The sequence below is a fragment of the Megascapheus bottae genome, chromosome 22 (genome assembly GCF_031878675.1).
Source record: "Megascapheus bottae isolate mThoBot1 chromosome 22, mThoBot2.hap1, whole genome shotgun sequence".
Taxonomy (NCBI): Eukaryota; Metazoa; Chordata; class Mammalia; order Rodentia; family Geomyidae; genus Megascapheus; species Megascapheus bottae.
In genome coordinates this window covers 19,893,445-20,980,619 of record NC_143530.1, presented here as the reverse complement: position 1 = coordinate 20,980,619, position 1,087,175 = coordinate 19,893,445, and the positions used below count along the sequence as shown (strand labels likewise).

Below are 1,087,175 nucleotides of genomic sequence, written 5' to 3'. Positions count from 1 at the left end.
AGTCCAAGACACTTGCTCATTTTCAATTAATCACCAGAAAACCTAAAGATGATTTACCCACAGCACTGGACAGCATTCCCCCTGCACTTACCCACAGCACCACTGCAAGAAGTTCATAGTGAGCAGAGTCCAGTGGTGGGAACCTGTTCAAATCCAAAGGAGTCCAGTGTCCTGAAAGATCAAGCAAGAATCCATAACCATCCCTACTCTCCCCCCCCACACACAGGTTTTCCCATTTTCTACCTGTACCTGTTAAGGACAAAGTGTGATTTTTAGGAACAGATATTTCAGCTCCTGCTATGTTTTGAGTTGGATTTGCTCCCAAGGTCGACAGGCTGGCTGCACACACTTGGATTTCAGTGAAACCATGTTTAGAAGTGATTGGGATTGGGGGCTGGGAGTTTGGCCTAGTGGTAGAGAGCTTGCCTAGCATGCACGAAGACCCGGGTTCGATTCCTCAGTACCACATACATAGAAAAAAGGCAGAAGTGGTGCTGTGGCTCAGGTGGTAGAGCTCTAGCCTTGAGAAAAACCAAGGACAGTGCTCAGGCCCTGAGCTCAAGCCCAGGACTGGCAAAAAAAAAAAAAAAAAAAAAGTGATTGGGATTGGGGTGTGGCTCAATGTTCAGGAGAATGCTTAGTATGTGGGAGGTCCTGTAGGCTCTCTCCCTAACCCAGAAAAGGAAAGGAAGGGGAGGGAAAGAGAGAAGAGAAAATGGGGAGGGAGAAGAAGAGGGAAGGAGAAGAAGGAAGGAAAGTGAGAGGTAGAGAAAGAAAGAAGGGAGGAAAGGAAAGAAGGCAGGAAAGGAGAGGACGGAGGGAGGGACGGAGGGAGGGAGCGAGGGAGGGAAAGAATTGGGAAAGGGTAGTATAAACTTTAACGGGTGTGTTCTAGTAGTAGGTCATTGGAGACCTCCCAATGGATTAGGTAATTCTCATGGCAACCCAGTTACATCTTGGGAGAGGATTATTACTATTCTCTTTTCTCCCATCCTGTCCCTCCTCCTCTTCCTCCTGTTCCCCTTCCCCTCCCTCTAGTCTTCCTCCTTCTTTGTCTTAGTATTACATAGCCAGTGGGCTTCTCACCAGAGCCACGGCCACACAGGTTGACTTTCCAGCTCCTAAACTAAGAATCAAATAAACCTCTGTCCTTCATAAAATACCCCCACTTCAAGTAGTTCATTATAGTAATGAACAATGCTATAATACAATCCTTGTCAAGATATCCTACCTTCAGATCTGTGATGATGATGGGGGTAGAAGATAAGTAAACATGACAACTTTGACCTTCCCTAATCTAGCAGATGTCCTGGAAGAAAGAGGTGGGGGAGAGGAGGGAGACAGGGAGAGGGAGAGGGAGAATGGGAGAAGCGGGTAGAAAGAGAGAAAGAAAGAGAGAAGGAGGAGCAGGAGGAGGAGGAGGAGGAGGAGGAGGAATTCTCAGCAGTAAAATGCAGACCTCTCTTCATATATACGCAAATGTACATATTTCCTTTCAGTCATCAGTGACTTTTCATGTCCTAGGACATATCCTCTGCTGGAGATAAAGATAATGTTGATCAGCAGAAGCAAAATAATTACATATTCCGATTCTTTCCAGTGGAACATGTATTTTTGGAGATTGACACATTTTCAACATAAACTTTTGTGGAACCCAAAGCAACTTGTATGAAATGTCTTTCCATTTGGGCACACATCATTGAATGTAGTAATTAAAAACTGTTTTACCAATCATGTCTTATGGTGATTGTTTTTGCTCATTTCATCCTACATGCTTTAATCTCCTATTGAGAAAAATTTAAATAAGCTCATTGTTTTGTGATTCTTTTCATTGCAATATGTATTTCAACTTGGACTGGGGCACTGTGCCTTAGGTTGGCATTCTATCACTTGAGCCACATCTCAAGTGGTTAATTGGAGTTAAGAGTCTCACAGGCTTCTCTGCCTGGGGTGGCTTCAAACGATGGTAGTTAGAGCTCAGCCTCCTATGTAGCTGTGTTTACAGGTCTGAGCCACTAGTACCCAGCCATTATTCTGTCTTCAGAATGCACATTCATCCATACTTCACCCTCTCCTTTCACATTCCCTGTTACTTCCACTAGATCATGCCTTCAAATATTGATGAAGTCACAGCTTAATGGGCTTGGGTGTAGCCTCCATTATAAAACCAACTTCTTTCTCTACTCTGGGTAGCCACTAGGTGAATAGCCCTCCTCTACCATTTGTTTCTGCCATGATACATTGTTTTTCCACAAGCCTACAAACAACAATGGGCTGAGCCCCTGGGACAGGTAGGCAAAATAACTTTTGCTTCCTTTACATTGTCTTTCTCAGTGTTTTGCCCGTGACAGGAAACTAGCTAACACATATATACTCTTCCTATCAGCAGCACTTAAGGCTTATAGAAGGATCTATATTTGTTTTACACTTTCGCTTTCCTCAATGAAGCTTCTATGCTTCAATAATAGTGTCATGTTAGGATCACATATTACATTAGCCTTCCTCCAACTGAGATCCATGTCTCCTTTAAAGCCATCACACAAAACTAGAAATGATTTCTGTAATGAGAAATAGCAAGTACAGAATAGGTAGCAATGATCACATACTATCTCCAGAAGTTAGAAATATCCCTTGCACAGAGAAGACTATTCACATGATTTCCTTTGATTTGTAACAAAACCAATTGTTCTATATTTCAAAAACTCATGTTCCAACTTAGTATGAGTAAGAATTTCTACACAGAACCTTTCCTACACAATTAGTTACTCAGCTATGCCTCCACTTAGCTATTGTGATTACATTATTTCTTTCATTGTAAATGACAGAAGTCCCAATTAAAAAGACAATTTTAACCGAAGGAGGCTTATTACATCATTAATCATAAATGATTACTCAGACGGTGAAAAGTGCAAGGGTGTTTAGCACTCCAGAAACATTTACAACCAGTATGTAGACAACTGGTCTCTCACTGTCTGGAAGCCTGTTTTTCTCCTCATAGCTCCATCCTCTACTCAGCCACCATGCTGATTCTGTCCTTCCAGCAGAAACCCCAGGATGCCGTCTCATTGGCTGTGGTAGATCAGGTGCTCATCTCTGAAGGGATGCTCTACTCTAGGGAGCCAATACCATGGGTTCTCATTGGAACTGAAGATATCATTAGTTAAACCCAATCTTTAGAAATGATAACTTTGTAGATACAAGTTCTTCCTCCTCCTCCTCCTCCTTCTCCTCCTCCTCCTCCTCCTCCTTCTTCTTCTTCCTCCTCCTCCTCCTCCTCCTCCTCCTCCTCCTCCTCCTCCTCCTCCTTCCTCTTCTTCCCAGTCCTGGGGCTTGAACTCAAGGCCTGGGCACTGTCCTTGGACACTTTTGCTCAAGGCTAGAACACTGCCACTTGAGGCACAGCACCACTTCTGGCTTTTTCTGTGCATGTGGTTCTGGGGAATCCAACCCAGGGCTTCATGCATGCTAGATGAGTATGCTACTACTAGGCCCCGTGCCTGGCCATAGATACAAGTTTTTGATGAGACAGAAAAATAGTGTTCTTTTACCAAAAAAAGGAGAAATGAATATCCTACCTTCAAAAAACTGTTGTAAATGTTAAATTTACTAATCCCAATCTAGTTCAATCCATTATTCTAAACTGATTGTCAATGGATTCATTAGCTCTCTGGCTTTGGTTATATTTCAAGAAAAAGATGAAATGGTCACTTGAGTTATTTCCACTCTTCGTTTCCAGTCATTCGGTGATATGTGTGTTAAGGGAGAAGAGAAAAACAAGACTTGAAAATGTATTACCAATTGAAAGCAAGAATAAAATTAAAATTCCTGCATCTTTCCAGTTTTTCAAGTGTACTAGCTTATTAGGAACCTCTGAATTGAATTCTAGCAACTGCATTTACTATCAAGGATCAATTAGTGAGCAAGGACTCTTCTAGATGGGAAAAGACTGCTGGGAAGTATTCAAAAGTGAAATTCTTGCTCCATAATTCCAAATGATCATCAAAATGAGGAAAGAACATGAGGCCTTTAAAGAAACAGGTTTGATTGAACTAAGAGTTTTAAAAAAAGATGCCATTCGCTCCCATCTGCAATTCTCGCTACTAGAGCAGCTGGGATCTGAAGATCATGTTTTGAAGCCTGACCAGTTAGGAATGTTCATGAGCCTCTATTTCAAACTAACCACTAAAAAGTTGAAAGTGGAGCTGTGACTCAAGTGGTAGAGTATAAACTAGCGTAAAATCCATGTAAAAGGGAGATGGAGAGGGGTTAAGAAAGAGTGATGTAGACAGAATGAATTTTATTCAAAGTACATTATATGCATATTGTAAATAGCACAACAAAGCCTCTTTCTACAATTAATTTATGGCAATAAAATAAGTTTAAAATTAAGCACTTATTATTAATGAATCAATAATTAGACCATAGTCTAATTTATGAATGGAAAAATGAATAGTTTGGACAAAGAAATATAAATTGCAAAATACAAACAAATGCTGGTGGGGATGTGTTTTGAAGAGGAGGAGATAACCCTTATACATAGTTGATGGGAATGTAAATTAGTGCAAATACTATGGAAAACAGTGTAGAGTTTCCCCAAGAAGCTGAATATAGAACTATCATGTGATCCTGTTAAACTACACATATGAGGCCGATGGCTACTGCAATTCTATTCACAACAGTAACATTACAGAGCTAACCTAAGTCTCCATCAACAGTTGAATGGATAAAATGCACAAAATGCATGTGCGCATGTGCACACACACACACACACACACACACACACACACATACAACACACACACACATTATTCAGCCATAGAAAAGAATGACACTATGTCATTTGTCATAAAATAGATGGAATTGAAGGTTACCATATTCAGCCAAATAAGCAATACTCCGAAAGATAAATTCCAGATGTTTTCTCTTTTTTGCTAGTCTTGAGTCTTGACCTCAGGGCCTGGGGCTGTCCTTGAACTTTCTCAAGTCTAGTACTCTACCACTTAAACCACAGCACCATTTCCAGCTTTTCCTGTGCATGTGGTACCAAGGAATTGGACCCAGGGCTTTGTGCATGCTAGGCAAACACTCTACCACTAGGCCATACTCCCAGCTCTAGATGTTTTATCTTGCAGGTAAAATCTAGATCTGAAGGACAAAATGTAGACATAAACCTAAAAGAGTGCTACGTGGGGTAGCAGGGAACATTGGGAACTGGGGAGGGGAAAGGAAAGATTTGAAGGAATACAGTTAGAGTACATTGTATGCATCAATAAAAAGGTCATAATAAAACTCATTTTTTAATCTCAGGGAAGATTAAAATGAGCAGAAATAATAAAGTAATATAGAGGGTGAATAGAGGTAAAGTATATTACGTGGATGTATGGCAATATCATAAGGGAATCCCTCACATTGTACCACGAATATGTGCTAATGAAAAAGAGAAATATGTCTAATGAAATAATGACTTCCCTGATCCTGAAGGGATTCAAGAAAATTAGAAATGTGAGAACCCATCCTTTCTACAAGAATTATTGAAGATAAGAATGCCCATTTGGAGCCAGGTGCAGTGGCTCACACCTGTAATCCTAACTACTCAAGAGGCTGAGATCTGAGGATCACTGTTCAAAGCCAACCCAGGCACTAAAGATCCTGAGACTCTTATCTCCAATTAACCTCTAGGTAATGGAAAGTGGGGCTGAGGCTCAAGGGATAGGGCTACGGTAGCCTTGAGCTGAAGAGCTCAGGGACAGTCCCTTGGGCCAGAGTTCAAGCCCCACCATCCACAAAAAAAAGAGAAAGATTTAAAGTTAATGTGTACTCACCATCGGTGGTGTGCCAGGATAGTGCCAGCTGCTCACACCCTTTGGTTTAACGGCACCCTGACAAGAGTCTTTCAAACTTCAGGTCTGTACTCCTGCTCTAAGGATGAAAAAAATCAGGTGACTCATTGCAGACTCTATTGTTTTTACAGCTGCTATAATGAATGACTACAAATCTGATGGTTTAAAAACAACAAAAACTTAATCATCTCACAATCAGAAGTCCAAAATGGATCTTGTTGTCAAGGTATAAGCTGGGCTATGCTCCCATCTGGCACCTCTAAAGAAAAAAATCCTTCCTTCCTTCCTTCCTTCCTTCCTTCCTTCCTTCCTTCCTTCCTTCCTCCCTTCCTTCTTTCCTCTCTTCTTCCCTCCCACCTTCCGTCTCCATCCACTCTCTTCTTTTTTCTTTTCTAAAGACAGGTCCCTCACTATGCAGCGCATACCAGCCTTGAACTTTCAATCCTCCTGCCTCAGCCTCCTGAGTGCAGGAATTACAAGGAGCCACCATGCTTGGCTATGAATCTATTTTCTCACCTTCCCATCTTCTACAAGCTGCTGGAACTTCCTTGGTGCCTAACCTTTGCTTCCTTCAAAGTCAAGCCCTCCTCACATCTTTACACTTGACAAGGTATCTTCTGCATCCCTCTTTCTTGTTTTAAGGATGCTGGTGATTGTATTTTTCTCACCCAGTTGCTCTAGCTATTTACAGGGTAGCTGGTTAACAGAGCTGGAAGAATCCTTTCTTGATACTTTCATTTACACTTTATTTGTCCTCCACTGCTGTTTTCAGACACAAACTTTTGTAACTCAAACTACTTGGTAAGCTACTGAAGATAGGGAAAGCAATTTATTTTGCTCCTTTAAACAGTATTAATTTAATCATTCTCTTATTTGCTCATGGGAAGAATATTAATTGATTGCAGAGAAAAAAAGAATTATCAACAGCATTTAAAAGGAAACAATAGTTTGTACCTGTATACCCACCAATCCACTGAGGCAAGCTCTAAGGAAAAAAAAGAAAAGCAGGGAGGCACACTGGCTACATCTTGAAAGGTTTACAGGTTTTATTTGTTTTTAATAGACATGTTACTGCATCTGTCATTATTAATTTTTTTCAGTGGTGGGCCTTGAACTGAGGGTCTGGGTGCTCTCCCTGAGCTCTTTTGCTCAAAGCTAGAACTCTATCACTTTGAGCCATAGTGCCGCTTCTGATTTTCTAGTGGTAAGATAAGAGATAAGAGTCTCACAGACTTTCTGCCCAGGCTGGATTTGAACCATGACCTCAGCCTCCAGAGTACCTAGAATTATAGTCGTGAGCCACCAGAGCCTGACTGCCATTATTGATTTTGTTGCAGATTTTTTTTTTCTGTATGTTCTCCTCCTGTCCTCTCCCCTACTTGCCATACTGGGAATGGAACGCAGGATCTCACACCTGCTATAGAAATGTCCTACCCCGAGCTTCTTCCTCAACCCAGAAGCCATTTTCTAAACACCTACAAACATTCAATACCACTTTATAACACATGTACTTAAGAGTGCTTTTCACTTAGACCTCACCCAGGGAATACATTTGCCTTGGTCCACACCTAGGTCTTTTGTGGGTTCAAGCCATGGAAGAATTTTGTGGCTTGGAACTAGTTATTTTCATTTTGGGGTAGGGGGGGCAGGGAAAGCTTCTCAAGATGAGTTGAGTCAATCATGTTTTTAGAAAGACTATTTTAATTACAGATTTTCTAAAGAACTAGGCGGCTTTGAGGATTTCCAATACAAAGAAAAGATAAGTTCTATTCTAGATCAATTTAATAAAAATCTTCTGGGACTATCTCCCCAGCATGGCATAGATAAGTTTATTCTACAAATGTGTATAGAAAATTTAATAATTGCAATCAATGGCATGCCAGGTAAGAACAGGGTAAGTAAGAAATTAGAAATAAACAGAATTATAGGGAGGTTACAAAAATTTAAAAAATTATAAGTATATTGAAAGGAAAGGAGTCAAGACAATTTTTAAAAATGTGACTAGACATGGTGGTTCATGCTTATTATCCTTGCTGCTCATGAGGCTGAGATCTAAGGACTGAGGTTCAAGCTAGTCCAGGGTAGGAAAGTCCTCCAGACTCTTACATCCAGTTAACCACAAAAAGCTAGAAAAGGACTGTGGATCCAATGGTAGATTACTAGCCTGGAGCAAAAACAAACAAACAAAAAGCCTCAGAGACAGTGCCCAGATCCTGAGTTCAAACCCCAGTATCAGCACAAAAGTAAAAGAAGGAAGGCAGGAAGGGAGGAAGGGAGAGAGGGAAGGTGAGAAGGAGGGAGTGAAAAAAGGAAAGGCAGGCAGAAAAGAGAGAGGGGAGAGGAAAAGGGAGGAAAGAAGGAGGGAAGGAAGGAGGGAAGGAAGGGAGAGAGGGAGGAAAGAAGGAAGGAGGGAGGAAGGGAGGGAAGGAGGGAGGAAGGGAGGGAGGGAGGGGGGACGAAGGGAGGGAAAGGGAAAGGGAGAAAGAAGTAGAAGGGAAGTATAGAAGTGGAGACAGATGGAGACAGAGACAGATGATAGGAGTCTACCTCTCTCTGGGGCATGAGGACAGGAATTAAGCTGTAGAGCACTTCCAATACAGTTAAAACACAGGAAATTATTAATGATAAGTTTAACATGTATTCTCTTTTAAAATATGCTAAAATATTGGAGCAACTTGACTCTCTTACTGACAGCTGTTAGACCCTTCCCTAGTGTCCTGTCAGCCTTGAATGATGAGCTGCCAGTCAAGCTGACAGCTGGACTGTTCTCCTGCCAGAGACTGGCTGGGCTGAACAATCCACATATACCTTGGGGAAACCACAGGACAACCACAGCTGGCAATCAAGGAACAACTCTGCCCATGAACTCTAGGTGACATCTGGTGGCCCAGTGGAAGGTGTGGTCATGACATTCCCATGAAAGCGTTAAAGTTCCATTAAAAATGACTGAAAGAAACTAGACCTAGGACAGAGTCTAAGTCCTAAAGCCTTCCTATAAACTCTGTTCACGGACCCTATCTCTCCCCCGAAACAGACACAGAAGATCTGTTTCCTTGTCTGTACTCAAGACACTGTCACATTCTGTAAGTACTCTGCATATATGGGGAACTTGGGAGATCTTTTTCTGCAGGATCACATCCATCTTCTGCTTGAGATGGTCATATTGATACAGGTTGCAGAGATCCTTTCTGACAATTCCCTGCTTCTTTTGCAACAAGTTGAGTCATATATTCAGGCAGCCATGGATTTAGAACAAATATTGGTGATTTCCAAAGCTTTTTTTTTTTACCTCCCCCCCTTTCCCTTTTTCTTTTACTTCTTCTTTCCCCATCCCCCATGAATATCTTTCCTGATTAAGGTCCTGTGGAACTTACTTTAGGAAATAGTGCTTAGTAGGTCTATGATAAGAATATATACAGACTATTGTTTGCATAATAGTTTTTCATTGAGTCCCTCCTACAGCAAATGCCAGTCATCATTGATAAGGAGTTTGGGATGAATCTCTTATCAATGTTTTTTCCTTCATTCTTCCAGCTACAATGCTAGCTTCTATACCTTCACTCAATTCTGCACTAGTTATGGCATTATCATTTTCCAAATTTGAAGACCTGCTCTTTAAGACTGTGGTGTTTTACAGAAGATATGATAGTGATATTTAGTATCAAATAGCCAAGCTTGACACAGCGGCTTCTCTCTATCTATAGTTCCAGCTATTCAAGAAACCAGGATGAGGGAAATTCCTTCAGCCCAGGAGTTAATGGAAAGCGGAGGAAACATAGCCAGACCCCATTTTAATCAAAGAAACAAGGAGTGTAGCTCACTCTACTTCAAAATATTATGATTATTATTTCTATGTATTAATTGGACTGGACCAAAAGACACCTCATGTTTTCTTACATATTTTTTTCTAGGTGGTTCTGTGAGGATGTTTTTCAGAAGTGGTTAGCATATAAATTCTGTTGAGGACATGAAAAGAACAAAATGGCAGGGAAAAGAATTTACTTCCTACCTGACTGTGTGGACTGGGACATTTTCTTCCCTTAGATGGGAACTTACACTACTAACCCACTTCCTAGTTCTTAGGACTTTAGTGTCACAAGGGGACTAAACAACCAGTTATCTTGGGTCTCTAGCCTGCTGACTGCAGATCATAGCATTTCTTACTCTTCATAACTGCAGAATCCAGTTGCTTTATAATAAACCTCTATATCTCCTGTTGGTTCTCTTTCTCTAGAGAAGTCTGATTAATGATTAGAAAACTAATTTAAGGTTAATCTAATTAACCACCAGTTAATTAGATTAGTTGCGGTAGCTCTGCAACTTACATTTCGTATAGAAAACATGAAAAATAAACACATTACGGTACATTGCTGCTTGTATAAATTCAATCTGATCCAACCCATAGACAGAGTTGACAGGCAATGTGTTTATGTGGCACATCACGTGATTCTCACGCTTGTGTACCGCAATACAGTATCTGGTCACTGATACAATAGTCAAGGGCATAATGCAGTCCTGCCAAAATAGCAAAATTATGTTTTGTAGAAAAAAAATTATTCTCCATGATATGGAAATAAGAAAAAAATGAAAGAAAAAAATGTATAGTGTTTTGGTGTGTTAAGTTCAATCAATTAAAAGTGCATAAAATTTAAAATCCATGGTGATAAATTATTTCAAATACTCACGAACCATATATGTGTGGCTAGGAGCTACCACACTAGGTGCTAATTAAAGGGAATTACAGCCTCATAGGGAAGCTTCTTGAAAGATCAGAGAGACCTCCCAAAGTGAGGCACATAACTGATGGAAAAGAGACTGGGTAGTGATGGGTATTATCCTTGAAGAAGGGTGAGGATCCGGAGGACAAACAACCCAGAGGGGTCAGACATGGAAAGGAGGAGAGATATCCATTGCAGCCCTAATGCTATCACTATCCCCTTCTGTGCCATCTCCATCTGCCTCACTCACAACCTTTGAAAAGACAATGCAAGGTAAAACCAGAGCCACCAAAAAAGATGGTTATGAAAGATAGTGTATTAGTGTAAAGTGCCTGAGACAATCAACTCATGTAGAGAAAGGGATTGTTCCATTTCACAAGGTTGGAGTTTCCAGTCTCACTGATCAAGTCACCCCCATTGTTTTAGACCTCTGGCAAGACAGCACATCACTGTGTGAGTATGTGACAGAAGCAATAAAGAGGAGGAAGAAGACAAAGACAAAGATGAAGAAGGAGGAAGAGGAGAAGGAAGAGGAGGAGGAGGAGGAAAAGGAGAAGAGATGTGATCCCATGATTTCTTTGAAGGCCACAGCCCCCCAATGGCCTAAAGACCTTGCACTAAGCCCCGACTCTTAAATGTTGTATTAGTTCCCATTAACACTACCTTGGGGACTGACCCTTTAACCTGTGGCTTTCTGGGAAACAATCAACATCCAGATGATAGTACTGATGATATAGAAGATATTCAAAAATAGTATGGTGTGTGCCGGGAGTTTGGCCGAGTGGTACAGTGCTTGCCTAGCATGCATAAAGACCCAAGTTCAATTCCTCCATACCACATACATAGAAAAAAAAACAACAGCCGGAAGTGGTGCTGAGGCTCAAGTGGTGGAGCTCTAGCCTTGAGAAAGTCTAACAGTGCTTCGGCCTGAGCTCAAGCCTAGGACTGGCAAAAAAATTAATTAGTATGGTGTGTGGCATCAGACATACCTGAGTTCAAATCCTGGCTCTACTATTTATTATGGATTTATTTGAACTGGATTTTTGGTGTTTGTTTTTGTCTTGAGCTGGAGATTAAATCCAGGGTCTTCCTAACACATGATCAGCACATCCTTTACCACTGAGCTATACCTATGGTCCAGTCTGAATTTCTGAGCTTCACTATCTTTATAAGTAAGGAAGAAGCTACCAATCTTTCAGTATGGTATGAGAATTAAAGAAGGCAATGCATACAAAAAAGACATTTAGCACAGGAGCTCTCATTAGACACACGCAATCTCTCCTATCAAATACTTAAAACTACTCTTCAATCACTGTATGAATTTACCTGATGCTCTCTATCTGGTAGCCATAAAGAAACTTCAAGCTTACCATATAATAAATTGTACTGGGAAGAACTCTCAAGTCACAGAATAATGAGTGGTGGGCTGAAAGTACCCTGAGAGACTTGGACAGCTTCTAACTGTCTTTCCTTTAACCACCATCCTTGGCCCAGGTAACATCCTGCCCTCATACCAAAGCTTGGACACTGAGATAGGAAAAATTATAATAGAAAAATAGATATCTGCCTTGGTGTCACACTCCTGGCTTTCTTTTCAGTTCTTCTGAAAGTCTAATCTTTATATAAGGTTTCACCAAATACTTAAGAGTTCCCTATTTATGCATCCTTCGATCTTGGAGTAGCCAGATCTTCCAAGAAGTAGTGCAGCCAATACCCAACAATAGGAGAATGTGTTCCACAAAATATCATCCATCCGAATTCTATGCTGCTGTCAGAAAGAATGACATCGCCCCATTTGTTAGGAAATGGAAAGACTTAGAAAAAATCATATTAAATGAAGTAAGCCAGACTCAAAGGAACTTAGGCTCAATGGTTTCCCTCATTCGTCATAATCAGTAGAAACCTTGGGCTCTACTAGCAGAGATCTGCAATAGAGCAAAGTCTTGATACATAAGCCCATATAATGTGAAACTAATTGAAAGGACCTGCAGGATATTGAAACAAAAGCCATATAATGAATGATTGTTGTCCTTAATGTACTATGTTGTCTCTCATCTCCTTTGCTGTCCCTTGGTTATCTCATATTGGTATAGTATCTCACTCTGTTATCTGATATATTGAATTTATTTGTATTTGGATATTTGAAATTTGATAGGGAAGGGGGGAAAACCAAGACAGGTGGGGGGGGGAGGGAAATGGGTACCAAGACATGTGAAAGGGTATCAATGTATGTGAATTAATGCACCTTCTATCTGGCAAATATCATGTAACCCTTTTACTAATTACAATAAAAAATAAATAAATAAATAAGAGGAAAAAAAATATCATCCATCCATATATATATTTCTGACCTGCCCCTACCACGCACCTACTGACGACACCATCAACAAGCTTGGGGAGAGGGGTGTGCTTCACAAAAGTTCTTGTCCCTCCAACTTTTTCATGCCTTCTGTCCTTTTATTAACCTCCAATAAGTGACTGGAAGTTTTAATCACTATATAATGCCATTTTACGGTATAATTTCCCTCAGTGGTAAATCAAAACCATGATATGAGCGTGGGTGTGCAAAATGATTTGATGAATTATAAAAACAACCCAGCCTTCAGAAAGCCTGTATGCATGCAGGTGTTTTAGTATGAGACATTTCAAATAGACAATGAAGTAGGGAGGAGAAAATAACAGGCTCTTTCTTAGTCATCATCATTGCGTTCTAACAATTATTTCAATTTCCTCATGCTCACTTCACTGTTTTGTAAGAAAGAAAACAGCAAAAATGTAGTTCTAGCCCTCTTTACTTATTCTGAAGTTGAAGTTATTTTATTTAGTTGCCAGTTATGGGGCTTGCACTCGGAGGCTGGTCACTGTCCCTTTTGCTCCAGGCTAGCACTCTATCAATTGAACTACAGTGCTACTTCCAGTTTTTTCTGTTTATGTGGTACTGAGGAATGGGATTTGGGCTTCATGCATGTTAGGCAAGCACTCTACCACTAAACCACCACCCTTAATTTTAATAAGTAAATTAAGTAATTATTGTTAGTACCAGGGTTTGTACTCAGAGCTTGCAGGACTTTACTGTTGAGTCATGTCTAGATTTTTGTCATGCTAGTTTAATTTTTGAGATGAGAATCTTACTTTTTGCCCACCTGGGGCACCTATTTTAGGCTCTCTGTACTACTGAGGATGAAAGGCACAGACCACCATACCCAGTTTCTTTTCTTTGAGATGGAATCTCAAGGACTTTTGTGCTAGGGCTAGCCTAGAACCACCAACTGCTCAATGTTCACCTCGCTTGTAGCTCAGGGTGACAAGTACATACCACTCTGCCCCCATCTTGAAAGGAGAGGTTTCATTAATTTTTCTGCTTGGGCTAGCCTCAAACCACAGTTCTACCATTCTCAGTCTCTCAAGTACATGAATAGGCATGATCCACCGGCAACCAGATTATTTTTTTAACCTTAAAACTTTTACATTAAATGCCTAGATTAGAGTAATACATTTGAAAATAGAATTCAGAAGCAAATGAAATTTTTTTCAAAGTCTATATGGACTAACTTTCTACTCCTAGGGCCATGTTTTCCTTCTCATTTACTGGTGACAATAGTTTTCCTTTTCTTTTGGAAAGTGTTGTTAGAATTAGTACATTATTGGGTATTGAAAAAAAAGACCTCATGTGCCCAGACATTCTGCCTGCATTCAGCTTAAAGAATTGAAATACTCAAAGACAACGTGAATGCCATGCAATTTTACAAGCTCAGATAATTGATTTTGTGCTTTATTTTTCCATAAAAGAACTACCTAGGTGGTTCGTGCCTGCAATCCTGTCTACTCAGGAGGCTGAGATCTGAGGATCACTGTTTAAAGCCAGCCCAGGCACTAAAGTCTATGAGACTCTTATCTCCAAATAACCACCAGAAAACTGGAAATGACGCTATGGCTCAAAAGATAAGACAGTAGCCTTGAGCTGAAGAGCACAGGGACAACACCCAGTCTCAGAGATCAAGTCCCACAACCAACAACAACAACAAAAATAACTAGAGTTGCAAAATGGCTAAGTGCTAAAAGCAAATAATAACAAAAGTGAAAACAAACCTTTCATGTTTCTCTTGCTCAGTCAAGTCTTTTCCTATTCAAATCTCTATTTCCATAAAAATCTGAAGGTGTACTTATCTACCAATCCATTCATGTTTATGTAACTCAGAGTAAGAACAATTTAAGTTCAATAACAATTTGTGATTAGCTAAATTTTAGTTAACAGATGAACTTTGCTGTCTGAAAAGACTAGTCTGTCTAGAAGTTTAGAAGATTTTATTATTTTTTCCAAGGACCAATTTGGAAAAATAGGGGGCTTGAATATGAAATATTCCTGAAGGGTTTAGCACATAATGCAATGTTCCTAGGTAGGGCTTTTATATAGTGCTTGGATCTTTAGGCAATTAATGGATTGATCTCTTCATGGATTCATGATTGAATGAAATATTTGGGACGTGGTAGAAACTGGAAGATGGAGTCTAAGATGGAGAAAGTGGGTTTCTGGGAGTATATTTCTCCTCTCCCCTCCTTTCCTTTCCCCTCCTCTCCTCTGCCCTTCTCTACCTTTCCTTCTCCTCCCTTCTCCTCTTCCTTTCTCTTCCCTCCTCCTTTTCCTCCTCCTCTTCCTCCTCCTCTTCCTTCTCCTCTTCCTCCTCTTCTTCCTCCTCGTCCTCCTCCTTCTCCTCCACTTCTTCTTCCTCCTCCTCTTTCTTCTCCTCTTCCTCCTCTTCTTCTTCCTCCTCCTCCTCCTCCTTCTCCTCCTCCTCCTCCTCTTTCTCCTTCTTCTTCCCCCTTCTCTGTTTCCTGGCCACCATGAACACAGTAGCTTCCTCTGCCATATATTCCTACAGTTACAATGTTCTCCCTCACCTGAGGCCCAAAGCAATGGAGCCAGCCAAAGACTGAAACGTCCAAAGCTGTGACCCAAAAATAACTAAATCTTTCTCTCCTGTCAGATATTTTATGATAGTAAAAGGAGGCTGTCTAACATATCCCCTTAAATTTTTGGCTTCAAATTATTCTGAGACATCCAGACTATCCAGATAGGAAAGGAGGGGCAGTGATGCAATGGCTTATTAGTGGCCTGATCTGATACACTCAGCCATCCATGTGCTCCCCATCCTCAGATCCAAATAACGGGGATCAAAAGAATTTATTAGCCCACACCATTGGCTCACACCTGTAATCCTAGCAACTCATGAGAATGAAATCTGAGGATCTTGATTCAAAACCAGCCCAGGACCAAAGTCCCTGGGATTCTTATTTCCAATTAACCAACAGAAGTGGTATTGTGGCTCAAGTGGTAGAGTGCTAGCCTTGAGCTGAAGAGCTCCAGGACAGAGCCCAGGCCCAGAGTTCAAGTTCCATGATCAACAACAACAACAACAACAACAACAAAGATGAATTTATTTAAATACATTCTTTAAAGATTGCCATTCAATCTGTGTTAAGTAAGCACATTTTTGTTGTCATTAATGCCTAAACATCACGATATAGTAACAATTTATGTAGAATTTACATTCCATTAGTTATCACAAATAGTCTGAAGATGTTTTAATATACCCATGAGGGTGTGCAAAATTATATGCAAAACCATGCCATTTTATGTAAAAGTCTTGAGCATTCATCAACTGTAGTACACATAGAGCTGCAAGAACCAGGGAGGATAACAACAACAAAAACAAAACTGAGTTACAGGCTACAAAATCAAAACATAGAATCAATAATGCATGTATGGAAACATCATAAAGAAAACCTATGTGTGATCAAAATATATAGTTAATGCATATTAAAGTCAAAGTTCTTTACTAATATTTTAAAAATCTTAAAAAGTCATTATGATTTGCCTTCCATGTGAAGGCACCCCTCTTTGTGTAGGGGTCCTGGACCCCTTGAGTTTGAACTCAAGGCTTCACACTCAGGAGAGTGCTTTACCCCACGAGCCACACGTCTAGCCATGGTTATTGTTGAGAGAGGCTCATGAGAACTTTTCTGGCTAGGCAGGATTCAAATCATGATCCTTCCATTCTCAGCCTCTTCAGTAGCCACAATAATGGGGGAGGGTGATGAGCCACCAGTTAACTTGACTTAAACCCATTTTAGATACTTGATATCTCAGGGGAGGTTTATTTTATCCTCATCTCCCCACCCCCCCTTAAGAAAATCTTCCAGGGCCAGGAATGTGGTCTAGTGGTAGAGTGCTTGCCTATCATGCATTAAGCTGTGTGTTCAATTCCTAGGTACTACATACACAGAAAAAGCCAGAAGCAGTGCTATGGCTCAAGTGGTAGGGCCCTAGCCTTGAGAAAGCCCAAGGACAGTGCTCAGGCCCTGAGTCTAAGCCCCAGGACTAGAAAAAAGTCTTCGATAGCACCTAATGGCTCACACACAGAGTGGATGAAAAATAGAATGAATGAGGATTGACTTGAAAATAGATTGTGATTAGTCTTAGAAAAGATGAGATCATGAGAAGATACTTGTGGTATGAGGCAAAGTGGAAAGAATGAAACTATGGGAATCAAATTTTTGACTTTTGCAATCCGATTTAAGCCACTAGGCAGTGGGGAAAAAATCTTTGCTAAGTGGCTTATTTTCTCATAGTTCTATTTTCCTTTTCTCTAAAGGACCAATAATAACTGTCTTGCAAAGGTTTGTGATTATTGAGTAATATAGCTAAAGAGAAAGTACCTTATTTTTAAATAGATATAATTAGTAACTCTTACACTGAGTGCCAGCATCTCATGCCTATAAAACCAAACTACTGAGCAGGCTGATCTGAAGGATCATAGTTCAAAGCCAACCCTGGCAGAAAAGTCCATAAGACTCTGTCCACGAAATCAGCAAAAGTTTAGGCTGGAGATATAGTTTAAATGGTAGAGTGCCAGCTATGAGGAGTCAATCTTAAGTAGCTGAGTGAGCACAAACTCCTGAGTTCAAGATCGAGTATCAGGAAGAGGCAAGGACGGGGAGGAGGAGAGGGAAGAAAAAGGAGGTGAAGGAAAAGGAAGAAAAGGAAGGAAAAAGAGCTGTCATAATTGTTCCTGAAGAGAGACCTGCTCATAGACAAATGGAAAACAACCTGGGCTCCAGGTGTGGCTGTGCCACTGAGCAAATCATTTACTTTTTCTGGGCCTTTCTTTCCTCGTTAATGATAGTTAAGAGTTGTGCATTTATAAAATAAAACTTTAACCTTTCAATTCAACATGGTAGTATGTTTGCGTTGAAGAGCTCCATGGTTTGTTTCAATAGCAACAGTTGACATGTTTATTATATCTACTATTTATGTTCTCCCACCCCATTTAAAAAAAATCAAAGAATGTAAGGAAAAAAATCTATGCATCGTTTAGAGAATTATTCAATGGCCTTGACATAACAATAGCCATTGACCATGTCTTGAACATATTTTTGCTGAATGAATGAAAGATGTTTAGTGGGTATTTGCCAAAAGTTTCAAGAACGACAATTCATATTTTCTTTTAGGTTTTGATTTTTTTATAGACAGCTAACTTAGCCTTTTATCCCCTACCAAAACTGGCTTTGAGTCACTGATATGATTCATAATTTAAAAAAAAGAACAGGTTGAACTTGAAACTACTCTGGCAGGAAATGAACGGAGGAACACGGATCAAGTGAAAGGGAGAGATCCTTCCTCCTGGAAAAGAAAAGAAAAGAAAAAAGCAAGCAAACAAACAAAAACAGTTGTAATTCTAGTTCATGCGAAAAAATGAGGGAATTTTATTCTTCTCCATCTGATGACATGGGTTGACATGGTAAAATCAGAAGCAAAATAGGGAGCAATTAAATCTCCAGGATCCAAGAAGCACATTTCTCAGGTGTGGCTGTGTCACTTTACCCCCAGGGAGTCATTCAATGAGAGATAAGCAGAGCAAAATGAATTGACATTCTGTGGGTGAGAAAAGGCACAGACCAGGTTTCAAGGGATCCAGGTCAAGACTTCTTACACACACACACACACACACACACACACACACACACACACACAGAATCATTAATGTCTGGCCAATAGAGAGGGATGAGAAGAACCAAGAGATGACTATCAGAGGGGAAGATCATGTATTATAACTGGCTATACTGGTATCCTATAAAAGGGAGGAAATAACAGAGGAACAAGATTCAAGGTGCTATGGGGCCAGGGGGAGCCTGGCTGATGTAAGGTAGTCTAATGTGTTTGAAGAAGGCTATCAGAAGGTAAGAGAGTGGTTTCTGTTTCCCTGCTTTCAATATCCTCTCTGAAACCTCAGCTTCTGACACCTTTATAGGACTTGGCTTTGCCCTTTCCTGGGCTATTTTCCAATGCACAATGGCATTGCTTTTATTTGTTCAAAAGCCCATAAAAGAAATCATTCTAGGAAAGTCAACAGGACACAGTTAAACACAAGTGGAATGCTTTTCAGCCATAAGTTGGTGCAAAGAAGTTTCTTAATACCTGCTTCCTCCTACTCTGGACCTCATACTGTACAGAGCTTCCTCTCACTGTCTTTTGGCCATTGCCCAAAGGGCACACAGACCTGGAGTTCATACCCTTGCCTCTCTGCCATGGGCCATGCACAATATAGGCAGGTTATTAGCAATGAAGAGCAATGGAGGCAGATGAGAAATGGTGTGTGCCTATACTCAGGTCAGAAGGTGGTGGGAGGTGGAAGAGATTTTTCTGGCAAAGGCTCTAGTGTCCCCACATGCACCATGTGACACAAGGCCTGCTGTGTAAGATAGAGCCTGTGAAAGAAGAGGAGAGTAGGGGAGCCATGATGGAAGGGGAGGGGAGGGGAAATGAAGAGGGAGAAGGGAAGAGGAGAGGAAGGGGGAGGAAGGAAGGGAAGAGGAGAGGAGGTTAGCTAGAAATGGAGGCAGGACTAGACTAGACCAGCTCTCCCCATATGACCCTGTGCGTATGTGCAACACTAAGTTGTCCAAGAGTTCTAAGTTGTACTTGGCCTTTCAAGTGGCATTCAAATAGTCTTGTCGGCCAGGAGGTTAGCCTACTGGTAGAGTGCTTGCCTAGCATCCACGAAGACCTGGGTTCAGTTCCTAAGTACACAAAGAGAAAAAGCTGGAAGTGGTGGTGTGGTTCAAGTGGCAGAACTCCAGCCTTGAGAAAGGCCAAGGACACTGCTCAGGTCCTGAGTTCAAGGCCCAGGACTGGCAAAAAAATTAAAATAAAAAATTCTTGTCAATGTCAGTGGATAGAACTTATTTTACTCAACAAGTTGTTAGCCAGACTTATAAATTTTAGACCTATGTCATGGAAACCTCCATTTTAGCCCTGATCCCCCCTGAAAATGTTGCAAGTGAGTGGACATACTATCTGCTTTTTAATTCAAGACGGATTACTTAGTATTTTGTGGTGACAACATGGTTGGAATTTGATCAGTAGCAAAGGACTGCTTCTTTGCTACCTGCCAATTTTTTGTCTGTCAAAAAAATTGCTGTGAAACTCATTCAACCACTATGGAAAGCAGTATGGCAGTTCCTCAAAAGACTAAACATAGAGCTCCCCTATGACCCAGCAATTCCACTACTTGGCATTTACCCAATCATCCACAAACAAGGGCATACTAAATCCACTAGCACAACGATGTTCATTGCAGCACTGTTTACCATAGCAAAGATATGGAACCAACCCAGATGCCCATCAGTTGATGAGTGGATCAACAAGATGTGGTATTTCTACACAATGGAATTCTATGCTGCTGTCAGAAAGAATGACATTGCCCCATTTGTAAGGGAATGGAAAGATTTAGAAAAAATCATATTAAGTGAAGTAAGCCAGACTCAAAGGAACACGGGCTCAATGGTTTCCCTCATTTGTCATAATCAGTAGAAACTTTAGACTCTCCTAGCAGAGAGTTACAATAGAACCAAACCTAGATACATAAGGCCATATAGGATGATGCTAAATGAAAGGACCTCCAGGATAGAGACAAAAGCTATATAATGAGTGATAGTTGTCCTTAATGTACTATGTTATCTCTCATCTCTTTTGCTGTCCTTTGGTTATCTCATATTGTTACAGTATTTCACCTTGTTATCTGATATGTTGGATATATTTGTATTTGGTTATTTGAAATTGGATACGGAAGAGGGGAAAACAAGATGAGGGACGGGGGTAGGGGAGGAAAATGGGGACCAAGACATGAGAAAGGGTATCAATGTATGTGAAGTAATGCACCTTCTATATGGTGAATTCTATTAATTACAATAAAAAATATATGGAAAAATTGCTATGCTCTACATCCCAGAGTGATATTTAATCTCATGACCATAACACATGGCACTATAAGAAGAGGGACTATAGTTTGGGGTGTAAAAGAAAAATGAAGGTGTCAGGCTGGTTTATGACTTTAAGAAGTAACTCTAGTGACAGGTTCTTCTATTTAGATTTCTAACCACTCTTTACACATATAACAAGGACTTTGTAAGGTTGAGTATTTAGCAAATTAGCTAATTTTCTATATTTCCATTTATTTTACAGTAAGAACACTATCAAAATATTTAAGCAACTTTAATTCCAAGAAAAATGTTTGAATAGATCTCTAAATCAGCACCAGTTGTCCCTATTGCAGCTACCCTGGACTGCTTCTTGTCTCACTGCTGCTCTAGAGAACAGCAAAACACCAAACTGACACAAAGTCCTGTTTCGTGCTCTGATGCTAACACTACGAAAGGCCCGGGTGTCTGGGAATGTCATCCTCATCAGTAGCTCTAGCCTGGGCTTGGGTCCTGACAGTAGTGGCAGGGAATGTAATACCAGTGACCATGGATGAAAATGTTTTGAAAGCCTTGGTTTGAAGGAGGGCAAAATATATTTTACTTTTCTTAGCTTCCCTGACCATGTTTATCTGGGCGTTGTGCAGTCGGGGAATTCTGAACTAGAGAATGCATACCACTGGCTCACTGGTATGACCATGCTAGAGAATGGTAAGAAAAAAAAATTTCCTGAGAAGAACAAAGGTTCACTCAAACTCCAGATGAGGCTCAACAAATCAGAGTCATTCTTTCTTTTCTTTTTCAGTGAATAAAAACACCCACAGCCCAATCCACAGCCTCCACAGGATGGGACTGATTATCCACTTTCTCCCCTTGCTTCTTCATTAGTACACATGGCCCAGGCACCTCCACACCTGAGTGTCCCCTGCTGGTGACATTCCTCACCCTGACCTCTGCCTGTCATCACTGATTTTACCACCAGCATTAGTCCATGGAGATGGAGAGCTTTCGTTACATGTGGAAAGGTCAGATCGTTCCATTCATCTTTCTCTACTTAGGAGCATGTGATATCATCCCTGCTAGATGATATTTTAGCATTTATATGACTGCTAACATCATAATAATATTTATCTGTGTCTCATTGTATTAATGTTACAATATCATTGTGAAGGCAACGGATCTTGTAAATACATTAATCTCTAGGACTAGATCCAGCCACAAGGTGTGCTTTCTCTATAAATGTTCCTAAGAGTAATTCAAACCTCAAAAGTTTAGGTCAGGGCTAGATCTGCCTAGCATGAGCAAGGCTCTGGGTTCAGTCTCATGCACGCACACACACACACACACGGAAGTTTAGGATATCTGTGCAAGAATCCTTTCCACTCAAATGTGGGTGTCCACTTGCCCTCTTTTCCAATATAGAAAGGGGGTGTTCATTGTTAATTCCTATTCTGATAGTTATAAGTAGCTAAATTGTACGTTCTCATCCCCTAACAGGAATAATTCAAATTTTCCTTATGGTGTTTGGATTTGGAGGTGATATATTTCCTGGAATTACTTTTTCCTTGAGTGGAATGTGACTCACCCACACAAAACAATTCCTCTTTCTGGTTACTCTGAGTAATGATGGTTCCTTGGTTTTGAATCACGGTTGCTATTTGCAAAATTGGTTATCATGGTTGTCAAAGTGGTTGATTTGACAAGAAACCTTGGCAAACCTTTGACTCCAAATGTGAAACGATATAGTCTCAGGGCTCAAATAGCTAATAGTTTACTGTTGGAGAAAGAGCCCAGCAGATTTGTAATTAGGTAGGTTTATGATGATCGAGCTGTACTTGTGATACACAGAATCATACATTAGTGAGTATTGAAGGCCAAGTATTAATACAGCAAAAGTGAATGCAGACTATAGATGGAGCCCTCTGAAAGCATGTGCTAAAATTTGTCTTCTTTCCCCAGGTGTTTCTGTCAAGCAAATTCTGTGACATCAATACCAATGAAGGAAAGTGGTACCAGAAGTGCAATCATTGCTATGACAACCCTGATAGCTGTCATTCTTAAGTCTTTACAACAGGCTTACAGGAAGAATTTTGGAAACACAAGCAAGAAAAAGTCTAGAATGTTGTAAGCAGAGCTTAATGGGCAACTGTAGTGGGAGCTCAAGAGACCAGAATGCTGATAGGAATGCAGTAAAGGTTGGACCAGGCTCATGAAGTTTCAGACTCTAACAAAATTTGGATTAAAGATGATGAATGTTACATTCTGGAAAAGAACTTGTCTGTATTTTGTTCATGCCCTGAGACTTTGTAGGAGGTAGAGATTGAAGGTGATAAATTGATCAACCTGGTAGAGGAAATGTGAAGAGAGTTCAGCATTCAGGCTGTGGCAGGCTTATTCCTGCCTGCCTGAAGTCAAGTCCGCAGTGAGAATTCAGAGCAGTAGGTAGAAAAGAAAGGTTCAGGAACCTTGCAGTTTTCCCCCAGAAGGCTGTAGAAAGTATAGCCAAATATGATTCCTGAAGAAACTGAGTCTATTAACAATACTTCATGTCCAGACACAGAAGTTGGCTTGTGTGCATTTCAAGATCACAAACTCAAGGGTCTGAAGATAGTGCCTACAAGTTATCCTGCATGCACACAGCCACAGGATCGTTCAGCCACACACAGACACTCTGGGGCCACTGCAACCATCAGTGGTACTGCTTCAGTTCATAGCAGACCTCCATCTCCGACACGCAATGTTGATATTATAAACCTGCAGCACATGGGAATTGGCAGGCTTCAGGCTCAAGTGTCTATCCCTAAAGGTATTTGGAAGGATTACTTCAAAATTCAGAGCTTTAAAAACTCACTAAAAAAAGTTAAGAAAAAGATAAACCCACACCACAAAAATGCACAGTATTCAATCTGCTAACTATAGATACATAGATAGAGATTGAGCACAGACAAACCCCTCCCAGATGAAAAATGTGCTCTCACACAAAATAGAAGTCCTACCTTTAAATACATGTTCAATAAGTAAGAGAATTCCATTCGAAGGATATGAAAAGCCATGACTTTTTTTCCTCTATCAAGAACATTTAGAGAAAGAGGCCAGGCACAGTGGCTCCCAGTAATCCCAGCTACTCAGGAGGCAGAGATTCAGAAGACAGCAATTTAAAGCCAACATAGACACACACACACACACACACACACACACACACACACACACACACACACACACACACACAAACACTGTGATTGTATCTCAAAAAGTAAGTCAAGTGTGCTGTCATGTGCCTGCCATCTCAGTTAGGTGGGAGGCATAGGTTAGAAGATTATTGTTCAAAGCCAGTCCTAGGCAAAAAGTGAAACCCCTATCTAAAAACTGATCTAAAGCAAAAAAGAAGTTCTGGAGGTGTGGCTCAAGTGGTAGAGAGTTTGGCTAGTAGGCACAAAGCCCTGTATTCAAACCCCAGTGCCACACACACACACACACACACACAAGAAAGAAGTGGGTCAGACAGGCAGACCTGACTAGTCAAGCACAATGTACAATTTTGTCCACTGTAAGAGTCTAGTATTGCTAAGAACCTGAATTTAATAAATAAATGGTGTTGCATTATAAAAGGAGGAAGACACTGGTCTAGAGGCTAAGAATAAAAGATTCCAGTTATGCTGAGCAACAGATGATACTTGAGGGGTTGAGAGTGTGGCCTAGTGGTAGAGTGCTTGCCTAGCATGCAGGAAGGCCTAGGTTCAATTCCTTGGTACCACATACACACAAAAAGCTAGAAGTGATATTGTGGCTCAAGGGTAGAGAGCTAGCCTTGAGAAAGCTCAAGAACAGTGCCCATGCCCTGAGTTCAAGGCCCAGGACTGGCAAATTAAAAAAAAAACAAAAAACAAAAAACAAAACAAAAACCAAGATGATACCTGGAGAGAAGCAGTGATTGTGAAGCATGGGAGACAGCACAAGGACTATCCTAATTCAGTGAGCTGCCCTTATGGCTTCATTTTAGCAGCATATGTGCTAGTGATGCTGCTAGATAATCATTTATACTGGAGGCTTACCCTAAGAGCTTTTGTGTAACAGCTCATCTAATCCTATTAACAAACCCATGAAGTTGTCATTTCCATTTTATAACTTAGTAAATGATACAGAAAGTTCTGGACTAAGACTCAAAGGAACGTAGACTCAATGGTTTCCCTCATTTGTCATAATCAGTAGAAACCTTGGGCTCTCCTAGCAGAGATTTACAATAGAACAAAACCTAGATATATAAGGCCATATAGAAAGACGCTAAATGAAAGGACCTCCTGGATATAGAAACAAAAGCCATATAAGTTGTCCTTAATGTACTATGTTATCTCTCATCTCTTTTGCTGTAACTTGGTTATCTCATATTGTTACAGTATTTCACCTTGTTATCTGATATATTGTACATATGCTTATTTGGTTATTTGAAATAGGATAGGGAAGGGGGGAAACAAGGTGAGGGCTGGGGTGAGGGCAGGGAAATTTGGGACCAAGACATGAGAAAGGGTAACAATCTATGTGAAGTAATGCACCTTCTATCTGGTGAATATAGTGTAACCCTTCTATTAATTATAATAAAAAATATATGAAAAAAAGAATATTTTAGAAGAGTCTCAGATGGGATTGTAGATAAGCATGGGTGGTCAATGTATCATATTCAGGTAAAGATTCTTTAACGCACAAACAATAAATGAGAAACAGATCTACAAAGACAAAAAAAGTTCTGAGCTAAAAATTAATAAAATAGTTCCTTGAATCCCTTCTGCCTACACACAACACACACACACACACACACACACACACACACACACACACACACTATGGCATTCTTATACTAAGAACCCATCTTTCCTTTACCTGAGTTAGGGACTATAACTTTTTTTTGTGGACCAGGGTTTGAACTCAGGGCCTCTTGCTTGCTAGGCAAGTACTCTGCCACTTGAGCTATACCCTCACCCTTTGATCTTCCGCTTTGTTTTTCAGGTAGGATTTTGCATTTCTTTACCCAGCCCAGCCTCAGCCAGGATCCTTCTAACTAAAGTCTCCTGTATTGCTGTAAGCATGGACACATGCCATCATACCTAACTTATTTGTAGAGATAAGAGTCTAATATTTCTTCAGGCTGGCCTCAATCTGCAATCCTCCTTCCCTCCAACTCCTGCCTCACTAGAATAACAGACACAAGCTACCACAGCCAGCCACTATTCTTTTTTTAAAGGAAACAAGATCTTGATAAGTAATCTACTCTTGGTCTTGACTTTGTGTTGTCCTGTATTGACCTTCTGTGTGCTACATTGTAGCTATATACTACCAAGCTTTACAAAGGTGGAATCATTTAGACAAAATTTGGCCAAGAGAATATGTTTAGTATAGGTCATTCTCCAGTCTGAATAACAGTCTAAGAGGTGACCATAAACCCTTCCCTGGGATCTTTCAACTGAGACAGAGAAAAGTAGCTTTTTGGCCTGCTCACGGGTCTTTTGTGATGTGACTTTAGCACTTGCTGCAGGCCACTCTGGCTGATGGGCAGAGAATGTCCACTTCCATTTTAGCGGAAAATAGAGTTTAAGTCAAGTAGGAGAGAAACAAAAAAAAGAGAGTAATAGAAGATAAGACAGAAGAAGAGGGGAGAAGAGGGGAGAAAAGAGAGGTGACAATGTTTCTGATTCCTAGTTCCAGTTCCTGAGACTTCAGAATGACTGTGAACCCTGTGGATGGTTTTCTGAGCTACATCTATGTTCTTCAGATAAATCATTCCTCATTGGCTGTACTATGGGTTGGCTTTGTGTCACTTTTTGCTTAGCACCCTGTCTGACCCTTCTTCCCTTATTATGCAGCTCTTCAATCATGCCTATTCTTGTCCAGCTACTAAGGTGTTTTTGTATCCCTTGTAGCCCACATGTCATGTCACCCCACATCCTGTGCCAGCCTGTATCTTCCCCTCACACAGTCTGCCTTCTGATCTGGTGTGGCAGAAGAGATTTCAGTCCCTAACACTTAACATTTCTCAATATTTGCCTACAAATACCTATCTCAAATATCTATCTCATCTCCTTAGATAGTTCTCCTTCTAATTGCAACTGCACATATCTAAGGAAATGGAGAACTAGAGAAAAATACTTCAAAATCTGGATACCATTTTCTTTCCTCTATTGAGAAGCTTGAGTCTTCATCTTCCAGAAGACAATGCATAATTTTGTAGGTATGATGAAAGCTAGAAGACTTTCCTCTAAAATCTAGTACTTCTCTGATTGATAGTCTACTTGTGACAACGAGGGCTCAAAACTGAGCTACTTCTTCTCTCTGTGGAGTTTTATTTTTTAAATATTTAATCTCTACCATATGTGAGCCACAGTATGACCAAATATTTTGCCTAAAGTACAGCTGACAAAGATAAGCAGCTCTTCTCCCCCTCAGTTTATAGTCTAGTAGACAACACGCCTCTAAATATATACACCAAATCCCAACAAACTGGAAATGATAAATCAGTTAAGTAGATGAGACAGTTAAAGATGGCAACCAAGGAATGTTGAGATTTGACTTCTTTATACCATTCCTTCTCATAATTTTTAATTGAAAGCTACACTTTGGATTTCTGCCAAGCTCCACATGCCTGGTTCTGCCTTTCTGTGGCAAGACTTTGAACCCAGTCAGCCTAAAATGGCCTTCTCTCCTCAAAGACCACACCTCCTGTGATCAGCATCCAATTCTCTAACATGACCACAGAAAGTTCCCTGGGAACTCTGGACGTGAGCCTGCCCCTCAAAGCAATCTGGAAGGTGGTTTTGTTTTCCAAGTCAAGCCGGAGAAATCCTCTTATAATGACTTAATTAAGCTGTCATTCAAGAAGTTATTTGTTGAGAGTCACTTTCAGGACCTTCAGGAAAGTAACCAATGCCAAAGACAACAGAGGAAGAGCACGCTAAGGGCATCAGCTGCCCACAAAGACTCTAAACTGAAAAGTGGAGAACTTTATCTGCTTTCTTCCTATCTTTATGGCCCCTTGTTTCTTTCTCTATCTATTCTTCTTCTAATATAGCCAATGTATTGCCATTCATTCATTCCTAAATGTGCAAATGCCTTCTTTCCAAAAGTAGATATTGGAAACCCACTATGTTTCTAAGCAATGATGATAGATCAATGAATGGACAAAGTTCATGGCCTTTAAGGAGCTTATATCCAAGGGATAAAAGAAAGAGAAAGAAGAAAGGAAGAAAAAAAGAGAAAGGGAGGAAGAATTCTAAGTGTTAATAAGTGGATAACTACTGTGAAGAAAAATAAACTAATCTTGGGAACGTTGACAGGAGAGGAATATGTGTTACTTTTTATAGGAGGATCAGCCTTCCACTACAATGACAACATGCCTGAAATAATCACTTACATAGAGGAAATGTTTATTTTAGCTTATTTACGATTTGGGAGGTTTCAGTCAACAATTACCTATGCAACTGCTTTGGGGAAGTACATCCTAACGGAGAGCATGCAGCAAAAACTGCTCATCTTCTGGTAGTTGGAAGGGAAAGAGCAAAGGCTCTATGCCTCACAGTCCTCTTCAAGAGAAGGCCCTCTGTGACCTGATACCTCCCACAAGGTGGCACCTCTTGTAAATTTTCACCAACTTTCAGTATTACCATGGCAGGGCTGGGGCGTCCATTCAGATTCACACAATCATATAGGTCTTACTGAATATGTGCCCTTTTGTCAGAGACTTAAAGAGAATGGGGGCGGGGGGAACCAACGCATATAGACACAAAAACCTGGGGTGAGAGAGTTCAGACCAAGAAAACCACAACTGTGAAAACCATAAGGCAGCAGAGGGCTGAGAATGTTCTAGAACATTCAACAATGGCCTGGAGGAAGAAGAGGAACCAAACCTTGAGGGTATACATAGAATGATTTCAACTTGTTTTCTTTGTGAATGGGCATCTCTAGAGAGTTGTTTGTTTGTTTTACATAAAATACTAGAGACTGCACCCTCAGTCTCGTGAAGTCTAGGTAAACACTCTATTACTGAGTTACTTCTTCAGACCCCTCAAGAGTTTTGAGCTGAAGCATAATAGGAGTGGATTGACATTTTAGTAGAATCCCACTGGCTTTTGAGGATAGACAGGCTAACGTAGACAGCACAGAGACAGGTACCTAGGTAGACCCGTGACCCAATCCAAAAAGAAGATATAAGTAGTTTCTAAAACAGTCTCTTCAACACATAGTGCTAGAAAGCTGGTCACCTGCGTGCAGGACACTAAAGCTAGATTCCTATCTCTGTAGGAAAAATAACACATAAAACTCTGAAACTACTACAGGAAAGCTTAATACTCTGAAGATATATACCTCTGTCAATAAAGATATATACATATGTATAAACTATTTTCTGAATCGGATTCTAGTTGCCCAAGAAATGGGAAACAGAATTGACAAATGGGATTGCATCAAATTACAAAGTTTCTGCACTGCAAAAGAATTACCAGAACCAAGAAGCAACTCACAGAATGGAAGAAAACATTTTACCAGCTATTCAATGAATAAAAGATTAATATACAAAATACATAAAGAGCTTGAACAATTCAACAGTAAAAAAGGACAAATAGCTCAATTAATAAATGTGTAAATGAAGTGAATAGATAGAACTACAAATACTAATAACAGACACATGAAGAAATGATCATATCCTTGTCCACAAACGAAATGCAAATGAAACTACACCAAGAATTCCATCTTCCTCCCATCAGAATGGCCGTCTTCAAAAAAAAAAAATACGACAAATGCTGGTGATAGTTGGCGTGGGAAAGGAACTCTTACATGCTGTTGGTGGGATTGTAAACTAGTACAACGCAGTATGGAAATTAGTATGAAGATTCCTCACAAAACCAAAAATACACCAACTTATAACATTGTTACATTTCTCTTGGGCATACATCTGAAGGAGTCTAAATAGAAGAAAGATGCCTGCATACCTGTGTTTATTGAAGCTGTGCTCACAATAACCAAATGGTAGAAGCAACCAAAGTGCCCAACTTGAGGTGGATGCACAAAGAAAATGTAATATATAGACCATGAAATATTATGAGCCATAAAGAAAAAGGAAATATATTATTTGTGAGAAATGATTGCAGCTGAGGATCATTATGCTGAGAGACATACATAAGTCAGGCTCAGAGGGCCAAATACCACCTGATCAGATATAGAATGTGTGTGTCTGTGTGTGTGCATGTAAATATACATATGTGTGTATACATAGAACTTGATTGCAACTATTTGAGAGGATGAAGCGGGAGAGGGAAAGAGTATAGTAGAAGGTGAATAATATTGAAAACATTGTATTTATGTAGGAAGACAATATAAGAAATCACACTGAAAGCTATGAAACAATGAAAGAAATGAGGAAACAGCACAATAGAGGGAATTATTCTAATGAGAGCATAGGATGGGCACTTGTGAAATACTACAGTGAAATCCCTTGGTACTAACAATATACACTTCAAAAGCAAATGATGGGAGAATAAAATAGGTTCAGGTGAGGATGGCAGAGATGAGGGTGAACGCATATAAATATGTTCAATGTATTTCACATGCGTATATGAAAACAGAACCAAAAAACCTGTTGAAAATACTTTAAGAAGAGGGAGAGCGGATAAGGGAGTGACAGAACAGGTGAGGTAGACTAGATAAATTGTGTGCATGTAAGGAAATATCACATGTATTCCTAAACAATTAGAGTAATAAAAAAAACCTCAAAAAAGATGTTGATTCCCAATGGAGTGGTATATACTTGTAACCCCAGCACTTAAGAGGTAGAGGTATGAGGACTGTCAATCTGAAGCCAGCTGACATAGGGAGACTTTGTTGCAACAAAATAAAATTAAACATAAATTATCATATTAAATTAAATGCTACTCCAGTTTCATGCTACTCAAACTACCTGCCTAAAACATAAAAACACAGGAAGAAGACTGTAGGAGAAAGAACTACAGGTCTTAACCCAAACCCTAGAGTCCAATGTGTTACAAAGCAGAATAATTTTAATGCAGAAGTTAATAGAGGGTACATGTTACCTGCAGTGTTTTGCAATAATCAAACCGTAATATTTCTGGAAGAAATATAAATATTCACATTAAGTAAAACAAGTAGAGACTAGAATAGAGAATAAAGCGACTGTAGTCTCACCGCAGCATAGATCAGGTTTTGTTGCCAAAAGAATTATTAAAAAAATACCTTCTTGTTTTCAGAACTCATTGGGTTTCTGAATTGCAGATAGGATATTACAGACCTGAACCAGGCAAATATTAACTGAAAGAAAGCCAATGCACCTGTGCCAACAGCAAACAAAATAGGTCCTCAGGCAAACAGCATTAGTGAGGGGGAGGGGCAAATAATGGTATTTTTTAAAGCTTTAATCTGCAAGATATAGCTATCCTGAACTCACACGTTCTCATTAAGATTGCCTCCAAACATAAAGACTAATCGATACTACAATAGAGAAAATTTAGCGCACACAGTAAAAGATTCCCAAATGTAGTATATCTTGTCTTCTTGATATTTCAGTGTGTCTTCCCAGCTCTATTATAATAAATTAGCATGAATGGGTAATAGGTATGTGGGGGGGGGTTCTACAGTGCTTTAAGTGAAAGCAATGGCAAAGCTTTCCATACTATGACCTCCTCTGACCCCTGTGATCTAGAAATAGGGATACTGGTGCCCTGGCTTCAATAAGGGAGATGACACACTGCTAAATATCAGAGTTTAGACTCAAGCTCTAATCTGACTCCCAAAACCCATTCAATGCATCATGAAATAAACAGGAGACATTGTTTCCCGATATGGTGAAGCTGAAATGGCAGCCTTTCTGTATAGGAGGAATTGAAATCAGAATGGAGAAGCTGGATTGGAACCATTTTTCCAAGAAGGATGTTTTCCCATGTCTACACATGGGAGATACCTTTGAGGTGCTTGTGCTGGTATCTTTTGTCACTCAAAACCTTCCAAACAGTACCATTCTCTCCCTAACCTTAAGACAGACAGCTTCCAAATGAGATGAGCTCATACTCCCTAGACTTTCCAGTTTTGCTCAGCTTTAAGCACATCTTTTGTTTTTTTAACAATAACAACCCCCTCCCAAAAAAAGCAAAGGACGGAGGAAGGAAGGAAGAAAGAAGGAAAGAAGGAAGGAAAGGAGGGAGGGAGGGAGGGAGGGAAGGAGGGAGGGAGAGAGGGAAGAAGGGAAGCATTTGTTTGAGGTAAGGAGTAAAATTAGAATTGTAAGTTAAGACTCTTTTAGACCTTTTTTAGGGGGAGGGTATCTTTTTTCATGCTCATTTACTAATTATTCCCTGTGAAATATATAGAGAAAAATACTGTAACTTAACAGCAGTTAGCATACCCATACACACATATGTGTGTACAGATATATAGATATATAGATATAGTCAAAAATGCAATGTAGGAATCACACATTCACCCTCCTGTTGAAAGCACACCAGAGGTTACTCAAGAAGGGAAATCAGGGCCGGGAGTTTGGCCTAGTGGTTAAAGTGCTTGCCTAGCATGCATGAAGACCCGGGTTCGATTCCTCGGTACCACATACGTAGAAAAAAGCCAGAAGTGGTGCTGAGGCTCAAGTGGTAGAGCTCTAGCCTTGAGAAAGTCCAAGGACAGTGCTCAGGCCCTGAGCTCAAGCCCAGGACTGGCAAAAAAAAAAAAAAAAAAAAAAAGAAGGGAAATCACACTGAGTGTGTTCCTCCTCCCTAGGGATATCCCAGAATGAGTAAAACAAAGCCCTCCCTGCACAAGTCTCACAAAGAAACTGGGCGCCAGATGGAGACATGTACACTTACTATCTGCCACAAGAGGGCAGCCATCAAAAGCAAGTGAAAGGTCACTCTATGCTATGCACACGTGTGTACACACACACACACACACACACACACACACACACACACACACACACACACAGCAAATCCTCCTGTAAGGGAGTTGGTAATATTCCTATAATCAGGAGCAGCTGATACAGCTAAAAAAAATCCAATTAGAACTGTTTCCAAACTATAACTGTTGTCGATCTCATTTCAAATAATGAATTCTAAGAGACTTAAAATAAAAACTAACAACTTGTTCTGCCTGTACCATGAGAGAGAAACCAAATTAATTACTCATAGAAAGCAATTTTAATAAACAGAAGGCTTAAGTAGATTTTATTTCAGGAAGGATATTTTTTAATGGAGAATGAAAAGGACTCAACCTGTATTTGCCTCTTATAAAGATGGGAATTTAAACTTTATATCCCTTATAAACTATTGAGAAATTAAGTGCATGGGTTCAAATTCCACTTTTACTACCTCTCCTAAGGGTACAAACAAGCTTAGAAGCCTTGCCCCAACTTCACTGTCTAACTCATTCCTTCAAATGGCTTCAGTGACATATAAATCTGATGTGTCAATTCAGAATCTACTGACTTCCAGGTGCCAACCAACTACTAATATGTGTGTGTGTGTCTTTACACACTCAAGTCCTTATTGGGTATTCAAAGGCATTTCTTTATTTCTTTATTTTTATTATTCTTTGCCAGTCCTGGGGCTTGTACTCAGGGCCTGAGCTCTATCCTTGAGTTTTCTCAAGACTAGCACTCTACCACTTGAGCCGCAGCACTGCTTCCAGCTTTTTCTGTGAATGTGGTATGGAGGAATTGAACCTGGGTCTTCATGTATACTAGACAAGTACTCTACCACTAGACCAAACTCCTGGCACTCAAAGGCATTTCTATATCTGAATATTGTTCCACTGTTGCTAGCCATCTGTTGCCACAGGACAGTCTCTTCATTGGTCTGTGCCTCTGTTTCTTTTAGAAATGACAATGGTCTTTATCCAATAAAGTGATTGTAAGGATCCCTTATCTGATGAAATAAATAATATGAAATGAAATGTATAGTGCAGGCATAATCTCAGAACATGTTGATGAGCATAACTCACATCTCCACAGATTCTTACTGATCACTTCTGATGTACCAGGTGTTATTTTCCATGAACATAAAGCCCAATGATCCATGCCATCATGTACTTCTGTTCTAACAAACAGAGGAAGGAAGCGAGCAGTCGAGATTATAAGTGAAGAAAGATACTAGGAAGCCAGATATATTACTGGAAAGAAAAACAGAGCAAGATACAGACATGTACAAGGACCAGTCATGTCAGAATAGGTCTCATCAAGAAGAAAAGGCTTCGGTAAGGCACAGAGAAGGAAGGGAAAGAACACAGCAAAACAAGCAACATCTAAGTCAGAGGCTCTCCAGGGGAAGTATGCCTGGCTTATTCTAGAAACAGCAAAGCAGCCCAGGGCAGTTGTAAAGAAAATGTCCTCTGACTGGATGGCCCATTGTCATTTCAACCACATGACACCCCACACAAAACCGAGTGTCTTCTTCTGCTTTACAACTTCTGTTAAATACCTCCTTTTATATTACATTCTTTTTTGGAGATCACAACTTTGAAAGCACTATTGTAATCTTTCTTTGCTTCATTCCTTATGGGGATATTTTGCTAGCTTGTTTTGTTGTATTATGCTGAGAATCAAACTCAGGTCCTTGCCTTTGGTAGGCAAGAGCTACCCTATCCCCACCATGTGCCCTTTAGTTCTCAAGTCTTAGGATTATCCTTCTAGCTTTGTTTGAGTTTCTTAGTCTCCCCATTCAATACTCCTAGGTATAATCTCAACAATAGACAACTTTGTGACTAACCATCCAATGACACCATATCATTCATGCAAGGATTGTGTTTATTAAATATCACATAAAATCTAAGTTGCAATGCCCATCCTCACGATTAGGAACAATCTGCAACTGTTTTAGACTTCTATTATAATTTGTACAGTGCTTAGCATGATAGATGGTGTATATAAACTATTCAATCCTTGTTGAATTGTTTTTCAAAGAACAGAAGAAAGAAGATAAAATAAAACTTACACGGTGTCAAGTTCTCCCATCTCTGAGGACGTTTTTAATCATTCACTATGCCGATGTCCATGGCTCACACCTATAATCCTAGTGACTCAGGAGACTGAGATCTAAAGTTCAAAGTTAGTCTAGGGAAGAAAGTTTGTGAGACTCTTTTTTTTATTCATTATTTATTTACTTATTTATTTTTATATATAACTACATATAACAATAGCTATACATATATGTTTATATGGCTACCATGTTCTTTATTGATTGATAAGTACATGGTAAAATTCTAAACTTTTTTATTGTAGTGTATAGAGGTGTTACAATTAGATTTACCAGATAGTAGGTGCATTACTTCTCACACAATAATACATCTTCTTATGTTTTTGTCCCCATTTTCTTCCAAAATTCGTTTATGAGACTCTTAACCCCAATTAACCACCCAAAGTCCAGAAGTGGTGCTATGGCTCAAGTGGTAGAGCACTTCACCCAGGCTCTGAGTTCAAGCCCTAGGACCAGCACACACATAACACAAAATAAAAAGTTTACAAGCAGTAAGATTGGCTCTTTCTAGTGGCTAAGCCTCTGAGTTTTGTCCATTGTGTATGGTCATGTAGCCTCCACCCTAATCAAACCACAGACAGATTCTATCTCTAAAACATCGCCTGTGTCCCTTTGTAGTTGACCCCTGTTACAGCCTCTAGCAATCATCAGTCTGCTTTCTCTTCTATAGATTTTCCTCCCTGGGATGTCATAATGGAATCAGCCATTCTATGACCTTTACAGTCTCTGGCTTCTTTCACTTAACATTATGCATCTGAAAAATTCAACTATGTTATGCATGTAGCCATTGCTTGCTCCCTCTGCTAACATGGCATTCCATTGTGCAAATGGGTCACCAGTTTGTTTATTCACTCAATAGCAGAAGAATGCTTGGGATGTTTCCAATTTGGAGCAATTATGAATTAAGCTACTATAATCATTCATGTCCAGGTTTCTCATGAACATATGTTTTCATTTTCCTTGGGTAAATACCTAGAAGTAAAATTGTTAGATCATATAGAATGCCTAGCTTTTTAAGAAAATGCCACACTGCCTTGCAGTTGAATGCAGAAGCAGAGAATGACTGATAACTTTATGAAGCTACAGTCACTTTAATCCACTCGCTTTGGAGTGGAGGAGTTTGAGACAAAGTCTCACTGTAAAACATCAGTAGAAAGGATTAACTTTGTAGCCCAGACTAGCCTCAACCTCACAATTCCTCCTGTCTCAAACTCCTAAGTGCTGAGATTACAGACCTGTACTACTGTGCCAGGCTTTGCTTTAGATATTTTGTTTACATTTTTGTAATTTCTCCTCCCTAATTCTCAGAAAGCATTATAATAATCAGTTTTATTTTTTAAGTTATTTGTACTAGGACAGCTGAAAAGAAAGGAAGTTCAGAAGCCATGCTGACAAAGAATCCAGGAAAACTCTCAACTCAGAGCCTGAAATATGTTTTTTCTTTCTTCTATTTTTTTTTGTCAGTCCTGGGGCTTGAACTCAGGTCCTGGGCACTGTCCTTAAGCCTTTCTTATTCAAGGTTAACACTCTACCACTTGAGCCACAGAGCTACTTCCGGCTTTTTCTGTTTAGGTGGTACTGAGAAATGGAACCCAGGGCTTCATGCATGCGAGGCAAGCACTCTACCATGAAGCCACATGCTTATTTTGCTCTGGATTTCCTATGGTCAGGGCAAACAAGTAAGTTTCATTCATTTGGTCAATTAAAAAATCTCATTTGTTTTTAGAAGAAAAACCTCTTCCTATCACTTAATCCCCCAGATAAATTTCTCACATAGAAGGCCCATAGGAAAGGTCACATCTCAAAACAACATGGGATGCAAAAATTTTCACATGCTCAGTGATGGTATCCACCTTCAACATAATCTGTTCTTGTGTGGCCTGCAAGAAAATGAGGCTCTCACATTCAGTCTCTCTCTTTATTTTCAGTACAGGGGTATTGCCTCCAGGTTTGCATTTGTCAATTTCTTAAGCATGCTCAGACTCTGAATCACCTGGAACCACTTGCCACACATAGGAATTCCTAAACACTATTCTACCACAATAAAATCAGAACCTGAGGGACATACCATAGGCAACTGGGATTTTGGAGTTTGTTCAACCTTATTGAAGAGTGGTAACACAAAAATGGAAGTGGAGACATTTGGGAAAACCAATAATTAGTGTGTCCTTGGAACTTCCTTTCTATATATTAATTGCTTTTATGCTTTTGGCAGCCTGTTAATTGCAGGGGTCTTCAGTAAGTACCTGGTATGCAAATCCTTGTGTGTTATTGATGAACTCTTAATCATTTAAATACTTTAAAGAGTGTCTATCTATTTAAAAAAAAGAAGCTATGCTAATCTCTAAACTATCTCAATAAGGCCAGGAAGTGATGGCTCCCTCCTGTAATCATAAACTACTCAGAAGACTTAGATCTAAGGATCACAGTTCAAAGCCAGCCCAGGCAAGAAAGCCTGTGAGAGTCTTCAATTAAGCACCAGAAAACCTGGAAGTGGCACTGTGGCTCAAGGGGTAGAACCCTATCCTTGAGCAAAACAGCGCAGGAACAGTGTTCAGGCACAGAATTCAAGCACAGGACTGGCAAAAAACAAATCTATCTCAATAAGCACACAGGAAGACAAAACAAGAGAATCTTTAACATTTTCATGGCCATTTGCATGACCTGCTTTAAGTGTGTTAGCACATTTTATGTTACTGTCTAAACTGTCTATCACAAATGAGACATAAACACAGACCAAGAGGGGGCCTTGACATGAAAATGCCTTGCTGGAAGCTTTAGTTTATGCAGGACTCAAAAAATCATAAACTACAGCTGTTTAAGACTATTCTCTGGTTTTGCTCCTACTCTGTTAGTTGGGGTTACTGAACTGTTGAGATTTTTCATGTATCTCCCTATTCTTCCTGTAAGAGACCACTAGGGGATTTGGCAATTTTTTCCTTAAAAGCAGGGTAAATAGATGAGGCTAATTGGACGAGAAATAACTAGAAACTTCTAGCCACTATATATATATAGTATTTATATGGCAAGGTCATTTGCGTTTACTTTCATTGCATGCACCAAGATGGTTATATACATGTACATTCTACGAGAAGATGTCAACCTGTATAACATATCCACAGTCATTATCCAGATCTGACAGTAAAAAGCATTTGTGGAGCCTCCGTAGGGATGTTTGAAACACTGGCTGTGTTGCAGAGCATCTAGAAGAGTTGAAGTTTTAGTGGAAGAAAATAACAACCACATTAACAACAAAAGGTGTATTGTAATAACTTCCATTTCTTAAAAAAAAGGAAAAGCAAATCACTAGGAAAATAGAAGGCTAGCATCAGAAATAACATAATACTAAGCATTAAATCTATAAAAATTAAAAACATCATTTTGCCTATCAGAATACGCGAAGAAAATTGATAACCACATTTACTGTTTGCTTTGGGAGAGTAAGGAAAGTAAAACATGTGAACATTGTATTTGACTTTCTGATTAGAGTGAACTTGCCCTTCTATTTAACCCTATCAATTTAGTCGCATGGGCTGAAGCATTCTGAGAATAAATTTCTAGTCCATTAGAGACACCCTTTCTTTTTAGAACTCCCACCTTTAATGTTGAAGGATTCTCCACATCTACTGCCTGGTTTGTGTCTCATTTCTGCACTACATGATATGTTACCTATATACAAAAATATGTAATTTATGATATGGTTTGTGTCCCTAAAGAACTTTACTCTGGATGGATATCTCAACCCTTGATTTCTTCTCAATCATGCATCTGATAATAACGATGTTTTCTTATACTTCCCCACTTTTTAAACATTAAATATTTTTGGCTCATTCCAATCCATTTCCTTTTCTAGTCCTTGACTCTCTTTTGAAATGACCCCTTTTAGTTCAGCCAAATGTAAACAAAAGTGTATTTTAGCTCTGCTCTTACCAGCTCTCTGTTTAGACTGTGATTTGCTCCAGGCCAATGCTTTTCAAAGGGGAGATTTGGATCTCTGAAGAAGGTGAAATATGTCAGAAATAGAAAACCAGAATTCAAATATACAGATCTGCTCATCATAACTTATATCGGAATTAAAAAATGTCAGGTAAAATACACCTAAAAGCACTGGGACCACTTACTTCAAAAGATGTAACATCAAAAAATGCAAATAACTTTTGTAACCCCACCTTATCTTAGTGTATGATTTCCATTTATAGGAAATGTTGAAAATAGGTGAATCTATAGAGATTGAAAGTAGACTAGCAATTGCCTGGAGACAGGGCAGGAGAATGGAAAGAAGTAGAGGGGTTCTTGGTGCATGACTTTTCCTTGGAGGGTAATGAAAATGGTCTAAAATTAGGGCGTGGTGATAATGGCACAGTGTTGTGAATATACCCAGACTCACTGAACTCTCCATTTTAAAGGGTTGAATTTTTTGACTTGTGAATCATATCCTATAAAGCTTGATACTTTCAAAAATTTACATAATTCCATCTGTCAACAGGAAATGATAAATAGTATCATTGAAAATAAGCAAAGCGCATATGTTAGAAATTCACAAGTGAAACACAAATCACATAACTGAGGCTGAAAACATAGTATCAGAAGTAGATAAGACTAAGTAAAACAAAATTAGATACTGTAAATCCCTGTATTGGAGAAAATTATAATAATCCCAAATGATGGTGGAATGTGGAAAAGGAATCTCATACATGGTGGAGGGGAATGTAAATGGATATAACCATGATCTGTGGATCATGGTTCAAAGCCAGCATGAGCAGATGAATCAGAGACTCTATCTCCAACTAACTAGCAAAAGGCTGGAAATGAAGATATGACTCAAGCAGTGAAGTACCCGCCTTGAGATAAAAAGAAAACCAAGATCTCCAAGCCCTAAGTTCAAGCCCCCAAACACACACACACACACACACACACACACACACACACACACACACACACACACACATTAGACCACAGAGAATGGTGATAAGCAATAACTTCAACTTTCATATCATGCGCTTCTTTATACTAACAGTTCTGCAAAGATACATTCAAGTTTTGTGATCTCCACGTTGTCTGTTTTTTATCTAAAAATTCCTTTTTGAACACAAGAGTTTGAAACTCCAGTACTCAGACTATTTCATCTATCCAGATCAGTGTTTTAAAATGTTAAGTTTGAGCTGGGTGCTAATGTGGCTCACACCTGTAATCCTAGCTATTCATGAACCTGAGTTTTAGTGGATTGCACTGAGTTTCAGTGGAGTGCTTTGAGCCAACCCTGGTAGAAAAACACATGAGACTCTACCTCTAACATAACCAGGAAAACGCAGGGCTAGAGGTGTGGCACAGAGCCAGAGTACCAGTCAAGCAAGCAAGCTGTAAGAGCACAAGGCGTTCAATTCAAATTCAAAAATACTACCAAAAAATAGATGATAAATTCAGTTAGGTGAGAACTTCACTCCTTATAGTACTGCTTTCAGACACAATTTTTCTGCCTTGCCTAGGGTAGAGGCCAGAGGCTAACAGTGGCTAGCCATATAACATAGTGGCCGTGAACAGAATTTCAATTGTATTTGATGTTAACAACATTTAACTTAAATGTGTGGCCAGGGTCAACTTTGTTGCTCAGGAGAACTCCAGCAAGCTGTGGGGTCCACATTTCTCCCTTTCATCAACCCCTGTTCCCTCCCTCTAGCCTTCACCAGTGCCTTTTTCAGTTACCTGTCTGGCCCCCAAAGCTAATGTTTTTTTCTTCCTGATACGTAAAGTACTATGTCTCGAGAAATGGGCACACTATCTGACCTCCGTTGTACATTTGTTCAATTGATACTTCTTACCTGAGAGGTATCAGATCTGTGTGGCATAAAGTGCTTAACATCTGCAGGGAAATATGGACTGGTCAGAAACAGCACTGCTAGATGGGAGGTGCTGAAGATCAGGGAAGAACAGGGTGCATGCTGGTAGCTTTAGAAATCTGAACTGAAACTCGGAGGGACTCAGAGGGACAAGAGTTGCCCTCTCCAGGAGAACTAAGAATTTGAGACTGAGAGCTTTTTCTTTAGCTGACATAATAACTGTACATATTTCTGAGATATAATGTGATGTTTTGATACATAAATAGATTTTTCGGGACTCAGATCAAGATGCTTAGATAAAGGCCATGTGCCACTGGCTCACTCCTGTAATCCCAGTTACCTGAGGGTCACAGGTCAAAGCCAGCCTGGGCAGAAAAGTCTGTGAAACTCTTATCTCCAATAAACTACTCAGAAAAAGCCGGATGTAGTACTGTGGCTCAAGTGGTAGAGTGCTAGCCTTGAACACAGAGAGACTCAGGGACAGTGCCCAGGCCCTAAGTTTAAGTCCCAGGACTGCCCTCCCCCCAAAACAAAACAAAACAAAACAAAAAAAAAGCTTAGATAATAGTTACCTGTTCTCACAAACATTCATTTGACTGGAGTAACACTCCTCTCTCATAGCTATTGTGAAATATAGGAGACATGAGATTTCTCACTATGATCACCTATGTTATAATAGTGCACCAGAAATTATCCTTGTTAAGTAGCTGTGACCCAGACCTATTTATATATCTCCTCCCACCTCCACACCTCTCTCCTAAACTTTGTTATGAACCACTCTACTGTTATGAGTTGGGCTTTGTAAGATTCCATATACAAGGGAAATCACATGTGATCTGTCTGTCTTGAGCCTGGTTTAATTTCACTTACAATATCTTTCAGGTCCATCCCTACTGCCACAAATGAGAGAATTTTACTTTAGTTTTCTTCCATTGTGTCTGCATACCACTGAAGGACATTAGGCAGGTGAATGATGCTATCATAAACATGGAAGTAAGGTATCTCATCCATTCACTGGTTTTTCTTTCCTTTGGGTATATACCCGGTAGTGGGATTGCTAAGTCATGTGGTAGGCTTGGGCTTTTGTTTTGTTTTTGAGAAACCACCATATTATTTTCCTAGAAACACTGGTGGCTGTTCCTATTACATAGTTATCCCACGAACACTGTATGATTCTCATTTCTTGGAAAGGCTAGGTGTGTGTGTTGGGGCGGGGTGGGAGGGAAGATAATAGTAGGGGTAACTAATACGGATACATTGTGCACATAGACATGTTAAACCAAAGCCCCCTGTGTACATATTTGAAGATAATTTTTGAAAGTCTAATATCTACAAGATACAGAGGTGAGTAGCTTTTAACTGGGGCAAAATTGCTCTACCACGATCCTTCCTTTAGTGATAGAGGAGGGCCAGGGAGCCTGCCTTTAAAGAAGAAAAACAAGAGCTCCCATTCACCCACATTTTCTTCCAGCATTTGTTCTTCATCCTTTTCTTAACTACTCTTCTAGCGAAAATGAGGTGATGTCACTGTGGTCTTCACTTGTGATGGTGAACAGTTTTTCAAATATACACATTTGTCATTCAGATGTGATCCCCTCCAAGGAATTTTTTTGTATTTACCTCTATGTTACTCAGACTAGCTTAAGCTCCTAGACTCAAGCAATTGTTCTGCCCGGGTCAGAAATTGGAAATATACTAATGTGTCTAGCATTTATGAACATACTCTTTGTATGTGCTAACACTGAGAATGGAACTCAGGTCCGTATACTCTTACTTTGCTTTTCTGCTCAAGGCTGATATTTTACCACTTGAAAACTTGCAGCTTTTTTGCTGGAAATTTGAAATAAGAGTCTCACAGACTTTTCTGCCCAAGCTGGGTTTGAACCACAATCCTCAGACTTCTTAAGTAATTAAGATCACAGGCTTGAGCCACTGGCATCTGGGAATGCCACATGGTTTTTATGTTTGTTTGTTTTTAGCTTCCCTCAGTCCTCTTTTTTTTTATTGTATTTTATTGTTGGGACAATGTATAGAGGGGTTGCAGTTACATTTGTCAAGTAGTGGGTACATTACTTCTCAAATATTGATACCCCTTCTCATGATTTTGGTTCCCCTTTCCCTCCCTCCACCCCTCCAAATCATCTTATTTTTACCCTTCCCTATTTCAAATAGCCAAATAAATACATATACAATATGCCAGGTATTAAAGTCAGGTATAGTAACCAAATGAGATTAATCATAAGGGGAATAAAAAGAGAAAAGAAATAACTTTACATAGTACATTAAAAACAACAATCACAAGGATAAACCTCTTGTTTCCATATCCAGACTTCTGCCCGTATTTTAATTAGATTATTTTGGAGTTTTCCTATTGAATTTCTGGAATTCCATATATATTCTGGATATTATCCCTCTCAACAAATCACCTGTGAATATTGTTTCCATACTGTAGTTTGTCTTCACTCTATTGTTTCTTTTATTGTGTAGAGTTGTGTCTACTTTTATTTTTGTTGTCTGCAACACAGAATGTGTAAATCGTAGTAAACAAGCTGCGACTTCTTCTGTGGTCAGCAGGAAGTCACTGAAAATTTTTAAGCCAGGGAAGAGCCTCTTATCATCTCTTCCTTCAAAATAAAGCTACCAGAATCACAATATGATCCAACAATCTGACTTCTGGGTATTTACTCAACAGACTGAAAACAACATCTCAAAGAAAGTACATCCATAATCATAAAAGCATTATTAGGAGCCAAAAACTGGAAAAAAGAAAACAAATAATCAGTGGGTAAAAGGAGGATCAAAATGTGGAATACAGTATGCATCTAATGGAATATGATTCAGCCTTGAAAAAGAAGAAAGTTATAATGCATGCTACAACATGCATGAACCTTGAGGACACAGACACAGTTATAGAGAGAAAGTAGAATTGTTTTAGTCAGGGTTAAAGTGTATGGAGTTGTGTCATGTGTGAAAACATGGATTCGTTCTCCAAATGGATGGTAGTGATGATGATACCACACTATGAATGTTAGTGCCACTGAACTACCTGGTAGGTTAAGATGGTTTCTTTTATGTTAACTGTATTGGACCATGGTAAGAAGATACAATAAAATGAACCCATCACTATGTCTCCCCATCATTGCCCCTGATTCCTTATAGTTCACAGCAGAGAAGTCTTTTTGAAATATGAATCAGGGCTCATTAGAGTCCTGCAGAAAGAAAGCTCTCAGTGGCTGCCAAGGTTCTACATGTTGGTCTGTCCTTTTTCCCCTCCACAGCCTCAATACCTCCATCCTCCCTTTGTCCCACTCAACTCCAACCTCACAGGTGTCTCACTGTTCTTCCAAAGCTTTCAAATTACGCCCTTTTCACCACAGAGCCATCTATCCTTTTCTCATTCCTTAGTTGGTTTTCCCCCCCTTTATTCTACTCAAATATCAGCTCTTCTAGCATCTTCACTGACTATCTAAAAAAACTCCCTTTATAACAGCTAGTCTCTACCTAGGAGCTTAATTTATTTGTATGTGTATGTGTGTACATATGTATATGTTTGTATGTTTATCAACTTGTTACTATAGATTCAAGCAAGCATAAAGGCATATACCTGCAATCCAAGCCATGGGAGAGGTAGAGATGGGAGAATCATAGTTTCAGACCAGCACAAAGTTTAGTGCACTCCGTCTTAAAAACAACAAATAAATAAGCAAGTGCTGGGAATGTGGTTTAATGGTTGAGTGCTTGCCTAGCATGCATGAAGCCCTGGATTCGATTCCTCAGTACCACATAAAGAGAAAAAAGCTGGAAGTGGTGCTATGGCTCAAGTGGTAGAGTGCTAGCCTTGAGCAGCAGCAACACAGGAATAATGTCTAGGACTTGAGTTCAAGCCCTCGCACTGGCAAAAAAAAAAAAGAAATACAAAATAAGTATGTCAGCAGTGGTTGTTCCCATTTATAATCCAGGCTACATGAGAAGCTAATATAGAGGAATTGCAGTCTGAAGTTGGCTTTGAGATTCTACCTGAAAACTCTACTAAAACAAAATGGGTGGGGAAACATGCTCTAAATTGTAAGAGCATTTACCTGGCACACAAAAACAGAGTTCCAAACCCCCAATACTGCCAAAAAGAAGAGGGAGGGAATTGATATTTGCTCTCCTGCAATGCACATTCCATGAAGGCAGACACTGTGGTTCATCCACTACAGAAATTCCTGGGGGCCAGGCATGGTGGCTCACACCTGTAATCCTAGCTACTCAGGAGGCTGAGATTTGAGGATCAAGGTTCAAAGCCAGCCTGGGCACAAAAGGACCTGAGACTCTTATCTCCAATTAACCTCTAGAAAATGGGAAATGGGGCTTGGCTCTAGGGTAGGGCAGTAGCCTTGAGCTGAAGAGCTCAGAAACAGCACCCAGGCCAAGTTCAAGCTCCATGACCCTCCAAAAAAAAAAATATCCCGGGGACCTAATAGTTACTGCTATTTAAGATGCACTCAATAAATATATTTTAAATGAAAGCATAATTAAGCTTGCATCTCAGAATGATTATGAGGATGGATTGGCAAGGGGCAGGGGAAGAATAGGAGAATGGCAGAGGAAAATATGATAATCATATAGGCAGCTGACATTGCTGGGCTAGTGGCAGGGGAGATACAGTGATATTGAGATATTTAGAAGGAATAAGCAAGAGGCTTGGTGGGGTGCTTACTCAGCGGAGCTAGAAAATTCAGGAGGAGGAGAAGGTTTACAGAAGATGAGCTCACTTTTCAACTCATTCAGTGCACAATCCCTGGGTGATATTCACTGGGCAGTTAGATATGTTTAGCTAGGAGATCTAGGCAAGAAACATGGATTTGGCATGTGATAAATATCTCTGTGGAAATTTTGATAAAGGTTGAGCAATAGTTACTTGGAGGTTATATATTTGAATATGCATCACAATGTACATATTCAGTGTTGCCAATTAATTTCATCCTGTAGGATTCCTGTATCCTTCCAAGTTGGTCATATTTCAAAAAACTAAGTATGGAATACAAGAAATGAGATCTGTTTAAAAAGACAAAATAAGACTACTCTTTTCATCTAACTTATTTATTTTTATTGTAATGATCAAATTAAATGTCTGACATCAAATCCTCAGGCCATATAGTCTTCATCTGATTAAATATGTAAATTAACATTCAGACTTCATGTATATAGCACTGTCTTTTTTGTCGTTGCTGTGTTTTTTTTTTTTTGCTGTTGTTGTTGGTTGCAGATCTTGAACTCAGGGCCTGGGCACTGTCTCTGAGCTCTTTTTTTTTTTTCAAGGCTAGCGCTCTACCATTTTGAACCACAGCCTCATCTCAGTTTTCTAGTGATTAATTGGACATAAGGGTCTCATGAACTTTCCTAAACAGGGTAGCACTGTGATAAATGCAAGTACAGCCAGGCACTGGTGGCTTATGCCTGTAATCCTAGCTACCCAAGACCAGTGCCTGACTGTACCTGCATTTATCACAGAAAATAAAAATAAATTAATAAATAAAAATATTGAACAGCAAAAGAGATTTCAAGCTAAGTGAGTAGCTCTAATTTGTAGCATGTAGTTAGTATGCTTGAGGCCCTGGATTCAATCCTTAACACCAAAGACAGACTGACAGAAAGATCCAATTCCATCATTTCACACAGAGAAAGAAAATCCCAGAGACATTAATGACCTTTCTACAGTCATTAGAAACAGAGTCATATTGACATGTAGAGCTTCTACTCTGCTTCAAAGTAAGTCATAATCATCTCTGGTTTTATGTTGTCTTGGTACATCCTGGAAACAACACCTTCTCAATTGCTTGGTTATTGCAACAAAGTTTACCAAGTCTCAGTGTGTAGAGTCCATTTACCTATGTGTTTCTCTCAGGCTGTGGGCTGACACTGAGCTTTCGCTCTTAATTATCTTTCAGCAAAATGTAACTCACTGTCCAATAGGCAGCAAACTGCTGGAGAATAAAGGTAAACCCCCCAAGGCATGTTCCAATTTTACACTACTCAATAGTTGGGTCATTTCTACCTTAGAGAGCTAAAGTTGAGGACTTATTTGCCCACAAAGGCTAACTTTGAACGTTCCTTTTCATAGAACTGGCCTTAGTGACTACTTTTGGCAATGAATTCCTTTTTTCCTTAGAGCAAAAGAAGTATGATCTTAATTGAGATGGTCAGTCAGCTGAACCAGATCATTTTCTGTCCATCCTAGTAACTTTATTAGAAAGTAAGTGACTGCAGGTAGACTCCTGTCACAAAGACCTGCAACCCCTCAGATATACTTAACACTGTTAGAAAACCAAGCCATGACAGCAGTAAAGCAAAGAAAGAGCAGAAAAACAATACAACAAACCAGATCAAACCCCAGTGGAGAGCTGAAAATGGGACACCATGGTGACCAGAGGACAGCCAGGAAACAAGAGACACAGGCCAGGCAAGGCAGATTATTTCAACAGCTGCCACCAAAGCCTTCTCAGCCTTGTCACCTTGTCCATCCTGATGGAGAATCTTCCTTGCAGCTGAAGGTGATCAAGTACCCAGTACTGAATCATGAGACATAAGCAGACAAACACTTGAACATGGCTCTGGCCCTCTTCCCCTCCTCCCCTTCCTCCTTCTAAACAAGCATAGATCAAGCTACAGCAGCCACCCTGGATACAGGACGGGGCCTGGCATTGCCCAGTTACTACATTAAAAGTCACTAAGTTCAAATTTCTTGTGGGGGACAAAATTCTTTCTCTTCATCTTTAGCCACTCTAGTAAAAGTGTGCCTACTGCAGCTAAATACTATTGCAATTGAAAGATTAATGAATTAACTATATGGGGGGAGGGAGCAGTTAGGGGCTGGGATGTGTCTATCAGAATATATGTGGAGCTAGGTGCCAGTGGCTCACATCTGTAAGCCTAGCTACTAAGAAGGCTGAGACCTGAGGTGACAGTTTGAAGCCAGCCCTGGGGGGAAAAAAGAAGTCCACGAGACTCTTATCTCCAATAAACTACTCAGAAAAAGCTCCATGCCTCAAGCAGTAGGACCCTAACCTTGAGCACAGAGACTCAGGAATAGCAGCGAGGCCTTGAGTTCAAGCCCCAGGACCAGCAGAAAAGAAAAAAAAAAGAAAAAGAATATTTCTGGGTGAAGCCCAAGTATATATTTATAGGTCCTGAAACTCTAATGTGAATTTATTTTTTAACTCTTTAAGAAATTATTGAAATTTAATTTTGCCAGATGAGATAATATATAAGCCTTTATCTTAACTGATTAAAATTATATACTCTAATCTGACTTTTAAGCACTGAACTGATGTGGAATATTCTATCCTCCCCTCAGTCTTGGTTAAAACTTCAGGGAAACTAAAAATATTGTACAAAATTACCACCAAGTTATAAGTTGTACAAAAAATAAGTAAATTTCATATGTAGATGCAGATCTCATTTCTAAGATGTCTCTTACATTTAAGAAAATGTTCCAAAGTCTAAAACCTCCAATACCTCCCCTCCTCATTGGAAACTGTGTAAGATATTCTTAATAGACTCAGTTTTATTTCAATTTTGTAGCTATACTCAGTGTTGAGAGAACCTAGAAAGAAAGTCAGCCTCAGAACACAACCTCCACACTAATGGAAATGTTTCTAATTTGGTAAGCTCTGACTATCACCCAAAGATTTGAAATAATAACCTAAGGGCATGAAATCATACCAACTAATAGAAACATTCTTGGAGAATTTGCAAAATTCTACAGGCCTATACCCAGAAGACCAGCATTTTGGATGATTAAAGGGAAATCTGCTTTGTCTAGCCAGGATTCGAGTGCCACCCTTGTCCTTATACAACCTCGGAACAGCCCACTCCCTGTCTGTACGGTGTATGGGGCTTCAGCTGACTTAGCAATTGCCAACACTGGGCTCTGCTATTAGCACCTTGGCCAGATCTCTGTAAACCATCTGCTAGCTTTCCCTACATCCATCATTCTGCAAAGACCACAGTTCACTCTGTTCTAACACATGGAGGTCAAAGCTCCCTGATTGACAATGTAGCTCAATGCAAAAGTTAAGCTTTTTCCACCAACAATGGAGAGTGTTTCTTAGATGCTTTGTGCCCCACCCTCAACCATACAAATAATACCAATAAGAAGCCTTTGAAATCCAAAGGAACTTCCTTAGTTCCCTACAGAAAACAGGTGGGCAGACCCCAGAACCATATTTTCTTATTCTTCTTGAATATATCACTAATCCAGTAGGGAGGATGGGTTTAATGATATCTGCTTTCCTGGCTATAGGAGAATACCTTTCCATACCTTTAGAGAATTTCTTCCTTCTCTCCTCCCAGTTGCCATCTTGCAACATTCTGGCTACCCAGAACAATCCCCTTGGGAAATTTTTATGTCTCTACAGTCACCTACCACACAGGAGACAGTGGCACCCCATGAGCAAGCTACCTAAACATAACTTCCCTCCTTCTCTTCTTCCCTCCTTCCTTTCCTCTCCTCCTCTCCTTCTTTCTTTCTGTTTTTCTTTCTTGTGCCAGTTCTGGTGCTTCAACTCAGGGCCTGAGTGCTGTCCTTTAATTTTTTTCACTCAAGACTTCCACTCCTTGAGCCACACCTCTACATCTAGCTTTGTGTTAGTTATCTGGAGATAAGTGTCTTATGGTTTTGTCTTCCCAGACTGGCTTTGAACCACAATCTGCAAGTCTCAGCCTCCTGCCTAGTAGTATTATAGGCATGAGCCACTGGCACCTAACAAAGGTTTCTTATTAACATGGATTCTTAATAACTACTCCCAAATTTGCGGAAGGAATCTGCTGGGACTCTTTCTGACCCCAGACAGGATGCTGGGAGAGTTTATGCCAAGACCAGCCCCCCAAGTCTGCCTAGACACAGCCAGCCTTCACTAGGGAGCCCTCGTGTCCCTGCAGGATGATTTGATTACTCTAGCACTTACAAATAACAAAATAAAAATAAATACAATCTGTACATGTTGCATTTGTCCTTATTTTATTATTGGCTCTTTGTTTGATAGCATCTTTTTCTGTTAATCATATGAATTAGACAGTGCTATTATGGTTTAAATGTCCATACTTAGTTCAGGGTCATGTTCAAACTTACTTGCCATTGGGAACTTTAATAGGCAATTGTAGCCGAGCACCAGCGGTTCACACCTGTAATTCTAGCTACTCAGGAGGCTGAGATCTGAGGATCATGGTTCAAAGCCAGCCTGGGCAGAAAAAAAAATCTCTGTGAGACTCTTATCTCCAATTAATCACTCAAAAATGGAAGTGGCTTAGGCTCCAGTGATAGAGGATTAGCACTGAGCACAAAGAGACTAAGAAACAGTACTCAGGTCCTGAATTCAAGCCCCACCTCTCTCTCTCTCTCTCTCTCTCTCTCTCTCTCTCTCTCTCTCTCTCTCTCTCTCTCTCTCTCTCTCTCACACACACACACACACACACACACACACACACACACACACACAGATTGCTGTATCATAGACATCTGCATTATGAATGGATTGGCATTGCTGCAGTAGGAGTGAATTTGCTATTCAGGGACTTTGATCTTTCTTTGATCTCTCTTTTTCCCATTTCCATTTTGGCACCTTCTGCCATATTACAGCACATCTAAAAAGCTTCACCACATAGAACCTGTTATATGATGCATTTCCTGGTTTTTAGAACTGTGAGCCCAGCTGGGAGCTGGTGTCTTATCCAGTGACCCTGCCTTCTCAGGAGGCTGAGATCTGAGAATTCCAATTGAAACCCATCCCAGGCGGGAGTCGACTCTTATCTCCAATAATCCACTGCAAAGCCAGGAATGAAGGTGTGGCTCAAGTAATAGAGCACTAGCCTTGAGCAAAAACAAGCTAAGAGATAGCACTGAGGCTCTGTGTGCAAGCCTGAGAACCTGAACAAAAAAAGAGAGAGAATGTAGGAAGGAAGGGGGGGAGAAAGGGAGGGAGGGAGGGAAAAAGAGCAGAAGGGAGGGAGGGAGGGAGAGAAGGAGGGAAGAAGAAAAGAAAGAAGGAAAAAAGAACTATGAACTGAGCCAAATAAATTTCTAGCTTTTCATTTCCCTGATCTGCAGTCTCCTGTTAGAGCAGGAGATTAGAAAATTGACTAGAAAATATTGATGCTCATGATGGTAACAGAGAAGTCTGCCAAACCTCTCAACCTGTATCACACCACTGGGATCATACATGGGCAAAACTTTTCACCAAAATGAGCTAGAAAGGGAATCTATTAGGCCACTCTCCTTCAGACCAGAGGTTCTTTCCATCAGCTACGGTGTGTCATTTTGTTTGGTCTCTGGTGGAACCCATATTTTCTATTCTGACCTACATCCGCATTTTTTGTTTCATGAATTCATTTGTTTATTCCTTCTCATACAAATGAAGCATCACCTGATTATTCTCCCATTAAATGCATCATTAGCCTCTCCCACTAATTTTGCAAATTACCCTTTTCATTGGTATGTGAAAAGTGGCAAAATAATAACACAGGCAATTAATAAATGATGTGCTGATGTATGTGCCCAGTCTCGGGGGCTTTTGAAGAAGAAATGATGACAATTACTATAATACTCTTTTGGCTACTTAAGGCTGATGTCATACCTAATTTCAAAAGTCCTTATAATGATGACAACTTCCTCTCTTATACCCTCTTCCAGGCTTTTTGGGGTCCTGTTTAAAAGTGCTTCTAAAATCATGAAAGGTATGACCTAAGTCATTTACGAGAACAAACTTTACACCTCTGCAAAAATAGCCCACTGGGAATTATTGGTGTCAGTTCCAGACCCTGACAGACTGCCTGGTGTGAATTTCATCTGCCACTTGTGTGTACCCAAGGGCGGGATTCAGGGCAACCTGAGAAGAAAATAAAGACTTGTGGAAATATAATTAGAAAGGGACCCCCTCACACCCGGTCCCAGGAGGTCTGTACAATTTCCTCCTTGCTCTCTGTAGAATGGACACCCCAGCGTACATTACAAATGCTACTAGTTCAAAGAAGCATTAGAAGCAAGGTGCAAAGGTGCCCCTATCTGTGCTGCAAAGCCTGAGCTGCTAATGCTTACCAGAAGGAAAACAAGTCCCCACCTAAGTCAACGCATTCCCAGCTTGTGAAGTCACGGGTGGAGAATCTCACCACACAGGCTGTTCTGTCACTTGACAGCAGGTGCTTCAAGGCATTGTCTGTCCTATTAGCCAGCCCTGCTGTGCCCTTCTCTCCCTGGCTAGCCATGCCAGGAGACCTCTATTCTTCCAGATGTGAAACAGGCAACCTTGATCATCTCACAAATCAGGTGTGGCCATCCAACCATGCTTCTGCTGTCGACGCTGGTGTTACATGACTCCCCTAGGGCCTGCAAGACCTCCATGGAAAGGTGTAAAAGAAAAATGTTGGTTTCTTGCTCTGTCTTTCTCACAGCCTCTTTCCTATTCCTGCTGGTACTGCTGTCTCTCTAGTTCCACTAACTTCCATCTGGCAGCCAATTCCTTCCCACAAAGCCAGATGGAATTACAGCCCAACCCTGGGCTGTTTGAATGTAGGTTACATCCTTGTCCGATACAGCCTATCAGCACTTTGATAAAATGAGAATCTTTGGACATCATAAACCGATGATTAATTACATTTTTAGTGTTACCTGTTCAGAGGTCAAGAAGAAATACAGGAAGGAGAGATGGATCCAGTTTTTCAACTATGATATATGCTTCCAGTCAGTCTAGAGGAGTTATACAGTGAACTTGTAAAAAGAAGTCATTTTGCATCTCTTGCTCACTAATCAGGAAAAGAAATAGATGGAACAGCACTTTTATAACGCAGAGAATTCACTCCAAATTAATAAATTTCTGTGATGATTGCTTTCTTAGGTATGATGTCTTCCAATGTTTTAAGAATTAGCAAAAAACTAGTCCTGGAGGGACACAAATGATTATCAAATGCCAACTCTGCCCACAGCGTTCCTACTGAATTGGATTCAGCATCAATTTTATAACCAATTTTAAAAAGCTGAGTCCAATCATTGCTTCTCAGAAAATCTTTGAGAAGAAAGACATTTGAGAGGGGCTGTCATTAATCAGGCATAGTATTGTACTATCATAGTCTGACATACAGAATTGTAACTTCTTTGTACAACCAAATAATAATAATAATAAATAATAATAATAAAGAAATATGTTTGAAAATACTCAGTTGCAGAAGAAAGATGGCATTGGCTTTAACTCAGCTTTAAACTTTAAACTCAGGTTTAAAGCCTGGCTGCACTTCTCATGCCCGGAATACCAAACCTCAATTTCCTGATACACAAATGCTTTAGGTTTAAAAGGCATTGCAAATATATAAGAGGCATTGCATAGTGACATTGAGTCACTGATATGGGGATTCCAAAAGATTGCAGTTTGAGGCCAGTGTGAGGGAAAGAAAAATTAATAGATCATATCCCAATTGAAAAAACTGGCAATGCTAGTGTACATTTGCTATCCTGGATACGTCAGAAAGTGTAAATAGGAGAATCGTGGTCCAGACCAGCCTGAGCAAAAATCAAGACTCAAAAACAACAACAACAAAAAACACCCAATAAATATGACTGGAGGAATTGACTTAAGTGTAGAACTATTTGTCTAGCAAGTGCAAAACCAAATCATATGCTGAGGTCCAAGCCCTAAGGTCCTCAGAATGTGATATATATATGTAACATTATATATTATATATTATATACAATATAAAATAATATTGTATATAATTACTATATATTGTATATTATATTATGATACAATATTGTATATTGTATTTTATATAATAATATATTGTATATATGTATGTATACACATATATTATATATATGGGAAATAGGCATCAAGCCTAGTCAAATTAAATGAAGTAATCTGATACAACTGATACCTTAAAAAAAAAGAAAAGGTTGGGGCCGGGAGTTTGGCCTAGTGGTAGAGTGCTTGCCTAGCATGCACGAAGACCTGGGTTCGATTCCTCGGCACCACATACATAGAAAAAAAAAGCCAGAAGTGGTGCTGAAGCTCAAGTGGTAGAGCTCTAACCTTGAGAAAGTCCAAGGACAATGCTCAGGACCTAAGCGCAGTCCCAGGACTGGCAAAAAAAAAAAGAAGAAAGGGTGGAATTTTGAACCCAGTATAAATACAAAAGGAAGACTGAAAAAATACAGGAAGATGGCAGCCTTCTACAAATCAAACAAACAAAAGCCCTGAACAGCACTCAGTGAGAACAAGCCACATATCCACCTAATAAAATTTTGAGACAATAAATTTTCTGCTTGTTAAGCCCCCAATCCCTGGCACCTTGTACACAAGTATCTCCAAAAATGAATGCCAAAGAGCAGGTGGGGAAAACATTAAAGGTAGGCTGTGCCACTGACTATTCAAAAGTCATGACTTGCTATCCTACTACCTGGCTCTAAAGTGAAAAAGTCATTAGATAATGGAGAAAAGGCTTAATAAATAAAGGCCTGAAAACACCTGAACTTCATGCAAATTAAAAACAGGCAGAAGCACAATTAGAATGTGAAATGTCAGTGTTCTACATGAGAAATCAAGAGGAGCCACATTTAATAAGAAAGTTGCAGTTGATTAGTACAATAAATTAGGTGAAATTAACAAACATGTACAATCACAGAAGTTCATACATTTTTTTCCCAGTGAATGGGTCATCAAGATTATCAACCAAATAACCTACAAAAACTTCTTCACATAAAGGGAAAAAGAGACAAATACTCTATATACAACAGTCCTAAAGTAAAAAAAAGACAATATAACATACAGAATAATATAATTCATTAATAATTTAAACTGGGGGATCAGAGTCATAGAGCACTTGCAGTATTTGCATTTGCTTGGCATGTGCAAAGTTCTGGATTCAATTTTTTAGTATTTATTTTCTAATTAATACTATAAAGACAATATATAGAGGGGCTAACAGTCATATAAGTTAGGTAATGACTACATTTCTTTTTGGACAATATCAGCCTTTCCTTCAATATCTCCCAGTTTTTCCCTCCTGGGCTCAATTTTAAGTACCATTTTTGAAAAGGAATTCTTAAGTACTAGCCTATATCAAAGGATAAATTCATAACACAATGACAATATATTCTATCATATATATAACTTATGTGATATAAAGGTGCACATATTATATTGCACATATTTACCCATAATTGTGTATATAATATATAAGTAGAGACACCATAATAACTGCAGTATTTTTTTGCCAGTCCTCGAGACTGAACTCAGGGCCTGAGCACTGTCCTTGGACTTTCTCCAGGGGAGAGCTCTACCACTTGAGCCATAGCACCACATCCAGCTTTTTTCTATGTGTTTGGTACCAAATCGAACCCAGAACATCATGCATGCTAGGCAAGGACTCTCCCACAAAGCCAAATTCCCAGCCCCAACTACAGTATCTCCAAGTTAGGAAATTGAACAATATTTTTTTTTCTGAATTATCTGGAGTTTCTGTTGGTTTATTTTTCAGGTGTACTATGTATCTCTATGTGTGTGTCTAGAGCTTGAATTCAGGGACTCAGCTCTGGTTGGGCTTTTTCACTCAAGACTGGGGGTCTACCACTTGAACCATAACATCAGTTCTGGCCTTGTTGCTGGTTAATTGAGACAAGAATCTTGCAGATTTGTTTGCTTAGGCTAGCTTCAAACTAAAATCTCAGCTTCAGAGTAGCTACGATTGTAGGCATCAGCCACCAGAACCCAGATAATAGTCAGTCATTGGTGTGTGTGTGTGTGTGTGTGTGTGTGTGTGTGTGTGTGAGAGAGAGAGAGAGAGAGAGAGAGAGAGAGAGAGAGAGAGAGAGAGAGAGAGAGAGAGAGAGAGAGAGAGAGAGAGTACTGGAACTTCAATTCAGGACCTGGGTACTGCTCCTTAGCGTTTCTGCTCAAGACTAGAGCTCTAACTAATATGTCACAGTTCTACTTCTAGCTTTTTGGTAGTTAACTAAAATGAAGAGTTTCACAGACTTTCCTGACTAGGCTGGTTTTGAACTATAATCTTTAGATACCAGCCTCCTGAATAGCTAGGATTAAAAGTAGGACCTACCAGTACCTTTTCATTTGTTGCATATAAAGAAAGTAGGAATTAAGCCTAGTAAGCTAAACATAAACAAAGTAGAGGAAACTGTCGAACCATCAACCATAGTTTCTTTTACAGCCTTTTAAAGAATAAACCAGTGCAGTAAAAGGAAAACCTAAATTTAATATTCAGAACAACGAAGAAGCTACTATAATTCAAACCAAGATTTTCCCTGTCTCACTAAAAGGGAGAAATATTATTTTCAATTATATGATGATAAGACACTTGATATCCAAAATGAAATGAATATTTTCAAAAATATAAAAATATAAGTGCAGAAATAGCTGACAGAAACACAGGCTTTGATTCTGCCAATGCATTCTCCCAAAGAATATCTCTTAAAACTTAATAACTTTTTTAAAAACTGATTTACACTCACCAGATACCCTGAGTGAAAGGCTGACAGAGGATGACTTGTTTCAATAGGGAACAAAGCTAATTAAACTGAAAAACTACAAGAAAGCATGAGGAGATAGGCATTTGACCTTACTAAACTTGTGAGTTTTTCAAATAACAAATAATTGTATTGTACCAAGTGCTGATTATTTTTCAAAAGACTGAAAAAGACAATATGTTTCTGTGGTAATTTTATAAGTGTAAATTTATTTCCTAAGCTTGAGACTAATAGCAAAAATCAAAACCATAATGATAAAACTAGATTCCAAAGAAGAAAAAGGAGAAAGGAGAGAGAATTGTAGGGGAGGGGAAGGATGGTGTTGAAAGGAGAAAGGGAGGGAGAAAGAGAAATGAAATCATTCCAAACACTTAGGATCACTGATGATCACTTAAGATTTATTTCAGGAATAAAAGATTTTGCCGTAACACATAAAACATTATCAGGACAATTCATCATATTAACAAGACAGGTTAAAAACCATCCAATTATATGAACAAGAACAAAGAAAGCATTTGACAAAATACAAATGTTTTCTTGATTAAAACTCTAGAAATTTCATGGACCCCAGTGGCTCAAGGCTGTAATCTTAGCTACTCAGGATGCTGAGATCTAAGGATTGAGGTTCAAAAAACAACCTGGGCAAAAAAGCACATGAGACTCTTATCTCCAATTAACTACCTAAACAAGGAGACCAGGGGTTGGGAGAGATCCTTATTACCAAGTGAGAAAGAGCATGAGAAACACAACAAAACATATGAAATTCACAGCCTTGTCATTAAGTACAGAAATGGCTGGAGAGGGTGGGTGTGATGTATGGCTCATGTGGTAGAAGATTTTTCTTGTAAGTATAAGTTTTTAAGTTCAAACACCAGTACTCTATCAAAAGAAAAAAAAGAGAGAGAATGAGAGATAAAAACAACTAATCCTGGAAATAAAAGTTTAAATAACCCTAAGGCTGACTTTTTGAATAAACTTGTTGTAGTACAGTTAAATAGAAATCAAGCCTGAAAAACCTGTGGCCAGACAAAACTAGGTAAAAGTCAAGATGACCTTCACCTTATTTGATTTGCTGACCATAACTTATTTCTTGTAAATACCTATGTTAATGAAAGACAGGATTTAAATTCAGTCAATCAGAAGCAGCCAAAACTATAGGTAAACTAGGTACTCTCCATGTGATGGACCAAGTAAGACAACTTCAAAAGAACAACCTATCAAACATTTTCTTTGTACTATTTCCAAGTTTATTAAAAATCTGTTCTCTATGCTTCTTCAATGGAGCCCAAACCTCTGAGTTTGGCATTTCTCTACTCATAAATCACCATTTAATTAAATAAACTTGGGCTGACAGTGTGTTTTGTCATAGAGTGCATGTTAGAAAGTATGAGGCCTTGCGTTCAAGCCCAACACCATCAAAAGAAAAAAATGAGTATATATATATATATATATATATATATATATACATATACATATATAGGGTATATATATATACCATTAAAGATATATACATACACTCTTTATAATCTTATTGCACTTGAGTTTACTTTTTTTTTTGTCTGTCATGGGGGCTTGAACTCTGGGCCTGGGCACTGTCCCTGAGCTCTTCAGCTCAAGGCCACTGCCCTACCCCTTGAGCCATAGCACCACTTCTGGTTTTCCAATAGTAAATGGGAGATAAGAGTCTTACGAGATAAGAGTCTTACTGACTTTAGTGCCTGGGCTGGCTTTGAACTGTGATCCTCAGATCTCAGGCTCCTTAGGAGCTCGGATTGCACATGTGAGCCACTACCCCCGGCTTTGAGTTTACCTTTCGAAGTGCTCAAAAACGATTTGTGCTACACAAAATGCAATACACTTGGGGCTGAGAACAGACAATAACAATAATTTGTAACAATAATTAGTAACAATAATTTGTGAGCCGTAAAGTGATATGTCTTTCCAGAAAGCAATCTGGCAATCAAACCATTACAAAATTCATTTGCATGATGACAAAAATAATAATTTGGATGTGTAATCTCATTGTCCCCCTCCAACTCCAAATTTTAACAATAATTTCTAATTTTCATATCACGGCAGCACTTTAACAGCCTACTACTAGAAACTGAAAGTTTTTCTTTCTCTCACTCTTGCCTCACCTCAGTGAATGACAGTGCCCACAAACTACCCAATGGAGACACCTCAGACTTCTTCTTTTACCTTACCTCAACCCTTAGCTCACATCATTTAACTTCCAAAATGTTCTCTAATTCCAATATCATCCTCCTCCATCTCATGTTCCACATTGGTGCCAAAGTGCTAAATCTGAAACTTGAGCCTACTTAAAATTCCCACACTGCCCACCCATTCTCCACCGTCGCCCATAGAAATGGACTCCAGTTTGGCACCTAAAATCCTCCAAGAATTTACACTACTTCCAGTCTGTTTTTTCATCTGGAAAAAAAAAAAATCTGGACTCTTCTAATTTATCATGCTCTTTACAAGCCTATGTCTTGCCTACCATGCTCCCCCTGCCCTCTTGTCCTGACAAATACTTTCATCTTTTAGTCCAAACTCAAGCTTCACCTCCCCATAAATCCTCCCTAATGCAGTGGAGTGGAAAGGCACGCACTTCTACTTAGGCCAAAAGACAGGATCTGAGTTATCTTCTGCCTATTATAGCATTCCTATAGAAGATAGGAGCTTTGGTGTGGGAGCGCCCCCAACTTGCCAATTAAAGATCAGTCACTTTAGGTTTAACATTGTTTGTTCCCACACACACACACCCAAGAAGATAAGAAATGTTAGGGCTCTTTCTGTGATCCTTGCTTCTCTCAGGATTGCTCATATCTCCAGAACTTTCCAGGCTAGATGGCATTTGGACATAGGAAAATGAGTATCTGCAACGCAGTGAGAAGTGCTTCAGTTTTCTCCCTGGCATTTGCCTAATCAAGTTTCTGAATATTCTAAATGAAACTACTGAGATATGGCTAGTCCGGACAGCAATTAGACACAATTAAGACATTGTGATACCAGCTGCAGGAACCCATGGCCTTTAGCATCTTTGATTGAACACCCCCATATTCTGAAGCCCTTCATTTTGGGCCCTAGGGCCCTTTTCCATTTCTCTGCTTTCAGCCCTTCAACATCGCTGCCCTGAGGCCTGTGCAGCTTCTGTATAGTCTCCGTGCCAGGTGCCAGCCACAGCCTACTGGGACACACAGTGAATTTGGGCCCATCTTCTACCAATGCTATGCTACTGCCTCTGGGTCACAGCAAGTGTGAAAATGTGATGAGTTACACACATCCTTGTAAGGGAACAGCTGCAGAAAAAAGCATGCAGTTGCCTCCATATTTTTAGTTGCTACCCCCAAACAACCTGCATGTTCCTTTACCTTTCCCCAACGCGGGAAAGTCCAGCATGCACAAGGCAATTGGCCATACTCCCTTCTCAGCACCTTCTCTTCACAATAGGAGGGGTCTGATTTATAGGGATCTTTCTATATTCATCCCCTGTCCATGTCAGTGTCTATACAAATCTCAGGGGGCTACCCTGTTGAAATACTGATTCCAATTCAATAGTTCTTGGAAGGATGGCCTGGGAATCTGAATTTCTAGCAAGCTCCCAGATCAGTGACGCATAGACACATCCATCCTTCTTTTCCACTACATTAGAACCATTAAAATGAGAAAGCACAGGAAAAGAAACAGGTGAGCAATGGAGAAATACATGTCAGGAGGAGTTTCACCGGTATAACCCTGGTTTCTTGGACCACCATGTTTTCCTTTCCACTGCAACTATTACCTCCTCCTTAGATGCTATGCAAATTTCAGCCATGGCTCCTGTATTTGATTACATGTGTTTCTCCCTAAATCATACTATAATTTTCTTCAAAGCCTACAGCCGAATTCCCAAACTGGTGGCGACAGGCCACATATGGCCCCACAGATGTTTTGTTTTACCATCACAGTGTTTTAAAAATATATGAATTGGTTGCCAAATGTAAAGCACTGATTTCTCAGCCACAACTACACATTAAAACCACCTGGAAAACTTGCCAAAAAATGTCAGCGTCTCAGTCCCGCCTCCCAGCGATGCTGCTTTCATTTGTCTCCGAAAGGTCCTAGATATCACTATTTGATCTTAATAAACTTGTTTTATTTACAACAGCCATTCCCAGAATTTTTGCAAAGACAGTCCAGTGTCCCCATCTACCCTGTGTTTCCTCTCTCCTCATCTCACATTGGTATGGCACATGTGTCACAATTAGTGAGCCCATGGTGTATGTTGTGGTTAACTAATGTCATGCTCCATTCAGGCATCTTCCTTTTTCTTCTCTCATAATGGTTTTTGCTGTCCCAAGACCCAATCCAGGAAAGCACTTTCCATTTTATCCTGGTGTCTCCTTAAAGTCTTGGTTATTACAGATATACTTTGTGTAGGTAAGTTCATTAGTTCTAAGGAGAGCTGCTGGAGTTGAGGATATATCTCAGTGGAAGAGCATTTATCTGATGAGTCCACAGGCCCTGAGTTCAGTCCTTAGCCCTAAAAACAAAACCAAAAGGCAACTGGAGAGAATTGCTCAGGTGTTTGTAGTGTGTTTCTCAATCGGGAGTTGTTTGATGTGGTGTGTGTGTGTGTGTGTGTGTGTGTGTGTGTGTGTTCATGAGTAGACTTTTGTTCACATTAGTTTCTTTTTTTTCTTTCTTTTTTCTCATATATTTTTTATTATAATTAGTAGAAGGGTTACATTATATTCACCAGATAGAAGGTGCATTACTTCACATACTTTGATATCCTTTCTCATGTCTTGGTCCCCATTTCCCTCCCCCCCCCACATTAGTTTCTTTTATTTACTTATGTATGGTTGGTTGTTTGCTTTGGCAATACTGGGGATTGAACTCAGAGCCTGACACTTGCTGGGCAAGCACCTTACCACTTCAGCCATATCCATAGCCCTTTATACCTTCGTTGTTTTACATTCTCACATTTTTGCTTGAGTTATCCTCTCATTTCCACTTGCCACATTGCTGGGGTCATAGATGCGAACCACTGTACCCAGCTCCAGGTGTTTGTTGTTTTGTTTTCAAAGACCCTTAGGAAATTCTAATGTTGATGTTAAAAAATATTGTCTTAAGGATGTAAAGTCTGTATGAACATCTAGAGTCTTTGGATGTGTGGAACAAGATGACAACATCAAGGCCTCAAGATTATATGGAAATAACTGACTGACCATGTCAACTATTCGCCAGTACCTTCTAGTTCTCCCCAAGCAACTTTGTGATTGCTTACCCAATACCCACTCTCCCCTTACCACTGTATCTAGGAGATATAAATACGCTATGTATTTTATGAGGCAGACTCTCACTCTACTGTTCAACCTGACTTTGAACTCCTGGACTCAAGCAATCTTCATGACTCATCCTCCTGAGTAGCTGAGACTACAAGCATATAACAGCTTATTAATAGGTCATGCCTTAAAAACATAGGTCCTATTTACAAATTTCCTTTTGGAATGAAATAGCCAAGAGAAGGAACTAGAAGGTTTGGGGCAGAACCCTTAGAAAAGCTCTTTTTAAGAGTCTATTCAAAGCTCTTCAGAAGGCTCTACTGCAAAGAAGGAGTCATCCATCTTCCTTCTCCAACTCAGATGCATGCCATGTCTTCAAGCTTCAGAGGATATCTGGTGAAGATGGACGCCACATGTTAAGGAGAGCAGAGGAAACCAAGGATGCCATTATTGACTATAATACTAGTGCTCGATTGCCTACCTTCAGACATCACTTGAGCGAAAAACAAAATCATCTTGTGGAAGCTATTATTGCTTGGTAGGAAAGGGAATCACAGTTCTTAAGAATATAAAGAAGCTTCTTAACATTCATATAAATGTAGCCGAAGATCCAGCTAGAAATCAAACTCTGAATGCTTTTTTGTAAGAGTGCAAAATGGGTACTACAAAGCCAATTTCACTTTTTTACCTTCCCAGTCTAATTTTCTTTGAGTCATCAGAAGCATCTCTTCACACCTTCAGAGCTGGTTGAGCCTCTGATGCTTAATCTGGATACCCAAAGATAATAGGGGGAAGGGGTTGCCCTGTTATCTGACAGGGAGATTTGTAAACCACTCATTCATGTTTTCAGAAATCCAGACAGAATCCCAAAGGAGCATTTAAGGGAGGGAAGATAGTCAGGGCTGTGGATTCATCTATTTATCTCATGTTTTCTGAGACTTTATTATTGTGTGTCTGCTGTATACCAACCATCACCCAGGCACTGTGTGCAGCAATGAATAAAAAGATCAGATTCCTGCCTTCACAGAGTTTGTGTGAGTATGGGGGAGGGGAGCTCTCCAAGGACACTGAACCATTATACTGAATCAGCAACATAGAGATGACTGTGCTGCGAACAGTGGAGATGAAACCTGTCACCTGACCTCAGACTGCAAAAGCTCTGCAGCTTGGAGAATACCTTGCCCTTTGGGGGCAGGATTTCTCTCTCCCTCTCCCTCCTCCCTGTCACTCAGTCTGCTATACTCATTGTGAACCCAGATGGACACAGGCCCCACAGAGTAAGTTTCCTGTTAATTTGGTAGTGCTTGAGCTTTGAGCTCAGACCCTTTCCTGTGCTCCACCACTTGAGCCATGCTGCCAGTCAGCCCTCTCCCTGTTATTTTTTTTTAAGTTTGGAACTCTTGTTCTGGCCCTCTGGGGACAGGTGAGAGTGAACTATGAAACACTGAACTCGGAGAAAATGGAAGCCTGATTAAATATCGAAAGCTCTTGATTTTTGGAGTGGAACAGGAGTTAGTATATGCCCATTGATAATAACAATTCATTGTTCATTCATTCATTCAATAATGGACCATGACTTGTCCTTTCTTATTTTTCACAGAAATCCTAGGAAGAAGGCACTACCATGACTAATTAGGTACCATGACCCACTGCAATCAGAAATGGAAATAGATGCATCTGATTGTAAGGCTACAGTCTCTTTCTTTCTCCAATTTAGACTAAAGAAACCATGTCCCAGAATATCTTGCCAGTTTGTATCCCACAATGTATAGCCACAGTAGTCATCCATACAATGAAGAACTGGAAGCTGCCATGGGACTTCCAGCTTGAATAAAGATATAAGATCCCTAGGAATCTTGGCCTTCGGGTCTTTCTAAAGAGTGTGTCTAGACCTAAGAAATGCTGAACAGAGCAGGGAGTCTCAGCAACTTCCACAATTTTCTTTTTCTTATCTAGTCTTGTAGTTAAAGGCCTTTAGTAAGCCCCTCTTCTCTACTCTGAAAAGCCTTTCTTCTTACCATAATCACCTGCTTAATCTTTGACTGAAACGGTACAGCCTTCAGCAATGTGCAACTGTCAGTAGAAAGGCAGAGAGGATGGAAATCGAATGAGAGGAATTGCCAACAATGACTTCCAAATATCCCAGAATTCTAAAGTAAATACCAACACTCCATCAGTCAGGCTAGGAATCTCTTTATTAGCCGCTCCCCAGTATCAAGACAGCAGAGAACAGCACCAAGCTTTAATGGGGATGAGTTCTTAAAGGCAAATTCCCCAAGTCCACTTGACCTTCCTAGACCAAATTAGCCTGAGGCATGTGGTCAGTTGGAGTGTGGACTAGTCATCAACTGTCACCCTTACCAGGATGAGGAGTTTTACTCCCCATTTGACAAGATCACACACAGAACTCAACTGTGTCTTCACACTCAACCACACTGTTGGATCGTGTTTAGTTTCTCTGTCTGCCACTTCAGTACCAAGAGTGCTTGCTTGTCTCTTCATCTATGTCTCTATATCGAGACACAGTGATGGTGGCAAAAGATGTAAAAATAGAATTAAATCTGTCTTCAGTCAAGAGGGGAGCAAGGGAAAGCTACTGCCTCACGTCACAGAAAAGTTCATAGTTGATGTTGGATGACTCTAGCCTGGACCTAGAAGTTTGAAGATCGTCTCCAACATACCATTTTCTCCATCTTTGTTCAGACTCCCAAGGCGTGGGGTTTATTTTAGGTGTGGTGTAGTGGCTCCTGACCATTCCAGGCTCACTGAATCTTTTCTGTTCCCAATCTCAGAAGAAAAAAAAAATGTCTTTCTAGTGTTTCTCACTGAGGTCCTGGGCTCATTCTGATTGGAGGCACTTGAATGACTCACTTACCTCAAAGGAATCACATTGCGGTGATTGGTTAACCCTGAGTCACATGTCTCACTCATCATGGAACTCAGGGGTGCAGTGAGTGGTAAGTAACTAAAATAAGACATTCCTGCAGCTCCTACGGAGCCCAGAGAGGAGTAAGGGAGTGCTTAATTGTTATTGTTGAATAGGGAAGTGCTGCCAAGATGGACACAGACATGGAGAAGGGCTCTGTCTCGGGCATCCTGGAACGTGGTGATAATGCTTACCTTGGCTTTGTGTCTCCACTGAGTTTCCAGCCCAGTCTGAAAATCTGTCCTTGGTTCTGAGTGAATTCCTGTGTTGCACAGGATGTTTTCTGTGATCCAATCAAGATTGGCCTGTCCATTTCAACATAGTTGGGACTCTTTGGAAAGCAATCCCAAGCTTCCTTTCCCTGTAATCTTACAGAGCTAACTGGATTTTAGCTCTCTTGGTGAGACATGAGTGAGGGCTAGTACAGACCTCTATCAGAGCAGGAAGTAGAGGAATGCCAGATGTGAAATCTGATCCTTCAGATCCCCTACTCTGTCCTCTTCCCAAGCATGCATGGCTTCTTTCCCACAGTTTATCTGGATGTTAGCCTGAGAATTCATCCAGGGACCTTTCTAGATGGTGGAACTTAGTATCCCAGCACTTACTGCTGCACTGGGAAATTTCCATCTCACAATGTTTTACTAGCTGACCCAGGGAATGTTACACCCTTGAAATAGTCAATAGCCAAAACCCTGCAGAGCATCTGTAAGCAGATGTACTTATTTCCAGGAAGTCATCTTCTACAACTGCCAAATGATCAGTTGACTGAATAGTCTATATTTTAAAAATCCTCAGGCCTCTTTGTTTTCCTACAATAATTAATCAATTGCTCTTAGGACTTTCTTCGTAATCAAAGTCATTGTTTTAAAATGTGATAGTAAAAGTCAAGTGCAATAGCATATGCTTGTAATTCCAGCAACTTGAAAGATAAAGATGGAAAGCGTTGAAGTTTGAGACCCATCTGGGTTAAAAAGATAATGAGACTCCTCCATCTCCACCAGTAAGCTCAGTTTGGCTGTACTCACTTGTCATGCCAGCTATGCCGAATGCATAAATAAGAGGATCATTTTCCAGGCTGGCTCAGGCAAAAATATGAAACCCTTCCTGAAAACAACTAAAGCACAAATGGGCTGGAGGTATGCCTCCAATATAAAGCACTATCCAGTAAGAGCAAGACTCTGAGAAAGCTCCAAGACTAACCTCCACCCCCCCAATTTTATGTTTTATATAATGATAACTAAATTTTGTCATGAAAATTGTGCCCTGTGCAATAAAGCATTCAATTTCCTGTTTTTACAATTTACACATGACTTTCAATAAACCTGAAATTTAATGTCTTACCTAGCTAGTTGGAGGTCCTGAGTTCAAACAACTGCAATAAACTAACAGACATAAAAACAAGTCAATCCTGACATTCAAATACTATTCCAGGGGCTGGAGTTTGGCCTAGTGGCAGAGTGCTTGCCTAGCATGCATGAAGACCCAGGTTCCATTCCTTGGTACCACATAGATAGAAAAAGCTAGAAGTGGTGCTGTGGCTCAAGTGGTAGAGCTCTAGCCTTGAGAAAAAGTCCAAGGACAGTGCTCAGGTCCTGAGCTCAAGCCCAGGACTAGCAAAAAAAAAATACTATTCCAATTCAAATTCTACATATAAAACTTGGGACAACTAAGAAACTTTTGGGGTTTTTTTCTTCTAGCTAAAAAATTGCATAAAAGAGAGGAGGTAATCTTCTAGAATTGTGAAATTTAATGAGTATCTGTAGATTTGCCTTAGAATATTGGTTTAGTGTTTTCTGGTTAGAGGTAATTGAAAGGGGAAAAACTGTGTGGCTGACTAGAGGAAGTGAATCCTGGCTGGAAGAGGGTAAAGTGTTCACCCAGCATGCACCCAGCATGCACTCAGCCCTGGGTTCAGTTCCTCAGGTACCAGGTACCACATACTTAGAAAAAAAGCCAGAAGTGGCACCATGGCTCAAGTGGCAGAGAGCTAGCCTTGAGCAAAAACTTCAAGGACGGTGCCCAGGCCCTGAGTTCAAGCCCCAGGAAGTGAACCTAGAAGCTTTTCAGCAGCATTTCTTCACAGAATTTTATGAGCCTTATCTTGGCTATCTATAATAAGGAGAGCTAAGCAGGTGGCTTACTGGGTCCATTTTCCAAATAAAGACATTGAGGCACAGAATAATTGTATTCCATCACATACATCAGGATTAAAGCTGGGAGTCAAATCCAATCCCTTAATTACCCACCCAGAACTTGACCGACTCATATTTTTAGAAGCTAAGACCTACTTGGTTTGCTTATTAATCTTTATTATGCATGATGTTATTCTTTCTGCCTTCCTTGCAATCCTGTTCTTGTTTACTTCCACATACCAATTCTCTTTCTAACACCTGAATTTTTTTCTAATCCTTAGTTGCCTCTCAGTGTAAATCAATTTCCTGTTTGTGTTCCTGAAGCTCACGAATGCATTTATTTTACCAGCTAAAAGACAGGAGCCCAAGTCCTATAAGGGAGATTGTAATGCAGTCATGCTGTTAAATGGAGCATGAAATCGTGAAAAAAAATCAAAATGCAAAAGTGTTTAGGGGCCCAGCATAAAGATTTTATACTGTCTGCCACTGACTTCCAGTAGGCTTGTGTTTGCCCATCCCTGATGTAAATCTACATTTAACAAACTTATCATATTTCTCCAGCCAAGATTAAGTAACACTTAATTTCCCAGGATGGTAACTTTCCTTAGATGTTACAGGAAAACATCCTCACAGTACCGCATCATGGCTGAAGAACAAGAAAGTTGAATCTTTTAGTTTTCAAATATGCTTTTGACAAGCAATAAGTAAAATGTTCAGAACATTTCTTGTGGCTTGTACCCAGATCCTAGCTCTGTCCTGATCTAATCACTTGTTCTCAGCATGATGCAGTTTCCCCTAAAAAGAAGTATTTGTTCAGAATTAATTGCTTTCTAAGATCCTGGGTCTTTTAGGCACTGACTCCCTCATCAAAACTGTATTGTGGAAAATTAAATATAGGCAATTAAGAATCAATATTTGATTAAGTCTTTGATAGGAAGGCAGAAAACATCAGTTGGCAGCCTGAGCCACTAAGAGATGTGGATTCAAAGCTTAGCTCTGCTATCCTGGACTGTTTGATATCCTGTGGTGATGGTCTCACCTATAAAACAGTGCTAATGATACCTTCCTGTGCTGAAATGAGATGATGCACCTATAGTGCTTATTATACCCAATGCATCCTAATTGTTTATGATGCAGCATTAAACTACACATTTATCAGAGCATCATGGTAGATGCCATAACCATATACAATTTTTGTTTACACATGCAAATAAATTTAAATAAATAACGAAGGTGACTCATTTGTCTTTTAAATTGGGAAGTATGCAAGGCAGTTGATCCCTGAGGATCTGTATTAGCTTGAACTCTGAAACCTGTGCTGTCCACTTTACATAATTGGTATAGTTTTTCTGTTTATAATCTCTGTGAGTACAGACTGTCCAGTTCCTTGGCTTGCATGTGACAGGGCTCTATGCTAACGTAAGAATGAGAGAATTGATTTTCCATCTTGCAGAGGAGGGAGAGAGATTTCTTTCCACTTCCTCCTAGGGTCATATAGAGTTAGGAGGAAGATATGTATCCTTGAGAAAGAAAGCTGAGCTGGTTGGTTATTGTTCTTAAAATAGAAAATCTTTCTAGATGTGATAGAATGGAATTTAGCTACTTTTGCATAGTCTAACTTGAAACCCCAGGCAAATTAAGGTGTCTACCCCCACCAAAAAAAAAGTTCTCACTAAAAATTAAACAGGAACTGGAGCATATTATACATCCTATGACACTTCTGTATCCATAAGATGGCTGAGTCACAAGTGCTGTGTTTGGATGTAAACCAAACAGTCTGGTGCCTGCTGTGCATAAGCAGGAAAACCCTGCTGCCTCTCGGTGCTGCTTTACAACCAATAGGGCAGCTAGAACCACCACTGTTAGGACTCTCTTTATGAGCCTCTGAGTTGTTCCTTCAGGATCACTGCTACAGGTATGGGCAGTCCTCAAGGGTGACAGCAAGGGAGATGCTGAAATCACATCATGGATACAGCTCATCAGCACCTACATTTCCCATGTAAAAGGAACCAATGCTATTTCATTCCATCAGCTGGGAAGTAGTAGTTAGACCAGCTATTAACCAGCTATTAGCAAATGATTCCCCCACCATTGAGGCTATCTGTGGACAAGCATACCATCACAGTGTCATCACTACATCTAGAAACTCAATCAGCAGTGTAACTCAGTGTTAGGGAGCTGAGAAGTCCTAGGGTAATAGATCAACATAATGTTATTATTAGGAGTTAACAATAGTAAGTATGCATTGGGAATAAGATAATAGAGGTAAGGTCACGGATGAGACCAGGGAATGGGAATCAGAGAAATAAACATGAGGTAGTTAATGCTGGTTACTGAGTACTGGAGTACTTAAATTTGGGGGGGGGGTGCGTGTGTGTGTGTGTGTGTGTGTGCGTGCGTGCGTGCCTGCCTGCCTGCCTACCTGCCAGGCCTGCAGCTTGAAATTCATAGCCTAAGCACTGTCCCGAACTTCTTTTGCTCAAGGCTAGCACTCTACCACTTGAGCCACAGCTCCACTTCCAAATTTTTGATAGTTAATTTGAGATAAGAGTCTCACAGACTTTCCTGCCAGGGCTGGCTTCAAACTGCGAGCCTCAGATCTCAGCCTCAGTGTAGCTAGAATTCTAGGCATGAGCCACCTGCTCCCAGTGAGAGTACTTCATTTGTTTAACTCACAAAATTTACTACTGTATACATTAGAACAAAAAAAGAAATGCCTTTTAGGTAGCAACATTAATTATATGATTACATTGGACCTGCTAGGAAGTACATTAGAAGTATTCAAAGTCCATTCATTGTTTAAGGTCTCAAAACAGTACCAGGGCTTCTGAAAGCCTACAACACAAGATGAAACTCTCCCTCCTACGACCTTGCTCTACAAACAGTCTATCACAAATATGTCATACTTTGTAAAGCCATAGACTGTCAAGAAAAAAAAAATTCTGCAGAAGCCAATATGGAAACCTGTTATAAGAAGAAAGGTTCAGGTGGATGCAAATTACAGCAGCTTGGATATCCTCCTGCTATTTTAAGAGAGTATGTCTTTGAGACTCCAAATGTCAACTTTTTCGTTGCTTTCACATGTCTCACTGGAACCACTGATGGTTGTCCTGTTCTTTGTACTTTTTTTGCCCGTCCTGGGCTTGAGCTCAGGGCCTCGGCACTGTCCTTGGACTTTCTCAAGGCTAGAGCTCTACCACTTGAGCCTCAGCACCACTTCTGGCTTTTTGCTATGTATGTGGTACCGAAGAATCGAACCTGGGTCTTCGTGCATGCTAGGCAAACACTCTACTACTAGGCAAAACTACCAGCCCCCTTCCCCTGTTATTTTAATAGCCAAAAAAGAAACCCCTGGGGAACCATAGAACACTATTTGAAAACTCATTGCCTATATCATTTACTTGAAAATTAATCGTACACTGTCTGCCTCTTCCTGTGATTCTTGTAGATTTGTTACTTTGATTACAAATTTTTAAAGGCCAGAGATTAAATAAATAAAAGACAACAGAACCACCAAAAGCTAGTAGTTAGGAAGAGGAAACCACCAATTGCCAGACCTGTGAATCTATGATTCTGCTTCATGCACTGGGCCTGTGAGAGCTAGATAGTTCTTAGAAATATAATCATACAAAGAAACACATGCCGAAACGCTCATCATCCCTGACCATAAAGGAAATTCAAATCAAAAACAACTTTGAAATTCCATCTCATCCCAGTCAGATTAGCCAACATAGTGAATTCCAACAACAAATTTCAGGAAAAAAGAAAGAAAGAAAGAAAGAAAGAAAGAAAGAAAGAAAGAAAGAAAGAAAGAAAGAAAGAAAGAAAGAAAGAAAGAAAAGAAGCAACTCTATTGCATTGTTGGTGGGAATGTAAACTAGTACAACCACTCTGGCCTGCAGTCTGGAGGTTCCTCAAAAAAACTAACCATAGATCTTTCCTAAAACCCAGCCATACCTCTCCTGGCATGTACCCAGAACATCAAGATACCATAAAGACACCTGCACATCCATGTTCATTGCTGCACTACTCACCATAGCCAAATTGCAGAAAGCAGCCCAAATGCCCTGCAATAGATGAATGGATCAAGAAATGTGGTACCTCTACATAATGGAATTTTACACAGCCATTAGAATAAGATTCTGTCATTTGCAGTGAAATGGATGGACCCAGAACAAATCATATTAAATGAGATAAGCCAAGCTCAGAGAGATAAATGGAACATGTTTTCTCTTATATGCAGAAACTACTTCTAAAGCCCACTGGGACATTATAAGTATGAGACTCTAGCCATTCACATACAAGAGACCAGAGGGCACACGTAGAAGAGGAATACAAAGATGCAATGACTGTGTGCATCTGATTATACAAAATAACTGTCGTCAAAATGAACTCCAAGAAATGGAAACAAGAGGTTTTTGTAGGGTTTTTTTTTTTGCTATTTTTGTTTTCTTTTCTTTTTCTCCTGTTTGTTCATTTATATATCTTTAGGCTGGTAAGAGGGGGCACAGAGATGGAGGGACAAAGGGTGAACAAGGGGTGTGGGGGGGGGGGAAATGGGTACCAAGACATGTGAAAGGATATCAATGTATGTAAATTAATGCATCTTCTATCTGGCAAATATCATGTAACCCTTTTACTAACTACAATAAAAAAAATAAAAAAAAACAAAGGGTGAACAAATGCAGCAGTGGCACTCACTGGACACAATGTCGAAAATAAACTATACAACTTGTAGATGGGGATGGGAGAAACAAACTTGGAGAAAGCTAGGGAAAGGGTGACATTTGACATTGTCCGCTTTACCTGATTTCTATGCACTCTTTACCTGACCTAATTGTAACCTAATCCTGTATACTACCTTTATAATAACAATGTTTTTTTAATTTAAGGGGAAAAGAAGAGAAACATGATCATACCTTTCAGATCATCATCATGTTACAAATATGCTCTCCAAGAACCATAAGAGTTGCAGACAGACATGCAAATAAGGAATTGTCTCAGGAAGGCAAAATGTACTTCTGCAGAAGAATGCACCATCAGCCAAAAATCTGGCAAGCAGGCACCCAGAGCAGGCAGTCTACTTCCCCATTTATCCCTAAAACAGCAGGCCCCACCTCTTTATTCAGTGTGGTTGAGCTCAGGTTCACAGTCTGCTCACAACTGGTTAGATGGAAGAGGGTAAAATGTATGCTTGGTCACTTTGAAATAAGACACAAATAACCTCAGAATCTCTGGGCACCCTCTTGTTATTTCTTGAACAATAGGAGGTGTGTGTTAATTCCATCTTGAAAAGAAGCCAGTTTAAGACAAAACCTTGCATTTCAAAAATCCTTTATCTCAAAGCAGTTCCTCCTTTCTGGAACAAGCCACCAGGCCAAAGCAGCAACTTGAAGCAACACACTTTGACAGAAAAGATAGTTTTTCTCACAAGCATAGTCCTCGTTTAAAATTGTTGGAAGACGGAATAAATTTATTATTTAAAAAAAAACCTTTCACACTCAATATGAATAATCAGTCATATGGCTTCCCTATATATACAGCCTCTTTTTCATCTATGATATTGCACATAGCTCTCCTTCCCCACCCTATGACCTAGCATAAGGGCAGAGACACATGGTTCAGTATGTATGAAGTTAGTTCAGGATAAGACAAAAGTTAATACCTTAAAGGAGCCCAAAATCCAATTGATGAGATGACTTTAGGGGGAAAAAACGAAGCTTCTAAAATCAATACAAGTTTACAGTGAAGTGAAGAGAACCAAGACCTGTGAGAAGGGGCATGAGTGGATGGATCTCTCATTTTCTGAACTATGAACGTTGATTCATTCCTATTCGATTTTGAACATCACTGTCTAAATCAGGGTAGATGAGGAAGAGCCAGACAACTGCAACCCACCCCTTAAAATATATGAGTAGGGTCACGACTGAGTTGCTCTGTGGAGAGTATCAAGGCAGGATGCCTGGGCCTGGTAGATGGCTGGGCTACTGGCTGCTCTCTGCAGAGGGCAACCACTGGCAGTGTTCCAGGCAGGCAGTTGGTGACAGTGAGGTCCATATGTGAATGGAACAACAGCAGTGTGGGCTACTCAGTAGGGAGAAGCAGGTATTAGGTGTTGGTAATCCCACACAGACTCCAGGTCCTGAAGAAAAGGCTTCCAGAGGCAATAAGAAGTCACCATCGTTTAGACCCAGACTTCCTAAAATTGGGTTGAATGTGAAAGGTATAAGTTAGACTTAAAGTTGAGCTGATCTGGATACAGGGCATCTGGGCTCTCAATGGCAGGTGAACACAGATAGAATGAGTTCAAATTTGGCAGTGACCAAGCAAGAGGGATTAATTTGGGTTTTGGACCAGTCCCAAGAACAGGAGCCAGCTGTCCAAACTACAAACTAGGGTCTGATGTGGCTTGATGCCAATGTTCAAATTTGCCAACAGAAACCCAATCATTGTCTCTCCGGTCAACCAAAAGCTAGGCAAAAAAAAACAACCTCTAGGGCAAATCCTAGAAGCTGTGATTGGTCACTAAGCAGCCCATCTTAATCAGAAGGTTCCTGTGAGTGAGACAGAAAGCAGAGACTGGGAGTGCTGTCAAATTGTTGATAGTCAATCCAAGAGTAGGTCATAAAACAAGAGTTTGAGTTCACAAGCCTGTTGGGGTTATCAGCCTAGGAAGAAAGACATACAAAGTAAATGATCAAGGTATAGAAGATAGTAGAGCAATCTCACAGCAAACAGAAAGCCTTTATACAAACATTGCTTATATGTTTCACCCTTGCATGTAGTAGCCATTTAAATGTGAGCCATTTAAATGTGAGCTGTCAGGTCACATGGCAATAACACATATCTGTAGGCAGATTCAGATATAAACAAGCTGGAGTGAAGATTTTGATTCTGCGAAAGTCTAGCCAACTGAATACAAAAACCACATAAGCAGCTGGAAGGATGGGTTTTGCTAAAAGGCTGGAAAGGAAATGAGGATCTCCATAATCAACCTGGGCCAGGGCAGAGCTTGAGTCCCAGGATAAAGATGAGAGAGCATCCATGTAGAACAAGTACACACATGTAAGGAAGAGATGAAAAGCTGGAGCTTCCTTCTGGTATTGTCCAGGGACAGCAAGACTTTGGAGTGACAGAATTTGATCTACACCCTGGATTCACACTAATTGGGCCTTTCACCTTGGTTCTACCATTTACTTACTCATTATGAGGCTATCTACTAGTTAAATAACATCTCTCAAGTTGTGGTTGCCTCATCTTTAAGATGCAGATAACAACATATACTGGGCAACATTGTTGTGATGAGTAAATGATGTAATGTGTATGAAGCATGAAGCTTGGTGTCTGGCACCCGTTCAGATGCTTCATAAACAAAGCCATTACTATGATTAAGACTAAATCCAAACCACACAGACAGGCAGGGATTCAGGGAGGAGGCTTTTACTACCATTCCAGGCTGGTCCCAATCACCCCCAGGAACTGGCTGTGCTGAGCCCAGAGGTTGAAAGTTCAGTGGGGAGAGGGACTGCTGAGCTCATCAAAGTCTAGGCATGGCCTTGGTCTAATGGAAAAAATAAAGGATCTATTGCTTTCTCTGTGTGTTTTTAATTGTTATCTTTCTTAAGTGGTTGCACCAAGGGATTATAATTCCATAAAATAGCTTAATTTCTAAGTCAGGTTAAGTGTACAGAAGGATAAGCTCTGAGGTGATGATTTCTGGTCTCCAATTCTAGCTTGAGAAAAGCTAAACCTACAAAAAGGATCCAATGTTGCAGGAAGAGGAAAGAGGTGTGGGATTAGGGAACCAACTAGCCCATTACTCTGATAGTCAATGGAGCCTGTCACTCAAAGCACACAAATCTCTTTAGTTCTAGAACTAGGCTATCCTAAATTCTACTATTATATGTTTATTTCTCTGATTTAAATAGTCCTTTATAGTCAATAGTTCTATACATCAGTAGGTTCAAAGATCTACAGATCAAAAATGTTCTTTGTGCATGTGTACATGTGTGCAGGTCCTAGGGCTTAAAGTCAATGCCTAGGCACTGTCCCAGAGCATCATTATGGTAAAAGTTAGTGCCTTACCACTTGAGGCACGTGCCATTTCTGGCAATTTTAGTGGTTTATTGGAGATAAGGATCTCAGGAACTTTTCTGCCCTGGCAGGCTTTAAACTGTGATCTTCAGCTCTCAGCCTCTAGAGTAGCTAGGATTACAAACATGAGCCATCAATGCCTGGCTCAGAAATATTCCTAAAGAATTTGCTTGTACTAAATATTTTTTTCTTTATAACTATCACCTAAATATGACTGTATAGTTGCAATTTATACAACATTTACATTATATTAGGAATTATATTCATCTAATTATCACTTAAAATGTAGAGAAGTATGTGCCTAGGTTATATGAAAATGTGATGATATTTAATGTGAGGCCTAAGTGTCTTTGGATTTTGATATTTGCAAGAGGTCCTAGAACCAATTCTCCATAGACAGTGAGAGGACAGATGTAGTGGTCTCTCCAGGCAAAATTGCTCAGAAGTTAACAGTATTGGATGTGAAACACATTGATGTTCATCATTCAAGAATCCCGGCCTTAATCTGCAGAGACACCTGCAATTTGCCTTGACAACTCATGCAAGCATTAACTTTTCCTAGACATGTGGCCATCAGTATAAGAAGCAAAAAGCAAAACAAAACAAAAAGGAAACATCTGTAGGACCATAAATCCCTGGGAAGGAAGTAGGAAAAAACGGACGCTCCTATTGTGTCTTCTTCTCCACCTGTTAACATCAGGGTTTCTATAGTCTAGTTCATCCATTTGGTTTTCTCTGTGGCATAGAGAATCCTGAGAAGCACAAGAACTGAGAAACTGGTTGTGAGAAAGCTGGAGGACACTGAGTAATTGCCTCTCCTTGGAGCTCAAGTCTCTACTGTGATCTTTCTTTGGTGTCCAGATTTCCCAATAAGTTTTGGATAGGAAACAGGCTGCTGAAGCTTCTCTAGACACCAGGGCCTTAGAAGAAATGTGTATGTATGATTAGACTTATGCTGTTCCTAACATATGATAACCTAGCCACGCATGGCTCTCAAGCCCTTGCAATAATTTGAGTTTGAAATGTACTGCAAATGTGGCATGGACTCCAAGCTTCAAAGACTCAATTCAAAGAAGAACAAAGACGTCAAAATGTCTCTGTAAGAACTGTGTGTATTTGTTCCATAATGAAATGATCACGTCTGAGATATGCCGGGCTAAATAAAATACTATAATAAAGTGGGTTACACTGTGGTTTTTATTTTTACTTCCTCAAAGTAACTACTAAAATATTTTCACCACTCACACTATGTTTCTATTCTTCAGCACTGTTCTAGGCAAATTGAGGAGTTATTGTCCCCAAAGAGACCCAGCTCCTGAAAGACTGGCCGCTCCCACTGTGATTTATCAACCTGGGAGGTAAATGAACTTTGGCCAGTCAGAAGTCATCCAGAGAGAGAGAGAGAGAGAGAGGATGGTGACTTCAGGCAAAGATAACTAGACAATCCCTTTATCCCTGCTTTTCTGGGGAAGTGCCATTCCTCTTCTTATCAGTCAAAAAGGACACGTAGGCAGTTGAGAATTTCTCCCTCTCCTCATCTCTTTCCCATTCTTACACCTATGGCCCCTGCCCGGTGTTAAGGAACAGAATGATGTTCCTCTCTATTTTTTTTAACCCCCTGACTTAATGTCAGAGTCATGACCTAAGCACCTGGTGTTTTTTCTGTCTTGGTTAGTTCAAGTTTGTATCATTAGAACTTGGTGTGATCAAGTCAATAAACCTACTGTAACTCTATCCCCCAAACCAAAATGCTATCCCTTTACTAGATTCATAAGGACATAGGCTTCAACCTATTTCTTTTCAGTCAACAAACATATGTTGCATTTATTACAATCCCAGCTTGGGAGAGAAAAGCCAATCAAATTGACAGCTGGCTTTCCTCCTCCTTCTCCTTCTCCTCCTCTTCTTCCTTTCTTTTCTTCCTCTTCTTTTGGGATTTATTGGGGTTGAATTCAGCTCTCTACCACTTGAGCCATGCATCCAGTCCTTTTGCTTTTGATTTGTTCTTTAAGATGGAATCTCATTCTTTTGCCCTAGGCAATGTCAGATCAAGGTGCTCCTTTGTACCTTATAAGCAGCTGGTATTACAGACTTGTATTACCAGACCTGGCCTCAGGCCTCACTCTTCCTTGTTGGAAAAACTTGCTCCATTTGGGGCTCTCTGCCCTCAGTTCTCCTCTCATTGTTTACTCATCCATTTTTCTGGACTGATTGTTTCCTAACTGAGCATTGTAATGCGCCTCGCATCTAGATGCCACTATTTTCTTTACTGTCATGAGTCCATGACAGTATCATTTTATCATTTTATTCTAAGAGCTATAAATACAATTTTCCCTATCACTGTTTCATCTCCCTAGATTCAATGTCCTTCTTGGGCCCTAGACTTACATACAACATCCTTTTTAACATTTCCACTTGGGTGTCATAAACAAAGCACACTCAAAACTAAACTGTTTTCTCCTTCAGTATGTGCTCCAATTTGGGATAATGAAATTCTACACTTCTAGTTGTATAGGTAACAACAAAAAAATTTTCTGCTCATCTTTTCTTTTTTTCTTTTTCTTTTCCTTTCTTTCCTTTTTCTTTTTGTTTTTTTTCTTTTTTTTAATTATTAAGCAATATATATTGTCCTTTAAAAAGTGCATACTAAAGCAATATAACATACAGATTACATGGGAAAGCCAATATACCTAGGTCCGTTCTTATTTTTTATACTATTTTATTTTTTATTGTGATTAATAGAAGGGTTACATTATATTCACCAGATAGAAGGTGTATAACTTCACAAACACTGATATCCTTTCTCATGACATGGACCCCATTTCCCTCCCACCCTCCCCAGCTCATTTGATTTCCCCCCTTCCCTATCCAATTTCAAATAACCAATGAAGCACATATAAAATATATCAGCTAACAAGGTAAAATATTGTGATAATATGAGATAACCAAGGGACAGCAAAAGAGATGAGAGATAACATAGTACATTAAGGACAACAATCACTCATTATATGGCTTTTGTTTCCTTATCATGGAGGTCTTCACATTTAGTGTCATACTATATGGTCTTATGTCTCTAGATTTTGTTCTATTGTAAATCTCTGCTAGGAGAGACCATTGGGCCTATGTTCCTTTGAGTCTCGCTTACTTCACTTAATATGATTTTTTCTAAGTCTTTCCATTTCCTAACAAATGGGGCAATTTCATTCTTTCTGACAGCAGCATAGAATTCCATTGTGTATAAATACCACATCTTGTTGATCCACTCATCAACTGAGGGACATCTGGGATGGTTCCATATCTTTGCTATGGTAAATAGTGCTGCAATGAACATTGTTGTGCTAGTGGATTTAGTACGTCCTTGTTTCTGGATCGTTGGGTAAATGCCAAGTAGTGGAATTGCTGGATCATAGGAGAGTTCTATGTTTAGTCTTTTGAGGCACTGCCATATTGCTTTCCATAGTGGTTCAATGAGTTTGCACTCCCACCAACAGTGTAGTAGTGATCCCTCCTGGCCACATCCCCTCCAGCATCTGTTGCTATTAGTTTTCCTGATCCTGGCCATTCTAATTGGAGTGAGGTGGAATCTTAGAGTTGTTTTGATTTGCATTTCTTTTATGTCAGGACCTGGGTGCTGTCCCTGACCTTCTTTTTGCTCAAGGCTCTGGGCCACAGCACCCCTTCTGGCTTGTTCTGTTTATGTGGTCCAGAGAAATCAAACCCAGGGTTTCTGACATGCTAGGAAAGCACTCTACTACTAAGCCACCTTCTCAGCCCTTCTGTTCATCTCTGACTTCTCTTTACTCGTATCTCACTTCTAGGATGCCAGCAAACACTTCAGCCATATTTCAAAATATATCCAGATGGTGACCACTTATCTCAGTACCTGCCTCAACTCTTCAAGCAACTGTTCTATGGTTGTGGTCTTCCTGATAGTATTATTCCTATTTTTTTGTAGGTCATGGGGTTTGAACTCTGGGCCTGGGCACTGAGCTTTTCAGCTCAAGGATACTGCTCTATGACTTGAGCCACAGTGGTACTTCCAGTTTTCTGGTGAGTATTTAGAAATAAGAGTCTCTTGGCCTTTTGTGCCCAGGCTGGCTTTAAACCGCAGTCCTCAGATTTCAGCCTCCTGAGTAGCTAGGATTATAGGCATGAGCTACTGGAACTTGGCTAAGTCATCTATTCTTAAGTAGAGAGCCAAAGGATCTCTGGAAACATGCAAATGGTCACTCCAAACTCCTGCTATCTCAGTCTAGCCACCCTGGTCTCCTTGGTATCCTCAGATATGTCAACCAAACCTCCTTTCTCTTTACAACCTTTGAATCTACCATAGCCTCTGCCTAGAAAACTGTCCCCACCCCTCCCCTCATACTTTCACAGCTTGCTGCCTGCATTTTCTCTGCTGTGATGTCACCTGTTTTAGAAATAATTGGAACTAGCCATAACTTCCTATTACCTTCTCCCTTCTGGTTATCTCTATAGAACACATTCTGTGTTCACCATCATCCTGACTGCTGGCCTCCTGTTCAAATTTGAGTTGCATCTTCATGTTCATTGCTGTTTGATAGCAAGTGCTTAATATGTACTTGTTGAATGCATAGATGATAGGGGAAAGAGATTAAATAGGCAATAAACATGTATTACAAATTCCAGCAAGTGCTATTAGAAAGCTAGCAGGTGCATTCAGCAATGGAGAATGTGTACTTTAAATAGACTTTCCAAGTCACCAAGGGAGACCTCTTTGGGACTGCCAGTACGAGACTGGACTAATGCTGTGAATTGCAGGAGAGAACCATCTTGGCAGGGCCTGGAGTAGGGTGGGGAATAGTTCATCCCCAAATCCTGAGACAGGAAGGAAAGATTAAGGAAAAGATGCAAATAGGAAAAAAGAAAAAAATGACCTAGTACAATACTGAAGAGACGTTAAGGGGCTAAATCATAAAGGACCCAGTGGTTGGTTATAGTCAAGGTTTGATTTTATTCACAGCTTGGTCTAAGTCTAGACATTTTAGTAGCAAGATGGAAAATCTGAGATGACATAAATGATTTGGTGTTTGGTGATCGGATCATCAGTTTAAGCTTCTGTACCATTCTTTAGATAGAAAGTGAGTGAAACCCCAAGATGAATGTGCTTAGACTCTCTTCTACAGAAAACAACAGCAGTTCTGACCTATTACTTTATCTCTTGACATACGTAGCCAGCTTGATCTCCCTCTACCACAGAATGCCTCCTACGCCATTTCCAATCAGGGGCTTAGTCTTCATTCTCCTTTACATATCCTTGCATCTGCTCCTGCTTATGCTTGTTTCTTGTAGAGATATGACCTCTGGTCATACAGAATAATTATTGAAATGAATCCAGGAAATGGAAACAATGTTTTTTTTTCTTTTTTGTTGTTTCATTTTCTTTTCTTTTTGCTCTTGTTTGTTTATATGTCTTTGGGAGTGTAAAGAGAGGCATAGGGACAAAGGGTGAACAAATTCAGCAGCAGTACTCACTGGTTACTATGTTGAAAATTAACTATACCATTTATGGGTGGGGATGGGAGTGAAAAACTGGAAGTAAGCAAGGGAAGAGGAGACATTGTCCAAAAGAGAAATGTACTTACTCTTCACCTGACTTTTGTAACTGTAACCCCTCTGTGCATCAGTCCCCTTTCCAATAACAATTAAAATGTTAAAAATAAATAAATAAAGCCCAATTTGAGTTCTAAGGCAACCACAAGGTCAAATTTATAGGCCTGAGTCATCTAAAATTTAATCATACTGGTGGTCAGAATCATGTCCCCTTACCCTGAAAAAGAATAAAGATTTCCACATCCCCATCCCAGGAAATGTGACTTTAGATATTATAACAGGGCTTTACAGACACGACAATATTAAGAAATGACAGTCTTGACATGGAAAGATTAATTTGGATTATAGATCCTAAATACAATCACATCCATCCTTTCAAGACAGAGGCATAAAGAGAAGAAGCAAGCAGAAAAGAGAAGGCAGTGTGATCACAGAGACAGAAATTAGGGTGATACAGCCACCACCCAAGGAACATTGACCACTACTGTAGCAGAAAAGGCAAGAGATGCCTTCTCCTCCTCCCTAGAACTCCATTGGTCCTGTCAATGCTGTGGTTTTGGCCCAGTAGTAATGATTTTGGACTTCTGGCCTCCCAAGCGGTGAGAAAATGGATTTTTGTTGCCTGAAGCCACTAAATTTGTGGTAATTTGTTGCAACAGCTACAGGACACTAATACAATTACCTGTTCTGTACCTTGGCATCCTGTCCTTTTGTGTTATCTTTATTGCTTTCCTGCTGGCTTTCCTGGTGAAGTGCTTGATATTTACTGTTCTCTTGCTCTTCTCCATATTGTGTTTATTGTATACTGTTTTCATGGTTTTATATAAGTACTTTAGCCCTGCTGCTTGCTTCATATTAAAAGCCACATGATCAAGCCAGACAGATTGCAGGCAAATAAATTCAGCACTATTCAAGATAGATGCTTGCAGACAGTGTAGGTGCCAGAAAGACATTGGCCAAGAAAGCTAGTTCAGAAATCCACCAGTGAAATGTGGGTAGATGGCTTTAGCTGGTTTTGTTGTTTTAATTTTGGAACTTTGACTATTCTAAGTGCCTAGATGACTATTAAGACAGAAAGCAAAGTCTTCAGGCATTGTTGTCAGCAGTGGAATCTGATACATAAGAAGAGAAATGAGCCTGACCAGGTGGCTCATGCCTGTAATCCTAGCTGCTCAGGAGGCTGAGATCTCTAATGAACCACAAAAAAACCGGAAGTGGTCCTGGGGCTCCAGGGGTAGGACCGTAGCCTTGAGCTGAAGAGCTCAGGGACAGGACCCAGGCCCAGAGTTCAAGCCATGACCCAGACAAAAACTTGAACAGTATTGAGGGATTAAAAATAGAAAAATTAAAATAAGTTTAAAAGAAAAAATAAGATAAAGAAAAAAATCAAAAAGTACTGAAGGTTTCAGAGGGAAAACTATAACTTCTTCATTTCATATGTTGAGTTTTTAGGTAAGTGGAAATGACTAAAAAGCCCTCTTCCACCCCCCTTGCCTGCCCCCCTCCTTATTCTCAGGTGTTGTAGGCCCAGACTACAGTGGGCATGCTTTTATCATGACCATAATTGGAAACTTTACAGGTACAGGTTTGAGAGTTCATGGGTCCATGAGCTCTTAAGGGAGGATACAGTTGTGCCATTTTATAGCTCCAGCATCAACTTAAATTACCTGGCACATAGCAGATGTTCTTTAAATAAATTGTAAGTAAATTAATGAATGGAGATGAGCACAGACAAGATGAAGATCTTGCCATTCACATTCACAGGTGAGTTGGAGCCAGGATAAACAGCACAGCTGAAAGGGATGACAGTTTGATTGCCCATTAGCAGAGTTTCACCACCATAGAAAGTAGTTGTAGCTAAGTAGATTTTAAAACTGACCTAATATGCAAGTGTCAGAGATCAGGATAATTGAATAAGGAAGAAAATGGGAGTCTGAAACTGACATCTAACCATGGCTGTCATAAAACTGAAAGCACTTTTTCATTTGCCGGCCAGTTCAAGGTTCATTCACCCCTATCAATATTGTCACGTAACATTATAATAAGCATCAGTCAGAGGGATAAAGACATTGTGTAAATGACATATCTGACTTTGGTGTACTTGCAATCCTATTTTGATTCATAGTTTTAAAAAGAACTAGTCTTCGTCATGGTTCATGCCTATAATCCTAGCTACTCAGGAGACTGAGATCTGAGGAACATGGTCCAAAGCCAGCCCTGTTAGAAAAGTCTATAAGACTTATCTCCAATTAACCAGCAAAAAAGCCAAAAGTGGAGCTGTGGCTCAAGCAGTAGAGTGCTACCCTTGAGAAAAAAAAAAAAAGGCTAGGAGACAGCACACAGGCCCTGAGCTTATGTCCCAAATTAATACAGAAAAAAAAAATCTTGTCAGGTGGGAAATTCTAAAGGACATATACTTTTTTTTCTCAGCTGCTTTTATTCTTTAAAAAAATGACTACTAAAAGAATGGAGGGTTCTTTAAACAAAATGTATATCAAGCTCTAGTACAGAATTTTCTCCCAAATTCTCAGCCAAATCCTTTTCATATAGTATCAGAGTACAGGGGTCAAATTCTTCTGAATGTCAATAGAGATAGATAATAAATTCTGGTGGTTTTAGATATTGTTCTTAGCTTTATGGCCTTGACCTATAACTGAATTTCCCCAGGAATTTTATGATATATTGTTGAACCTAATTAAGAAAACTTCCTATTATCTCTTTTTTTTTGCCTCTGTTTAGAGCTATTCAATCCAGGCAATATTTGCAGAGCTACTCATAAGTTCACACAAAGATAAATAAGACAGGGTGCCTATTCTCTGGTGGTTTATAGTCTTAGATCAGTTCAGTTTTATCTACATACACCCTACCACAAGGTATATGCCTATGTTGTATACTAAGATATTTTAGAACTATAATGTTATCACAACCTTAGCATAAAGTTTACTATTAATTATCAGGTTGAGATGGTTAATGTCTGAATTACTTCTTTGACATGATACAGACTTAATCTATGGAGTTTTAAGTATTTGATTTTAGACTGAGTATGGGGAATAGACTCATTTCCTATTATGTATTGAAGTTATTTCCCTCATAATTAACCTAGATGTTCTTCTAATAACCACTATTCTTGTGCCTCTACCCAGGAGCCTTTGTTTGAACATATACAAGAGGACTGGGAATAGTCTCCTAGGGAAATAAAGGAGTGTTTCCACAATGACCTTGGGTAACTTGAAGCTGAAAATGTAGGGTTTTTTTTTTCACATTCTCAATATTTGATTTCAATTTCCAATAACTTAGTCCCATGCTACCCTGAAACTTTTGGCCACTAAATTTCAGCGTTCCCACATGTGACTTTTTGGTCCACAGCGTTCCCTTTTATCCCTAGGACACTTAGGAAAAGACTATATAGTACTGAGTTGGATTTTAAGCAAATTATATTTGAGGCAAATTATAGCTCTTTCTAGAGAATGTCATTTTATATAATGTGATCATACAGCTCTAGGACACATGATACAAGACCGTGTGTGTGTGTGTGTGTGTGTGTGTGTGTGTGTGTGTGTGTGTGTGTGTGTGTATTCTCATATGCTTGTTTGTACAAATGTCCCATGGATTCCACAAGGGATAGACTGAAGGGTCTAACACAGATGACAAAGTCGGTGGATGGTTAAGTCCCCATAGAAAATACTTTGAGCTTTCTCAACGCTGGCACTCTATCACTTAAGCCAAAGCACCACATCTGGCTTTTTCTGTGTATGTGGTACCAAGGAATCAGTCCAAGGCTTCGTGCATGCTAGGTGAGCATTCTACCACTAGGCCACACTCCTTGCCCCTCTACATTATTTAATACTCATTATGAAGTATAAGTTACCATATTGCATTGTTTACAAGGATAAAGTTCTACATGCTCAGTACATATGCTTTAAAAATAGTTTTTATTCATGGTTAGTTGAATCCCTAGTCTCAGAACAATTGAAAGTTAAGCTCTGTGTGTGTGTGTGTGTGTGTGTGTGTGTGAGAGAGAGAGAGAGAGAGAGAGAGAGAGAGAGAGAGAGAGAGAGAGAGAGAAGAGAGAGAGAGAGAGAGAGAGAGAGAGAGAGAGAGAGAGAGAGAGAGAGAGAGAGAGAGAGAGGGAGATGAGCAAGCAGGTAGGTATTTCCTAATGCTTATATGTACTGTGTGTGTGTGTGTGTGTGTGTGTGTGTAAACTTATAATTTCAAACTTCATGGTTATTTTCAGAAATTGCACCCTCAATTAGTCTACAACCAGGCAGCAAGTGCTTTGATTGCATCACACAGATTTTCAGACTTAAACAGTAAATGTGGTTAATTAAAAAAGTGATCACCAGGCTTTTTCTTTGCATATTAGCTTGTGCAAGTTATCTAACCTAAGTCTGTTGCTTTTGCAAAATGGGAATGATACTATTTGTGAGTCTGGAATTTCAAGGTGGCTATGAGGACAAATAGAGTGATAACAGTAAGACCTTCTTGTATAAAACAAGGAAAATATGGTTGTTATTACTCCAATGTATATTCTAGACTTTAGCTTTGTCTATGGACCACAGGTCAATTGAACACTGAGGACAGTAGACTTCTTTGTGTCTTTCCCATAAAATTACCTGTAATTTCAGACCCTAAAAAAAGGAACTCAATAGCTATTCCATTCAGGAAATTCTAGACACTTATTGTAACTAGTTTACTCAATAGATGTTTTATTGTTATTTTGTGCCAGGTTTAGTAATAAATAAATCATTTCAGTCTTTACCTATAAAAGTCTTGGAAACTAGTAAAAATAAAAAAATAAAGGAAATTCTATGGTCTATATAGAGAGAGGAACATAGAACAGGCAACAGGAAGAGTGATTGCCAAAGAGTATGACATTAGACATTGTTGATTGTCAATCTAGCAAATACACCTTTCCCACTTCACATCCCACCTTCCAATAGACAGGGAAGTTCCTCTCTAGCCACTAAGCATACATGTGACATAGACATACATGTAAGTTTGCTGGATGATTTCTTTCTGGAAGGTTGTTCCACCTTATCTGCTTGTCCTACAATGTGATCTTAAGACTCCTCCCATTAAGAGACTAGAGTATATCCCCACTCTTCTCTCCTTGATCTTAGGATGAGCTTTATTATTGTCAGCCATTGAAGTAAGGTAGAAGTGACACAATGTGACATCTACAAGGTGAAGCTACATGATGCATTCATTTCTGCCTTGTCCTTTTGGAATTCTTGCATCTGGCAGCCATACTGTGAGGAAGCTCAAACGTAGCCCATGCTCTGTTTGGACTGATTTTACAACTATGATAACCTATTGCTTACCTCTCTGAGATAAGGCAAATGGGATAACAAACGTTCTATGAAGCTGTCAGTTTCATCCATCAGGTATGTGTGGCCATTACAGATCAGGATTCCAGAGGCATTTCATTCTCTATCTATAGGCAAGTGGCCAGATGACTAGTCAGTTGAGCTGTATTTTATTCCTACCAAGAAGGAAAACTAGAAATGAGGGGAGAGGTCTTATGTGGCTGTCATTCATACAGCAAGAGATTGGTGAGACAGAGGAACTGAAAATGATGTCTACGTGGCTTCCCTGCCCCCCCCAAACAAATTGGGTCATTACCAACTTTTTCCATCCTCCCCATAACTGAACAGGCAGCTCCTGGAAAACGCTGCCTGACTTGCTTCTAACTGGCTCTGGCTTGGGGTGAGGATGAAGGTTATTTCTAGTAGATGAGGATATGTGCTGCAGATCTGGGACAGTGAAACTGCTGTCATGTTAACTTCCTCCTATGCCCTACAAGAGCAGTATAAGGTGGGCTTGTGCCTCTCGTTTTGTTAGGAAGATCCAATGACTTGTGTTGTGATTACTGCCATTGCTTTGGTTGGCATCATTGTCATTATCCTTTCATTCACTAAAGTGTTTGGGACTTTTTCTAATACTTTACTTTTTTTTCAAGCAAGTTGAACTTAGCAGCAAAATAGGATGGAAAGCACTGAGTTCCCACTTAATCTCCATCCCACACAGGTACACAGCCTCCCATTTCAACCTCCCTTAGCACAGCAGTGCATTGGTTACAACTGGTCAACCTACCTGACACAGAATGATAAGCAAAGTGCAACATTAACGCTGGCATTACCACTTGCCGTTACACAGTCTCTTCATTTAGACAAACACGATGTGTATCCTCTATTATAGTGTTGGGAAAATTGGTTTCATTGACCTAAAAATCCTCTAAACTCTTATCTATGCACCCTCCCTCCCTCTAGCCTCTGGAAATCAGGAATCTTTTCCTTTCCTGCCTCTGTTACCCTACTGTGATATGTCGAGTGGAATCATATAATAAATACTATATTCAATATTCACAGTATTCAGGTTAGTATCTTTTATTTACTAATTTTCTTTCATATCTTTTTAGGCTTGAGAATTCATTTCTTTTTCAGAACTCAATAATATTCTATTGTCGAAGTGGACCAAAATTTTTCTATTCATCTATTAAAGGCATATGATTCCTTCCAAGTTTGGGCAATTATGAATAAATGTCAGAGGCCATTTAAATAACAATAATTCATTTTAGCCATTGGTTTTAATTACTGTACTGGCGATCTTAGGAATTACTGTACTCACAATCTTAGGAATGCTAAACAAGCACTTTACCCAGCTCTGATACATATCTTTAGGATTCCTTTCTATATCCATGATAAAGAGACTCCATAGTTCAATGTCCTGAAAGCATGACAGCCTGAAATCATTTCAGCATGAAAACCCTAAAAAGCTTTATCATCCACAGGAATGGTTTCTACTATCTTCCCCACTCAACATCTCAGCACCTTTAGAAAATATCCTCTCCAGTATATCCTAGGTACCTCTCAATTCACATCACAACCTATCTCTGTCTGTTTATCTGCCTATCTACATACATACCCAGCCATATACTGGTAATGTTGTTCTATGAGATGATCTCATGACAAACAATCATGAAATGTTGGAAGGTAACTATACTTCTTTCCTACCATTTATCAGTGAGTGCCTGAAGAGTTAGCTCACCATTTGGGAGCCTAGATAAAACAGGTTCTTGTTCAATCTAATAAAGGTCCAGAATAGGGTCAAGTACACCCTAGTTCTTAAAATTTTATCAAGAAGTGATACACATTTCTATTTCTAATTACTATTTATTGGCAAAAACTAAGTAAGTATAAAACAGAAAATCTGATGGACAATCTATTCTGCCCCTAAAGGAGCTAGAATATTTGCTAATGCCTTGAATATCACTTTATGCTACTTTGTTGGTGTTGACAAATTCATAGTACAAATGGGGTTGAAATCCTTTAAGAGGATCAAATGCTTTAACAATATTTGAGTTTGCATTATAAACCTTTTCCATTTCTATCTCAAACCCTGTTTTGTCCCACCCTAATCCCCAGCTCATAGAATATCAAACAAACTCAATGGTAAGGAACTAGACAGATAATACTAGTACCTTACACAGAGGATGAATTTGTTAAAAAAAAAATCCAGTGTTGTTTATTCTGAGTGTTCTAAAATGAAATGTGAACAGCTCTGAGTATTTACATAGTCCTAAAATTGTCCTGGAGAATTGAGTATTAACATTAGGGTACCATCAGAAATAATTTAGGCCAGAAATTGTTAGGAAAATATCATCAGTAATAATCTGTGGCTTTGACACTGCTTAATTTCAAACATTTCCTTATGGTTAATGTTGACTGATAAAATGTTTGAGACTTTTTTCTTTTAAAACAAAATAATATATTATATGAATTATGGAATAACTGTGTCTAATGTTGACACCAGTGGCTCATGTCTGAAATGCTAACTACTCAGCATGCTGAGATCTAAGGATCATGGTTTGAAGGCTGGGCAGGAAAATCTGTGAGACTTTTATCTCCAATTAACCACCCCAAAAGCCAGAAGCAAGTTCAAGCCCTAGGACACACACGTACTATGAGTTTGTTTTTTTATTATTTTTTTTTCTTGCCATCCTGGGCCTTGTACTTACAGGGCCTGGGCACTGTCCTTGAGCTTTCTCAAGGCTAGGGCTCTACCACTTGAGCCACAGTACCACTTTCAGCTTTTTCTGTATATATGGTACTGAGGAATCAAACCCAGGACTTCGGGCATACTAGGCAAGCACTCTACCACTAGGCCACACTCCCAGCCCCCAAACAATGAGATTTTATATTAATGGCAGAGATGAACTGTACTACCATGTGAAAATTTGCCAAGAAGGTGCCATCTAAGAACCAGAAAGTTAATGGTTGCCAAACACTAAATCTGTCAGCTCCTTGATCTTGGACTTCCAAGTCTCCAAAATTGTAAAGAATAAATTTCTGTTGGTTATAACAGCTTTATGACATTTTATTATAGCAACCTAACTGGATTAAGATACCTATATATACATATGTAAGTTTTTAATAAGCCAACAGTATTTTTTCAGTTCTCTATAAAAAACAAAATAGCTAAGAACTGCTATTGTCTTTAAATACATCTGAGTTTTAATATTTCTCATAATTATAAAAGTAATACATGAAATTTTGGAGAAGCAGACAACTATAAAGAAAAGTATTTAAATTACTCATAATTCCATTATCAAGATGGCCACTTAATATTTGATATATTTCCTTCTTAGTTGGCCTATATGATATTTAATAATTCATATTTTTGAAAGCAATTTTGATCATGCTATATAGACTGTGAATCCTACATTTATAATTTTGAATTAACAGATAACATTTTCCTATGCACTAAAAAAATTCATTTTAACACCATTTTATGTCTTCATAACTTCTTAGTGGTTTTCCAATATTTATTTTTCTATCATTACTAGCTGAGTATATTTCTAATATTTTGCTATTATAGATTTTACAGAAATGTATATTTGGGCATTAAACTTTGTCACTTTTTTTGGTGCTGACTGAATCTAAGGCCTCACACATCTCCTTCCACTGACCTATATCTCCTTTTGTCTACAGTTTAAATTATTTCATGAAGGTATATGAAGTGAAATGAAATCACTACTTTAAAAAGCATTGATATTGTGGTGGTCTTGAAACTAACATCCAAACTCTTGGACAGTCTTATGGAAAGCTGGGGTTTGTTTTCACTCCTCGTGAACCTGGGCAGGCTATGACAACTTCAACCAAAACTTAAACAGGCAGATGCTGAATCTTTGTTTTTTTCAGTTTGATGCTTTTATTTATTTATTTATTTATTTGCCCAGTCCTGGGCTTGAGCTCAGGGTCTGAGCATTGTCCTCGGACTTTCTCAAGGCTAGATAGAGCTCTATCACTTGAGCCTCAGCACCACCTCCAGCTTTTTTTCTATGCATGTGGTACCAAGGAATCAAACATGGGCCTTTGTGCATGCTAGGCAAGCCCTCTACCACTAGGGCAAACTCCCAGCCCCCATTTTTTAAATTAAAAAGTGATAAGCAGGGGAGGGAGGGTACAGTTACATAAATAAGATGAGTATATTTGTTTTTTGTTTTTTGTGGTTTTTTTGCTAGTTGTGGGGCTTGAGCTCTGGGCCTGAGCACTGTCCTTGGACTTTTCTCAAGGCTAGAGCTCTACCACTTGAGCCACAGTACACTTCCAGCTTTTTTCTATATATGTGGTGGAATCAAACCTGGGTCTTCGTGCATGCTAGGCAAGCACTCTACCACTAGGCCAAACTCCTGGCCCGAGTACATTTGTTTTTAAACACTTACCCAATCCCTCATTTTCTCCCGATTACCCCTCCCTATTCCCCTGCTCACCAAGCTGTTCATATCCAACACAGTATCAAGTGAGTAGCAATGCTGCAGTGCATACATTTTCTTGCTGTTTCTGTAGTTCCCTTTCCCTTCCACAGATGAATAATCTAACAACAGATGCTAGTGGGGATGTGGCCAAAGGGGAATGCTACTACATTGGATGATACTGCCATTCTGGAAAGCAGAATGGAGGTTCCTCAAGAGACTTAACATAGAGCTCCCCTATGACCTAGCAATCCCGCTACTGGGCATTTATCCAAATGACCTCAAACACGGCCACACTAAAGTTACCATCACAACCATGTTCATTGAGGCATGATTTACCCTAGCTGTGATGTGGAACCGGTCCAGATGCCCCTCAGGAGATGAATGGATAGTGAAGATGTATTATATATATTTGCAATGGAGTTCTAAGCTTCCATCAGAAAGAATGACATTGTCCCATTCATAAGGAAATAGAAAGAGTGAGCCAGAACCAAAGAAAAGCAGGTTGCATGGTTTCCCTCATTTGTAAGAACTAGAATACATCTATGACATTCTTAGCAAGGGATCTCAATAACCCAATTGCTTAGTGCACAGGACCACATATAAGGAAGCCTATCAACATGAACTCCAAGACATGGAAACAAGAGGCTCTTATTATGTCCTGTATGTAGTTTTATTTTGCTTCTTTGTTTTTTGGAGTTCTGAACCTTGATGCCTGGAGCACTCAGACCTGGAGCTCTGAGCTATTCAATGGGGAAGCCAAGCAACACAGACATCATAAGAGATATGATCCTACCCTTTTGTATCATGCCAATCCAGGCTCCAGACTTGTGAGTGAGCAAACTTTCCTTCAGAAGATTCCCAGGCCAGCCACTCCCTCTAATCCTTCCAGATTTACCAGCTAGAAAGCTATAAATTATGGAGCAGTTTGGAGCCATCCTCACTATACCCCATCCAAATTCCTAAACCACAGAATCTGTGAGCATAACAAAATGAATGTTTTAAGCTAACTTTCCAAGTACTTTTTCCCATGGCAATAGTAACTGGAACATGTTTAGGGTTCTTGATAAATCCTGTCAAGTTATTGTCTAACTTGTTTGTAGAAACTGGGCTTCCTGTCTATGGAATATGAAAGATCCCAATTGTACTACATTTCATCTACATGGACACATTTCACAGCTCCTCATTTTCATCTGTAAGTTTCTATTATAGAAGATGAGTATTCACAACAATAAAAGTACACAGATTCCCATGGTCAGCTTCAATAATTCTACCTCCTTTTCTCCATCGCATGTCTTATCTCTATCACTATTCCTATTGTGTATCTATTATCTTTCTAACATAATAGTATCTTATTAATATTATCTTTCTAATCAGAATTCTTAGATTAAGCACCAAAACACCTAAGAAAGAAGATGTAGCTACTACATGTTAAATAGGTACATTTAAGTGAGGAACTACTGTAATTATTTGCTACTAAATAACTCAGTTAAATTTCACAGGAGCTCTGAGAGATAAATAACACTAATTCTTATTTGCAGATGAAAAAACAGAGGTTAGGAAAGTGAGTAACTTGTAAACATTTACACAGTGAGGTGGTGAATGGTTAGAGACAAATTGAAATCAAGCAGTCAGGCTCTAAAACCCACACTTGCAATCACTCTACACCATCCTGGCTCTTGAAGGAGACTTGTGTCTCTGGCTAGTTATGGTAAATTAGTTTGCATGTCACATTGAAGCACTCCATGTAACTGGTTATTGAGAAGACATTTGAAAGTTGGAGACAAAATAAAGTACCATTTTTTTTTTTGCCAGTCCTGGCCTTGAGGTCAGGGTCTGAGCACTGTCATTGGACTTTCTCAAGGCTAGAGCTCTACCACTTGAGCCTCAGCACCACTTCCAGCTTTTTTCTATGTATGTGGTACCGAGGAATTGAACCTGGGTCTTCGTGCATGCTAGGCAAGCACTCTACCACTAGGCCAAACTCCCGGTCCAAAGTACCATTTTTTTTAATCAGGTGGCTCAAGGAAAACTATTGTTGGTTTATGGGCAAAGCCTTTTAAAGAAAAAGTAAGCTGTGAAAAAAAATTCTAGCCTATTAAGGCCAAGGTTTCTATTTCATAAAGAGTAGGGTCTCATTTTGTTAGTGAATGGGGGGGAGTATAAATTCTAGATTTTCTTTGGAGGAACAGAGATGCTTCATAGCTAATACCTACAGAAACAACGGGTAGGGGGAGTAAATTCTCCAAATATATATGAGCAGCAAACAAATAAGGAAAAGAATGCTATCTAATATAATTACCTCCAAACAGTGGTCCAGGTAATGGAAGACTGTATAACTGGGCAGGACAGAACTGTGACAGGACCTCTAACCCCAAATCTTCTCTTAAAACGAAAGGATTCACATCCATATTCTGTATCTCCCTAGTCAATCTGTGGGATTATCTTTCCTGTTTCTGATTGTAGTGAAGGATAATGGCCCAATGGGACAATCACCAGGAAGGTTATGGATTAAGAGGCTCTGGGAATGGAGTCAGACCTGGAGAAAAGAGACTGTGGAAATGGGGTGCACCTGGAAAAGGGGGGAATCAGCTAGAAATAAACAGAGAGGTCTGATTTTCTAATATAGGGAATACACATTCTCAGCTAATACTTCCCTACTATGTCCACAGGGTGAAAACAACAACAACCAGAAAACATGGAGCAGGCAAATGACAGCACTTTGGGGGGGGGGCGGGGACAAAAACTGCTCTTTGGATATGGTAGGAAGGCAGTCACGAAGTCACCCACACTCCATCAGAGCAAACAGGGGGTTTGACAAAGCTGCCCAAACTTGAGCAAGATGAAAAGAATCAGTCCTGGCAAGAAGGCAATAGTGCCTGCGGGGCTGGGGGTGGAGAGGAGGTGGAAGGAACATAGCCTAACAAAAGGCAAAACGCCCCACAGCTCCCTTAACAGTGAACTCCAGGGAAAGGAGGAATTGCCTTTTACCAGAGTCTAAGGACAAGTCACAAAGAGGGAAAGGGACTTTCTGGTGATCAGGGCTTTCAAGAGAGGCCCAGTTTAGACAGAAGATCTTGACATGGGTCTTGCTCTAATTCCCTTGTGTGGTTCAAAGGAGTGAATCAGCTGAATTCTCAAGACCCCTTCCATAAGCCCTTCCAGAGACAGCTGTTTTAAGTTGCACAAAGGTCTCTGGGCCCACCTTTCAGGTATTAATTCATTGAATCCTTAGAGCCACTCTAAGAGATAGAGACTATTATCATTCTGTTTTTCAGAAAAGGAAGCTTGCCCAAGAGCTCACAGCTCAATCCAAATGGATTCCTTTACCCATTACACACTCTGGCTCTCCTTTACTAAAGGAGAGGCTTAATCTCCCTCTAGAGGTACAAGACACTATTTGGCTTCCTTTGGTAGACAGAGAACCCAATCAGAGACTGCCCCACCAGGAAAAGCTAAGACTTATTTCATCTCCCCCACTCTTCCCCTTGCTTCTCCATCTTTCTCCAGTTAGCTGGAAAGAAGGATGGTGGCTGCCCCATCCACTTATACTTTCTGTGGTTAACAAGCTTGATTTTATATGTAAATAACTGATTGGAATTAATCTGATCTCTAGTAAATGTGAAGATCTTTCTTTTAGGTAAATGAAAAAAAAAACAAAACCCAACAACCTTCTCCAACAGGTTTAGCTTCCCAGACTGTAGACTACACCCATATATAAAACACCCACATAGGCACATGCAGCTTGCAGCCGTGTTTTAACACAGACATAATTATGACTCACAAATAAGCATGGCTAGAGCATAAAGCACTCAACCAGAAGTTACATAAGCATGGGTGACATCCATTTTCTACCCAGGTAGCACTAGCATGATGCACTGTGGACTAAAGATTAAATTAACAGAAGGAAGAAAAGGCCATTTACTATAATGAATTCCTGCAGGTAGGGATCTGCCTGGTAATCACTAGCTTACGGGGCGGGGGGCGGGGGAGTGTCATAAATCCAATGATGAGCCCAAATGTTGACTTGGCTCACAAATCTATTACTCCAGGAACTATTTCACTGGGCTTCCTATCTCATATTCTAGGGTTGATTATCCTTTAACAATTCTATCACCTGTGAATGATGGAACCTTTTGATAACTTTTTTAAAGTTTTCAAATTACATCAGATGCTTCAAATTGAATGCAAGAGACATCACCATCACAAGAACACCAGTTCAGAAGCAGGAGCACAGTCTTGAATTCAATTCCAATGCTGCCAAAAGCAAACCAACCAACCAACCAAGACATCCAGATTCAGTTGCACACACCTGTAATTCCAGCTTTAGAGGAGGCAGAGGTAGAAGAAACCTGTCTTAAGACCTTATCTGAAAAATAACTAAAGCTTGTAAAAAGGGCTAGAGGTGTGGCTCAAATGATAAAGCATCTGAGTTCAAACCCCAGTACTGCCAATTATTAAAAAAAAAAAAATTCACTCTGACCCTTTCCAATGATCTCTTCTTTTTTTTTGCCAGCCCTGGGCCTTCAGCTCAGGGCCTGAGCACCATCCTTGGGCTTTCTCAAGGGTAGCACTCTAGCACTTGAGCCACAGCACCACTTCCGGCTTTTTCTATGTATGTGGTACCAAGGAATCGAACCCGGTCTTCATGCATGCTAGGCAAGCACTCTACCACTAGACCAAACTCCTGGCCCCTCCAATGATCTCTTCTTATAACTATTATCTTATCATATTAACATTTTTGCAATTTCTCTATGGCACATTCACCAAATAGGGAGGAATTAGGGAGAGTAATGTAGAGAAATAGAAACAAGGAAAATCCCACCGAAGCCACAAGAGTGAAGAGTTTCAAGAAGGAGAGTTTAAAGTATCAAGCTAGCCCAGGCACCAGTGGCTCACACCTATAATCCTAGCTACTCAGGAGGTTGAGAAATTTGAGGATCGCAGTTCAAAGGCAGCTCAGGCAGAAAAGTCCCCGAGAGATTCTTATCTCCAATAAACCACTCAGAAGTGGTGTTGTGGCTCAAAGTGTTAGAGTGCTAGGTTAAAGTCCCACAACTGACAATAAATTAATAAATAAAGTATCAAAGCTCAGTGTTGATGGTTTGCTTCTGTAATCCTAGCTACTGGAAGGCTGACATCTGAAAGATCATGATTTAAAGTCATCACAAATAGAAGCATCCTCAAGATTCAATCTCCAAAATGATCATCAAAAAAGCAGAATTGAGCCATTGCTGGCTCATGTCTGTAACCCTACCTACTCAGCAGGCTGAGATCTGAGGATCATGGTTCAAAGCCAATCCAGGCAGGAAAGTCTATGATATTTTTACTTCCAATTAGCCACCAGAAAGCCAGAAGTGGTACTGTGGCTCAAAGTGGTAGAATATGATCCTTGAGCAAAAACAGCTCAGGGATAGTGCTCAGGCCTTGAGGTCAAGCCGCCCCATGAGTGACAGAAGGAGGAGGAGGAGGAGGAGAAGGAGGAGGAGGAGGAGAAGGAGGAAAGCAGATTTGGAGATGTGGCTCAAGTGGTAGAGTACCAGCTTAGCAAGCAAAAGACCTCAAATTCAAAACAGTACTTCCCTCCTAAAAATAAAAGTATCCAAATGTTAGGTTTCTTAGGTCTTTTGACTTCTTAAAAAAATTCTTTTGGTGATCTTACACACTCCCATCACATTCGTCCACCAATTTCTGCTAAAGCACATTTTCCAGGAGTCTCCTTCCTCATGTCTATGCCATCACTCTGGTGAAAGAAATATATATATATATTTTTTTTTGATTAGTGACAGACAGCAGATACCATAATGGTCCCATAAGACTGCATCACCTAAGTACATGTTGATGTTTAAAAAACAACAGAATTGTCTAAGCTTGTATTCCTTAGCTGTATCCCATAGGTCCTTCAGTTCCCACCAACACACGAATAATTCTCAAATCTATTCCTCCTGGCTAGCCCTCTTTCCCTATCGCTTAGGCTTTAAAAAAGAAATAGGAGGGCTGGGAATTTGGCCTAGTGGTAGAGTGCTTGCCTAGCATGCACAAAGACCCAGGTTCGATTCCTTGGTACCACATACTTAGAAAAAGCCAAAAGTGGTGCTGAGGCTCAAGTGGTAGAGCTCTAGCCTTGAGAAAAATCCAAGGACAGTGCTCAGGCCCTGAGCTTAAGCCCAGGACTGGCAAAAAAAAAAAAAAGTCCAAAACCAGTGCTCAGGTCCTAAGCTCAAGCCTTAGGACTGGCAAAAAAAAAAAAAACAAATACCAGATAAATAATTTCACCCAGATGTCTCACAATGCCAACTGGATTTTCATTCTCCTCTTCGATCTGCGACTCTGAGCTGGACCCACCATCATCTAACTATTATATGAGCTAGACACTTGTGAGTCATGCTGTATAATTCCTTCCTCCCTCTGCCCTCAGTCCCTGAGACTCCCTACCATTTGTTGATATCCCTGCCTCCCTTTACTCCATCCTTCCCACATCCTCACAGTGATCTCAATCAGAGCTCACCATCTCACTCCTTTGCCTATTTTCAGTTCTGCTCCACAGTGAACTTTTGGAGGCCTCGCTGTCCATGTGCTAATGCAGTTCACAAATCCCTTTCCTGCTCTGCTCTAGGAAGCTGACGTGAGAACTGCAGCAATGGTTTCCTCTCCTACAAATTCTGAACCATTTGGGAAGAGGAGGGAACAGTTAGGGAAGGAGACTAAGGTCAAGGTGTTTATCCCCCAGCTTCCTCCTAGCCTGAATGCCATTGGCTGTGTCATTTGACTTTAGGCCATATCCTATCAGGAAGCATTTCTCCCAAAGCTTACTTTACTACTCTCTCATCTCCAATATTCCAGTAGCTTTGTTCCTCTTCCCATTTCAATTCTAGGGATGCTTGGTGTAGGAGACTGGATGATATCAGGTCATTTATCTAAACTCTACCAATCTTCTCTGCAAGAGATGCAGTTTGAAATGTCGTCCTGATAGGAAAATGCCAGGATCCTGACTGAATCAAGGACAGAAATGAATGCTTTGCTATTTCTGTTGCCTCATAGCCACCACGGAGTTCAACATCTAGTAGGTGCTCGATAATAATTGAATTATTAAACTGTCTAGCCTACTGCAGTTTACCAAGTCAGGCCAAGTTTTGTCACAGATGGTAGAACTAATTGGACACAGGTTCAAGAGAAAATGGAAGGAGATACTTTCAAAAGCAGAGGTGAGAGGTTAGTCTCAATAGGGGGATGCATAATCTTTTAAGATCAGCAGAAAGACAGAATGGTGTGAATCTTCATGGTAAAATAAGGAATAAGAAAGCTGGCCTTTGGAACATGAAAAACACGTGAGAAATGAGACATGAAAGGTATGGGAAAAGTACTGTTCATTGGCAGAGTAAGCAGAGTTGATGTTAGTATTGTTTGAATTCTTGCACATTCTACACTGCCCACACAGCAATTCTCTGACTTGGAGCGGGGACAGATTTTATATAAGCATGGTTCAACAGTCCTGTGTGCCAAGCAACGTGCTCAGCTTTGAAGGTATAGTGGATATCATTTTTATCCTCAAAAAGTTCACAGCATAGAGGGGAAGATGCACACACCGACAAATTTCACCACCTGATTAGTACCATATGTGGTGACTGTGTATGCAGTATGTGAGGAGTTCCAATACACAAAGGAAGGATTGTCCAACCCAGTCCAAAGGCAGCATGAGAAAGTTCAGAAGGACTCCGGGAGGAGATGAGCTAGGTGAAAGGTAGCCTTGATCTAGGGGAGGTTTGATGAGCGGAGCGGATGGTCAAGGGATAAAAAGTACAGGACTTTAACATTTACTGTCAGCCTCAAGATTCCAGCTGCATGGACTGTTGGGAATCTGTTGTATTGACTAGTCATTCTGGACCCAAAAAGAAGCTTCCAGAATAAAAGTAGAAAGTCTGCTTTCACTTCTATTAACGCTGCCATTGCTCAAAGGTAATCTCCAGGGACTGTTGCATGACTCTAGCTTCCCACTAGATATGGGAGGGGGTAATATTTTAGTCTATCACTGTGATTTTTGTCTTAGATTTTTTTGTTTATTAGATACAAAATAAGTGCTTGTTTTCACCTGCACTCATATAGTCTTATTCTCTAACACACACACACACACACACACACACACACACACACACACACACACACACACACACACCCATTACAGGCAGGGTTGTGAGGCATGGGGTATCAAGTGCAAGACATTGAAAGATTCCAGGCAACTTATGGCCAAAGTTTAGGATTTCAAAGCCCTGTGCTTTGAAATTCTCAGTTACTGCCCAATATTTGTGTTGTGCATCAGAATCAAAGTTTTGAGATCTCTGGGGCTATTGGTTTATGGCAAGAACAGTCGTTTTGTAAAACGAATATAGGAGTAGCTGAACTTTCTGAGATGAGATAGGAAGTGGAGTGGTGGATCCGATGTGACAGAATGTCTCTGGATGAGGGGTAAGTTTAGAAATAACCACTATGAGAGGAGAAAATATTGCCACCTCACTGGGTGCATCAGAAGGCCACTAGGCACTCTGTCCACAGAGGGTCCCACAACAGAACCAAGGGACATGTTATCGGTTCCTGGTTGTTTTCTGGGTGAGGAATTCCTACAAACGGCAGCTAGCTGGCCAGCTGTCTAGCACACACAATGCCTACTTATGTCTCAGTCATTGATGGGTGTCCAAGATGAAAAGAAAAGTGGAGTCAGGATAAATGAGAAGGTGGAGAAAGAAGGCCTCAGAATCCACTCAGGGTAGACTACAGAAACACAGCTTGAAATATCTCCACTGTCTGGGCAAAGTTCAACCCAATCCACAGATTCTGACTTAGCACTCATTGGCTCACACTGCACAGACTCTTCAGGAATGCAGTAGTTGTAACTTTCAGCTCTGTTACACTGCAGATAAAGTTAGTCCTCAACAAATATTTGTTGAATAAAAGAATAATGCATTAAGTCTGGTGTTAGTGGCTCACGGCTATAATCCTAGCCACTGAGGAGGCTAAAATCTGAGGATTGAAGTTTCATGCCAGCCTGAGCAGGAAAGTCTATAAGACTCTTATCTCCAGTTAACAACCAGAAAACTGGAAGTGAAACTGTGGCTCAAGGTAACAGAACACTAGACTTGAGTAAAAAGAGCTTAGGGACAATGCCTCGGGGCCCTGAGTTCAAGCCTCACAAGTGACAAAAAAAATTTTTTAAGTAAAAAATAAATAAATAAAAGAAATATGCAAGGTGTTTTTTTCATAGTAAGACATATAGACTTTTATTACTCTTTTTATTTGCCCATGATAGTATTCTAACATATCACTTATGTAGCTCCTTCCTTACCAATGGAGATTTCAGTAAGTGCATTTATGTAGGCTTTGATACGAAGGGTAATTGCTGAGGCAAAGTACCTAAGCATTTGGACCTATGCTGCCAATTGCTCTCCAAAGAAGATATGTCCATTTATTCCCCTGCAAAGGAAAATGATCATAATAGCTAGTGTTTACTGAGAGTTTATTGTACCTAAGGTGCCTTCCTGAACATTTTGCATGAACCAATTTTTTTAATCCTTTAAATGACTCTTTAAAGTAGGTATTCTATTGTTTCTATTTTATGTATTTAGAAATGAAAGCAGAGAGAAGTCAAATAATTTGACCCACATCATGAATTACTAAGTAGGACTCTTGAGCAAGTCCTTCACCATATGTCTAAAGGAGGGAATGTGTCTGTTTGCCCACACCTACACTAATAATACAGTTACGAAGCAATATAGGTGAACATACTACAGAAGCTCCCAAGCTGGTGTCAAGAATTCAAGATTAGAAAATTGCTCCTCTGATTGTCCCAGATGTTCATGTTTTTGTGACTTAGTATAAAGTTCTAATGTGCTGCCTGACAGAGTAAAAGCATTCCAGATCTCTGTTATATACAACAGAATCCACTCTAGGTAGTTTTGACAGAAATGCATTTATCATTACTATCTAATCTTACCCTATTTTTCTAAGAGGGCTAGAACTAAATTTGGCAGTCACATCACCACAAAGACAAGATCCTATTGAATCCTATTGAAAACTGAGCCCATTCAGTGCTGCTGGGACTGGGGAACACCAGATGGTAATGTCATCAGCACAGTGTCCCAAGGAGCTGATGGATTCTAATCCAGCACCCTGCCTCTCCATGGGCTGCCAATTCTTATGGTCTACTGCACCTTCCTGGTTTCTGGTGGAAGCCACTTGCAAAGCAGGGAGCTGGGTCTCAAAAAGTGTACTTTTGCTTTCTTACCTCTGAAATACAACCCTGGGGGGGGGGGGGTTGGAGTGAAGTCTACATAGCCGGTAGATTCTGTTAAAAGTGGACCTATCTTTTACTTTTTCCTAAGTGTATAATAAGATCATGTTCTCGCTGTGTGCTTACCTGCCTAAAGAGAAGTGAAGCACTTCTGATTTTCCTTAATCGTAATTTCCTCCTTCTAATTGGCCCAAAAGTTTTGGCTGGATCAAAGTGTGAGGGAGAAGTGAGTGTAATTGAGTAACTCCAGGTTTGAAGAGAACAAGGAGGAGGACTAGAAACTGATAGAGATTTAACACTACCAAAGATAGTTGGTTAACTCTTAGTATAATTAGGCAATGATATTGCCCATTACCATTGGTCTTACTGCTTCAACGAAGTTCACCCCACTCCCATTCACATCTATGTGGCCACTACAGAATCTGTCTTATTCATTTATGTCCTTTATAATGGATATGTAACTATGTGTCCTAACCAAATATAATCACATTGATCCTGGAGTGGGCACCTGAGCCAATTTAAGACACTGATTTTTGTTGTGACTAGTGCCAGACACATTAAGATGTGAAAGAAAAGAGCTATTGGTTGTCTTATCACTTGATGAATAAAGGGAACTAGTCTGTAGTGGAAACAACACAAAACAAAATAATAATAAAGGAGGGAAACCAAGGTCATAAGCTGAGCGTTACCATGGTTATTTAGCGTATGAGCTTCTAATTCAACTGTCCCTGATACCTAGCTATATTGCATTCCTTTTGCAACTTGATCCACCAGTCAAGTTTAAGACACTACCAATTTCAAAGATTCATCTTATGAAGCCAGACACTGGTGACTCACTCTTGTAATTCTAGCTGAGGATCATGATTCAGAGCCAGCTTGGATAAGAAAGGCCATGATAATATTATCTTTAATTAACTACTACAAAGCCAGAAGTGGAGCTGTGGTTCAAGTGGTAGAGTACCAGCCTTGAGTGGATAAAGGTAAGGAACAGTATCCAGGTTTTGAGTTCAGGTCCTCGTACTTGCGTGTAGGTATGCATTTACACATGTGCACGTGCGCGCGCACGCACACACACACACACACACACACACACACACACACACACACTAGATGTGTCATTTTGTTACTCCTTGTTAGTAAACTGTGATGTTACCAGTAGTTAAACATATTCTATGTCAGAGATACTGAAAAGAAACTTTAGGCACATTTTAAAATCAATGAAATAGACTGGCCCTCAGCAAATTCAAGTTGGCTTGCTATAACTTACAATCATCACTAATAGATTATGGAGTCAGATAATGTGAATACAATGTAGAGAAAATTTCCAACCTGGGAATGGGATAATGTGAGAAACACAGGGCAGTAAGTACTTCTTCAGGGAAAAGCTGTTTTGCAGAAGAATTATGGCAAGCATAAATTACCCTCAAAGTAATTGTGATTGCCAGTGTCCCATTTGCTCTCGTGTTGTTTAGAAGCACTCTAGTGGCTGAGCCTGAGGTGAAGAACTAATGCTGAGAAGGATAATTTCAAGCAGGACACTTACAATATTCTCCTCTAATTATCAAACATAGAAATGTTAAATTTTAATTAATATGAATATTTTTCAAGAATATGAAAGTCTTCAGATTCCATCACCTTAATTTATTTAAATTGTGTTATAGCAATTATGGATGAAAGAATGCTTTCTTCAGTGTTGGGAATTGAACCCTGGATCCTGTGCATTACTAGGTAAATATTCTGTCACAGAGCAACATCCCCAATAGCTAGTCTTTTTTTTTTTTTTTTTTTTTTTTTGCCAGTCATGGTCTTGAGTTCAGGGCCTGAGCACTGTCCTTGGACTTTCTCAAGGTTAGAGAGCTCTACCACTTGAGCCTCAGCACCATTTCTGGCTTTTTTCTATGTATGTGGTACCGAGGAATCGAACCCGGGTCTTTGTGCATGCTAGGCAAGCACTCTACCACTAGGCCAAACTCCCGGCCCCAATAGCCAGTCTTTTGAAACAAGGTTTTCTGTGTAGCTCAGGCTAGCCTCAAACTCAAGGTCATTTTGCCTTGACCTTCCAAGAGCTAGTATTACAGTTATATATCCCATCACACTCAGCTTAAGAAAACTTCAAAGCACCACAAATAAATAAAATTTCCCTTGATAATGCAAGAATTTGGAAACTAAGACACCTTGTGCCTATAAAGGGTTCCATTTAAAAAGCATCAGATATTACTAATTGCTAAGGCTGCCACTCCCACCAGAAAGAAATGTATGCAGCTAAATTAACTCACTTTCAACAGGTACAGCTATCTTGCAGCCCACTTCACTTTAAATCGTGCTTATGGTCTTGCTGCTGCTGTAATGTGAGCTGCGAACTCACGCAGCGTGCCAGATGGCAGTGGGAAGCCATTAGCCATGCACCACACATCCTGATCAAAACTGAAAGAAATTATGCTCGGATTGAGAAGTGATGCTCTAGAGTAAGGCAATGATTAGAATTTTCTGTATTTCTGCAGGAAATTTCACATAATCATTGCCCATAAATAAACTCATTCTTATGATCTATGGGCCCAAGTCTGGGATAAGTTCCAAAGGAATTCCTCCCATGGTTTGTGGATAATACATATTGCCATGACATTCATTTAAGAACGTAAGAGAGCCGGTGCCCTTTCAAGGTTCTCTAGAAAAATTGGAGAACCAGAGTGTAAATGAATCTATTAAATGTTGTGCCTTTCAAAGAAAGCCCATTCTTTAGTAGGTACTGGAGAGAAAATAGAGGAGTTTAGTTACAGAGGAGCTTTTCTAGAGATTCAGCTTGAAGAAAATAAATGGGAAACGCACTATAGAAATACTGCTGGTGAAGAAGCATTTCCAGAGCACTCTTGAAAGGGCTGAAGGGCCCAAAGTGTATAAAATGATATTAACTTCAGATAATATTGTAATCTTTCAAGGAAGGAGGAAGGGACTAAGAGAAGGAGGGAGAAGGGTAGAAGGGAGGAGGAGAAGGAGGAGGAGAGAAAGAGAAGGAAGAGGTGGAAACTAGAAGGTGAAAGGGCAGGGAGAAGGGAGAGAATATCAAGGGAAATATGTTCACTATGTAGCAGTCATTATTTCACCTTTGGACAATAACAGAGTTAGTTAATTTGCCTGTCACCTTTGGGAATCCTTTCTTCCGGTCTTCTCAGATTACTGAAGGGAGTTTTACCCCCACCAGACTCAATACGCTTTTTAAGAATGAGGATACTGTTTCCTACTTTAAGAAATGTCTCCATAAATATTTGTCCATTGATTGATTATGTCTACATTGCCCATCAAATCATATCTACCCCCAGGTATGTAAACATCCTGCCCTAAGAGATATTTCTGACATGTCATTCTGAATATAAAACAGAAGGAAGTGAGGCGAAAGAGATGCACATGTTACCCAGACTTGCTTGGTTTTAATGCACTGCCTGCTTTAGGACCAAGGGCAGAAATATGCTTGGGCTAATATACTTCAGATGAACAAGTGTTATGATCTGTGTTTGGGAATAAATAGAAGTAGGCTTTCTGCAGGGAAGAAGGGGGAGGAGGCCAGGGGCAAGATGGAATGCATGGAATTATTGGAAGAACATCTGGTTCAATTAAAGAACAAAACCTAAAAGGAACAAAAACCTATGGGCCTGGATGTCCAAGTTAGGTGGGTGATTGCTTCAGAAGAGCTAAGGCTTTTTCCTTTACTAGTGTGTCATAGCCAGCATACAATAAATTTCTGTTGAATGAATGAATGAACATCAAATTATATTTAAGAAAACATCTGCCAATGAGAAAACCCATGAGAACTTATTTTCTCAGTCCAAAGGGATTTTTTGTTTTTGCTCAGATGTTGAAATCTCTAGTCAACAAAGTTTTGCTGAATACAGATTCTAAAAGAGAGCTACACTGATGTAAGCCCACATGGAAAGTCCCAGAATGCCATCATATCACCTATATTACACATAGCCTTACCTGCTATTTCCCAGTTCATTGGTCTCAGAGAGACACGGATGGGATGATGCCATTGGGAAGCTTTCTAGGTGATTCTGACTGAAGTCAGGCTTAGAAGGCCCAGCTGCAGGACACACTGAGCTCAGGACAGGGTGTTTTGTGTGGACAGGGACTGTTCATGTGGCATCTTCCTCAACTGCATGGGAACTTTCACCTTAGATTTAAGCCTGTATTTCACCTCTAACAATTGCCAGTGTAATAATCCCTATAAAAAAAAACCAAAAGCACTTTATAAACCATTGTTTAAAGATTTGGTGGGTTTTGGAGAATAAAATAAATTTCAATTAAATCCTCCAAACCATAATGACTGATCTGGACTTGGGCATCAAAGTTTGCTTGCTTGCTTGTTTGCTTGTTTTGTTGTTGTTGTTGTTTTTTTTTTTTGCCACTCCTGGGGCTTGAACTCAGGGCCTAAGCACTGTTCTTGGGCTTTCTCAAGGCTAGACCTCTACCACCTGAGCCACAGCACCAATTCCAGCTTTTTCTATGTATGTGGTACTAGGAATTGAGGGTCTTCATGCATGCTCCACAAGCACTCTACCACCAGGCCAAACTCCCAGCCCTGGCATTCCTTTTAGCTGATGAAATCCCAGGAGCTTTTATGAATTAAAGCCACATTTGCTGGATGGCAGTAAAGTTATTGACTAGTTCAAAAATAATGAGGTATAGAGTAGGCTAAGAAGACACTTAGATCATACTGCTGTTCCAATACAAGTATTGCTTCTACTGAATTTGTGGTTTGTACCTGACTGCATGTGAACCGGCTTTCTGAAGCCCATGTGACACAGAACACGGGAAACTCACAGGAAATTCTGAAGTTGGAGTTTCAAGTTATAGAAGAAATTTCAAGAAGAGCAGCTCTACATGGTACCATGTTCTGAAAGGTTAAAAAAACAAGCAGCCATTCACCTAAAAACTTGGTGCTTCATGAAAGCCAACCAGCTTTTATGGGCTAACCTTGTGGAATTGCACACAACCTACCTGTATAATATTAAGAGGGAGAGCTCACAAGAAACCCAAGGTGGAAAGCAAATAGTAATTTTCTATCCATAGGACCATCTATGAGATCCTGTCAGCAATGTTTACTACTTAAAATCCACATGAAGGCAATCAGCCTGCCAAATATGAAAAGGTAGCATGTGCCTCTGTGCTTCCTCTTATTCCACATCTTCTCTAGTCACTGTCCAAGTGAATGAGAACCTTAATCCCATTCTCATCTTCAATTCACATTTACAAATGTTCTCTAAGAAACAGCTCATCACTTTGCTTTCCTCTGATGCTTGTATACATGCCTGCCTGTGTGACATTGCTCAATGGCAGTCCAATGTGATGTGTTTAAAATGAATATGTTAAAAGAAAGAGAAGATAAATCAGGAGGTGTTGATGAGATGATATCATTCACCCATCTATCCTTGCTCTATATAAAAACAGAAAGGGGGGGAGGGAAATGGGGACCAAGACATGAGAAAAGGTATCAATGTATGTGAAGTAATGCACTTTCTATCTGGCAAATATAATGTAACCCTTCTATTAATTACAATAAAAATACGTGAAAAAAATCCAGAAAGCACATCTAGGTAGCAAAACAACAGCAACAAAACCCAAGCTAGGTTAAAACAAAACTCAGTGATGGAGTAACCCCATAAGTTCCATGAAATGTAGGTCCTATGACCTACAGCATCTGTGAGTGAGGTCAAAGAGAAAACCAGGGTGGTGCCAATGGAACCAAAGGACAAGTGATTCCCCAGTAGCAGTGGGCTGATGTGAAGACTAAGGCCAGGACTTCCCATAGCCAATGAGATCAAGGGGCTTTGGTCAGCGGATGTGAAGCTGCTGGAGCAGTCCAGTCTGTGTCCCTCTGGAAACTCATCCCAGGCCTTTCCTTTAAAGACAATTCCCATACCAAAGAGATTCTTCTAGGATTACAATGGATTGTGACAGACATAAGAGAGAAAGGTTTAGACAAGACTGAGTAGGGAGAAGTGGAGGCCCAACGAGGAAATCTTAGAAAATAAGCTGCCATATTCCTGAAAACAACAGAAGATGGCACTCAGTGCAAAGAAAGAAGCTGTTCTGAATGCTTCTTCCTCTCAAAGCCCAAGAAAATGAACTTTCTATAAATGAGCAACAGATAAGTATTGAAGGAACAGATGATACCAAATTATTACACAAGTGAGAAAAAATAAGAAGCATAACTGATAACTGTGGAGAGCACAGAAAGGAGCCTTAATTTGCTAAAGGCATTGTCCCTAAGTCATGCAAACCGAGATTCTGGCAGCAAACATGGAAGGAATGCAGAGGAACATGGCGGACAGAATTGTGAGTTCACAACCTACCGGACTCAGACTATGTAGTTAACTAGCTCAGATTCTCTGAATGAATTTTATGGGACTGTTGTCATGAATTACAACCATAAACTTGGTGGTTTAAAACAGTGAATACTTTCCTCTTACAATTCTGGAGGAGAAAAATCTGAAGTCAGCATGTCTATAAGGTTGGTTCTTTCTGGAAGCTCTGACAGAGTTCCATACTTATCTTCCAGTTCCTGGTGGCTGCCAGAAATCCTTGGTAATCTTTAGCTTGTAGAATTATACTACTATGCCTGCCTTCATTCTTCATGTGATTTCTGTGTTTCTCTTCTCTTTTACAATGGCTCTTGATGTTGTATATAGTGTCCATTTACTCTTGGGTGATCTCATCTTGAGAATCTTATTTGGTTCTACATAAGGACAAATACATTCATTGCAATGAACATACATTTTTAAGGGAGAGATCACCACTTAATCCCCTACATATTTCAACATAAATTTAACATGAGTGAAAGGATAGATGAAGAACTATATTTGGAGAGGCTTAAAAGGCATGGTGACACTTAAGAAAAAAAGCACGATTAAAATATAGTTCTTAGAGATTGGTATGAGGTGACAAACTTGAAAGAAACACACCCAAACATATATGGCTTGGATATGAAGTGTCCCCCACATAGGACCATACATTTAATTCTTAGTGACCCTACTGAGACGTGATTACATTTGTAGGATGCTAACTTGATCAATAGATTTGTCCATTGATGAACTTATTGCTGAACACACTACTGAAGATGAGACTTAGTTGGAGGAAATAGGTCATTAGGAGTGTGAAAAAACATTGAAGCAAGCATCTTGCTTATCCTAGTCTCCGTTTTCCTAGTTTCTCTTTCCCACTTCCTCCTCCCTTCTTTCTCTTTCCTTTCACTCTTTTCCTTCCCCTTCTCCCTTCTCCCCCTCATTGGCTTCAATAAGCCCAGCTTTGCTTTAGGATGCTCCTCTTCTATGTTTCTTCACAGTAATGTGACTGAAACATGAATTAAAACCTCAGAAATTGTGAGTCAAACTAAACCTTTTTTCCTTTAAGTATTGTTCCTCAAGTATTTTGTCATCTCATTGAAAAGTGACTAATACCATAAGGAAGTAAAGACGACAGAGACCAGGCTAACGTCAGTTACTTTTGGTAGAAGGAGGAGGAGATCATGATCAGGATGGAGCAAATAAAAAATACCTCAGGGTTGTAGGCAAAGTTCTATTTCTAGACTGGGCTGTAATAACAAGGATGTTCTTTGTAATAATCCATTAAGTCCTTAATTTGTTTTACTTGATATCCTTTCCTTTTTAAAAATATCTTATTAGGGGCTGGGAGTGTAGCCTAATTGTAGAGTGCTTACCTGGCATGTACGAAGCCCTGGATTCAATTCCTTGGTACCACATATACAGAAAAGGCTGGAAGTGGTGCTGTGGCTCAAATGGCAGAGTGCTAACCTTAAGCAAAAAATGTCCAAGGGTAGTGTGCAGGCTCTGAGTTCAAACCCCAGAGCTGGCAAAAAGAATATTTAATTAGTATATTGTAGTAGTTGTACACGGAAAGAGTTTCATTGTGACATTTCTCCCATCCATCCATCCATCCATCCATTCATTCTGTACCTTGGTCAAACTCATCCATCTCTTACCCACACCCTCTCTTCCACTTTCTTAAACAATTTAGATAGGTTTTATTTTTTTATTTTCATATATGCACAAACTACTTCCATCATATTCATCCTAATTCACCCTCTCTTTTCTCATTGGACACCTCCAAACAATTTTACTTTTCTATGATTCATTCTTTTTCAGTGCATATTAATTTTACAGTAGGGTTTACCATTGTTATTTGACTTTCTATATTTTGTTATGACAAAAATCAGTTAGTTGCAAGGGGCTGGGAGTTTGGCCTAGTGGTAGAGTGCTTGCCTAGCCTCACGAAGACGCAGGTTTGATTCCTCAGTACCACACACATAGAAAAAAAAGGCAGAAGTGGTACTGTGCCTCAAGTGCTCTAGCCTTGAGAAAGCCCTCAAGTGCAGAGGCCCTGAGTTCAAGTCCCATGACTGGCAAAAAAAATCAGTTTCAAAAAATGAAATATATACCTTTGAGAGAATACCTTTCTTTCCCATCCAGCATATCGGTCTGAAGTATACTACTTGTTAACTGAGCAAGAACTTCAGTAATAGAGGCAACCCTGAACCATAATGCAATATAAAGTTGTACTACAAGTACAACAGTTTCATAAAGGGCACAATTCATCCAAGAGAGTCTTTTATGCCATAATTGCCAATGAAGCCAATTTATGGCAAATACAGAGATGCTAAGTATTTAATGACTGAATGGTAATGTTTCTTCGAAGTATTGTCTATGGGTCATCCATACCAACATTACCCTGTTTTCAATGCAGATTTCTAGAAGCCATCTAGAAAAATGAATTCAGAAGATATGAACCGAGGTTGAGAATAGTGCCATATGCCAGAAGTTCATTTTAGATCTATTTAAAATCATATAGATCTTTCTGGATCCAGGAAATACTTTCCTTATCAAAGAACTAAAGACAAGAAATCCTACCTTGGTATCTGTGCCACTATCTATAATGAAGATAATGGCCAATTTTCCAGGCTATGCTCTTAGAAATAGTTATTAGTGTTTGATGTGGTTATGACTTAAAGACATGCTTGTTGATCTTCCAAGCCAGGAAGATGAAATAGAATATATTGGTTCATTGTGGGCAACTGACTTAGATGCCCTATAAAAGCTTTTAACTTCTAGCCTCCAGACCCTAACATTTAACACTATGTACTCCAAATGTGATGTGGCAATAAGGCATAGCTGAACTGAATACAAGGCAAAAATGTAAACTTTTCTGTACTTATCAATTTTTTCTTTTTTCTTTTGACCAATCCTAGAACTTGAACTCAGGGCCTGAGTACTGTCCCTGTGATCAAGGCTAACACTCTACCATGTGAGCCACAAAGCTACTTCTGGCTTTTTCTGTTCATGTAGTACTGGGAATCAAATCTAGGTCTTCATGCATGTAAGCAAGCATTCTACCACTAAGCCACATTCTCAGCCCTGAAGTTTCCTTTAATCACCTGAAGTTTTAATTTTTCCATCTGAAGATTTAACATTCAACTCTCATAGAACTCATTTTTTGTTTTTGTTTTTGCCTGTCCTGTGGCTTGAATTCAGGGCCTGGGCACTGTCCTTGAGCTTTTTCAAGACTAGCACTCTACCACTTGAGCCACAGCACCTCTGCTGGCTTTTTCTATGCATGTGGTACCAAGGATTAGAACACAGGATTTTGTACATGGTAGGCAAACACTCTATGAGTAGGCCTCACTCCCAGCCCTAGAAGTTATTCCATCAGTATACACTGATTGAAAAGCACAGCAGGAAAGTTATGTTATTTATTTATTTATTTTTGCCAGTTTTGGGGCTTTAACTCAGGGCCTACGCAGTGTCCTTGGGCTTTCTCATGGCTAGAACCATACCACTTGAGCCACAGAGCCACTTCTGTTTTTTTCTATGTATGTGGTACCAAGGAATCGAACCCAGGGCTTCATGCATGCTAGGCAAGCACTCTACCACTAGGCCATACTCCCAGCTCATAGAATTCTTCAAATCATATTGTTTTTTGAGTGTGATTTGTAGTTGAAAAATTGTATTTGTGTGTGTGTGTGTGGTGTGTTGGGGGTAATGGGGTTTGAAATCAGGGGCTGGAACTTGCTAGGCAAGTGATCTAGCACTTGAGACATATGTCAGCCCTTTTTTGCTTTAGTAATTTTTCAATCAGGGTCTTGTGCTGAACTTGCGAGGCAACTCCATTTGATCAATGCTCACAGACTTTTTTGCTTTCGCAAATTTTCAAACAGAGTCTTATTTTTGCTCAGGCTAGCCTGTATCATGATCCTCCTACTTTTGCCTCCCAAGTAGCTGCAATTACAGGCACTGTGCTTGGCTGCAAAACTATATTTGTACTTTTAAAATAGATACTTTCAGAGAAGGCTATAAGGTCAAAGTTTATATAGATATGGATAGTATGTGTATATATGAATATAGAGCTGTGTGCATGTGTGTGTGTGCTGTGTATGAGTCCAAGGCTAGTGTTATCTAGCAGGATGAAAAGAGAGACAGGATGAAGTTTAAAAATACTAAAGTATTTAGACATAGGAGTACGTAAATGAGGCCCTTCTAGCTGCAGTGGTAGGAAGTGATAGGAAGAAATCTCGAATATATATTTGCGAGTATGACCCTTGGTGTCTTGTGTCCAAAGAAATTACCTATTATCTTTCCAGAGGAACTGGAAAAATAGAGCCCCAGGCTTAGTTATATCAGAAAAGACCTCCTCTCCAGACAGTCAGAGGTTCAAGAGATGAAGATGTTGACCTTTACTTTGGGATAGGCCTTGTTCAGCCAATTACACAAGCCAAGTAGTAGCCAGAGCAAAGGAGCGGTAGTTGGGGATAATGACTCTAGCATTAGAGGAATCATGTTCAAGGCAAGGTGATAGGAACTACCCCAGTTCTGGCCACTAGTGATCAACAGCACAACTGAGTTTTGGTGTTGTCCTGAATTTCTCAATCAAGATTCTCTAATCCCTACTGACCAGGGCACAACTACATTTTTAGCTTGGGACAAAGCTAAGCTGCCCCAGCAAGTGAACATGGGAGCCCTAGGGATTAGATGTTAGGAGTCAAGCTGGCCTACAAAGAGCTGCCAGACCTAATCATACAAATAAGACTCATAAAGAGCTACCACTTATTGAACACCTTTTGTACATTTGGTACTTTACATTTATTGTTGCCTCTTTTCATCATAACTTACGAAATGAGTATTGCAATATGAGATCTCATTGAACATAAGAGAAAATAGGCTTTTAAAGATTAAAGCTATACAGCTAGTAAACAGTCAAGCCAGAACTGAGACCTTGGCTATTCTGACTTTGCCTCCAAAGTCCATTAGCTTTCTACTAAAGCATGCTGCCACACCACAAGAGAATAACCTATCTCAAACTTCAGTCTTCTACCTTCTCATACCTCCTCTTCCCTTTTGTGAACTCTTCATTCTATCTCTTTATCTTGGGGTTCACAAGGCATGAAATGTCAAGCATTTTTTTCTACTGTAGGCTAAAAACTATTTCAAAACTTTCTAAGCGAGAATCTCAGGTATGGGTCTGGATTGTGAACATTTCCTTTCTGATGGCTGTGTCATATTTATCTTACTGCAATCATAGAAGGAGAGCCCGTTTGCACGATCTGGGTCCCAGTCTTGTATCTAATGTAGGACACAGATCTTTAATGACTTTATCCATTTCACTATGCCTTTTCCACAATCCCTCTGCGACCACTAAATGCAGGCTCCCAGTTATGTGCAGCTGGTAATACCTAAATTCTTACAGTATTAGTGTTCTCCAAAGTGACTCACAGAGCAAAGCAACACTGACAAAACAAGATTAAGGAAGTTGCTATTATACCTGCAGCTGGAAGCAGGAATGTGCGAGCTTTGAATACCACCTCCTACAGCGAGCCAAATGATTGTGCACAAATGTTTGTGAACAGCCTGAGATTCTTCAACTGGCTTGAATGCAAAACTAAAGAATTTTTGAGCCTGGGGCAAGGTTTAATAGCACTTTAAACCCATACTGTTTCAGAAAAAAGAAAAAGCAGAACTCAAACATTAAAGAGTGTTTGCCTGATCTGACCTACCATGTCACACCTTCTATAAGATTTTTGAAAATGTTACTTGGAGAACCTGGTAATAATAACGACATTCTAGTGCAAGTTCTCAAGAACTGCAGCCCTCCTTGCCTAGTAAGTGTCCTCTCAGCAACAATTTTGAATAATTCTTAATAATTAGAAACTGAACAGTGGACTGTTTCTCACACAATCGCACACCAACATAAAAGTCAACGTGACAATCATTTCCTAACAGTTCCCTGGTGACAATTTCTAAATTGGTTTTTAAAGTATGCTTTTCTAATATATGTATGTATGCATATGTGTGTGTGTGTGTGTGTGTGTGTGTGTGTGTGTGTGTATGCTTGTGGAATCGTGTTTGCACTCAGTTGGAGAACTGTCCCAGGGCACAGGATGTAAAGCATCTAGGTTCAGGCAGGCTATGCTCTCTGGAGGACCAGGTCATCAGGAAAGCGTGTATTTCGTGGGATTACTGCTTGGCGGATTAGAAAACCTGCAGATCAGTTCTAGGTTAGCCCTGATTAGCTGCCAGGGTGTTTCTGGGCCAGAGAGGGAGTCGACTGCTGGACTCAAACTCATATTCGTGGTTAAGAGTTCACTTGACAAGAGGGTTAATTTTTAATTAAATTCAATCCGGGCTAATGATGAAGCTCCCAAGAACGATCTGGAAATGTTGACTAAATGGTGCCCGCAACCGCTTCAGCCGAACCTTCTGCCCCCACGATTTAATCTGCCCACTTGCTTCTGTCTGTCAGCCTTGGCCTCGCGATCAGCAACTTCCCTGGCATTGGCTGGTTTTTCAGGGAAGGGAGAAACCCCCGGTTTAAAGGTCTCAGTTTCCGTCTGCCAGCATCGTCCACGTGCTCTGGGCACATCAGTGAGAGAATCTCTTGCAGTGTCTCATCTATTCCACCTACGGGCTAAAGGAAAAGGGGGTCCCAGAAAGTGTCCCTTTCGTCACCTTGACGGTTTTCAAAAGCGAAACTTGCACTCTAAACTAGATCCACACTGAGTCTGCGGAACTCGAGTCCCTGCCCAGGTCAGCGGTGCCTGCCCAGCTGGCGGGAGGGGGAGGGGCGGAGCCTACGATGGGCGTGGTCTTCCGTGGGAGAGAAGGAAAACGTCCCCACCCCTTTAAAAAAAAAAACCAACCCTTGCCTGTGGTTCCAGCCAATCAAGATGGTTTATGCAAATAGAGCCCCCCTACCCCCACCCCGTCGTCCCGGTAACCGTAATGCAAGGCAGCCAATGGAAGCCAGGCAGTCGCGTCTCTGCTCCGCAATTGGGACTGAAGTAAGGGGATGGAGACCCAATGGGCTGTGGGAACGGACCTCGGCGGGTTGAGGGGCGGAGACATGCAAATATGGTTTGAAAAGCCGGCGGGAAATCTGAGTTTCGCGGGAGGACCTTGGCGCGTAAACCGTATCCCTTCATTCATTGTCAGCAGCAGCTTCCTGGAGCCATTTTTCAGCTGCCGGCCGCAGCACCCGGGCTGCCGCCACCGCCTCGCAATCCGTTGCATCGGCTGCCCCCGACGCCTCCATCCCCCATCGGGGTCTGATATCCGTGCGGCCGGGACCCTCCTCTCTCCAGAGCCCCGATTATTTTTGGCCCCGGGGGCCTGTTCGGTACGGAAAAATAAAAAAAAGAGAGAGAGGGGGCTCGGAAGCGCCGGGCAGGGAGGAGAGAAGGAGGAGAGACTTGGAAACTCCGACTGCAAATAATAAAAGAAATTGAAAGCAATAAATTAATATATCGTAACACTTTTTAAAAAAAGAGAGCAGGAACGAGAGATGAGAAAGGGGATCCAGCCCGCCCTGGAGCAGTACCTGGTGACCGCCGGGGGTGGGGAGGGGGCGGCTGTCGTCGCCGCCGCCGCCGCCGCTGCAGCCTCCATGGACAAAAGGGCACTGCTGGCCAGCCCGGGTTTCGCCGCCGCCGCTGCCGCCGCCACCCCGGGCGCATACATCCAGATTCTCACCACGAACACTTCCACCACCTCCTGTTCCTCCTCCCTCCAAAGCGGCGCCCTCGCCGCCGGCCCCCTTCTCCCCAGTGCCCCCGGCGCGGAGCCCACCGCCGGCAGCCTCCTCTACACCACGCCACACGGACCCTCCAGCAGAGCCGGGCTGCTGCAGCAGCCACCAGCGCTGGGACGCAGCAGTAGCAGCAGCAGCAGCAGCGGCGGCGGCGGCCCTCCGGTAATACCCTCCTCCCTCCCCACCGTCCCCGGCCCAGGTGGGAGGATGGGTTCGCCCGGCGTGGGGTGGCGGGCGCGCGCGCTGCAGGCCGCCGGGCCAAGAGCGCGTGGCCGAGCCTCGTGGGCCTCGGCGGGCGGCTGCCCTTCCAGCCAGAGGACTTATTGTTAAAGACTTGTGTGTGTTCCCTTCCCCACCCGAGTTGCTTCGGGAGGGTCGGGGGAGGGGAGTGGTGGTCCCAGCCGGGCGCGTGGGGCAGCGGGGATCGCCTTGGCATAAACCACGTCAAACACTGCAAAACTTTTCGCAGCCCCCACCCCCACCCCTTACTTCTTTTCCTGCACTTTTCCCTACCCCCCCCCCACACTACCCTCCCCTCCAACTCGAAGCTTCCTCTTTCTCGGGCGTAGGAAGGGGTCACGCCCCGGATGGAGAAGGGGGTGGGGGAGGGAGCAGTGATCTGAAGAGTGAGGGGGGGACCCTTGGGGTTGGAATCTGGGGTGGGGGTGGTAACCTATGGACGTGATCATCCCTATCAGGCTCCCGAGGCCCACGGGCGGCCGGGGGTCCCCGAGGCGTGCTTGGAGAGCGGGGGGCTCTGCTGGGCTGCGCTTGACACATGAAGTGTGTGGGGGGGGAGAAACCTAACTCCTGGCAACAAAGGGGCTGGGGTGGCCTAAGGGGAGAGCGGGGGACTGGAAGCGGGGTGAGGGGCCGGGGCGTGGGCCGTGTGGGGTGAGGGGCCAGCGGGCTGCTCGCAGCTCCGGCCTGGGTGCATCCTGGTGGTGGCAGCGGCGGCGCCCGCGTGGCCCGCGCGCCGGGGCCTTGCACACCGGGCCCGGGGCCTGCCCTTGACCCGCCTCTCCCCTTGCCCCTTCCTTTCCACACCTCCCCCCCTTCCCCTCCCGCTCCGTCCCCCCCCTCCCCGCCTCCCCAGCGACGGAGGGCGGGGGCAGCCGGGTTCCCGTCCCGCCGCCCGGGTCTGTCCCTCTCTCCGGGACCCGCCGGTGACGTTTCGCACACGTGCGCGGAGGACGCGCCTGTGACTGGGGAGGAGGCGGCGGCGGGAGGGGGCGCTGGAGGGGGAGAGGGGGGCACCCACTTCCTCCTGCTCGCCGGCTCCCTGGCCTGGGACGGTCCCAGCGCCCTCGCACCCGCCCCCGGTACCGCCACCCTCCCTCTCCTGTCCCCATCCCCCCTCCCTCCACCGGCGCCCGCCCTCGCCCGGCGCCGCGGGTCTGTGCGGCCCTCCGGTCCCCCTCTCCAGCCGGCCCCCCACCTCCCCCCCGGAGCCAGGGTGTTTCGGAAATGCCCTTACAGCAGCAGGTTAGTGACCGGGACGACTAGTGGGGGGGGCGAAGGGGGGAGCCGCCGCCGCCGCCGTGGGGGGGGCGGTCGGGGTTCGGTGGGAGGCTGAAGCCGGGAGGGTAGGCGGTTGAGCGGGGTTTTGGAGTGGGAACGGGGGGTTGGGTGCTCGAGGGAAATGAGTAAGCAAGAAAAATCTTAACTAAGTAAATGCCCCGGCCTCTGGTTTTAGGGACCCCCCACCCCAGGCGGGGAGTGATCGCCCCAGGGGGTGGGCTCGGTGTTTACCAGTCTTTTTTTTTTTTACCCCCCCCTCCTCCTCCTCCTTGGGGGCGGATGGATGGGCGATGGAAAACGGGAGGGGGGGCTCCTCGCCCTGGGCCGAGTTGGGCTCTGTTTTCTTCAGTCGCCGTCCCTTGTGCTGGAGGGGGAGGGGGCAGGTCAGAGGGTAGGGTTGTCTGTAGGGTTCCCAGGCCACCCGCCTCCCCCTCCCTTTGTCCCTGTCATTTATAAAGCGCCTTTGAGAGATGATTTAGGTCAGTATGCGGCTTCTCTTTTTGTTGCTACTAGAAAGAAGTGTGGCTGGGAAGGTCTCCCCCTTTCTCCTTTTTTTCTCCTTCATTCCTTCCTCCATACCTCTTGGTCTTCACCCTCGTGGTTAAGGCTTGGCCCCGACCAGGTTAGAACTGAACCGGACTCCGATGAATGGGGTTGTTTTGCTCGATTACACATCCACTCGTGGACCTCATCTCGTCTCAGCTCCAAATGGGCTTATTATATTGAATTTTTTTTTTTTTTTTTTTTGCAGAATCAAGATTTTTGCTGGGGGTCTTTAAGAAAGTATGCATAGAGGCACATGCACATGGAAGGAGGGAAAAGAAAACCGGGATGAGTTTGGGAATTATTAAAAGAAATTTTAATTTCCTTTCTGTTTTTAATTTTTTCCCAGGGTTGGATCATAACTGCTTTCCATTCTCAGAGATACTTGGTTGGGGATGTGTGGTACAATTTCAAGTCAGACGCTCACAGCTTCTTTAGTGACTAGGGTCTGCCAGCAGGGGGGAAACTGAGTACAGTACCTTCTCACACATACAGTATCCAGTGTGCTGGATTCTCTCAGTCACAAGAACATTCTACGCTTTTAGTAGCATTAAATGCTCTTACTGGCTTGACCTAACCATACTAGGATATATTTTTGGTATTTATTTACTTCACCCCACCCCCTACAGCTCTGATACTATATCATAAACCTAACCTGAAACAGCCAGCTATTGACATACTTCTTGGATTGGATTCAGACTTAGAGGAGGTAGTTTTGATAATGGGAAATTGTGAGACCACTGAATTATTTTTTAATCTTATAGGGCTTTTTGAACCAGGTCTCCAAGACTGTCTAGCCAAATTTATGTGTAGTTCACTGTATTTTGAGTATTTAAAGTCTAAAAATTTGCCCTTAGCGCCATCCAAGTTATTTCAAAACTTTATCCTTCTATCCATGAGGTTATTATTCTAGGAATATATATTCCTTTGGACTTAGACACTCCAACCTATTTTTCATTATGGGAATATAAATGCAACTTATACATATGCAGAAGCATTTTTACATAAGGCTGTAATGCAGGCTGAATCATTGGTTAATCTATGCTTTTAAGAGCTATTTGTTCTGGGGAGAGGGGGGTAGGAAATTATTTAGGCAATGCATGTAAAGTTTGATTTCTTTTTTCTTTACATCAAAACTGTATTAGGCTTCCAGTTAAGTCTTGGAATTTTATTTATATTCTTTCCCTGAGCAGGAACTACAAGATGGGATGGAGAAGTGATTGCCCAAAGATAAGGCCAAGAAGTGGTTGAGAGTTCTTCAGGTCACCAGAGTTGCATACCCATCTGATTCTATTTCCAAGTTCTGTCTCAGGGACATCCAAGAACCAGGAGCAAATTATCTCCCAAAACTTTACTTTCTTTTCTGTGACAGAGACGATAATAATACAACCTTTAAGGTACTTTTTGAAGAGTCAAATTACGGTGACACATAAAATGCTTAGCACTGGACCTAGCAAATAATAGAGACCTAGTAACATTAGTAATCAGATACATGTGTGTGTATACATCATATATATTTATAGCATCGAAATTCCCAATGCATATCTGAGCAGAATGGTTCAAAGTCTTCTGAAGTGATATGTAATTAAGCATACCTAGGTAATTTACATTTTAGACTTTGGAAAGCATGGCTGTCCTAGCAGTGGATAAAATGGGGACATTGCAGAAAGATGTGTCTGTAGAGTTGGTGGTAGGGAGCTTCTGAACCTGTGCCTTTGGTCAGCTCAAATTGAGGTCAGCTCATCCTTGTGTTTTCGCCTGAGTTCCATTCCACTCCTGGTTCCATGCAACCACTAACTTTTGCATGCAGTTTCTGCCTAGTGGCTTTTGTTAGAAGTGAACTTGCCAGCCTTGACTGTGTCAGAGATATGCACCGCATAAATTCAGTGTGGATTGGTCAAACTTGAAAATGGATATTCTCCAAAGAAACCGAGTCAAAGATGCTATTCCCTGGAACAGACCAGACAGGATTCATCATCATCTGCCTCTGCATTGTTCTAGAAAGAAGCTAAATTGGTTTCCTCCTTCCAGAAAATTTGAGATCTATTAGTACAACAGGCAATGTCCTGTCCTATCAGCTTGAATTTAATCCAGTCATAGCAACCTGCTGATTATACTTTGGGAAACAACCTTCAGTGTTTGAAATATTCATTTAAGAATGGAGAAGCCATAGGTGCTATTTCAGCAGGGTCTCTTTTCCTGCACAAGTATAAAAGAAGAAAAATGCTGGGTTCCTGTGGTTCTCTACTCAATAATCTTGCTTCTGCTGAGATGTATGGCTGATGCCAAGTGTGAGCTGGGAGAGAATTTTTAGTCATTTCATACCCCAAAATGGAAGTTTTAATATAATGCAGTGCCCAGACTTGGGCAGTACAAATAGCTCCTCTATAATCAGTACCAAGGGCGCCACCATAATCATCCTGAGACAAAGCGCCCTTAACCGAGGCACAGAGAGAGAGAGAGCGCGCACACCTCAGTTTGTGAACAGGAAGGGATTTCTCTCTCTAAATCACCACCTTGTGTAATACTTGGAAGAAGGGTGGGATCTGAGATTAATGTGCTATGTAAAGCAGAGTTGAAAACAGAAAATAATACTCTAAGCTTAGACACGAATAAGTACCAACACCTGGAGATTGAAAGGCAGAGGAAAGCTATATTGTGGTTTCTCAAAGATAAGAAACAGTAGTTTTCCTTTAAACTCTTGGGTCTTAGTTGACATCCCTATACATACACCACCCAGCATTTAACCCCTTTCCCCATGATGTGGACTTGTAAGTTCATTTTCTGGCTAGTTTTCTAACTTAACCTGATGTCTAAATATCCTGTTTGCCCACTTTCTTAAGCTAGTCAACTCCCAGATTCCCGCCCCCCCCACACACACACACTTTTTTTTTTTTGGTAGCATTGAGTTTGAGTTCCTTTGAACTCAGGAGTTTAGGCTTGGCTAAGCAAGGGGCTGTACCGCTGAACTGTGCCTCCAGCTCTTTTTGCACTTGTTATTTTTCAGATAATGGTCTCATTTCTGTCTATTTGTCCATTAGGACCATTTATATCCTATCATTTTTTATTTCCTACTGTAGCTGGGGTGTTGAGATAGTCTTTTGGACATTTCTGCCTAGGTTGGTTTGGTGCCGGGCTCTTCCGTAAGTAGAATAACACATTTAGTACTTCACCCAACGATTAAGAGGGACTCACTTCAACTTTTATGCTTAGGCTGGCCTTGAACAGTGATCCTCCCGTTCTCAGCCTCCTAAGCAGCTGGTGTAAACCACCAGTTTCTTTGGCCTGTATACTTTCTAATAATCCTAATGATTTAGTTAGAATGAGTGAAAATCAAATCAGGTCCCTTATAGATTCACATAAAATTACCCAATGCAAGTTTAAAAAAAAAAATACCTTTCAGCCCTTATCAGATTCTGTGTTTTCTCAATGAAAACAGCCCTGAACTCTTCAAAGATATTAAGTATGTGGTGGCCTCAGTGTGTGGTGGTTTCATGCTTTTTTTTCTATTTAAACATGGTGTCCAGGGCTGTATTTACAATTGCTAAAACCCTCTTTTCTGCTAATAATTTTTCATAGGCCTAAGAAGGGTGAATAACTGACAAAGAAGTAAAGTAGAGGAAACCACTTATGTATCTCCTTCCTCTTTGGTCCTGACTGGCTTCTAAGAATGACTGGGGGAAATGTATCTTGCGCAAAGGAAAGTTACACAAAAGAAGGCAAGGTGAGGTAGAGTAAATGGGGTATAAGGCAACATAAGTAGATTTTTTCTCTCAGAAAGGGGAAAATGGTTTGTTTCACATATATATACTTTTGCTTTGAACACTTTCCCCTACAGTACATAATTTATGGAATACATTTTCAACCTCCTGCGTTAATGCTGTTTAGTTCTATGGCCACCACTGTTGCCTGCAGGAAAACTGAACAGCCAGATGCTGCTACTCAAGAGGCTGAGATCTGAGAATCGTGGTTAGAAGCCCTCCTAGACAAAAAAGTCCCTTTGAGACTCTTATTTCTAATTAACTGCTCAAAAAAGCAGAAGTGGCACTGTGGCTCAGTGGTAGCACTAGTCTTGAGCACAAGAAACTTAGGGACAGTGCATAGGCCCTGAGTTCAAGCCCCACCACTGATAAAACAACTATGAACAAAGTAATAAAGCCTACTGGGTGGTATCCTGAAGTTCCCCCTGGGGAATACACCCTCAAGCTTTGCTTTGTAAACCAAGGCAGGATTTTAGATCAGCTAGAGCTTGGGAGCAGTTGAGAATTAACAGCTGATGGAATTGCAGCGGGAAGGAGCATAAAGGAGAAAAGCAAGCAGACTTGTATGGTTTTTGTTCCCCCTAGACCATTGACTAGGCCATTTGTAGTACCCTGGCACCATTCCTAATACTTGCTAATCCTTCAGACCATACTTCAGGTTAACCTAGGCAATACTTGATACTTATGACAGTCTGAGAGCATCAGGCTCAGCCCTCTGCTTTTGTGGGTGCTCAAGGCAGTTAACTACTTGACCTGTTCATGGAGGACAAAGCCAGAACTGGAAACACATAGTTAACCAGAAGCTTCTTTTGCCAAATTATGTCTTAGGTACCATCTGGGAAAAGTGCAATGTGTAGGATACATTTTATATTTCTAGCAGGAGTGGTTACATACTGGGGGGTGGGGGGTTGCAAGTAGAAAAGTGTCCTTTAAACAATTCACTGTTGAGTAACTTCTTCCTAAAGATAACTAAAGTCAACTACTTCAGAAGTTGAAAAGGAATTATAAAATGAAACAAGTGACTATCATGGAAACCTGATAATGGTATTTTTATTTATTTATTTTTTGCCAGTCCTGGGCTTGAGCTCAGGGCCTGAGCACTGTCCTTGGACTTTCTCAAGGCTAGAGCTCTACCACTTGAGCATCAGCACCATTTCAGGCTTTTTTCTATGTATGTGGTACCGAGGAATCGAACCTGTATCTTCATGCATGCTAGGCAAGCACTCTACCACTAGGCCAAACTCCTGGCCTGATAATGGTATTTTTTAAAGTTTTATTCGATACTTACAGATTTGGTTTTCTATGGATATATTTCTAGTCCCCCAAAAGTGAAGCATGTATTTTTTTCACAGATTACATCCTGGATTTGGAATTTGTTGAGAGATGGAAATGGGAGGGAGATGTTTTGTGTTTGTTTTCATCCTGGGCCTGAATCCTGAGTAGTTGACTGCCCAGGGCCATAGAACTGTGGCTTTGGCCAAGATATTCTTCAAATGGTTTGTTCCTGTGCTGTGGCCAAGTGGTTGATAAGTTAACTCTTCCAGAGGAAGTCATCCCCTCAAAGCCAGAACTAATTCCCTTAAAGTACTTTATTTTACTTGTGGAACTGAGAAAGCTTAAACAGAATTGCATCAAACTGTGAATCAGCCTTGTAATGAAACATAATCCAACATGGCTGAATAAAGTTCATTTGCTCTTAGGGGCAGGATTTTATAATTTATCTGTAATCCAGCAGCCAGAAAGTTACTTTGTATGGCAGGGGCTAAAAACCAGTAAATACTAAGTAGCAATTGATAAAGAGTGTAGCTATCTGTGAATCTGATTTCTGCCTGGGGATTTTTTTTTTTTTTTTGAGTGAAGAAATGGAATCTTCTTGCCCTACTGTCTAGTTCTTGCTTGGTCACTCTAGAGAATCTTTTTTTTGGGGGGGGGAGGCAGGTGTGTGTATGGGGAAGCGGGGTGTCCTCCAGTATGCTATGGAGAGTCTACTGAGAAATGCTTTGTCCTGATTTTGTTTGTATGATTCTCAAGGGCATGAATTTGGATTCATCACATGGGCATCATAAATTTCACTCCCCTTCTGCCCTATGCATTTCTTTGTTGTTGTTTTCTTTTTCTATTTTTTAAAATCAGGCTTTGAACTAACTCACCCTTGCTCAGCTGAATCTGCCACCTAAACCACATCTCCAGCCCAGCTTTTTGCTGGTTATTTTGGAGATGGAGTCTCCTTGTAGACTTTTCTGTCCAAACTGGCTTTGAACCACATTGTTCTTCATATCTCAGTCTACTGGGTCACTAGGATTACAGGAAAGCCACTGTTGCCCAACTCTTCATTTCTGATGCTTTGGGGTTCCAGAAGTATATAAGCAGAGCAGGATCTCTGAGGCCCATACTTCGCTTTAGCTCCAGCAGGCCCTTGAAGAGAAGAAATCTTGTGTACATAACATTCACACTCCCTTCCTAAAAGGTAAAATGACAGCTGAATATAAAGTTAAGTAATAGAGTTTGGAGCTGATGCCTAGTTTCTATTCCAACTGTACTGACCATTTATATGACTGGGCAAAAGCTTTTATCTGCCTTCAGTTCCCCATCTACACCTCCTGTATGGGTAAGAAGAAAGTTTGAATGAACGTGCTAGGCACGCTGTTGTCAAATAGCTGCACAATGGAGTTGTTCTCTTTCTTTCATAGTCACTTCTTGGGCTGTCATTTTGACATTTTCTTAGCTAGCCTCTAGTGATCATTTTCAACCTACATGCACCTCTAAAAAAATGGTGGTGGTGAGAAGAGGGAGGAATGACCGCAGGATGGCATTGCCTAATGCAATCATTAAGATCTGGGGTCTTTGTCTTTCTTTATAAGCTGTCCATTGACTTGGGAGAAAGAACAGAAGAATGAGCTTCTTCCAGTACTACCAGTAGTCACAGTGTCATGAATACAACCTTTATTTCTGTGATTAAATGTGTTAATAAAGTGGTAATATTAATATGAATTGCACTATTAACATAATTTCACTTCCATACTGTAAACCATGGCTTATGACTAAAGGGGACAAATTGGGGACTAAATTGGGGCTTCTAAGCTCCTGAACCCTGGCTGACATGGAGGTTCCCCCACATAGGTCTTGCTCCACAGAAGCAGTTGAACCTGCATGCATGCTTGTCTTTTCCCTTCTTCCTCGCGATTCATTTTTCTATGTTGTTTATTCTTTTCTCCCGCTGCCTTCCTGGCTCTTAGATGAGACCTGCAGCCTTTAGTGGCTGCTTCTGGGACTTAAAAAAAATTGTGCCCATGTTTTAAGGCATTCCAGGTACAATGAAATCATACCTTTTCCCAGACTACTTCCCACTGTTCTCACCTTAATGCTACCACAGCCCCTGATTTCAAATGGATGTAGATTGCCTTTTAGTCCGTTTTGCTTGTGGTTCTTTTCTCCCCGTGTTTTACTCCCCACACTGCCTTCCTTCCCATTGTTCCTTCAAAGCCCCCATGAGGTAACTGTCATGGACCCTTGACTCCCCAGTGTTGGATTCTTTCCCATCCTTAAGTGACTTGTGGCATATCATAGTCTGCCATGTTTTTCATCATAATCTTCCATGTTCTTGACTAACTCCCCTCACCTGTGCCCTTGGAGGGAATCAGTCTTCTGCCATGGTCATTGTCGTCTATTCCCAGCAGTGACTTCTGTGCTGTGATACTCAAGTATTTGAGAAAAGTTGTTTTCATGAGACATCTTCCATGGGCTTTGGCACCCCGCTCGTCTTATTGGGGGTGCAAGAGAATTATGAGGTGTGATCTGCCCACTCTTAAAGTTTACAGTCTTAGGAGAGGAGCTTTAAATACAAGTTGATCTCAAGCAAGATTAAACAGGAGTCAGGAAGAAAGCAAGACTCATCTAGTTCTCAGCTGTAAGGATCAACAGAGAGTAGGAGCAGATGAGAGTCACCAGCTTCTATGTGGGCCATGCGCATAGGGAGGCCATGGTTCCTAGGCGTGCCAATCTCAGCATATTGGAATGTACCTCAGATTCTCCCAGAATTTTTAAGTGCTGAGGGGTGAGGGGGAAGCGGGGAGAATGAGGTCTTTAAAACATTTCAGGTGATTTTAATGTACACTTGTCATTGAAACTTCTAGGTGGAGAGAAGAGTAGGGAGTCTGTTCCCACCTAGGAAAGCATAAGCCAGTGGTAAAGAGATAGAAAATAATTCAGCAGAAGGAGAGACCGGTTAGACTGGCATCAGTATAGGGAATAATAAAACCATTAGGAAATATTGATATTCTAGGTCTAGGATAGGGGTTGCTGTTATGTAAGGGCTTGGCAGGAAGTAAATGGGTATGAGGGGCTGTGATTGAGAGGGTGGAGTGTCTTGTCCTCGCACAAAGAAGAAAGATGCTATCTATCTGTAGGGGACTATAGGACCTTGCCCCAGGCCTAGGCTGCCAGAGGGCAAAGCAGGCCTTGTATGGTACCAGATCCACAACCTTGACATGCCAGAAATCTACCAGTTTTCAAATGTTGGCTCAATTAAAAAGGAAAATGTACAGGCCAAACAAAATAGGTCTCTAGGCCAGATTTGGCTGAAGGGCTGCCACTCAGCAGTTTCTGGTCTGTGAAGTAATAATAGCTAATGTTTATAGAGTGCCCATGTGTATCAAGGGCACTAAACTAAGTGCTTTGCTCGCATTAGCACATTATCCACAGAACCACCTATGAAGTGGGTATTATTACCAGCCTTGTTCTACCCAGGAGGAAATTAACGGCCAGGGGTGGAGGGCCTGGCTTAGGGCCCTACTAGTAAGTGGGACAACCAGAATTAAACCCAAGGAACCTGACTCCAAAGTCTCAGCTTATCCCTGTTGGTATCCTTTCTTTGGCCTTAAGTGTGTGAGTGGGAACCCAGATACTTATCAAAAAAAGTAATCCAACGTGTTTCCTGATATATATTCCTTAGTCATGAATGCTTGATCACGCCATGGGAGGCAGAGGCAGGAGGATCACAAGTTTGAGGCCAGACTGGGCTATGTAGATCCAGTCTCAAGGAAAGGAAAAGCTCAAAGCTTCAGATTTGTAATCTTGTTTTTTTGTTGTTGTTTTTTTAAATTTCAGATTTGGGGGATATTTGCATATATAAGGAAAGGACCCGGGTCTAAACACAAAATTGATTTGTGTTACCTGTGTACCTTACACAACGTAGCTTGAAGGTAATTTTTATACACAACTTGTAATACTATTGTATGTGAGACTGATATTTCATGATGTGTGATTTTCTATTTGTGGGGAATGTATGAATGACTAGGTAAAAAGTTTTACATTTTGGAACATTTCAGGTGTTCAGATTAGGGATACCCAACCTGTAATAAGAATTCCCTCAAGCAGTTGTTCCTGTGTAGATTTCTAAGCTCCTTCTCTATCCTTAATCAGAGTAATACACAAATCTAATTTCCTGCAACTGTGAAGTCTGGATGTAGGTAGTCAAACACTGAAAGTTCTTCAACAGGATTGCCCAGGTGAGGGCAGGAATCTTGTATGTAGAGAGAACATACTTGCAGAACCTAGGGACCAGACCTCGTGTCCACCCTAGTATCAACTTCCCGTTTCCAGGTCTTATCAAGGCAAACCTGAAGGGAGGTTCGTCACCGAATCTTTGCTTCCCATAGCATTTTTTCATTTATTTTTTTTATTGAAATTAATAGGTTACAGTTATATTCTCCAGATAGAAGCAGCATTACTTCACGCACTGATAACCCTTCTCAGGTTTTTGTCCCCTTTTCCCTCCCCCCATCCTCTTCCCATAGCATTTAAACTCTTGAGCTGGAGGAATGGCTGAGACTGAATGGGGAATTGCCTGAGTGTCCTTTGTGTGGAAAGAGAAGTTAGGTGGCAGAGAATGACATGTAGATCATCCGCTTTCTGAGGGGAATCGTAGGTGACAGTGGTGTCAAACTATAGCAGACCACGAACTGATCTTGGTTTTCAGAGAAGGGAGTTCAAGGAATATGGTGCCACCAAAAAGCGTAAAAACCTTTCATTAGTTCCACTTTTCCCTCCATAATATGAAAACAAGACAAATCCATCAGGTTGATTTTTTGGGGGGAGGATCAATACTGTCAGGGCTCCTGGAGACAGACCATCAGGTGTTATTTATCACATACCAGGTATCTGCCAGGCTCCTAGCTGCTTTGACAAAGCCCACAGTTTGCCACCTCCCCAAGCCAGCTAGAGAGTGCTGTGTACAAAGAAAGGTCACCTAATTATGCCCCTAAACCAAGATGGCCTTTATTTCCTGCACTCTTGGGTTTAAAAATGTAAAATCCTGAATTTGTTTTCTTAAGCTCTATTTATTAAAAGTCTAAAAGTGAGTGCTTGACTACTTTGCAGGAAGAATAAGCCATGTAAAATATCTTTGAAGTTCTCTTTTTTTTTTAATGATGATACTGGGATTTGAACTCAGGGCTTCATGTTCTCACTTGAGCCATACCTCTGCTTGCAGCTTTGTGGTAGATATTTAGGGATGGGTCTCTCAGACTTTATACCCAGACTGGTTTCAAACTATGATCCTCAGATCTTAGCTTCTTGAGTAGCTAATACTAGAGGTGTGAGCCACTGACACTGGCTTATAATTGTTTTTTAAGTGCATAACTATTTTAGCCTTCTTGCAGCACCCTCCCTGAACTCATTGGTTTTTGTTGCTATATTGGGAGGCAAAACTTAGGAGGATCACATGAATAATGTGGTAAGGTTTCCAGCTTTTCATGTTTCTATTTTCCTTATTAGCATTAGCATTCTCAGACATGCTGGTTCTGGGAGTAATCATTAAGAGGCAAGTTTTCAGCCCTAGGGATTGGTTGTGACACAGAAGTGGGGTATGGACAGAGTGTGGGACTTGAAGTTCTGGCTCCAGAAACATGCTTTGCCACTTACCAGTATGTGACCTTTCGCAAATTCCATCTATGAGCTGCAGTTACCTAAAATAGTGATCCTGTCTGCTTTGCTTGTTGAGGGAGAAGATTAAATGAGATAGCATTTATAGGGAATAAAGCAGAAAGTTCATTAAGGCACTTCCCAGATGTGAGGTGCCCAGTGTTGGTTGAATCTGAATTTATCATCGTTCCCCTCTTTGGAGAAAATAAACTTTTGAGCAAGTGTTAAACACCTACTTTTGTGCATTTGTGTAGATGTAGTTCTGAAAATCTGGGGGTTTCACAGATGATTGACTTGTCCTTTGGCCCTTAGTGGTCCAACGGTACACAGGGGAGATGAAGAAAGTGAAGACCCTATGAAAATCAGTGAAGGTTCTTAGATATCTGAACTTCAAGAAGTAGGTGGATCCGTATGAATGACGACCAAAGAAGCTTTGGGAAGCTTTCAGGGAAAGCACTTTCAGCCCACTTGCCATGTTGGCTAGCTAGTTCCTTGACAGAAGGCTGTCCCATGCATCTAGCATACTTAGCCCTGGCCTCTACACTCTAGATGGCAGTAGCATCGTGCAGACAAGACAGTCAACATTATCTCCAGACACTGCCACGTGGCCTTCTGGGTAACAGTCATCAGTGACTGAGAACCACTGAAGTAGACCTGGAAGAAAATGCAGAAATAGGGAATTATTCATGTATTTTATATACTGTGTGTGTGTGTGTGTGTGTGTGTGTGTGTGTGTGTGTGTGTGTGTGTGTGTATGGTAGACTTCAATCTTTGAAAACCTTATCAAATTTGCAAGCAGATGATTTCTCAGAACTGGGTTTTAACTTCATTATGTTTAACCGTCCCCTGGAACTCAGCTGTGAGTCACAACTCTCCCACTGTTGGTCGATGGTGCAGAGGGAACGTGCTCTGTGTGGGTAACTGAAGCCCTGCCTGTTTTATGATCAGGGATAATATTAATTGGCTACAAGGAGCCTCTCTGGAGCTTGGAGAAGAAAGGATCAAAGTCTGCGGTTTGGGGGAGGAAGTTTTATATTTATCATTGACTCAACCTGATAATTAAGAGAGACCTGCTCAAGATCAACTTCTCAGCTTGGTTTTAAGACCTAGCTTCATCGCTTCGTAGTTTTATCACTTTGCCTCTACACCCAGTTTTCTCTTCTGATAGATTAGGAGAAACCTTCCCCACCACAGGGGTCTTGTGAATATTGAAAGCGACTGCGTGTATACAGTGCTAGCTCCAGCCATAACCATGATCTGCAGGATCTGGAGATGCCTGATGTCTTCATCTCTGTTGTCTCCATTATGAAGCTAGGATTGCCTTTGAGAGCCTTTATAGCTCATGCTTCTGCATTCTCTCCACTCTGCCCACCATCTCAGCAGGGCACCGAGTCATTTCATATCTTCAGCTGTTACACCTAGTGTATACTAGCCACCATTCTTGGTGCTAGGGACACAGTATCAGAACAACTGGGTACCGGAATCTCATTCCCATAATCCTAGCTACTCGGGAAGCGGAAAGCTGAGGACCAAGGTTCAAAGCCAATGCAAGCAGGAAAGTCCATGAGATTCTTATCTCCCAATAGTTACAAAATCTGGAGTTGGAGCTGTGGCTCAAGTGGTAGAGTGCTAGTCTTGAGCATAAAAAGCTCAGGGACCATGCCCAGGCTTTGAATTCAAGCCCCAGGACTGGCGCACGCGCACACACACATACACACAGAGTATCTGAATTAAAGTGTTTGAATTTTCTGAAGTCTCTGCCTTTGTACAGCTGTGTCATGCAGTAAACACTCTTGTTTTTGTCTTTAGTGGATGCTGATTATGTGTTTTGTTTTGTTTTGCCAGTCCTGGGCTTGAGCTCAGGGCCTGAGCACTGTCCTTGGAGTTTCTTAAGGCTTGAGCCTCAGCACCACTTCCGGCTTTTTTTTTTCTATGTGGTTCCGAGGAATAGAATCCAGGTCTTCGTGCATGCTAGGCAAGCACTCTACCACTAGGCCAAACTCCTGACCTGCTGATTATGTTTTAACAGTGGTTTGGAAACTTGTATTGTACATGTGTCTAAGGCCTACTGAGTCAGGAGTCCTCATGGTGGTGTCGCTAGGATGTATCAAGTATCAGAGCCAATATCTGGGAAAGTGAGAAGGCTAGGTGTCCATGTTTTGTCAAGTTAGGCTTAGCTATCGTGCCCCAGTAGCTCACACTGGTAATCCTAGTTGCACTGAGGCTGACATATGAGGGTTGCCCATTCAAAGCCATCCAGGCAGGAAAGTCTGATAGGTTCTTATTTCCAAAATGCTAGAGATAGAGTTGTAGCTCAAGTGGTAGACCACCAGCCTTGAGCAGAAAAGCTAAGGGACAGCATCCAGCCCTGAGTTCAAGGCTCAATAGGAGCACTGGGTATCTAGTGAATACTTAAATGTTGTAAATACTCTTACAGAGTAACAGCAGGATAAACGTTGGTGGAAGTCTAGCCTGTTTCATTTATCCTAAAAAAACCCAACAAAGACATTAAATAAATAAGCACCATGGTTCTTTGTATAAAATGCGAGGATCATTCAGTTTGAATATGAGTAACCAATATATAAATTAGTATCAAAAATCATAGCATTTAATGTCTTGTTAAAGCATAAGTAAAAAGTTTCATCAAATTACTTATTTTTTATGACAGTTTTTTTAAAGCCTAAATCAGATTGGCAAAAATACTTTCCTTTAGCTCTAAACCTTGCACTACCTCTTGTCACTGACCTGTTATCCACTAGCCATCATTTAATTAGCCACTGGTATTTTCAGAATGTTTGGAACTGTTTGGTGGTTTCTTTTGAAGAAAGTCTATGTCACCTGCATAGTTAGGAATGATGGAAAGATTATATGGCTCTCTTATGCATAGTCCAGGTATATGTTGATTCTCTAAAATGTTTCTCTGGCTATGGGTGTCATTTCCTCCCTTTTTCTGTCCATCAATCTAAACAACTTCTAGTCATCGTGACGGTTTTGAATTTGCCACTTGTGGTTGGTTTTATTAAAGAGGTTGTGGAGAGAAGGCAAGTGGTACTCATTTCTTGTTTCCTGCTTTGCTTGAGTGTAAGGATTAGCCTCTCCCTCTGGTTTTCAGCTTGCTGCTCTGTGTTGTATAAGATTAGCTGAGCTTAGGTTGTCGTGTCCCTTACTTTATACCCACCATCCCTGACCATCCCTGAATGTAGTTGACCCATCCTTCCCAAAACCAGTTCAGAATCTCCACCTGGACTTTGGGAGCAAAGAAACTGGAATAGATAGCTTCACAATATTCTGTATTCTATTTCCATACAGATAGTTTCACAGATATTTTTGTCAGATGAGTCTGATGACATATTGTCCATTTGACCACAACAAGTGGCCAAGTTGAACTCTTCTGAGTCTCTGTTTTCAATTCTGAGTCTCTGTTTCCTCTTTCCAACTGGATTGCAGCACGAGCGTGGCCAGCCAGGTGAGCTGCCATTTGTGGAAGGTAGATTTCATGCTGGAATTCGTCTTCACTATTAGCAGAGTCAGAATAAGGGACTTTCATAATGCTATTAGTAACTGCTGGTCATGCTGGCTCTCTGTGGAGTGGCCCTGCAGAAACCTGAGAGGCCTGAGTGCAGGCCCTTCTAGAATGTATGGATGTGTCATTTACTCAGTGTTCAATTCCATGACCCACATGAAACAGCCATGTGCTTATTAATATTAGTATTATTTGCCAATCCTGGAGATTGAACTTGGGCCTGTGTGCTGTCCCTGAGCCTCATTGCACTCAAGGCTAGTGCTCCTTTTTAATTCAGATTTTTTTTTCTGATTAATTTAGAGATAAGAGTTTCACAGACTTCTCACCTTGGCTGGCTTTGAACTGCAATCTCATATCTCCGCCTTCTGAGTAGCTAGAACTGCTGGCATGAGCCACCAGCTCCTGGCTTATTATTTTTCATTAAAGAACATTAGCTGAAGTGGAGATTGGAGTATCCTCTTCATTTCTTCCTAGCCTAGCTTCCTTCCCAGAGGTAATTGTCCTTAAAGCTTGGCTTTCCCCTTTCATATCTCTTTGCAAATATGTATATCAGATAAAAGTACAAAATCCAACATACAGAAATATGCAGGCGTTCAAAGAGTAGGTCCAGTACGGAATGCATGTTTTGGTTAATGGATTGTGGATACAACACTGTTACCCTAAGATTGTAATGGACTTCATAAAACGTAATGTCATCAAGGGTCCAGTACTGTCCTGATATCCTAATGCCATGTGGTGATGCCAGTGTAACCAAAGCTATAGGGTTACTAATCACATAAAAGCATGTACATGTGACATGTTCATTTGTGGGCCATATACATAATACTTATTAATAAATGACTATTACTGTCATGTACTTACTCTACCAAGTATACATGATAGGCTGCTTCTTAAAAGTATTTTTTAAGTAAACAAATTATTGTAGAATACTATGCCAGGTTGTTGTGGCAGCTACCACATACATAGGACATCTGCAACACTGATCTATGTTGTCTAGGTTTCTGTAAGTACACTCCATCATGTTCAATCAATGACAGAGTCACCTAATGACACAGTTCTCAAAATGTGCTCTTCCCATTAGGTAGCACATGACTGTTCATGGGTATCTAGTTTACTACTGTTTATAATAAGTTAATAGCAGAGCTTACCATCATATCAGAAATAACTGTGTAGATTTGGTTTTACTCATTTGAGCGTCTGTTACAAAGAATAATGAATGCCAGTTGATATTCAAACATGGCCTGATACTTTGCTTGGTTGCAATCTGCAAGTTACAGTCTGTACTTCCTTTTTTATTTTAAAACTATTTGTACTTTCACATAAATATACGTTAACAAATGGATATGAACAGGAAAGGCCAAGTCTTAGTTGTGGTTACCCTGGGAAGGAAGCAAGGCTAGGAGAGAGTACAGTCTTTCAAGCACCAGTGGCTCACTGTAAGTCTAGCTACTTGGGGGAGGGGAGAGCTGAGATTGGGAAGATCATAGTTCTGAGCCAGCCTCAGCGTGCAAATATGTATATGCATATATGTTATATATATATATATAATATATGTACATATATATGAGATTTACTCAACAATGGCATAGGGGTGAATGTCATCCGAGCTAACTGGAAGGCTAAGATTACAACAGATCACATCCATGCCAGCCTAGGTAGAAGCTAAGTGAGGTGGCATGCACACCTAACTAAAATAGGTAGGATTTTTGGTTCAGGTATGGGCCTGGGGAAAAAAAGTGAGACTCTATCTCAAAATAACTACTGCAGATAAAAGGTGAGAAGGCATGTCTCAGTGATAGAGCACCTGCCTAGTAAATGCAAAGCCCTGAGTTCAAATGCCAGCATAGCCAGAAAAAGTTGTTTTAATGTCCTGTCCATTTAATGTTCTTTGATTAACCGTCATTTTAGCTTTGAGTTATATTCTATATTTCTTCGGCTCAGAAAGGCAATCTAGGTATTTGTAAGATATCCTTCTATATTTGTGAGATGTAAAAACATAGACTTTGCTACATTTTTCACTAAACAGTATAGTAGAATAGCTCCTTACTTGCCATTTATATGAAGTCAGACTGGAGATGATTGAAAGAACACAGGGAGGATTGTATAGCATACAAAACACAACACCTGTCTACACGAGACATTTGTGCAAGTGTCCTTGGAGTTTTGATGTTTATGGTAGATTAGGAGTGTCCTGGAATCAGGTCCCCAGGGATACCGAGGCATGATCTCTCAAAAAGTAGCAACGTAGTCCTGGACATTAAGGATAGAACTTGCTGGTATGAGAATAAAATGCAACATGTATTAGCTCTCTAGCAGAGGACACTGAAGCGTTTAGCTGAAGAGGGCCCGTTTAACTCTGGTATTATTTGTGTGCGTGTGGTGGGGGGGCGGGGCCTATAGGCAGCTGGCCACCCAAGCCTGCCCCTCTCTTCATGTGCCTGTTGATTCGGATTCTTGCAGGTGCTTTCTCTTGGCTCTCGGGGTGAGAGTCAGGAAAGTGATTTTCTTTGGAGAACATTGGAACTGCCCTCTAAACCAGGACCTCTGAGTTCCCACCAGGAGCTTTGCGAAAGTAATCCTAATTTTTAGTAGTAGTGTATTGATTCTCAGTGTAAAATGGACCCAGAGGCTTGCGGCGGGAAGTCCATTTGAAATTATAATTTAAAGTATCTAACTGAATAGCAGTGTGGAAATACTTCTCTAGAATAGAAATGATTAGATGCTTAGTGAATTTTTCATGTCCACATAATTAATTGGCAAATTTGGGGGGTGGGGAGGGCAGGGAATCATGTTTATTTCCATATCCTTTAATGTACCCTTTTTTCAACAATTACTGGGGTAAGTACAGGAAAACTAAACCTTAGAAGCCTTTATAAAACTAGAGTTTTGCTTTGTTGTTCACTTATTTATTAGATCACGTTTCCTGACCTTGTATTACACAACAGAAGGTACCTAATCAAAAATGGCTCGCTTATTTCTTCTCTCTCTCTCTCTCTCTCTCTCTCTCTCTGTCTCTCTCTCTCTGTCTCTCTCTCTCTCTCCCTCCCTATCTCTCCTTCCCTCCCTCTCCATCTCCATCTCCATCTCCTCTATCTCTCTTTTTTGTGTGGGGCCATCACTTGGGTGTGAACTCTACCATTTGAGACACAGCTCCACTTTTGGCTTTTTGCTGGTTAGAGAAAAGAGGCTCCCAGACTTTTCTGCCCATGCTTTCTTTGCACCTTCATCCTCAGATCACACAGCCTCCTTAGTACCTAAGCTTACAGAGGATCCATGGCTACACTGTGAATTTGGTTCAAAGCCACATGTGGTCTTTTGGGGGTTAGAATGTAACTGAATGGTGATGTGAGTACTTACTTAAGCATCTTTCTTGTATCTGCATGTAGTGGAAAACATCTCACCACTCACAGAGCCTTCCATTTACCACTTATTGTATTGCCCCTTTGGCCACATGTATGTCTGCACTCGTGTCTGGGATTATGACATCTTATCTTGGTTTCTACCAGCCTAGCATTCCCTCATGCCCAGACATTTACGTGAACTCTGCTCATTCTGTTAGCAAGGTCTTTTGCTTTTTGTTTCCTTTTGTTTTGTTTTTCTACATTTTTCTTTTCAAATATACTTTCCACTACTTCCTTCCCATCCCCCCTAATACAACCGCCCTGGTATCCTGGCTCTTTCCATTCTTGACAAATGATCTGACCAGTGTAACTGTAGCTGTGCCGGGCTGATATCTGTTGAAATTAGACCCAGAATCTAAATGTGGCTTCATGAAACTATGGGTGAGACTTTTTTCCCCCTCTACAAATAGTCTGGTTTACTGACACCCAACTATCACTTGGTAGGCTTTTGCACTGTGATTTTCTTTTGTGTGTGGGGGGGGTGGGGGGAAGGGATCTTATGTGTTAGAAAGTAATTCAGGATTAAAGTAGATATAAGGCACAGTGTTGATTTTTTTTTTCATCTGTGGTAGAGAAAACCCCCACAGTGCTGCTGTCTTCCCAAGCATATTGAACAAACGCCATCCTACTTGCATTTCTTGTCATGTAATGAAAATCATGAACTCTTCCTGTCTGCTCCTACTACTTCTTTCTCTAATAAGACTTTGTATCCCCAAGATTATCTCCTTTACTCCCTATTCTTTGTATTTGGCCCCTTTTCTCTTAGATGTTCAAGACAATAATTTGGTCCTGAAACTGTTTTCAGTAAAATACAGGTCCATGACAAGTGTGACTTAGTTTGTGCTACAGGCAGGGCAGTTAGAGCTGAAACTGGGTTGAGGATGGGTGTTGCCAGGGAGGTAATAGAATCCTGGCCTGCATGGATTTTTTTTTTCTTTCTCCTCTGGTCTCTGTATCTCACCTGCCTTTTGTTTGTTTGTTGTACCGAGGTTTAAGCTTAGACTTCCACATGTGGGGAAGGTGCTTTCTCTTTTATTTTTCATGTAGGCTTTCATGGATTCTGCTCAGGGGCAAAAATGGTAAACCATAATCTTGCTATCTACTCCCATGTAGCCCATTTTAAAAGAGCTTCCTGGTTGCCATGGATTCGTGCTAACTTTTTGCCTTGACTCTAATCATAATCATTCATGAATGAACCATGATTCAACCAGTCTATACCTCTCCAGTAGTTGGGATTACAGACAGCATTCTCTGGGTATGGTGAGAACGAGTTTCTCTCCCTCTTCCACTCCCACTCCATCATGCAATGATTTAAATACAGCTGACTTGAGAGCTGCTTCAACTCAACTTAACTGTATGATGTCTGCGGGAATTAAATTTATTTTTTGAAAAAAATTTACTTGAAAAATTTATCATTATTTTTAATGATATTATTTCCAAGTTGCAGGTAAGGAAATAGGATGAAGGTCCCAGACATTGTTACTTTTTTTCTCTCCTCTAAAGGAGGAAGGTAGGTAAGGGCTTAGCATTACTTGGGTTTACGATCTCATGATCTATGAGATCTCAGGCACGATTACTTCATTGTCTAGACCTAAGTTTCCTTCTCTGGGACAATTAATGAATTATCTGTCAGGAGTGCATGGACAGAGTTGAACATAGCAATCAGTCAAGAAAGTGAGCAAGCAAGAGAGTGGAGCCAAAAACAGGTGTGCTGACCAAGTCTTATTAGCATACCTGTTTCATGTATGACCCAAACTGCATTCTCTGGGAGGTGGACCTGTTTGCCTTAAATAATGGGGAAAAAATGGAAAAAAAAAAAAGAAAACAAAACATTTTTGGCCATCATGCAAGTCTCATCATTTCCTTTTCTCACCACCCGCCTCCTCCCCCCCCCCTTGCTTGCTAGCTATTTTTTTTCTTTTTTTGTTGTTGTGGGGCTTGACTAGGTGCTGTTCCTGAGTTCTTTAGCTCAAGGCTACCACCCTACTCCTTGAGCCACAGCTCTCTCTTTTTATCCTTCCTTCCTTCCTTCCTTCCTTCCTTCCTTCCTTCCTTATTTCCTCCCTCCCTCCCTCCCTCCTTCCCTCCCTCCCTCCCTCACTTCCTAATTTCTACCAGGCTGAAGGCTTGAACTCAGGGCCACGGTTCTATACCTGAGAGTCTTTTGCTCAAGGCTAGCACTCTACCAGTTGAGCCACAGCTTCACTTCCGGGCTTTTCTGTTTCTGTAGTACTGAGGAATCCCCCCAGGCTTCATGCCTGTAAGGCAAGCACTCTGCCACTAAGCCCTAGTACAAATTTTGATGTAATTTTTTATGGTTTTGTGGTTATTTAAGCTGTCTTGCAAAGATTGTATAGATAGAAGATTGATAGATAGATAGATAGATAGATAGATAGATAATACATACTATATATACATATAATAGATAGATATAGACTATATATATATATGTGTATGGAGAGAGGCAGAGAGAGAGTGATATTCTGGGCACTAAGGACTATGTAATTGCAAAGACAGAACCAAGGTACTAAAGGTCTAGACCAGTGGTTCTCAACTAGAGACAGTTCTGGCCCTATATGATTTGGCAATATTTAGAGATACTGATTATAACCGGCATCTGATGGTCGAGTCCCACCCAAACATTATTAAACAGCCTATAATTCACAGTCCCTCAACATAGTAGTCACTCTTCTCTATGATTTCTCTTTCCCCATTTTGTTGCCTTCAGTCCTCCCCAGTCAAAAAATATGAAGAGGAAAATTCCAGAAATAAAAAAGTCAGAAGCTTGTAATTGCACACCCTGCAAGTAGCATGATGGAATATCACACTGTACCAAGAATCATCTGAGTTATCTCTTCATTTGGCATGGACAAGCTGTATATACTACCTATCCGTTAGTTACTTTGTATCTGTCCCTGACTCTTCAGTGATTGTTTGTGTTCAAGTAATCCTTTTTGAACTTTCAATTCACTCAGAGCAAAAAAAGTAGTAATGCTGGTAATTCATATTTGCCAAAGAGAAGCTGAAAGGTGCTTCCTTCAAGTGAAAAGATGGAAATTCTCAACTTAAAAAAAAAAAAGATTGCATGCCTAGGTTACCCAAGCCTGATGATAAGATCAACTTTTCTTTCTGTGAAATTGTGAAGAAGGGGGGATGTCTGTGGGAGTTTTGCTGTCACACCTCAAACTGCAAAACTTACAGCCCCAGTGCTGGTGCACAGATAAGATGTACAGCCAGGCGTTCAATTTCTGAGTTGGAAGGCGGGAACAGAAAATGTGTTCTGATCTACAGCATCATTTTATGCCAGAAAGCATTGAACTTGAGCTAAGTTCACCCATAGATCCCTGAAAACAGGTGACAGACACTGGAAGTCAGCAATAGAGACATAGATACAGACAGGTCTGGATAGAAATATAGCTTTCACATACTTATTATTACTATTTATTTTTGTAATTGTTGCATTTTGTGTTTTCTTCTCACTTGACTAGTTTATAAAAATTAAGCTTTATTGTAAGTTTGTAGGTGTAGCAAAATCCATAAAAAGTACAAGGAGTCCTTTGGAGTTAAGCAGCCACAGAATGTGTCCCCGGCAGATAAAAGGGAGGGATGAAATTACCACAATGTTGAGGTTAAGAAGTTTTGTTGCATATAGGCCTGTTCCTACTGCAATGAAGCTTTCTCCTTAAGGGCACATGTCTTCTCAAAGTACACATTAAAATACATATTATTTTTAAGTGTGTTGTGTGTATGTACGTGTGTATATATACATATATATGCACACACATTCATATCCATTTTCTTTTAAGACAGCATCTTTCTGTTTAGAAATAGCCAACCTGTCCTTGAATTTCCAATCTTTCTGCCTCAGCTGCCAGATTGCTAAGATTACAGGTACGTTCTTAGCATGCCCAGCTAATATATTTGTTTTCTAAGATAATTTGGTTTTCCACATGAACAGTCTTCACAGTCCTAAAAATCTTAGGACCATTCATTTCTCTAACTGTAAGCTGTAAGGAAAGAAATGAAGAGGAAGTCATTTTCTTTTCTTCCCTGTGGCTTGTAGTCTATAAAACTAAGGTTCAATCAGAAGATTTTTTTCCCCCAGTTTTCGTTTCGCCTGGTATCCTAACCTAGTTATGAAGCAGTACTCTGGTAAAATGTGTGCTTACTACATTTTAATTGCTTTTTTTCTGTACAAGTAATGCATAGTTTTTGTTTTTATAAGTTAATGCTAAAGTACTTTTAATCTTTGCTTTCAAGCTACTGGAATATGCATACATACTGTATTTTTATAATAGATATGTTACTTGTCTAATATTACATTATATATTATATGTACATATATATACACATGTGTGTATAAATGAATCCACTATGGCCAAATGAGTTCTCAATTTTTACTCAAAATGAAAAGTTTGATTTTAAACATCAGTTCTTTCAAATCACATTTTGCTGACAAATATTAAGGTAAACAGGCTTGCTAGGTAAGGATTGGATGCCCAGTTCAATTTAGACTTCAGATAAGCACCACATTTTAGTATAAGTTGGTTCCATCCAATATGTAGGCTATCCTATGGTAATGTTGCCTGTCTCAAATTCTCATTTAACTGATGATGTCTTATGTTTTTGCTTACTAAGTCTGGCAACCCTAACAACAGGACTCAGGGTAATTAGAAAATACTAGGAAATACCAGTCATGCTTGATACCTTCTTGCATAATTCTGTCTTGGATATTGTCATTTACAAAAGGTTTAAATGAAAAAATGTTTAAAGAATTAGTTACTATTAACAAGGAGTTCAGTTTCTAAAGATAGCTTAAAAAAACAGTGTTGCAGTAATTTTTTTTTTAAGAAGGTACCAGGGGGCCGGGAGTTTGGCCTAGTGGTTAAAGTGCTTGCCTAGCATGCATGAAGACCCGGGTTCGATTCCTAGATACCACATACATAGAAAAAAGCCAGAAGTGGTGCTGAGGCTCTCTAGCCTTGAGTAAGTCCAAGGACAGTGCTCAGGCCCTGAGCTCAAGCCCAGGACTGGCAAAAAAAAAATACTAGAAAAAAAAAAAAAAAAAGAAGGTACCAGGGGCTCATTGTGAGTATTTCACACATGTGTAAATTTTGATCTTACTAAGTTCCTCTAACACTCCTCTTCCTCATCTCTCACTTTTCGACAACTTTTGATGGATTTATTTGATGCATCATCATCCAGAGACACCATGTATTTCAATGTTACAGTCACATTTGTCTTGCAGTATAACCTTAACTAAGTGTAGTTGTCTATATGAAATTCCTATACTCCCCCTCCCACCTCACCCTTTCAGAGGGAAAGCTGCTAGGGAAGAAAAAAACCCTTTTTATGGCTTTTCTAGGGGCTGCTAGAACTTGAATGAAGTCAGTAGATCAAGAATCTTTTTCTTGTGTTTATAAGTGACAGAATTTCCCCCTTTCTAATTTAGAGCCAGTTTATATAACGAGTAAACCGGGTTAGTTGTAATATAACTCAAGTAGTTTTGGAAAATAGCAGAACGGCCCAGAAAAGTTCTCAGGAACAGTGGTTGGAGTAGTGGCTCAAGGGGTAAAGCACTTACCTAGCAAGTACAAGCTTCCCAGTTTAAACATTAGTACTATGCCAGGGATCTCTCAAAAGCAAAATCCACAGGCATCTGCTGAACATGAGCATGCAGAGATAATATTCAAATCTTCTACCACCCAAGGTCACCTTTGTGAGGAAAATGGCTCTCCTAGGATGTCAGCATCCTTACCTGTTTGTATTCTTACAGTGAGACCACTGGAGAACCTTGTTACTACCTTCCGTGACCTTAAAAGTATTTCTGCCTCTGAAGTATGATCTGCTAGCATCAGGGAATTCCCCGGTCTGTCATGGCATCCCTCAGGTCCTCTTCCATTCTCAGCCAGTGTCATGCAAAGTGAGATTAGCCTGTATATACAGATTTAGCCTCAAGTACATGCATGCTTCCTGCCCACCACATTAGACCCATAAGTCAGGAATAGTCCTCACTCTGGGGAAATGTAAGCGATTGCATCAATGACCCTGCCTCTCCCAACCGTTCTGGGGAGTAGGGGGCATTCTGGAAACTTCTTGGGAAGGTTCGGTAGAATTGAGCCCCTGTTCCCTGTAGCCATGACCTAATTAATCCTAAGTAATCCATCCAACACCTCTGTGTAATGGACCTGCCTTATTCTTCCTGCTTCCCGGGATCCCTTCCAAATAAACTACCTGCATACAAATCTGTATCTCTGATCTAAATTTTGACACCCGTTTGCCACAACAAAGTACCACAGAGAAGATGGCTTTAAGCAGTAGAAATGTATTCTCTCACCGTCTGGAGGCTGGAAAGTCAAGGTGTTGGCAGGGTTGATTTCTCCCTTTCTTAGTTTTCAGATGACTGCTTTGCCTTAGCTTAGGGTTTACCTTGAGTGCTCACAGGCCCTGTTATCTTTTCTTCCTATAAAGGTACCAAACATACAGGATTAAAACCCATCCTACTCTTCTCATTTTATCTCCCCCTACTCTCTGCCCAACCCCTATATCCTAGGGCTTGAACATAGGACCTGGGCACTGTCCCAGGTCTTTGTGCTCAAGGCTAGTGGTCAACCACTTGAGCCACAACACTACTTACATCTTTCTCTGAGTAGTGTATTAGAAATACGATTCTTACAGACTGTCTTGCCTGGGCTCCTTGGAACCACAATCCTCAGATCTGAGCCTGCTGAGTAATTAGGATTACATGTGTGAATCATTCTGGGGTACTTGTGTTTGGACTTCAAGAAGACATGGTTTAGCATTCAAACCATGATCCATTAAAAAAAATCTTGATCTAAAATATAAACTACCCCAGCATTGTTATCTAGCCTCAAGAATTTGCTTGTTTTCACAAACAAGCTCCTCTTTACAGTTTACCTACTCTAGGACCTAAGGAAAATGAGCCTGTGAATCTGGAGGGAAATCATCCTGTAGCCATCTTGCTTTAATGATCTGCTGGCAGCCTCAAGGAGATAATGTCTGCATAAGGCAACAAAACCAGGAATGGAGGGGTAGAATGCCTTCCTAGCTAGACTGAAGCCCTGCGTCAATTCCCCTGAACTACTTAAAGGACCATTAAAGATCTATCACCAGAGCCTAGTTCTGGCTTATGAGGCCATCCATGTGGCATAGGCAGTCAAGTTAGACTTCTACTGCCTGCTCCAGTCCCTGGGTTAGATCCCTAGTACCAAACAAACAAATCCATGCGATTGAAAAGTATTCTGTATCCTTTCATAGAAAACTAAAGGGGAGTTCATGGTTGGGAATATAGGTTAAGATAAGAGCACTGGGATAACTTTTCTAAGCTGTTCAAGCCTGTTACTGCTGCTTAGGACCATCAAGCTTTAGCCCTGGAGGAAAGGTTTGTGAGATCACTTTTTACATCTACAGCTCGGGTACCCTTAGTCTGTGCCTATCATCCTATCCTGGGAGATTCCTCGTCTGGGCCAACCAGAGCGAGCAGGGGCTCTGTCTTCAATGAAAGCTGGACCATGGTGGTGTGGGCCTGTCATTCCAGCAACAGGAGGAATTCTAAAGTGGCTCTAGGTGGGAAATGAGACCCAGTTCTAAAAGTAACCAGCACCAAACAGGTACTGAGTGATGAATGATGGCTCATGATACCTCACCAATCTCCTCCCCCCCCAAAAAAAAGTGTGGGGGCTTTGGGGCCAGGAGTTTGGCCTAGTGGTAGAGTGCTTGCCTAGCGTGCATGAAGACCTGGGTTTGATTCCTCGGTACCACATACATAGCAAAAAGCCGGAAGTGGTGCTGAGGCTCAAGTGGTAGAGTGCTAGCCTTGAGAAAGTCCAAGGACAGTGCTCAGGCCCTGAGCCCAAGCCCAGGACTGGCAAAAAAGAAAAAAAAGTGTGGGGCCTTGAGTTAAAACCCAGTGAGTGCCAGAGATAAAGGTCCTGTCACCTCCTCTTCAGCAAGTGAAGATTTCTATCAAAAATGATCCTTTCCTCTTGCCCTGGGATTACTGCCTTCATGAGACTCCCTGTCCTCGTCATTGGTGAAGTTCAGGGTAAGCCTGTCCAGAAAGGTTCTTTTTCCAGGCGTAGGTTAGTGGAGGCACTGGCCTTGTCAAGACTGTAAGAGGATATTGTGAGCTTTGATGATTGAGCAGAAAAATCTTAGTACAGCTGGTCAAAACAAGCTTGTCTTGCCTTGTGGGAGGGACATACGTGGCTTTCCAAATAATCTGGTTAGGATCTTAATTAAAAACTGTCTGAATTCACTTATGGCAAGAGTTTATTAAAGGAAAATAACCATGAGCAGGGCTTTTTTTTTAGAAAAAAAAAAAAAACCAACACCCTCATGGAAATCAAGGGAAGTCAGTGGCTTGAATTCTGGTGAACTTACTGCAGGGGACATGAAATCATTATTCAGCAGTTTCAGATGCATGTAATTAAAGAGTGAATGGGTGCCTAAGATCCAAGGATCTGACCTTCTGAGACACTGATCTGTAGCAGCTTTATTAGATGCAGTATAAATTGTGATTGCAAGGTGACCGAAAGATACATGGTGCTTTCTTTTCTCCTATTGTCCTCCAATGTTGGACCCACCAACAGTGTCTAAATGTGTTCCTGGGTTTTTCATTAAAGTGTCCAGGCAATTGAATATCCCTTCCCTGCGCTGATACCCCAACAACTAACACGATGCATGCTTTATCACATCTGTAGGCAGTCTTGGTGCAAATGAGCTCTGGGGGCCACAATGTGTCTGCTCTCCGGTATTCACAGACACATGCATAGAAAGAACACTTGCCAGATGGATGCCTGTGAAGAACTTAAGAGAGTGCTTAGGTCCAGGCGCCAGCATTGGAACGAAGGGCACAGGAGCATGGTACCAGAGCCAAACACTTGGTGTGAGTCCTAGATGCAGTGCGCAGCACCTACTTGCAGAAAGGTGTGGCTCTGAACAAGTGAGATCCTGTTGGCTTATTTAAGACTATTTCACAGTGATTTTTATTTGTTCTTCCCAGCAACCACTCTTTGAAGTCTGTTAGTGCCTTATCCATCTTACAGTGAAAGAACCTGAGTTTATCATGGGTCCCAAGTCATCTAAAAACTTTTTAATAGTCTAGCCAGATTTCTTGTGTTGAGTATTGTTTGGCCTTTTGATAGTGAGATCAGGCTGCTTGGAAGTAATAAATGGCCAAGAAGTTTTATCAAGCTAATTTGCTGATTTGAAGAAAGGGAAAAGGGAGGTAAACGAGCATGAGGAGGAATGCCTGAATGAGGGAGTCTGATCAGAGATTTTATGCATATGTGGTCTCCCCACATAGCTTACTTGATGCTGACTTTAAAAAAATGGGAAGAGAAAATCTAAAATTCATTGAATTGTTGAGCATATTATAATTAAAGGGGGGCAAGAGGTAAGAATGAGCTCCATTTGTTATGGAACCATAATATTATTACTGTTAGTATGGCTTTTCCCTGACTTTCTTGTTCCTTCCAACATCTGCTAGGAACAGGGAACTTTTCCAGCCAAAGACATTGAAGAACCATCTTGGTGAAAGAGGAATGTTTGGGGTTAATTCTTAGTGCCATTATTGTAAAGACTCCAGGTTTTGTTTCTGTGCCTCTGTATATTAGATGATTTACTGTATTAATATTTATTTTTCCTTTTTCCTTTAAAATGGCCAGATATATGAAGAATGCAGAGATAAACACACTGCTTATAACTTAACCTACTAACTCTGGGAAGGTTCTAATATGGAGAGAAAGGCCTTAACAGTTGGGTCTGGTTAGAGCATGGGAAAATCTTTCTTACTTCAAACATCGTCAGTATGACTGGGTACCAGTGCTTAGGCCAGTAATCTAGCTACTCAGGAGGCTGATGTCTGAGGATCACAGTTAGAAGCCAGCCCAGGCAGAAAAGTTCCTGTGAGACTCTTTATTTCCCATTAACCTCTCAAAAACTGGAAGTGGTGCTGTGGCTGTAAGAGGTAGAGTGCTAGCCTTGTGCAAAAGAGCTCAGGGCCAGCACCTAGGCCCTGGGTTCAAGTCCAAGACCAACAGAAGACTAAATAGAAGTCCTTCAGTTGCACCTAGCCTGTTTGGAATGTTGGAACGTCTGTTCTTGGCAACTACCAATGATAGGTAATCTGAACAAAGTTGAATGGCTTTTAAGACGGCATGACTTGAAAAGGAATAGTTTTTGTTTTTTGACCCAAGACAAGGCTGTCCTTATTTCCGATGTCTAATATCCTTGATCTTTCTGAAAGGTATAATAATAACTGGCTGATGCTAGTCCAAGTTGGAAATGAGACTGAGTAACCTTATAAACTAAGAAGACATTAAATCATCCCAAGTATGTTTGTTGTGTAGTGTTTATAAGTTGTTTTTCTGCTCAAGTCAAACCTAAGCTGGTAAAAATGTGGTTTTGAAACCCATTTTTATTTAGTGAAGGAGAGTGAAAAGTCATTGATTCAAAGAAGCTTCTAATCTGGATGAGGAAGAAAATTAAACAGGAAGACCTAAAGCCACTTGGTTTTACAATGAGCTTGATACTACGGAGACAAGGGAGATTGTCAGCTCCATTCTCCCCTTTATTGCCTTAGAAACAGGAGTCCAGGAAAATCAGACAGCTATGAAAGCAGCTTTCACCAAGCCCACCTCCTGTGCCGTCTGCATCCTGGAGCTGTGCTTGGTCGTAAGATTTATTTGATGACATGTGTGACTGTGAGGCTATTTGATGGTGAATATCTTAGATTTGGCTGGGTAATGTGATATTTACTTTAATATCACTTTAGCCATTAGCATGGTATGACAGAAAGGGCACTATACTTGGGACCAGACTTGGGTTCAAGTTTCCACTTTGCTGTCCATTTTCACTTGAGCAGATCTGAGGGCTCTGTTATCTTATTCTGGGAAATAGGGATGATGATCCTTGCCCATCTTGTGCAGTAGTGAAAATGTCTTTTGTTGTTTTTAGAGAATGAAGTACAGAAGGGTGTTCCTTCCGTGTCCTTTTTTTTTTTTTTTTTTTTTTCCCAGTATTGGGCAAAACTCAAGACCTGGGCACTGGCCCTGAGCACTTTTGCTTAAGGCTAGCCTATGCCTCTTGAGCCATAGCACTACTTCTGACTTTTTCTGTGTATGTGGTGCCAAAGAATCCAACTTAGGGCTTTGTGCATGCTAAGTGAGCAATCTACCACTAGGCCACGGTCCCATCCCATTGCATGTCTTTAGTGGCGGTTTAAAAGGTGCACTTGTTTTCAAAGTTTCAGTGTCTAATTTGCTTCATACACATTTTCCTCTCTGTTTTTACTCATGTTTTTTTTTCCCTTGTAGAATGTCATCTGGGCTGTCTCAAGAGAATGAACTGAAAGCATCATTACCATCTAACCTTTGACCTACTTAATATGATACTCCTCAATATAGGAAAGATGCATCTAAGAAGATCACACAGTGGGGCTGGGAGCATGGCTAATGGTAGAGTGCTTGCCTAGCATGCATAAAGCCCTGGATTCAATTCCTCTGTACCGCATACACAGAAAATGCCAGAAGTGATGCTGCAGCTCAAGTGGAAGAGTGCTAGCCTTGAGAAAGCCCAAGAATAGTGCCCAGGCCCCTAGTCTAAGCCCCAGGACCTGAATCTAAGCCCTATGACCTGGGTGTTGGGGAGATCACATGGCATTTAAGCAAGTCTTATTTGCTGGGTGAAAATCCTAGTTCATTCTCTACTAGGGATGAAGGATGGAGGGCAGTTTGTCCTATAATCACTGTCTTTAAACAACGTCATCAGCCACCTCTTTGGCAGGAAAGATCAGAGGAGGAATTACACTCTAGTTCTTCCTTAACGATCACAAGTCTGGGCAATTTGGGGACCAGAGTGAGTTTTTAGGCATGAATTATCTGGTTAAGTTAGCCAGATAATTGCCAACTGCCTGCCTGCTCTGCACACCCCAGCCTGAATCCTGTCTTCTGTTTACTTATGCTGAGCAAGTTCTTTTCCATTTTCAAACAAAAACTTTTCAGCATATTAGAGTGGCATTTTAACTGAGTTCCTGACTCAAGAGCCCCTACCCCTTGCCAAGATCTGAACCTGTTTGCTAAGTTGACTTTGGAGTCACTCCTGTGTTGATGTTAGGGGATACTGTACAAAGGATTTGGGAGATGATACCATGTGGTTTTGTGAAGCATTGAAAACTTATCTAAAATTCTGACCAGCTTTTTTTTTTCTCTAGTTTTCCTAACGAAATGGAAAATCCAGCTGTATAAATAATGGTATTTTTTTTGTTTGAAAATATTTCTTCCCTTGTATTTTAGAGCCACCAAGAGAATTAAATTCTAAATAAGTAGCTAAGACCTACTTTATCAATGTGAAACAATGCAAAATAGTTCTAATTTTGGATTTAAGTAAAAGCTATCAAGACCACAGTTAGCACAGGTTGATAAAGCCCATTGCTGTTGGGTTGTTTATCTCATTGTTGCTTGTTGGGTCTTCTTTTATTTGCTTGTTTCTCTTAGATGAGAATGTGTGGAGCTTTTCCTCCATTTTTTCTTTTAAAAAAAGAGATTACATAAACATTTCATTTAAGCACGTATAATAGAAAAACTGAGATTTATGATCAGTGCTGACCCTTTCCTTTCCTTAGGTGTGCCTTTTGGCTCAGTCAGGCCAGGATACCCTAGCATGACTTCCTCATTGCCTTAGCAAAACATTGCATGCTCACTAACCTGGTTGTTTCCTTCACTGCTCTCATGTCATATAGCAAGAATTTGTCTGTTACTGAATCATTGGTTTTTAGTACATTTCGAAGTAATCTTTTCTTTAAGAGATTTCTTTTCTCCATTCCACAAATACTTCACCAGTGCCTATTTTGTGATAAGTATGCTGGTACCAAAGAAATCACAGTGGTTATTTAATAACTTAGGTTAGCAATGTCAACACCATCTGACTTTGAACATTTTTTTTTCTAGAATGTTTCAAAGGAAACTATCATCAGAGTGAACTTTTACTTGGGCCCTAACTGATGTTCATTTAGGACAGTTAGGGAATGTATCCAACTGTCAAAGGAGAAAGGAGAAAATATAGCCCCTGTGAAAATAAGAGGGAGTGAGTCACTGGTAGGCACAAGGCAGGCCTGCCTGGCCCCTTTCCTGGCTCTGGCTTCGGAGAAGGAAGTCAAGGATACTAGCCTAGAAAGGCCATTTTTCTCATTGAGGTTTGGTTTGCTCACTTCCCAGCATGATCCTAGCTGTTGAAGTCACTGTCTGAAAAGCTTGTTAAAGTGAGTTCTTTAAGTGTCAGAACCCAGGATCTGGCTTCCTTTTGGGCTCTAGATGTGTTCTAGCCAACTTGTTCTGGGAGTGAACTTGTTGGGCATCCCAAGAAGAGCTGCATACCGATGGCTACAGAAGGGAAAGTGGTCAGTGGGATGAGAAGGCTCTGCCACCCAGTGTGGACAGACAGACAGTGTTTGTGGGCTTAGTTTATTTGCTTACTTACTTTATTACGGTAACCACCTATGTAACTACAAATGTATTACTTGGACCAGGTTTAGTCTTACACTTGAGTAACAACATTCTACTGTACATTTTAGTGTTATTCAGCCATCGTAGCCCCATTGACCTTTTCCAGAGGTTGGTTAGTTTGTGTTTTTAACCACCTCTAACAGAACCTGGTAACTTCTTACTGTTATTATTTGACATTTCTGTGAACTTGACTTCTAGATAACTTGGAAAAGTGGGAGTCATGAGACAATTTTTTTCTGTGTGTAGTTTATTTCATGTAACACTGTGTTCAAACTTCCTCCATGTTGTAGCATATGTTAGAATACTGGGGTTTTTTGGGGGTTTTTTTTGACTAAATAATATTTTATTGCATTCTTACCTTTGGATTATCAGGAACCGACCAAGTTGCAGTGACTTTTGGTGTCTAAGTACCTGCGCCATTTTTAATTCCTCTGGGTAGATCACCAATGGAATTGCTTGGCACATGTTCCCAAGTTATCTCAGTTTTTGAAGAGCCAAACTTTCCCTCAGCAGTTACCGTATGGTATATGTGCACTAAGCACACGGGAGAGGGTCGGGGTGCACAGAGACTGGTTCTGAGCCCTCTGTTTGCCACCAGTCTATATTATTATTCAGACTAAATTATCCTTCCTCATTGGCCTCCCAGGACTGCTTTTGGCTGCTCCATTCTGTTGACTCTGGATGGAGAATGCAGCATGTTTGCTTAGTTGTTGACCTGGGTACATGTGTGGTTTTCTTGTCTGAGTGGCCGTCGGCTTTCTGTGACAATTTGAGTCAGGTGCAGCAAGACTCTGGCCTCCTTCCTGTGTGCAGAACAGCTAACGTGAGGTGTGTTCACCCCACCTTTCCAGAAACTCTTCCTTGCTTCCTGCCTTTTCATCCTCCTGGCCTCCATCTTTGTCAAAATGGAAGTGCATGTCTTGGCCTGCGAACTGGAGGATGGGCTGTTTGCAGATTATTGCCATCTTTGCTACTTTTCTTTTTTAAAGAAAACTTTAGAATGTGATGAGAACTCTGAGATTCAACCATGAAGACTTGTTGGTGTTATGAATAAGATGTGGAGCAGAGTACAGAATTGTTTGCCTGAATCATAGCTGTTCCAAAGACTGACACCTGAGGGTCGGAGTTCAAAGCCAGCCTAGACTTTCCTAAGTCTGTGACACTCAATTAACCAGCCTATGAGAGCTATCCTGTGGCTCAAGTGATAGAGCACCAGCCTTAAGTGAACAAGCCAAGGAATAGTTCCCAAGCCTGAGTTCAAGCCCCAGTACTGGGACACCGCCGCCCAAGAAAAAAGCACTCCCCAAAATGCTTTTTAGTACTTAACGTTCAATGTATAGGGGAGCACATGCTTACCTCCAAACAAGCTTTTGCCATTGAGCAGTTTAGAAAAGGCTTCTAGTGAACATTCACATCATCACCTCCTGTGCTTGGGGGGGGGGGTATTATTTTTGTGTGAGTGTCATTTTGTCTAGCTTTTACAAGCCTTCAAGTGTGGCGGTAGCTCATGAGCACTGTTCTCTTCTTTTGGTCAGTCAGAAAACCAAAACATATCCATTGACATGGATGGAAATCTGAATCCACCCAGATCTGAATTCTCCCTCATGTCTTTAGTAGTTGTTTAGCTCTGAAATGACAGAGTGTTCTCAGCTAGAGGTGCATTAAATGTCCTCATGGAGCTTTATTTTGTAGGTACACAACACGGTTTTGTATGACGTGGTGTTTTTAGGCAAGGGTAGAGATTTTTATCACTCAAGCCACTTGACAGTCCTAACTAGTTGGTTCTCTATGAAATAAAGTTCATTCAAATACATTCCATCACTCAGTGTGACTAGTGCTGGCACCTTGGGCATATAACCAATTCATCTACTTCTTGCTTGTTTTCAGAAAGGAGCATCTACTATAACCCTCAAAAATATTAGTTTCCACTTCCCAAAGAAAGCCAAGTCCGGGGGCTGTTTCTCCTTATTCTAGTATGTTCTTCTTGACAGCTGTGCCAAGAAGAGAAGGAACAGCGCTGTTCCTGTCTTAGGTCTTTTGTGCCTCCTGTTTGTTTGCATCATCACCTAGCAGAACATCCTTGGGCATGAAGTACTTCATATAAAACAAACATGACTGGGCACAGTGGCTCACACCTGTAATCCTAGCTACTCAGGAGGCTGAGATCTGAGGATTGCGGTTCAAAGCCAAACTACCAGAAAACCAAAAGTGGTGCTGTGACTCAAAGTTAAGTGCCCAGGCCGTGAGTTCAAACCCCATGACTCACCACACAAACACACAAAAGATAGAAAAATATTTTCTTAACTGTTTCATTCAAGATACTGCTACTAAGTTTTAGAAAAGCTAGTGCATTGGTGTTATAGGGAAGTGCCGCCTGCCTCATAGGTGGGTATGGTAAGGATGAGAGGGATGTTGGTCTTGGGGCTTCTGTTCTTAGGCTGAGTTCTCCCAAGAGTAGCAGTCATGCTGTAAAACAGCTCCTGCACAGCTGCGCATAGTAGGTGCTCAGGATGGTCCTTAGTGCTGACAGGCATTGGCATTAGAACTCCTTGGGCCTTGGACAATTCCGAGTTTCTTCTCCAATCCTCAAGTTTCTCCTCCTTGGGGAATTCTTACTTGAAAAGAACAACTTGCAGGGATCTGCTTCCCGAAAGCAGAGTATAGAAAAGTGTAGAAGAGTATGTGCCTCAGTTTCCTTTCCAGGACTACAAGCAAGACTTTGAGAAAAGTGAACTACTTTCTGTGGGGGATTGGTTCAGAATTCCCCTTTTATACCTGGATGCACAAGCCCCTATAAAAGATGGCAAGTAGTATTTACATGCCCCACATACTTTCAATGGGCAATATCTAAAGTTCTTTGTAGGTAGTGGTTAGTACTGTATTGTTTAGGCGAGCAGTAAGAGGTGGAAAAGTGTCTATGGAACTGCACACACCAATTTTAGTTTGCAAATGCTTTTGATCCTTGGTTGAATCATGGGTGTAGATTTCCCCCATTTGTGGAGATAGCCTCTCATCTTCTCTCTCTTTTTTTTTTTAAATTCCATTTGTACATAGAAATCCTAGCATTTGTCTTCCTCTATGGGTGCTAGTAAAATAGTGGTGCATGTTGGAATCTGTTGCTCCTTAAAAGCAGGGAATTTTTGTTCTTCCTTGCTTGTCATTACAAAGTGCATTAGAAGGTCCTGGATTCAAGTCTCCTCACTAGATAACTTTGTAGCTGACATTCTTTCTCAACTGTAATTTACAACTTCAGGGAATCTGAAAATCAGATTGCTTGCCCAGCAATCTGATTTGTAGCATGGGTCAGTATGTATTAACTGGGATTGTTTTCAGCAAATTATTTTACCAGAAGCTTCAGTGCTTCAGTCCATCGCTAAATTCAATATAAAATACGTTTTAGAAAAGTTGGGGATGGGAGTGGGGATTTAGCTCAGCAGAAGAGCCCTTGCCTGGCAAGCTCATGGCCCTGAGCTCAGTCCTCAGCTGGCTGGGGGGTGGGGGGGAATGGTGCTAGTTGTGGGACTTGAATTTAGGGCTGGGCACCGTCCCTGTGCTTTTTCACTCAAGACTACTGTGCTACCACTTGGGCCTCAGCTCCACCTCTGGCTATTTCTTGGCTTCCTCCCTGGGCTGGCTTTGAGCTATGATCCTCATAGCCCCCTGAATAGTTAGAATTACAGGCATGATTCTCTTTGTGCCCAGCTAAAAAACTTACTTTTGAACTATGAAATGGAAGGAACAGGGCCAGGAGTGCAGCCCAGTGGTAGAATGCTCGCCTAGCATGCACAAAGCACTGGGTTTGATTCCTTGGTACCACATACTCAGAAAAAGCCAGAAATGGTGCTGTGGCTCAAGTGGCAGAGGGCTAGCCTTGAGCAAAAAATGTCCAAGGACTGTGCCCAGGCCCTGAGTTCAAGCTCCAGGACTAGCAAAAAAAAAAAAAAAAAAAAGAAAAGAAAGAAAGAAATGGAAGGTAAGATTTGTAATGACCCTTTTTAACAATATAGAAAACTCAGCATTGAAAAGAAAAAGAAACAGTAAGTCTTCACAAAAGGCAGGTTTATGAAACTTTACAGTTTACTTCATCCTTATGAGAGAATAAAGCCATTTTATACCCATAATGTTCATTTTCTTTCTTGGTTAATATCAAGATGCAATGTAGAGAATGTAGGGCTATGACTCAAATGGTAGAGCACCAGCCTTGAGTGAAAATGCCAAGTAAGAACTTGTGGGGAGTGGAATTCAAACCTCACCACCAGTATGCCCATGTGCGCGCGTGCACGCGCACACACACACACACACACACACACACACACAGGCACGTACAAAACAATTGATTAGGTTAGTATTCTCACATCTCATCAGGGAAAGTGGGTCCTCAGCCAGATCCACGTTATTCTAGTCAGTTCCATCCTGGAGAGGAGAGTGCCCAGTGAGTGCCAGGTCTTCTACAGGTTTTGATAGATATGGGGGAGGGTTCTGCCTCTTCTGAGGTTTCTTGCCCAAGGGATAAATGAGGTAAACAATATGCATTATTTGTGGCACGAGTGTATATGTGAGAGGAAGAAAAACACTTGTCATTTTGCCTTTTTGTGTGGATGTGGTGGTGGTGGTCATGGGGCTAGAACTCAAGGCCTGGGCACTATCCCTGAGCTTTTTTGCCCAAGGCTAGTGCTCTACCCTTGAGCCATAGCTCTACTTCCAGTTTTTAGGTGATTAATTAGAGATAAGAGTCTCACAGCCTTTCTTGCTCAGGCTGGCTTTGAACCCCGATCCTAATATCTCAGCCTTGTGAGTATCGAGGATTTCAGATGTGAGCCACTGGTGCCTGGTCATGTGTGTTTTATATGACCCAGCTTTCAAGGACAGAGGCCAGAATGAAGTGGAATTTGTTTTATATATTGTGTCACTTTGTGCAAGATGGCTGTATAATCAGACATGTACAAGGTTAGGCTGTGAAGTCATTTTGTCTATGAGTTGAGTTACAGCATGTTCATTCATTGTGAACAATCACCAACAGTCATCCCCCTAATTTATTCTTGCCAGTACATTCAGTTGGCAAGCATCAATGTAAACCATCAGAATGGAGCTGAGTTCCAGCTCCTGAATGTGCAAGCCGACCTTGGTAAGTATGCAGGTGCCATCACCCCATGCAGCACTCAGAGAAGGGAAAGAACTCGTCTCAAGTCACACTGTTAATGAGAGCCATAGCAAGGACCAGAACACCAGTGATTCTATGGTGACTCTTAAGAATCTCTATCTTTTCTTGTTGGCCTGTGGATGAGATTGGACCCCTGCTTCATTGCTGAGGATTGCTATGAAAGATTTTATGCTTGTCCAACTGTATTTCTTCTCTGCATAGCTTGTAGGTGATCCCTTGAGGAATGGAACAAGGGATAGGGAAAGCTGGTTTCCAGTGGGCACTTCTTGTTCTGGTTGTCATGGGTGCTCTCGACATAAATCTCAGAAACATCTCCAGAGAAATGCTAATCGGCTCTCCAAGGACAGCCAGGCTGGTTACCTTGCTAGCTGAAGGAAGGCAGGGCATTGCCCTTGAGTCCTTGATATCTAGAGTCAGTACAGAAGAGATTGGGTGACCTGTTTTTGTTTTTCAATACTGGTAATAGAACTTAGATTTTTCATTCAAGGCGGACACTCTACCTCTTGAGCCACAGCTCCACTTCTGGCTTTTTGCTGGTTAATGTGAAATAAAAGTCTTATAGATTTTCCTTCCCTAGGCTGGCTTGGAACCACACTCCTCAGGTCTCTACTGCCTGAGTAACTATAGTGTGGCTGGTACAAGCCACTGGCATCCTACAAGCTGGCTGCTTCTCATGCTGTTGTATAGCACACAATGTTGGAAAAGTAGCTCCCAGGCCTTGTCCATATCAGAGAAAGTGAAGTGTGTGTTTTATGTGCAAATATACATCCAACCGCCTGCATGTGGGAGATCTATCAGAGTATGATAATTTAGGAAATGTGTGGAACCAGCATATCTTCAGGTGGTCATGGAGGTGTCGGAAAAGCACCTATAAGTTATTTACTACTACTTAACTTATTTATTCCCTGTAGTGTACTCTATATGATATCTACTAGATGAGTTTCCTTTTGCAAGTAGAGAAGACAGATTTGAGGTGTGTGGGGGGAGGCAGAGGAGAGAGGAGATATGGTTGCTGATCTGATCTGAGGAGTTTTATATTTCTGACCTGTTTTCATAGGTGTTTGTGATGGTAGCTTATTTATTAAAACAAAGCAGGGGGATAAAGTGCAGAATGAAAACAAATTCCATGGCACACATCTGAGCTTCACTTAAAAGCATGGGCTGCAAAGAAATGTGAATTCATTGACTTAATTGGAAAGAGTATTTATAGAAATTGAATGATCCAGTACAAATCAAAGCCTGGTTTCTTTCATCTTCTCAGATCTTCTTTAGTAAGTGCTACTCTGGAAAGCCTTTGACTATAAAGTGGACTTTGCCATCTAATTTCTGGCCTCCTCAGATCAGTGACTTTGACCTAACACTTGGTTCTTATTTATTAAGCTCCTTCCTTCCTTCCTTCCTTCCTTTCTTCCTTCCTTCCTTCCTTCCTTCCTTCCTTCCTTCCTTCCTTCCTTCCTTCCTTCCTTTCTCTTTCCCTCCCTCCCTCCCTCCCTCCTTTATTTTTTTTGAATATACTAAAGCATAAATGGAAAAACAAACAAGTTCATTCAAGTACACTAAAGTTTTCTTTTTATGCAATTTCATATTTGGTCTTCAATAACTATTACAAAGAAACTTCTTTAAAAGTTAATGCTCTGAGTTTCTTTTTCTTCATTTTGTCCTCCTGTGATTTTACAAGTCAACATTTTATTGGCTTCCCATAAATGTTTTCCCTATTAATGTGATTATTATTATTATTATTTTTTTTTTTTGCTAGTCCTGGGCTTGAGCTTAGGGCCTGAGCTTTGTCCTTGGGCTTTCTTAAGGCTAGAGCTCTACCACTTGAGCCTCAGCACCACTTCTGGCTTTTTCCTTTGTATGGGGTACTGAGGAATCAAATCCAGGTCTTCCTGCATGCTAGGCAAGCACTCTACCACTAGGCCAAACTCCCAGCCTATTTATGCAAAAATTTTAAAAATGTGCTTTTGTTTTTTTGTTTGGTTGGTTATACTTGTGCTTTGGTTTGAACTCTGGGCCAGGTTTCTGTCCCTAGCTTTTTCTCCCAACACTGATGATGTTCTATCACTTGAGCCATAACCTCCTCTTTGGGGCTTCTGGTACTTAGAGATAAGTCTCACATATTTTCCTGCCTGGGCTGGCTTTGAACCACTACTCAGATCTCAGCCTCCTGAATTGTTAGGATTACTGATGTGGACCATCAGTGCCTGGCTTGTACCTTTTTTTTTTTTAAGTGGAACAGTATTCTGAGCTTCCAGGGCATATGCAGTTTTCCTATCCTTTTAATGGGCTTTGTAGTATTCCCCTATATGACTGTCTTGAGTTTTTAAGCCAAACTTCTGCGAATACAGCCTTTGAATTTTTCATTTTGCTATTAAAATGTTTTACATTTTGTTACAACAAATGTTGTAATGGCAGCTCTCATGACCATCATATCAGACAAAGGCAAATTCATCTGTAGTGTAGTTCCTATAAAGAGAATTGGGATACGGACCAATAGATATGGTACAGGTGTTTGTGATGACATTGGTTTGTGATACAACATGATCTGGATAATCTCATTTTATACTCCTGCCAGCAACTTAGAAGGACTTCACCAACAGAGTGGGTTAGATACTTAGGATTTTTGCAAATCTCATATGCATATCATACTGTGGTGATATGGTTTAGATTTACATATTTTAAATGCTTGGGGGTGGGCATTATTTTATTTAAAGGCTATTTCTCTATCTCTCCCCTCCTCCTCTACTTCCTCTGCCCTTCCTCTTTCTAACTGTACATTCCTCTACTTCATTTCCTTTTCTGTCAGGCTTTTTTCTTAGGGATTTTCAAGGCTCTTTCTAGAGTAGCGAGATTAATTCTAAATCTAACACCATCTCCAATTTCTTTTCTTTCCCTTTCCAGTTTTTCATTTTCTATTGTCTTGGAGACCTTTGCTTACTTGAAGTAGAAGTTGGTATTTCTTCCTTCTGGATTTGCAGTCACAGAAAGCATGCACACAAACAGACTTGCCTGACTCATTTTTTTCCTCCTTGCAGAATTGATGTATTATTCTGTTTACATTCAGATATATATCGCATTATTCCAAAACTCTTTGAAGTATAGATTCAACATTACTTTTTCTCAGATGGCTTCTCACTTGCCCCAAACCACTTAGTTACATCTGAAGTGTCATCATTGTAAAGTCAACATTTTTACAATGAAAAATAACCACAGGAACCAGTGTGGAATAACCGATGTCAAACAAGGAATGGATCACTGTGTTTGGGAAAGAATTTTATGTTTAGGCTCCTCTCTTCTAAGACAGTTCTACTTTCTGCTTTCACTGTAAAATATTTATTCATAATCTGAGCCCTAGGGTAGTGCTAAAATTTTGCTTCTTGGTATTAATCCCAAGGTATTTATGCCAATATATGTGAAACTTCCTCATTTAAATCTTCACCACAAAAGCAAAGCTGGATAGAATCTTTCCTTGTTACTCAAGGATTATGCCTTTTGTCAACCCTTAAAATGAGATTGTCTAGGTAGGTGTGGTCCTGGAGTCTAGCAACATCAGCAGCATCCGAGAATGCCCATTCTTGCCCCCACAGAGCCAGAGACCATGTGATTGGGCCTGAATGTAATAAACCTTCCAGATGATTCTGCACATGCTCTAGTTGGAGACCCATGGTCTTGGAAGCTCTCTTGAACTGTAGTAGCAAGTTGCGAGCACAGCCTCGTAGGTAGATAGACTGGTCCTTATCATTTTGACATGTAAAGACTAGCAGGAATGACCATGTCGGGATTCTTACAGTGGAAAACTTCTCCAGGAGTTTTCCAGAAGTTACAAAGTCATTCATGCTTTGGTACATGTTACATCCAAAATGCTGCCTGCTGGGGCTGTCTGGCGTCCCCTTGGTCGTGTAATTAAAAACCAGCAAAACTGGTTTCCATAATATGCTACCAAGCTTGGTAGCCATGAAAACTTGTCTTATCCACTACAAAAGCATCATTGTTCCTTCTCATCCCTTGTCCCCTCTGCTTTTACAAAATGATTTGATACCATATTGGAAAACATGTACTCTGTTATCCATAACCAAGTGGGACTTGGTATATGGCAGTAAAACAGACTTCCATACAGTTCCCATACATAACCTCGGAACCAGGTTACTAGTACCAGGTCTCAGCATCGACAGCTCTTCCAAATGGAATCCCCTGGGTAGCCTTGAGAAATCCCGATTCCCAGATGGTATGTGTATCAGTAAATCCATCTTTCAGGGTTGAGTTCCAGGAATCAGGATATCTGTACTTATTATTATTATTATTACTCAATCCTAATGTGTTTCCAAGTTTGAGAATTAGGGCTTAGGTATTTGTTTTAAAGTAATTCTGGTTATTGTAACAGGGATTAAATAGCATATGTGAGAAAGTGGTTTTAACTGCCACTTCAAGAGGTTTGTAATTTACATAGCAACTCTCTTACAGCTTAGATCCACTCCTTTTTTAGGTGGCTGTCTTGTCTCTTGAAGAACCCATGCTCTATGTGCTTCTGTCTGTATCCTCCGTTTCACTGCAAGAACCTTGTTGATTGGTTTTGTTGGCCACAAGTAGAGTGATGATAATAAGCCAATGGCCGCCAATGCCAGGGATTTCCAGACTATCCTTTCCTATTTGGCTGTTTTGGTGCAATTAACAGATTGATTCAAACTCGTTCTTTGACCTACAAGAACTTCTGCTGTCTGAGCTCTTGGAGAAGCTGTGATCCTTTTTAGATCTTTCACTGCTGCGTTGGTGAGTTAGTTATCCACAGCAGCAGATGACAGTCCCTGAAAGAAATCTCTCTGGTGGATGGGCCCTCCTGTGTGACTTTCCCTGTATCATGTCACCCATGATGGTGGGAAGAAGGGAAGATAGGGATTAAAAGTATAAAATATCTACCCATCTGGTTTTCCCTGAAGGCAGGGCACAGCTCTTCAGAAAGTCAAAGTTCCTTTGCAGTGGCCCAGGGGTATGGGTGTCTCAAATCCTCAACTAGGCTGTCACTTGGGTTTGATCCCAAACAGTGTGGTAAAAGGGTGGGAACAGAAGAAAGTCTCCCATCCCTTTTACAAATCCAGGCCATTCTAGAACCAAACCCTTGGGAAACAAACGGAAAAGCTATGAGGGTTGGGTGCAAACTAAATCATAAGTCAAGGGCCTCTGAGTGATTCTTCTGCCAGTTGTTTTTTTTTATTATTATTATTATATGGTTTGAACTCAAGGCCTGGTGTTTGCTAGGCAGGCGCTCTACCACTTGAGCCACACACTCAGCCTTTCAATTTATGCTGAGACTGCTGTAATGGTTTCAGAACTTTATGTTCTTACTTGGAATCTGGTGAAAGTTTCTGGTAATTTATTGTTTGCCAGATTCTGGCCAATCTTGTTCCAATATGATAAATGTGAATGGACAAAGGATGTAAACCCTTAACTGCACTAATATACAAAACACAGGAAGGCATTTGAGAGACTTTTCTAGTTTAAAGAAACTAGGGAAAGCTGGGCATGGTGTCTCATGTCTGTAATCCTAGCTACTCAGGAGAATCTGAGAATCAAGGTTCAAAGCCAGCCCTGTCACAAAAGGACCTGAGAGTCTTATCTCCAATTAACTTCTAAAAAATGGGAAGTGCGGCTTAGCTCAAAGGTAGGGTGGTAGCCTTGAGCTAAAGAGCTCAGGGACAGTGCCCAGGCCAAGTTCAAGCCCCAAGACCCACAAAAAAAAAAAAGAGAGAGAGAGAGAAAGAAAGAAACTAGGGACATTTTTGGATGTGTGGTTTTATTGTTGTTGCTATTTTCCTTTTGTGCAAAGAAACAGGGGCCCAGAGGGGATCTATAACTTGGACAAATTTTCTTTTATGAAGAAGAGGTTGGATTTGAACAGGTGCTCTACCACTTGACAGGTTTCTGGCTATTCTTCTGCTCGCCTGGTATTTTTTAATTTAGAGTTCACAAACTGACAAAAAGAATTAATACAGTTGAAATGACACTGATTTTATTGTATCTATGCTCATAACCTCTTATCTTACTTGATTTTCTAAACCACTGGGAATATTGTCATAAAGAACTTTCTCCCAAGTTGAAATGTGATTGAAATAGGCCTGTCTCCTTTTCTCCTTTTTAAAGTAACTGCTTACATACACATTCCTGTATTTCAGAGACCAATGCAATGTGTGAATATAAAGAATTCGATTTCGCAGACAGTCCTCTAGTTGAATAAAAGATCATTAAACAGCCAGGCACTTGTGGTTCATGCTTGTGACACCCTAATCTATAGTCTATTGAAATGTTTACCCAGGTTTGTGTAAAGGCATCTTACAAAGTCTCACTCATAGGCAACAGAACCTGGGAAGGGTACAGGATCGGCGTGGAGGAATTTTCTAGGAGAATTGGCCCCTTTCTCTTTTAATGTCTAGAAAGAGAGAATACATACTATCACTTGTTTTCTTCAGAGGGAGGAGTCTTTCATGCCTAGATCTCTGGTGGAGGCTGCTGCAAAGGACAGTGGCAACCTTTCCCCCTCCCCCTCCCAGCTTGCCTTCTCCTCCCCCCTCCTCAAACCACCGCAAGGATTCCTCTGCCTGGAGGAACTGCTTGCTGTTGGGGCTATCTAGTGCTGCTTATCCCTAAGTCCTTGTTTCTTCCTTGCTTACTGTTGTTGAGAAGAAAGTTGAGTTCTCATTTTAGAGCCAGTCCCTACCTGTCTTCACTGTAATACAACTCACTTCATAAGATGCTTCCCTGTAAATTCTTGAGAAAAAAAAAAAAAATGGTTCGCCTAACCAAGGATCTTCTGTGGTCCACCTCTGGGGGAATTAGGATTCCCCTGCCTCAGAAGCTGTTTGAGCCCAGGCTTATCTTATTGGGGATCATGAGAAATGCAGTCTGTATGGTTGTTGTGGGGTTTTTTTTTTTTTCTCCAACCGCTGTTAGCTTGCGGGTGTATCCAGAAAAGCTTCAGTGGAATGAGGTTGCAGGGATTACTATCATAGAAGATTTATGACCCCAGAACTGTCAGGCCAGCTGTGGAAACCAGGAACTACTTCTACTATGAAAGTGAAGAAACTTGAAGTTCTCCTGTGTTGCAGAGCATGCACATCCCCCCCCCCCCCTTCTTTCAGTTTTAGACACACTCCGGGCTATTTGCTTACTGGGTGGGCACTCTACTTCTTGGACCACTTCCATCTCTTTCTGCTCACTTTTCTGCTTATGGGCTCATTTTTTTGAGGTGGGCTCTCACTTTTTTGCCCAAGCTGACTCTGGACCATTTATGTTTCCCTCCCTAGTTCGATTGTGGATGAGAACCAACATACCCAGTCTTTTCTGATGAGACGGGGAACTTGAAAACCTTTGTGCTCAGGGTGGCCTGGAACTGGGATTCTCCCAATGTCAGCCTCCCAAATTGCTAGAATTACAGTTGTAAGTTGACGCCTGGATATATGGTTGTTTGTTTATTTATTAAACACCAGGAAATGTTATTATGACAACTTGACTTGTTAGCAGCTCTACTTTTCCTTAGCCAAAAGAATCAATGTGAAGGCATCTAATGAGCATCTGGTGGGTTTTAATGTATATTCTGAAAAGTTGAGACCATTAGGAAGGTGGAGATCTGATATCATAAAAGTATCTAATAATCTTAAAACCTTTCCCTCCTTCCTTCCTCTCATCCACTTGTTATTTTTACTTTTATTTTTAGTCTTTATGGAGTCTTCTGGAGCCCAGGCATCTCAGATCCTGGCAGTTCCCTTCATCCTTCTCATTCACCATCATTAACAGTTTCTGCATTGTAACCTCTCTGCCTCTGAGACTTTTTAATTTTAACATGTGTTTCCTGTTTATATTCTATTTGGACAGTTTTTTTTCCCCTAATGACTTACAAAGATGATATATTCCCATTACATTCCATCAGAAGTAAATAGAATGTACTTGATTCTCCAACATTTCCTGACTGATCAACTTCCTTTGAAATGCTCACAATGACTGCTTTTTTTTGTTTGCAGGGAAGACATGCTGGGTGTTGTTCAATGCTGACTTACTTATTTTACTTGCAAGGTACAGCAAAATATGTATATGTTAGCCACAGCCTGCTGCCTTTACATCACATTCTCCAACACAGTATGTAAGATGGAATGGTTTTCCCATACCCATTCCTTGACTAATAAACAGCAGCCATTTAGATGGCTTTTAACTTCTGCCTGATAAATACCATGCTATGATCAACATATATAATCCCCACACAAGTCTCTCTGCATGTCTCTTGGTACCTGTCTCCATTTCTCTTCTATTGTAAACACACTGTTATTGATGTGGCATTATACTAAACATAGATTTATAAATTACAGTGTAGATTATAAATTACACATGTAAATTTATATACACGTGAGTGTGTATGCTGCTGACTTATCTCTTAAGGAGTTTTAAGTACAAGAGAGAGAAGGGCCATAAGTTCCCATCACTAATGTCTCTAGCCTTTTCATGAAGGTCCTGAGAGAAACCCATCATTACCTCTGCTTGAAGGACTTCCTTTAATATTTCTTTTTCCCCAGTAGAATACCTCCTCTAGTCTTATACATGCTAGACAGATGCTGTACCACTCAGGTAAATCCCTAGCCTTGTTCTGTCTAATAACTCTTGGTCCCTCTGAGAAAATCACTTGTTTTTCTGTACACTTTGTTTCTGTATAATATTTATTTCTGTGTAAGCTGGTGCTCTAACACTTGAAGCACAACTCCACCTTCAGCTTTTGGTAGTTTAGTTTCATGGACTTTCTTGTCCTGGGCTGCCTTCAAACATCGAGCCTCAGATATCAGCCTCCTGAGTAGTAGATTTACAGGCATCAGCTACCAGTTCCAGGCTTTGTTTTCCCCACTCCTTAAAAAAAAAAAGTCACTTGTTTTGAGAATTTTGATTGCACCCTGTCTCTTGATATAATTTTATTTGATTATATTTTAAATCTACTGCACTTCTAAGATTTTTAAAGTGTATATTCACATCTGTACTTCACCTTTTGAAATCCAAAATCATTCATTGTCTTTCCCATGTCCTTATCCACTTGATGACATTGTGTTGTTTCTGGGCTGGTTTCAGTCGATTAATACTCCCTTCTGAATATAGATTCTATTTTTATGCCTTCTTAGAAGCCTAGTAATCTTAGAGTAGATGGTCGTCATTGGGTGCTTGACACTCTTTTATATTTCTGTAAATGTTTTTGAGCTTTATCCCAGAGTATAGTTTTCATTTTGTTACAGTTGGAGCTTTCAGGTCTTATACTTTGTTAGAGGGGACCAGAGCAGTATTTATCATGGGGATAATTGTGCCTCGTGAATTGAGGTATTTTTAGTCTGGCTAGTAGGAATAGACAGGCACAATCACTAGTCCAGCAGGGGCTCTGAACACTACTATCTGTATCTATCAGGACTTTTCCTACACTCGGTGTACGAGTGCTGGGTTAAATCCCCAGCAAGGACTCCATGTTTTGTTTTGTTTTTCCTTGTTTTTCAGGTCCTCTATCTAGAGTCAACTTCTCTGGCTCACCTATACTGTTCCTTGCTGTGGAACTCCCATGGGAAATCTGAGTGATCAGAAACTTTAAGCCTTCAGGTCATTTTTATTAATGCTGGCGTTCTGTCACATGATATAATATGAACATGTTTCTGTTTTGTTTTGAGACAGGATCTCTTGCTTTAAAGCCTAGGCTGGCATTGAATCCAATAATCCTCCTGCCTCAACCTCTCATGTTCTGAGATTGCAGATATGGGCCACTACGCCCTGCTTCTTTCATATTTCTTAGGCTACATCTTCTTACTTAAATAGGAAGTCCTTCTATTGGTTCATAATCATCCATAAATTTCCTTACTTCTTGGATCCTATTTCTGGTGCTCCTGTGCCAGTGGATAGTTTGTGTCCACCAGGGTCAAGTACCCTGCCTTAGAGCCAGTTTGACAAAGATCCACACTTTTTCGGTTATTTCTTTGCTTTGCTTTTTTCTTTTTCTTTTTTGTGTCCGTCATAGGGCTTGAACTCTGGACCTGGGCATTGACCCTGAGCTATTCAGCTCAAGGCTAGCAACTCTACTACTTGAGCCACCACACCACTTCCGGTTTTCTGGTGGTTAACTGAAGATAAGAGTCACACAGACTGTCTTGCTATCCTCAGATCTCAGTCTTCTGAGTAGTTAGAATTACAGGCATCAGCCACCAGCACCCTCTTTTTCAGCTATTTCTTATGCCAACTCTGCACTCCAAGCTCTTCTAATAACTCCATATTCTGAAGTGTGCCGTACTCTGAACCACATTGGTTAGATTCAGAAGTTATCCTGATGTGTCAACAATAACTCAGTGAAAAAAAGTTGGATAAAAGTTGTATTGGTGCTAGTGATGAAGCAATTGAATAGCTGTTCTCTAAAATAGTTCTGTTTATAGCTCTTCATTGTACCTATAAACTAGCTTTCTAGCTATGAATGGTTGAGAGCATAAAAAGGAGGATCTTCATTTTTTTCTATGCATGGATGGGCTTAGGTCCAACTGTTCCCATGGGTAGCTCAAAATTGTCTTTATTTTTAGTACATATTTCTGGTCCCAAAGAAAAAGGCTAAGCATGGACTTATAATTCCATTACAAGCAAAGATGATTGGTTTTCTTGCCTCATAAAACTTCTGGAATTGATATGCATAGCATAGATATCCTTTAATAAAAATGTAAGTGACAGGAGGAGTTTTATCACATTAGTTCTTAAGCTGGCCTGTTGTCTGTCCTGTAAATGAAGTTTTAGGGAAGCACAAGCACAGTTCAGCCCCTTCTCCATGAGCTATTGGCACTTGTTTCTTTGCAACAGCAACAGAGTTAAAAGTCCTAAAACGTTTATCACCTTGTGCTTTGCAGAAAGTATTTGCCAACTTGGTTTCGTCCCAGTGCTGTGGATCCAAGATAAAATTCTTAAGACCAGCCAGTGGCTTGGGGCTCACATTTGTCATTCTACCTCCCAAGGAAGCTCAGATCTGAGGATCATGGTTTGAAGTCTGCCTAGCCAGGAAAGTCTGTTACACAACAACCTTGAGCAAAATAGCTAAAGAACAGTGCCTAAGCCCTGAGTTCAAGCTCCAGTACCAGCACCAAGACAAAAACAAAACTTAAAACTAAAACCTAGGACTCATAGGAAATTAGACATCAACCAACTAGTGTTCTATCACTCTGTTGCAGAAAGAACTTAAGCCTAAGCTTCCTAACTGCCTTTGAGATTCTTCAGGCTTTAATGCAGAAACTCTGATCTCGGAAAAAGAATTCTCTAATTTCATTTTATGGGGGAATATCTACATACTTGAGGTTGGGGAAATTTTGAAGAAAAAACACATTACAAATCTGGTAAGAAGAATATGTTTTAAAACTCTCTGAAGTTAGCAGTTACACTGCAGTTTTCCCTTTCACTCTGAAAAGGCATGTAAAATGAAGAGTTCACATACAAGAAGGAAGCTTCAGAGTTGTGAGGTGCTTTCACATAGATCCTGGGCTACTGATGAGAGACTGCTACCTACAAAGGGCCACTGCAGTGCTGCTCATTATTGAAAATGTTATTCATTTGTCCTTGTTTCATGCAAGTTACATTACGTATATTTATTGATCCTTTTCTTAAGGTTCTTATTCATTGACTCTTTTTAATGTTTTTACTTTTTATGTTTTAGTTGAAGTACTAGGTTTTGAACTCGGCTGTGTGCATGCTAGGCGAATAACCACTTGAGCCACTCAACCAGAACCTTTTATATTGTTTGCTGTTTTGCCAGTTCTGGGACTTGAACTCGGGGCCTGGGAACTGTTCCTGACCCTCTTTGTACTCAATGTTCAATGCTAGTGCTCTACCACTTGTACGAATTCCAGCTTTTTCTGGGTAGTTTCTTGGACATAAGAATTCCATGGATTTTCTTGCCCAGGCTGGCTGTGATCCTCAGCTCTCAGCCTAGTTACTTCTATTCAGGAGTAAGTGGTTGTTAGAGGCTTTTGCCTTATTTTTCTTGTTTTGTTTTAGACTTTACTTAGGATTATAGTTATATGCTGCTATACTCCATGGTTTGTTTGTTTGTTTGTTTGTTTTTTGCTAGTCCTGGCCCTTGAACTTGGGGCCCGAGTACTGTTCTTGGGCTTTCTCAAGGCTAGAGCTCTACTACTAGAGCCACAGCACTACTTTCGGCATTTTTTCTGTGTATGTGGTATTAAGGAATCGAACTCAGGTCTTCATGCATACTAGGCAAGTACTCTACCACTAGGCCAAACTTCCAGCCCTGTGTTTTTGCATTTTTAAGGTCAACATTCAGTTCCCAGGATAAAGACTTAGGGAAAATATTAGTGCATCAGCAGTTATTTTGTGCAAGAGGAACTCTCCTCTGTGTGAGTTCATTACTGATAAAAAGTAACTAGCACAGGCAGTTAAAATGACTTGCTAATACACATAGTTGTCAGTCAGTATAACTTTCTGATGAGTAAGAATTAAATATAGGGGAACACTTCTGCTTCAGAAAAGCAGATGGTCTTATATATTTGTCTGTATCTAATGAGATAATCTATATATCATACAATATATATCTCATATACACATTAATCTAGTTTTAATTTTTGAATATCCTGTTTATATTATAATATATATAAAATCTCCTTTCCTTGGAATAAGGAAGAGAGAAAGAAAATAAACTTGATACATGCACTTAGGAGGCAGAGGCAAGAAGGTTGTGAATTTTAAGATCTGCCCTAATTACATGCCAGAACACAAACAGTATATTTAATAGCTAAATAATATTTTTCCCCGAATTTTGAGTGAAACTTTGTAGGACAAGCTAATTGAACTGATTTCTGCAGTGCCAAGAATAGATGGAAAGATGGTCTGGTAGAACAGAGGAAGCTCTGGCCAGAGTATTAGTGTTGGAGGCCACAGAAGCAACAGTATATGAAATTAAGGGTAAAAATGGAGATTCAGGGGAAGGGCTAGAGTCTTAAGTTTGAGAAATCTCAGAATAGGTAGATTGGCTCCATTCTGACATTGAATGCACACTGAGTTAAATCTATTCCCATTAAGTTACCTTAAAAGAGTCACAGTTGTCTTGAGTTCACAAAGCCCCCAGTTGTCATTACATTGCTGCTCCTTAGAGCAGGCATGAAACATGACTGGATATTTGACAAGGAGCTGTGGTGTTGTAGAGAAGATCAAGGTTTAGTTTGGTTGTTTGGTGACTGGAGAAAAAAGAACTAACTCATTTAGATTTCTTAAAAAATGAATTAATACCTTGAAAATGAAGATACTTCCTTTGTTCAAGACAGACTACTGTAGAAATAGGTTGACCAAGACCAGAGATTAAGGATACACACACATACACACACACACACACACACACACACACACACACACACACACACACATACATATATATAAATTGACCAACGTTTTAAAAAAAAAGTTGATCGGGCCGGGAGTTTGGCCTAGTGGTATTGTGCATGCACAAGCATGCACGAAGATCGATCTAAGTTCAGTTCCTTGGTACTACATACATAGAAAAAGCCAGAAATAGTTCTGTGGCTCAAGTGGTAGGGTTCTTTCTAGCCTTAAGAAAACCTAAGGACAGTGCTCAGGCCCTGAGCTCAAGCCCAAGACTGAAAAACATTAAATAAATAAAAAAATTTTTAAGTTGAAGCTAAAGTTGATATGAAGTAAAAAAAAATCAAGAAGTGGATTGCAGATAGTAAGAGCTCTAGACATCAAACCAAGAAGACAGATGATATAGAGGCAGTAAGAGAATGATTTATAGTGTAAAATATTTCTCACAGCAATATGCCAGGAGGGTCCGTGTATTCCTAGAACACATGGGAAATGAGTGAGAAAGATGCATACTTTCAATATGCTATGAATGTTTATGGTAAATGTTAGCCTTGGGAGCTTCCAGAGATGTTAAAAATCAGGATTGGAACTGCAGATCAGTGGCAGAACATGTACTTGTGTACAATATATGAGGCGCCGAGTTCGATCCCTAACACAGAGGAATGAGTCGGCTTCAAAAAGATGCTGCTAAGCTGTAGGTTTTTTTCTTTTTGTCCTTCCATCATCACTGGATATTAAAATGAATGGAACAAAAGCCTTCAGAATTCTGAGGAAAAATGACAGCCTTGAATTCTGTCTGAGCTGAAGTATCAAGTGGGAGAGTAAAATACACATCTTCAGATATACATAAGGACTGCAATTTTTAGTACTGCTGTTTGGAAGTGATCTAGGAAGCCATCATGGTATCAGGGGGCTGACAGTTTTTGCAAGCAACAGGAACCAACTCTGGCTCATTGAAATAGAAAAAGCATTGAAAAGATATTAGATAACTCACAGGTCATCAGGAACATGAGAGAACCAGGCTTGGAGAACTGACAGGCATGGGGAATCAGCCAAAACCTTAGCATGATATTACAGCACACAAGTAGTCCAGCAGCACTCGAGCCTCAGTTACCACTGCCATGCGAGCCTCCCAAGTGCTATGGGTAGGTCTGTGCTTGGCCTTGTCTACATAGTATTCCTGTTCCAGGTTCCAGAGAATCAGGAAATGAGAGACCCAAATATTTTCCAGTTAATATTAGATAAATCGTCTGCCACAAAGACTGGAAGGGGATGATTTTCTAAATGTTAAGAGGCCAAGTTTGATCACGGAACAGTCATAAAATGATGGTGTCTCCTGCGGATTTTAACCACATTGGAATGAGGGAAATCTGCAGAGAGACTACTCTGCAACAGAAACTAAGAACAGGCAGGCCAGTAGGAAGCCAGGTATCTTCACGCAGGATAAAGAGTGGGAACTAAGTAAAATACCTGCTAAGATAAAAAGTTTGAAGTTAAAGAACTATGAGGGTACGGTACGTGCAAATGGTACCAACAGCAGTGAAGAACCCAAGGAAAACTTACTTATGTAGTCGTGATGAACAGCACTCACTGTCTTTTATTTATCCAAAAATAATGACAATGAATGGGACCCAGGAGGGAGAAGTGGAGTGGTGGGTGTGGTGCCATGGAAGGAAATCAATAATCACTAAAATGGCTAAAATTATCTAACTGTTCTTGAATCAAAATTAATGCGTGCAGAAGGGAAGGCTGTCATTAGTTCATCAGCAAATAGCTTCTAAACATCATCTGTCAAGTTGTGGTTGCTACTGGCTTAGGAACATTCGGATATAATAGGGTCAGATTCCCAAATTAGTCCACATATGCCAGTTATGGTGAAGGCCAAATGTCCTAGAGAGTTTAAAAGTCAAAAGAATTACCAGTGGCCAAGCTCTTTGGTCTGTTCTAGTAATCCAGGTGCACGCTCAGTAGTTCACAGAGGATTGAGTCTTTTGAGCCTGGCATTGTGGTCGTGAACATGGCATGAAAGGAACTCTTCCATCTTTCAGTCCTCAAAGCCCCTTCCTTGCTATCTGCAAGACTTCGTGCTTGGGCAAGCCATTGAATGCCTTCAACTTCAGACCCTTGTCTGCAGGACGTATTTTATTTACTTTACCTTTAGTAGGTCTCTCCAGATCTTCACCCACATCATCCAGCCCTCTTTTCATGTCCTTCAGGGCTCTGGCCTCAGCTGTAGTAGAGTTTTCCATTCATTTTCCTGCATCTTCTTGGATAGCTGAGACCAGACTGTCACCTCAAAATTCCTTTGCCTTGTTAGAGCAAGCTGGAACCAGCTGGACTTAAAAAAGTGGTGAGGTAGAATGAGTTAAAAACATAGTCACAGTTATAAACTAGATTTTCTTAAAATCCGCATGCCCCCACTCAGTGTCTAGGATCCAAGTAAGATTCCATTGTGGTCTGGTCTCATTTTCTACTTTAGGTTATTTCACTGGCCCCTTGTTCTTTTTAATCACATTTCCACTGTGTTTTCCCTCATTCTTTATTCAAAGAACCATCTCATCTTTGGCCTTTACACAAAATGTATTATTATCTGTAGAGTTTGTCACTGGCTTTGGTCTGTCTGTTATCTGGGGGAAACGGAGTTTTAGTATTCAGTTTGTTAATTCACAGCAGGCCATGCTTGTTCTTCATATAATTTTTCCTGGAGCTTGGTTACATGGTGGTTAAGAACCATTTCTTCTGTTCCCACTGTGAGGCTGTGATACTCTTTTCTGTTAGCGTATCCCATCTCTGTTCCGAACTTGTATGTGTTGAATGATGCATAAGACATTCAAGCAGGATAAAAAATAAGCCACCAGACTTTTTGTGTTTAACCCCAAATGGAAATGATTTTTTACTTTTTCTTGTTATGCAAGTAACCCACGCGCAAGTTAAAATGATTTTGAAATATGAAAAGCTACAAAGAAAGTAAAATCACCATCAGCATTCCACCCAAAGACTTAATGTTTTAAAATTATTTCATGTGCTATGTATCCATAGATACTGTTTTCTCAAGCATATAATAGCCTGACAAAAATGCAATTTTACTATTCAGCTTTGCATTTTTAAATAAATAAATAAAACATTTGCCTATGTAGATGCACATCGTTAGCAATTGCATAACATTGCATTATATAAATTATAATACTCAACTTTTCATGTGAAACTGGGCATTTATGTTGAACATAAGTGGAAAAATACAAATATTAGAGGGCCTGCTAGTTTTAATAGTTAAAACCTAGAAACATTATACACTTTCAAGATAAGCCCTGGAATTGCTAGCTTAAATCATGTAAGTATGATGTCAAGGTAGACATATTTTAATGCAATAAAATATTACAGAAATAAAGATGAAGTCGTTATCCCCATATTTAATTTTACTTTCCAAAGATAGCATAAACTTTGGATGTGGATATCTCTCAGACAACTTTCCATTATAGTCCCTGCCAACCATTTTATATCTATACCTTCCTACAACTTTAATTCAGCAGCTTAAATTTTTCGCCAGTATACTTCTACCAACCTTTCCAGGTTATACATATAGATGAGACTCTATACACACACACACACACACACACACACACACACACACACACACACACACTATCTACACACATCTACACAGACCTGTATATTTGTGCATTCATTCCCCTGGGGGCTTTGTGATTTATGCATCAAGGGACTTTAAGAATGTTTTCCTTGGTTCATTGAAAGTAAGTAAAGGTGACTATGTGGACACCATTTGCCTTAGTAAGTCTGAGTCATTTAAGATCTAAGCTTATGAAGAAACCTGGAACATGTATTTATTACAGTAAAACCATGCAGCAGCCCCTGGGTTGCTATGGAAGCAGACAAGGGATATCACAGAAAGACCATAGAAATCATGGTCACTGGCAAATAATTTGAAAAGACCAGGGTTCACTTATTAACCAAAACCTCACGTAATTCTCAGCCTCTCTTCTTCAATACAAGACCTGCCCACACAGCATTATTATGAATATTTATGTGGCAGTTTTTATAGTAGAGAAGTGGTTGGATACTCATTATCAGCTGTTTATGTAAGCAAAATGATGGTATATTAATTAATACAATATTATACAGTTCTGAGAAAATACAATCATCCTATATGCACTGACCTCAAATTCAAAGTTAAAGTTATCTGTAGATGTACTTGTATTGATATAAAACATTTGAAAGAATACTCAAGTGTTTATCTTTGAAAAAGGAAACTAGGGTAGGGTGTTGGGAATGGGAGTAAGGCTTGCTTTCCTTGTATACCCATTTGTGGGATAATTTCTTACTATCTTCGTTTTATTTTTTGCTAGTCCTAAGACTGGAACTCTCTCTGAGCTTTTGTGCTCAAGGCTAGCAGTCTACCACTTGAGCCACAGTTCCACTTTTGGCTTCTTAGTAGTTAATGGAGGTAAGGGCTTCATGGATGTTCCTGCCCTGGCTGGCTTTGTACCATTATCCTTACATCTCAGCCTTCTGAGTAGCTAGGATTACAGCTGGGAGCTGCCAACACCCTACTCTCACAATCATTTCACAATGCAATTATCAGCTTGGATTTGAGTAGGTATCATGAACCATTTGGGGATCTGGGCTAAGTTATTTAGTTGCTTTAAACTTTAGTTTTCTTTTTTTTTCATATATTTTTATTGTAATTAATAGAAGGGTTACATTATATTCGCCAGATAGAAGGTGCATTAATTCACATACATTGATACCCTTTCTCATGTCTTTAAACCTTAGTTTTCTTATGAAAGAAGTAATAGTAATAATAACAGTAGAATAACTATGTTACAGAACTGTGACAACAGGAGAATATAATTGAGTAAAAAGTAATTAACATTGTAAGCATTCAAGTGTTTCTTGAATAAATACTTTAACATTTAAGGTCTGGATCTATCAAGATTCTTGTTAATGGATAGTAATCTCAATTACCTGATATAGAACAAAAACAAGCTGTTGGCTTACCCAAGTGAAAGTCTATAGTATGTTCAATAGTGAACACCCTCAATAGTGAACACCTTTAAACCAGACATTTCGGCCATGGAAATGGAATACACTGATTTCCCCAAGATTACAGTATTTTTTGTAACCTTAATAGGAGAGGTTATTCTGAAAGTTGAGCAATCTCGTCTTTTATTTTCAGTCTTGGAAACAAACATTAACCACCTGAACTAAGAACTGTGGAAGCATTGCTTCCCCAAAAGAAAAGCTAAAAGCAGGCAAAAGCTCCATGTGCCCACAGCCTGTACTTAGCTGCCAAATGCTTACCATTCTTCTTTTCACATATACTTTCTTCAGAAATGCTTGACAACCCAACTGTTTTATACAGCTAAGTGCAGAGGCTTACATCTCCAATCCTAGCTGCTTGGTAGTTGTGATGTGGAGGATTGAGATTCAGCTCAACCAAGATGTTAATGAGACCTCATCTCAACCAAATGAGATGAGTATGGTGGCACTCAACTGTGATCTCGCAGCATGGAAGACTGTAGGGTAGGTTGATCACAAGGCCAGCTTCCAGGCAGAAACTCAAAAACTCAAGCAAAAAAACAAAAAAGAGAAAGGGATTGGGGGTGTCTGGAGACATGATCTAAGTGATAGAACCCCTGCCTATAAAGCATGAGAATATGAGTTCAGAGCTCCAGTGTCGCCTCCACATCCCCATCCCCAAATAAAAAGAATAGTTAGAAAACATTCAGTTTCTCCTGTAGACTCATAACGATCAGCTTGGAAGATTTCTGTGACCAAATTTAGGTATAAGGGCTTCCCATAAGTCCAGCAAACAGTAAGTTCTGTAGTAGGCAACAGCCAGACATCTACCAATTTCATTTGATTCTAATACTGTCTATGTGGAGATGCTGTCAAATTCCATGGGTTGAGCGGTCAGACCCACGCAGGTACGCCACTTCCCACTGCCACCACCATTTCCCATGAGTGTCACAAACCGCAGGTGGTTCCACCAGTGTTCCTGGCCTACCAGCTGTACATTGAGGTTCTGGTGTCCCCTTCCTCAGGCTGCAGTCCATTTGTTGGAGCCACTCACAAAACTCAGGCCAATGTGTTTATCTTTTTCCAAATGGATGCCCTCCAAACCCAGTCCTTTGCAGTTTTTAATGGAATCTCATTATGTTGATTATAATTATTGCCCGTGGTTGATCGATTCATACTTGAACTGCTTTCAATGCCCTGAAGGTTGGACATGAGTTCAAAATTCAACCATCTGCTGCGTGCCAGTGGCTCACACCTGTAATCTTAGCTACTCGGGAAGCTGAAATCTGAGGATCTTGCTTTGAAAGCTAGACCAGGTTAACCACCTGGTCACTGAAAGTGGAGCTGTGACTCAAAAGTAGTAGATCACTATCTGTGAACACAAAAGCTCATGGACAGCACCTGAAACCAGTCCCCAGCCCATCCCCCAAATTAAAAAATCCAATCATCTGATCATGGTTTAGTCTTTCCTGTGTTCAGCCACCAGTCAAATTACTCAGTGGAAATGACTCAGGAGGCTGAGATCTAAGGAACACGGACAATGCCCAGGTCCTGAGTTCTTCCCCCCCCCACACACAGTGTTTTGCCAAATCCAAAGATTTTAGGAATTGTGTGCCAGGAAACTGAATGAAAACCAAATAGATATTTCACAATATCACAGTTCTCTGTTCAGCAAAATGCTCACGCAAATGAGAAAAGGAAAAAACTTGAAATGAAGAGATTTCCAGGTACTCAAATGGTTGGCCCAGAGCAGAGCTATGAAGGTAGAGATTACCTGTCACTGTTTAAATCTTTCTATCTGGGTTTGTGTGTGTGTGTGTGTATTGTTGTTGTTGTTTACCAAGTATGTGTGTTGAGATTTGCATTAAGAATTTGCATTTGTCAGCAGGAGTGTGTGGCTTAGTGGTAGAGTACTTGCCTGGCATGCACGAAGCCCTGTGTTCAATTCCCTGGAACCACATACACAGAAAAAGCTGAAACTGGTGCTTGAGTGGCAGAGTGCTAGCCCTGAGCAAATGGTCCAAGGACAGTGCGCAGGCCCTGAGTTCAAGTCCCAGGACTGACTAAAAAAAAATTGTATTTGTATTAAAATAATGCTTCATTTATCAGAAATCTTGACCACTCACGTTCTGACTTGGGACCCAGAAATATGTTGTTCTTTCTTTATGGTATGGCTTCACAGCCCTCATTGATTTGAGTCCCTGAAGGCTTGAGACACCACTGGCCTTGACTTTCAAGTCTCAGTGATTCTCTGGTAAATAGAAGTGTGTTAAAGATTTAGTAGATTGTCCATCTGGCATTTAGATTTGGTCGGTTTAGTTGGGTGCTTAGTAACCACAGTCACAAATGGAGACTGGATGTGATCCTTGAAGTTAGAGCTCGGCCTCTTAGCAACAGAGCTAGGAATTTCCCTAGCCTCAGTTTTGTTTCTTTAGGCCTTTAAGACACAGAAATTTGAAGTAATAGCCTGGTGTGGCAAGGCATACCTAACTGTCACTCCCCAGATGACTGGTCAAGAGATAGTTTTTCATCTCAAGGATTTGAGGAAAATACAGATGTATGGGCCCAGGAGTTCTCATCCAGTTTTGGCTTGTATTGATTTTACTTTGGGCAGAGAATACAGTTTTATAGCTTTATTCTTTGGTTGCTTCGTACAGAGAAGAATTTGCCCGGCAAATCTGTTGACTGTTTAGGTGGCGTTGCCTCCAGTAAGACTTGTCCTCACTCATCTGTGTTGTCTCCTTGACAGCCACAAAATGTGACCCATGCACAGTGCGTTCTGTGAGACTCTGCCAGCTTCCCATTCCCAGCCCCAGAGCAAAAATGTTTGATTGGCTAAAACAACTTGAAAATTTCAATCTGGGGAAGACCAACTGGTGCACGAGCCAAACCAGAGTTGAATCATTGCTGTGCTTTAAACTGTCTCCTGCTTTCCCCACCTCTTTCTTCCCCTCCCTTCCCTCTTCTCATTTCTGACTCTCTCCCTCTCTTGGTGAGGTTCCCTTCACAGGTACCTTCAGGCTTCCAGCTTATCAGCCCTAATGGAAAGGACACAGTTCCTTTTTGCCAGTAGTTCCAGGAAATTTCTTAGGGCTGTCCCTTGCTCACCCTGCTTTGGTAATATGCCACCAGACCCATTCGTTGTGAGAGGATGCAACACTGATTACCCAAGCCCCAATCACCTGTGTGTCAGTGTATTTAGGCTTTTGAGAAGGAAGGTCTGCCTTTCCCAAACAAAAAGAGGAAACATTGGTCAGGCTGAGAAACAACAGGTCCACACAAGGATTGGACAGTACAGCTAAGAAGGGTTCATAAAGTCAAAAAAGAAAAATTGCCATATTGTCCTTTCTTTAGTAGAAGGATAATATATGCCATGAATGTAAACCATACACACAGGTATCTTGGTGTACTGGTAATTATTTAATATTTTGTAAGGCCAAAATAGGTCAATATGTAATCAGTATAAATTAATATTTTACTTTCCTATTTTATGTACTATGTCTTCGAAATTCAGTGTGTATTTTACACTTGAGACATGTACCAGTGATGGGTGCTCTGCTGATCAGTGGCTACTGTTGTAGACTGGACAAGTTTGTTTAGCCGGGAATTTTTCATAGAGAAGCTTAGGTATCCATCATCCCCTGACAGGCGATTGCTTGGACTTGCACACCATGGGCTATTAACTAGAAATTGCAAATATCATTAGAAAACTTACCCCCCAGACGAGCCCAAATACAGCATTGCTGTCTATACCCTGCTGTTGAAACCACTTCTGCCTAAATGCTTGTCATTCTCCTACTGTTCATTCCTCGCAGTTACTACTTTAGTCATCTGTCGTCTCTCTTGGTCCCTACATGAGCCCTAAGAAGGAAGAGGCTCTTAGCTACCTACCTTTCTTTCTGTTCCCTTAGCACGGTTCCAAGTCCATACCTCACAAAGGTATTTTTAATGGACTAGAATTTAAATAACTTACTTATAATTCCTCATTTTTTAGGTTTTATGGCAAACTAAGGAAAGGAATACTAGTTAAAGTCACCATGGCATTAAGCAGAAGGTTTGGGGAACATAAGAAAGATATCAGTGGCGTCAAGCTTCCCAGAGGCAGAAATCTGAGGATCATAATTTGAAGCCAGCCCTAGCACAAAAGTCCGTGAGACACCTATCTCCAGTGAACCACCAAAAAAGCCAGAAGTGGAGTTGTGACTTACAGGGTTCTGTGTCAGCTTTGAGTGAAATGTCTTAAGGGACAGTACTCAGGCTGTGAGTTCAATCCCCAGCAATCACATGCGGCGGGCATGTGTGAGTGTAGGTGTGCACGCACAAGCACACACACAACTAAGCTCAGACAGATCAGGAGGTGGACATGAGGTTTTCTTCTATGCCTGGCATATATGTTGCCTCAAAGAATAAATGAACAAAGTGGACCCTGGACCGAACAGTAAAGGATCTCTGTGTTTATCCAGTATTGATACATACATGATGGCAGCGGGTAAAGAGCCTGGGTGGTAGCCTACCTTCCTGAACTAGACACCTGGCTCCAGGGAGTGACAAGTGATCATACTTTCTTATTCCAGGCAAAGCGAAGGCTGGAGCTGGGTGAAAGCGGCCATCAGTACCTCTCAGATGGTTTAAAAACCCCCAAGGGCAAAGGAAGAGCTGCACTACGGAGTCCAGATAGTCCAAAAAGTAAGGAATCTTTGATCCATTCCCTGTTTTCCTTGATGTGGAATTCCTACCTTGCAAAGCTTGTGGCTGGAAGTATGCCTTGGTGTGAATCATTTGGGCATGTTTTGTTTGTTTTCATTTCTTTCTGTGCCTCTCCAGAGATTACAGTGTATGCAAACACCTACCTGAATCTTTGCTTCCATGAAGACTTATTTTAACTGGAAGCAGTTTTCTTTTTAACCCAGTGTTTTAAGCTTTTGGTCACATTGTATAATTGAATTTTAATTTTCACATCCTGAATGGACATTACCTCTGAATTGGAGACAAGCTGGGTAGCACAAGCTATGCCAGAGTCAGAAACGTCTCTGCCAACCTCAATCTGCAGCTCAGCAGATGGCGGTATAAGAATTGATTGCACTAATAAATGTAGCTACTTTCTACTTGCATTGAATGCTACAATGATCTTTTCTGAGAAGCACAGTTATAAACAGCCAGACAGTCCCATTATGTCTTTTTCATTAGTGTTAGAGATTTGAACTCAGGATCTCATGCTTGCTAGGCAGGTACTCTACTGTCGAGCCACATCTCCAACCCTGCTTTTCACTGGTTATATCTGAGATACTGTCTCATTTCTACCCGGGGCACACTCCTGGACCACTATCTACCTATTTTAGGCTTCCTATTATGTCATGCACTCCCATGTCCCACTTCCCTCTAATTGAGGGAAAGTCTTGAACCATGATCCTCCAATCCTTAGTCTCCCTAATAACTATGATTATAGGCTTGAGCCTGTATTTACATTCAATGTAAAGACTAGATTAGACTTCATTTCCTTCCTGCCTGTTGTTTATGCATTAGGCCATCCATGAAGGGTATAACAGGCCAAGCACTTATAGAAGAAGTAATGCAAAATGCTAAATTAAGACCCTATTCTGGGGAGAGCTTAAACCTGGCTTCATTAGGTTGGGCCCTATGGATTGCCTAAGGTTACAACACCTTTTTGTGCATCTACCAGATAGTTTTAAGCACTTACTACGTGTGATGTACTTCATTAGATCCAAAGGAGGATAAGAAGTAGAAACTCACTGAAGATTTCAAATGAAAATGCTCTAATCAAACAAGAATTTTTCTCATTTCTTTCATGCCAGTCCTGGGGCTTGAACTCAGAGCCTAGGCACTGTCCCTGAGCTTTTTTGCTCAACTAGCACTCTGCCACTAGAGCCACGGCTCCACTTCTGGCTTTTTTTTTTTTTTGTGGTTAAATGGAACTAAGAGTACCAGGGACTTTCCTACCTAGGCTGATTTTGAACCATAATCCTCATACTTCAACATCTTAAGTAGCTAAGACTACAGATATATGAGCCACCAGTGCCCAGCTATCCCTTCCTTTTCTAATCAAGTAGTCATAACTTTTGGAGCTAACCAAAAACAACAGCTTGGCTTCAAATACTAATCCTGGGGCTGCAGTGGGAAAGAGGGCTTGCTTAACTGCAAAGAAACCCTTCATTTCTTTACCTTCCCCCTGTCCCCCTACCCGTTCGGTTTTTTTGTTTTTCTTTAAGCTCCAAAATCTCCCTCAGAAAAAACGCGGTATGATACGTCACTCGGTCTGCTCACCAAGAAGTTCATTCAGCTACTGAGCCAGTCACCCGATGGGGTCTTGGATTTGAACAAGGCAGCAGAGGTGCTGAAAGTGCAGAAGAGAAGAATTTATGATATCACCAACGTGCTTGAAGGCATCCACCTCATTAAGAAGAAATCTAAGAACAATGTCCAGTGGATGTAAGTAGGAAAACACAGCTTCCCAATATGCTTGTCTTGAAAGGATTCCTTTCTTTCTACCCGTCTCAGTTTCCATCTTCTTGTCCCCTACTGCATTTCTTTTCTTCCCTCCCTTCTTTTTCTCTTCCCTCCTCAACTTGTTAGGTAGTTCAGTCTTTCATCACAGATGCCATTTAGATGAAATATGGCTGGTGAGACAGACCAGATGTGCATGTGGGTAGATATACTGACTACACACTCACAAAGTGTCTTTGCCTACTTCTAGTAGATTGACTTACTTACTCTCTTGTAAATTCAGGCAAGACCTCAGTGTCTTGTTTTCTTTTGCAGATCAGGGATGGTAACACACACCTGCATACCCATATATCCTGTTACACATGGTAATATATACCATTTATGTATCATGGACAGAACAGTGTGTTTTATAACTGCCAATGTTGTATAAGTACAGCACTGAGCTCTTTGAGCATCATGGAAAGAATAAATCTGTTTTAAGGTGGCTTTGGAAAAAAAATACACTTCAGAAATGAGATGAATAGGTAACGTTTTTGTGCTTTTTAGAATTTGGACAGTTCAGTAACCCATTTTGACCTGTGTGCTAGAGAAACCTATTGACTACTTGTCTCTGTTCTTGTATATTCCTATTGCATCTATTTCCTTAACTCCTTTTCTTTTTATTGATGGTGTGAGACCCTCAGAAACTACCTAAGTCTTTCATGCTATGGAAGACTTTTTCTTTTTAAATTTGAGCCATTTTATCTCTGCTGTTCTGTATATTTCTCCTCTTTTTCTCTTGTTACATTGTCCAGCATGTGGTGGGGAGGGAGGAGGTGGCTGTCTTCCTTTGACTTCTGAATATGAACCTTCTGAAGAACTGGAACTATAAGTCCTTTAGAAGAAAAGACTAAAAAGTAACGCCTAATTTCTATGGCATGAAAGTTCAGGACTGTATGAAGAATATATATAAAGTTCTAATTTTAACACTTGACTAAAACAAGCAGTGTGGCCTCCCATTACCAAGAGGGAGCATTCACCCAAAGGACCAATTCTCCGTCCCTCCCCTGGTGTTCATGGGCAGCCTTGACGAATCTGCTTGGCTTCCAGGGGCTGCAGTCTATCTGAGGATGGGGGTATGCTGGCCCAGTGTCAAGGCCTGTCAAAAGAAGTGACGGAGCTCAGTCAGGAAGAGAAGAAACTAGATGAGCTGATCCAAAGCTGCACCCTGGACCTCAAACTGTTAACCGAGGATTCAGAGAATCAAAGATATCCTTTCTTCCACTGGTTTATCGGGGGGGTAGTGCCTTCTAGGTTAACAGTGTGACTTGAGCATGAGTTAGATTTTTCTCTACTATTAGGCCTTTGTGTTTACTCTAGTATTAGGCCTTTGTGTGTATGTGTGCGTGCATGTGTGCACACGCGCAAGCAAATGTACCCATCTCTATCTCATATCCATTTTGTTAGCCAGGTGAAAACTGGCTTTTAAAGCATTTTATTCATGTGTGGTTGGAATGTATAGGTATGCTCCTACTGTAAGACCACACTACTGAAAGATGTGTAAGGTGTCAGTATTAATTAATATTAATGACAACATTCAGCAGATTTGACTTTAGCTTCCCAGATTTTTGGTGGGTGTTAGCTGTCACTATTGGGGTTCTCACATTCTATTTTCTTTTCATTAGACATTGTAGCAATTGGAATTTGTTGACTCTATCTATTGGTCTGAAAAGTTGGAAAGAGAATAGAAAAATTAATTACACTCTGTGGTGGTATCCATATGTAATCCCTACACTCAGGACACAAAGGCAAGAAGATTGCCAATTCAAGGTCAGCCTGGGCTATATAGTGAAGCCTTGTGGGGAAACAGACCCGGGGCGGGGGGGGGGGGTATTTTAATGCATTGTGCTATTTACCACATCAAGACTGACTTCAGAAATACCCTAAGACTTGAGACATCTCAATTTGTCTATTCCTTTTTAAACATTAGTCCTCAGAAAAAAGATGAAAAACCAATTTCTGTTATCAACTTGCTGGCACTCCTAACAGGCCCTCCTTTATTTTTCTAGCTTGAACTCAGGGTGGACATTGTCCTTGGGCTCTCTCAAGGCTGATGTTCTACCACTTGAGCCACAGAACCACTTCCAGCTTTTTCTATGTACATGGTACTGAGGAGTCGAACCCAGGGCTGCATGCATGCTAGGCAAACTACCACTAGACCACGCTCCCAGCCCTTAAACTGATTTTAAACCACAAGTGTTCCTGTTCAGTTGACCTTGTCATCTGATAATTAGTAAGATGGGGGAAGAGGTGAGATGACTTAAACCCCCAGTGGTGGCCAGAGAAGGTTCACAAGAATGGAGCCCTTTTATTCATTGTTGAGTGAGGAGTCCCTTTGTAAAGGTACTGTGTGGCTGTATGTGATTGGCAGTTTTCTGGAATATGTGGCTCATAGCATTGCCACACCTGTTCACTTTCTCTAGGGCCTTTTTTGAGGAAAAAGAAAGCTGCCTTGCAGGGGACAGCAAACACAGGAACAGATTTGGGAAGGAGCCCCAAAAGAAGCACTTTTTAAGTATGTAAGTGTGTGTGTGTGTGTGTGTGTGTGTGTGTCTGTGTGTGTGTGTGCATTTCACAGTTTATTTCAATTCACCATTCAGTTCCCAATTTGGTACAGTTTGTTCATGCATGTGTTGAAATTTTCCTTCCTGCAACATGTTGAGTAATTGTAGATGAGTTTTTCTTTTAATAAATTCTTGTCATGTCCCGTTTTGACAGTAGGCTGGTTGTCAGTTTTTCCTAGAGTTCTCAGTAAAAAACAGAAATGTTTTCTATAAAGGTATCATTTGGCTTCATTAGTGGGATAAGTGTTGACCTAAAACACAGTTTTCCAAGGGTATTAACCCAAGCTCAACACTGAACTTACTGTTGCCTCCGCTGTTGAACTTTAGAGAATGTACTCGGTGAAAGATACCCCTATATGGGTGTACAGAATTTGTGAGGATATGTTTTGTTTTATTTTGTTTTGTTTTTAAGGAGAAGATTTATAGCTTCTTTCAGTATCTAATAAGTCGCTGCTGGTTGGTGTATCATTTCCTCTGAGCTCTAAACTTTTTCTGAGTATTAAACATGTGAGGTAATAGACATTACTTCCTATATCCTGTTACTCTGCAGAACTGTTTTCATTGTTTCATTACTTTTTGTTTTATTCTAGACATTTTCATGGCTTCCTGACTATGAATATTGTACTTCAGTTCTTTTCCATGTTCCTTATACAAGAAGTAATGCAGCCTCATCTCTTTTAGTGTCAACTGAGAATTTTTTTTGTCTCTTGTGAGCTTACCTGAGTATGTTTGCCATATAATAAGTGCCATCTTCTTTCATGATACCCTTTTAGGCTTGGCTTCCAGGGCACCTGCAGGAATTGTTCACTGCCAGGGAGTACTGCCAGGAATAGTGAAACGCGACTTTGTTCTCTTTTCTTACATCAGTGTTTCTCAAATTCATTCAGCTTGTGGAGGACCTGGGAGCCACTTTCCTCCTTGTGAACACTGAAGTATTGATAAAGTTAATAATAACACAAAAATAACAATTTATTTAACAGAAGTGATACTCTCATCTGTAGGTAGTACATAATCTGTAGGCAGCCCTTCAGAAAAACCATCTTGTCAGCCTTCTTCCACTTAGTCATTCATGTGATAATTGCTAATACTTGCTAATAGCCAATAGACATGGCTAGAGTTTTAAAAAAAGATCATTTGTAGAACATAGCCCCCCACCCCAATTAATTGGGTTCTACCCTCATTCAGTTCAAGTAACAGCTATTTCATTGCAGTTCATGAAATACCTGTGTATCAGAGGGACCTGGTTTCAAAATCTCTAACCTGAGTGGGATTTGATTTCTGTGTTTCTCTATTTTAATACCCTAAATAATCATAAACTTAGAAGTAGGCAGGACAATGTCTTCTTTGTTTAGAAAATCAATCAGTAAAGAAGATCCATGGGGAGCAGGGTGGGGGAAGGGAGATACCTGAAGGGAGATATTTTTATAAGTCATAAATAATTTAATTTTTCTCCAGGTCTTTTTTTTTTTTAGTTCATTTTCCTGAAGAGTATGTCGTAAGGTAATTACATGGAAGGTTTCCTTAACACTCCTTACGTTAGCTTATGTTACATATCAAGATATTCGAAAAATTAGTGGCCTTAAAGACCAAACTGTTATAGTTGTGAAAGCCCCTCCAGAAACAAGACTTGAAGTGCCTGACTCATTAGAGGTAAGGAGGCAGCATCTTCATGTATGTACAGAGATCTAGAGTGGGTGACATTGAATGTTGACTCATGGTTAAAGTCTATTTCCTCCTACAAGCTTAATGGTTCATTCTCATTTGTTTTGCTTAGCCCTAAATTTAAAAACAGTTCAACAGTTCATTGTTTATGAAATGTCCAAAGTATCTAATTTTAGACAAGCAAGGCATTTAGCTCAAAGCAATCTATGATGTCCTGGCCTTCTTGTACTTTCTCTCTCTTTTGATTTTTTTCCCATAATTTATTAACTAGGGGTTCTAATCAGTTTGAACTACTACTTAGGGAGTTTTCTGTTGATTACCCTATATATAGATAGTAATGGCCTGTATAAGTAGTTATCATGAATAAAGATACAGATATTTTCAAGGATCTCCCTAACGTGGCACATTTTAAGAACCTCTTCAATGATTTATAACATGTTTACTTTCAAAAAATTAAATGGGACCTTGGGGTAATTGATAGACCAGAATATTTTCAGGAAGTAGGGCATACATTTTTTTGTAATTGCTTTCAGATGTTCTTTGATAATATAGGCTACTGTTATAAGAAGGACAATAATCTTGGGGGGGGCACATAAATGATAAAACAAGGATGAAATTCACAAGCCCTTCCCTCCCCCCTCTCCATTAAGGTATAATTCCCACATTAAAAGATAATGGCTCTAAGGCCAGGTGCTGGTGGCTCATGCCTATAATTCCAGCTACTTTCAGGAAGCTGAGATCTGAGAGTCACAGTTCAATGCCAGCCTAGGCAGGAATGTCTGTGAGACTCTTATCTCTAACCACTAGAAAACTGGAAGTGGCACTGTGGCTCACGCCTATAATCCTAGCTACTCAGCAAGCTGAGATCTGGGGATTGAGATTCAAAGCCAGCCCAGGCACTAAAAAGTCCATGAGACTCTTATCTCCAATTAATCACCAGGAAACCAGAAGTGGCGCTGTGGCTCAAGGGGTAGGGTCATGGCCTTGAGCAGAAGAGCTCAAGGATAGCACCCAGTTCAAGTTCCATGACCAACTAAAGGGGGGGGGGGGGAGCTAATAGCTCTATGTTCTGGATGAATAGAAATTTAGTTGTCATGCTATAAATTCTGTTAACAAATGCAGTTCCTCATTCTTAAGAGTAATACTTGTGCCAGGCAACAGTCACTCACACCTGTAATCTTAGCTACTCAGGAGGCTGAGATTGCAGTTCAAAGCTATAAGGGGCTCTTATCTCCAATTAACCACTAGAAAACGGGAAGTGGGGTTGTGCCTCAAGGGGTAGTGTGGTAGCCTTGAGGTGAAGAACTCAGGACCAGCACCCAGGCCCAGAGTTCAGGCCCCACAACTGACCAAAAAAAAAAGAGAGACTATATCCAATGAACCATTTTCACAGTTAGTCCATCATGAATCCCAAGATCCCATTTAACCTCTTGACATTCCTCTCCTGCCCACTTTGCTTTCTTTGGGGCAGAAATTAGCAAAGTTGTAACAGATCTTGACTCTATTCCAAAAAAACTTCATTCGCAAAGCAAGTTGGTAGGTTTCTGTGGCCCTCAGACTGTAGTTTGCTGAGCTCTGCTCTAAAGGATGACCTTCACTGTTAAAAATCACATTAGGGATGAGGAAGCAAAGTGAACAATGCCTGTTAACCATGGATTTCAAATCTTCAGGTGGGCTTACTATGGTTCACATTTCTAAAAGGACTTGTGAGTTGATCTTGTGTCATTTCTGTTATAGAGCCTACAAATACATTTGGCAAGTACCCAAGGACCTATTGAGGTTTACTTGTGTCCAGAAGAGACTGAAACACACAGTCCAATGAAAACAAACAATCAAGACCACAATGGGAATATCTCTAAACCCACCTCCAAAGGTAAGAAAAAAAAGAAAATCTACTGTTGACTTTTGGAAACTGAAAAAATGAAGATAACTGTGTAACTGTCTATAGTACTTGCCTGGCATGCACGAAGCCCTAGGTTCCATCCTTGGTGCTACATACACAGAAAAAGCTAGAACTGGTACTGTGGCTCAAGTGGTAGAGCAGTAGCCTTGAGAAAGCCCAAGAACAATGTTCAAGCTCCGGGACTGGCAGAAGGAGGAGGAGGAAAGAAGGAGAAAATAACTAGAAGGATTCTGAATATGAACCACAAATCTAGGCCCAAAAGGGGAAAAAAAAATAACTTCCATTGTTATAATAACATTTCTTTTCTAGTTCTCAGGCTTGAACTCAGATCCTGGGCACTGTCTTTGAGCTTTCTCAAGGCTAGTATTCTACCACTTAAGCCACAGCACCATTTCCGGGTTTTGCATATATGGTTGTAAGGAATCAAACCCAGGGCTTCCTGCATGTTAGCAAGCACTCTACCACTAGTCCACTCTCGGGGCCCAATGGTAACATTTCTTAAAAAGCATTCTAGCTGGGCGTGATGGCTCACACCTGTAATCCTAGCTGCTCAGGAGGCTGAGATCTCAGGATCATGGTTCAAAGCCAGCCCAAGCACTAAAGTCTGTGAGACTCTTATCTCCAATTAACCACTAGAAAACCAGAAGTGGCACTATGGCTCAAGGGGGTGGGGAAATAGCCCTGAGCCAAAGAGGAGCCAGACCCAGAGCTCGAGCTCCATGACCGACCAAAAAAAAAAGCATTCTAATTGTATTACAGTGGACAGTGGCTCCTTCCCCACCTACCATGTCCTTTGGGAGTTTTATTATCAGCAAAAAACATTTTCTCATAGAGTTTTGGAAAACAGTGGAAGTGAGGAGTATGAAAATGTTGTAATGGAGGGTCATTGGCTGCAGTTGGCTTTCCATCTTTGGAGTGGGGCCAGGGTTCTAGGACCTTGAACTCAAAGTCCTGGCTTTTTCCCTTACCTTTTTGCTTAAGGCTAGAACACTACAAGTTGAACCAGACCTCTGCTTCCAACGTTTTGGTGGTTAATTGGAAATGACAGTCTCACAGACTTTACTGCAGCTAGCTTTGTATCTCCATCCTCAGATCTCAGGTTCCTGAGTAGCTAGAATTACAGGCATAAGCCAGCGGTGCCCAGCTTTGTTGTTGCCAGCACCCTTATAGAGGGTAATGAAGGCTGTAGGGAAGAGAGCCTTTGTCAGAGAATCTCTTATTTCTTTCCCTCGAGAAGTGGGGAAAAGATAGGGCTGGGGAGTAGCTGCAACTTGTCATGTTACTGTCTTCAGAAATCAGAAAGCGGAGTATTCCCACCTTCCAAAAAATATTGGTTAATTTGGCTGTCTCCTAATTTAACTTTTGGTTTACTCTCCAACATATTCTTTTCAGATTTGGCTTCAAACAACTCAGGACATAGCGATTGCTCAATTTCTATGGCAAACCTTTCTCCTTTGGCCTCTCCCGCCAACCTTTTGCAGCAGACCGAGGACCAAATTCCTTCCAACCTAGAAGGGCCATTTGTGAACTTACTGCCACCCCTGCTCCAGGAGGACTATCTGCTGAGCCTGGGGGAGGAGGAAGGCATCAGTGACCTCTTTGATGCTTACGATTTGGAAAAGCTGCCACTGGTGGAAGACTTTATGTGTAGTTGATTGTGCTTTGTGTGAACTCCTCCTTATAAACCAATATTTTTTTATCATGGAACCAGAACATCTGTCATGCAGTGTTGTCCCTTCCTACTTTCTTCCTCCAAGAGAGTATCATGAAGTAAACTACAAACTTCAGAACAAAGCTGACATTTTAATGAATTTAGGAAATTTGTCTAAACGCACAGTCGCAGGCTCCCTTGGGAAAGTCCTGCCTTTAGTTCCAGGCTCCAAATTTCTCCTGGATGAGTCAGCAAGTGAGAAAATGTGCAATCAGGTGTCTCTCACCTGTCTTTTTCCTTCCCCGCCTCCCTCTACTCCTTCCCTCTCTCCCGGATTGGCTTGCTGTGCCTGATGGATGGGCTGTAGAATGGGTTCTGGCCACCTGGCCCACTGGAAAACAGCAATCTTCCTTAATAGCATTTCAAGCCGTGCCTTCTGTGCAGAATGCATGTCTTTGGGGTCTGCTAATATGGAATGGAACTGCAGCAAATGCAAACTTGAAGTCATGCAAAAGTATGAAATGGATTTCTTCAGCTCTTCTTAGGAATATTTAAATTACTGTCCTAATTCAGTTTAAGCTATGGACTTCGTGTCCCATTTGGGGGTCTTGAGAACCTTCACAGCCTTTCAGATGAAGAACCTGTTTTTTGGGTTTTTGGTTTTTTTCAAATACTTGTTGCAGATACAGAAGACTAGTAGAGTTCTGCCACTCGAAGCTGTTGTGGATTTTCCTGTCTCCATAAACCACTTCCCCAATGTATTTGTGAGTTTTCCATTGATTTGTAGCAAATGCCTACTTGGGAGTGGAGTAACTTGTGGATTGTTTTAGACTTTTTCTTTTTTTTAAGCTGCCATTTAAGCATTCCTGTGGCACCCATCACCATTTCAATTTAATTGTTTACTTTCAAGTGGTTTTTTTTTTTTTTTTGCAAATTCAGATTCTTTTAGCAGAGGGAGAGAACCTCTACTGATCAGAGCATCTTAAACCTGTGTGACCCAAGGTCTACCAGCCTCTGCAAGAAGCATCATCCTACCTTGCTTCCTTTCACAGGAAGGGAGCTTGGAGCGAGTCAGCTCTGGAGCTCACTTGTACGGGTGGCTCGTTGCAAAGGATTTACAGGTCAGATGACCAAAAAAGAAAAAAAAAGCAGTCCCAAGGAACAGCCAGGCATGGACCCCTCCATCCTTGGGCTTCCCGGGGCCCCTGTGACCGGGGAAAGGGCTCTTATGCCATACTCAGGGAGACCACTTCTCAGGATGGGTTCAGATGGAGAGGCCTCTAGGGAGAAAGACATCCCATTGTGTGAGTGGCATTCTATCATGGCACTTCCTTAAGCTAGAAAGAACAGGGAGCTCCCACTGTGTTGGGAGTGGAAGACTCCTGGCCCAAACCCATTCCCCCTCCACTATGAAGGAAGTCAGAAGATAGAAAAAAATGAAGTGGAATGCCAGGGCGTCTCCTTCTTCACTCCTCAGGAATGGTATCCCATGTTGAAGGCTTCACATAGCTTCAGATCTTACCAGTGACATCCAAGAATGGCCTTCCCCCACTGGCAGGTGGCAGCAGCCATCTTCTCCTGGGAGTATGGCATAGTACCTCAAATCCATTTCTTGGATGCAAAGGGCTGCGGAAGTGAGGGAGTTATGAAATCTCCAGATGAACAGTTGAATTGAAATGCTATGTGCCTGGCCCGTTGCCATGGGAGGTGGGTGGGGGGACATGTAGTAGGCACCCAACTCATACGTGTTAATTGAAAATATCCCCTTAGGGGAAAAAAACATTTAATAAACCACAAGAACCCCAGCCAGTTTCCTCTAGTTCGATTTCCACAATATGCAAAGTGGTGGTGGGGTCGAGACAGATGACACCAGCACTTTAAACTCTGTGTGTGGGTATGTGTGGTGTATGTTTGGGAAGAAAAACAAAAGGTGCAGACTATCTTCCTCTCTCTTCTTCAGCCTCCATCCCCGCCTCCTCCCCTCATACACACTGGACTTGGTACAAAATATCCGTGTGGTCCCGAGCTAAAACATTGGGGTGGAGGAGGGAGGGGGGGCTTTGTGTTAAGTGCCTACTGGAAATGCACTGTGGGGTTTTTTCCTGTATGGGAAACCATTTATGCCAAGCTTTTCCCCCATTTCCCATATTTATCTCATCTGGTTAGCTGCCTCTGCTTCCAGCTTTGTGTGATTCTCATTGCCAGCTGCACAGAGCTGATGTTTTTCCAAAGTCTAAAAACTGAGCTCACCTGGCTAGGTTGTTGTGTGTTTTGTTGATCTTCTCGAACCTTTTCGTAATATAAATGCCATATTTATTATTTTAAGAAATGAAAGGAATACTAATAAGTCTTAAAAGTTCCTTCAAGCATAAGGTGTTCTCTTGTTTTGTTTTTGTTATTGTTATTGTTATTGTTATTTTGCAGTTAATGGGCTTAACTGGTGTACATTAATTAGTCGTCCATACTGTATTCTGTTTGTGTTAGGCATTTCTTTTTCCCATAATATCTGGCACACAAGGTGGGTTAGTAATACTACAGTATTTGTGCCACTTTGAGTACTAAGTAATGCAGGTTTCCTGGTACCATTAAGTTGCTGCTATTAAAGCTCACACATGAAATGGCTATAAGTTTCAAGTATGCGAATTATGACTGCGTGAGCCTTAGAAACTAAAATGTATAAAGGGCAACACATGAGCTGTCAAACAGCGTTAGGTGTGTGTTTATATGTACACAGTTGTGCATAGCAATCATTTTATTTAAGTTGATAATGTAGTCTGTTCACATTTTCATTATTTAGCAATTTTGTACAAAAAAATAGCAATTAATTTGTAAACACTGCCAGAATATTTTCTAGCTGGTTTGTAATTTTTTTAAGAGTGTTAACCTTGGTTTTGTTTTTTGTTTTGTTATGTTTTGTTAGGTTTTTGGGTTTTTTGTTAGTGTTGTCGTTGTTGATGTTGTGGTTCTTGTTTTCATTTTGTCATATGTGTAGATCTGTAAATAGAAGTGCAGTATTTAAAGCTTTAGCTTTCAGGAAAAAGGAAGTAAGAACTCTGGGCATGACGGCTTGTGTGGGTGAGAAGGAAGGGTTTGAAGGAAGACGCCTTTTGGAGTAAGGCGAGTGGCAATTGTCAGGTGTGGGAATTTCTTAAATTTCCTGCGGGGTACATGATTTTGTAAAAAGGAAGTATTTCTCCCAAGAAATACTTGGGAATAGGCAAACTACTAATCAGTTTAGCTTTGTGTTGTATGCTAGTTTAAAAAAAATAGGAAAAAAAGGAAATATGTAATATAATGTAAAAAAAAAAAACTTTTATGATGGATTTTGTAAATAGATTTGTTACAGGGTGACCTGTTCTCTAGCTGTGATCTTACCACTTCAAATGGATGTAATTTGAATAAATTTTGTATGGTAAAGGATCAATAAAAAGATTTTTTTTAAGAGTTCAGACTTGTGGATGGATTTTCTTAGTGTTATTTTCTGCTTCTAGTCAATTTAATTTGTAAGGATATTCTTTCACAAGTTAAGAAAAGATCTTAACATCATTTACCTTCCATGTTATTTGGGACTCTGGGGATGATGAACAAATGTTTACTGGGCTTGCACTTTCTGCCAGATTCACCTTGACATCTGCAGAAACCACTAAGCATTAAAGGACAACTATTACCCTGAATAATGGCCAAGACTGTTTTATTCTTCAAGAGAGCAATGAAGATAATACATGTTAATTCTTGTGATCTGGGAGTTTTTTCCCATCTTCTAGATTCTGTATTTCTAATAATGCCACATATGAACAGATGAGGAATTGCAAATGCCATGCCATTTTGCTGGTTTATCATCCTCAAATTCTGAAGTGCTATGCATAGACTGCACACACAGAAAGTCAATATAGAAGTATATGAAGATAAAAGCAAAAAAAATTACTGCTTCCATCTCACCCCAGAAGTAATCGTTATTCTCACTTCTGCGCGTTTTCAGTCCAGTTTTCTACTTCTATACGGTGGTGTGTATTTTAATATAACTCAGACCACATGTACTGACGTCCAGCTCTTGCTCTTGGCTTCGCCATCACTCCAAGTTTGTGTCCTTCAGAGATTGTAGAACATACCTGTTATTAAAACTATTCATCACCCAAGTGGTTCTGTTTTGAGAAATGTTTTTGATGTGTTGCTATAAGAAATAATATGAGCCAGGCACTGGCTGAAATCTGAAGATCCCAGTTTGAATAATCCAACCCCAGCAGAAATCTCCACTAGATTCTTATCTCTTGATTAGCTAGCAAAAACTGGAAGTGGTGCTATGTATGGCTCACTTGGAAGAGTATTATCTTTGAAAACAAGTGAGTGAGTGGGAGACCCTGAGTGAAAGCCTTAGTATCAGCACCAAAATAATATAATTCGTAAGATTTATTAAAAAGGACTGCCAATAAGCCAAAAACTTCTAAGATGTACTATGATACATGTAACAAAACTACACATAAAATTTTCATTAGTGATGTTTAATATGTTCATAATGGATAATCACTCTAGTTCCAGAACATTTCAATTCCCTGAAAGGAAACCTGTACTCATTAAATAAGTAGTCATTCCATATTTCCCTCTACTAACAGCCCCTGACAACCACTAATTGGCATTACATTTATGAATTTGCTCTTCTGGATACTTTTGTAATATGTTCTTTATGTCTAGCTGCTTCATATAATCTCAACATTCATCTGTTTAATGCCATGTATATTACGTATAATGTATACCATATATTATACTGATATATGAAGTATTTGCCATATGGTATATGTTTATTATAAGCATTAAGTATATGAATATTATACGCCACTGTTGTAGTTGCTAGGATTCCAGATTTTGAAAGGCAAGAGGAAGTTTCCAGTTATACAGAAATCTCATAAGCTACTTTTCTTTCTGAACCCATTATGAACACAGAAGGGCAGATGGTTAGAGACAAACAGAGTGAGGATAGATCCTAGCCCTAGGTATTGTGACCTAGGGCAGGTTAGGAGCCACTCCCCATCTTAAACCTGTGTGTGTGAATGTAGGTGTGTTTGAAGAATGTTGCCTAGATAGGCTGGAATCAAATGAATAAATCAATGGATCCGTTTTCTAGAATGTATGTATGAGGAGCTTCAGTGTAGTTCTAGAACACTGAGTCGAAGGAAAATAAGATTTTGTTGCAGGTCATGCATCTGGAAGTTAACAAGAACTGCACTGACCAGAATAAATCAGCCTTGAATCCAAAGTGGCTGTGATACTCCTTCACTGAGAAGCACTCCAGGAATCCAAGAGAAGCTGAGAGTCAGCAAAAATCATTTGGTAACAGGGCAGATTCCTGGGCGGTCAGCCTGCAGGAATTGAGCTCCATAGACCTCATCAAAGCCAGCATTTCTCAGACAACCTTAACTTTTGAAGCAAGATGGCTATCCCAAAGTTTCCTCCCTCTGTATCCTGAATGAGGAAAATCAGGCTAATAAAGGGGCTGGGACTGTGGCTTAGTGGTAGAGTGTTTGCCTAGCATACATGAAGCCCTGGGTTTGATTCCTCAGTACCTACATAAACACAAAGAGTGGTGTTGTGGCTCAAGTGGTTGCATACAGAGAGGCACAGGGACAGAGCCCAGGCCCAAAGTTAAAGCCCCAGGATCAGCAAAAAAAAAAAAAAAAAAAATGAAATAAAAGACTATTCTGGGATAAAAGTCTGTGCACAGACTTGGGGGCTGGTCCTCTGGAGTGAATGGGGAACTGCCCATCCCATAAGCTGTATAACTCCGAAGGGCCAGCAGCAGTTCTGAGTACACAAAGAATGGATGCTTCTAAAAAGGAGTGCTACTCAGTGTTGATTGCATGCACTTGATCTTGGTCTTCAGCTGCATCCAGTACTGACTAGTATAGTAGTGAATAGAGGCTCCACCCTAGAACCCGGATATGGCCACTGTCCCTCTCAAGATCCGGCTAATACCAATTCTAGATGAGCCAGGCATTTGCTTCCCAACTCACCATTTGTTTTTCTTTTTCATGTTAGTGGTATTGCCTCTAGAACTCAGGGTCTTGCTTTTCTTAAACAAAAACTCTACCAGGCAAGCCATCTACCAACTCTTTTTATATTGTTTGAAAGTAAGGTCTCATGTTATGTATGGACTTCAAATCCTATTTGTGCAACCCCATGTACTAGGATCAAGAATAAGTGCTACAGAGCCCAGCCGTCTGTTGATAATGGAGTTCTGCATGCCTTTTACCCAAGCTGGCTTCATTTCCACCTCTCATATAGCTGAAATTCTTGGCCTGAACCATCTTAAGCCTTTCTTTTATTTCCCTTAACCTTTTAATTTTTACTATTCTTTTATTATAGTACATGTAATATATTAATGTATATGTATTTAAATATATTTTTGTCACATCCTTCCATAGAATAAAGAAAGCAAATCCTTTCATTGTGTCCTTAAATCTGGGACTGGATAATGATTATTACAATTTTTTTGAAATTTTTGTAACATCAGACATTAGTTTCTGTGCTGCTTTTTAGTTATGTGATGAGTGCTATAGAAATATTCTGGAGTCCCTGAGCTGAGTGACTAGAAGGACTATGGGAAATAGAAAGACTAAAGTTGATCCTTGTTCTCAGGAACTTGTCTTAGGAAAGTCAGCACTACTCTGTTAAGATCTTTGAGGACCTGGCTACATATAAGGTAAAGGAATAGTTAAGGTTGTTCCTCTTTAGGAGACAGTATGTATCTTTTCTTTTCCTCATCAATACAATAGCAGACTTTATAATCATGAATGGAGAGGTACAGGAATTAAACCCCAGAATATTGAGGTAAGCAAACAAACTAACATTCTTTTTTTTTTTTTTGCCAGTTGTGGGCTTGAACTCAGGGCCTGAACACTGTCCTTGGACTTTCTCAAGGTGAGAGCTCTACCACTTGAGCCTCAGCACCATTTCTGGCTTTTTTCTATATATGTAGTACCGAGGAATTGAACCTGGGTCTTCGTGCATGCTAGGCAAGCACTCTACCACGAGACCAAACTCCCGGCCCCCAAACTAACATTCTTAACCAATTTTTCAACACTGACACCACCAACTGATAATGAATAATCATAGAATCATGGTATCTGCAATGGAATTCTATGCTGCTGTCAGAAAGAGCGACATCGCCCCATTTGTAAGGAAATGGAAAGACCTGGAAAAAAAATCATGTGAAGTGAAGTAAGCCAGACTCAAAGGAACACAGGCTCAATGGTTTCCCTCATTTGTCATAATCAGTAGAAACCTTGGATTCTCCTAGCAGAGATTTACAATAGAGCAAAACCTAGATATATAAGGCCATATAGAATGATGCTAAATGAAAGGACCTCCAGGACATAGAAACAAAAGCCATATAATGAGTGATTGTTGTCCTTAATGTGCTATGCTATCTCTCATCTCTTGCTATCCCTTGGTTATCTCAAATATTGTTACAGTATTTCACCTTGTTATCTGATATATTGTATATATGCTTATTTGGTTATTTGAAATAGGATAGGGAAGGGGGGAAAACAAGATGAAGGGCGGGGGTGGGGATGGAAATGGGGACCAAGACATGAGAAAGGATATCAATGTTTGTGAAGTTATGCACCTTCTATTTGGTGAATATAACTCTTCTATTAATTACAATAAAAATATATGGAAAAAATAAAATTATTTGTAACAACAACAACAACAAAAAAAGAATCATGGTGTCTGAATTGGGAAGCAAGCCCATACCTAGCAATTACCTGGCTTTTACCATGTGGCAATTGAGTGGTCCATTTTCTTTACATTACAAAAATGTTCAACCAGGTTCAATGGCTTCTGCCTGCAATCCAAGCTACTCAAGAGAGCCTCTGTTCAAGGACACCCTAGGCAAACAATTAGCAAGGCCTTGCCTCAAAAAACAAGCAGAGTGCTATATCTTATATTTGTAATCCCAGCTACAGAAGAAGCGTAATAGAAGTACAGTCTAAGGCCAGCCTAGAGAAGCAGCATTAGACAAAAAGAAATGGGGGCATGGCTCAAGTGAGAGTTGAAGCACAATGCCCTGAGTTCAAACTCCCCTTCTTCCAAAAGAAAAGAAAGGTTTTTTTTTTTTCAAGACTCCTAGTTTAATATTCTTTCTTTTTGCTGTATCCATAATGTTTCTTAGTGCTATACTCAGAAATGCACATCAAAACCTACCTCTTTAATGGAAACCCAGCTGTCATGGTTAATCCAAAATCATTTTGAATGAACCTGAGCTTCTGGAAGATTGGTGTCCAATTCTTCCCAGCTTAGTAATTCTTTCTGCCTTTCTACACTGTGTGGTGCATCACTAGTACCTGGTTTCTAGACTTTCAACCTATTTACACAACAAATTGGAAGAGATATACACCATTAATAATTTGGGGAAACGTCTCAAGTGTTTCTTTGGTCTTCAGTATAGATTTTAAAAATGGATTTGTTCTGTTTCAGTAGAGGAAGAATCAAAAGCAGCAGCTTCTGTCGGATATTCCCTTTCCCTCCTCAAAAGACTTCTGTTCCTCTGCTTTTCTGTTTTTCCACATAACCAAAGCTATAGGAGCATTTTTGCCTCAGCAGAGGCAGTATTCTTTCATTAGACCTCAATAGTCTTCAATAGTCTTGCAATGTCAAGGGCTTTACAGTTTACAAGATATTTTCCCATGCTTGTCTCTTCATTTGAAGGTATTTATGATTGAACAAACAGCTTCTGAATAATCAATCTGAAAATGACAGAAAAGTATGTGGACAGTGCTATTAAAGAGGGGGAAGCATTTGGCTTTGAGCCCCACCCTGGAGACCTCAAGAAGAAAAAAAAAAGTGTACTGAAATTCCATGAGAGAACTGAAATGATAGCCAAAAATGAAAGATCCTCTTAATTTAGTCTCACTCTTCAGGTCTACTACCACTAAACAAAGGACCACTTTTAGAAGTCGAGATTTTTTTTTAATCTAAAGAAAAGAGCATATGTCTCAGAATAGTAAAAGAAGAGCAATTTAAGCTGGAAAGAAAAATGCCTGGAGGTGTTTTGACGACATATTGCAGCATTGAACTTTCATTATGCTCTGAATGGAAAGAGATTGATCATGTGTGCTGAGTTTCTTTTAGAACTGTAAACAGGAATCCTGGATTGGAAGGGATGTGGGAATCGGCTCTCATGATGACTTTTAAAATTCATACTCTCATCATAAATGGTTGCTAAATAAAATTAAAAACAAATTAGGGAGGCAATTAAGACATGAGAAATGAAAGTTGTTTAAAAGATATATTTATAGATAGGAATAAGATTAGTGTTCAAAATGTACTACTCATTTGCTAAAAAAGAAAGAGGAAATCAACTTCAGCTTTTGTAGAAGCAATATGAAGATATAAATATAATTCATTCATGATTCTGGGCTCATAGGACAAAACAAGTTAGGGATCTAAAGAAGGCCTAGCTATCATCTCTTCTGTGTTCCTCAAATTACAATCTTTTTCAGGATCTTTGTGGAGCCAGCCCTGTTTAAATAAACTAGGTAGTCTTAAAGTAGTATGCAAGTTTATCCAAAATACTGAAATACTCTAGATGGAAGGGAAATATCAAATAGTGTAATTCCTTAGAAAGCCAAAATTAAAGTTCAGCAAAATAAAACACCAGGAAGCTGATATTCCAAAAGTGTATGAGTAGGATCGAGAGTAAAGGGATAGACAAATAAAAAGGAAGGGTAGATGAAAATGCAGCCAAGAATCCAATGTATATCCTACAAAATTAAGAAGAGTGAGGAAAAGGGTGAGTAGGGGAGGGATGGATGAGAATTTTGAAAGGGATGACACTGATTAAGGTATACTGTATTCATAAACTCCTTTGTTAAATGGCAACTCCTTTGTACAACTATTTAAAGATAACAATTTTGAAAACGTATTAGGCAATCAAATAGCTTAATTCTACAAACATTTATTGAGCACCTGGTTATATTGGCTGTATCAATTTGGCTGGGCCATGGTGACCCAGTATGTATGCCGACATATCTCGTGTTTTTGTGAGGGTGTTTTGTGAGGAGATTGATGTCTACATTAGGAAAATTTTTTCCCCACTCAAGACTGGCATTCTGCTACTTGCACCACATATTCATTTCTAAACCAGTGGATTTTGATAAAGTAGATTCTCCCTTTCCTTGTATGTACTCTAGTCTTAAAATTGCTTCATTGCTTAATTGAGCTTGATATTTTTTTCTATTAGTTTAAGACCAAAAGATCCTAACTAATGTCCATAGTGTAATGGACAATTTGCTTCTCACTATGGAATTAGAGATTTAAAAAAAAAGGCTAAAAGAAATCCTGCCATCTTCCCAACTGTGAGTACGTGTGCATGAATGAACATTCTATACAGCATAGTATGGGGAGGCAAGTTTTATCATTGCCACATTTAGAAATTGTTAGTGTATGTTTGTTTCAACAAGTTACTAACCCTCAGAAGTCTGCTTTAAAAGGGTGTTAGAAAAGGTAGCTTTGTCCAAATGAAAGCAACTTCAAGAGCTTGATTTACCTAGTTACTTATGTGATTGAATTGACTACTTCTTTCTGGGAAAAAAAGCATACTGGATGGACTTCTAAGGGACAGCAAAGTGTTTTCCAGGCAAAGAAAAGTAGGAATAGTACTTGAGGAAGAAAGAAAAAGTGACAGAGGCATGAGATAGCTGGGGGAAGAGGAGAAGGGGAAGGGCAAGAAAGGTCCTCTGGCCTGATAACTTCAAGATTATGCAAGGGTATACTTTTGTAAAACGTCCAAGATTTCTGAGATAACATCCAAGTTATCTCTATGGCTATTAATTGATGGGTCAATCATGTGTAGATGTGCAGAAAATAAGCAAATACAGACGTATGTAATTCTAAACTGGGTACCGTGGCTTACGCCTGTAATCCTAGCTACTCAGGAGGCTGAGATCTAAGGATCATGATTTAAAGTCAGCCTGGGCACCAAAGTCCAGGAGACTCTTATCTCCAATTAACCACCAGAAAACTGGAAGTGGCCCTATGGCTCAAGGGGTAGGGCTGTAGCCCTGAGCAGAAGAGTTCAGGGACAACATCCAGGCCCAAAGTTCAAGTCCCCCAACTGACAAAAAAAAGACATATGTAATTCTAAATTATACTATATTTATTCTATGAAATTTATTTTTCTTGACTTTATTTCACCTAAAACACTAATTATATGTTATGATCAAGATTTTCAAATAAGTTGGATTCTGTCAGTAGTAATCTAAGAAGGACTAAAATATAATTATATTTCAAGTATACAGTATTAAATTGTCTTTATTAAAACATGCAATTGAAAATGCAAGTTGTTGTAAAATGTTATTTTCTTCTAAAATGCATAAAACTATGTGTTAAATAATTATCTGAACATATCTAAAATTAGAATACTCATATCTTTTCTTAGCTTCAAAAGAATCTTTAAATCCTTTCATTTGATTCTTTCCACTGTCACACACTGGTTTTCATCATTTTTTTCTATTACAATAAATATATTTTAAAAATTACTTTAAAAACTATCTGCTAAAGTGACAAATCCCAAATCAAAGTTAATAAATACTGAATTGTTAAATCCTGTGTGTGTGTGTGTGTGTGTGTGTGTGAGCATGTGTGTATACCTGTGGTGATGGGGTAAGAGCCTCATACCATAGACAAGTGTTTTATCACTGAGCTACAACCCCTGCCTAAATCAAATTGTTTTATTACTAAAATTTAAATTGAATTTTTAATTAAGTGTTAATAATTTTGAAATAAACTAGCTAGGAAAGGAATCTCTATGTCATGTATGTCTATTGAGTTAAGGCCTTTATTTACAAATCTAAGATTAAAGTGAGTTATTTGATACTACAAAATTTATGCATTTCTAAAAATTATTTCATTCATTAAACTATTTCTAAAGGAACTTCTAGATTTTTTTAAAAGCAAAAAAAGGATGTTTTGTCATCTTAGGAAATTAAAATTCATTATGAAAGAATGTATTGCACTCCACTTGTGAGAAAGGATTTGCTATAACAATTAATTTGAAAAATTTCCCCATTGTTTCTTATTTTTATACACCACCTGAGTCAGCTCTGGTCTTACTACCTGGGTCAATCATCAGAAATATTTTCTGGTCATGAAAACTCAAACCCAATGGCCTGTGATCTGTTGGTTTCATTTGGGTAGAGAAATGTACTGTGTAATCTAAACCCACAGAGGAAATATGAATGAGAAAAGAAAGAAACTGCCAGCATACACCTGAGGATCACCCTACAAATGAGAGGCAACAAATGCAACAAGTCACAGAATGAACATGAATATTCCATGTTTATATGAAAAGAGGCAGATAATCGGATTATTGGTCACGCTAAGACTAGACATTCTTTAGCTGTCAGAGGCTAGTAAAAATTTCACCAGGGAATTTTAAAAATCATATTTGTGTTGAGGTCACTGGCTGCTGTGTGAAAAACCGTTTTGAAGGGAGCATGATTTAAGTCAATTACTTAACAATACAGATAGTGTTGGGTGCTGGTGGCTCATGCCTGCTAATCAGGAGGCTAAGATCTAAGGACTGTGGATTGAAGCCAGCCTACGCAGGAAAGTCCATGAGACTTTTTTTTTTTTTTTTGCCAGTCCTAGGCTTGAGCTCAGGGCCTGAGCACTGTCCTTTGACTTTCTCAAGACTAGAGCTCTACCACTTGAGACTCAGCACCACTTCCGGCTTTTTTCTATGTATGTGGTACTGAGGAATTGAACCCGGGTCTTTGTGCATGCTAGGCAAGCACTTTAACCGCTAGGCCAACCTCCTGGCCATCCATGAGACTTTTATCTCCAGTTAACAACCAAAAAGCTGAAAGTAGAGCTGTGACTCAAGTGGTAGAGGGCCAGCCTTGAATGAAAAAGCTAAGAGACAGAGCCTAGGCCCTACTACTGGCACACACACACACACACACACACACACACACACACACACGCACACGCATGCACATATGTGCATGCGCACACACAAAGACTGGATTGAGTTGATGATGTTGACTGAGGGAGTGAGAGTAGAAATAAAGCAAATCTGAAATTAATAAACATAATCATTACAACAAGAATAATGATTGATTAGACCTGAAGAGTGGATAATAGAATCACTCTAGAATAAGGTCCAGGTTTCTGGTGTTTTGATATTTGGATCAAGTTGCTAATGGAATTTTTGAGAGGAGGAAAAAAACTGGAGAAGAAATCAATTAGGCTAAAATTAAAATACAGAAATAGGAATGGCAATAACAACAACAAACAATGGTGAAAACATATTGGGCTTCCACTATGTGCTGTGATTGCATTTTATGCTTTACAATGTTGACACATTATTTTCTTTTGTGATATGAACCTACTGAGAGATGGCTACAGTAAATTGTCCCTTTAGACAGATGAGAAAAGTGAGATGCACCAAGAATAAGAAAGTTGCCCAAATAAAAAGTGATATCATTATTATAGCAATTTACTACTAATGTTTCTTTTAGTGTATGATGTAATCTATTACTGCATCGAACGATTCCCTAAAAGTATTGTCTTATAACAACAGGGAACCTTCATTCTCTTCTACAGCTTCTGTGGGTCAAGGTTTCAGAAACAACTTTCTTGGGTACTTCTGAACACTCATAGTTGGCAAATCAGTGCTGTTAGCAGGAGGCCCCTGCTCCTCCCCATGGGAAGTTCTTTATTAGACTACTTACATGTCTTGATCACATGGCCAGTAACTTCTCCAGAGCAAATGAAGCAAGAGAGAAAGAGGTCAGTGCTGTTATGGCCCTTATGCCTTACTCTCAGAACTCACAGCGTCATTGTTTTCCTCAAAATCCTATGGAGGATGCAGATTAGCTATATTCAATGTAGAAGAGGGGGTGTTTATACAAAGGCCATCTGCATCACCTTGGGTATCAACTGTCACATGTCACCTAATCAGGCCATGTGGCATTAACTCACAGAACCTTTCAACAGTGCAGTCCAGCTTTCAGCTTGTTTGACTTAATTTTTAGAGACAAGCATGCACTCTATACCCTTAAGGAGTTCCCGGTTAATATTGTGTCTGTCAACCAAGCTATCATCAGTGTTGAGCATCAGGAAATTTGATGCTGTAATCCCTGACAAAGTTCCTTGAGGGTAATAAATATTTCTTCTTGGTTCAGAGTACTTCATAGGCTCAGCATACTGACCTCCGCCTGCTTCTGCTAAACTTCATGGCATGCTATTCTCTTCATTTATTCTCGATTCCACTTTCAGCGATCCCTTTCGGTACTATATAGGAAAAAAAAATCTGGAAATGGTGCTGGGGCTCAAGTGGTAGAGCTCTAGCCTTGAGAACGTCCAAGGACAGTGCTCACGCTCTGAGCTTAAGCCCAGGACTGGCAAAAAAAAAAAAAAATGTTCTCAAAGACTTTCCTGTTCAGGGTAGCTTCGAACTGTGAACCTCAGATCTCAGACTCCTGAGTAGCTAGTATTATAGGCATGAGCCACTGATACCCAGCTTTGGGTTTCTTCTTATTCTAGTGATCTCTGTTTAAATGTCACTACTGCAGGGAGAATTTTCCTTGCTCTCCTGGGTCCCTTATAAGTGAAGGACAAGAGCTATTTACTGCTGTAAATAAATCAAACAGGAATCCGTTTTCTCCCAGGAGAAAGCAGCTCCATCGGCACCCTTCTGGGGAAACCAGTTGTAATTTCTCTTAAGAATAATACTAATAAAGACAATTATTGCTATCATTTGTCAGTATGTATCCTTGTTTTCAACTTCTTCAAGAATTCACTTATGCAAAAAATATTAGTGAATGAAAAGGACTTTTTGTACAGAGGAGGAATAGGAAAGAAACCTGCAATGACAGATGAGCAAAGTGAGACATAGCAAGATTAAATAGCTTGTCCAAACTCACAGACAACACTCTGAATAAACACCACAGTCATTATGAAAGCAGTTTACTAGAGCTGTTTCTTGTAACATCTGATTTAATCTATTACTGCAAAATAATATGCCCCAAAATGCATTGTCTATGACAACAGTGAGCCTTTAAGCTCTCATTTTCTCTCTTTGACACAAGAATATTTGATTCAGTGCTATGTTGGTAAATGCTTATGAGTCAGCTCTTTAAATGAGAGTGAGTGGATCTGATTTGTAAAGTTGCCAGTTTTTGTGGTACAAATATTCCATCCCATCTTGTCTGGTTTTATACCAACATGGTGTTTTTGAATGTGATTGGGAAGAGATGGCCAGAAATAGTCCTGGAGAACTTCTAGGAGTCAGCTCTGCATACCTTCAGGATCCTTGGGAACTAACTGCATTGATTGCTTTCTTCTTCCTCGAAGATGTGCTCATCCACCAGCTCATACACATCACAATGTTCATATTCATATCCAAAATATATTCAATTATTCAAGGCAAACAAATAAATAAATAAAAGTAAAGGGCTTTGAATTAAAAAGATTCACTTTCTCCAGGAGATAATTGGACAGTAGAGTTTGTCCCCTAGTATCTTACCCCCAATAATGACATCAAAATCATCAAATTCATATGTCAGATTATGAGGGGAATTCAAGAAAGAGTTGTGTTTTCAATGTCCATATATAGAAATCATCTCATAATTCCTTCAACTGTCATTGAGATAGTATTATCACATTTTTTAAAATTAAGAACATGAAGTTTAAGGAGTTTAAGTAACTTGCCCAAATTCACCAAATTAGAAAGTTCTACAATGAGGATCTTGGAAGCCAGGACCAATTGATTCCACAACGAGGCTTTCCACCTTCATCCTACATGAGATGAGCCTATCAGCCTGTGTTATGACACTGAGACTTGATAGGAAAGCATTATACAGGTGTTTCTCAATCAACCATACACCTTCTCAAAACAGTCCTGGAAAATGACAGCATTTACCCAGGATAATTCAGAAAGCATGTCTTACAAAACACAGGGCACTGCCGAGAAATGGATATAAACCTAAGATCCAAGACTATTTTAACATTTATGGAAGAATAAAATAAAAATTGTTTTAAGTGGTAGAAAATTTGTTTTAAATTGAGTCTCCTAAAAGGTCTATCCTGGTGGTGATTGCTAAAATCTATAAAGTCAAACACTATGGATCCTTGGGTCATACTGTTTTTATTCTCCCTCTGTAACAACATTGTTTGCTCAGGGAAGTCAACCAGTGTCCCCTAATTTTTAGTCCAAGTGTTTTTTTCATATATTTTTATTGTAATTAATAGAAGGGTTACATTATATTCACCAGATAGAGAGTGCATTACTTCACATACATTGATACCCTTTCTCATGTCTTGGTCCCCATTTCCATCCCCACACCCCCACCATCTTGTTTTCCTCCCTTCCCTAGCTGATTTCAAATAACCAAATAAGCATATATACAACATATCAGATAACAAGGGGAAATACTATAACAATATGAGATAACCAAGGGACAGCAAAAGAGATGAGAGATAACAGAGTACATTAAGGACAACAATCACTCATTATATGGCGTTTGTTTCTATGTCCTGGAGGTCCTTTCATTTAGCATCATCCTATATGGCCTTATGTATCTAGGTTTTGTTCTATTGTAAATCTCTGCTCAGAGAGCCCAAGATTTCTACTGATTATGACAAATGAGGGAAACCATTGAGACTGTGTTCCTTTGAATCTGGCTTACTTCACTTAATATGATTTTTTTCCAAGTCTTTCCATTACCTTACAAATGGGGCGATGTCCTTCTTTCTGACAGCAGCATAGAATTCCATTGTGTATAAATACACCACATCTTGTTGATCCACTCATCAAATGAGGGGCATCTGGGTTGGTTCCATATCTTTGTTATGGTAAATAGTGCTGCAATGAACATCGTTGTGCTAGTGGCTTTAGTATGTCCTTGTTTCTAGATGATTGGATAAATGCCAAGTAGTGGAATTGCTGGGTCATAGGGGAGCTCTATGTTTAGTCTTTTGAGGAACTGCCATGCTGCTTTCCATAATGGTTGAACGAGTTTGCACTCCCACCAACAGTGTAGTAGTGATCCCTCTTGGCCACATCCCTTCCAGCATCTGTTGTTATTAGATTTCTTGATCCTAGTCCAAATGTTTTAAGGCATGTCATTCCATGTCTTACTTCCAATAATTCATATGGGGTAACTTATGTGGACTGCAAATTATATTTCAATAAAGGTGGTATCAAAGGAAATTCATGTGACTTAGACTTACTAGAATATTACGTTCACTGGAATTTACTTGTCAAAGGATGGCTAGGCAACTTAATCAAGTAATTAAAATAAAATTAGACTTTTTCTGGGATTATTTAAAGGCACACTTACAATTTATTTATTAATTTATTTATATTGAATGGAACCTAGAAAGATGACACCGCAGGCAGGAATTATTTTGTCCTGTCTTGCTGGAGAATAACATCAACCTTTTCAAGAGAAAGAATTGAGATGGCATTTCCTGATGACATTTTTGTTTAACCTCCCTCCCAAACCAGCTTTGATAGAAGTGAGATAAAAGAAGATTTTTTTTAGTTATGTAAGCCAATCACATAACTGAAAAAAATCAAAACCAATTTGGATTGTATTTTTCTATGACTTGCGAACAGAAAGAAGTTCTAGATGAATAAATTTATACCAGAACTGGGTATAAATTATGGGCTTGTCTAAATCAAGGTAATTTCAAGAAGAGCATAGACTTGGGCTGCAAATCAGTAGTCTTCATTGTTCAGAGGGAGCAGAGAGCTGACCAAACAGCTATCTTGAATTTTATCTTGGGGACCGGGGTCAAACTGACAAACAACTGGAATGTTAGAGAACTGCGAATACCAATGTCTGACCTTTAAAAGTGGGTTGGTTGTTTCTTGTGGGCTCTGTTGTGATGCTTCCTAAAAGGAGGGCTTAGGTTGCAAGTGGCCTATAACCAAAGAGCCAGCATTAATATCTTTAAAACACCCCAGATCCCACAGATCTCCTCCACCGTGTAACCCTCTTCTGCCTGAGGGGCAATTACCTTTTGCAAAAATGTGGCTGGAATGTAGATTCATCTCACTACCCTGCCCCAGAATGGTATTTTGAATTGCTCCAAACTAATGTGGAGAAGGCCTGCTAACTATGGGTTAGAAAAGAAAGCTGAAACATTAGAACTTACTCCAAGAAATAGAATCCCATACATCCAGTTCTAGAAAACTAACCTAGCTGTCTTACTTTGCATATTAGCTCAGAGAATTACAAGGAAGCAGAAGCTATCTAAAGCTCAGATCTTAAAGCAAGAAAACAAATACTCTGATGATCATTTTATCTGTGTGTTAGCTTTTCATTACTATAATAAATACTTGAGATAGAGAAGGGTTATTTAGAATCTCATTTTTGGATATTTTATTCCAGAATCAATGAGCCCTATTGCTTTAGGGTCTGTCGTGAAAAAGCACATCATGGCAGGATATAATGCAAAATGAAAGAGACTCTGGAGAGTCTGGGTTTGATTGTACAGACCTGTAATCTGACATTAGAGAGTCCAAACAGGGAAATTACAAGTTCAAGGTCAGCCTGGACTAATAAAACTTTTTCCAAGAAAAAAAAATTTTGAGCTGGATACCAGTGGCTCACACCTGAAATCCTAGCAGGAGTCTGACACTTGGAAGATCACAGTTTAAAACCAGCCCTGAAAAACCTAATTAATTTGAGGCTTGGCTCAAGTAGTGGAATGCCAACCATGAGCAAAAATGCCAACTAAGATTTTGAGGCCTTGAGTTGAAGCCCCAGGACCAGCACACTCACACAAAAATTCTGAAGGGTAATTCTTCAAGGGAAAGCCCTGAAGACTTCTTATATACCATCTCATAAAGAACTACACCTTTAAGGGATATGGAAGAGCTAAACTGTAACAACTTCTAATGTTCTTCCCACACAATTGATGCTAAATAGGTGCAAACTAGAAAGGACAACCCCCAGTGTTCACCTTAAGCACACCCATCAGAGGAAAGGTGGCCATTTAGCGGACAGAGGAATTCACTCTGTATTGGGGTACTTAACATTCTTGTCCAATGATATATGATAAATATTTTGGACTGGGGACCCAAAGAAGGGTTGGTGCATGCTAGGTAAAAATGACACATTTTTTTTTAAATTCTGTGTATGTTGTACTGAGAAATTGAGTGCAAGGCTTTGTGCATGCTAGCCAAACACTCTACCACTAGGCCACACTCCCAGCCTGACTGACATATTTTTTATGCCACTCTTTTTATTTGATGTTGAAATGAACAGTGGGGTCCTGTGTTCATTGGGCACAGTTTCAACCACTAAGTTATACCCCCAACTCAGTATAGCACTTCTGTGTGTGTGTGTGTGTGTGTGTGTGTGTGTGTGTGTGTGTGTGTGTGTGTGTGAAATGCTGAATTCAGAGCCTGCGTGCTATCCTTGAACTACTTTGTTCAAGGCTAGCATTCTACCACTTGAGCCTACAGTTTGACTTTTCAGTATTTTGGTGTAAATTGGAGATAAAGAATTTCACAGACTTTTCTGCCTAGGCTGTGTTTGAACTCTAACTCTCAAATCACAGCCTCCTGGCAGTACATCACTGTGATTACTAATTCTTTTTTTCCAGATACTTTCATACTGGGAATAGAATGGAATGTCTATTGAAGTTACTTAAAAAAAGAGAGATACGTATTAGGAGAAAGGCCTGTTAAAGATAAAAAGAAGGCTGGGAAAGTGGCTTAGTGATAGTTGGCTTAGTGGTAGAGTGATAGCCTTGAGTAAAAGAAGCTCAGGAACAGTGTCTAGGCTCTGAGTTCAAGCCCCAGGACTGGCAAAAAAAAGAAAAAAAAAGGAAAAGGAAAAAGAAACGGAAAAGATAGAAGGAGAGCAAACAGAACTAAGTAGAGAAGACCATTTTGTAATGCAGATGGTACAAAGTCAGTATAGAGAGAGCTCTACAGCAAAATTTGAGTTGTAGCTGATTCCATTGTACATAAATGGCTAGTTGTGAATAAAGCTCTGTTCTTAGTCATTACTAGCAGGTTTAATGCTGGGCAAAGCTTGGGTAGATGCTAACGGTGCTGCCATGGAGGCTGTTATCTAGTAGCAAGCCTTCAGGCTGAACAGCAGGCTCTCTCTCTCTCTCTCTCTCTCTCTCTCTCTCTCTCTCTCTCTCTCTCTCTCTCTCTCTCTCTCTCCCTCCCTCCCTCCCTCCCTCCCTCCCTCTCTCCCTCCCTCTCCCTCTCTCTCTCTCCCTCTCCCTCAATCTCCCCCCACTCTTTTGTGGGTCATGGAGCTTGAACTAGTCCTTGGCGCTGTGCCTGAGCAATTCTGCTCAAGGCTACCACCTTATGCTTGAGCCAAGCCCCACTTCCCATTTTCTAGAGTTTATTTGGAGATAAGAGTCTCAGCTCCTTTTGTGCCCGGACTGGCTTTGAACCTTAATCCTCAGATCTTAGCCTCCTGAGTAGCTAGGGTTATAGGTGTGAGCCTATAATTTTTTTACATAGATGGGCACCTGGCCTACTCCCTGCCTGTTTTTGGCATTCCATGAACTTTCATTAAGTTAGATTTCTTTTTTCTTTTTCTTTTTTTTTTTTTTTTTTTGCCAGTCCTGGGCTTGAGCTCAGGGCTTGAGCACTGTCCTTGGACTTTCTCGAGGCTAGCACTCTACCACTTGAGCCTCAGTACCACTTCTGGCTTTTTGCTATGTATGTGGGGTACTAAGGAATCGAAACCGGGTCTTTGTGCATGCTACACAAGCACTCTACCACTAGGCTAAACTCCTGGCCCCCTAAGTTAGATTTCTTAAAAGTTATATGTATGCAGTAAACCCCACCATTTTAGCATATAGTTCAAAGAATTTTAAAGAACACATACAATCATATGACAATTACCATAATCAAGGAAGTGGAGACAGTAGCAGAGAAGACAGAAGAATTATGTTATTTCCAAAGCTGTTATATTGTAGCCAGCACTTCTCTTACATCAAATTTTTGTTAATCACAGATCTATTTTCTATTTCTAGAGTTTTACCCATTTCAGGATGTCATATGAATGAAGCCATGTAGTTTGTAATCACTTGAGTCTGACTTCCTTCATGCATGAAATGCATTTGAATTTCACCTACTTAATAGAAGTGAACTCTTGTTGAGTTAATGTCACTATAAATATGAAGCGAAGTTATCTGTTTCCTAGTTGAAGGACATTGTTTTCACATATTTCCCGAAGTGTGTTTTATAAACATTTCCAAATTTCTGTAAAAGTTCTTTTATAATATTGTTTCCTTCTATTATTATATATTTCTATTATCATATATATTTCTCTCTATATATATATTTATTTCAATTTGTGTGCCATGCCAGCTATCCTGTTTATAAATACTTTTTTTGGTTTACTCTGTTGTCTTTGCTATTTCTTCATTTTACATCTCTTCTTTTAAAATCAGCTTTTGCTCTTGTTTTGTCAAGTGTGTTCTTGTTCTTTTGAAAATAAGGTTTTAGTTTTATTTCATGGAGAATTTTAAATTTTATTTTCTAAGTTTCTGATTGAGTACTTGACTTTCTGTTAATAGTAAAACAATACAAAGGAAGCTATTTTCTTCTTCAATGATTTTACCTGCATTTTTGGGGTTCTGAAAAGTGCTTTCCCAGTCATTTTCTGACATAATTATTTTTAGACTATCTTGTGTTCTTAGTCTTCTCTGTGATAAACAAGTACATTATTTTGAGAAATTTAGCAATTGTTATGGGATTTGTTGGATTTTTGTCTTATATTTTTGCTATTAATTCTGTTTTTTATAACAACTGAGTAGCTAGAGAACATTTTATATTCATTATAAATATAGTTTCTCTAGCTCAGTTAATTTCTTCCAAATATCAATTAGTTTTATATTTGACTATGTCAGGACCTTTTCTGCAAGAGTTCATTCACTTTCTCTTTATTGACACTGGAGAATTCAATTCTCCAATATAATTTTCATTATGTCAATGGTCCATTCTTCTAACAAACACTTATTTAACAAGACTTTGGCACTGCATTCACTTTCTTCCTTAAGCTAACTTGTGCCACTCTTCTAGGTAAGTTATATGTGCCATTTTTCAGTCTCAGAGCCACTTAATCTAACCATAACTACTACTCTTATACTATTCACTCTCTCACCCATATCCTTGATCTTGTTACAACCTAGGACTTTTCAATCTTTGAAATCTCACTTCCAAAATACATCTCTTTCTTTTATTTCCTGAGTCCCACAAGGTGGCAAGCTCATCATAGCTGATCTCCAACTTATCCTTGTCCCTTCTAGTTCAATATATCCCATTTGGATTTCCCACCCATGTGTTCATCATTTTAAACAATTCCTTCTACATTCTCATCGGTTATCTTCAATTTCCTTTACTCTCCCGCCCTTCTACAATCCCTTGTATAATTTCTCAAATATAGGTGAGTACATTCATTTGCTTTCTCTCCTGCTACCTCTAGGCTGCAGAATTAGTAAGAGGCTCTTGGCTGACAGTAAGAAATCATCTGCAGTTAATTTTTAAAAAGAAATTAATATAGAGACTCAAAATTGAAACCTTAGAGGATGAAGATTTGTGAACATAGGATGGCCTTTAAAGAACTATAATCAAGACTTCCCTCATCGTTTTTCATCTCTGCCTTTTTCTTTTCTCATTCTCTATGTCTAGAAGTATTTTCTTTCCTCCCACACTCACACAGAAGATCTCTAATATATAACTTGGCTAAAACAATATACTATCTCAGGATGTACAATGTGATAATTCTGGAACTTCCTAGCTTCAATGTTTTCTTTTTTTTATGCAAAACTGAGTATTTTATTTTGGCAGCTAATGTTTTCTTTTCCATATATTTTTTATTGTAATTAATAGAAGGGTTACATTATATTCACCAGATAGAGAGTGCATTACTTCACATACATTGATACCCTTTCTCATGTCTTGGTCCCCATTTCCATCCCCACACCCCCACCATCTTGTTTTCCTCCCTTCCCTATCTGATTTCAAATAACCAAATAAGCATATATACAACATATCAGATAACAAGGGGAAATACTGTAACAATATGAGATAACCAAGGGACAGCAAATGAGATGAGAGATAACATAGTACATTAAGGACAACAATCACTCGTTATATGGCTTTTGTTTCTATATCCTAGAGGTCCTTTCATTTATTGTCATTCTGTATGGCCTTATGTTTTATTCTATTGTAAATCTCTGCTAGGAGAGCCCAAGATTTCTACTGATTATGATAAACGGGGGAAAACATTGAGACTATATTCCTTTGGGTCTGGCTTACTTCACTTAATATGATTTTTTCCAAGTCTTTCCATTACCTTACAAATGGGGCGATGTCCTTTTTTCTGACAGCAGCATAGAATTCCATTGTGTATAAATACAGCACATCTTGTTGATCCACTCATCAAATGAGGGGCATCTGGGTTGGTTCCATATCTTTGTTATGGTAAATAGTGCTGCAATGAACATCATTGTGCTAGTGGCTTTAGTATGTCCTTGTTTCTAGATGATTGGATAAATGCCAAGTAGTGGAATTGCTGGGTCATAGGGAAGCTCTGTGTTTAGTCTTTTGAGGAACTGCCATACTGCTTTCCATAGTGGTTGAACGAGTTTGCACTCCCATCAACAGTGTAGTAGTGATCCCTCCACATCCCTTCCAGCATCTGTTGTTATTAGATTTCTTAATCCTGGCCATTCTAACTGGAGTGAGGTGGAATCTTAGAGTTGTTTTGATTTGCATTTCTTTTATGGCCAGAGATGTCGAGCATTTTTTCATGTGTCTATAGGCCATTTTTATTTCTTCTTCAGAGAAGACTCTCTTTAAGTCTTTGGCCCATCTTTTAATGGGATGGTTGTTTCTTTGGAGATTAGTTTTGGAGTGATTCAATTTTTTGAGCTGTTGATATATTTTAGATATGAGTGAGGCCTTTGTCTGTTGTATGGTTAGTGAAGATCTTCTCCTAGCTTCAATGTTTAAATCAAGGAGAAAGAGCTCTGTTTGGCTCAATTTGGTGAGGGGCCTACTTTAGTCTAAGGGATTATCACAAACCCTGGTTTGATGGTTTTGTTGTTGTTGTTTTTCAGTCATGAGGCTGAATTCTGGGCCACTGTCCTTGAGCTCTTTTTTGCTCAAGGCTAGCTAACACTATCCCATTTAGAGCAAATGCATCACTTACTGTTTCCTGGTGGTTAATTGGAGATAAGACTCTCTGGGACTTCCTACCTGAGTTGGCTTTGAACCTTGATCCTCAGATCTCAGCCTCTTTTGTAGCTTAAGATTACAGACATGAGCCACCAATGGCCGGCAATATGATTTTCTTCAATGGCCAATGGGGACTTACGGCTATCAGCAGGAGTTCCTTTCACCAGGATTATATGAAGTTGTTCACCACAGTGCCAGAGGAACTCAGCTTCCTGATTGACCAGGTCTTAGTCACCAATTGAGGTTAAGGTTGCCCATGCTTTTCATGAATCCTGTAAAATGCAGATAGATAAGAGAAAATCTTTTTTTTTTAACTTTTTATTGTCGGGTAATGTATTAGAGGGATTACAGTTGTATTCGCCAGGTAGTAGGTGTATTACTTCTCACACATTGACACCCTTTCTCATGTTTTTATCCCCATTTCCCTCCCCCCACCCCCTAGGATCTTTCTATATAAGGGAAAACAATGAAGATCAAGTTTGATTGCTGTGTGATAGATACTTGCAAGTGATTAGAAACCTTGTTGTGTCCAAAGTTCAGTAAATGTAGACAGAGGTTAGGCTATGAGTTGAATATATCTTTATTTGGGGTGCTTTAATTATTTGAAGTTTTTGAAAGATCTTAGAATATTAAAAAAATACCCATAATGTATTACTGTTGTACATGTTTTTCAAAAGCAATTATACTCACCTATGTTTTGGAGTAATTACCCCCAGAGTTTTTCTCTATTAGTCAAGAAAATAAAAAAATCAATTAAACATCAGCATCATTTTTATAATGATACATCACAATTCTGTACAAAAAAACTACTACAGGGGGTAGCTTTGTGCAGAGGTATTTCATTTAGTTTATGAATTTTACCCATATTTATATGTATCATAATTAAATATAGGCTTTGATAAACAAATGCTTTGACAGCTCACTGGTTAGTTTTCACTAAACATGCCTTTTCCTGACTTCTTACCAATTATGTGAGAAATCATAGCAGGGGAATATAAGAATGCAACAAAATTAAAACCAAACATCTTGCTTCCTTTGTCTTGTCCTGACTTGCTTTTTCTTTTGATCTCTTCTCTTTATTGTCCTGTTGAATGGACAACCTCAAAGACAGTCTTCAATAAATTCAGAATAAGCAAATAAACTGAAATGGAATACATTTCCTCTGCTCTCTCCTCTCACAGCTGTTGCTATTTAAATCTGCTTCTTCCATAGGTTAGAAAGTAAATTCTCATAAAAATCAGCTGCTGCAAGGGTTGTGTTCTGTTTTTGGACAAAGAGTTTCTCACTTAAAAAAAACTCTCTTTGCCCTTTGTTCTTTTCACTGCACACACTTAAAGAGATTTGCTCTTGGTAAAATTGCAAATCTCTGAATTTCTGTACAGATTTATCACTTCCAAGAAAATGTTTGGAAAGAAGCCAGCAAGAGATTGGCCAGTGGTGTGCATTTGGTGAATGTGTTGGTTTCTCCCCTTTCCATCTCCAAATGAAAATCATGAATATCCCAAGATTAAAATAAAATAAAATGAAATTCTCCTTCCACATCTTCCTGGCCGTAATCACTTTCTTATACTTCACAGCAAAATATAGTCCTGGTGTAATAATATAGTTGTCAGTTGACAGTCACAGCTAATATTTTACTAGAAAGCTGTGTGGGTTTTGTTGTTATTGTTGCTTTGTTTTTTTTTTTAAGACAATTATGTCTGGACATTATGGCTCATACCTGTAACCCTAGCTATTAAGGAGGCTGAAATCCAGAGGACTGAGGTTTGAAGCCAGGCTAGAAATTTCAAGAAATTCCATCTCCAAAAAAATCAGTAAAAAGTCAGACTAGAGATTGGCCTCAAGCAGCGTGTGCCAATTCAAAACAAGTTCAAAAGTCTGAGTTCAAATAATGTACCTGCAAATAAATAAACCCAAAACAAAAATGCTGGAGATATGGCTCATGTAGTAGAACACCTCTCTAGCAAGTGAGAGCTTTGACTTGAATTCTAGGACTAAAAAGAAAAAAATGGGCCAGGAGTGTGGCCTAGTGATTGAGTACTTGCCTGCCATGGACGAAGCGTTGGGTTCAATTCCTTGATATAACATACACAGAAAAAGCTGGAAGTGGTGTGGTGGCTCCAGTGGTAGAACTCTAGTAGTACTGGAGAAGAAGAAGAAGGAGGAGGAGGAGGAAGAGGAGGAGGAGGAAGAGGGGGAGGAGGGGGAAGGGGGAGGGGGAGGGGAGGGGGGAGCGGGGAGGGGGAGGAAGAGCCAAACCTTCCAATTCCTCATAAGTTGATTCAAAAAAGGAAGAATTAATAAAAAAAATTTAATACTTTCATGTCTTTAATTTTATGTTTTAAAAACAACACCATCCAGGGGCAGAGAAGATACAGGAAACTGACAAATGGGGTTACATCCAAATGCAAACTTTCTGCACAGCAAAGGATATAATTACTAAACAAGAAAGACAGTCGACAAACTGGGAGAAGATCTTTACCGGTAATACATCCAACTAAGGCCTAATATCCAAAATATTCTAGTATCTCAAGAAATTAACCTCTCCCAAAGCTAATAAATCAATCACTAAATGGGCAAACGCACTAAACAAAGACTTCCCAGAAGAAGAAGAAATAATGAGAAAAAAAACACAAGGAAATGCAAACCAAAACAACTCTGACCCCAGTCAGATTAGCCAACATTGTGAATTTGAACAGCAACAAATGTTGATGGGAATATGGGAAAAATGGAACTCGATTGCACTGATGGTGGGAATGTAAGCTCATGTAACAACTCTGGACAGTAGTCTGGAGATTCCTCAAAAACCTAAACATAGATCTTCCTTATGACCCAGCCTTACAACTTATTTTGGTCCTGCATCCACCCAGAACATCACAAGCCAGAATACCAAAAATACACTTACACTCATGTTCACTGCTGCACTACTCACAATAGACAAGCTATGGAAACAGCCCAAAATCTCTATATTAGATGAATGGATATAAAAAATGTGGTACTTACATACAATGGAATTTTAGGGAAATGAATGGGCTTAGAACAAATTATGTTAAGCGAGATAAGCCATGCTCATAGAGACAAATGTGTGTTTTCGCTCATATATGAAAGATAGATGTGAAATATACTAGCCCATGATCAATTATACAGTACTCCAGGCTGTACACACAGTGAGACCACTCTTAGAATAACACAAATGCTCAATGAGTAATGTGTATGTGCATCTGATCATATAAAGCAATATTTATCCAAATTAATTCCACAAAATGGAAGCAAGTATTTTCTTTGCTGCTATTTTCATTTTCATTTTTGTCTTATTTATTCATTTATCTGTCTTTAGGAGGGTAAGGGGAGGCACAGAATTGGAGGAACAAAGGGAAATAACTGCAGCAATGATACTCACTAGACACTCTATTGAAAATGAACTAGACAATTGGTGGGTGGGATAGGAGAGAAAAAAACTGGAAGAGACTGAGGGAAGGGGTGACGTTGTCCAAAGAGAAATGCATTCATTACCCAACTCATGAAATCAAAACTACTCTATACATCAACAAAAATTAAATAAGAATAACATTAACCAAATGTATTTAGTTTTTAAATTAGGCAAAAAAAACCTTGTTCTATGATACAATGCTTAAATTTCCAATGTGCCAGATGTGGGTAGTTTGTGCATGTAATCCTATCTACTCAGCAACTTGAGATTTGAGGATTTCAGTTCAAATTCAGCTAGGGCAGGAAAGTTTGTGAGATTCATATCTTTGATCTCCAATTCAATTCCAAACAATAAAAAGCTAGAAGTGTGGAAGTGGAGCTGTGATTCAAATTGTAGACCACTAGTCTTGAGCACAAAAACTCATCTATATTTCCATTTCTAGGGGATTCTTCCTGTTTAGCACATAAGTATGTTCTTGTTTCTGTTATTTTAAAAACCACACTTTCCTTTTGAACCTGTTTTTCTCCACTCCCACAGTCCCACAGTCTCTCAGTCCCACAGTCCAACAGTCCTTCTACTCTTTGCATCAAAATTGCCATCTTTGCCAGGAGCTGATGGCTCAAGCCTGTAGGATTATGACTGAAATCCTAGCATCTCAGGAGCTGAGATCTGAGGATTACAGTCAAAGTCAGCTTGGGGTAAAATCCATGAAATTCTTACCTCTTTTATTTTGCCAGTCCTGGGGCTTGAACTGAGGGCCTGAGCACTGTTCTTGGGCTTTTCTCAAGACTAGCACTCTACTACTTGAGCCACAGTACCCCGTCCAGGTTTTTCTATGTATGTGATACTGAGGAATTGAACCCGGATCTTTATGAATGCTAGGCACGTACTCTACCACTAGGCCAAACTCCCAGTCCCTCAAGACTCTTATATCATAAACCCAATTGCCAGATTACCTACCCATCTGTTTTTCTAATAAGCACCTCAACTTGAACATGTTTAAATCTGGAATTCTAAAGCACTGGCATCCAGAAGTGATGTGTATACTAGTGCCCATTGAAAACTAACAGGCACCGTTGCTTCCTAGACAACTGATTGATTGCAGGGTTGGTGCAGAGAAAATGCAACACAAACCTTTTGTGGTTACATAAAATATATTTATTATCTTATATACAATACATGTGTATTACATATACTATACTACACATGTATTTCTGTGAATATGTATATACATATTCTTCTATATATTTATAATATATTTATATGAGTATGCATACATATATGTAGCAGACATGCTGAAAGAGCACAGAATGCAATCTAAAATCCTTGCCAACTTTCGAATAATTTGAGCCACAAAATGATGCTAGCAAGAGAAATAAACTATAGGATGGAATAAACATCCCAACCTTGTACTAATATAAAAAAAGATGAATGGATAAATGAAAAGGGAAAGCTGATTCAATCATGTAAGTAGGAGTTACAGAAATGGAAAATTACCATTTGGCGAACACTACAGTAATAACAGTTGCCTGCGAGTATTACTGAGGGATGCTACAATTAGAGGGCAAAAACATGCTTTGAAACAAGATACTTTTATAATCTCAAAGAATCTTCCCACAAGACACTAATAACAAAGGGAAAGCATTTCACAGTGGAGAGCCTAAGCGTTCAAAGTGCACCACCATTAATGAGACATAGCTCGGGCCTCTGATATAATGGCCTGAGAAAGGCAGAGCTTTGCTTCTGTGATTTTCTTGCCAAAAGTTGGGTTTAAAGGAGACATCAGACAGAGCAAATTGGAGGGACATTTTACAGAACAACTGGTCATTATCCTCCAAAAGCGTCAAGGGTATGTGAGAGTGAAAAGAAATGAGGAACTTCCCCAAGTTGGGACAGTTCATGGCATTGTGTCAATTTTTAATTTCCTGGTTTTAATCATTTCATTTTGCTCATATAAGATTTTACCATCTGGGGAAGCTGGATGAAGGCAACAGATGAGTTGTGATATTTTTGCAAACTTTTAACAAGTATGAAATTATTTCAAGATGAAAAGTTAAAAAAAGGAAAGTTAATTAAAAAAAACCTCTTGAATTCTTGATCTCTCCCTTTCCCTCCTAAACTTTCTCCATCTGTAATTGTTTTTGTCTCTTCATAGCCATTGTTATTTTCTTTATCCAGGCTGGAAACTTGAAATCCATCCTGTATTTCTCTTTTTATCCCTCTTCTCATATGTTCTATTCAAAATACTACATGCATGATGAGTTATATCTGCAATTTTGTCCTAAATCCAGCTACTTCTTTTTACCTCTTCTGTTACTTCCTGGTACAGGATAGTCAATGCTGATATAGAGTATTGAACAGCCTTAGAATTGACCTCTGTCATCTATGTTTCTTTTCATAATCCTCTATTAGCTCTCATTTCTTTTGGAATGAAGGCCAGTGTCCCAATTATGACCTTAGAGATTCTACATGCTTTGGGTTCTTTTTCTATACTACCTGGTTTTACTTCTGCACTCCTCCTAGTCATACTCCATTAAAAACATTCAGACCTTCCCTTTGTTTCTCAAATATTTTTGGCCTTATTCATCTCTTAACATTGACTAATTCCTTTTTCTCTTACATATTCTTTGGCTAAAAAATATCCTTCCTATTTCATGAGACTTTCTCTTGAAAGTATTTTTTTTTTGATTGAGGAAAAAATCAAGTCCTGATTTATTATTCTTATCATTTTTGCCAGTCTTGGGGCTTGAACTCTGGGACTGGACACTGTCCCTGAGCCTCTTAGTGCACAAGGTTAACACTCTCCCACATTCATCAAGTAGTACATTCGTCAAGTTCATTACTGCTGGCACATTGATTCCTTCTCATGTTTTTGTCCCTGTCCTCCTCTACCCACCCACTCCCAATCATCTTGCTTTTCTCCCTTCCCTTCCCTATTTCAAATAAACAAATAAACATATATACAATATACCAGGTAACAAAGTCAGATACAGTAACAACATGAGGTTAACCATAAGGACAAAAAAGGAGAAGAGAAATAACATAGTACATAAAGAACAACAATTACACAAAATAAACCTCTCCTCATATAGGATGAAACTAAATGAAATGAACTCTAGAATATGGAAACAAGTCCTGATTTTTGATTCTCCTTAATCTGCTGTCACAATTTTCTGCCTCTTTATCACATTTAAGTATACTACATAAGATGTATCATATTTGCTATGAGGGCTGCTTATTATTCTATGCCTGTGTAAATTTGGAAGAGGGCAGAGATTTTTATACATTCCGTTTCTTTTGCACTTGGAACAGTCCTTGTTATACTTTACATATGCAATGAACACATTATTATATAACTCAATACATTTTTATTATTGGTATTGTTTATGGAGCGGTAAGTGTTGAACCCAGGGCCATATGCCTGCTAGGCAAGTGCTCTAAAACTACTGAACTATATTTCATTCCCAACAAATAACAATCATTTGTTGATTCCAGTACTGCTGAAAAATAATTCTTCCACTTGAAATGTAAATTGATGCATATAAGCAATCAAGGAGTTAGAAAAAAGTTACAAATTATTTTTTTCTAATTAATAAGTGCATGTATAGCAATGAGAACGGTATCCTGTACTATTTTGCTTGCAGGTGATAGGAATCCATCCCAAATACCTTAAGGGGAGAAATGGGGAAGATTTACTTAAAACAGCTCAGAAGTAAAGCCTGATCAAGGTACTATAATAGCCTTCCAGTTGTTTTGAGAGCTTACTGATTTCTTCCTTCATCACTAGACTCTGCTTTCTTCTGAAACAGATTTTGCCTGGGGCTGGTATTCTCTTACTTGTACCCCTGGAAACTTCAGCCTCAGATTCTTGCAGTTGACTGAGAGCCCAGAATTTGCTCTGGCCTGGTGTGGGTTACATGCTATGTGGTAGGGGAATGTGGTGTTCTCATTGCTCTGGACTGGGCCACAGGCCACTTGTACAGCCTTTAAACCCTTGTATTGAGTGTGGCAGAATGAGAATACAAATTAATTATAAAAGTGTACCAAACATATTTGTGTAAATTAATAGTATAGCTAGTTATCGGAAGTATAGCAGTCTGACCCCTAGTGGTAACATTGTGAGGAACCCATTCAATATTACTCCAAAGCCAAGAGGAGTTTCACATTTTTATTTTCCACTTATCATTTCTCAGTTCATTTAAGAACATTGGCATCCTTCTCTTTTATCTTCCACATTGAAGCATTCATTCACTCTAAACAGATTTAAAAAATAGATATAATAGTCCTTTTTTTCTCTCTTTCCCTATTATCATCAACCTTCTTAGATTTATTAAACACCTTAAATATCTTCCTAAGAATATATGGAGACATAACAATAAATCCATCAGTCTTCACTCTAATATTATAAGATAATAAAGATCATATGATACACGATGGGTACATTTTTCATTAGATGCAATCTAAATCCCCACATAGAGCATTGCTTTTCATATGTCATGCCCTGCTCATATTGCTTAAGAAATTAGAGCTGGATTTTGTCACAAGCAATACAAAACTAATATAAATCACAATATATTTGCCAAATGAATGGTGACTTATTGAACTTTAAAAGTTAAGAGCATTTATCATTTGCCTTTTTCATCTCATATGAGAAATAAATTAATCAGTTTTATATCTAATTCTCTTATATTCATTCACCTATTATTCTACATGAAGACTTCCCTGAACATTTGCTATCACTTTTTAGGAATGAATTACACTCATGAGTCATTTCTCATCAAAAGGATGTTGATTGGTATAAACTTGTAAGCACAATCAATGGCTTATTGCTCAGATTGTAAGTGAAATCTAAATATACTCGCGAATGTTTACATTTTCTTATTCACTGAGGATGTTATGAATTATCTAACTTGATTATTGTCTGTATTTTATTTTATTATAATAAAAGTTGAGTCACTCTAGAGATAGATTTGATTCCACATTTTCCTAGAGGATCATGTCTATATATTTATATAACATATTTATAATTGTAGGAGTGTCTGATGGGATGAGAGGGGACGAGGAGAAGAGGATGCCAGAAGGTGAACAACTGAAATGCAGTGCACCTGTGAGTGAAGTTATTAAAACTCACGGAAAGCTCTTGAATAAGAGGGAACAAGAAGGATGGTAAATGAGGGGCTCAGTCTGAGTAAAGGACTATATATGTGTGTGTGTGTGTGTGTGTGTGTGTGTGTGTGTGTGTGTGTGTGTGTGTGTGCGCGTGTGTGTGAAATACCATGGAAACCCTTTAAAGAACTAGCATATACTTAAAAAGTGAATGACAGGAATGTAGAATAGATGATATCCTTGGTATGAGCACTAGTGGGAGCAGGGAGTGGTTGAAGGCAAAGAAGGTTGAAGGTAGGAAAAATATGTTACAGTCATATGTAAAAATACAAAATGAACCTAGTTGAAATTGGTCTGGAGAAAAGGAAAGTGGATAGGGAATGGGTGATGGAAAAGGGGAGTCTAACCATGATACAGTGTATGTGTATATGAATATGTGTATGCCAAAATGTAATCATCTTGAATAATTAACTGATGATAATTAGGAAATGCCTCTTCACGAGAATAATCTATTCAAATAATATCATGATACCTAGTGTATTCAGGATCAAGTTTAATGTCCATATTTTATCATTCAGGGTTTACCTTTATCAGATTCTTGCACCTCCCTCTTCAGCATAACTCTCCAACCATTCAATTTTTACTTTGGTTTCTTTTTTTATTTATTTTGTTTGTTTGTTTGTTTGTTTAATTATTTTTGCCAGTCCTGGGCCTGAGCTCAGGACCTGAGCACTGTCCTTGGACTTTCTCAAGACTAGAGCTCTACCACTTGAGCCTCAGCACCACTTCCGGATGTGGTACCGAGGAATAGAACCTGGGTCTTCGTGCATGCTAGGCAAGCACTCTACCACTAGGCCAAACTCCCGGCCCCCTTTGGTTGCTTTTATAACACAGAATACTTAACAGTTTCTGGCCTCCATGCATTTGCTCTCACTCACCCCTGCCTGGAACCAATCCAGCTATTTCTTCTTACTTCACCCTGTATGTTCATCTCCCACAATAATTGCTATTTTCTGCTTAGGCCTCCAGTGTCATTTTCTTTCTCTCTAGTTCTGGTAGGTTCTAGCACAGCACTTGGTGTTATGGGGTGCATCAGTTCTGTGGCTTGAACCAGGGCCTGAGTACTCTCCACTTGACCACACATTCATGTCTGGCTTTTTCATTATTCTTTGGAGGGAAGAGTCTCATGGACTTTCCTACCTAAGCTGGCTTCAAACCACAGTCCTCAGATCTCAGCCTCCTCAGTAGCTAGGATTACAGGTAAGAATCACTAATGTCTGGCTATACATACATACATATATATATATATATACACATACATATACATACACATACATATACATATATATACATATGTTTTTTAAAAACTGAACTTAACTAGATTTCCGTAGTCATTCATTGAAGGAATGCTTAGGGATGGGGTAAATTCACAGTTAATTTACATGGCTGGACTGTGAGATTACAATCAAGGATATATAATGCAGTATTTAAGTGGAGAAAAAGATGGGACAAAGAGAAGACATAATTGTAGATCTGCCAAGCAACAGTGGATCCTGGGTTCTGAATTGTCTGATGGCATGGATGAGTAGAGAATAGGGTGCCATTCAAATGGAGAAGTATTAGAAGATATTTTCACAAGATAAGGCAATTATTCTCAACCAAGGCAAGGCATCGAATGCATGATTGAAGATCACTGTTCCTGGCTTGTGGCCTTCCACTTTTTAATCTGGAGATGTTCTTCTGATAAACAGAACTCAAATTCAGTGTCTTAGGAAAAGTTTGAGGAAGGCAGATAACAAATGCAACCAAGTCAGGATTAGTATACTTCACAGAAGTTCTTTTCTCCGTCGATGTCTCCCGAACTGCCTTCTAAACATTCAAAACGAAGCCGTCAATCATCAGTACAATAAAATCTCAAACAAAAATCTCCCCAATTCGTTTCGTGTTCAATGATTTGTATTGAATATCATATGCCAACGGATTTTGGAAATAAGTACAAAGTCGTGCAATGAGCTGTCTTTGTGACAATTAGATTAAGCCGAGGGAGTAATCAGTCTTGGTCAGAGTAGTTTCCTGCAGGTAAGCTCTCAAGCCATTCTTTTGCCAAGTAGGAATACAAATAGTTCCCCTCTCCCCGGAAGCGTTCTAAGAGGTCTGCACAAAGTTATCCACTGAGCGAGTCTAAGAACGTGCCCATTTAGGGATCCAGCCTGGCAACCAGAGGACCTGGAAAGGAAGTCCCATCCGCTTTCGCGCTTCCGGCAGTGACGTAGTTTGGCCCGTGGCGGCCGCCGTCGGCGCGCCTGCGTCCACGAACGCGGCGGGGACGTAAGTGTCATGGCGCCCTCCATCTGAGGTCTGTGCAGTTACCTGACAGGAGCGGGTGGATTTCGTTCCCTGTGGCCAGGTTTGTTGTTTCCTGACAGCTGGGTGAGAGTGGAGGGTGGACCAGGGTGGGACGAGCGTGTAGACGGAGCTCCGCGGCTGTGGAGTTCCCGAAGCTCTTTGGGACGCCGGCGCATTGGTTTTCGGGGCGGCGTGGGCCTCGGGTCGGTCCGGGGTGTTTGGGAGCCTCGTTTACCCGGAGGCAGGTTATCATTTGTTATCGACTCGTGTTGTCGAGGCCTTGTGCTCCGTCAGCCCTGTCGTCTTACCCTTTCACATCCTCCCCTCCCCCCCCAGTATTTATTAATCCTCTTTCTGAATCTCAGAGCAGTGTTTGTTTATTAGTATACATACATATTATATATTTTCTGGTAGAGGGTGCTTTGGTACTTAACTAGGTACCTTGCTCCTGTTTCGCGCTTGGTTACTCGCGTTGGGCTCTGTGGTGTAGTGTTGGATACGTGTGTGTGTGTGTGTTTAAACTATAGCCGTACACATGTGCAAGCAGTCAGCAAGAAGTTAGAAGGATGTAGTCCTGCGTGTGTGTGTGTGTGTATGTGTGTTGCATTTTGTGCCAATCCTGGAGCTTGAACTCAGGCTCTGGGTAATGTCCCTGTTCAAGGCTAGTGCTCCATCACTTTGCACTTTAGCCGCAGCACCACTTCCAACCTTTTTTTTTTTTTTTTTTTTTTTTTTTTTTTGTGGAGATAAGAGTCTCACAGACTTTCTTGCCCCGGCTGGCCTTGAACACAGCCTCCTGACTAGCTGGGATTACAGGTGTGAGTCACTGCCTCCTGGCTGTATGTGTGTTTGTGTGTGTGTGTGTGTGTGTGTGTGTGTGTGTGTGTGAACTTACTAGGAACTTGCATATTCAAATCACATTTTGTATTCCAGAGTCATCTTTGAAGAGGACCGGAGACTAATCGCAGATCTTCGAGGTACTGATTTAAGTGAATCTTTTTGTGTGCCAGAGTAGAATGTTAGACACTAGAATGTGCAGAGACTAATTTCTTAGTAATTCATCATTATCATTTCATGAAACTGCTATGATTTCCATATCAATTAATCCAAGAGACATATTCATATATATATTTATGCAGATAAATATTTTTTCTTTTGGTCAGTCTAGGGACAAACCCTGGGCCTGGGTGTTATTCCTGAGCTCTTCAGCTGAAGCCAAGGCCCTATCTCTTGAACCACAGTGTTACTTCCAGTTTTCTGGTGATTACTTGGAGATAAGAATCTGAAATACTTTTTAGCGCTCAGGCTGGCTTTGAGCCAAGATCCTCACATCTCAGCCTTCTGAGTAGCCAGGATTACAGGCATTAGGACATATTCTTAAAAAAATTTTTTTTTATTGTAATGTATGGATGGGTCACAGTTACATTCGCCAGACAGAGGGTGCATCACTTCTCACACATTGACACCCCCTCTCATGTTTTTATCCCCATTTTCCTCCTCCCACCCCTCTGATCATCTTGTTTTCCCCCCTTCCCTTTCCTATTTCAAATAAACAAATAAATGTATATACAATATACCAGGTAACAAAGTCAGATACTGTAACAATATGAGATTAGCAAAAGGCAACAAAGGAGTAGAGAAATAGTACATTAAGAACAACAGTCACATAGTATAAAGCTCTTGTTTCCATATCCTGAAGATCCTTTCATTTAGCTTCATCCTATATGACCTTATATATCTGGGTTTTGAGTTATTGTAATCCTTTGCTAACAGAGTCCTAGGTTTATACTGATTATTACAAATGAGAGAAACTATTGAGCCTATGTTCCTTTGGGTCTGGCTTACTTCACTTAATACGATTTGTTTCCAAGTCTTTCCATTACCTTACAAATGGGGCAATGTCATTCTTTCTGATGGCAGCATAGAATTCTATTGTGTATAAATACCACATCTTCGTGATCCAATCATCTAGTGAGGAGCATCTGGGTTGGTTCCATATCTTTGCTAGTGCTGCAGTGAACATTGTTGTGCTAGTGGCTTTAGTATGTCCTTGTTTCTGGACGATTGGATAAATGCCAAGTAGTAGAATTGCTGCGTCATAGGATAAGGATATATATATATATATATATATATATATATATATATATATATCCACTTCCAACATGGGGTGGTTAATTGGAAATAAGAATCTCATGGACTTTCATCCCTAGGCTGGCTTTGAACCATGATCCTTAGATGTCAGCCTCCTGAAAAGCTAGAATTATAAGATGTGAACCACCTGTGCTTGGCAACAGTAGGGTTTTTGTCAATCTTAATGCAAAACATTTTGTTTTAGTACTTCCTTATCGTATGTTTGCTTATTGTTTCTTTTTAAAAAATTGTATTTCTTAAATAAACTGCTTGTTTTTCTTGGTTCATTCAGTTCTGTTTGTTTGGCTGTACATGTTACATTAAGCTCTTGTTTGTACGTTGCCAGTCAGACAGAGTCATGATAGGTATAGGTAGGATCACTTTAGTTCTAACTCTGGCTCTATCAGTGAATAAATGCTTTTGCTTCTCTGAGTTTAGTTTTTTATGGTAAGGATGTATATCCTTACTATATTTATTGTAATGATTTGTATCTACTATAGATTTTTTCCTTTTTGTCAGTTGTGGGGCTTGAACTCTGGGCCTGGGCTCTGTCCCTGAGTTTTTCAGCTCAAGTCTAGTGCTCTACCAAGTTGTGCCACTTCTGGTTTTCTGGTGCCCAGCTTGCAGGGACTTCTTTTATCCCTTGTGTCCCATCCTGTATGTCTTCAGTGGCTCTATGAACAGTTGTGTATGGGATGTAATTTTAGAAGAAAAATATGAGTTTTTATTTGTCATTCAGTTATTTATAATCGTTAAGCAACTTTTAGGCTTGGTTTTTTCTCACTTAATTATTCCATAGACAAATAGTGATAGTAGAAACCCAAGAGATTTGTGTTTTACATTAGCTTCTCTTGCAGTGTAACTAGTGGGATAGTATTAGGAAGGAAGCCATGGGACTAAAAGGAGCCAGAGATTGGACTAGTAAAGAAATGGGGTCAGAAGTAACAGGAGGCTGACTTTGTATGCCCTTGATTATGTATGATGGTCATGGCTTTTTATTTTGAGATGAAGTACCATTGGAAGAGTTTCATCAGAAACCTGAGATGAATTTCAGTTTTAAAGGAATCCTTGTCTTCTGTTCTGAAAATGGTTGGAATTAAGGATAGACGTGGAAAGCTCAGGCATTAAAATAGTTCAGGTGGGAGTTGATATTGGGTTGGATCATGAATGTAATAGCCAATTGCTGGTGGCTTATACCCATAATCTGACATATCTAGCAGGTTGAGATCTGACCACTGGGGCTTGAAGCTATCCCTAGCAAGAAAGTCAGTGAGACTCTTACATTTAAACACCAAAAACCCAGAAGTGAAGTTGTGGCTCAGATGGTAGAGTGCAAGCCTTGAACAATAACAGCAAAAAACCCACTTCCTGAGTATAAGTACCAGAACGGGCAACAAAATAAAACAAATCCCCCCCTCCCCACAAATAAAACAAACCAAAGCCTAATGTGATAGCAGGTATGCTCATAAAAAGTCTGAATGGATCTTTAAGAAAAACAAAATTTTATTGGTGGGTTGGGTTTAGGGTACAAACAGGAGACAAAAAAAGAGTTAGGAATGATTCAAGGATTTTTGGTCTAAGCAGGTTGAATTGCCTTTAAAAGAAATTGGGACTAGTGGGTGTTATGATATACACCTACAATTCTAGTGTTCAAGAGACTAAGGCCAGAGTTTGAAGTCAGCCTGCACTACATAGCAAAATTGTTTTCCTAGCTACCCAGTCGGCTGAGATCTGATCACTGTTTGAAGCCAGCCTAGGCTGGAAAGTCTGTGAGTCTCATCTTCAATAAACTACCAAAAAAGCGGGAAGTGAAGCTGGGGTTCAGGTGGTAGAGTACTATCCTTGTGCAAGAAAGCTCAGGGACAGTGCCCAGGCACTGAATTCAACCCCAGGATTGGCACAAAAATAAAAAAATAAAAATTATGACTATCATTAAGTAGTTGTGCAAGTGGATTTCAGTTCAGTATTAGATGATGCAATACCTTCTCATCACTGTCACCCCTTTTGTCATTCTCCATCTTTCCCAATTGTATCCTGTTTTTTAAAATGTGTATGTTAAAATTGCACTGAAGAGTTTCACTGTGGATTTGACTTGCATTTATTGCATTTTTCTCAGAACAACTCTTGTTTGCTTTTTCTTTTCTCATTTTTGCAAACTCCAATTGATCAGTATTGTTCACTGAGACCTTGAATATCTTCATACATAGTTTCATTGTATTAGAAAATAAAATTCACCCCCCCTTTTTTTTTTGTTGGTCATGGGGCTTGAACTCTGGGCCTGGGCCCTATCCCTGAGATCAAGGCTATGGCTCTACCACTTGAGCCACAGTGCCACTTCAGTTTTCAGTTTTCTGTTGGTTAATTGGAGATAAGAGTCTCATGCCCTGGCTGGCTTTGAACTGCAATTTTCAGATCCCAGCCTCTTGAGTAGCTAGGATTACAGGTGTGAGCCACCACCGCCTGACTTTTTTCCCCCTGCTTTGAATTATATTTTTTTAATTTATGAAGAGTGAGATCTAGGTCATGATTTAGTCTCTTGCTGTTCTGTCATTCTGCTCTAGCACTATGAAAAGCTATCTTCCACTGAAATTGTTTTCATTTTTTTTTCCAGTTGGATGTGGCTGAGTGTGTGATAATTTCTATGTGTAATCCTAGCTACTTGGAAAGTTGAGATCAGGAGGACCATGATTCCAGGCTCAGCCTCAACAACATGTTAGCAAGATTCCATCTCAACTAATAGAAAAGCTGAGTGTGGTCATATATGTCTAGTATCCCAACTAGTTGAAGTGTAAATAGGAGGACCGTAAGTCAAGGATAAGAAGGTGATCCTATTTAAAAGCAAAAAGCTGGTAGGCTTGTGTCAGATTGTCTTGTTAGTTTAAACCCCAGTAGTGCCAGGACAAACAATTATTTGGACATGGTTATATCAGTCCATTTTGGGGTTTTCTGTACTGTTGGTTACTGTGTTTCTATACTAATACCACGGTCTTGATTATTTTAGTTATCCAGTGCATCTTAAAATTAGGCACACCCATTTCTTTTCAGAATTAATTTAGGTACACTAGTTCCCTTCTCTATATCCAGTTTTTCCATATACCTTTAAAAGAATGTTTACAGAACATTTGCTAGGATTTTGATAGGAATTTTTCCAAGTGTGTCTATCAGATTTTTTTTTTCTTCTCTCTCCTGACACTGTAGGACTTACTTAAAGGTGAATTGGTTGTATTGAAAATTCAGAGTATTTGCATTGTATGATTTTTTTTTTTTTTTGGTGGGTCATGGGGCTTGAACTCTGGGCCTGGGTGCTGTCCCTAAGCTCTTCAGCTCAAGGCTGAAGAGCTACCCCTACTCCTGGAGCCACAGCTCCACTTTCTATTTCATGATTAATTGGAGATAAGAGTCTCAAGTTCTTTAGTGCTTGGGCTGGCTTTGAACCATGATCCTCATATATCAGCCTCCTGAATAGCTAAGATTACAGGTGTGAGCCATTGCTCCTTGCTGCAGTCTGTGATTTTTAACATCTGGGGTTTGTTGAGTTGCCTTATTATAGGTTAGGATCATGTATTCCCTCTTAGCTTTGTGGTTTACCAGGGGTCAGACTGCAGTCAATGTGTGTTTGTGTGTATGGGAGGGATAGTTTACAGAAAAAGTTTTCTTTCGCTCTAGGCTTTCTTTCCAGTTGGACAAGAAAGGTGGATTTTGTTAGCTCCTTTTATCGTCTACATTCATTGGCATGTCTGTTGCTGGCACTTCACATTCAAATGTGGAGTTTAGGAGGCAAACAAACCCCATCATCATGTTCCTTGAATTCCGAGGTCCATAGCGAGTTTATCTTTCATTCATCTTCCAATCATCTTTCACTTGTTTTAGAGATAATGTCTGGAGTCACCGTTGGACTTTGTGAGAGTAGAGAAGAATATGTCTAGTCTCCTTTCCTTGTAGCTATGTTCATATTTTTCTTTTTTAATGATAAACATTTTTGAATATTTGGGAAAGTATCACAGGATAATGAATACCAAGTGTCTATTTCTTAGGTTTATGAGTTGTCAGTGTTTTTTCATTTTTTTTCCCTTGGGCTGTTTTAATATAACTTACGATATTTCCTCTCTAAATTTTGAATGTACCTTGCTAAGTAAAAATTTCAAACATAAGGATAATACTTCAGTGACTACAATATTCATCATATAATCCTGTTTACATTCTGATTTTTTTTCTGGTCACCAACAGGTAATAGCTGTTGTGACAGAGTAAGAGCCAGTCAGGAATGTGAATCACCAAATTGTTTGACTCTTAAAAAAACTAATTATCAAGAGTTTAAGAACATAGGTCCATGCTCCAGAAACAAAAGCCATATAATGAATGATTGTTGTCCTTAATGTCCTATGTTATCTCTCATCTCTTTTGCTGTCCCTTGGTTATCTCATATTATTACAATATTTCCCCTTGTTATCTGATATGTTGTATATATGTTTATTTGGTAATTTGAAAGGGAAGGGGGAAAATAAGATGAGGGGCAGGGGTGGAGGGAGGGAAATGGGGACCAAGACATGAGAAAGGGTATCAATGTATGTGAAGTAATGCACCTTCTATCTGGTGAATGTAATATAACCCTTCTATTAATTACAATTGAAAATATATGAAAAAAAACACAGGTCCATGCAGACTTCTAGGACAACTTCAATGCAATTCAATCTGAATAAATTCTTTCTATTCCAAAATTACTTTACATTCTGACTGACATTCAAAATCTTTCATAGAATTATTTGTATAGAAATCTGTTTTGTCTCCTTTCCTGGAGCAACAGCAACAGCAATCTCACAGAGAGCTTACCTCCCGGGGAGACAACAAGTGCTCCAATAATATAAAATTGCAGATGCCGGTTAGAAGGCCACATATATGAGGCTTAGTCAAAGCACTGGTAACTACTGTCATGGTAATTACTGTCCCCAACACTAACATCCTCCCTCACTGATGAAGAGTTCATTAGAGTTTTTAACCTTCCTTCCTTCCCTCCTTCCTTCCTTCCTTCCTTCCTTCCTTCCTTCCTTCCTTCCTTTTCTTTCTGTCAGTCATGGGTCTTGAACTATGGGCCTGGGTACTGTCCCTGAGCTCTTCAGCTCTAGGCTACCACCGTACCTCTTGAGCATCACTTCCAATTTTCTGGTGGTTAATTGGAGATAAGAGCCTCATGTACTTTCATGTCCCAGCTGACTTTGACCCTTGATCCTCAGATCTCTCTGTAGTAGCTAAGATTATAGGTGTGAGCCACTGGCATCCAGCTTTAAGTTTCTTTTAATTGCACAAAGATTCTATCCTACCTTCTTTCTTCACACTTTCAGTTGGCTGAATGGTTTTGATTTGCTGAGTCTTGGGATGTCTTGCAGAAGATCTGTTTGATTACTTCCTTATGTTTCTGTAAACTTGACAATAGTTCTTAAAGGCTTGGTGAGATCCAAGTTTATTGAGAATTTATAATAGTTTTTTTTTTTTTTGCTGGTCTTAGGGCTTTAACTCAGGGCCTGGATATTGTCCCTGAGCTTCTTTGTTCAAGGCTAACACTCCACTGCTTGAGCCACAGTACCAGTTCCAGGTTTTGTTTTTTGTTTTTTTTTTTTTGAGTAGTTTGTTACAGATAAGAGTCTCAGATCCTTTTGTGCCCCGGCTGGCTTTGAAGCTCGATCCTCAGATCTCAGCCTCCTGAGTAGCTAGGATTACAGGTGTGAGCCACCACTCCTGGCCTGTTGTCACTTTTAATATGGCTTTAATATAACTTTTTGTGTGATAGAAAAATGCCTTCTGCATCATGCGATACATTCCTTGATGACATTGAAGATATTGTGTCACAGGAAGACTCAAAACCACAAGATCGACATTTTTCAAGAAAACATGTTGTTCCTAAGGTGCGAAAGCGAAATACCCAAACATATTTACAAGAGGAGAACAGTCCATCAAGTGATAGGTAAGTTTTCTCTTTGAAATTATGTTCAATTTCAAAGCTGGTGCTGTTGGTCTATAATTTGTGTTCTGCCACTTGGAATTATTGAAGTTTCGTTAGGAAATAAACAGGTTTAAAAGTATTTATCAGTGCTTTTTTTTTTTTTTTTTTTTTTATTGGTTCTGGGGCTTGAATTCAGGGCATGGGCTCTGTCCCTGAACTTTTTTGCTCATGGCTAGCACTCTGCCACATTAAGCCACAACTCCATTTCCAGTTTTCTAGTGGAGCTAAGAGTTTCACTGACTTTCCTGCCTGGGCTGGCTTTGAACCATGGTCTTCAAATGTCAGTGTCCTGAGTAGCTAGGATTGCAGGTGTGAGCCTGAGTTTGCTAATATCTTAATGACTGAAGTTTATCAAATTTGTCTTGAACATATTCTTAAGATCTCCCTTCCTCCCTCCCTCCCTCCCTCCTTCCCTCCTTCCCTCCCTCCCGTCTTCCTGTTCTGTCCTTTCCCTCTCTCCCCCTCCCTCTTCCTTCCCAACTTTTTCTTAACATACGTTAATTGTATGAGTTATATAACTAGTTTACAAATGTTATAAATTATACATTAGTTGTATAAGTTACAACAAGAGTATTTCACTGTGTATTTCCATACATGTATATATCCTGGTCAAATTCTACTCCAAGGCAATTTCTATTTGCATGTGGATTGTTAGGGAAACCAGGTTCACAGTATATCTTTTTTTCCTTAAAGATACATTTTTTTAGAATTCTGTTTTTATAGATACATACTTTAATATTTTGGGATGACAGTTTTAATTTTGATTAATTGGTATTTGTAATTAAAAAATTACAACTGGCATAGTGGAGTCTGTGAATAGACAGATATAATTTTTCTTTTTCTGTAGTTTTTAGCTGCTAGAACCATTTTCTGCACTATTACTTTTGCACATCTTCCCAGGAGCTGAAGTAGTGGTAATATAGTTGGTAGTAGGAACTGAAATTCAATTCAGAGAACAAGACTTTTTCACTATTTTTTCTTTAAGTTCAATAGTTATAGTGAGGAGGTTTCAATTCCATAAGGCATAAATACAGTCAGTGTGAGCTTTTAGATTTTTCAATAGAGATTCTTAACTATTTCCCATTTTATTTGTATTTTTTGATATAATAGCAGGTTTTTAAATTAAATTGGTATAATTAATGAATATCTTGTGAGTTGATTGCAGGGTTTTGTGTGTGTGTGTGTGTGTGTGTGTGTGTGTGTGTGTGTGTGTGTATGTGTATAAAATGTGACCTGAAATACTCTAATGACTTACTTTAAAAGTCATTTAGTGAAACTTATGTTTTTTAATTGATTCATTAACAGCATTATTCCAGGCATACAGAAAATTTGGATACGAACATGGGGTTGTTCACATAATAATTCAGATGGAGAATATATGGCTGGACAACTAGCTGCTTATGGCTATAAAATTACAGGTAATGAGATCTATAATGTATTTTATTGATTTTTTTCGCAGTAAAACTTTACAGATAAGTATTCTAGGTTTAGTAATTGTACAGTGTTTCAGTATAAATGACTTTAAAGCAAAACATTTATAATTCTTACATATTACCTAGGTAACTTTATTGTTATTTTTCCACTTCAATAAAAATTGAGTTTCACACCAGAACATACTGTAACAAGCCAAATAATAATCCTCTAAAGACATCCATGTTCCAATTCCCAGAATTTACAAAATAATGTTACTTCACATGGCAAAAGGGATTTTTGTCAATGTGGATGAATTAAAGATCCTAAGATGGAATCAACCTAGATTAATTTTTGTTTTTTGTTTTTTGTTTTTTTGCCAGTCCTGGGCTTGAGCTCAGGGCTTGAGCACTGTTCTTGGACTTTCTCAAGGCTAGAGCTGTACCACTTGAGTCTCAGCACCACTTCCGGCTTTTTTCTATGTATGTGGTACCAAGGAATCGAACCCGGGTCTTCGTGCATGCTAGGCAAGCACTTTAACCACTAGGCCAAACTCCCGGCCCCCCTAGATTAATTTTTTAAAAATAATTTTTATTTTTATCTTTAGTTATACAATGATGTTGACATTCAACGAAGTAGCATATGAATATAGTCACCCGTTCTTCTTAATGGCCACCTCCTCCCTCAGCTTTCTTAACTTTGTAGAATATACATTTATAGATCATACATTGAATATTTGACTATATTTGCCTCTTTAGTGTTGAAGGGTCTCCCACTGGCTAGGCAGTCACTTTATTGTTTTAATCACATTTCTAGCCCATATACCTATTTCTAGAATCTGTGTGTAAAATAAATGGGACCATAATTTAATTGCTTTGTTAAGGAAACATTGACATCTTCAATAGGAGGAAATACTGGCATCCTTACTTTACAGATGAAAACAGAAAAATATGTCTCATTTTAAATCACACAGGTAAAAAAATAATGTCATTCCCAAATACCACTGATGGTTGTTCTGTGCCTCATAGTTCTTGTCTAGATGGCAAGTGCTGGCTACATGATAGCACTGAGTGGCTAGGAAGGACTGACAGTGCATTCATTCCCTTGTATTGTTTCCTTTAGTAACTAGAAGATCATATATGCTTACCCTTGCATTCTTGAATTGCTGCCGTTTCTGCTGCTCCCATTCCCACATCCTTTTCCGTTTCTTTTCCCTCATCCTTCTCTTCCCTCTCCTTCCTTTTCCTTTCTTCCTTTCTTCCTTTTTTTCTTTTCTCAGGATTAACCCAGGCCTATGTTGTTAGGTAAGCACTCCAAGCCACATCACCAGCTTTTTGATTTAACTCTTTAGACAGCAAAATGAGTAAATTAAAAATACTCAGAATATGCTTTCAGACTTACATATTCATTAGTACTTTTAGTATAATTAAACAAATGAAGTAAGTTTTCCTTGGTGATATTAAATAGTGAATGTATGTCTATTTAAATTGCAGCCCATTAGTGGCTCATGTTTAGTCTTGTAACATCTTGATATATATGTGAAGTTAAATTTTAATTACAAAGTAATGTCATAACTCTCCTAACCCAATAGTGAAATAAAGGCAGGATTTCCCAAGGTATTTGTGTATTTGACGACTTGAGAGATCGCTGTCATTGAGGGACAGATGTGTTACATTTCCTGTGAATAAATATAGCATGTGCATTGTGGTTAGTGGAAAAAGTCACTCCCTAAGCCATTGTCTGAGGTTTACTTATAAATACATGAGAATAATATATGTTATTTATATGAAAGATTTGTGGATAAAAATTTACTATTTTTCTTGTGTGCTCATAGTGTCATAAAAGTCATTTAAAAGTTCATGAGCTTTTAAACTTCTTGATAGTTCCCTTTCTGTATTTGTATATTTTTTTCCATTGAGCTAATGTTTTCTGAACATATTAGACTGGGTAGTATGCTAGGAGGGTGAAGATATGAAAAGGATCTGGCCATGGATTCTGAGAAAAGAATTTTATTCTTTTGGCGAAGGCAAAGCCTTTGTATTCTCTATTATTCTTCCAAGCTGTTTTCGTAAATGTTCAGTAGGATTCTTTCTTTAACTAAAAAAAAAAAAAATACAGAAGAAATAGGACTTGCTGTGTTTTAAGATCTTTTATAATTTACATTTTAGAACTACTTTGCTGTAGTGTCAAGTCAGGACATAGTATTTTATATTTGAATTAAGGAAATTAGTATCTCGGAAACAAATTGGTTTATTTGCATAGGAGATGTTACAGTTGAGTGATTAAAGTATGTGGTCTATTTCTTGCTTCTGGCCATTTACCTTGAAGTACTTCTAAATTATTGCAAGTGGATCAGTGGGATACATTTGATTGATTTGTAGAAATGCTTGCTAAGAGTAATCCAAGGACCATGTTAGTGATCAGCAGAATTGGAAGGATATTAAAGCTACTCTTTTGATTTTGGACTGTTGCTTATGGAAATAACATTTGTTGTGCATAAATTATGAGTATGTATAAAGTTCTTAAAAACAAAACTGATATTTGCTTGGTTTCTTATCTCAGTTTTCTTTAAGAACTGTTGACCATGATACATTACATTGATATTTTTGAGTATACCCATGTAATAAATTATAACAAGATAGAGTAGATGAGTTTTTCTAAAAAAGAACTAAATGAAAAATATTAGGGTTCTATTGGGTAGTTAATTCTAAGTGAAATCTCAGTTTTAGGGAGAGGAACTGAATTGTTTAACAATCCTAATGTGTGTTAGGCACCTTACATATGTTTTTATAAGGATTAAATGAAGTAACTCTGAGAATTTTTCATCAAGACTAGGAGAAAGGGAGTTGGAGGCATAGCTCAGGTGGTAGAGAGCCAAGCTGGCTGGGAGAAGACTAGGCACATGACCTACATCCCTTCACTTAGCTAATACATAGATATAGAACTGGCATAAAACTGAGTGTCAGTATAACATCACTTCTCATTAGTGTGCTACATGTTTATGTTTTCAGGGCAGGCCCATAAGATTTTAATGCTTTATGATAAGGTCTTGTAGGGAGGTTGTTTTTATTTGAAAATGATTCCAAGATGACTGAGAAACTAGAGGAAATGGCTCTTTATAATGTAAGGAATTCTATTATGCTTTATTACTAATTAGGATTCTCTATTTTAAAAAGGTCTATGTTTTGTAATTTTGGTTTAAAAGTTTGTAATGTATTTATGGAACATAACATTTCAAAAATGCATTTATTTTATTAAAAAAATCTCTAAGTAGTTGTACAAAGGGGATTTAATTCAACTTATCAGTTTGTAAGTATCCTTCTAGTCCATCATTCTTCCCCATCTTTTCCAATCCCATCCATCCCTTCAAATTACCAGGCTCAGTGTTCATGTTTGTTCATTGAATATAATGACCATATGCACTTTTCTTCCTCTCTCCTTTTGTTTGTTCTCCTTTTACTTGCCCCCACCACCAACAAACATGTTTCAACTTCCTGATATTCAGTTTGATAAACTGTATGTTAGTTGTTCACGTACTAACCTCCTGAGTATACCATACTTGAATCAGTTTATGTATAAAGTATTTGACCCTGTATGGTTTTTCAGATGTTTATAATTTAGATTTAACTTTCATATGAAACATCCACCATTTGTCTCTGTTTGCCTGACTTACTTCACTCAAAAGATTTTTTCAGATCCATCCTTTTCCTTGCAAATAACATAATAGTATTCTTGACAGATGAGAAAAATTCCATTGTATTTAAGTAGGTATGTATATATCTCACATTTTTTTTTTTTGATCTGTTCAATTGTTGTAAGGCATTAGGCCTGTTTCTAAAACTTGAATGTTGTGAATAGTGCAACAAGAAACATGGATATGTTCCTTTATTGTAATTTTGATTCTCGTTAATACTGGATCATATGGTAGTTCTATGTTCATGTTTTATGTTCCCATCAACAGTGTATAAGAGGGTTTTTGTTTTTTTTTTTTTTTTACTATACTAGCATTTGTTGTTCTTTTTAAAATTTATTTGCTTTTGTAGGTTGTGGGTCTTGAACTCTTGGCCTGGGCGCTGTCCCTGATCAATTCAGCTCAAGACTAGCATTCTACCACTTGAGTCATAGCACCACTTCTGGTTTTCTGGTGGTTAATTGGAGATAAGAGTCTCACAGACTTTCGTATTTGGGCTGCCTTTGCACTGTGATCCTCAGATCTCAGCCTCCTGTGTAGCCAGGGATTACAGGTGTGAGCCCCTGGCGCCCAGCTGTTGGTTATATTTTTAATGACCATTTTTTACCGGAGTGAAATGGAATATGAACTAAAACATTAAGTTGAATTTCCCCCAAAGACATTTTAATACATTAAAAAGGCTGCCTAAGATTTCATCACTCCTATGTAAAATAGGATGTATGGTGGTTTTTGTGATTTTTACATTCTAGTGTTTGTGTCTTTATATAAAGCTGTAAAATTTCATCTTTTGTTTTTTAATGTGGTACAAAACTACCTGTGTTTGAGTAAGTAGATTAAGTGGCACTAATTTTGAATTTGTGTTGTATTGTGCGTTATCTCTTCAAATTAAAGTGATCAGCTTTTTCCTTAAATCCTAAGCAATATCTTTCTTAATTTTCAAGTAAACATGGATAGTTCAACTTTTATTTTGTGTGTGTGTGTGTGAGTTCCAGTAAAACTTTATTTGTAAAATCCAGCAGGCTGGATTTGGCTATAGTATAGACCCCTGCCTTAAGCTGCAAGTTCTGCTGCACATCACATAGACCCAAAATAATGGTGGCTTAGATTGAGGTTTATCTCTTACATAGTAGCTTGCAAGTACTCTATGAAGCTGGTCAGAGGTCCAGTAATGTTCAACTTTTAAAGGGAAAAATTGAGTCCATTTCTGATTTCTCAAGTACTTTTATTCCAAGTCTTCATTTTTCTTAGCTTCATATTTTGTTCAAGGTGAGTGCTCAGTAATAGTTAATAACATCCATAATAATTAAATTACTTTGATAAAAATTTAAAACTTCAGCTTTCCACTAGTAATGTGAACAGTTCATCTTTTTAAATTGTCTTTGTCAACTTGAAGATGATTTTTCATCCTGTTCAACTTCTGGCCTGAACTTTTCTGTTCCCTTAAGCTCCTGGCTTACATGTCATGGAGGACTTCCACTCACACATAATTGCAAATTTGGTAAATGAAAGGCCGTGGAGCATTGCACTGGTCATGACACTTACTTGGTCTTTTCAAAATTCATGCTGTTCGGATACTGAACATCTTTAAATAGTTTCTCCTTGCTTTAGAATTTTAATGAGATAGATTAACATGGCTGTTGATTTTCTGAAACTTGATTTTTACCTAATTGCTTAATAACTCAAATTACCCAGTGTTTTTTTTTTTTTTTTGTGGGTCATAAGGAGTGAACTCGGACTGGGCACTGTCCCCTGAGCTCTTCAGCTCAAGGCTACCACCCTACCCCTGGGCTGGGCATTGTCCTTGAGCTCTTGAACTCAAGGCTACTGCCCTACCCTTGAGCCAAGCCCCATTTCCCATTTTCTGGTAGTTAACTGGAGATGAGTCTCAGGTTCTTTTGTGCCGGGGCTGGCTTTGAGCCCTGATCCTTAGATCTCAGCCTCCTGAGTAGGTAGGATTACAGGCGTGAGCCACCGCGCCTGGGTACCCAGGTTTCTATAAAGTATTTCTGTAGGTAATTTAGTAACACCTATATTTGAATTTTATCTTGCTTTTCTTAAGAAAAATGAAAAGATGATAGATTACCATGAAAGCTTCATTTAAAAATCTATTTAAAATTGTCTTCTTTAATTTTTTTGAGGGGGTGGGGGAAATGAACCTTCTGGGATGACAATTAAAGATGTGTAGTTTTAGATTTTGAACAATAGGTGGCAGTATTGTATTATGTGGTCACTGCAACTGTCCATATATGCTATTATATATGAAAAGTGAATTTCATGTTACAATTCTAATAAAGCTATGAGATAATTATGTAACACTTTGTTTTTATGATTTCTTTGATTTTTCTAAAAATATTATCTCTCTATACACATATATGAAATATATGTCTATATATGTTTTTTGAAAAGTTGACCTTTTCCGAAGCAGCATGATCCCATGCAGTTATCAGTTGCAAATTATGTGCTGCAAATCACATATGCAACTCTTCAGTTATTGGCTTACTGGTTGACTCTTTCATGGCTCAGTCATTGTTCATTGCCCTTTTTGCAATGTCCATATGAACATATGACATTCTTGAGTCTGATGATAAATATTTGTTATATTTACTACTACACTGACACTAAAAGCTAACCTTCTTCTAGGAGGGAATTTGCATAGCGCATTAGTGCACACATCTGTTAGGCCTTAATAGTGGAACTGAGTTGACCAAATGGCACTTTAAAATTCCCCACCAATTCACTTTTCTATTGTGTTTGGGAGTTAAGGGAAATAAGTTGAATATCCAGGCTTTGCTGTATCTTTCCTTTTGCCCCTTTCTTTAAATTTAAGAGTTCTATATGTATAATAATACATATCGATTAAGATGTGATTAATAATTTTTTTGTGATCATTATGACTGCGTAATTTTCACTTAATATCATTTTAGATCTTAAATTATGATATAGTAAGACCACTTTACTCATGATTTATTACACACAGTTTTAACTCAATGCAGTTAAGACATAATTACAATGGATTCCAGAAACAGAAAAAAAATTCCTGTGCTTACATTCCACAGCTCAGTTGATGTGAAATTCTTAGCCCTTAATTATCTAATTCAGCGGTATTAAATTGTTGTGTGATATGCTGAGTGTTTCCATATCCTTCATTTTGTGAAAATCTGCCTCCTATAAAACAAAATTGGTGGTCTCAAAGCAAGTTAAAGTTATGTAGATCCTCTCAAGCCAAAAAGGGCACATGATATTCTTCAGTGACAACTGAGATTTATTGAAAAGTAGCCTGTCTTTATTAGAAGTTGGGAAGGAGGAAGGAAACATCCAAAGTACAAAGCTTGAATTCTGAACAGTACTGAGAATGCACAGTCCATTTTCTGAGGGCAGTGCCTCCTCTTAAGAATCATATTCCTGCCTGTGGACAAAAGGTCTAATGGCATGTCTGCCATTCTTCTTATGATACCTGGTTTAGAGACAGACTCTACCAATAGCTCCTGTGTTAGTATATGTTGTCTGTTTTATGTTTTCTTTAGTGTGGGTTACTAATTCTGGGCACTGTCCTGAGCTTTTGTGCTCAAAACTGGCACTCTACGACTTTGAGCCACAGCTTGATTTCAGGCTTTTTGGTAGTTAATTGGAGGTAAGAATCTAACAGACTTTGCTGTCTGGGCTGTCTTTGAACCTGGATCCTCAGATCTCAGCCTTCTGAGAAGCAAGGATTACAAAATGTAACCATTGATAGTTCAAAGACATTGTTGCTTATTGATTAACAGCAGACATCAACTAGCCAGTGCCATGTTTTCCACATGTCACTTGTGGCCAGTGACAATGAATCTGCCTTAAATCAAGGGATCAGTGATCTTTATTGAAGATTGATGAGCTGGTATATGTAGTACTCAAAGAATGTTTGCTGCTATAGCATCATTAAACATGTAACTTGACACACAATAGCATTTGGAGTGTTTTTAATATGCATCAATGAATATTTTCTCAGTATAATGTATGGAAGAATTTCTTTTTTTTTTTTCTTGCCAGTCCTGGACTTGAGCTCAAGGCCTGAGCACTGTCCTTGGACTTTCTCAAGGCTAGAGCTCTACCACTTGAGCCTTAGCACCACTTCTGGCTTTTTTCTATGTATGTAGTACCAAGGAATTGAACCCAGGTCTTCGTGCATGCTAGACAAGCACTCTACCACTAGGCCAAACTCCCGGCCCAGAAGTATTGCTTTTTAAACAGTAAAAAAAAAGTCTACGATAAAGGTTAAAAAATGGAGTGAATTTGTGTGTGTGGATGAGTACATGAGTGAATTCCTCAAGTTATTCTGAGGAATCCTGTGCAGGTGGCCATCAGGCCCCATCTGCATAGCTAGTCTTGACAGGACTGGAAAGGATATTCCTGCCTTGCATTTCCTGATATGGACACTACAGATGGTTTTGAATTAGAAACCCACTGTAATTCATTCTAAATTGGAAGCAGCCATTGCTTTCAATTCAAGTTAGTAAAATATAGTTACATATGTTTTCATTTGTTGTGTTTGTGTCTTTTGTAGAGAGAAAAAGATCAATGAGTATTGTATTCAAAAGTCAGATGATTTGAAATGATTGGTAAAAGGGCATAAAAAGGTGGGAAGGAGAGTGACATTTTCACATTCTTTTTTCCCTCTTTATTTCTCAGGGAGTAAAAGAGAGAAATAAATCTAGCCTCCAAAATGGATTTTTCAGCCACTCAGAGTAAGGGAAGGAAATTAAGTCTCCTGTTTACTCTTGAGGGTGAGCGTCCAGCCTTCCTAAAGACGAAAAAAGAGCTTTGGGGTTTAAATCACATCCTTCAAGAATTTATTGTTAGGATAGTTTTGCTAACTATTCATTTAAAGATAACTAAATTTGCCAATTTCATTGTCTTGTACTATGCTTCAAAAAAAATACTGTGAAGAAGACAATGCTAATTGAATGAGCCAAATATATTTCTGAGTGAGTTATTTTAATAGTTACTACTTTGGGTCATGAAGTTCTTTCTGTTCACAGATGTCTTACTCCAGTGTTTTTTAGTAACAATTTAAAAACACCTTATATGTTATTGTTTTCTTTCTAATGTCCATTTGTACTTTAACTTTGATTTTAAAACCTCTATAAAGAATATGATGACTGTAATTTGAGTAAAAATCACAGTAGTAAGTGATCAAAGATAAAGATGTATCATTGGGAATTTTTTTTTCAGTGTGAGAGCTGAATTGCTAGTTTATAGAAATGATCTATGAAGATGTTTTACAAGAAATATGTTCTAGTGTAATAAAAGCATTCAGAATTTATTTTTCTGAAAAAAAATGTGAATTGTTGATGTAACTTGACACTGGTTCACAGACATTCAATGTAAGATTAAATTAAAAAAAAAGACTCTTTAGGGAGAATATTTGAACTTGCCATTTATATCTCATTTATAGTAGCTTTGATATACTGTGAATTAGGGAAGGTGTAAAGCATATTTGCCATAAACAAGCACTTCTCTGTTCTTCAAAGAAAAGGGTTTGCAATTTTCAGTGAATGTTTATTGACATACATATGCTAATATTTTGTTGGATAAAAGTTTTTAATTGTGAAATGTAAAGCACTATATGAATACAGTCCATGTTTTTACACTTCTGTAATAGTTTAAACATCTTTCCTTGCCAAATGTATACAAGAAACATTGTAAAATAATAAAAGTATTTTGCAAAATCTTATAAAATATGGAAATGTGTGCATTACTTGTATGTAATAGGATAATTATAATTTGGCTCATTATATAATTATAATGAATTAACATTGAAATTTAAAAACTAGCACTTCAAGCTTGTAATGGCTCAGCCATTTTTTTCTGAGGGATTTTTAGATCACTCAGAATTTTCTGAATCTCAGTTTCTTTAAGATAAATGGCTGCTCCCTCAACCTCATGAAATTGAAGTGGAGATGAACATGAGGTAATAGTTTTTGTAGATATTTTTAAACTTACAAATAAACAGCAAAGTTTAAATTTTACAAAATTAGAAGCTGATGGGGTTTTGAATTGCTTGCTGTTGGCAGTAGTCTTTTGTACATTCAACTAGCGCAATTCTTAAATCCACCAAAAGATGGCACTGTTGACTCATGGTTAGTATCTTCATTTGGTTTTGATGAAAAAGAAATGTGTTGGATGTCTTATCTGCAAATGTCTTAAATTGAGGTTATATATTTTTTACATTTAATTTTTTTGTTTTGTAAATGGATCTTTAATTCACGTACGGTTCCCTAGGACTGGATTTTATTTTTATTTTGAAATTGTTAGGAAATTCAGTTATTTAACAATCATTTTGTAGACATAAACTCCTGTATAATCCAGTATAATTAATGATAAAACCCCATCTTAATGTGACAGCTAATGTTTCATGGAAAACATAGTTGCTTTAGTATAGCAGAAACCATTAATTTTTTTAAGCCTCTAAAAACAATCCAGTGATTAAAACATAATAGCCATAAATAAATGATTTGTGTGGCTTTTAGGTCACACTACGTAGGCTGATTCATTTTGGAAGTCATTTTATATTAAGGGTACCTTTAGAAATTTAGCAAAACCTTTCACTGCATGTAAAGAGAATCTTGGGTCTATGAATAGCTTCTCTAAGTGGGAAATGCAAAAATTAGATAATAAGAATTAGACTTGAAGTGAGAATTATTTATGTAGCAAGCTATGTTGTAGCCACCTCCCACACAGTTACTGAATAACTCCTGGTTATTCTTTCTTACAGAAGCTTGCACCCAGTGGAACTTGTGACCCAAGCAAGATGATACAAAAAGAACACTTTTATGTCTAGTCAAAGCTAGCCATAGTTTCTCAGCACAAACAGCACTTGCCAATGATTTGTATAAGAAGTAGAAAAGCATACTATACTTCCACTATTTTTAGAAAATACTTGGCTCTTGTGTTGATGGTCAGGCTACAAATCCCAGATATTTTTAGGTGTTCTTGTACCATTTCCTTCATTTAAATGTAGAGAGTTTTAGATTAACATGACTTGTACATTTCAGTTAGCCCTTTTTTCCCCCCTACAAAATTCCACCACTTCTAAGGGTATTATGCCCTGCAAGTTAAAGAGTTTACATCTTACCTCCTTAAACATCCTCATAACTCTGAGGGATTGGACTCAGTTATTACATGTATGTAGCGTACACTCTGTGAGGATAACCCTGGCAAATAAGAGGTTTGTTTCATGTTCAAAGGAGCATATGTGTTTATATTTAGATATCCACCTTCCTTGCTGCCCTTGTGATTTGACTGAATTGTTTAAAAAATGCATGATTAAAGGAGGATTGGATTCTTCAGCATCAGATTCAGATAGATTATTTTCTAGAGATTTTCTTTTAGTATTTGACAGTGGGCCTGTTAGCTATGAATCAAATGAAAAACATAAGGAAAGGAACTCGTCTACTATTGCATTTCTTTTTGGAGATATAAATTATATAGGTTTGGTGAATTAAGATTTATTTTCATAGGTGCTAAGATTTTTAATAAGGACATTGGGAAAAGCAAATAAATAATGTACTCAGTGGTTTTTCATAAGAGACTCTGTAGATAAATGGACAGAGACATCCAGTTTCCCCAAAATAATTTCTCTTCTATGTACCCTCAGCCTCTGGAATTTCAGATTTGTATTTCAGTAGTTGTAGTAAGATGTGATATTAGACTAGCAATATTTTTTCTCTAAATAATACTTGTGAGTAAAGAAATCTGATCAAATAGCATTTATTGTATAAAAAAAATCTTGCAGATTTTTGCCTGGCTCCTTTAGATGCCTTGTAATAATGTGCTAATTTATGCTGATGATCTTACCTCATGACCCTTCTGTGTGGCCCAGATATGTTAATATGTTATAGCCTTTTAATTTCAGTCATCTGTGTTGGTGGGATATGCCTGTTCATCAATAGTACCACTCACTAGTCAAAGGCTGGAAAAGAGCAAGAAAAAATATTTCAGAACCAATTTCTTTAAGTATGTATTAGTAATGGAGGAACTTATGAAATTGACATAATTTTAATAAGACTGTTGTGACTGAACATCTATCGCAAATAGTAAGTACTAAGTACAGTCGGCTTTTAATTAGGAAAGGGAGCTGGGCCATTGGCTTTATTAAGCAAGAGCTTATTAACATCTTTTGATTTTTACTTTTTTGAGTTTGGTTAATGTCAATGAAAAAGGATAACCCCCCCCCCCACACACAAAAAACTAGACATTCTAGGCATTTTTTTAGTCTTTCCTTTTTTTTATTAACACTGATTTTTTTTTTTGCCAGTCTTGGGCTTGAGCTCAGGGAGTGAGCACTGTCTTTAGACTTTCTAGCACTTGAGCCTAGCACCACTTCCGGCTTTTTTTCTATGTATGTGGGACCAAGGAATCTAACTCAGGTCTTCATGGATGCCAAGCAAGCACTCTACCACTAGGCCAAACTCCCAGCCCAACACTGAGTTTTTTACATCATATTTCAAATGTCAAGTTTAACAAACAGGCATTCAAGAATGCAATCTCTATGCAATCACTGGCACATAAATTTAAGAACAAAATTAAAATTAAGCTGAGAGTTTGTATGTCATAGATACATATCGATCTATAGGACATTATGTCTATAGAGTATATAGCTCATCATAGATTTTTATGTTTATTTAGTTATGTTTACATCTCCAAAACTATGTCAGTAACCTTGGGTCATTGCTCTTGTATCATTTGGAACTCATATGTACATATCAAGGAGACCATGAACCTTTTGTTCCTTTGGTCTTGACCTACCTCACTCAACATTATTTGCTCTAGTTTCATCCACTTCCTGGCAAATGCCATTATTTTATCTTGTCTGGTGGCTGTGTAGAATTTCATTACATGTATGTACCACATTTTTTTTTTTTTGTATCCATTTATTTGTAATAGGGAATCTGGGTTCCATGGCTTGGCTATTGTGAATAGCGATGAACATGCTGTGCAGGTGACCTTATCTTATCATATCCTGGGTTATAATGCTCAGGGTAGATGCCTAGGAGTGTTATGGTATAGTGGTAGGGAAGGTCTATTTTTAGTCTTTTGAGGAACTTCCAAACTGCCATTTTTACCTCTTCCTCTGATGTCTCTCTTTAGTTCTCTTGCCCATTTAGTGATTGGTTTGTTGGATTTGGGGAGGATTAGTTTCTTGAATTCCCTGCAGATACTGGATATTATGTATTATTAATAAATATCTTTTCCTAGTTGCTTGGCATCTTTCTACTTTAGTAGCTATGTCTTTGTGCAGAAGCTTTTTATTTTTAGGTAGTCCCATTTGTCGAGTCTCTCTCCAATCTTTTGTGACCCTGGGACTCGTATCAAGAAGCTTTTGCCTATGCCTATGATTTCCAGTGTTTCTCCTGCTTTATCATGTAGCAGTTTCAGGTCTGATATTGAGATCTTTGATCCATTTTGAGTTAATGTTTGTGGATGACAACAGGCTGGGACTTAGGCAGTTTTTTTTTAAATTTTTTATTGTAATTAATAAAAGGGTTACATAATATTTGCCAGATAGAAGATGCATTAATTCACATACATTGATACCCTTTCACATGTCTTGGTACCCATTACCCTCCCCCCCACCCACCACACACCCCCGTCTTGGTTTTCCCCCCTTCCCTATCAAATTTCAAATAACCAAATACAAATAAATTCAATATATCAGATAACAAAGTGAGATACTGTAACAATATGAGATACCCAAGGGACAGCAAAGGAGATGAGAGATAACATAGTACTTAGGCAGTTTTTAAAGAAGGAAGCACACCCTGTTTTCTGTTTTCTACAATTTCAGGGTTATGCATCTAAATAACTAGCATACAGTGTGTGACTGGGGAATTGAAGATTTTATGTAGAAACAGGGTTAGGAAGACCAAGATGTCCATAGATGGGAGAAATCAATTTTTTTTAAAACTATGAACTTGAAATCCCATACAAGGAATTTATGTAGTATAAATAAGTGTCATACCTTGTTCACAGAAACCATTTCTTATGAATTTTAGAAAATCATTTTATAGATAATATTTATACCATTAGAAATATTTTTTCTCCCTGTATTTGGCCATTGCTGTCAAAGGGGTAATAGTATGTTAGCCGTCTCAAGATTATTATTTCCTTTATTTTTTAATCTAATTTTGTTCTGAATGACAGCGAAGAATTTAATATCCAAAACAATCATGGTGAAGTCTACATGGGCACACTAAGTATAACTGCACAAATACTATTCAGGCCTCTATGTTTGGGCTTTCTTGTGTGTATAATGGACTCTAGGACTACTCCTAGGGCTAGGGCTATTTGAAAGTATTAATGAAGAGAATTCACCATTGTATATAAATGTTTTAAGTTTCTTTGTCTATATTAAACTTGGTAGGCTAATGAAATTTGATTGAAATATGCATTTAAATTGTTTTAGGTGGACTTTAGTTCCTCTTGTATATAGCTTTTCTCTAATGGAGAGTATTAAGAGGAATAACACTGTGATACAATATATGCCTTCTTTTGGTATCCAGTATAGCAGAAATTAACAATTTCAAAAAAGAAATGTGAGATAAAGAATTGGAAGATTTGGAATCTTACTCAAAAGATGACTTTGATGGTTGGTGAACTTTCCTTAGCTTTTACATTCTTGTCTATAAAATAGTCTAATTGACTAGAGGTGAGAGGCCTGGTGATATTTTCACACATAAACTTTTTACTTTGAAAGAGGTAAATACTTTATTAAGAAACAGACTATGCGTATCATTTGAATGAAACTACAAAGGAATTTTTGCATTTATAGGGAGCAAGGTAAAGCTTTTTATTAAAGTATGAGATGCTTCTTGAACATTTCTGTCTTTCTCTCTACCCTGTCCCACCCTAACCTCAGGCTCTCCATAGCCCAGAGCTGTTAAGAGACACTGTGTTTTTCTACTTGAAGCACATATTGGACTCCACTGTGACCACTTATGTATCTGTCTCCTATTAAGCTGAACATTAATATAAAGATACTTTTTTTTCTTATATTCACAGTACCTACCAACATAGTTTGCTTTTCATAAGCCTTTAGCTAGGATTTTTGAAAGAGCTTATGTTAAAAGCCATATAATTAGTGATTGTTGTCCTTAATGTACTATGTTATGTCTCATCTCTTTTGCTGTCCTTTGGTTATCTTATATTATTACAGTATTTTACTTTGTTATCTGGTACATTGTATATATGTTTATTTGGTTATTTGAAATAGGATAGGGAAGGGGGAAAACAAGATGAGGGGGAGGGGTTGGGGGAGGGAAATGGGGACCAAGACATGAGAAAGGGTATCAATGTTTGTGAAGTAATGCACCTTCTATCTGGTGAATATAATGCAACCCTTCTATTAGTTACAATAAAAAATATATGAAAAAAAGAAGAAAAAAAGAAAGAACTTACGTTACTATTTATGTCCTCATAGCAAGTAAAAGAATCTTATGTAATGATGAATAGGAATGGTTTCTCATTTTGTTGCTCTTGTGGTTTTTTTCTTATTAAATACAAAATGTGAAATTATTTTTCTATTTCTTGAAAGAATTAAATTTCACATTGTTCTAGTTCAAGTCATTCTGTCTTTAAGTTTTTGAGATCTGAATATGAGCCTGACCAAAGTAAATGGCTTTATTGGTCCTTCATAACTGCTGTGATCCATAGACACTGTAAGTGTAGATTTCATGTGTAAAGTGACTGCATAGAATAGGTACATTGTTCTTTGTTAGCTTTCTCAGTTGGTTCCTTTCATTTTCCTGTTCTTACTGGTGATTCCTTGGGGCATCTGGCCAGTGTCTATCATTTCTTCCTGACTCATCATTCCTTCTTCTACCTGCCAAAAAATTACATTTGGAATGAGTTAGACTGCATTAATGGTGTAGATCATAGACCTACCTGATAAGTCTAAGCATGTCTTCCATTGACCACCAGGCACCGGAATGCTCAATCCTTGTGTTTTGCTGTGCTATTCCTAGCAACATTTATTGAATATGGCGAAGTCTTGTATCTGAATGTGGAACTAGGAAGCCACTGACTCGCATGACAGTGACAATGGTGAGCAGTCTGAGTGGGCCCAGCATCACTGGGCACATACTCCATGCTACCGACTCCAGCCTGGAAACACCACCCACACTTGATATTTTCCTCTGCATTTAGAATTCAATCATTGTGTTAACTTATTTTTATAGAGTCTTTTAGAATCAATGTTTTTTTTTCTTCCCATGAATCTAAAACTACCCTCTTTGAGATTTAGAAAAAAGGAAATTGAAGATTGCAAAATGATAATGGAGAAAAATGACAAGTCCTATATGAGGTTTAACCTTCCAGCCCTGGACCATTATACTTTTGAACCCTAGTGCTTGTCTTCTTGTATCTTAGAGTTGTTATGAAGCTCACTTGGCTGATCCTTAGCATGTGGTGGGATCCCAGGGCAGTATCATGACACAAAAAAAGGAAGTTACTACACTTGAAATGTTTAGATACATTGAAGGCTTTTTATAATACATTTAATCCACTGCAACAAAAGAGAAGAGGCAGAAGTTGCTGGATTTTGTAGAAAGCAAGGGGAGATTAGAGAAACAAAAGTTTAGTGCCATCTCTTCTCAGGTGCCTCACACCTTTAACTACTTAGGGATTTGAGACCAAGGTTCAAAACCAGCCTAGGCAGACAAATCTAAGAATATCTTATGTGTATCAAATAACCAGCAAAAAGCTGGAAGTGGAAATGTGGCTCAAATGGAAGAGTGCCAGCTGTGAGGGTAAAAGCTAAGGGAGAGTGCAACACCCCAAGTTCATGCCCCTGCATTGACTAAAATGAAGTCCCTTGCCCATGATTAAGCACTGAAATAACAGAAACATCATCTGATAGGCCTTTAATTTAGTGTGATATCTTTATTATGGTAAGTTTAAAATTACTGGTTGGGAATTCCTTTAATATTTTAAACTTTTGGTCTGCTTTTCTTGTCTTGCTGCGCTGGGTGTTAAAAATCTCTCCAAATAGTTCATACTGCTATGGGAATTTTCAGAAACCATTGGGCTTCTAATTGGGAAGAGACTATTTCTACCTATATATCTGAATGGGGCAGCCTATCTAAAGCTCTACAGAGCTGAGTTGTACTTGAGTACTATAGATGGTAGAAAAAATAAGAGAAACTCCATATTAAAAGAGCATGTAGGTAGGGCTGGGAGTTTGGCCTAGTGGTAGAATGCTTGCCTAGCATGCACAAAGACCCGGGTTCGATTCCTCAGTACCACATACATAGAAAAAAGCCAGAAATGGTGCTGAGGCTCAAGTGGTAGAGCTCTAACCTTGAGAAAGTCCAAGGACAGTGCTCAGGCCCTGAGCTAAAGTCCAGGATTGTCAAAAAAAAAAAAAAAAAAAAAAGAGCATGTAGGATGTGAGGGAGATCTGGCTGCGACATCTGTCACCCCATTAATTACCAGGGTTGATTTGGCTGATCTGTCTGGCTAGGTGGGTGCCCCTTCCTCCCTCACTACTCCATGTGTATCCCACCTGAAGCTGTGCACATGGTGGGAGGAGCTGTGCGCTGTCAATGGTGTAGCTACACTCCCTTGTTAGAACCTCCAAACAAGCTCTGAAGGAGCATCTGTCGAGTTAGACTATATCTCAATCTGACCGACTTACTAGTAATCTTAGCCAGGCCATTTGATCTTCCTGAATCTTAGCTTATTCATATGTGAAATGGAAACATTGAATTCGAATGTTCCCTGGTTCCTTATAAATTCATTTATTCACTAGATAGTCATCATAACTGTTAGGTTATATACTCAGCAGTGTATGAGATAGATACGGTCTCACCCTTGTAGGAAGACTCATTTTTCCTATCTGGACCCCTCCTCCCTCTTGGCTTATCTAGGATTTCTGTGGATAATGAGGAATTGAAGTAGTAGGAAATGATTAATTACAAATTTGGGGTTTCTGTCTACTTTTATGTACAAAGTGGATCAGCATTTATTTTTCCTGGAGGGAATTCCTATAAAGGTCATAGTTTCTGGGGCCAGGAATTTGGCCTAGTGGTAGAGTGCTTGCCTAGCATGAATGAAGATCTGGGTTTGATTCCTTGGTATCACATATATAGAAAAAGCCAGAAGTGGTGCAGTGGCTCAAGTGGTAGAGCTCTAGCCTTGAGAGAGCCCAAGGACAGTGCTCAGGCCCTCAGTTCAAATCCCAGGACTGGCAGAAAACAAAAACCAAAAAACCAAAAAACAAAACTACAAAAAGAACATTGTTTCTATATGTTAAAATATTGTTATTTTGAGGCAGTGGTAAATTTATTGGATGACTTGAGAATGAGAAGGAAAGACTTAGAGAATAATCTTGTTGAAATTTCAGTGTAGCAGATATACAATGGAAATTATTATTTTTAAAAGTATGTGAGCTTTGATGTTATGCTGAAGGTCAGATTTACTTTTAATCTTATTTTTGAGAAAGCACTAATACCTTGAGCTTTATGCCCTTATTCTGAAGCACTGAAATTTATTCTCTTAGAAAAAGAAAAAAAATAATTTGAATGGAGATAATAAGCCAGAAACAATAAAATTTCACTTGAGAAATACAATAAGGCATTCAGAATGAGGACAAATCCAGCATTTGGTCACTAGACTTAAAAGGAAGCGTCAGCTTGTCTAAGTTACTTCAAGAGTATTTTGCTGTTGGAGGCAGACAGGTTAGTGCATACAATGTAATTCTCTGACTTCTCCCAAGATACTGGTGAAAGCAACTACTTTTATTGGTTATTTGGTTGCAACAGTAAGTTCAATTTTCTCCAGTCTTGTGGCAATTAAGAGTTTGGTTCTAGCATATCTAATGCTTACATTTCAAGGCTACCTCTATTTGAGAGCTGTTTTGGGGAGATAACCTTGTAACACATACATTTTAATGAGTACATTGCTTTTACCACCTGCGGAAGTTGATGTGGAGTAACTACTGACCTGAAGTAAAAGCCTGTGTTCAATATTAATATGGCATGTCTGGATCCAGACAGCAATCTTTCATTTTGACATGCACATAGTCAAAGTAAATTAATGTTTAAAACCCGAACACTTTAAGTTCAGCTGGTGTGTGCATTCCATAATAACCCTTCAGAAGCAGTTTACATAGATTGCTGAGTGCTTTCTAATACTTTATTTATTACTTGTATGGTTCTATATTGCTGTGTTTGTAACAAGATTTATCTAGGTCTGTTTTTGTGATTCACAGTGTTGTGGTTTTTGTTTTGGCATTGGCTACAGAAATTGATATTCGTAATATAGGATTTAATTTCTACAGAATTTAGGTGTAATTTATGTTTTCCTAAAATGTACTCTTATGGTTTGTAAGGCCTAATTTCAGTTGTTATTTTTTAAATCAAGCTAGGTCCTTTATTTCTACCCACATGATACCAAACTTTTGGAAATATAATGATGATTAAATAACTTGGGAGGAATTAGTGCATGTTTCTGACCATCTGTGAAACAAAGATGGTACTGAGAGGGTTTTTCTTCCTTATATACCATTTTGTTTTTGGGTTTATTGATTCAAAAACATTCATAGCAGATGCAGTAATGTGGAAATCACATTAACATTTAAGTATTAAATTAGCTTCTAGCCAGAGTCTCCTACTAACATGATGACATTTACTGAGTTTGTGATTTTAAGGACCATATTGCATAACTCATTGTTACACATTTCCTGTTTGCCTTTTTTATTTTTAAAGTATGTCTGCCTTTTCAGGTTAGAAATTTCCATTATGGATTTCAGTGTCATTATTGATGTACTCTACTAGCCTATAATTGATATTTATGTGTTAAGAATGTATTTATGAATTAAGAATTTGTATTATTGACTATAATGAGACTAGTATGTAGTTGGTCTCCCGTGCAAACAACAGTTATCATAACTCTTTGGCAATTTAAGTTCAAGGAAAAATCTCAAGTTACATGTATTAGCAAGTGCATTTTAGCTAGGGAATTTTCATGCTACAAAAATCATGACAGATGGAAACAAACCTAATATATGTTTAAAGAAGATATGTTGCATATATTTTAATGTACATCTCATAAGCACCCTAGTTGAGCTCAAAAATCAAAATAAGATTTCTTCTATTTGATGGAACTTTGTTATATTCAGAACTATACTTTTTGGTTCAGGACACAGAACATCAAGTAATACTTGTTAAATTATTGTTAATTCTGAATATTGGACATACCTAATGTCAGAAAAAATGTGCTTTACTTATGGTGCAGTGGCTTTAGATTAGATTTGGAAACACTGTACAGAAAACACCTATTGTGTCCACTGAATGATGTATGTCCTACAGAGGTGAACTTTTTGACCCACCAATCTTCCAGCAGTAATGGATTTGCACTTATTTGAGCACAGTCTCTCACTTGGTCCTATTCTCAGTTCTGTTGTGTAATAGCTGGCTAACACAATCAAACATCTACTTTTTGACTGTGGAGAGCAATATAACTAGCTAGTTCAAGCTGATTCAATTTTGTAACTCTTACCTGGTTAGCATTAGGCTTTTACTACATGAATTAATGAGCTGTGTGGGGATAAATTGTTTTACAATTATAATTGTAAAATTGTAGATAAATTATTTTACAAATTCTGTTGCCTAGAGAATTTTTATTGATATATATCTATATATATAGATATATATCTTTATATATCTATGTATATATGTCATTTTTATTCTGTTTCCTGGAGAATTATATATATATACACATATATATGTATACATAGATACATATCTTTCTATCTATACAGCTTTACATATATGTTGAATTATTTATAAGTATAAACTCTTTAACCATACCTTTCTCCTAGATTGTGTGCTTAATTTTTGTCACAGTCAATATATAAAAGGTCACATTTATTATGATCAGGTCTGTTATTTCTGATTTGATTTTAATTTATTTATAAAGGTGATGTATAGTGTGCTAATAGTTTCATAAGTCAGATAGTGAATACATTTCTTTTTGAACAATATCACCTTTTTTTGCTCCCTCTCAGTTTTCCTCTTATGTCCCCACCCACAAGCTGTATGTTTTCAACATAGTATCTAATGAATACCACGACTGTATTTGTTCAACCTTAGTCCTTCCATTTCTGTCTTCCCTTTTTCTCCCAAAGAAAGACAAATGCACAAACAAGACAAGAAAAAACAAACACAATAGCAAAGTAAAACCTCTTGTTCTTATTTCCAGAAGTTCATTTTAGTACACTTCATTTTATATGCTCAGAGGCACATAGGCATTGCTCCTTTGTGTTCCTCCCCAGAGAAGGAGGGGACAGGGGAGAAGGAGTTGTTTTTGTTTTTTTCAAAAAGCCAAATTCTGCCACTCAGAAAGTAAGAAGATGTATTCCTAGCTGGGGTAGGACTTAAAAACTGGGCGATTTGTATGGCAACTACCTCTGTTTCCACTGATAGACGTAAGATAGCATAGGTGTTTCCTTATGTGAAAAGTGGTTCATAGCTGACTCTGATAGTTAATTCTTGCAGTTTTATCGACTCTCTTTAGGGGACTGGTTACTCAGAGCAAACTATGTGCATGATTCCATGTAATCAAGGTTAATTTTTATCAAGGGTCACCATGTTTTTGCTATGTTCTGACAATCATGACCTACATTAAGAGAGCCCAACTGGTCTGTCTGTTTGTTATGTTTTTGCTTGATGTCTCAGTAGTTTATTTCAGATGCTTGTCAGTTTTATAATATATTACCAGTTGGTATCCTTGCTAGATGTCCAGGTATAAGAATAGTATTTTTTACAATTAGATTAGATTGCTATAAGAGAGCTTCTATTTTATGGTTTGTAAGCAGTCTTTCATCTTGGGTAATTTTGAGGGACATTTTCTATTTGGCATTGTATTATGTTCAATCAGTCTATTATTTTAAAATAGTATATACTCTGGTTTTATAACCACATTTCAGACTTAGTTCAGTTATTGCATTCTTTAATGAGTTCTTGGGATACTTTCTTATCATTTTCAATTCAAGTTTGTTTTCCTTGCTTAAGAAAAACCCAGATGAGTTGTTAATTTTATTGTATAATAAAGAGAACCTGTAAGACAGAGATTTGTTAATACTTCCCCTTTGCAAAGAATGGAATATATATATATATATATATATATATATATATATATTTGCTTTAGGATACTTTGGTACCTTAAAGTCAAAACTGGCTCTTAACAGTGGTTACTTGATTTTTGTAGTTTTGAAATGATATTTAATTTTGGCTCTACCTATTTTATTTAGTAGTTTAAAGGATAAGCAGCTCAAACAGCAAGTAAAAAAGCAGTTTGTGTTATGTCAGTTTTCAACTTTAGATATCAGTAAATCATTGCTGTAGCCTTCTTTATCTTTTGTTTGCACAAAAAACCTGTTAGAATTATGTCTGGGGGGGGGAACCATCTGCTGTGGTTCCCAGTCTTGTCAGTGTGATAAGGGATAAGCTGTATAAATAGGGGCACCACAAAAAGGAGAAAAGAGAAAAAGAAGAGAATTCAGGCTTCTTTTAAGGGAGAAAAGTATGATGTGGGCTTCATTTTATAACATTGCCACAAGAGCTGGGATTTTGTTCATAATCTGTCAGAACTGAGGTGGAAATGTGTTTGTTCGGAAACCACTGGTCTAAGTCATTTGTGTGGTTTATCTTCACATTTGTATTTTATCTTCCTTTCTGATTACAGGATTCCTGCTTTGGAGGTCAAAGCTTTTTAGAAATTCTTTGAAAATATTTCATTATAGTGTTTGACACTATAGTATTTTCCAGATTGTCTGTTTAGTTTTTGGATTTTTTTTTCCTCTAGCCATTAATTTTTATCTCTGTTGAGTCCTGAGAAACCATGTTTTCCCTTTTTCATTTGCAGTGAGGTCGTGGTGCTTCATAAGGAACCAGCCAGTTATCTCCATGGCAACATGCACTATCACAACATTACAAATCTGTCTTGTTCCTTACCTTTAAACTCAAGTGGAGGGAAGAAGAGGGATATAAGGAACAGTGTTCTTATAGGAAGAATCATAGGATCTAGAAAGGAAGGGAAAATCAGTTTAAAAAATCAGTCTTAGAGCTATCTTGAATTCACTTAGCTATAAACATGAATGTATAAGGGGTTTATTTTATATTGAACTAAATAGTTTTTGTTTTTTGCAGGATGAAAAAAGGAGAATTCAAAAAAATTTGGTTGTGAGATGATCATTTTGTATATATTAGAACAAAGAAAGAGCAAGCAATAGTAGGTTTTTTTTTTGTTGTTGTTGTTGTTTTTTTTGCTACTCCTGGGGCTTGAACTCAGGGTCTGAGCACTAGCCACAGCACCACTTTCTGTTTTTTCTATGTATGTGGTACTGAGGAATTGAACCTGGGTCTTTGTGCAGGCTAAGCAAGCACTCTACCACTAGGTCACACTCCCAGCCCTGTAATAGTAGGGTTCCATCATACATGGAAACATGGCCATCAGAAATCTGCTTTTGCCTCTCAGGTTTGCCAATCAATCATTTTGTCTTAAGATAATATAATTTCAGTATGATAGGGCCACCATCAACTTCTAAGTGACTTCCAGAGTTTTGTAAGACACTTTCCTCCTCCTTTAGATGGTGCTGGTAGGTGCTGACTATCAGGTCCTGGGAAATGCAATAAAATTCTTTGCAGTATTGGAGATTAATTTTTGGGCCTCACACATGCTAGACGAATGTTCCATTACTGAGCTTTATTCCAATAAAATCTTGATGTTTCATGAGGTTATGAGATTTTATAGAATTTTTTTTGGTTGGGGGGGTGTTCAGGGTCTCATTTTATACCCAGCTTACCTAGAATTCTCTATGTAGCCCAAGTTTACTTCTAACTTTCAATCTTTCCATCTTAGTCCATTGAGTGCTGGAATTACAGATGTGCCCCACCATTCCCAACTCCACTTTTTTTTAAAAAATGTCTTTCACTTCTTTCTTTAAATTTTATTTTTTATTGTTGGGGTAATATATAGAAGGGTTACAGTTGCCAGATGATAGGTGCATTACTTCTCACACAATGATACCCCGTCTCATGTTTTTGTCCCTGTTTCCCTTCCCCAACCCCTCCCAGTCATCTTGTTTTCCCTCCTTCCCTTTCCTATTTCAAATAAACAAATAAATGTATATACAGTATACCAGGTAACAAAGTCAAATACAGTAACAAAACTCCATTGTTCTTTACATAACTTCATATGTTTAGGATTTAGTGTTCCATCGGTGCACAATGGGAGACTCAGCCCTTGTGGTTTGCTCTTGCTCTGTACCTGCTCCTCTGGAATCCACCCACCTTCCTTAGGTATCTGTAGACCTCTTTCTACTGCCTCCTCCCTCTTGATGACTGCCATGTTGGAGGCTGGAGCTTGATGTTTTCTGTGTGTGGCCTGGAACTAGTGTTCAGTAAATGTCTGTGGAATGTAAATGTCAATAGCAATGGAGTGAGTTGTTTCCAAGAGCTGTTCCCCCCCCCTCCTGTAAAGGTAAGCTTATTGTTCTGTATTTGTATAAAATGAGGTTGGGATAGGTCCTATGTTACCTGTTTCACCCACTTTACCACTTTATAGTATATTTTGATATCTTTTTGAGCCATTGCCTTGTGACTGTTTAGAATCCATAGCTGTCTATTATAAGAGGATGTCTAATGGCCAGGAGTTTGGTCTAGTGGTAAGAGTGCTTGCCTAGTATGCACAAAGACCCAGGTTCCATTCCTTGGTATCACATATATAGAAGAAAGCCAGAGGTGGTGCTGTGGCTCAAGTGGTAGAGCTCTCGCCTTGAGAAAGCCCAAGGACAGTAATCAGACCCCAAGTACAAGCCCCAGGACTGGCAAAAAAAAAAAAAAAAAAAAAAAAAAAAAAAGAAAGAGGATGCCTAAGTCCATCTCTGGTCCCTGTTTCCCTTCAGTTCTGGCAAGGTCACCCTGGCCACTCCTAAGCTATCTGTGGGGGATGGGCGCTGCTGGTAGTAAGGCTTTTAAAGTCTGCAGACACCACTGTGTTAAAATTTTTTATTATGCAATGTTTGGCAGAGAAAAACATTAAAAAAAAAACCACAACATGATAAAGAGCATTTGTATACTGCCTACCCACTTAGAAATAAGACATTCCCTATATAGCAAGCCCAGGATTGGGTGATAGTACATTTTGTTTCTAACTGCAGCAAAGCTTCAACATTCAATGGAAATCTTTCCCTGCTCTCTGATTTCATAGTACTTCCCCAGGCCTATGTGTATTGAACCTGCCAGTGTATTACCACCATCTGCTCAGATGTCTGTCACCTCTACTAGGCTGCACTTGGGCTTTGTGTTCTCAACACTGTATATAATAGCTGGAAAGGAATAGGTGCTCAGTAAGTGCTTGTTGTGTGAAGGAGTGAGTAAGTGAGTGAAAAGGTGCAATTCTCAAACACCATTCTCATGTTGGGTTCTGTTTAGCAAAACTGTTTCCTTGTCTAACCCATAGTTAGAGGGCTTTGCTGCTTTGATTTGAACAAATTGAATTAAACATAAAAACTCGTGGAACAGATGCATTTACAAGTCTCTCCTCACACAGCTGCTCATCTATTTAATAAAAACATTGCTGTTTTGATTGGATATTCATAGTTTTTCTTTTCGTTAACTATTAGTATCATGGTCTAAGCAGAGCATAAAGGCTAGAGCTAAGTGGAAATGTGAGGCAATAATCACAGCTAAAGGAGACAATGGAGATGGTTCTAAGAGGATAAAAGAGAAAGGAGGTTTTATTTTAGGTGCACATTAATAATGGATACATATATTATCTTGCTTATCCAAGAACTCATAATCCTTTGATTTCATGTTTCTCAAGAAATTATTCCAGTCTTCTCTCATCTAAATTGATAGGTGTGTATACTATTTCTACTCTGAATTACAAGCTCACATACTGACACCAGCTTTTCAAATTGTTTTCAAAGTTCAAGTTCAACAAAACGTGTAGATCTTAAATGTTTTGTTCAATAAAATTTCCCCATTGAATATATTCATGTTAATACCACCCCAAACAGCAAAGGAAATATGTCATGTAGGTTCCTCTTTCCAGTCAATTTTCCTTTACCTCTCCTACTGTAGTAGACACTTTTTGATCTGTCCCAACTTTATTCTTGGGAGAAATATAAATGAAATTGTAGCATGTGCCTTTTTTGTTTTTTGCTTTTTCTCAACAAAAGTCAATTTTTTGTGGCATATATAAATTTAGTTGCTTCTAGCAAAAAATGTATATTCTAGTAGTCAAATGTAACTTTATTTTTACCTTAAAGCTATAAGATTGAGTGAGCTTTTTGACATGGCAGTTTACATTTTTAGTGTCATTCAGTCCTGAAATTAAGTGCTTTCCACACTTTATCTTATTTGTGCCCTGCAATTTTGGTTTACTTAGTTCTCTGTGCTTGATAAGGTTGGTGAAAGACTTGATATCCAGTGGAAACTTTGCCAAATGAAACTTGTCAAATTCTGATTCTTTTCTTCTGGACAAGACAGTGCTCATGAGCTTCAGTCATAAACCAGGAGGAACAATATATATGAAAGGACAATGAGAAAGATAGAAAGTTGTGTCCTTACTTTATGTAAATTCTGCTTCTACTGGTTGCAAAACAATCTCCTTTGTGTGAGGTTATAATATAAGTTCTTTCTTTCTTTTTTCTTTTGAATTATAGTAGCTCAGTTTTGTTTGGATGAGTAGCTTTTATTTTGCCAGTATTTTTCTAATACCTACTAAATGTATCATTCACTGTGCTAACTGGTTACATGTATTCTCGCAACTCTGAGAACTGGGATTTCCCTCCCCCCCTCATTTTCTTTTATTTTCTCAGGTGGCCCCTGAGGCACTAAGAGATTAAAGCTCTGGATCCAAGTTATGTAGGTGACTTTGGATGGAGCTGGGATTCCAATCTGGACATGTCTGCTTTTTATCACTGTGTACTAACTGCTCCTTGCTCTTGGATTCTGGTAATGATGCTGGTTGATTATTTCGAAGTTAGTAGAGATTGATAATATCAAACAGATTCAGTGACTGGAATCTTTATAATTTGTATAATTTGCAAAACAGGTTTTAGAATGGTATAGTTATTTTTTTCTGGGGGTTGAGAGAATGTTTAGAAAGGGACAATTGATTCTGAGACAACTTTCCTAGTAGTAGTCAGCATAAGTACTTTATGTCTTAACAAAGCTGATAATGTCTAAACAGTATTGTGGTTATTCCAGCCTGCACTGGTGTACCTTGATTAACTAGCTAGGCCTTGGGACTGAGAGATGGCAAGAAGGGCCTCTGAATACATATATGCCTGAATTAGTTAACAGCAGTTGAAAGTATTATATTTCCACATAGGGTTCTTATACTGAGATTGACCAGATACACATGCAGTAGGTCATTGACGTTTGTGAATTTAACATGTGGGGATTTCAGTTATTTTTGAGCACCCACAAAGCCCATAGCATTTAGTTATGAGAATATCAGTTTCGTAGAGTAATGCGATTATGATGATTAAATAAGAATCATATATGTAGGAATTAGCTATTAGGAAGCTATTGGCCAGCTGAGCCCAGCCCAGATTTCCCCTTGTCTCCTTCACTGGTAGCACTGATGAACTTGAGAAGGTGACTGGACATCATTAGTTGTGTTCAGGGCACCCTTGGTTGTCACTTGTTAACCTCACAGGTGTGTGGGGTCTTCAGCATTACTTTAGCCTTCCTCCCTTCTCTCATGGGGAACCATTTAGTACTTCTGTTTATAGATGAGGTTCCTGTACTTTTTACTTTTATACATTATTATATTACACTTATGAACAGTCTGATTTTGGCTGCCATCTTTATCAGCTGCAGTTAAAACTGTTCTGCATAGTATTTTCTCCTTTTGGCCACTGTGCCATTGGGCTTTGTCACCTTTTTACTTTCACATCTTAACATACATTGTTAAGTTTTGCAAGAAAAGTCCAGATGGCATTTGTGGCTTGATGTTTGGCTAGTGTAGGTCACCATCTTGTCTCCTACTTACCTGGAACACTGGATGGTTTGAAAATCCTGAATGGGACCCATATAATATGTATGTATGTGTGTGTGTATATATATGTGTGTATGTGTGTGTGTATGTGTATGCATGTATGTATGTCAATTGTAGGTCTTGAACTCTGAGCCTGGGCGCTGTCCCTGCACTCTTCAGCTTAAGGCTAGCATTCTGCCACTTGAGCTACATCTCTACTTCTGGTTTTCTGGTAATCAATTGGAGATAAGAGTTTCACAGATTTTCGTGCCTGGGCTGATTTTGAACCATGATCCTCAGATTTCGGTCTCCTGAGTAGTTGACTTACAGGCATTTTCTTTTCTTTTATTTATTTTTTTTGTCAGGCCTGGAGCTTGAACTCAGGGCCTGGCCACTGTCTTTGGGCTTCTTCAAGGCTAGTGCTCTGCCACTTGAACCACAGCACCACTTTGGCTTTTTCTGTGTATATGGTACTGAAGAATCAAACCCAGGGCTTTGGGCATGCTAGGCAAGCACTTTATCACTAGGCCATACTCCCAGTCCTACAGATATTTTTATAAGGTCAGACTTCTATTCTGTAATTTGTGAACAGGCTATCTAGCATTTATATTTTAAAATGATATATTTAATTATATATTTAAAATTATATTTGAACAAAAATACCATATATTCTCTGGTGAAGGTTGCTTTCAATTACCAATTCTTATGTGAGGAAGTAATTTTCTGTTTACTAACTTACAAGTTATACTGTGTCTAGGTTGTTTGGTAAGGAACATTATAGTTCTATGAATTTTGTGAGAGTCCCTTTCATTGTGCTCATTTGACCATGTGCTTATTTTGTTAGGTACTGTGTGAAAGACACCATGGGACCAAAGCTCTGATTTTTATTCTTGGAAAGGATTCATCCTTTTAGAGTTGGGTAATCTAGTATTTTTAACAAATCAAATGTCATTTCTTTTGTTAGATTTCAGGTAAGGATTTAAAAAAAAATCTCCATCCTCTCTTAGATTCATAATTTATCACAAGTTTCATTAACCTTCACTGTTGATGCTACTCCTTGGTACATGTCAGTGTTAAATGACTCCAGCAGTGTGACAGGCAGCAGGGGTGGTGCAGACAGCTTCCAGAATGGAGCCAGGGGGCTTTGCAGTCAGGGCCAACTCCCAGTGGTAATTGTTAGAGAACAATGTCCAATTTTAGTATTACTTTATTTCTGTATAATTTATAAGTGCCTTGGTTTTGCCAGTTTTATTAAAATACAAGTCAGTACATAATGCCTCAACCTTTAGGCTGTGTGTGTGTGTGTGTGTGTGTGTGTGTGCGCGCGCGCGCGCGTGTGTTTGTGTGTCTATGTTGTCTAAATCTGTGGAACTAAAACTAGAATTTGCTCCATGTCTGCCAGCCATTATTCTGAATGCTCTCCATATATTAACTGTTAAGAGCTAAGCATGGTTGGAGAACTATAACAAGGTTATCTTGGAAACTCTGGGTTTGGAGAGTCCTCTGTTTTATAACTGTGTGCCTACAAGATACAAGATGTATGGATGAATGTGTTAGGAAGAAATACAGCCTCTCTCTTGCTCTCTTTCCCTCTCTCTTCCCACCGCTCCTCCTCCCCCGTAGTTTTTGTGGTAGGGTTCTTCTGCTTGCCTACATTTGTGCCTGGATTATGATTCTATTTTTCTATTCATGCTGTGGCTGGGATTACAGGCATATTTAACCACGCACAAAGCTTCATTGAGATGGAGTCCCACAGACTTTTCTGCCTGGGCTGGCCTAGAGATGAGATCCTCTGGACTTCAGCCTCCAAAGTCGTTAGAATTATAGGTGTGGTTCACTGGGCGTGGTTGACTTTTTATGAGCAGTTTTCTTTAAATTTTTGATGTCTGTCTTTTTTTTTACTAAATTTAAATTTTATTACTTGAGAAATTGTTATTTGTATAAATTATCAAGATTTGTAGGCTTTCCATTTATAGAAATAATTATTTTATGTGCCAGAAAATTTCAATTTTGTTTTCAACAATAAAGCATTGATAACAAATATATTGTGTAACTTAAAAGAAGGGATTTTGTACTTTTTCTATGATTGCTTTTTGAGTTGTTTGATATGGCTTTAGACTTTCAGAGCCAATTTAACTGTTCAAAATTCAGTATAGTTTGGAATCTATTTATACTGTAATTAGTGGAAGTTCATTCTTCCCCACCCCGCCCCAATGCTCATTGATAAGGAACAGTGATTTCTGTCTTTTTCTTTATATGAGCATATATATTGATCTTACCAGGGTCCCCCCCACCTTTCATAGGCTTATTTACAATGGAATCTATTAATTGCCAACATGACTCTGAATCTGTAAGAGCTATATAAAAGAGTTATGTCTCAGTATAACCTTTAGGGAATCAGATCTCTGAGTAAGGAGACTTCTCCAAATATTAGCAGCCTTATATTTAATAATATTTTTATTATAATTAATAGAAGGGTTACATTATATTCACCAGCTAGAAGGTGCATTACTTCACAGACATTGCTACCCTTTCTCATGTTTTTGTCCTCATTTCCCTCCCCCTATCTCTTTCCCTCATCTTGTTTTCCCTCCTTCCCTATCCTATTTCAAATAAACAAATAAACATATATACAATATATCAGATAACAAGGTAAGACACTATAACAATATGAGATAACCAAGGGACAACAAAAGAGATGAGAAATAACAGTACATTAAGAACAACAATCACAGATTATATGGCTCTTGTTTCTATATCCTGGAGGTCCTTTCATTCATTTAGCCTCATCCTATATGGCCTTATGATATTTTAAAGTGTTTTCAAGTTATGCTTTCATTTGGAATAGCATTTGTAGGAGAAAATTGGCAATAAGGAAAATACATTAGGAATGTAATTCCTTTTTTCTGAGGGATGCTTCCCTCCCTCCCCAAAAGCAAACTTTGCTTTACACTTGGGTAGGTATTTTGTAGCCAGCTTATACCTGACCTGGTAGGTGTATCCTCATTTTTTGTGGTTGTTGTTTTTTGTTTTTTGCTTTTCTGTTCACCCTGAACACTGCTTTTCATTACTATGATATAGCTATTTTATCTCATATTTTTTTCTTCCTAAGTTAGATGAAAAACATTTATCAGTATTGATGTCTTCAGTATTATAAATATCTGTAAGTCCTGTTTTTGGTGTGAGAGAAATATTCTTCTGAATCTGAAAGATCATATCTAGCTGACTTACAGTACATACTGGCACGGATGTATTTCTGGAATGAATGTTCCTGTGATCCTTGCTTGTGGATTCAAACCTTAGTGTTTGAACAGACCATTACAATGCGGAGGGACACAATACTCTGGTTGAAACATTTGCATGAAAATCTAGGGAACAAAGCCATGTAGGGGAGTGGAGGTAGAATGTTTCCAGGATCAACACTTGAAGGCTTTAGGAGGACCTTTATTTATTTATTTTTTAATAGCAGGTGGCAAACTTTAAAAAGTTTTTTTTTTTTTTTTGTGGAAAAGCTGAGTCTTAGTTTTAGTGTTGTTGCAATTGATGTAACAGGAGTATTGCATTATTTTGTTTGATCAGACAAGTTTGTCAGCCCTCTTCTCAGTTCATATCTGCATGCAGGTAGCTTTTGCTACCTTCAAAAATTTTGCACTTAAATTATGTTTTATCTTTGTTAAATTTGAGTAGATTTGGCAAGCCTAAATCTTAATTCACCAAAGATAGGAAAGTAAGTTTAGAAAAGTACATCACAGTTAGAATACAGGGTGTAGGGTTTGTCCCTTCACTGAATGTCAAAAGTCTGACAAAGTGGTGATATGAGCATCACTTACGTTGTCAATGTTCTGTTCTTTTTTCTTTTTAAAAACATGCCTACTCATATTTCACCTTTGATTTGTTCTCAGTATCCTTACTCTTTGAAAGGATATTCAATTACGTTTAGTCCTTTAAAAAACCTGTGCAGATTCTCGAGGCTTTTTATAAGCAGAGGTTTGTGGTATCTGTGAGCCTGGGAGTCCTACAAGGAGCCCCACAGCCATCCGGTCTTGATCACAGTAGATACAGTACTCTGCAATATGCAGAGGCAAAGGGGATCAGAGCCTGGCTAGTCTGTTCTGAGTAAGCAGGGTAATGCCTGAGAAATCTTAAAGTGGTAATAATAATTTGCGGATTTTTAACAAAATGGGGAATATTTTCTGCACGTGCAGGCTGGAAATGAACATTTCCATCCTATGCTATCCTTGAGCAGTATGTGAGAAAAAGGATGGGAGGATGTATAATGCTGAGTGTTCATAGTTTATACTCCCAGCAGTAATTAAAGCTTAAGTTCAGGTCTCTAGGTCATTCTGAGAAGTTATTTGTTCAGTAGAGCTTGAGTATTTTTATTACAAGCATACATTAATTGTACAAGTGGGATTTCATTCCACACATGGGAACTATGTATTCCTATCAAATTCATTCCTTTATTTCTTTCCCTTATTTTTCCTTAAAACAATTTCAACTTTATAGACTGTATTCATCTACTTTGTTAGCCTCCCCATCCCTGCTGGTAACTGCCATCAGTACCCATATATTTTCTTGTTCATTTTTGTTTAAAAGTCTTAAATAGTTTAAATATGCCAGCTCATTAATGCTAGGAATACAAAGATGACTAAAACAGCCCATTCCTTTGAAAATTCTCAATGCAGTGAGGTGTCTGTGTGAGTTTAGTTCACCTAGACCCTGAGATCCCTCTACTATACTCCATAGTTATCTGCTGTGCTCCCATATCAGGCCAGTTCCTTCCATTGTGTGCTCATCCCCTCTTACTTGCTCAGGGTCATTATTTTGGCAGTTTCTCCTTTTTCTGTCAGTCATCTTCTTTCTTGATCATTGTGATACCATATTTCTCCCACCTATTCCATTTTCCTTTGTGGAGTGTATTTGTGCTGCTTTTCCAAATATCTATATCTAAATAAGGATATAAATAGATATAGATATATCTATATATGTATATGTGTATATATTCTCTCTATTTTTTTCAGGAGTCCTTTACTCATCTTTCCCTTACTTGTCAAGGTCACCAGTGGCCAAATGCAGCTATCATTTCTCCTCATCTGTAATCTGGTAGCATTTGCCATCCTTCTAGTGTTGTTGGTGGGGGGCACTATTCCCTCTTGGAAACCAGTAGTTATTGGTTCTTTTCTTCTGCTTTCACTGGCCATTCATGCAATTATTAAGGACTTATTGACTAGAAATATCACTGGCTTTTGAGATGTTAAATGCTGGAGTACCTCCAAGGTACTTCTTTATTTTATTTCTCTATATATGTTTAGTTCACTTGGAATTTTATCGAACAACCCAGCTTTTAAGTACTTTATTTGCAGAAACTTCCTATCTATAATATATACACATACTTCTGTATAGGTGGACACTTATACAAATTATTATACATTTCCTTTGAACCCTTAACTCTTCCTATGTAATGTGTGAGTTTGGATAGTTAAACTATGTTAATCTACTAACACATTTTATAAAACTCTTAATTTCAAAAAGATGGTCTTTCCATCTTATTAAAAAATTTTTGTGTTCTTTTTAGTTTCTTGGGCAAAAAAAACTTGAATTAGGATAGCTATTCTCACTTTCATATCGCATTTGCATATATCAGTTAATTCTTCTGTAACTATGTTTAAGATATATCCAGAATCTTACCTTAAGTCACTTCCACTGAGACTACCTAATTGGTTTGAGCCAGCAGCATCTTTTTGCCTTGTGTTGTAACCTGATTTGTCTTCCTGCTGTTCTCTCTACAATCTGCTTTTCACACAATGGTCAACAGTGCTTTGAAAAACAGACAAGCTACAGTTAACATATATTTAGTTCCTGAATAGTAATTAGAACCAAAGTGATATGCTTTTGTTGGTCAATAAGCAAAGATCTCCTATGGAGTTACACAGGGATTAGTAATGACTTACGCATTAGGATTTAAGGAGTTTTATGGAGATAATGATGCTCGAATTAGCTATTAAAGAATGAGAATATTAGAGAGAGATTAGATTAGATTAGAATTATCTGGTTTTATTTATATTTTAGCTCTTTGTCATAAATATTGCTGAGATTTAGGCAGTGAGGTTGACTGTATGAGATGTGTTACATGGTGAGCATCTATTCTGGGCCTTAGTGATACAATGTTGAATATGTGGTATGGCTGTGGCTCAATGGTAGAGCAGTTGTCTACAATACATAAATCCCTGGCTTCACCTTCCTTCACAACAAAAACAAAACTAAAGATCAATAAGATTAGTATGAATAATATTGTTGTTATGTTTGTTGATGGGATAAGAAATAAAGTAGTGAAAATGTTAAGTTCAGATGTAGTTTCACGGGCATATTAGGTAACACATTTAATTATTTAAGCATTAACCGATAAATGTCTCAAAATATAGTAAGAAAACTATGTTGGTCATCCCTCTTTTTTTTTTTTTTTTTTTGCCGGTCCTGGGCTTGGGCTCAGGGCTTGAGCACTGTCCTGGGCTTTCTCAAGGCTAGAGCTCTACCACTTGAGCCTCAGCACCACTTGCGGCTTTTTGCTATGTATGTGGGGTCCCGAGGAATTGAACCCGGGTCTTCGTGAATGCTAGGCAAGCACTCTACCACTAGGCCAAACTCCCGGCCCCTGGTCATCCCTCTTAAAGCTGGTTTTCTTTTTTTTTTTTCATATATTTTTTACTGTAATTAATAGAAGGGTTACATTATATTCACCAGATAGAGAGTGCATTACTTTACATACATTGATACCTTTTTTCATGTCTTGGTCCCCATTTCCCTTCCCCCACCCCTCAGCTTTTTTTCCTCCTTCCCTATCCCATTTCAAATAACCAAATAAGCATATATCCAATATATCAGATAATAAGGTGAAATACTGTAACAATATGAGACAACCAAGGGACAGCAAAAGAGATGAGAGATAGCATAGTACATTAAGGACAACAATCACTCTTATATGGCTTTTGTTTCTATATCCTGGAGGTCCTTTCATTTACTGTCATACTATATGGCCTTATGTATCTAGGTTTTGTTCTATTGTAAATCTCTGCTAGGAGAGCCCAAGGTTTCTACTGATTATGACAAATGAGGGAACCCATTGAGCCTATGTTCCTTTGAGTCTGGCTCACCCCGCTTAATATGATTAAAGCTAGTTTTCTTGAAAGGAAAAGTTTTCTTGTTAAGAATCAAGTGTTCTGTCATTTTTTACCTCCCTTTCTTCTGGAAATGAGTAATTCTGTAGAATTCTCCAAAATTATTGGCTAGCAGTTCTGTAGAACCAAGTTAATAGCACCCATTAGTTGTCTACAAACTTTGGAAATTAAAAATCTGAACTGTTGAGATTTTCCTTGTAAAAGACAAGACCTAGTTAGATTTGTATGGTGATCTTGAGTTGCTATGTGATAGAGGGTATTTGAATGTTTGATGAATTTAGTGCTTGTTCAAATCCAGTAGAAATCAGTTAAGGCTAATGCCTGGCTACTATGATTCATTTAGATGTTCTGGGTGCTGAATGGCTTTTGAAAAATATTCTTTCTTCTCATTATTTAACTCTTCAAAGCTGCCTTCTTTCTAGCCCCCTCACCCAAGAATTCAACTTTCTTCCTGGCTGACTGATTTTACTTACTTCTTTGAGCTCATCTTTTGAATTTAGGACTTGTAAAATGGTAAACATTTATAAATGTTTGATCTCTATGTCCATGGAACAGCTTTAAAAATCTTCTTTAATCTCTGAGATGATGCAGTCAGAAATAAGGCATCTTCGATTAGAGAATCTCTTTGAAGTTTTCTATTTCAGTTCTTCCCTCTAGCACTCCTACCTTGTATAGCTATGAGGCGGATTTTTTATTAAGAATTTTCCCCTTTTGCTTAGGTCTCTTTGGCAGTCTTTCAAAGGTTCAGAGGGAAAATTAGTGAAATTTGACTTTGAACTTTGCTTATTGTTTTCTGACTGCTTCTGTACTAAGTTCTGTGAGACAGAGAAAGTCTTAAAAATCATTTTCTTCTATTTTATGTTTTATTACTGTTGTAGTTATAGAGCTAAGAATGAACATTTTTTTTCCTCTGTGGTTACTTAATCAAGCTGTCCCCAGTCTATTTAGTTATTATCCAATTTTGTTTTATGTGCTTGAGTTTATTTTTTGAAATGAAAAAATTTGAGATATTATAAATATAAGACTTTCTTTTAAGGTTTTACAGTAATCAAAAGGTCATGATTTAAGAGATACACAAATTTCACTACAAAAAGAAGTCTTCCTTTGTTATTTAAGTAGCTCTGTGTGAGATCATGGGTGGTCTTTTCTTTTTTGCGAATCCTAGAGATTGAACTCAGAGCTTGAGCCCTGTCCACTTCTGTCTTTTTCTATGTACGTGGTACTGAGGAATTTAACCCAGGTCTTCATACATGCTAGGCAAGTACTCTACCACTAGGCCAAACTCCTGGCCCCTCTTGGGTGATCTTTGGACTCTTGTGAATTTCTTCAGCCACAGTGAGAAATCTTAGCCTCTGTTATCAGTTCACATATTAAGAATGTCCAGGCTAGATAGTACTAATCAGATTCTTTAAAATAAGTTTATCAAAATACCTTGCATATTAGTGTTTCTTTTTACTTCAGTGGTAGGTTCACTTATATTTTCTTTACACTTGATGTCTCTCTTACAATACTTCTTGTAATCTTAGTCAATCATTACTTCCTTCCAACTCTTCAGGAAAGTGGAGGGTCTCCTAATTCATCTCAGTGGAGTTGAGTTTCAGGAGAAGAATGTATTATTGAAAATAGCTTTATAATCATCCCATTAGGTAGTTTTTCTCTTATGACTAAAATGTGAGGATGTCTGAGTTTATATTTAAAGTTCTGCAGTTACTGACTGGCTGTAGGATTTCATTCCCTTATTTTAGAGATTAGAGAAGTGAGTGATGACATGATGCCTTGTGTATTCTAGAGCCACTTCACCACTTGCCCTGAGACCATGAGCAAGTTGTCTATGCTCTCTATCCCCTAGTGCTTTCCTCCATCAGATGAGCATTGTAGTGTCTATTCCATGTTGATAGTTATGAGCAGGAGTAGACTAGGCCGTAGCTACTTTGGTTCCATTAGAGTTGTCTGTCTCAGCTTGTCATACTTTATGATTTTTCCATCTTAAACATAAATATTTTGGGCTGGAGTGTGGTCTAATGATAGACTGCTTGCCTAGCATGCATGAAGCTCTGAGTTTGATTCCTTAGTACCATATACACAGAAAAAGCCAGAAGTGGGGCTATGGCTCAAGTAGTAGAGTGTAGTAGAGTACTAGTCTTGAGGAAGCTTAAGGACGGTGCTCAGGCCCTGAGTTCAATCCCCAGGACTGTCCCCCCCCAAATATATATTTATGTGATCACCATGATGATTATATATGGACAGTGTAAATATACATGGACAGTGCAAGAGCATTATAATTTTATTAATATTAGTTGTAATACATTGATTATATAGCATAGTGGTAGACTGCTTATTTAGAATATATGACCCCCTATGCATTAATCACCAGCATTGTGGAACAAAAAGTTATCTTTTTTATTTTATTTTTTCCTAAAGCTCTTCCTGATAATCATTTTTGTTTTTCTTTTTTTTTTTTGCCAGTCCTGGGCTTGAGCTCAGGGCCTGAGCACTGTCCTTGGACTTTCTCAAGGCTAGAGATCTACCACTTGAGCCTCAGCACCACTTCCGGCTTTTTTTTTTTTTTTTTGTATGTATGTGGTACCGAGGAATCGAACCCAGGTCTTTGTGCATGCTAGGCAAGCACTTTAACCACTAGCCCAAACTCCCGGCCCTCATTTTTGTTTTTCTTAATCTGTAGATGTTTAGTTTTATCTTGCTAAATATATACCTAGAGTCTTTCTAAAAACAGGAACTCTTGGGAATCAGTGCTTTGGAAATGACTGAACTGAATGAAAGTGTCTTAATAGCCCTCTGTGAGAGAGCTGAGGTGGCTACTGTCATTAAAGTATCACCACTGAGTTTAAAAAATTGATGTGAGTGTTGAGCCAATTTTTTTTCTCCCATGTATTTCCTATTATTCTCTCCTCTGTGTCCATTAGTGTCTGTTGTGAGATTGTTAATATTGATGAAGTTACAGTGTAGAGCTATAGGACTCATATGAAATGGAGCCCTTAAATTTTTAGTGATTGCTCAAGACCACTGTATAGCTTCTAAAGCTAGAGAGACATTCTCATGCTCTTTTTAGCCTTCTAGTGCTAGAAGAGTGACAGAAACATTTTTAGATGAAGCTGTGTTTCTTTTAATCCTTGTATTCATGATGTTTGTAGTTCTAAAAGCATGTAAAGGTAACTTGGAATCTAAGAAAAGCCATTGTGTGGGTTGGTTTTATATAAAATTTTGTTTTTGTAGCCAGGCCCCAGTGGCTCATGCCTATAATCCTAACTACTCAGGAGGCTGAGATCTGAGGGTCATGATTCAAAGCCATCCTGGGCAGGAAAGTTACTGACACTTATATTTCCAATTAACCACTGAAAGTTGGAAATAGAGCTGTAGCTCAAGTCATAGAAAACTATCCTTGAGCAAAAAAGCTCAGTGAGAATGAGAGTGCCCAGGCTCTGTATTCAAACCCTTGACGCAGCACACACACACACACACACACACACACACACACACACACACACACACAAAATAAATAAAATAAAAAATTACCTTTGTTAATATCATATACCAATTTTACTTTTCCCCAGAAGGCAAAGTTGTTTCCAACCTGAAACATTAGCTTTTTGAGCTTAAATATTGATTTTTAGGGCTGTACAGTGATGTCCAAAAAATGTTACAGCCATTTTTGAAGAGCTTACATTAATTGTGGTATGTGCTGCCTGTTTGACACATTTCACTAAAGGCAGTCATTACTGACATGACCTCCTGTCATGAGCTTCGACATGTTTTAAATTCCTAAAGGAGACCAACTGAGAAATGTGTTTTGTGCTCATTACAATATATGTATGAGGCAGAATCAAATGGAACATTTCAAATAGCTAATTTTATCATTTCTTAATAATTAATTGGTTTTTAGTACTGAGAATAATTAGAATAGATTTGCCACATGCTGTAATATTCCTGCTTCAAGAAGGTAAAGGGACATTTATTTTTTCATATAGTTAAGGACTGACATTTCTACTTTTATTCTCTGGGTATTTTATGCATAACAAAAAACTTGTAATTGTAAAACAATTACAAGATTATACTTACAAAATACCTTTAATGCTGACTTACCTAATTTAATTATGCTCTGTTAGAATATTAAAATTTGACTTGTAATTTCTATAGTTAATAAAGGAGTCTTTTTTGCTGTTGAACTATATGGTCTTAACACAGTTTTTTGTGTGTATGTGTCAGTTTGTCTTAGGGCCTTGAGCTCTTGCTTATTAGCCTTTTCTGCTCAAGGCTGGCACTCTATCGCTTGAGCCATATCTCCATGGCTAGCATTTTGGTGGCTTATTAGGAATATGAATGTCAAATTTGTCTTCATAGGCTGGCTTTGAACTGTGATCCTCAGAACTCAAAATCTTAAGTAGCTAGGATTCCAGGCATGAGCCACTGGCACCCAGCTACCTCCCACGGTTCATACAAATGCTGGAAAACATAAATATATATTTTAATTTGTTTCCATTTTTTATACTATAAATCTAGAGATGTTAGGTAATAGGTAATAAATGTTAGGTAGATAATAACATGTAAACAACAATCTCAAAGTGTTTCTACACTCAGAAATAAATTCCTTTAGTTAAATTTTTCCTACTATCCCCACCCCAGTCATAGACTTATGTTTAGAATGGAAAGTTTCTTCAGAAGACCTGCCTTTTTCTGGAACTGTTTCTGTTTGACCCATCCTATGCAAACTTGCTCATTCATGCAAACACTGGTGCTTTATACAAATACTACCACCTGTATTTTTTATTTGTATTTCTCAAAGGGGTTTTGGTAAAATTTGCATAATGACTTGGCTCATTTAAGTTGGTATATTGTTAAGAGTTCAAATGCTGTGGATAAGAAAGATTATAGTGTGTATCAAATAAAAAGGTGCTGTGACAGGCAGTGTTCTCAAGATAACTGTGTGGTAGGTATTTAAATTAATTTGCATATGGAATCTAGACCTATGATTATTAACCCAACTGTGCTTCCAGTTGATGAAAATTTGCATAAAATTGGTCTTAATAGCTTAGGGTGTAGTGAGCAAAATGTTAACTCCTTATGTAGTGTGTGTGACTGTGATTGACTGTCACATGAAGGGCTAATCTAAGCACATTTACTTCACTGATCATATTTTCTAGAAATTAGCTATAGCATCCTGTCAAGATGTCAGAAACATGTCTGGCAGTTTATCTTTCCATGCTAGAAATGGTGTATGACATGTTTCAAGTTTTAACAGCTATGCCATATCAAATTCTCTGTATATAAATCTCATCATTGGTAGTTACATCATTTTAAAGGGGTTCAGTGGCTTGGGATTTATTTTATAATTTTGGAAGAAATTACATTAATTTTATGTACTTAATGTTAGCTTTTACTTCATTGACTGCTTTGCTTCTAGCATTAGTAATTTCATAAGCATTCAGTCATTTTTGTGATGGTGCTGGTAGTGGTGGTGGCAGTGATTTAGATGATGTGACTTGGTATCTTGTGAGTATATGGATGTGTAATGGTACATGGTAAGATCTTTTCAGATGTAGTTTCTAATGATTACAAACACTGATTATATTATTACAAACACTGATTACTTCTTAGAACAATGATGGCCTCAGATTTGCAAAGGGAGAGGAAACGCGCACCTTGTGTTTTACTTTTTCCTGTCTGTGCTTAAGCTTTTTGTAAATGTATTAGAAGAGTGTTAGATCACTGATGTATGCCTCCGTATTTGAACAGTTCAATTCTGTCAGTTTCATTGAAGTCATCATTCTGCAGGGCTTCAGGGGAAGCTGCTTTTGAGGTAGTGACTGAACAAAACTCCATTCTTAAGTAGTTCATAAACTTTATCTCTGTTGTATGAGTGGTCTGTGTTGTGAAATAATTTTAAAAATAAAATGATAGTTAATACTCAAGACAGGATATTTTCTTTCCTTGATAAGGTTTTAGCTGCTTTGGGCAAATCTAATGGTAGTTTAAAAAAACGTTGAATGGAGACATAGCATCTCTTTCTATATATTTCATATATGTGTATATATGTTAGATTGTTTGGTAACTGTGTTTATGCAGTTTTTTATACTATTTACAACGGTATCTATACTGTACACTATTTAGAGCTAGCAAACACTCTTAGTGAGTTTAAAATATTGAACTTAATAAAATTCACTTTATGTCCAGTATTTGATTAGATTAGATTAGACTTTCAGTATGAAAGTCTGGTGTGTTTTCTGTGCACTGAATGATAAGCAATCATTTTTTTTCCCCTGGGGGACTGGCAATTTCCCTTAGGTGGTATTGGTAAGTCTTCAGTTTTTTTCCCTATCCTGGTCTCACTGTAATCCACACTTAAGTCAGATTAATGAGAAAATCAGTGTTATTGATGAATCCCTTATACATGATTATAAATGTCTCAGCACCTTGGAGAAAGAGCAGAAACAAATAATTAAATGCAGATCATTAATTTGTCTAATTTTGAGTTACTGCAGGTTAATCCAATATTATTGATGACTTAAGAGTAACAGTATTTAAGGCTCATCTATTAAATATCATAATTCTTTTTCTTTCAGATGCTTAATTTGTAACAAAAGTCTTTTGAGGGGGGAATGGAAGTGGTAATTTTAAGTTATGCGTTCAAGGAATAAAAGCAATTAAAATAATCTGAGAATTGATTTTTATTTAATTTGAAGAAGAGGGGATTCATTACTCTCATCTTCTCTGGGAGTGGGCTATGATATAGTCAATGGTCTATAATGGTCATCTGCATACAAATACCTTGAAACTTGAAAATGATATGGAACTTAAAAACCTAAAATTGTATTGTATATTTGGAGAGGAACAAAGTTTTGACAGCATGTAACTCAAACTTTTTTTATACCTAAGCCAATGGAGGCCTACATATAATGGAGAGACTTGTGCCAAATGATTGAATGAGTTCCTGCCAGTCTGGCTTCCAGGTCTTATTTATTTAACCCAGTGCCTTTTTTTACACTATTCTTCTTCCATTTTATTAGTTAAACATAATTGTATTGGGTTTCCAGATGGTTAACTATAATTGAGAAAGGAGGTAGGAATACTTAATGAAAAATTTTCTTTCACAATTCTGTTGAAAAATAGAGTGGCTGACAGTCAGTGAATAATAGTAGCTAATGTAACACTGAAGACTTGTTAGTAAGAAACACTGTTTGGAAGACTATTTACGTGTACTTACATGCAGTCCTCAAAGGAGATCTGTGAGGAAGATAGCATTATTAATCTGGTTTATAGGTACAAGGTGAATCTTGGAAGGGCTAAGTATTTTGCTAACGATACATACCTATTGACTATGAAATCATAGATTTGATCTCCTGCATATCCTGTTCTCCCTGTTATGAATCAATCACCATAGAAGGGTCAGCTTTTGAACAAATCCTAATTCCATTATAATCTAAAAGTCAACTAATTGGATCTCACTCTAGCCTCTAAGGAATAATCTCCTTTATGTGGTAGAATTGATTCACTGTCAGCCCTATGAAGGGAGACATGAAATTAGCTTGTGGTAATCTGGGTCTCATGATATTAGGTCGTTCTCTGTTGGTTAGTGGTTTAACCATCTTTACAGTGGTGTGGCTGCAACACTTGAGAGGTTGAAGCAAGAGAATCTTGAGTTCAAGGTTAGCCTGGGCTATCTAGTAAGACCATGTTTCAAAAAGACCAAAAAAGTCATGATCGTAGTGTGTTGGGAATTGATGGAAAGGGAACAAGTTGCTATACATACTTATGTTTGGAAAATTGGAACACTTGCTCACCTCTTATCTTTTCATATTTCCTTCTTTTCCATGATTATTTTAAGAATTTTCTATTTGAACTAGTGAACATGATCATATGAAGGTGATATGTTGTGATAATGGCAAAGATGTATAGAGTGTGCTTTTAACAAATTCACCCTTTCTGTTACATTGATGATTCTTTAGATAGTTCCAGTGGTCTCATCTACTTATTATCCCTTATCACCTCTGTATACAGTTACATGGGTTGTGTTAGGTACTTTATCCTTCTCTTCCATCTTGGCCTATATAGTACTTCTTTTACCCATTAGGAGATAACCATAGAGATTTAAGATTTACATTGATTAATGGGAAGTTGGTAGTGATATCTAGACTTGAAACGAACATGATCTAAAGACTGGTAACAGGAATTCTAAGAAGTGGTGAGTAGATGAACTTCTCTGAGGGTCTACTGACTTTCGAGTTTGTATTTCATATATGAATGCCCACCAAAGGGCATCCACTACAAAAGAGACTCTTAATGAGGCACACAAAACAATGTTCTCCATAGTGTCAATCGGCCTCTTTCTTTTTAGTTACCTTAGGGCTTGCTCAATGGGCCATTGAAAAAATGGCCATGTTGGCAGTGGTGAAGGCTATTCATGGGTTCAACAATAAGAACTATTGTTAGTGTTGTTGTAAGGCTGATCTGGCTAATGTAACTGCCTCATCTGCCAACCATAGAGTCCCAACATGGAGTCTCAGATGTGACGCCATTTTTGAAGGGCACTAGCCAGCCATCTGCTGGTAGATAATTATATTGGACCTCTTCCATTCTGGAGAGGGCAAGGATACATCTTTACTGTAATAGCCACATACTCTGTGTATGGATTTTCTCCCTACAATGGTTCTGTCAACACTGCCATCTGGGAACTCAGAAACCATTAGGCATTTGCATGGCATTCTGCAGTGTATTGCTTCTGATGGAGGAACTATTGTCTATAGCAAAAAAGCAATAGCTATCTCCTCACACCCTTAGAGTTTTCAGGTTTTGTCATATATCCTATTACCTGAAAATAAGGTGGGATGACTTACTAAATACTGAATTATAGAAGTACTGTCATGAATGTTTAGATTCTGTTTCACAGGATGTATCATGTATTTGAAGCAGAAGTCATTACATGTGCTGTCTCTCTGATAGCAATAGTTCATGGCTTTGGAAGTCAAGGGGATAGAAATGAGAGTTGCATTGCTCACTATTGCACCTAATAACTTATGGTTATGAAGGTTTGGTCACCTGTTGGTGGTACAATTTTGGGAAGCTTTGGATACTTTAGGAAGTAGAGCCTAGGTGGAGGAAGTAGGGCATAGAGGGCTTGGGGACCAGTATCTACTCTTAGACTCTCCCGTTGTCTCTCTTTTCTGGCTACCCTGAGATGAGGTTCTTTAGCCTCAGGGCCAGAAACTGAGGCAAGTAACCATGGACTGAAACCTGGAAACCATGTGCCAAAGTAAATCTTTGTTATGCAAGTCTGACTAACGTAATCTCCTTGCAGAATTTTTCTGTGTCTCAGACACACTAATGTCTGCTGGATTAGAGATCTTAGTCTTCAAAGAGAGAATATCTCTATGGAGAAACACACAGTGGTTCCTTCCATTGTATCATATGAACGCAGCCGCTATTTTGAAATCCTCATCTCACTGATGTAACAGTTCAAAACAGAACAATTTACTTGTGGGAGTGGTTGATCCTGATGAATTATCAAGCAGAAATTGAATTTTTGAAGTAACACTGCGGTTTAGAAGGTGATGTCTGGATCCAGGGTACTCTCTGGACAGCTCTTTGTACTTCCATCCCCAGTAGTAAATAAAGGTTAGCAAGAAACTGCATCAGTTGCTCAGAAGCAAGAGACTTAACAAATGAGATCTGTCAAGAATGATAGTTTGTGTCTTTGTCAGGTTAAGAACTAAAGCAACTGAGGTAGTTTCTAGAGATTCAGTTTGGACTTTCATTTCTTTACATATTATGTATCTTCTAAGTTGAACTTATTTCAAATACATATAATACTCATTATAGTACCTTGTTATATTTTTGTTAATTCTAACATCTATATTAATTCTGGGTTACTTTTGACTTGTCAATTTCTTTTCCTCATTGTGAGATCACATTTTCCTGTATGCCTGGTAGTTTTAAATTATATTCTTAAACATTATTAATTTTTGCTTCTTGATTGCTTGGTATTTTTCATGCTAATAAATGTTTTTGAGCATTCTTGTGGGTTGTGGTTAAGGTACTTGGAAACAGTTTGAGCCCTCAGAGCATGAATAGAGCACAGTTAAGGGCTGATTATGCCCTGGTTCTGAGGTTTCACTTGGTTCTTCCAAAATCATATTTTCTACCTGAGAAAGAACAAGTGTTATTCTCAGCCCTGAGGAAGCTTCCATTTATTGAGATTTGTTTCCCCAGCATTGAGTGGGTTCTTCACCTTTGTGCATTGATTGGTGCTCAAATTAATACTCAGAGTAGTTTTCTCCAAGTGTTCTGTTTTACCGGCTATAACACAAACATTGGTTCCCACCAAAAATGAACCAAACCTTCTAGCTCATCTTTTTTCTCAGAGGACATTGTCCTCATTGTGTTCTGTCTTGTGTAATGGTAATTTTAGGGTTTGGTCTGTGTTTTGGTTCTTTCAGGTGAAAGCATTTGGAGTTTTTTTTTTTTTTTGGTTTTGGTGTTGCTTTGGATAGAACCCAGGGGTGGGTTTTTTTTTTTTTTTTATGTCAGGGTAATGTATGGAAGGGTTACTGTTACATTTGTTAGGTAGTGGGTGCATTACTTATGGAATATTGATACCTCTTCTCATGTTTTTGACCTTCTTTCTCTCTCCCCACCCCCTCCCAATCATCTTATTTCCCCCCTTTCCCTTCCCTATTTCAAATAAACAAATGAACATATGTATATATAGTACACCAGGTAACAAAATCAGATACAGTAATCACATGAGATTAACCATAAGGGGGAATAAAGAGCAAAGAAATAACTTGCACTTAGTACATTGAGAGCAATAATTAATAATCACAAAGATAAATCTCTTTGTTTTAGTCTTACCCTATATATGATCATATGTACATAGCCGAGAGTCCTAGATGTGTGCTAATTATTACTAACAAGGGAAACTATGGAGCCTGTGTTTCTTTATGTCTGGCTTACTTCACTCAATATGATTTTTTCCAAGTCTTTCCATTTCTTTACAGATGGGGCGATGTCATTCTATGGCAGTGTAGAATTCCATTGTGTATAAGTACCACATCTTCTTGATCCATTCATCTACTGAGGGGCATCTGGGTTGGTTCCATATCTTAGCTATGGTACATAATGCTGCAATGAATATCTCTGTGCTAATAAGTTTAGTATGCCTTGTTTCTGGACATTTGGAACCCAGGATTTTGTGCAGGTAAGGCAAGCAGTTTTTTACTAAGTGGAAGTATTTGTGATCATAAAGTCATATAATTTTCAGTAGGCTAAGATCAAAGAGAAAAAAAATAAACTGAGTACTTAGAAAATGAAAATCCTTTTGCATAATGGGAACCTGTGTTTATTCAGTGGAACTACTGCTTAATTATGGCAAGATTCTTTTATTGAAGATTGTGTCTCTAGATTTTCTTATAAATAGTAGAACACTGAGAAGAGAGAAAACAGACAAAATTTATCTGTTTATCTTTGTAGGTAGGTGTACATTGAGAAGCTAAGAAGCCGAATTGAGTTGAATTTCAAGAAGGTCATAGAGAAATCTGGGAGTAGTTTATTTGAACACAAAAGAATCATTTTTAAAGAAATTCAGGATGGGAAGAATCAAAAGAGAACCACTTGAAGCACAATATTGCTAAGGTCTTGTCTTAAGGATATATTTTTTATGTTTGTTATTTATTGATTTGAAATCTTTTTAGTATACATTGGGAAATTTATCAGGGTGAATGAGTTGATTAAGAACTGCTGCAGAAAAGTTGGCCAAGAAATGGGGAGAAAACAAATTTTCACGAAATGCTTCATAAAATCTATTTCAGTTCAGGGCGAAAATTGCAAAACTGGGCTCCCTGATGAGGTTTTGATGGTTGTTCTGGCTGTTTGTGTGAGTTTTAGTTGCCTTTTGCCTAAATTGATGCCAGGTGATATACTTCATCTTGTCCTTTTGATGAATCAAGGGATGAAGGTGTTGAGGTTTATAGGGTTTAGGGTTGATTGGGGTTGGTGATTAGACAGTTTGCCTGGGACTTTGACTCCAAGGAAAGAATCCTTTTTAGCCTTTATTTTCCTTCCCTTTCCCTCTCCCTTTTCTTTTCCCTTCTCCCTCTCTTCCCCTCCCTTCCCCTTTTTTCTTTTTTTGTGTTGGTGTAGGTCTTGAATTCAAGGCTTTGGCGCTGTTTCTGAGCTTTTTTGCTCAAGACTGGCAGTCTACCAATTGAGCCACACCTCTACTTCTAACTTTTTGCTTGTTAGCTGGAGATAAAAGTTTCACAGATTTTCCCACTGGGGCTAGCTTTGAATCTGAATTCTCAGATCTCAGTTTCCTGAATAGCTAAAGATTACAGGTATGAGGCACCAGCATCTGGCAGCAGGTATTCTTTATGTCTTATCGTGGGGTACATTTTGAAGATGGTAGATGCAACAGGAGAAAATGAAGATATCAGAATAGTTCTCCAGGTATCAGGTTCTAGTCTGAGCCCAAAGGGGGAATTTTACATTGCAAGCCTGTCTGACATAGGTGGTGTTTTCCCAAGAAGTCTGACTAAAGTAATTGCCATTGAAATGGCCACTTTTGTTGAAATGGTCATATAATTTTCTAAACAGAATTATTATATAAAATGCACATTCTATCAGTTCCTTATGCTGTTCATTAATTCATAGGCTGTCAAAGATTTTTTTATTCACAGATGTTATAGTGTTAACAGAAAAATTCAGAATAACTTTTTCCAGATAAAAATTGTCTGAGAAGCACAATTTGGCCCTATAAAGGAAGGATCATCATGGTAGAATGGTGGCTACAGGTAGTTTGCTTACTTTGCTTGGCAAGAGATATGTAGGAATATAGAGAAGTTGAAACACATTCAGTGTCTATTAGAATTTTATATTTGTATAAGCTTTTTTTTGTTTTAAATAAGTGTTAAGCAGTAGAATAATAAACAGGTTCTGGGCAGGTTCTCACTATGTAGTATCCAGAGTGTTGGGATTACAGGTATGTATTATGTCCATTTCTGAGAGAGTTTGGAAACATAGATTCAGGGATAGCTCAGGGTTCTTTTTTTTTAATTGTATTTTATTGTTGGGGTAGTGTATAGAGGAGTTACAGTTACATTTGTCAGGTAGTGGGTATATTACTTCTTGAATATTGATATCCTTTCCCATGTTTTTCTCCCATTTCCCTCCCCCATCTCTCCCATCACCTTGTTTTTTCCCCTTCCCTTCCCTGTTTCAAATAAGTTAACAAAGTCAGGTACAGTAACAATATGAGATACATCATAAGGGGAAACAAAAAGAAAATAAGTAACTTCACATAGTACATTAAGAACAACAATCACAAAAATAAACCCCTTATTTCCATATCCTCGAGTTCATTTCACCTAGCCTCATCCTGTATGGCCATAGGTATATAGCTTTTGTAGCACAGGATTCTTTAAAGCTGAATATTTTTTGTTCTTCTAGAACTTAAGCAACATACATTTCTTAGTTTCTAAAATACTATTATTTAGACAGAAATTTGTTAAAGAAAGAAGGCTATTGTGTCTTGTAAGATGTATTATTGCATCAAGTAATGTGTGAAACCTATAGCCCAGTTGAGACATTTCTTGGACTAATAAGAAAGCATTACTATGGATTGGGAGAAAAAAATTGGTATTATGTGTGGGTATAGTTTATATAGTTTAGGGCATCAAAAATCTAAGGAAGTAGAATCTTTTCCTATTTTTTAGGTTTATTTCTGGTTCCAAATTAGTATTGGTTTATACAACTGCATTGTATTCTGTTTGCTTCTATCTCAATATAAACAAGTAAATAAGACCCAGTATGTTACATCTTTGACAAGAACACTATTTTGTTGCTGACATATGGTTAGTCATTAGTTGTATTCAGTACCATACCTTCCTCATTTAACGACACCATCTGTTGAAATTATGGCTGATACCAGTCAAGAGGAAGCCAATTATTTTTTAGTTTGTGAGCATGGCATATGAGAATATGTCTGAAGTTGCCTACAGTCAAGTACTTTACAACTGGTTTAGGCAAACAATTGCTGCTAGTGCTACCTTGGGAAACTAGATCAGGAAAGAACATGATAATGCTTGTCTAGTGTCCTTATCTGGTGTGAGCAAGCGTAATGTGGTATAAAAAATAAATAAGACATAATTAAGTGATTTTAAAAGATTTGTATGATGTGCTTGTATTTAATGTTATTAAACTGTTGTTATTTGTAGATGGCAGCTGGCATACTGAGAGTTGGTAAAGGTCCTTATAATGGGGCAAAAGTTTGGTGAGAATGACTTTTTGTATGCCTTTTTGGATTTGGTACAATATTATAATAAGATTAACCTAAAGGTATCAGATATTTATAACTGACACTTGTTTATATCTATGACCCCCATCCCCATTGTGTTGGGGAATAAAGTAGTACCCCATGTGTATGTGTATGACAGGATTTTTGGCGTTGGGGGGCATCTTTGGTGTGTTCATCCCAGACCCGTATCTGTGTGTGGTGGTGGCAGATGGATGTGTCGTTATGCTTTGGCTGTCTCCACCTGGGCTAAGAACTCTTAGTTGTTTTTGCTTTTAATAATGACAACTTTGAATATTATGTGTGGCTGTGCATTTGTGACGTTTCTTATACCCCCCTCTTCCAGCTCAAACTCATTATAGAACCAATAACTCCTGTGTGGTCAATCTATCCTTTCTTTAGATCCTTTTTGCTCTTCTCCTTTTCCTCCTTCTTTTCTTCCTTTTTCCTCTCTGAGTAAGTCTTACTCACACGATAGAACAAAAATTAACTTACCTAACAATAGGAAAATATGGCAGCAGAACCTATCCTTGTTTAGTCTAGAATCTAGTTCTTGAATAATTGTTTCAGAAAAGGTCTTGATAGTAAATTCTTTGTGCCTTGCATGGCAGTAGAAGTTTCATACTTGAGAGATAGGTCTGAGTTTTAGAATGCAAAAGTGATTTTTCTGTCACAACTTTGAGGCACTTGTTTTCTTTTTTGAATTCATTCTTATATTTAAGAAGCCTGGTTTTATTTTTTTGTCTCTGTGTGTGGTTTTTTTTTAATTTTCAGAAAAACTTTTAAGACTCTGTTTAGTCTTAGTTATCTGAATTATGAAGAGGTAGTTTTTGGTTACCAAGTAGGCTCTGGATTCTGGGTGTTTATGTCTTACTTAGTTCTAGAATCTTTCCTTATTTTTATTAGTAATTTTTATGCTTGTATATTCTTTGTTATTTCTGATACCCTATTATATGTGGTAGCTTTGTAGATTGTTCTTATATACCACTTACTTTTAATGTTTTGTTGCCTTTTTGTTGTGTTTTATGGAATTTTTTTTAGGTATTAAACAAATAAATGGCAGTAATTAATTTTATTGCATACTTAATAGCTCCTAGGTATATTTTTCTATGATTAAAATCTGTTTACATGTTTTTCTGCAAACTATCCATATATTCTTGATTTTATATAATAGTATTTATCTTATATTTGCAGAAGACTATCACTAATAACTTGTGAGGTCATCTTTCATACATCAGAAACTTTTCTCTATTGTTGATTTCTTTCTTTTAACTAATCTGTCATTTGATCTGTCTCCTTTCTGGCCAAAGAAAGTGCTTTGGTTCATATCTGTCCATTTCAGAACAGTTGTCTTCCAGTCTTGACTATCTAGTCATCTTAACATGTTTTAGTGTAGAGAAATATAAGCTAGCCTGCATTGTTTCTTGATGTTCTGTAACTGTTAATATATTGAACAATTGATTGTGCTTGCTACAACATCAGAAGTCTAGGAAGAGCAAATTAAAGATTAAAGATTATTTTTAAATGACGAATATCCTTTTCTGGAGGCAAACTATTATTGTTACCTATTTGCTGGGGAAGGCTTTTCCTGTGATTCAGGACCAATGCATTTATAATGTATTTTGGTTTAAAATGAATAATGTATGTAGCTAAGACTCTGGGTTTTATATATTTATTTTTACAGCCAAGATATTATATCAAACCAACAATATTGAAACATTTTTTTGAGTGGATAATTCATGCACATGATACAAATTTCAGAATAATCAAAGGAGGAAGTTTTGTGTGTGTGTGTGTGTGTGTGTGTGTGTGTGTGTGTGTGTTACTGATGCTCAGCTTGCCATGCTTAAGGATCTGGATTTAGATCCCAGTAGTAGGAAATAATAAAAGAATCAAAAAGGTGTTCGGTAATGACTTTATCTATCTCCTAGCTTTCTGAAAAGCTAAGTGTTAAAATTTGTAAAAGAACAAAACCAGACAAACATATAAATAAGTATGCTTTTGCCTCCTTTTAGGTAAAATTTGGTGTACTACAATAACATGGTCTTGTGTCTCACGTTTTCATGTAGTTTTAAGAGTTATTACCTTTTATTAGTTCATTACTAATGTCTTCGCTTCTTTTTTTTTTTTTTTTGCCAGTCCTGGGCTTGAGCTCCGGGCCTGAGCACTGTCCTTGGACTTTCTCAAGGCTAGAGCTCTACCACTTCAGCCTCAGCTCCACTTCCGGCTTTTTTCTATGTATGCGGTACCCAGGAATTGAACCCGGTTCTTCGTGCATGCTAGGCAAGCACTCTACCACTAGGCCTAACTCCCAGCCCATATTCTCTATTTTTTAAATGTTGTTTTGTATTCCATCATGTGGAAGTCGGGTGATTAATTTCTACAGTCCTATCATTCTAGTTCTTTACGCTGCCTTGTCTTTTCTATCAGCAGTGCCACAGTGGTTCCCATGCTTGTCTATGAATGTATTATTGTGCATATATATAAATATATTTTATAATCAGTATCTGAAAGAGTAATTACTGGGTTAAAAGGTATATACATTTGTAATTTTAATGTATATTGTTAAATTGCCTTCTTAGAGATGACGTAAATTTATATTTCCATCAGCAATATATAAGCTTGTTAACTTCCCCTCCAATATACTATATTATGAGCCTTTAATCTTAGCTAATCTGATGAATGAAAAATGGCATGATGGTTTCTTTTAATTTGCATTTCTCTTAAGAGTCATTCCCCGGCGCTCCCCCCCCTCCCCCCTCTTTTTGCCAGTCCTGGGCTTGAGCTCAGGGCCTGAGCCCTGTCCTTCGACTTTCTCAAGGCTAGATAGAGCTCTACCACTTGAGCCTCAGCACCACTTCTGGCTTTTTTCTATGTATGTGGTACCGAGGAATCAAACCCGTTTCTTTGTGCATGCTAGGCAAGCACTCTACCACTAGGCCAAGCTCACAGCCCTTTCTCTCTCTTTTTTAAAAAATTTATTGTCGGGATAATATATAGAGGGGTTATAGTTATATTCATCAGGTAGTGGGTGCATTACTTCTTGAACATTGATACTCCTCATGTTTTTGTTCCCCTTTTCCTCCCCTCACCCCAAGTTTATTTTTTTTTGTATTACCTATTCCCAGCCCTTCATTATGTTTCTATTAGATATCACCTATTCATAGCCCTTCATTATGTTTCTCTCGGATGCTGCTTACTAATTTGTAAGTACTCTCTGTCCCCCTTAGTTGTTTGTGTGTTGTTGATGGTTTCTTTTGCTGTGCAGAAACTAATTGTTTTTATATAGTTGATTTTTTAATCAAATTTTTAACTTCAAAATAATGATCCTCCTTTTGTTTCTTTTGTTCTTTAATGTTTTCATTTTCTTACATTTAAATCTTTGTTACATGGAATTTATGCATGATGGATGGTCCCTGGTCTTATTCTCCCAGATGACTAATCATTTCTCCTGATACCATTTATTGAGTAATTTATCTTTTCTCCTTTAATTTGAAATGCCATTGTTATCATATACTAAATTCCTAAATGTACTTTTATTCTTTTTGTCATATTTAAAAAGTACTTGTTTATTATGAAAATGTTTTAAAATACATACAATGAGGTTCAATAAATAGTAATAAAATCTTATACTTACCAAGCAATTCAATAATTAAGACAATTCCTTTTTTCATTTTTTTTGTGAAGAATTTTGTTGCAATTCTAGATATCATGTCATCAGTCCCTATGTGCTTATACCTGTATATATTTATTTTCTTATTTGAAATAGGGAAGGGAAGGGGGAAAGCAAAACGAATAGAAAGAGATGGTGGGAGAGAAAGTGGGACAAAAGCATGGGAAAAACCATGTTCAAGAAGTCATGTGAGCCAGGCATGGTGGCTCATGCCTGTAATCCTAGCTACTCAGGAGGCGGAGATCTGAGGATCAAGGTTCAAAGCCAGCCCAGGCACACAAGGACCTGAGACTTGAATCTCCAATTAACCTCTAGAAAACGGGAAGTGGGGCTTGGCTCAAGGGTAGGGCGGTAGCCTTGAGGTGAAGAGCTCAGGGACAATGCCTTGGCCCAGGGGTAGGCTGGTAGCCTTGAACTGAAGAGCTCAGGGACAGTGCCCAGGCCGAGTTCAAGCCTCATGACCCCACACAAAAATAAAAAGAAGTAATGTACCCACCACCTGATGAGTGAAACTGTAACCCCTCTATACATCACCCTGACAATAAAAAAAAAAAAAAGAAATGTAAAAAAGAAATATGGAAATTCAGGTGGATGCCAGTGGCACATGCCTGGCTACTTGGGAGGCTGAGACCAAGATGATCATGATTCAAGGCCAATTTAGGCATACATTTCACTAGACCTCTCAGTGGCTGGGTCTGGTGATGTGTGCCTTCTATCTGGCTACAATGAAAAGTGTCAAAGAGGCAGATTGTAGAGGGGTGGCTTAGAAATTGACTACCTGTCTAGCAAAGCATGAAGTTCCAAGTTCAAACTATAGTGTTACAAATAAAACAAAAAACCAAAAAGCCCTAAACAAAAAAGCAAAACTCCTTATAATTAAATAGAAAAAAAAATAAACCAATAGGGGCTAGCGTTTGGTATCTCTCAGTGTTGATGACAATAAGTTGTTTCAGAAGACAGGGCCATATCAGTCCTTCAATTGGGAAATGTAGACTGCAGGAGATTTCACTGTTTGGCACACTGTAAACAGTTTTTATGTGAGCTGTCTGAATAATAACAATTGTGAGCCATGGGAATTATAGAATTACGGGCAGTTTTAAAATACAGCCAAATCTATATTTGGGAAATATAGCTGAGAAATAGTTCAAAAGCAGTTCACATAACTTAATTTACTCTTGAGAGGAGAGGAGGCATAATGTTGGAGATGGATAATATTTTGATTAGTTTCTTCACTGCTTTCTTAAGAATAAGATTGTCAGGGTTTATGTCTTGATTGAGTCTGGAATTATACCACCTAGTACTTTTTCAGTTTTATTTATTTCATATGAGAAAATATGCGTGATTTTTTGATACAAATATTTTATATTGGTGTATTTGAGTTTAGAGTACATTGGTAAATTAGAGTTCATGGATACTATTATTATGAGGTAACTTTATAGATAGATAAGATACATTATCTGATTTGATCTAAAGGCAGTTTCAGAAAGTTAAAGCCTGGCTTCTGCTAGTTAGATTGATTTATTCCACAATGAATTATTCTGTATATTAAAACATGTTGAAGAGCTAAGTACATATACTTTTGTTTATTAAAAAATAAGAAAATTAGAAACTACCAATGTCACATAGCTCTGTATTCATGAAATAGTCACCCAATAATTTGCAGCAGTATAGAATGAATCCAGATTTGGATTATCAATTGCATAATTTGAAGATCAAATTTGGATTCCTTATGAATAAGTCTATAGTTCTTTTATTTTTCTTCAGTTTCAAGCTGTTTATATATTTTGCTACATATATTCTGTTTTTGACTGGTTAGGTTTCTTAAAACTCTGTAGTCTCAGAAGGCACTTGTATGTGGTACTCAGGAATTGAACCTGAGTCTTTGTGCATGCTAGGCAAGCACTTACAACCAGGCCAAACTCCCGGCTCTCCTTGCAATTTTTTTTTCCTTTTGTTTATAGGAGAAGATGGGTTCTGAATTGTTTCAGTTTTTTATTTTGATGTTGTTTTTCTTCCATATCCTTTCCATGGTATTATTCTGCTTCCCATACATTTAAGTACATCATAATACCTGATTGTTAGCAGTAAAGTAGAATAACTGCCACTTATAGATGAAGTAAGTTAGTAGACTATTAGTTCCATTAAAAATGATTTTTAAAAGCTCGGTCATCGCAAACAACAGGGAAAATATTTGTCTTTGCCTGGATTTTTTTCATTAAGATATATATGTGTATATATGTATATTTTCCTAGTCATTTATGGTGACTAATTACATTGTTTTGATATGAATTGCTGTATGAAAGCAAAATGCACATTAGGCACATTTTGTTGCTTGGTAAGGTAATGAAAGAAAAAAAATAAATGTGTATTTCCAGGACAAAGAAAGCATAACTTCTCTTTAAATAGATTATTCTAGTCAAATTTGGTGGTTACAGAAAGTCCGTTCATTTTCTTAATAACAACAGAAAAAACAGCTTCAAGTTTTGGTGAAATTTATATCCTTATTTGAGAAGAAGAATAATTTTTTAACTTGGAAGCAAAGATAGCAAATTAATAAGTTTATGCAGTGATCCATTTGGGATATGGGGAATAGGCTATGACACCATAATATAGTATGCTAGCCTAGATTTATTTTGTAGCACATAATTCAGTGAAATAAGGGCTTAAAATGTGATCTTTTCCAATATACATTCCAAAGTCAGTGAGAGTGGGAAGTTTTTATGTTGTGTTCACATCGTGTTAAAATAAAATTTTGTTGTGATTTTCAAATAGGGTATAGCAATTAAAAAGTTATGCAGAGCAAGGTGATTGGTGTATGTTTTATAAAATAAATTACAGTGGGAGGTAGTTGTTTAATAAGGGAAAATTTCTTAGTTCTAAGCTCTGGTGCTTGACCTAGAGAAAAATAGCAGGATGTAGAAGTTGGAAATGTAGAGCATTGACACAGGTGAGATGCCCTGGATTGAAGTTACTAACTCTTTGAGAGAAAGGGTTATGAACCATCAGCAAGATGGGGGAGAATGATGGAAGGGGTGACATGATGATTGTACTCATAAACTGACATGTTGAATTGAAATCCCTTGTGCAACTATTTAAAGATAATTAAATAATAAAATTAATTCACAAAAAAGAAAGAAAAATAGCACTATGTGATAGCTTTTTATTTCTCTATGGATCTATTTTGATGTGCTTTTTAGTACATTTAATAGCAGTGGTAGATATGCTTGGAGTCTGGAGCTGACTGTTAAATTTATTCTCTGTGTCACCTTGGCCAAATTGTTTAAGTTGCTCTTTTGTAAAATGAGGGTAAGTATGTATCTGCTTTCTAGAATTATTGTAAAAGTGGAATGAATTTATGCAAATGAAACTCTTAGATGAGGACACAAAAATTTCGGCAGTAGATTATAATCATGGTTATTATTGTTTTGCTTTTCAGAATATTGACTTACTATTTATGTACATTCTTTGAAGGGATATTATTATTACATATTTAAGGAGTTTGTTTGCAAAGTATATAAGTAGCATTTAGATAGTTCATGGTGGCCATGAGGATGAAGAGCTGGAAAAAAAAATGGCTGGTGGACTTCATCTCTTCCCCTTTTATCTCTTTATGGAGTAGCAGTCCTCAAAACTGAGCCCCCTGGAAGCCACCAGCACAGCCTCAGATGTCATTAGTCATACCAATCATCAAAACAAGTGACAAGGGAACTCGTTACATTTCATAGTATAACCATTGCTAGGTCTTTACTTCCCTTTTGAAAGAGCTTCTAATTCTTGCTTCTGACTCAGACAGATAACAGGTTATTACAAGCGTGAGCCACTGTGCCCGGCTGTTTTGTTTCTTTAATTGAGTCTATTATGTTCACAGTAACAGCTGCTGTAGGGATTGGTTGTGGAAGGAAGAGCCTCTTTGTAAGAATGATTTTGTCAGAAAAAAATTCTATCTCTCACCTTAAAAAAAAACAAACCTTTTGCATCGATTTTATGATTATGCTTTATTGAATATTCTTACTTCCTTCATTTGTCTTTTAAGTAGTAACATGATTTCTCAGGATACCTAGTACATCTGATTTAAAACCACAATATTTGTCTTTACCCTGGCTATTCAAAGACAAAACTCAGAAGCATCCTGGTTAAAGATAAAGTCACAAGTGAATTCCTATGTGGAAATAATTTTATTTTTGTTGGGAGAAGTATAATTTTTTTTGTAAGCACATGGTTTGTTTTTGCAGCTATAATCTTACATAATATCTTCAACTTAAACATCTTTTGCATATTTTATAAAACTCACATTTATGTTAAGTCTCTTATCTGTTAAATATAAGCAAGGATTCCTGTAGAGTGTGTAGTGTAGTGTAGTTCCAATAGTTCACACCAGGGGAATACTTGGCATGCACTAAATTAATTGAAAAGGCTTTAATGTCTTTTTTTAACTTATGACAATTCCTTGAAGATTAGGGCTTTCTGAAGAGTCAAGTTATATAGGTAGTTTATAAAACATCGATATATTGCTCTAAGGTACAGTTTAATAAGCATTTAGACTATTTGGCTCAAATGTGTTCTGTGTATTTTAACTCTCCTAAGTGATTTGTAATGTTTAGATCTAGTTTCCCTATGGGCTTAGGTAAAAGTAAGGCATTTACAATCAATGAATTGCTTCTGGGTAGAGCCTAACATAAACAGATTTTGCTTTAGCAAAGATTATAAAATATTATCTTAAAAGAAAATGTAGACTTGTTTTGTTAAAAAAATGTAGTCAGACACTATAAAATTGTAATTGGGCGACTTATATACTCTTTGATTGATTTTTAGCTTATTGGCCTTTTTTACTGGCTTAGGTTTAAAACAACAGTACTATATCTAAGACCTCAGATGTATTCCACCATCTCCAACTATTAAACTCTGACTCATGATCTGTTTCTTTGTTGCAGTTAAAATTTAAGTGGGGGTATAGGCTCCAGGATGTAAATGGATTTATTCTCTCCTACTTTTATGTGTAATTATTTTATCTTCAACTTTAGTACTATTTTTTGTAATCACTGAGTTAGGAAATAAACAAAGGAAGCCCCCTTTGTTTTTATTTATTTATTTTTATTTTATTTTATTTTATTTTATTTTGCCAGTCGTGGGGACTGAACTCAGGGCTTTCTCAAGGCTAGAGCTCTACCACTTGAGCCTCAACACCACTTCCAGCTTTTTTTTCTATGTATGTGGTACTGAGGAATCAAACCCAGGTCTTTGTTCATGCTAGGCAAGCACTCTACCACTAGGCCAAACTTCCTGCCCTTATTTATTTTTTATTACTTATGCATTTTTTGTATTTTACTTGTTTACTTATTTATATTTTGTTTATGATTGTTCTTTTTTGTTGTTTTCTAATGGCTGTGTTGTAGATGGTAGCTAGCTTCCTTGACAGACTTAGGAGAAATTACCTTCCATCTTTTTTCTACCTTTTAAAAAATTGCCAGTACAGAAGTTGAACCCAGTGCTTCCCACTGCTTGTCTGGGGCTCTACTACTTGAACTACGTCTCTAGTTTGATGGTTACTTTGGAGATGGAGTGTTACAGACTTTTCTTTCTGGTCTGACTTTGATAGAGTTCTCTGGATCTCAGCCTCCTAAGTAGCTTGGATTACACACATGAGCCACCAGTACCCAGCCTTCATCTGGCTAATTTTTGCAAAGAAGTTTTGTGATAGAAAGTAAACTGGCTGGAAGCAAGGACCTTTGTTTTCCCAGCAGTCTGTCTTCTCTCAGAAATACATTTTGGGGTTGGGAATGTGACTTTGTGGGAGAGTGCCTGCCTAGCATGCATGCAGCCCTGGGTTTGATTTCTCAGTACCACATACACAGAAAAAGCTGGAAGTGGTGCTGTGACTCAAGTGGTGGAGCACCAGCCGTGGTCACAAGCAGCTCAAGTACAGTGCCTAGGTCCTGAGTGTAGCCCCAGGACTAGCAAAAAGAAATTTGGATAGGAGAAAGGGAGTGAGGTCCACGGAGGCTAAGTGAAATCAGAAAATATATAACATACAGTCTCCTTATAAACATACTGTAACATATGAGGCATATTAGTTATAAATATTAGTGCAGTATTAAAACCAGTAATGATATTTCAAATGATTTTAAGTGATAGAGTTAGAGATTTTTAAAATTATATGACTCAGAATACCTAATTTAAAAGTAGTTGGATTTAAGGAGTATTTTTCTTGCATAAGAAAAACCTTTGGAGATATCTACTTGCTGTGGGGTGTGGGAGATTTGAAGGTGTTTCTGTGGATAAAGAAAAGAAATTATCTGAATGTAAAAGTGAACACTGTTGTATTCCTGAGACTTAGTACTGTATGGGTTGCTTTTTCAACCGTGTCTATGTATACAGGTTTACAGTTTCAATTGCATGAGGGACTCTTCTGGCCTTAGCATTGAAGTCATCAAACTTATACCTTTGGTTTTTTTTTTTTTTTTTCCAGTCCTGGGGCTTGAACTCAGGGCCTGAGCACTGTCCTACGGCTTTTCTCAAGGTTAGCACTCTACTATTTGAGCCACAGCACCATTTCCTTAATTTTTAGTAGGTTGTGGGCCTTTAACTCTGGGCCTGGGCACTGTCCCTGAGCTCTTCAGCTCACAGCTATCCTCCTACCCCTTGAGCCACAGCACCACTTTCCAGTTTTCTGGTGGTTAGTTGGAAATTAGAGTCTCATGGACTTTAGTAGTACCTGGGCTGGCTTTGAGCCGCGATCCTCATATTTCAGCCTCCCGAGTAGCTACAAATACAGACGAGAGCCACTGCCCCCGCTCACAGCACCATTTCTGACTTTTTTCTGTATTGGGTCGAGGAGTCGAAACTGGGTCTTCATACATGCTAGGACAGCACTTTACCAATAGGCTAAACTTCTGGCTCCAGCTTACTTGCAAGCAAACTAGCAATAGAAGTCTCTGAAACACACAGAGGATGTATGAGAGCATTACAAATGAAGTTGGTGGGCAGGTGGAGGAAGAGTTGAATCAAAATTGTCTTAGAGGGCTGGAAACATGCCCCAAGTGATAGAGCCCTGAGTGTGAGCAAGTGCAAGGCAATAAATTCAAGCCCCTGTACCAGCAAAAAGCCTCATAAAATTGTCCTGCACCATTTTCACTTCTATCCCCCTTCCTGTCCCAGGCCATATTTCTTTTCTTTCCTTTCCTTTTCTTTTCATTTTTTTTCACAACAGAAATGTGCAATTATTTATTTTGTAAAATTTTACATGACTAGTTTAAGCTAATCCTCTCAATATATATTTCTTAATTGAGAAGAATTGTAGCATTATTAGCTGCTGTATCTTATGGGAGAGAGGTGATTATTTCTTATGTTTGAATTTCAAAGCCATAATAGGATACTTGCTGGAATATAGGAATTTTAATTGTTTTCTTTCTTTGATGTCAAAGTCATTATTTTTGTTGGTTTTGAGAAAGAGTTTCACTTTGTAACTTCAGCAACCTTGAAACTTGCTAGTTAGCCCAGGGCAGCCTTGAACTTATCTCTCTTGCCTCCCTAGGGCTCGGGCTATTTGGCCTTTTTTATTTTGCTGGCTAGAATTTCTTGTACTGAACTGCATATGAGTGATGAGATTGGGCATTTTTATATTTTCTTCATCATAGGGTGAAATAATTCATTTTTCTAGCTCTAAGATTTTTTGGTAGATTTTTAAAAAATTTATTTGATGTATCTCTTTTGCCAGTTTTCTGACTTTCTTTTACTCATGAATGAGTGTTGGGCACTTTAGAGAAACTTACACTGTGAAGGGAAATTGGTTTGTTGGCTTTTAATTGGAAATAGAATTGTGAATGGATAGTGGAACAATAAAGCATCAATGCTGTCTAAGGCATAGAGTACTTAATTACACCGAAGATATTACCTGGCTTTGAGTCTACTAAATGCTAAATGTTATCTCTCAATATATGGTAATATTTGTGAATATGGTTACATATAAAAATTATTTTTTCTCTTGAATTTTAAATCAAATGTTCTTTTAGTGTGAACTTAACAAAAAAAGCTTTGTCAATATCTTTCTTAGTCTTTTCCATAAAATGTATTCTTTTTTTCCCCCTAGCTAGTCTTGAACTCAGGGCCTGAGCACTGTCCTTGGGCATTCTTAAGGATAGTGCTGTACCACTTGAGCCACAGTACCACTTCTGGGTTTTTCCTTGTATGTGGCACCGAGGAAACATACCCAGGGCTTCATGCATGCTAGGCAAACACTTTTACCAATAGGCCATGCTCCCAGCCCATAAAACGGATCCTTGTTTTACTGCTAGGGATAGGATAGTAGGGGAGAAAAATACTTCCTTGTGGTTAGAAAGCCATGTTCATATTGTACAGAACCTTCTGCTCTTCTGTGTTTATTTTTGTGGCAACTGATATATCCTGATATTGAAGAGCAGTATTTGTTTCTAGTCTCTGTTTCACAAATAAAGAAAAAACAAAATAGAAAAGGGAAATGGCATTTACAGAAGAATGACAACCATTTAGAAAGAAAAAGGAGGAATATTTCTGTTCACTCAATGCCCCATCATCCTTAAATACCCTAGTGTATGTGTCCTCTAGAGGTATCCTCCTGCAAGACATTATTATCTTAAAACACCACCCCCACCCTCACAACTAGAGTATTAATATTTAGAGAGTGTTATCATTGAATTTTGGACTTCACTGATATTGTTCCTGTAATGTCCTTTCTAGGAAGAGAATCCAGTTTGAAATCACATTTTTACATTGAGTTGTCATGTGTCTAAGATTGTTTAACCTGGCCTAGTTTCTCTCTTTTTCTTTGTATGTGTTTGGCATTATTGAAGGGTTTAGGACTGTTATTTGAATGATTGTCCCTTAATTTGGGTTGTATTTTGCTTCCCTTATGATTCATTTTATACATTGGTGTCAGGAATACCTTGAAAAAATCATGCTTTCATGGAAACAGCAGGAAAAAGAATGAAATAATTCAACAATAATACTCAACATTATGTTAGAAATGAACATTACAACCTTGGAGGGGAGTAAGTAAGAATAAGTGGGAGGAAATGAGGTAGGGGGTAACAGTGTTCAAAAAGAAGTGTACTGGGTCTGGGAACATGGCCTGTGGTAGAGTGCTTGCCTATCATTCTTGAAGCCCTGCGTTTGATTCCTCAGTGCCACATACATAGAAAAAGCCAGAAGTGATGCTGTGGCTCAAGGGGTAGAGTGCTAGCCTTGAGCAAAAAGTGTCCAAGGACAGTGCTCAGGTCCTGAGTTCAAGTCCCAGGGCTGACAAAAAATTAAAAAAAGAGTTTACTCACTATTTTGCTTATGTAACTGCAACCCCCCTGTTCATCACCTTTAGTGTGCGCGTGTATAATAAAAATGATGCTTTCATTTTCTCTGTGTCTGATCAAGAGGCCTTTGACTTGTCCCATTATTGGTCATGTTAGCTTCGATGTATTGGTTAAGGTGGGGTTCACTGGTTTTTCCATTGTGAAATTATGTTTTTCTCTTAGTAGTCAGTTTGGAATTTGTATGATGAACACTTGCTATATTGTGTGTAGGTCAGATTTCCTTTTCCTTAAAATTTTACCCTCATCTAACTCCTGTGTCTATACCTTATTGCTCTTCATCAGAAAAATCCTCTTCCCCTTTCCTGGCTTTACTAGGGAGCTTCTTTTGAAACACCCATTCTCCTTTACCCCATTATGCTCTGGCTGTAGACACTGGGCTTGTACCTTCCTTCTTCATGTCTTTCCTCTGTCCTTAATTACTTTTAGTTAGAAATATGACAGAGAGTGGATAGTGGAATGGAAAAGCCTCAATGGTAGAGTATAATGAGATAGGTACCTGATAATCTCCATTTTGCAGGGCCTCTCACCCAGACCTTTCTGTGCTCCTAAACCCTGTTCCGGGCTGTCAGCATTAGTGGATGTCTTACCCTGCTCTTACACTTTTTGCAAGATTTCTTACTTTTATGGCCACCTACCTCTACTTATTTCTCTTGCATTAATATCCTATGTTGAGTCACTATCCCATCCAGTTGCCTTTCCCATCTGGCTTGTCCTATGACATCCTCTTCCCCTTGGATGGCCTTTGGTAGGCTTCCTGAGGCTGTCTTTCCTCAACTCAGTTGCTTGTCACTTTCAGCCTCTCCTGACTGGGCCAGGAGTTTAGCCTAGTGGTAGAGTGCTTGCCTAGTATGCGCGAAGACCGGGGTTTGATTCCTTGGTTCCACATACATAGAAAAAAACCAGAAATGGTGCTGAGGCTCAGTGGTAGAGCTCTAGTCTTTAGAAAGTCCAAGGACAGTGCTCAGGCCCTGAATTCAAGCCCAGGACTGGCAAAAAAAACAAAACAAACAAACAAAAAAACTTCTGGCTTTATACTGCATTGGTATAGAAGGAAGTGAAGGCAGCCTCCTCTGGAGGCTGCACTGGAGAATATAGTTGTATTCTTAAACAGTCACCCTCCCCCCCATTTTTTTGCTATCTCACCTGCTTTTTGAAAGACCTTTTCATGAAGATAATTTATAATATTTTGAATATAAAGTTTATTATCCTGATCATCTTTGAACCTCTGACTTTTGGAAAACGATTATTGGGAGGGGTGGGGGAGAGGGAAATGGGGACAAAAACACGAGAAGGGGTATCAATGTGTGAGAAGTAATGCACCTACTATCTGGAGAATATAACTGTAACCTCTTTATACATTACAATAAAAAAGAAAAAAGTAATAAAAAGTTTATTATCCTTAGATAAAAAGACGACCATGGTTCATAATGTAATGTTGAACATGAGCTAAGAGATATTTTCTGTACTTGGTGATAAAGGCAACTAACATCCCTATACTTACCTAACTTCAGGTGAGAAATAGAGTAGATTCTACAGTCCTTAGTTCAGCCTGTAGGGCCAAAGATCAATTTTGGCTCTTCCTCTTGGCTCTTTGCTTGGTACATACACCCTTGTTCCAGCATACATCTCTTTCTATGCCTGTCTCTGCATCCATAGATGGGAATCACCACTAATTACCTCATGGGCAATGGGCTGCTGGGAGCTCAGGTGTGGCTCATACATCTGAGAATGCTATAGCAAGTGGTAGAATAATATGCACATATGGCTGATGGAATGTATCACGTAGTCAAAATTAAATATAAAGGAAATCAGTCAGGCATTTTCATCGCACTTTTACTTCTGGGCAAATTCCTTCTGACTTAAAAGACATAGAAGATATCAGCAGAGGTTTTGCTTTCGATTCCACTTTGACTCTATTATTCAGTCACCATTATTCAACCAAGCAAACCCTCCTCTATGAAGATCTGCCCATCCAATGTGCCTCTGCAACTTATTTCCACCTTCTTGATGATTTTTGAATCCTGGGTACGATAGTTCTCCCACTCCAATGCCTTCTATTTGTCATAGATGGTGACATGAGCCTCATTCACCTTCTGTGAGCTCTTTCATATATCTGCAGATGTTTGTTGTATAGTTGTGCTTGCATCTGTCACTAGTTGGTGATCTCAAAGTGGACCTGGGTGATGATGTTATCCTTTGCTCTGCTCTGCTCCTTCCTCCTTATTGCTTCTATTGATGTTACTGGTGTCACTATTTACATTAGCCTTCTAGATCAGAAACCTTCTTAGAAAGTCTTCTTTAGAGTGTCACTTATCTAGTTCTTGCTTTTTAAATTTTTTGTTGTGGGTCATGGGGCTTGAACTTGGCCTGGTCACTGTCCCTGAGCTCTTCAGCTCAGGGCTACCACCTTACCCCTGGGCCTGGGCACTGTCCCTGAACTCTTCAGCTCAAGGGTACCGCCCTACCCTTGAGCCAAGTCCCACTTCCCATTTTCTGGTAGGAGTCTTAGGTCCTTTTGTGCCTGGGCTGGCGTTGAACCTTGATCCTCAGATCTCAGCCTCCTGAGTAGCTAGGATTACAGGCGTGAGCCACCACGCCCAGCAGTTCTTGCACTTTTGAAAAGAAATATCTCTTTCCCATTGGACCCTCTGTTGTCTGATCTGTAACATCATACCTTTGGCCTCTATCATCTAGTCTCTGAAGTATAGAAATGGCCTTTATTTTATTATATTTTTAAAGGCAAGTGCTGGAGCCTCAGCCTGGATGTCTGTTGAAAAGACCCATAGGGCCTAAACCAGTGCTCCAAGAATCATCTTTTCTAGGTGAACCACGCAGATGATGCAGAACCTGCCTCTAGAAATCTGTAAAACCGCTAGATGACTGGTTTGAGGCTTGAGGGAATATTAGGCCCTACTTATCTAGAATCTAGGAAGACTTGATTTGTAGAACATGCATTCTATGTCTAAATATAGTTACTGCTAACATTTTGGTACATTTCTTACTATTTTTTAAAACCAATTTCATTTATTTTACTTTTTGATTCTGCAGTTAGAGTATATGTGCAAATTTTCATAGCATTGCTTAAATCAGAGTAGTTTTTCCCCTATGTATGGTATTTTATTTAGTGAAATTTGCTTTGTGTGTAATTGGAATAAAATATCCCAGACAAAGAAAGGCCGATGCCTTCCTTCCTTTTAGAATACCAAGATCCCCTGGAAGAAAGTCCACATTCTGCGTCAGAGCTGAACCCCCAACTTCTCCTGGAAATAATGCTCTGATTTTGACTTGTGATTACAGACCACTAATCTGTTTTTCTCCTAGTTTGGTCTTGATGCTTATTTATTAATATGCCCTCTGCCTCCTTGGTCTTGGCTCATTCATGTGTTCATGCATTCAATCATTCATTCTTCCAACAAGAGATTGGTTCTGAGGATTTAGAAAGCATTAATCTATTGAAGGACCATTTATATATGAGTTTTTGCTGGGATTTGCTACATACTCATCAGTGCCTTCCTCCTTCTGAAGAAGATAGATGCGTAAAATATCATGGGAAAGGTGAGTATAAGAATTTGCTATGGGCCGGGAGTTTGGCCTAGTGGTTAAAGTGCTTGCCTAGCATGCACAAAGACCCGGGTTCGATTCCTTGGTACCACATACATACAAAAAAGCCAGAAGTGGTGCTGAGGCTCAGGTGGTACAGCTCTAGCCTTGAGAAAGTCCAAGGACAGTGCTCAGGCCCTGAGCTCAAGCCCACGACTGGCAAAAAAAAAAAAAAAAAAGAATTTGCTATGGCTGGCTGGTAATGTGGCCTAGTGGTAGAATGCTTGTCAAGCATGTACAAAGCCTGTGTTCGATTCCTTGATACCACATACACAGAAAAGCCAGAAGTGGCGTGGTGGCTCAAATGGCAGAGTGCTAGCCTTGAGCAAAAAGTTCATGGAAAGTGCCCAGGTCCTGAATTCAAGCCCTGGGACTGGGAAAAAAAAAAAAAAAACAACCAAAATATTTGTTATGACAGGTGAGTAACACTTAGGCAGTGTGTACAGAGACCAGACCAGTGGAGATCATATGGTTCAAGCTCTTCTCTTGGTGATAATGTTTTTTTTTTAAACAGCCTTATTGCCATTCACAGTAGTTCATTCATGGAAACTGTAATGCAGTGGCATTTAGTGTAGTGATATAGTTGTGCCATAGTCAGTTTTAAACTATTTTTTTCCATACAGTGAAACTCTAGTCTTTTTCTCCTATTATCCCCTCATCCTCCCTATCACTAGTTTATTTTGTGTTCTTTGTATTTGTCTTTTCTAGACATTTTATTGCAAGAGAGACATAAAATGTGTGTTTTTCTTTCTGGCCTCTACTAGTCATGATGTTTTAAAGATCCATCCATATTTTAGTATTTCATTTATTTTTTTATGTCAAATAATATTGCATTCTGTGAATATGCTAAATTGTATGCATCTATCAGTTTGTGGACATCTGGGTTATTTTCAGCTTTTGGCTCTTAGGAATAATATTGGCACAGGCACTGATATACCTAGTAAGCACAAGGCCTGTATTCTCATGTTGATCACCACAACACTTAGCTACATAATAATTTGTTGGTAGTTACTGTTGGAGCTTTGTCAGTTATCTTTTGCTTTAATGAAAAAAAAAATTTCCTTCAAGTAGTTCAAGCTGATTCATGGTCGTTCCTCACCTTATTTCCATGGCATAATAAGTGCATCTGTTTTAAAAGGCCAGCTTCTGATAGAGTAATCTCCAAGAAACATCTTGGAGCTCTCTATTCAGTCAGAGGCTCACTACATATTCTTCTACACTGGAACTGTGTGACTTAGCTGACTGCCTGAAGGCCAGGTCTTTACCTGAGAATTTCAGACTCATATTTTTACATTCTCTTCTTGAATCTTCATTCCCATCTTCTTCTCTCTTCTCCTTCTTCCTCATCTTCCTGCCATTTGAACCCAATGGAATGATCAATGAAATCTCAATATTAATTCATTGGTCAAAACTTTTTATTTTTTCTTTTATTAGTTTCAAAAATTACTTTTCAGCCTGCATCTTAAGGGGCTTTTAAATTCTCTTATTAAAGTTTGCTCCATTCTCCCAAGTTTTTAAGGGGCTCTTTCAGTGATTTGTATTGGGTAAATAAACTTCTTGGGTATGATTAAGTGTAATGGACACTGTAACTGTTTGGACTTGCCTTCCAGTGTTCTGTGGTAAAAAGAAAAAACTCTCAAAAAATGCTGTTGGGTCCAAAGCAATCAAACTCCCCCTTTAGTTTTGTTCTTTGTGAGCTTTTATTTCTGTCAGCCTGCCTACCTTCCTATTTGAAAGCTATGAATAGACCCTTTTATTGTTATGTGTTGCTTCTCTGGTTGATTTTCGAATGGAACAGTTGTGTAAGATCAGAGTCTTGTTTAGCCAGCAAGTGTTGAAGTGAACCATGCAGAAGTCTGCCGGGAGTGGGAAGATTTGGGGGCGGGGATCTCTCTATGTTTTGGGATACTAATGCCATATTAATTATTTTTTCTTTCATGTCTTCATTGATTACAGAAGACCAAAAACTGACACGTTCATAATCTTGGGAATTTTACATAATAGCTAAAGAGTTACTTTTTGAAGCCTGATTATTAGTGTTTTTTGAAATATCATGAGACACCCTCAAGGCCATGTACAACTTCTTGGTTTTGTCTGTGGTTATTATCTGCATTATTCTTGATCAAGAGGCCGGGAGCCACTAATGAGGCGTGCTAATTTCCTTAAATTCAGACTGTGGAGTCAGTTTGTCTGGATGTCTAATCTTCACCCACCCTTTTACTGGGTAATTTTAGGCAAGTCCGTTTTCCTTTTAAGCTTTAGATTTCTTCTCTGTAAAATTGTAATCAAAATGAGCCCACCTCAAATTGGGAGGATTACATGAGAAGTTAATGGGATATGCTCTGCTGACTGCTGGACACAGACTCTGCTTAGTAATGTTAGTGATTATCATGAGTGCTAATCAGATTTTTATTACCTGAGCCTGACTGTCAATTTCTGGTCTATGTAAGGAAGTAATTTAGAAAGTAAGCAAGTTTCAATGTAAACAAATCCTTTGTGTCTCTTTCCTCACACTCAAAGTGGGTGGCTTGTTGCTGAGCATCATTCTCTTGGTTCAGTGAGCACAGCTTTTCTCTGAGAGAGAAGTCCTTAGAAGGTGCATGGTCACTGTTCATGATGGAGTATACTAGGATGCGGGTTACATTCTCTTATAAGAAAGGAAGCCCATGACTCTAAGCACTCTGGGAAAGGAAATTAATAAAAAACTTTAAAAAGCTTATTAGTTTAAAGAACAAAAAGTAATAAATACATGCTTTTAAAATTTGAAAAGCAGAGGTGGAGATAAATGAAGAATTTTTGGGTCTTCTTTTCAGGATTAAAAGTAGGAGAAAGAATATAAAAGGAATCCATGAGTACTACATTGGAGGACAACTGAAGTTTCATCTTTTGAGGATGTAGGCACCTCAGTCTCATGGATGCCTGTAGACGTTGTCTTTACCTAGAGTAGGGTGTCTCTTTGCCTAGAGATACTCTAGTGGCCAAGTCATTTACTACTGGTAATGAGCTGCATGTTGTTTTATTAGAGGCATAAGGACTTGGCAGGCAGATCTCCAGTTTGAGTATATCAAACTGACTTAGGTATGCTTTTTAAAATACATCCTCTCACCCCTCCTCCATGTAGTGTTCTACAATTGTTGTGAACATGATTGTAATGTCCTGCCCTCACAAGCACTGATGCAGATTTGACAGTGTTGATGTCATCTTAGAGCCTTAAATGTGCTGGTAAGGTCTGAATCACATAGAATCAGTGTTACTTGTTAAGGAAAGCAGATTAGTTTTAGCATTTTATATATTTGTAAATTCATTTTAATAACATGAATTGAGATTATTTCTTGCATTGCCAGTGAGTTTTACTGTACAGTAATATTTAATCAAATTGTTGATTGGAGTAAGAGGGTCACTTTGAGGTAAGTTAAGGCAGACAGGCTGCATTTTTAGTGAGACTAATCAGCATATTTAGAAGACTATTCAGCATATACTGTTATTAATGTTTGAAAATATTATGAAAATCCAAAAAAGGGTAATGAATTTTATATTCAAAGGTAAGATTGGGCCAATTTAAATTTAGTTTTGGGAAATTATTAGATAATACTCATACACTTTAAAAATATCATAGCACACACATTATTGTATTTATTATTCATGAAGATTTCCATGGTGATGCAGTTGCCTACTATAATAGAATTGATATTTGCGTATCTCTGACAGTGCTTTCCCCTCACACTCAGCAACCCATGCATCTAGGTAAGCACTTGGGTAGTTTTGATTTAGTTAAATGTGGTGTTTTAACTTTTCATCTATTTTTTTCAATTAGAAAATGCATCAGAGGCAGATTTATGGCTCCTGAATAGTTGCACTGTGAAAAACCCAGCTGAAGACCACTTTAGGAACTCAATCAAGTAAGTGAAAGGTTTTTATTCTTTCATTTTTCTTTAATCAAAGTATGAATTCATATAAACTGTAGCCTTTAAATATTCATAATATCAATATAAACAGTTGACATTAAAAATGTAACTTTGATTTCTGAGATGCTATTTTGGCCTTGTCTGTTGAAAAATGAAGCTTTAATGAGGATGTTTGTATTGTGTTTGAGGGTTTGTGAACTTAGCCAGTAACTGATTTGAATTGTCAGGTATTAACTCTGTGCTGTTCTAAGTGATTACAGGGCATAGTGTTAGGTTACTTGGTGCAACTTTCTCCTCTTTTCTCCCTCTACCCATACCATCTGCTTCCTCTGGGTCTGGGATGCCTGAGCTAGAAGGTATTTAACAGTAAATAACTGGCATTTATGTTCTTGTCTCTTGCTTTGTTCCCTTAGGGGAAGTAGAATTAGTCATCTGCTCTTCTCATCCACTTTGTTACATAACTCAGTCTATGAACTATTTCCTCATTCTGTATAGCTTCTATAACACATTGGTATCTTTTCATTGGTACTTATACCCAGATCCAGTCTGTTTTCTTTTTTCTCTTACCTTCCCAATCAGACCTCTTAAGATGCTCCTACCTTTTTTTAACTTCTTTCTTCCCCTTCTTAAGTTTGTTGTGAAGTGTACACTAATATGGGTGGTTTAAATAATCATAACAGACTTAACACTTGCCTATAGACTTCACAACATAAGAAATACAATATCATATACAATATAAATACACTATAATATAAATAAGAAATATACGTCTTTATCCTTTATGAGTTATTCCTTCTCTGTATTAATAAATTCACTCTCTAATAAGTGTTTTTACAACCCATATGTTGTTTAGCCTTATCTTGGACGTCCTTTATTGGACTTGGACTGATGTGTTTTTCTTTTCCTCAGCATTATAATTTCAGATTTGTCCATTTTGTTGAATATAAAACAGATGGCTATTTATAGTAATTCAAGGAATGAATTTGCTGCAGTTTTATTGGTAGTGTTTTAGTTTTTCCCCCGTGCTTCACTTTTATGCATGCTGTGTCATGAGCACTGTTGCTGTGAATATTTTAAGCATTTGAGGATGTGTAGTGGTTATAAGTATGTGCAGATTCTGCCAAGACAGTCTCCTCACCTGCAGTAAGTGTGTGGTTTGCTGTGCTCTGTTATTTTCAATGTGAGATACCAGGATTATAAGTTTTTAAAGGTCTGTTGGTGAAGAGGGTTTTCTTGAAGTTTAAACTGGTGTTTTTCTGATCTATATTGAGGTTGAACATCATTGGCCATTTGGCTTAAAAAAACTTGTTTTGTGAAATGGCTTTCTAGGTCTTTTTTCTTTTCTAACGTTTGATCTTTCGTTTTATTTCTGGGTAGCTTCTATACTAATGCTTAAAAAATTTTTTTATTGTAGGGGTAATGTATAGAGGGGTTGCAGTTACATACTCCAAGTAGTGGGTGCATTCCTTCTCACACATTGATACCCCGTCTCATGGTTTTTGCCCCCATTTCCTTCTCCCCACTTGTTTTCTAGGTCTTTGCCCATTTTACTATTGAGTTAAAATATTTATCACGCAAATTTATGTGAATTCTCTATACTACACCTCAGCTGTTATACTTGTTGACTATCATTTCCCATTATGGCTCATTTTACTTTCTTTTATGGAACCTTGTGTTTTGAAAAATTTTAAGTCTTTTCCATTATCATGTATTAATTATAATGACATTTTTTGATGAAAGGAAATTCTGTTAGGAAATTGAGCAATCTTTTTTTTTATGTATGTACAAAAAGTTTCCCCTCATGCATTTAGGTTTCTAATCCATATGAAATTGAGATTTTCTGTTTAGATAGACCATTTCTACAGTGTCATAACTTCACCCACTCTAACACTGTCCTCCATCCTATGACTTTGTAGCTATCTTTGTAGTTTTCATTATTCTCTTTTTTATACATGAACGTAAAATACTTTGTTCAACTACTTCCTTATTCACCCTTTTTGTTTGTCTTCTCCCCTTCCCTCCAATAACTTTCCTCCATTCAAGCCTGTTTTACTTTGCTGTGATTCATTTGTCACTTTTTGTTAGTATGTTAGTATGTCTTTCAGATGTGTATGTAATATACACATATGCTATATCCACATTTAAAACACTTCAGATGTGCATACATTGTATTTTGGTCAAAATAACCCTCTGTATTTCTTTTTCTTCTCCCATAGCAGATCCCCTATTGATCAACAACTCTCCATAAGATTTTTTTTTAATTTTTATTTATTTTTTAAAATATTTTTTATTGTAATTAATAAAAGGGTTACATGATATTTGTCAGATAGAAGGTGCATTAATTCACATACATTGATACCCTTTCACATGTCTTGGTCTCCGTTACCCTCCCTCCCACCCCCCCCCCTCTTGGTTTTCCCCCCTTCCCTGTCCAATTTCAACTAACCAAATACAAATGTATCCAATATATCAGATAACAAAGTGAGATATTAGAAAAAATCATATTAAGCGAAGTAAGCCAGACTCAAAGAAACTTAGGCTCAATGGTTTCCCTCATTCATCATAACTAGTAGAAACCTTGGGCTCTACTAGCAGAGATTTGCAATAGAGCAAAACCTTGATACATAAGGCCATATAGTATGAAGCTAATTGAATGGACCTCGAGGATATTGAAACAAAAGCCATATAATGAATGATTTTGCTGTCCTTAATGTGCTATGTTATCTCTCATCTCTTTTGCTGTTTCTTGGTTATCTCATATTGTCCATAAGATTTCTTATACTGTCTTCATTTATAGTTGAAATATGTTTAAATTATTTATCCTTCTGTTTTTTCTCTCTTCTTCCTCCCATCTTTCTATATAGTCCCATAGTTAGAATCTTGCTCTATGTAAATAAAAATAACTTATGAGGCCAGGAATTTAGCCTAGTATTGTACCTGGCATACAGGAAGATGTGGATTCGATTCCTCAGTACCACATACATAGAAAAAAGCTGGAAGTGGTGCTATGGCTAAGTGGTAGACCACTAGCCTTGAGAAAGCCCAAGGGCAGTGTTCAAGCCGTAAGTTCAAGCCTCAGGACTGGCAAAAACAAACGAACGTGTACATATATATATACACGTAGATGTCTTTAAGTCTAGCTTCCACATATGTGCACAAAGATGATATTTGGCTTACCTTACTTAATATAGTTTTCTCTAATTCCAATCATTTTCCTGAAAATAGCATGTTTTTTTTTTTTTTTTTTTTTTTTTTTTTCCAGTCGAGGGGCTTGAACTCAGGGCCTGAGTGCTGTCCTTGGACTTTTCTCAAGGCTAGAGCTCTACCACTTGAGCCACAGTACCACTTTTTCTCTATGTATGTGGTACCAAGGAATAGACCCTGGACCTTTGTGCATGCTGGGCAAGCACTCTACCACTAGGCTAAACTCCTGGTCCCACATGGTTTCATTTCTCCTTATAGCTGTGTAATATTCTGTGGCATATATATGTGCCATATCGTTTTTAGCTATTCATCAGTTGTTGGGTACTTGTGCTGTTTCTACTGCTTGGCTGTTGTCTTATTTATTTAGGTGTCTTCTCACTTGTTGTGCCTGACAAAGGAAAACCAAGTGGAATAGTTCCCAAGCTGAGTATTATTTTACATTAAATCTTTCTACATATTCACCTGCTCTACCTCTCCCTTCAGTTTCCTCTTTTATGCATTGTGTATTTTTTATTTTGTTAATTTTCTCATGAGAATGAGGTAAACTTTAAATTCAAGGAGAGTACTATTGTGTATTGCTTCCTCTTGCCCCAAATCAAAGATTAAAAATAGCAAGGTGGGCGTGTCTTTTCCTAAGGTGGGAGCAAATGCCTTCACTTTGCCATTCTTTTTCTTTTGATGCTGAGGATTGAAACCAGGCCCTTGAGTGTGTAGATCAGGTGCTATACCACTGAAGTGTACCCCAGTCCTGTCCTCAGTCTCCATTTTTATCATTTTTGAACATCTGCTTTTCCTTTTTCTAGTATATTCTTAGTATTGAATAGTTGTCTCAGTTCATTTAGTCTCTCAAGCCACCAAAGAAGAATTCGGAGGAATTTCTGTCTTTCCATGAGTATTAGACTCCCATTGACTTAGATAAAGAAATAATTCCTGTGCATTTGTGACAAGACAGCCATGGAATTAATTTTTTTGCTACTAAAACTTTTTTCCTAGAATTTTTCTCAGTATGCTGTTTAGATTGATAAAAGAGTAAAACTTTTAAGTTGCAAAAATAGAAGTAACGAGGATGTTGGATTGACTGTTGAACTTTGATATCTTAAATGTTATTGCCTGTACTAATTTAGAAAACTGCACTAACGAGTCCATGTGTCCTGATGGCAGCTATTGTATGCACACTATTTCCTTTTAGGCATCTGTCAGTGGCCCTGACCTTATTTTATCCATTATACTAATTTGAGCTAGACAATATGGCCTTTAACTTGCGGGGTTTTTAAGTAAATGAAAAAGATCAAAAGTGTAAAAAAAATAAAAATTTTCTCCTAATGAGAGTATCAAATGAAAAAAAAAATCCTTTGACTGGTGCTTTATAGAAATGTGGGATCTTTTCCATGCCACCTAAAGGAGGTCAGTCAGAGGCTGGTAAAAATAAACACATCTTGTGTGTTCTATATAAATGACAGGAAGAATAGCCAGCTTGCTTTGATCATAGACTGGCAACCTCTGTGTGACCTTGTATGTTATTAACCCAAATGGGGCACTGTGGTTTAACCATCCTGATAGTGGGTAGCCAAGAGTCTTTCTGTCTTTGAGCTGCTTAGGCCTGCAGAAATAAAGCAATACTAAAGGAATGGGTTAGATATCCAAGGAAAATTACTTGTAAGACAAATTAAAAATAAAGGGGAGAAATGGGTACAAAAGAAGGTGTTTGGAACAGAGGCTACCTGCTTTATAAAGTAAAGCTCTTTAGGAGATACTCTGTTGAGCAAAAATGAATTGGTAGGTTTTCATTCCTGTAGTGAAAATATTGTTTTCTGTGGATTTATCTTTGCTTCATAAATTGAGGTTGGAGAGAGATATAAAAGTATTATTTCAATCAGAATGTCTAAAATAAATTGCCTTAAAATCTGACTTAACAGTAGAGAAGTATTTGCCTTTTCAGTTAGTAATTAATTATATAGTTTAAAATAAAATAAAAAATCCCATTGATTTTGTTAACTAGATGCACTAATAATTGGTTTATTGTGCACACACACACACACACACACACACACACACACACTTACCCTTCCTGGGTTGTAGGGCTTGAACTCTGGGCTTTGTCCCTGAGCTCTTCAGCTCAAGGCTACCACCCTACCCCTTGAGTCACAGGGCCAATTTCGGTTTTCTAGTGGTTAATTGGAGACAAGAGTCTCACTGACTTTAGAGTCTTTGAACTGTGATCCTCAGATCTCATCCTCCAGAGTAGCTAGGATTACAGTTGTGAGCCAGTGCACCTGGCAATTTATTATATTTTTAACCAAGCATTTTCATTTAATTTAAAAATTTTTAAAAACTTTGGTATTAGAATATTAAAAACACACTGATTTTTATTTGACTTTTCGCCATCAATCAATTGACTGACACAAGTTATTTTGAACTACTCTTGTTTTGTAATAATTGCTTGAGGTGTAGGTTATTTCACCTTTTCTACCTGTGTACAGTGGGTTGGACTGAGACCTAGCTTCATGTTATTGTGGGGAGTAGCAGGAGCTGGTCCAGTGAGTCACAGCGTGCTACCAGGCATATGTGGTTACTCCAGTCACTGCCCATCTCAAGTGGCCTTCTGCGTGGGAAGTCCCTTAGAACATTGCATCATTTGACTTCAATGTCTTAGTTATCAGCTGTTGGTTAACAGGATTTTACTTTTTCTAAAATCATGCGGTGTTTACATTGATTTAAAATTGCCCTAACAGTTCTCACTTACCTAGGTTTAGAAACCATCCATAGGCTGAAATCTCTATTTTGACCCTTATGTATCCCAGTGCTTTCTGGGCTCCTCTGTGTATATGACTATGGGCACCTGAAACCACCATGTCAGAACCTTTTCCTGTCTACTTCATTTTTGGGGGAGAATGGCAGGGTGGTTGAAATAGTCTTGTTATATACTCCAAGTTGGTCTCAAACTCCTGATCCTCCTTCTTGAGCCTCTCAAGTACTTGGATAACAGTTTCTGCCTACCTAGTAGGGCTTTTGTTTTTGCTTTTGTTTTTTCCTGCTCTGTCCTGGGCTTGAAGTCAGGGCCTGGGCACTGACCCAGAGCTATTTTGCTCAAGGCTAGTACTCTATTACATTGAGCCACAGTGCCATTTCTGGTTTTCTGTTGATTAAGTGGAGATAACTGTCTCAAGGACTTTGCTTCCCAGGCTGGCATTGAACTATGATCCTGAGTAGGATTACAGGAGTGAGCTGCCTGGCCTCCGAATATTGTTGTTGTTGTTGTTGTTTTCTTTTTCCTTTTTTTTTTTTTTTTCCAGTCCTGGGCTTGAGCTCAGGGCCTGAGCACTGTCCTTGGACTTTCTCAAGGCTAGAGCTCTACCACTTGAGTCTGAGTACCACTTCCGGCTTTTTTCTCTGTATGTGGTACCAAGGAATTGAACCTGGGTCTTTATGCATGCTAGGTAAGCACTCTACCACTAGGCCAAACTCCCGGCCCGTGTTGTTGTTGTTGTTGTTTTAAACTAGAACTGCCTATCTTCTTTGGTTGTTGTTTCCCTTTCTTCTTTCCCTTCAACCCATCTATGGTGGTCCCTCTTCCCCCTTTCTCATGCCCAGGGTTATTTGTGTCATGTTGCTTATGTTGGGATAAATGTTCTTCCTGGGAGCTTCAGCGAGTGTAATCCTGTGTTTTACTAACTATAATTAACTCAGTGTGCCCTTTGAACTAAACCTGATCGCCCCATTCCTGTGCTACTGTTTAGTTATCACCCTTTTTATGATATACTCTTAATATTATAGTGAGGTTTTAGTTTGTTCTTAGCTTTCCTTCCCTATTTCATACTTTCCCCTCTAGCCCCATCCCCTTTTCTTCATATATTTTTTATTGTAATTAATAGAAGGGTTACATTATATTCACCAGGTAGAAGGTGCATTACTTCACAAACATTGATACCCTTTCTCATGTCTTGGTCCCCATTTCCCTCTCCCCACCCCGCCCCTCCTTTTGTTTTCCTCCTTCCTTATCCTATTTCAAATAACCAAATAAACATATATACAATGTATTAGATAACAAGGTAAAATGCTATAACAATATGAGATAACCAAGGGACAGCAAAAGAGATGAGAGATTACATGGTACATTAAGGACAATAATCACTCATTGTATGGCTTTTGTTTCTTATTTTGTTCCTAGTTACAAGATAAATATATTGTTTCTTATTATAGGAAGGTTTAAAAAATGTTTCTTTCATATCTTTTTTTTGTTTTTATTTTTTCAATTTAATTTTCAGGGTGATGTAGAGATGGGTTACAGTTATATACCTAAGGTTGTGAATATATTTCTTCTCAAACATTGTTACTTCCTGCATATCTCTTTCTTTGGTACTCTTCCTCAAAGTTTTATTCTCACTCCCCAACTATAAAATTTTTCAAGCATGTGTTCATTTGCCTATGATGTCATTGCCCAGTGTCCTCTTTCCTTTTCACAAATGTATGTACTGCTTCTGTACTTGTAACTATCCTCCCTTACTCCATGTTAATCCTGCCTAGCTCATTCCTAATGTGAGAGGTAGTATCATCCATGAGGTCATTTCCTTTTGAACCCCTTCTCTTGCCTCCAGAGACTGAGCTTCCTTTTGATCTCATACAAACTTTTACTGTCACATATCACATTTTATTCATATTCCTATTTGTCTACTTACTTGCTAGACTGTAGGTTTAAGATCAGGGTGGGGATCTCAGGAAAAATCCCCAAAGTAGCTTATGGATCCCTTGTCAGGGACAGATTGTCTATTTGCAAAATAGGAAAGTACATCCTAATCTTAAATGTTTTAAGGCATTTGTGATGCCTTGCATGTTTTGTTTTGTTTAGACTAGTAACAAGGCATCTTCAGGTGAGGTTAAAAACAACAACAACAACAACAACTAGTATTTGTCTCTAAAGGTATGATTTCTTACCCGAGGAAAAGTGTGAATATCTGAGAATAACTCGGCTCTCTTGAAATAGTCATCTGGTCACACTGCCAAGAACTTTCTCTCCCCTCTAAACCAAAGAAGCCAGCTCTAGGATTGTGACCCGCTGGGATAATGAAGCATCTTTTCTTGAGTCTGAGGGTTGAAAAAGTGCATTAAAAACTTGATAGTATTTGATCTTGGCATATAGAACTTATTTGTGACTCTTCCTTTGCTTTTGGAGAACAGAGTTTAACATCCATCATTCTGTCATTACATCAGCAAAAGATTATTAAATTTATCATCTATGTTAAATTACAACTCATGTAATTGATGCAAGTATATCAGTAGCATGACACTGCCTTACATGTGAGTGTCAAAATGTCTAGTTTTGAAGAATGAACAAAAAACCTTCACATATACCACAGAACTGGAGAGACAAATTAGCCAGCTATTGTGGGGAGAGAAATGGAAGTGTTGAGAGGGATCTTGTAAGAGTGAAACAGATCTTAGGGATAACTCTTTTTTACTGAGGTATCACTGACCTCTGCACAGTGTCTGGGTAAATAATTAACATTGACTCACTGAATAGGACCAAAAGCCAATCTGACAAAAGCCAACTATCTTTCCACAAGTTGTTTAGGTATCAGTTCTTGTTACCATCAACCATATGTGAATTGCTATATCCACATTTATTTATGTATGTCAATATTCTGTTTTTCTGGGACTTTGGATTTCCCTCATGAGCTACTTTAGAGTTCATAATGGTATTATCAATAAGGTTTTTGGAAACATGAAAATGGTTTTGTTCATTCTTAAAGTGAGAGTTATGAAAGTGCACAGAGGATTTTCATGGGCTCATCTCCTGACTATGGAAAGGCATGAAAATACCTGGGAAAGGAGGCAGAAACTAATCATGTGACCTACTGTTCTAGTGAGACATTTGATTGGAAATAAATTAGAAAGTGTATTTTCAAATTGAATTCATGGTTAGCTTTTTAAAGGTAAGGAATAAGCTTGCCAGTTAAACGATTAATAACTTAATTTACAACTCAGGAACATAAAAGCACTTCAAAGGTAGTAAATCATTTTGAAATGCAAAACTGAGTTTGGTAGTTATCTTAGATCTTTTTGGAGAACAGTATTTTGCATATTTCATGATTACTGGTACATCAACAGTTGCTTTGTTTTTGCCATTTTATGCAAGAGAGTGAGTGAAAGAGGTCAGTGTATTATGTACCAGCAGCAGCTGGCCAATAGCACTGAATACTTATGTAATTAAATATATGTGTTGGCTGTCCTCCTAACAACTCTGTAGGTGGAGAGTCCTGAAAGCATGCAGAAACTTGCCTGAGCAGGATTAAAGGAGAAATCAACAGGGTCTAAACTCCTTTCAGCCTAGAGAGATTTCCTATTGTTTTGATTTGAAAGATTTTCTACTTATTCTTGGTGTGTGTGTGTGTGTGTGTGTGTGTGTGTGTGTGTGTGTGTGTAACAGCAGAGGAAAAAAATGACTTTTTCCTCTCCTTTTCTTATCTTTATTGCATGCTCTTAAGTGCAACAAGCAAAATTAAAAAAAATTAGTGTCTTCATAGTGTTAATAACTGAAAATAAATGAAACTAAAGGCCACATTTCCTTCAAACATATATATTACTGTAGTATAAAAAACTAATTGTTCCTTACCTATTTATGGTTGGCCATGTTAATGAGACTGTGATTACTGCAGATGCCATTTTAGCATGATCCTTCAAAATTGGATAGGGGTGGCAGTTGAAGGAGAATTAAAATCTATAGGTACTTCTTTTCACCCACTGCTTTTGTCCTAAGTTAGGAGGCCTCCTGACCCTATCATACCATTAAGACTGAGGAGGGAGGAGGCAGCAATGTTGGATAAGAAATGTACTTATTACCTCACGTATGTAACTGTAACCCCTCTGTACATCACCTTGATAATAAAATAAAAGACAATGGCACCTTCTCTCCTGAATGTTGAGAAGAATGTGTAACCACATTCCAGGGCAGCCCTCCTCTAACTTAACTACATTAATGATTTCCATGTGTCTCTTTTCACAGTTCCTTAGAGGCCGCTGTCTGACATCTCTGTCTGAGTACCCAGCTTAGGTTGATGGCAGTGATAGTTGGACCAAAGAATAAGTAAGGGTTTGCTTTCCCTTGCTGTTTACCCTCTTGATCCCCTATTCTCTCCACCTCCTTCCTCTGTCAGAGCTAACGTCTTCCTCTGGATTTTCAGAGAACCTTCTTTGTATCTCTTTCTTATTAGATTGCATTACTTTGAACTTTAGACCAGGAAATGTCACAGAAAACCTAATAAGTAGAGGCTTAAATAAGATTGAAGTTTTATTTTTTCTGATATAATGCATGGTCCATGGGTAGGAAGTTATTGGCTTTGTTTACCAACTAGGGGCGTGAGGATAGAAGTCCCCTATGTTTAGTGGCCTTATCATGTCCTTTCCCTTACCATGTGTGATGGTTGCAAACCTCTCCCCCACACCCCACCATCACACATACTTTCTCCAAAGGAGAGAGTGACAAAAGAGCAGACCAGCTGAGGCAGTCCCTCTTTTTTAAAAAGCTTTCTAGAAAGTCCATATCAAAACTCTGTGCTTGCATCTCATTATCGGAAACCCTATCAGAGTGCAAACTTCCATTTGTAGAAGAGACTGGGAACAGAATTGGGGTCCAGTAAGAAAGAAGAAATTGAGAATGTTTATGGGGACTAACTTAATGACTCTGCTACAAAGTGTAATCTTGGTGGCAAGATACGTGTTTTATTTATTTTTCATCATTACCAGGATCAGTGGATTGAAGGAGGTTCCTCTGCGTATTTGTGGACAAATGACTTCCTTTCCTGTTACCTTTATTCAGAACATTTAGGGAATGACATCTTTGACATTTAAGAGCTGCTGCTGCTGCTGCTGCTGCTGCTGCTGCTGCTGCTGCTGCTTCTGCTGCTGCTGCTGCTGCTTCTTCCTCTTCCTCTTCTTCTTCTTCTTCTTCTTCTTCTTCTTCTTCTTCTTCTTCTTCTTCTTCTTCTTCTTCTTCTTCTTCTTCTTTTTTTTAATCCAGAGTGGTCTCTGATGAAATTATAAGTAAATGTACAAGAGAAGTTCAAGGCTTGGATGTTGCATGTACAAATTTAAAAATAAAACTGAGACTTGAACCTATTGTGAGCATGTTTGGCATGGGATCCATAAGAAATGCATGTATTTTATTGTTTCTGAAATTTATCTCTGTGATACAATAATGGTAGTCTTAGATTAGAAACTAGAGATTCTAAGAGAATTAAGGTACAGGAGCTTACTATGATTATCATAGAGGGTCTCAGCAACCTAGAAAACAGATTGAATAATAGTTAACTTCATTTTGTAATTTTCATAAGCATAATTCTAAGAAGTTTGAAGTTTAAGCTGAGAGCTTTGCTCCCTTTTGCTAGAATAGAAATGAAATCAAATTGAGTCTGGACAGCAACCTGTATATTTTGACCTTTGTGTTCCTGTAGAGATGCATTATTGAATCATTGTCATGAACCAGAGGGTATAACTGTGTTTGAATGACTGTGCTTTGGTGTTTTACTTCTTAGGTTAAGTATTTGTGTGTGTTCTTGTCTTCTCTTTTCACTGTAAATGAATTAAGAAAGAAACTGATAGAATCACATGGTAGAAACTGTTTTGGGGAAAATACAAATTAAAGTGGATGTCAAGAATCTCATTAACAATATGTTTTAGGTATCAACAGCTTACTTTATGTGCCAACCAATGATGGGCTTTTAAGCTCATAAATTTCCTTCCTATTACAATAGAGATCAGATAAACAAGTTTATGGCAAAACTAAAAAGTTTAATTTGGTGTTTCCCTTCAATGACTGTCAATATTTTATGATGGATTTGAAGGAAAATACATGTTTTGCTTTAAATGAGAAAATGGTTTGAGCCAACATATTTTATAGTATTTTAGTTGTCTATAGTGGAAATATGAACTAATTCCTTGTTTTGGTGTTTTTACCATTTCAGTAAATAACAAAAGATTTAATACCATTGGTCAAGTATTCTTAAAATCAGTGAGGCAAAAAAATCATGAGAGTAGAACTTGTGGGTTGTACATTGAGCAGAATCTTAGACTTTAGAATTTTCCTTTTCTTTGTAGGATGCAAGCTCTTTCTTATCAATAGTTTAGATAGTTGCATGCAGAAAAATTTGAAATGTACAAACTGGTTAATTAGTGAGTATGAGTGGCATATAGTATAACTAGGTCCTTTTTCTTTTTGAGAGAGGTAATGGAGTTTGAACTCAGGGTTAGGCAGGTACTCTACTACTTGAGCCATACCTACAGACTTAATTTGGAGTAAAAAATCATGGATTACTGTATTCTCAGTATATTTTTAATCCCCTCATTGTTCCATTGCCTACATGACATTGGGCTTATTCGAGGCTTAGAGTTCTATATGTTAGAGAACACAATGAAAGTGAGTTGCTGCGTCTTACAGAGAAAGTGTCAGGTGTAGTTAAGGTCAGAAAGGGTCCTAGAGGTGATGGAGAGGGACTGTGTTGTTCTTCCTGTAGGCGATAGTAGTGTTTCTAAACCTCATCAGACATAATGATCCTTTTGTGTAACAAGTGGAATGCTATGATTTACTTGCATACATGGTTCTAATGGATTATCATAGAGCTCTAAATGTAATTAATATAAGGGAAATAAGCAAAATGATAGTATAGAATGCATTTCAGGGAAGTGTTTCTACATAAATGAAAGGTAAATTAAGACCCAGGCCCCTTGACAGCATTTTGGCTAGCAAACCAAAACCAGATGCAAAAGAGACATTGTTTCAAAACATCTTATCTTCTTCCTCTGTCCCTTTCTAGTTTAGAAAACCTTCCTATGATCCTAAGGGAAAGATTTGCAGGAGGGACTTTTAATTTAGTAATTAACAACCAATCAGAGTGGTATAAGACCCCACCAACAAAAATGTTAGCCTTCTAAAACACTGTAGGGTCTAAACCCCCCTACACATATCCATAAAGGGAGTTACTCGGTTGAACTTTATCTGATAGATTTTTTGGACAAGAACTGAAGAAGGGCTGGGTGTTGGTGGCTCACTCATGCCTGTAATCCTAGCTACTCAGGAGGCTGAGATCTTTCAAAGCCAACCCCAGGCACTTAAGTCTGTGATACTCCTATTTTCAATTGACGGTCAGAAAACCAGAAGTGGTGCTATGGGCTCAAAGTGGTAGAACACTATAGCCTTTAGCTGTGGAGCTCAGGAACAGTACCTAGGCCCAGAGTTCAATCCCCATGACTGACACACAAAACAAAACAAAACAACCAATAAGAGTTCAGTGGAGCAGCAACAATGGCAGGTTTTGCCTGCTACTGAGCTGCAACACCACGTAGGTATGTATATGTATGTATGCATGTATTGCCTGCTATAAGACTGTATAGGACTGCTATAGGACTGTCCTAGCAGGGTCTCTCAGGTGTGGAGCCAGAAGGGTTGTGTTGGCTTTGCCTACCACAAGCAGCATAAGAAATATGTATCAAACTAGCTAATGATTAGCATTTCTGTAAGGTTTGAAATATAGCTCCACTTCTGGCTTTTTTATTACTTAATTGGAGACAATAGTCTTACCGACTTTCCTGCCTAGTCTGACTTCAAACTTTGATCCCCAGATCTGAGATTCCTAAAAAGATAGGATTATAAGTGTGAGCCACTGGCATCTGGGGAGATGCTTCTTTTTTTTTTTCCTTCCTTCCCTTCCCTTCCCTTCCCCTTCCTTCCTTCCTTCCTTCCTTCCTTCCTTCCTTCCTTCCTTCCTTCCTTCCTTCCTTCCTTCCTTCTATACACTAGATTAAGAAAACAGGTTCAGTGCCTCTTGAGAGTAGGGAAATGTTTGCTGTGATATATCACTGGGAGAGTTTGGATTCTTCTAATCTGGAGAAATAATCTTTTTGTAAGTGGTGTATGAATTCAAACTGTACATCCTCTTTGACTTAACAACCCTGTGTCTGCAAATATGAAAAAAAAACTCTGCAAGGATAGGCTCATACTGTTATCATTGTAGTAGAAAGTATTGTGGCAGATCTCACCTGCAGTTTGAGGTGTTCCCTTCTTTGGCACATGCACATACTTTGTACAGTAGCTAATCATGGAGTCTGCTCTCACAGATGAGAGACAGTGGTGGCGCAGCCCGTTGCTCTACTTCAAAGCATCTTCTCTCACTTATTAGTGATCAGGATAATGTTGCCTTTTGTCAACCCCTTTTGAATACACAGAAATTTGCCCTGATGATGTTTTTAAAGGATCTGGATTCTACTTGTTGCTGTTTGCCAACCAAAACTGAACTATTTTGGCTTTATCTTACCACTCGTATAACATAGACCAGTTAACTCACCTTTACATTTTAAAGTTAATCAGAAGAGACAAATTTCAGATATTAACCTTAATATAATAGATTTGGGCTTTTATCTGAAATAACTATATTTTATAGCCATTGTGGAATGTCTCTTTCATTGGGTTGCAAATATCTTTTACATTCTGAATGGGTTTTCCAAAGTAAAGAATGACTGCTTCACATCGAGCCAGCCATTTTTAGATGATTCACTCAACTGAAGTGGTGTTCATTAATTTGTCAAATTTTAGCCAAGGTTAGCACTCTACCACTTGAGTTTCAGTTCCACTTTCAGCTTTGTGGTAGTTAATTGCAAATAAGCTTTTCAGAGACTACTATCTGGGCAGCCTTCAACCTCAGTCTTCAGATTTCGGCCTCCTGAGTAGCGAGGAGTATAGCTGTGAGCCGTCAGCACCTGGGGGGCATAGGCAGTTTTATTATTGATTATGTAATAGTGATTAATGTCATTGATTTATTATTTATTACTTCTTTACATTTGTTTGTATCATTTTCCTTTTATATTGTCCTTATCCTAGATGTCAGACTTTTTAGGTATATTCTTTGTATACTGAGAATAATTTAGAAAAGAAGTTTTGATATTGTTACTTTTTATTATGTGCATAAGAACATGAATGAAGAATGAAATTAACACTCGGGCCTTGAGAGAGGTTTGGCAGATGTAATGTGAGTTCACTGTAGTATTTTCCTGTGTTTCTCCCCATGTCTGCTTGAGCAATTGCCTTCTGAAAAAGCAAGGCAAAGAGTCTGATGATAAGCTAATTTTTGTTGGTTATGTGTAATGATGGATATACTCTATAATGAAAAGCATGTTTTATATAGTAACACTAAGTAGATTTTTAGAAAAGCAGCTGTTACCAGAAATAGTAGACTTTGATGTCTTGGAAGTAGTCACAGGCTGTGATTAGAAAATGCTGAGTAGTCCTCCTGCCAGGGTGCTGTGCAGGGCTCATGCTGCCCGTGTGTTGTCATGTTTCATGTCTTTGACTTTTCCCAGCTTTTCCTCTCAAATCCTTGGACTAGTTCCTGCCTGAAATATGAATTCACAGTGGTGCCCCCTGGACCAGGGCATCTCTGGGCAGCAGACCCTAGCAGCCACTGCTGCTGGGAGCAGGTGTGGGTACAGATGGCATGGTGGGGCCAGCCTGTCTAGTGCTGGGTGATGCTGGAGGGTGATTGATGGTACAGCTTGCTCTGAGTAATGGTCTGAAGTGAGGAAAGCACAAGTGCCTGGCTATGTTAAAGTCACTGTGGGCACAATGAGTATACTTAATTTAGTCTGCAATAGAACTTTCTTATTAGTATCTTCTCTAGCTGTGTTTTCTAGAGGAGACCATGTCACCATTTCAGCCTAAGGCTGAAAACAGCCCTCCTGAGGTGGAGGAAGTTTTCAGTCACCAATCCCTGCCAAATCAGAGTGGATTCTCAGGCATTTTAGTAATGTCTGAGAAAAGATACACAATGAACTTCTTTAGTAGAAGTTTGTTTGTTTGTTTGTTTTTTTCCTCTCTAAGTCTCTGAATTGGATGTGCATGTCCCCAACGTGGATAAAACAGCCAATGGGGGGGATACAAATATTGAATACTGGGCCAGGAGTGTGACCTAGTGGTAGCGTGCTTGCCTGGGTGTGCACACAGCCCTGGGTTTAAGATTCCAGAACCACATACAGAGAAAAAGTGGGAAGTGCCACTGTGGCTCATGTGGCAGAGTGCTAGCCTAGAACAAAAAGTGTCCAAGGACAGTGTGCCCCAGCCCAGAGTTCAAGCCCCAGGACTGGCAAAAAAATATTGAAAACTTAATTTTTATCTCCTGTACCATTTTCTGTATGTGTGTAATAAATAGACATCCATTGGGAACATGCTCAGAAGATTTTCATTTGTAACTTTACAATGTTGTAAACATACAATGTTGTCTTGTAGGATTTGTTAGTCAGTTTGGCTTTTGCTTATCTTGAATCCTAGAATGTGTGGACACTCACATGAACTTGTCACTCCCTGTCCCAGAGCTTTCCTCTCCTACCCCAACCAAGTGAAACAGATGCTTCAGAGTACATGTGAGGGTCATGAAGTTGAAGGCAGTTCTCCCAATTTCTTTTGGTAGGATTTTTAACTGAAGTGTTAAAATGAGTAAAGAGTTTAAAAAATTGTTCTTAAAGCCTTATTTTTAACTCTTTAGGCAGCTTGCTGTTTGGAGTTTCAGTCATCATAAGATCTTAGGAATTTTATTTGCTGGTTTCCTCCTATTCACTCGTTTCCATTTCCAAGGATTTGCATGAATGTGGGCCTTTGATATGATATTCCAGAGGTCTTTTCTAGTTCTCACATGCTATTATTTTGTGGCTCAAAAGAAATCATGACACCTAAAGTGAAACTCCTAGCAACCCTCCTGGCAGGAAGCAGCCTCAATGAAGATTCATTTTCACATTTTTCCCCTTGGGTAATTTATTTTTTGAGGGTTCATATAAACTTTTCCTCAACAGTCTAGATCAGAAGAAAGGAGAGTCCATCCTTTGAGATTTATGTGAAAAACCTTTGTCTTGAGTGGTGACAGTTCACAGCATCTAAGACAACCTGTACTTTCTCCCTTCACTCTGATTTTTATTTCAAGTATATAAGTAATTCTAACCATTTTCAGTTAGTTGTACATGATAACCATTAGTCATAATTCTGACCATTTCTGATCATTTATCCAGTTAAAATAGGAGAATTGTTTTCATTCTAGATCACTGAAATCCCACTGTGAATACACTTTTTTATGTATTGGCTATAAAATTAAGTATGTGTTATAGCAAGAGGAAAAAAAGTCACTTTACCATCCCTCCCCTCCCCATGGAATAAAAAACAGAAGAAATGACAGAATTGTTCCTAGATAATTCATTTCTCATAGACATTAAGGTTCAACATAGTCTTTTTAGTTACATTACTTAACATGTATGTGGTACTACAGTGTCTTTTGTGTTTTGTTTCCATTTTTGTGGTTCTTGGGCTGAACTCGGGGCTTTGTACTTGCTAGACATGCGCTCTTCCACTTTAACCATGCCTCAGCCATGGCTGTGTGTGTGTGTGTGTGTTTGTGTGTTTGTGTCCTAAGGCTTTTTCAAGGAAAACTTTGTATTTTATTTGCATATCTAACCAATTTTATGAAATTAATTGAAATCTAGAACTAAATGCTTTTCCTAAGATTTACTTATCTTGACCTTAGCATTGTTTCACTCTGGGCAGTTCTTACTGTGGTTAACAGGTAACCTGTTTATTAGCAGGTGTCATGCATGGCATGGGTCTTAGTGAAAACCTGCCAGCTACATTTCTTGGAGTCACAGACTTTACTCTGCACCCTGAGTAACCCTTCTCCACTTTAATTCTCTAAAAGTAGAATGGATATATCTACTGTGCCTTGGGATGCCATTCTCAGAATTCTATAGAAAAGTCCTTCCTATTAAAGCTCTTGTATATTCTCTAAGTCTATATTAGTGTTATGAAGCATGAACTAAGCAGATGTGACCAAACAGCCCATGCAAGTGATGAGGTATGTCCTGACCTAAGTACCAAAATGCATAAATACTAGAATGAAAGCTTTCCTGCCTGCCCCCTCATGCACATCCTGCACAAGCAAGTGACAGTACTAGTGTCTGCTCTGTGTCCATCCTGGGTGCTTCCTGAGCAGTTTCAGGAGGCTAGATTATGGAAGGCTGGGCCACATGGAGAATATTAGTCTTCTGGGGAGCATTGTTCAAACTTTGGGAGGGCTTGAGTGAAGTCTCTGTGTGTCTCCTTGCAGAGAAACATGGCAGGAAACGAGGACAAGACAGACAGACTGTCGGTGGCAGGAGCAAGAGAAGTTAGAGAGGACTTCAGGCTCCCATGGCAGCCTCAGGCAGGCAGCAGCAATCAGCTGGTATTTCCTGGTATGAAGATGACAGAGTGAGTTTGAGGCACCTGTGGTGGGATCCAGTGGCTTGAGGAAAAAAAAGAATGATGTTGTGGAAGGGTCCTGGCTTCAGGAGCCATCATGAGCCCTGAGTGGGGGGATGAGCTATCAGGATTATGAGGAGGAAGGGGTAGAGAGGCAGAGAAATATCACTCAGATCCTGCCCTGAGCATGGGCACCTGGAGAGATGGGTGTACAGAAGGGTCTGTGAAAGTGACAGATGAGATCAACCATACCTTAGAGAGATGGTCCCTACTGACTATTTAAACATGGTTTTCAGTGCATGTACACATGCATGCTCACGCTTCCATGTGTACACCCTCTGCATGTGCACAAACATGCATCTATAACTGTTGAACACTCATGTGTGGGCATGCCCTGAATGTGCATATGCACACACACACTTATGAATCATCCCCTGTTCATATACAAAAAAGGTGAGTGAGATACCAAAACCAGGCAGGCTGTGAGTGTGGCCTAGAACTTGCCTAAAATGCACAAATACCCAAACCTAAATCCAAACTCTAACCCCTATCCTAACCCTAACCTTGACCTGAACACTACCCCCAGAACTTGAACCCTACCCTCTATATCCTAGCCCTGGCCCTAACCCTAATCACTAACCCCTAACCCTATCCCAAACCTACCCCTATCCTAATACTATCCCCCAACCCCAATTCTGACCTTTGACCCCTGACCCCAAACTTTGACCCTAACCTTTGACATTTGACCTCTCACCTCTGACTTGTGTCCTTTGACCTCTGATGGTTGATCCTTGCTCTCTGGCTTTTGACCTCTGACCCCTGATCCCACCCTCAGACTGCAAACTTCCTCTCCTTTCCCACTCCTCTCAGGCTCTGCCCCTCACAAGCTCCAACATTGTACCACTCCCTTCATTGCTTTAGGCCCTCCCCTGTTATGCTCTATCCCCTACAACTACCCACACCTGACCACCGACCTCTGATCCTTGATCCTGGACTTCAAACCTTTGACCTTTGACCCCTACCTTCAACCCCTGTCCCCAGCCTCTGACCTTGATCTTCAACCTCTGAACTTTGACCCCTGACCCCAGGACTGGCTGGAAAAATGTTTTTTTTTTTTTTTGTTTGTTTGTTTTTTAAGGTCATATAGGATGAGTCTAAATGAAGGTATCTCTAGGATATGGAAATAAGAGCTTTGTCTTGTGTGATTGTTGTTCGTAATGTACTATGTTATTTATCTTCTCTTTTGTTGCCCTTTGGTTAATCTCATGTGGTAACTATATCTGACCTTGTTACCTGGTATATTTGTTTATTTGAAATCTGAAAGGGAAGGGGTGGGGAGAGGGAATGGGGACAAAAACATGAGAAAGTATCAATGTGTGGGAGTAATGCACCTACTATCTGGCAAATGTAACTATAACCCTTCTGTAGATTACCTCAACAATAAAAAAAATTGTTTTTGTTTGATGGCAATACTTAGTTTTCTGTTTGCTTGGGTGGATTAAAAATTCCCACATATTGTTTTATCAGATACTTGATGATGGAGAAAGTAATTTAGCAGCATGGTTGGTAACTATGTAGAATGCATTTACCAGTTCATTTAGGATATAAAATATAGTCATTAAATAAATATAAAAGAAAACTGGCCATTCTTCTGTAGGGTTGGATGAACTGAGAACTATAAGATATAGTACAAAAGCTATTATGAAGGTCTGCAAAGTGTGATGAAAATACACTGATTGTCTTTCTAAATAAGCTCCAGTAAGATATTTACATCCTTTGTGTCTTTAGTAAAATAATTTGACAAGAATTGCTTCTTAAAGTTTTGATTCTGTTTTGTGTGATAATTGTAGATTTCAAGTAAATTATAATAATTTATATCTATTTTTGAAAGAAGTGATATTTAGTTTAAGAGTGGAGCCTCTCTCTCTCCGTGTGTGTGTGTGTGTGTGTGTGTGTGTGTGTGTGTGTGTGTGTGTGTGTGTGTGTGTGAAGATCTAATGGAAAGCCGATGTTAGTAAGAAAAAGTCATTGCTAGTGACTCCTGATGGTTCAGGACTATCGTTCCTTATGTGTATATGAGATAGAGTCTTGCTTTGTGGCCCAGCCTGGCCTCAGATTTGCAATCTGGTTTAGTACTGTGGTTTTTAATGATTTTTTTGAGTTGCAAATTATTTAAATAATTTGATAAATGATATGGGTATTCAGTCATGTGTCCCCCCTCCCCCAAAAGAATGTTCACAAATATGCGAAAGGTTTTCTAGCAATTTCACTTGGTTTTCTATAAGGCCAAGTTAGACATTCTTTCAATGTAAGTTATCATGAATTGGCATATATTAACTTGGTTATTTGTGCTTAGATTTGACTGAACAAGTTTTAGAACTCCTTTAGTTAAAGCCATAGATAGCATTAATGTGTGTGTGTGTGTGTGTGTGTGTGTGTGTGTGTGTGTGCATACATGTAAACTTATCTGGGGAAATTTAGCTCTTATTATTCTTGTCATGGTTCATTTCTAATGTTTAAGAGTTGGTAGTGTAATTTAAATAATGTAAATCAGACCAATGAAAATGCCATTGGGATATAGTTGCAGAATTGCAATGATAATTAAAAAAAATCTCTCCAGTGCCAGTGTTTTTGAAGTAAAAAGAAATCATAATTGTTCCCCCCTTTCCTTATGCTTTGTTTTTTTTCCTTTCCCTGTTCTTTTGCATTTGGGTTTCTGTTTTTTATGTTACATTAATGATATTAAAAAATATTTCAAAGCATTTGTCACCAGGGTGGTTTATCCGTTAATTAATGGTGAGGTGGTTTAGCAGACAGGTGACACACTTTAATTTATTACAGAGACTAGTCTTGTTAGTTATTGATTAGTGACGAATAAATTACTGCCATTTTTAATCATAATAAATTTTCTTTTGGGGATAATTAATCAGCTTCTGTACTCCATAAGCAGAGTAGCATTATCTTCTTTTGTTACAAGTATGAGCCTGTCTGTCTGCCCTGGGTAGATTCAGGGCTGACAGGTTTCCAAGTTGGTATTTTGATCTTCACTTTTATTAAGCAGATGAGAAGTGCACTTGCTTAAAAATTACTTCAAACTGCCTTTCCTGTTGAGTAGGTTTTGAACTACCTGCTTGACAGATGGTGTTGGAAGTAATTACTGAAATCATGTGTTTACCTGCTCCTGGACATGTGTTCACCAGATGCACCCTGTTTACCCAGGGCTGCTGATTTCTTAAAGAAACATGCACCTTCTGGCAGAGTTGCATAACTTAGGAGAAGAAAAGCTCTGAGCACACCAGAGCTTTCAATTTCTCTGTGCCAGAATTAGCTAGAGTAAGAAGACCTATTTACATTTCTTAACGAGCCTGCAGATTAGCCACAGGACTTTGAACATTGCTTTCTTTCCATCAATTGGGGGGTTGGGGGGGTAGGGAGTACTTTACCTATGTACTAAATTATTTAACTAGTAACCTGTCCCCAAGATATTGATTCAGTGGTAGTAATAGCAGTAGTAATTAATAGTAATCAATCAGTCTTTCAAGATGATGATTTTGGTTTATTGTTTTACTTTGAAACACATTTTCCAGACCATAGGTTGAACACATACAGAGCTTTCATTTCTAAATTGTGATTTGTGGGGTCTGTCTTTTGGATTTAACTTTTGTATTTTTTTAACTAATGTATTTTTTACTAACTTCTTGAAGATTGTGATCACTACTTTAACATTTTGTTTACTAAACCTCACCACCTGGTTGATTGTTTTTTATTGCTGCTTTTATTTCTGTTGAAGTTTAGTAAAACTAAATAATAGTGACCACTTTCCCATGAGTTCCCTGAGTGTTCAGTTTGGAAATGGAATACATTTAACTGTCTATAAACCCTGAGAAACAAGGGAAGTGATTGTTTCAGGATTTTGACAGGTGTACAACTGTAAATAATTACAGGTCTGGGCAGAAACTGGAACAGAAGTTGCACAGCAGCTGGCAGGCCTTACCTGTGACAGGTCTGACCTGAGTTAAGTAGCCTCAATTTCATGGCAAGCTCAGATTTGTTTTATAGTATAAAATTTACTAACTATGGCAGGAAAATTTCTGATTGGAGGAAGTTAGCAGCTGAAAGGGGAAAAGGGGAATAAGATAAAGAGATTCTTGAGGAAGAAAACTGCCAACTGGAGCCTTTTTTTTTTGGTATGACTCTAGGACCAGATGAGACTTGCATGGATGCATTTCAAAATTGACTTACATTTGTACGGAATAAATGTCTCAACACAACATTATATGCAGAGGTTATATCTGAAGAAGAAGGTCTGGAGGACTTAAATAACTATTTATTTATTTATTTATTTATTATGGTGCTAGTCCTGGAGCTTGATCACAGGTCCTGAGTGCTGTCCCAGAGCATAAATGCTCTCTACCACTCTAGCACTCTACCACTTCAGTTGTAGTTTCACTTCCAGCTTTTTGGTGGTTAATTGGAGATAAAAGTTTCACAGATTTTCCTGCCCAGGATGGCTTTGAACTGTAACTCTCAGTCTCCTGAGTAGCTAGTATAATAGGCAAGAGCCAGAGGCAATTGGCTTTTGTTTTCATTTTAACTTTTTATAATATTTTTTAAAAAATCTTCAATTATAGACTTGTCAGCATAACTGACTTTTGTGATGAGGATGCAGGTTTTAATATATATATATATATATATTTAAATCTCTTAGGGAATGCTTCAGTTGGCTTTCTAGATCTGCATAGAGATTAATGCTAGTTTATATAGAGATTTTATTCCTTTTCCATCTTCATTAGGCAGTTCCCATCCCAGAACACCAACCTGTTCTGGATGCATATAGAAACCTGGGTACTGCCAGTAGCTTCTGCCCATATAGTGTTGCTGCCCCTTCCCCCAGGAGCTGCAGTTTGGAAGGAAGAAGGCCTTCTAAGGCAGGGATAAAAATCCTAACAATTTTATACTCAAAACATTTCTATTTTGGGCTTTCCTGAAGAAACTGATGTGGTGCAAGCTGCCTTGCTGCAATTGTCTAGGACTGAGTAGGTTTGAATAGGAGCTGTGTATTTAGATGCTCTAGTTTGCCTGTCCTAGTTCTCCATTATATCATCACTTTTGTCACCTTCCTCTCTCTGTACTTGGACCACAGGTGGTGTCGACACAAAAGTGGGCAAAGATGCAGAGGAAGGACAATTTTTATGAGATTAGTAGGACAATGTGTCAAAGATGCAGAGGAAGGACAATTTTTGTGAGAATAGTAGAACCATTGTCCAGTTAGAATTCATTTACCTGGGTGCTGTGTTCTCTGCCTCCTTCTTCAAACTGTGTTTTTTTTTTCCCTTGTTTTATAGCAGTTGAATTTCCCTCCCGTCAAGAAATTTATACTCCCCAGATCTTTGAAATGCAATGCTGCCTCTAACATCCTTTTTTTAATAAAGCAAACATACCAAGTACCTGGGATAGGACATGGCGACTAGTTATTATTCCTTTAATTCACATATTAGTATACACAACTTAGTTTCCTACTTGTTTTCTGTAGACATCAGCTTTATTAAAGGATAAAAGATTGATTAGAAAAGGAATATAGACATTTTGAGTGTTCTGGGCCCTTAGAAAATTAGGTGGTGATGGATTCTCATGATTCAGGAGACATTGACAGCAACAGGATCCTGCACAGAGTGATCAGAGCAGTTGGAATATTCTGGAGATTAAATTTTTCCCAGAAAAAAAAAGAAAGAAATAGTTCTCTTCTTTTTTCCCCCTCTTGCTTGTGATTTGCATTTGAATTCCAGGTTGTGCTTGCTGGATAGGGACTATACTGTTGAGCCACACTCCAGGTATTTTGCCACTGGTTATTTTTGAAATAGCATATTGCTTCAGGTTTTGGATTAAGATCTGCCTATTTTATGATTCCCACCATAGCTGGGCTGACAGGTGTATTCCACTATGCCTAATATCTCTCTATTGAGCTAGTATCTCATTGACTTTTTTGTCTGGGCTGGTCTTGAATCACAGTGCTTCTTCTATTCCCTCTCTTCTCTTTCCCTCCTCATCTTCTCATTTTTTAACACCTGTTCTGTTTAGCAGAATCTGGAGTCTAATTGAAGGGACAGAAGAGAAATAAAAAAAGAATTGTTACCTTTGACTAACAATCTCATATCTGATTGTAATATAATTTCTGTTGGATTATATGTCAGAAATAAATTAAAAGTTTGGAAAGAAAACTCTTGTAAGTTGACTTTTGGCTCATAGCCCTTTTGTTAGTTGAGTCACTTTGGGCTTGGTGATATAGACTAGAATTTGGCAAATCTAGCTTGCTGTCTATGCCTATAAATATTTATTGGAACAGACTTGAATCTATTAGTTAACACAGTGGTCCAGTTCATATTTTTAGGCCTGAATTAAGAGTTTAGGGAGACTATATGCATTACAAAATCTAAAATATTTGCCAATTTTCAAAAAATATTTGAGCAACTTTAGTCAAGATGGGAATGAAGGAAATGGAAGAAGCAAGCAAGAAGCACCTATATAATTTATTTTCAACATGCATATAGCTGCTTGATTTTGAAAATGTTTTTTTATTTATATATTATTTTATTCATTAAAGCAAGCTATTTTTTCTTCATAAATTTTTTATTGTAATTAATAGAAGGTTTACAATATATTCACCAGATAGAGGTGCATTACTTCACGAACATTGATACCTTTTTTCATGGCTTGGTCCCCATTTCCCTCCTCCCACCTCTACCCCTCATCTTCTTTTCTCCTCTTCCCTATCCTATTTCAAGTAACCAAATAAACATATATACAATATATCAGATAAGAAGGTAAAATACTGTAATCATATGATATAGGGCTTAAATAATATACTCTACTAGAAGTAGGTATCTAAAAATAACTTATATTTTCCTCCCATTTTGGAAGTCTCAATATTTATGGCATCTTAATTTTGTTTACTGTCACCAAGCACTTATTTTTATGGTGTGTCTTTTGATTTTTAAAATATATACAGGTTGAATAGCCCTAATCCAAAATAATCATAAATCTGAAATGTTCTGAATTTGTTAACTTTTCCAGGTGAGACAAAGAAGTCAAAAAGTTTTGTCAGGTTCTGTGGGGGAGTGGGTGCCAGTGGGAAGGGAGAGATAGTGGAGAGGGTGAATGAGGATGAATATGATAAAAGTAGTTTATTTACTTGCCTGAAAATAGAACTATGAGACGTATTGAAATTATTTTAAGAAAGGAAGAGATTTGTGATAGTAATGCAGAATGTGAGGTTGATTGGGATGCATAATGGATATTTGGAAATGTCACACATATTTTCCTTGTAGAGTCAATGTGTGTTAATATATTTTTTAGAGGTTTTGGCTTTTTTTCTTTTTTTAAGCATTTGGATTTTGGATTCTTTGATTAGGAATTCTCAACAGGTAATATCTATGCAGGTATCCCAAAACACAGGAAAATGAAACCTGAAATATTTCTAGTTCTAAGTATTTAGGATAAGGAATACGTATCTCTAACAAATTTTGTTTCATATGATTACTATTATGTAGGTTTTCACAAAATATGTCATAAAGAAGCTGGGCACAGTGGCTCATGCCTGTAATCTTCAGCTACTTAGTAGGCTGAGATCTGATGATTGTGGTTCAATCCAACCCAGGCGCTAAAGACTGTGAGACTCTTACCTCCAATTAAACACTAGAAAAGTGGCAGTGGTGCTGAGGCTCAAGAGGAAGGGCAGTAGCCTTGAGCTGAAGAGCTCAGCGACAACACCCAGGCCCATAGTCCAACCCCACTACCGATAAAAAAAAAGTGTCATAAAAAACAGCATAAGTCATAACTATTACATAGATACTATGTATGAAATTGTAAAAGTATATTGTTAAGTTATTTAAACCCCATAAATTGCAGGACTGGAGGCATGGCTCAAGTGTTAGAGTGCCAACCTAGCAAGTAAGTTCAGCAAGTGCACGGCTCTGAGTTCAAGCCCTGATATCAATCTGTCAAAATACCACATTAAAAGCAAAAACAAAAACAAAAACTCAACCTTATGAGTGACATTGCAGTGATGAAGTGCCCATCGCTTAACACAGTTATCTTCAGTTACTCCTGAAGATAGCTGTAATTCAAACTGCAATGACACGAGACACACCTTCCTCTTCACTATCTTCATTTTAGATTTGTAACATTTTACCTTCATTTACTCAAACCAAAGTGCTTATTTAGTTTGGCCCCTTAAATTTACAACTAGAGAAACAAAATACCATCAAATGTATAACTATACTTAAATGTATCTGTGTACATGTGTATCATTTTTATGTCTGTCATACAAAGCCATAAATAATACAGGAGTGCAGCATCTGTGTCACCTACTGCTCTTTATGATGTGAAGTGGTGAGTCACACGAGGAATTGTGTTACTTCTATGAAGTACTTGGAAGCCAGCTTCATTTGGAGAAGTCCTGCGCTGCCTGTCATAAAGATGAAAAGTTTGAGCCATCTGTTACTTAAAAAAAATTTACCCTGGTATACCACCTGGTGTTTAATGAGGCCTTGGGATTTGTCCCAGTTACAGCACTGCTTCATTGAACAAATATTAGGGTGAGAGTGCATAAGGCTTGGTTACCTCCAGGACATGGGAGAGGCCCTTTTCTCTGAGTTCCAAGCAATGTTATTTGTATCATTGTTATTTCCTACTGTGGTTTGTCTGTCATTAAAAACAGTTTTGTCTTAATTTTGAAAATTGGCTATGAGGAGTTACATTACACAAAAACAACATTATACAACGATGGAGATAATGCTCTGTGCAGTTAGATTTAATTTGGAGCAGTGGATGGATGGCCACCTGCTAGGCCTTTGTTTCTGGGGCAATCTGGCAAGTGGCCCCAGTGTTTTGGTTCCTTCCATGGTCATGTAGTTGTTGAGAACTGCCTGGGTTAGTTGTAAACCATTAATCTGGTAGCACAGAATGATGAAATATTTGACTATTGGGTGTTTGAATTAAGACAACAAATCCCTTTTAAACTTATTATTCAGCAATCACAGAATGCTTTTATCATGTTGATATAACATTGGAGTCTTTGCATTTTATCTAAGAGCAACTCACCCTTATCTAAAACATAAAAAAGAAATCCAGTTAGGATTTGGCATTATGATATCTAGCTACTATACAGCACCTGTTTGCTAACCCACTGTAATGGGGTAACCATAGAATTCAGGGACTATACTGTGACACTTATGAGGCTGCTGGGATAAAAGGTATGGACAAGGATATCGGATCCTCTGCTTATAAGACACTGCCACATTCATCATACTCTTTAATCAAGAACAGCAAGTGTTCGTCAGTATGTAGGGTTAGTTGGTGTTGTAGTCCGTGGGGACTGCATATGATGTTACCCAACCTAGAATCAAGAAAAAAGGGAAAAAAATGTACCTGTACTGACATGGTCAGACATTTTTCTCTTGTAATTTTTTTTTTCCTTCCAGTCCTGGGGCTTGAACTCAGGGTCTGGGCACTGTCCTTAGACATTTTTTGCTCAAGGCTAGTGCTTTGCCACTTGAGCCACAGCACCACTTCAAGTTTTTTCTTTTCTTTTCTTTTTTTTCCAGTCCTGGGGCTTGAACTCAGGGCTTGAGCACTGTCCTTGGATTTTCTCAAGGCTAGTAATCTGCCACTTGAGCCATAGCACCACTTCCGGCTCTTTCTATGTATGTGGTGCCGAGGAATCAAACCTGGGTCTTTGTGCATGCTAGCCAAACACTCCACCACTAGGCCAAACTCCTGGCCACCCCCACTTTCAGTTTTTTCTGAGTGTGTAGTACTGAGGAATCAAACCTAGGGCTTCATGTATTCTTGGAGAGGCACTCTACTGCTCTGCCACTTCCAGCCCTCATGTAATGTTTTTTTTTTTTAATTTAAATTTATTTTATTTTTTTCATATATTTTTATTGTAATTAATAGAAGGGTAACATGATATTTGCCAGATAGATGGTGCATTCATTCCCATACATTGATACCTTTTCACATGTCATGTAATGTTTTGAATCACACCATACACCTGTCTAACATAGGATCTATAATGCGTTGTATAAGTATTTACATACTATTTATATTACATAGTACAAAGAATCTAGAATTGATTTGAAGTGTAGAGTGCTGGAAGCATGACTCAAGTTATGCAGTATATGTACAATATCCTGAGTTGAAATATAGTACTGTTAAATATGGAAGTGTGCATAGAGTGTATGCAAAGAATATATTATATTACAAAAAGGATTTGATTGGTCCTGGAATTAATCCCCTGCCAAAACTGTGTGTGTGTGAGAATGTGTGAGTATATGTGTTTACTAGGAATGTGTACATACTTCCATTCATTACTTCTGGGGGGCTAGATTAAACCCAGGGCCTGACACATGCCAAGCATGGCACACTTATCTCCAACCCCTGCCTCAGCCCCAGCGAGGCTTTACTTTCCTGTGGTCTTGATCTGATTTCTATCTTTTTCTCTTTTAATTTCTTCCTATTCGCATGTCTTTTCTTTCTTACTTCCCCCCACTGAAGTGCATTGGAATGAAACAGTTTTATATTTACTTCAATAGGTCCTTATGTTCACATGTTGATTGTGCTAGAACTTGCTAGAGTACTTCATGAGTTTTATATAGTGGAACAAAGTCCATGAGGAAGATAACTATTTGCTTGTTAATATCTCCCCTTTGCTATGTAAGCTTCAAGGGCAATACACTGTTTTGTTTACTTCTTTATCCCCAGAACCTGGAAGTATGCTCTGGGTTTAGATGATTAATTATTAAACAAAATGAGTAGAAATGCCTTTTAGTTCCCTCATGGCTTACCAAATCACATATTATTTAGGGAAGGTCTTGGATTTTCTTCACAATATAGAAAAAAGTCTTCACAGTACAGAAAGTCTTGGCTGGTATTTGAAGGAGAAGGCACTTTTAAAGGATTATTTTTGTAATATTATTGGTCTATAATCTCTTGTGGTCCCTAGGCTTGGTTTTCCTACTTTATCAGTGAAAATGCTTTTTGCTTCAAATAATAGCATCTTAACTGAAATTCACTTAAGCAATAAGGAAGTGGATTATGTTGCATAATGGGAAGTCCCAGAGGCTTCAAAGTGGGTTGATGAAATTTAGTGTTTTGTAGGTACGCACTGTAGTTCTTGCTTTTTTCTTCTCCTTTTACCTTCTTGGCTTCATCCTTAAAGCTGTGTCTTTCCTTTCTTAGACCCCTGTGCCCACTCTTTATGGTTAAGAACAACAACTGGATCCAAGTTTTTCTTATTTACATACATTGGGCAAGAGATTGGCCTTTCCTTGAAGACTTGGAGAAGACTTTCTTCATTATCATTGGTCGCAGTTGGCTTTAGGCTATTCTTCCCTGAATCTTTTTTGGCAGAGAAGATGAAATTATAGTGATGAGCTTGAATTAATCATCTTAACTGAAATGGATGTAGGAATCAACTGTAATACTCACTAAAATCCTATATGAATTAACCTTTATAAATAACTTTCTAAAAAGTCTGTTGATTTCCTGAGCTCTAAGTTATGATTTCCCAGAGTAATTAGGTTGATAACCAAGAGGCTGCTGGGTGAAATCAATATTACATGATAATGACCTCATTAAGGAAATTGTAGCTTTTAAATTAAAAATGCAACAAGTTCTATCTTTAAATTTAATAAATATGACATGCAATATTGTTTTTAGGAAGTAGATATGTAAAAATCAGTTGGCAATGTGGTTCCCCGTTAAGTTTCTTTGAACTGATAACAATTAGTATGTTTAAATTATTCAAATAAAATTTTGTTGACTAGCAGAGTGGAAGCGATAAGTAGGACATAGTGAAGCATGCTTGAAAAAATAAAGTCAATATATATGACAGTGTGCATCTGTCACCTTAACTTAGTGAAAGGTTTTTGACTTCCTGAAAAAATTCAATAGTGGAGGTTTTTTTTTGTTGGCAGGCATTCTCACTAAAATTTTAGCAGGCATTTGGAAACATTATGATATTTGGAGAATGTTCTGAATTAGGAATTGAAATCTTAAGTTTCTAGTTCTGGTACTGGTCCTAAGTGTGATTTCTAGTATAACACCCAAGCTTTGTAAGCCCTTAATTTTTTTTAATCTGTTAAAGAGCCTCCTTTAATTTTCTGAGAATGTCTCTCTCTCTCTGTTTGTTGGTTGTAGGTCTTTCCTGGGAATCCAGTACCATATGTCTAAGTTGTAAAACATATATATCATTTGTGTGTACAGTGATGATAAGAAAGTGTTTTTTCTTTAATTGGAATATGCCAATTCATTAGATGTGATGCTTCTGTAAAATAAGCTTATTACATTTCCTCAATACTTCTAGTATATCACAAGCCAAATTTGAGTTTCTAATGATATCTGGCATCTGGAATGTAATAGACTGATAAGTTGGTAAATAAACTGCATGCACAGAGATTCCTTACATCATCTGTAATATAACAAAAATAGATCTGGCCTAGAGCTGGAAGTCTGGGCTGGAATTTTGTGGCTTAGTAATATGAGAAAAAAACATATCACATAGTGGAATAATAATAATAATATGGCCCCTGTAGTTCAAGGGAAATAGCATGAGTTCGAAGTCATCCTTAAATTAATATATTTTGATAAAAAGGAAGCTATTTCAACTTGAAAGCTTTTGACCATGTGTAACAGAATATTCAACCAAAAGGAGCTAGCACATAATCATATGATAGGACATTTCATTTAAAAGGCTTTGATAGACTTCCAGGCATTTTTATTTGGCATTTGTTTTGGTAATGTTATGATTAGGAGAGTTATATGTATGTGTATATGAAGCACAAGGGAAAAATAAGTAAACATTCAAAAATATACTTAAACAATCGTAGCCCAGATTTTGGTAAGCTTCATGGTGAGAGAATAAGTCAGGCATCACAAAATTTAGTAGGCCTGAAGGAAGGATACGGATAGAGTACTAGGGAGTGATGGAGTCAGGGGTCTGTTTCATGTAGGCTGCTCAGAGTAAGCCTTCTGAAAGAGACAGAGTATGGATATAGACCAAGGCAGTGACAGTGTAAAACTGTGAAGATCTGGAGAATGAAATCGTGACATAATACTATGGAACAGAAAGTACAAGCAGGATAGCAATGGAATGAGAAGGGCTTGTATTTGAGCTGGAACAGGGGCTTGACCTTAGGGCCTTGCATTCTCACCTGACTTTTTCCAAAGGTTCAAAACTGGCGCTTTACCTCTTGAGCCATATCTCCACTTCTGAGGGTTTGGATTTGAATTCTGGTTTAAAGCCCTCAGTATCCTTTACAGGTAGGTTGATGTAAACTGTGGGGAAAAAGTGATTAAGAATGATTCCTACTTTTCTTTTATATTTTGGGGGTCCCTTTACTAGGTATTGATGCTCTATTTCTGAGAGAAGAAAGATATAGTTTTCCTGTATTTGTTTGTGTGGAAAGGATTGGGCATAGGAACAAGATTCAAGAGCTCTATTTAACATACTAATTTGAGAGGCTTGCTAGATAACTGAATTGTGTGTATATAATTTGCAGCTTGAGATAATCAGTTTGGGAACTGTCATCCTGGAGATAATATCTGGAGAAGGTTACCTGGGGAATGTGGAATGAGAGAAACCTAGCAATTAAGAACCACTAGAACTGGCTAGGAAGCACCCACCATGAGGCTGAAGCAGCCTGGTGAAGGTTTAGTATAGGACACACTTCCAGAAGCAAGTTGCCAGCTGTGTCAGTGCTACCAGGAGATGCACTTGATTAGAATGAGATTGTTTTGGGATTTGTCACAAGGAAGATGCTCCTGGTTCTTGGTGAGAAATTTCAGTGGAGACTTGGGATATTGGACTGATTTGAGCAGAGAAGCAGGAATGGAGCTAGAACTAGATAGAAGAAAATGGATAATCCAAAGAGAGTTTTTGTTTTGTATTTATTTCTGGGACAATGTTTCACTATATTGCCTAGATTGTCCTTTAACTCTCAGTCTTCCTGCCTCAGTCATCTGACTGCTGAGATTATAAGATTGTACTAGTATATGCAGATGGGAGTTTTTTTTTCATTTCCTTTTATTTCATTTTAAGAAAATATTCAGACTAGTGCAGTTGTACTTGATCTCATGATCCTCTTGAGTACTGAGATTTTATTTTATATTTTAAAAATGAGATGTTACTTCATATTTATATGCTGTTTGGTTTGAGCCATCAAAGAGAAAAATGTTCAATAGGATTAAAAAGGTAATTACAGAACAGAGCGTGCAGAAGGTATGGGAATCTGGTGCAAAACTGGAAACATTAGACTTATCTGAGATTAAGGACAATTGATCTATTTTTAACACACAGCAGAACAAGTATTTTATTTCAGAGCAAGTCTGTCAGATATGATGATGTGAAGGGAGAACAGTTTATTTTCTTATTAAAATAGGCAAAGTCATTTGCTGAGGCTTTGGGAGATCATGTTTTATTTTATGTGTAAATGTGTTTCACCTACTTTTTGTTTTTTGTTGTTATGATGATAAACAATATATGCTCAAATTTTATAAATATGAAGGGAGTTGGGTTTCACTAATCCACACATGACATACAACAGAAATTTCCACCTTTTTGCTTTTAGTATAGAGAACTTCAAGTCTACAAACTGGTGTTTCTTGCCTTATGTTTGCAGCTGGCACAGTAGAACAGAAGGGGACACTTTTATTAAGTGGCATTTGTTCCCTGGATATCTATTGCTTTCAGGACTAGTCTCATACAAAGAAATATCTCATTCCTAGGGAAGCTCAAATGGTTTCCTGCTGTGACATTGGAGCACCTGGAGAGTGTTCCAGCCTTCATTCCTCCACTTTCTAGACCATCCTCTGGATGGCATTTTTTTCCTTTGGCAAATTCCTCCTTTCACTTACGAGGATTCATGAGGCAGCATATGCTACAAGTGAGAGTTGTTCTTAGAAAACCTAAAGTGGTATAGTAAGTGAAGTCCTAGTATGATTACAATAATTTTCCATATTTTACAAAACAGTTGCAGTTGCAGTTCATCTTCAGTGACATTCACTTTATTCCTCCTCCCCTTTCTCTCCCTCCCTCCCTCCCTTCCTCCTCTTCCTCCTCCTCCCTCTTCCTCCTCTCCCTTCTTCCTCCTCCTCCTTCCTCCTCCTCCTTCTCCTCCTCCTTCCTCCTCCTCTTTATCCTCTTCCTCCTCTTTCTCCTCCAGTATCTTCAAGAAGTTCTACAGAGGTTTTTCAAGAGATTTTTTTTTTCTAGTATTACTTTTGTCTCTTAGAGTTTTAGTGTAGCAATTTGGAAATTGTGTTTAATATGTAGGGCTTTAATAGATGATGTTGAAACTTGCATGCTAAAAGCTGGGAATGAAAGAAAAGGGAAATTTATTGGTTGCTTTTTAATAGTTTGGTATCACAATTTTAAAAAAAAACACAAATGTCTTCCGTATTATAGCTTACAAGTGGATAAATAGAATATGGAATTTATGGATATATAGGCCATATGGAAGTTGGTAGGAAAAGGCAAAATTTAAAATATTAAAAGAAACTGTTCTTTTTTATTTGTTAATTTTCAAGTGGACTGAATATAATTTTCTCTTGCATCAAGTAAATCCCAAAAAGTTGAACAGAAACTACATGTTTTGGAGGGTGGATTGAGGAAAATTTATATTTTTCTAGTTTAAAAAAAATCTTACAATTTGGATAATAACAAATTCAATGACATTCCAAAAAAATGTTTTTGGCCTTTAGTTCCTCTGAGGTCAAATGTTTCCTATCACAATCATATATGTTTAGTGCTAGAAAAAGCTTCAGAATTAATTTATTTTTTCAACCTAATTTAAATTTTTATTCTGTAAGAAAATCAAGGCTAAGATTCAGTTTTTGTTATTGTTTTTGTTTTAGTCTTATGTGGGGCTTGAACTCAGGGCCTGGGTGCTGTCCCTGAGCCTCTTGGTGCTCAAGGCTAGCCTTTTATCAATTGAGCCACAGCTCCACTTACAGTTTTTGAATGGTTAATTGGAGATAAGTCTCTCGTGTACTAAATGGATGCCTCTCAATAATCACTGTAGAATTTTCCTTTTGGAGGCATACTATCTTAGTCTGCTTCCTACCAGTAGAACAAAATACATGAGAAAAATACCTTATCAAGAGGAAGTTTCTGTGTGGCTTACAGTTTTGGAGATTCCATTCCAAGATTGATTATCCCTCTTGCTTTGGGCCATTGAGAGTGTTATACATTGTGGCTGGAGCATGTGGCTGGGCACAACCATTTGCCACACAAGGCAGGAGCCAAGAGGTAGAGGAGATGGTAAGGTCCACCTGTCTTCATCAGGCAACAACACCAAACCTCTAGAGATCTTTTATGAAGTTACACCTTAAAAAGGTCCACACTTCTCCTATCACACCACACTGGGAACTAGGCTGTTAACATAAGAGAGCTTGGAGAACATTGCACATCTAAATATGGCACACCCTTCCTAAGCCTAGAGTCTAGTTCTGAGAAGAGGAAGTAACAAAGTCCCTGGAGAACAGACAGAGTGTTCTGGGTCTCTGTGCTGTTAATTTTCCTGTCACCCTTCTCAGTAGAATAGGTTTTATTTAATTACCACAAAAATGTAGCAAATAAACAACTATTAAATGTGCTCTTTGAAATCCTTTTAATAACAATTCTAGCTGTTCTTACCAGTGTCATCATAGTTGTATCTGCCCTGGTGAGAGGACCATATGCAGTATTTTTCTCCCTTAAGAGCATGTATTGGGGTTCTTCCAGCTAACTGTGACATCCTGTTTATGTGCCATGGGTTTAAACCACTTTTATGTGGCTTCTGAGATACATAGAAAGGTTCAAAAGACTTCAGAGGCCAGTTGCCACAGTTTTCTCTTCTCCTTTTGTTTGCTGGGAAATCTCTGGTTAGTTTTAGAGGTTAGTTTTTTTTTTTTTAAACATCAGTTTTTTTTTTTTTTTTTTTTTTTTGGTTGTTGTTGTTTTTGTCCATCATGGGGCTTGAACCCTAGGCCAGGGTGTCATGAGCCACAGCCTCACTCCCTGTTTTCTAGTGATTGATTGAAGATAAAAGTCTCATGTTCTTTAGTTCTTTAATGCCCGGGCTGGCTTTGAGCCATGATCCTCAGATCTCAGCCTCCTGAGTAGCTAGGATTACAGGTATGAGCCACTGTGCCTGACTCAGTTTTATTTTTGATCTTATTGTGAAATGAAACAATGAAATTGCTACATAGAAATGCATAGGTTGACAAATTTTTAATTCAAACATCTTTATTGTAACCATCACCCAGTTCAAGCAATAAAAGTTTCACAGCCAGTGTGGAAAAGCTATTGGGTTGTGAATGAACATTAGAGCTCTTTCCCAGCCTCCACATGTGACCTATTCTTAAAATTTTTTCTTTTCTTTACCTTTTGTCGATTATGGGGCTTGAACTCAAGGCCTGGGAGCTGTTACTGAGCCTTTCTGTACACATGACTAGTGCTTTACCATTTGAGCCACAGCACTACTAGCTTTTTCTGAGTAGTTTATTGGAGATAAGAGTCTTAAGGACTTGCCAGCTGAGCTGGCTTCAAACCTTGATCCTCGGATCTAATCCTCTAGGATGAGATTAGCTCGGACTACAGGCATAAGCAACCAGCACTTGGCTGGTTGTGTGTGTGTGTGTGTGTGTGTGTGTGTGTGTGAGAGAGTATTTGTATTTGTGTATTTCCCAGTTACTTTTCTATACATGTTTGCAATGTCTTCTAATCAGTCTTATCCCTTCCATCACTCTTCACTCCCTCGTTTGCTTTCCTATTGTGATTTTTATAGTATCCACTTCTTTCTACTTCCTAGTGAGTGGTTTGGCTCTAGACAATAAACTTAAGTTCTGCTTATTTAAAAAAAAAACCTGCTGTATATTTTACATCTAAGTTTCCCTTTATGTTTTTGTTTTCCTTACGGTTTCCTTTTAAAGAACATAGACCTTTGACCTGTGGACTTTTCATGGTCTGAGTTCAATGCATAGCATATTCAAACACAGTCAGATTGTGGATAGCTAAGGATTCACCTTACTTTCTGGACAGAGAACTTAGCTGGTAGTATTTTAGGTATGGTTTTGAGTTCTGAGATGGGTTTAAGCCTTTGTTGATAATTGTTCTGCTTAATTGGTATGATGCTAATTCTTAGACCCCTCTATAAGAACCACCTTTACACTGAGAGTAGTTGGTGTGTCATTTTATGGATAATTCTGGAAGCCGGGTGGTATGAGGATGGGGTACTCAAGTTATCATTTGTTTTTAATTATGGAGGCCATATTTCCTACCGCTTTCACCTTTGTTTCATAGCAAATGTCAGCTTTTAAATGTTTTCACAGAAGTTGCCCATGAATTGGGTGTCACTTTCCAGTTTCCCATCAATGTCATGTATTTACTTTTTCTTATGTGTATGTATTCATTAATTATTTTGCAAATGAAGTTGATTTTTGTCATTATTCTAGAAATCTTCTTAGGGGTAGAAATGGTGACAAATAGATTGAGTAGAGAAATTAGAAACTGACATTGAGAAGTTATAGTCAAAACCTAGTAAGAAAAGAAAGAAATGAATCTGTATATGTGGCCTTTGTGAGATTATTTATGATGAGGCTTACATAGCCTTATGGATCTTGTAACCCTTGGCTTAGGGCATTATTGTATTGAAGCAAAAGGCAATGATAGATGGCTTGAAGTAATGGCTCTGTCTTTATTGTGACCTCCAGAAAGCTATTTAATCTTTCTAATCCTCAGTTTCCTTTTTATAAAATGAAATGACATGGCTAGAAAGTCTTGTATGCCTTGTACACAGCTGAAATTTTATGTACAGGGATTATCTAGGATAATCAATTACCAGTCCAGTTAGATTCACTATGTTGTCTGTAATAAGGAAATGTAAGTATGTCAAGATTTTACAAACATTTCTTGTTGGATACTTACATCATTTTGACCAAAAATTTGGTCGTAAATTGGAATATAGCTCAGTGTAGAGAGTAAACCTTTTTAATTAGTAAGTGGAAGCTATTTGGAGGTTGAATGCAATAAAAAGAATGAATGGTATTCGTTGATTATACAGGAAATTTTGAGGTGAGCTCTCTACCTTTGAATAAATAAAGCAGAAATGATAGGACTGCCTACAAGAGATATTGTATGAAATATTCACTGCCAGGATTAAGTATATTCAATTGGCCAAGTTTACTTTCCAAGCTGGAGCACTAGTAATGTTGGGTGAGCTTTTTGAAGGTTACTACTGTGTTAGGAAGGGAGACAGCGAGTCATATGATATACACATTTTACTACCTTAATTTTGGTCTGGGATTGTTCCCCTTTGAAGTGGGTTTTCAGGATTGTCTTCCCAGTGTTGTGTGGAGGTGCTCATGTTTTTTGTTCTGTTTTCAGGTCAAGCTTTAAGAACAATGTTGGCATATCTGTTTTCTTAATTCTTTAATAGAAACCATTATTTACATTTGGGGCATTTCCTTTCAGTTTATTTATGCATCTACATTCTTTATATATTCCTTACAAAAGTAGCCTATTATTTGTTGCATTTGTATAGGATACATTTTAGACATCTTTCTATGTAGCACTGCAGATCTCCAAAATTCTCTTATGTAATATTGTTACTATATTTATAAGTAGCAAGTATTTAGTAAGTTGCTAGCCTTTGTAAAGGGCTTTTGTAGATGAACTCTCACCGCCTCAAGAGATAGGAACTCTTACAGATGAAAAAGCTAAAGCATAGAGAGGTTACACAGTTAGCAAACCTCAAGGGCAATATTAAAACTTAGGCATGGTAGCTCCAGCGTGTATTCCTAATCAGTTTATTGCCCTGCTTTACCAATGAGTGTGATGGTCTCTTATGCATCTATGCAGCTTTTTGTTACTAAAGTGTGGCAGGCTACATGAGCCTTAGTCTGGCAATACCCCTGGGGTATCTTTATGAAATTCACACTTGGGAGATGGGATAGAGACAGACTAATATTAGTAAGTAACCATGTTGCATATTAGAGGAATAGCCAAGAGGCATGAAGAAATAAGGCAGAGAAGCAAACATTGGTGCTGTTGTAGAGAGTAATAGTGGAGGGAAGGAGGGTATGTGAGTGGAGTCCTAGCAAGAAGAGGAGCCTTGTGGGCATTGGGTAGATGACATGTCACTGGGAAAAAACAGCTGGTTCATAAGCTTAGTGAGGACATTGCAGTGGGTCTTTTTAGAACAGGTTGAAGGCCATATGGAAAGAACAGTAGGAGTTAGAAGGAGATAGGGAAAGACAAGGGTAGAAGTACCTGGATAATTGGAATGCTTTTATAGGCCTTTCTGGTCTTGACTTTTAATCTTTGTAAGATGGTCATGGTCTGTGTGAAGACCTGGGTAACTGGATGCCATGCTCTGACTTCAGTTTTAACATGTCTTCTGTGATTGCTATGTTGAGACTGAACTTCAGGGGAAGCAAGATGGAAGGTATCTGGGCATTGTTAGTGACTTAGATCAGGGTTTGGCAACAGAGGTGGTGAAAATGGTTAGGATCTGGATGTATTCCCAAGGTCTAATCAGCAAGATTTGCTGATGGATTGAATATGAAAATAAAATTTGTTAGAATAGTCACAAGATTTTTAGAGAAAAATAAAAGGAAGGATGCTGTTGATGGCTTTGCTATTTCATCACACAAGTGTCTCAGTGCTGAATTTGTAAAGCAAATATAGCCTTCGACATTTAGAAGACGCTGAACTTTTAAGCCACTGGCTTTTGAAAGCAGATGGCATATACATTGAGTTATCTTTTAGTTAGCATTGAAACTTCAGTTTTTGAAAAATGGAAGCATATTTTTTACATAGGCAAAATGGTTTCCCAAGTGACATAACTGGATGTCACCAGTGTTTTTCAGTGTAGAATCCTTAGTTGTTTTTTTTTTTTTTTGCCATTTTAGTAACGATTTTGTAGGTTGATTTAGAGTTAAGTGGGCCTAGGGAACCAAACTCAATAGTAACCATTCTCAACCATTCAGCTTATTATGAAGGCCCTACTGACTATAAAACAGCAGCCAGCCTGTCAGGATTATAAGGCTGTCCTCCTCTTGTCCCACTGCCAAGGAACCTGGGGAAGGTCACTTTCCCCACTTCTTGGAGGGCGACTTTCAGCAGCTTGCCTAGCAGGATTCAAATAGGATTGGTCCCCTTGTCAGCACTTGGTTCCCTTTAGAGCCATGGAAGCTTCTGAAGCCCTCTGACACTTTCCTGCCCCACCTACCATGTGTGTAATCACTTTTTTCTGTTTTCTGTAGCTACAGTTTTACACTCTTACCCCAACCCCATTGTGTTGTTCTATCATTTCTCCTTCTCTTTCATTTTCCTCCTATAGCTGCTTTTTCTTTAAAAAAAAAATCTTCAAGCATCTCATTGAAACTTTGTATAATGAACCAAGTTTTCTTAACCTCTTCATGAAGTTTCTATCCTTAATGTTACTTTTTACTCCAAAATAAAGCCACAGAAATCTTTCCCCAAAGTATTTCAGAGATTCTTGCTGCACAAGGCAGATGACAACGCGGCCATGGTTTGTAGTGGAGGATGGAGCAAAGAGTGTGGTCTCAGCTGCTCAGCCTGCCTGAGGAGCTTCAGGGGCCTCAGTGGGAATGAAGATCATGGAAGCAGGACATGTGGAGGCTCATCTAGTTGCACCACTAACTCTATCTTAATCATCACGTTTGTTTTTGAATCTCACTTTTCTTATTGCGATAAAGAAATTGTGTGTCATCATTAGATTTTCTTTGTAATGCTGTGGACTTTAAGGTTCTGTACATATTGTTTCTTGCATTTGACACTCAGAAGAGGAGATGGGTTTTTCATGTCTTTATGTGACTCAAGTTAGTGCTGTAGACAAAAGTGTCACTTTTTAATTTAGAAAAATGTTTCAAGAAAATATGAACCATTGAATCAAATTAACTTTATGTTCAGTTTTTATTTTAATTAACATTTCAGGACTACCTGAAAGTAAAATGTGGGAATTCAAACTATTTTAAACCTTCTTAAGGTATTATTCTTTTTTTATTTCTGTTGTTTTCTTTTTTTAATTATAATTAATAGAAGGGTTACTTTATATTCACCAGATAGAAGGTGCATTACTTCACAAACATTGATACCCTTTCTCGTGACATTGTCCCCATTTCCCTCCATCCCTCCCCCCGCTATCTTGATTTCCCCCCTTCCCTATCCAATTTCAGATAACCAATTAAGTACATATAAAATATATCAGATAACAAGGTGAAATATTATAACAATATGAGATAACCAAGGGATAGCAAAAGAGATGAGAGATAACATAGTACATTTAGGACAACAATCACTCATTATATGGCTTTTGTTTCCTTATCCTGGAGGTCCTTACATTTAGTGTCATACTATTTGGCCTAATGTCTATTGTAAATCTCTGCTAGGAGAGCCCAAGGTTTCTACTGATTATGCCAAATGAGGGAAACCATTGAGCCTATGTTCCTTTGAGTCTGGCTTACTTCACTTAATATGATTTTTTTCTAAGTCTTTCCATTTCCTAACAAATGGGGCAATGTCATTCTTTCTGACAGCAGCATAGAATTCTATTGCGTATAAATACCACATGAGTGTTGATCCACTCATCAACTGAGGGACATCTGGGTTGGTTCCATATCTTAGCTATGGTAATTATTGCTGCAATGAACATCGCTGTGCTAGTGGATTTAGTCTGTCCTTGTTTCTGGACGATTGGATAAATGTTAAGGTATTATTCTTATAAGTATTTATTTTTTGGAGGACAAAAGGCTTTTTAAACTGTTGGATAGCTGTATTTCTGAAGAAAAAATATTTATCTTTATTAACTTGAATAAAGCTTAGTAATGTAAAAGAACAGAATGTAGAAGGAGAATGTTCAGAACAAGAATATTCTAAGAGTTTGTATTAAAACTTCTACTGCTCTTTTTGTTTATACAGAACACTGTCATTAATATTCTTGACCATGCTGTGATTTTTGGTTTAGATTTGTAGATAAGGTCTGCCATACCATTTTAAAACCAAATTCAGTAGCAGCTCAAAATAATGCCCAGTAAATTATTAAGCCCAGCATCTAGTTTGGACATCTTAATGTTCTGTGTTTTTTTTACCTCCTAAAAATTATCCCTGAATGGCAAGCCCTTCTAGTGTTTAGTGTTTTCCTCTGCTTTCTCCTTTCCATTCTTGTCCTCTGTTTCTGTTCCCTCTTGTTTCTTTCTGCTGGTAAAAAATCCTCCCAGATTTCTTCTTGAAGCTTTCTCTAACCCTTTTCTGTTAGTGCTTGTCATTTTCCCTTCCTGGTATGTTACCTGTGTATCTCTCTCTGTCATTGAAAGCACTTTACTTGATGTTGTTTATAGTCTTTTATGAATCATCCATTATAAGACATGTAAGTTTGCTGAGTGCAAGGTACTGGTCTTCCTCATTTCTGTGTGTGATTAAGCACTCACCATAATGTCTGAGACATGCTTCCTAATTAAGTAATTGAATGACTTCACTTTATAGAAAGCAGGCTTTTTATTTGGATTTAGTTATTAGTGATCTCAGAGTCTGTCTTGGATGTTTGCCAGTGACTCTAGCTAGGTGTTCTGTAGTTGTAGTTTAAGTCCAACAATGGATGTTAACTTCCTTGTGGAGGTTGTTAAGGAAAATGGAAAGATGCTTTCATTTGATAAAAGTATTCCTTTTTGCTTTAAGAAATGTACTGATAAAAAGGTAAAACTAGGTGGCTGAGCTATGCAATAATTCTCTTCCGTGCATCATGCAATTGACCAAACTAAGATTTTTTTTTTCCAAAGGAAATTTCATTTACAAGTGTTTTCAGGATTCTAATTAGGAGAATTCTATAAAAGTACTCTAGGAAGTCAGTGAAATGGAAGATTTACAGGTGCTCTTAAAGAAGTGATTTATATTCTGCCTATTCATTAATTTCATCATTCGCTTTGCACTTTCCAGAAGAATTTGAGATGACTTCTGATCATAGAAAACTAGTTCAACTAATGTCACATTTTTGTTGGCTTCTAGTTCTGAATGTATTTTGAAAAGGTTAGCAAAGACAAGATAGTGTCTCAGGAATAGAGATTTCTCATTTGGTTGAACTACTGTAGTCCAAAATTAAAGTCAGAAACTGGGCTGCAGATACCCCCAGCTTTCTCAGTGGTAGGAAAGCAAGGATCCCAGGTGCATAGGATGCAGCCTGTTGAAGACTTCAAAATGTAATTTTAAGGTAGGAAAATGATGTGAATAGTTTATAGGAAAAGATAAAAGTTCTGCTTTATTAGCTGTTGTCTTCCAGCACGGTGTCTTCAAGTACATATGTGCCTGAACAAATGAATATTGTTGCAGCAAAGCTGTTGGTGGAATAAAGCTGCTCACTTTTTGTGGCCAGGAAGATGAATGAGGAGACAGACAGAAGAAAGAAAAGGGGGAGGTGCTAGGGACAAGATGTAGATATTGAGGACATACTACATTTAACTAGAATCTTGTCTCTTAAATTTCCATCATCTTGTAAAGGTCCCAGAAATTAATGAATCCATCAATGGATAAATCCACCTGTGAGGTCAGAACCCTCATGATCCAATCATTTCCCAGAGTCCTACCTGTAAACATGTTTACATTTAGGACCAAGCCTTCCTTCGACTCAGGAGCCTTCCAATATATCAGAGATCGAAGTCATAACATTATGCTATGGAAGTTATTCTACAACTAACTATTCATTTTCATATTTGAAGAATACTTTAACAAAATTTCAAGTATATGAACCTGAGTAAAATATACATATATATGTGTGTGCACACAAAATACCTATATTATAAATGACTCTGTTTATACATTTATTCTTGCATAGGGGAGGGATCATTTGGTGTCTTCAGTTACACAAACAACTAATAACTATAAGTTGCCTAGGGAGCAAGAACAGTGGAGGTGATGGGGAAAAGAATCAGGAATTTCCAGGATATGGAATATTCCCTGAAGTTTTAAATTGGCCAAAGAGTAAGAAAGTTCTATGCACATTTTCATTAAACTTTAAAACAAGTAATTTGTTTGAAGGATAAATCTGTCTCTGGAAAATGCAGTTTTCAAGAATGATTCATTGCCAAGTGCTGGTGGCTTATCCCTGTAATCTTAGCTACTCAGAAGTCTGAAATCTGAGGATCATGCTTCAAAGCCAGTCGGGGCAAGAAAGTCTGTGAAACTCTTATCTCCAATTAACCACCAGAAAATCAGAAGTGATGCTGTAGCTGAAGTGATAGAGTACTAGCCTTGAGCTGAAGAGCTCAGGGACAGTGCCCAGGCCCAGAGTTCAAGCTCCATGATGGACTCCTCCCCCCCCCCAAAAAAAAGAATGATTCCAATCTTGCCAGTTCTGAATGGTTGTATGGTTGTTTTGTAGTGAAATAATAATGGAAGATACTCTTGGGTGTATTACCAACATGGTCTTTGTTGAAATAATTCAATATATAGGGTGGAAGCATTATGTGTTCTTAAGGAGTTGTAAGGGGAGTTGTCCTCATCTGTTGGCTGGGTTTATTACTGTTTTGAGGGCTTATGTGTACCAGTAGTTTGCAAGGATATACGTGTGAGTGAAAGCATTGACTGTTTTTTTTTCTTCACTATTTCAGAAAAGCTCAAGAGGAGAACAAGAAAGTAGTGCTTGCTGGCTGTGTTCCTCAAGCCCAGCCTCGTCAGGACTATCTCAGAGGACTGAGTGTCATCGGGGTAAGCTGGAGGACTAAAAGAAAAATCTTCTCTGATAGCTGCACATTCTTTTCCTATTTATAGGTTATTTATAGCTGTCCTCAATATTTATTGCTCTTGAGACTATTGAGTCTTCATAACCTTTTCATTTTACTACAAAAATACAATGTAGGTTTCTCACTAAGAAAGATGTTAGTGGCTGGATGAGATGACTCCCATCTGTAATTCCAGCTCCTTGGGAGGCAGAGATTAGCAGTTCAGGGCTAGGCTGGGTAAAATACAAGTAAGACCTCATTAATGGTCATGGTGTTCCACTGATAATTTCAACTCTGTGGGAACTGTAGGAGAAGATCATTGTCTAAGGCCTGCTTTAGCAAAAAGCCCCAGACATTATCTGGAAAAAAAAATTACTGATGCAGAAAAGGTCTGAGGTGTGGCTCAAGTGGTGAGACATGTACCTAGCAGGCTCAAGGTCCTGAATCAGAACCCCAGGACTGCCCAACCCTATCCCTTACTCTAGAGAAAAGGTCAGGGGAATTTATGTCCCATAATAATCTGGCCTTTGTTGCCCTGTCTCTCTTCATCAACTGAATTCTTCCCACCGAACTGCATACTTATCACTCCCTCTGGTATAGGTATCTTGTTGGAATGTCTCACCTCTTACTATACACATTCCCTCGCCCCCCCCCCCCCACCAGATTCCAGTGTAAAACAGCACATTCTGCTGTGTCCAGTTTGTATACAGGGTCCTTGGCAATCCTGCCTTCTGTTTCCCCAAGCACCTGTTGTCTGTGGTATTAGCACAGTTACCATTTCATATTTAGAGTTGTGAATTTTGATTTACTTATACTATTGCTTCAATAAAGCCCACATTATTATTTAAATGTTTACCCTCAAGAGGATAGCATTTCAGTCCTTGTTAAAGTGTCCATGTCAATAAATACCTATTAGGTATTAGGCCTGAGGCCTCTTCCCCTTGTATTTTTGTTCTTGGCATGGGATTTTCCCTGTTGGAAGGCTGGTTCTGAGAAGTCTTGAGACCAGTTCCTGTTCTCTGTCGTTCTGTTTGTAGCCCAACTGTAAAATGCCAAGGAGTACTTGGCATTCAGTCAGTGTTTGTTTACTAAATGAGCTACTGCTTCTCTGTGCCTTGTGCCTGAAAGCTCACTGATAATCTTTAGAGCAAGCCATGATTAACTTTTATATTAAACATTATATGTAATATTAAAACATTGTATATAATATTAGGATATTTTATATTAAAATTTATGCTCATTTAAAAGATTCGATGAATAATTGGCAATTGAATTATTAGGCTTTATTTCTTTTTTCTTGCTTGGTATACCATCAGCAAGTTCTTGTATTATGTTCTCAGTGTAATGAACTTGTTTCCTGTGAAGTCCTCACCCCACTAGCAAATTTAATAATCTCTGAACAAACATTCTCACTTTAAACAAACAGACTCAGAATGTTTGGTAACATTAGCTGTTTTCACTATTTGTCTGTTTACATTTTGATTTTTCTTGGTTTAGGGAATGAAATGAATAGAAGCTCCTGAGTTATCTTTTCATGTCAGACTAACTCTCTCTCTAAACATAACCCTGCTGTGCTAGGGAAATGAGAAACTAGCTAGAACTGTTTGAGTGCTAGAATGTGGTCTCTATTTGGAGTGAATCTTAGATTTCATCCCAAGGAATTAACGTTACTGGAATAGCAGGTTTTCTGTGGTCTCACCAGCCTCTTTTCTATGTACACATTATGGTAACAATTCTGAGATCCAGTGTGTACAGAAAAGAGCTCAGAATATGTTAAGAGAAAATGGAGATTCTTAGACACTGTTTTGAGGCCCTAGGGTTATATCTCAGTGGTGGAGTGCTTGCTAAACATGTTTGAAGCCCTGGGTTTGATCCCCAGTGCTGCCAAAAAGAAAAAAAAAAAGATGTAAATGTGGAGGACGGTTTTCAGAGCCGAGACAAAGTTGTGGCACCAATGAAAATTTTCTTTTTCTGTTGAACACACTTTTTTCTCTATTACACAGTTCTGTCTTAATATCATTAGCATGCCTTAGACTTACTTTATCTGATTCATTTATTATTAGAGAAGTAACTAAAGAACACTTGTCTTGAAAAGTGAATGTACCCCAGAAACACAATTATTATAACTAAAAAATTCACTCAGACTTTTCATTGTTGCATCTTTTAATATTATAAGTTTAAGATTATTTTGTACGTTTATTTCCCATTATTGTGAGGTTTTTTGCCCCTCTGAGCTTTTAAAGTATTTTAAATACTTTATTAATGTTCTCTTGAAGATAGCTTATAATTTACTTCTTATGTATTGTTGTAAATATTTTCTACCCTTTAGGAAATATATAGAATACCTTCCTTTTTAAAGTGGGCTTTTAATTTTAACTTAAAATTAGTAAAAAGAAAGTAGCATAATGTAAAAACTTTCCAAAATTACATTTTCATTAACATTTCAGTGTAGTGATTCAATTATATGCTCACAGCATGCAATACTCTAAAATTATTATTCTTTGTCAATATTGTTTCATAGAACAGTTTCATAGGAACATATGGCTCAAACCTGTAAACCTAACTACCCATGTGCTTAAGATCTGAGGATCAAAGTTCAAAGGCAGCTGAGCTTGAAAAGTTTTAGAAATTTCATTTTCCAATTAACTAGCAAAATGCCAGGCTGGAGACATTTGTCAAATGGTAGAACACCAGCCATGAGGAAGCACGCTGATCTGTCTGTCTGTCTGTCTATCTGTCCGTCCATCTATCCAAGGTTGTGAGGCTTGACCTGATGGCCTGGATGTTGTCCCTGAGCTCTTTTGCTCAAGGGTAATGCTCTGCCACTTTGATCCATAGCTCCTCTGGTTTTTGAGAGGTTAATTGGAGATAAGAATCTCATGAGGACTTTTTGGCCCAGGCTAACTTCAAACCCAGATTCTAAGATCTCACAGTCTCCTGAATAGCTAGGATTACAGCTGTGAGCACTGGTGGTGCCCAACAAATAAGCCTTTTTTTTTTTTTTTGCCAGTCCTGAAGTTTGAACTCAGGGCCTGTGCACTGTCCTTGGGCTATCTCCAGACTAGTGCTCTACTACTTGAGCCAAAGTACCACTTCCAGCTTTTTCAATGTATTTGGTACCAAGGAATTGAACCTGGGTCTAGGCAAGCACTTTACCACTAGGCCAAACTCCTGGCCCACCCAAGCTGATTTTTAAAGTGTGAAGTTCTCAGAGTCTGGTGCCTGCACAAAAGAAACAAAGATGATCTATCCATAACTAAATAGTTTCAAAAGATGATTTTTGTAAGGAAACCAGAGTCATCTAGAGTTGGTATTTATACAGGCCTATTTTTGATTAGAATTGTTACAATTGGAACAAAGTCAGAAACCTTCTGAAATGAAGCAAGTTAAAATGAAACAAAGAAACAAATTGAATTATTTTATGCTAAGAAAAATTTGTTCTTGAAGGTAAAAGAAATATGTGTTTATTTCCAGCAACATGGGAAAATACTTTAACTAGGATGCTTGAGATCGTAAATTTATTTGCAGACTGAGTAAAGAATGTTATTTCTTAACATTTCTGCAATGAAGATTGATAATAGAGACATAAAGAAAAGCAGCTATGATTATACTGTGGTTTTCTAGACTTGCCAGTCACAACATAGATTCTGTTAACCAAATGATTTCAATAAAGAACTGATGTTTAGCTGGGGATCAATTGGTGAGCAGACTGTTTATTGTACCCTTGAATTAAAAGGTACCATACCTATGTGTGAAAATGCCCATAAAATAAGAATTTAAGATATTAACAATCTGGGTGTGGTGGTGCATGTCTATAATCCTAGCATACAGGAGCCTGAGGCAGAGGATGGAAAGTCCAAAGCCAGCCATGGATACATAGGAACCAAACAGACCAAAGGCTGATTAGTTAGTTCACTTTCTATGTGCTGCCAATATAGTGTTGGAGTTACAGAGGTGGAGGTTCAGCCGTCCCAGGCATGGCCCTAGCTAGCATCTGCTTGGCATAGGTGGTGGCCTCTTGAGGTACATCATAGCCTGGTGAGGGCAACTTGTGTTGCAACACAGCACATGTGTCATCTCACATCTCTCTTCCTCCTCTAAAAATCAATGGATCCTGTCATGGGTGCTTTATTCCCATGACATCATCTAATCTGATTATCTTCAAAGACCACCATCACCATGACCATCACCACCACCACTACCACCACCACCATACTATTAACAGGCATTTGGGGAATGGAGTTTTCAGCACATGAGCTTTGGGGGCACATTAAGTCCATAGTATGGGCCATTCCGTTTGCTTTTGTAATCAGACTAGCAGCACAAGGGTTAGTGGTGGTTTGTCTTCTAGGCCTCTTGTTACCATCTGTCCCTGTCTCTTGACATGATTTAGTTGTGATTGATACTACCTGTGTGATAAGTCCTGGGTGTCAGCCTGCCTCTTCAGTCCTCCTGTTTTGGAGCACAGACATGGGTTCAAACCTAAAACATTTATTTCCTCATTTCTTTTGAGAGGAGAATGAATAAAATTACAAATATAGATACTTGTTTTTCTTCTCATGAAATAAAACTTATATTTTATATTTAGAATATAAAATATTTATTTAGAATACATGTAACTGTACTTAACTGATACAGAATCCTGAATTTTTTTTTTTTTTTGATTGGTTGTGGACATGAATTCTGGGCCTGGGCATTGTTCCTGGGCTCTTCAGCTCAAGGCTACCACCCTACCCCTTGAGCCACAGAGCCACTTCTGGTTTTCTGGTAGTTAATTGGAAATAAAAGTCTCACAGACTTTAGTGCCCGGTTTGGCTTTGAACCTTGATCCTCAGTTGTTAGCCTCTTGAGTAACTAGGATTACAGGGGTGAGCCACTGCACCCAGCTTCTAGAATCGTGATTTTTTTTTTTTTGGCCAGTTGTGGGGCTTGAACTCAGGGTCTGAACACTGTCCTTGGGATTTTCTCAAGGCTAGAACTCTACCACTTGAGCCACAGTATCACTCCCAGCTTTTTCTATATATGTGGTACTGAGGAATCGAACCTGGGTCTTCCACTAGGCCAAACTCCTGGCCTTTGATTTATTTTATTTAATAGAAATGTTTTCAAGATCTTGAAACAGTTTTCAGTTTATGTCTTTTGGCTAATAATTATGATTTTACATCTTTTGGCTAATAATTATGATTAGCCATCCACCTTGGTCTATACGCGTTATGCCATTTTTATTGCTATTGTTTGTGTTACATCAGTTGTTCTATGTGTAGCTGTGGGTAGTTCTCTGATTTTGTAACTATAGCTCTTTTATAGCCCCTTTCTTACCTTAGGCTTATTTTTGATAGAAAGTTTCTTTCATGTTAGTCAATCTGAATGTAGGGTATTTCCCAGTAAAGGTTGGACAAAAAGAATATAAAAGATTAATAGATTTCAGGAGTCAGAAAACTTGGCCTCAAGTCCTGGAACTCCACATCTTGCCATATCTCCAGTTTTTCAGTTTAACCAGTTTACTGTGAGCCTATTTTTCAACATGCTGTGAATAAAGTCATCATACACTTTACATTCTGTCAGGGAAGAAGCCCCTATGGTTTGAGTCCAGAATGTCACTTCCTGGAGATTGATGGGACAGGTCCTTGTACCATAGTGAAACTGACTCCTTGGCCATTTGTGTGTAAAATTTAGATCCAAATCACTTTCTGTTTATTTGGCACGATTTATGTTAGTTCTCCTAAGGTGTTTTTGTTTTTTCCCCTCAATTACTGCAGTATCCAATATTAGTAGAAATAGTATTTATTGTAGTGAGACATGTTTATATAGATTTCCTGTTTTAGTAGCAAGTACTGTCTTTGAACTTGGGGTTGATTCTTTTGATTTATCTTTGTTACTATACTATATTTCTAGGAATCCCATTAAACCACAAATTAATATTCAGGTTGTAGCACTTTGAAACATGCAATTTGAAGCAGAATATTTAGTTTGATTTGGAATTTTGTCAACATTAGAGCTTCTTGCGGAGCCACCTGTGAGCCCTGCAGGCAAGTGGACATGTTCTTGGGAGGGCAGGACAGGAATGTGATGTTCATGGGTGTCCACTCATGGCAGGGACAATTATCAGAATGATTTTTAGTGGTGCTAGCCATCTTTTAGACTGAATGCTCTAATCTGGAAAAGTCAGAAAGTACAAAGACAATTTCAAATGTGAACTCTTTAATTTTTAAAATGACCTTAGTAAGTAAAGCAGCATCAGAAGACGGCTAGCTTTGTAGATGTTTCTCTCATGAAGCTTTTTGCAAGTGGTAGGGTACCAACCTCGGCAGAAAGCCAAGTGAGAACCCATCCCCCAGTATGGGAACCAAGCAACCAAAACCAAAGGATGAATGCAGTGCTACAGTAACAGTGCATAGGTTATCAAGCCATAGTCATGACTGTTTTCTTTTTTTCGTTTCTTTTTTTTTTAAAAAAAATCCATCATGGAGCTTGAACTCAGGGTCTGAGGGTTGTCCCCAAGCTTTGTTGCTCAAATTTAGTGCTCTATCACTTTGAACCATAGCACCACTTCTGATTTTCTGGTAGTTTATTGGAGATAAGAGTCTCCTAGACCGTGCTGCCCATGCTGCCTTGAAGCAGTGATCCTCAGATTTCAACCTTTTGAGTAGCTAGGATTACAGGTATAAGTTACCAGTGCCCTGCTAGTAACAGCATTTTAAAGCCTTAGTAATCTAAGTAGTATGGCACTGGACATAAAAATAGACACACAGATTAATGAAACATACTGGAGAGCCTAGAAGTAGACTTAAGCATATACAGCCAACTTATTTTCAACAAGACTATACAGAAAACAAAAAGATAATAATCTTACTCATAAATGGTATTGGGAAAGCAAAACATTCACACACAAAAGAATGAAATTAGGTCCTTAGATAATTTTTTTAAAATTTTTTTCAGTTTGGTTACCAGTTCTCAAATGATTATTTAAATTCACATTTAAGTTATTTCAAACTTCATTCCTTTAATTATTGTAGCCAACTTTAAAGTAACCCAACAGCAACGAATGTAATAACCAGTGACCATATGATAATTTTAGGTGGCTTTAAAATTTTCATGTGCTGCTTCTTAATTAGAATGGATATAACTGATTGCTTTTATAGATTCCTAAAATTAAGAAAGATAATGAGAAAGTTTCTGTGTGTCTGTGTACTTATATATATTTGTAATGTATTTACCTCTTTTACTTCTGAAAGAATTTGAAATGTCTTAGAATGAATTCAAGAGACTTTAAGACCCCAGCATGGTTCATAAGAGTCACACCAATTAATTGAGGGATGTGAGTAAATACTAGTGTCTGCGAATTTTCATTCACATTAGCTTGAATAATAACACTGTTCGATTACTCTCCCAAGGCTTTTTTCTTTTAAATAGAATTAACTCTAAAATGCATGGTATGAATCACAACGTCTAACATAATCTTTCTTTTCTGTTTATTTTGCATCATCTGACACTGTTCCTCAAGGGCTGGCCTTCTCTTGGTCTTGTAATCCATCTACATCATTTCTGTTTGTCAGCTCTGGTCCTTTCTTTCCTTTCTGTGGTTCATGTTGTGCCTCTGCTTTTGGTTCAGATATTTGGATTACTGTTACCTGTCCAGATGTTTACCTTCACCACTATAACAAAATTGTCTTCTCTACCTTCCCCCACTCCAAGACTTGATTTCTGTATGATAGGAAATGGAATCACTTGTGTCTGACTCCTCCAACTAGATTGTAAGGTCCGAAAATCAAGAATTCTGCATTTTTCACTACTATAATTTTAGTTTATAGAACAGTGTGTGGTGCAGGGTGTTGGTAAATATCTGTGAAATGAATGCATTCGTGCTTGTGTTGGTTTGTGCAGGAGAGCTTGTGGAGGCTAATTATTAGCTGGGTCTCCTGAAGGTGTAGATTTAGTTCCATAAGCATTCTATGGTCATTAGAAATGTCTTTATGTAAGTCATTACAGGACCTGTAATGACTTAGGACTTTCCTTAGACTATTTGGCAGAAGTCTCTCTTGCATCTTGGTTCTCTCTGCCTTGGAAATAATTATGGTTTATCTTATGTAGGATCATTGTAGTATTAAATGTGATAATACACACAAGTTATTAGCAAGGAGCCAGAAACGAAGTCATTGTCTCAGAAGTGTTAGCTATCATTTTATTATCCTAGTTAGTTCCTATCATATTATTATCTAGTTCTTGGTTCCTTTTGAGCTCCTCCAAGGGACTGCTAATGGTGGAAGGACCTCTGGCAGAAGAATGGTATCAGCAGAGAATGATGTCTGGCAAGAAAATGTTATCAGTGGACAGAGATTTGCTTGAAAGTTTCTGCAAGAAGGTGGCTATATTAGGCAATCTCTAAACCTGTACTTCTCAATATGATTCCCTAGCCATAGGAAACTATTTAAATTCTGATTTGAAACCAGTTGAAATTTCACAATGTCAATCACTATTGCCATATATCAAGTACAGGATAACCACATGTGGCTAGTTTGTGCCATATTGGCCTGTACAGATGTCCATCACGGCTGGCTATTGCAGATAGCTCTGCTCCCTATAAAGAGGAAATGTTATTACATTAGCACTGTATTTGCTTTAGGTACTATTGTATGTGCTTATTTCTTCAAAGCCCATTTAGTTATAAATTCAAAGTAGTTTTGAACAGTGGAACAAATTTTTATGGACTTCTTTGAATAGTCCTTCAGTAGAATGACTCATTAATTTTATTTATGAATTGTTTATTCACCAACTCCTTCCCTCATTGTGGAGAACATATGGAGACAGTAATAGAACAAACTGCCTGCCTTTTTTTTCCTCCTGTGTATTTATAACTAAGTGCCTGAAGGACACAAGATACTGTTTTATTTGTATTATTTTATTTGAATTATGTGCCAGAGAATAGGCTCTTGTGTATTCAGTTTCGATTTACAGTATTAAGGATAGCTTTCCTTTTTTTCTTAGCATGGAATCAGTATATTCTTCATTACTGTAGGAAGATTTGGAGTTTGTCCTGTTGTTGACGACTAAATGGTTTTTTTTTTTTTTTTTTTTTTTTTTTTTGGTTCAGTCTTGAGGCTTGAACTGAGGGTCTGAGTACTGTCCTTGGGCTTTTTCAAGGCCAGTGCTCTTGAGCCACAGTACCACTTCCAGCTTTTTTACTGAGGAATTGAACCCGACTTTATGCATGCTAGGCAAGCACTCTACCACTAGGCCAAACTCCTGCCTCAGAACTAAGTTTTTATGCCTCCTTTTCTGCTGTGCTTGCTTTCTACCCTCCCTTGCTACTGCCTTTCTTTCATTTCTCTTTTCTGTCTTTTGTCCTTACTGTTTCCTCCATTGTCCTTCCTGCTGTGTATAATCTCTTCTTTAAGTGAGTTAATAAATAAGTAGAACTTTCAAGAAATGCCATAGATGTGTCAGTCCAAAGAAGATCTTTTCTCAAATGTCTGTATTTTTGCTTTCCATTGCATCTTTTATACTTACTTTTGCTTGCTGAGTAGCAAAGAACTTTTATTTTTCATTTCCTATATACTTGTAAAGTATGAATACTAAATTTCAGTGTACTACTTCATATACTTTTTTGGTGAAAACTTTTTCTGCAAACATAATGCCTTGTTCAGTTTTGTTATGAACTCACTTCATTCACTGTCAGTATGTTTTAAAATGTGTGTTTGCTGAGAGTGATAAGTAAGCCACAAGGAACTTGATTTCTTCTTGTTTGTAATTCCCTCCCTCCCTCCTTCCCTCCCTCCCTCTCTCCCATCCTTCCTCTCTCCTGTCTTCCCTCCCTCCCTTCTTCCTTCCTTCCTTCCCTCACTCTCTCTCCCTCTCCCCATCCCCCTTCCCTCCTTTCTTCTTCCCCCCTTCTTTTCCTCTTATCTTTTTAAAGAGAATCACATTAACTCAATTCCAGATTATCTCTCTTATTTACTCATGGTTTCTTGCCAGGGTGAGGTAGCTCACACCTGTAATCATAGCTACTCAGGAAGCTGAGATCTGAGGATTGTAGTTCAAAGCCAGCCCAGGCAAAAAAGACCATGAAACTCTTATCTCCAATTAACCACTAGAAAACCAGAAGTGGCACTGTAGCTCAAGGGGTAGGGCTATAGCCTTGAGCTAAAGAGCTCAGGGACATTGCCACAGTGAACTTGATTTCTTCTTGTTTGTAATCCCTCCCTCCCTCCCTCCCTCCCTCCCTCCCTCCCTCCCTCCCTCCCTCCCTCCCCTCTCTGCTGGGAATTGAACCAAGAGATAGTGTTTTGCTTCCCATCTGGGTGGATGTGATCTGCCTACATAGATGTGATGGCGGATGTGAGCCACTGGGCCCAGCTTTTTAGGTTGACACCGGGGGCTTATCAACATTTTTTTTTTTTTTTTTTTTTTTGCCTCTGCTGGCCTCAAATTGTGATTCTCCTGTTTTCAGGTTTCCAAGTACCTAGGATTATAGGTATAAGCCATCAGCCACTAGCTTAACTGGCATATGTTAACTGTACAAAATTTGTTTCATTTTGACACTTTCATATATACATTATATCTGATCATAAGATCTTAACTTTTCTTGTTCCTGCATTTCTTATGCCTCTTTTCTCTTCCCTAAAAGTCTCTGGTCTTGATTCTTTATCTGTGTTCTTTCTGAGGAACCTTTCCATTGATTATTTCTCATACCCAGGTCTTCTTTCTTTGTCACTTTTCTCCTTTCAGTATATAAAATATTTTTAAAGTGTATGAAAAATTTGAAACAGTTAAACTAAAAACTCATATTTCCTACTTTCAGTTGCAAGAATCCTCTTTTTCCTTTTGCCCAGCTTTGTGTGCATGTATGAGTGAATATGCCCACGGGTGTGTTTGTGTGTGTTTGTGTGTGTGTGTGTGTGTGTGTGTGCGTGCACGTGTGTGCGCGCGCGCGCGCGCTTTTGTGACCACATGCCAATCTTGGGACTTAAAGTTGCTGTTGCATTTTAAGTAAATTTCTTCTTTTTCTTCTTTCTCTTCCTCCTCCCTCCCCCCGCCTCCATTTGCATTCTATCTTCAGTAGGTATATGGATGAGTGAATTGTGTCTAAGTTCAACCAGAGAGGTACTAGATAGCTGGTAAAATGCAGGCAGTAGACCTATGTGTGTATATGGCATATGTACATAGACTAGCCCTTTTCAGTCTTTTCTTCTTACTTGCAAAAGATTTATATAAATATTTAATGCCAGGAAATATCTTGGTAGGTACTTACCATAATGAGCAATTTGATCTGCAAAGTTTCAGTATAGGATGGAGGAAGATGCAATTGCTTTATTTATTTTTTGTATTTGTTTTGTTTCATTTCTCTAGAGTTTCATTTTTCTTTTGTGATAAAACAGTGAGGCTATGAGGTTTATATAGGATTCAGTTTGTTCTGTTTTCTTGATTACCTATCTTCAGCTTCTTGGATCTTGAATTTACTTTGCTTCTCTTGCATTTCTTTACATTCTTAGCCATGCTTTCTCGTTCTGCTTAGTGACCTCTCTTCACTCAAAATCACTGTCGGTTCCTCAAGCTTGACTTACTACTTTCCATCTTGGTTCCCATGGCACCCTGGGAAGTCTTTATCAATGAATATGTGTGTGTGTGTGTGTGTGTGTGTGTGTGTGTGTGTGTGTGTATAACTTTAGCTTTTGACCTTATAGTCCAAAGATTCAGCACAGCACTTAACCATATAGTAAAAATTCATGAAAAAAGTTTAAAAAAATTAACAAAACATGTCTTATGGAACAGATCTCCTTAATACTAGCATGTTCTTTTGTGTAGGTTGTTATTTTTATACCTTTTTGCTTGACTCTTTGTAGGAAGAAATATGTTTTAATTAAACTTATATCTCAAGCAGTATTGAGTTGAAGTGGTTAGTCTATCCTTACCCACTTCTTGTCAGTTTTTTAAAATATAATATAATTTCTTTATTTGCTAGTAGAGTCAAGGAGGGTGGTGATTACATACTTAATTTTTTACATATAACATTGGTATCATGTTTTTTTGTTTGGTGTCATGCTTTTTATAGTTCCAAATACAGTAAAGAAAATCTGCATTGGTATACTTAGAAATATATATCATTGACTGAAGTAAAACAATTTCTTGCTCTCTGTGTAAATTGTCTGTTTGTCTTCTTTTCTAGGTTCAACAGATAGATCGGGTGGTAGAGGTTGTGGAAGAAACAATTAAAGGTAATGATTGGAAATGCAGTGAGCAACTACATTTTCAGTGTACCACTTTGTTGACACTTATTGGGCTTCTTTTTTTTTAAAAAGAATTTATTAACGTTGATTTTTACATCATATTTTAAATGACAAGTTTAACATACAAGTGTTCAAGGAGGGAATCTCTATTTACAATCACTTGGACTTAGTATTTAGAACTTAACCACAATTAGGCTAAGGGTTTGTATGTCATGGAAACATATTAATTTATGAAATAAAACATTACGTCTATAGAGTCATAGGTTTTTATGTATATATAGTTATGTTTGTATTTCCATTACCATGTCCATAGCTTTGGGTATGCAGTTATTGAGTCCTCGCTCTTGTACTTTTTGGATTTAATAGCCACATATTAAGGATACCATGTGCCTTTTGATCCTTATGTCTTGACTTGTCTCACTCAACATGATTCGCTCTAGATTCATCTACTTCCCTGCAAATGCCATAGTTATTGGCCTTCTTTATAAAACTTATTTGAGGAATAACATCATAAAGTTTTGTCCTTGACTTCCCTTAATGTCCAGGAAGTATATTTGTTTGGCTTAAAAATGAAAAAAAGGATTTAGGGCACAGGGTTTAAAAAAATCTTATTTTTATTTTTTCTATTAAATTGATCTAGTTTGGAGCTCAGATCAGAAAGCAGAAGACCGTTAGGCAATTTCTTAACAAAAGTAAACAGAATCTTATGTAGGCCAGTGGTTATGCCTCTTAAAATTTATTTAAATTAAATGAAAACATGTCTACAAAAAACTTGCATTTCCTTATACTATCTTTTTGTAATTATTCAACTTTAGAAACAATAGCAATGTTCTTCTTTTGAACTGTGGTTGAACTAATGATGGGGTATTATTCAGCACTAAATGAAATGAGCTATCAAGCCAGAAAAAGATGCAGAGGAACCCTAAATGCATGGTAAAAGTAAAAGAAACTAATGTGAAAAGGCTGTGTGTTGTAGCCTTTCAACTCACGATATTCTGGAAAGAGTGACTTGTGGAGACAATGCTAGGATCACTGCTTGCCAATAGCTTGGGAGCAGGGAAGAAATGACTGAGCAGAGCACAGATGATAGGTACTTGGGACAGTAATATTATTCTATGTGGTACTCCAATGATGGGGACATCAGCTTTGGCCCCTAGGAAAACTCTAAATGGACCCTGCACAATATTGATGTAGCAGTGTAAGCTTATCGTTATAACTATCCTACCCCTGGTGCAGGATGTTGGCAGTGGTAAGGCAGTGGTATATAGAAAGCATTTCATTTTACTGTGAACTTAAACGTATTCTAAGAAGTCCAATCCATTTAAAAGATTATTAGTAGTCAACTTGTGCTTCAGAATTTGACAGATTGCAGAGATGTGATTTTTGTAGGAAATGGAGTCCTTCTCTTTAGGGTGGACTAACTGGTTGGGTTCTCAAGGATGACTTTGGACTTGAGTGGATCCATGGAGAGGCTGTGTTTGGATTTAACTGAAGTCTGCAGGAGAAGATGAGTTAGGATGAAGTTGAGTGGAATGCTCATTCACTGGTTTTGTTTGAGGATGTGAAAACTGATGAATTAATTGCTAGCGGTGTAAGCAGTGTGTTTTGGAGACAGCAAGATTAATTTTGGTAGTTGTACATGCAGATGAGGAAACCAAAGTATAAAGGGGTTAAGTGGTTTGTCCTATCTCTTTATGGTGTGTACAGTGGTGAGAAGAGCCTATCAATGGACTTTTCCTTTTTCTATTTCTACTGTCAGCACTTCATTTACACAGTTCCGATAACTGAAATAACTTGACATTTGTAGCTGGTGGTTGGTTTCCTTTCAACAAGTGATTCCTTTGAAGATCATTTCCCAAGACTAAAATGCAAAAGGTTTAAGGGATCCATACTTCGAGGTACTTGGAACATATTAGGAGATCAGCCAGCCCCCTGCACTACTTGAAATTTCTTATATATTATTTTCAGTTTTATTTATGTTTATCTTAAGGTCCTGAACAGAAGTGGATAACTTCTGCCTGGTCCTCCAGATCTACTTGTCACCTTGATATGTGCCCACCTGGGCTGACTAGTATGGAACCCATCAGTTGGATTCTTGCCATCTGGCATGCAGGTGTATTTAACCAGTGGTAGGTGGCAGCTGTGCCAATAGAATGAAATAGTAGTATTTATTCTTCTCCATCCTCTCTCTTGCTTGTTGTGGTTTGGCTGTTTCTCTCCCCCCCCCCCCCAGGCTACAGCCTTTGTCTGGTGACCTTGCCTATTCATCTGTTATCTTCTGGTTCCATTAACTGTTCCTTTCCTTTGCCTCTTCCAGCTTAGAGTGGAAATAGCTCCCTGTTGATATTAGCTCTAGAGAATCACATTGGCTCCTGTTGGTTTTCCTCACCTGCCCAAACGTTAGTAAACAGTCTCTTTATGAAAACCTCTTCAGTTATGCATGGAAAGCATCTGCTGTGCTGGTGCCCTACGTGGCAAGAAGTTAGATATAGAGAAGTAATGCCCTGCTCAAAAGGGCAGTGGAGTACATTTAGACAAGAGGATATTACTGCAACTGATTCCTGTTCTTTCTCTCTCCTTCTCCCTCTCCTTCTCTCCCTCTCTCTCCCTCCCTCCCCCCTCCCTCTCCTTTTCCCTTTCCCTCTCCTTCTCCCTCTCCCTCTCTCTCTCTGTCTCTTTTGCCAGTCAGTCTTGGGGCTTGAACTCAGGGCCTGAGTGCTGTCCTTGGGCTTTCTCAAGGCTAGCGCTCTACCACTTGAGCCACTGCACCACTCCAGGCTTTTTCTATATATGAGGTACAGAGGAATCTAATCAGGATCTTTATGGATGCTAGGCAAACACTCTACCACTAGGCCAAACTCTTGACCTAGACTCCTTTCTTAACTCTGCCTTAAAGGCCACAGGCCACACAGCCTGTATGTATGTTTACTGATGCTTATAAACATAAGCAGCTCTTACACTTGGTAAAACACCAAGTGTAAGAGCTGTCTTAACAGCTCTGCCTGCATAAGACGTACTGGTAATGAACACCTTAAATTTATTGTAGTTAACATGAAGCCAAGCAAAGCAGCTTTCCTTTTCCTTTTCCCTTCCCCTCCCCCACCCCTCCCCTCCTCTCCCCTTTCCTTCCCTCCCCTCCCCTTCCCTTCCCTTTTTCCTTCCCTTCCCTTTTTCCTTCCCTTCCCTTTTTCCTTCCCTTCCCTTTTTCCTTCCCTTCCCTTTTTCCTTCCCTTCCCTTTTTCCTTCCCTTTTCCCTTCCCTTCCCTTCCCTTTCCCTTTCGCTTTTCCTTTTCCTTTTTCCTTTTTCCTTTCCTTTTTTCTTTCCTCTCCCTATCCCTATTCCTTTCCCTTTCCCTTTCCCTTCCTTCTTCTTTTCTTTTTTTTGTGTGATTTATCAAAATTGAAAATTTTCCTACTCTTGAAGTTTTTGTTTTTTTAAGGGACACCAGATTATGAGTTTAAGATTTCCTTCCATGTATTTTTGATAGCAAGTCATGGGGTTTAATCCAGGGGATTAGATATGATATTTAAAGAATTCACATTCTTTTCAATGTATTTGGGTATATATGTATAGTTACATGTATGTATAGATTTTTATCTAAGTGTATATATTCATACCTTAATCTTGGCATGTATGGGCATTAATTTTTTTCATATGATCTGTACCAAGTAATATATATTTCTTCCAACATAAATATATACAGTTTTTTCCACAAGAAAAATATCACTAAAATAGTCTTGTCTTTATAAAAAAATACCCCAATTGTATAACTTAGTAACAGATGATTGCAAGTAAATATTACTTATGGAAATTTAAAACATCATCCCACCCACTCTCTTCTTGTTTCTCCCTTTCCTTTCCTCTCTCTCTCTGTCTCTCTGTCTCTCTGTCTCTGTCTCTGTCTCTCTCTCTCTCTCTCTCTCTCTCTCTCTCTCTCTCTCTCTCTCTCTCTATCTCTATCTATATATCTATATATCTATATTTTTTTTTCCCCAGGCTTGTCTTGAACTTTCTGTACTAGGATTGTGGGCATATATCATCCTACCCCACTTAAAGGACTCTGTTAGAAAAATCAGTACTTCCTGTCTTGTTTATTTTTCTTTGATTTTATAACTTGGTCACATCACTCAGTTTTCTTGCTCATAGTTGGCTCTCTACTAGTTGAACCATACCTCCAACCTAGATTTTTTTTACCATTGGAGATCCTGAAGTCTTGACATTACTGCCTGGACTGGCATTAAATTGTGTTTCTCCAGATCTCAGCTTTCTATCTAGGATTACATGTATGAACTCAGATATTTTATAATCTTTAAGGAGTGTACAAAGAAATTGTCATTGAACATTTGCTTATTTTTGAGGTAGGATCTCATTTTTTCCCCCAAGTAAACATGGACATAATCTTCCTATTTATGTTTCCTACCATAGCTGTGATGACAGGTGTATGTCACCATGCTCACTGGAGTTTTTCAAACCTTAAACTGTGATTTTACCAATCGCAGCCTCCCAAATAGCTAGGAATTCGGGTATCATGAGTGGCCATGTGTGGCTGTTTACATTTTTCTTTTCTTTTAAAGATTTTATTAACATTGATTTTCACATCATATTTCAAATGTCATGTTTAACAAACAAGTATTCAAGAAGGGATTCTCTATATATAATCACTGGCACATAGATTTTAGAACATGATTAAAATGAAGCTGAGGTTTTGCATGTCATAGATACATATCAATCTATATAATAAAACATTATGTCTATAGAGTATATAGTCTATCGTAGAGTTTTATGTGTATGTAGTTATGTTTATATCTCCAAGACCATGTCCATAACCTTTGGTGCTCAAATATTAAGTCATCACTCTTGTATTGTTTGGATCTAATATCCACATATTAAGGATACCATGTGCCTTTTGTTCCTTTGGTCATAACTTATCTCACTCAACATTATTTGCTTTAGATTCATCCACTTCCCAGTGAATGCCATTTATCTTATCTGTTGGCTATGTAGAATTCCATTGTATATATATACCACATTTTTTGTACCTATTCATCTGCAGTAGGGCATCTGGGTTGTTGCCATTTTTCTTAATAGGGGCTAGTTAATTAGCCAATATGTTTCAGCCATTTTAACTTTGAGAACATGAATTAATGTACAAACTTGTCCTCTAGGTAGATTTTTCTGTTTTATTGTACTTACAGAATTATTTGATATGTTTTTGAGTTGTGTTAAATTTAATTATACTTCTGTAATGAGTTCCTTACTTACATTTCCTTTTATGCTCAGACACATTTTCTTATAATTTAAAATCACCTTTTATCATTAATGAATTTAATTTATATGAAGACAGGTATTTCATTAACTTTTGATTTCTTCAGTCAGGAGGTGGATGTGATGGTGCATAGGGCTTAGGAGGTTATGTGGATAATATATTGTAGTTCTCAGTTGAGCACTGCTATGATGCTTTCTTGGGTTTAATGGAGGGAAGGAAACTGTTATTAAGTGTGAGTATCATAGACTTCACATAGCTCAGCCCTTGTTTTAGTAGAAGTTCCACTACACCATGAATCAAGCAGCCCCATCTTTCCTTGCTTGAATACTAACCACCTGTTAAAGGGAGCTTCCACTCTTAGGAACCTTGATAGTACCTTGGCAGGTTGCACAAGGATAAGACTTCAAGTATTGTTAATTTTCTTACAAACATAATGTCATTTCTAGATTAACGTAGAAGTTTAATGAAAACTAGTGGGTGTCAAACTTCTTTTTTTTTAATAACTTTTATGTTGATCGTTTTTAGGCACTTGGTATGTTCAGCTATGACAGTTTCTTTTTCCGTTTTTCTTTTTCTTGCCAGTCCTTGGGCTCAAATTCAGGGCCTGTGCACTGGCCTCAGGTACTTTTTGCTCAAGGCTAGTACTCTGCCACTTGAACCCCAGTGCCCCTTCTGGAAGGTTTTTCCATGTATGCGGCACCAAGGAATTGAAAGCAGGGTTTTGAGCATGTTAGGCAAGCACTCTACCAGTAGGCCACATTCCAGGCCCATTTAGACCACTTTTTAATGGGATGGTTGTTTCTTTGAAGATTTGTTTTCCTCATTTGTAATAATTAGAATATGTGTAGGATTGTCCTATCAGGATCACAATTGCAATAGCTATGTACATATAACCACATAAGATGATTATAGGTGAAATGAAATCCAAGACATGGAAACAAGAGTTTTTCATTGTGATTGTTGTTTTTAATGAATTATGTAAGGTTATTTCATTTTTCTTTCATTCATCCTCCTCTACCCCCCCTTTCTGGGGTTTATCCCCCATTTTCACTGTATTTAATTTTGGTACTCAATGTATTATATATACATTTCTCTGAATTAGGGGAGGGAAGGAAACAACAAATGGTGAGACAAAGGACAAAGGGTGAACCAGTACAACAGCCACACCCACAAGACACACTTACAAGACAATTGTAAATGAACTTTACTGTTTTTTTTGTGTGTGTGGGACTACGGGGTTGAGAAAAAGAGGGAGGAAAATGTGGGAGGGGATAACAATGTTTAACAAAAAATGTACTCACTACCTTATGTATGTAAACTGTAACCCCTCTGTACAGCACCTTGACAATAAAATTAAATATTAAGAGGAGAAGATGGGGGAAACAGTGGAAGGAGCTACATTGATAAAGATGCATTGCATTTAGAAACTGACTTATGGAATTGTAACCCCTTTCATATTGATAATACTGAGTTAATTGATAATTCTCAAATAATAATATCTGAATGTCTTTCTGGAGATGCTACATCTAAAAGTTTAATAGGACGCTAAATGCACACAAAATAGCTTATTTCACTACCAAGTTGAAGGAGAAGGAAAGTTGGAGGGGACATCTGGCAGTATAGAATAGTTTGAAAGCTTTCTGGTAGATTAGAAATGTAGGTCCAATTTTTTCTTGAAAATATGTATTTGATAACTAGAGTAATTGCTTACTTAATTGTTATGTACTCTTTCTTTCGTGAGATCGTTGGCCTTAATAGAAAACTGAATATTGATGTTAACTGGGACATAACAAGAGAGTTGAGTTGGCTTTAACAGTTTTTGTATCTAATGTTTGGTAATTTGCACATTTTCTTTTAAAATTTTAACCTGCCATGTATTACAAAGCAGCTAGCAGATAGGTTGTGATCACTTCTGAGACTGAAAGAATAAATACCAGTTGCATTTATTTATTAGTTTAAATGAGAGGAAGCCTGTTTGCAAAATCTGTAGCTAGGATACCAACTATGAATGGGTTTCAGATAGAAGTTTCAGCACTTCCACTCTATAACAAAGTGTACATTTTATTGAGTAATAAAGGAATAGTAATTGAAATGTTCTTATAAAATGTAAAATATTCGGCAAACATGGTACATCTTGATGGTAACTCTACAAATGAATGCTTTCCTTAAACTTCACTGGAAAGTCATTTGTGGTGGGCCAGATCCTGGTATTGTGTTGGAATACAAACCATATAGCCTCATTGGTTCACAGGTCCTTCAGTTGTAAATTGTAAGACAACAGAAGGTCCTTCTCACTCTAAAATTCTTAGAGGACTATTACATAAAATTGGATATTAGAGTTTGTCATTACAATGAGATATTGACACTAGATCACTAGCAAAGGATATTAGTATATGACTAACCTTTTTCTCACATCTGAGTCTCTGCATGAGAGATTTTTGTGATGAACATGCAGTGTATGTTCTTACCTATGTTTCTATCTTCTTTGGTGAATTGTGTCTTTCATCTTTATTCTGTTTAGTTAGACTATGATTCTGGGCTTCTTTGTGCATCTTTCCCCACCTCCCACCCCCAATCCTGGGGCTTGAGGAATTGCCATACTGCTTTCCATAGTGGTTGAACGAGTTTGCACTCCCACCAACAGTGTAGTAGTGATCCCTCCTGGCCACATCCCCTCCAGCATCTGTTGTTACTAGTTTTCTTGATCCTGGCCATTCTAACTGGAGTGCGGTGGAATCTTAGAGTTGTTTTGATTTGCATTTCTTTTATGACCAGAGATGTGGAGCATTTCTTCATGTGTCTATAGGCCATTTTTATTTCTTCTTCAGAGAAGACTCTCTTTAAGTCTTTGGCCCATCTTTTAATGGGATGGTTGTTTCTTTGGAGATGGGTTTTGGATTGATTCAATTTTTTGAGCTGTTGATATACTTTAGATATGAGGCCTTTGTCTGTTGTATGGTTAGTGAAGATCTCCCATTCTGTAGGCTTCCTAATTAATTTACTGGCTATGTCCTTTGCCATCCAAAAGCTCTGCAGTTTAATGCAGTCCCACCTATCCAGCCTTTCTCTGATTTGTTGTGATTCTTGGTCCTTATTAAGAAAGTTTCGACCTGTGCCAAGGAGGCCTAGTGTGTCTCCTATTCCTTCTTGTCAAGTTTTCAGCTTTTACCTCAAGGTCTTTGATCCATTTGGAATTAATTCTAGTGCAGGGTGACAAAGAAGGATCCAACTTTAGTTGGATGGGTATTGTGTTGAATTTGTAGATAGCCCTTGGCAAGATTGTCATTTTCACGATATTGATTCTTCCAGTCCAGGAGCATGGGAGGTTTTTCCATTTCCTCAGTTCTACTTTAATTTCCTTTTTCAGGGTTTTAAAGTTTTCATCAAATAGGTCCTTTACATTCTTAGTTAAGATAATTCCTAGGTACTTTATTTTCTTTGAGGCTATTGCAAAAGGAGTTGCTTTCCTGATTGTTGCCTCATTCTTCTTACTGTTGGCATAGAGGAAGTCAGTTGATTTTTGAGGGTTAATTTTATACCCTGGAACCTTTCCTAAGTTTTGAATCAGCTCAAGGAGCTTGGGAGTGGAGTCTATAGGATTCTTTAAATACAGAGTCATGTCATCTGCAAAGAGGAAAAGTTTTATTTCCTCTTTCCCTATTTCGATCACCTTTATGGTTGCTTCTTGTCTTATTGCTCTGGCTTGGAATTCTAATACTATGTTAAAGAGGAGTGGAGAAAGTGGATATCCTTGTCTCATTCCTGATTTTAGAGGGAATGGCCTTAGCTTTTCGCCATTAAGTATAATACTAGCTGTGGGTTTGTGATACACATCCTTTATTATACTGAGGAATGTTCCATGGATTCCTAGTTTTCCCAGAGCTTTTTTTTTTTTATTAAAGAATTTATTAACGTTGATTTTTACATCATATTTTAAATGACAAGTTTAACCAACAAGTGTTCAAGGAGGGAATATCTATTTACAATCACTGGGACTTAGTATTTAGAACTTAATCAAAATTAGGCTAAGGGTTTGTATGTCATAGAAACATATTAATTTATGACATAAAACCTTATAGAGTCATAGGTTTTTATGTCTATATAGTTATGTTTATATTTCCATTACCATGTCCATAGCTTTGGGCATGCAGTTATCATTAATATATGGCTATTAACCCCGAAGAGTACATGAGTGAGGACTTAATAATTGCATCTCCAGAGCTTTTAACATAATGGGGTGTTGGATGTTGTCAAATGCCTTTTCTGCATCTATTGAGACAATCATGTGATTTTTGTCCTTTATCCTGTTGATGTGTTGAATTATATTAATTGATTTTTGTATGTTGAACCAGCTTTGCCTCCCTGTGATGAATCCTGTTTGATCATAGTGTATGATTTTTCTGATGAGTTGTTGTAGACAGTTGGCCAGTATTTTGTTGAGGAGTTTTTCATCGATGTTCATCAAAGAAATGGGTCTATAGTTCTCTTTCTTTGATGAATCTCTGTCTGGTTTGGGGATGAGGGTTTTACTGGCTTCATGGAATGATTTTGGTAGAGAGCCTTCATTTTCAATTTCATTGAAGAGCTTGAGGAGTATTGGTGTGAGCTCTGCTTTGAAGACCTTATAGGATTCAGCTGTGAATCCATCTGGCCCTGGGCTTTTCTTAGGTGGAAGGTCTCTTATTACCATTTCTGTTTCAGTGCTTGAAATAGGCCTGTTTAGTTGGGTTAGGTCTTCTTGGTTCAGTGTGGGTGTGTTAATATTGGCTAGAAATTCATCCATTTCTTCTAGATTCTCAAATTTGTTGGAGTAAAGGTTTGACAGGTATTCCCCCATGATGCTCTGGATCTCGGTAATTTTGGTCGTGATACTACCATTTTCTTTTCTTTTCTTTTTTTTTTTTTTTTGCCAGTCTTGGGCTTGAGCTCAGGGCATGAGCATTGTCCTTGGACTTTCTCAAGGCTAGAGCTCTACCACTTGAGCCTCAGCACCACTTCTGGCTTTTTTCTATGTATGTGGTACCAAGGAATCGAACCTGGGTCTTCGTGCATGCTAGGCAAGCACTTTAACCACTAGGCCAAACCCCCGGCCCGATACTGCCATTTTCTTCTGTGATTTTGTTTATTTCGGTATGCTCCCTTGTTTTGTTGGTACGATTTGCTAAGGGTCTGTCATTTTGTTAATTTTTTCAAAGAACCAACTCCTTGTTTTGTTGATTCTTTCTACAGTTTTTTTTTTAGACTCCAATTCATTTAATTCTGCCTTGATTTTAAAAATTTGCTTCCTTCTACTGGGATTAGGGTTGGTTTGTTGCTCTTTTTCCAGGAGATAAGGTGACACATTAAATTGTTGGTTTGTGATTTTTCCAATTTGTTATTGTAGGCACTCAGAGCTATAAATTTTCCTCTGAGTCTTGCCTTTGCTGTGTCCCAAATGATCTGGTATTTTGTGTGCTCCTTTTTGTTAAATTTCATAAACTGTTGAATTTCTGTTCTGATCTCTTTGATGACCCATTGGTGAATCTGCAATGTGTTATTCAATCTCCATGAGTTACAGGGTTTTCGTTGTTGGAGATGGGTGTTCAGTTCCAATTTGATGCCCTTGTGGTCTGAGAGAGTGTAGGTAATAATTTCAGTGTTTCTGAATCTGCCGAGGTTTGTTTTATGCCCTAAAATGTGGTCCGTTTTGGAAAATGTTCCATGTGCTGCTGAAGAAAATGTATATTTTGTTGTTGCTGGGTGGAATAATCTGCAGATGTTTGTTAGATCTAGTTGGTGTATACATTTGTCCAATTCTAAGGTTTCTCTGTTGAGTTTTTGCCTGGTTGATCTGTCCATAGGTGAAAGTGGTATGTTAAAGTCACCCACAATCACTGTGTTTCGGTCTATGTATGGTTTCAGTGAAAGTAAAGTTTGCTTGATGACGTTTGGAGCTCCAGGATTAGGTGTGTAGATGTTTAGGATGGTTATGTCCTCCTGGAGGAAACATCCCTTTAGTAGTAAGTTGTAACCTTCTTTGTCTTTTCTCACTAATTTTTTTTTGAAATCTATTTTATCTGATATGGGGATGGCAACTCCAGCCTGTTTATGGGGGCCGTTAGCTTGATAAAGTTTATTCTAACCTGTCACTTTCAAAAAATGTTTTTTTGAGTAAGACATGTCTCTTGAAGACAGCAGAACGATGGATCTTGCTTTTTGATCTAACTAGATAGTCTATGTCGTTTAATTGGAGAGTTAAGTCCATTGATATTGAGAGTCAGGATTGAGAAATATTCATTGGTTTCTGCCATTTTTAAAAGCTTTCATTAGGGCCTGTGTCTTGATAGTTCTTGTGCTACTTAGATGTTATGAGTTTTAGGTGCTGTTTCTTTCTCTGTATTACATTTGTGTTGGTTTTCTATGTGTAGAACATCTTTGAGAATTTTCTGTAATGTTAGTTTGGTTGCTACATAATGTTGAAGCTTTTCCCTGTAATGGAATGTTTTTATTGTTCCCTCAGTTATGAATGAGAGCTTAGCTGGGTACAGTATTCTTGGTTGTTAGTTATTTGACTTCAGGGCATGACATATATCGTTCCAATCTCTTCTTGCTTACGTGGTCTCTGCTGAGAAATCTGGGGTTATTCTGATTGGTTTGCCTTTATAGGTGATTGTTCTCTTCTACATGGTTGCTTTTAGGATCTTTTCTTTGGTCTCTATTGATCCAGTTTGGATTATGATGTGGCGGTGGAATGGCCTTTTCTGGTCAGGTCTGTTTGGGGTTCTAAAATCTTCTTGTATCTGGATGGGCCTGCCCTTCTGGATATTTGGGAAGTTCTATGAGATGATTCCCTGCGATATATTTCCAATACCATTGACCTCTTTCTCCAGACCCTCCTCAAATCCAATTAGCCTTAAATTAGGTTTCCTAATTGTATCTTGGACCTCCTGTAGCGTTTTCTCATAATCCTAGATTTGGATTGACTCATTTTCTGTTCTTTCTCTATAATAACTAAATTATCTTCAGCCCCGGAAATTCTCTCTTCTGCATTGTGTAACCTGCTATCAAAGCTTTCTATTTTATTCTTCATCTCCCTTGCTTCTAATTCCTCATTTTTGATGCCTTGCATCTCTGTTTTAGATCATGTATGGATTTCTTTAACTCCTTGATTTCCATTTGAGTGGTTAGCTCAGCAGTTTTATTCTCTTAGACATTTGTTGGAATTTGGTCACCTTTTTGTGTGTGGATTCTATGAATTCATCCATTTTTCTTTGAAAAACTTTTATTATGGCCTCCTTTATGGCTTCCCCTTTTTCACATATCACCTTGTTTATGGTTTCCTCTTGTTTAGCTCTGGCTTCCTCCCTTATCTCTTTCTTTATGTTTTCACACTTTTCATTAATGATGTTTATCAATTGCATTTGAATAGCACTTGGAAGACTCTCCTCTAGATTTGCCACTGACTGCTCCTTTGCCTGTTCATATTGGGTGGGTGATGCCATTCCTTGATTTGACATTTTTCTTGAGTTTCTTGTTTTGCCCATTTGAAAATGGGAGCAAGATTAATACTAAACAAGATTATAATTTTTCAGATATTACCAACCTAGATTTTTTTAGCTGGCTAACAATTGATGTTCACACTTTTAGATTGATAATATGACTCTCTCTTTTTGTGCAGTTACGTACTAATCTAATATAACCACAGATTACCGATTTATGACCAAAACAATAAGTCTCTCAATCCAATCTCTATTGTATTTAGTTCCTGTGGACCTAGAGTATAACTGACCACCAAGATACACAGCATTGCTCAATAACCATCAAATGTAGATCCATGCATTATAAGAGTTGAAGGATGAACAGAAGGCCAGTGATAGAAAAAAAATATGAAAGACAACAAGAGAGATAGGAAAAGAACAATGCAGGAATGTAAGATTATAATAGTAATGAAGAAAAAGTATAGTGTAAAGATAACTGACCTAAGATGATAGACAAGTAGAATATTTGAGTAGAAAGTTTAGAAGAATTTTAATAAAACTTATGAAGATAACAAGAGTAATAAGAAGTATATATAGAGAAAAGAGGGAGGTAGATATAGGAGATTTCAATGATAAAAATTTTAAAAAGAAAGAAGAATCCAAACAACAACAAAATAAAACAAAACACACCAAAAAAAAAAAAACGTTGGGGGGAGATTCCTCACTATTGTGAGTTCTTACCCAAGAGATAATAGGGTTCAGAACCAGGGATTACAAAGCAGGTGACTGAATCAATATAGATATCATTTTTATTCAGACTGTACCTAGAACTGTCACTGTGTTTCTAGGAACGACCACAGTGATAGAAGGAATGCGGGAAAAGAGAGGAGAAAAAGAAGGAATGAATCATAATATTAGAAAAAAGGTGTAGGTAAAATGGCAAAGAAAATAAGAACACCTAAAAATGCAAATGAAAAGGGGCAGAAGAACAAAAAAGGGTATTCTTCAGTTTTTTTTGGCGGGGGGCAGGATAGGAAACTTGTGTCTCCACTAAATTCAGGATCCAAACACTTCACAAAGTCTTTGTCTCTTGTGATTTGGCTTTGTGGTTTTTTTGGATCAGATTGCTTGGTTGGTAAAACAAAGCTGAAAGATCTGAGGGCGGCTTTGTTTACCAGATCTGTGGCTGGTGCAGGGCCTCAACTTCAGCAGTGCTGGGGCGGGATTTCTGGCTAAGGGATCAGTGGGAAATCCTTTGCCAATTAGAAAGATGGCGTTTCCAGCGTCACCTCTCAGGCTCCAATTGCTTTGGCCAGGTCCTTGCCAGCAGAGAAGATGGCACTGCTCTCTGCTTGTGGGGGAGGGGTACCCTCCCAATGCCATTCCGCAAGCAGAAGTGGAAACTTCTCCTGGGAGGTACTCACAAATTGGGGGATTCTCTGGTTCTGTGGAGCAGGCAGGTCCGTGCATGGGCAGGTGTGGGCTCTGGGCTCGCACAGGCTCTCTGTGGCTCTGTCTGCAGTTGGCGTGTCTGCGTCACCATGAAGTGCTGTCTGCTCCGTGCCTGGCGGGGCTCCACTGGCGGGGCTCCACGCTGTCTTCTCATGCTGGTATACTGCCTTTTTTCTCCATCACTGTCAGTTTTTAATATTAAAAAGTTTAAAAGTATGTTTGTTAGTCTTTAGACATCAGTTATCTCATGGTTATGACCAGATATTGGTGGCTCATACTTGTAATCCTAGCTATTCAGGAGGCTGAGCTCTGAGGATCATGGTTCAAAGCCTATCAGAGCATGAAAGTACATGAGGCTCTTATCTTCAGTTAATCAACAGAAGACTGGAAGTGGGGCTGTGACTGAAAGTGGTAGAGCACTGGTCTTGAGCTGAAGAGCTCAGGGACAGTGCCCCAGGCCCAGAGTTTTTTTTTTTTTGTTTTTTTTTTTTTTTTAAAGGTATGGCTTTTTCCTGTGTGGCTCCTTCTGCCAAGTCTTAGTACATCTTTTCTTTGAAATTTCCTTTTTGCAATAGGCTTTTGAATTGATTGGCTTTAAGAAGTGGAAAATTGGAATGCAGCAGGAGTTCTGGTAGAATATACTGTGATTTTGTATAGAAATAGTACTCTTTCAGACTACAGTGTTTCCTGTCCTTGAGGCCTCCCTGGTTTTTCTTAGGAGAGAGGCCACTTCCTCCTCATTTCCGTCTGTAGCTAGAAACAGTGATCAGACCATATCTTTTAGTGTGCATTGCAGTTGTCTGCTACAGTCTACTTTCCTTGAAATCTTAATTCTTTTTGTGGCAGATGTTAAAGTGGTGGTTCAGAAGCGAATGATTTTTGGAAAGGGATAGCAAACTATATTTTGTAGCCTTTACTTGTTATTTAAGTATGGATAACCATACATATTTTTAAAGTCCCACAATGTCATATATACATACATATGTGTATATGTATATATACACATACACATTCCATGTATGATGTTGCAATATAAAAGTATATCCTTTAATATATATTTTGTTTACATTTTATACTTATGTCACTGTTAACAGTTTCTTTTATTTTTTTATATTTGATACTGGGGATTAAACCCAGGACATTCACTTGCTAGGCAAGCCTTTTGCCACTGAGCTACATCTCAGTCCTTGTTAGCCATTTCTATAGAAGAGTAATGATAAGTCTTAACTCCAGAGATGGAGGAGTAAGTATGAATTTAAGGCCCAGTAAGCTCCAGCTGTCACATCCCTAAACTTCTCTGGTTTAGATCACTTTATACTGCACACAGGACACATATGCTCATCTATCCATTAAAGATGAAATAAAGGTAACAAGGATACCTAGACAATTTTCTAGGTATGTGAATGAAACTGCTCTCTAGCTTTCATTGCTTCTTATCTATCCAGTCGCACCTTGTGATACTGATTAGAAGTTTTCATTTGGGGTTGTAAAGTTAAATGTGGCTCATAAGCTCCTGATGCCATCTATTGTCTGTTTTGTCAGCCATTATCACTGAATGCAGTAACAGGTTTGAGCATGAGAAGCGGCGATACTGTCTGTACTGCTGTCCTGGATGCTTCACCTACTGACTGAGGCTTCCATACCTTTTGTGTTGCAAGTACCAACTTGATCTGAAGTATTCTTATTAAGGGTCAATGCTAATATTCTGTTAGTATTATGAGACTGCTTTGATTTGAGTATTTTGATTTGCACTTGAGTTAAATTGTGAAAAATGAATTTGCACCATGCAAATCTCCTCCTACTGTTGAAAAAGACAGTTTTGCCTATGAAAGATCATACTTAAAAGCAAATATTAATTGTAATTCCAGAAAAAAATCCTTTTTAGAGTAAGAACACATTTTAGTTATGTAGACCATTTGTTGTATCCACTCTTTATGTAATGTAACTCAAAATAATAGTTATTAGGTATACCAACAATAAGGTACAGGAAAAAATACTTAAAATTTGAATATGTAGGTGAATATGGTTGTTGAAGTACTTTATATGCATGTGTGAAAGTAGAACATTGACACCTGTTGAAATTGTTTTAAGAAGGGGAGAGTGGAATAGGGGAGAGAGGTTGAAAAGTTTGATGGAGTATGTTGTACATTATGTGTGAAAACACAACAGTGAACACCCACTTTAGGTAATACATGCTAATAAAAAATCTTTATAAAAACACTTTCAAGTAAGAATTTGCATTTTTCCACGTTCTCTTCTGTAGTTCTTATCTATGCATAAATTTCACATTTTTGTAGTATAGATACTTTTGTACCTTACAACAGTAGTTTTGATATTAAACAGTCCTTAAATTGGTAGGGATTTAAACAGTGTACTATGATCTTACCACCAGTGAAGGTTTTGAATTCTGTTTTGCTGAGTTCTGGAAACAGTAAGGTGCCACTAGTGCCTGAGTAAACTCTCTTCACTTATATTCACTTCTACTTTGAGTTCTGGAATTTTGGAGAAAGAATGATTTCTTTCTTCATTTTGGTGTCTTTTTCTAGGTGCCATTATTGCAAATTTACAATATATGCAAAGTTTTCCAACTTAAGCTGTGACAAAGATGCTGTTTCTGTGGAGCCCAATTTTATTTGTGTCTTAAAATGAAAATATTTTAAGAAAGAGGCTTCTGTGAGAATATAAAAAAATGTCTCCTGTCTCTGAAATGTGTTACATATGCGGAATTACATTGATGGAATAGATAGAAACTTGAGACTATAATTTTTTTTGTAATTTATTTGTTAAAAAGATTAACTAAGAATATATCCAGTGATGAGCATGAATGTTTTATAGAAAGAATGGTGGGGGGACTTTTAATATTCAGTGATACTACATAAATTGTTCTGATCAAGGGAAGATGGATATTGGCACTATATTTACTCTTTTATTGCTTCTGACTTGAATTTTCTATCAAAGTACTCCTTCCTCCTTCCTCCAGCATTGTTTTTGTTTGCTTTCCTAGTAAGTTTTCCAGAAGGCTGATGCAGAGCTTAGGGTTTGGGTAAGTCTTTTAGTATGGTCCTAACAAGGCTGAAATTGTGGAAAGTCAGAGCAATCAGCAAGAGATCAAGACAATTTTGCATGATCACTCTGGTGCTGGGGTGGTGGGTAGTTACATATTCAGGAAACAATGAATGGCCTTTAAAATTAGCTGGGTTGGCAAAAGTATTGAAGGAGACTCCAGGCTTTCTATGGAGATGTAGAAGGAAAAGAAATTAAAAGGGGAAATTGTAAACAATGAGAGTCCATGTTGCCAGAAGGTTGGTGTTTCAGTATTATGTGTGATACAATGAAGCTGATAAATAAATACGCACTTGAGCTTCTGAGAAGCAGAGGAGCTACAAACATAAATTAATCAATATATGTATAAGTTTTGTAGATTGTCATGTTTCTGTCATTCAGTTAATATATATGCCTGTTCTAGGCCTGGTTCTTTCTTGGCTATTTGTGACTGACCAACGATAATACCAATATAACTGGCTTTGTGAAATGAGGGCAAGCTGGTTTGCCTTCTATGTATGAGGGAGAAATTTCCCCCTTCTCCTTCATAATGTTAGCACAGTTAACACCGTAGGGTTTAAGAAAGATTTTGGCTCTTGAAGATCCAACCACAAACACTGAATTTCACGAGTATAGAAATTATTGTACAAACAATGTATAATGCTTTGAGTTTTTCTTATATGGACTGTTTAGTATGATGTCTTTAGGAATGAATATACAATAATGAATTATAGAAATAGTTTTACTTTAAAATTTTATTATGTTTAAATAATTGTACAAATGACTTGCCATTTAACAAAGCCGTTTATGAATACAATGCATCATCTTGATCAGTTGTCATCCCTTTCAACATTTTCATTCGTCCCTTGCCTACTTATCCATTCTTCTGTTTTTAATGTTACAGGATATATATTGAATTTTTGATTGCATTGTGTCTTCTCTTTTTTCCTTTATGTCTTCTCTTTTTTCCTTTATCAACTCAGTTTCCCTTGTCCCCACCCTTTTCAAATACACACTTCCTGGTAGTAAACGTTTAGCTTAATTTGTGTGTGTGTGTGTGTGTGTGTGTGTGTGTGTGTGTGTGTGTGTGTGTGTGTGTATGTAGGGCAGACTTGAGGGTTGAACTGCTTAGGTGCTGCCTATGAGCTTTTTGTGCTCAAGGGTGATGCTCTACCACTTGATTCACAGCTTTTCTTCCAGCTTTTTAGGTAAGAATTTCACAGACTTTCCTGCCCAGGCTGGCTTTGACCCATGGTCCTCAGATCTCAAGTCTTTCTTGAAACTTGCATTGCAAGTGTGAGTCACCAGTGCCCGGATTTAGTTTAAAAAATTTTTAGTATAGAATTTTAGATTATAATATTGTTTAGTAACATACTGTAGTGTGTTTGATCATATATAAATACCATCACATAATCAAGGTTTGTAGCTATATAAATAACTAACAAAGCTATTAAGGCTTAAAATTGAATTTCATTTTAACACATTGACTTTTATGTGACAGTAATATGTAGCCAAACAATGTTTTTAAAAGATGATTATTAAGCTGGGTACAGTGGCGCACACCTGTAATCCTAGTTACTCAGGAGGATGAGATCTGAGAATCTCAGATCAAAGCCATCCTGGACACTAAAGACCATGAGACTATTATCTCCAGTTAACCACCAGAAAACTGGAAGTGGTGTTAATACTCTTAAACTTTATTTTTCCTGTATTTCTTTCTTTTCTTTTTTCTTTCCTTCCACTTCAATCAGGAGGGTGTTAGAAGTCATTCTTTTCCTATACTGTGCTAATACGGCATATTCATATGTTTGTAATTTTGCTCTTTGCTTTGTGGTAGGTACAGTATATTTAGTTTCAGGATAGATTTGCTCTTCTCATTCCTTTTGTTTTTTCTCATTTCAGTGCCCTCTGTATGTCTTTCTGGTCCTGAGCCCTTGTTTCTTCTTCTTCCATAATTTTGTTTATATCAATTAATATTAACTGTATATAAATGAGTGATTGTTCATAATGAATGATTCTTGCCCTGTAGACTTTAGATTGAAAGAATTGGTTTGAAATAAAAGCTCCATTCAAAACAATTTTTCTCTTTCTTTCTTTCTTTCTTTCTTTCTTTCTTTCTTTCTTTCTTTCTTTCTTTCTTTCTTTCTTTCTTCTTTCTTTTCCTTGCCAATCCTAGGGCTTGAACTCAGGGCCTGAACACTGTCTTTGGACTTTCTCAAGGCTAGTGCTCTACCACTAGAGCCATACCACATCCTGCTTTTTTCTATGTATATGGTACTGAGGAATTGAATCTGGGTCTTCGTGCATGCTAGGCAAGCACTCTACTACTCGGCCAAACTCCTGGTTCAGCTCATGCCTGTAATCCTAGCTACTCAGGAGGCTGAGATCTGAGGATCACAGTTCAAAGCTAGCCTCGGCACAAAAGTCTGTGAGACTTTTATCTTCAATTAACCATTAGAAAACTGGAAGTGGTGCTGTGGCTCAAGGGATAGGGTGGTAGCCTTGAGCTGAAGAGCTCAGGGACAATGTCTAGGCCCAGAGTTCAAAAAGTCCCATGACCGACCACCCCCCCCCCCAAAAAAAAAGAAACATAGAAAGAAAAAGAAAATGTCATAGCATGTACTATTCATTTTATTCATTAGTCCATTAAAAAGAAATAATTTGTGTTGGCCAGGTCCTGGTGACTCACACTTGTAATCTTGGCTACTCAGGAGATTGAGATCTAGGGATCATGGTGTGAAGCCAGTCTGGGCAGGAATTGCCATGAGACATTTCCCGTTAATGAGCAAAAAACCCAAGGAGAAGCTGTGGCTGAAGTGATAGAGCACTAACCTTGAGCAAAATATCTCATGGGCAGCATCATGGCTCTGAATTCAAGCTCTTAGACTAACATAAAAAAGGAAAATTGTTGTACAGATGATTTTCCTTCCTTTTATCTTTGACTAGATATAACAAGTAATGTTCACACTATTCCCTACTTTATTATTAATGTATTATATTTTTAAATTGAAAAAAAACCCCTAGACTATTGTTAAGTCTACTGCTTTTTAATGAATCATTGGATTGGAAAATAAGTCATTATATCATCAGGCCCAGATATGTTCTTTTATTTGCATGTAGATAGTAGAGATGAATAATTTATCAAATGTTATTAGTGCAGGCTGCATATTACTGGAGTCTCAGCAGGAGGTAGTGAAATTTGTCTCATGCTAGTATGTAAATATCATGCCTTTGCATAGTCATTATTGAACTTTTGGTATCTCTCAGAGAACTAATGTTATCATGTCAGTCTTTCCCACCTCTTTATCAAATGGACTTTTGATTGAAGAGGTCAACTTATTTTGAAAATCTGTGGCATTTACTTTGCCATATACTTGTTTGACTTTTGCTTTGCTTTTCTATCATACTAGAAAATTTCAGGATAAATAGATGAAAAGTCCCTGTTAAAGCAGTTAATGCTAAAAAGGTTATGGGTGATAGTTTTATTACTTCCGGTTTTGAATAATTATCTAGGAGATATATAAGTGATATAGTTTTATGGAAGAAGAGGTGTTGAAACATGGCTAAAATTGCTTAGAATCTGTACTAATTATTTATTTGTGGTTATTTTAAGGGAGTCCTTTAAAAATGCTGTTTTGTTTTTTTTTTGCTTTTTTTATGACTTCATGTGGAAGTGAGTGGACTATCCCCCATGAAAGCAGTGATAAAACTGGATAGATAGTCAAAAGGAAATTATGCATTATTGTGGAAATACACTAAAAGCATTTAGCAAATTGAGAACTTTGCTTAAGAACAATGTGGTGTTTGTGCTGTGGTTGCTTTCATTTTGCTTCCTGATAGAATGCAGCAGACTGAAGCCAATGGCGTCACTCCTACTGCCGGGATGGTTCACATTGATTTGGATAATGGAGTGGAGATTTTGATGGCAAGTGACAGGAATCTGTGACATTTCTGGAAGTTGGTTAACCTGTTTGGTGCAAACACAAGACAAGTGAGCTAGCAAGGGATTTAACAGTGAAATCTTAAGAATTCCTCAATGCACAGCAGAAACTGAAATGTGACCAAACCATTCATACTTACCCTGGTTGATGGAGTCTACATGCATTTACCTGAAGAGTCCAGTGAAGATGTAGGGGAGCTCAGGAGAAAGGATAGGCCGACTTGGAAATTGTCCTAACATTTCCCTCCCTAGCCCATCTATCTATCAATTCATAGCAGAAATCTTACCACCTCAAAATAATTAAAAAAAATATGTTCGGTCAGTTTTTAAACTGACAAAAAATACTCCTACACAGAATTGATCCCCTAGAAAGTCATGTTCGAAAGCAAGCAAAAAGGAAGTCTAGCAATTGTCATTCACTGTGGAGAGGACATGCTTTGTAGATATGTTCCAGTTAAGTTACTACACAAAACACCATTTGTGGGGAAATGGAAGTTGAGATTTGCTATAATATCTAAAATGTCCAATATTCACTGTTCAGTGCCAAGCAACTAAATCTACTTATACTCTTGGGGGAAAAAATATTCATCAGGTTTACTTGTGATTGAAAGTGTTGGATTTAGAAGGCAGGGAGTAGAAAGAACTAAATGAAACTTTGTTGTTGTTAAGACTATATAGTGATTCGAAACATGGTCACAAAAACAAAAAAATCTAAAAAAATGGAGGGAAAACTGTAATAGTGAAATCTTCATAAGTGGAGCTTTAGTCCAGCTTTTGATATGGCAGAAGAAAAAAATGCCAGTAACATTAAGAAAAGTGACCACACCTTCCCTAAATGTGCATTTTGAAAAGTAAATGGTTTTCAATTGAATAAGTTCAGTTAATCAACCTTTTCTTCTACAGTTTGTACTTCTGGAATATTTTTCTTTCCTCTCATAAAAGAAGTTAAATGTAAACATTGACACATTTGCTGCAGTCAGTAGGTTAAAGTGGAGTGATGTGAGTCATGTTAATATTATTTATGTGCTTGGTTTGAAGGTCACTCTGTGAGATTGTTGAACCAGAAGAAGGATAATGGAAAGCGGTTGGGGGGAGCACGATTGGATTTGCCCAAGATCAGGAAGAATCCACTGATAGAAATCATTTCCATCAACACTGGGTAAGCTACTCTTGAATTTGCACATAAAAATGGGATCCTCCATGCATACAGGTATACAGGTTCTCCCCCTCCCCCACCCCCTCTTGAGTGTGTGATTAAAAAAAAAAACATAGTTGAACTTTTTCTAAGGAGAGAAAAATCATGAAAAGCTCAGCAGTTATGGAATAGTTTCTTCTAAAACATCTCTTGTCTGCAAATTATATTTCGTTGTATAATCTAATTTGTAGTGGAATTTTTCTTAATCTTTCATTGTTATTTTTTTAATTTTTGTTAAAAGTATGGCTTTCCAGCTAATACCCTTTGTTTAAAATAGACTATGAGGTGACTGTTGGCACATCATATTTGACACTTTGGTAAGTGTTGCTCAGAATACTGACCATATTTTCGGAGTGCATATTTACAAACGGTTTTCCTATGTGCTCTAAATTTGTGTGAAAAAGGCCTATGACTCGATAATATTTTTATTTTCACACCATAGTCTATAGTTCTTCCCAATTAGAACTCTTTTGCTACTCATTTATATTTTTGTATTTGTTGACTTTTGTTCCTTTATGTCCCTAGATGACTATATTAGAGAGCTTTCTATTCCTTAAAATATGAGAAACACCTAGAGAAATGCCTCCCATGCCTACTGATTAAGCTAGTCTGCTGTTTTTGACATTGCCCTTCTTTTGTCCTCTTTTTCTGCATATTATTTCCTGTTGATATGTGGTAGACTAGTCCATTCTTTCTACTGCTTCACTTTCTCTTTCTGAACTGTCTGCCCTTCCAACTCCCCAATGGCCATCAAGTTTGTCTCTGATTATTTTTTCTCAACATCTTCTGGTTCATTCTTCACATTGCTGCCAGATTGAAGAAGTTATCTGTTTATTTGTTTGCTTTTTTTTCTTCTTCCTCCTAAAAGCCCTGTGAGATGACAATGAACTGGTGTAGTAATGTGTTGTGGACCAATTTCTGGCTTTTGGTATTAAAGATTTAGAAACCCTAGTGTCATCAAGTTCAGAGATTAGAATTTAAGACAGAGAGGCAATGAGATGTGTAACTGTGACTTGACTTGAAGAGCTCATCGAAATTGAATAAGATATTTATTGGATGAATCAATGATTGAGATATATAATTTGTAAATTGAATATGACTGTTAAATTCCCAGGGAACAGTCAGATTGGACAATAATTTTTGAAATTTGCTGGCCAAGCTTAAGTACACTTTCTCCTGAACAAGTGTTTAGAGAGAGGTAAAGTCATAATTCTTCTAGAGTATCTTTTTTTTGTATGTTTTTTTGTATGTTCACTGTGGATCAGTTCCTTTTGGATAGATGCATTCTTTTAAATATGTTACTATTTCAGAGACTGTCAAACCCTATTAGTTCAAGAGCCATTTAGTCTCTTCAAGGTAAATTTTTGCCTACTTCAGAGCCATAGTGAAAATTACTTTTCTGTCTGTGTTATACTCTAGTAACCACTTATCCTGAATTACTGAGATAATCAAAGTCTAAATTGTTTTCCATTTTGACAGTTGGCCTCAGTATGTGGCAAGGTTTACTGGATATACCCATTTTTTCCCTGCTTACCTTACTGGCATTTTTCCTGTACTCACTTACACTGTCCTTTATATAAAGGGGCTGTTTGTTTCCCCCCCGCCCCATTACTGGCCTAAGTCCTTTACACCCTCTACTATACATCCACAACATTTCATTACACTGATTACAGTACTTGTCACACTGTACAGTTTACATCTTCCATTAAACTGCTCTCCCAATTGAGCTTTTTCAGCCACACCCATACATCTTCCATTAAACTGTGATCTCCTTAGGTGGCTAGTATTTTAGTTGTTAATACATTCTTACCTTCAATTTCAGTATCTGATACAAAGAGTATCACGAATGTTGATTGAGAATTTTATTTTTTTATTGAAAATTTATTAACATTGATTTTTACATCATATTTCAAATGACAGTTTTAACAAACGGGTATTCAGGAAGGGAATCTCTAGAGAATTTTGTTTTTAATTTGGCTTATATCAGTTATACATCCCCACACATATTTATATTGCTAAGTATTTTAAAGTCATTACAGTTGCTGCACATTAAGATTATTTTCTTTTTTTTCTGATTTTTTAAATTTATTTTTTATTGTAATTAATAGAAGGGTTACATTATATTCACCAGATAGAAGGTGTATTACTTCACAAACATTGATACCCTTTCTCATGACATGGTCCCCATTTCCCTTCCTCCTACCCCCCCCACCCCCCCCACTCTTTTTGATTCCCCCCTTCCCATCCAATTTCAAATAACCAATTAAGCACACATAAAATATATCAGATAACAAGGTGAAATATTGTAACAATATGATAGCAAAAGAGATAAGAGATAAAATAGTACATTAAGGACAACAATCACTCATTATATGGCTTTTGTTTCCTTATCCTGGAGGTCCTTACATTTAGTGTCATACTATTTGGCCTTATGTCTCTAGATTTTGTTTTATTGTAAATCTCTGCTAGGAGAGCCCAAGGTTTCTACTGAATTTGACAAATGAGCGAAATCATTGAGCCTATGTTCCTTTGAGTCTGGCTTACTTCACTTAATATGATTTTTTCTAAGTCTTTCCATTTCCTAACAAATGGGGCAATGTCATTCTTTCTGACAGCAGCATAGAATTTCATTTTTGTACAAATACCACATCTTGTTGATCCACTCATCAACTGAGGGACATCTGGGTAAATAGTGCTGCAATGAACATTGTTGTGCTAGTGGATTTAGTATGTCCTTATTTCTGGACAATTGGGTAAATGCCAAGTAGTGGAATTTCTGGGTCATAGGGGAGTTCTACGTTTAGTCTTTTGAGGAACTGCCGTACTGCTTTCCATAGTGGTTGAAAGAGTTTGCACTCCCACCAACAGTGTAGTAGTGATCCCTCCTGGCTACTTCCCCTCCAGCATCTGTTGTTATTAGTTTTCTTGATCCTGGCCATTCTAACTGGAGTGAGGTGGGATAAGATTATTTTCTAAATAGTTAAAACTTTAGATTTTGAAATATTTCTTTTATGTAACTATCACTTGAAAATTTTCACATGCACTCTCTTACATTTCTCTTCCCATCGAGTCACTATTCCTTCAAAGGAGACTATATTACAAAATATTGAAGTTCAGTGGGTAGTTAATGTCGCTTTGATATTTTCTTGTGCCCCTTATGTTAAAGAATAGAATTGAACTTTCATAAGTAAATAAGATATACTTTTGGTATTATGAGAATTCAGTCCACTTGATCTCAAACTGAGATTCAGATTTTTAATTTTCCTGTCAGTCATAGCCAGATCATTTTCTCTTGGACGATAAAAGTACCCACAGATTTTGTCCGAAGTATTATTTTATAACATCTTTGGTTTTCTTTTTAAATTTTAATTCTAATTTTTTATAACTGATAAACTTTCAGAATTTTTTTCATTTAAAATATTTAAAAATAGGCTCATAACTTTTAAAAAATAAATGTCCTTCTTGCCAGAAGGCATTACAGTTTTGTTTTGTTACATTCCAATTAAATATGGAGTTATAAACTTTTTACTTTCTAATTCTTTAGGAAGGGGGTCTGTTTGTAAGGAAGTTTTATTGTATGTATTATTAACTTGTTAAAGTTACTTCTGTACCCCACATATGCTTCATTATTCAGAAATAGAAAAGGTATATATCAGTTGCTTTAGCCAAGGTGGAGGTTAAAAACTTCAGATCATGGTAAATGCTAATTTTGGATGATCTGGGAGGACTTTTTATTTGATCATAGTTTTTAAAAATAATAGTTCTGCTTGTAGTGTTTTAATATTCTTATTATTTTAAAGAGTAAAATGGTTGTAAAGCTACCTTCTACTTCTAAACATTTATCTTTTCTTTTTCTACATTCTCTTAATTTTTTATCCATAGATTCTTCTTTTTATATATGTTTTCTAAACTGGATATAGGAATTTTAATTTATATTACTTTTTGGTCCAGTTTTCAGTACTCTGCTTGTTTTCTCAGGTGAGCTTTTTGAGGTTAGCAGCCACGTGCCTGCTACTGCTATGTATTATTTCTAGGCTGTTTCCCATGTGGCCAAGGTTGTCTGTAAATGAAATTAGCATGAATAAGTATATATTTGAATAGTATGGTGATAAGATAGATATATTGACCTGACTGAGAATTAGTTGAGCATTAAAAGTGATGTTTTATATTGCATGCTTAATGTGTAGTAGACATAGTTCTATGGAGGCATATTATTTCCTGTATTTGATCCTTAATTTTCTTTAAATAGATGAGAAACCTAAGGTACACAGACTGACACAGTGACTTACTTCTTAACCCCTTCTTCCTCCCTCTACCCCCAGATAGTGTTGTGGGTTTCTGAGGTAAATTGTATCTATGCATAGAGGGTTTTGGGAGATGAATACTTTTTGCATTATGGAACCTGAAAGGATCCTTAAAGATAGGCAATATTTGAATAATTTACATGTGCAGTGGTGTTTTATTTCACTTGCTGCCAGTAAGAAATTTACACGAACTTGGTGGCTTAAAATAATGCCAGTTTATTGTGGTTCTGGACATCATAAGTCTGTGTTAAAATTTGTGATTTCAGGACTGTTCTGGAGGCTCTGGGGAGGCTCAGTTTCCTTGTTTTTCATTATCTGAAGGCCGTTGGTGGTCCTTGAGCTCATGGCTCCCCAGGCTGCAATGTTGTACGTCCTTTTTTGGCTTTAGTCACACTTCCTCAAGTGATTACTTTCAGCCCATTAGGATAATTCAGGATAGTCTCTTGATTTTAATGTCAGCCAATTAGCAACCCTATTTTTTTTCCTGTTACTTTAATTCCCCTTTGCCATGCAAAGTTCTAGTGGTTAGGATATGAACATTTTTAAAGGACTATTATCCTCCTACTACAGGAAGCATGAAGAAAAAAATTACAGGAAACAATACCTATATCTAAATTTATCTGTGTATTAGAAAAAGGCATGAATGGAGTTAGGCAAGTTATCTATGAGCAACAACATTTTAGTCCATTTGTCTGGAGTTGTCAGCATACATAGAAAAATGAGAAATGTTGTCTTTAGTGTAAGGTATCAGATTACCCCAATATGAAGGACCATAGTTAATTCAGTTGGGTTCTCAATGAGAAGATTATCCTGAACTAGGTGGTAATATGGCGTGGTATGGGAAGCTAGATCGCAGGAAAGCATAGAAGAGGCCATCATGGTAACTCAGCGAGCAGTGGAGGAGCATCTGAGGATAATTTGGGGCATGGAAGTGATAAGAGCAGAACTACATTGGTTAAGAACATGGGGTCTGGCCTACATTAGGGGAGTTATTTCTAACCATAGGCTTGGAAGTTCTGAGGAAAGTAGAGATAAGAATATAGGTAAAAAGGTAGCTTCAGCCTGAAGGATGGGAACTGGGGAGGGTGTTGAAGGCAAGTGGTTGATACTTGTAAGTAGGGAGCAAGAAGTGGCATGGAAGTCATCTGAGACATAAGAATTGGGGAGAGAGTAGAAACATAGAGTGATAGGCATAATTTTGGGCTTATGAATGTGTGGAAAATAATACTGGAATAGGTTAGTCATTTCCATAGATTAGAAAAATGAGAAGCCAGGCTAGAAATCAGTTACGTTTGGCTATGAGGGATTGCATTTTTATGAAATTTAATAAACAAGATGAGGGGTGGGGCGGGGGGAGAGAAATGAGGACCAAGACATGAGAAAGGGTATCAATGTTTATGAAGTAATATACCTCCCATCTTGTGAATATAATGTAATCCTTCTATTAATTACAATAAAAATATATGGAAAAAAAGAAATTTAATCATGAAAGAGGATGGATAGTCCTAAGAGAATAGTAAGGGTTTTTCTTTTTCTTTTTTGTCATGTGGCTTGAACTCTAGGCTTGTGCACTGTCTCTAAGCTCAAGGCTAGAGCTCTACTACTTGAGCCACAGGGCTACTTCCAGTTTTCTGGTGGTTAAATGGAGATAAGTCTCAGGGACTTTCATGCCTGGGCTGGCTTTGGAATACAGCCCTCAGAACTCAACCTCCTGAGTAGCTGGGATTACAGGTGTGAGCCTCAGGAGCTTTAGCTTGTTTGCTTGTTTTAATGTAAGCTGTGAAAAGCAAAAATGGTAAGGATTAGGCATTGACTGACAGAAGAAACTGTTGAAACAGGACAAGAACACAGATGGAAATATAAACCTTGAAATGGAAGGAGGGCATCTGTGTTCCAAAGAGACAGGAGTTCAGAGTGAGAGTGAGAATCTTTCCAGTCCTATTTCCGTCAGGGTCTTGACTGACATCCATTGGGGAATGCTAGTTGGTTCCATTGTGCTATCAGGCAAAGTGGAATGTGGGCATTTCGTGCTTTATTTAATGCAGGCATACCTCTTTTTAATGACATTGATGGAAGACAGGGCTGCTTTTCCATCACGGTGCTGTCCACTTGGACTTTTCTGTTTCTATTTCTTTGTCTTCTATTTTCCTTTTCTTTCTCCTTTTTACCCTCTTCTACTCCATCCATTCTGGTTTTCTTTTTCTTTTCTTTCTTTTTTTTTTTGATGGTAATATTCACCTACTAGTCTATCCAATTCTGTACATCACAAGCTGCATCAAACATGTGACATTCTAATTCAATATTTGAACAGCAATTGAGTTTTTGTGTTGGAGATAGGAAATTTGAAGGTTTTATTCTTCTCATTAGATTAGCAGGGTGAGGTCATAGTTTTGAAGTGCTACTGAATGGGATATTTGTGGGCATGTATGTACACTTGGAAAAACAAAAAGAACCAACCTGGTGCCATGATCACCATAATAAGGAGCTACCAGCAGCAAGAGCTGAGGGAGAAAAGCTCAGTTCTTGTCAGGGGATCCGTGGATGTGATGCTTTTGTTTGTTTGTTTTTAGTGGTAGGAATAGAGTGTAGGGCAGGATAGATGATGATACTAAGGAGAAAAGTTAGAAGCTGGACATTGGAAACTAAGGCAAATCTGAGTTTATTTTTTTTCTGTCACAGTTAAAGCCAATAGTTTTGACAGTCTCTTGGCAGTTTTCATTTTCCAAAGCCAATAGTTGAATGCTGCTTAGTAGTTTTGATGGAAGTTATATCACTTTTTAGATGCTGCTATCTGATTTTACCTCATTTGAAGACTTGAAATCCTTTCTCGGTTTAGCACATCTTTGTAAATACTGTGTGGTTCTGTAATACTTTACTGATATTTTCTCTTTTAACATTTATCTTGTCTTGTTATTTGCCATCAGTCATATTAAATTATGGCATACCAGGGACCTTTTAGGGGAATTTAATTTTCTTTGAGATTACATACTTGTATTTGTTATCTTTTAAAAAATGTGTCTGGGACTTTGTCCCCCCTATAATATCTTAGCTCCAGAAAACATTCTCAGGTGTTTTCCCTTTCTGAACTGTCTACAACATACCACTTTCATTTTCCATTTTAGATATGTAACTGCTGTATAAATATTTGAATGAGTGAATGTGCATATACATTAGTAAACTTAGGTGGAATTGTTTTTAGAGAAATAGATTTTCTAAAAAATGGCATTTGCTTGTTTTTTTTCTGATTCTAATGATCCAAACTTAATAGTTATTAGCCATAGTTTCAATAGTTATTAGCCATAGTTTATTATGTATTTATCCAATTACCAGATAATGGTTAGATGTCATAATAGTGCCAAGAAGAAAATACATTTCTCAAGTCAACTGTTAACTAACTACCTTGGACATGAAGTAATTGAAACACACAATTATCAGAACACAAATAAGTCTGTTATATGAAGTTATGTGAGCTTTAGGATCTCATCCTCTATTTGGAAAAATGCTTTTGGCTCCTGCCCATCTGTCTTCTTAGAGATAATGTTACCATTCTTGGAATGTAGGCCTTTAGCCCTCTGACTTAAAGAGTTCTTAGATACTCAGATGTCCTCTTATTGTGCAGCCACAACAGTACAGGACAATAGCTGCTTCTCCTTGACCTCTCTCCTCATACAAATGTATTTATGATCAGTATAGGTGGAAATTATGGCTTTCAGAAAGTTATGCTTTATAGAAAAGCTGCTTTTGAGGCATAATTAGAAACAGTATTTTAAAACTTAAGGTTCTGAAGAGATATGATTGCAGTTTGAACAAATGTGATGTTACAATAGGGTGACTTTTTAAAAATATTTTTGAAAGGATATCTATGCATTTTAGTATATTCAATGTTATCTCATTGCATCCTTTATATCTTAGCATTGTGTCTAGAACTAAGTTTATTCTTATTTTTATATAGTTCATGTTAATCTGTTGCTAAGACATATTGATTACGTGAATTAAGAGCTCTGTTCTGAATTTCCTCAGTTGATGGTAGCTCCTTCAGCCTTAGCAGTGAGACAGTTCTTTGAAGATCTTGACATCTTCATTTAAGAGGCAGTAGCTGAAGATGAACCACTTTCCAAACTAACTCACACAATCATTCACAATGTGGCTCAGAATGGGGGTGGTAGTGGTTGTATATTTAACCTGAACCTATTATGTCATGTCTAATTCTTAGTTGTGTAGGTTTTTTTAAGTATACAATAGTAATTATCAATGAGAAATTGTTACTTTCTTCTAACTCATTTCCCAGGTTATAATGAAAGCAAGTTGCTGATCAAAATCTGTAGTAAGAATTTATTAAGTAAGTAGGCATAGTCCTGCTGTTTTTGTAAGTACAGTGAAATCCTCATTTTCTTTGTAAGTAATTAAATCCTACTTTTCACAAAAGAGTTCACTTGATCCAGATGAAAGGGAGAATACAGATACTATAAATAGCATGGACCCAGGTGACCAGAATCCTCTGCCCTGTGGAATAAGGCTAGATCAGGATCCCATCACCTATTCTCAAGGTCTAGGCTGGTGTATCAATGCTGTGTCTGTCACTCCTGATCACTGGCCTGTGGCAAATACTGAAATTGCTAGCAAGATCTTGGAAAAATTTTATGTGGTTTAACATTGCTGCAGTCCCACATAACTTATTCTTATGTATTCAATACAAATATTAGTTTATAAATGTTGGAAGTAAGAATTTTGGTTTGTCCCTCTTTGGATGAAGGAAACCTATATTGAACAATTTTAATATATTAAGCTGAAACATTTATGGAAGTTTTGTTGATCAACATTTTTTTTCTTCTGGGTATTAAGTTTGAGATAGAAATCTCTCTATGTAGCTCATATTGGCTTAGAATATACTTTCACCTAGGATGGCCTTAAAGTTGCAATCTTGCTGCCTCTGGTGCTGGGATTATTAGTATGCACTACTACTTTAACCAAAAGTTTTTTAACCAAATACGATTGGTTCTAAAATTTGTAGTTGTTTTTGATGACTTTTTAGTAGAGTCCTAAAATATCTTAAAATCACTTTAGTATTATATAAGTGAAATGTTATTTTTTAGTACATTATAAAGCTATAATTGGGAAAGCTGGCTCATAGGAACAGTGGATGGCACTATTGGCTCATACCTGTGAAGTAGTAACTCATGAGTTTTAGAATGCAAAATGCTGGCTGCACGAATACCTTTAAAGTGAATGACTCAGTTAGTGAAGCATACACAGGATATGATGGAGATTTAATGTTACATTTGATAAATTATTCTATAACCATTACTCAATAGAAAATCAAAGTTTGAAATGGACATATAGCTTTCTTTAGTTACTAGCATAGAGTGGCTGATTTTTAAAAATAATTTTGATTCTTGAATATTACAGACTTTGTAACTAATTATAAGAAGCAAGTGAAACTACTTTGAGAAATAAGAACAACTTTGAATTTGAACAAAAGAGAAAAAATAAACATGTTCAAATCTAAATAAACTTATAAGAAACTCAATTTAATGTGAATGAAAAAGAATAGTTAATACTTTAAGTTCACAGAATGTTTACTGTGGACATATATTACTATAACAACAGATGTTTTTTATAGTTTGGAATGTTTTTCTGTGTAATTTGAAAATCAGCTTGCTTTCTTATGTAAAAAGCCTTTAATATTTACTCTTGAAGAAAATTGAAGAGCTCTGCATCTGGACATTTATTCATCATTGTTCATTGCATTCCTTCCAAAGTAGTGGATATTTACATTGTGCCAAAGTAGAGGGTAAGTTTGGCTTTTCTCTGCTCTGGAGATTCCTACAGAAGCAAAGAATGATGCAGGACAAAGCCATTAAATTCTAAAAGAACTTTGTAATTACAGCAGTGTAGGAATGAACAAAGCTATCTTAGACTCATGGTCCATTGTCCTGATGAGTTATAGAGGGCCTCCATGGAAAACTATATTTAAGGTGTGTCTTACAATTTATCTCATAGATGGGTTAAAATATGAAGGCCATGTTTTGCATCGAGAAAGAGTTGGTCAATGTAGTGATGTTTTGCATAAGAGAACAGTGGGAGAAAGGGTGGAAAGAATCTTGAGACTGTGTGTGTAGTACATTCCTCTGTTCCTAGCAGTCAGAATGCTGAGGCAGAAGGATTCAGAGTTCAAGGTCAGCCTGGACTACATAGCAAAAGCCTGTCTCAAAACCTACTTTTATTCCCCAAAGAAGCTCTTGCTAGTTTGGTTTCAGACTCCAGCATCATTGCTTCATCATTTGCTCTGTGACATTGTCTGAGGTAATTCAACCCTTTTTCAGTTTGAATTTCCTCATCTGTGCTATACTGTGAGGATGGGGCTGTGTCAACACATGAAGACAAACCTGAACCTTAAGTAGATAATAATTCACTTAAGATCCGAGATTTAGTAAGTGCTGGAGTTGTGACTTGAACCACATTATCTGACCAATTATTTTTGGGTAAGACACTATAGTTTTTAGTCTTACTTTCTCTTCTTGGATTGGTACTGTAGTTCAGTTTATTGAAAATCCAGTTAGAGATAAAGTCTGAGATTAATTTCGAGAATAACATTTTTTTTTTTTTTTTTTGGTTGGTGGGGCTTGAACTCTGAGTCTGGGCACTGTCTTCAGCCTCAGGCTCGAGCCACAGCACTACTTCTGATTTTCTGATAGTTAATTGGAGATAAGAGTCTCATGGAATTTCTTGTCCAGACTGGCTTTGAACTGTGATCCTCTGATCCTAGCCTTCTGAATAGCTAGGATTATAGGCATGAACCACTGGCACCCTGCTGAAAATAACTTTTTTTTTTTTTTTTTTTTTTTTTTTGCGTTGCCAGTCAGTCTTGAGGCTTGAACTCAAGGCCTGAGCACTGTCGTTGGGTTTACTGAAGGCCAAAGCTTTATTTACCACTTGAGCCATAGAACCATTTCTGGCTTTTTCAATGTACCTGTTACCCAGGTCTCAAACCGGGGTTTTCATGCATGCTAAGCAAGCACTCTACCACTAGGTCAAACTCCCAACCCAAGAATAACTTCGTAAGTTTGAGCAAGATGCTGTAGGCATCTCAAAGAGAATGAGAAGCCTGGGCTAGGAGAAATCCTGCTGCATTTTTTCACTATATTGTGATAGGAACCTGTTAAAATGCATTTACTTTATCCAGTGGAGTGGAATTTGAAGTTCTCATGATGCATTTTGAAGGATAGGATTCCTAAGTCACTCAGTTCAGAGGTAGATGACTTTCTCTTATTAACCTTTACTTGAGTTCCATGAATATGAGCTGCACTTGGAAGGGCATAGTAGGTATGATGGATGTACCCAGAAGCCACTATTTGTTAATTTGTCTGTTGCTTCAGGAACATTAATGTTAACCCTCTATCAGGAGAGAAAACCTCCCCAAAGTTACAGAGCCTAACTTTAATTATGTTGGATTGAACACATATGCGATAGTTGGACGGTGGTCTGTCAGTTTTTTTCCATGAAAAGAATAACACATATCCCATATTTATTTTTCAAGCCATGTTTCTTTTATTTCATAAATCTCAGCATGGTAGCACCAGTTGTTTTATTTATTTTTTCTAACCCTGACAAAGCAGAATGTTTTGTTTGGCATTTTAAAAAGGCAATATTGCATGTAGTTAAGACCTCATTTACTTTATCTGATGAAATAGTCTCTGAGGAATGTCTTTTTCTATAAATCTACTGGAGAAACTGGGTTTAAGACATTGTCTTTTTTTTTTTTGATTCTGGTTTGGTTTTTTTTTAAATGATATGTGTACTTTGTAATTTTGTGATTTGTTTTTTCTTTTTAGGTGAAATTGTAGTAAATACTGATTGTGAGCTAATAAGGCAGTGGAAAGAGCTCTCTATTTTGTAAAATACCTTTTATTTATAGTCCTGTTAGTGCACTTCATTTTCCTCATCTCTGTTATTTGTGTCCGTAACTTTGTGAGAACAGTTATCCAAGGATGGATTCTTTTCTTCAGATAGGAAGAACTTCCTGTTGTAATTGTAATGTACTTCTGATTCAAATTGGTTAATTTGTCTGTCCTCACATTAATTTGATGATTCTTTAGTCATTCATTTATCCAGCACACATTTTAAGAATAATCTATGTTAGGTGCTGAACTATGTGCACTGACGTCAACAAGACATGTGTACTAGATTATTGTCCTAGAGAGTTTGGTATCTTGGTTAAGTGATCAATAGTTTTGTTTATGCTGTGGAATGTAATAGTGCTTTTTACATGTGTGAGACTTAGAGTTGTGTAGCTGTTAAATAGACTTTTTAGAGACCTATTTTGGGTATATGTATTTTATAGGATTTTCATGAGAAGATTGTTTAAATGGGCTTGTATAGTATACAGCATGTGTATCATGCTAGCTAGTGTAGTACAGTTGAGAAGTCAACACTTTATCAAGTATATATTGTTTTTACTCTAGAACTCAAGAAACTTAATGTTTTAATGTTGATTCTGTACTTACTCTGTCTAAATAAATACCACTAATCTCATTTCTAAAGGGAGAAATAGGTGAAGCATTTTCCTAGCACAGTTTCCTTCTTATTTTCATTTCTGATATTGCATTGATTTTTTCTTTCATTTTTCTACTTTCTCATATATGCACAAGAAAAAGAACAAAAACAAATGCAACAGTATTGATACATTGAACACATCTTGTTACAGATGTTTGTCTGTAACAAATGCCCAGGCTAAGAGTAGGGCCGGTTATGTCCAGGAAGGGCTACTTGATCCATGGCAAGGTAGGAATCTTCTGTGTGAGTGAGTTAAGCTGTTGTTGCATATTTTGCTTTTCAGCTATTTGTAAATGATAATTCTAAAAAATAATTTTACTGATTTTATTGTTTAAATACTATATCTGGAATGTCACTAACCTCTAAATGAATTATACAACTTGTGGGTAGGGACAGGTGGGAAAAACAGGGAGAGAGCAAGGGAAGGGATAAAACTGTTCAAAAGGAAATGTACTCATTACCTGACTTATGTAACTCCTCTGTACATCATCACCTTTACAATAACAATAATATATTTAAATAAATAAATATATATTTAAAATACCTTCATTATCTTTAAATTTTTTTGCTTTTAAATGTTTTATTCATATCTTTAATTTTTTTTTTTTCGCCAGTCCTGGGCTTCAGTTCACGGCCTGAGCACTGTCCTTGGACTTTCTGAAGGCTAGAGCTCTACCACTTGAGCCTCAGCACCACTTCCGGCTTTTTTCTATATGTGGTACCGAGGAATCGAACCCTGGTTTTCATGCATGCTAGGCAAGCACTTTAACCACTAGGCCAAACTCCCGGCCCCATACCTTTAAATTTTTAAGAACTGATTTTTAGATAAATGTTATTGGATTTTTTTAAATCCAGAAAATTATCTCTTTTTGTATATTGTAGTTGATAATATAGCTGTATTGGGACTTATACTTTATTTTCCTGATTTAGTTTAGTCACACAGGCTTATTCAAAGCATGACTTGCTTCATATCTTGATTTCTTTATCTCAATGATACTTGTGTATATCTTAAAGTTTACTAAATGTGGAATCCTTTAGATCCTAAATATTAATGGGTTGATAATTTCATATATGTATGACTGTCCTCATACCTTATAGTTTATCATTTTTAAATTATTCCTTTGTTCCTCTTTCATTTTCCATCTTCTACATTTGTTGCCTTTTTTCTTTTTCAACTTTTGACTTTTTATATAATTAATGTATTTTATTGAAAGCCTTCTTGTTTTGGAAAAATGGGTGAGAAAGTACTAGTTGAATTTAGTTCTATCTGCTGTAAACACATTGAATCTTGAGTCTTCCTTTTTAAGTCTCCTTGGCAAATGTTTGGATAGGTAGTAGTCATTTGATAGCTTACACAGTGAGCTATTAATAGGTTATACTAATGAGCCTGGTCTGAGGCCTTTTTTTTTTTCCTTTTTACTAAGGGATGGAAAAACCCTTTTAATTAGAGATAGAATTTAGAAAACATTTAATAAGTCCCTTTATTATTTTTAGCCAATGGCTGAATACCAGCTGCCCCCACACTGTCTTAATACATGGTTGGGTAGTTATAAATCTTTTTTGACAGATTCATATAGTCATCAACTGTTAAGAGATGCAAAGGATTTAAGAGATTAAAAATATTTTCTTGGTGATTTAGTTTGGTGGCACCCATGGTTTATGACAAAGAAGTCACTGACAGGAGGTATACCTTTATCTTTAGAAATTTAAAGGTTAGCAGATATATTTGAAGCTTTTGTAGTCTGTGAGCCATCATAAAAATGTTATTGTAGGACTGGAGATGTGGCTTAAGTGGTAGAGTGAAAGCCACGAGCAAGAAACCTGAGTGAGTATTAGGCCCTGAGTTTCAGCCCTGGTACCCAGCACCCAAAATAAAGATAATTTACCTTCTGCTACTTTTTTGTTTACTCTGTTTGCCATTTCCATCTTTATTCCTGGTCCCTTGTAGGATTATGTATTTGTTTGTTTGTAGCATCTGATAGCCAATAGCATATAAATGCTCTTGATTAAAAATGTTTGTGTTACCTAGTTTTCAAATGCTCATGGCATGTTATTTATATGTTTTGATTTAAAAGTCTCTTGATCTTTCTGGAGTGCTGACCATCTATTTATGTGTTATACTGAATACGTAAAATCTAATCTATTCTGTGAAAAGCATCTAATAGGTTTCTCATGTTGCAGTGTTTTTATTAAGTAAATTGCTTAATGCTTGAGCCAGCCATTGCATGCATGAAAGCTATTCATGTTGTTCCTGATAATATCAGTGCTATGGACAAAGAAAGGAGATGGAAAGTAGCAGATTGAATGTAGTTGACACTGACTTAGTCACTTCAAGTGACCCTTAAATGTCTGGGAACCTAAGGCTTGTAACGCCCCGAGATCTTATTGCTAAAGGAGTCAATATTGGGTGTATTACAGGTCTTTGTTATATGAAAATACCCAAATAAAACTGCATCTATTATTGACAACATGCTGTATGCAGAGACAATCCCATGAACTCTACAGTGAAACTCTAAACTCAGAGATTATATATGCCAGCAATATAAACCAGAATTAATACTTAAAAAAACACAGAACTTCCAATAAAATTAAATACTTAAGTAAAAGTCTAATGAATTATTCAAGTATCTATATTTTAAAACATATACAATAGAAGAAAGCAAAGAAGACCTAAATAAATTGCCTATACAGTGTTCATAGATAGGAAGACACAATGTAGTTAAGGTATTGATTCTCAAATTCATGTATAAATTTCAGTAGAAGTAATTATGATGGGAATTCTGTTTACTTGGGGAAACAAGCTGAGTCTACGTTTTATGCAGATATACAGAGGAAGTAAGTTATCTAAATTAGTTTTGCAAAACCATGAAGTTGGAGATATCAAGTCCTCTATTTTATGACTTTATTATAAAGTAGATGACTCCAGGTACTGTGGTAGTGGTAAAGAGACAGACATAAAGTTATTGGAAATAGAATAAGGTGTGTAGGAGTAGACCTCCACAGACATTGCCAGCTGATTTTTTTTACAGAGCTGTAGCAGCCCACCTAAGGGAGAAGGCAGTCATGCTTGAATATCCATATACTAAAAAAGAAAAGCCTGTTACAACCTTCCTATGAATATAAAAACAGAAGAATCAGAAAAGTGTAAATTATATATAAGGTATAAAAATATAGAATATATTATAGGAGGATATTTTTGGAATCCTTAGTTAGGCCAAGAGTTCTTGACCCCTAATTCATGAGCTAGACAAAAGAATTAAGATGAATGTCATCAAAATTAGCATGTTTTGTTTTGTAAATAGTAATGTTAGAATTTGGATTGGAAGAACATAAGTTTTGGAATCCATACACAAGTATATGATCTTATCCAGAATATAAAAGGAACTCTCAAAACAGGAAAGCAATAGTCTATTTTTTTTTAAGTGTAAGAGAGCTGAACACTCTCTCCAAATTAGCAAATAAGCACTTACAATCGCTCCACCCCCCCCATACACCATCAGGGATACGAAAAAACTCATCTGTTAATTAGTGAAAAATGCTGACAGAAGCCAGGAGTTTGACCTAATGGTTAAAGTGCTTGCCTTGCATGCCTGGAAATCCGGGCTCTATTCCTCCATACCATATGCATAAAAAAGCCAGAAGTGGTGGTGTGGGTTAAGTGGGAGAGCACTGGCTTTGAGGGAAAAAATGCACAGGGACAATGCTCAGGCCCTGAGTTCAGTCCTCAGGACTGCCCCCCCTCCAAAAAAAATGCTGACAGAATCTGATGTTGAAGAAGTTGTGGAGCAACTAGCAATATCATACATTGTGGATAGAGATGCCCAATGTTTCACCTTTGGGGAATATAGTTTAGCAGTATCTTTTAAGATGTTGAGATGTTACTTATCACATGATCAACATTTCAGTTTCTGGCATAGGAAATGAAAACTTAAGTTCACACAAAAGAGTTATTATAGCTACAACCTTCCTAATTGCCTCAAACTGGAAACAACCTCCTACATATCTGTGTGTAGATAGATAAATTACTATATCTATTTGATTGAATACTATTAAGAACAAATTAATGTTGTTGCTGTCCATATGTGGAATAAATGTGGAATGGCTCATGTAAAGGGTTGTAGCCATAAAAGTGGTATCTTCTGTGATTTAATGATATACCATGGTCTAGAAGGTAGAAGTATAGTGATAGAGAAGACTCTTCCGATATCCTTATTTTACTGTATTTTGATAGCAGATGTATATACCTTATACATATGTACTAAAGTCCAGGAATTGTATCCCCACCAAAATATCAGTTTTGCTTTGACAACTTTTATAATAATTTATTCTGCTAAGGAATAAAATACACAGAGATGTTTAGGTGGAAAACTAGGCTAGAATGAAATTTGTGTTAACATTTTTTTGGTAATTCATTTACATAGCAAGCAAGTCCAGTGGCTAAAATAGAGCTGAGTGATCTCTGTATTTGAGATGGACATTGGAATATTGCTGAGAGCAAATGAAGCATGACTGGATTTATACTCACCAGTGAATGGAATATTTGTCACCTCTAGACAATATGAGAACAATTAGACCAGTTAAGTGACAGCATCATATATTAAGTAAAATTTTTTAAATACTTGATATCATTTCCCATTAAAGAAAACTCATTTAGATATTGCTTGCCTTTTTAATTTGTTGGTTATTACCAACTCAGAAGGATTCTGTTGTGGCAGAAGTGGAGGGCAGCAAAAATGGAATTTGGGCAGCATAAGCAGTGCCATAGGCCCAGGAGGAAACTGGCCTGTGCATACCACTTCACCTTTATGCATGTGTGCCACCAGCCTGGCAGATTTTCTCACCAGTTTTTGCGTAAAAATTATTACTTTTATATTTGTGGCTCTTAAAATCAACAGTCTGAGAGTCTACCGAAGCTTTGGTTCTCAGAATGACTTGAATTTAGCGTTGTCTTTCTGAATAGTTAAATAAAATTCTGTTATTTGGCATTTAGCCATCTTCATTACATATGTGGAAAAATTATGTCTGTTACAGTGATTTTTTTGGTGTGTGCATGTTTATATGTGTATATGTGCACTCTCATTTTTGAATCGATGCCTGTTAGTAATTTGCAGATGTTAAATGTTCTGTGCTAACAAACCTTTGACTATTTGGAATTGCCTAGTTTTATACATAATATCTGACTGTACTCACAGATACTATTCATAATTTATTTCGGATTCTTAAATGCTTGTTATGAAGTACAGAGAAAAGAATTTAAGACCCAGTGTGGAAAATTGTCTCTATAAGTAATTCAGCCCAATTAGTTTATCAACAGGGGATTTTTAATGCCACGGTCCTAAACATGGCATTTTATGATATAGCTGTGTTTATGGATGCATTTTCAGTTAGTGATTTTTCCTCAGTTTTAATTGATAATTTGATGACTGCTATAAATCTTCTCATCACAAAAATACATATTACATTTTAAATGCCTGTATTTTGACAGAAGTCACATAATCTTTGAAACCCATATGTATACCCTTAGGGACTCTGAGATTCATATTAAGGCATTGGTCCAGGAGGTGACACATAGTTTCCTTCCTCTTCTACCCCTTCCCTAATCCCTTTGGCAAGTGTCTTAAACCCAGGGATTATATGCTTTTCCTCCAGCAGTTGTTTGCTGGGTGGGCCTGGTAGTAAAGGGTTCTTGAAGTTTCCTGTTAATTTTTACCACTAGGCATAATAACACAGAAAAGTGTAAATGAGAGTCCTCAATCTCCTTGTTCTCCTTAACAAAACCCTCCCTTTCATGGGCAGGCTCATGACCCCTTTCCACTTTCCTGCATTCATTATCTCTGCCTTCTCCAAAGCAGAAATATTCAGATTTCTAGTGAAGTGACCTTCCAAAATATTAACTCTTCCAAATTAATTCAGTATCAAAGAGAATTTAATAAAACAAAGTGGGTCATCATTAAGTGTAATTGTAATATATCTAGCATCCATATCTTTGCTTCAGGCAGTGGAAAGAGAGGATTTCTACAAAACCTATGAGAGGGGTCTTCAGGCTTTCACATGACATCACATTAGGACAGTTTACATACCTCCAAAATTTAATCTTGGAAAATTTCAGGTAGTGACTGTAAAAGAACTTCATGGTATTTACTATGACTAAAATACTTGCATATGTTCTTTGATGATTCTGTCATCTAATTGATTGATTGATTGCCTGAAGCTTGAACTCAGGGTCTGGGCACTGCCCTTGGGCTTTCTTGAGGCTAGCACTCTACTACTTGAGCCACAGCATCACTTTTTCTGGTACACAGGAATAGAACCCCGGGCTTTGTATATGCTCCTATGCCTGGTCCCCCCACCACCTTTTTCTAAAAAAAAATATATATATATATATATCTGTTAATTTATCCTTTTCTATTAGTTCTTTTTTTATTTTAAATTCCAACTTTAACTTGCAGACACTAGAGCACTTTGCTCTTAATACTTGTTCAGACATGACACTATGAACTAGAGTTCAATATTTATCTTTAAGGTTGTACATAAAATTTAACTCCAGCTTTTTGCTCTCATGTTTGAATAGGATTTTTTTTTGCCATATCTGATTCAGAGTACAGTCTTGTTATTTATGATTTTGTGTAGCTAGGGTGACAAGTATGTTTCAGTGGGCTCAGATATTTACTTGTTGAGAAGAGGGTTTTATTAACTTTTATTTCCTAGCTAGCCTTGAATTATAACCCCTCTGATCTCTGACTCACAAGTAGCCAGATTTTAAGTGTTCGCATTGCATGCTACTGCGTATGTTATTTTGACAAATGCATACAGCTGTATAATACATATCTCTGTTGAGACATGTAAACCATAACCTAGATGATACTCAAGTAAGATTCACAGTAAAAATATAGTAACACTATCCCTTTCCCAGTATATAAGTAACACTATATCTTTGTCTCTGTCTTTTCTGATCAACCTCTCCCCATTGGAATGCTAGAAATAATAGATAACTTGACCAGTTTTGAAATTTTTTCTTGCATTAAAATTTGTGTCATTAAAATATGTATAGAAGAAGTATTAGGTGCATGAAACAAAAAAGGATATTTAAAATAGTTACTTATTGATTGTATTGTTGTGGTTATTGTAGTCAGGTATTCATTGTATGCTATTTTTTAGCAAATGCTAATGAAAAACTTGGAATCTGTCATGTGCTGTGAACCAGTGGTGTCTTCAGGGAGCTTTGATTATGAACACTTAGCCACTGTCAGTTCATGGCATTTTGTCAGGAAGTAAAGCTGTATCTTGAACATCTTGTCCAATTGCATAGCAGATTTGGGGCTGAGCAATGAGAAAATTTTGTTCTGCTTCTCCTCCTCCTCCTCCTCCTCCTCCTCCTCCTCCTCCTCCTCCTCCTCCTCCTCCTCCTCCTCCTCTTTTCTTCTTCCTCCTTCCTTCATCTTCCTTCTTCCATCTCCTCCTCCTCTCTTCCCTCCCTCCTCCTCCTCCTCCTTCTCTCTTCTGCTTCTTCACCAAAAGTGAATCATCTAAAGAAGAACCAGTCAGTCTTAGCTGCTGATTCTCAATTCTAAGGAACTTTGGAAATTCAACTTTTCTGAATACTTAATGAAATTACTCTAAAATGAAATGGCAAAATGTTACTTATATAGAACACTTACATAGTCATATATCAAATATTCCTTGTATTATCTAAAGTTAAACCAACATATCAAGATCTCTGTTCCTTTCCAAATGGACAGTAAAACTTAAAACTAATAAACTCCAATTCTAGTAGCACTTCTTTAGCCCTGAGGGCACGATTAAAGGAAATTTTCACATTTCAAATTCAAAAATTCAATTTAATTTACTGGGAGGAATTTCCATCTAACCTTCTTCAGAAGTTAATCTGCATTGTAAGTGACATATTAAAAGATATGTCACAAAAAGCATATGAATGCTTTCAATGGATGAATTTGCTCAGTTAGAATGATGTAGATTGCCATCAGTCTTTCAAATTAGTTATCTGTGTGAAAATATCAACTTTTTCTTTTATTATGTGAGTAGCTACATAATAACCTGATACTGCCTTTTGACATGGGAAGTCTAGCCTAGAAATTACTTAGTAATTTGTTTTTCACAGAAAAAGAAAAAAGGTCAGTCCTTTGTTAGTTGATTGGATGTGGAAAGAGATGGTTCTAGAAATAGGAAGAGGTGATGCCTATGGTTTTTCTGGCTGGGACATTATGGCCTTGTTCTTTCAAGGAGTTGAGAAAGAAAAGATTTCGTGGTAGGACATAGATGAGTCAGTTTAGTTTGGGTTCCCATGTTGGAGATATTTGTGGCCATTCTGGACTTGAGAGAAATTGGGGCTAGATGTGCTGTTCTTAGTGTAAGATGTTAATGGAAATCATGGGAGTGATTTCAATTTACTTTGAAAGTAAATACATTTTCCACTATAGCTTCTATCATGAAGCAAAACTAGTTTTTCAGTGAGCTCCTAAAATACAGACTGTAATCCCTAAGTAATGATTGTTCTTTGGTTTTTTTTTTTTTTTTTTGCGGGAAATGTTTCAGTCTCCTCTTGACTGTGAAATTCTCTTTTACATAGAAAAAGTTCTGGCAGAATCCAGAACTTCCTTGAAGGAAAAATGCATACATGCATTTTGGCTCCCTTACTTTTGCTTGCAGAAACCACACTTTTTTTTTTTTTTTATCAGAAGGGAAGCAAAAACTTGTTTACAGTGGAAAGCATAACAAAATCTGTGATCTTTTTGCCTGAGGTCTCTTTCCAAAACAACTTACTGTAACAGACATCTAAGGTCAATATTTCCTAATTAAGAAGATTCAGCTGGAGCACCCCATTCCAACCCTCCCTCTGGAGCCAGTTCTCCCCCCATGTGGTGTGCACTCCAAGTTACTAGTCAGCATTCAAGGGCTGTACCTTCCTTAGTTTTAGATAGTATGACAAAGGCTTTTTTTTCCCCTTTACTTCCTATCTCAAGTGATTTTTTAACTTCTTGTGATGCCTTTTTTCCCCCCTGAAACCAGATTTAGAAATGCATTATGCCAAGTAGGTACCACTTATTTTTTGCTAGATGTAAGCAGAAACCTTAGTGTTGATATTTTAGTACATGAGAAAGACTTTTTTGGCCCTGCAGTAATAAGAAGGAATTACCTCCTCTCTTGTCTATAGGAAATGATGCATTTTGCTACTTTTTGTCCTGTTCTCACTTGTTTTCCTCAAGAAACTTCATTCTAATGAATTCTCACTGAATATGTTTTTCAGTTGAATAAAATCAGCTAAATGGAGAGCTCTTAAAGAATAAGCTTAATATGGAAGAGAAGTGCAGTGAATTTCTATAGATTATCAAGGGACATAATCACATTGATACAACTTAACAGTTTAATTGAATTCTTAGCTGATTTTAGTCTTTTTCTTCATGTAGAAGGCTGGGAGTTTGGCCTAGTGGCAGATTGCTTGCTTAGCAAGCACAAAGACCCAGTTCTATTTCTCTGTACCACATACATAGAAAAAGCTGGAAATGGTGCTGTGGCTCAAGTGGTAGGCCTTAAGAAAGCCTAAGGACAGGACTCAGGTCTTGAGTTCAAGCCCCAGGACTGGAAAAAAAAAGATATATAACTCCATCAGAAAGATAGTTTTATTTTTGAGATCCTAGGAATAGCAATTAAGCAGCAAGTTGATTGAAGCAAGTACAAATATCTCTAAATTAGACCCACGCTTTCACGTATAGCCCAATAGGGAGATTGATAGTAATCCTATCTTTGTCTATTTTTTCTTCCTTCTGGTCTTTCACATTGTTTTGACCTTATATTTTTTAACTGGGGAAAAGTTTTAAACACATGGAAAAGAGGAAGTAGCATAATGAGCCCTCAAGGACTTTCCAAGTTATATTGATCAAGTCTGGAACAACCCATATCTTTTCTTCTGTCTTCTACCATGTTCTGCCTTTTCTCCTGCTCTGGACACCTGGATTGATTAAAATAGATTCCAAATAGCATTTCACTTAATTAGTTAATATAACAGTTAAGATATTTCTGAAGATAGCTACCCCCACTCCCTTCTTTCTGGAAACAGAAGACCAACCAATTCTATTGACATATGTAAAAAGGAAGTAGACTTCCTTATATCACTAAATACCTAAACTTTAACAGTTGGTAGTCCAGTTCCACCATCTTTTTTTTCATATATTTTTTATTGTAATTAATAGAAGGGTTACATTATATTCACTAGATAGGAGGTGTATTACTTCACAAACATTGATATCCTTTCTCATGTCTTGGTCCCCATTTCCCTCCCCCACCCCCACCTCTCATCTTTTTTTCCTCCTTTCCCTATCTGACTTCAAATAACCAAATATGCATATATACAATATATCAGATAACCAGGTGAAATACTGTAACAATATGCGATAACCAAGGGACAGCAAAAGAGATGACAAATAACAGTACATTAAGGACAACAATCACTCATTATATGGCTTTTGTTTCCTTATCCTGGAGGTCCTTTCATTCTATAGTGGTTCAGTTCCACCATCTTTGCAGTTGATTTGACACAAGATCCATGCAGCACTTTCATTGATACTCTATACCATTCTAGTACTGGTTAGTTGTCAAAGTTGGCCACCTGACTAAAAGGCTATGAACAGGTGACAGTGTTAATAAAGCACTTGTATCTTTTTTCTAACTTTTTTTTTTTTTGCCAGTCCTGGGCTTGAGCTCAGGGCCTGAGCACTGTCCTTCGACTTTCTCAAGGCTAGAGCTCTACCACTTGAGCCTCAGCACCAGTTCTGGCTTTTTTCTATGTATGTGGTACCGAGGAACCGAACCCGGGTCTTCATGCATGCTAGGCAAGCACTTTAACCACTAGGCCAAACTCCCGGCCCCAAGCACTTGCATCTTATTATGAAGCCTAGCAGTTGCCCTAATCCGAGGCTTCTTTTAGTTTTCACCTGAAATGAATGTTTTCACTTTCATGATAAAGAACCATTGTGTATGGATGCCACTTTGATGCAGAGAAGACCCTGTTCCAAGTTTTACTCATTGAAGCAATTTATTTTCTTACCTTTAAGTAGCTGTATAAAGGAACTGGCATGTAACAACATAGTGTACAAATACAATGCATTTTCATCAGTGTTACCTCCTTCACCATTCTCACTCCCCTTCACCTATCCTTTCCCTTTCTTTTTGTAATTTTGTATTATATACTATGAGTTCTTCAAGAAGCACACAAGGGGCTGGGAGTTTGGCCTAGTGGTAAGTGCTTGCCTAGCATGCAGGAAGACCTGGGTTCAATTCCTCAGTACTACATTCATAGAAAAAAGCCGGAAGTGATACTGAGGTTCAAGTGGTAGAGCTCTAATGTTAAGAAAGTCCGAGGACAGTGCTTAGGCCCTGAGCTCAAGCTCAGGACTGGCAAAAAATTAAAAAAAATAAAAAAATGCACACAGAACAGGCTATCTTTATTTTAACTTCTTTGTTGCCTGGAAAACAAGTATAGGGACACTGAGGTCATTCCCAGAAAAGTTCTGCATCAGCCCAGGTCCATGTTGACCCTTTTCTCACATGGTCTTTAAAGTATCTTTCCACCTGCCATTTCCTTCCTTCTTTCTTTATTCCCTTCCCTGTTTCCGTCTCTTCAAATTTATTTAAGGAAACCATTGTTTTTCTGGTGTAGGATTTCCCATATTCTGAATTTTTCTGATTATATTCTCATGATGTTAATTTAATGTTTTCTTTTTTTTTATTCCTACTTTTTGGTGTTAATTGGAGTATATGTGAAGCCAAAATTCAGAATTTTAGCAAGAGTGTTTACTAGCTGGTGTTGTACATTTACCTGCTGTCCCAAACCAGGCTCAAATCTAATTGCCTTATTTCTCCACCATAGATAAATGTACCCATATGTACCCAGGACCCTCCTCAAACTCCTGACTCCCTGCCTCAGCCTTCTGAATGAATGCATTTTGCATTTTAGTTAATTCTTCAATATCTATGATGTTGCATATGGCTATGTAATTATTCTAGCACCATGTGTAGATGAAGCAATTTTTCTTGATTTAGCACTTCATTAATAATCAGTTTGTGGGTTTATTTCTGGGTGGACTGTTCCATTGGTCCTCAGTACTTAAGCCATCTAATATTGGATAAGGGAGCCAAAAACATAGACCGTAAGAAAGACAGCTTGTGCTGCTGGACAAACTGGATATCCATATGCAGGAAAATAGAAACTGGATCCCTGGCTATAACCTTGTACCACTATCAATTCAAAATGAATAAAAAACCTCAGTGTAAGACTTGAAACCCTGAGACTCTTATAGGAAAGGCTGTTGGCTCAGGCAGGAGCTTTCTGAGTAAAGATCTAGAAACCCAGCAAATTAAAGAAAGAATTGATAAATGTAATTGTACATCTAGTACACTGTTCATGGTAATGTAAACTTGTTCAACCTTTTCTGGCAAGTAGCATAGAGGTTCCTCAAAAACTTATACATACAATTTTCTCTGTAGTCCAGCACTTCTACTTTTGGACATTTATCTAAAAGATTATAAATTAGAATGCATTGAAGACACCAGCACAACCATGTTCAATGCAGCAGTATTCATCATAGCCAAAGTATAGAATCAACCCTGATGCCCCTCAGTGGATCAAGAAAATGTAATATATATATATATATATATATTACTGTGTGTGTGTATATATATATATAATAAAATTTCACTCATCTATGAGAAAGAATGCAAAACAAAAAGGGGGGAAGACCTTATATACTTTTAGTAAATTCTAAACCACATAACTAATAAGATTTTTATTCTCAAAAGATAGGTATTCATTAAACAGAATTTTTTCAAGTGAAGCTAAAATGGTTTGGTATTAACTCACACTGTTTTATCAGTACTGCTACATTTCAGTTCTGTCTGTAGGTTCACATTTCCATGTGGTATCATTTTTCTCTGCCAGCCATTAACTTGTCTTGAAGTGCTGGTCTGCTGGTGGTGAATTCCCTCAGCTTTGATAGGCCTGAAAAAGTCTGTGTCACTTTCATTTCTGAATGCTTCCAATGAGCTTAAAATGTGAATTTAACAGTGTTTTTCTCTTAATACTGTAAAGGATGTTGCAATACTTTTATTTAAACTGACTCACATTGTTTTGAACCTGAAATCAGCTGTTGTTTTAATTTTTGTTCCTACAAATACACTATGTTTCTAATTTTCTTCTGTGTGTTTTAAATTTTCATCAGTGGTTCTTAGAATTTTAATTAGGATATGTCTTGTTGGTTTTCATGATGCTTCTTCATTGTGTTCCTTGAATTTTGTTTCTAAGAGGTAGAATTTTCATCAGATTTTAAAAAGTTTGGGCAATATTTCTGTAAATATTTTTTCTCTTCCCATTTTGGACTAAGCTGTGTGTTCTTAATGTATTTGTTTCTTGCTGTCCTAGTTTTCTCTAGTACCCTAGTCACCTATTTTTATTCTTCTTTTTGTATTTCATTTGGGATAGTTTCTATTTTTGACTTCTGGTTTGTTCTTTGTTTTCATGTACTGTTTTTAATTGCTGATAATCTTGTCTATTTGTTTTTCTTTTATTTTTAATCTCTAGAAGTTTGATTTGGGTCTTTGTCGTATCTGTGTGTGTGTGTGTGTGTGCGCGTGTGTGCGTGCGCGTGTGTGTGTGTGTGGCATCTTCATTACACTCATAGTTTCATCTACCTTGTGAAACACATGGAATATAGTTGGCTCTTTAAGCTATGCTTTTGTCTCCTAATTTTATCATCTGTGTCATTTCTCCTTTTCTTTCTATTGACTTAATTTTCTCTATGTTACAGGTCATATTTTCCAACTTCTTTTCATTCCCCATAATTGTTTATTAGTAACCAGACTGTAAAATTTATGTTATTGAGTGCTGGCTTATTTTTAATCCATTGAATATTTTTAGCCTGTATTCTTGGACATAGTTACTTTACTTGGAAACAGTTGGTCTTTTGTGGGTTTGCTTTTAATGGATATTAGGGAGGTAAAGAATAGCTTTTAGTGGAAGGCTAATTTTCCTCTGGTACCTCACGGCAAATACTCTTTAATGACTCTACTCTATGCCCGGTATGTCAAGTGGTCTTTTTCTTTTTTGACTGCTGCTTGCCAGTGCTTGCTATTTTTTTTTAAACTAGCCTCTAGCCTCTATCATTTCCTAACATGTACTGGGTGGTCAGTACCATTTTGGATTTCTACCATTGCTAAGGATTTTTTTCCTGTGATTAGAGACTGCAAAATATGGAAGAAAATTAAAAAGTCCACATCTCATATACTTTTTTTTTGTTTATCCTGTCTTGCATTGCCTTTTGTCCAGTGTATACTGATGGCAATTTTCTCTTAGTTTCATTTTCAACATTTTAACATTGCCCTTGTTTTTCTGTTTTTTTTTTTTTTTAATAGTTCATGTAGTACATACATCATCCAATCAGTAAAGGTTGAACAGGAATTTTTTTTAGATGTTTTCCATGCTATGGCAATTACAAATGTTAGACTTTTGTTTTTGTTTTTCTTTTTTGGATCAGAATTGATACATTGTATTTTTCTAAAGAATTACCCATTTATCTAAATTTTCAAGATAATTTAGCTGAGTTAGCATAAAGTCATCTCTTATTTCTCAGAAGTCTTCCATCCAATGACTATTTAATTTCTTGCCATTTCTAGTTTTGCTTTTGTTTCTTTATGCCTTACTTTCTGATTGGTTTAGCTCTGAACCATTTTTTTTGTTGCTGTAGAGTCATCTTTATTGGCTTTTTTTTGGTATCTGATTATACCACTGAACATGTTTATTGAAAAAAGGTTTAGAAAATCTGAGAGTGAGCACAATAGTAGAAAAAAATCAGCTAGTGTGCCACCCAGAAATAATCACTGTTAATAGTTCGGTTCATTCTCATATGCTGGTTTGTACATAATTGTATCTTAATTTCACACAAGTGAGATCAGTTTTTTAGCATATACTTGTATTAGTTTCCTAGGGCTGTCTTTAACAAACACCCCAAACTCGATGGCTGAAAATAAAAGATGTATCCTTTTTATAGTTTGAATCAAGAAGCCCAAAATGAAGATGTAAGCAGTGCTAGATTTTCTCCTAAGGCTTTGGGGATGCACTCTTCCTTAGCTTTTGGCAGTGTAACCCCAATTTATCTGTTTAAGCTCATTTTGCTATTTTTAACTATGTCAGCCACTGCAGTAGGGCCTACCCTATTCTAGTTTAACTTCATCTGAACCTGATGATATCAGTAAAGTCCCTCTTCTAAATAACCCATTCACAAGTTCCTGGTAGATGTGAATTTGGAGGGAACACTACTCAACCGTGGACAATATTATATTGTTATTTTATCTTTCATAGATTTAAAAATATTTTTGTACTTTGTTTCTATGAATGAATTTTAGGGCAAAATCAATATTTCTTCTAGACAATATCGCCATTAGAGTGTATCACTATTATAATGTGCTAGCAGTCAACTATACTTATTGCTTACGCCTAAACACAAATTTTTCTCATTACCTAACAATCACTAAGAAGATCAGAAGATGAGACTGTTCTTTTTTATATAATTCTTGAAAATAATTCAATTGCTTCAATAATGGATGAATATGTCATTTTTATTAAACTAAGAATCATAAAAAAGCAAGTGGAGCCAGGTGCTTGTGGCTCGTGCCCAGAATCCTAGCTACTCAATTGGCTGAGATCTGAGGATTATGGTTCAAAGTCAACCAGAGAGGAAAGTCCATGACATTTTTATTTTTGATTATCCATAAAACTCAGAAGTAGAGCCATGGTTCAAGTGGTAAAGCACTAGCCTTGAGCAAAAAAAAAAAGAAAAAAAAAGTTCAGGGACAGTGACTCTCCAGACCCCAATTTCCAATCCCAGAACGAGTGCATGCATGGCTCCCCCACCCTACCCCGCGGGTCCCCCTAAATACCCATTTTTTTTTTTAATGTTTATTCTGGTCCTTAGATAACCTTCAGCATTCGTCTCTTATTTTCCTAATTTCTCGAACTAATGTTTATCTACCATGTCCATAGCTACTTTTGTTATTTTAAGAGTCAGTGGCTATTCTGTATTGTGAAGATTTAATTATTATGTAGCTGCTTTTAACACTTTTCATTTTAATTAGTCCGGGTAGAAGTCTGTGGAGAGCTTTGTATGTTGAGCGCCAACATTCTTTAAGGGCTGTTTGTGTTTTGTGCTATGCTATGTTGCATGTTATTTTTGTTTAATCTCCAAGTCTGTACAAAAGGTGGGAATTCCACTTATTTTAAGTTTTAGAAAAATGAGGAGAAAATCAAATTAGTAGTATTAGTATAGTTGGACGTAGAGCTCAGGCCTTAGTATTTAGGATTTCGATTGTAACATTCACTGTTTGGTTAGTGTGTGTGTTTGTGTGTGTGTGTGTGTGTGTGTGTGTGTGTGTGTGTGTGTGTGTGTGTGTGTAGTCCTTAATATAAAGATTGAAGTTAAGTATAAGCATCTTTTATAAATATAGAACATTGCTAGATTGGGAGTGGGATTTTGCTCCATTTTTCTTTTAATTATTTAAACTTTTATTCATGCACATCTGTACACCATCTTTTCGTAGAACATTACAGACTTAAAATTATTTTTAAGGAACTCAGAGAAAGTATATGTTTTTTTATTATGCTACTGATCTTTTTTTTAAATATTATATTGGATGCCATGGGGATTTTTAGTTATTTCTTTGAAAAGACTAAAAAACTAGTTGCTATTGTGATGTTCAGTTGCATTACCCTCCAGTGAGTACTCAAGCACATCATTTGTACCTTATTGAAACAACCCCCTATGATCAAAGCAAACACAGATTTAGTAAGAGTCTTTGTGGCTTACATCAAATTGTTATAAGATTTTTTTCTTATTTCATTGTGAAAAGACTGCTTGATGTTGAAGTGCTCCTGATCATAATGACAGGTTGCATGAATTGGGTGTGACTGAAAGGCCTGGTTCTGAAGGAAACTTCCTGTTCTTGAGGGGTCTCTCCATTTCATTTGGTCTTGAGAGACTAGATGATAAGCCATCACAATCAAGGGTCCTTTGCTAACATTCACCAAGAGGAGTTGGTTTCTCCATTGGAGGTATGTTTCTACATTGATTTCTAGAAACTGTACAACCACAGTAATACCCTGTTTCCAAAGTGTACATTTTTATTTCAGTCATTGTATAATGTAGAGCAAGAACCACAAATTATACTAACATTATATACAGAAATGTGAGTATCAACTGGTTGTCTTTTCTGCTTGAAGAAAAGTGATGATTCTTATGTTAAAATTAACTTACAATTATTGTTCCATTGCCTACAAATGAAATTGATTACTTTAAAAGGTTATAGATCTATATTATGACCCCAAAAAACCAGCCTGAATGCGTTTTTCGGTATTCCTCCTCATTCTTGGCTTCCAACTTGATAAGGCAGTTTTAGGACTTTGCCAGAACACACTTATTATAAACTTATGTACAAGCATTTCAGAATTCATGTAAATTCCTTTTTTAAAATGTATTTTTATTGTAATTAATAGAAAGGTTATATTATATTTGCCAGATAGAAGGAGTATTACTTCACAAACATTGCTACCCTTCCTCGTGTTTTTGTCCCCATTTCCCTCCCCTCATCTTGACTTCCCCTCTTCCCTGTCCTATTTCAAATAACCAAATAAACATATATACAATATATCAGATAACAAGGTAATATACTGTAACAATATGAGATAACCAAGGGACAACAAAAGAGATAAGAAATAACAGTACATTAAGAACAACAATTACACATTATATGGTTCTCAAAATCAGTGCAGTATTTTTAAAATGGTCTCTGTGGCTGTGTGTCTCTTATGAGAGGATGTGGCACCCTAGAAACCAGTGAGAGGCTCTTGTTCGTTCTTTTGTGATACAGCTTGATGACTGTGTGTGTTTAGAATTTAGATCATATAGAAGTTGCCTTTAGCATTTGTTAACTTTCTTATATGCTCTTAACTGGTACAAGAGTATGTGTTTCTTTAGTTTATGGATGGTAGAAAGTGCATGGTTGATTTATGGTTCAAATTAAAACCATCAGTTGGTTGTGAACTAGAATTCAATGTGTTTCCCAAGATACTCACTTGTTCTGGTTGTTTGGAACAGTTTCTGAAAGTAGCATTTTCACATGGTCTTTTCTGTTTTGTCCCATTCCACGCAGCTGACATACATTATTGCAAATCTTTGATTTAATGTCTGCAGCTTTATTTTCCCATGTTTTGTCAGCTGATGTGCTGTGTGTATTTTCTGACCTGTATTAATGGATACTTTTGGCAAGAAGACTGTCTTCTTGGCTGTACTAAGAAATTCCAGAAGACTCTAAAGAAAACATCTCTCTTTGATAGGCAAAATAATTTCAATGTACTTTTTTAGCATTATCTAAAAGATACTCTCATAAGTTTCTTCTGATTCCTAGCCTAACAAATGTAATTGTTTTCAATTTTCAAAAGAAACTGGCAATACATTAACTGCTGGCAAAAAAAAAAGTCCATCTAAGAACCCCTCTTCTGTATTTCTTCTTTTACTTGTTTGTTTTCCTGTCTTGGGCCTTGAACCTAGGGCCTGAGTGCTGTCCCTGAGCTTCTTTTGATCAAGGCTTGGGCTCCACCACTTAGGCAACTGTGCCACTTGCTTTTTCTATGTGGTTTATTGACTCATGTTTTTGTTTGTTTTTGTTTTATTTTCGGTCCTGGAGCTTGAACTCAAGGTTTGGTCACTGTCCTTGGACTTTCTCAAGTCCAAGGCTCTTCCACTTGAGCCACAGTTTATGTGGCACTAGGGAATCAACCCAGGTCTTCATTCATGCTTGGCAAGCTCTCTATCACTAGGCTGTGCTCCTGAACCCCTACTCTTTTTTTGGGGGGGTGGTCTTTTTTGGGGGGGATACTAGGGATGGAACCCAGGATGTTGCACTTGCAAAGCAAGTGTTTTGCCACTCAGCTACATGCTAGCCCTGGGCTGGTTTTGAGCCGTGATCCTCAGATCTCATCCCTCTAAGTAACTATGATTATGGGTATGCCCCATAGTTTGGCCATTCTGTATTTTTGATGGTCAATATGATGCCTGAGTTTTGTGTTGCAAACATTAGTAACAGAAAAATTAACCAGGAAACAGTAGTAACAGAAAAATTAGCAGTTGCATGGTATCTTGAGATGGCCAAACTATTCAGGCAAAGTAATCTAAAATTCATGAGACTCATCTGTCTTGTGCAGTATAAAAATGAAACTTGATCAGTAAGCAAAGCTCTTTTTATACTTGAAAGTAGATGCAAGATTTTCTTGATTTTCTTAGTGTGTATATGATTTTAAAGCTTTCCAAATGGTAAATTTTTTTACAATAGAAACAGGAAGATGGCAGTATACATTATATAAAAACTTGTCAGTTATATTTTGTTGATTATTTCTAAGGGTTTCTTGGCCCTAAGACCTAAGGCCATCCCCTAGCTAGAGGCCCCATCAAGGAATCCACACATAGGGAGGATAATTAGCATCTCTGGTTGTCCCAAAGTTCTTCATGGGGATCTGCTATAGGGTTAGTATATCCCCTATGTGGCTAAATTCCCTAAATTAAAAGTCATGGATATGAAAATGTATGTGCAACTTTGTCACATCCTACAGGAGGATACAGAGAGAATGTGGGCTTCTGACTTTTATCATACCTCCTGTGGTTACCCACATACCTGTACATTCTACTTGGAGTCTGTTCCTCTTCTCTTTCACCATCATCTTCATCATTCAGTGAATATCAACACAATTCTAGTCCTTCCATAGAAAATGTACAGATCTTAATTTGTTTATCCTTTCCATCAACACTGTGAGTTTAAGGGCTTTCATTATTCTGGATTTATAGATGAGGCAAATTGCAATTAAATAATTCATTTGCCTGAGATCCCAGAGTCATAAAGCATCAGGGTGGTATTTTTAGCCACCAGGCTAACTTGCTGTTAAAATGATTCAGCGTCATGTGTAGAATATCTTAATGATCTCTACTATTCCCAGCTCCATAGAGCTATGCTTTACAGGTACCTGGTGAGGACTGTTTTCCTTGGTACCTATCAAACTGAAGCCCAAGTTCTGGCTCCACCCTTTTTCTACTGTATAATATTAGAGAGGCTTTAATTTATCCTTTATAAAGTGGTGTCTCATTTATTCATTTTTTTCATTTAATAATGTTTTTTTTTGAAGGCCTATGTTAGGCTTGGTATTCTTTAAGCTATCAGGGACGTTGCACCCAGAAGATGGGCCCTGTCTTCATGGAGTTAGATTCCAGAAGGGTTTATGAGTAAATGGCTTGTATCTAAAAATATCATATGGGGGAAAGTGAAGCAGCTGGAGGAGATGAGAGCAGACAGTTCTGTGGAGGGCCTTTGAGGTAATGGTTTCTGGCCTGAGGTGTGAAGGCAGTGAGGGTATAGCCAGGGGACACATGAGAAGGATGTCTCACCCATATTGTAGCAGCAATTGCTTAACTTGGATGACAGGAAAATATCATGCCCTGTGTGAAGAGTGGTGAGAGGCAAAGCTAGAGGAAACAGACTAAAAGGGTATGAGGAACCAGAGAAACTGGCTTTTATTACCACCTGAGGGGGATTCTTGTGAGCAGAGGCATTGGCCTCACCTCGTGGCCAGTGCTAGGATGCCATGTGGAGAATGTAGTAAGATCAGAATGGAAGAGAGAATAGGATACTGCTGTGGCAGGCCACTTGAGGTACAGGAAGTGCTCTAGTCTGCATCTCATTCTTTATGAATGGCCTAGCCTAACTACACTATTGAAATTACTCAATCTTGGCCTTCTACTTTTCAAGTCCCCTTCCTTCCCCCCCCCCAACCATTTACTTACTCATGAGGATGATTATTTATGGACATTTTTTTTTTTCCTGACCAGAACGTAAGATTCCCCAAGGCAGGGCTCTGTGGAGTTTCTCTGCGGTTGTGTCAGGCACCTTGGAAGGAGCTTGGTGTGGAATGAACTTGGACAATACCTACTGCACCAGTGGCTCCTTACTGATAAGGAAGAAAGAAGAGGTTAGATTGCAGTGTATTTTAAAGATAAAGCAGGCATGGTTTTCTTCTATATGTTTTCATCTGCTGTTGGAAGTTATTCTGATAAATTGAAGTTAATAAACTTTAATTCAGTACCTATATATAGTATACTCCATAAAACATGGATATATTTATATCTTTGTAAGGGCAGTGTGCAGAAGAGGCTTAGATTTGACTCTTTCAGGTCAAAGTGACTTAGTGGAAGACAATATAGATCAAAGGTTAGTTTGGCCTGCAGCCGAACTGTATATAATTAAAGTTTAATTAGAACATAAGTTTGGTTGTTTATGTATTCTCTGTTTCCATTTTTGTTGCAAAGTAACAGGATGAAGTTTTAACAGCCCTTAAAACCTGTTAGGTTACTCTGTAGTACTTGCTAAGAAAAGTGTGCCAGCCCGACATTACTGTGTGATGTATTTTACACTAACCATCATAAAACCATCTGATCATTTGTTTTAATGAAGTGATATATGAGTAAGAATAATAATAGTTATGAATTAATTCAAAGGGAAGTTCTACACATGACTGATCTCATTCAGTCTACCACTCCAAGATCTTCCCAGGCCAGGACATCAGTCTTAGCTCTGGAGACATTTCTCAGATCCCAGTTCCAGGACCTGGCAGCAGTGGGCCACATTTTCTCCAATCCAGTGGGTTCAAACAAAAATTTCTTTTATTGAGCCAAGGTCTTAAATGCTGAGGCCCAAGTTAGTCTCTACCTCTTGAGTGCTGGGATTTTAGGCATGTAATCCACACACCCATTTTATATTTAAAACATTTATGGATGTCTAAAAAAATCCATATTTCTCAGGTTAACATTAACTTTACTTTGTGCTCTGGCTCTTATCAACTTAAATTTATTTTTAAGTAGTTGTACAAAGAGATTATAATAAGCAGGTTACTATATCATAGTCAGTGACACTCCTTCCATTATTTTCCCCTTTCCCACCCCTGGCCCTCAGGTTATATAGTTCTACTTTTAAATAATGTATATTGAATATCATGAGTACCTTTATTTGCTATTCTTCCATTTATATCCTGCCTCATTGTCCTGTTTCCTGCCTCCCCTCCAAAAAAAACCAAGCTTTCACTTCTTATGCATAGTCACATTCTCATTTTTACCTCCTAGTCTCTCATAGACAACATACATGACAATTTCATGTTGTATCCACCTGGACAGCATCATTCCATTCCATACCACTGATGTCTACTTGTGATATACTGCCTTCTTACTCATGGTTTCTCTAAAGATGTGGTCTTTCAGGAAGGCATCTCTATCCCCATCCTTGATTTGGCTTTTCCTGGGGTCCTTTTTACATTTGTTATGGTAGTTACCCACACATTTGGAGTCGGCCCATTAAATCTTTGTAACTGGCATGGTGTTTGGTGGAGCCTCAGTTGAACTAAACGTTTTCATAATATGCATTCTAGTATTTTTCTAGTCACTTTTAACGTTAAATATTAAAAGCCAGTCATAAATCACAATTTAGAAAATGTTGCTTTCAGATATTTTTTTTTCTTTAGCTCTTTCCTCTAGCTTGTAGAGAGCTTCTCTTCCCTTTTCCTTCTTCCTTTCCATTCTCTTCTCATGAATGATTTTCTTTTTGTATTGTAATAAGTTGAATCACTTTTATAGTCCTAGTACTCACTTTATGTGTTCCATAGTCTGTGTCAAATTCTACTTTGAATGATAAAGTAGATTTGAAAGTTGATTAATCCCACGATGTGAAAATGAGTTCTGTAGAAACCTTAGGTTCTTTGAGAGGGCTGCCATAAGAAACTGAGAGATAGAGGTGTAGATTAGCTCTGCTGAGTGCAGACTGGTGCCCATATGGCAGGAATTATGACTAAGAAGAGATCTGCATATGGAAGTAGAAGATAGTGTAAAGAAATGTTTACAGGGTTTCATGTTGATCTGTTGTTTCCTCAGAAGGACTAATACTGTGTTACACTTGTGCCTTTGGAAGTATGGCTTGATTCTTCCTGGCAATGTTTATGACATAGAAGCATAGCCCATAATGGTAAGCACTGATTACTGTAAGTACTTGATAAAAATTGTTGCTGAGGGCACAGAGGTAATTATTGAATCTTAAATCATTCCCATTTATTGATATTAACCCTGGTTTATTACTAGTTATAACTCAATAAAATATTGCCAAATTCCAACTTTTGGAAAGGTATATATATACATAGACACCCCCCTCAGCTCCCTGCATTCCTATTTTTTATGATATTTCTTTGTTGGATTTACTTCTCCATTTTATTCCATATATGTGTATCCATATATATATATGTATATATATATATATGGATACACATATATTTCTTGAAAATTACCTTTAAGATGATTTACAAAGGGGTTTCAATTCAAGATGGAAGTTTGTGAGTACAATGTGTCTTGATCAGTGTTATTCATTGTATCCCCTCCTATCTCTCACAACACTCTCCAGTCTCTCATCTACTTATTGCTTTATCATACAGTTTTGGAGAGATTTCTTTAAAAATACCTTTAAGATGACTTACAAAGGGTTTCAATTCAAAATGGAAGTTTGTGAGTACATTGTGGCTTGATCAGTGTTATCCCTTGTATCCTCTCCTGTCTCTCACCACCCTCTCCAATCTTTCATCTACCTATTGCTTTATTTTATTTGGAGAGATTTCTAGTTTACATTTGGGAGACATTACAGATAATATGTGGATTCAGCCTATAAAAGGGGTCTTGAGGTATATATATATATATATAATATTCTCAATATATTTCATATTCTTAAGCACAATCCATGTATAAACAGATGTATCACCTCAGCCTATCAAGTGTTTTTCTCCTTTGTGATAGTACCTGTGTTTCCTTGGGTGCCCTGGAGGCCAAATAAGAGAATGAGTGACCTCCTTGAGTTCAAGTTAAAGAACTCCTGTTTTTTAGGAAAACTTTCAGTTACTGAAGTCACTGTGACAAAAATCTTACGTTGGTGTTCTAATTTGTCTTCTGAGTTATAAAGTGTCTTTTTAGTTTTCTTTTTGAGCTCCTATTGTGAAACTTGCTATTTTCAGGTGTTTTGCAGTTTATTCGAAGTTATATGTGGAATTGTGTATTTCAAAGGTCAGATTTCTAAGTCATCATTTGTCATGTGCCTTTCTCCCATTTTTATTTTTAAACAGCACACCAGGGCCTGACTTGCACATGCTATTTCTTGCTTTTAGGCTGCTGCCAGACTCAGTGTCTTGTTTTTAAGAGATAAACGTCTGGTGGTTTTGTTTTGCTGAGAGACACATGTGAGTCATACTTATCATGAACTCTGTCCTTCGTCCAAACCTCTGATTATTCTGCACAATTTACCTATACTTCAACTGCTTGGAGCTAATGAGTTGAGATTTTTGGTGATATATTTGTTTATGAAAGTCCTGATCAGCCATCTGTACTTTTCACTCCCTTAAAAGGCTGATTTTTTTTTATCTTTGTTGTATCAGTTTTGTTGGCTTTATTTTTGTGTTTGTGTATTGGTTGCAAAATTAGCAAAAATATTAGAAGTTAGTTTTTTGTTTTGTTTTGTTTTCTTATTTTATTTTAGTTTTTGTGGGTCATTGGGCTTAAACTAGGCCTGGGTGCTGTCCCTGAGCTCTTCAGTTCGAGGCTACCACCCTACCCTTGAGCCAAGCCCCACTTCCCACTTTCTAGAGGTTAATTGGAGATAAGAGTCTCATGTCCTTTTGTGCCCAGGCTGGCTTTGAACCTTGATCCTTAGATCTCAGCCTTCTGAGTAGCTAGAGGAGTTGGTTATATGTTTGTTGTTAGTTTAAACGTAGGGTCTCATTTTGTTGCCCAGATTGGCTTTAAATTTGGAAATCCTCCAGGCTTCAGCAGGGATTATAGGTGTGGGCTAAGTACCTGGGTTTTGTTGTTGTTGTTTGTTTAGCAAGAGATATTTCGAAAGTATTCCTTAATCTCTATGACTTCTTCTTGGTGATGAATAGTACCAAAAATCTAGTTTGCATTAGTATGTTTAGTCCTGTGAATTATACTCTTCTAATACTGTGGCTTATAGTTAATAAACATGAATACCAGTGATCAAATACTGTGATCAAAATCACAATTGAATTATTTTATATTCTTGTTAAAGACCTGGCTAAGGATTATCAAGATCATCTTTGTTTTGTCAGTGTGTTTTGATAGGGTGATGATACACGTGAAGGTCTAGAACATGGATGAAGGAGCCAAACTGTCTGGATTCAGTGACTTAAGCAGCTGCATGATGTTTGTGGTGTTTGCCAAAATTATTGTATGTCTCCATGCCTACGTTCCATTTCTGTAAAACAGAAGAAATGAACAATGCTTCCATCCTCCTGTGGTGGTTTCAGGATTAATTTGTTATATGTGAAGTGCTCCAAATCCCCCTTACTCTCTGCTCCCTATGAGTGCCCTCTAAGTCTATCTAGCATGGCTTATCTGTATGATTGCCCAGTCTTACAGATTTTGTTCAAGCACCAAATCTTCATTTGTGAGATACTACAGGAATGTACGTGGATTTAACGTTTTCTAGGTTAGACATTTCTAGTAGAAGCCAGTTTCCTGTAACTTAAAAATGAACAGCTACAAGTGTGGTTCATACTTGTAACCCTAGCTACATCAAGATGTAGTTCAGTCAATCTGGACACAAAAGTCCATGAAATTCCATCTCCAACATAACCTCTATAAAAAGCTGGTCTAGTAGCATGGCTCAAGTTATAGAGTACCAGCTAAGTAAGCTGAGTTCAAACCCCATTACTGACAAGGGAAAAAAAAACAAAAACAAAACCCTCAGAGGTAAACAGTTGAAGATGAACATGAACTCTTGAAATGTTTATTTTAAACATTAAAAAAAATGTTGTCTCCTCCTCTTTTCTCCTCCTTTTTTTTCTCCTCCTCCTCTTTCTCCTCCTCCTTCTCCTCCTTCTCTTCTTTCTCTTACTCTTCCTCCTCCTCCTCTCCATCCTCTCCTCTTCCTCCTCTTCCTCTCCATCCTCCTCTTCACATCTTACATGCTATACTGAAGCTTCCTACTCCTGTTGATGTTCTTACTGTTTCAAATAGTCATTTTATTGGGAGTGTTGTCCTGAACGATCACTTATGGTATCAAAAGATGTTTTGTTTGTGGTTGGAAAAAATGTCTTTAACTTGCCAACAAAACTTAAAATTGCATAAGAAAATGAGTGTTGATGCTGAGAAATGGTGTGTAGGCAGCAGATCTCTTGTCCCGTTTGAAAACAGTGATGAAATACAAACAACAAATGTGGAATTGCTATTGCTTTGGCTCATTGTGGGAAAGACAACCTTGAACTAGTAAAAACAATTTCTGCTGTTTTCATAAACTTTTATTATATTTAGGCACTGGCTATCATGAGAGGGCACATACAAATCTAAGTCTGTAACAAATAGTTTGGTTCCTATTTAACCATATTTGGGTTGAAATTGAACAGGTATCTATAATCTGAGGTTCATTAATAACCTTTAGGTGATCAGTGACCTCCTGAAATTTACTTTGGAAACTTTTGTGTTACATATAGTCTTTTGCTGCAAGGTTTTTTTCTTCTTGTTGTTTATCTTGAGGGGACAATGCTGGAGGTTTGAACTCAGGGTCTTGTGCTTGCTCCCCAAGTAGACTACCACTTGAGCCATTTTGCTTTAGTTATTTTGTGAAGAGGATCTTACCTGATCTTTTTCTGAGTCATTCTCCTATACCTCCCACACAGCTGGGATCACTTCCAGCCATACCCAGTTTATTTGTTGAGAAGAGATCTTGGTAGCATTTTGCCTAGGTTGTCTTCCGACTGCTATCCTCTTATTTTTACTTCACTTATAGCTAGAATTTCAAGTATGACCTGCAGCCCCTTCTGTTGCTCTTGTGGCAAGATACGTGTTACACAGAATTGACCTTTTTACGTTTTCAGTTCTGAGGATGGAGCCATGGCCTTGCATTTTGGGCAAGCTCTCTTCCATATGACCCATTCTCGATCCTTTCTTGTTTTGGAGAGAGGATCTTGCTATGTTTTGCCTAAACTGGCCTTGAATTTATAATCCTCCTGTCTTTGTCTCCTAATTAGCTGTGATTGTAGGCATGTACCCTCTCACTCAACAAAATGGTTTTAACTGTTTCAAAATATGTAGTCCAGTAGTGTTTACTGCATTCTTATTGCTGGGCACCTATCACCAACATCCAGTTCCAGAGCCCTTCAAGCTCTCCAGCCTGTAACTCTGGACTCAATATACATTAATTCTCATTCCTTCTTCCCTTCAGCCACTGGCTACTACCATTCTGCTTTCTGCCTCTGAACTCTGCTAAAATAACCATAGTTACCTTGTGGCAGAATCTTAACAATTATCCTTTTTGAGCTGGGCTTTTTTCACTTAGCATTATGTCCTCAGATTCATCCAGCTTGTAACACATGTCAGATTTCATTAAAAAATAATTTTGGTGATACTGGGAGCTGAATTGGGAATCTTGAACTTGCTAGACAGGTGCAGTACCACTGGAGCCCTGCCTCCAGTCCCTTTCTGCCCTGGTTATTGTTGAGTTAGGGCATCACTTTATGATCAGGCCAGCCTGAGCTGTGATCTTCCCTGGCTTGCTGTAGTGACAGGTACTCATCACTGCACCCAGACACTGTGCTTCCTAAGTAACTGGGATAACAGGTGCATACCACCTCACTCTGCCATAGTGAGATGGGATCTTGTGAACTTTAATGTCTAGGCTAGTTTTGCACCATGATCTCCTATTCTCTGCCTCCCATGTAGCAAGGATTATAGGTTAAGCACTGTGCCCAGCTCAGTTTCATTTTTAAAAGGTTAATTGCTATCCTGTTATGTGTATATTATATATATGTGTGTGTGTCAGATCTTATTGCATACTTATTAGATCAACATTTTCACTTACTATGTATTAAGTTTCTTTGTTGCATAGTGTGTGTGTGTGTGTGTGTGTGTGTGTGTGTGTGTATCCAGAATAAGAATTGCTAGATTGTGTGCTGTCTGTTTTATTTTCAGTTTTCGGAGGTACTACCTTAATATATTCTATAGCAGCCAAACCATTTTACATTCCAATTATCATTAGAATTTTATAGATATTTTTGGAGATGTTTTGCTTATGTTTCATCAAGTCTTAAAGCAACTTATTATTGTCTAGTATATAGACATTAGTGGGATCATCTTGATCACTGCATGCTTAACACAATGAATATTATAGATAATAGTCACATTACTCCTATGCACTTATGACCTTCCTTCCCCAACTTTCTTGGACATATACAATGTAAGACATTGTCTACTTTTGTCTTGTGCTTGATATCAGAATGATAACCCTTGAATTAAGTAGAATCGTCTGTGAAGGAATTGTAATGAACCATATTTTTTTGTGTGTTCTTCAGAGGCTGAAATGGGAAAACAAAAGGTAGAATCAGATATTTTGCCTGAGGTGCTGTTCTGAGATTATTAAAGTAGACTGGCACTGATAATTTTCAGTTCTCAGACCTGTGCAAGATATATTTCTGTGTATCTTTAAAGGTACCTTGACAAACCATTTTCAGTGTGAATATGCTAATGAGGTAATGCATTTCACAGTAGTTTTATTGTTTCCTTTGCAATGGATTATTACTTCCCAGTGACATTATCATAGCTGAACTTGTTTTGAACCTAAACTTTGAAATAATGATAGCCAACAATAAATAAATTGAGAATATATGTATGAATTCCTTTTACTTCCTCAAATAAACAAGTGTAACCTAATTATAAAGAAAAGTACAACAGTATCTTTTGTCCTCTAACACTTACAATGATTAGACAAAGCTGGAATAATCTGAGATATTATTCGTAGTTCTAGCACAAAAATCTGAGATAGCACTCAACTTTCTTTGTATATGCTCTTGTTTTCAAAGACACAGAATTTGTATTTTACAGTTTTTAATTTTAGTGAGTTTAACAATCATATTTGGGGCCATATTTGTAGTAGACTTTAAAAATCCCTCCTTCCCTTTCCTCCTTTTCCCCTTCTCTTCTACTCTTGTCCCTTCCTTCCCCTTCTTCTGTTCTCCTGTTGAGTCACCATTGTTGGTGCATCTGGGGCACTTGAGTGTCCTGTTTGGCCAGAAATAAAGGGTAGTGTGAAAGTGTGAAACTGCATTTTTGTCAGTCTGTAGTTTTCTCATGAGTTAACTGAATCACACCACAGTCTAATTTACTTATAAAACTTATAAAATGAGATTACAAATGTAAAGAAAATCATTGATGTTTATTGGGTCTTTGAAACTCCCAATGGATTTGTGTAATTATATTGTTATTTAGGTTTTTCTTTCTGAGCATCAGAGGGTCCTGAGTACAAGTTTGCCATAATCCCTAGAAGGGCTCTGTTTTAAGAATAAAGCTAAAGTCTCCCTGTATCCTCTGCATCCTATCAAAACTCATTGAGACGAGTTTTGTCCCATGCACATGTCTGAACTCATTCCAGTTTTCCTGAGAATGAGATGTGCCATTTGGCCTTTCAGAGCTCCTAAATAGAGCATTTTGGACAAGGGAAAGGGGCTTTCCTTTGATTAGTCTCTCTGTACCCTAGAGCTGTAGCTAGTAGTCCTCCTTCTGTCCTATCTCCCTCTCTCTCTGCCTCCCTCTGAGCTCCCCTCCCCCCTCCCCTCTCGTTGGTCATGGGGCTTGAACTCTGGGCCTAGGTGCTATCCCTGAGCTTTTCAGCTCAAGGCTAATGCTCTATGCCTCTTTCTTGCTCCTTCCTTGCCTCCCCTATACTGGGGTTTGAATTCAGTCCTCTACTACTAGGCAGGTATTCTGCTGTTGAGTTACTCCTTTCAAACAATGACTTTTCTTTTTGCCACCCTGGGGCTTGAACTCAGGGCCCAAGCACTGTCCTTGGGCTCTCTCAAGGCTAGAGCTCTACCACTTGAGCCACAGCACCAATTCCAGCTTTTTCTAGGTATGTGGTACCGAGGAATTGAATCTGTTTTCGCGAAGGTACTCTACCACTAGGCCAAACTCCTAGCCCCCGCAATGATTATTTCTGAGACAGGAGTTTACTCTCTGTACCATCATATGCCTGGACTTTGATCCATTTATTTTAGGTTTCTTGTCTTAGCTAGGACAGCAGGCATGGGTTGCCACTCCCAGTTATGGGTCTTGTGAACTTTTCTGTTCAGGCTGATCTAAAACCTCAACCCTTTCATTCTCAGCTTCCTGAGTAGGTAGGCTTACAATTGTGAAAAACTGACACAGGCTCTTTTTGCTGAGCTTTTCAAAGACTACAGTAAAGAAGAAGTAGCTTCTTGAACAAAAGCCCTGGTTTTTGTTTTGTTTTGTTTTGTTTTTTGTTTTTTTGCCAGTCCTGTGGCTTGAACTCAGGGCCTGGGCATGTCCCTGAGCTACTTTTGTTTAAGATTAGCCCTTCTACCACTTGAGCCACAACACTACTTTCAGCTTTTGCTATGTGTGTGGTACTGATGAATGGAACTCAGAGCTTTGTGCATGCTAGGAGAGCACTCTACCACTAGGCCACACTTCAGATCCCAGAATCCTATTTTTTAAGAAAGGGAGTGGGGCTAAGTCCTGGGTAAAAATTTAATAAGGTGAACTAGTTGTATTTACTCCTTTGCTCCTAAATGTAGTAATACTGTTCCTCCTGGGTCCATTCTGATTTAAACGATGTCACCATTCTCAGGACTAGCACATGACATGCAGAGGAGTCTCATGTCCTTCTAGCACCTGGATCTTGGGTGATACATAGAGCTGCCTCTCAGATCTGATGTTGTGCTTCACAACTTTGTAACTGCAGTTAAAGAATAGCTCAAGTTTGTCTGTACATGAGGCTGAAGCAAGAGCAGGAAGATTGCAATAAAACTTTCCCACTTTAAAAAGGAGGATGATAGAAAACAACAAACCAAGCACATTGGTGAAGGTTTCATAATTGAGGCCTGGTGAGTGCTCCCTGTTTAGGCAGGAAGTTGATTTTTATTCTGAAGGTATTTGGTAGCAACTCTTCTCTGAGACTGTCTCCATTTTCATTGTCCTTTTAACTTTCCCATTATAGAGTTCTTTTCTATGTGTATAGAGATCAGAGGAGTATCAGGGCTAGAGCCCAATGATTGTGTAAGTCTACTGAACAGTGTCCCAGCTCACCTCCACAGGAGTTCTTAAATGAACATAGATCCTCTATCTGGGATGCATTTTCTTCTTTTCTAAAACAGCGTGATTCTTCATAAAGGAGTGAATTCTGCATTTAATAGTAGTTTTAAAAAATATATATCCCCTTCTTTCCCTAGTCAGTAAGAAAGACAGTAGGTTTAGTAAGGATCCTTACAGCCACTGATGGCACTAAGACTCTATCAGAGAGAAGCCACTAAACCACCAAGTACCTGAGTTTGTGAGGAAGAAGCCTTCTGATTGTCACAGACATGAGGGTTATTCACAGTCAGGGAACTGCACAGCAGTGTAACCTTGATTTGTTACCTTACTTTATCTCTCTGGAAAATGGGATTTTAAATTGCCCTCATTTGTTTTAATGTGATCTCAAAAGGTAGAGGTACATATTTAAATTCTGCTTCAGTTATTATAATGTTGACTAGTATTAATCCCCTAAAATATGGAGAAATTGTTAACAATGGTGTGTAATTATATGACTACCAGGCATATTTTCTATTTTAGTTGGAATCTCAGTCCTCTTATGCAACACTTACACCATTTCTCCACTTACACTATTTAAGTCATTTTCCCACACAGGTTAGAAAATTATCTGAATTTAGCTTCTAATTTCAACACCCTTGAGATAGAAGATTTTCCCTGTTTTCTCAGGATGTTTTGATCAAGATTAGAACAATCCCTTTTAGCCCAGGCGCCAAAATAGGCTACCTGTTACATGCTATAGAATTAATTCCAACCAGTGTTTCCTGTGAGATTTCACCTTGGCACAAGTCACCCTCTAGATTTGCAGAGGAAGCCAAAACAATAACTCTCCTCTCTGCTCCTTTATTTTCAACTGTATTTTGACATCCATTATTCAGGTTTTTGGGTTGGAATATTTAAACATACGACTTAGTTGGATGTTCAAGTTAACCCTTAGGTGCATTTTGCTAGAGAACACTTACTTGGAAGTGAATCTTCAGTTTTGCTTAGTTTAATAGTAGTTGAGTATTAACTATTAATTCATAGGATGTAAATGTTATTTCTAATATTGTCAAATCTGTTTCTCTTCTCTCCTCTCTCTCTCTCTCTCTCACGCTCTCTCTCTCACACACACACACACTCAGGCCTTTTAACTTTATGATACTTTGGAATTACAGTTATTTCATTTGATGGCCACCATACTTTGAGTTGTAATCCTTTCCCAGCTAGCTGTTGTTGTTTGATCCTAACAGAGCTACAGCTCACACCAGTCCCACAAACATAGGGAAGACAGCCCTTGCTCTATTCTGCACTGTGCTGCCAATCTTGGATGTATCTGCAGGTCCATTGGGTGGCTTCAGCAGGCAGGATAGGTCTCTGCTAGTCACATGCTCTGCCATCTGAGCTATAGCCCCACCCTTCCTCATTGCTTTACTCCCTGAGCCAGGCTCCCTTTGATTTTTGCTTTGGTTATTTTTTTCATATATTTTTATTGTAATTAATAGAAGGGTTACATGATATTTGCCAGATAGATGGTGCATTAACTCCCATACATTGATACACTTTCACATGTCTTGGTCCTCATTTCCCTCCCTCCCACGCCCACCCCTCAATTCCCTATCCAATTTCAAATAACCAAATACAAATATATCCGATATATCAGGTAACAAAGTGAGATACTATAACAATATGAGATAACCAAGGGACAACAAAAGAGATGTGAGATAACGTAGTACATTAAGGACAACAATCACTCATTATATGGCTTTTGTTTCTATATCCTAGAGATCCTTTCATTCAGCGTCCTACTATATGGCCTTTTGTATCAAGGTTTTGCTCTATTGCAAATCTCTGCTAGGAGAGCCCAAGGTTTCTACTGATTATGACAAATGAGGGAAACCAGTGAGCCTAAGTTCCTTTGAGTCTGGCTTACATCACTTAATATGATCTTTTCTAAGTCTTTCCATTTCCTAACAAATGGGGCAATGTCATTCTTTCTGACAGCAGCATAGAATTCAAATAGAATGGAAGAAAGATAGCCTCTTCAACAAGTGGTGCTGGCAGAACTGGTTAAGCACATGCAGAAAACTAAAATTGGATCCTTCTTTGTCACCCTGTACTAGAATTAACTCCAAATGGATCAAAGACCTGGAGGTAGAAGCTGACACTCTGAAAACTTTACAAGAAGGAATAGGAGGGGGCCGGGAGTTTGGCATAGTGGTTAAAGTGCTTGCCTAGCATGCACGAAGACCCGGGTTCAATTCCTTGGTACCACATACATAGAAAAAAGCCAGAAGTGGTGCTGAGGCTCAAGTGGTAGAGCTCTAGCCTTGAGAAAGTCCAAGGACAGTGCTCAGGCCCTGAGCTCAAGCCCAGGACTGGCAAAAAAAAAAAAAAAAAAAAAAAAGAAGAAGGAATAGGAGATACACTAGACTTCCTTGGCACAGGTCGAAACTTTCTTAATAAGGACCAAGAATCACAACAAATCAGAGAAAGGCTGGAGAAGTGGGACTGCATTAAACTGCAGAGCTTTTGTATGGCAAAGGACATAGCTAGTAAACTAATTAGGAAGCCTACAGAGTAGGAGAAGATCTTCACCAACCATACAACAGACAAAGGCCTCATATCTAAAATATATCAACAGCTCAAAAAATTGAATCACTTCAAAACTAATCTCCAAAGTAACAACCATCCCATTAAAAAATGGGCCAAAGACTTAAAGAGAGTCTTCTCTGAAGAAGAAATAAAAATGGTCTATAGACACATGAAGAAATGCTCAACATCTTTGGTCATAAAAGAAATGCAAATCAAAACAACTCTAAGATTCCACCGCACTCCAGTTAGAATGGCCAGGATCAAGAAAACTAATAACAACAGATGCTGGAGGGGATGTGGCCAGGAGGGATCACTACTACACTGTTGGTGGGAGGGCAAACTCATTCAACCACTATGGAAAGCAGTATGGCAGTTCCTCAAAAGACTAAACATAGACTTCCCCTATGACCCAGCAATTCCACTACTTGGCATTTACCTAATTGTCCAGAAACAAGGACATACTAAATCCACCAGCACAACAATGTTCATGGCAGCACTATTTACCATAGCGAAGATATGGAACCAACCTAGATGTCCCTCAGTTGATGAGTGGATCAACAAGATGTCGTATTTGGTTATTTTTGAAATTGAATCTCACCTTTGTTGGCCAACTTTCACAACAATTTTCCTATTTATGCTTACTTACTTAGCTGGGATGACAAGCATGAACTACCATGCTCTGCTATATATGTAAATATATATCTATATCTATTTTTCTTTGCCAGTTCTTGAGCTTGAACTCAAAGCCTGAACACTGTCCTTGGGCTTTCCTCAATGCCAGCACTCCACCTCTTGAGCCACAGCACCACTTCTGGCTTTTTTTCAGTGTATGCGGTACTGAGGAATTGAACCCAGGGTCTTGTGCATGCTAGGCACTCCTAGCTCCAATTTACAGGTTTTTTAACCTACAATGGATTTATTGGGCTTTACCCCAGCCCATATTGAATGAGAATATGCCTTACAAGACAGCAGTATAAATCTGAAAGATAAATTGTGTTCATTTGCATGATTTATGCACTACCTGTATAAACAAAATCTCCTGCCATGTGGAGATACATAACTGCTCCCAGAGTCCTTATTTCTTTTTCAGCATTAACATCCTTAATACCTGCCTGTAGCAGAGATATTTTGCATGAGATTGCCAAGAAAATGTCTGGCTTCATTAGCAGTTACTCCTTGCTAATAACAATCTCCGATGCTGGTTTTGAAAGGGCTGAACAGTATCTTAGGTTTTGACTGTTATCATTATATAAAATGAAAAACTACAAGCTGGGCATGGTGGTTCACACCTGTAACCCTAACTACTCAGGAGGCTGAGATCTGAGGATCAAGTTTCAAAGTCATCCCAGGCACAAAAGAACCTGAGGCTCTTTACCTCCAGTTAACCTCTAGAAAAGGGGAAGTGGGACTTGGTTCAAGAGTAGGGCAGAGTAGCCTCGAGCTGAAGAACTCAGGGACAACACCCAGGTGGAGTTCAAACCTCATGACCCACAGAAAAAGGAAGAAAAAAAAAACAAACAAGAAAAACAACAGTAATGGAACAGAAGAAAATTTGTAGGAAAGAATATACGGTTGTCAGAATTCTGTAGTTTCTCACACACTGTTTTAGTAAATACATTCAGAAAATAGTTGTTCATGTTATGACCTCGGATTTTATTTCATAGGGAGTAAACCAGGTAGGTATACCTAGGACCCATTAAAACCTCAACTAGAATTACCCCTGCTTCTTAAGAGTAATGTGTCTTCTACATTTCATCAATTGGCATAGTAGGTAGTTGAGGATAATATGTAAACAAAACTATTTTCCTATATTTCTTTTCCTTTATATTTTTAATCCTGAAAATATTCCTTAGAAAAACTCAGTAGAATGTTAGAGAACCCTAGATCATAGTGCATTTTGGCTGGTCTCTGTGAAAGGAGATATATAAGTAAAAATACTTTTTGTGACATTGCTTCAATGTTGTTAGAAGACTATTTTTCTATAAAATAATAATGATTGTACAAGGTAGTTTAGCTTAAAAAATACCTCATTCAGGGCCGGGAGTTTGGCCTAGTGGTAGAGTGTATGCACGAAGACCCGGGTTCGATTCCTTGGTACCACATACTTAGAAAAAGCCAGACATGGTTCAGAGGCTGAAGTGGTAGAGCTCTAGCCTTGAGAAAAAATCCAAGGACAGTGCTCAGGCCCTGAGCTTAAGCCCAGGACTGGGAAAAAAAAAATACCTCATTCAGTTGATTGTAAAGTTTGATATCTAATTTTATGCTTGCAATTTAAGCATGTTACTTTGTGATGTCTCAACTTTTGGAAATTACTACTGGAAATTGTAAAGACAACTAATATTTAAAAATGTCTGATATTGGATGGACACTCAGGTCCTTTAATTCCTGTTGTTAGGCAACCTTTTTGGCATGCTGTATACATTCCAGTGTTCTTTTTTTTTCTTATTTATTTATTTATTTTTTATTAATTTTTTTATTGTAATTAGTAAAAGGGTTACATGATATTTGCCAGATAGAAGGTGCATTAATTCACATACATTGATACCCTTTCACATGTCTTGGTACCCATTTCCCTCCCCCACCACTCCAGTGTTCTTATATCCTGACCAGAGTTCTTGGTCTTATATTTCTAGTGTCTAAGCTTTAGTTTCCTATTTTTATTCTTCTGGTCTGTAAGGCAAGAGTGTTGATATATATAATTACTTCTTCTGTGTTAATCCTGACTTCCCTTTCCCTGTCTCCTGTCTTATTACTACTGTTCTGCTTAGCATAACCCCTAGCTGTGTAGCTATTTAATGGCTTTGAAAACTGGTCTGGCCCATTATGAACTCTCCATGAAATAGCTTTAAATGTTTGTTAGTATTCTCATAGCTACAATATACTGTATTAAATGCTATGTCAAATAATAAAATGAGTAACATGTGCATATATTACTCATGCAAATTATAATTTACAAGAAGTATTGAATGAACACATAATCAAGTATTCTTTTTTTTTTATTGTCAGATAATGTATAGAGAGGTTACAGTTACATTTGTCAAATAGTAGTAGGTGTATTACTTCCCCCTTCTCATGTTTTTGTCCCCAATACAGAGTACATTTGGTACTGAGGAGATTTCAGTTACTCAAAGCTCCCTAATAATTGGGGATTGAATTTATGGTTTGGATCTTAGGCTAGGGTTGTGGCTTAGTGTAGCTTGTTTGTTTATTATGTGTGAGACCCTGACATTTGGTCTCTGACATCACCAAGTAAATAAATACAATAGAATAAAAAGATGAGTTGCATCTCTTTGTTTGTTTGCTTGCTTGCTTGCTTGTTTTGTTGAGGAGTGGGAAAGGGTAACACTTTGTAGCCCAGGCTGGCCTGGAACTTGAGATTATTTTGCCTCAGCTTCCCTAAAACTGGAATTAAACACATGCCACCACACCCAACTTGACTCAACTTTGACTCTGCATAATTCTCAATCTTTATGAGCCTTTTTTTTTTCCTCTGTGAAAATTATGGAAAACATTTTTTTCCCTTTTGGCAGTACTGTGTGGTTGAGCCCAGGATCTCATGTGTCTAGGTGGGCTTTCTGTTACATGAACTTCTCTGTCAGCCATATTTGTATCAAAACCTGTGAATTATATGTAGATAATTGATGTAAAATGCATATCTTAGTGTCTAGCAAGTATTTCATAATCATTTTCTTCTCTCTCTCTCCCTCTTTTTTTTTTTTTTTTAACCACTGTTAGCTACCTCCTCTCCTGTAGTTATTTTAAGGATTACAAGGGATTTTATAGGGATGGAGAGAGTTATGATAAGGACATTTAAGGTAAATGGAATGAGAAATACATATCAGGACTTTAAGGCTATTGATAACTTTTTGAAACAAAGTTTGCAGCTAATGAACACTGAGTAAGAGAGAGTATAGCTCCAAATATTTTATAAATTTAGTATAAACGTTTTAGCGTAGAAAGAAAGAAGCTTCAGAAAGGGCACAGTTGAAGATAGAATCCACTACTGGGGTAAGAGAGAGAAAGAAGGGTGAGACAGTATCCCTGGGGTCCTGGACACAGAGATGAAAGAGTTGAGGTGTTTGGAACTGAGTTCTACTAGTTTTTCTAGTATGCCACTTTGTTTGTTCTAGGTTTTAATCTTGGCACACAGGTATTATCATTTGAGATCTAATCAGATTCTGCTGATGTGAGTTTTTCTACTGTATTTGTTTGAAAGATTAAAAAGTTAATGCTTTTCCTGGAAAGGGGGGTGGGCCAACCCTTTCAGCTCAAGATGAGAAATCACAATAGGCTGTATTTTAACAATCAAGTCTGGCACACCCTAGTTGTGTGAACTTTTTGTTTCTTGAGTTTCCTTTGCTTGAAGATCCTTTAATACAGAAGAGCCAGATCACTGTGGTTTTTCTAAGGCTTTGCTGTCCATAAAGTGCTGTTATTTTATGACATTGGAAACATTGAGGTTTTAGACTCTGTCACTTGATTAAAAATAAATAAGAATTAAATTATATGAGAGGAATTGAATATGTTGTCTTGAAGTACTAATACTTGAATCAAAATAAGGCTCCTTTTTGCATATTTAAATTTATCCTTGACCTGAAACAGAGAGAAAAAGAAGCCTAATATACAGTTGCCTTTTTCTCTTCATGAAAGAGAAATTAAAAAAAGATTCCAGTGTGGGTGACTTTTTAAGATTGTAACTCTACTTCTTAAATTATTCTAGAACTTCTAATGGGTAAAGTTTTTTTTTCTTTTTATTGTAATTAGTAAAAGGGTTACATGATATTTGCCAGATAGAAGGTGCATTAATTCACATACATTGATACCCTTTCACATGTCTTGGTACCCATTTCCCTCCCCCCCCCATGAGTAAAGTTTTTAAAAGACTTAATATATTAAAAAAAACTATATTAAAGCTTTCAGTTTTTGTTTGTTTTATGTGGCCAAGTGTTATGTCAATGTTATGTGTTCCAACCCTTTGGAATAGTATAATTTGTGAAAATTCATTGTTATTTCATTTGCTTAATTTATATAATATAAAAATACTTAATCACAGATACTTTATGAGGTGGCTGGGGAGTTAAACTGCTCAAAAAGTGCTGAATCTCTTGCCTTCAGAAGCTATTAGCTATATCTTGACTGGTCTAAGTCACAAAGCTCAGTAGGTATAGTGAGCTAACACTGCCCTTCCTTAATCACATCTCTGCAGGATTGGCATCCTCCTTGAAGTTCAACAGCCATCTCATTGGGGTTTTGGCTTTCAACAATCAACTTTCAAAGATCTTTTGTTTTCTGAGGATTAGAGGAACTGGCTCAGTGTTCTTACTCTTGGACAATTATTTAATTATATACAGATAATTGAAACTCTCCCCCTAAGGTTTCTATTATGAATTCCTTTATTTTAAAGGAGGCCCAACATTTTGAAATGATGGGTCAGTTCAGCTCTTGGTGATACACAAAAATTGTTTCTAAAGCACCAAAAGCTCATTTTTTCCCCTCCTGATTTGTCCCTTGATGTTTTCTTGGTATATCATATACCAAACTGTTCCTCTTTAAAAGTAAAATCTAGGGTCCCAAGGGTGGCCTAGTGGTAGAGTGCTTGCCTAGCATGCACAAAGCCCTGAGCTCAATTCCTTGGTACCACATACACAGAAAAAGCCAGAAGTGGTACTGTAGCTCAAGTGGTACAGCACTAGCCTTGAGAAGGTTCAAGGACAGTGCCCAGGTTCTGAGTTCAAGGCTCATAGTTCAAGAACTATGAATTTCAGTCACTTCATTATAAGATATTGTACATACCGATAACATACAACATTATTTTCATCTGCATTAAGAATTAGGCCATCTATACAATAGTTATACTCTACATATTATATCAACAACGGTAATTCATTTGAGGAATAATTTGGTGACTAATACTTTTAATTTTTAACACAATAGTTATATTCTTGGCCATTTTAATATCAATGTTTTAGAAAGTCACCTTAAGGTTTCTTTTCTTTTTCTTTTTTCTTCTTCTTCTTTTTTTTTTTTTTTGTCAGTTGTGGGGCTTAAACTCAGGTCCTGGGCACTATCTCTGAGCTGTGGGTTCCCCCCCCCCCACACACATCAAAGTTAATTCTCTACCATTTTCAGCTACAACTCCACTTCCAGTTTTTTAGTGGTTAATTGAAATAAGAGTTTTATGGACTTTCCTGGTCCAGCTGGCTTCCAACTGTGTTCTTCAGATTGCAACATCCTAGTAGCTAGGATGACAGGTGTGAGCCACTAGTACCTGGCCTAAGTCAACTTATTTATTTCAAGTTTTTAGTATATTTTCTCAAGTGATTTTTCCCCAGTGGGGATTACATTTCTACCTTTATTAAATGAGACAGTAGGAAAATGTAATTTAATGTAATTTGGTTTTTACAGTTGGCATTTCGGTCAAGCTGTTAGCATCACATCTGTTCTACCACGTGGAATACACCTGGAAAATAACATGTACAATTATTTCCTTAAAGAATTGCTTAAAAACAGTCCCATTAAGCAGATAGTGTCCACTTACTAGATATAGACACTGTTTTGATTTATTTGTGCGTAATCAGTCATTTAGATTACAAATGTTTAAAACATATTTCCCTTCTTCCCTTCTCTGACTGGTATCTATTTATGACACTGTCAATTGTTGATGGGACAAACAAGAGAAAGAGATCAAGAGGCACTAAGAAAGGAGGAATAGTCTGAAAGGATAGCAGATTGCCCGGAATCATGCTCATTTTACTGAATGAATGCCAGGCATAGGGGGAATCTCAGGTTCATGGAGACACTGGAACTAAAAGACAGAGAAGGCTGGTCTTCCAGTGTCTTTGCACATTGCTCTGAGAATGTGAGCTGTAGAATTTAGAAAAACATGACAGGTTAGACCAGGTGACAAATTTTGCCAAAGACCAAGCAAAGAGATGAAAAACAGAAACTGGATGATAATAACAAGGATGAAAGTGACAAGTGTAGGCCAGTGAATAGATAAGAAGCCTGACTTTACAGTTCCTAAGAGGAGAGAAGAGAAACACATCTTTTAAAGAAATAATATCATATACAGGAGGCTAAGTACTGGCCATAGTGCTGAGCATATACTATATTAAACTATATATTATGTTTGGATGCAGATTATATCTCGGTGTTATTGAATGTCTTTTTCTTTTACATAGGATTGTTTTTAATATTATTTCCTTTATTTTGTTACAAGAAATTTGCTTAAATTACATGTTAAAACATGTACACTATATACAACAGAAACAATTTTAGTACAGAAAGTCAGTATTTTTTACATCATGTCTAAAATTTACTGGCAATTAAGTCAAGTTTTTATAGGTGATATTGTTGTTTTACTTCTATTGTTTGACTAATATAATCCCAGAGAATATTCAGTGGTCAAATGCTACTATTTTTTTTAAAGCATGAAAGATAGCTGAACAATTCTGGGGGAACTCTGTTTCAATGAGAATGTGTGTTGCCTATTCAAATATAAGTTAAAATGAGTATTTTTTTTATCATTTCTAATGAAATGGTATGTGTTAGCAATACTAAAATCCTCTACATTCGATGGCTGAGGAAATACAGGTGGCTTACAGAAAACATGTTTTTGAATTTCTTTTGATTACTCATTGCTATTATTTATAAAATTTGTTCCTCATGGATAAGTGTATTTTAAGCATGTAATTTTTATAACCATACTTGAATACTTGAAACTGAAAAAAATGGCAAATTTCTGTGTCTCATGGAAACTAAGTATGTGACATGCAGGTAATTGTTTTTGCGTCTCATATAAACTAAGTAAATGTTACTAAATTAGAACTAGTGTTTATTTGCCCACCCCTATGTTTAGGGATACATTATCATTAAATTTCTTAGTCTTATTACTGCTTTAATTTGAACAGGTGTCTCAATGCTTGTACCTACTGCAAAACTAAACACGCCAGAGGAAATTTGGCCAGTTATCCAATTGATGAACTAGTAGATAGAGCCAAACAATCTTTTCAAGGTAAGAGTCCTTGTTTCTGGAATTATGTGTGAAATTGGTCTTCTAAATAAATCATTTTAGTCTTCTAAGTAACACTATACTTTGCCTGCTTCTTTAACTTCCTGAAGTTTGTAACTCTTGTGAATGAATTAATAGACATCAGATTTAAAAGCTAAAGTTGCATTTGCATCAAGTACATAGTTTCAGGGTTTATTTCCTCATTCATTCATTCATTCATTCATTTTGTTGGTCTCAGGGCTTGAACTCATCTTGGGCACTGTCCCTGAGCTAGAAGCTCAAGGCTACCACCTTACCCCTGGATCTGGGGGGTGACCCTGAACTCTTCAACCCAAGGCTACTGCCCTACCCTTGAGCCAAGCCCCACTTTCCCGTTTTCTAGAAGTTACTTGGAGATGAATCTCTAGTCCTTTTGTGCCTAGGTTGGCTTTGAACCTTGATCCTCAGATCTCAGCCTTCTTAGGAGCTAGGATTACAGGAGTGAGCTACCACACCTGGTTTCAAGCTTTATTTCCTATCTGAAAAAGCAAGATGATAGTGATGATGATGATAAAAAGAAGTGAAATTCACAAGACCTTTTAATCTATTCGGATTTTTTGTAAGAAAAAAAATTTAGTTTTCTCTTTCTTGGCTACTTTTTTGACCAATCAGGAAACAGATTAATAGGGGACTCCAGGCATCATTGGAAGAGGACAGCCAGTAAAGGAGGCCACTCTCCCTTCTCCACAGGACTGTAGGACTCAGAAATCTGGTGGCCGAGAGAGTCCTCATTAGAATGCTTGGTATGGGGTGGCCAGACACTTGTGAATCATCACTTGCTGGGAAATGTGATTGTCTAGATATTTCTCAGCTTGTAATAAGACTTATCTTTAAAATGAGTCATACTTGTGTTGACACATAACTGCTTAAACCATGAACTCCCTCTTTTGTATAATACAGGTATATAATAGTGGTATGTTTTTACACCCAACATGAGATAATCTATTGTCTCCTAATCTTGTGGCTTAAGTTATTGGTTATGTTCTTTGCATTTTAGTTTTGAGTGCTGCTCACACCCTGTATCTTATTTAGAAAGTACAAATTCCAAACACATTGCTTTAATCTGTAAAACTTTACCAATATGAAGTTGGAATGCTTCTTTTAACAGAGAGACAGGCTCACATTCCTGGTTGATTTGACATCTCTCAACATTTTTGTTTTCCTATATTCTTAGTCTTGTGCCCTGCTGCCTTTACATTCAACTCTGTTGGAAGAGAAACAGAGGAAACATTGATTCTTGCTTAGCATTATGTTTTTAGAGGTAGTGAGGTTATTGTCCAGTCTGAGGAAAAAGCTGTTCATTATATTTTCTGCAACATGATTACCTTAAGGATTTTTCAGAAGGGCAAAAGTTCAATAGAAACCTAATCTATATACCTGATAACTCTGTTGGTTTTTAATTGGTGTTTATTTTTCCATGTATCTTTCAGATAACAAGGATCTAAAACATATGTAATCTATCTTCTAAACAGTACAAATTAGAAGGCATACAAATTAGTATCTTTTCAACATTATCCATTTCTAAATGCAACAGTATTCATTTCTTTAAACTTCAGTTTTATTTTACTTGAAAATTTATTTGAAAAATGTACAGCTATAAAGTCACCGTGTAGGAAGGTATACGTATTTACCTCCTTCATTCATATCTTTCTTCCCTATAACTTATGCTGACATTTGATGATTTCATGATTTTATAGACACAATTATTATGTATTTTAGGTATGATTTGAAAAAAAAGCCAAACATCATTTCTAAGTTGATTAGAGAATTTTCCTAATTATATCCAGTATAATAGTCTAAATTGTTTTTGGAAATATCCTCTGAAATCTGGAGGATTTTAGTAGTAGTTATTTAAAGTGAGTGATTCAAAGAACATACCAGAACTTAGCAGGAGTTAGTGACTATTTACAGATGAGCAGCCAGGTCACTGGCATTGTTAGTAGTTGTTTTCATTCTTCACCATAGAATGTTTGTAATGTAAGAATTTTTGTTGTTGTCTGGAAACTGAATGCTAATGTTTGGACAGGAATGCATGTAATTGGTAGGTGATTCTATTACCAAAGGAATGAGGTCAGTACTTACCAGGTAAGATGTTATGTACAGGAAAATATTAAGCTGTCAAGTATTTGTTGCTTTTTGCTGTAGGCAGAGTTAGGATTTGACACACTGCTCTGTAATTTATTGGCCACAGGATCTAGACAATGTATCTGACTAGTCCAAGTCTTGGAGAGGTCAGCTGAGGAACATTTGGTGTTATTTATTATAAGAACTTGAAGTACCATATGTGCATGAATTGGTTGTGTAAATAGTATGAAGAAAACACATTATTTAAATTAAGAAATTTAAAATGAATCCAGGAGGAAAAGTCTGATTCAGGTGAGAATCGTGGAGCAAGTATAGTAGAGATATTAAATGATTATAATCAAATGGTAGAGTATTATTTTATTTCTCAAATGTTATAGGGAAACGTTTTTTTTGTAGATACGGCATGACATTAAACTAAAAATAATATTTTAAAGAAATTTTAGTTGTTTTGAGTACATAGTACAAATATAGCTGTATTTCTAGCTTAAAATCCTCTGTCAAATGATATCTCTCTGTCTCTGTCTCTGTCTCTGTCTCTCTCCCTCTCCCTCCCTCTCCCTCCCCCCACCCTCTCTGCTTTTGGTTGTTTGTTTTATTTCATTTCATTCTTTCCTTTTTCTTTTCTTCTCCCTCCTCTACCTTACCCCTCCCTAGCTTGAACTAAGTAGCTGGGTGTTATCTCCTGAGCCTTTGTCCTCCAGGCTGGCTGTCTACTCTTTGAATCATAGCTTCAGTTCTGGCTTTTTGGTGCTTAGTTGGAGATAAGAAACTCACCAACTTTAATGCTTGGGCATGCTTCCAACTCGGATCTTCGGATCTCAGCCTCCTGAAGAGCTGTGGTGACAGGTGTAAGTTACCAGCACCCAGCCCAACTTAGGCTTTCTGTGACTGGTTTTACCCTCTCAGTATGTTTTTCAGTTTCAGATGCAGATTTGCATCTGAGTGTAATATTTACCAGTTATCTTCTACATATTATCTTGTCTTCTACATATTATCTTGTCTTTATAGACTGTTAGGAAATGTACCTCCTCCCTTCCTTTCCTCTGATGATTCAGGTGATTTAAAAAAAAAAATCCTAGGATTAACAGTGTTCTGGGAGCTTTGACACGAATGCATTTTAGATATCTAGAAAAACATGTCAAGCAGTGACCGGGACTTTGTTGGGGCCAGAATGAATTTATAAGTCGGTATTTTCTAGGATATTTGTATTGATTTTTTCTCTAGCAGCTAATCAATCAGCTTCAGTTGTATAAACGATAGAGCAACCCTTTTTAAGCGTGCTGGGTGAGTGGTGTGGAAACAACACCTTTCACTGCTGTCTTTGAAATCAAAACGTAGGGATGATGGATGAGCTGTTTTTATAGCTATCGTGTGCTTTTCTAGATCTCATTTGTGTGTTGTTACTTTTTCTCTCCCTCATAAATCTGAAAAGGGCCCACAAACTAAGTGCCATAAACCAGTTATGGAAAGGAAAAGTAAATTAAGATAAACTGTTCAGAACTGGGAGAAAATTTCTTGATGCCCAGTGACTTCAGTAGTAATGTTAGGATTAAAAAGGAAATTCTGCTATGTCTTGACTGGAAAAAATACTGTGTTATATAAAAAAATTAACTATAAACTGTTTCTGGAAAACATTGCTTCTTATGGAGGCAGGGAAGTACAGGATCAAATTTTTTTTTCCCTGTTGTTTTCCTGTTCTTCAATTGTGTAGTTCACATCAAGTTCTACTTGACTAATCTTTAGTGATTCCTGTAGAACTGTTTTTATCCAAGGACCAAAAAGGGGCCAATAAGTGCATCCTATTATTTCCTATGACAGTGGATTTAAATGTCTCTTTAATTCCTTTATCTTTTCACGTATACAGCATTCAAATAAAATAGAGAAATACATTTTCTCTGTAGAATGAATGATGTTAATTTACATGTTTGTTATACAATATCAACTTCCAAAAGAGATTTTAGTCAATCTATATTAAATGATTGTATGTAACAATTGTAAGATTTGAACTCTGGGTCTGGGCCCTGTTCTTGAGCTCTTCAGCTTAAGGCTACTGCCCTACCTCTTGAGCTACAGCACCACTTCTGGTTTTCTGGTGGTTAATTGGAGATACGGACTTTAGTGCCCAGGTTAGCTTGGAACTTCAATCCTCAGATCTCAGCCTCCTGAGTAACTAGGATGATAGGCGTGAGCCTTCGCGCGCAGCTTTAGATGGGTTTTAATTGTACCTTTTTAAAAATGTTGTATACATTTTTTTTACTTAAAAGAGAGAAAATAATTATGTTCAGTGGTGAATCCTTTTTTTGTTTGTTTGTTTGTTTTCACTTAACATTGATTGGAAAGACTTGGGAAAAAAATCATATTAAGTGAAATAAACCAGACCCAAAGAAACATAGGTTTCATGCAGGATTCTTCTAGCAGAGAATCACAATAACTCAATAGCTATGTGCATATGACCATATAGGATGAGGATAGGCAAAACGTACTCCAGGATATGGAAACAAGAGTTTTATCTTTGTATTTGTTGTTCTTTTTTAATTGTTTTATTGTAATATATAGAGAGTTTACAGTTACATTCACCAGATAGTTAGGTGCCTTACTTCTTATACATTGTAACTGGTGAGTCTTAGCATTCTACAAGCATAGGGACATGGATTGCTCTGACATGAATATGTAAAACAAAATACATAGTCTTTACCATGAGAAATATATATGTTTTTTAGATTTCAAATAGTCTTATTTTTGTTATCAACCATGGTATCACAGCATGCTTAGCTGACATTTCTTAAGTACTCATGTGTTGAAATTTAAAATATGCAGCATAAGCTGGGCACTGGTAACTAACACCTGTAATCCTAACTACTCCAGAGACTGAGATCTGAGGATTGTAGTTTGAAGCCAGTGGGAGCAGGAAAGTCCATGAGACTCTTACCTCCAGTATACTATTCAGACAAAGCTAGAAGTAGTGCTGTGGCTCAAGCCTTGAGTAAAAGAAGCTCAGGAAAAGCACCCAGCCCCTGAGTTCAAGCCCCAGGACTGGCACATGCATAAAATGTATCATTACGAGCTTAACTCAAAAGCACAAAGTTCTGGGTTTGATCCCCAGCACTGGAAACAAACAATAAGCAAGCAAGCAAGCAAGCAAGCAAACAAAGCATACCATGTAGTCCTTGTTTGCAAAGAGCTCCTCTCATTTGTTGAGTCTCAATTTCAAGTTTAAATTGTAAAGCAGTTATGGTACGAAATGTGACTAAGAAAAATTTAAGCTTGGTTAACAAGCTCATTGTTTTTAACTTAAATAAGTACTTTGGTCTATCAAATACCATTTGTTCTATCTAGAGCCATCTCAGCAAGTTGACAATATTCATGTTATCGTTGTCTCCTATCCTGGGACTTGCAGTCAGGGCCTGGGCACTGTCTTTGAGCTTTCTCAAGACTAGTGCTCTACTTGAGCCACAGCTCCACTTTCAACGTTTTTTGTGTATGTGGTACCAAGGAATCAAACCCAGGGCTTCATGGATGCTAGGCAAGTACTCTATCACTAGTTCATACTCCTGGGCTCTTGGCCATTTTTTTTTTTGTTGTTGTTGTTGCCAGTCGTGGGACTTGAACTCTGGGCCTGGACGCTGTCCCTGAGCTCTTCAGCTCAAGGCTACCACCCTACACCTTTAGCCACAGTGCCACTTCCCCCTTGGCTATAGTTTACTAATCACTTGGGATTACTCCTCAGAGTCCTCCTTGTAAAGTTCTTGCTAGTCTCTGCCATTGGGTCATGCTTAGTTTTCAAGTCTGAAGTTTGCCCTTCAGACTCCTGAAGGTTACAGGCTGCTACAGAAATGAGTTCATGAGGAAAGAAATCCACTAGTGGCCCATCAACCAAGTGATTGCTGGAAACTAAGTGGTTGCTGTCCATTCATTCAACAGTGAGCATTTATTAGAAACAGTTTGTGTTTCTGCAAATATGCACGTGCTATATAGTAAAGCTGTGATAGCAGTATATGGTGTCAGTCAGCGCAGTGGGATGAATAGCAACTGAGGCCACTGGTAAGCCAGAAAACAGATTATCCATCTTGCCTGTGCGACACAAGGATGTTATCCCAAAGTAGATTTAAAGCCTGTTTTCATACCAGGGGACACACACACACACACACACACACACACACACACCATTCATTCATTTAAGAAAATAAATGGTGTGGATTAAAACTTGGGGTCTTGTGCTTTCTATGCAGGCACTCCGCATTTGGAGTTCCTGTGGAAACCACAAAATATTTGGAGCTTCTAGCAATAACTTTTCATACCCATCCTTATGACAACCATGGTGTTAATCATCCCTCACTGTGATTGGCTAGTTTTATTTACTTATTATTTGTACTGAGGATTAAACCTCAAGCCTCACATGGGCTCTCTGCTGAGCTACATCCTTGGCCTTATTTAATTTTGCACTCTGTTTATTTTACAAAACAAGTCATGTGCAAGTATATTTTATAATCTGTATTATATACATATTATATTTAGTTTATGCACATGTACATAACATACGTGTGTGTGTGTGTGTGTGTGTGTGTGTGTCTGTCTGTCTGTCTGTCTGTCTGTCTGTCTGTCTCACTATCCTTAGACATGATATCAAGAATCTGGGAAAGCACATGGAATAAAGAATTTGAGATTGGGTAGGAAATTGATCATAATCCCATATGTGGTTTTAAAAATAAAACTGCAATTTTGACTCTGAACTTCTTGAAAACTTATTGTCTAAGGGGAGAGAAAAAATTCACTTACTTGATATTAAGATTTGAAAGTATTTCCATGTTAGAGTTTATGTAGGGCATATTGGGGAACATACCAGGTCTCAACAGCATCCCTCTACCTGTTAGACTCACATACTGTGTTTGTAGAGGTTGTGTTTTTTGGCAATCCTTGTTCAAATTTACAGGCATGCCTTGGAAAGCATAACACTTTGAAATGATTTCTTCAAGGCAAAAACAATACTGTCATTAGATGTAATACAGAAATTTTGCCAAAGAGCCTAATAATTTAGGGGTTTGCTGACACTAGATTATATTTCAGGTGCAAGAAAAGTGATACTAGAATTTATGTTTGTGCTATATCTTGTAAATTTCTCTTGCTTTTTTCTGTACTTTAAAATATTCTAGTGACATAATGAATGTAATTATTGAGTGTAAATCTGTGGGGATATATTTTATATTTCTTACCCAATTCAGAAAAATAACGTTTGCAAATGTGGAGACCACTCGTTCAAATGATCAAAAGAACCTGCTTGTTTTCCATTACAAACAAATTCAGCTAAGGCTTTAGATTGAATTGGGTAACCAAGTTCTGTACTCTGTCAAGATGCTCAGGTACACATCTTCCATTTTGATGTTATATATTCCTGTCTGCTTTTGATATCAAGTGAGCAAATTACCAGGTTTATGCCCTTTGGAAGAAAACTGCACACCAACTTAAGGAGGACTCTTAACTTGGACCACTAGCAACCGCTGGTGCATCTCTGCTTCCTAGCCAGGAAAGTAAGCTTTCCATCTTCACAAACACATTTCTCCTTTCATGTTACTTTAAAACAGCTGAAGACTAAATAAGCCAAGAGGCTTTGGAGTCAGGCATATGTGAGTTCACTAGATGCTCAATGCATGTTGAATGATGTCTGATCTAGAAGTCATTATGCCTGCTAGAATTTTATATGTGACTTGGAAATGGTATTGAAAAGATGATGTGGAAAAGCCATGTGTGTAAAATGGGACAGAGGTTCTGCTTGGCTTTAGTTGCTCTTCAGCCCAGTTCATTAAACATAAACTTCTTTGTATTACCTAGGCACTGAGTAGTGGTGGCTTTCCTACTTTTGCAACAGAGAAATATTTTATCCTGGAAATCACTTTCTGATATTTTACCACAAGGGTATGTTCACCTATATCCACACTTATGATTCCAAATACATATTTGCTTCAACATTTATCTTTTTCTTAATAGAAAAATCATTCTGATAATGATTTTTTTTGGGGGGGTGACAGGAGACAAAAATGAGCGTAGGGCTTACTTTCAAGAGTTTGAGCTGAGGCTGATGTATGTCTAAGATAGGTTGCGGTGAACTTTAAAGGCTGCATGTTCATTTTGGAAGGTTGTGTAATGGGATTTTAATAGTCCTGGAAACATGTGAATGTGATACAGCTACCTGGTGGTTTGTAAACCTGACCTTTGTGAGCTGTTTTCTGGGCAGAACTTCTCCTTGGTGATGCCAGCAGCTTTTATTGATTCTGCAGACTCTGCAGTTTCTAATACTGGCTGTCAATTCATTTCATTTGAAAAATTATTAAATTTCTTTCCCTGGTTTTGTGGATATTAAATTGCCATAAACATACTCGTGCTGTGTCAGGTATGACAAGCACAATTTTCTGCATGAGGAAAACAAATGTTTGTTAGTGAGACCTTGGCTGTTGTTCAGAGGTTGTAAATTTCAGTGTTTCTTTTTATTTGCTGCTCTCTGTTATGTTCTTTCTCTTGGTGTGTTCCAACACATTGCTTATTTGTAATATATGGGGGAAAAGGCTTTATATTTCTATAAGAAATATGCCCTTTAGTTAATCATTTCTGATGCCAGTAAGAAGGGTAGAAAACCAGAAGACTAGAAGATCTATCCTGAGACAAGGTAATTGGGGAAGAGTGAAGACAATTTAACAAATAAATGAATTTAATGCCGACGGAAAGGAATGAATGATCTGCTTCATATATCTGACTTTCTTTTGTTGTGCTAGGGATCCCACCCAAGGCCTCAGGAATACTAGACAAGCACTCTCCCCCTAACCTGTGTCCTCACTCATAGATCTCTTTGATTCATTGAGTAAAAAGTGAGTATTGCTGAAATAGTTGTCATCCATACCAGTGAATTTTAAACTTCATTGATTCTGAGAATGACCTCTGAAACTTTGGGGAAGTGTATTTGAAATACAAATATTTAGCCAGATTCATAAATCCCAGTTTGGAAGGTAGGGATATTTAGACCACTTCTAGAAACTTTTATTTCTAGGAATCTCACCTATGCAGTCATTTTGTTAAAATGGTCAGTGGAAATGAGGGAGAAACATACTACTTATGTAAAGAAAGGAAAATCTGGGCCCATTTCCTCATGTAATCAGTTTATGGAGAAGTCCCCTTCTTTCTATGTGAGGCCTTTTGTATCAGTAGGTTTATACTATTAAAAGTACTATAGAAATGCCAAGTGCCAGTGGCTTATGCCTGTAATACTAGTTTCTAAAGAGACTGAGATCTGAGGATCATGGTTTGAAGTCAGCCCAGGCAGGAAAGTTCATGAGACTCTTTATCTCTAGTAAACTTTACCCCACCCCATTTGTACCTCCTAAGAATCTTGGAAATGGATCTGTAGCTCAAGTGATAGGTCATTATCCTTGTGTAAAAGAAATTCAGACACATCAGACCCCTGAGTTCAAACCCCAGGATCGATCTCTCGCTCTCTCTCTCTCTCTCTCTCTCTCTCTCTGCTTGAGAAAAAGTTGGAAAATTTTTATTTTATAGTCACAGAATTTTTTAACATTATCAAGTTAACTCCCCAAACTCAGTTCATCTCAGGGAATTAATGTCTTGTGTATTAGGATGGAGTATTAAGCCAAGCCCTAGTACCTTATGCCTGTCATCCTAGTTATTCAGGAAGCCAGCCCAGATAGTAGAAAAGTCTTTAAGGATTTTATTTCCTATTAACTAGCAAAAATCTGAAAGTGGAGGTGTTGCTTACATGGTAACATACCAATCCTCCCCTCCCCTCTTCCTCTCTCTCTCTCTCTCTCTCTCTCTCTCTCTCTCTCTCTCTCACACACACACACACACACACACACACACACACACACACACACACACACACACACACACACACAGAGTACAGATTGCCAGGCATGATGTACATATGTAGTCCCAGCTATTTAGGTGACTGAGGTAGGATGAATGTTTGAGCTTAGAGGTTAGGAAGTAGACTATAGGACAATGAGATTCCATCTCAAACATATCACAAGCTACACCAAAAATACTGAAATTTATAAGGGGCACAAATATATTTTCTCATAATTTCCTAAGGTGGAAAAACCAGGATATGCTGATAGCTTCATTGTCTGGTGTGGGTCTAGTCCCATCTCCATTGCTAAGATGGTATGTTGTTACTTCATCCTCTGGAGAGGTTGAGTTCTGTATCCTCATGGGATAAAAAGGAAGGAAGAAGCCCGGGTAGGGTGACTCACACCTGTAATACTAGCTACTGAGGAGGCTGAGATCTGGCTCAAAGCCAGCCCAGCCACCAAAGGCCATGAGAGTCTTAGATCTTCCAGAAAACTGGAAGTGGCACTTGGGCTCAAGGAGTAAGGTGGTAGCTTTGAGCAGAAGAGCTCAGGAATTATGCCCAGGCCTACGAGTTCAAGTCCCATGACCAGGGGGAAAAAAAAAAAGAGGGAAGAGGAGCCCTCCAGGCATAATCTTGTCATAAAGATTCCACTTGTATGCTGAAGGGGATGTGGCCAAATGGGATCGCTACTACATTGTTGGTGGGAGTACAAACTCGTTCAACCACTATGGAAAGCAGTATGGCAGTTCCTCAAAAGACTAAACATAGACCTCCCCTATGACCCAGCAATCCCACTCCTTGGCATTTATCCAATCATCCAGAAACAAGGACATACTAAATCCACTAGCACAACGATGTTCATTGCAGCACTATTTACCATAGCAAAGATATGGAACCAGTCCAGATGCCCCTCAGTTGATGAGTGGATCAGCAAGATGTGGTATTTATACACAATGGAATTCTATGCTGCTGTCAGAAAGAATGACATCGCCCCATTTGTAAGGAAATGGAAAGACTTAGAAAAAAACATATTAAGTGAAGTAAGTCAGACTCAAAGGAACATAGGCTCAATGGTTTCCCTCATTTGGCATAATCAGTAGAAACCTTGGGCGCTCCTAGCAGAGGTTTACAATCGAACAAAACCTAGATACGTAAGGCCATTTTGCAAGCCACTAAATGAAAGGACCTCCAGGATATAGAAACAAAAGCCATATAATGAGTGATTGTTGTCCTTAATATACTGTTTTCTCTCATCTCCTTTGCTGTCCTTGGTTATCTCATATTGTTACAGTATTTTACCTGGTTATCTGATATATTGTATATATGTGTATTTGGTTATTTGAAGTCAGATAGGGAAGAGAGGAAATCAAGATGAGGGGTGGGGATGGGGGGAGAGAAATGGGGACCAAGACATGAGAAAGTGTATCAAAGTATGTGAATTAATGCACCTTCTATCTGGTGAATATAATGTAACCCTTCTATTAAGTACAATAAAAAATATATGACAAAGAAAATTCTCCTTGTTAATATTAGTGCTTTGGGACTCAGTTTCAATCTGAATGTTGGTGCCCAATCCAAACTGTGGTTGTATGTAGAGGTAGAACTTTCCATTTGAAGATCCTGAATGGGATTAGACAGCCTCTGCCTTATCTGAATGTGTGAATGCAACTAGAGGCACCACGTGCAGTGCATTCAGACATTGGATGTACTGACCTCTGGCACTTGGTCCCAGCCTTCAGAACAGTGAAGTATAAATTTCTGCTGCTTTTAAGTTACATAGTCAAGGACATTTTGTTACAGCAGCATGAACATGCTGAGTCAGCTGTAAGCAAATTTGTTAGATTTTTTTTCAGCAGAATATCACAGTTACGATTAGAAGGAAAAAGAGACCTTTAACTCTCAAACTATGGGTTTTTTTTTTGTTGTTGTTGTTCTTGTTTGTTTTTGCTACTCCTGGCTTGAACTCAGGGCTGAGCATTGTCCTTGGACTTTCTCAAGGCTAGAGCTCTACCACTTGAGCCACAGCACCATTTAGGCTTTTTCCATGTACGTGATGTGGAAAAATTGAACCCAGGTCTTCATGGTTGTTTGTAAGCACTGTACGACTAGGCTAAACTCCTAGCCCTCAAACTATGTTTTGTAAGACAAACATTCATATTATTGAAATAATTATTCACTATGTAACAATACAATTAAGTAATTGAATCATTATGGGTATAAAATAATATGTAAATTTGTATAAGTTTAGAACACAACTTTGTTTCCTTGAAATAAGGTATGCATTAATGTTTAAATAGAATAAATGTAGGAATTGCTAATTATGACTAGGTGTGTGTCTCCAGTAGTAGAATGCTTACCTAGTCAGTGTTAGGCCCTTGTTTAACCCCTAGTACTGGGGGAGGGGGGGAGAAGAAAGGAAAGGAAGAAATTTCTAAATTGAAGGGGTATTGTACATTTCTGCTATATAATTTTAATATATTCTGTATGAGTAGTAGTCTTTTAAAGGTATAATTACTTATAATCTATGATTTCAGAAAATCATATGTACGATAATGTCCAAACTATGCTTAAAAACAAGGAAAAATTAAAGACTGGAAAAAAGAAATTCAGCAAAATCATTTTGTGTTCTTTTTTTCCTTCTATTTTCAATGTTTCTTGTATTCCCATAAATACATGCCACTTTAATTGGGCTATATGAACAGTGTAACTTTAATTTTAACGAATGCTATATTTATTAGTTGTTAACTACAGAAAATTAACTCACATGTATTTGGAGCAAGAGCACTTTTTTATTACTTGACAAACATAGAGAAACAGAAATGCAACAATTAAATACTTGGTAAACTAACGACTGTATAGAGAACACTAGAGTTGGTGGATTGTTTTGATTGTAAGTTGGCGTAATACTCCACAGATTTTGTTTGAAGAAGATATAATAAGCTATATTAAAAATATTCCTTCTGGAAATACTGAAATCTGGAAGCCACCTAGATTTCCTTTTTTTGTATTCCTGCTACCCCCATGGTTGCCTTAAACAACTAGTCCAAGAATGCAGAATAGAAGGAGAAAGAATTGGAAGAGTCTTTGGCATAGCTTTGACCCTTTATATCAGCATGAAAAACATGAGCTGTGAAGACTATGGACATACTCCTCAGGCTCTTGTCACCTACTCTATGCTTTTCTACATCTCCAAGTGTTACTAGGAAAGACATTTGCTTTTCTTACATACTCTCTCTAGTGGAATGCAATAACAAGTTTCAGTGGTAGGAATAGTTACAAAGTTTTGGGGGCCATGCCTATTAGGTTTGAGTATGCACAGTGAATTTGATAGGCAGAATAATCACAGCCCAGAAATATGGTGGAACCCATACTCCAAATTAAGAAGCGTATCTGACTCAGTGACTAAACCAAACTGTGAAATCAGAGAATGAAAGAGCAAAGAAACCCAAGGACATGAACAGTACAGGGGAGAAATTTCTTTTTTTAAATATATATATATATATGAAGGTGTTTTATTTTGATATTTCTATATAAATACATAATATCTCTTCTATTGCTCTTTCTTAGTCCCCTTTCCCAGTCTCCTCCCTTTTTCTTTTTTTTTCCATATATTTTTTATTGTAATTAATAGAAGGGTTACATTATATTCACCAGATAGAGGGTGCTACTTAATTAGAAGAGGCCATATGGTTTACCACTTGCAAAGTTTTTTGGTTTTTTTTTTTTCATTGTTGGGATAATGTATAGAGGGTTTACAGTTACATTCATCAGGTATTGGGTACGGGTGCATTACTTCTTTTGTTTTTTTTTGCCAGTCCTGGGCTTGTGCTCAGGGCCTGAGCACTGTCCCTGGATTTTCTCAAGGGTAGGGCTCTACCACTTGAGCCACAGCACCACTTCTGGCTTTTTGCTATGTATGTGGTACCGAGGAATTGAACCCAGGTCTTCGTGTATGCTAGGCAAGCACTCTACCACTAGGCCAAACTCCCGGCGCAGGGTGCATTACTTCTTAAACATTGATACCCCTTCTCATGTTTCCCATTCTCTCTCCCCAAACCTTCCAATCACTTACAGAGTTGTTGACTCGACTTAGGGTTTTAAGTGATATGTGTGCCATAAGCAACACATTCATTTTATCTGTCTATGTATGTATGTATGTATGTATGTATGTATGTATGTATGTATGTATCTATCTATCTATCTATCTCTATCTATCTATCTATCTATCTATCTATCTATCTATCTATCTATCTATCTATCTATCTATCTATCTATCTGTCATGGGCCCTGAACTCAGGGCCTGGGTGCTGACCCTGAGCTCCTCAGCTCAAGGCTAGTGCTCTAGCACTTGAGCCACAGCGCCACTTCCTCTTTTCTGGTGGTTAATTGGAGATTAGAGTCTCACGGACTTTCTTGCCTGGGCTGGCTTTGAACTACAATCTTCAGATCTCAGCCTCCTGAGTAGCTAGGATTACAGGCCTGAGCCACTTCCACCCAGCTCAAAGCGTATTTTTGGCAGGAAAAGAATTTGAAATATTTAAGCTTTATTCACTTTACATGTTGCATAATTATATTGGAATGTAACATTTGACAAACCTGAAGTAAATGATTTCTTCTTTCTATATAACATGTGTATCAATTATTGACAAATCTTAGAAGAATATTCCTTGGAATCTCTCTTTGGATCTCACCTCTTAGTCTTCATGCTTTCTTTAGACATGCTTTCCACACTGATTAGCACCTTTGTCAGGAGTCTTGGTACAAATAAATGTTTGATCAATATTTACATTCATGGGTTTGTTCTCATATAATGTTGCCCGTTACTCCATTCCACCACTTAACCTTACTGCAGAGAGATGCTTAATCAGTTGATGGACATCTCGCATATTTCAGTTGAAACTCTGGACACATAAATGAAGCCGTGTTAAATATTCTAACAACCATTTGGATCAAAATTTTTGGTCATCCAAATTTAATAAAAAATTCTGGCCATCCAAACTTAATTCAAATTTAGGTTAATTTATTATTGCTTGCAATAATAAATATTATTTTAAACTGCCAAATTTTTGTTTGGTGTGTTATGTTTTATGCAGCAGTAGATATATTGTTGTGTTAAATATTGTTTAAATATAATAGTAAAATGCCACTATATCTTTGTTATCTTCATCTTACCTCCTTGGATAAGTCAGAGAAAACCAAACATGTATTACCTTGAACTTAATGTGCGGTAATTTTATAATTATAGTTTTAACAGCTACTGGTATAACACCAAGAATTGAAGCAACGAGCAAGGTCAACATCACAGAACCAGTAGCTAAGTCTACAGCCAACATGACATGAGTGATAAGAGCCCAGAATGCTTAGAAGAGCTTTTCATTCTGTTAGAGAGCAGAATACTTGTAGTTCCATAGTTCCATGGTTTTTGTTCCATAGTTATCTATGTGATCCTAATAAAGCTCTTTTATCTTCTGTTTTTCTATCTGAAAAAATAGGGAGAAAGCATACTTAATGATAAGTGCTATGAAAATTAAATAACATATTGCTATGTCTTTGAAAAATTATTTTTAGAAATTAGGATATGCTAGTTATACAGGGAAGATTTAATTATTATGTTTCCATATGCTTAATGTTTTATATTATAACCAGTTTCACATCATCTACCACTCTCCCTTCCTTTCATGTTTTTTCTAAAGATATAAGAAAAAGGAAGATCAGGGGGAAACAAATCACTGTCAAAAAGTATTTGTGTTCTTTTAATTTTTCTGTGAATATACCCAACAGGCCCTTTTCATGGTTTCATGTGTCTCTGCATCTCTTACTTTTTAAGGAGAAACACCAGACTATAGGTATTTTTCTCATTTGAAAGTATGTCTAGATCACCTAGGGAGTGGGTATGCAGGCAGATTTATTATGCTAGGTTTTTGGATAGGTCCTGAGAGTGCATATTTTTAAGTTGTCAAGTCATCCTATTATTGAGTCTTTGGACCACACCAAGTAGAAAGGTCTTGTGTGGCCCTTTGTATTTTGGCTACATATCTGCTTTTCAGTTACTGCTCATACAATTCTGCATTGTTGTCTATTCCCCACTCAAGGCCCAGAGTTCAAACCCCACAACCAACCACAAAAAAAAAAAATCTTTTTAAAATCTATTGATAGATTTTACCAGATGTAATAAATGGAGTTTGTTTAAAATTTGTTGTTGTTTTGCCTCTACCTACAAAAAGGATTCCTGGGTCTAATTGATATCACAACTAATTTTCACTAAATATGATTTGAACGAAGGTAGGCATGCCCTTTGGATCCTCAGAACTGTAGAATGGAAACTTCATTTTTTCACCTTGCCAACCAGAAGTCGTGAACCTTTCTTAGAATGAACCTTGTAAATGTCTGGCCAGGGATTCTGAAGTTGGAAATAGCCACTTGAATACTCTGGTATAGAGAGAAAGGCAGGATTGTTCACAGCTGTGAGGTCATTTAGGAAGGGCAATAGGGACTTAGGCACAATTAGCACTTTTGTTAATGTATAACTATCTATATTATTTAAACAGATACTGACAAGGTAACATTTGAAATAAAATAAATCTTTGACCTAAGTATTGTAGAAAAGTACATTTAAAAAGAAAACACCTCCAGGATAAGGAAACAAAAGCCATATAATGAGTGATTGTTGACCTTAATGTACTATCTCTCATCTGTTTTGCTATCCCTTGGTTATCTCATATTGTTACAACATTTCACCATGTTATCTGATATATTTTATAAATGCTTAATTGGTTATTTGAAATTGGATAGGGAAGGGAGGAAATCAAGATGGGGGGGATAGAGACCAAGGCATGAGAAAGGGTATCAATGTTTGTGAAGTAATGCACCTTCTATCTGGTGAATATAATGTAACCCTTCTATTAATTACAATTTAAAAAAAGAAAAGAAAAGAAAAAAGAAAACACCTGCAGGGAGCCAGTGGCCCATGCCTGTCATCCTAGCTACCCAGGAGGCTGAAATCTGAGGATCACGGTTCAAAGCCAGCCGAGGCAGAAAAGTCTGTGAGACTCTTATTTCCAGTTAACCACCAGAAAACCAGAAGTGACACTGTGGCTCAAAGTAGTTGAACTCTAGCCTCAAGCTGAAGAGCTTAGTGAGAGTACCCAGGCCCAGAGTTCAAGCCCCATGACCAAATAAAAAAAGAAAAAGAAAAGAAGAAAATACCTGAGGTGGGTGCTGACGGTCGATGCCTACAATCCTAGTGACTTAGGCTTCCGTCTGAGGATCACAGTTTGAAGCCAGCTGGGACAGGAAAGTCTGTAAGATTCTAATAAACTCCAATTAATCACCAAAAAGCTGGAAATGGTGCTGTATGCTCAAGTGGTAAAATGCTACCTTTGAGTAGAAAACCTTCAACTCTGAGTTTTAGCCCCAAGACAGGTGGACAAATAGACATGTGCACACAGAAAGAAGGAATGAAAGAGAAAAAGAGAGGGATGGAGATAGAGAGGAGAGAGCGAGTGGGACAAGAAGAGGCAGGGGGAAGGAGAAAGGGAGAGGAGAGAGAAGAGAAGGAATAGAGTTTATCTGCTTCCAAAAGAGAATGAAAGAAAAAGAAAACTATTTTCTTTGGAATGTTAGACTGTTAAAGACTGTATCCAAGTGAATTCATTTCTGTTTTTCTATCTATATTTGCTTAGTGTGGTAAAATCTGGGCTTTACTTTTCAGACTTGAAATAACTTCTATGCAATGATCTGACCTTTAGTTGTGATTACACTGACTTAGAATGTAATTCACTGTGTAATTAATTTATGTGAGAAGGAGAAAAGGAGGAACTTAGCACTATGTCAAGTGGAAAATCCATTGAATAATGATTTTTACATAACTTCTTCAAAAGCCCAACATCTGAACATTTCCAGCAGTATTTTTGGAATTAAAGTTTCAAATTGTGCATGTTTTTGTAAGTGCATAAATATTGTAGTCACATGAAATATATTTCTAAGAAATTTATATTTTTGCTCAGATTGACAATTTGCATTTTATTGTGATGACTTTCAGAATAGCTTGGTTTGCATCTAAGAGGAAGGAGGTTGTGGGGTTTTGTCTTCTATTAGCCAAGGTTAGTGTACATTTTAATTGTGTTTGTTTATTTAACAAACATTTGCAAGTACCTGACTGGTGGTTTGTAAATGCTACTATAGTTTCCAGGAGGAATGCCAGAGCATAGAGAAGCAGTGTTTACTTTCTAAATATGACTTGGTAGAAGTTACTTGATACTGTTTTTCTTCAGTAAAATATCAGCTGATAAAATGTAAGGGCTTCTTGATGGTAGATGAATTATCCAGCATAATTTAAATGAAGGGAGACTAAATAGAATCTGGGCCCATTATATTTTAGGTACAATAAATACTTCTGTAATTGAGTATCAGGTAAGTTTTGATGCCATATGTCAAAAGCAACAATGATATTTCCGGTTTTTCTTAAACATGTACTCCAGAGTTGAAAACTAGTATCCTTAAATAAAACATTTATTTCAAATGCTACATAGAATTTATTATATCCTATTGCTGTGAGCCTGAGACAGAACCTGAGCACATCTCACATTTTATTCTTTACTTTATTTTCACTCTTATTTGTAGCAGTTGCTTTGGACGAATGCAGCTATAATTCAGATGTCATGCTGTTCTATGTATTAATAAAGATGTCTGAGAATTGGGTATCAAATGATTTTCTTTACACTCTTAACACCTAGCTTTTCATTTCATCCTCACATTTGCCTAGTGAATTACAGCTGCCGGAGCTTGTTTGCCCTGTGTTACAGAGGCACAGAGAGGTTACCCATGCATTCTGAAGGAGAAAATTAAAATAAAGAGCTCTGGATGGCTAGGTTAGTCTACTCTACACTGTAGCTCTCTGCCTCTTGGAGAAAATGTAGGCTTGAAATAGTTGATATTGCAAATGAATTGGTTGCTTTCCTTTCTTATGATAACTGGGGTCATCTCATCAATTGAGATAATTTCAGAGAAGTTCTTAGAATTACAAGCATAATGTTCTTGAATGGTGGCCCTAATACTTTTTCCCAGGCCCTGAGGTTTCTTGACCTAGGCTGATTCCGGAGAATATACACAATAGAAGACTGAAAATCCAATCGAAAATACAATTTTAGTCTCTGGAGACTGTTAAGTGCTAAGAGATGTATTAAAGTGTATTTAAAATAATGCTGTTGTGATGATTAAAAAATATCTGTTAGGTTCAGAAACAAAGTGTTTATAAGAAAAGCATTTTTATAGAAATGGGCATCATGATTATGCCAATGATACAGAATGATAGGTTCTGTGGCATGTTCCTACTGATTTAGAGCCTGAGATCCATGAAGATACTTAAAGTCTCCAGTGTTCCCATCAGAGTTAGCCTTTTACTGGAAATCTGTGTTCTCCTCATACCATATACTTGAATAAATGAAGTGTTTTCATTTTAATTTGAAATGTATTTGCAAGTCACTTTCTATCAGAAATAGATTTATCTCTTGAAAAGCAGGTACTTCAGAAATGCTGAGTACATCCAGTCCATCTTCTGCTGCCACATGGGGCTGGTTTTAATTTTAGATAGTTGGGTTTATGACTTGCTTATATTCTGCTTTACCCACTGAGAACCAATAGGTAAACCAAAAAAACTGAAGTCACTTTTGTTCCTAGTTTATTTGCAAAGCTGGTCAGACACCCTTGATTAATTCTCAGTTGGAGGATAATTTGAACCATGACAGATTGAACCTAAACAGCAGGGTTTTTCTAGCCTGGCCAACAGATAGGAAAAATAAAATGAAAGCTATTTCCAGTTCACAAGCTATAAATCAGGAAAGAATAAATGTGCAATGTTAATAAATAGTTATTTCAAATATTTTCAAAAGACCAAGAAAAAAAAAGAAAAAAAATAGCATTTTAGTTCTAAGCAGTTCTAAGGGAAATCGATTAATAATAAGCATGATCAATGATGTTCAGGAGCTAATGTATCTGTCAAGTATCAAACACTCAAAGAAAGAATGGTCTCAGAAAACATGACCAACAACAAAACACAAACTATTAAGATCCTTTGGGGACATGAGAGCTGCTTTGCTTTGTGTTTTAAAATTTATCTTTTTAAATCCTCAAATATTCATAGACATTATTCTGTTGGTATTAAGGCCTTTGGGGTAATAGAAAGGATCATGAGTTATGTCTATTATAATAAAATTGTGTAGAAAAAAAATAAATTCACCTGTATATTAGTTGAAAAAGACATTATTAATTATTATTCTATAAGATTTCATGTTGTGTGATAGTTTGCATATAAATGAAATAGCAGGTCACTATGATAGCAGTTTCATGCTAATGTGAAAAGTGCATATGATTGCTGAAGTAAAAAGGGTGGTTTTCTGACTATAGGGGCAGTTAACATTGTCTGAAGATGCGACACAGTGTTTCTGTGTGGAAGATGTTGCCTAAAAGAAAACTGTTATCTATGGACGTGGATACTTGTGGATGATAATCATATACTGCATTTCTATTTGAAAGTTTGTCTTTATTTGGGTTATTCTGATTAACATTGATCTGTAATTTAAAGAAGTATGGACATTTTCTTTTTGAAGGTACTGGGATTTGAACTCTGGTCGTATGCTTAGAAGACAAACCCAACCAACTTTCACTGCATGTCTTTTTGCTTTAGTTTATTTTTCAGCTAACATCTTGCCTTGAGTCTTTGCTCAGGGCTGGTATTGGACCTCAATACTCCTTTCTGCTCTTCCCACATAGCTGGAATTATAGGCATGTGGCTCACACAGAGGTGATTTTTTTTTTCCACAGAGGATTTTGCTTACTTTTTACCTAGTCCTCCCAATTTTAGCCTCCCACCAACTAGCTAAGATTACAATATAACTGTCATGTCTGGATTGATAAAAGTATAACTGTTTTTACTAGTGGTGTGTGTCATTTTATAAAATATTGGAAATGCATGCTGTTTGGGGAGTAATGTCCATGATACAAATATGAAGCATTTTGTTAAGATCTCAGCTAGGCAGCTTTCAGGCCCATTTCCCAGCTAATATAAGATTGTGCTCTTACTGATAAATATTATTGCAGAGACCATGGAAAAGGCTGAGGAATCAGAAGATGTCCTAATCTGGTCCTGGCCTACTCTCATTCCCTTCACATTCCATTCTTCCCCAGGGCTGCCCTGGCATGATCAAAAGCTCTATAATTGTCTGTCACCTGGAAAATCCTTTAATCACCATTAATTCATTTCTGCTCACTAATGTAAAAATTAGAACTGGAGAGAGAAATGAGCAGAAGCAGAAAGCTGATGTGTAGAAGGGCCAAGGTTGCATAATAAGTGATTGAAAAAGAAAGCCAGCCAGTATATCCTTTCTTTACAGCCACATGTTGCATCTGAAATCATCAGGCCATTCTGGCATTGTAGTTTAATTTATTGAAATGCATCTGTGTGAATGTGCACATGTACACAGAAATACATGCAGGGGGTTATACCTTGTACGTACAAGAAGGGCAGTAATCAACACTGTTGATATTCTTATGGTAGATTTCCTATTTCTTCTGTGCTGAAAGAGTACCAAATATCACTTCCCACTGGCAAAGTAGTTTTATGAAATCAGGAAGATTTTTTTAAAAAATTTTTTATTTATAAGGTCTGGACTCTACTGATAACACTAAATTTTCACACTGCTCTGCAGTTATATTAGACCCTTAAACTTAGACTCTTTGTACTTCGTCATTGTAATTTACACATTGGGCTGGTACATTCTCTTCAAGACTGTTTGTCTTGTGCCTCCAGCTGCTCCCCAATAGCCATTGTGCTGAATAAGCACTCCCTCCAGTATGTCCTTGATACAATTAATTCAGGCATCTGCAGACGCGGCCGAGGCAGCAGCAGCTGCACTGCCTGTGGAAGCCAACTTCTGCTGAGCATTGTGATAAAAGAAATAGTTTTGAGCTGGAAGCTAATGTTGGCTTATTTTTAGCATAAAAAGAGTTGCACCTGCCAGGGCAGGGGAGGACTGAGGTTTGTTGATTACACGTTCTTATTAGTGCCATTGTTATTGGTAAAATGGGCATGATGTCATCCTTATCAGACTGAATTGGCACCCTGTAGAGTGACAAATAATTTACCCTCCGTGGTTTTATCAGCATGGGCTGCGTGTTCCAAGTGACTGGAGTGCTGAGTCTTCACAGTTGAATGCTGCAGTCCTGCAGAGGTGTATGAAAATGAAAGGGATTGATACTTGTAATCAGTGCCCATAGTAATGGCCAAGGTGTAATGAAACCTAAGTGCACATTTAGGGTAATTATGCTGCTGCAGGGTGGGGCCCTGGGGCTTTGCATGCACAGGAGCTGCTTGAGGTGGCGGATGTGCAGTGAGGAACACTGCCACACCATCTGCTAGCTTCTCATTTTCTCATTAATTCTCCTGTCCCCTAAGTCAGGGCTACCCTGACTTTGAACAGCACTTCATCTGTTCAGTATCTCATCTCATTTTAGCTGGGAGTCTCCATCCACAGTGGGATGGAGATGATGTAATTTACAAGCTCGGCTATGTGCAATAGATTAAAGCAAATCATCTAGTTCATTTTCTTTTTGAGGGATGCTAAACTCTTGTCTCCTTAGGAACATGGACATGACCCTCTGATTCTAAACCACTTACCATTTTTATAGTGATTTGTAGTAAATAGAGCAGCTGTTTATATATTAGCCAAATGGACTTTGTCCTTCAAAATCATTTATAAATTGAAATATAATGGATGAGAGTAAATCCATGTATTTTCTTCAGTCATTATTAATGATCACATTTTGTTCCTCAGACTGATGTAGTTCATGCCTCCAATACCACAAGAGTGTAGTTTTTAATCAAGCATCTGAATAAGAAACTACAATGATTGCATAGCAAAATAAATATAGTAAGTATGCTCGAGGTTGTTTGTTATTTGGTGAAATGAAATACTCAGCACCCACTAAGTTAGTATTTCCATATAAAGTAAAAATAATGTGTTTGAAGAATCAAGGCAATGTCAGTAGATAGTCACATGTGGCTACTTTCTTTACCAGTATGGATATTAACATGAAGCAGTGTAGTGAGTCTGCGGTATAGATCCCTATCACTGATAGGGAAAGTACCATCTGGAGGCCATCCCTTTCATGCTATGTATTTGATAATAGAATGCAGAACGTCAAAATGATTTGCACAGTATGCTACAGTCTGTGATCACATTTATGTGCCATTAAATTGTGATTTAACATTCTCTTTAATAAGAATAAAATAATATATGTATGGTCTGACTGGTTCCTTAGGAACTTTTAGCAAATAATAGAAGTGGCCCAATTAAAATGTTCTGTTGAGTGAATCTCTCTGCATTTTGTCATTTTATTTCCATGAATGCTTCCAAAGTGGAAAGTGTGAAAAACATATTAGCTTCTTATAGAAACGCCCTAACATTTCCCAATGATGGGGTCTCCCAGGTGAGAATTTGTCAGTGTCTTACCCAGATACAGAGAGCTTTTCTGTAGGTGACACTGCTGCCATCTTAGTGTCCCAGTAGTAATGCCCAATCCTGTGCCCACATACCTCAGGCTTCAGGCTCAGCTAATGGACTTCTTTGTATTGACTTCTTGACTAAAATTGACTTCTTTGTATTGAGTAAGCCTATTAATAGAATATGTCTCAGTCCCTATCCCACCTCCATTGCATTCTGTTAGGCTAATTGAGAACAGGTGTGTGGGGGGGAATAGCTGAAAGCTCCTGTAAGTTACTTTTGCAAATGCACTGTGTGTCTGTAGACAAATGTGCATTGGCAGTACTTGATCTCTCGTGAACTTCATTCACTTGCATTCAGATGATTTAAATGTAGGATTTTAAACATTTGTTATTGTTATTATAATGGTGATGTGCAGAGGGATTACAGTTGCATAAGTATGGTTAGTACATTGCTTTTTGGACAGTGTTACCCTTTCTTCACTCTCTCCCAGATTAATAAGTCTTTGTTGTTATTCCTCAAAAAACTTTTGCTAAATAAATCCATTTGCGAATCCTACTTGACTCCTGGCTTGCAGTAGTGAGCTGTGTAACTTTGAGCATGCATCTTCACCTTTACAAGCGTCATCTCTTCCCTATATAACGTGTAAATGACGCTCTTTTACCTGCATAGCCTGTGGGAAGTCACCATAGTGTAACCCTGGCAGGCATGCAAGTGATCACTGCTGATATGGAACATGTTTCCTAACCAAAGATTGATAGCACAAAAATGGTTAAAAACTTAACACTTTTTTTTTGACAGTTGTCGGGCTTGAACTCAGAGCCTGGGTGCTATCCCTGAGCTTCTTTGTGCTCAACACTAATGCCCTACCACTTGAACCACAATACCACTTCTAGTTTTGGGGTGGTTAAGATAATGAGTCTCAGGGACTCTTCCGCCCAGATAGGCTTCAAAATGAAATCCTTAGATCTCAGCCTCCTTAGTAGCTAGGATTATAGGCATGAGCCACTGACATCAGCAAAACATACTTCCATGTCAAGGTCATTTTTACAGAAATCATGACACTGGAAAAGTAGGAGAAAAAGAACTTGTACTACTTTACTCTAAATTAAAATGAATATTTTAGAACCAGTAGTATTTTTTATTCCTCTGCAAAAAAGCTAATTTTTCCTAAAGTGATCTTTTCTGATTATCTTTCCAGAAATTTAATGATTATTACAGTTTTGATTGCAGAAATTACTCTCAGAACTAAGCAAAAATAGCAGTTTAGTCATTAAAATGTAGCTGATTGTTTACTTTGATTATTAACTTTTCAAATGCTGTAGGACATAGATAGAGGACATGGTGTACCTAGTAGGGTTGTGTGAATGGCAATATGGAAAAGGCATTCCTAGGCTCAGCTGGAGAAATGGTGTGCACACATGCACTTGTACATGTGTGTTGTAGTCAGAAGACCTGGTGTGCTTCTGAGTACTTTTCTCATGGTAGTGTTCAGTGGGATTCCTCTAGGGCCAGTTTGTTGAAGTCTGAAGTCACATGCGAAGAAGTATAACCATTATTTTCTAGTTATTGGGTGAACTGTCAATGTCCCATTTTCTTTTTAATCAGAGAGAACACTTGAGCAAGTGTGTATTTTAGGAAATAATTCTTGTTGTAATGTGAAAGATGACTTGAAAAGAGAAGACACAGTGATCCATAAGGCTGTTAAAATGTTCCAGATCAGAGACTTACATTCTGGAAATAGTTATTGGAAAAGATGGGTAAGGATATTTTAGAATACAGATTTTGAAAAGTTGGAGAATGTGGAAATGAACATAATTTTAAGTGAATGAGGTTTATAGCCTTCAGTGGTTGAAAAAGACATGTCATTAACAGAAACAGAGATTAAAGAGAAAGAGTGGCATGTTTTAACAGTTAATTCTCTCATTGGGCTAGAATGTTGGCTGTGGTCTGAGTGTTTGTGCCCCTTTAGAACTGACATCCATTCCCTGGTGTTTAGAATTAAGAGGCAGGATCTGTAGGAGGTGACTAGATCACATAGGCAGAGCCCTCCTGCATGGTAAGTGAAGTTTTTTTTTTTTTTTTTTTTTTTTCTTTCCCTAGTCTCTAGTTCTCCAGTTCTTTGAAGGGAGTTTTGTGTGTGTGTGTGTGGCAGGGGAGGGATCAGGGAGTTGTTTTATCACCTGAATTTCAATTATGACATTGAAGTGAAGTTTGTGAATCAGAAATTGGAACAGAAAGTTGCAAAAGTGTCCCCTTTGTAGAATAGGATGAGTTTTAAGAAGGTATCATTTGACAGGGCACATAGGAACTTACTATTTTTTAAAATTGGTACTGGTTTTGGGCTCAATGCCCTGTGCTTCATAGGCAGGCTTCCAATGTCTGGCCTTCACCTCCTGCCCTCTTTTTGCACTTAGGTTTGTAAGTGCCCCCATACTTGAGCACACTTGAGCTAGGGCGTTTCCCTCCCTAGCTGGGATAAACTGGTACATGCCTGCTCACCCAGGTTCTTCATCTAAGAGTCTCACAAACTTTGGTTGTGCAGGTTTCCCTGGTACCTTAATCCTCCTGATCTTCCACTCATAACAGTTTGAATGATAGCCATGTGCCATTGGGCCCAGCTATTGATTGAGAATGGGATTTTGAAACTTATTGACTGGAATTTAATTAGACAGTTTATTCTATTTCAGTATACGTAAGGATTACTTAAGAAGCTTGTCAAACATTTAGAAACTATTGCAGTTTTCTAGGATTAGACTATAAGGACTCAGGTGTTCACATTTGTAAATGTGCAAGTGATAATCATGAAAATAACAATTATTATAATGGTAGTTGATATCTGTTCAAGATTTATTATATGCTAGACACTCTTCTAAGTTGATTATGAACCCTATTAGGTATGTGCTGTAATTTGCCTATTTTTCAAATGATAAGATGAATAACAAAGAGGTTAAATAACTTAAATTCACAGAGCCAAGAAGTGGTGGTTCTTCATTACTCTATCCTTCCTAATGAGTGCTGAAAACAAATTAGTACCTTTGAGTAGGATGCTTCAAAGACGATCTGTTGACACTCCTCACATCCACCAAGATCTGCAGTCAGCATTTATTTCAGTGGATGTTCTAAAGAGCATTGCTTTGTTTTCCATTACAATTCTGTTAGCACACTGCCTTGCCCTTGCTTAATTTTTAATATTCTTTGAACCTCAAAATATGTAAATGAGCAACCTTTCCTTAATATCCAAAAGGCTGCAGTGAGTATTTGCAGAGAAAGCTTGATTGTTACTAAGGAGAGGCTAGGAAGTCCCAGCAGCTAGGTTTTGGAAGTGAAGGAAGAGCAGTGACACATCAAGAATTCTGTATTGAAAGGGCTTAGAATAGTATCCCACATAGGTTATCTATGGTTTGATTTTGCTTAGCATTATGTCTGTTTGCAGGGGTTTGAAGAACACTGGGATGGAGATGTACATGGTTGGAGATGGATGTAGGTTTACATTGCTAAAGCTCCATACAAGGGCTGACTCTTGGGAGTCCTCAGATACAGAAAGAATGGAAATGCTATGGTAGATGAAACTGTATGAAGGAAAATGGTGGTTTTGCACTGGGAATTATTTGTGCATATTTCTAGATAATAAGGAACCAGAATGTAATGAAATGATTTACATACACTGGAGAGAGAGACATCTTAATAGTTGAGAGAATGACTCAAAGGTGATGGAAAACAGGATAAGATGAGAAAAGTAAAAGATTTGGTAAATTCCTATTCTGATTCAACAGGAAGGTTTCATGACAAATAGAAGAAGGAGAAGAGAAGTAGGAGGAGGAGGAGAAAAGTAATTTTGACATAATGGGAAGAAGATAATAAACTTTTGAATGTCTCTAGCTGTGTTAATAAGTAGGTAGCAGGGTTATCTGTTTACTGTAATCCTAGGGAATTCAAGGCAAATTATCAAGTATATGACCCGATAGTTGTTTAATATTTGGAACTCTTTGAGTTGACAATTGGAAAAAATCAAAGAGACTCTGAGGAATTGTTAGAAAATATTTCACTAAAATATGTTATGTTTACCATTGTTCCTGAGCTATGGGGAGGGGTCGGATGAGTGAGTCCAGAAGGGGGCAGCAGTGCTGTAAGCATTTGACTTGTGTCTGTGTTTGCTCTTCTCACTTGACTATTCACAATTAAGCAATAATGTATTTTCTGTCCCTATTGACTTAACCAATGGGAAAAAAAATAGGTTCACAAACCTATTAAATAACCTCACAATTTATTATTGGTCTTACAGTACTAATTATGACAACAGTGGAAAATATAAAGGTATCCTAATGTATGATATTCTATTTAAGGCATTTGCTATGGTTTAAGCACAGTTTTGTCCTGGTTCTGTGTGTGATTAGTATAAAAAAACCTTCAGAAAAGGCTCACCAGCCTAAATGGCTCTTAAAATATAAACTCTGGGAATGCAGGCCTAATTGGACTTGTTGAGTGAATTTTTAACATATAAACATTAATTTTTTTATTGAGCATGGACTGCTTTGAAAAAGGCTAAACTTACATGTTAAAATAACGTGACAATCTTAACTGCAGATTCAAAATTTCTGAAAATGTAAATAAATTAAAACGTAGGCAGTGTTTTACCATCTGTAATGAATTAGCATTTCATTTTTACCGGCTGCTGCTGGGATTTTTAAAGCTGACTCAGGATCTGAACACACTGGTGGGTTGCTGCTGGTAAATTTAAGAACCTGTAGTTCAGAACTGGCAGAGCTGGACTGGTGATTAGAAAAGACTGCAGTTTTAAGTATTGGATTCTTCTACTTAGGACAGGAAATAAGCATATGCTTTATACAGATGTTGCCAGATAAATAAGGGAGATGGCTATTACTTCTTGGTGTCTGTATGTCAGGATATTCAGGATTCTGCTACTGCAGAAGACAAAAATTATCCTTGAAGGGCCAAATATAGAATAACTCAATAGCAATCATCTCTTGTGTAGCCGACACCACATTTTCAATAATATAGAAAGATTTTGCACATTGACAGGAAATTTCAATTGTTTCTGTATGTAATTTCACTTTTGTTGTAGTCATGTGAGAGATAATAATTTCTTGGAAGAATGTACATTTTACATTCACGCAGACCTAGTTGTAAATTTGAATTCTGGCACTGCTTGGCCACGTGACCTTTTATGTTTTTCTTGTGCTGGAGGATGAATTCAGAACCTTGTATTTTTTGGGTAAGGTACTCTACCTCTTTAGCCACACTGCCATAGCCTTACTGCTTTTGCTTTTCATTTGTTTTCAGATAAGGTCTCATACTTTTGCTCAGGCTGATTTTGTCTGGCAATCCTTCTGCCTCTGTCCTGGGAGTATACTACTACTTGATTCAGGCCGTATCAGTTTATCAGAGAAATTTCTTAAGCTTCTGGGCCTGAGTTTCATCATATGTAAAGTGCAGAACTGTTGTGGCGATTCATATTTCTTGGTGCACCACCTTCATCTGATGATATTTATACAGAACTGGAAATAAAGGGAGAAGGATAATGGCCTGTTGTCATTAGACCACTGTCACTGTGCTGTTGAGAGGGAACAATAGTTCCCCAGGAAGCTTTGAGGTTGCATACTGTGTTACAATGTGTGATACTAGGAGCATAATAAATAAGTGTGAAGATTTAGCATGTAGTCATGTTTATGAATGGAACTGCATTTTGAAGATAAGAAATTACTTTGTAGTATTCTTTTATTATTTTTCTCTTTGTGAAGATCTATTGAAAAAGATATTTTTAGTGAAACTTTTATTTGCTTCAAAATGAAAATAACTTGTGTATCTAAAATACTTATATTGCCACTTTCTTGCAAACTCAGTATGCTGTGATTCTTCAAATAGTAACCAACAAGTCTAGGATTCATTGTATGATTATTGAATGTTTTTCCCTTCCATTGATGGACGGCAGTCACTTTTCTTTTGGGTACTTTGTTCTGGCATCTTTAATTAAGGCAATTAATTAGTTAGAAGGTTAGTAAAACACATATCCATATATGCATATCTACACATGTACACATAGGCACATACACTCACACACCAGTTGAATCATCTGTTTTGTTTCTCATTTCATAAAAAATATTAAATTGTTATTATAAATGTGATGTGCAGAGGGGTTACAGTTTTGTAATCATGTAATGAGTATATTACTTTTTTGAAAGTGTCACCCCTTCCTTTGCTCTTCTCCAGTCTTCATTTCTTCATTACCAAGTCTTTATTACCAATCTTGTTACAGTAAAGTACTTCTAGAGATGAATTTACATGCTGTTCAGCTAACAACATCAGTGCACTTACTCAGCAAATGCATTTACTTAACATATAGCATTTGGAAATGCTGGAATCTGTGGTGGTTACAGTCCAGACCAGTCTCATGGAGCTGTGGATGCAGACATACTAATAATCCTTTGCATCGTGAGCCTCTCAGTCCTGTGATGCGGAAGATTTGGGTAGTTAGGGAAGGTCTCCTGTAGGTAGCAATGTAAAATATGATATAAAATAGCTTTGTTACAGCAGGTGTGACTCACATATATGCAAACACCTCAGCTATTGAAATAACCTTAGGGATTCCAATCCCGACCCTGGCATATTCACAAATGTCATGCACAAGTTTACATAATGGAAAAACTGTCAAGATCTTTTGGACTTTTTAGCCCCGTACCTGTAAGATATCCTTGGAGTTTTCAGATCTCCATTGTCTGTCACTGCTGTCTGGTTCCCCTGGGATGCAGAATCCTCAGGTGAGAGCTGGCCATTAAGCAGGCCAGCCTGAGCTCACTGCCCTCTGGGCTAAGGTCTGTGTCATTTATTAGTGACTCACTAAACTACTTCCTTGGTTACTCAGGATGAACTCTGGAAACCTTTCTGTAACCATCAACTCAAGTTAAGTGGACAATTCTTACTGTGAATGATCCACACATAACTTCTGACCTGGTCCTTGTTTTGAATTTGGGCATTAGGGTCACTCTTGATGGACACCTCCTCCTCCTAGACTCATTGTCTGTTTCTTAACCAGTTTTGACTCTTGCCTGATTAAAGTGGCTGTAATTGCCTGTGTGTGGTTATAACCCTGGGTTCATAAGCTGGCAATTTACTCACTTGTGGTCTTATTCCCAGCCTTACCCCGGCCATCTCATCTACTATTGGGTCCTCAAATTTATCTCTTGACTTTCCACATGTCTCAAGTTTTTTCTACCAAGAGCATAGGACTTTGCTGTGCCCATTTCCTTTGTTTATGTCAAGCTCAAAATTGTTACACCTGTTTTGAAATTTGCCCTGATTTCTCTGACCAGATGATTTTCCCTTGTTGCACTATTGTGCATTTAATACTACATTGCCTTTTCCAATTCTTCTTGTGGTTATCATTTCTACTGTCTTATTGATGTTTTATTTATAGGTTGAATTTTGCTAGTGCAGTGGAGTGAGGATCCAGGCTCTAGATAGTATCCAAAAACAGCAAGATCAGATGCCCTTCATGTCTGTTTTTATCTCATAAACGTCCCCTCTTTGCTGTAGGCTTTGATCTGAGACAGCCATGCCTGGGCTCAGTCATCACAGACCCTCCCCTGCCCTGGCTCCTCCACACAGCACTATTGTTCTGGACTCCTTCATGTGTTAAATAAATCAATAAATCTTTAAAGCTAACCTCAGCAGTCATATCAGGTTTTAAATAAATCTCCTGGTTAGTGATTGGCCCAGCACAAAGAGAGTGAAGAAGAATGTGCACCGTGTTAGGACTGATGCTCAGTGCCACTCATTCATTCCTGTGGCCTGGAAAACCTCTAGTCGTACCACCTACATAGCCAGACTCCTTAAAAGGGTCTCAAGAGAAGAGGATCACCCCTACACACCCGGTTAGAGGTAGAGTTCACGTACGGCTCCATAGGGCTCTCACAGGGAGGGGAAGGGGAACCTTACACTGGATAAATGATAATCTCCTTGGTGAGATGCCAAGCCACTTGAACACTTTCTTTGCCACTTTACTTCCAGAACATTCTTTTTGGGTATCATTATTCCCACTTTCATAGATGAAGAACTGAATTATCACAGATTTATGAAGCAAATGAAAGTGGAAAGTGGATATCCTGGGGTCAGTCTTATGTTTTCTCAGGCTAGTGTTTTGAAATTTAAACTTAATTGCCTTTTGATACTTAATATCAGTGAATTTTTTTTTCCGTTCCTGCCATACTTCATAAACCTCTCAGTGCACCCTTACCTGCCTTTCCTTACCTCTTTGGATTGAAAAGTCATCCCAAGGTTCCTCCATTTCTTCTTCTTGCTCTATGCAGTTTCGTTGTCATCTGTGCCCCAGCCTTGGAGGGATCCTGAGCAGAGATTCCAGTTTACCCTCAGAGGAAGCAGGCCAGAGAGAACCCTTTCATTACAGTCAATGAAAGATTTGCCTCAACTGTCCACTTTTTAATGATGTCACAGAATTATGATAGTAATGACCTTCAGTTTACAACACATTCTAATTTTTCCCCTTGTTTTTGGAGAGATGTGTTGCTGGGTTTTGAACTCAGAGCCTAGCACTTATGGGACATGTACTCTGCGCCAACGCCTTCACCATTTTTGCTTAGGTTATTTATTGAGAGAGGGTCTTGGCCTGGACTATGATCCTCCTATTTACTCTTCTCTTGTTGCAGGGATAATAGGCAAATGCCACCAAGCCAGTGTTGAGGTAGGTTCTCATGAAGTTTTTTTGTCCAAGCTGGCTTCAAACCTCAATCCTCATAACTAGCTCACCCTTATAACTAGCTAGGAGTACAGGCATGAGCCCCTATGCCAGTCTATGCACATTCTGTTATATGACCTTTTCTGTTATTTATAAATTTCTCTATGACCCATTTTTCATGTAGAGAGGCAGAATCTTTTTTTTTTTTTTTTTTTTTTTTTTGGCAGTCCTAGGCTTGAGCTCAGGGCCTGTGCACTGTCCTTGGATTTTCTCAAGGTTAGAGCTCTACCACTTGAGCGTCAGGACCACTTTGCCTTTTTCCTATGTATGTGGTACTGAGGAATCAAACCTGGGTCTTTGTGCATGGTAGGCAAGCACTCTACCACTATGCCAAACTCCTGCCCGAGACAAAATCTTTTGAATTTACATAATGTGAGATTGAGAACACATTTGAATGTTGATTAGTTAAAATTCATATAATTAATTTACATGTTACAAAGTAGAAAATGCTGCTAAATAAGTGGGAAAAGTTCCCATCAGGAAAACTAATATTAAATCTTATTATTTGCACATACTTTAGCAAATCAGCAGGTGGTAGAGAATTCACAGCAAACTTTGTGGATGTGTTTATGGACTTTCTGGATAAAAGACCTTCACTCTCTTGGACATGAGAGACTATCTAGTTATCTTGCTTTCCTACCACTCAGTTTACACTTCACTCTTAATCCTGGAACTTACTTGAGGATAGACCCATATGTACACTAATATGGTTCTAACATTGGCAATTTACACAGCCCATCAAATATGGTCCTCAAACAAGACTATATGCATCTTGGTTGCTGAGCTTTAGGGAATATCTTAGTCCCTTATTAAGCTCATTAAAAACTAAGATTACTGGGCTGAGTGCCCTCACTTTAGGTAAGATTCAAGAGATCTGGTATAGTACTGTGCCTTCAGAAACACAGTGGTTTATGGTTCTCTCTTTGCCTTATAGGTACATATGCATGCATTCAAAATATATGACCTTTAAACTGGTAAACTTTCCTTCTATTCGGAAATCTGGACATTTATTATTGAGAATTTATTTTTAGATCAATTATCTTGAAGTGAGTGGACTATTTTCTAGCTTGATCTCTTGTAGATGGGAAGGTAATTGATTTTTCCTATATTTAGACATTGATTGAACCTTCTTAATTATTCATCTTGTAGGTTTTCAGTTGATTCTTTGGAGGCTTCTAGGTAAATAACCATATTACTTCTGACTTTCTGTTTAAGTTCTGTTTATCTCTAATATGGCTTCAGCTTTTCCTATCTCCTAGCACGTTGCTTTTCCTCTCTTTTGTTGTTATAGTTTTATTTCTCAAATCTGCCCTCTTGGAATTCATTCTCATATAATTTCAAATATCCTATTTCTATATTTACACGGGTTAATTTTTAAGATCATACTCATTTTTTATTCATAAACTATATTGTACAACCACTTAAACATAATAAATAATGGAGGAGGTATATTTGGATCAAAGTATACGATATACATTTATGGAAATATAACAATGAAATTGTTTTATGTAATTAATTCATTCTAATAAAAAGAATGTACAATATGGGTAAAAATAATTTGCATTTTAATATATGAACCTGTAGGAGGAGTTGGAATAAAAATTTTTGGTATGATCACATATGAATCACTGTACATTAAAACAAAAGTCAGAAATCCAAATAAGAAGCAACCATACCAAACAAGTAAATTCATATTTGTTGGCTTGGAAAACCATAAGAGAAATTATCACTGAAAACATAGAAGAACAAGACCTTCTAAAATGGGACTTAATGAAAATAAACTTTAGATCAGCTTCCTTTATTATATTTTCTAGATTCAAAGTAATATGAGCATTCAAACAATTTATGCCTGTAAATAATCTAAAAGTGGAGATGTAGTTTACGAGAAAGGACACCAGCTATGACCACATAAAGCTTAGAGACAGTGCCGAGAAGGTGAGTTTAAGCCCCTGGACTGGCACACATAACAAAAAAGATACATAAGAGCAGGGTTTTGGAATGTGATTAGCTTTCCTTTTTTCTTAAATTTTAAAATTAAGAATGATTCAAAATTCAGAGTTCAATTATTTCTTTGAGTTTTGTATGCTTGTAAGAAAAACATAAAGATTCCAAAAAACAAAAACAAAAGCAAAAACAAAACCTGTTGCCAGGAACTAAAGATATAACTCAAATGGTAGACTATCTAACCAGCAATCACAGGACCTGAATTCATACCTCAGTACCACCAAAAGAGAAGAAAAGGAAAGCAAATTGCCATATTTTCCAATTGTTAATAAGAAATAATAACACTAATATTTAAATTCCAACTTATAAATCATATTCTTTAAAATATGTTCTGTTTGGAAGTTGTAGCCACCAAACAAGCTGTAGAACAGTTAGGTAATATTTAGATAACATTTAGGTAACAGTTAGATAACATTTACATGTTATCTTTAATCAATAATAAAACCCTTTTCTAAATAAAACCCTTTTCTTAGAATAAGATCTGGCAATCAGACATTTATTTTCTGTTCTTACAATTTTGTCCCTTTTAAGGCAATATAAGTGGAATAATGTAGTTTGTAGCCTAATGTTGTTCACAATATATTACCCTAAAATATATTACCTTGCATATCCAGTATTTTATAGTGGAATTTTAAAGAAATGGCAAATAGAAAGCCTCTGAGACTTCTCTCTGAGGCAGGTCATAGCCTGACATGTGCCCTCCCTAAGGGTATTCTTATCTTCATGAATACCTACTAGAGTTTTGAATGAAGAACATGCCTTGCTAGCTGTCCCACAGTTTACCGCCTTTGGCTAAAACCCTTTTGTCCTGCCACCTGCTCCCAGGAATTTCTATTCTTCCATAAGCCTAATAAAATAACACTTAGATTCAACCATTTTGGGGGATTCTACTTCCTTAAGAATGTTCCAAAGTCACATATACTTATATTAAATGTTTACTTTTCTCTTTTAATTTTTCTTTTCAAAGTTACATTTACAAGACCTATCCACAGGATCAATGAAGAGACATTTTTCCTTCCCTACAAACTCTTTCAGATTGGTTCCTTTTATGCTTAGAGTACGTGTTCTATACTTAGCCTTATTATTGCGTGTTTACTCATTCTTAAAGGACAAAACATGTATTTTGCCATATGGTTTTGAGAACTTAAGTCTGTGAATTGATGACTGTTGTTTCTGTATGACTCAGAAGCATGATGGAGGCAGCAGGATGTATAGAGAACAAGAGGAAGCAACCAGGGAGAAAATCCACCCAAAAGACATCAGAGGACTCACTTCTTCCAAGCAGGACTCACCTTTGACATGTTCTGTCATCTCCCAATAATCTATTCAGTTAAAACCACCAGTAAATGAATTTATCAATTAGGTCAGAGCTGGCACAATCCAGTCACTTTCTAAAGCCCGGCTTCTGAACATTGCATTGGGAATTGAGACTTTAAATGCATCGATCTTTGGGGAGGCACTTCATATTCAAACCATAACACCCTTCAAATCTGCTTCCATTAGTGTATCTCTCCCTTGCACCCCCCTCTGTCTCTCTCTTTCTCCTTCCCTCCCTAACTCCCCCTCTCTGTCTGTCTTTCTCTGTCTTTATGAGGATGGGGAGAAACTGGAATTCTGATCGCTGATGGGAGAGTAAAATAGAATGATTCATTTGGAAAATAGTTTGGCTTTTCCTTAAAATAAGCAACAAACATAGGACTAAGCAGTTCCATTCCTAGTATACATAGCCAAAAGAACTGAAAACAGACTCTTGAACAGATATTCATATGCCAATGTTCATTAAAATATTATTCATAATAGCTAAAAGTTGAAAAAACTCATTTTCAACAATATAGACATGTGCAATGTAGTCTTATCCAGCCATAAAATACATTTATATACATGTTAATAAATCATCAAAACAGAAAGTATGTTACAGCCTACTATCAGCTATATGGCTATAGGAACGGGGGGTTATTATTTAATGGATACAGGATTTCATTATGGTGGGTCAAAAAGAAATTTTTAGAAATAATGGGGATAGTTGCATAAAATTATGAATACATGCCATGGGAATGCAAAAATTTACATGAAAGCACTGTTAGAAGTGAATAGGAAAACCATAGACTGCGAGATAACATTACAATACATTTATTTGGCAAAGTATTGCTAACTAGGACATAAGAATTCTAACAAGTCAGTAATAAAGGCAAACAGGTGAATTTTTCAGTAGGCAACATATTTGAAGTATGTGAATGCCCAAGTGGTACCTTAAACATATTCAACTCTATTAGTCACAAGGGAAATGTACATTCAAATTTCACTTGCAATGCTGCCTTATATTAGTGAATACATCAGAAGTTTAAAAAGTCAAAATAAGAGCTGGACATGTGGCCTCAAGCGATAGAGGCCCTGTTTAGGAAGCTCAAGGTGATGAGTTCAAACTCTAGTGTTGAAAAACAAAGGAAAGGGAACAAAGAAGAAAGGAAGGTAAAAAGTAAAGAAAGGAAGGAAGAAAAGAAGGAAGAAAGGAAGGAAAGAGGAGACACGGGAGAGAGAGGGAAATGTTAGTAATACCAGGTGTCACTGGATGTGGAACAACTGGAATCTACACACATTTGTTGTTGGCAATCTAGATTTCCAGTTTGGAAAAAATTCTAGCAGTTTGGGGAAAATTCTGTCTGTAAATATATACTTACTTGCCTTGTGATCTAGCAATCAGATTTCTACACACGTACTAAAGGAACAGGGTCTTGAAAAATAATTCTTATTGTCCTGATTCTGGTAGTTTAGAATTAAAAATAGTCTATCATTTGAAGAATAAACTTGAATAAAGAATAAAGTTGAAGCCAGAGGTTGGTGACTCACCCCTGTAATCCTAAAAAGCTAGAAGTGGTGCTGTGGCTCAAGTAGTAGAATGCTCATCTTGAGCAAAAGAAGCTCAGAGACAGCGCCCAGGCCCATAATTCAAGCCTCAGGATTGGTGGCAGAAGCGGAAGAGGAAGAAGGAAAAGGAAAAAGAAAAAGAGCAAGAGGAGGAGAAGAAGGAAGAGGAGTTCAGCTTATTCACAGAACGAAATATCATTCAATAAATATTTAAAGGAATGAACTCCCGATTTAAGCAATGACAGGAAATTTTCCCAGTGATACTATGCAGAGAGAAAGAAGCATATACACCAAGATATTTCTGTCTCTAGAACAGGCAAAACTAATAAACAATGGATAAACCAACTACTGGATGTCCCTAGGCACAGGATGGGGGAGTTGGTGTGTCTTTTAAGGCTCAGAGGTCACTTTGCAGAGAGGGTGTTATGTTTCCTGAAAGTAATGTGGCTGACACAGGTTTACCTAGTTGTCAAAACTCACGCAAGACCTATGCATTTCATTTTATGTAAATTTTACATCCAATAAAACGTTCTGCACCAGAAAAATAATTCTGAGCTTGGGGATGAGAGTCACACATTGACATAAAACACCCGCCTATTTATGGGACTGTTAGCACTGGCCTTGGGCTGTTAGCCTGATGTTTTACAATGTGCTTACCATGTATGTTAATAACTACTGCTGAAAGCGATAGTTTGATGTGTTTCTTGTTGCTTTTCAGTTTGTAGATTCAAAGCTAGATAAACAAATAGTGTTTATAGAGGTTTCTGCATTTCAAGGACTTCCTCTCTAAAAATGAAAAGTTGATGTCCAGATGGGGACCCTTTAAGCAGTCCTCAAGAAAGCATACTCAGCAAATATGTGCAAGAGTTCATCAGCCTAGGCAAAGCAAATTGTACTAGACTCCATCTGCAAAGTAACCACCAAAAACCAGGACAGGAGGCATGTCTCAAGTTAGGAGACCCTGAGAGCCAATCAAAAAAGTCTTTTTGACAAGCTGAAACAAAGCTGGCGGTGTAGCTCAGTGACAGAGTGCTTACCTAGTATGCATGAGGTGCTAAAATCAGTCTCCAGCACCACACAAGAAAAAGCACGTGTTTAAACAAAATATGTGCATATAATTATTTATTTACATAAGCTTCTAGAATTAATAAAGGAGTTCTTGCTTTTATTCTAAGGATTTTTTTTAAAACAATTTATACTGTCTGATTTGCTCTTGTATTTTCTGCCAGGGCTTTCTAGATTAGCTAAACTTTCTGGCACCAGTTACCTCAAGCATCTGTCAATAATGTTTGATCAGATTGGTTATATTGAGTGAATTAAAGTAAGGCATCGGTAAAAAGATGAGGACCTCCCAGTCCTCCACTAAACATCTGCTCCCTGTGATAGACTCACAAAGGTCGCTTTCTTGCCTGACCTCAGCTGAAGGTGAGCAGGCAGGTGCAGAGCCATTTGCTCCTATTGTGCAGCACCTGCCTCACCTAGGTAAGGGGAAGCAGCTGTTGAAAGCAGACTAGCATTGCCCTGTAGGTGGGCCTGGAATGGTCCCAAACAGGCAGCTCTTTGTGCGCTTGCCTTCCTCTTGATAGCTGATGTTTTGACCTGACATTACAAAAGAAGCATATTAGAACATCTTAATAAAGCACCATGTGCCTGGCTCCCTTGCTATATGACTAAATGTTTACTGGCATATTCAGTTTAACAGTGTGCCCATAGCAAGTGCTTTTCAATAATTGTGATAAAAAGGGGGGCTGGACTATGTTACAGATGCCAGCCCATTTCAGTTGGGAAGGCCTGCCCATGAGAGGGTTAATGGAAATTTCACAGTGTGTTCATCATTATAGACATGCATATAGTTACCTATATTGTTTCTAAGGTTTGCATTCTCAATAGATGATCTCACAGCTAGATACTTGATTTCTGTTGCCACATAAAACATTTTCTTCTATTTGAAAAAAAATCTTTGTGACTTGGGATGCAATATTTAGCATCTGTATCTCTGTGGTATGTTCTGCACAGTGAGAATAATCACAGAAATAACTCTGGAGTGTGGTTAGTGTCAAATTAGGCAAGGCATGCAGAGGGCTTATCATGAGGCTAGGCATGGACTAGTTATGCAATAATTTATTGTGATAGTTATTACTATTAGCTATAGTAGCATAATGGCCTAGAAGTAGAAAGATTATTTCATGCTAATAATATGGTCCTTGCTGTGGCTGCAAGTGAAATCATAAACACATCGAAAAGAATATGTTTGACACTTTTTGATTTGCATTTGCTTGCTAAGTACATTGTATTCAGGAGAGTGGAGTTGTCAAGGATGTTAGCATTCATTTGCCTATGGGCTATGTACTAAGTATGTAAAATGCTATTTGGGAGTCAGTATAATGTAATCATCTGGAATATACTGAATTACTGACCCCAACTATTGATTCTTTAAAAATTTAGCTTGCTGGATGCTGGTGACCCATTACTGTAATCCAAGCTATTTAAAAGGTTGAGAATTGAGGACCCCAGATCCAAGCCAGGAAATCCCAAGAGACTCTTATCTTCAGTTAACTAGCAAAAAGCCAGAAGTGAAAAGCACCAGCTTTGTAAGAAACAGGGAGCCAAGGAAGAGCTAAGACCCTCAGTTCACCCTAGAATGGGTGCATGTGATACATGCAGACACACACACACACACACACGCACACACACACACACAATCAACCTCTTAAGAGTTCTGTGGTATGTTCATCTGGTAAAGTGTCCTTTTACTCAAAGCTGAGAAAGTGGAATTTTGTTCAAAACCTTGTTAAGTCAAATGAAATGCCATAAGAAAGCTGCCATTAAAAAAATCACCCAGTACAATGAAGAGTTCCTGATTAGGAATGAAAAATGCAAGCTCAAATGGAAAATTGATGAACACATCAAGTCCCGAAAGGACTCAGTCTGGCCCTGTCTCAAATGAGATTGAAGTGAGCTGGTATGCTATGCTCCTGGGTCTGGGTAATCTGTGATGGCCCGGTGCTTCAAAAGCATATTTATAATCTAAAAAAATCAGAAAATTTGCTAGAAATTTCTTCCACGAAATAGCTTTAGTTTGATGTCTCTTTGGTACCAGATCTTCAGCTTTATATTTGGATAGCATGTCTATTTATTTAAATAAAAAATATAGTATTATACTAATTATAGAAAAAATAGTGTCTGTGTATGTACAGAACAAAATTATCTAAATAAAACAGCTGAGCTATTTAAATTATATGTTTAAACATTTTGTAGTGAATGGCTATTACATTTTTCCCAAATGAATATGAATTCATAATTTCCATAACATAAAATTTTAAAAATATGTTTAATGAATTGGATTGTATGAATGAATCAGACAGAAATTTGATAAATTTATGAAAGCAAATTTCTAAATCTAGAGAAGACCCTGACAGTTTATCTGCTTTTTTTTTTTTAAGGACACAGTCTTTTTAACCAAAGATCTCTGGATTCTTATTTATTTACTTCTAGGTGGGATGGACAGCCCAGATTCTCAAGTTGACGTGTGTGTGTGTACTCGTGTGCATGTGCAAGTGCGTATGTGCATGTGCGCACACGTATGTGTGTGTGTGTGTGTGTGTGTGTGTGTGCGTGCGTGTGTGTGTTTGAACTCAGTCCTATATTTACTATGCTGGCATAGTACCACTGAGGCAAAACATGCTTCCAAGCCCTCCTGGGTATATGCTTGGTTTGTGATATATGCTTTCTATAATAGCTAACTATTTAGATTCTTCTTACTATTTCAACTCAAATTTCATTCCATTTGCTTTTACAACAAGAGTCATGCTTACCTTGTCTCTTGTTTATTATATAAACCTTCTGGTCTTGCTTGTCTTTCTTTCTCCCTGTAGATCTACATGTGGCTCCTTAGTTACATAAGCTAGTCTTTCTCTTCTTCCTTTCTTTTTCTCTTTCTGTCTTTTTGTCTCTGTCTCTTTCTCCTAGCTTTCTTGCTAGTCTCTCTTGTATGGTGTTTAGAATTGCTTCTTGTTCCTCATTACTTCAGCCCCTTCTAGTTGTTTTCTTTTTTTTTTTTTTTCCCCCTGCCAGTCCTGGGCTTGAGCTCAGGGCTGAACACTTGTTCTTGGACTTTTTCAAGGCTAGAGCTCTACCACTTGAGCCTCAGCACCACTTCTGGCTTTTTCCTATGTATGTGGTACCTAGGAATCAAACCCGGGTCTTCATGCATACTAGGCAAGCACTCAACCACTAGCCCAAATTCCCGGCCCATAGATAGGGTATTCTAAATGAGAATTTTAGCAGTCGGATGATTAACCGGAACAGATTCCTTAAATATAGTAGTACTTAGGAGAGTAGCCTCCTGTTTACATTCTCCTTTGGTCCTTCTAAAACAATTCTAAATAGTCTTATTCTTGACTAATGACTTTTTATGTAATATCAGCATTAGAAATGTAATTACTCTTTCTAAATTTTATGTACTCAGAAAGCCTTTTGGTTTGCTGATAAACTAAATATTGCTTAAATGATCACATAATAAAGAATATTGGCTATAATAGTGTTTTGTGAAGTCAACCATACATAAGTATTATTTTCAAATACAGTAAGATTCCCTATGTAAAAAAATTTCATGATGAAACTTGTGTATGTCACTGTGGTTTCAACTGAGGGCCTTGCACTTGATAGCCATGCTCTACAACTTAAGTGTTACTTCCAGCCACTTTTGCTTTTAGTTATTTTCTCTTAGCTAGAGTCTTCAGGCTAGCTCTGGGCTACCTACCATTCTCTTATTTGTGCCTACTCTGTGCCTGGAATCATAGAAGTGCTCAATATGCCAGTTATTTGTTGTTGTGATGGGAGAGTCTCCTGAACTTTTTTACCCTGGCTTGCTTTGAATTTCAATCCTCCCTAGCTCTGCCTCTAGAGCAGCTGGAATTACAGGTATGTGCTACCAGGGCCAGGAGTTTAGCCTGGTGGTAGAGTGCTTGCCTAGCATTCATGAAGACCCAGGTTCGATTCTTCGGTAGAAAAAAGCCAGAAATGGTGCTGTGACTCAAGTGGTAAAGCTGTAGCCTTGAGAAAAGCCCAAGAACAGCACCAAGGCCCTGAGTTCAAGGCCTGGGACTGACAAAAAAAAAAAACAAAAAAAACAGGTATGTGCTACCACATCTGGCTCTTATGAAACTTTTCTTGAAACAATATTGTCCTAATTGAGGGTTTTATAGTAGCCTGCAGTCACACTTCAGTACTCCAAGGGTCTAACTATACAGAATAGTATTGTCAGGATGTATCTTGAAGATAAATTACCTTCATAAATTTCACATTTTGTATGTAGAAATTTAGGAGCAGGAAGTTATGTGACTTGTCTGTTTTATAACTACAGTCACAATTCACTTAAAGATGGGGATACATTCTGACAAATGTGTCATTAGGGGATTTCAGCATTGTGCAAATGCCATGAATAGTACTTCCATAAACCCATTTTAGATTATACTTTAGTGTACATCTCAGTTACCAATGAAACATCATCCCACATATGATCTGCTGTTGATCAAATTTTCATCATGTTGTACACACTTCATACCACAACTTTCCTAACATCTTTTCTAGTTCTTTAGCTATGATGTTATGTCCTATTAATGGGTGTTATTTTTAGAGCATCATGTGTTATTCTTTCTGTGGTGAATTTTGTGAATAGAATAAAGCTGCTTTTTAAAACCATCTAGGGGGGATATGATATTTACCACAGTACTAAGTAATTGCTGTATTGTTAAGGTCATTTCATGACATTAATGTTCTTTGAATTAATACTCTGTTAAGCTGTTATTTTATTGGTGAAGAAACTCAAGCAAAGAGGGCCTGACAGGTTTAACAGAAGTAACAGAATGGTGTGCTTTTATAACCACAGTGTGTTCGCTTTTAGCACTGGTCAGCTACTGGATGACTGGAGATACTGCTTGGGCTCTCTTTTCACCACCTAGAGAATAGCTAGGATTTCCCTTGACCTTCTTGGTATGATTATCCTTCTCGGTTTTTGTTTTTGTTTTTTACCAGTCGTGGGGCTTGAACTCAGGGTCTGAGCATTATCCATGGACTTCTCAAGGCTAAAGCTCTACCACTTGAGCCACAGCACCACTTCCACCTTTTTTTTTTTTTTTGCTATGCATGTGGTACATGTATGTGCATGCTAGGAAAGCATTCTACCACTATGCCAAACTCCTGGCCCCCATCTTTCACTTTCTGACTGCTGTAAAACTGGGACGTTCATGATTAAATGTAGATGCTTGCAGAATTGAGCATATTTGCCACTTCAGAAATTCTTTTCCTCCTGAGCAGTGGTAAGAAACATCTAAAATTATGCAGGAGACAATTTCCAAATGAAATGATGGATTGAAAATCTTTCCTTAGTGGCCCCTGCCTTTTAGAAGATAGTCTCCAAAGTTCTTTTGAAAAAAATATTGCACCGCTAAACATTCTGCGCATGACTTACATCCTGATCCTCACTGTCATGTGGCCTCCCGTGTATTCTCTTTAAATGTCCCATGTTCCGATATAGTACACAAATTAAAGCAGCAACAACAAGTATCTGTAGCTGGTGACACATCATATATGGGCAACTTGAGTGAAAAAGGCTGCTGTTAAATTTAATGATGAGGCAGAGCATCATTTGCTGTGTGCTTATTCAAGGAGTTTCACCCATTAACATCTGCTTCCTTGTCAGAGCTGTCACTTTCAAATAACACCTGTGAGGGATACTCATTTCCAACTTTCTCTTCATTGAATAACTTTGCTATTTGCTAATATATTTCCTGATCATGGGGGAAAATACAGAGTTTTTTGTTTTATAAAACGTTGTTGTGGGATCTCTGCCTCTGTAAGGTGCTATCATTGTGAGAAAGTAGATGACATTCCTCAAGGAAAACTTTTTGTGAACACGTGGTACTATATTTTATCAGTTGGGTATCTTTTTCTTCCACATTAAAATATTAAAATCGAAAGAAAAAACTTTTATCCTGAAGGCTTTGTGAAATTTATAGTACTCTCATAGCAATTCTGTGTTGAAAATCAATAGAAACTATTCTGTTTTATATTTGTGATGAGATAATATACACTGGAGCTCATGTACTATAAAATTCAAAGCATGGTGTTCTTTTTGAAGTCCAGTAATGGCAGTCTTGTTTGTGCTTGTTCTGTGTCTGAGAATGAGGGACAGATATAGCAGATAAGCAGGATTAATTTGATAGACGGATGCTCATCAGTGCCAGTTTACTGATATGCATATAGAAAAATCGCATTTTTCCTAATTATTGCTTGAATATTTTGTTGTTTTATATTTTAATTTAAACATTACATATATACAGTCTGTCCCAAATATTTTAAACATACAGTTTATTGCATTTTACAAATTAAAGACAATCATATCAGCATTACTCAGATTAGAAGTAGAATATTGTTAGCAACTCAGAAAGCATTTTCTTATTCTCAAGCCTTCCACTGTCATAACTTCTCGTACTAGAGATTACTGCTTCCTTCCTTCTTCCTTCCTTCCTTCCTTCCTTCCTTCCTTCCTTCCTTCCTTCCTTCCTTCCTTCCTTCCTTCTTTCCTTCCTTCCCTCCCCCCCCTCTCTTTCTTTCTCTTTTTTGTGGGCCATGGGGCTTGAACTCTGCCTGGGTGTTGTCCTGAGCTCTTCAGCTCAAGGCTACCACCCTAGCCTTGAGCCCAGCCCCACTTCCTGTTTTCTAGAGGTTAATTGGAAATAAGAATCTCGGGTCCTTTTGTGCCAGGACCGGCTTTGAACCTTGATCCTCAGATCTCAGCCTCCTGAGTAGCTAGGATTACAGGAGTGAGCCACCACTCCCGGCTTTCTGTGGCTTTTATAATAGACCTGATGAGGAATGTTGGACTTTATTCCAATGAGAAAATATTGAAAGGATTTTGTGAATAAAATGGCACCATCTGATGTGCATTTCTACATCAATAACTATAGTATGGAGAACAAATTGCAGAGGTTCAGATCAAAGGCTGTTGGAGGAAATCACAGTGGCTTGAACATACGGACACACTCACACACACATTTTTAATGCAGGGTATTTAAATTATGATTTCAAAGCTTTTCTGGGGTGGTTATTTTTTGAAGCAAACTATCTCCTTTAATCTTCCCAAGCATAAATTATTTGGAGATGTGTTCTTGGATAAAGTGCTGCCAGGATTAGTAAGTGTGTCTTCATTACTTTACACAGCCTTAGTTCCTTTGAGATTTTATAATTGAGCATTAGTAATATGCATCATTTTAGAAGTCGATCTTGATGTTCCTTCTTTTAGCTTTGCTGCTTTTTCAGTGCTCCTTATATATTTATTGAAGATGAGATGATTTTCAGCTCCTGTATGCTTTGGTTTGATTGTTCAATCGTAAATGTGTTTTGCATATGCTTGAACATAGTTACTCTGAAGAAGAAAGTATTCTGGAAACAAAAATACTGCTTCTAAATTGCAAATGTTTCATTTGTTAATGCTTCCAACCACCCTTAAGGAACAAATAAACTTGTATATACTTATCTCACAGAGAAGAGTTACTGGGTTTTTTTTTTCCATAATGGACATAAATCCTTTTAAGGTTGATAATTATAACCTGGAAAGTAAATGTGAAGAGGAGCATTCTGGGAATATGACAGAATAGAAAGCACTAGAAATCTGTCCTCTATCAGGCAACAAAAGTACTGGTGATACCTGTTTCTTGTAATTATTTAAATCTCTAGAATCTTTTTGAAGGCTTGGAACTTACAAATATTTTTACTTTTTACTCATCCTTACCCTTCTTCCTTGTGGTAGGCATATATTACTTCAGGAGTATTTTGCATGTAGCTTGTCAAAGTTAAAATGGAAAATAGAATTCTGTCATCTAAATATTTGAAATCTGTCTGATGGCCTATGGAAGTTTCTGATCATGGAGCTGCAGGCAAAGAATTATACAGCCATGATGCACTTCCTCCCATTGTTCTGTCATTCCCAACCCTAGCTGCCCTGAGTTCCAGGGACCTTAAACAATTGGTGCCACCCATTCTCTCTCTCCCCACCCCCATTTCCTTCCCCCCCCCATCCACTTTGAGAGGCAGATATTGAAAACTTGGACAAACAATCTGAGAAGACCTTCAGTTTATACTTCAGGGTGATCCCTGGCCTTGACAGCAAACCGAAAGTTCCAGCAACCCTGAGAAAGGGAGAATATCTGATTTTTAGGTGCTAGAGCTTAGACTTCAGATGTTCCCCAGTTTTCATATATTTAGGGCTTCTTCAAGAGTGGTGCTGCTGGGAAGTGGTGTGACCTGGTAAGAAGTTTTCTGGTTATGGAGAGGGTGTCCTTGAAGGGTAGTTCAGGGGCATTGATGGTATTAGTCAGGCTATGCTGATTTGTCACAGGCCTCCTTATGACAGGGGTGATTACTGGTGAACTATAGCCTCCAAAAACATGAGCCCAAATAAGCCTTTTCTCTTTTATTTTTATTGTAATGTATAGAGGGGTAACAGTTACATTTGCCAGATAGTAGGTGCATTACTTCTCACACATTGATACCCCTTCTCATATTTTTCCCCCATCTTCTTCCCCTTTTCTCTTCATAAGCTAATTTTCCTCAAGTTACTTATTATAATAACAAAAGCTAGCACATTAGAGCTGCCACGGTGACTTTATTCTCAGCATAAAAGAAAACTAATTGACAAGATTTAGAAATAGCACAAAATATTTCTAGAATTAAATTCATATGTGTGATGTAAGTGAAAAATCACAAGGTATGCAAAAAGACTCAAGAATTTTTATCTTTTTTTCTCAAGGAAAATCCTAAGGAAACACAAACTGAACCTAAAAATTACCTGATAGTTCATTTCTAGACAAAGGCAACTATGTTGAAGTATTCAGAGTACCTAAAATATTTTAAAGAACTAAGGAAATATAAGGGAGAAATCAAAATATAGGGGAGAAATGAAAATTCCCAGAACTGAAATGTATATTTTCCCAGAAAACTGAAAGACAGATTTGAACGGGTAGATGAAAGATTCAGTGAGCTTAAAAGTAGAGAAAGGGGAATGGTGGCAAAACAAAGTAGAAAAACTAAAGAAAGTAACTGTGATCAGAAGACTTGAGGTAACATCAAGCCAACATGAGCTCTATAAAAATCCCAGAGAGAGAAGAGGGACTGTTTAGAGTGCTAATTAATGTCTGTAAGTTCCTGAATTTGATGAAAGACATACATATAAACATCTTAAGTTTATTGAATTTCAAGGAGGACGAGCACAAAGTAACCCATACCTAGACCAATTGCAGTCATACTGTTTAGACAAAAAGAGAATCTGGAAAGCAGCAAGAGGAAGATGACTCCTAACTTAGAAGGGATCCTAGATAAGAATTTTCCTTGAGGCCAAAAGTCATTAGGGAGAGACAGCCAACCAACTGGGAAAAGATATTCACCAACAATACATCTGACAAATGCTTAACATCCAGTATCTACAGGGAACTCAAGAAACTAATCCCCCGAAAACCCAATAAACCATTCACTAAATGGACAAGGGAACTAAAGAGAGACCTATCAGAAGAAGAGATTAAAATGGCAGAAAAACATATGAGAAAATGTTCATCATCTATGGTCATAAAGGAAATGCAAATAAAAACAACCCTAAGATACCACCTTACCCCAACAAGAATGGCCAAGATTTTGAACTCAGACAGTGACAGTTGCTGGCGGGGTTGTGGAGAAAAAGGAATCCTACTGCACTGCTGGTGGGATTGTAAACTAGTTCAGCCACTCTGGAAAGCAGTGTGGAGGTTTCTTAAAGAACTGAAAATAGACCTTCCCTATGATCCTGCCATACCATTTCTGGGCATCTATCCTGAACAGCATGACCCAGGATATTATAAAGACACCTGCTCAGCTATGTTCATCTCTGCACTATTCACAATAGCCAGGCAATGGAAACAACCCAGATGTCCTACTGCAGATGAATGGATACAGAAAATGTGGTTTATATACACAATGGAATTCTACATAGCCAACAGACAAGATAAAATAATGGCATTCGCAGGGAAGTGGATGAAACTAGAGCGAATCATGCTGAGTGAGACAAGTCAAGACCTAAGGAACAAAAGGCACATGGTATCCTTAATATGCGGTTATTAAATCCAAAGTGTACAAGAGCAAAGACTCAATAACTGCATACCCAAAGCAATGGACATGGTAATGGAAATAAAAACTGTGGGGAGCCCGGCCCCTCCCGCGTGGTGGCGGGACCTGGAGGCGCATGTCCCCCTTTCACTCTGGGGCCGCCTGCGGTGCTGGTGGCTGCGTGACTCAGGGATATCCGCCGCATGACTGGATGATGGCGGGCATCCATTTTGAGGAGTGCTGCCATTGTTAGCGGAAGCCTGGTCTCTGCGTGGCCAGATGCATGAAGGGTGCATGACTGGAGCGTGTGAAGCCGTGATTGGAGGGCCTGAGCAAGCTGGCATGAGTTGATTGGCCTACTGACTGTATATAGCAGTCTGGAGAGAGGAAGGGAGGGGAAGAGAAGAAGAATAAAGGATCCTGCTTAAGCTAGCATTGTGTCGCGTGTCTTCCTTGCTGGACAGGGATAGCTCATGATAACAAACATAACTATATAGACAAAAAAACCTATGACTGTATTATCTTAATGTTTTATTTCATAAACTGATGTTTCTATGACATACAAACGGTTAGCCTAATTTTGATTAAGTTCTAAAGACTAAGTCCCAGAGAATGTAATTAGAAATTTCCTCCTTGAACAATTGTTTGTTAAACTTGTCATTTAAAATATGATGTAAACATAAGCCATATAATTAATCATTGTTGTTCTTAAGGTACTATGTTATCTCTCATCACTTCTACTGTCCCTTAGTTATCTCATATTGTTACACTATCTCACTTTGTTACCTGATATATCGGATATATTTGTATTTTGTTATCTGAAATTGGATAGGGAACGGGAAAACAAGATGAGGGGTGGGGGAGAGGGGGAAGGGAAATGGGAACCATGACATGTGAAAGGGTATCAATGTGTGGGAATTAAGGCACCATTTATCTGGCAAATATCATGTAACCCTTCTATTAATTACAATAAAAAATATATTAAAAAAGGTCATTAGGAAGATACAGTCTAAAGACAGCCAATAATCCTGTATCTAGCAAAACTTTTTTGAAAGGAAGTAGAAATATTGTCACATAAAACATAAAGGATTTTCTTATACTGGATCTGCCATGTAAAACAATATTAGAAGGAATCTTATATAGTGACATGAAAGGGTGCTGTATGATAATTTGAAGAGACACAAAGAAATAAAGATTTCGGCAAAGATACATAAGTGTACAATTTTTGCACAAGATTTATACAGGATGAATACAGTTTTCAAAATCAGTTAGGGAAGGAGTACTTCTTTTTTCTTTTTTTTTGGCCCAGGCACATTTGAATATTTAACATCCTTCCTAGGTCATATAAAATGATCAATATAGGAAGATGGACTCCAGCCAATGAGAAGCATATGTGTTTGGTTATGATTTCGTGGATTTATACCACCGTTTGGACAGATGTTCCCCACGTCTAGAAAAACTAATATTGTAACTTGAGTTTCCAACTTCATGTTTTGTTTTCTATATAATTGAAGGCATTAATGCATTTGAAAGTTTTGTTTTCTACTTTTATCCAAATGATATATTTTAGAAATATATCATTTTGAGACCTTTACACCTAAAAGAGAACAAATATGTAAAAGAGCCTAGTTTTTAAGTGAAGAAAGTTAACCCAGTATAAATCTAAGTTAGAATATTGTAACTTTTAAGGAATTAAATATAACCTGCATGATAGCTATGAAAGAAACCCTTTATGATCTATCACAAGACAAAAATGAGAAATGTAAACATTCCATCGCCCCCAAAACCATCTACAACAAAAGAGAACAATAATGCAGGAAATGGATCTAACCTACCTACCAAAACTGAGGCAAAATGAAGGAAATGATACTTTATCATTCATAATCTAACGTTTGCTACAACCCAAACAAATCTTGAAGACAGTTTGCTAAGTGAAATAATACCATTACAGAAAAGCATACAATATGATTATACATATATGAGTACTTTGAGTTGTCAAAATCGTAGAAGTAGAAGGTAGTGTGGTGATTGCCAGGGACTATGTAAGAAGAAGTAAGTTGTAGAATTTCCTTGTGGGAAGATGAAAACATTCTAAAGATGAATAATCCATCCCACTGCACTATGTTTATTTAAAAATTGTGACTATGTATTAGGCATGATATGGTGATTTATACCTGTAATCCTAGCACTGGGGAGGTAGAGGCAGGCCTGGTCTGCACAGTACGATACTCTCAAAAATAACAAAAAGGGGACTGGGAGTTTGGCCTAGTGGTAGAGTGCTTGCCTAGCATGCATGAAGACCCGGGTTCAATTCCTCAGTACCACATACATAGAAAAAAGCTGGAAGTGGTTCTGAGGCTCAAGTGGTAGAGCTCTAGCCTTGCGAAAATCCATAGACAGTGCTTAGGCCTTGAGCTGAGCTCAAGTCAGGACTGGCAAAACAAACAAAACAAAAACAAAAAGGATTGGGAATACAGTTCAGTGGTAGAGCATTGTCTAGTATGTGTAAAGCTCTGGATTTAACCTCCAGTGCCATACAATAGGAAGTCAAACCATGGTGAATTATGAAATAAGTTATTATTGCAGAGATAGACATGTACAACATAGGTGGAGCTGAGGAGATGGAGAACTAGGAAGAAGAGTGAATTAGAAGACAAGCACCCATCAGCAGAGGTGGACCAGAGAGGAGGAAGTTATCTGCTGCTTTTATAAAATGGTTGCTGCTAAACATTAGGTGGTAGGAAACTGGTATCTGGAACCTACAAGCTGGATGCAGAATAGAGAGCTGTGAAGACAGCCTGGGACCCTTCAGCATCTCACCATGGTGACTTCTTCACTTAGAAAACACCAGCTATTGCATTATCAAGCAAAGGGCCTTCTGTGGATTTCAGTTTAGCCATTGGATAGAAGACAAAATTCTGAAGTTTGGAATCTGAGAAATACAAGGAAGATCTTAATAATAGTTGGCTTTCTCCCCCTTCATCATTTCCAATTATAGATTTCTTAAATGTAAATAAAAGCAAGTTTAATGTATTTTTCAGTGAGGCAACCATCTTAAATATGCAAAATCTTACTAGAACTTAGTACCATCTATTTTTACTACATTTAATTTGGGAGAATTTGGATATGCCCAAGTAGATTTACTTGAAAAATATGTAATGCTGATTTTTAAAAAGTCATTTTTCTATAAACTAGAGAGGAATTACAAATGCAAGTGTAACTAAGCTATTAGAATAAATTCCTTTCTGATTTTTGTTTGCAGGCAAATGGGAAGGCATACTGGCTTGGATAACATACAATCTTGATTTTAATACTTACTGTATCAGAAATGCCCTATTGCACTTTACATAACTAGATTCCTTATTTCTGAATAAGAGGGATAATGTATTTGGAAAATGAAGCATCATGCAGTCTTCAGGTATTATTACCATATCGTTATGGAGGAAATGTTGTTTCCAATTGACATGAAGTTGTCTCGCACAATATATTTTTTTAGCTAATGTAACGATCTTCTAATGAGCTGACTGTACCTTACATATATTGTCTGATTCTATCATAGTCTATTTCAGTGCAATTGTAATATGACAAGAGTATTTTAACTAAATTAAAATACTTTTATTTCTTGATATTTTTTTTTGTTCGTCATGTGGCTTGAACTCTAAACCTGGGCACTATCCCTGACCTCTTCAGCTCAAGGCTAGTGCTCCACCATTTGAGCCACAGCACCACTTCCTCTTGATTCTTTTTCTTTTTCGTGCATGTGTGTGTGTGTGTGTGTGTGTGTGTGTGTGTGTGTGTGTGTGTGTGTGTGTGTGTGTGTGTGTGTGTAGGCAGGCTACAACCCTACCCCTTGAGCCACAGCACCACCACAGTTTTCTAGTGGTTAATTGAGGAAAAGAGTATCCAATTAAGAGACTTCTTTAACTTTCTGGTTTTTTGTTCCTACAGTTTCTTCTAATAAACAAAATGATATAAAATAAAAGTAAACAGGGGCTGAGAGTTTGTCCTAGTGGTAGAATGCTTTCCTAGCATGCATGAAGACCTGGGTTTGATTCCTCGGTACTACATACATAGAAAAAAAAAAAGCTGGAAGTGGTGCTGAGGCTTAAGTGGTAGAGCTCTAGCCTTTAGAAAGTTCAAGGACATTGCTCAGGCCCTGAGCTCAAGCCCAGGACTGGCAAAAAAAGGAAAAAAAAGTAAACAGCATGCATTAACATTCAGAAACTAAATGTAACTATAATATGATTAGTGTGAATTTTATATGTGAAGTGATATTTAAGCCTCTCTAGGGCAGAGTTCAGAAATCTTTCCAAACATCTTATAGGAAGAAAATAGAGATTTGATTCAGAATCAGTGATGGGATCAAAAATGGCTTAGCATTTTTTTCTATCAACTCTGTCTGAAGAATACGTGCAGTTCAGCATCTCACATTAATCCAAGGAACCTTAGTCACTATAATTTAGTTTCATGAAGCAATGACAATTAGCTTTAAACTAATATGAAGTAGATGAGTTTTTTAAATACATAGGTGTTTTGTTTAAAATCAGCTTAAAATACTGGCTTTGATGTGATAGTTGCCTTGGCTTGACTTATTATTGCATTTTTATAGTATTGGAAATCTATTTCAGTAGTTAAAGTTGAAATGAGACCACCCATAAACCAAGCACAGTTCTGCCCTCATGGTTGTCACTTGTAGGGAAATGGGTTGCTTTCCTGTGCTAGGAAGGTTGAGCATCTCAAGGGCTACCTCCAAGGAGGTGGTCAGAGATACAGTGCCAGCTGAGGCTAAGCAGCATGGCCTCTTTCCATCAGCAGGTCCTCCTTGGTCCTTTTATGCTGTTTATACACTTTTTGCTTGTGCCTAGCAGAGTAAGGCCAAGGGAGAACTGTCTTCTTAATACAATGATCACATCACTCCCACCTACTAGAAGATAAGCTTTGTCTTTGGTTCTGTAGTCCTGTTTCCTAACTTGTTTATTAGAAATATTTGTTATCCTCACTTTTATTTCTTACTTGTGGTTATCATAGTGTAATTTTTCCTAGTATTTCCTAGTATTCTTTGTCCTTACTTAAACCAGTGTTTCCCAGTTGTCTTTGATAAGAATGACCTGGATGCACAGTTACACAAACAACTTTCCAGACCTCTGACCCCTCACTCCTTCCCCTCATTTCCTCTAGAGGATTGAGTGTATAACCCTGGATGGAACGTGAGAATTTGTCTGTATAAAAAATATCACAGTCCTTACTTATGGAGGAAATCTAGGCAAGTTTTCCTTGAGAGTTCAGTGTGGTAATGGCACAGGTGTGATGCCAGTTTTAGCCAGTAAAAATACAGGAGTCCTGTAGGATGTATTTATACTGGAAAAAAATCATTTGTTGTTTATATGAAATTTGAGTTTAACTGGGTGTACTGTCTGGCAGTCTTACCCTTGGAGAAAATAGATTTGGGCTGCAGAAGCAGCTATTGGAACTTTTTGCCTAGGAGCCACATGAGTGCCAGCCAGGAGTTAAGATAGCTCTTGGACTTAAAATGTGGGCATAGCTTCAGACTGGTTTGCTGGCTCCTCTGAAGGAGCAAAGTGTTGCAGGGTAAACTCTCTTCCATCTGCATTTTCTTATTTAAAAGTTCTAAGCCCAAATACCTCAGAGTATAACATTATTTGGAAATAGATTTGATAATGAAATCAGTTATGTTAGGCTCTAATTAAGTATAATTGGTATGCTTATTAAAAGGGAAAATTTGGAGATAGACCTGCACAGAGAGACCATGTGAGGATGAAAGCAGAGATCAAGAGATGCTTCTCCTAGTCTAATTTAAAAAATGCAGAAATGTTTGCCTTGGGTCTCCAGTTTTCAAATTGATTTTTTTTTCATAAAAGCCACTAAATTTGTAATGCTTTGTTAGGGAATCCCTGCTAGGTTATTTAAGTAACTTTATGTGAGATATTATGGCAAGCCATTTATTGAAGAGTTCATATTTGCTGCCATATACAAACATAGAAGTACGGAGTGCATACATCATATCTACCTTATCCACAGATTCAAAATTATGCAGCTTTGACCAGGCATAGTCAGAAAAATAAATCAGAACAAGTTTCAAAGCCAGAACTTCTAGATTTCCACATACAGATCACCCAGCTCTTTTTATGTGGAGAAGTTTAGTTAGTTCTGTATTTAAAATCAGTTGTGTTTAAATCTCTGTGATCTATTGAATCTTTCCCAGAACTTAATTTTATGAAATGATGACTCTCAAAAAGCAAACAATACTCCTACTCAAGGTACAAGTTGGTGTGCTTAGTTTAGGTGATAACATAAAAAATTGAGGTTTGAACAACCGCATGTCTTCACGGTTATGAGAATGAATCAAGCTCCTGCAGAATAGCAGTGAACTCTACACATCCTGAGCATTCATGGATTTTCTTCAATGGGGTCCACTTGGAAACATGCCTTTCCCCCCAGTATCAAGAACCTACTATTATTAGAAATAATAACTTTGGAGAGTGATTGTCATATCCAGACACTTATATAAATTCTCTAATTTATATACAGTGAATAAAGCATCTTAGTCCATTTGTCTACTCTTACAAAATACCATTGTTTAGGTACTTTCTAAGATAAAGAAGATAAAGAAGTTTATTTGATCATATTTCTGGAAGCTTTGAAGTTTTCCATGGACATCCTACATCTGCTTGTCTTGACATGGGAGAGGGTGGGGAAAACTTGAGAAGAGGGGGCTGAGCTGCTGTCATAACAAACTTACTCTCTTGTTAATTAACTAAGCCCTGTAAAAATGACAATCTATTCCCTAGGGCAAAGCCCTCAGGACCCATTTGCCTCCTTAATGCCCCACTTCTCCCTGACATTTCACCAAGGGTTACATTTCTAACACATCGATTTAGAGAGACAGACCAAAGCAGCACTGTTCATTCTCTCCATTTTCCACCAGAGTACTGCAGCACAGTCGGAGATGTGGTTCAGTGAAATAGTAGCCACTAAATGGTGAAACCCAAAGTCAAGCTTAATTCCTCTGGCATCAAACACTGTTCTAAACTACTTATAGATAACAAAGATGCCCATTAGTCATATAACTTACATAGAGGACTCAATGAAAGAATGGAGACTATTTATACGGATTGCTTTTCTTTGGCTCTAGAATTATAGATATTTTCACTTGCTACTGTTGCATATGTACACATAAATTATTCATCTTTTCTTTTAAGTTTGATTGTTATACAGATGATGTACAAAGGGGTTACAGTTAAATAAGTCAGATGAAGAGTACATTCTTTTTGGACAATGTCACTCCTTCCCTCACTGTCTCCTAGTTTTTACCTCCCATTCCCACTCATTTTTAACATGGTGTCTAGTACCAGTCTTTGAGGTGGGCAAAGTCACCCTAAAATTTTAAAATGAATTTTACTAAGAATTTATCAGAGTTCGATACTTTCAAGTAAGGTTTCCATGTTATTAGAGAATTTCCACTTAAAACCTTTGTTTCCTTTTAGATCATCATTCATAGTTACATTTAATTTTCCAATTTAATATTTTTTTCTGTACCTAATATTGTATGTAGGGAATTGCTGATAATAAAGCATGTCTAAGGTAAAGAATCCTATGGATTCTGCCCCTTCCCTATATTCTCCTGTTTTCTTTCATCTGTTCTTTTTCCTATATTTTCCAGATCCAGGACTTGTGACTCAGCCTTCCATCCCCTGAGTTTTCTCTCTTCTGTTTGTAATTCAGCATTTTAGGAGTTAATATCTGTTTAGTGCCTTGAAAGGGAGATTTCTCACCAGAGGTGCTGTCTGGCTTTCAGAGTGTGTGGCTTCTGAGATTTATTATTTTTATGGGGTGGAGAAGTTTCTCCAGGCTATTTCTGTGAATGAGAGATCAAAGTCAGATGGATCTGACAACTTTCCTGTGAGGAGGACCACCCAAAAGTTTGATAGTTCTTGTATTTTTCTACCACATGGTGATTGATGTACCCATAATCCACTGCAATTTTGTTTTGAATAAAAGTATATGGTGAAGCCCCAGTTTCTGCTGCTGATTTTTTAATCAGGCAATTGTATTATTATTGTTCCATTCAAATTCATAAAAATATCCAGTGTTCTTCCCTCCAGATCCCCAACTTTCTTCAGCTGTTGTTTCTTGTTCCCTCACTGAAGCGATATTCTGTCAAATGTCTTTGAATTTCTCTGCCTGGGTGGGACAAAGCAGGTTTTCTTGGCCTGGGTCCTAGGGAAAAAGGTCAAAAAGCATCTCTTGAGTTAAGGTTGGTTTCCTGGTCGTGAGAAAATTTGTGAAAGAAATGTGTTCATCAGGCTTTCGATGTGTTCAAGAGTCTGAACATAATGACAAGTGTCTTGATTCTTGAGTAGTGGAATGACACAGGTAATCAGTGAAATCAGAGGCACTTTATGATGGCCAGATGTCTCAGGAAGTAAAAACTAGAATTGGATGCCTAAGTTGTCAATTAAAGTGTCCGACAAGACTTACTAAAATCATACTTAGTGAAGATATTAATGAGCATCTCTTTTCAGCTGTAGCTTGTGGAAGGTCAGAAGTCACCGTGGTCTGTAAAGAGTCCATGTTCTACCCACATGTCACATTCTCACAAATGTCTTCCCCACCCCTGCCGTCTCTAAAATATAGACTACCATCACAATCCTCCATCTACCTCTTAATTTTCTACAGTTTTATCTCTCTTCATAGGAATTTTGTCATCTTAGTTACTGTATTATGTTTGGGTTCCCCCTCTCATCTCATCCCATCCCTTTATTGTATGATCATTTAGTGGATTATTATTTCTTTACTACATTCCCCAATGCCTAGGACAATATTGTATGCATTTTAGAAAGGCAACAGAAATTTGTTGAGTTTTTTGAATGGTTACTTATGGCAGAAATATTGACTATCTGGCTATTTCTGCATTCTTTTTTTTCTAACATACTAAAAGGTTTTTAAAAAGATATTTTACTCTTGCATCGCATATAATAGTTTTCTACAGCTGATACACATTCTCAGTGTGTAGACTTTTTTATAGGTCACATACACTGACAAAATTTGAGTGCTCTTTGTATTTTATGCTTACCTTCAGACATATGCATCGTAATTACTGCACTCAATCTTAATCAAGATGGCAATCTATAAAATTATTGAATTTTAAGCTCTGCTTGTTATTTTCTTTTTTAATATTTTGTTATCAAAAAGGTGGTATACAGAGGTAAAATTGTTCTTTACAAATTGGTTTTTGTTTTAAACCCCAGATATTTATGTAGTGTGGGTTTATTAAAAAGAAGTGATAAGAAAAGATATCCTTATTTATGTCCCAATCTTTTTATAATGTGTTAGTGAAGTTTATCCAAAGAAGTAAAACAACTCAGCCAATTATTTGTATTTGTATCCACACCAGTCTGAAATTCTCTGAGAAAGCCAAGGTAAGCTGGAAATTTTAATAGGAGTTTGTGTTGCTTTCTTGAGACTGAAGGCAGAATTCCATTCTCTTTTGGGAAACTATCTTTTCATTTTAGATGCTTCAACTGATTGAATCTGAGGCCTGCCATAATTATGGAGAGAAACTGCATATGGAGAGTAGAAAGTCAAGATTTGGTGTTTTGGGCTCCTTGTCCCTTTTTGAACACTCTTGATATAATGTGGTGAATTTTCCAACCTTCTGAAAACAACCTTCCCAAGATATATTAAGAATATGGTTTATATCCTTCTGAAAACAGAAATTCAGAAATGAGACCCTTAAAGATGGAAGTTCACTTAGAACCCATTTTTACTAGCCAGACTTTGTAGTGGCTTCTGGCATTATTTCTTGGCTGTTTTTTGTTTGTGTGTTTTTGTTTGTCAGTCAGCCATGGGGTTTGAACTCAGGGTCTGGATGCTGTCTGGGAGCTCTTTTGTTCAAGGTTAGCATCTTAGCAGTTTTATAGTGCTAACAAAAACACTGGCTGTTTTCTCACAGGGTTTGTTTTGTACATTGCTAGGTCTTACTTCTGGAAGTTCAGTATGGAGCCAGGTTTTCAGTATCCTTCTAGTAAACTCACACTGTATGACTACTCAGAATCAGCTGTTAGTACTTACAACAAAGTACTTGAATAGTATCAGTTTTTCAGTAGTCTGTGAGGCATCACTTTAGCATGGCAGGTTTAAATTTAGTAAGGTTACGTTTCAGTGACAAGGGCAGACTGTAGGGTCTGGATTACTCACTTGGATGATGTCATTTCTAAGTGTACTCCCTAAAATAGAGTGAAGACTGGGTTAGAGATAAAGGTTTGAGGCAGAGCAAGAGACTTCCCTAGAGAAGCTGACTCCATGATGAAGTGAGAGTAGAGGTTATCATCAATGATCTGAATAAATTAGATAATTCTTGAGTGGCAAGTTGAAATAGATGTCCGTTTTCACCCAGTGTTAGAAAATTTTAGATTTCATCATCTTTCTAATATTGTAAAATTTCAGGTTGCCAAAGTCTCATATTCATTGTTCACTGTATATAGAAGTAACTAAACCAGTTACTCTTTGTGGTTTTTTGTAAAGAATATTGCCTACCACCAGTTGTCCTGTATTGTTAGTATTTAGAAAAAAAGAGGGAGGGGGGAGGTGTAGTTCGCCAAGCAACAGTGGCGCCCACCTATAATCCTAGCTACTCGGGAGAATGTGATCTGAGGATGGCGGTTCAAAGGCAGCCCTGGCATTGAAAGTCCATGAGAGTTTTATCTCCAGGTAACCACCAGAAAAGCAGAGGTGACACTATGGCACAAGTAATTGAGCACTAGCATTGAGCTGAAGAGCTCAGGGACATTGCCCAGGCCCCAGGATAACCAAAATGATGGTGGTTTTCTAAAAGTAGACTGTTTACCCAAGAAAAAACTTACAGTGAAAATAATGCTTCTGATTTCAGAGGCCTGTAAATCATTATGCTTGAGTTCAATAGACTGATTCTCATGGTGAATCTAATTTGACCTCTGGCTAGTTAGTGGTCTTTTATTGTACAGTGTGGTCATCAGGAAGAGGGCTTCTTTCATAACATACTCCAGACTGCTACATGCCTGTGTTTTGTGAGACTCATATCAAGACCTGCTAAAGTCGCTCACAGAAGCATGTAGTTTCTTCTATGTAGATTTTGTTGTTTTTTTTTTTCTTGTGATTTGGAAACATTCATTCCTTAATTATTTTTATCTCTAAGGAGTTTTGCAAAGGAGGTGTCATTTAACAAAGCATTTCATGAATACAATTTTTCTTATCAGTGTCACCTCCTTCAGCATTCTCAACCCCCTTCAACAAACCTCTTCCTTTTTTTTTTTTAGCTTCATGGTATATACAATGAATTCTTTAAAAAAAAAAAAATACCTTTAAGACCTCAATGTCAGACCGGATCCTGTGAAACTGCTACATGATAGAGTAGGAGAGACACTGGAACTCATAGGCACAGGCAAAAGGTTCCTGAATAGAATCCCAGGGTCACAACAGATTGGAGAGACTTGATAAACGGGACTACCTAAAAATAAAAAGTTTCTGCACAGACAAAAGCATAGCCACAAAAGTAGAGAGAAAGCCAACCAACTGGGAAAAGATATTTACCAATAATACATCAGACAGGGAACTCAAGAAACTAATCCCCCCCCCCCAAACCCAACAAACCATTTATAAATGGACAAGGAAACTAAAGAGAAGCTTATCAAAAAACAGATTAAAATGGCAGAAAAGCATATGAGAAAATGTTCATTATCCATGGTCATAAAGGAAATGCAAATGCAAGCAAACCTAAGATACCACCGTACCCCAACAAGAATGGCCAAGATTTTGAACTCAGACAATGACAGATGCTGGCGGGGTTGTGGAGAAAAAGGAACCCTACTACACTGCTGGTGGGAACGTAGACTAGTTCAGCCACTCTGGAAAGCAGTGTGGAAATTTCTTAAAGAACTGAAAATTGACCTTCCCTACAATCCCGCCATACCACTTCTGGGCATCTACCCTGAACATCATAACCCAAGATATGATAAAGACACCTGCTCAGCTATGTTCATCTCTGCACTATTCACAATAGCCAGGCGATGCCCTACTGCAGATGAATGGATACAGAAAATGTGATATATATATATATATATATATACACACACACACACACCATGGAATTCTACATAGCCAACAGACAAGATAAAATAATGGCATTCGCAGGGAAGTGGATGAATCTAGAGCAAATCATGTTGAGTGAGATAAATCAAGACCTAAGGAACAAAAGGCGCATGGTATCCTTAATATGTGGCTATTAGATCAAAACAATGCAAGAGTGAGGACTCACTATTTGCATATCCAGTGATTTGGACATGGTCCAGGAAATATAAACACAACTACATAGACATAAAAACTTATGGGGCCAGGAGTTTGGCCTAGTGGTTAAAGTGCTTGCCTAGCGTGGACGAAGACCTGGGTTCGATTCCTTGGTACCACATACATAGAAAAAAGCCGGAAGTGGTGCTGAGGCTCAAGTGGTAGAGCTCTAGCCTTGAGAAAGTCCAAGGACAGTGCTCAGCCCTGAGCTCAAGCCCAGGACTGGTAAAAAAACAAAACAAAAAAAAAAAAAACTTATGACTCTATAGACAGTGTTTTGTTACATTGATTAATATGTATCTATGATATACAAACCCTTAGCCTAATTTTGATTATGTTCTCAAAATTAAGAGCCTGTGATTGTATATAGAGATTCCCTTCTTGAATACTTGTTTGTTAAACACTTCATTTGAAATATGATGTAAAAATCAATGTTAATAAATTCTTTAATAAAAATTTAAAAAATATCTTTAAGAAGTTATATAAAGGAGGGTACCATATACCAAAGCAACTTAAGATAAAATGCCTAGGAATTATCTGAACCAAAGATGTGATGGGCTTCTTTAGTGAAAACTTTAAAAACTTGAAAAAGTAAATTGAATTTAAGGAATTAAAAAGACCTGTGCTCCTGGATTGGAAGAATTAGCATTGTGAAAGTGGCAATATTGCCCATAGCAATTTAAAAGTTCAGTGTGATATTCATTAAAACCTCAACATTTCATTGAGATACAGTAAACAATCCAAAAATTCATATGAAAAAACAAGTCTCTGAAGAGCAGGTGCAATCCTTACCAGGAACAACATTATTAGATAAGCAACAATACCAAACATCAAACTCTATTACAAAGCCATAGTAATAAAAACACCTTGATACTGGCATGAAAGTAAGCCTGAGGACCAATGAAACAGGATAAAAACCCGAGAAATGAACCCACAGACCTATAGGCAGTTTGCTAAGGGAACCCAAAACATATTTGGTAGAAAGACAGCCTCTGCTGGCCAAACTGTGTATCCATATGCAGAAAACTGAAACTGCATGTGTACCAGCATCAATTCAAAGTGGACGAAGGACCTCAATTTAAGGCTGGAAATCAGGAAACTTAACACAGGAACAGGTAGGACAAACTCTAGGGCTCCTGGGCACAGGTTGAAATTTTCTAAATAAATGTTCTATTCAAAAATGAAATGATAGCAATAGCTGAAATTTAATTATTAGTTTATATACTAGTTTATATATATATATATATTAGTTTATATAAATGTCTTTGAGCCATATAAGACCCAACAAGACAGACTGCCATTGATACATATACTAATACAAGGCAAAGGGAGGTTAGGTAATTTACCCACATCTGTCATGATCTATTGTGACAAACTGATAAATGAAAATGAAATAAACAAGAACCACATTTTTCTTAGGAGTCATTAGTTGTTTCTTAGCCTCAGCACAACCTAGGAGCCTAATTACTATGTCCTTGTGTCCCATTTTAGTTGCTGTTCCTCCTAAAGATGGTGCTTCGCTTCTGGAACACCTCTGAATCGGATTTCACAGACTGTTTGTCTTATAGCAGCTAGCAATATTACTAGCAATAACTACCAAGAATCACTTCATTTTGGCACCTGGTGCTGGGGTATTTCCTCTCATCTGAGTTTTACTTTCTGTAGTGTACATTTTCTACCCATGGCTAAAACAACAAACGAATAAGTGGTGCTATATAGGAAACTGAAACTCTGACTAGTTTCTCAACAACTGATCGGGTCTCTACTATTTTCTTCTTTTACATAGGAAAAGTATGTCAGACTTGCATGATACTAAAAGGTGCTAGACTTGATTTGCAGGTGGTACCTTAGTAGCCCTGATTTATTTATATGCTATAATAATCAGTGATGTGCCTACTTTGGTAGGTTTTCTAGAGCTGTATTCTTAAAGCATCGAATATTTTAAAATAAAATATAGCAGGACATTTGTACAAAATTGAAATTACAATCTGAATTAGTGACAGAGAAAAGAACCATATCAGGCTTATTTCAACCCTGTCATTCTATTGTGGGGAACAACTTTTATATTTGAAGAGATCATTGCCCTACTAACATTCACAGGGTACACTAGATTTCTATAATGAGTAATACAGTTAAAATCCAAATTTTCAGCTATAAAGAAAATTTTGATTTTAATCTTTTCCTCTTACCATATTTTTGGTTATAGGACTTTTCATCATCCAAGAAATTCAGGGAAGTACTTATTTTAGAACGTACTGTTACATAGCAGAAAATGAAAATACATCTTTTTAATAAAATTTGAAGTATACTTATTTTTAATTTTATGTCTATTTGGGGATGCATCTTATAATTAATGGAATGTTACAGACATATAGAACCATTTTGTTGTCATTTTTCCTTAGTATGTTGTTTAAGCTTATTTTACTTTGTTCAAGTTATAGAGCACGTGACATATAGTAATCATCGATTAAATAGATTTACCTGTAAGTGGGAACTAATAATAAAAACAAGAAAACGCCAAAATCTTTACCTATAGTCAAAGCATCAACTATCAGATATTGTTTAGAAAGGCCCTTAGCATTTTATGGACTACTTTTACTAAGTTTTTATTTTTTGTCTTGTGGAGGTGTAGCTTTCTAAAAGGGAAGGAGAAAAATGTACTGTTAATAGATGTCTTGATAGTTTGAATGCATTTTTCTTCATAGGAACATTAAGTGACGAATCCACATGGTTTCCAGATGGATTCTGAAGCAGAACTCTGTAAACAACCTGAAAATGTTTTGTTGTGGTGGTTGTTGTTGTTGTTGCAGCTGATAGACAGTGTTTCATTTTATTTAGTAAATGGAATGAAATTTTATGCAAAAGATACAGATAAAACCACATAGGAGAAATTGGTGCCATTAAGAGAATAAAAAAGTGTGAGCAACTGTGTGGATGGTTTGGTTAGAAACATATATTAAACTTTAAGGTAGTTATGTAAAGAGCTAGAGCTTGGCACTAACCCAACAAGGAAAAAATAATCTGGATAGTAACATTTAGATTATTTCAGAGGTATATTTTTCTTATGAGTTAATATTACTTTTGAATATTTTGTGTATTGGGAACTATTTTTTCCATTGCACTTTAGCTAAATTGAGTGCAAATGGATTAGGAAAAGAGACCTCTAAGAAAAATGAAACGACGCTGAAATTATTTGACTTGGACAGAAAAATCAAGAGATTAGGGGAAGAGGCACCAGCTGCTTTCTATTATGTTCATATAGAATAAGTATGTATTCCAGAAAAAGGAAAGCAGGCAAGGTGGTTGTTAAAGTATAAAGGAAAGGAAACATCTTTATTTATAGATTTTGGTTGCAGCATGGAAACACATCTGAGAAATTCACTTGACAGACCTATCTTGAATGTCTTTCATAGAAATGGCCAGTGCTGGTTCTGATCCCTGTTTGAATGCCACACACTGAACCAGGCACTTGATATAAGGTATCCTCCTATTTTGCAACCTTTCTGAACATAAGTAGTACACTGGGATTTTGTAGGAATGAGAATACCTGCATTTTGATTTTCTATGTAGGTAATGAACGAAGTGGATCTATGTAAGGAAACAAGAAAATGGCTCTATAGAGTTGGTCTCCCTTTTATGTCAGTTAAGCTGACCTTCACATCTAAATGTCTTGTGAATGTTTCTTCAGAAATGTCACATACAAGGGAGATAAGTGATGCCACTCATATTTTGTCATTATTTACAATGCTTTATGTATACAGTATAATCCATCTGCTAACTTTAATTTCATAAGCTATTTATTACATTTAAACTGTTTCCTTCTTATATTAAATATTTATGGCAGTCTTTGGGAAGAATACATTGAAATGGAAGATGAAGATTGTTTTAAAAATTTTCTCAGTGGAGGGTAAGGGACCATATATCTGCTTTCAAAGACAGTTTCCAATGTCTGATAGCAACCCAAGAAAGCAGGATTTCCAGCACTTCCCAGTACAGTGAGCTCTAAAAGCAATGGCTGCAACAGTCATGCTTTGGCACCTCTCATCTGAAACTGTTTGCAAGAGCAGTGAAGAATAGTGAACAAAACACAGTGTTATTGTGTATTCATAATTCAAAATGAATATACCTCTTTTGCATTAATATTACTTTTTAACCGATTTGTAACCACAGTGGCAAAGATAAATGGAAATTCAAATTTGTGATCCATGTCTTCCAGGAAAATATGTCCTAGGCTTTTGAGTTCTGGAATATGGAGCATATTTTAGGATAATCTCTTAGACTTTATAAATAAGAATGTGCTTCTCCTCTTTCTTTTTTGTTTGCTTAACTATTTTTATATGTAGTAAATAATAATTCTGGATAGAAGAAAAGTAATGTTTTGACACCAGAGATGTGTTATTTGCTACTTTACACTTAGAAGAACACTCCATCTTTAATTTTATTTTCTTTAGTAGACATCATGGCCTTTAGGAGTTTTGTTGAATAGAAAAATCCTTTCATTTTAATTAAGATCTTAGAGGATTATTTATTAAACTGTCATTCATTGTTGATAGTTGAGATTCTCCTTTTGCAGTCCTACTCTATTTTTTTTAAAAAGCAAACACCTGGTATTTGATATAAAATGGAAATGTATGTTTCTGAAGAACTTATTTTGCCTTACTCAGCTATTCTGTAGTGTTTGGTGACTGAAAGTCTCAATCTAGGGAAAAATAGGATTCTTGTAATACTTAAGACACCTGTCAGTCAATACTGGCCATTCTCAGTTGATGAAACAATTATTTTACAATTGTTCAGAAATGTAAGAGCGTGTGCGGGAGACTAATAATGAACCTTTCATTTTTGTAAATAATTGTTTTTGCACTCAGTGGGGAGGAGAAGAAATGGATTTTCTAGTGGCAACAATTGTATGCTCTTATTTTTTTTAATGTTTTGCTCGGTAATCTCATTATAACATCACATTTTAGTATATAATTGAGGAGTTTTTCCACAGATAAACTTCCAGTGGTCTGCCAGTCACTTGAAATGTCAGGCTTCTTTTTGGAAGTGGAACAGTAACTCCTATACATGTCAAAGGGAATGTCCCACTCAATACACCTATTCCAGGCAGCCCATTCTAAGCTACTTATTTTTCAGAAGAAGATACTCACAAAAATCTCACAAAACCAAGTGATTTGCTTAAAGAAGAGCTGGAAGAATTGGGATTAAAATAATTTCCTGTGCTATTGACTATCCCTGAAATATCCAGTGCTTTTTTATATAAATTAGATGCTCAGAACTTGTAACTACAAAAATTATGAACATTATCTATAGAAATTATCTATAGAAATTTATATTCAGAGTATGTATGCATGAAGTACAGTTAGTCCTGAACTTACATAATCTTATTTTCTATTACATCTGGTGTATGTAAAGACAGATAATATTTATTCAATCCAGCCAATAGTCAATTAATACTCGCCATTCTTGGCTGATGGAGAAGTACTTTACAGTTATACAGAATATAAGAAGTTTGATCATTTGAATTTCATTGCTCTTTTAACTCCTTGACATTTAACAGCATGAATGTGAATTCAAGAGAAAATGAACTTGATTTTGAACACTGTAAAACATATTTTAAAATGATCTTTGTTTTGAAAGCTTTGCACCATTGTCTAAGGAAATATTCCTTCACCATAAGTTTAGCTTGTAATGTGGAAATGTACAATGAAATGTAGAACCTCCTCTTAGCAGTTTTAAGTTTCTGACATTTGCAGTTGTTACAGTAAGTTCCTGGTAAATACAGTAACATTCCCACCCAGTTCCTGGGAAGATGGTGGCAGCAAATGATTTTTGTATATGCAACCATTTGTCATCTTGAGCTTTCTTTGGTTGAAGTAGAAGGTATTTCCCCACTTTTCCTGGTACTGAAGGTTCATTTTGGAGACCAGGACAACAGGGTCTTGGCAGTACAGTGTTAAAGCAAACAGAAGGGAAAATTGAGGGGAATAGAGGTGAGTTCCCTAAGAGTTCCCAGAGGACAGCAATAGAGAAGGTAAGAGTGTACAACTGGCATCTACAGGAGGATACTTGTATACAGGGTTGGGTATTTCCTGTTTAGTTTATGCCTTTCTGTAGGCATGTAAGTAGTAGTGACTTTTTCTGTTTATTTGGCCATTTCTTTCTCATTCACAGTCATCAATATAGACATTGTTATTATCTTGAAACACAGTGAACAGGCTGATGTAGTACTTTTAATTTTTGTTGCACAACACCCCAAATCTGCCACCTGCCAACCTGGAAAGTAAAACACAGGTGCTTTTTCTTTTCTACTGTTTGAGGGGAACTCAGGCCCCTTTTACAAGCTCATAGTTCAGGGACTGGTTTGAATCAACATTTCTTCCCTGTTCCAGACTCCAAAGAATACAAAGAAGAAAGGCTCAAAGATATTGCACATTGTTTTCTTTAAAGGATATTGGATCCAAATTTATTATTTGAGTGCTTGTTTATATGCTCTGTAACTGTGTTTTCTTTTTTCTTTAGTTTTAACTTTTCATCACAAGGTTAGTTTACAAGAAAATTTCCTTATCAAATTGATTTGGATTTTCTGGATCAAAAGTCTATGATTTCTTGACTTCTTTCTTGGCACTAAATGTGCCAAGAGAAACTACATTAAAACAACAACAAATGTAATTTTGAAAACACTTAATGAGTAAAAAAAAGCAAACAAACAAAAAACAACTGATTCAGACCAAACTAATGAAAGCTATTTAAGAGAAGTCAGTTGAAATGGTTTTAAACATTTATTTCATTGCTTTTTTAACTCCTTGACTAGTAACACCATAAATGTGAATTTGGAAAAAATTAACTTGTTTTTGAACTCTATAAAATGTATTCTTTTTCTTTTAATTAACTTTATTGTTTTTAAAGCCCCGCATCAAGCTCTATTTCTGTGCTTGGGTAGTTCCCATTTGCAAATGGGGCACTTTCTGTATATAGGTCTGAATAGGTTCTGCCACAATTATCCCTTTCATTGTAACTTTACTGTGGAAGAAGTAGTTTCCTCCTCCAAATGGAAATTCTAGGCTAACTCAAATGCCATAATAAACATGTTGCTCTTCTCTGTTTTCAAAGGCAATGGCCCCTGGTCCAGCAAACAAAACCCACATTCAGATACATCCTCTATCCTTATTACTTTAGTGTCTGATGCCTAGTTGCATTAGTTGTTAGCCTTAGTTTACTTTTTCCCATGAGCCAGGGAGGCAACAAGGCAACAGCTTGATTCACTGAACCTTGTTCAGTCAGTGTAGATGTTATTTTCATATCACACAATCTTAACATAGTTAACGCTACCTAAGTTACCAAACTCGTAAATAATAGAGCAAGACTTATAACTTAGGCTGACTCTGGAGATGTTGTAGCATGGCTATATAATAAATAGGGATATTAATATCTGTACAATACTTTTCTGGTTTCAGTTAATCTAATTAATCTTTCTCAGTTCTGTATTTCCACTGCAGTAGAAAGCTGTATAGCATGGCGACACAAACAGCTCCAAGCTCTTTATAACAGTCTAAAGCCTGTATTTGGCTTAGTGGCTAATAAATGGTAGGAAAATGAAGCTATAGCATGTTGAGTCAATTCAAAGAATGAACATACTTCCTTTTTTAAAGCATTTTTTGCGGATTTGATAACTGTGTTAAATTTGTTGTTAAATCACCTCAGGACAACGTACCCGGTGTTTCTCAAACTTTACTTGTTAGGATCATACAATCTTAGACATTCCTCCAGATTTACTTAATAAAAAGCCTTCCTATTCAGCATCCATTTAAAAATTTTAGCACACTTTATGCCTCAGTAGTATTTAAAACCTCTGACCTATCAGTTGTCATTTAAGGATAAGTAGAAGTAATTTCCATTTGGATTTAAAAACAAAAAAAGACATTTCAGAGGCATCCTGAGATCCTGAGTGCTAATGAAGCTCGTTCCAGTTCTGTAAATTGAATTGGTACAAGGCCATCTGATCCAGCCTGGTCTTCCTGAAGAGAGGGGCAGTTTCAATGGTTCTTAACTAAGATGACACCCCACTGACTGTCATGAACACTTACTTTCCTTTTTTTGCCAGTCCTAGGACTTGAACTCAGGGCCTGGGCACTGTCCCTGGACACTTTTTGCTCAAGGCTAGTACTCTGCAACTTGAACCACAATGCTACTTCTGGCCTTTTCTGAGTATGTGGTACAGAGGAATCGAACCCAGGGCTTTGTGCCACATTCCAGGGACAACACTCACTTTTTTTCTTTTTTTGGCTGGTCATGGGACCTGAACTCTGGGCCTGAGTGTTATCCCTGAGCTCTTAAGCTCAACGCTACTACATTATCCATTGAGTCATGGTGCCACTTCTGGTTTTCTGGTGATTAATTGGAGAGAAAGTTTCATGGGCTTTGTAGTGCCCAGGCTGGCGTTGAACCTGGATCCTCAGCTCTCAGCCTCCTAAGTAGCTAGGATTAGGATTACAGATGTGAGCCAGCTATATTTTTTAAGAAAGTAATTTCTGACAAAAAAAATGATTCCTTAAAAACAAATGGAGTCTCTGTTTAATACAAACTACTTTTTCAAAAAAACTAAGAAAGAAAGAAATGGAAGGAGAGTGTTAATCTTTTTAGTTCTAAAGAGATCCTACTTTTCTGTTGAATTCATGTAATCTACTTTAGGCCCCTTTTACAGAAGCCTCACTACAGTATTTTATTATACTTGCAATGAGCCATACCCTCTACTTGATGTTTATGTCATTGAGTTTAATATGTTGTTTAAATCAACTGCCAGAAAGGATGTGGTTATTAGTTATCCTCAAGTCAGTTACATACCTTGCCCAGATACAGTGAGATCATCAGCAGAGAAGCTAAGAGTCAAACCCTGATCGGCAGGATTCCAAAGCTGTGCCATAGAAAAAAACATGGAAGACAGTGCTTTCCACTGAGTCACAAAAATTCCACTCCGGGAGGCTGGCATCTTCTGAAATGTTTAATCAACAGAGTGGCAGGAAAGAAAGGACTTTCCGATTCACTTGTCCCCCCAAAAGAAAGTCCATCCTCTTTCTGAACATAATTGTTCATTTTATAATAAAGGTACCATATTCTTTTGATTTGTTGCCAAAATTGTTTTGGCTTCAAAGGTCGTTCCTTTTGGTTTTTACAGGACTCAAACAGACGTGACATTTATGTGAACAGTGTAATTCAGCCAAGTAGGTGACACTGTTGGTTTGAAAGCTAGTTACTCTTAGAACGGGATGAGGTAGTCATGAACTAAAATTAAGAGACCTAAAATTAAGAATGTTCTACAACTGTAACTTGCACATTTGCCTGAATGTTATAATATATTCACTGTAAAGTCTAGAAGCCTTATAAATATATGACTGGCAGTTGCCTCAGGCAGAAGTCTTTTACTGATGCAATGAGATAAAAGTAATTAGGCTACATGTAGACTGATGGGTAATTAAATCCATGTGAAGCATTTTGTAACTAATTGCTATGTTCTAATCACAGATTGCTTTCTATTTGTCAAGGTAAGTGTATATAATTACACATTCCTTATTTTCTTTAATCTGAAATCATCCCAGTTGGGTGAATATTTTAAGCACTCTGAATCTTAGAATATTTGGTATATTTTTGGCAGAAAGTAATTTGCATATATTGTCATTTGAATACCTTTTATAGTAAAATACCTTTTCTTGTTAATAACAGCATTTTTATGGTCAATAGAAATTTCTGCAGTATAGGTTCATTTGTTTTAATTTTTATTTTGTGTATAGTAAAAGGTAGTTTGTTACTTTTGGAATATCAGTCATGTTCAAAACATTATATGACCTTAATGTACTATGTTATCTCTCATCTCTTTTGCTGTCCCTTGGTTATATCATATTGTTACAGTACTTTACCTTGTTTTCTGATATATGGTAGATATGTTTATCTGTTGGTTTGAAATAGAATAGGGAAGGGGGAAAACAAGATGAGGGGCGGGGGTGGGAGTAGGGAAATGGGGACCAAGACATGAGAAAGGGAATCAGTGTTTGTGAAATAATGAACCTTCTATCTGGTAAATATAATGTAACCCTTTCATTAATTACAATAAAAATATATGAAAAAAGCATTATATGAATCATGATCCTGACACAGGAAAGAAGGGAAAAAAACCCAACCAAACAAAAAAACACATCAAATTCATTTTTCATCAAAGTAAGAAACCTTACACAGTACACAGAAAACATTTTTCGCTTGTATTTCCAGTTAGAAATTTTTCTGGGGCTTGAACTCAGGGCCTGAGTACTATCCTTGGGCTTTTTTTCAAGGCTAGTGGTCTGCCACTTGAGCCACAGCACCACTTCCAGCTTTTTCCTATGTATGTAGTACTGAGGAATTGAATCCAGGTCCCAGGTCTTTTGTCCACATGAGGCAAGCACTCTACTATGAGGCCAAACTCCTGGCCAATGTGTTGCTGTTGTTGTTTGTTTGTTTGTTTTTAATAAAATAGTAATATTGTGAAGTATCCTAACAACAGTTCTGTTTTAAATCAATACCTTTGGCTTAGTATTAGGCTAGTAAGTTTTTGTGTTTCCATAGACAAAGACTGTGTGGAGCCTATCCTGTTTAAATGTCATCTGGAGTCTCTAGGATAAATCTTTGGCCTTAGTAATTAGTACTCTATCTTGATCTTCCGTATTCACTTTTATTGTTTTAAAAAACAAGGCTAGAATTAATGAGAGGGTTATAGAGATAGGTGTAGTAGTTTATACTTGTAATCTTAGTGCTTAGGAGGCTGAGCTAGGAAGTTCTCCCATTGGAAGCAAGCCTAGATTACATACCATGTACTTGAAGGCCAGCCTGGGCTGTAGTATATCCAGTTCTAGGCTGTTTGTAGTCAAGAAGACTATCTCAACAACAGCAACAAAATAATATAATGCCAACAGTTCACATTTGCTGTTCATCAGACTTTCTCAAATGGCAATATTTCAACTGACTACAAATCAAATAATATGAGAAATTTAACTTTGGCAGGATGTTGCATCACAATCTCAAAAGCCCATTCAAATTTCTCTCATTTTTTTCCTCTAATATCCTTTTTTCTCATCCCAGATCTAAGAGTAAAGCATCCCACATTGTCTTTAGTTATTATTACATCTGCTTAGTCTCATTACATCCACTCTCCATCAGGTATAACCTTAATTCTTTTTGAAATGCACTGAACAGTGATTTTACAAACCCTCTCTCAATTTAGTTGCATTGTCTCACTTTTTGGCACCAGCACAGCTGATGTGCCCTTTTCAGGGCATTGTAGCCAGTACATTTACTTTTTATCACTTAGTTAAGGTGGTGCCAAGATTCTTTGCCACGGAGTTATTTTTTCTCATTTTAATTAATATGTGTCACAAGAAAAAAAACCACTATAGACGAAAGATTTATCCTCTCTCCTCTCTTTTACTTACAAACTATAACATCTATTTATGAATCTCACCTCCAAAAATTAATTACTGTGGAACATGCCTGGGAAATATTTTTCTATCTTTCCTTTTACATTTAGCAATTAAAATTAAATATATGAAGACTTGCTCTCCTACCCCCATCCCAATCTTGAGTCCTAGAGAAAACTTTGGGATGTTCTTGTGTTGTGTTGGTCATGGGGCTTGAATTCAGGATCTAAGCCCTGTCCTGTAACTTTTTTGCTCAAGACTAGTGCTCTATCACTTTGAGCTACAGTTCTACTTCTAGTTTTCTTCTGGCTGATTAGAGGTAAGATTCTCATCGACTTTCTGCCTGGCAGACTTGGAACCATGATCCACAGATCTTAACCTCCTGAGTAGGTTGAGGCACACACCAGTGCCCAGCTTGGAATGTTACAGTCTTAAAGAGGCATGTAATCATATCAAGTTGACAAAGGATAGACTTGCGTATTTCAGTTTGATTGGGTTGAGATAAGTGACCCGGCTGAGTATGTCAGTGAGGACTTAACTAATTAGGAAGATCCACCCTGAATATAGGCAACACCACACTGGGCTGAGCACTCAAATGGAATATTGAAGGTGGGAGGGGAAAGCCCTATAGCCCACGTATTCTCTCTTTGTTACCTGTCCACCATGATGTGAGCTGCTTTGCTCCACCAGCTTCCCTGTCATAATAGACTGAAATTACGAGCCAAAAATCAATCCTTTCTCCCTTAAATTGTTTTGGTCATATGTTGGTCTGGGGAATGAAAAGTTTGACAAATGTATCCTGAGTTTATTTGTCAAATATTTGTGTTAATTTTGTTCTATACTTTATATTCAATCACTATCATGCTTTATTTTACTGTTAAATTGGACCCAACTGGCTAGTAGGGGCTTCCAGTTGACGTATGTGTTCTTTTGATGTGCTCTCACAGTTTCTTAGCACTTTATTAACCAGAAAATGTTCCTAGTTTATTTATAATTTGCTTACCCCACAGCTGGAATCACCCACTTTTCAAAGGAGTCCTTGTTCTTTTTATTGGAGATGGTATTAGAAAACTAAGATTAGCTGCTAGTTGATTATTTCTGTGGTCTCATCTTCTGGTTTGAGCTTTTAAGCGTAAATTTGTAGAGTTCTATTGGAACAGGAAAGAAGCCAGCATACTGTTGAGTAGATGGAAGTTCTTCAAGTGATTGTCTAATGGAGGCCTGGCTGTTGCCTACTCAAACAAAATGGTGCCGTTTACTTATTTAAAGAGAAATTATTTATGAATTGGTGGATACATCATGTCAATTTTCTGTGTTTCTTATACAGTGTTTTCTTACTTATTTGCTGGAAGCTCCACCTTTCTCTTGGTGTATAAGATAACAGACTAGAAAACAGATCCCTCAATTTATAGCCTGTTTTGTGCGATTATTTTTCATATCAAATGCATATATTCTAGGCATTTCCTGATTGTATAATTTCAGTAAGCACTTAGATTTTGTGCTGTTTGAAATAGTGTTATTTAGTAGTATTCTCGTCTTCTAAACAAATCTGAGAACAGTTGTTGGCTTCTTTTTTAGTTCCAGTTGTTTTCGTATTTTGATTGTTTCCCCCTCCACCCCATCTTGCTTTTCTTCCTTCTCATATTTACAAAAAGAATAATAAATAATGCATTCAGATAATAAATGTTCAATGACTCCTACAATGCCTTAGGTACCATTGGTTAAGGAAGATCCATTGGTGAATAAAACCAATGAAAATGTCAGGAATACTGTAGCTAGTTGAAGATGAGATGTAGAGGCAATAAATAATGGATTATTCATGTTAGATGAGATACTTCTCCATTTTCCTTCTTTCTGTTTCTCTCTTTCACCATGTATTCATTGATTTCTGCCCATATGGCACTGTTGAAGATCTTTTAAAAAATGATGAATTTATGAGACTGTAGCATCTAAACTTAAATGCAAACCAAGCTTAAGTCACATAAAATAACTTAAAATAACCAGGAAGTTATAAAATGCAAAATGATTTCTTTTTTGCACAAGGGATTTGTAGGATATTTAAGTGAACTCATGTTTGAAGTATCAAAATAAATGTTCTTAGAAAAGATTTTATGGGCTTAATTGAAGTAAAGCTTTTTAAATACTTAACCAGTACACTTAGAAGAGTGAGAATGATTTTTCTGTAGTTGACTAATTTTGTACTATAGCAATTATTACAAGTACTCCATTTTCTTTTTGAATTATAGTTAGAGAGTACCACAGTAATACTGGCAACAGAAAGGTTTTATGGAGAACTGGGTTCTGAGTTTTTTGTTAATCTGAATGCTTCATTACTATCATTGTGATTTTTTTTCCTGAAAAAGATGAGGTAAAGGTGATAGGCAAAATGCTTATTATAGAGAAAGGCATTTTTAAATAGCATATTTTTATTTCATTATAGAATACAATTTTTTGAATTTTGGTTAAAATCTATAAACATAATCAAATAAAGATGTTAATGAAGTACCAAATGTATAAAATATAGCACCTTATAACTACCAATCAAATTATTTAACTGTGAAGACTTTTCACTTTTAAATGGATTATATAGGATAAGGTATAGTCTATTAGTATGTATGTATCATGTATATTAATTCATTTTAATCCAAGTTCTTCATTGGAGGTAGTTCTAGTCTGTAGTACTGCTATCCAGTAGAAAAATATATGACTTATAATATAGTTTAACATTGTCATAGTCAGATTAAGAAAAAATTATGAATATAGATTAAAATAATTTCAGTCAGGTTTTTTAAATCAGCTTTATAGATCCCAAATGTAGTCACTTAAACTTGTAATCACTGCTTAAAAATATTATTGCATTATTTTCATGCAAAAATCTCCCAGGGTGCTTCATACCTCAAGCACATCTCATTTTGGACTTCATTCCTTTCAAGTCAGTAGTCACATGTCTCTAGGACATATATGGGAGTGCTGTAGGCTTAGGACTGTGTCATGTGTGTTGTTTTGTTTCTCTTGAGGTTTTCCTATTTCTCATGTTACTACAACTTTTCTCTGAGGTTTTAGGTAGTACTTCGCCCAACATTTATGTTTGTCCTTGAGATAATATTGGAATTCCTTTCTTAAAATGAAGAGATTGACATACTAAGTGAAATAAGCCAGACTCAAAGGGATATAAGCTCAATGGTTTCCCTCATTTGTAATAATTAGTACAAACCTAGGACTCTCCTAGCAAAGGATTACAATAGCGTAAACCCTGGATATGTAAGGCCATATAGGATGAGACCAAATTAATGGATCTCAAGGACATGGAAACAGGAGATTAATTATGAGTGACTGTTGTTCTTAATGTGCTATTTTTTTCCTTTTCTCTTGTGTTGCCCTTTGGTTAATCTCATATTGTTACAGTATCTGACTTTGTTACCTGGTATATTATATATATATATATATATGTTTATTTGAAATAGGAGGGGAAAAAAGATTAGGGGAGGGGGTAGGGGGAGAGGTGTGGGGACAAAAACATGAGAAGGGGTATCAATGTGTGAGAAATAATACACTTTCTTTCTGGCGAATGTAAATATAACCCCTCTATACATTAAAATAAAATTTAGAAAAAAAGAAAAGTTGGAATGACAAAAAAATTAAGAGATTGATTTTTAAGAGTCCAGGGGGCCAGTAGTACATGCTGCAGTGCTAGCTACTTAGAAGGATGAGATCTGAGGATTCCAATTCAAAACCAGCACAGATAAGAAATTCCATGAGACTCTTATGCCCTGCTAACCACCAAAAATCCAGAAGTAAAGCTGTGGTTCAAGTGGTAGAGTGCTAGTCTTGAGTGGAAACAAAAAAACGAACCCATGAACAGAACCCAAGCCCTGTGTTCAAGCCCTTGCACTGACTCCAAAAAAAAAAAGAAAAAGAAAAAAAGAAAGAAAGAAAGTAAAAGAAAAAAGAAAGAGAAAATTAGAGAGTGCTAATCTCTAATTTGCTTCTAGTTGTATAACTTGGGCAGGTAGCCTCTGTGTTTATAAAATAAAATGTAAGATTTCCTAATTAGGCACTTCTAATATTTAAAAATTCTCTTGTATTATTCAGAGTGTTTTAATTACCCCAACATGGATTGTATTGAGAATAGATCCAAAACAGACGTTTTCAGTGGAATCTGTTTTGAGTGGACGTAGTGATAGACCATGAAGAGAGATGTTAATCTTATGAGTGAAGTACATGAAGTCTTATGTCACATGTAGCTGCTTACTGAGGAGCCCTGAATGGATTACTTAGAGTAACAGGCAAAGTCATCAGAGCGCTGGGCTTGTTGTTTTCTTTCGATTCATTAACCAACTGTAATTGCCATTTCTTTCAAAAAGTTGAAGAGGCTTTTTGTTTCTGTTGTTGAGACAGGTCCTTACTAATAAGTCAGGCTGATCTTGAACTTGACATCCTCCTGCCTTAACTTTTCCTTTGCTGAGATTATAAAAACATACCATGAGGCCAGCTGAAAAGTTGAGTTATTGATGGTGAGAGCTATTATTTCTTTGTATTCATCACAGCTGTTGTGTGAAAAATTGTACAAGGCCCTAGATTTGATCCTTGGTGTCTAAATAAATAAAGAAAATTCTCTAGTCAGTAATTTATTGTAAATTTATTGTTTATAAAAAGCAATGTAAACATATAATTGAAGAATTAGCTAATTAATAATTATTTTGCATGTGGCCCATGAGTTGGATTTTTATCACAGGTACATCAATTCTGTAAAACAAAATAAAAAGGAGATAGTACTATCTATTTTGATGCTTTCTTTAATAAGATTAAGACCTTTGAAAATTTATTATTAATTAAGACCTTTTTTTAATCTTAGAAGAAAACACAAATGTTTAACATGTCCAGTAAAAGAATTAGAAAGACCCAAGTGGTTTTATTGTCTGATTTGCTCTTAAATTAACAGACTAAATAGGCATATGGTCATCTCTCTATATTACTATTTAAAATCATCCTCACTGGTAAAACTTGCATTATCTTTCAAATGTGTAAACAGTGTCATATTTATTTCTGAATTTACTATGAGTCAGTATCTTGGAAACAAAAGGTATTTAAAATTTTAATAACATATACTTTAATCTTTTATGCAGCAACAAGTAAAATATAATCCTGTGAATATTAATTAAATATATCAATTGTTATATTTGATTTACATTCCTTTTGGGGAGAAAGAGTATTAAAATGGGATGGATGAAAGAGTCAAGGATGCAACTGAAAGAAAGGAGAAGGAAAAAGAAATGGTGAACAAGCCAGAGAAGGGGAGAAGAAGGTATTTAGCAGCGTAGTGAGGTGGATTGTTTTTATGGTTAGTTGATGTAGGATTTCCTGCATTTAGGGCCCTTTAACTACTCATCATTCTAATCATTCTAATATAGTTTTCATATTTTTGTAATACTTGTTTTTAGAAACTCATAATGGTATAATTGAAGCAACTTTTGGTGGAAATTTCTCCCAAATGATAAAAGAAGAGCTACTAGAGAAACAACACTTTCCTAACCAGATGAAATCAATCTATACTCATCTTTTTATTTATTATGTTGTAGCTCATAAGTTATAGTGAGCCATAATCTTTTGAAATTGAGGTTTTGGCAAAGTTTGATTTTTGAAATAGGGTTTTCTTTCTTGTGAGAATATTTTATTAAGGATATTATCTTTTCTTATTAACTTTTTATGTCTTCTACTTTTTCCATCTTCTGTCATTTCAAATTACTATGGAGCTGAGATTGGAATCCAGCTGTTGTTGTTGAGCTTGCTTTGTATTCAGGGAAAAAATAGGTTTGTGATTCAGCCACAGGATCTGTAGTTAGTTGTGTAAAATGATAAAGAGTTCTAATAACAAAAATGTTTTAAGGGTTTCTAACTGTACAGTTTCATTCCTTCCTAATATTTCCTGTACTTTTTACCAGATTAACACATTAGATGGAAAGATGATGGAAAATCTGATGAATTTAGTATACATTAGAAAGTTAGACAAATGGTAATTTTTTGAAAATAAACTACAGGCATTTGGAAGGGCAATTTTAGAAAAAAGTATCTTCTTCAAGAATATTGGTCTCTGTCTACTACCACTTTCCCCTCCTTTTTCACTTAAATTTTTTTAGGTATGTAAGTTTTTAGTTATGCATTTACTTCTCATATCTTAGTCCTTCCTGCATCTTTTTCTTTCTTTCTTTCTTTCTTTCTTTCTTTCTTTCTTTCTTTCTTTCTTTCTTTCTTTCTTGCCTTCCTTCCCTCCCTCCCTCCCTCCCTCCCTCCCTCCCTCCCTCCCTCCCTCCCTCCCTTCTTTCTTTCTTTCTTTCTTTCTTTCTTTCTTTCTTTCTTTCTTTCTTTCTTTCTTTCTCTCTCTCTCTCTCTCTCTCTCTCTCTCTCTCTCTCTTCTTTCTTTCTTTCTTTCTTTCTTTCTTTCTTTCTTTCTTTCTTTCTTTCTTTCTTTCTTTCTTTTGTGAGTCATGGGGCTTGAACTCTGGGCCTGGCCACTGTTTCTGAGCTGTTTATCTCAAAACAACTGCCCTACCTCTGGGCCTGGGGTCTGGGCATTGTCCCTGAGCTCTTCAGCTCAAGGCTACTGTACTTCTCCAGAGCCACAGCCCCACTTCCTGTTTTCTAGTGATCAATTAGAGATAAGAATTTTAGGTTCTTTAGTGCCAGGGCTGGCTTTGAACCATGATCCTCAGATCTCACTCAGCCTCCTGGAGAGGTTAGGATTACTGGCATGAGCTACCACCATGCCCAGCTTCTTTTACATTTTTTACTGTGTTTTATTTTTCTCATGTATTAATCCAAGTGCCCAGTATAGTACAGACTGGGACAATTTCCCTAATGCAGACATCATACCTACTCAAACCAGCCTAGCTGCTTTTCATTTCTATGTCTGTATCCTCCAAAGCCATCCCAATTGGGAATGTATATAGAAAGTACCCTATGTATCCAACAGTGTTCCCTGCCAGCTCCCAGTGATAACAAAATATTACTGAAGAATCCCTATCTAATCTTGATCCCAAATGACTGCAGGAGACATAGTAAAGAATGACTAGATAGATGTTTGATGGATGGATTAAGAGTATTGTGCAACAAAACATGGCTTATAACTGATACTTTTATGATCCAAAGCTGTTTAGGCAAGTACCCCTGTCTGTACATATAGCTAGTTATGTGTAAGGCTTGTGTACATGCATGTATTCAAGTGTGTATCTGTGAGTGATTACTATGACCCTCAGCCTCCTGGTACATTTGTATACCACAAATTCAGTGCTTGGGTATTGCCCTGGCAAAGCAGAATTCTACAGTCCAGGGTTTCACCTTTTACACATGTCTTTCATTTGATTGTGCTCTTATACAGAACATTTTAGCAGCCTTGGTCTTAGAGACATAGAGTGTTATTTTTGTTGCGGCTGATTTAATATTACAGCTGCTTCCTCTTAATGTGATTTAATTTGAAGCTTTAGCCCACCAGGGGGCTATTGGTCCCCACCTTTGCAGTTTAAAGAGCCAACTGCTGTTTTCTGTGTGGATGTTATTTCCATTCCTATTCACAGTGATTTTCCCCTTCTATATTCATCTAGCAACAGCAAGGCACTGTTCCAGGAACGCATTGCCTCTACATAAGGCATAACATGGAACCATTTGGATGGAAAAATTACAAATTAAAATTATTCTGTTCATTTAAAAATATTCATATTGTGCTGCTCAAATGCCAGTAACTGGAAAATCATGGAAAAATGTCCTGTTTTTATAACCTCTTTCAGAATGTTTTAAAATCTGTTTATGTTGTTACTTAGCCTTCTCTTTTCCTGGAGTGGATTTTGTGATAAAAACTTTCTTTTAATGTTGTAATAATCCTATGTCTGATGATATATATATATATAATATTAAAATAAAGATGACCCAATAATTGCAATTCATTTTCAAAATGAAAATATTTATTTTATGTACAGAGAATGTTTATAAAATTATGAATTATAAAGGCAGCCTATAGACTATAGACTATTTCTTTAGAGGGCAAAGAATTCATTTTTTTTTTCCAGTTCTAGACCTGGGCTCAGGGCCTGAGCACTGTCCTTAGATTTTCTCAAAGCTAGAGCTCTACCATTTGAGCCACAGCACCACTTCTGGCTTTTTTCTATGTATGTGGTACCGAGGAATCAAACTCAGGTCTCTGTGTATGCTAGGCAAGCCCTCTACCACTAGGCCAAACTCCCAGCCCCAGAAATCATTTTTATTAAATGATTAAGACTAAACAAAGGAACTGGGAACTAATGGCTCATACCTGTAATCCTAGCTACTCAGGAGGCTGAGAGCTGAGGATTGTGCTTCAAAGCTAGCCCAGGCAGAAAAGTCTGTGAGGCTCTTATTTCCACTAACCTTAAAAAGAAAAGAAAAGCCAAAATGGAGCTGCTAGTCAAGTGGTATAATGCTAATCTTGAGCCAAAGAAGCTCAGAGACAGTACCCAGGCCCTGAATTCAAGTTATAAGATTGGCACACACACACACCACATTCCACCCACAATAATAAAGGTTTATGACTTCTGGGAACTTCTGCATTTGATTTAAACTGAGATGAAACATGTATTTACAGTACTACTAATTTTTAATGTATAAATATTTTCAGCTTTATTATTGGAGCTTTATTTTTAATAGCTTTATTCTTATTGACAACTCAGAATTCTTTCATTTGGCAAACTAAAATTTTATTTCTGTTCTTAGTAGGGGTTTTGTTATTTGTTTGTTTGAGACAGTCTCACTATGTAGCCCAGGCTGGCCTTGAACAGCAATCCTCCTGCCTCTGCCTCTTGAATATTGTTATCCTAGTTATTTTCCCTGTTGTGATGCTCTAGGTGAGGCTGTGTCTCCCTCAGAAAATGGAAACATTTTTTGTATGGGTTACATGAAGTTTTGATTAAGTGTATCATTTTTTTATTGCAAAGGAAGATCACAAATATTACCTCTAAACTGTACAATGAATTAAGTATCTTTTGTTTTGGCTTTTTAAAAATTCTCTGAATTATAAATCCATATTTATGTAAAAGCCATGTGTTTTATTTGTTTCTGGTCTTGGCTGAGAAGAGTTAAATGTATTTTTGAAACCTTTTTGCCAAGTAAAGACAATTTAAAATGATAGTTTTAAGACACTTTCTAGAGACACTGTGGTCCAGGCTAAAGTCTTATTTTGTGTGCCATGTGTGTTGAGGTTCTTCAAAAGCAACAAATCACTTGAGCATGAACAAATTTCACAGGCTCATTTTATTGTTTGTTTTACCCTTACAAATCACTTGGCCTTTTAGCACAAGCTAATCCTTTAATTGAATATGGTTTGGAAATGTTCTGATGTTGGACCAGAAAAACCTTCATAGCTCTTAGAGCTCATTCTGTTTAATTCATTTTAAATGGCACTAAGTGTTCTAAAAGTATTTCCACCTGATTTTTTGGAAGGATGTTATTTCCAGCTCTAATATTTGAAGATGGGATTCTTTATAACAACAAAAATATAAGTACACTTTTCTAAACTCTGATTGAGAGGATATAGGATTTGAGGTGTCAGTAAATAGGTTTCCAGTACAAATACTTAATATTCTTTAGAACACAGCAATAAAATGAACACTATCTTAATTGAATGAAGAAAACAGATTAGAATACCTACTATTGGGGAAAAAAACATAGGTTCTCTGTAATTAATCATTTGTTAAAGTTAATCCTTCACTTAACATTTTCATCTTAGGTTGGTGGCAGACTGATTAGTGAAGCTCCTTTGACAGTCCCTATTATGCGGAGTGTCCACGTTACCTGGTCTCATGGCTAAGAAAATAGATGTCCTCTTGAGATGGGCATAAAACTGTAGCCTTGAACAATTTAGGAGGAAGTAAGGTTGAACTGATTGGCTGTGAATGGTAATCACTTCACAGAACACATGGATAATTTTCAGCATTGTTGTAACTCTATGGTGTTCATAAAATGAACATAATAAACCAGTACCACCTTGGGATATGTTGCTTTTTCTTTGCAATTGAATGCCCAGACTTCCTGCATAATAGTGTTGAGAAACACTGCATTAAAATGAGTGAGCAGCTGTAATGATGAAGGAAACAGCTCTGCCATCATTCTGTTAATTATCTTCTTCAATTCACAGAGGGTGTTTGTGAGATCTGGTTGACCAGTGAAGACACAGGGGCGTATGGCAGAGATATTGGCACTGACCTCCCCACACTCCTGTGGAAGTTGGTGGAAGTGATTCCCGAGGGAGCAATGCTCAGGCTTGGCATGACAAATCCACCCTATATTTTAGAGCATCTGGAGGTAAGTAAAGTACCCATTCACCTGGTAAGCCAGACAATGTGGCACCCTTGTTTGGGGTCTCACAATACCAGGAGTCCGTTGAGACTTTCAAACCCACTTCTTTATCAAACTGTGTGATTTGTTTCTGCTTACTTATTTCCTTATTATTATTTAATGTTTAAAATATTAACAGTTGCCACTTTTTTATTATTTCTTTTTAATGCTGGTACTCACAGGCTGGACTCTGTGCTTCTGCTTTTTTTTTTTTTTTAACTCAAGACTAATGCTCTACTGCTTGACCCACACCTCCACTTTTGGCCTTTTTATAGTTAATTGGAGGTGAGACTCTCATGGACTTTACTTCCTGGCCTGGTGCAGGTCTCAGATCTTAGCCTCTTGAGTAGCTAGTTTACAGAAGTGAGCCACTGTTGCTCTGCTCTTATTATGACTTTTTGTAGCTGTATTGTTCTTCCAGTTTCCAATGTGTAAATTTCACTCACTTCCTTCAAGTTGAGCCATAATTTGCTTAAGAACTATTTGTCTAGAGTTACTTAGCATCAAGGTGTAATCAAAGGAATATGGTGCTTGATGCTCTTTCACTGGTTCATCTGTGATCACTGGGAATAAAGACAGAAGTGAAGCTATTCTCTTTGGTTTCAGTGTTATATCCATGAACCAGAATGTTTCCTCTTGTCAGTCTATAAACAATGGACACATATTGAAGGCAACGTTGCCTGTCATGAGGAATACCACAACTATTTCAATGAAAAAGACCACACTAGGGACCCAGCATTATTATTAGAGAAATACTTACCTTAGACTTATATTACTATAATCTTACCACTCTGGTCGGAAGAGGTAGCAAAAGCTGACAAAGTAAATGAGTTGACAAGGTAAGAGTTTTCCCTCAGAGAAAACCCTGATTTATCTGTGTTTTATAAATGGGGTGATTCAAGTTATCACAAGTGGGATGGTCATTAAAAAAGGAAGGAAGGAAGGAAGGAAGGAAGGAAGGAAGGAAGGAAGGAAGGAAGGAAGGAAGGAAGGAAGACAGACTAGAACAAAGGAAACAGAATATGGTACACATCTGAAAGTAAGAGCTTGTCAGCTCTGGCTGCTGTGAGGAGATTTTTTTTTTTGTTTAATACACCTTTGGTTCTTCTCATTCTCCTCAGAGTACAGATCCCAGAATGGGCAGTGGCCCACAAATGCATCCTATGTAGTGGAGTAGATAATGAGCTCCAGCTGGCTCACCTGGCTTCCAGGGACCAAAATGGCCTTAGGGAAGGAAGCTCAAATCTGGTCATCCCACTTCTTTCTGCAGCACTACATCATCATCCTTCCTCATTTTCCTCTCAGTAGGCTTGGGGCCACTCTGGAAATTACTTGATTTATTTGAAGAGTGCTAAAAAGAGTTTCCCAATAAGAAAAGAAAAAGAAGGAAGTGAGACAGAAGATAAAAGCAAGGGGAAAAAATAACAGTGACCGAAGATGGTGGGTTTTTCTTAACTGAAAGGATAAAAGGATCCCACTCTTGAAATAACTACTATGAGTGTGAATCCCTCAGCGTGAGGATTTCTTGAGCATTTTACTGGTAGGACTCGGCTTCCTGTGTTTCTAGGACATGCTTCACACACCATAGTTTAATTACAAAGCACTTCACTTGGCTGTTTTCTTCTTCCTTCATTCTGTTCACTTCCCATTCACCTTGACTCTCAAGATTTTTTTAAGACCCTCTTGCCAGCTTTTTTCTTTTTTCCTTTTTGAAGAGTTTAAGGGGAAAATTATTTAAAGTTTGTATCCTATTATTTAACATCATAGTGAGAAAAAAGTAGGTCAGTTGAGAATGTAGAGCTTATAGCAATAGACAATGCATATTGCACTTGACATAGGATACACTAAGGTGTATAAATGTCTGGCATCCACTTTTTATAGTAATTATTGAACCAATAACTGCATGCTGGATTAAATGAATAACTATATCAGTAGCAGACAGTCAGAGAGTGAAGTATCAGTCAGGAACATCTGCTGTCTCAGTTTATAACTTACCTTTCTTTTCACACACACACACACACACACACACACACACACACACACACACACACACCATGACTTGTTTAAATGGTGATATTCCAGATAAAGATATCCCAAAAATAAATATAACGGAAATCAAAGAAGTATCATCACTGCACATATATGCCATATTGTATATGACATGCGTATGTGATCATAGATACATGAGTATTATGTTTAGGATTTTTAAAGATACCCTTTCATTCTATGTCCATTTCTTTACCCTCTCAGCATCATTATGATGCTTACATGTATGTGTGTATATTTAAATCATTTCGTAATCCTGAAATTTTCATTTTATCTTATTCCATTCCGTATGATGACAGTTGGTAGAGATGTAGTAATCAAATTTGCGGATCATTCCCTACTATGTGTCTTGACTAATATATTGCCCTTTTAATTGCAAATAAGTATATTTTCCTTGGTTTATGTTTCTGTTGATAATTGAGTAATCTAACCTAATAGAAAGCCAAATGTTTGATGAATTTGATCTGTATTATAAGTACATTGGTTTGTTTCTCCTTCAGACAATCCATAGTCCAGGTATTAATTCAGAATGAAAATAATACATGCGAACAAGGTATATTGAGTTCAGTCATGGAGACACAGTGTTTACTGCCAGTCAGGCATCAGAAATCACTGGGAACTTTTTCCTATGAGTGAACAAATAAGACAAATAAGAATTCTGATGATAATGATGGTAAAGGATAATGACTCAGTAACATTTATTGGTTGCTTAGGTTTTATAAGAAGCCAGACAGATTGCTTTCCACATTTGATCCTTTTCCTTCTTTAAAGCCATATAGTAGAATGGTTATATAATTAGCTAAAGCCATGAAGCTCAAGCTCATTTGCCACTTACCTGGTTTCTAATCTCTTCTGGCTTTCAAATGCTTTCTAGTGCTCTACTGGGTCTTCTATGAGACCTTCCCATGCTCTCCCCACATTCCTTAGGGAGGCTCCTGATTACAGATATGTGAATCCAATCTCTCTGAATGCTGTATGTTGTTTTATTAGCTTTCTCTTCACTGACAAAAACTACTCAAGGGAGGAATGGTGTGTTTGGGCTCACAATCCATTAGAAGGCGGTCATGGAGGCACAGAACAGCAGCATGGTGACCAAGATGCAGAAAGACTAGAAGGGACCAGAGCAAGATCTAGTCCCTCAAAGACACCTACCCCCAGAACCTTCCAAAATAGTGCCATGAGATGGAGATCAAGCTTTCAACACTGGAGTCTGTGGGGGCTATTCTAGATCCTTCTGTTACACTCTGCCCTGGTGTCCCAGCATTCATATTTGAAAATGAAAAGTGCATAAAGTTCATCTCTAAGAGTTCCAGTGATCTTTATATTTTCAAGATTGTTTGAAAGCCAATGTTTACAATCTCTTGTGAGGCTCAAGACAAACTCTTAGCTATATGTGCCTGTAAGAATAAAATAAGTATATACTTCTAAGATACAATGGTACAGACTAAATATCAGTCCCAAAGAATAGAATAAACTAGCAAAGGAAGATGGAACCAAAGCAAGATGGTCCCCTAGCATGCAAACATTAAATCTTGTAGTTCCAGTTCCTTCCCAAACTCATGATATGAGATAAACTCTAAAGAACTTAGGCACCCTGTCACTCTGGCTTCATCAGTTTCATCCGACATGACCTACTGCTTGATCTATCTCTGCTTTCTGCTTGTAGCTCACCTCATCAAGACATTCCATGTTCTAAGCCACTCTAACTTTTCAGGATCTCTTCCCTCTATAGCTTCACTATGGTGGGTTTATGTACCACCTTCTCAACAGATGCCTTCAGGGTCCAGACCCTGTGATACACTGCTTGACCTCTTTCAAATGTGTGTGGAAGTATTATATGGACAGCACCAAGCCATATCTAGGCTTTGAGAGCTTCAATAGCTTATTGTCAAGAAAATATCACTATCCTAGGGGCCCTGCCCCAACAGGGACTTCAAAACTCTTTCTAATGAGCCTGCAGTAAATGGAATATAGAAAATTCCTGACATATCCTCAATATATCATTCCTATTGTTCTAGTGCCAGGTGTGTGTGTGTGTGTGTGTGTGTCTGTGTGCATGTGCACACAGGCCATTGCTGGGACTTGAACTTGGAACTACTCACTGTCCCTTATATTTTTTGCTGAATTTGACACTCTTATCCTGTAGGCCACACCTTGGTCAGCATCTTGGTGTGTTTTTTAGAGACAAGAGTCTCATACATTGCTGCCAGGGGTGGCTTCAAATCACAGCCCTCAGATCTCAGCCTCCTCAGGCATAAGACTTCAGCACCTCACTTTTCCAAGTTTTCTAAGCCTTTCCTGTCTGCTTTTTGGTCACAGATATCACTATAACTTTGATAAAAGCAGCCAGTAGCTGGGTACAGTGGCTCACACCTGTAATCCTAGCTACTCAGGAGGCTGAGATCTGAGGATCAAGGTTCACAGCAAGCCCAGGCACTAAAGGACCTGAGACTCTTATCTCCATTTAACCTCTAGAAAACTGGAAGTAGGGCTTGACTCAAGTGTAGGGTGTTAGCCTTGAGCTGAAGAGCTCAGGGATAACACCCAGGCTCAGGGATAGTTTGGTAGCCTTGAGCTGATGAACTCTGGGACAATGCTCAGGCTGAATACAAGTTCCATGACCCACAAGAAAGAGAGAGAGAGAGAAAGAAAGAAAGAAAGAAAGAAAGAAAGAAAGAAAGAAAGAAAGAAAGAAAGAAAGAAAGGGAGAGAGAGAGAGAGAGAATGAGAGAGAATGAGAGAGAGAGAGAGGAAGGAAAGGGAAGGGAGAGGAGGAGAAGGGAGGAAGGAAGGAAAGAAGGAAAGAAAGAGAAAGAAAGCGAGAACCAGTAGCAGTCATGCCATAGCTTGAGTGCTACACTGCCTTGAAATCTTTCATACCAGATTAATTAGTCCATCATCTTTAAACTTAGCCTCCCTCAAAGTCTCAAGGAATAGGCAAAATATAGACCGATTAGTTCCAAAAACTTCTGAGGTATGTTTTCAGGTAGTCATAGCAACAGCCCTACTCTCTACATCTGCCATATCTTTGTCACTCTGACAAAGTTCTGGACATAAACAACTTAGAGGAGGAAGGATTTATTTTGGCTCTTTATTTCAGAGGTTTTAGTCCATCCTGGCTAGAAGGGAGTGTCAGAGAAGTTCATATCATGACAATTAGAAGTTTAGGCAAGACAGCCCCAGAGACATGCCTCCAAGTGACCTCTGATCCTCCAAGTAGACCCCATCTTTTAAAGCTACTAGCACTTTTAAAATAATGCTACCAAATGGGAATCAAGTTTTTATCCCATTGGGCTTGTGGAAGACACTTCAATTTGAAACCACAGCTTATTAGCTCTTCCTTGGCTATATGTATTAGGTGCTGAAGCTGATTCATGTCTGTCTTAAGCATCATGTTTTAGAAGTATGTGGGATTGATTGGCATGTACGTTTCTCACTTACAGATCACACTTCTGTGAAGGTGTACTTGACAGTAGGGAAACTTGGAGATACATCTTACTTCACTTGCTAAAATAACTTGCAGTCATATCCTTAGATCAATGCAGTTATGTGAGTTCCTTGTGTGAGTATTGAAAATGTAGATTTTCTAAGTCTTTAACTTCTTTCTTCTTCCTATTCATAGCTGTACCATTGTTTATAATTTTCACTAGAGAAGGCAGCAATAAACAGGCAAAGTCTTGGCATTAGTTTTCTGGATTGGCTAGTAATAAAAAAAATATATTAAAGCTGTTGAATGGTAAGAACAATGGGAAGTATCTATGATATTGAACTATTTCTGCTGTTCCCTCTATTAGGAATAGTTAATGTAATTGAGATCTCTCTTCAAAAAGCCTGTATGTCTCAAAATTATGTCATAATTTTGGTGATCACTTCCAGGTACCCCTCAGAGGGCAAGTAGAATAATCTAGAGTATAACTGATTATTATTAAGGACTAATCATATACTCAAGTTATAAATTATATACACATGCATATATTAGTTTTTTAATTTTGTCAAATAATATTGTTACTAATAGTCACATTATTATTGCACTATCTTTTTTTACCTTGAATTTAAGTATAGATTTAAGATTGAATTTAATGTAAGTTATGTTTTTGTCATCATGAGATTACTCACAAAGACTGATATTTTAAATATTCCCTTTGTTTTTTTGGCCTGAAATTCTTTTAATCATGATAGCAATTAGCCTCCTGCTGCTCTTTATTTGTGTGCTTACTTCTAGTTAAATGTCCTTCTAATTGTACATTTACTAGAGTGAAGGTATCTGGTAGAAGACAGTAGATACCTGTCAAGGACTTTTGTTGCATGGTAATTTATGAACATTAGTGTTTGTCTTGACAGACTTGTTTTTAAATGCTTCATAGTTTCAGAATGACAGCAAACTCAGTACCTGCTGTGCTTATTTTTCATCAAAGCAATACAGGATTTCCAAACTCAGCTCAGTAGTTAAGTGGGACGTTTTACACATTTTCTCCTAAACATTTACACTTCCCAGAATAATAGAAAACTATTGAAACCCATTCTGTTCTGTCATATAATAAATCATTCCATTACTGGTGAATAAAAGGATATTCTAGATTATGTATTTTGAGCAAGAAGATGTGAAAGAATTATTCTTCATTTCTGTTATCCCCATAGCTTTTGTAATTTGTCAGTGTGTAGTTTGATCTGACTACTGGCACCCAGTTATAACTGGTTATAATTATTGGCATTGTTTCATTCTCATCCTGTGCTGTGATTAGAATATAAAACATGTCCACAGGCTTATGTGTTGGATGACCAGCTGGTGGTGCCATTTGGGAAATTTTAGAAAACTTTAGGAAATGGGGCCTTGCTGAAGAAAGTAGGTCACTGGGGTGGGACTTGGAAGGTTATGCTGGTTCCAGGCCACCTATCTCTCTTTGCTTTCTGACTTTCACCAAGAAAATAGGTTTCCTCCATTACCGCTCTCTCTACCATAATGTTCTGCCCAAATACAGGGGATCAGTGGACAAAAGACTGATTCACTGTTACCATGAGCCAAACTAAGTCTTTCCTTCTTTAGATTGTTTCTCTTGGGTATTTTGGTCACATCAACAAAAGTAACAAATATACATTACACCCATGAATAAATGTCAAGAGATCAGTGAAATTCCTCAATGTAGAAACTATGGTGTGTGCTAATCTGGAAATTGAGAAGGATAGAAAAATCCTAGATTTGTAAGATTATTCATGTACATTTCAAATAAATTGTCAAGCTTTATTGAGAATCTAATTCTCAATTTTGGCATAACCTTTCAAATGGAAGAGATGAGTAAAAGATGTTCTAGCCATCTAAATTGCTACTGAGTAATTTCATGACTTCTAATGAAAGACCAAATTGAAATGCTGTTGCCCCCAAAGCAAGATGGTAGACCTTGTCCACCATTATTACCCATAAACCTTCAAGTTTACTCTGGGTCTCAGGATCTGCAAAGCTTCAGTTACACCCTTCCACTAAGCTAATATGCCTCTCTGCTCATACTTTTATTTCAGATTTTGTTACTATGATGCTTTGTTTCCTTTTTCCCCACCTCAGCTCTTAATGCTAACCCTATTCAAGTAGCTTGAGCTTTCTATCAACAAAACAACCCCCCAGAAACATGTGTATCATTTAGTTTCCTATTACTGAACCTCAATTTATAATATAAAGTCGAGCTTATTTAGCTTCATTACTGCTTGAGTCTGAAGGACCTAGAACTCATAAATAGAATTGACCTCAGAATGCATTGTTCTTGGTTGCTGAATTATTTTTTGCTTAACACCCGTGATATATTTCCAGAGGTAACTGTACTATTTTGTGGATGAATATTTTTAACTTTTTTATTAACATGTATTTTCATACAGGGTGGATTTTTATTGTGGCATTTCCACATATGTATATACATGTTTCAATCATTCTTAACCCTTCTGTCACTCTCTGTTACTCCTTCCCTATTTCCTAAAACATTCAGTACGTTTTATCTTGTTTCATATATGCAAACAGTCTACTTTCTCTAGGATGAATATTTCTTGTGTCAAAGGTATTGGGTGTGTGTCTTCCTGAGGAGCACAATGGGAAATGCCTGGCCTAAAAATTGGTTCTATGGTCACTAATATTTTATGTAGAGAGGCTTGCCCTGTAGACCACAGTACCAGTTTTCAGTTCATTTCGTAGTTACCATCCATGTACTGACATCTACACCCAATGTGGGAATACAAATAGCCAAGTCATTTTTGATGACTGTATCATGCTTTGTTCCACATTGTGGTATAAACTTAACTCCAAAACATTATTATTATGACTTTGTTTTTCTTACCATTGGCTTAAGTTTTTGAATACTTACTCATAAAATATAGAGAGATAGGAATGCTCAGTTCCAATAGAGAAGATAATTTTCCTAAGGGGAGAAGAAGAACATCGCAACAAAATATCTGTCAAGTAGTATGTGAAAGACTTTAGCAAATCCATTCTGAGACAGTTTCACTTTGTAGCCCAGACTGGCCTCAAATACACAATCCTGGCTCAGGTGCTAGGAGTGTACCTCCATATCTGCCTTAGCAAATCTTTATAAAGAAATCGATACCTGATATATCAGATATATTTGTATTTGGTTATTTGAAATTGGCTAGGGAAGGGGGGAAAACAAGATAAGGGGTGGGGGTAGGAGGGAAAAGGCGACCAAAACATGTGAAAGGGCATCAATGTATGTGAATTAATGCACCTTCTATTTGGCAAATATCATGTAACCCTTCTATTAATTACAATAAAAATATCTGAAAAAGAAATCGATGGTGTTTAAACCTTTTAATAAAACAAAGTACATTTTAAGATAGGAGATAGATAGATAGATAGATGATAGCATACATACAAAATGAAAATTTATGTGTCTCAATTATAACACAGATATTTCTACCTGATCTTATAGTGTCCTATTATGTAGGAGGGCACTGAATGTAGATATGGTTTTTTTTCATATATTTTTATTGTAATTAATAGAAAGGTTACATGATATTTGCCAGATAGATGGTGCATTAATTCCCATACATTGATACCCTTTCACATGTTTTGGTCCCCATTTCCCTCCCCCCCACCTCCACCCCTCATCTTGTTTTCCCCCCTTCCCTATCCAATTTCAAATAACAAAACACAAATATATCCCATATATCAGGTAACAAAGTGAGATACTGTAACAATATGAGATAACCAAGGGACAGCAAAAGAGATGAGAGATAACATAGTACCTTAAGAACAGCAATCATTCATTATATGGCTTATAGAACATGAGATTCTTATCTCCAGTTAATTGCTAGAAAACGGAAAGTGGGGCTGTGGCTGGAGGGTAAATTGGTAGCCTTGAGCTCAGGGATAGTGCCTAGGCCCAGAGTTCAATGACCAATAAAAAAAAAGAATAATGAGTTGATTATGTGGATATGGTTTTAATTTGCATCTTAAGAAGCACTTTACTTTGCTAGTCCGCTTTTATTTCAGAGGAGTACCTGAGGATATTTCCATGTCACCTGTCAAAATTAGCATAGCTCAAATTCCATAATGTCCCCTTTGTGAGCTTTACCTTCCTCATTAACTTAGGAATTCAGTTATGTCCAGGCCAATGAGAAAAGCTGCCACTGAGTGCACTCTCCAGCCTAGAGAATGCCTAACACAGAAGGCAACCAATATACCTGGCTTTATGCATTTTTCTCTTGATTCTGAAATCCTTTCTCTGTTGATTTCTTTGTTCTGATATCCTCTAGAAGGCTACCTTAGGCATTTGCTAATTCAGCACTTAACATGTCCTCCTGTTTTACATTGGGTAAGTAATGGAATCTTCAGGTAATTCATGGTGTAAAACAGACTGTGGCTATGAAGTTAATGGTTCATAGAGTAGTGGAGGACTTTTTGCATGGCTGTCAGAAAGCAAAGCTCATTTCCTTAGTCTGCTTCTGTTAGTTTTTGGAATACTAAATTGGCTATGGTTTTTAAGTCTATTATTACTATCTTTTCTCCCCCATCATCATCCTTTCTATGTCACAGAAATAATTCATATGAACCAGTCACACTTTCATATTTTGAGTTGTCACAGAAATTATTCATTCTTCATTTTTATTTGTTCTTTCTTGTCAATTAACAGTAAATAATTATTGTTTTCTCTGTTAGAAACACTATAGGTTTTTATTATTATCACTACCAGTAATCAAGAACTCCTTTTTCTGTATGTGTTATATCAAAAAACTATCAAATAGGTTACAGTGATGGCAGTCCACATGGAATGGATTATGGTGAGCAGCACATACATGGAATAAATGATTTTGTGATGGGAGTTTATACCGTTAGGACTAGAAAAAAACAAGCTGATTGTTTAGAGCAGTGGTAAAAGTTTTTCCAAATGGGCTTTAGTTTCAGGAGGAAATGTCTATTATTCTTTTTGATAGCATATGTTAGTGAGACTTTAAAAAAATTGCTATGGAAACTTTGATACATATAATGTGTTTTTTTCTTTAGAGGAAAATGTTCTAGATATGTCTCTCTTAATAAAAAAGAAATTATAGGTACATGTTAAAAGCTTTATAATATCTAAAAAGCAAGCATTTATACCCTTTGTCTTTCAGTGTTATATTAAAATCAGTCTATATTCTTGTCTGTTGAAATTTCAGACTTTATCTTTAAATTGTTCGTCTACTACGTCTTCTTTCTTCATTTTCCCTACTTCAATAGATCCTATTTTTTATTTTTATTTTTAATTTTTTTAAAGAATTTATTAATGTGGATTTTTACATCATATTTTAAATGACAAGTTTAACATACAAGTGTTCAAGGAGGGAATCTCTATTTACAATCACTGGGACTTAGTATTTAGAACTTAATCACAATTAGGCTAAGGGTTTGTATGTCATAGAAACATTAATTTATTTTTAATTTTTATGGTATTTATTTATTTATTTATATTGGTGACAGTCCTGGGACTTGAACTCAGGGCCCTATGCTATCCCAAAGTATTTTTTTCCCTTCATTTAAGCCTCAGTTCCATTTTGGCCTTTTGCTAGTTAATTGGAGCTAAAATCTCAAGAACTTTCCTGTCTGAGCTGAGTTTGAACATCAATCATTAGATTTCAGCCTCCTAAAATATCTAGGATTACAGGCATGAGCCACTAGCACCCAGATAATTTGTACTCTTTTTTTCTTTTTCTCTACTACTGCCTTTATACTAGTTTAACAAAGTAGCACAAGCTAGATATGCTAATAACTAATTCTTTCAATAGTTCTGGATACTGAAAATTGAAACTCAAACTATTGACAGGGCTCATCTTTTTAAAGGTTCTGAGAGATTCCTTTAAGTTCCTCTCCTGACTTCTGAACATTCTTGGAGTTTGTGGACATTTCTTTGTTGTAGACATCTCCCAGTGTCCATCTCAATTCTTTTCATGGCTTCTCCCTCGCTCTATGTTCAAATGTTTTCTTATTCTAGGCTATCTCTTGAATCAGATGCCATTTTAACTCTATGTGACCTCACTTAATTCCATTAAGTATAAAAGCCCCTGTTTGAAATAAGATAATATTGACAGCAATAGGAGCTTAGGACTCAACATATACTCTCGGGAATTATAATTCAACACATTATATACTCCTGTGGTAAATATATGTTCTTCAGCATAACATTTTAATTCTCTCATTTCTTTGTGTGTGTGTATGTGGGTATATTTATATTTTAATTGTTTTTAAGTGATTGCTTTAACTATTATAATAAATATCTTAAATAATAAATCTAGTTTAAATTAATATCTACTTAATTATAATATATAACAACATCACTCCTATTATATAAATGTCTTTCTTTTTCCTTCTTTGTGCTGTTACTGCTATAAACATTTCAATTTTAGACAGTCCGTGCTGGTCTGCACAGATTTATAATTAGTGCTCTACACAGTTGTCTTTTAAATCAGATTAAGATAAAAACTAGAGTTGCAAACAAAAACCAAATTTATACTGTCTTTTATGATTGATAATGCAGTAGCTGTTATTGGTGGCTTTTATGTCTTTATGTAGATTAGCTTTTCTTTCGAGTGTACTTTTGAAAGGTCTGGGTTTAGTGTTACTTATAAGGCAGGTCTGTTGAGAATGGATGTTCTCGGTTTCATTTATATGAAACTGTCTTAATTTCTTCTTTTGATGAATAGCTCATCCGGATATAGAAGTGTTAGTTCGTAGTCTTACATCATTTCATGTCCTCTACTGGTGTTTGTTTCCTGTGGTTTCTTTTGAAATATGAACTGTTAATCTTACTACAGATCCTTATGACAAATTACTTTAGCTAAGTTGGATATTTTTAAATCTATCCTTCATTGATTTTGTAAAGCTTTTGTAGTGTGTAAATAACTAGTGACTCAGGAAGCATAAATGGAAGGATCATAGTCCAGGTACGCTATGGCACAAAGTGAAACCTTAACCTGAAAATAACCAGTCCTTTGAAGATACTGCCCCCCCACAAAGAAAAGAAAATGTATTGTTTTTCTTTTTTAAAAAATTTGTACCTCAAGCCAAGTTATATTAATTAAATTGTCTTTGAAATTATTGACTGACTCTCTTGGGCCCGATTACATCACCTATTGAGTAGGGGTGACTTTTCATTTCAGTCCTTGTATACTTCATACCAGAATGTTATCTGGTTCTTTTTTAGAATTCCTATCTTATTATTGATATTCTGTACTTTGTCATGCATCACTCTTCATTATTTTACAAAGTCTATAGTATTTTACAAACTGTTTTTTTTTTAGTTCTTTGCATATATTTAAAGCACTGATTTGTTAAAGTCTTCGTCTAATAAGACTTTCTGTCACACACAATTTCAATTGACTGCCTTTTCCCCCTTTGTGTAGGCCTATTTTCGTCTTTGTGTGGATGATTTTATTGTTATTTATAAAAATTGTATATTGGCAATAATATAAGAGAAGATTTGGAAATCAGATTATATTCCCTCCCTAGGGTTTGTTGTTATTTTGGATTTATTGATTTATTTTTCTGAAGTCTTTGTCATACGACCAGTGAATTCTCCATCCAATTAAGCTAGTGTTCAGGTATGATTGAACAGAGAATTTTCTTGAGTGTCTGGAGTCATCAGCTTGTTCAGATTTTATAAAAGGGACTCATGATAATGCTGCCTTCATTGCTTACTCTAATTCTACCTTTGCCTTCACTTCAGTCTTTTGCAGAGTCTTGAATTTAGATAAAGGTTGGAGCTTAGCACCTTCTTTAGGTCTTTCTTCATGTGAACATGGTTTTCTGTATTCACTGCATGTTACTTCTTTTCAAAGTTCCTCGTGAATATAGTATTCCCTGTTTCTTTCCTTTTAAGCTTTTGCTTTATTTATTATTTGGCGCAGCTGTTCTTCACAGACTCTGGTAGCCATGATGCTAAATAATTAAAATTTATTATTTTTAACAAATGCCCTTGTTCTAACTGAATGATACCCAGGTCACATTAATAAGCAAATAAACCAGAGAAATCTTTTATTGATAAATGAAATACTGATATTTTTCTAGGAGTAGAATTTTGAGGAGTTCCACCCCTATTATATTCTTTTCATTGGCTGGCAGACTTGAGTAATTTCATGACTGATGGCTCTTTTCTAGTTATTAAGGCTACCATGGAATTAAGGAAGTATTGTCATGGCTTATCTGGAATATACTCCTCAGATTTCTGTAAGTCATCTTTGATTTCCAAAGTTCTCTGAAAGTTGTTTCTAGCAATTTTTCACAGTCCCCTCATTGTGTTTATCAAAACAGGTCCTTAGAACTCTTTATTCCACCCATCCTGCTGGCATTAGTAAATATTATTTATTCCTGAAATGGGTTACCTCTTTATATATAGAACTATTTGTATGTGAGATAAAAATCATTTTTTCCTGCTTAAATTTTGTATTCTATGTCAGAGCTGTCATCTAACACTCATGATGCCATCTGCCCTAGCAATGCTTTTGAGGAAGAATGTCTATTGTTAATGGGTTATTGTCAACAAAAATCACTATTAACTGAGCTTTCATCACAGAAAACAGAGATTTGTAGCCTAAGTATATATACTTTATTACATACATACAGTTTCAGATACCATACCACAGATAACTTGCATGTCAATAACAATTACTTGTTTTGTTTCTCTTTTTAATAGATACTATCATTTGAAAATCATTAAATATTATTTTTATTCCTATTCTAATAAACAGTATTAGGTATTATAATTTTTGTGTTACCTATTTTTGTGTTACCTATAGTGTTTCCTGTAGTAGAAGCTGATGGTGGTCTAGAATTATAAGCAGCTTTATTTTAAAACATGGTTTCCTCTTCACTGTGCCATGCTGTGTCATCTGCACGATTCCAGAAAGTCATGAACATCCATATATTACACATTTGTTAATCAGAAAGAAGACATTTGCTTTCGATGCTATTTACTAAATTAAAGAGATACCCAATTTGAAATTCATAGCTGTAAGCTACAGAATTTATAATGAAGTGCTGGAAAGCATTGATATTTTGGGGATATTCAATTTCCCAAATTAAAAGCCATTTTGTGATTTGCAGTACATTGTTTTACTACCATGCAATTGCATAGATTTTAATGATCCTCAATTTTATTACCAACATGTTTGTTATATCTGTATGATGGCTTTATTTTATTATTTTTTCCAACTAGATAGATTATTATTATATGAAATTGTCACAGAAGTAGAATATTTGAATCTGAATCAATTTTGTCTCTAATCTGACAAGTTAGTTGAATCAGGATCAGTTACTCTTTCTATATCTGAGTCTTTCTTAAAAGGGAACACCATTTTGAACAGATTTAGCTGAATAAGGTAGCTCCTTGGTCTTGATTTTTAAACCTTTGAAATTCCCTAATTCATTCTATTAAATGATCTTGGGACTTTAGAGTGAAAAAATTTTGCCTATCAGAACTGTTGTATCACTTCATTATCTGGTATTTGGTATGGAATACCATCTTAACATTTGCTGTGACAGTTGTGGATCAGATTTGTATAATCTTGTGTCAAAGAGCCCATGAATGCCGAGGCTTCTGTTTCGGTAGTGAGCATAGGGACTCCCTTTTCTTGCTTGTGTCTGAAACTAGAATTTAAGGTCTTGGGCCCAAATTCTAAGGCTTCCACATGACAGGTCTGGTCACTGGACCTAACACACCAAATAAACACTTGAGCCTATCTTCAGCCATTCTCAGAGTATAAACATGAGCTTCAAGTTTACAAAGACTTAAGCAATTAAGGAGGTGGATATATAGGTTGGGTATAGAGTAGTTCCAGAGAAATTCTCATTGTCATCATCAGATGAGGGAAGCAGTGTTGGTGAGTGTATTTTGGTGATTGTTGCTTGGTGGGCTGTATGTTCTGAGCAGAAATTCTGCTACACCCTTCCTTGGAGTCACTTCCCTCCATCCCTTTTGGTGAAGAGTGTATCAATAAATTATGTCCCTACTGGATCCCAAGGCAATTGCAAAGGGACTGTAGAAAGAACACCTTAGAGCAAAGACCCATATAAAATGGAGGTGGGGCGGGGGGGAGGTAAAGCTCTTCTGCTTTCACTTAATTCTTAGGTCCAAGTAACAAGTCTGTGCTTTTCAGAAAAGGTAGTTTACGTATCTGTTTAAGTCCTGCTCCAACACATTTCTTTTGTGTAGTATGGCCCTCCTCACATGTAAGTGCTTTCATACTGTAAATTTATACTGTAAAAATGAAATTCACAGAAAACCATATCACAAAGACCTTTGTATTGGTCAAGGATTCATTGATCTGCAAACATACTACTTGTTCTGACTACTTGAAGACTGACTGGTTGTTTTGGTGGCTCCGCCTGGAGTCCTCAGACTTCCTCCTCTGGCAGTCACTTTATAGGCTCTCCAAGCCTGTAAATTTCCCAGGACACCAACCACTCTTCCTCTGAACTGTCTGTGTTTTATCTATAAAATCTTATGTTTCTTCTTTCCCAAGTTCTTCAGATATCTTGAAAAGCATTTGAAGAGGAAAGCGAGATAAACAGTATTTTGTCTGTATTCCGCCTTCTTCTTCTGGAATCCTAGCCCACCTTTACCACTGATCATTCTACCCATTTTAGGTATATCTCCTGAACATAGTTTACTTACCCTGAAATAATCCATGGGCCTTGGTACTGCATATCTAATTACCATCTCTTTAGCAGGTCTGCTAAGTTTTAGAAAGAGAAAGAAAAAGTAACAGCACAGCACTAGGAGGTGGTAATGGTCTGACATGAAGGCCATGTTTGTTGCTGATTTATTTGTGTGGCTCATGAGATAGGATGTGTGGCTTCTGTACACAGGATGTTCTCAAATATTAACTGGAGCATTTTAACATGCGTAAAGAACATTAGATATAGTATCATCAGTGCTTTGTAGAATGCCTAATCAACCTAAAATTTCATATAACTTAGAACCTTTATTTAGCCAGTAGTAGAGTAGCCTTGGTAGAGCAATTTAATATATATATATATATATATATATATATATATATATATATATATGTAAAAACATTCCGAGCCTTGAGAATCTCTTAGAGGATTCTAATAGTCCTTTAGTATCACTGTTATGCAGGACTTTTATAATTTTACTTTTAAATATATCACATCTGTAACTATATCATAATCTCTATTTTTGTATGTACATATGAAAGTATCTTATTTGGAGCAGATATTGCCACTTTTTTTCTTTTTTCTTTTTTTCATATATTTTTATTGTAATTAATAGAAGGGTTACATTATATTCACCAGATAGAAGATGCATTATTTCACATACATTGATACCCTTTCTCATGTCATGGTCCCCATTTTCTCCCCCCCACCGCCTGCTACTCATGTTGTTTTCTCTCCTTCCCTATCCAATTTCAAATAACCAATCAAGCATATTTACAATATATTAGATAACAAGGTGAATTACTCTAACAATATGAGATAACCAAGGGACAGCAAAAGAGATGACAGATAACATAGTACATTAAGGACAACAATCACTCATTATATGCTACTTTTTTTCTTATCGCAAGTGTTATGACTGACTAATAAGGCAGGCTAAAGTTTGGAGTCACTGTGGGAAAAAAAGAACCATCCCTTGAGGGAGTGGTACAGGCCAGTGGAAAACTGGAGACTTTCTAGGAGCTGTGTGCTTGTTAATGCACACAGCAGTTACTGTGTGCAGAATGAGCAGGGCATCACTTCTCAAGTCTATCTCATCAGATACTGCCTTGTAGCTAACTATCTAGAACAATATAAGTAGGCTTTACCTGGTAGTGACTGTAAAGAAATTATTATAGAGGATATATGGCTGTATAGAATTGTGTAGAATATATTTACATTTAAGTCTTTATTATGATGAATTTTTATTAGTTAGGGAAAATCTACTGAGTATGGTTGTCTTAGTCAGCTATCTGTTACTATAACAAGTACAGGAAATGAATTCCCTAACAGAGAGAATAAGTTTATTTTACTCACTGTCTGTGATTGGCCTACTTGTATTTAGGTAATGTGATGAGGTAACACATCCTGATGGGCCTATATGTCTGGTATAAGACAGAAGGTATGCCTCTAATTGACTCAAAGGTCTCCCTCTAGGTTCCCTACTTCATGAAGCCTGCACCCTTTCCAGTTGTGCCCAACCTTTTTACACACTTTTTTTTAAAACAAGCTTATGGGAGATAATTTCAATATGTAATTTTAGAAAGAAAGAAAACAGAAAAAAAGAGAGATTACAGAGTTCATTTGCATAGTACAGTTGCAAAGCACATAGTCCCTAGTTGGAGCCCAAGACTTCCCTGGTGTGCTGCTACCTCCAGTGTACATAGCTTTGTGGTCTAGTTCTCAGGATATCAGCAGGCACAAAAGTCAATGCCACACTTCAAATTGGTTAGGGAATATGAACTTTGTATTCCTTTTTTTTCCCCCCTGTTACAAGAATGATTAACATTTGGCATTCTGGAAGTGGCACTGTGGCTCAAGGGGTAAGTTGGTAGCCTTGAGTTGAAGAGCTCAGGGACAATGCCCAGGCCCAGAATTCAAGTCCCATGACCAAACCAAACAAATGAAGTATTCAGCCCATGGCTTCAAAACTGGAAGGCTACTTTTTAGTAATACATTAAAATAAATGTATTGCATGCTTGAGTCGCCCTCAAAATAAGTTTATTTGCTTATAATTGCCATGAATTGAGAGGCATACTAAAGATGTACTTTTTTGGGGGGGGGGGATCATTTCTACCCAGCCAGCCAATAATGAACCCAGTGTCTAATCTCTTCCATCTCTGGGAGATAACTGGATGGGATTCTGCTCTGAGTCTTCCTACTGTTGGGTTTATTATATACTGCATATATTTTGTATATACATTGTTTAAATCCATACATCGCTTCCTAAATACCATTTGCTCAAGAGCATCAGGGTAAGTTTTTTTCCCTGAAATATAAAGTACTTTTTTACAGCATCAAGTTTTAGTGGTTATTGCTTTTAAAATAGTCCTTCACCACTTATAGTGGGCACTAGTTAGTTTAAAGAAAAAGTTGCAGGCAATTCTATGGATCTTCAGTTATGCCTTTGAAAACATTTGTCAAGCATAGTTAAAATTAATGCTTACCAAGGTAAAATATCAACCTTAAGAATTTTTTAAAGATTGTTTTACCCAAATAAAGATATTTAATTCCTTTTTTTATTTGTTCTTAAAGGGTTCGATTTTGGGTTGTACTTTATAGCAGTTTAACAATAAATGGACTCAAAGTTTCCTGCTTAGACTAGCATTTACTCCAGCTGTTACATATGCACTGGGTTTTAGGAACTGAATGATGACATACATTTGTCATATGTGCCGGTGTGGTATTGTTAGAAGAAGACTCACTACTGAACTCTCTGCCCTGTGTGTTCAGCCTTGCTTTCCCATAACTTCTGACCTTCTCCATAGTTTGAGGACTGAGCCTTTTCTAGAATATCATATCGTTAGAATTATGATATTTCTCCTTTTCAGACCAGCTTAGCTTCATTTACTCATGAGTATCACTTAAAATTTCCCATGTCTTTAAAAAGAAAAATTGTAGTTCATTTCTTTCCAGTGCTGAATAGTATTCCACGGTCTGATTGTATCCATTTATTACTGCATTAGAATTTTTATTTTAAAGGCATTCATCATTAGGTAATATCATTTCTTCTTCTTTAAGTCAAGTTATATTTATAAAAAGGATCTGTAGCCAGGTGCTAGTGGCTCATGCCTGTAATCCTAGCCACTCAGGAGGCTGAGATCTGAGGATAGTGGTTCAAAAGCAGCCTGGGCACAAAAAGTCCATGAGACTCTTAATTCTAGTTAACCACCAGAAGTTGTGCTGTGATTCAAGTGGTAGAGTGCTAGCCTTGTGTTGTAGAGCTCAGAGACAGCACTAAGGCCTAGAGTTCAAGCCCCATGACTGACAAACAAAAAAAAATCTGTAGCATGAAGCAAGTAAAGTTTTCAGCAGTTGAAATGTGCTACTTGAGTGGGAATAAATGAAACCATCAAGTCACTCATAACAACTGGCCTGGCCACAGCTTCTTGGCTTTCATCCAGATCACAGACTTGGTGTCCGCCACCACCTCCTTCCTCTCCTTATTTTTTTCCTTGTTTTATCTTTTTTAAGTTTCATTACAATATAACAAGAAGAGTAAAGTGCAAAACTCTTGTGTGCAATGAACCAGGTATGATAACTCAAGCCTCTAATTCTATCTACCTGGCAGATAGAGATGGAAGAGCATGGCTCCAGGCCAAAACAGGCATAAAATTTGAGGACTCTATCTAAACCAATGGCTGGGCATGGGAGGATGTGCCGCCTATTGTACTAGCTATGAAGAAATGCAATCGCTGGGCAGCGTGGCCCACACTTCTCATCCCTGACACCACAGGGAAGCACAAGTTAAAGTACACAGATCTCAGCCCAGGCATGAATCGAGACCCTTACCTCAAAAATAACTAAGGCAGAACCAGTCTAAAGGTATGGCTCAAGTATTTTACTACCTTTATTGCAACCCCCCTGTTACCCCCCTGTCTCTCTATAAAATAAAATAATTCAGAACATAGAATCTGCTAGGTTAGATATGTGGTAGCAGCTTGAATAACTGGATAATATATTCTATTAAAAGAAGTGGGTACAAGTTAAGTAAATTTATAATATAAAGGTACACACTGTATTTAAGAGGTCATCGTTCTGAAAATCTGAAGACAGGGTTTAACTGTAGTTCTAGCACTGATAAGCTATATGACTTGAGGCAAGCTGAGGGCTCTTCCAGATCTTCACTAAAGTGATAGGTGGGAATTTGGTCAATCTGATCTCTTACATTCTTGCCGTTTTCCTCATTCTATGATTTTCAAATATTACTTTGAATTAACTAGCATGTTTTAGCTCCTTACGTATATAATCAATCAATAATCTGGTTTATTAAATCTAGTTACAGCCTCAGACTCACAGAATTCCATCTTAAAAGTGCTAAGATGATACAGACCTCACTAAATCAAAATTGTGTGCTTTATCTTAAATAAAATACTAAAACCTGGGCAAGCAGCTTCTTTGGTTTTGTAATGTATCACAGATGTGGCTCCTCAGCTCCTGCCTACTTGGCATTCTAAAGGGAATTCCACATGAATCTCAGAAAGGTTCAATTTTGAACTGGTTTACAGAGTCAGCTTAGAACCGAGTCAGCCAATATGCCGCTTTTCAGATCCTCTTCAGATCTACTGTGATTCAGAGCCGCACGTGTCATGGGGTTTTCTTGAAGTTATTAGTAGATACTACCAGGGGTGTGTGGGGGGGAGTTGTATGTGAAGACCATCACTGCCAAAGGTGCCAATTTAATTCCTTTATTACATCCAAATTGACACATATAACGCTTGGTGTTTTAATTTTTCTTATTGTAGGAATGTATACTGTATTAAGCAATGCCAAATTGTGAATATATAAACAAGAAACAGATGCTAGCTATACAGATATTTTAGAGTTCATCTGTTACCCTGGGTTGCAGACGAATTAAACACTGACATAGTACTTGAGTTTTATCCTCTATCATTCTTCACATTATTTACCTTATTCAATGATCTCCTTATATCTTATTTACCTTTTCAACAATCTTGCTTTTTGTCTATATGGGTCTATACCAAAATTCTTCTGTTTATACTTCCTGCGAGAGCTGGGATAATAGACTCATTTCACAAAGCCCAGATTTTTATGGATTTAGATGGGATCTTTCAACCTTCCCTTTACCTAGGATGGCCCAAACTATCATCTTCTCAGTATTAGCCTCCCAAGTAGCTAAGATTGCAGGCCAACAAATTTCTTACACAAAAAGCAATAGAATGCTCTACAGTTTTAAGTGCAGAAATTTAAGTATGAATATTCTAAGTTTTATCTAGTCATAAGAACATGGCAAGTCATTAAATAGAATCAGAACAAAATTTTGGATGTAGATGATGAATTTGTAGCTTGCTTCTTGTAAATACCTTGACTTTTAGTAACATTACACTGATGTTCATTTCATCAATAAAAATCTTTTTTTTCCTTTCTTTTGCTAGTTCTGGGCTTGAGCTCAGGGCCTGGGCATTGTTATTGGACTTTCTTAAGGCTAGCACTCTACCACTTGAACCACAGCACCACTTCTGGTTTCTTTTCTATGTACTTTAGAAGCTGGGTAACTGAGAAGGAAGGGTTATAAGGCTTAGGCAAGAAAATCTTTGGTTCATTTTTTTTTGAACTTCTTTGCAAAAAAGGATTAGACTCAGTTATTTGATCAGTTTTATGAAAGTGAAATTAAAATCAGATATCCAGACAGGACTGGGCCCATTTATTCTGTTTAAGTGAGTCTTTTAGCATTTGTTATGATTGGACTTCTAAGCAGTTGGATTTCAGAGTGCTATATACTCAGTGTAGACACTGTATTTGGTATTGGATTCTTCATCTGGAATCTGTTCCAATTCTTGACACTGTGTCTGCAGGGACCGATTCCTCCCTTCCTAAATAATTTCCAGAATTTCCCTTGATTAAACGTGCCCATTGGCGAATTTGTTGTAGTGATTAATTAGATACTTGTGGCGAACACAGTCATCTAAACATATAGAAAACTAGCCAGGAAAGATGGTTGTGATGGGGCACATCTGGAACCACTGCACTGGCTGCAGAAGCAGAGCGGTAGAGAGTTTGACACCAGCCTGACCTGTGACCAGAGAAGGAAAAGAAATAATTAGGGGATCATTCTCATCATGCTTCACCCACCTCATTTGTTTTGTTATATTGCACATTCTGTTAGACTTTTCTTTGCCGGATTTCCTTTTTGTTAAAATTTTTTTTTCTTCTCAATAGCTAATTTTTTGAACACTAGAATCTTTAAAGTTGTTTATTTGGAAGTAATCATTTTGTCACCTAAAACAGAGGAATTTATTTTTTATTTATATATTTATTTCTGGTAGGACTGGGGTTTGAATTCGAGGCCTCCCACTTGCTAGAAAGGCAGACTAATTTGAACCATGCCTTTTTTGCTTTGCATAGTTTTGTGGTAGGGGGTCACCTCGTGCCTGGGCTGCCTGCCATCCTCCTTTTTGTGCTTCCCTTTATTACCAGGATGGCTGGTATACCACTGCCTTCAGCCATTGTGCTTCATCTTTACAACACATTTCCCTCTTAGACAGATGTTTTATTATAGTAACAAAGAAATATCTGCAAATTACAAGATTAAGATTCCCTTTGGGGTATGTGTGTGTGTGTATGTATGTATGTATGTATGTATGTATATTCAAATTCAAATATATATATCAAATTCTCATTGATATGTATATATTTACACAAATATATTAATACAAATACTTGATATATATTAAAGTATATATAAAATTCCCTTTTATGTATTCAAGCTGTTTATTCAACATTTATAATTATAGTATGTGGGTATTATATAAATATACACATTCAAACTTATTTAGTAGGCTGACTAAAGAAAACCAGCTCACAGCTAGCCCTGGCATTTGGCACATCATTAAGTGAAGTTTTTCATTTCAGGTATTTCTAATTCAGAGGGGCTTATTTATTAAGATAGAACCTCTTAGTAAATCAAAGTAAATCTCTGTTTTATGTGTTCTTATGGAAGGACGACCTTCCAATGTTTATTCTTCCTCACCGCCCAGAATGGTTATTTTTAACCCCTTCATGAAAAATCAGTTCGTTTTGAAGGAAACATTGTAGATCCACTGGAATAAAGCCTTTTTGTGGCACTTCTCATGGAGCAACATTAGGGGACCAGCTCCACCAAGGTACAATGATCATACTAGTGGTTTTCTCTGAGATTCAGTCAAGTAAAACTACTGCTTAATTTTGCTCAGAACTTTAAATGAGATGAGGAATGGTACCAAAGGATGTTGTTAGGGTTAGAATTTGCCTGTCAAAGGTGGTAGAAATTTGGTCTCCACAACAGCAGTCTTGAGAGGTAAGCCCACTGGGAGGTAGATGAGACTGAACCTTCATCCATACCTGGATGGATTCATGGATTGTTGTTGGAGGGGCCACAATAAAAGTCAACTTCTGTACACACTTGCTGTCTCATTGTGTGATGCCCTTGGACATGTGATCACAAGAAGATCCCTCACTAGATGTCAGAATCCCTAGGTAAATAGAGTTTTTGAAAACTGTTCAGTTTGTGCTACTAAGTTACAGAAACAGAAAGTAGACTGACAGAGATGTTGACTGCTGTGATTTCTGATGCTATCACCGATGAGCTGGAGGATTACTCCTCTCATCTATGGGCTCCAACCTGCCGAAATAAGCTATAATCAGTTAACAAGAGAAAATGGTTTATCCTTTTTCTCCCAACCAGGATATCCTGGTAGAAGGAATAATTAGCCAATAATCCAGTGAGTTCATAAATCTTCACACCCTGCATGGTAGAGAAGGAAAAGAGGATACGGAGATGTAAGAGGTTTAGTAAATTATTTTTAGGGAACTGAATAGGGAGGTGGTGCCTAGGGGAAGGAAGAGGTCCCACTGCACTGGGGACAAAGGTCATCTGCCAAAAAGCTGTCTTCAGATTATCCTTCTTGAGCAGCTCCCAGAGAAGATTAAAAGTCAAGTTTTGGTTTCTTTTCTTCGGTGAGATTTTAGAATGGAATCCAAGACACCAAGGCAATAATAGCATTTCTTTTGGAAGAATGTTCCTTCATTCCGGCAGGAACACTTCAGAGAGAGTCTGCTTCTGTTTGAGGGAGAAGGAAGCCTTCCAATTAGAAGATTTTTCTTTTTCTTTTTCTTTTTTTCTTTCACTACAGGGGTTTGAACGTGGGCTTTGGGCTTCCAAGGTAGATACTGTACTGCAAAGCCTTTTGGTTGTATTGGTTATTTTTTAGATAGGGTTTCAATTCCCGTCTATTCTTTGCTACTTAAAACTCCCATGCAGTTAAGAAGATAAGGTACCTGCCACCTTATCCTGTTATTGGTAAAGAAGGTGGAAGGAGGGGGTTCTCACAAAGGTTTTCACTGGAGATGTCCTAGAACCATGATCCTTCCTGTTTCAGTCTCCCAGACAGGAGGATTATAGATCTGAGACACCTGGCCCCAGTTATTGCATGGTTCATGTTTTTAAAACTAGTGTTACATTAAAATTTCGGACAGAGAACAGTATTGCCCATTTTTCATTTTCTCCTTTTCCTTTTCATTCTTTATGCTCTTTTCCAACAGTGGAAATTTTATTTCCATTTATATCCATTTATTTTTGTTCCATTTTATCATATTTCTAGGGAAGCTCAACTGGTAAGAGCTTCTCAGAAGTGAGGGTAAGATTCTGGATCTGATCCTCTTTCTGTGGTCTGATATCCTTTATTTGCTGTTTTCATACTCAGATTATTCCCCCGTTATGCTAGTATAATCATTGTGAATCCTTCATGTGTAAGTGCCTCAGTGGCTTGGGCAATGCTTGTAGGAAAGGTATCTTCCTACATATTTTGACAGAATAGAACTTAGATCAGCACTAAAATGTATTGTGGGGAATATTGTTAGTTTAATCTTTTGATCTTTAAAAATCATTTTTTCCAAACCCATTGGGTACTATCAGATATGATTTCATAATTTAGTTGTTTCCACATGACAGTAATGAAATTTTCTTTTTATAATACTTATTTGGAGCAATGATTCATTTTTCTTACCCTGTTTTTCAAATTTTAAGTGCAAATATATATATATATATATTGCTTTTATAGTAGGACAAAGATCACCCAGATTTTAAAGGAATCACTGCTATTTTTTTTCATTCTGTAATGTGCACCAATTATTTTGTGCATTTTTTTCTTACTGAATATAGGGTGTTTATCCTATAAGTCCCAACTATTAAATGAAAAATTCACTTTAGAATAATTTCAACACAATATGTTATTGATAGGTTTAATAATAATAGCTTAGGTAGAAAATCTTTAACTGATCTCAAGTATACTTTCTCATAAGTTTTGTTTTTTTCTCTTTTTGAGAAAGATTCCCATGATGTGCCCCACACTAGCTTGCAATTCATCATCTTTCTGCCTTCTCCTCTCAAGTGGTAGTATTGTTATGAGTTAGGAGGAAAGTCAATCAGGGAATTGCTGCCTATAAACTTGCAGATGGCAGGCTAGGTTGTTAAACCTTCCTGGTAACCAGGAGGAAAAGGAATGAGGAAATGAGTCGGATACATGATGAGAAAATAAGGACAGGACTAGAAGGAGAAGCCTTAGTGCTGGTAGTTCATGCCTATAATCCTACCTACTTCGAAGGCTGAGATCTGAGAATAGTAGTTCAAAGCCAGCCCACTCTAGAAAGTCCATGGGAAGTATTGCTGTAGTTCAAAGTGGTAGAGTGCTAGCTTTGAGTGAAAAACCTCAGGGACAGTATCCAAACCCTGAATTCAAGCCCCACAACTGGGGGCAAGGATGGGAAACCCACCAATCACAATGCTATCCAGTTCTTACTATTTAATCCAAGGTCAAATTCTGTATTAGGAAGACAGCCAAGATGGCAGAGATGGGCTGAGATGCTCTCTTCCCCATGTCCTGTGTATCCCATGTACTCTCGCTCTGTCACATTTCTTCTGTAAATTTTTCCTATTGCCTTCACTTATATTTGATCTTGTATGAATCTTTCTCTTGCCAGATACAAGACTGAAATTGTTCAGCTGGGGAGTTACGTTGATTCATCAACAGATTGCAATATACAGAAGTGCACTAGCACATCTAGCCCAAATTTACTTTTAGGCTGAAAATGAAGAACAGTAGTTACTTTATTTTCTTATACAATATACAACCTTATATTACATTTCAAGACCAAAACATGTGGGATTCTTAAGACACAAAAAAAACAAAAGTTATCTGAGGTAAACTTCAGTTTGAATAATCAGATCCTAGACAGATCATGTAAATATTTAAAATTAAATCATTGGGGCCGAGAGTTTGGCCAACCAGTAGAGTGCTTGCCTAATGTGCACGAAGACCTAGGTTCGATTCCTCGGTACCACATTCATAGAAAAAAGCCAGAAGTGATGCTGAGGCTCAAGTGGTAGAGCTCTAGCCTTGAGAAAGTCCAAGGACAGTGAAGCACAGGACTGGCAAAATAAATAAATAAATAAATCATTGACATCTGTTTTTCCATTTGATTCTTTAATTATTTATAGCATGTTTTTAAAAAGCCAATAGAACTGTCTCAGCTGAATGCTTGATTTAACTGAGCTGCCTTTCTTCCCTATAAGTTGATCAGGTATTGATTTGTTCTTTTAGTATTTAATAGCTTTAGTCTTTCTTTTTTTATAAATGGGGAAAAGGCAATTATTAGTGGATTATAGCTCTCTTCTTAAGTGTTTGGAACATAACAGATTTTGTGGCTGGGTTTTCCCTGTGTTTATTATTTTTTTATTTTAAAACTAATACCGTGAAATTAATGTTTTGGTATGAGTTCAGCTTCATGAATTTTAACATATGTATAGATTTGTGCAAAGTCCAAGAACTAAAATGAGGAGACCAAACACTACTATTGATTTCTTGGCCTTAACAGAACTGTATAATAATTTTAAAATAAGATAAATGCTTATATCAGTTGGAAATGAATGTTTGTATGTGTATCTACAGCTTGTAGCAATTTGTCATTAGTATCAAGATGTGCATTTTCAGCTTTGTAATAAAATCTGGTCACTAGCTCTGAGCACTGAAGGCCCTTTGCATTTCTGTGAAAGCTAATTACAACAGACATTTTGTCTCAACCTTTTTTCCTGCAAATTCTGAAAATGTTAACTCTTTGCAGTTCAAAAGTACATTTCCTGTTATTGTTAAATTATAGATCAAATGTAAATTAAAATTTCTTTATATAATTTAGTTCTTTCCATTGGTGACACATGGAAGCAACAATTTTTCTTGCTGTTAATGAAAATTTATCATTAATTTGTAAGTAAACATAGGTACTGTTGATTCATTTAATGCTATTTTAAATGATGTTCTGAAGTAAAAGTTGAAATGTATTTGTATATTTACTGTCATGGCTTACATGACTTCACATGTGTTGAAAGTGAATCTGTAATAGACCTTTTAATAACTTGACACTGCTGTTTTTACCATTCTGTATAGGACTTACTAAAAATAACCATATAGATAGATGGGGCCATTTAACCATTGATACATTCAACTGTAATTAATTAAGTGCTGGGCAAGGAAATAGAAAATTAAAGATAAACAAGGTGTATGTACCCCTGGGATAGAAAAGTTTGTGGCATAGTAGCAAGATGGGAATATGAGTGCGAACAAAAGTCTGACATTAATTGTAGAGCTATCTTAAAGCTTATCCTGGCTACTCAGGAGGCTGAAATATGAGGATTGTGGCTGAAAAGTAGGCCAGGCAGGAAAATCAATGAGACCCTGGTCTTCAGTTAATCACAAGAAAAGCCAGAAATAGAGCTGTGGTTCTAGTAACCTTGAGCAAAAGAAGCTCAAGGATAGTATCCAAACCCTGAGTTCAAGCCTTATGACCTGCATGTGTATGTACACACACATACATGCGCGCGCGCGCACACACACACACACACACACACACACACACACACACACACACACTAGTTTAATGTTGGTGCAACAGGGCCGAGCCTTGAAAACATGTGATTAAGTGAAATAAGTCAGACAGAAAGAGACAAATACTGCATGATTTCTCACAGATGTGGTGGCAGAATCATACTCATAAAAAGAATGTGTAATGTTGACGACAGAGTCACAGGGGAGGAAGCAATGATGTTTAATGTGTTGAAGATTGAATATAGGAAGTTGCTAAAGTACTGATGATGGATAATGGACCATGGTTGACTGTTTAATGTCTCTGAGATCTGTACTTGAAAAGAGATAAGGTAATAAAACAACAGAAAAGGAGCCAAGAATTTGGTCTACTAGTAGAGTACTTGCCTAGTATGCATGAAGACCCGGGTTCAATTCCTCAGTACCACATACATAGAAAAAAGCCAGAAGTGGTGCTGAGAATCAAGTGGTAGAGCTCTAGCCTTGAGAAAGCCCAAGGACACTGCTGAGGCCCTGAGCTCAAGTCTAGGACTGGCAAAAAAAAACAACAATAACAAAAAAACAAAAAGAAACAACAGAAAATTATGAAAGGAAACCCCTAACATATTGTCATTTTGTCCCTCTTTTACGGGAAACATTTTAAAGAAAGTTTTGTGAAATTTTCCATACTTTTTTCTATTGCAATTTTACTAATAAAATGATTTTACTAATCTCCACTAAATTTTTGCAGTTAGAATATCTGTTTTGGACAGCTTGGTACTGGCACAAGAACAGGCCTGAAGACCAATGGAATAGAACTGAGGACCCAGATATTAAACCACAGACCTATGGCCACCTAATCTTTGACAAGGGAGCCAAAAAAAATAGAATGGAAGAAAGACAACCTCTTCAACAAGTTGTGCTGGCAGAACTGGTTAAGCACCTGCAGAAAACTAAAGTTGGATCCTTCTTTGTCACCTTGCACTAGAATTAACTCCAAATGGATCAAAGACCTGGAGGTAAAAGCTGACACACTGAAAACTTTACAAGAAGGAATAGGAGATACACTGGGTCTCCTTGGCACAGGTCGAAACTTCCTTAATAAGGACCAAGAATCACAACAAATCAGAGAAAAGCTGGATAAGTGGGACTGCATTAAACTGCAGAGCTTTTGTATGGCAAAGGACATAGCTAGTAAATTAATTAGGAAGCCTACAGAGTGGGAGAAGATCTTCACCAACCAAACAACAGACAAAGGCCTCATATCTAAAATATATCAACAACTCAAAAAATTGAATCACTCCAAAACTAATCTCCAAAGTAACAACCATCCCATTAAAAGATGGGCCAAAGACTTAAAGAGAGTCTTCTCTGAAGAAGAAACAAAAATGGCCTATAGACACATGAAGAAATGCTCCACATCTCTGGTCATAAAAGAAATGCAAATCAAAACAACTCTAAGATTCCACCTCACTCCAGTTAGAATGGCCAGGATCAGGAAAACGAATAATAACAGATGCTGGAGGGGATGTGGCCAGGAGGGATCACTACTACACTGTTGGTGGGAGTGCAAACTCGTTCAACCACTATGGAAAGCAGTGTGGCAGTGCCTTAAAAGGCTAAACATAGAACTCCCCTATGACCCAGCAATTCCACTACTTGGCATTTACCCAACCATCCAGAAACAAGGCATACTAAATCCACTAGCACAACAATGTTCATTGCAGCACTATTTACCATTGCAAAGATATGGAACCAACCTAAATGTCCCTCAGTTGATGAGTGGATCAACAAGTTGTGGTATTTGTACACAATGGAATTCTATGTTGCTGTCAGAAAGAATGACATCGCCCCATTTGTTAGGAAATGGAAAGACTTAGAAAAAATCATATTAAGTGAAGTAAGCCAGAGTCAAAGGAACTTAGGCTCAGTGGTGTCCCTCATTCGTCATAATCAATAGAAACCTTGGTCTCTACTAGCAGAGATCTGCAATAGAGCAAAATCTTGATACATAAGGCCATATAGTATGAAGCTAATTGAAAGGACCTCCAGGATATTGAAACAAAAGCCATATAATGAACGATGGTTGTCCTTAATGTATTATGTTGTATCTCATCTTTGCTGTCCCTTGGTTATCTCATATTGTTACAGTATCTCACTTTGTTATCTGATATATTGAATTTATTTGTATTTGGTTATCTGAAACTTAATAAGGAAGGGGGGAAAACCAATATGGGGAGTGGGTGGTGGGTGGGGGGAGGGTAATGGGTACCAAGACATGTGAAAGGGTATCAATGTATGTGAATTAATGCACCTTCTATCTGGCAAATATCATGTAACCCTTTTATTATTTACAATAAAAATATATAAAAAAACAAAACAAAAAAAGAATATCTGTTTTGGGGTTCATATGTATATGGAAAACTTGCTTCTTAATTTTTTCCTATTATAAAAATGGGTACCAAGACATGTGAAAGGGTATCAATGTATGTGAATTAATGCACCTTCTATCTAGCAAATATCATGTAACCCTTTTATTAATTACAATAAAAATATATTAAAAATAAAGAAAAAAATAATAATACATATTTGCCTTAAAATTTTGGAAGATAGAGGGAAAATAAAGTAAAATAAATCATTGCTCCAAATAATCGCTATAGAAAAATTTCATTACTAACATCTTGAAACAAATTCTGAAAATATGTAGTATGTTTAGGCAAAAATGAGTGAATTTCAAAGATCAAAGTATTAGGTTAGCTTATAGTAGTATCAATAATACATTCATAGTACTGATCTCTATTTCTTCAAAAATGTAAAAAGAAACCTTTCTCATGCACAAGGTCCAAATCACCCAGGCACTTATATAGCCAGTACTAATAATGTTTCCCCATGCATGTTTGATTAAAAATGAGAATTCATACGTCCAAAACAAAGGGACGATACTTTGGTTGATTTCCTATGCATGTTGCTATGGTTTTACTCTATATCTGTATTTAAGTGTTATTTGGTTTACTTAGCACAATAGGAGCGTCATAGATGCACAAAGAAAATAATAAAATATGATTCCTGCCCCAGTAGCATGTTCAGCCTTGAAAACTCATGATCCTATTGGCAGAGCTAAGTAGATACAGGAAATCTGGGGAAAGGTAGCTGAGGGGTTACACGGGAGGATTTTTGGTGTTGAAGCCAAAAAAAGTTTTCCTTACTAAGAATACTGTGAGATGGGAGATAGAAGGAAAACAAAAACTATGAATTTGTGCCTTCAGGAAATATTAATGTATTCTAAGTCATGGTTCTTTCAGTGGCAGAAAAACACTTCTTTGAGGAGCAAATTTATTTGTATTGTTTTGTCCTGGTGTCTACTATTATATAGTTGCAAAGTCTCAAAGAAAGTTAAAGGGAATGACTAGTGTGAAGGCTTATTCCAAGGACCAAAAGAGAAAAAAAACAAAAAGCAAAAAAAACATTACTACATCCCTTGTCCTTGCTTGCCATTACCAATGTAATTTTCAAATTGGCTTTTGGTGATGGGCGGAGCTGTATATTGCTGATTTAACCCCTGGCTGCCTGAAAGCTGCCTAGACAAACTGTCCTGCCCTGCTCTGGTCACAATGAGCCCTTTTCCATTAGATTCCACAAAACAGGCAGAGTTCCCACAGGTCACTCCCAAAGGAGAATCTGTTACTCTAAAAAACACAACCCATTAAGTGATTTATACTCTGTGCAATGAGTGATTACTACAGAAACACATACTGCATCATTTCAGCTCATTTTCATGATTGCCCAGACCCTCTATGAGGGGCTGATTCTCACAGCCTCTCTCTTTTTTTTTTTTAAATGAGAACCCTGGTACAGAGACTGAGAGATAGTTTCTAGTTCACAAAATGTGTTATGTTTTAACATAACCTTTCTCAAAATAGGCATACGTGTATTAAAAAACCAAACAAAGCCATTATGTCTTGCCTGTTTACAAAGCAAAGATCTTTGTACAGGTATTTTTCTGAAACTTTTTGAAGATCTTGACGTTCCGTGGAAATCAGGGATCCTAGCAGAAGGCAGCGTAGTCTCTGCGGAGGCTCTCCATCGTACTGGTAATGGTGAGCAGCCAAATAAGTAACCATTACAGCAGTGGAATCGTCTCATGACCAGTTATTTCTCTACTATGGAAGAGATTCAACCCAATTCTGTGTGCGTGTGTGTGTGTGTGTGTGTGAGAGAGAGAGAGAGAGAGAGAGAGAGAGAGAGAGAGAGAGAGAGAGAGAGAGAGAGAGAGAGAGAGAATGTGTGATAAACATGTTCATGTTCCTGGAAGAGACACTATAGAGAGATTACTGTGACTAGTTTCATTTTGATATAAAATGTAGAATAGAGGGCCTGGTTGATCTTACCTACAGTATTGACTTGTGAAGAAACAGGATAACTATATGGAACTACCTGGCTCTTTTTTTGGGGGGGGGGGTCGTGGGACTTGAACTCTGGGCGTCTGGGCAGTGTCCCTGAGCTCTTCAGCTCAAGGCTACAGCCCTACCCTTTGAACCACAGTGCCACTTCTGGTTTTCTGGTGAGTAATTGGAGATAAGAGTCTCATTGACTTTTGTGCCTGTGTTGGCTTTGAACCATGATCCTTTGATTTCAGAGTAGCTAGGATTCCAGGCATGTGCCATGGCACCCAGCTTCTACCTGGCTCTTGGATTCAATAAGATAGTATTGTTAATGAGACATGTGTGACAATGTAGTATTTTGAAAGTAAAAATCATGGGACAAATTATTAAATAGTACCTTTTTCCCCACAATGTTGTCACAATGTTGTCACCTCTCCCCCATTTCTCTCTATCTTTCCTTCCCTCTCTTCTCTTACTTTGGTCCTTTCATTGATGACCTGATAGCATGCAACAAGGAAAGACTAAATCAACTTCCTGTTTCCAGTTTTTCCCTCTACTTATTCTGTACCCACTTTGTCTCCTCAGAGGAATTTTACAAGACAGCGACTTTGAATTTGTTCTACTCTCATCTGCCATCTCTAACTTTGCCAACATATGCTTTTCTGCTTCTTCCCTCTTTCTTTTTTGAGTTCTGTGTCATAAATGCAAGAACTCAGTGGAGATCTGGCTATCTTACCATCTGGCCTGTGTCTTTTATATAATAAGTACTTACTGATCATAACCAACTGAAAAAAGTCACTCAAGCATGTAACCTCAGAGCTAGAGATGGGGAATTCTATTCACAGTTCCAAGCCAGTCTAGAACAAAAGATTTTCAGACACTATCTCTGAGCATGTGAACTGGATGTAGTAGTTTATACTGTATTCTCACTGGTCTTAATAGGTCTTAATAGGTAAGATGATCACAGTCCTAGTGCCGCTCCTATAAAAGGAGAAGTTGATCCTATTTCATAAATAAGAAAAATGGCAGGTGATGGATGGGTCATGACTCAAGTGCTGGAGTACCTGCCTAACAAATAAAGGCCTTGAGTTCGATGGAGGGAAAAACAAAAACAAAAAGAAATAAATGAACTGTGGGTTTTGCCTTCCAGTATTAAGAAAAATGTGTTAAATTAATGTATATTTCAAACTCTATTCAGGAATATGAGGTCTCAACTGTTTTAACTATTGCTCTTTCTCCTATTGATGAGTAAAGCAGAATAGAAAATTTCACAATGCCAAGGTATGCTATTTATTTTGAAGTACTCAAAAAAATATTTTGATTTCTGAAACATGTCTGTTTAATGTCTTTTGTCATGTGAGATGGAATGAGCTGCAGGACATAGTTCTGTAGAATCCTCTGAGAATAACTAGATTCCCACACCTCATAAGAGAATCGTCTACCTATGCTCACTAACAGCCTTTATTATTGGTCGGTTTTCAAAATGTTTATTTACTTGCATTTCAGTGTCGGTCTGAACTGTTCCCTGATCTGTTAAAATGATTAATGTTTTTCTCCTTGTGCTTCTTGAAGGAAATGGCAAAAATCCTCAATCACCCCAGAGTGTACTCCTTCCTGCACATCCCAGTCCAGTCTGCCTCTGACAGTGTGCTCATGGACATGAAAAGGGAGTACTGCTTGGCCGACTTCAAAAGAGTGGTGGATTTTCTGAAAGAGAAGTAAGTCGTCTGTTAGTACTTAAGAAAACAACCTTTCTTTTCTTTTAAACTTGTGGCAACAATGTACTATGGCAACCTCACAATTGAAGGTACCAGGGGGAAGCAGGGCTTTGGAAGCTTTCAAAACCTTTCAGTTTCCTTGCACACCCTTGATGTGGTTTCTCCTTCCGCCTGGTGTAGATCCCCCTTCCATCTGCCCCATCACACCGCTCATTTGTGGAAGCTTGCCAGTCTTTCAGACCTAATGTGAATTGTGATAACTACCTCAGCATTTAGTCTCCTCGTATGTGGCTTTTTGAAGTTGCGAGCTGGTTTTGCCAGGGGGGGTAGAGGCCACACGATGTCACTGCAAAGTAGATAATTTTCTACCAAATGGCACTTTTCAGAGTTTCTGGAATGTCTTTGCTTTTGCACACTAATCCCCATATTTACTTGCATGCCTGTGATTTACAGGGAGGCCTGAGGATCATATTTTTTAAAGTTCAAAACGCTGTTGACCAAAATTAAGGCATATTTACACAATCACAGACATGAATGGTAATTTTGTTTCCACAGAAAACACTTGCAGCCCATAATTATGTTCTTCAAAATCCTACTTCTCATCATCACTACACATGGAATGTGATTAACCAGGGCAGGAAGTGGAGGTGCCAGGCAAGGTCACACCCGCCTTTCTTAAGTCCAAGTCTGTGGCACCATCTTCTTCCTCTTTTTTTTTTTTTTAATTGCTGGTTGTGGGAATTGAACTCTGGTCCTACAAGGCTATCCCTACTCTTTGGCCTGTGTGCTGTTCCTGAGCTCTTCAGCTCGAGGCTACCATCCCACCCCTTGAGGTACAGCGCCACTTCCAGTTTTCTGGTGATTAATTGGAGATAAGAGTCTCAAGGACTTTTTAGGGCCCCTGCTCGCTTTGAACCTTGATCCTCAAATCTCAGCCTTCTGAGTAGCTAGGATTATAGGCGTGAGCCACTGTGACCAGCTGACTATCTTCATTTTTAAGAAACCTAATACTGTCATGTTGTCCTGGCCTGTGCCCAACACTTTTTTACAAAACAATCCTGAGATAAAATGTAACACTTGATGCTTTCTTTTTGCTTTTTTGAATTTTATATGAATATGTCCGTTCTTATTTGCACCCTATTTCCTCTAAAATCTTCATGAGCTCTTCATAATGAATCTTTAACACAAAAGAGTCCCTCTTTTCCCCTTGTCCATTTGTGTTCCTCCAGCTATGTGGGGCTTCTGAAAGCTCAATGTTGTGAATAAGAAATCAAACATTTCCTAATTTGTTTTCCCCCAAAAGGACACAACAACATTTAAGATGGAGATCCAAGCTATAGGTGGTTACCTGGAGATGTGGACTTTTGATACTGTTTATGGAACTGTTTCTCAAACAGTGGGGTTGAAATATTTTTAATTAATTTTCTTTACAGTTAAAAATGGTCCCTGTTGGGGCTGGGAGTTTGGCCTAGTGGTAGAGTGCTTGCCTAGCATGCACAAAGACCCGGGTTCAATTCCTCAGTACCACATACATAGAAAAAAGCCGGAAGTGGTACTGAGGCTCAAGTGGCAGAGCTCTAGCCTTGAGAAAGTCCAAGGAAAGTGCTCAGACCCTGAGCTCAAAACCAAGACTGGCAAAAAAAAAAAAAAAAAAAAAAAGAATAGTCCCTGTTTTCTCTAGTAGGAATGGAGTTTACATGTGAGCCAACTTGAAGCTGATTCGTTATTCTCTTCAATTGTTTGAAAGTTGGCAACACTTACCCTCACAGCAGCTGGATTGGAGATAACCTGGTAGTGCTGGCACATGTTGAGCCATATGGGAATTTATTAAATCATGCAACTTTTACAGAAAAGAGTGTCTGAATTATGAATATACCAATTTAATACAGCTGATTATGAGCAGTCATGTGACTTAAATTATTCTATTCAGATTTATTAATCCAGTTGAACACTAAGAAATTTGATGTTTTTATTTCAATAAATATGATGATTCACTAGAAGTACATAATGGGATTTGCAGGGACATGGATGAAAACTACATAGAACAAAGGAAGAAGTGCAGTTCTGGTTTTGGACAAAAACTCAGGTTTATGCTTTTTTTTGTAGATACCTCATAGTCTTTATTTCTTTTATTAATTGTCACATTACTGAGTTCATTTTTTTCTGAGGTTTTCAAAAGCATACGATTTGAATGTTCAGTCGCAATTTGAGGAGTTTTCTACTTTGTTATGTGGAACAGGATAATGAGACTTCTCACCTCGTGTCCCTGTGCACGCCTCCTCTTGAGTAATACTGAATTTATGGGTTCATTCCCAGGCTATAAGTCATTTATAAACATACTTCCAATATATCAGTATGCACTTCACCCATGGGTATGTTTCACTGCTAAGTAAAAGAATCTGCGACCTCAAATTCACACATTAAAGTATGAAAGATATATGTAAGAATGCCCTAATGATAGATATATTTTAAGAAATGAAAATACATATTATGTTTCTATATTGTAAGACCTATTTGTTTAAGCAGATTATTTTTATTTAAGTCCACCAGTTTTGGGTTAATGTTGGTTAGATCCTAGTTAGTTAATATCTTTACACCAGGCTATAGTACATTTTGAATTAGTTAAAGGATGGTATTGTTTTTACCTGCAAGTTGCATCTTTCTGTGTATTTGTAATATTCTATTATCTTATTTCCAAATTTGCCTTTTTAAACCAAGCTGTGGTCCTGAGTGTCTATAGTTCCCACTTTTTAGGAAATGGAAGAAAGAGGATCTCTTGGGTCCATGAATTTGAGACAAGACTGAGGAATACACAAAAATGCTACGTATCACAAAGCAAAACAAAACAGTAATAGAAATTATAACAAATTTGTTGTCATCACTTACCAGTGTTGTATGTTCTTCTAAGTTCATCTGTTTGGTCATTTGTAGGATATTAATTCTCCAAACACTGTTAAGTTTACCATAGCTAGATTAGCCCAGTAAAATGTCACTACTTGTGACATAATTAATGAGGATACAGTGTAGAGGCTAAATGACTAGGAGGAGGAATGGACAGCAATTCAGAGGGGAGAGTGTCAGCTTTGTGGAGAAAGTTTCATGCTCTGATCTCACCCTGTGTGCTCAATCAGCAAAGGGGCACCGGGGCATGGTGCTGAGCTTACTTGAGCCAGATGATTTGTGTAAGTCCTGGAGTTAACTCACACAGTCCAGCCCACTTCAATGACCTACTTATCCAATCTCCCTGCAAAATGACATTTTTTTTCATTACCACCCTAAGCTCAGGTTCTTATCATTGCTCCTCTTACTGGAAGACAACCTGATAAAAGACGTTATGTTTCATTTTGTATTTTATTCAGTCTGTCCTACTAGTTTTATTTCTAGTAGTCTAAAAACATAAGTAGCAATATTTGTCAGGATGTAAGAAAAGAACCTGCTCCAAAAAAAAGAGGATTTAGCAAGGATTAGATACTTGAGTTCTCTTCCAGATGCTTTCCCAGATGTGTTGATATTCACTGAATAAGCACCTCCAAAATAATTTAAGCAAAATAATCACCTCAGAAATGTTCTTGACTTGCTCTAAAGGTGTTTAATTTTTTAATTATATTATTTTGGGTGTCTCTAAAGTCTTCACATTTTATTTGAGTCAGATTTCTTTCTGAACCAATAAAATTATCTTGGCCTAGTAGTAGAGTGCTTACCTAGCATGCATGAAGACCCAGATTCAATTCCTTGGTACCACATGCATAGAAAAAAGCTGGAAGTAGTGCTGTGGCTCAAGTGATAGACCTCTAACCTTGGGGAAAGCCAAGGACAGTGCTCAGGAACTGAGTTCAAGTCTCCGGACTGGCAAAAAAAAATATCTCTTCCCTTATTTCTATTGCTACTTGTAGATTCTTTCAAGAGAATAAATATATTTTATTGGCATAGATATCTAGAACAATAGCTATCTAGTAGAACATTTTTAAGTGTATTATATTTACATTTAGGCCTTGCATATGATATTGAGTTGATGGGAAATTTGAATCAGTGGTTTGAAGATAAGTGTATTTTCAACTGATTTGACATCCCATTTTCTTTCTACCATAGTAAAGAGAAATAATCTGATCATTCTTTCTACTTCATATCCTTCCTTTGTGTGACTACATTTTTTCCTCAGAAACTGGAAAGCTATCATTGTCTAACCCTGGTACATTTTCCTGCCTTAATGTTGTATCATAAACACCAGAGTCCAATCTCATGTGTATCAAATAGATAATAATAATGAACATTTTTTTCCTTTCAGTGTCAGTGCCTTTTCTATTTCAGCTTGCATATCATCACAGGATGTTACAAAAGCTTGTCTAAATAGGCAGGAAAAGGTTTTAATCTGCATGTATAAAGTGGATGTCAGGCTTCACAATGATTAAAAAGATTTGTCTGAAGTCCGTAACAATTTCATACCTAATAGGACTGGATGCTTGTTTTCTGTTGTGATTCTTGTTACTGGTTCCAAAACACACATTAATTAAACAAATGTAACAATACAAAATAACACTTAATTTATTAATCATAATAGAAGCAATATCTTAATTATTTTTAAGCACTTATTTTTGTGCCACAAGCATTGTTTGTAGTAGTTTGTTTGATCTTCAAGGCACAAAGGTGTTAAAAAAGTTGTCCAAGGTCATATAGTCAGTAATAAACTCTTGACAAAGCCTAGACTATGTGATTAACAAATCAATTGTTGGAAACATTGTGTTTAACTGTGCCTCTAATCTAGGTATGTTACTTTACTTAATGGAGACGTTAAAGTAGACTCAACAAATATGAGATACAATTTGTAGTGCTCACTTAAAGAGATGAGGAAGTATCACAGTTCCTGGGTACTTAATTGTAAGACAGAAAGTTCCTAGATACTTAATTATAACACAGGCTAGAAAGGAATATGATTCATCAAGATGCATGACTGACAAAAAAAGATGGATGTAGGTAGCAGAGAAGCTTGAATTTGGCATAAGGAATTTGAAGCGTCTATGTCTAAAATCCAATGTAGAGACATAAACTGTCCTATAATCTGTACCAAATAGAGGTCAGGAGCCCAAAACAGAAATGAGAAAAAATTAGAGAAAAGTCTAGAGAAAAAATGTTCATCTGTGTTTGAGCTGTAGATAAAGATCTAGGTGCTGAGATCATCCAGAAGAAATCCATAGGCCAAGAAAAACTGAAAGCCTATGAGACATTGGTGTTTAAATAAGAAAAGTGGGGGATGGGGAGAAAAAAGGATTTTGAGATCAGGTAAAAAGGCAAGGTCTGGCCAGTAAAGAAGGAGAAGCAGGAAAAGTAGCAAGAAAAGTGGCTTCCTGTAACTAGGCTAGATGCTCTGGAAAATATATACCTTTTCAAAGTAACCCATGGTCCTGGTGTTTTCAATTTTTAGCACAGTATTCAGTATTTCCTCTGATCAATCCCTCCCCCCAGTTCTCACTCTCCCTCCCCCCACGTCTCTCTGTCTCTTTCTCTGTCTCTCTCTGTCTCTGTCTCTCTGTGTCTGTCTGTCTGTCTGTCTCTCTCTCTCTCTCTCTCTCTCTCTCTCTCTCTCTCTCTCTCTCTCTCTCTCTCTCTCTCTCTCTCTCCACCATATATACAGAGGGATGCTAGAATAAATAGCGTGTATTTGTTGAGTGAAGAACACTTAACTCTAGACTTCCTAAATGTAAGGCTTGAAGTAGTGTTTTTTTCAACCTGCTTTAATTAACGTTCCTTTTTATATAAAACAAAAAGTCTTGCTTCTTCCAAAAATCATATATTCCCTTTGGTACTTTGGTACTTTGCCTTCTTAGACATTCTGTCTTCTCTGAACCCCTACTGGCTAATAGCTAACAATAATTATTAGACATTTATTGAGCCTATAATATACTGAAGGCAGTAGACTAGTGCTTTATCTCAGTTAACTCATTTAAATATAACAACATGGAACATACCAAATCGAAAATATTACCCCCATTTTCCAAGTAAGGAAATTAAAGCATGGAAAGGTTAAGTAACTTGCCCAAAATTACACAGTTAATAACTGAGTGAGTTCACATTCCAAGCTGGAGCCTGCTGTGACTCTCCAGACTTTTCTTTTCTTTTTCTTTTTTTTTTTTCCAGACTTTTTTCATTGTGATATTTTTCCCCTGAAAGGACATTTTTAGAAACAATAGGGGTAATATTTTTCTAATTAAGATAATGGGCAATTACAATTGAATATTTAAATTTATATGTGCCTCCTCCTAGAGTCTTGATAAATTTCCTGCAGTTAACCTGTCTTTGCTTCACTGCCTGTCCCTTCAGGCTGAGTCACAGAGTTAGGACATGATTAAAGAAGCTGGAATGGATGTGACCATAAAAACAACTGCAGATAGAAAGATTTGGGAAACAGGGCATCCTATAGAAATTATGATACAAAGGTTCATGATGACTGCTTAAAATCCAGCCCTCTAGTCTGTATTCTAGTCAGCAAGAAGAAAAAAAGAAGAGGTGTATATCCATTTCTTCTTTAAAAGATAATATTTTAGAAGTTGTACATGACATTTCCACTTACATCTCATTGATTAGCTAGCTTTTCCTAGCTGCAAGGGAAGCTGGCAATGAGAGCATTTATTCCAGGCATCCAAGTGTCTAAAAATCTCTTACCGTAAGTGAATGGAATGAAAAGAATGCATGTGGAGGGGCCATTAAAAGTCTCTGTGACAACATGATCCCTTAACAAGTTCTCACGTTACAGTTCAATAACTGTCTCTAAGACAAATTGAGTTTATAATTACACTTCTTGGTATGTAATTACTTTTCCACTGGATATCTGGATTTGTGCACATACCTGGATTTGTGCACAATGCAACCACTATTTATTTTATGTTGTTGATAGTAGTGATAGTTTCAAATTTTAAATTGTCTGCTGGAACAACTTCATGAATTGTATAATATTTATCAGATTTTTTGTTATCTGTTTGAATGATTATTAGAAGATACCATTTGAAAACATATTTAAACAAAATTAAAGCCAAGCTCCATGGCTCATGCCTATATTCCTTAATACTTAAGAGACTGAGATCTATAGGATCACAATTCAAGTCCAGCCCTCACAAAATATTCATGAGATGCTGTTGAATCCAGTAAAACCTATGCATCTTGGAGCACACCTAAAAACCCAGCTACTGAAGAAACATAACAGAAAGACGCAATGTTTAAAATGAGACCTAAACTAACTAAAAGGACTGGAGGTATATATAAAGTGGTAGATTACCTGCCTAGCAATTGCAAGGCTCTGAGTTCAAACCTTAAGGCTTTCCCCAAATGGAAAAATTTAACAATGAAGAGATTATTATTTTTTTAAATATTATACAGGAATCAAACCATCTAATTTATTTCATCCTAGATTTCCTGATTGTCATATATTAGTGGTAGTTTTGACTATCTTGGTTCTCTACCATATAGGTAATTTCTTTCCACTCTCTACCTTTATCACACTCATGGTTGTTGTTTTTTGTTTTTGTTTTTAATATGTTTCTCAGACCACCATCTCTGATTTGAGCTTCCCAATGCATTGGAATTGGTGTTTCCATACTATTAAAGATGCAGAGGAGAGAATCAAGCCCTCCTTTGGTTTCTTCATAGATACTTCCTTTTTCCAGCTTGTATGTCCTCTATCTATGTGACATTTACTTGCATGATCTGCTTTCGATTATATATATATATATATATATATATATCTTGCATTCTTGGGAATTTCTTCTTATATATCTTTGATTTGATTTTGGTCCATGTAGAACAAATGGCATTTGATTTAACCAAAGTCCAAGAACTAAATTCTTCTAAGAAATACTGTTTTCATTCTAGGGTCCTATATTGACTCTTTTTCCTCTTCTCTTTCAAATTACTCTTTTAATTGTGTCATCAATAATTCTTTTTATTTCTTTTCCTGAAAAAAAAATTGTTTCAATTAAGTCCTGGTGACATGCCTGTAATCCCAGCACTCAACAGGCAGACATAGAAGGATCTTGTGTTGAGATCTTGTCTCAAAAACAAACAAAAAACATGCACAGGTACTGGAGAGTGGGTGAAGAGAGTAATCTCTAGGGTTGTCATAGTAGGTGTAGCGCACTAATAAAAAATTCACTCAATTATACTGTAATTCAAAGCAAATATATGTAATATATATGCATTCTTCAGTTTCTGTCACTATCCCATCTCTGGCTATATAACACTTCACTAAAAGACAACTGACATTATTATTATTATCATCATCATTATTATTATTATTCCTTATTTATTTCTTAAATGATCAACCTTCACGCAAGGTTGATCATGTTTTCTCTTTCTTGGATATTCAATTTAAAATAATGTTGCATTTAATTTAATCCTTCTATTTCTGATATATTTTAAAGGGTATAAACTGAGGTTACAGACACTTTTAGGTTAGGTTACAATAGCAGTTTGATGTTTAAATGAATAATACCCAGCATCATACAGAATTGCCAGGACCATCAAGCTTCATACTCTAAGCTCTGGATTGATTGCTGGCAGAGGGTCATGTAGGAGGCTCTGCTGTCTCTGCGCTGGCCCTCCAGGGAAAGCAATTGTGTGTGGGCACAGAAGGGCAGAGTGCATTTATACCTTCCTCAAAACAAATACCTCTTTAGAGAAGTGTGGGTTCATAGTGCTTCTCATTTAGACAGTGGGGCATAGAGACTGTTTCTAGAAATATAAGTCAAGCCAAGGGAAATAAATGTAATCATTTAGTATATACAATGTATGTATGTAGACTCCATGAAATGCACACTACTATATAAAATGCAGTCAAGCTTTAGTTCTGTATTTTGCTATAAGAAACTGCTGAAAAACTGACTCCCAATGAACCAGTTGGGAAGTAATTTAGCTAAAATAAAGTCCTGTTACCATACTTCACTAATTTATGAACATATAATTGTATAATTTTTGCTGCTGTTACTTCATTTCATAGAAAGTATACTTATAAAGATGAAAATTAGGAGTTCCTAGGTAATAGAAGTTATTTAGGTGGAAAATACAAAGCTTGTCTGTTCCTATCAGTGAGCCTACTGATGTTGGGAGCTCGTGACTTTATTGACTCTTAGAACAAACTTCATAAGCCTTGAGTTGAACAACACAAATACATTTTTATTTTGCTTCTAGTTTTCACTTTTTTCAAGTGTATCATTAAGTATTTGAATAAGGAGGTTCAATTCAACCTGACAGTTTATGAATATAATGCATTTTGATTAGTGTTATCCCTTCCATCATTCTCCCAATGTTTTATTTTACTTTTTTGATGATTGGAGTTTTTCTTTGTGAAAATCGGCAGTGACTCTTTGGTGTCTGTTAATATCAGTTATTTAAATGAAGTGTATCTTCATATAAAGTAGGGATTTTATGTTGTTGGTTTTTTGTTTTGGTTTGGTTTTGTTTAGTGGCAAAAGGGAAGCTATGCCAGACCCACTCTTAGAGCTTCTTTGCTCTGTCATCCATCATATTCTTCATGTCTCTTCTTTAATTTCCATTGTCCTGACCATTGAATGATTTCTTTTCTTTTCCTTCCTCCACTTGCCTTATTTTTAAGAGAAACTATTTCTACAAGTGCCCATTTGTTAACACTCTTGCAAATGCACTGTTTTTCCCTAATTAAAACCCCTGCTGCATTCTTTCTGCTGCTGTATCGGGTGCTATGTATGGAATTACAGTTCCTCCAGGAGCTTGCTTTGCATTAGAAAACACTCTCCAGACTTCAGAGCATAAGTACTAGTGGCTTAGGTGCATATTCACATAATATTTGTGCCAGAAACAATGAGGGGCCTTTGATTGTCACAGGACATTGTGGGTCTGCTGATGCCCATGAGTAAATACACTGTCTGGTAACCTGTGGAGAACAGATATTTTAAAATAAAGTTCTTCATTGACTGGGTAGACACAGTGAACCATCCCTACAGTGGTAGACAAAATACAGTGTATCTGAGCTTATCCTTCAAAATGTTTCATATGCCAGCAGGCCAAGAGGAGATGCTCCATAGCAATATGGTCATTGTATCTGTATGTTTCAACTAGCACTGAGGAAAAGTTCTTGCTTAATTTTTATCTTTTCACTTTTATTTTCATTGTTGTTTTAGAACAGTGTATTTATGTGTATTGTGCATTGTCTCATGTCTTTAACCAGTAAACATTTTATTTCCTGGGGGAATAATGCTTCTTTGGCATTCATATTCTAAATGATCCTATTTAGAATTTTTAGAAGCTCTGTTGCTAACTAACACTACTATAAAAATTTCTTTTCTCTTCTTTTTCTTTTTTCTTTTTTTTAAGGATTCTTTTCTCCAAAATGAAAGGAATAAGGTATGTTGGGGGCAATTTGATATTGTCATGGAACAAGTAGAATTGCAAAGCAACTTAGAATGCCTTTCTTCACGTTTAACTGTAACCTAGAGATAGTCTCTCTTTGTTTCTCTGTCTTTGTCTCTGTCTTTGTTTCTCTGTCTTTCTGTCTTTCTCTTTCTCTCCTATATTTAATGCCTAGGTCACTGTTGATATTCCTTGAAACCATCTGCCTTCCACGAAAGGCTTGTTTACTCAAAATGTCATGTGGGGATGTGCAGACTGATAGATCATATTAAAGATTGTTCCATATCTCCAACTATTTTTTGCTGGTTTTGGCAGAAAGGAGTTTTAACAGGTAATAGTACATAAATAAAAATGAAGATTCAAAGGGAAACCTGCTAAGGCAAACATCTTATGAACCCATCCATTGGGGTAGAGAACTCTTCAGCAGGAAGTTGTCAAAGCTGCCTTGCAAGCAACCAATGTATAGAACAATCACAACCAGAATATTGACCATAAGAATTTGAGAGTGTAGACATAGGGTGAGGTGAGCCAGGATTAAATCTGTCTGACTTTGTGATTTTTACCAGGTTATTAACCTCTGTTACCTTACTCTGCATGCCTGAAAATGATGACAATTAGAACCCTTCTTTTAAAAAATATTGTTAGCCAGCATGGTGGCTCTCCCCTGTAATCCTAGCTACTCAGGAGGCTGAGATCTGAGGATTAAGGTTCAAAGCCAGCCCAGGAATAAAAGACTTTTATCCCCAATTAACCTCTAGAAAACAGGTCAAGGGTAGGTTGGTAGCCTTTAGCTGAAGAGCTAAGGAATAGCACCCAGGCCTGGAGTTCAAGCCCCATGACCCACACAAAATAAAATAAAGTAAAAATGTTGCTATTATTAAGTGCTTATACAGGGGGTTTACAGGTTTGTTAGTCTGATTGTAAATACAGTGCTTCTTGGTCCTTGTCACCCCTTTCTTCATTCTTCCGCAAATTCCCCCTCCTGTTCCTACTTTCCACTTACATAGTTCATTTTTACATAATGTATATTGAATATTATGACTACATTTGCTACCTTTCTACCTTTCATTCCTGTGCCCTTTTCCCTTTGCACATCAAGCATGTTTAAACTCTCAAAACATGTTTAAAATCCTCTTTTGAGTTTTTGTGGGGACTAAATGAGGTAATATGTGTCCAGACAAGCTTTATACAGTCCAGGATCTGTACTTGTTTTTAGTGATTGTGCTTCTTTTTCCTAATAATACTAATGGTAATTAAAACAGCATGTACAGTGCAGAACACAGCCAATAACAATCTCCAGAAGATAAAGACATACACACGAACATATACATGTGAATGTGCACAAACACACATGAATGTATGTGTGTATGTACCTGTGTATTCAAGACACATGTGTATTCAAGACACACATGTACTCTCACACATAAATATATATACACATGCTGGCACATGAATACATATGAATATACCTGCACAATCAATATGAAGGAGGAACCATATTGTAAGCATGTTTCTGTTTTATCCTCTTACAATTTCTTTTAAAACATATTCTTAGGCTGAAATGTCATTTAGTAGTGAGTAGAAGTAACCAGGAAAGGTGAGAGTGCAGGTGACTTTGTAGCAGTTACATATGAATCCATTTGACTAAGGCCCACAAGCATGATACCTTCAGTTGGGGCTGTCATGGCTGGAATTAGATTCCCACCCCCCAAGACCATCGTATTTACCACTGTCTCCAGATTATGCTTTATTCATCTAAGATACTTCCCCACCCTCTACTAATGCTAACCCTCCAAACTTCTCACTAACCCTGCTCCCTTGGGAAAGCCCACCATCCTTTTCACTCCTGCTTATAGCTGTATAAAATCACTTCTTCCCAAATGTTGTGGGAGGAATGCCTGGACACTTCACTTTTATATGTTGGCTGGGTTCTCATGTCCTGAGCAGAAGGATGAGGATCACAAAACAGCAGGATAGCTCTGAAGGCCAGGGGACAGATGCTTCTGGCATGGACCAGAAGCTTGGTTATAGTTTGGTGGTGTTGAGGCAGTGGGCCCTGCAAGAAAGCAGGGCCTGCTAGGAGGTAATCAGAAATGCTTAGTATAGTTATACTGAGACCAGGTTGTTTCCCACAAGAGTGTATTATTTTGGGGACAGTGAGCCACCCTCAGATCTCTCTTGCTTCCTGTTTTGGTATGTGATCCCTCCCTTCTACACACAACTGATTCCCTTTTCCTGCCATGTTGTAATTTAAGTACATCTCTTTCCAGAATTTCTAAATCATGCTGTTCGGATCCTCCAATCAACACATGAACTAAATAAACTACTTAATCAGACAGAAGTGGGGTTTTGTTGTTGTTGTTGTTTTGTTTTGTTTTTGCCAGTCCTGGGGCTTGAACTCAGGGCATAGGCAGTATACTTGAGTTTTCTCAAGTAGAGCTAGAGCTCTACCACTTGAACCTCAGTACCACTTCTGCATGTGGTACTGTATGTGTGTGGTACTAAGGAATCAAACTGGGGTCTTTGTGCATGCTAGGCAAGCACTCTACCCGCTAGGCCAAACTCCTGGTCGACAAAAAAGTTTTATTGCTCAGGCAATTATGCTATCTGAACAGATGTTCTATATTTCTTTAATGGACTCACCCATAAACTTTAAATGAGCTATTAAGCTATGCAGTGATAGAGACACTTGCTATTCCCTTAAAATTAGGTGAAAGTAGGGGGCCGGGAGTTTGGCCTAGTGGTAGAGTGCTTGCTTAGCTTGCACAAAGACCCAGATTCGATTCCTTGGTACCACATACATAGAAAAAAGCTGGAAGTTATGCTAAGGCTCAAGTGGTAGAGCTCTTACCTTGAGAAAGCCCAAGGACAGTGCTTAGGCCCTGAGTTCAAGCCTAGGACTTGCAAAAAAAAAAAAAAGAAAGAAAGAAAGAAAAGAAAAGAAAGAATGCTTGAGGTGAGTGATACCAAGAATCCTAGCCAGTTACAGAGAAAATTTGGAACATTATTTTGCAGTGAGTGAATTATTTTTCAGTTTCTTGGATTGGCTGCTGTTTAGGGTACTGACTTAAGTCTCATAAGTCTCAGTTTCACTTCATTCTAAACAATAGATTGTAGTGGGAACTCAGGTCAATGGTGGGTTGACTGCATCCAAGCAATTGATTTAAGTTGTCAAGAAACCTTTACTCATACTTAGATCTGACACCCTTTTGAATCAGCTGGTTTAACTGTAACCATTACCAGTAACACTGCTGCCTTTGTGTGTGCAGAGGGAGGCTGTGACCCCTGTGTTCACATTGTCCATCCTCATGTTCACCAACAACTCCTGGACCTTTTCTAGGCTTAGAATCCAGCTTCTCATCGCCATCCCTGGTCCTCTAACCACACATGACTGCTGCACCATTTGCTTTGCAATTTCTACTCATTTCTAGATTTATTGGACTATTTAATAAATTCTGTAATATCCACTCTTTTAAATGCACACTTCCTGGCATTTTATGATTTTCTTAGAGAACTCACATCTGTGTAATACATTTTAGTCTGGGGCAGGGCAGGAATTACATTGCACCAGCATTAATCACTCAGTTACCTCTTGATTAGATCATCCAGGTTAGACTGATTGGAAGAGTGATCTAAGGCTGGCAGCATGAGGATAAGTACAGGGAAAACATTAACAGTGTGTTTAATTTGCATTTTCTTTATGAAGTTTTAAGATAAATGCTTCTCAATTATAAATTAAATTGTCTTTTTTTTTCTACTGTTAGCCTTTGAGCACCAGTAACAGCAATTTATTTTTGTTTAATAAGTTATATCCACACACATAAATGAAAGTTGTTAACCTTCAGATATTCACTTATATTTATTTACTCTAGGTAAAATAGGTATACTTGTTTCATTGGTTCATATTAAAGGATATGTTAATTTAGTGATGAAATACTATCAAACCACGTATGGAAAGTAATCCAAGGTAACTGTAACTTTACACTTACCTGGCAGTACCTGTCTCTGAGTCTTGGGGAAATCTTAAGGGCAGTACTGTATGAATTGCCTTTGGGTGCTTTCTGCAATTATGTTTTGGTATAGGAAGCCAGAGAGCTCTAATCCTCACAGTACATGAGCCAAGTGGTTTTTGGAGGTTTTCTCCCCCTACTCCTATCAAATTCCATGCCCTCTTTCCATTTAGAATTTAAAGTCTCAAGTCTTCAAATAATGTGCTTTTCACTTATAGATGAGAAGGTTCCTTTTTCTTATGATTAAAATTTTCTCCTGTAAATATCTGCTAAACATTTTCCTGGCTTTTATTTCACTTTTCAGTTGAGTTTCCATTTATGTTAGAACCTTGGGCAAGTTTTTACTGAGAATAGAAACAATATACAAAAGGACTCTGTATATTTTTATTTACCATAAACCATATCCATTTAGCCTTTCCATGGTACAAATGGGAATTGCTTTGCCAGGTTGTTCATCATTTTTTCTTGTCATTCACTTTAAGTATGTTAGTTATTTGCATGGAGTGACATGGGAAAGGAAAGTTACAATTGTTTTTCTTTGATTTATGTGATGTCTTCAAATGGTGACAAACTCTGTTTAGTTGAAGAAAATGTTATGTTTTTTAATGTGTGGCATTTTCTTTCTCAATAATTTATAAATAAATGTGGAAAAGGTAGTAAAATAACAGATTTGGCTATAATATTTTAATCAGGAAAGTAAGAAATATATCTTTTCTTATGTTTACATGAGTTTGGTTATATTTTATGGTTATGTGATGAAGATGATGGACCATAGAGATAATTCAAAGAATTAATAATTCAAAGAATGTAAACATTAAAAATCAATTTTTTTCACTGATATAAACTATAGAACTGTTTAATAATTGACCTGAACCTTTCCACCTTTGACATGTTAGCAGACTTTATATAACATTCAGAAGCAGGAACAAAGAAATATGTCAGATACAGGTTTTTTTTAATGATACAGCTGAAGAAGTGAAAGAGAAAAGGCAGTAACACAAGGAAAATAAGATAAATCTAGAGTTAGAGAGTATATCAAAGTACATGTTCTCCAGTCTTGTAAATATGAACATGCCACACATGTTCAAAGCAAGGAAGAGAATATAACAAGTTACCTGTGAGATTCAAGACATTTGCACTTGGGAACATGACCAGTTATTTGCTAGCTCTGATACTGGAAAAGAATTCTGCCTGTGACTCTTTGTTAAAAAAAAAAAAAAAGAGAGAGAGAGAGAGTCCTTATCACCAGCCACATTGGATTAAAATTTAAACATCTCGAGGAATTGAGGAATCCATGAATCCTCAATCCTTCAACCAATCAACTTGTATTTCTCACAACCATGTTGCATATATGAAGTAGCAAACCACTTGCCTGCCATAACTTCCATAAATTTTAGGTATTTCCAAATGGAAAGGGAAGTCGGAAGGAGGACCTGAAAACTCAAGAACAATCAGGGTATTCATTCACCTTTGCTTTTCTTTGCAACTTGTGTGAAGATATAATAAAGATAAACAAAACTAAAAATTAAAACACCGGTGTTGATATAAGCCTTTAAGAAAAACCTGAAAAAGTATACAGTTAGTGGCATGTTTAATAAAAAGAAAGACATTCATTTTTATGAAGAGCATTTTGAGGGAGGGGAAAGTATGGGATCTTTATTACGTCACATTTAACCAGAGCCATTTTAAAAATGATAGCTTTCATGTTCACAAAAGTGGGTGAAAGTCTTCATTTTCTTCTAGAACTTTCAGGCCATCATTTTGGCTTCTCTTTCCCTTTGGAAAAAAGTGGATTTCAGTTTATTTGTTGCCTTTATTTATTGGACAGGAAGCAATGAAATGGAAGTGAACAAGAAGAATCCAAAAGATTATCTTCTCTAGTCCTAGGAAACAGGACATCCTTTGAGTATGTATATGTGTTGGTGGTTTTCTTTCAAGTAAATGAGTACAGGGATCTAAGCCACTGCTCCTACTTCTAGATGTAGAACAAAAGCTTGATTTTTCAGACTTTCTTGGCAGCTTGATCATTCATTTTCTTTTTCTTGCTTTGTATTGGAAGCAAACTTCCAGTGGGAAGAAAAGATTATAATGAATATTTAAATTCGATCATTTCTATTCTCTTTGAATTCACAGCTAAATGGCTATTAATTTGTTTTCATGCCCATTGTTTGGAACACTTATTTCTAGGGTTCAGTCTTGACAATCAATAGTCATTATTTAGAGGCTATATAACATTTTATTAAGCTTCCTGCGTTTGCTTAGTCATTCCTCCTGAAGAAATACTTGGGTTGTCTCCAACTTCTGTCTTGTGCGTTTTTTTACATTACTTTAGATGGGATACCACAGAAGCAAGTTAAAATTATTTAAATATATATGTACCATTAGGTAATACAAAAATACCACTGTTATTTTTTCATTTTGTAGGTTTGCTTTAAAGACACCTTATATATTCAGAACACACTGAACAATGTTCATTTTGTAAGATTCATTTATAATGGACTGACAATGTATTTGATTGGGAGACCAGAAATAAGCTTTGGTTTTGATGATGAATTGGAAAAACTAATCTCTAGTTTCAATTAGAGTTTCCATCTTTTGAGAGCTTTAGATTAAACAGACTCTGAGGTTCACCTTTGTTCTGAAATTTCACTGTTTCAGTAACTTGGAACACAGTTTCTCAGTTTTAAGTGACTACACAGATTTATTATCGTATCCTTCCTTTTATGATGCATTCTTGGTCTTATCATATTGTACTGAATGCCGAGTCATAATCAAGAGGGCAGCCATCAACGTTTTTATTATTCCTATGAGAAAGGGCTGAGTTTTATGATGCATTTTCCAGGAATTCGTTGTGGAGAAAACTGGAGACTGCCTGTGTGTGAAACCAGATGCATACACAGCTTCAACTAAGATGTTATCAAAGAGAATTGTTTCCTTTCCAGATGCTTCAGGTTGTTTGGTTATCTGTTCTTGGACATGAGTATGATTTATGTTGACCATTTCTGATAATGACTAAGGGTCAAAGGGTACTCATAGGCTTCTCAGGAAGCTTCAGCATCCTTGTGTCTCTCCTGGTCCTCATCCTGCTGAAACCTACCACTTGATTTCTCCTCATTCTCTGATGTCTGCATCTGCATAGCTATACCCTGTGGTGCTCTGTTTTAGTGACACCTTGGGCAATTTGACAATAGCTTTGTTGTTTCTTTACTTCTGAATCCATATGTCCTTCATGGCCCTACCTCTGAAAGTGTAACATTATTTACTTTCTGTTGAGCCTTCTTTGCTGTTGTTTTCTGCTTCCCTTTTTAGCCCATATTCACATTAGCCATGTGAAATCTTTTTCACCCACTGGAAATATAATTCCCAACTTCCCACACTGTTGTCAGAAGGGAGAAGGTATCTTCCAACAAGTACCACCTCAGTTCCTCTCCGGAGCCTCCAAACTCATTGATGTAGTGGCCAGTTTCCCTATGCTTCATGCCTAAGAAGTTATCACTCTCCTTTGTATTTCACTAAAGTCAAGTGTAATGGGCAGGGAGGTGACAGATCTGGTGACTTGTTCAACTGTGATCTGAAAAACAGCCAATTAAGGTAAGATTCTGCATAGTTAGGGAAGGTTTGACCCTGGGTCCAGATGTAGACTCATTAGGCTCAGGGTGTTAAGTAAAACCAGAGAGAAAGAAATATGTCTGGACTAGCCCCAGGAAATGGGGACATGCTGGAAATCCAAGAAAGCAGCATGTGGGCCTACCTTACTAGGGAAGGAAGCTGTGAAACAAGGTCATCTGGGCATAATGGCGGTCTGGAAATGAAGTGTCTTTTTCTGAAATGCTGAGAGAACTTCCTAAGTAGATGACCTTTTTTTTCCCCCCCTAACTCTGACTCACCTCCTACAAATCCAGTAATAGTACTCACCATTTATGGGTGTCTTAGAATGGATAGAGGCTATCTCGTTTGATCTTCACAACATTCAGCTAATATATTTGTCTGCTTGAGCTGCAATAACAAAATACCACACACTGAGTGGCTTGAACCACAGAAAGTTATTTTTTTCACATGGGGAAAAAAACTAAAAAGTTCAAATAAGGGTCTGACGAAAAGTAAGATTCCTCTTTGGGCTGCATTTTGGGGTTATTTAATTCAATCACTCCTCTTCCCTTTCCACCTCATTGCAACTAATGGTGATTTTCACCACAGTATACAATCTGTGTTTGTTTTCTTTTGCTGTAGAGGAAATTACCTCAAATTTGGTGGCTAAATGTGACACAAATGTAATATCTTAAGTTTCTGTAAATAGAAGTTTGGCTCTTCTCAAGGTCTCACGGGTCTGAAGGCAAACAGTTGGTCAGGACTGGATTCTCATCCAGTGTTTGACATCCTCTCTCAGCTCACTAACTGGTAATACAGTTTGCTTTCTTGTAATTTTCTTTTTGTCTTCCTGCCACAACCATTCTCAGCCCCTAGAGGCTGCTCACAGCTCCTTACCACATGGCCTCCACAAGTAGTTTGCATCATGGGTGCTTGCTGTCTTCCAGGTCAGCCAGAGCAAATCTCTCTGCCTTTCCCATCTGCTAGTAAAGGTGGAAAGTTCTCTCTAAACCCATCCTCACCCTCCACCCCACCCACCACCTACCTGGTGATGCTGTGTTTTGATTTCAGGAGGTTTTTCACTTACTAGAGGGTGCTCTACCACTTGAGTCATACACCCCCACCCTAAATGCTCCACATTCACCTACTTAAATCAGACTCATTAGGATTACCTTATCTTAAGACCTTAATGAGATCTGGGAGATTCATAACATCACAGACTCATGTTTGATTGGCTGAGGGTTTGGTTTGTGGACCATTTCAGAGTTCTGCGTAGAAAATTCTGGCAGTGGATAATAAGTATTATGCCTAGTACAAAGTAAACCTGGAGTAGAAGTAAACTGGGAGTAGGTAGAACTTAGTGGAGTTGTTTCCTTGATTTGTAAGTCTGCCCCATACTTTGTCCTTTAGCAACTCTGCTTTCTCTAAAACCATGCCCAGTTCTTGAGCAATCTGGAACAATCTCTTGAGCAATCTTTCATTTTTTTCTATAATTTCGGAACTTTTTTCAGAAAAAGCTCCAAGATTTCCTGAAGATGTGGAGTAATCTAACTTTGTGTTCCCGTTTCATTGCCAGTAGTCTTTGCTTACTACCAACTTGATTTATGCTTCTGGTGTTAGTTGTCTTTGCTATGACCAAATAGTTAAGAAACACAGTTTCAATGGAGGAATTATTTAATTTGCCTCACAGGGTTGGAGGCTTTAGCCCATAATCCTTGGCTATGTTAATTTTGGGCCTATGATTGAACAGAGCATCATGCAAGTGACAGAGATTCACCTCTTGGTGGACAGGAAATAGTAGATACGGCTCCAGGACAAGATAACAGTCCCAAACACACACCCTCCGTGCCCATCTTTCTCCCAGTAGACTTTACTTCCTAAACATCTTCCTAGAATGGTTTCCCTATCTGAGGATTAAGCCTGTGGTAGATATTTGGTATTCAAACCAGATCACCTATTGTTCTGGACCATTTCTCTCAACAGAGTCTGTATCTGAAGGATAAATTATATAGACACACAATGTATGTGCCATCTATACTCCTGTGCAGCTCAATTTTCTTAGCCCCTTCCTTCCATCCTAATGTTGTTTACACATTGGACAGCCCATGGATCTTTACTCGCCCCAACCATATCCCTGTTTCAGCCTTTCCTAGCCCATTTTTCTGCCATCAGGAGCAGGATGGTTATTTCGGTTTCTGTATGTAATATGGTACCCATGGGCTTGTAGTTGAAGCAGATGTTAGAGAAATAGGAAGAATTAACTATTTCTCTTTTATCTCCTTAGTCCATGCGGGGGGAGGGGGAAGGAAGGATCTGTTCAGTTTTGTTTAAAAAGCTTCTTAAGCCTGGCCCTGGCAGCTCATATGTGTAATCCCAGCTACTCAGACTAAGATCAGAGGATGATGGTTTGATGCCAGCTCAGGCAGGAAAGTCCATGAGCCTTTTATCTCCAATTAGCCACCAAAAAGCCGGGATGAAACTATGGCTCAAATAGTAATAGAAGAGTACTAGCTATGAATTCTGGGACATTGGCCAGACTCTAAGTTCAAGCCCCAGAAGTGACACAAAAATAGATAGATAGATAGATAGATAGATAGATAGATAGATAGATAGATAGATAGATTTTTTTCTTTTCTTTTCTGAGATAGGGTCTCACTGTGATCCAGTTTGGCCGGAAATTCTCCATTCTTTGGTCTCAGCCTCCTCAGAACCAGAGTTACAAGGCATGTGCCACCATGATGCACTGTTCTACTTTCTGTTTCTTAATGTCACATGTGAGGATGCTTATAATACCTGTCTTCATCCACTTGTAAGAATTAAATAACTTAAGAAAACTTCAAACTGTTAAATAATTCCAGGCCCATTATACACACAATAAATATTTATAAGTGGTTTTTATTGAAGAGTCCCTCCATAGAATTACTGCTTTTACGTTTGATGAAATAAGAGAGAATGATGAAGTCCAAGTCAGAGTTCACAAGCACCGATTCACAGGATGTGATACACAAGCATGTTCAGGTTTTGGGAAGTTGGAATAAAAAACAAACCCAAGTTGGAAAATAGATTCAGATTTTTAAAAATGTAGCAATTTTGCCTGTGTTTAAACGTAGAATAGTAAATAGGCTAATGTAAAGTATTTTTTTTTCCTAGTAGGATGGTATAATCAGAGCACCATATAGTCCATTGATGAAATCAGTAGAAATAAAGAGGAAAGGCCGCATACTAGACTTCTTGAAGCATTAACTAATGCTTGACTCCTTGTTTAAGAAAAATAAGGGGAGGTCTGCCAGTGTAGCTAGTGGTAGAGTGCTTGCCTAGCATGCACAAAGCTGTGGGTTGATTCTTTCATACCACATACACAGATGAAAGCTGAAAGTGGTGTTGTGGCTCAAATAGTAGAGTGCTAGCATTGAGAAAGTTCAAGGACAGTGCCCAGGCCCTGAGTTCAAGCCCCAAGACTGGGGGTGAGGAGGTTAAAATTTAAAAAATAAATGGAACAGTTCAATTAAAGGTGACTCACATTTTCCATCATGAGAGACCAGAAATCATCAATATCATTACAACAAAAGATACTTAAAACATTAGAGGGGAGGTAGAAGGAATGACTGAATAAGAAGGTAAGCACTTGGAGCAGGTCTCAAATCAGTGTGAAATTCAAGGAAGAAGTATTGCAAGTGATACTTCCAGCATCTTGTGGTTTGGAGGGAATGCCTTTCCTGCCCATCTGGCTACTCACATATCCATTGTATCCATATCATTGCCCAATCCATGCATAGATTGTGAGCTCTGGGAAGCAGTCACCACGACTTCCAAATCTGCGCACCAGATATACTTGCCAAATAGAAAACTTAAGAACTCAGTAAGCAATAATAGTGAGAAATACAGTAAATAGGTCATGGAGAATTAGGACAAAAAAATAACATTTGTGAATTTGCCAATGATGAGACTGGAATTTCCTAAGTATGTTGGTGCAAGTGCCAGAGTTCAGAGCATTGATCAGGAAGTTAATAGCAAGGAAGGCAGAGTAGCAGCTATGGTCTGTTCTTATAAAAATCTGGAATGGAAAATACTTGGAGTCAGAGGAAGGGGATAGAGGAGTGAGGCAACACAAGTTGAGTTGATTTGTTCCTTAATTGCAAGGAAAATGTGCTATAATTTGAGGTAAAATTGCAAGAGTGCTTGATTACAAGAGGAAAGTGTTTAAGAGCAAGCAGAGAGAGAGGTTCGATTGTAAGGGCAGAGAGTGATTGCTACAGAAAGACGCAAGGGTCAAAGCAGAGCCTGCCACCTGCTAAGGGCTCTAAAGAATGAAATTCAGGGTCTGTCTGGGAAAGAAGAAAAGAAGGTAAAGTGGGGATGAGAAGGGGAGAGAAGGCCAGCCAGTAGCAAATGTATTTCTTAGAGGCTGGGAGAAAGATACAGAGAGCTGAACTACATTGAGATATGTGAATGAAGACATTTCTTATATTGCCAGATGGTTTCCATATCCCCAATGAAGGAGCCAATTTTGTTCTGAGAGCACTGCTCGCCTTCCTAACTTCCTACTCTCACAATGTGTAGCTTTACCTTTGAGCCATCATCATCTTATTATAGCTGGAGACTATGAATGATCCTGAAAGCATTTTTCAGTAAAAATATACATAAAATAAAAGTCAGTGTTTGGAATTACACCTGTTAAGCTTCAAATAAGTAGCCAATTAAAGCATCCCATAGATGAGCAAATCTGATAGGTTTTATTTCCCTGAAACACATGTAGGTTGAAGGCAAGAGTAGTCTGTACCTTATAAATCTAGCCAAATCACTAAGGAAAACATCTGTTTTATTATCAGGCCAACGCACACTGCCTACAAGTTCAACACATAACAGACTTGTTCATGTGAACATAGTGTGAGTTTGATACAGCTGTTCATTCATCCAAGCAAAAACTGTATAACCTAATCTCAGAAAATGGTTTTGATGCTGTTATTTTTTTTAATAAAACCAATCTTGGTTTGACTTGATAAATCCAGCAAAATCAAATATGAACAATTCACATATGACATTTTCTATCTTAAAAAAGAAGCCATGAGGGCACAAAAATTAATTTTAGGAACCTTATGAGTGAATTGTAAGTTCAATTATTTTTTAAATCTTCTAGTGTATAAAGTTTACAGTGTGGCTGATTGTCTACACATCACATATGAAGAGCCAATATATTTTACTATTGCTCACTTTAATTTCGATTAAAATTGAAATGTCATATTAAAAGCTTTTTCCTGTTGAAATAGTCTGTTAATGTTTATGTGTTGGTTCTTGTGTATAAGATACAGTATGGGTTTTATTTTAACTTCCATATCTCACTCTGTGCCTATGATCTCTTTCTTCTCACATACACACATATACACTCTCTGTTTTCTCACCTACAGCAATCACAGGCAATTATGGAATACATAATTAAATACCTCTTTAAGATTTACTTTTTCACCAAAGGCATTATGGTTAAATGCCTACAATTCCAGCAGCTGGGAGACTGAGACAAGAAGACTGAACAATCAAGATCATTCTGTACTACTTAGAGAGCCTCTGTCTTTAAAAGATAGAAAGGAAAGAAAAAAATAAAAGATAAGTGAATCTATATTAAAAAAAAAAAAAAAAGGAAAGGAGTGTTGGAAGACTAAGACAGTTGGGGGTGAGAAGTTTGGCCTAGTGGCAGTGCTTGCCTAGCATGCATGAAAACCAGGTTCAATTCCTCAGAAATTCCCTTGAAATTCAAACTATAATATTAATATAGTACAATTTATGAAATATAGATCTACTAGGTAGTGAATGTAATTTTCTTTTTCTTTTTTGTCAGTCTGGGCCTTGATCTCAGGGCCTGTACACTAACCTTAGGCTAGAGCCCTATTACTTGAGCCACAGCACCACTTTCTGGCTTTTTTTCTTTTTTACTTTTTCCTTTTTTTTTTTTTTTTTTCTTTTGGTGCCAGTCCTGGGCTTGAGCTCAGGGCCACAGCACTGTCCTTGCACTTTCTAAAGCTAGAACTCAGCACCACTTCTGGCTTTTTTTCTTTTTTAGTTTTTCTTTTTCTTTTCTTTTTTTCTTTTGGTGCCAGTCCTGGGCTTGAGCTCAGGGCCACAGCACTGTCCTTGCACTTTTTCAAGGCTAGAGCTCAGCACCACCTCTGGCTTTTTTCTATGGGTATGGTACGGAGGAATCGAACCTGAGTCTTCGTGCATGCTAGGCAAGCATTCTACCACTAGGCTAAACTCCGAGCCCCCCAGCTTTTTTTCTATGTATGCAGTACCCAGGACTTGAACCCAGGTCTTTGTGCATGCTAGGCAAGCACTTTACCACTAGGCCACACTCCCGGCTGTGAATGTAATTTTTTATCTTGAGATCATTTATTGGGATCCAAAAGTCAGTGTCTCCTGTAATCAAATCAGTAGTTAATGCTAATTTGTCAATATTGACATATACTGCTATTTTTTGCATTTCATCTTTGAAATTATCTTTCCAATAGATGCCTGTGGACAAATACTTGTATCAATTCGGGGTATTCAGTATATCATGCCTTTAATTGAGAGTATTTATCACTTAGAAGGCATTTATAGAATTCTTTTAGATTCTTCTCTCTATTTTCATCTTTAATCAGATCCATCATTTCTAATTGAAAGTTAGACATAATCTCTCAATATCACAAGTAAATGGATTCTTAAATAGTAATATTTCCTTTGCACTTGGATTGAAGTCTGCAAAATGCTGTTAAAAATGTACTAGGAACTCAGGAAATATGTCCACTGCAAATTTCTGTGGGAATGGAGGGTTTGTTTATTGCTTTAACATTGACATCATGGTAAACGTATAATGAAGCTTGACATTACTTGTAAGTTAAACATTAGGTGTTAAAAAGACTGAAGTGTACAACTTGCTCTCTTGCAAGAAGGAAATTCTATTTAATTTTAGGTTGAATTCTCTAATAAACCTTGTAAATCTTGTAGCAAAAGCTAATTTGTAAATATTGGGTAGTAGCGATTTTAATCTCCGCTATAAGAAAAATAGGATAAAATCACAATAAAACCTCATCATTACTAACTCATCAAACTACTATTTGCCCATGTAAATTCAGTCATTTTTTTTTTCTGCAAAAAGTTAGCAGAACTGGGGCTGGGAGTTTGGCCTAGTGGTTAAAGTGCTTGCCTAGCATGCGCGAAGACCCAGGTTCGATTCCTTGGTACCACGTGCATACAAAAAAGCTGGAAGTGGTGCTGAGGCTCAAGTGGTAGAGCTCTAGCCTTGAGAAAGTCCAAGGACAGTGCTCAGGCCCTGAGCTCAAGCCCAGGACTGGCAAAAAAAAAAAAAAGTTAGCAGAACTGACAGAAGTTGAGTCCGTGAGAAACGAGTCCCTTTTTCACTTGTCACGTAGGACAATTTTGTATTTTCCAGAATATTTGCTGATGACTAATGTTATAGATTTGCATTTCACAAGCTTTGTAAATTTGTTCACTTTTTTGTTTCACCTAATTTTTAGACATTTAGTCTGAGTTGCAACACATCTTAATAGATTCCACTTCAGATTGTAATGAATGAGTGTGTCCCCAACTTCCTCTATGACATTGCCCCATGCAGAACTCTTCATACAGGATAATTTTCAGTCATCTCAGTTTTGACATTGACTCCACAAAGGACTACTTAGCAACTGGTAACATTTGCCATTTCATCCAAGCTAAGAGAAACCACTCAAAATCTTCTACTTCGTTTCCTAGTTAACTGCTGATGTGGGTACCAGTGTCCTCGTTCAGTAGTTTGGTGTGTATAGAACATTGGAAGAAGTGATGAGTGGAAGGAAACAAGACCAGATGAGTTAGATTATGGTGGGCCTTTAGGCTTACTATTCTTAAAGCCTTGCAGATATATATATTCTTGATCATTGATTTGATTTTGTGGGGTTTTTTGAGTTTGGGGTTTTTGATGCTTGCTTACATGGCCTTATGAATATCCCTTTAATGAGGGAAAAATAAAACAGAATTCTGAAAGTGAAACTCAGTGGAATCTAAAGCAGTTTTAGTGATGAGTCAAGGAGATGGGAGGCCTAGAGTTCCTTAGTCCTGCAGGACCACTCAGTCTTTCCCATTCCCACAGAACAATTGAAACCCATTGTTTTTAACACTGAGTCAAAGCACAGCAGTGTGTCAACAGGGGAGAGCACAGGGCTGGTAGACCAGTCTGATCACGAGTTCCATGGTCGACACCGCTATGTGCTCTGGAACACCAGTGTCAGTAATACAACAATGAGTATTCCTGCTGTTTTATCAAATAAAGAGACCTAAATTCAAATCTGCAATGACAGGTTTGTTTTTGAGTTCTATTACAGGATCCTTATACTCTAGAATGCTATCCATGATAGCATGATAACAAGCAGCTATGGAGACCGACTGTGTGGCACTTAAAGGTGGCTAGTACAACTGAGGAACTGAGTCATGAATTTTATTTTCTTTTAGCTCATTTTAATTTGAATAGCCAGAGGTAGCTGGACCCTACTACTGTATAAGAAAGTTCAACTCTAAATAAATATTGATCTTCTTTGTGTGAGTCCTGGGGCTTGAACTCAGTAACTGGGTGCTGCTCCTGAACTTTTTACTCAAGGCTAACACTCCACAACTTGAACCACAGCTCCATTCTGGCTTTTTGGTGATTAATTAAGATAAAGGATCTCAGGGACTTTCCTGCTCAGGCAGGCTTTGAAATCACAGTCCTCAGATTTTAGCCTCTTGAGTACCTAGGATTACAAGTGTGAGCTACCAGCGCTCAAGCTAAATAACAATTTTCCTCAAGCTAGCATATTCTCCAGTGATTCTGCCTGACTATATAACTACATTTGGAAGATTATTATGCAATTTACATTTGTCTTAGAATGTTTTCTAACTATTGCATTAATATTTAATATACTTATTTCATATAAAATGTTGAGAATTGGATCTGAATAAATATTATTTGAGATTTGATGTTGCTTCCTTAGAAAAGAAATAAGAATTTCATTAATTCATTAATATGTATTAAGTACCTTACCATTATGCTAGGCACTGAGTTCTAGACCTTGGGAATGTTGTAGCATGCAAGACGGACATGGTTTTCTAGGACTCTGAAACTGGTCTTACTGGAGAGGGGAGAATCAGAAAGCAAGTAACATAGAAGATTATGAAATACATAAAGTTTGGCAACTTGGAAGAGGCACTAAATTCAAGGAAGTTCACTAGAAGAATGTGCTTTGATGTCTGAATAGAGGTATTTATCTCTGTCAGAAAGACTTTAGAGGAAGAGTAAGGAGAATCTTGCACATGTAGAGGCCTGCAGGTCAGAGTGTTGGTATTCCAAGAAGGAAAAGAAGTTGCCTGGGCTGGATGTAATGGGGGAAATGAGGGGCCACATGATCCATGGTATAGGAGTTAACCTTTTGTGCAAAGAGGGCAGAGACAAGGAAATGGCTAGGACTAGGCTGTGAAGGGACAGAAGAATCAGCATTATATATAAACCAAGAAGATAGGCAGTGTTTTAACAGAGTCTTATCTCACCGTGACATTACTGTAATTTCAGTATGATTCCCTAGTTATTTCATATTTCATAGAAGTTTCTGCATCTATCAATAACAGGAACTGGAAACTTAATCTTAAGAGGTTAAATATGCTTTGCAAAAGCTATTTTCCTTGTATTTCAACCACCCCACTCTCCCCCCCACCCCCCGACCTCTCACAGTAGAGATAGAACTCGGGGCCTCATACTTGATAGTCAGGCACTCTATGATCAAAGCTACACCTGCAGCCCAGAGATCTTCTTTTTAAATGAATCTTAAATCTCTTTGGACACGGTCATCGCTTTTACTCTATAACCTTTCCTATCATATACCATAAGATTAACTACAAAAATGGTCATTGTAAAAAAGGTTTTATATTTTATATATGAACATTATTTTCTTTATCAGTAACTAAAGAGAATGTTACCTGACACCTCTACCATTTACTACATTACCTAATAATGAGTATTGAAAACAAAATAAAGCTATGTGTCCATGTGTCATGTAAATGCTGTCAGATTTCTTGGTGAAGATTGCAATGCTAGGAATTTCACTCAGCTTTAGCTTTCTTGTTTTAATACTGTTAACTTAATGGAAAATTAGCAACAGTTCATCAGAGAGCTTTATTGCTAGTGAAAACCCAGCATGGAAATTTGTACCTTAAGAAATATACACACTACGTACAGATCTGATCCTCTTATGCTTGTATTTTTATATGTTTCATTTCTTGCCAAATATTGATGAACTCCATAATTCCAAAAGGATTTGATTAATTTTAAAATTTGGAACCCTAGCTATGAAATATGAACAGAGAACATTATCATGCCTGTTGAAATCGCCAAGTTCTTTAGAGATACACAGAATGTTCAAGAAACAGAGGACTGAACCATATATATGAGCCAGTATCAGGCAGAAGATATGCTATATAATTTGCTCTATTTTGATGACCCCCACCCCACTTTTTTCCCATCCATGATGACAACTTTAATGTTTTACATAGAAGAATGTAAAAAATTAGTATAGCTTCAGTGGCTAATTTTTTTGCAGCAAATACTCAGTCACTTCTCATGAAAACTCCCCACAAACCCTTAATAAATGCAAACTTTATTTTTAGTAATGACCTTTAGTAATGTGAGCCTTGATCCATTGAGATGCTGTTCACTTTGGATGCATCTCCAAATCCCTTTTTTATGCATTTTAAATCAACACACACTTGCTCTGAATTTATGCATGTGGATAGACGGAGATGTAATTTAAACACATCTGTTCAAATATGCATTTCAGATCAACTTGGTGCTGGTTCTCATAATACGATGGAGTTTTTGACGGGTATTATATCCCTAAAGTACACAACAGATGGTATTTATTAGAGAATGAATAGAAATGAAGTTTAGGGATGTTGAGCTTTTTGTCTTAAGTCACTCATTTTTTAGTCATGAAACAATCATGATCTAAAGTCCTGTGTCCCTGTGATAAGGCTTCGTGTGAGGCTGTTTCATGAAGTTGAGATTCAGTATGTATTTTTTGAGCAGTTAATATCACAGAGCAAAATTAGATGAGAAAATGGTACAGCAAATAAATCTATTAACAATTTGTTACTGGCTACAATTAATCCTTTATGTCAGGTAAACTTTGGATTCAAATAGAATAACCTCACAAAATCTTCATTCACTGGAGGCAAATGTCAGTGAATAGTTTCAAATTTATTAATTCACCCTTTATTTCAGAATATAAAATCGGATTTCTTTATTCATCTTAAAAGCTAACCTTTCTCCCTTGAAATGCTTATGCTAGGAACAAATGGCATAATATGTCCAAAGTATGTTTACCTTGAATTACCACACATTCATTACCTTTCAGATTCCTCAGTTTCAACTGCAGATTATCCTTGAGCAATTATCTTTTCAAGAAATGGAAAAAAAAATGACTTAAGTGAGTTCCTCTTACCCTGATTCTTCCAACCCTGTCTCTCAAAGACCATGTGCTCTGTGTACCTTTAGCCCACACCTAAAGATGGGAAGCTGATGAGACAGAAGATACTCATGTGACAATAAATTTCCTGGGAGATCAGTGATTGTTGCCAGACTAACAGAGCCATCATAACTGTTTCAAACACACTTTTCCTTCTGTAGAACTTACAAGCATTGGGAACTAGTGCCAGAGAGTGGCATCAAGGAGATGAAACAAATCTATATGTGCATAGTTTTTAGTTGCACTTGACAAAAAGCTTAGTTCACATGTCTACCATCACATGGAAGTAAACCAAATTGAGATTACTTGTAAGCTATTATTGTCTTCTATATACAGAAGTTAGTAATAAGTCTTTCTTTTCTTTTTCTCTGAGACTTAGACTGAGAGTGCAAAAAGAAAGCAGTGATTTATGAGTTAACCTGCAGTTATACTAGACAGTAATAGAAAACATTTTAAAATATTTCAAATAATATAATTGCTTTGCGCCAGGAACATGCACATGAATGAAAGATGTTAGCAGGTGTCCAGCTACCATGGAATCTCATGCTGGTGTATTTATTGGAATATGCACACCATCCAGAGATTTAAATTTGTAAAATGTAATCAGAAGGTCTGAATGAAATACTCTAGCTTAAAATCATGTAACTCTTTTAAACTGAATTTCCCATTTAATAAAATACAGTTTGGAGTGTCAGATTTCTTTCCTATCTTAGTAGATTTTTTCACTATTACTTTGAAAATCATGTGTTTTTCTTTTGTTTCAGATTTTCTATATAAACTTTATCTCAGCATACAATGATTGACTGTCACATTTGGTATTTGATAATTTGGTAAGAATTTCAGTAGAGTTTTAATTACTTGACGCATTGGAATTTAGTGCCTAATATCTTTCTAGGCTTCAGTATCCTTGGATCGTGGCACATATTTGGGTAAAATCACATTAATGTAGTCAGAATACAAAGAAACGATTCACTAATGTTTCATGTTCATCATGAAAATAGATAAATTACACTGAAATGTAGTGTCATCTACTTGTATCCTCTTTTCAGATCTTTGATGTGGAACTTTTGTTGTTGTTTTTCTGGGGATCTAACCCAGAGTCTTGCTTGCACTTGCTGCGTAAGAGCTCTGCTACTGAGCTACACCCCAAACCCTACACATTTAACTTTTAGTGATGTAGTGTAAGATTACAAGGGATTTGGTGTGATTTTGCAGTCCGGAAAAACAGTCATCTAGATTGTATTTGTTTTCTGGTGAGAGAATTTTTCTTTTCGTTTATTCTGCACAGCCTTTTTCTATCCTTTTTTTTTTTTTTTTTTTTTTTTTGCCAGTCCTGGGCTTGAGCTCAGGGCCTGAGCACTGTCCTTGGACTTTCTCAAAGCTAGAGCTCTACCACTTGAGCCTCAGCACCACTTCCGGCTTTTTTCTATGTATGTGGTACCAAGGAATCGAACCCGGGTCTTCGTGCATGCTAGGCAAGCACTTTAACCACTAGGCCAAACTCCCGGCCCCTGCACAGCCTTTTTCTTTCTTCTAAACTACCAGGGAAAATTTTGAATCTTCTCTGCCATTTCTGTAGCTATTTGTGCAGCATTTGTACTAAGTTAATAAAAAAAAAAAGTCCCACCCTGTGGGTCATTTGGATTATCTATTAGCTATTACCATCCTCGCTGAGTCCCTCAGCATTTCTTCTTCATCTTAGTGATAGGTTGGATGCTTTCAGCATTGTGGTACTAGTGTATACAGCTTTGAGGACACCACTCTTCACGAGAGCCTTTGGGGCTCCTTTGTGCTATTGTCATGTTGGTCCCAACCTCCTGTCAAACTGGACATTACTCTGGCCCCATTCAGGTTTACCGCGTCCCATGATGTGTGTGGCTTCTTTGCACCTGATTGCTCTTGTTCTTGCTTTCCTTGAATTAGAGGGTTTGTTCACTTTTTCTCTATAGCTTTTTATCAGTAATGTGGCCTTGTGTATGTTGGACATGAGAAATGCAACTAGAATAAATTGAGACATGCTGTAATTGTGTAATAGATACTAGATTTCCAAGTCTTAGTTTTAGGGAAAATGTAATATCCTATTAGTTTTTATATGGGCTGCATATTATGGGCTGAAATTAGAGTTTTATAGTTTCTAATTTCAAGCTGTGCCTACCTATATTCCTAGTTACTAGAAAGGCAGAGATACAAGGATCATAGCTCGAAGCCAGCCCTATAAAATCAGTGATACCCAATCTCAAAAACTAGACCGAGTTGTTCTTTCATGCCTGTAATCCTAGTTACTTAAGGGGCAGAGGTAGAAAGCTCGTGGTCCAAGGCGGCCTAGGGAAACGCATAAGACCCTACTTGAAAGCACACCAAAGGACTTAGAAAATAGCCAAGTACTTCCCAAGCAAGCGAGAAACCCTGAGTTCAATATCTCATACCACAAAATAAGATAGTAATTTCACCTGTTACATATAGTGTGTGTGTGTGTGTGTGTGTGTGTGTGTGTGTGTGTGTGTGTGCATGCCTGTCGTTGGGCTTAAACTCAGTACCTGGGTAATAGCCACAGCTCTACATCTGACTTTTTGGTGGTTAACTGGAGACTAGAGTTTAATAGATTTTCCTGCCTGAGCTGTCTAGCTACACACCTTGACCCTTAGATCTCAGCCTCTTGACTGTGTAGGATTACAAGCATAAGCCACTAGTACCTGGTACTTGTTGCATTTTAAAATGTGACGTTCAGAAAACTTAAAAATCAAAAATGTCTGTAATCCTAGCTACTCAGGAGGCTGAGATCTGAAGATTTTGGTTCAAAGTCAGCCTTGGCATAAGAGTTGGTGAGACTCTTATCTCCAAATAACCAACCAGAAACCTGGAAGTGGTGTTGTAGCTCAGTGTGGTAGAGCGGTAGCCTTGAGCCGAAGAGCTCAGACAGCATCCAGTCCCAGTTTTCAAGCCCCATGACCAACAAAAAAAAAGAAAAAAAAAAGAAAGAAAGAAAAGAAAAGAAAAAAATGTCATTTACATTGCTATTTTTATTGGCCCAATGTCGAGAGACAGTGTCTTTCTTTGGATCTTGCTACATCAGAGTCAGTTCTGTTACATTATTTTCATAGAATCACAACGTTTTCTTCAAAGCTGTGTGTATTCATTGCACAGATAGAGCCATCAGTCATCTCTTAGCCCCTGGTATTTGGCTCCTTTTCTGGTCAGAACTTGGAGCCACTGGCTGGAAATGGAGCTTCACAGATAGAGTAAATACTTGTCCTATCATCCTTTTTCCCCACTTTGTTCAGACACATTCTTTAGTAGGAGGCAGCTCTGTGGTTCACCTGTGCCTTGTTGTACCTCCATGCCCTTGCAAATATTTTCCTCATGCCTTTTCTCTATCCATGTATGAACCCCACTTTTGTCTTCTCTAAGACCCATATATCCATTCATTCTCCTGTACCTCCTTATGCCACTTCCACCCTCAAATTATGTCACACATGTCACCATACACATCCTCTGATGACTAGAAATGTTCCCTAACTCATACTCAGACTCTAATTTCCTAACGCTCATCTGGAAGTTCAGAACTATCCTTGGTTGGATTGAATGCAATGCCCTTTAAGTCTTGAGCTTTAAGGCTTCACCAGGGTAGATTGTCAGGCTGGTAGCATCACCCACAGTTGTACACTTACTTGCAAGACCTTGTCTTTTACTAATTTCTCTCTGTAAGCTAGCCCAACCATCATTTATATATATAAAAATTATTAATAAATGTGTCTATGTTGTGTTTTAACTACTCATTCATAAAGAAGGGCTAATAAAAGTATTGAGTTAGCCTGGCACAATGGCTCACACCTGTAATCCTAAGTACTCAGGAGGCTGAGATCTGAGGATCAAGGTTCAAAGCCAGCCTCTGCACAAAAGGATCCTGAGACTCTTACCTCCAATTAACCTCTAGAAAACAGGGAAGTGGGGCTTAGCTCAAGGGTAAGGCAGTAGCCTTGTGCTGAAGAACTCAGGGACAATGCCCAGGCTCAGGGGTAGGGCAGTGGCTTTGAGCTGTAGAGCTCAGGGATGGAGCCCAGGCTTAGTTCAAGCTCCATGACCCACAAAAAAAAAAGTATTTATTTGTAATTCTAAATGATTTTTAAAGGATTATTCAGTAGGGTAAAGAGATAGTTATTTAGTGTTCAACTCTTGGTTCCTCTGTTCGGAATCTTTACTGAATATCTGCAAATTAACCTTACCCTTTGCAGAAGGTGTTGGTGTTGATGTTTTTGGTCTGAGTTCCTCAGGTACTATAACAAAATACTATTAGAAAATACTGACAGCATCATCTATAAACAATAAAAATGCATTTCTCCCAGATCTAGAGGCCAGAAGTCCATGCTGAAGAACCACTAAGCCATTGTCATTCTTTGTGGTTTCTCAAGTGGCAGATAATTTTTTTGCGTGTGTGGACTATGAATGATGCTAGATCTGGTATGCCACACTGCTGTAGTAATCTGAAGACTGCTCCAGTTCCTTTGCCAAAGGTAATGTAAGCAGTACTCCTCACTAGACCCTGGGAACTTGGGGCTTGCTGTTAAAATACTCATGTGGTATTTGTTTTTGCCCAGAGGTGGGTGGGTTTTATCAACTAATTGTTCTAGCTAGGTTCTCTCATCCTTATTTTGGCACCACTGAATATGAGTAGGACAAAACACAGGCTTTTATGCAGATTTTTCTCCTTAGCTGTTGGCAGGACATGCTGTGTGTGAAGGGCCTTTTCCTATATTTCTTTTCCTTGGCTAAAACAACTGTGTAAGGAGAACCCCAAGAGCTGTTCCTGGCCATCTCTCACTGTGGGCCCATCACCATGAGCAGGGGCCCTCTCAGTTCTTTTGTCTTTGAATGTGAGAGTAATGGTTTCATAGTGGAGGCACAGATGCAAAGAGAATGTCCAAGCGCATTGTTCCATTTAGCAGCTATGAGGTCATCAGCCAGCACTGGTGCTTTTACAGTCTCAGACAAGCCACTGTATAGTGACATTGCTAATCCCTGTTATCTGGGAAGAGGCCTTCTAGAATAGAAATATATCTAGTACCACTCAGCAGTCACCATCCAGAGTAGAAGGCAACTTATCATTTAAGATGCACAGAATGAAAGCAGATACATGATCTAGATGCAGGCTCTACTGCTTACTGCTTTGTAATTTGGGGCAGGTTAGTGAACCTAACTGTACTTCCATCACCGGTTTTTTATGTGCCAGTGATTGCATATAGAGATTCCCTTCTTGAATACTTGTTTGTTAAACAGTTTTCTAAATTGAGGGGGAGAACTATCATCTGTTATAGATGAATCAGTATTTGAGAAGCACTTAGACATAAGCATTTCTAATTATTACTAATATGATTTCAGAAAGGCTGAAGTCAGAAAATGCCACAATTTCAACACAATAGTGAGCTAATTCATGAGTCACTAATACTGTTTTCTTCCCTGAATGGTGACTTGGGGACTGTTTGTCCTATTGTCACCTGTTATAGTGGTTTTGTTCTTGAGTTTTTGAAGCATTTCTTAGGACAGGGGCAGTTCCCATCAGCAGGAAAGTGTCGCCTGGCAGCGCTGCTGACCCCGTGTGAGGAGGGTCGGCTGGCTGCCGGAAGCAGCTGTGCCACTGGAGCAGATGGAGTTACTCAGAGTCAGCAGGAGCCATGGAGTGTTGTGGGGCAATGACGCGTGGCTGGGCAGGGCTGTGTGGCTCTGAGAACTGGAAAATAACCACAGTGACAGACTAGCCAAGCATGCGCCAAATGGGATCCAAGAGAATGGCCTGCCCTTGGCATCAAAGCCAGAATGGCAAATGGGCAGGCAAGGGTGCCTGTGCAGTCCTGTTGGAAAGGTTCTTAGCCACCTCTCTCCCTCATCACTGCAGTTCTGATGGACCCTCAGATGTGAGAACTTGGCTTCCAGTACTCCAGAGAGCACAGGATTTTAGAATGACAGACTCATTCCTACAAGAGCAGAAGCAGCACTGCCAAGAACCATTTCCCAGGGGAACCTTCCCTCTGCTTCCCAGACTCCATGTAACACCTTTCCTTCAAGCTCTACTCCACACTTGCCCAAAACCTCGAGTTATTTCATGAGAGCCTTGACTCACCCTCAGCATTTCTAGTTCTGTCTGTAAAAGTCTAAGGTGAAACAGTTTCATCAATGACTACATTAGTTAATGAATAACACTCCTTTTAAAGTATCCACCTGAGGAAAGATGACATCATTGGAAGTAACCAGGTTGGCCCCCATGCCCAGGGGTCTGAACTTTCCCCACAGTGAAGCTAGTTACTTAATAAGCCCAGGGCATCTCCACACCCCTGTCTCCCTGAACTGGTAGCTCTTCAAGGTAGACTGTGGAGACTCACCAGTAATGCTGGGATGAATCATCTAGAGGCAAATAAGGCCATTTCCGATGTTGAACTGACCTCGCTGCTCTCTCTCTCTATTGCTCTGACCACTGAACCTTCCTCATTGGTCTCACAGTTCACATTGGCTTCCTCTATATGTGAGACGCTGCCTGGTTTCTGCAGTATAGAGATGTAAACCAAGCCCTCCCTTACCCACTAGAGGTCTGAGCAGGAGGTGGTAGGTCAGGAGGAGCCAGATAAAATAAATATTAAGAAGATAGGAGCAGACCACCACAGGGCCTGCCAGGAGGGGCTGTGGGTAAACATGCCAAGAGGAAATCTAGAACACTTCTTCCAGTAGGTGGTCCACAGGGGAGGAGAAGGTCTTGTACAGGTGTGAGGATATCTCTTGGTGAGTTTGTGCTAGAGAGCAGTAATACATACATACATACTCATATTTTGTCCGATTTATAATGATGTCTGTACACATTTTACTTTAGGATAAGACTTAAAAATGTAATACTCTCTCTTTTTAAATCTTTGTTGGCACCATAATTTGAATTCAGGGCCTCAGATTTACTGGTCATTACATTACCACTTGAAGTACAGCCTCAACCATTTAGTTGCTTCAGTTGTTTTCCAAGTGGGCCTAGCCTTGGACCTTGATCCTCCTACTCTATGCCTCTTAGTCACCAGGACTATACACATGTGCCACTGTTGAGAGATGGGTCTTGCTAGTTGTTACCTGAATTGGCTTTGAACCACAATCCCTCTGATCTCTGCCTCCTGAGTAGTTGAGATTACAGATATAACTCATCAGGCCTGGCTAAAGTACAGTCTTAGTGCTATAGAATTCCTCTATTGGAAGTAATAATTAGGTTTATTTCTTTTTAAATAATGGACTGGATAATAGAGGCAACTATGTTGTGACTGTGTAATTGTATTACGTTGTTCTTCCTGAGACCTGGTATTTAGCCACCTTCCAGTTAGCTTTTCCATTAAAGAATGCTGTGATCTTGGTTTGAGTGTCTAAAATTTCAATAAGTGGTTTTCTTCAAAGTTTAATTTTATAAGACTCAAGAAACTTGCCCAACTTTGTAGTTTTTGCCCTGTCCTTAAAGGAAGAAAATATTCTTTTAATTGGTTCTGCTAATGTGAATGCCCTTTCAAATATGAAAAAATAAAGCAAGAGGGGAAAGTTGATTATTTCTATAATTGGATTTTCTCTTGAATAAAATGATTTCACCTACTTTATCTTTCTGACTTAAAGGATGAGGCTGGGGGCCAGCCTTCTTAGCTATTGTAGTTAGAAGCAGGTATGGTCGGTTCCAGGGTATCAGAATAGCATATTGGTTTGTGCTGTAATTAATTACTGATGCTGAATATACTTTGGCCCCTGCTTTCATTCCCAAACCTGAGTTTCCACTGTGTGCAAAATAATTCCATCCAGGAAGAATTCTAATTACTTTAGTAATTATCATCTTATCTCTAAATGGAATTCAGACATTTGCTGCAGTTTATGAATGTTCGAAATGTTTCATTTCCTTTCACCTTGAATAACAGAAAAATACACATTACTGAATTCAGCTTCATTGAACCTTATAATTCATGTTTCCATGGCAACAGAAAAACTCATATAAGAATTGTGTTAACATACCATAGACATCAAATACCTTCCCTCTGTCCAGCGGTGTCAGAAAATGATTTTAATAACATGTATAAAAATTCTGTGAAATTTAATATGGTTCCTTTTAACTATCATAATAGTATTATCCTGAATGCTTACTTTTAATTTTTAAAGCAATATCTTTGGTCTTATGTAAGGCTTTTTATTCATTCCAAAATACTTGCCATTGAATGCAAGCCTACTGTTAGTGGGAGGAAAACTCACTTAATATCATAGTTATTTAATTTTTTGTTAACAGTGATGATTCATTTGATTTTGTTGCTTGAAGCCAAACTATATATTTTGGATTCACATCAGGTTTAGGAAAGTAATAGATGACACTAAATCTCTAATGTTGCCTTTTCTGTTTGTCCCCACCACTTTTAATTTTTTTTTCTTTTCTTTTCTTTTTTTTTGGGGGGGGGGCCAGCCTTGGGCTTGAGTCCAGGGCATAAGAACTGTCCTTGGGTTTTCTCAAGCCTAGAGCTCTACCACTTGAACCACAGCACCATTTCTGGCTTTTTTCTATGTATGTGGTACTGAGGAATTGTGCCCGTGTATTTGTGCATGCTAGGCAAGCACTCAACCCCTAGGCCAAGCTCCCGGCTCTGATTTTTTTTTTAAGCGTGTTTGACAGCCACTTTTCTTTCTCAGTCTCAGACACAATTTTCTCATATACTTGAACAATTTTTGAGACAGAGATTTCAGACACTCTTTGGTTTGGGGTTTGTCCTTTTACATTCTAGTCTCATTTGCAAAATGTTAGCAAGTCGTTTGCTATTGTGTCCTTCCCTTCTGTCACACATGATATTTTACAGTGAAAAACTGGATCAGATTTAAGTGATTCCACTAAATGACCAAATTTAACTAGATATTTTTAGGTTATTGAAAGTTTTATTGCTTTAAAAAAAAGTAGAAAATGTCTTTAGAAAGTATGTAGTACCAAGTTTTTCTGAGATGCATTGAATGCCTATCTTCAGTTATAACTATCATATATCATTAATATATATACTAGGAAGAAAATTTTGTCTGATATGTGAAAAAAGTTTTTCTGAAATAAGGAGGTTCAACTTCTCTTAGGGCCAATTTTTTACAGATATTCTATGAAACAAATTCAGAATTGTTTATTTCTATAAATTCATTTATAACATTTATGTTCTTATTTATCATTTATAGAGGAGTAAGGTTGAAGTGTTTTGAACATCTGTCTTTTTATTACTAATTGCTCCTTGATTATATTAGAGAATGTGACATGTAAATGTTGTGTACTTAAAGGGGTAGAATATGAACATTAGCAAATGTGATGGTTTAGATCAGAGTGTACAGGAAGAGAAGCTACACTAGAATTTCTAACAGAGGATATTGATGGATATTAGAAAACTGGAAAATGCCATCAGCTTCTAAATACATGAGGACTCATTGTATTTTAGTTACCTTTTATGATGTTCAGCTATATGAAATAGATTACACCTGGTGCTTACCTGCTTGCCCACCAAGCAAATAGTATCTTATGATTTAAGATTATACTGAATCTGTTACTATAATTCCAACTCAGATTAGTTGGCCCTATTATAAACCTCTGCTAGGAGAGTCCAAGGTTTTTACTAATTATGACAAATGAGGGAAACCATTGAGCCTATGTTCCTTTGAGTCTGGTTTACTTCACTTAATATGATTTTTTTCCATTTCCTTACAAATGGGATGATACCATTCTTTTTGATGGCAGCATAGAATTCCATTCTGTATAAATACCACATCTTGTTGATCCAATCATCTCCTGAGGGGCAGCTGCGTTGGTTCCATATCTTTGCTATGATAAATAGTGCTGCAATGAATATCGTTGTGCTAGTGGTCCTTGTTTCTGGACGACTAGGTAAATGCCAAATAACAGAATTGCTGGAAACGCCATACTGCTTTCTATAGTGGTTGAACGAGTTTACACTCCCACCAACAGTATAGTAGTGATCCCTCCTGGCCACATCCCCACCAGCATCTGTTGTTATTAGAATTCTTGATATGGCCATTCTAACTGGAGTGAGGTGGAATCTCAGAGTTGTTTTGATTTGCGTTTCTTTTATGGCCAGTGATGTCAAGCATTTGTTCATGTGTCTAGAGGCTATTCTTATTTTTTCTCCAGAGAAGACTCTAAGTCCGATCTTTTAATGGGATGATTGTTTCTTTGGAGGTTAGTTTGGGAGTGATTCAATTTTTTGAGCTGTTGATATATTTTAGATTTGAGGCCTTTGTCTGTTGTGTGGTTAGTGAAGATCTTCTCCCACTCTGTGGGCTTTTTATTTAGCTTGCTAGCTATGTCCTTTGCCATACAGAACCTCTGCAGTTTAATGCAGTCCTACTTATCCAAACTTTGTTTGATTTGTTGTGTTTCTGGGTCTTTATTAAGAAAATTTTGACCTGTACCAAGGAGGCCTAGTGTATCTCCTATTCCTTCCTGTAAAGTTTTCAGTGTATTTGCTTTTATCTCCAGGTCTTTGATCCATTTGGAGTTAATCCTGGTGCAGGGTGACAAAGAAGGATCCAACTCTAGTTTTCTTCAGGTGCTTAACCAGTTCTGCCAGCACCACTTGTTGAAGAGTCTGTCTTTTTTCCATTCTATTTTTTTTTTTTGGCTCCTTTATCAAAGATTAGGTAGCCATAGGTCTGTGGGTTCATTTCTGGATCTTCAGTTCTATTCCATTAGTCTTCAGGCCTATTCTTGTGCTAGTACCAAGCTGTTTTGGTTACTATAGCTCTGTAATAAAGTCTAAAGTTTGGTATTGAAATTCCTCCTGCGCTGTTCTTTCTGCTAAGAATTGTTTTTGCTATATGGGGTCTTTTATTCCATATGAAATTTTGGATTGCCTCTTCTTTTTCTTTAAAGAATGACATTGGGATATTGATGGATATTGCATTGAATTTGTAGCTAGCCCTTGACAAGATTGCCATTTTCACTATGTTAATTTTTCCAATCCAGAAGCATGGGAGGTTTTTCTGTTTCCTCAGTTCTGCTTTGATTTCCTTTTCCAATCTGATTATTTTTTGTTTCCTGTGCCCTGACTTGAATTCAGGGCCTCATGCTTGCTCACTCATTTGGTACTCTACTACTTGGTCCATGCCTCTAGTCCAGTTTTTAGCTGTGCTTTCTGTTCTAACCTGGCTGGCTTAAACCCCCAATCTTCCTAGATGTGAGCCATCTTTGCCTGACTTCACGTGGTTACTTTAATATCAAACCTTGAGGAAAGATTATTTTTTTAGTTTTCATCTTGTAGTGGCCCATTATTGTTTATACAATCTCTTTTAATATTGTAAACCTTCAGAAATATAAAATGCCAGTAGGATCCTTTCATTAGATATTTCAGGACTTTTGTCACATTTCCCTGAAGCCAGAATGTTATTCAGATCTGGAGCCTTTTTAAATTCTTCACACTTTACACAAAAACCAGCTCACCAAATGTCAGTTTCTTCCAATTTTAGTTAATATCATTTGTGATAAAGACAAACTGATTACATTTTAAGGTCTCTTGATCTCCCATGTTCTCATCCTATTTTTTTTCTATTTTGTAATACTTATCTATAACATGAGTTAACCTCAGATATGAGCAGAAATACAGGCCATAGGTGTGAGATGGGGGAAGTTCAGGTTCAAAGCAGTTAGTATGGGTAGATTTTCTCACTTCTCTTAGTCTCTTAGGGAATCACCTACTGTCTGTCAGCTGCAAGCTTTTACATTCCTTTCATTCATTACTGCTCTCCATCCTCCCTGCCATGCAGGCAGGCACGTGTAGAAGAAGATAGCTTGAGATTCAGGCTAATAACCACACTGGTAACCAAGGGCCCAAGTCTGTTTATGTCTCAATTCTGATTTCTTTTGACACTATTGTTGCTTCTTGTCTCAGAGCCATCTGCAAAATGAATAATGACATCTACTTCTTTCTTGATGAATAATGATAATGATAAAAAAAACTAAGTTATATCTTGAAATAAATCCAACCAGTAACCAGTTGGGTATCAAGTACCTTTTTACTCAAAATGAATAATAAAAACAGCATCAGTTGGGTTGTACCAGCAATGTCCTGATAACCTTTCATAGGCCCCAGGTGTCTTCACTTTAAAATACAATTCTGAAATATCAGGTAGTTCTCATTGTCTTATAGTAAATTGCTAAATAAAAATCACTTTTAATAATAATTTCTGATCAGCCAGTACTTACAGCACATTGAAGTTTTAAGGGCCTGAGGTTAAAGGGCCTGAGTACTAGCTACCCTGAGCAAAAAAGCTGAGGGACAGGGTCCAAGCCCTGAGTTTTTTTTTTTTTTTAATTTATGAACAACCTACTGCTTAGTGATTACATATAATATACTTTATAACATTTGTTGAAATAACACTTTCATATTCTTCATTGTTTTGAAAATTCAAAGCTTCTCAAAAGCAATGTTTACCCTGAGGTAGCATCCTAAATACTTGGATCAGTATTGTATTTTATACTCCTTTTAATTTCCTCTTCACGGCTTAAGTCGTCAGATATCAAGTTACAATTTTCTCTACTTCAAACTTCTGTGATTTTTCCCTTACTGAGGAGAAATATTTGCTAGGCAAATTCACCTAAGAGTCTAAATTATTTTCAATAAAGTGGCTGGTATCATTGGCACATTTATTGATGTATAGATGAGCCTCATCTAATGTTAAGGTGTACTCTACTTTTAATACATCTCACAACCCATATTCTTACATAGTTAGAAACCGGTTAATCAGTTTCTCCTTATGGAATAATATAACTCAGATTAGCCCTTCCCCTGCTATGATATCAGTCCATTTTTCATACAGATCATCAAATATGTTCTCATATGCAACATCTCCTTCTTTAACAATTACTATGATCCTCGTAAAGGTTTGCTTCCTTCATCCATTCTCCCAGACACACTGGACCTGGAGGCAAAGTAAGCAGGTGTTACAAAATATTGAGCTGCACTTATGGTTCCAAAAGGATGAGCAGCCAGTACGGAACTTTCCTTTGGGAATCACCATAATCCATTGCCACATTCTTCCGAACACACAGCTCAGGACAATAGCTAGTTGTCCTTGTGTCGGCAGCATTTTAGCTTTCTTTTTTTTTTTTTTTTAATTTCCTGAGGAGGATGGACTTCTCAGTCATTATCTGGTATTATCTATTACTTCTGCTGTAATTGTGGATCTCTTTTGATCAGAGCTAGTTAAAAGGCAAATGTAAACCCAGTTAATTGAAAATTATATCAAGATCTTTATATTCACAAATTGACATGTTAGATTGAAATTTCTTTGTACAACTCCCTAGAGATAATAAAAACAAAACAGAAAATTATTTATATAAATTTTCCCTCTCATGTCTTTGTCTAGAAAAATGAATTTTTAATATGCATCATACTATAAAAGCATAAAAGCTGAATAGATTTGCAATTATAAGATTGATGATTACATATGAACAAGGAAAATATATTTATATCACAGGAAGATTTTTTTAAATGATTTTCTAGTGTTTATTTTTCTGTATAACTGTCTCCTTCATTTATCATCAGAGAGAAAAGCCCCACTCCTTGAAATTTATAGTAATTAAAGTTCTTCCAAATTAACACTAGATGAGACAAAGTAGACTAGAGGAATAAAATATTTTCTGAAACAATTTTTTTCTTCATTCTTTCATACAGGCATAATATGCATCACATACAAAACTGTGGTTTAATTAGGAATTCAATGAACTGACTTTCTTCATTTACATCCCCTTTTTTCTCTTATACCACAAAACTATTGATATTTTATATAGACCTACAATTATGTGATAGGAAATTTAGTATAGGTATTCCTTGCATGGTTTGAAATGCTTGTCCTATTGTATTAATAGCTCACAATTTTTAATAGTTGATATTCTGTTATTATTATGTTGTTATTTGCAAGTGGACATTGTAGCATTGTAGAATACTTCAGTGAAACTAGTGACCACAGAGAAAATGACTCCCAAGCCACTACCATTTGGGCCTATCAAAAACAAAGGCAACTTCCCACCCATACTTTGCGTGTAAGTATGAAAACACAGCAAGCAAGTATTACTGTTCAGTTCACTCATGAGCAGTCCCAGCCACTAATAAGAAAGAACACAGTTCAAGAATCTGGATGAATTTGGTATAAATCTAGTAAGTAGAAAAAAAATAGACTTTAATGATAGCTTCAGAAAAGTAAGACATTCTAGCTCTTAAACAAAAACTGGATAGTAAGAAAAGGAAAGTTAAACAATAAGAAAGAGGTCTGAGAAATGTTAAGCTATAATTTTGAATTCATCTTTGAGTAGAAAATTAGAAATTATGCTTAGATAAACTTTCCAGAAAAGAGAACTAATGGACATAGATGGAAAATAAGACAGAAAAAGCCCAGTATCAATACAATAGTTTCAACATTCAATAATGAAAAGTCTATAAGAAAGATAAATTATTATAGAAATAATGTAAGATAATTTCATAGACTGAAAAACCATGAGGGTCCAGATTGTGCTTTGTACAAACATTTAAAGTCCTAATCCAAAGCATATTGTGTCATTAAATTTATTTGTTTTATTTTATTTTATTTTTTGCCAGTCCTGGGCTTGAGCTCAGGGCCTGAGCACTGTCCTTGGACTTTCTCAAGGTTAGAGCTCTACCACTTGAGCCTCAGCACCATTTCTGGCTTTTTTTCTATGTATGTGGTACCGAGGAATCGAACCCGGGTCTTTGTGCATGCTAGGCAAGCACTCTACCACTAGGCCAAACTCCCGGCCAATTTATTTGTTTTAATGTCAGGGTGATGTACAGAGGGGTGACAATTGCATACATAAGATAGTGAGTACATTTCTTGTTGAACACTGTTACCGCTTCCACGTTTTTCTCACACTTTCCCTCTCCTCCAACTCTCCCTCCACATTCTAAAGTTTATTTCCAACATATTGTCTTGTATCACTGTTCACCCTTTGTCCTTTGTCTCACCATTTTGTTGTTCCTCTTTCTACCCTAATTCAAATAAATGTGTATACAATATACCAGGTACCAGAATCTGATACAATGACCACAGGGAATAAACTCTGGGTGAACGAAAGAAAAAAAGAAATAACTTTACATAGTACATTAAAAACTACAACCACAAGGAAAAAAATCTCTTGTTTCCAATCTTGAAGTTTATTTCCCTAAGCATCATCTTATATGGTCATATGTACATTGCTGTTGAGTTATTGGGATCCTCTGCTAGGAAAATCCAGGATATATATGATTACAAATGAGGGAAACCATGGAGTCTGTGTTTCTTTGGTTCTGGTTTACTTCACTTAATATTATTTAAACATTGCAAGTAAAGGTAATAATCAAAAAATTGGCAAAAAGGAGTAGTGGGACCATGTAAATAAACAAGTGAACAGAGCTGGGGGGTAGCTCAGTGATAAAGCCACTTCCTCCTAGCAGGCACTTAGGCCCTTAGCTCTGTCTCCAGCACTACTTCAAAAATCCCAAACTCAAAACAAGAAAAAAGAATCATCAAAGTGAATCAGGCTATGCTAGCTTTATTAAAAGAAAAGGATACATGCAAAATTCTGACAAGTGATCATTTGCAGCTTGGAGTGCTATGTATCACCGAGCTATCCGCACTGTGGATTGGGCATGTGGCTGAGGACAGACTCAGACATGCTGAGAGGCAGCAGCTTTGCCCTATCATTAAAGGCATACTCCGGGAGGATGAGATGGGTAATAAAGAATCTAGAAGACATACAAGATAGAAACAAAGGAAGACCAAGAAGCAGCATTCAGGGATAATAGCAATTAATCATAAAAGCAGTACATACCTGAAGACACAGAAGTGGCATTTTCTGAAAGAAAAAAACAGTGGGCTGATGAATTATATAGCATTCAAAGAAGAGAATTGATTTCTTATAGGTCTGATGGAACTTATGGAAAATACTTGCATAGGGATGTAGAATGTTAAGCATAATTTTTGAAGAGATAATTATTAACTCTAAAACTTTTTTTTGATAGTTCTGGGGCTTGGACTCAGGGCCTAGGCATGGTCCTTGAGCTTTCTCAAGGCTAGTGCTCTACCACTTGAGCCACAGCATCACTTCTGATGTTTTCTGTGTATGTGATACCAAGGAATCGAACCCAGGGCTTCATGCACTCTTAAATGTAGTGGCAAGAACAAACACTTATCTCAAGAAATTAGACCTAAGGAACCACTGGTTTTTCATGGCTAACTTTCAGTATTTGACGCTTTACAACAATGATTTACTAGTGGTTCCTTTCTTCAAAGTAAAATCTAATTTTAAAAACACATACTATTTAAAGTGTCAGAGATATGAAATAATTATGGCTTCTTGTCAACTTTTTACTTTTTTGTTTTTTTATTTTGTAGAGTTCCTGGAATAACGATTGCTACAGATATTATCTGTGGTTTTCCTGGAGAAACAGATCAGGATTTTCAAGAAACAGTGAAACTTGTGGAGGAGTACAGATTTCCAAGTCTCTTTATTAACCAGTTTTACCCGAGACCAGGGACTCCTGCTGCAAAAGCAGAACAAGTCCCAGCACAAGTGGTAAGATACTTTCCTTGTCATATCTCACTTTGTTCCAGTGGCTATAAAAATGCAGCTGCAGAGCCTACCCATCCCTTAAGTTACGAAATACTGCGAGAATTCCATGTTGGGTGGAAGAACCATGAAAGACTTAAATGACTGTAGGCAACTAAATATCAAGTTTTCTTCTTTTGAAGATTAAGACCCAAATATACATATATATATAATATTATATATATATATTAACTTACCATGTAGGATTAACTTGCATGTACGTGATAAATATTTGGATGTTTCAAATGAGCAACATTTAAATATCTGTAAGCAAGGGCTGGGAATGTAGCCCAGTGATAGAATATTCTAGGTTCTAACCTCAGCACTGATAAGTAAATGAATGAATGAATTAAAAGTAAATAAATATCTGTAAGCAAATAAGCTTTCCATTTCCCTGTTTTTCCCAATTCATTACATAGGGCAGTCCTGTGCTTTTCTTTTTTCTCCATGGATCACACATGATATAGTCTCATCTGTCTACAATCACATCTATTCTATTCACCCATCCAGGTGTATCCTACATTCACGGTGAAGCTCAGGCTCCTTCCATCCTTTCATGTTCATAGATATAGAAGAACCACACAACTCAGCACACATGTGATTTCCCCTAATGCCCTAGAAATGAATAGTTTCAAGACAAATATTTGATTTCTAGATTCATAGGCTGGAGGGAGAAAATGGAAAATTAACCTCATGGAGATATGGAACTGTTTTTGTAACTGGAACTTTTCCATTGTTTCAAAGACTGTATGCACTGTAATTACTTTTCATCAGAAGCTTTCATGAGTAAATATAAAAAGAAATAATCTAATATTGTTATTATATTAATCTTGTTATTGTTTTAGTATGCAGATATTTATATAAGTATCAAAATGACATATATTCTTTCAGTGTTTTAATTGGCCAAATCCTGGTATGTTGTAAATATACGTATGTGTGAGTATATACATATATACATATATATATACATATATGTGTGTATATATATCTACATATACTCACATATATACATATATAACATATGGAGAGAGAGATTGTATTTATGTGTGCATTGTTCCTTAAACAATGTACTTGTGAGTTTTGTATGGTTTTCCTGGCTTTCCCTGAAGTTTATTAGACACAAAACACCATCAGCATGTCTGGAGTGTCTTGAGACAACCCTTCTTTAGCCTCCCTCTGGAGTACTTTTCTTTGTATTTAATTTGCTTATCTTCTTTTTGCTCTTTTTGTCTGTGCCCTGACCTCTTTTGTAAGGCTGAGGAATTTCAACCATTCTCTATTCAGATATTTCATCTCTCCTTCAGACATTCCAGCACTAATATATCAGGAATTTTCATTGTTCCCAATGTCTGTTATATCCTTGTCTTTATTTTTCGTTTCTGTTTTCTTTGTATTTTCCTCTCTTCCCCTGCCTCATTGGTATTTCATAGTCAGAATCACTCATGAGCCCAGAGCAGCAGTGGCCTGAACCATAGCACAGCTTTTACCAGAGGTCATGTGACAGTCAGTTTTCTGTTATTGCAACAGAGTACCAGACATGAAAAACTTTCGAGGAAAAAACGGTTAGGCTGATGGTTTTAGAGGTTCCTCTACATTCTCTCATGGCTTTTGTGCCTGTAGTTAAGTATTCTATCGTAATAGGAAAGCGTGGCAAAAGGGACTATTTCTTTCATGGTGGCCAGGAAGTAAAAGAGAGGGGAACAGCAGCCATTATCCCCTTCAGGGACAGGACTCCAGCTGCCTACTTTCTCCACTGTCCTGCACCTCCTCAAAAAGTTCTTCCATCTCCCAACAAGTTGCCTTTGGGCACATTGCAGCTCCAAATGAAGCCAGCAGCCTACACACTCTCAAGCCCGCCCTCATGTCTGCTTATTCACAAGTTTTCATCTTTAGATGAAACACATACACGTGTGTGTGTGTGTGTGTGTGTGCGTGTGTGTGTGTGTGCGTGTGTATGAATGTCATATTTGTGAAAGCACTGTTCTAATTCACTAGCCCTGTTTCATCTGGGTTTGACTTGGTTTTAAGCCCATCTATTGGCTTTCTAACTTTTACCAGAATTATAACCAAATTACCTTTCTTAGATTCTAGTTATGTTTTCATATTTTCCTTCCTGTAGATTTTTAAACATATTACTCGGATTTCTTAAAGTGCTTTTGGAATATTCCAGTGTCTACATCCAATATAGGTTTGTTTCAGTTGCCTTTGCTTTGTTTTGTTTTCTTCCCTCTGACATTCTCAATTCCATCTCCTTGTACCTAGTCATTTATATTGAATGATGACCATTGCTTATTAAAAGAAACTAAAAAAGAAAATACTTCTATAGATTCTGACTATATTATGTTTTCCTCCAGGGAAGATTTAATTCTACCTCTACCAGAAGGTAAGGACTGATTATTTTAATCTGAAGAATTAGTTTTCAGTCTTTCTGAGGATTGGTGCATTTCCTTACTTGCTCTAATTTTCTGAATATCACTAGTGGTATGCTATTGTTTAACAACTATCAAGAGAAAGGAGTCTACTTACAGCATTTGCCAGTTCCCATAATATAAATGCTTCCACTATTGCCAATGCAAAGCTGCAGTTACACATGGAGTTGGGAGGAAAATGCGCAAAACTAACTTTTAGGAACTGATTCAAAGCAGATCTAGCACACTACCAAAGCAGCTCTTCTGGGGCCCTGTCTCAAATTTCAGTACTTGTTTCCACTTCCATCTTTGTCTCCTCATCTTCACGTGATTTTGGCAGGCTCTGTATAGTTTCTCAGCTCCTTAGCGTTTTGCTTTGTTGCTCAGGCTCCCAGTGCTAATCAGTGCCAGGGAGGAAAAAGTGGCTCCTAGTATTGAGCTTTCTTGGTCCTCCAAATTCTTATTACCTTCGTTGCTTTTGGATGTTCAAATAGCCTATATTGTAAATTTCATTCACCTTCCATAATTGTTCTTGGCAAGGACATTTATCTTATACAAGCCGCTTTACCTTAACTAGAACAGAACTCAATGCATAAAATCAGCTTTCCAATTCCTCCCCCCATGCCCCTTTGATCGTGTCTTTTATCTTTTACATATTGATCCTTAGTATCTTCCTCACTAAGTCCTGGCATAGCAAAATTAATTTTAAGATACTCTTAAAACAGTTTCAGATTTCACAGCAAAAACTGAATAGGGAGTATAATGGTTCCTACAGACTACTTTCCCTAATCCATGTATACCCTTTCCATTACAACCTTCCCCCACAATGTTGATGGACAATATATACCATTTTTGCTTGCAGTCTACAATTTATATTTGGGCTTACTTTTCTTATAGATAATCTACATTTGGACAAGTAGTATTGACATATATCCACCATTGTAGTATCATCACAATAGGTTCACAGTTTCTTTCTTTCTTTCTTTCCTTCCTTCCTTCCTTCCTTCCTTCCTTCCTTCCTTCCTTCCTTCCTCCTTTCTTTCTTTCTTTCTTTCTTTCTTTCTTTCTTTCTTTCTTTCTTTCTTTCTTTCCTCTCTCTCTCTCTCTCTCTCTCTCTCTCTCTCTCTCTCTTATTTTTATTTTTTAGGGCTTGATCTCAGGGCCTGAGCACTGTCCTTGGAATTTCTCAAGGCTGGCTCTCTACCACTTGAGCCTCAGCACCACTTTCGGCTTTTTTCTATGTATATGGTACTGAGGAATTGAACCCAGGTCTTCGTGCATGTTAGGCAAGCACTCTACCACTAGGCCAAACTCCCAGCCCTCTTCATTTCTTTCTATCTGTAGAGTTTATCTTTTCCCAAATAATATATATTTGGAAGCATGCCATAGGTAGCCTGTGTAGATTGGTTTCTGTCACTTAGGCATACCAGATTGCTCCATCTCTTCACATCTTGGTAGTGTACTTCATTTTAGCACTCAATACTCAGTGCTAAATAATATATAGACATTCCACAGTTTATTTATCCTTTCAACTCCAAAGGGACATCTTGGTTGCTTCCAAGTCAGGGCAACTGCAAGAAAAGCTGCTATAAACATCTGCCTGCAGGTTCTCCTGCACACATAAATTTTCCGTTCATTAGAGTAAATATCAGAGCATGGTTGCTGAATCATGCGATAAGAAACTGCCATCCTGTCTCCAAAAGATGCTGTGGCATTTTGCATTCCTTTTTGCAGTGGGTGAGAGTTTTGATGGCTTTACATCCCGGCAATTGAAACTGATAGTGGGTAAGGTTTAGGTGATGATAATACTGTGCTGTGACTTGTAATAGTGACTTTCTTTCTTTTAGGGGTGGAGATTGTTTTGTATTTGTTTTTTTTTTTTTTTTTTTTTGCCTTCTTATTTTCTTGTGTTGAGCACATATCCTTCCACCAAGCTCTATCTGTAACTCATTGTTGTTTTAATTTGCAGTTCACTGAGGGCAGGGTGTTAAATATCTTTCGTATGATTCTTTGCCACCTGTGTTTTCTTTGTTGAGATGTCAGTTCTAGTCTTTTGCCAATTTTTTGATCATACCATTTGTTTCCTTACTATTGAGTTTTAAGAGTTCTTTGTGTATTTGGGATAACAATCTTTTATTAGATATGTGATTCACAAAAAGTTTCTCCCTATTCCTGACTTGTGTCATCACTCTTCTTGAAGCAGAAAAGTTTTGTTATTTAGCACTGGTTAGAAATGATGCCAAGCTTTTAGAGAAATATTTTTTTTGTATAACTTCTAAGTTCAAGGTTGTCCTAGGATTTCTTGTGATGATATTTTATCAGTCTGGGTTCCCAGTATTGTGGTCTCAAGAGCCAGTATTTTCAGACCTTACATCTTCATTTAACTCTGCACACAGCTGTCACTTGATTAAACCTATTTCCTAGGACTGCTGTGATCAAACTCCTCAGTGTAGGGGACTTAAAAGAGCAGAAATTTACTTCTTACCCTTCAGAGGCTGGAGGTAAAGGACAAAGCCCTACCTCCTCTGAATGAGCCATCAGGAGGAACCTTTTCTTTTCTCCTTCTGGCTTCTCCTGATTGGCTGACAGCCTTAGCTATTTACTTGGCTTGCAGTGCATAGCTTCCGTCTGTCTTCAGTATCACAAGATGTTCCAGTGTATGTTGGTCTTCACAAAGACAACCATTTCCATTGGGTTAGGAGCTCACCTTGTTTCTCACCTTAATTTGTTTTATTTCTAAATAAGTTCACTCTGAGGTACTGAGGTTAGGACTTCAATACAAACCTTTTTACTACATGCAGAGTATATGTATAAGTCAATCCACAACATTCATATAAATTTGTGCAAATATACTCCAGTTAAAATTGTTGCATGGAGTTTTATCTTCATTGAATTCAGAAGATTCAATAAAAAGAATTAAGTATTAATTAGCATCAGCAATCAAAACCAAGGCTTTGTTGATAATTTTTTATTTAGTTCTTTATTTTTGTGCTACTAGGCTTTGAATTCGGGACCTTGAACTTACCAGGTAGGTATTCTACTACTTGAGCCATACAGTCAGCTCCATTGAGTTGTTAAAACTCTAAAAAATTTCCAAAATTAATCATTGCTTACTCTATTTTAAGTATTTTTTGAAACTATATATCTAACTAGAATTTACTAAACTACAAGACCATGGAGAAATGGATAACAACTTGTTATAACTATTTCTTATCTCCTTATCCCAAAAAGTCAATAATAAAAGTAGAATGTGGGGCTAGGAGTTTGGCCTAGTGGTAGAGTGCTTCCCTAGCATGCACAAAGACCCAGGTGTTCCATTCCTTGGTACCACATACATAGAAAAAGCCAGAAGTGGGGTTGTGGCTCAAGTGGTAGAGCACTAGCCTTGAGAAAGCTCAAAGACATTGTTCAGGCTCTGATTTCAAGCCCCAGGACTGACCAAAAAAGAAAAAGAAGGAAGGAAGGAAAGAAGGAAGGAAAGAAAGAAAGAGATAAAAGAAATTCCAGAGAGCCAAGCACCAGTGACTCATGCCTATAATCTGTAATACTAGCCACCCAGGATGCTGGGAACTGAAGAGGATTATAGGTTGAAGCCAGCCTGGGCAGTTCAAACCCTTATCGTCAACTAACTATTAAAAAAAAAAAAGCTATAAATCTTAAATGGTGTGGTGCTAGCTTTGAGCAAAATAGCTCAGGGACAATGCCCAGGACTCAAAGACCAGGACTGCCCCCCCCCCAAAAAAGCCTTTTTATTTATTTGTGCTGGTCCTAGGGCTTTTTTCTATGTATGTGGTACCAAGAAATTGAATCCAGGTCTTCCTGCATGCTAGACAAGCACTCTACTACCTTCTCCTAGCCCAATAAAAAGGCTTTTTAATAGTATTTTTATAAGTAGACTAAGCTTCGTAGTCTACTTACAAAGATCAACAAATCTTTTAATTTGTAGACTATCGTTTGTAGAAAATTTTCATGAAAAATAATGAGATTATCTTTTTTTTTTTAGGTGATTCATCTTTTTGGGGGGGAGGGGAGGTACTCGGATTTTTATCCCCACATGTAAGGAGATTTTTTATTTTATTTTATTGCTGGGATAATGTATAGAATTACAGTTACATGGGACCTGGAGTTTGGCCTAGTGGTAGAGTGCTTGCCTAGCATGCACGAAGACCCGGGTTCGATTCCTCAGTACCCACATACATAGCAAAAAGCCGGAAGTAGTGCCGAGGCTCAAGTGGTAGAGTGCTAGCCTTGAGAAAGTCCAAGGACAGTGCTCAAGCCCTGAGCTCAAGCCCAGGACTGGCAAAAAAAAAAAAAAGAAAAGAATTACAGTTACATTTTTCAGGTAGTAGGTACATTACTTCTCACACATTGACACCCCTTCTCATGTGATCTTTAAATGAGCAGAAGATAGAGGAAATACAAGCTTGTGTCTGAATATATGCCAGTATAAGAGTCATAGTCCACTCACCAAGTTTCTGGATTCTACATGTGAGACTGATGTGATCACAGACACTTCCTGCCTCAGTGAGTGTGAGGGTGAGCTTTTTGAAAGGCTAGAGAGGCACCCTTTGATAAGAAGAGGTAGCTTTGCTGAAACTGCCCATGGTACATTCTCATATAGGTGACTATGTGCTGTATGTATTTAAATTAAAGCAAAAGGTGGCACTTAGATATGGAATAAAGAATGTTCTGGAATCATACACAAGTTACTCATATATAATGGCTTTCCTTAATCTTACTGCCTCTGAAATTAGAACACAGTTTAATCCCATGTATACACAAAAACAAAAAGTAGTATATAAAATTGATGTGTTACTTTCTCTCAATATAGATATAAATATTTTTATGCTGGTATATTGAGGCTGTACTGGAGCTTGAAAGCTGTGTTCTAGGAGTAACACTTCCGTTTCTGGCTTTTTGCTAGTTAGTTGGAGATAACAATCTCATGGACTTTCCTGCCTAGCCTGGCTTTGAACTTATTCTCAGCTCTTAGACTTTTGAGTAGCTATGATTACAGGCATGAGCTCTCTGTACCCGATACTTTCTGTAAATATTTTTAAAACTTCTTTCTAAACAAGATTCTAAAGTTTAACAACTCGATATTTTTAAGAACGTCACGTTTCCTAAATGAAAAGAATCCTGATGGTTTTCACCTACTCCATAATATAATTACATTATCTGTACAATCTCAGATTCTCAAATGTTTTTCTTTGAAGAGAGGAACAAAATACTTTCAGACATTTTATGTTCTACATTAAGAACATTTTATTCTGAATTAATTCCCAAGCCTAGCTCTAAGAAAGCCCCCTTTTCTTCTGAGCTCTGGTCATTTGACTATCTTGGCAGTCTTATGAGCTAGTTGTCTTTGATCCCTTCCAGTTGCTCTTTTAAACTCCTCTTTTCTGGACATGTCGCTTCTCTTTTTACTTCCTTGCTGATGGAATTTTTACTCTATCATGAGTCTTCAGTAACAGTCAAGAAACATGAGCTAGATCAGAATCACAGAGATGCTTGGTGCCTCCCACCTTCCTAGGCTTTTATGGAAAATGATATTCCTTTCACAAGTGGAAAGTTGAACTTAATGATCTCTAAAGCCTCTTGAAATGCTTCCTCCATCAAGCCTCACTCAGATGTGGTTTGGTCTTCCTCTTTCCACTTAGAAATGAGATGACTTAGCTGCTTCATTTTCCTTTGGCCTTAAATAGGTTATCTCCATTTTCTATAGTTTTACCTTCTATTTATTGTGAATGTGGTAACTTTTTATATAATCAGTTGTTCAGCTTCTTTCTGAATATATGCTAGACATGCTAAAATATAATGCTTTAATTATTTATGTATGAAAGCTCAAAGCAGTGACCAGTGTGTCTAAAACACGACTCTTACCTCACACAGCAAAGAAAACTTTGCAAATTGGATTGTTTACTTAAGAAGCATATTTTTAAAATTAGTTGATGTATAAAAACTTATCTATTTATGGCATGCTCAGTATATATGTATTGATATTTTAGTGCCACTATGTATTGATCTGATCATAATACTAAGCACATCACCTCACATGTTTATCAAACATGTTTCTGTTTGTTTTATTGAAAACAATAAAAATCAGGCCTCAGAGCCATTTTGAAATATTTAGCTAAGTGTTATTAACTCTAATAACCCACTGTGCTCCTGAATATTAGAAGTTATCTCCTATCCACTTGTCCTCCTGAACCCAGTAAGTATCATTGTTCTACTCTTCTGTCACCACTACACTGCTCCTCGCATTGCTTCTTTGACATGAAAGTCTCACTATGTAACCAGGCTGGCCCAAAACTTGCCATCCTCCTACCTTAGCCTCCCAGATTATTCATCTGCACCAGCATGCCTAGCTTTCCTTTAATTCTACAAAACCAGCTGTAGATTATATATTACACAAACATTAGAACATGTGGTGTTTGTCTAGAGAAACCTAATTTACTTAACATGATTCCCTCTAGCTCCATTCATGTTGCTGCAAATGACAAAATTTTGTTCATTTTCACAACTGACTAATATCTGGCTAATATTCCCTTCTGTATGTATGTGCTCCTTTTTTAAGTTTTCCATTAATCTGTTGAATGGCGCCTAACTTGGTTCTAGATCTTGCCCATTATGAATAGTATTTCAGTAAATGTGAGAGTGAAGATATATTTTGACATATAGATTTCCTTTTATTGGAGAGGTGTGTGTGTGTGTGTGTGTGTGTGTGTGTGTGTGTGTGTGTGTGTGTGTGTGTGTGTGTAGTGGAATGGAGATTAAAACTCTTGGAATAGGCACATTTTCATAGTTCATCTAGATGAACTAAGTATAATTACAAGGAGCCTTACAAGAATAAAGAAAGAAGTCAGAGTTAGAGGACAGAAACAGAGATCTTGCTGATATGTTTTGGACATCAAGAAAGAGTCTTTGAACTAAAGTTTGCAGCCCCAAAGCTAGGAAAGACCAGAACCTCCAGAGCCTCCAGAAGGAACATAATGTGGTCAGAAACCATGACTCTTTATCATCTCCAAAACTGCAAGTTTCTCACCTTCAAAACAGTTTTTGTTTTAAAACATGAAATCAGGCCGGGAGTTTGGCCTACTGATAGAATGCTTGCCTAGCATGCACAAAGACCTGGGTTTGATTCCTTGGTACCACATACATAGAAAAAGCCAGAAGTGGTGCTATAGCTCAGGTAGTAGGGCGATAGCCTCAAGAAAGCCCAAGGACAGTGCTCAGGCCTTGAGCTCAAGCCCCAGGAATGGAAACAAAAAATACTAAATAAAAATAAAACATGAAATCGAAAGTGGGAGTGATGATGCACAACTGCAGTCCCCGTACTGGAGAGGTTGAGGCAGGAGGAAGTTTATAAATTGGAGACAAACTTGACCTATGTAGCAAGACCCTGTGTGCGTGTGTGGCCATGCATAAGTGTGCAAGCTAACACAATACTTCAGTATAGACTCCAGTACTGAGGTATCATCGAGAGGTCCTCCATTCATTTGTATCCCCACAGATGATTTTATAAAAGAGCATGCTTTTGATTGACCTCACCCACTTCTCCTTTCTAAATCCCAGCCTTTTCCTGTGTATCCTTACTATTCCTCCCCCAATTGATCTGAACCTTGCCTCTTGCTTAACCTATTAGCCTTCCTATTTGACAGGAGCAAACTGAATTCTGTTGTTTGGTAAATCCACTTTTTGTAGTCAGACCCACAGGACTGGCTGGGTGCCAGGGGAGAACCATGTTTTTGTGGGGTTGTGTTCTGTTTGATGTGGCAAAAATAAAGAGAAAATACCCTCATAAATTTATTGATGCTAAAAGCCCTTTACCTATGCTCCTTCTTTTAATTATAAGCCATTACAAGAAGAAATCTGCAATGGCTTTACTTGGGAATCCACTTTTGGTCTTTGGAATAATCGCTTTATTTTCTAAAAATCTAACTTCAGTCTAATTAAGAGTCTTTGAGACTCTTTGAGAACTTGAGAATCATAATTTCAGAGACAGCAGTCTTACTATGTGCATTGCAGTGAGAGCATAGAAAATCATTTAAGCCAAAACCTCAACTGAATGAATTCAGCTTCTTATAAATAATTTCTTGCTTTTCTTTGGGCATTTAATTTTATCTTGCCTTCAAGAATTTTTAATTGCCAGAAAATAGGAAGAGATGTGATTACAAGGTAGTGTAAATGCCAAATACTCATGGGTATTAATAATTTTAAAAATGGAGTAAATTTATATTAAATATAGAGACTATAGTTTCTATCCTTGGAAAAATCATCTTTATTATATTTCAGTCTAATCTTTTCCAGTCATAATTACATGCCTTGTTTTATACAAGTCTCAAAAAATTGCAAAGATATACATAATTCCTTTATACCTTTCATATGAACTTGATTTATTAAAATTATATTGTATTTGAACTCATTTTATTACATTTATAATAACTTTAAAAGTGAATTGACTCTGATAACTTTTAAAAATAAAGACTCAGGTACTTCTATGTCTTATTTTTTATCTTGTATTTTTCTGTCATAATACTGACTTATTAATAACTTCATATTTATAAGAATTGTCCGAGGGACTTAAAATATATTTGCAAGTATTAAAGCTAATGTTAAATGCTTATTCAGATCAACAGAATATATTTGATATGTGATCATTTAAGCATTCAAATGAATAAAAAGTACCCAATAATTAATATTTCATCAAGATTTTATAATCAAAGACAAATGTGCCGAATGCTTGTATCTCTTTCAGCAAAATGGCATGTAAGATATTAGAAGAGCTAAGGAAATAATCTTCCATTTGAATGTTAATGTGTGCTAGCAATAAACTTAGTCAATGCTTTTATCTGTTTTTGTTTCCTGTAAGAGTTTCAGCAGTACTTTGGGGGGTATCTAATATGTCTTCTTTGTAGACCACTCAGCTAAAGCTTAGAGAAGTTGAATACACTTGTCCCATGTTACCTAATAATTAAGTGATAAGTCTGAAATTGAGATTTCTATTCATTCTACTTTAGTGTTCCTTAATGTTGTAAACAGCAAAATAAATATTAGTACTAGAAATTCAGTTTTAGAACACTTTGATGATTAAAAGAAACTATTAGTTATTAAAATATTTTCCTATTTGAGAAATTCTTTATAGACTTTTTTTCTCTTTTTTTTGCCAGTCACGGGGCTTCAACTCAGGGTCTGGGCACTGTCCTTGAACATTTTTTGCTCAGGGCTAGCATTCTGCCACTTGTACCACAGTGCCACTTCCATCTTTTTCTGTGTATGCGGTACCACGAATTCAGGGCTTTGTACATGCAAGGTGAACACTCTACCACTGGGTTACACTCCCGACCCTATAGACATTTCTTTAAACCTCTTAAAATTATTTTAGTCTTGGCAAAGACTGTAGCCTAGTGGTAGAGTGCTTGCTTAGCATGCATGAAGCCCTGGGTTCTATTCCTTGGTACCACATACACAGAAAAAGTCCTGAAGTGGTGCTGTGGCTCAAGTGGTAGAGCCTTTGCCTTGAAGAAGTTCAAGGACAGTTCCCAGGCCCCCAGTTCAAGCCTCGGGACTGACAAAAAATATTTTAGTCGTACAGAAAAATAGTAAGACTAATACAAATATACACTATTTACCCCAAATTCATCTGCTTTTGGAATTTTTCTGACTTTGCCTTTTCATTATTCCTATATAAAATGACAGAAATAGAGAATCTTCGATAGTCTTCCACTGAGCACTTTCAGAATAGGTTTCAGAATAGCTTTCACTCCTTAATAATTAGTGTGTACTTTCTTTTTTTTTTGGTGTGTACTTTCTAAGTTTAGAATTATTTGTGTCTACAAAACTGATATCAAATTCATAAAATTTAGTATGATCATAATATTTTTATCTAAGCTATAGTTCACATCCCAATCTTGTCAAGAATCTTGATGATGCTTACAGGAGTTGTTTATCTGATAAGGAGTCAGAAAGGGTTTCAGCTTACACTTAGCTGTCATATCATCGGACTCAACTGTAATCACCATGGTCTTAAGCTTTTATTTCATCATACTGATTTTTTTTTTTGCCAGTTCTGGGCTTGAGCTCAGGGCCTGAGCACTGTCCTTGGGATTTCTCAAGGTTAGAGCTCTACCACTTGAGCCTCCGCACCACTTCGGGCTTTTTTTTTTTCTATGTATGTGATACCGAGGAATTGAACCCACGTCTTTGTGCATACTAGGCAAACACTCTGCCACTAGGCCAAACTCCCAACCCCATGACACTGAAATTTTTAAAGAATGAATGCTGGCCACTTAAATCATGGGATGTCCCTCTGTTAGGGCCTGAGTTTTTCCTCAAGATTGGATTGAGAGGATATATTCTATTACTTGAATTAAAAATGAGTTAAATCTGCTTCAGATCATCACATCTAGAAGTATATAGTATGATTTTCCCATATTAGTGATGTTAAGTCTAATCACATAGTCCAAGATACTGTATGGTTTTACCATTAAGTAGCTATTTTTGTAGGAGTAAGATAACTTAACCCCAAGTATTTAACAGAAGAAAGGTAAAGTAAGACCTTGGAAACTCGAAAGTCTTTTTTGGCTTCATTCACATTTTCTGTTTTATGATTACTTGAACTCTTGTAGTTATATAGTTTTAATTTATTCTAAATCACATTTTTTCTAGCAGATGTTACTACTGAGCCTACATTCTAAGAAATAAGACTTTAAATTAGTGTGTAGTTACAGAGAGAGAAACTGAAGTAGGAAGGTTGACCTTTATTTCACTGAGGGCCTGTTTATTTACTTGATAGCTAATACCTGTAGAATTTTAAGTGTCAAACATTGCATGAATCAAATATATGTGTATATGTGTGTGTGTGGTTAAGAAAAGCTAGACAAATTCATATCAATAAATCTTCTATTTTAAGGGGAAATTTATAGGTCATAAGTAAAACATTTCTCCTGAAATACTCTGAGACTCGTCACTGAGTTTAGCTAACTGTGACAATGTCAGTTGCATATGATTGGAGTAAAAAATACTCTTCTTCTATCTATATTCCTTCACTGCCTTTTTTGTCAACCTTTTGTATCTGTAAAATCATAAAACATCCTCTAAAATGACATTCTGGGTACTTTGAACTTGTCATATTAGGAAAAGCTAATATAAAGAGGTAGAGAAAGAATTTCCATGCAACTTCTAGTTGGTTTTACAAACACATACAAAAATAACAACTACACTGTCATAATGTTCTTCACTGACAGAGACTGATCTTCCTGGGTTGCAGGGTTATTCATTCTTTTACAGTTCCCAGAACAAAGCAACAGCACTCCTGGATAGATTAATGTATGCATAAAATAATTTTTTATCATGTCCTGAGCTTCATCTTTCATTTGCCCATTTTATACAGTATTAGATTATCATTTACTTTGTGTTTTAAACTCATTATTTTGAAAAGAAATTTATGAATTCATATGTGAATGTATAAACCAAGAGAACATCTTATTTTGAGTTGTGCAAAAATTCTTCAGATGGTCATGAGATGTGTAAAGAAAGAGAAGACAAATCCAATTTTATTCTTGTAAAAATTTTATCAAAACTAGAGTTTTATTGCATGTATTATTAACTCTCAGGGATAAGGAGAAAGAAACAACCAGCAGCAACAAAATTAAAATAGCTGGGAATCATATAAACAGTTGGAAACCTTAATCCATTTATCTGGAAACCTAAATACTAATATCTCAGCAACAGAAAGCCAGAACTAAAACTAAGGAGCAGCTTCATGTACAGTGGATCCTACGTACTCATGGCTCTCATAATACAGATGTAACCAACTATTTAGGGGGAAAATGCATCTGTTCTGAACATAGAAAGCTATTTTTTTCTATCAGTCTAAATCCTATACAAAAATTTACACAGCATTTGCATTGTATTAGATAGTATAAACAATCTGAAGATGACTTAAGGACACAGAAATATTGATTGTGTAAAGTTATCATACCCTTTATGTCAGGACTTGAGCATGAATCCTTTCATGAACTCTTTATATCTGTAGGTCCTCAGCCTTAAGAGGAGCCCCACACTGGAGAAGTACCTCTGGGGTAGAGCACTTGACTATAACACACAGCCCTGGGCTTTATCACCTGAGGAGAGGAAGTGGGAGGAGTTAACAAGACTGTCCCTCCCAATAGCTGGCTTCCTCCTTTACAGTACAATCTCTGTTATATATGTTCCTGACCTTGTAGTGTAGCTACCTCCAAGGAAAGAGGCAGGAAGGTGGAGAGCTAGCGGCCACATCCCCGAGAATATGTTTCCAGTGATGGCTAGGGCCTTCCAAGAGTGGAGAGGCTGAACAATGGAGCAGCCAAGCTCAGCACCACAGGAAGTCTGTGCTCCTGTACTTAGAAGCATTATTGTCTGCTGATTTCCTCAGCACAGGGAATGGTCAACCTGCTATTGAACACAGGAATCCAGTGTCTGGACATCTATTTTCCCACTTGTGTGGAAAATGGGCTCATTGCCAAAAGCCATTATGTAACATGAATTACAGAAAACTGCAGTGGTCTGCAGTGTTCAATGGACACGTTTCTAATTTCCCAGCCCTTCAACCAGTGTTTCCCCATCTTTTCCCCACCCCTTCCACATCCATACATACCTTCACTCTTCCTGTGGGGGAAGGGAGGATTGAGGGGAAGGGAGAGAAGAACATATTGCTTTAGAAAGAGCCAACTGAGAAATTTTCATGCTAGCCCTCTCTCACTCTCTGGTGGCTCTGCTCTGCAGCATAAAAAAGAATTGACTGACTTCTGATTTGACATAAAGTTGAGAGAATGGAGAAGATTGAACCATATATTAAATTGTCTACTGGTTATCAAATAAAGATTCCTTTGTCATAAAGGCCAGAGATAAAAAAGAAAATGTGTATGTTTAATATATGGAACAAAAATAAGTCTTATTTTGGACATAGCACTTGAGAAGAAGATAGGTCAAAAAGCCCAGCCACCCCTGAAATGAATCTTAGACTCTTATTATTGGTGTGATGGGGCAGAGAGAGATCAGCGAGGGCCACATTGCTGATAGAAGTGATTTTTTTTTACGGTAGGTGCTAAATTAGATGTAGAGAGTAGGAGAGTTATCAGACTTACATTGTCATGTCTGACCTTCCAGGTCCCAGTCCTGGATTCATAATAAAAACGGGTTGTGGGCTTATCTGGGATGCTGTAATAACTGACACAGAACGGTTTCCAGTTTCTTCTCAAATGGGGTGACACCAGGGGTTATCAGGGTCATGAGGGAGATGCATTAGTTTTGATCAGTTTTTAGAGCTGTATAGCAGCTTATCTGTGGGTCGTAGAAATTTCGTTTTCTCCATTCTTTTTCATCATCTTTCCCCCTTGGGCTCTGTGTGGATTAGCTTCTGGAAACTGGCATAAGGCTCTGAGTGGCAATAGGGTTTTTGCAGATCCAGATTATGGGTCTACAGTTTGGGACTTTCTAGCTCAGCCCCACTGAACGTTAGAGTCAGTAAAGGGACATTACCATCTCTGCTGGGCAAAATAAGTGGAGGGAGTAAATGTTGAATGACAATGTAGAAATCTATAGAAGTCCAAGGTCCAGGCAAAATCTACACTACATTGATTTTATCCAGTTACAGGATGTTATTCCCTTAATCAAATTGCTAACTTCTTCCTTATCATTTTTGGCTTAATTAAACAGCTGTGACTTAACTAATTTATGGGTTTCCGACATTATTATTAAGCAAATGGAAAAAAAAACTTAAAGTCATGGGCCTCTTCTATTCTTAATTTTAAAAAAATTGATAACATGAAAGTTTTAAGAGAACTACAAACAGTGTTATATATAGATAGCACACATGTGACACCACCCATAATGTTCTTTGGTTAGGATGGGACAGACTGCATACTTACACAGTAATGGGGAAGGAATCTTTCTTTTGCCAAGGGCCATTTGGGTCTTTATAAAATAATTTGTGGGCCATACAAAATTACAGACAGATGAGCAGCAGGAAGTTCATCCCGTGATGTACTAAATGATACGGTTGGGATGTTCCTCTCTCCCAAGTGTCCCTAACCCTTCTCAGTTATGATTGGGAGAAGAATTGTCTTATTTTAAAGAGATATTTGAAATGTTAGAAACAATAGTGAAACCTTGCCAAGTATTTGTATCAATGAATTGAGCTAGAAATATAAGCTGAGTTTCCTTTCATTTGACATGCTTTGGAACATGAATGTTTCTATTTTTAGAATTTTTTGGACTTTGAAAAGTTTATGTAGGCTACCTGTCAAGTGTCTCTAATTAAAAAATCATAAACCCCAAATGCCTCAAATATCTAAAGAAGTCAATCCTTCAATCAAAGGTACTCAGTATTAAAATCATTGTGAAGAAAATATAGGAGGAATTTAATCCCCATTTTCTTTGTTTTTTCAAACAGTTTAGCTTAAGGGTAACAAAAGGGAGAAGGAGACCTTCAGGGGGGCACAGTATTTATACTTGTGTTCTCAGGTATTTGGATAATGCTGCAAAATCAGTTATGCAGTCATCTGACTGAATTCTGATCTGTTATTCATTTACTTATTTATTATTGGTTGTGGGACTTAAACTCAGGGCCTGGGCACTGTTTATGAGCATCTTTGTGCTCAAAGCTAGTGCTTTACCATTTGAGCCACAGCACCATTTCCAGTTTTTCAGTGATTAATTGGAGATAAGAGTCTCATGGGGACTTTTCTGCCTGGGCTGGCTTTGGACCTCAGTCCTCAGATCTCAGCCTCCTGAGTAGCTAGCCTTACAGGAGTGAGTCACCAGGGCCCGGCTGTTATGTCTTTTTAAGCTAAGGGTAAACTACAGTGTATAGCTATTGATTTTGTCTCTTAAACAATTGTTCTACCCATGAAAAGATACTGAATCCTATATATATATATGTATTTATATATACACACACACAAACATATGCATACATGTGCATATATGTGTGTTTATGTGTGTATGTATATATGTGCATATATGTATATACATATGTGTGTTGTATTATACATATATATATGAATGCAAATATGCTATAAGAGATTTGTGCCTTGAATAGAAACTGAATAAAAGTTAAATCCCATAGGAAGCAAGTTTCAAACTCTGGAAAATTTATAATTACTACCATTTGTTTTTATAAAAGTAATAAGTCTACCCAGCCAAAAATTGACGTTTTATTTAGTAACCTGCTGAAGAGTCATGAAGAGGTCATTCATTGCTGGAGCCATGTGGTGAGCAATATTCATGTCCAGTGTCAATACCCAAAATGTTTGCAATTCATCCAGCAAATATTCCAGTACTTTCTGTATACTTGGTTGCTGATTAAGTACATGTAGTGCTTATTTTATTTGTAAGCTCTGTTGAGTACAGCAGCTTCAGCTTACTTGCTTTTGTGTGTTCCCTGGCATGGTACCTGCAACATGAAGGGGTATCTAGAAGATACGATGCATGGACATTTTTTCATTTAATCCAATAAGTTTTAATGCACAAAGAATGAATTTTTATATACAGCAGGTAAGCATAGAGACAGAATTGTTGCAAGGCTCTCAAGAGGAACAGAAACTGTTTCTGAGTAGCTCTTCTCAGAGGAATGAATAAGTAGTACTGAGGAAGCCTCAGTCCATAGTTCTGTGACCAACGGGCCAGATTAATGGAAATGGGGATGGTAGCCTGTAGGGAAATAAGGTAAAGAGATGAAGAAGCGATACTGACAAAGTGTTGTGTGATAACAGATGTTGGACAGAAGTGGTAGCCTGGACAAATAGTGAGGGATACATCACTGAGGAGGTGAGCTGGAGCTGGGCCTTTTGGAATTAATCTAAGACACAGAAGTGGGAGTTAGTGTTAGTGAGATGTGGAGTCAGGAGGATCCAGGGTCTGTCTGAGGAACAAAATATATGAGGTGTTGCTGGTAAAGGTGAGACAGGCTTTAACACAGTATTTGAGCAGCAGAGACTTTGGTGTGTTCTGGTGTGGAGAACAGAAGTAGATGACTATGCTCTGGAACTCTCACATTGGCCTCAGTAAGATGGGCTACAATAGTTCTAAACTCTGATTTCACTGTAGTCCCACATGGGGAGATTTTTTTAAATCACAAATTCCAGTGTACCCTAGATGAATTAAACCAGGATCTCTGGCTTGTGTCCCAGATACCAGTATAATTTAAATTATTAAGTGATTCTACTGTATAGCCTCGATTTGCTACACATTGACTCAAGAGTAGCAAAAGTGTAGAAAGGGGCTAGACCTTGACTATTTCAGCTTTATAAGCCATGTGGAATGTTGCAGCCATTCAATTCAGGCATTGCAAGGCTAATATATGCACTGTGTAAGCAATAAACCTAGCTGTCTTCCAATAAAAACTTTATGCATGGAAATTTGCTTTTCGTGTAACTTCTTACATATTATAAATACTACAGATATCCTTGGCATCCCCCATCCATGGCCATTTAAAATGTAAAAACAAATGGCAAAGTAGACAAAAAATAAGAGACCAGCACTTTGGCCACAGACCATATTTGGCCAGCACCAGTCATAAAATTTGGGCCCAGATGGTCCAGGAAAGGAAGCATCCCCATATTCATCTAAATAAGAGGATCTAATGAGTTGGGATGTCAAAGTGAAGACTAGTGATATTGAGTTGGTATTTACAGAAATTCATGTTTTTGCTGTTGTTTTCAATACCTGAAAGTTACCATGCCGTGGCCTTTAAAAGAAGCAGTGGGAAGTAGGTAGTCTTTGGTGCCTTTGACTTTGTGCTTTTGCTTTTCAGGGATCTGACTTCTGTTGAAAGGCTGTTCTGCCAGTTGCTTGCAATGGCTACTCAATTTGGCAGTAACAATTACAAAAATTAGCCAAGTCTCCTCTCTTTTTGTGCCCACCAAGCCATTGCTGCCAAAGAATGAGCTTTCCTTACAATTTTTTTATTTAATTTTTATTATCTTTACATAGTTGTACAAAGGAGTTGCCATTAGTGGTATCATTTTCTGACAGGATATTTCTAGATGTCTAGATTAGCGTACTATTCATTCACCTAGTTAACAAGTATGTATTAAGCAACTTCAGGAAGCCAGTCATGATTTTGGCAATGGAAATACTGAGAATAACAAAACAAGATTGGGACTCTCGCTGTCTCTTTGTCTCTCTCTCTCTCTCTCTCTTTCTCTCTCTCTCTCTCTCTCTCTCTCTCTCTCTCTCTCTCTCTCTCTCTCTCCTTTTTTGCTTTTTTTAATTTTTGAGATTTTTTTTTTTTTATGAAACAGAATGGGTTTGACAGAAGTCCTGGCTACCTCTCCTTTCTTTCATGGGGTATCACTACCTGCATGCAGATTTCCCTGCATTCACTGCTTGTCTCCCTAGGGCCTGTGGGGAAAATGGCCCACCTTCATCCACTCTTACCCCTGGGAGCAGAGAGGCTGATTATGGGCATCTTTCTCCCACTTAAGACTGTCTTAGAAACCATGAGACTGAAAAAAAGTTTCCCACCATTATCAGTTGTGCTTTAGAATGAGTTGGCCATGCTCATATTTTTGCCTCTTATTTTATTTGAATACCATATTCAGTGAATGAATTCAGTCATCTTTTTTTTTCATATTTTAGATGTCATGTTTAACAAACTATTATTCAAGAAGGGAATCTCTATATACAATCACTGGCACATAAATTGTAGCGCATAATGAAAATTAAGCTGTCAGTATGTCATACATACATATTAATCTATACCTACAGACATAGATTATGTCAGTAGAGTATATAGCCCATCATAGATTTTTATGTCTATGTAATTATGTTTATATATAATGCATCAGACAAATGCTTAATATCCAGTATCTACAGGGAACTCAAGAAACTAATCCCCCCAAACCCAACAAACCAATCAGTCATCCACCAGGTACATCCACCAGGAAGTGTCTTCTCTGTGTACCCACCCCAGAGCTTCCAGAATCTAAGAAACCTGCCATCTCTATTTGAATTTGATGGAATTTAAAGGAGGGAGAGAGGACTGTGGTGACTTAATAGCGTTAATGGTCATCTCAGATACTTTGCAGATTTTATGGAGGCACAAAATGAAAATATGCAGAGTTCAAAATGGTCTTGTTTTCAGAAGAACTACTTTTCATAAGACCTTAAAAAGGAAATGCAGAAGGGCTAAAGATGTGGTTCCATGATAGAGTATTCACCTATTTGAGACAAAGATTTAGAGGAATTTGCCTGTTCTCCATGTTGGTGGCATGTTGGAAATAACCAATATATTATGGGCTGTCTTTGGCTACAACAATATTTCATATCATTGATTTTCATTGATTTGGGTCCAGGGGCCTTGTTCTCTTCCTCTTCATTGATCTTGAATAAGTATAACCATCTTAGGGACACTAAGGATGTGTATACACTAGAAAAGTAAGCTTGTCAAATGCTTTTAATTAAGTTTCTGGTGTTTATGCATTGGTAACCAAGTAAAGGACTGGACTTATTAAATTAGCTTTCCATATATGTTTCAGAATCATTCACCAAGTAGGAAATGAGATTTGAGTTTTCAGCCTGTTCTACAGCCAGTACCTCAATATGCCTCAGAGGAATTCCCTCCAGAGACCATTTCTAAATAAAGAAAAGGCCAGGAAACAAGGCAAAGCTGTCCATATAACACAGAGTCTAAGAAGGAAAGTATCTGATAGATTTGAGAACATAGCAGGGCAAGAGCTGGAAGGTGGTAGGGAATCACGTGCCGCACAGAGGTTAACAGTTGGAAGACACCTTGAGGAGCATCCTGAGTAGTGGTTCTCAACATCACCACAAACTGGCCAGTGTCCCACAGGACCAATTAAATCTGAGTCACTGGGGAGGAGGACAGGGGACTTGGTATATTTTAAAGGTTCTCCAGTAATTCCAGCCTGTAGTAGGAGTTGGTTTAAGCCAACTTCCTCAATTTCCATAAGAAGTTTAAAACAGGTTGCTACCTTAGGGTCAGGAGCCTTTCGTCTGTAAGGCTTTTAACTTTACTTTTCTTATCTCTCTTCTCTTGGCTCTGTGTTCTCCCTCTGTGTTCTCATTCCTGCCCACCTTTCAATTATATATATATATATATACATAATATATATGTGTGTATTATATATATATTATATATGTGCATGTGTGTGTGTTTGTATGTGTAAAATGACTCCCAAATCTATCTGTGGCCTCCATGTCTGTTTATGCCTGTATTATGTCTCTCCATATGTTTCACCTGAAAGTCATCATATGCAAGTTTGAATTCCCTTTTCCTTCTCCCCGTCCCCAGACTTGCTTTTCTGCCTTTATGTTTGTACCAATGAAAGCTACTGTCTCTCCTCCCTTACTCTCATTAGAAATCTCTTATACTTGTTTTGTTTTGTTTTGGCTGTTTTGACACATTTTCTCGTAGCTAGGCTGGCCACAACGTCACCATCCTTCTGCCTCTAGCCCCCAGGCTATTCTTACACTCCACCACGCACTACTTTTCTTATTTACATGGCTTTTTCTCCCACCAATTACCAGTTGAGGTCCATCCTGCCTCACTTGGGTGGCTGTCTCATCCTACTGCCTTCTCACTTTCATTTGAGATGTTGCTATTTTAATTTGGAATGGTCACTAGTCTTGTACACTTACATCTTGGGCCTCTAGTTTTACTTTCAGGTGCACTCCATCTTTAATACCATGAAGCTTTTTCTGAAATACAACTTTAATCATTGTCACTATGTTTTGTAAATCATTTTTTATAATTCCTTAGCCATTTCTTTAAATCAGTAAAGTTCCTTCCTTTCCTCTTACCCAAGCAATTACTCTGTGCCTACATCCTTACAGTATAAGTTATCTGTAGATTCATTAACTTTATTCCTACTTTTATTTTTTTAACTGAGCTGTCCAACAAAATGTGCTTTTCTCTTTCTTTGTTTCCTTTCTTTTTTTTTTTTTTGTCTGTTATGGGCCTTGGACTTGGGCCCGAGTGTTGTCCCTAAGCTCTTCAGCTCAAGTCTAGCACTCTACCACTTGAGCCACAGCACCACTTCTAGTTTTCTGGCAGATTAACTGGAAATAAAAGTTTCACGGACTTTTGTGCCCAGGCTGGTTTTGAACCACAACCCTCAGATTTTAGCCTCCTGAGTAGCTAGGATTACAGGCAAGAAACCAGTGCCTAACAAGAAATACTTTTCTTTTTCTACCAAATATTGTTTGGGGTGGACTAGACTTAATAGGCCCACCATTGTCCACTCGCTAACCACTAGAACCTAGTGAGTATACAGGCTGATCTCCAAACAAACATGAGCCTCCTTCACCACTAGGCCACGTCCTTGGTACCTGACACCTTTGTGAACCTCATATAAGGTTCCCTGGCTATCTCATTTCTCTTCCCAGATTCCAGTGACCCTTCTGCTTCTTGGTGTGCACTTGTCCTCACTGCCTCTTTCCTGGCCTGGCTCATTGTTCAACAAATACTCCTTGATTCTCTTCTTTGTTGTTTTTCATCTGAAACCTCTTGTTTATTTCTGTCCTTTTATTTTAATATGTGGTTCTGTGCCTTCCCTACTGAATGTCTATTTCTGGCAGGTAGTAACTCATCAGTGCTAGATTTCTGGCCTCTGTTACCCAGGAACTGACTCCAGTCTCTTGGAATCCTTTAATTATTCTAGTTCCCACCAGACTTGTTGCCTCAAGTGTCCCCAAATGACATAGGGCTCAGCTAGTGAGACCTGGTTATCCAGTTTACCTTTTTCTTGGCACTCGTCTTTTCCTCTTACATTTTTGTTGTTGCCTGCCAATTGCTTAGTTAACTACTTCTTAGACTCTACCAGAAAGAAAAGCAAGAAAAAAAATGAGTGTGTTGAAATTTAAACATGTTGTTTTAACTTCTTCCCACCAAGTATGATGAAGGCTTGTTGGACATTTAATTGCTAATGTGATAATTCTCCTTAAACACATAGGACTCTAAGAAACCTTGTAAATTTCTTCCATTTTAAGTTTTCATACATAGAAATAGAGTATAGTTTTACTGATTTATTTAGGAAAGCTCTGCATCTAGACAAAGGGCAGAGAAAGCAATGAAATAGTTTGGGAAACACATGGAAGCATGGTGAATATTGCTCATATTCAGTTGGCCATGTAATCGCGTGTTCAAAACACAGATTTGTAACATAAGGAGCGTCTCACAGACCTGTTTTCTATTGTATACCTTTGATAAAGATTGAGATGATTAAGCTGGGCTCTGGCAGCCACTGAGGATACTGAGATCTGAGGGTCTTCATTGGAAGCCAGCCCAGAAAGACAAATCCCAAAAGATTCTTATTTATAGCCAACCAGCAAAAAGCCATAAGTGAAGTATGCCTCAAATGGCCTTGTGTCAAAAAGCTAACAAAGAATACAAGGCCCTGAGTTCAAGCCTCATTACCAGCACACACACACACACACACACACACACACACACATACACACACACTCACACTCACACACCCCATTAAGACAATTGCATCGTCTACCAACCTGGGCTGTAAAAAAAAAAAAAAAAAAAAAGCTCCCCTTAGGGCCTTTAGCCTTGTTTTGTCCAAAAGAGAGTTTAAGAAAGGGGTCTTCAGTGTTTTCTGAGCTTGAAGAACAGTTTGTGTGAAATGTGCATGAGAGGGAAACTGTGGATGTTGAGGAATCCAGGAGTTTTACTGAACTTGGATACTGCCTCACTTTTTAAACCAGCTCTAACTTACCTCAGTAGCAGGGCTCAGCATTTGTGAGTTAAATATCCTCTCATCTCTGTAGCACACGTGTTGGAACTGAGGATAACGGTGACTTGAAGGTACCTCATACCATTCTGGGGGAAATGGTTACCAAACTCCTTGTACTTTGGCCACCCTCGTTACAAGTTCATCACACAACTTGTTTAACATGTTTACTTTTCAAACACTTAGAGAATTAACAGGTGGCTACCTGACTGAGATGTTTGTTTTAACAGGCCAAAAAGTGGGAGGTAATTTAGACATGCAATAGAAAAATACCTAATGATGCCATTTTTGGCTCAGCTTTTGGTTTCAGTTACAACTGCTGATAGCAAATCTCAACAAGCTTTGCAGAATGGTAGTCACAATCATGCCCACATGGGATTCTCAATCACTGGTAGTGGTGGCCATGTCTTAGATACTTACATGTGAAGTGTCTACCTTGTTTTTAATGCTGGAACTTAGTAAAGACTTCCTGTGGTCAGCAATTAGAATGTAGACATTTACTAGAATCAGAAAATTCTTATCTGTTTCAGCATGTTCTACAGACCAACCTGCCTTTTTCTCCGTCTGTAGCTAGAAGACACTGAACGTTAAAATCCTGAGAACAACAAAGCTAATTCTTGCTGTGTCTGGTACCTTCATCCTGATGTTTCAGGAAATAGGTTGGACTGGCTCCTGAACTGTCTATGTGGAGCAAGTAGGAGCAAGGAATTTTGCTGGGTAATTGTCATTTGATTTGGGGTAAAAAAAACTACTAGTAGATGTAGACATGGTTAGGCATACATATTCTAGATCAGTGTTAGCTAACTTCTTTCTGGAAAAAGCCAGATGGTAAATACTTTAAGGTTTGTGGTCTGTTTTGACCATCTGCTGTTGGAGCATGGAAACAGTCACAGATAGTAATAATAAAACTTTATGAAAAACAGGAAGTAGTCTAGATTGGCCAATAGGCCATAATTTTCCAGCCATTGTTCTAAATTCTAGAAGATATACCACTAGTCTGTGTAACAGAAAGAAAGAAAGCAGTGATTTTTAGATAACTGAATAAAGGTAACCCTAAATATTTACAGCCAAGAACTTACTATAAATGCAATAATAAACTTACAAGAAAAAATATTTCTCATGTTTTTTTATTAGAAGTGAAAACATCTATTAGACTAAAAGAAGTCATCTCTAGGGTAAAATAACAGTGATTATTACCCTGGCACAAGTTGCTATTGACATAGGAGAGGTTTGGAACATTAAATCCCATCCCAGAACCGGCCCACTATCCCAAAGAGGTAATCCACGTACTGTTTTACTTACTTATGTCCCATTTCCTTTCCAAAATCATTTGAAGTAGCTATGGCAAAAAAAAAAAAGTATATGTAGAATTTGGGCACCGATGACTGACACCTGTAATCCTAGATATTCTGGAGGCTGAGATCTGAGGATCATAGTTCAAAACCAGACTGGACAGGAGAATTTATGATAATCTATTTTCAGTTAATCACCAAAAAGCCAGAAACAAAGCTGTGACTTAAGTCATAAAGAGCAAGCCTTAGCAGAAATGCTCAGGGACAGTGCCTAGGCACTGAGTTCAAACCCCAGGATTGGCAAAAAAAAAAAAAAAAAAAAAAAAAAAAGAAAGTATATGTGGAACTAGGATGTCACTCAGTGGTAAAGCATATGCTTGATATGACCAAGGACCTGGATTGAATCTTCAGGCCCCTACCATCTGAAAATCAAAAGACACATGTAGGCTTTAACTATCAAAATAAAGACATAATCTCAAACCCATATGAAAAGACCACATTCCTTATCCACCTACCAGCTCAAGGTAGTCAACAATTTCTGAGACTCATCAGTCTTTGGAATACCTCCCAAGATGAATATTGACATGTTGTATATTTTATCTTCTCTAGCATAATTTCCTTTCTGAAAAAAAAATACCCAATGTGTTAAATCCATCTACGAACGGAAGTGTTAGTATTTGTCCTTTTTGTTCTGACTGAAGTATAAGCCAAGAACAGTTACACTACATGTGTGTAAGGAAAGAAAAGAAAAAAGTGATAAGCTAATGAAAATGTTGATGGACAGGGACTTGTTCCAAACATCCCAAGGCTCACAGGACTAACATTCCATCAGCTAAGGGAACTTCTGTCCACTCATTTTGAAACCATATACCTATCCCTACCATCGGGGGGCGGGGGGAGTGGAAGAAGTATTAAATTACCAAAAGTTAGGTAATTAGGATCCGTGATCAAGTGGGGGCGGGGGGGGGGGGGGTGAGTGGAAGAAGAGGCAGATCTTTCAGCTGAGCTGCAAGAAGGGATGATTTTCAGTGGCTTCAGAATGTGGCAATAAGCCCAAGAGATACCAAGACTTGCCGATGAAATTGTGGCTCCAAGATAGTTCTAAAATAAGGAGAATAGTCCGAAAAACCAGCACCTATAAAGAATTTTGATGTATGAGCCTCGCTATTATCTGAGCCAGCTGCTTAGCTAAGTGGATGTAGAAGACCACACCAAAGCCAGACAGTGGATTTCTGGTAGTAGAGATTTGATGGACTCGGGAGGATACAAGAATAGGTAGGGAAACTTCTCTAGGCCTCGTGGATATTAGTCAAGTATTCATTCACAAGGGAAGACAGAAGAAACTTCGTTACTTGTTGGAATAACATCAGAGGGGGTCACTTACATGACAGAATTTTAAGATATGGGCAGCAGTCTAATTTCATGATGGACAAGAAAGAAATTTAATCACTTCTATATTCATTACTGAGAAAATATGATACATATATTTGGGTTTATTTTTCAAGTTTAGAAAGGTTTTTTTAAATATATTTTTTATTGTAATTAATAGAAGGGTTACATTATATTCGCCAGATAGAAGGTGCATTACTTCACATATATTGATATCCTTTCTCATGTCTTGGTTCCCATTTCCCTCCCCCCCACCCCCACCCCTCATCTTGTTTTCCCCCCTTCCCTATCCAATTTCAAATAACCAAATACAAATATATCCAATATATCACATAACAAAGTGAGATACTGTAACAATATGAGATAACCAAGGGACAGCAAAAGAGATGAGAGATAACATAGTACATTAAGGACAACAATCACTCATTATATGGCTTTTATTTCTATATCCTAGAGGTCCAGAAACATTCTAACCTTTAAATAAAAGAAAAAATCTTCAGAATTTCCATTTTAAGCTATTTTTTTTTATTCACTCTTGTTAAGAGTGGGGGGTGTTTGGAAGATTTGGGAGGTAGATGAGAGGCAATTTGTCATATCTGTCCAACTGGTGTTCTATATGATCCTGAAACTGGACTTCTCTAATTGTTTTAACTATTCAAACTCTCGGACTGTCAATGATACTTGTGCAAAGATTATTATATTAAACATTGAATTGTGGAAGACGTTTGGATTTATAAAGCTCTTAGATTTCAGACCCTTCATAAGGACTGTAGGTTGTGTACTCAGGCATGAAAACTTTGGCAAAGATAAAATGTGAAAGTAAGACCTGCTTGAGAAGAGCATCTTGTGAGAAGTAAAAGGCCTTCAGTTGTCTTAACTGTATATACAGCTATGTGTTCACAATATAAACATGGATAGTTCTGTGCTTCTCCAACTTAGGTCCCATAGCATATTCGTTAATGAGGCCAGACTTTTTTTTTTTTTGTGGGTCATGGAGCTGGAACTCAGCCTGGGCACTGTTGCTGTGCTGTTCAGTCAAGGCTACCTCCCTACCCCTGGGCCTGGGCGTTGACCCTGAGCTCTTCAGCTCAAAGCTACCTCCCTACCCTTGAGCCTAGTCCCACTTCTGTTTTCTAGGGGTTAATTGGAGATAAGAGTCTCAAGTCCTTTTGTACCAGAGCCAAGTGGCCTGTCTTTCTCACACACATTTACCATATGTGATATGTACTGTGCACAGCATGTGGGCTATGCAGCAATGATGAATTGAAGCTACTGCTGCAGACTCCAGCAACAGACTAAGCTATGTCCAGGAAGCAGATATGTATCGTAGCCTAGATCTGAGTAACTGATACTGCCCTAAATCTGGCCTCAACTTACTTTCTCTCTCTCTCTCTCTCTCTCTCTCTCTCCCTCCCTCCCTCCCTCCCTCTCTCTCTCCCTTTCTTTCTCTCTCCCTTTCTTTTTTTCCTTCCTTCCTTTCTTTTTTTCCTTCCTTCCCTCCTTCCTTCCTTCCTTCCTTCCTTCCTTTCTTTCTTTTCTTTCTCTATCTTTCTTAATTAGGTCATGAGGCTTAAACTCTGGGTTGGGGCACTGTCTCCCAGTTCTTCAGCTCAAGGCTAGCCCTCTATGACTTTGAGCCACATTGCCATTGCCAGTTTTCTGGTGGTTAACTAGAGATAAGTGTCTCCTAGACTTTCGTGCCCAGGCTGGCTTTGAACTGTGTTCCTCAGATGTCAGCTTCCTGACCAGCTAGGATTATAGGCCTGAGCCACAGGCACCTGGCTACCTGGCTTGAATTTTCTTTCTTTGCATTTTGTTTTGTTCATTTTAATCTTTGACTTAAACATTTTAAGAGAGAATTTTTCATAATTTAATTATAAAAATTTCTGGGAAAAATTTGCTTCGCTGCCTCCAACTTTGGTTTTCACTTGGGTCCCTTCAACTTGCACAAAGCCAAAATCTCTAAATGAACAATGTCTTTAGGGAGATAGACTTTGATCTATATATAAACACACATGTGACTTTTTTCATTTTCTTATTATCAAGGTAATATATAGAGGGATTACAGTTATATTCGCCAGTTAGTAGGTGCATTACATCTCACACATTGATACCCCTTCTTATGTTTTTGTCCCCATTTCCTCTCTCCACCTCCTCCCAATCATCTTTTTCCCCCTTCTCTTTCCTATTTCAAATAAACAAATAAACATACATACAATATACCAGCTAACAAAGTCAGATACAGTAACAATATGAGATTAACCAAAAGACAACAAAGGAGAAGAGAAATAACATAGGACATTAAGAACAACAATCACTCAAACTAAAGCTCTTGTTTCCATATCCTAGAGATCCTTATCAAGAAATCTACTAATAACAGATGCTGGAGGGTATGTGGCCAGGAGGGATCACTACTACACTGTTGATGGGAATGTAAACTCATTCAACCACTATGGGAGGCAGTATGGTGATTCCTCAAAAGACACATTGTTATGGGGTCAAGAGGAGGGGATTCCACATCCCTCCAGGTGGGGATTCCACATCCCACCAGAGTCCACCACACAGAGACAGTCTCATATGAAAAGGTGAATTTATTGGGGAAGCAGATGGTGAACTGACCAGCCAGGGGAAATAGATGGTGGTGAACTGACCAGCCAGGGACACAGTGCAGACTTGGGAGCTGACACTGTGACCCCGAGCAGCTCTCATGCTGGGTTTTTAAGGGCAAAACCCATGCAGTCGAACCTGGCCACACAGGTGGCCAATGGGATAGTCACATACACAGAGGGACCATAATCACCTCCGGCCACACTCAGGTAGCCAATAGGGTTACAGCCCAGTGTTTGAATTTACCTATCACCTTTGTTGGAGTTGGCACGCAAATTGGGAAGGTCTCACACAAAGCAGGCCCACCCCCATCCAAGTGGATATCCCACCTCATGGGGGGTGGGGAGAAGGTCAAGGTTGCCCCTCCATAGAAGGGCAAAGGTGGCTGGGCTGTACCATTGTCGACCTTCCACAATGGGGCAGCGAACTCTTAGGTATTCTGGGTGGCGCCAGTCCCTGCTCCCCTTAACACTCCCTGCTCCCCTTAACAACATGTGACTTTTTATAAGCTACCAACTCAATTGTTTTGTGTTTTTCTTTCACAGAAAAAGCAGAGGACAAAAGATCTTTCTCGGGTATTTCATTCTTACAATCCATATGACCACAAGGTAGGAAAAATGTTAGTAGTACATTTTATTGGAGTGCTTGATGATGATTAGTGTTTCCATTAGTGTTTACTTATGATCCCATCTAGATTTACATCTTTCTGACTGTATAGGACAGTCTTCAATATATGGTGAATTTTTTAATATGAAAAGAAGGTAGAGTGTAGAAGAAAAAAAAGGCAAAGCTTGGTAATTTTGAAGTGCAAATACACTTGTATTTCAGCTTATATTTTTCAACATTTGTAATGAAAACAATATTCGTATGCGTGAACTAGAGTAATATTTTCTGCACATTAAAATCTAGTTATAGTTGGCTAGATCTATGGGTATAGCACTTGCCTAGCTCTAAAAAAAAGAAAAGAAAAGAAAAAATCTGAACAACACAAATCTATCTACAAATTAGCACTGGAACCTCAAAACTTTGAGAAGACAACCTTTGGTAAGGTTTCTGTTTGATATCTTAATGTTCAGATATTTTTTTTCTTTTACTTTGTTTTATTTCTTCCCAAATACATGAATGAAAAGCTAGACTTTGTTTGCATTGAGAAAGTAGTTGAAACATTAATTGCCAGACATTCATTCTCCATTGTTCTGTTCGTTATTTTGCTAAATTTATAATCCTTTTTTAAAAAGCAGTGAATAGCATTATTCATAGAATACCCATTGCCAAGAGTTTTGCTGGACAGAAGATGGTCAAAAACTGTGATGGTTCCCATGTTGCTACTCAAATGCTTTATAAAGACCCATAGTGCCTTGGAGCCATGGTAGAGTGGTAGATCCAGAATTCAAACCTCAGTGCTGCCAGGAATAAAAAGAAAATACTCCTCATTCCTATTCTAATCCATACCCTTTACTCTTCCTATTTGAAGAACATCTTGGACATATTTTTCACTTATATGTATTTCATCATGTATTTGTTAAAAAGAAAAAGTAGAAGGACTTCTAAACACACACACACACACACACACACACACACACACACACACACACACGAAGCCATCTTTTTTTTTGCCAGTCCTGGGCTTAAGCTCAGGGCCTGAGCACTGCCCTTGGATTTTTCTCAAGGCTAGAGCTCTACCAATTGAGCCTCAGCACCACTTCTGTTTTTTTCTAAGTATGTGGCACCAAGGAATCGAACCTGGGTCTTTGTGCATGCTAGGCAAGCACTCTACCACTAGGCCAACTCCCAGCCCCACACGAACCATCTTAAAGAAAAATTTTAACACCTTCACATCTCCATGGGGAAATGTATTACAAGATTTCTCAGACTTGTGTAAAACTTCTATTCGTGTTTGTTATGTTCCTATAAATTCAATAATGTGAGGTGACTTCAGCGGCAAACAAAAAAACAACTTGCACAGCTGAAATGCTGCTGTAAACTTAGGTCTTTTTCTCTGAATTTGCAGGTAGCCACATGGTAAGGTCTTTTTTTTTAAATGGTCAAAATGACAAGTTTAAAAAACACTTTATATAGCAACATCAGAATTTTGTAGGAAAAAATTGTGCCAATTGTTCATGGAAGTTTGGAGAATTTAAATTATTTCTAGTGGTATCATAAGTGACTTGACTTCATGTACCAAAAGTTGGTTAAAAAAAAAAGAGGTGTTTTTGTTCCATGTGATCACTCTATAATATACAATCCTAAAAACTACATCATTTCAACTTAATGTTTTTCAAGTTAATCAATCACTTGGCAGAATTACAAGGATTCTGTTTGAAAAAAATTGAGAAAGCCACTGGTGTCTGGCAAGTCAAGGGGAAGGCACAGGCTACTAAATATTATAGCAGCAGAAGGAATGAGATTGGCCTGATTTCTAATGGGAACATGGCACTTTTTTTTTAAGTGAAGCCGTTTAATTAACATAAGTACAACAGTGGCTAAAGTTAACATTTAACAAAAGCTTAGAAAAAGAAAAGGCTATTAGAAATCAAAGGTTTCACCTGGCTTGTCTACATTTTGCCCACTTCTAGCATTTTTTTTAAATTTACAGTTAAGGGAATTTCCATTATTCTTTTATTAGGCCTCTTAATGGAATCTAGCCATTTGCAGCTTCTACGGCTTCCTCTTCATATCCTTTGTGGCATTATATCAAAGTCACCTCAGATTATTTTGGCTTCTCTTGTGAAGACTTCATTCCCCTACAAATTAGTCATTGGGTAATGAAGAACTGAATAAAATGCCTTTTGATCTTTAGTTTAAGATGGATAATAAATTATTGTAAGTAGGTAGACTGCTTGATGAATGAGGTTTGAAGCTCCTGACGTTTGGCTGTGTGGTGCTGCTTAGGTGCTATTTCATTTTGTGTGTGGTGTGAAGGAAAAGGGAACTTTTTGTTCTGGACAGTGCCTGGGCTCTTCATTACCCTTCTCCACCTTTTCCAAGCTTCATCCTTGCAAAGAAACCTTGCTACTTGTAACTTTGTCTCTTGTTGATTGGAATGTTCTGAGATAACTAGAACCACAAATAAACTAATCCTATTTCTGTTTTAAAATGCTGGCTTTTCTCCCATAAATAACAAAATAAGAGGGTGGTGTTTCAAGTTACTTTGTCATTTTCATTATCCAGTTACAGTCAAATTAGATTTCTAAGCAGATAGAGGTTTTCTTATGAAATATTTTCAAGATCTTTTAAAGTCAGCTTTAACATATCATGCTTGATGAGGTTTCTAGAGTTATCTTTAGAGAATTAGGCACCAATATTGTAAATAGAAGCTTACTTAAAATACAATATCATCTGTTGAAGATTTACTTTTTAAAAAAGAGCTCAGAGGGCCAGGTCCTGTTGGCTCATGCTTGTAATCCTAACTACTCAGGAGGCTGAGATTTGATGGTTGAGATTCAAAGCCAGCCCAAGATGACAATTCAGAGACTTATTTCCAGTTAACCAGCAAAATGCCAGATGGCTTAAGTAGTAGAGTACCAGCCTTGAGCAAAAAAGTAATGGAGGATATGAGGCCATGATTGTAAGCCCCAAGACAGGTGTGCCCACATGCATGCGTGTGTGTGTGCACACATACACACACACACACACACACACACACACACCTCAGAGAGATGTGAATAGCGTTCACTAAAGGATGATGGACCATTTGTTAATGATTTTCAAAATAAGAATATGAAGTTGTAGACTTACTCATTTGTACTTTTTTCCTGTACAGTTGAAATTTTTCCATAGGATAAGAAATGTAAGAGTATGATGAAGCCAGGGCTTGCTCCTGAGAGTGACTCTTCTAATACTATTTCTTTTTGTCTCTAGTTAACTTCCTTTAGTGTTAACTTGCCCCTTGTACGTTTATATGCAGGGAAATTCAGCACTTCAGTGGCTTCATTATGCTGAGTAAACTCAGAAACACAACTCCTGTTTATAGATTGGCACCATTTCCTGGGATTTCATCCCAAATTATAGTGGTCACCTAAATGATAGCCTTGTCTAGTAGAAACTGCTAAAACAGTTGTAATTACAAAGGGCAGTTAGAGCTGTTGTGTTCTCAGTGAGTCAGTTATATTTGCTCTTCTTTCCATTCCACACTCTAGATTGTTCTTGCTTGACCCAAACACAGAAAAGTCACCAGGTTAAACAAGCATATTGTTTGAGGGAGACCAGGTGCATTTCTTAATCAGACCCTAAAGCCATTGTTAAGTAGTAAACGGTCAGTTGGTTTTTCTCTTAACTGCTGTTGCAAACAGCAAATAAAGCTCAAAGCAAAATGTGCACCCAGATGAGAGTTGGGAAATACTTTCTTACACTAAGAACTGTTGTTTCAGATTGAATTTCATTTTCAAGTGTCTTTGGTTCTGTGTCCAGAATAAAAGATTTATTCTCATTAATTCATTTTGGTGGTTGAGACAGGGTCTTGCTAGGTTGTTCAAGCTGACTTTAAACTTACCATCGTCCTGCCTCAACCTCCCAAGTGCTGGCATTATAAGTAAATGCCACCATACCTAGCAACCATTCTTATAATTACAAATTATTTATATAAAAAGTTCAATCAAAATATATTCTCATATAGATTCCCTAATAAAAGAGAACATAGCTAAGGTAATCCAAAATAGCAGGTCATCTGGCTATACTTTATGCATTTCTCCTCTGTTATTTTAATAAATATACCTTGTGGTTTCTGAAAATACACCTAGCTAAGTACCAGGAAAGGTTACAAGGCCAGAGACTTGTGGGCCATGTGTTCAACTTAGAATTAGCTTTTTTCTTTTTCTCCTTCTGGAGAAATCACAGGTAAGTTAAAGCAGGCTATAATTAGAACACCTTTTATTAAAATCATGCAAATTGATATGTACTGTGTGTCCTTGGACTGAAGAAAACCTTACACATAAAGTATGTCATCTTTTTATGTCTTTTTTTGTTAGGATTTTATCAGAATTTATGCGTTCAGGGGGAAATGTGGGTTTATTAGCTAAACCCAGATGTTAATAATCTACTAATATAAAAAGTTACTATAAAATATGAAAATGAAAAAAATTAAAATGTTTGGGGAAAAAATTTGAAAGTTTTTATTTTATAACCACAGAATTTTTTTTAACATTATCAAGTTAACTCCCCAAACTCAGTTCATCTCAGTGAATTAATATCTTCTCTATTAAGAGAGAGTATTAAGCCAAGCCCAAGTACCTTATGCCTATCATCCTAGTTATTCAGGAAGCTGAGATATGAGGATCCAGGTCTGAAGCCAGCCCAGATAGCAGAAAAGTCTTTAAGGCTTTTATTTCCTATTAGCCAGCAAAAATCTGAAAGTGGGGGTGTTGCTTATATGGTAAAATACCAGTTTTCTCTCCCTCTCCCTCTCTGTCTCTCTCTCTCTGTCTCTCTCTGTCTCTCTCTCTCTCTCTCTCTCACACACACACACACACACACACACACACACACACACCAAGTATTTAACAGGTGTAACTACTATAATGCTTCACATACTTTGTGCAGGAGCCTGTTTTTTGCTTTGTTTTGTTTTTGGTCATTGGGTTTAATTCAGGGCCTGAGTACTGTCCTTGAGCTTTGGCTGAAAGCTTGAACTCTACCGAATCACATTAAGCCACAACTCTACTTCCAGTTTTTAAGTGGTTAACTGGAAATGAGTCTTGCAAACTTTCATGTTTGGGCTGGCTTTCAACTGTGATCCTCAGATCTCAGCCTTCTGAATAGCTAAGATTATAGGCATGAGCCACCAGTGCTCAGATTTATTTTCTTTTAGTAGCATGTTGGTTTTTCCTTCATATAGAAATGTAAATCTATAATATACCAGATACCAAAGTCAAATACAGCAACAACAGGGAATAAGCCATAAGGGAGAAAAAAACCCAAAAGGGTAAAGAAATAACTTCACAGAGTACATTAAAAACAATAACCACAAAGATAAATCTCTTGTTTCTTGGTGCATTGTATATAAATTTTTTTTATTTGAATTAGCGAAGGGAAGGAAAGGGGAAAAACAAGATGATGGGACAAAAGAGGAAGGGTGAACCAATGTAATAGTGAAATTCACAGACAATATGTTGGAAATGAACTTTACAACTTGGGAGGGGTGGAGGGGATAGAAAGTGTGAGAAAAACATGGGCAGGGATAACAATGTTCAAGAAGTAATGTACTCAACACCTTATGAATGTAACTATAACCCCTCTATACATCACCCTGACAATAAAATTAATTTTTAAAAAAAGAAATGTAAATCTTTGCACATGATTGAGAAGACTCATTGTTGGTGAAGATAACTGTTCTTTTTCATTTCATAGCTGTTACTTTAATAACTTTCTACATATATAGATGTATATCTGAGCTATAAACAAATTCTTTTGTGTCACAAAACTGTATATGTAAATGTACTTGATAAGTTCTCCTTGAAAAAAAACAAACATTACTGCCTTACCCAATTAGCAGTCTTAGTTAGACTGATCTGAAAAATCCAAAATACAGCTCTGAATTTGTGTGGGCCCTGACTGTTCAAGTGATTGTTTCATTCTCCCTACCCCACATCCACCAACAGTCCATTCTTTTGTTTAAGTCCATTCTAACAAATGTAGACAGATGCCTGATTGTCCCAACAATTAGGAAGAGGTCCCTTCTTGTGTTCTTTTACTGGAATTCAATCAGGAGAAACAGAGAAGCCACATTCTGAGAGGTCGAATTGGGAGTCTTTGCTAGAAAGCCAGAGACTGCAGGTAGACTCCTGTCTCAAAGACCAGAAAGTAGCTTGCAACAAAGCTTTAAAAGGCAAAACCTACATGTTCGGGGTGGGGACCGAAGCCCAAGAAAAGCAAACCATTTAAGGGAACCATCAGAGTGAACAAAGCAAACCATCTAAGGGAAAACTCAGGGGTGAGCAAAAGCAAAACATCCAGAGGAATAATCAGGGGCAAGCATTCTCTATAAGAAAATTTCCAGGGGCTGAATAACATATCTCTGCCTAGTCAAAGAATGGCCTATCTCACCTGCAGGCTTTTCTGAGTTGAGTGAAAATCCCTCTTCCCCCCACCCCACATTGAGACACCAAGACAGCAGTGAAATGGATGACTTGGTTACTCAACTATTACTGTAGATAGTGGTTGGATAAAAAATAGTGGAAATGTTGGGCACCAGTAGCTCATGCCTATAATACTGCCTATTCAGGAAGCTGGTAACTGAGAATCACCATTCAAAGCCTAGCAGACAAATCTTAGATTCTTATTGCCAATTAACTAGCAAAAAGTATAAAGTGGACATGTGGCACAAGTGGTAGAGTGCCAGCCCTGAGTGAAAAAACTAAGGCAGAGTTCCAGGCACCAAGTTAACTTTTGTGCACGTATATATGTGTATGTGTATGTATTAGAGTATATATATATTAAAAGAATAGTTAACTTTGTGGATAGTTAGTAAAGACAGTAAATGTATGTGAACATAAAAGATGAGAAAAGAAGAAAGTAGAACTGTGGCTCAAGGGATTGGGCGGTAGCTGAAGAGCTCAGGGACAGCACCCATGCCCATAACCGACAAAAAAAAATGATAAAAGTGAGACCAGTATTGCTTAGATTATTTATTTAATATTATAAAATATTACTCTTTGGGAATTACTGCATTTGTATTGAAAGTGTTTGGTAATTCAGGGAAGCTCAAGTACCTGGAAAATAAGAACCTCATTCAAAATGTTCATGAAGTAGTGATAGTGTGTCAAGGCCCTGGATTTGATCCCCAGCAAAAGAGAAAAGGAGTCAAGGAAGGAAGATAGAAAAAAAGGAAGGTTCTAGTCATCTTGACTTCAACAGTTATAATGTATTAGTACAATTGTGGGGCAGGCAGGGCTTGTGTGTGTGTGTGTGTGTGTGTGTGTGTGTGTGTGTGTGTGTGTGTGTGTGTGTGTTAGTCCTAGGCCTTGGACTCAGAGCTAGGTGCTTGAAGCTAGAACTCTGCAAACTCTGAGTCACAGCTCCACTCTTGGCTTTTGGATGGTCTATTTGACAAGAATCTCATGACATTCCTTGCCTAGACTGACATCAACCTATGAGCCTTAGATCTCAGCCTCCTGAACAGCTAGGATTACAGGTATTAGCCACTGGTTCAACAGTTTTGTCTGTCATCTCTCCGCAGCATTGTTTCATCAATACTGTTTCTCCATAAATCATATATCTAGTGATAAAAGCGACCAGCCTTTAATATTTGAAGACTAAGACCCGTTGGCTCAATCTGAAGGCAGTCCTAGTACAGTTAAGCACGGCTGCCCCCTGCACTTTGAGTACAGAAAAATAGCAGTAGAGCACTATGAGCAGTTCTTCTGAGAGAGAGATGGGAGCTGGGATTCCTGCCTGCTGGCCCTGTTGAGCTCTGAGCGATCTGCTGTCTGGAAATAGCAAATCCCATTTTTAATGGATCAGACACTATGAGAGCCAAATTTTTATGGCACATGTAGATAAAGAAACAAGTTCTTGATTTGGCATGTTTATACCGTTCTTAAAACAGTTCTCTGCAGCAGATCGCCCAAAGCCGTTTGTACATTTCACTCCGTTTTCTGTCTTTGGCAAAGAGTTGTGGGTTTTTTTTCTTACATTATTCTAAGAATGTCACTAAATATCAGAAACAATTGAGTAAATGTCTAATTAATTGAACTTCCTTGTTACTCTACTGACACATGACCTCACACAATATCCAGGCTCAGGTGTAGCCTTGGACTATAAGGAAGTGAATACTTAATACTTCATGAGCTCTACTCTAAAGTCAAACAAGTGATCTAGCCTGGAATTAAAGGACTCACTGAAATGCTCCTTGTGTATTTTCATGTATTGAAGTATCTTCCTTCTCAGGATTCTGTATTGTTCCCTTAGGTGTAGTCCTAGCTCATCTGTTTCATGCTTCCACACAGAATATCTCTCACCCTTCCTTCTTTATCTATTCCAGCTAATCCAAAAGTGTGTCTTTGTTTTTAAACTTTCTCAGCTCATAATTTAAGTAGCAGTCATATTTCCTTGAGCCCATTTGATACCAAACCTGTGTATGTTCCTTTCCTTTTAATGGCATATTGTTCTCCAAATTAAGCATTATAGTTTACCAGGGGGTTTGATTTATTTTGTCAGTGCATGGGTGGGAGGCGTGAACCTATATATACATGGCAGAGAGTTTGATGCAGTAGATGCCAGAATTTTGTCCTACCCATTACCCTAAAAATTGACAAAAAATGAAATCAGAAAATATCTTTTTGATGTTCATTATTATTATAATAAAACAATCATTTAGAACTCCATGTAGCTGGCACTATTCTCAGACTGATCTGAACACACAGAACACTCGAGTCTTCTTCCATCTCTATAAAGTGAGAAATCTTGTCATTCCATTTACATATGAGAAAGCTGAGATACAGAGTGGCTAAGTAATGGCGCAGTCTTATACAGCCAGATTTTCAGAGAAACTTCACCCTGAAATCTATGCTTATCACCTCTTTTGCATCAACATGAAAATCCACAATGGCAAATGCTCTCACAAGAGGGTTGGCCAACACATCTTAAACTCAAGGGTTAAGTTTGCCTTCCTACCTTCTCTGTCCCCAATCCCAGAGCCAAACCTAAATAGATATGAGAAGAATACAGACCAACAGTGGACAGAGTAGACAGGTCCTCTGCCCTGATTAGTCCAGCATCAGCTACAGGCAAGGGAAACAAGGTTGAAGCTGGGCCTTCAAGACTAGCAGATGGCGCTTGGCCACTGCTTGATACCCAGCTTACATTCGAACCCTGTCCAACTTGCTCTCCTTCCTGCCTCTTTCTCTGCAAAGAGAGTGGGTTAGGTTGGCAGCATATTATATTATCCCAGCCAAAGGATTGCATTCTCTAGAGCCCAGGCTGCTGGGGATGGCTATAGCCAGAGAAACAGGCTCAGCCAGAGCTCAGAGAGTGGATGGGAAGGAAAGCTGAAAAGAGAATTGCCTGGAATGTCTGGTGGTGGAGCTAGGAGGCTGACAGCAAGACAGGTCGAGACAGGGAAGAGTGCCCTGTTCTGTTGCTCAGAACCCCCACTGAGTTGATTGCCATAATACATCAGTGCAGATCCTGAGCTGCACAAAACAACTTTCAGATTTATACTTACAAATAATAGGAAGCCAAAAATATTTCTGTGGTCCAGTAATTTATTCCCTCATGGGTTTTTATACAGAATTAAGAAGACATTATTACAGTTGATATTTGGGATTTGGTTTATTTGTTTATTTGTTTGTTTTAATTATACACTAACACTCTTCCCTCCACACTGTGAAACTGGAGAGTTAAGGGCATGGGGAAGAAAGTAAGCAAACTTTGTTGATTCCTTTTATGGACAACTCCAGGAATATCAGTAATAGGGGAAATGCAAAGTTCATGATTAAATTCTTTGTAAAACATTTGTAGGAAATTATTGATTTTTAGAAACTAGTCAGAAGATCTGTATTACTATGGCAGTTCCTTTATTTTCAAATTTATCAAGCCCCAAAGTGTCTCCATTTCTGCTTTTATTAGTCATTTGCTGCCTTTATGAAAACGTTTACTAAGGGAGGTAGACAGACAGACAGACAGTCAGACAGACAGACAGACAGACCAGCACAAGGGCAAAGAAGAGCTCCCCAGACCTAGAGCCAGAGTATGCCATCATTCCCTGACCTGCTCAGTTCAGCTGCTCTAGTACCAGCACTGTTCTCCGCCATCCCTCCTGACACCCAGTTAACCTGTTGTCACCATTACCTTCTCTTTCTTGACAGGGTTAAGAGCTTGACACATACCCACCAATCAACAGCTTTTCCTATGCCTACCCCACTGAGTGCTCTGGGCTTACCATTTTTCTCATCCACATTCTGATAGCAGACATGGAGAGCACACCAGGCACTTGCCATGTAAGACCACTTTCATGCAGTTAGCAAATGAAAATGCAAGATACTTTTTCAGATAAGAAGTATTCTTGGCTTGGCATGGTGACTCACGCCTGTACTCCTAGCTAGTCAAGAGGCTGAGATCTGAGGATCAAGGTTCAAAGCCAGTTCAGGCACTATAGACTCCAAGACTCTTATGTCCAGTTAACCACTAGAAAACTGGAAGTGGCACTGTGACTCAAAGGGTAGATAGCCTTGAGCTGAAAAGCTCAGTGACAGCACCCAGGACCCAGAGTCCAAGCCCCAGGACCGACCGTCCAAAAATAGTATTTTTAGTATATTGAATGTTTGCACTAATACATGAGACATACTATGCTGAAACTTTTTTGTTGTTTATCTGAAATTGGTACTTATCTGTATAGCTATTTTTGTGTGAAAACCCTAGGTCTCTGTGTATTACACATTTCATTTGGTCAGTTAGGACCAAGTGATAGAAAAGAAAGTAATACATGCAGCAGAATGGGTTAAAATGATTTTCAAACCTTCCTATTATTTCATTTCCTGCCTAATAGAATGCCCTCCTGTTCCTACCATAAGGATAACAACATCCCAAGGCCAACACCTGTATCAGCTAGCCCTCTGCAAGCACTGATTTATTTAAGAAAACAACTTGCTTACTTGACTGTAGTTCTCTCAAACCTCATGAATTTTAACCTAGGAAACAGTTTTCGGGAAGTTGTTTGGGAAGCATTAAGAGAAATTGTGGGGTTTTTTTTCCATGTACAGTCAGATTTTTATATTCCTGCTTTTTTTGTGTGTCCTCGTTCTGGGGCTTGGACTCAAGGCCTTGGCACTGTGTCTGGGCTCTTTTATTCAAGGCTAGCACTTGACCACTTGAGCCACAGCACCATTTCTAGCTTTTTCTGTTCATGTGGTACTGAGGAATCGAACCCAGGGCTTCATGGATGCTGGGCAAGCACTTTACCACTAAGCCACATTCCCAGCCCCCTATATTTATTTTAATAATGTATTTTATTGACATACAGGAATAGTACAAAGGAGATTCATTGTGATAATTCCAGAGAGGGGTACACTACACTTTGAACAAATTCACCCTCTATATTAAATTCTTTTAACATCTCATCCTCCCTCCTTTTTCACGCAGTATTTGATGGATTTCATCATACCACCTTCATATATATATATATATATATATACCTATGTGTCTATGTATGAATATAGACATTGTCCTCCTTACTCTCAGTACCCTCTCCCATCTCCAGCTGATTTCCCCCTAGACAGTCCTTCTTTTAAAAAAGTATCATAGTTTTCAGGACTTTTAATCCTCCCTTTCCAATATTACATTTGTTTTTCGGCTGTATATTTTATCATAAAATATAATTAATGGCTTCTTTATAGCTGAAGGTATTTTTATTGAAATGTATTAAGAAACATTAGTTGTATTGATAGTAAAAACATCCACTAGAGAAATGAGGAAACTATTATTAGTTGATTTTTCTGTTTGTTTTTTCCCCCCATTTTTTCTTCCCTCTGCTACTCAGGTTTTAAGGCTCTCTGTGATTGGTGGAGTGTGGCTGATACTATGGGGGAAGGGACTCTCTGGCCTGCTCTTTGTCTTTTCAGCACATGTTTATTAACAGTGACAGAAAGAAAGGCCCATCTGTAGGCTGCACTACATTACCAGCCTTCAGTACAGATTCCGAGTCGCACAGAACAATTTCCAGAATTCTGTCTACAAAGAATAATGAACCTAAAGTATTTCCATCCTCCAATCACTCAGTCTTTCCAGGGTTTTGTTTTTCTTTCCCTTTTTTTATTTTTCTTGCTTGTTTGCTTTCCTTCTTTTTTGCGGGATCAAGAAGACACAATTTTTATGGTACTTACTAAATATACACATTAATTGTCACCTTTTGGACTTGGAAAGCTAGAGTTTTAACAAGTTAACTAACTTGTTCTAATTATTGTTCATCTTTTCAGTTATTTAATATTCTGCCTTTAGGTACCGAAAGGTATTTTAATTGAGGTATTTTAAAGACTCTAATCTTTTGGATTTAACTATGAAGGTAGACACGGGGTTAGAAAGGAAAGCCTCCCATTTTTACTCATTTGAGAGTATAATAATAGAGCTATCATGCATAAAGCAATTTCTATTTCAATTTAGGGTTGGGGTGCCATTTTAAAGCTATTTGTTATTATTATTTATTTTTATTTCTCACCAACACTTTTTATAACTTAATTTAAAATAAAATTTTAATAAAATTTTTGGTGTTGATACTATGTTTATGATTTGTTTTCCTCTCATTCTCTTCCCCATCTTCCTTAGCTTGCTGATGATTGACGAATCTCTCCAAGCATATTTTCTGTTGATTTCAACCTTTCCCTCCCTATAGACGGCTTAGCTTCCCCTATCCCTAATGCATATTTGTATTTAATATCCTACCTATTTTTTGCATTCTCCCACAGTCTTTAAATGTCCAACCTCTTTATCCTCCATTGTATTCCTCCTTCAGGGTGTAATTCATGGGCCCTTCAACATGGTTAATTACTTATAACCCTTCCATGGAGTCAGTAATGAATGTATATGTCCTTTCTCTCTAGGGAGAGCCTTGAACTATAGACTCAGAAAGCTGTTAGAGTTCACGTAATTCCCACCTCTGTAGTACAGTTAGGGAAAGGAGTCCTGATCCTGTTCAATTCCTATTCATCCTTCAAAACCTGACTTACTCTCCCTTCTGTCCATGTTTTTGTTTGTTTGTTTTTTTCTGTTGTTATTTTTTTTCCTGATACAAAAGATTGTTCCCTCCCACTGTGACTTATATATGCTTCTGTTATTGACTTACCCTGCTCTTAGTCAACAAACAACTTACTTTATTAGAAAATAAGATACAATAAAATGCTTCTCACCCAATGGGGCAGCAGGGTGTGATAAGAACAAAAATTGCAATGAAAATACCTGATTTTTTTCATACATTTGTTGACATCATGATTCCCCTGAATATGGGCATTGGGGGAATGTCTTGTGGACAGAGATTGTAGCTTCCTCTTCCTGCCTTCCTGTCAGAGAGAAACCTTGAATTATGAAGTACAGTTTAGTCTGTTGATATGTGAAGTGTACTTGTTAGTTTCTTGAATTTGTGTATCATAACTACACAGGGCATTTACTCCTCATCTCCAGCAGATTCAGGACTGAAACCCAGGCTTTTAATGTTCATTGGGCTCTGTGTATGCAAGTGCATAATGGGTTGTTGGGCTGTCACAGTACTGAACACTCCATCTGTGAGAAAATGTACTAAGACTGTCTTTTACTTTTTACTGTAATATAGTTTTGTTTGCCTGTTCCTAGAGTTATTTTATCCATATATGCATGCATAATCTTCAGAATCCAATAGGAAAATATTATATATTCCTCATATTGCTTCATTCCTTTTATGAAAAACACCTTGATGTTGCAGACTGGCTGTTTACCAAATTTCTTTGACTAGACGTTTATTAATCTTTGGTCTATGCCCTTTTGATCCTACAAAACAATCTGTAGTTGTTTAAGGCATGAATTAACTATTAACTGTAATAATGTTCTGGAAGTAGGTATTCGTAATATACTTGTTTTCATTTCCTAGGGTCCATTTTGATAAATATTCTTTTGTATGATCAAGTATACATTAGCATTGTGCCTTTCTGTGCCTTTCTGTTCCTTTCTGTGTGTAGAGATCTAGATAATGTATTATTTCCAAGTATTTTAGATCTAGCTACCACATATGAGAGAACTTAACATGTTTGTACTAGGTCCATCCATTTCCTTGAAAATAACCTATTGTTTTTTCTAAGGGCTGTGTAAAATTCCATTGTGCATAGGTACCACATCTTTTGCATCCGCTCATTTATTGTAGGGCATCTGGACTGTTTCCACAATATTGCTGTTGTGAAAAGTGTAGCAGTGAACATGGATGTGCAAGTGTCTCTGTGGTACCTGCCTTCTGTTGTTCTGGGTAAATGCCCAAGAGTGGTATAGCTGGCATGTAGGGAAGATTTATGTTTAGTTTTTTTGAGGTACTTTGAGACTGCTGTCTAGAGTTCGTTGTACTATTTTACATTCCCACCAGCAGTGCAGCAGGGTTCCTTTTTCCCCACATCCCCTCCAACATTTGTTGTTGTTTGAATTCATAATGTTGGCCACTCTAACTGGAATGTGATAGAATCTCAGAATTGTTTTCATTTGCATTTTCTTTAAGGCCAGAGATGTTGAACATTTCTTGATGTGTTTCTTTGCCATTCTTCTTTTCTTCTGGGAAGTCTCTCTTTAGCTCCTTTGTCCATTTCATGATTGATGTATTAGCTTTGGGAAGGGTTAGTTCTTGACTCTTTAGATATGTACTTTAAACCACAGTAGATATTCCCAGATACTCATTCAACAAAATGTTTTCGGACACATTCCTATTGTGCTATGTCAACTAACTTTTTAAACTCTTTTCTTATGGAGTTAAAAGTTATCTTTAGTTTTCATTTGTATTTCTCTTATGATTATTCTCCCAAATTTTAGAAATAGCCACAAAATAGAATCATTTGATATTTTTGCCTTTTTCGTTAGTGTATATTAAGTATACAAAGGAATGTTGTTGTGGTATTACCATTCATGCATAAAACATATTATGATCAAGCTTATTCTTGTTTTTTGTTTTAGGTAACCACTTCCACATTTATAATTTTTGGCTCCTCTAGATGCCAGCTGTGTGATGTTAGGAAAATATTATGTTTTCTTCCTTTTTTTCATATATTTTATATTATAATTACTAGAGGGGTTATAGTTATATTTGCCAAATATAACTATATACAATATATCAGATTACAAGATAAGATACTGTAACAATATGTAACAATAACCAGGGGACAACCAAAGAAATGAGAAATAACGTAGTACATTAAGAACAACAATCACACATCATGTAGCTCTTGTTTCCATATCCTGGAGGTCCTTTCATTTATTTAGCCTCATCCTATATGGCCTTTTGTATCTAGGTTTTGAGCTATTGTAATTCTGTGCTAGGAGAGTCCACGGTTTGCACCAATTATTACAAATGAGGGAAATCATTGAGCCTATGTTACTTTGGGTCTGGCTTCATTTAATATGATTTTTTCCAAGTCTTTCCATTACTTCAGTGTCCTCCTCTATACAGTAATGCTGTATTTCAGACTTAAGCATGATCAATTTCAGAACTCATCCTAGAAAAAAGAAAAATGGTACATCTCAAACCCAGAGAAACTAAAATTTAGAGGGAAAATATATGTCTTAGTGAAATTTGCCTATTTATAGGGCTGTTTTTTTTAAAGGATGAAACAACACCCAGAATAGCTCCTTTCCCATAGTAATTGCTCAATAACTGATGGCTATTTTCAGTGAAATTACAGTTACTGCCAGCTCTACCACTGGTCTTCATCACGCAGCACATTTTCCATAAATAATTAATATTGTTATTATTAATGTAAAATTGTAGTTTAAGGAGCAAAAGTTGCTGTTTTGTCTATTTATTGCATTGTTTTCCTTACACCTAACTCAGTTCTTGGTAAACATTTGTTGACTGTAGGAATTAACCTATAGGCCTGAGCCACCAGCACCTATCTATATCTCTCCTTTTCTATCCTCTATACACCAGAAATTCTAGACCTTCCCATAAAGTGTGTGATCTTACTTAGACTTGTGGACACAGATTTAAACATATGAAATCCTTTGCTTAGAAACACCCAAAACCAGGGCCAGGAGTTTGACCTAGTGACAGAGTGCTTGCCTGCCATGCAGGACACTCTGGGTTCTATTCCTCAGTACCACATACACTGAAAAAAGCTGGAAGTGGTGCTGTGGCTCAAGTGGTAGAGTGCTGGCCTTGAGGAAAGCCCCAAAATATTGCTCAGGCCCTGAGTTCAAGCAAGTCCCAGGACTGGCCAAAAAAAAAACCCAAACCTTCCATTCAAAGGGTACCTCAAATATTGTTGTTATAAAATTTTTTCAGGTAGGGCCGGGAGTTTGGCCTAGTGGTTAAAGTGCTTGCCTAGCATGTGCGAAGACCCAGGTTCGATTCCTTGGTACCACATACATACAAAAAAAAAAGCTGGAAGTGGTGCTGAGGCTCAAGTGGTAGAGCTCTAACCTTGAGAAAGACCAAGGACAGTGCTCAGGCCCTGAGCTCAAGCCCAGGACTGGCAAAAAAAAAAAAAAAAAAAAAAAAATTTTCAGGGACAATTACCACATTTTACATAATGTGAATGGGTCTTACTAAGAATTTTTCAGGATTTGTGTAAATACCATGTTTAGGGATTGACATTTTTTAAAATGTGTCATACATATACTACTTTTATATCTAATACGGTCTTGCACTACTGGTAGGCAGCATATTCACTACAGAAAAGAAAATTTAATTCTTTTATTTTAAGTACTATATAATATTCTTACCTGAACTAGAACTTGTGTGAGTCCTTGGCTCTACTAGTGAGAACTGAAATGACACCTTTGTTATTAAATAAAATTTACTTACTTGGGCCGGGAGTTTGGCCTTGTGGTTAAAGTGCTTGCCTAGCATGCATGAAGACCCGGGTTCGATTCCTTGGTACCACATACATAGAAAAAAGCCGGAAGTGGTGCTGAGGCTCAAGTGGTAGAGCTCTAGCCTTGAGAAAGTCCAAGGACAGTGCTCAGGCCCTGAGCTCAAGCCCAGGACTGGCAAAAAAAAAAAAATACTTACTATGCTCTTCGTTTTGAATTTTAAAATTTGTTGTAGATTGCCTGCCTCTGTGAACTTTGCTTTATTAAGCTGATAACAAATATTTTAATATTTCCATGTGCAATAAGCGTCTCTGTTTCAAGTCTTTAGGAAAAATCAATTAGCAATAGAGGTTTGAATTCCACATCTTACACTTGCTAAGCAGGTGTTTTTCCCTATAAACTATACACCTCACTTTTTTGCTTATTGATTTTCAGGTAAGGTCTTGTGAGTTTTTGCGTAGGCCAGCCTGGATGTAGGCCATCTTATTTACACCTCTAGTATAACTGGGTGTACACCCAGCTTATTGATTAAGATAGAAAGAAGTCTTCCTAATTCTTTTGCCCAGGCTAACCTGGAAATGTCACTATCATGTCATTAAAGTTCTATCAGGCTGTCACCAAATTATTGCCTCCCTCAGATTGGCAGTTGCTAACACTTGGGGTCTGTCAGGGCCACCTATGACTGTCTAAATGCTGACGGGACATTTCCTTTTTGTACTGCACAAGTTTAAATGCTCATTAGTTATAGCATGCAATCATACTCATTCTCAAATAAAGACAAATGGTTTTTGATTCATGGATGAAAAGTACTTTTCAAGTTGTGCATTCATAATAATAAAACTTGAATATGTGATAGACTTGTACTTATAATGTCCCTCAAGGATTGTAAAACACTCAAGTCTATATATTGCATATCCAAGTGATAGATGAATGTCAATACATATGTGTTAATATGTTGATTGCTAGAGGGTCTCTTCCCATCCCTCCTCTCCACCTAGGTCTATAAACCAACCACAAATCATCCTGGATGCTCCCTCCCAACCCCATACCATATTTTTTTAACACGCAATTTTTGATTGGTCATATTTTCTAGTACCTACTCCAGTGATCTATCTAGATCCGACATCATCCTCTTCACAGTCATTTCTTTTGTGCTTTTCTGGATTCCTTCTCTTTCAAAATGTCTATATCTTTTTTCCATTCTCACTGGTCATTTTCTCCATCTTAAGGCAGCACCTTTTCCCAATTTTTCCTTGCACTTGTCCTAAACCCTATCACTGTCCTACGTCCTCACTTTTTCTTATGCAGTACCTTCCCTATGCCCCATAAAATAGAAATGGTTTCTGTTAATACTATTCAAACATCAATTCTGAGTCTATCATTTTGAATTTCTGTTTTTATATACTTCTCTAAGGATCTCAATTGGTTTGTTAGATATTTTATTTAGAACTGTATTGTGAACAACTCAATTTATGCTCATTTAAACAGATATAATATATATTTACAATTTATTAGCTTTCTTAATTGGACTGTCAAGGTTGTTTTTACATTAAACAAGAATCTACTCAGAACTATAAAATAAAGTCACCACTAGTTACTTGGCAGGCTTTCAACTCTTCACAAGCTCACCTTACAAAGTAACTGCTATAGCTCTGTACCTTACTCCCTGTACTACATAAACTAGAGACAAGAGGAGATCTCTGTCCTGGAAAACCCAAAGATTCACCTCACTTAACTGATTTTTGTTATGAACACTTTCTTGAACAGTGCCAGTGAGTTAGTGGCTGACTGGGTAAATCACTCACCACATTAAGATGGATACAGGGATTGAGTTGTTAGAAATGTAGAGGAAGTGAATCCCCAATTAGTACAAAGTAAAGACAAAGAAGACAAAAAGGTGTCCATAGTAATTCAAACCATCCCAAATTTAAATTATGTGTCTGTAAGGGTTCATTCAGCATTTGAGCAACGCTTATTATATTTGAAATGTCATACTTGTAGATATAATAATCAAATCATTCAATGATTCAATATCATTATATTGAATCATTTTTTTAATTTCCAGTGAAGTGAAATATGTACATATATACTTTTTATTGTTGTAAATAATATCTCAAAACACTTAAGTTAACAAATGCAGTGGCTCATGTCTCTAAATCCCCATTTTTTGAGAGGAGCAGATGGTGATATTATAGTTCACTTGCAGGCTGAGAAAAGGCTAGCAAGACTCTATCTCAAAGAATCAACTGAGATTGTACATCCCTTTAATCTCAGCTGCTCCAGTGGTAGAGATAGAAAGATTGAGGTCAGAGGCTTGCTCAGCTCTTATTTGTAGTGGGGAAAAAAAAAAAAAGCCATATAATGAATGATTGTTGTCCTTAAGGTACTATGTTATCTCTCAGCTCTTTTGCTGTCCCTTGGTTATCTCATATTGTTACAGGATCTCACTTTGTTATCTGATATATCGGATATATTTGTATTTGGTTATTTGAAATTGGATAGGGAAGGGGGAAACAAGATGGGGGGTAGGGAGGAGGGTAATGGGGACCAAGACATGTGAAAGGGTATCAATGTATGTGAATTAATGCACCTTCTATCTGGCAAATATCATGTAACCCTTTTATTAATTACAATAAAAAATATCAAAAAAAAGTAAATCATGCCAGTCCAACTATTTCTTTTTTTTTTTCTTCACTTCCCATTTATTCACATTGATGGATTGTTACACTTCTCAAGAGGATCGTTCCAAAAATAGTACAAACTGAGATTTTATTGGCACAGTCCAGCTGTTTCTTAGACAAATTTCTAAACTGAATATATCCTGGCAACTTTTCTATGAAGTGGTGTTGCATTGTATATTGAACTATTATACTATGAATTCATGGGACCCAATAAGCTTTGAAACTCCTTGAACAGTTTCAAATGAGTTTATAGTCTAACTCCACCCTGGTTTTCAGTCTGCTGTTGGCAGGGTGCTTAACACATAATTTTCCTTCTCTGAGATTCTGCTTTCTTGTCTCTGAAATGAGAATCAAAGTTAGTATCCGTCCCTGGAGGTTATTATAAGGAGTGAACCAGAAAGGAGATTAGCACAAGTATCCTGAGTGCTTAGGAAATGTTATTCTAGCCATTGTTATTATAAATTCTATCAATAAATGTTTATTGCTGCAATTAGGTATCTATAAAAGAATATTAGCACCGAGATCATTTCATTGTTATTGCAGAAAGCATGTGATTGAATACCGAAAAGTATCACCAGGGTCCTTCTACTTGATGATAAAAATATGTAAGAGAGAAAAATGAAAATGTTCAGATTCTCTCTCAGAGCCAATTAAAATATCTGTTGCTTTTGAAAACAAGTCATTTTAGCATAGTACTGAAACTTTCTAAGATAGTGTAACAGTGAAAAGCTATGGTAGGAAGGGTCTGCCACTAACTGACATCTGGAGCCTAGCAGTCCTCAGTTCACCACTCCTGACAGTTCTGTTCCCAGATATGTAGCTCATTAGCTTGTGGCTGCTTTGTGGGTATCATCTAGTCATCCATTTGAATAAAGTATTGCTTATAGGAGACCCTATATTCTGGCTTCATTGACCCCCTCCCCAACAGAACAGAAGAAGAAACATAATCTCATTAATAACTCCAGATATAACCCAAAATAACATTACCTACATTTTATATGCTAATATATTTGGGGCAAATAACTATTGTAGTTTGTCCTTAAATAATTTATTTCAATCATTATATGTTAGCATTGAGACAAATCAGAAATGTATAAAGATCAGCTTAATAGAGCCCTTTCTCATCTTTCCTTTGAGTTTATTTCTGGAAACCAAGGCCCACAACAGTTGGCTATTGAATAGTAAAACTTATTCTAAAGTCAAATTTGCTGACTCTTGATCTGATATGTCTTTCTCCTCACCCCAGGGTATTTGCTCTTTGTTGGTAGTGGTTTGGGTTTTACTCTAGTTGGTTTCCATTATTTGAAATCTACAGGACAGAAATACCCTTTATTACCAGTTATTCTGTTCACTCTACCTTTTAGCAAGCATTAGCTCTTATTCTAATAGGGCCCTGAGGTTGATTTGCTCAGCTGAGTGCGAACCTTCTTCATGTTGCCTGGCTATGTTGAGACTGCATGTCCCCAGTATAGGAGAGGTTCTAGTGATGTGGTAGCATACTGTTCACTGGGCCCATGTCTTAGGAGAGGTGTTGGATCAAAGGTAGAATCGAAACCTGCCTTCCTTGCTGTTGTACTCGCCAATCCCCTGAGAGTTCTTTGCTTCCTAGCTCTCCCATTCACCACCATTACCCAAGGGCAAATTTAACAAGAGATGGAGAAGTGAGATGAGATAAGAGTTCATGTTAGTAAACCCAGAAAATCATCTTCTGAAAATCTAGTCTAAGAAAACGAGACAGAAATTCCTTATTTCACAAAAATGCTCACTGGATTATTTTTAATGGGAGAGGAAAAGCCATAAATATTTGCCATTAAGGGAATGAATTATAGAAGAAAATCACAATACATATGTGTAGTAGAATAAAACCTAATTATTTACTTAGAATTTATACCAGCGTAGAAAATGCTTATGTTATGAAAATGAGTAGTAACCAGATTTTATTTAAGTTAGTTGAAGGACTTTATCATTTCACTGCAGAATCTTAGAAGGACTTGTGTTTGAATTGTCTTCTTGCTTGCACATCTGTCTGCCAACCAAAAACTCTACAAAATTTAGAATGCCAAGATGGTATTTCAATGATCATTAGGAGGTAGGACCTATATATTTGTTTTAATTTTTTCTGAGGTCCTACAGTGCACAGGGATTATTTAACATTTTCTAAGAACACATTATCCATTTACAAAGACAAAGCACCTTGTGTTTCTATAGTTATTTTTATGTAAAGCTATTAAAGGAACAGGAAACATCTTTTGGCTGCCTTTTTCCCTACAACTGCCCCAGAAATAGCCATTAGTATTAAACATAACAGAGGCTAAAATTGTTTCCCATAGATCCTTGGAGCAAGACTATAAAGTAACACTGAAGCATTTGGGGTTATTTATACTAAAGCCTGCTCTTTAGAAACAAGATGCCAACTAAAGTGTCAGGCAGACAGTGGCAGCTGCTTTGTTACTTTGTGGCACTGTCCCATCCTAAATCAAAGAGAAAATGGGCACTGTTTGACAGACACTGTCTTCAGTGCAAACATTATTAAAAATAATTTGAAAGCTTCCTTTTTAATTTATTTTTTAAGCTCAAGGCACAGGCTGTTGGTTTGCTTGGGCTTTCCCAGTTCTGGTGCTTAGAACTCCAGGATGAATATTCTTCCACCAGGTTTTCTATCCAGCCACGCCTGAGCTTTGACTTTTTATCCCTGTGGGACAGAACAGCTATGTTCTTGGCGTTTTCTGCCTATTACCAGTTAGGGTCTGTGAACAGAATATCCATTTGTGAGAACCTCATTGTGGATAGCATGCAGTGGTCTTTTCATTTTGATTGATGGTTCTGGTTCTGCACCATCTGGCTTCTGATAGGCTGCATTAATCATATCCCGAACTAAGAAAGTGTAGATGTGTCTGCTTAATATGGACCCATACATAATGTAACATTAGTTATTCATTCAGCTTGCAAAACAGTCATAATGTATGCAAGGTCTTTATATAGTAAAACATAAATATTAATATACGACCCATTAATGCTGCTTTTTCTTGTACTCACCTCCCCCTAGTACATTTGTTTATGAAGAGTGAGAAATTAAAAGAAAGAAGACTATGTGCACATTTTCATGAACACAGCATTGTGCTGGCATTTCATATGACTTTATAATGATGCATGTCATAGGTATTTGCCCATGTTTATTTTATCTTTCTAATTGCTTTATGAAGTACAGGTTAAACGCAAGCTGTGACACAGATTCGTTTTTTTCTCATGTGAACTCCTTACACCATATGTAGGTCATCCATTTACAGAGGTCACCAGGGGCCTAGTTGGCCCTGTGCTTTTGTGCTAGGCCCTCTCTAGACATACTCTGCCCCCTGCTGTGTAATAGCATCCCAGAGAGGGAGAGAGACAGAGACAGAATCAGAGAGAGAGAGATGAGGCGATCCATGAGAAAAATTTACAAATCAGACTGAGTTAGCTCCACATTTAAGGCTGTTATGCCTAGAGTCATGCTCACATTTGAGCTCACATTTTATTTTAGGCTTTAGCTAGGACCTCTTCCAGTTAGGAGAGATTTAGTGAGCATCAGTGCTGATCTCTTCAATGCATAAAGGAGGGGAGGGCAAAGGAATTTCAATTTCCCATGAAGGTTACCTTATACAATATTACTAGAGCTTATTTCTTACAGTAGCAATACAAACCATAACTTCACAAAACACGTTTTATGTTTTATTAATTATGTTTAGTCATAAGACCACTGTAGCCTTGTGTGGTTACATCTTCTGTGTGCCTCGAATTCACAGTATGTGTTTTAATGAATTATATTCTTGAAGAATGAGTGAAGATTAATGCTTGTGTACTGCAGAATGTAAAACCCAGCCCACACTGTAACAGTAATCAATCATGTAGTAATGTGCTTGGGAGACAAGGCGAACGACCATGGTTTGTGTTGAGAACTGGTTGAAATGTAATTGTGTCAAGGTTTAATTAGTCACATATACCCCAGGAGCACCACCAATAGAAAGTTATGTGAAATGTAATACCTACAAACCATTATTAATAATACAAACTATTCTTTTCAGATGTTAAGATAACATCATATAGAAAGCTAGGGAAAAGTGATTTCAGGAATATAACCGGTAATGTAATACTCAGCTCATCTCCTCACTTTTAAAACCACTTTTAAGCTATTAACTTTCAATAACTTAGACCTACCCCATTATTGCTTAATTTATAACCTCAATTGAGTTTTTTTAAAAAAATCTTCATTGCCAAGAACACTGTATTGACAAATTGGAGTAGAAAATGCAATAGAGGCAGGCTTCTTCCCATGAGAACATAGATATGAGACAGCACTCTATGAGAGTTCTACTTGGCTGTGAGACAGAAGAGCTCTGCCTCTCCATCACCTGAAGCACCTAAGCATCTCCAAAAGTAGGTATAACCTGGCTGGCTAGTTTCCATGATCAATCTCATTTTAAATTATAATAATCTTAGTGTACTTTTTATGTTAAAAAAGAAAACAGCCAGGTGCCAGTGGTTCAGTGTCTGTAATCCTAGCTGCATGGAAGGCTGAGATCTGAGTATCACAATTCAAGGCGAGCCCAAGTAGGGAAGTCCATGAAATATTTTTAACCCCAATTAACCACCAAAGCTAGTCTTGAGCACAAAGACTCAAGGACAGTGCCCAGGCTTAGTTCAAGCCCCAGAACTGGCTATCTACCTACCTACCTACCTACCTACCTACCTACCTACCTGCCTGCCTACCTACCTACCTATTCATCCATCTATCTATCTACCTCAAGCCCTGTTTTTTTATTTTGAAAATGGACATAATCCCTAGTTTATTTGGCCTTATTAGCTTGGAGTGGGCTGATGTGTTTATGAGAACTGTAAAAATGCATGTACTGTTGTTTTTGTTGATTTAACTTCCCTGAATTTCATCTGTTATCATCACAAGCTCATGCCCCTCCAGTGTCACAATGAATATTAAGAACCAATGGAATGAGGATATATTTGTTTCCTGGTACCTGAATTCCCCTTCTTCTGCAGGTCCCCTTTGGGGTTTATAGGAAAGTTTAAAGAACTATTTTCCCCTATCAGGGACCATATGCTAGTGAAATGCAGCATAACTTAATATCTTTCTGTGAGCAACCTATAAACTATGGCATCATGCTTCTTTAAAATTAAAGACATTCATCTTGAAGCTTGGCCAGGGCTGAAAGGGAAGGCCTTTTCAACCAAACCATTTCATTAGCTCAAAGAGGCAGTGCCAGACAGCTTTCAAGAGGCCAGGGCTTGGCTCCTCCACTGGGAAACTGGTGCCATCCAGGAGGGAGGACATGAGCAGATGGACACGCTTACTAACCCGCAGCTTTTCTCTTCCTCCACACGTCCTCAGTACACCTTGGTTCCAAACTCAGTGAACCGACCGAGTGCCAGATAGCCTCTTTCCATCCCATAAATGCCAAAACACAAGTGATTCTTTTTCATTTGTAACTTTTTAATGAACCTACATTGTTCTATTTTTGCACTATCATGAGTGTATGAATGTTTGTACTGGTATTTATGGTCGAATTCTAAGTACTTTTTAATGTTGTCAGCTTGTCCCAAGCAGCCATCTGTACAGCTCCCCAAATTGGTGGAAATAACTTTCATTCTGGGCTATGTGTTTTGTTTACTTAGACTTTAGGGGAAGTCAGGGGTCCTGTGTGCACATGTGTCTCGTGTCACAGAGCAGATGTGCATGTATGTGAACAGTCAGTCCTTGTAGGCCGGACCCAGTGGTCATTATGGATGTCATAAACCTCGCATTCACTAGTGAGCCTCTACGCACAAGGCACTGGCATTACAGACAGACACTGTGGTCTTGTCCTAACACATATGCAATGTGTTAGGAAAATGGAGGTGAACAGAGACTTGAGATTCTTGTGTTTATACGTGGTGCCAGATCACCACTGTTGCCCATTATTAGTGGTGGTTGTATTAAGAGCAAAGTACAAATGTGCTTTCATGGAACCACATTATAAAGGGGGAGCTGCAGATTATTTTATCATTTCATCAGAGGAAAGTGGTTGTGAGAACCATGACCTGTTCATTAGCTTGGGTAAATGTATTTATCTTTTGCCCTTAAGATGGAAAAACACCCACATTTCTTTCTTTCTTTCTTTCTTTCTTTCTTTCTTTCTTTCTTTCTTCTCTTTTTTTTTTTTTTTTTGCCAGTCCTGGACTTGAGCTCAGGCCTGAGCACTGTCCTTGGACTTTCTCAAGGCTAGATCTCTACCACTTGAGCCTCAGCACCACTTCCGGCTTTTTTCTATGTATGTGGTACCGAGGAATTGATCCCGGGTCATTGTGCATGCAAGCAAGCACTCTACCACTAGGCCAAACTCCCAGCCAAACACCCATATTTCTTCTCTTAAAACCCATACTTGGAGGTTTATGAAACAATTGTGGCATTTAGGTCAACTAATCAGGACCATGATGATGCAAAGGTACCTTTTTGATTTTTCACACCTGACTTAAATTGTCACCAAAACAACAGCAACAACAACCACACAAATAGTCTATTTTATAACTGTCCAATGTATATTCCTTCCTCACACTGAACTTATATACTAAGCTTTTTGACTTTATCTTACATTACAAAGATAACACTGAGGAATTGCTTCCTAACTATCTCTTGTGTACTATGATAAATTATTTGTCCTCCACTTTTTCAAAGACCTTAAAACTATTGATAGCCCAGATCATTGTCCACTCTTACCATTTCTTCACTCCAAGCTCTTACTACTGGATCCTATCCCAACCCGTAAGATACCAAAAGGAATGATTTGCAGGAAGAGGAAGCAGTGTCTGTAACATTTGCCAGCATTTGCATGAACCAAAACTCAAGACTCATGGATTTATAATAGAGTAAGAATATCATCCTTTGCTTTTAACAATTCCTACTTTCATAGCTAGTATGTTGTTTGGTTCTAAGTTGAAGTAGTGCTCTCAGTGAAAAAACTATTTATGTTTTATCAGAGTTGGTCAACCCATGTATAACTGATGATATGAATTATTTCAGCAATCTGCACTTGGTTTATGACCCTCATTTGCAAAGGCAGATTTGTCATATGTAGAAAAAAGCTACTGCTCTCCTGACTTCTTTTTAGCAGTCTGTTACACCTTTTAGTAAGTAGATAAGGCATGAAATGGTAGGCTGAAGTTGTCCTCTAAATGTGTGACATATTTGTCTTTTGAGAGAATCTTTGAATTAGAGACTTAAAAAAAACACTTATAGAAAATGATGTATTTTCTTTGCCAAAGAAATAATTTCATTACAATTCTTCATTTAAAAACCTATTCATAAGATGAAATGGGAGCATAATTGGTGTTTAAGCTCATTATTTTCAGATGGCAGAAACACAGGCTGATAAAGGAAAAGCCTCTTATGGCTAAAAGAACTACACATTAGAGGAAACAGGAGGCACTTGTCAGAACCAAGTCACTTACAAGCTATGGCGTCCAGATTTTCCTAATATCACAGCTATTCAGCTTTCTAGACCACTAACACTGATTGTATATCAACACTTCTTTTTCTTTATCTTTTTTCGTGTGTGTGTGTGTCTGTCTCCGTGTGTGTGTGTGTGTGTGTGTGTGTGTGTGTGTGTGTGTGTGTGTGTGTGTGTGTGTGTGTTCAATACTGGAGTTTGAACTTGGAGCCCTTTGCTCTCATTGATCTTTCTTCCTCTTGGTTGGTGCTCTACCACGTAAGCCATGTATCCTGCCCTACTTTCTTACTGGTTAATCAGAGATACAGTCCCATGGACTTTTCTTCCCAGGCTGACTCTGAACCTCAGTCGTCCAGTACTCAGCCTCCTGAGCAGCTAGGATTACAGCCATTAGCCATAACTGCTGGTATATAAACACTTCTAGAGCAGCTCTCTATGTGTTGTTCATGTACTTCCTGTGTTTAAGGGTTGCTTTTCCCTGGTCCTTCATAGTCTCACCTCAGTTTTATTCCTGTTGTTTTATTTCCTTCCTTCCTTCCTTCTTCCATCCCTTTCTTCCTTCTTCCATCCTTTCCTTCATTCCCCCCTCCTGTCTTTGTCAAGTAAGTGGCATACTTCTGAGCTCTATTTTTGTTTCCAGTGATGCTTATAGCCCTCAGCTCCAAAAAGTCTAGGTAGATAGTTTATTTTGTCATGCATAAGAAAGTGGTTCCTCAAAAAAAGAAGAAAAAAAACAGTGACACAACCATAATCAATGTTCTGTGAGTTTGAGTCCATGTGTCTACACACTTGTGGGAGAACCAACATTGTATTGTTTCAACCACAGACAACCACAGCTTAAAGTTTATTAAATGCCCAAGAGACATAATTTTATTTCTAACATTTTTTGTCTAAGTTTGCTTAAACATCTAGGCAGTATTCTGTAGAAAGAGCCGTGCTTTCCAGCCATGTGAACCTGGCTTAGCATGTGTGTTTTCTCATTGACTAGCTGTGAAACTTTGGGCACATTTCCTAATCAGCATGACCCTCACATTTGTCATTTGTGAAACAGGGAAAATACTGTCTAGTTTTTGTGAAAACAACTGAGATGTACTGAGTAGTACTTATACAGTATTTTGCCTATTTCCTTCCCCTTTCTACTAAATAATGACTACATCATATGCTCAGTACTCTAGACAATTGCAGTCACTGAATTATTAAATATTTTCATGTTTCATTTCTCCTCATGTCTTCCCATAACAAGTGAAAAAGTACATTATAATAAAGACACGCACTCACTAGCTCAGCCAACCCCATCGTGTTGTTGGTGTTCAAAGTCAGATGTAGTCCTGAGGAAAATGGTGATGCCAAATTGCCTCTTGCTACAGTTAGTTCTTCCTTTTCCTCCTCCCTGCATGCTCTTCCTTCTGGAAAGAAAAACAAAAAAACAAAAACAACCTTGTTTGGTGTCCAGTCATCTACCACCATGGCTATTTCTAGGAGAGGCCAGGGTGAACCCATCTACTCTAGAGTAAACATTACATAAAGGATACTCTAGAGTAAACATTACATAAAGGAACTGACAAGGGACTCCCCTGGCTATTTATTTTAACAGGAGAAACAAGAATTTAGGTCAGCGTGGAGCCGGGAGTTTGACCTAGTGGTAGAGTGCTTGCCTAGCATGCACAAAGACCTGGGTTCGATTTCTCGGTACCACATATACAGAAAAAGCCAGAAGTGGTGCTGTGGCTCAAGTAATAGAGCACTAACCTTGAGGAAAGCCCAAAGACAGTTCTCAGGTTCTGAGCACAAGAAAGAAAGAAAGAAAGAGAGAGGGGGGGGAGGGAGGGAGGGAGGAAGGAAGGAAGGAAGGAAGGAAGGAAGAAAGAAAGAAAGAAAGAAAGAAAGAAAGAAAGAAAGAAAGAAAGAAAGAGAAAAAAAGAAAGAATTTAAGTCAATGTTTAACTACTAATGGTTGGTTCTTTTATTTGGCCTATACCCCAATAAGGGGTTACTTTCTATGATTTGTGACCTAAGTAAAGAGAGCCACAGATCACTGGGCACTTCCTTCCCTCCTCCCCAGTCAAAAGCCTATTGCACTGCGCCATCATGTCATCATGTAATCTAGTAAAGCACAGAGTGTTACCAGGAAAGTGTGCACAGGAAGGCACCTACAGCAAAACCTCTCGTGGCTCTCATTATTTCTGATTACCAATATGTCCCAAGGAAGACTTAATAGAGCTGAAGTAGAAAGAACATAAAGACAAAGCTCAACCTATAGTGCAAAGCCACTGGCATACTCTTCCTAAAGGCATTCACTTGTACACTATGTGTGGAAGTGCATTTAAGCCTTGCTTATTATTAAGATCCTCGTGTATATCTTTCTGTTGTTACTTTCTGAGAGGGGGTTGGGTAAATGTGAAGAATGCAGAAGGTATAAAGAAGCTCTTCTAAATGCACCTATGAATTATGAACACTGCTCTGTCAGACTCTGTTTTATATACTGCTGTGTGTTTTTACTTGATTATATCTTAGCAACTAGATTGTAAATGTCTCCAGAGTATGGACTATGTCTTATGTTTGCAAATGCCCCTTGAGAAACCTAAGCTGGGAGTTGACATTTAATAGATTTTAAGTAAATGCTGAGTAGAATTGAGTTTATGGCAGTTTACCTACAAATGATTTACACTGAGACCAGCTGCAAATGCGAGAGGAGTCTGATGGGGATTCTTTAGACATGTGTGGTCATGGCCACTGTTGTTTACTCCCTCTTAGATGTGTCTTTAGGATAACATGGGATTCAGACAAAATGGTCAGCTGCATCTTCTGAAGAGACTTGTCTGTTTTATCACTGTCATCCACCAATTGAAGTTCTCAATAAGAGTTAGTATCATTCTGTCAAGGAAGCATATAAAAATAAGGAAGGGGCTGCTTGTTGACAATTAGTAGCCAAAGACCAGAGATGTTAAATCCTGAATATTTGACAGGTCTCTCACAGAAAATAAAAAGTATTGCTCAAATAACTGCTGGCACCAATCAGTAAGCAAAGCTGGATTCATTAGCGATTCTGTCTTCTGATGACTGTTCAGGTCTCTCATGTTACTTCTTCCTGACCATGACAAGCTCAGGCTATTTTTTTTTATTTACGTTATTGTTGTTATAGAGGTGACTGACAGAGAGGTTGCATTTTCATGTATCAGGGAATAAGTACAGTTCCTTTTGTGTAGTGTCATCTATTCCCTCATTCCCTTCGAGACTCTCCCTTCCATCTCCACCCATGAATTGTACAGTTCATATTCATCCACGTCCAGTGTGGGACACTGCTGCACTTTTTCCTCAAGTTTTGTGTCTTCCTCCACCCTTCTACAGATATGCACAAGAATATGAATACATACAAAATCATCAACAAAGAACTGAATTAAGGAAAGAATTGGGCTTTTTTTGTTGTTTTGTTTTGTTTGCTTTGGCCAGTCCTGGGGCTTGAACTTAGGGTCTGAGGACTGTCCGTGGCTTTCTCAAGGCTAGAGCTCTACCACTTGAGCCATAGCACCAGTTCTGGCTTTTTCTAGGTATGTGGTACTGAGGAGTTGAACCAAGGTCTTCGTGTATGCTAGGCAAGCACTCTACCACTAGGCCAAACTCCAGCCCCAAGAAAAGAGGTTTTTTTGAGATACAACCAGGCTACTTTCCAGAGTGGCTGTCCTCATTTATATTCCCACTAGCCATAATAGGATTCCCTTTCCCCCATATCCCTGCTAGTATCAGTTGTTGTTCAAACTCAAAATGTTGGCCAATCTAACTGGGGAGAGATGGTATCTCAGGGTTGTTTTGATTTACATTTCCTTTATGGCCAGGGATGATGGCTCAGGCTATTTCTGAGTCTTTGCAAATTCTGTTTCTTTTGTTCCTGCTCTACACTCCTCTCAAGCCTATGTCTTTGAATCCTTCAGGACCCACCTCCGGCACAACTACCTCCTTGAGGGACTTTGCCTTTTATAAATCCAAACAGGGAAAAATGGCTTTTATGTGCTTTCAAAGTGCTCATTTCTTCTCTACCATCACAGGCACTCCAGTGCCTTGTGGTTATTTGTTTACTGTCTGTCTCTGGCAGTAAACTAAAAGCTATCTACAAACAAGCTGCATGTCCCAGCAATGCCTGCCACACACTAGCAAAGTTAATAAGTAATTTTTGATTGAATTAATCCATCAGCTGGTCCAGGGAATATTCCTCTTCTAGTCTTTCTAACTGGGAAGAGCTGTGTCATGTGACACTGGGAAAGTAGCAGTGGTAGTGTTATGGTGGAGGAAGAGGTTGAGCGATATGGAGCACCTTGTACTGGGGCCAGCTCACCTTGGCTGTACACAGCAAATGACAGGAGAGGCCTGGCCAACAGTGCCAAAAGGTTGTCCCTGAATCCAGATATGAAATAAAAATTTTCCAAATTTGACAGAATAATTACCGGTTTCTCTTAAGTGCTACACTAAAACTATGAGGACTTTTCTACTCATTTTTTCCTGCATTTCTCATTTTCATTTGACAGAAAAAGTTTCTCTTACTGTACAGATTTTAAAAAACCAAAATGCCTTTAAGAAACATGAAGAAATTTTTCAGGGGAAGGGGCCTACAACTTCATAGGGGCTCACTAACTTCAACTCCTGCCCCTTCCAAGAGTACCAGACCATCAATCATCCCTTAGTAACCTGGCTAGGGAGTTAACATTTTCTTCCCCCCTCCTAGTGATTTTTTACCATGCCATATAAATACATTGCTTCCTCATTGATGTGAAATTGTTTTCAAAACAAGAGAAGAAAGATAGAAGGAAACTTAAAAGAGGTGATGCTTGCCACAGTAGCAGCTCTGGTCTGGCTTTTCCTGGGGATGACTCCCAAGTTGAAGGCTGAAGAAGCAGGAGCTGGCAACTAGTTCCTCCTCCTTCCTTCCTCTCCTGCACAAGAAGGTAGCTCACTTGAGGAAGGAAGGGGTGGGATCAGAGTCTCTCTGACTACCCAGAGCTCTGTGGGAGGCAATAGCATCTGACTAGATCTGCCAGACCAAGAGCAAAAGCAAAATAGTCTCATGTGGATAGTTAGATGAGGAAACACACAATGCATACAAGATGGAGTCTCCAGTTTTCAGCCCATGCAGCTGTGTTTGTGGCAGTATTTACCTATTACAGACCTAGTGACCAACATGAATTTTAGTTGGTTCAAGGACCTGATGAGGCTGACTAATCATAGACCAAGAACTTCCATTGGTATGAGAGAAGCAGAGATTGGCACAGTGGTTAGAATGTCTAGAATGGGAAGAGCTTTGGACTTGGTATTAAGAACGTTAAGAAATGACCAATATTGTTGATCAATTGAACCAAAAGCATGGGCAAGAGTGCAATAGATTGTTTTAGAAGTAAAAGAAACTCTAAAATGTAATAAAGGTAAAGAATACAAATGAACTGGTTTGTGTGCAAAGTCATGCAAAGAAATATTTTCAAGAAAAAGTTATTGATAGGAATTGCAATATTGTATTTATTGACTGTTATATAAGATACAATATGATCCTCATAAAGACTGCTTATGTACAGCAAGGCTAGAGTGCCACATAGGCTTTACTAACTAGACTAGAAAAAAAAAAGTCCTGCCAGACAGTATGTCTGCTTTGTGTGGAACAGAAGCATAAATATCTAATTTGCCTTGTTACAGAGAAGAGTGCATGATCTATGCAGCATGTAGCAAAATAATTATTCAATCAGGCTCAAAATGCAGAGAATATAATGAATTCACTGATTTGCCTTAATCCTTATTCTCAAATGGTAGAACCGACATCTCTAAATTCCTGTTTCATTTAATCATATTTCATTTCCTAGAAGTTAACACAATTTTGCCAGGAGATCAACTATAGAAGTAGCTAATAGTAAAAGTCAGTATACTGTGAATTAGGAAAGTTAAAAAGAACACACACAGTAATACATTTCTAAAAGTTTGCTTTCCTATTAGCATTTCTCAAGTGTGTGTCATCAAGACAGGTGTGTCTAGCATGATAAATGTGTGTCCTTAATGCAGGGAGGACCATAAGATCTTCAGTATTAACATTTCATCATGAAAGTCCTTCTGCCAGTTTTCCTGCTGAGGAGAAATCATAGTAACTGACAGCCTCAAACCAAAGCTCATATTTGATCTTAAATGCAGTTGATGTGATTAGAAACTGCAATTAGAAATAGACAGAGATGTTGGTTGTTTACTTTGACAGGCTTTTATTTATTTTTATTAAGTATTTTTATTGTAATTAATAGAGGGATTACAGTTATATTGGCCAGATAGAAGATGCATTACTTCACACACACTGATACCCCTTCTCATGTTTTTGTTCCCATTTCCCTCCTCTCACTCTCGCCCTTCATCTTGTTGTCCCCCCTTCCCTTTCCTATTTCAAATAAATAAATAATCATATATGCAATATACCAGATAACAAGGTAAGATACAGTATTTATTTATTTTTATCTGATGTCTACTCAGCCAACTGCCAGTCCATGGTAGATGTTTTGATTTGTGCTAAACAAAACCAAATCCATTTTGATGAAACCATTAAAAACAGTCAACTGTGTACTCTTACATAGAATACTCACATGTAGTATTGTTTAATACTGTTTTGTTTAATCCTGTTTCCTTTCCACATTGAGTCACCGCAAGAGACTATTAGTTCTGTCACTGTCCAAAACAGAGTCTCTAGGGACCCTGTTAGGATGTCAGGATGTTGTGGCTCTCTGCTGAGCTGGCACCCAGTGGCAACCTTTCTGGAGCAGCTCAGGCCTTATGATGAGAGTTGACGTCCTGGCACAAAGGAGGAGCCCCCATATTCAATGGTTAAGAAGGAATTTGAAGGTGAGCCCACCCAACAACAACAACAACAACAAATTAGTAGGCATATTGTATTCAGCAAAGACTACAAGCATAAGCTTATAAGCTTTTCTACTTTATAGGCATGAACCAACATCACCACACATGTGATGCTTATGTAATGTTTTGTACACAGAAATCTTATCATTAGTCCATGTGCTCTTTAAGAAGTTATTTAACTTACTTGACCCTCAGTTTTCAAGTCTATAAAAGTGGATATAGCTGGTGGCTCATGCCTGTAATCCTGGTTTCTCAGGAGGTTGAGATCTAAGGACTGAGGTTCAAATCCAAAAAAGTCCTTGTGACCCTTAGCTCAAATTCACTCCAAAAAGCCTGAAGTAAAGATATGGCCCAAGTGTAGAACACCAGCCTTGAGCAGAAAAATCTAAGGCACAGTATATAGGCCCTGATTTCAAGCCTCAATACCAAATGAAAAAATCAGTAAATAAATAAATAAAAGTTGGCATAAAATTGCAAGTTGTTCTAGTAACATCACAGGCATACTCAGGCCAGATGACATTAGAGCATAGACATGCAAATGACAAGTTTTTTCCCTTCAGTAACTTAGGAAAGTTGACACCTGTTTTTAAAGCAACTACCACATGCTAGGAGCCGTGCAGTGAGCATACATGCCAAGGCAATTGATGCCAATTCTGGAAATCTCAAGGAAATGAAAACAGGCAAAGAGGAGGGGAGGGGAGGTGAGTTGAGGTAGAGGGCAGGGAGAATGCCAGAGCTTCACAGTGTCTAAGGTTATGGGTGTTTTTTTTTTTTAATGTATTCTTATTTGCTCTAGATCTGAGATTTATACAAATGGATTCAACCTCATCACATGTCTAAAATGAGAAGCTCTAGGTGGTCATGTTTCCTTAGATGACCTGGAGCTGTGAGGAGTTTAATGTGTTGCAAATGTTTCCATGCACTGGTGAGCAGGCTCCAGCACACCCTTCACTCAGTCTGCATTCCAAGCAGCCGCATTTCCCTTCCCAGAAACACCATAGAAAATGCAGGTTCTCAATGATAAAGAACAGAAACGCTGCAAAACATAGTTTGATTACAGAAATGTAAATGCCTTTGTTTACAAGACACCTTGAAAAAAATATCTTTATAATAACTCCTGAAAAATTTTAAAAATATTTGTAACATTATTATAAAAAGTGTTGGGGGATTTTTTTGTTTGGGGTGTGCGTGTGTGTGACAGGGGGAAACAGAGAAAGGGAGAGAAAACTTGGGTTACAACACTGCTGAAAGCTGTAATTTTTTTTTCAACTCTAGGGTCAAACATCAATTTTGACACATAGTTCTCTCTCTCTCTCTCTCTCTCTCTCTCTCTCTCTCTCTCTCTCTCTCTCTCTGTGTCTGTCTGTCTGTCTGTCTGTCTGTCTGTCTGTCTCTCTCTCTCTCTCTCTCTCTCTCTGTCTCATAATAGTGGTGATAGTCAGGATTTAGTATTTCATAGGGTTGTGCTCTACCACTGAGCCATACTTGCATCCCTGCTTTTCCTGGTTATTTTAGACATGGAGTCTGTCAATTTTTTTGTGTGTGGGGAGGCCTGGGCTAATTTCCAGCATAGCCATGCGCCACTGGCAGTCACAAGGCTCTTTCATCCCACCCCATTCACAAAGGAGCAGCTTCTTCTTAATTCCTTTGTGGTGATGCTGGGGTACTGCTGCTACTTTCTTTGTCCTCCTCCTCCTCCTCTTCCTCTTGCTCCTTCTCCTTCTGGTTCACCCCAAATGCCTGGATCATATCCTCCTTTTAGGGAACAAGGTTCATTTAGACCAAAAAACAAAACAAAACAAAAAACAAAAATACCAGATCAGTTTTTTAGTCAATGACATTTGGGAATATAATAAAATGAAATGACTTTGGATTTGAGTCATAGAGAACATACGATGACCTAATCACTTCACAGCCCACAGAAGCTAAGTCTCTGTCTAAAATGCACGGCTGAACTACTAGGTATTTACCCAATTGTCCAGAAACAAGGACAGACTAAATCCACTAGCACAACAATGTTCATTGCAGCACTATTTACCATAGCAAAGATATGGAACCAACCCAGATGTCCTCAGTTGATTAGTGGATCAACAAGATGTGATATTTGTACACAATGGGATTCTATGCGGCTGTCAGAAAGAATGACATTGCCCCATTTGTTAGGAAATGGAAAGACTTAGAAAAAATCATATTAAGTGAAGTAAGCCAGACTCAAAGGAACATAGGCTCAATGGTTTCCCTCAGTTGGCATAATCAGTAGAAACCTTGGGCTCTCCTCACAGAGATTTGCAATAGAGCAAAACCTAGCTACATAAGGCCATATAGTATGATGCTAAATGAAAGGACCTCTAGGATATAGAAACAAAAGCCATATAATGAGTGATTGTTATCCTTAATGTACTATGTTATCTCTCATCTCTTTTGCTGTCCCTTGGTTATCTCATATTGTTACAGTATCTCATTTGTTATTGGATATATTGGATATATTTGTATTTGGTTATTTGAAATTGGATAGGGAAAGGGGGAAAACAAGATGAGGGGTGGAGGTGTGGGGGAGGGAAATGGGGACCAAGACATGAGAAAGGGTATCAATGTATGTGAATTAAGGCACCTCCTATTTGGCAAATATTAATTACAATAAAAATATATGAAAAAAAAATAAAATGCATGGCTGACTCAGTACTTAGAGCTGTTTATAGACACTAGGTAGCCAAAAAGCAATACTTCTCCCAAAACTACGGTGAGCTGAAATACAGTAGTTTTTATTAAAAAATAAATGCATAGGCCAGGCATGAGAGGGTCATGCCTATAATCCTAACTGTTCAGGAGGCTGACAGCTGATAATCTTGGTTTTAAACCAGCCCTGGCAGACAAATCTGAGAGATTCTTATTTCTAAGTAATCAGAAAAAATAGCCAGCAATGGAGGCATGACTCAAGTAGTAGAGTACCAGCAGACAGCAAAAGAGCCACATGAGAACATGAGGCTCTGAGGTCAAGCCACACTACTAACAAAAGGATAATAGAGCATGTACTTCTAAACTACACGTATCCAACGTGACGTCTTTCTGCTGCCTTTAAAATGGTACCAGACTGCATATAGCTTTACAGTGTGTTCTATTCATCTTTAAAGTGTTTTTAATAGGCCTGGGATATGGTTCAATTGGTAGATTAATGCCTAAAAAGTAGTTAGTGGAGTTACTGGGACCTGTGGCATAGAAGGCTATTTTGGACTCCCTTGGAGAATTCAAGCCATCCTACAAAGGCTTTATTTCCTTTTCTCTTTCTTTTTCTTTTTCCTTTCTTTTTTTTTGATATCATATATTAAACTCAGGGCCTCAAGCTCTTGCTATGCTTTCTTGCTCATGTCTGATACTGTACATCTTTTTCTGGTTATTTTGGAGATGGAATCTTGCCAGTTTTTGTGCCTAGGTTGGCCTTGAATGTCGATCCTCCAGATCTTGACATGGTAAGTAGCTAGAATTACAGGCTACCTATGCCCACCTACAAAGGCTTAGCTCCATTTCCTTTCACAAGAGACTGAGCTGTGATCTCAGCCAGGCTTCCCAGTTAGTGCTCAGCATTTTCTTCTTGGGTTATCTGGGAATCAGACTCTACTTTGACTGATTATAGGTTACTTTTTTGAAAGATTGATTAATAATTACTTCCATATATTGAACACTAACCTGTGGAGGCAATATTAATGTTTTTACCATCTGAACCAACATAAGGTAGAAGGGGAAAAATCCAAATAATCTTTGCAGCCAGCTATAAAATGATGCATTGAGTCTTTAATAATTAAGTGAAAACATTTTTATTCACACGATGTTACAATCATATTGCTAGTACAGCTTAATGCTTACTTTATAACTAATTCATTTTCTCATTTATGGCAATCTAGAAAGGTTTATTAAACCTAATGAGTGTTTTAGGATTAAGTAGGGGGAAAGCATGTTCTAATTACAGAGATGGATAAAAGCAAACTAATTAACCCAAAATGTGTACTCCCTTCCTTATAGATGTCTGGTCAGCCATATCTGAGAAAAACTTGGTTACCTAGCTCCTGAGGTTTTTAATCATGTTTTTAGATTGCATTTTTACACCATCTGTACTATTAACCTGACTGTAATTTCTGTCACAGTTGGAAGCTTCAGTTAATAAATGTTTTGTTTGGGAGGGTGATGGCAAGCAGATAGAAGATGAGTGTGTTTATGAATGAACAACAACGACAAAAAGTGCCTTAACTGAGGGCTATAACGTGAAAATCTATGACTGAATTTGGTAGAAACCCTTCCTTGTCCCCTTGATAGCTATATTTACTTGGGGGGAAATACTCTTGATTCTTTTTTTTTAAAAAGAAAGTTCAACCTTGTAGAAAAAAAAATGTATTAGCCATCAGCTATTCATTCCTGTCTGACAAAATATATACAGAAGAAAAATGTGTGGTTATCCTTTAAAAAAATATAGAAGCATATGTGTTAAATGTCTTATACATTTCAACAAAGTACAAAATAATAGTACTATGATCATTATTTAATTCTTCAAAATTAGTGCACATTTATATTCTAAAGTGAGGGTTCATCATTGTATTTCCACCCATGTTATATGCCCTTTGAACAGAACAAATTCACCACTCTGCCAGGCTTCCTTTCCTCCTTTGTCAGACAACATTTGGTGGGTTTCACTCGGCTGTCTTGATATATGTAAGACATCCTTCTGTCCTGAACATCCCACAGGATCCCCTTCTTTCTCCCTTACTGTATTTTCATTAAATTTAAAATTTTCTGTTTTCGCTCAAAACAATTGCTGCAGGCTTTTTGGGAGAACCGTTTGTTTCCAAAATTAAAGAGCTTTAAAGCATCTAATTGTGATTTCAGAGTGGGTATGCTAATAAATCATCTCCAGGAATATTTACGTGTGTGGAGACAAAATACTTTGCAGGTTCAGACTAACTAATATGAGTCCACATAGTTTTCAGTTTGAAAAGGACTGGCAGTCAAGACTGTATTTTCCTTTATGTCCCATGAAGTAGGATGAAGTCATACATCTTTGATTTGTTTGTTTCTTGGCAATACTGGTATTTGAACTCAAGACATTGAGCTTTGCAGCCAGGTGAACTACACATGTGAGCTATGTCTCCAGTTTCTAGCCCTCATTGCTTTAGTTTCTTTTTTTAGTTTCTTACTTGTGCCTGGGCCCACATCGGATTGTGACCCTCCTAGCTATCTCTTCCATGTAGGCTGACAGATAATGGATCACAGGTGTGCATGGCAACATCTAGCTTTCTTGGCTCAGATGGAAAGCTTATTCATATTTGGCTCAGGCTGGCCTCACACTGCAGTTTTGATCTTTACTTCCCAAGTAGTTGGGATTCCAGTCATAACCTACTGCTCCTGGTGAAATTTTACACCTTGAATCATAAGAAACATTGGCTTTAGTGTTAGGAAGAAAGTATCAGTATTTAAGATATGTCTACTGGTTACCAGTGCTTATACTTGATGTCAGTACTGACTGCAAATAAGACATAAGCCTCCTTGAGAGTTTTACAGTATAATAAACATCTGAAGGAATGGGAATTACAGTAAAACAGCACATATAGTAATTTCTTAAAACATACACACACATTTCTGAAAGTGAGGGCTTCTGTCATAAAATTATTTTAATAGTAAACAATGAAAACAGCACTTACCTGTTTATAATAATTACTATGTTGTACCTTTTTAAACTTCACTGGAAATAGTATAGTAGCACTCTAAAATTATATCACTAAAAGTAATGGAGAATTTGGAGTCAATACTAGGAGAGTGACTAAACCATTCATGAAGTTCATTCCATGTGTGGATCTGAAAGAAATATGAGAATTCCAAACTGTGCATCAACAAAATATTAATTTAATGCAGTGGGCTGAATATGTCAAACTAACAAGTTGTGAGGCCATACTAAAGTAAGATTAGAGCTGGGCTTAGTAGGGCATACCTGTAATCCTACTTATGCAGAAAGCAAAACTGTATAGATGATAGCTTAAAGCTAGTCTAAACAAAGCTATTGAGGTCCTTTGTCAAAAACAAACTAGACAGTTGCTCATAACTATAGTGTCAGCTCTTCAGGAGGCTGAAATAGGTTGATCACACCCTGATGTTGGCCTGGACAGCTATTCCGGGTCCCTAGCTGCTCAACTAAAAGCAAAAGGACTGGGAGCATGGCTCATGTGGTAGAAAAGTGCAGGGCCATGAGTCCTTACTTAGTTCACTTCTTAGTACTGCCAGTGAATGAATGAATGAACGAAACTACTCAAGGCTGAAGATAAGGATCCAGCAGGAAAGAGAGATAAAAGAAGGCCATGCATGCTGATCACATAATACGTATATGAAAATGTCATAATGAAACTATTGTTTTGTATAATTGAAATGATCTAATGCATTTGTGTGTGTGTGTGTGTGTGTGTGTGTGTGTGTGTGTGTGTGTGTGTGTGTTGGTACTGGATTGGGGCTGATTGGGTTTAACTCAGAGTTACATGCTCTTGCTTGTAAGGCTGATATGCTTTAGCAGTTAGGCCACACTTCCTCTATTTTTGCTGATTAATGTATATAAAAGTCACAGGATGTATCGCCCTGGGCTGACTTTGGATGAGATCCTCATGTCTGGGCCTCCTGAGTAGCTAGAACTATAGGTGTGAGCACCAGGACCCAGAAACTAATAATTTTTTCCTTTTTTTTTTTTTTTTAAGAATTCCCAGGTTCATTTACATATTTGCCAGGAGCACCCATTTCTGTGAGCAAGAAAAGAATAGTGTTGGGTATTTATAAGCAAAGTGCACAGGTATCCCTTATTTTTCTTGGTTAAAAAAGTCAAAACTCCTGATAATATGTTAGGGAACATTTGGTACATGACTCGTTTCATGGCTGGGTTCTTTAAAACAAGACCATGTTTTTCAGCAGTATGTTCTTTCAGCAGACTTCTACTACTGATGAGAGCAGTCTGTGTGTGAAGTTTGTTGTAAGGACATTTTCCTAATATAACTACATCCTGGCTGTTATAAGCTTAGGCAAGGGAAGACAAACCTTGCCAAAAGCTCCCATGAAGTTTGCTGGCAACCTGGATTTAATGTATCAGCCAAGTACTCATCTCAGTAAAGCTGGTGACCTTGAAATTGATCAGATTAAGCATTCAGGTCACCTTAATATTTAAAATGCTTTCAGATAATTACCACCAAGTCACGTCAGCAGCCCAATGTCAGGGTTGTCCTATCAACTTCCTGCTGACAGGCTTTGCGTATTCCACTTCTGGCTTTCTAGCTTCCTCTTCACCAGACTGAAATCAGAGTAATGAAAACAGTCAAACTGCTCATAAAATGTCACATTGCTATGAGAGCCACGTTATTTCTACAGATACTTTCTGTCAGTCACTACATCACTACGCAAATGACAGCTGGGCCAGCCTGAAATGTGCTTTTAAAAATTACAGTCCCCATACTGTACAGACTACTTCAGCAGTACCATTTACTATTTTGCCCCTTTGATCTCAGCCTACAAACAATACCAAATGTTAGTCAGGAATAAATAAAACATTTATAGAAAGAGGAAGAAAAGGTTATATGCTTCATTTTGCTTATCAGTGTCATTTCCCAGCCAACAATTTTATTAGGGGTAGGGGTATGGTGGCATGCTATTTTTAGTTGGTGGGGGAGAAATGTGACATTTAGAACAAATGTCATAGCATTTCTTCAATAAAAATGCATGCTGCCTAGCTCTAGAGAGTTACAGAAAAGCTATACTGAACCAAAGGAGAAGCAACAATAACTTGATTTTTCCTTTAACCCCCTCAGACCCGGCCTCAGAGTGATAATACACAGCTGTGTTGCATTCTGGGAAATCACCTTACATTTGTATAAAGGGCGTTTAAAAATATCTATGCTGTCTCCTTACTAAATGACCCTCTACTCCTGTGAACCTGTCCTATTCACTGAACCCTGAAGAGGAGCAATTTTTCTGCAGGTGGAAGAACTCACATATCTGTTAAAATAGCTCACATATGAAAGTCAGAAAATGACTTTTTATTGGTTATAAACAACAAAATAATGAAAAAGAGGAAATCATGTGTAGACTTTAAGAATAACTGTATAATAAGTAGCATTTTCCCCAAGAACAGTTTACCCTTACCACTTCCAATTTATTGACCTGTGTTCCCTTTGTATCAAGAAATATCTTAGAGCTGGGCAGGGTGGCTCACACCTGTATTCCTTGCTACTCAGGATGCTGAGGTCTGAGGATCTCAGTTCAAAGCCAGCCCAAGCACTAAAGACTGAGAGAGGCTCTTATCTCCAATTAATTACTAGAAAAAGGGATGTGGAGCTGTGGTTCAAGGCAGTAGCCTTGAGCTGAAGAACTCAGGGACAGCACCCAGGCCCAGAGTTCAAGCCCCATACACCTTACCTTACATTTCTCCCAATCTTCCCCAGTGCCTAGCATAATTCGTAGTACTAGTTTAAAACAATTAAAACACTTCTTTGAAAAATAGGGCTCATCTTTAAAATGTTTCTGACTTTTTATCTCTTTGTAGCATGCCCTCCCACCTCCATGACTCCCGAGGATTATTTTATCAGCCTTTGCCAGAGCCAAAGTTCAGATCCCACTTACTCCATCCTCAGTCCTCTTCAGTAATAATCATAATCTATGCTGGGCCATGACCTGGATACTCTTTAAATGTATATTATTGCCATTGACAAGCTGGAGACATCTGCTTTTTCTTGTAGTTTCTTTCCCCCTATGAAAAATTCTGTGCTTCATTCTCTTTCCGGTCTTCCTGTGGCAGAGGAGCCTCCTTTCTTCCTTGCCTTCCTCAGAGTGTCAGGTCTTTTCAGCATTGCCCGGAATCCTGCTGGTTGTCCCTAGTAGTCTCTATACTTTCCTTTTCTTGCCATACCTTGTCCTTTTGCTTTCAGGTAGAGCAATGGCAGAGTGATGACAGAGTGTAATATAGTCTTATATTTACCATGCAGTCTCCTCTAATTGCCCTTAATATGCTAAGTATGAATTGAGCGCTCCATAGGTAAGGCCTGGAGTCAAGAAATAAGTATACCCTACGCTTCTTTCCTTAACTAACTCTCAAATGCCAAGCCTACTCCACAGGTATTCTGGTTATCACCTCCACACACTTTCATTCAGCAAACATTTCGATCTGGTGACATACTACACCATATGTAGCCATGACAATCTCACTAGTACTAGGTTCTGCCTACTGGGCTACAGCCCCAGCCTGACAATCCTAGCTCTCAGGGAGTGCATATTACCTTCTGTTCCTAGAGCCCTTGTCATTTTGAACTTGTACTTATTTACTGTTGTAAATTATAGTTATGTTTGGGCATATCCATAATATATACAATACTGTTCTCTAATTACTGCAAAATTGTTTTGAAGACAAGATGTGTTTCAAATGCTGAGCAACTTTTCCTCTTTCATGACTATTGACTGCCAGAACTCCATTGTCATTGTGATTGTCCTACAGTGAGTCCAGCGGTATACCTCACAGCTAGGGAACCAGACACATTTCAGTGACATGACCTTGCATGTCAGTACCCATGAAATACTTTCAGCAACTGTTTTTAAATAGCAGCAATACCTTGTTTCATTTTCTTAAGTTTATTTTGAAATTTCTCTTCCACTCTTTTTAAGACACCTACTATATAAACCCATATGAATTAGTATATATGTATTAGTTCAGAAGTAGATGTTTTATAAAAATTCCTCTGTATCTGAATTAGCTGTTTATGATTTAGTAGTATATATGTGCCCCAATTATGTTCTTAACCTGCTTTCCTAATGACATTATGACATGACTTTCTAGCACGTGTCATCTTTATTGACAACCTCATTGGCAATGAGGAGGTGTGTGATTGTTTTTTATCATTCAGCATTATCATTTCTAGCCATGTGCTGATTTTTTTTAAGTAACGTATTCTGTTGGAGGTTAATGAATTGTTGCTTGGATTGCTTCTGTGTTATTGCTGACAGAAATGAACATATCTCAGACTGATTCTGTATGGCAGCTGTTTAATCATTAGCAGTAATAGTTGATATTAGTCACATTATAGGTACTTCAGGTATCTGCTGTGTGCAGACAGAGGTAGAATCTCTCAACTAGCAGCAGAACTCCTCTGAGGAAAGGAACTGGCTTCATCTAGGAAATGTTCTTGACATAAAGCTAAATGGACAAAGTTAAAGCCATCGACACATCAGTTAGAAGGAAACAGGTTGTCAATGATGGAATTAACTGCCCTGCAATACAAAGTTAGTGGGATTTTGAACCCTTGCCATCAATAAGAGAAAAAATAGTAAAAGAAAAAGATGAAGAGGAACTAAGAAGCATTCAAAACATTTACACTTGAATATGCTCCATAACAGCCCTGTCAGAAGATCACAAGGTAGGACTAGTTCTAGGTCTTTGGGGACCAGAACATCGCTTCTCATCACCTCCCATTGGTACACCTACGATAGGCTATTGTTATCACTTTGTTTTCAGACTGCAAATGGCGAAAGCTCTGGATTAGAGTGGCATTACCAATACCCAAGGTATATAGAAGGCTAATGAGGATTTGTAAATGAATTGTGTCATTCTCTTGTAAGTTAGTGTGCAATTTGATGATTATTCATTATGTTCAAGAGATCCGTTTTTCCATCCATTGGCAATTAGTCCTGATGGGAATGAAATTTCATAAATCTGTAAGAAGGGCAAGCCTACAGGATATATCAAACCTGGCAGATAGACTCAGGAATATATCACAAAGAAACGATCATGGGTCTAATTAAACATGGATTTATGAAGATGTTCATCAAAGAACTGTTTATGACAACAGAATGTTAAGACAGTGTAAAGTATCCAATAGTACATGGTAAATCCAGTAAATGTTACATCCACACAACAGAATGCTGTATAGTCACTAAAATTATACAATAGTCATATTTAATGATGGAGGAAATTTCATTGTAGGTCAAGACCTGGAAAAATAACATTATATAAAAATGTATAACATAGGTAAAATTAATTATAACTTTGCTTTAAAAAATAAGAATGGAAAATATACAGCATGTGTAATAGCAAAATCTCAAGTAATTATGTCTTTTTGCCTTTCCATAGTATTGAAAATTCTAAAATGATCATCTACTCCTTTCATGAAGGAACATGTAGAAAAGAAAATGTTTTTTAGCCAGTGCTGTTTTATAGAGCAGACACAGGGATGGGGACATACAGGTGAGAAGCAGTTGTAGAGAGAAGATGGACATCAGACCACCTGTGTCCTGATGGTTGATGAGTGCAGGGAGCAAGATTGCCACACATGCTGTATCATTGCTTTGGCATGGCATTCTCCTAAGAATAGCAAGCCATATGAAATGAGTAGGGAGAGAGATAGTGGGTCTACCGTCTGCCTCGCCTAATTTTTCCAGCACAGGCTGTTAGCCCATTTTAGCCTCGTATTCCTTCAGCACTTTATTTTTTATCGATCTCTTTTTCTCCATTCTATCCTTTGTCCATGCTGTGCTGTTTAGAGAGCAGGCACGTGGAGTGGAAAGAGATGGGCTTCCAAGCTTGGCAGAATTCAGCAGACATGGATTGACCTTGCTCTGTCACTTGGACCTTGGACCAGTTTGCTTCAGTGCGTTTAAGTTACTAGTGTTAAAACAAGGCTCGTAACAATCACTTTGCAGGGTTTTGAACAAGCCAAATGTGTGTAAAGTCCCTAGCTCCATGTCTTTTAGACAGCTACTATATGTTACAATCATGATTAAAAAAAACCTTTTCTCTCATGGATCTTGATTATACAGACACAGTCTATCATACAAACCATATGTTTGTATTGATACCTTGTTTTGATTTCTTGTTTGTTGAGGTTTTTTTGTTTATTTACTAGTCTTAAGTAATGTTTAAAAAAAAAGAAAAGAAAAATAGCTAAGTCAAAATCTTCACTAGTGAAAACAAACTGCTTGGTTGGTTTTGAGTCACTCTAACCAAAATCATTTGATAGTATTTCTGTTTCGTTGTGACATCTTCCATTCACCTAAACTGCCCTGTCTAAAACAAAACAGTCTTTGAGAAATGCAAGCACATCACTCAGATCACTCAGCCTTGTTATGGAAAACTGGCAGACCACCTGGCCGTGCCCTGAGGGACTGTGATTTCACTTCTTACTCCATAAGCAACATCCTTCTGTTGTGAATTAAATCTTTGCAATCAGAGTCTGTGCCTGCATGTACTTGTTTATTTGGAGAAGAAATGTTATTCTGAGGGATTTTATTTGTAATAGCTGTGGAGCAATGTGTTATTAAATGAACTTGATATTGGTTGAGGGTTCATTCTATTTTAGGAATAATTCTAAGCATTTGTGTTACTTTCCAACTTTGCCATTATCTATTAATTAGGCCAACAGAGAACCTACATTTTATATATCTCTTTAAGCATGAGGTTTTTACATGTGTTTATAAGGTGTCTGAATATTGTATATCATCTAGGTGATTGGCTGCACATATTTGAGATTGTACATGTAAGTGAACTGGATTTCTTGTACATGAGAGAATCCCCCCCCCCCAGGTTCACCCAACAGTTCCGTACTCAGAAGAAATGCTATCCTCTTATCTCCTATCCCATATTAAGTACAACATCAGGAGAATCTTATGGTCGCAGTGTATCAAATCATCCTGTTCAAACTTGTTTATTGCAAGCCTGTTTTATCCTGTCATCCTACTCACATAAGTTCTTCTTGCCATTGCCTTTAGCTTTCAGCCTCTGCAGGGATCTGATACACTGCTCCCACTTTACTCAAGAGGAAAGCAAACAAGCATGAGGATGGCTGCAAGCCAGATAACTGCAGGCACTGGTTAACTTCCTCACTAAAAGTGGGGGTGGATTCTTGCCTGTTGTGTGACTCCTTGGACCATAAAACATGTACTCCATCCAGTTGAAGAATGTCACGGAGTACCTTATTTATTTCCAGTTCTCTGCTTTTGAAACCTGATTAATCAGGTGTGATGGGAATATTAACAGGTGAAGTCTAGGAACTTTATCTCTAACTACAAGTATATGTTCTATAATCTGAATAGTTTTCATTTAGATACATTAGATATATTTGATCTCACAGAGAGTAATAACTACATAGTCATGTGGATGTTTAATTTTTTACTTTTCAATTTCTAATTGTTAGAATCAAATTACTAATGAAATATTTTTTTTCATGTTACATAATTGTGGTTACATGTCTAATTATTCATGAAGTGCCTCTCCAAGATCAAGATTTGTTGTGACAACTGATGCTTTCCAAATATACTTATTTTGATCATTGTCAACATATTTGATAATTTAAAGATTTTTTGCTCTATGCATTAATCCAGATCTTCTTGACCCTTATTTTCTGAATTTTAATTTTTTTAAATTTTTAAGTGATTGCTATAATGATATCTTATTAAAAGGTAATTTCTAAAGTACCTCTGAAAGTGAATGCAGTAAATGTATCATGCACACTCTGATTCAATGGGCACATCTTTCTATGTACTTCACAATGTTTCATTTTTCTCTCTCAGCAAAAATATTATACAAGACACTACCATAATAAATGTAATGTTGATTGCTATATTTTTGTAAGGAGCAGCAGATTAAGACTAATTTCTCACTAACAGTGACTAGCTAACAAGTTAAAATTGTCTTTATATTATGAAGTATGCTATGTTTGGGGCCAGGAGTGTGACTTAGTGGTAGAGTACTTGCCTAGCTTGCATGAAGACCCGGGTTTGATTTCTCTGTACCACATACATTTAAAAAAAAAAAAAAAGGCTGGAAGTGATGATGCTGTGGCTCAAGTGATAGATCTCTAGCCTTGAGAAAGTCCAGGCCCTGAAAGCTCAGGCCCTGAATTCAAGTCCCAGAACTCACAACAACAACAAAAAAAGTATGCTGTTTTTAAAAAATTCTTATCTGCATACCCAATGCTATGGACATGGTAATGGAAATATAAACATAACTATATAGACATAAAAACCTATGACTCTATAGACATAATGTTTTATTTCATAAATTAATATGTTTCTATGACATACAAACCCTTAGCCTAATTTTGATTAAGTTCTAAATACTAAGTCCCAGTGACTGTAAGTAGATTCCCTCCTTGAACACTTGTTTGTTAAACTTGTCATTTAAAATATGATGTAAAAATCAACGTTAATAAATTCTTTACTTAAAAAATTCTTTGGAGGACATTAACTGAAATGGTGATTTTGACATTGCAGTTCTCTTTCAATTAATAAAAGAGTTTAACTATTCCTCATAACAAAGTGACACACTGAATTAAACATACTATTTTTTAGATAAAGAACTTTTTCGTGATTATACTTACTTTTGTGTTTTTCAAGAGAATCTATTCACTTAATATGTTTATAGGAGCCACCTAAATTTCAGATTTGTAATGTTTCTGAATTTCTACTTTAAATCTATACTTAAAATTAAACTTAGTGAGCAGAGTCTCAAAATTCACTGTTCTGTAAAGCTAACATATAAATTCTGCTTCTGCATTGCTTCCTTGATGGGCTTGGAGTAATTAAGCAGACATAATATAACACATAAAGGAATTTATTAGGCTTTTATTGAGGCTCAATAATTTGAGTTTCAGGTTTGAAATCTCAAAGGACTTGTAATTGTTGTCATTTTCTACTAAAAGCGACATTTAGAAAGAAGTTAAACTATGGTGCAAAAGAAAGGCACATTTGAATGGAAAATACAAAGTGGCATTTCCATTAAGCTAGCACTTCAGTGTGAGTGTATATTGTGCCTAGCATGAGGCTTTTAATAAGTTGCACAGACACTGCTTACAGGAGTTAATTTATGCTGATGTTTTCTTGAAACAGCATTAGTTGCAGGAAGTAAGGATTTTTGACTGATATATGCCTTGGTAAGGAGAGAAAGGATTCATTTCAAAGTCCTAAAATACAAGTGATTCTGATTTTCCAAATCATTTTACACCTTAGAAGTGAGGGTTTTCAGTTAGAATACTGAATCAAGAAAGACATTGAAGCTGTTGAAGTCTCTTGTAGAGTGAATTCTAGAATGGTTTATAATACTCAACAGCCATCTTCTGGTTAAACAGTGTCGCTATGGTTCCGACCTTTTTTAAAAAAATTCTGTTTAAAATGTGTTAGTGAGTACAACATCATCATCATCAGGATTTTATTTTCTGAATTTGTTTGGTATTAATACACCTTACCCCCACAAAATTCTGTGAAATTTTGGCTTTGGAAAAAAAAATACTTAAACCAGAAAAATTTACATTAATTGTGATAAGTCAGATCCAAAGAGACAAAGAATGCATGTTTTCTCTTATATGTGGAAACAAGATTTAGCTCATGAACTTATAAGTAAAAATGTTGGGTGGTGTGCAGGTCAACAAAACACAGGAAGTGGGTACTTGAAAGGATTTGGTATGGTCAAGGGAAAAGAGATAGATGAATGGAAAAGAGAGGAGGGGAGAATACAGTCAAGATTTCAATGTATAGCCTTCAAAATTAACAAGAATGGGGGAAGGAATGAGGAGGACATGAGGAATGAGAATGTTGAAAGGGGTAACATTAATCACAATGCCTTATATTCACAAACTGCATTGTTCAATGACAACTCTCTTAAGATAATTTTTTTTTGCTTTTTGAGTCTTTTTTATTGTAATGTATAGAGGGGTTACAGTTATATTCGCCAGATAATAGGTGCATTACTTCTCACACATTGATACCCCTTCTCATGTTTTTGTCCCTATTCCCCTCCTCCACCCCCTCCCAATCATCTTGTTTTCCCCCCTTCCTTTTCCTATTTCAAATAAACAAATAAATGTATATACAATATTCCAGGTAACAAAGTCAGATACTGTAACAATATGAGATTCATCTCTCAAGATAAATTTTTTAAAAAATCTTTATAAGCCTTAGTTTATTGTTTTTTTTTCCAAAAGTCTTGAGAGTAATCTAGTAGTACAGTTTCAGCACCTACAAATAGGAACTACTGTACCTTAGTCAGTTCATGCAGCTCTACCATAATACCAAAGACTGGTTAACTAATAAAGAGGAAAGATTTATTTTTTTTAATCTGGAAAGTGTGAATTCCAGATTCAGAAGGCTCATGACTGGTGAGTCTCAGCCCATGGGAGAAGGAAGAAAAGAGAGTACGCATGTGTGCAACCTGAGCAAGAGGTCATCTTCATACATGTTAGGCAGTTACTCTACCTCTAAGCCTCATCCTCAGCCCTGTAGAACACTTTTATAGTTGGTATCAGAACCCTCACAGGGGTTGAGTTCTCATCACCTAAGCCTTTCCCATTAGGCCGCACTTCCCAGTACTGCTCCATCGGACATTAAGTTTCCAATAAGCACTTTGTGGGGGATCTAATCAAACTACCACAAGATACCATCTCATCTTATTTCTTTTCTATGCTCTTTGTTTTCCATAAAAATTTTCATATATTTGAGATTATGAAAATAAACATTTCCCCCACAGAAGCAACACTTTTAAAATAATGAAAGAAAAGTGCTTCAAGTGGAACACTGCAAAGAACTGTGAGGCTTATCCCACAGGCTCCACCACGACCAGCCCTGGTCCTACCACTAGCACCAGCAAAATGGCAGTCATGGAGATTTTGCTTTAATATTGAAAACAAGAACAAAAGCCACTTTTTTCAGTAGGTTCAGCATCACATCTGTAGCTTCTTGGCCTCTTGTTTGTTCTGAAGGACCTTCATAGTCTGAGCTTGAATGACTTAAATCCTTCTGTGGAAATCCATCACTGTAATGACTTCACACATCTAGCAGCATGACCTCAGAGGCAGGATGTTATTAGAGTCTCTGTCCCCCATCACACAAAACCTGTCCTTTCATCCATGCCCCATGCAGGAAGCTGACAAGTGCCCTTTCACCTCCTCTACACCCCCTGTACAGTCTTGCCCTGTGAAAAACTGGCTGATCTTGAGTTTGCTGAAAATGAAGTTGTAGCTATTCCTGGGCCTGCCACGCATCAGCCACCTCCCTGTAATCTCAGTAGAGCTGTGCAGAGACCTCACCTGCGTCGTTTGCTGATTTAGACTGGATTTTCATCCCTTCATGTTCACAACACACAGATCAAACACCGGCTTGGGGCTTCTGTGATTTGGGGATAGAGTGGCCTGTAGTAGCTTGATTTCAGGTCACCTACCTTTCATCTCACCTTTCTTCTCTACTCAATACTTTCCATTCTTCCTCAGGGCCCTCTAACTAATTGTCCAGAATCTTTATTCCGTGGAGGTGCCTAACCACACACATTTGTTAGATGAAAATGAGGAACACAGATACAGAATTGAGTCCTAAAGCGAATCTTATCTTAAACTGTGTATTCTTAAGATAATGATATTGTTTTAATTATTAATTAGGGCCCCCTATCCCTAGTATTGTCCCTCTAGCTCTGTCTTAATGATGGCCCTAGAATGATCTATCCCAGTGTTCCTAATTATTGGTCTACTAAACGCTTATCCCTAATGATGGTTTCACCTATCTGCAGACATAAGAAAAATGAAAATAATGCAATATAGTCTGAATTCACTCTTTAAAAGATTCTTCTTCAGGGTCTCTTTCTATTGTGAAGTAATGGTGATAATAAAAACTAACCCTTAAAACTGTGTCCATATTTATAAAATTAAATTTTTTTAATTTTGATTTTAATAAATAACTTTTCTGTAACTTTGCTAGCATTTAGAATCTAAAAGCCAATATGTCCCTGTCATGCCCAATACCTGCAACAACTGCCATGATCGCCCACAACAAAGCCCCTTAAAAGAACACTAAAGGCCTGGACCAGCCCTTCTCTGCTTCTGTCATTTCATCATCTCCTACCATTCCTGATCCTGGAACTAAATTTCTTTTGAAACAGTGTGCACCTGAAGTTGCTAAAAAGGTAAAAATCCATTAGCAGTGCTGCAGTGTAAACTTAAAAGCTTGTATTCATGAACAGCAATCCCCAGCATCAAAGGTGAGGGTAAGATGTCCTCACTTTGTTCTGCTTGAAGCAGCATTCTCACTGTTATACATCTCATTGCTTTGACTTGTCCCTGAAATGACTCTTGTAGTCTCTGAGCTACCATAGGGTCTGGTGCTACCACTTCATAAGAGCATGGACATATAATGCTGGGAAGAATCCCTGTTTTTTGTTTTGGCGCTGGAGACAAGGGTCTCATGGACTTATCTGCCCAGGCTGACTTTTATTTTCACGTATGTTTATAATTTAGATCTAATGTCCATGTATGAGAGAAAGCATGCATCTTTGTCTCTCTGAAGTAGGTTCTTCTTGATAAACCAGGTCTATTGGCATGAGTCATTAGCTAAACCACACATGGTCATCTGGCATCTAATAAGAAAAAACATCTAGGTGGACAATGCTTGAACCAAATAGCTTAGTGGAAAATTTTTATTGAAAGGGAAAGTTTTAGACCTATAAATTATTTATAATGTAATTTGATTAATTGATTGATTGATTGTTGATTGTTGGCTCTGAAACTTGAACTCAGGACCTGTGAGCTGTGAGTTTGTTTATCTGCCTTGGAGATACTGGAAATAGTCATCCCTAAGAACATAGGTAAAAGAAATCTGAACTCAGAACTGTACACTAGTTACTAGGGCTTGCTGAACTATACATATAATGGACATCTGTTAAGTTTTCTGCTTTTACTGTAGTTCTACCAAGTTTGGGCTTGGTTTCCAGTACAGTTTTTCAGTTGTGGAAGAAGGCATTTGACTTTTTTATGTGGGGGGGGGTGGATCATGGGGCTTGAACTCTGGACCTGGGAGAAGGCATTTGAACAGTACTATTGTTATATTTTCACCTTAGAATTGTTTTTTTCCTAATTCTTTCTGCCAAATGTACCATGGAAGCTCTCAATTGGTTGATGTAATCATTTCTCATGAATGCACACTAAAAGTAACCATGACTATGTCATATGAACCATGAAAAGACTTTCATAAACAAGAAAAGATATTTAATTAGCTTAGAAGGATGGTAGCTAGTTTCTAGTAGACAGGAAGACCTTCTCATGTAATAGCTACTTCATCGTTTAGCCTGAATAACTAGGCCTCTGTGGTCAAGAATACATACTGCTCACATGAAATTTATGGCAAATGCCAGGGTCTTTGTATCTAATTCTTCACTTTTCCTTTGACCCAGATATTTACATACTGTCAGACAACTTTAAAGCTTATAAACGGATTAAGTGACCAGAATTGTAAATGTGTATGGATGACCAATAGGCAGTCCCACACACTAATTATTGCCAAGACCGTCAGGATGGTCATCAATTCCATCTTGTTTTATTTTATTAAATTTAGTTCCTATGGAACCAACCTAGATGTCCCTCAGTTGATGAGTGGATCAACAAGTTGTGGTATTTGTACACAATGGAATTCTATGCTACTGTCAGAAAAAACGACATCGACCCATTTGTTAGGAAATGGAAAGACTTAGAAAAAATCATATTAAGTGAAGTAAGCCAGACTCAAAGGAATTTAGGCTCAATGGTTTCCCTCATTCGTCATAATCAGTAGAAACCTTGGGCTCTACTAGCAGAGATCTGCAATAGAGCAAAACTTTGATACATAAGGCCAGATAGTATGAAGCTAATTGAAAGGACCTCTAGGATACTGAAATAAAAGCCATATAATGAATGATTGTTGTCCTTAATGTACTATGTTATCTCTCATCTCCTTTGCTGTCCCTTGGGTATCTCGTATTGTTACAGTATCTCACTTTGCTATCTGATATATTGAATTTATTTGTATTTGGTTATTTGAAATTTGATAGGGAAGGGGGGAAAACCAAGATGGGGGAGGGAGGGCGGTGGGGGGGAGGGTAGCGGGTACAAAGACATTTGAAAGGGTGAATTAATGCACCTTCTATATGGAAAATATCATGTAACCCTTTTATTAATTACAATAACAATATTTTAAAAAATAAAATAAAATAAAAAATAAATTCAGTTCCTGTGTAGCTTCATAAGCCTTACTCAAGGAGACACAAAAATCTCCAGGTTAATGTCAGAATATATACTGAGCTTCTGAGATACTTGTGTCATCCTATAGAGTCTTCAGGAGCTTCTAAAAGCATTTAGTGTACTTGTCAGTTCTCAGTGTATATACCCAAGATCACAAACAACCTGATAGCATTAGCAGAGCATTACCATTTGACTGCAAGCCTGAGACATGATGGGATTCTATTCCAGCCTGCATTTGGAAAACCCTGCATGTGGCTAAGGATTACATTTGACTACAGAGAGACCTGCATACTGGGGGCTGGAACACCAAAGATAGATATAATTAGGTTGAAATCCAGGTGATTGCCCCAGTCCTTTGTGAGGACCGTGGAAAACTTCTCGTGCTCAGCCACTTGGCCTTTTCCTCCTAGAGGGACCCAGATTTGATCCAACACAAGGAATATCTTGTACTTCAGCTCTTAGCCCTGTTGCCCACAAAGATGTTGCAGATTAATTGAGATGGGACCATTAAGAGGATTCTAAAATATCAACCAGCCTGGAAAGACAGCTCATTTGAGCTGATGTTCTACAGGTAACATATGGAAGCTACAGAGAGATTAATTTTCATTCACTAGTGGGAAGACCCTTAATACTGAACTGACATAACTGTGCATGAGGAAAATTTCCTGCATATGTAATTGCTTATTTCCTTGGACTCAGAGTCATTGTCTTACAAATCAGAAAGTAATACACCTCAATTGGGAGAAGTTGGAAGGATAATTTCAAAATCAAAAGCATACCATCTGTTAATCAAATCTAAAGGGAATATTTTTCAAAATCCTATGTAGTTTCAAAGAGCTATAAAAACAATGTTCCATATATCGTAGTATCCATACCCTCTCTTTCTCTCATACCCCTTTCTCATATATTCTTGTTTATAAATATCCTCTGCCACTAGAAGATAAATATGTAAGTAGGTATGTTCTTTTCTGCCTGTGATAGAAGCTAATTTAATGTGAGTATACCTCCTGGTCTGGCAGAGAAATTTCTAGGTCATTGATGACTTGTGGGAAATTTATTTGAGAAGCAAGTAAGAAATTAATTACTTAGAAAAACTAGGAACCTACACAGGTTGACTTTTATCCAGATGAAAGGATATCCTGTGTTAGGCAGAGGCAAAATAAAAATCATTCACAAGCAGGACATTAAAAAGAATAAAATTAAGATATTTTACAAATTTCTGTCTTAAGATAATAGTTGAATGAGTAGATGTTATAGAAATCCACCACAAAGCCTGTGTGTGTGTGTGTGTGTGTGTGTGTGTGTGTGTGTGTGTGTGTGTGTGTGATGACCTCAGTGGGTTTGACAGCTCTCTGATAGAATGAAGAGAGAAGAACCTTCCATGAATGTGAAGGAATGTATACTTTCCCTGGAAGAAGCAAAATAATCTTGAAGACAGCTAATGACCTGTGGTGTATACAGTGAAGCTTTACGTATGCTGCCCTCAATTTTATCTGATAAAAAGTAGAAAGAACACCTGCTTTGAGCACCAGAAATGTGAAGTACAGATAGGTTACCTCTTGTAGTACAAGGGTCAGTTAGGATGTACAACAACAAAAACTGTCTTGTTAGTTATGTTAGACCCATTACTACTTAAAGGTTTTATTTTTATTTTTTTAAGATTTTTCTTTCTTCTTAACAAAGTTCAGAGAAAAAAAGTCCAGGATATTGTTTCTACAATGTTCCCTTTCTAATGCATTGCATACTTTTTATCGATACTTTCATGTGGAAGGCAGAGAAACTCTCAGGCAGTTAATAAGACTGAGGAACATAGCACCACAACTTCACCAAACAGATTTCCTTGTTTCTAGGCAGCTGCACTAGTAGACTATGTAAGACTTATAAAATGTCACCCTGTTTTCAGCTCTGTCAGTCATTAAAGTGTAAATTCTTGGTGCTAAATGGAAAGTTGAAGTGGTAGTGTTATCATGCAACATAGGAAATAATAGCTTTGATGATCTGTCTGATGACCCACCTGAAAGTTGCAAAGCTGCCTTGCCCACTGTTTTGTAGGAGGAAATTATTTAAGAACCTTTGCAGTTGCTCATATTTGTATTGTTTTCTTGGAAGAACCACAATCCCAGTGCTATAGGAACATAGTCAAGATTTCTAAACTTCGAAGTAGTATGATATCCTGAGTGTAGCCAGGAAAATGAGATTCAGATTGTGGTTCCTGAAAGTATAAAACCTTTTAGTCATTGTTTTACAGACGGAAATTATTTAACAGTGCTTATATGTATGTTGCTTTCTTTATTGTATTTTAAGTCCATTTTTATAATTTATGTTTGTTTTGTCAATCGTGGGGCTTGAACTCAGGACGTGAGCACTATCCTTGGCCTTTTCTCAAGGCTAGAGCTCTACCAATCGAACAACAACACCACTTCCAGCTTTTTTCTATGCATGTGGTACCAAGGAATGGAACCTCGGGCCTTCGTGCATGCTAGGCAAGCACTCTAACACTAGGCCAAACTATTTCGTTTAAATTTCTTACGGTGTGAATATCGTTGTAATTATCCATTTTCAATATTGAAGTTGGCTTTTATTTGTAAAAATTATTTCATTTGAAATGCTTGATTTTTTTTTCCTGTCATGGGGCTTAAACACAGAGCTTGAGCACTGTCTTGGAGCTTTCTCAAGGCCAGAGCTCTACCACTTGAGCCACAACACCACTTCTGGCTTTTTCTGTGTATGTGTCACTGATGAATCAAACCCAGGGCTTCACGCATGCTAGGCAAGCACTCTACCATTAGGCCACTCTTAGCCCTGATCTTTTTTCTTTAACTTTTAAATTGACTTACTTTGGAGGTTTTCTTCTTTGATCCGGACTGGGTTCATAAACTATTTGTAATTTTCATATTGTTATTTTCATAGGTTAATCATTGGGTATTTGGACAGTAGCACGGGCTCACCGTTCAGTTAATGAGACCAGGGCAAAGAGAAATGAATGTACATTGATACCCACTTACATGAAGTAAAGCCAAATCTGCACTTTCTATTCTATTCAGTTTAGAAAGTATTTAGTGATTGCTCATTGTGTGCCAAGGGGACCAGAAAAGAGGTCTGGGAAGAAGGAGAAATAGTTTTCATTCTTATGAAAATTGTAGTAGACTACAGCAGACAGATCAGTACACAAGTTAAAGGAAATCCAGAAGAATTAACTGAAAAGCTAATAGGATAAGTGAACCTAAGTCAGCTACAAGCTTTCAGGATAAAATAAACAGAAAGGTACCATTTAAATAAATGAAATTAAAAAAGTAATTTTCGAAAGAAGCTAAATACTAAGCAAATTCTAGCACTAAACAAACACTAAATAATTCTAATAAGAGTAATAAATCACAAGATTTTTATAGGAAATCTGATACTTTCCCAAAGATCATAAAATATTTGTTCTAAAACAATGTGATAATATTCACTCCTGTTATTCTGTAGAGTCAACATAAGCCAAAACCTACCAGAATTTTAGTACAAAGTAGTAAACCCTTCTATATATGATGTGATAAGAGATAAACAACAACGCTAAAAGATAAGCCTGAGAAAATACTTTCAAGGACAGCTACTCAGTGATTAGAACCACAGAAAAGCAGGCAAAGTCAGCTATGCATATATTAAAGGTTTTCATGCTGGTTGGTAATTGGAAAAATGAAAATTACAACAAAAACTTGTTTACCTTTCTTACTATTTTTTAAATAAGCATACACTGTTAGGTGAAGGAAAAAAAGCTCTCACATATATAGGAAAATATAAACTGAGAAAGCCATGTATATTAGAAATTTATTATGGTAAAATATCTTTCCTTCAATTTAGTAATTCTACCTCTACAGAAGAGCTCACTCATGTATCCAAAGAGACTTGTATTATTCTCAGTAATAGCCAAAAATTGGAAAGAAGCCAAACATCTACTAATAGGAAAGTTGTTAAAGAAATTAAGGCATCTTCATTACATGGCCTCCTGTGTGCTTATTTTCAAATTAAAGTAGAAGTGTATGTGGCCACATGAAGTGTTAGACTTTCTTCTGAGAGCAGTGGGGAGCCATGGTAGGGTTTTAAATAGAGGCATGACATGGCCAGATTTGAGTTTTTAAAATATACCTCTGAATGGATTATGGGAAATGGATCAGAAATCCATAAATTACAATCAAGACTCCCATTAGGAGACTGTTAATCTAGCTGAGCATTAATGATGGCTCTATGATATAGCAGAGCTGAAACTGCTGCTACCCAGCCAAAAACCACTTGGCTATGGCAGTACATTGTGGTATTCTATTTTGGTGGATGGGAAGCTCTTCTATAAGAACCATTACTCTTGCAAGGGTAATGAAATAGGTTTGCTGACTATATGATCAGTTTATCAGATTGGTTAGAATTTCAGATCTGTTTGTTTTATTCAGTTTGCTCTCCAACACAGCCTCAAACACTTTTTGTTGAAAGGATCATGCATATCTAGGCAATTCTTCATTCCCTTTTTTTCTGATATTGGGAAGTTCACAGGCAAATTTAGTGTTCAACTGCAGTAACTTACAGTTAGGTTGAAAGTCTAATTAGCAAGTAGACAGGTTTAAATTACTAATAAATAAATGAAACTCTAAAGTTACCATCTTAGCTATTTAGTCCCTTTGATAATTTAGTGACTTGAAACATATCACTTAACTTTTATCTCTTAAACTTATGAATATTTCATATTATTTTAGCAAAAGTCTTCTAATAAGAAAAGAATTATTTCAACTCTGCAGCAAACTCTATGTAGCAACCAGCTTCCTCAATTCATTGTAATTTATAACTGCAATTTGGCTTTAAAGTTTAGAGGCAGCTTAGCAAGGTAATTTACAGCTCACACCCTGCAGCTGGAGAGTAGTTTTGGAAGGAGGCTCTAATGGCAAGTAAAGTGCTTAGTGTCTCTTATTTCTCATCAAGAAATTCACATTGCAACATTTTGGGCCATAAATGAAACTCAAACCAAAACAACATTGAGATTCCACCTCACTCCAGTTAGAATGGTCATTATTAAGAAAACTAACAATAACAGATGCTGGTGGAAATGCAACTAAAAAAGAGCTCTACTACACTGTTGGTAGAAATGTAAACTTGTGTGATCACACTGGAAAGCAGTATGGAGATTCCTCAAACGAGTAAACATAGAACTTCTCTGTTACCCAGCAGTTCTACTCCTGGGCATTTATTCAATAAAATGCAAACAATGCTACACTAAAGCAACCAGCACAACCCTATTCATTGAAGCATTTTGTACCATAGCCAAGATAGGCATCAACCCAGATATCCCTCAGTGAATGAATGGATCAAGAAAATGTGGTACATATACAAAATGGAATCCTATGCTTCCATCAGAAAGAATGGTATTATTGTATCATTCATAAGGAAATAGAGAGACTTGGAAAAAATTATATTAAATGAAGTAAACCAGACCCAAAGAAACATAGGTTGCATGGTTTCTCTCATTCATTGTAACTAGAATGTGCCTATAAATCTACAAGTAAATTCACTGGATGGTAAAGGACAAAAAAAGAACAACAAAAAACAGGACTGTAGACATTCACACATCCAGACCAAAGGAAGATATTCTTAGGAGAGGATCACAAAGGCTTACTAGCTATGTACATATAATCATATAAAATTATTTTTATTGAAATGAACTCCAAGAAATAGAAATGAGAGGGGTTTTTTTTGTTATTTAGCTTTTGGGTTTTTTTCTCCTTTGTTGCTGTTTTTTATTTCTGTATATTTTCTCTTGCATGTAAGTTTATCAGTCTGGGGGAGTTTAACGAGGAGCACAGAAATTATAGGGTGAAAAAATGTAGTTATGATGCTCAATAGACTATGTTAAAATTGGACTACACAGCCGGGAGTGTGCCTAGTGAAAGAGTGTTTGCCTGGCAAGCATGAAGCCCTGGGTTCAATTCCTTGGTATCACATACACAGACAAAAAAAGCCAAAAGTGGTGCCGTAGCTCAGATGGTAGAATGCTAGCCTTGTGAAAGTCCAAGGACAGTGCTCAGGCTCTGAGTTCAAGCCCCAGGACTGGCAAAAAGAAAAAAAAAAGAGAAAAGTGGGCCAGGAGTTTGGCCTAGTGGTAGAGTGCTTGCCCAGCATGCACAAAGACCCAAGTTCGATTCCTTGGTACCACATACTTAGAAAATGCCGGACATGGTGCTGAGGCTCAAGTGGTAGAGCTCTAGCCTTGAGAAAAATGCAAGGACAGTGCTCAGGCCCTGAGCTTAAGGACTGGCAAAGAAAGAAAGAACGGAAGAAAGAAAGAAAGAAAGAAAGGAAAGAAAGAAAGAAAGAAAGAAAGAAAGAAAGAAAGAAAGAAAGAAAGAAAGAAAGAAAGAGAAGGAAAGAAAGAAAAAGGAAGGAAAGAAAAAGGAAGGAAGGAAGGAAGAAAGGAAGGAAGGAAGAAAGGAAGGAAGGAAGGAAGGAAGGAAGGAAGGAAGGAAGGAAGGAAGGAAGGAAGGGAAGAAAAGATACGCAACTTTTCCAGGAAGGGGCTAGGAAGAAACAAATGAAGAGGTGACACTGTTCCAAAAGAAATGTACTCATTATTGGACTTTTCTAACTGTAACTCCTTTGTACATTGCCTTTATAATAACAATTTTAAAAATGTTTTAAAAAATCATGTTTTGCTAGGCTAGGCTGATATAAGTAAAACATTTATTATAGTTATTTAATAGTAATAAAATTAAATGGAGATTACTGGCATAATATTTTGACATGACCATATGATAAGAGGACCATTAAAGACATAGCTTTGGTGCTTACATTTTTTGCCTATAGATGTAGAATGTGAAAAAGTAACTTTCTTCCCCTGCACACTAATGGATTTAAAACGATTGACAGTAATAACAGAGCTGTGGCTTTAATAATAGAGAGCTAGATTTGAGTAGAAAAACTCAAGGACAGCACCTAGCCCTGAATTCAAGCCCACTACTGTCAACAGTAAACAAACATGAATAAATAAATAAAATCATTTGCAGTTAGTTTATGAATGGCCATGTGGGTAATTTGCTACTACTACTAGGAGGCCAAGTGGGGAATTCAAAGGAGTAGCCAGAATGACATTTAAGAAAATAGGCAGGAAAGGTGATTCTGCTAAATTCTAGGATATAGAAACATAAGCCATATAATGAATGATTGTTGTTCTTAAGGTACTATGTTATCTCTCATCTCTTTTGCTGTCCCTTGGTTATCTCATATTGTTACAGTATCTCACTGTGTTACCTGATATATCGGATATATTTGTATTTTTTTATTTGAAATTGGATAGGGAAGGGGGGAAAACAAGATGAGGGGTGGGGGTGGGGGGGAGGGAAATGGGGACCAAGACATGTGAAAGGGTATCAATGTATGGGAATTAATGCACCATCTATCTGGCAAATATCATGTAACCCTTCTATTAATTACAATAAAAAATATATGAAAAAAAACCAGCAAAGCTCCTATCAAGACAGAAAAGCAAATGGAAATCTACACATCAGGAAAAAAAAATGGTTAGGTCTCTTTCTACTTAAGAGAGTGTTTTTCCCCTTTTATTATTTCCATTTTTATGATATTTAAGTTTGACACATCACAATAATGATTGTGTTGCTAAATTAAACATCACCTCCCTTACCCAACAACACATTTTATTTGGTACAAAGTGTATCTGTTATCAACATACAGGAAGAACTAGTTCTGGGTTGTAATGACTAGTAATTGTGTTTAGAAACTTCAATTTATGAGATGGGTTTTCTATTTTGTTTTCATTACTAAAAAGAATCCATGAGGAAAGAAGGAGTTTTGAACAAAACCACAGTAAAACTAAAGCCTTGGTTTAAAGAGTAGAAGTGATACAGTTATCACCCTAGTTGAATATTATTTTAAGTTTTTTTTATCTAATCTTTGTCCTCTTTAGTAGTTAAACTACATATTGTCTCAAAAATAGCCACTTGGCTACTCAAACACTGGTTTCATAATGAAGATGAAAAACCATCATTTACTGACATATTTGATAATGCTCACAAAAACTGTGGTAAGCGGAAATATAAGGTATTTCACAGTATATTTCTGAACCCAAAAAAAACCTCATAGCCTAGCAAACAACTCAGAATGTTGAATAAATCAACATAAGAAACAAAGTTTTTCAATGCATTCTTTACTATTTTAGATAGTGCTTTTACATATTTTTGATAAAAGCTTTTCCTACTTTCATGGATGGAAAAAGTCGTTGGAACTCAACCTCCTTCACTGCCAATTAATGCTTTCTGTAGCCATCCAACTAAGAAAACATGACAAGACAAAACAAGGCCAGCATTATAGGTAGAGGTAGCTAGATTTAAGGAATAAGATTATCCAAGGACAGGATAAAAAGGAAAAGGTAGATGACGGAAAATGTTTTTCATTGTCATTATCAACTATATGGTAGGAATATATATGTATACATATACATGAGGGTTTTTTATTTATAAACTTTGTAGTCCTAGACACTTACGTTATAATTTCTCTAGTAGTAAAGAAAATCTAAATGTGCTATTAATAATGATGAGTCCTGTGTAATTCTGAATTCAAATAATGAAGAGGATGCCATAATTATTTAAAATGTGGAAAGAACTTTTAAATTTGTTTTTAATTTTGAGTTGCCTTCCTATTGTGGGAAAGATAGGGAGGGGATCAAGTTCTGAAAAGTTGTTGCAAAAGGAATAAGTCTGATAAGCTATAGCAAAATGAACAGCAAAGTTTCCAGGCTGTTCACTGTAGCATTGCACTGCCATTTCTAGATCTAATGGTGACACACTGTCTCCATAACCACCACTTCTTGGCATTTTGATTAAGATGAAGTGTAAAACCCCAACAAGCTACCTGTCATCTGTCTCTTCAGAGATAGTGTCTGTTCTCACTTGTTATCCTTACATGAAACTAAGGATCCAAGGGGACCTAGCAAAGCAGGCCAGGGCTCAAAGCCAGCCTCCAACCTCTGTAGGAGCCATGTTCTTTCTCCCACACCACGTCAGCCTACTAGCAGAGTAGCCAGCCTACCACGTTTTTGATTAATTCTTAAATAGGCACCAGGATTTCAATTGAAAAAAATGTGACAGGATTGTGAGACCAGTACAATAAGTGCAGAAACTCTTATTTGCCATCCCTTCACTATCTTTTCACCTAGACCCCAGCAAGTGCTGTAGTTCTTCCAAGGGAAGTGAGTTTTCCACTGCCTGTCTTCCCTTACCTCTCTGCAGAGTAAGGAAAGGTTGTAATCAGTTTGTATGGAAGGGAGGGTGTGTGGCACCTGCATACTGTGAGGTAGCGAGATAATGACACTGGAATATTCCTGAAATGGGTTTATAAAACAAGTTGTGGTGAATTAGCCATTCATTGTTGTCAGGGTTTTTAGGCCTTCTTGCCTCCTGACCCGCAAGAGGGACAGAGAGAACACACACTGACTAAGACGGGGCCGAGAAAGGAAAGGGCCGGCTGGCCGCCGCTCCCAGCCCTCCCTCGCCGGAGGGAGGGCACTCGCCATACAGTGACCATACAATTGTGTATATGAAATTGGTAACCTAATCCAAAACAGAAAAGTATAGATGGCCATTTGGGGAAAAACTATATAGATGGCCATTTGTGTGTGTGTATTTTTCTGCAAACTAGTGAAAATTCTTCTTTCAGTTCCTAACTTATTCTGCTTTACTATACGGATAGAGTACATGTTATTTGTGCCTATTCCACTGCCTTTGTTTTTCATTAAGAACTTGTTCTAGTCTTCTGGTGCAAAGTAGAAAAGAGAAAGTATAGGACTGTATATTGCAGAAAAGGTACAAGACTGAATAGCTTACTTGGCTAGAAACTACCTTAATTCATTCAGTAGTCTTGAGAAGGTGAACTTTGCATGCTTTAATGAGTCCAAAACTGAAAGTATAGATGAAACATAAAGTATGGAAATGTATAAAGAAGGGTTACTGTTGTTATAACTGATAGCTTAAACATGCAATTTTTCTAAAGCCTTCAGAATAAATGACAGAATTAAAGCCTTTGAGAAAAAAAATCTACTGATGATTAAACCAAATTTGGCAAATTTTCAAGTGCTGTTAGTGCCCAACCATATAACTGAAAAAAGAGGGTACCTACATTAGGAAGACAGTTCATTCGTTCAACAAATATTTATTTAAAACTCTTTATGAACCATGCATTGTTTTATGGCTCTAAGTAAAAGAGACAAAAATCTCTAGTTAGGGAATTTAGAATCTATTAGCTTTTACATTGATTATTCATTGTTAAAAAGAATTTCTAGGTGATTAATTTGCCCAAACCAAATAGAATATTTTATACTACTATCTATATGTTTCCATTTATTGTTCTCTACCTCATGCTGTCCTGTGTACTGTTTAGTAACAGAGAATTGTTTATTATTATGATTCTAGTATGTTAATGAAGAGGTACTCATTTGCAAAATAACTGTTTAATCTGTAATTAAAATCTGGCAGCTCTCTTAAAAATAAAGACAGTTAAAATGCATAGTCACTGGCCTGCCGTATTGAATATGCAACTGCAAAACATTAGGAAAGGCATTTCCTATTTATCACTTTTAATGAATCTTTCACCCAGGTCCCGCTTTAAGCCCTTGATGGTATTCCTGTCATCCCATCCATATGCTTCTAAAAGCATTAACTGTTCCTGGGTCTGTGTGATGCCTCACTAAAAAATCAAAACCTCTAGATTTTGATCACATATAAGCAGGCTGAAAAAAATATCATTATCATTACCATATCCTCATTAAGAAGATGGGCCCCTGACCATATCTGTGTGTTTGCTTAGCAATCTGAAATTCATGTATGCAGAGGAAATTTTTCTTATCCTTTTGAAAGAAGGGTAATAAATATTTATGCAGCATACAACCTTAACTCTTTCAGGCAGGCACTGGATCATGGTTTAGAAATGACAGGAAGCTGCTTGAGGTTTTTTTTCTAGCACTATTCATCTTTCCAGTCAGTACTGGGAAAAAAATGAATTGCAGATTTATCAGTATTGGAAATTTTTCCTCCTTCCCTCATTAAATATATTCTGTCTTACTTGTCTCCTGTCTTTTTGAGTCATGACTTCTTAGAAATTGGAGCGAGATATACTTCTCTGCTTTTCATGGTGGTTTAAGAAGAACTATAATGAAACAACCAGGCATTCTGGCTTGTGCTCCTTACACCCACCTTTCTCATTCCACCTTAGTCCTCTACTAAGTTAGCATGGAGAGGACCCCAAATAATCTTGAGTCTAAGAAATCAGTATGGATAATCGGTATGGATATAAACATGCCTATATTATGTTGCTTTCCAAAAGTTACTCCAATTCTCAAGCACCCTAAGTCAGCTACTTATTGAAAAGTATCTCACAATTACTTATTCAAAGATATCTATAATAAACCAGGCAAAAGGGCCTAAGCCTATAATCCTAGCTACTTGGGAGGCAGAGATTAGGGGATTGTCATTTGAAGACATCACAGGCAAAAGAATAAGACACCATCTCACTCAACGACTGGGTGCTGTGATATGTGCCTATCATCCTCAACCACAGGAGAAAGCACAAGTAGGAAAATGGGAAATGGGTCTAGAAGTGTGGCTCAAATGGCAGAGCACCTTCCTTGCAAGTATCAGGTTCTGAATTCAAACTCTAGTACTACCAAAGGGTATATGTATATTTATATGTACATGTACTACACATGCAAAGTTGGAACTTAGTTAAAAATATACCCTTCTTGATGGGCATAGCATGAGTACTGGCAACCTAACCAGTTGTCCAGTGTGTTGGACTTCTGTACTGTCACTTCTGTTGCTGACACCAAAAAGCCCACTTACTAATGCAAAGGTAACACAACCCTCAGTCACATGATTATTTTAATGATTTATGTCATTAAAAATAGAATTACCAGATGGAAGATCTGTTCATCCTTTCGCAAGTATTGTTGACCACAGATTGTCTGTACCCCACTGGAAGAAGGATCATGGCAATGAGGCTGATACCAAGCAGCCACGCAAGGGCCACTAGGCCAGGTCCATGGGAAAGATCTGCTGCTACCACACTGCTGATACCTATTCTGCAGCCAAACTCAGGGCTTCCCTGTTCCTCGTGTGTACTGACGGGCACTTTACTAATTCTCTTATGGTGGAAATAGAATCTGAAAGACAGAAGTGCCTCTACAGAAGAGGAAAGTGAGGCCCCAAAGTAAATGCCTGACTGATGTTCAAACTCTAGTTAGTGGGAAAGTTGGTAGTATTTGTCAAGCTTTTGTTCATTGGCTGGGATTCTGTCTTAAAATGAAAAACCTTACTAACCTGACCATTAGAAAGAACCAGGGTTCACATGAGAGTTCAATCACTGGGAATCAAGTGTTGGGAGTGAATGTTCATATAAAGGCAATATAGTATTCATAATCATATGCTGCACTTTTATGCTGCTTTTTGACAAAACTTTAAGGTAGGGAGTAACAACATATATGTACAACAAAGTGATCTGTTGAATGAGGGAAAATCAGTGGAAAAGAAAATTGTAAAAAGTCCACTCCACCTAGAGGATGAAACTGGAAAACAATGCTTGAATGCTAAGTAGTTTGCAGTATAGAGAAGGGCCTTTGTAGAATTTAAATGACATCCCATGATTTATTTTAACTATATCTCATCATGCAGAATATTTGGGCATTAAAATGTCTCTCACCAGGTCCCCAGTCTATGATTTTAATGACTAGAATGTTTTCAAGTTCCTCCAACACACTCACCACTGTACAGCAGTTTGGAAAATCCAGACACAGTAAATAGGTTTGGTAGGTTTCCCCAGCTACCCCTGTGAGTTGGCTGGCTTTCTGCTATTTAGTCTCAAGAGCGATTACAGTGGTTCCTGTCTGCATCTGTGATAAACAGCTTTTCCTAGAGCAACTTGCAGCAGCGGCAGCGCCCAGGCTTAAGCAGATGATGTGTTTGGCAGGAGAAGCCATTAAAAAAAAAATCAAGCAGCCCTCATACTAAAAATTCCTTTTGAAAGGTATTTCTGATCAAAAAGTATTGCTCGGAATGAAAAATGTTTGTATTTTTGTAAATTTTCGGATATATAAAATCCCCCTCCCTAATCAGTTCTTCCCACACACAGAATTCTTTGATTCTTTTCTTTTTCATAATAATCAATGGAAGTTTGGGGTTTCAGTAGAATTATTTATTCCTGGCTTAAAAGTGCACAAAAAACTGCTCATAAACTCATCTACAACTTCAATTTCTTGGCAATGAATTTCATGCATTTTCTCTATGTAATACCAACAAGAAAAGGTTAGGTCTGACCCAAACCACTCCTGTTTAAATTTCATGGTATGTGCATTCATCGGCGTGTATGTGTGAGTGCATGCGTACATGTGTGCACGAGCGTGCCCAGCTTAATTGCTGGTTGCAGTAGAATTTGGTAGAATGTCAATTTAGCTTCATTAAAGCCAACACAGGGAAGTAACATTAAGAGAAGGAGCGGAAGGGGAGGGACCAGAATGGGTGAAGAAAAACAAATAGATCGATTTTCTTTGAATAAAGACATTTTAAGGGCAACTCGAATTTGGATTGTTAGGTCATCATGGACATATTTCTATGCTGTGTTCCTATAAAATGCAGAGCAGAACTTGAATGTGCTTGAAGAAACCCATTTTCACAGCAGGAGAGGAAATGGGAATAGAGCATTGAGATGCAGGTGCAGGGTAAGGCAAGTGGGCTTTTCCTCTGCAGCCTGAATGTCTTGCCAATAAAGCAGAAGCTGTAGCTCAGCTCTCTGGAGCTCCCGGAGCTGAGCCAAGAAGTAGGGGGAGGGGGAGAGAATAATTGTTATGCAGTCTTCTTTAATGAGATGTATTGCCCAGTGCTGAAAGATTGTGGCTGTGTCTTTTGTTATGCTAATTAGACACCATTAGAGCTTGGCTGTCTTTGATTTCTGCCTTAATCTTTTCTGCTTCCTCAGTCTCCATCCTATTGGCAAATGGTTGAAAGATGGTGGGATGTACTGTGCGTGTTATTTATTGCTGGCATGGACACTAAGTTCTTTGGTAATAGGATGGGTAATAAAAGATTTATCTTACCAAAGACAGTATGTATTTTGGACATTCATTTTTTTTGGCTTTGAAAAAAATAATTTGAAAATGATTGATTTCTGTCTTTTAAAATCCAACCACCATTGTTATTTTTTAGCCACACAAAATGGGAAATGACAGATTGGAAAATTTAGATAGCCACTCCTTGGTTGCCTGGATTTCCCTGCAAACAAGCAGCTAGTTGGTCGTGCCTTATGATTTTTAGAAAGGCTGTAATCTGCCAGAAAAATGCAAGCAAAAATAATTTAGTGGTTACAAAGAGCACTTTATAGACATTCAGAATTTCTGCCTTCATAATTTATGGAGTCATTTACATTCTTTCTAAAAACAGAAGCATTGCCACAACTTAAGAGTATTTGTGGTGAGGTTTTCAAAACTTATTTTTGAGAAATGACTGATATGATCCCATTCTAAACAGTGAAATGAGGGATTCCTGTTAAATCATGAAAAAAAAAAGCCAGCAAACATCATCATATGTTTTAGAGAAACATTTTCCAATAGAAATATAATATGATCTGCTATGTTACTTTCAGTTTTCTGATAGCCACATTAAAAAATACAAGAACCTGGTGAAATGAGCACTAATGTATTTTATTTAAATCAGTATATACTCAATATGAGCTTTTTTTTTTACATTCTTTCTTCATGTTAAAGTTGAAAAGTCTTACATGTCTTTTATCTGTAATATGCTGAATTCCAGACACTCTGGAGCTGTGGGTAGCTGGTAACTACTGGATGAATGAGCAATCTTAAGATCAATTAAGTAATTCATGGCTTCACTAACATAACTGTTAGGATCAAACCCATTCTTAATTTTATATGTTAAATAATATGAGATGTATTGAGGAGTGTAGAAAATATCTATATATTTTCTATAAACCTATGATTAGCCATTTGTATTTTTATACTTGTATTCATTTGTATCTTTATACTTGTACAAGGTCGGACTTGCGAGGGCCAGAGAACTAGGCACAAGCCTGTTAGCCTGTCCGCAGGTTTTCTCCACATATTGGGTCTGTCCCTTCACCCGTTAGTCAGGCCCCTTGTCGGTTTTTCTCCACTGATCACATAGTGGGTCTGTCCCTTCACCCATTAGCCAATCAGTTCAAAGTGCAACAGCTCGCTAAACCGACCAATGACTAGTCACAATCTTTCTCCCGTTTTGTATTGCGCCAATCATTTAATGGAATGATTACTGGGACCTGCCCCCTACCAAAGAATGTATTAAAGGTGCTGTAATTTTGTGCACGTGGCCTCTGGTCTGCACTCGACTATCAGTGCGCAGAGACCCGTGCTCGAGCTCGTCAATAAATGGCTCATTGCAATTTGCATTGATCTTCGGTCTCTGGTGATCCTTCCGGGGGCCTTCAAGTTTCTGGGCATTACAGTATGACCTTGACCAAGTCATATTTTCTAAAGGGACTTAGTCTTCTCATTAGATTTTGAATAAAAATGATCTATTAGTTCTTCTCTTTTCATCTACAAGAGATCTGAATATACTCTAGCTCAACTACCTTCTTCCTAATTTAGTATTGCAAAACAGCTTTCTTAGAAGGCTACAAATGTGAATTGCAAAATGTCTGGCAGAACACACCTCCTCCTTTACTTCCCTCAAAGTATCCGAACCTTTTTTGGATTATTCCAAATCCTGTTCTACTGACAGTGTGTATGATAGCACGAATGATGGAGGTTCAGCGTCACATTCAGTGAGGAAGGACTGAAGGAGCCGGCTGGAAAAGTAAGCTTGCCTTTCCTGCACATTCCTAAGTTACATAAAAGAGAAAGAGGAACTGATATGTAGATGGGGGTAAAAGGTGGTGGACTTAAGATGTAAGTGATAATGTGGCCCCTCATGGCATTTCTTATTCCCCTAGTGAAGTGAGGAGATGGGGTCTGGCCGGTGCCACCTTGGCCACATGGTGGATGGTAGAGTCTGGCATCTTGTCTTCATAGTAGTCCCTTCCTTCCAGGCCAGGTCATGGGCATGCCAAATCACTGGAGGTAGGTGCAGAGACTTGGATGATAGGTCCAATCCAATGCCTAGGACTCCAGTTTCTTGTGACCTGCCTCCTGACCTGACAGTATTGAGTATCAGACCAGGGCCATGTTCCATTCCTGTACTGTCTCCCATCTCCTGGCTGTTCTCCATCACAGTGGTATCCCAATTGGTTTGATGGTATTGTTTTTATTCTTTCTTTCCTTTCTGACCTTCATGGCTAGGTTTCCTAACTGTTGCTAAGTGTACTTGCTGGCTGCTAGTCTTTGAGACAGGAGCCTACCATGTAGTCTCCAGCCTTTTAATGAAGACTCCTGATTCCCTCTTTCAAAATGTGGCTTCTTCATTGTCTTTCTTATGACAGCAATACCTGGCTTCCTCTCAAATGCTTCTTCCTGCTCACTTTTTTTCCCATAATGTACTGGATATCTCTCAACCAATGAAAAGAACCAAGGCTCATATAAAGACTTCCAGTCATGGGCAGTCAACACAGAGGAGAGGAGAAATTGAGAAATAGTATTTGATTGCGCACACGTGTGTGTGTGTGTGTGTGTGTGCAAGTCCTGGGGCTTGAACTCTGGTCCTGAGTGCTGTTCCTAGGTTCCAAGGGTAGCATCTTACCTCTGAATCCATAGCTCCACTTCCAGTCTTTTGATAGTTAATTGAAGATAAAAGTTTTACAGATTTACCTGCTCAGTCAGGCTTCAAATTGTGATCCTTAGATTGTAATCTTTTGAGTAACTAGGATTATAGGCATGGGCCACCAGATCCAACTTTCTTCCATTTTTTAACTTTGTTTATGGCAATACCTTGCATATAGTATTTCCCCCTTATTCTCCGGTGATGAGTTTCCAGATCTTCTGTAGCTGTACAGTCCTCAATGGAAAATGATCATTTGAGACCAACTCTGAACAAAGAATCATTGTGACTAGAAGGTGAAATGGTGGATAAGGGAGGACTACTCAAAATTATGTTTTTAGAACTTATCTAAGACCTCTTCATGTGTAGTAACAAGGCATTCATGGCAAAAAACTTTTATCAAAAAACTATATGGCTAATAATTCAGATTTTCTAGAAGATTATAATTTATTTTTCACCTTTGTTGAGGTATAGTTGACAAAATGTGCATACTTAAGACATTAAGAATTGTGGTCTTGTCCAGTGAAAAGGACAGGGAGGAGTGGGAAAAGATTGGAAGAGAAAGAAGGAATGACATATTATTCAGATTTCTGGATTGAGCTTTTAATAGCATATATATCTTCTGTTCTACTTAGTCTTATTCAGAAGATCTCATAGGTACATTTTATAAGTAGCGTCTAGCCCTAGGGATTTAAATGTTGTCTACTGTAGATCTTGCCTAGTGTTAGGAAAAGCAGATTTGGCATATGTTAGCCATCTGTGATAAAGAGGAACAATTTTGTCTGAATTTATGGAGTAAGTAGGTTTCATTCTATGTATTCTTACCACAACGGTTGAATATGGTATTGCACACCTGTAATCCCAGCACTTGGGAAGTTGAGGCAAGAGGATTTCCAGTTTGAAGCCATTCTGGACTATGGAGGAAGACTACTAAAAGAAGAAAACAGAAGGGAGAAAGAAGTTCTACTGAAGGACTGTAGTTATATAATAACTCAGAATATTCTGGAATACCAAGGATGTGTATATAGTGGGAAGATTTTGCTGTCCATTTGGATTAGAAGTTCATTCACTACTAGGTACAGCCCTTTTTTTTGTGGAAAGGATCAGGGTGTCATTTATAATTAAACTATTTGTCATGTTGTTGGCTGGCTCCCCATCAGCAGATGATGACAGCTGTATTATTAAAATAAGATTTTTCCAGGTGCTCACACCTATAATCCTAGCTACTCAGGAGTCTGAGAGCTGAGGATCACAGCTCAAAACTAGCCTAACTACGGAAGTTCTTGAGACTCATCTCCAATTAACTACCAGAAAATCAGAAGGCGGGCTGTGAAAAGTGGAAGAGTACTAGCCTTGAGCAAAAGAGCTCAGGGACAGCACCCAAGCACTGACTTCAAGCCCACAATAAGGTTTTGCTTCTACCCATGAAGAAGCAACCTTGCTGTACCTGTCTGTTACTGAGGTGGGTACATGGCTTGAAAAAAATGGAACCAGCAATTGAAAGAAAAGGTGAAAGGGCTTCTGGGTAGAAGAAATCTCCTAATTTAATTTGATTAGGTTGAACATCTTTGAGTATGGTCGTTGTTGTCACTGTAGGAGGAAAGATTTTTGAAAATGAAAATTGTTTTGCCAACTTTCTTTAAATGCAAGCTATTTCTATAGTGGAAAGAAGAAATAATGAGGCTACTAAGACACTTGTGGCATTTCCTTGTGGGTACACATAAATTAACTACTGATTAATTAATAAGAGAACATTCTTTCCCCTTTGAATAAATTTAATCCTATTGAAAAATGCAGTAAAAGACCGTGGTTTTCCACATGGAGGGTAATTTTATTTTAATCTAATACAGTGTATTTTTTTAATCATTGTCAGAATGAGACACAAGTCTCTTTCAAACCAGATTGTCCATAACTCCTTCTAAGAATCCTAAGTTGTCCAGTAGACTGATGGCTACTAGCACTGGTGATGGACTTCGAGGTTTAGTTTCTACGCTGTCATTATTTCTGACACACATTTCTGAGTCATGGCCCTCTTTCATTAGAGAATGCATTGTGGAGTAAGGATGATATTAAATTTTAATGTTGTTGCTATTATTACTGTGGATTGTTTTTAAGCATAAGTATGCCTGCTTCTTTAATTCCGGTATCTACAGGGCCAGAAAACAGAAGAGTGTATAAACAGTCAGGAAAATTACTGCATACCCTGGAGACCCAGCATCGCAAGCTCTCTCTGTTGTGAATGATGAATCAAAATGGAAAGGTTATCATTTTCATTAGCTAGGAAAGAACAAGACCATACTTTTCTCCACGTGTAATTACAGCAGTTCTCAGGCAGCATTACACTGCAGTAATTAGTCTAAAGGTGTGTGTGAGGGCAGGCTGTGCACAGACACTAGAAATATTATTTCAGAATTTAAGGTCACAGCCTTGTGTTTAACATGTTCCAGACAGCTTAGAGGGGGATGGGTAGGGAAAATGATTTTACCAGAGCTGAAGAAAGACATTTGACATTTTCCAGAGTCATGTATTCAAAACCAGTCAGGTAGAAAAATTGTATTTTATTATCTACAGTAAAAAATAAATAAATAAAACTTAGCTGCAGAGGCAGCATGTCAGAAAATTTTGTAGGATAAGCAGAGATAAAATTCAAGATTATAAGGATTGTGTTATAAACTCTTAGAACTTTTGATATGTGTTTTGTAATCTTCTTTTTTTTTCCTATACCCAAAAACTAGACAGGAAAAGTAATTGTTAGAAACTTCTCAGGGAAAGGAAAATAATCTTTTAGCATCTTATAACTGTACTTAAGCCATAAATATTTACCTTACACAGATTCTCAAATGTATTTTATGTGCATGTGTGTATATCTGGCCTTCACAGGATTTTTTTTAAATTATAAAATCAAGTTGAAATAGTAAAATTTATCTAGCGCAATACTTTAAAATAGACATTGAATTGACATTCTTTTCCAGATATACATCTCAGGTTTTTAGAGTGTAAAACAGAAGTGAGAAGACAAAAATTTAAAGCAAATTTGGCATACTTTATATTTAATACCATAGATGAGTTTGAGAGAAACCTTTTGCTTTTCTCTGGGGGAAAAAAAAAGAGTACTTATACAAGTAACTTTCCTTACTGAGTTAAAGGTATTAACTCAAATATCCTAATGCATTTTTTTAAGTTGACTAACATCTGCCTTTCTTCAAACAATTATTTTGAGCTTCTCCTTTAAATCCTTATGTAGTCTGGTAACCTAATGGCATGATCCAGCATTCATTCAACAACCAAATTCTTCTGGAAACTACTGCTTTCTGTCATGCAAGTGTGTTTTGCACACATTCTCTTAGCCATATGGTTTAGAACTGATGTTTCTCACAACATGAGGCACTTGGGAAATCTGAAGCATAGATGTGACACAAATGACACAGCTCACTGATTATGTAACACTGAAGAAAACCTACCCAGAAACTGAATCTTAATATTGCTTTTTGTTTGTCACAGATGTTTCTTTCCTGAAGGAAAAGACATCACTGCAGAATTAGATCTGCCATGCTGTAAGTTTTCAACAGCTAGCAGCTGAATGGGAAGCAGAAAATAGTAGAACAGTTCCTCTCAACTTCTTGGAGGGATAGCTACACCCACTCCACACCCTTACTTTCTTTAGGGGAATACAGCTTTCCTTTTCTGCCTTTGTGATATAAATAGACATATACACACATGCCTGTATGGGAGCTTTTCTTATCTCTGTCACCTGGGCCTTGAGGACTGTTGCATACTTACTCCATTGCCTAGCAGCTCCAGGGTTAATGGTTACTGGTCACATGGAGCATTGTGAGGATTTTTTTCAGCACTTTTCCTTACTTCAATGTACCAGTCTATGGAATGGTTTTACAAGACTCTTTTAATAATTATAATTATTTTATTCCTATAGTTATAAAAGTAATTGTTTAAGCCATACACCAGTGGCTCACACCTATCATTCTAACTACTCAGGTGATTAAGAGCTGAAGAACTAGGTTTGAAGCCAGCTGCAAGGATGTCCCTGAGACACCAAAAAGCCAGTAGATCTGTGACTCAAGTGGTAGAGTGAAGAAGATAAGCAAGAGCACAAGGTCCTGAGTTCATGCTCCAATACAGACACAAATTATTTTTTAAAGTAAAAAATGTTAAATTGTAAATTAAATTAATAAATGTAGTGATAAATTCTGTCTCATTTTCATAAAATGACCTTGGAAGGTAAGGTAAAATAAAGTGAAGCTTTGTGCACTGACATTTGATAAATTAGAAAGTATACCTCACTTGTTTTCAGCAGATAACCCATGACTAAGATCCTCTGTCAGAGGTTCACAGACCTAAGTTAAGTAGAATTGGGCTGTATTCCTGACAGACGCCTCAACTGAGTTTCCCATAGAAATGCTATCATGGAGCTTGATACTTAGACACTCAGGATATTGCAAATCAGGCTGATTATTATGATGCACAGAGAATCTGTAACCACACTGCATTATTATTGCAGAGCTGGGGTTATAACAGCTAGACAAGGTAGAGGGAGGTGATTCATCTTAAAAAAGCAGACTTGGGGCCCATAGATGTAGCTCAGTGACAGTGCTTAGCTTATATAGTATGAGTAACGTTGGAGGGTGTGTATGTGTGTACAGAGAGAGAGATAAAGTGAAATGATAGATTGATAGATAATTGAAGGACTTGAGATTTATACACACTAGCTTAGCCCTTAAATTCCTTTATCATTACCAAAACACATTTCCCCTTTCCACAGTTGCAACTGAACTTACTTTCCTTAATTTTTTTTTTTTGCCAGTCCTGGGCCTTGAACTCAGGGCCTGAGCACTGTCCTTGGGCTTTCTCAAGGCTTAGTGCTCTACCACTTGAGCTGCAGCACCACTTTCAGCTTTTTTGTTGGTATGTGGTACCAAGGAATGGAACCTAGATCTTCATGCATGCTGGGCAAGGACTCTACCACTAGGCCAAACTCCAGCCCCTTCCTTAACTTCTTATAGGCTTTCAGACTACTTAAAACAGTTGATTCTGTTCAAACTTGCATCTGTTATTCATTTGTAGAAAGCTTCATTTCTAAACATATTGAGGAAAGCTTTTATTGTTTTTTTAATGTGGTTTTCAGGGGTGTGGATGGATGGCAGCAGTTTTGGAGCCAGCCTTAGACTTCTGCTTACCTTTGCTCCATGTCCTTGGGAACTTAAGAACCTCCACAAGGAAATAGGGTGCCAAGAAAGGGGCTGGATGCTATAGCGGTTCTCTTGAGCCCTCCTTGCAAATGACAGCTAAGTAGACTCTAGATAATTTTGTGGTGGTTGAGGGAAAGTCCAGCCAGCTACTGTGTAAACACAGCAAGTCTTTCTAACTGTGTGTACATTTAACTGTCATCGTTATTATCTCCAGATGAAATAGAACAGCCCAGAAATGTGGCTACAACTGTCCACACAAATTTTCACATGAGCAGAGAAGCAGCAGAAATCTCCAGTGGCTCTACATTCTCACACTTGTTAATTCCCTGAAACTTAATGTTAGATGAAGTATAATTGCAGATTTCCTTAAGAACCATTGACAGATACTTATCCTAAGTTATAAGCAACTCACACAGAGACTTGTGGGCAAACAATCCAAGTTTTCCACTAGAAGAAATACTTCCATGAAACCCAGTTTGTTGTTGTTGTTGTTGTGGTTTGATAAACAGAGCCATGAAGGAACTTGCCTTTGAGGGTATTTGGCTTTTAAAAAACGATAATGTTGCAAGAACTTTCTTCAGGTCAGGAATTGAAATTAGTCCTTGAGATGGCAAGAATCATCTGAGAGGTCTTGCCATCTTTGGATAGAGTTTGAATGGCAGAATAAACTACATGGCAAATGATGGTGTATTAGGTATTTGGCATTGTCAGATGGTGAGTAAGGGTTGGGTTTTTTTTTTTTAATTGTTAGGTGGTCTATTTAGTGCAGCTGTGTTTATGTTTCCCAAATGATAACTACTTGAACATGATGACAAGTCCCTACAAATGAGAATAGGAATCTCTTTTTTAAAAAAATCATCATTCCAATGTGCTTCAAGTCAGAGGTGAGGGGTAGTATTATCAAGTAGCAGTGGCAAAATAATTCTAGGCACCATCATTCAATACACCTGGTTTGCCATATCACACATTTTGACAACCTTGATAAAAAGAAAAAAGTAACTGCTGCTTTTTACAGTGGAATAATCTTTGAAATGGTATTTTTTGTTGGTGTTGGGTTTTAATCTTTCTGTTATTGAATGGTCACTTGTCTTTATTATTTAATTTCCCGGTTATTAAAAATGAATGTTTAAATTAGAGATGCAAAATTCACAATTGACTCTTTTTTAATATTTTTTCATATATTTTTATTGTAATTAATAGAAGGGTTACATGATATTTGCCAGGTAGATGGTGCATTAATTCCCATACATTGATACCCTTTCACATGTCTTGGTCCCCATTTCCCTCCCCCCTCCCCCCACCCCTCATCTTGTTTTCCCCCGTTCCCTATCCAATTTCAAATAACCAAATACAAATATATCTGATATATCAGGTAACAAAATGAGATACTGTAACAATATGAGATAACCAAGGGACAGCAAAAGAGATGAGAGATAACATAGTACCTTAAGAACAACTATCATTCATTATATGGCTTATGTTTCTATATCCTAGAGATCCTTTCATTTAGTGTCCTACTGTATGGCCTTTTGTTGTTGTTTTTTCTTTTTTACCCGTCCTGGGCTTAAGCTCTGGGCCTGAGCACTGTCCTTGGACTTTCTCAAGGTTAGAGCTCTACCACTTGAGCCGTAGCACCACTTCTGGCTTTTTTCTCTGTATGTGGTACCAAGGAATCGAACCTGGGTCTTCATGCATGCTAGGCAAGCATTCTACCACTAGGCCAAACTCCCGGCCTATATGGCCTTTTGTATCAGGGTTTTGCTCTATTGCAAATCTCTGCTAGGAGAGCCCAAGGTTTCTACTGATTATGACAAATGAGGGAAACCATTGAGCCTAAGTTCCTTTGAGTCTGGCTTACTTCACTTAATATGATTTTTTCTAAGTCTTTCCATTTCCTAACAAACAGGGCAATGCCATTCTTTCTGACAGCTGCATAGAATTCCATTGCGTACAAATACCACATCTTGTTGATCCACTCATCAACTGAGGGACATCTAGGTTGGTTCCATATCTTTGCTATGGTAAATAGTGCTGTATAGACACATGAAGAAATGCTCAACATCTCTGGGCATAAAAGAAATGCAAATCAAAACAACTCTAAGATTCCACCTCACTCCAGTTAGAATGGCCAGGATCAAGAAAACTAATAACAACAGATGCTGGAGGGGATGTGGCCAGGAGGGATCACTACTACATTGTTGGTGGGAGTGCAAACTCGTTCAACCACTATGGAAAGCAGTATGGCAGTTCCTCAAAAGACTAAACATAGAACTCCCCTATGACCCAGCAATTCCACTACTTGGCATTTACCCAATCATCCAGAAACAAAGACATACTAAATTCACAATTGACTCTTTAAAAAAATCAAATAAATGTGCATGGGGACTTGATTACATCAAAGAGGCATTGGCCTTTGATAGAAAATTGCATATAGTTAGAAGATATTTGTGAGAATTGGTGATTTCCGAATTGCAAACAGTATGTAAGGCGGTGAGCTACTAGGGCCTAATGACTAGTTTTTAGAGGCATTTTCTTGAGTACTACATCCCTCATAACTCAAATTAATGTTTATTACTATTCTTTCATATTGCCAAAATATTTTCATGAATTTTTGGATTAGAAGCAGCTTGTTCTGGCTTGTTTTGCCACTTTGTTTCTTGAAACAAAGTGCTATTTAGATTTCTGGTTTGTCTTAGAGGCCTTAATTATCTTACTTATGTTGAAGGAAGAAATAAGTTCTGTTTCAGTTATGTAAGAAAAGAGACTCTATGTTATGCTAATTTTGTATTTGCACAGTTAATATTTTTCAAGAAATTTGAGTCAGTGATTTAAACAGTGTAACTCTTAAATAACTAGCCATCTGCAGTCGACTTTAAATTCAAGAGGACAGGACAAGCTTGGAACACTTGCTAGGTGGCCATTTATTTTTGATTCTTCAGATAATTTTCCTTATTTTATCCTCTTTTCTCCCCACAGATAGGTGAAAGACAACAAGTGTTAGTAACAGAAGAATCTTTTGATTCCAAGTTTTATGTTGCACACAATCGATTTTACGAACAGGTAAGAAGCACCTATCTCAGTACACTTAACTTTTTCTCCAAAATGAGAAACAAGTTCTGAAATGGAAAGCAAAGGAGATTTCAGAAGGGTTGTTTTCACACAAGGTTTATCTCTGTAACTTGTTCTGTAGTCCACTCACTGCAAAGTAATACATTTGAATAGTATATTGTAATCCACATCAATCTCTGATAAAACCAACCTTGGACTTTGGGGAGTTTGGAACCAGGCAATTAACCCTGTCAAAAACACCCACCACCTGGTGACATGGTAGGAAAAAGTCCTGCACAGACAGAAGGCAGGAAGGAGGTATGCAGGTGCAGCTTTAGCATGAAAGGCTGGGGATTTCCTCTCGGGTCACATCAGTCCTGCATTGCCCTTTTGGGGCTTGGTCATTTCGTTTTCCAGGCATGTTTACTTTAACTTCTACTTTGATAAAAACAAAACAAAACAACCAAGCACTGAAAGCAAAGTGGGGGGGGGGGAGTCCATTCTTATGGACTCAAACTGTGTGAGCCACTATGTGTTGGACAAGACCCACTGTACTTCGTGTTAAAGGCACCTCTAGGGGCCCCCCTCTGCCCAGCTTTTGACATCCCACTTCTTCAGGCAAGAAGACAGTTCAGAAATGATTGAAGGAAACCCAGGGCCTCCCCAGGAAAAGACCCTAGGCAAGAGCCAAGGGGGAGGTGAAATCTGCCCCAGAAAGGAGACTCTTGTAGGGGGTGGGGGCAGACACGGTCAGCCTGGATTACCTTTTCTTCATGTCCAGTGGGTTTTCCTATGTTTATATTGCTTTCTCATCAGGTGGGAGGTCATGGCTGGAACTGGAGTGTAGGATTCAGGCTAGTGCGGGTATGTCAGGTAAGGGAAAGGCAAGGAAAGCTGGCTTCTCAAATTAGAAAGCAGAAGTGTGTTGATAGAAGAGGCCCACAAGGAACAATCACAGCATGGGTGTTAGGTCCACAGAAACCTTGCTCTCCTCAGTCCCCAGAGGAGATTGTAACTGAGGAAGGATTCCCAACATTCCACATTTGAGCTGAGGCTCTTTCCCCATCTCCTGTCTCATTAATATACTCCTGAGGGCCATTTTCTTATTCAGGCCAACCTTCTGCTTAGCCCTGGGGAGGAGAGTGATTGTATTTCCTTGCCTCTTCCCTCTCCTTTCTCTTGCCATCTGGGTTTTTGCCTCAGCAGGGAACTTTTCCCCCCCTTCATTTTAAAGGCAATGGCATGCCTCATTAGCTGTTTCCTCCAATTTAAAGCAGCCAGGCTTTTTCCAATTATTAAAACCGGAGGGAGGAAAAAAAAAAAAACCACACAGATCCCTTCATTCAGATCAAGGCCACAGATCAAGGAGGGTTATTTTTCCAAGTCTCCCAGGGATAGTTTGCTCTAGAGATTTTCTTATTTCATAAAAACTGATTTAAAAGGGCTTTCATATCCTGATACTAAAGCTCTTTTAGTTCGTTTGCTTGCCATAAGTAATTCACCATCCAGGTGACCTTTCCCCTATACTTTGATGAAGCAGGGTACTCAGTGGTCATAAAAATGAAACTCAGAAAGACCAAGATCTAATTCTGCCTCACCAAGAAATTGGCTGAGGGACTTATGGCTCTTATCTTAAATTTTTTTTCTCTACAACTAAGCCTATCAAAGATGTCAAAAGAATTATTTTTCTAAATAAGATGAGTTGCAGAGGTGGAGATTGTATCTAAATATCAAAGTGTTGTTGGATTAGAATGGGTCTATTTATTTTGGACATCAACTAGGAGAGATTGGCAAGCATAGCTACAGTACTAAAATAGAAGTATAAGGGAGACTGAACTCGTTCAAACCACCTCTAAGTCCCAAGAGAGGGAAACATTTGCTGGAGGTAAACATGTACTCTTATCAGCAATCTCTAGTGGAAAGGGACCATCTGATCATTTCCCGTGAACCTGCCAAAGTACTCTTTAGGGTAGCTGGTTCTGTGTGGAGGCAAGCCTCCAAGGACTAACAAGCACTTTCCCAGAAGAGCAAGGGACTCACTTGATGCTAAACACCCATGTATTGTGTTATAGAGGCTACTTGTCAGTGTCCTCCCTCTTCTTCTGGAACACATGTGTGTATACATCGCAAAGACACACACACACACACACACACACACACACACAGAGGCCTTTATTTGACATATCTGTTACTCTGACAGCTAACTAGGAAGGTATTTTAAAACACACACACACACACACACACACACACACACACACACAAGGCTTTCATCATTATTGGCTTAATTTTGGTCATTGAATGGAACAGCCAAGGGCAGAATATCAAAGGCCTGTCCAGAAGTGACAGGCTGACTGCTGGGGGCGGAATGGGAGGGGACTTCCTGGTCTGCTGTCCACATACCTCAGGACAACAGTCATCTGGCTGTCTACAGCCCAGTCCCCCCTCCCAGAATAGCCTTCCCATCCTCTAGGAACCTCTGTTCCTTGAGAAGCTGGAAAAGCCCTCTTTGGAGTAGGGGGTGGGGTGGTCCTAGCATAAAAAGGGCTTAAGGAGGCTAAATCAGGAAATCAGAATCATGTATTAACCTTAGTTAACAGTGGGAGATCAGTATTGGGTTGTTTACTAGACAAATGTAAGATGTTAATGATAGGGACAACTGGGTGTGAGAACTCTATGCTGACTTTGTCATAATTCTACAGATTATAAAATTAACTTCAAATAGTTTATTTAAAAACATCAAGCCTTCTGGATTTTTCAAAATAGGTGCTGGTGCCAAAGAACCCTTCATTCATGGGGAAAATGGTCGAAGTGGACATTTATGAATCAGGAAAACATTTCATGAAAGGGCAGCCAGTATTGGACGCCAAAGTATACACACCATCCATCAGTAAACCACTGGTGAAGGGAGAAGTCTCAGGTTTAAAGAAGGTAAGTAAAAGATGCTTTCCTCTCATCCCACTAGTAAAGAAGCGGCTGTGGAAGCAAGTAATTCCAACCCATGTTTCTGTTATCATTTACAGTTCCCTTTGTGTGTATGTATGAGGCTTTAATCCTTTCTGACAAATTGAAATCTGAATTAGAAAGATGTGCTTTTGCTGATGCCCAACAGTTTTGCTCCTGTGCTATAAAGGAAACAGGCTGTTTCTATTCCCATGCTAGAAACAGAGAGGAAAGCCATTATTTGCAGGTAAAGGATCAACAGTGAAGAAGTTCTGATCTGGTACACACGTGCATCTTAGGTCTCAAAGAGAAGAGAGTGAAGCACAGAACACTTTCTCACTATATCAGTGTGTACAGTATCTTGAAAACCTACAGGCAAAAGCCGCCAAGCCATGTTGTATACGTGGGTATAGTTCCTCTCCCTAGAGTTTTAGCTGGATATCTACTTTAGTCATGTAGAGTGAAAACCAAACGTTCTTTTCTTTCTGTAAAAAAGGAACCCAACCCCTATCTTCTACCTTGGTAAATATGGCTTTTTGCCAAGTTCTCTCTTACATTTCATTGACCTACAGTTGTAAATGCTGATGGAGTGTGAAATGAAAATGTATATCACATTTCTAAGCATCATTTGATGCCCTTTCTCCAACATAATTATTAAGTACTCCAAATAAAAGTATATAGCACTGACTTAGAATATAGGGAAAAGATAACTAATCGTGTAATTCCAAAATTCTTTCCTGAGATGGATTGTAAGGGTGTATAATGGCACTAATGGTAGTCTAGCTGAACTTTGGGAACAGTGACATAGAGGACTCGTGAATCTGGTGGACTGCCACCTCTCGTGAACTTGGCTAGCGTTGTGTGAAGGATCTTGGGGATTATGGCAGCCTGGCCATAGAATGACATGGATACACTTTTGTTAAAACCCTGAGTGTTTGCTTAAAAAGGATAAATGTTAGTGTTTGCTATTATGAGAATTTATTTATGTATTTGTTTGTTTGTTTATTTATCTTTATTGGTCGTGGGGCTTGAACAGTGGGCCTGGGGCACTGTGTCTGAGCTCTTCAGCTCAAGGCTAGCACACTACCAATTTGACCCACAATACTACTTCTGGTTTTTCTACTGATTAATTGGAGATACAAATCTCAGGGACTTTCCTACCCAGGCTGACTTTGAACCATGATCCTCAGATCTCAGCCTCCATAGTAGCTAGGATTACAAGTGTGAGCCACCAGTGCCTGGCTATTAATTAATTAATTTTTTGTGTGTCATGGGGCTTGAACTCTTGGCCTGGGCACTGTCTCTGAGCTCTTCAGCTCAAGGCTGCCACCCTACCCCTGGGCCTGGGCATTGTCCCTGAGTTCTTCAGCTCAAGGCTACCACCCTACCCCTAGAACCACTTCCCATTTTCTAGTGATTAATTGGAGATAAGTGTCTCATGGTCTTTTGTGCATGGACTAGCTTTGAACCTCAGTCCTCAGATCTCAGCCTCCTGCATAGCTAGGATTACAGGTGTGAGTGACTGCACCCGGCTTCTATTTACTTTTTTAACCATCTTATTTGGAGGCTGGGATAGATGACCTAGAAGCATCAGTAATGTAGAACTGAAATTATATTGTTAGAAATCTGTCTCTGAGGGGCCGGGAGTTTGGCCTAGTGGTTAAAGTGCTTGCCTAGCATGCATGAAGACCCGGGTTCGATTCCTCGGTACCACATACATAGAAAAAAGCTGGAAGTGGTGCTGAGGCTCAAGTGGTAGAGCTCTAGCCTTGAGAAAGTCCAAGGACAGTGCTTTGTGCATGCTAGGCAAACACTCTACCACCAGGTCAAACTCCCAGCCCAAGTTTTTTTTAATCACCATTTGTGATTTTAAATAGATAAATCTTACTTTTACTTCTCATTTTTATTTGTTTGTTAGAGGCACCTCAGTTTGCACTGAGGATTGCACTTGCTTAGCAGATGCTTTGTCATTTGATCCATGCCCTTATTACCCTCCTTACTTATGTCAATTTTTAAATGTATTCCAGACTTCCTGGGATCAAAAGGCTTTCTTACTGAATTTGTCACAATAGTACATTTTTTTTTTTCCTGACAGGAAAATCAGAATGTTTTTAGCGGGAAGAGAACAACTTTGATTCTTACAAAACTGATCACTTCTCAGTTTTTTTGAGCTCAAAGACAACAGATAAAGGTGTGGAACCTGTGGGGGCATGAGTACTAGTACATGAACTCAGGGTCTGGTATTGTTCTGTTTTTTTCATTTGAATCAGGCTTCCAGACCTGGTTTTTGCTAGTTATTTTCTAGAGAAGAATCTAGCAAACTCTTCTGCCAGAGCTGGCCCTGAATTGAGATCCTCTAGATCTTAGCCTCCTGAATGCAAGTGTGGCCTCTGTCATCCGGCCACAGTGCTAGAACTCTTGGAGGAGTCAGTTTAACTAACTGAGCAAGTCAACATATGCTTACAAATGCAGAATTCTGGAAACCAAAGAAAGAAGATGGAGAGCTGCAGGCCAGCCTACATAGTTAGGCCACTTCAGAACAAGCAGTTCTTTTTTGATTAATTATTTGGTCTATGATCATATAGTTCAGTCACTGTTGCATTTGGCAGGGCTGTTGTGTTTCTCCATTAAGATAATATGCTCAGTGCTACACAGCCAACTTATCAGAACTTTTTACCTTTTTTCAATTGTCTGAGCTTTTCTTGACATTTTTTAGAAAAACAACCCTCCTTATACATTTTGCAAGAAAATCTAGAAAGCCCAAAGCACGTAAAGCAAAACATTACATTCAAAAAGTCTTTTCCATTAGTATACATCCTTAACTGAGAATTTTATGATCATTTTTTTTGAAATCTTCAGCCCTGTGTGTTGTATTTAAGCTGTCTCACTTAAGTCCAAGCAGCTGTCCTGTTGAACTCTTCTGATAAAACATGTGAGAAGAATGGCAGATTTAGAAAGAAGCTCAGGGTGGCAGGCAGAAACAAGGATTATTCTGACTCTTACATTGACCTTTCCTACACGAGCTTCCACAATCCTTGGTTGTCCCACATGGAACATGGTAGTAAAGAGTGATCATTAATCCAGGGGCTGGGCTCCCACCTGTAAACGCCAGGGATCACAGTTCAAAGCCAGCCTGGCAGGAAAGTCTGTGAGATTCTTAGTTCCAATTGGCCACCAGAAAACCAGAAGTGACATTGTGGCTCAAAATGGTAGTGCCAAAAGAGTTCAGGGACAGCGCCTAGACCTTGAGATCAATCCCCACACCCTCCCCCCCCAACCCCCAAAAAATAGTGATCATGAGGGAGTCTTCCAGTTCCAAGATTCAGTGACAGAAAGGTTTTCTTTGACAAAGCTGGACTGAATGTGACAAGACTTTGAATTATATAAATTAATAAATACTAGGCCTTGTTATTTTCAGATAATTCTAAGTAAATACTCATAACATAGTACAAAAGGAAAACTATAATGCCCTTTTCTCCTATTTTATTGAAGGTGGCCTCAAACTTGTAATTCCTCTGCCTCATTTAGCCTCATGACTAGTAAGATTGACAAACAAATCCCAACATTTTTGACTAGAAAGAAGGTTTTCTTATGGATCACATTTTTTTTTTCTTTTCAGCGATTAGAGGAAGAGAACAAGAAAAGAATAGAGAAGAGAGACAAAATTAATCTGATTATACTTAGGGAAGGTAGGAGCTGAATTGTCACCTCTATCATAGTAAGAAATATTTTTTAAATATGATTAATGTCAGCAAAAAGGCATCCTTGAAGCTTTAGGGGATAACTAAGAATCTTGATCTTTACTGTGGAATGAATGTTCCAGAATGGAAGAAGAGTGTGTGGGAGAGGGGTGGAGAAGACACAGAGGGTTTCATATATATTCTAGGGCAAATAATTCTCAAAATATGGTTCCCAGGCTCAAAGGGTCTATGTTATCTGTTCAAGCCCCAGGACTGGCAAAAAAAAAAGTGTCAGCATTATCTAGAAACTTGTGAACAGTGTAGATTTTGGGATCCCAAGTTTCTTGTCAGAAAGACTGGGAATTAGAATCAGGGATCTGGCATTTTGTTTTGTTCTTGAGACAGGAAGGGCTTATTAAAGTGCCCCGGCTGGCCTGAAACTCACCTCTTCTTGCCCTAGCCTTATGTACCATAATGCCTGTTACTTAACAAGCTTTCTAGTCAGACATTGAAATATGAAACCCACTCTCTAGAAAAATGATTCCCAAGTGACAGAGGAGTGTTTGATATTTAGAGAGGCAATTTTAATATCTTAATGTAATAATAGCAATAGCAGCTTACTTCTGAAGAAAATGTATTGATAGATTTTCTTAGGCCTTTGACAAATCCGTGGCCGTTAGTTAGGATAGAAAGGTACCTGTGAGCCATCATCAAAGAGTAAGGCCAAGTTTGCTTTGCTTTGTTTGGCTCTATTTGAAGTCTAATCTTGAACTCTTTGTGAAATTTTTCAAGTAACTGTACATACAAAAAAGTAGAACAAAGAATAATTATTCCACATACTACTATTCACTGTTGATAGTTATAAACTCATAGCCAATCTGTGTTATCTACTCTGTTCCCATGCTCTGATAATTTGTAATGAAATTTTATTTGTTATTTTATCTAGAGATTCATCATTAAATATTTCTAAAAGAGGATTGTTTTTTAAAGAACCATGCTATATTATCAAAACACATTATTGACTATACTACTAGATCTCTTAATTGCCATCAGCTAAATGTCCCATGCTGATTGCTATGATTCAGAGCCAGAATTTATGAAGTTATTACTCTAGGCTGAGTGTTCTTGCCTAATATCTTCCACGTATCAATTTCTATCATCTTCTTAATCTGTGAAAAGCCCTGTGATTTTTAATATCCTGATTTCACAGATAGGCAATCTGGGCATCCACTGACTGAGTAAATAACTCACTTAGAGTCACAGAATTAGAATTAGGAAGAACAGGAATTTTAGAATTTATTACCTCATATTTCCCACACTCAAGCCTATGTTTTTTGTTTGTTTGTTTGTTTTTGTTTTTGTTTTGCCAGTCCTGGGCTTCAGCTCAGGGCCTGAGCACTGTTCTTGGACTTTCTCAAGGTTAGAGCTCTACCACTTGAGCCTCAGCACCACTTCTAGCTTTTTTCTATATCTGTGGTACCGAGGAATTGAACCCAGGTCTTCGTGCATGCTAGGCAAGCACTACCACTAGGCCAAACTCCCAGTCCTCAAGCCTATGTTTTTGTTTTTGTCCTTTAGCAATGATGCACTATACATAAGTGCAATATATATATATAATAATGATGCATTATATCTAATTATATCAACAGCATTTAGTGTGCTCACCTTTGTATGCAATTTGTATTCATTAGAAAGCAATTCTCCATTTGCTCTTTTTTTCAGCTCCCAATAACTTTGGCTCTTTACTTAGAAATTTCTGTCCTCTTAAGTACCTATGTAAGTGGAATCACATTGTATGAATTGTTTATTATGATGTTCTCCAGTTTTGTGTTACAGTTTAGTCTTAAAGTCTTAACATTGTGTTTTATATTTATATATATATATATATATACATTCTATACATGCATGCATGCACATACATATATACATACATACCTACCATTTTTTTTTTTGCCAGTCCTGAGCTGCGGCTCAGGGCCTGAGCACTGTCTTTGGACTTTCTCAAGGCTAGAGCTCTACCACTTGAGCCTCAGCACCACTTCCAGCTTTTTTCTATGTATGTGGTACCGAGGAATCGAACCCGGCTCTTCATGCATGCTAGGCAAGCACTTTAACCACTAGGCCAAACTCCCGGCCCCCATACCTACCATTTTTAAGATAGGGTCTCATCTTTTCATCGTTTTGCATCTTCCTCCTGAGTGTTGGGTACATATAGCTACTCCAACTCTTCTATTATTTACGTTTTGTCAGTTATGGGGCTTGAACTCAGAGCCTAGATACTGTACTTGAGTTCATTTGCACAAGACTGGTACTTTATCGCTTTGAGCCACAACTGTACTTCTGGCTGTTGAGTGGTTAATTGGAAATAAGAGTCACATGGGGACTTTTCTGCTCCCCCCCCTACCCCCTGGCTTGGGATCCTCAGATCTCAGCCTCCTTTGTAGCTAGGATTCCATTCTGTTTTTAAAGGCTGACTCATGCTCCATTGAATGTATATAGACATTCAGTGAACATTTCATCAGTAAGTAGTTGTGTCTTTGGGTCATGGTGGCTAACACTTGCTCTGAACATGAGTATATAAATACCTTGCCAAGTTCTAGTTTTCAGTTCTTTGGGCTATTTATCTAAAAGTTGGAAGACTGAATTATATTGCCATACTGTTTCTCACCTCAACTATCCTCAGTGCACAGAGTTTCCAGTTTTCCCCAACCGAGTCAACCTTTGCTCTTGTATTCTTGCTAGTAGGCTGTCTTTCTGGCAGGGTAAGTTATGCCAGTATGTCTCAGCCCACGTCTATGCAGCCTCTCCTCTTTATTTTCAATTTCATTATTTGCTAACTTCTGGACAGTAAGTCCTCTTCCTATAACAGAATCAGCTTACTCTAGATATGAGAAGCTCAGACAAAATGATGAGAAAATGGAGGATATTAATCATCTTCTGTGTGTTCCATTAGAAAAGATATTAAAGTCGTGTCTGCCTCCGGAAGACATGAGACTGTGAACAGTGCTGCTATCTCATTAAAAGCTAACTAGTGTTGCTTCTGATGTTCTTCCTCACTTGTATGTATCCATCTTACAACAAATCACTGAGTTTTATCATTTCTCAGATAGATACTTAGGGAAGTCAGAGCTGTTCTGTGCCTGGCAGAAGATTAGAAAGAACACCATCTTTCCACGCAACCGCCCCTCCCCACTGTAACATTAAAGTTAAAGTCAGTTCTCTTGCAAAGGTTTTGTCTTTTTTAATTCATTCTTAGTGGTAGACCTGCTTTTTAGAAAGTGATGTGAGGGCATGACATTGTGAATGTGCTAGAGGACTTAAAGGCTGTTGGGTTTGAGTTCAATTTATGATGACAGTTCTGGAAGGGTAAACAACTCACTTCTTTGAATCTCAGTGTTTTTACTTATAGAATACAGGATTAAATTAGAAAAGGTAGAAAAAGTAGCTGAAACCCAATAGTTGTTAGTATACATGATGAGAGGACTCAGTAATTGCAGCTTTAAAAACAACTATTTCCTAGTTTTATTTTGGATTTAATTTTTTTTAACTACTTAGCTCTGCTGGATGACAGTGATTTGTGTCTATAATCCTGGAGATCTGAGAATTGGGGTTCAAAGCCAGCCTAGGCAAATAAATCCAAGAGTGTAGCTCAAGTGGTAGAGTGCCAGCCATGAGTGACAAAGCTCAGCAAGAATGCCAAGCCTTGAGTTCCAGCCCCATTACCAGCGTGTGCGCGCGCGCATACACACACACACACACACACACACACACACACACACACACGAAAATTGCTCTAGTTGGCTTCTACTACACATTATAGTATACCAATTAAGAACCTAGATTCTAGTTGAGCATTGGTGGCTCATGGCTATGATCCTACCTACTCAAGATATTAAGATCTGAGGATTTAGGTTTAAAACCAGTCAGTGTAGACAAATTCAAGAGACTCTAGCTAATAAGCAAAAAGCCAGAAGTGGAGGTGTGGCTTAAGAGGTAGAATGCTAGTCTTGAGAGGAAAAGGCTAAGGGACAGTGCTCAGACCCTGAATTCAAGAGGAGGAGGGGGAGAGAAAAGGGAGGGGGAGGGGAGGGGGAGGGGAGGAAAGAATACCTAGGTTTGAAAACTGGTTGTACCACTTAAACATACGATCTTGGAGAAGGTCAGTCTCTCTCCTCTGCAAATGACATATACAGAAATGGCCCATTTTGGGCAGTATCATTATTCATGATACATGCAAGAGCATCCTTTCATTTTAATTAATGAAGATAAGAATTGCACATTATTTTATTATTTCAAAAGCATTTACTAGCCACTGATTTTTTTATTTTTATTTTTTTTACAAAATCACAGATGAAACAACATCAGGGGCTGGGAGCTTAGTGGCAGAGTGCTTGCCTAGCATGTATTAAGCCCTGAGTTCAATTCCTCAGTACTACATACATAGAAGGAGCTGAAAGTGGTACTGTGGCTCAAGTGGTAGAGCAGTAGCCTTGAGAAAGCCCAAAGATGGTACCCAGGCCCTGAGTTCAAGCCCCAGAACATGCATAAAAAAAATAAGAAAGAAAAAAACATCAAGCTCTGAGACACCTTCATGTACTGGGAATGTCAAATCATCACCAAGGTTTTGTTGCAGTTTTTTATAGCATTGGCAATTCTTGCTCTTCCCCTTCTTTATGTCCTTGTTTAAAGGGGAATATTTTAGACCCTGTGGCCTTTCTCTGTTGTTTCTTACAAGTTCAGGGACGACTGCCCTGGGGTGCCTGGCTGCCACCTGTTTCTCATCAGTTGGGACTTTGAGCTTCATGATGGATTCACGTAGGTAGTTACATAGCTCAGCACCAATGCAACCAGTTGCTCTTGGAAAGGAAGCAGAAGTTTTAAAGGGTGGCATGGTTTGCCTCATTACCAGACAAAGGGCCAGCAGAACATTCAGGCATAGTGGGTTTTACGTACAAACTATCCTGTATTTTCAGTGCTTTGACCCTTAGAAAAACACCCTTAAAATGCTTTCCTCTCCATCTAACATTCATTTCTAAAACCACTGAAGTGAAAGGCTCTATTAGTTTAGGGCCAGATTTGAAAGCACATGAAACTGCGTTCACAAGGTTAAGAAATGGCTTAATAATTAAGTTAAAACAGTTGAAAGTGGATCTAATTTCAAACAGATCAGCTAACCGTGTTAGAAGCAAATGAGGGTGTGTTCCTTCCTATTTTCCTTCTACCCCCAAGATATTGGCTCCAATCCCAAGAAGTTTTTTCCAATTCCTTTTTTAAAAACTTTATACAAGATTGAATTCTTTATTGCCCCTATGTTAAATTAGTATTGTGAGCAATTAAAACTGTATTACCCTTAGTATTTTCTGCATTTCTCTCTGTTATACTGCTTTTCAGGGTTTCTGCTGCAGACTTCTGAGGGCCTAGCTGAGTTCTACTGTGTGATGCGGAGCCGGTGAGCTTTACCTTGTCAGACATCGCTCCAGCTCAAGTGTTATGGGATCAGTTCAAACTGTGTTCAGTATGTCTATAATACCTTTCTTGGACCAGTTCGCATACCAACCAAAGTTTCTTGAGTGTTTAGCCGATTATAAACAATTAGCTTTCATTTCACTCACATCACTAATTGTGCAATCACTGATGATAATTCTCTTCCTCCTGAGGGTTGTAGCCAGGGCATAGTGAGGGGAATTGCTTGCATCAGAGAACTCACTGTGCCTTAATAATAATAATAACAGTTCCCATATAGTGTGCCTCTTCTATGTGCTTAGTACTGAGGCTTTTTACTTGTAATGCTGCATTAGTTGTAGCCTGGGCTAGGGCACCTGAGTATAAGGAACACTGTGCTCTCTATACTTTTGTGTAAATCCCAAAAAGGAACCATGGGCTGCGATGAGACAAGCACTCCTCTTTTGTCTCCATTGTTACGGGAAATTGAACAGTGAGCTTGAAACAGAGGTACCAGCAGACTCCCTGAGCGAAAAATCAGACCCCTGTGTCCTAGGGCTTAAATATATGGCATTTGGGTGACACCTGTCTTCTGGGCTTCTACATTTACTCAACGTAGTATAGGGCCAGGAACCTGTGGCTCACTCCTTTATCCTACGTATTTAAGAAACTGAAATCTGGGGATCGCAGTTTGAAGCCAGTCTTGCCAAGAAAGACATGAGACTCTTATCTCTAGCAAATTACAGACATTCTGGAAGTGATGTTATGGCTCAAGTGGTAGAGCAATAACCTTGAGTGAAAGAAGCTCAAGAAACAGTACCTAGGCCCTGAGTTCAAGCCTCAGGACCAGCAGAAAAGAAAAGGAAAAAAAAAAAAGGACACGGTAGAGAAAGCTTCCCCATGAGAGCCACAGTTGTATTTCAGCAGCACTGAACATAAGTCTTCAGAGCCCTGCCTTGTCCCCCTCCCTCCAGGCTGGGACTAGACAGCCTTCAGGAGATTGCTTTCTCCTATGATGATCAGAAGCAGCTGTCCAGAGCTACTCTCAGCATCCTCATTTTTATTTTATTATGTCACCAAACATCTTTGCCTCTTTACTCAGTTACCAATTACCAATGCCAGATATGACCCTGTGCCTCAATTTGAGTGGGACTGTCCTAGTTTATATCTGTTGTTCTGTGTCAATAATAATGCCCTCTTCCTTCCCTAACGTAATACAGTAGATTATATGATTAGCCTAGGAATGCCCAAGGTAGATCCAGCTCTGACAAGCACCTCTTAGAATATAAGTATAAAAGATGTGATCCTGTCCTCCAAGATGTTAAAGTCTCAGTGGGAAGAGAAGATGGGTGCTGCATAGCCGTGTTTGTGTTTCCAAATGATTTCTATGTATAAACCTAAATCACCAGTGTAATGGAGGGAAGAGTTAGGCCTTTGGGTGATTGGATGATGGGGCAGAGCCTACCACTGGGATTTCTGCCTTCATTACACAGGCCTCAGAAGTTGCTGTGTCCTTGCTACGATGTGAGAACAAAGACATTGCCAAGGGGAGAATGATGATATATGCCTGTAATTCCAGCTACTGCAGAGATAGAAGGATCACTGACCAAAGCCATCTTGGGCAAAAGCATAAGACCATAGCTTAAAAACAAACTAATAGCAGAAGTGACTAGAAGGGATGGCTCAAATTGTAGAGTGCCTACCTAGCATGCATAAGGCCCTAAATTCAGTTCCCCAGACATCCAATAAAAATACTGACTATATTTAAAACAGGAAGCAGGGTCTCACCAGACACCAAATCTTCTGGCATCTTAATCTTAAGCTTCTCAGGCTCTAAAACTGTAAGAAATGAATTTTCTTTCCCTTAAAAGCTTATGCCATTTGTAGCATTTTTATTATGGTAGCCCAAAGGGACTAAGATAATAGGTAGACATAAAAAAAAAAAATCCAGCCAAGTATGGCTCAAGCCTGCCATCCTACTAGCTACTTGAGATGCAGAAATTGGAGAGCATTGAAGTACAAGGCCAGCCTAAGCAAAAGTGTTCCAGAACTTCATCTCAAGCAAAGGCTGGGTATGGTGGTACACTCCTGTTACCCAGTACAATGGCTAGATGGAGTGTTACACACTTATTCTCAGTGTCATTGGGAAGCACAAAAAAGTAGGAGGGTTGCAGCCTAGATGGGTCCAGGCGTACAGCAAGATCCTAGCTCAAAAATAACCAACACAGAAGTGGTTCAAGTGGTAGAGCACCTCCCTAGCAAATGCAAGGCCCTGAGTTCAGTCCCCAGTACTGTACCAGAGGGCTAAAGTGGAACAAGAGATTATAACAAAGTGCGAAGTCTTTGAAGAGTACTGTGGAATCTAGGATAAGGATTCTTTTCCACAGAAAACAGTTGAGCTAGTTTAAATAGGTAGGAATTTACATAGATGGTTCGAAGAAGCATTGGAATTGTTGGAAAGTGGAATTGTTGCTGAGTTTTCCGAAAATGACATCCATTAACACATAGGAGCCCCCGGTGAGAGGTGTTGCCCTACCCCAACAAGACAGAGAGGCCCCATGGCCTGGCTGCGGCTGCTTACTGCCAACCACGGTCACATCCGTTACAACTGATTGTAGACCTCGGTCTTGTGCTTGCACCCTGGAACAAAGGAGATTGGGAAGCATTATTTTTGGAAATCTATTTTAGGAAGGTAAAATTTACAATGTGAGGGGCTATTGGTGTGAAGAGAATATTCAAACAATTTCCACCACAGAGGTGTTGGTGGATGGGGCAAGATTTGAAGGGGACTTTGAAGGGGAGAAAGGCTTAATCAGGTAAGTGAAGCTCTTCACGACTGAGCAAGCACTTTGGAGTCAAGGATTGTGTGCTCAGAATCTGCAGGGAGGGACACACATAGTCTGTGGGTCTTCACTGCAAGACCAGAGACAATGCTGGAGACCCCACCTTACCCAGAAGTGGCCTATGGCATGTCTGCTTAGAGCTTTTGCTCTAAAACATTCACATGGCCCTACAGAGATAGAATTATTCACATTTTCTGATTGGAAATAACTTGCTTCTACATGACCAAGAGTACTGAGTGAATACTAGGGGTTTTCTCCACACACAGGCCAGTTTTGATTTTTTGTTTTGTTTCGTTCTGTTGTGGGTTTTTGTTTGTGGTTGACTTTTAACCAGTAATCATGTAGAAGTTGTCTATGTGAGGAAAAGCTCATAAGATCAGGGCCACACATCTGCTCTGTTCACCTGTAGCTCCAGGCCCTAGCACAGCATCCACAGTTGGTGCTCAGCACATATTTGGTGAATGCACTTAGCTTTCAGTGTACTGTGCAGTGTGCAGTGGACAAGTTCTTCCTCAGAATCAGGGCAGATGAGAGTGAATAATAGGTTGAAATCATTTACTTCAACTCAGAACATGAATATATTATTTAAGCATTAAACAAATCACCATCAAGCCACTCCATCTGCTCTTTGAAGTCATTTGACATCTTGATAAGCAGATTGCAAAAGCTCTTAAAGTGATAACAATCTTGTAGAGTAAAATTCTTTCTCTGGGAACTATAAGGATGAGTACTTTATGGCAAAGCTTGCTTTTAACCATAAATTTCAGTTTTTATTCCTTCCTAATGATGAAAGCCACAACCCATTTTTCCTCTTGTACTCAGACTTTTCATTATAACTAAAATAATGGAACACTACCTTTCAATAAATTAAAAAAATATTCAAAGGAATAGGGTATGATCCTTTTCTAACAGTTTGCAGTACTTACATTTAAAAGGCTTTGGAGAAACACAGTTTCTCCTGTTCTGTCTCTCAAAAGCAATTCTCTAAAGGTACTGAGAAGCGTAAATATCCAATCAGTAAGGGAAGCCCATTATCTGGAACAGTTACCTGTTAAGAAGCAACCTTCAAAATTCGAATGCCTTTCAGATTAGCCACCCTGTGAGAGACCCCCCAAATGATGACCAACTTGAACGTTTTCTAAGGCAGAGTAACAAGAACAGTAAAGAAGTGATGAATCTTCAATCCTTATGCTTTTGTAGATAGCTGGTTTGAGAAGGTCCCATGGTGATTTATTTTTGTGCTGCTTTTTAAAAATTTGTTTCCAGATTTGAAATTTGGTTTATCCTTGACATGAATTGTGAAAGTCACTGACCTGAAGTTGTTCTACTTTATGATATATTTATTGCTATATGCTGTTATTGTTATACCCCACAAATTTTACTAGGTCATGCTCATTTCCAGTTAGTACGTGTTTTGGTTGGGATATGTTATTTTTTTTAAATCACTGTGAATCTCAATCTGACCTCAAAACTGGTACTCCTCCTGCCTCAGCCCATGAAGAGCTGGGTTTACAGTGCTGCCTCCCAGTGCTTCGTTTCAATCGTGTATTATCTTTTTCATTATTTTAGTTGCCCATTGGGTACTTAGGAAGTTGTGATTCACTTTCCATATATTTTATATTTGCTATTCCAAGTACCCTAACAAGACACATAGTACAATTTCAGCTTTTAAAATGGAGACCTACATAATCCGCTGGAGAATGTTTCACATAATAATGAAAAGAACGCATGTATTCTGCAGCTATTGAGTAGGGTGTTCTGAAATTGCCTTGTGGGTTCACTGACTTCATGGTATAGTTGAACTCACATGTTATTTTATCATCCTTTTTTCTGGATGATCTGTCCACTGAGGAAAGTATGATATTGAAGTCCACCACCATTACTGTACTAAAGCCCCCCCTCCCCTCGTCTTCTTTTCCTCTTTATTTTATTTTTGTTGGTAGTGGGTATTGAACTTGGCCTGGGTACTGTCCTTGAGCTCTTCAGCTCAAGGATAGTGCTCTGCTCCTTGAGCCACAGTGCCACTTCCAATTTTCTGGTGGTTAATCTGAAATAAGAGTCTCACAAACTTACATGTCAGGCTGACTTTGAACCATGATCCTCAGATCTCAACCTTCTGAGTAGCAAGGATTACAAATGTGAGCCACCAGCACCCAGCTTCCCTTTATTCTGTATGTTGGATGGCCCAGGGGTCAGATGTCACTGATCAGCAGGAGTGAATTTCCTGGTTTTTCTGACCTGGTAAAGACTTTATTTCTGCTTTATTCCTGGAGGGTAGTTTTGCCAAGTTTGGTATTCTTGGTTGCCGATTTTCTTCTTTCAGGATTTTGAATATATCATCCCCATCTCCTGTGGCTTGCAGGATTTCTGCTGAGAAATCTACTATACTTCTAATAGGTTCCTCTTAGAGTTGACTTTTTCTGGCTATTCCTAGAGTTCTGTATTTGTCTTATACTTTGGATATTTTGAGTATATTGTGCCTTGGTGAAGACTTTTGTTTGGGATTTTTGTTGCTTTCTTTGCATTGAGTTCAGTAGTAGCTATTGAGTTTCTTATATCTGTATGCCCATATACCTTTGAAGTTCTGGAAAGGTTTTTATTGTTTTGAGAAATCGTTTTTCCTGAAATTCTCATTATATGAAGTATTTTGTAAGCTTTTCTCTTTCCCTCTGCCTTCTTACCCTTTGGCCTGACTTGATCGGTTTAAATGACCTGTTTTCAAATTCAGAAATTTTTTTCTTGCTTGTTCTAGTCAATTCTAAAAATTCTCAATTGTGCTTTTTGTTTTGTTGATTGAAGTTTCTAGCTTCAAGGTTTTCCTTGGTGTGTGTATGTGTGTGTGTGTGTGTGTGTGTGTGTGTGTGTGTGTGTGATTTCTGTCACTAATGAATTTCTCATATTCTCTGCACAACGACTTTCTTGGGGTCATTATTTTAATTTTTTAGGAATTTCATATATTTCCTTCTACTATTTCCTTCTACTACAATCTATTTTATGGCATTCTGTTCCTGTGGATGTGCTATATTTCTTTTCATATTTCTTTTATTTCTATGTTGATGGTTCGCATCTGCTCTAATCATTTCTCTCTTCCTAGTTTCAAGTGTAAATTTTGCTGGAAAAGACATTTTTATTTAGATGGGTGTCAGTTTCAGAAAGTGCTTATCTTTGGTTTCAGATGAGCTGAAATGACCTGTGTGTGAGTCTTTCTGCTGAAATTGATGCTTACAGCATCAATGAACACCTTAGTAATCTGGACTGCAGGGACTAATTATGCATAGAGCAATGAATGTTCTCCAAGAATGCTGGCGGCTGAGGGGTTTGTGATGGCACATGCCATCAACTCAGTGTGGGATTCAGAAAGGACTGCCCCCAGGTTCCATGGAGCAAAAACGGGTGATACCAAATGTGATGGTCTCAGAGGATGTGGAGATCTTCAGCTCCCTCCAATGAATGCAGGGGACCAACAGGTCTGCAGTCATGGGATGGGAAGGTTCCATAAGACAAGCACAGATGATGCCAAGGGTCTGTGACACTGGTAGGTGCACATTGAAAGTGATGCAATGCAAAGGGGATCTTCCCATGGTCTGTGGGGACAGTTGCTGGTAATACTGGATCATGTGGTATCTGCTGCCACTTTCTGGAGTTGAGATGGGAACTTCTCCAGGTTTTAGTCAAGCATGGGTCTGTGTAGTAGTTTTAGCTTGTATTAACTTCTTTGGTGAATTTAGAACTTTGTATACTTTTGTTGTTTAAGGTGTTCCTCCTACCTGTGGGTCCAAAGGGTTTTGCTTCTCTGTTGTATAAAACTTTTTCTATTTTGTCTTTGCAAATATTTGATATATCAAGAATTCACTTCTGTGTGTAGTAGAAAATTTGCATTGCTCAATATAGACATAATCAGTAGTTCCAGAAATGTTTATTGGAAACTCATTTTTCCTACTGTTATGCAACACTTTGTCATAAATCCTGATTCCACGTATCTTTGTATTAGTAATCTATTACACTACAACAGATTTCCATAATTGAGCAGCTTAAAGCCATAAACACTGTTAACTCACAGATTTTGTGGTCAGAAATCCAGATGCAGTTCACTTGGGAGCTTTTGGCACAGAGTCTGTCCTCAGGGAGCAGTCAGGGAAGTGGTCTCATGGAAAGCTCAACTGGAATAGACTTGCTTCTAAACTCATTCATGTGGTGATGACAGTTTGATTTCTATATATTGGCACATTGAGAGCTTAGTACTTTGCTGCTGCTAGTTGGCCTTAGTACCTTCTCATTTGGGCTTCTACATATAGCAGCTACCTTCCCTCAGAGAAAGCAAGCAAGTAAAAATGAGAAAGATGGCAACCATGTTTTCTGTGAAACCTATTTTCAGAAACATCACATCATTTTCTGATGAGTATAATTAGCTAAAAGTAGGTCTAAAGTTTATCCCATGCCCAAAAGGAAAATATTAGCCAAAAAGGCATCTGCAGGCTGTCACCATACTTTATTATTATTATTATTTTTGATAAGTCTTGGAGTTTAAATTCAGGGCCTAGGCACTGTCCATGAGCTTTTTTTTCATATATTTTTATTGTAATTAATAGAAGGGTTACATGATATTTGCCAGATAGATGGTGCATTAATTCCCATACATTGATACCCTTTCACATGTCTTGGTCCCCATTTCCCTCCCCCCTACCCCCACCCCTCATCTTGTTTTCCCCCGTTCCCTATCCAATTTCAGATAACCAAATACAAATATATCCGATACATCAGGTAACAAAGTGAGATAGTGTAACAATATGAGATAACCAAGGGACAGCAAAAGTGATGAGAGTTAACCTAGTACCTTAAGAACATCAATCATTCATTATATGGCTTATGTTTACATCATATTTTAAATGACAAGTTTAACAAACAATTGTTCAAGGGGGGAATCTGTAATTACAATCTCTGGGATTTAGTATTTAGAACTTAATCAAAATTAGGCTAAGGGTTTGTATGTCAGAAACATATCAATTTATGAAATAAAACATTATGTCTATAGAGTCATAAGTTTTTATGTCTATATAGTTATGTTTGTATTTCCATTACCATGTTCATAGCTTTGAGTATGCAGTTATTGAGTCCTCGCTCTTGTACTCTTTGGATTTAATAACCGCATATTAAGGATACCATATGCCTTTTGTTCCTTAGGTCTTGACTTGTCTCACTCAACATGATTCACTATAGATTCATCCACTTCCCTGCGAATGCCATTATTTTATCTTGTCTGTTGACTATGTAGAATTCCATTGTGTATATATACCACATTTTCTGTATCCATTCATCTGCAGTAGGGCATCTGGATTGTTTCCATTGCCTGGCTATTGTGAATAGTGCAGAGATGAACATAGCTGAGCAGGTGTCTTTATAATATCCTGGGTCATGCTGTTCAGGATAGATGCCCAGAAGTGGTATGGCAGGATCATAGGGAAGTCTATTTTCAGTTCTTTAAGGAACCTCCACACTGCTTTCCAGAGTGGCTGAACTAGTCTACATTCCCACCAGCAGTGCAATAGGGTTCCTTTTTCTCCACAACCCCGCCAGCAACTGTCATTGTCTGAGTTCAAAATCTTGGCCATTCTTGTTGGGGTAAGGTGGTATCTTAGGGTTATTTTTATTTGCATTTCCTTTATGACCATAGATGATGAACATTTTCTCATATATTTTTCTGCCATTTTAATCTCTTCTTCTGATAGGTCTCTCTTTAGTTCCCTTGCCGATTTAGTGAATGGTTTATTGGGTTTTCGGGGGATTAGTTTCTTGAGTTCCCTGTAGATACTAGATATTAAGCATTTGTCAGATGTATTGTTGGTGAATATCTTTTCCCAGTTGGTTGGCTGTCTCTCTACTTTTGCAACTATGTTTTTATCTGTACAGAAACTTTTTATTTTTTGGTAGTCCCATTTATCAAGTCTCTCTCCAATCTGTTGTGACCCTGGGATTCTGTTCAGGAATATGTTGCTTGTGCCTATGAGTTCCAGTGTCTCTCCTACTTTATCATGTAGCAGTTTCACGGTTTCCAGTCTGACGTTGAGGTCTTTGATCCACTTTGAGTTAATGCTTGTGCATGGCGAAAGGCTAGGGGTGCCCAGTTTTGCCAGCACCAATAATTGAATAGACTGTGTTTTTCCATTGTATATCTTTGGCTCCTTTGTCAAATACAAGTTGCCTATAGGTATGTGGTTCTATTTCTGGGTCTTTTATTCTGTTCCACTGATCTTCTGGTCTGTTTTTGTGCCAATACCAAGCAGTTTTTGTTATTATGGCTCTATAGTAGAGTTTGAAGTCTGGTATTGTAATACCACCAGCATTGCTCTTTTTGCCTAGAATTGTTTTGGCTATTCTAGGTCTTTTCTTGTTCCATATGAATCTTTGGATTATATCTTCAATTTCCGTAAAGAATGTCTTTGGGATTTTGATGGGGATTGCATTGAATTTGTATATCAATTTTGGCAGTATAGCCATTTTCACCATGTTGATTCTCCCTAGCCATGAGCATGGGATGTGTTTCCATTTCCTAGTGTCCTCTTTAATTTCTTTTGTTAGGCTTTTATAGTTTTCATTGAATAATTCCTTTACATCTTTGGTTAAGAATATTCCTAAGTATTTTATTCTTTTGGGGGCTATTGCGAATGGGATCATTTTCTTGATTTGGCCTTCTGTTTGTGTATTGTTGGTGTACAAGAAGGCTACTGACTTCTGAAGATTGATTTTGTTTCCTGCCACTTTGCTAAAGTAGTTTATTAATTCTAGAAGTTTGGGAGTGGAGTTTGTTGGGTCACTCAAGTAGAGGATCATGTTGTCTGCGAATAAGGATAGTTTAATTTCTTCTTTTCCTATGTGGATCCCTTTGATGTCCTTTTCTTGCCTTATTGCTCTGGCTAAGGGTTCCAGCACTATATTGAAGAGAAGTGGAGAGAGTGTCTAGTTCCTGATTTTAGGGTGAATGGTTCTAGTCTTTCACCATTTAGTATAATACTGGCTGTAGGTTTTTCATATATGGCTTTCACTATTTTGAGGAATGTACCTCTTATTCCTATTTTTTCTTGTGCTTTCAACATGAATGGATGTTGAAAAAAAAATGTTGTAATTGTTCCTGAGCTCTTTTGCTGAAGGCTAGCTCTCTACCACTTTGATCAACAGCATCACTTCCTGTTTTTGACTGGTTAATTGGAGATGTGTCTTTTCTGCCCAGGCTGGCTTCAAACCACCATCCTCCCATCTCAGCCTCCTAATAGGATTACAAACATGAGCCACCAGCACCTAGCTGTCACCATACTGTCATAATAATGTAAATAGATCTTAACAAAAATCAAATCAGTTAAAATAACTAATCTAAAACCTTTTTTAACTTTTAAAATCTAAATTCAAAATGTAAACAGAAAGAGATGGTAAAAATGACTCGGAATGAATATTTGGAAGGATCCATACTAATGGAATTGTAGAACTTCATAGGAAATCAGAGGTATGTACTTTCTTCCATGGTAAAGTTTATTGTAATTATAGTAAGTACGTACTGTGTAATCATTCTTATCATAGTGATCTGTAGGAAATATTTTACAGATTAATGCATCTCTTGAAACAGAACAAAGCACCTGTCATCTCCTTTATTCATTTTATACAGTTCATGTAGCTCAATGGTGCTAAAACCATATTCCTAGTATTATTATGAGAGGGTTGTATTTCACTAAGTGCTAGCATCTGTAGGCACGTGCTCATGGTTACCTAATTGGAAGGAAACTTAGTTGAAAGTATTTGAGTGGACTCATGATTAAATTTAAGACTCCCAATTGTTATGTTTATCAACATTGTCATTTACCACTTCCTGTGTGCACTTCATGGAAAGAGAATGCTCTCCCTTGTGGTTTAAGAGATTATTGAAAGGAACCCTTGGATAGGAAATCATCTTGACCCAATTCTATCTTCAGCTTTGCTTCACCTGAGGAGGAGCTATCATTTGTACTAATGCTTATCTCCAGCCACTTAATTTAGCTTTCTTTCTTCCATGAACCATGTGATTACAGGCTTCATAGATCTAAGTGTTCCTCTTGGGTTCCTATTGTATATCAGAGCCTGGTGTGTGTGTGTGTGTGTGTGTGTGTGTGTGTGTGTGTGTGTGTGTGTGTGTGTACATGTGAGAGACATGACAAGTTCTGGAATAATTTCCCAACTTTAACCCAGTAAATAATTTGGGTTTTCTTTAAGGTTTGCTCTGTGTGTGTGTGTGTGTGTGTGTGTGTGTGTGTGTGTGTGTGTGTGTTCTCTTTGTAGAACAAAGAATTTATACTTCTTCTTCACTGTTATTTTAATAACTGCATCTCCAGATAAGGTTCCAGACCTCTGCTCATATATATATAGACTTTCCGGCAAAGCCTCCAACTCCTCATCTTTTGCAGATCTAGGGAAGTTATGTATAAATAAGTGACAATGGCACAGCCTTAGCAAACATTTTTATACTGTTACTGATTACAGATCTGATTCTTCTATACTTCTCTCTCCCTTGCTTAAATATCCTGTGCTAAAAGTAGGAAAATGTAAGCTTATTTCAATGGGCACCGTTGCTACAGTAAAGAATGATTAAAATGAGTACTAAGATAGATGCCCTCCAAAGTGCAGTGCAGAGATGGCATTAGAAAGACTGCAGTCACCTCTATTTCTTATTATGGAGGACAGAAGCCCCACTTTATATTAGCAAAGCTTACTAAATTAGCAGGTGTGCTCTTAGTTTGTAATATTTGAAAGATTAAAACAATTGCAATAAGAGGAAGCTTTCTGATATGAAGATGAATTTATATTCAAAGGAAAAAGTGAATCAGTTTTGGAGCTTTTCTTTGACATTGACTTGTATGAATTAACATTTCCATGCACTGCTCACATACTTTGTGTGGGTTTTCTGCAGAGCCTGGCAAGGTCTAGAAAGGGGCTCTGGTATAAAGTCTCATTTATCTTGAGATATGAGCTATTGAACAGGTTTTTCTTCATCCTTGCACTTCAGGTCCTTAGCTGTGCTTCAGAGTAAGCCTGGAAAGAAAAGGTTTACACAAATTATTTTGAATCTATTAAAATAAGTTCAGAGCCTTAGAGCACTTTTTATATCCTTTGAGTCAGATGATCTTACAGAAAGTAAATTCAGTGATAGGCAGATGCCAAGCTTTAGATTTTGATATGATTTATCTTTCTTTCATTTGGCACAGTTCAAGTTGAGGGTTAGACATCCTAAAAAAGAAAGATCGCCGAGGCCAGGCAGGAGCTCATCAGATCTATTCCTTTGGTGACTGTCAAGGCCAAATTATTCAGAATATAATCTCAAATTCATTTGATCCTATGGTAGATAGTTTAATAATTTATGTTCAGCCTTATTAGCAAAGCCTGGTGTTTACTTTGCTATCACCAAAATAAGAGAAAAACCCATCCAAGATATTAAGATTAGAGTGATAGATGGTGAGTTATTCTTGAGTTTGGCCTTTGCAATTTTAATGATCTGATAGCAATTACACATTTGGGATGAGAGAAAGAGAGCAAAACTTCATGCGAATAATGTCTGCTGTAGAATCACTCAAAAGTGATCCAGAAAAGCTGACAGTGTGCTCTCTTGTGTGTTTGTGAGGTTTATAAAATATAAATGCTCTTCTAGCACAAATGAAAAAGCCTAATTAATTCTTCCTTCAATTGGTTGATCCCTCTGTGTTCCAGTATGCCAATGACACTGATGGGCTATGCTTCTAACATGTCTTTAGGCATAAATTTCAAAAACTAGAAAATACAATTATCTTTGGTTTGGAGATAATTGAGCTTTGTTACTGATAAGGTATTAAGATGCTCCTGATGTGAGGGGTCTCTAGAAGAATGATCGGGAGAGGTAGCTTGGCACCCTTCATCCCCTTTGTATCCTGGTGTCTGGTAATGGCATGAAGCCCAAGGATGGATTGCCTGTCAGTCTGAGGAAAGGAGCTGGCACTGGCATGTATCGCAGGGCCCTGGCAACATCTGCAGGTGTCAGGGACAGGAAAACTCATCTGGAAGCTGCACTTCAAGATGGGAAGACAGGTAGCAAGTGTTGCAGCAGAACCAGACCAACTGTTCCTCATTAAAACACATTGTGCAGTGTGTTCTAATGTGAGCACCTCAAGCGTGTGTGCGTATGTGTGCATGCGTTCAGAGACTCCCCAGCAACCTGCCATCTGTATTCACAGAGTCTCAACCTGGCCAGGCATTGTGTGACAGGCAGTGAGAAATGTGTCTGTGCGTGCTGAAGCTGTCTTCCCTGGCCTTTATAAGCAAGCAAAAACTAACATCACTAGTTCCTTAGGAGGTAGATGAAGCCTGTTTGATGGGAAATCTAAATCTGAGAACCATTTCCATAACTATGAAGTGCCTAGGTTTTCCCATTTAATTGTGGTGATTAGAAAAGGCATCTCAGGTATATCTGAGGGCTGTGCTTAGCATGCCTAAAGCCTGTCAGCAAACAGGGCGAAATCATATTGACTCTATGGTTGAGTCTCTGGGGGACTCAAGGAGAGAGTGAAGGTAATGTATTTAGAGCCTAACTAGCACATGCTGAACTCTTCAGTGTTTTTAAGCAGACTCTGTCCCCTCCCTTTCTTGTTGGGTCCCTTTGCTTCTGGTCCTGCAGCCTGCTCCTTGTTACATCTTGCTGTTATTTGTAGTAAGGAGGAATGGACCACAAGAGAGGGCTTTCTGGGCTTGACTTGGAGATTATCTGAAAATGGCAATATAAAAAGCAAGGGAGAACAAGTACAAACGCAACATCCACTCGGCTAGCATCAACTGGCCCCTCCCTGGGTACCTGTACCTTTCCTACAGGGCTGTAGCCAGTCACAGAAGGGCAAATCAGAGTGGCCCAGGAGGCCCAGCAGGTCTGTGTCAGCCTAGGGAAATGGAAGCATGAGCAGGGGCTTTACCCTGAAGGCTACCTGTTGTCTTGCCCAAGGCAGGTTCATAGTCCCCTGGAGGTGCCCTGCTCCCTGTGGATGTGTAGAGCATTTCTGTGTAACTGGTTTACCCTGCCCCAGGGGATGAGAGCCTGGAGATCACCCAGCCCTGACTGGCAGGCTCAGGAAGGGTCCTTCCCCAAAATGTCCGCATATTGCAGATAGGTGACCTGGCATGACAAAATGAAAGGAGAAACCAGTGTTAAACAAAGCGAATGGAATGCAAGATGGGAATTGTCAATGAGTCTGTTAGAACTGAATCTTTTGGTTGAACAAAGGTCAGTTCCTGCGCTGTTTGAAATATGTTTGGAGAGGTTGTTTCTGAATAGAATTCAGGTTTTAGAGTTGACATTCAGTTTCATAAATTATGCAAAGGAATCTTGAATTTCATTGACACTTAGTTTCTGGGACTAATGGCTACACAAAGCCAGGCTTCAGTGGCTCACACCTGTGAGCCTAGGTACTCTGGAGGCTGACAGCTGAGGATCCCAATTTGAAGCTAGCTTGGCTAGTAAAATACATGAGACCCTTTTTTTAATAACAGAAAAAGCCAGAAGAATCACTTTGGCTCAGAGTGGTAGACTACTCATCTTGAGCAAAAGGAGTTAAGGGACAGTGCCCAGGACCAGAGTTCAAGCCCTAGGACCAGGAAAAAAAAAATCTCTGAAGTCAGTTGCATGCATTGCCCTTTAAGTATCAGCTTTTTGTCTTCTTTTGGCTACTTATAACCACTCACCAAGATGCACTTTTTATTGTAGAGATGCAACTTTAATTGTGTGGCACTCTGCCTTGGTTACTTATTTACATAGTCAAGGGGAAAGACTTCATATTTCTGATCAGTTTTCCTTGAGGATCACCTTGGCAGATGAATATTTTTCCAGGGCTGGATATCAAACTCCAGTTCCCTAAACATTCTAGGCAAGTGTTCTACCGTGGTCCCAATGGTGCCATACCCCAGCCTCAGTGACAATTGAAATGTACAAACTGCACTGAGGACTCTACCACCAGAGCAGCCTTTTGAACTTTATATTTTAAAAACGAATTATCAGATTCCTTTAGTCAAAATGAAGGTCTTGATTTTGGAAAAGTTGAAAGTACCAGTTTGATGGACAGGCTATGTGTTCCCACCCCTGTTGACTTGACCCTGATCTTTAGGAGAGTGTCTCCTGCTCTTCATATGACTCAGGAACACAGATTTTCTCACTAGGCACAGGAGGGAAGCTCAGTATCAAAATATTTTTATTGTAGTTAATAAAAGGGTTACAGTTATATTTGCTAGATAGAAGGTGCATTACTTCACAAACATTGATACCCCTTCTCGTGTTTTTGTCCTCATTTCCCTCCCCCAACCCCTCCCCTCATCTTGTTTTCCCTCCTTCCCTTTCCTATTTCAAATACAATATACCAGATAACAAGCTAAAGTATCAAAATATTTTATGTATCTTGTAGATATGAGGCCCTCAATTGATGTATAGCTGGTAAAAATCTTCTCCCTGGGCTTTCTATATATCTTGCTAGCTATATCCTTTGCCAAAACTCTTCAGTTTGATGCAGTCTCGCTTATGCAGTCTTCCTTTGATTTGTTGTGATTCTGCATCTTAGGAAGTTTTGACTTAGGAAACCTAGTGTTTCCCATACCCATTCCTGCAATATTTTTACAGTATCTGGCCTTATATCAAGGTCTTTGATCCATTTAGATTTGATTCTGGTGATTCTGGTGATCTAGCTTCAGTTTTCTGCATGTGGATTGCCAATTTTGCCAGCACCATTTGTTGAAGATGTTGTCTTTCTTACAACCTGTGTTTTGGCTCCCTTTCAACTATTAGGTGACTATATATTTGTGGGCTTATATCTGGGTCATCTATTCTATTCCATTGGTCCTCAGGTCTGTTCATATGCCAAAACCTATGGCTTTATAATAAAGTTTGAAGTTTGGTATTGATACTTTTCCAACTGTTCGTCCTGCTAGGGCTTGTTTTTGCTATTCTGGGTCTTTTATTACTCCATATGAATTTTAGGATTGCTTTCTCTGTTTTTTAAAGAAAATTTTTGGATTTTGATGGGTATTGTATTAAATTTGTGAATTGGGCAGGACTGCCATTTTTTTGTGTGTGGGTCATAGGGCTTGAACTCTGGGCCTGGATGCTGTCCCTGAGCTCTTCAGCTCAAGTCTACTGCCCTTGAGCCAAGCCCCACTTCCCATTTTCTAGAGGTTAATTGGAAATAAGAGTCTCAGGTCTTTTTGTGCCTGGGCTGGCTTTGAACCTTGATCCTCAGATCTCAGATCTCAGTGGCATGAGCCACTGCACCTGGCTTAGTATTGCCATTTTTATGGTGTTGATTCTTCTCATCTAGGAGCATGGGAGGTTTGTCTGTTTTCATAAATCTGCTTCAGTAGAAGTTCTGTATATTTTATTTAAACTAATTCCTAGGTAATTTTTGAGACCATTACAACCCCCCAAAATGAGCCCCCAAATTTAACAATCTAATCAATAAGTGAGCTAGACTTACAGAGAGACTTCTCAGAGGAAGAAGTAAGAGTGGACAATGTGTACATGAAGAAATGTTCACCATCTCTGGCCATAAAAAATGCAAATTGAGGGGCCAGGAGTTTGGCCTAGTGGTAGAGTGCTTGCCTACCATCCACAAAGACCCGGGTTCAATTCCTCAGTACCATATACATAGAAAAAAGCCAGAAGTGGTGCTGAGGCTCAAGTGATAGAGCTCTAGCCTTGAGAAAGTCCAAGGAAAGGGTTCATGTCCTGAGCTCAAGCCCAGGACTGACAAAAAAAAATGCAAATCAAAACAACTTTGATGATTCCACATCACCCCACCTATAATGGCCAGTATCAAGAAAACAAATAATAACAAATGCTGGCAGGGGTAAGCCAAAAGGGAACTCCACTATACTGTTAGTGGAAATGTAAACTTGTGCAACCACTCTGGAAAGCAATGGGGAGGTTTCTCAAAAGATTAAACATGGAGCTATACCATGGACCAGCAATCCCACTCATGGCATTTATCCAGTAGAAGACAAACAATGCCACACATAAGCGACCAACATAACCATGTTCATTGCAGCCTTGTTTACCATAGCCAAGATATGGAATCAACCCAGGATGCCCCTCAATGGATAAAGAAAATGTGGCATATATATATACAATGGAATTCTATGCTTCCGTCAGAAAGACTGACATAGCATTTGTGAGGAAATAGAAAGACTTGGAAAAATGTACACTAAGCAAAGTAAACCAGAGCCAAAGAAATATAGGTTTTACCTTTTCTCTCATTTGTGGTAGCTAGAATGGGCCTATAAACTACAAGTAAGCACAATGAAAGATTTAACTACACACACATGCACACACACATACTTACACATGCTGAGACATGGTAAATTATACAGGTCTCTAGAGAGTTACACATGGAGGCTAAAGGAGGATATGCACAGGAGCAGATCTCAAAGGCTTAATGGCGATTTGTCTTTGGGAGGGTAAGCCGGGCACAGAAAAGGTGGAACAAAGGGCAAACAAATACAGCAATGGTACTCACTAGACACTGTTTGGAAAAGGAATTATATATCTTGTGGGTGAAGATAGGAGGAAAATATTGGGGCTGGGAGTTTGGCCTAGTGGTAGAGTGCTTGCCTAGCATGCATGAAGACCCGGGTTCGATTCCTCAGTACCACATACATAGAAAAAAGCCAGAAGTGGTGCTGAGGCTCAAGTGGTAGAGCTCTAGCCTTGAGAAAATCCAGGGACAATGCTCAGGCCCTGAGCTCAAGCCCAGGACTGGCAAAAAGAAAAAAAAAAAAAAAGAATTGTACTCATTACGTGACCCATGTAACTGTAACATTTCTTATGTCACCTCTATAGTATCAATAAAAAAATTTTAATTGTTACTTATGCTCAAATGCATTTAATTTTTGAAGGTTGGGGAGAAAAAAAGAATGTCCAAGTTGAATGCAACTACAGATACTCTCCTTTGGTTGGTTAATAGATAACTTGTATACTTGGGGATCAAAAATTCATGCAAATGAGTTGGGAGAAGGAGATATTATAACACTAATTGTTTGGTTGACTGGCTGTTTTGTTTTCAAGGAAGAGCAAATGCATATCATTTAGTCTTCAACACATTATACACCCACCCAAGCCTTCATGTTGTAGATGCACCTAGTTCTCTCCACGCCAGCCTGGCACCACACATCGCTTCTTTATCTGCAGGCACACAACCAAGGACAAGCTGAGAATGAGGTGAAGATTCTTCCCTGAACCTAGTGGAGCTGAAATTTTGACACTTCCTACTTTGACATGCCCATTCAAAGATGGCCCAAAATTTCATAAACATTGGGGGTTCTTTTTGTTTGTTTGTTTGTTTGCTCTTTGCTTAAAGAGAAAAGGTGCTGAAAGACACAGAGGATGTATATCCACTCCTGAAGTGAGATTTTTTGCAAACCTCCCTCAGCAGTGTAGAGGGTACAGGTGGCTGGCTGTGTGCATATGTAGACTTATGCCTCCACCATTTTCTAATCAAGGGTCTGTGGTCTTTATTGGCTTCTCAAAGCTATCTGTGACTTAGAAAGGTTAAAGATCTCAGGCCTAGGAGAAACTAACCAGCTCTTATTTCTGGTCTTATAGTCCCAAACAAACACAGGAAGTAGTGGTTAATTGTCTAGACATAGCGGTTTATGAGTGATGTAGAACAGAGCACTGACTGCAGTGCAAGACCCAGTGATCACCAGAACACAGGATTACACATACCCTCATATTCATCCATTCATTCATTCCTAAGCACTTAACTGAGCACCTCTTCTAAAAGCTAGCCATGCTAGATTCCAAGAAATCATAGATAATCTAGGCAGCCTAATCTTGCTCTCCTCTCTGTTTTCTTCTAATTTTGGCCTTGGTTTCTCCATGCTTTTGGAACCATGTATTTGGAACCTTTCTAATTTTGATATAGGCATTCATTGCTATGTCAACACTCTCAGAAATGCTTTTGCTTTATCACACAAGTTTCAATATTTTATCATCTTTAGTGGTTTTTGTCTCCTGATCTCTTCAGTAAATCACTGTCTATTCAAAACATACATAGTTCAGGAAGTAGAGGCAGGAGTTTTATAAGTATGAAGCCAACCCAAACAAGCTACAAGACCTTGTCTCAAACAAAACAAAAACAAAGGCCTTAGGGACATAATTCAAGTGGTAGAGCACTTGCCTGACATAAACAAGGCCCAGTATTCAATCCCTGCACACAACACATACATACACATGCACACAAAACTTCAAAAAATGTATTGTTCAGTCAATATGTATTTACAAGTTATCTACCATTTATTTTGTGGGTGACTTCTCATTCTGTTGTGATAAAAAGGACATGATTGAGCTTGTTTTATGGCTTACATGATCTATTTTAGAGAATATGCCCATGAAAAGAATGTGCAGCTATGTAAGTAAAACGGACTTAACTCAACATTTTTTAAATGAAAATAGGGTTAGAATCCCCCATTGTTATTATGTTGGAGCCTGTCTCTCCTGAGATCTCCAACTTCATGTGAAAATAGAATTATTATCAGTGACTCTTCTTGCTGAATTGACATAATTGTTTCTTCATGCAGTTTTGTCTTAACACCTCTTATGTCCAATGTAAGTGTAGCTACTTCTGCTTGCTTTACTTTAGGCTTTCCATTATACGAAACATACTTTTCCTTTTTTTCACATGCAATGTGTAAGTGCTATTATTTGCGAAGTTTGATGTAAGCTAAATATTGTTGACTTCATCCACTTAGTGAATTCTTTAGTTGGAGAAAATAAGTTTTATTTATTTTGAAGGTTGTTCTTTATAGTAAGGACTTCCAATCATTTAAATGATTTTCTTCTAGCTGTTTTAAACTATTCTTTCTTTTCTTTGTCTTTGTGCTTTGGCATTTCATTGCATGCTATAGTCTTTTTTTATTAGTCTTTTGTGTATCTACTCTTCTAGTCAGATTTATACTTTCTAATAGTTCCATCTCTCACTTCTGACAGTTCACATTTAAGTATCATTTGTGTGCCGACCTAATGGTCATGAATCCCCTGTCTTTTTACTTATCTTGGCATTTGTTCTTCTTTGCTGAAAGACAGCTAGACTGAATTTTTGTCATATTGGTTGGCAGGGTTTTTTGTTTGTTTGCTTGCTTGCTTTATCTTTCTTCTTCCAGGACTTGGACTATGCTATTCCATTCCCTCCTGGCATTAAGATTTCTACTGTGAAATCTCCTATTAGTCCCTTAAATTTTATAATAACTTTCCTTTTTAGTTTTAAATTTTATTTTGTCTTGTATTTTTGATAGTTTGGTTGTTATTTGCTTTGATAATGCTCTTTTCTGGTCATGTCTATTTGTGTTCTAGGTCTGTTTTACATGGATACCTATACCTTTCCCCAGATTAGCGTAGTTACCTATTATTTCATTCAATAAATTTTCTGTACTCAACCTTTCAGATATTGTTTCCACTTAATCATTGTGTTCTGGAGACTTTCATGGTGTTTGTTTGTTTGTTTGTTTGTTTGTTTGTTTTTTACTCAGGGCTAGTGCTCTACCACTTGAGCCATAATACCACTTCCAGCTTTTTCTGGTTATGTGGTACTGAGCAATCAAACCCAGGGCCTCATGCATGCCAGGCAAGCACTCTACCACTAGATCACACTCCCAGCCCAGATTTTTTTTTTATATATATCACTCCTTCCCCTTTAGCATTTCCTCTCATACTCTACCCTCCTGCTGAGTCTAATCTCAACAGTATTCCCCCAATTTTATATTCATCATTTCTTTTCTTTAAGTCTACATTCCATATATAAAAGAGAACATGCAATATGTGCCTTGCTCAGGCTGCCTATTTTGCTTAACATGATTTTCAGTTCCGTCCAATTTTCCACAATTTTTCTGTTGTGAGTAGTGTTGCTACAAGTATGGGTGTTTATGTATCTCCATTGTATGCTGACTCAATTTCCATTGGATAAATTCTATAGCAAGGTTATAGCAGCATGATAAGGAGTTCTATTCTTAGTTGCACTGGTAACATTCCCAGCAAATGTGTATCTTTGCTATTTTTATTTGGCTTCTTGGGGATGGGCATTCTGATCGGAATGAGGTACTGTCTTGTATTTGCCCATTTATTGATTTATTGGTAGAGATTTTATATTTCTTGAATATTAGTCCTCTTATCCAATGAAGAGCAAGTAATAATTTTTCTTCCATTGTAAGCTGTCTCTTGACTGAGGCAATCGTTTCCTTTGTTTTTCAGGTGTTTGTCTTTTTTTTTCCTTTATCCATAACTGCAGTTTGTACTCAGGGTTTTGTGCTAATGAGGCAAGTGCTCTACTGTTTGAACCCTAATCCCACCTCATTTGTCTTTTGTTACTTTTTGAATAAGATTTTTTTTTTGCCAGTCCTGGGGCCTGAACTCAGGGCCTAAGCACTCTCCTTGGGCTTTCCTCAAGGCTAGTGCGCTACCACTTGAGCCACAGCACCACTTCTAGCTTCTTTATGTATGTGGTTCCAAGGAATCAAACCTGGGTCTTCGTGCATGCTAGGCAAGCACTCTACCACTAGGCCAAACTCTCAGCCCCCAGATCTCACGTTTTTGTCTGGACTACCCTGGACTACAATCCTGTTGTACTTTCTGTATAAGTTGAGATGTACAGCACAGGTTGTCCTTGAGTTCAACTGCATACTCCAAGTTGAGTTTCCCAACCTTTTCCCATGTTGTCATACTAGAAAATGATAGTATTGGTAAAGTAAACCTTGGGTGGATGGAGGGGGTGTCTAGTCACTCACATCCTCTAACCTGAACTTGAGGTCAGCCCTCTTGAGACAATAGCAGCCCATCTGAGAATCTCATTATTTTTTTTCTCCATAATCTGTTGCTGAGTAGACATGACTACATTCCATATGAATTCTACCCTAACTATCTGTAAATATTTTCTTTGTCTCATGTAATCAAGTATAGTCTAGACAGTCCTGAACATGGTCTGGCCCTTTAGAAAAAGGAATTGACATCTATTCCTAGCCTTGGGGCCACCTAGGCCATAGTAGATGTTCCCATATACACATGTGGCAGGAGTAAAGAAATAGTAGCACATCTTAGAAACCCAGTACTTGCTTATTATCACTAATAGGGCTTTCTTGGCATATGAAAATTGGTTTTCCCCCTTTCTTTATAGGAATTCAGAAACAGGTTTGGGAATCACTCAAGTTCAGCTTCCCATACCTCTGCTGAAACTCAGCCCACCTCAGCGGGTTCCAGAATGGCGCTGCACATGCAAAAGCTCCATCAAGACTGTGCACTGAGGACAGCTGTGGGCCTCGCCCTGCTTACATTTCTTCTTGCTCTTCTTGTCAAGATCTACAATTAGAACCTAACTGAAGAAGACATCTGTGCACAAGAAGTTGCTAATTAAAATCTCCAATGGACAGGAAAGTGACAACATCCATTCTCAAAGAGTGGTCATCTGTCCAGGTTGTTCTGTCTGCTTTTCAATCCCTTTAATGATTGTCTGCCATCTCACGTAGAGTTGGGACCATTGGCTGTTTGACCTAAAAGTGAATTACAGCTGGCATATACTGTCTTTCAAATGAAATTCCTTTTAGCTTATTTTTTTAAGGAAGAAATGCCAGGGATTGCTTAAAACAAATTCTCTACTCTTCAAGTGTGAATCTACCATATGGTAGCTGTGGTCATCTTTTCCTTATGTGGAAAAAAATTTCAATTGATAATAAACATTTTTAAGTGTCTCCTCTTCATGCTTTGTTTACAACTCCAGTGCTACAAACAGCTTTGGTTTTTGTTTTGTTTTGATTTGATTTTTGGTCAGTCCTGGGACTTCAGCTCAGAGCCTGGCACTATCCCTGAGCTTTTTCACTCAAGGCCGGTACACTACCACTTTGAGCCATAGCACCACTTCCAGTTTTTTAGTGATTAATTGGAGTTAAGTCTCATGGCCTTCCCTACCTAGGCTGGCTTAGAACTTCAGTCTTCAGATCTCAGCCTCCTGAGTAGCTGGGATTATAGGTGTGAGCCATTAACGCGTGGCATAAACAGCGTTTTCACAAAGAAATTTTCCTTTAACGTTGATCCTCCTGGAATGTGCCCGCAGAATCTGCCATTCAAAGGACTCCTGCCAACCTTCAGTGAACTGTGAAAATCCATCCACTTCTACAGTACCTACCAGGGAAAAGAATTTGTCTACATGTACCAGGCCCCTTGACTGACATTGGTGAGCTGCTAGGTCACATTTTTACCTTGAACCAACACCATCATTCTTTACTAAGTGAATTATTCCTTTCATAATAAAAGAAACAAGTATAATAAGAAAACCTTCTATGTATCAGAATTTAAGTTTGTGATTTGTATTATATAAGTACAGGAAAACCAAGTGTCTAAGGATTGTTTTAACTTTTTATCCTATGCCCTCACTAAGATTCTTCCTTTTCTGTGTCTTGCAAGGACCCCAGATTAAAACCTTGTCATTGGTTGGCAAATTAAAACTCTCTCACTTTTAACATGGTTGCAGTTTGCCTAAGCCTGAAATACGCCTCTAAATGGAGCTCATGTTTAAACTGCAAAGTCCTACCAGTATGTCTCTGTGGCCTGTGGTCAGACATCTACTTGGGAACATGCCTCACTTCTCAGTAAATAGGGAGACATGCTGGTAGAAGGTGGCGGTTGCCACCTACTCTCTTTCTTGATGGTTGGTTGTTAAACAGGGGCTCCACTGTACTGCTCATGTAACCAAAACCTTACAGAGATCAAAATGCGAACTCAAGCATAGAGTAGGCTACAAGAACAACTTCATGCCCATCTGTTTTGGCTCAAAACAGATGAATTTTCTTTTTAGAGTAAACCCTTGGTATGTGGGAGCCATGGCTTTGAGGAGATCCTTGAGGAAACACCAGGCATGCCTAGAACACACCGAGTTCAGTGATCTACAGGTACTTGATTCATTTTCCTATAACACCCGCCTCCACTGTTCACAGGCTACCTCAACAAATCTCAGATTTTCACTGCATCATTTCAGTTGGGGTACCCACTTGCATTTGGGAGATATTATTTTCACAGAATTAAGGGCAGGGAAACAATGCAACCCTTAACCAGGCTCCTTAGTCACATCCAGCATCACAGGGATAGTGATGAGGCTGAACCGAGCAGGACAGAGGCATGTGGAAAGGTAACTCTTCTTAGCCACCATTGCTCCTGCAGCTCCAGGTTCCAACCAGTCACAATCTTCCCTCCCAACCACTTCCCCTCTCTCCCTCCCTCCAGTACGAAGTCATGGGTCAGGGAAGGCTGGCTTCCATAACACTGACTGCTGTCCCTCTACTACTGGCCACCAGCAGAGTGACCAACACCACGTGATCTAGCCTCTGCTGCAGGGCAGAGGGTTTGGTTGTTCTTTGCTGGACCAAATTGCAGAGTGGAGCTGAGCCTTGCTGAGGCAGGCCATGGTGCTGGGGGAGAATTTTGCACTGTTGATACACTCCTTGAGGGTCAAGTTGAGTTTGCCTGTGGGCTGTGGCTGTGGCTGGGTGTAACCATTTCTTACAGGTAAAAAAAAGAAAATGGAGAAGGGAAGAAATAGGTGTGTAGGGAGGGAAAGTGTGAGAAAAGGGAATAACTCCAATTTATTTGTGTGTTCATTATATGTAGTTTTGACAAGTATTTTTTTTAATCCAAAGAAACTTTCAAAACCTCAACTTTTAAGTTTCCACATGTGGCTGGCACAGCTCCGCAGATGTGGAGAAGCTCTGGGCCCATTATCAGCTGTGTTGTCCCCCTTCTTTGGGTCAGCTTTGACCGAGCTATGCATCCATATTATTGTTTTAGCAATTTCATTCATATTCATTGCTGGATATTATTTTTAGGAATACCACATTATGTTTATGTATTCTACATTTCACTATTATTTGCCTGTTGTGAACCACACTGCTATATTATGGTATTTAGAATGCATTAAGTGTGTGAGTGGTGAATATCCATGTAGAAATACAATTACCTGGTCACAGTGCTTCTATATGTTCAACATCACTCTCTGAAGTGGATGTATCACATCTCCATCAGCAGGTGAGCCATTGTATTATTTTTTCTTCATACTTTTGCTATTTATTATTCAGCAGAATAGCAAATGCTTCTGCACCCTCTGTTCCATAGCTCATCCATATTTGAATTAAGATATTGATAACTAGCCCTTACATGTAGTAAACACAAGATGTGCATTTTATCAGTACTAATTTAATCCTGAAGAACCAACTTCGGGATAGGCATTATTCCTATTTCACTTAAAAACAATAAAAACTCAGAAGACTAATATTATATACATCTGATGAAAAAAAAAAAACCTGAGAACTCACTGGGTGTGGTTCATGCCTGGAATTCCGGCACTAGGGTGGTTGAAAGTGGAAGACTATGTGAGGCCAACCACAGAATGAATTTAACCCCACTCGGGGATATAGAGAACCTGACTTAAAATAAAATTGAAAACTCATAAGGGATCACAGAACTATGGTAGAGAGGGCAGAGCTTAAATGTAGCCTGACTACAAAACCTACTATGGGGTGTACATCCCCCTCACCTGGATTTTAACTTCTGCCAATTGGTATACACCTAGGATTGACCCTGGCAGTGCTTGAGGTCCAGGATATGTGCTCACTTTGGTGAGCAGGTACTCGACTCTGCATTGTATTGCTCCAAGAACATGTATGCAGCTTAATAAACATTTGAAAAAAGATTTGTTCATGAAATCTTTTTTTCTTGTTCCTCTCCATCAAGTAAGAAGGAGACAATTTGATCACATAAAAATTTATTTGGTAGAACTTCTTGGTTGTTGGGGATTTGATTTCCATATGTACTTCAGTAAAATATTTATTTCTTTTCCTTTCACTCCAAGATAAAAAAAAAAAAAACTTCAGTGTACCATAGGAGAAATGATGGAGGGAGAGTTTTAGTAACAAGTAGAGCTTCAAGAGGCTTTCCCATTATAAAATAGTACAAAAAGAAAGGCATAGGGACTCCACAGGATGAGCAGTCTGTAATCCCAGCTAATTGAGAGGAGGAAATTGAGACCAGCACATTTCCAGACCAGTCTGAGTAAAAACATAAGACCCTATCTGAAAAATAATTAAAAATAACTAAAGCTAAATGCTGGTGGGTGGGAGAGGGGTATCCGGAGGGGAAAAACTGGGAGAAATGAGGGAAGGGGTGACATTGTTCAAAAGGAAATGTACTCATTACCCAGCTTATGTAACTACGACCCCTTTGTAGTCACCTTTACAATAAAAAAAAAAAATTTTTTTTAAGCTGAGGACATGGCTTAAGTGGTGAAGTATCTTTTCCCTGATTCAGTTTGAATCCAGGGATTCAAACTGAAGTACTGCCAAACGGAAAACCATGACCTGAAGAGGAGAGAGAAGGAAAGGAAAGTCTCAGTCCCCACATCATGAGTAGCTAGGATTACAGGCATGTGCCTGTCTGCGGGAAAATTTTTTTTTAGTATTTATGGCTTATAAAGACAACAAAACCAAGATACAAGATGATGGATATGCCAATTTGCTTGACAACAGAAACCATTTCACTATGTATGTCAAAATATTCACATGCCATGCCTGATGTAAAATGGACCTGCATTTCAGAAACACACCCCAGGGTGCTATAATGACTTCACACAAGTGCCTCGGATAATTTACATTTTATAAGGAAATGGCAACATCTGTCAAGTACTGTGATAATACAAACTCAAAGTCGTTCACCATTCTCAACCTCAGCTGGGGCAATCTTTTTTGATGTTTTATCTTTGTGAGACTGAGTTTTGGGTAGTTATTGTGATATGAGTATCAATTGAAAACCAGTGGGGACAAAAGATACACTCTATGGTTTGAGGCATGACAGATATACACCTATTATTAAATAACCATGACAAGTTTAACATGAAATAAAAATATTTAAAATTTCCCTTTAAAACAGCTCTTCTATTAGGACATAGAGGTGTGTTGACTTGTGAGACCCTAATTAAAGAGAATGTAGCTGTTTCTTTTGACATGGCGTACCATGAATCAAGATACTGTGAAAATTTATTCTCTATATGATTCAACCTAAGGTTCTAGGCCAAATCATTTTACTATGCACATCCTAATTATGTATATATGTCATTATGTATATAATGAAATTCTAAACAGTTTTCAAAATATTAAAGCTAAGGATCCAGGCCTAACCATTTCACTATATGCCATAATGTATATGCATAATTATGTATATATTTAATTTGGGATTTTAAAGTTTTCCAAATATTAATGATACATCAGTAACAACTCTTTGAAGAAATTACACTTGGCTTACCAATAAGGGGTTTATTTCACTTTTATCTTTACTCTACCCTTACTGGGAATTGAACCCAAAGCCTCATATATGCCAAGAAAACTCTCTATCAGGTAAGTCACATCACATCTAAGTTTGATTTTTTTTTAAATGGCATTGAAACTAAAGGAGGTAAGGATATAACTCAACTAGACTCAGTTCTATTTGTTTCTACTTCAAATTTGAGACACACAAGATTTTTCACATCAGGAAGGTTTTGGCCTCAGTTCCATCCAGATTACTCTTTCTTCTTGTGACTCATCTGTAAAGATTCTGCTACAGAGCTATTGAGCTCATGTATATAAAATGTGTGGCCTCTATACACCATTTCTCCTCTTTTCATAACTTCTAGCCACTTGAAAGGAAACCCAATTTCATCAGTATAGGTGTTTCAAATTATAACATTGGCACATGACTACCCAAAAGATTTAGACAGGGAGTTCCATCCCTCAGGAACTTTTAGGATGATTCTACTAAATGTAGTGAAGGAAGGAAAATTCAGAGAAAATGTATTGCAGCTGTATTTGAAGAGATCAAAAGAATGAATAAATTTGAGCAAAAGTATGGGTGGATTATCCATGGCCTAAGATGAAAAAAACAAGTAGACTAATAGTCCTAGCAAGTAGGCCCTCCCCCACCCTGCCCAAGTGGTGAAATAAAGGCAGATACTACTAGTCTTCATTAGTTGTCTGTCAATTATCTCCTCCTATTATTGCTTCTTAGAATTTCGCACTTGTGAAGTTGAAGTGAAGGATTTCATTTGGTGTCATCTGGGTTTTCTTCATTTATGGGTAGTGGATGACAGTCAGTCATTATGATGAAGAAGGTGCCAGAACAAAGCAATGCAATGTGTAGAATGGGAGCCTTGCATGAAGGTAAGGGAAATATGGAGTCCAAAAAAAGCCTGCAGAAATGAAATTTTAGCCCCCAAGTTTATCTAATCTGCCTTAGTATGCCTACTTAGTCAATATAACTACGAACGTTTCCCTAGACAAGTTCTAAAACCTGAGCTTTTCACTTCTGTATTTACCTCCATAGTTAACTCTGATTTCCACGGAGCATAAAACCTATTGTTTGTAAACAGATCCAAGGATTTCCAAATAGATACAAAACATGTTGTTTACATATGATATAGTAAACATGGGCCCAACATTTTTAAGATATAAGTATACACACACATAGACTGGTATGACATATATAATTATGTGATGGTATGATACATCCATATACATATCATGCCATCACATCACATTACTCATGATTCTAATTATAAAGTACAGTTTACTTTGAGTATTATCTGAGGGCTTTCCACTCTGTGTTACTTTGTGAATTGTGAGAATCCCCCCTCCTTGCTTCTCCCTATCCCCATTTCCAGAGGATACACTTGCAGAGTGACTTGTTTTGAAATAATAGGAACAATAGAGCAGAGCAAAATACTAAATTAGGAATATAGATGAGAGATGATGCAGAAATTCTCCTAGGGCTTGGTTTAGCCTCTTACAAAGATGGCTTACACCAAGACTTTTTTCCTTTAAAATCTAGAGGATCCCTTGAAACACACAAAAGTACTCATAACAAAAAGACACACAAGATTTTTCACATCAGGAAGGTTTTGGCCTCAGTTCCATCCAGATTACTCTTTCTTCTTGTGACTCATCTGTAAAGATTCTGCTACAGAGCTATTGAGCTCATGTATGTAAAATGTGTGGCCTCTATACACCATTTCTCCTCTTTTCATAACTTCTAGCCACTTGAAAAGGAAACCCAATTTCATCAGTATAGGTGTTTCAAATTATAACAGGGAGTTCCATCCCTCAGGTAAATTCTAACCAATATTTAAAGAAGAATTAAACCTGCAATCCTCAAATTCTTTAAAAAAAATGGAAAAGAATCGAGCATCTCCCATCTTCTTCTATGAAGCGAGCCTTACCCGGATACCAGAGTCAGATAAAGACATCACATGAAAAGAAAATTATAAGCCAAATCCCTTATGAGTCCCAAAATTATCAACCGAATATTAACAAATTGGATCCAGCTGCACATTACAAAGACTATTTATATTCATGACAACCAAATGGAATTCATCCCAGGAAATTAAGAGTGGTACAACATAAGAAAACCACTCTACAATATCACTGATAGACAATAGAGCAAAGTGGGGGGGAGCCCAAAATTATTTCAGCTGACCTAAAAAAGTCATTTGACAAATCCAGTACTTTTAACATGATCTCTATCAAAGTACCAACAGCCTGCAGAAATAGAAAACACAGCATATGAAGTTGCAAGAGATCCAAAACAGTAAAGACAATATTGGAAAAAAAGCAAGTTGGAAACTCACACTTCCAAGCATCAAGGCTTACAACAAAGCTATCGCAGTTAGAACAGTATGGTACCCAATGGGACAGTCAAGATAGCCTTCAAACTAATCCTCACATAGTATGCTGTGGGGGTTGATACTAGCTGGTGCTCTACCACTTGAACCACAGACCCACTTCTGTTTGCTTGTTTGTATGTTCGTCGTTTAATTGAAAATAAAGTCTCAAGAACTTTCCTTCCTGAGCTGGCTTCAAACTTGGATCCTCAGATCTCAGCCTTCTGAGTAGCTAGGATTAGGGTGAACCACTGGCACCAGGCCTCAACTGATCATTCACAAGTACACCAGGATCATTCAATAAAGAAAAGATAGTCTTAAAAAAAAAGTCCCCCCTAGGGCCGGGAGTTTGGCCTAGTGATAGAGTGCTTGCCTAGCATGCATGAAGATCCGGGCTCAATTCCTCAGTACCACATACATAGCAAAAAGCCGGAAGTGGTGCTGAGGCTCAAGTGGTAGAGCTCTAGCCTTGAGAAAGTCCAAGGACAGTGCTCAAGCCCTGAGCCCAAGCCCAGGACTGGCAAAAAAAAAAAAAGTCCCTCTGGAAAAACTGGATGTACATGTGCAAAAGAATAAAGTTGGCCCTTCTACCTATACCATATACAGTACAAAAACATCTTCATGGTACTAGATTTGCAATGACTTCAGAGATGTGACACCAAAACTACAGACAATAAAGAAAAAGAAGATAGACTAGACAATCAAAAGAACATTATTAACAATCATACCAAGGAACATTCTTAATATAAACAGATCATCCATAGAGTGGGAGGCATATATGTAAATAATATTTTGACAAAGAATTAGCTTCCAGTGTTCAGGACATAAAGAATTCTTACAACTTAATAACAAATGAAACAACCCAACTCAAATGTGAGTGAAGGACTAAGAAGATGCATGTACTGTCTGTGAACACATGTGAAGATGCTTTATCTCAGTAGCCTCCAGAGAGAAGCAAATCAAAATATTACCCACTCCCTTTAGGATGGGAGCTATCAAGCAAACAAAAACCTAATGTTAGTGAAGATGTGGGAAAAATCTGAGCCTTTCCTTCTCTCAAAAAAAAAAAAAATGCTGGAAGAAGCCTGACACTGTTCACATCTGGTTCAAGCCAGCTCAGAGAGGAAAGTCTGTGAGACTCTCAGGAGCCACTAACCACCAAAAAGCTAGAGTGGTGCAGTGGCTCAAGTGATAGAATGCAAATATCGAGTAGAAAAAGCTAACAACCCAGGCCAACTTCAAGCTCTAGTACGTGTGTGTGTGTGTGTGTGTGTGTGTGTGTGTGTGTGTGTGTACAAACACACAGTGTTGATGGAGCTCCCCAGGAGAGATCTGAAGATTGTGGTTCAGTCAGCCCAGATCCAGAAGAAGAGGCAAGGTTCAAGTGGTAAAGCAATAAAATTCCAAGTGAAGCTGCAACACAGTGACACAGTGATCACCTACTCCAGGACCTCAAAGCCTGGCTGTGCAAGTGTTAACTCTCCGCCCTTAGATTCATTGCTTTATTGGTGACTGAGTCTCCAAATGTGTCCATTTCCAGAAGAGCAGTTTGTAATCCTCCACTTAGCCACTTGCTGGTGGTCCTCGCTCTTGTCATTGCTATTACAATTGCTGCTGTAACATAGCAGGATGTGTGGAACCCATCATTCTTTTAATTAAGAGTGGGTCTGGGTAAAAAGCAAGCTTGGTAGTTCAGCATCTTTAAGCCTCACCTAATCTTCTCTTTGGCACTTCTACACGGAATGGCTTCAATGACTTAGCAGCCTTTTTATCCTTCCAGCACCTGCTGCCTTCTCTGCTTATCTCCTGCACTTGAAGGGACTGACTGCAGCTCTCTGGATTTGGTCTCCTCTAGCTCTGATTGTGACCACACCTGCCAATGAAGAATGCATATGCTCTGTTCTTAATATATGGATGAGAAGACTTAACAAAGGAGCCACCTGTGATAGCTGTCTCCATCTCTGGGCTTAGAGAGCAGATGGGCCTGGATTTCTCTTTTCTGCCCCACCCCCTCTGTTGAGCCTGGGTGATTTCTACATCCTTTCTTGGATCATTTATGTGGCACAGTCATCATACACACTGTGTCATGGTCCATTACCTTCAGTTCGAAACTTCACAGGCAAACTCGAAAATCCCTACCCACTGAAGTGGGAAAACATGGCCTGTCTACAGGACAAGAAGTAGGTGGCTGTTTAGCCCCTCTGTGTTTTGGAGCCTAAAACAGACAATTTGGGGATAGCACAAGCCATAGGACACCTCTGCTCCATATCTGGGAGCTAATCAGAAGCTAAACAGAAAACAAAAGACAGAAAATAGAACCTACTGGAGGCGGTAGAGGATCTTGTACATTCTACTGCTCGTGTTTTGCTTCCTTTCTTTTGAATGTGGGAAACACGGGTTTGGAGTAGGGCCTTTAAGACAATTACTATTATTTTATTGTAGAGGTTATGTACACAGGGGTTACAATTTCTTAAACCTAGTAATGAGTGCATTTCTCTCTGAACCCTGTCACTCCTTCCTCATTTCCTTTCAGCCCTCCCAACACTCCTCTCCCCAAGCTTTAGTTCATTACCAGTGTCATGTCTAGTGAGAATCACTGCTGAACAGGTACAGCCCTTCTCCCACTGTTTCTGTGCTTTGCCTTAACTTAGAAGGTATTTCTCCATTTGGCCACAACTCGAGCCCTTTTTTCTTGGGTCTGTTTTGAGATGCATTCTCTTTTTTTGCTGGCATGGATCATGACCCTCCCATGGGTACACTTCCCAGGAGAGCTGGCATAGAGGCGTGTGCCACAACATCACCTCCGTATTCCCTGAAATGAGCTCTCATACTCTTGCCTGAGCTCCTGAACCAAGAGTCTCCCAATTCCAGCCTCTCAAGTAGCTACGATGATTGGCATGTGCCACTGTGTGCTTTACTTTTCCATGTTTTACATAGAAAGATACTCAAGATGAGTTACATTTTGAGGCCCAGAGGAAGGTCTGATATGACTTTATTCCATCTCGGCCTGGTTTTTCTCATCTCTAGTCTCCCAGTTGTCTTTCCTCTCATGCTGTGGCCTCAGTGTGCAAGTCTCCAGTCTTCACTTAGGACCCTTCTCTCCTCCCTCCTCCTTCCCTCTTCTCTCCTCATTCTCCAGAATTTTTTTTTTTTTTGCCACTCCTGGGGCTTGAACTCAGGGCCTGAGCACTACTCTTGAGCTTTCTCAAGGCTAGAGCACTACAACTTGAGCCATAGCACCATTTCCAGTTTTTTCTATGTATGCGGTAGTGAGGAATCAAACCCGGGTCTTTGTGCATGCTAATCAGGCACTCTACCTCTAGGGCAAATTCTCAGCTCTCTCCAGAATTTTTTCAAGGCAGAAAACATTGAAAGTTCTTCAGCTTCAACCTGAGCTACAACATTTGTAGCTACTCCATTTTTATTTTTATTTTTTGTAGCTTTTTCTAATTTTGATGGCCTAAGGCAATCTGGCTTGATAAGATTAAATACTTTTGGATGGATATCAAACTGAGTTCTGCTTTTCTTAAGATTACATTGGAAAGTGTAGTTTTGCTTGAAGAATATTTTTAATGCTATTAGTCTTATAAAAGTGTTGGGTTGTTTTTTTTTTTTTTTCAGGCAATTTAACACCAGCTTTCCCTCAGACTATTGGCAAAGTCAAGCTTTCCAGCTGAGGAATGGCAATAACTCCAATTAATATAAAAAGCAAAACCTGTGGCAATCCAACATGAAAATCACAAATGGAAAGGCCCAGAAAGTTGCTGACTACCTTTTGATAACCAATCTTTAACAGTATTTGCTTCTCTCTAACGTGTCAGGGAATTTGAACTTTCTTGTAACAACATTTGAAATTTGACTTGTGATTTTAGTAGCTTAAAAAAAGACTCCTCTTTCTCAGTACTTAAGCAAAAAGGAAACTGCGGCCAGGTACCGTGGATCATGCCCATTAGACTCACAGCTACGTGGGAGGCAGAAATGGGAGGTTTGTGTTCAAGGCAAGCCAGAGCAAAAGACTCATTTCAGGAAACAAACTTGGCACTGTGTTTCACAAATATAATGCCAGCTATTTGAGAGATGCAGGTAGGGAGGGTCATAAGCTGAGGCTGGTCCTGAGTAAAAATATGAGACCTTACTAAAAAACAAAAACAAAGCTTGGCACAGTGGCTCACGTCTGTAATCCTAGCTACTCAGGAGGCTGAGATCTGAGGATTGCAGTTCAAAGCCAGCCCGGGCCCTAAAGTCTGTGAGACTCTTATCTCCAATTAACCACTTCCAAAAACTGGAAGTAGCTCCATGGCTTAAGGGGTAGGGTGGTAGCCTTGAACTGAATAGCTCAGGAACAGCAACCGAGCCCAGAGTTCAAGCCCGATGACTGGGAAAAAAAAAAAAACCTAAAGTGAAAAGAAGGCTGGAGTATAAAGGATAAGGGAAAATTATCCTGTCTAGCAAGTGTGAGGCTCTGAGTTCAAATGAAAGAAAAGGAAATAAAGTAAAAGAAAGAGGAGGAAGGAAGGAAAGAAGGGAGGAAGGGAGAGAGAGAGAGGGAAGGGAAAATAGGGCAGAAAGGAGAGGGGAAAAAGGGAGGAAGGAGGGAGGGCTGGGAGTTTGGCCTAGTCATAGAGTGCTTGCCTAGCATGCATGAAGACCCCGAGTCGATTTCTCGGCACTACATACATAGCAAAAAGCTGGAAGTGATGCTGTGGCCCAAATGGTAGAGCTCTACTCTTGAGGAATGCCCAAGAATAGGTCCTGAGTTCAAGCCAGAACTGGCAAAAAAAAAGGGGGGGGGAGAATAAGAGGTAAGTTGATATATTTATAATTTTGCTTCACCTGGAGCCTGGTCTAGCTTGAAAAAGCTTAGTGATAAAGCCTAGATCAAGGTCAGCCTAGAATAAGAGCAGAAGTTTGAAGTCCATGTTGGTGCCCTCTTGATCTTGCAGGTGAAGCTGGAGATTAGGAAGAACCAAAGGGACCTAAGGCCAGTCCTCTAGCTTGGGACATTGCTAAGCAAGCATCCCAATCCCTTCCTCTGCTTTTGAGATGCTTTTCAGCTAAAGTAGGGACAGAACTGTCTAGTTGTGTTAGTATACTTACCACTGTGTCAATATGATTTAACATGCCAGGATACAGGCCCAGTGACTGAACAAACAAATGTAGAAATGAAAGCAAGAGTTCAGTGAATTTAAGGAAAGTAGTGGCTTAATGGTCTGAGTTTTCAAAGGGGCACTAAGTAATGGGGAAGGGTTTAACGTTGGGATGCACTTATTCATATCATATACTCATGTCTAGCCAGGCATGCTAGCTCCCACCTTTAATCTTTAGCTATTAGGGAGACTGAGGTCAAGGGCATTGTAGTTCAAGGTCAGCTAGAACCAAAACACACACACACACACACACACACACACACACACACACACGCACGCACGCACGCACGCACGCACAAAACGTCAGACTCTTTGTCAGCCAACACAGTGCTGAGTGTAATGATACATAGTTGTCAACTCAGTTGTGGCCAGAAGTATAAATAGGAAGATCCTAGATCCAAGCACATGGAGGCAAAAAGCCAGTTATTTCCAAAAAAAGAACCAAAGGAAAAAGGGCTCAGGGCTCAAGTAGTAGAGGGCCCATATAGCAAGTACAAGGCCTCAAACCAGAGTACTGTCCCCAAATAAATAAATAAAACTCCACCTTTGAACCCCAGGATCTGGGTTACAAAATATCTGCCAATATATTATGTAAATGAGCCACTTGGTGATTTACTGTGAAAGGAAGCAAACTCAGCATACCTCAGATGACTCTCAAACCTCGTGCCTTTTTATGTACTCCAGATCTCATTGTAATGAGACCTCAAATGGTCTCAATGACATGGCCACAAACAAATTGCAGTTTTATGAGATTATATTTGGTGGTAGAAAAAGAGGAACATACATGCACACAAGGAAAAGCTTGGCATTCAGAGAAGCTAGGAAGAACACAAGAACTTACTTAGCACTGGAGCATAATAGCTTTTAAATCACATTGTCAGGGAGCTGAGCCAGTGGGCTCTATGGCAGAGCACTTGCTTGCTGTATGATGCACTGGGTCAGTCTCTGCCACTTAGAATTTAAAATGGATGAACAGATGATGATCTCAAATGGCCTGAGCAAGACTGTGCCTCAGAGGAGAATGAGGACAACACAGGCACCAGCTGCATTTTGAGGACAGAGATTGAAGGAGAACTCTAGAAATCCACAAGGAAGTGGCAGGAGCCCAAAAGTGCATAAAGAATCAGAAAAGCAACATAGAGAAAAGAATAAATTACCATTTCAACCCTGGTATATGATAAGAAGACTGGGGTAGGAGGGTCATTTGGCAGGAAATGATAAAACAGGAAAAGACCAGTAACTGCTATAACCACTGCAGACTGTCATGCTGACCTCAGGGGAATTACACAGGCTTCACAGGCTTCAAATCTAGTGTGAGGAGCTGACCGGACTGGGAGCATTTTTATTTTCCAAAGTAGCTCATTTCATGTCCCTCCAGCCCTAGAATCTAATACCCTATGACAGATATGTCTATACTCCATCCTGCCTTAGGGGCCAGAAGTAAGTCTCCTGATGGCCCACAGGCCTTAGGCAAGTGAGCATCTCACAGCATACCAACTCTTCAACAATTATACAACTTCAGGACTGGCCGTGGCCAGAGCTTACCATCACACCATATTTGCTCCATAGGAACTAGGGATATTACTCTTCCTTGTCTATGGCCTTGGGGCTGACTCTGCTGGTTCAAAGAGCCCTACTGTCACCATACTTATCCATGGGGACTTTGAAAAGTCCAGTTAAAGTCGTGTATCTCTACAACTACTGTAAATACCAGTGCACCAGCACTTTCCCTGCTGGGTGTAGGGATGTTCTAATCCATGTCTTACAGCTTCAGGACCTTGTGCCTCAGAGCCACACTCTGCTCATCTCCACTCACATAAAGGCACAGGGAATGGCTGTACTTCAGCTTACACTGCCAGGAACTTGTGTTCTAGTTCCACAAGCCACTCATCCTCTAAAGGTCTCTACAGTCATGTCCTTTTACCACAGCTCTTGGTGCCAAAATCCCAGCACCGCCCAGCTTGTTCTTTCCTCTCCGGAGAAGATGCTACAGAGCTCCAGCACCTCCAGGAAGGATGCTGCCATTCTTACCATCATTATTAGCCCCAGGAGCCTCTGGCCTGGCAGAAAAATCCTCCACCCCAGAATGCTATTGCTAGCAAAACTGTTCTCCAGAAATGAAGTAGAAATAAGGAAAAAGAAGCCAAGGAATTCACAGATCAGCCTTACAAGAAATGCTTAAGGGAATCCCAAAGCAAGGGAAACAAAGAAATGAAAACCACTCCCCAAAATAAATAAATAAATTCCATACAGTTTTACAAAACTCATTTGAAGAAGAGATATGTAAAGAGAATAAGAAGAGAGTCCAGCAGCTAACTATAAATGACAAAATTATAATGATTACAATATACCAAGGGGGGAAAACCCCAAGACCCAACTGTATATTGGCTAAAAAAATATACCTCAATCTACCCATGAAACTACATATAGTTTGAAAGTGAAGGTTTGGGGGGAAATGCATAAATGCTATATTATTTTTAAATATAAATATGATACTATTTTTAAAAGCAAATAAGAATATCTGTACTCATATGTAAAACATGTCCTAAAATTTTTTTGTATATTTACAAAAAATCAAGTCAGCAAAATACAGGAACTGTGAAAAATATCCAGACATATGTATCCACAAAAAGAGACAATATAAGACCACCCAAGTGTATAAAGCAAATTATTATATCTAAATGGTTAGATTGAGTCTAGTACAACAATAATTGAGAATTTCAACACATATTTCTCAAGGAAGATCACCCAGACAGAAAAATCAACAAAGAAACATCTGTGTTGAGCAAATAGATTATCAGACATTTACAGAACACTTCATCCAAGAGCTGTAGGATACATATCCTTTTCATCATTGAAGGAACATCTCTAGAATAGATTACATGGTAGTCCACAAATCAAATCTTACCATAGCTTATCAGACAACACAGGATAAAACCACAATTCAACCACAGGAAGAATGGAAAATATGCAAATACATGGAAACTGAAGAAATATGCGGTTAAATAACCATGGAATAACAGAATAAATTTTAGAAGAAATTTGAAAAAAAAATCTTGGCATGAATGCCAACCAAAATGCAACCTATTAAAATTGGCAAGAGTGGCGGGCATAGTGACACACACCTGTAATCCCAGCACTTGAGAGGCTGGGGCAGGGGGATTGCCAATTTGAGCTAGCTGGGGTTACCTAGCAAGACTTTATCTCCAAAACCAAACAAAGAACAATGATAAAATCCCCCAATCAAAGCCATTGAATAGAGCAACAGCAATACTGAGAAGAAAATCCAAGCAATCAAAGAATATATTTAAAAAAATAGAGACTTCAAATAAATAGCCTAACACTATATCTCAAAGACTAAGATAAGCAAGAACATAATCCAGTCATAACACTCAAATGTATATATGTAAAGAGGGAACTAGCAAACTGGAATGGAAGACAGGTTGGAAAGATAGAATGGGGTAACACTGATCAAGCACTGTACATACAAACAAACATGTGGAATTACAACCCCTTTAACAACTACTTAAAAAAACCATTGAAATCCCAACCCCATCATGCATTTCCAAGAAGACAGTGGTAAAGTGTTTACCACAACAATCCCCCTTAGCATGTGTGGATTGGTGGGCTGAGCAGCTCACACCTAATTTTTGATTGTATGGCTTAAATTAGATATGGGAGTTATTATTCCATGTTGGAACCAGTCCTGTAAAATTGGCTTATGTGTTCTTCATTTGATTTTAGTGGCACATTATTTGGATAATTATATTTATTATGAGTATATTTTTGTGTGTATATTCATGGACATACGTAAATTAATCTATATTTTTTAAAGTTAAAAAAGCAGGAACAAATCAAACTAGGATTAGAATAAGATCAGAAACACATCCAGGGGATTGGCTGAAATAGGATCTTGCCAATTTTTTGCCCAAACTGACTTCTAACATGATCCTCCCTATCAAGATTAACAGGGATGAATCATTGTGCCTGGCTTGTGATATTTTTCCCTCTAAGGCGGGATTTGTTGACTATCTCAGCACTCCTCAGCTTGTATTATAGGTGTGTGCCACCACCCCAAGTTTATATAAATATGCTGAATTATCATGGTAGACCTCAATTTACAAAAAAAATAAAAGCTCAACTTGTTTACAGTAGTTGATGACCACATATAGCACCACAACAGTAAAAATAAACTCAGGCCCTCGCCACCTCCTTTTGCTGAATAATCAGAGAATGAGTACTCATTCCTTCTAAGGTCATGTTTCCTATTAAAAACAAAAAGCACAGTCTAAAACATGAGTTTTTACTACAGTTTGTCAATTGAGGAACAGTAAAGCCAGCATCTGATTGTCCTATGATTCTAAAACGAAAAGGCACTGTCACAAAGTCAATACTTCCTTTTTATTTTAGTTAGTGTTAGGATTAGTGTTAGTGTTGGGTGACACTAGGATTTGAAAGGGTTCCATGCTTAGTCAGCAGGCATGAAGCAGCTACCACAAACATGGCCTTTTTTGGCATTTCTATGTTTTATTTTCGCCAATGTTGGGGCTTCAGATCAGGTCCTCTGACTTGCTCTGCTTGCTTGTTCATGGTTGGCACTCTAGTTTTGGGCTGGTTAGAGATGGAGTTTCACAGGCTTTTCCGCCTAGACTAGTTCTGAATTATGATCCTCTGGACCTCAACTTCTTGAGTAACTAGACATGGCCAAGCAGTGCCCAACACTCCATTTTCTAACTCCGCCAGGCTAGCCTGGACCATAGTCCTCTGTTTTTCCTGCCACAGCTTGGGATGGCAAGTGTACACCACCACACTTAGCCTTTTCTGTTTCCTTGGAATCTCACCAACGTTTGGCTCAGGCTGGCCTGAGACCACGATCCTCCCAATCTGAGCAGCCCACATGGCAGGGATGGGGCACGTATAGGACAATGTTCTTGAGAACATTTTTTTTTTTTACCTGAGTTGGCCTTGAATCACAATCCTCCTGATGTTAGCCTCCTGAAGGGCTAGGATTACAGATGCGAACTACTGTGCCCAGCTACAGAGTAGATATTTTCTAAGAAACTATATTTAGTCCACTTCCTTTCTGACCTATAGGAGAAAGAAAAATAATAATACTTTCAGAAGCTCTTAGTACTACTTTTGACATTCCCTACCATTAGATGACAGGTGACAGGTCTATCTACAGATAATTTCCCATGTCTCACAGTTTTTAGTCAGATGTGGTGACTTCAGATTCTTTTCATCCTAGCCATAGCCAGGAAGTCATTTCTCAGGCAGTTTAACTTTTGAAAGCACCATAATTTTGCTCCACTGCAAACATCACCTTGATATGGACTTTTTATCTTCCTTATTTTAATTATTTTTGAGCCATTTTTCCTCCTCTTTCCAACTAGGGATTGGCAGCTCTAATGTTATCATGTCATAGCATGTTTTTTTTTTTTTTGGCTTAATAATGACATCATTTAACTGCATACCTCAAGCAATGAAATTTGTGAAACTCTTTATCTTAAACCAAAGAAAAAGCTACTTTTCTTGCTGGGCTAGCACTCACCTCTGTGACACATCTCTGCTGTTGGGAACAGCTGACAGTTTCTGTTAATTTAGCTTCACTCCCTAGTTCAACTTCCCAGATGGAAAGCTGGAGTGATGTTTGAATAACAGCAAGCTATATCTGATGTGGCAGCAACGGACAACTCTGACACGGAGCTCGGCTGTGGCCGCTACCCAGAATTCCTCATTTCTCCTTGAGAAGCAATTACAATTTCACAGGCTGGAATTAAAATTCCCTGTAGTATGCAATAGAGCAACTGACACTGTCAAAGTGATTTCAAGCTGCTAATCTCTTGCTGGGATACGAGTGAAAATAGAGTTCCTCTTCATGGAAACCCAGGTCTGACAACTTCAAAACTCAGAATCCTTGATGTGTTTTAATTCGCACCAAGGTCAGCCTGTATTACTTGTCCCAACAAAACTTGCCAGACCACTACTTAGGGGAAGATGAAGGTGTTTTCGTAATGATGGATCTCAAGGAAGGCTGAGGGAAGAAGTGTTCAGACTGAGAATAAAAATAACAGTACTGGGCCCTGGCTTTTTAGGAAGGAAGACGGGGAGGGAAGGGGAGAAATAAGGAACAGCATCTGAGTTCTCATCTGGGAAGGACACAGGATGACTCTCAGAGCATTGAGCATGAGGCCTGAGTTCAGATCCAGTTTCTCTCCTCACTCATGGTGGAATTCCTTTCAGTGAACTCACAGCTACTGGAAACTCACCTTCTTCCTCAAATGGGTTCACACAACCCAGCTTACACACTTGTGTTGGATCAGATGTGTAAAGTGCTTTGGCTGTTGGAGATTTAGATGATTTGTCCCATAGTGCCTAGAAAGGAATGGGCGGGGGGAGGGAAGAGGAGAGGAGAGGCTCTCTCGGTGGTACATACTTAGTCAAGTTCAATTAAATAGGAGCTATTATTCACAAATAGGAATCATGGATTTCCCAAGATTATTTACCTGATTGTCTCCTTTTCTTTCCATTCTTTTCCTTCTTTCCTGTCCGCCTTCCTTCCTTTCTTTTACTTTGTGTGTGTGTGTGTGTGTGTGTGTGTGTGTGTGTGTGTGCAAACACACACACGTGTGCACAAGCGCCAGTCCTAGGGTTTGAAATCAAGGCCTGGGCACTGTCCCTGAGCCTTTGTGCTCAAAATTAGCACTCTACCAACTTGAGCCACTTCCAGCTTTTTTTTTTTTAAGTGATTAATTGGAGATGAGTTTCATGGACTTTCCTGCCTAGGCTGGCCTTGCACTGTGATCCTCAGATCTAAGCCTCCTTAGTAGCTAAGATTATGGGCATGAGCCACGGTGATTGCTCACCCAGTTATTTTTTGAAGCATACAATTTTTGAAGAAACATCTTTTTCCCTGAATAAAAACCTATAGCACTTGCCATGGACAGATTACCATTGAAAACAACAAGAAAATACAAAGTTTTCACTAATATATTCTACTTAGGCAGCATTGCTTGAAGAAGGCTTTTGTCTTAAGAGCCACTTGCTCCCAGCAAAGCAGAGCTACCTACACTGTACCTTCCCCAGGCCCAGTTCATTTCTGTTCTCCTGATTGTTCCTATTTACAGTATTGAATCTTCCTACACTGAAAAATGTGGAAAATCATGTCTACCACAGAAGTGAGTCAGATTTGCCATGTTTTCTTCTCCCATGCATCCCCAGTTCAGTTTGAGCTCAGAAGATAAATCATACAAGCAGCACCTTCTATGTGTCATGAAGGAGTGTGCAGAAGCTATGAATAAGATTTGTGGGAATCCAACCACACTCCCTCATTCCTGAATTTCATGATGACCAGGGGCTCTCATGGAGCACAACTAGTAGATGTCAAACCACGCATGACTCTCTTCTTCCTCCTGAGCAAGTGCACTGGGCCGTGATGCTGAACCAACCTCCACCACCCCTCCTTCCATCTTGTCATGACACCTGCCCTGGGATCGCTTTGCTCTGAGTCCATTAATCACATGGGATATTTTCTGTACAGCTACTGAACAATTTCTTTCCATTTGCTTTGCTTTCTCTGAGTTTTTCTAAATCTTCCAACTAGACCCATGTCTGAGCAAGCCCATGCATTCTTAATCAGAGTGTCCATCACTCACTCCAAAATGAATCCAGGCAGCTTAATTTTGCAAAAGGAGGAAAGCATTTTTGAGATTGGATAAAAACTACTTTCAGAAGAGAGAATGAGAGAAACAGAGAGAGAGAGAAGAAGAAACAGAGACAGAGAGACAGAGAGAGGAGAGATACTATAATTGCCCTGCAAGAAGAAATAAAAGTTGGGTGCTGGTGGCTCATGTCTGTAATCCGGGCTACTTGTAAGAGAATGAAAGATCAAAAAGTTCAAGGTCAGCCTACACAAAGAAGATTCTTCTGAACTCAATTCTGAACTCATAGCCAGGCTCAGTGGTGTATGCCTATCAACCCTGACTATATAGAAGGCTGAACTTACGTTCATAGGGTCATAGCGCCAGGCAAACCCCAGGCAGAAAAGTCCAAGAAAGGGAAGCTGAATGTAGTGGCACTGCCTGCCATTTCAACAAAGATGGGAAGTGTAAAAGAAGTGGATTGTGGTTCAAGTTGCACACTAAGCAGTGAGACCTGCCTTCAAAATAACTAGTAAAATAACAAGGCTAGAGACATGGCTTAGTGGTATTGGGCCAGCCTAGGAAGCTCAAGGCCCTGTGATGTTCAAATCCAGGTATGCAAGGGCCTGCAAAGACCAGAAAGTTACTGTGATTAGGTATTAAATGGAAAGTAGCCCTTAGATTCATCTTTTATGTGGAAGTGTTGCTCAGTAGATGAGACAATGTCTGAGGCCATTGATTTTGGATGGTATAGAAGTGAGCTGCCTTCTACTTTACAAGTCTTTTTAAATTTTTCCTGCCTGATTTTATGTCATTCTGCCCATCGACCTTTGAAGGCTTGTTTGTAATGGGGAAGGTGTTGCTCTGACAGTTTTGGCCACCCCTCTGCAGCATCTGACAGTTCTAATTGTTAAGTGGAATCATGGTGCCAATAATAATCTAGCATGTATTAAAATTCAGCCTGATTTTGTAAATTTAATTAAACCTCAACATGAGTTTTTCCTGAATAAGGAGTCTAGCCCTGCCTTAATATAATCACATTATTAAAAAAAACTTCTTTAATGAATCAATGAAAGCAAATGTAGATAAAACATGTATGCTTATCAAATTTAGTATTTTATAATGTGAGAAGTCATTCATTCTGTATTGTCAACTCAGGCACCATTTCCACTCATCAGAGAGAGAGAGAGAGAGAGAGAGAGAGAGAGAGAGAGAGAGAGAGAGAGAGAGAGAGAGAGAGAGAGAGAGAGAGAGAGAGAGAGAGAGAGAGAGAGAGAGAGAGAGAATGCTAAGGGCAGACCTCAGTGTTTGCAAGGAATGAAGTATAGCCCGGAGCTTGTTTCCACCCAGGTCCTTCCTCCTAATAATTAAGGTAAAATTTACATCACCCAAGCAATTTTTGAGTAAACAATCTGGTGGCACTTAATAAATCCCCAAGGCTCCACAAATACCATCTCTTATTTCCAATCTGAGACAACTCTATACCCACCAAGCAGTAACTAATCCCCTTCACGTTCCTCCTGTCTTCTAATTTTGGGCAACTTCTATTCAAATTTTTGGCCCTAAGAATTTGCCTATTTTGTTAGTGGAGTCATAGGATGTAGTTACAGCAAGGTTGTAGGGTCATTGTTAGGCGCATGCTTAATTGTGTAAGAAATGTTCAGTTTTCTGTCCCTGAAGCATTATGCATTCCCATCAGCTGTGGAAGTTTCTGGGATGCCACCTCCTTGCCAGCAGTTGTTATTAATTCTTTGCTTTAGCTTTTGCCACCCTATTGGTTGTGGGTGGTCCCTCATTGTGCATTTATGCCATTTATGACACAGCATTGTGTGATACAGTGCACATAGACCTATGAATTCTAGCAAGCAGTCCGTCCCCTCCCCCCCAAACTTGCAACCCTTCTTCTCTACAGCTCATACTCCTAAACAGATAAGAAGCCAGGTTCCTGTTGCTAAGGAATACTTATTACTGCCAGGGTCAGAAAGATGACACACATTTAATATAAAAGTGTCTGAAGACATTTTATTAGCAAAAATCAAAGTAACCCACAGTAGAGCATGGTCCTGTTTCACAGATCACACCAGCCAGCCAAAAGACCCCCAGTAGTCCCTTCAACCCATCTAGATGGGAATTTCCATCTGAAGTGACAGCTGTGACAACAGATCACAAAAACAGATAATGGAAAGCACAGAACTACTCTGAAGACAGCCAGAGTAGTCCTCCACCCTGCAAAGTTTTTTCCAGTGTGTTGCAGACTTTGAGCAATCATGGTACAAATCATTCTATCACTCACTCACTTATTGAACTCGGTGATACAGTGCACGAAGACTGTGTTTTTTAAAATATAATTCTATGTAAAACACAACAAAAAAGGAAACTCATAGAATGAAAAGTTCTACAAATAATAAGTTCCATCTGTCAAAATCCACATATCCAAGCAAGGAAGTAGCTAAAGTTTCAGAGCAAACCGTTCCTTCATTCACCCTGTGGATAATTATCCTGCCTAGTAAACCATACACAGACCAAGGCCCTAGAAGTAGTCTGGAAGCTGCTCTATGCCACGTATAGTCTTTTTCTCCTAGTAGATGGCCCATTTATTCATTTCTCAAAATGCCAGTTGGTGCTTATTATTAGAGGTTGCATGATTTATAGAAGATTTATAGCCAGGCAAGTTATTTAAATGGTCTTACAAAAGGGAGATGTGAGCTTGATTGGAATCTTGGGGTCATGATTTCAGTCAAGATGAAGTTGGAAGTACCCCAAACTTTATATTGCTAAAAAGCAAACAAAAATGGTTGAGAGGGAAAAGCTATGCAAGGGTAGAGGTATCTGCACCCACTTTTAACAAATGACCAAATTATCTGTCCTCTTCAGAAAAACAGTAATTGAAAACTAAAGAAATTGCTATGGATGTGACTTATTCATGACATTTCAATTGCTAGACTAATTGAAAGAGATTATCAAATGAGTGGGCATTTCCACATGTTAAAGTCGATTTTTATTCCTCACCTTTGACCCTGCATTTTAATTAGTCAGCCAGCATGACCAATTATTGGAAACAATATTGCCAACGTGCTACCTAGATAATCTAGGAATAGACAATTCCCTGCTCTAATTCAATCACAGCCAACTTCAGTATTCTAGAAAATGATGAAACTCAAGCTCCTACCCATGCTTGCCAAAATACCAATACATTCAGCCTTGGGGACCTGAGATGGCTTATCTAGAGTCTTAGCGCAGTTTGTTCCCCTGCACGTTACCTGTAAGACTACATTGCAAGACCCTCAGTGGATGCCTGATACCCCAAACTATCAAATTCTCTAGGTACCATGTTTTTCCTATACCCCTTGTAGGATTATACCTGACAGATTTGTCATATAGCACCAGTTTTAATCTCTCTTCCAGGTTTTGTGCCTGAGTGCCTCCTTTGTCTTATATTTGCACTTTGGATCCATTGTTAAAACAAATAAGGGTCATGAACACAAGTACTAAGGTATGTCCTGGACACACCATCTGATAACCCAGAGTGACTGGTGGGTGGCTATTGTATACAGGGGTAATTATGGTAGACAAAAGGGTGATTAATGCCCCAAGCAGGCTAGAGTGGATGGTGTGAGATCTTATCGGGCTACTCTGAACAGTGTGAAATTTGAAACCTAAGATTTATTTCTAAAATTTTCCAATTAATATTTTTGCATGATAGTTGATGCTGTGTGACTGAAGCTGGGCAAAATAAAGTTGGTAGATAAAGAAGGACGTCTGCAAATCTCTGGATGCTAGATGGATACTGTCATTTTGTCTGTCTTGGACATTTTCACACCTATTGATACAAAATAGGCCAGAAAGTACTGGAAAAAATGCTTTAGTATCTGAAATAGTTAAGGTTTATTCTCATTCCATACTTAATAAACATGAAGGCAGGATATAAATGGTTATGTGGACATTGAATACTTAATTTTGGACATTGATATGTAGTCAGAATTTTGCAAGTATGTGTAAACAACAACTACACTGCTATGTTTTGTTCTGTATTTCCTAATAGTAGAAATATCAACATTGTAGCGCCTAGTGGGAGAGTGCTTGTCTAGCATGCATGAAGACCCGGGTTCGATTCCTCAGTGCCAAATACACAGAAAAAAGCCAGAAGTGGTGTTGTGACTCAAGTGGTAGAGTTCTAGCCTTGAGAAAGCCAAAGGACAGAGCTCAGGCCCTGAGCTCAAGGCCCAAGACTGCCAAAAAAAATATTAACTTTGTAATATATAGTTGATATCATTTGGGGTTTCTTAATTAAATCACATCTATCATTAAAAACTAAAATGCTCATTGGCCAGGAACCATTCTTTTACTAATCTGTAAAGTCATTGCCCCATCCAAAATTGCTCAAATAATTTTACTTAATAAGCACTAATCTTATAATGTGAATGAATGTAATATTTGCACTTTAAAATCGCCTCAGGGATAACTTTGAAATTACCAATGGAAATTTGCTTTGAATTGCATGATTCACTTTTCTAAGCAGAACGCTTATTTTTTTTTTTTAAGTTAACCAGATTTCTTAACCTTCTTTAAACATCAGCATTTGTGGATTAAGGTTACTAAAGAATAATTCTGATATTGACATTTGTCATTACTGTGCAACCAATTGAAGAGAAGTAGCTTACGTAAGATCAATTAACCCACCTACCACTCTTTTCCTTTTTAGAGAGAGTCTTGTTATATACCTCAGCAAAGCTTTGTCTCAAAATCACAATCCTCTTCCTTCCTCCTTCCAAGTGCTGGGTTTACAAGCATACACTATTATGTATAGCTTTCTCCACTACTCTTTTTGTCTTTTGACTTTGTCAAGAATCTGTTGTTTCTTGTGTTTATGTCTTTCCATTTTTTAAGCAACACTGGCATTTACAAAATGATTATTTCTACGTTTTTCTATTTGTCACTAGTTTTCTCCTAAGATGTTCCAATGTTTCTCTAGAGCAATTTTCTAATGTAATGAGCCATGAAACATTAAGAAAAACAGACACCATAAGTTTACTGCCCATTCATGGGAGGATGGCACCTTGGGAATGAGATCAGGACTGTCACCATTCTTGAAGACCTATGAAAGCTGTCAGCTATTTCCTGTCTCCCTGAATGGTGACTTACTTTGGCCACTCTACTTAATACTAGAAATTAGATAAGGGAAAGAACTAGAATAAAGAGGAGGAGAGGAAAGACTAGAAGACATTCCAACTTAATTTCAACAAATTACTTTTTATAATTTTTCAAGAACTTTAAGACAGCATATAAGAGCCCTTGAAGAATATTCCAGTAAGTCTAAATCCGTACCATTATCAGCATCCATACTTATATAAAATCTCTTGAAGAAGACGTGTAATCATTTCTCATTTTTGAATCTTCTTACTAAAAAGAATGACAAAACAACATGTAATCTTTCATTTTACCAGGCACTTTACCAGATTTCTCTCATTAAATACTATCTTTTGTTTTTTGGGTTTTGTTTTTTTGGTCAGTCGTGAGGCCTGGGCATTGTCCCTGAGCTCTTCAACTCAAGGCTAGCACTCTATCACAGTGCCACTTCCAAACACCCTCCCCCACTTTTTTTTTTTTTTTTTAGCATTACCAAAATTTGCTCCCAGACCTGATTGTACACACCTGTAATCCCAGACCTAGGGAGGTTCAGACAGAAGGGTTGTGAGTTCAAAGCCAGCCTGAGCATATAGTAAGACTGCATCTTAAAAAAGAAATGGAAATAGTTAATTCGTAGTGATAGGAGATAGGATTTGCTAATAATGAGACAAAAGACAAATTAAGATGATGTTACCCATCAGTTTCCTGAGAGTCTGTTGTTGTAACTGGTTAGAAATCATGATTAGGCAAGTAGAAGTTCTAGTGTTGACAGTCAAGATCTAGAGGTTGAATTGAAAGATCTAAAGACAAACTGCGAGCTCTGAGAGGTAGTGGACAAATGAGAAAAGGTTTAGGAGCTAGCAACTTAGGACTATAGGAACTCGGAATCTGAATGCTCTGAGCTTTCAGCATGTGGTACTGGTCCGTGGCAGCAATTGTCTTTGGATTCTAGCATCAGCATCAGCAGCTTGGTGTTATAGCTCTCCAGGATGTTGGGGGCTCTTGGCCCTTGACAGCATCTAGTGTTACAACTCTTGGGCTTAATGTATTGGAATACTTGGGCTTTGACAGCAGCTAAGGTTAAATTTCTCAATCCTAAGGTGTCCAGACACTTGAGCTAGGCAGCTCTCTGGATTAGGGCTCGAGTTTCCATTATTGCTTTTAACCACCTCTGCTCCCCATCAGGGGTTAAGTCTCTAAAACTCTCAAGAAACTTTTATTGGGCCTAATATTGTAATACCAAGGGAATAGTCATCCCCACGATGACTTGAAAGTTGAACTGAATAACCTGGTTACCAAAGGCCAGAAAGGACTTTGGCAAATGTGTTTGCACCACTCAAGACCCAGCTTCTTATGCAAATGAAGGACCATACACTAAGCATGTCACACTCATTCATGCAAATAAAGGATTGGGTTTGGACCAATGACAGGCCTTCTTCTGGGCAACCAGGGGAAGCTGTCTCTTTCAGGCTCAAGCTTAGAATACCTGAAAGGTAAACAAGGTCACCTGGAGTTCACCAAGACTTGAGTTGGTATAGGCCTTTAAAAAAACCACTCTGAAGTGGTCATGCCTGGAACATGTCTTCAGCCACGGTTGTTATGGTCCTTGGAAGCTGGTGGAGTGCTTGTCAGTGTCTAAGGCAGCTGGATGGCCATGAGGGAAGTTGAGCCAGATGTCAATAAAGGGAATCCTTAGAGGACAGCTCTCTGACCAGGTAATAGCTTGTCAATAAGCTCCCTTGGCTTTTTTTTTTCTTGTGACATTTTCAATCATTCATAGAAAGTGTCAAAAGACTAAAAATCTCCTGCTTTTAGCTGGGTGGCTGCCTGTCTCCACAGCTTTTCCATCATCCTCACAAGATTCTATTTGTTGAGAAGCAGGGCATGAAAATTAGCCCTGGACTTTGCCTTGAATCTGTTAAATCCAGGTCTACCATGGTGAGTGCCAGCACCAGGCAGAAATCAAAGGCCTCCCTAACCTAGCCAGAACTCACAGATATAGCCTCCAGTCTTCACCTAGCATCAGATGAAGGTCTGTCTCTTGAGGGATAGATTTGCATTTTTCCAGCATTAGAATGGGCCTGGGAGCATACCTGCTTTACTCGTCTCCTGCTAAAGTATGCACAGATAATTGTAGCTGGGAGGCTCAGGTATGACCCAGTGATAACTGGTCTTCGTAAACAAGGGATTCTCTCTACTATCTCTCATTTCTCTACCTTAGCATCATAGCCTCTCTAGAGCCAGTACCTCAGATGAAGCCTCTTAGCAGAAAAATGCACTCTTGTAAAAAGAACTTTTGTTTTGACCTGTACCACTAGCTGTTGCATGGGCTTAGATGCTATGCTGAGATGATTTAGGTTCCCAAAGCTATGAAAATCATACCATACCTAGCTTAGCAGCAGCCTTGATAACAAAGGGACAGCCTTCATCAACACTATCCAAGCTTTGGCAGCACAGCATGTGGCAGGGCTCCATTCACTGGGAATGAAACAGAGTTGTAAACTCAGGACTTTTCCTTAGAATTCAATGCCAAAAAAAACCTATGGGAAGACTAATGACTCCAAGCCCAGAAGAGTGCCTTATAAAGAACCTCTCTGATAACCCCAGTGGCAGGAGAAATATGCAACTCATCTTTAACAGACTCTTTTCAGGTCAGCATCACCTGAGGATGGTTGTAGTAATCATGGTTTGTAAGTTCACTTTAGCCTTACGACAGCTCATAGCAGCGAATGACTTGATCCTAGCCTAGTGTTGTGCCAGTACTGGTGGAGCATGTGTATAGGATTGCTTTGTAAAATTGGTGCCTTCATGATGATTCTGCCCAAAGTCAGAAAGAATCCTTACATTCCTGACCACAGGCTGGTGACTCTGGGTAAGATGTCTACATGTACACCAGTCCTAGGGACAGGCTTTGGGGGGACAGACGCTTCTTAGATATTGAAATGCTCATGCTCATGATTTCCTGCATATCAACTACAGATTTGGTACAGATTTGGACTTTGGTCACTTTCTAGTGATGAAACAATAACAAAATACCGGTGCCAGATCTGTGCCAAACTTGCCCTTTCACAAATAACAGAGGTTTGACTACAGAACTAGAGAAAATAAACGGTCTACTTAGAATTTCTGACAAGACAGGTACAGACAAGACTATGAAGATTGAAAGAACTAATCTTTCATTGCTTAAATACCTACCACACATCAAGAACTTTCAAGAAATTATGATCTCACTCACCGGTCAACAACAATGGCCCAGAAAGTAACCAGTGTCAGTGAACTTTTAAACAGAGAACTTTTGATAGCTGTTTTAAGAAAACTTGTGACTTCAAGAAATCACAGTTTCAATATTCTAACAGAAATTTTACACAAAGATAAAGGCAGTGCTCAAAAAATAAATCAAATGAAAATCCTTGAGCTAAAGAATATGAACAGATTACAAGAATTGGATAGCTCAAACAGAATTGGAACATACACAAAGGAGGCAAAAGAACAAAGAAAGAAAGGGAATGAAGAAAACCTACAGAAACGTTAGGACAGCTTTAAGGTATCAAATATTCATGATATTGGGACTCAAGAGGAATTTGAGAACACCAATAGAGAGATCATAACAGAAAAATTCCCAAAGTAGAGAAAGATATAAACATTTAGGCATAGGAAAGTCAACCATTCAATTCAACTAAATCTATTCCAAGGCATGTTATGGTAGTATTCTCAGATGTAACAGATAAACAGACAATTCTCAAGGCAGCAAGAGGAAAGAAAAAGACTCATAAGGGTGTCACAGTTCTCCTGATTGCCAACTTCTCAGCAGAACCCTTATAGGCCAGTACAGAATGGCACGGGATTTTCATAAGGAAAAAAAATTGCCAGTGAAGTATACTGTATACAACAAAGCTATTGTATATCAATGGAAGGATAGACAGTCCCACTCAAACAAAAGCTGAAAGAATACAAGAAATGCGACAGAGAGTTCTTCAAACTGGAGGCAAGAACTACTAATGAGTAAGAAGAGAACAGCAGGGATACAAAACTTACTTGTGTGAGTAGCTGTGCTGATGAATTTAGGATGCTCTAACATTGCTTGCATGGTGCACAACTCATTTACCTCAGTAGTATGAAGTCTAAGAAGAAAAACACAAAAATAATGACAATATTAATATGATAAAAGACAGGCAATGTAAACATATATAAAGGGTCACCGAAAGTTCAAGTGTGGGAGAAGTGGAGTGAGTTTATAGCTTTGTTTTTTATTAGTATATGTTCTCTATGGGTTTTTAGTACGTTTTTTTCCCTCTTATTTTTATGATCATGTTATGCTATTTCAAAACAGCTTGTAAAAATCAAAAGATGTTTTTGTGTAAGCCTCATGGTAACCGTAAAGCAAAAATCTGTAATAAACAAACCAAAAATAATAAGCAAAGAATCAGAACAGACTACTAAAGTAAACTACTTAGCTACTGAGAAGAATATAATAGACTGAGGGGAAAATGGAAAAGGAACTACACTCAACTAAAGAACAAGTTACAAAGAGACTAAAGAAACAGTTTTCTTATCATCAAATTGCCTTAAATATCAATGGATTAAACTTTTCTATTGAAAGACATAACAAAACAACACCACACACACACACACACACACACACACACACACACACACACACACACACACACCCAAAAACACACACTCCAAACACACACAGACCCAAAATTTAAGACCCAACTATCTGCATAGCCTGCCATTGAAGTGCTGGAATAAGATGTCCCATCCACGTGCAAACCTGAAGAGAGCAGAAATGCTCACAAATAATTACATAAGATAGATTTAAAAATCAAAAGCAGTAAAAAAAGAAACAGGAGAACACTGAGTACCACTCAGTGGGGACAATTCAGCAAGAGTAACAGTTCTAAACCCATGTGCCAAATATAGGAACACCTACATGAAGAATAGTCCTCAAGGGATATATAGACTCCACTACAGTAATGATTGAAGACTTCAATGCCCCATTTTTAACAATGGAAAGATCCAGAATGATCCAACAACAGTAGGGTTAAATTGTGCTGTAGACAAAATGAACCTAATAATAGACATCCACAAAACACCTCACCTAACAACTACTGAACGTACAATCTTTCCATTAGCACATAGAACATTCTACAAGATGAATCACCTGATAGGCCACGAAATAAGTCTTAAAAATATAATAATAAACAGAACTCACATCAAGGATCTTTTTCTGAACACAATGAAGACAAGCGATGAAAAAAAAAGAAAGAAAACGTTGGGAACTATACAAATACATAGAAATTAAGTAACTTAGTCTTGAACAACCAGTAGGTCAAGAAAAAAAATAAAAGAAATTATTTTCTTCCTTGAAACAAATGAAAATGGATACAATATACTAAACACTAAGGAATACAACAAAAGTAGTTCTAATGGGAAAGTTTGCAACTTTTAATATCTATATCAAATAAAAAAGAGAAACATTGGAAATAAACAACCTTTAGGTTTGTTTCAAGGAATTAGAAACACAACAACAAGCCAAACCTAAAACTAGGAGATGAAAAGAAATAATAAATATCAGGTAAACAATAGAGACTGAAAAAAATATAAAAGATCAAAAAAATCATCTGGCTCTTCAAAGACATAAAGAAAACTGACAAACCCTTGGCCTAGTCTAAGAAAAAGAGAAAACTTAAAATGAAATATGAAATGGAAACATTGCAAGTGATACAAATATCATTAGGGAATATTATAAACAATTACACACTAACCAATCTGACAACTTAGATTAGATCACATCTTAGACACATATTTGACCAAGAAAGAATATAAAGAACCCAATAGCGTACCAGTAACAAGTAATAACAAGTAATTGAATCAGTAGTGTCTCTGATTAAAGAAAATCTAGGAACCAACTTTTTTGCTGAATCTAATATCAATTCTTACATTATTCAAAAAAATTGAAGAATGAACTATTCCAAACACTTTCTGTGACATCAGTATTACTCTGATACCCAAATCAAATAGGAATACAATAACAGAAAGAAGATGATAAGTTAGGGTTTTTGTTGTTGTTGTTGTTGTGGCAGTACAGAGGCTTGAACTTAGAGCCTGGGTTTAAGCTGTCCCAAAGCTATTTCACTCAAGGCTGGTACTCTACCACTTGAGCCACACCTCAACTTCCAGCTTTTAGGATGGTTTATTGGTGATAAGAATCCTACAGTTTTGCCTGCCCGGGCTGGATTTGATCACAGTCTTCATATATGAGCCTCCAAAGTAATTAGGGATACAGACAAAAGCCAGTGGTGCCTGACTAGTCTTTCATTTTTTGATGAACATAAATATAAAATTCCCTCAACAAAGAGCACAGTGGGTCATGTCTATAATCTCAGCTATCTAGAAGGTAGATATTGGGAGAACTTTAATTCAAGGTCATACCTTGAAAGTACCTTATGAAATAATGATGTGCTGACATATGTTTGTCAGACCAACTACAGAAGGCTTAAAAATAGGAGAAATGAGATCCAGGCTGAACTGAGAACAAATCCATCAAGACTCCCTCATGAAAAGTAATTAAAGAGAAAAGGGCTAGGACATGGCAAATTGGTAGGGCATCTCCCTAGCAAGCATGAGGTCTTGAGTTCAAGTCTGGATAGTGCCAAAAAAAATTCTCAATACGACTGAACTGAATCCAACAACACATCAAAATTACTCACCATGTTCAAGTAGGAGGAAAATATGGTTTCATGTATGTAAATCAACGTGTTAAATTGTGAAAGAAATTAGACCCCCCCACACCTCTCTTTAGTTACAAAAACCAACTGAAGATGGATTAGACATAAAGATAACATCTGAAGTGAGGATACTACAAAAGGAAAACATCTCGATAGGTAGAAAATGGAATCAGCAAAGATATTTAGATAGCATCTTTGAAACAAGAGCAAAAATAGACAAATGTAGTTTGTAAATCTAAAAACTGCTCTGCCTGGCAATGAAAAGAATCATCAGAGTGAAGGACAGCCTACAGAATGGGTGAAATATTGGCAAACTATAAATTAAACAGGATAAATACCCAGGATATAGAAGAAACTCAAAAATCTCAACAGCGTAAATTACATAATTAAAAATAAATGGCAGCCCTAAACATGTATTTCTCAAGAGAAGAAATGCCAGTGGCTAAAAGGTATGTGAAAATATATTCAGAGCCATGATGATCCCAGGATTTGTACTTGCTCTGCACTTATGTGGCCTGATTGCTGTCATTCTACCATGTGAGTCATGGCTCCAGCCAGATTTTTGATCGTTAATTGGAGGTGGAATTTCAGGTTTTTCTGCCTGAGCTCACTTTGAACCATGACTCTCCAATTTCAGTCTCCTGAGTTGCTAGGATTACAGGCGTATTTATCTACCAGCATTGGTTAAGACTGGCTCTCCCTACACTGAAAAGAAGCCATTTGCTAGTGCCTCATGCCAGTAACCCTAACTATTCAGGAGGCTGAGACCTGAGGTCCCCATTCACAGCCAGCCCAGCAAAAGCCCATGAGGCTCTTACCTCTGATAAACTACTAAAAACAAGTCAGAAGTGGAGCTCAAATGGTAGAATGATAGCTTTGAGTAAAATAAGCTCAGGGACAGCCCCTGGGCCTTGAGTTCAAGCTCCAGGGCTGTCAGAAAAAGAAAAAATAATGGAAACAATAACAAGGCCCTCTTGCTAGGATTTGGAAAAAAGCAAATCCCAGCACACATGTTGGTGGGAATATAATTTAGCATAGCCATTATGGAAATTAGTGTGGGGTTTTCTGAACCATCTAAAAGTAGAACTGCCTTATGATCTAGCATCCTGCTGTTGGGGATATGTCCATAGAAAATGAAATCCATATATCAGAGACACATCTGTTCTTTCTAGGGTATTGCCACACTACTTACAAAGTGCTCATCAGTTGATGAATAGATGCAGAAAGTACAGTATGTGTATATAATGAAAAACTATTCAGCCATAACAAAAGAATTCCTGACGTTTGTGCCTACATGGATGGGACTACGAATCAATTCTTGATGTGAAATAAACCATGCTCAGAAAAACAAGTACCACATGTTCTCAATCATATGTAGAATATTTCAGATTACTCTCAGAGAAATTCAGAGTGGAAGGCTGGGAAAGATTTATCTATGGCTGATAACTTTCAGTTAAATAGAAATTGAAACAAACTGCTGTGTGGTAGCACAGCAGATAGACTATAAAAAAGTGATTGTGAACTAACAGAAGAAAAAGTCTTGAATAGTTTTCCATAAAGTATTGAGTGTACACATAGATAGTATGTGTGGATTTAAGGATGGAATCATAGAATATGTTATTTATATGTACATTTTTATGTCCTTATTTACTAAACATGGTAGTGTGCTAGCCTAGCACTATAGGGCCTATTTTCAATCCCCAGCACCACACCACACAATAGAGGTGAAAGGTAGTGTCATTCATTATTTTTCCATTGTCATCCAACAGGCTTTAACAAAAAAGTGAGCTAGTAAAAAGTAATGTTTGATTGTACTGGGGTTTGAACTCAGTGTTTGCTTGCTAGGTAAACATCACTACTTGAGCCACTTCCAAGCACTTTTGTTTATTTTTTCAGATATAAGCTCACATTTTTTGCACAGTTAGTCTCAGTCTGTGATCCTTCTTTCTTTTCTTTTTTTTTTTTTTTTTTGCCAGTCCTGGGCTTGAGCTCAAGGCCTGAGCACTGTCCTTGGACTTTCTCAAGGCTAGAGCTGTACCGCTTGAGCCTCAGCACCATTTCCGGCTTTTTTCTATGTATGTGGTACCATGGAATCGATCCTGGGTCGTCATGCATGCTAGGCAAGCACTCTACCACTAGGCCAAACTCCCAGCCCCTCAGTCTGTGATCCTTCTATGTAACTTTCCTGTGTAGTTGGAATTACATTATCCGAATAGTTTGTCCCTCAGATACACACATCTACTGTCACATTTCTAGATTGTCTCAGTTTGCTATTTAATCCCTACTTCTTAGCCTCCACTGTTACTCATTTTGTGGATATCTTCTGGCTACCTCCTTTAGTTGGGTTGCATCAAATCTAGCTAGAACTACAGAGAGCTTAAGCAGATGGAAATGCAGTATGTAAATGGGCTGGTTTGGCAGCCCACTTAGGTCTTCAGAAACCCATATCCATTCTAGCACTCTGGCCAGTGTTCTTAGGATGCCTCCCTGGTTTCAAGATGGTTTTCTATCCCTAGTGGCATATTTGTGTTTCAGACTGGAAAAAGAGGAAGTCAAAAGCATTTGTAGTTGAGGTGGCCACTTTTGAAGAGCTTTCCCAGAATCCCCAGCACGGGATTAGAGACATATCACAAGGCTTCCTGTCTGTGCAAGGAAGACTGGAAAATGTAGTTCTTAGTTTAAAAAGGTGAGCATGTATCTACCAGAATAGCCTTGTTGTTCTATTGGTTAAAACAACAGCAACAAAGCCAGAATCACAAGGGGCATGGCTCTAGCTTAGCCCTGTGCAGCAAGTGTGAGGCCCTAAATGTCAACCCACTACCACCAAATAATACAGTTGAACACACATGTTGTTCAACCCAGGCTTGCAGCCACCTTTTTTCTCTCTAGAGCCCTTGTGCACTATCATCTTCCTGCACCATCATTGCTACAGACAATTACTACTGTGCTCTACTCTGGAGACCTCTAGGGAGCCAAATCACACGCCCAGTTCATTCATGTGGGGATCTCTCTAGCACACTGGTTCTCAAACTTGTCTGTACATTGGAATCACCCAGGAAATTATCACTGCTACTCAAGCCTGGATGGCTCCTCTTCAGAAAATGATTGATCTGAGTCTTGGCCTGGGAGTTTCAAAGCAAATTCTCAGGAGAATCGCTCAGCCATGTTCCAGGGCCTGTGGGCTACCAGTGAGACTCTGCCAAGAATGGCCTTAAACTTGCCACGGGCAACTTGGTGACCTGGGTCAGAATGAGAAGAACCACACTAGACACTTTCCTCCTTAGCAGAAGCTCTCTGGTGCAGCATGGGAGTCCTGCTTGTTCTTACCGCCTAGAATGTTAAAGTTGATGCCACTTAGGCCCACTGACTGACAGACGGCAAAAAGGAAGCTATTCAAAGCCAAAGATTAAGAAAAGGGAATAATTTAATCTCCACAGGCTTGTAAAACACTAGTAATTGCCATCTAGATTTGGGAAGGTCTTTGCAAGGGATTTTCTCTCTGGTGGCATTTGTACATCTTCCAGGCCTTCTTAGTGTGAGGCCTTGCTCAACAGCTGGATGGATTTTCACCTTTTAACTAGAGGAAGTGGTAGATAAGAGTGTGGGCAGGGGATGGGGCGAGGCTTCTCAGAGTCAGAGTTTAATGGCTTTTCTCTCTGGAAATAGCCCATGGATTGTTCAGATTCTTACTGGAATTTTTGTTTCCAATGTGTGCCAGTGTGCATGCAGACAGGGGAAGACAGGAAAGAGAGAGGAGTCTTGCTATGTATTTCTTGAACCTATGATCTTTTGCCTCAGCCTCCTAAATCAGAAATATCCCCTACCACCACTACACTTGTCTGAGTTCAAACTATCCAGATAATTCTGGATGGGTGAGTGTGTTGTATTAAGTGTTGCCTACTTTTAATTTAAAAGATTTTTCACTAATAATAATTTAATAACATTGTTTTGCTTTTAGGTTTGAGCAAGACAACTCACTTATAATCAAAATGCATTCATTTTAAAGGAGTTGTTAGCAATGTGTGTGTGTGTGTGTATGAGTGTGTATGTGTACACGTATGTACATACACTGGGACTGGGCCTTGAACTCAGGGTTTTGAGCTTAGAATTCTTACTTGGCTTTTTCTGCTCTCAACTGGTGTTCAACTATTTGACGCGTATCTCCACTTCTGGCTTTTTGTTGGTTGTTTGTAGATACTCATCTCAAAGACTCATCTACCTTGATTAGGATTACAAGTGTGAACCACTGGCACCTGGCTCTGACTCCGCCTTTTGTCTGAATTTAAGAAGGATTTGCAAGCCCAATATTACCTCACCATGGGCACTGTAGCAATAGCAGAAACATAGGTATGTAAATGCCAAAAGTTACCTGAGGACCAACTCTTCTAGCCTGACTGTGTGGCTATGGGGGAGGAGGGTCTTTTGAGCTGATACAGGGAAGTGATCGGCCTTCAAGATTTACAGCCCCTTCTCTTCTTTTCAAAGATGTTGAGTTAGAGTCTTGCCCTGTAGCCCTGGCTGTTCTCAAACTACCTCTGTCTCTCAAGTGCTGGGATGACAAACGCGTGCTAATATACCTAGCTGTTTTGAATATGACATCTGGGAAAGTTTAGGCATGATGATAGAGAAAATGGCTGACCCCTTTATGCCCACAGTGGCCTCTGTGCCTTCCCTGATCTACACTGGAGTGTTAGTCTCTAGTGCTACTTGTTGTAAGCCAAGATTTATTTCTTTTTAACAGTAAAAAAAATTGTTTTAAAAGCCAACATGGAGTGTATGCATTGAGATTATGAGATCTGCAGAATCTCGGGGGTCCAGATCTGTGTTTCAGGTTGCCCTGAAGCTTGGTAGTTCAAAATTTTCTCTTTCAGAATTCTCTTCTGCATCCATTAGGATCAATCATCTAATGGGTCAGAGAGTCTTAAAATGTCTTGAAATACCAGTTCTTGTCACAAGTACTGCAAGAAGACTATGGAAATCAATGCCATTTCTGATGTGTGATAGCCACACCCTTCAGCAAAGAGGCAAAGGCTACGTATATCCCTATGATCAAATGGAAATATGTCTGTTGGAAATTGTTGATATGGAAGTGGTTCCTCTGGAGAAGATATAGGGTGGAAAGGGTGGCAGAGTCGCCAATGACAGGACTTGATTTATATTTCCAGGAACCTCTTTTTTTTCCTTTTTTCTTTTTTTAATTGTAATTAATAGAAGGGTTACATTTATATTCACCAGATAGAAGGTGCATTATTTCACAAACATTGATACCCTTTCTCATGTCATGGTCCCTATTTCCCTCCTCCCTCCCGCCCCACCCCGCTCATCTTGATTTCCCCCCTTCCCTATCCAATTTTAAATAAACCAGGAACCTCTTAAGGTTACACTTAATGAACCATCAGATGGTGTATTTTAGTTTGAAATGGACATGACATCATGCAAGAAGAAGCAAGCACAAGAATGTTACCCCCAAAAGATGATTTAACTCACCATTTGCACACCTATAGACATATCAGTATACGCTTTACAGTAGTCAAACTGGATACCAGTGGCTCCTGCCTGTCATCCTAGCTACTTAGGAGGCTGAGATCTGAAGATGACAGTTCTAAGCCAGCCCAGCCAGGAAACTACATGAGACTCTTATCTCCAATTAACTGCTAAGAAGCCAGAAGTGGAATTTTGGCTAAAGTGGTAGAGTGCTAGCCCTAAACAAAAAAGCTCAAGAATAACACCCAGCCCCTGAGTTCAAATGCCACGACCAGCACATGAACACAAGCAAGTTAGTTAAATGTCCAATGGTTAAATAAAATATGACGTCTAAAAATAAAACTTTATTTACTCCTGAAAAGGAAGGGAGTGGGGGATAATGAGTGAAGGCAAAATGATGTACTTTGGTGTTTTGGTGTTTGACACAGGGCTGGCCTAAAGCAGCACTGTTCCTTCTTGCTGGAAATGGCATAGAATTTGATAGATTTGGAGAAATGTATTTCTGCCTTTCATATTTAGACTAGAGGTTGAATTTGGTTTGCACAACTTTGAAGTCCAATGGGGAGAAGCTGGATATGATGGAACATGCCTGCACCCCAGCTATGCAGAAGACTGTGATTCAGATAGCAGTTTCAGGTCAGACCCAAAACAAAACAAAACCATTTGTGAAGTCAGGCACCAATGGCTTATGCCTATAATCCTAGCCACTCTGGAGACTGAGGATGATGGTTCAAAGCCAGATAGTCCCTATGAGACTCTTATCTCCAACTAACCACTCAAAAATTAGAAGTGGCACTGTGGCTCAAATGGTATTGTGCTAGCCTTGAGCACAAAAAGGCTCAGAGACAGTGCCCAAGCCCTCAGTTCAAGCCCTACAACCCCAAAAAAAAGTTTGTGAGAGCCTGTCTCAAAGAAAAAAAGTGGGTGTCTGTGATAGCACCAAGCCCTGAGTTCAAATCCCATTACCATCACCACCAAAATAGGAAAAAAGAGATAAGAAAATACGAGAGTAGGACAGAAGTGATTTGAAGAGATGCTAGGCTGTACTGTATTAGTTTGTTAGCGTTGCCATAAGAAGTTACCCCAAACAGGGGGCTGGGAGTTTGGCCTAGTGGTAGAGTGCTTGCCTAGCATGCGCAAATTCCTTGGCACCACATATACATAGAAAAAGACAAAAATGGTGCTGTGGCTCAAATGGTAGAGCTCTAGCCTTGAGAAAGCCCAAGGACAATTTTCAGGCCCTGGGTTCAAGGCTCAGGATAGGCAAAAAAAAAAAAAAGAAGTTACTCCCAAATAGCCAGACCAAACAAAGTAGAACAATAGAACAATGGATTCTCTCACAGCTGGAAACCAGAAGTCTGAAACTAAGGTGTTGCAAGTTATTGACCCATGCATTCTTCCCTAAGAAACAACCTCCTGTGCCTCTCCCAGGGTCTCATGGCACTAGACATTCCCCAAACTGGGCTGTGGAAGTTCAGTCCATGTTTCTGGCCTCCTATCACCTTCTTTCCTGTATCTGAGTCTCTCTGATTTCTACTGATCTTGTTGAAAGACAGCTGTCCCCTACTCTAGAGTGGCTCATCTGTTCAGCTGATTAAGAACTTGCACATAGCTCTTTGAGGACTGTTCCTCAATGAATAGTATCTGACTGTACTTTTTTCAGATACTTCAGCAAGAAAATTGGCAATGTGCTATGACATCTTGGGTGCCCTATTAGCCAAGTTCTGTTGTACATGTCTGTCCTCTTGGCCCAGAATTTACCCAGAGTGGCCCAGGAACTAAGTCTCATGTTTCTGCCTCCCCATGGGCTGTGCTCCTTCCCACCTTCTCACCAAGTTGCAAACCCTGCTTCTGAGCATGAGCATCTGGAGAAGTTAGGCATTCAGAACAGTTATACACATTCACAGACCAAAAGTTCCCAATTGCCAATCCAGTGTCCCTGCTCAAAGAGTGCTTTGAGAGTCACTGTGCTATAAGACATAGGAGAAGAGCTTGAGAGTTAGATGGCGAAGCTTCCCACATTCCTGGCAGCCTTTACAGGCTATTTCCAAAGAAATTTTATCAGCCTGTCAACATTCTCACCAATCCCTCTTACCTTCCCAGTGTTGTAGGCCTGACAAAGTGCAGACAAATGTGCTACTCACAGCCCCTCTGCCAGGAGCTATCTAGGCCATTTTTCATGTCTTATGGCCAAAGAAGATGATGGCAGCAACTACTAGGCAGCTGAGCTGTGGGCCCCAGCTCTGTCAATTTTTATTTTAATCCTCCTTTATTCACAGTTGGATTTCATTTAGGCTTGGCCTTCTTTCCTGTTCAGATGCCAGGTCTGCAGCCCACACCAGCGGGCAGGACTGCCCTGCACTCTCATGGAGAGCAGTCTGGCTTCCGTGTGCACTCCATCTTCTTGAGCAGCTCCCAGTCAGTCCTCCAGCAGCTGTTCAAGACCTAGCAGCAAGGAATTCTGCCTTGCTTTTTTGTTTCATGCACTAGAAATAGATTACTGTATTTCTCACATTTATTTTGTGTGTGTGTGTGTGTGTGTGTGTGTGTGTGTGTGTGTGTGTGTGTGTGTGTATACATGCTAGTACTGGAGCTTGAACTCAGGGCCTATGGAATGTCCTTTAGCTGTTTTTGCCCAAGGCTGGCACTCTTCCATTTGAACCATACCTCCACTTCTGGCTTTTTTGGTTACTAATTAGAGATGAGAGTTTCACAGACTTTCTTGAACCTCAGTCTTCAGATCTCACTTTGAGTAGCTAGGAGATTACAGGCATGAGCTACCTGTACTAGTCTGTTTCGTGTTCTTGACGAGGAGAAATGGACAGCATTGTAGATTTCCAGTATGATAACCCCCTTGGAGAGACTTTTAAAGGGAATTAATAAGGTATTTTGGATCTAGTCTACTCAAGTCAGAAAATGCCTTCGTTAGTAAGCAACTTATCTCGGGTCATATGTGAAGTCTCATGGGGTGGGAGTGAGGGGGCTGTAGCTAAGGCGACATATCTGAAGATTACATTTTTGAAGTTAGCTGGGACAGGAAAATCTGCAAGTCTTATCTCCAATTAACCAGCAAAAAAAAAAAAAAAGGAAAGTGGAGGTGTGTGGTAGAGTGCCAACCTTGAATGAAAAAGCTAAGAAATAATGCCCATGAAATAAGGAAGTCAGGTCTGCTTGGCACCATATTGGCCTGGCATCTCAGGCTATCCTGAGCAATCTGGCTGCTGCCTAATGTGTACCCTGGCACTATGCTCAGTGACAATGTCCTCCTCTTCCTAGTGTCTTCTTTTACAGTTATGTTGCTAATGCTTGTTGTTTCTAATTTTTTTTTTCTAAATCAGAAAGATTACAGCTCCCTTATCCTCAGCAAGCAGATAGAAAACCTTAAGTCCAATATTTGGAGATTTCTCAACCCTGGGAGCCAGAACACGAGTTCTGGCTCTTTTCAACCTAGGCTGAAATAAGGGAGGGTAGTTGTCAGCTAGTATCAAAAGCAGAAGTGGTGTCCAGGTTATCTCAGCTTTCCTGAGAAGTCACAGCAATCTTCAATAGGGAACAGTGGGTGGAGTCCCCTTAACCAAAAATGCCCGGACCAGAAATAGGGTGGGCTATTTGCATATCATGAGTAGATTTTAAGGATATGATACAAGATGCATGCTGCACATACCTTGTTACCCATGTCTACCTTTATTATCTTGTCTTTAGCACACCTGTGTTTTTGACTATCACAGGATGTCAAGCATGGAATTTTATACTTGGGCCCAAACAGTTTCAGATTTGATCTATTTCCAAATTTGGATTGCAGGTTGGGGATGCTCAGCCTGAGCTGAAATTACTTTCTAGTAGATACTTAGAATCTTAGATACTTAGATACTTAGAATGCTTCTACTGACAAGCATTGACTTCTAACCTAGGCCTGCAAAAGTCCAGAGGGGAACTAAAACTAAAGAAAAAGCTTGGCATCCTCTTCTACTTTTTACATCTGTCTCCTTTTTCCTGATTCTCTCTCTGTAACCACCTTGGATCTAAGAAAATAAAAATCAGGGTGGGACAGATAAGCTTCTAGGGACAAGATCCCTCTCCCCTCACTGTCCCAGACAACAATATCTTCCCTATCTTGCCCAGAGGACTCCCTTCAAAGCATGATAGCCAGAAAACTTCCCTGGAACCTCTCAGTGAGGCTCAATAAGACACACCTGTGGTAGGGATTGTTTAATAATTATACCCGGCTTTCAACCTGGTTCCATTTTTTTTCCTCTGTACTCTGAATAATGGGTCCATAAGTCCACTTTGCTTCTTCCTGTAGTGCGTCTGTGCCACATAACAGGTTTCTTGTTGCCTTTCATTATTCTCCTTATGTGGCACAATGAGGCCAGGGACCAGATCTGGTATGTTATAATCCTGTAGTTGGTCCCCTGGCCTAAGCCTGTTACAAAACTTAAATCAAGCAAGCACTATAAAATGGTGGTATCAGCCAGGCACCTGTGGCTCACATCTGTAATCCTAGCTACTCAGGAGACTGACATCTGAGGATTGTGGTTCAAAGCCAGCGCAGGTGGAAAAGTTGAGAGACTCTTACATCCAATAAATGACTGAAAATGCTGAAAGTAGAGCTTAAGCGATACAGCATTAGCTCTAAGCACAAAGAGGCTCAGGGACAGTGCTGAGGCCCTGAGTTCAAGCTCCAGGACTGGGGGAAAAAGTGATATATAGCTTCTTGAAGTTTCCTAATACTTTCAGCCAGGTTTTGCCAAGGTCTCTCTCCCTGTTTATTGCAAATTACTAATTGTCCTAAGCAATCTTTGGTCTATTCTGAGTCATGTACTTGTACAGGAAAGTGTTTATTGAAATTCCCAAACCTTTCCAATCACATATTCTGATGACCTGAACTTATATCTTCCTTCCTTCAATCTCTTTCAAGCATTGTTCCTCCATTGCTCCTGTTTCATCTTGTTTCCAACATTTGTATCCCAACATCTGGCACTCTTCTTCCAGATCGACTATGAACAAGCCAGCACTTCCCAGTTAGAGGGAGGCTGGAGAGTTGTCTGATATTGGTCAGGTGTTGGCAAATGTTTTCTGTAAAGATCCAGACAGTAAATATTTTAGACGTTGCAAGTCACATGGGCTCTGTGGGAGCTATTCAAATCTGTTCTCGAGAGTGCCAGAGGAGCTGGAATCCATAAGTAAATGAATGGGTGGGTCATCCAATAAAACTTTGTTTACAAAAACCAGGTTGGATTTGGCTACTGGGTAGTTTGCCAACTCCGGGCTTAGACAAAATGTGGTCTAAGAGCAGGGCACCCTGTGTCTCCAGTGAAAGTCCTGGGTCTGTAGGCAAGGTGACAGTAAGTAGTGAGCCTGTGGCTGGCATATTGGGTCAGTACTAACCACAGAACCACTCAAAGCTCTTGTGACAGTACAGAAACTGTGCTTTTGGGTTATTCTTAAGACTACAGGTGAGGAATTTTCCCTTTGACTATTATTGGCTAAAGATTAGTGACACTGACCAGTGATTTTAGCCAAAGGGTTTTACTAATTCTATAACTCACCAAATTATACAACTTTCAACTGTTCTGTCTCGTACAACTTGATGGAAGGACCAGTAGAGGGCTGAACTAGTCAGAGGGTGCTGTGAGCCAGACCACCTGCACTGGGTATATGTTAATTTGTTTGGAAATATTTATCTATGCACACATAGACAGGGCTCTTGATGAGCAACTATATTTGTACTGCACTTACATGCTCCCCCCCCACCCCGCCTTTAATGCAATCAGTGCACATTATAGAGGCATGAATATGCAAATGTTGAATAAAGCTTGAATTTTTTAATTAAAAAAAAGTGAAATCAGGGGAATTACAAGCATGCAATTTAACATTTTAAATACGAAATGAAATGTTCTCCTTCATTCCCATTCATCATGGTGGATTTTGTTGATATTCACCATGGAACTTGATTATTTTATCCTGATCTGTTTTTAAAGGAGTTGGTTTGGGTTGGGATATAATCTAATAGAGGAAGAATAGAAGACAGGAGGATTTCCTTTACAAATGCATATGTCCAGGATATCTAAGCACTAAGCCTCCTAAAGTTTAGGCGCTCCCTGGGGAGTAGAGACTCAGTATAGCTTCAGCAGTACCCCAACCTACCTCCTTTCCTATTTCTTTTTCTCACTAATGTATACTTTAATGTTAAATTCAGTGAACTGATCGTTAGTCTACACCTTTTCTCCCTTGCCCCTAAATATTTGAGAGAACACCTACCAAAGCCTCCATGAGAGACTCAGACATGGCCTTACCCCTTCTCCCCCTTGAAGCCTAGAGGTAGGTTTTAAATTAAACAAGGACACTCGGGCAGAAGTATTTCAAATAAACTGCCACATCATTAGAAAGTATAATTACTATTGATATCATGAGCAGCCACTGAGCCAGCTGCTTATACCATGGAAGATTCTAAACTCCAAAGAGCCTGGCCTGGGTCTTTGTAATTTAATTATGGACATCACTGAATCCCACACGAGGAAATGTTTAATAAGTAATCAGCCAATTGCAATGCGGACTCTTTAATCCCAAACCAGGACCGAGGCCTCCTTGCACCATGGAGCCTGAAGATTGAGAAGTGTTTACCCTTTTACCAAGGAGAGTCCGGGGGAGCCTGCGTTTAGTCCTGGGGGAGAATAATGCAACTGTTATAAACTGCTGGGTTGCATCAATTTAAAAGTAATTTTTTCTGAATTAAGAGAAAATTAAGTGGGGAAAACACTTCCTTTTAGAAATTTAATTCCCAACTGAGTATTTCTTTGTTGATACCCCTCACAAACACATGAGCAAGAAGCTGCTTTGTGTATCAAACACATTGACTAGGTCAGAAAAAGACTCATTTTTATCTGTTATTCTCTTTCTTTCCTTTCTCTCTCCTTCCTTTCTTCCTTCTCTTCCTTCTTTTCTTCCTCTTTTTCTTTCTTTTGTTTTCTTTTTTCTTTCTTCCTTCTTTTTTTTTTTTTTTTGTCGGTGGCGGAGCTTGAATCTGGGCCTGGGTGTTGTCCCTGAGCTCCTCAGCTCAAGGCTACTTCCCTACCCCTTGAGCCACAGTGCCACTTCCGGTTTTTGAGTGGTTAATTGGAGATAAGAGTCTTACAAACTTTAGTGCCCAGCCTGGCTTGAACCACGATCCTCAGACCTCAGCCTCCTGAATAGCTAGGGTTACAGGCGTGAGCCACTGTGCTTAGACTTTCTTGCTGCTTTTTGTTTTGTTTTGTTTTGTTTTTTTCTTGGGTTCCTTTCTTCTCTTTTTTAGGCTTAAATTCAGGGCTTAGCACTATCCCTTACCATATTTGCTCAAGGCTAGAACTCTACCACTTGAGCCACAGCTATACCTCCTGGCTTTTGGGTGGTTAACTGGAGATAAGAGTCTCATGGATTTTTCTGTTTGGGTTGGTTTTGAACCTTGCTCCCCAGATCTCAGGCTCCTGAGTATCTAGGATTATAGTATGCTAAAAGTATTTTTTGTTGTTGGTGGTGGCAATCATGGGGCTTGAACTCAGGGTTTGGGCATACTCCCTGCGCTTTTCTGCTCAAGGCTAATGCCCTACCACTTTAAGGCATAGCACCACTGCTAGTTTTCTGGTTGTTAACTGAAAATAAGAGTCCCATAGACATTCCAGCCCAGGCTGGATTTGAACTGCAATCTTCAGCTCTCAGCCTCCTGAGTAGCTAGGATTACAGGTTTGAGCCACCAGCACCACTCTAAAAGTCATTCTTTAAACATTTTTTTCTTCTCCTTTCCTTCTTTCTTTATCCTCTTCTCTTTATCACCTTTTGGGGACGGAACCTATGGCCTTGTTGGGCAAAAATTCTACCACTGAGCTATACTCCAGTTCTCCAGAAGGACTATTTTTTAATAAGTCCTCATATGTGTGTGTGTGTTGGCTCAAGTGGTAGAGTGCTAGCCTTAAGCAAAAGATGCTCAGGGATAGTGCCTAAATTCAAGCCCTGGTAGTAGCACGCGTGTGCTTCTTTTGCTCAAGGCTAGCACTCTACCACTTGAGCCACCACTCCACTTCTGGCTTTTTGCTGGTTAATTGGAGTTAAGAGTTTTACAGAATTTCCTGCCCTGGCTAGCTTCAAACCTTTATCCTTAGATCTTAGCCTCTTGAGTAGCTAGGATTACAGATGTGGGCCACTGGCCCACATAAATGAGAAAGATGAGCTGTTTGAAGAACTATATTATACGAAACATACTATACAGTTGCATACCATGCTCTGTTCACACAATTCTCTACCTACTTTGGTCTGGGCCACTCTGTTAGTGTTAAGAAGACATTGCATGTACAAACACACTCATGTTGCAATGAAACAAAAAGTTCTTGTGTTGGATGTGCAGAAAGATCCCAAGTCTCATATTTACTACTACTGCTACTACTACTACTACTACTACTACTATTATTATTATTATTATTGTAGTAGTACTTGTGTTTGAATTTAGGCTTTATGCTCGCTCAGTTTACTTACTTAGCTGGCATGCTGCCATCTGAACCATGCCTCCAAATTTGCTTTTTCTAGTTACATAGGAGACATAGTCTCTAGGATTTTTCTATACACTCTGGCTTGGACCTGTATTTCTTCTAATCTCAGTTTCCTGAATAACTAGGATTATAGGCATGAATCATTGGTCCTTAGCTTTAATGATCCTTTTAATCTAGAAAATGAGGAATTCTATGTGCAAGCCATTGCAGATACACCATCACTCTCTCCCTCTGCCACCACAGGTTGGTTGAGGTCTGTTTCCAGGTGTGTACTCAGTCATCCTCAAGCTCTTAGGGCTTCTTGGGAGCAGGTATTTCACTTGGGCCCACAATCTGGACATGGGTTGATCCCAGGTATGTGTAAAGCAGTATGCTTCTGCATGACAACACAGCAAGGAGCGCTAGAGATGCTCTGTCAACCTGCATCACTCTTAGTTTATCTACAGCTGATGCCTTTGAGTCATCTTATGGAGAATCAGGGCAACCTGAATACATTTCTCCCTTGCAGTACAGATGGAGACCAGGAAACCTAGCAGATGCACTGAAGCTAATCAGGCAGAGGCACAGCAGGGTAACAAAAAGCCAGAATTCACATGCCTTCGTGAACCTTAATTAAAGAGCTCCGTGCCTCCTTTTGTTTTATTGGCTGCCAGTGTTTGGGCTCCTATTGTGACAGTTTTTTCCCCCTTAAGTAACTATCATTTTGCTGTAATAATCTAATGAAGAGTGAGAAGAGGCCCATGTCTATGACAGAGCAATGATGGTTGTGGCTGACGAAGGATTAAGTTGCTACTGGCTGTACCATTATAAACCTACAAGAAGAGCAAGCACGAGAGAGGCTGGAGAGAGGGTAGAAGGGATGCAGGATACTTCTGCATGCATCCTGCCCTGGTTTATACAAAAGTCAACAATTACCAAATGTCCTTAAAGCAAGAGAGAGCTGAATTATTGAGCAGGCTCTTAACAGCAGGCAAGTGAAAAGACATCTGCAGATTTGTGTTTCACACCCCAGTAATAAATACAGTGTTGAGAGAAGAAATCTGTCCCAGCAAACTCAGGGGATGGGGACAGGCATTGCTTTCACTCTTTGGGCACTGCAGAGATTGGAGGTAAAGGTTGCTGGCTGGGTCTCAGGGCCTTCTGAATGAGCTAGAAAGGTGGTATGTGAGGAGATGACGATGCTCATAAATAGCCAGGCTCCCTGGAGTTGAGAGCTTAACCTATATTGCCCCCCCAACCCCCAGCTGCTCCGGAGGAGCCAAAAAAAATTGGTTTCTGTGGAGAAGAGGTGATAAACATATATCCATGCCAAATTTATATTTTGCAAGATGCAAAGGTTTCTAGGATGGATAGTTGTGATGGTTACAACCACAAAGTGAGTGCATTTCACATTATGGAACGATGCATTGAAAACCAGTGGAAATAGTAAATTGTGGTGTGGTTTTTGCTACAATTTTAGTCTCTAGGGCAAGTCTTAGTGGCACATGCCTATAATCCCAACCATTTGGATGGTGAAATGAGGAAGATCCCTGGAAAACAAACTAATGCTAAAAGTGCTCAAATGGTAGTACACTTGTCCCACAGTCACAAGACCCTGAATTCCAATTTCAGTGTCACCAAAAAAACAAAGGTACTACAGTCAGGAAATGAAGGGTATCAGCATGTCCTCTAGGGTAAGCACCTAGGAGGCCAGAGTGAGCGCCTGTTTCTTTCCCTTTCTCTGTCTAGTTCTTTGAAGAGTCGTGAACAGCACTTGAATGTATTCAGTACGTGTTTCCAGTGCTTAGTTTTATGGATGTCCAGTATCAGATGCATGGCTGAAAGGCAATGAAAGGAGCTATTGCAGCCTCTTCTGGCCACTTCTCATAGCTATGGCAGATAGATATCTCAGAGAAATGATCCTCAAGGAGGAAGGACTTCTTTTGGCTCACAAGTTCACAGGTTTCTGTCCATGGGCTGGCTCCATTGCTGAGGGCCTGAAGCAAAGGCCCTGCAGAGAATACATGGTGGAGCAAAGCAGCTCACCTCACAGCAAACAGGAAACAGAGAGAATTAATTATGCCTATGCTGCTGTGCCTTCTCCTTGACTCACATTCACTTGTTTCTCTGGGGTGTGAACTCAGGGCCTGCTCCTTGCTAGTCAGCTCTTCTACTACTTGCTTGGGCCTCATTCCTAGCATCTTCACTTTCACTTTTGAAGACTAGGTTCCCAGCTTTGTGTCCAGATTTGGTCGTAGACAATGATCCTCCTATCTATTCATCTCATGTAACTAGTATGTCAAGTATTTAGCACGATGCCTACTTTATTTGCTGAGATATGGTAGGATCTGACTAACTTGTTGCCTGGAGTTGGCATCAAAATTGGCAGACCTGTCAATCTCTGCCTATTGAGTAGTAGTGATTACAGGCACGAACCACTGTGCCTAGTACACTTTCCGACATTTTTTATTCATCCAGGTCCCCATCGTATCGAGTGGGTAAATGCCAGATCTCCTTCCTCCCATTTCCTTAGTTAATCTTCTTTGGAAAGGGGCTCAGTAGTGTAATTTGCTAATGGCATAGACCCTCCTCAGTCTAATCAAGTTGACAATTGACATTACCCATCATACAGCCTAAGAGCTTGCAGGGAAAGGTGGTTGAGTATCTTTAGAAAAAGCGTGAGTATCAGAATGGGAAGACCTCAGTTTTATTGTAAGTCCACATTTAAAATTCAGAAGTTTGTTGGCTAAGACAGTTAACCCTTTCTTCTTTCACTTCCCAGGATAATCGTATTGGTTGGGTGAAGGGCTGCTCATGAGTCAAAGTCTGGAGGACTTGTCCCCTTATATCTTATCCCTTCTAGATCTACATAGATTCCTCTGTCTGTAAGATGGACTCAAATTCTTCTTTTTGTCACCTCCTCCAATTGTGAGGATTTGAGAGATCCAGAGATGTACAAATGGAAGATATTTAGGTAGTCTTGAGGGAGTGATGTTATCCCTATGTTAAAACAACAACAAGAAGTAAAACCCAACAACAACAATAAAAAAACAAAAACCAATAAACAACACCACCTACTCTTAATTCAGTGCCCCCAGTGTGGCTCTGCAGAACTGTGCTCACTCACATGTCACTAAGAGCCTGCAATCACAGTAGCCCAGGCTCAGTGACCTTAGTCGGACATCCTGCAGTGCCTGCTTGACTTGCAGATCTCTGCTCTTGTCCCCCAGCTCTTGGACCATCTGGCTTTCTATCCTGGATTGTGATACTGACCTGTGGTCTGCCATGTTTCTGTGACCTGGTGAACTCTTCCCCACATGCTTCTCTATAGAACACAGTGGTCCCAGAATATGACAGAAATGAGTCTTGACATGTGTGAGTTGAGGCCTGGTGTTCAGTCAATTACAATTAGTTAGTTATTAAGTCAGACCCAGAAAGTCATGTATTGCTTTTAGTGTAATCTCACATCTCACAAGAGACCAGCTGACAAACCCTGAGGATTTATGCAGCCTTCATGTGGAGAAGCCCCCATGTATTTTCTTCTAGGACAGAAAGATTAGAGGAAGAATCAGTGGCTTCTTTCTCCTCATTTGCTAATAGGCTTTTCTATAAAGTACACTTCAGTCCTCCATGTCCATAGCTTATGATCTGTGGATACAAATAACTGGATCGGTAGTGTCTGGAAGGCCAGGTGTGTGTGTACACACCTGTAATCCCAGCACTCAGGAGGGGGAGGTAGGAAGATCACCAATTTGAGACCAGTGTGGACCACACAGGAAGAAGCTGTCTTTAAAAAAAATGAAATAAAATTGTCCCTGTATTAAGCATATACATATGCAAATCTTTCCTCTTTATATAGTGTATATTTCATTTGGTATTCTAAGTGATCTAGTAATGACTTAAACTGTACAGGAGGATATGCGCAGACATGCACATACTATACATTTTATTCAGGAACATAAGCATCCTTAGATTTTGGTATCCTCAGAAGTTCCAGTACATAATTCCCCATGGATACCAATGGATGCATGTATTTATTTTCTAAAAACTGTAAGACATTGTATCATCTTTAGCTTAATTGCTTGTGGGCCAGAGTGTGAGACTCAAGAAAGAAATATTGATATTGAATAGGTGGAGATCAATTCCATTTTAAATTGAACTGACTGAAGACACCTTGATTTTCTCTGAAATTAAATCTTGAACCATACATAATTTGCTCCTCATGAATTTTGGAACTATTTTGCAGGCTTGAAATACGGAGTGAAAAGTGTAAGTATAAATTGGTTGTTTGGACCGAAGATACAAATTGGCTGGTTGTGATTATTCTCAGATTCTGAAAACATTTGGTCTGTAGTCATGTCTTAATTTAGCTTTATTGTGCATATTTTCTGAACTTCCAGAATTCATCAAATTTGCTAAGATGCACTTTGGGTATTGTTTGATCTACTTTCTGTTACTATTACAGAATGGTGGAGACTACTAGTTTATCCAGATAAGAAGCTTATTTTAACCCACAATTCTGGTGACTGCATTGTCCAAGATCAGGCAGTTATATCTGGCAAGAGAGGGAATCAATTCATAACATAAACTGAAAGACAAACAGTAGTGTAGAGAAGAGTGAGAATCAGCCCAACGTAGCTATCCTGTTCCCAGAAGAAAAGCACTGAGAATTCTGACTCATGACCCAGATACCTTCCATCAGACCCATCTTTCAATCCTGAGGAATTAAGTTTCCAACACTCAAATTCCAAGTGCCATATTGAAACCACATCTGCACCCTGTTGTATTCTCTTCCATTTTCACATGGTATTTCTTTCTTTCTTTCTTTTTCTGGGGGGGGGTATTTTATTGTCAGGATAATCTGTAGAGGGGTTACAGTTACATTCATCAGGGAGTAGGTACATTACTTCTCGAACCTTGATATCCCTTCTTGTGTTTTCGTGCCCCTTTCCCTCTCCCTTCCCTTCCCAGTCATCTTGTTTTCCCTCTTCCCTTCCCTATTTCAAATAAACAGATATTTCACATGGTATTTCTTATGTGGGTTAGGATTCATGGTTATTGCTATTATTGATGCAATATTTGAACCAAAGAAGCCTGCCGAGTCTGCTCTGAGGCATGGAGAGGAAGTGGCAGAGTGAGCTGCCACAGCCCTGGAAGTTTTTCTTTCTCATTCTCATGATGTAACCAAAGACAGAAATGACTGTCACCGCAGAAGCCAGTGAGAGCCATACAGAATGCCAAGGTCACCCCTGACCATGTAAAACATGAGTAGCAGAGAGAGGAACTCGAAGAGAAAGTCAGCACACCTACAACCAGCTCAGAAATGGCTTCCGAGTAGATGGAAGCAGGAGGCATTAACCCTGCTTCTGGAGTTTCTATTCAGCAGTTTTCCATTTGAAACCCAGGCCTATTGTATCTGAACCAAACACCTTTCTAACCCGTGAAATGACTTAATTTGCTTATTTCATTAGCTGTAAACTCTAAGCTAGTGAAAGAATAACATCATTATTTCTCATTTAGGTCTTCGGAACACTTATTAATTTATTTATTTAGAAGATAGTGCCTCCCTGTATACCTCAAGCTGGCCTTGAACTCATCCTTCTGTCTCAGCCCTCCTGCTGGAACTAGAGGCCTGTCCCACCAAGCCCAGCTTTGGTTTAGGTCCTTTGATGCACACTTTGTTTTAGATGTGCTTGGGGTAATAAGGTATAATAAAGTGACCACTGAAATGGAATGAATGGAGTCCAGCTGAGACACAGGCCTCTCCTCCCTTCATCCCTTCCTGTTCCACATTAATGTTTATCTGACCCTCCTGCCACATGCAGCCTAGCCTCTTGGGAAATAAAAATCCTCAGGCTAATGAAGTGTCAGTGCTGGCAGGGTTGTGGTCCTTTGGCTTTTCTTTTTCCTGATTGATTGAAAGCTTTTCTCTTTTCTAATGGCCACAGTTGTCTGCCTTTCCTTTGGCAGACAGCTCTGGAGCACTTTAGGACTAAGGTGACTTCTTGACTACCGCCCTTGAACAGCTGAGAGGACACACAACCCAGGGTTTACACATTCTGTGGGGGCTTTGAGGACCTTAAGACAACCTGCATATATCTCAAAAGTGGTTTGGGAGCCCAGGATGGGTCAGCTTAGGGGGTGGTGTGAGGTTGCAGGCCCTCCCCGCGCAGAGCTGGCTTGTGATATTGATCTCACTACAGATCACCCTGAGGGATGTGTGTGCATGTCCTTTTGTTTTATGAGGAATAGCCCCATTTTTAATCATCTTCTTTATAAACATCTTGGACTCAAGGCTCCCTTAAGAGTTTCTGAGACCAGGTGTTAGTAGCTCATACCTGTAATCCTAGCTACTCATGAAGCTGAAATCTAAGGATCATCATTCAAAGCCACACTGGGCAGGAAAGTCTGTAAGATCCTCATTTCTAATTAATACAAAAAAAAAACCCAGAAAAGTAAAGTGCTAGCCTTGAACATGAAAGCACAAGGATTGTTCCCAGAGCTTGAGTTAAAGCCCTAAAACTGGCACAAAAAGAAAGAAGAAAAGAAAGGAGGAAAGAAGGGCAGAAAAAAGAGAAGGGTGAAAGAGGGAGGGAGGGAAGAAGGGAGGGAGGGAGGGAGGGAGGAAGGAAGGAAGGAAGGAAGGAAGGAAAGAAAGGAAAAGAAAAGGAAGGAAGGAAGGAAGAAGAAATAGAACTTCCTGGGTATTCAATAAAAGAGTCTCACGGCTAGAGACCCAAAGCAAGAGTGAGGAAATAGACATGGGGTAACTATTACAATGCTTACACAGTTAGGCTTCTGAAATTTAATGAGCCAGATTTGAGGAAGTGACAATCTTCCCATAGCAAAAGTTAAATCTGAAGTTTTTGAGAATCCTGGGGAGATAATAGGAAAGTCTCCTGGGCATGAAATTGGAGTTTTAGACCCAGGGCCCAAACTCCAGGAGCTCCATATGTCAGACCTGACATTTCACTCCATATGCCAAATAAAGAGACCTGGCAAATGGCAGAGAAAGATTTCTTACATGGCATAGGAATGCCACAGAAAGACAGCACCTCAGCCTGTCTTCAGCTATGTGTGATACATAGACTTTTGCCTATAGGCTACACAGGGAGAACTGGGGACAGAAGTGAGATTCTGTACATAGCTAAAATAGCCCCAGTCATAGGGGAGCAAGTAGAGCAAGCGTAAGGCCTGAATTCAAACCCCAGTACCACCAGAACAAAGGACAAAAAGAGCATCATTTCATCTCATTAAATTTTAAGGTTCACTTATTATACAGCAAGAGATAAGTAAAACAAACATACCAGATATTGTCCTTTGATTTAGGATTTGATGAATTTCCAAGGATTAAAAAGGAAACCTGAAGGCACTGGGCAAATCTATATCTAAGCTGATCTTTCTTTTCCTTCTTAAGTCCAACAGATAGTTCTGTGTATCTATTGGGAGGGTTGGGGTTTTTTGCTTGTTTTTCTTTTCTTTATCAAGCCTCTCAGCTGAAAGCTTATTAGGCTGGCTGGAGAAAGTAAAGCTAAGTCAGGCAAGAGTCTTAGGAAATCATAGAAGACCTGCAAGGAAAAGTAAGATTCCATCTGGTGGCTAACGCAGTGCGCTTTGCATGTGAAATAAGAGTGATCACAGCTCAAATAAGCAATTCTGAAATGTCCTGAAAAGCTCTGGGTCTGAGCAGTTCTTCCTCATCTAGCACATTATTGTCACCTGTAACATTGGGGCCCGTGGTTAGCTCTATGCGAAAGGTCCCCTCAGTGATCAGTTTGAGGAGCTAATGCAAATGCTTTCTGCATAGACGTGTCTGTGACTTAGATGCTCTCAATTAAAGAATGCCAGTGCTTTATTGTGACTGAAGGAAGCCTGGCAGGTTCTGCATCCCCAGTTCCGAAGATCTGTTACACTGCCCAGTTCAGCCAGGGAGTTAATGTTTCTGTAAAAATTCTTCGCATTCATTGCTAAACACAAGACCAGTAAGTGACACATGGATGCTTAATATTGTTGAAAGAAATAAAAGATACAATTTGAAACATAAATGATATAAACAGAAGTCTTTGTACAGTGAACCCAATTACCTTTTTTTCTCTACCAGGCAGACTTCACTAGGCTTGAGCCACAGTACTTTTTTTTTTTCTTCTCGGTGATGGGACTTGAACTCTGGACCTGAGCACTGTCTCTGAGCTCTTTAGCTCAAGGCTACTGTTTGAGCCACCTCACCACTTCTGGTTTTCTAATGGTTAATTGGAGATAACAGTCTCACAGGCTGGCTTTGAATCACAATCCTCAGATCTCAGCCTTCTGAGTAGCTAGGATTACAGGCGTGAGCCACTGAGCCCTGCTGAACCATAGTTCAGCCACTGGAATAGTCTAGAAGACAGACCCACAAGCAAGCAGTTTAATCACCATGTGAAAAACCTATCTAGTGCGCTCAGAGGGCATTGTGAGCAAGCATGAAACTACCTGTTTCTATTCCTGATCCTATTTCTACAAGGAATGTGAAGGAATTTCTCTTAGGAGGAGCTGCTTTGGGTAAGAGGGAGAACAAGACCATTGAAGAGACTGCAATGCCTGGGGAGGGGTGTAGGGCTGCCTCCTTCAGTATCTTGTCCTGGTACCTGTCAGCCTGAGCAGCTAGAGACAGTTAGGGCATTCTTAGCACAGTGGTTCTTCTATTCCACTTGCACACATACTCCCATCTGCAAAGATTCTGCATAGTACTTTCTTATAGATTTCCTGTAACTTATGAAAGAAGATAGATCCAAAAATATAGTGATAATCTGGGTTTAAACCCTTACTTTAAAAAAAAAAAAAACTGTGATAGAAGCCAGGTACTTGCAGCTCATGTCTGCAATCCTAGCTGCTCAGGAGGCTGAGATCTGAGGGTTGTGTTTCAAAGCTAGTCCAAGCAGGAGAGTCTGTGAGACTCTTATCTTCAATTAAGCACCAAAATAACCCAGAAGTTGAGCTATGATTCAAGTGGTAGAACATCAGCCTTGAGTGAAAAAGCTCAGGGACAGTACCCCAGCCCTGAATTCAGGCCTGAGTACACACACACACACACACACACACACACACACACACACACACACACACACACACACACGCCAGTGAGGCTCCATTTCCAATTAACCAGAAAAATGCCAAAATGCCAGACTTGAGGCATGGCTCAGGTGGTAACAGCATCAGCTGTTAGCAAGTGAGCCAGTGAGAGTTTGAGGGCCTGAATTCAAGTAGTTCAATAGGCAGCAAGAGAAAGGATTATTTTGTTTAGAATATATGTGGGTGTGAATTACCCTTTTATAATTAATATTCACTAAAAACATAACAGGAGAGGAAAACAGGCTCTCCTGGGGAGCTGGCTATAAGCAGGTGAACGGAGAGGGTAAGTGAAGGTAGATGTGGTAAATGAGTTCACATGCTGCACCTTGTATATCCCATGGTAAATCCAATGGATTCCAATGGCCCTTTCCCCCTTTTCCTAAAACAGTTTCAGCAGATTTCATTGTTCTACTCTGATACATGCAAACCACCATCTGCTTTGATTATATTAATCTTCTTTCACCTTAGCTTCCTTCCTCACCTGTCCAGCCCCTCCTCCTAGAACCTACCCCCTAATGTCTATCTTCCTCTAAGTCCAGTTCCTGATCCATCAACAGTTTTCATTGAGGTTCGTCATGCTGTTTTTTTTAATATAATTGCAATGTATTTCAAAAGTATTCACCCTCTACTCACTCTTTCCCTTTTCCCTTCCCTCTCTCTTCCCAGCAGTCCCTTGGATGAATCCATGAATGGTCTATGTATATCCAAAATATAATTATGAATACAGATTCATGTATTATACATATTACATGAAAATATATGTATATACTGCATGAGATGCATATTACATGTACTTATGTACATGACCACGAAGAAGTGTGTCTTTTAGGTTGGGTTTCCATATATGAGTGAAAGCATATGACATATGTGAGACAAGCCCACTCAATTTCAATGTCTTCTAATTCCATCCATTTTTCTGTAAATAATTGTCCTTCCTTCCTTCCTTCCTTCCTTCCTTCCTTCCTTCCTTCCTTCCTTCCTGCTTTGCTGGTCCTGGAGCTTGAACTCAGGGCCTGGGGACTGTCCCTGAACTTTTGTTGCTCAGGGCTAGCATTCCACCATTTGAGTTTCACAGACTTTTTCTGCCTACAATTGATTTCAAACTGTGATCCTCAGATCTCAGTCTCCTGGGGAGCTAGGAATATAGATGTGTGTCACAAATATCTGGCATGATTTTCTTTTTCTTTATGGCTGCATAATATTTGAGGAGGGGGGAGAATGAGAGAGAATAAATCATTTTCCTTCTTTCATTGTCAGGCATATGTTATGGTATAGTTTATGCAGGCTTGATCAGCTTCAACGAACTCTTTATATTTGAAGAGTCTTATATAAGAATATATTTTTTTCAACAAGCTTCTCAGAATTTGGCAGTTACATCAGAGGTTGGGGTGGGGGAAATGCCAGCTTTATCTTATATTAGGGAACCTAAGTATTAAGCTCTTGCATGATTTTGTCAAGCCCCCTGCAAATGTCATTTAAGGAGTCACTGACTTTACAATAAGTTCCTCAAATGTCTTGCCAAGGCAACCCCTTTCCAGTAACAATGGATGGTGATTGCTTTGCGCTTTCCATTGATTGCCGCGCAGGCAGCTGGGTGCCTGTTGGCTGCTCCTGTCAGAAAGTCCGAATGAACACATGGATGCATGTTGCCCTGCCCCACCCCACTGCAGGTCCCACATGTGGTCCGCTCACTGTGCTTTCCCGGTACTGAATCTTTTCTGTGGCCTTCTTGTGCCATGATTAGGATAAAATCCCCAATCAACTCAAGTCTGCAGTGCATGTCCTATGAGTCTGTGATTCCGAAGTGGGGGCGCGATTTACCCACTTCTGCAGGGTGGTTTTCATAGAGAAGTTGCACTATCTTTCTCCATGGCCAGTATCTCAGCACTTGAGAACCTGGAGGAAGGTCACGTGAGTAAGTACAACTTAAATGCTCTCTGTCTCTGTCTCTGTCTCTCTGCCACTCATTCTCACTCTAGGCTCTATTTCATTGGTGTATACTCCCACTCCTTGGCTTGTGCATGTGTTGGTTCAATATCTTCTTCTGTTCACATAGCATTCATTTGTTTGTCTGTGTTTTTCTTCCTCTTCAATCATTTAGGGGAAAGGCTCTACTATGACAATACTAAGATCTTCACTTAAGAATTGAATCCTATGTCCTTAACCCATTAAATCTGCAATGGCCCTGATTCCAAAAAAAAAGTTCACGCTCAAAGATCCAGATAGGATGTCATGACGTTCTTTCAGAATGAATGAATCAGAAACAAACCCAAATCACTTGAGATCTATTTTCTATGTTCAAAAATAAAGCTGAATCCTCCAACCAGAGATGTTTTAAGGGAGCTGTCACTGCTATACCCAATGATATAACAGAGGCTTTTGCAAAAGGATACAGCATTATTGGTTAAAGAGAGTGTTCACTGGGGCGGGGGAGGGGGGAGTGGAATTCTGGTTCCATATAATAACTTATACCCCATGAATTTTCATTAGCTTTTCCCTTTTTTCAGTTGAAGTTGCAACGTTGTTGTATCTATCAACCTTTCAAATACTTCTGAGACCTTCTACCTTTAGCCTCTGTGTATCCCCACTAGCCAAATGGTTTTATTGAACAGTTTTTTTATTGTAATTAATAAAAGGGTTACATGATATTTGCCAGATAGAAGGTGCATTAATTCACATATATTGATACCCTTTCACATGTCTTGGTCCCCATTACCCTCCCCTCCACCCCCCCCCAACAGTTTTTTTTTTTTTAATCATTTTTGTTAGAACATGTTCAGAGGCCACCTACTGAAAGAGAATGTACCACACTTGCCTGTAGTCCTATCAGAGGATCAAGGCTCAAAGCCAGCCTGGGTAGAAAGTCCATGAGAGTCCATCTCCAAAACAACCAGAAAAAACAAACAAACAAACAAACAAACAAAAACTAGCCTGGAGAAATGCCTCAGTGCTAAAGTACCAGCCAAGTAGCATATGTCTCTGAGTTCAAACTCTGGTATGTGCAAAAAAATAATCAAAAGAAACACTAGTGTATCCATTTTGTTGCACATGACAGAACATTCCACCCCACTTCTGAACACAGGTGCTTCTCTACAAGTTTAATTAAGGGAGGGGGAGAAAGGGAGAGAGTTGAGAAGCAAGTGGAGTGGAGAGAGAGGAAGATTAGCTTAGTCATCAGGATGAGCCAAATGCCTCCGGAGGGAACTGCTTCCACATCTGGACTGTCTAAATTATTTGTCAAGCAGTTCCACAGAAGGAATGCTTCTGTGGAAAGAGATAGTCCCCAGCGGGGGTGGCCTGTAGGTACTGTCAACTGAGAAGGTACAGAAAGAGACATCATCTATTAGATAGTTTACACAGAAGCTTTAGGAAAATATTGAATTAACATTTCTACTTTGTTTTTTGTTGTGTTGTTGTTGCTGTTTTTGTTGTTGTTGTTTTTGTTTTTGCCACTTCTCACACAGATACCCTTCTCATGTTTTTGTAACCATTTCCCTCCTCTTACCCCTCCCAATCATCTTTTTCCCCCCTTTCCTTTCCTATTTCAAATAAACATATGTAATATACCAGGTAACAAAGTCAGATACAGTAACAATATGAGATTAACCATAGGGGCAAAAAAAGAAAAGAGAAGTGACATAGTACATTAAGAACAACAATCACACAGGAAAATGAGATTAAAACCACCACTTCCAACCTTGGCGCGTAGCTCACACCTGCAGTCCTAGCTACTCAGGAGGCAGGAGGCTGAGATCTAAGGATCAAGGTTCAAAGCCAGCTCCAGCACAAAAGGACCTGAGACTCTTATCCCCAATTAACTTCTAGAAAACGGGAAATGGGGCTTGGCTCAAGGGTAGAGTGAAAACTATGAGCTGAAGAGCTCAAATAAGCCCCATGACCCACAAAAAAAAAAAAAAAGAAAAGAAAAGAAAAGAAAGAAAGAAAGAAAAAAGAAAAAGAAAACCACCACTTCCAGCTGCCTGGAGGCTTACCAATTGCTATCTACAATTGGAACACATTATCTACAATTTCTGGGGTTTTGAACCATTTGTAGATAAGGAGAAACTGCTGGATTTAGCTCATACATATACTCAAACACAGCCTCACACTCCGGATCTTATTGCACATATTTTGCAACCTTTTCCTCTTCACACTATGACCAATGTTTCCTTAAGTTGTTAAATTTCCCATTTAAAGGGCCGTATACTGTTTCAATGTGTGATTGCAACATAATTTAGCTAATCTTATTGGGTATTTGGCTGTTCCTCTAGCTTTTCTGCTGGAGATCAATGCTACTTTCAGCAATCTTTAGGTGAAACTTATCACACTCTTATCAAACAGCTGCTTTGCCATGTGCTTTCCCATATTTTTGTTGTTTTCTTGCCATACCTGCTTTCACTTAACAACAGCTATCTCATTGTACTCCTGTACAATTTTAAGGAAGCTCTTGTTTACTTTGTACCCATGCATGAAGCCAGGGCATTTTATTTCTAAAAAGAACTCCTTAAACTTATTAGCATGAATTTGAAAATGAACAAAACTCACCATAGACATGTATTTGTTAGCTGTGGGTTTTGTAACAAAATACCATATCCCCAGGCTGACCAAAACAATGGAAATGCATTTCATTATAGGTCTGGAGGCTGGTAAACCAAGATCAAGATTCCAGATGATTGAATTTCTTGTAAAGGCTCCCTTCCTGGCTATTGATATCTGCCATCTTTGTGTGTTCTCGATATGGCCTTGAGAACTCTGGTCCTACCCAATCAGGATCCTGGCCTTTATAGCCTCTTTCGCGTAAATGTATCCTTATAGATCTTCCAAATAAAGCCATGCTGAAGTATATTATACATGCATGAAAATAGTATAGTGAAACTCACTGTAAACGATTAAAAAAAAGGAAGGAGGAGAGTAGATGTTCAGAAAGAGTAATATGGATGGAGTGAATTATTGGATTCTATTATATTCTTGTATGTTAACATCACAGTAATCTCCCTTGTCCAGTTAATTTATGCTAATAAAAATCTTAAACACTTCTCCTACAATATACCCACATTATGGGCTAGTACTTCTTCAGTAAACTTGGGGGAGTCACAAGCATTCAGTCTGTAACAAAATAAGGTTTGGAAGCTTAATTGAAAGGATCTATTTTTGTTTAGTGTTTTTTTTAATTTTTTCAAACACATTTATTTATGTTATCTTAATTTATCTGAAGCATGTCATATGCTCTTTAAATCTTGCTCTTGTTATTAATCCCCCTCACCCCAAATAATACATGGATGTAATTTTCAAGGTCAAATAACAATAATGGCCTGATAGCAATTAAAATAGCCCTGAAGTCTCTGTTTTCTTCTGATGATTGGCTGATGGTCATACATTTCCTGCAGTTGCTCAACTTCTTTGTCCTGTGGCCCTGCTGGCTTTTTCAAGGCCAGGCAAAAGTCTCTCTTTCAAGGCTTTACCTGAAGAAGTGGGATTCTTCTGGGTTTTTGTTTACATGGAAGTCAACAACTGTGGGATCTTAACTGTACCTGCTATCCTTCCATCTTGCTCTGCTCCATAAGGTAGAAGAAAGTGACAGCCTTCCCCCATCCTTAAGGGAAGGGACTATACTGGGACTGGGTACCTTAGAGTCACCTGTTTTAACCTAGAACACTGTACCTTGGCCAGCCAGATGTACAATAGACTTCTGATTTTCATACCTAGCTTTAAAAACAATTATATCTCTTTGCTCACTCCTCGAGTTAGTGGCACCATATTTGTAAAAACATATCTTTGTATTATGTTACTACTCTTCTGTTTGCGGTAGACATTTTGTCATGTTTTGTGGATGCACACTCTCCTTTTAGCATGATTGTGGTGATAGAATTAGCCACCTAACGATTCCCATGTGCACTTCTCTAGGGTTTTCCTCCCTCCCTACTCCCTACCCCAGCTTCTAATCTTTCTGCTCTGATATCTCCAGCTGCCCCAGTTCCAGATCCTTTGCATACAGCCTCATGGGGGATGGTTTCTTTCTGGAAGCATTTAGAGTCTGTTCATTTCAAGAGTTCTGAAATAGGATAGCAAGTCTTGTATATTTTTAAAAAGTATTTACTGGATGGGCATTTTTTCAATTTGGAGCTTCAGCTTCATTTACTTCAGCTTTAGAAAATTATTGTTGTTATTATTATTTCATTCTCCATAATCTTTTCTGTTTTATTTTTCTGGGTATCTTTTCCTTTAAAAGAAACTATGTATTTATGTCTTTCAAATAGTTGTATAAGGGGGTTACCATTCAACAAATCAGGTTATAGTATAATGCATCTTGATTAAGTCATCCCTTTCATCATTTTCCCTCATTCCTCCCAATTCACCCTTTTGCCTCGGTTTTCTTAGCTTAATTGGATATGTATTGAAGATATGACTACATTCTCCCCCTTTCCTCTCTTCATTGTCTACCTCTCTCCCCTGAATGCCTCCTACCCCCGCATCTTTCAAGTGCCAGTTTTCTGGTGTTCATTTTGTTGGCTTGTGAGTTCCATTAAGGAATTACACCATTTGAATTCTCTACTGCATATACCACACTTTGGTCAATACATTTGTGTACATTTGCATACAACCTTGTATGCATAAGCTTCTGCATAAGAGAGAAAACATGCATGTGTTGTCTTACTTCAGTTAACATAATTTTTTCCAGGTCCATCCATTTCTTTGCAAATGATGTAATATCATTCCTCCTAATGGATGAGCAGAATTCCATTATGCATGTAGCTTGATCCATTTATTTATTGAAGGCCATGTGAGCTTTATTCTTACCTTGGTTATGATAAATATTGCAGTGATGAACATGGTTGTGCTGGTGGTTTTACTCTGTCCTAATGTGTAATCTTTTGGATAAATACCCAATAGTAATATGACTGGATCATAGGGTTAATTTTCCAAACTGCTTTCCAGAATGATTGAATAAGTTTTCATTTCCATCAATAGTGTTTTAGGATGAAACTGTTAATTTTCTTGTCTTTGCCTTTTATTGCTCTCTTTAGCATTGTTCTAATTTTACCTTAACTTCCAGTTGCTTTATTGATTCTGAATTGGGCTTTCCTATTTTTAATTTCCAGGAGCTCTTCATTGCTGAACATTATTATTTTTTAAAAATAGCATCTTGGGGCCTGGAGTTTGACCTAGTGGTAGAGTGTTTGCCTAGCATGCACAAAGACCCATGTTCATTCCTCAGTACCACATACATAGAAAAAGTCAGAAGTGGTGCTATGGCTCAAGTGGTAGAGCTCTACCTCTAAGAAAGCCCAAGAGCAGTGCTCAAGCATCTTATTTTTTTTTTCTTGCCAGTTCTGGGGCTTGAACTCAGGGCCTGGGCACTTGTTGCTCAAGGCTAGCACTCTGCCACTTGAGCCACAGTGCCACTTCTGACTTTTTCTGTGTATGTGGTTCTGGGGAACTGAACCCAGGACTTCACTCCCAACATGGGAGTTACTTTTTTTAATGGAGGTTTCCTTCAGTACTTCTAGAGGTGGAGACCAGGGTCAACTTGCTTCCCATACAGAATTCCATATAATTTCCTTATGTTAATTACCTTTTCCACATGTAATGGTTTCTCATGAAATGGCTGGCTCTGCTGTTTTTTTGAACTTTCTGAGGAGACACAGTGGCTTATTTCTCAGCATCATTGTTCTTACCAACACTCAAAGTAGAATCCTTTGATGTTTGCCATTCTTCCATTTGCTTTCTTGCTTTATACATTGTAGTTGTTGCCTCTGGTTTTATTAAAGGTAACTTCTGTCTTTATGAATCTTTTCTGTCTGGAAGTGTCTTGGAGGGCTGTTTTCAAAAGAGGGAGCACATAAAAATACTTACTCTTTCATCTTAAAAGCATCCAAGGTCACTTTCTAGTAATTTTCTACTTCTCTGGCAGCATGGGGCAGATATAAGAATTCCCTTGTGAAAATAATGTAATCTAAAGTGAAGAGAGGGACTAAATAAGTCACACAACAAACCAATCAATATAGACAAAAACGGAGAAAATTTAAATCCCATCAAGGATTTTTCAGAAATAAAGAAAATGAGTAAATGGTCTATTTGAATTATGAAATTTCCTCCTTGACAATGTCCATTGCTTGTAACTAGTTGGGCAAAATTAGAATTTACTGAAACATTATGTCTTGATTACAATATCAGAATTCTACACCAAGCCATACAATGTGATTTGAAGTTTTAAAAACACTGTCAGGCTGAATCTGTACAAGCTATTTAGAAAACCCCAAAAACCTTACCAAAACTTTTCTGACCAGGAGGAAAGTGATTAGGAATAATCATATAGGTTTAAACTGAGGCTGACCACGTTTTGTGAAAATATTAAGAGAAAAGTGAACTTTCATGGTTAAGGGGTCCTCCAGGGTTCAAAGCATCATTTTGTCCAGGTGCCAGTAGCTCATGCCTATAATTCAACCTACTCAGAGGCTAAGATCTTAGGAGCAAGGTTTGAAACCAGCTGAGGCAGGAAAGTCCATGAGACTCTTATCTACAATTAACAAACAAAAAGACAGAAGTAGTCTGCTTAAGCCTTGAGTAAAAGAGCTAAGGGACTGTACTGAGGCCCTGAGATCATGTCCCAGAAGTAGTGCTTGTACATATGTGCATACATGCCTGCACACACACACACACACACACACACAATGATTCTGGTAGCTGCTTTCATGGTTTATGAAGGAATAGTGTTTTTTGAAAAGCCTTAGTCATTTCTGTGTTTGCTCTTTACTGGACTTGAAACAGTATGGTTTGCATTAGCAACAGTTCTGCAAATTGGGTAGAAAAGATTTAAAACAATTCTCTGGCTTATATGAAAAATGAAGCCATGATTCCTGGTTTGTCAGAGCTCCTCGTGGGAGTCCTGGTGTAAAAGGATCTTTTACACGCCTGGCTAGAACATTAAGCCAAGCAACATCTGACTTTTTTTTTTTTTTACAGTAAACATTATGTAGACAGCACTGGAGTTTTCCTTAGCCTCCTTCCTAGGTACAACAGACTGATTCATTACATATACACATTAGTACAGAGGGAAACATTGCCAACAGATTAAAAACACTTCTTTAGGGAGAGCTGGTGGTAGTTACTGTGTAAGCATTTTAGTTAGAATCAGTGTTATCCATTGTGCATTGTCTCTCAAACATTGTCTTGTGATACCAGAAAATTCCTGGTAAGTTTACAGGCACACTTAGGCAGAGCAGTGTCCCCACTGCCACCTATTCAAATCATTCATTTATGATATTACCCCCTGATAAAGCCTTTTAGAAGAAACATTCTAACTTCTTTGTAATCCAGGAGAAATTCTGTGGTCATACTTTTTTCCAGTTTGCATAGGTTCTTTCATTTACCTTTATTTACAATTATGGTTATTTAGTTCCTAGGACTCTCCCACTCCAGTAATATGGTTTTAAACTCCAAGCCTCTCTTTTGCTAGGCTGGCACTTGACCTCTTGAGCCACACCTGCAGCCCTGCTTTTTGGCTGGTTATTTTGGAGATGGAGTCTAGCAAATGTTTCAGCCCAGGCTGGCATCAAACTATGATCCTCTAGATCTCAGTCTCCTAAATAGCAAGGATGATAAATGTGAGCCACCAATGTCCTGACCAGTATTTTTTGTTTTTGTTGGAGATGGAGTCTAGCAAATGTTTCATCCCAGGCTGGTCTCAAACTATGATCCTCTAAATCTCAGTCTCCTAAGTAACTAGGATTATAAATGTGAGCTACCAGTGCACTGATCAGTATTTTTTGGTTTTGGTTTTGGTTTTTGCTTTTTAAAAAAGCTCTTCTGCTTAAATAGCAGCAAAAGTCAAGGTTCCCTTCTTACTTATTTCTTAGGTTAAATTTATGATTTAAAATGAAATATTTAGAATAATATTTTTCCCAAAACATCTCCATCAACACTTTAGTCAGAAAGTTCCCCAACACTAAGGAGAAACCATGACCCTGCATTCCTTAGAAATTGTGATTTTGATTATTATTTTGCTTTTCTGAAAATAAATTTTAAAAAAAGCTCTCTCAAGGAAAATGCATGTGTGTATGGGTCCATGTAGTCACACTTTCTCCTCTGTCTGTCTGTCTGTCTTGTCTGTCTGTCTGTCTGTCTGTCTGTCTGTCTCCTTAGGCCTTGAGCAATTTCACTTAAAAAAAAAAAGCATGGTCTACAGGAAAAAATCAACATTCCTTAAGCTTGCATCCCAGGCCTTCCATATCCATCCTCCCCTCCCCCACAATGTGATTGTAAAGGAATCATTTCCTTGAGACAAGGGAGTTGGGACTTGGTGAGTGTGTCTGCAACCTGAGCCAAAGCAGTGTGGAAGGGCACAGGCTCCAAGCTTCATGCACAGGAAGATATTAGGAGATGGTGTGTAAAGTACTAAAGTTAAGGTCTGTAGATAACGCACACAACCTTTGATGGGGTGCTTTCTACAGGAGGTTAGCGTTTCAGCACAATCCTAGGCTATTACCACATGCTACTGGTCCCATTTCCAAGAATAATTCATGAGATTCCCTGTGATTGAATAGCTGAAACATTCTAGAAGATCCAGAGCAGCAGAGAACAGAAGCCTCACCCACCACCAAAGGAAACAGATCCCATAGTCCTATAGTCCATTTCTCAGTTTGGGACATTTTCTGCTCACAATGAGGGTATACAGCTCTAACTTTCCTCTTTCCTGGTGCCTCTTTCTCTGAATTTTTAAAATTCTTAGCAGAAGAACATTCATGATATCCCTCCGTAGACTGGTGTTTGGTTGGCTTGGCATCTGCTGCAATTGGCTCCTCTGAAAAATAGGTTTCCTGCCTTCCACTTATTTCTCTACTTGATTTTTCCAGTCACACTCAATGTCTTGGCTGAGGTAGCCTGAAGAGAGTGTGACACACATGTCCTTTTCTCTTGAACTGGGGTCTCCCCCATCTACATATTTACAATAACATAGGTCTATGGCCCAAAGACTCCATCCTTCCATAAAATTATCTCTCTTCCTTTGTACTCAAAGGGGATAAAAAGGAAAAGATGCAGAGATTGTGGTTAGGGAGAATATAAGGAGAAAGAAAGGAACGTGTAGATGTTTGAATTTGCATGTACCTCTTATCTCCATTGAAGCTACTTTTAGTTCCAGAGCACCTTTCAAGAGTCATCCATTCACCCAGGTGAACACATAACTTTCACACTGAAACCCTCTTCACTTTTGAAACATCATGAAGTAGGAGACGGTGGCAGCAATTGAACTACAAATCCTTCAATTATCCTCCTCTGGTTTCTTGAGATGTTCTTTCTTTCCTAAAAGGATCATATACAGATTTCATGCATCCTCTGGCAATATTCTGGCTGAAGACAAGCAACAGGGATGACAAGAATATTCATTTTATTATTTTTTTTATTGTCGGGGTAATGTACAGAGTGATTACAGTTACATTCGCTAGGTAACAGGTGCATTACTTCTCACACATTGATACCCCTTCTCATGGTTTTTGTCCCCATTCCCTCCCCACCCCCTCCCAATCATCTTGTTTCTCCCCTTCCCTTTCCTATTTCAAATAAACAAATAAGCATATATATATATATATATATATATGTAATATACCAGGTAACAAAGTCAGATACAATAACAATATGAGATTAACCAAAGGGCAAAAAAGAGAAGAGAAATAACATAGTACATTATGAACAACATTCACACAAGATAAAGCTCTTGTTTCCATATCCTAGAGATCCTTACAATTTCATCCTGCCCTCTGTAGAGCCCTGTTTCCATGTGGTTGCCTTTCCATGCAAGGTCAAGATGAACAGACAGCACCAAGCACATTGTAGGAAGGATATTCGATTTCACTAGGGCCAGGAGCTTAGAAGTAAGTTATTAGAGTTTTGTTTACTATGCCCTCTGGACTGGATCCTTAATTAGGTGGAACTGATAAGCTTGATAAATTTTGAACTATTGCTTTCTGTTTGCCAATAACAAAATATTACTGGGTAGGATGTTAGTTATTTTCCACATCAAACTCTTTCTATTTTCCTGAAGTTATCATTTGCTTCCATTTCAATGGGCCTTTTGTTTAGACAGAGAACAATGTCCTTTATACCCCTCCCTTTTTTTTTTCTTAACATAACTAAAGCACTTGGGTGACTAATACACAATTTCACTACACTTTCCTCTGAACTCCATTGTTTATAGTTCCTTCACTTCAGGGATCTATGCTTTTCTTCCTCAGGTAGCAATTGGATCAAGCTAAGGGTCATTTCTCCCCATCCTCCTGCCTCCAGTTCTTATTAGCACTTCCTAGCTTGCATTTTATACCTGCCTGCCTTCCTTCTTTCCTTCTTTTCTTCTTGCCATCCCCTCCCTCCCTTCCCCCTTCCTTACTTCCTTCTTTTCATGTTTCTTCATTTATTTTTACTTCCCTTCCTCCTTCCCCTCTCTCCCTCCTTTTCTTTTTCCTTTCCTTCCTTCCTTCCCTTCCTCCCTCCTTTCCTCTACCTCCTCCTCTTCCTCCTGCTCCGCCTGCTCCTCCTTGTCCTCATTCTACTCTCTAAGTTTGCACAGACCCTATTTTCAACAATGTCATGATGCTAGATTCCTATTTTTAAATATTTGGAGGTTGGGCACTATTTTTAGAAACTCCAAGCCACCAAGGGCAATAACAGCATCAGTAAAACAAAGAAAGCAAATATGTTAACAAAGCAATTTACATAAGTTTTGTACATATTTTAAAATAGATATGACACATTGGAATATTTTCTTAGCAATGTCCTGAAACCATAATTACATGTTAATGAAATATTTAGGCATGTTTTATCAGGCCCACAATACTGATTTTACAATTCTTTGTACACTGCGAATTTAGATGTCTAATATCTCAATTATCCAAGAGCCAAAACACTCTGAATATAGAAAGGTCCTTCACCTTACCCCTCCAGAGTAGTATTTGTAATGAAGTCTGGTTCATCTGTTGCACTTTAGGAAAGTATCTTCCTGTTAACTCCATTTATCCAAACATATCCAGGAAGAGTATTCTAAATAAGCAAATCTAAGAAATAAACCATACATACTCTTAGAGGTAAAGAGAAATACTGATATGGTCAAAAAAATTACAGGAGGTTGAATATATCTTGAAAGAAGTAAATCAGCAACTACTCTCGGATGAAGTTCATGAGTGGCAATAAATTGTCTTCAGAACAGAAGGGTGTACAGCTAGACCATTTCCAATGAGACGGTGCTTGAAACATATTTGAAAATCTTCCTTCCAGGATTCATATCAGAAATCTCACATTCTAGAGAACTCTTTGTTTTAGAAGGCTTTCTGTGGCCATTACCACAGTTCTACGGGGCTAGAACAATTTGAGGGAGGGAGAGAGAAGGTTGAAGTAAAGAACATGTAGTAAGAAAATAAAGCAAAGATTCAGTTGGCAGATATGTAGGGAAATGTAAAAGATCCTATGACATGATTTTTGCCATATACTCTCTTGAATTCTTTTTTTCATTTGTTGCTTTTATTAATTTTTTAATAAATAAAATGTATTAAGGTTTGTATAGCAATTCTTTTATTTACATCTCACACATAGCTGGGATGGCATGCTTTTCCACACCTAAATCTCTTGAATTCTTTAAAAGACATTCCACCCTAAAGCAATAATTATAATACCATTTTGCTAGAGGTATGACATGTCATAAGCATGCAATAAGTGTGACAGTAATGGCACAATGACAGATGGGCAAATGGAGTTCTGTTGAAGCAAAGTTGGGTTCGGGTGAAAGGGTTAGGTGATATGGTTTCAGTTAGATGAGAAGAAGAATAGGTTTGGAATTTTAATTCACAGAATAGTGACTGAAATAATATTAATACATTAGGTACTTCAAAATTGCTAAGCAAAATTTAACTGCAGAATAAAGTTAGTACATGAAGTGATATTTATGTTAACATAGTTTTAACTTAATCATTTGGGAGAATAAATGTTCAAACATCAATCTAACCTATGCACATACACTTTTATTCTTTTTTAATTAAAAATGAAATAAAATTATTAGAGACAAGAGAGAACATGTTATGATGAAAACAGAATCACAGGATATATTTATAGATGTGTACCAGTCTAGTAACAATGCTTCAAAGCCATGATTCAAAACTGAGAGAGGGCTGGTCACTGTTGGCTCACACCTGTAATCCTAGCTACACAGGAGCCTGAGATCTGAGGATCAGATCTCACAAAAGTCTGTGAGACTCTCATCTCTAAGTAACCACCAGAAAGTGCAAAGTGGTGCTGTGGCTCAAAGTGGTTGCGCTGCAGCCTTGAGCTAAAGAGCTCAGGGACAGAGCCCAGGCCCAGAGTTGAAGCCCCATGACCAAAAAACTAAACAAAAACAAAAACCTGATGAAAAGAAGAAATGGAAAAACTGAGCAATGCTATCAAACAGATCAGTCAACCTAACAGCAGCATAATATATATTCAAGTGCAAAAGAAACATTTTCCAAGAAGACAACCCTCAACAAACTTAAAAAGACTGAGCATACATATCAAATCCTCAGGAGTTAAAGTGAAAATCAATAAAGAAGGAAATATGGGGATATCTCAATGCAATTTTCATCAACACATGGATAAGAGAAATCGAAAGAAGGCTTAGAAAATACTTCATATGTAATGAACATAAGACCACAGTATGCCAAAACTATGAACATTAGTAGAGCAATACTAAGAGGGATGCGAGGGTGTTCAGCATCCATGTTAAAAAAGAGGTCTGGAATCAAAGACCTAACCTATTATAAACTAGGAAATGAAGAACAAATTAAACCTAAAACAAACAGAAGAAACAAAGAAGGTAAAATGTATGTGATATTAACAATTATTTTAAAAAGTTATTTTAAATGCCTTAAGTTTAGAAATTCATGGAGACATTAGCTTGGTGGAGATATCAATACACTTTCTAATATCTTTTGTCTTTAGCTGGTTCTTCAGTGCCAGACATGGATAAGTTTGTTCTGGCATTATCTCTACACTGTGGTAAGTGGTGTAGCTGGCTAGCCAGGCTTTCAAAATGTATTGTGTAATTGGTACAGATGACGGTGAAACATAATTAATTCCCAAAGTTAATTTTCATACAGAATATTTATACTTTAATCCCAACATCTGATGAATTTCACTGTAGATTTTTATAAATGACCATTTGCAGTTTCTGTAGGAGAATATAGTTAGTGGATGATAGAAGAATCAGCCCTAGAGATTTTAACTATTAGCTTGTCCTTCACTGATGTGGTTCAAGCTATTATGGTCTAGCTAGGAGAAGTTATGTATTCAGAACTTTATGACTTTTTAATGGGATCCTGCATTAATGTGTGTTAATGTAGCCAAATTGGTGTCAGTTTTTAAGCAGTGGAAGTTCAGAAACTGAACCAAAGGCTTATTATCACTTCCCTTATGTATTTATAAAAATTTGACGTGACTGCTTTGTGTATACTAATTAATCTCGCAGTTCTTCTCATAACCTCAAGAATCATGGGATACGTGAGGCAGAAAGTCCATTTGAATCTCAACATTGTTTCTTGCACAGGAAACACACATCTTCTCTCTTCTGCCTCCTTATCCTCCCAGTACACACAAAGACACCACAGGACACAAAATCCTAAGCTTGACTTTTGAAAATCACAAATGAGAAATTCTGTCCCAGTGACTTCTAACCCTTTCTTACTTTGAGACAATGCTTTTATTGAAGCAGTCCTGCTCAAATGTTTCTGTTGCTCAGACCAGTTCTGATTTTGTTTAAACAAACAAAAAACATGCTCTCAGAATTTTTTCTGATTTTTTTTTTTTTTTGTGGGTCCTGGGGCTTGAACTCGGCCTGGATGTTGTCCCTGAGCTTTTCACTTTAAGGCTACCGCTCTACCCTTGAGCCAAGCTCCATTTCCTGTTTTCTAGAGCTTAAATGGAAATAAGAGTCTCAGGTACTTTTATGCCCGGGCTGGCTTTGAACCTTGATTCTGTGATCTCAGCCTCCTGAGTTGCTAGGATTGCAGGCGTGAGCCACCAGCAGGCAGAAAGCTTTTCAGAATTCTCAGGGAGTTAGTGAGAGTCAGAAATTTACACTTAGATGAGGATGAAACTTTAGCTCTTCCTCTAATCCATTTTCTGTTTGCCTCAAGACTGATAGGAAGCTGATGTCGTCTCACTTTAGTTTCCGGGTTCTAAAAATCTTTCTACACATTTTCCCTGTCTTCCTTTCCTACACACCTCCAGGAGGGAAGTATGAGGCTGCTTTATGAAAACAGCGACTCACACCCACTTGCTCTGTCTCCCCTTACCAGCTGTGGCCCTCGCCTTTTACTGCTCTGCTGACATCTGGGGGCTCTTTGGACTGCTCAGAAGGAGCAAGTGCTTTGGCGATTCTTGCCAGTTCTCCACAAACTTCTTGTCCTTGGCACAAAGGCTCTCTGGGATGAGTGGGGATAGAGTGCAGACTTGGTGCTCACCTTGTATCTAACCTCTTCTACTATTTCAACACACAGCCCCAGTCACCCCGTATGGCCCATGCCACCAGATGTTCTTCACTTGGTGATTTTTCATCAGGCACTGTTGTCTCTCCTCTGCCAGTTGCAGCCCTAATCACCCAACCCCCACAGCCCATCAGTCATTTGAGTGGGTTTGCATTCTTTCTCATGGGGCTCCTTAGAAAGCAGAGCCTGTGACCAGATAGCTATTCAATTGTCCCTAACAATTAAAGAGGCAATGCCCAGATGAGGCACAGACACAGTGGACCCTAGGGTCTGCTTAGCCATGACAGCATTCCCATCCCTTATCGTGGCAGATGAGAAAAAAAAAAAACCCACCTTTTTTTTCCTAATCCCAGGGCTTGAATTCAGGGTCTGGGTATTTTTTACTCAAGGCTAACAATGGACCACTTGAACCACAACTCCATTTCTGGTACTTTTGTAGTTAATTGGAGATTAGTATCTCCACAGAATTTCTTCCTAAACTGGCTTCAAACCGCAGTCCTCAGTTCTCAGCCATCTAGCTAGGATTACAGGGGTGACATTTGAAATCCTGTATACTTAAGGCTCCTCTTTCCTATCCCTCTGGCCAAATGGACCTATATATAGTTTTCTAAAAAGCTATGCTTTCTATTCATTCATTTAATATATACTATATATAATATAATTTATTTTATATAATAGAGCATATATTATACATAATACACATATATATTCGACCTTTTTTTTTTTTTGCTATGAGTATTGAGACGGGGTGCTTTACAATGGAAGGTGTTCGTTTGACAAACTGTACTGATGACTCAAGAGCCTGGCATGCTCTGCTGTTTGGCTGTGGTGAAGGACTCGCAGTGGAGGGCACCACAGTGGCAGGAATGCCTACAGAAGTGCTCACAAGATAAGACAGGAAGCTAGGGAGAGATTCAGGGGTGTTGCTTTTATAATAACTCTCTCCTGGAAACAACTAACCCTCTCTAGGCAACCAGTGTTAATCCCTTTTGTGGGCAATGTGTCCCATGACCTAATTTCTTTGCACTAAGCCATGCCACTTAAAGGTCCCCTGTCTCCTACCATCCCAGGCTGGGGTGCTGTTCCAGCATATAGACCCTTCTGGACACATACCAGCCATATCAACAGAGAGCAAGCATCAACTGTATCCTGGCCCATGAGACTGAAGGTGACAGATGAAGGCTCTTGGAGATAAAGGGAAAGAGCTTACATTTGGATCAAGAGGGAACAGAAGCAAATAAGAAAATCTAAGGCATGATATTTCCCATTACATTAATGTTGTTTCTACTTATATCAAAGTAACATACACACATAAATGCAGCCACAGATTGCTTGTTTCTGTGACACAAGATTTCTTATTTCCAGTGACTTTTTTTTATCCTGCCTCCCTTTCTCCTTCCCTTTCCCCCTCTCTTTCCCCTATGCCTTTTCCTTCTCTTTCTCCTCCTTATTCTTCTTCACTCATTGTTGTGTTGTTGTTGTTCTTCTATCTTCTTTATCCTCCTCCTTTTTCTCTATCAATATATTTCTCTCTGCAAGACTTAAATATTATTTTCTCTTTCAAAAGCCATTTTAATTTTAGTTTTAAATCCATTTGTAAGTTGTGGTCGTCTTCTTTCTCTCTCGCTCCCTTAGAATCTCTGACCTCACCATCACCCATTCTTCAGGCTCCAGGCTCAGCAAGCCTGGATGTGGGGGGAGGGAGGTAGAGTGGAAGGGCAGTGTTGATGGATTTGCCATAGAACAGGGACCCTGAGTGACAAACAGCACCTTCCTCTTTCCCTTTGTCCTAGTCTGGTTAGTGCTTTGGGACCAAAGTTTTATTCATGAAAGGAGTCTTGTCCTTCCTCTCCCCTCCCCCAACACACACATGGAAGGCATCTTTTCCCTATGAGGCGCTTTGCTGGCAGCCACCACCTCATTTTTCAGGGGCAGCTGAGTTGCCAGCTCAGGGCAGAAGGATGTGGGAGGGCTTCCCAGAGCTCAGCTCCATCTCTCTTGTCACTGCAAATGAACCAGAAAATTCTCTGAAGCGATGGGACCTGGCAGAGAGAAGCTCCATTTCTTTTGTGCGTGCACGTGTGTCATGCATAAGAAATCATTATCTTGCCTTAGATGGGGTCATTTTCTTCCTTCATTTACAACAGAGCTATAAATTTAATTATTTGCTCACTGCCGCTTTAATTTTAAAAATAATCTTACTTATCTTTTGAGGTTTCCTTTTTAAATTCTTAAATATTAGAATTATCCAAAGCTGTTAGCTCTTTTTATGTCCTTCCACTGTATGGTTTCTATAAGAATATAGATATGAATTATGGAGATATGAAAAACTGAGTGTATTCTGCATTTTTCTCCTAATAATCCCAGATTACATGAATTATAAATGTCAGCAGTGTCTCTAGATGACTTCTTGACTTTTGACAAAAAGCCTTCATTTTTGTCCTTTCAATTCCAAGGTCAAGGAGAAGGTAACATTCAGAATAATTATTAGCATTATTTTACCTTGGCATTTCCTCTCTGCTTCCGGCTTAATATTCCAGCCAGGCAAGAAGACCAAAGTCATCTTTCGATTCACTGGAGGGAATTGCCCCAATTAAACCTGACTTAAAGGCTATTGAAAATGCTATATTAATTTGCTGTTCTTCTTTTAAAAATAGAAAATATTTCACAAAGAAGAAAAATTTTCATTAAAAGCATTAAGGATTTACCATGACATGAACAAGCAGTTTTCAGTTTGACTCCCCCCTACCTCCACCTCCAGGCTAAAATAATTCACCGTGTGCCCAACCAGACAGGGTCTCTCTGTCAACAGGAATTCCATCAGGATGAGTCTCCTTCTTGACCTTGGAGTGGAGAAGTCATCACTGCAATTTTGTCATGTCAAAAATGATTCGAAGTGTCTTTCCGAAATCACGGCCTTCCCAGAAACAGGATGTTTTCATTATACCTGTTCTCTTGCAACTCCAAACCACACAGACTTTAGAACCTTGTCATCCAGTTATGAATGGCCCATGCCTGTAATCCCAGCTACTCCAGAAGCTGAGGATCACAGTTTGAAGCCAACTCTGGACTTCAAAGGATAGCCTGTGAGACTCTTATTTCCAACTAACCACCACTAAAAAAAAGAATAGCTTAAATAGCAAAACCTTGAGTCTGAGAAAGCTAAGGACAGTACACGGGCTCTAAGTTCAAGTCTACAACAAAACCCACAAGCACAAACCGGTCAGGCTATTGAGGTAGCTCTGAGAAAGCATTTAGACCCATAAGCTTTGAATCAGGGCTCATCTTAACATCTAATCTTTACTCAAGCAAGGAGCACTTCTGTCCAAATGATACTTCTTCATATCAGCATACAAAATACTTGGAAATATTTCAGACACATAGAAAAGCAATAGAGAATAAAATGATAAAAAAAATCCCCCCCCGGGGGGGTGGAATGAGGCATTAATAGGGCTTCTTGAGAGACTATGCAAGCATACGTAGTAGCTCATAGTCATTTTTCCTAGTTTTCACTTCATATTAATTGTATAAAGGGATTTCAATATGATATTTCATATGTGCATATATTATAATTTCATCAGATTATCTTTTTTCCCTCTCAATTTTCCTGCTTTCCCACTCATATTGTTCAATAGCTTCTGTGAGGTTCTTTACGCTACCTTCACACATAGACATGATGTGTGTCAATATTATTCATCCTCCATTATTCTTTCCTATTCTCTTCTTCTCATCCCCTCGTCTCATCAACATAATGTTTATATATGCCTGACTTTTAAGTCTAGATTCCACAGATCAGGAAGAATATGTGTTGTTTGGGGTTTTTAAGCCTGGCTGTTCTCTCTCACCACAATGATCTTCAGCTCTGTTTCCTTGCCAGCACATGACATGATTTTCTTTTTTTCTTTATGGCTTAGTAGTATTCCATAGGATATTCATTCATCGTCTGTGGGGGAACCTATGGTGACAGAGTGGCAGTAAGCACTGCCTCGTTCTCCATGCTGTGAGAAACTCTTCCCTTTGTGGCTAAGAACTCTGCAAACAGCTTTCCCCCTGTCAAAAGCTCTCAGCTTAGGCTCATGTTCCTCATTTCTGGCACTTAGAGGTTTTCCTTGTTTTCTCCTTAAAGCTTAGCAATTTCATCTGGTTTTACATGTCCTATTTTACCCAGTACCATTATAATTAGAAGAGTTCAGGGAAGTGGCGCTGTGGCTCAAGTGGTAGAGTAGCTAGCCTTGAGCTGAAGAGCTCTGGGACAGCACCCAGGCCCAGAGTTCAAGCCCCATGACCAACAACAACAACAAAAAGAGTTCAGATCAACCACGGTTCCCCACCAGCTTTCCGGAAGTCCCGTCGGCCTCCATTCTTGAATCCATTTGCCCCTGTCTTGCATCCCATGGGGCCCCTACTCTTCCTGGTGAATTGTATAAGCCCGTGTTATCACTCTTATATTTCAGCTAGAAAAGGAAAAAAAAAATCAGAATGCAATTTGCCTGAACTGTCACACAACTAATAATCAGTGGAATGTGTCCTGGACACAAGCCCCAGTGCCTCTCCCCACCAGGGGTTATGCTAACTCAAGTGCAATGCAGCATGGCTGCAAGGTATAAAAGCAATAGTCTCACCATGAAGCCTACTGCATGATAAGACACCACAGACGATGCTTCAAAATGCTCCAAAGTTCAGGCAACGTTGTGAAAAGGCTTCCAAGCCAAGCGATGCAATGCTGTCAGAACACCCACATTTCACTGTATCTTTATCTGTAGCTCTAAAAGCATCTTTTGAGAACTCCTGCAAACTTTTTTACACATCTATGCGTGAAGCCTAAGATGTAGATTTTCATCTCTGTTTATGCCTGAGATTTAGCACACATTCTATTTTTTTTCCTTAGTAGATTTGCATGCCAGCAGCCAAAGAATTTTCCTCATTAGAACATGACTTTGGAACCCAGTAATGTGCTGTGCATGTTACAGAAATTAAGATGGTAGAAATAGCACTTATCCATTAGGGGATGTATGTATGTGTGTGTGTGTGTATATATATATATACATGTGTGTGTATGTATTTTTTTTTGCCAGTCCTGGGCTTGAACTCAGGGCCTGAGCACTGTCCTTGGGCTTTCTCAAGGCTAGAACTCTACCACTCGAGACTCAGCACTGCTTCTGCCTTTTATTTTTCCTTTTTTTTCTATGTATGTGGTGCCGAGGAATCGAACCTGGGTCTTCGTGCATGCTAGGCAAGTACTCTACCACTAGGCCAAATTCCCGGCCCCTGGGGTAGATATTTTAGGTACTAATCTTGGAACTAGACTTGAGGGCTAGTTTTCTCATATGTGTGTGAGTGCATGCATACATGCATGTGTGCTGGTACTAAGGCTTAACCTCAAGGCTTAGTGTTCTGACTTATGGCTGGCACTCTATCACATGAATCATTTCTTCAATCTGGCATTTTGTTAATTAATTGGAAATGGAGTCTAGACTCCATTTCTGCCTAGGTTGACTTTGGTCTTCTAGGTCTCAGCTTCTCCAGGAGCTAGGATTATAGATGTGAGCCAATTGTGCCCAGGTGATGGTGACTTTTCTTTGTATTTCTAGTACCTCAGTAGAAGGAATTTTTCTCTTTTATAGAAACAAAACTTTTCATCATTCATGCAGCAACTGCCCACAACCTCACTCTGAATTAACTCCCTTACTTGCTCTTCTGGAATGTATCATTAACATCTTTTGTTGTTTTATAATTGATGTGTAAAAATTATATATATTTACTGGGTACAGTGTGATAATTCAATACATGTGTAAATCTGTAAATGATCAAATTGGGGCAATTAGCATTTCTAGCTCTAGTTATCATTTTTTACTGTTTGAAGACTGAACTTTCCCCCCCCCCCCCCAACTATGTGCCTCGCCTGGGTCAGGCAAATGGAATATAACACATCCAACAAGGAACTCTGAAAGGACACTCTAAATTCCCTTAGACTTTTCCCCTATTTCCATCCTCCAGCTCTTGTTTGTTTTAATAATATATAAGACAATAGCATTCTGCTTATGTCATTCAGTCACTGCTTTTCCGGAGACTCATTTTCTGGCTGATCTCAAGACAATGGAAGGAGATTAGCCTCTGATTTCCTGTAACTGCTCTTCTTTCTTCAGACTGACCACTGAAGGGTTTCTTGTAACATTGTCATCCTGTTCTTACAGTGGGCTGGACTAGGAAATATGCATTGTGTATATAGTCACTCTCTTTGTTTACTGCTGTTCACAGTCCTGTCCTGTTCAGCCTTCCTTCCCTGGCTCTTTTATTCTATCCAAATGGACTGCCAGGTTGGTAGGCAAAATGTTCCCAGGTTGGAGTCTTTTTTAAAACAATAGCAAAGGTCATCACATTATGCTTAATTTTTAATAGGGTAGTGCATTTCGTTGACAGAGATTCAAATTTATTATGAAAGACAATGTGAGTTTTTTTATGGGCACAGGGTTTTTCAAGAGGACAAAATGGACACATTTTAGGGGCTGGTCATGTGTGCTCAGAGCTGGTAGCTCATTCATGCTCTTGTCTTCTGGATTACTATGTTTCCTGAGGGCACTCATCTGTGGTCTGAGGAACACTGTATGCTGTAGATACTCACGGACAAAAACATTTATGTCTTTGGACTAATGTCTTCTAGTGCTGTTTTGTTTTACCTTTTTACTAATTGATTCAATGTAAGAAAACAAAGTCCGGGTCAAAATCCTTATGATCTCATCAGCACAAAAGGCATTTTTTCAACAACACTGTGCCTGAAGCGTCACACTGAGGAGAAATTGTGAGGACATTATCAAAGCAACCTTGAGATGTGATCTCTTCTAGGAGAAAAAAAAAAATAAAGCTACTCCCTATACCCACTGAGAACACTCCAATTACTAGATCTGGCTTTACAGAGTTGCTGACTGCTAAACCAGTCAGGCAGATGGGCCCAGAAATGCCAGGATCTGTTTAATTGTCTAACACGAGTTAAAGCTTCTCAGGAGAGTCTGGTGATTATTCCAGACAGCAGGAATTTCTTTTAAAATGGTTGGGTGCGGGTGATCAAACAAAAATACAGCAGATACAAAACAACACAAGCACCATTTTGATATACATCTATTTTTGTTTTCTGTTTGAGACCGAAATGCTCCTGGCAAAGTCAGTCCCTGAAATGATAAACACTTGAAGTCAGGCAGTCTGCAAGGAGGCAGGGGTCCCAGTGTACAAAGAAGAAAGCAGGAAATCAATCTGCATTTGAATATTTGCTTGGGACTACCTTTGTAAGTGAAGGCTTGATTTTCTGGGCGGGAGCTGTCTCTGGGTATTTGTTGAGGCATCCACTCCACGCTTTCCCATCACAGTGTTTGGTGCCCCCAGTAGTTTTGCCGATGCACACAAAGTTACCTTTTGCATCTGCTAATTAAATGCCCTTCAAGTTCTTTCTGAAAACAACAAGAACTTATCTGAATAGTTGCTGTAGCAGAATTGGGCTGCTCGCTGAGATGTGGGAGACAGTGGGGTTTGGTGGCCAGAGGTTGCTTCTCTGTTTTTCTTTCCTTGGGGGTTGGAAGTGAAGATAGCAAGCAAAGAAGCCCTGTGAAATAGGTGCATTATCATTCCTTACCTTTTCTTTATCTCTTTTTCTTTTGTTTGTAGTGTGGGGCTTGAACTCAGGACTTGGGCACTCTACTTGAGCTCTTCTCAAGACTAGTGCTCTACCACTTTGAGCTGCAGCTCTATTTTGGTTTTCTGATGGTTAATAGCAGGTAAGAGTCTGACAGACTTTCTTGCCTGGGATGACTTTGAACTTTGATCCTCAGATCTCAAGTCTCCTGAATAGCTAGGATTACAGGCTATAGGCATCAACCACTAATGTTGGGCTTATCTTTTCTTTTATCTGACTCCTTGTTTTTTCAGTTTCTGTGCATCCTTATTTATTTATTTTGGCTAGTAAGTACTGGGGCTTGAACTCAGGACCTAGGCACTGTTCTTTAGCTTTTTCATTCAAGGCTGGCACTCTGCCACTTGAGAACTGTTCCACTTCTGGCTCTTTGGTGGATAATAGATGAGTCTCATGTACTTTCCTGCCCAGGATGGCTTTGACCCTCAATCTCAGCTTCTGGAATAGTATTTCAGGCATGAGCCACTGGCACCCAGCTCTGCTCATCTTCTTGACTCACTTCTAGCACCTAGATGGATGTCTGATTGATTGTCTACAACTGAACTCTGAAGCAAATTGTTAAGCAGTCATCATTTGAGGACAGTTTTTTCTTTTGCTTCTTTCTTTCTGATAAATTGATATTTCTCCTTCCATTTTCAACTTTGCATTAAAAACAGATAATCATAAAAATGTCATATGCCAGGCACATTTCATAACACATGAGCACCTTTAATCCTGTGTAATTAACTGCACTATCAGCCTGCAGGAAGAAAAGGCTGAGAGACATCAGACATGCCAGTTTTCCAGAGTTTAAGCTCTTGTGAATGACCTACTGCATGCAGAGCCCAGGTCTTGCCCTGTCCAATGATTACTGAACTCTGTTGGGGAGTATTTAACAACAAGCTCTCAAATAAACCTGGACCAGGTGTAATCACAATAGTGGATTCCCAAGCAAGGGTCAAAAGGAAACCTTAGATGAGTTAGGACCCAGGGCCCCAGGCCAGAATGGGGAAGCCCATACCAAAAGCAACAGAGATAACATTGTTTCAAAAGAAATTCCCCTGCAGGAAGCAAAACCTTTTGCTTCTGCCCTTCCTTAGGCTTCTCTCCTTCCTAAAGATCCCATAACCTTCCCAGAATCATGGGGAAGGCCCTTGAAAAAGAAATTAACAACTACTCAGAGTCACTGAGACTTGACCAAGAAAAAGTCACCTACCAAAGCACCTAATTATAGCAGAAGTTACCAATCAGAGCCCAGATAAAGGTGTTTCCAACAAAACAAAACCCTGTTAGCTCACGCCTATAATCCCAGCTACTGGAGAGGCTGAGATATGAGGATTATAGTTTGAAGTCAGCCTGGGTGAGAAAGTCTATGAGACTCTTATCTCCAATAAACTATACAGAAAAATCCAGAATGGCTCTGTGGTTTAAGTAATAGAGCAGTAACCTTGAGCACAGATGAAGCATAGACACAATGCTCAGGCCCTGAGTTCAAGTCCCAGGACTGGCTAAATAAATAAATATTTTATTTAAAATCCCTTAGATTTAGCTACCTAGAGGCAGCAGTAGCAGCCTTTGAACAAGGTACTTCTGAAAAAAGTTCTTACACTTACCCTAGGTTGTCTGTCGTTGAGTTGCTGAGACACAAGACAAGGCATTATATGCAACAAAGTTGGAACTCTAATGTCTGTGCTGGCTAGGGATTCAGAAGGGCAGGACCTATATCTGCCCACCTCAGAGATGGTTAATATCAAGACCCACAGGTTTTCACCTGGCTCCCAAGTTCCCCTGAGGATGAACCAAGGGCTTTTAGAAACCAACACAAGCCAGTTTCTATATTGTGTCTTCATAGTTTTCAGGAGCAATAACTGAAGGTGGGTGTCTGCACTAGTGCTCCTGCTCGGGAAACGTGGGGGACATTCTAAGGAGGACTGGCCACTCTGTGCCTGGCCTCATGGTCTCTGCCACTTACGCTGCAGCCCCTTGATGAAGAGAGATAGGGCCTTAGTGACATGATGCATAGTCAGACCAGGTGGAGAAGGACCTGGATAGTCAGGTCAGGTGGAGAAGGACCAAATGGTGGTTGATGTAGCTCGACATCCAAAAAGGGTCTTGGCATTTGAGGCAACAGCAAAAGCAAGAAGGTCTCTCTGACCTTCTTCTCCCTCCTCTCCCTGGAAGCAGGCTCAGGAGAGCTCTCTGGCTTTCTCCTAGAGCAGGTCATGAGCCCCTCATGTGAGAGGCAGCTTCTCTGTACTCAGAGGAAAGCACTGACCTTCCCTCTGAAGACACAAAACCCAGGGAAGAATCAGAACCAACAGGCCCTGGAGTCCTTCCAGTGTGTTTCTAGTGGGCTAGCCCTTCTCTGTCCATGCATCTTTCCAAGACCATTCACTTTTGTCAAAGCTGTCCCTCGTGCCTCAACTCTTTCATTTCACAACACTCTCATATCACATGAAATTTATATTAAATAAATGCTATACTTTCCTCTCGTTATTATTTTGTCATGGGCCTTCAGGTGAGTGTGTAGTGAAAACTGAGAAAGTTTTTTTCCCAAGAGCAGCTTTCTGAGGCAAAGAAGCCAACACAAGGAATGGAATAGGACCTTGTAGGAGGAGAGTTTGCAGTGAGGGGTGGGGCTGTTAGCTAGGGCCCGCAATCCATCCCTTCTCATTTCCCTGAGGCAGTGAAGGAGGATCTTGACTCCACAGAGATAACACTGAATCCAGGGGGAAAGAGTTTCTGGAAAAACCAGTGTCTTGAGAAAAAGAACTTTCTTTGAGGATATTAGTAGTGTTGGCAAGACAAAGTTTTACTTCTACAGAAGAGTGTACAAAAAATAAATATGCAACTATGCCGGGTGGGTAGACCATCCAGGTGTTTTTCCCTAACAGATTATTGCCCTTTGTTTTGATTGGTCAGAAGTTAGGTTCACTGTCTTGCCTGATTGGCTAGTTTGAAAGTGGTTAAAAGTTTATCAAAGCAATACTGGATACCTGGTTAAAGCAGGAACTTGTCAGAAAAACAGTTCTTACTCAGCTGGTTTTGTGCTCTACCATGTGAACCATGCCTCTGGCCTCTAGAAAAATATTTTTTAGGGCTTAACTACAATCGCTTCTTGTAAGATCCTAGCTGCCTTTAAAATGACTGAGCTTGTGTGAGCAACCACTCTGACAGAAAAGATTCTAATTCCTATAGCAGGGAAAAGTATGAGCACTCTGGCTCCAGGATGCTTTTCATTGATTCATGATTATCCTTGTCCACAATAGACTGCTGGCATTGAGCTGTTGGGAAGACACAGCTGGGAGGGCAATGGCCTCTCTGAACACAGGCTGCGGCAGGCCCACAGCGCTGGTCATGTGATATCCTTACTGGGTCTCAATACAGCTCTCAAGTCCCTGGATCATCCCCTGGCTGCTGCCCAAGATCCACCATGGCCTTACAAAGAACTTAAATGCATGTTAGTGCCATCAGCCCAGCTCTCTCTGAGCTCTGAGCAGCTTCTCTGTCTGAGGCTTTGGAATTGCTGTGGCACAGGAAGGGAATTGGGGGGTGAAACATAAGAGAATCAAGGTAGCAAACATAATTATTTGTCTTCTAGGTTTTTTTTAATCTAATTTGTTTTTTTTTTTTTTCATTTATTTGTTGGGTTTGGAGAAGGTGAAGAGTAGTTCCCCTTGGCATCACTTCCAGTCCTGCACTGCTATTCCCCTCCTCTGAATTCTGGTCCTTTTTCCTAGTTTCTGCAGAGACAAAAAGCTCATTTGCTTTCTTATGATTTTATGGAGGAAAACTGCTCTTGGCGGTGTGGGTGGGTGGGTTGAGGCCTCAGTGCAGGCCAGCCCAGCCCGGCTGGACAAAAATGACCCTCTTCATCACCACGGCTGTGTTGGGCTCTGAGCAGGTGGATGGGCGCTTCCATCATTGCTGCTCAGGCCTACTGCTCGCCCGGCTGCACCTTCTGTTTCCAGAGGGTTCACTTTGGGCTCCAGACAGAATGATGAATGACCCCTTAGGACAACCTTAAAAGACTGAGGAGACAAATATACCGCATTCATGAAGAAACAAGCCCCAGGACATATATTATCTAGGAAAAATGAGATGGCCCATGGGCTTGTTTCTTCATGAATGAGGTATATTTGCCAGTTTTACTGGACGGCTGTGTAAAGAGAGTTCGCCAAAATGTATATACATATTCTTAAATGTATGTAATATGTAATGTATAACATATATATACATATGTATTAAAAGAAAAAAATAGCCATTAGGTTGTAGAATACTTTTAGGATAAGGATAGTTGTTGTCTAAAATATATATACATATTCTTTAATATATGTAATATAATTGTGTATATATATATATATTTATTGAAAGTAACATACCCACTAGGTTGTAGAATACTTAAGGATAGTTGTTCTGAAATATTATTAAAATAAAGACAGTTTTTCTCACGTTTTTATTGAAAGAGATGGAGAATGCTTACATAAAAGTATAAGCAAAAAATAAAAGCAAGACAGTCTGTACTTTTTATTTACACAAATAAACTGCTGTTGACAGTCTATGGTGCATCTTTCCAATATGTACACTCATGGAAACATTTTCTCAATTAGGACACTGTAGTGCGTGGTGTTGCAATCACTGATAACACATATTTTAAGTTTAATATGTGTATTGAGAATTAAACAAGAAAAATGTATATTATACTTTTGACACACAGCCTGAAGGTATCTACTATAAGCTGTTATAGCTATTATTGCTGTTTCTGGATCAAATATCATTATGTCTTTTGTTTCATAATTCAATTTTTTTTGTAATACAGAAGTTTGAACTTAGGGCCTCATGCTTACAAATGGTCTACACTAAGCAACACCTCCAGGTTATAAACTAAACTTTTTATTTGTTTCCATTTACGAGTGATGCTGTCAACATTATTCTTGTGAATAAATCTTTGTGTATGGTCACTACTAGCTCTTTAATATAATTTCTTGAAGGAGAAATGCAGAAGTTGAAGTATATTCACTGATTCATTAAAGAATTTTTATTGTATGTTTGCTATTTGCTAGTGACTATCTTTAGACAGAAATAGTAAGACATAGTTGGTACCTGCCTTGGTGAAGCTTGTATTCTACGAAGAGAGAAAAACAGCTAAGCAATGATAGAAAATTCAAATAAAGAAATTTCAAGTGCTTAAAACACATTGAGAAGCTCTAATATTGGGGGAAATATATGATAAAATAATCAAGGACTGCCACTTCTCACCCATTACACAGGAAAATCAAGGAAGAGCAGCCTGTAATCATGCCTGCAATCCCAGCCACTGGCTGGAGGGTATGGAGACAGGGTTTCAATATGTCACCCCAAATGGCTTCAGATGTACAATCCTCCTGTTTCACCTCCAAAATATTGGGATTATAGGCATGTACCACTCCACTCAGTTCCAGGATATTAGTCATTATTTTTATGTGTAATAATGCCGGTATGTTTAATATCTGCATAAAGAAATCAGATAAAATTTAGGTTTAAGGATATCCCCAAGATGAGAAAGTAGAAGAAGCAGGAAGATCCCTCAGACCTTTTCCCTCTCCTCCTGTGAATACTCTGGTGTGTCAAGGGTCCTGCTGTATGGAGGGTGGGGAAGGGATAAAGACATAGAGGTACAGGAAGAATCTGGACAAGCAGGTCTTACAAAATCCCCCAGCTTATTGGTGTTAGATAAGACCTGCCTTTTCCAATTCTGCTTTTCCACAGCTGTCCCTTCTCCGTCATCCTTCAACGTAAAAATGCCTGGGCTTTCTTGGCCTTTTGCATTTTCTTTTTCTCTGAAGACTCCTATGTCATATAAAACTTGTATTAAACACCTTTGTTATGCTTTCCTATTGCTAATCTGTTTTGCGGGTTGTTTTTTTTTTAGAAGTCTCAGACATGAAGCTTAGAATGGATTAGAAAAAAGAGATTGTTTTACTCTATATTAAATAAACATATTATGATAACATTATGATGCAAAAAAGAGAGAAAATTATAAGGTAGTAAAAAAGATGTGGTTCCCTTGTGTGTGGTGGGGAGGGAAGAAGGCAACAAATGCAAATATATGCATGTAAGTTTACTTACTAATACTGGTTATTGCAGGGAAATGGGATGTCAAATATGAATAGCTTTTAGTTTTTTTTTAATCTTTGTGTGACATTACTTCTGCAGAATATCACAAGAAGATCAATTTAAGCTCTAGTAGTTTTAGTAGAGCATGACAAATTCTTTACCAAAGGCATTGGGCTAGAACCTAGCAACATCCTTCCGATTTCCTTATCTACTGTCCACCTGAGGGCTGGCAGCCCCTTTGACCAGCAATAATGGGGCCATTCCAGGGCAGAGGTAATAAGTTGGGGCCTCAATGCCTGGTCATTGCTGTGCTGTGACAATTCTATTCACATATGTTATTATTGGTAGTCCAGAAAAAGGTCCACCTTTCAAGTCTTGAAACATTTCATTTTCTGGCCTTCACGTTTTTCCTCTGTGGAGTAATACTTCCCTTTTGATCAGCTCATGACCACAGGAAATAAGACCTAGGAAAATGCCTTACACAGAAACTTGCACAAGAAGCACAAGTCTAGATGTGCCATGTGATCTCAATCTGTTCACTCCATCTTACAGAGCTGTCATCAAGGACAGGGAGGGAACAGAGGTGACGGCACTGTGGGAGTGGGAAGGAAAGGAAATGCAAGATTGCTGTTCCCATCTCTTCTTGGATATGCTTTTTGTATGTGGTATTAGAAAGGTTTCATAAAGTTTAAGAAATGGGTTACTCATCTTGTAGCCAGGAGCATCAAGCGCTGGATGAAATGAGTCTCTTCAAAGGAATGTCTGGCACAAATTCCCCGTTTCCAGAACTTTCCAGCACTGGCAGGTGTGAGATCATTCAGTCACTGAGGACCTTGCCAGAGAAAGTCAATGCTAACTACTGAATAAGCAGAGGAAAGTCCCTTGCTGGGTGCTTGTGTGTGTGTGTGTGTGTGTGTGTGTGTGTGTGCTGTGAAAGGCAATCTACAAAAGAGTACAATAAATATCCATTCCAAAACCATGCTGCAGGCTTTGCACTGAGACTTGGCCTATGACTCAGTGTGATGTTTTGGCCAGCACTAACGTATGGGGGCGGTGTGGGGGTAGAAGACAAAGCTTGTTGACTAGCATCCTTTTTATAATGTTCATGCCTCGAGAGTGTCTTGAAGCACAGGGTGAAAATATTTGACAAGAAAATATGTGGGTTTATATTCATGAAGCTGAAGCCCTTGAATCATGTGTATCTGCCTCTATTTACCACGGTAAGGGTCAGCATTCAGGATGGGATTTTGTAGTTTACGTTTGGCCTTGAGTTAGAAATCTACCTCCGTGGTATTAGTGGCTTACACAAGTCACTAATTAGTACAAGTTATACAAGTCACTAACTAGTCACTAGTACAAACATTACCCAAGTCGGCCAGCTAGTAAGTAGTGACTGACCTAAATCTCTCAGCTAGTAAGTACTGACTTACGCAAGTTACATGGCTAGTAAGTAGTGACTTAGCTAAATCACTGAGCTAGTAAATAATACACACCAGATCGTCTAATAGGTAGTCACGGACTCTAGTCACCCAGCTAGCTCATGGCAGAACCTAGGCTGGAGTCTTGTCTTGGGCCCATAATGAACCTGCTCGTTCTCCATGTTTCCACTGGTTTCTAGTGACCTTGAAGCAGTCATGTATTTAGAGCATTCTTCTGGGCTTTAGAAAGAAGGTTCCAGTGTCTCTAGTACAGAATGGCAACATAGCCATTTCTACCAGGGCCCCTTGCTTGCCTACTCCGCCAGGTCTCTCCAGCAAGGCCCAGCACGGCCTTTACAGCTGGCAGGAAAAAATAAGCTGTCTGATTCTCATGATTGCAGTAGACTTTGATTGTTGAAACAACAGCCCGGACTTTGGGCAAACTACAGCTTGCTTGCTTTCCTATTAGTGATTAGGTTTGCAGTCCAGACAACTCAGGAATTACCCTGAGAAAAACATAAATTCAGAACAACTTCCAAAAGATGGACAAAGTATGCAAGGAAAATAGCAACACACAATCTATTTTGGTGTGGCCGTGCAGATACATTTGTATGTAATCAGTGACTAGTAAAAGCTCAGTGGCATTCCACACTTACTTCTGTGGCTTCTAGTTGATTACACCAGGCTGCTTGTGGAGGGTTATTTGACCAGGACCTAGAAAATTGACTAAGGGCTGAGTGCTGGTAGTGCATGCATGTAATCTTAGGTCTTGGGAAGCTGAGATATGAGGATTGAGGTTCAAAGCCAGCCCACACAGCAAAGTCTGTAAGACTCATCTTCAAATAGCCACCAGAAAACTGGAAATGGTGCTGTGGCTCAAAGTGGTAGAGAGCAAAGCTGCTCAAGGATGACACTGAGGCCTCCAGTTCAAGCCCCATGACCAATGAGAGAGAGGGAGAGAGAGGGAGAGAGAGAAGGGAGAGAGAGAGAGAGAGAGAGAGAGAGAGAGAGAGAGAGAGAGAGAGAGAGAGAGAGAGAGAGAGGCAGAGACAGAGAGACAGAGAGAGAGACAGAGAGAAACAGAGAGAGAGAGAGAAGCAGAGACAGAGCGAGGATTGACTTAGGACTCTAGCCCTCTATATTTAACATATGAATACTGTTCGATCCATGTTAGGGTTTTGAATGCTAGCATTGCTTTCTTTTGCATGGATGGTTAGCCTCAATTGGATTTTTGTTGCATTTGAATGAATATGAAACTGATTTTGTATCTTATTTAATGTTTATGGGCTTATTTAGTCCTGGAAAAAATACTATTCCAACTCCTGAATTCTCTGTGTGTATATGTCCAATATTTGTATTTATTCATTTATATTAGAGAAATGATTTTAAGAAAATACATATCAGCAAGAATTATGATAATTTTTAGACTTTTTCTTTCACTGTCTATATGAAATCCATTGTAATGTGTTATTAAAACATTATTGTTATGTGTTCTTTGAGAAAAAATTTCATTGCCCAAATCTATATCTAAAACTCAGTGTTTCAGGTTGTCTCCTGCTCTCTTCTCTTCCTAGATGTTGACAAACAACACATATTAGCATAATGGAGATAATTAAGGACAGTACCAGGTACTATTTTCCAGGCTTCTCTCTTTCAGGGCCTGCCAATTTCCGCTTCTTCTAACAGCCTGAAGGCGTGGAGATTAACACCTACGAAGTGTGCAGGCTTGAATATAGATGAGGAGAGAGAGAGACAGGCTGCTTCCTTTGATTAAAACATAAGAAGAATAATTATTACAATAACAAAATGGCTTAAGCCTTCTGTTGAGGTCTTTTTCTTCCTCCTCCTCCTCTTTTCTATTATGTATTCTGAAACTTTTTTTTCTTCTCTCCATATGGCAAATTACTGTCATTGAAAATCTTATTCTTCAGGTGGAAAACATTCTTCCTGGGTTGAAATTAGTGGACCCTATGATAGGGTTGTTTTCATTGTTGCCTAGGAGAATATGAACTTTTAAGACCCATCAAACACTTTATTAAGCTGGAAATAAATTATTGCCTTCATTCAAATGAACTTTTAGGGTAGGATGCTTTCATTTTATGGGAAATGATTATTGGATAGACTGGGATTTTCTACATTCCCTAGCAGGTCAACCTAAACCCAAATTGTAACTGCTTGACAGTGATTGGCTATTATTTTCATATCAAGGCTGTGATACTTATAACTTAGAGACTTGTACCAGGTTCTGGTGGCTCGTGTCTGTTTTCCTAGATCAGAAAGATTGTGGTTCTAAGTAGAGAAGTCCATGACTCCATCTCAGTGGAAGAAGCTTCACGTGATGATGCATGTCCGTCACCCCAACTACAAGAGGAAGCATAAAATAGGTGGATGACAGTCTAAGTGGATTCCCAGGAAGGATGTGAGAACCTATCCCAAAAATAACCAGAGGGAAAAAAACAAAAACAAAAACAAAAGTCCTGTCCCTTACCTTAAAACAGAGAGATAGAAACAGAGTAAGCACAGGTAGAGAAAGAAACTGATTTCATTGTCACTTCTTTCTCTAAGGTTCTGGAATATTTGCAGTAGTACAGAGGGAAAGAGATATATTTATTGGGCAAAATTCAAATGTAATTTGAAAGTACCCTTTCTTTAGCTGTGATTTTTATGAAATGATTATTACATAGGAGCTCTTGCCAGAACCTCAGCTCACTTTCTCTCATTCTCTCTCTCTCTCCCTCCCCCCCTTCCTTCCCTCCCTCGCCTTTTTGCCATAGAATTTCTAGTTTTTTCTTTCTTTCTCTTTCTTTCTTTCTTTCTTTCTTTCTTTCTTTCTTTCTTTCTTCCTTCCTTCCTTCCTTCCTTCCTTCCTTCCTTCCTTCCTTCCTTCTTTCTCTTATTCTCTTTTTCCTTCTCTCTTTTTCTGTTAGTGTCTGTCTGCCTGTATGTGTCTATCTATTTTTTGCAAAGAGCAAAGAAATAACTAGCAGCTAATTTCAAAAGGCCTTGTGATCCAGAAGTTGGTTCTGATCTTGGGGGGAAAAAGCTACAGCCTAAAGCAGCACAGGCCATGTTATCAGCTAATATCTCCATTCTGTAGGTGTAGTGGGAAAATAAAATATAGCAGGGTAGTGCAATTTCAAAGGGTGGAGAAAGCCACATAATTTCCAGAGCAGAGGAAAGAGTCTGGGGCATTTTTTGGTGGAACCAATCTGTCCTGGCAGTAATTTTCAGCTTCCTTTTATTTATGCATAGTCTTTTTGTTGTTGTTGTCGTAATGGAAAAATACAGTCCAAGACTAAGCAATGACTACTGGGAAAACTGCCTATTGCTTTCTTATTAGAATTTGCTTACCAATAGCTTTTTACTAGATACATGTTGGTGGGAAAAATTAAATGTCTTCCTGTTGGAAACTTCATTGTACTGAGCTTGTTCAAATCCTGGAGGGAAAGTACCTTTTTTGGTCCATTTTCATTTTATTCCTTTAAATTCTGCTATGCCTTTTGACCTAGTTAAAAATAAATAAATAAAAAATATCCTTCATGTAATTCTGTGAGTCAGGAACCAGACAGCTTCCTTCAGCCAACTGTCCTCCTTGGTTCTCTTGCTGGACTCACTATAACCCTTGTGGTTTCTCTAGAGGGGGGGGGGAAGAGAAATCAACTTGGGTATCATTTTTCTAGAATGAATAAACAGACAAAATTGAAATGTTATCTGTGGGCTGGGGTTGTAGCTCAGTGGTGGAGCACTTTGCTTAGCATGCACAGAGCCCTGGGTTTCCAATACTGCACACAATTGCCCTAGATGAAGTGGAAAGGGAGAAGGCCCATGCCTTTTAGATCACGACTCCCATTTCTGTACACAGAAGCTAGCCGTCAGCACAAATGTTCCACTGAGTTTGGTGGCATGATCCTCCTTGATTGCTTCTCTGTAGGTAGAGATCAAGAGGGTTGATATTTGAGGCCAGCCTAGATATATCTCTAACTATAGATATAGATAGGTAGATATAGATCTATCTATCTATCTATGTATCTATCTATCTATCTATGTATCTATCTAAAATCAGTGAGATCATCCATATCAACAAAACAAGCAGAATGTGGTGGCCCATATTGGTAATCTAGAAAAAAAGAGATAGGATCAAACTCAAGACTAGCCTGGACAAAAACTTATGACCCTATCTGAAATATAACTAAAGCAAAAATGTCTGTGAGCAAGGCCTTGTATCATATCTATGGAAGGAGAGATGCCTCATGTGACATGACACTAAGCAAAATCCTGGCCTACTTCCTTGTCTGAGGACACCATGAGGGCTCAGCCAGTGGGGAAATCTCTAAGCCCAGCAGTGAATTGTTGAAGTCTTCACACATTGGCTTTCCTCCAACGGATAACTCGAGCTTGCCTAGACACTTGCCCCATGATACAGCATTGTAAGTTACATAGAGAGCACGGGGTACCTGTATCTTCATAACTACCTCAGCAACCCGAGTAAGCGAAAGATTCACTTGCAAAAGCAAGTCTCAAAAGATTAACAGGACCTGGAAACATCAGAGTGATACTCCCAAGCACCTCTTCCTTAGGTCTCCTCTAAGGACCACTGAGCCCCACTTTTACAATGGCCACAGCACAGAGAAATCAGTGTCCTGAAAATTCTTCTTAACTTTATCTGAGCAGGCTGGCACCCTGCTCAGCTGGCTGGTGATCATAGACTATCAAGGCCAATAGTCAGGCACAGAAATGAGAGGGGCATTCCTGGAAAGGAGAAAGCTCCCACTTAGTCTATAGCGATAGCGAGCAATTTGATAAGAGTCTGGGAACTTGGTTGTGGTACCTGGCTAAGGGCCCAACTCCTTCCTGCTAAGCCAGGTCATGAGCTGCTCACAGCATGTGGTGTGCAGAAGCCTTGGCTGAGGAATGCTTGTGGGGCTATTTGTGGAGCAGATAGCTCTGAGTGTGCGCTTCACGTACCTCATGCCTTCTAGCCTTCCTCCCCACCCAGTGAGGGGGTGGGGCTGAGATCACATGTGTGACAGGGAAGGCCAAAGTGCGTCAGAGGCCCTGTGACATTTCAGGGCTGTTCATCTTTGGAGAATTCTTGGGTGGTTGGGATATTTACAAACTTGCAGAAGCAGAGTTAAAACTTAGGACTGAAGGTTTAGACAAGTTAATTACCACTCTGCAGTTGACTCCCTCAGCAAGGCAGTAGCAAACAACCTTTCCCCTGGTTTGGAGTTCAAGTCCCTCTCCAGTTTAGGACCAAATAGGTGGACTGCTGTTCCTCATGCAGGGGTCCAGCCTCAAGCCTTGCCATTGTCCTACCCAGAGTTCCCTTCTCTCACATACGCTCCTTCCTCGCAAACCTTTTGAACCTCAGAACCTAACCTTATTTATCCATCCATCCATCCATCCATCCATCCATCCATTCATTATTCATTCACCCATTTGTTTATTCATTCATTCTGGTAGTGGGATTTGAACTCAGTGCCTGGGTGTAATCCTTTAGCTTTTTCTCTTAAGGCTGATACTCTACCATTTGAACCACACCTCCACTTCCAGCCTTTTGGTGGTTAATTGAAGATAAGACTCATGGACTTCACTGCCTGGTCTGGCTTTGAAATGTGATCCTCAGATCTCAGTCTCCTAAGTAGAAAGGATAACAGGTATGAGCCACTGGTACTAGAAATTCCACTTCTTTGCTGCCTTTAAACATTTAGTTGGATCTTGTTGGACTTGTTTTGTGACTCTAGACGTCCTTCTTTTCTCTCCATCAAGAACATCAACACTTAGAAGATGCCTTTCAGCTACCTCCTGTGAACCTCATTGGTAAATGCTATTGAAAAATGAGAACTTTAAAACTTTAGACTTTATTATTATTTTAACTCCATACTTCCCAACACTGGAGTGGAAATTTCTACGACAGAGGGCTCACTGTGATCCATGTAGAACTCAGACCCATCTTTCAGGTCAGGGCAGGGTTGTGCAGAGCTATGTGCCTTGGAATACTTGATCAGTGCTCCTTGACCAGAACACACAGACTCAGCCTTGAGGAAGAGAGGGGAAAAGGCTTTGACACTGGGACAGGGCCTTGGGAGGAAGGGAGGGGGGATGGATTTTCTGGGGCTGCCTGTAATGAATTGCTCCAGCCTATCTGACTTAAAGCCACAGAATTGTTCTCTTACAGTTGAGAGCAGTAAGAGCCTGAAATCTCTGAAAACAGAGGACAAATGAGCACATCCAGCTTCCCTTGGGCATCTTGGCTTGGGGCTGTGTTCTTGTTCACCTCCTGGTCATACTGGCCATTGGTAGACTAGTGCTGGCAGGGTAGGGGGGAGGCAGTGGTCATAAGTCTGTACCCCTAAAACCTACTTGATTCGCTTAGAGAGCAGATGATCAGGACATTAGAAAACAACTCGACAAAGTGAAAGATTTGTCAAGTCCTGAGATTCAGGCTGATTTTTATGAGTTGGAAAAGCTCTGTACACACAAGGGTATCTACAGATGGTGTGTTCTTGCACGTGTGTGTGTGCTTGTGTATTTACCTACAGAGGCTCCATCCTTCAGTCATGGCAACTGTAATCATGTTCTCAGCAGTAACACATCACTTGGTGTGAAATATATCACGGTAATAAATACTGCTCGTGACAGACAGGGTGCTGCTGCAGTGTGGAAAATACATTTTAGAAACTGGGTTAAAATGGGAGGAAGCATGAGAGGCTAGCAGAAATAAAAAGATACGTGGAGATTGTCAAATCAACATCCTTTCTTCTCTGGATAATCAATAAACTCTTGGGTTTTTATTTCTTATTTATTTTAGCATGTAAACATGACAACAATGCCTTTTCAGTTCTTGCTGAGAAATTCCCCAGATCCCTTAAAAGACCAGGACCAAAATAAAAATGTTAAAAAAAAAAAGAACAATAGTAGTGAGAAAGAGAGGTCATTGATACATGAGCTGATACCTTGATCCAACAAATTGGCTTAAGAATAAATAACAAATAAATGACAGAGCTGGGTACTGGTAGCTCATACCTATAATCCTAGATACTCAGAAGGCTGAGATCTGAGGATTTTGATTTGAAGTCAGGCAGGTAAGTCCATGAGACCTTATCTCCAGTTAACTAGCAAAAAGCTGGAAGTGGCTTATGTGGTAGAGCATCAGCCTTTAGTGTACAAGCTAAGGAACAGGGTCAAAATTCTGAAGTACTGTCTGACAGTACCATAGTACTGTCAGAAAAGTAAATGAATTAATTAATAAGAGAATGGGAAAGAGGAAACTTGAGAGAAATTAAGCACACTTTTCAGATCTTAAAGAATATCTTGGCATGTGAAATGGGCCAGAATTTTTAGTCTGATTATCAGCCTGTCAAGACTGATAATAACAGTGACTATTGAAATTGTCTGTTAGGTCTGGAGGATGCAAGAAGTACTCAGTTAATCACATCATCTCCCCAAGAAGGAGTTAACACTCTCAGTTTTATACACGAGTAATGGAGGCTCAAAAGATGAGATGAGATGATGTGTTCAAAATCATGCGACAAGTAGTAGACAGTGATGATTGATCAAGGACCCATGATACGAATTGAGAAAGGCCAGCTATCTTTCATATTGAAGCTCAAACTCAGGTGTTTGTGGGCTGTAAGAGACCTGTCCCTGAATGCTTTCCATGCTTCCAAATTCCCAGCTCTTATTCAAGCCCATTAGAATCTCCTCCGCAAATATGATTGTTCTGTGGTAATTCTGAAGCCCAGGAGACTTGGTAAGCATGCTGGTTGGCTCTTCTTCCCATTCAGAGGGGAGCCTGAAGAAGAAATAGTAACACTGCCCAGCTGGCAGATCTGGGGATTGTGGGAACCTGGGCTGGCACCCAGCTTTGCCAGGCTCCAGAGTCTTAGAGATGCTAGTTTGCATTTCTGCTCTGGAATAGTGTGCCCATACAGAACATCCACTCCCCAGGGGTAAGGAAGGGGGATTACAGTCCATTCCACACCCCAGAGAGAGTGCCCTGTTGGAAACTTTGCCTCTTGAAAACCTCCATGAGCTGCAGAGGCTTCGTGATTCAAGTTAAAAGAAAAAAATATAAGCATAGAAAGCATTTCTCTGTTGAAAATTGCTGGGCTCAAGTTACAAGGACTGGCTAGAAAATAGCATGTGAATCCCTCTGCCTGAGTATACATGGAGTATGAACGAGCAGTCGCCCTGGAACTTACACTTTGTGGAATAACTCCTCCTTTGGTCTTGATTTGGTACTTGATAATTCGGGGGAGGATGGGAGCGTGAAGTGAATCCTGCAGCTAGGATGCAGCTGTAGGTGTCTCAAATGAGTCCTCCCCCCACTCCCTGAAATGTCTTCTTGAGATGTCTAAAGAGGCAGACACCTTCCAGCATGTGTTAAGTCACTAGTTAAGTCACTAGTGTTTGCAGAACCAATCTGACATTTGCTCCATTGTAACATATGGGTTGTGCGTGTGCATTATATTTACGTGTGTATGTGTGTGTTTGCACAGATGTATGTGCATGCAAGTGTGTGTAAGAAGCAATGTGCCCATTCTCAGTTCTGTTCAGCACTATTGTGGAATCCACCAAAATAAATGAAATCCACCAAAATAAATGATTGCTACGGATCAGAATTTCTTGTCCCCTATCCTCATAGTCTGTTGAGTGTGTACCTGTATGCCATTGCCGCTAGCCCTGACAAACAAATCGTCATATTGTTTTATATTGATGTGTGCATTCATTCTATTTTTAGTGCATGGTGATGCTCAATTGGGGGTGTTAATTTGTCTAAGAGCAGTAGTGTTATTTTGGCCGGGGGAGAGGAAATACTAGGGTTTGAACTCAGGGTTCAGGCTTGCTACACTAATGTTCTACCACTTGAACCATACCCCAAATAAAACTTCAGGACTTTTTTCTTTTTCTTTTTCCTTATGCATTTTTTGTTGTTATTATAAGGGTAGTATACAGAGGGGCTACAGTTATGTAAGTCAGGTAGAGAGTACATTTCTTTTTGGACAATGCCACCCCTTCCCTCAGTCTCTCCCAGCTTTTCCTTCCCATCTCCATGCACAACTTGTATAGTTCATTTTCAACATAGTATCTAATGAGTACCACTGCTGCATTTAGACTCAGTTTTTTAAAAAATATATGCATTTTAAAGCTAGATTTGAAAAAATGAAAACAGCAACACAGAGATCATTACAGCCTATTTAGACAATCTAGGGGAAAAGAGCTGGAAAATACCATTAGTTCTACCAGTAATAATAATTTTTGAAACAGAATGTTATGGAGTTATGTCACCAAACTTTGTTTTTAAGAAAGAGATTGCTCTCCTAAACTCTGGTTGAAGTTTTTTTTTTTTTTTTCATTGTGGAAGGCCATTTGGAAAGAATCATTTTCAGTCTTTCACGATCACTTAAGTTAACTGTAATTCCAAAAAGAAAAACTCACTTTCCCACAAACTTAACACCAAGTGCCAGTTGACCTTCTCTTGTCTTTGATTCCAGTGTCCAGAAAGTCTTATTTTCTGAGTTCACTGCATTTGCAGGAGTAGCAAGGGTTATGCAATAATATGCTCAACTGCCCTCAAAATTCTCCCAGCTTGCTACATATGAGCTCCCTGAGAAACTGTCCTCCAAATGAGCTCAGTCTTTGGAATTCTTTACCAATGAAGGCCTTTTCCAGTTGCACAATGGGAAAGTCGGCAAAAGCTAGTGTCCACGGGGTGCAGCTGTCCCCGCCTGGCCGGTCATGAAGCACACATCAGGGTGCCTTAACTAAGATGTGTTTGCTTTGGAATGAAAGCTGAGAAATAAGTGGAGGATCCAAATGTAATAAAAAAAAAAGGAAAGAAAAAAAGAAGCAGGGCAAGGCTCTCCCTTTAAACAACACCTTGTATCTGTGAGTCGACAGCTGGATAGTTTCAAAATGCAATGTGGCCTGAGCACTGTGCCCCTAGCAGTTATAATCTCACTAGACCTCACAGCCTGACCCTCCAGGAATGGAGGGCCTTCTCCCTCATGATGTTATGAAAACAGCCCCTGATGGCTTGCTTTAAGCTCCATCTATGAAAGGAACATCTTCATTCCAAGAACTTGAACACACGTCCATTGTAGTAACTGTGAGGCCCTACAGCATGGGAAGACGCACCATGAATTGTGATCTTGATCTTGTCCGTTAGCTGGCGGAGAAAGTGAGTATGTGATAATCCAGAAGATCTCAGGTATTAGAACACTCATGGCTAAAAATGTACCCATGCACTGAAAGTAAACCCAGATGCCAAGGCTGTTGGGCTAGAGTGGGTCTATTACTGCTACCGGAGTGAAGAATGCTGGTGATGAGGGGAAACATGAATGAGGACATCTCCCTACCTTGTGATTTTGTTCTGAATACAAAAATTGCTTTAAATTACATGCACATACACACCCACCATAGTTCTGCATAGAGTTGCAGAAGTACATGGTATATAAACATATATTTAAATAAAATGCTTCCATTTGCTAGGGAAACCATTCCCAGGATGGGGGGAAAGTCAAAAGTCCCAGCTCTGTGACACTTCAGGAAGCACCATGGAAGTATCCAGGCCTTTCACAAGTACTTGCAGCTGAGGACCTTGGATCACTAGAGACTTGAGTTTGGGGAGAAGGGAAGAAAAGAAGGAAGACAGGCGTTAGGAAGCCTTTGTTCCCCAGAAGGCATCATCATCATTGATTTTTTTTTTTTTTGCCAGTCCTGGGCTTGAGCTCAGGGCCTGAGCCCTGTCCTTGGACTTTCTCAAGGCTAGAGCTCTACCACTTGAGCCTCAACACCACTTCCGGCTTTTTTTCTATATGTGGTACTGAGGAATCGAACCCGGGTCTTCATGCATGCTAGGCAAGCACTTTAACCACTAGGCCAAACTCCCTCATCATTGATTTGTAAATGTTCTTGGTGAAAAGCAATAGAGAGGAGATGCTGTGGCTCCAGGGTAGATCCTTGGATAACCTGTGAGAAACATGTAATTCCTTCTTTCAATGTGGTAACACCAGGGGGTAAATAAGGATGGGAGGGAGACATAGTTGAAGGCTATGGGGTTTACAAGGTGACTTGTATCTGGGGACTGATACGTGTCTAGAAGAATCTGGAAAGAAAAACAAATATCCTGAGTGGATTTATAAGGGGTTCCACTGTGAGTCTTGTCTATCTGGGGTAACTGGGATTACTCCAGAGGGCTTGATGGAGTGAATGCAAAAGAAGCACAAAAGAGAACCTGAGTGCAATGGGGAGGGGGAAACCCCAAACTATTAGTGCTGCTTTTCTTAACTGCCTCGGTCAGTTTGGGGAATATTGTTTTAGCCAGAAGGATCCCTCTGGTGGATATATTATATCCCTAACCTAGAAATTGCTGACATCAACACTCAAAACAGATGGTGATTTTTCTTTCTTAAATTGGTTTAATAATAGAATCCAGAGTTGCCACAGAAGAACTTTCATTACCAAACCGGTTTAATCCGGGACAATGTAGAAAGTGTGAGAGTGACAAAATAGCTCCAGTCCTGTGGAAAAATATTCATATAATCAATTTAGTCCTAGAAGATGATGACAGAAATAGGAATTACCTGGGTATTGAACAGGGCTTATTGTTAGAATATAATGTAAGCCAGGCTGAGAACCTTTTAACAATAATTATAGTACATGATAATATCTAAGGACTTTGAAGATGGCCAGAAAGGCTCTTCTTCGTAGACTGGCTCCTCCATGGTAACTCTGGTGGGACTTTCTGCTTCTTGGTGAAAAGGGAAGGTGGTGAGATTTCAGGTACTCAGCTTTTGAGAGAAACAGCTAAGATAACCTTCTCTTCTGCTGGGCATGGAATGCACTGCAGAAACATCTTGATGCTGATTCCATAAAGATGGTGGGAAGCATGGTGGATGATGATGAAGCTCAGTGGGGGGGGGGTGTAGAACTGAGACTGTGGCCATTCAACACTCCCTAGTGGACAGGGCTTCAGGGAGTGGGTAGTAAGGAACCACAGCTTTGGGATCTCTCTGACGTAGTGAACAGGTCATTCTGGGATGATAGCAGTATCCCTGCAGAGAGAGGACTGAAGGTTTACCATTTGGTGTTCTTTATTAGTGATACTGGGAATTAAACTTAGGGCTTCAGGATTGCTAGGTAGATGCTCTATCACTTGGGCCACACCTCTAGCTTACCAAAGCCAGGTTTGATAGTTAATTACAGCTCTCCCAAGTCTCTGCCTCCATCCTTTCCCACTTCCTACCTGCATCTGATTGTTTCAATCTCTTCTTGAGCCAGAGATTGACCCATTCTTTCTGCCTAGGTTCTTGGTCACATTGTGTGTAGTGGGGTAGTGGTGGAGGGAGAGAGTGAAGGAGAGGGAGGGGGGGAGGGCAGAGGGGGGAAGGGGAAAGGAAAAGGGGAGAGGGAGTGGGAGGGCAGAGGGGGAGAGGGAGAGGGAGAGAAGATAAAGAGGGGAGTCTACTGCTTTCCCCAGCTGGAAATGCTTAGGAAAATCTTTCACTTTGCACAACACAACTGACTTCAAATGAGAGTCACCTGGAGAAGATTTTCAGCATAATGATTTCCATGTCCTGCCCACTTCAAGTTTTGGCCATGGCGAGTCTAATGAGTCTCTGGACTGAGGACCACTGCTCTGTTGTCTTGCAATTGTGCGTCTCTTTGTTTTGACCCTGTACTCCTTGAGTTGACTCTGTGTTGATTTTACCTGCCTTACCTCTGATCTTTGAAGATTGTCTTGTCTACAGGGGCTTCTAACCTGAAGTTGTATTCTCCCAGCCTCCCCACCCCCACCTCATGCATATGTTTTAGCACTTCAGTGGAGGTAGGATTTGAATTCTGGGCTGCATGGTCACTTGGCTTGCTTGCTTGGTTGGCATTCTACCATTCGAGCTACATCCCTAGCTATCTTTTTGCTGATTATTTTATAGATAAAGTCTACCTGGGCTGGCTTCAAACCTCCATCTTATAGATCCAAGCCTCCTGAGATCTATAGGATCTCCTGAGTTGTTAGGATTACAGGTGAAAGCAACTGATTGCCCCACTCGAATGCCCTCCCCTACCACATTTTTGAACACAGCTTTTCCTAGGGAAAACTCCAGTTAGATGAAAAGGCATATTAGCAGAAAGATTGCCTCTAGTGAGCGGGGTAGGGTGTTTGATTCCTTCTTCTGTCTCTACCTAGGAGACATGGGGCTCTGTGGATAGGAGGTTTAGGACACCCCTGGGGTAATATCCTCAAGGCATGTCCTCAGGGTCTTGCCATCACCCTGGCTCTCCAAGCTCAAGACCCCAGCAGGAAAGAGGAGGCGTGTCTGATGCTGCCCCCTCTACAGCTGCGAGCTGAGGCACCTTTCAGAGAAAGAATATCACACCTCTCAGAGAAGTGGACAATCAAAATGATGAAAGTACAGGCTGTGCCTTAATGAAAGGCACAGAAACAATGTCCTAGAAATAGTGTCTCCTCTGGAATGCCTGTGGCTCTCTCATGGGGCTCCTGTATGCTGTCCCTTCTTCTCCACCATTTCACAATGGCAGAAACAACACGGTGAGTGGTCTCGGGACTCTTAAAACAAGGTAGAGTATCCACTGTTCTGTTTGTTGCTTTGTGGTACTGAGGACTGAATTCAGGGCTCTGCTCTAGTACTTATGCCATGCCCCAGTCCTTTTTTCATTTTAGTTTTTCAGAGAAGGCCTCTTGCTAACTTCCCCCTGGTAGGTCTCACGTTCAATCCTCTTCGCTCTTCCTCCTCAGTGAAGTTGTCCTCAAAAGCAAGTAGTTTCTAAGTTATATTACAATATTGTTTAAAAGCTTCTTCTTCATCTTTTTCCTTTTCCTCCTCCTCTCTTCTTCCTGTTTCTTTTTTTCTCTTTTTCTTCCGCTAAGTTCTTTCTTTTTCTTTTTTGGTATGCTAAGGATTGAACCCAGATCCTGTGTATATTAGGCAAGTGTTCCACAATTTGTTGTCAAGAAGCCAGCACTAGTGGCTCACGCCTGTAATCCTAGCTAATCTGAAGATCATGATTTGAAGTCAGTCTGGGAAGGAAAGTCTATAAAATTTTTATCTATAATTAACCACCAGAAAACCAGAAGTGGCCCTGTGGCTTAAAGAGCTAGCCTAGAGTCCACTTAGGGACAGTGTGCCCAGGCAATGAGTTCAAGCTCTACAACCTTCAACAACAACAAAAAGATAGAAAAAAGGAAAAGAAAAGAAAGAAATTCTATTAAGTAACCCTTTCTCCTGTAAAAGACCTATAAGATGCAGGATTTAGCAACAGTTTTCTAGCCTTGCATTCTGCTAGTGGCACTAATTTTCAGGGAACTGGAATAAGGATTTAAAATGAAATATGGGTTGAAGCTGCCTAGTGAAGCTCAATGAAATCAATAGGAAGCCTCTGTATTCTGCATTCTTAGCCTTGAGACTAAGGAGGTGTCAACACACATACATTTCCCAGTAATGAAACTTCAGGATGTGCTTCTTAATGGAAGATAATCAACCGCAATGCAAATTTAATGAACTCTCATGTCGAAATGCAAACCAAATCCAATATCCCATGGAAAATTAACCTAATCAATAATCTAATTTGAAGCTCTATGCTGTGCAAAGAGTCCACTGCACTGACCAAGCCTGCCTTTTCAGATGTCACCCCATAGTAGTGACCAATCCCTCACAGAATGGCCACCCATCCCGGCAAATCACGTATTGACTAAATCTTCTGTCCCTGAGCTTTTCTGCTCACAGGCTTCCTGCCTGGGCTTCCTTTGAACTGAAATCATAGATCTCAGCCTCCTGAGTAGCTAGGGTTTCAGGTATGAGCCACTGGCACTCAGCTGACATTGTTCTTAACCGGGCTGCTGTCAAGCTTATTGTACCCACTGTACCCCCTGTAAGACTGTGGGGGGGGGCTCATAAAGTGCACAATAAAAGTCACATGAGTTTATGTAAAAGAAAGGGAAAGCCCTTCTTAGCCACAAAGTTCCACTCTTATGTGGGTACCCCTCTTCAAAGATTTGGCTCCCCTTTTGCCTCTTGGCTCTGCACATCAAACTTTGGTCAACTTGTTTTACTATCCTTGAATCATAAAGAATCATCCTGAGGGTTAAAAAAAATAGAAGGAAGAAAAAATATAAGAATGTCTGATGGCACCTCTGCTTCAGAAAATGAGTGCTTTGTTCTGTGGACACCCTTTCAAGTGGACTGTCCTTCCATAACCCATGGCCTCTTGTCTTCCCTTCAAAGGTCCACAGACAAGGGGACTACCCCAAAGTACTCCTTAACAGTGTGAACCTATAGCACGTGGTCACAAGCCTCCCCTCCTCCTAACATTCCTTTTAGGGAGTTCCATGATCAGTGGGTCCGATATAGATTTTCTGGCTCTTTTGTCAATGAAGTTTCCTGGTGTCCAGGATGAGTGGTGGTTGAATATGGAGGTGTGGAGGGCAGGAGGGGGAGCCCAGCTGGAATCACGGGTTGGTTTTGATGGTCTCCAGTGGAGCAGAGGGTGTGATCGTCAATTGAAGAGATGCAAGATGGAAACAGATTGTTACAATCCCTATCCTAGTTACTTGGGAAGGAAGATGTGTTATGTGTGTGTATGTGCACGTGTGGTATATGTGTGCATGCACTTGGGAGCGTGCAGCATGCAGAGAATGTAGAGGAAAAAAATAACAGCAAAAAATGCCACGTGGTTCTGGGCAACACTTCCTGAGTTATGACATGTGGGTCAGTAAGGTCTTAAGCTCTTTGAAGCATATTTTAGACAAAGGCTTCCATAGCACTTAATTTATACAGATTCAGACCCTTGGTAGTGACCAATTGTATTTGGAGTAAATGCAGAACATTCAGGGCTGGGGGAGCACAGCCAATGCGGTGTGTGGTTCACAAACAGCACAGGGTATGGACGGTGGGTCCAGACCCCCCCACCCCCACAGAAAACCTTTCTTCAGATATTCCTTACTCACCACTGCTCCAGTCTCTTAGGAAAGAATTGAAAGCATATGTCAAAATCCACTAGTTAGTCATTCTATCTCATCTTGTATAAGTTATGAGTGTGCATAGTAAACTGAATCTAGGTTGTCAGACTTGGCAAATCAAATTATGGGATGCCCAATGAAATTTGAATTTTAGACAAACACTGAATATTTTTTTAGTGGAATAGGCCTCATGCCATCTCTCTCCCAACTACCCACACTAAATTTAATTCTCACAAGAGTAGTGGCAGTAGAAATTATTATTCCCCTCATAAAGGGCCAACATCAGAGGTCCTTGAAGTAATTCTGTTTCCTCTGGATTGACTGTGTTGGTTATCGCTTTCAGTACTCCAATTTTCCTATAAAAGGCACCATGCCCTTGTGTATCAGTGGCTTAAAGAAACACAGAACCTCTCCCAAACAGGTTCAATGGTTCATGTGGTCTATTGGTAAACTTTTTTCTTTCTTCTCTTCTCAACATCTTGCCCCCGCCCACCCAACACACCATGTAACTTTTCAGGTGGAACCTTGTTTCCAAAGGTGACTTCCCCTACCCCCCGTCCTCAGTGGATTTCCTCTCACTCTCACTGTGAGGAGTCAACCTCACCCATTTCCAACATGTATCTACATTAGAGGATGGTAAGTCTGATAGCCCCTCCTGACTCTTGCTGTAGGTCATGCTTCTTGGTCAGAGTCTGCAATGAGGAGTGGGGTCAGTCTTCCGGAATGCTGTCTCATTAAGGCTGAGTTTCATTGGGTTTCTCCCAGAGGCTCAGACATTGCCCTGAGGGGACTGAAGAGCCAGTCCTTGGTTAAGGAAGAGGTATACCCATCTTGACAACACTAATTTTGATGTTATTTTATCTCACAAATACTAGTATGGTTGGGCACTGCACAATTTCCTTGAGATCGCCAAACTCAAGCTCAAAGCCTAATAATAATAATGTAGGAACAACCACATAATAATAATAATAAATAAACCTCTTTCATATTTATTCACCTTGAATTAAAGAGATTCTAACTTAATCTGACAATGCATCATGGCATTAAAATTGTTAAAAATTATGTAAACTCAATTCATGTTATCAATATTGTCTATTATAGAGAAGAAATAAGAATCTACTAATGGGCAACTTAACCAGTGGTTATATAGAGAAGATACCTTTTGGGGGATCCATCTTGTCCTTCTGGAACTTTTCTCTCTGACCATTATCCCAACAGTGTTTGTGGCTTGAAGTCCCAAGAGTTCACATTTAGTGGCTTAGATGCATTTTTTTGCCCTTGCTCAGGACAAGGGTCCTGAGATTAACTTAACCAGTGTTTTGCTAAATGATTTCTCTCAGTTTGGTATGTCAGTATAATTTCTACAGCGACCCAGTGTGGGTTGGATCCAGGCAATATCAAAGCAAATCCAGGAACAACTCGAGCTAGTTAAAACATTATTTCCATGTGAGCTAATGCCATTCCTAGATTTTCATGCTACATATTATGTAGTAACATCTGGCATCCTGGATACTCTCTCTCTCTCTCTCTCTCTCTCTCTCTCTCTCTCTCTCTCTCTCTCTCTCTCTCTCTCTCTCTCTCCCCCTCTCCCTCCCTCCCCCCTCTCTCCCTCTCTCCCTCTCTCTCCCCCTCTCCCCTTCCCTCCCTCCCCCTCTCTCTCCTCTCTCCTCTCTCCTCTCTCTCCTCTCTCCCCTCTCTCCCCTCTCTCCCCTCTCTTCTCTCTCCCCTCTCCCCTCTCCTCTCTCCCCTCTCCCTCGGCCTCTCCCTCCCTCTCTCTCTCTCTCTCTCTCTCTCTCTCTCTCTCTCTCTCTCTCTCTCTCTCTCTCTCTCTCTTTCTCTCTCCTCTCTCTGTAACTGTGGAACTGTGGGAGAGTTTTACTTCATGTAATTCTGCTATGTGCCGCCATGACTACATGTATGCATGTGGATGAATGGGTTTGTACATGTAAAAAAAAATCTTTGAGGCTGAATTCAAACAAGGCCCCTTTGAGAAGCACAGACTTTTCCCAGCATTACTCCTGGGAACACATGGCTATTTTTACTGCAGTTTTGGGAATAAGCCAAATGCTTTGGGTGTGTCTGTTCAGACTCTTCGAGATCTTTGGAAAATAGGGGAAAAAATTTTTCCCCTGCTGGCTTCTAAGCATCTCTATTCACGTGTGTTGTTTCTGGGAGAACCAAACTAAGTTGCTTTACACATAGGGAGGGGAAGACTATATTTTCAATGTTCTCTGTACCCTCATTTTTCCAGCCCTTTTGAGCTCTTTATTCTGCTGCCAACTCATTGCCCTGTCTAACCTTTGCTGTGAGGGTAAACTCTGACCTTCATGGAAATTCTACCATTTCAGGAAAGGAAAACTTCAGCTGCAGCCAGGCCTAGAATCCTGCAATGAATAGAAGCTTAAATCAAAGTTTTATTGGAATAAAGTATCATCAAATAGTTTACTAAACATAAACAGTTTAAATAATGTCACTTGTTTAAAAAATTCAACTCTAGCATTATTATTATGAAAGATGCTACTTTTGGTGGCACCTGAGACTGGGGTGCAAAAAATAGAAAAATTTGAAACATTTTTTTCCTTGGGGCATGGATCCTAATTTCAAATTCTATAATTTCATAATGACAAATCCCTCCCCTCTCTCTCTCTCTCTCCTCTCTCTCTCTCTCTCTCTCTCTCTCTCTCTCTCTCTCTCTCTCTCTCTTTTTGGCAGCATTGGAGTTTGAACTCAGGATCTTGTACTTTCTAGGCAGGTTCTCTACCATTTGAATCATTTGAGTCAACCCTACCAGCACTTTCCTCCTCCTCCCCTTCTCTTCCCCCTTGCCTCCCCCTCCACCTTTCCTCCTTCTTCTACCCTCCTCCTCCCTCTCCCTTCCCCTCCCTTCTTCCTCCATTCTCTCCTCCTCCCTTCCTCTTCCTCTCTCTCCTTCTTCTCCCTTCCCTTCCTCTCCCCCTCCCCTTTTCCTCCTCCTCCTCCCTCTCCTCTCCCCCTCCCCTTTTCCTCCCCCTCCTCTCCCCCTCCCCTTTTCCTCCCCCTCCTCCCTCTCTCCTCCCCCTCCCCTCCCCACCCCCTTCCTCTCTTCCTTCCTCTCCTCCCTTGGTTCTAAGGATTGAACTCAGCCTCATTACTGACTAAGCAGATACTCTCCCTCTTGAGCCATGTCCCTAGCCCATTTTGCTTTAGTTATTTTTCAGGTAGGGTCTCACATTTCTTCTCCAGTCCAGACTGAGACCATTATCTTCTCTCTATGCTCCCCATGTAGCTGGGATCACAAAACATACCACTAGGCCAGCTGATTGAGCAAGATGTGCCAGAGCCTCATTCATTTTCTGTATGGACTTACCTTGGTCCATGGTCCTCTCTTTCTCTGCCTCTGAAATAGCTTGAGTTACAGGGTGAGCCACCAGGCCTGTCCTGCATCTACTTTTTCAGTATCATTCAGGTGAAAAGCTATTTTATGAATTATTTAATCTTTTTCTTCCCTACCATCTCATTTACTACTTAGTTTTAAAGGGCATTTCCAGCCACTAAATATATTATGATAGTACTTTTCTAAGTTATTTTGTATTCTCTTCAAATAGTTGTACAGGGGTTCTAAACTTAACATGCCTATTTCTATGTGCAATGCATTTTCATCAGAGTCATCCCTTCTACCATTCTTCAGCCACTTTTTCCATGATATTTCTTTCCCAACTTTCAATTCTATGGATTAGGGATGTTTATGAAAACAGGCATAATTCCATGTTCCATAGAAAAACATGTTCTTTGTTATATCAAGTCATATATTTATTTGGCAATGTGCTTATTTGATTTTCAGAGGAGAATTTCCGTATCAGTTTGAGGTCAAAGGTTTCTAGCCAGTATGAATAATGAGACAGAAGTCTGAAGGAACGAAATGCAGATTGTAGATTAAGCTATTTTCTACTGACATAGAGAAGTTAGAGACATCTAATGGGCTCCAATCTAAGGGACTCCAATAGAGTTGAAATCACTATTGCCTAGCTATAAAATGAAGGTACACAGACAAAAATGCTATTAGCATACACCCATTCACCCATATACCAACCCTCTCTTATCAAAAGCAGGAAAAAGTACCATGTTATTAACTATATTGATGCTTGTGAGGTGCTTGGAGAAGAGGAGGAGAATGGGGTCTTTGCCTTGTTTTCAGTTTTACTAGAAGGCCAAGTCACTTTCCTGGATCCCAGAGACTAGCTCAAACAAGTCTACTTGCTTACTGAGTCATTCAGCTTGTGCATGTTTTATCATAGCCCACAGCTTGAAGACAGGGTCTCACAATGGACCTAGTTCCTCCTGGGGAACTAGTCCAAAATGTAGACTGATTAACTAGTGTAATGGTGGGCTCTGAAGTCTGCCTTTTCAATGAGGAGGCAGTGGCCAGGCCAGGGCCAATGAGTCTGTAGAGATATACAAGGTTGAGATGTAACTGAGAACTCAGACCTTGAAGTGAAGGAGCAACTTAAGCTAATTCCAAGGGAGGAGTAAATGAGAAGGAAGAGTATGAGACATGTGCATATATGCATCCTTTTCCTCAAAGACACAGATCTGCCCCTCAGGCCCTGGGCACCAGTGGGTCATACCTATGGTCCTACCTACTCAGGAGGCTGAGATCTGAGGATCACAGTGTGAAAGTGAGTCCAGAGGAGAAAGTCTGTGAGACTCTTATTTCCAATTAACTAGAAAAAAAATAGCCAGAAGTGAAGGTGTGGCTCAAAAGGTAGAGCACCAAATTTAAGTGACAAAGCTATAGGACACAGAGCCTGGGCCCTGAGTTCAAGCCCAAGTACTCAAAGTCTTCATTTCCTGGGTCTTGTTTTACTATGTAGTGTTTCAGTCTTGCTTGGAGGAAAATGTTCTGGAATCAAAATGTGTTTATGAATACACTGGCACCTTGAATAGACTGAGCTAAGTGTCTTCAGTCAAAGTAGGCATAAGGTCCTCATGCTTCTCTCTTGTTTGTGTTCTTTTGGTGATCAGGGTGAGCAGGCTAGAGAGTTCATTGCATTTATACAACAGGCCAGCTCTGCCCAGTATGATCTGGAACATAGATACTAGTGCAGTCACCTCCAAACTCACACTTGTCCTGTGTACTCACATTAGCTCAGGCACCTTACAAGAATCCTGTCTGATAAGAAACATTATAAAAATCAGACAGCAAGCCTGTCTGAAGCTCAGCCTTCTGAGCCAGGGGCTGGTTGTCACATGTGTAATCCTAACTACTTTGGAGACTTTAAGATTTGAAAAGATCAGAGTTTAAGGCCACCCTGGGCACAAAAGTTTGTGAGAACCCTTCTCTATAGAAAGCTGGATATGGTGGTGAATACCTTTCATCCTAACTATAATAGGAAGCCTAGAATAGGTGGATTCTATTCCAGGTGGGCATGTGGGAAGGAAATAACTAGCACTAAAATGGGCCAAAAAGTTTGGAAGCATGGCACAGCAGTAGAATGTCTACTTAGCAAGCATGTGACCACCAAAACAAAGACAAACCCCTCAGTCTCTCTTGTCTGCACACATTGGACTACTCCTATTCAGCTAGATTATTATCTAGGATGTGAGGCTCCATGCTTATCGTTATTGATTTAAGGGGGGTAACAACCCTCAAAACAATCATGGACGACCATTTACAACAAAGGCAAACTTGAGGTTTACAAAAGGCAAGACTTCTACGTGCTTATGTCACACAGATAGTTATTCCATCACATGACATTGATGGCCAAATTACTTGCATTCTGACCTCAAATCTTTCCCTTTGAAAAGGATTGTTTACAAAGATCTTGTCTAGAAGCCTACCCTTGACTACCTCATTGGAGGACTGCCAAGGAGTAGCCTATATTGAGTCCCATCTACAGACTTTCTCTTCTCTTTCAGCACCAAATGCTTTCTATGGCATTTGGCATAGGTGTTGCCCTGAGAGCCATTAAGAGCTATGGTTTCCTTCCCCTATTTCATATTATGCCTAATCTTAATTTTTGTTTATCAAAAATATTAGGAGCAGCTTTGGGGTGGAATTTTGTTGAAAGTTCAGCTTGAGAACTTGGAAGGGAAGAGTAAAATCAAAGTGGAGTAACAGGAGAAAATGCAGACCCTAGGGCGGTAGGTAGAGATGCTGGGAACTCAGAGGAAATAGAGCACCAGATTTCCGCTGCAGCTTTCCAAGAGAAGTACAGTTTCATGGCTGACTTGACTGTAAATAGTCAATCAAATGGATTCTTTATGCAAAAGTCAGTTCACAGACAAATACTTAGCATTGGTCCTTCAGCGTGTTCACCCTTCATGTGGATGTTTTTATTTTCTAGCATAAACTAGCATTCATAAGATACACAGAAGACAGCTGGGTATTAGTGGCTCGCATTAGTAATCCTAGCTACTTAGAGGGATGAGGTCTAAGGATTGAGGTTCAAAGCCAGCTAAGGCAAGAAAGTGTGAAACTTTACTCTCCAGTTAACTATCGAAAAGCCAGAAGTGGGGATGTGGCTTAAGTGGTAGAGCACCAGCTTTGAGTAAAAAAAGTCAAGGGAGAGGTGCTGAGTTCAAGCCCTAGTGCCAGCACCAAAAAGCAAAGAAACAAACAGGGTCTGGAGTTTGGCCTTGTGGTAGAATGTTTGCCTAGCATGCACAAAGACCCAGGTTCAATTCCTTGGTACCACATGCACAGAAAAAGCCAGAGATGGTGCTGTGGCTCAAGTGGCAGAAGGCTAACTTTGAGGAAAAAGCCCAAGGATAGTGCTCAGGCCCTGTGTTCAAGCCCTAGGACTGGCAAACAAACAAAAAAAAAACAAATAAAACAAAGGAAACAAACAAAAACTTGACAACAACAACAACAAAAATCTCAAACCCAGAAGGTTTGATTCTGGGTAGGAAACATTCCATAACTATTCCAGAACATTCCAGAACTACTCTCCTTTAGGCTAAGGAGAAAAGATTCCATTTGGGATCTGTTAGAGTGTTTCTGAATCTTGGCCCTAACAATCATGGTTTCCAACACATCAGTTAGTACTTTGAGGAGGAGTTGGTACTCCTGCCTCTTTTCTAACCAACTGTAGTCATCAGTATAACAATACCATTATGCTGAAAGTATCCCCAACTTGATAATTCATAGACAGCAGAGGAAATATGAATGGTATGAATTTGTGTGGTGTTTTTCCTTCTTTTCATTTACATCTTTGCTATTATTCGGGTGGAGGCACATACTCTTAACAGGAATCTTACACATACAGTAAGATGGTTCTGTCCCTCCCTCGCCCTCACCAGAAGGGCTGTAAAAGGCCTTCTTCAGCAGACCCAGAAGTAAACAAATCCACTACTAATGACATGAGGTGAACAAGCCTTTGTTGGTGGGAATTCATTGAAAAACAACACAACTTGCTTGATATCATGAAAAATGACCATTTCTCCTCTATCGTGGAACTGCCCCACCACTGAGTAGAAACCAAGTTGGTCGCTCTGAGGAATGCTAACATTTCAGAGCACACCTCCATCTTGCATTTGTGATTGATTAGTGCACTCTAATGACAAATCATAGGGGAATACGTGTGTGTGTGTGTGTGTGTCTGTGCGCATGTGCACGTATATATGTGTGTTGTACAGACGGACAGATAGACACACATATACATGTGTGCATGCCTGTCCTAGAACTAGAGCTCAAGGCCAGGGTGCTATCCCTGAACTTTTTTATTCAAGGCTAGAATTCTACCATAACTCCACTTCAGTCTTTTTGGTTGTTGATTGGAGAAAAGAGTCTCATGGACTTTTCTGCCCCTAATGGCCTTGAACTCTCATCCTCATATCTCAGCCCAAGTAGCTAGGATTACAGGCATAAACTACTGCTGTCTTCCCATAGGACTGTTTTGGCTTTTTTTGAAATGCCAAAATAGACTTAAGTGGCTAGGGCAGATGGAATAAGATAACACAAATGGTGGCTTCGGTGACATAAATGTATCCAATTCTATTCATAGAGACTTTGAGATCAGTGCGTCGGGATTGGTTCCTTGTAGGCCTGGTGTAGGGGTGACTCTGTACTATGCCTTCTCCTCATATCTGATAATGATTTGCTACTGATCTTTGGGTATTCTTCAGATTCTGGAGGTATGGTTTGGTCTTGCCTTCCCCCTCACGTGGCCTTCTCCTTGTCTGTTTACATTTCACTTCTTATACAGACACTAGTCAAATTTTATGAGGGCATTCTATTCTTCTAATGTTAGTTACCTTTGCAAAGACTTTATCTCCAAATAAGGTGGCATTTTGAGGTAGGTAGGGCTGCTATATACTGGATGTGAGGGAGCTGTGCAATTTCACTCTTAAGAAAAGAGTTGGCCTCTTGGCTAGTCAGCAGCTGATGAACTTAGTGGACAGAGAAGACAAGCTCTTGATTTATTATTTCCACATCCACTGACAGACTGTTAGAGTTACATAGAGAAAGGGGAAAAATGAGAAAGTTAAATTAATGTAACCTATCTAACTTTATTGTATTAACTTCATTGTCAACTCGGAAGATCAAGGTCAAAGGGCAACCTGGACAAAAAATTCATAAGATTCCATCTCACCCAATGGCTTTGGTGGTTCCCAGCTCAGTTACCCCAGCTATGAGGGAAACACAATGCCTGGTACAATGGTAGACACCTGATATCCCCGTGGGAAAGAGAAACACAAATATGAGGATCACAGTCCAGGCCTGCCTAGACCTAAATGAGGTCTTGCCTTGAAAATAGCTAGTATAACCAAAGGACTTAGGTGTACCACATCAAGTGGTAGAGCGTCTGTGCTAGCAAACACAAGGCCCTGAGTTCAATCCCTAGTACTCCTTCCCTGACCCTTTCCCATCTCATGACCTTCGTTTGAGGGAAATAGTTTCAATCAGCTTTCTCTCAGGGAAACTTCTGAAATTTCCGCCACCAGAGGATTTTTGTTGACTTTTTTTTCCAGGATATTCTATAACTCAGCAGTAACTTCTTATGGTATCCAGGGGCAGGCATTTAGAAAATGAAATTTTGTTTTACTAATTGCCATGATGCCTGTGTTGTTTTGAGGACTGTGGTTTGGATTACGGGAGAGAGTCACCAGTGTGGATTACAACACAGCGCTGACCTTTTACCACCCAGCTGCAGCTCGAAAAACAAAACCAAATCCCATCTTACTAACCATACCTGCGTCTTTTCTGGGAAATACCCCAGAATACAAGTTTGTTTGCTTTTTAAGATGATTTTCCTTGCCTGGGAGAACAATCCTGAAATGTAAGTCAATAAAGTTCTCATAGGACATTGGCTTTTCTTTTTCTTTCCCCACTTCAGGTCAGGCTTGAGGCCCTTTCCTTCCTTCTCAAACATTCATCAAGGGCTTTACATCATGATTTGTCCCAGGCAGGTTGTGCAATCTTGTCAATATGAAAATAAAAGGCATAATTATAGCTAAAAAAGAACACTTTGTTTTTAAACCAGAGGAACCAAAACATTCAGCAAGAAGAAAAGAAACTGATTAAGGATCATCCCCAGGACAAATACATCATTTTCTTCTGAGTTCCCACTCTTCTTCATCTCCTGGCCCTTCCCATCCTCATCTTCTTCCTGGTAGCTCTAATGTTGCTATGCTTCTATTAAATAATCAAGCTTTACAGGAAAGTATAAAGTAATGGCCTCTCTAACCACTCTTTTTTTTCCCTACCAAGAATACAAGGGGTCTTAGAAATGAGAGGTTATTTACTCTGTGAATGATGTGGATGGAATGTGCTAAATTGGCCCTGGGTGGTAGTGGTGTCTTTTCCCATTGAGTTGGACTCCAAGAGCAATAGCTGATAGTTACTGCCCATTTATTATATGTATCTGTTAACTCATTTCTGTTTGATAACAATCCATAACAAGGTAAAAAAAAATGAGGGCAAAGGAGCCATGATACTTGGCATGGTTAGTTGGCAATCTTGGCAGTGCTGGAATCTAAACATTAATCATAAACCCTTTATCTAGTAATAATGAGAGAAGTACCAGGATAACAGGGACTCTCATAATTAATTAGTTTGAAAGCAGATTTAGTGAAGATTCCAAAGACAGAGGTGCCAGAGAAAACTATTATTTTCCATTATCCTGAAGCCTTGAGGAAGGTGGATATGAATCTGCCCATAGACGAGGCCTGGGAAAGACTGATTTTGAAGTTTAAGTGGAATACTACTGAGCCTTTAAAAGAAGGAAATGCAGCCTGGTACAATGACAGATGAATCCTAAAGACATTGTGCTTACTGGAAAAAAAGCCACTTTCTGAAGAACAGATACTCCCCAAAGAAAGTTAAACTACTCAAACTCAGAGAAGCAGAGAGTAGAATGGCAGTTGCCAGGAGCTGAGGAAATGAAGAGTGAGGAGGAGAGAGCTGTGAATCGATGGGAATCTGTAATGCAAGAGGAGGAAGTTCTAGAGAAGTGCCATTCAACATTGTGCCTGTAAGTTCACAATACTGTGTTGTCCAATTCAAACTTGGTTATGAGAGCCAGTAACAAAGCAGGCGAGCCCTCAAAAGTTCAATGGAATGGAGCTAATCCATATAATCTGCAGGCAGTGGAGAATCCAGTAGTCAAATAGAACTAGAGATGAGGCTTGGTGGACAGACTCAGAGGACACAGCGAAGAGAGATGCTGGGGAGATGGAGAAGCCACAGGGTTCCAAGCCTCTGCCATGATAACCTATTTCCTCCCAGTTCCCTGGGCCTTTCCTCATTACTGGAAGCTTCTGAATGACAGAATGATTTTTGCCACTAGCCTGTTTCCAAGGATGATAATTTCAGGCATGTCTATCTCTTCTATGTGACAAACACTTTCAAGGACAATCCCCAGTGGCCTTGTGCCTCTGTCTCATTGGCCAGAATTATGAGTCATGATCACCCAAGGCTAAAAAAGAGACTGGGAAAATAAGGCAGTCAACTGTGATTAGAGATACAAGGAGGAACAGAATGAGTGAGTGAGTCAAGATAGCTCCTGCTTCTAGTCTTACTCTCACCTTAGCATAAACAAGGCCCCAGATTGCTTCTTATGATGCTATACAAAAGGAATTTTTGACAAGTGGTAGAATCTTGACCTATCTTTTGGAGATTGGCCAAAAGGAGAAACAGGAGAGTTTCGATGCATGGTGTACTTAAAGAAAACAGATACACAAGAAAGTTCAAAGAGCAAATGGTTGTGTAAACTGAAACCAGCCAGGCAGCTAGAATACTCAGAGGTAACAGAGCCAAGCAGAGAATGGGACTAATGGAAGCAGAATGCAGGGATGTTGATGATTTTGATGAGCCTGATTACTTTGGTCATTTTCCTGGATTGACTTCTCTGTGGTACCAGTTGCTAAGGTTCTTTCTTCCTCCACACAAACTGACTTTCAGAGATGTTCATTACCAAACATACACACACACACACACACACACACACACACACACACACACACACACACACACACACACACACACACACACACACACACACACACACACCTGGAGCTAAGAGATTAAGAAACATGTTGGCAAAAGACTGCACAGTTGAGGGTGGTGGGGTTGGGGCAGGGAGAGGTATAGGAACAGACTCCTGCTGTGGTCACTGTTGTCCCTAAGACTCAGAGATACACCATGACACACCCTAGAAGCTCCCTCCCTAGGCTCTAGGGCCAATCTTGAATCAGTAAATCAAGAACATGGCCAATCATTAATTAGTGTAGCAGAAAGAACTAGAATGGAGGGAGATTATGCGTCATTCCGTTTAATTTCTATCCTCCCATTCTCTCCCTCATCCCACCCTGAGTTAATTTTCTTTCTTTTTTTTTTTTTTGTCAGTCTTGGGCTTGAACTCAGGGCCTGGGTACTGTCCTTGGGCTTTCTCAAGGCTAGAGCTCTACCACTTGAGCCATAGCATCACTTTTGGCTTTTTTTCTATGTATGTGGTACTGAGGAATCGAACCTGGGTCTTGGTGTGCTCCCACCCAATTTTCTTTTTATTTCATTTAGAAGGTTTTGGGGTTTTTTTTGGTGTGGGGGGGCTAGGAAAGCTCTCTGGGTCCCCCGGTTGTTAGATGGAGGTACAAGGCTGTGGATGGTTTGCTTACATTCTTGCTTCCTATGATGGTTAGAGTTGCTGGAAGCCCTCAAAGCCATACAGGACTGTCTGGGATCCCACCTCCAGTGACAACCTTTTCTGTGACTTGCCAAAGGTCAGGGATGGAGCTAGGGAGGAGCTGGGGGGCTCAGGGTCTGCATTGACCTTGCAGCCACCAGAAACTCAGAGGAGACCTTTTGTTCTTTACCTTAGTTTGAATTACTTCCATCTTCAGTATTAAAAAAAAATGCCCTGGAAAATAATTGTTGTTGTTGTTTTTTAATTGCTCTACTTTAAAGAGATTCCACTGATGAGTCCAGGAGTTTGGCTTAGTGGTAAGAGTGCTTGCCTAGCATGGATGAAGACCCTGGTTCGATTCCTCAGTCCCATATACATAGAAAGCCAGAAATGGTTCTGTGTCTTAAGTGACAGAGCTCTATCCTTGAGAAAGCCCAGGAAAAAAAGAGAGAGAGAGTGAGAAATGAAAGGACCTCCATGATATAGAAACAAAAGCCATATAATGAGTGATTATTGATTATTGTCCTTAATGTACTATGTTATCTCTCAGCACTTTTGCTGTCCCTTGGTTAGCTCATACTATTACAATATTCTATCTGATATTGTTATCTGATATATTGTATATATGTTTATTTGGTTATTTGAAATAGAATAGGGAAGGGGGGAAAATAAGATGAGGGGCAGGGGTGGGGGGAGGGAAATGGGGACCAAGACAGGAGAAAGGGTATCAATGTTAAGTAATGCACCTTCTAGCTGGTGAATATAATGTAACCCTTCTATTAATTACAATAAAAATGTATGATAAAAAGAGATTTCACTGATGTATCATGTTGTGATAAGTAACAACTAATCTAAGTCACAACTTCAGATTCCCAATGGGCAAATCAGTGCTTTATGAAAATGTGTTTTGCCTGTGTCCTCTGATCTCTATCAGTAAGCTGGGGGCAGGAAATGTGGTTCCCCATGTTAAGTCAGACTTCCTCTTGAAGGCTGGGTTTTTGTACCTGGTGGTTTAATGTTTCATTCCCATCTCCACTTAGGACAAGGACAGAAGCATTTTTAATGCAACAGAACATTTTTTTTATGGAGAGAAATAAGGGAATCTTTCTAGCACTTGAAAACTATGGCATTCAAATGAAATGGAGAGAATAAACTAGTTTAAATTAGTTTGTGAAACAAGTGTTGATGCTACAGTGCTACATTGGGCACTGTATAAACAAAAACATAGTTATCTTAGAAGAGATTTTTTTTTTTGCCAGTCCTGGGGCTTGAACTCAGGGCCTTGACCCTGTGCCTTTTCAAGGCTAGAGCTCTCCCCCTTGAGCCACAGCACCATTTCTGCGTATGTGGTTCCAGGAATTGAGCCTAGGACTTCATGCATGATAGCAAGAACTCTACCACTAGGCCACGCTTCTGGCACCAAGAGATTTTTTTTTTTTTAATTTGAGGAATAAATATTTTTTTAATTCAAGTCCATAAAAATGAAGTTTTAAGTGATCTAAGAATTAGATCTACTGTTGAAAGTTTTTATCTCATTGATTTACATAACTCCCTCCAAAAAGATGCCTTGATTTCATGCTGAATTTCACCTAGCTGGCTGTTCCCTTGTATCTTCTACCAGTCAATAAGCTACTAAATGATTCTGGACAAGTAATATCTTGGAGTGGGAAAAAACCCAAGGTAAATAAACAGGAATGCTTTGAAGCAGTCCTAAGGGTAGGAAGAACCAGTTGGAGAGAAATTTACTGCATTTTTAGGCAGGGAACTAAGACAGGAGCATATAAATACAGATGTATTTACATCCTACTCCCTCACCATTAGGCTCATGGGGGAAGATGGGGAGAGTGAATGAAAACATTTATAGATATAGATATAGATCATAGATATTTGCTTCTCCAGTCTGCTCCGAGGCTCCACAGTTGTTCATGTCATCATCATGGCTGGTGGCCCCGCCAGGACAGCTACTAGCTGGATATCACGGGCTGTAAATACGTACACCCTCCCAGAACGTTGAAACTGAAAGTCCAAAATGATAGTGCTAGGAGGTGGAACTTTTTCAGAGGTGAGAGGTTATCAGGGTGGGGTCTTCTTGAAAAGGACTAGCACCCTGTTAAAAGGGACTGTTGAAGCCTCCATAACCCCTTTTACTCTTCAAGAACACAGCAAGAACATGCCATCTTTTATATACCAACCCAGCCTTCAACACTTTGAGAAATAAATGTCTACCATTTCTAAGCTATCCTTATTTATATTCTAACACCTCAATAGTCTTCTTAGTTTAATTAACTTTCCAAATTATAGGCCTCATCTCTCCATGATAAACCACCTATTTGCGTCATCAGCATCTTAAAGAAAAGAAAAAAATCCCAACATCTCAGTATGACCTGTCTGTTGGGCTTTCCCCAACCCCCAACTCATAACCTCTAGTCACTAACCCTGAGCCTGAACCCTTGAGCTTGCTGAATTGCTTCCCACCTCTCCTTTACCCTACTCTGACCCCATGCCCCGCCTTCCAAAATCAGCTCACAGTTAAGTGTGAGCTTAGAACCCTCTTCCTCCCATGTGCTTGATATGGTCTTTTTCTGCAGTAACTCTTTCTCTAGGGCCCATAGTCCAGTCACAACATAGTGCTCCTATGATCTTGCAGAGAGTGTCTACTTTACCTCTGTGTTCTGGATCCAGGAAGCATCTGGCTCAATGTAGGTGCCTAATTCAGGTCTACCGGAATGAGTGGGTAAAGGAGTCAGGATTGCTAGACATTTGCAAATAGATCAGAGATGTAGAATGGCCTTGTTTGTTAGGCAATACTTGGGTTTGAACTCAGGGCCTTGTGCTAGCTAGGTATACATTTTACAAGTTGAAGCCAGACCTCTAGTCAATTTTGCTCTGTGTGTGTGTGTACCAATCCTGGGGCTTGAACTTAGGTCCTGAGTATGGTTTCTTAGTTTTCTCACAAAAGTCTAATACGTACCACTTGAGTCCCAGTTCCACTTCACAGTTTGGGGGTAGTTAATTGGATATAAAAGAGTCTCATGGGCTTTTCTGCTTGTGCCAGCTTATGAATCCTGATGCTGAGATCTCAGCCTCCTGAGTAGCTAGGTTTATAGATATGAGCCACTGCTACTTAAAGCTTCATTATTATTATTTTACCAGTCCTGGGCTTGGGCTCAGGGCCTGAGCAATATGCTTGGGTTTTCTTAAGGCTAGAGCTCTACCACTTGAGCCACAGCACCACTTCTGGCTTTTTTCTATGTATGTGGTACTGAGCAATTGAAACCGGTCTTGGTGCATGCTAGGCAAGCACTCTACCACTGCGCCAAACTCCTGGCCCCTAAACCTTTAATTTTTTTTTTTTTGCCAGTCCTGGTCTTGGGCTCAGGGCTTGAGCACTGTCCTTGGGCTTTCTCAAGGCTAGAGCTCTACCATTTGAGCCTCAGCACCACTTCCGGCTTTTTGCTATGTATGTGGGGTACCGAGGAATTGAACCCAGGTCTTCGTGCATGCTAGGCAAGCACTCTACCACTAGGCCAAACTCCGTGCCCCTAAGCCTTTAATTTTTGAACAAGAGTTTTCATTTATTCCCAGGCCAATGTGGACTGTGATTCTCCTGTTTATACCTCCTGAGTAGCTGGAACAAGAGGTACACACCACAATACCTAGATTTTTGAGTTGAGGGGATTTTCTTGAACTCTCTATGCCTGACCTAGCCTCTAACTCCAATCTTTCTGATCTCTGCCTCCTGAGTAGATAGGATTACAGATATGAGCTGCCATGTATAGCCTAGAAAGACCAAGAATATGTAAGAACTTGAGTTCCAAATACTTGTAATATCAGTTTTAGTGAAGCCCCTTTTTAGTCCTAGAGAAGAATGTCTGGAATGCAAAAATCCTCCAAGTGGAATCCCCAGACCAACCACACCAGCCTCATCTGGGAACTTCCACGCCTTGTGAACTCTTCAGCTCCACCCAAAACCCACTGAGGCGGAAGGTGGGGGGGAGGAGAACTCTGCCTTTGAACAAGCTCTCCAGGTGAATTCCAGACTGCTCCAGTATGAGAATGTGGGCCTTTAGGGTAAGGAAGTTCAGATTTGATAATAAGCTGCTATCCTAGCTGGAGTTTAGTGTGGATTGACAAGTTTACACAAGCTCACCGGCTTGAGGAAGACTGTTAGTGACCGTCTTCAGTGTATTTTAGTACCTGACACACACACCACACATACACAATTCAGCTCTACTCTTTTTGTAGACTGAATTTCCCATTTTTTTTCTTGTTTGTACTGGAAAACCAGAAAGCTCAAGAGGATACAATTCAAGCTTTTGAAGAATATGAACATGTAAAGGAATTTCTGGGTTGGCAAAGGGCTGTTTGTGTTGGAATGACTGTATTAGCTCTCAGTTTGTCCTGCTCCCTTTGGGAGAGGGAGGGAGAGGATAGTTAGTAGACAGATCACCTTGAACTTAGGGATACCTGACATTGTAGGAGACACCCTTAGACTAAAATATTATTTGCTGCTTGTCTAAAATTCAGCCTTAACTGGGTCTCCTGTTTGCTAAATTTGTCAACCTTAGGGCAGAAGCAAGTTCTGCCTTATGGCTTTTATCCACTCTTCTGTTTTAGTAGCCATTTCTGAGTGGCACTCGCTGCAGTATACACCTGATAGAGAAATCTAGGACTGAAAGGAAGGATGGTGTGTGATGTGGAGCCGGAAGGAGAAATCTCACCTAATGGTCTTGGGAACTGGTTTGAGGGAGGGAAGGAACGATGTGGATTGCTGTTGATTAAAGAATCTCAGAGCCTTGCTCTCTAACCAGGTACTTTTGGGCAGGAATTTTCTGTCATGATCTATCCCTGGATAGTTAACAGCAGAAATTTAAGCAGATCAGACATCAAAGCAATGACCACTCATTTTTTTAGGATTCTTAAATGTCTCACTTTTATTTTCCAAATTAGTATTTATAGGGTAAGAAGGCTTTATTACATCTAGCAAGCAAGTTGGGTCTTTTATAAAGTATTTGCTTATTTTCACTCCTTTGAAAAATGCTTAGCAGTTGAATTATTTAAACTAGAAAAAGAGGAGGGAGTTAGAAGGGAGGGCTGCCTGCCCCAGGCAAAGCCAGGGGAGGGTGCTAAATGTGGTTATCAAGAGATCAAAGAACCCAGGAGAGACTCCTTTGATCTGAGGCTTGTCAGAGTTGCAATTAGGTCTTTGAGAGCTCCCTCCCTACTTCAGTATTTCTTCTTTTCTTTCTTTTTTTTTTTTTTTTTTTTTTTTGGACACTTGGAAGTGCTAGACCAAGGCATGCCTTGGAAAAAGCCAGCCCTTGTGGCTATGGGAAATTCATGTAAGCCCAAGACATAAAAGACATAATCTCTCCCATAGGGAAAAAACCCTTTTTCTACAAATACAGTTGCTCTTCTTTTGGGGGTGTGGAGTGGGGAAATGGGGTGGAATGGAAAGGAGAATTCACCCTTTATACCTGAAAATGCATGCAATATATAAACTGATAGACATCAAAATATGGTTTTAAGGTATCAATTGGAAAGGTATCAATTGGCAAGAATCATTGATACCTTTTAATAACTTTATTGCCTGGACTTTTCCAAATGTTGATGGGGAAGAGTGAGTGGAGGGGGAGACTCAGAAGAAAACTGTTAACTCTTGGCAAAATCCCCTTCATCGTGAGACAAAGTGTATGCCTTCTAATTTCTGTGACATTTTACCAAACATCATAGAATAACACCATTGCACTCAGAACTCTGCTGTCTCATCCTGGTAGCCTAGAAAAGCTGCTGGTTTGGGGGCCTTGAAGATCTTGTGATCCTCTTATAAAAAAAGAAGCCTCAAACTTCCTTGAGAGTATTTTATACAAATTGCTCTATTTCAAAAGTGTAAAAGTAATGGGTATGTTTCTACAGCTGAGCCAAGTTGCACTGGTCTATCAGTCTCTGCAAGATAGGAAAATGTCTCTTGGCTTACTTTGTTGGTTTTTCTAACAGACAGGTTTGATGTGTGTTTCCTAAACTCTTGGTATACTAGTTCTCATCCCGATCTGGCCTCCTGGGAGCACAGCCAGCATGTCTGAATCTCTGGGCTCTGAATTCAGCCTGTCTCCCTGCTGACCCAGCCTGTGAACATCAGAATGAGATTAGATTTCTTTGTGGGGGTGGAGAATGTAAATCCCTGTGGAAGAGCTGTCTGGCCTCATTTCTACTTGACAGAATGGGTCAGTCATTCTCCACATTTTTAGCCAATGCTCTCATACATTTACCCAAATAACCTTTTTGCTCTTTTTTTCCCCTATTTGATTTTAATTTTCTATACACTGTCCAGTGAAAATAAGAAAATAAAATCTAGCTGGAGTCATTTGAACTTCTGTATAGAATGGTTAGAAAATTTCTTTTTATAAAGAAAACCACAAAGATGAATAATTTATGGCATCTCGAAGTTACGTGCTGACATAGAAGAATGTTAGAGGCCTTTCCATGATTTCTGTGATTGTGGATCACAGATGAATGATGTGGAGCCAAGTTGTCACAATCTGGTGCTGGGCAGAGGATCTGATGGGCTATTATTCCACTCCATGTAGGTGGGAAATGTGTGCGTTTCGTGAGTGTCACAATTCAGCCCAGCCATTTTAGGCCATGACCATCTTCAGGAAACAGAACAAAAGGTGAATCCTGAAACTAATAGGTCTTCCCGTAACGTGTTTAACATCTTTTCAACACTGCCTGACTCCCTTCATCTCCATCTTTCCCACTGTGTTCCAAATTGGGCCTCAATCAACATTTACCTGGATTGGAATAACAGCCTCCTGTGGCCTCCCTTCTCTGTCTTGCCTTCTAATAGCCACCTTCAATCTTATCACGACAGAAAATATCTGCTTGTATACAAACCTCAAACACTCTCTAGCACAGAATCCGTGCTTCTAATCTAATACATCTGATCATCTTGAACCATTCCTGGTAAGACTATTGAAACGCTATTTTCCATTATCACCTCTGCAAGTCATGTAGCTCACTTTTCTTTCTCCTTTCCATTCCTTTCTCTTGCTCTTGACTTAGCACCTTTGTCACTTGTCTCATAAGACATCTTCTGTAATTGTCCCCTCTCCCATCATTAAACACTCCTTTTCCTTCCTCAGTGGGTCTTACATTTGTTTCCTTTGCCACCCTCATTCTATAGACCAACCCCTTGGCCCAGGCATCTCAGTAACCAAAAGCAGGAAAATGTCTTGCTTAACTCTGTAGCCCAATGACATAGTACATGTAGCAGAGTAGATGAGCATGAATCTCTGGGTTAATTTTTATAATATGCTGAAAAGAGAAAAGGAAAGATCAACGAAGTATATGGATATTGATGACATTCTGATTTTGTTAACAAACCTTTGATGAAGGGTGGTCATTTCACTAAGGAGAAAACAGAACCAGAATGATTGAGAATATGGTTGAGTGTCTCAAATAGCAAAAGGAGAAATCAAAACTCCATTGTGATTACCTTGAACATCTCTGGGAGAGGATCAAAACAGATCAATAAATAATGTTTGAACTGGTCACCTGAGTTTCTGTAACCATTATTTTTCATTATGTTTGTCATCAAATCATATGTAAAAAGAGATTTTCTGAAGGCCATTTAATTTGTCCTCTTTTTGTGTAGGGTTTCATATTAGTGTCATTTGACATAGTAAAATTAGGAAGCCATCTTTGGGATTTACATTTATTCATGGGTTCATTCAGTAAGCATTTGTTGACTATTTAGAATACACCAGATACCATGTGTAAAGGGATTTTCTTTTAGACAGTTTGCCAAAATGGAGGGTTTCCTTTTTTAAAAATCTGCCTAGAAAAAAAATTCTCTAATGGTATAGACTGTATTATAATCATTGACGTGACGGCAGATCAAAGGAAAAAAAAATTCATTCTTTGTAAATAACCATAACATGTTCTTTTCCTGGCAACCAAAGGATTATTAGATGTTCCTAAAATTTGGGCCATCTCCCAGCAGCCTCTACCCTATCTGGCCTGCAGTTAACATCCATTCAGCATCCCTTATATCAAGGCCTGAGAGATTGCCATCTGGCTGCCTACTTCTCTAGGTGATACCTATCAATAGTCACTATGCCACGCTCATCATTTGCATTAGTCTGGAGAAGAAAGGGATGGACTACTCCTTGCCCAAGCCCAAAAGCTTGGGCACACTTTCTGCTCCTCCCTCAATTCAAGTCTGAAGTGGTGCCAGAAGCAGGGGTCTTGGTATCTGCCAGTGTCATGCAGGGCATACCGTACCTTCACCTTCAAGCAACAACAGTAGCTCTTGAAGCTCCTTCTTCTTTATCTTCTCCTGAGATAGATGGTTGATAAACTCATCTTTCTCCTGATACAGCTCATCCAGGACATCCATCTGTTCTTTACACACTCTATGGACTCTTCGATGTCACTAATGTGCCCTGACAGCTGGCTTCAACGAGGCTGGAGGTCATCCACTTGACTCTGGTAGTCCACCTTGTTGGGCAGGTCGTGGGTGAAGCAGATTTTCATCTTTTCCTTGGGTACCTGTGTGTCCTGCTTCCTGCCACCAGACATTCCATCATTCCAGCTCTTAGGGAAGAGGTTTTGGTGCTCCAGCTCTGCCTGGTACTGGGCTGCCAGGTTGGTCAAGCACCTGCAGCGGGCCTGCTGCTCCTGCAGCTGCTTGCTGAATGTAAGCCTTTTTTGATCCAGCAATTGATAGTGGTGTCAGGTAAAAATTGCTCATGGTTTTTGGATTGTCACATCCTCTGGGACAATCATGTCGGGTGGACTTGGTACCCTCACCCTTTTCTTCTTTATCGCTTACTCCTTCACCTTCCGGAGGGAAAGCCAGAAAGCTCAGCTGGGCCTGCAGTTGCTCCTTCTGTTGTCTTAGTTGCTTCCAGGCACTGTATTCTGTGTCCTGTAATCTTTGAGGCACCATCTGGTCCCTCAACCTGGTCTGTACCTGCACTTGCTTCAGCTGCTCCAGCAGCTGGGTGTGCCTCAGCAGGTATACACCTGCTGCAGCGCCTCCTTCTCTGAGGTCAGCTGCTGATTGGACACTATGCGCTGATACCAGGTCACTCTGAGTTCCTGCAGCTGAGCCAGATATTGATCACACAGCTCCTGCAGATTCGGAGCCACTTGCCCTTTATCTCAGCCACCTTTCTAGTCTCCTTACTCCTCCTCTTGCTGCTCCAGCTTCTCCTGCAGATGTTTCTTCACCTGCTGCTCTCAAGTCAGGATGTTGGCCAGTTCCTCCTCCTTGGCGCTCAGCCTGTGGAAAGCATCCTGCAGCTGGGCCAGCTGATCATTCAGCTCTCTTGTGCACATGTGTGCATCTCATGGTCTCAAGGATCTTGTGCCAATACTCAGCATGCTAATCCCATTCCTTGGCTGCCTTCTCCAGTATCCACAACTGCTCTTGCTGCTCCAGGTTCTGGAGATGCTGGCTCTGGTTTTCCTGTTCCTGGATGTGAAGTTGTTGCTCCAGGTTCTTTAACTCCTTCTGCATCTGGTAGGCCTGGGCCTGCAGCTGCTCCTCTTTCAGTCGGTTCATCTACTCTGAGAGCTGCTGGACCTTCTCCATCCACGTGGACCTTCCCACCCTTAGGTCTTCCACAATCGTCTCTTCAGCTTCAACTCAGTCACCAGACTTTTCACATTGTCTAGTTGTCTTTTCAGCACTGCCAGCTCCCCTAGTGCTAGTTGAAACTTGTGAATTCTGATCTTCATCTTGGTCTTCTGTGTCCAGAGCACTTCCAGCTTCTCCTGCAACTAGGCATTCACTTTCTCCAGTCGTCATAGCTTCTGGTCTTTGCCTGGAGCTGAAGCTTCACATTATTCAGGTTTCCCATGAACCAGTAGGTTCTTCTTTTTAGTCTCATTTTGCATGGTGGTGACTGCAGACGAAGTCATATCTAGCTCTGTGATGTGCTGCTGTGAAGAGCTTCACATTCCATTTCTCTTTCATTAGCTACCTGTTGCATCTGGGCCAGGGCAGATTATAAATTGCCTTCTTCTGAAACCACCATCTGTATTGATGGCTTGTGGATTTCCACCTCTGTTTTCAGTGTTTCTTGCACATATGCTTTCTCATTTTCTTTCTTCTGAGGATCCTGCAGGTCTTTCTTTTCCTGTTTCAATTGTTCAATCTCACTGTAGAGCTGTCCGTTTATCTTGATGGAGTCCAGGGCAAGCAGCACGTATTTGTAGCGCCTCTCTAGATCCTTAGTGTTACTGGTGACACTCTTGACCCTGGAAGCTCTGTGCCCAAAGGCAGGGGAGGCTCAAGGTCAGTGTAGTCTTTGGCTCTACCCTCAGCTGAACTACAGTCCCCAAGTGGTGTTTGTCTTAGGGTTACCTCCCTTTTTAGTTTTTTTTTCCTTTGCTTGAATTTTGAAGGTCCATCAGGGCAATTCCTGTGTTGGTATTTTTTTTTTTTTTTTGGTCAGTCATAGGTCTTGAATTCTGGGCCTGGGTGCTGAATCTGAGCTCTTCAGCTTAAGGCTAGCACTCTACCACTTGAGCTCCAGCACCACTTCCAGTTTTCTGGTGGTTAGTTGGAGATAAGAGTCTCAGGGACTTTTTGCCTGGCTGGCTTTGAACTGAGAGTCTCAGTTCTCAGCCTCCTGACTAGCTAGGATTACAGGTGTGAGCCACCCACACCAGGCCTTCTGCTGGTATTCTTGAAATAGTTTCTTTCCTGCAGTTATTTTGTTTCTTGTTGTTTGTTCAGACATCCCAGAACTGGGACAGGGAAGATGGGGGTGCCACATTCCCAGGCTGAGATTACTTCTACTCTCACAATCACTAGCAACTATGTCTATTTCCTACTATATCACCAAAGTTACCTCGACTCTCTTGCTTACTACTCAGCTGCCTCTACCTTCCTCAACTGCTGCCAACAACTGCCAACAGAGAGAATACCAGTGCTACTAGGCAGCATGGAATGTGGGTGTGGCCCCAATTCGTGTATCCCATTGGTCAGAGAGAAATATGAAATAATAGGGGGTGTGGCCAGAATCTTGTGATCCGGGCAGAATCTGTGGCACTCCTGCAGCCCAATGCCTCTCTGGCTATCCAGTTTGGTCGTGGGCAAAAATGGGACCTATTTAGCTGGAGAAGTCATAGTTTTACATATACCTTTGCTGACTTCCTTCATACAACTGGGGCTGCCAGAGTTTCTCCCAGGCTTTCAATTGTCCCCCAGAAAGTGGCACCAAGAAACCCAGCTATCTGCCCACATCCAATGTCTTGTTGTCATTTGATGCAGAAATAGCTCTATTCTTCTAACCATGTTCGTTGACATTTGTATTCTGGTCAGAGAGTCATTGAGGTTCATAATGTTCTTGATATAACCTCTTCCAGTCCCAGAGGGACAGGAGGGTTTGGGGACATCACACGTCCAGGGCTCTTCTTCATGAGTATTGACTGTCATGTTCCCTTAGGCACATGTTTTATAAACTTAGGGCTGGGGATCTCAGAGGAATTAGAAAAAACTCCTGTTGCCCAGGAGTATATGAAATCCACATAAGCACAGAATAACTTGCGCATGACTGAAAACAAATCTGCTAGCCAAATCGTCAACTACCCAGCCACATGCAAATGATGTTGTGCCCAGAGAATCCAGATTCTGGGGCATCCCTGTACCACTCCAAAGACCTTACACATCAATTTTGGCACTGGAGTGATTGTTTGCCCTCCAGAAATTGGCTGAAGTGATTGGTGAGTTCATTGTGGTTGGCCAGCTTTCTTTTCCTCCCAATGAAAATTCGTGCTGGTTGTGGTGGTGCACACATGAAGTTCTCTGCTCAAGTCACTTCTTCGGATTAAGGCATTGTCTTCAGAAGGCCACTGTGAAATCACGTGTTGCAGAGCCTCGAGGCCGTGGCAAGTCCTCAGTCCCTGGACTAAGATGGAATCTGGGCCTGAGCCTGAAATCTTTCTCTATTCAGTGAGCGAGAGCCCCCACAGGGGGCTACAACATTTGCATCTGTTTTATCCTTTATATATAATGTCTTGAAAGTTATTTTGTATATTTTGTTTTCCTGCCTTTGCCTTGTTTTTGTTTCTGTTAGGTTGATAAATCTGGTCCCCACTGCTCTAACCCCTTTGAGCCATCTGACCAGGGCCACTCTTCTGTCCCCTCTTGGTTAGGCCTCACTGTTCCAGTGCAGCCTTCATGTTGGTCAACTGAAGAGGCTTCCCATCCAGAGTCACATCATCCAGGTCTACCATCTTGAATCCAGATATGATATATTCTCAGCTAGACTTGCATAAATCATACTCATTGGTAGGTTCAAAAAGCTAGAGCCAGAAATACTTAAGATCTGCCAAAGAATTCTTAGATCTTTTGGGTTTGTTCACTGCAACTACACACATGAAAGGAAACGGTTGAAGCCCTTAAACTTGCAGAATTGTGAGGTAAGCAAACCTTTTATAAGTACCCAACCTCAAATATTCTGTTATAGTGATAGAAAATAGACAACATGGCCAGCCAATGCCAATCTACCACCGTGGAACAGTTTATAGACTTTACACTAAAGTTACTTTTCCCAGAATAAGAGAAACCTCAATGAATAGTGGCTGGCAAACTTCTGTTTAAAATTGAATGAGTTAAAATTTTTGAGTTAAGTTAAATGATTCAGCTAATAGAACATGGGAAAGAAAAACATAGAAAGGAGAAGAAAAGGCAGCATTAGAATTTCTGTCTTAGGTCAGCATTCTATGAAGCTGACACAGTCATCGGCCGGAAATCATCTACCAGGATCCAGACTTTCAACTGAGTCTGTGGGAAATTCTTGTGGTCTGTGGATGGGGGAGGTGTCTATCTTTATGACAGGAAGAGTGGGCGCTGGCCAGTTACCACCTGATGATCCCTAGGCTGTAAATGGTCTTCCTGCTTTCTCTGTCCTTGGAGATGAAAGCGAAGGTCAACCACAGGCTGTGCATAGAAACCAAGGGTGAGAATATCCACCCACAAGATCCCCAAAAGGTGGGTGGAACTGAGTGTTAAGTGAAGAAGAGAAAGGCAACTTTGCCAGTCAGCTTTGGGACAGCCAGCTCAGATGGTGTAATTAATGGCAGAATAATCTAGAAAAGCATTTCCCTTGCTAGCCTGACCCTCTGCGTATGTGTCATCTAGCATGGCATCACCCTTAACCTGGCAAAAATGCAGCTGATATGTGTCCTTGAAGTGGTTTCTTGCTATTCTCTGTGTCCCAAAGAACTTTGACCACTATCCATACCTTAATAGAAATACTAATTAGTGTACAATACATGACAGTTTTATTTTCTTCCTAACCACATGAAAACCTTTGTGGAAGACATGGTCAGAGAATAAGCTTATATTAGAGGATGTTTGTTGCCTTTAGTCTAAATAGCTGTATTTCTTTCAACAGTTACTATGCTACCCTAGTCAATTTTATGACATGAGAAATTTGGGTTTCATTATGAAACCTATACCTCATCTTAAATCTGGAAAATAATATTTTCCACCTGGTTATTTTCTAAAGATGAATTTTTTTGAGGATCTGGGTTCACGGTTTTGCTTTCATTGACTTTGTTGGGCAGTCCATAAAGACAGAGTCTGTCCGATAAATTCAGACTGCTCTGTCCCCAACCCCCAATGGCTGGTTTAAGGAACATGGAGTGCTTAGCTGCTAGTTGTAGGACCATCCCTCCCATCTAAGGCCAATCCAAGAAAGTGACTTGCTGATCCATCCTTGGTTTGGTAATTAAGAGCTTTCTAGAACAAATCAAGGCAAGAGAAAGAGTACATTTTTATAACTAGCGGTTGCTGCAGCTACACTTATTAGTTAAGGAAGGGCAGTTACCCAGGGCAGAACAATCAAAAGTTTTAGCAATTAAGTCAAATTCACTGTGGTGGTGAGTCCCCCCCCCCCCCCCCCCGTTTCTTTCTGGAAAACAAAACAACCTCAGGCAAGTGTTCTGTACGTCTCAGAGAGCGCCTTGACTCTGCAAGGCTGGAGAGCAAACAGTAAAGGTCTCACTGTGCTGTTGACTCTATCAGTAGGTTAATTAAGAAAGCTGTTAGCAATGTGAAAAAAAGAGCCAGCACATTTTCAGTGTGTATTGACAAAATCCATGACAGCAGCAGAGCTGATGTTTGTTCAATAAGTAGAAGTCATGCTAGAGGCATTTAGGGGGAAAAGGCTGACAAAGGAATCTTGAAGCCTGGGACAGAGTGTCCCATATGAATGTCAGCACAGATGATCATTTGAAGACCCATGGGACTTTTCTTCCCCTATAAATGACATCAGCAGAGGCTTCAGGTTTGCTCTGCAAAGCCCAGTTCACTGAGGATGGAGTAATCACAAAGAAACGCGAAGGTTGGGGAGATGGGATTGGGCTTCCAGATTTGGATCTAGTATGCTGTGTGGTGATAACTTTGGCATCTACTCTTTGGGCTTTCATTGCTAGGCTATATGTGTCTTCAATATATATGTGTACATATATTCATATATAATATTTGCATATTACAATATGAATACATGTTTTATATATATATATTTCCATTATTTTTATCTTCACTGTGGAAGGTAAGGTACGTTATCCTTTCATGTGGGGGTGGATTGAGTTGGTACCCTTCCTCCTGCTGTGACTAAGGAAGGAGATGGTGGTTAGATGGAGGCTAGTGAGAGAAGAGGAGATAATGTTAGGGCTTGTCCTGTCTGTGAAGTTCCATGAAGATACTCCCATAGCTCCTAGATAAGTTTTATTTCTCTGACCTTGGCATTTGGCTGCTCTGCTTCTCTTTCTCTAGCCACTGTTCATTCCCACAGCCCCAGAGCTCATCCCTTGGAAATACCACAAGCCTTTTTCTCAGGCCATGCATGGACTTGTGAAATTGCTTAGGGGAAATAGAAGAGGAGCAATGAGGGTTCACTAGACCTGAAGTTGGCCTACTTTCCCTCCTCCCTTTCTCCCTTAGGGATGACACCATGAATAGGATTAGCTCAAGACAAGAGCCAGTAGAGAAAAGGGGAAAGCTGAAAAGAAAGGATCTTTCTCCGATGGCCCAGGAGGGAAAGGAGTTATACTAGATGCACTGCTGTGTCTTGACATGTTAACTTAGTATACTTCAAATTAGCATTTATAACATGCTTTCCATCAGTGCGGCAGCTCCTTTAGTAACCTATGCTCTACATTAAATCTTATAATATTTTGGACTTGTTAAAAGGCTGGTGGTAAAAGAGAAAAACATGGGTTCCTAAAGGTGAGTTCAGAGATCAAAAAATAAAGACTACATTTAAATAATCTTACTTCCTCTAGTGTCTAGGAGCAAGAACTCTGTATACCTAGACATAGAACGCATTGAAAGAACCTGACGATAATGAAAGAGCAGAGCACGCTGAGAGGGACTTGGAGTATCTCAGGACAACATAAAAAAGTCCAGAATAAGATTCCATGCCAAGGGAGCATAAGGAGACTGTCTTACTTTTAAACAGTAACATGAGATGTTATTGATTATCTCCATTTCATCCCACCTGCACCCCCAAAGATGATCCATAAAATGGTCCCATTGAGTTGAATTGGCAGAAGTGGTAGAGAGGATAGAAGGAGGAGGTAGTACAAGAAGGAGGTACTGTAAATGGCATTATGTTTTGGAGAACCATTCATCCAACTTTCAAATACATCTTCAAATATATCTTCATTTCTACACGGTCATTCTTCCAAGCCTCTGATTGGAATTCTGTGTCTCTTCATGTCTAAGGAATGAAGTCTAAACATTTTAGGCTGGCCCTGGTAAGGCCATTTACTCAAAAATGCACCTCGGCACAGTGCATATAAACATATGACAACTTTGAGTCCCCTTGTGGATAATACTGGTTGTCCATCCAGGTCCTGTCTTTCCCTCATTCCTTTCCCCTGTAGGCATTTTTATTGTGTTCACAGAGTTACTAAACCCCCACATAGAGGTACCTCTTAGAGAAAAAGGAAGGACCTGATTTTACTATGATTATCTGAAACAGCTTGTCCTTCTCCTTTCCATGTGTGTGTGTGTGTGTGTGTGTGTGTGTGTGTGTGTGTGTGTGTACATGTGTGTCTCATTTCCTGTCACTGCCATTCAGTGCCATCATTAGAAGATTGGTTGAAGTTAGACTGGAACCTCAGGAGCCAAGAGCTAAATAAACCTTTTCTCTTTGCAAATTAATTGCCTTAGGCATTTTGTTGTAGTAAATGAAAGGTGACTGATATTCCATTCTCTTCTCATTATCTGTTTTAGTCTCATTCCAACATGAATCCCCAGCGAACACATTTGTATGTATCCATCAGTGCCCCCCTCATTGCTCCCTCCCTGTGTCAGCAATTACGCCTATAAAAAATTAAAACTCCATGAAATCTAATTAAGATCAAGAAATCTTTTCTAGGCAATTGTTGGTGGCTTACACTAGAATCCTAGCTCCAAAGGAAGTTGAGATCTGAGGATTGCAGTTTGAAGCCAGCCTAGTCAGGAAAGTCTATGAGATTCTTTTTTTTCTTTTATTAAAAGATTTTATTAACACGGATTTTTTACATCATATTTCAAATGTCAAGTTTAACAAACAAGCATTTAAGAATCTCTATATGCAGTCACTGGCACATAAATTTAAGAACAAAATTAAAATTAAGCTGAGTCTTTGTATGTCATAGATACATATTAATCTATATATCCATATATCTGTAAGATCTATATATCAATATATCTGTAAAATATATATCCCATCATAGACTTATATTTATTTCTCCAAGGTCATGTCAACATCTTTGAGTACCCAGTAGTGAGTCATCGCTCTTGTACTGTTTGGATCTAGCATCCACATATCAAGGAGACCATGTGCCTTTTATTCCTTTGGTCTTGGTTTATCTCACGCAACATGATTTGCTCTAGTTCCATTCACTTCCCAGAGAACGCAAGTATTTTTTTTCATATATTTTTATTGTAATTAATAGAAGGGTTATATTATATTCACCAGATAGAAGGTACATTACTTCACATACATTGATAGCCTTTCACATGTTTTGGTCCCCATTTTCCTCCCCCACGCCCCCAGCCCTCATCTTGTTTTCCCCCCTTCCTTATCCAATTTCAAATATGCAAATACACATATATCCGATATATCAGATAACAAAATGAAATATTGTAACAATATGAGATAACCAAGGGACAGCAAAAGAGATGAGAGATAACATAATACATTAAGGACAACAATTACTCATTATATGGCTTTTGTTTCTATATCCTAGAGGTCCTTTCATTTAGTGTCATACTATGTGGCCTTATGTAGCTAGGTTTTGCTCTATTGCAAATCTCTGCTAAAAGAGCCCAAGGTTTCTACTGATTATGACAAATGAGAGAACCCATTGAGCCTATGTTCCTTTGAGTCTGGCTTCACTTAATATGATTTTTTCTAAGTCTTTTCATTTCCTTACAAATGGGGCGATGTCGTTCTTTCTGACAGCAGCATAGAATTCCATTGTGTATAAATACCACATCTTGTTGATCCACTCATCAACTGAGGGACATCTGGATTGGTTCCATATCTTTGCTATGGTGAATAGTGCTGCAATGAATATCATTGTGCTAGTGGATTTAGTATGCCCTTGTTTCTGGATGGTTGGGTAAATGCCAAATAGTGGAATTGCTGGTTCATAGGGGAGCTCTGTGTTTACTCTTTTGGGGAAATACCATACTGCTTTCCATAGTGGTTGAACGACTTTGCACTCGTTCAGGCAGGAAAGTCCATGAGATTTTTTATCTCCAATTAACTACCTGAAAACTGGAAGTGGAGCTGTGGCTCAAAGTAGTAGAGTTCTAGACTTGAATGAAAAAGCTCAGGGATAGTGCCCAGGCCCTGAATGAGTTCAAGCCTCATGACTGACCTAAAAAAAAAAAAAAAAAAAAAAGTTTTCCAATAACTTTTTTTTCAACTCACATTTCTCAGAAAGCCATTTACTTGTCATAGTCTTATTCAAAAGAATTGTGTTCATGATCACCAAAGACACCAAATTCAAGTCCTTTATATAAAAGTATAGGTACATAGAACCTGTATGTATACTCTCATGTATTAAAAAAAAATTGTGCCTGTATTTGAGGTTAAACTCAGGACCTTGAGCTTTCCCTTGGCTTTTTTGCTCAAAGGCTAGTACTCTACCATCTGAGCAATAGCTCTATTTCTGGCCTTTTACTTGTTACTGGAACTAAGAATTTCATGGACTTTTCTTCCTAGGTTGACCATGAACTTGTTGTGATCCTCAGATGTCACCAACCTGAGAAGCTAGGATTACAGGTGTGAGCCAGCAGTGTCTAGCCATATTTTAAATCATTTATTGATGACTTAAAACACCTAATAGCTAGGCACCGGCGGGAGCCTGTAATTCTAGTTACTCAGGAGGCTGTGATCTAAGGATCACGGTTCAAAGCCAGCCCAAGCATGGTAGTTTGTGAGACACTTTTTTTTGTTGTTTCAATTGTATTTTATTGTCTAGGTGATGAAAAGGGGGTTAAAGTTATATTTATCAGTTAGTGGGTACATTATTTCTTGAATATTGATACCTCTTCCTATGTTTTTCTCCCAGTTTTCCTCACCCCACCCCCTCCCAATCATCTTGTTTTTCTTCTTCCCTTTCCTTCCCTATTTCAAATAAAAAAATAATCATATATGCAGTGTACCAGGTACTAAAGTTAGATCCAGTGACAGCATGAGATAAGCTATAAGGAGAGCAGAATAAAATATGAGAGGGGGGGGAAGAGAGGGAGGGAGGAAATAGCTTCACATAGTAGGTTAAGAACAATAAACTGTGAGACTTTTTTCCATATATTTTTATTGTAATTAATAGAAGGGTTACATTATATTCACCAGATAGAAGGTGCATTACTTCACATATATTGATACCCTTTCTCATGTCTTTGTCCCCATTAGACCGCATTTCCCTCCCCCACACCCCCAGCCCTCATCTTGTTTTCCCTCCTTCCCTATCCAATTTCAAATAAGCAAATACGCATATATCCAGTATATCAGATAACAAAGTGAAATACTGTAACAATATGAGATAACCAAGGGACAGCAAAAGAGATGAGAGATAACATAGTACATTAAGGACAACAATCACTCATTATATGGCTTTTGTTTCCTTATCCTGGAGGTCCTTACATTTAGTGTCATACCATATGGCCTTATGTATCCAGGTTTTGCTCTATTGTAAATCTCTGCTAGGATAGCCCATGGGTTCTACTGATTATGACAAATGAGGGAAACCATTGAGCCTATGTTCCTTTGAGTCTGGCTTACTTCACTTAATATGATTTTTTTCTAAGTCTTTCCATTTCCTTACAAATAAACTGTGAGACTTTTATCTCCCATTAATCACCAGAAACCCCAAAGTGCCCTGCTGTGTGTCTCAAGCGATAGGGTGGTAGCCTTGAGGTGGGATAGCCCCCGGGTTGAAGTCCCACAACTACCAACAACAACACCCAACCCAATGAAATTGAGATGTAAAGAAATCATTAAGCTGTGTTGTTTAGGGAAGGATGACAAGCGAGGTCTCTGTTCAGTACAGATGAGTTAAAAGTATTTCTAATTTTATTTATTTTTAAATCTACAGATACAAAGCCCATGGATCTAGAGGGCCAAAACTCAGGCACTTTTAGTGTTCCAGTTCCCTCCCCAGTTAGTGACAGGAATGCCATGCCTCTGTTACACTCTGTGGAAAGTTGCTGAAATTGGCGGGCACTTCATATACATCTTTGCATTCATTCACACCTAGAATAGATTCCTTTGTATTATATAACATTTGTAAAAGGGAATCCGTATTACTTGGTTTATTTATAACTCAGTAAAACAAAGTGGTTCAATATGAAAAAATATATAAGATTATTAATTATGCAGCCAATTTTCAAAGCATCATTTCCATGCGAGAAAGTGTACAAATGAAATTTTAACAACATGATCTGACTGGTAGGTCTGACTGAATGGAATTTAATGATAATAATTGAATTAAGGTATGAACAACAGTATGAATTACTTGGGAAAACTGTTTGCATTGAGAAGACAAGTGCCAGTGGTCCAGAATGTGCTTGTGGCTTTCGGTGGAGAAGCCCAAACTGCAAAAGCAATCGGATAGCAAAATGGGAAGAAAAGACAGTGCAGGATGTGTGCATGGAGCTTACTTGGTGAAACATTGGCTGATAAGATTCATAACACTCTGGTGAACCTAATGAATGCTACGATCACTATCTTGGTTTGAGATGAGAATTCCATGTTATGCAGTGATATGATGATAGAATTATGACTCTCAGAAATGACAGTTTTATGGGTTGAAAAAATAAAAGACAACATGTCTTTCTGTATACTCACTTGGAGAACATCAATTAGGGTAGAAGATTTGAGGCCAGCCACTTTCCAAAACAAAACAGAAGAAAACACAAAATATCCTAAAGTTTTGACTTAAGAAACTACGACTACATGAGTCTTCTCTTCCTCCTTCTCTTCCCCCTGTCCCTGCCCCTCCCCCTTCCTCCTCCTCCTCCTTCCTCTTCTTTTTTTACTTTTCACTCTCCCATTCATTTAAGAAATTATAATAGTATGGCTTAGAAAATGTAATAGCATAATCATTTCAAAATATAAATTTCTTTGGAGGAGAATTTTTATATGATGACCAGGGGCAGTGTGGGGGGAATTAAATATTTAAAAGAGAATGCCAGCCAACTTATCTGAAAGGCCTTTTCTATTCTCTTCTTTTATAAAAAACTGTTCTCCCCTTTCTCTGAGGGAAAATTGAGTTGGGAAGTTACTTGTATAACTTCTCAAAATTGGTAATGAGGGCTTTCAGCATGAATGTTCCTGGAACTTATTAAAACTTGCTTTATTCTAGTTTCTATGTTGTCATCACCTGAAGTTAAATGGTAGCTACTTTTGTGACATGTATACATCCTGCTTGTTCATCTGCAGTTACTTTCCATTTTTTAAAAGAAAACAAGATTAAATATTCCAGGGAAAAAACGTGGGGGGCACCCAGTTGTTACAGCATCATTTGTTGAACCTCTGTGGCTCTTTATTTGTTCTATCTTTAAAACTGGTGCCCTAATTCACTGGGTGTGGTGGCTCATACCTGTAATCCCTGCTACTAGGGAGCTGAAGGAAGAACGATTGTGGTTTGGGGCCAGCCAGGGGCAAAAGTAAGCAAGGTTCTCACAATAAACTGGTCATATCGATGTGTACTTGTGGTCCCAGCTATACAGGAGGCTGAAAATAAAAGGATTGCCATCTGAGGAAGTCCCTGGCAAAAATGCAAGGTCAAGGGCTAAAGAAAAAGATTATTGTTGTAGGAATTATAATTTGTATACTTACCTACTTCAATCAATATTGCACCACTTCATATAAAATAGAATCTTCTAAAGATAGAATTCCACGCACCTGTATGTTATGCTTTATAAATTGCCGTGCATCTTTATTTGTATATGCATTATGAAACCCAGAGCACAGTGTTTCTACAGTTAATTGAATGGTCAGATTTCTCTTAAGGAACTTGTTTGTTTATTGCCATTGTTAGGGAGTTATACAAAGGGATTGTAAGTCAAGTAACGAATACAATGCTTCTTGGAAAAGGCTACCCCTCTCTTCCCCTTCCCCCATTGTCCTCCCTCTGTCCCTGTCCACAAGTTACATAGTTCATTTTTTTACATAATATATTAAATATATATTATGTTCACCCTTCATGCTTCCATTTAGAACTTTTGGAACTTTTCCAAATACAAAAGTAAGCTTTTCTATTTCCCCACACACTTCCCATGATATGTTAGTCATTTATTTATATCTAAGTTTTTGTCTGTTGTGATTTCCCTCCAATCTGCATAACTTCTCTTAGCATTTCTTGTGCTATAAGGACTACTCATTATGAAGTCACTTAGCTTTCTTTGATCTAGACATTCATTTGAACTTGATCTGTTGAAGATATTTGCCCTGCCTGTGGGAACCTAGGCAGCTTTATCATTCCATTCTCTTCCGACCTTCATTGATATCCTGTGTGGTCTTTTGTCATCTTTATTCTGTTCCTGTTGCACAACATACATTTTCCCTTTTGAGTGCTTTTACAAACATGCCTTTATTTTCACCAGTGTGAGTATGATGTACATACGCATGACATTCTTTTTAACAAAGTGTTATTATAAAGGTGGTGTACAGAGGGGTTACATTGACATTAGTAAAGTAATAAGTACATTTCTTTTTGAGCAGTTACCTTCTCCCTTATTTTCTCCCACTCCTCCCAACTTCCCTCCTTGCCAAGTTGTAAAGGACATGACTTTTTTTTTTTTTCCCAGTCCTGGTCTTGAGCTTAGGGCCTGAGCACTGTCCGTGGACTTTCTCAAGGCTAGAGCTCTACCACTTGAGCCTCAGCACCACTTCTGGCTTTTTTCTATGTATGTGGTACCGAGGAATTGAACCCGGGTCTTCGTGCTTGCTAGGCAAGCACTCTACCACTAGCCAAACTCCTGACCCAAGGACATGACTTTTGTCATGACCAATAAGCCCACCAAGTCATATTTTATTTCAGATCTTTTTTCAGCTCTAAAATGTTTACCGGTGCTTCTAACACACACACACACACACACACACACACACACACACACACAATATACAATATATAAATATACTAAAAGCATATATATAAGTACCAAAAACATTATATAGTTTATATATTTATCATTTTATGTAATTTTTAAGCACTTCACTGTCATTTTCTTATTTCTTCTGTTAATGTTACATTTCACATCCTGAAGCCTATTTATAATGGGTATTTTTTTTTTTTTGCTAGTCCTGGGCTTGAGCTCAGGGCCTGAACACTGTCCTTGGACTTTCTCAAGGCTAAAGCTCTACCACTTGAGCCCCAGCACCACTTCCGGCTTTTTTCTATGTATGTGGTACCGAGGAATCGAACCCGGGTCTTCATGCATGCTAGGCAAGCACTTTAACCACTAGGCCAAACTCCCGGTCCATATAATGGGTATTTTTATAATGTATATTTTAAAAATCATTTTCTGTGAATACCAACATCTGGGCTATTTCAAATGTTTCCTTTATATCTCCCAAGATAATATATATAACCATCTACTTCTTTGCAGGTCTAGCAATTTGTTGTTGTTGAAGCAAGATCTTGCTATGTAGCCCACTTGAAATGGACTGGCTTCAAATGTCCTATCCTGTCTGAGACACCTGAGTTCCTAATTACAGGTGAGCACCATAATGCCTGGTGAATCTAGTAATTTTTTTTATTGCATGTTAACCATTGTATGTGATATATAGTAGAGAAAGTTTTTTGTTGTCTTGTAAAGTATGCTGAATTTTGCTTTTATAAGCTGTTACATAGTTGATAAATCTTGATCCCATCAGACTTCAGTAGGGTTATCTGTTTCCATTTTTTATCCTCTTTTTTTAACTCACAAGTTAGGGATTTTCTAGCATTTAAATCTAATTATATCTTCAGTGGCTGGTTCATATCTCAATATCTCCAAACTGCATGTGATGTCTGAATCTCTGCTTAGAGATTCAGAACCTGTGCCTGTACTTCACAACTCTGAGTCTAGAAACAAAATGGAATCTTCATGCAGCTCTCTAAGGGGCTCTGTATAGTTCTGTGTGGTTCCCTCACTTCCGTGGTATGTTTCCATTGCTTCTAAAGTGCTCCCAAACCATTTCTTTCCATAATAGTCATAAATTATATGGGTTTAATGGGCAGCTGGATCTTGTTTTGGATTTCAATGAAATTTTTCTTTGAGTATTTCATCACTTATTGGCTTCTAATAAACATGCTCGGTTGTCACTGAATATGCACATATATTGCATATATTGAATGCCACTGCTCTTTTGGTATATAGTAGTATAACCCCATATCCTTCTTAAGTTATTAACATAATGCACTATGTTGAACAAACTCTCCATGCTTAGTTATTAGATTCCTGTAATAAGCCCTTAGTTTATATACTATTAGTTGTGCTTTCCTGTATTAAGTACTTAATTTTATATACTGTTAGTTTTTTCTTATCTTCAGATCCTTGGTATGTATATTACAAAAGCAGAATGATAATAAACTTTAAAATAGGTGGTATTTAACTATTCTTCAATGAATTTTCATCAAGGCATGCAGTTAACTGAGAGCTGGTCTGTCCCTAGGTAAAAAAAAAATAATGTCAAGTTCTAAACAGTTTTAGAGTTGAAAGGGACCTAAAGACAAGCCAAGTAGAATGGTGGTTCACATTGTAATCCTAGCTACTCAGGAGTTGGAGATAGAGACAATAGTGTTTTGAGGTCAACCTGAGCGGCCAGGCTGGGGGCGGGTGGGAGGAAAGATGAACAAGACCTTATCTCAATGAGGGGGAATGTGAAGCTGTATTTGTGGTCCCAGATATATTATATGAGATGTTGTAGGTAAAAAAAAACATCATCTGACATTGGCCCTTAGAAGAAATGTGAGACCCTATATGATAAATAACTAAAGCTAAAATGGGCTGGGGAAATGATCCAAGTCGTAGAGTACCTACCTAGCAAGTATAAGACCAAAGTACAATCCCCAGGCTCGATGGTAGGGAGAGATGGAGGGAAGCAGGGAGGGGAAGAAGGAAGGAAGGAAGGAAGGAAGGAAGGAAGGAAGGAAGGAAGGAAGGAAGGAAGGAAGGAAGGAAGGAAAAACAAATATCCAAGAATCCAGGAAAAAAGGAAGAAGAGATGGAAGGAAAAAGAGAGACGGAAATGGAGGGGAGAAGTCTTGGCTGGATAGCTTGAGATTTACAAGTACAGAGACAGTAACTTAGCTCAAATGCCCAGGCTCCAGGCAGTAAAATTATCAGGGCAGTGCAAAATGATGCACATTCACTTGGGTTGTCTCAAAGCAAGCTTTTGGTTATGGGTCCCTGAAGTAGCTGAAATTCAACTGCTCTTTCTTTTCTTTCTCTGAATTGAATGAAGTCTGTGTTCACTTTGAGGATTTTGTATTCTTGGAAATAGCATTTGCATAAACTAGAGGCAAAGAGATGTTCTCTGTGTCCATACCTATGCTCAAGCTTTAGAGAAATATTGCTGGGGTTCAGCTCAGACACACTGTGAGTGGACAGGCTAGGCTTCTACGTAGCTGTCTACTGCTTAGGATGTCTGCTGCTTTTCATTTGTAAGGTTGTTAAGTTCTACCATAGCCTGGTTTATTGTTCTTCAGAATAGTTACTGAGCTAAAAATAAGTTTCAATACTGTTATTCGTTTGCCTTCTACAATCCATGAAATAGGCCTGCTTGCTTTTTCATTTGTCTCTCTTAGGAGATTCAGTATTGATTTATTAGGTTGCATTAGCTTGGGTTGATACAAAGAGGCCAGATACAATTCAAAAATTTTGATGGAAAGGGGATTTTGAAAAACCCAAGATAGCAGAAGCAAACAATGAAGGAAGATGAGAAAAATGATGATTGATGAGTAATAATGTTTTTTTTAAGTGAGACTCTTAAAAGCTGCAAAACATTGAGAAATCAAATTAATGACCTGGAAAATAAACTCAGATTAAGAAATGTCAGGTTGGAGAATAATCGTGATGGGGCAGATGTAAGAAAAATTCTGACCTTTCCCCTTTCCTCCCACATGTACCATTGCAAAACTGCTTTGGATGGATAATTTTTAATTCCTTCCACAAGCAAGCCAGATCATCATTTCCCCCGATGATAAATGCTTGCAGGGAAAAGCAAATAATCTTAATTTCCTCTAACCTCTAATGATTTTTTTTTGTTTCTTTGGAGAAGCAAATCTAGCTACCAGTTTAATTGTTCTTTGGAATATAGGCTTACACCAGACTTGAGATTTCTAAATATTATCAGTCACATGTTGACTCATATTAGCATATTTAAAACCTATAAACCTTTGGATTTTTCTCTTTATACCTATCTTTACAAGATTACGCTGATGAACAGCTCTTGAGTAGTTTTTTTTTTGTTGTTGTTGTTGCTTTGTGTTTTTTTTTTTGTTTTTTTTTTTTTTTGCCAGACCTGGGCTTGAGCTCAGGGCCTGAGCACTGTCCTTGGACTTTCTCAAGGCTAGAGCTCTACCTCTTGAGCCTCAGCACCACTTCCAGGTTTTTTCTATGTATGTGGTACTGAGGAATTGAACCTGGGTCTTAGTGCATTCTAGGCAAGCACTGTACCACTAGGCCAAACTCCTGGCCCTTGAGTAGTTTTTTTAAAAAAGTATTTTTAGAGAAGAAATGAAAGCATTTGCTTTCTTCTTGTCCTAACAGAAGATTCTGGGGTTCTGTTTGGTAGTTGGAATGGTATTTTATTGATGGGATTCACCATTAATGATACAGAATTCTTGTCCTGGAAAAGAGAACAGAAGCTGTGCATTTTTGTTCATGCCACACACTGCTGCAGTGTGGTATGTGTGTAAGTTGTGTTATCCATCACCACAATTGAAAAGGGGCATGTTATCACCCCCATTTTAAAGATGTGAATGGTGAATTTCCCTAGGTCACAGCTATTACTGGAGAGTCAAAATTCATATCCGGCTACTCTGGCTTCACCCTTCCAACCACAGTACTGTGGTTCCAAATTATATATAGGCACTGAAATTTCTAAAATAGTCCATTTCTAGTCGCTTTTGGAAAAACATCTTCATTGCACCAGCATGATTTATTTTAGCAACAGTAAGTCTTCATGCCCAGCTTTCACCCATTCATAGCTAAAACAAGTTTAAATACAAAATAAACTGGAAAGGTATGGACAAAACAACAACAAAAAACAAAACAGAAGCACACCTTTGGAGAACTTTGGGTTTCCTAATTGGCTTGAATAGATTTCAGAGGTTCCTTCTAAAAGGTGTAGAAGCAAAATGTGACAACTGACTTTAAAATTTCATTTTTAATGCATTTCCATTCACCTTATGCCCTGTGGAAAGAACTAGATGGTGGCAGTGTTTTCATGGAGAGCGCAGTGCTCATGGCTCATGTACTGTTTAGGGTACTCTCAATTGATTGAGAGGCTCAGAATAGGAAGATCACAGTTTGGGGCCAGCCCAGGTTTAGAAAAACAAATAAAACAAAATCCAGATGCTCACAAGACCCCTTCTCTATTATAGTTAAATGCAGTATTAAACACCTGTCATCCCAAACTAACAGGGGAAGAGGATATTAAAATAATCATGGTGCCAAGATGGCCTGAAAAGGAAAAGTCTGTAAGATTCCATTTCTATAAAGGGAAAGCTGGATATGGTGGTTCCTGATTGTAATCCTAGCATTGACAGAAGCCCAACACAGATGGAAACCTAAAATAAGCGGCTCAAGATTCAGGGGAGCACCTGGTTGGGAAATATAACCCTATCCTAAAAATAGCCAGTGGAAGACAGAGGTGAGGGGCATGGCTCATCTGCATCGCACCTGCCTAGTAAAACAAGGCCTTGCCTGAGTTCAAACTCCAGTTATTACCTTTGAGCCCTATCACTCACACACACCAGAAAGAAAGAGAGGAGAAGGGTGGGGGGGAGAGAGGGGAGGGGAAGAAAATCAAGTAAGCACAGAAGAACTAATGTGAAGTATATATGTTAGAATGATTAAGAAAGCCCTGAGTAACTGGAGACAGAGTCACTTTTGGGATAAAGGAACAGGTTGGATAACACACCCTTCATTGAACAGGGAGTTTGTGTCTCTGGATGCCATGGATTGGCATCCGTCCCTTCCACATAAAGAACTATAGGAACAGCCTCCATGATGCCGGAAGTGGCTATGTGTTGGCCCACCTACTGTGGAGAGTGGGAAGAAAAGGGCGGAGAAAAGTAGTGAGGACTTCAGAAGGAAAATGGGAGACACGATTACACAGAGAGATGGCACTTTGAGTTGGCTGCCATCCTACCTGTGAGTGTGTTCTTGCCTAACGAAGAAAGAATACACGCTACTAAAAATGGAAGCAAGTGCCTTGTGAGTCTGAAAGGTCAGTGGGTGAGGGAAAAGTCACCTGAAGTGACAGGACCAATTTAAAACTTCCATATACACCACAGCTTTAGTTGTGACAGATTGGACACCATCACTCAGAGGAAAGCTTTAGGTTCAAGTTTTTTTTTACTTTTCACATTGAACAATATGTTTTCTTCCTTTCTATATTGTGTTCTAGCTACATGAAAAAAAAAATCCCCCAATTTAAGAGTAAGAAGAGATGGCTTATATAGCTTTAGGAGTTAGCTCTCTTACAAGGGGATGGTACCTTACAAATTTTTAATTCATTTGCTTGTTGTAGCATGAATGAAGCCTGTGTTTGGTGAACCTGTTACCATATAATAGTTATGGTGAATGAAGACTTGGTGCTTGGAAACATGGCCAGAGCAGGTATACACACCACTCTCCTGAGAGGCATTCCTCTGTGAAAGGTGTGCTGTGATTGTAGAGCTGGGCTAATTAATGGGGGGGGGGGGCGGGGGTGAGGAGTGGGTGGGAATATTCATTCAGCACCTACACAGAACAGCCTGGGAAGGGGGCATTGTATGGGAGTTTTTGTTTGTTTTTGCTTGTCCTGGGGCTTGAACTCAGGGCCTGGGCAATGTCCCCAAGTCTCTTTGTGCTCAAGGCTAGCATTCTTCCACTTGAGCCACAGTGCCACTTCTGGCTTTTCCAAGTAGTTTGTTAGAGCTTAGAGTCTAATGGACTTTCCTGCTTGGGCTGGCTTTGAACTGCGATCCTCAGATCTCAGCCTCCTAAATAGCTACAATTACAGGCATGAGCCATTGGCATCTAGCTCTCACCTGTAACTTTTGACGTTACAAAATTAGTCCTAGCACGTGGATGTGTTTTATTCATGCTCTATAGTATAGCCAAGTTACTATCAACTTTTCCCAAATTCAAAGAAACAGAATTCAAGTTGGTTTCGTGTGAGGTGTAAGATTTCACAGGTATCACCTTTGTTTTGTTGTGCTCGAAAGTCAGGGCATGGGAGCTCTTGTGCTCAAGGCTGGCACTCTACCACTTGAGTCCACTTTCAGATTTTGTGGTTAATTGGACATTAAAAGTCTCATGGGGCTAAGAGTTTGGCCCAGTGGTAGTGTGCTTGCCTAGCATGTATGAAGACCAGGGTTTGATTCCTTGATACCACGTACATAGAAAAAAAAAGCTGGAAGTGGTGCTGTGGCTCAAGTGGTATAACACTAACTGTGAGGAAAACCCAAAGACAGTGATTAGGCCCAGAACTGGCAAAAAAAAAGTCTCATGGACATTCCTGCCTACAGTGGCTTTGAACCGTGATCCTCAGATCTTAGCCTCCTGAGTAGCTAAGATTGCAGGCATAAGCCACCAGCTTCCAGAAGGACCTTTGTTTTTGTTTGTTTATTTGTCTATTGTTGATTTTTTTTTCTTGCTAGTCCTGGGGCTTGAACTCAGGGCCTGAGCACTGTCCTTGTGTTTTTTTCCTCAAGGCTAGTGCACTACCACTTGAGCCACAGTACCATTTCTGGCTTTTCTATGTATGTGGTACCAAGGAATTGAATCTGGGTCTTTGTGCCTGCTAGGTAAGCACCCTACCACTAGGCCACACTCCCAGCCAACCTTTGTTTTTGATATGACCAATTGACAACTATACTGAAGAATTAAAATTCTTCTAGTATTTTCTTTTAAGGTTTTAAACTCAGACTCTGACAATCTTACTCTGCTTGCTTGCTCTGCTGGCACAGTACAACACCTGAAGCCCAGCTTTTTACTGGTGATTTTGGAGATGGAATCTAGATTTTTCAGCTCAGGTTGGCTTTGAACAGGCGTCGTTTGAACCTCATGTGAGTAGCTAGGATTATATGCCACCTAGATGTGTTAGCAATTCATATTATTTTCTCACCACATATATTCTGTATGTTTTCCAACCTTATGTACCTTAGGACTTTTTATTATACAATCATACGTGTATTTAATTCTCCAAAGAAACAGAGCTGATGGGAACAGTGTGTGTGCATGAACACATTTGTTTAAGAGAGGTGGGGAGGAAGGAGAAAAGTTTACTGAGAGGAGCTGGTTCTCATGTCTTTGAACAGTGAGAAATCTCGTGTGGACCCAAGATTTAAGCAGTTACAGTCCAATCAGAAAGCCTGAGAGCCAGACGACCCATGATTTTCCTCCAGGTTCCAAGAGTTGGATTGGACGCCCTAGCCCAAGCAGGCCTAGGCCAGAAGATAGCAGATCCAACCTTCTTTTTGTTCAAACCCTCCACAGGGTGGATGATGCTTCCCCACCTTGGTCCAGATAGGCAAGCACAGCCCTCATCCCAGGACCCCTCACAGACACACTGCAAGTGCATCTTCCATTTGCGCCCTTCAGATAAGCCTTCAGAGTACAACAGCAGACACAGTCTCTTGAAGGGACATTCGGTACTTTGACCAATTCCACAAGCAGTGTGAGATGGGAGATAAGTTATAAACCAATGGCTCAGATTTCAAATCTAACAACTTTTTATTTTCTAAATAACACTGCAGTGTATATAGCTTAGCTAACTTGATATTTCACCCTCCCCCTCCCCCCCGAGCCAAAGCATACTGAGCATTAAGTTTTCTCAGGGAGAAGTGAGCCAGCCCATCAAGTATCCAAGCCAACACTGTATTTTGAATATCAAAAAGAAAGTACCTAGATTGTGCTGTGGGGTCTACACTCTGCCAGAGCACAGGCCTTGCATACCTGGCCCCCTGAACTTACCCGCACAGGAAGGGGGCAATGGCAGCCCCTGTCTGCACTTTTAGGAAATCAGATACAGGGTCTTCTGGTGTGAGGGGTACAGAGTTCGAAGGAGGACATTTTAAGTAGGAAGATAAGAGATCTACATGGAAATGTATTTCCTGGGGATATCTGAAGAAAGAAAGGAGAACAACAAATCCTTCTAGTATGAATAAAGAACTTACTGGCTCCAATGTGGTGCCCAGAGGATTCCTGTCAGCTGTTCCTAGATGTTACTACTGTTGGGGATGAGAGAAAGTAAAGAGAAGGAGGGGAAGGAAAGAAAGAAGGGAGGGAGAGAAGGAAGGAGGGAGGGAGGGAAGGAAGGAAAGAAATAATTCAACATAATGCCCTCAAATCCTTCAAGATGTTAGCCAGCAGTGCAGTACCCAAGTGATTCTGGGATGTTAGTTTCATGCAGCAGGCTTGGTGGTGTCTCCTTTGCCCTAGGTGTCTATGCCACCCACCTCCTCTGGGGACAGCTTCCTGGGGACTGGGGAAGGGAGACTGGCTGTTCTTCACAAATGTCTACAATTTCTTCCCAGGAACCCACTCTACTTCTTCCAAGAGAGATAGGAATATTCCTTGTCAGGCATGCATCTCTTATGCAAATTTACTCTCCTGGTTACTGATGTATCAGACTCATTTAACACTTTGCAAATTAATTTCTAATTCAGTGTCATCCACTTCCACCCAGCTTCTTGAGGCCAAGAGCAGCGGCGCAGGCTCATGGCCCCCATCTCCCACCTAGCAGCCAGCTCCATTTTCTCGGCAGAAGTGCTGGCATCGCCCCATGCTGACAGTCACTTGTTTCAGCCTGGGCTAATCACCAATATGTTCTGTGAAGTGAGATTCATAGATGCTGATTGCATTTACTGCATAAATTACTTCATTATTAAAATCAGGTCATTGGAGCCCCCAAAACCATTAACATGAAGACTATTAACATAATTTCGTAAGCTAATAAATCAAGCACAGGAAAAGAATTAAAGGGTTCTTAGTGATAAGTGTTTCTTCAAAGATTAAGGAACACAATTTTCCTATGCATATTTTAACAGTTTATGAGTAGATTCATGCAAGCACAGGTTTTTCTCTCTGCACACCAGACTCAACTCATCTCTGTACTTGGCCTCTGAACGCTTAAGTTTCAAAGTGAAGGGGTTTCCATCCTCCCTTTTCAAATATAATTGCAAAGCAATTTTCAACAGAACTGGTTAGCCTTCCACAATACTTACTACCTATAAAAGTCTTATCTTTTTTACATTTCTTAAATGTCAAAGCTTTGGAATAAGGAGTGGAGGCAAGGTAAAATTGGAAGAAGAAAATAATATCAACAAAACCCAAACCAAAGAACAATAAAGCATCCTACCTTGGACCGGTCTTAGATAATGCCATTTTCATTCTAGATGAATTTCCAATGTGTCCAATAGCCTTGAGAGTTCCAGTGCCATTTGAATTATCTCTCTAATTACAACACATACTGAGGTTAAGTATTCTTATCAAATGGTGCATTAAAATGGGTTTTATTCCCAGGTTGGATGTAGTAGGCTGTGCTTCTGGCCTAAACACACAGAAATTGGTTCCTGTGTTCATTTTGCTCACCAGATGTGAAAGATTCCGGGGTCACAGCCATCATTATCCACTGCAATGACGTTGCCTAGAGACCAAGATAAGTCCCCATGTAGATTAGACTACAACAACCTTTTCTTCTGTGCCACTTGTGTCATGTCTTTAGGAAACAGCAATGGATAGATTATAACTGAAGTATATGGAATGCCCTTAGCAAGAGTTGTTGGGGATTTTACAGGTGAATTGGAGAGACCCAGATTCACAGCTTTTGTGGTTATTGGTTTGGGTTTTGTTTTTCTGTGACACTGGTGATTAAACCTACATCCTTACACATGCTGGGAAAATGTTTCATTACTTATGTCACACCCCCAGTCTTCTGGTTTGCATTTTGTTCCTGAGATTGAATTTGGCTATCTTAGCTGTCCTTGAATTCATGATACTCTTGCCTCTGCCTCAAGTAGCTGGGATTACAAGGGTATGCCACTATGCGTGGTTGAACTGATAGTTTTTTTCTTTTAATGTGGACAAATATAATGACTATATCCAATGTTTTTGTTTTCTATGATCTTTAGTTAATTCTCCTCCTTCCTACCTTCTGCTAGTTTGACCACAAAGAGTTCTCCTTTATGTTCATGTCTTATATGTGTGTGTGTGTGTGTGTGTGTGTGTGTGTATTTGTGTGTATATATATGTTGCTTAAGCGATAAATAGTATTTGTCTTTCTAGGTCTGGATTAATTCAGTTTAACATAGTGATCTTCAGATCCATTCCTTTCTCTGCAAATGACATAATTTTATTCTTCTTTATGGACAAATAGTATTGTGTATGTGTAAACTATAGGCATCTATACTATGAATAATAAATGTTATGACATCATATTTTTAAAAAAACTTGTTATTGTTGAGGTGATATACAGAGGTTGCTGTTATGTAGGTCAGGGAATGAGAATATTGCTTTATGAACAGTATCACCTCTTCCTTCATTTTCTCCCACTTTTCCTGTCCCAACTTGCCCCTTCAAGTTATATAGTTCATTTTCATGTTGAAAATGGTGTTCATATATTACACACACACACACACACACACGCACACACACACACACAGCCTAGCTAGCTTGGCTATTGTGAATAGGGTTGCAATGAATGCAGGTGTCTCTATGGGATGTTAACTAACATTTCCTTACGTGTACGTGCAAGAGTATACACACATGTGTACACATTGTCACCTGCTGCTAAGAGGAGAATAAAACCGTAAGGGAGGGAAAACACAGATTGGCTAGAACTGGAGGGTACTAGACAAAAAAAAATTGAGATAAGATTTTGCTATGTAGCCCAGGCTGGTCTCAAACTTGCTGGCCCTCTAATTTCCCTTGACATTTCACCACACGTGATGGACCCTCTTCTCAATCCTTATTTTCTGTTCCAGTCTTGTCTGAGTTTAAGCCAGTCTCCAAGTTTCTCTGCCTAGGTCCCATCTCCTCAACCTCCACCCTGTATTGCTCCATGTAACATTTCTTCCATGATAGCCTTGTTCCTCTCACTTTCCAGGTGAACATTTTTTCTTTATCACTGGGCTCCAGCGCCCTCCCTGGTGAGCTCTTAGACTACATTTCCAGTGGATTCTCACTCCATCATCACCATTTGTTTCTGTTCAACTCTTGGCCAGCCCCTCCTACCTCCCGCCCTTCTTCTATCCAGACCCCATTCTACCCATAACCAATACCCTTGTCTCACCAGCCTTCACCCAAGCTCAAATTGGCCTTTGTCTTCCTAAAGTTCTCATGGTAGTGGTAGTAAAAGGTGACGTCTGTATCTTTCATGGAAAGTGTATGCCAGAGAATGGATATCTTTTTTGGGGGGATGGGGGCATTGTGAGGCTTGAACTCTGGGGCTTGGGTATTGTCCCTGAGCTCTTCAGTTCAAGGCTGAGACTATATCACTTGAGTCACAATGCTACTTCCAGCTTTTTTTGAGTAATTTATTAGCGATTAGAGTCTCACGGACTTTCCTATTCAGGCCGGCTTTGAACTGTGATTCTCAGATTCAGCCTTCTAAGTAGCTAGAATTACAGGCATGAGCCACAGGCACTCAGTTGAGAATGGATATCTTAAGGGCAGAAATTATATCTCATTCTTTGTCATCATCTTGCATTTCTGGGCTAGAAATGAGGTGGCCCACAATTCTTGGGAAATTTAATTCTAGTTTAACTTGTATAAGTCTCATGTGATGTCCCCATCCTGAGTTGTCTTAAATAGATGAGTTAATTAGGATAGCAAATTGTTAGGTTCATTTATGGTTCATGTAAACATTAGTGTGCCACTCTCTGTAGGGGTGTGTGTGTGTGTGTGTGTGTGTGTGTGTGTATTTGAATGTAAAACACAAATGTATATGTGTACATGCTTGTATGTAAAAAAAAAAACCACATCATCTACTGGTAAGGGGAGAGTAATACCCAAAGGGAGGGAAACCTGAACTGGATTAGAAAAATAATTTTTGAGATCAGATTTTGCTGGTCTCAAACTTTCTGTCTTTTGATCTCAGCCCTCCAAGTATTGAGGTAATAGCTCTGAACCACCATGCCTGGCAAAATCCAACCAACCAACAACGCCCCTCCCAATAGTCCCAAACTTTTTTTTTCATATATTTTTTTATTGTAAGTAATAGAAGGGTTACATTATATTTTCCAGATAGAAGGTACATTAATTCACATACATTGATACCCTTTCTCGTGTCTTGGTCCCCATTTCCCTCCCCCCAACCCCCACCACTCATTTTGTTTTCTCCGCTTCCCTATCCAATTTCAAATAACCAAATACAAATATATCCAATATATCAGATAACAAAGTGAAATATTGTAACAATATGAGATAATCAAGTGATAGCAAAAGAGATGAGAGATAACATAGTACATTAAGGACAACAATCACTCATTATATGGCTTTTGTTTCTATATCCTAGCGGTCCTTTCATTTAGTGTCATACTGTATGGCCTTATGTATCTAGGGTTTGCTGTATTGCAAATCTCTGCTGGAGAACCCAAGGTTTCTACTGATTATGACAAATGAGGGAAACCATTGAGCCTATGTTCCTTTGAGTCTGGCTTACTTCACTTAATATGATTTTTTTCTAAGTCTTTCCATTTCCTAACAAATGGGGCCATGTCGTTCTTTCTGACAGCAGCATAGAATTCCATTGTGTACAAATACCACATCTTGTTGATCCACTCATTAACTGAAGGACATCTGGGTTGGTTCCATTTTGCTATGGTAAATAGTGCTGCTATGAACATCGTTGTACTAGTGGATTTAGTCTGACCTTGTTCTGGACAATTGGGTAAATGCCAAGTAGTAGAATTGCTGGGTCACAGGGGAGTTCTATGTTTAGTCTTTTGAGGAACTGCCATACTGCTTTCCATAGTGGTTGAACAAGTTTGCACTCCCACCAGCAGTGCATTAGTGATCCCTCCTGGCCACATTCCCTCCAACATCTGTTGTTACTAGTTTTCTTGATCCTGGCCATTCTAACTGGAGTGAGGTGGAATCTTAGAGTTGTTTTGATTTGCGTTTCTTTTATGACCAGAGATGTTGAGCATTTCTTCATGTGTCTATAGGCCATTTTTGTTTCTTCTTCAGAGAAGACTCTCTTTAAGTCTTTGGCCCATCTTTTAACGGGATGGTTGTTTCTTTGGAGATTAGTTTTGGGGTGATTCAGTTTTTTGAGCTGTTGATATATTTTAGATATGAGGCCTTTGTCCGTTGTTTGGTTGGTGAAGATCTTCTCCCATTCTGTAGGCTGCCTAATTAATTTACTAGCTATGTCCTTTGCCATAAAAAAGCTCTGCAGTTTAATACAGTCACACTTATCCAGCCTTTCTCTGATTTGTTGTGATTCTTGATCCTTATTAAGAAAGTTTCGACCTGTGCCAAGGAGGCCTAGTGTGTTTCCTATTCCTTCTTGTAAAGTTTTCAGTGTGTCGGCTTTTACCTCGAGGTCTTTGATCCATTTGGAGTTAATTCTAGTGCAGGGTGACAAAGAAGGGTCCAACTTTAGTTTTCTGCAGGTGCTTAACCAGTTCTGCCAGCACCACTTGTTGAAGAGGCTGTCTTTCTTCCATTCTATTTTTTTGGCTTCCTTGTCAAAGATTAGGTGGCCATAGGTCTGTGATTTAATATCTGGGTCCTCAGTTCTATTCCATTGGTCTTCAGGCCTGTTCTTGTGCCAGTACCAAGCTATTCTGATGATTATAGCTCTGTAATAGAGTCTAAAGTTTGGTATTGAAATTCCTTCTGCGCTGTTCTTTCTGCTCAGAAGTGTTTTTGCTATATGGGGTCTTTTATTATTCCATGTGAAATTTTGGATTGCCTGTTCTATTTCTTTAAAGAATAACATTGGGATATTGATAGGTATTACATTGAATTTGTAGATAGCCCTTGGCAAGATTGTCATTTTCACGATGTTGATTCTTCCAATCCAGGAGCATAGAAGGTTTTTCCATTTCCTCAGTTCTGCTTTAATTTCCTTTTTCAGGGTTTTAAAGTTTTCATCAAAAAGGTCCTTTACATTCTTAGTTAAGGTAATTCCTAGGTACTTTATTTTCTTTGAAGGTATTGTAAAAGGAGTTTCTTTCCTGATTGTTGCCTCATTCCTCTCACTGTTGGCATAGAAGAAGGCGGTTGATTTTTGAGGGTTAATTTTATACCCTGTTACCCTTCCAGCAACGCCCCCCCCACCGCCCGAGTAGTCCCAAACTTTTTTGGCTACTTTGTGTTTTGCAAAAATATGAAGTAGGAGTAAGGGACTCTGCTCACTCCTAAAATAACCTATCTCATTATTCTGCAAATTATTATCTTTCTTGTCCTTTTGATTTTGTGATAAAACCATAAAAACTCATACCTAGCCCCAGCCTTGTTTTCCCCTTACAGGTTAGCACAGTCCTGTAGAGGTGTTGAGTCATTAACTGGAAGTAGACTTACAAACCTTGACATTGTTGATTGTCTAGTTTAGCTCTCTTTGGGATTCTTCCTTCGATAGTACTGAACCCTGAAGTCTTTTCAGAAAAACAGCTCTTCCATATTTGATAGTGATATTTGATCTAGGGCAGACTGCACTTTCCCAGTATCTCTTGCAGCCATATGACTTAGTTCTGACCAGTGTGATATTAAACAGAAGTGCAACTTTTAGAGGTCTCACTTTTCAGATGTTTCCTTCTTCCTGTAGAGAGGAACACTGATGTCATGAGCAAAGCTTGAGCAGCCATCCTGGGCCAGGTGGCAGATTGATACTTGGCAATACTGCAAGATAGAAGGAGTCTGGGTCGAAAAGACTTTCTGAAGATGTCCTGGGTAGACTGCCTTCCACCAGACTCCCTTTACAGAAAGAGAATTGAGACTTTCATCTTGTGTAGCCCTTTACTATTGTGCCCCTACCCGCCATTTTGTCACCTTAGAATCCCACAGTGCTTATTAGGAAGGTCCTCATGATGGGCCTCTTGGGATTTCTGGTGGTGGTCACAGACACTGGGGCCTCCAGACTTTTGGGATTCACAGCACTGGGGCCCATCACTAGCCTGGTGTGGTCCTACTGGATTGAGGATGTCTTTGATCTCCTTTTTGAAAGCCTTGTCCATGTTCCTTTTGATCATAAGGCACCAGTGCTTTGGAGATGGACTTACAGATTGTGTGAATCTGAACCACACAGATGCAGATGTCCAGTCTAGCAAATCACTCTGCAGGGCGGAAAAGTTAATGTGGCTTTTTCTTACCCACCTTTTAACATAATCTTAATTAAATACAGTCACAAGAAAGGTAGGGTTTGAAGAATGACAAAGAGCCCTCAGACCAGACCCAAAGTAATACTCTGTCTACATTTAAAGGAAATTCTGAGTTTCTATGGCCCAACATGCTCTCTTTTCCTGGGGGAGTGCGGAATGGTTTCTGTGCTGCTGGCCTCATATCAGCACTAAAGGCTCCCAAGGCCACTGTCCACAGTGAAGGTGGAAGGTTTTGGACAAACCAGAAGCACCAGCCACGTAAGTAGGAGAGCAATATAACAAGAGTCCAGCAGACAGGGATGGAATGAATGCATTCCCTACATTTTAGGCTCTGGCTGACTGGGTTTGATACGGACAAAATGTGGGAGGTGGTAGCTGATTTGCCTCTACTTCTCAGCCATAGAATTCATTTTGTTTATGGGAATGAACATATTAAAATAATGAGTTAGCAATAATAAATTCCTCTTTTGTTAAACTATTCTGGGTTTGGCATTTGCCTACAAAGCAAACTATGGAAGGCAGATCCTGCCAGGAATGTAGTAATCTGGATGTGGATTTGCCTCAATTGTCCCCAGAACTGCAGACCGTCTCTCAGAGGCTCTCGGGCCACTTCTCTCTCTCTCAGATTAGTGTCATATCTGTGCATTGAATTCCCTCCACATGAAAAGTAAGATTGTCCTAGAATGGAATGGTCATCTGGATCAGGAGCTCCAGCCTAATCAAGCATCTAGCTTTCACCTGCAGTTTATGAGCTGTCAACATTTCTGCCAAAATAAGATCAATTTGTACCTTTCTATTAGAAAGCATAGTAAGATTTTGCTGTGTAATCCTAGTTACTCAGGAGGCTGAGATCTGAGGATCAAAGTTTGAACCCATCCCTGGCACGAAAGTCTGTGAGAGTCTTATCTCAAATTAGTGATCAAAAAGCAGAGAGTGGAATTGTGAACCAAGTCATAGAGCACTGCTTTTGAACACAAAAAGCTCAGGGACACCGTACCTGATCACCGAGTTCAAGCTCCAAGACTGGCATGCATGTGCACACACACACACACACACAGTATAAGATTTTACTGAAGATCATTGTTAATTGAGTATTTGTGTGCTGAGGACAACATGCCTCTAGACACCAGTCCTGCCTTTCCCAGGGGAGTTGAAACCCCTGGATACCAAGAGTGGATGTGACAGTCACAGGAGTTTGATTTTTATTAGGTAATGAAATGAGAAAATAGAACAAGTACTTTCTTGGGTAGCAGATGATAATTTCCCAAAGTACACAACTGTTGAAACAATAGTATTACTATTTTTAGAGAAGCCTCTAATATGATACTTCATTTTCTACTAAATCATTCAGGGTACTCCTTGTTACAAAGTTTGAATACCTGTATTTGTAGAAAGGCACTAGACCCAAGTTGGATAGGAATATAAGTGCTTATAGAATTATAAATGCTTGTATCATAGAGACAGGAGTCTTCCTCAGCCTCCCTTCTAGCAGCTTGGAGAAAATCACCTATCTGGAAAGCTCACATTTTAAACATGGAATAACATCTCTTAGTTCAATATATAAAGAACCTAATCCCCCTATTTACAAATGAGAAAACACATGGATGACCGAATAGAAAAGGTCAAGCTCCAAGGTCACAAAACTGGTTGAGGTTTTCAAAAGTATCTTTTCAATTCCTTTTATATCTTTGCAGAAGAGATTTTTAAAATAGTTTTCTTCCTCTCCTGTTTTCTCATCTTTGAAACACTCCAGATGAGGGGCCATGTTTAGAGTCATAAGCCTGGTACTACAGTTCATCAGACATTTGTTTTTCCTTCTTTTTAACTCAGAAGGAACAAACTGGAGTTTAACTCTTTATTCTTTCTCACTTTTCTTGTCAACACTTTAGGCATGGGTTGAACTGGTTGGAGTGTGTGTGTGTGTGTGTGTGTGTGTGTGTGTGTGTGTGTGTGTGTGCGTGCGATAATGTCCTGCATTAATAGCTGAACTAAGTACCATTTCTGAGAAGAAACCAAGCTTCTGTATCAGTAGCCTTGGAGGGAGCTGCTGTTTCTAGTTATCAACCAAGCCCAACACAATTGGGAGCACTGACTTAGGACTGGGAGCAGGTTCTGAAAGCAGATAACATCCTGCTAAGTAACTATATTGGCTGTGAGCCTGAGAACACTGTCTGCCTGCAGACCCCTGGGGAACTCTGTACTAGTTCCAGCATGGCTTATGGATACCCAGGTGGGACAAACTGTTAGTCCTAAAAAAGAACAGCAAATGGAGAGAGAGGAGAGAGTGCGAGCAGTGCTGCCCAGAGAGACTGAGGTTGAAGCTACTATCCCATTCCATCCACCTAGGCTGTCAAAATATAATACTTAGCCAACTTCCTAGTTATAGTTTAGAGAAGGGAGAAATGAGACTTACAATGAATATAACTAGGAAGTAGTGAAATTCACATCTTCTGTACCTAATTTATCTGACCTGCTACTGATAGGATAATGTATACATAAAATAGCAGAGTTTGATAGTTTGCAGGAAATACAGAATTCTACCTTCTTGAAAATGATTAGAATGTGATGATTTTTTTCAATTATTCATTTTGGACATTTAAGGTTGGCTTTCTAGCTTTGGTTAGAGAAAAGAAAAGAGTCATCAAGCATGTATTTAGTGCTAGCTCAGTATGAACTGGCCTTTGCTTAGAGATGCTGGATTAAGTGTGGGCCTGTGTGACTCAGCGTACATTTTAGGCATGGTGCAATTCTTATGAACACTGCCTTGAACTCCTTCTCTGGACCTGGTAAACTGTACTATTTATACACCACTATTTTGAGACTGCTACTTGGCAATTACTACCTTTATTCCAGTTTTATTTTCTTTCACAAGGAAATACAAAAAAGTTTATGCTCTTGTCACTGATGTTTAATGAAAACCAGAGGAAAGTGATAGTTATGTGGAACACAAAGAGACATAATTGCTTCAACATAATTGTCTCTACAATTAGTTCTTTAAAAGAAACAAACCATGGAAACTTCTAGCTAAACTTGTATGTGTCTGTCCTGGGGCTTGAACTCAAGGCCTGGGGCACTGTCCCTGAGCTTTTTTTCCCTTTTTTATTGGTTGTGGGACTTGAACTCAGGGCGTTGTCCCTGAGCTCTTCAGCTCGAGGCTACCACCCTACCTCTTGAGCCACAGCACCCCTTCCGGTTTTCTGAAAGTAAAGAGTCTCACAGACTTTAGTGCTGGGGCTGGCTTTGAACCACAATCCTCAGATCTCCGCCTCCTGAGTAGCTAGGATTACAGGCATGAGCCACCTCACCGGGCTTTGTCCCTGAGCTTTGAACTGCAACGCTCAGATCTCAGCCTGTTGAGAATTAAGGATTGCAGGTGGGAACTCCTGGTACTCAGTTCCTAAGCACTGCAGATTTTTTAAATGATCATACCTCTAATTCCTGTCAGGGCCCTCCTGAGATGTCAGCAAGAAAATGACAAAGTATATATCAATAAGAACTATAAGAACAAAACAGGGTCCACAGGATTTCAGAAACTCAGCAGCAGGTAGATGGACAGGAGCAAGCTGCATGGAAACAGGTTGTGAAGATGAAGCTGCAATCCAGAATGGCTGAACCCAAAGGACCTTGGAGGGTCTCAGAGACATAGGCAGCATCTGTGTGTGAAGGAGTCTGGGCAGGACTGTGCAAAGGAAGGGTAAAAGTTCTTTATCCTTAGGAGTAGTTGAACCCTTATGCCTTCTGTTCCCTGCTAGCCACTATGCTTTCTAATATGGCACAAGACTGGAGATACATTTGCAAGACAGTTTTATTGACAAGATTGTGGACTGAAATGCCAGGCATAGCCAATGGCACTGACGTCATTTGGAAGTTAGCGAGGTTACAAAAGCAGCTATAAACCTAATGTTGGCACCCCCAGCATTTGTTTCCTTTAGCTCTTAGCAGCCAGACTTGCATAGGTTCTATAAAATAAGGGACCTCCTCCCTGATAAACAGTGGTCCAGGAAAAAAGACCTACAGCTAAGATGCTGTGGTAAGCAGAATACTATCCTCATCACCATCCCTGAAATGTACAAGTATCCTAGGTTACCTGCAATGGGATGGAATTAAGGTTGTTATCTGACTTTTTATAGAGTATGCTAGGTTGTTTAATGGGCTTCTAAAATAATATGGAAAGAAGAGACAGAGGATCAAAAAGTTGTATATACATCTGTTGGCCGTCTTGCAATCCTGCCATCCTGTATCTAAACCTGGCCTGGGACAGAAGTGTGAGAGAGCCATTTCAGCTGGGGCCAGTCGTCCTCAGCCAATCCAATAACTCCCACAGCTGCGTGAATGAGCTAAGCCAAGACCAGAGAAATTGCCCTGTCCTGCCAAGTTCAGATTGCTGGTCCACAGGATGATGAGTAAATAAATGGTTTCTTTAAGCCAATAATTTTGGAGGTGGATTGTTACACAGAGAAAACATAATTGGTACGAACATGTGTACAAAGATGGTTAAAAAAACAAAGCTTTTATGTCCTATAATGGGAACTATTTCTAAATCTGAAAAAAAAAACCCACACAGCCTAGTAGATGCATTTTGTTTCTAACATGGAAACTGTAAACGGTGACCAAGATTTTTTGTTTAGTACTAGGATTTGAACTCAGGGCCTTAGGCTTCCTAGCAGGTGCTGTATCACCATGCCTCCAGTCTTGGGACCAGATTTTAAAGTGGACAATTCAAAGACTAAAGACCCATATAAGGAAGGACTGAGCAAGGGGGCCTTTCTTGTTCATTTTGAGGCTTTGTGGCATCATCTGTCTTTGTAAAAAATGATGCACACATTTCATTTTGATAAAATAGCAAGTGAAGTGAAAGGCAGAAGGAAATCCCAAGTATACTTCCAAAGCAGCTCACACACAGTCACAGCTCAGCATCTGCTATGAGTAAGAGACATGTTGGTCACACATGCCCTCTGGCCAGAGGAATTTCCTGCTACGTACAATGTTGCCACAGCAAACCCAAATTCCCCTTTTGATCAGAACTGAGGCTTCAGGCTTGCAGGCCTGGGGTGAATGCACAGTGGGTAAATGGAAAGAACAGTGCCAGAAAACACCTGGTGTGGAAGCTCAGGCACAATAAGTGATCTTCAGCTTGGTGCTGTCTCTTCCATAGAGTCCAACAAGAACCACAGGCATCAGAAATAATGCATTTCTGGCTGCCCCCAAAGTCAGGGCATGGGCAATCAGTCATCAAAAAACAATCAATGGGGGGCCGGGAGTTTGGCCTAGTGGTTAAAGTGCTTGCCTAGCATGCATGAAGACCCGGGTTCGATTCCTCGGTACCACATACATAGAAAAAAGCCAGAAGTGGTGCTGAGGCTCAAGTGGTAGAGCTCTAGCCTTGAGAAAGTCCAAGGACAGTGCTCAGGCCCTGAGCTCAAGCCCAGGACTGGCAAAAAAACAAAAAACAAAAAACAAAAAACAATCAATGGGGGCTGGGAGTTTGGCCTAGTGGTAGAGTGCTTGCCTAGCATGCATGAAGACCTGAGTTCAATTCCTCACTGCCACATCCATAGAAAATGCTGGAAGTGGTGCTGTGGCTCAGCTGGTAGAGCTTTAGCTTTGAGAAAGTCCAAGGATTGTGCTCAGGCCCTGAGCTCAAGCCCAGGACTGGCAAAAAAAAAAAAATGATCAGTAGCCAACACTGTGGAATTGGCATAGAAAAAGAGGGGAGCAGCCAGCAGCCCTGATCAGTGAAAGGGCCATTGTAGAGATGCATGGCCCTGGGCAGCCACTTCTGCCAGGCTAGGGTTAGCTACAGTCACAATAATCCCTGGTCTTTGGGTCTTCACACTTCACCCTGTGTAGACAGAGTGGGGCCTGCACAGGAACTCTCATTATCTGAGTCCCTGAGGATCCAGTCTGGCCCATGCTGCCATTAACACTCGCAAAGCTAAACCAGAATGTTGCTTCTGCTTGTATCTCATTAGCCAGACCACTCCTTGGCCTGTCTACCTTCAAAGGGAGAAGAAAGTGCAATGTGAAATTTGTGGCACTAAACCAATCGTGCGCTTGGAAGGAGAATATCAGATAGAATGAGACTTAGATTTATCTTAATCAAAATTGCCCCCCCCCCTTGCAAATCCCTGAGCTTTCAAGGCAGATGGTGAATCTGGCCAGGGTGGGGATGGCCTGGAAGGTCACACCAGGCCCTCAGGTTATGTAAAGCCATTCCACTTCTTTCTTTCTTCCTGTATTGTGCAGCAGAGAATTGGCAGACCAACAATGCTGGTCTATCGTAAGTGGTTTCTGGAAAGAGATCATTTCCATTCACTGATTGGCACTAGGTTTTATTTTTTTGCTTACAAGCTTAGTCTTAATTGCACCTGATGTTTGCAGATTGTGAATTTGAGAGAATATCACTTTCGAATAATCCAAGATGTCTTGGATGCAAAAGCTCCCATAGGAAAGAAGGAGAGAGTTGCCTTTGCAGCAGAAGATATAGAAGGGGAGTATGGATGGGTTATCTGTAAGTTGTTTGCAGAAGGAGATTCGGCAGTGGAGGAAGACCAGAGTAGGTATCTACCCTTTGGAAGTTAAATAAGGAAACTTATTCGAAGCAGTTTTGTGAAGAATTCCAGTGATAAACTCTGTGCCCCTCCCCTACCAAAGCCTGGGCGTAGATAAGTGGGTAGTGTTTCTGATATGTAGTCAAAACTCCAAGCTCTATGTTTCAACAACTTCAAAGGCTTTGGGAATCAAAACAAAATATGAACTTAAAAGAAGTAGAAACAAGAGGCTTTTTTTTTATTGTTTGTGATTCCTTTCTTTTTCTTTTCTTTTTTCTTTGGTTTAATCCTTCTGTCATTTAAGGTTAATTTCTGTACCTTTTGTCTTGTATATAAGTTTATCTGATTTAGGGTGGGGAAGGAAAAGCACAGAAATGGCACAACAAAGGGTAAACCAATTCATCAGTGATACTCACTAGATGCTGTGTTAGAAATGAGCCATACAACTTTGAGGGGGATGGGAGGGAAAAACTAGAAGAAAATGAGGGAGGGACACTATTCAAAAAGAAATATACTCATTACCTGACATCACCCTTATAGTAAAGTTTATTAAAACAACAACAACAACAACAAATGTAGTTACTAGCTCCTCAGTAAAATCCAAACAACTGGAACAAAACTGAAACAATCAGAGCTCTCCATCACTTTGGAGTTAAAAACACACTCACACATGCACATGAAGAGTAAACCAGCTAAAATCAGGTACACTTTCAAAACAAGACAGATTCCTGAGCTGGTTTGTACCTATTTCTTTCTTTTTAAAATGATTTTTAATAATCTTTTAGGTGGTTGTGCAAAGCCATCGCCAACGAAGCATATCTAAAATACAGGAGACACTCAAGACTGAATGGAACTTGCTTGAGATTTGCCAGTACTTACTTTTGCTTATTTCATCTGGATGTGATTTGTAGGTGTTCTCTCTTACTGTAACAAGTGTATAATGATGTAATCAAATTATTAAAAGAAACGGTCTGTCATCTTGAGACTAGGTTCCTATACTGTATGAGGGCATGTCCCTTGAAAGACTTAAAACCTCCCTTCCCCTTTATGTTTGTCAGTCCCGGGGCTTGAACTCAGGACCTGGGCAGTCTTTGAGCTTTCTCCAGGCTAGCTCTCTACCATCTGAACCATAGCACCACTTCCAGCTTTTTCTGTGTATGTGGTACTGAGAAATTGAACCTAGTACTTCATGCATGCGAGGCAAGCACTCTACCACTAGGCCATGCTCCTGGACCTTAAAACCTCCCTTTGTGTCCCACCCTAAATATTCACCACATGCCAATAGCATGAGGCTCTTGGACCTAGCTTAACCCGTGGGCTTCAGGGAGGATGTTAGGCTCAAACGATAGCCAACTGGTTCTGGATCTCCCTATCTACAGTGTTGGGATCTAAGATTCTAGGCAGGGACCACACCTACCGTGTAGCCAGATGTAAATTCATTTCCCAGAACAATGTCTGTCACAAGGTCTGTTCATTGTTGAATGATTATGAGCATGTGTGTGTGTGTGTGTGTGTGTGTGTGTGTGTGTGTGTGTGTGTGTACGTGTACATGTGTGCACACAGGCATGATGCCATCTGCCACCACAGCCCTCTAGATTGCTATGGTCACTGGAAAAGCAGATGTAGCACAGCCATGTCTGATTAGTCACCTTGTCAGTGACATAGGCATTTATTTGCATCTTAGGAGTCACCCAATGAGAACTAAACACATCCCTGATCCTCTACTATGCGTTTATCAATACCATGATATTCATTATATGAAGTGGTAAACCATTCTTAGGAATTTACCACACTGGTATATTAATGATGAAAGTTCTCTAACAAGCATTCTGGACGAATAATATTATTTTGTTTCATAGTATTACATCTTTAAATAAATTTTAGTAACACTAAGAGGACCATGTAAGGAAGAAGATAGAAGCAAATACTGCCTTGCTAACACTCAATTAAAATGAGTCACAGAATAACACTGGAATATGTTATACTACTAAGCTAGTGTTCCTTTGTATATATTTTCTGTTGTGTTCTGTTATTTATGAATCTTCTTGCTAGGACACACACATAGTAATTCTGGCACAATGGTGAGCAAGACACTCCCAATATTGCACTTTAATTCTTCTCTATAAAAAGGGAAGAATTTTTTTCTTTTTAATTTTTTTTTTTGCCAGTCCTGGGCTTGAGCTCAGGGCATGAGCACTGTCCTTGGACTTTCTCAAGGCTAGAGCTCTACCACTTGAGCCTCAGCACCACTTCCAGCTTTTTGCTATGTATGTGGGGTACCGAGGAATTGAACCTGGGTCTTCGTGCATGCTAGGCAAGCACTCTACCACTAGACCAAACTCCCGGACCCCTCCTTTTAATTTTTTATTGTCGGGGTAATATATAGAGGGGTTATAGTTACATCCACCAGGCAGTAGGTGCATTATTTCAAAAGAGAAGAATTTTAAAGGCTAATATCTGCTTCCCCAAAATGCATGATAATCCGTATCCCTTGGAAAGGGAACTTTTCAATAAGACTAAAGGAAGAGAACATACAGAAAATGAAAAGCAACAAAAATAGATGAAGGCCTGGGCTTGAAATGCTAGCCACTTCATAAGAAGAGATCTGGAGAATCATGGTTAGATAGCCAGCCTAGGAAAAAGCTAGCAGTATCTCATTTCAACAAGTAACCAGGCATTGTGATGTAGGCTTGTAATCTCAGCTCTGTGAATGTAGAATCACTGTGCCAGGGTGGTTCTCGTCAAAAATATTAGACCTTATCCATTCATAAGGACTGGAAGCATTGCTCAAGTGGTTGAGCACTTGTGGAGCAAGTGTGAGGCCTGGAGTTCATACCTTAGTACTACCAAATGGAAAAACAGATAGATACATAGATAAATAGACAGAAAGACATGCAAGCAGGCAGGCAGGCAGATTAGGATTGTAGGAAGCAGAGTGCCTCCAAACAAACTAAAAGCAATAGGGAAGGGTATCACAGCCATTGACTGGTAAACATTATCTATTAAAAGAAAGTGTAAAAGGAAAATGGAGACATTTAAAAGGCTGTTCCTCCAGATGTCATGTTTTCAGTTTCTGTGGTACAGGGCATGGTCATTGCTTGTTTTTAAAGCCTTGTGAGTCATTTTAATGATAACAGTATTTGGGAACTAGTGCCTTGATTTCCAGCATGGAATAAAAAGGGTCATGAGACAAGGACATGGCTCTACTAAGACGCTCTGTTATTCCCTTGGGAGCCCTTTTCTGGATGAGGTCAGATCTTGCCCAGTACTAGTGACAACCCATACATAAGTGAGATTTAGTGCAAAGAACTCTGAGCTGAAAGTCAGCCCAGCCAGATTTGATTTGATCTGTTATTGGCAATCTGTCTCTTGCCCAGTCATTTATTCTTGCAATCAGTTTTTCTACCTGCAAAATGGATTTTGTAAGCAATGACTCTTAGTTTGTGTCTATTGAAAATGTGATTTGAAATGTATTTTGGCTGCAGAGGATACATTTATTAAAACTGTTATGATTATTTGCTGGTATATAAAACAGAAGATCCAACTCTCATCTCAGTGTTTCTCCCAAACGTCTTTTGGCAGGCTTGGGGATTGGTAGGTTATCCCTTATTGGTCTCATAAGAACTCATCCTTAGACTCACTTTGGATGAAAACACAAGAGTATGATCACAGAATATGAGGAATAAAAGGAGGAAGGAAAGGAAGGGAGGGAAAAAGGAAAAGAGGGAAGGAGAGAGGGAGGGAGGGAAAAGAGGATGAGAAATCAAATACATATGGTTTCTTTGTCCCAAGCAAGCTGAAATTAACACGAAATTAGTATCATAAATTACTTCTTATTGTTTCATAGTATATTTTCAATACATGTCTTTTTGTTTGAATATTACACATTTAATGCATAAGCATTTGCAGCATTCTTTTGTTAAGATCTTTTCAATGATAAGACCAATTGTAATGCAATTGCAGTTAATAACTAAGTATGAAAACATGGCTATCTAGAATTAATCTGCATATGTAAACTTAATTAATGTTTATTTTATTCAAATGGAGTGATTTGCATAAAACTTGAAAGGTATTTATTGTACATCATGTCTTCATTTTAGTAAAGCTCAGATACTTCACTGTAAATGGCTCCAAGCAGGTACTATTTGTAGTTAATAGAAACAGTCTAATGATAGCTCAAATGTGGTAGTAAATTTATTTCATGGTTAGCTCTTATCATGCAATTCATCAAGTGTATTTAAAGGTTGTCTTTGAGGATAAAGAGAAAACCTGTACTTCTATGAACTGAAAATCTTGATGACCTGATTGAAGGCTGTCATCCAGCATTGGGCCTAGAAGACACTTTGCTTTCTTACTGAGTTTGAGGAGAGGCACACACATGAAAACCAACTCAGATCAAAGCTGCCTGTGGGGCAAGTTCTCTATTCTGCCCCATCTTTTTTCCTACCATTGTTGTGATGCCACAGAAATTGAGAATGATGCTTCCTGGCTTGTATTTCTCACCATCTGGGAAGCCAAATGTGATGCCAAGTTGCCACATTCTCAAGATGTCACCAGTCATGGGGTGATTCCAGCCAGTGTCAGTCACCTCATCCATTAGAGAGAAAGAGAAATACGGAGACTTGTCCTAAATCCTCCCAGAATGCTTCTATTTGCTTCTAAGGCTGCCAAGAATTAGGCCCCACCCTACGCATGTTTCTCCCCAGCCAAATTGGACTTGCTACTGCCTGCACAGACTCCAGTCTACTGTGTCCTCACAGGTCATTGTGCTCTCCTGATACCCTCCAGAATAGCCCAAGTCTCATAAACATCACCCTGGTCCCTCCAACTCTCAGTAGAAGACCTGTCATCTGAACTCACACTTGGATCTGCAAGGAGGAATTGTGATCCTAATTAGGCTGTGGTAAGCTGAGTTTTGTTCAGCCTCCTTTGTTAGCTTTAGTTCTCCAACTAAATTGGAAACTCCGTAAGGATAGTTTTTAAATCTTGAAATTTTTAATTGTCATATAAGAAGTGTACATCTTTTTAGTGATGTTTCAGTGCATGTGCACACTGTAGTAATGAGATTTGATGTAACTGGTTTGTCCATTACCTCAAACATTTTCATTGCTTTGTGTTAGAAACACTTCACAGCCTTTTTAGGAGCTATTTTAAAATACACAGGCAATTAATTGTTTCCCTATTGTGCTCTCTAGAATATTATATATGAAGCTGACAGCCTTTCTTTCCTCCTTCCTACCTTTCTTCCTCTCTACTTTCTGCATGAATACAGAATTGACATCTGTCCATATACAACTTTCATTCATTTATTCAACACAAATTCCCAAGCATTTAGTGTATTGGTGACCTCTGCTAGGCTTTGGGCATCTAAAGGTCACTTGATCTTAGCTCAGGCTTCTGAGAAGGACAAACCAATAAACACAATGCAGTGTGAGGGGACTATGTCTCAGCAAGGTTTCCAATCATGGGTGTCCTGGGCTGCCTCAGAAGGTCTCTCAGCTTTGTAGTCTGCAAAGTTCAAAACAGATTATTATTACTAAGGCTTAACTGGTCTCTGTTCAGTCAGCAAGATCTACTGCAGAATTCTTCAAAAGGGCAAGCCACCAAAGTTGACTTAAAATCATACAGAAAGTTTGACTGTTAGGTACCATTTGTGTTCTAACAGATTGTTGCTTAGAATAGTCTTTGGAGCTTTGGGATATTTTTTTTTCTAATTCAAAGTTTTGTACAGCAATTGATCGAGTAACACTTAAAAAACCTAGTATATCCCTTGAAGTTTGGCATAATATTAATGCTGTATATTCTAACTCTACGCAAATTGATTGAATGGACTAGACAATGTGGAGAAGTCCTTTGGTGATCAACTTCTGAAACTAATGTGTCATTTCACCCCTTCCTTGGGGTGGAAAGGATGACAGCAAATGTACCTAAAGACATGTCAGTGAGGGCATGTCAGTGATAAACACAGTGGATTTCATATTTCCTGAGAATTTGTTATTATTGCTAGATATGAATTGGACACTATTAGCTATGCCAATAGTGGTTAGAATTATAAAATATCTAGTATGCTATCTAACGGTCAGGACAAGCCAATGTGCTCACATGGCTATGTTACAGAAGAGAAATGGAATCTGCAGGTTACGAAAATCATCTGACAAATCATTCCCTAGTAAGAGAGATTCAAATCTAAATACTCTGAAGAGAGAGATTAGCATTCTATCTTTTCCTATGTTCTTTGTAGAGCAAGAAAGCAGAACATTTAAAATGAGGTAACTCCCTTCTTCTTCTTCTGACCTACTACCAAACTTTCAGCATCTGGATACTTGACTTTTAGAAACCAAAGCTTCTTGCTCTCAGTTGTCTCTTTTGAGTTTCTTCCCCTTCCCAGAAAACACACTCCAGTCAAAGGAGGAGTTATAATGCCTTCCCTGCCTCATCTTCAACTGCAACCTGGAGAGGGAGACACATCCAGGCAGTTGGATATAAAGCTCACAGTAGTTACTTCCAAATATCATCTCCTAAAGTCTGAGTCAAACTTTGAGACTACTTTTGCCAATCACAGGGTGACACAAAGGGCTGGTTTCCAGACAGTTCCAGAGGAATAGCAGCATCTGGAAGTTTCTGGAAGCTGAGTTGGGAGGTTGATGTCTGGCTTCTCTCACTCCCCCACTCTCTGCCCTGCTCCTGCATCTGTTCTGTTGTCAGAGCAGCAGCCAAGGCATAGAACAGATCGAAACTGGCCCCAGTGAATCATACTTGTTCCAATCTTTTTTCTATAAAATTCAAATATTCCATGTAACTTGAGAGAGAAACAGAGAGAGAGAGAGAGGGAGAGGGAGAGAGAGACAGACAGACAGACAGAGACAGACAGAGATCATGCAGAAACACTGTAGAAAAATCAAGATGGCTGTTAGTCTAGATAATACTTTTTCTAATCTATTCTTTTTTTTTTTTTTTGCCAGTCCTGGGGTTTGAACTCAGGTCTTGAGCAATGCCCTTGGGCTTTCTCAAGGCTAGAGCTCTACCACTTGAGCCATAGTACCACTTCGGCTTTTTCTATGTATGTGGTACCAAGGAATCGAACCCGAGTCTTTGGGCATGCTAGGCAAGCAATCTACCACTAGGCCAAACTCGTGGCCCCTTTAATCTATTCTTCTCCCATCTAAATAATATAATCTATGCCCTTTTCAGTTGTCCACTTATCATGTGTGGTTTCATGTTAACTTCAGCTTTAAGGGCTAATCTTAGATTTAGGTTGTCCTGGGTTCATGAATATAAAGGATTTCTGAAACTCGTATTCCATTATTGGCCCAGGCAAGAAACAGAAAGTAAAATAAAATGAAGAAGAAAAGTAACAAGGTTGGCAACATTTAAGGACCAAGATTTTCCTTTTTCCCCTTTGCACATATTCACAGCCTAGCACCCCTCCACCATCCTCCTTGTCTCCCTTCCCTCTTCCTCCTATTCCTCTTAGGGGAGTTTGCAATGATTTTGCCAACTGTGGAGAAATGATTTGTCTTAGAACCATTTAATATTATCACCCATGACAGTGAAAAGTGAAGAGGAAATTTTGCACTACTGAAAAATAATCTGAATGAGGACTGGGACAGACAAATCGTGATGTGATAATAAGAATTGTGTTCAGATGACCGAAGAATTCCCAAGAGCAGCTTGCCAAGAAAAAGTGACATTGGTGACAGCTTTTGTAGAGAGAAAAATAAAAGGGATATAAAATAATTGAAGACCCATTCTGTGACTGGCTCCTAAATCTGGGAGCCAGATAGGGAGTGAGATGGCTTGGACTAAATTTGTGGGACTTGTACACAGCACATGTGGGAAGGATGGGATGAAAGTTTGAAACTTCTCCATCTCTTACCAGAGAAGGTGTGTGTTCTGTCAGAGCTAGTTTGGCTGTGTCTTTGCTTGGGAACTTTCGATGCTATCGTGTGGATTAAGCAGAGACGGTCAATATTTGTCTGCTATAGTTTGCTTGTGGTGGTTCCCCAAAGGTTTATGTGTTGGAGGTTTCGTTTCCAGGGTGATGGTATTGTTAGGTAGTAGAAATCATGAAGAAGTGAAGATGCGAACCTGGCACCATTGGCTCACACCTATAATCTCAGCTACTGAGGAAGCTGAGATCTGAGGACTGTGGTTCAAAGCCAACCCAGGCAGAAAAGTTCCCATGAGATGCTTATCTCCAATTAACCACTCAAATACCAAAAGTGGAGCTGATGCTCAAAATTGTCGAGTGGTATACCCCTGAGTGAAAGAGCTCAGGGACAGCACTGAGGCCTTGAGTTGAAACCCTACAATTGACCAGAAAAAAAAAAGAAGCAAGGAGGTCCTTGGGTCATTGGAGATGTCCCCCTGAAAGAGATTAAGGTGGTTCTCATGAAACAACCTTGGTAAATCTTGATAGAGCATTATAAAAGTCTGAGTCTACCCTGCATAATGATCTCTCTTGAACTCTGTGCCATGTACTTGTCAAGAAACTATTCTACTATTTGAATCATAGTCTCAAACTTTTAATTTTCAGATATGGTCTCATGCTTTTGCCTGGGGCCAAACTTATCAGAATCCTCCTACCTATGCTTTCCATGTAACTAGAATTTCAGGTGTGCACAGCCATACTAGACTTTTCATCTTGAACTTTGAACCCCTCAGAGAACTAAAAAGAAAACATCTTTCTTTCTTGCATGGATTGTATCTGATATTTTTTTTAATAGCAATGGAATGCTGACTGGTCCCTTGCCTCATATAGCTCTGCCATATCAAGAGGGAAGTCAAAAGCAGTACTAAAGTCGAACAGTGAAACAGATTTAATCTCTTAGGCCAGCACATGTATTTTGTTCAGCAAATATTATTACACGCTTGACATTATTGGTGGGTGCTATGGCAAATAAAAATTGGGGCTTGTTTTCTTCCGAGGCCACCACAGCCCTGCCAGGTGTCTCCTGTCTTCTTGGATTGGAAAGGAAATATGTGGGGCTGTGTCCAGGAAATGCTAAGATGGGACTTGAGGAAAATGAAGAAGAGCATTCATTCAAAGCTTTATCCTGGGTATCAATGTGTGAGAAGTGATGCACCTTCTGTGTGGCAAATATAACTGTAACTCCTCTATTAATTACAATAAAAAAAAAGAACTCAAGGACAGCACCCAGGCCCTGAATTCAAGTCCTACAAGGGAGAAAAAAAGAAAGAATCAAATGTTTACATTGTTGACATTGTTTTTTCCTGAGTAGAGTATTAAATGATAATTTTGAACAGCATAGTACTAATATGAAACCATCCCTCTTTTATGCTAATAAAGTTCTAATTATACAGTGAAAAAAATGAAAAATATTTGAGACTTTGTAGGCAAAAAAAAAAAAAAAGCTTTATGCTGGAAGGAAATGATCTTAAACCTCTACACCATTATCTTTCTTGAGGCCTACTAAGTCAGAAGCTTATACTTTGTTGCTGAATTAACAGCAAGTAGTCTCAAAAAAGATAATTCATGGAGACCAAACAATACAAAATGAGCCATGGTCACAGGAATCAGTTTAAGGCAAGCTTCCTCCCTGAGTTCCTTGATTTGCGTGTTTTACAGCTGGTTTTCCATTGCCCAAAAGGTAATTAAGAAGTGATAATGATATGTGTCTCCCTTATCAGAGTCATTAACACATTATTATTGTGGAGAGGCCCCTAGCTAGTGCTTGGTCATGGTGATGTCACTTGGAGCAGGGTCTTTATTAGTCTACCAGGGATTTTTGCTGTGATGAAGAAATCACAGTTTGGGGACGAATTAGCGGGTTTGCTGTGACTCTTTAGCCTCTTATTTCTTCAAACTTTGCAGGCTTCTTGGAGCCCCCAGGCACTCACTGACTGCATGTGACCTACAATATTCCTCCTTTGTGAACTGTTCTGTTGTTTGTGTATCGGAAGTGAACCATCTCCTCTTATTCTCTCAACTGTATGTCTATAATACTTAGTGATGAAGCCTAAACCCCATCTGTCCTTGGTGTCTTCTCTATTTGAATTTAGACTCCCAACACCTATCCATTTCCCTACTTTGGTTAATAAGTGCTACCACTGACAAATATTTATTCAGATTATGTGTAATTTTGTTTATAATTATGAATTATGTTCATAATTCATTTCTTATTTTTTTCAGGGGGAGTGGGTCATAGAGCTTGAACTCTGGGCGTGGGTGCTGTCCCTAAGCTCTTCAGTTCAAGGCTACTGCCCTACCCCTGAGCCACAGTGCTACTTTCCATTTTCTAGTGATTAATTGGAGATAAGAGTCTCAGGTTCTTTAGTGCCCAGGCTGGCTTTGAATCTCAATCCTCAGATCTCAGCCTCCTGAGTAACTGGGATTACAGGTGTGAGCCACCATGTGTGGCTATAATTCATTTCTTGAACACTTTTTGGAAAATCATAGGAGTATCTGTTTATGTAACATTTTTACATTTTAAATATCTACAAATTAAAAAGGCCCAAATCTGAAATTTTTAGAATAATTTGTATGAGTTGCTCAGATTTGTGTTTAAATTGCATGACCACGGAGAGTAGATGTTTATCTAATATGTTGATTGTTCTTAGCAGTCAGAATTATGGTAGTTTAATGTTTTAAAAATTAATGTGAATTCGGGACCGGGAGTTTGGCCTAGTGGTTAAAGTGCTTGCCTAGCATGCATGAAGACCCAGGTTCGATTCCTCGGTACCACATACATAGAAAAAAGCCGGAAGTGGTGCTGAGGCTCAAGTGGTAGAGCTCTAGCCTTGAGAAAGTCCAAGGACAGTGCTCAGGCCCTGAGTTCAAGCCCAGGACTGGCAAAAAAAAAAAAATAGTGTGAATTCATACAAATGAATGTACAGATTTTAAGACTCAAATATTACTAAAAGGTTTAAGAAATTGTAGGATAAAAATAGTGATTCTCTTGGGCCTCCCTCTTGTCTAGTACCTAAGGTTAATTATAGCATGCATTTACCCTCACTTTCTAAATAATATATATGTCTTACTTCTTATTATTTAGATCCTGTTAGAGCTGGTAATGTTAAATCAGTTATCCTGCAACTCTCCTCTTGCTTCTTGCTTCGGTTAAATCAATAAAATCAAGGCTTATATTATTATAACTATGTAAATAATGTTCTCCTCAGAGCTAAAAGTATACTATAATTACTTTTCTTTCTTATTTTTAACTTTTTTGTTTTTCTTGGCATCCATAATTGTCTTGCCTTTTTTACCAGCTTGCTTTTGTATAAAAGTTCTGCTACAACTGCGTTCTCTTCCAGCGTTCTATACAGTAGTACACAATAGATACACCCAACATTGTCTCAAGACCTCTCTCTTAAAGCCCTAAACTTTTCTTTTTCCAGCCTGTGTTTTGTTTGTTATTTGTTTTTGGAGGGAAGCATAGTGGTACCTTACCACTATTGTCCCAAGATAGTTTTCTGTTGTCATCTTGATGGTTCTCTTCACTTCTGTCTTGTATTAGAGTCTCTTCTTCCTGGCTTCTCATATTTTTCTCTTTCTTGTTTTATAACTTCATTTTGGTAACACACCCTTCCCTGAGAAAGAGTGCATGTGAGGTAAGTTTACTGGGAATTTTCCTGCCTCAAAATATCTCCATTCTAACCTTGATTTGTTTGGTAGCTTGGTTGAAAATGGAAATCTAGATTAAGAATAATTCTCATTCTGAATTTCAAGACATGGAACCACTGTCTTCTAACTTTCACTGTTTCTATTTACAGGTTTAGTATGATTCTAATTACTTATCACTTTTTTGTGAACATTGTATTTTCTTTGGAGTTCTAAAATTTAAAAATGGTATATCTGATGGGTCTTTTCTTGCAGTGGTGGTCTTAATCCATTATCTACAAAGCTTTCTTTTATTACTTTTTTGGTAAATGTTTTCCTTACTCAACTTTTTGCTTTACTTTATGAAACTCTTATTGTTTATTAATTAATAAATTATTCTAAATACATCTCCATTTTCTTGGTTTTTTTCCCTCCTAATACCCACGTTGTCTTTTTGTTCTACTTTATTTTGTAAACTTATTTTCTGATTTCTTTGGTGTGTTGATTGCTTTTGAGTTATTACTTATGTTCAAATGATAGTGAACCTAAACACATTAATAAATAAAGTGAGTTAACTTCTAGGCCAGATTTTCACAGAATTTATTTCAGTGTTAATAGCTTTAAAAGCTAAACTTTTCCTTATGAAGTAAACCATTAATAGGTAAAATTTAGATATAGTAACTAGGGTCAGAGTTTACACTCAGTGTTGTGTTTACCATTCTCCCCAGATTTCACACAAACATTTACAAGTTAACTTAAAAGCAAAACAGAAAAAGCAATGAGTTAACAGGATGTTGTCAAAGATGGTGGAGAGCATTAAGCTCTTCTTCTTCTTGATCTTTGCTCATCAGAGCTGATGCCATGACTAGTGTGGTCCCAGAATGCTTCTCAGTGCTGAGAACAGCCCTGACAGACCTGAGCAGTTCTTGGAAGGAGTTTTTTTGCCAGTCCTGGGGCTCAGGGCTGGGGCACTGTCCCTGAGCTTCTTTTGCTCAAGGCCAACATTATAACACTTGAGCCACAGCACCACTTTCGGCTTTTTCTGTTTATGTGGTTCTGAGGAATTGAACCTAGGGCTTCATGGATGCTAGGCAAGCACTCTACCACTAAGCCACAGTCCTAGTCTGGGATGCTATTTTCACATGGCTTTTTATTGTTATTTGTAAAAATGCCAGTGAGATCTTTAAGGACATGCCAAAGGTATTATTTCTTTGGAGTGCAGAGTATGAGAGTGGTCTTTGAATCTAGAGGAGCTGGGTTTGAATTCTATATGACATCAGTCAAGTCTTGATTTTGTTATGCCCCCATTTTCTGTTATACTAGACTATTAGGATAATATCAAAGTCATAGAATCATTGTATTAAATCAACAAATGTTGGTAAAGGACCAAGGGTAGTTCTTGATGGGAGTGTGTGCATATTAAATGTTAGATAGTCTTTCTATGTCTCATCATCAGGCCACAAACCTCTCAAATCTAGGGACCTGTGCACTGAGTACTGTGGGTGATGCTGGCCTTGAAGTTGGAACTTAATACATATTCACTGGAGAACTGAATAAATAAAAGGATGTTTGAATTCCATAGGCTGACATATTTTACTGTTATATGTCCCTTTTTTCCCTTTAGACTATACTTCTGGAATTCTTTTGTGGTACTCATAAATCACCTTTTCCCCCAGTGCTCTTGCATTGATAGTGCTGTGGTAATGTAACTAGTGCTGAGAAACACAAGACTTTTTTCTTTTCTTTCTTCTTTTTTCTTTCTTTCTTTTTTTTCTTCTTTCTTTCTTTCTTTCTTTCTTTCCTTCCTTCCTTCTTTCTTTCTTTCTTTCTTTCTTTCTTTCTTTCTTTCTTTCTTTCTTTCTTTCTTTCTTTCTTTCTTTCTTTCTTTCTTTTTGATACTGCATGCTGTGGTGAGGATAGAGAAACTACCTGTAGAGTAACAGAGATGTCTTAAACATGAGGTGGTCTCCATCCTTAGTTTTTAAAAGACCACTTGGCAATCATTTTCCCTGACAGCCCCAAAGAAGATAAGGGAGACTGCACCACAAGTGAAAGGTCAGAGGAGAGAGTGAGATGAGGAATTCCATGTTGTTTCATGCATTGAAAATTTTCATCCTCAGTGGTGGAAGGAAGTGTTTCCCAGTTGTGTAGTCTATGCATGGTGACATGCAGGAGCAGTGTTTAGTTAAACCATTATCATCTATTTTAAACAGTTACACTAATGCCTATAATTTTAGATCTACAGAAGGCTGAGATGGGGAGATGATCATAGTTCCAGGTCAGCCTGGGCAGAAAAATCCGTAAGACCCCTAACAGCAGGGTACACTGGTGCTCTGTTGTCCTAGCTGTAAGAGAAAGCTAACAGGGGCTGGGAGTGTGGCCTAGTGGTAGAGTGCTTGCCTAGCATGCACAAAGACCTGGGTTCGATTCCTCGGTACCACATACATAGGAAAGAGCTGGAAGTGGTGCTGTGGCTCAAGTGGTAGAGCTCTAGCCTTGAGAAAGCCCAAGGAAAATGCTCAGGCCCTGGGTTCAAGCCCAGGACTGGCAAAAAAAAAAAAGGCTAGCATAGGTGAACTATGGCACAAATGCATCCCCAGGCGGGAAATAAGAGACCTATTTTCAAAAAATACCCACCACAAAAAGAGCTAGAGGCATGGTCTTAGAAAGCATGAGGTCTGAGTTCAAATCCTACCACTGTCAAAAGAAAATCCTAGCCTTAATTCTGTCGGGATTAATGGAGTTTGATTTATTGTTGTTGTTTGTAGTACTGGGTATTGAACCCAGGGCTTCACACATTTAAGAAAGTGTTGCACCCTTTGAATCATACCTCTAGTCCTTTGTATTTTGCTTTTCAGATAGTTTTTCCTCTAACTTTGCATGACCTCACAATCCTGCTTCTGCCTCCTGAATAGTTGGGAATTACAGACATGAGCCATCATTCCAAGTTTTAATACTATTCTCCCAGTAGCAAGCCACATAGTATCTTCCTGGGTTCCCTGTGGATTCGAAGTCTTTTGGCAGCTAGCACTTTGGACCATTACAGAACATCCCAGCTACTACAGACAGAACCCCACATGATGGAATGGAATATCATGTGTCTGGTCACTTTTATCCAATTACGTATTGTGAGAATCCTTTGTGTTCCCAGGCCATTCCTTAGGTTTCTTCTCAATTGTGACATGCCTTGTGGCCAACCCATCAGTGTTTCCTGAAACACCTGACTCTTCAAAACATCTTGATTTTTTAAAAAATATTTGTTTGTTTGTTTTTAATAGAACTCTTATGTGGTATGTGTTGACCTTATGCTATTTGATTTTCTTCTACCTTCTCCAATATTACTCCTGGGTCATGGCTTTTTATTTCATATTTTTATCCCTCAGGGGACTCTTATCTGCTGTCAGGATTCCTTTATTACTTCTGTGATAATAATATTCTACAGACCTATTTCTTTACCCCATCCCTGCCCCCAGGAAATTCATTATCAATATACGTAAAAGTCAACTTGTTCTCCGTTTGCACAAATCAGTTTTCCTTTCTTGGAATTTATATTGTTCTATTTTGTACTTAGTTCATTATTTTACTAGGTTTCTGTTGATCTTTTTTTTCTCTGGGCTGGGGGTGGAATCTAAGATTTTATGTGTGTTAGGCAAGGGTTCAACCACTAAGCTATTTCTTCTAACCCCTCTCAATTCTGAATTCTCGCAGTCCGGCTATAGGAATTGTATATCAGTAATACAGAAATTCCAAATTGGAAGTTCTTGAAAATCTGAACAATGGTGAGCAGTAACCCAATGTCACAGCATCATGACAGATTTCATAGCAAGAAATTCTGCTTTCTGTTATCCTTTAGATTTGTGTACACAGTACGCAATGTTTGGTTAAGCCATCCTTCAAAATAATTTTGAAAATCTTAGTTACAAAATGACATCATATGGAGATCTAGGCTCCATGAATTTTGTGTTCTTGAGTCTCATCCCCACAATATTTTGTAGCATGTATGCAAATATTACACAATCCAAAAAAAAGAAGAATCTAAAACTGGAAACATTTTTTGTTCCAAATATTTCAGTTAAGGAATATTCAACCTCTGTGTATCAGTTGAAATCTATGTCAATATCTCTTTTTCTCTCTATTTATATACATAATGGATACCTATGGTATGTTTGATGATTTACCTTGATTCAGTGTTCCTGCCCTTGCTTTTAAATATGATCAGGCCAGAAAGGCAGGGTTTTTGAATTGAAGATCTTTAGAATTCCATAGGAAAAAAAGTAGCACAGTATATATTCTCCAGAGACAATTATAGGGCTTCAGGACAAGAGACATTTTAAGTAAAAATTTAATTGTATAAATACACAACATTTCAAGGTTGATTCTTTAAGGGGAAATTATCAGGCCTTTATAATCATCTCAGTCTAACTGGGGTATCTACATTATTTCAAGGTCAAACTTTTGCAACTATCCACTTCTGATATTAGAAAAAAATATCTGTACTTTACAGAAGATGTGAATTAAATTTTCTCTTTTTCCAAAAAATCTTGGCGAATACAAATTTTCTTTGTTTCCAAGAGATTGTGTGTGATTAGTGCAATTCCAGGATAGATAAGGGAGCTACCATTTAGAAGTTAGATCTGGTGTGAGGGCCCACACCTGACTAGTTGGGAAGTGTAGAGATCAAGAGGATCACAGTTCAGGGTCAGCATGGGGGAGGCTTCAGCAAGACCTTATCTTCATCAATTAAAACTAGAGATGGCAGCACATACCAGTCATTCCAGCTATGTGAGAAGTGTAAACAGAAGGATCACAGACCAGGACGGCCAAGACAAATTTATGAGATCCTATCCCCAAAAATAACTAAGGCAAAACAAAGCAAAACAAAAGTATGACTGGGGAAGTGTAGCTCTAGTAGTAGAGGGCATACATAGCCGAGTCAGAGATCCAAAATTCAATTCCCCAGGAGTCCCAGGCCCCACACACTACCAAAAATATGTAAGTAAGTAAGTAAGTAAATAAATAAATAAATCAATGGAGCTGGATTTAGGCATTCACGTTAGCACAAGTGCATGATGGGTATGAACGTGGGACACATTCATGTGAGCCAATTGCTGACCTTGTTTATGCTGATTGCTGAGGTCATTAACTTCTGTTGAACCTTCCCAGCAAGTTCTCTTCATCTCCACCCACCAAAGTGAGGCTTCAGCCCCTCCAGGGTTTTTGGTGCCCTAGAATCCCAACCACTCAGTGCAATCTGCCATTCAAACCCTGGGGTGTCTCCCTGGAGCCACCGATCTGCTCTCTGTTTAGACTAGATCTTAAAATGCTGAACTTGGTGCCTTTACTTCATCAAATACTTGAAGGGGGTGTGCTGTAAAATTTACAGTGTGGTTCAGAGCATGGCAGGAATATTTTCAAACAGTGGTTTACAGTGTTTTCAGAAAGTGGTTTAGTCAGCCACAATTGATGCTGAATGGTCTCCAGAATGTAGAGTTAAGAATAGCCTGGCTGCAAGTCTGTGTTTGCATTTGAAATGCTTTGGTTCCGGGAGCCATATTCTCATAGGCTTCCCTGCATTTCCAAACAACACACATAATAAACGATTTCTTCAAGAATCACCCTCAGACTTACCTGCAGTCTTTGTCTCCTTGTTTTGTACACAGAAATCTGTTGCTTACATTTAAAAGCCTAGAGGCTAGATTTCATGGAATCTCCCTTTGAGAAGTAGGTTTTTCATGGAGAATTGGATTGTTAAAGTGACAGTTGTTTTTCAAAAAATCTTGGCATGTGAAGCCCATGTACAGATGTGTGTGTGTGTGTGTGTGTGTGTGTGTATCTGCTTTTCCTCATCTGTCTCTCTATGATAGCATGTTTAGGCTGAATTCTCAGGCCTGTATAAAAACATTGGCATGCCTTGAATCTTTTCATTTAATTGGCTTTTCTACCTGTAATGCCTTTGGTTAGATCTTGTAATAGTTAATTTTCATAAATAATTAAAAACAACAAAACTGTACATATGGCCATATAGGATGAGACTAAGCAAAATGAACTCTAGGATATGTTGTTCTTAATATACTATGTGCAATTATTTCTTTTCTCTTTTTCCCTCTTATGCTTTATTTCATATTGTTACTGTATCTGACTTTGTTACTTGGTATATTGCATATACCTTTATTTGCTTATTTGAAATAGGGAAGGGAAGGAGAAATACACGATGATTGGGAGGGGGTGGGGGAAAGGAAGTGGGACAAAAACATGAGAAGGGGTATCAATGTTTAAGAAGTAATGTACCTGCTACCTGACAAATATAACTGAAACCCCTCTATATATTACCCCAACAATAAAATACAATAATAATAATAATAATAATAATAATAATAATAATAAAAGGAAACAACAAAACAAAATTTTCCTATGGAGAGACAAAGTCCAACAAAATAATCACCAGGAAATGGATACTTGCAAGAAAGGGGTGGGGCAAAGGAAAGGTGGGTAGAAGAATGGAGGAAGGGAGAGAGAATGCACTCGAGAACTCATGGTATATAGCACAAAATTAAGAAAAGTAAGGGAAGAAGTGAAGTGAACGGGAGTGAGAGTGTTGAAGGGATGACATTAATCAAGATGCATTGAATTCATAAACAGTTTTGTTAAATGGCACCTCCTTTGTACAAATACTTAAAGATAATAAAAGTTCAGAAAACAAATAAAGGCTAAAAGGATTGAAAAACGACTTTCCTGATGAACTTAAAATAGAAACCTATTAGTGAGAGGGTAGGAATTGTCTGGAAGTATTTCTCACAGCTATCTTAGCTGACAGTAGCAATGTCAGATGGCTAAATAGGATGGCAAATGGACTTACACATCTTCTGACTTCGTTAATGCAGAGCACAACTTCCTCCTTTTTTGAGACTCACACTGCCTGTAACCAGACATAATGAAAAGATTAAAGAGACATTTGGAACTGGGAAGCTGGTCACTTTTTAATCAGGGAGATTGATTTTTTTTTTCCAATCCTAACATGAAAGTGGAATTTTAAATAATTTATAGAGTAGAAAATCAGTGGTCTGTCACAACTTGGCTCAACAAATAAGGGCTACAGAAAGAAGAATTTCATCTGTTTTCTTCTCGAAGTGTCTTGTGAAGCCAGGCTCATGCCTGTAATCGTAACTACTCAGCAGGCTGAGATCTGAGAATTGTGGTTCAAAGCTAACCCAAGTAGGAAAATCTGTAAGGTACTTATCTCCAATTAACCATGAAGAGCTAGACATGGAGGCATGGCTCAAGTAGTAGAGCACTAGCCTTGAACAGAAAAGGTTAGGGACAATGCATAGGCTCAGAATTCAAGTCCCATGACCAGAGAGAAAGTCTCTTGTGAATAGAAACATAAGGAAGAGCAGGCCACAATTCCCTTGTTACAGATGAGATGTTCTCCATCCTGTCTCCCTTCCCTCCCCTCTCCTCCCTCTGGCTGGAGGTCTGGTATTATTGTCTTCATTTGTCAAGGACACAGCGAGTTGTTGCTTTTTATCTCTTACTTTGCAGATACCAGTTAGGTTGGAAGCAACTTGAAAACTAAAGTCTTCTGAGCAGAGATTGTGACTGCACTACAGTGTTCCCGCTAGCTCAGAGAGTGCATTCCAGAGACACATGTTATGGGAGGTTTCAGAATCAGAGCTGCAGACTCAGGCTAGATTGGAGGACTCTGCCTTGCTAGCACAACATGGCTCAGACCAAAGGAGAAGCTTCCAATCTCAACTTAAGTTCCAACAGTGTTTGTGAGAAAATATCAAAACTTTAGATTCACAATGCGAAGAGAATTATGATGATTTTGCAGTCAGAAACCCTCTGGCACCTTGGATGGAAAGGAGTTTCTAGAACTTTCTTTCTCTCTCTCTCTCTCTCTCTCTCTCTCTCTCTCTCTCTCTCTCTCTCTCTCTCTCTCTCTCTCTCTCTCTCTCTCCCCTCTCTGCTAAAGCTAGCACTCTACCCCTTGAGCCATAGCTCCACTTCTGTTTTTTTTTTTTTTTCCTTTTTAGTAGTTTACTGTCAGGTAGTTTCCTAAGCTGGCTTGAAACAATGATCTTCACATCTCAGACTCCTGAGTAGCTAGGATTAAAGGCATGAGCCACCAATGCCTAGCTAAGAAGATCGGGGTTCCAAAGAGAATGAAGAAATGGCTGGGGCCATGCACTTTTGATACTGTCTCTCCTCTGAAAAGAAAATCTACCTTCAGGAAAAGAAACAGATAGGGGAAAACTCCAGGACCTAGTCTGTCTCATACACGATTTCTCAGCACCTCTTCACATCTAAGGGGAGTTTGCCTAAATGGAGAATTTTCTTATTCTGCAGCTACCTCAAGGGGTAGTTGTTGGGAGTGGATGAAACACGATTAAAGTCCATCATCCAGTAAACCAAAAGAGCCAATGAGCGGTCCTTTCCTCCCACATCCTTATTACCTGCCCTGGCTCTGGGGAAGGAGGACATAGGATGGAAGGAGGGAAGGAAGGTAGTGAAAGGGAGGTGGACGTCTATACTGCTGAAGAGAGTGGTAGGATGAAAAAGACAGACAGCAGGTGTGAGTGAAGATGTTGGCCCACATGCCAGGGCAGTTGGTAGCTAGGAACTCAGGCGTTTTTCCCCATTGGTGGGGTACGACTATTGTACCCTTTTTGAGTTTAGAGAAGTTTTCTTCCAGAAGTGCTGACTGATTTAGAGGTGTATCTCTAATAGGCACCGAGAGCCTCTTCCTCAGAAAGAGGCAGATGCCTGGAAGGCCTTCTCTTCTGGCTATTGAAGTGTTAACATCTATCATTTCTATAGCCTGGCTACATGCCTGCCCCCACACTGGGGTTTGCTTAACAATGGCATGGCAGACATTTTGGGTGGGATGATTCTGTTTGCACAGTTGACTGATTGTCCCAGTTGTGACAACCATTAATATCGCTAGAGATTTCCAATAACCCCTGAGAGAGTAGGGCAAAATTGCCTAGAGTTGAAAATCACTGTCACGAAACAACCTATAATTTGCATTGAATTAGTGAGGCATTTATAATTCGGGTTGAAATCTGCACTTATTTATCAAGCTTTCACATAAACAAATAGAAAGACCACCTCAGCCATGTGGTTGCTTGGTATGAGCCACATCGGAATGATTCTAACATAATTGTTTCCATCTTTGTTTGCACTAATATCATAATATAGTAATTAATAAAGTTGTCAGCATACTTTCATGTTGCCACCTTTATTTCAACTCTCCTCTCCTCTTTTGGGTGGGGGGGAGGAATACTGAAAGTCTGATCTAGCATTTTCCAGGTAGGCACCTTACTGCTTTAACCATCCCTCCAGTCCCTTTTTTGCCAGTCTTAGGTGTTTGAACTCGGGACCTGGGCATTGTTTTTGGACTTTCCCAAGGCTAGAACTCTACTACTTGAGCCACAGCACATTTTCAGCTTTTTCTATTTTGTGATACCAAGGAATCAAACCCTTGTCTTTGTGCATTGCGAGGCAAGCACTCTACCACTAGATCAAACTCCTGGCCTCTCCCACCAGTCCTTTTGCTTATGGTTTGGGGTTGAATCAGATTGGGTATTATATTTTCACCTGGGGCTGGCTTCAGACATTCATTCTCCTACCTCCACTTTTGAGTAGTGGGTATTATAAGCTGTGCCACCAAGCCTGGTTGCTCTCTTCCTCTTTATGTAGTACCCACCTCCTTGGCTACCATGCTGAACCTTTTGAAGAATGTTTTCCAGAAGGCAATGCTTAATCTGAAAACAGTTATCCTCTCCTGGTGAGGGTACAGGCGGCAGGGCCCAGGTCCTCTAGGAAAGATGTCTGCAAGGAGACCTCTCCACTCTATAAATCCCTCCTGGCAGAGGCCACCCACTCTTTACATTTGCAAGGCTGGTTTTGTCTGAGCAGATCCTGTTGTTTGTGCCCATTAACCAAGGGTGATAAAGTTCTGAGTTGATGTGGGTATTGCTGAGAAACAGATCTGGTTCTCAAGAGAAGGCCCTGGTCTTAAAGGATATGGGAAACATTTTGCCCCAGGAAAGGAATAAAAGCAATCAATGGTTCTTGCAGAGCTTTCTGCTCAAGTAATTTGGATCAGATTAAGTGTGTCAGTAAACTAAACAAGTGTTACCATCTTAGACTGTGAAATGTAGAGTCTAATTTTAACAGTTACCAGTCAATGTGGGAGTTCTGGTCAACAATGGGAACTCAGGGAGTGTGGGAGCCAAGGAAAAATGAGTAAGAACAACAAACCAATGGCAAGTTTAGAGAAGCCATAAAGAAGTTGAAAACTTGAGAACAGGCAGCAGATTGTCTGCATTAGAATGGAGTTATAAAGCCTGCTTAGTAATCAGGTACTGGACTATTGGAGAGCTTCCTGTCAGAATGTTCTAGATTTTAGAGCAGCCAGAATGGACTGGGTATTTGGGGCCATTAATACCTACTTATATCTGAATATCAAGTTTTTACAATTATTTGCCTTTCAGTAGTAGAAGTTGGTCTGTTCTTTATCATTTGACCAAAGAGTCAGAAAGAAATGATTTTATTGTTTAAAAATTCCAATGCTGGGCCGGAGATTGGCCTAGTGGTAGAGTGCTTGTCTAGCATGCATGAAGACCCAGGTTCGATTCCTTGGTACCACATACTTAGAAAAAGCCGGACGTGTTGCTGAGGCTCAAGTGGTAGAGCTCTAGCCTTGAGAAAAATCCAAGGACAGTGCTCAGGCCCTGAGCTTAAGCCCAGGACTGGCAAAAAAAAAAAAAAAAAAAAAAAATCCAATGCTACATATTCTGAAATGTCTTTGATTGTCTTACTAAAATTACAAGTGCTTATACCAAATAATGGACCGAAACAAGATGAAATAAACACATAAGCAATTTGAATTTGTAGCTTTCATAGTGGGCTGTGTTCTTTTTCAATCCCTCATTTCCCTCCTTATAGCAGACAAGGCCTTGTAACACAAAAGCTGCAATAAATGACTGTCACGCAGCTGGCCCTTTTCCAACAGCCCCGATCTGTCTTTGAAGATCATACTATCTCTCCTATCTATTCATATATATAGACTTCCTTTCTTTTTTAAAATTTTTTACTGTTGGGGTATAGAGGGGTTAAAGTTACATGCGCCAGATAGTAGGTACCTTACATCTCACACATTGATACCCCTTCTCATGTTGTCCTTCCCCCACCCCCTCCCAATTCCCCTTCCTTTTCCTATGTCAAATAATCAAATAAACGTGTACACAATATACCAGGTAGTTCTTGAACCATTTTGAAATATCTGTTAAAAACTAGATCTTGGGCTAGGAGTTTGGCCTAGTGGCAGAGTGCTTGCCTAGCATGCACGAAGACCTGGGTTGGATTCCTCAGTACCACATGCATAGCAAAAAGCTGGAAGTGGTGCTGAGGCTCAAGTGGTAGAGTGCTAGCCTTGAGAAAGTCCAAGGACAGGGCTCAAGCCCTGAGCCCAAGCCCAGGACTAGCAAAAAATAAAACAAAACAAAACTAGATCTTGCACATATATACATACACACATATACACATGCATACCCAAATACATACATACAACATATTTACTTTTTGGCTTTCCAAGTTTTGGGAGTGCTTTATTCCTCTTCAGTGATTTGCTTAGCATAAAACTTGGGGCTTTGGGGTTCACTTGGCTGTCAAACTTAGGATAATTCACTTCTGGGTCCTCTGTCTAGTTTTATGATTTATGTTTCTCAACTTTCTCTCTCCAATCCAGCCTTGAACCTGCGTTCCTTCATGTTATTGAGCATCCAGCATCCCATTGGCATTTCAAACCTAATAGACCTGGTGTCTTAGATGCTGGTCTTATCCAGTGAATCTGCTTCTCCTGCAGTCTTTCCATCCTAACAAATGCTGGCTTCACTCTTGCTTTTCACTGGGACAAAACCCTTTGGTATCATGATTCTATCTCTTTCTACCTATGTCCAATCTATCAGCTAATCTGTTGGCTCACTTTTAAGAGCACCTAGTCATTTCTTCCTGTTTCCATATCTGTTCATTGTTCTAAAGTACCCTTATTCCTCACCTGGTTGAATTTATCAACATCCTAATTGACCTTCCACCTTCTTCACTTGTGTCCTTCCTGTCTTTTTCTCAGTACAGTAAGAAGAGGTCTTTTAACAAGGAAATATACTGGGCACCCCATCACTAGATAGGCACACACCACACACACCCACACCCACAACCACACACACACACACACACACACACACACACACACACACACACGTATGCATGTGCACATTTCTATTTTTCATTTTGGGTGTTTTTGTTTGTTTGTTTGCTGGTACTAGGGATTAAGCTTGGGGCTTGACATTAGTATGGCTTGCTTGCCTGGCGACATTCTACCTTTGAACCATTTCCCCAGTGCAGCAATGTTTTTATTTTTGACTTCTGTGCAGGCTGGCTTCTTGTGGATCTCAGTGTCTTCAGCAGCAAGGATTACAGATGTCATCCACTGGTGCTTGTCTTAGGGTAATAATTTTTACATTTTCATGATCATAGTAGTAGTTGACCCTTGTTACAACAACCTTTCATAAGTAAGTCCAAATTCTTATTCTGTGAAATTATTTTCCCCTTTAAAAAATTAAATTACAAGGAACTAAACGTTAAGTTTTTTTTTTAAAAATCACTTAAATAAGATTAACCATTTCAAACTGTACAATAATGGGATGTGATTTAGCACACTCACAAAGTGTATCAACTTTCTTCAGTTTTGAAACATATCCATCAAAGAAGCCCTGTACCCCTTAAACAGCTGCTCCACAGGTTGCACCACCACTAAATGCTAGCAACCACTAAATGCTCTGTTCCTAGGGCTTTTCCTCCTCTAGATTTCACATCGATGAACTTAGATAATATGTGACCTATTGCCAAGGAGAGACTTTGTTTTTGATCCTGCTGCCATGTGTTGTAATAGACTTGCTCTCTTTTGCTCAAGTATAAGCCTCTTGAAAAGCCAAATAAGTCAACACGGAAAATTTTTGTCCAAGCCATTTTCTGGTGGTTCACAGTGGCCAGTCCTTCACAGCTTCCTCTGTCCCTTACTCCCCCTGCATTTCTTCCTCCTACTTTTTTTGATGCTTACTGGGATGAAAGTATAGATGATAAAAGACTGGAGGGGCATAGCTGAAAGTCCATAAAATCATAAAAAGTCAGGGAAAAAAAATCTGTGTATGAACTTGTTCCCCAAATCTCAGAATGTTCTTGAAGCTTAAGAAAGCTAGTTTCGAGGAAAAATAAAAAGGAGTTCTGTTTAGATAGTACATTGGACACATACAAAAGTTGTTATCCCAGTGAGAAGGTAAATAGCTTTAGGGCTTAGACAAATATACAGGCAATAAATCAATAACAGACCAGAGAGAGGAAGCTGGGGAAAGGAATTAACATCCAAGAGCAATTATCATCTTCTCCCACTAAATGTCACTGTCCAGGGCAGGGCATGGGCTGTCTAGACCAGGCTAGACCCCTGGTGTTGTCACCTGCAGCCTCTCCATTGATCTTCTTGGCTGTCTTTTTCTCAGAATTTTTCCTGAAATTGCAATCAGCTTCTGGTTTTCAGAAGCTTAGTTTGACACCTTATAAAGGAGCTTGGCCTTGGGTTAGGCATTAATATTCTCCTGACTTTTATCTGTTTCAGAACTTGCAGGTGAGACAGTGACAGAGGAAGAGAAAGCATATGAAATCACAAATTATCTTCCTTGATACAAACAGTCCATTCTAATTGAGAGTGGAAGGAGAGGAGGAAAAAGGTTTTGTGTTACTTAACATTTGTTTATTTTTCCTAAAAAATGTTAAAGTATTATAGAATCAGTTTGAATAGTTTGAAATCCTTGCATTTGGTCAAACCCTTTAAGGTAGAAACAATACTTTGACTTGATTCTTCTCCTTTAGCTTTTAATTTTAGATTTTGTGGTAATTTATATTTAGGGGATGGAGAGCAATGTACACAATAGTAGTCATTACCTATGGTGCTTCATTTAATCTATTATCACATCCCAGTTCTGCTCTCTGAAAGTGATTTGGCTCCAGTAACAGTTTATTGTGTTCTGGAATAGTGGTAATAAGTAGCACTTCAATTAGGACAAAATAAATGAACAGCCAAATACATACTTCCCTCCTGGACAGAGAAAGCAGATGGCTAGATGGATGGGTTAAAGATGACTCACACCAATGTGGTGTGGGATTGATTTTCACAAAATGAGGACTTTACTGTAGGAAATTAGAAAAAGAAAAGCTGCAAGAGTTTTGAATTCTACAATTGTGAATATGCTGGGGCCTTTGTTTTTAATTTGGTGACATTTTAGCATAAAAGTGAAAATAACATCAAGATTTCAGATCCCAGGGAGAGATTATTGACCTAGGAATAAAAGACACTAGGCCAGTTAGAATAATTTTGAACAACGATTACATCTGTCCTCGCGATGTTTCCAACCCAGTGAGTTTTAGCTCATTCTTCCAAATTATGCAGTTTGGCAAAATACAGAATGAATAAACCGTTTTTCTTTAATGGGGAAATATAATTAAAGAAAACAATGCCATACATAGAGTTATCTGCCTGTAACCAGTACAGGTATGCTTGATAGTCAGAGTATCTAGTTCTATTAAAGCCATTTGAGAAGAGATTCCAAATCCAAAGACCAGTGTTTTCAGTTGTGTCATTTCCAGTAGGAGATAACAAATCCATTGAAAATCACTTAAGATCTATTTGTGTCTATGGTTGTTAGATCTGTATAAGAACTTTCCATCTAAGATCCTTATGCCATGCATCATCATCAATGCAATCCCCACTTAATGGACACCATTTTCAGATTCATTCTGGAGGATATTAGCAAAGTCCTTGCAAAGATGTTGGTTTTCCCATTTTTATAAGTAGGAAAACTTATGTTCACATAGATGAACTAAGTTGCTCACAGTCTTGTATTAGTGGAAGAGTCAAGCTGATCACTCAGGCATGACTCCTAAGCCATATTCATCCCCTATATTCAATGTTTGTGTATGAGTAGAAACGCTGGCTATTCACCTCTGGGCCAATTCTAAATGCATGCCATTTGTTTTATTAGTTTTCCATAACTCCAGCATTGTCCATTTACATCCCATTGTCAGGGGCTAGCAGAAATTCAAATTCACTGGTCAAAAACCAGAAAATTCTCAAGCCTAAACAGTTAATACAAGCACTTTATTTTTGTAGCACATACTTGGTCATGAGCCATACCTCCAGCCCTGCTCTATGCTGGTTATTTTGGAGATTGAATCAGCCACTTTTCTCTCTAGGATGGCTTTGAACCTTGATCCTTTGAACTTTGATCCAGATATCACCTTCCTGAGTAGCTAAGAATATAAATGTGAGCCCAGTTCCAATCATCTTTTCTTAACACTAAAATCAAGCATTCTGAATTTTCAGTATCTACAATTTTTTTTGCCAGTCCTGGAGCTTGTTCTCAGGGCCTGAGCACTGTCCTTGGGCTTTCCACGTGGCTAGTGCTCTACCACTTGACCCATAGTACTTGAGCCACTTCTAGGTTTCCCCGTGTATGTGGTACCGAGGAATCAAACCCAGGGCTTCATGCATGCTAGACAAGCACTCTTCCACGAAGCCAGGCTACCAGCTCCAGTAGCTACCAATCTTTCTTATGAGGATTTTATTGAACCAAAAAGGTTTATGTTGAAATCTTGCTAGGCTGGGTGTGGGTGGCTCATGCCTATAATCCTAGTTACTCAAAAAGTTGAGATCTGAGGATTCTGGTCCAGTTCAAAGCCAGCCCAGGCAAAAAATCCTCATGAGAGTCTTCTTTCCAATAAATCACTGGAAAGCCAAAAGTGGTACTCTAAATCAAGTGATAGAGCGCTAGCCTTGAGCATAAAGAGGCTCAGGGACAGTGTCCAGGCCCTGAGTTCAAACCCTACAACTGAAGGAAGAAAAAACACAACTTGTTAGTTTGCATTCTCATTTACTTTGAGGAAGTTTCAGTTCAATGTGAAATTTCCCTTACCACCAAGTAACTTTCTCCAATTCTTACCAAGTAATCACATTGGCAGTATATGTGGCAGCTATTTTCAGTCATTTCGAAACATCTTTGAAACATTAACATGATTCTCAATATACACATATATTGGTGGGAAAAAATGAACCCTTTGTTCTTCTAACAGCATTTTCTAAGAAATGAGGAAGGCGCATATTGCCTCATTTTTATCTTTGAGGGGCCTATTTTTGGAGGATTATTACAGACTGTACACATTCACACTTGTGTGCTGGTTTTGAACTGATATCCTTAGATCTCAGCCTCCTGAGTAGGGAGGATTACAGGCACAGGAGCCACTAGCCCCCGGCCACATCGGTAATTTTTTTTTTTGCCAGTCCGGGTTTGGGCTCAGGGCTTGAGCACTGTCCTTGGACTTTCTCAAAGCTAGCACTCTACCACTTGAGCCTCAGCACCACTTCCAGCTTTTTGCTATGTATGTGAGGAACTGAGGAACTGAACCTGGGTCTTCGTGCACGCTAGGCAAGCACTCTACCACTAGGCCAAACTCCTGGTCCCCCACATCCATACTTTTAAAGTGCCCAGTGCAGTAGTTTGTAGTGTACTCATGATTGTACAATCCATCCCATTTCTCCACTTTATCATTTCTCCCCTCCCCTCCCTGCCATCTATCCCTGTACTCATTAATAGTCCTGGCCCATTGTGTTTCCCTGAGCCCCTGGCAAACTTGTATGGGGAGTGATTTCCTTTTTGAAGTCTACCTTAGAAAGAAGCAAAATATTTGGAGAAAGACTTTTCTAACATTTTATAGCATGTCATACACAGACACAAAAGTAGGGCCCATGTAATAGCTTCTGCTAAGTTTCTGCAACACAGTCACAAAATAGGAGCTTAAAAGCCAGGTCTATTTCCTCAAGGTCAAAGCTCAAGGTCTCAGCAGGATTGGTTTTTTCTAAGGGCTATGAAGAAATCCATTCTATCCCCACTCCTTGGCTTAGAGATGACCTTCTCCGTTACATTTGCAAGGGACTGCCTTGGATCCCTCCAAAACTCACCTGTTGGCTCTTTAATCCTCCAGTATAAGACACATCGAGAAGGCAGTTCAGTGTGAGTAAGGGAGAGAGTACACATCAAGAACCAAATACTGACCTGCACCCCGACCCAGAAGTATGAGAAAATAAACATCTGTTAAGTCATCCAGTCTTTAGTAGTTTGTTATGGCAACCCAATCTGACTAATACAATGTTATATTCTCTCATATGTCCACATTTCCTTTGTTTATAAAGACATCCATCATATGATAACCTAATGACATCATTTGAGGGCCTCCATTAAGACCTTAGCTCAAAGTAAAGTGACATCTGGAGGTCCTGGAAGTTTGGACTTCAGTATGCTGCAGGAATGTATTCAAACCATAACAGAAAAAAAAAACAAAACCACAAGACCAAGCCACTTGTTCATGTTAGGATAGTGTACCTTGATAGGCACTCCGAGTAAATAAATGAAAAAGAAAGGGACAAGTAGAAGATAACAGGAACATGGAAGGGAAAGGTAACAAGGCATCAATGGCTTATGATTGTAATCCAAGCTAGTCAGGAGGCTGAGATTTGAAGATTGAGGTTTGAAATCAGCCCAGGCAAGAAAGTCTGTGAAATGCTTATCTTCAGTTAACCACCAGAAATCTGGAAATAGTGCTGTGGTTCAAGTGGTAGAGCCCTAGCCTTGAGTTAAAAAGTTTAGGGATGGGGCTGGGAGTTTGGCCTAGTGGTAGAGTGCTTGCCTAGCATGCACGAAGACCCAGGTTCGATTCCTCAGTACCACATACATAGAGAAAAGCCAGAAATGGTGCTGTGGCTCAAGCGGTAGAGCTCTAATCTTGAGAAAGCCCAAGAACATTGCCCAGGCCCTGAGTTGAAGGCCCAGGACTGGTAAAAAAAAAAAAAAAGTTCAGGGCCTACACTCAGACCCTGAGTTCAAGCCCCAGGATACACACACACACACACACACACACACACACACACACACACACACACTGCACACATTGAGAGTGATGAGTAAGTGGCTGGCATATTACTTACTAAAAAAGGACCTGGATATGCTTAGGGAAAGATAGGAGCTTGTTTCTAAGTCCACATGACTGAAGTTCACATGGCACCTTGTATTGGCATGGGCATATAACTGGCTGCAGTCACATGTTTCTGTACCCACCAGTGCCTGGCACTTGGTTTAAAACTGTGCTGATGTCATTAAAGTCTGAATATCTTTTATCTTTGGATTTCTAGTTTTCAAGTGAAGTCTGGTGGGACAGTGGGATATTAGGAGCAGAGAAAATTTAAGCTGTGTTTATCCTCTTCCATTTAAACTCATGATGGAGTCACTTGCAGATGGACTCATTGTAAGTTGGAAGTATCCTACAGTTAAAGAAAGAAAGCATTTAGTGCATGTAGCCTACTGCACGCCAGTCTAGTTTAGCAGCCTAGCACGCTGCAGGGGGTGGTGACTAGCCCTTGTGATTCCAGCCTCACCACCACTGCTGTTTGGTGCATTATGAGGGAGGATCTCCCTACATGATTTTAGCCCTGGAAAAAGGTCCAAATGCAAAATATGAAATGCACTTTCTACTGAATGCATATCGCTTTCACAGCACTGTAAACTAAAGTGGAAAAGTCATGAAGTTGAACCACCGAAAGCCTGTAATGCATGCATTACTGTGGTCACAGTAAGACAAAGGGGCTCTTGAGGCTGGTGTTGAGTTTAAAGCCTTTGAGTAGAAGATGATGGGTTCTCTTGACAAGTGAGTGAGCAAGCCTCTACTTCAAATAGAGCAACAGCATTGTTCAGAGAAGCCTGGAGAATCAAGGAATTTGATTTTCTGTTTGTCAGTGGTAGTGGGATTTGAACTAGAGTGTCTCACTTGCTAAGGTGGTGTTCTACCACGTGAGCCATTCTACCTGGCCCTTGTTAAGATGATCACTTCCAAGACAGGGTCTCACTTTATACCTAGACTGTGAACCTCCTCTCTGTGCTTCCCCTTGTCACTGCGCTGACAAGAGTTCACCAATGTTTCTAGTCAGGCTTCTCCTAAAGCTTACAATGACAGTTGCTTGCCACTGTACCTGGCCATTGATAGAGATGGAGTCTTGCAAATGCTTTTTCCTAAAAAAAAAAAAAAAAAAAAAAAGAGTTTAGGCCCAGGTTACCTTCAATCCACGATCTCCTTTCCTCCACCTCCTGCATTATAGTCTTGAGCCATTGCGCCCAGCTGTGATCAATACATTCCCTGCAGTCCTTTCTTACGCATACTTCTCCCCAGAATTGCCTATTACACAGGCTGAAGTGGTGATTAAAGAAAGGAAGGCCAGGCTAACTGCAGTTCTCTTTCCTCCCAAGCCATCCTGACTCACCAGTGCCATGACAAAGAGTCTGGTCACCAAGAAGTAAAATCAAACAGTTGCTCATTTGCATAGAGTCACTTCTCTGGTAAGAGCAAAATAGTGACACCCATACAATCTGCAAAGTACAAACTCTGTGATTTGGGTGACTCCACAGACAAGTGGAATTTCATTTGGAAGTGCCAGACCTTCATATAAAGATGAACAGTGCAATTCATACTTGGGGACTAATGGTGTAGCTCAGTGATAGAACCTTTGCCCCACCAGACATGGTAAAAACACACCTGTAATCCCAGCACATGGGAGGCTGAGGAAAGAGGACTGTGAATTTGAGGCCAGCCTGGGATAGTGAGATGCTCTCTTAAGAAAGGCATGGGTGGTGGCAGTGTTGATTTGACTTTCATCATTTGAGATACAGAGAATTGTCCCCACTGCTTCCATTTTTCTAACTTTCCTCAGCTGGCCCTTGTCCATGCAGGTAGGCTCAGGAGGGACTTAGACAGTAATTCTTCTATGAATTCTTCTGTATGTTGATGCAGACCTGGTGTGATGATTAACTCCCAAATGAATATATTTGTTGTGAAATTCAGGCATCTTCCAGGCTGGTGAAGACAATGCACTGTAAAGGGCCATGTTTCCTTGAGCTCTAGTTATTTTGAGTAGCTCATTAACTTTCACAGAGAGACAGATCTACTGAGATGAAAGGTTCTTAGCTTGGGTCACTTATAAAAAGAAATGTATTTACCAGGTAATACTTAGTACACATAACAAGGAACTTCCAGGTCATTTCAAATTCCTTGTCCTCTCTTGTGAACTTAAGTATTCTGAAAAAGACCAAGGTTAGTGTTTCCTGAGATTTGGCTTCAATTAATTAAAACCCAGTCACTAACTTTAACCAGGAGAGCTCGCAGGGAGTTAAGGCTATTACCTTCCAGAGACTTGTCAAATGGATAATTCAAAAAAGTCATTCCTTTTGAGCCCAGAGTCATTAACTCCTGTAGTAACCAACTGTGAGCGTTGTGTTCCAGCTTGCCTGGAAAATTACTTTTCAAAAAAGGAATGGACAAGGAGGCGGCCGACTTGGCTGCCAGTTGATTCACGTGTCTTAAGCCAGAAGCTGCATCTACTTGTCTTAAAACCTGTTTGGAATGAGAGAAGAACCCATGTGTGTGAGAATCCTGGCCAGCCACTTGGGGGGCTGGGCACAGGAGGGACTCTTTCCTTTCTCTTACGTGTTTGATCCAGGAAAAGTAGTAGACTATTGTTAGATCCTTAATCATTTGCGTAGCACAGCTAGCTCAAAGGAAACTTTTAGGGCAGGCTCATGGAACCCCAATATTGACTCAGTGTGTACTTACTTGTGATGATGAGCAGGAAGAAGGGAGAGGGAATGGCAGTTAGGCAAAGACCTACAAACTGGCTTAGACAGCCAGGCGCGGTGGCCTCAAGCCTGTAATCCTAGCTACTCAGAAGGCTGAGATCTGAGGATCATGGTTCAAAGCCAGCCAGGCACTAAAGTCCTTGAGGCTCTTATCTCCAATTAAGCTCTAGAAAACTGGAAATGGGGCTGTGGCTCAAGGGGTAGGGCAGTAGCCTTAAGCTGAAGAGCTCAGGGACAAAGCCCAGGCCCAGAGGTCAAGCACCAGGACTGACAAAACAACAACAATAACAAAAACAAAAAAACTGGCTCAGACAGTGGGCAGGTCAAGATCAAGGTATGGACTTGGTGAGGGAAGGCTCTGTCCAGGTTCTTGTCCTGGACTTATAGATGCCCTTTATATCCCATGTTCCTGTCTTCTTATCCACATCATCCTCTGTGTATGACTCAATCCACCTTACCTCCGCTTTGTAAAGACACTAGTCAGATTCTATTAGTGGCCTTTATCATTTGATGGTTGCTGTAAAGATCCTAGAGAAATCTGAATATTAAGAATTCAACAGATGAATTTTAAGGAGACAAAATTCAATGCTTTGTGGTAGTATGAAGAGGGTAGCATTGAGTGGAAACTCATGCCATTTCCCATGTGCCATACTCCTGGAAAAGCACTGGGCCACGTGTGGGACCAGCCTCAGGGATCTACTATGGCATCAAATGATTCCTTATCTTAAAAAGAACCTTTAAAAGAAAATTAAGTCCACTATGGTCTCGTCTGGTGAATTTGAAGTGTCTGATATCTTTCAGAAGGACTTCCATCCTGAAGTGTAAACATTTACAAGATTTGTCATTTGGAGGAGTGTCATTTTAATGATCATGTACATAGTGCCTATATCATTTTTTCATTTATTTTATATTCTAATGGAGCTTTCTGTACTTGGAATTGTATGAAGGCCCAGTTCATCTTTTTCCAGAACAGATGTTAGCATGGAATAACTGAAGACAATCTCAAACAATGCTTTGTGCAGATGCTACACTTTGATGACTGATAGTCTTGAATCTTCAAGTCTGAATTACTTGGGCATGCCCTTTAGCGTCCCTGTGCTTCTTTTCTTGACTGTAAAATGACATCATGATGATGGACTTATCAAACAGGAAGTTAAAGGGGACAATGTAAGCAAATTGTCAGTTTGGCACCTGACATATCATAGCTGCTCAGTAGATGGTACTCTCTCCCACTTTAGAATTGTATTTTGTATCCATGTGTAATGAGATTATGGGTAAGAGAACTTCTTGTCCGTGCCTAGCAGCAAATGAAAGGCCATTGGTTATGAGGAAGAGCTTGCTTATCCAGAGGGAGACTTGCAGCCCGGGAGATACTGAGAAACGTGAGATGGCCAAAGGCTATGACATAACTCACACTCCCTGGATGTTGCAAAAATCACAGTATTGTTGATGCAATTGGGGTGTTCATAGTAGTCAGATAAAGTGGAGTTTGACAGAAATCTGGTATAGAATATAAAGGGGACCTAAAAAGACAGAATTGAGCAGAGACATAAGCGATTGAGATTGGATGGTGAATCTTTAATCACGTACAAATAAATGATTAATTCTTAAGACAGGATCATCGAGCACTGCTCAAGTGCAAGTCTGTGTAGCAAGCATGAGGTCCTGAGTTCAAAGTTCATCATGGCAAAAGTCAAAATCAGCCACCTCTTCAGTCAATCTTGTTGTCTCATTATTCTGAAATCTAATTTAAGCTTGCTTAATGACCGATTTTCCTTCCATATACCTAATTTCTTGGCTTCTCTTTGGTGCTTGGCCATTTGGTGTCTCATGCAGATAAGCAATCTCTGTGGCATTCGCTATGCATCTGGCTTCTTTCAATTGCTTATAATCCACACATACTGCTTAACTGAGAAATTCACTTTGTTCATCAATTTGTAGGCCATCCAGAACTTTCCTCCAAACCATTTTTCCAGTCTCATTTACCATCATTCTTTAAAATAAAACCTCTAATCAGGACAAACAAGTGACTAAGTATTCTGAGTTCTTGTTTTCCATGCTGTTTTGTTTCCACAAAACAGCTATTTATCCTCTTTGTCATTTTTTTCTTTTCCTTTCCCCCATGTCCCACTTTATGCACACACATAGAACTAGTGTTTCCAACTTCCAGCTCAGTGCCCCCACCTTCTGAGGAGAAATGATTCCATTGGTAGAGCCACAGTTAGTTCTTGAGATGGCATCCAGCAGTATACTCAGTTGGGTCCTTGCCTGTCTGTAGGGGAGGACTGTCTCTTTGCTTTTCCAGGCCAGAATGCCTTTCCAGACAGAGAAGAGCTCAATTCACATTTTAATGAAGGAGTAAATGAATGATCATGATTAGTAATAGGGAGAAAAAACTCAAGGTCATCCTACAAATAATCTCTTTGTGACTTTGAAATGTATTTTTTACATACATTTAGAGAGCGTCCAGCACAAAACTATCCCTCCCCCCAAAAAGTCAGCCAGTGCATATGGCAGTTGGGGGGGGTGCCTAGAAAGTGGATGAGAACCTTGAAAGGCATCATTCACCAGCCAACTATGCTTCCTCAGTTGCAGTAGCTCCTATAGAAACTAGAGAATTCAAATGGCTTAGAGCTTGGGAGTAGAGGGCAAGATAACAAATGATTGCAATGCCTTAGATAGATAAGTGCTCTGTAAATGCTAAGCTATAATAACACCAAAATAATTATCTTCTTCGAAGATGGCATGTTCTCTTGAATTTAAAGTGGGTTCAAGAAATGGCAATGAGTTTAACATAGAGGTGCATGTGCCTTCTCAGGGCAATTACAGTGCTGACCGTCAAACCCCCTGAAAACAAATTACAGCAACTTAATGACAGGGAATGGGCAATCTGAATGTTTTTAGAAAATTGCTTGGAAACCACATTGTCAACAAAGACCACTCAGAGCTGTAAACAGCTTAAATAACAGAATAGAATGCAGTGACCTATGACCCAAGGGACATGAAGAAGATGTAAAACACATTCAGGAGGGGAGGGGGACGCTCCCAAATCACTGTTTTCTAAGTCACTGTGCAACATTGTTTTTAACTTCAGTCATTCTAGGTCATTGTAAATGGGGTAGAGATTCACCAGTCCTTGAACATTGGGCTGTTTAGAAAGTTGTAATCTAGGTTCCCTTCTGTGCCCTTCTCTCTCCTTTGCATTTTTTGTTATCTTTGGCATTTCTGTTCTTTTCATTTTTTTTTTTTTTGAAAAACATGTGCCTCACTTGGAATTCATCCACGAGCAAAAACAACCCAGAAGTTTCCAAAGAGTCACAAGCATTGTGGTCGGCAGCCATCTCCCTGGACTATGCATGCACAGAGATGCAGGCAGGAAGGGTTCTTGTTAACTGTAATAGAAACTGACATTTTCATATCTGCAGTTTAAGGCTCCAGAGACTGGTGCAGCTCAATTTTATGATAAAGTCAATCGGGGACTGGGCATCGGAGGAAAACCAGGGTGACTGAGGAATCTGGGAAAGAAGAGCAAAAGACATGCCAACTTTAGATTTGGAAGAAAAAATGTTCTTGGAGTACTTTATCAGCAACCAAACAAAAAGGCAATCTTGAGACAGTTGCTTCTCCTTGAGTTTATTAATTGCTACTTTTTTCCCCTCAGAAAAGCTCAAGTATAAATTTTGTAGAGAGGGGGCTGTAAGAAAGGAAAGATCAGTTCCTTGTAGTTATGTGGGTTTTTGTTTTTCTTTGTTGGCTTGCTTGATTTTAGGAAAAAATACACTTTGAGAAAAGACCTTACAAAAGAAAAAAAATATTTCTCTAAAACGTATATTTCACATACCTCTCTAAGTAGACTTTAATGCCATCATAAAAAGTCAAACTATCCTAGGCAATAGTTGTATTTGGCTAGCCAGTATTGAACCACTTTTGAAAGGTTTGGTCTACTCTGGGGTGATTTTCTTTAATTCTGGACTTTCTTGTTTCTAGTTAGGCTAGAAATTGCCATTTTTTGTAATCTTATCCACTTTTCAATTTCCTTCTTCTCAAATACTATGGCTTAGAAATTCTAGGTTATTTGAGTCATGACAAGAGAGAGTCAAAGTGACTTCTTGTGAGAGGATGGATGCTGTGTATGGACTTTGATCTTCATTTTGCTTACCAGAATCCTTTGGTGGGCTTTTCCCTAGATTTTGACCACTTTGCAGAGAATTATGTACCTACTAAATGGAGGTACTGTTGAAGTTCCAAGAAACGTGAATTTATACTACAAAATTTGAGTATCTGATAGAGATTTCTATGAGATGCTCAGGTGATATGTAACTTAATTTATTTTGACACTTTGGTTTAAAATTTTCCTGTTTCCAGGCCATCCAATCGGTTGAAATTGAATTTCTTCATAATTTTAATTAATTTATAGGTTTATCCCTATTAGGTTAGGGCGGATAGAATTTTGTAACAGAGAAAAGAAACACACAATAAGATCCCTATTCTATTACCTGTCACTACCATGCTTTGTACTTAGTTGTTTGCCTTTCCATATTTCTTACAGGTGCATTTGCAAACATGACTTGCTGCTTTTTGTAAATTTGCAACCCGTTTTTAACATGTACTATCATATCATTTTCCTTATTATATCTTTATGACTTTCAGATATTTGTTTTATTTTGTACCTGTACTAAGGTTTGAATTTAGGACCTTGCATTGTTGATTTTGTCGTTGTTGTTGTTGTTGTTCAAGGCTGGCATTCAACTACTTGAATCACAGCTCCACTTCCAGCTTTTTGCTGATTAATTAGAGATGAGAGTTTCAGGAACTTTCTTGCCTGGGCTGGCTTTGAACCTTGATCCTCAGATTTCATCTTCCTGAGTAGCTAGGATTAAACTTTGAGCCACCAGTGGCTCAGCTTTGTGACTATCTTTTTAATGCCTGTAGAAGATTTCATTGAATACCAATACAAAATTTGCTCAATTATTTTCTCATTATTCGACCTGTAGATTATATTCAAATTGTTACTATTAACAGTAATAATAATTCTGCAATGAAAATTTCCTGAACACAGTCTTTCTTTGCTTCATTGTTCTAAGATTATTTTGTTAGATACCACAGAAGTGAGGTGGACTACCCAAAAGACTGTGACAGCTTCAAATCAACTCTTTAAAAAGGAAACTTTTGAAAGATAGTCCTTGACCTTTATGCGTATTTTTTGTTTGATGGAAAGGAAATGATTTCTTACTTAAAAAACAAAAGCAAGAGAAATACTGTCCTGAATCAATAAGCAGAAAAAATAACTTGTCTGAGCCTTCTGTGATGTGGTACACTTCTGTATCCCCAGATACTGGGTCCAAGTTTCAAAACAGGTCAAGCAAAGTTAGCAAAACAACAAATGAACATACTGGGGGCATGGCTCAAGAAATATAGCATTTATCTGGCTGTGTGTGAAACCATGGTTTCAATCCTTAGTGCAGGGAAGGAGGAAGAGGATGAGGCGGAGGAGGAGGAGGAGGAGGAGGCGGAAGAGGAGGAGGAGGCGGAGGAGGAGGAAGAGAAAGGAAGAGGAAGAATAATTTCATATGGCATATTAGTTGAAGAAAAGTTAAGCTTTTTACAAGGGGGTAAAGAGACAAAGGTCTAATAGCCTTGAGATGGGAAGGAAAGAAATGGAAGGAAGAGGGTTCTCTGGGTTGGAAGAAAGAAGGAGCCAGTAGGAATTTCTGGGAGTTCCAGGGAGGTTAGTCTCTTTGGGATAGAGAGGCTATTTAGCCTATTCCTTATAATGATACAATCCTTTATTTCCCAAGAGCTTAAGGAAAAGGAGCAGCCTCTCTTAGGAACTGGCACTTGTGGAATTCTAAGTAAGAAGGTCCAGATGCTGAACACAGATGAGGCTAGCCCGAGGAAGAAGAAGCAGAGCTCACAGAAGTTAGGGTGCCAATAGAGTGAGCTGTTGAGAATACTCACAGAACTAGTCCACAGTCTCTGTGGACTCCATTGTTCAGGTTAATAGTAATAGTAAATGAAGTAACATAGTTGGGTCCCTAACCAGTAGGATCATAAATTACAACTATGTTATTAGATCCAGGCCTGGCTATTCTGAACTCATAAATTATTTTTGATTGAAAGTAAAATTTTAGCAATGATTCTGTCAACTCCAGAATTGGTATTCCAAAAGCAAGGTTGATATAAGGTGTTTTCTGATCCAGGCTTGAATTAGATTTTTTTTTCTATTATTTGGAGACAGATTCTAGCTGTGTAGCCCAAGCTGAGCTCCAAAGGGCAAGAATCTTGGCTTGGCATCCTGAGTACATGGGATGATAGGCATAAGCCACCACAATCAGCCTTGAATTTAAATACACATTGCTCCCCTTGACAAGTACTTGCAAGGCTACCTGGAGCATAGCACCAACATTGCAGAAAGGGGTGTGACAAATGCCTACTCATTTTTATGAAAGACATGGAGATCCTGAGTCCATGACTCTCAGAGTAAACAACACATAGAGTTAACATACCAAGTCATCAACTTGGTATGTGAAATAGTTTAGGTAAGTCCTCTACCATTTGTCTTTGCAAATTAATGCAATGCTTTATCCTAAGCTGGACGTCTAGGGCCCCACCGCATACACATGCAGATGAATTCATGAGAATATTCATGCACATAGGGACATACACATTCATGTACTTATGCAGGCATAGAAGTGATGCAGGAATATGCATATATAGATAGTAACTGAGCACCATTTTCAAGGTGTCCATACGAATTCAGTGGCCTCTGAACCTGGCTTTGTGCTATTCTTGCCCAAACAGGTACTGTTTTACATTGTTTAACAAGGACTTGGCCTGGGCTATAGTTCTGTGGAAAAGCACTTGCCTAGCAAATACAGCATCCTGAATTTGAGCCCCAGTACCAAGAAATAAGAGAACCCTCCCCCTCCAAAAAAAGAGTTAAAAAATAACTCTGCAATATGTTAAGCTAGATAATATGGAAAGTGTACATGAGCCATGGTTGGCATTTGGAAGATACCCTGGTGAAATAAGAATCTGAGTTTCAATGGCAGGAATTTCCTCAAAGGGTCAACAAGAAGAAAGGAGGAACAAATATGATGTAATATTAAAGTATATATTATATTTTCTCACTTAAAAATGTAAGAGGCTGGGCTTCAGTGGTTCATGCCTGTAATCCTAGCCTCTTAGGAGGCTACCATGATTCAAAGCCAGCCCAAGGAAGGTAAGTCCATGACACTGTTATCTTCAATTAACTACCCCAAAGCTGGAAATGGAGCTATGGAGCTTAAGTGATGGAGTGCTAGCCTTTAGGGAAACCAAAACAAAAAAAGCCCAGGCCTTGAGTACCCAGGCCTTAGTATCAGTAGAAAACAAACCCAAAATGCAAACAACAGCAAAATAAAACAGAAAGGAAAACAAACTAAAGAGCCAAAACAATGAAATGTATTCATTATCTGACTTGTGTAACTATAATCCCTCTCTGCACACTACCTTTAAAAAAGAAAAGAAAAAACACAGCTAAGAGGAAGGCCACCTGGATAAATCTTTGTCAGATAGAACAGGAGAGTGTTGAGCCCAGCAATCTAGAGGATGAGGTACCCACAGTAGTAGCCCCTTACAGTATCTCTAATGTGTGGCAGACTCTGCTGTAGGTGCTCAAATCATTTTAGTGACATAGACTGATATATGCAAGGTGGCATATAATAATTCTAAAAATTTAACTCATTCGACTATCCACAGCTATTTCCCATAGCTAAACTTGTAAATTACAATTTTGAACTCAATTCCTCCTGAACCCAAAGCTCATGCTTTCACTAATCTATTAGTTTTTGACCTTTTGGGGGCGGGTCATCTGAGAGTTTGATAAAAGCTATGAAAAATGCATTTGGCCATAAAAATGCAAATGTGCGCATGGATGGAGAAACTACCATATATTTCAGGGATTGCAGACTTCCCTGAGGCCTTAGCTCATGGTTTCCCTGTTACCCACCATGATACAAAGGCAGGTGGGCTGCCTTTCCCTGCATTTGTCCTACTGCATATTAATTGTACAGTGGGAGGACTCCATCCATGCATATTATGTACTTTCATCTCCTTATTCTTTCTTATCCTCCTTTCTCCCCAAATCTTCCTTGCAGTTAAAAAAAATAATGGCTCAATTCCATGTTTTCTTTCTTGCTGTCATTGTTGGCTGTGGGGCATACACAGAAAAAGCCAGAAGTGGTGCTGTGGCTCAAGTAGTAGAGTGCTAGCCTTGAGAAAGCTCAAGGATAGTGGCCAGGCCCTGAGTTAAAGGCCCAGACTGGCAAAAAAGAAAAAAGACTTCTTCTTTGTGTGTGTGTGTGTGTATTTTGACACCATGGAAGCATCCTTTGATATGGTTCTTCATGGGAGTGCCAGGTTAGAAGCCTATGGTGCTGTGCAGAATTTTCATCTTGTCTAGACAGATACATCCTCTGATTTAGTATCTTCCTTTCTGCCTCCCATCAGCTCAACCTTAATCTTATCATTTTGCAAGATCTGTTGTCTAATTCTCTTTTGCTCCCCAATCCAAAATGTGTTTATAATTGAGATAAGTAAGGATCCATTAGGAAGCATTTGGTTTAGAATGCAATTTTCTTGTTTGAGACTGAAATAACAGTACAATTTATATTACAATTAAAATGCAGCATAGAACTTAGAAATAATAGTTTTTTCCTGCATATCAATGGCTTCACATGGTGTTTTTAGCATTTCTATTAAGAAGCTTCCATGATGAGAGTCTGGGTAAATGATGTACAATCGCTGCAAGGCATACCCTTGTTAAACAAGCTTGGTCATTACAGAATGTTTGGAAAAATTACAGAAATACACAGAGAAGGAAACAAAATCAACTTCAATCTCATCATCACCTGGAGATGATATTTGTTAACCCTGGGTGAGTAAAGTATCTATCTTATCTTTCCCTCCCCCTCTCTCTTTTCTCTCTCTGTGTTATACACACATAACTAAATGATCTTTAACATAGCAAGCATCCACATACATTTTAAAAACAACTCTGTTTTCATATTTGCTGACTTTTTTCATTAAGGTACAGCTAAAGGTATAAGACTACAAATACTAAAAAATATATACAAAAATTTCTGTAACATTATACTAGTCACTTTAATATGCAGATAAAATTACAGTATTAGATCCAAATATATGAAAGTTTTCAATTTAATGAAAACAAAGTAAAAGTGATGAGTCCCGGATTCTATTTTGACACTGTTTTTCTCCCTTTGGATCATATGACCACACACCCTGGGAGTTTGGAAGAAAAAAGGAAAATAAATTTTATGAGAGTCAGGTCACAAGGAAAACAAAGAATGCAAGAGTAATCTGTCAAGTTTCACACTGTCATGTCTACAACTTCGCAGCAAACCTTTGGGATTGAATTGTGACATTTCCAGAGGGAGAAGACACAGCTCAAAAACCTCCTCCTGTTTTATTTCACTAATGTTTGAAGAATGTTGGTGGTCTTGGAAGAGACCCTGAAGAGAGAGAGGAAGGAGTCAGCACCCAAGTATAGTCATGGTGTGTGTGCCGGGGAGGGGCGGGGCGGGGAGCCATGATTTACTCTGTCTCACAAAAAAATAGAGCAGTTCAGTCCAGATTGGGTTCTTCTTGGAAATGATCATTCCTTAATGTGGCAAAAACAAAGCAAAACCATATTAAATCTTTTTTTTAAATTGTGCATTTTATTTTCCTTTGTGTTTATGACACAGCGTATATATACTATATATATATGCACACATTTATAACATGTAGCACAATATAGTAATGTATATATTTATTCTAGAAATAAATAGGTATGTGTATATGGGGGTCTAACTGACCATACAGTAACTACATATTCATGTATATGTCTATACCAAATGCTTTGGAGATAGCACTTCTGCTTATCTTCTCTAAAAACCATTTCTATATTGGAGATGTATAAGGGATTTTATAAAATTTTATAATTTTATTAAGGAATTTTATTAAGAATCCTGGTTTCCCTGGCAATTGCTTGGTTAAAATCACTTTTGTTATGTGTTTTTGAGAGCTGAGCTGATTACAGAGTTGAGTCTGGAGAAGGAAGAGCTCCTTTCCCCCCTACCCCTTCCCCATGCTAAATAGGGGAGCTGTCTTCCCTCCTTCAGAGGGTACTGTGATGGGAGCAGATATGATTGAGTCATGGTGCAGTCTGGAATAACAGCTCAGCCCAGAATGCTTGCTGAGTGTGTGTGTGTGTGTGTGTGTGTGTGTGTGTGTGTGTGTGTGTGTGTGTTGTGTGTGTGTTTCATTCCCAACACTGAAAGAAACAAAAGTCAGTCCAGATGATAATAATTGAAGGAAAAGTGAAACCCTGTGCTTGAAATATGGGCCAGGTGCTATGGGAGTATGGAGGAGGATGCTCGTAATTCAGACTGCAGCTGTCAGAGAGATTTTCATATGGAGCAGATGTCCCCAGAAAAGACATTGTGCTATATGGCCCTTCTGGATTGAGGGACCAAAAAGAGCCATGTTGGTTTGGAAGGTGTTTTGTTAGTTGAAAGAGCAAACATCAAATCAGTGTGTTTTGGGGGGCTTAGAGCAGTAGCTGGGAAAGGAAATAGCATGCATGTTCACACATGCAAACAGCAGTTCTAGAAACCATTAACTCCCATCTCCACTTTTATACATGAAGCAGAGGCTCAGACATGGCCTACATCTCAGTGTGGAGCTGGCTCTAATGCAACCCACTTCTTGTTTTTTTTAAAAAAGATAACAATGCAGCCTATAGTTCTTTTTTGTCAGTTGTAAGACTTGAACTCAGGACCTGGGCATTGTCCCTCAGCCTCTTAGTGCTCAAGATGAACACTTGAGCCACAGTGCCACCTTTTCTACCCACGGTGGCTTTGAACTGCTATCTTCAGATCTCAGCCTCCTAAGTAGCTAGGGTTATAAGCATGAGGGATGGCCTATAGTTCTTTTCTGCATGATTGGTCAGTTGTCTTATAGTGTGAGAAGTTGTACACGATAGCGATGCTATTGTCAAGTCCTTTAAATCAGTGCATTTGAATACTTGCCACAGCGCTCATGACTGAAGTTGCTACATCATTAATAACAGGTGTTGGAATCTCTGTGCCTTCTGGCCCCTGGTGTCTGAAGCAGCTCCTGGACCAGAGAAGTGCAGTGTCAATGCACAGAAATAAAAAGTCTTCTACTTTCTGTTTTAGGGCAAAGAAGCCTATGAAATTTGAATTCAATCAAGAAATCTGATTAGAAGGTGATTAGAAACATACGTGCAAATACCCTTGAAATGAAATTATGTCCCCTAATTATGGATTGGGAATTTTATATATGAAACCCCAGGGTCTTTGAATTTCCCTCTGGCAGCCACATCATATTAGTGGCATTGCTAGAGTACAATGGTGGAGAATTCATGGACCCTTGTGTTAGATTTGGTTCAATAGTGGGTTTTTGTTGCTCTAGTGGTGTTTCTATTATTTTGTTTAGTGGTTCTAAGGATAAAGCCAGGGCCTCATAGTCTACCACTGAGATCCACCATCTCCATCTATTTTTTTCATATATTTTTATTGTAATTAATAGAAGGGTTACATGATATCTTCCAGATAGAAGGTGCATTAATTCACATACATTGATACCCTTTCACATCTATTCTTTTATTGATTTTTTAATGTAGGTTTCTGTTCTTCCATGTGCAGTATAGGAATGTTGGCACGATCTACAGATAAAATTTCTGTCCCTTAGTAAGTACATAATTAATTATGTCTATTACTATTACTTTTGGTTTCAATTTTTACAAACACTGTTGTATGTCCTAACACAGTCATTTGTGGAAAAGGCTTCCTAACTTGTGACAAACACCTATGAAGAATTAGATAGCATATAACTTCCTAAAGCTCTAAATAATAAACATTTTTATAAAAAGAACAATCCTGTAGGTAAGGCTAACTTCAGCGTAGCTGTTTTCCTTCTTGGAAAAACATTGCCATTTATTAATAACTGATGTCAAAATAGGGTAAGAGCAACCTCTAGTATAGTAGTAGAACTGGGTTAAAAACAAATCTTATTTGTATTTATTTCTTCCCACTTTCTGATAGAATGAAGAGTTTTATTAGAAAATAATCAGTGTGAGGATCTCTTTTTACCTGTGTATTTTCTCTTCCTTCACGACATAGACTCTTAATCTCAAATGTTTCTGGTTGACTGGGTTTCTTAACAGATACTGGTGAATTTTAAGCATAGTAGTTACCACATTCTTCACTCTGTGGGGAAATTGATTCGATAGGAGCAGTAGATTTTGCATTCCAACCAGGGGCAGTGTGTATAGAAATTACAGCAGAAAAGATAACTTGGCAAAGTAAACAATATCTTTAGACCACTTATCATTCCCTCCATGGAAAGGGCAAGTGGTTATTCTTCTGCTATGTATCTTATTTCATTAGAGACATAAATCTCTGTTATAAAGTCAGTTGAGGACTGTGCCATGCAGCCTGATAAAACAGGTACTTGCTAGCTTTGCAAAGTTTCTTCTCTCCGGAAGCTTCCTTCTCAGTCTTGTCTCCTCAGAAAGCTTTCATTAGAGGCTAGAGACGTATGAGTTAATAGGGTTCATGATCCCATTCTGTTTTTCCTCTGAGCAAATCTCCTCAGAGTATTAATTTACGCATTCCATTTCAATTGAGACTTTAACATGAAAAATGTCAAATTGTTACCCACATAATTTTTGTCACTTATTAGAGGAATCTCAGTTGTCAAATCCCCCTTCACCTGAGATGTTGTCTGAGATCAGATCCAGCTTCTTCCCAGTGATCCCTGCTGGAATTGAGCACTCTGGGAAACTGCCTGTAAATCTCAACCTGTAGGCAAAAGCTACTTTTGAACCTTCAGCTGCTTCACATGAGACAAGTTTCATCCTGTTTGTTTGCAGACATTAGAGTCTAACAGCCCAATTGTTTTGTATCCACTATGCAATTTTCCCAAATTGTTTGCTTTTCTAGTAATATTAAAAAGGGAGGGGGGAATTCAGGAGAATAAAAGCAAGGTTTGAGTTCTTTAAAGAGGACTCCTTAGAATTTTCTAGACCTTGATATTGGAAGAAGACTCCATATACAACCATAGACCACTTGATGCCCTAGTGGAGTTGACCATTCCCAGTGAAAGTGGAGCTCTGTATAATTCTACATCAGAACCCAGATTAGAGGCCTAGAGAATGAATCCATTGACTACAGCTGTTGCCCCTTATCCACCGAGGGCACAGCCTAGAACAGGTTCTTCTTCATGAGCCCTCTCTTTCATTCTTGTTTTAGTCTCCTTGTGCCATTTGTAGGCCTCTGTAGTTCAAATACACAGGTTGGGGGAGGGGCAATAATTGTGTCATCTTGTTGGGGTGTGCTTTGCCACTCAAGTTGGAAGGAAGGGTAGTTCAGTAGAGCCCAGTGCAGATTTCTGACCCCAGGTGGGTATCTGCTTCTCCCTAGGGATGGTGGGCTGGATCAGCCTGCCTCCTTCTCTAGAATCTAAGCTCATTATAGAACACAATTGGAAAGTGGTTCTCTCCAGGAAGCCTATGTTAGAGGGGATTTTTTTTTCTTCTCAGAGAGAAGGACAAGATTTTGCTACATACTGGCTTCTTTTCTTTTCTTTTTTGTGGGGTTTGAATACTAGGACTGGGAGCTGTCCCTGAGCTCTTCAGCTAAAGACTACCACCCTGCTCCTTGAACGGCAGTGCTACTTCATGCTGGCTTTTGTCTAATACAAGCAAGCATTCCCAGAGCACATGAGGCATACTCTCTTCCCCCTGAACTCAGAGGAGATCGTTTACTGCTCTGCTCCACATCACTGCATGGTTTTGAATCTCTATTTGTAGGGGAAGGAAGGGGGAAGGAAGGGAAGGAGGGAGGGAGGGAGGGAAAAATTACCATGAGGCACTGTGAGATGGACCTCTTGTCACTTCTTGCCTCCTTCCTCTTTCTGAATGCCAGCTTTAGAGTCTGCTCAGTGTGCCTCAGACCTTCACACAAGTTCGTTCTTTCTGGAGTTCTCTTCTGCATAATCTATACACTTATCCCATTGCTTCCTTCCCAAATGCTACTGTCCCTAACCACGCCACCTGAAAATGCACCTATACCACTCACACCCTTCTCCTGCTCCTTTTCTACTTTCCATGTATTCGTAGTGCCCATTGATATGGAATGTGCTGCTAAAGCAAGAAGAATGGTGAGACTATGAGCTTGAGGCTGTATTATCCTTTCAATTCTGACTTACCAAACTGCTCCCAACAAATGGAAATGTAATTTAGTGTAATTTTGGGGGGGGGTAATCCATAGCTGGATAGTCAAAAATAATGGTATCAGCCAGTCACAGGCAACCAGCTTTTCCTACTATGCCCAAATAATGAAGAACCTGGCTGGAGTTAGTCAGGTGCTAGCTCTGTTTTGCTTTCTTTTGCTGGGATATTTTCTAAATGACCTCTGGTTTGGTGTGCCATTGAGTTTTTAATCCTTCATGCAAGTAAACTCTGCTGATGTAATTTATTTGAGAAGTTTTATGCAGTTTGAGAACATATATTATCTGCTGTTCTCTTTTCTTTAAGTGTGAACCACCTCATGGCAGGGATTTTTGTTCATTTCTGTCTCTCCCATTCCTAGAATAGATGTGCAGTATACATTTGGGAGCTTAATGTACATTTGTGGAGTAAACGAATGCACAAGTGAAAAACAGAGGGCCATTTATAGCCCTTTGTGACTGTCTTCAATCAAGGCTTCCATGCTCAGAGTACCTCTAAGGAAGATCAGAGGTGCTGCCTAGTCTCTGCTTGTGCCCCTGAATACCAGAAATATTTTGGATCTTATTTTTGTTAGCTGTGGACCCCTCTGGGGTACAGCCAGTGCTCCGTAAATCTTTGTTTTCATAGATTGAGCCTCTCAAGACTCACTGTCCTGTGGGTTTCAGAAGAGATCATTGTTACCATGGGACATGAACTGTGATCACTCTCAAAACACTCCTAATCCCTATCCTGTAGAACCTCTACACCTCTCCCTCATTAACTTCCCCGCATGTCCTTCTTGATGGCACTGAAGCCATCATATCACCTCCACTCTGTGTCTTTGGACTCTGGAGAAAGAGGCCAGCTCTGTTTCTACTCAGAACTGTGTTTTGTGACCCTCCCCCCACAATCTGTGTCTGAATCTGAAACTTTCTGATTTAGACTTTCTGATTTATGGGGGAATCTCTAGCAGCTGAGAAAATATATTTTGTCTTCAATTTCTCCTTCTCCCTTCCAGGTGCTCATGAAAAAGAACGCCCGCCCTCTCCCATATCCTGCACCCAACACAGAAGTCTTTGTGCAAACAAATGTTAAGATGGAGTGTATGAAGTTGTCTCCCATGTGCCAGCAGTTCCCGGTCTCTAGCTTTGTTGTTTTGTTTGTTTGTTTGTTTTTGTTTTTTGCAAGTCCTGGGGCTTGAACTCAGGGCCTGGGCACTGTCCTTGGACACTTTTTGCTCAAGGCTAGTGCTCTGCCACTTGAGCCACAGCGCCATTTCTGGCCTTTTTTGTATATGTGGCGCCGAGGAATCGAACCCAGGGCTTTATGAATCCTAGGCGAGCACTCTGCCACTAGGCTACACTCCCAGCCACGGTCTCTAGCTTTGCAGACACTTTTGTAGTTACATCTTACTTGGGTCTTAAACCTACTCACAGTTTATCAGGAGGCAACTTTTGCTCTCCCCTTTCAACATAAGTGCATGCCTGGGAACCCACCTGCAATTCTCTCAGGGGCTTGTGGGAAAATAATCCTGTAAGAGACTTCTTTACTCCACCCCCTTCCTCCCCCCCCCCCCACATTTCCTGTGACACTTCCCATCATCAGTGAAACTGGTTGGAACTCACTTGCATGGTCTCTCATGGTCACACTGGCTTTTGCTAGATGGGGGGCCTGGAGTTCTTTGCTGTGGTTATTGTTTCTGAACCAGTAACATTATCAGCTTTGTAGGAGAAGGAATGAATTTAAGAACAGCTAGTGGGAGTTTGGCCTAATGATACATTGTTTGCCTAACATGTACAAAGACAGAAGTTCAATTCCTTTGTATTACATACATAGAAAAGGCCAGCTGAGGTGCTATGGTTCAAGTGGTAGTGCTTTAGCCTTAAGAAAACCCAAGGACAGTGCTCAGGCCCTGAGTTCAAGGCCCAGGACTGGTAAAAAATAAATAAATAAATAAATAAATAAATGCTAGTGTGTAACAAACTCCCTCCTTTCTTTCTGCACAAGCTCGTTGATGGGAGCACAAGCCAGCATAGCCCTAACTGGATTAAAGGCCTCCACTTCTTTACAAGTCAGCGTACTTCTTACATGTCCTATTGAAATATTTCCTGGCAGAGAGAGGGGAAAATACTATCCTAAAAGTCATCTTCCTAACTCAGTATCTTTTAGTGACCTACCTGACTGTAGCTCAGCTTGGCAATGAAACTAGGAGAGGCTGTCTTCTGAAGTGAGCAGTACCTAGTGACTGTTTAAGACTCCTGCTGCACCTCCCAAGCAGTGAGCCAACTGTAGCTGCTTCTGCCATTGCCAGGTCACAAGGCTGCCGTGGGGCCTGCGGAAGCTATGCTTGCTGACTGCCTTGTTCCACACCCTGCTTGCTGTATGTAGCTTTGGAACAGAAAAGACATATGCTGATACTTCCAACTTGTCTTTCTCTTTGAAAATGCCTCAAAGCAGAAAAAGAAGACCCACTGAGGATTGATTATTCTCAGAGGAAGCAGAGAGAAAACACAGAGTTTGTCATTGCTAGGAACAATGGCCCTTAACTTTCACCCAGAATTATATACTATGCTTTCACAAACACTTTTTTTTTTTTTTTTACAAGTCTTGCTGGTCCTTTTGGTCCACAAATACAGTCCCTTTTTCTGGAACCTGCAGGCTGTGGACTGGTGTTAACTAAAAGTCTTCACTAAAGACTTTGGTTCATTGTCCACAACTTTTTATAAATGAAACTTTCTTATGGAAAGGATGTGCTGAGGCTGCTGCCTTGAGAATCTGTTTTCTCTGTGAACTGTGTTGGTTATCAAATAGTTTCTAGCCTTGTGATTTGAAACAAAGTTAGTTTCACAAAGGGTTGAATGTGATAAACTTAAAACAAACAAACAGGAGAGAGAGGGGGGGAAAAAGCCCTGCATACTTCAGCATTTTAATAAGTGAAAAAAGGTCAATACATTGTTCAGCTCAAATTTGCAACAGCCCAAATGGCTGACACCAATTCTATTTGGAATCGCTGCTGATTTATTTACCTTGGAATAAAGGCAGTGCCATTATGTCTTGGTGACAACAGAAACAGGCTTTGGCCAGGTCTCTGCATAGTTTGGGGATGAAGAAAATAAGTTTTGAAAGCCACTGGGCACTGCTGATTATAGATTTTTATTAGGAACAGATGTGGGACTATGGCTTTTAGGGGTAGACACACTGTTAGTGAAGCAAGTCAGCTGACTGAGAACCATAATGTCTTCTTTTTGGGGAAAGAGAAATGTTAACAAATAGAATTCATAATCTCTTTTTTCAAGGGAATGCCAGTGCTCAAAAACAAACTATGAAGACATTTGTGCATATGTTGAAGTGTATACAGTGAACCTCAGAGCACTGTTTTTGTGCACAAATCTTCAGACTGAAACAGAGGTTTAGAAAGTAATTATGGGCTGGGTACTGGTGGCTCACACCTATAATCCTAGCTACTCAAGGGGCTGAGATCTGAGGATTGTCCAGACAGGAAAGTCCAGACAGGAAAGTCCATGATACTTTTATCTCCAATTAATCACCAGAAAATAGAAAGTGGCGCTGTGGCTCAAAGTGGTACAGCATTCTCCTCAAATGAAATAGCTCAGAGACTATATCCAGGCCCTAAATTCAAGCCCCATGACCAACAATAACAACAACAACAACAAAGTAATTAGGAAAACCATTTTCTTGAACCACTATAGGATACTTTGAAGTTCTCCACTTTCTATTAGGTTTATGGCTGCTGCCTGCATCAGTTGTTGTTTTGTTTGTTTATTTCTTTGTTTTTCTGGCTTTTTTTTGTCGGTCCTGGGGCTAGAACTCAGGGCCTGGGCACTGCCCTTGAGTTTCCTCAAGGCTAACACTCTACCAGTTGAGCCATAGCACCACTTCTTGCTTTTTCTGTGAATGTGACACCTAGGAATTGAATCCAGGGCTTCCTGCATACTAGGTGAGCACTCTATCACTAGGCCCCACTCCTGGCCCCTTGCACCAGTTTCTTCTTCCTCTCCTCTTTCTCCTTCTTCTTCTTTCTCTCAACAGAGTGATGCTAATGCCACATTATACACTGAAGGATTGTCTCATGTATTCTGAGGCCATTTTCCCTGCCTTTAAGGGCATTTCAGATAAGGTGCTCCCTGTTTGTGGACTGTGTCAGTTAAGGAGAAGATTTTAGACATTCCTGTCTCTTTGTAACATTCATCATGTTCCTGTTCATTTTCAGAGTCTCCTTCACTCAAGTTTCCCATGACACTGTCATCAGTGAGACTGATTAGAACTCATTCCCCAGGCCACCCCTGGCTTTGCAAGAGGCTGGAACATGGAGTTCTTCACTGTGGTTATTGTTTCTGAACCAGTAAAGTATCAGCTTTGTAGGAGAAGGGAGGAATTTAAGAACAGCTAGTGACTGCCCCAACTCATGTTGTTCTATTGCCAGGGTGTAAGAGTTCCTTTTCCTATTCACTTTCATTTAAATGTGGTGATGTCAGACTCTTGATTTTTTTTGTCAGTTTGATATCCATTCCCCGCTCCTATTTGCTCCCTCTTATTTAATATAGGTCTTCATCCATATTTTACATAATGCATATTATATACTATGCATCTAGTTTAATTATTTAATTCATGAACTATTTATTAATTTATTATATTTAGCTAAGATCTGTGATTTGGGGACTAATTTATATTGCTATCCGTGACATCTATTTTGTTGCTTTTTAGTGCTATATGGCATTCTGTGATATGAACCCACACACTCTAGTGTCTGGCTTAAATGTAGACAACTTGCCTAGTATGGATGAAGCAAACTCCAGAGCCAGCTCCAGTACCACCACCAAAAACAGAATTAAATCATATCAAATCTAGTAATTACCAAAAAATCCCCAGAGATTCTTTGATTTGATTATTGCTCTTTGATCAGAATCCAAATAGGTATAAACCTCCTGGATATTTATGCCTTGGGATTAAATAAGTTTTTTCACCTTTTGTGGGTGGTAAGAGATTAGAAAAGCTGTGTAGCTCTTGGGGATTTAGAGGTGACTGGAGGTGTGGCTCAGTGATTAAGTGTTTCCCTAACAAGCATGAGGCTCTGAGCTCAAGTCCCAGTATATAAAACTCGTGCAAAAAGAAGTTTTTTACATGTAAAGTAGATCTTCTATCTTTGCCCATACCAGCCTGAACATGTCTGATCTCTGAAGCTGGATGGGGTTGGGTCTGGCTAGTACTTAAATGGGAGTGCTTGAAGGACAGAGTATGAACAGACTACATTCAGTTAGGGATGTACGAAGATCCCGTGACAATGGCCTCAAGTGGTGGCAGTTCGATGAGTTCATTTATCTAAGTGCTTCTCAAAGGATGGCTTCCCATGGCATCAGCATTGTCTGGATCCGGAATACTGGACCTAATGAGCTCTCCAGGCAGTTCTCCTACCTGTGGGAGTCTAGAAATCACAGGCTATCTTCTATCTGACTGTCCAGAGGAGTACATAGCCTCAGTAACAGCACTGAGGAACCCTGCTATTGTGACTCTCAGCTCTGATATATCCAGCATATGTCTCTTCATCTTTGGGGGAAATAAGGTGTCTTGTACATACCCCACCTGCAAGTCAGAACATGCATGAATCCATATGGGCCTTGCCAATATGGAGACATCTCTCAGGCATTATACAGCTGTGCCCAGGGGCTGCAGAGTCTGCCCAGGCGGGGGGCGTAAAGGTTCCGTTATGCATGATCATCATAGTAATTGCACAATGCCTGGTCAGTTTTCTGTTACTGTCCCAAAATACTTGAGACAATCAATTTATAAAGAGCCAGTATTTATCTTTGCTTACGGTATTGGAGGTCTAGTCCCGGATCAATGGATCCCCTTGCTTTGGGCCTATGGCGAGGCAGCACATCCTGGCAGGAGCACACGGAAGAAGTTTTAACAGGTGCTTGCATCACAAACGGAGAGCACAAATGGAAGGGGAAGAGACTGGCATCCCACAATTCCCTAGGGATCACATGCCCTGGTGACCTAGGGACCTCCCATAAGGCCCTACCTCTTAAATAACTTCAAACTAGGATCAAGCCTTTAACATATAGCTTCTGAGGGATATTTATCAAAACTTTAGCATCCTTTTATCCCCAAACTGGGAATCTTGTTTGTAGGAGAACATTGAAGTTATAAGTGGGCCAGGCAGTACTGTTTGCACTTAGAAAAAGTACTGTTTGGGAAAAGCCAAACAGAGTAAGTAGCCAAGAATGGCCTTTACCTGGATCCTAGTATTTTTGGAGCAAGACATCAGGATCCCTGAAAACCTGTACTCTACCAGGGGGTTGCTGTCTCACCTGTGTAGATGGCAGGCCCTTAAATTTGTGGCCAGTATCTCCCTTTTGCCCTCAGAGATAAGTGATGTTCCATAATTTCAGTTACTGAACCTCAAACACTAGCCTCAGCACTGTGACCACACTCCATCCTGTAAAAACCACAGAAGGGCTTAGCAGTGGGGCAGAAACAGATTATGAAGGGTGTGCTAGGATCGGTTTGTTTACACCAGCTCCCCACAGCCAAGGCAAAGGGATCATTATTTATTTAGCCTTGAGCTTGCTTTTCCCTTGAATAGCTCTGCCTGCCTGGTGACACATATTCCCCAACTCAGGAGATGTTGTTGTTGTTGTTGTTTTCACTTGCTTTCTAGGTGTTTTGGGGAACAGGCTACTGAGTGGAAATAACATATGAAGCTTTTCTTAGTTCTCTAAAGGATCATCTTTGGAAAAGCCAGGCCTGCCCTGTCTTGAGCATTGGGATATTACAAAGTGCAAGCCAGGTCCTTTGCAGAAGAGAGAGTGGGCAGGCTAGCTTCTGCCACCCTCTGCCTGGGCGGGGTGGGGCCTCTGCTGCTTGCTAGAAACCTTTCATGTTCCTTGCTTCTAGGTGTGGGTTGTGCCCGTCAACACTACAGGTGGGTCCCCAGTGAGGGCCAAACACACAGCTGCACAGCCCAGGGACTTTGAGCTGTTTGCGACTCTCTTCTCTTTGTACCCCTGCCAACACACACACACACACACACACACACACACACACGCACACACACCTGGGCTTTCACCAGCTGGCAGCCCACTCCAACCCTCTTCTCGCCGCATCACGTGATTTCATGTTCACTACACCTGCTCCTCTGTAGGCCAGCCGGTCCCATCCCCGCCTTGCCTAAATAAGACTGAGGGAAGTTTGAACAAGGCCTACCTTATTCAGGTCTGAAACAACCAACTCCTAATTTCATGGCAAATTATAACAGATTAAGGTTTAGCATAAAGAAAGGCCAGCCTTGACAATTAATCAGCTTGGTCATTTGTGAATTAAATTAAATTGGACCTGATGTCTTCACACTAAAGTGGAATCAAATTCTTTCTTCTGGCATGGTGTGTGCTTTTGACTGAAAATATACTCTCCTATCTCCACCTTCCTTCATTGCATGGAGATGCTTGTTTATGATCTGAAATCACAGCAAAGAGGGGACTCAAGTACTTTAGTTTTTTTTTTTTTAAGTGACTTCTGTGAATTGGATTCTGTTCAGTTTGACAAAGATATATCTTCCCCATCATTTGCCTAAGAAGCTCTTAGGTGCTGAAGGAGGCCAGAAGTCTGGGTAATAGCAGATTTTCATCTGCAGGGTAGGCCAAATCCAGTACAGATAGACAAGCTATCAATATTAATTTCACTATGTAGTGCAGGAAGAGAAGGGATAATGGTTGACTTGGTTTTGAAAAATGAATGGCATTTGCTCCCTTCTCTGTTTGGGAAGACACTGTGGCCCAGTCTGTAGTTCCCATACTGTTTTTAATTGGGTTGGACATTGTTTTGCACCATTCTTGCTCCTGACATTGTGCATATGAGTACAGTCCAAGGCTAAACGCAACAGTCACCTTTGGAAACTGCCAACAAACATGAATCACTTTTCTGAGGCCAACTTTTCTCAAGGAAGTAATAAAAGTACTTTTGTGGCTAATGGCAGAGCACATGAAAGTCTTTTTCTGGCTTCCTGACTGCACTGGTAACTTGGGACATGAAATATGACCTATCAATCCATTGCTTTTTTAAAATCTGCCTTCTTTACCATGGTGTTGATCAATCAACATGTAAGTTGCCAGGACTTCTTATGTGTTTGATATGATTCATTGATACTTCTCTGATTCACAGGACAGAGAAGGTATAAAACAGGGAAGAGAGGTAACATACAGGTAAATAGTCTGGTTGTTTTCAAGAGTATCATTTTCATTTTCCAAAGTCACTGGAGTGACCACTAAGGTTTTGATGTAGTTTTCAAGTTTTAGAGTGCTAATAACTCTTAGTTATTAACTGTCTCCCATACTTGGTTAGAGAACACCCACTCTCATAGAATGGAAGACATCAGATCTGCTTCCTACTATTTACACTCTCTTTTTGAGAACGCAAGGGATTGTGTTAATTTAATGCCTTGAATTTAGGCCTGCCTGTAGGTCTTGTTTTCACATTTACTGAAATATGAGTGGAATTGGATTTCCTGTCTGAGTCAAAGCACCTAATCACCTTTGTGCTCATTTGAGCACCTCTGTCCTATCCTGTCCCTGGGTCTTAGAAGTCAGCTCGGACAAGGAGGCACTTTGCCAAACCATCCCAAAGAGGAAGCCTTCCCTGAAGAGGCACTTGAGCCTTCAGTGGTCTTTGCTTGAGGAAAATAGTTGTAATAGTAGAGGTGATAATAGACCTTTTCCCTTTTTTTTCTGTTTTTTTTTAAATTATTATTGGTTATGGGGATTGAACTCAGGGCCTGGACACTGTCCTTGAGCATTTTTGCTCAACGATAGCTCTCGACCATTTTGAACCCCAGTTCCACTTCTGGTTTGGGGTTGGTCAATTTCAATTAAGAGTCTTAGGAACTTTCCTGCCTGGGCTGGCTCAGAACCTCGATCCTCAGATCTCAGCCTCCTGAGGAGCTAGGATTGTAGACATGAGCCACCAGTGCCCAGCTCCTTTTTGTTTCTTTGAAAGCTACTGAGATTCAGTGGGAAATTTCCTTGAGTTTTTTGAAACATATTTTTCATATATTTGTTATTGTAATTAATAGACGGGTTACATTATATTCACCAGATAGAAAGTGCATTACTTCATATACATTGATACCCTTTCTAATGTCTTGGTCCCCATTTCCCTCCCCCCACCCCTGCCCCTCATCTTGTTTTCCTCCCTTCCCTATCCGACTTCAAATAACCAAATAAGCATATATACAATATATCAGATATCAAGGTGAAATACTGCAACCATATGAGATAACCAAGGGACAGCAAAAGAGATGAGAGATAACATAGTACATTAAGGACAACAATCACTCATTTTTGAAACATTTATTCACACTAACTTATTATTAATTAGAATTGCTGGAAGTAGCCCTGTGTCTCAAGTGGTAGAGCACTTGAGTTGAAGAGTTCAGGGACAGTTCCCAGGCGCAGAGTTCAAGCCCCACCACAGACCAAAAAAAAAAAAAAAAAAAAGAATTGCCTTGCTAATACCACATACTACTATGGTGAGGGGAAACTTCTAATCTACACTGGGGCTTCTAGAAAAATTGGGGATGTGATAGCATCTGGACTCAGCTTTCAAAAGTAGAAGCAAAAGTTTGATTGAGAGAGCAGTGGAAGTACAGTACAAGGTGAGTTGCCAGATAAGCAAAAGGCTACGGGAAGACGCCAGCTTTTGGTTCAATAATGGCTACCAAGCATTTCGACATAGTGAGTGTCCATTGCTTTGAAAAATAAGCCATTCTTCCTAAGTTTGGGTAGTCTAATCTCAATGTATATAACATCATTCTCCTAAAGAATCTCCATGTATACTCAGAGGTACAATTTTAAAACATATAAGATATAACATGCATCTATAAGTCAAGTGCCAAGAATCTGCCAATGACTGTAAGTGTGACCATTCCCTTTTCTACTGTGGACCAACTCTGGGCCCAAAGCTCACTTTTCTTTCCCTCCCACCATTATTTAACATGACACAGTTGTGGGGAAATTTTTAAGTAAATGTTTTGTCTGCTAGCACCATATAGAAAAGAGACTTTGGTCAGGAACATGCACATATAACCAAGCTGTGAGTTCACAGAAGTCATAGTAGGCTCATTGTAAAAAAAATCCTTTTAGTTGCTTTTTCAAAGAAGTGTCCAGTAAGTACCTGTCCACAAGCAAACTATGTACTTGTGTGCTTTAACAAAGCTAAGTTTGTTCTCATTCATACTCTACCCCAAATGTGTTGCTCTCAGCTTATAGATAACAGGAAATGGTTGGTTTTAATTTTTGTTTTAAAGATTTATTATAAACAACACCTTATTTTTAACTTTCAAAAGGATCCCAATTTTAGGGAAATGTAGGCACTACAGCACAAAGGACTATTTTTAAGAACTATTTGAAGATCCATCTGTGGCCTCATGGCTTCTCGTGTCGACACTCCCTGACATCAGGGAACATTCTACAGAGTCACAACACAACCCCCAAAGTCAGGAATCGCTATCCTTCAATCTATGGAGGTGATCTAAATTTCTCCTATTGTCGGAAAAATCTGGTTTCCATAAAAAGGATCCAGTCCAGAATGACACACTGCATTTAGCTTCCACAGCTCTTCACTCTGCATCTGTTGTAAAACGGTTGCTTGATCTTTTTTCTAAGAGCCTGGGAAAGGCCAATGCTGGGACCTGAACTCAGGGGCTGGACACTGTTCCTTAGCGTTTTACTTAAGGCTAGCACTATGCCACTTTGAGCCACAGCTCTACTTCAGCTTTTTGGGTAGTTAATTTACCATCAGTCTCAGAGATTTCCTTGCCTGGGCTGGTTTGGTAACTCAGTCCTCAGAACTGAGACTCCTAAATAGCTAGATGACAGGTGTGAGCCATTGGCACTCAGGTTTGAATGCTGTATTTTAAATTTTTCTATTATTTATTGTTCATCAGTCGTGGGGCTTGGACGCTGGGCCCAAGCACTGTGGTTGAGTTCTTTAGCTCAAGGCTATTGCCCTACTCCTTGAGCCACAGGCCACTTCCGATTTTCTAGTGATTGATTGGAGAGAAGAATCTCACAGTCTTCAGTGTCTTTAGTGCCCCAGCTGACTTTGAACATCGATCCTCACATCTCAACCTCCTGAGTAGCTAGGATTACAGGCATGAGCCACCACGCCCAGCTAACATGATACATTTTTGAGACTTATTTGATAGAACAATCCCCAGTTTCCTATGCATCTTCTGTGCTTATATAAACAGAAAGGAGTAGGTGGTGCTATTTCCCCTTGACATCTTGCAAGGGGATGCATGATTTCTACTTGTCCCCTTATAAGAGGTATTCAGTTGCAAAGATGTTTGCCAGCCTTTTCCATTGCACAATTCTTCCTTTTCTCTTTCTAATGTGTAGCTTCATAGAGGGGTATATTATTTCTATTTCAGATGTTTCATTTTGTTAATATGTAAGGATTTGTACCTTCCTATTTTGTTTGGTAGGTTAAACACTGTTTATGTAATTATTTACCACAATGCTCAAATTATCCTGTATATTTTTAAAGGATGTCTATGCTTTTTACATGACCTCAACATCTCTTGAGCATTTTCTTAGTCTCTATCATATGTAGATTTAGCAATGACAACCTCACACCTAGAAAAACATGTTGCCTCTCAAAATGTTGGCCACTGTGTTTCTCTAGGGAAAGGTGGTTGTAATCCAACCAGAGCAAGGCGATGCATTACCTTGCCCTACCTTGGACTTTGCCATCTCTCCAGGGAAAAATCTGGAAGGACCTCTAAGATAATCTCCTTCCATCATCTTGTGTTGCTTAGTAACTTGTGTATTATTTTTTATTTTTAAGCAAGTTTTCAGAACCACTGCTTGATAGAAATTCTGTTTTATTTACAGAAGACCCACGGTTACCTGAAATGATAGAAGAACTATTATGACAGCATTTTCTAAATGGCCAGTGGCTGTTAATGTAGTTTCTTCAGTGGGCTTGTCATGTTCTTTCTGTAAGTTTCCAGTAGAGGAACTGTAACTCAACAACTCATTTTGTAAAGAAATTAGAAAAAAACAAGCCACTGAGTCCACCCTTCAAACTAAGCCAATTAAGAGAGATGAAATTATTGCTGTCTCCCTTCCCTATAGGCTGAGCAGTCAGGATATGAGGTGTAACAAGTCTACATGCTTTCCTAGGGACAAAGGAACAAAGTAACTACAGTTGAACCTTTGTGGAAAAGTTTAAGCCCTGGAGTAACAACATGGAAGTGTCCTCCTAGAAGGATGGTCTACTGGGCTCAGATGGTAGATGAGGTTACATGTGCCTTTACAGAAGGAGGAGGCTTAGAGATAATACAGAGAGGTGCTTGACCTGAGATGAATAGAGGAAGGCACCATAGGAAGCAGTGCCTTCTTGAGACTGATTCTCTCGGAGATGGGGCCGGGGGCAGGGTGGGGGGAGGGGGGGAAACGGGGTTGCTTCTGAAATTTTGAGAAGTTAAAATTGAGTTGTGTCTCATCTACTCCACGAAATTCTTTGGAGTTGCATTTCCAGTAGGTTGAAGTCAGGTTCATATAACCAAAAACTCAAGAGTAGCCTGAAAAAGTAGGGGTAGATTCTGCCCAGAGTGTGACAGTGAGTGCTCACTGATAGTCGATGGATAGCTCAAAAATGAAGGCTAAGGGGCCGGGAGTTTGGCCTAGTGGTAGAGCGCTTGCCTAGCATGCACGAAGACCCAGGTTCGATTCCTTCATACCACGTACATAGAATAAAGCCGGAAGTGGTGCTGAGGCTCAAGTGGTAGAGCTCTAGGCTTGAGAAAGTCCAAGGACAGTGCTCAGGCCCTGAGCTCAAGCCCAGGACAGCCTTCCTGTCATGATTGCAAGCTGGCACTGTAGCTCCACACAGCCTACCTGCATTGACCAGAGAAAGGAAAAGTAGTGCCAGCAGACAGAAAGCTTATCTAGAGTCCACCCCAGATGATCTTCAGTAAGCATTCAGCCCCTAAACCTAAGCCTGAGTGTTCACGCCATCATTCCTGACTGTTCAGGAAACTGGGAAATTTTGCTCCTTCAGTGTTTGTGACAAAGGCAAGAGAGAGAAAAGTGATTAGGAATCAGGCTTGCCAACCTGCTTGTCTATCACATGAAGATGGGTAGATTATTTTCCACCTGTCATTTATAAGACAGAAGGAGTTTTGTTTGGAATGAAGAAAACCTCTATTTTTTTTTATTTTTGTCAGTGGAGGGGCTTGAACTCAGGGACTGAGTGTTGTTTTTTTTGCTCAAGGCAAGTATTCTACCACTTTGGGCCACAGTGCCACTTCTAGTCTTCTGGTGGTTAACTGGAGATAAAAGTCTCACAGACTTTCCTTCCCGGGCTGGCTTTGAATGATAATCCTCAGATCTCAGCCTCCTAAATAGCTTGGATTCCAGGCATGAGCTATTAGCACCTGGCTTGGAAACCTCTTTTATTTTTCTTTTGTCCAACTGGGGGTTGGAACTCAGCACCTCATACTGACTCATCTTGCTTGCTCACTACTAGTGAGCTCTACATTTGAGCCCAGTGTGCTGTTGGTTAATTGGAGATGAATTCTACAGACTTCTCTACTTGGGGTGACTTTGAACTACCATCCTCTGAATCTGAGCATCCTAAGTAGCTATCTTATGAGTCACCAATATTGGAAGGAAAAACTTCTTACTTCTCATTAGGATATTCTATAACTAAAGAACAGTTCAAGTTTACAAAGACTCATTATTCAATATCTTAGAAAGTTAGATGTTTAGTTGTATAAAGCTTGGAGATAGATAATAATAGGTATATCATCCATCATCTGAGTCATAATTTCAAAGCTACCTCTCAAAACACTGTGAAGTACAAAAAAAATTTACAAGATGGCCGTTTCCTATTCTTCAGCCCTTCTTCTTCTAACTACTTCATTGGAAAACTTTCCAAGGTGCTTTGATTTAGCAATTCTAAGTGTAATGCTGTACCTCTCTATCAAGATCACTTTTAATTGTGCCGAGAAAATAGAGTACTCAATGGTAGAGATCTGGGTAAAAATATCAAGAAATCAAGATATACTTAATTTACCAAAATGTATTTGGATAAAGTTAAATTTTTATCTAAGATCCTATTAGGTAGATTTTTGAGACTTAGTTCAAAAATTGCTTTATGCAATCCTAATTCTTCTCTCGACATGATATTATATGAGATTGTGTGTTATACTTAAATTTCGAGAGTAAACACATTTGTAGAAAAAAAAAGAAAGAAGGAAGGAAAGAAAGAAAAGAAATCACTTGGCAAATGTGTTGAAAGCCTGTGGTTTATTCCTGCTTCACGTTTCACTGTAGGCTTGGCTATACCAGGCTTTGTAATGACAACAGCTAACCTTTTCCAGACAATCCTTCAGGCCCAGGGGGAGGGAAGACAATGCCTCATTGTGAACTTTCACAACATGTGCAAGTGTGGTGCAATTTTGGTGTACCAGTGGCCTGAACTTCATAAACCCATTCAAGATTCTGGCCAGCCTGCACAGGTTAAGCAGAAAACATGAGATTATGGGAGGCAAAGCTCACTTTTCTGCTGTGTAGTTAGAAATAATCCAACAGCCACTTTCTTTCCCTCTAGTCTTCTAATGAACTGGAACTGGTTTGATATTAACCAGGCAGATGATTTCTTTCACACATATTTATTTTATTGCATGGCCAGCGTCATGTAGGGAATCTAATTAGCATCTGTTGCCTCTTTGAAGTTTGATAGTAGCTTTGGTTGCACTATGCACTATCTCTGGGTAAAATAGTTTCTAAGTCATTTTATCCATCCAAAAGATTTTTATTGAGCCCCTGCTAATGAGCTGATATTCTATGTAGGAAGTGCATGTTATGGCTAAACCTCACATGACAGGTAGCTTCTATTAGCTACATCTTTAAAAATAAGAAACTGAGGCCCAGAGAGAGTAAACAGCTTGACTTCTCAAAGCCACCCAGATAGCTAGTGGTGGTGGTAGCTGGGTTGGAAGCCAGCTCTCTTCCAATGTCAGTTTTTAACCTGGCATCTTTCAGCCTTTCTCCTGTCCAGTGACTCATTATTGTTGATACATGAAATCTTTTCTTGAGCCCTCATGAACACGTAAGGTTCATTGGATACAAGTAAAACGATCCAAGTTAAGGATGATAAAGGAGGCCTCAGTCTTCTTTATATTGATATTGGTATTGAACTGGTCGATATTGGTGTTAAAATTTACTCTGCATTTTCCTGTCCTCAACCTGCTCATCTTCAAAGTCTGATTTCAGAAGGCTCTCAGAAGTTCAGAGTTGTGAGAAACAACTGAGGTAGCATATATGAGAGTCTTTTTGTTCTTGTTGCTTTGGTTTTGACAGTACAGGAAGGTAGGTGCTTTGTCATTTGAACCATGCCTCCAACATTTTTTGCTGTCCTTTTTTTTTCTTTTTTAGATAAGCTCTTGCTTTTTTGCCTAGATTAGTATGGAAATGTAATCCTCCTGCTTGGCATCTCCCAAGAAGCTAATATAGAAGGTATAAGCTATAGGAGAGTCATTTCAAAATAGAACACAATATACAATGAATAGCCATGATCTTAATTTGTTCACAGAAGGGACTAAAAAATTACAGGCATTGTAAGAGAAACTTCAGCTTAACTTGACAAAACTTCTAATTTAAAAAATGATCATTGTATTACAGGACTCCAAAGAGAGATAATAAAATGAAGCATTTTCTGTCATTTCCTGTTTTCTTATTAAGTATTTAGGGCATGAAATTCTGAAAAGAGTTTATTCTTCTTAGGTATAAATTTGTCTTGGGGCTTAAGGGTGGATCTTCCTGGCCTCTCTGATCTAAAACTCAAGGGTGAAGATTTTTGAATCCAAGGCCTAGTGGGACACTCAGCTCGGCATGGGAAGTTCAATGTGCACAAAGAGTTGGAAGGAGGCAAGCACCTCCCTTTCATCAGGGAACCCCTCCCGTCATTTCCACAGAGCCACAAACACTGATTATAGGGACGTATTTCAAAGTGTCTTAGACCCAAACAAAGTAGACACAGAGGAAATCAACCCAAATGACTTTGATTGGCATGAAGTCCTCTGTAGATGGAGTGGTATGAGCTGGGGCAAAGTACATTGTTACTCAAACCCTAGTCATCCCTGTTCTGCATCAGCATATGCCATGTTTCCATCTTGTTCTTCACTCTCCCTGTTCTCTGTAGCTGTGTCTAGTCTTTGTTAGCTCCCACTTGGAGGAATATCTCCTTAATCCAAAACACACATGGCTGTTTTCAAAGAGTGGTTTACAAAGATGGAGCTGTGTTGCGTGTGTGCACACAGGGTGGGAGGGGGTCAGATGGAACCAAGGTTCTGCTGGAAGTAGAGTCAGAGGAACTGGGCTTCTGTCTCAACTCCTTCCTCTTGCAGGCTGTAATATCTCAGGCAAGGTCATTCACCTCCTCGAGCCTCAGTTTTCACCTATATAAAAGTGAGACTATTTGTAACTTGTTTCATAGAAATCAAAGGAGATGTATGTAGAAATGCTTGAAAACCAGATAAAGTATGTTGGCACATGCCTATGATATCAGCAAATGGGAGGAGGAGATAGAAGGATTGTGGCTCAAGGCCAGCCTGGGAAAATGTTAGCAAGACCCTATCTCAAAAGAAGCCAGACTGATGATGTATACTCTGGAGAGGTCAGGTGATTGTGATCTATGATCAGCCAGGTAAATACATGACACTCTATCTGAAAAACTAAAACAAAAAAAAATGGGAGCATGGTTTAAGTGGTAGAGTACTTGCATAGAAAGGAGTTCAATCCCTATTACCTCCAAAATTATTTTTAAAGGATGGAGGAAAGATGCTTGAAAATACCACAAGTACAAATTGACCTGCACTCTATTATCCTATGGCAATCATTTAGCACATGATGACTAAGGCTGGGGTGGTGTTCAGGGGAAAAGCACTTGCCTAGCATGCACAAGGCTCTGGGTTCAATACTGAGCACTGTAACAGCACAAACAACTCTAAATGACTCTAGGTTGAGCCACACTGAGTGTGACTCATGACCGGGAAGATTCAACAATAAATAGAGCCTGTTCCTTGGCCTGAGGAATCTTACCTGGGAGTGTGGACACAGATGTATACATGGGCACATAAAATGTACTTCTGCTAATCTCACAAGTGGAAGGGTTTTCTTAGGGAGAGGCCTATTCCTGAAGCTAAATCTACAAGGCTGTTGGGAAAAATCATTGGGAAATTAAGGGAGTAAAAGTCATTCCAGGCAGAAAAGCAGTTTGTGCAAAGGCAGGAAAAATGGAAGATTATGAATATAGGAAGTATTTCACCGTACCTGGAAGGACAAGGAGAGATGGCACAATGTGAACAAGACAGTGGGCAGTGGACAGGTGTTAGAGATCATGCTACATACTCATGAAGATTATGGTATACAATACTCATGGAATACTGAGTATAATACTAATACTTTATATATGCTATTCTTTTCTCTTAACTACCCCATCAAGTCCCACTGTTGACAAAGGAAGGAATGGAATTTCTGAGAAGTCAAACCACTTGGCCAAGGTCATTGAAAGAAATGGAATAGTTGGGCAAGAACTGGTTTTGCCTTAAGGCTATTGAGAAGGATAAATGATGAGAAGCAGGTTTTGAGAAGGTCATATTTACTTCCCTTTATTCTAGTACCTCCATATCCATTCCCAGTCTTTTAGATAACATCCTATCTTGAGTTACTGCATAATTGATAAAATATATGTCACTCTTTTGTGGCAATTTAGCCTGTTTAAATACTTTCTCATGAATGTCTCAATAAAGCAATCCAGTAATTGAACTCTTTGGGGATGAGGGAGATTATAAGTAGAAATTTGTACTTCATTATTGATTCTTCTTCATGGTTAATCTCCTTGGCTAATAATACTTTTCCACTTGTCCTTAGTACATTTTGTCAAAGATAAATTCAAAAAAATTGGCAGATTTGAAAAATACAAAAAACTTGCAAAGAGAATAAATACTTAAAACATGTAAGCTCATTTCATTTCCAGAAATATATTCTAAGCAAATAAGCAGGTATAGTGAGTTAGGCCTTTAAGAAGTATGTTTCATTCATCCATGGAGGGGCATCTGGGCTGAATCCATATCTTGGCTATGATGAACAATGCTGTAATAAACATGGTAGTGTCACTGGCCTGGCATATACACAATGGAATTTTACTCACTCATTGGAAAAAAAGATATTGTCCCATTTGTAAAGAAGTGGAAATAACTGGGGGAAAATTGTTTTAAGTAAAGTAAGTCAGGCCTAGAGAGACAAAGGATACATGTTTTCCCTTATATGTGTAAGTTAGATTTAACTTATAAGTATTGGGTGACATGCAAGTTGACACAAGTACTAACTGAAATACAGTAAATTCAAAGAAGATCTCAACTAATGCAATTTCTTAGAAAGCCAAAATCAAAGTTCAGCAAACTGAAACACTAAGAAAGAGATAGTATGGAGTCAGAGGAAACAGGTAGACAAATGAAAAGAAAGGGAGAATGTAGTCAAGAATCCAATGTATATCCTGCAAATTAACAAGAGTGAGGGAAAAAGAGGGTAGGGGAGAGATAGGTGAGAAAGTTGAAAGGGGTGACACTGATCATAATTTATTGTATTCATAAGCTTTATTAAATGGTAACTTCTTTGTATACCTATTTAAACATACTAACAAACAAGAATAAGTGTGTTATTTGGGTAAGAACAGGCATCAATGTCTCTGATGCTTGAGTAGTGTGTAACCTTTCAGAATAAATTGAAACTAGTGTATTTACCACTGGCTAGGGTTAGTAGGTTGTTTAGTCACTCTTGTAACTTCCTGGTTTTCCTCTTTCATCCCTTAGGATAGTGGAGAATCCTTAGATATAACCAGTATCAGAATTTGGGGGCCATTTTTCACTGAATGAAATTAACTAGGCTTGCATTCATCTTGTGGCCAGAATCTCTGCTGAAGACATTCACAACTGGTTGGACAATCATCAGCGTCATAGGTACAAGGTCATCTCTGGCACCCCAGAATCTCCTAGCAAGGCCTGTTATCTCCAGATTCACCCCTGGGCTTCTTGGAGAATCTTCTATCTCACTCTCCCAGTGAATCTGGTTCTTTTTCCCCTGTATGCTACAGTTCAAAGCTTCCATCTTTTTCCTGCCTATGACTCCCACTTGACTGGCTTTTGATTCATTCACTTCCCTAAGCTCACACTTTGGAAAACAAGAACTTTGTTGTTGTTGTTGTTGTTGTTACTGCTGCTGCTGCTACTTCTAGGCCGACATAAGCCCAGATACCCAAACCTAAATCCCCATGAGGGCTTTTGGGAAAAGGAAAAAAAAGAGTTCTTGTTTTATCATTAACCTAGAGTCTAGAAAACAGGCCTAGTTTATTCTAAAGTTTCTTTTTATTCTCTCACTTCTCTTTTTCTTCTTCTGGTGCTAGTAGTAGGGCTTGCACGCAGTTCCTAGGTGCTGTCTCTTGATTTCTTCACTTAAGGCTGGTATGCTCAACTACTTGAGCCACAGTTCCACTTTGGGCTTTTTTTTCTTTTTGGTGCTTAATTGGAGACAAGAATCTCATGAGATTTCCTGCCTGGACTAACTTGGAACTAAAATCTTCCAATCTCAGCCTGCAGATTAGCTAGGATTACAAGCATGAGCCACTGGAGCTCAGCTAGAGGTTGTTTTTTAGAAAACTATTTCAGGTACTGGGAAAGATGGCATTTTCAAAGAAGTGCACCATATAAAGTATGGTATGCAACTTTAGCTCAATCTTAAAAGTGATTTACACATTTATATACGTGAGGGATAGAAGGCAGTCAGTGCTGTCATAGAAAAGTAGATTATATTGAACTGTATTTTTCTTTGTATGCTTTTGTACATACTTCTAGTTTCTTTGTGTATGTGCATTATCTAGCCAGTGGTACTCTGTAACCCAGTGAGAGGATGCACAGGGATGTGCAGGTGGGTGACATGTCTGTCGTGTCTCCTTGGCTCTTTTGGAGAAATTGTAAATGAAATAATTGCCTTGACCAGTGTCAACACATTTATGGTCAGGGGGAAAAGAAATGAAGTTAGAAAGGGAACAAAATAACCACATGAAAAGAAGTAGGAAGGGAATAGTGGTGAGAGGTGCCTGACCATGAACCAATTTGGTGGCAGGAATAGAGCACAATCTCTGAGGCTCTGTTAGATGGCTTTACTTGTTGAAGAACTGTCTTGAGCTCTGGTATATGACCCCTTCTGTTGATATGATGAGGAGGAGAGAAGGTTGAAAGGAATGAGGCTGATGAGATATGCTGTATTCATTGACTGTTTTGTCAAATGGCAAATAATCCTAATTGAAAACAGAATACTAATGCATAACGATTGTCAGTTAGGTATCAGGTAGTATGCTAAATACACACATATATGTGTTTGTGTATATAACATATACTTAATGTCATTTAATCATCACACTAACACTTGGAAGAAGTGACGCTTGAAATGATTTCATAACTTGCCTGGAGTAATACTGCAAGTTAAATTGCAATACTGAAATTATAGTCCAGGTTTGTCTTGCTAAAGAGCCTAAACTCTTAGTCAATCTGTTAGAGCCAACGTGTGCTTTATAAACAGGCAAACCACAGGAATTCTAAGCAAGGGCAGACCCCATGTTAACTAGGCAATGAAAACTTTGGACATGTTGAACTAAGCTGCTTTGTGGAAGTACCAAGAAAAAAAAAAGCTTTGGGAAGTTCTGCACCCCTGAGGAGCCGAGAAAGAGGCAATGCTGCCCCTGAGTGAAGTGTGTTGGATCAAGGCCAGCGATCAGAGGCTGCAGTCTGGCAAATTCTGTAGATTTTGGAAATATAGAAGATGTTGCTCTTCCTAGTTATTATACCAACACAGTCTCAGATGCAGAGCTCATTTAAGAGAGGAATGAATAAGTACCATGCAAAAGACTGGATCCAAGAGATGAAGTAACGAAGAGATCTTGAGAGGGCAAACCTCCACTCATTTGTGTTTTCATTCAGATTAAAAGAAAATCTGTTTAAGGATCCTTGGGTTTCTTTAATCCCTCAAGTTTTGCTTCCTATAACTATTTCTGTGAAATTACATACAGTAGAATGACTTGAAAAATGACAAGATTTTCTTCCCTTATATGTGAAACAGTGTAGGAATCAGGTGAAGGTCAACAAGAGACATCTAAATTGGGAGAAGAAGAGAAGGAAGAAGTGAAGAGAAACAGGTAGTTGGCTAGTTATCACGAACCTGCAAAAAAGCAAAAGGATGGGCCGGGAGTTTGGCCTCGTGGTAGAGTGCTTGCCTCTACCCGGTTCGATTCCTCTGTACCACATAACAAAGAAAAAAGCTGGAAGTGGTGCTGAGGCTCACATGGTAGAGCTCTAGTCTTGAGAAAATCCAAGGACAGTGCTCAGTCACTGAGCTCAAGCCCAGGACTGGCAAAAAAAAAAAAGGCAAAAGGAAAGCTGGCAGAAATGAGACTAGACCTAGGGAAACATGTATGTTTTGAACCTCTTCCACTCCAAGAAATGATGATGACAAGAACTCTTTGGTCCCTGGCTTGGTGAATAAAGAGTGACCTGGGATATGGGGACTGAGGATTGGAAAAGGTGTACCATGTCCTAACATAGTGTTTTCATTTTTCCTAAATGAGATTTGTGACCTCCAAGTTAAAATGCGGGGTCCTGAGGGCTTGCATAAAAGAGATGCCGCATGGTCAGCAGCACTTTTTTTTTCCTTCAAAATACTGTCTTAACTCTGTACACATTTTACTTATAGGAAGGCACTGTAAACAAATATTGAATCCAGTTAAACATGTCAGCAGACATATCCTTAGGGATAAAGTGTATTGATGTCAGCAACTTACTTTGAAATGTATCCAAAAAATAAGACAGATGGGTGAGTAGAGGGGTGCATAGTTGCATAGATTTGTGATAAAACAAGTAAAGACTCTTTATAGACTCTGTGGTTAGTATATAGCTATTTACATTTTTTTCCTTTCTATACATTAGAAGATTTTCCTAGTGAAATGTTGAAAAAATTTTTTACTAAGAGTTTCTTTGAAAAACCAAACAATGTACAATGAAAAAGAAAGCAATGTACAATCAAAAAAGTATCACTTTTGTGATCATGCCATTGGGAAGAATAGCTCACTGAATAATGACTGTTTGCTTTTATCATTACTTGCTTTTTGTCTTTATCTTTGGCAGGATAACATAAATATTGGTACTTCATGAAGGCATATTTCATTTCTTTCCCACTTACAACTTACGGGGAAAATATACTATGCTATTGTTTTTCTGAAATTTATTAATTAGAAACATCAAACTATGACTATCAGTTATGAATATTGCATTTGGTGTAATGTGAAATACATTTATTCTACATAGCATTTGCAAAGTTCAGTACAGATTGGGAAAAATTTTAGTTTAGATTTTTGCTCCAAGCTAGACTTTATCAATGAAAGTAAACCTAACATTCATGAATACAACATACACTAGTGAGATGAAAGGGAACAGAACTCTTAAAATATAAAACATTTCTGTGAGTGTTTCTGGATGTGTAAATTTCAGATCATACCTTATAACTGCAGCTGATGCTTTGGAGTGACTGAAGGAGGTGTGGCTTTGTTTTTGCCTGGTTTTCATAGACAACAAACAACCCAGCAACTAAACTACAATGCGAAGCCATCATTATTTAAGATTACATCAGAATTAACCCCTGATATATTTTCACTGTGATGTTCTTGCAATTGTAAAGTTATCCTTGTGTTATAGTTATCCTCCTGTTATAGTTACCCAGAGTTTCCTAAGAAAGATGTTGTCATGAGTGGGTTAAAAATTATCTAATGAACTTATTTTAAAATATTACACTCACTTATACTCGGTTATTTAATTTTTAATAAGTGTTGGAGTTTAAAAGCTACTTAGGAACCCTCTGTTTTGTGGCAAAACAAGTGGATTTCAATATTTTCAAGCATTAATACATGATAATACATTCTTACTGTATTTGATTTTTTAAAAAGAACAATATTCTGGCACTTGAATTCTAAAGAAATACAGTAAAATCTCCTTTTTCAAGACTATTAACCATCAAAAATATGAGCCCCAAATGTGCCAGGGCTTACCCAATGAACAATATTAGATTTTGATGAGTCTCTAACTCTGTCAAATGTCAGATGTATGATTTCCAAATAACTTTTGTATACCATATTACTTATATATCAGGTACATAAACTAATCAACTCGATTATTATCCTGCTCTAACTATGACTATTGAAGAGATTTCAGCTTCCAGACATTAAACATCCTTTGCTGAATAGTGAGATGGCTTTTTAATTGTAAAAGGTAGGAAAGAAGAAATGAGGAAGGAAAGAAGAAAGAAAGGGACAGAGAGAAATAAAGGAAGAAAAAAAGGAAGAAAGAAAGAAAGGAAGGAAGGAAATACTGGCACAGTAACAGCCTTTTGTCATGAAGCAGACCAGCCTCTTTCTGGAAAGACAAAAATAATACATTCAGCATTAGATGCGAGAGCTAAAGAAAGCAATATGGCAACAATAATTGATATGTAGTAAATTGCTTACTCTTTTTTAAACAATTCAATAGGTAAAACTCTTTTCCCTTTCTTTTGGAAAGCTTTATAAGTGTATTTAAAGAATTTTTTAAAATACTTAAATCACATTTTAAAATATCACATTTTCATTAAACTTAGAATAGCAGAAATCTTGAAGCATCATGAATTACCCCCAAGATCCATGAGAATAACAAGATGGAGGAGGAAATGACAACATATTCCCACTGAAAGAGACCATGAAGAATATATTCAGTTATATAAATGATTAGAAACACAACTTACCTCCTTATGCCCAAGGGCACAGCATGCAGAAAAAAGTAAAGTCATGACAATAGGTTAGAGAACATAGCAGAGCAAAGAGATGCAAAAAAAGGGAAAAAAAAACCCCTCAAAATATCACCTAGATATGCTTCAAACATATTCCTTCCTGAAGGAATATCCTGTGTTTAAAGCCCAATCTGAGATCACCATACCTGAAAAAATCAGTCTGACTAGCAGGAATCCACAAGCAGGAATTCTTATGCTATGGAAAGCCAAAATTCCAAAAGTCATTGTGCCCATTTAGTGATAATCTTGTCTCCAGGGAGGATTTATGATCCATGCTACCCACCAGGATGTAGCCTGTCAGAGAGAAAGTTCTCTTTAGTACTGACTTCTGCGTAGTGAGCAGATACAAACTCAAGCCAAGTTGCGTCAGACCTCCTCTCAATCACAGGATCAAGCCTATGTGCTTGCAATAAGAGCTGCGTCAGTTGTTACTGGCTGTGCACCTGAGCTTTTCAATTTGAGAGATTTAAAAAGAAAGAAAGAAAGAAAGAAAGAAAGAAAGAAAGAAAGAAAGAAAGAAAGAAGAAAAAAGAAAAGAAAATACCACCCACTTCCTCCAAAGAATTTCTAACCTGTAAGTTGACAGAGGATTCAAAGAAGAAATAAACCCATCCACATCATCTTTGCTGCATTTTTAAATTACTCTCCCAGCTTTCCTCCCTTCTGGTAAACTCATGGTTATATAGATTTAAATAGTGTATATAAATTAACATATCAGTGCTGTCCTATCACAAAGAATAACCCATAGTCTGACAGGCTCACCCTTTTCCCAAACAGAAACATTTAAAAAATCATTTTTTAAAGAAAAAAAGAACACAAAGATGCAAACTACATGAAAGACACATTGTAACTTAGGAGAATTTTCTTTGCTAGATTTTCTGAGTGCAGGTCCTACACAGAGTCCCCCACTCTCATTCCAGTGCAAAATAGATCCACGGGTGCCAGGGACGGCACTATACAATAGGTATTAAAACCACAGTCAGTCTTAGCAAATTAGGTAAATTGGAGATCATTTGATGGCATTCTATTGTTGCTATTGTAATCACAGTAATTTTCCTTGGTAATGGTGCTTCCTGATGAAGTGCGGTCCCCACAGGATAATTGTGAAAGATGCCGAAAGATTCAGAAATGCAGCATCTGCTTTTTAAAAGCTCTTCAGATTCAAATTGGCATTTTACTTTCTCTTGAAAAGTTATTAGAGATTCAGATCATGCCGGTTTAAATGGAAAGGTGAAAGCAGGGTACTTTCAATCTATGAATTATTCAATCTCAGCCTGGCAAAATTGCCATCCATGAACTAATCCTCTGACAGTCCCTTCGCAGAGCCTCCATTACGCTTGTCATTTTTATTTCTTTATCTACGATCTCTCCCTCCGTCACTGAGTTTGTCCCTTAGGGCTCGGGCTTCACAAACCGAGTATTTCAAATTGGCAATAACCTAAATGCACTGTGCTGTCTCAAATCGCTGTCTCCACGGGTTTTCTCTTTAAAAAGAAGAAAAAAATCCAAATCATTAAAAACCACAACCATGATGCTATCTGCTCGGCTCTTTGATTAGATAAATTAAACACACACACACACACACACACACACACACACACACACACACACACACACGCAGCATTGTGAAGTCCTGCTCTTGCTAAAGATCCTAGGAGAAGGTGAAGTGATGTCTCCTGCTCCCTTTGTCGCCTGTGTGACCCATCCTTAGCTGCAGAGCCAGGCGCAGAGGGGAGCCCAGCGCTCACGCAGGCTGGCCTGGCACCCTGCTTCCCAGCCAGAGTTGACTGAAGGACTGCATAGCCGGAAGACTGAGCCCACGCCACCGTACACTTAGCAAGCATGATTACATTGTCATCTTCTCCCCCCTCCTCCAGCCCCCCCCACCCCCGCTCCACCTGCACACAACCGCAATCGTAGTCTCTCCAATGCATGGCTGCTTGTGTCACTGCCAGTCCACAGCTGTCCCACATCCAGAGAGGGCTGGGATGGATTGAGGTCAGACAGTCTGGTTTCTCCTTTCAAAACTGAGGAGTGGCTGGTGGGGGGGGGGGTGGGTGGGAGGGATGAGAAATCTGCGCTAGTCCCCGTGACCATGGCCAGCCTTAAATATGAGCTGGGGAGTCCCACGGAGTCAGTGCGGTGAGTCGCCCAGGCCCCAGCCCAAGACAACCCACGGGCAGCGTGCTTTCCTTTGTGCTAGCCTTTCTCCTGCAGGTAGGACAGCATGGCACCAGAATCCCCCCACCTACCCAGACTGTTTCCACCCGTGATGGGAGACCCTCCGGCTCCATCAGAGGCAGGGTGGTTAGCTGGCTCCAAGCAGGACATTCACGCTGCAAAGTTAGAAGCCATCACGGACATGCAGACAGCCTCCCGGCGCCTGGCTAGACAGGTAAAGACGCCTCGCGTGAGGAATTCTCAGAAGTGGTGGGAGAATACAACTTCAGAACTCGGTGGCTCTGTGCCGGGTGGTCACAGTGCTAGTCAGAGCTGGAGCTGGCATTTGCAGCAAGGCAAGCGAGCCGGTGGCAGTGACACATGGCAGTGGGCTGACTTTGCAGGGTGCTGTGCCATTCTTCAGTGTCCTCGACAGAAGCAGGGCAGTTTCCACAGTGGCACCAGAGAGAGGACCTTGAATGTACAGAGCGTCTGCGAGGGGGGCAGCTTTCCTTCATCCGAACCTGGTAGCTATTTCCTGGATAGCTGCTCATCTCTGGGGCAGTTAAGTTTTAACTCACAGCTTTCACCAAGTAACTGTTCCTGTCCTTCCGGCAAGATGGCAGGTTATTCTTGGCATGACCATTCAAAAGGCAGAAATACAATAAATCCATCACTGTTCCTTATCATTCGGGTTTATTTCAACATCCCAAGAATAACTACGGAAGAATTCTTGCCCAGGCTTTGGTTATAGAAGCACATTAAAAAAAAAATCAAGCAGCGATTGTTTTAAGCTATTTGTGTACTGTAATGAACTTCCTAAAGGCTTGATAAGAGCAATAGAGAAAATCGGAAGGTAAATTCATCCAGCAATAGCCTTCAATCACCGACTGCTGCAGTAAAGCAGTGTGCACACTGTCGTGAAAGGTGAATTGTGTATCCCAATTAATCTGACATTGGACCAAAAGCCTTATATGGTATTACCCTAGTGGTTTGAGGAATTGCTAAAATAAGCAAGCAGTCATTACCAGGCATTCATTTAATGACTGTAATCATACTGAATTAATTTAACTTGCTGCAGTGTTTAAATGAGTCAATTATAAATTTGTGCTGAAAAAAATAACAATACCAGTATTTACATAGCACTTCCTCTGAGAAGACAGCCTCTGAAGATAACATTGCATCCCCAATATACACAGAGCACTCAGAATGTACTAAGTGCTCCATGGAGCACTATTTGGCCAGCTTCTGTCTGGACAGAGGCTTATGATTGCACTGACCTATGTGTGCCATTCTAAAAAGTTTTTAGTAACTTTCCATCACCACCTTTACTTTTCTCTGATGACTTTTTTTTTTGTCAATTGTGAGGTCTGACCTCAGGGACTAGATACTATCCCTGAGCCATTTTTTTGTATAAATTTTATTGTAATTAATAGAAGGGTTACATTACATTCACCAGATAGAAGGTGCATTACTTCACAAACATTGATATCCTTTCTCATATCTTGGTCCCCATTTCCCTCCCCCCAACCCACCCCTCCATCTTGTTTTCCCCCCTTCCCTATCCTATTTCAAATAACCAAATAAACATACATAAAATATATCAAATAACAAGGTAAAATGCTGTAACAATATGAGATAACCAAGAGACAGCAAAAGAGATGAGAAATAACATACTACATTAAGGACAACAATCACTCATTATATGGCTTTTATTTCTATATCCTAGAGGTCCTTTCATTTAGCATAATTCTATATGGCCTTATGTAGCTAGGTATTGCAAATCTCTGCTAGGAGGGCCCAAGTTTTCTACTGATTATGACAAATGAGGGAAACCATTGAGCCTATGTTCCTTTGAGTCTGGCTTACTTCACTTAATATGATTTTTTCTAAGTCTTTCCATTTCCATACAAAGGGGACAATATCATTCTTTTTGACAGCAGCATAGAATTTCATTGTGTATAAATATCACATCTTGTTGATCAACTCATCAACTGAGGGGCATCTGGGTTGGTTCCATATCTTTGCTGTGGTGAATATTGCTGCAATGAACATCATTTAGTATGTCCTTGTTTCTAAACCATTGGGTAAATGCCAAGAAGTGGAATTGCTGGGTCATAGTCTTTTGAGGAATTGCCATGCTGCTTTCCATAGTGATTAAACGAGTTTACCCTCCCACCAACAATGTAGTAGTGATCCCTCCTGGCCACATCCCCACCAGCATCTGTTGTTATTAGATTTCTTGATCCTGGCCATTCTAACTGGAGTGAGGTGGAATCTTAGAGTTGTTTTGATTTGCATTTCTTTTATGGCCAGAGATGTCGAGCATCTCTTCATGTGTCTATAGGCCATTCTTATTTCTTCTTCAGAGAAGACTCTCTTTAAGTCTTTGGCCCATCTTTTAATGGGATGGTTGTTTCTTTGGAGATTAGTTTTGGAGTGATTCAATTTTTTGAGCTGTTGATATATTTTAGATTTATGAGGCCTTTGTTGTATGGTTAGTGAAGATCTTCTCTCACTTTGTAGGCTTTCTAGTTAAGTTGCTAGCTATGCCTTTGCCATACAGAAGCTCTGCAGTTTAATGTAGTCCCACTTATCCAGATTTTCTTTGATTTGTTTTGTTTCTGGGTTCTTATTAAGAAAGTTTCGACCTGTGCCAAGGAGACCTAGTGTATCTCCTATTCCTTCTTGTAAAATTTTCAGTGTATCTGCTTTTACCTTGAGGTCTTTGATCCATTTGGAGTTCATCCTGATGCAAGGTGACAAAGAAGGATCCAAATTTAGTTTTCTGCAGGTGCTTAACCAGTTCTGCCAGCACCACTTGTTGAAGAGGCTGTCTTTCTTCCATTCTCTTTTTTTGGCTCCCTTATCAAAGATTAGGTTGCCGGAAAGAAACTCCATTTGCAATAGCCTGAAAGAAAATAAGGTACCTAGGAATTAACCTAAATAAGAATGTAAAGGACCTTTCTGATAAAAAACTTTAAAACCCTGAAAAAGGGAATTAAATCAGAATTGAGGAAATGGAAAAACCTCCCATGCTCCTGGATTGGAAGAATTAACATTGTGAAAATGGCAGTCTTGCCAAGGGCTATCTACAAATTCAACACAATACTCATCAATATCCCAATGCCATTCTTTAAAGAAATAGGAGAGGCAATCCAAAATTTCATATGGAATAATAAAGACCCTGTATAGCAAAAACAATTCTCAGCAGAAAGAATAGCACAGAAAGAATTTCAATACCAAACTTTAGACTCTATTACAGAGCTATAGTAACCAAAACAGGTTGGTATTGGCACAACAACAGACCTTAGGATCAATGGAATAGCACTGAAGACCCAGGAATCAACCCTGAGCCAATTTTTTTGCTCAAGACTAGAATTCTACTACATGGAGCTCCAGCTCCACTTGTTTCTTTGGTGATTACTTAAAGGTAAAAGTCATAGATTTCCTTGCCAGGTCTTTGACCCTGGATAGAAACATTATAGAATTATTGTGAGTGTTAAGTGACTTCTAGCTCAGGGACTGGCCCTACTCCTTTTCTCACTGTAGAAGTGTTGGGAAGTACTGCCTAAAGAAAGCCAAACACACCTCCTCTCTTCCTGTCCGCTCTCAAGTCCTCATCACTTGAATCTGATAGTCTCATAAATTAAATGTGCCTCCTTAACATCCTTCAAAACCTGCTTGTAGAAAATGAGTCCAAAATGACACAAATCAATCAGCTTTAAAGTTTTTAGTAGTTGTTCAAGGAAGTTCCATTTAACAAAGCAGTTTATGAATACAATGCATCTAGAGCAGTATTACCCTTCAATATTATCACCTTCCTTCAATGTATCCCTTCTCTTAGTTTTCTTAACTTGGTGGTATATACAGTGACTGCATTCTCCCTACCCCCCCCTTCATTCATCTGTTCCTCTCCCCTTGATCCCATCTCCCCTACTTGAATGTATGTATTTCCTGGTGCTTGTTTTGTTGGACTTTGATCTAGTCTTTCCAGAAAATTAGACTATTTGAATTCTCATAGGGTCTATTATACTTCAGTTCATTCATTTGTAACTTGCATACCATCCACTGTGTTTATGTATAGATCATAAGCACATTGTATGTACCACAAATGAGGGAAACCATGCAACTTATTTAATATATTTTTTCCAAGTCTTCCCATTTCCTTACAAATAGTACAATATTCTTTCTAATGTATGTGTACATTTTCATTGATGTGTATCTTTTAATTTTTCACTGTATTTTCTTTTTTTTTTTTTGCCAGTCCTGGGCTTGAGCTCAGGGCCTGAGCACTGTCCTTGGACTTTCTCAAGGCTAGAGCTCTACCACTTGAGCCTCAGCACCACTTCCGGCTTTTTTCTATGTATGTGGTACCGAGGAATCGAACCCGGGTCTTCATGCATGCTAGGCAAGCACTTTAACCACTAGGCCAAACTCCCGGCCTCACTGTATTTTCTTGATCCATTGATACACTGAGAGGCACCTGAGCTGATTCCATATCTTAGCTATGGTGACTAGTGCTGTGATGAACATGTTTGTGTTGGTGGCTTTATTGTAACCTTGTTTGTGTTCTAGTGGATACATTCCAGAAGTGGAATTTCTGGGTCATAGGGTAGTTTATTCTATGAAGACCCTCCATACAGCTTTCCTTGGTGGTTGAACAAGCTTACATTTGCACAATATTGTATTAGAGTTTCTTCTTGGCTGCATCCCGGTTAACATTTTTTTATTGTTTGTATTCTTCATAATGGCCTTTATTGTAATTCTTTAGACACTTAACATCATTTTAGTAAAATTAAGTTTCCAGAGAAAGTGTGGGTCTCGAAGAGTAGAATTTCAAGCATCAACTCTTCAGGTAGCAAATCATTTTTGAGGACAGAAGACTTTTGTTTGTGGAGTCTGCTTCTCCTACTTTACCATGTGGAAGATTCTGTGCCCACAACACTGGCCTTCCAATGGTGGTAGGAAAGGCTCAGCTTCGAGCCCTTAAAGCTTAAATGAGCAGGGAATGTCAGGGGTAAGCAGGAGACCTGGAGCAGCAAATGCCCTGACAACTCTTACCCCCTCCATGAGAGCATCCCACCTTTGCTTTTTAATTTTTCTCAGGTGCTTTCCTGAGAAAAGCTCCAAAAATGGATTCAAGCTTTGGTTATTTAAAGCTCCCCTATGCTTAATCCTGCCAAGTGTTCAATAAAATATGGTCATGCATTCCATTTTTTAGGGTTTTTTTTTTTTTTTGCACATGTGAATTTGTGCTTGGAACGACAGTTCAATCCATGGATGAAGCAATGAAAAGGAATTCTTGGTCTAACTTTACTGTTAAAATTACATACAAATTGGGGATAAGAGTTTGGCCTAGGGGTAGAGTGCTTGCCTAGCCTGCATGAAGGCCCAGGTTCAATTCCTTGGTACCACATACCTAGAAAAAAGCCAGAAGTGGTGCTGAGGCTCAAGTGGTAGAGCTGTAGCCTTGAGAAAGTCCAAGGACAGTGTTCAGTCCCTGAGCTCAAGCCCAGGACTGGCAAAAAAATACATACAAATTAATAAGGAAGAAATCATTTTAATAGGCAAAATCTAGAATGGTAGCATACTCAGTGTGCTCTAGTTAGGGGGATAGTTTAGCCACCTGTGACAAACTTATAGCTGCCTGTGTCTTTCTCTCACACAGCACTGACTGCTTTATATGATTACCTTTGCTCTTGGGAAGTGGGACTGTCAGAGCATGCCATGATCACCTCTGTGTCCCCAGCCTTCCCTCTGCCTGAAGGTCCTCAGTCTTCATTCCAGGAGGAAGAAGAATTCATGATGACTGTAGTCACAACAACTAACATGCCACGAGTCTATAGCCCTTTCATGACCTTCCATCCAAATGCTTTACAGATAATAGTGAACTTACCCCTACAACAATACTGCCTGAAGGTACTGTTGTTATTCCCATAGTGTATCTACCAGTTGGGTATTGTGTGTCTCACTCTTTCTGTCTCTCTGTCTCTTTCTCTCTTTTTTCTAAGTCTCTCTCTCTCTCTCTCTCTCTCTCTCTCTCTCTCTCTCTCTCTCTCTCTCTCTCTCTCTCTCTCTCTCTCTCATACACACACACACACACACACACACAAAACACACAAAAAAGTGACTATCCCTTCCATGACACATATGGTGACTCAGGCGAGTGGATGCAAACCCAATGTGTGTAATCTGGGTTCAAATTCAAGTCCTGTAATCTTAGCCATTAATATTCAAATATGGTATTTCTGAAGATCAGTGCTTAGTTGTAATAGTCTCTCAGTGAATTGGAAGAACCTAGAGAAGGAAGAGGTAGGAAACTCACACTACAAATGGCGTCGTTCACTGAGGATTTAAAGTCTAAGGTTGGTGGGTAATGAGACGCTGTCTACTAAAAGTTACCAGAAATTTGAGTGCTCGATATTTGACTTCAGTACTATGCAAGCATTTTGGTTCTCTGTGTTGGAGGTGGGGCTTGACTTGTAGTGTTTGCCCATTTTCATGGTGTAAATACTCTGATCATAGCTGACTTCAAGATTTAAACGTTTTGCAAACTGCTAAATCACTGGATGTTTAACAATCAGCGGGGGCATGCCAGTAGGAATTGAATTTAGCACACTGCAATTTCAACTGAACTAGCAGATTATTCTGCCCTTTCCAGAAACCAAATATCCTTTTAAAAATACTTATACAGTTGGTTCTCTGTATATGTGAATTCCTTTTGTGTACATTCAACTAAATGCGGGTCAGAGAACATTGTGTTTCTACTGGACATATACAGGCCTTTTATCATGTCATTAATTCCAGATAATATACTATAACAACTTACATATCATTTTTATTACATTGTACTGAGTACAATAAGCAATCTAATATATCAGAGGAATGTAGGTTACATGCAAGTAGAATGCCATTTTATATGAGGATGATGAACATCTGTAGATTTGGGTAGGGGCCAGGAGTCCTAGATCCAGTACCTCAGAATGCCAAAGGGCAAGTACATCAAGGCAGAGGTTGTGTTAGAACAGAATTCTCTGATGTTTAAAAGCCTGAGGCAGTCTTACCTTTTATGCTGTGTACCACAAACTTTTACATTTAAATGCTTTTCCTTTTGTCCCTCTTGATTGAAAAGAAAAAAAGAAAATTGAACTATTTTGGTGTGTTTTTACTAACCTTTTAATAAGTCTAACAAATGTGGATTTCTTTATAAGTGGTGTGGGATCTGTGTTATCTGGATAAAGTGTATCTGCATTAACCAGGTAAAAAGGTTTTCTCACTTCTGTGAAGTTGACCAACCTTTGGGAGACCTGAAAATATGAAGATATAAGTTTTATACATCCAGGCATTCAACAGTATTTACTGCAAACCCTATCTGATCCGGGAGCCTGTGCAGACGTACAACATTCGCCATTTGGGGTTTGCATCTGTTCCTAAGGATTTTCCTTCTCCCAGGTCAGCCATGCACAGCACTCTGTAAATACGTCGTTAGGACGAGGTCATGATATAACTTCAGACCTGGCCAATTAAATGGCAATTATCCACTGAGAAACTATGTAACCCTAAAGATAATCATCATGTTCTATGTACTTTTTTTAGATCTTTGAGGGAACTAATTTGTAAAGCACACATAAATAACCAAATAAATAATTACGTAGGAAGGGGATAACAGGTAATTGCCAAATAATCACAGACTATTTGGTCCCTTTGTGAAAACAGGCTTAATAGGATAGTGCCCCAAAGAATTTCTTTTACCTCTGGAACACTTTCAAACTATTCTTCCTTAATTCTCTTCAACAGGGAAGCCATATCTTTCTGAATAATATTTATAAAATATACTTCAAAAGGTAGGTTATAACTATATTTTACAAAATTAATTACTGAGCGTTTTTCTACATTATGTAGATGTTATTAGCTTTTATAAATTAATGTACCATATCTTTGGAAAAATACAAATATCTAGGGTGTTTGGTTAGTGAGGAGTTTTTTTCTGGCATTGGGATATACCTGGGATCTTATCCCATTTAATTCTAATAGAAAGTCTGATTTCATTTCCTGTCCTTTCTTTTTTCTCATTCTTCTGTGTCTCCCTCCATTTCTTTCTTTTTCTCCTCTCAGGTCACATAAGGAATGGAACTCAATGTGTGGTTGAAGGTGAATGAAGGGAGAGTTCTTTGAGCTAGGAGATGGTAGACACTGGCCAGATCACCTTCCATTTCTATTTCAGGTTTATACATTTCAAGCTGGGAATGAAAACATTTGGAAAGTAAAACATACAAATGTATAATGCAGTTGCTTCAATGAATTTGCTCTGAAAGCTTTAAAGTATAATGATGTGTCCTAATGTTTTGAGTAACTTCGTCCATCTCTAATCATCTAGTCATGACATGACTTTGACACCATCGCCCCTGTTCCTGGCCCAGGCTTCTTAATCCCTCTTCTCTTTGGCAATCTTATTTTAATCCTGCTCAGAAAATGAACAAGGGCCAAAAAACTGCAAAAAGACAAATAGTTCTCTGTAGGAAATATGTCCTGCTTCTTAACAAGGCAACTACTATTTCATTTCTACATTTAGGATTATTCTAGAAAGATCTTACTGATTATAATCAGTACCTCCAAAAGTGACCTAAAAGTTCAAATCAGCAAGAACCAGCACTTTCTAAAGCTACAAGCATTTCTTAATTTATTTTAGATGGTGAGGTTTAGACATGGAATTTTGCTTGCAGTTGATACTTGGGACATTCAGAACCCTTGTAAAATCCCCTACTTAAAAAGCATTTTTGTCAGGTGCTGCAGGATGACAACCCCAGGGCAGAGACCGACTGACAATGGGTTCTCTTTCCTCAGAATCTCTTCTCGTGCACACTCACACCTCTGACAGTTCAGAACAGAACCAGGCATCATTGACAGGGTACTTTCCTCTTCTCCTCGGAAGATGTTAGGCATTCAGTATAATCTGAGAGATTACAAGGCTTGCAAAGATAAGGAAACTGAGACTCAGGTATCTCATGCTGGCTATAAACCCTAAACCTGATCTGGTTGTCTGTGTTGGTCTCCAGGCCAGGCTTTATTGTGCTGTCCGTACACCATTTGAATAATGTAAGCAATCCTTTCTTTTGTGTTATTTTTCTCTCTTCAAGATCTTACTTTATTCTGAATTATATTATTTGCCTTTTTCATGTCCTTGGGTATCCACAAAGGATTTTCATAGAATCATCTTACAATACTGAAATGCTTTCATACCCTGCTCACAACTCTAGGGAATGGGAGAATGATGGAAGAGTATGTGGAAGATTCTCAAATGTAGTGACCAGGTGCTAAAAAGGGCAGGGAGTAACAGAGGGTCCCTGATTCTCCCTTCCCCTCCCATCACTACCACACACATGCACTTTGGACTCTGAATTCTTTTGCCTTCAGCTCTTTGTTGGGGGGGGTCCCCGTATAAAGGGCTCTTCCCTACTGTCACTTGGTTCTAAGTGAGAGACAATTCGCAACTTTTTCTTACCTCCCTGACTTACAATAGTATGGGACTAAACATTTCCTTGATATTTAACAATTCTCTTAACTCCCTCTAACTGCTGCAGCTGCCTCTCGACAGACACGGGGAAAGATTAGATATGGCATTTGCACCTGGCCAGCCATAAACCACTTTTTTTTTTAGTTGTAGGCGAAGGTTAACAGGCCTAATTCCCTTCTCTCCTTAGACCTAGAATTAGAAACATGAAAGTGAGCTGCAATTATTTATTAACAATAAATGCTTGTGTAGAATAGGAAACGAATGGATTTATTTGGAAGTAGATGTTTTCCTGGTTGCTGACAACTTTGGGGTTGTCATGAACTGCAAATGCCTCCTCCTTCTGTGGCATTTGTATGGGAACCTTACGATGACAGGTTGGTTTCCATCAGAGTGAGGTGGTAGACTCAGAATCCAATGAATGGCCCACCTGCTCTAAACAAACTGGACTGGGGCTCCTTAGACTTTTGCCTTGATTCTTTCTGATCCATCTTCTCTCATCACTCTGGTTTTCCTGAGCATCCTGAGAAGGCTCAGCTCGGGGAAAGAGATGCAATGGGACAGACACATTTCGTTGAGTTCTCTCCTTCATCATGATTCAGGGGATGCTGGCTGGCTCTTAACTTCATTGTGGTAATTTGAGAGTATTAAGAGATGAGAAAGCTATTCCAGGGTCAGGCACTGATGGCTCATGCCTATAATCTTAGCTATCAGGACCCTGAGTTTTCTGCCAGTCCAGGCAAGAAACTCCAGGAGAGTCTTATCTTGAATTAACCACCAGAAAACAAAAACAAAAAACAACCACCAAACAAACAAAAAACAAAAATGGAGCTCAAGTGGTAGACTTCTAATCTTGAGCACCGAAGCTCAGGGACACTGCTCAGAACCCTACCACCACCACCACCACCACACACACACACACTCACACACACACAGAGCTACACAAGCAGTTCATTTTAACAGATGATTTGAATGTCTCACAAGCCCTAATTCTCTACACTTTTTTTTTTTTACCAGTATGTCATATAATCATAGTGGTATCATATAATAATAATAGTTTTGTGTTAGTGTCTATTGGTTGGGAATACTAAAAGCTACCATAAAAGCAGTACTCTTTTCTATGAATCATTGCAATAGAGACATGTGAAAATAGTAGAATATGTATTATAATACATTATATATTCTGTTCTTGAAAATAGTTGATCCAAATATAAACTTTATGACTCCTTAAAGTAAGTCCAAGTTTTCCATCAATTCATGGCCCAAAGTTTAAATATAATTATGCTTCAAACAAGACTGTGACTTTTACAGAAGGGATTTGAAGGGCAAGCTATGAAAATGATCTTGCAAAAACTGGCAGAATAAGAGGAACATGTTCCACAGAACAAAAGTTTAATCAAGGTACACTGTATTTATGTATGGAAATGTCACAATGGCCCCCCTTGTATAAGTAGTATATGCTAAGAAACAAAAATCTATTAAGAGCTGGATGCTGGTGGCTCACACCTATAATCTTAGCTACTCGGGAGGCTGAGATCAGAGGATCATAGTTAGAAGCCACCCCTGGGCATGAAGGCCACTTACAAAAAAAAATCCAGAGTGGAGCTGTGGCTCAAGTGGTAAAACACTAGACCAAAACCCAAAACCAAAGACAAAAACAAAACAGGTCAGGGATAGCACTAAGGACCCCCAGGCCCCAGGCTCAAGCCCCAAAACTGACAGTGGAAAAACACACACAAAAACAAAAGCAACAATCAGAAAAGGTAAGTCAGGGAGATGGCTTTTGAATCTCCAACAAAATCTTTAGCTATCATGCTTTCTGCTGCTTAGCCCTTCTATGTTCAATTTTTAAAACACCAATGTAATTAGATAAAAGTCCTAATCAACTCAGTTTTTAAGAAATCTTTTTATAGTGTATAACTCCTAGCCAGTATAATCACTGCATTAGCAGTAGTGAACCATTCTTGAAAAGTGCCTATTTAGTAAAACTACATCAAGCAAAATACAGTGTGCATGATGAGCAACCTGATTTAATTTTTATACAAGATTATCATATTGAGCTATCATCTCTAATTTTTAATCATGTTCTCTCTATTTAGACCTGTAAAATAATATTCAGTTAATTGGATATGCATTAAAAGATATTTCTAGCTCCATTTCCCCTTTTGATTTGGACAAGCAATAGTTCCTAAATGACACTCCCAACTGACATCCTAAAACTCAAAGCAGAATTTTTCAGGATGCATTGAAGTTTTTCTTTTCTCAAAAGACTAAGTGTGTATGTGTTGTGGTTGTGGGTGGGGAGAAGTAATGCAAGGCAGAATGAGCTGTATCTCATTTTCCAGTCACTCTCAGCTGTTTGCATTTTCTTGCTAGAGTCTCCTTTCTTTCGGTAGTATTAAATTTGGTTTGCCATATAAAGACCTGATGTATTTCCCTGGGTACGAAGAAATAGTGAGAATCCGTCTCCCTACTAAGTCAGACTAGTCCCCTGGATAATCTTACCCAGATAGCAAACACCAGAACAAGCAAAGATAAACTTCACACAGCCAACTCCAAACCTATGTATCTCAAAGGCTTCCTCTGGTGCCTAGAAACAATAACAATATCCTCTATAGGCAAGAAAGATACACATTCCCTTGCTGAGTTTATACAAGCTAATAGTGAGTCCACCAAACAGGCAGGGGATCTGATAACCTCTCCTCATCAAGCTGTCCAGAGAGAGCTGTGAAAACCAAAGGCCAGACTACTGACATCAGTTCAATTGCTTTGACAATGTGCATTTGACCTGCCAGCATTTAATGGCTACACACCTAGGCAGACCTTCAAAAAGGTCAAAAATCTAGGTTGTACTCTGTTCGATGGTGAGCGTGGGTCTGAATGTACTCCTATCTCCTTCACCACAAAAATTTTAAGTCTCTGTATCTGGAGGCTACCAGGTAGAGAGCCCTCTCTTACCTAGATTTGCATCCAGGTGCAAACTCATAGTGTGATGGGACTTTTCTTCATTCAAATACTGGCATTTTTTTTTGCAAGATCAAAATTCTTTCCCTATGGGACTGTAAAGGCCAGCCCTTAGGAAAATTTGCATTTTGACTGGTAAGACAGGCACAGTCAAAGGTTATAAGGACAAAGAGATCATTACCCAATCAAATTAACAAACAAATGAGATACAAACATACTCTATTAACTGACAACATTTTTTTTGAAACAGGAAGCACTAGAATTTAAAATGCTGAAATGTATCCAACTAAAAAGGGCAAAACAAAACAAAAGAATTGTGACAAATTATAACATCATTTGAGAGGCACATTGGCCCATTCGAGTGTGTATTGTGTGTATTACTATTACTCAGTGGAGAGCTGGCTTGACTAAGTGTCTTTCCAGTGATTTTGGAAAGCAAATGACCATTTCGCAAAATTAGGAGGCCCTGTGTAGGTTGCAGGTTTAGATAGCTTTTTCATGAAGAGTATTTGACCTTGCACTAGAAAAACTGAAAATATCCCCCAGCTGTTTCTTTTTTAAATGACTTGCTTAAACAACACAAGTCACTACTGTTAAGTTTATAAAAATAAAAGGAGACAGAAGAAAAAAATTCCCCCAAACTTAGTTTCAAATAGGTTTCTTTAAAAAGTACTGTATTGTTTTACAGTTACCCTTTACTGGGACAAGATATCTAGATCCAGTGATGTTGGATAAGTGTGAAGCAATTGTGTTTAAAAAGTCTACAGAAAAAATACCACCAGCAATTTAAGGAGATGGAGTTGCAAGTACTTTGATACAAACTTGGATTAATGACCCATGTCACCTATTCTTCATCTGTGAGGTTGATCTAGACTTCCTTTTTCCATGTCTCCAGACAGACATGTAGAGTCGTATTCTTGATTTATCTTTACACTTGTGCTCTGTGTTCAGACTAGAAGTCACTGAAAGCTTACCAGAGTCAGATTTCACAGTGTAAGTCAGAATGGCCTTAGAAACCTTGGGAGATGAATGGTGATACCTGTATTTCCTTATTCCTGTGTCAAGGAGATTGCAAGTTTTCTGAGGCAGAGCCTTCCTGCCATGCCCTGCCTCTAACCTGATGCCTGTGTGTGACTTTTGAGCCATTGATCTTAGGAGTTCAACGTAGACATTCTGACACTCTTATTTGGAATTACATCCTGTCATTATGGACAAACAGTAATTACATCGGCCTTTCTTCTTCTCCCTTTCTTCCTTTCCCTTCCTACCTTTCAGTAGTTATAACAGAGTAAAAGTCTTGTTCTCATCTAACTGTAAAACTCGGTCTTATCACCCAGGACTTGAAAGGCTTATCTTCAGGAAAAGAAAGTCTCTACTCCACCCATATTTCCTTAAACATTCTCTACTTTAGCAGTAAAACTTGCATTGGTTGACATCCCAAGAGGCAGCTCTGAAACATTCCCTGTGGTTAAAGAATACCTTCCTTAAAGAATATAACACTTTACTTTCCCAGTCAGTCCTTTCCTGGGTCAGTAGTAGTCTAGAATTCAAGTACATTCCCAAGTTTGCTATATCACACTGTTGTATGATGTGGTCTTTTTGGTAAGACCAAACTCAATAAAAGGCATATTATAGTAAGTATTCAATGTAAGTTCTTCATTTTTTTCACTCCTTATTTTTAAAGCTCTCTGAGGGTAAGAGATAGTTTATATCCTATGCAACATAGAGAGAGCTCCTAGCTTTTACACACCACTTGATTGCTAAGAGTTTTTATTTCCTGAATGATGTTCAACATTATTTAATGTTTCTGATATCTAGCACAGTTACTTGTATTTCTTACCAGCCTGGGTAGGGAAGTCCATGAGAATCTTATCTCCAATTAACCACCAGAAAACTGGAAGTGGAACTGTGATATGAGTGGTAGAGTGCTAGCCTTGAGAAGTAAAGCTTAATGACACCAGACAGACCCTAAGTTCAAGGCCCATGACCAAACAAACAAACAAACAAACAAAGCATCTGCAAAATTGAGGTAATTGTAGTATCTACCCACAGGGATGGCTGTAAAGAATAAATGAAGAAGACCATGCCTAGAACAGCATCTCTCTCTCTCTCTCTCTCTCTCTCTCTCTCTCTCTCTCTCTCTCTCAGACACACACACACACACACACACACACACACACACACACATTTAAGAACTTGTTATGAGATAACTTTCTTGATTTATTCAGGAGCTGCTGTAGGGTGTTGGGGAGAAAGCAGACCAGGAATCGAAAAGTTCACAAATTGATTTATTTAGCATATCCCAGAACTCTATATAATTATTTGCTAAATTCAGGTAGTGTGTCTAGAATTTATCATTCTCTCAGATTCTTAACTCGAATGAGGAGATGAGGATGGCATGGAGTAGGGCACTAGATATAGGACAGAATTTTTTTTTAAAAAAAAGGACTGAAAATTTCCTCTTATAAACCACACTGGCTAGCAGAGGAAATAGACAAAACAAATCATGACTGTAATTGCCAATATTGTAGTTGAACTCAAGATGGTACTAGATACAGAAAAGGGCCCCCAAAGGAGGCCCTTTGTGCAACAAGGGGTAAGACTTCTTAGAGCAGGTAGCCCTTAAGATAATCCTTGAACTGCGCAAAGCGGGTAAAAGCAATCCAGGCATCGTGAAGGTCATGTACAAAGCAATGAGTGGTACAAACTACCTGAATATATTGCAAGTGGCTCAAGAGGAATCTAGAAAGCAGGGAGGCTAATGCATTGGACAGAACACCAGTGTTCTTAATGTACTATAAGAAGTTATTTCTTTTCTCTTTTTCCCCCTTATGGTTAATCTCATGTGATATCTGATTTTGTTACCTGGTATATTGTATATGCATTTATTTGTTTATTTGAAATTGGGAAGGGAAAGAGGAAAACAAGATGGTTAAGAGGCAAAGGGAGACAAAAACATGAGAAGGAGCATCAAAGTTCAAGAAGTAATGCACCCATTACCTGACAAATGTAACTGTAACCCCTCTATATATTATCCCAACAATAAGATACAATTTCAAAAAAGACTACTTGTGAGTGGCCTTCATTGAATGGTATGCTGAAGACTTCACATTTAATACAGAAGGACACCATTTAAGACATTCACTAATTTCCAATTTTCCTCTTCCTCCACAGCTAGAAGATAAATTTTGCTGTCCTAGATCAGCTGTACAGGTTCAGTGCAGCCACAAGACTCTGGCCAATGTTCTAGGTCAAATTCTTTTCACACAAGGTATGATTCTCCATGCAGTATGAAGATAGTAGACTTTAAAGACTTTTTCTTCCATGTGAAAACCAAAACAAAATCAAGCTGATAGTTATATAAACAGAAGGTAGCTTAGTGGTTCACCAGGGCTAGAAGAAATAGTATGTGGGGTATCTTGTTGAGGTTCCGAAAATGTTCTAAGCCAGATGATGGTAATGGATAGAAACTCTGTGAGCATGCTAAAAGGCAGTGAATTAAATATTTTTAAGTGAATGAATTGTGTGGAATGTGAATTTGATCTCCATAAGGCTTCTAGAAAAAATAAAGTAAAATACAAATACAAATAAGAAAAGAATAGCAGAGCCCGCAGTGGCTCATACCTAGAATTCTAGCTACCTGGGAGGCTGAGATCTATGGATCCAGATTTGAAGTCAGCCTTGGCAGGAAAGTGTGTGCGAATCTTATCTCCAACAAACCACCAAAAAGCCCGAAATGGAGCCAGGACTCGAGTGGTAAAGTGCCTTAAGCAAAAAGGTCAGGGACAGGATCTAGCCCTGAGTTCGAAAAGTAAAATGAAAAAGAATAGCAAACTTTGAATGAGTGGAAAATCAAGTACTAAAGCTTGTGCCAGTGAATAGAAGCTTTTGGTTGATTGCCACAACACATCTCTTGACTAAACTAGTTCAGCCAGAGGATGCTATTAAAAATAGTCCCTGACTGTCTCAGATAAGATTATATGTCATATGTAGAAGGTGGTTTAGAGCTATTGCAGGATTTTAAATAAGGCAGTAACATCAGATTTGGGTTTAGAGTCATTCTGGTAGCAGTACAAACTACCCAAAAGGTAAAGAGGCTGGTGTACCAGCCACAAAGTGAAGGATCGAGTGTCAAGACAGTTGTCTTCAGGGGGGCACAGCAGATACTCTTGAGTCCTTCTTACTATTGTGTCTGCCAACAATTCTTGCAAATGTGCACTGAGATCTATTTCCTACATATATGGAAACAATATTATTCTTTATACCTGTGAATACCAACAGTGGTCATCAATTATCATAGCAGAATTTTAAAAATCTATTGAGAGGAGACAGGGGAAAATTTAAAATCTAACTTGTTTCTTTTAAAAAGAATTTTCATTCAGGTGCTTGGGACTCACAACTAAAATCCTTGTTACTCAGGGGGCTGAGAACTAAGGACTGTGGTTTGAAGACAGGAAAGTCCATGAGGCTTATCTTCAATTAATTCTCCAAATGCTGGAAGTGGAGCTGTGGGTACAGTGATACAATGCTAGCCTTGAGCAAAAGTCCTCAGGGACAGCATGTAGGCTCTAATTAAATCCTCAGAACCCATATACATGCACACGCATGCATACACACACACACACACACACACAAAGCTACAACTTAAAGATTTCTTGCCCACACAACCATAGAAATAATCTTGTGGTTTTCCCATGGAGGGGACTAATTTTACATATTCTGAGGCTATACGTAATCGATTCTGCAGCTTCCTAATGATCTGCCTTCAGGAGTTATTATTTCTGATGGCAATTAATCAAAATTAAAACAGACTGCTTAAAAATAAAGCAGATTTAAACATCCAGCCTCAGTCAGGAGCACCTGCACATTAAGATTAATCATGGGCCCTGTGTGAGGGTGACAGGTATATCAATATTATAGAGAAAAGGGAAGGTAACCTTTTCTTTCAAGCAGAGTTCCAAGTGTATTTCCAAGGAACAGCAAAGACTCTGAACCTGAATCTAGGAATAAAATCACATAAAGTCCATAGTTATCCAGTTTAAATTGTTCCCTTCTAAAAAGCTCAGGTACTTGTGTGGTGATTTGTGTTTTCCTCCCTCAAATGCTATTCCCAAAGGATGATGGTCAGGGGAGTTTTTATTTTGATTCACCCTAAATAGTATGATAGTATCATAATTTTCCTATTAGATATTCTAAAATTTAAAATTAAAGTGTGTTTTTTGAAGATCCCCCTCAAACTTTCTATCCTATAATCATGACTTTTGATTGTTATATCCACCAATATTTAGTTTGATGCCTGGCACATGTCCAGTACTTTGTAATGATTTGCTGCTGCTACTGCTGCAGCTGTTTGGCTACAATCTATAGATTTCCTTTTCTTTATTTGTAACATAGGAATGACAGCAAGGCCCACACAATAGAGAAGATTATAAGTGATAAAGTAAGGATGTATTTTCCAATGAAAAGATTATAACAGCAATGGTGATGATAATGATGATGAAGATGAGGAGGCTATTATTTGAGTACTTGAAAGATGCTAATCTCCTTACATCCGTTATCTCAATTACCATTGTAGGAAGTCTAAGAAGTGGGTATCACTTTATCTTAAAGTTAAGGAAACTGAACCATGGAGGCAAGAAAGAGCTTGCATCTATTTATATAGCATAATGGTTATTAGAGTGTAGTCTCTTACCTAGACTGCTTGTCTCACTCTAAAACTTGTGTTCTAACAACTGTCATACACTGACAAGAAAAGTGGAGAAAAACAAGGTGGCTTCTGCCTTAAGGTTGTTTGAGCTTGGTCTCTAATATGTGGTCTACCTCTAATAGGAAGACCTTCAACTAAATGGGATCTAGAAGGATGTCCTTGGTAGCTCTATAGTAGTGGGCCTACAGAAAGGATTAAGACAGGTTCTTCGGAGATCTATGAGTTACTTTTGTTAGAGGATTATTATGTAAGAATGAGTTTGACAGTCCTGGGTCACTTTTGGCTTCATACTTCACCTTGTGATAGCATACTTTGTCTCTTTCTTTCCTGTGCTCACTAAAGGTGGGTACAGCCAGGGTGAGTTCTCACCACAGCCAGCAACATGCACTTTTCCCTCTACACCTGAGGTACAGACTGGAGGTATGGCTCAAGTGATAGAGCTTGAAACGAGAAGAAAGTGAAATAGGAAAAAATAAATAAATAATAAATAAGTAAACAAACCAGTACTGGTGGCTCACACTTATCCTAGGTAATCAAAACACTGAGATCATAGTTTGAAGCCAACCCAGTCAGGAAATGTCTATGAGATTCCTCAGCACAAAACCAGGCTGGAGGCATAGGGTCTCAAGTGGTAGAGTGAACAAGCCAGCAGAATAAGCCAGAGTCCCATTTCCATTAATGGAGTAGAGAAATGAATACAATTTTAGAAGATATTTAATGTGGGAGAAGAAATCTTCTAGATGAGTAAGAATTTTATTTTATTTATGTATGTATTTATCTGTTTATTTATATCCATTGTGAAACTTGAACTCAGGGCTTAGACACTAATCCTAAGCTTTTTTACTCAAGGCTAGTGCTCTACCACTTTGAGCCATAGCAGTACTTCCAGTTTTCTGGCCATTAATGGGAGATAAGTGTTAGGTCTGCCTGGAAGAAATGATGTCTTCTCTTGGCTCTCTCCCCCTGCACCCTGGAAATCCCTGCCCTGCCCCTGTAAGCCTGGCAGCTGGCATGGCTGGGGGCAGTGGGAGGTTCCCCAGTCTGAAGTATTTCCCTGTCCTCTGAGATCACATCCACTTCCCCTGTATAATCTCTCATTTCCCGCCCTAAGCCCTCTTGCTCGCCTGACTCCATCTTGGGTGGCAGGAAGTCTGCTCTTTCTTCACACAATAAACCCTCTTCTCCTGAACTGCATGGAGTTTCCTTTTGGTAAACCTTACAATAAGAGTCTCATGGACTTTCATGCCCAAGCTGGCTTTAAACCATGATCCTTAGATCTCAGCCTCCTGAGTAGCTAAGATTACGAGTGTGAACAACTCATGCAGGGCAAGTACGAGTTTTAAAGTCTGAGTTTTGTAAAACTCAGTAGAAATTATGTTAGTAATTTTCCCTTAAATATACACATGTCTACTTCAATAGAAATTTAATGAACAAAATTCAAATGATAAAAATCATTAATGACATACATTTGTTCTGTTGTTTTTCTTGTGCTGGTATTAGAACTCTAAAAATAAGTCAAGTTGTAAGACATGAATACACCACTGAATATTCTTTAACACATAGTTACTGAGTTACTACTCTGACCCCTATGTTATGTTACAAACCAGAAGGATAGCAATAAAACAGGAAAAGGAGAAAAGCAGCATAAAGACAAAAACCCCCACTTGTTCTTAACCAGTCTGCAATGTCTGGAGGAAGATAGTGAGCAGGTCCCTCTGAATGGGGCTCTCGAACTGGTAGACCAAAGAAAGCTTCTCAGGAGAAGTTACATGTAAATTGAAACCTGAGAAGCTTAGGAATGGAGTAAGCCTGGATTTGCATATTTAAATATGCATGATACTGAAGGAGGCAGACAGAAGGCAGCTACAGTGGTACTGGCTAATCATGGTGGCACTGGAAACCTGGGTAGGGGCAGAGGGACTGCAGAAGGGTGGCTCCTTCTGGTGATGGTAGAGATTATGAGGTAGAAATAATAGAACATGGTAATTGACTGGAAGAAGTGAAGGAGGAAAGGAGCAGAAAGAAAGATGTTGTCTTCCTTTTTGGTTTCTCCTAGAAAGAGACCTCAGGGTAAGGATTCAAATTTACAAGGAGTTCATCTGAAAAGAACAGGGACTATTGGAATGCTGGTAGGAAAATAAGGATGTGACATGATAAGAAAAGGCAGCCATAAAGGCAGGGGACATTATCCAGCCACTGTGCTGTAAATGTCTGGAGCATTTCCCAGGGAGAAGGGAGCAGTATAAAACACAAGCCTCAGTGTTGTCTCACTGAGGGGGTGACGGGGTAAGGAACTGGGAAATTAAAAACTAATTCCTGTGAGTCACTGGCTGATGGATTTAATTCCTAGGCATTTCAAGCCTGCTGTATCTCCAAGGTAGTGCAACTTTCTCTTTCTTACTAAAAGGCCCTGAGGCAAAAATACAGGAAATCTAGATATCTGCCATTGGAAATGTACAGGAGCATTGAGGTGAGGTGCAGGTCTTTGCTACAGAGGCTATATATTCTCTGGGTTGGATTAATGGGGTAAAGATGAATTGTGAAGAAGAGTCTAGGAATTGAAGAAAGATAGAGGGGTGGGGGTTCAAGTATGAACTTGCAAATTTTACATGCTAGGTAGAGGTATTTCTTGGGACTTCTAAGTGACGTGGTCAACAGGTGGATGGATTTGTGAATACGACACTGGAACAATCTCAGCCAGAACTATAGATTTGATAGCTGTCAGCACTATATTCATTTGATATAGCAGAAAACTCCTGGGAAATATTTGGACTGAAAGTTGGCCATGTACAGAAGCCAAAGACACTAATATTTTAAGAGACAAGTATAAAAAGCATGAAAAGACTCATCAGGAAAACTAGAAGTTCTGGGTGTCAAGATGTCAAGAGAGCATTCCAAACAAGAGAATTAAAAAGAAGTATAGCATGCTGCAAAAAAAGGCAAGGATCTGAAGAGATGGAAATGCTGTTGGCTTCAGCAAGAAGTAGTTCTTTGAGGAAGTGGAAGTGGTAGGCTGGGAGACTCTATTGAACCCCAGAATCCATGTGTATAGCCATGTATGGTGGCTCATGCCTGTAATCCAAGCTACTCAGGAGTCTGAGATTTGAGGGTCAGGATTTGGAGCTAGCCCAGGTAGGAAAAGTTTATAAGATTCTTATTTCTAACTGACCACAAAAAGCTGGAAGTGGAGCTGTGGCTCAGGTGTTAGAATGCTAGCCTTGAGCAAAATGAACTCAGATAGCACTCAAGTCCTGAGTTTAAGTCCCAGTATCAGCAAAAACAAAACAGAACAAAAAAAAACAAAAAATTGAGGAAAAAAAATCAAAAGAGCAAACTCAAGAATGTATGTGCAATATTATAGACACCAAATATCAGTAGCTCATGCAATCTAACAATGGGGAGAAAAAAATCATAACTGATTTTCCTCATTTGTAGAAATATTACCTATAGCTTACAGAATAAAGGATATTCTAATGTGGTTATTTTTTCTTTAATCTAAAGGTTAATAAGAAGTTACAAGTTTAAAAAGAGCTTTTTGGACTAAACATAGAATTCCCCTATGACCCAGCAATTCCACTACTTGGCATTTACCCAATCGTCCAGAAACAAGGACATACTAAATCCATTAGCACAACAATGTTCATTGCAGCACTATTCACCATAGCAAAGATATGGAACCAACCCAGATGTCCCTCAGTTGATGAATGGATCAACAAGATGTGGTATTTATACACAGTGGAATTCTATGCTGCTGTCAGAAAGAATGGCATCGCCCCATTTGTAAGGAAATGGAAAGACTTAGAAAAAGTCATATTAAGTGAAGTAAGCCAGACTCAAAGGAACATAGGCCCAATAGTCTCCCTCATTTGTCATAATCAGTAGAAACCTTGGGCTCTCCTAGCAGAGATTTAAAATAGAACAAAATCTAAAGACCTAAGGCCATATAGTATGACACTAAATGTAAGGACTTCCAGGATAAGGAAACAAAACCCATATAATGAGTGATTGTTGTACTTAATGTAATATGTTATCTCTCATCCCTTTTGCTGTCCCTTGGTTATCTCATATTGTTACAATATTTCACCTTGTTATCTGATATATTTTATATGTGCTTATTTGGTTATTTGAAATAGGATAGGGAAGGGGGGAAATCAAGATGGGGTGAGGGAGGGAGGGAAATGGGAACCATGTCATGAGGAAGGGGATCAATGTTTGTGAAGTTATGCACCTTCTATCTGGTGAATATAATGCAACCCTTCTATTAATCACAATAAAAAAAAGAAAAAAAAGAGCTTTTTGGTGAGGGAAGGATTGTTAATTTATAGAGGACCTTAAAGTCCCAATAAGAAAGAGCCAATAAAGTATAGGAGAAGAGACAATGAAAAATAGTCTTTAAGCTGGGCACTGGTGGTTCACACTGGTAATCGTAGCTACTCAGGAGGCTGAGGTAAAAAAAAAAAACTGGAAGTGGTGCTGAGGGTCATATGGTAGAGTGCTGGCCCTGAGCAAAAGAGGCTAAGGGACAAGGCCCGGGCCTGGAGTTCAAGCCCTAGGACTGGCAATAAACAAACAAATAATAGGCATCAAGATCTCTAGAAGACAGACAGCTTGAGTCCAGGCACTAGGGAAAGTAGCTTGAGAGCTACTGTTACAGTGAGAAGTAGGAAAGTGACAGATGGGGATTTTAAGTCTTTTATATTAAATTAAGCATGGTAGCACCTGAGTACCTGGAATCTTAGCAGTCAGGAGCCTGAGGCAGAAAGATTTCAAATTTGAGGCTAGCTTCCTGGATCTTGTCTCAAGTATAATACATTTTTAAATAGTAGTTCATTTAAAAACTTGGTGATTTGATCAATGTATGTGAATTAATGCACCTTCTATCTGGCAAATATCATGTAACCCTTTTATTAATTACAATAAAAAGTATAAAATAAATAAAAAGCAAAAAAAAACAAACTTGGTGATTTGAAATAGACAAGATACTTGTGTGTGTTCACGGTTGTAAGATTTGTGGAGAAAGGTAGGAATGAGGGAAAAGTGGTAAAGTCACAGGCTTCAGGATCTATAGGTAGAAAGGCCCAGTCCCTGCAGAGAAGGAAGAGAAAGTTGACAGGATTGCAGATCCATCCCTGTGCTTAGCTATCAGGATTTGAGTTTAGAGACCAAAGACTTGGACTCAATTCAAGGCTGAGTGCCAACAAGTGGGTGAATGAAAATGTGTTACCTACCTTTTCATCATTAACATGAACCACCTGAGATAATTAACTTACAAAGAGAAACTGCTCATTTTGGCTCAGAGTTTTCAAAGTCTCCATCTGTGATTGTTTGGAACCATTGTTTTGGTCCTATGGTGAAGTAGCACTGTATGGTGGGAGTAGTGATAGAGAAAACCCGTTTCCATCAAAGAGAGTGAGGAGGGAGTCGGACCCCACAGTCCTCTTCAAGGGCACACTCCAGCAGAGAACTTCCCATTAGGCCCCACCTCACCACTGCTCTGAACCTGATAATAATCTACACTGGAGACCAGAGGGCCTCTGGGGGATTTTCAAGAGCCAAACTCGACTAGTGAAGAATGAATAGGCAGAGTTGCAAAGAGGCCACAACTAATGAAAATATAGTGGAAAACTAAGAGGAATAGGGAATGAAAGGCAGAAGGAAGTCATGGATAAGAAGAACTTTAAGGGAGGTTGTTCTAGGATCCATTCAAGGGATTCGATTCCCAGGATTTGGGGTAAAGAAAGCATTCAGAGAGAGAGAGAGAGAGACAGAGAGAGAGACAGAGACAGACAGACAGACAGACAGACAGACAGACAGACAGACACTAGGTTGTCAAAAGCCCATGGTACATTAGGCCAAAATTCAAGTGATCAAATATAAGCAAGAAACTGCTACCATAAAGTAAGAAAATAGATGCTTTCAATGGCACGTTGATCCTGCTTGACACCTTGATTTTTTTATTTGTAATAACCAGAACTGTAGAAGGATATGATTCTGTTTAAACATGCTCTAGTTTGTCTACTTTGTTAGCCAGTCCTAGAAAACAAATACAGGCTGTCTGCTTCTAGATGACCTGGGTCATAAGTATGCCATCTCATGTCACCAGCAGAGCACAAATGTCATCAAATAATGGGCAGTCCTTGATTTCAAAGTAGAAATTGAACATTCAGTTCTCAACCAGCAATGTGCTAATACAACACATTATTACCAAGCAGAAATTCTAAACATAAATTCATGCAAAAGGCAAAAAAACTTAGATTTAGTTCTTAAAATGTACAAGTGTCAGCCAAGTGCTAATGGCTCACACCTGTAATCCTAGCTACTCAGGAGGTTGAGATCTGAGGAGTATGGTTCAAAGCTACCCTGGGCAGGAAAGTCTCCATAGACTCTTATCTCCAATGAAACACCAGAAAACCAGAAGTGGTGCTGTGGCTCAAAGTGGTAGAGTGCTAGTTAGCCTTAAGCACAGAGAGCTCAGGAACAGTGCCTGAATCTTGAGTTCAAACCCTATGGCTAACAAAAATAAATAAATAAATAAAATTTAATAAATTACAAGTCTTGGGATATTTTAGAGTAGGAACAATCAGAATGCCAGAATATCTAATGTTTACTATATTTCCAGTATCAGATAGAAGTCAGTATACGTTTTCTGGTGACAGTACATGCCCATTCTATACCAGCCCTTTTTTTTTTTTTTTGTAACCCTGGTGTTGACACACAATGACATAATGATTTAATGTTCCCATCTCTACTGATTGACTTGGCACAAATAATGCACTTTACATGCCAGTGACTAAGACACAATCTACGTGACCTGTTTCACACTCGCATGGAAAATAGAAAATGCATCATTGAACAAAAATCCGGAGCAAGATCCCAATCAATTCATCGATCAATCAATGAAGTCACAGTCCACATGGCTCCCAAAGGACAGGGTAATTTTCTTAGCAAAGATCTGATGGAAATTAGATTTTCTTTGGCCTTCCTTTTGTGGGTTTTTTTTTTTTTACTTCACATAAAATATTGAAAACTTCAAGAAACCATTCATGTAAGTCAAGGAGACTAACGCAATTGTTCTCAGGAGCAGGGCAGGTCATGAAAATGAGCGTCGGTAGTAAGAGTGTGTTCTTAGGACATCGTTGCATATTAAACATGAAGCTTCACTTCTACCGGGAAAAGTGTTTTCTTTCACTTTTCTTAAAGCACAAGGTCCTGCTGAGTCCATCTCTCATTTTCTGATCTCTGTAGAGCCATAGCTTTACAAGTATTTCACTGGTTGATCTATTCTAAAGAGACTGCAGGGCAGGCACCTGTTTGTAAGAACACAGCAGGAGTAAAGAAAAGGAAAGCCATGAAAGGACGTGAGGCCTCCCTCCTGTTACCAGCAGAGCCAACCCGAGATTGGTGTGTTGACTCCTCTCTCTTTTAAACACTCATTGATAGTGAAAAGACTTTGAGGCCAAACAAAATATTAAAAGCAAACTTTTTTTCATTGGACTTCTAGTTTATACTCTGACAGCATTGCAATTTTTTTGTTGTTGGTAGGAGTTGAACTCAGGGCCTGGGTGCTGTCCCTGACCTCTTTTGCTCAAGATTAGCACTCTACCGCTTTGAGCAACAGCACCGCTTCTGGTTTTTGAGTGGTTAATTGGAGATAAGAGTCTCAGGAGGACTTTGCTGCCTGGGCTGGCTCTGAACCATGATCCTCCTGAATATCCAGATGCTAAGCAAGAGCCACTAACACCCAGCAGCATGGCATTATTTTTTTAGTGTTGTAGCAATACAAAACAGAAAACTATTTGCCAGGTTTTGAGTATTGATGCCTCCCTACCCAGCACCTATATTTATGTCTTGGAGCTTCATCACCAGTGTGACAGGGTTGGGAGGCAGGTTTTGGGGATGAGATCATGAGAAGGGCACCAGGAATGGAATCGGTGCCCTTGAAAAGAGAGCCTACAGCCATCTCTCTGACCCTTCCATCCATCCAATGAGGACATAGCAAAAAATGCTTCTTCATTTATAAGGCAGGAAATGGCCCCTGGCCAGACAACAAATCCACTGGTACCTTAATCCTGGACTTCTCAACATTCAGAAAAGTGAGAACTTTTCGTGGTTCATTTGTCAACCTGTTTATGTGTTTTGCTAGAGAGGGAAAAATAAATTGGCACCATTTTCTACCCCTTTCTACTATCAATTCACTTGGCATAAGTACACGCATAATATCATGTGGTAATTAACCACTATCCATGCCTAGAACAGTTTCTCTTTAATTAAGAGAAACACTTAAACCACCAATTGGTAGTGTGCTGTCATTGTCATCACCCCTACACCCCCCTATCCCCACCCCAGTTACTATACTTGCTGTTAAAAACATAAAGCAAAACTTTCAAAGTTCTGTGAAAGGCCAAATACCCACCTTCTTCCTACATGCCTAGAGAAGGCAGCCCCTCTGCCACATATAAATCCTTTCCAGAAACTCCCAGTCCTGTCAACTCAAAGCCCAACCTATTTATTCTAGCCATCACTCACCCCAGGGTCCACACTTGGGTCCCTGTTCACCTATGCTGACATGAAATCTGCTTCCTCTCGTAAATATCCCCTCTCCTTGGAGACCCATACCGTTCAGCTGAATCACACTTTTCCTCCTCCTTATTGCTGTCATCAGCTGTCACCTCTCTTCATTTGTCTGAGATTTCAGCACCTGTCTGACAATCTTCCAGTCCACCTTAACTCTTGTCATCATTTTGGGGCAGGCAACTTGAACATAGCATGAGTGACCTACTCCAAATGTGAAGCTGTTAGCTCACTGGACTCTCTACCCAGCAGCCTACAAACCAACTTCATCTGTGACCTATATGACACAAGGACTCTGTTCTTCCACCATCTTCCATCTCATTAAGATCTCTGGGCACAACCCCCGTGGTGTCCTCTTTGCCTCTGCCTCTGTATTTATTCAGGCACTTACCAGTCCCTCAGAACAACTCCTTTGCAAACACAAGAGTAATTACTTTACTTCTTTTCTCTTCTGCCAAACACACCAAACTCCAACCCTAGATGAACCCAACCATCTGTCTCTCCTGTTCTCATGCTCTGGCTGGAGAAAACACACAGCTGAACTGATTGGAATCATTGGAAAGTCAACATCTTCAACCCCAACGTTGCTTGGCAACCTAATTATGTATCTCTAGTAAGCTGGTCGATTGCTCTCCTAAATGATTGTTTTGTACTTCTCTTCACAAATCTTTCTCTTCCTTTCCTGCTCGACTCTACCACTCCGTTTTATGCATTTTTACCTCCCAAATATATCTCTTAACCATGCACCTCTCTCCTTCATAGCTACCCAAACAACTGTCATCTCTAGGCTGGGTTTCTCCTAGTAATCTTCCAAGGATTTCCCCAGCCAGCCTTTAGCATTCTCTATGAATTCTCTACACCATGATTAGTGATATTTAAAAAAAATAAGCAGAGGCCAAGGGCCAGTGACTAATGCCTGTAATCCTAACTACTCAGGAAGCTGAGATCTGAGAACTGTGATTCAATACTTACCTGGGCAGGAAAGGTGGTGAGACTCTCACCTCCAATTAACCACCAGAAAATTGGAAGTGGCTTAAAGTGATAGAGCCAAAGGATTCGGGGATAGTGCCCAGGCCCTAATTCAAGTCTCAGAACTGACAATAAACAAACAAACAAACAAATAAATAGCAGGGAAACTCATTTACCCTTGAAAAAAAAGTCCATTGCTTTGAAACAGAATGCAAACTCTTGAATGTAACCCAGGATTCTGTATGGTTTGATTCCTACACACCCCTCCATTTTTAGCATACTGCATTTTCCTTTCTCATTACCATCTAGCCCTACTACAGACATGTGCCATGCTTTCATTGCCTCTGCCATGGCATAGCTCTTTCCTCTGCTTGATACAAATTCCAGTTCCCCTACATTCCCCACCAATCACTGCCCAGATAATTTCTCCCCTTTATTCTATTACAGTGGTATATTATTTTGATATAAAACATGCTAAACTAATCTTGAACTCCTGAAATGAAAATTATTTTGTCAGGAAGCTATCCTTTTATGTTACACTAAGTTTCACTTACTAATGTTTTGTTGGGAATATATCTGTGCTCACAAGGTATGTTAAAGTATGATTTTTCTCTTAATATCCTGGCCCAGTTTTGTTTTTGACATTTCTGTGGCTTTATGAAATTAATTGTAAGGCATCTGCTTTTTCACTGGGCTTTGAAATTTTTCTTGTAAAACTACGAAGTTATTTCTTCCTTAAATTTTTGGAGAATTAACCAGAGAAACAATTTGGGCCTAGTATTTTCTTCATGGGAAGAGTTTTTGGTTTTGGTGGGATTTGAACTCAAGGCCTCACACTTGTGGGAAGGATTTTAAACTGTAAGCTCTGTTTATTTAATAGAATTATTCATTTCTTTCTCTTTTCTTTCTTCCTTTTTTTCTTTCTTTCTAAAGCTTTCCTAGCTTTATTTTTGTTTTCCTTCTTTTATGTGAATTTTTGTTAATTTGCATTTAATTCTGTCTTTTCTTCAAATTGTTCATTGGTTGACCTTGAATAGTTAATTACGTTTTCTCATTTTCTTTTTGGTAAAGTTGATGTACATGTAAGTCAGGTATTGAATACATTTCTTTTTGAACAGTGTCACCCCCTCCCATTTTCTTGTTTTTTTTTAAAAAAAATGTTTTAATGTCCCTATGGTTTATATTGATTTATCTTTTCATGATACTGGTAATTTGTGTGTGTGGGGGGTTCTTTTAATTAGTCTTGGTAGGAGTACAAATCACTTCTAAGAAACAACTGTTTTTCCTCTATTTCATTGATTTCAGCACTTACCCTTATAATTGTTCTTTCTCTTATTCTTATTGGGTTTATATTACTCTAATTTTCTTTAGTTGAAATATAAGACTGAGTCCTTCTTTGAACTGTAGATTATTTACAAGTGTGTTGTAAATAACCCAAACTTTTGGGATATTCTGATAATCTTTTCCTTTTTAGTTTAACTCCACTGGGATTGAGGATACATTGTATGAAATACTAGTCTTCTGAAATTAAGATTCAATCCCAGTTTCTGTTTTGATCATGGCCTTCCTTAACCCCTCCAAATCCCCCCCCAAAAAAAACACAGACACATACACAATGCTGGTGACTGAACTAAGGACCCCCTGCCTTGAACTCAGTGCCGGGGCACTGTCCCTGTGCTTTTTTGTTCAAGGCTAGTGCTCTTCCACATTGAATCACAGTTCTACTTCGGGTATTTAGGTGGTTAATTGGAGATAAGAGTCTTATGCCCTTTCCTGCCCAGGATCTACCCTGAAAGTTTTGTCTTTAGCAGAGACTATTTATTTATTTATTTATTTATTTTGGTCATGGGGCTTGAACTCTTGAACTCTGGGCCTGAGTACTGACCCTGAGCTCTTCCGCTCAAGACTAACTCTACCACTTGAGCCACAGTACCGCTTTCAGTTTTCTGGTGGTTAATTGGAGATACGAGTCTCACAGACTTTCATGCCCCAGCTGGCTTTGAACCACGATCCTTAGATCTCAGCTCCTGAGTAGCCAGGATTACAGGCGGGAGCCACAGGTGTCTGGCAAGACTAACTCTTTACCTGCCCTTTTCATCCAGATTTGAAAATCTGGCAAATGAGCCAGACACCACTAACTCACACCTGTAATCCTAGATACTCAGAAGGCTGAGATCTGAGGATCACAGTTCAAAGCCAGCCTGGACAGGGAAGTCTGGGCAGGAAACTGTGGCTCAAGTTGGTAAAGTACTAGCCTCAAGCAAGAAGAGCTCAGGGACAGCACCCAGGCCCCAAGTTCAATCCCCATGAGTGGAAAAAAAAATCTGGTAAATGGTTTGAGGCGGGGGGAGAACAATATATAAAATGTTAAATACCAAGAGTCTGGTTGTTTTGTTTTGCTCATCCCTTCCTTTAACACAACTTCATCTGAAAATGATTTCTGTTGTTGTGGCTGTACCTACTAACCTAACACACTGTGCTAGCAAACACCTGATGAGAATAAATGGCTGTTCATCTGGCAGTACTATACAGTGTCACTTGTCCCTAACTACCGGGACAGAGAACTGAATTTTCCCTTTCTATAAAGTTGCCTACTATGAGCTAGTTCTTAGAGTCAGCAAATGCACTGAAGAACGAAAATGGCTAGTAATCTCAGCTCATGTAACAAAGCCTTTTCTGTCTGTCTCTCTCTCTCAAAAAAAATGTAGTTTTCTAGCCTCATATGCTTCTACAGACCTATAATATCTTTAAAAATGATTTTTGTAACCTCATTTTTCTGCTTTTGATGACTTTCTGCTACTAGTACATCATACTCATAACTAGAAGTGCTCATGTCTATAATGATTTTCTTTATTAATGTGATTTTAAAATACCTATATATAGTGTAAGATATTGGCTCAAGTTAAAAAAAATTCTGGCAAAGCATAGATTTGATTTTTCTATTTCAGCTAAAAGGAAAGCAGTGTATTTCCTTAAAAATGAATTTATTTTACAGATGAGCTCTATTGATTACATAGGTAATATGGAACAAGTTTCCAGTATTTGCCCAAACCAGTTTTCCTCTGTCCTGGGATACAAGAGTAAGTTAAGTCTTATGGCAGGACCATGAACTATGATCGCAGATGTTGTATGCCACTTCCAGAAAGAGGCCTTTGAGACCGAGAAAGGAGCTCACTGGTATAGCCAGTGACAAGCATGTGCAAAACTCTGTTTGATTTCCAGCAACACCCCCCCACACACGCACACACACATTATTACAACGAATTGAATTGGCTCACATGATTACAGAGTGGAAAAGAATTCCAAGGTAGAAGTCATGCTGAAGAACCAATTATGTGGTTCTAGTTGAACTACAAGTCCCACCTTGCAAGTAGGCAGGAGAAAATAAGTCCTCACTGGAGAAGGTCAGCAGCCATTTTCTTCTGTTCAGACCTTCAACTTACTGAATAAGGAAGACCCACACGAGGGAGGAGAGTCAACCATATTCAATGTACGGATTTAAATATTAAATTTAACCACAAACAACCTCCCCAAACAACCAGGATGTTTGAATAAATAAGTAACTGGGTACCTTGTAGCCTAATCAAGTTGATCCATAAAATTAACCATCAGTCAGATGGTTACCTTACAGAATTGATTTTACTCAAGGATAGCCCTTGGGCATAGGTTGAAGAGAAGCTAGCAAAAGAAGGTGTTTGATGGGAAAATGGACAATCTTAAACTGTCTCTTCTGATATATCATTTTCCAACCAATTATAACAACAAAACTACAAAAATTAGGGACTATTCCCTTAGATGAGAGTATATTTTTCTCACTAAAATGTATATTATCCAAGAAGATATTCTATTGAGCTATTATTAAATGACTGTAGCTTATCATGTGATTTTATAACTTTCCCAGTAGATAGGTTTTAGCAAGAGCCAGAGGAATTAGGAAGAGGGAAAGAGAAGATCATCTTGAGAAGGGATGATTTAAGCAAATACTCTCAGCTACGGGATATGGTATGGTGGAAGAGAAAAGAAATAGGCAAACATTAATCTTTGCTGCTTTCTTTCAACATATACCTTTAGTTTTCAAAGACTGGAAATTCCCTGATCTTAATACACAAGATTGTATCACTGAAATTACTTAGGATTTAAGGTCTGTTATAGCTTAATTCAGAAGAGATACAGCTTTCCTTTTCATGTGTCTACCTCAAGGAGAAAAGGGAGAAAGGGGAAAAGACTCCAGAGGAAATTCCATACTCTGTAACTAAAGGATATTCTTCACTAACCTTTCTTTAGAAATAATTTTATTATGATAACCACTGCCTATTATGTCTAGTAGTCCAAAGAACAGTTCCTAGATTTAGAGCTACAAAAGTAATAAAATAATCACCTGCCCAGCAAACATGAGGACAGGAGTTTAAACCCTAATACCACCAAGAAATACAAAAAATGATAGCTGGGTACCAGAGGCTCATGCCTGTAATCCTAGCTACTCAGGAGGCTAAGATATGAGGATCATAGTTCAAAGCTCCCTCCAGCAGGAAAATCTGTGAGGCTCTTATATCCAATACTACCAGAAAAATTGGAAGTGGGGCAGTGGCTTAAAGTGATAGAGTAGTAGTCTTGATCAAAATAGCTCAGGCACAGTGCCCAGGCCCTGAGTTCAAGTCCCACAACCTACCAAAACAGAGAGAGAGAGAGAGAGAGAGAGAGAGAGAGAGAGAGAGAGAGAGAGAGAGAGAGAGAGAGAGAGAGAGAGAGAGAGAGAGAGAGAGAGAGAGAGAGAAAGAGAGAGAGAGAGAGAGAGATGAATTAAACAACAATCTAAGACAATGCTATATCTTTGTGTTTGTATCAGTATTCATTCCTTATTTTATTGGCCTGGATAAGAAAGAACAACGCTGAGATGAAGACATATCATGAAAGCTCAATGACTCAACTATGTCTTGCTGGCCTTAAGATTTCAGCTGGCACAGCAGAACTCCAATGGCTACCTTTCTCAGGAGTGGCTCCATAGCCATTTAACGTCCTTGATGCCATGGAACATAAGTGTTATATGGATCAAATCCAGAACCTCATATGTGTTAATAAACACGGATGCTACCCATTGAATGACCCTCCCTTTCCTTTAATTTTTTTTTTTTTTGGTCCTTTTTGCTGGTCCTGGAGCTTGTACTCAGGGCCTGAGCTCTGTCCCTGAGCCTCTCTGTGCTCAAGGCTTGTGCCCTAAGGCTTGAACCAGAGCTCCACTTCTGGCCTTTTCTGTTTATGTGGAACTGAAGAATGGAATCCAGGGCTTCATGCATGCTAGGCAAGTGCTCTACCAGTAAGCCACATTCCAGCCTACCTTTCACTATTAAGCCTGAGTGGTTGTAGCAAGTCAGAGAACACAACCAGAGTCTATGAGGAAAAAAGCCACCAATGTACTACAAAAGTCTATCATATCCACTTCAAACCTAAGCACACATTGTTTAGAACTTGAACCTATTGATCATGGCACAACCTAGAGAGATTTTTGGAATTGGGGAAAATCTTGTGTGGTTTACTGAAACAGAGTCCTACCACACACGTTTGAAATGTATAGTCTTATTATAAATTAAGTAAATCGTATTCCCTATTATAGTGTAGTTTAAGCACCATATATATATATATATATATATATATATATATATATATATATAATGATGGGGATAGTAGGTAACATCCGCCACGAATTTTTATTTCAGAATGGCCACGGCACACACATTGACATTTGTCACAATAAGGCAGTATTTAGAGTCAGATATTTGTGAAATCAATGAGTTAAATCTGCCGGGCAGGAAGGGCTAGCCTTCCGTTTACTTGCCCCAAGCGCCAGACATTTTGAATTTTGATCTGTGCACTGTGAAAGCAGAGGACAGGAAGAAAGGGGGGCGGGGGTGGGTATTTCATGCTTCAGGGAACAGAGAGGGGGGAATCCCAAACCTCTAGAGTCCCTCACTCTCCAGCACCCTCCTCTTGGCAGGATTGCTTATGCATTATAGATCCAAGTGGGAACTGACTTTACCCTATACACCAGATTCCTTCCTAGCAGGCAGGGCGGGAGGGCCCAGGGCCCGCGGGTGGGGGGCAGAGGCTGAGCGGGGTGCACAGAAGGGCCCTGCCAGCCTGGCTGGATGGAGGTCAGCTGGCAGCGCCAAGCCGTCCTCGCTCCCGCCCGTCCTCTTATCTTCCGCAGGGCCACACCCACGGGCGCGAGGCGGCAGCTGAGAGCAGATGGCGAGTCCCGGGGTGCCAGGTGTACCGCACACCGACGCGACGTGGGCCACTGGGATCTCATGTCCCCTCCCCCCCCCCCGCCCGCCCCCCTCCAGCTCAGTCTGTGCCCGGGTGATGTCCTGCGGCGGCGGGAACTGGGGAGGGAAAAGCGCTGGGAGGAAAAAAAAAGGAGGGGGGGGGAATCCGGTGCCTGGCGGAGCCCGCGCGTCCCATGCCAGCTGCCCGCCACGCGCCCGCCCTCCCCTCCCCTGCCCCGCGTCACTTGGCAGCCGGTGCGGTCGCCCTGCCTTTCCCTCCTGGCCAGCAAGCGTCTTTCTTCCTCCCTCGCCCCTCTCTCATCTGACATTTGCATTTACTCCCCGCGGGTTTTCCTCCCCGAGGGCGCGAACTCGTCCACTCTCCCACCGCCCGCCACCGGTCTGCCCATGTTGGCTTCGGGGTGTCGAAGCGCCCCCCCCCGCCCAGGCCCCCCCCCACCCGCGCCCCAGTGCCATCAGCCGCTCTCCTCCCCGGGGTTCCAACCGTCACGGCGGCTGGCACTCGGCTGCAGGCGGGGATCCATGGGGCGGGCCCCCACCCACACCGCGGCTGGGGCACCGGGGTGGTTTCGGGGCGTCAGGGTCACACAGGGAAGTCTGCGCCCGGGCCTGAGCGCCTGGGATGCCGGCGGATAGGCGGGGAGCCACGGAGAATCCAAGAGGACAAAGCCCGGTTCCCCGCGTCCCAAGCGCATCCTGTGCTATCCTCCGGCCACACGCGCCCTGCTCTCCGACGCGGGGGACAGTCACCCCCAGCCCGAGCGTGGGGGAGCATCTTCGGGCCAAGGCCCCTCTCCTTCCTTTCCGCGGAAGGGCGCGGAGGCACCACGGGACGCAGCCCTCCCCCCAGTCCCAGCAAGGGAGGCTCCCCTAGTCCACCCTCCTCCCTCATCCCAGGGAAACGACACCCCTTCCCCATCCGGATCCTAGGGCGGGGACGTCCCACTCGGGGCCCCGGGCAAGCGGCAGAATCGGAGCCCACACTGGGTCCCCTACCGCGCGCCGCGCCGGTGGAGACCCCGCGGCTGCGCGCGTCGTGCGGTCCACGCGGGGACCGGAGAGAAGGCGCTTGGGAGTCCAGCACCAAGGGTGTTGGGCAGCGTTGGCCGGTTCCGGTCAGTGGCGGAACTGGACACCGGCGCCGAGCAGGCTTGGGGGCAGGGGGGGTGTCGGAGGGAAGAGTGGGGAGCGGCGGCAGGGGAGGAGAGCTAGCTGGGGCCTGGCTGGCCACGGCTCCCCACCGCACGCACGCCCCGAGCAGGTCGGAGAAGCCCGTGGGGACGCGGGGGTGGGGGGCGCGTGTCCCTGGTTCCTTCCCCACTCGCTGCAAACCTAAAGGGAAGACAGGCGTTAAAACGCCGCCGACGGGATCGCCCGGAACGTGTTTACAGCAGGAAAGACTTTCCTCCGAAAAGCACAGCCTGAGTCGATTGCAATTTATTTCCTCAGGGTAACTGTGATGGAAAGGCGAGGCTGGGCCCCATTAATCCTGCGCGGGCTGAGGGTTGGAAGGGGCCCCGTGCCTGCGCGCAAGGAAACCTTGTTTGGTGGTGTTGCGTTTTTTAAAATATTTTATTTATGTATGTATTGTTCTGAAGTCAGGAGCGTCGTTTCTCTGCTGTTGCTTCCTTCCAGGAGCAGCTGATGGAGAAACTGCGTCCTGACTCCTTCCTGCCCCGCACACAGGGAGAACGGATAAGGTCCCCAGGGTTGGGTCCCAGACTCCAGGGGCTGTGATAATGAGGCTGTCCCGGTCCCAGGGAGCTTCCGATGAGCGAATCTGGAGGCTCAGGTTGGTTCTTCAAAAAGAAATCTGTTTACGGACACACCCTGCCACCCCGCTCATCTTTTACCTGGCTTCCTGGAGGACGGTGTGGGTGGTGGCTCCGGGGAGAGAAAGGGAGTGGACCGTCCCCGCCTTGTTTTCCCCAGGCCTCCGGGCGGGCGTAGGGAGGCTCAGCACTGCCACCTGGCGTCCGCTCCGGTCCAGATGGGAAGGCGATTGGCAGGAGTGCAAATGTGGGCTCTAAGGTGGGCGGGACAAGTCTGGGCCTGGAGAAAAGGAGCAAAAGTGGCCATGCTTCAGACCTAGGCTGTGGCCCAGGCTATCCCAGCTGTTCTCCTGAGAAAACGGAGGGGGTAGGGGGGGGATAATAATAATGAGTTGGCCCGGGTTGGCATTGGTATGAATGGCTGACTTGAGCTTAGTCCGTGGGAGTGGGTGGTTATGAGGAAGAGACATGATCAGGAATGTTGTTCTGATAGTAAAATGAAATTCCATGAGTAAAAATGAAACGTAGATTTCATTACCATGTTTTGAAGAACTGTTTACAGAAATGATTTTTCGGTACAATTCTCTTCTGTAAGTCCTGTTTGAATACAGCAGTCACCAAACCCAAAAAGATGGGAGAGCAAGTTCAGTCTGTCTCCTTGACTTAGAAGAAAACCAGCCTCAGACTCAGCCTCATAAAGACCTCAGGCTTGCTTGTGTAATGTATGGAACCAAAAAGCCAGGGGCCTTTCAGTTGACAAAAGCCAATGACATATTTTCTAGGGCTCCTTCTCTCTCAAGTGAAGTATAACTACTCACCCCAAATTTTATTTGAACTGAATACTCAGAGTGGACCAGCTCCCACAATCATCACTTTACAAGCAAGGCAAGCAAAACCTTGCAAATCAGTTCAAATACAGATGGTCTTAGTTTCAGGTTCTCTCCATTGCAACGCTACAGTTAGACAATAGGACAGAACTCCTTTTGATACCCCATACTATGTTATGGATATAGGATTTTATGTTGCCCGGGTGTCAGGAACAGAAGCCAGGCATTAGCATATATTATAGCGAGACCTCAAATGGATTCCATGATTTAATGGAATAAGATAAAATAAGCAAATATCTACGTTAAGTAAAAACTTGAAATGTCTCACATCATTGCCAGCGTAGACAATGAGTCCATTATTCTAAAACAGTTTTCTTTTATTTGCAATATTATCCTGTCTTTTTGCTTAAAGAGTAGCAATAAGAATCACTTCGTGTACTGAAAAGCCAGCAGAGGGAACACTGTGTACTGATGTTCCAGGGACCACCAAATAGCTGGTATTTGATGGGGAAAAAAAAATGTCAGTAATGGAGAACTGATTACAAAACACATGAAGTTAGGTAATGAGAACACAGAATCCTTTTCATTATTTGCTATTCAGAAGCCCAGTACATTCTGGTATGCACAGGCTTTACTCAGAGAAAAGATGGCTTTAATTAAAGGCCACTTGCCACATAGTTTCTTACAGGCTAAGAGATCTAACACCAAAAAACAGACCTGCTTCAAAAGTTAAATACTGAAATGTATATATATACATGTATATACATATATATATATGTACATGTACAAACAACAATGGTTTAATGAAGTTAAGGGAGCTTACTAATACCATTTCATCAGTTCTAAAACCTTTTCTTATCATTTCAACACCTCTCAAATAGATAGATACATCTTACAATTAGAGGGATGAAAAAGTGGGATTTTTGCTATTTATTACTGCAATTTTTTTCTTCTAGTGACATGACATGTAATGATGCATCTTTAAAACTGTTGAATTTGTAGAAATGCAAAAAATGCATATAATAAAACAATTAGATCAGTGACTACTTTTTAGTTCACTCTTAAAACATCTGTGTATTAAGTATAAACATAATTACCATGGCTCTTTGATTAATTTCTCCCTTTTCTCCTCATATTTAGTGGTGGAAATATAAAGGTAATAAATTACCTCGATACTCACTTTGAGTTATCAAACTAGTTATACCTATTAATCATCATTTGGTGCAAATTCTGATATAAATATATTTGTTCTCTTTTTTAATCCTAGTGAAAATACTGAATTCATAGACAATATGTTCCTTAGAAGAATTAGGTCAGATTGATAGCATGTAGGATTATATGTACACTAGAAAAAAAATGAAACCTATGCTAAGGTGTCTTTGCACTGTGGGTTTTTTTTTTTTTAATTTTGGTGTTGTTTTAAGATTTCCACTTCTAGAAAGAAAAAGTATATAAGTTGGGTAACTGATGAACAAAAATTATTTGCTGATATCCACAAAAACATTCTGGCTTGTGGTTGATCCAATCCATTGCCTCCATTGGATGTTTTTTTTCCCCAGCAAATTTTTTACATCTGACGATCTGGGCCTGTTGCCAGTATACATACTTAAAAAGTTTGACAAGAAAACTTTTGATTAGATAATATAGTATCCAGCATTACTGTGACCTGGATTGAAAGTTGATTTTTACATTGTGCTGTCCCTACCTATCACTGGGCTGAAGGAAAGTGGTTTGCTATTATAGTGTAAATGAAGGCCAATTTTTCTTCTTAAAAAATTTACTTTTCAGACCTTAAGAAAGAGTGGGGGGGTCCTTTTGTTTTGGCCAAATTAACACATATTTTTGAATATCAAAGTGCATTTCTTTGTCACATTTCTCACACTCTTGTTTACAATGTTCCTTTCTTTTAAAAAGCCCTGGGGACAAACAGGGTACCCCATCTACGATCTCTGGATGGCTCTTTCACACCACTGGCCCTCCAAATTTCAGCTTCTCCAACAACATGCTGCTTTTACTAGAATTGGCATTTGAATCACCAAGCATTACATTAGCATTCATTGAGGGCTTACACTTCATGACCGCTTAACAGCCAGAAACTGGTGGTGACTAACAACAGTCCTCTCTATAAAGTAACTCCTAGAATTCTCACATCACAGGCTAGGAGAGCTAAGACATAGTCACATCCTCACAGATAAAAACCCAGTACAAAGGATTTGCATGCAGGGCTAATGTGAATTTAGAGGCCCTCTTCTCTCCTACTGCCAGTTATCACCTCCCCCCACAGTTTCTTTTTGCCTTGTCTTTCAGTTCCATTTGCTCCAAGCAACACTACACACACACACACACACACACACACACACACACACACACACACACACACACACAGGCTTACATTTATACAAAGGTAAAGAAGAAAGGGAGGGAGGAAGAGAATAGAGAGAGAAGCAGTCTTTTGCTTTGGAAAACATTTAGAAAGTAAAGGCAGCTTCCATCCTTTGCTCAGTATTATCGCCCTGTATTACTCTATGCGAGGCTTCCTATTGAGGTAATTGTGGAGTACTGCCTAATGTGATTCAAGGCAAAGCTCCTTGTTTGGGCTATCCAGGATTTATAGGGGAGTTTAAATCATGAAATAACCATAGTTAACTTCTGTTTGGTTAAGAGAGTAAGCAATTACTGCCAAAAAAAAAAAAAAAAAAAAGTCTTCTCTTCTGCCTTCCACAAACAATACAGAGAAGGTTTTGAAGGGATTTGCACAGTACATCACATCTGTGCTGTACCCAGAGTTGTTACAATAATTGTGATGACAGGTGTCTAGGTACCACTTTCTTAATGGTTTTCAATATCCATTGATTTATTGTCGTGGCTTTCGTCCCCTTTTACATCTCTGGCTTTGAGGAGGAGCTGAGAAACAGATTTGGCACTAGAGGCTGATTCTTTTATTCCATTGCTGAAAAGAACTAATAAATATAATCACTTGGCTTTTAAGCAGAGAGCTTCCATTTACAGTATTTCACCCTTACCCCTAAAGAGCCCCTTGTTATCTTACATAATGGTTAGAATACATTTCCGTCTCTCCCCTTAATAATTTCATGCATTAACATCTTCTACACACGCGCGCGCACACACACACGCACACACACACACACACACACGCACGCGCCTCTGCGCGCGCACGCGCGGGCGCGCGCGCGCACACACACACAGAGCCAGAGGAAAAAAGAGGCAGCAGAAATCTCAGCTGTACTTCTAGCCCTTTTAAAAAGTTTGCTCTGTAAATTGGAATGAGGTCAGATTTGGAGCTTCTCATTGCACGCGGAGATTATTATTGCATCGGATTCCAAGCCAATGGGAAGGTCGGGGGAGGGGCTTGGCACGAGGAAGCGTTAGTTACAGCGGTTGATTGGCTGCGGCCAAGCCTGTGAAAGGATAAAGAGGCGCGAGGCGGAATTGGGGTCTGCTCTAAGCTGCAGCAAGAGAAACTGTGTGTGAGGGAAGAGGCCTGTCTCACTCCGGGTCTCTAGTTCTTGCACGCTTTTTTTTTTTTCTTTCTTTTTAAAAAAAATTTTTTTTTTCTTCTTGAGTCTGCACTGGAGGAACTCTGCCATTACCAGCTCCCTTCTTGCAGAAGGGAGCGGGAAACATACATTTATTCATGCCAGTCTGTTGCATGCAGGCTTTTTGGCTTCCTACCTTGCCACAAAATAATTGCACCAACTCCTTAGTGCCGATTCCGCCCACAGAGAGTCCTGGAGCCAGAGTGGGTTTTTTTGCTTTGCACGGTAGGAAAGGGACTAAGTGATAGAGACTATGTTGCTTTCCTGAGCTACCGAGAGCGCTCGTGAACTGGAATCAACTGCTTCAGGGGAGGAGGAAAAAAAAAAAAAAGACAGACAGACTTGCCTGGGAGGCGACGAGAAACTTGCACTGGAAGACGCTTCAGCCAGCAGCGAGCAATCAAGAAACTCCTCTCCACGTTAGTCCGGTCTCCAGACTCCGAGCCGACAGAGCAAACTGCAGCTCGGTGAGACAGAGAGAGGCAGAGAGGGAAGGAGAGAGGGAAGGAGAGAGGGAAAAAGAGAGAGAGAGAGAGAGAGAGAGAGAGAGAGAGAGAGAGAGAGAGAGAGAGAGAGAGACACTCCAGCCTGGGAACTATAACTCCTCAGCGCGAGGCGGAGCGCTGCTGGCGCGCATCTTTTGGGGACTTTTCTCTCTTCGCCCACCTCTGCCCCGGCCCGGAGTGGAGGAGTCCGGCCGGCCGGCCGCGTCGCGCCTGCTCCAGCTCGGCTTGCCTCTGGCCCGGGGGAGCCGGGAGGGCCCGGCGATCGCGCCGCGGACACTGGTCAGGGTGTGAGCGCGCGTGGGCGCCCGCCGAGCCGGGGCCATGGTGCAGCAAACCAACAACGCCGAGAACACGGAAGCGCTGCTGGCCGGCGAGAGCTCGGATTCGGGCGCCGGCCTCGAGCTGGGCATCGCCTCGTCCCCTACGCCCGGTTCCACCGCCTCCACGGGCGGTAAGGCCGACGACCCGAGCTGGTGCAAGACGCCGAGCGGCCACATCAAGCGACCCATGAACGCCTTCATGGTGTGGTCGCAGATCGAACGGCGCAAGATCATGGAGCAGTCGCCCGACATGCACAACGCCGAGATCTCCAAGCGGCTGGGCAAACGCTGGAAGCTGCTCAAGGACAGCGACAAGATCCCTTTCATCCGGGAGGCGGAGCGGCTGCGCCTCAAGCACATGGCTGACTATCCCGACTACAAGTACCGGCCCAGGAAGAAGGTGAAGTCCGGCAACGCCAACTCGGCCTCCTCGGCGGCCGCTGCTGCCGCCGCCGCCGCCTCCTCGTCGTCCTCCTCGTCCGGCTCCTCCAAGCCCGGGGAGAAGGGAGACAAGGTCGGTGGCAGCGGCGGGGGCGGCGGCGGCGGCGGCGGCGGGAACGCGGGGGGCGGCGGCGGCGGCGGCGGCGCGAACGGCGGCGCCAACTCCAAAGCGGCGCCCAAGAAGAGCTGCGGTTCCAAAGCGGCGGGCGGCGCGGGCGGCGCGGCCGGGAAACCGCACGCCAAGCTCGTCCTGCCGGGCGGCAGCGGAGGCGGCGGAGGCGGCGGCGGCGGCGGCGGCGGAGGAGGAGGCAAAGCCGCGTCCGGAGCCCCGGCCACCGCCACCGCATCCTTCGCCGCGGAGCAGGCTGCGGGGGCCGCCGCCCTGCTGCCCCTGGGCGCCGCTGCGACCGCCGATCACCACTCGCTGTACAAGGTGCGGACTCCCAGCTCGACGGCGGCGGCCTCTTCCGGGGCCTCCTCGGCGCTCGCCGCCCCGGCCAAGCACCTGGCCGAGAAGAAGGTGAAGCGCGTCTACCTGTTCGGCAGCCTGGGCGCCTCGGCGTCCCCCGTGGGCGGCCTGGGCGCCGGAGCCGACCCCAGCGATCCCCTAGGCCTGTACGAAGAAGGGGGCGCGGGCTGCTCGCCCGACGGCCCGAGCCTGAGCGGCCGCAGCAGCGCCGCCTCGTCACCCGCCGCCGGCCGCTCGCCCGCCGACCACCGCGGCTACGCCAGCCTGCGCGCCGCCTCGCCCGCCCCGTCCAGCGCGCCGTCGCACGCGTCCTCGTCGGCCTCGTCGCACTCGTCCGCCTCGTCGTCCTCGGGCTCCTCCTCGTCCTCCGACGACGAGTTCGAAGACGACCTGCTCGACCTGAATCCCAGTTCAAACTTTGAGAGCATGTCCCTGGGCAGTTTCAGCTCGTCGTCGGCGTTGGATCGGGACCTGGATTTTAACTTCGAGCCGGGCTCCGGTTCACACTTCGAGTTCCCGGACTATTGCACGCCCGAGGTGAGCGAGATGATCTCGGGAGACTGGCTCGAGTCCAGCATCTCCAACCTGGTCTTCACCTATTGAAGGGAGCGCGCCGCGTGCGCGCGCACTCGCGTGCACGCGCAGGAGGGCGGCTGGGTTGGGGGGTTGGGGGGGGAGAAGGAGGGCCGAGGGGCGCACCAGGAGAGGAGGAGAAGGAAAATTTAAAAAAAAAAAAAAAGAAAAAAAAAGGAAAAAAATAAAGCAAAAAAAATAATAATAAAGAAAAGAAAAAAAGGAAAAAGAACAGATACGGAGATGAAAGAGAGAGAGAGAGAGAAGGGAAAGAAAGAAAGAAAACAAGAAAAGGAAGAGAAAAAAAGAAAAAAGCAAACCGTGAGCAGGGCTGGATGTGGCCGCGTCCCCCACCCCACCCGCCTTGGAGAGGGGGCGCCGGGGCTCCCGCGCTCCCCTCCCCCATCACCATCACCCCGGCCGGGGACGCGGAGGGTAGACTGGGGCGACCTTTTATTGTTGTTATTGATGTTGTTGTTGATGGCAAAAAAAAAAAAAGCTACTTGGAGTTTCCTCCCCTTGGCTTGAAGAGACTCCCCCCCCTCCAACGAGCTTCCGGACTTGTGTGTGCACCCCCTCCCCCAGCAAGAAAGAAGATGCCAGAGAGACTGCAGAAGCCTCTCGCCCCTCTCCACCCCTTCACCAGCCTCGGTGGACTGGGTGTTTTTGATGGTTTTTTTTGGTTTGGTTGGTTGATTGATTTTTATTTCGCTTTCTCGGTCAAGACAGAAGCGGGGAATCCGCCCCCCTCCCCCTGCGTTTGATTTTATTTTATATTCTCCCCCCCTCACCCCACCCCTCCATGCCTGAAGACTGAAGAAGGCTGAGTCGGAGGTGAAGAGCTTGGCCCAGGGCGCTGAGACGGAGAGACTGACTGCACGCTGCCCCCACCCACCTTGTTTCTTTTCTTTTTCTTTTTTCCTTGGTCCTGCAGCCAGAAGAGGAGATCGGGGGAGAAGGAGGAGGATGAGAGGGGGGAGAAGAAGGGGAGGAGGCCGGCCAGAGCGCTCTGCCCAGCGTTGCTGGGGCGAGGACTTGAGAACCTGGTTGGAATCCACGCCAGCAGGGCCGAGGGGCGTGGGGGGGGAGCGCAGCGGAGGACACGGACGGAGTGGGGGCTCGGGGCGCCCCGGCCCGGGGGTGTGTGTGGGGGTGGGGTGGGGAGGGAGGAGAGGGAGGCGGCGGGCCCGGGCTTGGGCCTCCACCCTCGGGTCTGGACGGGAGCGCGGAGGGGAAGACTTCCCCGAGGAGAGGAGGACTGACGGGGGTGCTGGGGCGACGGAGGGGCGAGTGGTCTTTTGGGGGAGGGAAGGGGGGGAATAAAGAGGTTTTTTTTTTTCTTAATTGGAATCGTGATGGTGTTGGATTATTTCACTGGTGGGGTTAATATAGCATGTTATCCTGTCTATCTTTTAAAGATTTCTGTATAAGACTGTTGAGCAGTTTTTAAAATAGTGTAGGATAATATAAAAAAAGCAGATAGATGGCGCTATGTTTGATTCCTACGACAGAATTATCACCAGCTTTTTTTCATTCTTAACTCTTTAAAGGATTCAAACGCAACTCAAATCTGTGCTGGACTTTTGAAGAAGAAGAAAAAAAAAAACCAATTCAGGACCAAATTTTTCTCAGTGTGTATGTGTTTCTTCCTTATAGGTGTAAATGAGAAGACGTGTTTTTGTTGTTTTTTTTTTTTCTCTCACCGATGCTCCATCCTCGTTTTATTTTTTTCCTTGTAAATGTAATCAGATGCCATTTTATATATGGACGTATTTATACTGGCCAAACATTTTTTTCTCCTCTTATCCTTTTTTTTTCCCCCTTTTGCTTCCTTTTCTCCCCCTCCTTTTGATTTCTTTCTTTTTTTTTTCCTTTTCTGTTTTCTTTCTTTTCTGTTTTCTTTCTTTTTCTTTTCCTTTTCTCTCTTTCTTTCTCTTTTTCTTGTAGTTGTTGTTTCCCACGCCATTTTACGTCTCCTTCACTGAAGGGCTAGAGTTTTAACTTTTAATTTTTTATATTTAAATGTAGACTTTTGACACTTTTAAAAAACAAAAAAGACAAGAGAGATGAAAACGTTTGATTATTTTCTCAGTGTATTTTTGTAAAAAATATATAAAGGGGGTGTTAATCGGTGTAAATCGCTGTTTGGATTTCCTGATTTTATAATAGGGAGGCTGGTTAATATCTCACACAGTTTAAAAAAATCAGCCCCTAATTTCTCCATGTTTACACTTCAATCTGCAGGCTTCTTAAAGTGACAGTATCCCTTAACCTGCCACCAGTACCCACCCTTCTGCCCTGTCTTGTAAAATGGGGAGGAGAATTAGCCAAGCACTGAATGCTTGCAAGAAAAAAGATTTTTTTATATACTGTTTTTGTCCAGAGGCTTTAAAACTGGTGCATTTACAGCAAAAAGGGATCCTGTAGCTTTAACTTGTAAACCACATCTTTTTTGCACTTTTTTTATAAGCAAAAACGTGCCGTTTAAACCACTGGATCTATCTAAATGCCGATTTGAGTTCGCGACACTATGTACTGCGTTTTTCATTCTTGTATTTGACTATTTAATCCTTTCTACTTGTCGCTAAATATAATTGTTTTAGTCTTATGGCATGATGATAGCATATGTGTTCAGGTTTATAGCTGTTGTGTTTAAAGATTGAAAAAAGTGGAAAACATCTTTGTACATTTAAGTCTGTATTATAATAAGCAAAAAGATTGTGTGTATGTATGTTTAATATAACATGACAGGCACTAGGACGTCTGCCTTTTTAAAGGCAGTTCCGTTAAGGGTTTTTGTTTTTAAACTTTTTTTTTGCCATCCATCCTGTGCAATATGCCGTGTAGAATATTTGTCTTAAAATTCAAGGCCACAAAAACAATGTTTTGGGGGAAAAAAGAAAAAAAGAAAAAAAATCATGCCAGCTAATCATGTCAAGTTCACTGCCTGTCAGATTGTTGATATATACCTTCTGTAAATAACTTTTTTTGAGAAGGAAATAAAATCAGCTGGAACTGAACCCTAAATCTTGACTTTTGTCATCATTCTCCCCGACGTCTAAAATGGTCTCAGTCAGCGAGCGGTCCATCTGCCTCTGCTTTCAATTGAAGAGCCTGTTCCAAGCCATGTGATTGACGAATACCAAGGCCCTTTTGGCCAGATTTGGCAGGCCTGACCCAGAAATGATGGTGTCAGCGGAATCTGTGTGTCAGGGCTTTCGAGGAATTTTCATTTTCAGAGTTTACTACATTTAAAATAAGCATCCTTTGTCTTGGAATTTCTAGAAGAGGGGGAGGGGCAGCATGGACAGAATTCTCCACAGATCAAACCAGTTGGCTGGTCTTTTGTTGTTGTTGTTGTTGTTTTCTCCCTTAACCTTGTGCTTCTGAAGCTACTATCTCCTGCACTGCTAGTGTTTGTTGCTTTACAACCTAGAAACCAGCCCAGTTAAATTTTTTAAGAGATTGTAGAGGAGAAAGCCTTTACCAGTAATGAAATGAAAAAAAAAAAATAGAATTACTTGGCCTCAAAAAAACAAAACAAATAAACAAGAGCTCAGGATGGTGCTGACAAGGGCTTTGCTGGAGGAAAATGGGACACCAGGGCTAGCCTGTTACCTCTCAGCGATCGAAATAGCATGTATGTCCGGGTTTGTATTGTCAGCATTCAGCCAACAGCAGAACTGAGAAGGGTAGGCAAGGAGGAAACTACCTTGGGTTTCCTGAAGCCCTTCCCCAATTTGTGTTTATCTTGAAGGGTAGCAATTGCTGTTAACCAATCAAAAACCTTTTGGTTTTTTAGCCCTCTTTAGTTCCAAATGCTGTTCGGTCAGAAGTTATAATTTTTTATGTGTATTTTCATTTTTCAGCACTGGAGCGGAAAGGTTAATAGCAGATGTGTTTGGAAATAATCCCCTTACCCCATCTGGATTGTTCATAGGTAAGGGAGTTTCCCTGGTTCTGGAAGCAGAATTTCTGGAGACTAGTCAAACAGGTATTTTTGTTCAGTAGAAAGCAATCTTCCCCTCTCAAAAGTAATGTAAATAGTGAGTTTCATTGTGATTTACCTCTTAAAGATAGTTACAGCTTTCCAATTTTATGCAAGCTGCTAAAATATTCTGTAAATGTTCTATGATTGTGATATCCCATTTTTCAAAGAGATCTTGAAACAACATGGCATCATAGGTTTCCATAACCATCTTTGTAAAATGGATCATTCTGGAGTGTTGGTTCCCTGTGATGATGGGGGATTTTTTAATTTTTGTTTTTTGTTTGTTTTTGAATCTGACGCATCAAAACCTTGATAGAAATGAATTATTTTTAAGCCATATATGCCCTCTTTATTTATTCTTTTCTATTTTATTTTTTGCCAGTCCTAGGGCTTGAATTCAGAACCTAGGTGCTGTTCCTTAGCTGTTTTCTTGCTCATTTCTAGCCTTCTACCACTTGAGCCACAGCACCACTTCTAGTTTTTCCAGAGTAGTTTATTAGAGATCAGAATCCCATGGACTTTCGCTGTGCAGGCTGGCTTCGAACCTTGATTTTCAGATCTCAGCCTCCTGAATGGTTTAGGATTGCAAGAGTGAGCTACCAGTTCTTGGCTCCAATGTCTTTATTTTTGACTTTTTCCTTGACTTCAGAAGGTTCTACAAAGGAGTCAGCATTCAATATTTCCATTTAAGTGTCCCATATGTCTTGGTCAGAGTCATCCCTTCCAACATTCTGCTCTAGTCTATTTGTTTCCTCCAGTTCTTCTTCCTTTATCACATGTTTTTGTTTTTCCCTTGACTTTCCAGGTAACAGTAAATGTGTTTATGTAGATACACACACACACACAAATATAGGGGTTTTTATTTTTTAGTAGTGGTGCTGCGTGCATGCATGCATGTAGCCCCCATCCTAACACCATGAGCAATTTTTTTTTTTTTTTTTTTTTTTTGCCAGTCCTGGGCTTGAGCTCCGGGCCTGAGCACTTGTCCTTAGGTTTTCTCAAGGCTAGAACTACACCACTTGAACCCCAGCACAACTTCTGGCTTTTTCTCTGTTTGTGGTACTGAGGAATTGAACCTTGCTAGGCAAGCACTCTTACCACTAGGTCAAACTCCCATCCCCGAACAAGATTTTTTTATACACATTTAAGCTTTTCTTTGGGGAGCCCTATTATGTCCTTCCTAGCAGGTGGTAGTGTAAATGTGAAACATTATCAATTCCTAGCTGAATCCCTTTTAAGTGCCAAGGAAAAATAAAAGAGTATGCAATCTGATATGGTGGGCTGAGTGCCTGGGAGAACTTTAGACTTCTGCTGACACTGCTCTGGCGCTTACCAATGCACTCAGGGATTCTGAGGAAAGGGAGGAGGCAAAATGGTGGAAAGTGGGCATGGGCACCTACCAAGTGACCCCTGCATTTGTGGATTCAGAAACGTGGGGTGGTAAATGACGCAGACCAGAATGCTTCATAATAAATGTTAAGCAGTTTAGGGATCCTAAGGAAGTATTTGGAAAGATGCATATGTCCAGAAAGACTTAAGACTTGTGGGGATTCAGATCCATCATATTCCCTGGGATTTCTCAGGGTGGAAGTTTGGTGCCCTTTATTTTTCTTTATGATAGATTTTGTTTTGTGAATCCCGCTCAGCCTTTCTACCATGGAGAAATACCTCTACTTATATTCAGTAACACCCATCCCTCTAATAGATCCTAGTAAGTTGTAACCCCCCTCCGGCCTTTCCTCCCTCCATTCTTCCCTCCCTCCCTCTCCTTGTCAGCCATGGGACTTAAATTCAGGATCTGAGCTGTTTTGCTCAAGGCCAGTGCTCTAGCACTTTGAGCCACAGCACCACTCCTGGTTTTCTGTTAATTAATCGGAGTTAAGAGTCTCACAGACTTTCCTGCCCAGGCAAGTTTTGAACTGTGATTCTCAGATCTCAGCCCTCTGAGTGGCTAGGATTATAAGCCTGAGTCACCAGCTACAGCTTAGCCACCTGGCTAACCATCTACATTTCTAAATTTCACATTGCTGTTCTATCACTTGAAAGCTAAAATGGGTAGTACAGATGAGTGAGAGAACATCTTTCCACATCAGCTTGGTATTTGGGGATCTGCTACATACATGCTCAAACTGCATGCAGCTAGTGAAGATGCTGCACCCAAGGATTCCCCCCCACACCTCTTCAATCCTTGAAACTCCAATGTAACCCTAACCAGACATTGCCATGAGATTCCAGTTCTTAGAGAGGAAAGAACTACATCTTGAATAGTTAATTTGCTGTCCTTAGTACTCTGTACATAGTAAATGCTTAAATCTCATTTGTGGACTGTTTGCATTGCTTCATGGGGCTATAAGAGCTTCCAATTTGCATTGGCACTTCTTTCTTCCTGCCTTGGCTAAGTGGGAGCCCTAGACTTAGTGAAAACCTAGGTCCCAACGCTGGCTCTGAGACTGAGCAGCTCTGGAGCCTCTTGGTCACATTTTCTAGCCTTGTAAAACCTCAATATTCAACAATCATTAAGTGGAAAGAATGCTGTCTAATGTATAAAGCTGCTGTAAAGCTTGAGTGAAATGGCGCAAATGGAGTGCATGTAGTGGAGTGCATATAGTGCCTGGATGTTGTATGAGCTGAATAAATATTGGGATTGTTAGCAGAAGGCATTGTCTGTTCAAGCCCAGCATGGTGCCAGCAATATAGAAAGAAGACAGTAAGTTCTTGACGATTATCCTAAATCAATTGTTTTCTCGTCTGATTCAAGAATGCTCAGCCTCAGAATGACTTGGGCATTCGTGTGTGTGTGTGTGTGTGTGTGTGTGTGTGTGTATTTTCACAATAAATATGTGGTCAAAGAATCATTACTTGTTTTACTGGAGAAATTAAGAATTACTCAGTGACTGAGTTCTCTTAAAATACATGTCTTTTCTAGTTTGAATAATAAAGAAACACTGAACCCCCCCCCCCCCCCCGTGAGGGTAAACAGTTTAGCAATCCCCCCCACTCTCCCTTTCCTTCAGCCCTTTCTCAGTCTCTCCATTTTCTAAGAATGTGTTCCTCAGTTGAAAGTGCATGTTTAATGAGTTGGATATATTTATATATGTTATGTATGTCTCATGCAACAAATGTCTGCTCGACAATAAATGTAGGACCTAGGTTTTAGGAGGAGTCACTGAGGCAGAAGAGAATGCAAAAATGGTATCAGCATTGTGACTGGAACTTGTGTTTTGTTGTCCAGAGGGCAGACAGCCTGAAAGCAAGCATAAAATCCTGGAAAGGATTCAGGATTCAGCACCAGGCAGTTAAGAGAAGCTGTAGTCCACCCATTATATCCTAATGAGATTGACCGTTGGCTACAGTTAACTTGAAGGGTTTTATGGTTTCCTGCATATGTTGTTTTCCTGCTTAATGTGTAAAAGAAGAAGAAGAAAAAAAACCTTCACATCACCAAACGGTATTTCCCAGGGGGCTGTTTGACCAGGCTTTCCGAGTTTTACTTTTGTCTCTTAGTTAACAATGCACCTCTATGTGTGTCTGTCTTGGATACAGGTACTAAGAAATTTAGCCTATTTTATATTCTCCTGACAGTTTTAATTCATGGCAATTGGTTTATGGAGAGCTGCCAAACATGCTAGGCCCAAACTAGTCAAAGGCAGGAACCTCTGAGTTGGGCCTTTCTCTACTTTGTAAATCTTGTTGTTTGTTTATTGTTTAAGGGCAGAGTTGTAAGCCATTTGTACACCAATACATGAAATTGCTTTGCATGATACATATGTTCCAATGGTGTCCCTTGGAGGTTTTTGCGATTTGTTTTTAAAGAGGAAGATATGAAATACTATTTACTTTACCCACTGGGTTCTATAGAGATTTCCCCAAATATGTAAGTCTACTTTTTAAAAACCCAACAAATGTGCTACTTCAGTTGAAAGGCAGGAGGTAAAATGAAAACCCTAGTCTGTTACTTAAGCAGGCTGCCCAGTAATTGACCAGCAGTGTGGTGTGATGATTAGCCTTTCTGCCTGTAACTGCCTTTATGAGACCCAGGAACCCGGCCTTGTTTAACGATCAATTAGCTCCCCTTGTATATGTGGTTAATTGTCACTTTCTTACCAGCGCCAGCCCTAACTTCCCTAGCTTCAACACCTAAAACTTGTGAAAATGGTCTCATCTAGAACTCCTGTCCTTGAGTCTCTGCCTGGGCTTTCTCTGCCTTGGCTGTCTCAACTCCCCTCCCCCATTCTCACAGTCCCTATGTGAGCCTTTTATCTCTACTGTTTGCCAGATCCCCGGAGAAGAGAGACTCTGAATAATTTATTTGAAATTCTTGGGAAGTCGTGGGGTTGTAGTCTCAAAACACATCCTACTTTGTTCCTCTCCTGGCAGAAGGAGGTCTCAAGCCTGTCTTTGAAAGATCACGTGCTAAGTACATTTGGGGGTTTGCTAACAGTTTCAATTTTTTGCATGAGCACTCAATGGAAAAAACATACTCAGAAGAAATATGTTGCTGAAGTTATAAAAAGTACTTTACATTTCCCAGATCCAAAGATTACTCCCAACAGTGTCTTTTAAAACATTGGTGGGGGGGCAGTGAGAGTAATACAGGGTGTGAGTATGATTTAAATACATTTAATGAATGTATAAATAGAATAAGATATTTTGCACAACTAATATATACTAGTAAAGAGATTGATAGTTCTGTGAAGAAGTTTACAGTGGTGAAGTATATTAAAGAAACAGGCTAAGAAGAGTTCCAGTTTTTATTGTCATAACAATATATCTTTATATACATCTTTTTAAATATGTGCAATTATTATTATTGTTGTTGTTGTTGTTGTTGTTATGGGACTTGAACTCTGGCCTGAGTGTTGTCCCTGATCTCTTCAGCTTAAGGCTACTGCCCTACCTCTTGAGCCACTTCCTGTTTTCTGGTTGGAAATAAGTGTCTCACCGACTTTAGTGCCCAGGCTGGCTTTGAACCATGATCCTCAGAACTCAGCCACCTGAGTGGCTAGGATTACAGGCATGAGCTACCGTGCCTGGCTGTGGAATTATTTTTTGAGAATCTACGAGAAGTGGCAAATTACTGGCTCTTCATATTATGGACATAAGGTGTGTGTGTGTGTGTGTGTGTGTGTGTGTGTGTGTACTAGGGTTTGAATTCAGTACCTCAAGGTCTGGCTTAACTTTTCTGCTCAAAGCTAATGCTCTACCATGTGAACCACAGCTCAATTTCTGTCTCTTTGTTGACTGATGATAACAGTGTTTTGGATCTGCCACCCCAGGCAGGCTTTGAACTTCCGTCCTCAGATCTCAGTGTTCTGAGTAGCTAGGATTACAAGTGTAGGTCACTGGTGTCTGGCAGACATAGGCTTTTGACACTGTTCTCACCCTGGAAATGATTGCTATAAACTAAATATTGTGGAGAAAAAGTAAGGACTTGTAGAAATGAATGGAAGTTAAAAAGTAAACCAGGGTGGGGAGTGTGGCTTAGTGGTAGAGTGCATTCCTAGCATGCCTGAAGCCCTGGGTTCAATTCCTCAGTACCACATAAACAGAAAAGTCTGGAAGTGACACTGTGGCTCAGATGGTAGAGTGCTAGCCTTGAGCAACAGGAGCTCAGAGACAGTGCCCCAGGACTGGCCCAAAATGTACACCAAATGCAAAAACAAAACCCTAAACCATATTTTGAAACAATTATGATATTCTTCAGAGAAAGTAAATAGATAATTTCATCATGTAGAGACAGCTGCCCATCCCGCTAAGATGATTTTTCTATCAATAGTTTGGGATAACATCTATGTATATATGACATGTAGCTTTGACAGTGACATAGTTTCAACTCACAGAGATTTTTTTTTTCAAGTTGATCACAATTTAATTATGAACTACAAATCTCATCAAGTGTGTTAAGCTAGTGCATATTTGACATTCTCATGTTAATGCAATGGGATTATAACTTGGGAATTGTTGAGGGAGGAGGGTCATTAGCTGCAGGCCACCTTACGCTCCCCAGTGAAACACTGTCTAAAAGACATAACCCAAGCCAGGATGCAACTCACAAGATTTTAACATCATTGAAATGAACACTTTCCCTTTTTCCATTAGGACTCAACAGGCTGGTTCTCATTTCTCTGATAGTGGCCTCACTCTTCTTAGACTCTATTACAAGGAACAGATTCATTCAAGTAACATGAAATCATGGGGCTGGAAATGACACAGAACCCACATAGACACATTTAAGGAAGACTAACATTTGGTACTTAATTGAAAGCCATCAATGGTTAGTAGGTGTTCAGTTGATTCAGTAATAGACACTGGACTGTAATGGTAGCCAGTTGATATTCTGTCTTTCCCTACTCTGTCTGATTTCCCCAATACGCTCAGTGCTATGCAGCAGAGGTGGGAGGTGTCTTTCCACTTTAAACAACTGAAGTTCACTTAGCAATAGAAGAGGCTCATATGAGGTCACACACAGGGAAATTTTACAACCAAGTTAAATGTTATGAATAATGTCACATTTTTTGTATGATCTATTTGGCTTTCTTTCCTTGTAACAATGCTAATCTCATAATACTATATTCTCTTGATGGGACATCTATGTGGCCATTTGGCAATTTGGGGGTAAGTGTAGGCTACTTTGTCTAGAAATAAGAAAGAAATTTCATCAGAGCCAGAGCAGAAGTCAAGATAGACTACCCTTTTCTTTACACTAGTGCTCTCTGAGGAAGTTCACACATAAACACAAACAGAAACATTCTTCTTTCATTCATTTTATATGTAAGAGTGCATTTAAGATGGAGACACAAGTTTGTGATTTAGGGATCTGACATTAGAGTCACTGGTTACAGAAATTTAAATCTTTGAGCCAACTCTGTAGATTAATCCTATGAAATCCCTCAGTCTTCACATAATATTCAGGGATTTTTCTCCCCTGAAAAATTAGCCATGATCCCAAATTACCTATTATTGTCACTCATCATTAAAATCCTTGTTCCTCTCAGTACAAAACTCACTGTTTTTCCTCTGAAATTGATGTTAGGTGGGCTATATAAAATTTACATTTTAAAATAAAGGCATTGGTCAAAACCTGTAAAGCCCTTTGTAAAAGGATACATTTGATTAAATGATGTAAGAATGTTCAGGCAATGTGGGAGGATATTTCCTTAGCTGTAGGTTAGTGCTGATAGGCTGACTGGCAATAACAGACCTAGAGAATCTGCCTGAGGGTCAATTCCTCTGTGATGTTTCAACTTCTCCCAATTAATTCCTTTCTCCCCTTCCAAACCCACTTGTCTTCTAAGAGAGTAGGAGGCAATGGGTACGAGTTCAAGAACATATTACTAACATAATTGGCTGTAAGAGCATCTCAGTAACCATAGCATTTAATGAACAAAATAGATTCCCAAATAGGTGAGTAGAGAAATTCCAAAATATTCCCATTTCTGCTGTGTTCATTTGTAGGAAGAGAGACATGCCAACAGCTTTCCAGTCTGAAATCCCATCGACAAAGGCTTAAACAACGGTGGAACCGCTTAAACATGAATTAATGAAGGACCATTGAAACTATTCACTTGTGAATAGTGGCTGGAGGCCACCGTGGTTGTCTCACCTGTGTGCATATGACCAAACCCTCCTTGGAGAGCACTCTCTGTCTGTTGATCCCTACAAGGCTCCATTTTGTGGGAGGGAGCACATTTCTGTCTATCTCTGGGCCATCTCTGATTCAAGTTGGTCCATGTGGAAGTAATAGTACCCAAGCATTTATATTCTGAGCTTGGATCTCCACAAGTGACTGCATGTTTCCTGAAACCAACTATTGGCAGCTGTTACATAGACATTTTCTCTTTTTTAGATACCTATAATTACACCAATTATGCCAATCATTGATGTTTATAAAGGATTTAAAATTTTACACACCCAGAAGAGTCTGTCAGAGAGCGACAGCTGAGGCAAAGTGACACCCCACAGAGGAGCCTATTTGGCTATCACAATGGCTTACTGAGTTCCCAAATTGAGCATCAAACACAGTATGTGAGCAGCCCACCACTACTACCACCACCACCACCACCACACACTGGATTAAAACTCTGTTTCATTAAAAACCACAGACTAACTTTTCAAAGGAAAGAACAGTGTGTCCAATTTAATGAAATCAGGCTATCTGAACTACAACACAAAAATAAAATGGTTTATAGCCCCCTGTCCCCCAGCTCTAACCTTCAGGTAGAATACAAAGAGGCAACAAAGCCCATCCAGATAGCATATGGACCGAGAGAGAACTAAGAGCTTCCTGGCAGAACTGAGCCAAGCCCAGGAGCCTGAGGCAAAAGGGAAATTTGGGTAGCACTATGTCTTTATTTCAAATTTGCATGGGTTTTGTGGGTGTATAGAGCATGCTTTTAATTCTGGATGCTGATGCATGAGGATTGCAAGTTTGAGGCCACCCTGGGGTTAAATAAAGAATATCCTGTCCCTTTCAAAATTTTTCAGGGTGGGGAAAACTGGTTGTAGCTGAGTGATGGAGCATGTGTTCAGCAAACTCCTAGGCACTTGGTTATCCCCATTCCCCCGCCCAACATCCATCTATGGATCCATCTATCGGTCAATCTGAGTGTACACGTATGTATTTCATAATGTACATGTTATATATAATGTGTATTTCATTAAAATATTATTTATCTCAATTACTGAACTTTTTTGGCTCCCCCTTAAATTCCTTTTTCACTGAAGGTTTAATGGGTTGCTTGCTGGCTCAGGGCCTGGTCTATACAACTGAGTCCTTTTTGTGGGCCTGCATTTTTAGATAGTTGCCATAGCAGGAGCCTGCCAGGCAGCCTTTCTTCAGCTGTCCTCCTCAAACATTAGAATGAGTCTCCTTAATTGTTACTATGGGTGAGGATCACCTATGGCGTGGCTGAAAGTATGCAAGTCCAGCCCTCATGCCTGGGAATTTATTTGGATTCTCCAGGCTAGGGTAGAATAAATGGCTGTAGAAGGAGCAAAACTGTTTCTGATATAGGTAGTTTGCCAACCACACTTGAGAAATTCATTATAAACGGTTGAAAGCTCCTGTTTTAGAGGAGAGTTGTGTTTGGTAGGTTATACTCTGTTCCACTGTGTGCAAAGGAAATTCATGGACCACTAGCTAGGCTGAGCTACCATAGGTGACAATGACAAAGTAACTCTCCAAGCCCAACCTATGAGAAACAGAGCAAACAGTCACAAGCTTCAGCATTAGTGGGCTGCCACAATCTCTATGGGTGGAATTTTCTGATACTTTGGGGAGATAGTGAAACAAAAGCCACAGGTGTAAGCACTTGGTGTCGAGTCAGCTCACAAATGCGAGGAATTATTGCTATTATAGCTGGGTGCTTTCAAAGATACTTAACATCTCACCGAACATTACATTCCTTTCCAAATCCCCTCTCTGCCAAATTCTCCAAAGCTAACAGGATTATACCTTAGTGGAAAGCTTCAGCGAATATTTCTCAAACAGAGGCCTGAGGACCATCTATTTATCATGGGATCCAAAAACCGCACAGCGTTTCCTGCAAAATGCTTGTTTACAGCCGCAGGCACGTGTGGGCAGTTGCAGAATTATCTAAATCACGATGGATGAGAGGCTCCGTAACACAAACTAACACTCACAGTCCTTCCAGGCAGCTCCGGTGAATCTGTAGACTGGAACTTTATCCAAGGGCATGAAACCATGTCACTATGGCCAGGGGAGAAGCAACTCTTATGGTCTGGCTGGTGTGAGTGATTTTTTTTGGGGGGGGGGGGTCCTGTTTCCTTAATGGTGCATGGTCATTGGCCAACACTTCAACTCTACTGGCTAGGGGGCCCCTGAGTTTGGGGTTCTCTGTTATCTTTCCAGGTGAAGACTGGTCCCCAACAGCTGGCTAGGCCAGTCCCACCAAGGAGGGACCCATGTGCTTCCTTTAAAAGTAGGTGGCAGAAAAGGATTTTGTGTCTGCTCTGCTGTGTACTCTGCCTTAGGCAGGGGCTTCTCCCGCCTATTTCTTTCTTGTTTTTTTTTTTCAGCAGTTGTGAATCTTTGAGCCCCTGTTGTTTTCCTTTCTTGGCTCCTTGTAAAGGGAAAGATGAATGTAGGGACAGGGAGAGGGAGTAGCACAGCAGTCAAACCAAGAATTACCAGAAGGTATTGATGTATTTTCTTCTTTATTTTTTCTTTTTGTCCGTTGTGGGACTTGAACTCTGGGCCTGGGCACTGTCCCTGAGCTCTTCAGCTCAAGGCTACCACCCCTTGAGCCACAATGCCACTTCCGGTATTCCAGTGCTTAGTTGGAGATGACTTTAGTGCTTGGGCTGGCTTTGAACATCCTAAGATCTCAGCCTCCTGAGTAGCTAGGATTACAGGTGTGAGCCACCGCGCTGGGCTTCTTTTTATTTATTTATTTATTTTTTAAACACAGGTAGTCTTTTTATTATGATGTTGGGTTTTGTTTTTACTGATACTTAATGAATTTAAAGTTTTAAAGTTTTCTCAGTTCATCTACATAACATGCACAGGTCATTCCCGAATAATTAGAATCCATTCAACAGACAAAATTTATGCGTAAACAATCCCTAAGGAGGCTATGGGAGACAAATTTTAAAAACAAATGCTATTGAAGCAACTGTGCAAGGCACACTAACCCCCAATATCTCTTTCAGTAGCACATCCGTAAGGGTTTGATATCAGAGGTTCAGAGGTATTTATTTATTTATTTATTATAAAGGTGATGGACTAGAAAGTTACAGTTACAAAAGTAAGGTAATGAGTACATTTTTTTTTTTTGCCAGTCCTGGGCCTTGAACTCAGGGCCTAAGCACAGTCCTTGGGCTTTCTCTAGGCTAGAGCTCTACCACTTGAGCCATAGCACCAATTCAAGCTTTTTCTGTACATGTGGTACTGAGGAATCAAAGCTAAGGCTTCGTGCATGCTAGGCAAGCACTCTACCACTAAGTCACATTCCCAGCCCTTACTTGGCTTATGTACTTGAGCCTGGCACATTTTACCACTTGAGCCACTGCTCTATTTCTGGCTTTTTGCTGTTTAATTAGAAATATTCTTTTCCTCCCCTGGCTGGCTTTGAACCAGGATCCTCAAATCTCAGCTTTCTGAGTGGCTAGAATTACAGGCATGAGTCAACACTGCCCAAAGTTGAGATAATTTTTGTTTTGATTTGGAATTTAATGAGTGAAATGAAAAGAAAATGGTCTTTTTTTTTCTGTTCACCTTCCTTACATTCAAACACACACACACACACACACACACACACACACACACACACTCACACTCATATCATACTATTGCATTGCCACTTATGGAAAGTGATTATTTGGAGAGATATTTGATCCATGTAATGGAGGAGGAAGAAAACAGGGAGATGAGATCAGGGGATTTCTGAGAAAGAAACTGCCTCATAAGGGACAAAAGAGTGAGTCATCTGGCCAAAACACAATCCTGAAAGTCCATCTGGCTCAAGGCTTTCCAGTTTTTGTAAATTTCAACCGTGGCTGGCATTGACTTACTCAGCTGTATTTGGGAAACAGGACATTTGTGTGTTTCTTTGCTTCTGACATTATACATCTGGGTAGAGACTGAGTCAGGGCATGCTATTTTAGGCTAGGTGTCTGAAATGTGCCTTGATAAATAATGTATCTGGATGATCATAAAAAGGAACAAAAGGTAAAGTAAGGTGGCAAGCCCTGGTTCACTTTTCCTGCTTGGCAAATACCCTTGCCCATTGATGTGGCTTAACATGGCCTACACCAGCCTGGTTTTCTGCCAGTAACATCCATGTATCCAAGAGGGTGACCTAGGGCAACTCTGCAGGGAAGAAAGGGGATGTTGGAGGGCCATCTTCCTGTCTCACAATGGGTGAGAGGCTATTGATGAGGGCCTGTTCCTGTTTCCTTCCTGCTTAACATTTGGAGGGTGTGAGGATTAGAGCAGCTGTGGTGCCTGCCTGGAGTCAGGAGGAAAAGCAGGAGGGAGCCATGGAGAAGCTGACCCAGACCCTCACAGGGCCAGCTGCTCAACCCATCCAGCATCTCTGAGCTAGGGGATTATAGAATGCTTACTTCTCCTGAGAAGGTCCTGGGTTCCAAGGACAACGAAAACCAACAACAAAAAAGCAAACAACAACAAGCTTGACTCTTCTCATGGGGTGGGAGCAGATTTATATCTTCCAGGACATATCAAGTCAGGTGGCCTGTGGCTTGCAAGCAAAATTTTACTTGACAGGGAGAGACTACAGATCTGAGAATATAGAGTTTGTAAAGGAAGTTATTTATAGACTTCCTCTAAAACAAGGAAAATTGCTACAAACTTTACTACCACCCTTACCATCACTAATAGCATAAATAGCAACATTCACTAGGCACTTATTGTATAATTGTGCCGTATATGTATGTGAATACTTATATATATATATGTATACATATTTGTGAATCTCTATGTATACATTAATCCATGTGCCTATGTGCATGTATATACATGTATATATGAAAATAGATGCTAGCCTACTTTTCTATACATATATGTATATGTGTGTGTATATATTTATATTTATACAAAGTAGAGATAGTATTGATCTCATAAGTTTTGTTCTATAGATGCATATATCTTTATATGGATACATGAATATGTGTGTGTGTGTGTGTGTGTATCCAACCCTATGAGAGCATCACTATCTCTATTTCATAGATAGGAAATACAATACAAAAAGGTCCAGCAGGCCGGGAGTTTGGCCTAGTGGTAGAGTGCTTGCCTAGCATGCACGAAGACCCGAGTTCAATTCCTCGGTACCACATACATAGAAAAAAGCCGGAAGTGGTGCTGAGGCTCAAGTGGTAGAGTGCTAGCCTTGAGAAAGTCCAAGGACAGTGCTCAGGCTCTGAGCCCAAGCCCAGGACTGGCAAAAAAAAGAAAAAAAGAAAACAAAAAGGTCCCGCAATTTGCCTTAGAATATAGGTAATAAGAATTCCAACTAAATTTAGGTAGTCTCATTTTATATCTCACTTTCTTTTCCATTAGGCATAAAACAATATTTAAAACATGACATATGTATTTTTGAGGTTATTTTAAAAGCGAGTATTTACAAAGTAGCATTCACAACCATCCTACTTACATTTATTAATATATTCATTTTATGAATGTCTTGAATAGCAATTTCTTGGATTTACATCTGCAACATTTCCCAGTAGATGAAGGAACCAAAGTTTCACAAATGAAGTCATAAAAGAAAATAAGGAAAGTAGGGTGCCACTCAGTAGTAAAGCCAGCTTATCAGTATGTGTGAGACCCTGGGTTCAATCCCTAGCATGGCAAAAAGATAAAGAAAGAAAATAAAGGCATAGTTAAAGAATATGAAACAAGACGCTGTGAAAAATGTTTCTGCTGAAATCAGAAATTTCCTTACACACATCTACTAGAATGAAAGTGATTTAAAACTAAAGGGACCTGTGAGTTATGATTCACATGAGGATGCCAGAGGTCTTAGGGTCGGTGACATTGCTGACTTATTTTCTAATGTTCACAGTTGGTTCAGTCAAATGAAAAATCCTGAAGTTTTCCAGAGCTTACTATGAAGCAGCATAATCTTGAATAGAAAGGATGATTTTCTCCCTCTCTGCTTGCTGTTGTGATTGAATCAAAATAGCCCAGGGGCCACCGTTTTCCAGTGCTGGGTGGGTCTGTCTGGACTCTAGGATGTATTCCCATAGAACCTCCAAAAGTCAAACTCTGGGGAGACACTCAGGGATAACTTGCTATACATCTCCACACCATCCTCTTTTTTCTTCAGGAAAGACTGGTGGTAGGAAAGATGAAGACACAAGCAGCTGTCCCTTTCTGCTGGGGCTAGATTTCTGAGCCACAGATATTTCTGGTGTCAAGGAGATGCTGCAAGAGGCTCCAGGCAGAAGACTTTCTGAATCGCAGTGGGTGGATGTCTTTCCTTCTTCTCGCCTCTTTCTGGTGCCTCTGCTTTTCTCTTTGGCTCCAGCTCTTTAACACTCAGTGTGTGCACTCGCACATTCTGGGAGTACCATGGGGCTCTTTCACTTTGCTTTCACCTTTCTTCTTCAGCCCAGGTATAATCATATAGTTGTAACTAATTCCAGTCTGGGGAGTCTTCTGTTCTCTGGCTGTTCCTCAATTTTGGAGGCCTTGGCCTTCTAATTGTACTTGAGCTATTTTGAAATCTTCATTCCTAATCTGTAGAAGATTGTGTTGGACTCCATTTTTAGGATTTAACTCAATTTTCTTGCCTTCTTAATTAAAAAAAACATAGTTAACTCTATTAAGATGTGTATTTATGTAATATAGGGTGTATATTTATGTAGAGCCCAAGAAAAGAAAGTGAGAGAAATGGACAATTAGGAGGAGATGGTATTAAAGAAGCCAAAAGTTTCAGGCAGGACATGATAAGCAGGGTCCAATGCTTCAAACAAGGCCAAAGACTAAATAACACACAGCAAATTTAGCAATTGAGCTGACTAGCTTGGCCACTGCTGGGGTCCACAGAATTGTAGGAATGGTAGCCTGATGAGTTTTCACTCCTGGAGTGAAACAAAGGAATGCTCTGTAACTTATTTGCTTTGCACCAGTTGTAAAGTTAATACTTTTATTTTCACTTAGACTGGCAATTAAATAGAAAAAGCACTTACCGGGCATGGTGGCTCATGCCTATAATCCTAGCTACACAGAAGGCTGAGATCTGAGGATCACTGGTTCAATCTTCAGCATTAAAATGAAGTTAAATGGAAACAAAACACAAATTTATCTGTCTCCCTCCCCTGGTTGAAATTCTTTAGTGTCTCCACATCCTCTTTTGGTGAATTCTTATGTGGCAGCATGGGAACTGACTCAGACTTAGCTTCCCAGTGTCCTTTATGATCACCAATTCCTTCTCTTATAATACCACCTCTACTTCTTTTCCTTCAGCGGCACTCAAATCTTTCCTGTTACCAGAATTCACCACACTCTCTCCCTTCTCTACTCCTAGATATACTTTTCTGGTTTTCTGATGTCTCCTGTTTGCAGTTCATTGGCTAACACCCTTTCCTTCCAGAATTAGCAGAGACTTCCTCTTTCTGGGAGGTTTCCCGTACCAGATTGGTCTGGTGTACTTCTGATGCCTGTCTCCAACCCCTCTTTTATAGCCAAGTACTTGCACGTCCTTTTTATTCATCCGAAGAGCCTTAAGGAGACCAAGGCAAGATCCCACTTTGTGTAGTCCTACTAGTTAATATTTTCTCAGTGACTATTTCATCACTAAATCAGGTAAGATAGCAAATAAGCCTATCATTTTTCAGAGACAGAAAGGAAAATTAAAAGCACATACAAATGACTAGTCAAAGTCATACTTTGGTAGAAACATGGATATCTTGATTGTAGTAGGTCATTGTTTCATGGAATAATTAAATATTTATCTGTTTAATGGAATACTTCTCTTTATTGAGGTGAAATAATGTAAGTGTTGGTGGCCTCAGAGCTGTCTACAAACTCCACGCTAATGTTTTTCTATTTATTTCTTCTTGAATGAATTACTTATACGGCAAAAACTCAGTTTCCTTATCCATTAAATAAGGATTGTAGTCATCCTTGAAGATTCTGAAGGTTAAAGAAGGTCACCTCAATATAGTAAGTGTCCAAAAGGTGCTATCGTTCCCTTCTTTGGATAACCTATTAACCTAATAAGATGATAAATGACGTCATTTTCAAATGGGAGAAACACATCATTTGGCTTTTGAATAATATGGATTCTAGAATATAAATATTGACATATTAGATCAATTTATGTAATTTCCTAATTATGATATCTTTGTAAATTGTGGAATAAAAGCTCTTTGTAGTAGTGAATATTATACAATTTTATCAGTTTCATAAAAAAAGAAGCATTGTTTACAATTTCCATGATTAGTATAATAACAAGCATACTACATTGGCTAGCACATTAATAAAAGTAGCCTAATTTCATTCCCTTCTTGAAAGTATTTTAAGTACACTATAAATAGGAGATATATATGCAGTGTTAAAACAAGTCAACATGATCATCTATCTATTGAAAATTACTATGTGGAATGCCATACATATTCTAACTTATTTATTTCTACAAAGAACATAAAAGCATTGCTGATAAATCTGAGAAGTAAATCAGTGTAGGAAACTGGATTAATACAGAGATACATTCAGGGGTGATAGAAATCAGTTTGCGGAGAAATAGGTTATATCAAGGCAGTCACTTGGGCAAGTTAAATACAACTTTTGCTTCTGTTGTTTTTGTGGTGTTAGGAATCGAAATCTGGGCCCTGCGCATACTAGGCAGGTACTCTATTATTGAGCTACATTCTTGTCCCCCAAATATTCTGCACACATTTAAGATGGTTTGCTAAAACTTTCTTAAGTCACTCTGTCCTTTTTGTATGGTAAATTATCGCTCAGCTTGAAAGCCTTGGCAAAGCAAAGAAGATGGCTAGTCCTGTATGAGCTCTTTCACCCACGGGTCTCTAGCAGGTTAAACAGGCTACACTTTGGCTTATTTTCACAAGATATGACTAATTACTTTAAATTGCTCCTGTTTATTAAGTGAAATCCAAAGTAGCTTCTGTGCCTACCTGACATTTAGTTAATGAGCCCAGTGGTACCTCCAGGAGATTAATGGGCCTTTGATACAGGGATAGTTTAATTGGCATAGTAGCATACCTGGATTTCATTGGGAAAAGGGTGAGATAATCCATATATCTGAACCCAATTTAAGTTAATTACCTTGTAATTTTGGCTATTGCCAAAAGTTAGTTTGTCATTTGCAGTGAGAACTGGAGGTTAACTAGTACTTATAATTAAAAATCTATCCACAAATATTAATTGAATATTTTTTCTGTCCAGGGTTCAGGCACTATGATAGATACAAAGAACTATAGGAACTGGTATCCATTCTCAAGTAATCTACAGTGTAGTAAACACATTGTTTGACAAATATGTACACATTTCTTTTTTCTTTTATATTGTTATTATGAGGGTGATGTACAAAGGAGTTACTATTTTATAAATCAGGTAATGAGTACATTTCATTTTGGACAATGTCATCCTTTCCCTCACTCTTTCCCATTTTCTCCCTCCCATCTGTTTTTCCTTTTTATAGGGGAAAATAATCAATATGGTAGAAACAAAAAGAAGTATGAGGTCCAATAATCATCTTTTATACTTGTATAATTCTTTAAAAGAAATAGCTTTCTTATATACTCTTCTTTTGTTGTGGGACTTGAACTCTGGGCCTGGGTGTTGTCCCTGAGCTCTTCAACTCAAGGCTATTGCCCTATTCCTTGAGCCACAGTGCCACTTCCGGTTTTCTGGAGATTAATTGGAGATAAAGAGTCTCATGGACATTTTGGTACCTGGGCTGGCTTTGAACGGTGATCCTCAGATCTCAGCCATCTAAGTAGCTAGGATTACAGGCATGAGCCACCATGACCGGCTGCATTCTTCTTGAAACTATTTAGGGTCTCATGGTCTGTTCTCTACCACTTGAATCATGCATGCCTCCAGTTTCAACTTTTTGCTTGTTGAGTGTGGGGAAGTGTTCAGAAACTATTTGGGCTGGCTTCTGACCATGATCCTCAGAGCTCAGCTTCTAGAGTAGCTAGGATTAGAGGTGTGACCACTGGCAGCAGGTGGATATTTTTTAATTAGTCCTACTTTCCAGTTCAGCTACAAACCTACTTCTCCCACCTCCTCCAGTCATTTTGGCTCAGATTGCTTGAGAATCTGATCTGTAACATATATCCCTACCACTCACCTATCTTTAACCATTTTCCCCTCCTACTCTTCAAAAGCTCTCCCTGCCAATACACCATTAATCAAATTGATATCCTCTTTCAGAAATCTTTCAGATTTCTCTTCTTGCATCTCTCAGTCATGAGACCAGAAATGAATCCTCTCACTTTCTTGACTCCTTTGTCTGCTGCTCTTAACCCCTTCCTGAGGGGTGGAAGGAATCACCTCTGTTAAATCCGGTGGATATGTTGAGATGGCTCTCTGTTCTTTATGGTTCCACAAAGGGGTGGATGTAGCTGCTGAAGGAAACCTCAAGTCAACAAGAACAAAGATGGGGCATAGGGAGTAGAAAATCTAGGAAAATGTGTAGCTGAGTTGTTACTCAGGGTGCCACACTTCCGATTTGTCTCTGGGTGACATGGAAGAACCCTTTGTATGTTCCTGAAAACTAGTCCCCAGTCCCCACACAATCCAAGGCCTAAGGGCAAGAGGAGGCTCTGCTTGGTTAAGTGGTTGGGTAAGATCTGGGGCTGTGGCCTTGAGTTTTTTAAAGTCAGCCCTCACCAAAAGAAGGGGATGGGTTATAGCCGTGAAGCCACACACCCGGTCTTGGTTTGGGTTTAGATAGAACTATGTTCTAGGCTATGAAAGGAAAGGAAATCTTCCCTTTCTGCTTCTCCTTCACTCTGAGCAGAATCTTCCCACACATCTCATCAGATCCTTTTTCTCACCATCTTTAGCCCTCCCGTTTTTCATACAGATTCATCATCTTGTTTGGTTGAGCCAGTGACAGATGCTCTTCGACTTTCAGTGGGGTGACATGTGAATAAACACATACTAAGTTGAAACTATTGTACATGGAAAATACAGTGGGTATTCCCAACCTATGAAGCTTTCTAGCTCAGTACAACACGTGGCCCACTTTTTGGCTACTTCCTCTATCTCTGTGCAGATGGGAGAAAAGGCAGTGATCCAAGTTCAAAATTCATAGTACAAGCCAGGTGTTGTGGCTTGGGTCTGTAATCCTAGCTGATCAGGAGGCTGAGATCTGAGGACTGCGATTCAAAGCCAACCCCGGGTATTAAAGTCCATGAGATTCTTATCTCCAGTTAACTACCAGAAAACCAGAAGTGGTGCTGTGACTCAAGGAGTAGAGTGGTATCCTTGAGCTGAAGAGTACAGGGACAAGACCCAGGCCCCAGAGTTCAAGTCCCACAACCAACCAAAATATCATTGTACAGTGTACACTGACTATAAATAGTTTTTATATCACTGTGCTGTAAAACAAAACAAAGCACAAAGTACCAAAGCTAGTAAATGGAATCTTTCAGTTGGGAATCTTTTGAACAAGCTTTTAATTTTGTGTTCCTCCCTTCCCACTTCTTCACAAAGCACTCCGGTTTTGTTTCTAGTTTGAGTTTGGGGATGGAATCCAAGATCTCATGAATGCTAATCTTGCACTTTACTACTGAGATACATTCAGCCCAGAGAGACATTAAAAAAAATAAGGGCCAGGAGTGTAACCTAGTGGTACAGTGCTGGACTAGCATGCACAAAGACTGGGGTTCGATTCCTTGGTATCACATACATAGAAAAAAGCTGGAAGTGGTGTTGTGGCTCAAGTGGTAGAGTGCTAGCTTTGAGAAAGTCCAAGGAGTGTGCTCAGGCCCTGAGCTCAAGCCCCAGGACTGACAAAATAAATAAATAAATAAAAATAAAATCAATATATCAGTCCTCTAATGGAAATTCTCCAAGTGTCTTCCAATGCAGAGAATAAATTCCACTCTCTTCAATGCAGCTGCAAGCATTGTGGGAGACTGACTGTTGTGTTCCCATTGCTCAAGAGATTCCTGATGGACATTCTTATCCTCTAAATGCTTGTTCTTCTCTTAAGGACTTTGTAGTAGCGGTTTCCTTTGCCTAGAGTGTTCCTTTTCAGTCTTTATAGAGCTGATGGCTGCTTATCCTTCAGATTTGAGCTCAAAGGTCCATTCTCAGACCTCTCTGAGAGGTCTGCTTTGACTATTGGCTGTTCCTCATTGCCAGAAATTATCTTGTTTATTCCCTCTCCCTCAGCCATCACAAGGAGTGCATGATCCTACAATGTCTATTCTGCTGTCCCAATATCCAGTATGGTGTATGCATGTAGTACACAGTGAATGTCTGCTGGTGATTGATTGAATGAGCTCACTAGACTTTGGGTCCACTGAGATTTATATGTATGCATGTGTTGTGTTTGTATGTATGTAATTAGTATATAATCTTGTTTAATATATAATATAATATATAATATATATTTTATGTACCTTAATTCTTTATGTAGATATTTATAAAATATAAACATATTATATAGATATTTATGTACAATATGTAAGATTATATTAAATGAAGCTATATAAAATGAAACAGTTTATAATACCTATACATATGTTCTCCATATATATTTTACATATAATGTGTCCTATATGTGTGATTGAAGAATACACTGTTTTTAGATAGTATATAGTATATGCTGTATAGTGTATATGTTTATAAACATATACATGTATACATGTGTATATATGTACAGGCATATATGTATATATGCAAATGCATATATTACTATATTGTATATACTATGCACGCACTATAATAATACATATACTACATACACTATATAATATATAGGTACATCTGTATATATACATGTATATATGTACATACATATTTATGCACACTTATATCACAGCAAAATGCCTAACCTACATTGGACTACAATAAATGGCAACTGTTAATGTTTCTATGTAAGGTATTGGAACATCAATATACTGGGAAAAGGTTCTGAAACATATTCATTCTGCTAACAATAGTGATTGAAAAAAAAAGTGTAGTTTCTTTGGGATTTTCATTTGAGGAGTTTGTGGGGAAAGGTTTTAAGAATTATGAAGATAATATTTGGTTAAAAAGTCTTCATAAATATTTTTTCAAACCAGATAGCATTGACCCAGAGCAAGGAAACCCTTTGTAAGTAATTTTGCTGAGTCTTTACAATCCAACCAATTTGCAAAGTTCAGAAGTCTTCAAGGAAAAATGTAATTCATCAAACAAATGCTTATGTCAACTTGCTTTAGAATTAGTTCTCAGGATCCAATAGTTCCTGGATAATCCATTAAAAATCTTTTACCTTGAACTGGGAAGTATAGAACTAAATACCCATTGTCAATTGACTGATAAGAAAGACAAAAACTACTTTTTCATCTTTTGCAGTGCTGGAATTGGACCAAGGCCTCAGACATACTAAGTCGGTTCTCTACCACTGACCTAAAAAGAAAACTTTTATTTTCAGATAGTCAGTTTTGCAAACCAGTTGTGATTTTCTTTTTCATCACTTGAAGGTTGAAATTTTCTCATTTATTTACTTTACCTATTTTTTGTTGGTGGTGCTGCAGACAGAACTAAGAGCCTTGACCTTGCTTCAGCCCTTTATTATTGGTTATTTCAATTGGGGAGCATTACTTTGCATTCATAATATTTGATTCAACAACTATTCCTGTTTACAATACTGATTCATGATTTATGGTAATGACATAGGAGCACCATTACTTTTTTTTAAAGAGTTTTAGTTTGAGAATGTCTTGATAAAATGATGAGGCAGATTAGCAGGTACGGCAAAATCACGAGAGCGGTATATTCTATAAATTTGGAAAAAGGAGGTCTTGCGTGCCATATCTAACTATGGTAAAGAACCAATTTGGTATTTAAAAATTTTAAGCCATTTAAGTGTATTCCATTTTTTTTATTATACCAAGACCTCAAACTTCAAATTTAAATGACTAGATTCAGTATTCATATAGTAATTTATATTACCAGAGACATTTTAAACACTGCTCTCCATTTCTGAACCTGACTTCCTGTGTAACAGGAATATTCTGCCGCTTGTCAATTGGTCTGTGGACCTAACACTGAACAACCTCAGCTAAGAGAAAGGGCATGAACCAGAGGAAAGGCAGTGTTTACTGGTGGGAAGCAAGACGTGACTGCAGTCTCCTTTTCCAGATCTCTACTTATGTATGCTTACTAATTTGTCTCTCCATTTCTGCTGATTAGAAAACACTTTAGAGAGTTGAGGCTTTCCCTTATGATTTGAGTATGAATGCTATACTTGTTCCCTTGTGAAACTGTTTTTGAAGATTTACCATTGGCTATTGGTCTTAGATATAGTTCAAAAATTTCTTTAAAGATGCATCACTGAAATTTTTCTTTAAAAAAAAAAAATTTAGTACTGGGGTCAGGAGTTTGGCCTAGTGGTAGAGTGCTTGCCTAGCAAGCACAAAGACCCAGGTGTGATTTCTCAGTACCACATACATAGAAAAAGCCAGAAATGGTGCTGTGGCTCAAGTGGTAGAGCCCTAGCCTTGAGAAAGCCCAAGGATAGTGCTCAGGCCCTGAGCTCAAGCCCAGGACTGGCAAAAAAAAAAATCTAAAAAGCTTCCTTTTGGCCCAGGAATTTGGCCTAGTAGTAGAGTGCTTGGTACCACATACACAGAAAAAGCTGGAAGTGGTGCTGAGGCTCAAGTGGTGGAGCTCTAGCCTTGAGAAAGTCCAAGGACAGTGCCCAGGCCCTGAGTTCAAGCCCAGGACTGGCAAAAAAAAATCTTCCTTTGATTCTGTTACTCAAACAATGATTGTTACATAACACATCCTGTTCATTATCTCATGGCTTGTCTTGAAAATAGTCAAGGATAGATTTAATAAACAATCACAGTAATTATTACTGATATTTGAGATGCTTGTCTTTCTTCTTGTTGTGCATCAATTTTAGTTTCCTATTGTATGAATCCTGCCAAAAGAATAGCTATTGGAAACTTGAGGATGTGATTTTAAAGAAATACTCTATCCAGGTAACACAAGTGAACAAAATTAGATCTTAAGAAAGAGAATTGGGATGGGGATATAACTTAATGGTAGAGCACTTGCCTTGCATGTACTGATTTGGTTCCCAGCACAACAGAAAAGAGAATTAATCAAATGAACTAATGATTACTCATTATCCTTCCTATTTTTTTTTTTTTTGCCTATTTCCAATTCAAATAGTCCTCTGAGATTGGAACAGCATTTTTGGTTAATTGCTCTTGATGCAGATTGTTGCGCCTGTATTTTGTGGTCATTGTTGGTAGATTGTTGGAAGTGGACCTAAATTTGTTCAGGATATGAAGTAGGCATGATTCATCTCATTATTTTGAAAGGGTTGTCTGCTCCAGTTCCCGGAGAGCTGCCGTTGTTTATCTGCTCAGCTTGAGAGGAAGGCAGATGTGGAGTGGATTGGATGACACTGTGTTTGTGGGTCTCAGGGAAGCAGTAGGGAGGAACACTACTGTCCCCTTAAGGGACAGTAAAAGTGGGAACAATGCAACCTGGAAATTCCAGGAAGCCAATTTCTTCCTGAAGTTAACGTAGGCCTGTCTGCTTTAAAGTACATGTCTTTTCAGTTTTTGTTTTTCTTCCTTAATGGGTTCCGTTTGACACACTTTCTTGTGGGAAGTCCAAAGTGTCTTTAATTTCTGAGTGACAGTGGCTCCTTTTGCGAAGGGGCTAGGGAGGAGCTGAAGTACTGAATGCGAGTGTCAGGAAGATTGGAACAGAAGGTGATGTACTCACCTTTAAAGACAGCTGAGAGGGAGAGGCATAGAAAAGTATAGACGTTGATGAATTTATTGCAGATGGGTTTGAGACCGGGATTTCTCACCCAGCATGCATGCTGGCTTTGGTCCAGGAGCACATTGTAACATCAAGATGATCATCTTCTATTAGTCAAGTAATAATCATCTGGCCTGGGACATTTCCAGTGTGCTGAGTTAAAGACAATGAGAAAAAAAAGTCTTCAAATATTTTACTCTAGATAAAAGATCACCTAAAAACGATATCCATAATAATGCCTTTAAGACTTTGTATGGAAGTCACTTTAGGGTGTTTTGTGTGCTACCCTACTGTACTAAATACCTATCTGTACCAGAAAGAGCTTGAATATAGAGATGGTCTAAACTAGTGATTTGCTGGTGATGAATTATAGCAATGGGTGAGATAATGTCTTATCATCTTCCTTTAATGGAAGAAATTCTCCAGCTCTATTAGGAATTTCTAGACTAAACCTCTAACAAGCATACCGAAGAGTCTTGACCATTATGCCAAATATTCTGTTTTATAATGAAAATGTAGAATGGGTAATGGGCTCATAGAAATAGCAATACTGTTCATTGCAAATAAAACAACAGCAGCAAAAAAAAAAAATGAGTGCGACTTGGCAGAGAGTTTAAGTGAAATAGGAAGAAAGAAGTTCATGCTAGTTACATTGTAAGTGGCAAGCTTTCACAAATAATAGGAACATATGAAGCTAGAATATCTTCCATATTATACATATAATATAAAAAGAGACATTTAAACATTCACTGTAACATTTATATTACAGTTTCTATTTCCTAAGTGTATTGATTAAACCAAAGATGATGCGTGGCCGGGAGTTTGGCCTAGTGGTAGAGTGCTTGCCTAGCATGCACGAAGACCTGGGTTTGATTCCTTGGTACCACATACATAGAAAAAAAGCCAGAAGTGGTGCTGAGGCTCAAGTGGTAGAGCTCTAGCCTCGAGAAAGTCCAAGGACAGTGCTCAGGCCCTGAGCTCAAGCCCAGGACTGGCAAAAAAAAAAACAAAAAACAAAACAAAAAACAAAACAAAAAAACGAAAGATGATGCTTCTACCGTTAAGCTTAATGTGTGTATGTATGTGCGTGTGTATGTGTGGTACTGTTTGAACACAGGGCCTGGTTGTTGCCCTTAGGCATTTTTGTGAGCACTTTACCACTTGAGCTACAACTCTGCTTCTGGATTTTTGGTGGTTAATTAGAAATAAGAGTCTCACTGAATTTCCTGCTTGGGCTGGCTTTGAACCCCAATCTTCAAGTCTCAGCCTCTTAGATACTTGGATTATAGATGTGAGCCACCAGCATTTAGCTCTGTTAAATTTAATTTTTAAGAATTATATTATTTGAATGCTAAAAATAGCAACAAAATCTTAATTGTCCCTACTGGACTATTAAGTCATAAGTCATATTAATACCATCATTTCTTTATCTTCCAAGATATATAAGGACCCATGTCTTTGAAGTTAAATGATTACTGTGGGATTTACACATTATACTCTGTTTAAGAAGTTCACTTGTGGGCTGGGAGTTTGGCCTAGTGGTAGAGTGCATGCATGAAGACCCGAGTTCGATTCCTTTACACCACATACATAGAAAAAGCCGGAAGTGGTGCTGAGGCTCAAGTGGTAGAGCTCTAGCCTTGAGAAAGTCCAAGGACAGGGCATAGGCACTGATCTCAAGCCCAGGACTGGCAAAATAAAAGAGTACAATGAAACTCCATGCCCTATGATTATTTCTTCTTCTCCTTGTTTTGTGCAGAACAGCCAGTACCAGGTTGAAAAGAAAGGATGAGATTTACATCTCACTTTTTTCCACCCTGACAATCCAGGAAAAACATCTAACATTTTGCCATTATGATATATATATATATACACACATAAGTATATATACACACATATATAATATATCCTTTATTATATTAAAAAGAGCCAATCATTCCTAATTTGATAAGTTATTTTCTGATAAGTAGAGCCAGATTTTTAGTAATTGGTTTCCTGAAATCATTAAGAAGATTTGATCATTTTCCCCCTTTAATTTGTTATTTTGTTAAATAACATAGATATTTTTCTCAAGTGATATGAGTCATCTATCCTTGGGGTATGCCATACCTGTTCATAATTTATTACTTTGTAAAAAAATAAAGTGATTGATTAGATTTTGTAATATTGCATTAGGGTTTTCAGTGTCAAAAAAGGAGATGAATTGATAACTTTCCTGACAGGGTCCAATGTCAGTTTGGGAATGAGGGCAGCATTAAATTCTTTCATAAGCTAAATGGAAGAAATTGCTCATTCTTTTTTCAGTTCTGAGTTTTTTTCAATATTTTATGAAAGGTAGATATTTCCCTCCCCCTTTTATTTAGTAACACTATGAAATTGGCTCTGCTCTTTTGGTAGATACAGTTTTATTTACTGATAGTGATTTTTTTTGAAAAAAAATATTACAGGTAAATTCAGACTTTTTGTTTCCACCAGTTGTGACATGTTCTGAAAGGATTTGAAAGGATTTTCCATTGCACATTTTCAAAGTCATTGGCATGAAATTGCCCACAGTATTTTCTCATGATAAAACATAGGACACATGTAGATCTGAGTAAAACTCCTGTTTTCTCTTTCCTGTAGATCTAAGTAAAACTCCTGTTTTCTCTTTCCTGTGTCAGTGCTGTCTGGATGTTTTTGGTCTTTCTATGTTTGTTCTCTACAATGTCTTTGCTGCTCCTTTCTTCAGTATTTGTCGCTCCCCTCTCTTCTTTTCTCCCATATATCTAGGTAACAAAACCAGTTGTTCGAGAACCATTTGTTGGAAAGACTTTTCTTTCCCCTGGCACCTATTTTGTAATATGGGAATGCAGAGATCTTTGTACAGTTGATTGACAGCGAAAACTAGACCTCCTGTCCTAACACAAAAGAGCCAATGCACTAGATAGGCCTCCTTGGGTTCCTGAGACTCATCTCTCAACTCAGCTCTATGACCTTTGCTTATGTTTTTATTTCTCTCTGATGTTCTCTGTTTCTCACTGGAATGCTGGAGCTTCCCTTAGATTCTTTTAAGCATCCATACACACATACAAGTATGTTACATGTATGTATATATATGTATATGCATGCTTATACATATATATATAGAGAGAGATGCATGGATTTGTGTGTCGATGTGTCTGTGTGTATGTAGAGGGTTTATATTTTTATAAAATGATGATGGGAGTGTAGAGGACTCACATCAGCTCAGTTTGCCTGTACACCTGTGTATTGTTGGTTGGACGTTCAGCACCTACTGAAAGACAGGTTGCCACTTCAGTCACTGCAGCTTGGAATTTTTATGGTGCTGTATGTCAAATGGTTGTGTGAGCCAGTAAGCTGTGATCGCATTGTCAAAGTGGGTCAGTCCATGCCATTCAAACATGGAGGTACAGTGGGCTAGCAATGAATGGGGGTGGGGAAGATTAAAATCGCCACATTTTAATGGAATAGGAGGCTCCTCTGAGAAGTTTACATTAAAAATGTGTGAAGAATCAATTTAGCAGAACTGAGCAGGATACCCTCATAGATTATTTATTTACTTTAAAAAATTGCCTTGGGGGGACCGGGAGTTTGGCCTAGTGGTTAAAGTGCTTGCCTAGCATGCATGAAGACCCCGGTTCGATTCCTCGGTACCACATACATAGAAAAAAGCCAGAAGTGGTGCTGAGGCTCAAGTGGTAGAGCTCTGGCCTTGAGAAAGTCCAAGGACAGTGCTCAGGCCCTGAGCTCAAGCCCAGGACTGGCAAAAAAAAAAAAAAAAGTAAAGATAAGTAGTAACATGTAATGAATGTAATAATAATAATAAAAAAATAAAAAATTGCCTTGGTTCAATCCTGGGGCTTGAATTCAGGGCCTTGGCAAAGTCCCTGAGCTCTTTTGCTCAAAGCTAGTGCTTTACCATGTTGAGTGACAGCTCCACTTATAGTTTCTGGGTGGTTAATTAGAGGTAAGGGTCTCAAGGACTTCCCTGCTCAGCATGGCATTGGACCATGAGTCTCTGATTTCAGCTTCCTCAATAGCTAGGACTGTAGGCATGAGCCACCAGCATGTAAGCTGATAGATATTTTAGAAAAGTGCCATAGATCAATCTTTCAATTTCAGTAAATGAAAAGATAGGCTGTATCTGACAACGTCAATTGAACATCTAGGAGGATTTTCTTGGAAATACAAATGCCATTTAAAAAATTTGTGTCAATAGTAGAATGATCTTTACTCCTGATTTGAATCCCGTAGATGGGGTTGGGGGGGGAGGGTAATGGGTACCAAGACATGTGAAAGGGTATCAATGTATGTGAATTAATGCACCTTCTATCTGGCAAATATCATGTAACCCTTCTATTAATTACAATAAAAATATAAAAAAAATCAGAACCAAGAAACTGTATAAAGCCTTTGTTACTGAGATACTATTTCCACCTTTTGAACTAAAGCTTTATGGACAAAGGTATTTTCTATCTTCCACAAATTTATAGTATCTAAAGTCTTATGTTCAGTGTTATATTTATTACTTTTTAAGTTAAAGACTTTTAGGTTAAAAAACAGATGTTCATTGTATTTTTTTTCTGTTTATTCAGTTGATGTATATTTTAAGTAATGTTGTAAACAAAAGAATTCAGTGGTCTCCCAATATAACTTTTAATATACTATGTATTCTATATTCTATATAATATTTCATGGGCTAATGGTTGTTAGAGCCAGAATTACAGGCATACCTGTAATTCTTAATTACTTAGGAGGTTGAGATTTGAGGATTGTATACAGTTTCTACAGGAATGTCTGTGAGATTCTTATCTTCCATAAACTACTGAAAAAAAAGCAAGAAATAGAACTGTGGCTCTAGTGGTAAAATGGTAGGTTTGAGTAATAGGCAATTGGGGACAGTGCCCAGACCTTGAGTTCAAGCCCTAGGACCTGCATAAATAAATTAAATTAATAGAAACTCCAGAGACACCTGAATTGTTTTACCCTAGAATCTGATCTATGAACTGTGTGTTGGCTGTGTTGGAGTAAATTGTGTGTGTGTGTGTGTGTGTGTGTGTGTGTGTGTGTGTGTGTCCATGCCCACGCGTGTGCCAATCCTAGGGTTTGAACTCAGGGCCTGGGTGCTATCCCTAAGCTTTTCTGCTCAAGGCTAGCATTCTACCACTTGATTCATTGCTCCACTCTCTCGACTCTGTCTTTTGGTGGTAAGAATCTCACAGTTTTTCCTGCCATCACTGGCTTCAAACAGTGAGGCTTACATTGCATCCTCCTGATTAGTTATAGTAAGAGCTATTGGTTCCGGCTTGGAGTAAATCTTGAAAGATATCAACACAGGATCCAGAATCAATGTGAAATTCAGATAAATAGCATCCATAGAGTCAGCTCACTGTCATCAGGATGCTACCTGATAAAGGGTCTGACGTCCTTCAGTATTTTCTGAGTTATCATTAACTCTCCATTCATTCCTTTTTAGTTCCTTTTTTTTCCCCATTGTCAACACAAATTCCTATCCAGAGCTTAATAGTCCAGTGGCCAAAAGAAAAGACTCAAAGAGTAGAGTCGTAGTCTATATTTTAGAATCATTTTTAGTGATGTCAATGTAGAAGTGAGAAGAGAAGACAGGAATGCAAGTGAAAACGTGAAGTCTTGTTTGGTCTTACTGCTTGGGGAATCTGGACGAGTTGCTTAGCACTTTGGTTTGTATCTGGTATGTCTCCAAAGCTCATTGTGTTGAAGCTTAGTCCTTAGAGGGACACTATATGGAATGGGGGAGCAGGGGTATTTTAAAAGGAAGGAGTGGGAGCTCATTTGAAGGTGAAGGTTGTGGGGGAGAGCAGCATCTCCTCTTTCTCTCTCTCATTTCTCCACCATAAGATGAGTAGTTTGCCTCAACCACTCACTCCTTCCATGAAGGGGCTGCCTCATCACAGACCCAAAGTAAAGGAGACAAATAAATGATCATAGGCTGAAACTTTTAGTCTTTATAAATCAAGGATCTCAAAGTATTTGCTACAGTGATGGAAAACCAGCTGCTGTCCTTTAGTCTGTCCAAGAAGTGGGTAAGGTAGATGTCTATCTTTTGGGTCCCTGTAAGTATGAAATGAAATCATAAAACCATGAATTATAAAACCACGAATGCGAAGGTAAACCTAGTTGGTAGAAATGCCATGCATGTTACAAAAAGGTAGTTGGTGGAACCTTCAGAAGGAGAAGTTGAGTAGGGAGTTATTATTCACTGGGCCTAGTGTTTCTATTTGAGATGAAGATGTCCTAGAAGTATATAGTGATGTTCATGGCACAGCACTATAGATATCCTAACTCTGCTGAGCTGTATGCATAAAATAGTCACAATGGTAAATTTTATGTTGTATCTATTTGATCACATCCATATATACACACAGTGTTACACTGTTACAGCGTGCAGTGGAGTCGTGAAAAAAGCAAATGTGGAAGTTGGAGAGCTGAATCCAGAGATTCTCTAGGAAACCAACCACTTCCTTCCTTATTTCTGTGGCCATGATGCTGCATGTCCTGCAGACAGATAATTCGATTTCCTATGAATGGGTCCACTAAAATAGTCCACATCTTTGTGTATGAAACATACTATGTAGACATGTAATGTGTTTTCTGACTCAAAATAATTTCTATTAATACACACACACACACACACACACACACACACACACCTAATTTGCTTTACTCTTGTCATCTTAGCTAGCAAGTCTAAAAGGCTAGTCTTAAGCTAGGTAGTATTGGGCTTACCAATTATAATATATATTATAAAACACTGGAGCTTATCAACTATTCAAGGTGTTTCTTTGTAAATGGAAACTAAAGATTATTTATGCCCTGAATCATGTGCCACATTTTATCTTCATGCAAAAAATTAAATTTATAAAGTAACTGTTGGCCAGGACATATAGATAGAGAAACTGAAGCAATGATAAGGGTGATACATACAAAATGTTTACTTTCTCACCCTGCACAGATGCAAGGGAAGAGCACAGTTTGCCTTTCTGTTTCTCAGTAGCAAAAGAAAGAGAGAACCTGCTCAATTACAAGATTTATCCATTAGATTAAAGTCAAACCATAAAGGAAACACTTTTTCATCTGAAAACCTATGAACTCATCTTCCTGTTGAGTCTCATAAAGAGACCTGGTTTGATATAGTGAAGAATGTCCTTGGCAACATCTTTACAATAGACACAAAAACAGCCTTTCATGTCTCTGGCTCTTTGATATCTTTGAGCAAAGGCCAATGGCATTGGACCAAGGCACATTCTCCAATAGGTCACTGAGAATCTGCGTTCCAAAGTCCTAATTCCACACACAGCAAAAAATAATGGAAATAAAGTACCATCAGAGCTTAAACTCAATTTCAAAATATGTCTCAAAATATGTTTTTTGGGGGGAGGGGCTTGAACTCTAGGCTTGGGCACTGTCCCTGAGCTCTTCAACTCAAGGCTAGTGCTCTACCACTTGAGCCACAGAGCCACAGTTGTGGTTTTTCTGGGATTCACTGGAGATAAGAGTCTCACTGACTTCCATGCCTGGGCTGGCTTTGAATCCTGGTCCTCAGATCTCAGCCTCCCCTGGAGTAGCTAGCCACTAGTGCCCAGTTGCTTAAAACTTTTATCAAAATTTTCAACGAGTCTTATTTGTATGGAGATGAAATACTGTGTATGGGAGAAACAAAGGAAGGGGTTAGCATGTATCCCTGCAATGTAACACTTGAATGACACATACTTGAGGAGTTAAGGTTATAATGGACCAAATGGCAATTAAATTCAGTGGATAAGGGAATCAACGAAGTGTGAAGATAATCCAGATGCTTGTAGTTTATAACTGCCATCCTAGCTACTCTACAGGCTGCGATTTGGACCATAGCAGTTTGAAGCCAGAGGTGCTAAGTTTAAGGCCTACCACTGATAAGAAAAGAGAGGTGAAAAGGAGGAGGAAGAAAAAAAGAAAGAAACGAAAAGCTATTGAAGTAAAACAAGATTTTAACTGTCTTTTCTTGAGGCTCTGGCCAGGATTTATTAATCCTTTTATGAAATTAATGACTTAGTTGAAGGTATAAAATCTTTAATTGATACACTAGATCTACGTGAATCTAAAAGATAAAAAACAGACTGAAGGGCTGGGAATGTGGCTCATGGGTTGAATTCCTCTGTGCCATATAAACAGAAATGCTGAGGAAGAGGCGCTGTGGCTTAAGTGGTAGATGGCTAGTCTTGAGTCAAAGAAGCTCGAGGACAGTGGCCAGGACCTGAGTTCAAGCCCCACAAAAAGCCCACAAAACAAATCCAGACTGAAATGAGATAATTGTAGCCTCTCTCTCTCCCTCTCTCCCTCTCTCTCTCTCTCTCTCTCTCTCTCTCTCTCTCTCTCTCTCTCTCTCTCTCTCTTCTTTCTTTTTTATTTATTTTTTTGCCAGTCCTGGGCTTGGGTTCAGGGCCTGGACACTGTCCTTGGGGTTTCTCAAGATTAGAGCTCTATCACTTGAGCCACAGCATCACTTCTGGCTTTTTTCTATGAATGTGGTACCTAGGAATTGAACCCCAGTCTTCATGCATGCTAGGCAAGCACTCTACTACTAGTCCAAACTCCCAGTCAATATACTTTTCTTATTTTTAAGTACTTTTACAAGGTGCTTCAATTCAACATGCCAATTTATTGGCACAACACATCTTGATGGGTATCAGCCTCTCCATCACTCTCCTCCTTACGTCATGTTTATCCCAAGCACACTGCGCCCCTCAGATTCTGGTTCCATTTTCATATATGTACATTGAATATTATAACTGCGTTTTCCCATTTCTTTTTTTCTCTGTTTTTGAGGTAGGATGTCCCTATATAGCCTAGACTGACCTCAAATATAAATTTTCCCAGCCTTAGTCTCCTCATCGCTGGGATTATGGGCTTATATTTCAACAAATGTTAATGTTGTATATTTTTGACCTATTAGGAAATGAAATTCTATACTGCTATATACTCTGGCCTTAGGTCATTTTTATTTTATTAATTATCTTTAGGTAATTGTACGAAGGAGTTGCCATTCAACAAAGCAGTTTATGAATGCAATGCAACTTTATTAATGTCATTCCTTTTAATATGTTCAGCCATCCCTCCCAATCTACCCTCTCCTCTCCTTCTCTTAATTTGGTAAGATATACATTGAGTTTTTGACTGTATTGCCTCCCTTTCTTCTCTTTATGCCATTTTTACAACTAAAAACATATTAAGGCCTAGGTTAATCGCTTGTGCTTGTGATTGAACTATTTGTGAGGTGAAGATCTAGAGGATTGTGGCAGTACACACAGAATAGCCTGTGATCCCAGTCATTTCAGAAGTATAAATAGAAGTACCACAGTCCAATCCAGCCTAGGCATAAATGGAAAGCCCTATATGAAAAAATAGTGAAAATGAAAAGGGTCTAGAGGCTCAGCTCAAATAGTAGACCACCTGTCTTGAGTTCAAAACACCAACACCAACAAGAACAAAAAAACGCGATACCCTGTTTGCCAGGTATTGGTACTGAGAATACACTGATATATAAAGCACACATTCTACTGTGGAGATGTGTAAGAGAGTCCCAGATAGTGAATTAGGTACAATGAAGGGTAGAGAATGCTCAGTTCTTTGCAGGTTGAATATCAGGGAAGCCTCAAATGGAAAAATGAAGAATGTATCTTTACTAGTCTGGGTCACAGGTTGGAGTGATGATGTGGAAACACAGACATAGAATGGTCCAGGAGAGAAGTCTTAGGGTGCTGGGGGTGATTTGGTGTGCATGAGTTGTCTATGGGTGGGAGGGAGATACCAGGAAACCACGTGGTGTAAGGAGATAAGGCCAGCTCCTAGAGAAGGTTTGAGCTTGGACTGTGGAAGTAGATGGAGCCATTGATAGAATTCGTGTGTTCCTTCTTTGTTTCTTTTTGTTTCTTTTTTTTCTGCCAGTCTTGGGGCTTGAACTCAGGGCCTGAGCACGGTCCTTGAGTTTTCTCAAGGCTAGAGCTCTATCACTTGAGCCACAGCCTTTTCTATGTATGTGGTTCTGAGGAATCGAACCTGGGTCTTCTTGCCTGCTAAGCAACCACTCTACCACTAGGCCAAACTCCCGGGTTTTCCTTCTTTCTTAAGGGCAGGTAAAACGTGATCAATATGTCAGGTTTGGACATGGCTCTGTGGTGATGATGGGAAGGGATATAGGTGTAACCGAGTACCACAGACAAAGTGACTTAGACAAAACAATACATCTTTCCTTAAGTCTGGAAGGAAGACATCCCAGAGCAAGATCTAGCAGGGTTATTTTCTGGTGAGGCTGTATATCTCTGGTGTATAGGCCTCTATGGCCTGTACAGAGAGGAGGGGGGAGGCGGGAGGGGAAGAGGGAGAGAAAAAAGAGGGTAGAGAGAAGTTAGTAGCTCTTCCTATAAGGACATTAATGCTAAGGATCAGAAACCTGCATCTAAGAAATCCTCAACACCTATTCTATTCTGTGTGATACTGAAGATAAACACAGGGAACAGGATTTTAATCCTTTTTTTTTTTTTTTTGGAGGGGAGGTCCACTGTGGGGCTTGAACTCAGGGTCCCAGCAGTGTCTCTTAGCATGTTTTGCTCAAGGTTAACACTCTACCACTTTGAGCCATAGCTCCACTTCTGACTTTTGAGTGATTAATTGGAGATAAGAGCCTTAGATAATTTTTCTGTTCATGCTGGCTTTCAACCTTGATTCTCAGATCCTGGCCTCCTGAATAGCTAGGATTACTGGTGTAGCCACAGGTGCCTGGCTTGGCTTTCATCTTGATAGGCTAGTTCTGTTCTATTACTTGAGCCATACTCATAACCTCTTAGCATCTGGTTCTGCTTTGTTTTTGAGATAAGGTATCACTCACTTTACACAGGCCTGCTTCTATCCACAGTCCTCCTGCCTCTGCCTCCCAAGTCACTGGGACCAGAGAGGTATACCATCAGGCTTGACTCAATGATGTTCTCATTTCCAAATGGAGCCACATTGGGGTTAGGTTTCTACATCTGAATGGGGTGTGAGGAGGGGAAGAGTGAAGACACAAATATTTACACTATTACCATTGCTTAAGAGACACTGAACAGTAGTTCGAGAGTGTTGTGGAGAAAGGGAGAGGGATGTTGGGTACCAAGGACACAGCAGACTTTGAGAAGGGAAACAGGAAGATCAGGCTGGTCCCATAGTCTCTTTTCCAGAGTACATGACAGTGATGCTAACAAGAGTAGGAGTTGTAGAGGAGACTTCTGGATTTGACAAAAAAAGCTGATGAAATCAGCTGAAGACAGTGAAGGGTGAGGCAAGTATAGGCGATGTCTGGCGAGAAGTTGAATTTCCAGGTGTTTGACTCCAGGAAGGACACCTGGGCCGCACCAGCCCTCAGGATCACATATCTTAGATAGGCAAGTTCAGAATAAGAAGAGAGAAAGAATTAGGATTGATACTTGGCAAATACTGGGCTGGGAGATATTAGCAAGCCTAGTTAAAATGTTTTGTGACTTCATTCTTTATCTGGGAACCAAAAAAAAAATGGTAAGAGAGGCTTTTGGTTTAACAACATATATTTTTCCATGTCAGGCTCTCATCCTCATTCTTAATAATTTTGTCTGAGCACATCCTTCCTTTTATTGCTGGCCCAAGGTGATATTTTTACTAATAAATGAGAGAATTCTTGGGAAGGTGCCTTAGACGCAAGCAAAGGAGTTTACTTAGGTGTAAATTTAACCTCTAATTCCAGGTACATGGTGAAATCATTTAGTACAGGGAAATATTTCAGTCTTTAAAGGAGCAGTGGTTTCTCTGTCCTGATTTAAATAGGATGATGAGCTAGATGCTGGTGTCTCATGCTTATAATCTGAGCTACTCAGGAAGCTGAGATCTGAGCATGGGGGTTCCAAGCCAACCCCAGCAAGAAAGTCGTTGAGACCCCTATCTCCAATTAAGCACTAAAAAAAAGCTAGAAGTGGAGTCTGTGGCTCAAGTGGTAAGAGTGCTAGCCTTGAGCAAAAGAGCTCCGAGACAGCACTCAGGACCTGAGTTCAAGACCCAGGATTGACTAAACAAAATGATGGCTGTAGTAGAGATCTCGGAAGATAAGGCCTCTCCTAGTGAGGATTACAGTAATTATTCATGGGGCTATATCTGGTCTGGTTGGGAGGTTCTAGAGTAAGAGATCCATCTCCAGTTCTTTTTATGACACTTAAGATTGCCAAGGAAACTAAATAAGAGAGAAAAATACTACAAAAGTGAAGGTGCTTTCTTCTGAGATTAACATAAACTACAGGAAATATGAACTTTAGAACAATGTACAGAGCCAACTGTGGTAAAACAGGCCTTTGCCAGAGCCAGATTTCCTATCCTAAGTTAGACTACCCAAGTCTATCAGTCAGTGATACTTCTGATAGATGAGATGATGGTATGGGACACAGAACCGGGTGTGGTGACATGCTGGAAGTCCCACCTTGCCCCCAGGCTGGGACACAGAAGGATTACTCAGGCTAGTCTCAGCAAGATAGCAAGACCCTGTTAGTGTGTGTGTGTGTGTGTGTGTGTGTGTGTGTCTGTGTGTCTGTGTCTGTGTCTGTGTCTGTGTCTGTGTCTGTGTGTCTGTGTTGGTCTATCTGTCCAGGGCTATAACTCAGGGCTGGGGAACTCCTTGAGATTTTGCCCAAGGCTAGTGATCTACTACTTGAATGATAGCTCGACTTCTGGCTTTTTGATGGTTAACTGGAGATAAGTATCTTATATATATTATATATATAATATATAATACATAATCCTTTAATCACTGTATAGAGATAAATTCAGTCATTCAAACTATGAAAGTGGGTGTCTGGGGAAAATGTCACATTATGAGTTTTGTTTCTTTTGGTGAGAAGCTTTCTGGATTGAGTAAGTGAAAGCTGTATGATATGCCTTTCTGAGAGACTTCCATGCCTGGAGGCTAAACAAAGTCTAACAGTATCTTTCTACACAAAATTGAATTATTTATCAGTTCTATCCTTGTTCAAGGCTATTATCATGTATAGAGTTTTCCACAGGAAAGAAAAAGCCAGGGTGAAGTTATATGAATTTTGGAGTACCCAGATATTGCAAAATGGAAAGAAAACAGGTAAGACTATTTTCACTAGATGTTTGCACTGCCCTTGGGTGAAAGATTAACTGTTAGATATGAGGGGTGAATGTTAGGAAACAAAACAAGGAGATTGGGCCCTACAATTATGCCACTGAATATAGAATAGTATCTGTTTTTTTCTTCTTTTTCTTTTTTGGTTGTGCTTTCCTCTTCTCCTGGGAAGTGAAGGGTATTGTTGCCGAGCAATCACATGAGCCCTAAGGAGTGCTTCCCACGCGCAGTGGTAGTCAGTGCACGTCATGGTTTGTAATCCCAAGTTGTAACACGTAGGTTCCTGACAAAGGTCCCACCCATCTAATCAAATGCCAAGGCTTTAGAGGAAGCTGTAAACGGGGGCCAGATTCCACAGGAAGGATGTTGTACCGCTGCGGCACAAATGGAGGCATGGTTAGATGACTTTCAAAGATACCATGCTGTTTGGGGAAATGATTCTTGGTTTAAATGCAGGGTAGAAAACAAGGAGTTGTAAGACAACAAGAAGTCCAAGCAGAGGCAGATTTATTGTCTGAGTGATAGAGATGGAATCCAATTCTCTTTCATACAGAGAAGTGCTGTCCTCCCACAAATGTTGGCAGGATATTTGTACTCAATATATTCCCAAATGTAAGTTAAGACCCCTTCTCAGTGATCCTAGATAAAAGGCTTTTACCTTATGCCAATGTCTTTATGATATAATCACTCATTTTATTGGGAGCAACCTTAAGTAAACCAATGACTCTTAGTTAATGAGTTTCAAGCTACTTTTTGATAGAGAAACCATCTAATTGAATTAGAAATAAACAAAACTAAAATATGCCATGTAGACTTAAGAAATTGCCTCTGAGGATTGATCTTGTACTTTTTTTTGAAATATTTGGGGGGAAGAATTTCTGAAGTTGGTATTAGGTACACAAAAGAGCATACTTTGAGCTGAAAAGAACGGTTGTGGTGAACATGTGTGGGATTTATTTCTAGACACTAGTTCCGAGGCAAGATACTATAACTACATTCTACACTGCATTTCCATGGAATTCATTCTTATAAGCAATTTAGAGATGACTGAAGTTCTTTGTAAGAACTATCTAAGAGACTTGAGCATCTCATAGTTCATAAAATGGAAAGTTGTACAGTGAACGCAAAGTTCCCCAGCTCTCATGTACCCTGAATGAAATAATGTTCACTCCAATTAGACTGAGTGCATTTGATTCCTGTCACTTTTAGAATTTATTATTATTATTGTCAGTCATGGGGCTTGAATTCAGGAGCTCTCCCTGAGTTTTTTTCACTCAATGTTAATGCTCTTGAAATTCGAGCCACAGTACCACTTTCAGTTTGGGTAGTTAGTTGAAGAGTCACATAGTCCTTCCTGCCTGGGCTGGCTTCAAACTCTGATCCTTAGATCTCAGCCTCCTGAGTAGCTTGAATTACAGGTGTGAGCCACTGGAGCCTGGCACTTTCAGATTGTTGATAGTCAATGTTGCTTATATGTTTTGATATGTAGATTATAGTACTAATGATTAGGATGATTAGGAAACCTAGTAATGTCTGTCTGTCTGTCTGTCTGTCTGTCTCTCTATTGTGCTGGTGTCATCTCGAATTCAGGACCTTGTACTCTTGTCTAGCTTTTCTGCTCACAGGTGATACTCTACCACTTAAGCCATGTCACCATCTCAGCATTTCGCTGGTTAATTTGAGATGGGGTCTCATAGCCTTTTCTCTGGAACTGGATTTGAACTGTGATCCTTCAGGTCTCAGCCTCCCTCAGGAACTAGAATTACAGATGGGAACTATCAGCATCCTATTGAAAACCTAGATTTGTTTGTTTCTAAAGAACAAACATCTTTTGAGAGTTTTGATGGTTCTGTTTTCAATGTCCTTCATCTTCATGAGGATCCTTGCCCAAACCTTTACAGCTGAGAATAAAAACAAAATTTACCACCTACTGCTTTACTGGTTTCCCCTCTTTTATGTTTACTAGAAATCACATGCACCAATAAATGAAGCTGCTGTTATAACTTTCCGGCAGATAGGCCAAATACTTTTCACTTTTGATAGCATTTTGTTTTTGCAATCCTATGATGCAAGTAGTGTTAGGTCATTTTATACCTGGTCACAGAGGTTCTAAAAGGTGAAGTAACTTGATCATGAGCACATAGCCAGTGAGTGACAGAGTCAGGTGATACAAACAGAAGATTTCATTCATTCTTCTACTGTTAATAACATTTTTACCTCTTGAAAGAATAGAGCTATGAGATGAGAAGATTGAGGATATATAGGCAAGTAGGAATTAGAAATAGGGAAAATATAGAATAGCTACCTTTAGAGAGAATAGCATGAGGAAGAGCTTATAGGCTTGACCAAGCACTGTTAGAAGCACTTTAGCATAGAATAAAGAGGGACTGAAGGGAGATGTGAACTGGGATGAGGGGGAGGCGCAAAGGGGGAGGTGCAGGAAGGGAAGGCCTTCTGAGCTAGAGGTTGTGTTTTACCATAGAATGTGGAAAATACTAATCTGTAGGGCTTAGAAATAAAGCAGGATTTTAGTCTTCCACACACTTTTTAGGATGGGTTGTTCAGTAGACACACACACACACACACACACATACGCACACACACACACACATTGCAATAAAGTGATCAAGGCTGGGATTTAAGAGAAGTGAAAAACATTTCAGAACAGGCAAATCTCCTCTGCAATGTTTCTGATCACAACCACAAACCATGGGGTATTTGAAATTGAATGATAGCTGCTATTATTATGTGTAGTACCTAGATGAAGCACTTTAATTTAGTATCTCATTTAATCCCCATAATAACCCTGTGGAGCAGGTAATGACTTCTCAGCTTTATTAGGTAAATAAAACCAATGACTTGTCTGAAAGAGAAACCTACTTTAGAACATAGTAAGACACAGACTTTCTGGGCTAATAGAATTGGTTCAGAGCCTCCTCCCCCACCTTTGTGAGGCAACCACACACTCTGGAGCTTGAACTCTGGATAGATGCAAAAATGACATTCAGACATTTGTCATACTTCACAAAGTCCTACTCTCTTCTTAGTAAACTGTTTGGCAGTCTTTCTTTCCCTCTTTTTCAAGCAATATCAATAATCTTTCATTAAAAAGAAACACACACACATCACAGTTTGTATCTCTGGATTTGAGGTCCAGCTAGAAAATAACCATAGAAAGTTCACATGAACTTCTGTATAAACTTTCAGCTGTCTACACTCCAGAGGGAAACCACAGGCAAAACTTTGGAAGGGTGGGGAATTTGGCCTAGTGGTAGAGTGCTTGCCTAGCACAAAGACCCAGGTTTGATTCCTCAGTACCACATACATAGAAAAAAGCTGGAAATGGTGCTGTGGCTCAAGTGGTAGAGCTGTAGCCTTGAGAAGATCCAAGAACAGTTCTAAGTCCAGAACTGGTAAAACAACAACAACAACAACAACAAAACCCCAACAATACCACAACAACTTTGGAAGGAGAAGTGATTGAGAATATCTGCATAAGAAGTACCCAGGTTGTGCTGTGATAATAAGCAAGCTTACCCTCTCCGTGGCATAGGACAAAAAGGGTAATTTTTTTTCAAGCTCTATATGACAACCGAGTTAGCTAAAGGGGATTTCTAGTGGAACCCCTGATGTAGTATAGTAACTGATGGAAAGGGAACATGAAAAAAAAATCACACACTGATTCTTTAGAGCTTACTTACACCTTGAACACACACACACACACACACACACACACACACACACACACACACACATAGATTTCTGTATACATTTCATTGGCTAGAATCAAGCACTTGCTCATATGTGATGCAAGGAGGGCAAAGCATTGTATTTCTACTAAGAAGAATGCAATTACCTCATGACTAACACAGTGAGAATTGCAGAAAATCAGAAGTAGAAAGGTTCTAGCTAAGGTTAGAGAAAGTTCAGAAGTTAGAGAAGTCCTTCGGGGGCCTATACGTGGGCAGACATTTGAGAACTTCTTCACTATGGGAGCTGAGAAGGAAAAATGAGATTCAATGTACCATTTCATAAAAAATGTTACAGACATTGACTTGTTTCTGCCATGAGAAGATTAGCTGAAAGGCCTCACAGATGGTAAGGCCATAGAATCACAAGATGTGTTTGTTAAACTCCGTTCTCCTTTGAGCTTCAATCAGCAGTTTTCTATGGATACATCTTATTCTTCTTTGTTGTATAGTGCTGGGAATTGAACCTATGGCCTTCTGTGTAGTAAGAGCAGGAATCATTCTACCATTATTAGTCTTTTGTTGTTGTTCCTTGGATTTGTTTTCCAAAGAAAGTGATTCTAACAGTATTTTCTTTTCTCCCATGTTGCTGGCTACTTGCTAGACTAGAGTAACTTTTTTTCTGTCACCACTTTGGTTTTATTCCAGATTATATCTGATCTTAATCTATTGCATAAAAGATATAACACTTTTCTTATTATTGAAATCACTTCTAGGGGAAAAGCTGGCTTTACTCTTTTTTTTTTTTGTTCTCTAAATAGATGTGCTCTTTCTTTTGGAAGAACAAGGTATCTGAGAGGCTTCTAAGGTTGAATTCTCCCAGAAGCTCCATCCAAGATTAGGATTTGATGGCAAGCACTGTAGTTCACTTGGGATGTGATTTTAGGAACACTGGCTGGGAAGATAACCAAGGAATAGGAGGGCTGAGAGGAAAGAAAGGAAAAAGGAAAAGAGTAGGGGAGGAAGTTCACACAGGATTGCTTAGAGAAAGATCATTGCTTTGAGTAAAACTGGACATTGGAGACCTCTGGGAGACCATAGAATACAGTCCTGAGAAGCTGGGATGTTATACTAACTCCTGTCCTTGATTGGTTGAGGGCTAATCTGAAGGGTCTTCATTGCCTGGTACATGTGGTGTGTGTTTGCCTCTGTACAGCACAATGGGGGCTAGAGGCAGAGGAAGCCCTGAGCAGAAAGCTAGACAGGGGAGAGACTATCTCTTCTTGCTATTGGCTCACCAACAGGAAGCTGTGACAACACTTGTATAGAATACGTGGGTTTCTGATGAATCCCCTTTGAGGTAATACTTAGACAGTGAAAGAGAGAGGGAGAGAGAGGGAGAGAACTATACATATAGTTATGTAGTTTTAAGTATATATAGTTTTATATAACTATATATATTTATATATTTAACTATGTATCTATTGGTACCTGAGAAAAGATAACATCTTTTAAATGAATCAGTGATCAAGTTATAGGCAGCTAGTCCAAAGCTGGCTTTCAGTTAGAGATGGGGGAACTCTTATTCTTGTTAAGAAGTCCCTTTGTTTACCAATCGGCTGGTAAAGAGAGACTTTAAACAGCTCTCCTATGAGTTTCTCAGAGAGGCAGCAGGGAGAAAGTTCTTAAGGCCACACTTCCTTCTTTTGCCTTTATTCTTCATTCTCTGAGGAAAGGGAACCCAGCAGTAAACATTTCCAAAAGATCAACGTGTGTTAACAATTTGGGCTAATGCAGGGTAACAGTAGCAAGTGGAGTGTTAGATATTACTTAGAAGTCACGGATTCTGTCTTGTTTGGCCCTACAAACTGGAGGATTTTCGAGAGATAGCAGGAATAGAATTGTCCGAAAGCACAGACAAATCGTGACCTTCGAAGCTTATCTCCGAGGAAAGGAGGAGGAGAAAAGTTTGTTTGGCAGAGGGATAAACTTCTACCAATAAGATTCTGGAAATCATGGTAATTAAACGAAGAGGAAAATGTGCCAGACAGGAGTGGGTAGGCGCTGTTTTCTCTTATGGTTAATTATGGCACATGTAAGCTTCCTGAAGACTCTGCGCTTGCCCTGGAGAGAATCCCAGGCGGGCCACACAGGTGTGGGGCTGCCACGCAGGTGCGCCCACCGGGACATCTCTCAGGCCCAGCTTAAGCTGCATAGAAGCCCTGTAAAGTTCTCTAAGATCTCAGGGCAGATCAGCCCCAGAAACTCGGGCGTGGCTGGCATTTCTGTTCCTCTGCACCCTTGGCCTCTGGCCACCTCCCTTTGCTTTCCCGCGGGGGGCTGCTGCTTTATCACGTAGCCACCTCCCCCTTTCAATCCCATAACCCGAAGAAAAAAAGAAATAGCACTGCGTGTTTCCAAAGGAAAGAAACTTCTTTTGAAGTAGTGGAGCGAGCGTGGCTCCGCCTGCCCTGGCGCAGTGGCTTGCCTGGCACGCGGACACGCGGGGGGGGGGGGGGCTGGGACCAGTTTTGCCAGGGGTGGAGAAAGGATCCTGCAAAAAGGGTATCTCTGCTCCTGGGATTGTCATGTCGGGGCTTCCTCGGTCCTCCGTGTCACACGCGCTCACTTTGGGGGAAGTTGGTTACAAAGTTTGGGAGAGCTAGGGGCGCGGGCTGGGGAGCGCAGGGCAGAGCTGTGGGAGACCCAGCGCTCCCAGCTCCACGCAGCCTCTTTGTTCTGCAGGGGAAGAGAGACCTGGCTGGGAGACCCGCCCCCCCCCCACTGCCCTCTACATCCGAGACATTCCTGGCTAGCAGACGCCCTGCGCCCCCAGTACTCTTCCCTGGGAACACCCCACCCCACTCTTTAAGCTTGCTTTTACCCCATCTTTCTACTCCTCACCCCAACTTCATCAGCTGGCAAAGACCTCATGGCTGGAGTTGGGGGAAGAGGGTAGGGATGAGGTTTGTCACAGATCGGGTGTGGGGGGGCATTTGGGGGACACGAGTTCTTTTCCTTGGCACCAGAAACTGCCTCCCTGTCACAAGCGACTCTCCTCACTCACCCCCATTTCTCCTAGCCCCGCTTCTCTTTAGTGAGATCTTGGAAAGAAAACCAACACTGTTCTGAGCCAGATTCTGTGGCACAACAGTTAGGGTGAGGGTCGAAGAGTGAGCAAGGATGAGGATGAGGTCCCCAATTCTGGAGATCAAGGACCACTGGCAAAGGAAGCAGGGACAGCTCCCAGGTGTTCCAGGTTTAAGACACCTGATTGCCTGGCACAAGGCAGTGGAGGAGGGGAGAGCAACAGGGGGTGCTGGGTGGAGAGTGCCAACACCAGGTGTAAAAGGTGGAGAGGCTGCAGGGTGTCCCCCCCCTTAAGTTTTTGGGAGTGAGGACAGGCAGGGAAAGGAAGAGGTGAGGGGTGCATGGTGTCAGGGTCAGAGGGGGCGCCCAGTCAACACAGTTTGAGATGAGAGGGAGTTTTTTCTTTGTTGGGAGGGGAGTCTCAGAAGGTGGAGTGGCATGCTGGAGCTCTCCTGAGCCCCGAGATCGAGTTGTGCCAGGCCTGGCAGCAACAGGTAGCCTAGAAGGGATGGGTGGAGGCCTTTGGCCGCTCCAGCCAGCTACCTTTGTCCAGCTGATTTGAGGGCTCTTTAAAGGGGTGATGGCTCTGGTAAAAGGTGGGTGCACTGGGGCAGGGGCTGGGCATGTGGGGTGGTACACAGAGTTTTCTGTCCCTTTGAGCCAGAGATGGAGAGGCTGGAGTGCGCCCACCTCTGATTGTGTAAGATCTTTTTATCTCTCAGGGTTGACCCTCGACCCTTCCCTGCACTTTTCTCTCTCTTTTTGGTCTCCTGGGACAATGAAAAACTGACAGGAACTCGTTGCCGGATTGGCAGGCAAAGGACAAACAAAGAGGTGCATCTCCCAGAAACCAAGATTTTGGAGTACGTGTGTGGAGAGCTTTGGGAAAGGGAGTGGTGGAGACAGAATGGGTGGATGGGGAGCTCTCACCCCCCTCCCCGCCCCTCCACCCCTCATCTCCAGAGAGAAAAGTTTCCAGTGTGGGAGAAAGAGAGGGTCTGGGCAGAGTTGCAAGGGACGCGACTGAGCCAGCCCCGGGTTCTCCACCCAGGTTCCTGAGCCTAAGCCGGGCGGGAGATGCGGGGAGAGGGAGGGGGCGGGGAGGGAGGGGAGGGAGAGAGGAAGAAGGGGTGAGAGGGAGAAACCTGCCGCCGCTCTCCGCCTCTTTGTCTGCTCCGGGACTTGGAACAAAAGGGGGAACTCTCTCCTCCCCGCTTCCCCTGACGCCCGCCCTGGTATCTTCCCTCTCCCAACTTTGCCAACGCGACTTTCTCTACTGTCAGGCCTCAGAAAAAGAAATATTATAGAGAGATGTGTGTGTGTGTGTGTGTGTGTGTGTGTGTGTGTGTGTCCGTGTCCCAGCGCCTCCGGGGACTGCAACAATGGAAACTATCTCTTAAAAAGTGCGACGAAGTGGAGGGAAGAGGTGAGTGGAAATTGTTGTCTTGTTTACCTCTCTCTCTCTCTCTCTCTCTCTCTCTCTCTCTCTCTCTCTCTCTCTCTCTCTCTCTCTCTCTCTCTCTCTCTCTCTCTCTCTCTGTCTCTCTCTCTCTCTCTCCTCTTTCTCTCTCTCACCCTCTCACTCTCTCTCTCTCTTCCCCCACCCCTCAATCTCCTCTCTGTCCTTCCCAGAGCAGAATACTAGACCTGTGGCAAAGTTTGCCTGACAAATTGTCCCCTTCTCCTCTTTTGTTCTTTAACCAACTTGTACAGATTGCTTGATTTGTTGACTATTATCATTATTATTAATAGGCATGTTTCTCTCTGATGCTGCTTTTGTGTGTGTGTGTGTGTGAGGAGCTGTGAGGTGGGGTAGGGAGAAGGGTATGCAAAAGGAGGAGGGGGTATCCGACGCTCTTTATCCCAGTTGCTTGTATATTGGATGAAAATATGCTACGAGCCATGGGAACATGACCCCTCTTCTCCACACCCCACTTTTGACTTTGGTCCCTTCAGAAGGAATAGATATGGGGTCATCTCCTAGCATGTTTTATAACTTCACTGCTGCGGAGAGCCCTTTAGACCCAATGCACAATACAAAATAAGAGAAAATAAAAAGCTTGTAACAATAGAATGCAGGAGACTTTTGGGTGGTAAAGGATGGGATTCTTGAGTTTGTGGTCAAGGGGGTTACAATACGCAGATAAAAGTTTGGGAAGTGTTCCTTGGGGGTTTAGAAGCTACAGGCTCCATACTTTCAGAGATACTGGGATGAAGGGAATGGGATCCTGGACCACTGGTTACCTCTGCCATCCCCTCTACCCCTTTCAGATTTGGCCCCTGTCACCCAATGATCCATCCTGATCTCTCTGGTTTTTATTCACCACCCCCTTCTCATATCAGTCTGTTTGAGTAGAAATGGGACCACCGGGAGTCTCAGAGGGTCCCCTGACCTAGCTCTCCACTCTGCCTTTTGTGTTTTAACCTTTTGTTTCTACCGACCACGCCCGCCCCAAAGAGGGATGGCTGTAACTGTGGGTGGAGAGGCTGCGCAGTTCCCTCAGAAGGACCTAGCGAAACTTCCTAACTTTGTTTCCTAACTGTTTAAACTTCACAATATTTCCAGGTTGGTCCTTGATCACACCAAGGAAACATTCCATAACTCATGAGCATCTTTACCTCGTAGACATTTCTTTCAGAATCTTTTCAGCTGAAGATACAAAAGTTACTTCTCCCGACCTGTCACTTGGTTAATAGAAAAGAAACATAAGCTGAGAGTTTGTTGAAAGTAGCTTAGTTGTTTACTTTAGCTGTTTAAATGTATTTTGATATTATGAACATGTCTTGATTCTACCATAGGAGTTTTCGTCATTTTCCTCAGGTACGTTATGAGGGATTTGCTGAAATTGCAATGCAATTTATCACTTTCTCTGCTCCCCGTCTCTTGTATTCAAGTACTGTGGCTTTCTTTACACTCTTGGTCTTATTTACTCTGGACAAGCCAAATGAAACATCAAATGGAATGTGCTGGTAATAACTTGACTTAGCACATAAACACGGTCTTTGAACTTCTAGGTAGGATGAGAGCTATGTGGTTTTGAATTTTCATGTCATAAGCCTGGAATACATTAAGGTGACAGTTACCTTGTTTTAGGAAGTGAATATGCAAGTGACTGGGAAGCTAACTAATGAATTTCAATTATATAGGTGTAATTATTATGAGCAACTGAACGCATCATATCCTGGTTGGAGTCCTTGGTAGTGTTAACCTACACTCTGGTTCTACATTAAAACAAAAAACTGGATATACCAACAAATACCACGGATGTACCAACACATCAGGTCATGTTTGGATGGAATGTCAGCATGGATTACGACGATACGATGACCAGTAATTCTCCACCTTAAAGAAGGTATGGTTCTTCTTGTTAGACATTCTCCAGGTACTCACTGTGTTTTGGGGCTGATACTTTATATTATTACCGAATTGTCTCCTTCATTTTAAGTGTTGTCTAGGGAAAGTGATTGATGACTTTAGGTTTTCTTGTTTGGAGTTAGATTTTGTAGGTCCTTTGTCATTTGGCCTGATGGTTTGTAATATTAATTTTGTAATGTGCAAAGTCTGCATAATGAATGCAAAATTAGAGTCACAAAGGAAATTTTATAACACCAAGGATTCCATAGGCCAGTGCTCTATTTTACTTATGGTTGATTTTTTCCTTATGAACCCAGTTATCAGAACTTAATGGTTCATATTGTGGTTTGCATTATTATTTTATCATTTCATTTTGACACTTTATTTTAGCAAACAAAATCCACAAGTGGTTCCAAGTAAAGGAATATCTAGGAATAGGAATTCAATATAATGTACTAAAGTTCTATCAGAATGAACTTCAGCTATGTTATAACAGAATCTGTAGATTTGCTCCATCTTAATGGTATATACAAGGCTCTAAGATTTGATATTCCCTCTTTTCCGTCTTGACGTTCATTTCCACTCATGTTTGAGAATTCATTTAAAAATTGACATTTATACTGTTGGTAATTAAAGGAGTTAATTCTGATACAGTACTTACAGTCCTTGTTTAAGTTGTTGTTTGCTATGAAAAATAAGAATTTTCTTTGATGATCTGATCAAAGAATTTGAGAACAAAATATTTTTATTTAGATATGAGTGAAAAAAGTGTCATTTGCTTATTTCTAGTGGTATAAGCATAGACAAAGTTGCTTAATCTTCTGGGGTTTTCACTTAGCATTTTATAAATGGAGGCTTAAATAGACTTTTGAAATTAGACTTTTAGCTTTAAGATTTTGAGATTGCTCCTATAATTAAGGTAGATCCTTTGTTTTGAAGTTTATTTTGAAGTTGCTGAACAATAGAAGTGCTGACAAGGAAAACTGAATGGGAATTACTATTATTTTGCTGAGAAGGCTTAGCTCAGAATATTATTTCAGAAAATATAGTTTATTTGTTCTGTAAAATATACTTTTTGTTCAATGTGTATTTTATGGAAATATCAGATCTTCTTAAATAGTTTCCCTAAAAGTTTATTTGCTAGAATGATTTTTGGAGTATAGTTGTTCCTAACTCTGGGTTTTACTTACAATGATTTGAAGTAAGTATATTTGATTTTGTTCAAATGACCACACATTGTTGGGTTTAATGGTGTGAAAACAGACTTATAGATGAAATAGATCTGAGTTTGTATCATACCCCATATAGTAGTGTCATATCTTGGTCAGATTACTTGATTTCCTTGAGTCTCAGGTTCATTGTTTATAAAGTGAGTATTCTAATATCACTCATAGATTATTCTCATGGATTTTTTTTTTTTGCCAGTCCTGGGGCTTGAAATCAGGGCCTGAGCACTCTCCTTGGACTTTCCTCAAGGCTAGTACTTGAGCCACAGCACCACTTCCAGCTTTTTCTGTGTAGGTGGTATGGAGGAATGAAACCTAGGGCTTCATGCATGCTAGGCAAGCACTCTACTACTAGGCCAAACTCCGGCCCTCATAGGAATATTTTAAAAATGCATTTATGTAAGATAAAACAAAGGGCCAATTATCTACAAACATAATAAAAGGATCTTCTAAAAAAAGCTTTCATAATGAATTAATGATGTTCTAACACTTTAAATTTTTTCAACTCTCTTCCAAATGTCAAACCATCTTAACCAAAAATGTTGACTGAGATATTAAAAGTAAACTTGGAAATAAGTTTTCCCATATTTAAATGTATCTCTCTTAAAATATTCTAGTTAATTGCAGATTAATTTTGTTCAAGATGATTATTCGTAAGACTGTGACGTCTTACTATGTAGTAACATATGCTTGAATGTTTCAACCTTATCTTAGAACATGTGACCATTGTATTTTCTTATAAAAATATCTGCACATTGAAATGTTAGTGAATTCTACAATTGCTATGCTCAGATTCTCTCCTTTCAATAGCACAGGCTGGCCTTGAGCTCGCTGATAAACCCAGGCTGGCTTCCAACTTCCCGTCCTCCTACCTTAGTCTACAGAGTGGTAGGGATTTGTTTAAATTATAGACTTGGGTTACCATGCCTGGCAAATAATTTACAAACTTATTTTTCTCCCCAGTCCTGGGTATTGAACTCTGGACCTGAGTGCTATCCCTAAGCTTTTGTGGGTTAGGCTGGCATTCTACCATTTGAACCACAGCTCTACTTCCAGAAAGTCTCAAGGTCTTTCGGCCTAGGCTGGCTTCCAATAGCGACCCTCAGATCTCAGTCTCCTTAGTAGCTAGGATGATGAATGTGAGTCATCAGGATTCCTGGTGAGAAACTTTAGTTTACTCACTTGTCAGCTAAAACTATAGTGATGGCTCCATGGTTTTTGATGAGGAAGTCAAGAAGTATAGCACATTTTGTATATTAGTTTTTTTTTTTTTTACAAAATGATCTTTACCTAAATAAAGTGTAAATGGCATTTAGTAGAATAGCTGTCAGTGAGAAATGAAGATGCAAACCTAGGATTTTCATTTTCTAGATCTGTAATTTAGCAAGATGTTTCGCATTCTCCACGTAATTATTCAGCTTGTGAAAGATTATATTCATTTTACCTTTAGGAAACTTATGAAAGGAACATAAAGGTATTCCTACCCATTTGCAATGTAATAGCAGACAGTTGCCTAAGCATGATGTTGTCAAAGGAAAAATGTAGACTTAATATAAAAAAATAGAAGGCCTTTACCAACAAATTGCACTAAAGCTTTCTGATAGTTGGAAACATTTGGTTCAGTTAGCACATTACATATTACTAATACACTAACCACTAATAGAGTAACTTATAATTACAAACTTCAAAACAAGAAATTTATTAAAATATGTGTTATTTCTTGGGATTGTTATCAAGTGTGGTGAATGTTATTGTAGATATCACATTTTATAGTTGTGGATGTTTAACACTGCTTGTTCATGTGTGTTGTGGGTTCAGGACCCAATAGACCTCACCTATGTCTCCTCCATCTCACTACTTGAGCACACATCTACTCTCTCACTCTGTTGATTAGGGACTCTTTCTCTCCAGGAAAGTTCATGAAGGATTCTATCTTCTCTAGCTCATTGGACTTCTACTTTGGTTCCCCTCACTGTCTGAACTGATAGAATGAAAATAGTCTCTTCCTTCCTCTCTTTCTGTCTGTGTCTGTCTACCTTTCTCTCTGTCTTTTGTATGTGTGCTGATCCTGGTGCTTGAACTCAGGGTCTGGGCATGATCTCTGAGTTCTTTTTCCTCAGGGATTTAACACTTAGAGCCACAGTTCTACTTCTAGTTTTTGAGTGATTAATTGGAGATTAAAAAGTCGCATGGGAAATGTCTTCCCTGGACTGGCTTCAAACCATGATCTTCAGCTTCCTGAATAGTTAGAATTGAGGTGTCTAGCTACAGTTCTGACTTTTTTAGTAGTTACTTTGAGATGCTAATCTCATGGACTTTCCTAAAGAGGCTGGTTTTGAACAGTGATCTTCAGCTCTTAGCCTCTTTAGTAGCTAGATTACACGTGCAAGCCACTGACACCTGGTTTGATTTTTTTTTATGGTCTCAAATTTGATGACTTTTTAAATGCCAGCCATCTTCAAGAACTCTGGTGTTTCTGTCCATTATTGCTAATGAAACAGGTGTTTAGCTGCATATTTATCATCAATTTAGGAGACCTACTTTATTCACTCATTTTGTACTCATTCTTTCAAGTACTGTTTTGGGCTTTCTGTATGCCAACTGATACTCTGAGCTTCAATGACACAGAAGCAAACAAAATTAAACAATTTCTACATTCTTGTGACAATAAAAAGCTAGAAACTAGTGTTGAGAAAAGTAAAGCAGAAAAGGGAGATGAGAAGGAGGGGAGGGGAGCTTACTATTTTCAGTAGGATGGCCAAAGATGACCATATTGGATTGGTGACCCTGAGGACTCATATGAAGGAAGCTCAGGAGTGACCTATGTGATATCAGACAGAAGAGCATTAGGCAGAGGGAATGACAAGGACCTGGACTTGTCAAGAGGAAGCTAGAAGATAGAGGTAGCAGATGAGATCAGAGGGGAAATAGTAATGTAGGAGGCAGATAGCAAGGATCTTGAAGGCCAAAACTTTGTTGTTTACCCAAAAGGAGATAGAATACCACTGAAGGGTTTTAAACTCATCTGGCAATAATGATTCTGGAGGTTGGCTTGGTGCTACATAGAGCAAAGGTGAACAGCTATAGAAACAGGAAGCACACTGGGAAACTACTGCATTTATTTCAATGGGATATGATGGACAAAGGAGAAAAAAGCATGGAAAATGTGAGTAGGAGTCCAGTTTTGTATATATTTTGGAGTTTTGTAGCAGGGGACTCCAGAAGCTGAGTGTGGACACATCAAGATTAGTATGATACTTTCTAAGCACTTAAGCAATTTGATCCACAGGTTGGATTTTCAGGAAAGTAATCTAGTGCTATACCCTTGTGAACTGGAATTAAATGCTATTTAAAGTCACTCGACTGGCTGAAATCACCAATAGAATGAGTATAGGAAGTAAAGAGGTTGTGTACCAAGCTTCAGGGATTTAGCTACAGAGAGGCTGAGGTGGAACAAGTAAAGAATAATCACAAGACTGCTGCTAGTGAAGCTCAGGGAAGAGTATGGCCAGAGAAAGGCAAGATCCTTGCCTCTGTCAAGTATTGCTCTGCTGCTGATAGAAACAAGAAAGGAACATTGAAAATACATCTTTGGATTTAGGCACCTTAGAGGTCTCCTCTTTGCTTTGGTATTCTTCGGTAGATAAGTTCTGGAGAATGATGAGTGATTGCATCTTGCCTTTAAATTGTGTGATCCATTACATAACCTTTGGAAAAAAATTCTCATCTCTTCTACTTGTCAGTACTTTCCAACAGATAGAAATAATTTCAAATATGAAGCCTCATAGTAGTAGTCTCAAAGAGATTAGATGATAATGTCTATGTTTTTATCTTGTAGAAGAAATAGAGACCCAGAAATAAAGTGGTTAGAATCATCCAAGTGTAAGATAGGGTCGTCTTCAAACTGTTAGTGGAGATAGCCTGATAAAGTCATTCACAATAATTATGTAATAAATGTGATAAGCATGGTGTTCAGACTTAGAGAAGGGAAAGGCAGGAAGACTTTCTTGAGTTGGGATTAATAAGATATAGTTCACTTTGCATTTAACAGCCCAGGCTAACATTGGACTCTGAACTGAACTCTGAAGATAGAAATATCTTCTTTCTTTTCCCCCTTGTTCTCTCTCTCTCTTATTTTTCCAGTCATGGGGCTTGAACTTAGGGCCTGGGCACTGTCCTTGAGCTTTCTCAAGGCCAGTGCTCTATCCCTTGAGCCACAGCACCACTTCTGACTTTTGTGTATGTGTGGTACGAAGGAATCGAACCCAGGGATTCGTGCATGCTAGGTGAGCACTCAACCACTAGGCCACATTCCAGGTGCCCTACACCACTCTCTTTGGCAGAGACCAAGGATTTTGCACATACTAGACAAATATTTATCACTGAGCTACATTTCTAGTCTCCAGAAGATGCACAGCATTGGATATGTCAGCAAATCATTGCACTCAGGAGGCAAAGGTGATTCATAAGTTTAAGGCCAGTATTTGCTATAAAACCTTATCTCAACAACTGCCTCTCCCTTTATCTCCTCCGCAAAACAAAACAAAACAAAAGGCAAAAAACTCCCCCCCCAGAAACAGGGACTTAGGAAATATGCTTGCTAGAGCATGGAGAGATAGAACATGGGGCTGCTAGCTATCTTATGTTCTAAATGTTTCAGCCATTAATGCATGTTGAAGATGAAAGGAGACTGGGTGGGAGAGAGTCCTCAGTGACGAGTGCTAATTCAAGCTAGGTTTATTTGGTTTTATTGGAACAACTACTGGAGACATTCTCAAATGTACCTTAGAGCCCATAAAGCAGTTATATATGAATTTGTTTGAAATGCCTGAACATATTTGCTTTATAACACAATTCATATTTTTGTAATTCTACTCTTTAATAATATTAGAGATAAATGGAAATAATATGCCACTGGCATAGGATACAGTATGAGTGAGTCTCTCTGGTCTATATCAGTTGGGATGCTTTTAGCCTCAAGAAGACATTACCCCCTGGCTCAAACCATAAGGGTTTTCTGGACATCATGGCATTTGTCTATAATCTAATACTGGGGAAGCTGAGAGAGGAGGATTACAAGTTTGAAGTCAACCTCAGAGACATAAAGAGCCCTATGCCAGGCTTGGGTATGTATTATGCCCCTGGCTTTGAATAAATAAGTAAATAAGTAATAAATAAATTCATAGTCGGACCAATTCAGAACTAATTAATTTAGATGCTCTGCAACCTAAGCTAAAAACAGTGAATCTCTGCCGTAGATGTATATGTTTTTAAGCATATAACTCAGTGACTCTAGGAGAGGCTATACAGAACTGTATATCCATCACTCATTCCACATCCTTTTTACAATAAAATCCTCTGGGTTCGTTTGTAGTCAATGATTCTGTTCCTACTTACCAGTCATAGTCTCTCCCTCCTGTCTCTGTAGATTGGCCTTTTCAGGACATTTCACATAAATGGATTCTTAGAGTATGGTAGTCTTTTGTCTGGTTGGTTTTGATTCCCATCAAGCTCATGAGATCCACAGCTGTGGTAGTCTGCCCAGTACTTTGTTGTTTCTTATTGATAAGTAGTGTTCCATTGTGTAGTCATCTGTTCACCAGTGGCTATGAATTCCCTGCTCCTCCTGTTTTGTAAAGCTCTCATCAACAGTACAGTATTGCTATAAGCATGTACGCAAAACTCTTTACATAGGCACATATTTCCATTTCCCTTGGGTAGATATTTAGGAATTGAATTGTAATTTGGTAATTAGCTTTTATAAAATCCCTTGTGTAAAATGTAGGTGATACCATGATACAGGTTTGAGGTTGTTAGCAGCCATGTCTGAGAGTTCCAATTTTTCCACAAATGGACTTCTTCTATGTTGATTTACCACACAAATCTATAATAGACTTCTCACTGTAAGAGTAGTAACCCAAGATTAAAAAAAAAAGAAGCAACAACTGGTCACTGGCAAGAGACACTTAGATTAATTAACTCTTGGACCTAGGAAGGGGTTCATAATGCTAATCAGTGCCCACTCTCCAAACAGAATTGAATGGGTGTGGTTTCTGACAAGGTTTCTGATCAGCCATCAACTCCTAGTCTCATTGCCAGGGTAAGGTTGTGCTGTTGCTTTAAACATACAGACTAGTACCAAAGGGCTCCATATAGGTAACAATAATCATTTGTAAAGTTTTCCATGCTGGTCTCCAGTGGCTCACGCCTATGATCCTATCTACACAGGAGGCTTAGATCTAAGAATCATGGTTCAAAGCCAACAGGGGCAGGAAAGTCCATGAGACTCTTATCACCAATAAGCTGAGAAAGAAAGCCAGATGTGCAGCTGTAGTATAAGTGATAGAGTGGAACTTTACAAAGCTCAGGGGCAGTGACTATGCCCTGAATTTGGACTAGAACCAAATTTTAAAAAACAAAACAAAATAATAAAACAACAACAAGTTATCAAAACAACAAGGTATTCAAAAGGAAATAATCCATCTAAAAGTATCCTCTGCTAATCTCATTAAGAATTTCTAAAATTAACATGCATAAGTTAACATTAGCATAGCTTTGCCTGGTAGCACCAGAGCCTGGCTCAGCTCCAGCATTCCTGTCCTCTGAGGCAGCTGGTAACTACTTTGGCATCTCAGAAATAGTTTCTTGTAATCTTGATTAAGTGTAAGCAAACAGCCACCGAATCCTTGGCCTAAGATAAAGATTATTCAGACAAGGTTAACTATTGGGCAACTTGGCAGCAATTTGAGGGAAATGATTTGAGTTCGGATGAAAACAAAAAGAAAAAAATATATGTAGCTTGTTAAAAATTCTTTTTACTTGGAGGTATAAGGTATAGCTCTCTGGGGAGGATACTGATGACCTGTTGTTTCTTGGGCTGGAAAATTGAGAACACGCGGATCTGGCGTTGATCAGTAGTTTGATGGTTCAAGTGATACATGCATCACATCTTCTGAAAGCCTGAAGCTAAAAATATTTATCACCAGAATGCTTCAATGAGTCAGTGAGATCATTTAGGAGCAGTTGCACATCATTATGGAGAAGGTAATCCTAAGTACTCAGGAGGAGTGTGGTTCAAGGCCAGCCTGAGGAAAACATTTGTGAGACCCCATTTCAACAAAACGTGTAGATGTGGTGGTACAAGGCTGTCATCCTAGTTTTCACAGGGAATGTGAATAGAAGGGTTGAGTTTAAACCACCCTGTGGAAAAAGCAAGCGTCTGTTGCAAAAAATGAGGAAAAGCTGGAAGATTGGCTGAAATAGTAAAATGTCTACTTAGCAAGTAGGAAGCACTGAGTTCAAACGCCGGTACTGCTGCCCTCCCCATAATTTTTTAAATAATTATTTTGATCAACTATGATATTTAGAATTTTATAATTTGGTTTCAATAATAGTATTTTGGATTTAATTCTGACTTAAAACCCAAACAATCCTAATATTTTAATAATTGTAAGTAATTTCATTATAGAAATGGAGAGATTTGCTTCTTTTTAATTTTTTTATTGCAATTAATACAAGGGTTACAGTTATATTCGCTAGATAGAAAGTGCATTACTTCACACACATTGATACCCCTTCTCTTGTTTTTGTTCTCTGCCCCCACTCCTCCCCTCATTTTGTTTTTCCCCTTCCCTTTCCTATTTCAAATAAACAATTGTATATACAATATAACAGATATCAAGGTAAGATACTGTAATAATATGAGAATAACCAAGGGACAACAATAGAGATGAGAAATAACATAGTACATTAAGAACAACAGCCACACATTATATGGCTCTTATTTCCATATCCTGGAGGTCCTTTCATTTAGCCTCATCCTATATGGTCTACGTATCTTGGGTTTGAGCTACTATAATCCTCTGCTAGGAGAATCCAGGGTTTTCAGTTTCTTAATTGTTGGTCCTACTGGATAGGAAGGAGAATTTATAGTTCAGTGTTTCTCAGAGAAGTCTCTCATCACTACAGGTTTTTGGTTGTTGATATCTTACACACTATCCTGTTTGATTGTCACTAGAATCATGTGCAGTTAGCAACATTTTCAGTGTACAGGTAAAGACAGCGGGGCAGAGAAATGTCCAGTCTAAGTGGTATATGGCTTAAAGGAAACAAAGAAGGAGAGAATGATGGATATATTCTCTAGTTTTTTTTTGGGGGGGTGGGTTATGGGGCTTGAACTTGGCCTGGCGCTGAACCTGAGCTCTTCAGCTCAAGGCTATCTATGGGCTAAGCCCTATCTATGAGCCAAGCCCCACTTTCCATTTTCTAGAGGTTAATTTGAGATAAGAGTCTCAGGTTCTTTTGTGCCTGGGCTGGCTTTGAACCTTGATCCTCAGATCTCAGCCTCCTGAGTAAGCTAGGATTATAGGCGTGTACCCGACATATTCTCTAGTTTTTAATGTTGATCTGGCTAACTCTAACTGAGAATATATTTCAAGACCTAGCCATTTGTTTGACTTAAAACAAGGCAGGTCTACTGTGCTTGTATTGTGGCTTCCTCAGAGGGAGATTGTGCTCCAAGTACAACTGAGAAGCCAGCAAGATGGTCAAACTGAATATTAGAGTTTCTCTTTTAGGCCATTTCAGTTCAATAGGGTGAAAAGAGCATGTTCATAGAAGCCTACAGAAGAATTGCTCTAAGGTGCATACCCTTTGTCCCTTTCTCCTTGAATCTGGGTCCTTGCCTGGACTTAGCCAATTTAAGAGCAGTGTGGCATCTTTAATTGGAATCATTTTTGAGCTTATGCTTACACTATTGTGAAACTGGAAGTCCCATCGCCTGTGCCTTGCCTTGTGTTCCTGAGGTTCCGTGCAGCCTACATCTATACAGCCCACAGCCAGCTGCTGGCCTACAGGACCGAGTCTCATTCACTGGAATGCAATCAGGAAGTGGATGAAAGAAGTCTAAACACGAAGAACCCCCCCAATATGGTGGCTAAGCTCTTTTCTTTGGGCATTTGCATGGAAGCCCTCCCCATCACCCCCAAGTCCACTCCTTGCTCTTTTTAGTCCCTTAGCAAACAAAAAAAATGGAGCAGCCATTAGGCTGGGTACAATTACTGATAGGACAGAGCTTGTGAACACTTCCTAGTATGCTAAAATGAAAGGGATGATCGTGTAACACAAAATGCTAGCATATGTTTTCAGCTTTTATTTATTTATCCTTTTTTTGGCAGATTAATATAGTTCAAGGGATAAACAAAATTTGCTTGTTATTCTGTCTTTAGGAAAAATAAACCTTGGTTCTATCATAATAACTTCTCAGCATTTGTCTCAGTGTGGGAATTGGGGTGAAAGTTCATAGGATGTTTTTCTTTAAAAATTTCCATGACTATCTGCTTGACAACCAGTTCCAGATTCTTTTGTATCTTGATTAAAGTGGTATACTTAAATATATTGCCTAAGTTTCTAGCCATTAGGCTACACAAGAATATGTGAGAACCAAGCATATGAGAGCAAGGAGTATCAACATTCACAAAGTTCCTACTCAGACATGTTGTGACTCAGCTTCCTGAGTTCCTAGTGTTTGTGTGCTAAGGCTTCAGAAGTTAGGGTTGGGGTTGTTTACTCATCCTTCTTGGTCAGATCAACTTTGGAATTTAGAAGCTGATCTCTGTACTCAGAGGGACCAGAAAATGACTCTATTGTATTTTTCTAAGTCTGATCTCTGAATCAATTTAGGTTACTGTATTCCTATTGGTTCTATGCAAATTCTACCTCTTGTTACACCAACACTTGTCCTGGCTTTGGTATTCTTTTGTTGTTGTTGTTTTATTCCTAGAAATAACTCGGCCTGATATTATGATGACACTGTTTCTTAACCTTGGTTCATGCCCTTCTGATCTTCAGGACTGGATAATTTCAGTGAATCCTGCTGGCTGGTTGTCATAGTGTCTCAAAGTTCCATCTCTTGTTCTTATGGAATTATCTTGGATTCAGACGTGTTGCTCAACAACAATAGCAGCCCAATAAATGTTATTTAATGTATTTCCCAAATCAGAGACCTTCATATGCAATCACTTTGCCCATCTCCAGGATTGATTACAAGGGAGTCACAGTCTGTAAATGGCATCCTCGAATAGGGTGATATGCATTGCAGACACTCTCAATCATCTAAAAAGTACTGAGCTATGCAGAGTATCATCCTTCTGTCAAATATATCTGAGTGTTCTGATTCTTTGAAACCTGGTGATGGATGAATAATATATGTAGTGGTTCTTTACTAAGCAGACTATTTGATGAATCCACAGGAGGAATTGTAATCAACTAGGTGAAGCAGGTTAGCCCTGCTGGCAGACTGGAGAGAGCAAATAGGACTAGGGTTATTTTGTTTTAGTTGCTTAACCCTAGAAGGAACAATATTTTATTGTGAGCCTAATTTATAAGTAGCTGGTGATAGAAAGTCTGTTGCTAGTAAAATTACATGGGATCTAAGTGCCAAATGGAAGGAAGAAGAATTTTCACAATAGAGATGTTTGTGTCTTTTGAAAATCTGCCTATATTTTATTTGGTTAATACAGCAGGATGAGAAAAAAAGGAGGGGAAAAGGGAGGGAGGGAGGAAATAAAAAAGTATATAGAAGAATATATAAATTAAGTACTCTTTCTAAGTCACTTGTGAATGTAAAGCATTTCGCATAGCTCTTGGAGAATAAAAATGCACAGTAAAGGATGCTCTTCAGAGATTTCTTTATGTGAATCTCCAGGGCAATGGTCTCTAAACCTGTCAACAAGCCCATAAAGTAGACAATGTGATCCACATTTAGCAAGTGAGGAAATGGAAGTCCTTAATGGGAGATCTGGGATTTGATGCCAAGAATATCATACTATGCCGCGCTGAGTCTCCTGCAAAGATGTAGAGAAAAAGATCTGTGAATTGTCTCTAGGCTTGGCTCATCAGAACATTGAGTAAAATTTAACTATCGTCTGTAGGTCTCAGGGTGTTAATTGTCTTTCTGCTTTGCCTGATTCTCTTCTTTTTGTCCTCTTTCCTTTTCTTGATCATCCAGAACAGTGGGTTCTCTCAAGTTGCTATTCCTTCCCCTGCCCCCATCGGATTGTCTGTTTTCTATTTGTCTGTTTATCCATCTACCTACCCATCCAACCATCCATTCACTTCTTGAAATATCTTTAACTATTATGTGTTGGGACTTTATTAGATGCTGGGGATACAACATTGTACAGAACTGAACATGGATCCAGATTCATGCAACTTAAACATAAATAAGGCTTCTTTACAGAAATATGTTTGGAGAACTCTGAAGAATAATTATTTATCTCTTTTGGAAGTTCACCAGTCTCTCTAAGCCTACCCTACACTGGGTATTAAGGCTTATCTTTTGTGTCTTGAACTTGAATGTGGAATCATGCATTCCACTCATTTTTTATTTCATTTGGTGTTGTTTTTTTCAAAAAACAGAATCTCATTAACAAAACCCCACAGAACCAGTCTTTTGACAAACATCTATTTTAGAAATGACTGACAGTTTCCTCCATGAAGATGCAGAAACTTTGTGATTAATCCACTACAAAATGATATTTGGATTTAAGTGGTGGCCTTTAGCTTAATGTGTGGGACTGAGGGATTGTGACATGTCCTGTAGTATAATAATTTGGGCCAAAAGAAACCTTTCTGTGTCTCTCCCATTAATAATGTAGCTGCTTATTTGGGACATGAAATACTGGCTCCCAGAAAAACAGTAACAAACATGGAGACACAGCAACAGATACTGTCTAAGATCATAATGGCACAACACAGGAATGGGATGGAGTTGTCCTATCATAAAGATGATCTAAGCAGGACCACTAAAAACTGCCAGAATGATGTGAGGCTGATAACTCTTGTGGCTAGTCAAAGGCTCACACAATCATCTGAGAGTATCTGAGGAAAGGAAAGTGGAGCCAAGTTCAGCACGGGCCACATTCCCTAGCACTCAGTTTAACACCTATTTGTATGGTGCTTTGCTTAGTTTTCAGTCGTTTTAGCTTCAGGCTGGAAGTTCCACCTTATGATAAGATTTAGGGGAGCTATTGCCATGTTAATGCAGCCACCCTGAAAGATTAGATTCATGGATGTAATCCTAGCTACTTGGAGACAGAGGCAGAAGGACTGTTAAATTCGAAGCTAGCATGGGCTACACCACAAGATTCTGTCCCAAAATGGAAACAAAAAACAGGAAAATAGGTTTTTTTTAAAGTATGATTAAGGATTTTAATGCAGAGATAATCCTAGGTTTTATGTGACTTGAACCCTGGGCCTGGGTGTTGTCCCTGAGTCCTGAGTCCTTGAGTTCAAGGCTACCACCTTACCCCTTGATCCACAGTACCTCTTCTGTTTTTCTGATGGTTAATTGAAGATAAGAGACTCATTGACATTAGTGCCTGGGCTGGCTTTGAACTGCAATCCTCAGATCTCAGCCTCCTGATTAGCTAGAATTACAGGTGTGAGCCACCCGCTGGGCCAGAGTTGTTTTAAGAAGAGAGAAACAGGAATCTTGTCCCTGAGAGCAGGTGTCAGAAGCAGAGGTACAGGGTAGGAGAGATTTGGTCCAGTAATACCAGCAAGCACCACAAACTAGAAGAGGCAAGGAAAGGAGTCTGTCTTCAGTTACAGCCCTCCTGACAGCATGAAGGAATAAACCTGCAGGTTTCAAGATACAAGGTTTGTGCTAATTGTCACAGTAGTCCTAAGAAATTAATCCAGACTTAAATTTTCTGAAGGACTGATATCTATCTTGTCTGAGGTCTCCATCCTATGCAGGCTTCTGCATCCAGCCTGCATTGAGCTATTCAGGTGCTTGAACTGACTTCTTCATTGCTCAGAAATTCAAAGCCTGAAGATTTGTATTTAAAATTTTATTGGAAGAGAAGTGAAACCTAGCAAGATCTTGACATTTTATTTGCAAAAGAAGAAATTAATACCCCTGAGGCTTAGCCCTTATGAGTTTATTGTATCTAGAAGCTTGGATTTACACAGGTTTTAATGTAGTAATTCCTTTACCATGTTACAATATTAATAAAACCACCAAGAAAAACCTCATCTAGCAAAACCAGAAAAGCAAGTCAGGCCAGGCAGTGGTTTGATGTCTTAATTAGATGCTAGCTCCTGGCTTGCTCTCTTCTCTTTGCTCATAAGGACAGTTTTTAAATGACAATGTTCAGGGATTTCTGGTTCAAGCACAAAATGTCTTCTGCTCAAATCTTCCATAAAATGTAATTTTGAAACTTTGAGCTTGATTCTTGCTCAAGCAGAACTCTTGCTGTATTTATTGAGACTAGCTGAATGAGAACTGTGATATCAGGCTTTGGGAGAAATATGGAACTGTTTTGATATATAAGGAAGCATCAGCAAAGTGTCTGGAATTTTGGTTCAATAGGTTATAATATATATAATGATCATTAATCTTTCTGATAGTAGGATCTTCTTATATTCCTGTTTTCCCTTGTAGAGACACAACATCATTAGACTAGCCATCTAGGAAGCTCAGTTATTTTATATAGCCAAATTGGAATTAGAAATGAATGGCTGGAAAAATGTCATCAAGAAATGGCAGGTAACGTGTTGAGGTTTTGTTTGTTTGTTTGTTTTGGCCAGTCCTGGTGCTTGAATTCAGGGCCTGAGCACTCTCTTTTGGCTTTCTCAAGGCTGGTACTCTACCACTCTGGCTTTTTCTGTGTATGTGGTGTCAACCAATTGAACCCAGGGCTTCATGAATGGTAGGCAAGCACTCTACCACTAGGCTAAGCTCCTGGCCCCTGTGTTGAACTTTGTTGTTGTTTACAGCATAGGGAGTGATTTTTGTTTTTGTTGTTGTAGTTGTTACTATTGGGGCTTGAACTCAGAGCCTTGCTCTTACTAAGCTCTACCACTTGATCCAGACCGCCAGACATCCCATCTTCCCCTTTTCTAGCTAAAAACTTTGATTCTCCTGAGCCCTGCCTCCCAAATAGCTTAGGAGCTCAGATATGAACCATTGGTGCCTGGCAGGAAAGAATGTTCAAAATAGATTCATTTTGAGATTCAGACTTTGTAAGTATTTATATTATTGGCCCAGGACACACAGATGTATCAAAATGCTACTAGATTTTTGCAAAATTTAGTCACTTTGGCTGTTTCGTTATAAAGTCTAGCAGGTCTTTATCAAAAAATACTATAGCTAACATGAAATCATTAGTCTCTGCCTTGGCTATTCAGGTGAGTAGAGAGAGGATTTCATTTAAAAGGAACCTTTCTCCCCATTGAATTGAACTTGTATTTGACCTTCTATTCTGATTAAGGTTAAAATCCACATTAGGCAGTTTAGCTTGAAGTCAATCCAAGTAATGAAATCCAAGTAATGAAATTCCTAGATTCTTACTAGTCGAATTCTTTTCACTCTCACACTTTTTCTTGCCAGTCAGGGACTTGGCTTTTTCCTCAAGGCTAGAGCTATGCCATTTGAGTCACGTGTATGTGGTACTGAGGAACTGAACCCAGGTCTTCATGCTGGCAAGCACTCTACCAGTAGGCCAAACTCCTGGCCCCTTTTTCACATTTTTAGAATATTCCAGTGCCATCTATTATTTGTTTATGACTAATACCTATGACATTATTAATTACTGAGGAAGATAGTAGTGTGATTGAGATAATGTCTGAAAGATTCCTTAGAAATTTTGCTGAGTGTCACAGACACTGTGCTTATTTTTGACTGGAGCATTGCAGTTATTCAATAAATATTTGTTTCCTGAATGAATTCATAATTGTGAAGTGATTCAAATCAACATATTTTGATGTCAGGAAACCTTAACTAGCAATTTGGATGTTCTGAGCTTTTATGTCAACCTAATAACTAATTGTGTGTGGTAGTGGGTTGTGTGTGTGTGTGTGTGTGTGTGTGTGTGTGTGTGGATGTGGATGTGGGTATGTATGTTTGTGGCACTGGGCTTAAACCCAGGGTCTTGTGCTTGCTGAGTTAGTGGTGTATGTATCCTTATAGTCTGTCAGCTCTAAATAACCTGTGTTACACAGAAGAGTGTTCTTTTCTTTTAAAAAATGATTTCAGTATATATTCCAGGAGACAAAAACATCTAGGAGTTACAAATAGATTCCAGTCCTGTCACTGTTTATGTTGTATTCTGCAATAGTTAGGGCTACTATTTTACTGTCTATAAATTGGGTAATATATGGCAGAATTCCATGGCCAATTGTAGATTATACAGCTTCAGTTCAGAGGAGTTCCTATGCAAGGATAAATATTATAAAAAATAAGGAGTGAAGCACAAATTGACAAATGAATGGGTATGGTTAGTTGAGAAGAAGAGATAATTTCTTTTTATTTAAATTTTATTGTGAAAGTGATGTATAGCGGGATTTCTGTTACATAAGTCAGGTAATGAGTACATTCCATTTTGGACCACGTCACCCCCATTTTCTTTGTTTTCCCCTCCCTCCCCCTAAGTTGCGTAGATTATTTCCAGCAGAGTGTCTAGTGAGGTCACTGCTGAACTGATTGACCTTTTGCCCTTCAATTTCTGTACTTCGTCTAGAACTTGATTTGGGTAGAAGAGTGTTCTTAATCTGTCCAGTGCTGTCCAAGAGAAACACAATGGGAGCCATATACATATTTTTTATATGGTGGTATGCACTTTTCTTTTTTTCATATATTTTTATTGTAATTAATAGAAGGGTTACATTATATTCATCAGATAGAGGGTGCGTTACTTCACATACATTGATGCCATTTCTCATGTTCTGGTCCCTATTTCCCGCCCCACACCCCCTCCCCTATCTTGTTTTCCCTCCTTCCCTATCTGATTTCAAGTTTTTGAATAGCCACAGCAAACAAGGAGAAAAAAAAAAAAACAGGGGAAGTTATTCTTTTGGTTTTAACCCAGTCCTGGGCTTGAGCTCAGGGTCTGAACACTGTCCTTGGACTTTCTCAAGGCTAGAGCTCTACTACTTGAGCCTCAGCACGATTTCTGGCTTTTTTTTCTATGTATGTGGTACCGAGGACTCAAACCCAGGTCGTAGTGCTAAGCAAGCACTCTACCACTAGGACAAACTCCTGGCCCCAAGTTATTCTTGCTAATACATTTTTATTTTAAAGTACTGAAAGTATACTTTCACCATGCCATAAAGATAAAGGTCTATTTACAGGTGTTAACTTTGTAATCCTTGTGTTTGATCCTCTAAGTATACTATCAGTTGTCAAAGTCTTATTTCAAATGTCCAGAAGCCACAAATGGCTGTAATGGCTATCATATTTCACAGCTCTCCTGTAGACCATCTGGAGGTTCTTATTGTAAGTCTTTATTTTTACTAAGTAGTTAGGAATCTCAGATTTGTTTTTTGCTTTCTCAGTCTACAACTGAAGCAAAAAATATTTGTATGATTAAAAAATTCATTATTTAGGCAGCTGAGTTTCAGCAGTGCATGCCTGCAAATCCTAGCTATTCAGGAGGCCGAGATCTGAAGATTGTGGCTCAAAGCCAGCCTGGGTCAAAAACCTGTAAGATTCTTATTTTCAATTAACTACCAAAAACCTGGAAATGGCTCAAAGTGGTAGAGTGTTAGCCTTGAGCACAAAAGCTCAGGGACATTGCCCAGGCCCAAATTTAAGCCCCAGGACTGACATGCTTGGGCAACAATGTGGACACAGACACAGACACAGACAGAATCATCATTTAGAGATTGAATAAAGCAATATAATTTTAGGGGAAATTTTCATTACTCTGAGGTTCAGAAGTCTGTGCTACTAATTATCTTTTTAACTCTCAGCTTCTTTTCCTGTCAAACAAAGGTAGTATTTCATTCAAAGGGTAGAGATGGTATTTGCTACAGTCTTAGCTCAGAAACACTGGGAAGCTTAGGCAATCAACCTTTACCTAGTTCACTTGTTTTAAGGTGTTGGAACCAAATCTGAAGAGTCCATGAATGCATTTCCATTAAGTGCATAGCATTAGAAAATCAAAACCTGTTCCCTATGGAGGAAAGATGGTCATGGAAGAGAAATGATTAAAGATACATTGTGGATCATTCCTTCATCTTATCCAGCCCTCTGCTCTTTTCTGATTTAATACATAGTGGGGATAGGAAATTCATGATGCAATATTTTTAGCCTTTGTTTGTCTTACTTTACTTTGCATATGAGTGAAATAAATAACTCACTGGAGGTATTTAGTTCCAGTTTCTGTGGCCTACCAAAGCTCACATAGGCTTGGTCAAATACTTGTTTTCATCTTCATAGATGATGTAAATACATCTGGATTATAGGATTGCGGCTGACATTTCCTACGAAATTTTGCATAACTGAAGTACCTTTCTTTACTTAAAACTAATTCTAATTAAGATAGTCTTCATGATAAAGGGGCCTGTGTTGAGAGGTACATTTCTGAGCATCTGTAGTCTGTTTGCTACACTTTTCGCTAGTAATTAAACAACATACTATCTACCTTTAATCATTTGCAGGAAAACATTTATCCAGGGAAGGATTAGTAGTCTCTGTAATACTTGATAAATCCTCCCTGAAAGATAATACTATGATTATAAAGGATGGTATTGATAAATGCTGTTCTACTAGGATTAAAATTTTTTTAATGTCAAATCTTTATCCAATATATAGCTGGACTTCCCAGAAGAATTGATAACATTGTGACTGAAAACAGAACTGTGAAATGTCTTAGTGAAAGAAACATAACTTTAGTTAAACATCTCTTATTCAAGGGAAATCAATCAATATGTAGGATTTTTTTTTGTTTTGCTTCTTGTAGTTACATTAATTTTTAAATATCTCCTAAATAGTCAAAACTGGACTTCATTATTTCTAGGTACTATAAGAAGGATAATTGGTTAGAATAGACTTTCATTTAAATGGAGTAAAAAGGAGAAATTCTTAGCTTTTTATAATGTTTTGATGTTTATTGATGCCAACTCCAGAGCCCTCAGAATGCAATTAATTTCTCTTTTCTTTGAATTCTTGGTTGCTTAAACCACAGTTTTGGCTAATTGTTTTTTCCTGATTTGGGGCTTGAACTCAGGGCCTAAGCACTGTCCTTGGGCTTTTTTAAGGCTAGAGCTCTATCACTTGAGCCATAGAACTAGTTCTGCTTTTTCTATGTATGTGGTACAAAGGAATTGAACCCAGGTCTTCGTGCATGCTAGGCAAGCATTCTACCACTAGGCCAAATTCCTGGCCCATTTGGCTAATTTTTTTAAAGGTTTTTTTTTATTACAGAATTAATTAATGATGATTTTTACATCATATTTTAAATGACAAGTTTAACGAACAAGTGTTCAAGGAGGGAATCTATTTACAATCACTGGGACTTAGTATTTAGAACTTAATCAAAATTAGGCTAAGGGTTTGTATGTGATAGAATCATATTAATTTATGAAGTAAAACATTATCTCTATAGAGTCATAGGTTTTTATGTCTATATAGTTATGTTTATATTTCCATTACCATGTCCATAGCTTTGGGTATACAGTTATTGAGTCCTTGCTCTTGTACTCTCTGGATTTAATAGCCACATATTAAGGATACCATGCGCCTTTTGTTCCTCACTCAACATGATTTGCTCTAGATTCATGCACTTCCCTGTGAATGCCATTATTTTATCTTGTCTGTTGGCTATGTAGAATTCCATTGTGTATATATACTACATTTTCTGTATCCATTCATCTGCAGAAGGGCATCTGGATTGTTTCCATCACCTGGCTATTGTGAATAGTGCAGAGATGAACATAGCTGAGCAGGTATCCTTATAATATCTTGGATCATTATGTTCAGGATAGATGCCCAGAGGTGGTATGGTGGGATCATAGGGAAGGTCAATTTTCAGTTCTTTAAGAAACCTTCACACTGCTTTCCAGAGTGGCTGAACTAGGCTACATTCCCACCACCAGTGTAGTAGGGTTCCTTTTTCTCCACAACCCTGCCAGCAACTGTCATTGTCTGAGTTCAAAATCTTGGCCATCCTTGTTGGGGTAAGGTGGTATCTTAGGGTTTTTTTTATTTGCATTTCCTTTATGACCATAGATGGTGAACATTTTCTCATATGCTTTTCTTCCATTTTAATCTCTTCTTCTCATAAGTCTCTCTTTAGTTCCCTTGCCCATTTAGTGAATGGTTTGTTGGGTTTGGAGGGGGATTAGTTTCTTGAGTTCCCTGTAGATACTGGATACTAAGCATTTGTCAGATGTATTGTTGGTGAATATCTTTTCCCAGTTGGTTGGCTGTCTCTCTACTTTTGCGATTATGTTTTTATCTGTACAGAAACTTTTTATTTTTAGGTATTTATTGAGTCTCTCTCCAAGCTGTTGTGACCCTAGGATTCTGTTCAGGAACCTTTTGCCTGTGCCATTTGGGTAATTTTTGAATGACTAATTTTTAATGTCTTTTCTTTGAGGAAATTCCTGCTGAGGACCTCTGTTTTGATCTTGTCCTCATTCTGATCTCCTCCTAAATCGAACTGTTCGGAAATCTTCCCTTGAGAGAATACATTTGAGCATAATTTAAAAAATTTTGCTGGTGGATATTGAACCCATAACCTGTGCCTGTTAATATACACATGTTCTGTCATGAGCTAGCCCCTCCTCCCCACCCTGCACTTCATCTACATGCTTAGAAAAATTAAAAAAATATATATATATCTTTAAAGAATTTCTAGAACACATTTTGTTTTTATCCCTGTGGTCTTGAGCAAGGTGGATTGAATGGGTGCATATTATTTTTCTGTCCTTTGGCAAAATCATTGGTAGGGTGAGTCAGGAGGCAGTTATAAAGTCATAAATAATACATCCAGCTGAAACAAAAGGAGGTAGTTCATTTGGGAGAAAGAAGCAGGAAAAGAATAGCTAGCTGGAAAATAGGAGGTGAGATTTTTCTGTAGGTCCATATGTAATGCGCGCGCACACACACACACACACACACACACACACACACACACACACAATTTTGGGTTTTCCTTAATTTTGTTTGTAAGAGATGTAAGCATTTATATTTGTAATTTTTTTGTTTTGTTTTTATTGGTTCTGAGGTTTGACCTCGGATACCGGTGCAGTCCCTGAGCTTTTGTGCTCTTGGCTCTTGCTCTCCTATGTAAACCACACCTCCACTCCTGGCTTTTTTAGTGGTTAATTGGAAATAAGCATCTCATGGTTTTCTTGCTTTGAATTGCAGTCTCAGCTCTCAGCTGCCCGAGTAGCTAGGATTATAGACATAAGCCACTGGAATCAGGATATAATTATATTTTTAATGGTGGAGACTAGAATAACTTTCTTCTTGGACTGATCTCTGGTTATAACTTGGAAAGCATCTTTTATCACCCAAGAAGCCAAGAGGCTGGGCTAGTTAATATTTGTAAACAAGGAAATATAATTCAACTGGTTATTGATCTGGAACTGTTAGATTATAGTATCCTTTATGATACTATATCTCAATGTCATTCCTCAGCTGATTTTCCTTTGATTTTTGTGATTTCTGGTAATAGACTGGAGAGTCATGGTTTATCCAAAAAAATTGATGAGGATGACTAGTGTACAGCTTATTTTTTTAGGTACTTAGTTTATCCAATATATTAATTAAGTGTATTCTCCATAACTGAGCATCAATCTTTATTGAACCATAAAGCTTAATATTTACTTGTCCTTAAAACACAGATAGAAAGCCAGGACAATATGGTGGATGGATGAATTTAACAAAGAACATCTTGAAACTGAAGTAAGAACCACTTACTTATTAGTTCTGAGCAGCAGAAGCATTTCGGATGATGTCAATATTGTTCTCTACTCTCAGTGTTATTCCAGAATAGGTTCTTAGATTGTGACAGAGATGGAGTCATTCTGCCAGAGTGAGTTGTCTCAGGGTGGGCTATAGGGCTGGGGATAGAGCCTTATCCTGCTTTGCAGACTAGGTTCCTTTGTTACTAGTTTGCTGGGAAAATTCAAGGAAAACTCTTTTAGTCAGTCATGGCAGTTACATTTCACGATGTTACATTTCATGATTTATATCAAGCTGAAACCATATATACCTGCCTTTATGATTTGAGTGGTCATCTGAGGGAAGGTGGAATCTGTTTTGTGGAATATTTAAGAGTAGTCAAACTGAAATTTCCCTGAGAGGCTTGCTTTGTCTACATTTTTTCTGTGTCACAAATTGGCAAGGGGAAAATAGATAGATAATACTTGCTGGTCCTGAGGCTTGAACTCATGACCTAGAAACTGTCCATAAGCTTTTAAACCTTAGCTCCACTTCTGGCTCTTTTTTTTGGTAGTTTAGTGTTTATAAGAGTCTCACAGATTTTCCTGCCCAGATTGGCTTTAAAGCAAGATCCTCACATCTCAGCCTCTTGAGTAGCTAGGATTACAGGTGTGAGCTACCAGTGCCCAGGAAAGTGCCTGTGTATGAAAGCACTTGTCATACA

General features: G+C 38.9%; 3 protein-coding genes and 1 long non-coding RNA gene across 5 annotated transcripts; 3 read left to right on the top strand and 1 right to left on the bottom strand.

The window, feature by feature from the left end:
- The first annotated feature begins 115,721 nt into the window (after positions 1-115,721).
- On the top strand, positions 115,722-187,031 carry E2f3 (E2F transcription factor 3). Its single transcript, XM_090356317.1, has 7 exons — positions 115,722-115,780; positions 175,629-175,740; positions 177,282-177,501; positions 178,606-178,764; positions 181,655-181,769; positions 183,519-183,654; positions 185,077-187,031. Exons 1-7 carry the CDS (start codon positions 115,763-115,765, stop codon positions 185,337-185,339), a joined length of 1,023 nt encoding a protein of 340 aa, XP_090212443.1. The 5' UTR covers positions 115,722-115,762; the 3' UTR covers positions 185,340-187,031.
- A 33,389-nt stretch (positions 187,032-220,420) lies between these two features.
- Positions 220,421-739,505, top strand: Cdkal1 (CDKAL1 threonylcarbamoyladenosine tRNA methylthiotransferase). 2 transcript variants are annotated; one of them, XM_090356316.1, is made up of 17 exons: positions 220,421-220,507; positions 221,380-221,423; positions 228,362-228,535; positions 229,880-229,992; positions 299,602-299,686; positions 343,818-343,914; positions 356,092-356,140; positions 378,349-378,469; positions 433,088-433,191; positions 515,387-515,553; positions 549,621-549,766; positions 595,668-595,848; positions 625,869-625,931; positions 704,780-704,863; positions 707,615-707,779; positions 711,411-711,480; positions 738,935-739,070. In XM_090356316.1, the coding sequence occupies exons 3-17, from the start codon at positions 228,366-228,368 to the stop codon at positions 738,988-738,990; spliced, it is 1,671 nt and encodes a 556-aa protein (XP_090212442.1). In that variant the 5' UTR covers positions 220,421-220,507; positions 221,380-221,423; positions 228,362-228,365; the 3' UTR covers positions 738,991-739,070. The 2 variants fall into 2 exon arrangements, with proteins under 2 accessions (XP_090212442.1, XP_090212440.1); XM_090356314.1 differs by lacking the exon at positions 711,411-711,480 and having other exon boundaries at positions 738,935-739,505.
- Positions 739,506-968,155: 228,650 nt separating this feature from the next.
- Positions 968,156-969,946, bottom strand: LOC150048343 (uncharacterized). Its single transcript, XR_016539246.1, has 2 exons — positions 969,128-969,946; positions 968,156-968,763 (listed from the first exon to the last, which is right to left on the bottom strand). It is a non-coding gene; the product is annotated as an uncharacterized LOC150048343 (long non-coding RNA).
- Positions 969,947-1,011,271: 41,325 nt separating this feature from the next.
- Positions 1,011,272-1,013,891, top strand: Sox4 (SRY-box transcription factor 4). The gene has a single exon (XM_090356313.1). It carries the CDS (start codon positions 1,012,325-1,012,327, stop codon positions 1,013,834-1,013,836), a length of 1,512 nt encoding a protein of 503 aa, XP_090212439.1. The 5' UTR covers positions 1,011,272-1,012,324; the 3' UTR covers positions 1,013,837-1,013,891.
- Positions 1,013,892-1,087,175: the final 73,284 nt, after the last annotated feature.

Bases quoted from the DNA above. Each gene is read 5' to 3' on its own strand.
- Sox4 (XM_090356313.1), top strand. From the start codon at position 1,012,325: ATGGTGCAGCAAACCAACAACGCCGAGAACACGGAAGCGCTGCTGGCC.
- Cdkal1 (XM_090356314.1), top strand. From the start codon at position 228,366: ATGCCTTCTGCATCATGCGATACATTCCTTGATGACATTGAAGATATT. The intron at 625,932-704,779 runs GTAGGAAAAATG...TTCTCCCCACAG, and splicing joins ACAATCCATATGACCACAAG to ATAGGTGAAAGACAACAAGT. The intron at 704,864-707,614 runs GTAAGAAGCACC...TTTTCAAAATAG, and splicing joins ACAATCGATTTTACGAACAG to GTGCTGGTGCCAAAGAACCC.
- E2f3 (XM_090356317.1), top strand. The intron at 181,770-183,518 runs GTAAGGAGGCAG...TTTCTGTTATAG, and splicing joins AAGTGCCTGACTCATTAGAG to AGCCTACAAATACATTTGGC. The intron at 183,655-185,076 runs GTAAGAAAAAAA...TATTCTTTTCAG, and splicing joins CTCTAAACCCACCTCCAAAG to ATTTGGCTTCAAACAACTCA.